This window comes from Lepisma saccharinum, chromosome 11 (assembly GCF_977018435.1).
Source record: "Lepisma saccharinum chromosome 11, izLepSacc3.1, whole genome shotgun sequence".
Lineage (NCBI taxonomy): Eukaryota > Metazoa > Arthropoda > Insecta > Zygentoma > Lepismatidae > Lepisma > Lepisma saccharinum.
In genome coordinates this window covers 17,104,132-18,204,949 of record NC_139239.1, presented here as the reverse complement: position 1 = coordinate 18,204,949, position 1,100,818 = coordinate 17,104,132, and the positions used below count along the sequence as shown (strand labels likewise).

At 38.3% G+C, this 1,100,818-nt stretch overlaps 14 protein-coding genes across 28 annotated transcripts; 6 read left to right on the top strand and 8 right to left on the bottom strand.

The window, feature by feature from the left end:
- Positions 1-30,499: 30,499 nt before the first annotated feature.
- Positions 30,500-52,037, top strand: LOC145994661 (uncharacterized). Its single transcript, XM_083130784.1, has 3 exons — positions 30,500-30,690; positions 45,497-48,846; positions 51,777-52,037. The coding sequence occupies exons 1-3, from the start codon at positions 30,564-30,566 to the stop codon at positions 51,792-51,794; spliced, it is 3,495 nt and encodes a 1,164-aa protein (XP_082986910.1). The 5' UTR covers positions 30,500-30,563; the 3' UTR covers positions 51,795-52,037.
- Positions 52,038-108,828: 56,791 nt separating this feature from the next.
- Positions 108,829-114,313, top strand: LOC145995155 (arginine-hydroxylase NDUFAF5, mitochondrial-like). Its single transcript, XM_083131706.1, has 2 exons — positions 108,829-110,212; positions 114,192-114,313. The coding sequence occupies exon 1, from the start codon at positions 109,046-109,048 to the stop codon at positions 110,198-110,200; it is 1,155 nt and encodes a 384-aa protein (XP_082987832.1). The 5' UTR covers positions 108,829-109,045; the 3' UTR covers positions 110,201-110,212; positions 114,192-114,313.
- A 10,506-nt stretch (positions 114,314-124,819) lies between these two features.
- Positions 124,820-173,514, bottom strand: PIG-O (phosphatidylinositol glycan anchor biosynthesis class O). The gene is made up of 5 exons (XM_083130783.1): positions 172,575-173,514; positions 167,849-167,919; positions 160,315-162,048; positions 128,217-128,608; positions 124,820-127,523 (listed from the first exon to the last, which is right to left on the bottom strand). The coding sequence occupies exons 1-5, from the start codon at positions 173,429-173,431 to the stop codon at positions 127,326-127,328; spliced, it is 3,252 nt and encodes a 1,083-aa protein (XP_082986909.1). The 5' UTR covers positions 173,432-173,514; the 3' UTR covers positions 124,820-127,325.
- A 19,873-nt stretch (positions 173,515-193,387) lies between these two features.
- LOC145995154 (uncharacterized) lies at positions 193,388-203,128 on the top strand. Its single transcript, XM_083131705.1, has 6 exons — positions 193,388-193,471; positions 194,030-194,259; positions 195,773-195,971; positions 198,997-199,358; positions 200,749-200,857; positions 202,128-203,128. The coding sequence occupies exons 2-6, from the start codon at positions 194,104-194,106 to the stop codon at positions 202,343-202,345; spliced, it is 1,044 nt and encodes a 347-aa protein (XP_082987831.1). The 5' UTR covers positions 193,388-193,471; positions 194,030-194,103; the 3' UTR covers positions 202,346-203,128.
- A 23,612-nt stretch (positions 203,129-226,740) lies between these two features.
- mEFTu2 (mitochondrial translation elongation factor Tu 2) lies at positions 226,741-228,319 on the bottom strand. Its single transcript, XM_083131704.1, has one exon. It carries the CDS (start codon positions 228,189-228,191, stop codon positions 226,806-226,808), a length of 1,386 nt encoding a protein of 461 aa, XP_082987830.1. The 5' UTR covers positions 228,192-228,319; the 3' UTR covers positions 226,741-226,805.
- Positions 228,320-261,513: 33,194 nt separating this feature from the next.
- On the bottom strand, positions 261,514-327,785 carry LOC145994659 (uncharacterized). 4 transcript variants are annotated; one of them, XM_083130778.1, is made up of 21 exons: positions 327,680-327,785; positions 314,212-314,366; positions 308,553-311,590; positions 307,044-307,185; positions 303,548-303,834; positions 301,568-301,643; positions 299,842-299,930; positions 298,490-298,632; positions 296,532-296,680; positions 295,547-295,832; positions 294,428-294,606; positions 290,716-290,828; positions 285,327-287,281; positions 283,619-283,746; positions 281,796-281,908; positions 281,001-281,222; positions 279,096-279,345; positions 273,783-273,947; positions 269,890-270,021; positions 267,770-267,882; positions 261,514-261,992 (listed from the first exon to the last, which is right to left on the bottom strand). In XM_083130778.1, exons 2-21 carry the CDS (start codon positions 314,317-314,319, stop codon positions 261,764-261,766), a joined length of 7,917 nt encoding a protein of 2,638 aa, XP_082986904.1. In that variant the 5' UTR covers positions 314,320-314,366; positions 327,680-327,785; the 3' UTR covers positions 261,514-261,763. The 4 variants fall into 4 exon arrangements, with proteins under 4 accessions (XP_082986904.1, XP_082986905.1, XP_082986906.1 ...); XM_083130779.1 differs by having other exon boundaries at positions 327,676-327,747; XM_083130780.1 differs by lacking the exon at positions 269,890-270,021.
- A 147-nt stretch (positions 327,786-327,932) lies between these two features.
- Positions 327,933-329,805, top strand: LOC145994658 (ubiquitin-conjugating enzyme E2 N). The gene has a single exon (XM_083130777.1). It carries the CDS (start codon positions 328,042-328,044, stop codon positions 328,495-328,497), a length of 456 nt encoding a protein of 151 aa, XP_082986903.1. The 5' UTR covers positions 327,933-328,041; the 3' UTR covers positions 328,498-329,805.
- Positions 329,806-358,043: 28,238 nt separating this feature from the next.
- Positions 358,044-672,276, bottom strand: LOC145994656 (uncharacterized). 7 transcript variants are annotated; one of them, XM_083130764.1, is made up of 16 exons: positions 672,127-672,276; positions 610,446-610,512; positions 546,085-548,953; positions 521,769-521,952; positions 512,502-512,566; positions 482,360-482,439; positions 425,002-425,163; positions 422,520-422,559; positions 412,518-412,660; positions 389,223-389,309; positions 383,604-383,768; positions 383,138-383,320; positions 378,874-379,086; positions 378,088-378,207; positions 376,211-376,351; positions 358,044-364,816 (listed from the first exon to the last, which is right to left on the bottom strand). In XM_083130764.1, exons 3-16 carry the CDS (start codon positions 548,873-548,875, stop codon positions 364,745-364,747), a joined length of 4,446 nt encoding a protein of 1,481 aa, XP_082986890.1. In that variant the 5' UTR covers positions 548,876-548,953; positions 610,446-610,512; positions 672,127-672,276; the 3' UTR covers positions 358,044-364,744. The 7 variants fall into 7 exon arrangements, with proteins under 7 accessions (XP_082986890.1, XP_082986893.1, XP_082986892.1 ...); XM_083130767.1 differs by having other exon boundaries at positions 412,518-412,639; XM_083130766.1 differs by having other exon boundaries at positions 482,360-482,436.
- A 55-nt stretch (positions 672,277-672,331) lies between these two features.
- Positions 672,332-691,766, top strand: Xpac (DNA repair protein complementing XP-A cells homolog Xpac). Of its 5 annotated transcripts, none has more exons than XM_083130776.1 (7): positions 672,332-672,470; positions 672,988-673,165; positions 678,782-678,896; positions 680,227-680,354; positions 686,872-687,037; positions 688,418-688,535; positions 691,475-691,766. In XM_083130776.1, the coding sequence occupies exons 2-7, from the start codon at positions 672,996-672,998 to the stop codon at positions 691,624-691,626; spliced, it is 849 nt and encodes a 282-aa protein (XP_082986902.1). In that variant the 5' UTR covers positions 672,332-672,470; positions 672,988-672,995; the 3' UTR covers positions 691,627-691,766. The 5 variants fall into 5 exon arrangements, with proteins under 5 accessions (XP_082986902.1, XP_082986901.1, XP_082986900.1 ...); XM_083130775.1 differs by having other exon boundaries at positions 672,332-672,475; XM_083130774.1 differs by having other exon boundaries at positions 672,332-672,502.
- A 4,782-nt stretch (positions 691,767-696,548) lies between these two features.
- Positions 696,549-928,424, bottom strand: Hmgcr (HMG coenzyme A reductase). Of its 2 annotated transcripts, XM_083130762.1 has the most exons (19): positions 928,290-928,424; positions 884,846-884,903; positions 771,651-771,826; positions 752,559-752,670; positions 725,931-726,018; positions 722,030-722,220; positions 720,930-721,036; positions 717,541-717,686; positions 716,181-716,306; positions 714,686-714,858; positions 712,122-712,360; positions 710,910-711,104; positions 708,206-708,447; positions 704,468-704,645; positions 703,631-703,737; positions 702,758-702,962; positions 701,035-701,209; positions 698,805-698,943; positions 696,549-697,581 (listed from the first exon to the last, which is right to left on the bottom strand). In XM_083130762.1, exons 3-19 carry the CDS (start codon positions 771,819-771,821, stop codon positions 697,488-697,490), a joined length of 2,688 nt encoding a protein of 895 aa, XP_082986888.1. In that variant the 5' UTR covers positions 771,822-771,826; positions 884,846-884,903; positions 928,290-928,424; the 3' UTR covers positions 696,549-697,487. The 2 variants fall into 2 exon arrangements, with proteins under 2 accessions (XP_082986888.1, XP_082986889.1); XM_083130763.1 differs by lacking the exons at positions 884,846-884,903; positions 928,290-928,424 and adding an exon at positions 818,517-818,878.
- An 8,973-nt stretch (positions 928,425-937,397) lies between these two features.
- Positions 937,398-948,744, top strand: LOC145994654 (protein lethal(2)essential for life-like). The gene is made up of 3 exons (XM_083130760.1): positions 937,398-937,551; positions 945,617-946,051; positions 948,303-948,744. The coding sequence occupies exons 2-3, from the start codon at positions 945,617-945,619 to the stop codon at positions 948,405-948,407; spliced, it is 540 nt and encodes a 179-aa protein (XP_082986886.1). The 5' UTR covers positions 937,398-937,551; the 3' UTR covers positions 948,408-948,744.
- Positions 948,745-956,276: 7,532 nt separating this feature from the next.
- LOC145994653 (protein lethal(2)essential for life-like) lies at positions 956,277-966,631 on the bottom strand. Its single transcript, XM_083130759.1, has 3 exons — positions 966,449-966,631; positions 960,170-960,604; positions 956,277-956,915 (listed from the first exon to the last, which is right to left on the bottom strand). The coding sequence occupies exons 2-3, from the start codon at positions 960,602-960,604 to the stop codon at positions 956,670-956,672; spliced, it is 681 nt and encodes a 226-aa protein (XP_082986885.1). The 5' UTR covers positions 966,449-966,631; the 3' UTR covers positions 956,277-956,669.
- Positions 966,632-975,599: 8,968 nt separating this feature from the next.
- On the bottom strand, positions 975,600-986,879 carry LOC145994652 (protein lethal(2)essential for life-like). The gene is made up of 3 exons (XM_083130758.1): positions 986,667-986,879; positions 981,604-982,011; positions 975,600-976,101 (listed from the first exon to the last, which is right to left on the bottom strand). The coding sequence occupies exons 2-3, from the start codon at positions 982,009-982,011 to the stop codon at positions 976,030-976,032; spliced, it is 480 nt and encodes a 159-aa protein (XP_082986884.1). The 5' UTR covers positions 986,667-986,879; the 3' UTR covers positions 975,600-976,029.
- Positions 986,880-1,000,231: 13,352 nt separating this feature from the next.
- LOC145995152 (protein lethal(2)essential for life-like) lies at positions 1,000,232-1,010,229 on the bottom strand. The gene is made up of 3 exons (XM_083131703.1): positions 1,010,045-1,010,229; positions 1,004,437-1,004,868; positions 1,000,232-1,000,499 (listed from the first exon to the last, which is right to left on the bottom strand). The coding sequence occupies exons 2-3, from the start codon at positions 1,004,866-1,004,868 to the stop codon at positions 1,000,410-1,000,412; spliced, it is 522 nt and encodes a 173-aa protein (XP_082987829.1). The 5' UTR covers positions 1,010,045-1,010,229; the 3' UTR covers positions 1,000,232-1,000,409.
- Positions 1,010,230-1,100,818: the final 90,589 nt, after the last annotated feature.

Below are 1,100,818 nucleotides of genomic sequence, written 5' to 3'. Positions count from 1 at the left end.
AATCGTCGAGTGGTTTTATTTCCGAGGCGAACGTTGCAATATCCAGACAAGTTACCTTTTGAGATGCATTTACCTGGCTACCAGTACTGCGGACCGGGTACCAAACTCGAGAAAAATTGGAGAGAGGGGACAAGGGTGTGAATCCATTGGACGCCGCATGCAAAAATCACGACATCGCTTACAACACCACGCAGACGAATCTGGATGCACGTCACGAAGCAGACAGAAAATTAAAGCACGCAGCTTTCGAAAGGTTCGTGAGCAGAGACGCATCGCTGGGTGAACGGGTCGCCGCACTGGGTAGAGTCCAGCACAGATAATTCTACCGTGCGATACGCGAAACAACTAAAAAAGCAGTGTTGCTAATAGAGCAGATAGAAAAATCGCTGCAGTGTACCGATGCACAGCTGTTACGTACAACAATAAAATTAGAGAATTCAGGTCTATCTAACGTTGAGTTTTAAACGTCATGCATTATACCAGGACTAGGATTAATATGTACTAACAAGTGACTTTGTATGTAGCTACATACATATGGACTAAAAATTCGCAAAATATGAACTAACACATAAGTAAAATTACCAAAAATGCTGCAAAGAAGACTTCTTCATACAATTCCTTATTTGAGTAATTTCAAACAAAATAAAAAAATACATATATTATTTTTCATTGCATTAATGCACTGGTGGCGTTCTAACTTTTCACTTCCAAAACCCGTATACACTGGTATGGAACTGCAACGGCAGATAATAACATGCCAACGTGTTAAACCGCTACAATTGCACCATAACACTCCTCCTGAAGCAGTATTATTATTTCCTCTCTGAGATCGGCGACAGTCGGTTGCCTTTGTTGTACATTTACAAAGAATGCCGGCTTCCACAACAATAACAAGTACATATACTGCCACTAGACGATAAGCTGCGCGGCTTTTTCTTTTGTTATGAACCAAGGCCGGCGCTAGTCATTTTGCCTCCCTGGGAGGTGGCGGCAGATGCCGCTCTATTTCGACCCCCCCGGTCATTACGCAGCAACAGAAAATTGAAAATCAATATATTCCTAACTAAAACATCAAAATATAAAATAAATAATAAGACTTCTTATGTTATTTCAATACTATTCAGCGCAAAAAAATATCTCGCTCGATCACAGTTTTCAATAGGCTTATCACCCATCAAAGCATGGCAATTTTAACACAGAAAACAATATGTATCGCATTAAGCAGCAAAAATAACAGCCTCCTCTATGCAATTTCTACAAGAACACGTGCCGGAGCCAGAGTTGAAATGATGTTGGAGCTACATAATTTATTTATTTTGAATAATTCCAAAATTATGAAATATGAACAATTTGTTGCTGCTGTTCGCTGCTCTCTTGCCAAAATGCTTTATTGGGATGCTAACACCATGACTGGCTTCCTCCTTCATGAACTCGTGCACGTTGCTTAGAATTTCCCGAGCTTGGCTATGCAAGGTTTTTGATTTCAACTTCGACAGAACTGGAGGCATTATGGAATTTAACGTTCATTAGCAAACACACACTTTTACATACACACACGCAATACACGCACACAACGTCAAACCGGTCAAATACTTAGTATAAAATAAAAATATGGTGCTTCCAATCCAACAAAACTCACCGCCACTTTACCTGCCTTTTCCCCTTCCATGACAGAAATAGTGCTTCATTATTACAGTTGGCAACACTAGTTACTAGCTAGCCAATAAACATGCACTGCATAAAAGAAGCAAGCACTACGCCGTGCTATATTGCCACATTAGCGTCCCTACCGAACGGTGGGAACCGCGAGCTGGAGCGCTATTCAATTGTTTTCAATGATGTTTGCGCGAGTGTGTCCAGGAATAGAATGACAATGTGGCAACAATAGCGAAGGTTATCGAGCAGGGTAGAACACATGATGCTAAGAGAGAGGGAGACGAAACGAAAATTCGTTTCTACGCAACGGCAAATTTACGTGTGTGGCACTCTACCACCATCGCCATGAACACGAAACAAAAATTAGGGTGGGGTATATAAATAACATAGAGTGAAAAATAATAATAATAACAACATGTCTCGTATAACTGATTTGCCGCCCGAGCTACTATGTAAAATATTTAAACACGCAGTAAACGGAGATTGTGAGGATGTAGGGAAACTTGTAATCATAGCAAGAACAACGCCGGAATTTCGCATCCCTTGTGAAATGGTTCTCAAGGACCATCTTCGGGAGATCGGCGGCCTGAGGTGTGGTGATCTCAACATTCTGCTTTCGGCTGCAGGGGAAAAATTGAACAAGAGGTTGGACGAACTGGACGAGGCGAGGCAGGGAAGAAGACGGTACACAGTAGATTGGTACAAGTCTAAGCAGGAGACGGAAGATATTATTACGCACATCATCGCGTTTTCCGAAGCACGGACTTTCTTCCTCTGTTAAAAAAATAATAATATATATACGTATCAAAAAAACAACTTGAAGTTGGCAATAGAAATATTTTTTCCACACTTAGAGCACAGTTTGGTCGCACATATTTGCTTTCCCGGCACACAAGTACGACAGTGCTTTTGAAAATGTTTACTTGACACAGCAGTTTGGCACGTAGGGCAATTTTTTTACAGAACGCATAATGCAGAGATTTTTTGGGGGTATGTTATTTAATATCCAATGCTGTGCAATGCAAAATATAATTGTTCACTTTTTTTTTTTTTAACTATTCTCTATGATCTTACTTGGTTTTTTTTTTCGCCAAATTATATGCTTCTAGTCTCCTATACAATACAATATACGAACAATATTGTCAACAGTATCATATTTGAGCAGGTCGCTTGTCACCTAAACACTACAGCTCACAGGTTGGTAAAATCTGACATGAAAGCAGATAATACGCTTAAGTCTTATTTATATATGTAATTTTCACGGGCGTACAATATTGTCAACAGTATCATATTTGAGCAGGTCGTTTGTCACCTAAACACTACAGTTTACAGGTCGGCAAAATCTGACATGAAAGCAGATAATACGCTTAAGTCTTATTTATATATAATTTTCACGGCGGCGTACAATATTGTCAACAGTATCATATTTGAGCAGGTCGCTTGTCACCTAAACACTACAGCTCACAGGTTGGTAAAATCTGACATGAAAGCAGATAATACGCTTAAGTCTTATTTATATATAATTTTCACGGGCGTACAATATTGTCAACAGTATCATATTTGAGCAGGTCGCTTGTCACCTAAACACTACAGCTCACAGGTTGGGAAAATCTGACATGAAAGCAGATAATACGCTTAAGTCTTATTTATATGTAATTTTCACGGCAGCGTACAATATTGTCAACAGTATCATATTTGAGCAGGTCGCTTGTCACCTAAACACTACAGCTCACAGGTCGGTAAAATCTGACATGAAAGCAGATAATACGCTTATGTCTTATTTATATATAATTTTCACGGACGTACAATATTGTCAACAGTATCATATTTGAGCAGGTCGCTTGTCACGTAAACACAGGTTGGTAAAATCTGACATGAAAGCAGATAATACGCTTAAGTCTTATTTATATGTAATTTTCACGGACGTACAATATTGTCAACAGTATCATATTTGAGCAGGTCGCTTGTCACCTAAACACAGGTCGGTAAAATCTGACATGAAAGCGGATAATACGCTTAAGTCTTATTTATATGTAATTTTCACGGCAGCGTACAATATTGTCAACAGTATCATATTTGAGCAGGTCGCTTGTCACCTAAACACAGGTCGGTAAAATCTGACATGAAAGCGGATAATACGCTTATGTCTTATTTATATGTAATTTTCACGGGCGTACAATATTATCAACAGTATCATATTTGAGCAGGTCGCTTGTCACCTAAACACTACAGCTCACAGGTTGGTAAAATCTGACATGAAAGCAGATAATACGCTTAAGTCTTATTTATATATAATTTTCACGGGGCGTACAATATTGTCAACAGTATCATATTTGTGCAGGTCGCTTGTCACCTAAACACAGGTCGGTAAAATCTGACATGAAAGCAGATAATACGCTTAAGTCTTATTTATATGTAATTTTCACAGCGGCGTACAATATTGTTAAAAGCGTCAGTTTCCGTAGAGCTCTTTTTTCCATCTTCCCTCTATACAGTAAAGCTGTAGAAGACACAATTAGCTAACCTAGCATACAACATACTTTCCTAATTAATATGGATATTGTCACACATTCCTCTTATTGTAAATAGAAAAATTATGTACGGTAAATGTTTTGTACATTATAGGGAAAAAATGCAAAATATCCCCCAACTTTAATTCGATCCACCTCTGAATCGAATTTTTACACATTCTCACGCCGCCATATGTTGTTCTATTTTGCTTCTTTTACTTGCCTGGCTTAATTAACTCTCGCTAATTAGCATTTTTTTGGAAGAAGTCAACTAGAACAACATATGGCGGTATGAGAAATATGCAAATCAAGAAACATTTTAGCAATATATGGGCCCTAGCAATTAGCTTTCTCGACTAAGAGTACTCTTTCAAACATCTTCTGCTGATCGTATTACTAAACGAGGACGTTTAAAATGTTTGGGTATTAAAAAAGTTTGACCCTACTTTTTTATTTCTATTGTTTGCTAATAGATGGCGCTGATAGTACCTCCACTCTCTCTCTCCCCTCTTCTCCTCTCCTCCTGTGGGTAGGCAACACCGACGAGCATCAAATAATAATTTCGAGCCTCAAATAATAATTCGAGCCTCGTCAGTGTTGCCAATTCCTATTTGTAAACCTTTACTTTTTTTGGTTGGGCACCACGCACTCCTGGCGGGGTTATAGAGGACAGAAATCCTAAAAAAAACAATTATTATTATTTTGTTTGTTTGTTTGTGTTATAATATAAGTGTGTGTGCGCGCGCGCGCGCGCGTGTGCGTGGCACATCGTTCCCCCGAGAGAGGTTACAAAAATCACGATATACCGGAGTTGGAAAATTACGATATGGCGCATTCGCTTATTACTGTTGCCGGCCATAAATCTCTCTCTCTCTCTCTCTTTCATCTTACAGCAACGTGGCCATCTCTATTTTTTTAGTTGGAAGTAAATTGCCAACACACACTCTAGTTAATAATGCTACATATTATACGCACACACGCACGCGCGCGCGCTTGTGTTGCCATCCACCCACCCACCTCTCTCTTTTACGGCAGTACCAACTCTCCTTGTTTAGTATATATGTAGGTTGGCAAAAATTGCTTTATGCACTGTAAACCAACCCTCAAGCAAGTTGCCAGCTCCTTGCTTTAGGCTAGGTTAGGTTAGGTTGGGTTAGGTTAGGTTAGGTTAGGTTAGGTTAGGTTAGAGTAGGTTAGGTTAGAGTAGGTTAGGTTAGGTTAGGTTAGAGTAGGTTAGGTTAGGTTAGGTTAGGTTAGGTTGGGTTAGGTTAGGTTAGGTTAGGTTAGGTTAGAGTAGGTTAGGTTAGGTTAGGTTAGGTTAGGTTAGGTGCTTTATGCACTGTAAACCAAGCCTCAAGCAAAATTGCCAGCTCCTTGTTTTAGGCTACGTTAGACCGAAAAAAAACCTTGGTGATTTTTTTCGAGTAAAATATTAGCAACACTGCAAAAATAAGGCTTATGCCTTACGAGTGAAATCCATTAAAACGAGCCTCAAGCAAGATTGCCAGCTCCTTGCTTTAGGCTAGATTAGACCCCAAAAAAAACCTTGGTGATTTTTTCGAGTAAGCAGCTGGCAACACTGCCAGAAAATGAGGCTCATTGCCTTACGAGACAAGTCCATTAAGGCGAGCCTCACCGAGCCTCATTTTCGGGCGCAGAACCGGCACACTTGCACTACTTAAGTACTAATATGTTTTGTAATAAATATTGGGTTAACGAATATTAAGTTCCAATTGTAAACTTTAAGTACCTAATATATGATCATCCACTGCGCCGATAAGACAATCCTCGTCTCACTTCTTTGGTATTAAAGGGGAAACAAGAGACGTAGAGGATTATAAGAGCAGAGCATGGTTTCATGCTGGTTCTATCTCTGGTACTTATGTACATTTGGCTATCAATATATCAATATTTCTAGTATGGTTAGACTGTAAAATGGTGCGGTAATATGGCTACCTCCCGGAATTATTATACTGTAGATATTACAGGAACAGTGGATGGGAGGAATTTTGGTCCGCCTTTTCCCCCACTTTCTTCAACTCGTAGAGAACATTCGGCTTCGCAGTTGTTAAATGAATTTGTAGGACCCTTACCACACACCCCAGAAAATGCTATCAGAAATATGCAAAGGGAATGGGAAAAGAGAAAACAATTGTATAAGAAGCGATATGCACCCATAACGTTTCAAGTCAATGACAAAGTATTAGTTAGGACTAAGATTAAATCTTCCTTAGAGGACAAGATAACTAAAAGTCTTTCTAATATGTACGAGGGTCCATATTTTATAAGTAAATTTCTAACAGAGAATTCAGTTCTGGTTAAGAAAGTTGATGATGACAAGGTATGTTCCAAAGTACATGTACATAAATTGAAAAGATATTTGGAGCCCAGGAGGGGCAATAATAGGTAATTTTATACATGGATCGACAAGATCTCTGACTATGTAAGGTTAATTAAGGATTCTCCCATTATATAAATGTAAATTATTGTAGATTTGGTTTAGGTTGCCTGAATTTACTTGATTGAATGAATGGTTTATGTTTGTAAACCTGTACTGGTACCAGTTTGTTTTCTTTTTCTTTTTGAATATTTACAGGCGATGGAGTTGGAGGGATGACATGCGCAAACGCCTATAACTATTACGAAACCTCGCTCTAAAGCTTGAAACTTGGTTATGTAAGAAGAGTATGTTTGAAATGTGAATTCTAAAAAGATATGTGTAACTCGTAGTACACTATGTGCTAGAAACTTGTAATTTTTGGGGGAGAGGTTGTTTTGTAAGCCCATAGTGTAATATTGCTCATGAATGACGGATGGAGACTCCAACAGACAGGTGACTCTGGAAGGTTCTACCATTGGCTGGGCTTCTGCGCTGGTCGAGCGAGAAGTTTAGCGGGGGAGATCCTTGCCGACTACGAGAGACTTCTGACGTACTGGACACTGGCTGGACAGGCTGAGTATATTGCATTACAGTCTATCGCCCTTTATAGGCCCTCATGGCCGGGTGTAATTTACCTAAAGTAAATAAATATTGGGTTAACGAATATTAAGTTCCAATTGTAAACTTTAAGTACCTAATATATGATCATCCACTGCGCCGATAAGACAATCCTCGTCTCACTTCTTTGGTATTAAAGGGGAAACAAGAGACGTAGAGGATTATACCAGGCATCACGTCGACGGCAGTGGGAACATTGAAATTATCCAAAACGGACGCAGCATACTATCAGGCGGCAGGATTCGAAGCGGGGACCAAAATATCGACGAGAAGTCACACGGTGCTCTTTCCCATGCGTCTGCTTCCGGGATTCTTCTCGGACTACAAGGAGATCATGTGGAAGGGAGGACTGAGGATCACATTTCGAAGAGCGGCCAACGACAACGACGCACTGATGCGATACGCTACTTTGGGTCCGGACGGCACCACGCCGCTGCCCAACACATTACCCGAAGCAGCCAAGTGCGTCATCCGGAGCATGGAATTGAGAATGCCGGTGGTGGAATACGAAACGAACTACGCCCTCAAGTACAAAGCGGAGATCTTGAAAAGTCCGCAGGTGCCCATTCACTTTCACGGTTACCAGTGCGTGCAAAAATTAGCGTCCGGAAGTCACATGGAATTCGACGTGACGACGCAGTTCAACAACATACAGTTCGACATGCCAGATTTCGTCGTAGTGCTCCTTCAGACCGGGAGGGACAAGAATCAGGAAAAAGATTCCAGCAAATTCGACGACTGCAACATCAAGAACGTTTATCTCAAGAATGGCAGGAACGAAGTCTTCCCGCGCGAGAATTACAACCTCGACATGACCAAAGATGATTATCTCAAACTTTACGAAGCTTACACGGCTTACAAACGCGTGACCGAGGGAAGCGTGGACATGTACTACACGCCCAGCGAATTCAAAGCCCACAGACCCATGACCGTCATCAACACGACGAAGCGGAAGCAGGTGGTGGTCAATGATCGCACCAACATCAAGGTCGTCTGCGAGTTCAACAGTCCATTGCCCGAGGACACCGTGTGCAGCGTCATCCTGATTGCAGAGAAGAAGTCTTTCGCGTACGACGTGAAGAACGAGAGGGTGACAGAGCAGTTTTAAATATCGCCTTCGTCGAGCAAGATTGGTTTTTCTACAACTCATTACAAAATTTTTAATCTAAAAAACGCCCAAGGCACTCCAATAGGATGCAGAGATTTTTAGGATCAAATCGAATTTCTTGAAAAAAATTGAGGGGACGCTTGTTTGTAGTCGAGTAGTTATCATCAAAACCTATCCAACAAACCCACAATCATCATCCTAACTCAATTAGGAGCCGACAAAATCAACGTCGTAAGAAAATTTTCTTGACAGACCGGAAGTCGACTTTCTTAAAGATTAAGATAATTGTCTTAAGGCATTAAGTATCTCGACTCCTATGGGACCTACAAACAATATAACCTTTTTGGTCTATTGCCTTCACGGATCTCTCCCCTAACTCTCTCGCCTTATGGATTTCAGAACAACTCGCATATGTGATGTGGTCAGCACCACGCAACCGGTCATTAGCCAAGAGACACAGCAGACAGCCCCTCCATAGCCTTTGAGCTGAAAATTCACATTCATAAAAAAATCTATAGTCGGCACAGTCGACCATTTCGTAGTACCTCTAAAGCCATAAGCTCAGCAGGAATTGGGGCCTACAGTTTTTTTTCTGAGCACCTACAGTTTTTTTTATCTGAGCAGAAATGGGCCTACAGTTTTTCTCTGAACATAAAAAATGGGTCTACAGTTTTTTTTTCTTCTGAACATAAATGGGCCTACAGTTTTTTTCTCTGAACATAAAATTTGGGTCTACACTTTTTTTCTTCTGAACATAAATGGGTCTACAGTTTTTTTTCTGAGCATAAAAGTTAAAACAGTTAAGATCCGAACCACACTTTCCACTTGATATCAAACGCAATAAAAAAGTGCCTAATAATGTGTCCCACACACACATTTTTTTTCCTATCAACAACAGTACACAAACAAAACAATTCATGCTAAAATGTATATGTAGTTCTGCGAGTGTGTTTTCTTCCACAATACGTTAAGGGGCTGTTAGGCTTGTTTCATGGGAGTCCCATCCACAATTCCCTTCACGTCTGTTTGGCTCGTTTCAAGAATCAACTCGCAAAAACAAAACACCATCATGCAAGCTACAAACTTTTTATCTGGCAACAAGAAAAAAAAACTTTTATATTTTGTGTTCTGCGAGTGTATTTTCTTCCACAATACGTTAAGGGCTGTTAGGCTTGTTTCATGGGAGTCCCATCCACAATCCCTTCACATCTGTTTGGCTCGTTTCAAGAATCAACTCGCAAAACAAAACACCATAAGAAAACATATCATGCAAGGTACTTACTTTTCTCTGGAACACACACTCAACAGGAAAAATAAACTTTTATACTTTGTGTTCTGCGAGTGTATTTTCTTCCACAATACGTTAAGGGCTGTTAGGCTTGTTTCATGGGAGTCCCATCCACAATCCCTTAACGTCTGTTTGGCTCGTTTCAAAAATCAACTCGCAGAACAGTCGCTCTAGATGATATGGAAGTTTCCATGGCAGAGCTTCGGATTATAAGGGGATGCGAGGAGTGATATGTTGAGCAAAATGGCGTAATCCGCATCCGAAAATAGTCCCCATTCCATTGTCTGAACTGATCATCACCCCATGTTTTCGATGAAAAGCCAGGAAGTACTCTTCCGCTCTCCTATTGTTCAGTGAACATGAAGAGATTTTTTCCCCTTCACGCAGCACAGTCGATTTCAAATACCGCTACAATACCAATTTTTGCATCATGAGGAGAAAAACATTGTAGCAGGGGCCCAAAACATCGTAGGAGAGGTCCCCGTTAGGTCGTAGCAGGGGGCCACATTGTAGAAGATCACACATGAGTTTTAAGAGAAAAAAAAACATCGTGGCAGATTACGCTGAGAGCAGGTCGTAGTAAATTACACTGAGGGACCTTACAGTAAGAGGAGACAGCAGCCTTATAGGAAAATGTCGTAAGTCATTTCAAAAGTAGGTCAAAGGGCGATGTTAGCATAAGAGCAGGAGGTAAAAAAATAGCTTAAAAAGTGATGTCAGAGCTTTTTCTCTCCATTTTTCTCTCATTGTAGGTTAGTTTAGTGCGTAAAAAAAAGGATTACGCTGAGAGCAGAAGCCTATTAGCAGGTCGTAGTAGATTACACTGAGGGACCTTACAGTAAGAGGAGACAGACTTATAGGAAAATGTCGTAAGTCATTTCAAAAGTAGGTCAAAGGACGAGGTAGCATAAGAGCAAAATTTGCAGGAGGTAAAAAATAGCTTAAAAAGTGATGCCAGAGCTTCTTCTGTCCATTTTTCTCTCATTGTAGGTTAGTTTAGTGCGTAAAACGTCGTAAAATAAAAAGTAGGTCAAAGGACGTATCCAGAACGAAGCATTCCACCTACTCCTTACTGTGCATAAAATGGACTCAAAACACCAAATCAATCAATCAATCAAAAATCCCATGGGTTGTATCATGAAATATCACTACGTTCATCATAATTCATTGAAAATAATTTGCGATTATTTCTGTCTTTTCACAAACTTGAAAGGATAATACATTTTAGGACTTTTCTGAGTTTTTTGTCTTAATCCACTTAATATACAGATAGGCTAATCGGGACAGGACCTTCAGTTTAAAGTGGGATCCGAACCAATATGTGCCTCCACCGGATATCGAACCCACGACCCCCTGATTACAAGGCGACGAAGTTACCTCTACGTCATCGGGGTAGCCCAAAAGCGAGTATATGCCAAGGACTCTCAACAATAAATATCAGAAATGAAAGAACCAAACCAAGAAGTTGATGTGCCTTTGTTGTTGAGTCTGAAAGTTACACCTACGCTTTACATCCTGCATGTTCCATCTACACAGCAGAACTGTATAAAGGTACTGGACTTTCCAAAATGTCACACTTTCCAAAGAGTCCTCATTTACTGTGATTCGATTAGTGTGCTCCAGAGTCTGGAATCGCTGTCTTCCAGGCATCCTTTAGTGCAGAACATTCTTCTCAACGGCTCGTGTCCTTATCTGCTAGTGCCGAAGTTCGCTTCTGCTGGGTCACTAGTCACGTGGGCATCAAGGGGAATTAAACATGACAACTAATGCTGTTGCCAAGTCTGCCGACACATGTCCTTGTTCACCTTCTGCCAGCCAGGGGCCTGCATAAACTAATCGTTCTTCCCTTTCCGAAGGAAGCGTAGCAACAAGGGTGGGATGAGGTAACGGGGAACAAGCTTCGCCCTATCAAGCCCACCATTAGTGTATAGCCTTCCTCGTACCGTCTCTCCCGTCGAAGTAATTTTAACTCGGCTTCTCATTGGACACAGTTTCCTCACACATCGACGCTTGCTCCAAGAGCTGAACCCTCTGCTGCGCCGTATTAACATTGTCTTAAATGTTCGGTACATCCTTATTGTACCCATACATGCTTTTCATATTCCCGACATCTTGTCATCCACGTTGGGAAATGAAGAAAGTGCTTTATGTAATGTTTCTAGCTTCTTTCTTCTGCCATTTGCACTGTCTTTGAGGAAACTTTTAATGTTTCCTTACCATTTCAATACGTTGTGTATGTCATCCCGTGCAGGTTCCTTTAAGAGCTTCCACTTTTAACCTTTCTTAAGGGTTTTTTACACCACCTTTCTAAATTCCAGGTAAGGATTTTAGATAAGGGAAATTTTCCTCGTACAATTTGAAGAGTGCAAAATGGTCATATTTGCCGAACCACCCAAAACGTTAATTTATTCATACACTTGAATGGTATATAATCCGTCGAGTTGAAATGTCAATTGGATTTACCATGCATAATGGTTTGATGGTGCATACATCGACGGGTTAATTTCATGCTGTTTCAATAAGGTCATTACAACAAGGCAATAGTGTAAGCAGGAATTTCCTTTGTGGAGAGCTGAACCTGGTGCTAATATATCGTATGGGAAAATTTGGTCAAATATTCTCTGTCTGTGTGTGTGTTTCTTGCCTATTTCGGGTTATAAAGGGGTCATCCACGCCCTGTTCAGTCTGGCAATGCCACTGGTTCATACTGGTATGCTCAGAATGAATTATGCCCTTTGATGTCCGTCTGTTACCTAATGTCCATATTTACTCCAGCAGCGTTGGGCTAAAGGAAAGCAGAGGAGGTGCCTAAACGTTCACTTATTGCAGACCCTACGAGAACTTGTACACTAATTAGTAAAAAAAAATGCAGACCGTGAATGGTTTAATCTGAATCTATGGTATTATCTTACTGTTTTATATAACGTGCCTCTTCCAAAAAAAAAAAAAATTCCAAAAATTTTATAGGTTTCACTGGTGGATTTCGGGGGGAAAACGCCCCATCAGCCTTCTTCGGTACAGCGTTGCAACGAGAAGCTGCCCGATACTTTACATGTAAGGAATATATTGAATATGTTTCTTGTTCCTTTCTTTGCATCGCATTTCATTTTTGATTCCCGACGCTCGCCAATTCTCAGGCAAACTTCCTCTTTTCATTTATTTTCCTTTTCTTCCGCACTCGTAAAACGTTCAGGATTTTTCCCCCCTGGCTGTTAACATTTTCAACAGAAATTGAAACGTTTCTTTGTTGTTTTACTGAGTTTTTTAAAGCAACCGCCCATTTTTAAAAGTTCACTTCTTTTTTTTCGAACAAAAGAGGGTTTTTTTTGTTTTCATAATTTTCCTCCCCATTTCCCCTGATACCTATACCTGCCTTCGCTGTCTGAAAGGTGGGAGGAATACTCAATATTTGCATTGCGTTACCCGTCCCTTCTACGCAAAAAAATGAAAAATACCAGAGAGTAGAAATAACTTCCCGCACAGGATATTCTCAAAGGCAAAAATAGAACATTAATTACGACCAAGACTTCCTTTTTTTCATTCTGCGTAAAGAGAAGCAGAAATATTTGGTTCCCTAAAGAACAAATACCGGTAATTGGAAATTGAGTGCACATGAACTCGAAAGGAATTCAACAATTTCTTACCCGGTTGCGCAACTTTAATCGTGAACATAATGATAAAGTATCAAATGATGTGCAGGTTCTCTGTGTCTTTGTAGAGGTTTACGAGTTACGTACAATTGGTGTCTGCTTTATTTATTGTAGCATCGCTCAATTTCGTATCCCAATGCATGACAAGTGAAGCCAATGGAACTTCCCAATGACATAGCAGTAACGATGTTGCTCTGTAATCATGGAGACCTGAGTTCGATATCCGGTGGGGCACATTAAACTGTGTGTCCAGTCCAGAGTAGCCTATATGGGCATGAAGTGGACTTAAAACAGACTTTTGCATCAAGCCAAGGTCCCTTAAAAGGAACTTGAGGTATCCTCATTAATTATATTAATGTAAGTTATGCATAGACGGGATTTCAGTACCTTTATTGGGAATGGTAAAACGTGATTAAGTTTTCTCTCACACGAACTACTTGCTTTAAAAGTGATTTAAAGTTACTCAGATATTTACGATTTCAATTAATTTAAATTTTAGAATTTATTTACTTTAATTCCTTTGATTGAGGCGCTATTATAATATTGACAAACATAAATAATTAATTAAAAGAACTAGGAACCTATTTATGATTTGATATGACTCAATTATCATTTTTAGAATTAGAATTTTGTAGTTTAGATGAACATTTCTCCCATTTTATCGTAATATCCTCGGTTATGGCAATTACTCAATTTTTCCATTATGCAATCCCTGAATCTCTCTCACACACACACGCATACACACACATACGGAATATGGGATAAGCTTGAGTGATTTTAAATTTCTCTTCTTCACTTCCAACTGGTTGTATATATTAACAAATATTATATTTTCTCTGTTAAATTAGCTGCAATAAAGCACATTAATCAGCCTTACGCTGCTACTTTGCTATATCTAAAAAATTTTAAGATAACATTCCTATTGTATTCGATAGAATGAAAAAGGCTGCTGAAAGCAACTGAAGAAAAGGTCATCTTTATTTCAACACCCGGCAAGCTGTGAAAAATTCGCCTCAATCAGTCATTCAGTCATTTTTTGTCGCCATTCGCAGCGATTATTGTTTTCGATATCTTGCATTGTGAATCACAGTAAAGCAATACATCAACATGATTCCAACACTCCTTACGCGCTGCTAGTGAGATTTCAACAAAAAAAGGGGAGATGGGCGAGAGAAGGGAGGAGCATGGAGGATAAGTCGACCGAAAGCGTCTCCAGAGACCGGTACTTCATCTTCTCCGAGTTCTGACTCTTTCCAGATGATATATTGCTCCTATTTTCCTACTCTCCATCTTTCTCCCCTCTACCCTCTCTCACGCACCGGGGAGAAGGTGGATTCCTCTCCCGCATGCAGGGTCCCTTGGAGGGCATCAGGCAGGCACGTTGAGGCCAAACCGCAGGAAATTCCGGATGCTGGAACCGAAGTCGGAGTCGAGATTTCAGATTTCGGAATGATGAGAGGAGGGAGCGGAAAACAAATGTGGTACGGACGTACTGAAAAATTTCTCCACTGTCTGATAACGTCGTGTTACTAATATGTAAGCGATAGTGTTGAAACGATGTGGAAGAGAAGTAGGAAACTACATGCTTACTACGGATCATTCGATAGGAGACCGGTTTACAATCTCTATGTCTTCTCTCTATATATAAAAATGTATGTATGTTTGTTCAGCAATAACTCTCGAACGCCTGGAGCGATTTCAACCAAACTTGGTACACGTATCACTTGCAACCTGGAAATAAATACTGTAGGGGTAAGACACCCCTGGCACCCCTAGGGGTGGGGTGAGAAGGGATGACATGTAAAAATAATCGAGAACCACCGATATTAAATTCCGCACGGACAAGCATCCGTGACTCTATGCAATCCGCACAACGATAGTGTTTCTCGGGTTGTCTAACATTCAGGCTGTGTTGCGAATGGAATCCATAGTTCAACTCCAAGTTCATCACCTATCTATGAGGGGGGTGAGAAGGGGTGATAAATAGAATGCCACCAATGACCTAGATTAGTGTCGAATCCATAGTTTTCGGAGTCGCTAAGCTAATTCGTGACATTCACGATCACATTTAAAATTAGTAACATTTTACACTATAGTTAGAATTCATTATTTTCCTGTCTAAGACAACATTGGGATAAATAAATACCCGGGCAACACCGGGTAATCAGCTAGTGTAGAAATAAATTGTGTTGCCCTAGAGAAGGGGGTGCCACCTAGGACTAGAGAATTATTCTTATATAAAGGTAAATTCATGAACCATATATGGTTCTGATGGTGCAGGACATCAATTAGTACTTACTACCTTCATCAATGTTGGAATTGTTTTTCTAATCAATAACGTTTTAATCACACTTATAGTATCAACAGAGCGTAGGACTATTGCTATTATTTACTGAGGTGAATCTTATTCTCGTTTCTACAGTCTGCACTGCAAATATTTAGCAACGTTTTAAGCACCTTTTTCAATATATTTGTTTGAATTTGAAGTTCACTTTGTGCACAGATAAGCTAATCGGGACTGAACCTACAGTTTAAAGTCGGATCCAAACTACTGTGCAATATGCCTCCACTGAGTATCGAACCCAAGCCCCATTGTTTACAAGGCGACTTCGTTCCCACTATGCCATAAATGATAGGCCTACAGTCATGGATATGTCCAGGGGGGAACAAGGGGCACTTGCCTCACCCTGGAAAACAAGTGGTGAAAATGTTACTTCTATTCATCGTGCTTTTCTGCATGGAAAGTGAAATAAATGTTATACCCTTTTCAAATGTATTACCCTCCACGGAAAAGTGTTATTTGTTCCCATAGATAAGAAGGGTTGTTTGCCACTCTGGATATAAAGTCTGAGTACGGCCATGCCACCGTGATGAGAAGTGTACTCTCATTCTAGAGCGTCCAAATCAACAACATTTTAACCACAAATGTTCAAACAACATAGTGTACGACTGTCACTGGATTTGCACTGACGTGAAATATGTTTTCTTTCTAGAGCGTGCAGTTTAACTAACTGGCAACATTTAACCATACATAGCCTTCCCAGAAACGGTTGGCCTCAAAATTTTCTCAACACGTGCAAGCAGAGCATAGCAAGATAGTCTGCGGAGCCTAAACATTTCAGCCCACTCCAGTCCCATTTTCTCAGCTTAATAGATAGAAACGCATGCAGACGAAGGGTGTGATTGCTTCCACGAGAAGGGAAAGACCATTAATTGTGTGGTTTATCCATTTTCCTGCCCCTCTTTGTTAGAATTTACGTTGTTTGAAGTCTGAGCACGTATTCCTAGCTTCTATACGGCCTCTCCCAAGAACTGCAACAGAATTTCAAATCGAAAGTAATTTCCATGCACGAGTACAGACTAAGTTTGTTATGCTTCATGTACTTAGCTTCCGCTTTTATGACATATCTTATAAATATATGGCCATTGTATATTAAAAAGCGATCTAATTACACTAAATATAATTTACGTTTATCGCTACAAAGTGGTATAATTTTGTTCACGCAATAAAACAACAGAAACTACCTAATAGCTAAACTAGAAACAACCTACTTCCCCTGGGTAATAGTTCGGCTTGTCATTGCGTAACTGTATGTGGTAGGGTGGCCCTTTTGTGAAGACACCTAAATGTTAACCTCACTTACACGTAGCACACAATAGACTGTATTCTTGCAGACTAATGAGGCTCTGGCGCCTGGACTCACAGACGCTCTGTGGGCCTTGTGTTGTATTCTCTCGGTGTTTGGTTGTGATTCTATCTTCATCCATCTCACCTTACCTATCATTTCATCTTTGGTTGTGATTCTATCTTCATCCAATTCACCTTACCTATTATCTCATCTTTGGTTGTGCCCCACCCTGTGGCCGAGTGGTTAGCACATCGCGTTGCGACACCAAGGGTTCCGGGTGGTTTGAATCCCGGCCTGTGCGTGGATGTTTGTGAGTGTCCATTCATCAATTTCATCACATCATCATTCATCCCCATCTTTGCAAATTAGCCAAAAGTGGCACAAAAAGCGAAGTAAAATAAAACAAACCAATCAAAGAGAGGAAGGGCCAATATTATTCACGGGCTCTACCGACTGTACATATTTAGAACTCACATAAGTCCCCCCCCACCCAAATTTCAGTTTTGTGGCAAGATGAAAGTATTTTTCCAGGAAATAAAAGATTATTAAAGTAAATTAAATAAAAATATATATACCATGGAAGCACGTAGAAGGTGTGTAAATAAATATTCTCGATCTCATCCATGGTGGGAGTAAGTGTAACTTCGCGATGCTCCTGTTGCCTTCACTGACTTCGTCCATACACCCTAATGAGGGGCTGAATGATCTCTTTTAACTCGAGTGAAATACCCTGATGACTGATTTAAAGCAACCAATTAATACACTTAGAGACGTTTTTATATGTATAATTCTTGCAGCATCCGTACAAGATGTAAGAGCAGGCCCATCTATATTTGGAAAGCTAAATGAGGGTCATCCATCCTAACCCTTTCGGAGGTGGTTTACTTGGCGTAATTAAAGGGCACCGATATCTTTTATCTCTTCTATCAGATACTATATTTGCTAGATCGCCTCCATATAAACCAAAATCTGCTTAATTGTCTACAGAGATAGCATCTGTGCAGGAGTTTACATGGAAGCTAATTCCTCCACTTGAAAACCGTACTTCGTTCTTCTTGGGACATCGAGTTTGAAATGTGGAATATTTTAATGAAATTATCACGAAGAAAAGGATAACACCGCACGTATAAAGAGCAACTTACACAGTGCGTAAAGGACCTTAAACCGAACAACTTTTCTTAATGAACTATTTCTTTCGGTCGTCCAATTTCTTATAAATGTGGCTTTACTTTACAAACATTCATATTCAAATGAAGATAGAATAAGCTGCCTGTACCTACTTGTATTTACAGTCTGTAGTACAGTCCTGAAGAGCACAGACATTCTCTAATAATCATATTAAAGTGTTAGCTGTTCTATTTTCAAGCATTCATGAACAACGTCAAACCAACATACGTTCATTCTACACTTAGAGGGTTATCTCTATTTGTGGGTAACAAGATCAGATCCTGAAAACCACATTTCAAACCTTCATGGTGCTGTATTCAGATTGTAGTATTGCTTGTAAGGTTTATTTTCTTCAATAATATCACTGACCACCTAGAATGTGCAAAATTGGCAGTCTTCATTTGTATCGTTTAGTTCCATACGGAAACTATAAAATTAATATTCTGCGTACTTGTGTCACACTACGTTACAAATTTTCAACTTTTCACTCTTTCCTGAGAAACTTGGTCTGACTGCTGATTAGGGTGGAGAATATTTAACACCCCCCCCCCTTCCCAGCTATCCCTTTTCGAGGAATCTAGGCCTCCCGATGGCGCAGTGGTAGCGTCGTCGCCTTGAAATCAGTGGGTTCCGGGTTCGATACCCGGTGGAGGTACAAAGTGGTTCGGATCCCACTTTAAACTGCAGTTCCAGTCCCGATTAGCCTTACAGTGCATAAAGTGGACTTAAAACACCAAATCAATCAATCAATCAAAATCGAGGAATCAAATACTTTCGAAATACCAACTTTCGATTTATCGAATGTGTTTTAGTAGTGACGTTCATAGGTTCGGCAATTTATAGCCCATTCCGAAATCATTAACCTATTACAAATTTATAGACTTACTTGTATAGGAGGGAAGTACTTACATATGTGTGTTTAGAAACCTGTTGATCTATAGCTCAGCTGGTAGTAAATGAAAACTAATCATTTGCTTAAGTTGTCCACATGTAGTTTTGAGTTGTATAGTTTAGCAAAGTATGGTTAAGTCCATTTTGTGTTCACATAGGTTAATTTGGATTCAACCTACAGTTTGAAGTAAGAACAGTACCGCTGTACAATGTACTTCCACCGAATATCGAACTAGAGACCTCTTGATTACAAGGCAAAAGTATTTTTACCACTGCACCATCCTGGGAAGTACGGTGCGTTAGATAATGAACTTGGTTACAACAGTGGTTCGCAACCTTTGTAAGACCGCGTCACGGCGAAAAGAAAAGAAAAAGTGGTTAATGACCTCTCCTCCCATGAAACGTAATTGCAAATGCATTTTGAAGCGAAGAATTTGGTGAATATTGTTCTTGGAAGCACGGATATTTCTCTGCTGATGTTCCACAATGACTGCAGATTTTTTTCCAGTTTCGAAATGACGGAAGGTTGCTGTAGAAACTGGGTTTTAATTTAATAACCATTCGAGTTCTAAAACTATCTAATTGCCTGTTTTTGTAGGAGATGGGGGGGGGGGAATTGCTCGCTTGAACCTCGAAGCAAGCATTTATTAATTTAACTCATGAACAGAAGAATACCTGCCGTGGCTTGTAGAGCGCTTTTCAGACGTGTCTTGCATTGAGAGAACAATTCCCCGCTCGTGTGGTTGGCTTTTTAATTGTTATAGACAGGTTTCCAGTATCGCGTACACGGAATTAAAGTTTTTATTTACTTTTTCAACTCTGGAAGCTATGTAACCTGACAGCTAAGAGTAAAAAATCAGGTTTACTTTGTTTGTTGATGTTTTTTGCAGGGATGAGAAAATTATACCCACCCCAGGCGGTTGTTTACAATTTCGTTCCGCATAATATGGGGAGGGGGTTATTGTTCCATGTCTCACTGTTCTATTTTTCTTGTTTTACCTTACTCTCGTTCCTCCTTTGGTCAATCGTGATGATGAGAGGAATCGGTACAGGGACACTCGTAAAGAACACCCATGGACAGACCGGGATTCGAGTCCCGAACCTTTGGTGGCTAGAATAGCCGTACCAGGATCCGGAGGGCTGAAAATATCACTATTAACTAACTAACTCTCTAGCCTTCTTAAAACCGAAGGTTCATGGCTGCAGCAACACAGGCCTTCCATCCTATCTTGAGCAAGATCTATATACTGTTTCCATCTCTACCGATTTCCTTTAGGTCCATCTCAACGTTGTCCCTCCATCTTCGTCTTGGCCTTCCTATAGGTCACTTACCATCAGGTTTCCCAACAAGAATCCTGTGAACTCTTCTTTCCTCTCCCATTCTTGCCACATGGCCTGCCCACCTAAGTCTTCTTGATTTAATTATTCTAATAATATCTGGACATGAATACAAATTATGTACTTCTAAATTGTGTAACCTTCTCCACTCACCTGTCTCCTCATCCCTTTTAGGTCCAAATATTTTCCTAAGGATCTTATTTTCAAATACTCTCAATTTATGTTCCTTTTTCAATGTAAGGGACCAACTTTCACACCCATATAATACTACAGGCAATATTACTGTTTTGTATATTTTAACTTTTAGTTTCTTAGATATTAAACGAGAAGACAAAAGTTTATGAAGAGAGAAGTAACATGCATTTCCTGAATTAAGCCTACTTTTTATTTCCTCTTTAATATAATTTTCATTTGTTAATATTACTTCTAAGTATTTGAATTCGGAAACTGGTTCAAACGAGTTGTTATCAATAATTAGATTTTGATTATTACCTAACACTTGTTTTCGGCCTGTAAGCATATATTTAGTTTTCTCCTTGTTAACTTCCAAACCTATCTCTTTAGCAGTTTTGAAAAATATTTTAGCATTATTCATAATTGAATTTATATCATCCCCTAATAAGTCTACATCATCTACATGATCTGCATCTCACTATTAGTGGTGCGATGTGTGTTTAACCGAAAAGCACATTGATCTATACATTTAGTTATCTCTATACATAGTGTTATGCCTATGTTGTTTCTTTAAATGAAAGCGAGAAATGGTTTTAGTCTTCATACAAAATTAGAACTATTGGGTTGATGTTAAAGTGACCTAAAATTGTTGTTCGCGCCTATTTTTGCCTTTTTCGGGCTAAAATTCATTACTTTTACCCCAAAAAAGCGCTAACGACCGTATTGTTACTTTAACATTTTTTCTCTACGTAGCTAGGGTTGCCAGAACAATCTAGAGCGGTGTCTCTCTTCCTCACCCATACGCAATGCAGCAGTCATAAATTCATCCGCTATCTACGCGTACGATCTGCATGAAAGGAACATGAACCTTAGCTTTTGTTTACTTTACATAACATTAAATTTACACCTTCAATATTTGTCTGCCAAGAGCCCATTTTCTGCCTTTGAAATGACCAACAATCAAAAGATTGTTGATGGAAAATTTGGACAAAAGTTAGTAATTTACCGTGGCTGAAATTCTGTAGATAATTATATTAAAAATATATTTTTCAATACATGAACGCCAATGAAAGAATAACACTGCATTTATTCTGTGGATAACTTTAATAGCATCGTGTAAAACGTAGTTGAAGAGTACACTTAGGCCTATTTCATACTTTTTAAAGCCTATTTCATACTTTTTAAAGCCTATTTCATACTTTTCAAAGCCTATTTCATACTTTTTAAAGCCTATTTCATACTTTTTAAAGCCTATTTAATACTTTTAGAGCCTATTTCATACTTTTTAAAGCCTATTTCATACTTTTTAAAACCTATTTCATACTTTTTAAAGCCTATTTCAGGCGCCTAAAACTTCATTTTCTCGAACCTAAAAGGTTGAGGTCTCCGTGAATACTTCCGGGCTATACCGCAAACCCAGAGTTATTTTCCGGGCATATTTCAAGGTTGTTTTTGTCAACCTCTGAGGTCCATGTTTTGGTCGCCGTTGTGAAATTAACTGCAGGAGCTGGAAATCGGATTACGGAGTGGCTAGCGTGCACCAGCCGGAGGTCAACGAGAAAGTTTCCCCTTGGAGTCACCTGCTCGATCCGGTTCGGAAACGAAAGTTGAGCCAAGCCAGCGGAGAAGGTACATGTAAGTGCAAACCATACGGAATGTTCGGGGAGTAAGATTAAATTTTGCAGAACAGTCACTGAACTTTATTAGATTTTCTACGAGCGAAAACTTTTCCAGTCCTTTGGTTCTGAGAAGTGATTTTTATTTAAACGAAAATCACTAATGTTGAGTATCCAGTACCAGATTAGGTTCTTGAGTAGAGGATTTTGGGCAATTTTTATTTGCTAGAGAAAACATAAAAGTATGAGATATGCTTCCTGTAGCTACTGTCCATACTTTGTTGACACCTGAGTACATTTATACTCAAATTACCCTTGCTACTTGCTGTGATAATGCTTATCCAATTGAATTTGCTAAGTAGTTCCCATCTTTTGCTGCTAGATTGATTGAGTTGGTGTTTTAAGTCCACTCTATGCACAGTAATGCTAATCGGGACTGGGCCTACAGTTTAAAGTGTGATCCGAACCACCCTTTGCCTTCACCGGATATCGAATAATTACAAGGCGACGACGTTATCATTACGCCATCGGGGAGGTCCAATCAAACCTCGAAATACACGACAGATGAGAACAAAGAGCTGCATGGCTTGTATACGGTAACACGTGTTACTAATAGTATAGGGTGGACCAAAAGTCACCATGAATTATTGATATATGAAAGAAAGAACATGCGGAAATCAATGCAGGAACTTTATTGAATCGAACAAGGCGGGAACCAATCCCATGAGTAACGCACAGCGCCAGAAGTTTACATTTAACTTCAGCATTTGGAGCGGCCTCTGTCGGAAAACATGATTTATTCATTCATTCATTCATTTGCTTTATTTTACTTCCCTTCATGTGCCACTTTTGGCTAATTTACGAAGATGGAGATGAGTGATGATATGATTAAGTTGATGAATGGACACTCGCAAACATCCATGCCCAGGCCAGGATTCGAACCCGGGACCCCTTGCGTCGTAGCGCGATGTGCTAACCACTCCGCCAGGGAGGTCGGCAGTCGGAAAACATGACTCCTAACCACAGAATATAGATTGATGGACCTCTATCAGAAAACAGGCGAAATATTTCCACACAATGTAAATGAGAGGGATAAACAATCCTCTCAATATACGACAATTTCTAAGTCAATTTCGATTGCGAATAATATGTTCATTCTTGCATCTGATCGTGTTTGGCCCGCGGTGTACAGGTTGTACAAGTAAATATTTGACAATACATTTCGGAATAGAAAGTATGGTCTTCCCGTTGGCGTACTGGTAATGTAGTCACCTTGTATGTGCCTCCACCGGGTATCGAACTCGAGATTTTTGATTACAGAGAGACGACGTTACCACTACATCGGAAAGGTCCAAAACAAAATTTGGATAGAAAGTAACCACTTCGTATTCAGATTTGAAATGGAGGTCCTATCCGAATTCCGATCCTGTCAAATATGGTGGCTATTTTTCAAAATGGCGAACAAATATCTGTCATTGATGAGTAAATTTTACGAAAAACTAAATGACGAATCCAAATATGCCCATTTCAAATCTAACAAGTTCATCCTCTTTGCGAGCAAGTACCTACGTAGAGGAGGGTTTAAATGACAAAGAGTAAAAAACAGAAATTTTTGAAACTGTGTATTCTTCGTACATAATGGAAAGATAACTGTTGTATAATTCCGCTATTTCCTCTTCGAACCCACAACAGTGACCAAATCAAAACATAAAGAAATGTGAGTAATTTCCTGTTTCCAGAAGTTCTCAGTTCTTGTAACTAGCAGCACGAATCTTAACACTTAAAGTAGCCTAAGAGCTTCTGCAATGGTTTGTGGCACTGAAAAAGAAACGGTGATTCAGTGAGTCCATTATATTTCATTGTGTCTATTTATTCGTTTCTTAGTTAGGTTAACATTAAGAACATTAATATTGTGTTTAAATAAATGGGGCGTTTATTTTATTTTTAATTCTATTACATGATTTTTGCATATTATTGGTAGCTCTCCCCCTATAACGTAAAATAGTAGGCACTAAATTTGAATTAGCAGTTCTCAATTTCTTATATTTAAATACAAGAATGTAAAATACAAATAAACTTTACTGTAAAAATATTATCTCGGGCTAGGTGAGTTGTGGAAACGATTCCAAGCTTTTGAGAGCTAACGTCACTCTCCTCTTCTGGGTAGAAGTACCTGTTTCGTCTTCTACCCTGAATATGGGAGTGGCGTTAGCTCTTGAAATCATGGAATCCTTTCCACAACTCACGTGGTCGATAGCCCGAGAGAATCTATTCATCATTCATCGCCAGGAAAGTTTCAAGAGTTACTTCAAACTTTATTATGTTGTAAATAAATAATATCGTGGTAAAAAGAAGTTAGAAACCCAACACATATGTATTGTACACACACACACACACACACGCACACACAATGTTATATTGGTGTAAATCATGGACAGACAAGAAGACAACAAATACAAACAGCGGAAATGAGATAAAGGAGAGTGGCGAGAAAGACAAGAGAAGATAGAATCAAAAACCAGTCAATCAGGTTAACACTAAACTCCAATCCAGTGAAACAAAATGTTGAAACAGGCACAACTTTGATACTTCGCACATTTAACTAGAATGAAGTATGAGAGAAGACCTAAATAAATATAGGGAGGCAAAACCAAGAAAACAGACGTAAGGGAAAACGACGAAGGACATGGAAAAACCGTATGGAATACGTACTGAGAGAAAGAGATGTCAATTTGGATGGAAAAAATCGAAGCAACTGGAGAGTTCTCTGCAACACCTCGACACCTAAGGGTAGAAGAAAATTGTACTAAGTAAGTAAGTAAGTTCTCAAGTTACTTGCAAAAATATTGGACAAATATGTTACCCTCAGGTGGATCAAGGTGAAGACGGAAGGGCAATGTTGAAATGAACCTCAAAAACATTGACAAGAATATTAACATTACCCAGGATACAAATAATTGGAAAACGTGCATTGTCGAAGCAATAAACTTTCGGGTTTATGAATACCAGAGAGTGACAGAATAAGCTAAACTCGTGCAATTCCTTGATATTTATATTAAAACTGACAATATGTGCGTGTAACGACCATGTCCATATACTACAATGTACTGTACATGAGCATGCATGCTACAATGTTCTAATTGTCCAGAAACTAAACTGTATGTTGGTTTCCATCCAATAGTAGAGCTTGTAAGCGGCATACACCAGCATGTCCCTATAGATGCAACCATCTAATTTAGACAGACAGGTATCACTTTACACATAGGAATCACACAGCGTGTTCTGCCTCCCATCGGCACTCCCAAACTGTTATTGTTAGGGATATTATAATAACAACAGACACAACACGAGTCAGCTGGCCACTATAGCCTTGTTTTTAATTACTAATGAACCAAAAATAGACTACTGGAATTCTCGTTTTTGAAGGAAGCTATTTTGTGAGAAATGGACACAAAGGACATAATTCAAATTACGATCATAATGATAAATAGGATATTCTCCCGAAAGGATTTCTGCTTAATGTCACTTCAAAAAATATTGCCTGTTATTTTCAGAATTTGAGCCGTATGGCACTTAAAACGACAGACCAAAAGCCTTGCAATAAAAATGTCTTGAACGTTTCATTCAATGATCATTATTACTATCATTATTGATAATACAATACTATCTCGCTACCGACGTTCTCGGGTTCAAATCCCACCGTAGGCATGAGTATTCGTTGTGAGAGCCCCTTCCTCAATTTCATATAATCACTTATCCTTATCGTCGCGATTATTCAAAAGGCGCAGAAAAGCTACGCCAAATAACAAAAATGCAAATAATAAAAAAAAGAAAGTATGTGGGGAAATAATTAAAACACGACAAATTCGTATTTTGGCGCCATTAGTCGTTATATATGAATAGCATAACGAGGAAATAGAAAACATTACATTCATATAACTAAAGCTCTCAAGAAGAATGGTGTAATGAACTCGTTAAATACTTCTACTCTTTATCTTTGTAATATGCTTCTTGAAATGGGTGTTTGGATTAGTTGGCCCTTGGTATGGGCGTGTGAGTGTTCTCTCATTCATTTCATCTCATCTCTTTTCATTCATACTCATCGTCGCGATTAGCGAAATAGTTGAAGAAAAGGTACGTAATGTAAGAAAAGCTGCAAGATCATAACTTATTCTACAATGTTCCTACAACCGGTGCCGTAGTGCTAACGACGTCACCTTGTAATCAAGAAGTCCGGATTCGATACTCGGTGAAGGCACATAGTGGTTCGGATCCCACTTTAAACTGTGGGTCCAGTTCCGATTAGCCTATCTGTGCATAAAGTGGACTTAAAACTAATGTCAAGAAAGTACAAGCTTCCTACATTTCCTTTCATCGACAACAGATCCTAACTAGAGATGGCCAACGATTTTCGGATCACGATTACCCGGTTGCAAAACTACCTGGATCCGGTGAGAACCATGTACCCGGATCCAGATGTGTGGACCGGGTACATGGTTACTCCAGACCCGCGTATTACAGGATCCGGATCTAGCCATCCTAAAATCCAAACCCGTGTATTGTGCTTCCAAGCGCGCCACGAGAACCCTTGCGACAATCAAGTTGCCACGTTTCGACAACATATTTTACTATTATGTAATACTTCGTCACCATGCTTCATGATACGGCATGAGAAACTTTCACTTATATTTCTTGGCAAGATCTATTCATGAACCAACATCAATGATCTACCTCAGGACGGGTCAGCTATAAAAAGTACGACACGCATATGGTGTAACACCTGCAGCTACTGTATACTCTGACCTTCGCATTGTCATTGTCTCCGGACTAAGCCAGGAGACATCTGTTCAGCAATAATGAAGCGCCATAACCAACATGGATTAATTACAATCCTCTTATCTCGCTGGTACACACCACTTTCACGTTTACGATTTTCTGCCGTGGAAGATATCACGGAGACGGGGTGAAACAACCTCATTATCCAATGAAAATCAAGAGACGAGTTTCATCAAACGAAAAAGAAACGACGGTAGTAAATGCCTAGTGTCGACATTCCTTTTTCATTTTTTCATTTTTTTCGTTTCTAGTCACGAACATTCTACCCAAATGTACAATGAAAGAGGTTAGACATGTAGATTTTGTGCTTTTTATAGGAGGTAAAAATTCCTGCGGGCGTACCTCGCTAACACTCTTTTTAATTATGCCATGTTCAATATTTTTGCTGTGAAGCTTAATTGAGGTGCTTCATATTCCTTACTGCAACACTTTTAAGCTCTACTAATATTGCGCACTTAAAATTCAGATCATAATATTAGCTAGGTCATTGTATGAATTTGTAAATGGAAATAAAAAGCGACCGTCTCTGTTTATGGTAATGCCTTTAAACTTAATCTTCAGCATTATAGAACGACACAAACAAAATAACCTTCGGCCAAAATCCTCCGCGCATCTTCCCCCAGGCCCGTAGCTAGAATTGATCTCCAGGGGGGCTCACGGGTTATCAGGGGGGGTTGTGAACCAAGTCCAGTTTTCAAAAGTTTAACAGTATTAAATGAAGGTAAATTGGGGAGGGGGTATTATGTTATTATAAAACATAAAATTTAAAAATATCATGCAAATACTACAGTTTTTTTCTATATCTTCTAAAACATCTATTGAAGTGTTAATTGACTTCTACTGACATCATCCCTTACTACATACTCTATACTATTTTTGATGATACAGGTATTTATATCATACAAGTAGAAATGTACAATATTCACTTCAATCATAGTGCCTACCGTACCCCATTCGAAGCAGTAAAATTCCTCTTCGTTCCCAAAACTATGGATCTGTTGGCATTTGACGCAGCTGTGGAAGGAATGTGGATGAGAACGTTAAAGTCCAAGATATTTGTCAAACGGGAGGCTGCAGCATGGGCAGGGAAGTTACAGATAAAGAATTTTCCCTATGAAAGAACTTTCTAAAGTCTAGAGAATCTTCTAAACACTTGCCGGTACTTAGAATTCTGCTCACAAACAAGATGAATCAATCTAATAGCTGCTGTTCATGTTCTGTGAATTTATCCCTCGCGAACTTATGAACAAAATAATATATGCTGTCTACATTTTCACTCTTCACCTCAAGAAATTAGAATACAAAATATTGATTGATTGATTGATTGAATTGCTTTATTTTACTTCGCTTCTTGTGCCACTTTTGGCTAATTTGCGAAGATGAGAATGAGTGATGATATGATGAAATTGATGAATGGACACTCACAAACATCCATGCCCAGGCCAGGATTCGAACCCGGGACCCCTGGCGTCGTAGAGCGATGTGCAGAATACAAAATAGTTTTACATAATGTCCTGGTCCCTGCCTGGCTACGGGTCTGCTTCCCCTTCATCCGTTTAACTCGGACCATAAGGATGCATGCTCCACTCCGCCCCTCCCCTCCACGCGGGACTACGATGCACAGGAGCCTCAGGTCTGCGCAAATTATTTTCCGAGTGGTTCCACTACAGTAAAGTATTCGTTACTCAGTGTCATCAATTCGTTTAGTTCGCTTACTTATGTCTTCAAATTAACCCCGAAAGTGATGCATGAGAATGTTCATCCACATGGAAACCTTCATGCCTTTGAAGAAATGTGAAAAAAATATTTATTTTTCTGATATTATAGAGAACTTTCCACCTCTCTCTCTCCCCCTTTCCTCAGCCTGTTTATCTTGTTTATTTCTTTACGTCTTGCTTTTCATTTTCGTCTCCTCTTCTATTTATCTCTTTATTTCCTTACTCAATTCTTTCCCGCTCTTTTTTTCTCGTTTTTTACTCCCTCTTCGTATCATCCCTCTCTATACTTTCCTTACCTCACGTGTAACTTTTCCTCGCCGTCTCATTTTCTGTTCATCTCTATCTCTCTTCCTCACTTTTCCGCCGTTCTTCTTGTTCTTTATCTATCCCTCATTCCCTCTTGCTTTACCTCTCGTCTGATTCTCTCTTCATCTCACTTTTCCGCCGTTCTTTTTCTGTCTTTTTATGTCTCTCTCTCTCTCTCTCTCTCTCTCTTATCTCTTCCGTTTCTCCTTCTCTCTATTTTCCTTATCTCACGTCTCATTTTCTCTTCACTATCTCTCTTTCCCTCACTTTCCCAGCTCTTCTCTCTTTATCAAGTACAGCACACTTCAATTGTTCATATCGCTCTTTAAAACTATATGTCGAGTTTTGATTAACTGTGTAGGAAATAAATTCAGAAACCTACGTTACAAATGTTCTTTAGTTAATTTTGATACATAGTCTCGGTTTCGTTAATTCCTGGATGCTTAGAGGTTAAGATCCCATTCCAGTATCGATTAGCACTATTACTATTATTATTCCGTAGTTTGATACCGCTTTGAAAACTAAGCGGGTGCGGGTTGGTGAGTGGCACACGTTGTTCTTATCATGTTTCGTAGACCGGAGCTCCATAATTATTTTCAAGAAGTTATTTAATCGTGGTCCCAATGTTCGTCCAACATCGATATCTTGGGATTTTATTATTAGCGTTCGTCGATGTTGCACTGTTCGAAATTACCGTAAAATTTGGAATATTCTACCGTTAAAATGTAACAGTCTGCCTGTTAATTTACAAAAACGGTTGCATTGCTTTTCATTTAGATTTGAATATTTTATAGGACAGGAAGATAGATAATGATTATAAATTACATTTGCAAGCACCATAAAAATATGTCTAAAGCTGAATCATTAAAATTGCATTAATTATGGTTACTATATCTTAGCGAGACCGGTATTTCTTCAACCAACTTTTTAGAGTATGGAGCAGGATACGAAGGTATTCTCGGCAAATTATCCATGACTGTTTCCATTAATTTTCTCTTGCATTCTACCTGCTTTTACGGAATAGATTTTTACACATGCTGCTACGGAGGTTGTAAATAACCTGTTTGGCGGTTTTTTCCAATTCTTGAAAGTCTTGGTTTTTTAGCGTCGCTTTTCTGTCACTTTTGGCTAATTGCGACGATGAAGATGAGTGATGTTATGATGAAATTGATGAAGGGACACCAATAAAAAAAATGCCCAGGCCAAGATTAGAACTCGGGACGCCTGGCGTCGTAGCGGGCTGTGCTAACCACTCCGTCACGGGGGTCAGCGAACAAAGAGAATAATCACAGTTTTGTTCATGATGGACAATATGCTTGGTAATACTTGTGCATTCCACTGTACATCATAAAATCTCTCTTTCCGGACAACAGTCGCTCTAGAATCCGCATTATATCGTGACTCCATCCGCATGATGCTTCTGGTCCATTGTCAATGTTAATCACCGTTCCGTCGTTTGCATAAGACACAGGTGGCTTACAAATATCTATGTCGCAATTCGACCTTTCAAGCCCTGACTCCGGATTAACATACAGTGTCCTCCCTCCCCCTCTTGATATGAACCTTCTGTCACTTCACCCCTCTTTTTTGACCGCAGCATATAAACTTACGGGCACCTTGAAGGAGATCGCCAAGAGAGCACAGAATCCTGTTCTGTGCAGACCGAAACCTCTTCGCGATGAGAGGTCTTTGGGTGTGTTGGGTGGCGGTGCTCTGCCTTTTGGCGGCGAAGTTGCCTCAGGCGTCTTCCCATCATCCCAGAGCAACGGAACCACCAGCTGATGATCTGGAGTATTACGACGAAGGTACGTTGCAACTTTTCACTTGCGTTAGTTCTCATCATGACCATATTTGTTCAACACGTCCAAACCTCTCCTATTAGTTTAGTAGGGTCTCCCCGATGGCGTAGTGGTAGCGTCGTTGCCTTGTAATCAATCAATCACATTAGTTTAGTAAACGTTTGGGATTAATTTTATATAAAAACATTATTACATGGTTTAGCAAGTGACCTACAGATACACACTCGGACATGTTTAATAAATGTGATGCCAAATTCACATTTACACTCCATGAAATCAATTTTTTTATAAGATGGTTCTTCAATTTTCACCTATTTTGATAGATAATACTTATAGTTTAAAAATTAAAGGTTAATAAATAAATATGAAATAAAATAAAACTGCAGTGGACGTTAGATTTAATAAATTATAAATATTCTGTATTTAGATTCACGGTGTTTAGAAAACATTATCATTTAACTATAACTTCGTTCGAATAATATAACAACACAACGACAACAATAGGTAATGCATTTTAATGGTTTTGGATGACTGAAAATCAGGGTTGTTAAAAATCCAGGAACTCATAAATTCTATTGGGTTCTATTGGGTTCCGCAATAGAACCGGAAACTTTTTTCTCGCAGAATTTAAATTCGGACCAAGTTGCGTATTGTTTCGTTTCAAAACGGAACTTGGACCAGATTTAAATTGATCCGAAAAAAAGGTTCCTGGGCCGTATTTAAATTAATCAGGAAAAAAGGTTGCTGGTCCGAATTTATATACCTGCAGATAAAAAGGATCTTTACGGTACAAAACCCGAGTACGCTTGCTGATTATCTCTCCTTGGCACGGAATTGAATTTATTTAAAATTCCTGAACGCTTAACAACCCTGTTGAAAGCTGAATCCTCCTATTCTTTGCGTAGGCTCCCATATTCCTCGAGTGTTCACTTGTTAAACTTTACCCTCTCCCCTCATTTGTCCAAACTCTACATATTAGCGGAGGTACAAATATTTTCTGATATCTTATATTTTATTGGCTACCACATTTATGGCATCACAACTAAAAGCGTTAAGCCTGACCTACCTAACCTACTCAAGTAGACATTGTTACAACCGGAAGTTTTGTTGTCTTAGCGATGTTGCATGTGCTAGAAGTGAGTTGACTTGAGCTGAACGATGTAGAATTTGTAACAAGGAACGTCCCAGACGTTCAGTATCAACTTGAAAACCTTAATCGTTTTATGCTTCGTGAACAAGCTTACATTTACAATCTAATATATTGTAGTACAGTCATAGACACTTATGGCTTGTAGCAGTGGCGTAGCAGCCGCCCCCGCAACCCCCGAGCTGTAGGGGCCCCGCTATGCTCTCTCTCTGTGATCCTGAAATCTTATATAATCCCAGAAATTCATCAGTTATAGTCGCTTATTTAAAAAATGGATTTGCGAATCGAAGTTGGTTCCCAGTAACATATCATATGACGACGACTGCGATAATAAGAAGTGGTGTGTTTTCTCAGCCAGAGGGGCCCGGGCAACTTGACATTATGGGTCTCCTCCGAAATTCAGAATTATATTACTGGCTCATAGATGGCAATCGATAGGAAAATTCTCTCAACTCCTCATACCTTTATAGCTACGTGGTTTTCGTCATAGTAGTGTAGTGTAGTACAGTAGTGAATCGAGTAGAAAGATTCAGTTGCTCAACCGGTCGGTGCCTTATTGTTACTCAATACCTAAACAAACAAACTTGATAATTTATGAAGTTTTATTATTACCAGTGATATTACGTGATATTTAAAATATAACTTCCCACCAAATATTCTCAAGGGGGCCCCCAAGCCTCAGTACGAGATTGAATTAAGATCTGAGATAAATTTCCCACAACGTTCACACCACACACAGGATGTTGAGCCCAAGGTCAGTAGCCCAAATTCCGCCACGCAGGGTATAGAACGTATAGCTACTGTGATCCAATCCCTCGAATCGGCATTTCATTGAGTGACAAATTTTCAGTGAATAAAGTCCACTCGCTGGTTAATTTTCTATTTCTCAAGACTTGAGTCCGCTGTTATTTCTTCGTAGCAGATTGCAATTGACCTTTAAATGTTAGGTCCCATCGACAATCTAGATGTCCAGTTCAACCCCCGTAACTGAAATTATAAGTTTGCTTGAATATATAACTCACTATAAGTATTACAAGCGTAATGTGAACGGCTTTTACGTTGAATCTTTGTCTGGCATAGCCAGAAGATGGCCTTTTTGGCTCAAGGTGCATCCACCTCTAAGTCCAAAAAAGGGTTGTTACTATCCTTTAAACAATTTCCCCAAACAGTATTTTTTTAAAATATATGTGTATTATATGTAGGGCTAACCTACATTTAAGAAAAACGTTTCGAACAAAACATACAGAGGATCACGAACAAAATAGTGCCTGGGTGAAGCCTCCAACCTCCTTAAAAAACGAATCCAGGCTGTGCCACCACGTTGAAGTAAGAGAAAATAATTATAATTTCTTCATCCTGTTGTTTATCAGAGATTCAGATCACCCTGATTTAGTTTCGACAAACTACTAAACTGATATATAGTCTAAGTCGATGACAAAAAATTAAAAGGAAGGGTTAAAGTTAATCTATTGGGTCTTTCATCATCTCGATGTTTCTTTTTTTACACTGAGGGGGGCCCCAATATTTTACTTGCAGGGGGCCCCCACAGAACTACGCTAAGCCACTGACTTATAGCTAATGCATTGATTTTGAATGCTATCGTTACAGCATATAAATGTCCGTGGCTGTACAAATCTAACTGTTAAAATTATTATGAAGGAAATAATGTAACCCCTAGAAAGGTGAAAATATGTCCATTGTCAGGGATGTTTGGGTCTAGTTCATGGAATCGCTCCTGTTAATTCGCTCTCTGACCCTTCACCTTAGACTTGATAAATAACCACACACAAAAGTAAAATGGGCTAAGTCTGGTGAACGGGGAGGCCAAAGTTGTGGCGAGGCACGACCAATCCATCTACCGAGTGAAGTTCGTCCGCGTCTGTTTATTCGTCATTCCACGAAAACGGTCACAAACAGCGGCCGTTCTTTCGCCTATTGTTAGCATTGTTTCACATCATATACAAGAAAAAAGTATTGCATCCAGTTATCTCTAAAATGTTAGTGACTTTTTAATCACGCTGTAAAAATTACTGATAGATTTATTTTTCTTGTAATGTAAATTGTTGACTCTCGTACCACATGCAAGCGAGCAAATTGGCCTACCCAATTAAATTCTTTCTTTGTTTCTATTTCGCCTATTTTACGTCGCTTGGGTTGATCGCGACGATGAGGAAGAAGGATGAAGTGATGAAATGGGTGATGGGACAAACACAGAGATGTATCCATGCTTTGCTTTGTATCGGATTTGAAGCGAAGACCTCTCGTATTTTAGCACGTTATGCTTCCCACTCCGCCACGGAGGAATCAACACGAATTGTGTCATTGTAGTACCGCAATAAACGTAATTAGAAAGAAAAGCGAGACTAGGTATAGCCAATCCAAGTGGAACCTCTCCTCCCCCAGTTTTGGAACCCAATCGCCGCCACTGGCCAATCCACATCTACAACCTAGAACATTAGGGGCTATAGAGCTTCCCAACCTTAAAAGTCAGTATGGAAGTAATGGAGTACTTCCCTCTCTCTCTAATACATGAGTTTTGCCAATAGCTCTGTCCTCTACCACCACTGCGTTGCCAGATGTTATAAAATTTACAAAATGTAAAATCATAAATTTCAAACAGTGAAATCATTGTCTTGTAGAGATTTTTATGCTCTATTTAATGACGGCATTATATAACCTGTCATAAATTAATGTGATCTGAAATTTCTATAATTATGCAATTTAGCAAAACGCTTAATTTTCTTGTAGTAAATACTTCAAAAGCCATAAATAGGAAACCGCTTGAACAACTTCCCCAGTTTTTTTTCTATGGGATCTATGGTGTTTGTAGATATGATATTATTCGCCTGAGTGAAATAATTTGCTTACGAGGAGACTTATATATATATATATATATATATATATATATATATATATATATATATATATATACATTGTATATTTTGTATAAATCATGAGACCGTAACACGAGAAAGTTGGTTAGCGAGAAACTTTTCGGTTTATCGCGATACACGTGCAGACCAAGTGAGAAAAGTGTTGACCATTGTTTGAAGTTATTTTTAGAATACATTGTTACTCCACAGTACCTTTATTTATTGCACAATCGTAGTTTGTTTACGCGGGCTGTTTCGCGTATCAAATTCATTGCGCGCCACCGAGGTTACAATTCAGTTGCAGGCAGGTGGCCGGTTCGTAGGAAGTGCAGTGTGCTGTGTGATAATTGTGGATTGCATGTAAGTTACATGTTTCGTTTAATGATGGATAGAGAAGCAAGCTGGAAAAAGACGCAGTATTGGTAAACTTTGAGGTAAAGAACGCATAATAGTTATGCGCGTGCTAAATCATTTTTTAAGTCAATGAATATCAGCAAGGCGGTTAAGACAACGGCTGATGTTACGGAGTGTTCTGAACGTCTTATATACAGAATACGAAAGGAAGAAACCGAAGGTCCTCTCAGAACACCGGCAAAAATGAAGTAGAAAAGAATGGGGAAACAGAATAATGCCAGAACGAGAAAATACGATGGAACCGGGTCCATCAAGAGAAACAGAAGATGTTTTGGAGGATGTAACGTCATTACCAGACTAGGACAGTAGTTACGCTTAAAGGTACGCGAGCACACCTTATTACTTTATTTTCTTTAAAAATATCTCTTAATGTTTGTTTTTGCATTTATTTAATTCTGTTTATGTAAAGGATATAGCATTCAACGAAATAAATAACAATAGTTGCGAGTATTACACATATAATTCAAATGTAAAATAATAAGTAGTTACGTCGAAATATAAACATTTACATGCAAATCTTGAGGTAACTTTCGTTTTTCCCAAAATACATCAAATACATAGATTTAAAAGATTTCCTATACGATATTAAGGAAATAAATTTGTCGGAATCATTAGTGATTAACAGCGACTCCATACGCCTCCGTTTGTTGATCTGGCAACGCCGCGCTCCATTTAACCCATATTGACTTTAAGGTTGAGACGCTCTATAGACTTACAGCATAAGTTTGAACCAGAACTGTCTCTTAAAAAGTCTACGCCTACACAGCTTGTTTGTATTCTTTGTATATCAACAATCCGTAACCGTGTGTGTCTGTGCTCTGATGGAATGATGACGCCAGAGCGTAAACAAGGATAGCAATTATTCCTCGCAAAGAAAACTTTGAAATTAAACAAACTTGTTAATTTTCCCAAATACACATTTTGCGTGCGTTAGTTAGAGATAAAATTATTGTGGATATTCTCGTCATTAAAAAAAAAACAAAAAAACACAATCGCCTATATATTAAAAAAGTATATATTTTATTACATTCTCTCTCTCTCTCCCTCTCCTGTTCGAAATGGAGTCACTCAAGACTTGATAGTAATAATGGAAGAATTAATAACAAATTCTATCCTACAGCCGCCGCTGGGAAATTAAATTTTAGACAAAAAAGAACCTATTCCATTTAGTAGTAATGGATATTACGTGGGTGAGTTATCCCAGAAAAAAAAATTGTGTAAAATTATCACATGCTATACTTTTATTAACTAATACATTACATTTCACCAGATTATTATGCCCCTCCCCTCTTCTGATTCTATACGATCAAGAGGGGTAACGACATTAGTTGCATTTGGTAAGAACATTTTTTCCCCTGAAAAAAAATTGAAACAGAATAATCGAGTTCATTTCGAAGACAAAAGCCATACTAGACCTAGTTAATCCCAATGTTCGTAGCTAATTCTCTTGCCTTATCCGTAATCGTGCGCTAATGTGATCGTACGCACCTGTTCCCCATATCCACCACCCCGCTACGCTCCAGATTCCTAATTAGCTAGGGGGAAACTCCCCCCTCACCCCTTTTCGCAGAGAATATCTCCAGCCTTCGAGATTGTGTCGAAAACTTCTAACATGCTCCTGGTCAGGGTCTAATAAGCTTGATAACCTTCGAAGCAGGTCTTCCCGGTTGCCTCTACTCATATCTGAATGTTGAGCAGGTCCTGTGCAGTGTTTCCAGCTGCAAATACATGAAAGTTCCTACATTTGGTTATAAATTACAAATGTTGTATTTATGTGCATGCACTCGCTTGCTTCTTTTCCATTTCGGTTTGGTCGATTTATTGTCGATTAGGTTAACCACGACAAGGGAAAGGGGGAAAATGCTGTTCTAACGTCGTTAATGTCAATATGATCAAGGCGAAGGTGGAATTACCAATGGTGCTTTCAATTGACCTCCTTGTTTTGACGGTAACGCAGCATCAGAACTGTTGATTTCCATTGGGGCATTCACAAGGTGTGACTGAAGACGCTCGTGAATGGCCAGGGAAGGATGTGAACCTGCGATCTGCCAAATTCGAATCCATCGCCATAAACACTCATATAAATTGTTCCCATATTTCCCATTTTAACCCAATTGTGCCTTAATTTTTTTCTACAATAATTTTGAGTTGATTTTATGATATTAGTTTGGGAAGAGGTGAAGCATGTACATTCTTTTGTCAAAATATATTTTACATTGCTCTTTGTGCAATAAATAACATTCCTAGGAAGTTAGGAATGTTATTTAGGACATTAGGAACATGAATACTGTGCTAAAATGTATTCTAATATGATTTGAAGTCTATTTTTTATATTGTCCGGTGCATTTGAACAACATACATATTATTATGTCAAAATTCAATTTTTATTTCCTTTGATAAGTATATCAGACATTACGAAAATTCATAGTACGTCTGACTTTCAATAAAAAATCGTTGCAATCTGTAACGTGTTATGTGGATATCGTAAAATGAGTGGAAAGCGCGAAATGTCGTGGCAAAACTATCCACGTAACAAGCACAATAAATTTAGTTTTTAGAAGTATTTTGCTCTCTGCTGAGAACTACTTCTACGCCTTCGTCATGACAATCTAAGCAATTCTTAGAATCAAACATTATGGAAATAGTATATTTCAACTAAATTGCACATCGTATTTTAATGTTAGAGACAGTTTACTATTACATACTAGTAAAATTGTAATTAAAGATCAAGAAACACTTTACCTCTACTACTAACTACAGCTAATCTAAACGCTTCCAATTTGATTTGGTGAAATTATATCAACTTGTGAAAGTTCAACAATTTTATTTGGACTAGTAGTCTCAAGCATAACAATAACAGTTATCACCCAGCTAAATAACACATTCAACGATCTCCATCTTATCGTCGGACAACAAATTGTACAAATCTAAATTCAACTGTACGTGCAACAATAGCATTACTCTTCCATAGATAATATTGAATTTATATTTACATTATTATTATTATTATTGTTATTAGTGGTGGTTTTGTAATATTACGAACAAGATGCTCCTTAAGTTAAAGGATTGAGAGAAGTTAATAACAGGAAGGCTCTTTTGGGGGGGGGTATTTTTACTTTGCTTTATTTACGCCGTCGTTATTTGGTCGAAATATGGTTAACCGCGACAAAAGTTTAATATTATCAGTTCATGACTTCTTAGTTCGTTACACGTCATACAAAGGTTCGTATCTCGCTATCGATGCATTAATTATGTTCAACACAATTCATTATGAACTTGTTTTACGCACGCACGGTATCACTTAATTCATGAAAATAGCAACTGGGCTAATAGGGAAACACAAATTTACACAGTATATGTGGGCACTTACGATACTTATTACGGTATCGTCTAAATATACAATTAATCACTTCATGCAAGTACTGTCGTCCTACTGCCTTTAGATTAACAACTTGTTATTATCAGTTCACGACACACTTTATTGAAAGACGTACGTATTTTCAACTACACAGTCTCGGAAGAGAATAAGGTCAAATTCACTTGCGTCAAAAATACGCGTGGAATTCGATAGCTTCTAACGTGTTAGATCCAGCAGACAATCCTTTCTTGGTACCAATGCACAATATAGACATAACCACGAAAATGACGAGTACTATACAAACTTGGGAACGACTTAAGATGACCGGACTGCTCTCCGATTTTCTTCATATTTGCTACACTCACTAATGGAGGCCTCCTAATCAAAATGTGAAGTTAAAAGTTGTCGGAAACGTCTAGAAATTGCAAAATAAACGAAAATAGGGCGTTAGTTTTCAGAATGGAAACCGTCGATTTTCGCGAATTTTTTTGTTTCACAAGGAAATATATATATATTCCTGATACTACCATGACACCAAATTTTAACTATGTTTGCCTAACCTAACCGAAACTAACCTAACCCACACGTGAATGGTTCGTGGGGCTAGCGCGAATGGTTCGTGGGGCTAGCGTCAATGATTCGCAATTATTTTGCACAATTTCTAGATCCTGATACTACTACGACACCAAATTTTAACTATGTTTGCCTAACCTAACCACACGTCAGTGGTTCGTGGGGCTAGCGCCAATGGTTCGTGAGACTAACGTCAATGGTTCGCAATAATTTTGCAATTTCTAGTTTCTAGACGTTTCCGACAAATTTTAACTTCAGATTCGTCATTAGCATACGTGTTAGATCCAGACATTCTCAATTAGTAAGTATGTCAAATATGAAGAAAATCGGAGAGGGGTCTGTTCATCTTAAGTCATACCCAAACTTGTGCATTACCGCACTATGCGTAAATGTCGATGTGTTCTTTCCATTTTGCCCAACATTGCCCAATCGTATCGGAGTTCGTACAGGAAGACGTGCGAGGCGCATGACGTATTACTCAAGTCATGTCTGGCCGGGTTGTGCCAAGAAGCACTTCCGTATCTGGTTGCAAGCGAGTGTTGAAAGACGACTGCTGATTCCGGCTTTTGCGGAAGCAGAGCAGCAAGACTGAGAGAGCCACCTGGTAGGGTGTGCGCGGAATTAATTAAATAAAATAATAATAAAGGCGCAAACGTTCAGTGGCGGAGAGAAAGACGTAGTTGTGACGATTTCTTGCGAATAACTTTTTACCAAATTACTTACATATGTTATTTTTTCTCGCAAGAATCCGTCACAAATCCTCTATGTTGAACATGCTCAATAAAGATAATATTTTTGTCACAATTTTTCTGAGGATCATTCAAGCCATGGTGGTCCAGTCAGCAGGGTGTCTTGGCTGTAACGAGGAAGACCTGGGTACGATTTCCAGGGTGGGTGTTTTCCGATGCTGTCATTGGTTACGCAGTTTGACGGTAGCATATTAAATTTGTTATCGTTTTTTAACAGAAAATCTATTATTCTCTGCACGATGAGAGAATCGAGCCAGGCATTTTGCCTCCAGACGTGAGAGTTCCCAAGTGCAAATACTCCTGATTTTTCCCAGTCCTAAATGTCACCACATCCTGCTGTCAGCATACACCCTTCGCTCGCAGACCAGGGAGAGGCAGAGAATGGCATTCATTTACTAACTGGGTTACGGGTTCGAATCCCACTCGGGCTTGGTTGTTTGTGAATGTCCATTCATCATTTTCATCATTTCATCACTCATCCCCATCTTCGTAAATTAGCCAAGAGACACAAAACGCGAAGTAAAATAAACTAAATCAATCAATCATTTACTAACTGTTAGCTTTGCACCCAGAACTGTTGCAATGTACACAAGTTTGGCAATGTAGCACACCACAAGAATTTCCCGTCACCACTCCAGCTGGACCAACCTGACTGGTCAAGGATTCGGGTGTCCCACCCAGCTCTCCTGTGCCGAAGTGGAGAATAATGGCTACCGTGACAGCATATAAACATGATACCAAATGCCATTTTTCAGGGTTCGTAGCGTCGAAACAAGGACTCGACGAGCAACACATTACCGAGAAACGTTGTTCGTCTTGATATCATGGAACACCCTGTACTCTTTTATAGTTAGTAGAAAGTATCTATCGGTTACTTGGAGAATGTGCTACCATCTATAATACATAGCATAGCCAGAATCTTTACTTGTAAATAGAATTGAATCCGGGAAACCTTGGTATCAAGGTAACGTGATTAACATTTGATATCTGTTAGCATCGACGGCTTGTTTGCACACACCTTTCACGGTGTTTTGAGTACAACTACATAATTTCAGTTACTTTATCCTCTGCGCCCAACCTTTCAGTATAATTAGAAAATTTTCAAGCGTAGGTTTTACGCTCTGTTTATGCCGGTCCCGCTGTTTGTTTGATGTAATTCTTGAAGTACCGTGTGTGGTACATCGTATGCACTGAGTGGACACTGATACCAACAAAACGTACGCTCCGTTGGGAAGCGATGTCGCTGAGTTTCCACCGGGGGGAAGGAGGGAATACAGCTGACATTAATCGTAAATTCTCTGCATTGCCATTAAATTAATCGACAACTGCGAGTAAATATGATCCACTGCAACTATCACATCCTATTCAATTATCCATTCGCGAGGCTTTCGACAACAAAACGCAACATAAGCTGGCGAAATATCCATTCAGCTCCAACAGGCTTCCATCCGCTCTGCTCTTTTTTTCCCCCTTGGTACATTTTCCACTTCCGGAAAGCAACTGGGAGCTGTATAAATGACAATCTACCGCCACCAATCAGCGTTGATGAAATGGATACCCAAGTGCTACATGAAGCGAAAACGGATGTGTATGTTTTGTAGAGTAAGTTTGATTTGCTTTGCGTTGCATATTTGCGCAGCTATGTTAGCCGGGAATGATTCATAGGCACAAAAACCTTTTGCTAAAAGCGTGCACTAGAATTTGCGTTATTGATACACGGTAGTATTTAATTTGCAAAAATTGTATTGAACTAATAAGGTGTAAGGGAAAAGAAACAGTAATACGAAAACAGGCACATGTTGATGTGTTGACGTAATTGTGTGTGTGTGTTTTTTTTGTTGTTTTTTTATTTGAAATAGTAATACATATACGTATTGCCATACCCCACCATCAGGTGGACTAAAGTATTTGTGTTGGATATATATATGTGTGTGTTTCCACCTGAATTAATCACTTTAAAAGGGTTTGAGTGAGCAAGGCACGTTCTATCTTCCACAATACCTCAAGGGAGCGCATTATACAGGGTAATTATAAATTATTCATCGGATTTGAAAGGACTGCATTAAAAAATATATAACATATGAATGATACATGAAAATAAACAGAAACTGTCCAAGTTTCGGACATACTTTCACAAATGTTCAATGTGGCTTCCTTTCGTCACACGACACACATCTATGCCATAGTCCAGTTCGACCCACCCACACACGTGCTCTAGCATATCCCTACTAATTGTCGTAAGTGCAGCTGTAATGCGCTCCTGCACCTCCACCAAAGTTGTTGGTAGTGGTGGCACGTACACTGTGTCTTTCACACGGCCCCAAAGGAAAAAAGTCACAAACCGTTAGGTGGGGAGATCTAGGAGGCCATGGGAAAAGCGATAAGTCATCTTGAGCACATTGCCCAATCCAACGGCGTGGGAGTTCTTCGTTCAGGTAGCGACGCACTTCAGTTTGCCAATGGGGCGGTGCCCCATCAAGTTGGAATACGAAGTTATCGTAATCCTCTTTCACTTGTGGAACCAACCACAACTGCAGCATATCGAGGAATAACATACCTGTCACAGTGTTCACTGCGAAGAAAAAGGGACCGTACACCTTTGATTTAGACACTGAAACAAACACATTCACTTTTGGGGAATCTCGTTCATGTTGCACTGTAGCATGTGGTTGTTCAGTACCCCAGATACGAACATTATGGCGATTAACCTTTCCACTCAGATGGAATGTCGCCTCGTCACTATACATCAGAATCTCAAGCAAACCATCGTCCTCCATAGCGTCCTGCATGGAATTACAAAATTCATATCGTTTGACGAGGTCGTCCAGTTGTAAAATTTGCAATAACTGTATGCGGTATGGTTTCAGTCGCAATCGATTTCGCAAAATCTTCCAGGCAGTTGGCTCAAGTTCCCGATAATATATATGTACAGGAAATTTCATTGAGATTGCTTAAATATTACAAAAACTACAGCAAATTCTCAATGCTTATTTACTTCACACCCACCCTGTATAGTGGGGCTAAGTGAGGAAAGAAATTTGGGGAAGTTTAAAGATATACCGTCAACCGTGACTACTTTGACACACAAAGGGAGGGGGGAGGTGCCAAGGTTACCCTTGGTTTGGAGCTACTTTGACACCCAAGGAAGGTTCCATTAAACAAGCATTGTGAAACGTTGGAGTCAATGTAGCCAGGGCGAAATCAGAATCGAAGCCAATTTCTGTCACTCGGCTCGCCAAAATGGTTTGGGGGCTCAAAGACCCCAAAGTGATAAATTAGTTACATAGATGGGAGTGTTTTCAAGTGTTCAAGTGTTAAAGAATCTATAACCAAGAAAATAGGAATTTGGTAGATTAATTGGGGTTATTTTAGTTCGCTCTTCTGCCACTTTTGGCTAATCGCAAGGATGAAGATGAGTGATGATATTATGAAACTGGTGAAGAGGCATTCTCAGAAAACACAAAGAACCTGAGACCCCTGGCGGCGAACTTGGAACTTCGTAAAGTTCTGATTTGCAGCCATGGAGCATATCGAGGACACACGGCAAATTCAGTCCCAACTTGTTTTTCGTTTGATTTCCTCAGTGTACCTAGCCAAAGTTTGCAACCCTGTGTTTGAAGCTGGTGGGGGCCATTCCAGGGCGAGGGCCGGAGTGCTTTCGCTAATACAACCGCTAACGAGCGGTCGCAGCAAAAGTTTGCAGAGGGAGTTTTCTGCTGCAAAGTTCCCTGGGACAGAAATTATTTCAATGCGTGGCATTCACGAAACCAGAGAAATGAAAATGTGTCTGCTGTGAATTTAGTGAACCAAGTTGCTACTGAGAAAGATTGCCGAGACGGAAAGTAGCACAAAAAAGAAAGCTGTTTAGAAAACCGTAATGCGTAATGAAGGTCGTTTCATCTGCCTGGTTCACATGCATCAGCCATTCAAGACCAGTGAGTCGACGTTTGGTTGCATACTTTATATTTATGATTTATTTGTTTGTTTACTTGTATTTTTCTCTATTCTCATTTGTATTTCTTGTATTTTTACTGGGTTTTTGAAACTCTGTATAGGAATGGTACACAGACCAAGACAAGAACGAGACTTGTCGAGACGAGACCAAGAAAAAGACCTGTAAAATGTATACAAGACGAGACTTAGTGCCCATGACTCTAGGTCTCGCTCGAGTCGAGACTGTACAGTCACGAATACTTCTGAGTTGTTACAACCCTATTGACATCCAATGGGGGCATTACTATCCAGAAGTCTGAAGCAGATCAATTATAATTTATTATTTATAAATAAATTAGATAAATTTTTAAATGTAATTCTAAAGTATGTAGTTTATTCATTGATGAAGTTAATGAGCTCCTCAAAATACTCTCAACATTAATTTCTTCCCTCTTGAACTGTGTGGGAAACAGTGAAACGTCATCATATTAGGTTACGTATAAAATTCTCATTTTCGAGGTGTCAAATACGAAAATGTTAACCTTATCTACCACGGGAAAGTAAACTGTCCTTGCCCCCCTCCCCAGTTTTGGAACCCAATCGCCGCCACTTGTTCGTAAGGATTTGTTTCGGCTTTAATATCACTCATATATTCTTATCCAGTGTGCAACCTATGAGAGTACTTTTGCTAATTGAGATCGGACTTATTTTACCAATTTGAATCAAAACTAGAATAAAGGAAGAATACTGGATACAAATGTTATATATATGAGAGGGAGCTGAAATATTCTCGTCCTGACCCTCTTTTCAAAATATATTTGTAATTTGACTTAGTCGCTGTAAAGAGTGTCATGCCATACGGAAATATCCTAATTTGAAGTATCATTTGTTTTAAGTCACTGAAGGAACCATGGGGGAAAATAATGTGGAAAGTTTTTTTTTTCCTAGACAATGTTCCCTCACATAGGCCGGAAATACACTGTCTGTTTTGAAGGATTTGGGGTTTCAGTGCACAGATCATCCAACCTACTCACCAGATCTTGATCAATCTGACTATTACCTTTTCCTAACCTCATAAGACACTGAAAGGACAGACATTTGGCAAGACTTCAGAGGTAATAGCACGAGCAGAGCAGCTTTTTCAGACCATATAAAAAAATATATATATTTTTCGAGGGGTTAAAGAAACTTGAGACACGAAATGCCAAGTGTATTCTACTTGGGGTGACAACAGCAGAAAAGTTTCTTTATGGTTCTAGGTCATTTCTTTCTTGTACAGGCCGAGAAATTTTCAGCTGCCCCTCGTGTGTGTGTGGGGGGGGGTCCCCAGAAGAATCAGGCCAACATTTAGGTCTGCCATATTAATCTTGTGCCCAAGGACGACAAAATTGCCCTAAGTTTAAGCTAAACAACCTGATCTTAGATTGCAATATATTTGAGAAATATTTTAATAACTAGACTTAATTTTTTACCAAAATGCAAATGGCACAAGAAAGATTTAGGGTGAGTCGAAAGTATCCACTGAAAATATAAATGTTGCTAGCTTAATGTGTATTAAGACAACATGCACCTTTAAGAAAGAAGTACTCAACAAAAGTTAGTGTAATAAAATACTGTTGTAAAGTTAATAAGCATTTTATTTTTAACGACCGTTTAACGTATAATAAATATATACATATGCATATAAATTCTTTGTCTAGTGGTTCAATTAACAAATTACAAGAAACTGTTTGATATTTCTTATTCTTTCATATTGTACTTTCAGAATATGACGCAGATTCTGAGAAGACTTTGAGGGACACTAGTTCTACGCTCGACAAAGCCAAGGATTTCCCGATATCATCGCTAGCTGGCGTAAATAACAAGATGGTTGCTTCCAAGTCTAAGACAAAAACAAAAAAGAAACCTCTCACCCCTTTCAACCCGCTCTACCCAATTTTGTCTGAAATGCAGCCTAGCTTCGTTAACCCTCTTCTTCCGTATGTGTTATCAGGTCCTCTCGTTGATCCTCAATTATACGTCGACAAGAAGTCTGAGTTATTGACTAATTTGTTTACCGGTCTTCAAACTCGTGCCATTTTGCCAGAAACCAAAACTAGCAGCATTAGCACCAAACCCACTAAAACACCATATGTTCCCCCAGCTGGATTCTGGATACCTGATTCCGTGCCAAGCCCTACATATTTTACTGATAAAAAGACAGATTTTCTGAAAGGTCTTTTCAGTCACCTAGCCACCGCTCCTCCGCCCACAGAAGGTGAGGATGAAATTAATAAGCGCTCAATGGGTGGTCCTCCCTTTGGCGGTCCTATGGGAAAGCCATTTGGTGGTCCTATGGGAAAGCCATTTGGCGGTCCTATGGGAAAGCCATTTGGCGATCCTTTTGCCAAACCTTTCGGTGGTCCGTTTGCGACACCTTTCGGAGGGCCTTTCTCCAGTTCCTTTGGAACTCCTTTCGGTACTTACCCCCAGAAAAGAGCTCTTGGTCCATTTGGAATGGGAGGTCCATTTGGCATAGGTGGACCTTTTGGTATAGGCGGGCCATTTGCTTTTGGCGGTCCATTTGGTATGGGTCCACCTGGTAAGCCATTAATTGGACCTTTAGGTAAACCAATTTATGGTCCCTTCACTCCATTTATGTTCAATTCTGTCACCAATCCATCTACAACCGACGCCGAGGAAACCGGGAAACGGTCCATGATGAAGGGAGGACCATTTGGAGGACCTTTTGCCAAACCATTTGGACCACCTTTCGCTCAACCGTTCGGAGGACCCTTTGGAGCCCCTTCTGCAAACCCTTACGGCGCTTCTTTTGGATCGTATCCTCAAAAAAAGTCTCTTGGCCCATTTGGATTTGGTGGCCCGTTTGCTTTCGGTGGACCATTCGGTATGGGAGCCCAGATTGGTAAACCTTTCGTTGGTCCTTTAGGTAAACCAATATTTGGTCCTCTCACTCCTTACTTCTTCGGTGCTGCTACCGATACCCTGCAGGCATCCACAACCAACGAAGAAGAAACAGAAAAACGAGCACTTGGTGGTCCACCATTCGGAGGGCCTTTTGCCAAACCTTTCGGAGGACCTTTTGCCAAACCATTCGGGGGACCTTTCGCTAAACCTTTCGGTGGACCTTTTGGTGGATCTTTCGGTGGACCTGTCGGTAATCCATTCGGTTCTCCCTTTAGTACGTATCCTCAAAAAAGAGCTCTTGGTCCATTCGGCATTGGTGGTCCATTTGGTGTCGGTGGTCCTTTTGGGATGGGTGGACCATTTGCAGCTGGTATTCCTCCCATGGGTGGTCCATTTGCTAAGCCTGTCGTCGGCCCCTTTGGTCCCATGACTAAACCAATTTTTGGTCCTTTTACTCCTTTTGCTTTTGGCGGCGTTCCAACCACGAAAACTACACCTACTGAAGCGCCAAAGGTTCTACCCACAATAGACCCAAAAGTGTTCATCGATAAGAAAACCGAATTCCTAAATCAGCTATTCAATGCCATAGCTTCAAGTAAGAAAGTTCCAGATGAGGAGGATGCTGGAGACAGCATCGACAACAAACGATCGCTAGGACCATTAGCTGGTTTAGTTTTGCCGCCTGATTACTGGATACCGCCTATTGCACAGCAAGCGATTGCATCGAAAGCTGCAATTTCTCCTCAATCAAAGCCCACTCCAGATTCTTCCGATTCATCTGTTGATACGTACATTGTACCACCTGATTCTTTAGTGGTGGGTGCTCCTGTGGATCCTTCAGTTTTCATCGGGAAAAAGATGAAATTGTTAAATGATCTTTTCAGCGCATTGGGTGCTCCATCTTCAAATGTTGCCACTAGATCAGTGACTGCAGAAAGCAACAAAGAATCCCCCACGAAAACATCTATTGTTCCCCCAGATTTCTGGGCTCCTGCAGGTGTTGCCGATTCAGGTGCTTACATTCAGAAAGTTAATGAGTATCTCGACAAGTTATTTTCGACGTTAAACATTACGCCAACGCCTGCAGGTGCTAGTCCTTCTAAGAAGTTAGAAAGGCGCAGCACTCAGGAAAACGAAACGACAGAGGAAAACGAAACGACAAAAGAAAACGAAACGACAACGGAAAACAATGACTACTTGTCTAAACTCTTCAAATCTTTGTCCAGTAGAGAAATTTATTCTAGGGCAGTTTCCGAAAACGACGGTACCGCTCAGGCTTCGCAGTCGCTATCAGACGTCGTGTCCTCTGCAGTTACTGCTAAGGATAAAGTTGTTGGAACTATCCTATCAGAATTGTCCAGCTTGAAAAATACGATGGTTGACACTCTTCAGGAGGCGCTAACTAAGCAGGCATCAGCAGCTGCTGAAGCAGCTAAGCAGACATCAATGTTTCCCTTCACAAAACCTGTGATCGGTCCCATGGGACCAGCGAGTCCTTTTGCTAAGCCCATCTTCGGTCCTTTTGGGCCTGGTGGACCCTTTGGTCCTCCTCTACCTCCAACACCGAAACCCACGCCAGACCCTTTGGAGCCATACCAAGCTAGGCTCAATGTCCTGAACCAAGTTTTCGACATGCTTACCGACCTTGAGAAGGACGTTACCGAAGCAGTGAACAAAGCATCATCCTCTGCTCAAGAATCTGGCACCGAGTCCACCACGACTCAACCCACACTCACCACCACGGAGGAATCACTCATCGACACCATCAAAACTACTATTCACAAGATATCTAACGCCACAAGGAAAAACTCCTCGTCGGATGAAAGCGAGAACGCTGATCCTCAAATTGCTGACATATTTGGACAAAAGTTGATCAGAGCTCTGCTGAGCACCAAGCCAACCACCACACCTAAGACTACAAAACTGGGCTCGCCGTTTCTGTACGATCCTTCTTTCTGGATTCCATCTGCACCATATGGATTTCCTGTAGGGCCAGGATTCTACATTGGACAGACGAAGGCATACCTAAAGAGCTTAGCTAATGCGATGTCAACTACTGAAGGTCCTGACACCCCCCAGAACCTGCGCAGTGTCAAACTGGCTGTCCATCAAGGGTACCAGAGCTTGCCACCAGGTTCGGAAGAAACTCTGGAGGCAGGTGGAGGAAGAACTCCAGAGGAACATGAAGGAGGAGGCCTGAAGTTAAACGTAAGTATTCATGTGTGTGTCTGAATATCAATAAATGCAAGATAAGACTTTTCTTTAAGTTATCTTTTTCTATTCTTTAAACACCGTGCCTTGGAAATGTGAATTATTATTTGACGTATCTTAGGTTGTCTAGATAAAAGTAAATATTCATTACTGCATTTGATACTTTATGAGATTTGCTTAGGATGTTCATTACATTAGTCATTTTTTATCTACTTGTCCGAGGAGCAACATTATTCTCTAAATCCATTTTCAAAATATCTTTAATAATTGTTTTATTATTTCTCTCTCCACACTCCGTGATTATACTACTTGACAGACTTGACAAAATATCCTAGTATAACTTTCAAAATAAGATTTTTAAAAACGTGTGTCTATTCATTTCATTTCTTTGTGGATCTTGTCTACTTTCTCTTTTCGTTCTTATTAATTATTTTGGAGGCTTTAATCATTATTAACCATAGTTGTTGCCATTGTTATGTTAATTGCGACGACAAAAATAAATGATAAATTAATAAGAGAATAAATATATTCCTCTCACTGTAATCAAACTAAATACTAACTCGTTAGGCAAGGATAATATGTATAGGTCGGATTGTTCTCACGGAATATGCAATATAACAAGTGTGAAATATAAAAATAATTAGTAGAGGAAAGTGAAGTATATGATTAATCAATAAAAAAATTTAATTGGTTTCTGTGAATGGCAGGACACTAAAAACGTGCATTAAAGGTGTGATGTACATCCCTACATACCACCTCTACCGAAGGACACAAAGTATCTCAGTTATCTTCACTGCTCAGGAGAATATTTCTTTTGCAATACCATTAACCTTATTACTTTCTAATTTGCGTCGTCATTCGTCTTTGTAAGTGGTGAGGTTAGAGATACGCAACATGTAGATGCAAACACCAGGAAGGCACTGGTACACTTGCCTGTTTTGTACGCTCCCTTTGTTGGCCCGTACCCAGGGGGGGCAAGGGGGACATGCCCCTCCCCCCTCGAGCCATGAAATATTTTGATGCAAACATAAAACATAACATGGATTTTTAATATTTTGCAAGAATTTAGATTTTCTTCTTGTATAAATGAATGGGTTGTTTGTCTCCAGAAGTCTGCAGTCTACTATATTTAGTAATTTTGGTTTTATAGCCATTTAGGCAAAGCTACTAAATGTTCCAATTTGGTCGAGACAGTTCACCATATTTACTCCCTGTTTTGACTTTTTTTCGAACTGCAGTCTTGATGAGAAAATATCCTCTTTTTGTGGTTAATTCACATTTAGACATCTTCTTAATTATAAGGATAATTCCATAGCGTTAGTGGCCACATTCAGGGTACAAATTCCCATGGTGGAATTCTCTTCCACCTTGCCACCAACAATCTTGTTCTATTCAAATTTTCCCCCAATAAAATTTTCCGAGGGTAAGAGTTTGTGTTACAACAACAAAGATAAGCAATTAGTTTGGACTTCAAAGATACTTTACTAATAATAACATCATAAATACATACAAAGAAGGAATAACAAAGAATGATGTCAGCCTGTGTGTGAATGTTGCATACATCTCTTGTTCTCTCTCTCTCTCTCTCTCTCTCTCTCTCTCTCATTCGGGCTAGTAACAACATGGGGTATAAACGTACTTCTACAGTCATAGATAAGATTCTAAAATTATAATAAATTGGACTACTAAGAAATGGAACCCTAGCTGCGAAGGTGGTTGTCATTGTCACCCTAGGCCCCTGGAACGTAGAAATTAGACCGACCTGTACCTGTCATTTCTCCTCCACTTCTCACCTCCTTTCATCGGGGAATAAAACATAGCATTTACATGTTAATTTAATAGGAAACTAATGTCTTCTTAATGTTTCTCATAATTTAAAATTATATATATATATATATATATATATATATATATATATATATATATATATATATATATATATATATATAAACACTTACGTGAGTGAGTATCGTTAAAAAGTCCTATATACGACGTTTCGCAGAGTTGCGCTCCGCTTCTTCAGTTAACTGTTATCAGCATGTAAAATACTTCGTCATGTTAAAAAGCAATCTAGGATTGGATAAAAAGGATTGGATTAAAAGCGTAAAATTACATGACAGTTAAAAACTATAGATGACTTGGTAATGCCAAAGGTGGAGTTGAATTCCCATACTACCCAAACGGCTGAGTGAACGCAAGTTTTATAGCCATCTATAGTTTTTTAACTGTCATGTAATTTTATATGTCGTATATAGGACTTTTTAACGATACTCACTCACGTAAGTGTTTATATATACATATATACATATATATATATATATATATATATATATATATAGTGAGTAAACGCACAATCCCAATATGTGTGCTAGTTTATAAATGTAGCAAATTAATTTGTTTATAAATATAAATAAATTAATTATATTAATTATTTAATAATTGACATATATATGAAAACTCAATATGCTGATTCAGAAGGAACTAGATATTCTCGTTCTCAGCCACAGTGGAGATGAACATGATAGCCCTCCATCTGCCTTTAAATCTCCAGGAACCGATTGGTGATAAGCTGGATGAACTTTAGAACTGCTTATACATACGGGGACAGAAAAATTACTACGCACCCTGGAAATAAAATGAAATAAAAGTTCTCCATTAAACGTTGCACGAAGAAATATTGAGAACTATAAGTAAATTTTGAAGCATAAAGTTCGACTTAAATTTCACACCGATGCATGTTTTCAACATCAGAAGCCTCATCACATAAGATTGTATCATTGACTTCATAACCCTAAGTTAAACTTAGGAGATATTTCAAAGTACCACGGTTCAGTTTGTGAATCAAGTATGAATCATTTTCTTCACATGTGCTGACCAAAATATAGTGTAGTCAGTTCATACTTACATAAATGTAATTATCTTTTCAGATCCGAGTGCCTCAGTAAACGAATCCATCCATACGAATTCGTGGAGCCACATCTATTTGCTAATTTATCTGTGTCCAGTACAGCAAGCTTGACAATAATGAAATTTATGGCCAGCATGACTTCCATAATGGAGCCACAGATGGTGACATGCGAAAACAGCTGAGACTGATTACATTGTATCTCAATATGTATTTTACATTTCGGAAGTTTCATCTTTTAAATGATGATTTCTGTAATAAATTTCCTTTTCTTTTTGTACAACCTGAATTTACTTTTGTAAAATTTGTATTTCACAGAAAGAACTAAGCCTCTTGAACACGCGTTTTGTAATAAGACCTTTTTTCAAAGACTATATACAAACTGTCTGGGATTTAGTGTACCAGCCTTTTTTTTTCTTGAATGATTTTGTTGTTGTTGTTGTTGTTGTTGTTGTTGTTGTTGTTGTTGTTGTTGTTGTTGTTGTTGTTGTTGTTGTTGTCGTCGTCAGGCGCATCTCACGGTAGACGAAGAGAAACGTGAACAACGTCACAATTTAATCCTTTAACCTATCACAAGAGGCATCTTAAATTACGTAATAATGGCTATTCACCAGAACATAAAATTTACAAAGTCAAAATTTGTCAAATGAAGCCAGTGTTGTTTTAAAGTTGCTTTATTTTGTTATTTCGTGCATCTTTTCCCACTTTGGACTAATTGCTACGAAGTGGGTGAATGGTGATGAATGATGAAATTGATGAAGAGACACAAAGGAACGTCCACGTCGGGCGTCGAACCCATAACCTTCGATGGCTAGATCGCGAGTCAAGAACTCAACTCGCTCGGCCACAGTTTAGTTTTGTTCTCGAGTTCGCCTACATGACGCTTTCATAATACCAGAAATAGTCAAGCAACATATTGTGTACGTACAAGACACAGGCTATTGTTAGTGAAATTTGCATGGAAACCTCTCTATTGCTTCTATTGCGGGAGAACTTTATGGGCAGTTCTCGAATTCGTAATAGTTCTCAATATCGTCGTCAGATGGCAGCAGTTCCCCTGCGGGCTGTCCTGCCATCTAGCAAGCATTGCTTTAACTATTTAGTCCGAGTAAAATGTATTTTCACCATGCATACAGGCTTACTGGGATACAATTATGATAAATGTTTTATTTAGGAATTCTCTCATCTAGAGTTGTTTCTGTCACTTTTGGCTAATTGTGAGAATGAGGAAGAAGGATGAATAATGATGAGAAGTGTAGGGAATGGAGGAGCAGGAGGATCCCAACCTCAAGGCGTCTGTCCTAGTTTTTATTCTGAGTCCCCTTCATGCACAGATAAGCTAATCGAGGCCGGTTCCGAACCACAATGTGACTCAACTCAATATTTATTCTGAAGGAAAATATGTTGATATATAAATGTAAATAATACCACCAAATTTTATTTGTGTACAGCTGTAATCATTAATTTGGGTATCATCCTAATTGCAGTATTCGTACATCAAATTTGAATCGATTTAATTTAATTTGAATTTAAAATTTTGGGTGCGTCAGCACCAAGGTTATTTTGCACCCGTCACACTATACGAGGTCCAGCCCCTTACCATAACTAAAATAGCATTACTATAATGCCGTGTTGTAACTAAAATCTTAAAATTTTCTGACCGGTTAAAAACTGAGGCTGCAAAGAGGCACTCAGCACATAAGACGAAAAAACACAGGACAACACACAGAATTATACTGACCATAGGGCCAGTCGCCAGAGCCTCGTTAGTCTGCAAAAAGGAGTCCAGGGTGTACTGCGTGGAAGTGAGGTTGACAATTGGGTGTCTACGCGGAAGGTCACCCCTTACACCCCAAATTTGAATTGATGTGCCGCTTACATAGGTACGTTATTCTCAAACAACACTATAGTAAAAATAAGTAACTGAAGTAACATTGCTATCAAAATTACCGAATGATGGGAATCGTGATAATAAATAAGAGAATCTATTTTCCAGTAAGTACAACTGAGGCTCTGTCCGAACAAAGTACAGACTTGAAGTATAGTCTTGACGGAAGTGACGTCACCTAGAACAGTTCGAAAGCGCCAAGAAGACAAGTACGCAAGTGCACAGCGCGCAGTACAGATGGTTGGTGACTAGGTCACGTGATTTTCGAACTCGTTGTTCATTTGTTTAAAATCACGGAGGTAGAAAGCCAGCAAGTTGTTGGTTAAAGTTCTTCTAATGTGTGGAAATGTATGTGTACGATCATTTGAAAATGGTATGTGATTTTTATGGTGAAAAACAAGTGTTTAAAACGCGGGGAAAACAACGAGCACTCAGTTTTATCTACTGATCGTATTTGGCGCTGCAATCGAAGTGCAGTTCGAAAGACTCTCACTTCCAGTCCACGACTTGAAGTCCGCACTCCAAGACCATACTCGGAGGATGCTCGCTTCAAGTACGGTCTTGCACCTTTCGGATAGGGCCTATCACTATCATACTAGGGGCTTCTTTGGAATATCAATGTGGTTGTTTTAAGTTTTCTTATGCAAAAGTATCGAGCAGCGAACAGGAGTAGCGTAGCGAGCTACTTTTTGGAAAATGTAGTTGTAGCTGCAGCGAAGCTAGTTTTAAAATATATAGTTCTCTTGATTGAAAGCATACCCTTATAATTGCTTATATTAGTATGTGAGTGGGTGGTTTAGGAGTGGTATTTCTAGGACCCTTATATCGATACACTTAGACTTTCATGTAATATAAAATGTGTTTCAAAAAGTGCGGAAATCACAAATAACTTCGTATAATAAGCAACATTAAAATATGCTGCAATGTAACCAAATTATGACTACAGACGCAAGAGAATTAAAAGCATGAAACGAGCATCGCCGATGGCGTATTAGTAATGTTTTCCTATTGTCCCATCTGAGCATACAGCAACAAACAATATTTATCCAATCATATTCACAAACTGTCACGTGATAGATTTTTGGACTATTCATATGCAAAGAAATGAATGTGGATGGCAAAGGGAACTACTGTTGAAATTAAAAATCATAGATACTAGAGTTTGGACTCCAATTAAAAGTTGACCAGTAGACCTACATAAAAATGATTACATCAAAATTTAGCTTATTCAACTCTGCGTTAATCTATCTTAACCATTTTTTTCCAGTATGCCTTCTATTTTTTATCGGTATGAGAAAAAAGTGACCTTTCTTTTTACTTTTGCAATTTATCCCTCTGAAATTATATAAGTAAAAAACGGGTGGTCTAATTAATCGTGATTAAATTTGATTACGATGCAGGCAGAAAGGTTTTAAACACCTTAACACACAATTCTTAATTCAAAAATTTGTCAAAAAACTGTTCTTCCCAATTTGTGAAACAAATGTTTCTTAGGATTGGTCTTACGACTTTGGTCTTCTTGTTAAACCTTTTGCATGTGTTTTTAAAATGCAGTATCATTGTCAATTCACATTGCAAAATCGATTAGTTACAGATTCCTATTCAACGGAACGTGGAACTTGGCAACATTGCTTGCACTGACTCACAGTGACAGCCCGCAGTTTCCATGTTTCAAAAGACATCACTGTGCACGGTGTTGCCATGTTGAACGTACAACTCTAGTCTGTGGAATAAAGATCTGTATAAAATCGGTTTCGTAATGTGAATTGAGAATGATACTGTATTTTAAAAACAGATGCCAAGAGCTTAAAAACAAGGCCAATATTGTATTTGTAGGTCTTCCCAATAGTAAGAAAAAGTTGTTTCACAAAAGTGGTAAGAGGGTCATTCCATGTCAAATGAAAACAAAAATAATAATAATTGGTTGCATGATTATTTTAGAAAAATTTCGTTTTTAGTACATACGTTTGTACATGTTTCTAGATATCAAAACAAATTTTCAAAAAAATGTATTGTCTTTAGTTCTCCTGGGGCAGCCATTTTTCCAACATGGCGAATGGTTTTTTTGTGCTCATGTAGCAGTTTACAGAAACCTTATATCTCAAAAACCATTAGAGCTAGAGACGTGAAACAAAATTCATTTTGCAGCTAATGAAGTATACTTTCTATGATATTCAGGTATGTTTTGCTACAAATTGCATCCTATAGTTCAGGTATGTTTTGCTACAAATTGCATCCTATAGTGCAGGAGGCCTTAGAAAGAGCGTTTCGCGGGCTAACAGCAGACGTCGCTCGCACACTATTGCCGATACTCTCGTGTCGTCTGCTCCTCAGCCGAACAAACAGGCCGAGGTAGCAAGAGGCAGAGGTCACTCACCCTTCCAGAAGGGTGCAGCGAACTAGCTGTGGCAACCGGGCTCGCTCATTCGCGGACCTGATTGGTTCTCGCAGACACACCCCCAAATTGTCGTCTGCTGTAAGCCCGCGAAGCGATCTTTCTAAGGCCTCCTGCACTATAAGTATGAAAATTATGGTGGAAATTTCGATAACAATAGTTAAAAATTTGGATTTTTAAGCCCGATTTTTTAATGAAGGGGTTTAGTCTAAGGCTTGAATTTTCTTCGTGCGTAGACCTACCTGGAGGGTGTCTGCAAATAAAGTATCAGTGCTTAGAAATGCAAACCTTTGTTACAGCATGAGCTCAAGCATGGCCGTTCATTGAATTTTGTCAGTTTTCAGGGTTAAATATCTCAGATGAGTCTTCTTCAAAAAATCTGAAATTTGGCACATAGGGCGTCCTGTACGAACTTAACTCATAGTAAAAATCTTAACTTTTAGATTCAACTCGTTTTGGTCAATATGAGGTAACGTATGTGACCAAATTTTTGACGTTGCAAAGTAAGGTTAAGCTACATCCCATACTTAGAATAATGATGTATTTTCTTTTTCTATTTTAAAGTTGGGTTAAAAAGCCTCAGAAAATATAGTATCATAAGGTTTTAATACTTCACTTACCAGAAATTGAAATTACAAGGCATGACAATTGAAAATCTGCAAAATCTCATTGCAAAATGTTTGATTTATTAGTTACCCATTACCAGTTGGTATTGTCAGCTCCACTTTCCTATTCATTTTCTTTGTCAAATCAGGCAAAATTATTTTAAATTAAATTAAATTATATTATCAGAAACCTTCAGTTCATCACATATATTTTTTCTTGACCATATGGTAGCAATCAAACTGATGATTCTGACCTTTCAACATTAGTGTTCACTAATTTACATTTTTTCTTCTTATAATTTCAATTATATGATTGTATTGGCCATGCAAAGGATTGTTACACTTGCCTTCCTTCTCTTCAGTTCTAATACTTTGTGAAAAGCAACTTTCCAGTTTCTACTGCACTCCCAGTATGATGTCAATAGTTTTTCGAGCAAACTTTATTGTTTCTCTGCAATCAGCATCCTTACTTTTCAAACAGAAGATACATCGGAAACAGAACAGACTTCATCCATTTCCTTTAGTTTTTCTTAGGTTGGCACAAAGACATCATTTCCATTATGGCATTTAAGTGAGTCACTTTCTCCAGATATGAAAATTTTACTACAACATGTCAGGCATATTGATTTAACTACTATAAGGCTAACTTGACACTTTTTTGGCCTTACCATATGATGCAAATTTATTTTAAAAAATCCCTTACTAAACTTTTTCTTTACATCGTACTTCTGAAGATCAAAACATTGTTTACCATATATATTTTTCTTCAATGTAATTTGCATACTGTCTCTAAGCCATCCACCTGTAGTCTTGACCTAAGTAATGTTATATCATTTTCACTGAGTTCGTTAAGATTAATTAAATCTTTGGGAACCTTACCAAAAATGTATTTATGACAATCCTCTCCAGTTAAAAATCTTACAGAACACCCCATTTCCAGTCACAGATAACAAACATTCACAAGTGGAGTGGCCAATGAGGGGTTGGTTTTGAGTTGGTGTTTTAAGCCCACTTTATGCACAGTAAGGCTAATCGGGACTGGACCTACAGTTTAAAATGGGATCCGAACCACGTGTGCCTCCACCGGGTATCGAACCCGGGACCCCTTGAGTACAAGGCAATAACGCTACCACTGCGTCATGGGGGAGGCCCCCAAGGAGGGGTTGGTGGGGGGTCATAGCCCCCTACCTTTGACCCTGTATTCCATAAACAGTTACGTCAAAGGCAGGATAATGTGGCCAAAACAGGGTTGTATACTAAAAACAAAAGTTTACATAACCCCCCTTCCCTTCCCTTTCGAAATTTCTGGGCATGAAACTGCCTATCTTAAGCTGCATGCACTGCTACATTTTATAAATTATGGGGGAAACTCAGTTTTGGAGCTGACAATATCAACTGGATGTGGATACCGAATAAATCAAACCATTTGCAATAAGATTTCGCAGATTTTCAATTTCTGATAAGCCAAGTATCAAAACCTTATGTTACTATATTTTCTGAGGCTTTTTTAACAAAACTTTAAAATAGAAAAAGAAAAGACTTCATTATTCTAAGTATGGGATGTAGCTTAACCTTACTTTGCAACGTCAAAAATTTGGTCACATACGTTACCTCATATTGACCAAAACGAGTTGAATCTAAAAGTTAAGATTTTTACTATGAGTTAAGTTCGTACAGGACGCCCTATGTGCCAAATTTCAGATTTTTTGAAGAAGACTCATCTGAGATATTTAACCCTGAAAACTGACAAAATTCAATGAACGGCCATGCTTGAGCTCATGCTGTAACAAAGGTTTGCATTTCTAAGCACTGATACTTTATTTGCAGACACCCTCCAGGTAGGTCTACGCACGAAGAAAATTCAAGCCTTAGACTAAACCCCTTCATTAAAAAATCGGGCTTAAAAATCCAAATTTTTAACTATTGTTATCGAAATTTCCACCATAATTTTCGTACTTAGGATGCAATTTGTAGTAAAACATAGCCTACCTGAATATCATAGAAAGTATACTTCATTATCTACAAAATGAATTTTGTTTCAAGTCTGTAGCTCTAATTTTTTTTTAGATATCAAGGTTTCTGTAAACAACTACATAAGCAAAAAAAAAAGCCATGCGCCATGTTGGAAAAAAGGCTGCCCCAGGAGGACTAAAGACAACAAATCTTTTTGAAAATTTGTTTTGATATCTAGAAACATGTACAAACGTATGTACTAAAAATGATTTTTTTCTAAAATGGTCATGCAACCACCATTGGATGGTTGGGTACGGAATGACCCAATAACGATTTTTTGACCAACTTTTAAAAATTGAAAATTAAGAATAGTTTTTAAAACCTTTCTGCCTGCACCGTATTAAAATTTCATCATGATCGGATTTAATTATAGAATTTCAAAGGGAGGGATAATTTGCAAAACTGTAAAAACAGCACTTTTTTCTCATTCTGATAAAAAATAGAAGTTATACTGGAAGAAAACTTGGTTAAAATAGATTAACTCAGAATTTAATAAGCTAAATTTTGATGGAATTTGTTTTTATCTAGGTCCACTGGCTAATTTTTAATGGGAGTCCAAACTCGAGTATCCATGATTTTTAATCCGAAAGTAAGTATTGTTGGCATCCATCACCAAAGCGATCAAATCTACCACTTATAATACAAAGCACATTCCTCACTAATTTCACTCAATGTGTTAAAAAGTTAGAATATCGACTACTTTTTAAAGTTTTAAAATGTACATTTTTCCTAATAAATGTAAATAAATTAATATAAGAAATATAAGGGTATGCTTACAATCAAATAATCATTAAGAACAAAACATTCATACAGTATTTGTTTTGTTGGGGGGGGGAAACGGGGCATATTCCCCAGTGGCGTCTCGTAGCCTCAAATTTGGCCGGGGCTTATTTTTTAAAGAATTTAAAATATAATGACAATTCACATGAATTACAAAAAGTAGGTATTTTTTTCTTCTAGACTACAAAACTGGACTTACTTTTTTGAAAGAATTTAAAATGTAATGACAAATTACATGCATTACAAAAAAAACGGGTATTTATCTTCTTCTAAACTACAAAACAGGACTTATTTTTTTAAAGAATTTAAAATATACTGCTGGACAAAAAAAACGGACAACTTAATATTTGACATCTGAATTGCAATTACTTATGAATTACGCTCTCAGTTAAGTATTGAACAATTGAACATTCATTATTGAACATTTTGCATAGTTTTCCATTTACTATTTATTTATTTATTTACTCGTATTTACTTATTTGGGACACCTAGTAGGCTCAAAATTAATTTCATGAAATTTTGTTTTAATTTATTGATTTTCAATTCCTGTTGATGTTATTTTGTTTAATGTCTAGAGAGGCATGAATTTTGGTTCATAGTAACCATAGTAACAGATATTATTGATATTGTCATTTCTGGTGTTTATCTTGCAAGTGTATTGTAAGTTTGCTAGCTTGAAAATGAGACGTGAAGAGGTAGTAAAAGCAGTAGCTCTTTGTGATGATGGTCGTATATTGCTAGGGTGCTAAATATAGCACAAAGTACTATCAATGAAGCTCTCAGACGGTATGATGCAACTTGTTCCTATGGTAGAAGACCGGGTTCTGGTCGGAAACGATGCACAACAGCACGGGAAGATCGTTTCATGTGTATCATAGTCTTAACGGAACCATCGTACGACTTCAAATATTGTGGCACGGCGTTTGAGAAATGTTCATAGAGCTGTGGTTTCTTCACGAACAGTTCGTAGAAGACTAAATGAAAGTGGTTTATCATCTCGGAGGCCGGCTACACGTCCCAGGTTGTTAGCACGTCACCGGAAGCGAAGACTGGAATTTGCTACACAACACTTACATTGGAATGTGGAGCAGTGAGAAAAGGTTTTATTCTCCGATGAGTCAAAATTCAACCTACGTTCATCAGACGGGTGTGAACAAGTGTACAGAAGACCTAGTGAGCGTTATGCACAATGTTGTTTCGTTGAAATAACACCCTTTGGAGGCGGTGGTGTAATGGTCTGGGGAGGTATTTTTTTACAAGGACGTACAGAGTTGGTTCTTGTAGAGAATGGGGCAATGACAGCTCGCAGGTATATTACAGAATGTTTTGCAGATCATGTAGTACCATATGCACCATTCATAGGCCCAGATTTTGTTTTTATGCATGACAATGCGCGTCCTCACATTGCAAATATTGTCACGGAGTACCTGGACAAAGTTGGGATTACGCGATGAGAATGGCCACCACAAAGTCTGGACCTAAATCTGATAGAGCATGTCTGGGATCAACTGAAACGACATATCAGAAACCGTGCAATAGTTCCAGGAACAATTGAAGAGCTAAGACTTGCTATTCAAGAAGAATGGGAGCAATTGGACCAATAAGTGATTGCCAACCTTATTCGAAGTATGCCACGGAGGTTACAAGTTGTAATTGATGGCAGGGGAGGTAACACCCGCTACTAGACAGCTTATATACCCCACCAGTAGCACTTAACAATATTAAAACAAAATATTGCTAAGATTTTTTTTTCTAATTTTTTTTTGTAGTTTTCTGTAACTTTCGTTTATGTTCTAATTTAACTTATTAACAATAAATTTTAATTTGCTTTCTGTTGAATATATTCAGGTTTTTTTATTTCCAATAATTTCTGCAACATTTAGTTAGCCTTCGAATCAGAATTTATGCGTTATCACAAAAAATGCAAGTGTCCGGTTTTTTTTGTCCAGCAGTATATAATGATATTCACATGATTACAAAAGAAACAGGTATTGTTGTGAAACATACCTTTCAACGAACGTTGACTCCTGTTCTTCTGCTCAGCAAATTTTGTTATTACTTTTTCGATGAAGCCCTCTATGTTTGAAATGTATTCTTTCTCTATTGTAAGCAAGTGCCAAGGCATTTGGTCTGTCTTGTCATATTGCATTTCTTAAGCAGGTTTTAATACGCTTCAATGTGCTGAAACATCGTTCAGATTCAGCTGTTGCCACTGGAGTTATTAAAACTATGTTTGTCATTTTTACTGTTTCTGAAAAGGTACCCTCTAAATAATTTTAAATTAAAAATGAATGCAATCTACTGATAGAGTTTATGTTTTTCAACTCTTCGCTACAATAAAGAACACGAAGTTACCTCTTCTATGAAGGGATAATAAATCTGGGAAGATGCCTCTGTTTAAAGATTGTTCTCTTTCATTATGTCCTCGTAGAGCAAGTTCATGTCAACCACAGAATTTTAAGCAATCGATAATTCTATTTAATATATGCTATTTTTCCGGACAAATACATTGTGTCTTGTAATTCACAGCCTATGTCCTTCATCAATTTGTGTTCGAACATCAACCCTGCCAAACTCACTCAAACATAACGAATGAAAGCCACCAAAACACTACAGAACAACACGCGGGATCGAACGCGACGCGAAGGAAGTAGCCCCGGATCAGCACTCAAATCCATTGCAATCTCCCCTCCTCTCTCTCTGCTAGCACGTGACCTTCACTGTGGCGTAGGTGGGTGTAGGGCACGCCTTCCTTTGCGACGTGCCCCGGAAAACGATAATTGACATCAATGCCGCTAGGAGCGCTGTCGTATCCATTGCAACAGACGATGAATTTACGTGGGTAAAAATCGCCTTTTAAAAGACTGTGTGATAGTTATGCGTTATGGTGATTGATAAATTACGTCAATACGTTCGTTTTTCTTTAGGGGCTAAGCCCCGGAAGCCCCAAGGGACGAGACGCCACTGATATTCCCCCCATAATTGCATCTCCCCCTTAAAGAAACACTCCGTCGATATGAAGTTATCATGTTTCTGCTATATTCTATTAATAATAAACACAAACAACTGTGGCCAAATTAAAATTATATGTGTTAAGTATATAATTTTAGGTTGACATTCATTTTCCAGGGAAGGGGACACGGCCCCCCTTGTCCCACCATCCGCGCATCTATGCAACATTATTTAAAAATTTGTGCTCTAAAAATTTGCTTCAACGATATTTTGAAGCTAGATTCTTAAATTCTGAGTTAATTTGAAAAATACAAAATCCAGTAGCCATTTTAAAAACATTCAGAAATAAGTGTCATATTTTCAAAAGAAATAAAAAAGCCATCAATTTTATTTCTGGGTAAGTTAAATCATATATCTAAGTTAATTTTTTAAAAAGTATTTGTGTTGGCGTTGCACCTTTCCCCTTCAATGATAATTCAAATGTTAGTAAACCTTGTTTTCTGTCCAAAAAAATCACATCACATAACAACATTTTATTAATTTATCAAAAAGATTGAATAATTTTTAAGGGAGATAGAATCGACATTTCCACTTTGACATGAAAAACGTTTTACGGATTATGACACAAAAATGAAATGTGCAAAATATCTCGGCGATATTTGTCTTGGTTCCTGAGAAACACGCCTTCAAACACCGCTAAAATTACCTACTACGTCACTGATTTGAATACGTCCTCTGCACAGACTAGAGGTCCTCTGACGTCATCACTTAGATATGCGTGCAGGCAGGGCTTCTGCTCGTCCCGTAAACCTAGCATTGGCCGAGAAAGCGACAGCAACAAGTCATTTGTTATTGTGTAAAACAAGTATCTTATAACTTGCAGTGCAAAAATGTGTGCTCCATTTCTTGGAGATGAATTATGCCCTAACTAACAGTATATTAGTATTTACTATAATTCAGCCACTCGGTAGAGGGTTCTCCCATTAGGCTGACAAGGCAAACTGGTAACAGTCAATGGATGAAGACATGAACAGTTTTGTTTATTGCAAATACATAGGTTGGTTCTGACTGGCAAGAACTTATTGTTACAAGAATGCCTTTTCTGGAATTACAATTATTTTCGTCATAATGTTTTCTTCGCAAATTTTAAAATAACAATATGTTTAGAACAGTCTGGTTTATAAGCCAATTTCTGCAATATAAGAGGTGATACGGTATAAAAAGGTAAGCGGATACATGATAAAGCTGCTAGTAATTTGGACACCAGTTTAACTTTTCAATCGTCAAATAATTGGAACTTACTAAAGACATTTACCTCACCCTACAAATACTGTAGCTGTAGTTTTCGTGAATGTTTCCTTGCAAATATGTCAATAACCTCCTCTGGTTTCACTTGGTATTTGTCTTTATGGAGGTATAGGAGAGCAAAACCATGCAATCGTTCATTACCCATTGTAGATCTAAGGTAGGTCTTGATTTTTCGCAGATTGGAGAATGTACGCTCAGCTGCAGCCGTTGTGACTGGAATCACACACAACAGGTGAAGAAAACTTCTAATGTTGGGATACAAGGAAGAAAATTTGTACGCCTCTGCAGGATTATCTGGGGTAGATTTTTCCAATAACCAGAATTGTCTCCATAACTTGAGTTCCCTTTCTAATGCTAAAATAGACTGCACATCATCTTCATAAAATTTAGCTGCCTCAATTATATCTTTAGCTGGGTCATCTTCTTCAACAATGAATTTTGGAATTACTTTCTGTAGAGTGCTTAAGACATCAATCTGGTTTCTTTGAAATCTATAATCAAATTCAGATATTAAATAATCCAGAAGAGGGATGAACACAACACATCTGAAATAATCGATGACATTCTTTGAGAGAATATTTGACCTATGTCTTTGATTCTGTGCAATTCTTGAGATTTTTACATCAACATTCAGCTCTTCAGCAAGTGCTTTACTTTCCTGAACGACTTTATCAAACTCTTGAGCACTGTTCTTTCTTATCCAATAGAGATGAGTAAACAAGCTGAACCAAGTTTGATGATTGCGATAAATCCATTTTTTTGTTCTGTAGTTGGATTGACAAAGGAAGAGTAATGGACAGGAATTTTGCTAATACTTTCAAACTGATCAGAGGCACCAACTTTCAACGGCATACGGGGGCACCAACTTTCAACAATGCACAGGGGGCACCAACTTCAAATGATGTTCGGCACTCAGATTTTTTTTAACGATGTACGAGGTGCACCACTTTTCAAAAGTGTACACATAATTAATAAGAATGTTTTTATTAATTTAGTAAATTACATATTAGGAGTATAATTTGCTCGAGTATTTGGAGGGCACGTGCCCCTGTTTCCCCCCTCTGGATCCGCCACTGCCATCAACAACGAGCACAATCTAAGTATCACCCAACCTGCCCACGATACGAGACGAAACATTTGGTCTGTCCCGTCTCATTTCGAAAACATTCGCTTGTTCCGTCTCCATTTATGAGATGAAACGGAAATTGTCTCTCTCGTGAGCAACACTAACGTTAACAATAGAAGCATCCCCTAGCTGTCCTTAAAGTATCTAGAAAACATCCCCCAACGTAACAAATTCCACTTCAATGAAAGGACATTCACAAAGGAACAGTCATACCCAGGTCGAGAGTCTAACCTGGAACATGAATTTTGTGTATAATAATTACAACGCCAGTTTATTCGTGGTAATTCTGAATCGGCGGTTTGGTTTGCATATATAAGCAGGATAATATCCAGTTTTCGAGGGCTCGTAGCGTCGAAACAAGGAGTCAAACAAACAAACCAAAAAAAAATCATTAAGAAAAGGTGTTTTTTTGTCTTTATAATTACTATATACTGTGAAAGTCTGTACAATAACCCTTTGCATACGTTGTAAATTCTATAGTTTTTCGAGACTTGAGACGAGAACGAGGATTGCCCTACGAAACTGAGACGAGAACGAGACGGATGTTTATAAATCGAGACGAGACATTTACAAATAAACACGAGACAGACATTTATAACTCTCAACTTTCAACTCTAGTCTCGATAGGATCCCTAGTGGTGATGTGAACCAGCCAATTAATGCGTTCCGGGTAGAGAGATGAGGAGGTTTTTTTTCGCACTACAAAATTCAAAATGTATCGTACCATTTCAGTATGGGATATAATGTTATACACATTAGGCCTATATCCTTATAATAATTATACATAAACCGAGTATCGATGTGTACTGTGCAACTGGTGTAATCTTCTCAGGGTATTTATTTTCTCTTATCTTTACAAAAATATTTGATCAAAATTTGCGCAACAGAAATGAAACACAAACTTAAATTGCTTTATGGAAAAGAAAGTGAAATAGGCTTTATAAATAAAGTGAAGAATGTGAAAATTCTTATTTTACACTACATAGTTAACGACAAATTTCGATAAATAAGTTTAAAATATATTTTTTGAAAATTTGGTCAGTAACCAATTTTACAAGCAATATTTTTCGCATGACCTGAGAACACGCACGCAGCTGAACCTTTTCATTTATCTTGCACGTGAGCAACGGGAATATTTAATAGATGTATGATCATGACAAAGCATAGCTTTCCGTTCCACTATCGCTTCTTCTTCCATTATTTAAATCAGTACAGGTTTGTAAAACTGCTGCACGCGTTCGCTCTCCGTGGCTACCCCCAGTAAACTGGACGCTCGCAGCAGACGACAAACGAGCTCTCTCTGACGTGAGTAGTGACGTATTAACATGGCTGGCGAGGCGTGTTTTCAGCGCAACGCTAGCCTCGCAACTTTGAAAGTCTCGTTTTTGCCTTAAACTGAACGCAGAGAAACGAGAGAACTTACAGGGATCATTTTTCCAGGGTGTATTTTTTAAAATTGCTGTAAAAAAATTGAGTGGAAATGTCCATTATTTTTCTAGGACAGTGCAGCTCACACTCGAAGGCTCTGGGAAGAAAAGATGAATCACTGAAAGTTTGAGGGAATGAAACCAGACAAGTTAGAGGCAAAAAAAATGTATGTGGTTTCTCACCACCATGGAAGGATTAAATGTGCCATGTTTCATCAAAATCTGAGAGCATGGGTTCCAAAACCACCCCTTTTTGTTTAATTGACATGGAATGGCCCGATGGTGTAGCGGTAACGTCGTCGCCTTGTAATCATGTGTTCCTTGGTTCGATATCCGGTGAAGCCACATAGTGGTGCGGATCCCACTATAAATGGTAGGTCCAGTCGTGATTAGTCTATTTCTGCATAAAGTGGACTTAAAAAAAAAACCTCAGAACTCAAATATAAAATACGTAGGGGGTCGGTGTTATTTGTCAACCACTTTTAGCAGCACCTCTCGTGGCCCAGTATAATTGATAGTAGGCCCCGGTACCGGGCGGCGGCCCGTCGGTTGAGAAACACTGCACTAAAGTACCCTACCACGTTGACTGATCTACTTTAGACAGATTTGCCTCCCAAGACCTGGCTGTTTTCAACGAAAGCAGTCACGTTCAACATGTCCAAAACATAGCCTCTTTACATGAAGCTGAGGGCAAATAACACCAACACCAACAAACTTGGCAAAGTCCAAAGAACGTTGTGTTTAAATGTTAAAACATTGAACATATTGATATTATATTATATCAACAAATAAAATGTTCACAAATGTTGTAAGGCCACCGGTTTGGCTTTCTTCTAGAATCTAAAAATAACTCCTTGGGGCAGGCACGTATCCAATAATTTCTTTCGGGGGGGGACTGAACACAATTTTTTAAGGGGTATAGATACTCTAAGTGATCGGAAGTGTCCGGACACCCACCTGAAAATAAAGTACAAGTTTGGGCAACCCTCCATCGGGAACACTGGCAGTCAATACGGTGTTGGCCCACCCTTGGCCTTGATGACAGTGTTCACTCTCACAGGCATACTTTAAATCAGGTGCCGGAAGGTTTCCTGAGGAATGGCAGCCCATTCCTCGCAGAGCGCCAAAATGAGAAGAGGTATTGATATGGCTCGATGTGGTCCAGCCCGAAGTCGGCATTCCAAAACATCCCAGAGATGTTCTATGGGATTCAAATCAGGACTCTGTGCAGGCCAGTCCATTAGTGAGACATTGTTGTCGTCAAACCACTCCCCCACAAGCCCTGCAGTATGGACGGGTGCTCGGTCGTGTTGAAAGACACAATGTCATCCCCGAACTGGTCTTCGACGGTAGGCAGCATGATAGCTGTTACAATGTCAACGTAAGCTTGTGCCGTGACATTGCCATGTAAAGCAACAAGGGGGTCAAGCCCCCTCCAGGAGAAACATGACCACACTGTAACCCCGCCACCTCCGAATTTCACTGTCGGCAATATACGGGCTGGTAGATGTCGTTCACCAGGCATTCACCACACACACACCCTACAATCGGATCGACACACTGTGTACTGTGATTCATCACTCCACACAACGGTTTTCCACTGTTCTATGGTCAAGTTTCGACGCTCCTTGCACCACACGAGGCGGCGTTTGGCATTTGTCTGTGTGATGTTTGACTTATGGACAGCTGCTAGGCCATGGAAACCAAGTTTTCGCACCTTGCGCCAAACAGTAATAGTGCTTGGAGTAGATCCTGATGCAGTTCGGAATTCCTATGGGATGATGGCGATGGATAATTGACGATAATGTTGTACGACCCTCTTCAACACTCGATGGTCTCTGGAGGTCAACATGGGAGGTTGGCCTGCACGCTTTTGGGTTGTACACATCCCTTCACTATAACATTGGAAACAGTAGACAGAGGGATGTTTAGGAGGGTGGAAATCTCACACACAGACTTCCTACACAAGTGGCACCCAACCAACTGACCACGTTGAAAGTCTGTGAGTTCCTCAGACCATCCCATACTGCTGTCTCACACTGTCTGCAGACTACTGAGTTCGCTGACTATGTGCTCCACGCGGTAGGTGGCAGTACTGTGTCGCCCTCTACGATAAACACACTTTTCGCGGTGTGTCCGGATACTTTTGATCACATAGAGTAGAACCTCACAATTTATATTTGGGTTCCAAAACGGGGGGCTACAAGGAAAGTACACTTTATCATAGACAAGGCTTAGCATTAAGAGACCATAGTGTGATAGAGTGGAGGCAAAAAAATGGGAAGCAACTATCCCCTAAATCATCGCCACTGTTTGAGGCTATCATTTTTTTTTCTGTGTAAACCAATCTGCCGTCTGTAATTGGAGGTTTACCTCTGTTGAGAGCAGTAAATAAATAAATAAATTTTAATTAGAACGTGAGATCGGAACATTTTTTACCACTCGACTCCTGTTTCCATGCATTAACATTATGTGCCGGAACCATCTCAGTATGTGTGTTTGTCAATTTCTTCTCATCACGTATCAAAACATCTATGGTGTCTTTGAGTGCTTTTATGAAGCTGTTACACATGCATGGGATGGACAATATACTCGACAAAGCGAGATTCAAACAGTGGGCTGCGAACTGGACGCATACAGTTCTCCAACATTTCTCTCAGATTCAAGTCTGAACACCACTATTCAGGCCTAAGCACTCGCAAGTGTTCAAAATTGTCTGTCACAGCTTCCGCAGTCTTGTCATATATCGGCACAAAACAAAGGAAGCCTTCTTCTTCTTCTTGAGGCGCTACAACTTCATGTACCCTATTGAAAGTTTTGGCCTTCTCAACAACATCTCTCCACTTTTTCCTATCCTGGATGTACTTCGTCCAATTCTTAACTTTCATGTCTTTCAGATGTTAAATTATTTCATCTTCCCATCGTTCTTTGACCTACCTAAGGCTCGTGTCCCAAGTGGTTTCCATTTATATATTTCTCTTACTAATCTTTCATCATTCTATTCACGTGCCCAAACCATCTTAGTCTTTGTGATTTTATGAAATTTACGATATTTTCATTCCTGACTAACTTGTTGAGTTCTTCGTTAGTTTGTATTCTCCAATTTCAATCAGGTTCTTTAAGAGGTCCATAAATTCTTCTTAAGATTTTTCCTTTCAAATATTGAGACTTTCTGTTTACAGGAGTGTTTCACGGTCCACGTTTCGCATGCATATGTGATTACGGGTCTTATTATGCTATGATAAAGTCTCAGTTTCGCAGTTTTAGATATTATTTTGCTCTTAAATACAAGAGCTAAGTTGGCGAAATATGCTTTATTACCCAAAATAATTCTCTTTACTTTCTTCTTCAATTGTGCTGTCGCCATTTACAACTGATCCAAGATATTTAAAAGATCTCAATTCTTCTATTCTCTCTTCGTTTATAATTAAGGTGCGTTGCAAAATGATAAGAACGGTATGGAATTTGAACAAATCGTGGGAACGAAAAGGAAACAGGAAACGAAAGTGATACAAACTGACAGAGAGAGGAAAGCATGTAATGAGAAACGTGGTACTGTTCAGGGAGACGTGTACGTGTAAAAGCAGACAAGGTCGAAGTCAAAAGAGCGTTGCAAAATTATAAGAACGGAGTGCGGTTACCCCAGTAGATGTCGTTGCCAGTTGCTACAGAAGGCGCTGTTGCAGCTAGCGTGCAGATGGCGATGCATTCATGCCCTGTTGAGGAGTACGACAGCATTGATGAAGGTGCAGAATGGGCCGTCGAGCAAGATTGTCGGAACGTGAAAAGGGGCAGATATTGGCATATAAGAAAGAGGGAGTGTCTTCGAATGAGATTGCACGCCGAATTTGTCGCAGCGCCTGTGTGGTGAACAATTTCCTAAAACTTGGAGACAGGTATGGAATGAAGAAAGCACGGGGAAGGCCGCGGAAATTGACGTCCCGACAGGAACGTGACGTCCTGAGGAAGCTGGCTGCTGGTGAAACATCCCTCAAACAGTTGGCTCGTGATCCTCATATTCATGTGCATCAATCAACGCTATCACGGGCTGTGAAACGCAGCAATCGTGTCCGATATCGCAAGGTCAAACGACAGCCACGACTTGCAGCACAACCCAAGGAGCGTCGCGTGTCCTGGGCCAACATGCACATGGCGTGAAAGGAGGAACGGCGGCGGGTAATTTTCAGTGATGAAAAGAAATTCAATTTGGATGGTCCCGATGACTGGAGATACTATTGGCATGATCTCCGCAAAGAGGAAAAGATCTTCTCCAAGAGACAAGAAGGAGGACAGTCTGTAATGGTGTGGGGTAGATTTGGGTATCATGAGAAAACGAATATCGCCTTTCCCACAGGCCGTATGAATGCGCTAGGATACGAAAACGTCCTAACGGACAATCAATTGCCATTTGCAAATGGCATTGGTGGCGATCAGTGGCGTTTTCAGCAAGACAACGCCACTATGCACACTGCTGAGTCCACTATATTCTGGTTTCTTGACAGGAATGTCCATGTCATTGGTTGATTGGCCTGTGATTTCCCGTGACATTAACCCCATGGAAAACCTGTAAGGTCTTCTGTGCCGTTCAGTTTACGCCAATGGAATCCATTACAACGTTCATGACCTGAGAAATGCTATCGTTGCTGCATGGAATGCCCTTGATGCTAATCTATTGAAAACGCTGGTGGACAGCATGTGTGATCGGGTGATCAAAATGGTGTACTGCCATGGTTCGTGTATTGGCTATTAAAGCAGGTCTGGGATGCCGTTCTTATCATTCCGCAACAGTAAAAATGGTCACTTTTAAGGTTCGTTGCTTTGTACCTTCCCTTTGCCTGCACATGACTTCTGGTCAACACGTTTTCTCTTTCTGTCCATTACGTGAGCATTGTAATGCGCTGTGTGCCTGTACCTGTAACTTAGTAAACTTGTCACACTTACTTTTTGATTCGTTCTTATCATTTTGCAACGCACCTTACGTCTTTTAATCTGCTTTTACCTTTTACACATCTCAGATATTTCGTTTTCTGCATATTAAATACGAAACCCATTTTCAAAACTTCTTTTTAGTTGTTCAAATGTTTCTATTAATGTCTTTTTTGTCCTTGCTGTTAAAAGGATGTCATCGGCATATGCAATACATTGTTTTAATCTTGCTGATATGTTTCCTCTCAATTCCATCTGTTTCAATGCAGGGTCTATCACTATACTAAACAGAGTTGTAGATAAGGGATCACCCTGCTTGACTCTACATTCTACTTCGAAGTCTTCACTTAGTTCCCTGTTTATTTTGACCCTTCCTTTATTGTTGTTTAAGGTTAACATAATTAATGTAATTAGCTTAGATGGTACTTCATATGATTCAGCTATTACCTTGTTCCTGTGCACTGAGTCAAATGCATGAGTAAAATCTATAAACAAGTTGGAGAGTTCAATATTATATTCATAGCTTTTTTCAAAAATATGTCTTACTATGAATATATTATCTATTGTTGATCTGTTGGCTCGAAATCCCATTTGATATTCGTCAAATTTGTATTCAGTGCTTTCCATTAGCCTTTTATTTAGTATTATAGCCAGTATTTGATATGTAATGTTTAAGAGTGTAATTGGCCTGTAATTATCACAATTTATATCTCCCTTTTTTAAAATTGGGTACACAATACCTTCATTCCCTTGAGTTGGTAACTTTTCGTCATTCCATACACTTAATATCAGCTTGTGCAACTTCTGTTTCAATGTTCTCTCTCCATTTTTAATTAATTCTGGAGGGATGTTGTCTGATCCTGCAGCTTTGTTTTTAGATTTTTGTATTATGTGGCTTATTTCATTCCATGATGGAGGATGTAGTTCTTGTTGATTATTGTCATTCTGTTCTATTGGTGCCTGCATACCTGTTGTTACATTATTATTAAGAATCTTTCTAAAGTATTCCTTCCATCTATTTAGGACTAGTACTTTTTCTGAGATTATGTTACGTTCTGCATCTTTACCAGAGGCGTCTCCTGAACTCACGCGGTGCATGCTGCGCATGCGTCAATTGTGGGGAAAAGGACAGCTTGCTCTGCGACGACATTAATGAGCATTTCTACATTCTAATTTCTTCATATAGGAGAAGTATTTATCAACTAAGATTATATTATATTGATGTATGCGTCAACTGTGGGAAAATAATTATTACTTTCTTTCATTTCAGATCCAAGAAATGTAATATAAGCTTAGTTGAGCACTCCCATGTACAACCTTGGTGACAATGAAGTTCGACCAGAAAGGAATACGTGATTAAATGCACAAAGGCATAGGCGGTGGAATGGGTGACCCGCAGAAGTGACGCATGTGTGTAAGAGGAGGCGCGTGAGCAGGCAAGAATCGTGATACCAGCATGTTGCACCCAAGGTCACGTAAAGATCGAAAACGGAGAACAATACGCGTGACATTGAACTTCGACCAGGCACCAGACCCATAAGAAAATTCCACATAGTGGCGCATTCGACGGAAACATGACGTCACGGACACGATAAGGGAGTCCGCCGTATATAAGCGCGTGCTGTGCACCGAGGAACCGCAGTGCATCATCACCATGGCCAGGGGCAAACCTATTGACAACACCGTGAGGAGAATATTGGTGATGTTGCAACGGGATGGACTCAGTGAACGGGAAATAGGGCGCCAACTGAACTTACCCAAGTCAACCGTCCACTGCATCATTGACACCACCAAAATACGGGTACTACAGAGCCAGGTAAGGCCCCCGGTCGAAAACGCCTGCTGAGCGTGCGTGACCTACGGATATTTAGGCGCTATATCCAGACCAACAATCATGTCTCTCTGGCCGAATTACGACTGTGGACTCGAGAACGCTTTCACATTGAAGTGTCAACCAGAACCATTCGCCGTTTCCTACAGCGATGCGGTTACCGAGTGTACAAGGCGAAACGTAAACCCTTCCTTTCCATGTTGAACAAAGGCAATCGACTACGGTGGGCACGAATGTACCGGGGATGGACATTTCGGCAGTGGAACAGGGTTTTTTGGACGGACGAATCCATTTTCAATGTTGTGTACGGGAAAATACGGAAAACAGTCATTTGTCGGAAGGAGGAACAGAATGAAGCAAAATGTTATGCACGTCGGGTACAGAAACTTGAATCAGTGATGGTATGGGGATGCATGACGACATCTGGGGTTGGCCCACTACACGTCTGTGAGGGCATTGTGAATGCACACGCATAGACAAGCATACTGGAGCGGCATCTTCCCAGAGTGCGAAGGCACCTGTTCCACAGGCGGCGTCTCATCTTTCAACACGACAATGCCAGGCCTCATACAGCGCGGCTGACAAGAGAATGGTTGACTCGCCATCCCGTGCGATCTCTGCCATGGCCACCATCGAGTCCCGACCTCTCGCCCATTGAGAATGTGTGGCGTGTTCTTAAGCGACGTGTGCAACAGAGGGGACCCACGACAGTGGCTGCTCTTATCGCCTGCCTGCAGGAGGAATGGCACCGCATCGATGTGGAATACCTTGAACGACTCGTCCGCAGCATGCCCCGACGCATTGCCACAGTTATTCGCCGACGGGGCGGCGTCACACCATGGTAAACAGGATCCCCTCTAACAGTGGTCGAACTTCAATGTCACGTGTAGATGGACGAAAATGTTTTATTTTGTGTGGACACCATACATTGCTGCGTTGCAGCGGAAATTTATGTTTTCCTTTGTTCCATGTAGCCTGCTGAATAAAATATGTTCAGCATATGCATGTGTTCTCCTTCTTTCACAACGCACTCCTATATTTGTGACTGGTCGAACTTCATTGTCATTAAGGTTGTAATATAAATACTTTTCCTATATGAAGAAATTAGAATGTAGAAATGCCATTGGCGATACTGTTTTCTGTTGTTTAAAGGATTGTATCTCTGAAAAATTTTCTTCTTTCATATTTCTTATAATTCATTTCAATTTGTTTTATTTTATCATTCAACCATTTCTTTTTCTTATTTCTACACATTTTATTAGCTTCTTTTCTTTCTATATTATATATTTCTTGGCTAGCCCTGGTCTTTATTTGCATTTTGCTCTTTCTTGCTTTGTTTTCTTCTTGATTAAACCTTCTGCAATCTTCATCCCATCATTCATTTATGGGAATTTTTTGTATTTTTTTGTATAACTTCTTTAGTTGCTTCGTTTATCGCAGTTTGTATGTTACCCCATTCTTCATTAGCATGTTTACTTTCCTGGAGATTTTTCACTTTTTCATGTAATACTGCTCAATATTTCTTCATTTTTTTCGGGTTATGCAGATTTGATTTATCCCATTTGCTATTTTATTTATACATTGCAGGGATAGTCTGTGTTAGGATTACTCGCACCAATACAAACCTCGTTAATCCGGACTCCGATAAGCCAGACTTCGCTCAATCCGGACAGGCAAGTGGCAAAAAGAAAAAAAAGAAAAATGCAAGGTTTTAAATGTGGCTAGAAGTCAACAAGAGAACTTCCCAAAGAAAAGGCAGTCAACCACTGAAATTCTGTTACCCGCAGACTTTGTACTGTACTGTAAAGTGTATTTAGGCATATGCCCTTTAAATACACCATAATAAACGTGTTTTGTTGCTATAAACGGAGTTTTAATGTACTTTCTAATGTTCTTTTAGGTTATTTCAGTTAATCCGGACTTTCGTTAAACCGGTCAACTTATCCCCCTATTAGTCCGGATTAACGAGGTTTTACTGTATATGGTCAGAGTCAATATTTTGGCCTCTTAAAGATCTTACATCATTTATCAGATCCTTTTTGCTGCTGTTAATCAACACATGGTCTATCTGATTAATAGTGGTCTGGTCAGGTGATATCCACGTTCCTTTATGTATTGGTTTATGCTGGAATTGGGTGCTCATAAATATCAGGTTATTTGCAGCCGCAAATTCACATAACATTTCTCCATTCGGTAAATATCTGTTATATCGGATGGTTCGTACTTACCAATTGTGTATTGCGGAACATAGTTGAAGGTGCCATTATGCTTTTTACACGAAAATAACTTCGATTTTTCACATTAGCCTACGAGTAATTCTTTTGGTTCCTTTCTTCCGTTGCGGAACATACAATATGGCGTGCACAGCTGTGGATCATCGTGCCTCGTGCTTGTGTTTTGTCGATTTGGAGTGGGTATGCAGTGTTTCAACCTTCTTAACCGAAAAATATCTACTTTCGTGTTCATTATGCCATCACAAACAATTGACGGATAGCCCCAAAAACCATTCACGAAAGACCCACAAACCATTGACGGATAGCCCTAAAAATCATTCACAATAGCTCCACGAACCATTGACGGATAGCCCCAAAAAACCATTCACGATAGCCCAAAAACCATTCACGATAACCCCATGAACCATTGACGGATAGCCCTAAAAACCATTCATGATAGCCCCAAAGACCATTGACAGATAGCCCCAAAAAACATTCAGATAGCCCCACGGACCATTTCCGGTAAGGTTAGGTTGGGTTAGGTTAGTAAGCATAGTTTAAAAAATCTCTTAAAAAAAAGGCACGTTTGGAAACACTGGCAAGACCGCGTGACTATCGACGCTCGGGCCATCTGCAGGTACATAATGGAAACAACGGCATAATGTTGTCGCTTTGCACAAAATGCAAGTTTATTATATCAAAAGTGTTTATTTCTTGTTGTGCAGCATTCTACGGTGAGACAATACCTCCACGAACTTTCAAAATGCTACAGAAACTCATTTCCGTAAGTAGTTTCTTCTGTAAACATTAAGAAATGAGTCTCCGATATAACAGACATTTACCCCTACTTGATATTTTACTATATATTTGTTCATTTCCGAGCTTTTCATCTTATTTTCTTTATTATTTACTTTTGGGGGGGGGATTACCGCTTAGCAGTTTTTTTCCCATATCCATCTATGTATTGTACATAAACTTACATTTTTAGTACATTATTATTATTAAAAAAACACTATCAAAAAAATTCTACTAAATTGTTAAGCCACATTTTCTTAATAAAAAAAAAAGATAATATATATCCAACTGTAAGGTTAGGTTCACAAATCAAAGATTCCAAACACTGAGGAAGAGGAATTGCACAGATTATAAGTGTCTTGTAGAAGTTTTATTTTATTTCTTTCTTCTTCAGTTGTGTGTTGATTAGGGTTATATTGTTATACTTGCCCTTAATTCTCAGTTTGCATAATCTTTCATTGTAATGTACAAATCCAATTGTGGTTTTGGATTCTTTCTTGTACAATAAAACCTGTACCAGCCTGTCCTCTTTTATCTTTTGCACCACTATAGACTACTGTGTAGTCCCTTTTATTTATTATACCATTTCCACTCAATCTTGTTTCTTGCAAAGCAACTATGTCAATTTGTATTTTCTTTATTTGCTCATACAATTCTTGAATCTTTCCTGGCTTGAGGAGTGTCATTAATTCCAAGTTTCTAACAGTTGGGCTGAAAAGTTCGTAGGCTGACTCATAGATGGCGTTACTAGAATTAAATCCATGTGATTTTTACTTAGTATAGACGGTGTTAAAGGCGGAGCTACTGCGGAGCATGCGCACTCGTCTGGTCCCCCTCGAACATCCGGTTACGCTTACGGTGCTATGGACGTTAATATGAAAGGGCAAAGTGGAGATTCTTTTACAAGGAAATAGGGTGTCAGCTGTGTAGCATATGGTTGTACAGTTCGATCGGGAACAAATTTATTGAGTCAAGTATCACTTCGTAGGTTTCCGAAGGACGTAGAGAGACGATACCTGTTAATACAAGCAGAACAAAGAAAGGATTGGTACCCGGAAAGGATTTGTACGACTTGCATTTTGTTACAAACATGTTGATCGTTTATCTGCGTATTGTGTTGTGGTGAAAAGCACGCCTCTTAGTGAGGTTTCAAACCGAAGCGACAAGCGACAGCAGTGGTTCGTACCGAAGTGACAAGCGACAGAGGCCCATTTAGTCTATAAATAAGCATTTACCGCTCATGGGAAATCAAGTCTCAGGCGGCACAATACACGCCATTGAAAATCTGAGCGACACGTGCAGCTTGTCGTGTCGCTTCGGTTCGAAAAATTTCATTGATCACTGAGGATTAACTTTTAAGTGGCACGGAGATTACACACCGAAGCGACAAGCAACAGCCCCTTAACTCCAAAGGAAACAATTCATCTTGCACACGAGTACAACAGACTGAGGCGACACGATGCATGATACTGAGAAAACAATAGTCCAGTCCAAGCGACACGTGCATTTTCTCGTGGTGAATTGGTTCCAAATAAAGCTTTCAGACTGCAGCGATACGTGTCTCTTGGAAACCAACATTCAAAAATAAAAAACACCTTCCAAATTAAGCGACACGACAAATTGCAGGTGTCGCTTGTCGCTCGGAATGGGCCGTTTTATCAATACCGTGCATTGTGTTGCCCCGGCCTGTTATTTGCGCAAGCGTGACTGGTGAATGGTTTGCTTTAGATCGAATGCTTCTGTGCGAAATCCCGATTTCGCTTGTCGCTTCAGTCTGAAAACTCCCTTGTTGTTTGAAGTAAATTCGTGCACGTAAAAGTGGCATGCCATATCATAGCTTTTTTTCTAAATCCCTCAGACGGAAAGGCGACGTTGAAAGCACATATATTTACTAGCATTTGTTATGTGTCATTTCATCATTCTGCAGATTTGTTGGCAAAGATTAACTTAAGCATACTTTATAATATAATAATATCACTAGTTTTATAGAATTATCTTTCCCTCATTTTTCCATTTACAAAATAATTGAATATATCTAAACTTTCGTACGTTTTGAGTTCGTCGTGCGTGTACATGAGATACACAACTGGCGGCCACAAAGACACGTCATATTTTAATAATCTGCTCTGCAGTTGATCATCCGACGGATTCTAGGCGTCCACTCCTTCATAATAGAACTGTAAGAAATACCTTTCTTGACTATCGTCGCACAACTGATGAAAACAAGCGCTCATTTCTTACTTTGTATGCCGGTGAATCTGCACTGGCAACAACGGGGACTGGCCTAAACCGGAAGTTCCGGGGGGACCGGGCAAGACCTCACCAATGTTTATGTTTACATTTTTAACACGGTCTATACTAACCTTCAAAAGATACGTGTATAAATTTCACAGCTGCCGGATAATTAGTTCGTGAGATATAGCATTGTGAGTGAAGCAGCTTTTGTTATTGTGAAAAAATGGATAAAAAAGAATTTCGTGTGTTAATAAAGCATTGCTTTTTGGCGAAAAAAAATACTGTTGAAGCCAAGGCTTGGCTTGATAAACATTATTCGGACTCTGCACCAGGAAAATCAACCGTTGAGAAGTGGTTTGCTAAATTTAAACGAGGCGAAATGAGCATCGAAGACGATGCACGCAGTGGTCCCAAAGAGGCTGTTACCGACGAAAACATCAAAAAAGTCCACAAAATAATTTTAAATGATCGTAAAGTGAAGTTGATCAAGATAGCTGAGACTTTAAAAATATCAAAGGAACGTGTTGGACATATTGTGCATGAATATTTGAACATGCGAAAGCTGTGTACAAAATGGGTGCCGCGCGTGCTCACAATCGATCAAAAGCAACAACGTTTTGATGATTCGGAGCAATGTTTAGCGATATTCAACCGTAATAAACACGAATTTTTCCGTCGATATATTACAATGGATGAAACATGGCTCCATAACTACACTCCAGAGTCCAATCGACAGTCAGTCGAGTGGACTGCACGTGATGAATCGAATCCAAAGCGTGGAAAGACGCAACAGTCGGCTGGCAAGGTTATGGCATCAGTATTCTGGGATGCGCATGGTATTATATTCATCGATTACCTCAAAAAGGGCCAGACCATCAACAGCGATTATTACATAGCGTTGTTGGAGCGTTTAAAGGATGAAATCACGAAAAAACGGCCCCATTTGACGAAGAAAAAAGTGCTGTTTCATCAAGACAATGCACCGTGTCACAAATCAATGAAAACGATGGCAAAATTACATGAATTAGACTACGAATTGCTTCCCCATCCACCATATTCTCCAGATCTGGCCCCCAGTGACTTTTTCCTGTTTGCAGACCTTAAAAGAATGCTCGCTGGAAAGAAATTTAGCACTGATGAAGAGGTAATCGCCGAAACTGAGGCCTATTTTGAGGCTAAAGAGAAATCGTACTATAAAAATGGCATCGAAAAATTGTATGACCGCTATAATCGTTGTATCGCCCTTGAAGGCAACTATATTGAATAATAAAATCGAATTTTGTCAAAAAAATATTTTTTTACTATGTTAGCCTACGAACTTTTCAGCCCAACTGTTACAGTGGTGGCCAAAAGTCTGGTATACTTTTTAATTCTGTCACACTTAATACAATTGATGAAATTTTACATTTTATTTTTAAAATGTATACTATAAGATTACTTGAACAAATATAGATACAAATTATCATAATTTCCATACTCTAGTATTTTGTAGCATGTCCTTTGCTTTCTAACACTTCCAATATCCGTTTGGGCATAGAGTGCACCAAGCGTTGACAGTAATCTGGCGTAATTTCAGTGACCCATACTTCCTTGAATTTTTTGTACCAGGTCATTGTATGACGTTGGGGACTTCTCCGAGACCTTCTTCATGATGGACCATGCATTTCCTATGATGTTTAGATCTGGTTAACTGCCTGGCCATGGATGGAGCAACTGGTAGTCGCGCGAGGTTAGCCAGGATTTCACTTTCTTAGTACCGTCGTAAGTTGCTCCATCTTGTTGAAAGTAAGTACACTGATGAATGTCCATAACAGCTGGAAGCTTCTGTTGAAGGATCTGTAGATACACCTCTCCATTTATGGCAGTGTTCCTTGGCATTATCCATAGTGATCCACGTCCTTTTGCGGAAATACAATCCCAGACCATCACTTTTCTGCTTGCTTCACAGTAGGGACGACATAACGTTGGTCATAGCTTTTGTTTTTGGGGCGTCTTACATATTTATTATAATGGAAAACTGAGTAAATGTTGATTCATCAGAAAACATCACTGATTCCCAGTCCTCTGCTGTCCAAGCCATGTAACTACGATAATTTTTTTTTCGATCACTGATATTTTTTTGTAATAGTTTCGGCTCCTTTGCTGGAGTGTAGGATTTCAGACCAGCATCAAACAGTTTACGTCTAATGGTTCGGCAACTCTGTTTGTTGAGGTCTTCTGGAAGGTTTGATCTTATTTTAGCAGAAGTAGTTTTGGCAGATTGTTTGCATAATCTAACGATTGCTGTGTCTGTTCGATCAGACGTAACACGTGGCCTGCCATTTGAATGAACCGATTTCTTGAATTCTATTTAGTGTTTTTGTGACACTACTTAGAGCTATCTTGAATTGGGCTGGAATTTCGGATTTTGACTTATGCTCTTGATGCTATATGCTGATCTGGGCCCTGGTCTCTGGGCTCAGTTCAGATCCCTTTTTTCTTCTTGCCAGCATTATTCCCGGAAAAACAGGTGCAGGTGATGAAAATACACACTAGCTAACACACTAGCACTAGTTTATATTATATATAATAAACGAGAAGAGTTCAAAAAACAGACACACAAAAAACTAAAAGGAAGTCTCTCCTTCCACTTTCAATTTTCAAATCCCACTAACAAGTGTTCAGAATACAGCTGTACTGTACCTTCTCAATTCACAGATATCCACTGTTTCACAACAACAATCACTAGTATTTATCAAGCAACAATGTGCTCACAGTAACAACAAATCAAGCCAAAAATGTTGCAACAGAAACTACCACAATGCACTCAATAATACCCTTATAATATTGTTCGCTACATCAGAATAAGCTTTGAAGTCATTGATAAAATTACATATAGTTCAAATGAGAAACCAACCTTTGCAGAAGAAGTAGAAAAATATAATATTATTTACAGAAACCATTGTTATAATATCCTGCCACTTGTACGAATGTGTAGGCTAATAGAAAACAAAAGAATAGAAGGACATATAAAATGTATTTATATGTGAAAGCCAAAAAATAGATTTCTTACAGCATTTTCCAGACTTTTGGCCACCACTGTATGTGTAACATATTCTTAGTCCTTTTCACATGCTTTTTTCGGAATCCATGAATCTGTACGGCGTTTCCTTGTTGAGAATTTTTAGCGGATGATATTTTTATGGTGCTGGCCTCGTGACCAGCTCCCATAGCTTGGAGGGCCAGGATTTTTTTTTAGGGTATTCCCCTTAGGAAGATTGGCTTCTCCATTCCTATTGATCTCCTCCTGCCCTTTGGTTTTCTGTTACGGTTCTCCTTCCTTTAGCCTTTGGGGATCCCTCCCATTACTGCAAAGCAGCAGTAGCTGAGCTTATTTAGTGGTGGCTCTCCTCGTCACATCGCAGGATTTTCTTCAGAGCCTTGCAGTATCTACCAAGATGCAGTTGCCACTCCACATCTCACTGCCTCCTCCAATCCTGCTGCTGCTTGTCCGTGACCGTTTCCAGTTAGCCAACATATCTGCTGGCTGATTTCCTATCCACAACCTGGAGATGCACCTGATGGCATGCACCTCTGCCTCTGGGAAGGTAACCCAGCCCAGGAAGGAAGTCTTCTAGAATACAATTAATGCACAGTGAAAACACTTCCGTTCCCAACACATCTAATGGTTCGTCTCCCAATATGATCAAATTTTTACTCATTTATCTCCAGTAATGTGCCCAAGAAAGGGTTGGTGGGGTCATAACCCCATTTGACCCAGTGTTCATTTAAAAAAAAAAAATGTTAAAGACAGGAAAAGATGGCAAAATGAAGAGTGACCACCAAAAATAGTATGCTTAACCCCTCTCCTTCTGAAAATCCTTGGCAAGCCACTCTCTATCTCGGGACACATTTTTAAAAATAAACTCCAGGAGTTTTTATCATTTACGAATTGGAGACTGAAGTAAGATGCATTCTTCCTGCAGGTTTGGATATTATCCTTTACGGTGCTGTTGCCTGCCTTTACACCTACCTGAACAAAGCGCTAATTTTCCATCCATGTGACTTGGATCTTCAAGACTTAGGAAGATATCAGACCGAAGGGACATGCAATACATGTCCTTTGGAATGAGCCAATCAGCAGCAACGTTTCACACCATAGCGATACAAAAGGACACACAAACCTTATTTAGACTTGTGAAATCCTCAGGCGACACAGTGTGAAATTTCCCTTAGTGGGCCTCTGTCATCGTCACCTCTAAGTGGTAGCTCTTGTTGACCACAAAGAAAAATTTCTCCTCAACAGATGGGAATGCTCCCAGTTTTCTTTTCTCCTTTATTGTCTGTGCTTGTTCACTATACAGGCAACATCTTACGATTTGACATACACAGAGACACCAACCATTTTGGCCAATTTGGTCCCAACATAGTCCCTTTACAAAGGAATGGAATTTACATTGCAATATTCCCATGTCATATGATCTTACCTAGTGTATAGTATTTCTTTATACATGTCAAAAACTATGATCCCATTGCAATCCCATAACAAAACTTCTAAGACTTGATGTTGAAATATGTATTTTCAAAATATAGGTTTTTGAAAAATTCGATTTTCAAAAAAGTTTGAATGACTTTGCATTGAAATAAACTGAAAAAGTCATGATATATATCTAATTAAAGCTCATAGCAAAAGCAACAATTTGGTTCTTATCCCAACCTTCTACATCAATTCTAGCTTAATTTATGATTTTTTTTGTAATTGCATGTGTGCCGAAAATTGTGCTTTTTTCCATATTTCAGAGGGTTCTAACTGTAGAACTACAACAGATACAAATCTGCAATTTGGCAGTTTTTCCTACCTTAGGTGCTACTTCATAACAACTAAGTATGAATAAAATCAGAGATGGTCACATTCAACATTGACCAAAATTTGGTTCACTTCGACATGGAATGAATGACCCGTGAATTTTATACAGGAAACAATTATCTTCTTAATGTCTCTTAATTTTTGCCCCTTAGTCATGCAAAGCATTGTTCATTGCATTGGTAGTATATTATAAATTAAAATTTGCAATCCAATTTCAAATGGACAGTCTATATAATATATTGTATGTTTTATAAAATAATTTGATTATTTAATAATTGTGTGTGTGTTTGTGTTATATATATACACACCGTGCGTCCATTTCGATCTGCAGCCGAGAGATCGGGAGAAGCGTGGCGGGCGGCGCTGGCGGAGATGCCGACATTTGCGGCCTGAAATGCCCGCTTATTTTTATGGACATATGCAGACATTTATATAAATATTGCAAAACGAGCACTAACCTGTGTTATAAGAGTATGGTTTTAATTTTAGTAGCTTAGTGGCTGTATGTGCTGATGATTTTGACACTCCCATCTCCTGTGAAACACGGCGTAGAGGTTTGTTTGGATAACTTTCTAACGCTGCCCCAATTTCATCGAGGAAGCTCACGAAAACCATTGACTTTTAATGGTTTCGTCGGCAGCGTAATCTTGATACAGTGTTGCACATTCGAAACTTCCAAACGATCCCCATCGACACAAAACTCTTTCAAGGATATAAACTTAAGCAGGACGTTGCTGGTCAAAACTATGATTAAAATGTTTTATTATATCTGTGACTCTTATCGTCACTTCTAAAGCATATTTTTTTGTGTATATAATTGCAGAACTTGGATGAATTACAGATGATGAATTATAACCCAGGTTAGTGCTCGTTTTGCAATATTTATATAAATGTCTGGATATGTCCGTAAAAATAAGCGAGCATTACAGGCCGCAAATGTCGGCATCTCCGCCAGCGCCGCCCGCCACGCTTCTCCCGATCTCTCGGCTGCAGATCGAAATGGACGCACGGTTTATATATATATATATATATATATATATATATAATACACATATTTAATGATGTTATATACATATACTCCCTCTGTCCCATAATTATAGTCCAGTATGCCAAAATGGTAGTACAGGAATTACAGACAAAGAGGCAGATGGAAAGCACGCACATAAGGAGAGGCACAGTAGATCAGTCTTCAAGATTGTGAAGAGGAACACCGTGAACTTATCGCAACGAGCAACAAATACCACCCAGACTATTACCAAAAGGGGGTGTTGGGTTGCAACACACTGGTGTGGCACTGTATGCAAACTGGTCTAGCAAGGCACGCTGCAAATCATTAGTAGAGCACTCCTTCAGTGAGTACGTGTGACAAGAACAGCCATGAACACACAACCCATGATAGGAAGCGACAGGGGTAGCAAGAACCTCACGGGCAGTGAACAACAGGCAGTGTACGAGTTTCTGTTGGAAAACAGTACGGCTGGCATAGTGAAGAAAGGTGCCATGACAAGTGCGGGCGAGAAATTTCATGCAAGTACGAGAACAGCACGTTGCATTTGGCAACAGGGGCGGCAATCGTTGAAAAATGGGGCCATTTTTGCTGCAGTTGCATCTCGGATGAATGCACTGACGAATGCGCTGAAGCCATTATTGACTCATAGCAACAAGATGGAACGTCTAAAATTTGCCTTGTCAATACTGGATCCTACCACAGTCACTTGTCCTGAAAGTGGAAATCCGAAGTTCAACATGATGAAGGAGACAGTTCATGTGGATGAAAAATGGTTCTACCTGACGAAGGACGGTCAGAAATTGTACTTACTGCCCAAAGAACCAGACCCGCAGCAAACATGTAAAAGCAAATAGTTTATTCCGAAGATCATGTTTCTGGCTGCCATTGCCCGGCCTCGTTGGGATCCTGGTCGCAAGCAGTGGTTTAATGGTTAGGCATTTGGCCATTCGTCAGCAAGGAACCTGCCAAGAGGAACAGCAGGAATCGTCCTGCTGGTAGAATGGTCACCAAACCATTAACTGTTACCAAAGATGTTTACTGTGACATGCTCATCAACAAGTTAATCCCAGCAATAGCCGCAAAATGGCCTCGTGGACTGCAGGTGTCCGTTCAGCAGGACAATGCGCATCCACATATCGTTCCCAATGACCGTGCCTGGATGGATGCTGCAGCGGCCAGAGGAATCACTTTGGATCTCGTATGCCAACCGCCAAACAGTCCGGACATGAATGTTTTAGATCTGGGGTACTTCCGGGCAATTCAGTCTCTCCAGCATCAGGCAGCTCCACAAACTGTTGATGAGTTGATCTTTCTCTGATCTGACACGCGACAAGCTCAACGTCTTTCTCACTTTGCAGTCCTGTCTCATTGAAATTAGCACGTCCAAGGTGGGAACAACTACAGGATTCCCCATATGCAAAAAGCACACTTGAACCACAGCAACGTCATGCCATCTTGCTTGGAGTGTCCTCGGAACATTTACGAGGCTACAGCAGCACTAGATCTAGCTCGTTGATGGGATGACAACCTTCCTGGATCAACAATCTCTTTCATCTTGATGTTTTATTTTGTCGAACTTCTTGGTCACTTTGTATTGATTACTTTTTATTTATGTTCTTTTGGATACTTGATCGGCCAATTTGTACTGATCCTTGAGTAATAAAGTTGTATGACTCATTCCCGTGTATGACTCATTCTTCTTCTGTATACACCAATGTCACAGTTTGAATTTCGGACAATTATTATGGGACAGAAGGAGTATATATATATATATATATATATATATAGGCATGAATGTAAGAAGTCTGTGTGGTAAACAGATTTGGTGAAGGAAATGAAGAGTGATTGGAGTCGGGAGAGTTGGTGAGAGTTGTACACAACAGAGTTCATATCCAGATAGAAAAAATATATACAGGGAGTCATTTTAATGGCACCCCCAGACCACAGATTCATATAGAGGACATCAAAACAAACAACTTTTCCCAGTAACATTTTTCTCGCTGGTGCGTCGATTCGACCCTACAGTCGTTCAAAAAAGACCGTTTTTCCACCTGGATGCTGGCAACCCAACCCAACATTTGATCGTACCTGTGACGTCATATCCTGCGGCGAACAGCGCACGGCAGGGTTGCAAGGAACACACAAATCTTGTGAAAAATGACAAACTACCAACCACATTATTAGCTGTAAAACGAAGCGAGAAACGCGTCCAGCAAACCGAACGTCATAGCCTACCAGCCAGAAGATCAGCAGTCGTCTCAGGGGAAGAGGGAAGTGAACCAACGATATGAGAAATGGTAAAAAACTTATTCAAAATGAAATGTCAATGTCGGACTTTGTCTCAGCCTACATCTAAAATATCAACAACAATAAATTTTATTGGACTTACAGCTTACACGTGGCTGTTTACGCCCAACTACATGTCAAATATTTGCAAATCTTGTTGCAAGGTTGATATCTACAGGTTTGTGTCCAGATGCCATGCGGTACTTTTGTGCTGATAACGGAAGTATCCGAGATTCATGTTGTTACATTACGGCTAAAACATGTACAACCACTGTATAGATAAACACATAGTTGTCTTGGAGCTTGTATTACTACTACTTTTATCCCTATATTTTCAATCATTTTTGCTACTTGGCTCATAATGCTCTGAATATACATTATATTATCTGTTGATTACGTTTGGAATTTTGAGTTCTTTCATTTCTATTTTGTCACCTGTTCAGTGTGTCACAGACAACTAGTATCAGAAGGACGAAGTGGATAGACTAAATTGTAGATGCCAACTTGGTAACTAGATTTGAAAATATTTGACATGTAAGCTGAGACAAAATTCGATATGACCACTTCCACTTGAATTCTATTTTCTTTCTACCATTTTTCGTATCGTTTGTTTACTTCCTGTTAGGTTACAGAACGTGTTTTCTCGTTTTGTGTTACAGTACATAATGTAGCTGATTGTAGCTATGTCATTTTTCACAGAGTATGTGTGTTCCTGGCAACCCTGGAACGAATTGCTTCACGACGGGATATGACGTCACAAATGCAATCAAATGTTGTGTGTGGTTGCCAGCATTCAGGCAGCAAAACGTTTTTTTTTAACGACTGTAGCGCCGAAACGACGCACCAACGAGAAAAATGTTACTGAGAAAACTTGTTTGTTTTGATGTCCTCTATAAGTTTCAGTGGTCTGTGGGTGCCATTAAAATGACACCCTGTATATATAAGGGATACAATGAGAAAAAGTGCCAGAAGGGCGGATATACAAAAATGGCATAGGAGACAGTAAACACTTAATGAGGTCATGACCTCGAAATATCAAAACTTTCCTTCAATCGTGGTAAGTGTTTACTGTCTCCTATGCCATTTTGGTTTATATATATATATTGTAGAGATATGGAGACCATTAGACCGAGAAAACCTCGTCATGTTAATATTCACGCTTGTTCATTTCCTGCACTTGTCCGACCAGCGAGCGATCTCAAGAATGCGCTAACTTGTAACTTTCGTAAACCAAGGAACTGGAAGGCAAACGCGTGGATCTAAACAAGATCTATCGTGTTCGAAAGGTTTAACAACCTTTCGACGCCTGAGATTATAAAAGCAAGCTCCGTCCCGGAGCTAGCTCGCTTTTGATTCTGACACTCATCGACGCTACATGGATAACTAGTCCGATACAACACGTTACACTGCTAGCTACAACGATGGAACACGGAGTTACCGCTGCCTAGCATGCTACAAGGCGCAAGGGATCGCTTGGCTTGGTGAACTGAGGATCGCTGGTTAGAACCTTGGAACTGTCACGATTCGGTCTGCGAGAAGCATTAGGACAAGACATCACACACATCTACCAGGTATGAACAAGCGTGAATAACCTTTTACTCCAACTTTCCATATCTCTACCCTCCTACGGAGCAGGTTCAGCCATCAAACATTATTAAGCTCTACCTAAATGTTTAAATGAAACTTCCCTGTGACCTCTCTAACCCCAGGAAACGGGGTTACAACATGGTGGAGTTGCTTCAGGCCCTTTTTGCAATTGCGTACCCTCCTGTACGAATTGCTTTACATTAAATTATTCTCTCCCCCCCCCCCTCCCTCCCACTTTGGGAGCATTTTTAAAGTAAATTTTTAGTAATTCCAACGCATACTCCCATAAAACGCTTAAGATGCGTCAGACCCAGTAACAATTTTGTGTATTAACCTATGGAAAACAACCCCTCTTTTTCTTTTATGCCGAGCCCCCCCCCCTTTTTCAACAAAAATCTAGTTCTTCTGCATAACATGTATTCAAGCATCATTCACACAGGAATGAGAACATTTGCTTATACTTATTTGACCAGCGATATATTAATGACATAAATAACTGTATACCCATACTTTCATTTGTTCTTTGGTCAGCACGACGAACCTTCGTTTATGAATACGTCACAGATAGCGTTGCACGAACACCTAGATTCCTCCCTCGACCAAATCATAGAGTTAGCAACTGCAATCACGGCAAATCCAATAAATTCACGACCTTTATCCCCAAATCCCTCCCCTCCACTAACACGGTTAAGGTCTGCTAATAGAAATTACCCTCAATTTGTCCTTGGACTGCAAACACCCGACAGAAACCGACCCCAACCCTTAGCGAGTACCCCGGCTCCCGTTTCAACTTCCTCTAACACTGTTAATAACTCTGATCACTTAACTGTAGAAATTCCCACGACTAACATGGCCACCCAAATTCCAACTGCATTATACCCGGCACCATTTAGCGGAAATGACCCTAAGCACATTGACTCATTTTTCCTCAAGTTTCAAAATGTAGCACACGCCGCAGGATGGTCGGAAGCTAAGCGTAAAGAGATGTTACCTTTATTTTTGACTGACACCGCTTTAACTTATTTTCATGACATACAGAAACGACCCAATTTTGTAGACTTGACATACACCCATATCAAAGACGAGCTAAGTACGCTATTTAAGGGATCATACTTGTCAGCAGATCCTGTACAGATAATTCTCCAGAGAAAACAGGTGGTAAGCGAACCCATTCACACCTACGTTATTGCTAAAAAAGCATTAGTCCAGCAATACTTCCCGAACGCCACTGAAGAACAAACTCTCTCTTACATCATCACGGGACTGCGAGCCAAATACATTGGCTGTTTAACCAACAAGCATTTTGCTAGAACAGAAGAATTAATTGCCCACCTACAGAATTTCGAACGCCAGCAGTCATTAATTAATTCCCGTATGTTGGAAGAGAAATTGGAAATTGATCAGGTCATCGCTCAGGCAAGCTTACCCCAGACATTCACCCCGTCACCACTTCACAGCTGTTCGCATGCACAGGTCTATTCCCCCCTCCCCACTAGTGCACACAACCCAGCTCAGCACTTTGTACCATACAACCAGTGTCCATCTTTTTCTCTCCCACCATTGACACCACAAGTCCAAAGTCTACAGTCCAACCCGGCTCTCGTAAATAGTTCCCACACAGTGTATCAAGGAATGTATCATATACCGAGTTCTGATAGTGCCCGCTCCGCGGCACCACCAGCCATACCCAGAGTAGAACACGCTCCAAGTGCTGCCTCTGGTGACGAAATAAACAAACTTTCGTCACAACTCTCGACCTTAAATCTGCACTCGAACGAGGAGATGAACGCCAGTTCTCTCTTCAACCTTTGCTCAAATGTGCTGGAATTTGCGAAGACGGCTAATCAAAACGCACATAACAGAGGTTTCAACAAGGGGAATAATAAGTCCTCTTCCTACAGAAATAATAATAATTCTAGAGCTAATCACAGAGGTAACTTTCGATCGAACTCAAGAGGCCAGTTCAGAAATAATGGTAACAAGAGGTTTCAACGTCGAGATCAGGCTAATCGCGACGATGCAAATACCTCAGCCTGCAAGTTTTGTGGTCGTTATAATCACGAGAGCGACAACTGCTTTTACAAGCCACAACGAGACAGTGTTTTAAACTAAAATCGTCTTCGACTTGCAGGGACGAAATCGAAGATAATACCAGATTAGATAAAGTTCCTATAATTGAGAGAAATGGCCTATACTTTATTAATAGTAGTATACAAGGAAAACAGGTAGATTTACTTATTGACGTGGGTTCCCAAATCTCAATTTATCCTTCCCATCTTCTCCCTACTGAAAGAAAGACATACAAAGTACAATCCACAATCCAAGGTGTGTCCGGATCGAAACTGAGTGTGTCTGAAATTGTAGTTCTTCCTATCATAATTGGAAAACGTAAATATTCGCACCCATTTAGAATAGTAGATTCAGTTAACGTCCCTCCCCTTTTAGGAAATGACTTTTTACGAACGCAAAGGTGCGAAATGTCATTAAAAGACAATACAATAACTCTTTGTCATTTAGGACGTACTCCTAATTATAGTATTTTAAGATCAAAGTACAAGACTCACCAGCTGTCGCATAACATATTTACCCAAATTGAAAATGCAAATGTGTATGAGGGAAAAGCTACCCTTTCAAACACAGTTCAGTTAAGTCCACGATCCAAGACTTATATCAATTTGAACATTACCACTACGACACCTAATACCCATAAGCCTGTACTTTTTACACCATCTGCTTCCTTTATGAGCCAACATCCAGTAGTCCTTCCCAATGCTGCAGTAAACCCGCAGTCACCTGTCATTCACATACACAACCCTACGGAAACCACAATCACTTTGGAAAGTGACACAATAGTAGGCGAAATATCGACATGTGAAATTTTAACTGACGTTACTTCCGTTTGGGAACATAAAAGTGAAGATGTTGCATTTTCATACTCTTGTAATGAAAATACTACAGTAAAACAACAACTTAGTGAAAGTCAAAACAAATTTGACCCCTCCCTCCTCACAGTTAACCCTGATATTCCCCGAGAAGAAAGAGAAAAAATCCTAAAGCTCGCATACACGTATGCAGATATTTTTCTCTGGCCAGGGGATAAATTGACGAAAACTAATGTTTTGGAATACGATATCAAACTGACAGATGACAACCCAGTGTATGCCAAAACCTACCCTATTCCTTTTCATTACCGAGAACCCATGAAACAGGAAGTTCAGAAGTTACTAGACCAAGGTGTTATAGAACGCTGTGAAGGGAGTCCCTATCGACACCCAGTCCTATTAGTTAAGAAACCCAATGGGACTTACCGTTTTATTTCTGATATGAGAGCGCTTAATGACATAATAGCTCCGATTTCCTTACAATCCCCAGACATAAAAACCATCATGACAGAGATGGCTGGAAAGAAATATTACTCAATTTTGGATATGTCCAGTGCATTTTTTCAGGTTGGATTAACAGAACGTTCTAAGGACATTACCGCCTTTTCTATTAACAATCTTGGCAGTTTTAGGTATGCTAGGTTATGCCAGGGATTGAAAACATCCCCCGGTGTAATGAATCGCGTAAGCGAACTTGCCCTTAGCGGAATAGACAGTTCAGAACTTTCTGTTTACACTGATGATATTATTATTTACAGTTCAAATCTCCCACACATGCTTAACATACTGGACAGAGTGTTTCAAAAGTTACGAACAGCATCCCTTAAATTATCACCCTCTAAGTGTAGACTAGCTTTTACCGAAGTAAAAGTCCTTGGTAATTTGGTATCTCAAAAGGGAGTTAAAATTTCAGAACACATTCTTAAAGCTATTTTGGAATATCCCACCCCTACCACCAAACGCAAGCTTCGTAGTTTTCTAGGACTTGTAAATTTCATTCGACGATTTGTGCAAGGTTTTGCAGGACCAACAGAATGTTTATTTAAGCTTCTTAAAAAGAATGTTAAGTTTCAATGGACTGATGAACACCAGAAAAGCTTCGAAACACTGAAAGAAATGATCACGTCCGCCCCTATCCTCCGCCCTTATGACCCTAAACGGCCCTCATATGTATACATTGACGCGAGCGGAGAAGGAGTTGGAGGATCGCTGTTACAGCCTGATGGCGAAGGAAATTTACATCCATGTGCCTATTGTTCACGAGCCTTAACAGAAACAGAGAAAAGAGCTGACACATTTTCACTCGAAATTGCAGGTGCATATTACGTACTGAAATCTTTCAAATTTTTTCTTATGAATCAACATTTTGTGGTTCTCACAGACAATAAAGCCTTATCTTATCTTCGTTCAACTAAACACCATAGTTCTATTTTAGGAAGAAGAGCCCTTTATTTTCAGAATTTTGATTTCGAAATAAGGCATGTCAGCGCTAGTAAAAATGAACTTGCGGATGCACTCTCCCGTGCAAGTTTACCGCTTGACAAGACTAATCATGACAAGAAAGATGATGATGATGATGATGACTTATTCTTTCATCAAGTATTTCATGCACAAGCAGCAGATTTTGATATTAGTTCAGAACAACGTAAAGACCCCTATTTCAGAGACATTATTAATGTTTTAGAAAACAAAGATAAAGCTAGTGACCCTAAACTAGAAAAGCTTTCGTATTCTTATGTACTCAAAAATGGAGTCTTATACAGGACTAATAAAATCAAAACTGGTAATAGGGATAGACTTTGTATTCCTCATGCATTAAGAAATCAAGTTTTCGATCTTATTCATGCACACAAAATGAATGGAAGTCACCAAGGTGCACAAAAGACATATAATTTAATGCTTATGCGCTACTTTTTCCCCAATATGAAGAAATTTGTGTACGATAAGGTTAGACATTGCATCCCTTGTCAGATTTCAAAGAAACCACAAGGTTCTAAACCGCATACGCTGCAAACATTTCAACCAGCCCAAATTCCTTTTCAACGAATCCATATTGACGTATGTGGTCCTTTAGTCTCTTCAAAAACGCACAAATACAAATATTTCCTATCAGTAGTCGATAGTTGTACAAGGTATGTAATTACAGCTCCTTTGGCTAATCACGATGCACAAAACATAGCAACAGCCCTAGTTGAGAAAGTCTTTTTAGTCCATGGCATCCCAGAGACGATCTATTTAGATCGTTCAACGCCCAATTCAAGTTTACTCTTACGAGAGTTAGCCAATATTACAGGTGTACAACTAAAATATGTCGATACTTGTGCCCATTTCACGAATGGATTAGTTGAGAGTTCATTTAGTTACTTAAAGAAAGCTATGAGAGTCTTTGTGTTGGAAAAGAAAGCTTCGTGGTGTGATTATTTGGCTAGCGCAGCGTTCAGCCACAACGTTACAATCCATTCTGGATCCCTCCAGAGCCCGTATTTTACTTTATTTGGCTACAACCCAAGGATCTTAGCTGACGCTGTCCTTCCTTCGAACCCCGACAATGTTTCCCAGACGAACGCACAGAGACTTGAACTCCTGACCTCCATACGTAAGACCGCACATGACAACTTGAACAAGCGTTACGAACAGCAGAAAAGGTACGTAGACAGCAATTCTAGGAAAATACAGTACTCACCAGGACAACATGTATGGATTCTAGATGCCACTCCAACTCCAGGCGTGTCAAAAGCCTTTGCGTCCTCTTATAAGTACAAAGGAACTATTCTTCGTAAAGTTAACGAGAATTCCTACGAGGTAACTTACATCGACGGGAGAAGTAAACAAAAGACTGACGCTATTACTATTTCTAGACTCAAAGCCCGCTACGACTAGTGCCATGAAAATCCCACTAACATTCATTAACACGCCACTCCATTGTCACTCGCTTTAGCCTCCTCGCTCGTCGTTGCCTACATTGCACGTGCTAGCATGATCCAGCATTTTCTCACGCTCATCGACTCCCCTCCCCCCCTCTTTCCACTCCCAGTGCACGAAATGCATTTCTGCGTTAGAACGAACTCATTTTTATTTTTAATACAACATGGTTATTTTTATTTTTAACAAGATCAGGATTACAGAATGCTATCTCAATCGTCGGAACATTTATAATACATTTCTTGCCTAATAATTATTTTTTTTACAGATATTTTAATGTTATTTTATAATTTGCGTTTAAACGCATGGTAATAGTCAGAACATATCACTTAGCTGATTTGACTAATAAGTACTTAGTGTGTTTATGAACCGAACTAGCAAATATTTTTTTTCCCCATTTGCTGGTACATATACGCTCAAATGAAGAAAAACAAAGTACAAAGAAAGAAATAAAGAACGAATGAACTAAGATAGAACAAGATGAACGATTTAAAGAACAAATGAACTGCGTAGAACTTGCTGAACTTTTGGCTTTTTGGCCATAGCAATTTTTTTTTTATTTACGCTCAGGTGTACCGCGAACTGCTTCTTTGAAAGCTGCAATGCACTAAATATGTTAAGAAAGCATATAATAAATTTAGGCAAATGTTCCCACTCTCTTCTTTAATTTTATAGTTCAAATATTGATAGCATACAACATGGTATAGCTCATATCCCATGAAATTACAAACTTACTTTATTTTGCAATGAACTATTACACAAATCTATTACTTACTCTTTCTCACTTCTTTTTCAATTTTTTTTTAGCAGCGAATCGAAGGCGCTTAAACCTTTGTCCACAAGACACGTAAAATTCTTGCAATTGTTTTTATAAACGACATTTACACATATTACAGAAGGAAATGTCTCGTAATCACTTAGTTCGTTCTATTATCGCTGAATTCCCCTTTCTTTTCTCATTTCAGACCCCTACAACAAGATGTCTCCGGTTCATTATGCTATTATCGCATCCATCGTAATAGCTCTTCTTGGCATACTTATTTTATTGGCATTATTAATTATATCTTGCTGTCGTTCCCCCAAATCACCTGTCACCACACCACAACTACGATTAAAGAAACTTTCCATCAGTGCCCCGATTGCTTTACAATCACTTTCACATGCCCCGGAGACACCAGTCATTCCCACACCACCCCCTCTTCCCCCGGCCCCTTTCACTAATGGTACGAAACAGATAATTACTCCCACTCAATGTACCACCATTCTTTCGAAAGGACGCCGACTTTCGGCACCTCAAGTCAAGCCACCGCCGCCCCCGGCCCCTATCCCGGCTAAGCCGACTATTCCACCTATTCCCCCCCCATTCCCCCCCGGCGAACTTCCCACAGGTAAACCTGTTAATCATAAACAGGCCCCCTTAAAAACTCTACATCATATAAGTACTAACGCCCCTAACGCCCCTTCGCCGTCATTCAAATTAGATATTACCTCCCCTCCCCCCCGAAATAATTCACCAGTTTTAACTGAAAGTCCCTTTTCAATCGATTTTATAACCCGTCATCACTTATTGTAAATCTGCTCCACTACCTTTTGCTTTTTCTTAATTTTTCCCTTTTACGCTTGTTTCATTCTCATCGCCCCGGATGTTCCTGGACCCATGACGACAACCGGCTTGTACCATCGAGCGACAGACCTAGGCTCATCGCAGAGACCAACAACGATTTTGTGGAGTTCCAGCACCAACAAGGACCCGTTCCCGTCTGGACCCCATGGCTGACTTTTCCATCTTCCACGCCGCGACTCAGATGTGGAGCGCTTACCCAGGACGTTTCTTGCCCCGAAGCGCCATCGCAAATTTGACTTCCAGACTCAACTTCGCTGACGTCACGGCGATCTACATCGACAGGCCCCGCCCACTCCGTGCGTAATGCCCGTGTTTACTGACGACACATGATCCTTATTGTTATTTGTCATCGGCTACAAGTGTTCCGGTGCTCAGCTACTTCAAGTACCGTAAGGCACACGCTATTAGTACAAACATATGTCATTTACAGTGCCAAAGTTTGTGCCCATGAATGCTACCCATATTGGATTAGAGATACGTCTCTTTCTTTTGTGTTTTTTTTTTTTATCGTCAGCTGCACAGCACGTCCCGCCTATGGCGGCATGCAGTTTACAGAGTTGCCATAGGTAACATCCTCAAGGCTCCGCCCAGCATTGTGTATCTTCCGCCGAGTGTACTTTGAGCCCAGCACACAGTAAATACAACCGCTTGCGGTTCCCGGCGTTTTCTCACACTGTGCTGACATGTGTTGTTTTTTTTTTATTATTATTGTGCTGTCATCACTCAACCAAAACTAGTTCAGTGTCACACTTATGTAATTATTTTTATCCATGCCTCAAGACTTAGTTATTGTGCTCGTACTTTTTGAGTTTATAAGAGGCTATGACCTACAATTTTATTACTTTTTTTTCTCTACGTGGTTTTATATATTTTTCTCAACGGTGTTTGGTGCCACGATATGATATGACTCTTCTGGTGATTTCAATTTTTTTTACGGTGATGTGATTCTTCTAGTGATTGGTTTACTGTATAGGTCTTCTACACGTTTGATTTGTTAATAAATCCTAATTTTTTTTAAATATAATCTACTCCGGACGAAATAGTCGACCATCACAGAGTGGCTCGATTATTTCAACAAGGGGAATGTAGAGATATGGAGACCATTAGACCGAGAAAACCTCGTCATGTTAATATTCACGCTTGTTCATTTCCTGCACTTGTCCGACCAGCGAGCGATCTCAAGAATGCGCTAACTTGTAACTTTCGTAAACCAAGGAACTGGAAGGCAAACGCGTGGATCTAAACAAGATCTATCGTGTTCGAAAGGTTTAACAACCTTTCGACGCCTGAGATTATAAAAGCAAGCTCCGTCCCGGAGCTAGCTCGCTTTTGATTCTGACACTCATCGACGCTACATGGATAACTAGTCCGATACAACACGTTACACTGCTAGCTACAACGATGGAACACGGAGTTACCGCTGCCTAGCATGCTACAAGGCGCAAGGGATCGCTTGGCTTGGTGAACTGAGGATCGCTGGTTAGAACCTTGGAACTGTCACGATTCGGTCTGCGAGAAGCATTAGGACAAGACATCACACACATCTACCAGGTATGAACAAGCGTGAATAACCTTTTACTCCAACTTTCCATATCTCTACCCTCCTACGGAGCAGGTTCAGCCATCAAACATTATTAAGCTCTACCTAAATGTTTAAATGAAACTTCCCTGTGACCTCTCTAACCCCAGGAAACGGGGTTACAACAATATATATATTGTAAAAAGTATTGACAGCAACATATTACTAGCAGAAAAATATATTGGAGCAATCCTGTTCCAGATAGTAAAAAAATGAAATGAAGTTTAGCACAAATCCATTAATTGGAATGTACTAGACACAATCTGGGGCTTATTGGTTAACAGGCAATAATGTTGCCTGATAAACTGAATTCTCAAGCTTATTTCTTTTTTAAATCATCGTTACTACGAGTAACACACTACTACTTCTATTTCACAAAAACCTACTAATATTATAACCTTGTAATCAAAAGGTCCTTGGGTTCATTTTATTTCATTTCCAATTAGTTTATCTTGAAACAAATTGGACCTAAAACTTAGAAATGTCACACATGTGCGTAATATAGTTATCTCTGTGTGTGTGTGTGTGTTTGTGTGTGTGTGTGTGTGTGTAAATACATACAGACAGACAGACAGAGAGGCAAAGAGGCTGGGATTTAAACCCGGATCCCTGGCATCATAGCACGATGTGCTAACCACTCCGCCACGAATATCTCTGCTGTCTGTGTGTTTCTAACATGTCCGAAAATCTACACATTATATTTCCAGCATTCCATCTTATCATATGCTTCCAGCATATTCTGTGCCCTTCCCAGAAAAAAATTCAAAATCTGCCCATGAACCAGATATGCTTACACTGTTAATGTTGACACATTTTTAGTACGTTGGGATCATTAGATTTGATTTTCCCCAATTTGTTTATTTTCTTTTGCGCATGTATATAATTATAATGCTAAGATTACCATTTCTTCTCTGTAGCTAATCAGTGGGGATTTATTCATTCTCGGTTTTGGACTTTTAACCACTGTGTTAAAAGTACACAATTCAGACACTATCTCTACACACATATAAGATCTCACGCACAGTCTCTATAGATGATTCATATACATTGCGCACCAACCCCCCCCCCCTTACATATACAGATACATCTCCAACCCTGCTTTGGCCAGTCAGCGTACAAACGATGATCAGTGTAGCACACACACTGGGAGAACTGTATGTCCACAACCATTCAGGGTCTGACAGTAGCACATAAGCGGCACTGAAGGAGTTTTTTTTGGGGGGGGGGTTGATATCCTACTGCATCAATCCTTTGACAATGTGGAGCCTGGGCCACCGCAAAATAATCCTCCCTTACAACCTACATAAAAAAAATAGGTCTTGATATGGCCACCTGACGAAGTGAAGCCTGGGCCACTGATAATCCTCCCTGGCAACTTAATGTATATAGAGGTCCTTGTGACTGACAGACGAGGTGGAGCCTAGGCCACCGAGAATAATCCTCCAAGGCAACCAATTACAGACACCATATGATTTAACAGACTACACACACTACACACTATCCTGAAGACGGAGGCAGATTCAACCTCCGAAACATTGGTATTTTTTAAAAAAAATAACACAGTGGTTAAAAGTCCGAAACCAAGAATAAGATTACCAAACCTGGCATACACAACCTACTCACATAAGCAGATGGAAGCTGGATTGAAAAAACATAACGTTCACTAAATAAAAAAGGTTCCTGTAGAAAACTTGTGAAGATATAACCGAATTACACAGCATGTCAAATCAACCAATGTGTAATTTGTACTGGCTGGTGGGTTGAAGGTGAGGAAGTAAGAAGGTAGAAATATAAATTTCAGTTTTCCTTCAGTGGCAGTCTCTGCCTGAAACTCCTCAGGTTGTCGAAAAGGCTGCTCCAGTAGCTTCTTCCAATCTGCCAGCTTGTCGCTTATGACCTGTGCCTTCGACAACACAATAAATAAATACTGCAATTAGAGATGTGAGAGCAATTGATCTATCACTGCTAGACTCGGTATATCTCATTGAAGATCACCATTGTTTTTGTTTACTGCAATCTTCAATCAATTGTCTCTTGTGAAATGCTCAGTGAAGTAGCTGTGTTTAATACTCTCAAAGTGATGCTTCTAAAGTGAATTAATTAAAATTAATTTGTCAGAATAGCGACTTACTCACACATCAAATACCCAATATACAGAGGCAATTACACTAAGGCACGGGTGAAAATGCACAACCGATTCGGTCGCACGGCAGCTGAGGAATGGACGTGACAATGTCTCTACACTACTGTGAACTCTCAGGTACAGGCACTGAATAAACTATTGAGAACTTAAGGGAGATGTTGGTGAAGCATGAAATAAATCAATGATTCTTTTTCGTTGAACAATTTGCAACTGCATCATCTGGGAGGTTACTTTGACCTTTCTTTTCATTCATTTTTGTCCAGAAGATGGTTTATTTCCATACATACGAAAGCTTATATTACATTCAGTTACAATTTACAATCCACAAATGTCCTTAATTTAAAATACAGAATCCCCTGTTTGTGAATATAAGATTCGATGAACCCAGAATCCTAATTTCATGCATGTCTTCATGGAAAAATCCAAATATATGTGCAGGAAGTAGCTACATGTGTGTGTGTGTTGCCAGGAGGAAGCCGTACCAGGAAAGAGAACCCTGTCGCTTTTGGCCCGGATGACGAAGCTTACAGTCTACCATTCAGTAGCAAACAAAAACTTACATGCCCCTTCCTACAGTATTGCGACAAAATGTGTCATGAATAGATTTCCTTATGGGCAAAATATATGCAGAATGAAAGTTACGAACTCTACTGGTTACTCAGGATTTAAAAATGTTAACAGGCTGAGCTTTGCATGAAGATACAGGCCAATGACGACATTGTCTATTAAAACAAAAGACATTGCACTACATGTCTAAGTTTGCTTCCTTGCCCAATTAAATCGATGTTGAATAAATTTTGAAGAAGGCTAAAATAAAATTTGAAGAACTGAAATTCTAACACTTATCCATAAGAATGAAAACATATGGGTCAACAGTGACAAATGCATGTCCAATAAGCAGGCGTCATTAACCTCAAAGGATTTCGGCTGATCCTAACCTGTTGTCCCATATCATTATAAACTTCGAAGTATAAATTTACATGGCGAATGTAAATGTTATTACATATTTTTATCGTAGAGCTGACGCTGATGGAATGCATGCAAACTAAGCTTTGCATCTCCTTTTACACCTTCTTGTCGATGCTCACTTGTCATGGTATGACGTAATTCGCACAGCTCAACTTGTGACATTTTCAAAAACTAAAAAACAATAAATGTCTATTTGCACAACCCCAATATCAGATCTTCACTAATTTCAATGTTGCAGCAAAACCAAATAAAATTGTATAACGGCAAAGATTCATCTCTGTTAATAAAGACGAAACTCGAATCATTGCCTGTTGTAACTTCAACCGTATTGAACACAACGAGATATGTCAATACAAATCATAAACATTTTCCACCGCGAAAGAACACAGATTAATATTACTAATTTGACATTCGGTCAGAAAATTAACACATGGATTATTAATTAGGTCACGTTTACAGTTACTGTTAACAATATAGAAAATATTAGAAGATTATAAGCCCAGTAATAATCTTCCTATCATTCAATTTGTTTATGCTATATTATGGAATATAGAAGATTCACTAGTACAAAATAATATTAATCAAATAATATAAAGCAATTGCGAAGAATTAACGGCACATGCATATGAGCTGTGAGGTTCATACCAAACTGTTATTAAACTAATGTGAGGTCCGTGGTTGATAAAAATAGTTAGCTTATAGTTATGGTTTTTATGTGGAAGTCAACAAATGTAGCAAATTTCACACATGTTACAATACAAAAACAATAATTCGCATAGGAACCCATTGCCGTTCCATTATGAAATTTTGCACAAAAATTGTCAATTAACGTCTGCAAAACATATATTTTTTTCAAAAAAAATTAAGAGGATGTTCTTGAGATTTAAAAAAAAGTAGGTTTTTAGTTTCTGAAAAATTACAAAATTCAAATAGAACAGTCATGTTGTATTTCAAATTAAAGCTCACTGAAAGCAGAATAGAATGACATCAATTTGAACTCACTAGGTCAAATAGGTTAAACAGCTGTTTAAAGATTTCAAAATTTCATCAAATTTTGGATCTTTTCTTTCATGAAAGTCAATAACTCAAAAACTAAGAGACCAAAAAATCTGAAATTTGGCAGATTTTGTCCTCTTGATAGGTACAATGAATGAACAAAAAAAAAATGTAAAATCTGAATCCTAAAGGTTCAAAATATTTTTTTTATTGGTTGATTCAAAATGGAATGACCCATATGATCTCTACAGGCTACAAACCACTTACAACTCATTAAAAGACGCTCCGGGCTTCCATTTATCAAAGCAGACTTACAGAACGGCGTGCATAAAGAAGCTGAAGTATAAATATTATTATTTTTGCCTAATTGTTATTATTCTTGTTATATATATATATGTGTGTATGTGTCCATCTTATTATTTTGTTTATTTCTTTTCCGGTTGATATCCTGATGTAAAATGGATTTTTCTGTATTCAGGACTTTTCAAATAAATAAAATAAATAAATAAATAACATGGGCTTTGCCGAATACAGACACCTAACAGTTTTCTAAAAGATTCCTGGTTCCTTCATTTTAAAAAAAAAAATATGTGCAATTTATTATATATGATTGCCATCAGCATGGTTCTTTTTTTAAAAAAAGTTTACTAGCTATTACAAATTTATTGGTTTTAATACACACTCTTAAATCTAATATTAGGAAGCAATCCCAGACTGCTATTTTATTTATTGACTTGGTCAAAGCCTTTGATAGTGTCAGCCATCAGCTATTAACTTATAAACTCCAACAAATGGGATCACCACAACGATTTCTAAAATGGTTTTCCAACTTCCTAGTAAATAGAACTTTTGGAGCGAATGCAGAATATAGAGAATGTCTCCAATTTCGTTAATATTTGGTATACTAACTAAATTTGGCCTTATAATCATGAATCTGTTGTTAAAATGCGGGGGTCACGTGTGGAAATTGGGGAAAAAGGCGATAAAAGTGGATTTTTTTTAGAGCTGTATCACATTGTAATACGAACAAAATTTTAACTCAGCTTGCCTAACCTAACTGGAAATGGTTTGTGGGGTTATCCGTGAATGGTTTGTGGGGCTATCCGTATATGGTTCGTGGGGCTACCCGTGCATAATGTTAAAACGTAACCCCCGCATATTAACAACAGATTCGTGATTAGAAGGACAAATGTAGTTAATATACCAAATATTAACAAAATTAGAGACGACATTCTCTATATTGTGCAATCATACAGAACTTTCTTCTGTAAGATTGGTGAAACAATTTCCTCTAAGAAAGAAACATTTTGTAGAGTACCTCAAGAGTTGCCATTTGGCCCAATTCTATTTGCTGTTTTTATTGATGATGTTACATTATGTTTTAAATCTAGCACATGTTTACTAACTTTTAAGAGTATTTTAACAAATAATGGTGTTGCTCAACTTCAGGCTGATCTTGATAGAATGACATATTGGTGCAAGATTAATGAAATGGAAATTTTTAAGATGTACCTACTAAGAAAGTTCATTACATAGTCTCCAACTATTATATTTATCAAAATAAAATCAAAGTGTGGGACAGTCATAAAGACTTAGGAATATTAATAGACTCCTTTCTCATATTTGATGGGCACATTTCAGAAACTTGCAAAAGAGCAATGAAGATGCTTAGTTATATATTTTTCAAAAAGAAGATACCTTAATATACCTGTATAAAATGATAGTTTGTCCTATTCTCGAATATGATAAAGAATTATGGTTTCTGACAGCCACCAGTCAAACTCAAAAAGTTGAAATCAGTTCAAAAACTTTTTATCAGGTTATTATGCACAAAGTTTAAAAAGAATTACAATGACCAACATTACTCTGAATGGTTAACACAGTTGAATAGAATTCAAAAGAAAAGTACAAAAAATATTAACCGATAACTGTATATATAGGGTAGAAGAATTCTTTGAAATTAATTGTATTAGGTACAATAGTTATGATTGTAAAACAATAATGTTAACAACTATATTTATGTAAGTGGTGTTACGTTTCTAAAATGCTTTTTGGAAGTTTTTTGTTTGGGTAAGATCTATAGATACTTTATATGTATATTTCTGACGATTGTAATACATGTGATGTTCTCACATGTTTCTACAATAAAAATTATTATTATTATGTTTACCTTAGAAGAAAGGAGAAAAATGAAAAGGATAAATTTTTTAGAGAAGATCTTAACCTTAACTTTCCAAGTTGACAGTGAATATTTTTTTAATAATATAGCTTATAAAATTCCCCGATATTCCCATAGGTAGCCACATCTCAATTCTTATATGTACAAATAAGGCCAGGCCAGAGGCTTAGTAGCTGATCTTGTTGAAACCTACAATTTGAATTTATGATGATGTATAAGATAGTAGGATCCACTGTATTATTTTTTAATTATGTATTCAATTCTGTAATTTTGTATAACTAACTTTGGCATAGTAATGTACCTAGTTGTAAAATCGTGCTCATCACATAAATAAATATTAAAATTTCAATCACCAAACGTCATCAATTCCTTTATTTTCTTATTTTTCACATTCGTACTTACCTATTCTGCATTGCTAAGGATTCTTGAAGGTGGGATTTCGCTTTTTTCACGAAAATAAATTCAATTTACTATATATCGAGTAATTATTGTTCGATGGTTTTCCGCCTGCATTACAGACAATATGGCGGGCAAATCTTCACTAGCGTTGTCGGGGCCTCCCCCATGGGGCAGTGGTAGCGTCATTGCCTTGTAATCAAGGGGTCCCGGGTTCGATACCCGGTGGAGGAACAAGTGGTTTGGATTCCACTTTAAACTGTAGGTCGTCCCGATTAGCCTTACTGCGCAAAAAGTGGACTTAAAACACCAAATCAAACCAAACTAGCGTTGTCGATGATCAGTGGGTTTGCAGTGTTTCCAACCTTCTTCACTGAAAAATACCTACTTCCGTGTTACTCATTTCGTATTTTTTTGCAGGGTTCGAAAACCCCAAGAACCATCCACAAATAGCGCCACGAAACATGCACAAATAGCCCCACGAACCATTCATAAATAGCCCCAAGAACCATGCACAAATAGCCCCCAAACCATACATGACAAGGTTAGGTAAGGCAAACATACATAAAATTGTTACTTAACATTAGAAAAATTCAAGATAATTCATTTGAGTAGAACATATATTCTGTTTTTGGTACCCTTTTTTTTTGTTGTTGTTGTTGCACATTTACATGTAATGCATAGAGCCTGCTTGCATAAAAAATTCGTGCACTCTACTTTCCAGTGGAAAGTTGCTCTTGAACATGTACTCTGATAAATAGCCTGTGAAGTGATATTTCCTGCATCCAAAAATTGGAATCGAATGCCGGACATTACGCCAAACTCTCTGTATGTTTTGAGAGTGGATTGGAATTTTGTCGCCCTGCATTCTTCGCAAGTTTTCTTCATGAACACATCCACTTGCTTGTGTGTCAACAAATTCTATGCTATGGTTAACTCTCAGGTGTCTGTAGCCTGCTCCCTGTAAGTTTATATATGCTTTCCAGCAATCTGATATTATAGTTGTCCCTGGAAGTATGAATTGGCGTATGACTTGCAGCAAAGTTTCTTCGTTTCGGTTTTCTACAGGAACCATGAAGAAACGTTTTTGGTTTCCCCTTTCGATTCCTCCAAACACCCACTGTGCCTCAACTGGATGTGCCCTTCTATTTACACATTTTTTTGTCTTGCCGAACTTAGCTTCATCTATTTCGACAATAACTCCATTACCTCCTATTGGTCTTGAATTTCGAATTACCCATTCCTCACACACTTGCCTACAGTGCTTTGACCAGGCCACAACTGTTGCACTACTCATGTTCAGTTCGAATTTTATGATACGTACTCTTGGGTTAGGCAAAATAAGCCACATTATACAAAATTTTATGATTACCTGTACAGTGAGAGTACTTTGTCCTATAAAGGTGCCCAGTCTTGCAGAACGTTGGAATCCACACGGAACTTTTTTGCACTTCATTTTTCCACGTCCCTGGGTTCTTTTCGTACACAAATAAATCCACCTACCATTACGCGCAATGTGCAGCTTACATGCACTCTCACATTTTGGACATTCCACTTGCTTCACAATTCCATGCTGAATTACAAATTCTACTGCATCTTGAACTCCGTGCAACTTCACGACGCATCCTGTGCACGTCATCTTCTCGCAAGTTCGTACTCAAAACTGATGCAAAGTTACATGCACGTTTACGTACGTTCTACACCGGCAAAATAAATGAAGACAGGGGGGGGGGGGGGAAACCCTTCCGAGATTTTCCTAAAGTCTACAGAAAGTCATTTCTAGTATGTTAGAAACAATCCATACCATATTTCGTATTGGCAATATTATCACTTATCTACATTCGGCAGACTTACCGAAGTTTCAAAATCAGAATTAGGCGGAAATTTACTAAAAGCGAAGATTCAGAATACGAATACCATTTGAATTCAGCTGATTTGCATCAAGGTTAGTTTGCATTGAGGTGGAAATCGAAATTCACCGTAGAAACACAGACTACTAACCATCCTTCTTGCTACCATAGACTACCACCAGCGTTGCCAACCCCTCAGCTACGCAAAGTGCTTTCTTTGACTCACCCAACCGAACACAAGCTGAAGACAAAGATGGTCAAAATTTGTCGACAAAGCAGGGCGCCACATGAGCTTTATTTGTCAATTCAACTTTCTGCTAAGCATTCCTCGCGAAAATACAGGCACCGCAAATGGCTGACCCCGTCCCGATCCCGTCTTCGGGAAATGACTTCCCGACTTTTCGGGATCCCAAGCAGTCGGGAAATGCCGAATGGTCATTTTAAAAAGTCGTCAATTCTCCATGTTCTCTGCATTGTAAATGTCTGGAACTTATCGGAAATTGTTAGTGTTTGTACCAGAAGTGCAAAAACAAGCATTTAAGATGGAGATTACGTGTAGAATTCGAGATTTCAAGAGCTTTGGGAAATTTCGAACATATCCCCAGAGCTAGGAATTTTAGGTGCAAAAATTTGCCAATAAAGGTGCAAAAAAGGTGCCAATTTTTGTACAAAAAAGGTGCTAAAATAGGTGCTAATTTTCAGATGTAAAATTTATTGTGAGCAATGCATACATATATGATTCAACTTGTCTGGATAAACACAGAGTATTCTCTGGTTTAAAATCGTTTAATATAACTAAGCAAAGAAAATTCTCTGATACATTAGAAAGCGACATAAAGGAAAACATGCTTCTTACTTGCTTAGAATTAGTCATCTGGAAAACTGTTAAAATAGATTACATTCAAAATTTCTATGTTCTTCTGAGTGAGGCTACATCTGCGGTCACTAAGCAGATACTCGTAAGTTGAAAAAGATCGTTCAACGTCAACAGACACAAGTGGTGCGTATTTTGTTTTCAACCGGTAATCCACATCCTTATTGGTTGCGACTTCTTGAACATCAGGGTTTTTGGCTAAACTTTGTTCCAACTTCTCTTTCCTGACCCCTTGCAGCTCTCGTTGCACATCCATCAATACAGCCCACTGTGCTTCCTTTTCAGGATACTGCTCCTCCAGTTTTGTGATTGCAGTAGTAAGGAAAGAGAAGCCATGTTCATCTTGCAATTCCTGTTTAAGTGCAAGTTTTTTGGTTTTTTCTACAGCTGAGGAATCACTAGGCAAAGCATCTAAAAATTTCGATATTGTATGGAAATGATTGCAAATAAACACTGCAGCTTTTAACCATGTACCCCATCTAGTGAGGATAGGAGAAGGTGGTAGTGGAAGTTTCGTAATTTCTACGTACTTCTGTATTCTAGAAGGGGCCTTTTTCAGTTTTTTTCTTAATGCTAGAACCAAATTCGTTCACATATGTTTTAAGAGCTTCACAAACTCGATGCAAAGCATGAACAATACAGGTCACATGTTTTAAGTTAGGATACATATTCTTCAGATTAGAAAATGCAGCTAACATGTAAGATGCTTGGTCTGTAAGAACTAACCACACTCTATCATATTTTACGCCCTCCCGCCACAATACAAAACATGCATCATTGAAACTTTGCATTACACTTGCATTATCTGTTTTGCCGAGAAAATAACTTTTTAAAAGCATGGGTTCCACTTGATGTATATTGAGAGGTGCTACTAAAATGTTCAAAACGTACCTGTTTTGCCTATCTGGGGTTTCATCTAGTATGAAATAGACTGGATGGTCAGCTACTACTTGCCTAATCTGCGAGATTTTAGTTTCATAAAGAGGTTGAAGGTAAGATTTCCTTAAGGTGCTCTCATCTGGAACTGACTTCCCAGTATATTTTTGCAAATATGATTTCATGGCAAGATTGTTAAGTTTGGAAAGAGGTATTCCACACGCTATAAATGTCCTTGCTGTCTCACTGAAAATTTCATTTGAATTTCTGGAAGTCTAAGTTGCAAACGCCTCACCAATGAATTGCTGTCGCTTCCCACCTTCACCATCTCTTAGTTCTTTATTCCTGACGTGCTTACCACTTTGTAGATGCTGCACAACCCGAGTGTGTTGGTGTTTGTCATCAACAGCAATTAGAAATATCACAAAGATCACACCTCAGAACAGATCTATCTCTTTGAATGCCGTCACCGCTAAACTGTTTAACAATGTCTTGCAGTTTCCCAACATTTACTTTGTTTTGGCATGGTGAACAAGCAAATCCGATGCATCGATCAGTCGATCACAGACTGCAGTTACCTTGCTCGCTGAGACGGGAGAAGGAAACTAAAGCAAAACAGCTTTCCTACAACAATTCGTAAACAATACAGCATAGGACAAGAAGAGCACAACTTCTAGCAAATGTAACACGTCATTGTTGGCACTGTTTAAAGTCCGTGCACTTACTACATTAACGTCCAAGAACTGAAGAAAGCCGATTCATTGTTGTGCGGTAAACAAGAATCGCGTGCCAAGAAGCCGTGCCTCGAATGTGGGTGGGGTTAAACAACGTGCGAGTTGTATTAAGAAATATGATAAAGATGCAAAAAGGGCGAAAAGGTGCAAAAGGTTCTGAGATTGTGAAAAAGGTGGAAAAGTTCTGAGATTGTGAAAAAGATGCAAAAAGGTGCAACCGAAACACCATGAGTAGAGTTTAATAAGTGCTTATTTTGGGGATGGGTCACTTTTTTACCCATTTTCACACAAAAAAATTTAAGGTGCAGCACCTAAAATTCCTAGCTCTGCATATCCCGTCCCGAAAATTTCCCGACTTTGTCGTGAAATTGAGAATTTTCCCCGTCACGAATGTCGGTATTTAAAGAATTTCTCGTCCAGACGCAAAAAATTCTGTCCCACATACCCCTACCCTGCAGTATGGTAAACTTTATTTCCAAAGGGAAATAAAAAACAGTTTGTTTTGTTCTTTTTTTAAAAAAAAACACAAATTTTGTCAACCCTGATCCAAAGGATCCGGGAAATTGCCAATCTTTTGTAGGTACCTTTGTTTCTCTATATCACTCAAAAATTTCAAGTGAACCGTTTTGTTTCCGATCTTTTATAAGAAAATATGATCGGTGACGATCTGTTTTCGACTTGTTTACACTGAAAAATTCGCCAAACCGGAAGTTTTTTCCCCACCATGAATAATCGAAATATCTGATCGATCATTTTTTGTTTACTCAGGAATAACCCCCGTACCCTGTAACTGCTTATAGAATATATGGCCACATTGATTCGTATTGTTAACAGATGAAAAGCGGAAGCGCCTTAGTTTTGGTTGTTTACATACGTTTGTTCACAGCTGTGTTTACATATATTAATTGAATTCTGCATCGAAGAACTTTGTCGCACAGATTGGGAACTGTCTTCATGTCTGCAAGCGGAAAATACTAAGATATGTAACGGAATTTTGTTCTATCCAGTAAACGGGAGTAAAATTTCCGGTAACCAAGTTTCGAAAATGAAGTTATTTCTACCATTGCAGGCATCATGTCTGTATGATCGTCTATTGAAAGTGATATTTTCTCCCAAGCAGGTGTTTCAATTAAATCACGCAAGATCACTTAGCGTGATACTCGAGAAGAAAGGACATCACCTTAATGAAATGAATGGAAACTTTTCAAAGAGAGGACTTATGTTTTCGGTAGCGAGCTCCAAGAAGATTTTGGATCCAATATTGAATATATTCGATCGTAGTACTAAAACGCTTCAAAAAGAAAGAGCAGCCCTTTCACAAGATGTCCAACTGTATGATTATTTGAAAGAGGAGGTTGGTTACAGGCTAGCGGACCGTATATTTGATATAAAAAGAAAATTTACAAATGCTGTAGACTTAGGGTGCGGACGTGGCTATGTTGCTAAACATATTTCTTCAGAATCGGTTGACAATTTAGTAATTTGTGACATTTCCCCAACTTGGCTTGAACAAGCAGAAAGTCCAGCAGATTTACAAGTTCAGAAAAAGGTTGTAGATGAAGAAGATTTGCCCTTCGAACCAAGTTCTTTGGACCTTGTGATAAGTAGTCTTAGCTTGCACTGGGTTAATGACCTACCTGGCACGTTTTCACAGATATTAAATAGCTTAAAAAGCGATGGTGTTTTTGTTGCAGCAGTGTTTGGAGGAGACACATTATTTGAATTGCGGTCATCATTACAGTTAGCAGAATTAGAACGCGAAGGGGGGATTGCAGCTCATATTTCTCCATTCACAGAAGTCCGTGATATAGGTAGCTTATTAACCAGAGCTGGATTCACCATGCTCACTGTGGATACAGATGAAATACGTGTTGGCTACCCAACTGCATTGGAGCTCATGTGGGATCTTAAGGGAATGGGGGAAAACAATGCTGCATGGAACAGAAAATTGCATTTGCAGAGAGATACATTGGTGGCAGCAGCGGCAATTTATCAGAGTCTATATGCAAATGAAGATGGTTCTGTACCTGCAACATTTCAAATAATTTACATGATTGGATGGAAGCCAGATCCATCCCAACCAAAACCACTTGCTCGTGGTACTGGTTCTGTATCGTTAAAAGACTTGCATCGCCTTGATGAAATTATAACTGAAACACAGAAGATACGCTTGGATGATAGTGATGGAAAGACCAAATAAATGTTTAAAAGTGTTAGTATGAAATAATCATTATAATTTCATATGTATTTATATTTTTACCATCAGTCAATAATAAAGTGGTACCTAAATCAAAGTTATAATTAACTCTTTACCAGCCACCTTATGTAGGTTTGTTATACTTTCCAGTGTATTTGCCCGTCAATTTCAAATCAATCAAAATTGGAAAATAGTCATTGTCTGCATAAATAGGTCACATACATTTAAAAGGGTAAAAAAAATTCATAAATATTTTTTTTCTCCGACACATGTGTACTAAAGTTAACAAATACTCTTGTCAGCATATGGCTAGGGTTTATGTCTGTTACCGACAAGTTCTAGAAGTGCCTATCATGTACTCTTACTTTACACATAGAAGTAGGAATTTATAAAACTTTGGGCCCTGCTGATATTATTATTATTATTGATAGTTTTGTTATCCTGGTGCTTGACGTCCACTAATAGAATGTTCTGTATTATAATTAGTTCCTTTTGTTTTATTGCAATTTCATCATGCATTGTATGCAATTTTTACATGGTTTGCTTTTGATTTATGTCTGTTAACACACACTGCAGTTTTAGAGATTACTTACTGCAGGTTTCTTAGAGACTGGTTCACTTCTCAATACCTGCTTTCGTAGTTAGGTTAGGTGGGTCAGGTTTAGTTCCCTTAGCATTTTAATAATAACTCTAAATGCTTTCGTGGTTGTTAGGCAGGTCAGGTTTAGCTCTCTTAGCATTAAAATAAGATCCCTAAATGCTTTCTATTGCTGATCGCAGCCAAAAGGTTTGAATTCTACCTTCTATCAACACAAAATGCCTTGGCCATGTGGAGCATGCTTGCATAAGGTAATTTTTAATTAAACTTTTTTTTTAAATCCAGAGCTAATTACTTTAAGAAAGGTTCAAATTTTGTGTGACAACGATTGCTAAAATTCTACGATAATTTGTCTTTCTGCTAGGAAAATGTAACAAAATCATAAAACAATCAGAACCATTTGCTTATAATTATAACAACACTTGTAAACTTTAAAACATGCACACATCTGATTAAAAATTATTCATTAAACTTCAATAAAACAGTACACTTAGGTTTAACAAGAGAATATTCACCCAAAACTGTTTCCTTTTGGCTTTCATGGCAGCAAGTTGATGAAGGAGATAAGTCAATTTCTTGCAGGACATTTGCATTCATTGTGGAGGATGCCAAAGTAGATAGTCTGCTATCTGATGCAGAATTTCTGAGTGCAGTTTTAAGTCTTTAGAATTTCCAAAAGATGCTTTTCTTTTACTTTTTTTACAAGCTCGACTTGCACTATGCATTCTGCCACACACGCACCAAAGAAAAAAATGCTACATTATGGTAGCCACACTGGTTGGAAACTGGAAAACAAGGATATTTGTTTATTTTTTTAGCACTGTTGTGTGTCTTTGCATGGCTTCCTTTGCAGTCTGCCATAGACTTGCGCTCCGGTTAAAATACAGTACAGAAAATAGGGCTATCGTAAGAAATTATTTTAACGCTAGAAACTCCTACCTTCTTCCATGAAATAAGCAAGTAAAAAGGTCAACTTGACATGTTTCATTTTGCTATTATCAGAATATTATGGAATTTTAATAGTTGATGATCTATATCACTTCTGCTCCTTCAGCGTCTCATTTTTGTGAGCCCCCCCCCTCTGAATAACCTAGTGGTAAATCCCCCCTGCATGTAACATATCCCAAATTGAATGTGATAAGTAATTGCATTTTCTCAAGTTCTTATCGATATGCCTTCTTGCATGCAATGACTTCTAATTGATCACCATGAAGTTCCTTCACTGTGTTCTTTGAAATGTGCATGAAAAATTGAAAATATCAACAATGCAGAGATACAAGCATAAAGCATGTGTGTGAAACTGACTGAAAATCGTAGTGGATAGTTTTTACACAGATATATTTGCTAGTGTTGGATTGATTGATCTAGTTTATTTTACTTTTCATTTCTGTCACTTTTGGCTAATAACGAAGATGAAGATGAGTGGTGATAGGATGAAATTGATGAAGGGACACACAAAGTGGTAACCACACCATCGCAGAGGTGGAATTTTGTGGGTGTTTTGGTTATTGTAACTACAATTATAGCAAGTGAATGTTTTTTATCTTCAGAGTTGCACTGTTCTTGTGCTTTTTAAAGTGTTACGTGGTAGAGCAGTATGCAGCTGTTCCTCGTGTTACTCAGTAGAGAGATTATCATTTGAATTGGTATCAAAGTATGGATTCAAAGTTAATAATTTATACTTTTCTAGAATCTGAGTACCACACCACTTTTGCAGTTCTTAATTCCGTGAAATGTTTGCATTGTCAGTATCCTGGGAATACGGAAAATTTAGATTACATGAAATAATGATTTATATTCTAATGCTGTCATGTCATGTGACCCTATAAATATTTTTTAAGCAAAATTGGGGTCGATTAATATAACACGGTTGCAATGGAATGCTTATTCATAACATTAAATTGTTACATTGTTCAAGTATCAACACACAGCCTTCATTATGTTATTTTGTCATATTTTACATTAATGGTTGCCATGCTACACAATTTTTGTTCCACTGTATCACTTTTGCAACACCCTAGTTCAAATATATATTTATTATATGTTTTCAATATCTTTGTTTGCTTGCTAACAAAATTCTGTTCCCATTGATAAATGTCCACCCTTAGGTATAGGTAGTAATAGGTAGATATACAACACACAAATTTTCACACTAGAGTTTATACAGCTTGAGTCTTTGCTCATCATGCCAAGACACACACATTTACAGGGTTGTGTGCACAAAAAGAAATGAGATCAGAATAAAATAAATTTAGAAATAACTTTTTGAATATACAAATGGTCAGTACGATACGTAGCCAAAAATGTCTACCACTGTATTAGTTCATTTTGTTTTATGCAGTGCATGCATTGAGAATATATTAAAAAAAGTCAAGTAATTAATAACCTCTAATATTAAGTATTTAGAAACACCAAAATATAGTTTACTTATGGTTTGTGAGTATGTACAGTATGCCAAACTACGTTTCGGGAGTCAACTGCTCCCTTCCTGAGGTTATCTCCTTGGCTAGCGAAATTGCTTCATAGCAGTTCAGGAGACTCATGCTTTCAAGTATGAAATGACGTAATGCGGGGAGAGGAGGGGAGACTGGTGGGCGGAGTTTGGAACCGGGAAACTTCCTGCATTCTGCAAGAAGGCAAACTAGATACCTTGCAGGCGAGCGTGGAGTCGCGTTTTTTTTTTTTTTTTTTTTTTTGTTATTGTTTCAGGTTTTAAAGTTTTTTATCTTTGACTTTTTACGCTTTTGGAGCTTTATAAATGAAAGGAATGTGGGCATGGGAGTTTTATCAGGAATGGGCAAATTGTTAGAAAACCCTCTTTTACCATAGTAACACCTATCACCTTACTCTTTTACTTCTATTTCACGCGGCTATGAAGCAATATTGCTAGCCAAGGAGATAACCTGTGGAAGAGAGCAGTTGACTCCCGAAACATAGTTTGGCATACTGTACATACTCACAAACCATAAGTAAACTATATTTTGGTATTTTTAAATATTTTTTTAAATACTTGATATTCTACTAAGTGAGTAATTCGCACACGCCCAAGATATGAATTAATAACCTCTGCAACAGCATCAGTACAATTCATTCCTTAAGAACATGTAGGATGCAAGTGAGGGAAAATAGTGATAGACAATTTGCCAATCCTATTCTAGTATTTAATTGTAATAAGTTTAATATATTAACCAAGGAACACACTAAATTAATAGTACAAAAAAATAAAAAAAACCTTTACAAAACTCGAAACTATTGTAAAATCCTATTATGCACATTAATAGTAAATATTCAAAAGTTATAAGTACATGTTTCTTTACCATGCCATGTATGCTTAAAAGACATTACATTTTAATGTCAATTATTGGTTTTTGTACAACTAATTTTTTGTTCTTTCAGATGTGGCCACATTTAGTAAAAGTGCCTTCGTTATTTGGCCGTGTGAATTTGGAGGCATGGAAAAAGAAGAAAGCATCTTGTCCTGTAAAAAATTCTTACAGAGATAGTAAATATATAGTTCCTTAAGCTAATTTTCTGAATTTCAATTAAAAAACCCATAAAACTGTTCAGTTTAAAGAAGTACCCAGTGCCATTTTAAGATTATTTGGTTTTAATAACTTGAAAACCATGGTTCATTCACGATTTGAACTTCACAACAGATCAGATAAATAATTAATTTCATCCGTTCCACACCGTGGCCGTGTGGTCTAAGGCATCAACTTTTGGCTCAGGCTACGGGACACATGCTGGTTCAAGTCTCCTGAGGGAAGCACAACAACTTTTTTCATAAGATTTCAGCCTCTGTTTGGAACCGGTGACCATCCACCATCATGGTGAAGTTGAGGAGCTACAAAAGAGTAGCGTAACCCAGTCATGTAAATACTGCTATAATGACTGGGATTTGTTATGCTGTCCACCCGTCATCCTCTGCTGTGGGAGTGAGGCTGGCATTTGGTTGGTAGGTCCTGTTGTCCTCAAGGGCTGTTGCACTATAGGTTATAATATTTTTCTATGTGTACCGACAATGAAGGAGGAAAAAAAAGTACCTCTCCTCTCCCATGTCCAGGGTGGGACTGAAGTCATCCGTCACTCAGGCAGCTAGAATCCAATTCATTCTCAAGTTTTGGAGATGAACATATTATCTCACAGAGGTGTATTCTCCCGTGTTACTGCCAGTAAATCAACTATTTTCATACATATAGAAATTGCTGGAATATTTGAAGTTGCATTGGTGTTTTATTTCTCCAGTGAGTCTCACAGTTAACTTGTCCGTGGAGCGGCGGCAGCATGTCTGCCAGTAAATTGGATGCAACATCTGCAACTGGAACCACTAGCCACGTAATGGAATAAGCTTGTACAATTACATGGACAGTTACAATTAAAATGAGCATTTACCTTGTTACAAGAGATGTTGGAAATGTTGTCCTCCTGCTTCCACACATTTACGGCATTTTGTTAGGAAAATTTCACTAACATGCATCAGTTCTGCTGATGTTTTCTTCCAATTCTTCTAATGTATAGCTTATGTTTTAGAAGCTTGGTAGATCACCAATCAGACAACTCGGAAATGTCTGTTTATTGTGCAAAGTGCGGGAGGGATTTTTAAGGAGTATGTTCCAATGTGTCCTCAGTAAGCAAGCACACACCGTTTTACCCTTCACTTCTTATTAAGAACACACCCTGTTTCCCTAAATTTGTTCACAAGTAACCGAACACTTTCTCTGTATGGAACCGGAACATCTGGGAATTCTGCTGCCATGTATAACATGGCATTATTAGACTGCAGAAAAGCACCAGTAATACGTAAACAAAAACAAAATAATCGAAAATGCTTGTTAACACCTTAACACTTCACAAACACATGCAAACTGGACACCAGCTATCTAGATAATGAAGCACTAACATGTCTAGTGGCAAGTCAGCATGCAGCTTTGGGTATAAATGCCAGCAGATGCACTCTCACTGCCCGGAACGTGGGCCACCACTCCACAGACAAGTTGACCATGAGGCTCACTCTATTATATCTAACTAATAAATATATGTGATAAATAAGAATTGTTGCAGTAAAACAAGTCAAATTTTTAGAATATGCCTCTGCTATCTCATCTAGTTCTGTATGCTATGTCATCATAAGATTGGAAGGATTAGAAATTGGAAGACAAGCCTCTCTCCTGCAGATTTCTGAAACAAAATACATACATTAAGGTTATGTAACCAGAACACAAATATGGCACATAACACAGTATGAAAGTAAAAGGCACTAAAAATTAGCAGGAACTGGATTCCATTTGTGTGTACACACAGAATAATAAATTGAAATCAATCAGGAAGTTGACAGTTATCACTTTCAATCATTTCACAGGGAAATTCTAAATATTTACAAAGATAATATGGGCATTGTTATATGGCAACCTTACAGTTCTGCACAATGAAATGTTGTCCCAAAAAGAGACACTTAGGTGATTTGAATACAAAAACAACACATATTCCAATACATTTTATTTGGGTTATTAACTGGTAATTAAATAATTTAAGACATCTACTTAAGAGAAACAAAAAGTTACATTTTAGTGGTATTTTTTTAAAAAATACTATAAACCACATTATCAGTTATAAAAGACACTAAAAATACCAAAAGGGTTTAACAATTAACATAGATAATAAATAAATTTTGTAAAAAATTAAATTGTAGTCTAAAATTAATGCATGGATATCCTTAATTATTACAAAGCTGAATATGATGTACACAACTGAAATCATAAATTACTTTGACATGCATATAAAAACCAACAAATGTTCTTTCCCAAAGTAAATTTGAAAAGTAAAATCTTGAAATATTTCACACCATGCTTGAAAAACCACATTGTCTTTTCATTGATTCATTGCATTCTCAAGGAGCAGGGTATAATAAATATCAAGCCTCTTCGAAGAAATATAATATTTTTAATAAAACATTAAAATGCTGACCAAGGCAAACTTTTATAGTATAAAAAATATATGTACATTTTTATATTTTTTATACTATAAAAGTTTGCCTTGGTCAGCATTTTAATGTTTTATTAACATGAAAACAAGGCTTAACAGTGTTACCATATAACATTTTTAAGGATGTGAAAACCTTTTCCTTCTTTTTTAAAGGAAATTACAGGATTCTTGGAATAAACCAGAAATGAACATGAAGTACTATGATTCTGGATCCATAACTAGAATTACATATTATATTTCCATACTTTTATGCTATTCCCTCAAATCACAAACTTTTTCGTATCTTATTGTCATTGGTAAATAATATTAACTGCAATGTACAGGTCCATTACTGATTACCCAAAACTTGCATACTGATAAAAAGGTATGGTTCGGAAAAAGTTAAAAATAGCATGTGTAGATGTATTGGATTCTTATTACATGGTTGAGTTACCTCTAAAAAAAAAAATGAACCTGTCCAAAAAGTGACTTAGTCATATGTACATTACAGATTAGTCCAGCAAGGATGTATTTTGCCACCACTGTCAATCATTTTCAAAGTTTATTGATGAATAAAACTTTCTAAATGTCTTGTTCCAGTTGTGTCTTAGCGTATTTTTTTTTCCATGTGCTTTGTTTCATGTTTATCTGGATGATCTCAATACATGGGTTATAATATTAGAAGTGGTAGTTTGACAAATTGAACACTACAGTGTTGAAAGGATTTTGAGAATTTTACATTTAGAGCAAGGCGAAGGGTTCTTGCACAAACAACATTCAAGAATCTAGTGAAAGACTTTATCAACATTTTACATTTTGTGAATTCAGTAACAGCAGACTTCAAACATGTGAATAAGATTTCAAAATTGAATGCAATAAACATACTGAAGTAGCAGATCGGTTATCAATATTGTATTTAATAGATGCGCTAGAAGATGGTGTTCAAAACAACTCCACTTGAGCCATAATTTTTACAAAGAATTAATGAAAAGAAACTAATACAGATCTATTATTACAGCGGATAAAATTGTATGTTATGAAAAAAATACAAACAAAACTACATTTGGATAAACATGATTCATCCTTTGCACCTCATCAAGAAATGAAATAATGATAGAAAAAGCATGTTTGAACTAGGAAATAAGTTAATTATTCCATGTCTGTTGAAAGATACAGTGTTGAATATTTTGCATACTAATTTTGTAGGCTTGTGGAACAGTGAGAAGATATCAATGAGGAACAATTCACAATGCTCAACCGGAATAAGGAAATGATTAATTAGGCTGGAAGGTTATAGATGATGGATAATTGAACATCCTGGATAACTAAATATCATGGACATTGTAATGTCTTTGTATCACCATGTTCAATTGATTTGTTGACTGACTCTAAAGTATGGGGACTGTACAAAGTTATACGTACAAGTTTGAAAAATGGATTAAACATATCTTTCATATAAAAATGAACCTGTATACAATGTTATTACAATGTTATTACTCTGGTTAATACGACAGGAAATCTTACGATTTCTTACGCAGGGCCATCAGCGGAAAAACTTCCCGAGATCACCTGTTCCAAGAATTGAATTTGGGTCTTCTGCATGGCAGTCACATGGCCTATCACAATAACAAGGAAATTACCAGCATTATTTACCTTACAAAGTTGAAAGTTGTATACATCAGGAAAAAAAGTTTCTGTAAAACCAAAACTAACAAACACCTTACAATACAGTTTCACTTTTTCATTGGTAATCTTACAATTTTGCATATAACATAAGAATAAAATATTTCATAACTTTTAAATGTTGGTATGTATAAAAATCATAAAAGTGCATAAATTTCTTCTACAAAATCAATGCACTACTATTTCCTCACAGAGTAATCTAAGTCATACAGAGTTTGACAATTAGGTAATGAGATTTCTGTTATTCAAACTATGAAGTAACATATTCATAGCACAGAGTGGCCCAAATCTACAGTTTGGCTACATATTCATAAGAGATATCACCAATAATCCCAAAAATTATAACTATGGATTCATTCATTTTTTTAATGTATTTTATTTAGTACAGTAGAGCGTCGATTATCCGAACGTCGGTCAACCGAACGACCGCTTAACCGAACTGTGTACTCGCTCACTTTCAGATATCTGTAATGAAAAAAGTACGTGACTTAGCTGCTCGTAAGCGTGTAGGCTTGCTTAGACAGACCAAAATAAAGGATTTTTTTAAACGTTAATTTTGTGTACTGTGTGTATTGTTCATGCAAAATGCGTATGTAATATGTACATATTTTTGTTTAATAAACTGTACCACATACTATATATTCCTACTAAAGTTGCCTTTGTACGTTACTTTGTAATACATACTTAAAGAGATGCCTGTTTTTATGAATAAATTTACTGTACAGTACTTCTTTTTGGCAAATAAACATGTACAGTTCGATTATCCGAACAAACCAGTTTTCCGAACACCCATGTCCCTCAATTACTTCGGATAATCGACGCTCTACTGTACTTGGAAAACACCAGTTAGGGCCGGTTGTATAAACATCACCAACTGGAGATCAGATTTGATCTACAATCCGGGAATGAACTAAGTTCAAGCTTCTATCATGTTGTATAAAGCTAAGTAGGTTTGTCGATCTTAGAACATAACCTGATCTTAGGTCAGAGAAATACATTTGGCAACATGGCAAATCCAGACATGTTGCTAGTGTGCCTGTGATGTTGCCAATTGTCCAACACTGAACAGCAAACACTTTAAAGTTGGTTTCGGAAAATGCATGTATTTAATATTTGAATAAAAAATAAATCTGAAGTGCTGGACGTAGTAAATATTCGAACATGTTGCAAATTTAGTAAAATCACGTAAATTAGATACTATATGGCCATTTATTGCTTGTGCGAGTTCCACGTGGATGATTTGTCATTGTCAACGAAAGCAACTATCGATTCTTGGTTGAAAAGGGGAGAAAATATGCTTGCATAGATAAGATTTTTTAAAAAAATCTGTATTTCTCTTTAATGCTAAAAAGATATATAACAACTTCCTTATACTTGCATTTGGAGCTATTGTTCACGTGAGGAGGTGTTTATTATATTATATATGATTACATGATAACATGTTACAGGTGGACAATTAGTTCCTGTAAGTAGCATATGGAACTTTCCTTGCACTTAATTGAATAATGTACATTTTGAAATGTAAAATGGGTTTGAGTTTCCCTGAATGGAAAGAAATATTGAAACAACAATGGTGCTTGTCCTCTCAGATGTACATTATGCCCAAAACAAATAATATTCAAAATAAAGAAGATATGTGTTGTTTATATATCAGGAGGAGAGAAAGCTTTACCAACTAAAATGCAACGTGCTCAGTTCATAAAGCAGTAGATATATATGCACTACAGCCAAAGTTACATGCCCTGTTCCATTCTGTGGACAATATTAAATTGCAATGACATTTGGCTGGATGCAGTAAAGCGAAATGGTAATATTTTTATAGTCCCTCTTCATCCCAATGAAAGTTTTACAATGATATCAACAAGAAAACGTAAGCGGGTCATATCTTCTGTTTGTATCAACACTTGATTGCACTCAAGTTACATTTCTCTGATCGTGAAATTAAACAATATGCTCTTGCAGTCATTTAAGGCAAATTTCAAGAAAAAAACCCACAGTATTTCAAACTAAATAACAATGACACGATATATGGAAAGAAAGAAAAATGGAAGAAATATTTATCATTGTTCACCTCGTTGTGCATGCTTTTTCTTTCTTATTATGGAAACAGTATTAATGAATTGATTCTCCCATCTTGCCACATATGTTCACTTGCAACACATTTTATAACAGATTATTTTGAGGACTGATTATTTCTTCCGAGAAGAAAGAGGTTAGAGAGATTAAAACCCCTCGGGGAAAATGAACTGTCCTTACTATGCATTGTGTAAAGGGACAAAGAAAAACGCGGTGAAGTTTTTCGAGCAGTGTTTGTAGAGCCTTTGAGTGAAAGGCCGCGTTGCTTCACGCGTTGGCTGCAGAAGTTTACATGCAGCAGTTGGCGTCGAGATCTCTGGGTATGGAGAATTCGCGAATTTGATAGTGCTATCGGCAGCAAGTTAGATATTCGTGGACTGTTTTGGTAGATGCCGTTTGCCTAGTGAACAGTTAACAGTGACATGTGTTCCGGACATTTGAACGTTCGCGTGATTGGGAAAAGAGCGCGCGGAATTTTATTCAAATACAAACTGTTTTCTCGTGGCAACTTTTATAGCGCGAGAAGTGAAAAGAACACTGTAAGTGTGTAGTTGTGAATTCAGAATTGCTAATCGAGGTGACGACGTTGATACCAAGTTCGACCTTTGAACTATGAATGCGGTGGTGAATTACTTCGAGGGATAGACGTCAAAGATCTTTGAGGGAAAGAAGAAGCGGCGGAAAGAAGACATCAAGGAGCTTCTGCCAATGGTGCCCCCCCCCCCCCCCCCTAGTGTCGAGAGCTCTCGAGATGTGTACTTTTATATCCGAAGTGTTGATTACAGTCAAAGTGAAAACGCAGCGCTGAGTAAATTTCGTAAGTAGGTCGACCATATTCTTTTAATTGAGGTTAAAGTGTTTATTTTCTGTTTATTAATCTATGTTACTAACCTAAGATTAATCTAAGGCAACTGGTGGTAATTTTTGTATTAGTTTTAACTATGTAAAACAAAGCCCTCCAGCTTTCCAGGGCAAATTAAAAATTTATTAACCGCTAGTTTCTTTTAAAATTTTGTAATAAAAAAACAGTAAAGAATCCTTGGGTTTTCTTAAGCAGTTTTACAATGTAAATTAGAAATGTAAAACCAAAAATATGTTCTAGCGTAAACGAAACTGCGACATCAAAAGTCCAAAAACAACTTTTATCGTTATATGGTGCCCGAAACTCCCGGGAGTTGCCTTAGATTGTCTTGGTGAAAAAAAAAATGACAGGGGTAACAGGCATTGTGTTGCGTCGTTGTCGGCGATGTTTATGTAAACATTGAGTGTTGCAACCTGCGTTTGTGTTTGTCGGCAGCATGGCTCGTACAATACGGAAAGCTCCTTGTTGCGGAAGATTGTTGATTTCAGACGCTGCTGTACAATGTTCAGACTGTAAACAATGGGTGCATAAAGACTGCGTTGAGAAAGATTTTTCGTGCAAGCAGTGCAAGAACGGAGCTGGAAATGAAGTTCATGATAATGAAAAAATAGACGAAAAAGAACAGGGTGTTTCGAAAGAAAGAGACGAATTTGGTTGTCAAGTTCACGTTGGTCGGGGAAAAGAAAATGTCTTGAATTCAATTTTGTCATTTATGGAACAGAGTACGCTAGCGCAGGAGAACTTATGCCTAAAATGGGAAGAAAATAAGGAACAAGATAAGCTAAAATGGGAGAGATTATACGAAACAATGGAACAAGATAGGTTAGAACGGAGACAGATAGAAGAAAAAGATAGGCTAGTGCAGGAAGACTTATACAGAAAATTGGAGCAGAAAGAGGAACAGAATAAATTGGAACTCAAGGAAATAATAAATGCTTCCATGCAAAAAATAAATGACAAGATGGATGGAAGATTAGGCGTTTTGGAAGTGGAAGTCACTAGGATAGAAAAAATGGAGGGCGTTATTCAGGATAATAATGCATCATGTCACTCCGTGATAGATGAAGTAGATGAAGTGAAATATGATTGTAATGAGGTCCGTGAGAAAAGCGAAATGATAGAGGATAATTCTGATCAAGTACAAGTGGATATAGAAGATGAACAAAAAGAGACAGATTGGAAAGTACAGGCTCTAGAGGAACGAGTGTGCGTCTTGGGAATGAAAAGGCAACAAGTTGAAGATGAGTCACTCGGAATACAGCAATCTCAGGAAGTGATAAGTAAAGATGAAAGTTTTCACGAAAAACCTGACAAAAATTATGTTTTCTAAACTGCAAGAATGTGTAACTTTAGACGTGACGATACCCGAAATGACTCTGATCAGTAAACGGAAGAAAATTAGAATGAGACCTAGATATAGTTCAGTAAAGAAAGTGAAGAAAATGAAGAGAAAGAAATTGAAAGCTGCAAAGAAAGTGAAGAAGAAAGTTCGTGAAAAATCTAAGAATGTTAGCACAGATAGATCAAAGGCAAGTATGAAAAGGATGAAACAGGAAAATAGAGAAATACGTTCATCTGATGAGGGCGGAGAGCATAAGAGAAAGCCACAAAAGATACGAGACAAGAAGAATCAGAAGAAAGTAAGGAAGAAAGTTGCTAGTGGTGATTCTCATAGTGAGAAAATTGAACCTATGGAAAATCGGAAACAAAATGAAAAGACTTTAAAGATAAGAGAAAGTTCAAATAGTGTTGACAGATTGTTAGTTTCCCTACTTGAAGAAAGTTGGAAGAGGAGGAAGAAGAAATTTGAAAAGGAGAGAAAAGAGAAGAAAAAATAAGAGGGAAAAGAAGAAGAGGAATACGGAAAAGATACATGATAGTAACGACAAACAGAAATATTCAGAAACTGAAGAAACAACAAGGACTGATAAATCTAAAGATGAGAGACATTCTAATTTGTTGGGTAATATAATAAAATGTAATTATTAAGTTAGTAAATTTTAGAGGAAGATCTAATTTTCCATTTCTCTTGATGAACATTTTAATAATTACTAATTTATGTAGGTTTTTGATAAAATGATGGAAATTATTCAAATGTAAACAATCTGTGTATGTTGTTATGAGCCAAGTATATTGAAAATGGAGAAAATTAAAAGAAAAAGTTATTTAATGTCAGTTGTTTTGTATAGGTTATGTGAAAACTAGTTGTGGTTCAATGTAAAAAGTTTAATGATGGTTTTGATAAAAACTCTGGTAATTATTATTGTCAATGAGCAGCTAGATAATGAAAATTTGAATTTGAAGATAACTTTGTAATAAGAGAAAAATGCCAAAGAGTAAGAGAAAAAATGGAAGTAAGCCTCAAAATCGTTAAGAATAATGAAGAACAAATGAGAAAGAAGATAGAACAGTCATGCTCAGAAGAAAGTTATTTGAGGAAATTCTTTGGAAAGCAAGGTTAAAAAGCATTAATAGAATGATGAAGTGATGAGAGTTCTTGGACATAGCTATATGAGGTAAAAGTCAGTGTGTATTAAGATATAGTGCGAGAGAGGCACATAAATATAAGGTCGAAGGCAGACCAGAAATGTTGAAAAATATAAGGTCGAAGGCGGACCAGAAATGAAAAATAGTAGGTCGAAGGCGAACCGAAAATTATTGTAGTTACGTAATAAAGAACATGCTGATATTTAAGTGAAAGATTATGTCCAGAATTCTGTTACAAGTTAAGAAATAGTTTGTTAAAGAGATAAGCGACGTATTGTACGATGTAATTTCCTGAAATTAGTATTTTGAACATGCTGATACCTTAAAGAAGAAAGAAGAAATGAAAGGTAAAGATCTTGACAAGAGAAAGGAGGTTTACTGTTAGGTTACTTTCATGAGTATGATGATATTTTGTAAAGATAGAAATCAAAAATATTTTTATAATATTCTACACTTACCCGCCTGTAACCGCTCTAGTAAATAATTGAATCACAACATGTGGAAAATTTAAAATTATGGAATTGCAGAAACAGTAAAAGGAGAATTTATGCAAATCAGTCAAAACAATTAGAAAACTTGCAAGACAATTTGTGATTCATTGAAGTTACTTGTAGTAGATTGATAAATTATGTAGTAATGGTTCAAAGTTGATTTTATGTAAGGTATAAAGATAGGTGAACTATGATGATATATATATATATTGGAAAGTTTGTGTAGTATGTTAATAGTGCTTAGATGAATGAATACACATGGTGCTTATGTGTGAATTCAAGAGTAAATATTTGATTTTTTATTGTCGTGAATTCACGTGAAATCATTGTAATTAAAATATTATATACACATTTGGTAACTGAAAATCATACCTTATAAATATTTTTGTGCTACATACAAAGGAATATAGATATAGTTATGTCTATTTAAAGAAAAAAATGATAACTGTAATGTGAGTGTGAAAAATGTATATACGAGGTCTGGTCAAAAAATTCAAGGAGATGAATAGATTCTAAAAGACATTAGCTCTTCTTGATCAGTCCATCTAATGTCTCTTCAGGGGAGAGGGCATTTATAACAGATTATTTTGAGGACTGATTATTTCTTCCGAGAAGAAAGAGGTTAGAGAGATTAACACCCCTTGGGGAAAATGAACTGTCCTTACTATGCATTGTGTAAAGGGACAAAGAAAAACGCGGTGAAGTTTTTCGAGCAGTGTTTGTAGAGCCTTTGAGTGAAAGGCCACGTTGCTTCGCGCGTTGGCTGCAGAAGTTTACATGCAGCAGTTGGCGTCGAGATCTCTGGGTATGGAGAATTCGCGAATTTGATAGTGCTATCGGCAGCAAGTTGCAGTTAGATATTCGTGGACTGTTTTGGTAAATGCCGTTTGCCTAGTGAACAGTTAACAGTGACCTGTGTTCCAGACATTTGAACGTTCGCGTGATTGGGAAAAGAGCGCGCGGAATTTTATTCAAATACAAACTGTTTTCTCGTGGCAACTTTTATAGCGCGAGAAGTGAAAAGAACACTGTAAGTGTGTAGTTGTGAATTCAGAATTGCTAATCGAGGTGACGACGTTGATACCAAGTTCGACCTTTGAACTATGAATGCGGTGGTGAATTACTTCGAGGGATAGACGTCAAAGATCTTTGAGGGAAAGAAGAAGCGGCGGAAAGAAGACATCAAGGAGCTTCTGCCAATGGTGTCCCCCCCCCCCCCCCTAGTGTCGAGAGCTCTCGAGATGTGTACTTTTATATCCGAAGTGTTGATTACAGTCAAAGTGAAAACGCAGCGCTGAGTAAATTTCGTAAGTAGGTCGACCATATTCTTTTAATTGAGGTTAAAGTGTTTATTTTCTGTTTATTAATCTATGTTACTAACCTAAGATTAATCTAAGGCAACTGGTGGTAATTTTTGTATTAGTTTTAACTATGTAAAACAAAGCCCTCCAGCTTTCCAGGGCAAATTAAAAATTTATTAACCGCTAGTTTCTTTTAAAATTTTGTAATAAAAAAACAGTAAAGAATCCTTGGGTTTTCTTAAGCAGTTTTACAGTGTAAATTAGAAATGTAAAACCAAAAATATGTTCTAGCGTAAACGAAACTGCGACATCAAAAGTCCAAAAACAACTTTTATAGTTATAATTTTACAAGCAAATATTTGTTATTGTTAGTACAGCCATGTTACAACAGCTGAACTACTGTCAATGTCTGCTGATCAGAGAAAATTTGCATGTTAACTTTGACTGTAGAACGCAGGGACTTAAATCACAGTTCAACTTTTATACAACACAAAATCAGAGTTCAGCATGACTACAGATCAATTTTATTGATTAATCGAGGATCAACTGCTTTATACAAACGGCCCACAGTCTTTCAATCAGAACCATGAGCTTTATGTCAACATGGATAGATTGCATATATGTACTGAATAGCAGGGTGATGATAAATACACACAAATCTATAAACCTAATGCCCTGAGTAATCGAAAAGTCACTTCATTTTTTTTTTGGATATAGACTTGATTTTCAGTTCTGATTGAACACTGATAGTCATTAGTTGATTGGGTTTATTTTACTTTGCATTTCTGCCACTTTGGGTTAATCACGAAGATGAGGATGAGTGATATGATGAAGGGACACACAAAGAACACGCATGCTTAGGCTAGGATTGAAACCCGAGATTTCTAGCATCGTAGCATGCTGTGCTAACAACTTCCCACAGAGATCGGCAAAAGGTCATTAGTCTTGCTTCTTGCAAAAGATCTGACCAAAAATTTCCAAATTTTGATGATACGGTTGCAGTTCTTCATTTAATAGTATGTGGATCTGAAGATATAAGAGCAAATTCTAATGAAGTTAATTGATGGATTAACACTGTCCTAGATTTCAGGCAGCAGTCTTTTTGCTTTCTTTGCTCTATTTTAAGATCAAATCTACAGGCAAGCAACATGAGATGAACAATCAATTTGAAAGAATTACTACAGATCCTTATCAATAAGGAAACAGGAATTGTTGAAATAGTTCTAAATAATACCAAGAACAGAAAATACAATTATTCCTGTATTTTTCAAACGAAAAATACCTTCCAAGCATAATCCGTGACCAGTGATTTCTTTTCGAACTTTGTTAAGGTAGGTTTAAAATCTGCCATCTTAAAATGTGGTAACAGATTTCACTCAAATGCAATATCAGACCAGCTCTCCGAGGTATCTACTGGTTATAACAAAAGCTCTAAAATTCTTATTTTCTAATAACAGAAATTAGTGACCTTGGGGGCCCCTGATTATGCAGTGTCAAATTACTGGTTACATTTTTATATTTTAAAATATCTAATTTTTACCATTTTGTGGCCCTTTTCACACAACTGGAGGCCCAGGGCTGGAGAGCCCCCTAAATCCAGGTTTGTAATAGGGACATTCACAGACACATGTACACTCACTCACTCACTCTCACTCTCTCTCTTCAAATATTACTCTTCTTTCGCTTCAATACTTTTCATAAGTTTTGAAAGGCTGCAAGTCACACGAGCCATTAGCAGTAAACTCAATATTATGGCAGGTATGGTTGCAAATAATCCAAGTCCTTCAAATATAAATTTTGGTGCAAATATTTTCCATACCATCAGATGACGACAGTGAACAGCCGCAGCTAACATGCAGGCAAATACCTGAAAAATGAAATACAGCTAAATCAAAACAACTGTAACTTTTATTGCGCATTTAATATCAGAAACAACTGCCAGAACTAGATAACTGAAAAAACTAAGCAGACCTTTATATCTTACATCATGCTCTTGTGTTATTCACTAATACGTATTTTCATTCACTAATACATATTGTTATTCATTAATACGCAGTACCAATCTTTCATCTACTCTATAACTAACAGCTTATACAATGAACAGTGAAGTGAGTTGGAATGATATATATTCATATTTACTTCTGACTTTAATATTATTAATATTAATAAATAGTCTTTCTGCAAGGTGAAATACACAGTAAAATTAGGCTTGGATTCCAAATTATTATGTAGTTATGTCTAATTTTCACAAGAGTTAATATAAGAAAATTTCTAAATATTCTTGCCAAAGTAAAATTTTACTTAGGTAATCAGAATAATTTGCATTTTAGTCCTGACATCATTTATAGATGAATGAAGGTTTAGGTGAGGCAGCATCCAAGTTGAGATACCAATTAACAAAAATTATGGGCGAATGATACTTGTGATGATCAATATCTGAATATTCAGATTTATACATTAATTTGAAAAATCAATACAATTTGAAATATGGATTTCCATCATCTTATTGTTGTTAACAATCGACAATCACAAAAAAAATACTCCTCTAACATATACATACCCTTATTGCATGGAACATAATGAACTTCATTGATGCATCAAACAAACTATGACTGAACAAGTCTTCTCTTTCAAATAACATTATTTCGCCTCTCTTTAAATCATCCTTAACATTTTCCCTTGTGACCAACTTGGGGAACATCACAAGTAAAGTGAAAGGCAAAACAACAACCAGCGGTAGCATTAATCCACTGGCGATCTGAGATGTAAACGTGTTTGTTCCAATCAGGAAGGCAGGAATAAGGTGTGTTGAAAATTCTCCTCCTGTGCCAATGAATGCTGCATCCCACTGAATTGAGGGGAACGTTGGCTGGTGGCTTGTTCCATAGAAGTAATACAGTGAAAGAAATCCCCACGTTAAAGCTGTAGACCAAGGGATTTGGAGCATTTGTTCTGGAAAGAAAATTTTAACATTTTTATTACTTAGAGCATGACTAAATAACTTGTGCTAACATGTATTAAGAGCGTTCGGAAATGAATTGGACAAGCGTTATATAATCCACATTTGTTATATTTTACCTGCAATACAACAATGTACATTACCAGTAATCTCCCCCTGACTGAATGCACCGCTCCCATTTAATGGGAAGTTTCCTGATGGCTGCAGAGAACCACTCTCTTGGAGTAGAGTTGCACCACTCACGGACAACGGTCTGTAGTTCTTCATTAGATTGAAAGTGTCGGCCATGCAATACGTCCTTCATTTTGTCGAACAGTGCATAATCCGGTGAATACACAGGATGTGGGAGCACCGTAAATCCCATTGTTGCCAATGCCTCCTGTGTGTGGCGGCTCGTATGCGGCTTCGCATTGTCATGCTGAAAAATCACCCCGAGAGCTCATTTTCCTTGCTGCCTCTGCTGAATTCTGCATCGCAGCTTTCGTAGAGTTTCACAGTAGCTGTCGCTGTTTACAGTTTGGGTATTGGGAAGCCAGTCCACCAGCAAAATTCCATCTTCATCCCAGAAAACTGTACCCATTTGCTTCTTGGGAGTGAGAGTCGGTCGACGTTTTTTGGAGCGTGGACTTCCAGTGTGTTTCCATTCCATGGATTGCCTCTTTTTCTCTGGGGTTTCGAAGAGGAACCAAGATTTGAAGTTCAGTCACCAGTCTTTCGAAAAAAATGTTCTGTCTTGGTTGTAATGGTGCAATAATTCTCTGCATGTCTACTCGCTGTTGTTTCTGCTGATCCATCAGATCACGAGGCACCCACTGAGCACAAATTTTCCTCATTTGCAGATCCTCATGAATGATTGCATGCAGCGTTGATCGCCTAAAACCAGTTTCACGTTGCAGTTGTTCAATTGTTACACGTCGATCTCCCATAATCAAGTTGGAAACACTTTGGATTGCTGCTGGGATACGCGTTGACCTTGGGCAACCACTGCTGACACCTTTGTCCACACTTTCGTTTCCCCTTTTGAAATTTTGAACCCACTGAAACACTGTACTCCGTGAAGGTGCTGACCCACCACAAATGGCCACAAGTCGGCGATAAATTTCTGATGCCGAAACACCCTCTTTAAACAGAAACTACGTAGTCTACCTCTGAGTACAAGAATCACCTTCCATTTCGTAGCTTGTCCACATATTCACTCACACCCGTTCACGTTATGAGTCAGCAATTCTCTGGTAGTGGCGCTAGCAGGCCCATCCTGTGGTGGAATGTAGAACTACAGCACCTTGAATAACGTAGTATGGAAAACGACCCAAGAAACTGGTTCCCCGAGACGATGACAAGTAGATGGCAGTGCGATCGACCCAGGTGCTAATTTTGTTATGAAAGTAATGCGGCTTAGTTAGTTTTTGGAATATATTGTGTAGATTTGTTTCTCTAGAAAGGCGGTAAGTGAATTGATGGAAACAGTTATATTTGTGGAGTGATTTGCAGTCACGAAATGGCATTAATTTGGAAAGAAAAGTAAAATAAAATAAATAAATAAATAGCATGCGTAACACTAGAAGAAACATCGCAATGTGATTTCGGACGTTAGGTCTTGGACTGTGTAAAGAGTTTATTTTTCTATGTTATTAGAATATAAATAGTATCCTGAGAGATATTTCATACCGAGGCGACAAACCACAAATGTCGCTTGAAAGCGAGCAGGCGGAAATCAATGCAGCCTTTCGAACCGTAGGGACAAAAGCTCTGACTGCACCGTTTCCTCAAGGAGATTTTCCACCAAAGCGATACGCGACAAACGATACGAGGATTTCACACCAAAGCGACACGGGTCATTCGGTCCAAGGCAACTGTCATACCGAAGTGACCCATGTTGCTTGGAAAGGAGCCAATCAAGAGCAACATTTCACATCGTAGCGGCATGACAGGAAGCACAGGCTAGCGTTCGGTTGGTGAAATCCTCAAGCGATAAGTGTTGCGTGCCGCTTGTCGCCTTGGTGCGCAATCTCCCTAAAGCAAGACACTCATTGCATCGCGCATGTGTGAACAACAAACCACTGGAACATGTTGCAAGCTATTCAGGAAATATCCCAGTTTGAGTGACGCAGAAGCGACAAAGCGACACGTGTGGCTTATCGTGTCGCCTAGATCTGTTGTTGTAATATGTGGTTTATCGTGTCGCCTATCTGTTGTTCCCTAGCAACGTTTGCTAATAGACTGAAGGTACCATGTCGATTGTCACTTAGTTGGGAACTCCCACTGTAGCGCGTCGCTTCGGTCTCAGCACCCTTCCTTTAAGGAGCTTTCCGACCGAAGTAACAAGTAGCACGCGAATACGCCATATGAACGTGTCGTTTGCTGTTTGGACCCTCATGTGCAATGAATGCTATTTTACAGTCTGGAAGTGTGTGTCACTAGTGTGACAGTGTGAACATCCCGTGTCGCTTGTCCCATTGGTTTGAAAGTTGCCTTACACTCATGTCGATGGCACTAAGAAAGTTTTGTGGGGTTCCCCTTGTCGTTTCATGCAATCATCATTATCATCATCACCGCGATTAGTATAAAGGAAGAAAAGAGACAGTAAATATCAAAAATACAAATGCTTCAGTGTGTATATCTTTAAAAGAAACGATGATGATGATGATAATAATAATGAACCTAATTCATACACTAAAATTTAGTTGCCAAGAACATTCCACGCGTATTTTTTCTCCCGTATTATAAACGAAAGTATGACAGTAGACACAATAAGAGAGTTCTAAGCCATCATTTGCGGCTCGAATCATCATTTGTGGCTCGTCGTAGCCTTTTATGATGTATATTTTGAGGGCAGAGTTGGCAACACTGTGGGTTTTTACTGTAGCTTTTTATGAGGGGGGGTCTATTGTTTTTTGTTTACATCTGGTAACACTGCCGTAGTTTGACAGTGTTGTTAACCTACTGGGTTTTTTTTACTGAGGCTCGAATTATTATTTGTGGCTCGTCGTAGCCTTTTATGATGTATATTTTGAGGGTAGAGTTGGCAACACTGTGGGTTTTTACTGTAGCCTTTTATGAGGGGGGGGTCTATTGCTTTTTGTTTACATCTGGTAACACTGCCGTAGTTTGACAGTGTTGTTAACCTACTGGGTTTTTTTCACTGAGGCTCGAATTATTATTTGTGGCTCGTCGTAGCCTTTTATGATGTATATTTTGAGGGTAGAGTTGGCAACACTGTGGGTTTTTACTGTAGCTTTTTATGAGGGGGGTCTATTGCCCTCTGTTTATATTTGGCAACACTGCCGTAGATTTTTTGACAGTGTTGTTAACCTACTGGGTTTTTTTTTCACTGTAAATTTTCATCAAAGGGCCTGAGGGGCCCATGTATTTTTTATGTTTGGCAACACTGTTAGGGGCACAGAGTTGGCGACACTGTGGGTTTTTACTGTAGTTTTTTATGAGGGGGGTTTATTGTTTTTTTTTATATTTGGCAACACTATTGGATGTTTTTTTTTGAGGCTTGGGTTTTGCCAACCCATCCGAAGAAAATTCCACTATATGATCTTTCACTGGCTAAGCTAACCTACAAATAGGAGTTGGCAACACCGACGAGTCTTGAATTATTATTTGAGGCTCGAATCATCATTTGATGCTCGAAATTATTATTTGAGGCTCGAAATCATTATTTGATGCTCGTCGGTGTTGCCAACCCACTCTACAAAAATTCCACTATATGATATTTTGAAGCCTTTCACGGTGTATGTTAACCTCACAAGCAGTGTTGCCAACTCGGGGCGAGGCGTAGCCTTTTATGGTGTATGTTAACCCTACCAGCAGTGTTTCCAACTCGTCGTAGCTTTTCACGGTGTATAATTTTTACACGCGCGCGCGTGTATTGTGACGAATGCACTCTCTTATCCTTGAAGGATGAATGTATCTTATCGTAATTTTCCAACTGTGGGACCAAATATTTATATATCGTGACTTTTGTAAACCTCTTTCGGGAACAATGTGTCGCACACACACGCGCGCGCGTGCGCCTGTATTGTGACGCAAGCAAACAAAAAAAAACAACACTTTGCCTGTCATTACAAAAAAAAAACTTTGACCGTATTCTTAAATAACTAACAAGGACAATGAATCTTTTTGGCTTCCGCAAACAGATCAACATGGAGACTGCACCGCCAAATTTCAATAACCTTTTACCTTCCGTGTTATCTAAACTCAATGGTTTACTGATTGTTCATCTCAACAGCATTTGGACGAAACTGAATGACGATGTGGGCAAGATGTTTTATGTTTTTAATAACAATTTACATTTCTACGAAATTCCGATCGACGGGAAACTTCAAATCACCGTGAATCCGGAAAACGCAGGCGAAATCAAAATTTCTACCGGCAAGAATATTTTTCGAATCAAGCACGACAAGATGCTTTCTAACATTACGTACGATGTTTCTACAGGAGATTATCTTTACATGGAACTTCTCGGAGATTACGACAAACTCATTCCTCTTTTTGTAGAATTACGAATCGTTTATCCTATTATAAATAACCGTTAACCAAAAATGCCTAACGACATTTTCGGCAACACCAAGCGTGTAGACCACGCAGAAGAGATTCTCATGTTGGACATTCGAGTTAAGAAGTTGAGGACCGATTTGATTGCTTTGCAGGAGACCTTAAACAAAAGTTTAGAGTCGGAAATCGCTACGCTCCAAACGCAATGTCTCAACCCCATTCTGAAAATCGATTCCGAACTGAAGACGCTGATAAAAAATTATGTCGACGTACCTTCTTACGACAGCGTTCAAAATATACAGTTGAGCGTGGATTCGCTTCAAAATGATTTGGCCAAATTACAGCAATTTCAATCGAAAAATGAAGATTTGGGAAAATTGAAACTCGAAATCGAAGAACGAACTTCCGCAATAGAAAAGAATTTCTCTGAACTTCAAACCGTCGTGAACGATATAGACGCAGAACGCTTACATGTCGTCGTTTCCAAATTACAAGAAGAATTCACCAGCACGTTGGAAGAAATTAAATCCAAGTTGCAGACTTTGGAAGATACAATGACGAACCTACCATCGTCGGACGAACTGCAGGTCATCGGTAAAAGCGTCGCGAACATAAAAATTCAATTGGAGGCCTATCAAGATTTCGAACACATTCAAACCACCATCGCCACGCTTCAGGCGTCCTTGGAATTGATCAACGAAGAAATTAAAAATATTCACGCTGAAGCAAGAGCGTTGACGAGCATTCAAGACACGTTGGGCACGGTTCAGCAGAAGATCGAATATTTAGAAAATTTGAACGTCGAAACGAATCTCGCTCATTTTCATCACGTACTCGACAACATACAGGGTGACTTGGAATCGTTACGGACGAGCGTGCCTTCGAGCGAAGATTTGGAAAAATTGAAAACGGCGGTGACGGCACTATCCGATTCGAACGACATCAAAAGCTCATTGAGCGATCTCGAGAGTAGGGTGGCCAATCTCCCCACCTCCAAAGAATTGCACGCTTTGAAAAGAAACATATCTCGAATGCTGAAACGACTGGAAACGGAAACGGCGAACGTGGAACAGATTCGAGACGAAATTAGTTCGCTGGTGTCGACGCTGCCCACTTCGCAGAGCGTCGCCGACCTTCACACGCAGTTTACAGAGATGCGAAGCATCGTGAACGATCTTACCGAGAAGAGCTCGAAATTGAATCAAGTCGAGAACCTTCAGAACATTGTCGTCAACATCAGAGATCAAGTTGGAGTGCTGGAATCCACGCAGGAATCGACGCTGGCCTCTTTCGGTGCCAAGTTGCAAGAACTCAACGAAAACTACAAGCAGTTGAACGTGGAAGTGAAAATCAAACCGTCGTTTTCTACCGTAACGGATACCATAATCGAGCATTTGCTGCCCATCGAAAATAAACTCGGACAAGTTCACAGTAATCTGCTCGGCGTCGACACTAAATTCGCCAAATTGTTCACCTTGCAAGCCATCGAAATCAACAGCGTTCCCAATCAACAGAGAATCTCCACGTTCGTCGAAGGTAACAAACTGTACATGTTGCATCCTTATCATCCGTACTACAAGTTTCTCCTCGATGGCACAATTCAGATAAACGAATTTTCGTACTGGTCTCACGGCAGAAAAGCTAGCGTTCCCACCATGACCTTAATATCGAATCGTGGTGTCCAGAAAGCAGGAAACATTCCTCTGGCACGTTGGAACGAAACGCGCAACATATATGAAATACACGAAGACGAAGATCTCACCGTTTTCGACGTAAGTGCCGGCGATAAGGTGATCATTCAAAACACGAGCGAAGTGCCACCCTCTTTGAATCCCATCACGCTTGTGCTTCTCTTGAAACGTAATCTCTAAAAAAAAAAATGTCTAGGCAAGCCATCGTCGAAGAATTGCATAAACCTGCACGCCGTAACTACGAACGTTTGGCTGTGGTAACCAAGGGCATCGACGACCTCTGGCAAAGCGACCTCGTGGAGATGAGTAGCGGCAATTTGAAAAACGTACATAAATTGAACAAGGGCAACAAGTACCTCCTCACCGTCATAGACACGTTTTCGAAATTCGCATGGGCTCTACCTTTGAAGGCGAAAACGGGATCGTGCGTCGCGGAAGCATTCAAATTAATTTTTCGCGAAAGCGGCGGCAGACGACCTCGGTTTCTGCAAACGGACAACGGTAAAGAATTTTACAACGCCGTATTCCAAAAGTTTATTCAAAAACATGGCATTCGACATTATTCGACCTTCAGTCACATCAAAGCCAGCATCGTGGAAAGATTCAATCGAACCTTGAAAACACACATGTGGAAACGATTCACGCTTCGGGGAAATTACAAATGGGTCGACATCCTGCCGGAACTCGTCGACACCTATAATGATACGGTACACAGAACGATAGGCATGAAGCCAGCCGACGTTACCAAGTCCGACGAGCAGCGTTTAATTTCTACAGTTTACTGTCCAAAATACACACCCACGACAAAAAGAGCTAAATACAAAATTGGAGACCGGGTGAGGATCAGCAAATTCAAACGCACCTTCGAGAAGGGATTCACAAAAAATTGGAGCACGGAACTCTTTACGGTGGTTCGAGTTTTACCCGGAAACCGACACACGTATATAATAAAAGATAGTAGCGGCGAGATTTTGAAAGGAAGATTTTACGAAGAGGAACTCTCTAAAACGAAACACCCCGACACGTACCTCATCGAGAAAGTATTGCGTAGGAAAGGTGACAAACTGTTTGTCAAATGGCTGGGACTTCCGGAAAAGAGTTGGATCGACGCGAACGAAGTGATCTTGTGAGTACGTGGAACGTGGTGAAGCGTCTACCGGATCCGGAAAGTCAAACGAAGAAAAAGAACGGTGAGTTGCTTCCCGACAGCATCCGCTGTCTGATCGTAGGTCCTTCGGGGTGTGGGAAAACGACACTGCTCGTGGACAATTTTCTCCTCGCACCGAATTGGTTAGATTGGAAGAACAGGCACCTGTACGTGTTCTCGAAAAGTTTGGAGCAATCCAAATACCAGCAACTGATGAAACTGTACGATGGTCTGGACATTGCAACGTTCGCCTCGGAAATAAAACCACTCGACGATTGTCGTGAAAATTCAGTCGTTGTGTTCGACGACGCCATCCTGGAAAATCAAAATGAAATTCGCAACTTTTTCACGCAAGGTCGTCACAAAGGAATGGATTGCTTCTACCTAGCTCAAACGTTTTCCAAAATTCCAAAACAGTTAGTACGCGACAACGCTAATTTCATATGTTTGTTTCGTCAAGATCACACCAACCTCAAGCACGCGTACGATGACTACGTAGGCGGAGACATGAACTACAATCAATTTTCGGAACGCTGCTGCTCTACTTGCTGGAACGGTGACGATTACGGATTCGCGACGATCGACATGACGAGGAAACCCAACGACGGAAAATACAGAAACAAAATCAACGACTTTCTAAACGTTGCAACGTTGTGAGAAACGACGTATATAAATAACGTCATGACGAAACGAAAAATCGAGGACGAAAATCTCAAGCTTCGCGATTACCTCGCGAAACGCTTCAAAGGTTGGAAATCCGAGAATCGCGGATTCTACGAAGAAAAGAAACGTCAGGATCAACCCGTGATCGATGCCATCAGCAGTCTAGGTAAAGAAATTAAAAGTGTCACGGAACAAAATAAAAATTTGATCAACGAACTCGTACCGCTCGCAGCTAAAAGTTACGCCGTACCCACGCCTATTTCGAGCATTCCTTCGACGCCGTTCGAACTGAAGGATGCACCTGCACGACGTCGAGCCATAGGCAGCACGTCGTCTTCGGATAAAATCGAGTTGGGACCTTTGGCACGACACTACCTGAGCACGGGGAAATTCGACAAGGATGAAGTGTTCGGATTGTATCCCAGCATGGAAACCAACGAAGGCGGTGGTGTGGTGTGGAAGATTGGGAAATCGAAGGTGACCTTCGAAGGCAACGACATTAAAGTCAATTTAGGCGACAAGGATAGTTGGAACAGGTATCCGGGTACGGTGGGACTGTGGGAACTCGTTGCCAAAAAGCAGCCGAAAGATTACACCGACGAAGATTACCAGAGTTACAAGGAAATTCTGATCATGACGGATGCCTTGTACCAGAACAACGACGCCTCGCAGAATAGGGTGAAATCGAGCAGCGGCGAGAAGTACAGGAATCTCATCAAACCGATTTGGAACCAGGTCAAAACAGGCAGCGGCGTCAAACGCTACAACACGTTACCCAAAGAATTCGTTTGGGTGGACGACGTTAGGAAACTCGTGGACCGATTGTTGGTGATAGCCGGCGAAGAGAATGCAGGCAACCGTAATTTCTACAACGAGAAGGTTGGCATCGTGGACATGATCAGCACGAAACTTTCCAACTTCATCGTGAACGACGACAAGGGCATAGGTTACCTGATCAAAATCATCAACACGCTGCCTCCGAAATTTTGGAACGTGGCCGAAGGAAAGGGACTCGTGAACGACATCATCAACAAGTTACCTTTCGAGATGCATCTACCTGGCTACCAGTACTGCGGACCGGGTACCAAACTCGAGAAAAGATTGGAGAGAGGAGACAAGGGTGTGAATCCGTTGGACGCGGCATGCAAAGATCACGACATCGCCTACAACACCACGCAGACGGATCTGGACGCACGTCACGAAGCAGACAAAAAATTGGAACATGCAGCTTTCGAAAGGTTCGTGAGCAGAGACGCATCGCTGGGTGAACGGGTCGCCGCACTGGGTACCACCATCGCCATGAACACGAAACAAAAATTGGGGTGGGGTATATAAATAACATAGAGTAAAAACAACATGGCTTGCATAACTGATTTGCCCGCCAGAGCTACTATGTAAAATATTTAAACATGCAGTAAACGGCGATTGTGAGGATATAGGCGCAAGTCTAAGCAGGAGACGCAAGATATCATTACGTACATCATCACGGACTTTCTTCCTCTGTTAAAAAAATAATAGTATATATACGTGTCAAAAAAACTTGATATATAAATAACACACATCATAAAAAAATAATTTTTGGTATATATAAATAACACACATCGTGAAAAACAATTAAATTTCTCTCTAACACACTGAAATTTTTTTTGATATGACGACTGAAAAAATGAGCGATCTCCAAGCATTAAAACAAATGCTAAATTTGTCAGTCGAGTATGTAAAAATTCAGGAATTGGAAGTCGACAAACCTTACACGATAACTTCCGGTTCAATCGTTTCTACCCAGTATGGTCCCAAGGTACGCCTGTTGCTCAACGCACAATACAGTCTATTTTTACCAGATCGATACGCTAACATGTTATCCGACGAGAAGCTATCTATTTTAATCGAGAACAAAACTCGAATCGTGTACAAGGGGACAAAGGAACTTCTTGGCAAGAAAACGAAGCACGTAATAGAATTTGTGTAACGACTGCGAGGCCGTAAAAAAAAATCTCAGAACATTTATATATAAATAACATACCGTAAAAAAACTACACAAGAAAAAATCTCAGAATATATATATAAATAACATACCGTGAAAATAACACATAGAGCATCAACATGAAGCCCAAGGGTGTCGTGTACCAGATACCATACTCCAATCTAAAAAATCTAGATGCTCTCCATGGGTTACTCACCAAGAAACAACGCGAGAAGAAACGTTCTTGCTTGTCGAAAGGACACGGAATGAAATTACTGCTCAGCACACCTCAATTGAAAAGATTGCAGCGTTCGCGGAAACAGCAAAAGGTCGGAGGTTTCATATTCAGCATCCCCGCCATCCTGGCAGCATTGGGGGCCGTGGGAAGTTTGGCCGGCGGAAGTGCCGCCATCGCGAAAACCGTCATCGACTCGAAGAAGAACAAAGCGGAATTGGAAGAACAGAAACGTCACAACCTGGCCATGGAGAAGAAAGGGGGGAAGGGCGTGATGAAGAAGTTTAAAAAAAAGAAACAACAGCACTCACCAACCGAGACATTGAATCTCTGATCGGACCGTTACGAATCAAACACTTCAGAGGAGTTTTCATGTCCGACTCGTTACCTTCAAGCGTTAAAAGAAGAGAATGCGGAGTAGTCAACTTGGACGGTCAAGAAAATCCAGGCACGCATTGGATATGTTACCACAAAAATGATGATAAAGCATTCGTTTTCGATTCTTTCGGAGGTGTTCCACCTACAAATTTAATTCATTATCTGAAAACGAACAAAACCTCTATATACTACAACGACGAACGCATTCAAAATTTCGGAGACGTGAACTGCGGCCATCTCTGCCTCTCCGTGCTCGCGTTTCTCCCTAAAATAAATAACCCTACGATCGAGGATTTCCAGAAAGCATTGTGGAACCTCAAACAGCATCACTAGGATGGGCGTGTTCCATCTCACGAGCGAATCTTCAATCTTGAAACTCACGCTGCACGACGACATCGTCTATCCTAAATCCGTGGCTCTGCGTGCATTCTACAGCATGTACCTCATACCTAATGTTACGCAGCACAACAACAAAATTAGCGTCGGAAGCGAACACATCGTCGTCACGCCAGGACAATACAATCTTTCCACTTTGCAAGCTCAATTACCCAAAGGCACATACCTTTCTCAAAATTCGGTCACGCACAGAGTGGAAATCCTATCCGCGACGGAGACCGTGGACCTGGGCACCATGGGAGAACTTTTAGGTTTCGAGAACAACCACCCAAAACTCGAAGCTGGCATCAAGCACGTAGCAACCAACATTCCTAAATTCTTGGCCATAGAGAGACTGAACGTACACTGCAACGTGGCGGAAGGCATGATCACGAAATCTTCGGACGGATTATTAGGAAGTCACAAGCAGACGGGAATCATAGCCACTTTCAAACCAAGTTCCGAGTTCATGGAACCGATCATCTACACGCCCTCTTCGCCGATCTATTTTCCAGTATGTCGCAACCGCATAGACGACATAGAGTTGGTGGTGACGAACGAGAAAGGAGACGTGGTGGATTTCGCAGGTGCCACTACGACGGCCATCGTGGAGATCAACGTATAATAAATAACCATACATGTAAAATGGAGCAAATCGAAAGTTACGAATTGCAATCTTTCCCTCCCAACCGTCGCACGTTCGCCAATCTGAACGAAGCGAACAGGGAGATCGAATACGACGTGGACGTAGGCGACGGGTTTATTCATCCTCACAGAGCGGACCTCTACCTTCAATTCGACGTGGTGAAGAAGGAAAGCGGAGACGCGTTTCCTGCAGCAGCAAACTTGATACTCGTGGACAACTTCGTGCCTCACCTGTTCTCGCAGGTGGAGGTGAGGAAACACAACACCGTCATCGACAGAATAGATTATCCAGGCATCACGTCGACGGCAGTGGGAACGTTGAAATTATCCAAAACGGACGCAGCGTACTACCAGGCCGGGGGATTCGAAGCCGGGACCAAAATATCGACGAGAAGTCACACGGTGCTTTTTCCCATGCGTCTGCTGCCTGGTTTCTTCTCGGACTACAAGGAGATCATGTGGAAGGGAGGACTGAGGGTCACGTTTCGAAGAGCGGCCAACGACAACGACGCACTGATGCGATACGCTACTTTGGGTCCGGACGGCACCACGCCGATAGCCAACACTTTACCCGAAGCAGCGAAATGCGTCATCCGGAGCATGGAATTGAGAATGCCGATGGTGGAATACGAAACGAACTACGCCCTCAAGTACAAAGCGGAGATCTTGAAAAGTCCGCAGGTGCCGATTCACTTTCACGGTTACCAGTGCGTGCAGAAGATGGCGTCGGGAAGTCACATGGAATTCGACGTGACGACGCAGTTCAACAACATACAGTTCGACATGCCAGATTTCGTCGTAGTGCTTTTTCAGACCGGGAGGGACAAGAATCAGGAAAAAGATTCCAGCAAGTTCGACGACTGCAAGATCAAGAACGTTTATCTGAAGAACGGTAGGAACGAAGTGTTCCCGCGCGAGAATTACAACCTCGACATGACCAAAGACGATTACCTCAAACTTTACGAAGCTTACACGGCTTACAAACGCGTGACCGAAGGAAGCGTGGACGTGTACTACGCGCCCAGCGAATTCAAAGCACGGAGACCCATGACCGTCATCAACACCACGAAAAGAAAGCAGGTGGTGGTCAACGATCGAACCAACATCAAGATCGTCTGCGAGTTCCACGATGCCTTGCCCGAGGATACCCTATGCAGTGTCATTCTTATTGCAGAGAAAACATTTGTGTATGACGTCAAGAATGAAAGAGTGACTGAACAGTTTTAAATAAAAAAAAAATAGCACACAATAAGAAATGTGGAATTTTATATATATAAGTACAAATTGCAATTAGCAGTTTCCAGAAGTTTAATTTTGCTGTGCCATGCATGCATGTAATCGAGGAAGTGGAAGTAAATTAAAATTGTTTTTTTTTTTTTCGCATTGCCTATTACTTTTTGTTGCACTCTGGGCAGGCCTTACTAGTTTGGAGGCGATAGTGGCCCCACGGAAGTGTATGGACCCCACATTCAAGAATACACCTCTTGTCGTCGTGTGCATCCAGAGCAACTTTCCTAACAATATTAGTTGTAAGCACATGATCAACGCTTTGGATACGATGCTCTTTTTGTAGAATGGGCGATTTTGTTCTGAGGCACTCGAGGTAATCCTCAAACTTGAGGTGCTCCCGAACCACTTGCCTACTTACACCCTTTGCTTGTTTTGTTACAGAACCCTCAGCCCGGATCGCATAGGCTTTGGCACGAAGTCCAGCAAACTCCACAATCACATCCCCGTCTTTCTCGTCCTTGAGTTTGCCGGGTATTTTTTTCTTCCGGGGCAGAATTCCATACCGGTTTAGCTGGGGATAGCCCGATGTGTCGAAGAGCTTGACAAGAGCTGGAACTTTGGCTATATCACCATACGCATCGGCCGTGCGAACATGGTACACCAAGCTGTCTGTGTCTGTGTAGAGGAGCGAGATATTGTGGTTGTAGTGTGCACGTAGTATGCCGTAATATGTCTCGAACATGCACAACTTGCTCAGATCCAAAACTGCAGCTCCCACATAGATGGGCTTGTTGAGTAGCACCTTGCCCCGGTTCATGTGAATCAGATACATCTGTTCGTTGTAAACTGTTCGAGACCCGAACAGCGGGCTTGCAACAAGTCGACAACACTGTGTTTTCTTCGTCACCAACCTCACATCAACGCGATTTCGCACATTCTCCATGGTCTTCCCAAATACCGCATTGTTCATTAATTTGAAAAAATCGCGATCAAGTTCCGAAGTGGCAGCAGTGCGATGGTTGGTGTTCAGTTCGATGTACGGCTTCAACCATGGAGACTGCCTGAACAAGAGCACGTCGTAAACTGCTTTGACCGAGACCCCTTGCTGCATTAACCACTGGAGGTTCCGGTAGTGTAGCACATAACGCTTTTTGGGCTCCAAGTCCATGACGAGCTTCGGTTGATCCGAGCCAGGTGGACACTTGAATTCCGGAGCAGGCGAAAGGTCACAGAATGTATCCTGCAGCTTCTCGGGGAAGTCAAGGTCCACCTCGGCAAAAAACCCAAACTCGTCGCACTCTTTTTCGATGTCGTGGTATAAAGGATCAACCCACTCAAACTCTCCTGTTGGGAGTGGCTGCATCATGGAGTGCCCGTAAAGATTATTCACGTCAGTGTACATGATGTAGCTTGATGGTTGGGAGGGGTCGTAACCAGTGGCCATGTGGTGATTGTTGGCGTGTGCGAAGCGTTGCGACACTTGGACCATGCCGCCCCGGATAGCTCTCTCGATGAAAAGCATGATATCAACATCGGAGATAAGTGAAAGTTTAACTTTAGTCAGCAGGAGCATGGCCGACCATGCCAGTCCAGGAAGGCTGTAAAAATATACAGGGTCCAGGTTGTAAATGTCTATCGCAGTCGCCCGAAACGCCTGGAACACATCGGCAAGAAGCGTCACATCAAGCTTCAGGTATGCATCGTGGTAATCACCGAAAGTTCGGCAACCCAACTCGACCCACATAGACTGAGCATGCTTGTACTCCTCGTCGGTAATACCTGAACCTCTCAGCTGGCTGTAGAACTTATCCTGGGGAGGCAGCAACTCTTCTTCGAACTTGGAAGGGTCGGTGACGTATTCGTAGGGGTAGACCCCTTTACGTCTGATGAGTGTGACATCTAAGTTCGGGAAACTTGATGTGGTAATGGCTAGTTGGTCGTCTCTGAGCTTCCCAGCAGCAGCATCGAGGCTTGCCTGGAGGAACCTCAGAGAGTCGAGGAACCGAAGCTCGATGCTCCTGCTTTTTGAGTCGGGGATCGGCACCCACTTGCTGACGCTAATATAACGCTCCTCGTTCTGTGCCAGGACATTGATTCTCGCATTGTCGTACCCTAGATGTGTGACCAAGTGATGGAAATCATATCCCGAGCCATTGTGAAAAAAGACCGGTATGAAGCGCGGGTCCCTGGCTCTCAAGTTACATCTGTTGCACCACGGGCCAATGTAGCTTCCGGTCCCATAATGGTCATGGTGGTGGACCTTTTTGTTATCGTTAGTGAAGACCGAGTTGCAAACAGGACAATTTAGAGCCATTTCGTGCTGATGCTTGTCTTCCGGAGACAGAGGCAGCATGGGCTTGGGGGCCAACAGCACCTTCCCTATCTTGATGCCTTCCTGTTGCAGTCTTACCAGGAAGTGTTTGACCGGGTCGGGACCGCGATACACATAGGGCTCGGAGGCAATATGTTGGTCTCGCCACACCACAACATAGGAGTAACTCGAGGCCTCGTGGATTTGGAAAGGAATAGTAGAGGATGTTTCGGGGTTGGGATGGCAGTTAGACAGAGGTTGAAGAAAGGCCTCGAAGTCTGCTACAATATAGGCAGGATGCTTCACCATAGCACTGTGCATGCGAAAGCACTCTACTGCACCAGGTTCGGGCAGGATAGTTCGTGCAGGCTTGTTGGTACCACAGTAGAACATGTGGCGAGCTAGCTTCTCAGCAGCAATGTTGGGTCCTCGAGAGTGTTTGAATTTATAATGGTTTTGGTTGTCGAAAGTGGACAGGCACCTGCGACACACCACGATGTGACCATTATGTCTATTTTTCTGATTTGAAACAAGCCGAGAGAGGGAACGGATAAGGGTGTAATGGTGATGGGTTTCGTCCTTGATGAGCAGGAGGTTGATTTCTCGTACCTCGTTGTTGTTGCTCATGTTGCTCACCCGGATGGGGTGGACCTCATTTTTGTTCTCGGTGAGACCGTAAACATTGATGGCTAATTGCAGGCCCAACAAGTCACGAGCACGAACCTCAAACTTGCGAATATGCGAGACTTCTACAGGGTAGGCAATCCCGGCCATTGCATCCTCCAGGTCCGACTCATACTGCTTGTAGTGGTTAACACGGTACGAGTGGTTTTTCCAGTGAACAGGGTGCAATGCTGCCAGCACCGACCAGAGGAAGCATTTGGTGTCTTTGTTCTGAATATTGAGAACAGCTTTCCTTGCTTCAACCTCGGGTGGCAGGGCAATATAGCTAGACCCTGCCAGTGGCAGGAATTTGTTAAGTTTCAGACAAAGTTCGTGGGGGTCGCCACACAGCGAACCGCCCGAGCCTTTAGCCTGATGCTCCTCGTGCTTTGCCACAAACTCCTCGACAAACTTGTCGTAGATGCTGTCGAGGTCAGTGATATCTGCCTGATGCAGTGTTTTTGCTTTTGTGGCATGGAAGAATTTATATATTTCATCAGACGGTTTCTTATACTTGCAGCATAGCACAGCATAGAATTTAGTGGAGTATGTAGCCAATGCATCGTTGAGGATGGATATTATCTTAGCTCGCTCGCTCTCCAGAAAACTACGCACATCGCAGAAGCTGTTTGATGTTATGTTAAAGTCTTCTAATAAATGCTCAAACGCAAATCGGTCTGCTTTCTTCGCCAGCTTGACGCGTTTGGCAGGTGGCGATGCATCGAGGGAGGTTACTTCTACCTTTCGCTTGGAAGGTTGCGGTAGAGATGTTCCAGTGCTCTTGCAAGTAAGCTGGTGTCGCTTGAAGTTGGCAATAGAAAATTTTATTCCACACTTAGAGCACAGTTTGGTCGCACATATTCGCTTTCCCGGCACACAAGTACGACAGTGCCTTTGAAAAGTTTTACTTGACACAGCAATTTGGCACGTAGGGCAATTTTTTACAGAACGCATAATGCAGAGATTTTTTGGGGGTATGTTATTTAATACCTAATGCTGTGCAATGCAAAATATAATTGTTCACTTTTTTAACTATTTTCTATGACCTTATTTGGGTTTTTTTTTTTCGCCAAATTATATGCTTCTAGTCTCCTATACAATACAATATACGAACAATATTGTCAACAGTATCATATTTGAGCAGGTCGCTTGTCACCTAAACACTACAGCTCACAGGTCGGAAAAATCTGACATGAAAGCAGATAATACGCTTATGTCTTATTTATATGTAATTTTCACGGACGTACAATATTGTCAACAGTATTATATTTGAGCAGGTCGCTTGTCACCTAAACACTGCAGCTCACAGGTTGGCAAAATCTGACATGAAAGCAGATAATACGCTTAAGTCTTATTTATATATAATTTTCACGGGGCGTACAATATTGTCAACAGTATCATATTTGAGCAGGTCGCTTGTCACCTAAACACTACAGCTCACAGGTTGGGAAAATCTGACATGAAAGCAGATAATACGCTTAAGTCTTATTTATATATAATTTTCACGGGGCGTACAATATTGTCAACAGTATCATATTTGAGCAGGTCGCTTGTCACCTAAACACTACAGCTCACAGGTTGGGAAAATCTGACATGAAAGCAGATAATACGCTTAAGTCTTATTTATATATAATTTTCACGGGGCGTACAATATTGTTAAGAGCGTCAGTTTCCGTAGAGCTCTCTTTTTCCATCTTCCCTCTATACAGTGAAGCTGTAGAAGACACAATTAGCTAACCTAGCATACAACATACTTTCCTAATTAATATGGATATTGTCACACATTCCTCTTATTTTATACTGTTGTAAATGGAAAAGATTATGTACGGTAAATGTTTTGTACATTATAGGGAAAAAATGCAAAATATCCCCCAACTTTAATTCGATCCACCTCTGAATCGAATTTTTACATATTCTCACGCCGGCACATATGTTGTTCTATTTTGCTTCTTTTACTTGCCTTGCTTAATTAACTCTCGCTAATTAGCATTTTTTTGGAAGAAGTCAACTAGAACAACATATGGCGGTATGAGAAATATGAAAATTAAAGAATATTTTAGTAATATAAGGGCCCTAGCAATTAGCTTCGTCGACTAAGAGTACTCTTTTAAACATCTTCAGCTATCGTATTACTACGTGAAGACGTTTAAAATGTTTGGGTGTTGAAAAAGTTTGACCCTACTTTTTATTTCTATTGTTTGCTAATAGATGGCGCTGATAGTACCTCCTCTCTCTCCCCTCTTCTCCTCTCCCCCCTCTTTCTCCTCCTCCTCTGCTGTATGACAAATAGCACAAACATAAAAATCAAGATTTTGGAGAGCAAAACATAAAATTTGCATGCATCTGATGTCGAACTAGGAACTTTTATCTTTCGGGGAGTCAACATTATTTTTTTACTCAGTCGTCATATAACATGAACACACGCAAATATTCACATGTGCTTTTTATTATTTTGTGTTCGGTAAGTACAAGTATATTCTTACATAAATTATTGTTTAATTTAATAAATTGTAAACTCGGAGCCTGCTATATTAACATTCCTTCTGTCTATTGAAAGCGAATATTGCGTGCATACGGAAATAACACAGAAAAAAAGCGGATGGAAGCAATTTAAAATCAGTGGAGCAAGGTTAGTATTACGAGAGCGTAAAAACATGTGCTTTCATTCAACTTCGAAAAATAAGAATAAATGTGTGCATACAGAACACATATGCTTTCTTTTCACAGTTGTAAAATCATATAAATTGTACATGAAGTAAGTTGCGGGAAGGCTCTTTTTTTTATGTCTGTGTATATGTTGTACAATTAGGTACAAGTATTGTACAATTAGGTACAAAATTGTTGTACAATTATTTCCCCCAGTTGCCCAGTTGGAGTTGGGGGCACAACACTGGTACTATTTGTACCCACAGTGTTTACTCATGTATTTTGTTTAATATTTTATTTCAAATTCACTGTCAGAAACTAGTGTTGCCAGTTCCTGGATGTAGGTTTACCTACTCTGTTGGTTGTCACTGTCAAGCTTCCAGTATTCGTACAGCATAAAAAGCTATAACCCCCCCTCTCAAAATATATACATTGTATACGCCAAGATGCTCAATAGCCTAGCAACACATCATGAAAAAACATGCCAAGAGAATCCAGTGGGTTTATAAGTCAGTGCTGCCAACTCCTATTTGTAGGTTAGCTTAGCCTGTGAAAGATCATATAGTAGAATTTTTGTAGAGTGGGTAAGCAACACCAACGAGCCTCAAATGATAATTCAAGACTCGTCGGTGCTGGCAACTCCTATTTGTAGGTTAGCTTAGCCAGTGAAAGATCATATAGTGGAATTTTCTTCGGATGGGTTGGCAAAACCCAAGCCTCAAAAAAAAAACATCCAATAGTGTTGCCAAATATAAACAGAGGGCAATAAACCCCCCTCATAAAAACACTACAGTAAAAACCCACAGTGTCGCCAACACTAGGCCCCTAACAGTGTTGCCAAACATAAAAAATACATGGGCCCCTCAGGTCCTTTGATAAAAATTTACAGTGAAAAACCCAGTAGGTTTAACAACACTGTCAAAAAATCTACGGCAGTGTTGCCAAATATAAACAGAGGGCAATAGACCCCCCTCATAAAAAGCTACAGTAAAAACCCACAGTGTTGCCAACTCTGCCCTCAAAATATACATCATAAAAGGCTACGACGAGCCACAAATAATGATTCGAGCCTCAGTGAAAAAAACCCAGTAGGTTAACAACACTGTCAAACTACGGCAGTGTTACCAGATGTAAACAAAAAGCAATAGACCCCCCCCCTTCATAAAAGGCTACAGTAAAAACCCACAGTGTTGCCAACTCTACCCCTCAAAATATACATCATAAAAGGCTACGACGAGCCACAAATAATAATTCGAGCCTCAGTGAAAAAAACCCAGTAGGTTAACAACACTGTCAAACTACGGCAGTGTTACCAGATGTAAACAAAAAACCATAGACCCCCCCCCTCATAAAAGGCTACAGTGGGCCCACAGTGTTGCCAACTCTGCCCTCAAAATATACATCATAAAAGGCTACGACGAGCCACAAATGATGATTCGAGCCGCAAATGATGGCTTAGAACTCTCTTATTGTGTCTACTTATGACGATAACAGGACGTGGTCGACTGTCTAGAATGTTTGTTAATATCTTCGCGACCACTGTACCAAATATCATAGCAATGATCACTTACTTACTTACTTACTTAGTCGATCCTCTTCTACCTTGCGGTGTTGAGGTTTCCCAGAGGGTCTTCCATCGGATTCTGTCTCGGGCCAGCTCCTTTGCTCTCCTCCACTCTCCTCCTCTAGCGTCTACAGCTGCCTTCACATCTTCTTCCCATGTTCTTCTGGGTTTCCCGCGTGGTCTTGCTCCTTGCATCTTTGCATTCAAGGCTTGTTTAGCTATTCTGGAGTCTTCCATTCTTTGTATGTGCCCAAACCATCGTAACTGGTTCTGTTCGATTCTCTCAAGCACTGGTAATACGCCCAGGCTAGCTCTAATGGTCTGATTCCTAATTTTGTCTCTTCTTGTTTTCCCTTCTATTTTGCGGAGAAATCTCATTTCTGAAGCCTGTATTTTACTCCTATGTTTATTTGTCAATGTCCAGGTTTCACTACCATAAAGTAATGTAGGTAAATATATCACTTTATACACACGGATTTTCGTATTTTTGGTCACTAATGGATTATTTAGGAAATTTCTCTTTAGCGCATTAAAGAGTCTCCCTGAGGCTTGGGATCGAGCTATAATTTCACCATCTATTCTACCATCTTGCTGCACTATAACCCCGAGGTATTTAAAATCTGTAGTCTGTTCTAATGTCGTTCCATTATTCAAAGCAATCTGATGTATATTTGGCTGTCGTGCCACCATCATGGTCTGAGTCTTTTTATCATTTATCTTCATACCCCTCTTTTTTAACTCTTTTTCCCAGATTCTCACGTTCTTTTGTAAATTACTTTCGGAATCTCCCAATATTAATATGTCATCGGCGAAGGCACAATGGTTTATATATATTGGTTTTAAAAACCTATACCCCAGCTTGAATTTCTGTACCTTCCCATTGCTTGATTTAATAACATCATCCATTAAGGTGATAAAGAGGAGTGGGCTAAGGATACATCCTTGTTTAAGTCCTACTATAGTCTCAAATTCTTGAGACTCTGCATTGCAGGTGCGGACATAGTTTCTACATTTCTTATACAGACTCTGCGTTGCTGTAATTAATTGATTGCTAACCTTTCTTTGTTTTAGTATTTTCCATATTTCATCCCTTGGAATGGTTTCGAAGGCTTTCTCTAGATCTATGAAAGCCATATGTGCCTCTTTTCCATATCTCATCAGTTTTTCACTGATCTGTCTGATGGTAAGTATGAGGTCTTGTGTGCTTCTTCCTGGTCGGAATCCGCACTGTACCTCGTCTAGCTGTGGCTCTACCACATGCCTTATTCTATCTTCTAGTATCCTCGCATATACTTTCCCCGGCACACTCAATAGCGATATCCCACGATGGTTTTTGCAGTCTCTATTATCTCCTTTTTTAAATATTGGCACAATGACACTACACTCCCATTCAGCTGGTATCTTCTTTGCTTTCCAAATTAGATTAATAATCTTGAGTAGTATGTCTTGACCACTTTTGCCTATGAATTTAAGCATCTCAGGTGCTATCTGGTCATGTCCTGCCGCTTTGCCTAGTTTCATTTTCTTTAGTGCTCTTTTTAGCTCCTCCATAGTTATTTCTTCTTCAGTTTCTCCCTCCTCTTGGTGTTGCTGTTTTTCTTCCTCAGTCTGTTCTTTCTCCTTTTCTCCAATTTCCATATTTCCTCCAAGCAATTCTTGGAAATATTCTTTCCACCGCCCCATAATGTCATTTTCACTTCGGAGGAGGTTACCACTTTTGTCTTTTATGAACTTAAGAGGACATTGCTTCTCTGTTCGCATCGATTTTAATACTTTGTAGAACAGCTTTTGGTTATTTTGTAAGTTTTCTTCCATTGCTTCTCCAAATTTTTCCCATGACTGTTGTTTTGCATCTTTCACTATATTCTTCACTACTAATCTTTGATGTTTATAAGCTTCATAGTCACTTAAATGTTTTGTGAGTAGGTATTTTTTTTCCACCGTTGCTTCTTTTCCTTTACCATTTCTTTTATCTCTTCCGTCCACCATGCTGTTCTTCTCTGTTGTTGCTTTCCGCTGGACTTTCCGCAGATTTCGGCCGCTGCTCCTAAGATTGCCTCTTTATATAAACTCCATATTTCTTCCAGTTTATATTCTCTCATAGTGGGCCATTCCAATGTTTCCACCCTTTGTTTCACAGCCTCTTGATAGTCTTTTTGAGCAATGATCACATTAATGGAAATGCTTCATGTAAAAGAATCAGACGATACAGCGAAAACTCCATTTACTTCCATTATAAGCAGTCGAACACCAAGCACCGGGGTCAACACCAGCGCCTCTAGCGGATCATTTTCGAGTGGAACCAGCCAGAGTGTGCAGAACCATGCCGTTTCCACACTACGTTATTCTAGGCACTGTAGTAAAACTATGTCCGACCGTGAAGCAAAACAACGTTCACTTGACAGATGTTATTTGCAACAATGCAGTGTTGCCAGTCCAATTCATTTCCGAACGACCCATATATTTTGTAATAAAATAAGTTATATAAGGGGCTTTACAGCGTTATGTCCGTGACATTTCACACACAAAATGTAAGGTTCTAGACATGATATTGAATTAAAATATTCATAATGAACTTATTTCATAGAATTATGAAACACTTTGTGGTGTCTGCTAACAAAAGAGAAAAACTTGAGTATGATGACATAGCCTGATTAATGAAAATGTGTTACATGTGAGACACTTTAAAAAGGTAGCAATATTTGACTTCATTTGTCTGTTGTGAACACTGGCTGCAGATGCTAGTAATTTTTTTTTTTTTTTTTTTTTTTTTAAATATGAAAATTGTAAGCATTCACAAACATTTAAACCTTAATGCAAATAAAACAATTATAATTTTCAGATTGATTCACTTTGTTATTCATATTAGTGATGGGTTATGGCCGTTCCTTTTCGGGAGTCAGTTCACCGGAGCTCGCTCACCGCAAGGAGTCGTTCAAAGGAACGATGCAGCTCCTTTTTACAAGGCAGTTCACTGGAACGACCAACACCACTCGCAGTTTTTTTTTTTTTTGTGCAGTTGAGCGAAGGGGGTGGGGAGGGTTGTTGCTGGATTAGGGAGGGAGGGAACTTCGCCTACTACTCCACATGAAAAAAAGGAGAAGAGAACATACACAGCAGGAAGGAAACAATGTACTGGTCAGGGTGCAAAATCATTGAAGACTGTTGGGGAAGGGGAAGAAAATCTTAATGTATTTCAACTTATAATTATTTTGGTGTTAGATAAGTTTGTCAGATTCTGCATCTTCTTTGTTGGATTCAGGTACGTAGCCAGGTGAGGGGTTAGGGAGGCTGAAGCTTCCCCAAAATCCTACAAATGTGTAATTCAAATAGTGTATTATGGTAATTAATTTTACTCCCTTAGCAAGATTAAACACCTTGCATAATAAGTTGTAATATACTGAGAAATTCATCTTCAGAGCTTCTACACCCCCCTTTTTTCTCCTTTAGGTGGCGGCTGCTGGTAAGATATGAGCCCCTTCCCGAAATGAAATTTCTTGCTACGGGTCTGATTAGATTCATTGCTTACGTTGCGTCACATGCATTTTCGTACCGTTAGATTAATTGCGACAAACATGGACGTACGAAGTATTTTTTTCTGGAGAGAAGCAAACTAGTCATATTTTTCCATGTAATAGTGTGACAAGTCCTTCAGTTTGAAATTGTCATGTTCCTTTTACACCATTCTAATAATGAACAAGTTACTGCGATTGAAATAAAATAATATGTGTTGAATAAATAATTGTATTTTGTAAATCCTTTTTCAAGGTGTCGTCGCCACCTTGCCCCTCCACTTACGGATGTCCATGCAATTGGAAAGAGGACACAACGCTAATCTTTGGATTGCAAATAATAGCACTTTAATTCACAAGCTCTCCCCAGTCCTCCCACCACCACCATGTCTTTACGATAGTAGTTTGGGGTCGTTCAGAAAAGGAACCTTGTGTGTTTCATCGTAGCTTGTTTCCACCTGCGAAGTTCCTTTTACAATTATTCTCACGTTGCGAAAACATGTCACAGCAAGTGTTAAAAGTTAATAACCAGCCCATCCCTCACTCCCTTGTTGTTCCGCTACTGTATTGTTGTTATAAATGAGTTGCGTGCATTTCTCTGTGGATAACCGCCACAACAATACAGCAAGCAGAAACAAAACACGGTTGCTCTCTCTCTCGCAGGTAATTGGGAGTGAACAGCTGGGAGCGGGAACTGCTGGAGCGACTGGCAACACACGCAAAGCTCACAACTCCGAGGAATAACCACAGAGGAACTGCTCGTTCACCCCGAAGAAACTGGCAGTTCACAGCTCCCAAGAGGGAGTCGTTCAAAAGGAACGACTTGTTCACGAACGACCCATCACTAATTCATATGGAGTAGAACCTTTTTCATGGAATGCCCCATAAATATTTAAAAAAGAACCAAAGATATAATTGTTAAAAACAACACAAAACACACAGCGAAAGTGTTCTTTTATTGTGTTGTCAAAAGATATAATCTTACTAATCCATGAAAGCACTCAAAAAAGAAAGTGTAACATTTCTTAACATCAGAGGCAGCCTAAGGTCTGGGTGAACCTGGCAATTACCCAGAGTGCCAAATCAGGATGTCCCCCTTGATTAGCACCAAAACCTTATTTCTGATTGCATAAGTGTGTTTGAGTTTATTTTTAAGACCACTTTATACACAGAAAGGTTAATTGGGACAGGGCCTACAGTTTAAAGTGGGATCCAAACCACTATGCATCTCCACCGGGTGGAGGAAGGGGAAAGTAGGATCTGGGTAGAAAGATAGGACGAGGGAGGCAAGGGAGCACCAAAAATCCACCTCGCCCAGTTGAAAAATTTTATCTTCAGCCCAAGGAACAGCCAAAACAGTGGTTGCACACTCATTCTCCAAACAAGCCCAAAAGTTTCAAGCAAACACTGTTGAACCAAAAAATGATGGCAACTGTTTTTTTGGATCGTAAAGGAATGATGATGACGGAGTTCACGGAACCTGGGACCAGAATCACATCAAAAGGTCAAACCAAAACAAACATTGTGCAATTCTCAGTAAGGGCGTCATTCTCCTGCACGACTCTTTTGGAGAAGTTCCACTGGGAAATTTTTTATCCTCCCTACATCTCAGATTTGGTGGCAAGTGATTTCCTTCCCTTTCCCAAGATGAAGTCCTGGTTGGCTACTCAGCGTTTGGAAGACAATGAGGAGGTCATGGATTCGGTGAACAACTGGCTGAGGACCCAGGCAGTGTCATTCTATCATGGCAGACTCCAAAAGCTCGTACCACGGTATGACAAGTGTTAGAATCTGGATATGTGGAATATGTATGTAGAAAAATAATGCCATTGTTCATGTATCTCTTGCAGTCAATACATATATTGATCACAAATATAACATCCATTTTCCCCCATCATGTCAGGATTTTTCACAATTTCACAATCAAAATTCTCATATTCGCCATTACATTACACCTATTAGGCTACAGAACGAACAAAATAAATTTATGCAAGTGAAATTTTGGTTGTTTACAAACCAATAGGTGATTCTGGAAGTATTTTGAATTCTGATCACAGAATGACATCAAATTCTTCCCATCACATCAGAATTTTTCCCTAGGTCAGGATTTTTCACCATGTAACCAAGTTCAATCATAACATTGAGTATTGGACATGTGGAGAATATTTTTACGAGGGATTTCGAAAATAAAACTTACAAATCAAAGTCCACACAATCAATGTGTCTTGTGAAGGTAGAAGGTAGATTAAATGCTTACTATTCTATGTGCAAAATTGGAGGATTTCTATTGTAAAATAAAACAATATTTTACCACCATCTAAACAGAGCCATCTATTGGGGAAATGATAGAACTCCTCATTTTATTGTGAAATTAAGGCAGTTAATATATTGCTGTTTTCTGAAAAACTAGATGTGATGGGTAAAATAGATTTCATTTAGCATGCTGAAATTATTCAGACACAAGTCATCTGCAACCCATACAGATTGGTGTAATTTGTCTCTCATTTTGTTTTCTTTATAGCCATTTGGAAGTTGATTTCTGAATAGCCCTCGTATTTTAAGTGCAGGCAATCATTCTTAGGTATGATTTTATAATACCAGACACTTTCCCAATTTCTTTCATATTTCGCATACTCAATAATTTAGGGCTCATAATCACAAATCTGCAGTTAAAATTTGGCGCTCACGTGTGGAACTTGCAAAATAACATACAGAAGGTTGAGATTTTAGAATACCAAAAAAAGACATAACTTGGTTAATAATTCTAATACTCATTAATTATGGAGTACTGGTGATGTATCTGCAGTTAAGATTTGGTGGTGACGTGTAGAAGTTGTAAAATAACGTTGTGAATTACCACGATGATTCTCCATACATAAACAATGATTGGAAACCATGTTTTCTCATATGAACAAGTGACGTTTGCAATTCGTTATGTTGTCTACAGCGTTGTCACACTGTTGCGTGGTTGGAGTGCATTCTCCATGGAAGAATGGCAGAACAGAAACATGTTAATGTGATACAGTTGTTTAAGTGGAGTGTGGAGGAAGTTTGGCAACGGTGTAGGGAGCGTTCAGTTGTTTGTGAGGAAGATGGCATCTTTGAAGGGAGGAGATAATGTCCATTTTTCGTAAGTTTTGCTTTGAAAAAAGCCATTTTTTAGTCAGTTTCGGTTGGGTAAATATTAATAATATGGGGGAATTCGTTCATGTTTCGCATACTCACTAATTTAGGACACTTGATCACGATTCTGTGGTTAAGATTTGTTGCTCAAGTGCTACGAAACTAACATTTTTTTTACGGTGCCTGGTCGCAATTAGCCTTAAACCCTTGGAACGATGCACGGGTAGCCCCACAAACCATTCACGGATAGCCCCACGAATTATTCACAGATAGTCCCACAACCATGGACGGTACGGGAAGGTTAGATTAGGTTAGGCAAACAGTTAAAATTTGGTGTCGTAGTAATATCAGGAACAGTGGCGACTCGTGACATTTTCGGAGTGTAGGAAGAATTTATGGTAAACCGAGGAAGGTTTGAAAAATGCGTTCAATTACATTCACACGTATCGCTTGTACTATCCTTTGCATTTAGAATGGTAGGTGCAGGCCTATGCTCAAGATAGGGCAAGGGGCTCTTGCTCCTACTTTGAACTATGAAATATTTAAATGTGAACCTATAAAAAACGACGAAAATAACATTAACGATATTTCAGATTTTTCAAGAATTTCAAATTTCTTCTCCCTCCCTGTCGTCGAGTGGATTCACAATAACAAAAAGTGCTCCTTAAACTTCGAAATTATGCTAAATATTTCTAAATTGTGCTAGGATTTATTATTAATTACTTTTTTTCGGATAATTGTAATTCTGCATCTACTTTTCTACAGTTTTGAACTTGCGTTACTTATTCTTAACAGTTATGTAATAGTATAAATTTTCCCACAAAATTGTTTAAAATTGTGCAACAAACAACATGGGTTCAACGACTGAACATATATGCTGATCTGCATCATCTGTGCACGCCAGCCCTGGTTATTAAGTGTTGTTTGTCATCAGTCCATGTTATAGCTTCCGTCGCGTATGCCTCAAAGTCATAGCCATCCTTCGTGACGAGACTTCTTGCATTTATACCATTATGTAAGTTGTTGTACTAATTCTGTTGTTGTGTTCGTGAATTATACACTTTTGTTTGTGTCCGTACTCCAGTCGTATTCTTTACTCCATTTCCTCAATTACCGAAGAACAGAAAGAACCCAAACTTAACAATTCACGATAACAAAAAGTGCTCCTTAAACTTCGAAATTATGCTAAATGTTTCTAAATTGTGCTAGGATTTATTATTAATAACTTTTTTTCGGATAATTGTAATTCTGCATCTACTTCTCTACAGTTTTGAACTTGCATTACTTATTCTTAATGGTTATGTAATAGTATAAATTTTCCCCCAAAATTGTTTAAAATTGTGCAACGAACAACATGTGTTCAACATAGGACTTAGAAAGGTTTGAGAAAATTGTTTACCTACAAATTTCCACCGATTTCCTACCACAAAATCTCCTGACAAACTAAATCGGACAGGATGAAGAAAATATAGAAGATGGATCGTGGCATGTTTGTAAAAAAACTTGCCGCAGGATAAGTATACTCCCTTTCGTTTGAAACATGTCCGCTGGTGAAGTAGAAATAAGATTTGAACATTTCCTGAAAACATATTCCATTGAATACAATTTTTCCTCTCCCAGGGACTGGCGTTTGCAGATTTTACCATTATGTCAAAAGCAGGGTGCTAAGTGCCAACAAATATCAAACTGCGCTTGGTTTAGTACCATTTTGCTTGGATTGGCAACGCTGATTGAGGAACAACTTGCTGGTTCTTCAGATCTCGCCATTCTCGCCGATCTTCACAACCTTGATGCCCCTCCCTTCACTGCCCCTTCCACCCTTCAACCATCTGTTTGTAATATGAATGCAGTGGTTCCTCACTCCTCAGCGAGCGGCAGAAAGCCTGTGGCCATCGTCTCTCGGCTGCTGCTGGTGCGTGCGAAAGCAGTCAACTATTGACAATAGCTAATTTAGTCACTTGTACGTACATTGCGCTCATAATTTTATAACACATTAAACTCCTAAAAAGTAGTGAACTCAAAATAAGTACAAATGAACTGTAGGAAGTTCCTCACTTCCTCCATGGAGGAATCGCACCTGATCAGGAATATATATATTTCATTCTTTAAGTATTTGAAACACAAAATCTTGTGATAAATAATGAGCAATCGTGCATTGTCAGTTGCGATCACGGACCTCCCCCCCCCCCTTATTTTGCAAATTCCACACGTGAGCACCAAATTTTAACTGTAGATTCGTGATTAGGAGCCCTAAATTATTGAGTATGTGAAATATGAACGAAATTGGGGAAGTGTCCGGTATTGTAAAATCGTTCCCCATTCTTATATTGAACACAACATCTTTACGAGATGTATTCAGTCTTTAATATTAATTATTGTATTAGGGCCAGTTTTTCAATGTCCTCTTAATCTTTCTGTTAGCTAACTGTCAGTTGGAGATAACAGCCAGTCTTAACCAGCACTGGGTTTTTCAATGTGAAAGTAACTGCCAGTTAACTAAACCATGGTTCATTCTCCGAAACAGTGTGTTGGCAATTCTGAAGCACGGAAATTACAGGAAATCGATCTGCGCGCCATCTGTTAGTATAGTTTTAAACCACGTTGACTTGCACACAGCCTGGCATTTAAATATAGAACTACAAGTACGCCACGCTCGAAAGCACGTTATTGCATTGTGAAACGATAGGAACAATGGCTGCGTATCCATTTTGTATGCTTACAAAATAAATTAACGAAAGACAGCAAATTTGAATTTCTTCTAATAAATGCCAATTCCACGTGGGGGAAATGATGTTATGAGGCGCAAGCACAAGCAAGCAAGCGCTTCTTGTAGAAGAAGCGTGAAGAACTCGAAAGTTGAGACATTAATACCTGTTTGTTGATATAAACACTATTATTATTATTAATATGTAAATGTTGTACATTTGACTGCATGCTTTGTACCTCTCTATGCATGTTGTTGAGCGAAAAAACAACATGTTAATAGTAAACTTCTAAAAATATGAAGGTACGAGTAAAAATAATTTTAAAATTTACTGTAATATTTATCTGAGATCATTCAACAATAAAGCGTGAATTGAATGCAACACACGTAATAAATAATTGACAAGAAAACAAAATACCCGTGACCAGGACTCGAACTCGTATTACAAAACACAACTTGCTCCGAAAGGTGGTGCCGCTAACCACTACACCAAATTACTGTTTGGAGATTGTCCCGCCTGGTAGACCGGATATCCTGGCCACAAATTCTCTAACACAACCTTGCTAAGCGAATTCTAGCAACTACGCTGCTTAATTTCCATATTTGCATGGACGTTGGTAAGTTCTGCCAAACAAAATAAGTCTTTTTCTGTACGAATTTAAAAGTTTTATGAATCATATCTTGTTTAATCTGACAGTGAAGTTGCGAGTGTGGAACTTCGATAGCTGCACGAGGCATCCATGTTGCTTCACAACTTCCAGTTAGGCTAGTAACTGCAAGAAGAAGTACCAGTAAAGATAATCGCCATCAGAGTTCCAGTTAAGAGCTAACTGTACATTGAAAAACAAAAATTTTCACTAACTTCCAGTTACGTGCTAACATGAACCTTAACTGAACATTGAAAAACCGGCCCTTAGTGGATCATAATGTTCACATGAGTAAATACATCAATTGTAAGAGATTTTCATTTTCACCATTTCCATCAATCTCGGTAGTATAAAACAATGTCCATTGATGCCAATTTAAAAAAATACAAGTAGTAAAATTAATCTCCAGAAATGCCTGCTCCTTAAAAATATATTGAATAAAACATGGTCTATAATGAATTACTTTCTCGATGTAGCAATCTAAATATCAACAATTTTACTTTGATCCTCATTCCGATTGATTTGGTTTATTTCACTTAGTTTTTCTGTCACTTTTGGCTAATTGTGTAGATGAGGATCAGTGAAGATATGTTGAAATTTATGAAGGGACATTCACAAAGAACACACACGCCCAGGCTGGGATTCGAACCAAGGACCCCTGCCATCGTAGAATGCTGTTCTAACAACTCCACCACAGAATGATCGTCATTCTGAAATTCCTTATTACACAAAAGCATTTTAATTATCAGCAGAGAAATTATTTTGATTTGATTTGATTTGATTTAGTTTATTTTACTTCGCGTTTTGTGCCTCTTGGCTAATTTGCGAAGATGGGGATGAGTGATGAAAATGATGAAATTGATGAATGGACATTCACAAACAACCAAGCCCGACCGGGATTCGAACCCGGGACCCTTGGCGTCGCAGCGCGATGTGCTAACCACTCGGCCACAGGGTCGGGCTGCAGAGAAATTATAATCACCACATAAACACATTACAAACTTTCTCTCATAAATAGTACGGTACCAGTTCCGTATATCGGAGACACATTAAAATCGGATATTTTGTGTTTCGCATGGTTCGTATTTACCAATTGTGTATTGCGGAACATAGTTCAAGGTGCTATTGTGCTTTTTACATGAAAACAAACACAATTTTTCACATAGAGAGTAGTTTTTGTTATTCCTTTTCTCGCTTCCCTAACACACAATATGGCAGGCATAGCTTGACTATTGTTTGGGTATGCAGTGTTTCCAACCTTCTTCACCGAAAAATGCCTACTATTGTGTTCGTCATGTATGCAAATTGTACATTATGCACAAGTAGCTGACAGATAGCCCCATGAACCATTCATGGATAGCCCCACAAACCATTTCCAATAAGGTTTAGTTAGGTTAGGCAAGCATAGTTAAAAAAAAAGGGGGGGTTGGAAACACTGACAGCGGGTTATGTCATCACATCCGGTTCACGTAGGGGAAGCAAATGAAAGCAATGGCAACTGTGCGTCGGTGAGATATTTCTCTTGAAAAATACATGACTTCCCAGTCAAATATATTCCACGTTGAAAGAAAATACCTCGACGAATGTTGGAAACCTTAGAGAAACTCATTTCCGTAAGTAGTTTTTTCTGTAAAAATGAAGAAATGTGTCTCTGATATACGGAACTGTTACCAATAGAACATACAGAGAAAATACTTACCAATACTGCTACTATTTTCCAGACGTGCTATTGATAAAATTGCTGCAAGGATTACACTCGACATGAACATAAGAACAGCCGATGGGGCAAGCACATCACCAAGAAGCAGAGTTGTCAATAAAATAAACATCACATTGAGGACTACGAGTGCAGCACTGTAAACTGTGGCCAGCCCATACACAATTGGAGTATTAACTGTATGGCCATCAGCCACTTTATGTTGTCTCTGCATGCTTTCTTTCAGGTGATTGTACAAGTGCGGGATTATATTCTCCTGGCCATAGTACACTGTCATTTGATCTTTGTCTTTGGGAACCACAAATATGCATAATGGCTTGATGAAAACATTAGTGAGAGTAATACCAAGAAGTCCATATATAATCCAAGCTATGAGCTGCTGTTGCCACACCTCCAGATGAGATTTCATATACTTCGGAAGGCCATGCAGAGCCCAAAAAACACACATGCAAACAACCATCACGGTTGGTATATACCTCACAAGCATGACTGTTGATGAAAACCCAACCAGATTTCCACAACTTCGCAACCACATTCTACACACTGTTACAAATAATGCCAATGAGATCAAAGTTGCAAGGTATTTTACGTTTCCATATTTCCCATGCATGGAAAAAAAAGATGATTTCTGAACGACAGAAGAATCGCACCACTCCTGTTCTTCGCGACACTTCCAGTAATGATGCGACATTCGCAGAAAAACATTGAAAATTAGAACCAAGAACAATAATCTCAACTTTCGTGGAGCCGTTTGCATGTTCCACCACTTATGTTTGTTCTTCAACATATCCTTCTCAGGTTTGTAATTGAATACGAGCAGGACTGTTACAGTTGTAAGAAAGTATGATAAAATGGTTGACTCTTCAACAACATAACTATTAGAAAACACACCACAGGCCGAAAAGAACATAAGGCCCCTAACAACAATGTTATGCCAATCTTGTCCGCAACGGTCATGTATATGACTAATTATGGCTTTAAAATTACGCACAAGTACTAGAGTCAGTATGCACATTGAAACTGCAGTTGTAGAAAAATAAACTATCGTTTCACTACTTCCTATGGCATCTGTCTTTTGAAGAGCTACACTCCCCACAGCTGTTAATATTGTTGTAAAATATGCAAAACCCAGAAGCTTTCCAGAAATTATTTTGGCAAGTTTATTTCTGGAAACACCTTCGACGACTATGAAAGAAAGGAGTATTGCTAATGTCATGAACACTAAACCCCAGAACATAGTAGATGCATCGAACTGCACCCAGACTTCACTACACATGTCCTTAACCTGAGCCATGTACTCTCTAGCATCTTGAACAACATGCTTGAACTCTTCCACATTTGAAACTTCCTTCATTTCGTCCATTAGATGTTCGTATATATTTTTCAGCCTACTTAGTTTCTGTTGCGGCAGCTGGCTACTAGTCTCAGAATAGGTGAGTATGTACTTGTGGATCTGATGAACATTATTGCGGACTGCCTCCAATGCATACCTCCAGTCATCACCCTCACTGCCAGTGGTTGGAAGAACTTCCGGTATCAAAGTCCCAAGGTTTGAAAAGGGTATCGGTATACCGAGAACAGTGGCTAAAGTTGGTACCAAATCTACCTGGGACACGGAATTAGAGGCCCACCCCAACTCATCTGACAGAAGCCGTCCAGGAGAATACACAAACATGGCAGCAGTTACTTCTGCCTCACTGTCACCTCCATGGTCACCTGAAACAGAAAGTAAAAATAAGTAATGTTATTGAGAAAACATTGTTAAAACATTAGAAAACGTGAAACAAGTCTTCATTTAATCACAACTATGCAAATATCCACAATTCTTGCATATATTTTGTATTCCATATTTCAGAAATATTTGATATAATCTATTTTACCTACTTTAGGAACACACTAGGTGAAAGTGTTGATGCAACATCATAATGAAATGCACGAATCTGACAAAAGTAACTGGCTTTGTGAAGGATGTCTCCCATAAAATGCACAGGATGAAAGGCAGGTTTGTTTGATGGCTTCAAACTGCACTAGTTCGGAAAATACAATATAATTTGAAGAGAGAGTGATATGAAGCAACATGCACTTGTGCCCTTGACTCTAATTAAAATGTAATTAAAATGAGCAAGAACATCTGCAACAGAGTCCATTTCTGCCAGAAAGACTGGTGTTCTGCTGGATACCACGAGGAAATTTTCCATAAATGAAACCCTGCGATTGATGCTTTTGCCTAGTGAGTGCCTTTGACCCTCTGTACCCCCCCCCCCTACTTCCACCGAGAAAGTCAAATATTTTGCATGGCTTATGAAGATTACATTGTTTATGAATGTTTTCAGTTGTTTTTAGCTCGCAGAAATGTTTTATTACAAAGTAAACTACATCTGTTACCTTAGGGTGAAGCAGAACAGCCTGGAGGCTTCGTGCAAATGAATATAGAACCCAACGTGACATTCCGTAACAGCAGCAGATGGGACATTGCCTACAGTTTCACAAATGTATCATAAAGTAAATCAAACACGAATGACTGAACTTATGAAACCAAAATAGAAGTGAAATTATCATTAGGAGTGTTATATTTATTGGTGTTTATAATTTTACATCATTTATGTTAGGACCATTAGATTTGGTTCTGATAGCAATTTTCTACATTTTTGTTAAGTTAGGAGTGCTAAGCCAAGCGTCAAACTAAGTTTGCAGCAGGTTTTATGTATCAATCCTCGTGAGAACTGAGCTCAGAATCTTCTGTGCCAGTCTTGCCTCAACCGCCGAGCTGCTTACATCGTAGACACTGAGAAAATCCACAGTATTGCCAACCGCACAACACATCAAAACCCGCATGCATGTCAAGCAGAATGTACTTTTACTTCTTTTTGTCTCCTGGAACAAAATTTTAGAAGTACTCTCTGCACATAGATTATTTAATATAAATGCAAAATAACTTCTAAACATGAGAGCATATGTGTATATTTCGAGCACGCAAAAAGAAAAATAAACAAAGATAAAAGTAAACAATGATAGGCCCCTCTTGAATTAAATGACAAATTATTGTTTTTGGTTTAGAAAGAAATACATTTATGAAAAACTTGGTTGCTTCGTTCGCAATACATCCCTTACTGTAAGACTTCAAGTTATACCAGCAAAAAAAGCATGATTTTTTACGAGGGTCACTATTTATATTTTGAGCCTTGGCAACACTGATTGAAGTTAGGCGCGATTTGACGTTTGCACGGAATCGTCTGACATTATTGACCATAACGTACTTCAAATGTTTTGTCAATAGCTTCATTTGTGTTGTTTATGTTGCCTTGGAGATTGCGCGACAACAATAAAATGGAATTAACTCGTGAACATTTTCGTGTGATGATTTTTTACGATTTTCGACGTGGATTATCAAGACAAGAGTGCATCGATCAACTTACTTCCACATTTGGCGATGAAGCCCCATCCTTTGCCACTGTGAAACGCTGGTATAACGAATTTAATCGTGGCCGCCATTCGCTCACCGACGAGATTCGCGAAGGTCGTCCAAAATCAGTTGTTGTTCAAGAAAACATTGATGCTGTGCAAAACCTAATACTGCAAGATCGTCATGTGACATACTGTGAGATTGAGGCAACCATAGGCATTAGTTCCACCAGCATATATAAAATATTACATGATCATTTAGCTGTGAGAAAGGTATGTTCTCGTTGGATCCCACACAATTTGACAAAAACTCAAAAACACGCTTGCGTCAATTGGTGCAAATGCTCAATAAATACAATCGTGGTGCTTCAAAAGACGTATATAAGATTCTAACAGGTGACGAATCATGGATATATGCATATGAGCCGGAACGTAAACTGCAGTCGACTGTATGGGTGTTTCAAGATGAACCCAATCCAACAAAAGTTGTTCGCGCTCGAAGCACATCGAAACAAATGGTCGCCTGTTTTTCGGGAAAACTGGTCATGTGGCAACTGTGCCTTTAGAGGAACGTAGAACGGTCAACTCTGAATGGTACACAACAATTTGTTTGCCAGAGGTCTTCGGTCAAATACGGAAAACAAACAAACGCCGTCGGATCATTCTTCATCAAGACAATGCCAGCTGTCACAAATCTCGTCTAACAACCGACTTTATGAACAGTCAAAAAATCGAATTGATGGATCATCCGCTGTACAGTCCTGATTTGGCACCCAATGACTTCTTCTTGTTCCCGAATGTCAAGAATAAATTGCGTGGACAACGATTTTCGTCGGCGGAAGATGCCGTTGATGCGTTCAAAAACCATATTATGGAGGTGTCTCAAGATTAGAAAAACTGCTTTGACAAATGGTTCGAACGAATGCAAAAGTGTATTGACATTAAAGGAGAATACTTCGAAAAACAATAAAGCAGTTTTCAATGCGAAATTCCTGTTTTTTCATTGTTAGGCTCTAAATATAAATAGTGACCCTCGTATTGGTGACAATCAGGTGCATTGTCTGCTGATATTACTCTGGTTTCAATTTATGAATCACTTCACTAAACCAGGATTCAAATCTTGGTCTGTCCATTTCTTGCTGATAATCACCCTTCCCTTTCTTTGCACGGAACAGTAAATATGCGATTTCAACAAAGACGTCATTGCTGCCATTGGGGAAACAATAAGCCTCCCCTTCCCCTCTTCTTTTCTCGTAGGTTTCTTCAGCCCTGGTGGTGGTTTTGGATGGTGGTGTCCTTCAATGTTTGGTTCAATGTATGCCCCCGCCCCCTCCAGTTAAAGCACGTCTCGTCCAAATAAGAAACATGTTTCTTATCACGGCGATATCTTTTAATACTGCGGAGATTCTTTTGGCGTCAAACAACAAACAATCGTGTCCTCTTCCTAAACTTAAACTGCAAATCATTCAGCACTCGTGATACAGTTTGTGCGCAACCCTGTTTTACTTTGATCATATTATCTTAAGGAGGATAATGCATTTCAACAACTTGCTTGATTTGAAGAGCTTTTCCCTTCAAATGAAGCCCAAAATAACACTCAGGTAAAACCGTGCGCTGAACAGGAGACCTCGATTCAGTCATTCTCGCCACTGTATAGCACAATTATTAATCAATCACATAAACATAGGGTTAAAATAGTGGGATGTGCAACACTAGTATCGTGGATTCCACACGCTCTGCAATGTATTCAGTCTTGCTCGACTCACTCTTGATCTTCAGCGATTCTTCAGTGCAATATAAACCCCAGTTGGCGAATCTGCCGATCCTAGTATCTGCACAGTGATTGCAACCGATTAAGTACATACCTGCTAATGGATGTATTATTTTGTCTGTATTTTACAAATTATATAACTGTTTTCTTGCAAGTATGCAGTTGTGTCGGAATAGAACCCGTCTCAGTGGAACTATATTCTGCGCGCACGTTTGGATCTACATATGTGAAAACCTGCTGCAAAGTTGACTTGCCGCTTGGCTTAAGTTTGGTGGTGTGATCTTTTACACTTGTTCTCTAGCTATTTGAGTGTGCATACAACCAGTTTCTAAAGTTTTAAAATGTGGTGAAAATATACGGAGATGGCAGGTTTATATTTACGCAGGCCATACTTTTGGATTAAATACCTCCGTTGTTTGTGTTTTCCACATGCTGGAACCAATTTAATATTACATAAAATATTCAAATCTGTCAATTAAAAAAAAATCAACATAATTCTCGAGGGAAAAAGTAAGCCAAGGTCACCCTTCCTATCTGTTCAATAAACATTCTAGATTAATTACATAATAAATATTTTTTAAAATGCTATGGACGAGATAAATTGTGGATCTATACTCCATATGGAGTATCAATGCAATAAATAAACCTTGTTTTTTATTTCTTGGTGTGGGTAAGTGACTAATTTGATTTGTTTCATATAGACTATGCTATTGTTTCTCAAATACTCTTTTAAATGAGGTTCTTTTGTCACGAAAATAGACTGTTATGTGCAAGTATTGAGGTAGTAAATCTCCGATGAAAAGAGATAATCCTCCACATAGAACTTATATCAATATATTGTATACAGTAGAAAATTCTCACTTGTAAACTATATCTTAGTAATCAAAACCATCACTTTCCCTAATCAAATTATGTAAAATACAGCAGCACATTTTTGCATTGCTGTGACAATGAATACAAACAATAAGTATTGCTTCTTTTGAGATCCATGATGTATGCAACTCTCACTGACGCTTTTGTGGCAGATGCATATTGTGAATATTAGGACAGCTGCCAGCAAAGCTGCTTGCTGATACAGAGAGATGCCATGGTATATCAGTGTGATGACACTCTTAAGCTATAATAGTTGCTGTAGTTTCTACAAGTCAATGTAACATACAGATACAGATCGTAAAAAAAAATTAGCAATCGTCTGTTACAACAACTGAGTGAGATTCATTGTTTATTTGGAACTCAAACTGTAATATGGAAACATTGAACAAGAACTCACTAATGCTTGTCTCAATGTTAGTGACAATATTCTTTATTTGTATGCATTCACTTTATCTATACCAACATTAGACTACTTAAAAATGGTATATGACAATATTGCACATCAAGAACTTACTAATTAACAGGGAACACTTTTATATGTAAATACATATTTATGTGTGAAGCTGAAATCAGTTACATTTTTTATTATCTTTGCGCATCATGGCATCTAGACTTGTACATATATTAGGTTTTGGCTCATATTTTACATATTGTAGTTATTTTTACATATTATTTCCATTTACATATTATTTCCATATTTCAGAACTTTTCTCAAAATATACTGCATATTCGCTCAATAACTACATGTCCCCATGTGACTGGAAGAGTTGGGTGAATTTCTTGTGAATAACTGACAAAGTCTGAAGCGACGTTAAAAAACAAAAGTTTACGACCTTTTTTATACCCTTCAATTGCGTTAATTACAAGTTTCTGTAATTCGAACAATACATATATATATATTTTTACACCTCCCAACTGTTTGCTTTTGTTATTGTCAAAAACTTGAAATTCCTGTTTATTTACAATTGGTACAAGCCTCGGATTCTGGTTGTTACCCATGTGCCTGACAGCAGCACCACAAGCAACGATTTTGTAGCACACGAACGAGATCCGCTTCTGGTTTCTCTTCAAGATAGTCACGGTAATAGTTACAATGCTGAGACTGTATTCTACGTAGCTTGTATAGTGTCTCATATTAATACAAAGGTAATTTTTTTATGTACGTCCATATTTAACTCCAAATTGTGGGGAAAATAACTAAATATGTATTTACATAGTTAGCACAATTTTACTACATATCAATTTATTCCCTGCTAATTAAGTTCGTATCTCCAAAAAATAATTAATATTTGTCATTATTTCGGAGTCGTCTATGAAATTGCAAATTGCAAGTCTTATACTTTTCTGGAATTGATTGCTCATGGTAAATTTTCTTCAAATCTTCCGAAGACAGACAAAATATCTACATTTTAAATTTTCAAAAGGAGTGAAAATATTTTCATTCTACTTGTATATTTACAAAAACCTTACCTGTTTTAGTCATTCCATGATCACCTACAACAAAAAGTACTGTATTCTCATCAATGGTGTCAACAAGAGTTCTGAAACAGAAGAAAAAGTGTTAACAAATTTCATTCTTCATATCCAAACAAAATTTATAATTACAATTTTCATACTAGAACAAAGATATCCTTTTAAAAAAAATTCACACCAAAGCAGAAGATATGATTACAACTGTCATGAAATTAAATAGCATAGAACTTTGGAAAAAAATATCAAAACCCAAGAAATACTTAATATCTTCTCCCAGTTTGTACTTGTATGATACCTTTTAATTCCCACAATAACTTCTAAATTCCTTGTTAATATCGTGTGTGGTCATCAATTCAATGGTAATAGCATACCATAGGGTCATTCCACGTGAAATCACCCAATTGAAAGACAAGAAGGTGCTTCATAGTCACTGATTTGCTTCCAATTTTTTTTTTCCTGATAGATACTTGGTCCAATATGACATTGATGTATAAAACATATCTGTTACAAATACACTTTCTTCACAATTAAGTGTTACTTTTGTATAACTAATTTATAGAAACCCTGTATATTTGTCATATTGGACCGAGTATCTATCAGGAAAAAAAATGGAAGCAAATCCGTGACTATGAAGCAACTTCTTGTCTTTCAATTAGGTGATTTCACGTGGAATGACCCCATAGTCTTCCATCAACTTATTGTTTTTTCCAATTTTTAGCTATAAAGAATGGTTGTTTCAAAATTGTATTTACCCAGGATAGAGCAACAAATACTTTTCAGCATGATAATGAACCTCAAAGGTTTCTTTTTTATTTCAAAAATTCCACTAGAGTGGAAAATAAAAAAATTGCAATACCCACTTATGAGGTAAGGATAAAATTGATCCCTGTGCAATGTAGCATGGCATGAAAACACACATGGGGTGTAAAATAGGACTCCACTCACTCTCTGTAACAATCACAGTGGAGATAATGTGATCACTAGACATCGGATTTTAGATTTTTAACCTATTTTTTCTTTACAGGTATGTAAGAAAAAATAAGTTATGTCAGCGTTTTGTTAAAAAACGCAACAACTGATGAAGTTTTATAGTGCCTAAAAAAACTATTTTGTTCGAGAGAACCTATATTTATGCACCTAAATCAAGCCTTTTTTTAGTTGTTTTTTTTATATTTTTAAAGGTTGAACAGGATTTTTATGTCACACAGAGGCATTTGCTTTGTTTGGTCACGAAAACATTCAATGACAAACGTGTTTGAAAATTACTCTCTGTCGATTTCCCTTTCTCCAAGTCCATGGTGATTTTTCAAAACTCTAAACAATGCAAAATATCTGGTGCCACTGTTTGTGGTCTTAATAACTTTTGAGTCACTTCGGTGCTTTGTGGCATTCACACCTTGCAAACTAACATTTCAGCATTGAAGTTTGAACCACTGACTATGTTTTTGTTGAAATATTATTTTCAGCATATAGGATAATCCTCGCAGACAAAATTGTGGATTGTGGATTGACTGTGGATAACATGAAAAAAGATTGTTGCCTAACTGTACGGCGGAGTGGATTTTAATAGCAAATTTCCAATGGTAAGTTCTGCCAACACACATAGCATTATGCAAGATGGTGCGTATTTCAGGATATAGGTGTCCCACTTTCATTTGCCAGTGACTGTACCTATTCAGCATTTTCAGGAATTTTGAACTGTACCTATTCAGCATTTTCAGGAATTTTGAACTATATTAAGTTTTTTTGAACCTATTTCAGGATTTTTCGAGCCTAATTTAAGATTTTAAGGTCCTATTTTAGGATTTTTCGAACCTATTTTAGGGTTTTTTGAACCTATTTTAGGATTTTTAGAGCCTATTTCAGGAACCTAAAATCTGAGGTCTAGTGATCACTACCATGTTCCAACCATCCTTACTTTCCAGGACTGCACCCAATACGTCTCTAAAATCCACCCGGCTAAAGAATGGACTTGAGGAAACCCAGATCTTCCACCTCCAGTTCAAGGGGAGAAAAGCGGTGTTGCTACCGGAAGCTACACACCTGATTTTTGTCCAGTCGTACACGACACCTCTTCCTATCAACATGCCCCCTTCGCTCGCATTTCAGGGCGAGGCAGGGAATCTGAGACCCATTCGCTTGCTGCGCTGCGGCAACCATTAGGCACTGCTGTGCTTGGCCTTGTTGACGGTGCCACTTGTTTCGAAAATGACTCGAAACGAAAAATTTGGCAACGTCACCACGGCAAGTTGACAAAGCCGATTGGTTCAGCGGTTCATGTGACCCTCTTCGGCCTTCAACAGAAAAGATAAAAATAAAATTTCCAAGTGCATTTTCTAGCCGTAACAACTGTAGGTTAATGTACAGGTTGTGTTGACTCTGCATCCAGTTTATTATACATCTTAACATGAATATTTTTGTGTGTCTGTGTTAATTTTTATATAGCCCAACTCATATATGAATTCTTGTGATCTTATGCCTCCCTGATGGCGTAGTGGTAGCATCGTCGCCTTGTAATCAAGGAGTCCCGGGTTCGATACCCAGTGGAGGTACATAGTGGTTCAGATCCCACTTTAAACTGTAGATCCAGTCCCGACTAGCCTTATTGCACATAAAGTGGACTTAAAACACCAAATCAATCAATCAAATCTTGTAATCTTATGTTAAGCAATACTTCATATTAATTATTTTCATTAATTTCTTTCTGCCTGTATTTAAGATTGCATTATTGCATTATATTTTTAATGATTACTTTCAGACTGGGGCATTCCACGAAAAGTTGTCCTACTCCATGTAAATAAAGAAGGAATTCAGTGGCCCAGTTCCATGTAAATAAAAAAGGAAACAATCTTAAAATTATTGCTCTTAATTTCATTAAGTTTTAAATATTTACGAATGCATATTTCTGCAAGAAAGTGGGAAAAACTAAGGTAATGTAAGCCAATCTGCCCAACCTACTCTCAAAATTATTTTGGCATGGAGAACGGCCCAATTTTCAATACTTTAATTTCAGATTAATCAATCAATTTTTACATGTCTCAATTTCTTTTTAGGTCTTTGAAGACATACTTCAGAGGCATAGTGATTATTTACTGTGTATTATCTGGAGAACATTTTTTTCTCTTAGTGTATATGCCTACATACATGATTCTTTGTTTGCAAACAGCCATTTGTTTACTGTAGTCTTGGATACAGACTGCCGTTTGTCATCAACTTTGGGTCTGAGTGCTATGTTTTTATGTTAGGTAGGTCAGGTTTAGGGCTCTTAGCATTAACAAAACATCCCTAAATGCTTTCATTGTTGGGATAGGTAGGTCAGGTTTAGGGCTTTTAGCAATGAAAGAAAAGGAACTTGGTCCCTGTGAACCAAGAACAGCTGCTAAGTGTGTATGCTTGAATAAGTTACTTTTCAAATCATAATTACTTTGATGAATAATACTCAGTGAAGCTTTCAACTATGCTAAATAGTTTCCCCAAGCTTCAAACTTATTTCCATGATCCTTTCCAGTATTCTAGGAACTTCTTAATACTCCTATAAAACTTGCGGAAAAATCATTAATCATTTAGAACTATTACCTGGTATAGGAATCTTCACACAAAATACACAAATAACAAACCAAAGTGATTATTTTCTAAAACTGACAACATATCTGCTGTAGTCTGAATCCTATGTAACAGTCAACAAATGAGACCTGGTGTGAATCACATACATGAACATATATAAATGGAACAAATCATTCCATATGATGCAGTAAGTATTCATTATGATTCTAATATGTGCATTTAGCCATGTAGTCAATTCCTATCACATTAAAACTATGCATGTTTAATGAAGAGACCAACATCCAGCAGCTGGAAATTTGGCTAATGAAATTCATCGTTAGTGATTACAGTGCAAGTATGTTTAATTAATAACTGTTAATATACAGGTAAAACTTTAGTATCCGCCAAACGTCTGAAATTCCTTTATTTTCTTAATTTTCACATTGGTACTTACATATTCTGCATTGCTAAGGATTCTGGAAGGTGGGATTTCATTTTTTCCACGATAATAACTTCAATTTTCCACATATCGAGTAATTATTGTTCGTTCATTTTCCGGTTGCGTGACGCACAATATGGCGGGAAAATCTTGACTAGCGTTGTTCATGATCACTGGGTGTGCAGTGTTTCCAACCTTCTTCACCGAAAAATACCTACTTTCGTGTTACTGATTTTTTATTTTTTTCCAGGTCCCACGAACCATGCATGGATAGCCCCACGAACCATGCACGTAGCCCCACAAACCATTCACAAATAGTCCCACGAACCATGCACGTATAGCCCCTCGAACCATGCATGGCAAGGTTAGGTTAGGTTGTTAGGTTAGGCAAACAAAGTTAAAATTGTCATATTCAAAATTGTCATGTTCTTGCAAAAAAAAAAAAACTGCGTGGTTGGAAACACTGACCGGGGGTTACATCATCGAACACACGCAGAATTTGGTTCACGTAGTAGGACATAGAGGCGACAGCTTTCGTGCATCGGAGAGACATTAATCTTCAAAAATACATGATTTACCGGCGATATAAATTAAGCGATGGGAAAAACCACTTCCACGAACACTTCAAAAATGTACGGAAAGTCAGTTCGGCAAGTAATCTCTCCTGTAAAATTGAAGAAATACGTATTGCGGATACTAAAATTTTACCAATATAAGAGCTGGGCATAAATCTGTACTTACTTGAGGACTTTGTTCAATTCATTCAGTTTCCTAGCCATTTCTGGGTGATTTGGTCCATATCTATGACCGCAATGGTCAATACCTAGATAATGAGCAATGAGAAGCTGCCAATCATCCCGTTTCAACTCCGGAAAAAGATGTTCTGTGACGCCCTTGTCAACAGTATCTAAATCCCAAACATTAAAAGATGAAAATGGATATTCGCGTAGAAATCTTTTTGGATACAGTCCTGTCCAAGTATCATCACCCATAAATACTATGTTTCCATTCTTGCCTCGAACTTGGTCTAGGACATTATCTTCATTTATTTCATACGTTGCAAAATTTGAACCGATGTCAATAAAGGTCGGCAAACTGCCTGTTGTAATGCCCTTTAATCTCTGCATTGTGGTTGTTGGTGGGTCTGCAATGAATTTGTACAGTTTTGCATGCTTCGGTTTATGCTGTAGAAGAAAACGTATTGTAGTTAATTTGTTTTGATATGCCAACTCCTTATTCTTATTTATGCTACTATTATAGAAAGCAAAATCAAACTTGAAAGCATCGACTATAATCAGAACAACTTTAATACGAGAATGTGTACATGACAAAACGATGTCTTCATCCCTTTTGTGCTTGAATTTATTCCCTTCTACTTGAAAAGTCTGACTTACTTCATTGTATCGTACGTTTGTATTTTGAAATTCACAAGTCGAAATTTCAGGAATAACATCCCTCTTCAAGAGAAATCCATGAGTGAATAATAATATTGCTGAAATAAATAAATAGCACAGCCAGCTCAAGAGAAAAAGAAGCTTCCAAAAAGCAGCCATAGAAGTAATTAAACGTTTGCTCTTGTCACAAAAATCTCCATACATAAAAATAACTTTCCATGTGGTAATTGCTGTCGGCTATCCACAAACAGGCGTAGCAGAGGGGCAAGCAGAAAGCATTTCCAGCTATCAGTGTTGGCACTGCTTGTCGTTTTAATGGTCCCGTTAACTAAATAAACATTACTAGGTATGGACCCGAGCAATGTGTGTGTGGGGGGGGGGGCGAGTGGAGGGGCTCCAACATTGTTCATCTCATGCTGCTCAATTTTTTTGTATAATTCCTACAGGTGCTCCTGGCAGTCTGGAAGAAATAATGCAAGAAAGACTTGAAAACTAATTCCATCTTGAGTATCCTTTTGTCCTGCTACTCTTAAATTCTGATAGTCTTGCTTTCTTTTACTTCAATGATGGGATGCGATAATTTCAAATTCAAGTGGTGTGTTTTGAGGGGACAACACTATTATCGGGGTAATATGCTCCATGGAAAAATACCTTGCTTGTCCCTTCGTGGAAAAAATCTGTGAACGTCCGTGATTAGGGTAGGACAATTGCCCCCCTTGCCCGCCCCCACCGAGCGCCATCCGAAATGCCGAATTAACTTACCTTGCTCGCAGATGGTCATCAATAGGAGGAAAAAATCATTTCATAGGGCGTACTAAATAATACTCATTTTACGTGTGGTTTTTAAAATTTAACTTCCCACCAAATATCTTAAAAGGAGCCCAAGCCTTTTTCATATTCAAATAAGACCTATCTCAGATTGTACACACCATTTCCTGTTTGGTAGGGTGGGGGGGCAATTACCATCCATCAAGGCCAGTCAGTACACCTCGATAATAAGTCGGGAATTCTACATCCCTTTTCTGTTGCAAAGGGCATACCTTGTGAATTAAATGCCACTTATTTGGGCGATTTAAAGTTTTGTGGACAATTTGCCGAATCCCAGCGCGTTAATTGACATGAATGTTTTTTTTGTTTGTTTGTTTTTAATGCCCTGTTTGATGAAAAGTATAAAACATTTATGTACAGTGGTATATTGAAAAGAAATGTCATCATTAAAATTATGATAAAATATCGAGGTCCATTAACATTGTAAGTAAACTAACTACTTGTCTACTACAACAACAGCCTATTGAAAATCAATTCATTGACTGAAGAGGGTCCTATCGGCGCTCCATTTGTTTCTGGTAGATTCCAATTGCACTTGTGATGTTGGGTCATGGGCGTAACTTGGAACCTAATTTTGAAGGTGCAGAATCAATCAATTCATCTGTTTTTGTTATTGAACTTTGGGTACAGCGTCTTGAATAAAGTGTGGAAAACGGAAAACGGCACGGTTCTGGGCTCTCGGGCTGGTTCCACTCGAATATGATACCGCTAGAGGCGCTGGTACAGTGGTCGCGAACATTCTATACAGTCGACCACGTCCTGTTATCGTTATACTTTCATTAATAATACGGGAGAAAAGTACGCGTGGAATGCTCTTGGTAACTAATTTTTTGTGTATGAATTAGGTTCATAATTATTATCATCATCATCATTTCTTTTAAAGATATGCACATAATTATCATCATTACCATCACTGAAGCATTTATATATTTTATATTTACTGTCTCTTTTCTTCGGCTTTAAACTAATCGCGGCAATGATGATAATGATGATTGCAAACCCACAAAACGTCCTTAATGCCATCGACATGAGTGTAAGGAAACTTTCAGACCAATGGGACAAGCAACACGGGATGTTTACACTGATGTGACTAGTGACACAGACACTTCCAGACTGTAAAATAGCATTCATTGCGCATGAGGGTCGAAACAGCAAACGACACGTTCATATGTCGTATTCGCATGCTACTTGTTACTTCGGTCGGAAAGTTCCTTAAAGGAAGGGTGCTCAGACCGCCCAACTTAAGTGACAAGCGACAGCCTTGAAGCGGCACTTCAGTCTATTAGCAAGCGTTTGCTGCTAATTGTGCGAACAACAGATCTAGGCGACACGATAAGCCACACGTGTCGCTCTGTCGGTTGTGTGTCGCTCAAACTGGGCACTTTCCTCAATAGCTTGCAACGTGTTGCCGTGGTTTGTTGTTCGCGCATGCGTAGAGACATGCAAATTTGGTTTTTGACGAAAAAACGAAATGTGAAAAAACACATTCTAATGTTAATTTTTCATGTTTCTGAAAGGTGTGAGGTGCATTTTCCTACCCTGTTTTGTCACGAAACGATGCGAAATGAACTGCAAAATGCGAAATACACTCTTAAACACGAAATTTACCATTTATATACCGATGCGACACTTTCTGAAGTCTGAAGTATCCTGTGAGTTATGCAATTCACGGATAATTGATTAATTCTGCTATAAATATTTGAGAAGCAAAAATGGACTCCTTTATACAGGAATAAACTTAATATTCTGGTAATGATTTAATGTGCTATTAGAAGGGAGGATATGTTTATTTTGTGTAATAGTGCAGTTTTTAAATCAAATTTTGGATTATATTCACATTTTTTAAAAACAAAATGTCATTTCATATGGTGCTTTTTCACCGCTATAAGAGAAATTTCATTTTATTTACCGCTTTTGAACCCGAAATTGTCTCTGTTTTTGTACCGAAATTTTGCTTTTTATTTACCAACAATATGTGCCTCTAAGCATGCGCGATGCAATGAGTGTTTTGCTTTAGGGATATTGCCCACCAAAGCGGCACGCGACACTTATCGCTTGAGGATTTCACCAACCAAACGCTGGCCTGTGCTACCCGTCATGCCTTTACAATGTGAAATGTTGCTCTTGATTGGCTTTTGAAAAACTAAATATGCTGACCAAGGCAGTAATTTATTTTATTAAAAACATAAACTAAACGTAACGTTTCAACCTTCTAGCAAGGTCTTCTTCAGACTCTGTATCAAGTACAAAAGCATATTTAGTTTTTCATAATCATGGAAACAAGGCTTAATGGTGTTATAATTTGATTGGCTTGTTTCCAAGCGACATGTGTCGCGTCTCGCTTCGGTATGAAAGTTGCCTTGGACCGAAGGACCCGTGTCGCTTTGGTCTAAAATCTCCTTGAGGAAACGGTGCTGTCAGAGCTTGTGACCCTACGGTTCGAAATGCTGCATTGATTACAGACTGCTCGCTTTCAGGCGACACTTGTGGTTTGTCGCCTCGGTATGAAATATCTCTCAGGATACTATTTATATTCTCTAATACACAGTCCAAGACCTGACGTCCAGAATCATATTGCGATGTTTCTTCTTTGGTTATGCACGCATGCTATTTATTTATTCATTTTATTTTACTTTTCTTTCCAAATTAATGCCATTTCGTGACTGCAAATCACTCCACAAATATAACTGTTTCCATCAATTCACGTACCGCCTTTCAAGACAAACAAATTTACATAATATATTCCAAAAACTAACAAAGCCGCTTACTTTCATAAGAAAATTAGCACCGATACTGATCACACTGCCATCTATGTTCTCATGCGTCTCGGGAACCAGTTTCTTGGGTCGTTTTCCACACTACGTTATTCAAGGCGCTGTAGTTTGGGGGAAGAGACTCGAAAAGTTTTCCATCCAATAAAAACAGTATCCAGGATTATTTGGTAAATAACTGTGACGTTTGCGAAATCACAAATATTACTCTATTATTGGGTTGGTGCGAATGAAATGTCCGGCCCAGGTGCCTCATTGCCAAAGGCCAAAAAAATCAAAGCTACAATACCTGGTTAATCAAAATAGTCGCCGTCTGCAACCACATACTTTTGTCATCGCTCAGCCAACGATTGGATTCCTTGGCGAAAGAAGTCTGGAGTCTGCGACGCAAAGAACTTCTCAACGGAATGTTGCACCGCCCGATCATCAGCGAAGGTCAGGAAGTGATCGAGATGCCGGAAGGGGTGGTAGTCAGTGGGAGGGAGGTCGGAAGAATACGCTGGATGAGGAAGGGTTTCATATTGCAACTCATGGAGAGCTTGCACCGTCCTTTGCGCGACATGTGGGCGTGCATTGTCGTGCAACATGAGGACACCATGTCTGTGGACCATTGCTGGATGCTTGCGACGAAATTTGCGGTGCATTTCATGGAGTTGAGAACTGTAACGATCTGCATTGATGGTTTCACCTCGCCTGAGAAGGACATGATGGATCACACACACCATCGACCACCATACCAGCAACAACACCTTCCGTGGGTGGAGAGGTGGTTTCGGAAACCACCCTGAACGTTGATCACGATCCAACCATTGTCCTGATCGTTTACGATTGTCATAGCAGATCCATTTTTCATCTGAAGTGACAATCCGATGCAGGAACTCATCCCGGTTATTCCTTACACTCAGAGAACTGCCCACCTCCAGACGGCGAGTCTTGTTGACTGGTGTCAAATCATGTGGTACCCATGAGTCCAACTTTTTCACTTTACCGATCGCACGGAGCCGCCGAACGACAGTGGTATGGTGTATGCCTAACTCGTCTGCAATGGCACGAACACTTTTCCGAGGGTCCGCTTCCACGGCGTTCCTGAGGAGCTCATCCGAACATGATGTTGGTCGATGTCCACGGGGTTCAGTTTGCAATGCTGTGTCACCGGAACGAAATTTGACAAACCAGCGGCGAATGGTTCGTTCATTTACCATTCCTGGCCCAAATGCACTGTTAGTTTTTTTGGCGGCTTGCTGAGCAGAATGTCCGAGTTTGAATTCGTAAAGATAAATCACTCGCAATTGTGTGTTCTCCATGGTGCACTTTTAGACGACCCTGTTCAGCAACACATTGCCTCCTGACTGTCTAGGTGCTACAGCCTGTTTGCTGGACATATACAGAATTTATGACGTTCGACCCGTGACTTGAGTCAATCCCTGTGTTGTTTTGTTGAGGTGAGTTTCCCACCAGACATCAGAGCGGACATTTCATTCGCACCAACCAAATACTTCGCTCCTCGGGCCCCATAACTTATAAATTTTAATAAACCCGAAAATTTGGGGGGCAAGTGCCCCCCTTGCCCCCGCCAAGATACGCCTATGTGTTGGGTCAGAACTTGTGGCTTGCTGTGATATTTTCCCTTAGGAAAGTAGCCCCAGAAAAAAAAATAGGAAACTCAAGAATATTTAAGAGGCAGAAACGGGTCAATACATGGGTACATTTCACCACATACATTTTTGGATGGGATACAGTAACCCCCTTAAATCCGTAGATTCAAGTTGTAGCCCCCTAAAATAATTTGACAGACGCAAGATGCTGCTAGGCACAGACTAGGGTCTCCCCCCCCCCCCCATGGCCCAGTGGTAGCGTCGTCGCCTTGTAATCAAGGGGTCCCGGGTTTGATTCCCGGTGGAGGCACATACTGGTTCGGATCGCACTTTAAACTGTAGTGTAGGGCAATAGCGGCTTCTGCCTATTCGCACGTGCATACCCAAATAAATCTGTAATGCGATTAATTTTTATTATACTTATTCACTTAATACTATCTCCTTCAAGACATCAAACGTTCCCACGCCCAATCGGCGACCATATCTTCGTGTTATGAGCGACTCCAGACTGAGGTTCGTTCGTTTCTCAGAAGTGGCAGTGCGCTCAGATGCCGCTGTCGTGTGGCGGAGTGGAAGCAGCCCACATGTCATCGTAAATCGAGGGATTTTTTTTTTTTTTAAAAAAAAAAAGGGACCTTTCTATGGTATCTTCGCCCGCACTGTTGTTTCGAGCATGCCAGGCGAAAGATAGAAGGGGAGGAAAGAGGGGGGCAATGGTGCTGTTCATTGCCAAACTTTTCCCGTGGCGGCGCCACCCCCGTTGCGTCCCTAAATAATTTTGTTCGTCATTTGGTTGCCCTAAGCTTTACATTGGAGCTCGATGGGATGGCTATTCAAACGTTATTTTCAATGAAGGTAAGAATTTCTCGTGTAAGTCGATAATAAATATGGGTTTAGCAAAGCTTTAAGATAATGCAGCCAGTCATAAGTTTCCGAAAATTACATTCTCCTGAACCTAAGAATTAATATATTAAAGCGCAACGTAATGGTTGCGAAAACGAGCTAAATATAGTACGTTTATGCACAAAGAACACTAAACCTGACGTCATTTGGGTCATCTCTAGCTGCCATGGGTCGATAATACAAAAAATTAGATTTTTACGCTATGCTTTGCTTTTTTTCTGGTTGAGAGCATGTGTAATTCAACGGCGGGTAGGAATCGAAGAAACTCCCAACATTATAAAGAAAAAATGTATGTTTTCATTGTATTAAGCAGATATTCTCCCTTCGTATTTTCGTCCTTCTTTTTCTTGATAACAATAATTTTAAAATTATAATACCTGTAAATAAGATAGCCCTAGAGGTTGCGAGACATGAAACAGAAGAAAAAATATTTTATGTCATAACTATTATTTACGATAAATGTGTGTATATAAAACAAAGGAACATATTTACTAGCTACGTGGAAAAGTATTATATCACGTGAAAAAAGTCAGTTATTAAAAACAACTATAAAAATAAATGTACAGTCGCGCGGAATTATTATGCATTATTCTTGAGCGGATTCTCAACAATAGATCACTTAAATTGTGAAAATTGGAGTGACGTAAAAAAAGTGCTGTGCAAATTTTAAGGCTTCTTTGAGTTCCGATATCTTTTCTGTTGTTGACGATCGTCTTTTTCAAAAGTCTTACTCTTACAGCACTGATTATTCAACCATCATGTTCACACATCATTTCTGAGGTTAAGATGACATCAAACTTGCAATCTAATAGCAGCACGTTCGGCATCAAATTCCCCATGTATTTAAATGGGAGAACAATTGCCGATCAAAAGCGTGGGGACGCAACAGGGGTGCTGAAACCTACAATAGTTTGCTTTGACCAGGCCCATTGAGAGCGAAACGCGTGTTTTAAACAATCAGTACCTTCGGATTTTCAGCGCTGAAGCTTCAGTTGACGTCATCGCCTATTCCACCACTTACGTTCGAATTTTCATCACAAATTGTTTCACAGTTGCTATTTTCTCTGCAGTTTCGGCTGTTGCTTCGCTTTTATGGAAACACCGTTGCTAAATGAATTTAAAAGAAGAACTAAGGATAGTACGAAGGAAGAGGAAGATTTATTTCTACTTACAAGTGCAGTGGCAGAAAACACACATATATTCTGTAGATTTCCGGCCCGTAATTCACTTTCATATGTTCTCATTGACGCCATTGTAGCTCATCGTTAGCAGACTACAATTACCCACAATTCCTAAAATCCACCACTTGCACCAGCCCCTGTTTGTGGTGGAATCTCATGGATTGAGCGCTATCGGTGAATATCCGAATGAAAATGCTTAAGCGCTGAAAATCCGAATGTGCGGAATGTCTTGCATTGCCTTTGCTTAGTGCAGCAGATTGGTCATAATAAACTGTCCTTATGGCGTTGTAGTCGATCAACGCTGACTGATCGTTGATCAGTCAGCTGTTTTTATTGTGTGCCAGTTCATGCGTTGCAAGAATTGTTACACTGTCAAAAGCTTGTTCCTGTTTCAGTGCAAATTGTTTGATTTCATGATGAAAGGGAAAACTCTACACAGCGAAAGCATATACGTAATATTTAATGTTGTTGAATATTTGGGGGGAAGTTAGCTACAAAGCGCGCAGCGACTGCAGTAATAATACGGACACAGCGGAAGAGGAAAACATCTGAAATACGAAGCAGGGCAGTGTGAACTGAGTGAGTACTGTTATTTTCTTTCATACTTTATTATTCTCTTGATTTCGTGTGATTTTCTTATTTTGGTCACTCGGTCATTAGAAATAAACAACTGCTAGATAGATTACAACTGATTTTCTGCATGTTGTCTTTTGATCGGCTACCTTGTTTGCAGTAGCGGCTTCAGATAAAATGTTCATCCGGGCGAGGTGTTGCCCCCTCTTTTTTGCCCTGGTGCATCTACTTTCCACCTTGCTACAATGTAAATCATGGTCATGGTATATATTTTCGGTTTTGATGACGAGAAATAATAGCCTTATTTTAAAAATACTTTGAGTGTTACTGTTAAAGAACATGTTTATTGTATGTGTTATTTAATACATATATAATGACATCAAAGTAACAGTAATCACTTAGCTTAAATTCCTACATGATTTTGCAATATGCTTATTAAGTTATCATCAGTAACTGCAATTAATTCTTGATAACAATAAATCCAACTCTTTTTAAAAACATATAGCCACACACCCGGTGGAGGCACATAGTGGTTGGGATCACCCTTTAAACTGCTTTTCTATGGGTGGATCTAAAAAATAAACTCTAACAAAAAAAAAAAAATAGCCAAGGCTGATTGCATACCCATAGAACCGGACCACCAGCCGCCACTGGTGTAGCTCCAGTTCTTATTAGCCTTACTGTTAGGGGTGTGCGGGATCCTGAAAATGTTCTTAATTCTCGACGTTTTCTGCATTGCAAGTGTCTGGAGCTTATCGGAAATTGTTTGTTTTTATTCCAGAAATGCAAAAACAATCACTTAAGTTGAAAATGACGTGTAGAATTCGAGATTTTCAGAGCTTCGGGAAATTTCAAACATTTCCCGTCCCGAAAATTTCCCGACTTTTTTTGTCGGGAAATAGCGAATTTTTCCCGTCCCGAATGTCGGGATTAGTAAAAGTTTCCCGTCAGAAACCCGCCCCGACCAAAAAAATTCTGTCCCTCATACCCCTACTTAATGTGCATAAAGTGGACTTAATATACCGTGCGTCCATTTCGATCTTCAGCCGAGAGATCGGGAGAAGCGTGGCGGGCGGCGCTGACGGAGATGCCGACATTTGCGCCCTGTAATGCCCGCTTGTTTTTATGGACATATGCAGATATTTATATAAATATTGCAAAACGAGCATTAACCTGTGTTATAAGATTACGGTTTTAATTTTAGTAGCTTAGTGGTGTATGTGCCGATGATTTTGACACGCCCACCTCTTTTGAAACACGGCGTAGAGGTTTGTTTGGAGAACGTTCTAACGCTGCACCAATATCATCTAGTTTTGCTTCGGTTAGAATCCGTCGTCTTTGCTTAGGTGTTTTAAAATTTAACGATCCAGTTTCTCGTAATTTAAGGACAAGATGTCTAACCATATCTCTGTGCGGAGTTGAAACGCCTGGGAATTTCTGTACAAATTGCCTACACACGTCTCGACACGAGTCTGTTTTCATGAACGTGTCATACATAATAAATCTTTGTTCTAACGTGAACCATGCGTCTGGCATTCCAATCGTCTAACTGACAAAACACACATACACACTGCAATAACACAAACAAGTAACTGCAAGTAACCAAGAATAACACTCTTGCGCACAGTACGAAATTAACACGCTCTTGGTTTACATTGCTCGCCACTATATTCACAGCTCTGTCTTTATCTAGTCGCGAAGGAACAAAAAAACTCGAGCTCGGAGATTTCGGATTGCAAGGAAGCTCACGAAAACCATTGACATTTAACGGTTTCGTCTGCAGCGTAATCTTGATACAGTGTTGCACATTCGAAACCTCCAAACGATTCCCATCGCCACAAAACTCTTTCAAGGATATAAACTTAAGCAGGACATTACTGGTCAAAATTATGATTAAAATGTTCTATTATCTGTGGCTCTTAACATCGTTTCTAAAGCGTATTTTTTTGTGTATATAAGGGCAGAACTTGGATGAATTACAGATGATAAATTATAACACAGGTTAGTGTTCGTTTTGCAATATTTATATAAATGCCTGCATATGTCCATAAAAATAAGCGGGTATTACAGGCCGCAAATGTCGGCATCTCCGTCAGCGCCGCCCGCCACGCTTCTCCCGATCTCTCGGCTGAAGATCGAAATGGACGCACTACTAACTCAATCGAGCAAGGTGCTGCTGTTAAGTTAACCTATTTTCTCATAGCTCAAAACAAAAGAAATATATAATGTGTAAAAACAAAATCTTCCTTTTCAAAGGAATATAAAACCTATTCTCCTACATTGTGGTTGTGATACAGTGGGATGCATAAGTACTAAGAAGTAAATTGTTCATCACCGTGTACTTTTTGTATTTGTTTTACGCAATGGGAGCTTCAAGAATTGAAACAAAACTCCAACGAAACAGACTGCTGACAACTTTTTCACCAGCATACAAGAGACAAACAGAAGTTGAGGGAAAAATTTGTTAGTTTTCTTTATCCTTTTTTTATACAGCATCTCTTTTCTGCCACTTTTGGCTAATCGCGACGATGACGAGATATAATATAATGAAACTGATGAATTGACACTTTCAATGAGTATCCATGCCCAGAACAGGATTCGAATCCGCTACCCCTAGCGTCACAGCACCATGGAAGTCGGTTTACTTGTGTAGAGCTAGGTAGAATTGTATTGTACTTCTCATACAGAAGTTTTGAAAAATCATATACAGATGCAACCTTTTGTATCAAAGTCACATTTGAGAGCTGTTTAAGAAGAGAACGATTCAGCTGGGAATGTTGGACTAATGTCTGTTTCATAATACGAGGCGCATGTCAAAATAAGGGCCGATATTTTTTTAAAAAAACAAGAAAATGACACTGGTCTACATATGAAAAGAAGATTTCTGCTGACTTAGATATTTTAACTGATTCTATATAATTTGAGATCGCTGATTCCAAATATGTAGTCAGAGAAAGTGTATCACGTCACAATTTTTCACAAATCACATTTGAAAATTTTCACAATATTATAATACTGGGCTTAACTCCAACAATTTTTCATATAGATATCTGCACATAATGAAATTTCTTTTTCTGTTGACTTAGATATTTTAACTGATTCTATATAATTTGAGGTCGCTGATTCCAAAGATGTAGTCAGAAAATGTGTATCACGTCACAATTTTTCACAAATCACATTTCAAAATTTTCACAATATTATAATACTGGGCTAAACTCCAACAATTTTTCATATAGATATCTGCACATAATGAAATTTATTTTTCTGTTGACTGTTGAGGTCGCTGATTCCAAATATGTAGTCAGAGAAAGTGTATCACGTCACAATTTTTCACAAATCACATTTCAAAATTTTCACAATATTATAATACTGGTCTAAACTCCAACAATTTTCCATATAGATATCTGCACATAATGAAATTTCTTTTTCTGCTGACTTACATATTATAACTGATTCTATATAATTTGAGGTCGCTGATTCCAAATATGTAGTCAGAAAAAGTGTATCACGTCACAATTTTTCACAAATCACATTTGAAAATTTTCACAATATTATAATACTGGGCTAAACTCCAACAATTTTCCATATAGATATCTGCACATAATGAAATTATAGGACTATACATAAGGTGGCGGAGTTGATAACAGGTATTAAGTTGCATTGTTTGACAAGTCACATTTCAAAATTTTCAGAAAATTATATCCGGCTACATTCCAACAGCACTTGCAAAGAGAATGCGACGTAGTCAGATGTTCATGCAGAGTATCACGTCACGTTGTTGAACAAACATACGTTTCTATTTTCTCAATAGGGAGTTCTTAATGGACAAAAAGTTTAGGTAATTCCGGCAAATTGATCAATTTGTTTCACGAGCACATACAGTAAGCACCTGATGCCTGTACTTATGCTAAACTTAACATACACCACATAATAGCACAACATGCGTACCTACTTAGGCAAAATGTTTCGTTTCTTTGATTTTATGGAGTACGTGACCTCAGGAACGTCACGCTGCAAGCACCAGCAATAGTCGGCCATCATGTTTTCATTTCATCTCTCCTGATATCGGTGGTCCATGGTTTTTATGTCTTGGTGGAAGCGTTCGCCCTGTTCTTCACTTACGGCACCAAGATTGGACGGAAATACTTCTAAGTGGCTGTGCAGGAAGTGAAGCTTGACACTCGTATTTACTCCTAACTTTTGAAACGTCACCAACAAATTTTCAACTAGAACCTCGTAGTTGTGCACCCTGAAGTTTCCAAGAAAGTTTGTAATGACATCAGAAAAGGCACACCATGCATCTTTCTCTGTGCGGTTCATTGTTTGTAAGAATTCTTCATCTTTCATTAGCATCCTTATCTGACGACCATCAAAAATAACTGCTTTTACTTTCTCAGGCGTCAATGCAGGAAATTTTGAGCAAATGTATTTAAAGCAAGCCCCATTCTTATCCAGAGCTTTTACATACTGCTTCATTAATCCAAAATAATGTGCAGTGGAGGAAGTAACACTTTCTTAGGATCAACAAGCGGCTTGTTCTGGATGTTTTTCGCCCCGACTTCAAAGCTTTTCCTGGCAGGCCACAGTCTTCGTACCCAATGTTCGTTCCTTGCTCGACTGTCCCATAAATACAAAAAGCATGGATATTTCGTGAAACCTGCTTGTTGACCAAGTAATATTGAAATGACCTTGAGATCTCAGCACACAAGCCAACTGTCATTTGCATACTTTTTTCTTTCGAAGCAGTTCTTTCATTGTTTCGTAGCTTTCCTTCAAATGTACGGAGTGGCCAACAGGAATGGATGCTAACTTATTGCCATTATGCATCAACACACACTTCAAACTCCTCTTGCTATCAATAAAAAGCCTCCATTCTCCTGCATTATACGTACATCCCATAGCTTCAATTAGTCCCTTCACATCTGTACAATAGACATATTCTTCGTCCCTTTGAAAATATCTTAATAGATGCCTATCTCTGTCCAGATACATGAAGGTTGTTCCAGACGCTAACATATTTCTTTCCTTCTTTTCTACACAGTTCCTGCATACTTTATGAGGTGCCCAGGATTTATCTTGGTCACCCAATTTAATTCCGAAATATGCACTATATGCTTTCCTTACAAAGTTAGTAATATTTGTCCTTTGTTTTGAGGTTAACATTGTTCAAATAACTGATTTAGATAATAATCACTGTAATATTCCATGTGCTGCCATCTTGTGACCTCTTTACGGACTACGTTGTTTCATTACTCTAAATATACATCCCTAATATTAGATAATTTTCTATTTTCCTCCGAAACCTGACGTGATAGAAAAAAACGGATTTCGGTTTTGGATTTACCACCCTCGAATTACTAAAGAACAACCATCAGCCTCCAGTCAGCAAAATGGACGTAGACCAGTGTGATAGGACAAGAAATTTATTGTGATTGATAAACAAGTACATACCTTGGCTATTTTTCGACTTAGTCACCATTAACCTCCAGACATTTCTGATAGCGTGGTACAAATTTCCGTATACCCTCTGCGTAACAATCTGCCGCCTGAGAGTGCAGCCAGTCCAGAACTGATGTCTTGAGCACGTCACTGTCGTTGAAATGCTTCGATGCAAGCCACTTTTTCAGGTGATGAAAGAGAAGGAAATCGCTGGGGGCAAGGTCGGGTCTGTAAGGGGGATGATTGAATAGTTCCCATCGAAATCTTTGAATTGTCTCAACAGTACGAGCAGCTGTGTGTGGGCGGGCGTTGTCATGGATCAGAAAAATTCCAGAGCGTAGCATTCCTCTCTGCCGATTTTGGATGGCACATCCCAGATTATTCAGTGTTTCGCAATACACCTCTGCTGTAATTGTTCGTCCTGGTTCCAAGAATTCAACAAAAATCACACCCTTTTGGTCCCAAATCATAGTTAGCATGATTTTGTGAACAGATGGTGTTTGTTTGAATTTCTTCGCTTTAGGAGAACCAGAGTGCCTCCATTGCATTCACTGCTGCTTCGACTCCCCAGTGGCGTACGATATCCACGTTTCATGCTCTGTCACTTTGTGCGAAAAGAGGTCATCCCCATCCTCCCCCAGCGGACCAAAAAATCACGTGCAGCTGTCCTTCTTTGCTCTTTGTGAGCGTCTGTTAGCATTTTTGATACCCACCTCGCACACAGTTTGTGATACCCCAGGTTGTCAGTCACAATTCGATGCACTGCTTTCGCAGATACTTCTGGAGACTCTTTGGCGTGTTCAGATATCGTGAACTGGCGATTGGAACGCACTTTCTCGTTAACGCGTTCCACAAGATCGTCCGTCTGAAGACTGGGCCTTCCGCTACGCTCATCGTCATGGACATTTGAACGCCCTTCCCGAAACTCTATGCACCATTGCCTGACCTTCCCTTCACTCATTACTGTCGGTCCATAAATGGCACACAATTCCCGATGGATATCAGCTGCATTCTGTCCTTTGGCGTTCAGAAATCGTATGACAGATCTCACTCACTTCACATTTGGCGGGATTTTGTATTACGGCAGCCATTTCACCTTACTACTACTCGTACGTACGCAACCCCACTCTGACGATTCTATCTCTGTTGTACAGCGCCTTGAATAACGTAGTGTGGAAAACGACCCAAGAAACTGGTTCCCGCGACTGATGAGAACATAGATGGCAGTGCGAACAATGTTGGTGCTAATTTTCTTATGAAAGTAATGCGGCTTTGTTAGTTTTTGGAATATATTATGTAGATTTGTTTGTCTTGAAAGGCGGTACGTGAATTGATGGAAACAGTTATATTTGTGGAGTGATTTGCAGTCACGAAATGGCATTAATTTGTAAAGAAAAGTAAAATAAAATTAATAAATAAATAGCATGCGTGCGTAACACAAGAAGAAACATCGCAATGTGATTCCGGACGTCAGGTCTTGGACTGTGTATTAGAGTTTATTTTTCTATGTTATTAGAATATAAATAGTATCCTGAGAGATATTTCATACCGAGGCGACAAATCACAAGTGTCGCTTGAAAGCGAGCAGTCGGAAATCAATGTAGCCTTTCGAACCGTAGGGACACAAGCTCTGACTGCACCGTTTCCTCAAGGAGATTTTAGACCAAAGCGACACGTGACAAACTATACGAGGATTTCACACCAAAGTGACACGGGTCATTCGGTCCAAGGCAACTTTCATACCGAAGCGACACATGTTGCTCGGAAAGGAGCCATTCAAGAGCAACATTTCACATGATTTCACATCGTAGCGGCATGACGGGAAGCACAGACCAGCGTTCGGTTGGTGAAATCCTCAAACGATAAGTGTCGCGTGCCGCTTGTCGCTTTGGTGCCCAATCTCACTAAAGCAAGACACTCATTGCATCGCGTATGCGCGAACAACAAAACACGGCAACATGTTGCAAGCTATTGAGGAAATGGCCCAGTTTGAGAGACGCAGAAGCGACAAAGCGACACGTGTGGCTTATCGTGTCGCCTAGATCTGTTGTTGTAATGTGCGGTTTATCGTGTCGCCTATCTGTTGTTCACAAGCAACGCTTGCTAATAGACTGAAGGCACCATGTCGCTTGTCACTTAGTTGGGAACTCCCCCTGTAGTGCGTCGCTTCGGTCTCAACGCCCCTCCTTTAAGGAGCTTTCCGACCGAAGTAACAAGAAACACGCGAATACGCCATATGAATGTGTCATTGCTGTTTGGACCCTCATGTGCAATGGATGCTATTTTACAGTCTGGAAGTGTGTGTCACTAGTGTGACAGTGTGAACATCTCGTGTTGCTTGTCCCATTGGTTTGAAAGTTGCCTTACACTCATGTCGATGGCACTAAGAAAGTTTTGTCGGGTTACCCTTGTCGTTTCATGGAATCATCATTATCATCATCGCCGCGATTAGTTTAAAGCGGAAGAAAAGAGACAGTAAATATCAAAAATTCAAATGCTTCAGTGGGTATATCTTTAAAAGAAATGATGATGATGATAATAATAATGAACATAATTCATACACAAAAATTTAGTTGCCAAGAGCATTCCACGCGTACTTTTTCTCCCGTATTATTAACGAAAGTATGACGATAACAAGACGTGGTCGACTGTCTAGAATGTTCGTTAATATCTTCGCGACCACTGTACCAAATATCATATCAATTATCACATTCATAGAAATGCTTCATGTAAAAGAATCAGACGTTGCAGCGAAAACTCCATTTACTTCCATTATAAACAGACGAATACCAAGCACCGGGTCCAACACCAGCGCCTCTAGCGGTATCATTTTCGAGTGGAACCAGCCAGAGAGCGCAGAACCGTGCCGGTTTCCACACTACGTTATTCAAGGCGCTGTACTCTGTTGCAAGCACAAAATACTAGAAGTGCGCGTCAAATCTCCTGCACATGGCCTTGAACGACTGAACAGCACCAGCGAATCACGGACGTGCGGCGTTGCCTAGTTCAGAAGCTACTAAATCGTGTACCTGGCGCTCGGATATAAATAGATTATTTCAAGTGTCAGTAGTTCAACAGATGGAAAGATAATGAATTTGCGAGTATGTACGAAAAACAAGCGTGATTGTAGCTTATACCGTTCCCTCTGTAGAAGCAATGTTATTATAAACGTATTTGCATTGTATCCTTTTTGCTCTTCCTTCGTTCCTGATGCATTCTGAAACTTTCCGAATAGCTAAGGGAACAGGGCACGTTCGTTACCAGTGATGGTAGAAGAAGTTGACGAAGAGGATACCGTCATTGTTCGTTTTTTTTTTTTCATGTGTTTAGTGGGTGTGTGCAGCATGTCGTTGAGTAAACCAAGTGGTAGTGATGGCGAGAGAAGAGAGAAAAATACAGTGTTGTACGAAGCCAGGCACGACAGGTGATTTTTCTGGTGTACAATTTTTTTTAAAAAAAGTATTCGAGTGACGAACAAAGAAGTAAAATTGACTTTAAGAAGTGCCAGGATCTAACAGTTCAAGCGTGTGGTGTGAATCAAGCTACCGTTTCTCGGATATGTTCGGGGGCAAAACAATGTGGATCGGGGCCTGCTCCAATGTTTCAATAACCTAGACTAGAAAGCACATTAACATACCGAAAAGAACGACAAATTTAGATGATTTTGAAAAAAGACGTAGTTCGTAGAACAGTCTTTGAAATTTACGATCGTGGCGAATTTTCTACTGCCAAAAAGATAACGTACTCTTTACGGGACAAAATATCTTACAAAGGCTCTACAACTTCCACCTTGAGAATATTGAAATAATTATGCAGTCAATAATCAGGTATGTTCTTTTCTCCCATTAAGTTTATTATATGTTATATTATCTAATGTTCCGTGCTCTCCGTGACAAGGCGTTTCGCTCGACCACGCTGTCTCTTTTCCGTGTGAGATTTCGACATGGCACCGCTGCAGTGCGCTGCTATTGGCTATCGCCATATGCAGGAGATTTGATGCGCACTATAGGGCATGCTCCTGCAAATGCTCAACTTCATCAGTGTTGCCAACTCTGCGTAAAAAAATATCGACCTTTTTTTTTACATGCGCCTCGTATTTCTGTAATTGCTTTGCTAATTGCTTTTGCTATCAATTCATCATGCGTTGTGTTGGGTATTCAGTTAATAATAATAATAATAATAATTCCTTTATTTAGCGGGCGAGGTTCAGCCGTAGGTTGCTCTACCACCTAAACCTTGTCATGAGCTACATAAGAAAATATAAGTATATATAATATAATATGATAATATATGAGTACAGATGGAATACTTGATTAGACTAAAGAGAAATAAAAATAAAAAATAAAAAAAATTCAGATTACCTACAATTACGAATATTCTCATTTCAGTAATATTAGTCATAATATAATACGAAATGTGAAAAATGTGAAAGAACAAGAAAATATTTATAAAAAAAATACAAATGTGAAAAGAAAAAATATAAATGTGAATGTTAACATACGGTTGCATTTAAGTAAATAATAATAATAATAGTAATAATAATTTGAAGATATTAATAAAATTCCAATAATTACAGTTATAGAATATGAGTGTTTTGTCGTTTGTTGAGTGCCAGTTTACTTCTAGTATATGCTACTGTTCTGCTGTTGTTCCTGTAGAAGCATTTCTTTCAATTTAATTATGAAACTCTTATTGAGATTTATGGATTTAACATTTGTTGGTGGTGTTTTCCGTGCTTTCGGGGCAGATATAGAAAAAGATGAGTTATAAAGCGTAGTCGAATGGTGAGGAATGTCAAGTTCGTTGTGACGACTTGTCCCGTGTCTGTGTTTCGATTACATACATTTTCAAATAAGTGCGTGGGTTTACGTTAAGTTTGCAGATCATGAATGAAAGATAGATAGTGCAGTAGCCTCCTGTTGGCCATTGTTAAAATATTATATCTGTTGAAGATGGGAAGGATGTGATCGCGTTTATCCAGGCCAAAAGTATATCTGATGCATGCATTTTGTGCGATTTGAATTTTTCTGCTGAGTTTTCTCGCAAGTTTGGACCCATACACAGTGTCACAATAATCAAATAGTGGAAAAATTAAAGATTGAACTAGTCTAAGTTTACATTCTGCAAGTAGTTGATCTTGGAAACGGTAGAGGTTTCTCAGAATAAAATATGCTTTTATACATTGTGCATTGATGTGGTCCGTCCAGTCCAATGTATCGTTAACAATCAAGCCAAGATTTTTTGCTGAATTTTTACATGGGATGGTTTCATTATTAATTTTGAGTTCAATTGGCTAAACAATAGAATTCATTTGCGATTGTTTCGTTCCAATTAGCATATAAAGTGATATTTCAGGGTTTATATTTACTCCATTTGATGTACACCATGTGTAAATATTATTTAAATCGATGTTGAGTGAGGAAATACTACTTTCTAGCGCTGTACGTCTAGTCGAAAAATACAGTTCTGTATATCATCTGCATAGAAATGTGGTGTGAAAAATTTTATAACTTTATTTAAGTCTGCGGTGTAAAGAGTGAAAAGGAGAGGCCCTAAGATTGATAACTGTGGAACCGCTACTTTTAAAACTACAACTTCGGAGATCTGTGAGGGTGAATTTTGAAGGAATGTTCTCTGTTTTCTATTAAGTAAATAGGATTCAAACCACCTTACGGCTACAGAGTCAAATTTATAGTATTTGAGTTTAGATATTAAGTAATCATGTTGGACTGTGTTGAAAGCTTTACTAATATCCAGTGATACGAGAAGTGAAGAACAACGGTTGTGAATTTCGCAAAGAATATCATCTGTAACTTTTGTTAAAGCTGTTGCTGTGCTATGCCGTGCACGGAACCCAGACTGAACTGTAGGTAACAAGTTGTTCGCGTCAACATAACATATTAGTTGCAAAAATACATTTTTTCTAGTATTTTAGAGAGTACTGGCAATAGGCCTATGGGCCTCAAGTCATCGTAAGAACTGATCTCTTTTTTCTTTTGAAGAGGCAAGACTCGCGCTTCTTTTCATGTTAGAAACACGCCTTTGGACAAAAAATAATTGATTATATGAGTTAATGGAGTCAGTACATATGGTAGTGCAATATTTAACATCTTAGTGTTTATGCCGTCTACTCCAACACTGTACACTGTACGATCACAGTTGAGTTGATCCAGTTCTAAACTAGATGGTGTTCTTTCTGCCGTTCTCCGTTCGGGAGACGATCCTTCCGTCCTCGGTGTAGCAGTAATTTTGTACTACCCGCGAGCTTCAGAACGTACCCGCTTCAGTTCAGTACAGTAGGATGATGGGATCCATGAGTATTATCGTGCAAATTGTCCATAACCATGTTCGTGCACTTTATTTCACCCAATAAGAGCTTCAAGAATTAAAAGAAAACTCAAAACAAGATGTTGACAACTTCTGCACCAACATACATAAAAATCCATCGCTTAAAAACACACAGGATGTAAGAGAAAAATTAATGAAAATAGTCATGGACAATTTGCACGGTAATACTCATGGATCCCACTGTACGTACAGTACAATCAATTCCGAAAAAAAAACACAAATTTTACCAACCCTGTTCCCTGCAGGTGAAGTTTATTTTCCATCTGTGCCAGGATCCAAGCATGGGTAGAGCACATAGACAGGTAGAGCATTTTGTCGAGTTGGATGTACCCACAATGGTGTTTGTTTTAGTCCCTTGCCGCACGAACACCAACAAAAACATGACAATAATAATTTATCACACAATTTCCTTTAAGTATCGTCGATTTATATTTCTTCTAATATATATTAAGTTAAGCCGTGTCTATATTCATAAGTTACATCAACAAGTTCATTAGGATAGACATATTTATACATACTGCTAGCGCGGGACAAGTAATATAACGACAATAATGTTTGTTGTATGCGAAAAGACGCGCCAAAGACTACCGAATCTCAAAGAAATTGGTAAGTGTTGTGTGAATTATAAGCATGTCTTTTCCCGAGATAATACCATACAAAAAATATCATCAATGATGGTCCGTGTTTAGGAATTATTGTGATCGCAATAATAAATATAGTACCGTTCATAAATAGTATAATGCGAATGAAACTTAATTTTACTTTGAGCAGTATAAATTGTGCGTGCTCATACTTATATACATAATACTCGGTATTTATATACTTAATTATATTCTTTTTGTTGTAGAAAGGATTGTCTAAGACATTGAGCCGACTTCCGTGCCGGAGTGGTTATCATACCGCGCTACAGCGCCGGTGGTCCCGGGTTCGAGTTTCGGTCTGGGCATGGGTATTCTTGGCGAGTTTCCCATCACCAATTTAATCATGTCATCACATCCTCATCGTCGCGACTAGCCTAAAGTGGAAGAAAAGCGACACTAAATAACGAAAAATCTTACCATATTTAAAAGGTAGATTTGTTGTCGGTGCAATATGTTTTCTCCATATTCTGAACATTAACTGTTCTGAAGTTTATATATATATATATCTTGTCTTCCAATACAGGAAAGTAAATTAGAAAAATATCACTGCACAGAAGTTAAATTCAGGACGGAACGGACATTGGAGGTTCCAATTACATGATGTCTGAAAATCCTGCAAAAAGTCTGGTGGCTGCATTTGAACACAACTGCAATGCAGCTGAGATGCTTGCTTTAGAAACAATACGGCAGCAGCATATGCCTTTATTAAATGCTCTGCGATTATATACAAAAGCAGACTTGTGGAGAATTGTGGTAAGTACTTCTCTTTTTTTTTTTTTTTTTTTTTTTTTTTTTTTTCATGTTACATGCTTTAGGTGTGTAGGGGCATTTGTTGGCACTTTTTCTAAATTTGTATTGTATTAATAAGCATTATTAACTTCATTAAGTAAGATTCTTATACTATAGATACAGATATGAACTTTTCGTTATAATCTTGCCTTAGAATTTCCTTAACTGTTCCGATTGTTTTATGATTTCTCCTAGCACAAAGACTAATTATTGTAGAATTTTGGAAATCAATGTGACACGAAATTTGAACCTTCCATAAAGTAGTGAGCACTGTTTGGATTCGAGAAAAAGTTATTTATGTTGAAAAGGTACTAGTTTACTATCCTTCGGACACATTTATTTATTTTTACAGAAGAAACTACGTACCGTAATAAGTTCCTGTAGCATTGTCGAACATCGGGAAGGTGTTTTGTGTGATGTGGGAATGTTTCATAGCTGAAATTCATGTTGTTCCTTGAAAATTAATTCTCCGACGGAGAAAAGCGTTTGGCGCGTACACCCTCGTACACCATCACGCGTCGTGACTGTAACATGACGCGTCGTGATTGTGTTTTGTTCATGTTCATTGGGTATCCAGTGTTTCAAACTGTCTGCGTTTGCAACGAGAGTTAGAAGGAAGCTAGCCCCACGAACCATTGGCGCGTGGTTAGGTTAGTTCGGTTAGGTTAAGCAAACATAGTTAAAATTTGATGTGTTAGTATCAGGATCTAGAAATTGGAAATAATTGCGAACCATTGGCGCTAGCCCCACGAACCATTGGCGCTAGCCCCACGAACATTGGCACTAGCCCCATGAACCATTGGTGCTAACCCCAAGAACCATTGGCAGTAGCCCCACGAACCATTGGCACGTGGTTAGGTTAGGCAAACATAGTTAAAATTTGGTGTCGTGATAGTATCAAGAATATATATATTTGGTTGTGAAACAAAAAAAAACTGAGAAAATCGACAGTTTTCATTCCGAAAACTAACGCCTTATTTTTGCTTATTTTGCAATTTCTAGATGTTCTACACCTTCAGGAATGTTCCGCGAAGCAGATATCGAAGTACGAATGTCAAAAATTGACGAAACGAAAAAATTAGAGGTGTCCGAAGGATAGTAAATTTTTACCAATTTCGTTGAAGCGTGGGAATGAATGTAGAAGTAAATCGGAACCTTAGTAGAATGCATTTAGGGACTTTATTTTAATGCTAAGGGAACCAAACCTTACCTGTCTAACCTAACCACGAAAGCATATATTGAACAAAACCTTACGTAATCTCTAAAACTCCGCAATATGTGTTAACAGACATCGAAATCGAACCATGTAAAAATTGCATTTGTAGCATGATGAAATCTTAATAAAACGAAAGGAACTTCGGCCAGAATTTATTTTGTACTGTAGTTCAGTGTTATTTTATTCTGTACTGTAATAAGGATGTGAATTTTCAATTTCTTCCAGAGAATTTAAAACCGTGATTATGCCTTTTTTTTTCAGCAAAAACTTCCTGGTGACTGTTCAAATACTGATTATGGCATCCTCTTGGGCATAATTACTGACTATGTAAGTTGTGCAATCCTGAATGATGAGCTTTTTGACACGTTTCGTAAAAATAAGAAAAGTTCTAGCCTATCAGTATTGTGTAAACTTCTAAATACACGTTGGAGTAGCCTCTTCTATAGAATTTATACCGAAGGTAAGTCCTAGTGTATATGTAACAAGGTGTTGTAGTTTGCCTCTGTAGTAATTTTCAACAACAAAGTTTCATTGAACAGGAAATAGTTAGAGGCACTTTCTAGTTTGCATTATTTTTTACATATCTTTTCATTATAGGCTAAATTGTAATTTAAGGAATGTGCCAATATGCAAATTTCAAGCAATGAAAATTCTAACTTTCATGGCATATAACATGAAAACCTTACTGTTTTACTAAGCAGAGAAAGACCACGACAAACTAAAGTGGACAGTCATTTTTTTTTCTCCTATCACTTTCCCTTTGCTCTTGCCGGAGTAACCTGTATTGGTACATTCATTAAAATGTGTCAGGGAACATGGAATTATCCCATGTTTTGCATGTAAGTAATTATATTTCTGGAGGTGAGCAGGCCCAAGTTCCAGTTGTTTAATTTCAAATTAATCATGGTACATGGGTATTTTTCGCATGGTTCAATTTGTATTTATGCCTGTGGGGCCGTTGACCCACTGTACCCCCTCGACAGATTTCAATGTTTTACGTAATATAAAAGTGGTTCCAGCGTTAGGAAACCACAAATAACAGATATATTTGATCGCAAATATGACCCATATTAGCACAAGAACCTCCTATTCCGGACTACTATCGCTCATTTTTCCTGTAAAAATTCCCGAACAGCAGCAAAACTTACACTCCTGGCGTATCCTGACATTACTACGATCCCAAATTTTAACTGTTTGCCTAACCTAACCTAACCTAACCGTGCATGGTTTGTGGGGCTACCCGTGCATGACGTCAGCACAAAATTTTAACGGCGCCGCCTACCCACTGTACCCCCTTGAGAATCATGTCTATTTTTTTTATGCTCGCCGCCGTATTTTTAACTTCATCCACGATATCGTCCACTGCATTTAACACATTTCTTTTTTCCGGTCACTAAACCATCCTCCTGCAACTCACGGATATACACCTCTGGCTCCCTGTCGAAGAATGCCACGATACTGAAAATGTCAATGCACTCCCCAATATGCATTTTCAATGAATAGCACTTACCACAATAAAAAAGCACGCCCACCTTGCAAACAAAATCCCAGTACCATATAACATGAACCGAAACATCGTCTGCAGTAAATCTCGCACGGCCTGACGTAACACCAGAATTGCCAACCTTCAATGTAAGATATTTCCAACATGGCTCTAAGTTACAAAACACAAATAACGTAACAACATGTTCCTTCACATTACATGCAGATGGCAACGATGAAAATGGCGACATAAATAGTCCCATCAAAAAACTCTCATTACTCCACTATAAAACATTCCTAAAGCTAAAAAACAACACAAATCGTTCGTATAGAACATAATCGTCATAAATGACACAAAAATCATCACCTTATCGTGGGGTACGGACTTTCGACGGTACCATGCCTGTTAATATATACACTTTAGAGTCTTAGTAATTACTTACTGCTTCTGTCTGGAGAACAGTTTTTACCTTCCACACACTCCGATATAGTTCTTTAATTACTACCAGCCAGTGGTCGCGATTGGGTTCCAAAACCGGGGGGGCAAAGATAGTATATTTTCCTTCGTAGATAAGGTTTAGCATAGTGCTGGGGCAAAAGTGGCGAAAATGGAGGGCAACTGCCGAGACTGCTATAGATCGACCTCAAGGAAAAACCTTGGACGAAAAGTCCCTGTGCAGGTTTCCCTTCAGCTCGTGCCATAAGGAAGCATGGTCATTCTCCCCCTCCCCTCCTCGCATGAGTAAGTTGCACAGGAGTCATTGTTCTGTGCAGGTTGTTTTGCTTGTGGTTCCACTATAGCAGCCATTCATTTGTCTACTCTCATCTTGGTTGCGGACATGCATGGGGTTTGAAGGGATATTCTGTCACTAATACTTTCATTGTTAGGCAGGTCAGGTCAAGAAGGGCTCTTAGCATTAATAAACATCCCTCAATACTTTGTCTTTGTTAGGCTAGGTGGGTTGGGTTCAGGGCTCTTAGCATGAAAATAACATTCCTAAATGCTTCCAACACCTGATTGCATAAGATCTAGTTTCAACCATGAAACCACCTTCGAGCCTTGCATAAGAATCCGTGTCTGAGACGACCGGAAGACAAGAATGACTGTTCTCTGCAATGTATGAATGCTCTCGTACTCTATGTTTCAAATCATAATTTCTCCTGTAAATAATACTTGGTGCTAATTAGTTTCTCCAAGCTTCGAACTTACTTCCACAATTGTTTCCAGTATTCTAAAGCACTTCCTAATACTCCAACAGAACTTGCAAAAAATCATTAAACATTTGGAACCATTACTGGTGACCAGCCTAAATCTGACTCTCTCTTATACTCTTCTAATGATGCACGTACCAAAATTGCATTTGGCCAGTTATTGTTTGGGCAGACCTGCATTTACCTTCTCCTCTTTTCTAAGTTTCCTGATAAAACTTCCTGATTTTTGCACCCCAGCTGCTGCATGCTTTGTAGCTTGTTTTACACGATACATGATAATTTCTCAAGAAAAATTCATTAGATTTATTTGTGTATTACTTTGCTACTGCTTTTCACTGTGTCTGGTATTTTCTTTGTGACTAGGGATGACCATAAAATCTGGATAACTGATATCCTGATTTCAAATTATCCAATATCCATTTTGGATGCAATGGATATTCCAGATATCTGAATATCCAGGGAATTTGGATATCTGGATAGAACAGATTTGATAAAGTATTTGTGTAAAATCTGTGAAATGCAAAAATGACAAATAAAAGAACACGTGGATAGCCCGTAACATGGATAAATGATAAAACTGCCTGGATAATGCATACATTTCGATATCCAGATAAATCGGATAATCCAGACAATTTGGATATCTGGATAGAATTATAGATAATCTGGTTAGATAATAATCTGATATCGAGATAAAATTTTATCCACATATGGCCATTCCTATTTGTGACACTACGAAACTCAGATAAAGGTAAAGGTAATGAACCATCCAAATATTTACTTTTTCTTTTCAGGAATTAGTGAGGACCAGTTTAGGGCTTTCTTGGAAGTTTTCCAGGAATCAGTTGACAGACTTAAGGGAACAGAATATGCTAATGCATTTGAAGGGGGGATGGATATAAGCAAACGTTACTTCCAAGATTTCCTCGACTCAAGGTACATGAAATTATCAGGCTCTGTTTCTAAGAACCCTGCTGCTAATGTGGTTGCAAATACTCCATCAAAACATGAAGAGTCGATGACAACACTGACTGCAGGTAGTGGTACAGGAAAACCAAAGTTTAGTGAAAACGGTGCAGGTCTAATAAAAGCAAGTACGGCTGTGGCTGGAGCATCAGCGAGTCCAACATTGATACTCAGGCCTTCGTCATGTGAGGTATGTATTAGGTCAGAATGCTGTATTTGTTGAAATGTCACTAGGCATGCTTTAAATTACTAGTGTTCAAAAGCTACCACAAAACCAAATAGTTGGCCGGCACCCTTGTCTGCTGTGCACTGGTGGAAGCTCCAAAATTTTCAGAGTAACCGAACATCGTGAGAAAAGTTAGGAAATAATGTGCAAATTTTAATGTTTCTCAAAGATTTCATGTTATTTTGAATGAATGATTTATTTTACTTCGCGTTTCTGCCACTTTTGGCTAATTGCGAAAATAAGGATGAATGGTAATAAGATCAAAAGGATGCATGGACAATCACAAACACATATGGACAACACACAACACAAGTCCCATAGAGAGAAGGCCTACCCCATGGTGCAGTGGTAGTGTCATTGCCTTGTAATCAAGGTGTCCTGGGTTCGATACCCGGTGGAGGCACAAGTGGTTCGGATTCCACTTTAAACTGTAGGTCCAGTCCCGATTAGCCTTACTGTGCATAAAGTGGACATAAAACACCAACTCAAAACCAAGTCCCATAGAGGATTTTGAGTCAAGTGGGTTTCAAAGTTCTTGTGAAAGTTAACATTTGATTGGCAAAGCTTTTTTCTTATATGAAAGACTTGTTTCCTTTTTTTTTTTTTCCAAACCTTTAAGTTGGTGGTTTCCAATAAAAAGATTCATGGTAATCTGATTTTACATTTTTTCACAAAGTTATCCTTTTTCAAAGCCATTATTCTTGCAATGCAAAAACAAAATCTCGCAATATTTCTTTCTCTGTACATATTGCTTGCATTGTAGAACTATTTCTCTTGCAGTTTATTGTTCTTACAAGAACATAAACACAATTTTTGCTGTTACATTTCAGGAGAACACACGCTATGTCTAATGAAGGGAGCATGTGTTCTTCCGAAACATAACAGCAAAACTTGTGTTTATATACTTGCCAGAACCATAAACTGCAAGAGAAATAACAATATTTGTTGCTGAAAATTGTGCAACATAAATTAGGTTTTAAATGGATTTTTTCTTGTGTGTATGCTACTACATTCTGGTGAAAAATTCCATTATTTTCACTGACATGTCTAATTAAATTATTGAAATATAAATGTAACTTAACTATAGTCCATATTCTTATAGTTATAATTTATATTAAAACAAGACCTATATGTGCTACAGAAGAATATGCACAGTCAGTCATGTAATAAACAAAAAGGCTGAGTTTTTTTTTCTTGAGATTACATTTTTTTAGTTTCTGAAAATTGTGTAATTGTATTGTGTATACTACTAGAATGAGCTCATAATTTGATACCAAATAAATATTTTGCATATGTAATCTGTTTGTTTACTGTGTCTGAAATAGTTAATTTCATAGGTTCTTATCTATTCCAGAATATATCACATGGAAAAGATGTGTTATCTAGTAAACAATATACAGTTAAAGTGGGCAATTCCTTGAAGGAAAATGATCCAAAGACTACAGACTTGCTAACATCTTGTGGTAAGATTTGGTTTCTTTCATCTCGATTATTATGTGCATTCGTATAAGTAATTTCTGTGCTGTATATTCAGCAGTTGTGGTCCTGTCTGTCTGTCTTATCTTTAAAACTAAGAGGACTGCAAAGATGAAATGGCATACAATTTCTAAAGTTGGAGGCCTAGGAAATATTAGTTTCAGGTGACAAACTATTATTGTAGGTGTTCTTTGTGAATGTCCCTTCATGAATTCCATTATATCATATTAATCCTCATTATCACAATTACCCAAAAATGGCAGAAAAGTGATGCTAAGTAACAAAAATAAAATATTCATAACTCTGGCTCATAATATTTTGTTTCAGTACACAATATTTCAGTATTTTCACTTTACTGAACAGCCTTCATCAGGTAATTATGGACAATGATGCATTGTTTGACATAACCCAGTGTGTGAAATGAAAAAAATGGCACACTATGCAGAGACCCAACTTCAAGTCTGGTTGAGCCTGCATTTTTTGCCGACTACATAGTACATCTGTGGTCGTCAAATCAGGTAATTTACAACCTACAGTGTTTCAAAGGCAACAGATCCTGTTGAGATAGCACTGATAGAGACAATTCCGCATGGGTAAAACGGTGACAGCAAAAAATCACGACTGGCTTTGTAGCCAGTTGGTAGAACAAGAGCACCAGGGGTGGCTGAAGATAAAAATTTTACCCGGGCAAGGTGGATTTTTGGCACTCCCTACTTTCTACCTTCCTCCAATAAGAAATACGACCATGTTATGTATTGAATGTTTTAATGGCAAAAAGTAACAAACTTATTTTTAAGTACTTCAAGTGCTATTGTTAAAGAACACATTTATTGTAGCTGTGTGCTTATTTAATTCATTCGTACAAAATGAGTTCATTGCATCAAAGTAACAATTGTAATTAATTCTTAACCCACATAAAATAACCATATATTATATTATTTTGCATCTACAAAAAATGGTTATGCGAACCTTGCAGAAGAACCTACATATAATGATACATGGAAATTCAAAAGTTGGCACCCCTGTATGTATGTATGCATGTGTGTGTGTGTGTGAGAGAGATAGAGATAAAGATAAGTAACTTTCATAGACATTGATATATTTTACGATATATTTATGCATAAGATTGCAATGTGTTCCAAAACCTGAAAGTTAAAGAAAATATCATTTTGCAGTATCATCTCCTAAATCATTCCATACGGAATCAACTAGTAACTGTAATAATTAATTACATTTGCATTCTATTCTTTTTTACAGTTACACCTAAAAGGAAGTTGTCTACAATTGAGAAGTATTTAGTGACCCCACCTACTTCAACAATTACTAGTAGTTCAAAACTATCACCTAAGAAGAAAATTCACATAGAGAAGACACCTGTTGTTCAGCATGAAAAGCCAAATGCATTTGCAATAATGATGAAGCGCAGTAAAGAGTTGAGTGAGGAAAGGAAGTTGAAAAGGAAATCTTTATTCTAGTTTCTCGCCCACTAGTACCTTCAAATGATAATATTTGGCATCTGTGTTTTGTTTACAATGAATTTAGTTTCCTAAGTAAATATTCAAAATATACTACTATCCTTTGTAGTGTCCTAAGAAGTGTTGTGGATAATTTGAAACATTCCTTTACAATTAGTTGTACAGAAACATGTTTTATATAGTTGAAAATGGAAACTTGATTTTATCTTAATACTCTTAAGTTCGATGTAGATTTCATCCCAAAATAAGAAAGGGGATTTATTTATGTTGAATCTGCGAAATCATAGCTTTGATAAATAATCAAAAGTACTCTCTGCATTGTGTAGAGTAAGAGATTTTGGTATAATCGAACCATAATCAAAAATAGTGTGACTTTAAAAAGATGCGCTGTTGCATATTTTATGCCCAAAGTGCTGATTTTTTTATATACACATCTACAAAAACCTTCCTTATATATCTGAAATAACCAAACAATGAAAGAGTTGTACACACACACACACGTAAAGATTATTTTTGTATGGCCAATGTAACTATACAATCAGTTATAATTTTATCAAATATCAGTTTGTATGTAAATTAATTGGATATATTTGAACTGTATTATCTTTTCACGGATGTTTTTAATTGAAGAAATACAATCAACTGTGTTTGATATTTTCTGATCATTTGTATCTTGTAAAATATTTTGATAATTAAATGAAGTTAGTCAACAGCTGTGACCAACAGAAAGGCTGTGATGCTAATGTATATTATTTTTTGTAAAATGAAGCAACTACTACTAATAATAAACTGTGTACAGTTTAACCTGCTTGTATTTCTTAAGATGTTATAAAATCGAATGAATACATTTTCCATGCTGCATGCGGTTTCTTCCAGTGGTCAATCTCTGATTACACACACAAAAAAGTTTATGTAATATATGTATGTGTTTGAAAGTAAGTTACTTTTTTTCTCCTAAATGTAACTACATACTTTTAAAAGTAGCTGGAACAGTAATTTTTTTTTTTTAGAAATAATGGGATAAGTTTCATTATGACACTTAAATTGTTAAATGGGGAGTGACTCCTGTTGAGATTGCAATAGAAAAGAGACAGAGATGCAACTGGAAATGATGCCACCACCTGCCAAGTACCACGGTATTCAGTACGAATAAAAGTAAACACATATAGACTAATATCATGTACGAGAAGCATGTAACAAGAGACACACAAGTCTTCACCTATTTATTTTATTACAATTGTTCATCATCGTATGTAATTTGTTTGAAAGATCATTTTGAACAGAAAGTCATCAGATTGATGGAGCCCAAAATGAAGCACATCTAAAGGACAAGAATATACTCCTGCTCCCTGAAAATTATTACAGCTACCAGGTGTGCCGGTTAATAATTCTTAATGTCGTCGCTGGAAGCAAGGGTTTGTGCACAGTGTCAACTGTTACGTCTGTGTGTTGCCAGGACCGTACCTGTCAAAACGCAGTGGATGTGCAACCGAGTGCGAGTGATCCTGATATTGGGTTTGTGGGGAAACATGACCTTCAAACCAAATAAGGAGCATGTGCGGAACATCCTGCTTTTCTTGTTCAATCAAAAGAAAAACGTGAGTGAAAGCAATCGTATCCTTGTGAAAACGTACGGTGACAATGTCCTAACGCAAGACGCGTTGGTTTCGACGATTCAAAAGTGGTGATTTCGAATTGAAAGACAAGATCACCCGGGCCAGCTGAAAAAATTCCAAGACGCCGAATTGCAAGCACTGTTGGACGAAGACGATACGCAAACGCAACAACAACTGGCAGAGAAGCTCAATGTTGGTCGCCAAACCATATCTGATTGTCTTCATGCCATGAGAAAGATCCAGAGGCAGGAAAGTGGGTCCCACATCATCTGAATGACAGACAAATGGAAAAGCGAAAAACTGTGTGGACTTAAAACACCAAATCAATCAATTAATCAATACAACATGCGACAGAAATTGCATGCATGGCACTTGTATGGAATTGATTTTTGTTGGATGTCTTCGGACTGCAACATCCAACAAAAATCCCATTCATAAACAATAAGAGCTTTAGACTGCAAATATGCTGCTGGAATTTTATTACTCTTCTGGCTCACTTCACTTTATTTAATGTAGCAGTGCTTACGAAGGTTTTCTTTCATCATCCTGACGTATTACTGGTTTCAAACACGTTAACATACGTTTACAATGACATTGCACTATTCTTAGATATCGAGAAGAATCCAACAAAATGATATATATTGAATACTATCACGAAGAAGTGAAACATAAATCTGCATTGGTGAACGTTATAAAAATTGGCAAGTGCATCCTCCCAACATCAAATTTACTGCAACAAGAACAGTATTGCAATGAAATTATCGCCACTCTCTGTCCTGTCTGTTTAAACTCGTGAGATATGGTCATTAATCTCTCACTAATGAGAGAAGTTAATGTCCAGTAATAAGAAATAAAATACTAATAATAAATACATAAATATTTTAATATCATATTTATTCGAATCATTCAATCATAAAAGCAAATCACTTTCTTCAAGAATTGACTTTTCTCTGCCAGCCCTGCTAAATTTTCACTTTCCATCTATTGATTTATATGAGGGGTGACCAGAAAGTAATTTCCAATTATTAGGGACATTGATTTTTCACAAACACGAAAAACGTGAAAAATTGAAATTGCTGCGAAGTTATGTTTATGAATGTGCAGTGATGTTTGGACACATTTTTCGCCCGTTCGAAATATCGAAATAATGCGAATTGTTGACATTTTTAGCGATTTTTTTTAAAAAGTCCTAAAACAAACAACGAAAAATTCCATCAAATCCAACATTCTTGTCTTTTCTAGGCCATGTTTGTGTGCATAGAACATGCAAGTTTTCCAACATTTGTTTCAAGGGTAAACTATAATGCTTGTTATACATGGAATAATTCCGACAGCCACATTAAATCATGTATTTCCCAAGATTTTTCAACTTTTATCAAAACCATATGCATCACAGAGCAAAGTGGCAGGGTTCTAACAGGAAATCGAGTGCGTATCTACCGTCACACGGGAGCCACATCTTCGGTATTTATCGCGCGAGATGTGTTTTGAATTACCAAGCTAAGTGTGCACCATCGGAATTGGCCATAGAGAAATAATGGAGCTCAGTCATTAGGGCGTCTGACTACCATGCAAGAGACCTGCGGGGGAGAACCAGGACCTTTCCCACCTATTCAAACTGCTTCGGTGCCCGCCCAGCGTCATATCAAGCGGGTACCTGGAGGAAACTTTGAGGGATAAACGTAGCCAGGAGTGTGGTGCTGATCAAATTGTAACTGTCAAATCCTTGTCCTGCCAGAAACATCTTCAGTTAAACAAAGAGATTCAAGTCAGTAGAGCCCAACACATATATTTCTGCCGAGCGATGCGCGACACACCTCAAGAAGCAGTGTTGCTAATGGAACAGCTAGAAAAATCGCTGGAGTGCGCCAATGCACAGCTGTTACGTACAACAAGAAAATTAGAGAATTTAGGTCTATCTAACGTTGAGTTTTAAACGTCATGCATTTTACCAGGACTAGGATTATTAGTATGTACTAACAAGTGGCTTTGTATGTAGCTACATACATATGGACTAAAAATTTGCAAAATATGGACTAACACATACATAACATTACCAAAAATGCTGCAAAGAAGACTTCTTCATAGTGATTCCTTATTTGAGTGATTTCAAACAAAATAAACACTATTATTTTCCATTGCATTAATGCACTCACTGGTGGCATTCTAACTGTTCATTCCCAAAACCAGTCTACACTAGTACGGAACTGCAACGACAGATAATACACGACCGACACTACCACTGCTTTGAGAACTAAAAACATGCGAACATGTTAAACCTCGACAATTGGACCATACCACTCCTCCTCAAGCAGTATTATTGCCTCTGTGATCGGCGACAGTCTGTTGCCTTTGCTGTACATTTACAAACGATGCCGGCTTCCACAACAATAACAAGTACATATACTGCCACTAGCCGATAAGCTGCGAGGCTCTTCTTTTTTTTTTTTTGCTATGAATTTGTCACCCATCAAAGCATGCTAATTTTAACACAGAAAACAATATGCATCGCATTAAGCAAAAAAGGACAGCCTCCTCTATGCAATTTCTACAAGAACACGTGCAGGAGCCAAGAGTTGAAATGCTCATTGAGCCACATAATTTATTTATTTTGAACAATTCCAAAATTATGAAAAATGAACAATTTGTGAATTTTCCAAGCTTGGCTATGCAAGGTTTTTGATTTCAACTTTGACAGAACTGGAGGCATTATGGAATTTAACGTTCATTAACAAACACACACTTTCACATACACACACGCAATTAACGCACACAACGTCAAACCGGTCAAATACTTAGTATGAAATAAAAATATGGTTCGAATCCAACAAAACTCACCGTCACTTTAACTGCCTTTCTCCTTGCTGTACAGGGTTGTGCACATTCGATTGGCCTTCCGTGAATTGTCTGATCCATCGTCTGACCATACTATCACTCACCACGTCTGGTCTGCACACCTAACACGATTGCTGGTGGCTCTGTGCCAAATTCTGAGCGTGCAAAAATCTGATTACTACACGTACGCTACATCGCAGTCGGTGGGAGACTGTATGAGAGCTGCAATGTTTAACCTAGAACTGTCCTAAAATGGCTGCATTGCAACTGTACCAGATTACAGCTACATGCCACTTCTTCCTGCCTGCATGTGTGTGTGTCGCTCTCTGACCACTAGTGCTGCGTATAGCTACCATTGGAGCTTTTTTCCGGATGCCCCTCGTATATGAACTTTCAGAAGCTTTTGTTATTAGAGTGTTCCTGTTTTAATGTGTTGGTTAGCTAAATCAGGTACCTATACAATGCAATTCTATAAATTTGTTGCATTCAATTTCTAATACCTACATACCCTTTTCGTCAGCAATAATGGTATAACTGCATGTTGTCAGTTTCACAGTACTTCACTTGGATATACTGTACTGAAGCAGAAATCCCATTGATATTGTAAGGAAATATGACACTTTCTTTCGTACAATTCAATTCTTTCACTTATATGCAAGAGTTAAGTTGTTTGCTTTACAAAGAGAGAAGTAGCTTTATGCATCAAAAAATGAGTCTGCACTCATGGTTCTTGAAAGCAGAGGGTTCCAAGAAATATCAACATATAATACCGAGAATGTATAAGGAGACTGATAAATTACAAATTGTATTTTCTTAATCAATCACTCTTCACTCTTCTCATTTACTCATAACTTTAAAAATATAATCAAGTATTTTATTTTAAACTTACCGTGTATGATAAAATTCCGTAATCCTTCCCTAGCTTGTGAATTGTAATAATTTTCCAAATTCACCATTTTGCAGTTTGAATTCAAATCATAGAGAAATTAAGTCAATTTCATAAAATATAATATTGGTACTTAACAAATCCATACCTGGATCTGTATAAGTTTATTATTTCCATTTGCAAAAACATCGATTTAGTTTAGTTTGTAATTGTCAGGGAAAAATGTAAATTTTGTCCTGGAAAAGTCGGGGAATTTCATTTCTGCTTGTTTGTAGCCACCCTGATTAAAAACGGTAATTAACTTAAGTGTACGATGAAATGGTTAAATGGCATTAAACTTTGGTTTCTGATGGGACATATTTACATTGAAGAAAGATAATATACATTATTAAAACACGGCAATTACACAAAATACTGGATATATTATTTTCGTTTACAAATCATAGCAGTTTATCAGTATAGTGTTGTAAGTGATTTTGTCAAGTCGTTGAATTCTGAATTTTCTACAGGTCACGAAAGAGACCAAGCAACAAATCTTCTCTTGTGATAGATTAAAAAAATCACTAGGGTATTTCGATTTTGTAATAAACCTTATTTTTTAAATTTTCATGAAATATAACTTTGCTATCATCTCATTATCAGGGAAAGGTGTGTCATAACTTGGATTGCAAATGCAATTATCAGAAATGGGTAATTGATTGGGAATAACAACACTTCTTCTGGAGGCAAGTCCAAGGTTCACACCTGTAGACACAGACCACCAGCCACCACTGTCCCATGCCACAATGCTACCACCACCAAATTTTCTTGTGCGGGCACTATGCACTTTGGTAGGTGTTCCCCCAGGTGGCTGCCACACCCATCGGACCAAAATACTGTGAACCTCAATTTGTCACTCCACAGAACAGATTTGCAGTGTCCAGTTGCAATGGTCTGAACACTTGAGCCTTTGAGCTTTATTGGTCTTTGTGATATGGGGCTTATGTGCAGCTGCTCTGAATATCCTAAGTGGTTGGGCTATGTTCCAATGGTAATCAATACTTCTGTTGCTGCCTGAAACTTGTGTCTGATTGGGGAGGGGGATCAATGGCTGTGTAATACTTGCCACGTATTGACTAATGATAAACAGGATTTTTTTAATGCAAAACATCATAACAATCATAGCATAAATAATATGTAATTATAGTAAATTTAGTAATATATGTATTAATCCTAATATGTACCAAACACAACCAAAGAATTGCAACAAGAAAGTGGTAAATGCCAATAGCTACTCGCTGTAGTAAATTTCTAGTTGAAAATGGTTCAAAACATGGCCCCTTCTCCTAGAGTATTTAACATGCAATTTCTATTCTAACTGACAGTAATACCCAATACATGAAACTATAGTATAGTTTGTCCGCAACAAATTAAAAATTAGTTGCTTGTCCTTTTCTTCTTAGTTCAAGAACCTATTTTTAGCACTTCCACAAAAATATTGATTTTTTCCAGAAACACTGTAAATGTCCACAACTTTTATGGAAAAGGTAAATTCCCTGACCCTGACTTTTCCAGGAGTTTCTAACTGCAGAAAATGTGTCCCCAAATTGACATTCATCAGAGAATGGAGGCTTCTTATGGCAATGAATGTGTAGCGTCAGTACTGAATGGTGTTGGGCTGTTCATGCTCACAATGAAAACCCCTGCCGAGGAACTCTCAACGTTTGAGACAAAGAACTTCTTTGCATAATCAAGCAATGTCTCATCTTTATGTATTTGGCCTCCCCGATGGTACAGTGGTAGCGTTGCCACCTTGTATTCAGGGGTCCCAGGTTCGATTCCTGGTGGAGGTACATAGTGGTTCGGATTCCACTTTAAACTGTAGGTGCAGTCCCGATTAGCCTTACTGTGCATAAAGTGGACTTAAAATACCAACTCAATCAATCAATCATCTTTATGTATCAACTCATCATCAGAACAATCCATACAAGTGTTGAATATGAATTTGATCTGGCTCCCGTAGTAATGTTCAAGCATCACTACAATACTTTCACAGAGCAAACTATGCCAAATACGTACTGGAATATAACTGTAAGAGTCATTCCACGTGAAATCACCCAGAGCAGGTTGCTTCATAGTCATGGATTTGCAAATTTTTTTTTACTGATTAATACTTGGTCCATCCAATATGACAAATATATCGAAAGTTAAGAATTTTTGAAAATTTGAAGATTTTCAGAAATTGGGTGGACGAACGAACGCACCATGTGACACAAAACATATCATATCTCAGAAACTATGTGGAGTATTGTGATGATCTAGGTTTTGTTGGAGAGGAGCAGGACAGCTCTAACAGAAAATAACTATATTGCCAATCTTACCTACTCAGACGGTAGAAAAATCTTTAAATACAGTAATATTTTGTGATGAAAAAGACATTCCACTTCAGGTAATTGTTTGATAGGGAGTCCCAAGTTTTACCACAATGAAAATTGTTACACAGCATAATAATCAATACATGTAAAACATAATATTAAAAAATCAAAAACGTAATATTTTTCATAGTAAAAATATCACATGTTTCAGTACATGAACCAATTTTCCACTGCCATACAGCTATATTTTTTAAAAATGGCCCTAAAACACACAAAAATGAGTGACACACACTAATATGAGTACACATAAAATTATACGAAATGTTGAATAAGTGAGACTATGATGTTCATCCACTTTTTGTTCACAAAATTGTACTAAGACCAGAATTTTTGTCCAGAATGCATATGGGCCAGTCCCTACCGAATGTTTCAGCACTTTTTGCTTGATCACTTTTAAAATTTTCAATATTTTTGTTGTTCTAATACATATACAAGGATAGTTCAAAGCAGGCGTTATTTTTCTAAAACTTGACTTTGTTTTAAAATGATGACCATTTTTGTTGTTTCATGACTTTGGGTTTTTTGGCCTTTGCAGACAGTTGTGCTAATTATGATAGCTCAGATAAGAAAAATGATAGAAATCTGTGGTAAACAACATTGTTTTCAATACATTTCAAGCATTATTTTATGTTGTGTGCCTTTTTGCAACATCTCTTATGATATAAATATATTAATAACTTACGTTTTGCGAGTATCTAGGTAACTCCTGCGACGTTTCGGGACGCAACTGCTCCCTTCCTCAGGCTGCTCAGAATAGCAAAAGAATGAGGATTCAGAATAAGTTAAAGAAGCTTAAAGGGAAATTAGAAGGCTATAGGAAGGTAGGGATGAAAGAGCAAGAGGCAAGAGAAAACGTGGAGAAAACCGATGGTTGCATAATGAATCTAACGGAGAAGGAACTCCCCAAGGAAATGAGGATAATTATGGGAAAAGGACAAAAATATGCTATAGGGGAAAGAAAGATTGAAAAGGAAGAGTTTATTATAGCGGCAGAAGGGATAATATCAGTAATTGAGGACTGAGAAGATAAGAAAGAGATGAGACAGAAGATCCATGACGTCATAGAAAACCAGATTAGAAAAGAGAATAACAAGGGAGGAAAAAAGTGGGGGAGGGAACGTTAGCAAGGAGAGGAGGCATAAGGATGACATAAAAAAGTTGAATAAGGTTAAAAAATGGGCAAAAGACAGTAACGTGCATATTATACGATCTGACAAGGAAAATAAGATTGTCCTTAATAGATAAAGGTGAATATAGAAGGAAATTAGGGGAATGTTTTGACAACAACGATTTTAAGATTGTATATTCGAATCCAATAAAAAGAGTAAGACGAGAAATTAAGAAAGGCATAGAAACCAGTAAACAATAGCAAGAGTGGAAAAGAAAAAGTTAAAAGAGGGGTGTAAAAAGGGGGAAATCCCAACCGCTTTCGGAATTCCAAAAACTCATAAAGAAGGGATTCCCCTTCGGCCTATCATTTCAGTGTATAGCCACCCAGGTTACAGGCTTGTCAAAATCCTAATTAAAAGAATTAAAAGAGTGGGGGGGGAAACAGAATTTAATATTAAGAACTCCATGGACGTCAAAGAAAAGATCAAAAAACTTGAAGTTAATACAGAAGGTTGCTCGCTTTATATCCACCCATTTTTGACGGGTACTCACCTTAAGAGATACCGTGCCGCTGCCACCCATCATGTACTATTGGACCCCCAGCATTGTGGACTATCGCCTGGCATCGCAGTTTCCATTGCAGCAAGCTCCGGCGCAGGACAGGCATGGGAATTCTGTCCCACTCCTCCCTGCAAGCTTTCCATAGACCATCCAGGGTGCACGGGCAGCAATGTTGAAGACGTCCCATTGGACTGGCATCTGGGCTTTTCACAGGAATGTCTTCAAACAGAATGACACAAATTCCTAATTCCTCTGTCATTTCCTGATAAAAACGTAGTGATGTTCTGGCGGTATGACTCGAAACCTTGTCCATATGGATCAGCACCTGGTTCGCGTCCATTCCATACAATTGTGGGATGTCTCTCCAATAGATAGGTGTCAGAATGGAGTCTTGGAAGTATCTGGCATTCACCTTCACATTTTTGTCCACCTTGCGTATCATCAACTTACCTCATATCCGAATCCCGTCACAACCATAAAGCCACGAGGGAAACTTTCCCTGCACTGACGAACAAAGTTGCTGCGCCCCTTGCTGTCAATATCACGGTATGTGATCACCCGAATGTGACCACCAGCAGTGAGATGGACATATGATTCATCCATTGTGACACCTTTCTTCCATTTGGAACTCGCCAGGTACTTTTCATACAGTTTCCTGCAGTTCGTCTTACGTTCGGCAATGTGACGCGGTAGAAGGTGGTGTACACGGGCCTTCTGCACACACTTCAAACTGAGGCCCTTGCGAATTGTTTTGTTCACAGTTGACGGTGTGAGGTGAAATCTGTGGGCCATATCACGTTGAGTCAGGGGATTTTCTTGGCATGCCAATCGACGGATCTCTCTTCGCGCTATGGGTGACACTTTGCTTGCAGCCCTTCTCCTGGTGGTTTTCGTGGGTGAATGTTTCGCAAGGAGAGCCTGTTGTGTGTAACGGGCCACAATAGCTTTCGCAGTAGTTACCCCGATTGTTAACCCATTCTCCCGACACTGTTTCACAATGCGTATGTATGAAAACTTAGCATGGAAAAGGGCCGTAACCCCCCCCAATACCAGTTGATTTTTGGCGCCATTCGATAACATTCACTACCAACACTCAAGCACCTACAAAGTCAGACACAACACTGCTCCCGCCAGCAGACCCATAGTTCCAGCATGATACGCCAGGTGGCGGCACCGAATCGAAAACTATTTTGGGGGAAACGGGAGGATATACATTCAAAAAGAAGGACTAGCAATGGGGAACCCAGTCTCAGGAATTGTCTCCAGTATATTTATGCACTTTATTGAAAAGACAGCTCTTAGCCTCATAAACAGGGGAATTAAGTTCTACGACAGATATGTAGACGATATCCTTGATATTGGGGAGGGGGAGGAAGTAGAGAAACTATTCGAATCCCTAGAGGAACAAGAGGAAAGGATAAAATTTACTAAAGAAGAGATGAATGACCACAAGATTAGTTTCTTAGACCTGGCAATTCAACTAGAGGGAAAGAAAATTCATACAGGGGTTCATCATAAGGCATTATCGGGAGATCTATATATCAACAAAGAATCGGCCCATGCCAACAGGACAAAGAATAACGTATTTAAAAACTTCTTCCTGCGGGCTCACAGATTATGTAACAACCAAGCTGATTTGCATAAAGAAATCGAATGGATAATGAGAATAGGAAAGAGGAACAGATACAGAGAGGAGTTAAAGGGGAATTTAAGTAAAGCTAAGGTCACATATGGGAAAGAATTGGAAAGGAATAAACAGAAGACGTTAGAGATGAAGAGGGGTAATTTAAATATATAGGCATTCCGTACTTTCCCGGAATATTGTTGAAAATTGAAAGACTTGTAAGAGGATATGGCGTAAGGTGTGGGATGAGAGCTCCAAAAACTTTAGAAAAGCATTTCACGGGGTATAAGAAAGATAGAAAAGAGGAAGAAATAAACGAGGGAGGGATGAAGGGTGTGTATGGAGTAGTTTGCCAATGTGGCAAGGAATATGTGAGCCAAACAGGAAGAAGCATGAATGTTCGGTGGGGAGAGCACGACAGGGATATAAGGGAGGGAGTTCCAAAAAAACGGGACTCTCCGAACATATCCTTGACAAAGGGCATGTAATCGCCAAACAGAAAGTGCTTAGGGAAGAGGAAAAACCTATAAGAAGAAATGTATATGAAGGGTCGTATATATGTAAGGGAAGAGAGAATAAATTAAACAGGGATGATGGGAATATAGATGAGATGTGGGGGAAAATGTTCAAGAAGTGGGATGGGAAGGAATACGTAAAAATAGGATTTAGCGTAACCCCGGAAGTAGCACACCAAGTTCAAATGCAAGAGGAATTCTCGCTGGACTTGACATGAACTGGAATGGAGGAGGAGTGGGGGGAACAGAGGGGAAATAGAGGATAAAGAGAGGGGAGGCACCTGCCCTCGCACTCTACAAGGAAACTTTGGAGTATTGCAATTGCAGCACACGCGGATCGTGGCTATTCACAGCTTTTAAGTTTTAACATTCCAAGGAGCAGTTTCTAATCAGGGAAACAGCATGGTACGAGGGTCACTATTTATATTTTGAGGAATTTGGCATTGAAAACTGCTTTATTGTTTTTCGAAGTATTATCCTTTATGGTCAATACACTCTTGCATTCGTTCGAACCATTTGTCAAAGCAGTTTTTCCAATCTTCTTGAGACACCTCCATAATATGGTTTTTGAACGCATCAACGGCATCTTCCGCCAATGAAAATCGTTGTCCACACAATTTATTCTTGACATTCGGGAACAAGAAGAAGTCATTGGGTGCCAAATCAGGACTGTACGGCAGATGACCCATCAATTCGATTTTTTGACTGTTCATAAAGTCAGTTGTTAGACGAGATGTGTGACAGCTGGCATTGTCTTGATGAAGAATGATCCGACGGCGTTTGTTTGTTTGTTTTCCGTATTTGACCGAAGACCTCTGGCTAACAAATTGTTGTGTACCATTCAGAGTTGACCGTTCTACGTTCCTCTAAAGGCACAGTTGCCACATGACCAGTTTTCCCGAAAAACAGGCGACCATTTGTTTCGATGTGCTTCGAGCACGAACAACTTTTGTTGTCGACTGCTGTTTACGTTCCGGCTCATATGCATATATCCATGATTCGTCACCTGTTACAATCTTATATACGTCTTTTGAAGCACCACGATTGTATTTATTGAGCATTTGTTTGCACCAATAGACGCAAGCGTCTTTTTGAGTTTTTGTCAAATTGTGTGGGATCCAACGAGAACATACCTTTCTCACAGCTAAATGAACAAAAAAATTTTTTTGAACAAAAATCAAAGTTTAGGAACTATATATATATATATATATATTACATAAAACATACATCCAAAGTTTTTGGGAGAAATAATTTCAGCTCTGCAAATGGTTTGTTCTTTTAGTTCAAGCTCTTTGAAAGTGCTGGATTTTAATTTTATTAAAAATTCAGCCTTTATATCTCTGATGGGGGAACTTAAAAAAATGATATTTACAGCGTAAGTGTACTCTGAAAAGTACCTCTAAAAAAAATTTGATACTGATATTCGTTGATAAAATTACAAGGGGAAATTCAATCTTCATCCAAAAAACTTCTTCAAATGCATGTTATTAGTTACAAAGAAATATTTACTTTTTAATAAACTATCATGTAATTATAATTATTGTATTTATTCATTACCTAATGCGAATGGCATTTGCTGGCATCTGCTAGTAGCTATTATGAATGAAAATATGTGTAAGGCAGAGGTTTGTCTGAACAGGTTAACCCTAGACAGGATAGGTGGGGAAATAAAACTTACCAGTATAGGTGGGGTACAAAGAAACTTTAATCTTCAATGAGTTGAACAACACCCAAATTGAACTTTATTTATGAAAATATTTATTAAACATGTGAAAATGTGTCTTTCTTTTCACTTTTATATTTTCTCGTCACTGACCACTCACAGTCCACTTTTCAGTCATCGTGATGACATTGGAAGCAAATCATTGCTCTGTGGTCTGAGCACATTGGCTTGAGGCAACTGGCATAATGCAAGGCAGTTTTCTTTTCCTTTGCTCTCGGACAGAATGAGCATCCATCTCCTTTTGCTTCCCCCAGGTTGAGGTGGCTGTTGCGCTGGTGGCCGAGGAGCTGCTGCTTCTCCAACAATCTTAGCCATAGTCAGCTTGAGCTCTCTTGGAAGAACTTTTTTTCCTGCCTTTTCAAGATATGTGGCTTCACTAACCCCATACTCAACTCTTGCAGCTCCCATACTATAAGCTCTGTAAGCTTTTGCACATATTACACTGGAACAGATTGATCAGCAGGCTTTTCTACTCTTCCAGTGTACGGCATGGCATTTATCATGTAGTACATTTCGGCATCACAAAGATTTAGGCCATACTTGTCTGGCTTACTCTTCATATAAATTCAGAATCCCCACCGGTCTCTGAATCCCAATAGTTGCTCATCAACTGTGCAGTAAGGCGATGGTAAATAGTAAGCAGTGCAATTCCTAATGAACATTTCCCTGATTGGAGCCAGTTTATCATCCACTCTGCGAGCTTCATGGGTAGTGATGGGTCATGGCAATTCCTTTTTGGGAAGCAGTTCACCGGAGCTTGCTCACCGGAAGTCATTCAAAGAAACTACGAGGCCACGGAGCATGCTCTTGGACGAGGCAGTTCACTGGAGCTTGATCATTGAAGGAGTCGTTCACAGGAGGAGCTACCATACCAACACAGCTCGAAGTTGGTTTCGTTGAGCAGAGGAGTGGAGAGGGGAGGAATCTGCCTTCACGCACATAAACAGCTAATGGAAACAATGTATAAACTGACCGACCGAGGTTCGGGAGCTGCTTTCAGAGTGTGTGTGTGTGTGTGTGTGGAGGGGGGTTGAGGGTGAATGAAAATACATTTTAATGGTTAATTAAACCGTAGTGGACCAAAAATCCTCATCGGAAAGTCAAAGGGAAGCCTGAATAAAGCGGTGCCGTTAATAAAGGAAAAGTTGGACAAGTTATATTCTCCCCTCTTCCTTTCCAAAAATGAATTCCTACCCCTTGTTGTGGCAGTGCATTACAGCGCCTTGTGATAGATGAGGAAAAATAATTGTAAATATTTTAAACATGGACGTCTGCTGTATTTTTTCCAGGGAAGGGCAAATAAGGTATTTTTCCAAAATAGTTTAATCTCCTAAAAAAAACTTCAGTTTGAAGTTAGCATGCACCTGTATCGAACGCCCTTCTAAGAATTAACATAAATTTAGATTGCAATGAAATTATATGTGTAAAATGTACAAATTTTAGGTTGAAATTTATTTTCTAGGGTGGCCGTCGCCCCTCCCCACCTTTCCATACTTTCATGCAATTAAATGGATACCCGGTCAAACAAATACCCATAAGAGAATGAAAAAAAGGACGCTAAACCTTGGACTACCAAGAACAGCATTCGTATTTTTCGAGTGCTCTCCGCCTCCCAGCCCTACTTTACTTTACGATGGAAACGGAATGTTGTTGTAAGTTTGATATGATGATCTTCAATTTGTCAAGTTCCTTCTACAGTACCTTGCAATGCGAGTTGCGAAAACATACCATAAAAAAAGTTAAAGGTGAATTACTTGCCCATCCCTCCCTCATTGTTGAGCTTCTGCAGCATTGCTGTAAACAGAGTTGCACACATAGCTACGTGGAAAACTGCCACTATCAACAATCAGCAACAAAAGACGGGACCTCGCGCTCTCTCTCTCACATACAGGTTGGTAGGAGTGAGTTGGCGACTGGGAGCATTGGCAACATACAAGCAAAGCTCACGACTCCTTAGGAACTACCATGGGTCATGGCAGTTCCTTTTCAGGAGGCAGTTCACAGTAACTCACTCACTCAAGCAGGAAGCAGCCATTCAACGGTACGACCAACTCCTCCCGATGCTGGTTTCGTGCAGCTGAAGTGAAGGGGGGGTGGGGGAGGACTTGCTGGAGTTAGCTTGAGTGAAAAGGATTGGGGGAGAGGGAACTGCACTTACTACTAGACTTCCCGCAAGCAAACCAAAGAACATTCACAGCAGTACAGTACACGCAAAGCTCAAGACTCCTGAAACAAGGAACTACCACAGAGGAACTGCTCGTTCACTCCGAAGGAGTGAGGACTTCACAGTTCCCAAGAGGGAGTCGTTCAAAAGGAACGGTTCGTTCACGAACGACCCATCACTATTCACGGGTTGACTTGTCGTCGAATCGTATACATGGGGTCAAGAATTTGAACCGAGGAGGAGACATGGTACCACGAAACATGGGCAGATCATAACTTTCTGACCATAGTTCTTCTAAATTCACACGGCTGTCTTTCAATGAGCCTGCCAAGTACAGCAATCCAATATCACTTCTAAATTATTTGTTGCTGAAATGTATCCAGTTCCTACCTTATACTTGGCTGAGTGCAATGTGATGTGTTCATTTGCACACAGTGTAATTTCATCGATGATGTAGTCTGTAAATAAAAGATTCCAAGCGTCTAAGCCAGTTTTACAATTCTGAGCTGTGCCGTTAACTCCAAAACAGGAGGTAAGTTGATTTCAGGCAACAGATCGATCTGTTCTGGAAGGAGGTTTGGTTGATCAACAATATCCATAGCATCCTTTTACGCTTTGTCCTATGGATGATGATGCTGATGAACCCATGTCCACATCCTCGTCACTGTGGGAGGCATGATCTGACTACCTTTGCACGTAATCCTTATTACTCACGTTACTTTCGGCCATAGAAACATTGTCACTACCCTCATCTACTCTCTGCATATGTTCCCTTATCTCATCACCAGTCAGTTCCGTTCTATGATTGATTGAACCAGACATTGGGAGAAACTTGCACTAGATTAATTCAGTTCAATACCAGTATAACAGTTGGGCTGAAAAGTTCGTAGGCTGACTCATAGATGGCGTTACTAGAATTAAATCAATGTGATTTTTACTTAGTACTAACCTTCAAAAGATACGTGTATAAATTTCACAGCTGCCGGATAATTAGTTCGTGAGATATAGCATTGTGAGTGAAGCAGCTTTTGCTATTGTGAAAAAATGGATAAAAAAAGAATTTTGTGTGTTAATAAAGCATTGCTTTTTGGCAAAAAAAAATACTGTTGAAGCCAAGGCTTGGCTTGATAAACATTATTCGGACTCTGCACCAGGAAAATCAACCGTTGAGAAGTGGTTTGCTAAATTTAAACGAGGCGAAATGAGCATCGAAGACGATGCACTCAGTGGACGCCCCAAAGAGGGTGTTACCGACGAAAACATCAAAAAAGTCCACAAAATAATTTTAAATGATCGTAAAGTGAAGTTGATCGAGATAGCTGAGACTTTAAAAATATCAAAGGAACGTGTTGGACATATTGTGCATGAATATTTGAACATGCGAGCTGTGTGCAAAATGGGTGCCGCGCATGCTCACAATCGATCAAAAGCAACAATGTTTTGATGATTCGGAGCAATGTTTAGCGATATTCAACCGTAATAAAATTGCTTCGCCATCCACCATATTCTCCAGATCTGGCCCCCAGTGACTTTTTCCTGTTTGCAGACCTTAAAAGAATGCTCGCTGGAAAGAAATTTAGCACTGATGAAGAGGTAATCGCCGAAACTGAGGCCTATTTTGAGGCTAAAGAGAAATTGTACTATAAAAATGGCATCGAAAAATTGTATGACCGCTATAATCGTTGTATCGCCCTCGAAGGCAACTATATTGAATAACAAAATCGAATTTTGTCAAAAAAATATTTTTTATTATGTTAGCCTACGAACTTTTCAGCCCAACTGTTAGGTGGGGTACACGGAACTAGCAAAAAAAAAATGTTAAGGTTCAGGGAAAACGTGAAATCTGATATCTAACTTTTCACAAGATATCTTTGCGATTGTTTAAACCAAAACCTATCCTAAGAAAATACAAACTTCGTTTAATGTCAAGAGAATTAATAACTCGAACCCCAAATGGAATTCTTCAGCATGCCACTAGATTTACGTCATCATTTAAAATGTCAAAGATAGGCAGCTTGTACACCGCCACACCTACATCTGTGTAGAATTTCTTGTTGTAAAAGAAAGGGATTATCTCTTCAATTGTACAAATTGCTGGTTCTAATACTTAATTGAAACGTTCTATAAGAAAATCAATGCAAACAAACAAAATTAGTTTTTTTTTTTAAATGTGCCTCTTCTAATTTAAAAAATAAAATACATAAGAGAGACAGGATGGTATCACAAGAGGGAGGGAATGAAGCACTAATGAATGCTATTATGCTTGCATGCCTTAACCTGTTCAGACAAACCTTTGCCTTGCACATCTTTTCATTCATAATAGCAACTAACAGACTTACTATGGGGTCAATCCATATGAAATCATACCAGCTGGTTGCTTGACCATTTTTAAAAAAGTTTATTTTTTGAGTGGTGTGAGCCTCATATATTGACAGTTCAGAACCACTCTTATTTTATTTTTACTATCACCGATTTGAAGATGGCGGGCATTTTTTTATCATGGCGCGCGTCATTTTCTCCATTCGTAAGCATCAGCAGCAACTTTTTTTTCTCAGCTCTGGTAAGTCCTATGATGAGACAAAATCTGTGATGTTAAGCACATTATAGGCTACAATTATATTTCTGTGAATTTTCTAAATATTATTCCTTCATAATAAATTTTAAGGTTAAAATTGTGTATTTTAATCGCTCAAAATGACATTTTCGGGCATTTTTTTGAGGGGGAAGGCAGTTTTCTTGACACTTGAATTTTTTTGTGCAAGTACCTGTGTACCAATAGAGTACGTCAAAATTATTTGAAGCTTGAGACTTTAATATTTGTTTTTCTACAGGGTCATAAACATGTACTTTTTGTTAAAAAATTCCAAGTTCAGGGTTAAATATCTCTGGTGGGCAGTTGTTTAAAAATCTGAAATTTGTACACAATACAGTACTTCAGGATAAGTATCTTCAGTAAAAATTTTGAGTTTGAGATTTAATTGGTTTAGGAGATACAAAACTCGTGAAAAATTCAATATTTTGCATTAAATATGGCATGCCTAATTTAATTTCTTATTAACATTTTGTGTTGAAATTCTGCAAACTGTAATTTGGAATGTCAATGAACAACATTACAATCCTAAATGGATCTACAATAAAGTAGATATACGAGGGCATGCTGAAAAGTAACGCTTCCTATGTTTTTATTTTCTTTGTTACCTTGTAAACGCATTTTGGATTTTGAGCAACCATACATTGCACTTATAAGACTTTCCAGCTTCTCCATTGCAGGTTTCAAACTTCTATCGCCAGGGGGTGCTCAACTATTGCAAGGAAAATGGCAGCATGTAACTATGCAATGTTGGTGAAGCCCTTGAAGTAGCGTGCAGTGACCGAGTTACTAAACGCAGAAAATGTGCTACAAATTGACATTCATCTGAGACTGAGGGAATATTATGTGGATGAACGTGTTAGACATCAGTACTGCGCGATCTTGAGTTTATCATGCTCTTAAAGAAAACCTCAGCTGAAAAAATCTCAGCTATGTGAGAGAATGGAGTGAAAGGCCAGGAACTAGAACTGATGGAGGTCATCGGATTCGTGTTCAGCTGAGGTTTTCTTTAAGAGCATGATAAACTCAAGATCGCGCAGTACTGATGTCTAACACATTCATCCACATAATATTCCCTCAGTCTCAGATGAATGTCAATTTGTAGCACATTTTCTGCGATTATGAACTCGATCACTGCACGCTACTTCAGGCGCTTCACCAACATTGCATGGTTACATGCTGCCATTTTCCTCGCAAAAGTTCAGCACCCCCTGGCGATAGAAGTTTGAAACCTGCAATGGAGAAGCTGGAAAGTCTTATAAGTGCAATGTATGGTTGCTCAAAATCCAAAATGCGTTTACAAGGTAACAAAGAAAATAAAAACATAGGAAGCGTTACTTTTCAGCACGCCCTCGTATATATACTTTATTGTAGATCCATTTCAGGATTGTAATGTTGTTCATTGACATTCCAAATTACAGTTTGCAGAATTTCAACACAAAATGTTAATAAGAAATGAAATTAGGCATGCCATATTTAATGCAAAATGTTGAATTTTTCATGAGTTTTGTATCTCTTAAACCAATTAAATCTCAAACTCAAAATTTTTACTGAAGTTACCTATCATGAAGTACTGTATTGTGTACAAATTTCAGATTTTTAAACAACTGCCCACCAGAGATATTTAACCCTGAACTTGGAATTTTTTAACAAAAAGTACATGTTTATGACCCTGTAGAAAAACAAATATTAAAGTCTCAAGCTTCAAATAATTTTGACGTACTCTATTGGTACACAGGTACTTGCACAAAAAAATTCAAGTGTCAAGTAAACTGGCTTCCCCCTCAAAAAAATGTCATTTTGAGCGATTAAAATACACAATTTTAACCTTAAAATTTATTATGAAGGAATAATATTTAGAAAATTACACAGAAATATAATTGTAGCCTATAATGTGCTTAACATCACAGATTTTGTCTCATTGCCATAGGACTTACCAGAGCTGAGAAAAAAAAGTTGTCGCTGATGCTTACGAATTGAGAAAATGATGCGCGCCATGATAAAAAAATGCCCGCCATCTTCAAATCGGTGATAGTAAAAATAAAATAAGAGTAGTTCTGAACTGTCAATATATGAGGCTCACACCACTCAAAAAATAAACTTTTTTAAAAATGGTCAAGCAACCAGCTGGTATGATTTCATATGGATTGACCCTATGGCATTCGTATTATGCAATTAATATATACAACACTTTTCATTCCATGATAGTTCATTAAAGGCAAATATTTATTTGTAACCAATAACGTAAATTTACCTTTTTTGCTCAAATTCCTCATTATCCATATAATACCTATCTTGAATTCTTTTAAAGGTAATTCTCAGAGTACGCTTTATGCTGTAAATATCAATTTTTTAGTTCCTCCATCAGAGATATAGGGACTGAAATTTTTAATAAAATGAAAATCAAGCACTTTCAAAGAGCTTGAACTAAAAGAAGAAACCATTAGCAGAGCTGAAATGATGATTTCTCCCAAAAACTTTGGATGTATGTTTTATGTAAAAAAAAGTGTATATAGCTCTGATATTAAAAAATCCTAAACTTTGATTTCGTTCAAAATTGAATATCAATTTTGGCCTTAAATTTCAGCCATTTTCATAAGAGATGTTGCAAAAAGGCACACAACATAAAATAAAGCTTGAAATGTATTGAAAACAATGTTGTTTACCATAGATTTCTATCGTTTTTCTTAGGTGAGCTATGATAATTATCGCAACTGTCTGCAAAGGTCAAAAGTACCCAAAGTCATGAAACAACAAAAATGGCCACAATTTTTAAACTAAGTCAAGTTTTAAAAAAATAACGCCTGCTTTGAACTACCCTTGCATATGTGTTAGAATGACAAAAATATTGAAAATTTTAAAAGTGATCAAGCAACCAGTGCTAGATTCTGGTCTAAGAATATTATGTATCCGATTTTCTAATATTATGTACATGTACATTGATTATGCCATATAACAATTTTCATTGTGGTAAAACCTCGAACTCCCTAACAATTACCTGAAGTGAAGTGTATTTTTCATCCCAAACTATTACTTTATTTGAAGATTCTTCTACCTTCTGAATAGGTAAGATTGGCAATACAGTTATTTTCTGTTAGGATTGTCCTCCTCCTCTCAAACAAAACCTAGATCATCACAATAATCCACACAGTTTCTGAGATATGACATGTTTTGTCTCTCATGGTGTTTTCTTTAGTCTACGCAATTTCTGAAAATCTTCAAATGTTCAAAAATTCGTAACTTTCGACATACTGGTTGAACAATACTTTGGAGCAAGTATCTATCAGTAAAAAAAAGTTGAAGCAACTTTTTGTCCATCAATTCGATGATTTCATGTGGAATGACCCACAAGTATTCAAGCATGATGTGCAATTACTGTTACAGTAAATCTGAACTTTAGTGACAGTAATTACCAGAGTTCCAAAAACTGCAAATTCATTGGCGAAAAAGATGTAAAAACTACCTTATGCATGAAATATTAAAATCCGAATTTCAGTCCTGCAAACCATACAGGATGAAAGCATTTGTAAGATCAAGTGAAACATATACACACGTACACAAAAAAATCATTCAGCACCCAAAATGGCACAGTGTTCTACAGATATCCTATAAAAATTTGGGAATTGTTCAACACTAGTATACACAGTGTTACTGTTTTGCTAGAATGCAGCCCATGTAGCAGTCAAAAACACACTATTTGCCATGGAAATTGGAGGTGCATGAACCCCTGAACTCACATTAAGTATCATACATAAAAATCTGTTGTTTTGAAGTGCACTTTTGTTGCAGCATTATAACAACACTCGACACTTAACGGCTTACCACTTATCACCCTAGTAAAGTACACAGAAATGAATATTCTTCTTCAACACATTGACCTGTATGAAAGCAAATAGCCTACTGACAGTAAAATTTTAATCTCCGCAAAACATATTTCTTCAATTTTACAGGAGAAAGTACTTACCAAACTGAGTTTCTGTAAACTTTTGAAAGGTCATGGAAGTGTTTTTCTCCCATCGCTTACCTTATTTCACCGGTAAATCATGTATTTTTGAAGATTAATGTCTCTCCGATGCACGAAAGCTTTTGCCTCTATGTCCTTCCACTACATGAACCAAATGTTGCGTGCGTTCAATGATGTAACCCCTGGTCAGTGTTTCCAACCACAACGTTGTTTTGCAAGAACATGACAATTTTAACTATGTTTCAGGCACGGTTGGCTGTATTGCGCAAATGTGCAGTGAACCCCCAGTAATATACAAAATAAACAATAACTGAGATGTTCATAAGTGTAGAGTGCCAAATTCTCTTAGTGAGAAGGAGAAACCGAGGGCCAGAGCCACTCAGCTCCCCTCTAGTTCCGTTTCGTGCAAAGTCTCCGCTGAACCTCCCAAGGCAACCCCTACCATGCTAAAAGCATAGGACGGTTAGCAGAAGCTCGACGCGTACATATGGCAAAAATACATGCAGTCTGATACTTCAGGAAGGTCATCTCGTCAAACAGACATGCGCAGTTCGTAGGATCACCAGCGAGCTGGAGTGAACCACACTCTTCTCTCTTCGAGTGTTGCACTATGTGTTTCCATTTGAATTTATTTGGCATTCTCTTTGTATTATTTATATTTTACAAGACTTATTAGATTAATGAAGAGGGTGTAATATAAATGTAGAGGTGACCCCAAACGAAAGCTAGAAGTAAAGATGATGGGACAAATAAGATAAATATGATAGAAAACAATTTGCCTACACATTCAGAGCTTCCTTCCTTAAGATGGAAACACTTCAGGTGGAAGGAGCCGAAAAGTCAAAAATAGCGCGAGGGAGAGTGGTCGCTTATCGGACAAGACTTAAACAACCTTTTGGTCTTCTTACGTCAGACTAAATGCTTTCGTTGACATGTTAGGCTTTTTAGGTTTAGTTGTCTTAGTATACACTGCAATTTTCAGTTTCTTTACCGTGCTTGACCAAAAATGTAGTATTTACTATTTACTCAAGCCTAACCTAACAATGAAGGCATTTCGCACTTACGTCAGAAGATGACCAAAAAGTTGTTTGGGTTTCGTGCGATCATTATACTCTAGAACGAGAGTACAGCTGTAAGGAGAGGGTGTTCGAGGGGACGCGCGCGATTGACTTTGTTACGTGTCATTGCCTCCATACTTGTTAGTTTGTTTTGAAGTGCGTGGCTGGTGATTGAAATATATTTGGCGTGATGATACGTTGAGTGGAGGGAGGTGGATTGTGTATTGGAAGGAGTGTAGTTGTTGCTGTGTGAGAAGTTAACATATTGCATAGAATAGAATTGAATCGCTTTGATTTAGCGATATACTTTCCAATATTTATATAAGAATTATCTTGTAATCAAGGGGTCTTGGGTTCGATTACTGATACATACTCATTTTAGCAGGCAGAGATTTGTATTTTTAACTGTAGATTCAGGATCCAGTTCCAGTAATATAGTCTATTTGACAGTGGTGGGACCAGAAAAGAGTTGGCAAGAGTGGAAAAGGCAAAATTGAGGCCAGAATATTTTCTGAATTGAGATACCGCTAAATACAATACCATACGAAAATCTGAAATTAAAATGATCGCCCCTACACACACATTCCTTGGTGCTGTCACTGTTATCTGAACATAAAGCAAATTAACTTTGTCAGTAATCTACCAGCCAAAATTTGATAATTTTCCCAGTACTATCTCTACGAACCAAAGCGTGTAGTGTCTCAAAAGGTTTAGATAAGTCCACTTTGCATAATTTTGGTGAACCCCCAGGAAAATTATGCACGAGCCGCGCCTGCTATGTTTGCTTAACTTAACCGAACCTAACCTTGCCATGCATGGTTCATGGGGCTATTTATGAATGGTTCGTGGGGCTATCCATGCATGGTTTGTGGGGCTACGTGCATGGTTCGTGGGGTTTTCGAACTCAGAAAATAATAGAAAATCAGTAACACAAAAGTAGGTACTTTTCGGTGAAGAAGGTTGGAAACACTGATCATAGACAACACTAGTCAAGATTTCCCTGCCATATTCTGTGTAACGCAACCGAAAAACGAACGAACAATAATTACTCGATATGTGGAAAATTTAAATTATTTTCATGAAAAAAACGAAATCCCACCTTCAAGAATCCTTAGCAATGCAGAATACGTAAGTACTAATGTGAAAAAGAACAAAATAAAGGAATTTCAGACGTTTGGCAGAGATTGAAATTTTAATGCATATTCAATTTTGCCCAAAAATTGCCTGCTTCCAGCTACTACATGGGCCATGTTCTAGCAGCACAATAACCAAATGAATTCACAATAGGCACGTGGAAAATTATATGCAACAGGCAAATATTATGGAAGAGGAACATAACATGTTGAAAGATTCCAGCACACATTTATTAATTGCACAATTGATACAGCTTTATCTATTAATTAACCACTACATAACTTCACTTTACCCAAGTTAAGTTTAGGAACATCTACACTATTCAGCACTTTTGTTATGACACCTGTTGCTACAGTAACATTATTCTCACGTACAGTAAATGATTGGGTTGGATACATTACCATTTTTCTCAGCAATGTCAAATAGACAGCTGCATCTTCACCAGGCATTATCATTGCCATATCAGCAGGTAAATCTATCCTACAAGCAATATTCCAAGTTCTACTGTAAACCTGCTGGATATACTTGCTTGTTACTGGTTTACTTCTACCTCCTTCTGATCTTGATAAAAAATATATTTTTCCTTCAAAATGGTTACTAAAGTTTCCACTATTTTTTGCACATAACAACATTCCTCGCTGTACACTGTGGATCCTCACACCACGTAATAAAGTACCAATATTATCACCAGCTTTAGCTTGTCCAACAGAATTCTTGAACACCTGAATATCTGAAACAGTTGTATTTATATTCTGATCAAATCCCATCAAATGAGCTTCATCGTACTTTTTCAATGTACCACACTCCAAAGTACCAACAACTACAGTTCCCCTCCCAGGAACAGTAACTGCATTGTCAATTGGAAGTATAAAAGGTGATGTGTAATCCCTTGTAGGTGTTGGTATATGAGTATCTATAGCATTAATTAGTTTTTTGATAGCAGGAAGACCCATTTCTGACCTATCACCTTGTAGAGCTAGAAGTGCTGAACCACTAACGACTGGAGTTGCCATTCCGTCAAATCCAAAGTCATTAAGTAGATCACGGATTTCAAGTTCAACAAGCTCAACTACATCTTGTTCTACCTTATCTACTTTGTTTACAAAAACAACAATGTTTTTCAACCCAACTTGCTTTGCTAGTAATAAATGTTCACAAGTCTGTGGCATTTGCCCATCAGTGGCAGCTACAACTAATATTGCTCCATCCATTTGTGAAGCACCCGATATCATATTTTTAATATAGTCGGCATGGCCTGGACAATCTGTGTGAGCATAATGTCTTTCTCTTGTTGAATACCCAACGTGTGTTGCATTGATCGTGATACCTCGAGCTCGCTCTTCGGGAGCTCTGTCAATTTCATCATATGAAACGAATTTCGACAGCCCTTCTTCTTCCAGAACTTTGGTTATTGCTGCTGTGACAGTAGTTTTCCCATGATCAACATGGCCAATAGTTCCTACGTTGCAATGAATCTTTTGTTCTGGATTAGTAATTTTAGCAGAAGCGGCCGTTGAGAATTTTCTACCAGCACCATGAATGTTTGAAAGATGTACACATAACGGTGTTCGTGAAATAATTTGCACATTGGAGTATTTAATTCGAAAAACCAGCGGATAACTACTCAATTTTCTAAACCAACCAATTCCCATGTTGATTGTTTATCACGTGCACATAGGAGAAATGTTTAGCTTTTATAACTTCACATTTTAATTTTATCACACCGTGTTAAATACGAGCGGCCAAAAATATGTGCAGTGCAGGCACAGATTACAAATTGGTTGGATTTCAGGTTATTGGCCGGAATCACAGACAAACCACTCAGAAAAGGGTCTCACTAAAAGGCAGGGTTGGCAAAATTTGTGTTTTTTTAAAGGCAGTGTCTGCTGCCACGTTCTTTTTCTGCTGGAACCTCAAAAAAGAAGCGCGTGGCAGTAGACTCGGTCCTTGTTTTATCATGATTTCATCATGCTATGTATGCAATTACGTCTGTAACACATACTGTAAAGTTGTAGCTATTACTTTCACAAAAATGTTTTAAAATTAGGTCCCTCAGCATTCTTCTAATAATAAACCTAAATGCTCTCCTACTTAGGTTAAGTTCTATTAGCATTAATATAATATCGTTAAATGCTTTCTAAAGAAAAAGGTTCTAAATTACCTGTACATTCATTCCTACTAACCATAAACTTGCATTTCTCTCGTCTTATTCTGTTCTTAAGATTTATAACATCCTCTTAGCAGACGAATTACGTGGCAGCAGCAAATTTGATCAGCAGACTCGGCCTTTTTTAAAAATAAAGAACAAAACAAACTGTTTATTTTGTTTAAAACATGTTTTTTTGTTATAAACATGAGTTTAAAAAAACATGTTTTAAGCATGTTTTAAACAAAAGAAAGTCAACCTTTTCCCAGTAAATTATAGTTAAAGTCGTTAAAGAAAAAATAGGGGTGTGGGGATACCGAAAAGTCGGGACCGGGATCGGGAAAAAAAATTTCCCGTCCTGATCCCGATTTCGGGAAAGATTTCCCGACTTTTTGTGATCCCGAGCAGTTAGTTTTTGTACCAGAAGTGCAAATATAGGGGCTATCCACCGGAAGAAAGTGCCTTCGCGCGAACGTCATACTTGTAGCACAACAACTTCCGATTCCTAGGCTCACAACCCGTAAAGCACGGAGGAATAATTGACACAGATTCAATGAAAAGACAGGGTTGCCAAACAAAAATAATCATCACAGACTATAAAATATCAAGTACCAAAATGTGTTTTAAACACTTAAAAAAAACATGTTTATAACACATTGTTTTAAACGTTTAAAACATTTGTAAAAAAACAAAGCCGTGTGTTTTAAAAGTTTAAAACAAAGTGTTTATTTATGCTAAGAGTACTAAAGGCATTGCATTTACCTGCAAAATCGCAGTCAAGCTGTAGAGATCTTACATGTAGAAGGGACAAATACCCAGGGGCGTGCCGTAACCTTTCGTGAAAGGCAAGCGATGGGTTAATTTTTCGTTTCGGTTAATTATAACAATATCAAATATAATATAGGACTACACACATCCCTACTTACAATAATGTGTATAATGGTGAAGTATCGGGCTTGAGTGTGTGAAGTGCATACATACCGTAAAATCAAATCTTCGCTGCACGATTTTCAAAGAAGAAAAACAGCCTCTCGATATAAACTTGTAAATTTCACGAAGAAAATAATTATTTACTTGATATTTGAGTGCAACTGTAAATTAAATTACGTTCTTCTTTAACCCTGAAAGTTATAAACATCCTATTAGCATAAAGTTTCGATCTTAATTAAACGGACGGGTTTCGGTTTCTTACTTGGCTAGAATTATGAATCATGACTTGTCTTCAGTTGGATGCAAGCGCAGCATGGACGTCCGCAGGATTTTTTACAGGGAGGGGCAAGGAAGGTATTTTTTTCCAGGGGGGCAAACGAAGGCAAATTTTCCCCCAAAATAGTGTTGTTCCCTAAAAAACATTGCTTAAATTTGAATTTATGGTGTTCATGCAATAATTAACACATATTATTGTGGGTAAAATGAAATTATATGTGTGAAATACATATTTTTTGGTTGACTTTCATTTTCCAGGGGGGTGCTTCCGGACGCCCATGAAGCGCAGATGTGATTCTGGGAACGTTCATGTCTTTGCACTGCGTTATAAAAATTGCTCAAATCACTGTAGCTTGTATAGTTCCATGGTCCTAAATTTGTATTGAACAAAACACATGGCCAACAAAATAATTTATTAAGATCATTGCAGCCACATAACCACATAATATTGTTGTACCGAGATGTTCAAATGCCTCCCCGATTGCGCAGTGATGCGTTGTTGCCTTGTAATCGAGGGGTCCCGGGTTCGATACATGGGTGGAGGTACACAGTGGTCGGGATCTTACTTTAAACTGTAGGCCCAGTCCCGATTAGCCTTACTATGCATATAGTTGACTTAAAAACACCAACTCAACTCAACTCCTTAACAAACTTTTCGAAAAATCGAAAATTTAAACAAGAACAAGTAAATACATTTTTGTAATTTTGAAGTAAATTATTATTATTATTATTATTTTGGGTATTTTTGGTTCCTATGAATCTGCCTCACACAGTAAGCTTATTTTGTTCAGTCAAGTACAATAACAAACCCTTGCAATAAGTCACTAAAGTGTAAGTCACCAACCCTGAGACCTTCTGTAAACAAACAGCCTCACTGATTCGATGTATCACTCCGCGTCAGCTGATTCATGACCACAACATCTCCTGTTACAGTAGAAGAGGTGAGACAAGAAACTCTCCCACCGATGTGCTGGATCGGAAACGCGGCAAGCGCATGCGCGAACTTCCCCTATCGTGCACACAGGCAGGGTTGCCGAACGTCTTAATGTTGTGTGAGCACCGAGAAACAATGCGATCGACTTGCCTGTCTTCATTTAAAGTGTGTGTTTGTTTTGTGTGCAGTGCACTTGGTAGCATGTAAGCTTGCATTTCAGAGAAAGCAAGTAAACTCGGTGGACGGAAAGTAATCCACAGCCAAGGGCGAGAAATTGTATATAATGTCAATGCATTTATGAAAGACGAGGTGGGAGTTCGTATGTCCGAAAACCAGTTGCAAAGGAGGGTGGCTCGCGCATGTGGTGTTTCATTCAGCAGTGTGAGAAGAATTGTACTAATAGAAAGTAAAGCATGCACTACGTTGAAGAAACACTTTCATACGCCCCATAGAACACGATCTCGCCGAAAAATCAAAAGTCATATAGACGAGTTTGATAAGTGTGTTGTTAGGCGTGTTGTGCACGAATTTCACCTTACGGACGGGGAAGGTATCCGAACATGGCCGTAGGCAGGAAAAAGTTTCGGGGGGGGTTCATTCATAATTGTTCCCAGGCCGTCGCCAGAAATTTGAATAATAGAAATAATAATAATAATAATTGTATAATAATAATTAAAATTTCATAATAGTAAAACAATTTTATTCCGTAATAATAATACTAATAATAATTATTATTATATTATTGTTATATGTTTGAGGGGGCTTACTCAATCCAGCAGATGAGTGAATATCCAGCATAAGTTCCTTTTTGTTTTTTTTACGTTTCATACAGTGTGTACTGAAATGCACAATTATTTTACTTCGTCATTAAACTTTAGATACCTTCAAGAAAAAACTTTAAAAGTTAGATGGAAATTTTAGTCATAAAGTTTTTGTTGTTTGACTTTAAAATTAAATTTTTGGAATTTTGAAAAGTATAGAACCAGTTATTCTCTTTAAAAGCTTAGCCTGGTGCATGGATTGCAACCTCAATCGCGAACGTAATGCGCTACGAAACTGGAGGTACTAGGTTTGAACTCCTATCAAGGGGGATTTATTTTCGACTTTATCGGACGGGGAATTTAAAAGCTGGAAAGGGAATTTTGGGACAATCATAAGGGAATATTCAGTCTATATTCCTTGTGACGGAGGAACAACACTGGAAAGATGACAGCAGAAGTGATAATGGAGGGGTCGCGGGTGGGCTACGATTTTGAGAATAAATCCTGTTTCACTCAAGTTTCAGAATTCCAAATGTATAAAAATTCTAGCTCGATCGTTTCAAAATTGTCTCCTTGTATTCTTGTGATGCTTCGAAAAAAAAATTGAAAATTTGTTACAGATTTTGGTTTCTGAACATCCATTAATCCAACATGTCAGAAGTTTCGGGGGGGGGGGTTTGAACCCTAGAAACCCCCCTCTAAATACGGCCATGTATCCGAAGGGTTTTGAAACAAAGAATAGAGTTCCAAGGCAGTGTCTGGTGTGTGCGCAAGATAATACGTGACCTAGAGTTTAAGTGGGAAAAGCACAAAATAATAGACAATTGCTTATAGAAAAGGACGAAATAAGAAGTTTACGTTCATCGTACCTCAAAGCCATAAAAATCTTTCGTCGACAACACGACCCATTGTTTACGTTGACGGACTTATTTTCACAGCTCGACAACAAAGAAAGAAGCTTGGGTGGATGGAACCGCGGCTGCCGTCAAAGCACCGGTGTCTAAAGGGCAACGTGTAATTGTTGTACATGCTGGCGGTTAATGTTCAAATCTGGAAAATCTTTTGGCGATTAATACCATGATATGAATGCCAATTTTTTTATTATTATTATTTGATATATTTTATTTTACTTCGCGTTTTGTACCTCTTGGCTAATTTGCGAAGATGGGGATGAGTGATGAAATGATGAAATTGATGAATGGACATTTACAAACAACCATGACCGAGCGGAATTCGAACCCGGGACCCTTGGCGTCGCAGCACGATATGCTAACCACTCAGCCACAGGGTCCGGGAGAAGTTTATCACAAATTTGACACGAAACAGTGTTGTTGTTGTTGACAACGCCTCATGCCATAACGTACAAATAAATCCTGCGACTTCTTCCTCCTCCCGAAAAGACATTATGATTCATTCAGTGGCTCGTTCAAAACAACACCCCCTTTGACGCACACCAGAATTGTATTCCTTGGTGAAAATTAACAAACCCCGTTTGAAGATGTTCAAAATTGATTCCATCTTAGCAGAACGCGGTCATTCAGTTGTATGTTTACCACCACACCACTCAGATCGTCTTGCTTAGTTTTCTTGTGTTCTCGTTCTGCGTAGACATTTGACCCATATGCACTGCCAACCCTGCTTCTGTGCGTCCTTCCCCTACGTATGGCTTGGGCGTGAGGCCGCGAGGAGTTTCTTGTCTTACCTATTCTACTGTACTCTCATAGTTCGTCGCACCTATTCATTTTATGATATACAATATAAGAGCCTCTGAATGTGAGAACCCGCTCTCAAAACATCAGATGAATATGCAGCCGCATACATTGTTACTCTCCCGGTCATTCTCTCTTTCATAACCCTTAAAACTGCAGACACTGACTCACCACTGCACTGGGATACCAACTTAACCACTTCATTTACTGGTTTCTCAGGATACCACTGACAGAACGTTACATAAATATTGAGTAGAATCTGTTTCTCACCCCTTTTCAAAGGCTGTCCTTGCTGGTGTTTTGAAAACAAGCTCGGAGAACACGGAGACTTTCCCGCACGCATAGAACTCGGCATGTTATTTTTCTAAGGCTAAGTCAGGCAATATTACTAAGTTGCACTACTTTCTTGCTGTTCACATGATTATTTTTAGAAAATTACCAATGTTATAAAATATCATTATGTAGTCGGTAACGCGTCTGACTACCATGCTAAAGGTCCCGGGTTCGATCCCCGGCCGGTTCAAATCCGGGAACTTTTCTAACGATGGAAGCGGCCCCGGCGCCCACCCAGCGTCGAATAACATGGGTACCTGGGGGAAACCCTGGGGGGTAAAGGCGGTCAGGGGCGTGATGCTGATAACATCACCCCACTCACGACCGGATCAAGAAAGTGTGGGGCGTTACCCCCACACCCCCTATACGCCTTCATGGCGTGGTGCTAAGCACAGGGGAGCACTTTACCTTTTTTTTACTCAAATCTCTAAGCTCATTGAAAGTTACAATGCATATTACTACAAAATGTTCACACTTACCTTGCCTTGCCATGTCACCAAGTTATTTTTCGAAGTGCACTATATTTCACGGAACAAAAATCGTTATTAGGATGCTTGTCAAAGTTTCCAACCGCAATAAATTTACGAACTTTTTGTCTTGTTTTGATCATCAACATCAATATATTTATTCGACTTACAGCAATGCATATGGCTGTTTATGCCCATTATATATTTTATTTACATAAGATACAATTTACATAAATTCTACAAACAAATTTCAAATACACTCCTATCTATATCATCCTTAGAAATATATATTACCATGTTATATCATTTTGTCTAAAAAAATGCAAGTAAGATATATTCAATTCGCATGCAAGAAAGAAGATAAATTTATGGGAAATGATTACTGGTGCAGAGAGTTAACCATAAAGTTGAAGCAATAAGTAAAAAAAGAAAGAGCATTGGGTTTAAAGTGAGACGTCATTTGCGGCAGCGTATTCCATACTACAAATTGGCTGTTGTTTTACCTTACGTAATGAATCCTGTAACATAGCTGGATTTTCGTGTGGATTATTTTACTTCTATGAGTTTGCAATGCTTTCTGCATACAGATGGTTTTGTTTACAGAAGGTGTCAGGGTTTGTGATTTGATCTTTAGAAAGACATGTGAGGTTGCACATATATTTAAGCATCTATAAATAAATAATAACCCGTGGTTCGACAGCCCTGGAACGCCTTGGTCTATCTCCCGACTGCCAGTCCCTCCCACAATCCTACCTAGAAGTGAGGAGATCTTTAACCAGTAATGGGGTGACGTGGGGTCAGCACGTCGAACCCCCAACCGTTATAGGAGATATCCGTAAAGATAATTATATTCTTGTGGTAAGGAGTCGTTGTCATTTAACAAACTTTATTGATTTATTCCATCAGCATTATTTAAAATGTAGTGCCATACTGAACTTACTAACTTAACAAAGGCACATTGATTGCTAAATGAGGCATTTTCCTTGTGTTGCAGAGCAGGTTCAGTTTGTGGAGTATTGCCATGTTTTACACAGTCCGTTCGAAGAATTTTGAGAATATTGATGTTTTGTCAAAGGGACCACCCCCGAATAAATATCTGTGGATGTTTTACAGGTTTCATCGTATTTAAGAAGGTAATTTTTCCGGTGTAACTTTCCTCCGTACAACATGTCTTTTGTCACTCAAGCTGAAGAGCCGATTCATACGTGCAACCAAGGTTATTAGAAGTATAGGTTGGGCCAATCCGTTGTTTACTCGTGATGACGAAACGACGGTAAGAGGTAAATTTATCCATGAAATGAATTCCAAATTTATGCGCTAGTGTTGCACTATGCAGATAGGAAACCATGCCAGAAACTGAACACACGAAATCGAGTACACAAATGAGCATTTCCACCCATTTACATTTTGTGGCTTCAGACAAATTGAAAATAAATATAGATAGTTACTTATTGTTATGCGGGACAGAATATTATTGATCGGAACGGGAATTTCTTTAAAATCCCGACATTCCCCACTTGTTATTATTATTTATTTTAGTTCAGCACAAGATACATCTTCCAAGTACGTTGAACATAATATATACGTTATATACGTTTTTCAAAAGGATTCTTCGGTCACCGAGCTTTGGATTCGTGTGGGAACGCTAACGTGAATCATGCTAATGCTAGAATCTGCAGTGCGCATTTCTGCCCAGAAGATTATGTACGTAATCTGAAAAGTCAACTTTTAGGTTTACATCGAAGAAAGATCCTTAAGCAAGATGCCTTCGACTCCTTATTATGAGCAGGAATGTAGGGAGTATAATACTGGTAAATACTTCGCCTACCATTTCTTTGCCATTGGTGTACAATTCTCTCTCGGTTTTTCCCTACATATTCACATAGGCTAAGGCAATAAAAATACAAACTGCTAACTTTTCATTCCATTTTGGTTATTTTTTAAACGGTACGTGTTTGTATTTATATTTGATAAATTTCCTTGCTCTTCCGGCCATTTAAGTCAATTGAGATGATGAAGAAGTGATAAAATAGATGAATGACCAATCACAGTTCCCTTTACTTAGAAGAGCGACCACAAGAAAAAGAAAAGTCCCGCGCACCTTCCTCCTCTTCCGTTCAACTCGGGCTATAAGAGAGCATGCTCCACTCTCCCCCTCCCCTCCACACTGGAGTACGGTGCACAGGACTCGCGAGTCTGCGCAGGTTTCTTTGCTTGTGGTTCCTCTATAATAGTAATATAAAATTGTACACTCACCTCACTTAGTTCTCCGGCAGTTTGTTTCTTTCTACATCATAAGGTGCGTTGCAAAATGATAAGAACGGTATGGATTTGAACATATCGTGGGAACGAAAAGGAAACAGGAAACGAAAGTGATGCAAACTGACAGAGAGAGGAAAGCATGTTATGAGAAATGTGGTACTGTTCAGGGAGACGTGTATGTGTAACAGCAGGCAAGGTCGAAGTCAAAAGAGCGTTGCAAAATGATAAGAACGGAGTGCGGTTACCCCAGTAGATGTCGTTGTCAGTGTCTACAGAGGGCGCTGTTGCAGCTAGCGTGCAGATCGCGAGGTATTCATGCCCTGTTGAGGAGTACGACAGCATTGATGAAGGTGCAGAATGGGCCGTCGAGCAGGATTGTCGGAACGTGAAAAGAGGCAGATATTGACATATAAGGAAGAGGGAGTGTCTTCGAATGAGATTGCACGCCGAATTCGTCGCAGCGCCTGTGTGGTGAACAATTTCCTAAAACTTGGAGACAGGTATGGAATGAAGAAAGTACCGGGAAGGCCGCGGAAATTGACGCCCCGACAGTAACGTGACGTCCTGAGGAAGCTGGCTGCTGGTGAAACATCCCTCAGACAGTTGGCTCGTGATCCTCATATTCATGTGCATCAATCAACGCTATCACGGGCTGTGAAACACAGCAATCGTCTCCGATATCGCAAGGCTAAACGACAGCCACGACTCACAGCACAACAACGCGTGTCCTGGGCCACGATGCACATGGCGTGGAAGGAGGAATGGCGGCGGGTAATTTTCAGTGATGAAAAGAAATTCAATTTGGATGGTCCCAATGACTGGAGATACTATTGGCATGATCTCCGCAAAGATGAAAAGATCTTCTCCAAGAGATAACAAGGAGGACAGTCTGTAATGGTGTGGGGTGGGTTTGGTTATCATGGGAAAACGAATCTCGCCTTTCCCACAGGCCGTATGAATGCGCTCGGATACCAAAACGTCCTAACGGACAATCTATTACCATTTGCCAATAACATTGGTGGCGATCAGTGGCGTTTTCAGCAAGACAACGCCAGTATACACACTGCTGAGTCCACTATCTTCTGGTTTCTTGACAGGAATGTGCACGTCATTGATTGGCCTGCGATTTCCCCTGACATTAACCCCATGGAAAACCTGTGGGGTCTTCTGTGCCGTTCAATGTACGCCAATGGAACCCAGTACAACAACGTTCATGACCTGAGGAATGCTATCGTTGCTGCATGGGATGCCCTTGATGCTAATCTATTGAAAACGCTGGTGGACAGCATGTGTAATCGGGTCTTCAAAATGGTGTAATGCCATGGTTCGTGTATTGGTTATTAAAGCAGGTCTAGGATGCCGTTCTTATCATTTTGCAACAGTAAACATGGTCACTTTTAAGGTTCGTTGCTTTGTGCTTTCTCCTTGCCTGCTCATGACTTCTGGTCAACACGTTTTCTCTTTCTGTACATTAGGTGAGCTTTGTAATGTGCTGTGTGCCTGTACCTGTAACTTAGTAAACGTGTCACACTTACTTTTTGATTCGTTCTTATCATTTTGCAACGCACCTTATTTGGAGAAGATACAATCATATACAATTCAATCTATAGTTGTACAGTGGGATCCATAAGTATTACCAAGCACATTGTCCATCACCACGTTTACTCCCATTTGTTTTATGCAATGAGAGCTTTAACAACTGACACAAAACACCAAACTATATTATTACAACCTCTGAACCAGCAGACGTAAAAATACAGTCCTTAAGAACACGTAGGATGGAGATAAAAACCAACGAAAATAGTCATGGACAACTTGCAGAGCAATACTTATGGATCCCACTGTACGTACACTGTATATAACACACCTGGATGTATAGGGTTAAGGAAAACAAAGAAATGAGCATAATTTTCTCTTCGGTGAAGATGTTGAACCTAAACCAAAAGAAACTCAAATAATGAATTCGACAATGTAAATTGATGAGATTTAGTAAATCATTTGATGAAGTGAACTAATTCTGAGTGGACTAATCGCAAAGTACATAATCTGCTCAGACCCTATTACTTCTTCATGGTATGTGACGTAAAGTTCCCGTCCAACCGTTTGACGGCGTTAGTGGTTATCGCATCTCCTTTTCTACAGCCTGTAGTACACATTCTCATCTAGACATTGTTCATGTTCTGGTGTTTAATATCTGAATACTGCAACACTGTCGTTTTGTCATTTCACGTGACTTCACATTGAAGTGATGCATTCACTTGGCTGGTCACACGTCATCGCATGCAAAAACTTCAACCGTTACCATGGTTTTGGGCCAGGGCTGGGTACAACGACCTTGGCAGAAAGAAACTCTGATTTGCACAATGTTGACAAAAGACTCAAGAAGTTCCGCAACAGACAGAACTCGAAGCGCTCGGATCTTACGGTGACATACACTTTGGTTGAACACAAACGGATGCATTGGTAGGAAATGCAGTGATTTTATGGGCTGTCCCTTTCTGGGAAGTCGGGGACCTTTTGAAAACACACTTTGACTCTGGTTATCGGCCTAGCTATGTTATCTGCCGTGCCGAAACGCACTGCAGGTAGCTAGGACTTTCTGGGTTAAATACTTTATGGTTCAGCATGGACATAGGCTTTTCAAATTACAAGAGACAACATTCTACTGTTTTGTCCCTTTTCTGGCGGGAGATGAATGACAAAAATGTCGCGGTTCCTTCAGGTTCCCACACACTCAACCCTTGTGCTTATAACCTGCAATGAAGGGAAAGGCCATAATAAGCCTTTGTAATGTATCGACTTATATCCTTCCTTGGTAACTTTCCACTCATTTTCAAGAAACACCTGCTTCTTTTTGCCCTACTGTGTTGATTGGTCGACAATTGATGACTGTCAGCTAGTTTGAAGAACAGTTTGATCCAAGAAGTGGTTTCATAGTTAGCTTCTGTAAATGTGAGATTCCGGTAGGCTAACGGAGTGCTTGAGATCTCATTTTCATGTATTGCAAGTGATATTTCGATTGATTTGGTTCATTTTACTTTGCCTTCTGCCACATTTGGCTAATTGCGAAGATGGGGATGAGTGATGATATGATTAAATTGATCAATGGACACAACAAACACCCATGCTCAGTCTGGAATTCTAACCCGGCACACCTGGCATCGTAGCATGATGTGCTAACCACTCCGCCATGGGGGTAGGCGAAGTAAAATTTCGAGTGTGAAGCTGCCAGCTCGTTTTCATCTCAAAAAAATTGAAGTAGGATCGACTGATCGACCAAATGTCCAACACATTGACTTTCTAAATTGTTGTCCGACTACCACACAGGAGACCGGGTTTGACTCCCAGGGCGTGGATCTCAGATGTGATGAAGAATAAGTCACATTTCAATTAAAGAAGGAAACGAGGTATGTAGTCAACTTTATATAATAGTGTGCATGCTTTAGAAATAATACGTTTCAAAATTCTGCATATTTTGTGATTTCTCTTCATTTAGACTCCACCAGGGTTGTCAAAGGTCCATCTACCCATAAGTTCTATGGGTTTTATTGGATTCCGTTGCAGCACCGGAACCTTTCTTCTCTCACAATTTAAATTCGGTCCTAGTAGTGTATTGTTCCATTAAAAAAGGTTACTGGATCGTATTTAAATTGATCCAAGGGCCTCCCCCATGGCGCAGTGGTAGCGTCATTGCCTTGTAATCAAGGGGTCCCGGGTTCGATACCCGGTGGAGGCACAAGTGGTTCGGATCCCACTTTAAACTGTAGGTCCAGTCCCGATTAGCCTTACTGTGCATAAAGTGGACTTAAAACACCAACTCAAACCAAACCAAATTGATCCGGAAAATATTCCTGCACCGAATTTTAATTGATCTTGGAAAAAAGGTTCTTGGACAGTGTTTAAATTCAACCGCAAAACAAGGTTCCTGGACCGCATTTAAATTTTACCAAAAAAAGATTTCTTGCACCGTATTTAAATTCATACGGAAAAAAGGTTCCTGGACCGAATGGAGGCCTAGAACCCATTTACACTTGCTGATTTTCTCTCCCGGATGTGAAATGAATTAATTTACAATACCTGGACCATTAACAGCATTGGGATTGTTACCGATTAGGGAACGCATACATTCTAATTTGTTCTATAGGATTCCGTTATAGGACCGGAACCTTTTCTCTCGCACAATCTAAATACGTACCAAGTTGCAAACTGTTTCATTTCAATACGGAACTTTGACCCTATTTAAACTGATCCGGAAAAAAAATGTTCGTTGACCGTATTTAAATTCTTCAGGAAATAAGGTTCCTGGACCGAAATTAAATTCATCTGGAAAAAAATTCATGGACCGAATTGAAAACGTTACAGATGAAGAGGTTCCTTACGGTCCAGAACCCATCTACGCTTGCTGATTTTCTCTCCTGGATCGGAATTGAATTTGTTTAAAATTCCTGGACCTTTAACAACCCTGACCTCCACCCGCAAATACAGACGCTGTGGCTGCTGCTTAGGCGGGAAAGTTAACTAGACATACAAATAAAATTAATCCAAAGTTATATAGCGAATAACAGTTACTTACATAATAATGTCATGAAATATGGAGAGCCAAATTACTTATCAAGCATTTTCTGTTATTTGTCTATCCTAGTGGGAGCGAAAATCTTTTGACCTTGCTGGTGAACTCGGTTCCTGGAAATTCAAGATGGCATTTTCTAATTTTTAATTTCTATTTTTGCCGACAACTCCGTGGTGGAGTGGTTAGCATGTTACGCTACGAAGCAGAATGTCCCGTGTTCGAATCCCGGCCTGAGAATGTGTCTTCTTTGTGATGGTCCTTTCATCAAGTTAATCTTAACTCATTCTCATCTTCACAATTAGCCAAAAAGTGTCAGAAAAGTGAAGTAAAATGAACCAAGTCAATCAATAATTTCTATTTCGTTATTTTACGCCATTTTTCTATCTCTTGGGTTAAATGCGACGATGAGATTGAATGATGATCAGAAGGAATAGCGATGCGAGACAGGATGCAACCGCACCTGTCCAAGGTCCGAACCTTGATGATTACTTTTAAAAAACTAGATGTGTGCCTAAAATTTCATATATATCGTCATCATTCTCCAATATGTACAGTACGACAACACAAAAGACTCGTGCATGTCCCATAGAATAGTGGTTAGGGGTGTCGCCTTGCACTAAAGGCCCCCGGATTCGATTCTGGTATAAACAATATACATGGGATGCCTATCTTGAACTCATTACACAATCATTTCATTTTCACACCGTTGTCATACTTGTGCACCTGATTCCAGCACCTTTTTATGTCTAAACTGACGGAAGAGGGTTTTCTCTACTTCTCAATTTTCTTCGAGCAAATTTACAAATCTAAGGAGTAAGGACTAATGACATTGTTCTTGGTGTCTCAAAAATCTGACACAAGAGAAAATACATGGATTTTTAAAGACTGTCTAGACATTTGGGGGGGGGGGTACAGGAGAAAATAATGTTCTCTTCCAACTATATATATATATATATATATATATACAAACACACACACACACATACTGTACATATAGTTATATAGCCCTACATGGTACATTAATAGTTTGTTAGTTCTTAATGGTTTGATAGAAAAAAAATCTTAAGTTTTGCCCCCCCCCCCCGAACTGATCAACCTAGCTACGTCCCTGCACGGTTGGTACTGTCCCCCCCTTCTCCAGACAAAAATTCGTGGTTGGGCCTCTGCTCACAAAGAACACTCATGCCCAGGCTCAAAACTGGGACCCCTGGCTTCGTAGCGTGTTGTGTAACCATTCCACCATAGAGGTCGGCTGGTGAAAGATGTACGACAGCTTACTGGGTCAAATTATTACCAAACATGATGAAAATGTGATAGTGTTTCACATTTATTATTTTGGTTAAAAAGCTAAAAAAATTTGTAGTTTGATAGGCATCTTGCGGGGTGTAAATATCAATTTCAAATCTTATGAATCATTTCTAATATGCAAATGCATCAAATATGATAAGCAACATAGAGGTGTGTGTTATGATTTGCATTTTGTAAAGGAAAAGGTAAGTGATAACCCTGACTGTTGGTAGGGTGACCAGACGTCCTCTTTTATCCGGACATGTCCTCCTATTTAGGTGTCTGTCCGGGGTAGGGCGTATTTTTTTAGAAATCGGTAAATGTCCTCCTTTTTTTTAGAATGAGTATAGCATCGAGCGTAGCAAATGTTCTGCATAGAGAATGCTTCCACACATATTGTGGTGCATTAAGTATTCGAGCAATGCTCACCTAGCATCTGGGAGCTGAACATGATCACTTTCCCGACTGAGTCATTAGTAGGAGTGTGAGCGATCCAGAAAAGTCGGTACCGAGATCGGTAAAAAAAAATAATCCCTGTCCCGATCCTGACTTCGGAAAATGATTTCCAGACATTTCGGAATCCCGAGCAGTTCGGAACCTTCAAATGGTCGTTTTAAAAAGTGGCTAATTCTTGATGTTTTCTGCATTGTAAGTGTGTTGACGCTTCTCGGAAATTATTAGCTTTTATTTCAGAAAAGAAAAAAAAGAGAAATGACGTAAAATTCGCGATTTCCAGAGCGTCGGGAATTTTCTTTATCATTTCCCGTTACTGAAAATTTCCCGGCTTTGTCGGGAAATTGCGGATTTTACCCGTTCCGAACGTCAGAATTTAAAAAATTTCCCCGTCCAGACCAAAAAAAGTTCTGTCCCGCACACCCCTAGTCATTAGTACGTATTATTATTCTAACTCGTTGCTTCGCAATCTGAGACTTGTGAAATACATGTAATTTGAGCAGTTCCTTTTTGATTGACTAATACGTATCGTTTATTTTAATTCGCTTTCCTGTCACTTTTGGTTAATCGCGAAGATGAGGATGAGCGATGATATGATGATTTTGATGAAGGGACACTCACAAAGAACACCCATGCCCAGGCTGGGATTCGAACCTGACACCTCTGACGTTGTGGCACGGTGTGCTAACCACTCCGCCACAGAGGTTGGCCAGTTCATTTTCGAGTCATACATACGTGATACAGAAATGCGTAGTGAGAATTTTGATTATTAAGTTATATTTATTGAATTGGTGAATTGTTTATTGAATTGGTGTTTTAAGTCCACTTTATGCACAGAAATGCTAATCGGGACTGGACCTACAGTTTAAAGTGGGATCCGAACCACTATGTGCCTCCACCGGGTATCGAACCCGGGACCCCTTGATTACAAGGCGACGACACTACCACTGCGCCATCGGTGAGGCCCTTAAGTTATATTTACTTTTATGAAATAACGAAGCGAATATGCATCAATGATCTTGCAAGGAAATATCCAGCTTTTAAAGGATGGAAGAAACGAATATGAGGTAAAGTGTAAGGTGGCTGTCACTTTCCCCTGCTGGGCCTCCCTGATGGCGCAGTGGTAGCGTCGTCGCCTTGTAATCAAAGGGTCCCGGGTTCGATACTTGGTGGAGGCACATAGTGGTTTGGATCCCATTTTCAACTGTAGGTCCAGTCCCGATTAGCCTTTCTGTGCATAAAGTGGACTTAAAACAACAACTCAACTTTCCCCTGCTGTTGAAAGAGTGCTAGAATGTCCGTGGATTTTTTGACCCAATCTAAAGTACCTAAAATTTAAATTCGGTTTTTGGAAATAAGTTAAAGCGAAGCTTACTTGTTACATTTGCATTCACTTGTGGTGATATTGCATTCTAATATCCAAGATTGTAGAAAATTTAAAATTCTGGGCTTCAAACTATAGATATTCTTAGTTATGATTGTCATGTGTTAAATGATAATTAGGAGATTGCTTTCGTTGCTTAAAGGTAAGAGGAACGTTGCTTAAAGGTAAGAGGAAATTGTTTAAAAAATCACCAGAATTATATGTGAGCAAAGTCTGGTACGGTTTTCTTTTATATTGATTTAATTATGAGTAATGGCAAATGAGTTGCCATTTTTGCGGTGTCCTCTTTTTTATGACTTTGTCCTCCTTTTTCACAATGCTCTGTCCTCTTTTTTACATGTATGTGTGTGGTCACCCTAACTGTTGGAATGATATTGTTATAACATAACATAGAAAGTTATATATTGCTATTAGAATTTAAACAGCGGTAAAAATAAATGCCATTCCATTTGCAACTCAGAAGCTATCAACGGGATTGCATACATTAAGGACAAACGATGCCATATTTCAATTGCTTGTTACATCGAAAGAAAAATTGGACGATCAAATAGTTACTGAGAAAAGTTGTTTGCCTTGATGTCCTGTACACACTGTGAAAGTTGGCGGTGTTATCAGGCAGCACTCTATGAATATAAATTCAAGAAAATGACAAATTGAAAAAATCTGCAGTGAAATAAATACGGTTGAAAATCTCTCAAATTAGGATTCTATTTATTTTTATATACAGAGTGTCCGAAAAGTCAAGCAACCCGGTGTTTACGACCGTATAACGGAATAGCGAAACGGAATGAGAAGAAACGCTTTCTGCCAAGAGAATGACCTGTATATTGGGAAAATTTAGAGAGACAAAAATATGTAAGAACATGCATGTTTTAATAACAAATAAGCAAAGTGTTGCCAAAGGCGGAAAAAAAATATTTGCAAATCGTGTATATTGATGCACAGAACTCACTGAGGTAAATTATTGCAACATTTCACAATACCAACGAACAATTTGGATGGCCATCTAATGAATTTGACAGAAAAAGAACTTTGACGAAGTTTCAAAAACATTGCAGAAGGGAATAAATGGGCTGTTCCAAAAATCGATGTTTTCACAATATTATGAGGGACACTGGCAACACTGTTGGTGTCACGTGTCACTAACAGACGTGTTTCACCTCAGGCTATCACACTAAGACACTTTTAACGACAAAGGAGAAAGTTGGTTATTCTCGAACATATGCAATAAATTACATACACCTTGCAACCCTGAAATGTGGGTATCACTACAAATTAAAGCAAATGTTCGAAGTGTCCACCATTTTCTTGGATACATAAGTTGGTTCGCTTGATCATGTTCTCAGATACCTTCCTGAGGGTTGCAGCACCGATATTATTAATTTCCTGTGTAATGTTTCGTTTCAGCTCCTCCAATGTTCTGGGTCCCGTTTAGTATACTTTCCCCTTTAAGTAAACCCACAGAAAAAAATCTCCAGATGTTAAATCGGGCGGGCGACTGGGCCATAAATCCTTGGATATTAGACGATCACCAAAAATTTCTCTCAGCATACGAAGAGATTCATCAGATGTATGGCAAGTTGCTCCGCTCCATCCTGTTGTAGCCAAACATCACGTTCAGTGGCGTGCCCAGGGGGGGGGGTTGGTGGGGGTTAAAACCCCCCCATTGGTTTCGTCATTTAAAAAAATTCAAAACAGAAATACATTTTATTTCATAATTCGCCAATATTGTAAAATGTTTACATTTGGGAATGAGAAATGTATTTGCTTCTTCAATTACTTTTGATAATATTGGAGTTGAGTTACAGCAATGCACAAGCATTCATTCATTCCTTAGTCACTGAAAAGGAAGGAGAATTTCCTTCTCAGTATGGTCAAGAAAAGAGCCGTAACCCTTGGAATGCGAACTGAAGGAATTCCTCCTCCCCTTTCTTTCACCCACGATGACCCTCTTAGGAGAATGACCCTCCCTTTCCTGTTACGACAGTGCTGCTAACTTCCCTTTTCTTTCTTTCCCCCTCTTATACCATTTATACCAGCAGAGCAAAGTTCTGTGAGATTTGAATCACTACAATTAGTAGGCAAAGTAAGTCGAAATCTTATTTCGCACCTGGATGCATATTTATTTCAAAATATCAATAATTATAATAATAATAATAATAATTGTTGCAGGCAGTAGCGAAGCATGGTTTTACGAAGGAGGCAAGCGATGTTTTGTACAATAGCATGCCGGGAGGAAGGGAGGGGTGAAGGATGCGTTATATAGCCCAACTGGCCCAGTCAGTTCATAAACAAAATAAAAGCAATTAATATGCCAAAATATTATACGTTTTACTCTTGTGCTCTTTACAAATTAGATATTTTTTTCTCAACCAATTTCCAGCCTTCAGTTTATTGAATTTTCTTGTAACATGTGTGAAAGATCTCACTTGAATTTGTGCGTAAATAATTTAGCAGTTGCCAACACTACTGACACTGACACTACTGGTTGCTGTCAACACTGGTGACGTAATTTGAGCTGGACCAAGCTGGATGCATGGTTCAGACATTCGACCGCCAGGTATCTTTGTCCCAAGTCCTGGTGTTCACTGGGGTTGTAGGGAGTTGCAGTATGCAAGTTAGCAAGTCGAAGTGGTCGTGTTGTGTGTTACGTTTCTGTGTGTGTAATAGATTTTTGACGTGGAACTAAAGATGGATAGGGAAAAGAGGAGAAATACGTATTAGATTATTTCCAAAAGAAACAAAAAATGGAAGTTGAAGCTTCACCTTCCACAAATAGAACGTCAGAAATGGTCGATTTAAGTTCAGAGGAATTCCATCCGAATTGCGAGAGTGAAACGTGCGAACTTTCAGACTCTTGATATTCAACAAGAAGGCATAACAGAAGATATTGCAAACCTTGTTGCAAAATTATGTCAAGGAACTGTCGAGGTAAGTGACGTTCATTATTTGATAGCAGATATATCCATAGGCGGATTTAGAATTGTTTTTCTGGAAGGCCACAACATGGGCTGTAAGCATACAATCGTGTGTGTGCAGGGAAGGGGGGGGGGGTGCCCGCGTGTGTATGTCTGGAAGACGTGTGTAGGATGTCACCCTATTTCACCAATAAACTTTCGCAGGGCGAGAGAACATGAAGATGAACAAGTTCCCTCAATGATTTCAGGGGCCTCACCGATGGTGGTGTAATCAAAGAGGTCCTGGGTTTGATCCCCTGTGAAGGTGCATTGCACAGTGGTACGTATCCCGATTTAAAATTTAAGTCCAGTCCCGATTAACGTATCTGAATATAAAATGGACTTTACAATCATTTACTTTTTGTTTTGTTCATGAACACTCGAAAGACGATATTACCTATCTTATAGATCCACCAAGGCATTTGAAACCCTGGCGTCGGAGCAGTGGCACGTATTTTCCGAGGTCCCAGAAAGCTTGGTGCTACTATACAGTGTATATGTATGCAACCACATTATAAAATCACGGTTGCCATGGACAGTTTTATTATTTTGTAGGAAAGGGATAAAATTTGTATTACGACACGGGATAGACTAGATAGGCATCCTATTAACTGTAAATATTCCTTACAAATCTTCTGAATATTTCTCTTGTACAAACGCAACAAATACAATAAGTAATATACGTGTGCAGTAATAAATTCATTTTCTGAAAGCATCTTTTCTGGCATCAGTGGTCGAACTAGGGGATGCTGCCTCCAGTTAAGAAAGTTTCACAAATCATACCCCCAATTAGAATAATTTTCATATTGAGCATCCTCCACCTACTGTATTGTCTCCATGTTGATCCATACAAGGATGTACCCCCTCGTATCTCCAAAATCGATCAAATATCCCCTCCCTTTTCGGCTACGAATTTCTATTTCGAGCACTGTGTGGCAAGATTTTGTCGGGCTCAGTGACAGATCCTGTGGTGCGGTACTGGGCTTCGGAGGGGAAGGGGGGAGTGGCCCCTTGAACAGTTGGTTTCGCAGTTCCATAACGTTAACATTATACAAAATTCCTCTCCATAGACCTAATATGAAAATGAATATGACACATTAATGACACTGTAGTAGAAAATGTTAATTACTGAAGGGGTTCGTATTTGTTTGTCGACTGTCAAACAAATGTTTTCACCAATAATATAATAATACAATGCCAAAAATGTACACAATATTTAGCAAAATCATCTCCACAACAAGTACAATGTTGATTGAATTGATGTTTTAAATCCACAGTAAGGCCAATCGGGACTGGGCCTAAAGTTTAAAGTGAGATCCGAACCACTATTAGCCTCCACCGGTTATTGAACCCGGGACACCTTGATTACAAGGCGACGACGCTCACACTGAAATGAAACTGTGGTATCGTCATCTTGCAGCAATGCAATGACGTCCAGTAAATGCTCTTGAAGCAATTGATATATGCAGTGAAGTAATATTTCCCTGGGTAAACACACGTTTGCGCATATTATGTACAATCCCGGTAACAACAACATCAAATGATAAATCATTCTCAACTTTGAGGCTTTTGAAGACCTATCTTCGACATACCATTTGCGAAGAAAGATTAAATGGGTTAGCTGCTCTGAACATTCACCGGGATATAAAAGTTACTTGTGACGGCATATTGTCAGAACTCGCACAGAAACCTCGATTCCTAAATTTCAGAATTTAAATTGTTGAACTGTGGTACCTTATTTATTACTGTCTTTAAGACATCAAGTAGTCTTAATCTCTTTAATGTTGTTACAATGTTGAGTGTACATATTTTTTGTTTAAAAATTATATTTGAGCAATTAAATATAAAATATTAATAATTTGGAAATATTCAAGCGGGTGCTTTTATATGATGCAATAAAAACATGAAGCATCCATAGCAAATGCATTGATTGCGTTCATTGGGGTAAAATCCAAGTATATTAATTATCTAATTTATTACAAGAAATTTGACCTGTGAACTGGAAAATGTATTGGATTCATAACCCCCCCCTTACGAAAATCCTGGGCACGCGCCTGATCACGTTCGTCTTCTTCCAGGAGAGCAACGAATTGCATTATGAGATCCCCGTACACAGCAGTAAACACTGAAAAACTAAATATGCTGACCAAGGCAGTAATTTATTTTATTAAAAACATAAACTAACGTAACGTTTCAACCTTCTAGCAAGGTCTTCTTCAGACTCTGTATCAAGTACAAAAGACTTTTGTACTTGATACAGAGTCTGAAGAAGACCTTGCTAGAAGGTTGAAACGTTACGTTAGTTTATGTTTTTAATAAAATAAATTACTGCCTTGGTCAGCATATTTAGTTTTTCATAATCATGGAAACAAGGCTTAATGGTGTTACAGTAAACACTGTTGTCTCAAAGAATAACGGTCCCACAATACGACGTCGCGATATTCCACACCATACACCGATTTTCGGAGAGTACAAGGGTAGTTCATGCAACTGATGTGGGTTTTCTGTCGACCAATGCCTGGAATTTTGGCTGTTGACATACCTATCCAATTGAAACCACATTTCAGGGTTGCAAGGTGTATGTAATTTATTGCATATGTTCGAGAATAACCAACTTTCTCCTTTGTCGTTAAATGTGCCTTAGTGTGATAGCCTGAGGTGAAACACGTCTGTTAGTGACACGTGGCACCAACAGTGTTGCCAGTGTCCCTCGTAATATTGTGAAAACATCGATTTTTGGAACAGCCCATTTATTCCCTTCTGCAATGTTTTTGAAACTTCGTCAAAGTTCTTTTTCTGTCAAATTCATTAGATGGCCATCCAAATTGTTCGTTGGTATTGTGAAATGTTGCAATAATTTACCTCAGTGAGTTCTGTGCATCAATATACACGATTTGCAAATATTTTTTTTCCGCCTTTGGCAACACTTTGCTTATTTGTTATTAAAACATGCATGTTCTTACATATGTTTGTCTCTCTAAATTTTTCCAATATACAGGGCATTCTCTTGGCAGAAAGCGTTTCTTCTCATTCCGTTTCGCTATTCCGTTATACGGTCGTAAACACCGGGTTGCGTGACTTTTCGGACACTCTGTATTTATATTATTACACTGTGTCTGTAATAGCTGTTAAAATACCTCAGGCACAAGATATTTTTTTGACAAATAATTCTGTCAATTCTCCTGCTGTGATCTTAAGACTGGCAGATATCAGTATCAGCATAAAAAAGACTGATATTTGGGGTTTGTACGCTTCTGCTCAAAAAGTGGTGGCGATAAGCGGCCCAGAGACCTCGTGCCACGGGTATGGGGCAGTAGCGGCTCGTGCCTAAAATAACAGGTGAAGAAGTATATTTATAAGGAATGAAAAACAAATAGTAAGTGCCAGTGCCCCCCCCCCTCCCCAATTTAAAACGTCTTTTTTGTCTTCATCCGTCCATCTGGAAAATGGTGTCTGCAACAAATTACACCCTAAGTCATTTACTGGGTTCATTGTAGAAACCACAGCTCAACACATGAACCCAACACACAATAGGAAATGCGAAACACACACGCGGAACAAGATCTCGCGAGAACGCAAAGATTTTGCCACAAGCACTGGATGCAATGTTTTCTCCGACGAGAGAACTGCTTCATCTAGAAGGCGACACCCGTTCAAGGCCAACGCTAGGTGACGTCACCGTTGCCATGACAACCAACTAAGTTTTCCGCAACCTAGCGGTGTTTGCTCTTGGGTTGGGACGAACTCAATACGTGCGTAGCGCCGAGCGGCGTGTTATTTGAGTATTATCGTGTGCGTTCTGCTGGGAAATAGTTTAATTTAACAAGCAAATGAAAAATGTCAATATTAATTTGAAAATTAGGTGAAAACATCTGCACTTGTTGCACTTGGCCAGCCGCCACTGGTATGGGGTATGGCGAAGGAGGTCCCTTATATTGTTTGGTTTTGTATCATAGTCGTTAAGGAACATACTTTTCATAATGTAAAGAGGACACATAATTTATCTCTATGAAACTTAATATGAAATATTAATGATGACAATGTCATCCAAGAAGTCATTGATCAATTAAGGGATTCCTATTTGTTTGTCGGGTGTCAAACATGTATTTCAACAATAAAATAATACAATTCACACAATACTTTGCAAAATGGTAACCAGAAGGCAAACATTGTCTGTAGTGATGCCCGAGTCTCCTCTTTGAAGCAAATAGAATCTGTGGTGGACCCATGTTTTAATGTTTTAGCAAGTATGAAAAAATAAAAATACAAATTGTTACACAATTCATCAAACTGTAGATAATATGTAACCATTATTATTTAATTAATGCAATTTTCTTGCATAACACAACACAATGGTGTTGATTCTCATTAGATTCCTTTGTGTGTAAACATCTTGCATATTGGAAACTAGAGGGGAAACATTATGAAGCATGATTTATAAAGGGCTCCCTTAATCAGCTCTGCAGATAGGCTCAAAGCTGTTGGTACTAATCGCCTATTAACATTATTAACCTGTAAAAATACAGTAGATACAGTCCTGATTAGACTATTTATGTTAGTTATACATTACCTTTGTATTCTTTGGCAGTCGAAAAAAAAAACTTTTTTTGTTCATTGGAGTTTCAAGATATCATCCCTTTCCGGTTACTTATACCTTTTGGGGGAGGGGGCAAGTACCTCTGTGCACTCTGCTATATCTGCCAATGCGACACAGTATATTAAAAATTTGCCCCATCTAGGATTGACTTTGCCCCCCCCCCCCTTACTAAGAATTCCTGACTACAGGCCTGGACATGTGGGGTTCCTCAAGGCTCTATTTGCGATTAAAATTACCACCTGAGCGCTAGTGTCGCCTCCAATATGGCCACTCTATATAGGATAAATGTTTGTTTACATTCAGTAGTAGCATGGTATTAGTGTGCTCAATCTGTTTAGTTTTTTAGCAGACCTTCAAGGACATTATTTTTGATCGTTAAGTTTCTAACGATAAAACACCATGTTTGCGAGTGATCAGCCGAAGTGAGTAGGCAAAGACGGAAAATGTGAACAGAACTTGAGTTTCCTGATTTGTTATCGTAACAGCTATGGAAAACTGCTCAGCCAGTGTGATCCTAGTTTGACATTCTTAATTGTATCCGCGGAGGAAGAAACCGTCAGTCGCAGCGAAGCACACTGAAAAGGAACATTTTGAAGAAATGTATTCATACTTAGTGTTGTATTTGAAAGAGAGAAGCAATGAAATTATTTTGTGTACTGTTCCACCTATTCCGGCTGTGGCTCATACGATACACGTATTTCGGAATATGGACATTGGAAAAATTTGTTGTATTTTAATAGAGTAATCAAAAATCAAGAGTGTGATAAAGTGAAAGTTATGGATCTAGAAAAAATGTTTTATATGGAGAATGGAGAGATAGATTTAAGCAAATATGAATGGTACCTGCTAAAGAGAGAAGGCAGACGTGAAGATTTATTCACTGCAATAAAATGGCAATGAAGGGATTTTTGAGTCTTTTACAATTACAACCTGTATATATTTGTGAAGTAGATGTACGGAAGTATGAAAATCTAGAACTTGAAAAATTGAAATGTAATAATGAAATTTTGAACGGCATGGAAAAGAGAAAATTAATTAAACATTCTATTTGTATAGAAGTGAAAATGAATGGTAAAGCTTTAAACTGCTTACTGGATTCCGGCTCTCAGGTATCGATAATTTCTGCTAATACATGGAGAAATATTACTTCTGATGTGACTAGGCCTTCTCTAGAAAAGGCAGAGAATATTATGTTAATAATAATAATAACAGTAATACCAACTCTTCTGGGGAATGCATGTTTGCTTATGGAATTTATAGTTGTCAGAGATTTGAATGTACCGGCTATTCTGGGTAGTGATTTTTTGTTTACCGTTGAAGCTACTCTTAATTTTCAGGAGAAAGAATTGTTGTTTCAAACTGATAGTGGAAAAGTGGTTGTCAGATTTTTGCCGAGATGTGATTATGAAGAAAAGGAGAGAACTATGTCCAATTTGGTGACAGTAGCAGGTTTAGTAACTGGCGATGATAAAGACATGAGTATGGAAGACCTGAAAGCTCGCATGGAAATGTCTACTGCTCTGACGGTGGCGCAAAAAGAAGAAATGTTGAATAGAACTGCTCTTTTGTTAGATGTATTTTCGGATCGGCCTGGGACTTGCAATAAATTCACTTATAATATTAAACTGATTGATAATGAACCAGCTGTGGGAAAGTATTACCCTGTTCCGTTTGCTTTGAGAGACGAAGTTAGAAAACAAATAGGTCAGTGGCTACAAGACGAAATTGTTGAGTTGGGACATTCTGCTTATCTCAACCCCTTGTTAGTGGTACCAAAGCCGCATTCTGATGAGAAAAGGATATTTGTTAATTTTCGTACTACTAACGCTAAAATCAGACTGGAGAATAGAGCGAAAAGTATAGAAGAAATATTGGCGAGCTTTTATGGCAAGAGGTATTTTACATCGTTTGATCTATGTGCAGGGTATTTTCAAATACCGTTAGCAGAAGGAAGTAGAGACTGTACAGCCTTCATTTTTGATGGTAAAATGTATAAATTTAAGAAACTATTTTTTGGAATTTCTACTGGAGTATGAGCATTTACTACTGCAATGAATCATGTTTTAGGCAATGTATCTGATTTTTGTATTGTGTATGTTGATGATATTTTAATTTTTGATTCGGACTTTGATGATCATGTAAATCATGTATGTTTGATTCTAAAACGCATAAGAGACGTTGGAATGACAGTGAAATTGAAGAAAACAGAATTTGGGAAATCTGAAGTTATGTTTTTGGGACATATTATCTCTGCAGAAGGAATAAAAGTTAACCCTGATAATGTCAGGACTATAGTGGAGTTACCGATCCCTCGTAGCAGAAAGCAAGTTCAGAGGATATTAGCAAGCTTCGTGTGGGTCAAAAAGTTCGTACCTAATTATTCTGAAGTTATAGATCCACTTCAGAACTTCTACAGAAAAATAAAAAAAATGGACTTGGGGAGAAAAGGAGCAATCTAGCTTTGATGAAATGAAAAACTTATAGCGCAAGAAACGCTTTTGTACCATACAGATTTTTCCCAGATGTTTTATATCAGCTGTGATGCTTACAGAATTAGAGTGTCTAGCTATACTATTCTGCATTAAAAAGTTTGAAGTATAGGTCGCAGGCATGGAATTTGTTGTTTTGAGTGATCACAAAGCACTTCAGTGGCTGATTGCGGCCAAACATTGGAACCCTCGGTTATGTACATGGTTGCTGGAATTGAGTAAATTTAATTTTCGAATTGAATACATAAACGACTCGGAAAATCATCTAGCTGACCTGTTGTTCCATTTTCAGCCTGAAGTAGAAAAAGAGGAATTGTTTGTTAATGTAGTGGGAAATATTTCTTTATCCGATTTAAATCTGAAAACAGAAGATTTAGTAATAGAACAGAGAAAAGATGAAGAATTGAAGAAAATAATTCATGCTCTATAAACTGACGAAAATGTAGAAAATGTTAAGAGAAAAGGACCGCTGCTAAAATATTACCGACTTGAATCTGGAGTGTTGATGACTAGAGATTTTCACTTTGAACAAGTGTGGACAATATGTTTGCCTCGAAATTTGATTGGTAATGTGTTATTCATTTATCACGATCAATCAGGACATTTTGGATTGAAGAAAACGTTTGATCAAATTTTGAAGACGTTTAGTTGGAGGAGAATGAGGCAAGATATCAAAGACTGGATTAATGACTGTGAGATTTGTGCCAGGAGTAAAGATGACAAGCACCCCCCGAAATCTAATCTGAAGCAACACCGCATAGAAAGAATGAGGGAACAAGTGTTCGTGGATCTGCAAGGACCTTTACCCAGAGACTCTAGAAGGGAAAATTTTCTTGTAACGGTGTTGGATGGTTTTTCGAGATATTTAGTGGCATATGCTATGACAGCTGCGACTACTGATTAAGTGCTGGAAAAACCTGTGAATAATTATTTTGTGCAGTTAGGGATTCCTAAGAGAATAGTCTGTGATCATGGACCTTGTTTTATAAGTAAAAAATTTAAGGAAAGAATGAACAGTTTCAGAGTGGAGATTTATTATTGCAGTAGCTACCATCCGCAAACCAATCTTGTGGAGAGAGTACATCAAGAGATTAATATGGCTTCTATGCAATGAAGCTCATCAAGACTGGCCTAAACAGGTGGCTAAAGTTGTAAATTTACTAAATTATTCTATAAATGACACATATGGGGAAGTGCCGGTCGCGATTCATCTTAATGAGCAAATAGGTAACGTCATAAAAGTTGCTTTAAAATTAGAAGGAATTCCAGAAGAATGGGAAAAATGGCTGATAATGGTGGAAGCAAGGACTAGAAAGATAAGGGAAAAGGATATGAAGAAGAAGGCATATGAAGAAAAAGGGTAGAAGGGAAATTCAAGAGGGGGACTTTGTATTCCTGAAAGCTAGAAATCAGATTTCTTTAATTAATAAAGTAACAGCAAAATATTGTTTACTTTACAAGGGTCCTTATTTGTGTAAAAAGCAAATTAATGCTGGATTTTTGATTTACTCGATTGTTGCTCTGGAGAGGTAATTGAATCACAACATGTAGAAAGTTTAAAATTATGCAATTGCAGTGACAGTAAAAGAGAAATTTATGTGAATCAATTTAAAGCAATTTGGAAACCTGCAAAAGAGTATGTGAATGATTGAAGTTACTTGTAGTAGATTGATAGATTATGTAGTAATGATTCAAAGTTGATTTTATGTAATGTATGAAAGTATAGATGTAATGAAAAGAAATTGAATAATATGTTTATTATGCTTCAATGTCTACAAATTGTGATTGTGTATACTTTCTTGAGAATATTCTTACTATGTGGTTGCAAGAAACAATTGAACAGAGTTGGTGTTTTAAGACCACTTTATGCACAGTAAGGCTAATTGCGACTGGACCTACAGTTTAAAGTGGGATCCGAACCACTTGTGCCTCCACCGGGTATCGAACCTGGGATCCCTTGATTACAAGGCGGCGACGCTACCACTGCGCCATCGGGGAGGCCCTACAATTGAACAGAATTATTTTGTGAAAATGAAGAAAAATCTATATGTGTTTATTGTGTTAAAAGATATTTTGAAATTGTAACCTGAACTTTGAAAAGAAAATTGTATATACGAGGGTTGGACAAATATTCAAGGAGAGGAAAAGACTCTAAAAGACATTAGCTCTTCTTGATCAGTCAATCTAATGTCTCTTCGGGGAGAGGGCATCTGTAACCTATTGTTTACATAAAGAAGTAAAAGGAATCAAGACACCCCTTTTTGAAAGAATAGACTGTCCCAAAGACAAAGGGGAATAAGTGCTTGTGCATTTTTCGCACGGAGATTTTGACTGGAAGGTGGTTGTACTAGTGTGCTCGGTCTGTGTAGGTTTTTAGCAGACCTTCGAGGACATTACTTTTGATTGTTAAGTTTCTAACGATAAAATGCCAAGTTCGCGAGTGATCAGCCGAAGTGAGTTGGCAAAGACGGAAAGTGTAAACAGGAGTTGTGTTTCCTGATTTGTTATCATAACAACTATGGAAAACAGCTCAGCCAGTGCGATCCTAGTTTGACTTTCTTTATTTTATCTGCGGAGGAAGAAACCGTCAGTCGCAGCGAAGCACACCAGGCCTGATCGTGAAGCCGGGGTTGCAAAGAGAGAATTTCTTCAACTTCGAGGAACCACCAGGAAAAGAAGACGGAACATTCAGTGCAATGAAGATTATTAGAGAAGAGATCACTAGTGTCGAGAGCTCTCGTGTGTTAAACCCCCAAGCCTAGTCGTGATAGAAAATGCCCTATTAAGTTTGATGAATAATGCGCTAACCCAAAATCTAAAAGACTGCGAGTTGTCCGTAAGTAGGCCTACATGTTAATCTGTTTAATATTGTTTATAAACAAATGAAACTAGATTTATCCTTGTTTTCCTTTCGCCAAGAAAATTCAAAGTACTAGTGTTAACTTTTTGTATTGAGTTTTAATGTTAATCAAAAACCGCTAGTGTACCAGGGAAATCCTTTATTTTTTTAGTGAAATTGTTTCTTAGTTTTCTACCGTAATTAAAAGTAAGGAAAGATAACCTGTTATTGTTTTCTTTCATACATTAAAATTATAATAATACTAGATATTAATTTCTCTTGATCAAACTGTAATTAGAAGCAAAGCTAAGAATAATAAAGGAAAATCCACGTCTAATCATTATATATACACACAGATATTTTTTCGAAAATACTATTTTGGGAATTGGTTAACAGTTAATACTCCTATTTTGGATTTTGAGGCTTCAGCCTTGGCTTCGCCAGCTCAAGATTCAACGGAATAGTTGTTCAGTCGTAGGGTGACCATAATATTTTGACCCAAAAGCGGTACATCCCAAGGAGATCAGTTTACCCCTCCAGAAAAATCAGTTAGGCCTAATCATGAAAGTACAGTTGACAAGGGAAGGCAACCTGGTGGAATGTTCTAGAGAGAAAACAACTTTCTAATAATCTTGTGTCTGGAGGGGAGTGATTTCTGTGTATATATATCTTCCTGTTTTGTACCTTGTTTCATTTGTACTGGGTACAGAGTCTGAAGAAGACCTTGCTAGAAGGTTGAAACGTTACGTTTAGTTTATGTTTTAAAATAAATGGATTTTCTGCCTTGGTCAGCATATTGAGTTTTTCATATTTATATTACTTTCCCTCTTACATTCATTACCCTTTCTACTTCCTCACTTATTCAACTTCTGACTACAAATCCAACCCCACTTCGTCTGCCCTCTTCAGTCCCTGCTCAATACAGTTTATAGTCTTTCTTCTATTTCATTTCTCCTCTTCCTTTCCATTTCATTTTGCTCAATCCAAAGATGTCGATCCCTCTTCTCTTCATTAGATCCACAATTTCTTCAGTCCTTCCAATATTCAATGTCCCTATTCGTAGCCCACGTCGTCTCCAATTTCCAGTCCGGCTTGCTCCTTTCTTAACTCGATTTTTTTTATTTCGGCTGTTGGCAAATCGAGCCTATCACAGCCTACACCTGAGTGGTGGGGCTGCTACCTGCAGGTCCTCAGGTACACCCTTGTCTTCTCTCAGGGTTCCAACTCCCTTAGCCTTTCTGGATCCCTCCAGGCCCACAAGGCAGTGCGGGCAAACATTTTTAAAGTGGCGTTTATTCGCCATGACACAAGGCTGTCGATGGGTATCTGTGGCATTTGCTGAGTATGTCCATGCCACTGGACACCCTCCACACCCTGATAGCCTTGCAGCCCGGTCTGGTACTGCTTATTTGGGTTTCCCCTTATTCGCAGATGTTGAAAAATGGTACAGAACACAAAATGTAGGTTGAAATGTACTGAAAACAATGTTTTTTACCCCAGATTTCTAACATTTTCTATTGAGTTATCATAATTATCGCAACTGTCTGCAAAGGCCAAAAATTCTGCAAGTCATGAAACGAAGTCAAGTTTTAGGAAAATAATGAACTACCTTTGCATAGGGGTTACAACAACAAAAAAATCATAATTTTTAAAAATGGTCGAGCAACCAATATTGGGCCATTTGTTATGGATTGACCCTGAAATTTTCCACAATGTCCAAAAAACGTAAAATTTTCGTTAGGAAGAGTAAAAAACCATAAATTTTATTCTTTGTACAGAAAGAGCATGTCTTTGCAGTGATTTACAACATCAATAACTTTTGGTTCCGTCAAGCCCACATGCTGAAAATGCAGGTTTTCGCAACCTAGTTTTTCCATCACAAAAATTAAGCTACAAGCCCAATATTAGTCTTTTTGAGGTTTTTATATAACATTTTGAGTGTCTGATGTATTTTTTATAAAATCCTCACTATTTCATTGAGCTTTATGTAGAATTTTAAAAAGATTTGATCATTGGTTAATGGTGGTATTTGTAGGGGTTGGGGGGATTTCCCCCTCTGGGTACTTGTGTCCCCCCTCTGCTTGATAAATTTTATCCATGGAGGGAAATGTTGTATGGCATAAAGTCATTATCTCATGCTGTCCCTAGACAGTCAGTAGAATTTCCCCCACTGGAAATTTCTTAAATTCCACACTTGTTAAGGCTGATTGGGCTACAGCCCCTTCCAAAATTAGAGATAATTAACATTTTGAAATGAGAGCAGTAAAGAACTTGTGAAAAACCCAAATCTTCTTAGAGTGACCCCTGATTACATTTTTGTCTTTGAACAACTTTTAAAATGAGGTTAAAAATGGTAATTACAAAATATCTAATTCTGTATCCTGTCTCTCCCTAAAACATATCTATGTAATATGAACCTTGACAATTCCAGCCCCTTCTGAAAATAAATTCTGCATATGCTAGTGGTTTCCAATGCCTTATTTTGTCATTCGTTCCTTTGCAGAAGCAAACTCTGGTGCGGTTGCCACATAATAAGGATTTTTCATTCAATGCTTTTTTCTATTTGTTCTTGTATGTTTAAAGAAATGGACGAAGGTTCTAATAACATGCCACGGAGCTGAAGAAATTGTGGAGAACAGCTAAGAAATCTCCCATTTTGAAGGATAAAGGAGAAGTAAATTCGGCCAATGAAAATGAAATTTAATTTTAACACTCTTTACAACACTTCGAATGAAAGAATCTATAAGAAAATATTTTAGCAAAAAGAACAAAAGCTAAATTTAATAAATGAAATACACATGTTCCTTATATATATCATCCAAAATTTGCACACCTGCAGTGTCCTCTTTAATCCCATCTGAAAAATGTGATTCATTGTCGCTGTTAACCAGGGTATCACTTTCGGAGTCAGATTTCTATTTACATGATACAGAAATCACAAAATTTTCATTAACTTATCTTTCTCATCTTTTTCCCAATAAAAGTTCCCATCTTTGAATGTTCTCGTTTTCTTTCGTCACTCAGTCCACAGTCTCCACAATTTTTTTATTTATTTGAAATCCTGGAATCAATGGTGTTCTTTGCCACAAAACCTTTCACTTGTCTCCGAAATAGACAAAATACAAAATCTAGAAGTTACCTGTAGTTTATATGACAAATTCCTATTTAAAAAAATGTGTACGTTCACCATCACCTTACTTCACTATGAACATAAAATTCTTTCATGCAAATAAAATAAAATAAATAAATAAATGAAAAAACCTTGTAAACCACTACAAACACATATCACACATGGTCTCTACTTTCAGCATAAGAGTAGCAGCAGGGAAGAAGTCATAACATACAGAGATGTAAGACTGCATTATCAAGGCCATGGGTGAGGTAAACTTTCACAACAGTGGTGGCAGATTTTACAGCCTAGTTGGTTTTATGCACACAAAACTCCCAAAATGCCCTCTGCAACTTTGGCATGGGGCAACAATGTTATGCCTGCTACCCTATAATGGGTATATTGCTTCCCTCTTACTGGTTTAATGGCTGTTTTAGTACAGATACGGACACTCCCCATTGAAATTCAATGTTATTGTTGCAACCCAGAAGTGTCTGTACAATGGTATACAAGAGTAGAGTCAATTCAAATAATTGTAACCCAATTACCTTTTCTTCAATTTCATGTTATTTCATTTTTTGTTATTCAACGTATTGGTATTCTTTGACACTTAATATTCGGGCTGAGCCGATACCACTTTGAACCAATACCGATGCCGATACTCTCACCAATACCCACTGATACCGATGCCGATACCAATACTTGTATAATTCCAAATTTAAAATAACAAAGGTTATATATATATATATATATATATATATATATATATATATATATATATATATACATACACCACTTTCTTGGGCAATGACCTTTTTGACTGTGGGAAGCCTCTAAAGAGAGAGATGTTCGCAAACACCAAAGAAAGTTGAAGGATTAGCCACAGGTGTCTCGTTGGCTTTCGGGACCTCATTGGGGTTATTTTTACATGAGACCGCATCTGTACGAACAAAGCCTTGTAGACTTCGAAGAGAACTAAACAGAAGCAGCAAACTCCCATGGGGATAATTTCACATTGATACTTGACCGCGAGTCTTATCTGCGTATGGAACTTTGTGTTATGCACTGCTGTTCCCGGAAACTTGAGTACAGGTTCATTTAACAAATAAATGCACAACTATTTTTCATTTTTTTTCAAAACCAAAGGTAAGTTGGAAAAGGTGAACGAAACTTTGAAATGGAAAAAGACAATTGGTTTTGGCTGCTCCTCTAGCGACTCAAAAACAATGGTATCGGTGCAAGAATATCAACCGATACCGATACCCCCAGTACCGGCTGATACCGACCGTTATCAGTATCGGCTCAGCCCTAGTAAATATCTTTCTAACTCGTTAATTTTCATAAATTTACTTCATTTGTTAACAGTTTATACTCACAGCAACACAGAATGCACTTCAAACATCATGTGTAAGTAAACCTACCAGCTTTGAGGTATCACACTGCACATAAAGAAATAAAGAATGGCAACACATTTTAGTAAATTATTTATTCTTCCTGCTTGAATACAGGGTCATACTACTTCGTGAAGTTGTTAAAAATGTGATTTATTTTACAATGTAAATCAATAAAAATAAAATAAAAATATGAATCATTATTACAAAATTTGGGGTGCTTACACTACAGCAATAATATTTGCCTACTACTATTTTTCACCCCATCCACCCTGAAGCAAATTATGTCAGACAATCTGCTTGCAATCATCCCGTGATACAGATAAATAATTATTTTTCATCATTAAATGCTGGCAGAGAAAACTTACAATTTATACTGCAAGATGTGACGTCTTCTTGAAATATCTTTGTCAATTGATTTGTTGAGCTATCTGTCTTTACAGTTTTTAATTTCATCACTTCTAACAAATTATTATATGCATGCTCAAGGTGCTTGCGCATATGTTCTTCTGTTTGAAGATTTCCCAAGACCTCTTTCAAATGGAAATTTACATCACGTCTAAAAAATGCATAAATAATATCAATTAAGGATAAAGTTCATTCATCTAATTTTTTTAGTTTGTAATGATTCATTTTTGGATTGAGCTGAATTCTACAAATACCAAAGCAACAGAAAGGTAAACTGAAATATGGATGATGAGAAATAACGGGGTTCATGAAAATCAGAATTCTGAATGATTTTTCACCTGATATATGAATCTTCATGTGTGTGTCTACTGACTGATTGATTGATTTGTTTTATTTTACTTCATATTTCTGCCATATTTTGCTAACTGTGAAGATGAGGATGAAAGGTGGAAACATGAGATTGGTGAAAGGACAATCACAAACACATATGGACAAGACAAAATCAAAAGTCCCATGGAGGATTATACTTACTGTGACTTCAGACACTGCAACCTTGTATCTACAAATACATACTGTATTTATGTGTGTATAATGTGCATGCACATATGATGTGCACCCTGGTTTTTGTTGAGGAAAAGCAACAATTACATCTCATATATAATGCACAGGTTCAAGAAATGGCTTTCTTGTAGGTTGTAAAGCTGTTGCTATGCGGTTCAAGAGGAGAATATCATCTTGTGTACTCAATGAGTCACCTCGCCCCCTCTCCCTCCACTGTGTTTAGCATACCAAAAGGTTTCACTTCTGTAGCCACCTGGTTCATTCTGTAGTAGAAGCGAGATCAAAATTATGCTATGGATTTGCAGCACTCAGGAGGTTATTTTCCATTGTTTCTCACCCGACAAATACCCCTGATACACATCCCATGTGACAGGAGGTGCACACTCGAATTCTGCCAGAACGCCGCCGTTTTTCTTGATGTCACAAAGCATTCCATTTGTATTTGCACCTGTTGATATATACATGTTACATGCAGTGACATAGTGAAAATATGCATGGTAATATCATGGTGGCTGTCTGAATTATTCCGTGCATAATACGCACCACGGTTTTTGGGGGCAAAATATTGTAAAAAAAAGTGTGCATTATACATGAGTAAATACGAAAAAAAAATGAAAGGAGCCAGAAGCGCTCTTTGTCAACACCTGTTAATATCTTCCCCCATTGTCTGGTAACACTGCAGTATCACATATAGCAGTGTTAGAGTTCATTCTTCACCAAGATTCTGATAATTAATATAAACCAAGACTACTCTACTTAATACTATAAAGCAGTAGAAGCAATAAACGTGTAATCAAGTCTATCGAACATTTACCTTCTCATCTAATGAAAAATGTGATTAAAATAAATGTATGTTTTAAGTAAACCTGAAATTAAATTCCATAAGGGTTTTAGACTACACATTAATTAAAAAAATAACAATAAACTCTATTAATACACAAAAGAAAACAGCCCAAATGTTTCAAGACAAAATATATATGAACAAACTGATTATAGACACCATTATTTTTTACTGAGAAACCACTTTTACTTGTCTCTTCAAAGAGATAAGAATGAAACAAAAATAGTAATAAATTACATAGACGGAACAATGCAAGTAAGATGAAATAAAAGATGCCCATGTAAAAAAGGGGGGAAACTACAAAACCCCAAACAAAAATATATGAAATGGACATTACCAAATCCAGGCAAACATAAGAGAAAAAAGTGTGGAGTGTGTCGAAGAATCTGTGTCAAAAGAGAGTGAGCCTCAGAACAGCTCACTTTGTACCTGCAAATCCTGTGATGTCACTCCTACCGAAGAGTACTATGACCCCCCCCCCCCAGATTTTACTCACAAAAAACAAATGATTTTCAATTGTTCCTCTGAGAAATTGTCTGTTTTGTCCCACAAGTGGTCACAGACACTATATCTTTTCTGCAGTGTACATGCAGCCACACTGTGAGATACTGAAAATTTCATTTCGTGTGTTCACTGTTTCCTTCCATACACAGTAGAAGTTCTCTATAATGGACACTTGACAAGGAATGTAAAAATGTCTGCTCCTCAGAAAAGAAACATATGACATTGTAAAATTTCAATTTGTACATTTTACTTTTATTAATGAAATCTGTGCATAACACATGAAATGGCTAACCCCTAAATACAAACTTTCACCCATCCCTGAGGGAAAATTCTGGATAAATCCTTGATTAAAATACCCTTAGTTTGTTACCCCTGAATTTCAGAAACCGCCATTGTTCTTTTTACATGCTGTCTGTTATTCGGAAGTTCTATGTTGTCAATGGGGTGCAGTTTTTAATGTTCACATCATCTCCCAACATTGATAAGAAGGTGTTGGTAAGGTTAAAAGTTTGTCTGAAGAAGTTGTCATCGGCATGCTCGATAAGAATATACCAAACACTTTACCCTCCGTTGGTATATGTGTGAGCGGAGTGCTCACCCTGGGATATAACTGTAAGTTCTTCAGGCCTAGATAATGCGATCACTTTCTGGTCTTCTGTAGCTGTATTTTGGAATGTCTATGACCAGATGATGCCAGTTTTAGATTGTGGAATTATTCTCTGTCTGCGCAGACATGTCATTTTCATGACAGTGTGTGTTCTGTGAGCTCCGCACTCACACGTATACCAACGGCGTAACCATTTTTTTCACGCATACTTTTTATTTCTGTGTGGACCAAATTCGTGTTGTATCACTGTTTTCTGTTTTGATTCTTAGGTAATAATTTTATTCACTTATTACTGTCATTATTTCTGGCTAAATGAACTTTGAAACCTGATTCTCGTTACAAATGAACAATGGCAGTTCCGAGCATTGCTAGCTGAACCGAGTGATGACAAAAAGAGAAGACCTGGACAGGGTGTTTGATTCTCAGGGCACAAATTATAATGTTGTTGAGGAGTTATTGAAAAGCGAAAATGATAGCAACATGGATCAAACTCCTTGTGATGATGAGCCTATTTTTACGTGCCTCAATATATTGGGTGGTATGAAACGACGAAGTAGAATGTACATCTCTCTCATCAATACGTAATAAATTATCGAATTTATTACTAATGTTGTGCAAATTAGTTAACATCAAAAGTAAATTCCAAATAAAATTATAAAAAATTGTTGTGTTTTCCATGATAAACTGTCTCTCATATTAGGTAAGCACTAATATTGCAATAAAAGAAAAGCATGTTGTTATTATGTAATAAATAAGATACATTTAAACATGTAAATGATATGTTAGGCAATATACATTTATAAACTATTTATAATGTGATAAATGTAAAACAATATTCGAAAAAATCCCAAAAAACATGAAATTCATATATGAGCGCCGTGCTTACATGTATACCAACCATGTTACTCTGAAACACGTATATTACTGGAGGGTTAAAATAACATTACATACATGACAGATTGGAGGGTCTAGCTCTAGTAACAAATGACCATGAGTGAGATTACTGTGTGTAATCTGAAGTCACATTAAAATGACCTCTTCACGATGGAAGGGACGGTATGAGAAATACCGTGCATCAATGGATGGCTTGATGGAGCGAAGTTATTGAGAATGCCCATTGATGAGATGTAAATTCCCCACATACCTGCATGTATTTCTGCCAGGGAATTAAGAAATGTCCATTATTTAGAGGTGTCTGTTATTAAGAAGTGTCTTTTACGAGAAGTTATACTGTATGTATGACAGATCAATGCACTTTTCAAAAAAATATCATTGCTCCATTCGGTTAGTAGAGTCTGATTATTTTCAGAACATCTCCAGCTTACTGTGCAAGTCTAGAAAACAAGGTTACCAACAGTATTGTGGCGTGATTCGAACCTGGGACCCCCGGCGTCATAGCTCGATAGACTAATCACTTCGCCAAGGGGTCCGGCTGAAGTGCTGGAAGTAGCTTCTTACAAGCAAGCATATTATACCAGCGACCTTCAGTGGATCTGTAAACTCCGCTGTTATGGGAATCAACAGGAAATCGTAAGAAAATAAGTCAACTTAGCTTTATGCAAAAAGTACGTTTAACGACAGGATGGAACTGCCTCAACGGCTTTAACGATCGGAAATTTGAATCCCCCTTAAATAGTTCGAGAGAACAGATCTCAGCCCAGTTGTAGTCCGAAAGTTATAAAAAGTTGCGGTCTCCAAGTAATAGACTGAATATCAGTGCTACGCTAGAGTTACAAGCGGGGAGTTGTGATCCCTAAAGAAGTTTCATTTCAGGACCATGCCTTATCTAACAGATCAGACTATCAGACTATCATCTCTACAGGAATCTACAGATAAACAAACATCCTTTCTATCATTATCCTGATCCTGCCAATGTCCAGTCAATAGAAGTGTTAAATAGTGAATGTCGTTCGTGTACTCTTTATTTCACAGGGGTGAGTCCCCTTACATATAAAAGGTACCTCCAGTGACGTGCACTGAGGAGTAGCTAGTCTAGCAGAGATAGATCAATCAATCTCACATCTCGAATTATATTCAAATCACAATATTTATTGTCTTGTTAAAACCACCACAGCTCATATGCAACACTTTCTTTTCCACGCTCTTCTCGTCCATCGGTGTTCTCCGCGGGCAAAGCTGGCTGGATACCCTAGCTCGCTCTTCTTCCGCCAGACCAGTTTCCAGGTAGAAACTGCCCCCGAATGAAAAAGGAAGATTTCTACCTCTACCTCTCTTGTCCCCTCGCCCCCCGCTGCAATGGTTGAAAGCCCAGGCTTTCAGGTCCCCCAGTCTATCTCCTATAGGACAGATAGGGGATTGGTTTCTCATTTTTTTTTGTAAATCCTCTAAAGAACACCGGGGAAAATTTTCTGCAGTACTTATGTTCTCTGTATTTACACAACCTTTTACACGTTGTACAATATGTGTGTATGTATAATATGGGATGTAGTTTTTATTATTTATGAAATGGGAACGTGTTATGTGCAGACAATAATGTTATGCTTTCTTTCTTTTTCAAATATGGAATATATAATGATTAAATTACAAATATGTGCTCAAGCTCTCTCTGACTCTCGTTTTAGTAGTGTTTTATTTAAATATACTACTCTTGGCCTCTAACAGTCATAAATACGGATGTATTTATTTGGGCAAGAGAACGCGCGTTCATATTGTTGTTGGTTTGGTTTATTTTACTTCGCTTTTCTGCCACATTTGGTTATCGCGAAAATGAGGATTGAGTGATGATATGATGAAATTGGTGAAGGGACCTCATATGAACAATCCAGGCCAGGATTCGAACCCGTGATGAGTGCACATTCTTGTCCTATGTGTTGCAGTGAATAATGAAATAATTTGAAATGAAAAATGTATCTCAGAACTCAAAAAGTCAAATGAATATCATTGAAGAAACTACAAAAAAGTGTGTTGTGTTTTGTTACCTGTCACCAATTCAACCAAGCGTGGGGGAGTGGTTATCACAGCGCGCTACGACACCAGGAATTCCGGGTTCGAACCCCGACCCGGGCATGGGCGTTCCCTGTGCTCGTCCCTTCATCAGTTTCATCGTATCATCTTCACAATTAACCAAATGTGACAAAAAAGCGACGCTAAGTAACAAAAATGAAATCAAATCATTGATTGATTGCTCAATTTGAGCACGCCACTGACTGCTACCCCAAGTGTCGACGTCACTGCACGTCACTGGGTACCTCTCACATAAGCGAGTTGCTTTCATTAAGCATTATGCAATAATGCTTAATGAAAGGTTAGGTGCAATTAGTTGTTACAAGCTGTTTTACTATTGGCATAGATTTCCAAGGTTCCAGATTCAAACCCTGGTTCAAACAAACCTTCAATAAACTTTGGAATATTTTGTAGAGAGATAAAAAGAGCTTTATGAGGAAAGATCACTAACTTGTCAGCTTGAAGATTTACAAGGGCTTTATGCAGTTCTCCCTGTTCCTGTCGATGTTCTAGAAGCTTTTTCCTTGTTGTTCGTAGTTCACTGGTCAAGTGGGTTACTCGGTGCTAGAAAAATGAAATTAAAAGCTATGAAAACAACAACAGTAATTAAAACTATACTTTACCCTTGTAGTAACTAAACTTTTTAGTATTGAAATTTAAACTTATGATAATAACATACTAATTATATTAAGGTGTAATGTAATTCAATATTTTTAGGTTTGCCTGCATCTTGTGAATATGTCACATGTAATGCGAGGAGTAAAGTTACGTACAAAAATCTATCTAAATTGATGTACAGCTTGTGGCACACAGTTCACTCGAAACAGTGACCAGTGATTGTACAGTACAATATACAACATGAGATAAAAACAAAATCTGAAATCTTCAACATCATGCTTAATAATTGTGTAGCAAAGAGAATTCAAAATTTCTTATTTCACTGTCCAGAAAATCAGCACATCATCACATCTTTACAATGTGTATACACTTTTCTTTGAGTGTCAATCTATTATTCACGTGCAGAGAACATTTGGAGTACAATTTGAGGCTGCTTACATTATTGGTTAAAAAAGGGTAAAGATCCACACTATCAGGGAGAACTGCATTCTGAATGTCTCCACCCCCCCCCCCCACAAAGGGGATATTCTAAGTACCCACTGATTAGAGTCTTGATAATCCCCAGATCTATTCTATGCATGGTCATTTTTTGAAAAATTTCCACCTGAGATCATCCACCCTTCGAACCAAACCTAGATTTTACACATGAAAGTTATATGTCCTAACAACTGGACCATTGCAGAACTACCTTGGTGAGGTGCGAAAAAGTGAAAACTGATTTACTGGAGTGTATTACAAATGATTTTTGCACCATACATAATGATAATAGATGCCTAAACAATATTGTTTTCTAGAAATGTAATCTGTATAATAAATTGCAAATAAAACAGCTCATATTTATTGTAAAACATTCTTTTAATGCATCCTCGTATCTTACTAGACAGATTTGAAATGAATCCAATCATACAGGAGTATCCAGTGTAACACTGAAATTTTGTTTTAAATTCCCATTTATGCACAGAGACTAATAGACTGAAATGTGCATCCACAATGAATGGAAATCAGAATCACTATGATTTTATTAAGATATTAGCACTACATTTTTTTCTAAATTTCTTCCTTATCAAGAAATAAATAAAATAAATCAACATTATTCATTACCGGAGAACGGATTTTTATGAAATTTCATATTCTCTACTTTTTACCAGACAGCGAAAAAACTTGAGATCTATACGTTCCGATAAGCATAGACTCCATTCCGCATTAATTTTTTTTTCATATTTCATAATATTTTGACAAAAGCTTCATATTTTACCAAATTCTTCATATTTTGTTTATATTTAAATGTTTTATGCCAAAGTTGTCTTAATTATATTACAAAAATCTTCGTGGAAATGCCAATGATATGTTTACGATATATTTGTTCTTTTTCCTGTTCTTTGGGTTATTCCAAGCATTTCTGGAGCAAAATGCTGCGAAAGCATGTTGCCTTAGGCCATAAATCTATGTTTATCTTCAGCGATTTCTGAGGATGACTACTTCTCAAACTCTTGGGGGCATTTTGGAGGGAGGGGCTAGTGAATGGAATTTCTCTGTCCATCACTTGCTGTGCGTCATTGTGTGTCGTGACTTGTGGCTGTTGGGAGCAGGACGTGGAGAATTGTATGCTAGAAATAAGTGATACGAAGATGCCGAAAGCTGGAATTCTGAGATTGGTGTGGAGTGAAGCTTCTCATCATGCAAAACTATCTTGACAGACGAAGATTTAAACTGCTTCCGGACAACATGGAGGAACTTGTCGTTATTTACTGCAATAAATAGGAGTTCTGCTTATGATGTGCAGTATATACTGAGGAAATAATTTTGTAACCAAAGTTGTTATTCCATTTATATTGAAACATGTAGCAATACTGCAAAATAAATGCTCATATTTCTTCATATTTTGGCATTTTCAATTTCATATTTTCCTAAAATTTCCTTCATAAAAATCTATTCTTTATTCATTACACATACCTCAAAAGCTTCTACTTGTTGCTCATATTCAAAAAGTTCATTTTCTTTAGCATGCAAGGCCTTTTCCCAGTTACTTTTCTCTTGACTAAATTGTTCCTGGGCAGCAAACAGTAAATCATTCAACTCTTTGATCTGCAAGTTTCAAAATTAAAAATGTTTTTAAAAGAAAGTGTATCAAGGAGCAACGATCACAAAATCATTAGAGTACATTTTTTAGGACTATTTCTTATTCACTTGTGTATTTAATGTATGAGAGTTCATCAGATTGAATTTAATTTCTTTTAATGTACAGATCTAGTCAGGTCTTCCTGCTTTATTTTCAGGTTACATGGTAGTTGCACCCCACAGGTTTATAATCCACAATGGTGCCAGATAGTGGGGACATGTATGTGAAATTGATATCTGATCAGTGAATGAGGCACTAAGGGTGACTGAAATTCATAGAAAATCAAAGAGTGGCCTAAAAATTAAAAATGTCATCAAGGTGAGAGGAGACAGGGTTGATTTAATTCAAATTCTTATTTTTTAGCCATAAGTTTAACAAAGTAAAAATTAATAAAACAAAGCACATGTCCTTGCCAACAATAAATAATATAAGTTGTTAGTTTTCACTTATATTACCAGTTACCAAGAGCCTTCCCTCAATCTTGCATCAGATCCATTTCCCTTGTTATTTCATCTCACCTGAGGAAATTTTGAAAACGCGGAAATTTAGGGTTTCAAAATAAAATGTGCGAGAATCAATAATAGAAATAAGTGGAGATGAATTACTTATATTATACATTCTTCAACAATTTTTGTTTTAAATCCACTTTTATGAACAGATGAGTTCATTGAGACTAATCCTACCATTTAAAGTGGGATCTGAACCATTGAAATATGCCCTAATGGGAATCAAACCTGGAACCCATTGATTATAAGGTGATGGTTTTTAGTTTCAACTATTTTATGCACCTTTTCTACATCTTGGGTTAATTGCAATGATGAGGATGAATGGTGAACTGATGAAACGGATGAGGGAATGAACACAATCAAACCTAGTGTTTGAACCTTGGAACTTCTGGCTTTGTAGCATAATACTCTGACTACTCTGCCAGGTAGACTGGCCACAAGGCGATGGTATTTGACTGGGAAGTGAAAGAAAATGGACAAGGAAGCATCTATGGTCTTTGCTAGGGGTACTGCCCCAGCATTTGCATGGTGTGATTTTTAGAAGCCCAACAGAAGAACCCCGGTTGATGATGCTGTGCCCCACAGGCAACAAGGAGTGACAACACTTCTAAACCAGGGTAAATTTATATAAATCAGGTGATTTTCTGGGGGAAAAAATGACTGATTTAAATCTCTAAATAAAATATTTAATAGAATAATGTACAAAAGGATTTTGTAGACATCAGAACAGTGACGTGCACTGAGGAGTAGCTAGTCTAGCAGATAGATCAATCAATCTCACATCTCGAATTATATTCAAATCATAATATTTATTGTCTTGTTAAAGCCACCACAGCTCATACGCAACACCTTTTTTTCCACGCTCTTCTCATCCATCGGTGTTCTCCGCGGGTAAAGCTGGCTGGATACCATAGCTCGCTCTTCTTCCGCCTGACCAGTTTCGAGGTAGAAACGGCCGGCCGAAGGAAAAGGAAGATTTCTACCTCTGCCTCCCTTGCCCCCTCTCCCGCTACAATGGTTGAAAGCCTGTGCTTTCAGGTCCTCCAGTCTATCTCCTATAGGACAGATAGGCGATTGGTTTCTCATAGATTTTTTTGTAAATCCTCTAAAGAACTCAGGGTAAAATTTTCTGCAGTTCTCTGTATTTACACAACATTTTACACGTTGTACAATATTGTATAATATGGGATGTAGTTTTATTATTTATGAAATGGGAACGTGTTATGCTTTCTTTCTTTTTTTTCAAGTATGGAATATATAATGATTAAATTACAAATATGTGATCGGGCTCTCTCTCACTCTCGTTTTAGTAGTGTTTTATTTAAATATACTACTCTTGGCCTCTAACAGTCATAAATACGGATGTATTTATTTGGGCAAGAGAACGCGCGTTCATATTGTTGTTGGATTGGTTTATTTTACTTCGCTTTTCTGCCACATTTGGTTATTGCGAAAATGAGGATGAGTGATGATATGATGAAATTGATGAAGGGACCTCATATGAACAATCCAGGCCAGGTTTCGAACCCGTGATGAGTGCGCGTTCTTGTCCTATGTGTTGTACTCTGCAGTGAATAATGAAATAATTTGGAATGAAAAATGTATCTCAGAACTCAAAAAGCCAAATGAATATTATTGAAGAAACTACAAAAAAGTGTTTTTTTTTGTTTCTGTGCATAAAGTGGACTTAAAACACCACATCAACCAACTGTGCGGGAGTGGTTATCACAGTGCGCTACGATGCCAGGAGTTCCGGGTTCGAACCCCATCCTGGGCATGGGTGTTCTTTGTGTTTGTACCTTCATTAATTTTATCGTATCATCTTCGCAATTAACCAAATGTGACAAAAAAGTGACGCTAAGTAACAAAAATGAAATCAAATCATTGATTGATTGCTCGATTTGGTTTATTTTACTTCGTTTTTCCGCCACTTTTGGCTAATCGCGAAGATGATACGATAAAATTAATGAAGAGATACACAAAGAATACCCATGGCCAAGCTGAGATTCTAACCCAGGATCTCTGGCTCAGTAGTCAAATCAAATCGTTTTTTATTTTCGAATGTGGTGGGGTTTACGTGTACTTTTTTTTAGTACTCATTCATCATTTTGTAATATTTTCCTGTTATTGACATTCTTTTTTTTAGGAATACTGGGCCCTAAAGGGGGAGGGGTGTGACCCCCCCCCCCGTGAGCACGCCACTGACTGCTACCCCAAGTGTCGACGTCACTGCACGTCACTGCATCAGAAACACTTTTGGTGAAAGTACATTACTCTTGTGATCATTTAATGGTGATTATTAGGTTCTAAGATAGGAAAATAAAGGAAATAAAATATATGTACTGATGATGTGAAGCTCATACGAAAGGAAATGTAAACAGGATTTCTCTTGATTTGAAATTCAATAATTTTATGGGCAAAAATAGCAAACATTTTGTGTAGAAAAATTTACAAAATACTAATCATGTTTAACCATAAATAGTGTCAATTTAATTAAACTCTAAATAAACATGGCAGCTGATATTTTTGGAACTATCATTAAAAAAAATCTTCAAATTTGAGCTACAAAGACTATAAAAATATTTAAGTTAAAATTATAGAGTACATCCAGAATGTTTTAGTTTCACTGGAAGAAAAGTTACTGAAATTATTATTAGTTTCATTAACAAACTCAACAAACATTTCCATATAGTTACAGTATCAGAAACAGAAAAATGTATGTTTACGTATATTTTTTATTTGCTTTAATCAAACTGTTCAAATATTTTACAGGACCATTTATTATAAAAAGCCTTTCTATAAAAAACATATATCTACGTGCATGGTGCCAAAAACCATGCAAGAAATTTTAAGCATGTCTTTTTTTTAAAAAAAATAAATAAATAAAAAATCAACAAAATTGATTTTTTAAATAAAAATCATGATTTTTATCCACCCCGTTCTAAACTAAATGATTACATATTGATTTCTAACAGAATTCATTACTACTGTGTGATCATTTACACACATTTTACAGGAGGATTGGGAAGACGTTTAGAATACAATAATTGTGAAGTTTGTGGGGAGGAGACAGAGATGACAGAGAGAGTCAGACACAACTAGATTGCACAAGTGACAACCTTGTAATTTGTCACTATCAGAATTGTGGAAATACTAAAGTAATCAAATCTAACAACTCTAAGATACTCATGTTTTCACAAAGTATGAAGCATGGAACATACCTTTCTTTTCCAATATGTTGCATTGCTGTGAATGTCAGTGTCCTGTTTCAGAGCATGCTGGAGTCTTCTCTTTAAATTGTTTACTTTCTTGTTGAGTTGGTCAATAATCTGCTTCTTCTCGCTCACTTGCTGTTGTAGAAGTTTGCTTTTCTTTTCAAAGAACATCTGAAGTAAAAAAAAAATAGATATTTTTCAGATAAACACACATTGTATGACAGTCAAGATTTGAAAAACACATGAGCTCCATGACTTTATTTCATGCTATTTTAGGGTAATTAAACTTATTAAAATTTAAAGAAAGGAGATAGCTTAAATATTCTATGAAAATACTTTTTACTATTAATAAAACACATATCACACAGCAATTTGCCATATCTCCATGACAGTCCACAAACTGTCTGATGATGAGTTTGTGAAATGTCACCAGTAACTTAACAAGCTTTGTGTGTTTTTTGTTTTATTATTTCCAAATCAATTTCACAGTACTAAGTGTCACTATCCGGTGATGGAGTGAAGCTACCAATAAAATGTAAAAATGAATGTTGAAACATTAAGGGATATGAGGTATATATTGAGCAGTGGCGAAGCGTGCTGTCTCTGGAAGGGTACGCACAGGATGGAGCAGGGATTGGGGAGGGGGGGGAAGGATATGATTTTTTTTAACAGTAGTATGTTAAAATATAGCCCCTAGAAAATAAAAGATAACATATTGCCTGAATCTCATCTACTACTGTTCGAAAAAGTCGGGATAGTGATTGTAAAGGATAATGTAGTGATTAATGCTCTCGCTTTATAATCAAGAAGTAGAAGGTTCGATTCCCCCTGGAGGCATTGGTTCAGATTCTATTTTAATCTAGTCTCGATTGGATATCTGAGAATAAAGGCGCTTCTGTCTCGAAGGTAAAAAAAACAGTGACGATGGGACTCGATGTTCTGACCACGCGTCACCCAATGGAAGAGCCGTTCTGTCAGGCCCTAGCCATCTTACATTTGTTACATTAAAGCTCCTCGTAAAAAATATTTGCTACTTCAATAACAGTATTGTAAATGTTTCTCGCATTACAGAAATGGTTGGTTCACTTGATCGTCACTTAGCGTTTATTTCTTTTTAATGCTGACCTCCGTGGCGGATTGGTTATAACAGCGTGCTACGACAAGGGCCTCAGGTTCGAATCCCCTCCTGGGCATAGGTGTTCTTTGTGAGTGTCCCTTCGTCAATGTCATCATATTATCGCTCATTCTCATCTTCCCAATTAGCCAAAAATGGCAGAAAGCCAAGTAAGATAAACTAAATCTATCAATCAATTATTTCTTTTTAACTCTTTTATGCATATAATTCTTCTTTAACAGGCGACTTTTTTTAAAAAAATTATAATATGATTTAGAAAATGATGAAATGCTAAATGAGAACACGGACACCTTTCTGTGTAACACACCGACCCAAAAATTTCAGTAACATGGATTTTCTCTATACGTTTGCATTGTACATACTTTGCCCCATTTTAAAAGTAGCGCGTTTTCAGTCATGTCACTAATCATGAAAGGAAGTTTTACCTCAATATCCCTTTCCTCAAATAAATAAAATACTTTTCCTCTCTGAATCGAGATTGGTGTGGGGCACATCCAGCAGATAACACTTCGTGAAAAGCGGTTCCTCAAAAGAGCTGAAAGCACCAAACTTAACACTGGTAACCAACTTGCATGCATTATTTGCAGTTAGAATTCTAATAATGCCTACTTTGATAGGTTAGGAGGCCAGGCTTAGAGGTGTTAGCAACACATTTTCGCTACATGTTAGCAGCTGGGTGTGCACAGCTCTGAATCTTCCATGGATACGCTGCTTCTCAACAAGCTCTGTACGTCCACTGCCTGCTTCGTCACGTGCTCGTACACGATCGGTACTCTTCGGAAGTCAGGGAGAGAGGGTGAGAGAGAGAAAAGAGGCCGGACTCTCAGTTTGCATTACAGGCGAACACGCCCCTGAAATTATGCTTTCCAGCATGAATCACATAGGTTGTTATGGGACCAGCTGAGGCACACTCAGGTGGGCCTCGCTGAATGCGCAGATACGATTCCAGGCAGGGTTGCAAACTTGCGGTAATTATCGGAAGACCTAGAATTTCAGTTTTCTTTTATTAAGTGTCGTTTGATGAAATTTATAAGTAATAAAATAATCCATAATAAACAAATATATTAGGGTAGGCCCGGCCTCCGGGCCTCATAGGATGCTTCGCCACTGATATTGAGTAATTTCTTTTTTGTCTTATGAACTGAAGATAATGGAAAACACAGTCAGTGGGAAATCATGTTGAGGGCTAAACCGACAGCTGTGTCACTGAAAGCTCAGAGTTCAAGCTACATCTACTGCAAAGGTGTTCCTTTATCTTCATCAATTATTCATTCATCCTTATCATCGCAGTTAACATAATATAGTAAAAAACGTGAAGCAAAACAAGACACACACAATGAATGTTATGATAACGTTTTTCTTTTATGGCTATGATTATCTCACATGTATTTACTTACACTTTAAGCATACATTGTAGATTAGTATGGTAATGGTGTAGTGCAACACTTAAGATTGTAACATTTATAGTTGCTACAATATAATGCTGTAATTACATATTTCTGCACTTGTAGCAAGAATAGAATTTGGAACTTCCTTCACCAGATACTTCACTGTTGTACAATTACACACTTGTTATTTATCACCGACTGCGAGAGAGAAAGAAATGAACAGTGCCAATGTTGAAATCCATCTAAATAAATTGCGCGTTTAAATGTCTGGCACTATTCTCACCTCCTGTCACGTCAAACAACCACAACAACACTCGTGACACACTATAAAGCTTACATATCAATGCACACATAAACCTCTGGAATATTGTCTTGACGTACAATATGCTCCCAAAGTTTCTGTTAAAATTACATCACTAAATGATTGATGGTGCAGTGGTAGCGTCGTCGCCTTGTAATTAAGGGGTCCCGGATTTGATACCCGGTGGAGGCACATAGTGGTTTGGATCCCACTTTAAACTGTAGGTCCAGTCCCGATTATCACTTTATTGTAGTTGTGGATCAAGTACGGAAGAGGACATCCACCACTTTGACATCTGAAGTTGTTACCACACAAAGACATATAAAACATAACAATAAAACTGAATTAATTAAACAGTAAATTGCAATCACCTCCCTTTGATGTCAAAATTTAAGATAACACCCACCTCTTTCAAATACATTTAAAGCTGAAACAAATTGTCAATTAATATAAGATTAAATGGTGATAATTTCCTTGTCATCCAAAATTAAGCAATACTATTCTGAGTCATTGGAAACTAACAATGAACCAGTAGCGGCTTCTGCCTTTTCACACATTCACACGTGCACACCCAAATAAATCTGTAATGCAAAACATTATTATTCTACTTATTTATTGAACTCTATCTCCTTCGAAACATCAAGTGTTCCCACGCCGCTTCACCAAGAGAGATGGCGGAGAAGCGTGCGATCAGTGATATCAACCTGCATCGACCGAGCCGCGCATGGGGCTTGAACGCAATGTTAGTTTCGCTCCTTATGACGCTGTTGAAGCAGTCGCTAGAGGATGCTGATTGGGACTTTCGGCTTGAGCACCGTGTGAGGAGAGGTTGCATCATTTAGGAAGGCTGTGAACAAAGCGATCTGTGTGCGAGCAAATGTAGTGTTGCAAACCCATTCCATTAGAGATCGTGTGACAGAGTCGAGCCAACCTATACATCATTGCAAACTGAGGGATTTTTTTTTAGAAAAGGGAAATTTTGATAGTATATTGTCCCTCCGATTGTGTCCCGTGCATGATAGGGGAAGAAAAGGAGGAAGGTGAGGAGGGCAACTGAAAGCGAGACGGGTGTTTTAAACATGCCTCATATTGCCTTTGCTTAGTGCATCTTGGCCAAAATAAACGGTCTCTGTGGCGCAGTAGCCAAATTATTAGTACGAGGAGGGAGCATACATCAATCAGCCAGCTGTTTTGCATTGTGTGTTTCTGTTACTGAGTTGCAAAATTGTTTAGCGCTGTCAAAAGCTCGTACCTGTTTCAGTGCAAACTGTTTGATTTCGTGATGAATAGGGAAACTGTGCATATTGAAAGCAGAGACTTAAGATTTTGTTGTTGAATTTTTGGAGGGAAGTTAGCTACATAGCCTGTAGCAACTGCAACAATATATAGATACGGCGGAAGGGAAGGAAAAATTCTGAAGTACAAAGCAAGGCAGTGTGAACTGAGTGAGTACTGTAATTTTCTTCAAGATTTTTTATTCTCTTCAATTCCACTTGATTTGCTTGGTTCGACCAGTGTCATTAGAAATAAACAACAGCTAGATAGATTACAATTGATTTCCTCCATGTGGTAGTTGGATCGGCTTCTTTGGTGTACACCAATGTTATTATTCTCCTTGTTCATTAATATGAGCAGAGCAGAGGAGGAAGTTTTTATAAAATATTTTGCAAATCGACAATAGTATTGGTATTGTAGATCGGTACATACATATGTATTGAGTGATTTTGTCACATAATTGAATGCTGAATTACATATTGCACAACAACATTGTTCTTCTCGTGATTGGCTGGATAATTTCCGAAATATTTGAAATTTGTAAACGATCTGTTTTAAAAAAAATCATGAAATATAACTCTATCATATACTCATTTTCAGTGAAAGTTGATCAAAACTTGGGTTGCCAATACATTAAGCATCAATATGTGCTCAAAAACAGGTGCTAGTATTTGACAGGGGTGTTACAACACTTCTGGATGCGAGACTAAAGTGCACACCCATAGAGCCAGACCACGAGCCGCCACTGCAATAAACCATCATCGAACCTCGAAGAGAACAGATAAAACATGTGAAGCATTCCAATGAGAGAATTCTCTTAACCTGCGACAAGACTGTTGAACAATAATACATTCATGTACATAAAAACAAATATTATTCTTTACTTACAGCAATGCCAGGATATCAATAATATGAAAGGAGAGCAAACTCAATCCAGAATTTGATTGATTGGTCTATTTTACCTCACTTTTCTGCCACTTTTGGCTAACCATGAAGATGAAGATGAAGAAGAGTGATATGATGAAGGCATACTCACAAAGAGCCCATCCCCAGGCAGGGATTTGAACCCGAGACCCCTGTTGTTAAAGCGAACTGTGCTAACCACTCTACCATGGAGGTCGGCTCCCAGAATTTGAACATACACCATCAATTAAATATATTCATAGTTTGCAATTTTATAACATGTTATCAGTAATGAACATTTTTTTAAAGGTACAAACCTCATTTTCTTTCATTTTTGCCAAATTCAAGCTGAATTCCTGAATTTTCTTCTCACACATTACACGCATTAGCTTTTCCTCTTGAACTCGTTCGCAAGCTTCTTGAAACTGACGGCATGCTACTTCGTAGTCTTTCTCCTTAAGTTCCTTCGTTTTTACAACTTCACAAATGGTCTCTTCGACTTCAAGTTTGTTCAGTCCCATTTCTTTAATTTGTCTTATTAATTGCCTCTTCTGTAATGCATGTTCCCTTAAATGTTGAAGAAAAATAAAATGAGTACACCAGCAACTCCTTAACAATTCACACCAGAACTTTTTTAAAAAATATATGAATAAAAAAACAATTATTACTGAACCTATCTCTCTAAAATATGATAAACAGTATGTACTAAGTAGGCATTGTACCGATCTGATATAAAAGGAAAATGTTTGATGCAGAACATGATTAATATATTTAGTGATGAATCAAATGGGTTTTGAACTACAAAAACATAAACTATGTTATAGAATTAAACTTTACACACATAGAAACCATAAATTTAGTCTGTTATTGCTTTAATACTATTTTTAAAGGTTGAAATAAGATTGCATTTGCTTATTTAACAAATACACTCTCCATTTTTATGATATACCTCTGTTATGATCTATTATATATGTTGCTGTGGTATTTCCCATGTATGATCATGATTAGAAGTTGTCTTTGTGTTTTTAATTTGGACAAGAATGGCTTTTTGGGGCCAAACATGCCCAGTAAATAAAATACAGTAAAACCTCGTTAATCTGGACAGCTAATGTGGGGGGGATAAGTTGACCGGTTTAACGAAAGTCCGGATTACCTGAAATAACCTAAAAGAACAGTAGAAAGTGCATAAAACTCTGTTTATAGCAACAAAACACGTTTATTATGGTGTATTTGAAGGGCATAGGTCTAAATACACTATACAGTAAAGTACAGAGTCTGGAGGAAACAGAACATCGTCAGTGGTTGACTGTCTTTTCTTTGGGAAGTTCTCTTGTTGACATCTAGCCACATTTAAAACCTTGCATTCTGCTTTCTTTCTTTTTTTCCCTGTCAGGATTAAGCGAAGTCCGGCTTATCGGGTTCTGGATTAACGAGGTTTTACTGTATATTTCTTATATTATTTTTATATTTATTATTATAATATTTTTAGTATTATTTATATTCAACAAGGCTCAATCACAAAAAATAATGTATAAATGTCAGATACATAAAATCAATTCTAATTTTACCACTATTTAGTCATTAGTCAATAATGCATGTATTTTTCTTATTTCTTGTTACTTTCATGTCACATTTGGCTATTCATGATGAAGATGATGATGATGATTCATGACAATGATGAAGGGACACTCACAACTGGATACCCATGCCCATGCTAGAACTCACAGCTGGGACTGATGGGACGAAATTGTGAATGCAACACTCAATGCGAAGATTTCCCAAAAAAGGCACCTCCCTTGTCTTGCTAAATTCCTGGGCACACCACTTATTGGTTCCATGCATAGTAACTAGGTCACTGAACAAATGCAAGCAACATACATAGCAATATGAAAGCTCATTAAAAATATAGGCCTCCCCGATGGCAAAGTGGTAGTGTTGTTACCTTGTAATCAAGGGGTCCTGGTTCGATTCCTGATGGATGCACATTGTGGTTCGGATCCCACTTTAAACTATACGTCCAGTCACGATTAGCCTTACTGTCCATAAAGTGGACTTAAAACACCAACTCAATCAATCATTAAAAATATCAATCATTAATATACAATAGATAAGATTCACTAAAAGTACAAACATATTGCTGCCTCTTGCATGTTTTATGAAAGGCACATATCCTGATTTTAAAGAACCAGAAACATTTAAACACAAGAAATATTATGTTTTACCTCTTGAGGTCTTCTACAACACAATCATTTTCCTTTTTCTGCTTCTCTGTGCTTTCCAGTGTTTCACGGAGACATTGTTGTAAACTGTCCAGTTCCTTTTCAGCACAATCTAACTTGCACTGAGCTTGCTTAAGTTCACACATGGAATTGATGTGCGTATCTTGGAGTTTTCTCAGTTCAGAATGGATTACTTCCTTTTCTTTTTCGAGTTCACTTGATCTCCTGCAAAAAATAATGAACAATTTCATTCACTGGAGTAACTTTTCAGCCACCACCAACAAATTAACATAGCATAAATATAAATAAAAATAAATTTCAATTTTGTCAATTTCCTGGCACTGTCAAGGTAAAAGCATAAGGGAAAATAATGGTAAGTTTGCAGTCTGCATCCCTTAATTTTAAACTACTTCAATACTGCACATCTTAGGGAATTTGATATAAATCCTGGTAGAGCAAAAGCATAAATCCTGTAGAGCCTGCATTTTTCACTTAAATTTCTATGGAAGAAGGTTTAGTTCTATGCAAAATTTGCAGGTATGTACCTAGCTTATTGTTAATCCTTTAAAAAAAAAAAAGCTAAATGTCAGATGATGGCTTACTTTATAGACTTTGGAATTTTTACAAACAGATTTCAGGAGTTACTCCACTCTTATTACTGATGCAGCAAATTTTTCTATGGTTCAAAAGTTAACGACTACAATAAAAGAATCTGGTTTAAAATTACTACCACTGCTACAAATAATTTGTTCTTGTGAAACCTCAATATACTACATTATCCTTGCATAACATAATGACCTTTTAGATTCTTCTAACTCCTGAATTGCATTTCTGAAAGTGTCAATGCTCATCTCCATAACTCTATTACTACTTGTAAGGACAGGAAACACCTTGTGGACATCATGCACATCCTATGAAAATAACATGAAATAATGTATTTTTAAGACAAACAGTTTGAAAAAAGTGATTTATATTATTGTAATTATTTATGGATGGAACACACTGATCTGTTATCTATCATAATCAGCGTATTGGTTCATTGTTAAAATGGCTGAAAGTTTTTTGATATGGTTCTATAATTCTGCCATTTGTAATTCTTCCAATGTACATAACTTTACCTTGGTTGTGTACATTTTGAAATGCACGTTTTTCTTCTCTAAAGAAAACACACTACAGTTACCTGGTCACCACATATATAAATTAGGTCATTTCATGTCGCTTAGAGCAATTTCAGAAAAGTTCCCAGGTCACATCTTTGGATTTGGATGAAATTTGGCATGATCTATACAAACTGTATGGTTGCCCTGAGAAATAGTTCCAGAGTTATAGCCTGTGAAAGAAGGTGGTGCACAACAGAAAATGTGACCCAAATCTGAGCAATGAGCCTCAGTCAACTTCAGGAGTCAATAACATTGGAACTATTCATCGCAGCCCCATAATGTTTACGCACACAACAAAGCTCTACCCAAGGAACATACACACCGTGTCAACATATCCACAGCTTGTTTACATTAACAAATAAAAAAAGTCCAAAAAAGTCTTAAAAAATCTTACATATCAAAATATGCATATCTTGCATTCCTGAAGTTACTAACTAACTAACTCTCTAGCCTTCTTAAACCCGAAGGTTCATGGCTGCAGCAACACAGGCCTTCTATCTGTCCCTACCTTGAGTAAGATCTATATACTCTTTTCCATCCCTACCATTCCTGAAGTTACAAAATGTGATATTATTTTTTCTAATAACCCTGACGTGGGCTCAAGAGACACATTAGGTTACATTCATATCTATCACACAATTCATGTTCCATGTTGTTGAAGATACAAGAAATAGAAAAATCACCAGAAAATGGTACAGCACAAAAGGGACAGATGATATCCACATCAAGTTGCACACACTACATAATCAGACCTTCCCTAATGTCTGTCAAAATACCAACTTATTCCAAGGCACTAGAGCACAGTACAGGTTTAAAAACATGTACTGGAATAGGTGACCATTTGTTTGTAACAACCATAAAATTAGGGTTTTAACCTTGCAAAAAATTACTAAAAAGGAAGTACACATTTACCACTTCATATCAGATCTGTTGAAAATTAGATTATCAATATTGGTAAATTTCATATTTTTTTCTATACTGTTACAGTTTAAAATTTAATTTCAATCAATCCCTTATAATTGTTATTTCTTGTGGCCTCTCAATTTCTTAGCATGCACAGTGTAATTTCAGTTAACACAAGAAATTAAATAATTTTCATATTTTTTTCTATACTGTTACAGTTTAAAATTTAATTTCAATCAATCCCTTATAATTGTTATTTCTTGTGGCCTCTCAATTTCTTAGCATGCACAGTGTAATTTCAGTTAACACAAGAAATTAAATAATTGTCAGGTAACTGCAACGGCACTGTTGAATTACACTGTGTAGTGTGTTGGTTTAGGAATCATTTGCCTGTGTGGCAGGCATGCAGGGTTGCAGATTTGTGCAGGCGGCAATGAAGTCCATAGTGAACAGTTGGTATCTGAAGAGAGTTTTTGTCTCTGTTTGCCACAGTTCTAGTTACCAATGATATGACTGGGACAATAAGAACAAGAACAGTTATCATTATTACAGTATTACCTTTAATGGCATATTGCTGCTTTCTCTAACGTGTATGCCTGCTGAAAATAGATCTTCCTTCAGTTGGGAAAAGGTGTTTACATTGACTTTTACCTCATTGCTTCTAGGAAATGAAGCCTGTTGATTCACTGAAAGTATGGGGAAAATGTTAAATATTTGTCCAACTATGAAGCACCAGAATATGAAAATATTTAAAAAATATCTCTGCATATAAAATTCTTACTGTTGCATTATATTGGCAAATCTTCAACATAAAATGGACTACCGGTATATATGATGATACAGAAGAGCCTTGTTTTATGGCGAAATTAGGCTCTTAAATAATTCAGTTAACACCAAGGCTTTTGTAAAATGCAATTACATGGGATTTCTTGACTACAGCTTGACCAAGATAAGAATGCCCCTGTGGCACTGTAATGTCTGTGCACTTTAGTTCGTCAGGGAAATTATCATCTCGGTTAAGCTGTATATTCAAATTATAGCATTTTACAGGATTCTCACTTATTTTGAAAAACAAATTCTGTGAAAGTATTTTAAACAACTTTTCTGACCACCCTATAATGATTTATCATGCTAAAAAATAAGTCTTACGAGTCAAACAAATCAAATTTATTCCACATTGTTGAAAATAAATTACAAAAATGACGCAAAATAATATTTTTATATATGTTTCTAAATGGGTCTTTTTAAATTTCTTATTATCATAATACAGTTATAAACTGCAAATTAGGTGTAAATAAGATGTCATGAATGATAAATAACTGCAATAAACTAACGGGTTTCAAGTTTAGAATCTTCATCATGAGCACCATTTTGAAGATGCCATTACAGACAAACGAGTGCTTAAAAACATGGGGTCTTGGGCATTTTAGGTTCGAAAATTAATGTATGTACATTAATCCACCCCCAAAAGGGCACGTTCTCTGCCGGAAGTGAAATATTCTTCCATTATTTCTTGCTTTCCAACCACACTACAAAATAACACTTATGTTGCAAATTTGTAGATATTTCAGCGAAATATGCAGGCTTAACCAGAACTCAAATCTGGGTCTCTGACATACTGTGCCATTACTCTACCAACCGAGCTACCAAGCCAGCTCTGGCATTGTCTGAAATGTCTACATAGTACATCTCCTGTGGATGTCAAATCATATGGTAATTTATAACTCTACCAAAAAAAAAAGAAGTAAAGTGCTCCCCTGTGCTTAGCACCACACTATGAAGGTGTATAGGGGGTGTGGGGGTAATGCCCCACACTTTCTTGATCCAGTCATGAATGGGGGTGATGTGATCAGCATCATGCCCTGACTGCCTTTACCCCCCCCCCCCTCCCAGGTTTCCCCCAGGTACCCATGTCATTCGCTACACTGTCGATGTAATCAGTGTTTCCAATGTGGTTGCACTGGTAGAAACAATTCCACACAGGTAAAACAGCAATAGCAAAAAAAAAAAAAGATTTAGCCAGGGCTGGCTCAGTTGCTAGAGCAATGACACGGTATGCCAGAGACCCATGTTCGAGTCCTGGTCGAGCATTTCTCGCTGAACATTCCACATAGTATATCTCCTGCGTGCACCAAATGATAAAGTACTGTTGTTTATCTGAATGTTCCATTCTGAAATACATTCATGCAGTACTGTAAAATAAAGCGGTGCTAGAAAAACAATACTTATTTTTAAAACATTACTTTAATGATCAAAAAACACTTACTTGTATTTATACCAGAGTTCTGAAGTCTTAACTCATCTAATCTTTCTTGAAGACAAGCCAATTCTTGCAACTTGTTCCTGTACATCATAATTGCTGTATCTTTCTCTTCTTCTTTCTTCTTAACATTTGCTCTTTCTTTCATCAGCAAAGACTTTAAATTTTCTTCAACTTCTTTGCAAGACTTCATCTCTTCCATCAACGCTCCGCTATGGGCGGTTGAAGTCCTGATTGAGTCTTCCAAAGTTTTCACCTTTGAAGTCAGGTCTGTATTCAGTTCCTTTTGAATTCGAATTTGCTCCTCTAAATCTGTTATCTGTTTTTCGTATGACCGTGCTTCATTTTCTTTACTCTGATACTGAGTTTTATATTCTGATAAATAGATTTGACATTCTTGCAATCTTGCATTGTGTTGTTCATGTAAAAAATTTATTTTATTTTCAAGAACACTTAGTAGATGACATTTATCCTTATAGTTATTCGATAATTCCTTCACGTGCTCGTCCTTTTCTTTAATACTGTCCATCAACTCCTGAATTTTAATTGTTAACTTGGTACAAGACTCAATGAGATTGTCTCTCTCGGTTGAAACTTCTTCGTATGATGTTAGAAGACCACCCATTACAGTAAGACCTTCACTATATTTGGAGTTTTCTTCTTGCGACTTTTTCCAAGCTTCTTTCAAACGCTTGCATTCTTCTACCAACATGTCCTTTTCCTTAAGCTTATGGTGCGCAAGTTCCAATTCCTTTTGTGTAGAATTAAACTGCAAAACAACTCTGTTCAATTCCCCTGTTAGAGCGTTTGTCACATTATCTCCGTTTTGAGTTTCATTTTGAAGCATTCTCGATAAAGTTTCTTTGTCCTTTTCAACTTCCTGAAGTTTATTCTGCAGTTTAGCTATGTCAGTCTCATACCTTTCACACTGTTCAGCTAGCAATCTGACTTGCTCTGTAAGTTCACCCACTGTAATATCCTTTTCTGAGATAGATTCATTTAACATATGCACATGCTGGTTCTTACAGTTAATAATGTTGTGTAAATCCTTCTCTTCTTGCTCATGTTCCTGAATTCTGTTTTCTAATTCCTTCATCCTATGTTCACACTCTAATATTGTCTTGCGAGTCATTTCTACATCTTTCAACTGATTCAACATGTCCTCCTTTTCCTCTTGCAAAGACAGAACTAGCGTTTCTTGATCTTTCTCCTGTTTCTTCAGTGAAAGATTTTCTGTTTTTATGGTATCCAAATCCTTGTTAAGAGCTTTCATAGCACTAGTTGTATTTTTGTAGGTGTGCGCAAGCAATTTATGTGCGTGTTGAAGCTTTTCAAGATCTTGCACTGCTTGCAATTTTTCGGTCTGCAAACAGCAGAGATCTTTTTCCAAATTTGCACACTTCTTCTGCATCTCTCTCTTGAATTCCTCATTTGACTCTTTGTTGCTCTCATTTTGCACCTTCAGTTTTTCAGACAAGGAACTGTTGACACCTTCCAACTGAACTATTTTATTTTCATACGCTTCTTTCATTTGCTTCATTTTGTCCTGATCTCTATCTAACCTGAACTCTAATTCTTTCACGTGCAATTCCATTTTGTGCAAATTTTGTTGAAGAGAATGTTTTGCTTCAGACAATTCTTTTATAGAATTTTTCTCAGATCTAGTTATGTGGGCTGATAATATCTCCTTTATCACATCACCAATCTTTTGATTCTGTTGAACCACTGCCTGTTCGGTTGATAATTTTTCCAATTCCTCTTCAAGTGCCAGCTGGGTGTGTTCTGCCTCTGTAATATCATTCTTCAATGTGTTATATTCTTTAGACATGTTAATAAATTTTGACTTCAAGTCATCATTCTCCATAACAAGTTGATCTACCTTCTTATTCAAGATGCACTTGAATTTTTCAGCTTCTTGAAATTTTGACAGCAAGTTGTTATAATCTGATACATCCTTGGATCTGAGAAAAGAAAGGCAATGCATTATCAATTTTACACTATTCCAGTAGTACATATTAAGATCTTTTCATTGAGCCAAAAACTGATATCCATGAGTTGATCATTATTTCATTCAACCACACACACTTGTTTGTTTCGTGAATTGAATGTTCTGATGCGATTTCATATATTTTTAGACACCCATATTTCATTGAAGTATGATTTATTGATTTGGATTTATTTTACTTTGCTCTTCTGATATTTTTGGCAAATTGTGAAGATGAGGACGAGTAAATGATGAAGGGTGACTCACAAAGAATAACCATGGCCAGGCTGGGATTCGAACCTGGGACACCTAGTGCTGTAGCATGATCCTGATGGTAAGAGACCAGTGAGAAAGACAAAGATAGAATGACAACATTATGATAGACCTGAAGGAAATTGATCAAGAGTGGTTTGATCTTGCCCAGAACAGGGAGAGATGGAAAACCTATGCTGATGCTACAATGAAACTTCATGTTTAGGAATGCCAGAGAATTCATTTAAAGCATATGAAGAAAAAGGTGAGTGGAGAAGGTTACATAATGCTCATTTGCATAATCTATATCTATTCCCTCATATCATTAGAATAATTAACAAGACATTGATGGGCAGGTGGCACATATAGGAGAGGAAAGTGAAGTCTACAGAATCTGCGTTGCTAGCTCTTTCAGAAGATTAAAATGAAGGTGGAAGGACAATTATGAGATGGGCCTGAAGGTAAAAGTGAGGTAAAGATACATCAATCTTGACCAGGACAGGGACAAATGGTGTTGCTGTGGTTATGAATCACAGCATTATGAAGCACAGACGCTTTATTTTATGGAAGAAATCATCACTTAATTTGAACAGTCCAGTCTTTTTTTCACCAGACAAATCAGATCATAAGAATAAGTTATTTAAATAGACATCTTATTATAATCAAGGCATTTAAATGCTGTTGCCATTGTACAAATTTCTTGGCATTATTGCTGTAATTAAATATCATATAATTTTGGACACCAGAATAAACTTAGAAGGAATTTACTCCCCTACAATGATGAAGATGCAGTTTTTATTAATCTTAAATTAATGACCATTCTGAAAATATATTATTAGGAATGTACTAAAAAAACATGTACCAATACTCATAACAAATACTGTACTGACTGAATGTAAAATGACACATTTCATGAGGAATTTGAATGATTCATTCACCTAGCGTATATTTTTCAGGGTAATTATAAATTAATGAAACAATATTACATGTTTATTACAAATAAACTATTTATGATAAAAGAACAAATGGACAGAAAAATTATCATAATTTACATACATCACAAAGATTCATAAACATTCCATCTTTAAGTGCATTTACACCACAAACAGTGCCTAAGGAGGGTTGTTGGGGGTAATAGCCCCTCCCCTTGGGCATAGTATTTTCAAAAGAAATAACTTTAAATGCTGGAAAATATGGAAAATGTAGGACTGGCTACCAAAAAATAAGGCATACCTCCTCTCCCTTTTCTTTTTATCGGAAATTCTTGTCACAGCATTGATCATAAAGATTGATAAACATTCAGTGTGGGAACTATATGCCATATGCATAATCTTGTCACTTGATTTCAAGGCTTGAACCATCTGGAATTTGCATGGCTTGATAAGTAGCCATTTATAAACAACCTTCCATGCAGTTGACTGGGGCACCTGCAGCTCACAACTGGCTCCGTATATGGATTTTTGCAGGCTTCATTTGAAGAGTCAGGGACGGGGGGGGGGGGGGGGGGGGGGGGCAGATAAGTCAACATTCGTCAAGCTCCACAAAATTAAATTTTAATTGAAAAATGTTACTAGACATGTAAATGAAAATGTAGCAAAAAAAAAACAACATGATTTGACGAATGTAAGTTACAAATGCATGAAAAGAAAAGAAGAATGTTGTAAAGTCTAGCACAGCATAAGTATGGCAGGAAATCAGACCACTACCTCACTTATGATAGAATATTCACTTGTCTGTTTATCCCCCCTGACCCTTCATTTGAAGGCTTCCCTGATTTTGTAGACATAAGCATATGGTACACACGACCATCCTGTGATCTGCTTTATACACACAGAACCAGTCTCTTTGAATTGATGGTACCAAAGGTAGATGTTTTCCGAGATGGAGGTTCTTTACCAAAGTGTGTGCGGATATGCTATTGTACCATTGTGATGGAAGTCATCTTTACTAGTTCCACACAACGAATGTTTTCTCCTGCTTACTCATCTTGCATCAATAGTGATTAATGCACAAGAATGCATGTGCATGCACATCAAAAATATGTGCGTAAACTTTGTGAGAGCCTTTCTATCCACTGATGCCTAACACATACTTTCGTCATAAATAGTTTATTTATATTAAACATATAAAATTGTTTCATTCATTTATAATTATCCTGTAGATTAAAAAAAGAAGCTACGTACATGTATATATGAGTATTTTTTGTTAGAGTTTATGTTTTAAGTCCAATTTATGCACAGTAAGGCTAATCAGGACTGGACCTACAGTTTAAAGTGGAATCCGAACACCATGTGCCTCCATCGAGTATCAAACCCGGGATCCCTTGATCCAGTGGAGGCACAAGTGGTTCGGATCCCACTTTAAACTGTAGGTCCAATCCCGATAAGCCTTACTGTGCATAAAGTGGACTTAAAACACCAAATCAACCAACCAACAGGGATCCCTTGATTACAAAGCAATGTGTTACCACTACCTTATTGGGAAGGGACACATGTATGTACGAATGATATGCCTTAACATGAAAAGGGCAGAATTGTAACCTCAACCACAGGCTATCTATCAAGCTAGAGGGCTCATATCCCACATATGAAGGTTCAAAATTAATCCTTCCCTTTTTTAATGCTCACAACCCCCAAAAAGTAATAGTCCTATTGACCCTCACTATAGGAACCTTCCTTTCTATTTCTTCCACCTCATGATATGAAGCCTGAATAGGCTTAGAAATTAATTTAATATAATTTATTCCATTAATTTCCGCACCAAATAATCAACGAAATATGAGATTGATAAAAATACAGTAAACAAATATCCACTAATAATGTGAACTGAGGATCCATTAACTAGTCATATCCCCAGAGATTATAATTAGATAAAAAAATACATAAAAAACTGACAGCAATAACCTTAATTTCAATATCTGAAATGATGATAAAATGTTAAAACATGACCCTAAGTGTACACAGTGGTACCTTAATTTTACATTTGTTAGGGTACAAAAATGACAAAACTCACATTAAAAAAGAAATAATAATAAAAATACATATCGCTTTATTGAGACAATGAAGACTGAATGTAAATGCAGGAAATAGTAAAATCAGGATTCTGCTGCAAATGATCAACATCTTCCACAAGCGATCAACAGTTTAATAAGAAACTTACTGCTTTTTCTCTGTAGCATCTAGAAGTTTAACAGTGCTTATGTACTCGCGGCAGAGTTCATTAATAAGTGAACGGCACATATGCACTACATCTGTAATACTATTGCCCCTCGCCTAAAGAAAAAGAAAAGGCACTATCAGGTAGATTGCAAATCATTCTCTGTTTATAACACAAGTATAGAAATGCATTGAATAAATACCAGGTTGAGTAAAACGTTTGTTTGTTTTTTCACGTGGGAAACAGTGAAGCTGGAGAAAAACCCTGGAAACCCAAGCAAGCACCTTGCGGTGGGCACACTGCTTGGTACATACATTCACACAGACACAACGCATTTCGACAAGGCACAGTGCAATTAAGGCGATCCATCATGGGGGTTGACAAACTGGCCGTGCATATCGTGTTATGACATTCTTGAAAAAACGGGGTGAAAGCTGTGAGTACTGCGGGGGAAATTTGTGTGGTGGAAGGTGAGGGCACAGTGAAACTTTAGGACATGACAGAAATGGTTCAAGCAGTTCTCGTCTGGGGACATGAGTATGAAAGACAAGCCCTGATGCGGGAGACCGGGTGCCATGGATGCAATGTCCTGCTACAGCACGTGACAGCCGATGCAAGCATCAGTACACGGCAAGTGGCACGAAGGTAGGATTGGCCCAAAGCACCGTGGTTCGTTCTCTTCACCGAATGGGGTTTGTCTCTCGACGACCTCAACTTGTTCCCCACGAGTTGATACCACAACAGGCTTAACGACGAGTCTCCATCTGTCAACAATTGCTTCAAAATCTACAGAACGACAGGTTTTGAGGTAGAATTGTCACAGATGAAAAAAAGTGGATCTTTCTATGATATTCTGCTGGTGGTAAGCAGTAGTTCGGCCACGGGAAAAAGCAATCCCACTTGTTCAACGGGGACGGTTTGAAAAGAAGGTCATGTTGTGCATTTAGTGGAATATCTATGGTCCAGTGTTCTGGGAACTCACACCAGACAGTCGTGCTGTAGATGGGAACCTTTACACTGTACAACTGCAGCAGGTCCATGATGCTATGCTCCAAAAGTACCCAACATTGATGCGTTGGAAGAGAATCTTGTTGCAGGTCGATAATGTCGCATGTCACTGGTCACAAATTGTTACTCAGAAACGTCAGCACTTGGATGGAATTGAAGTGGTGCTTCATCCCCCATATGGTCCTGATCTTGCACTATCCCGATTACCATTTGTTTCGCTCTCTTGCACATTTCCTGCAAGGATGACAGTGGATGCTGTGAAAACAGGAGTGCGTGAGTTTTTGGCCTCGAAACCAGCCGAATGGTATAGTCGTGGGATCATGGCTCTCACGGAACATTGGCAGAAGATCATACAACAGAATGCCTATACTTTGCAGAATAAGTCCGATGTTATGCCCTGTCTCTCCAGTGTCAATGTCCATGTGCAAAAACGAACAAACTTTTGACTCACATGAAACAAAGGAAATATTACAAAAGCTACACAAGCTCAGAAGACAAGAATGTTGGTGAACATTTCAAGGAAATTTATGCATAGCTTGCTACAAGCATACAGATAATTTGATGACAGCAAAAGAAAATAACAGCCCCACACAAATTTATGATAAAAAAAAACAACAAAAATTATTGTCAAAACCACTGAGTTTCTACAAAGAAAGTGGAAACTATTGTAACTACCATATAGTTCAGCGAATTAACTATTTTCTTTTGTGAATATTCTTCAAACATGGAAAACACGATAAGTATGAGAACTTTCAATAAATATATGTGTGCCCTAAGTCAGTGGCAGATGGCAGCTAGTATGATGGGTAGTGCCAACGTGGTCAAGAAGTCGAAAAATTTTCGCTAGCATATGTCATAGAAATCTAATGAAAAAGGTAATTTTAATGGAACTTTGTTTACTCAAATTGCAGACAAAAATTCAGAGTTCCTAAGATTGGTTTATTTTACTTCACATTTGTACTACTTTGGCTAATCGCAAAGATAAGGATGAGTGAACACTCACAAAGAAGACCCATGCCCAGACTGGGATTCGAACCCATGATCCCTGGCATCGTAGCATGCTGTGCATGGATGTCGGTCAGAGTTTCTAGGAAATAAATGCGACTATTAAAATTTTGACGCCTGTCACCTTTACCACTTTTATTTTTTTTAAAATAGAATTGATGTTTAAATCTGGCGTGGACAGCCAAGTTGTATACCTTTTAATTTAATATTGTATTGTACCTTGGAAAACTCTGTATGTAATAATGCTCTAATCTGACTCCTCTTCACTGACTACCCTTCCTTTCACACACCATCAGACACTTTTACTTCACTAAACAGAAAAACACCAAACCATTAGAGACACCAAGTCGAACACGGGATTCTCACCTTGCTTTGTTTATAATTTGCAACCCCAGCACGGCAGACGGTACATCACCAATCAGTGTTACTAACAACTGAAATATGATTATCTGCTAAATGAACTGTGGATCTACAATTTTTAAAATTCAATGCAAGAAACTGAATTATATCTCCAAGTGAAATTCTTATACTGATAGATTTTCCGTGTGATTTTTTGCAAATATTAAAGTAAAAAATCTCCTGGTGATGCGAATTCGCTTTGATATTTAGACAATTCTTTTCTTACAGAAAATGTCTTCAATATTGTCAACATTAGTTGTAACACCTAAGTGTCTGTGTGCGTAAGAGCAAGGGATATAGCTTTTCTTAAGGAAGAAATCGATAACAAAAAAGTCTGGATGGCTCTTTAGATGCACAAAAAAGTCTGGATGCTCTTTAGATGCATCTATCTAAATGGTTATATAAATTTGGGAAAGATATTACATTCGTTCTTACCAAGTAGGTAGGAAAGTATCTTTCTTGCGAATTACTTCTCCGAGTATTACAAATCGGCCAGAATTAGTTACTTCTCTATGAAGTTTGCAACTATGTAAACACAATGCAAAAGCTCTCGCATTGTGTCAACTGAAAATGGGCATGGCTGGTTGTCTTATGGCATGCCTTCCTAAGTATTTCCATAAGTTTGTCTTCCCCCACATATTCTGTAAGCACATTGGAAGGCCAATCTTCTCTGAGAGCACAGTGAATGGAAAAAATTACGAAGACATTATTTAACATTTTACATGTAATTTATCCACAGTTACATTCTACACATCAATATGACAGGTTGTTATTTTACTTTATGTTATTTTACGTTACTGTGAAATATATATATGCAATTTCAATAGACAACAATGTATAAGAGAAGAAATACAATAGTATCTTAAGATACAAAGGTACAAAAAAGGATGTCTTATTAAAATATCTGGCAGTTCCCCATATTCTCTACAATTCACTTGCATGGTACACAGCAGTGGCAGCACCCAGCAAACAAGCAAAAAAAAAACAACTAAATGGTCCCAAATGAGTATATTTGTATGGTATGTATGTGTTTATTAAATGTGACTGTACTTCAGAAAATTGCCAACCATCCCAGTCCCTCTGCCATCACACAGTGAACAAATTTGTTGTGCAATTTTAATTCTCTCACTGTAAGGGGCTTGGCATATATTTGGTGCCTCCATATTCTTTATTTGTGTATATATATACATGTTGGACGAGGAATATATTATGGATCCTATTTACTAGTCCATGAGCCCACTTCTTGTGACTGTATCCTTTGAGAGCACTTTTCTAAGGAAGTTTTCTCCAAAGCAACTGTTACCTTAACTCGGTCCCAATTTAGATGTACCGCTCTCCCAACATTCCTCAGAGACTCCTTGATGGATTCCATGTCATCCACCAGCACTTCTCCTGCTTCCAGAGTTGCCGTAATTACTTGTGTTTGCCTATCCAGTTCTTTCTTGTATGTTGCAAGTTCAACAACCAATCTGTCCTTGGATTCTGGAACAGAAGAAACCATTACAAACTTAAAGAATTCACCATATTTTGCTGAAAAGTTAAGTGAAAATTGTGGCCAAACCACGGATCAAACAGTGAAGCCCAGGTTTATTCAAATATTGATTAATATTACTGAGCAAGTATTCCACTCCAAATATAAGCATCAATTTAGCAGTTTCACTTTGAAATATTACACCAGAATCTTAAAATAACTCTTACGTAATCACAAAATGCAGTTTTTCACACAGTATTGGTGCAAAATAAACGGAAACTTTGAATTCTGTATAATTTCCAGGACACCATGAAAGTGTTATGCAGCATTCTTGCAGACTCTGTGAAAGACCAAAACTGGAAAAGTACTGACTGGTATCAATAAATGAAATCCAACTGATACACTGATGCATCGGCATCAGTCCTAACATATATATATCTTTACTATATATAAACAGAGACATGGGCCATTCCATTTTAGAATTTTTAATTTAATTTAATAATTTTAGATTTAACAGATTTCAAAAGCATGTAGAATTCCATTGTTTTGCACTCATTTTAAACAGTTTAAATACCTTATATGTATAGTTTTTCTGAGAGCAGGGATCAAACAAATGCCACAATGTAGTATAATAGACTCATTGTAGTTTGAACTCTTTGGAATAGGGACATAAGTAGACAAAAGTAGTTTTTTTTATATATTTAGTTAACAAAAAACAAGATTTTTTGACCAGCAGCATCTTGCATCTGTCAATTTATTTAAGGGGTAGAATTCAGATCAAAGGATTTAGGAGAGGTTCTGTACCCCTTCCCAAAAATTTAGAGCAGAAACTTATACTCCTGTTCCTGACCACTGCTCTCATGCATATTAAGTAAATTAATTTCTGGAAATGACTTTACTCTATTGACTATGTCTTCTTTTTTTATGTATTAACAAAAAAATCACACTCACCTTTTTGTAATTTCAATTCATTATTCAGTTTACTATTTTCCTTTGTTATCTCATCGATTCTTATTTGAAGCTTTTCAACTTGAATTTCAAGCAAACAACTGTTATAGTTGTGCATACTGCAACCATCATTCGAGCTTAGTTTCAATTCTTTTCTTACTTCAGACTCTTTCCGAAAGCTTCCATGATAATTCTGTGATTCCAAGCTCAATCTTTGACCTCCTGTCTGATGCTCAAGTTTCTCTATCTTTTTCAACAAACTAGAATTTTCAATTTCTAGTGTTTTGTTCTGTAAATACAATGATATGATAAAAATTAACATTTACAATTGCCTTATTTTATTCATTCTGGACTAAAATATTTATTACAGATTACACAATCTAAGTAAATGAAAGCTTATAAAATATACAGTAAAATGATAAATATTGTGCTTGAAGTCTTCTGTGAATTTCACTCGGTTTTACATTTTCATTCACAAGAAATTTCATCACAACATACTGCTCCATGTTTGCATTCACAGGCTTGGTCGCCATCTTGTTTCACAAACCATTCATGACGCCAGTGATGTTAGCGCTCCAAGCAGTAATAGTAGACACTTTGCCACCTTAATGCTGTTTTGTCTTATCTCCATTTTTTGTCGGAGATGAGTTGATGACATTTTAATGAATGACATTCTGAAGCAATGTATTTGGTTGTCAGGTGGCGTGAATTATCAACAATAATAAAATTTTTATGCAAGTCTTATGGTATATTCCATATCTACATAAATCAAACTTTAATCAGCTCTCCTGAGAAGTTAGTGCAGATGACATACGACAAAATAGTATTCAGCCAGCAACTTGTCACTGATAAGTAAATGTGATTATATGCATCTGGGAGAATTCTGTTATTCTGAAAAATCTAAAGTCTCGCTTTGTCTTGAAGGACCCTCGCATACTGCTAATCATACAGCTTATTTCTTAGATTATTACACCGTAAATATCCAAACCTGATCTGCAGCTTTCTGGAATAGGTCATCTAACTTGTGGCACTTTTTTACAGCCTTAGCTAATTCTTCTTGCAGTTCCCTTTGGTAACTGGTGCTTGTATGTTGTTCAGCGTGTTCTTGATTCAGAAGGTAATTCTCACTTGGTTCTTCTGAGAAGGTAAGAAAAAATGTTATAGTATCACTAACAGTGTTTGTAAGTAATAAACGTTCCTGAGGTTTACTCTGTTTTTCATTGCTACTACTACTCCACAAAAATGTGAAACTAAACAATTCACAGTAGAGTACTGCATACTTTTGCTCCCTCCCCCACACCTGAGCGTGCTACGCTCGAATGTATAGAATCATATATCAATAAATAAACGTAGAAATATATAAGTAAAAAATCCATCCTAGTAGTTTCAGCCCATAATCATCTATTTCATTTTCATATATTACTATTTATTGGTAAAATAGACTAAAATTCATTTTAACGTGCAGATGATGACTATGTTCAATTTCACTGCATATTTCACTTCATGTCGATATGTCTACCACAGAAGAATTACGGTTATACGTGTACTACTGGGCTTTGAGTATATACCGCTCGTTTTGCTCATTCGAGGGTTATTCACACAAGTGAAGAAACTGCCAATTCCATACGCTATCTAGCATCGTCCGTGTGAACCATTTGCCATTCGAGTGAAAAACGCTCATTGCAGCAAGCTAATTCACACCTACCATCACACAGGAACGTATATGTAGAGTAACTTCTCAGGTAATACATAGGATACCACTCCATATAAAGCTTGGTAATAAAGAGCAAAGAGTGGTGAGATTATGAGTCCAGCTCTCAAATGAACTCAGCCACTGACACACTTTTCTTCCACATTTGACTAATCACGATCATATGAAAGAGTGATGATCAGTTGAAATTGGGGAATGCGTACACAAAGAAAGCCCATTCCCAGATCAGGACTCGAACCCAGGAACTTTGGTGGAAAGGTCAAAAGCTGACCTCTTAACATTCTCAGCTGCTGAGCTGGCTGATAATATTTTTATCAGTTTAGTGTGTACATAGTGCAGACTGCAGTAAAGATTAAATTAATAATTCTTGCTCAACCAAAAAGAATAATTAATTTGGAGGAGTGTCTGTTCCAGGTCAGTAAATTTTAAAGTGACTCCTATATGCCCGGGAGCTGCAGTGGTCTAGTCGGAAAGGCATTTTACTGCCATGTGGGAGACCTGGGTTCAATTCCCAGGGTGAATGATCTAAGGTCGAGTTTTCCTGGTCCCTGCATAAAGTGGCTCTGAAGCTAAACTAGCATCAAAAATGGGTATCTGAACCCAGGGGCAGGGGGAGGGGGTTAAAACAGCCAGAGCATGTTAGTTATCACATCACCTCCAAAATGACTTGAGGTTGAAGAACGTGTGAGGTCCTACTCTACAACCCCCTATATATGCCTCATGGCATGGTGCAAAGAGCACAGGGAACTTTATCTTACCTTACCTACAGGCCCATTATTAGTTGATATAAAAAATGCTTAATTAGCTAATTTAATGGCACTGGCCATTTTATTTAACTTTACTTACACAGAAGCACAGCATAGTATGTAATTGAGGTACATTAACACAACCAAGTTTAACCAAATAAAATTTTTGATAACCTTAAGATTTCCATTACTGGGCTAGTTACCCTATATGACATAAGAAGAAGTCTATTTTTCATTTATGTGATATGTACAAGGTGAAAATTGATATCTCAAAGCTACTGAGACAATAATAACTAGAAATTCTGTTTTCAAATAAATATGAGAATTGACTAAAATACTGGCATTTAAATTTAATGCAAAAATTTGTGAGTGAGTACCAAACTTTTCTGCTAACTGAACATGCACAGCTCAAAGCAAGTCTTTGTAGAGCAATAAAACTCCTTCAATTATGGAAATAGAAAATCAGATGGAAAATTTTTATGTACTTACTATGATGCCTCTGCCTTTCAACATGTTTTGGACTAGCTTCCATGAGCGCTCCTTCACTTCGACAAACATCATTCCTCAAATGTTTAATTTCATCCAGTACTTCTCTAAGTGAATTGTTCATTTCAGGATGCCCATTATCATCTCTGAAAAAATTATATATATATTTTTTAATTCATTGCGGAGACAATTTCAAGTACCAGCTAACTTTAATCCAGTCATGATTCTATATATAACATGTAAAAAATTATAAGAAATTCAATTAACAACTGACAAGTACTGAAATGTAAGAGCAGGTTTATGAATATCTATGCTGACTACAAGGTATCACCTTGCAAGATATATTCTAATGTGAAAATAAAGTAAAACATGTGCCAGATCATAAAATGTCAGTACCGAAATCGAAGGGGGAAAACTTCCTAACTTCGGAATATGGCCTCCTGATTTTCAGGATCTTCAACACTCAGGACACAATGAATGGTCATGTAGTTAAAATGTTTAATTCTTGAGGTTTTCTACACCATGAATGTTGTATATTTCTTGGAAAGGGCAGTTTTCAGTCCATAAATGCAAAAACAATAACTTCAGGGAAAATAATGTGTAAAATTCAAGATTTTCACAGTGTCAGAAAATCATCAACATATCCTGTCCTGAAAATTTCCAGACTTTGTTACAAAATAGACCTCATTTTCTGCCCCAAATTCATGATTCGTTTGATTTCCTGTCCTGATCAAAATATTCTGTGCATCGCACAGCCCTTAAGTAAACGAATATTTCAGTTTTGTATTAATGTTATCATGTGTGGTTCTAAGAGGAAATATATGGAGTTCCTGTATATATGGGCTTCTGCGTAGCGATATGGTTAGTGCTCTTTTTTTTTGTGAGTGGTCCCAGGTTCCATTCCAAGGGGGAACTCCCAAAAATTTTGGTGTTGACCAAGTATTGTAAGAACAACTGGGGAGCTACTGAAAAGAAGTACCAGACTCCAGTCTCAAAAGCAAGAAAACAGCATTGTCACCCAATGAAAAAGACATTCTGGCCCTTAGAGGGCTGTTGCACCACGGAGTTTAGATATTAGTTTAATTCTAGCTTTTTCATCACTTTTTGTTACAGTATATTACATTTTTTTTTTTTAACCCAGTTTGGCTGTTCTTTGTTATCTGTAGTTCAGTTTATAATTCCTTTTGGTTGTTTTGTATTTTTGATTGAGATTGGAATCACATTTTGGCAACTGAGTTAACAGTGCTTAAATGTTATGAATTAGTTTCCAAATAGTGTCTAAAATATAAAAAATTTAGAAACCTGATATTACTAATGAAAATTAGCAAAAAAAAATGAGGTGGTCATCAACGTACCTTGACAATAACTCCCTGATTTTTCTTAGTTCATTTCGTGTTGCTTCTTGTTCTTGGTCTAAAAACTGAGTGAGCGAAGAGGAATGAGCCTAAAATAATAATAATAAAAAAGACTATTAATGTATTGAAATGTGCAAATTTTTTCACCTTTTTAAAGTCACTAATTAACATGTATTAATAAAGCATAAATCAACCTACAGTGGAACCCATTCCCGGGTGTTAAATTCCCCCCAATTATACATATAACCTTCGTGGTCCCATCACAGCAAAATGTCATAAAATTTTCCCCAATTTTACATATTCTTGCATTTTAAGTTTTCATCTTGGTCCCCTGAAAATTATAAAATCAATATCCTCCACTGTATTTGTGCAATATGATATTTTCCTAATCAAATTTGAAATATTAAGACTCGTATGTACCAAATAAGAATATTTCAATTTTCTATTTCTACATTTGAGATGACGTCACATTGTATGGTGGTGATAAAATATTTATGAAGGGTTCCCAGGTTTGATACCCTGTGAAGGAATATTGCACAGTGGTTCGAATTCCACACTAAAATGTAGGTTGAGTCCCGATTAGCCTATCTGTGAATAAAGCAGTAAATTAGTAATAAGCAGTTTTGTTCATGTTAACTTAATTTAAAATAAATTCACACGTTTCATATTTCAAGATTTTATTTCATAAAGCATTGGTTATGAAAAAGTAAGTTAATTATGTTTAGCAGTTATAACACCATTAAGCCTTGTTTCCATCATATGAAAAACTCAATATGCTGACCAAGGCAGAAATTGATTTTATTTTAAAACATAAACTAAACGTAACGTTTCAACCTTCTAGCAAGGTCTTCTTCAGACTCTGTACCAAGTACAAAATTGAGTTTTTCATGTTTAGTAGTTAGCTCCTAGACATATAACTCCGTCACATTGGAGTCACTGAATCAGAAGCCAGAGGAAGTTTTGCCAGGTGACTTGTTTTTTAATCAAATGTCCAGCTTTTTAGTGGGAGTGCTGCAGATACTGAGTTTGAACAAATAAGGCACCCTGGTTTAACATATGCTGTCCATTTGTAATCAAGCAGTCATGAGTTCAACTCGTAGCACGAAAGATTCTACTGTAGTGGTTCTGATCACTCTGAATGGAATAATAATATTAAACAGTAGAGTAAATTTAGATAATCTATCTGGCAGAGGATGAAGAGTTAACAATGAGACTACTTTCTTCAGTACCATATTTCATCACATAATCATCGCAGATTTTATACAAAATATTTTTTTTTTTAAAATGTGGTGTACGACCATTATGTGAAGTTTTTTTTATTTTAATGGTGCTGGTATTACCGGTACTTCAAAAATCATTTATTACTTAACTGTTTTTGGTGCAAAATTTCAATAAAACTGAATAGATTAAATCGACACACATCATTTCTTCATGACAATTTAACGAATATTTTTTAGGTCTAAAAAAAAGGTAAGAAATTAGTTGTTTTTGATTTGTGCATTATAGTCAAAATATTACATTTACTACAGTGTTGCGAAGTACTGACTTAAAAATTTTAATCTTCTGTGTCCGAAAATTCTGCACCTCTATCATTGGTTTCGTTATTTAATGCACTGATACAACGATTATGGAATGAAATGTTATATAAACTAATTTTGAACTGAAACAATAGGGTGCGAAGATTATGTGGTGAAATACGGTAGTTTAACCAAAATAGAAAAATTACCTGTTCGTTAGTGTGACCATATGAAATAGCAGCCGTTGCTGATTCTAAAGAATCCAGTCTTCCATCTACTGCATACCTGAAGAAGAAAGTCACATATTAACAGTTATATCTGCTTTCTACATCAATGTCCACATTAGAGAGGATAAAACTATGAAAAAAAGGATGGTGTTTTGTGACAAAGTATGTTGAAAAATGTTTATTAAAAGTTTTAGTCCCTATGAGCACACAGTTTAAATTAAGATTAATAAGCTGGGGGTAGACAAATACAGGATGCCATAGAACCTGAATTTTTTAGAATCCAATTCTATTTTTTAATAATTCAAGTTGACTTATGGAATGTTCCGTTAACTTTCTTTTTTTTAAAAAAAAACAAGTAGAGCATATGTTTTTCATGTTTGGGTGTTTTTGTATTACGTGTATCATTAAATTACAATAATAAACATGCCATTACAAATTTTTGCACTGTTGGTAGCCGAATTTTAAATCTGCAGCAATATGGTAGAATGGGCACTCTGGTACAGCAAGGCCAGCAGTGCTGACCCACAGCATAACTTTAAAAATTACTTCTTTAACTTTTGGTTTTACATTATTTCTTCCGTGTTGCCTCAATAGAATCAACCTGAAAGCCTCTGAGATATGTCCTCTTCTGATATGGGGTCATCCACACCCTCTCGTGGCATATTGACAAAATATCTGTGACTCATCACCCTGGCCAGCTTGTAGCCAAAGGCACCAAGGGCTCAAAATAGAAACAGGCGACCTTGAATTACCCAATAGGAGACTAGCTTATGTGGAGGGAAACTTTGTTTTCCAATCGGTAAGGGATAATAGAAAGTTGGATGCCATCATTGAAGTCTGCTGATGTCTTCAGTGTCCAAGTGTACTGTATACTGTCAGCGATGTAGCATATCCACCAACCTAGTTAAAATTTATATTCATAAATAAACTATAAAGTTTTAAAACAGGAGAAACACATAAATATGATTGCTGACATACGGATAACATATTCTATGTGAAGATAAACGTTTCAGAGTGTTCGGTCTATTAAGACAGCTAACACGTCCATGGATACATCTGCCAAATAGAGTTGGTAAAACTCGCCGGCTGCTGTCACACTTTTTTCAAGCGCTTTGCGAGGTGAAAATTTACTGGTTTTTTTTTGGGAGGGCGAATTTCTACTTGTTTGCTTCAAAAACTCAAGTGTTGACATTGTTTACTATTTACTACCGAAAGAACTACGTGGTGCCAGAGTGGATTTGTGAATATTGCAATGTGTGAAAATCTTGTAAATTGTTATAATCATCCATGAATTAAATTGCATTAAATACGTTTGACAACAGACCAACTGAAATTCGAAAAAATGAACAACTGCACCACGACATTCATCTTTCCCCTTAGAGACGTTAGTATCAGGTAGAGTGCTCATTTTTCTCAGTACTAAGTACCAGGTAGAAGCAATGAATTTTTGGTTCACTTAATTCTTCGGGATCTGCTTCCCCAACGGAAAGTGTCACCCAATGCCAATGTATTGCATAGTTATTTACGCTGTTAGAAGTAGAACCTTCTTTAGGAAGGCCACTTCGATGCAAGAATTAACTACTTTAATCCAATTTTGTATTAATTAGTAAATTAAATGTTTTGAGGTCACATTTCAAAATGTGTAGCTATATCTTAGTTGGATTCCTGGCTTTCTTAGCCCATATTTGTTGGGGGGGGAAATAAATAAATTGCTGGCTCGTGAGAAAAAGGGACTGGTGCCTGAATTATTTTTAGTTTCGTCTACTTCTGTTAATAGCTCTAATGTGCTACATGGACCATTTGTAAATGCCTAATTACACAATTAAAGAATATGCTAAATTTAATCAATCCAATAGCAAAGCAAAAAACTAAAAACAAGAAAGAAAAAGAAAATAAAAAACTTCACAAAAAAAGAACAAAAGAAAGAAGGAAGAAAATTAAAAATGAGATGACAAATCTTACTTCCTTCTGTTCTCTTCAGCAGCATTACTCAATCCTCTGGAGTCAGCAAAGAGCCTAGAATCATCTGAGTTCAATGTTGTGAAAGATTGTTCAATATAATCATGGCAGTGTCCAATTTTCTTAGGTAGCTTCTTGAAAGATTGTCTCTGAATAAAAGTAGTATCTGATTTTCCATATTTTCTTTTCAAAATGTCTCTAAATACACTAAGTCTTCTTAAACTTGATTTTTTTCTTTGTATGGTTTCTTGTGAGGTAACGCCTGGCTTTGATGTTGATATTTGTGCATGCTACGGGACAAAAATAAAATCATAAGCATGTTGTTTCTTGTCCACCTTTCCCAGTTTTCAGATGAGAGGAATCCAATTAATGAAAAGTCAATGACATAATAAGCATAGATAACAAAAGACTTGTGTTCTACAAGAATGTTTAATATTTCCAATGTCAATAACTGAAGATTTATATATTAATATACACATGAAACAACTGGTTACAGTATACAAATTGCTTAATGGCAACACTCAGGGGGATGATGCCAAAGTACAGTTTGCGATACATTGAAAAATAATATCCAGCTTCACAGAATGCAGGAATAGTAGATAATTAGTTCTACAGAGTGGTTCAAAAGTATGGAGACACCTGAATAAAAGTTGAATGACTGCAAAACTAACACTGTAGGTTTGTAATAGGGAAGGGAGGAAATGTTAAAGGGCATTTGATGATGACAACCGCCATCTTGAATTCAACTTCGAAATCTTAAATGGAAACCATAGCTTTGACACCTCAATTGAACGGGAAATTTTCATAACATTCCCCTCCCCTATCCTTTTACAAATCTACAGTGTTAGTTTTAAAGAAAAGTATGTTATTCAACTTTGATTCGGGTGTCTCCATACTTTTGGACTACCCTGTAATGTTGATCATCATTTCATAAATAAAAGTTAAAATGCATGTAGTTTAATGGTATTAGCTGATATACTTGCATAGATGTATCAACTTATTGGCAGAATTGGAGGTAAATTTTAAAGATATGATATATCTGCAAATAACTTGCAACTGGGTGTACAATTCCAACATCTCTTTTTATTATTGTCTCTAGAGTGGAAAAGATACAATTCATTTTTCTTTCTTTCACTCATTTAAAACTACATTTTATGGTGTAGAACAGCCTTTTGCGTGTAAATCCTGCCAATTGTCTTTTCATTATGAGAAACATGATCAGTGAATTGAGTCCTGGGCACCTCAATCTGGCTTTCTAGATTTGTCTTTACTATCAAGTAGCTTCCCAATTGTCCTAAATATGCCAGGACAACACTGACATTTTACAGTTCCCAGCACAGAATGAACCCACGACTGGCCACACCAATACACATTGACATTGTGGCAAAGTTCTCAAAAATACGTTAGAGTATTGAAATTGGTCTACTTACGTAAGTGAGTATGTATTCGTATGTGAACTACGTTTCAGAAGCTTTACTGTTTCCTTCTTCAGGTTGTCGTATTTTCGGCTTGGAATATCAAGCCACGTCAGAGAAGTGTCATGCAAGGATACTGGGTGAAAGGTTTGGGTTAAAAACACTTCATGTTCAACTCAATGTTCAACGTAGTGGTTGTTTTAACATGTTTTATCGAGAGTTTTCAGGGTTTTTGACAAGGGTAGTTGTAATTCTGCATATGTCGAGCACTATGAACTGTTTTTAAACCAAACCTTTCACCCAGTATCCTTGCATGACACTTCTCTGACGTGGCTTGAAATTCCAAGCAAAAAATACGACAACCTGAAGAAGGAAGCAGTAAAGCTTCCGAAACGTAGTTCACATACGAATACATACTCACTTACGTAAGTAGACCAATTTCAATACTCTAACATATTTTTGTTTATAGATAGTGAGTAACACACACATAACCAATATGCTGCCGAAGTTCTCATTTGGTTATGTGGAAACCCTAGTCACATGGTTCCATACATTAATTAGGGAGCAGAAAGTCTGCAATTTAATATAGGAGCTGTAGAATATTGGTTATTATTATTTCTCTTGTAGTTTACGGTTGATGCAAGCATAAAAACACAGTTTTTTGTTATAACGTTTCAGGAGAAAACATGTTCCCTTTGTCAGACATTTGTGTAAAGATGAAATTATTGTAGTTCTTTGCACTTCTCTTTCTAACTCTAAGCACTAACTGAACCAGAAACCAATAGTAAATACCACAGGTAAAAAATTAGACGTAAGTGTGGCACTACAACAATTAATGTGTAGCTTCTTAAAAAAAATGGGAAAAAGGTGAGAGCAATTTTCATAAAAATGTATATTTTACTACAGAGGAAACATTTGGACAGCCATCTACAATAAGAGTGAACAAGTGCCACACCTACCTCATGGAATTAGTCAGTTTCATCAAAGTTAACAACATCGCTACTCGATATGAAGATTTCTGATGTCTATAAAAAGAAAATAACATCTATTACCTCCTATTGTTTACAAAGTCAGCTTTCAGGATTATGCATTGAACAAATTAATTTATTTACAAAAACAAACTAACAACAGTGGTTGAGTACATGTAATCAAGTAATTAATTCATCCCCAAAAGTTAGTATTTGCATGGACATCAATTTCATCTAATCATCATTCATCCTCATCATCGAATTAGTCTAAAGAGATATCAGCATAACACAAAATAAGGGAAAGCACAAAGAACTTTCTTAACTAACTGAATGTGATGCCTCAGAAAAAGCAATTGTACATTTCGGAATTTGTTGTACATGGTGCTCAAAATGTAGGGGAATGTAGCGAAATTTTAACCCATCCCCCCAGCTGTCTCATTGCCGCTATGTCAACCCATATGAGCATCCCCCAGCTAACAACAAGGTTCGACTAAACATCCCCACAGCTAATATTTTCATCTTCAGGTGTTGATTATACATGAAACTTTATGTTCATTACAAAGTAATAAGAAAAAATGGCATAAGTTTAAGGTACCCCTGAAAATTGCAACATGCCATAAAGGCATAGAGGGGATTGTAGACAAAGGTCCCCTCCTCCATACATTCACAATCTAAGTCATTTGTGGAGATGGTGTGAGCAGCACCACAATCTGACTGCTTTTACTAATGACCCACCTTGAAAACAATTTCTTGGAGCTAGGGTTAACTCCAGAGCTGCTTTATGCAGGGACAATGCTGGAAAAAAAGTACCATCTGAAATCACTCACCCTGGGGTTCAAACCTGTGACTCATGTATGGTACTGGACAACCAGAGCTCAAATAACAAAATAGCACACACATGCACTAAAGGATGCTTCCTACAAATCAGTAAAATTATTGTCAAGTTTCTTCATAAATGAATACAGTGACACGGTATTTCAATTGATACTGATTTCAGTCCTTCTCTACTATTATCACACGAGTTGAACAACAACAAAAGTTTCCAGATCCACACGTGACAAAATTAAGTTTAAGTTTTAAAGAGACACCAAGTTTCAGAAATCAAATGTTACTTACTTGAGGTGAGAGAGCTGTATCTTCATTCTGATCAGAGTTCGCTGTGATTAATGAAGATGGTTCATTATTAGACTGCACAGAAATCTCTTCTTCTACCAGATGAATTTCATTTGAAGGCACTAAAGCAGCGTCACTGGTCATCCTACACATTGCAAGAAATGGTGTTATTGCCCAGAGATAATTGTAACATACAAATGTAGAATACATGCTTTTAAAATAAACACATGAAAATTTGCATATACTACTCCACTAAAATGCATGCATGGATATCGGGAGAGGGGTTGATCAAGTTCATCAACCTCCCCCTAGAAATGGACATTGTTAATATCAAGTTACAAAAATGCAGAGAGGAGGTTACTTTTATTGTTAATAAGATAAAAAAGTTCAGCTATTTAGTACTGAACAGAATAACAAAGTAAAAAATGCATTATATCAAAAAAAATTAGTGTAAAATACACGAACCAGGTTGCATTTTCACATTCTACCATTTAATCCAAAGAATAAATGGTTCCACAGTTTTCAAATTTGCAGAAATTAGAGGTTTCTGTGATGGGTCACATAACAAAAAAAAATATAACTAAAATTTCCCCCTAACTTCTAAAGTTTTTCCTGAGTAATATGCGTAAAAGCTAATAACAAAATAGAATAATGGTGCATCTCAGTGCACTAACAGTATGAAATGTAAAAAGATAATGAAAAACAGTTCCACTGGATATTCATTTAAATGATGGATCGAGTGAAAGTCTTCCAGAGGATATAGTAATAATAAATATGGAATAAAACTGGTATATTTTTATTAGTTTATAACAGTAATTATTGTATAATAATAATAATAATAACCAGCATAATTGTAATTGTTATTATTTCTACTATTCAAGATTTATCACGGGCCTGACCAGTCATATTTCCGGGAACGGCCATGCATGCATGCAAATTACATGAATCACAGCCTTTTGTTTACTAGTGAATGCTAAGGTCACAACTTATATTAACATTTAGCATTACCATAGACTAGACTACTTTATTCTTGATGCTAGCTAATTTCTACATGTGCATAAATTCTTACACAAAACAAACTCACATTTCTACCTCCATACTAAAATAGTTTTTCTACAATAACTGACGTGCCACATTTATCAAAGCATGATATTTTACCTAACAGTCTAACATGTATTCAGAAACGAAGATTACCATGGCATGGGTGTTGCATTGTATCCATTTATTTCATCTAATACTCGTTGAGTTTTTGTTCCAGTCAGTCCACTTTATGCACATATTGGATAACCAGGACTAGACCTACAGTTTAAAGTGGAATCCGAACCACTATGTCCCTCCACCATGTATCGAACACAGGACCCCTTGATTACAAGGTGACGACGTTACCACTATGTCATCAGGGAGGCTACTAATACTTGTTTATTCTTGCAACATAAATGGGTGGAAGTGGCACTAGATATGGTAACTAAATACAAACAAAAAAGAAAACAAGATAAAAGTTGTACAACTTACTCATTGAAATCTCGACTGTTCCGCCAAAGATCCACTTGTTCATCACTAAGAGTTATAAATCTTACAGATGATGACAAGCCCATTGTACTTCCACTGTGAGATTCACGTGTGATATAGATAAGCATATTTCCCTTCTTCCTCTCAAGACTCAACTTCTTGCCGATTTTTTCTCCAACGCTCTCCTCTCGCAGCAGCTGCACTGATTCGTGGATGAGAGGTTCCCACTTGGCACTTTGTGTTGATCTCCCAACTGACAAAATACGATGGACATCAGATTCAGCCAGTATGTGATCGACACTTTGTCCATTCAGAAGAACATGTACATCGGCTGGAGTTATTTCCAAAGTGTTTCCCTCCCGGTCCAAAAGAACCCACTTGCGATCCTCTAAAGCCAACGTCAACGAGCGTCTCCTAGGAGAAGACTTCGAATTTTCAATTAAACCAGGCCTACGAGGAACATATTTCTTGCTGACCATTGGACTGCTATCCACTATGGGCATGCGAGGAAGACGAAGAACATGTCTTTGCTCAGGTACATCTCTGAACTCAGGAACCAAGATGTTCTCAGCAGCTTCCTCTGTCTGAAATTCGCTGGTGGCTGCTCTATGCTCGACTGCAGCTTCCTCCGTCTGAAATTCGCCGGTGGCTGCTCCATGCTCGAATGAAGAATGGTGTCCTTCTTGTTCTCCAGGTGGTTCTGATGTACTCGATGATGGAAGCTGAATTGACTCTGAGTTTGCTTGCAAGCCTGAACTTCTTGCAGCAGAGCCTTGCATTGTTGTTGTTGGTGATTCGAAAGTGTTATGCACTAAGTCAACATTTGCTACAGTTCCTTGCTGATCATTATTTTGATGGCTTGGGGAACTCCCATCTCTATCTGGATCTGCAGTCTCTTCTATCTTATAGAGAACCCAAACTTGAAACTTGCTGCACCTAAAATAGTGATCACCTCCACAGTGTGTTAGATTTGTATTGCCTTCACTGCAAAGTTGCAATGGTCCTTCAAGATTAATATACTTTTTCAAGATGTTGCCTACGTCGCTTTTAGTTTTCTGTGATGTTTCAAAATTGTGTGTAATTTTGAAAACCATAAATATTGAGGCATCACCCCTTCCACAAGGTGTAGGACAACGTTGATTTTCTCTGAGAAAGAATAGTTCTGAAATGGTAGGCAACACTTCTGTTTCAAGGAGAGGATGGTCTTCTGTTACTGTAACACTACATGACTCCATTGGTACTGCATCTTGATTACCATACATATTCCCGGTACTCAACGAAGAAGCAAATGGTTTGATGGAATCTTTTTTTGATGAGAGAATCTGAAGGCTTACTGAAGCAAAGTTACTTTGTACCTTCATCATTTCAAAATTAACTTCATCTACAGACGGGGAAGAAGCTGCTTGTAACTGTGTAGGGAGAAAAGATGAGGCACTGAAAAAAGTCATATCTTCATGAAGGCTTGCATTGGTGGCCGTAACTTTAGTGGTGAAGCAACTTTGAAATATTTTCTCACCGGACAATGTTGGTGCAAGATGAAAGTTCGATTCTGTGTTTCTGACACATAACATGTCACATGGTTGTGATACATTACTTGGAATTGCAGGCTCATGAGTTACTTCCTCAATTGAACAGATGTTCTGCAGAGAATTTTCTGCAACATTTTCAAAAGACATGGAAGTTATAGAATTTTGAGTAGTTTCTGCATCATCACAACTACTTACCTGTTTAAAATTGTCTTTTCCTCTTTGACTAACATCATCAAACATTTCATTTTCTCTCATCGATGATGCACATCTGGTTTCTTTTGAAGTACCACCGTCCTTCGGCTTTGCATTACTGCTAATTACATTACTTGAGGCATGAGGTGTGTCAATGCTTTCTTCATGATGGGTTGGACAGTGAAGGTTATTTAGAGTAGAGTCACATGCATTTGGAGAGCTGGCTCTGCGTGTCACATTATAACATTCATCTAGAGATTGATAAAGGCCTCTACTTAAACCATTTCCTTCTGGTGGCACTGTGATGTTATCCTGATCTGGAACGATTTTGAAACTTTCTACAGTCATCCCGCACATGTCGGGAGCAGTCAAAGAATGATCCAAGGGTGAGGTATAATTCTGCTTCTTCCTTTTATTAAAATGCTCCTTCTTCATGTCAGCCTTTCTCTGAGTTTGGCAAGCTTCCAAATGCTGTCTAAAAGACGAAGGCATCATAACGTGCCCTGGTAACGATATTACAAAATTGCTATCTACTTCATCTGAGCTTCCTTCTTCTGTATTTTTATTGGAAGCTTTTCTATAATGCTTAATAAATCTCAAAAATCGAGCTCGTGGCTCCTTAGAATAATCAGATAAACTTGAGCCAGAGTCTTGAGAGGCTAAATAACCTTGCTCAATATTATCATCTTTACCCTGAAAGTAACTAGTGTTACAGTACCATCTATTAAAATCGCCCACTGATGTCAGGGAATCGGTTGCTTCTGTGTTGCTGTTACTGTGTGAGAGCCTCACATTCCTAAAATGATTTATCAGAGACATTCTTGTACTGTCTGCATCTGAAGAAGTGCCTGCTTCTGTAAGGCTGTTTTGGCATGCAGCATTATGATGAACGGTGTCCTTTGTAGGAAAATTTGTATCGTTTCTCAGCTGGCTTGATGATTCTAGGCAATTTGTTGATTCGGAAGATCCTAAATAACCAGCCATGCCATAATCATCATTGCTAGTAAGTGCAGGATCTGACGACTGTGACAAGTCAAGGCATGTCTGTTTGCTTATTGCAGAAGACGAGTTGTCCTTCATACGAATATCAGCATCAGATTCAAAAGAAGTCGAGGAATTTTCATTTGTGACATGTGACTGAATCACAAGTTCATTATCTGAACTTGGTGATGACATTCTGTGTAACGTCTTATTATCATTTGACATCTCTTCTGACATCCTGTGAGCTTCAGTGTTAGCAGATGAAGTACTCAAGGAAATAATGGAGAAATCATTCCATGGCTTAGTTGGTGATGTTGAGTCTTGACATAATTGAGTTACCTACAAACAAAAGGTATCCTAGAAGATATGATACACTCCTTTCGTTCATGAAAACTATATTTTAATTTGAAATAATATTCTTGAAAATAACCACACAGGTTTACTGATTTGTTATTCATGCTATGAATATGAAAAAGGAAAAGTACAGAACTTGCAAAGAGTAAAAAAAAGAGAGGATGATTACAGTAATCTAATGCATTAAATGACATTTAATGATTCTTAAAGAAAATCAACTTTTTCCAAACTTTTATGTTACCAGTTTTCTTGCGACTTGTTTTATGATTTGGTTTATTCTGTTAGTGTGAAAGTAATTTTCTTTTACTATATTAAAAAGGCTTTCTTCTTCATTTTTGATATCCTTATTATTAGAACATAGTCTTTGCGCTCTCAGGAAAAAAAAAATATTATCCATTGTTGTACATGAATGTTCTGAATTGGCATGGATGTATTTTTCCCCTGCTAATTTTTTCCTATGGACTGATGTTTGAATTGTTAAGTCAGTTGTTTTAATTTGCAGATCAAGAAAGAAATTACATCGTTATTCATGGCTTTCACACTAACAAAATAAACCAAATCAAAAAACAAGTCGCAAGAAAACTAAAGGAAAAGAGAAATACAGACAAAGATGAAAAATCTGTTGAAAACAAATGTGTGTGCACTCCATTCCACAAGGGATACTCACATGAAATTGCCAAAATTTTTAGTAGATTTAATTTCAAAATTTGTTTTTAGATCACCAAGAAGTTTGGAATGTACATTTAATGAATTCAAAATGAGAAACTCTCTACCAGATGTGGAAACCACAGGAATATATAATATAAGTTGTTCATGTTCAAAGGATTATGTAGGACAAACAGGTGTGTCAGATCACATCATCGAAGAGAAGCATTTGATTAAAAAGAGAAGGGTTTTAAAAAGATTGATGGGAAACATAGAGTTGAATGTCTGGGAAGCTTCGTTCATTGCAGAACAACACTGGAATAAATTAAATAATGAAAATGGTAAAATAGATCCAGTATGGAGTTTTCTTTTTCACAAATGAAGTAAGCCACCATCTGTAAAATTTAATGTAACAGAAAACATCAAGAGATTTTGTGAAAACAATGATGACTTTGAATTGCCTGATGATATTTGGGATTCATAATTTTAAATAAAAAAATAATGTGATCAAATTTTTTTATCAGAAATAAAAATAACAGACTGCTTCTTTTCACAGTTAAGTTGCTATATTACAACAATGTAACATTGACAACATCCATTATATAATGGATTATTTTTGTTTAAAAATTTGCTAACCATTGTTATAACTGAATGGCTTATTGCAGAAAGGGACCCGAGTCACATTTTTGAGGTATCGGAGTTAATTTTTTCATCTCCACTGTGTCTAGCAGCATACTGCAGGGGGGTGCATTGGTGGTTGCAAAATTAACTATTCATCATGTTGAATATTTGAGCCAACAACGGCACATTTCTTTCTTACACTATTAATATTATACGATTTTTCATTCTCTTTCTCAGAATTGTGCAAAAGTGACTCAGGTCCCTTTCTGCAATAAGCCATTCAACCGTATCTTTAGTCAAAATGAAAATAAATGTCTGATGAAGGGAGTGTGTGTTCTCCTGAAACGTCAAAACGAAAAACTGTTTTCTTATGCTTGTAATAACTGTAAACTACAGGAAAATATTTTTTTAATCTTGTCATGAAGTCTATGTTTCATCAGAATCCAAAATAAAATCCACTGCATTTAAAACTTTTTTTTTTGTATTTTGTCACTTGGCATCTTATCTTTGACTTTTTTAATTTAACGAGGCCCTCTTTGTCTACGCTGCATTTCCTGTGTAAATTTGCCAGGTGACTTTTTCAACTTTAGTAAGGTAATTTTTAAATCCAAATCTTGAAAATGGTTCCCATTTTTTGGCCATGAACCAATGATTATTATAATTTGAGAAGTAATAATTAATTGCCACTGTTGTTGTTACAGGTGTGCGGTTCGTCCTTGACAATTTTATTGTAAGGACAAACCTTAATAATACAGTGTTGCTATTTAGATATGGCTACAAGCTTTAGGGCTAGTCTTGTACAATGAAATAATTCTGATAATATGTGTACATAGTTCCATACCATATATTAGTAAGGTGTCATCGTTTTGTGTAGGTAATTTGCAAAGTGATATTGTAAGGCAGCTTGCAAAATCACATCATTCAAGATGACCTTAACTTTCCTCCTTACCTTGGTGCAATTACTTTGTAACCTTCAGCAACATGATGATATGCAAAGCCAAGTTTGTTTCAAGTACACTTTATCCTCACACAGGCTAATCAGGACTGGACCTACAGTATTACAATGAGATCAGAACCACTGTGCAATGTGCCTCCAGCAGGAATCGAACTCACAACCTCATGATTCAAGGAAACAGTGTTTGTCACTATGCTATCAGGGAGACCCAAAGTTTAATAACTTAAACCACTAATGTATATGCTCTGCTCTATGACATGTAAACACTATATAATTCTAGAAATGAAAGTTCATTGTCCATTTCCATACCAAAGTAAATCAGGTTCTTATAAACCTGCATAAGTTATACTGAGACTTTAAAACTAATTGAGAATAGAAAACTTACCTCAGTGGAAACCTCTTCATCTATTTCGCTATTTTTTGTAGTTATCACCTCATGGTCACCTCTCACTTTCTTTCCTTTCCAATTTTGAACTTTAACGGGAACATTCATAAGTGATATTGTGACAGAGTTCCTGTTGGCACTGCCATCCTGTTTTCCTGGAATATATCATGCATACAAGAAAATATAATTTAACAATTTGGTAACTTTATTTTCACAAGAAAGTAAGGCATTAATTTTGGGAACCAAAGTAACGGAAACAAGAACACATGGCTTTTTTCAGTTACTCACTCAACACTCCCAATGAATCACATTTAGGCACTGAAGTTGAAAAATAATTAGTTGGCATAGATGCATCAAATTACGGTGTAGGGATGTGACGACCTCATCACGCAGTGGCTTGTTCATTGCAGTTAGTCAACCAACAGAGTGAAATGGTCAACATTTTGCTCTGTTGGGATTTACAGAGCTGTCCTGTCATGGCTCTATGAGCGTCCCACATTTGGCAGAAGTGGGGTATGGTTGGTGGACTACTAAGTGATCCTCCCAGCTAGATCCGAGGGATCCACTGACCAACGACAGGTGCGGTCCTCCATTCATATTGGGGATAAGGCGTAGAGCTGACAACTCTGCACTGTAAAAAGACATGTCAAGAAACAGCAATATGAAGCCATGGATGTTCCCAAGGTAAAATATTCCAGAGGTAAAATAGTCTCCCATTCCGATCTCCGGGAGGGGACTACTTTGGGAGGTCCCTGGACTAAGGATAAGATCTACATTAGGAATAAGGATATTAAATTAGGCACCTGGAATGTTCTGTGCCTTTACCAGCCTGGAGCATTTCAGTGTACAGTTAATGAGATAGTTAAGTATAAATTAGATGTAGTAGCTGTCCAGGAAGTTAGGTGGCCAGGAGAAGGGAATTGTAAAACTAAAAATTATACTTTTTTCTATGGTGGTACTGAAAATCATAATTTTGGAACAGGCTTTTTCATAAATAATAGAATTATCTCTGCTCTTAAAACAGTAGAATTTATTAATGATAGGATATCATATGCAGTTTTACAGGGTAGGTGGTGTAAAATTACTAGTATTTTAATAAACATACATGCACCAACGGAAGATAAAGATGATAATACTAAAGATGATTTTTATGCAGAGTTAGAACAGGTTTTGATAAATTTTCCCAGTATGTTATGAAAATTCTGTTAGGTGGCTGTAATGCACAGATTGGTAAAGAAGAGACATTTAAACCCACGGTTGGTAAAGAAAGTCTTCATGAATTAAGTCATGAAAATGGTATAAGATTAATTACTTTTGTAACCTCAAAGAATTTAATTGTGAAATATATCTGGTCTTCTCCAGATGGTAAAACTCATAATCAGATAGATCATATTCTCATTGATAAGAGAAGGCATACTAGTATAATTGACGTTCGTTCACGTAGAGGTGCTGACTGTGCCAGTGACCATTATTTAGTAATTGCTAAATTAAGAGAAAGACTCTCAGTGATAAATCATAAGCAACAAAATCTAAAAGTTCTAAAATTTAATACAGGAAAATTTGCTGATGAAAGAATTAAGAAAGATTACCAAATTAAACTGTCAAATAGATTCAATGTTTTGCAGGATTTAAATGATGATGAAAATATAAACGAAACAGATGTAAATAAGAATTGGGAGCATATATGTAATGCAATAGAATCAGCAGCTAAAGAAAGTATAGGATACCATAAACAAGACTTAGATGGTTAAATAACTCTGATGATACAAATTTAAGCAATTATAATAGAATAAAGCGAGAAGTTAACCACACGTTTAGAAGTAAAAAGAGATTACTTGAAAAGTATAATTAATGAAATTGAAATAAACAGCAAAAATGAAAATATCAGAGATTTATATAAAGGCGTAAATGAATTTAGAAAGGGGTGGCAACCTAAAGTAAACTTGATAAAAGATAAAAACAGCAATTTTTTAGCTGACCCAAGCGATATTTTAAACAGATGGTAGAACTACTTTAATGACCTTTTAAAAGTTCATGTAGGAGATAAATCAGAAGTAAATGAAGTACACACAACAGAACCTTTAGTTCCAGAGCCTAACTTGACTGAAGTTAAAGATGTTTTTAAAAGGCTAAAGAATAACAAAGCACCTGGCATTGATTTAATACCAGCTGAGTTAATTAAATATGGTGGAAATTCGTTAATATGTCAAATTCATAAATTAATTTGTTGAAGATGGAATAAAGAAGAAATCCCTCAACAGTGGAAAGAATCCATAATTGTTCCTGTGTTTAAAAAAGGTGATAAAATGAACTGCAATAATTACCGTGAAATTTCTCTACTCTCAACAACATATAAAATATTATCTAACATTCCCTTAACAAGACTAACCCCATATGCTAATGAAATTATAGGTGATTATCAATGTGGATTTAAACGTAACAGATCAACTACAGATCAAATTTTTCTCACTCACACTTGAGAAAAAGTGGGAATATAATCAAAGTGTCCATCAGCTATTCATTGATTTCAAAAAAGCATATGATTCTGTCAAAAGAGATAAATTATATAATATATTAGTCGAGTTTGGAATAGCTAAGAAGCTTGTTAATATGATAAAAGTATGCACCAGTGAAACAGAAAGTAAAATTTGTGTGGGTATTAATGTGTCTGACAAATTTACAATTCATGATGGGTTAAAACAAGGAGATGCATTATCTCCATTGCTCTTTAATTTTGCCTTAGAATATGCTGTTAGGAAGGTAAAAGAAACTAACGAAGGACTAAAATTAAACAGTGTGACTCAGTTGTTAGCATATGCAGATGATGTAGACTTATTAGGGGATGATATAAATACAATTAAGAATAATGCTAAAATATTTTTCAAAGCAGCTAAAGAGATAGGTTTGGAAGTTAGCAAAGAGAAAACTAAATATATGCTTACAGGCCGAAACCAAGTGTTAGGTAATAATCAAAATCTATTATTGATAACAACTCGTTTGAACCAGTTTCCAAATTCAAGTACTTAGGAGTAATACTAACAAATGAAAATGATATTAAAGAGAAAATAAAAAGCAGGCTTAATTCAGGAAATGCATGTTATTTTTATCTTCATAAACTTTTGTCTTCTCGTTTAATACCTAAGAAACTAAAAGTTAAAATATACAAAACAGTAATTTTACCTGTATTATTATATGGATGTGAAACTTGCTCCCTTACATTGAAAGAGGAACTTAAATTGAGAGTATTTGAAAATAAGATCCTTAGGAAAATATTTGGACCTAAAAGGGATGAGGGGACAGGTGTGTGGAGAAGGCTACATAATTTAGAACTACATAATTTGTATTCATGTCCAGATATTATTAGAATAATTAAATCAAGAAGACTTAGGTGGGCAGGCCATGTGGCATGAATGGGAGAGGAAAGAGGAGTTTACAGGATTCTTTTTTCGGAAACTTGATGGTAAGAGACCTGTAGGAAGGCCAAGACGAAGATGGAGGGATAACGTTGAGATGGACCTAAAGGAAATCGGTAGGGATGGAAAAGAGTATATAGATCTTGCTCAGGATAGGGACAGATGGAAGGCCTGTGTTGCTGCAGCCATGAACCTTCGGGTTTAAGAAGGCTAGAGAGTTAGTTAGATGCATCAAATTATGAACTATGCTGGAAATATGGATAATTTAATATTTTTTCTTCTTCAGGACACACGTAAAAACACATTATCTACTGACAGCAATGCGGTCTGACCACTGTATGTTATTTGAAGGGGAAAGAAATCATAAAATATAAAAAATGAAATGGTCCATCCTCCTCCATGCAAAGACACAGACAAGGTAATCGGAACACAATAAACTAAATGTGGTTTATACATTTTATGCACAGTAAGGCTAATTGGGACTGGACCTACAGTTTAAAGTAGGCTCCAAACCACTATGTGCCTCCACTGGGTTTTGAAACCAGGACCCCTTGATTATTTATTTATTTATTTATTTATTTATTTATTTCGTCTTCTTTTACATGGCGAAGTTAAGGCTGTGGAGCCTTTTCTTCCACTTGACCATGTTTACAAAAAAATGAATATGAAATAATTAAAATATTGAAAAAAAGAAAAAAAAAATTACAGAGAAATAAAAAATACAAAGAAAAATTACATATAAGAAAGGTAATCTAACCTATAGATACGGGCACACACACTCACACACACACATACATATCTTTGCCCTTACACACGTACAAGCAAATACATAACACTACACTTACTTAAGCACAGTCCAATATTACACATACTTAAAACACAGTCCAAAACGATATACTTTGACGATAATTTATCTTAACTATTATGCTAAATCATTTTTGTGCCTTACGTCCTTCTATCATTCTCTGCACCCGCCATATTACTTGTATTAGGGAAATCAAACATTTAATTTTCATTGTATAATATGTGTAACTTAAACAATTTTTTGAACGTCACAATTGAGGAAGAGACATGAATTTCAGGTGGCAACTTGTTCCAAAGGCCTGCTGAGGTAACAGTAAAAGAATTTGCATAAAAGTTGGATTTGTGGAGTGGAATGGACAGCAAAGACCTTTCGCGCGATCTGGTGTTGCGGCTGTGAAAGTCGGAAAGATGTTGAAATCGGTTATAGAGATATTGCGGGTCTTTTGTTTGGAGGATTTTGTACAGTAAAATTAACTTATGAAAATTACGTTTATCGCTTAATTTAAGCCACTCGACCTTCGCAAAGTACGATGTCAAATGCTCTGAATATTTTAGATCGAAAACGAAACGAATGCAGACATTTTGAATTCGCTGCAGTCATTTAGCTTGCTCGTGATTGACATCCAAGAAAGCAATGTCGCAATAGTCAACAATGGGAAATACAAGAGATTGGACCAGTTTAATTTTTATGCGTTCAGGGAGGAAGTTTTTGAGCCGATAGAGTGAATGCAATGCACCGAAAGCTCTTCTAGATACAGAGTTAACTTGCTCTGCCCAGGTGAGATGGTGGTTGAGTATCACACCCAGATTCTTAACAGTAGTGGAGAAGGGCAGATGAATATCATTTACGTTGAGTCTAGGGAGGCTAGATTTATCTATTTTGCTCAAAATTCTAGGGGAACCTACAAGAATACACTGGGTTTTAGTCGGGTTTAGATGTAAGCCATGGTGTGCAGACCAAGTACTTATTTGTTTAAGGTCATTGTTCACAATTTCTATTGCATGCAGTATTTCTTGCGGGGGGAAAGATAAATATAACTGAAAATCGTCGGCATAGATATGGTATTTACAGCAGTTAAGCACCGTCGGGAGGTCGTTTATATACAGAGCAAATAAGAGGGGGCCGAGTACAGTGCCTTGAGGGACACCAAGGTGATGATGCAATCGGGGAGGCCCTAAACTAAATGTGGCTTTGATACTGGTACAGATAATACAAACACTACTTCCTACTTTGAATGCAAGTTACCACATGCCAATTTGCCTTTGGTGCCATTGGTATGTTTTGGTCATGATTGTATTTCTGATTATTTGATGCTTTAGATGTTATTATCATATCTTCATTACCAATATTACTATGGAAATTTAAGTTGATAGTCATAAAAATACAGATGTATGTTATTTCATCAACACAGGTATGAACACACAAATTAAATTCCTTTTCGGTGTATGCTATTTATCAAAATTACAACCATTAGATTAGATTAGATTTATTTCATCCATGAATCACGTTTACATTTACATGCTGTAATACTGGACATGTCAATTTGTATACACACTATATTTATGTTCACATTACAATGCACTAACAAAATGAAATACAATAATATAATATCGGGAGTTGATGCAATTGAAATGATACCTCAGTCCTTCACAGTCTCATGCTGGAAGGTGTGTACAAGTACACCAGTGAGACATGTTAAGGCTACAATATAAAGACAATATACATGTTTTCCATAATGGATAAAAATATTAAATGAAATATTGTGAGACATTACAAAGGTAAGACCTACATCATCACAAAATGATACTAAAAGTTGCACTCAACTGACACAAACAGATATGACATGCCAGATGGCATCCAGCCTATTGTGGATCTATGTTGGAACAATTGATTAAATTTTTGATTGGAATCTTGAATTCATGAACCTCCAATCATCATCCCATGCCCACGAGTGAGTTGATGGACATGGGGTTCAAAAATTCACTCACTGAGTAAAAGCAATGGCACAAAAGATGATTTGTTAGTTCCTTTTTGAATTTGGCTACTGGTTCAAAACAGTTTATATGATCGGGCAACTTATTGGTTTAGGTGGATACCTGCGGATTTTGGACCTTTTTACAAATACAGATGCATTGGAACTGCAAGGTTGAAGTTATTACTTATGTTGTAATGATGTACTTCCTTGTTCCATTTCGAGAGAACTTTGTCAGATCCAATTTTACATGCCATAATAAATTAAGTATATTTAGGCAGGCTAGTGGTAGAATGCCAAGTTCTCTAAAGTCCCTACATGTTTCATTCCATTTTTCCCATCATAATTCTCATAATTATTTTTATCAGTTAATTATTTATCAATTAATTATCAGTTATACTCTGACCAAGTTAACTGTAGAGCAGGGCCACGCATATCGGCAGAGGAGGAGGAGGAAAATCGAGTGGTGAAAGTGCAACGGTGCCAACCATATATATGTACGGACGTACAGTCCAGACCTTAATCTGTACGTTAAATGCATGGCTTGTCAACATTTGCTCTTGTAGTTTTATCCCTAATATATCCCTAAGAAATTCTTAAACCAATCGTATAGACCTGGAGACAAAAATACAGTCCGTTTTCCACGTGCGTTCGGCGTTATCCATTTCAAAAGTTTGCAATGCTTACAGAGAAAAGGAGGAAATCGGGTAACTCTACACAATCCCGTTTCTCTCACTGTTCATTGATGGAGCCATCTACAGTTAGCTAGCTCGGAGTTTATATTGTGTGAATATGAAGTTACTGAATAATATAACAGATGATGACAATTTAGATGAATGATGATTAGATAAGTTAGATGTGAAAAAAGCATAAGGAAACATCTACATCCTTGAAACCAGAATCCTTAAATATGAGATCACGAGTCAAGATCTCAATGCACTTCAGGTTATAAATAAACTGTTATTCTCTTTCTGAGATAGTTTCTTCTAGTCTTTCGAGGTTAGAAAAATTGGAAGTTTGAATTTTTTTCCATAAAGTGAATGTGTACTCTCTCTCTCTCTCTCTCTCTCTCCGTGTGCAACACATGCATGTGCCTATTAACATGTCTCTCAAACTCCTGAACTTTGACAAATGTAAATATGATTTTATTAAATTATTAGGACCAAGTTCCTTTTGTTTTATTGCGATTTCATCATGCTACGAATGTAATTTTAACATGGTTCATTTTGATTTACTTCTGTTAACACATACTGCGCAGTTTTATTGATTACTTAAGTTTTTGCTCAATATATGCTTTCGTAGTTAGGTTAGGCAGGCCAGGTTTGGTTCTCTTTGCATTAAAATAAAGTTCCTAAATTCATTCTACTAAGGTTCTGATTTACTTCTACATTAATTCCCACTAGTCTGCGATACTTACTCTCGCTTGTCAATGGAAAATATTGTCCATCGGAAGCATGCATACTTGCATGTAAGGTAAGTTTTAAGTTGTTTTCTCAACATAAATAACTTTTTTCGAAATTCAAACAGTGCTCATTACTTTAAGGTTCAAATATTGTGTGACAATGATTGCCAAAATTTTACGATAATTAGTCTTCCTGCTAGTAGAATTTGAAAAAAAATTCTCATGAAACAATCAGAATTGTTACCAATTATTATTATATGTCAACTAAAAAACATATTTGTGCTAAGAGGAACAGTTCCTAATGTTTAATGATTTTTCCAAAGTTTCATAGGAGAAAGATGAAGTATGGCAGAATTGTAGAATAATTGATACAGTAAATTTGAAGGATGGTGAAAGTAGTTACCCCTGTTTGGAGTTCCGAAAAGTGCAGCTTTTGGAGGAAAAAGTACCTTATGCAAGCATCCACGCTTCCCATCGCCAAGGCATTTTTCCTTCATGGAAGAAAGAGAAAGCATCGCAGAATAGTGGAAATGATTACAGTAAATTTGAACCTTGGTGAAAGTAATTACCACTGTTTGGAGTTCTGAAAAGTGCAACTTATCAGCAGAGAAAAAAGATGTAAAAAGTACCTTACGCAAATATCCCTGCTTCCCATAGACAAGGCATTTCACAGACTATTGCTGACATGAGACTCGAAGGGATTTTGTGCTTGAGATCAGCATAAACATGATGAAATGCTGAAAGCATTTAGGGACATTACTGTAATAATAAGAGCCATAAACCTGGCCCACCTAACCTAACAACTTTACTTTTCAGTTTTTCTTGTATGTACGCATTGCTTGCATTGTAGAATTATTTTCCTGTAGTTTACGGTTATTACAAGCATAAGAAAACAGAAATACAGTTTTTCGTTGTGACGTTTCAGGAGAACACATGCTCCCTTCATCAGACATTGATTTTCATTTTGACTAAAGATACAGTTATAACAATGGTTAGCAAATTTTTAATCAAAAATAATCCCTTATAAAATGGATGTTGTCAATGTTACATTGTTGTAATATAGCAACTGTAGATGGCTGGGGATGCAGGTGCAGAACGTTTGCTTCCTGGTGTACTTCTCGTCTGGTTTCCTCCATCTCCTGGAATGCTCCGACTTGCAGAGGAGAATTCCACAGGAAACGGAGGTTGCAAAGTACAGCGGAACTGGCTACTATTTAAGCGAAGGGCCTTATTTCAGTTGTAATCAGTTGGTGGATCATTTATAGTAGCAGCCATTGCCGCCGTCAGGAAGCAGACGTTTTTAATTTTGAAATTAAATATTCTAAAATTTTTGGCAATTTTATGTGAGAATCCCTTGTGGAATGGAAAAACAAGCCGCAAGAAAACTAAAGGAAAAGAGAAATACAGACAAAGATGAAAAATCTGTTGAAAACAAATTTCTGTGCATTCCATTCCACAAGGGATTCTCACATGAAATTGCCAAAATTTTTAGAAGATTTAATTTCAAAATTTGTTTTTAGATCACCAAGAAGTTTGGAATGTACATTTAATGAATTCAAAATGAGAAACTCTCTACCAGATGTGGAAACCACAGGAATATATAATATAAGTTGTTCATGTTCAAAGGATTGTGTAGGACAAACAGCAAGGAAAAGGGCGGTAAGAATTTACAATATAGAGAAAGTCTCCAATTTCGTTAATTTTCGGTATACTAACTAATTTTGGCCTCCTAATCACGAATCTGTTGTAAAAAACCGGGGGTCACGTCTGGAAATTGTACATTTTGATGAAAAATTGTTTGTTAGCGCCAAAAACCATCCACGGGTAGCCCCACAAACCATTGATGTTAGCCCCAAAAACCATCCACGGGTAGCCCCACGAACCATTCACACGAGGTTAGGTTCCATTAGTACTCATTTCACCCCTAAATTCATCGAAAAAATAGGGATCGTACTAGAATTGAACATCATAAATCATTTTCTTGTAAAACAACGGCATGGTTGGACACAATGGCAGCAGATTACATTTTTGTTCGTAAAACTACGCATATACACCTATATATATAAAAAAAATTCAATCGGCTTTTTTTCAAATTTTCAGACGTGACCCCCGGTTTTTTTCAACAGATTCGTGATTAGGAGGTCAAAATTAGTTAGTATACCGAAAATTAACAAAATTGGAGACTTTTTCTATATTGTAAATTCGTTCCAAAGGGCAATAAGATGGCATGAACACGATTTGGACATTATAAGTCTAAACCCAAGAACAGGTTTGTCAGCTCACATCATCGAAGAGAAGCATTTGATTAAAAAGAGAAGGGTTTTAAAAAGATTGAAGGGAAACATAGAGTTGAATGTCTGGGAAGCTTCGTTCATTGCAGAAGAACACTGGAATAAATTAAATAATGAAAATGGTAAAATAGATCCAGTATGGAGTTTTCTTTTTCACAAATGAAGTAAGCCACCATCTGTAAAATTTAATGTAACAGAAAACATCAAGAGACTTTGTGAAAACAATGATGACTTTGAATTACCTGATGATATTTGGGATTCATAATTTTAAATAAAATAAAATGTGATCAATTTTTTTTATCTGACATAAAAATAAAACAGACTGCTTCTTTTCACAGTTAAGTTGCTATTACAACAATGTAACATTGACAACATCCATTATATATAGGAAAATAATTACTTTTCAGGTTGGAATAATCAGGACTTGCAGAACACAGCATCACAGAGGGATACAGGGTTTTATTTTCCGACATCAAAATAATAGCCAAATGTGCCGGTTACTGGGAAAAGACGAGTAAAAGAAGCCATAGACATATCACGGGAAAGCACCAATCTCAACAGGGACGTGGGACTCCAGCTCAGTCACGCATCTAACATGATGCACTGTACATGTAGTAATGTGATGTGAAAAGGCAAGGGAAGCACCTGAAAGTGTTAACCTGCAACCTTGGACGTGAGGTAGATTCTACCCCAGCCTTTTCATATTCTACATTAATTACACTTTCCATCACTCATCAAAGGAACACTATTGAGTACCTTCCTTTCCATTCATTATTAACTGGTTAGAATATACCCCATGTCCAAGGTTACATTATTGTTTCTGTATTTCGCTTTCTATGCACTACTGAGCATTTCACTTGTTAATTCACAAGTAATTTCATTGGCAAATAATACATGTCAGGGAAAAAACACGATAATTTGATTAAGTCACTGGCAAAACAGTTAACAGAACCACATGCTAAACAACAGAGTTGTGCTGCATGCACCCTCCCTGTATGTGGAGACTGCAGAAATTACATTTACCACAACTGCTAAAATAAAATGTAAACATATGAAATATTTATATTAATAATGGTGTTTGTCTTTATGTTAATAGATACATTATTGTTTCCCTTTCAATGTTCCGGTGTTAATTTCTGTCCATTATTATCTTATGTGCTTCTATTTTGTGATTATTAACATAGTGTAAAGCCGTGTTCAAGAATTTCCTGAAGTACAAATTTGTTGGTAGCAAAGCTTTCCTTTCCACAAAAATAATTATCTTTTACGTTTTTAATGCTGAAATATTATCACATGTGCTTACAAAATTAATTTGACTCTCATATTCCACATAGCTTAAAAATTAAGCCTGGTTTTTAGAATGGGGTAGAAAATACCCCAACTCCAAGGTAGCGTGCCAAAAAAGATATTTCCCAAGTTACAGGCTAAATTGCACAGTGAAAAATGGGAGGCGGGCAAAAAAAAAAAAAAGTACCGTCGACGCTCTGTACCCCCACGATAAGGTGATGATTTTTGTGTCATTTATGAAGATTATGTTCTATACGAACGATTTGTGTTGTTTTTAGCTTTAGGAGATGTATTATAGTGGAGTAATGAGAGTTTCTTGATGGGACTATTTATGACGTCATTTTCATCGTTGCCATCTGCATGTGATATGAAGGAACATGTTACGTTATTTGTGTTTTGTAACTTGGAGCAGTGTTGGAAATATCTGAGATTGACGGTTGGCAATCCTGGTGTTACGTCAGGTCGTGCGAGATTTACTGCAGACAATGTTTCGGTTCATGTCACATGGTACTGTGATTTTGTTTGAAAGGTGGGTGTGTGTTTTTAGTGTGGTAAGTGCTATTCATTGAAAATGTATATTAGGGAGTGTATCGACATTTTCAGTATCGTGGCGTTCTTCGGCCGGGCAACCACGTAGGAGAAAGTGCATTGTTTTAAGGTTAGTACTTCTTTAAATTATATATTCTCGTTCGTATCGGAAATGGTTTTGGCATGATTTTACAATACCGGATGGTTCCTCAATTTTTCATTTTTCGCATAGTCAATAATTTAGGCCTCGTAATCACGAATCTGCAGTTAAAATTTGGCGCTGACGTCATGCACGGGTAGCCCCACAAACCATTCACGGATAGCTCCATGAACCATGCATGGATAGCCCCACAAACCATGCACGTAAAGGTTAGGTTAGGCAAACATAGTTAAAATTTGGGGTCGTAGTAATGTCAGGATATGCCAGGAGTGTTAGTTTTGCTGCTGTTTGGGAATTTTTTGCAGGAAAAATGAGCGATAGTAGTCCGGAATAGGAGTTTCTTGTGCTTACGTGGGTCATATTTTGCGATCAAATATCTCCGTTATTTGTGGTTTCCTAACGCTGGAACCACTTTTATAATACGTAAAACGTCGATTAAAAAAAAATCGATGTAATTCTCGAGGGGGTACAGTGGGGCTAGACTCGAGTTTATGTCCTTCTTGCCCACCCCTTCTTACCCGTTTATGTCTTTCTTGCGCACTCCTTGTTGCCCGTTTACAAAACCATGCTAGCAGACAGCCCGCGCTCCGGCTTCCGTAGGGTAAGTAAGTTTTTGTTTTTACACTTTCTGTCACTAACCATTCACGGGAACGAGGTATGCCTACGAGGTTAGGTTCCATTAGCACTCATTTCACCCCTAAATATGTGCTTCATCATCGAAAAATGTCATCGGTTTTTCTCGATTTTCTCCATCATCGAAAAATGTCATCAGTACGTTTAATCACGCATATCCGGACATCGGTTTTTCTCGATTTTCTCCTCCAGGAAATTTTTCCTCGCCTTGGGATTTACTTTGTTGAATTCCTTATAAAATAACCTTTCCAACGATATATGACACGTATTCCTTAGGAAAAGGACGTAAACTAGGGTCTTACCTACAGTGGGTCGACGGCCCCCAAAAAAGGGCCCAAGTTCCTTTTGTTTTATTGCGATTTCATCATGCTACAAATGCAATTTTTACATGGTTCGATTTCGATTTATGTCTGTTAACACATACTGCGGAGTTTTAGCGATCACTTAATATTTAGTTCAATATATGCTATCGTGGTTAGGTTAGGCAGGTTAGGTTTGGTTCCCTTAGCATTAAAATAAAGTCCGTAAATGCATTCTTCTAAGGTTCCGATTTACTTCTACATTCATTCCCACGCTTCTACGATATTTACTGTCGCTTGTCGACTGAGAATATCTTGTCCATGAGAAGTGCGTAATTTTCAAGTTGTTTTTTTTCAACATAAATAACTTTTTTTCGAGTCCAAACAGCGCTCATTACTTTAAGGAAGGTTCACATTTCGTGTGACAATGACTTCCAAAATTCTACGATATTTAGTCTTTGTGCTAGGAGAAATCATAAAACAAACGGAACCGTTACCGAAACAACATTCTACTAGAGTAACAGTAAAGTGAAACAATTTTGTATCTTATTCACCGGTAGAGAAACAAGTTATTGGAAGCAGTCAAAAACGCTCATGTGTCAAGTCAGACAATGTTTTCACTCACATAAATTATAGTATGTTTCACACGTAAATTATACTTTGTAAAAATTTACCTACAATGTTTTCAAAATTATAGATTTATGATCATGCACAAACTTTACAAATCATCGTGTAGGTGTACTGTGTTGCCATAGCAACAAACTGCAAAACATTTGATTGACACGTCTTTTACACGTTTGAAAATATTTGTTGAAATATGATTGGTTAATGTTTTACTCGAAGTTACCTTCTGTCTTGAAAGATTGCCGACCTTCCTTCAAAAATAGGCAGTATCGTAGATATCGATATGTAAATGCTGATATCGATATCGCCAAGGCTGTAGGAGATCGGTGGTGGCCATCATTGGGGTGAATGTAGGAGGTTGCTGCCTCTGTTCCAAGTATTGTCAGTGTAGTAGAGCTGTGATAATATTCTGTGATATGGCAGCTTTACCGCGGAGAATAATTAAGGAAACGCAACGCTTAATGCAAGAACCAGTTCCTGGAATAAGTGCCGTTCCTGATGAAAATAATGCACGGTACTTCCATGTGATCGTGACCGGACCGGAAGATTCACCATTTGAAGGAGGATTGTTCAAATTAGAATTGTTTTTGCCAGAGGACTATCCAATGTCAGCACCAAAAGTTCGTTTTATTACTAAAATATATCATCCAAATATTGATAGGCTTGGGAGAATATGTTTGGACATCTTAAAGGACAAATGGAGTCCAGCTCTTCAGATCAGAACTGTCTTGCTGTCTATTCAAGCCCTCCTTAGTGCACCAAATCCAGATGATCCTTTAGCGAATGATGTAGCTGAATTATGGAAAGTAAACGAAGCAGAAGCAATACGAAATGCGAGAGAATGGACCAGGAGGTATGCCATGGACAATTAAATGCCAACTGCTGCTCTGCTCAAGATCTTCGTGGTAATAGCTAAGCAAAGTTTCAGTAGAGAGAAGCAATAATCTCTCATGACTGGAAAAAAAAGGATCAGGTGTTATTGTGATTATAATCCAAGGTTTTAGTGAATGGAAGAATTATGTGAATAAGTCCTGTATATCATATTTTTTTCTTTTTTCCCAACTGCACCAGATCTCTTTTTTTCAAAGTACTGTCTGTACCTTGCTATCTGAAGCATTGCCAGTAGCGTGTGGGAATTACAAGTAAATTGGCATTACATCCGGTAGAACAACTGAAAATTGTATTTTTGCACACGAACATAACAGTTTTGGGAGTGATTGTGGCCTGTATTCTAAATATCGCATTAAGTTAGTTGTTACAGTGAAATCATATTTATGATATGAACTCAGTTTTTTTAAAATACAGTGCAGGTAAAAAAATATATATATGTATCTATATATATTTAGAGAGAGAGAAAACAAAGCTTCAGTAATTGCTAAGCAAGTTAATGTATTTATTGATTTGAAATAAAATGGCCACATATTTAAAAAGTTAATCAATGTACATTATTGCATAAGCTTCCATTGTTTTCATGGCCTTTCCCCACATAAGGAATTGCTGCTTTCTTCACTTCCTGTAATTAATCTGCTTCATTGTAAGATATACAATATATTGCTCACAAGGAAAATTGCAAAAGTGTATCAAAGGAAAAGGGCTGAAGTTGTAGCCTATACTTGAAATTGAATGTGGTCATTAGTACTATCAGCATGGTTTTAATTTGAATTGAAAGTTTAACATAGAAGCTTGTGTATGTAATTATCAAGTTTGCAAGATAATCTATTTTCTTGATATTTTACATAAATTACTTGCAATTTGCTTCACACTAAGAACAGATTGAAACGTGCAACAAAAATACTATTTTTTTCACTCATTCAATCAGTTGTTTTATTAAATACAGTCATATGAAATACCTAAACAAGTAATATCCCAAGCTAAATTTGTTCTTTGACTATATAGTATTTACTTTCAAGTATACAATGACAGAATTTGCTGAAACAATATGTTTGTATCTATATATTATTAATATAAAAGGAGTGAAACCAAACCATTTTTTTTCTGAGCTTTTTTTTATATATAATTACTGCTTCTTGAGTTTTATATGTTATATACATTTATAATTAGTTTCATATCTCTGGCAGATCATGTACATTACTTGCTGTTTAAAGGTATCCCAGAGAAAAATAATACCTTTTCAAAAGTTGACATGCTGTTCACAACACATTAAAAATTGATAAAGATCACTTGTCATTTTTTTTAGTCACCTACTACAGTCTGTCATTTTATCATCAGGTTTGATGGTGAGTAGAGATAGTTTCCTAAAATGCATGAGGAAACTTGGAAAGTGTCAAGTTCTGTTTTTATACAACAGTCTGTGAGGAACTTCTCACTAAAAGTTTTTTGGAATTTTGGCATCAATGAGCTAATGTTTTTTTCACAAAATATGTACAATACTTTCAGAACACACTGTACACTCCAAGGTGCAGAATAGGAAAGTAAAGTTGTCCTAAAATTATGCACTATGATTATTTTCCTGTAGTTTACGGTTATTACAAACATAAGAAAACAGTTTTTCGTTGTGACGTTTCAGGAGAACACACGCTCCCTTCATCAGACATTTATTTTCATTTTGACTAAAAATACAGTTATAACAATGGTTAGCAATTTTTTAAACAAAAAGAATCCGTTATATATATATATATATGTGCTTGTAATAACCGTAAACTACAGGAAAATAATTCTACAATGCAAGCAATGCGTACATACAAGAAAAACTATTATGCACTATGCTTTCATCGAACTTGAAATTTTGTTTACGCCTTGCGTGCAAAAAATTTAATTAACTTTTTTAGAATCTCATTTTGCTCAGGCCTTAACACCAGTACACCTGTATCCATTTCAAGTAATATTGTACTGTTTCGTGAGTAGTTGTGGTCCATGCCTAACTGAATATTTTGGAATTAAATGAAATGTAAACGGAAACTTTTACTTAAAGAGCTGTTTTTAGCATTTAAAATTAGTGTTTTCAAAATTTTGCTGAGATTTTCCAATCATGAATTCCATAAAAATATATATTCATAAAATTCCTCGGAATGCAAATATATTGTAATGGAACATGTGTACTGCAAATGTAGGCCTACTTGGAATGAATGCCTTCAATTATTGAGTTTGCGTATACAAGTGTAGCAGTTAATTTGATATTTGTACCCTTCACATTATTCTTAATATAAGAAACTAATAGAGGGTGTAAAATATTATTTATGTCCATACAAAGAATATAGAAATATATAGGCATTTGTCACATCACTTCAATTAGTTTGGAGATGTGTTGCTTCAGACACAATTTGATACTTGGAAGACTGGAATGCAAGTTTACTTCAATTTATTCCAACATCTATTGTATGCTTGACTTGGTGTCATATTTTTCATGAAGGATAATAGTGCTGAAAATACAAAGAAAAAATTATCACATTCAAGATGTCTTAACAGGCATATTTTATGCATAAAATAGGTATAACTGAAACTAGTGATCACACTGTGATGCCAGAAAAGATATTCTAAATTAACACATATGTAGTCAAAGTGAATTACAAAGAAATTTTTAATTCCGGTTATACTTTTTATGCCCTGTGTATTTCTAATTGAAAAAGTGTATTGATACTGTAACAGGCGCTGCTCTCTTTGATTGGAACATTTCTTTCAGTAATGTGTAAAACAGTTTGAATAACCTTGGTGCTGAAAAATTTGTGCACTACTACATTTGCTGCTGCCTGTGTAACTCTGTATAATTGTTTATTACATGAACACCAATGAAAGTAACAGGCTTATGGAACACTTATTTTCTTTCCATGATGTTCCAAATGTACCAAACAATATTTATCAGGTGACCAAATAAGGATCACCTGCTGACTATTTTATGGTGAAAAAAAAAAGTGTTAGGTGTTCATATATTAAGTAAATAAGGCATGTTTAGGATGGTAACAGCATCAACCACAATCATCGTGAAGTTTGTAGTAAGTATAACATTTTTTTTGAAATTTTAATACTATTATTTTGTCACTTATTGCATGGTTGTTCTGCTGTGTGTTGCTACTTACGTATTGCCAAATCCGATAGTATAATGGAAATGCTCTCAGCTTGTAATCAAGGGTCCCCAGGTTTGAATTCCAGGGAAAGCATTAATTAAACTCTAAGCCCAGTCTGAAGTACTCTTATCCGAGTGTGAAGTTATGGAACTGATAGTTTATTTTCTCTATATATGATTACCCGATGTGAATCCTTCAGTTCCTAATGAAACAAGAAGGTTACTAGTTGAATTGATGACTGCGCACATGGAGTGCCTGACTCATGACTTCACCATCCAACGTTCAGGGTTGAACGAAACGTTAGCAATTTCTATGTCTACAAGCTGGTGTATAAAGATTATAAATATGTTGAAATGTATTTTTTTGTTTGCAATACATTTCATATTCAAAAGAAAATAAGAAATGTTTGATGTATTGAGCTTGTAACATAACAATGTTGCAATAACCAGATTTGAATGCGTGGATACATGAGAAACATTTATGTTGAAGAAACCCAAAAACTCTAACAACATTAAGTATCAAAATAATACTGTACATGAATTCATTGTGTACAACGGAGGAAACCGATAGCATTAGAAAATATTTCTTTTGTGATTTTTGGTACTTGCATAGTGGAACACTATTGCTGTACTTTGTGTATCTGGTTTCTGTGGATAACTTCACCTGACAATTGATCTCTACTGCAGCCAGGTGGCAGGCCATTGCAGCATTCATTGGCTTTCTGTTATTTCAGTCAGAAGCATACAGTGCACGCAGAAGTAGTGTAAGAAGAGAATGGTTGAGGACCTATTTCCTCCACCTCCTCCCCAACACACACACCCACTACTTACTTTATGTGCATTTTAAGATTCTCCGGATGGAACCCTGATTTTACGTTTCTCATGGTCCCATCATGATTGAATATATAATGCGGGAAAATGTAAAATCCAGGTTCAACTGCATTACTCTTCCTATTGGTATTAATGTAATGATTGTGTTGTAATTCAAGGAGTCACTAGTTCAGTCGACAATAGTTCACATCCCAGTAAACTGAAAAACCAATCCCAATTATCATATCTTAGCATGAAGCAGACTTAGCCATACAACTTTTAAAATTTGGTAAAACTTTTTCTTTCTCTCTTTTTGTCTTGTTAAGGTCCCACCATGAATTTAATATTAAAAATTTTCACATCTGACATTAATATTGGTCAAAATCTTCACAAGTAAAAAAAATTGTTTGTTCACATTCAGTAGTTTTAGGTTTCACAATTTCATTAACATTTGCTCATAGCACTATATCGTAAATAGTTTGATTTGATTTGGTTTATTTTACTTCGCTTTTCTGCCACTTTTTGCTAATCGTGAATATGAGTGATGGATGAAGTAATGAAATTAATGAATGGACACTCACAAACATCCATGCCCAAGCTGGGATTCCAACCCCAGACGTCTGGAGTTATACCGTGTTGAGCTAACCACTCTTCCATGGAGGTTTGCTATTGCAGATAGTGAACCTCAGAATCAAGGAAAATTGTCAGTCTTAACAGTTGCTATTAAATACAGTGAGTGTAAAATGTATACATACACCTTAAAATTTATATTCAGTGTTTTACTAGTAACTTCAACCCCACTGGCAATACCATATAATGTAAGAGAAGACAATGGTGCTCAATGCAAGTCACAATAAAGTTTAGATTACTGACAAAAGCAGCAATCTTACAGCCTTGTAGATGGGCACACAACTACAGGGTGTCCAAAAAAGATTTTCAACATACATAACTTTTGTACACCCAACGGCGAAAGAAACAGTAGACGAATTGTCCACCACCATTTTCTTCCCGTCTGAATTACGCAATGTGATGACAATGAATTGAAATAAAGACGTCAATAACTAGAGAACAATGCCTGCTTCAAACCAACATAGTTTCATTCCTTAAAACAACACATCATGTAGAATAAAAAAGTAATGAAAATAGCAGTGGACAATTTGCCTATCATCTTTGCCGTTGACTACAAAATGCAATAGAGATGAGAACCTTGCACTGGGTATTAACGTGGTCTATATGGATCTTTTTTTAAATATTAAACAAGAAAATTATTCTCTACATAAAAATTTAGAATGGGGAAAAATATGTAAAAAAGGTTTTGTGCAAAATAAAAACGGGCATGAATAAAAGGCAGCTATGGAGTAGCTTGCAATAATTTTTCATGTGTATTTATGGTCTCCATGAGGATTTATCGAATTCACGAAAGGACTATTTATTTACTGAGTTTCAGATACAGTCTTATTTGGCCATTTTACACTGAAACATAAAGTAGAAATAAAGATAACAAAAGGTAAAAACAATAACAAGATGGGATAGATTTACATGTTCTTGGTCAGTAATATATAAAAATTACATTCTGGAAAGAAAATATCTACATCCAGGGAAAGTTTGTTGTAGATTTCTGGCAGCCTGTAAAACAAGGAGCGTTATAGAAGCGATAGCCTAGTGGTTGGGTTGTGGAAGAGTTGCAGGTTGCACGTTTGCTTTTGGGGTACCCTAATTGCAGTGGCGTGCGGTGCTAAATCAGACAGGGGAACAGGTGACCTCCACTTGCCCCCTCCCCTCCCATACCTGTCGTAATATAATACAGTAGACCAAGTAAAATTCAACCCTTATTGAAATGAACTAAATACCCAAGGCCAATGGCGCATCCCCTCCAAATCATATAATTTGTGCACTTAAACCATATCGTAATCCCCACAATGCATTAAATTACGACACATTCTTAAGATCCAGAGATATTTAGTCTTTTCCAGCTTCTCCTTTGGCACGTTCGGGGTCGAAAACGTGTGGATATCATATCGCTAAGTAACCATAACCATAATGTAATTTTCGAACTCTCTCTCCACTACAGAAATCTCTTGACAATCTGAGATTTCACCAAAGTTTCCATGCCAATTTTAGATTTACTGTTGATATTGAGGAGTGGATTATGCCTGATCCAAAAAATTAATTCTCAGTCTTCACACCAGAATTTCCGCAATAGTCTGTCTAAGACAATAGTAACACACAATAATTGTATAATTGCCCCCAATTTAAGGCTCAATCCCCCTCTAACTAAAATACCCGCAATAATCTAAGACATAAGAGTTGGATATTTCTCCCCCCCCCCTTTCAATAATACCCTTAAACACTTACTTTTCTTCATTTAATGGATTAAATATGGTGCATTTAAGGTGTAAAAGTTTTATATATATTTTGGAAAAAGATATAAATGTTGAATTTTATATTATTTGAAGGGAACCCCTCAAAAAAATGTTGATAGTGCAACCTGCGCCATAATCATCCCTGTTGGCACCCCTCCTGACCAAATAAACACCATACATATGTTACAAATTGTCAGAAGTAACATACATGAAGCACGTTAAAATTTGGACAATAACAATGTTAAAGCAAATATGATACTATAATGCAAAAATAACATTAATAACAAAATTGTTGATGCGCAACAAAGAAAATAATAATGAAAGCAATTTATGAGTGATCAGAGAGAAAAAATGTTTTGTGGAAACCTGCTTCATCTCTCTATTTGTAGATTATGTTGACTTTTTTGTCGAGTTGAGCATTCTTGTAATGATGGCATTCAGATAGCAGAGTTTTTTCATGACGTCCACTAGATTTGTAGAAATTGTGACAAAACCCGAACTGTTCCCAACTCCCTTCCCAGGAATAAACAAGGACAACAATAATTTGCCACTGGAAGAGTATCCAGTTAATCATTTTACAGAGTTGTAGTAACTTTTTATAAAATGCTTTGTGTACGATTTCGTTTTTGTTTTTCATTCAGTTAGGGTAGGTCTTGGTTTGCTGTCTTTTCTGTAAAGTTCAATGAACTAAAGGCTTTCGTCTTCAGCCTGTCGATCATACAACATTCTCAACCGTACGCTCGCAACATTCGCTTTCTTGTCCTGCCTCTGCGTGCGCCTGGTCTTGGGGCTGTTGGAACAGGTGGATTCGAGCTGTTCCCTCGGAAGCTATTTCGCAGCATTTAGCCAAGGCATTTAGCAGACGATTAACTGTAGAAGATTTTTCCAGTTCATTATGAATGTCAGACGCAATTTTGCAATGAGATTAGGAAACTATAGACTTACTACACTCAAAACTATCACTACGACGCAATTAAACTTTAGAACATAGCAAAAACTCGAAGGAAAACGAATTTGCTGTCTCTCGTAGGGAACAGCTAGAGAGTTCAGCTTCCCTGGTGGGAAGTGGGACCATCAGGATCGTTTACCTTCGCGTGTGGTCGGAAATACTCGGCGTCAGGCAGCAGAGGGTGGAACGACGAGGGTGGGTGAAGTAAAGAAACGTCCAGTCACCGTGAAAGTTTTCTTCGGCGTGTTGATATCGGGAGAAAGAAGTGTTCTTATTATGTTAATATAGATAATTAAAATGGCTTCAATGGGCGATAAGTAGGAGGGAACAGCCTGTTCCCTCTGTTCCATGGAGGGACCGCCACTGCCTAAGTGTAAATTCACTGATTAGGAGATCAGTTCTGATTTTGCAATTTATCATCTTTTATAAAAATTTCATGTCAGCTAGATCACGACGAAGGAATGAAGAGTGAATATTCAGAGCAGCCATGGTGTCTGATTTGGATACATGTCGGAAAGAAGGTATTCTATGACGAACAATGGCAAGAAAGAAACTGAGAATAGAATCTATTCTGGTAAGATTGGTTTTTGAGGCCATTGCCCAAATAGGGGAACAGTATTAGATGGGCGAGATGAAAGATTTAAAGAATAAGGCAAGAGATGATGGGTTTTGAATTTCACTAAATCTGTATAGAAGACCAAGAAGGCGCATGGCTTTTTTAGTGGTAGCTATAATATGATAATTAAAAGTGAGTTTTTCATCCATGATAATACCTAGGTCCTTTTGAGTGGAAACTTTTTGGATTGGATTGTTTTCAATAGCATAAGCAGACACCACTTTGTTCTTTTTTATGGAAAGAGCATTTCTGATGGTTTAATTCTACTGTAGATTCCACTGACGACACCACTTAACAAGTTCTGTGAGAGCATTTTGAAGAATCGTCACGTCATGATGCGATGGGATCTCCTTGAAGAGTTTACAATCATCCGCTAACAAAAGTATATTGATAGGGAGGGAGGACAGTTTTTCAGGGAGGTCATCCATGTACAGAAGGAATAGGAGTGGGCCTAAGACACTCCCCTGAGGAACTCCAGACAAAATGGGAAGAAAGTTAGAAGAGGTACCTGAAAGAACAACACGGTCACGCTTGTGGACGTAGTCCTGCAGTAAAGAGAGAAATTTTCCATGGATGTTAAATCTGGATGATAATTTATGTAGAAGAAATTTATGATTAATTTTGTCAAAGGCTTTCGAAATATCCAAATATATAGTGTCAAGTTGGGAGTTATCATCAATAGCTCTGGCAGCATGTGAAAGCAAGATGGAAAGATTCGTTAGGCAAGAGCTTCCTGGAAGAAAACCATGTTGTGCTGTATTGATATATGGTGACTAATCTGAAGTAACCTGTTTTTGCTGATTTTTTCACAAATAATTGATAGTGGTGATAGAAGTGAGATTGGTCTATAGGATTTTACACATTTTTTATCTCCAGTTTTGTGAATGGGCACAATGTTGGCCCGTTTGAAGTTTTTCGGAAACACACCCTCACAGAAACATTTGTTGAGTAAGGCAGACAGTGGAAGAGCCGAGGAGTTGGCAGTTTTACGCAGGAATATTGTGGGGATTTCATCTGGACCTAGGGCCCGGTAGAGGGGCAATGAAACAAGAAGGTATTTTACTTCCATGGGGGACGTTTTGATTGAAGATAGTGTGTGAGGACAGACAGCATTTAAGTGGGGGGAGAGGGGAAAATGAAAATGAAAAAATCATTGAAAAGTTCAGCTCTTTCTTCTCCACTAGCAATATCAGTATTATGAACAATTTCTTTAGGTATACGTGGGCTTTGTTTTCTTGAATTTAGTAATGTGAAGAATCTCTTTGGGTTTGTAGTACATTCAGTTGTTATGTTATTTATATGTTATTTTTATGCATTTTGTGCATGACAGTATGATTTATCGGGTTAATCATGACATATTCATAAAAATGTGTATTTTTCGAAATAACGAGATGTACCGGCAACATTGGTCATGTCAGATGACAGTACCAGGTGTGCCAGACATCTGGCTGTATTATTCAATCAATGCCCAGATGAAATAAAAGATTTGAAATTTATCATACATAAGACTAACCTACCTAACTTTTGCTCAGGAAAAAATTCCTTCGGTTAGGGCTGATTGCATAAATGTTGGTGCATCAGGTTCCAAAACCTTAACCTTTGCCAGTAGGAATTATTATTTCTAGAAATCATGGTGGCAGTGGTTCTCACACTTTTGAATAAATGCTAATCTCTCCTTGAGATTCATTAGACTGACCCAGGCTTCTTGTAGCTATGATAGGCATTATTCTTTGTACTGCAATTTTTGTCCACTTTGACCAAAAATGGAGAATAATGCTATACAAAGACGAATTGATATTACTTACTGAAGGAGCCCGTGTGATGATTTACATGCACTATGGAGCCTAATCTTATTCTTTTGATGCAACCTGATTTAATTATGTTAAATGTTCCATTCAATGCTTTATTCACTGGGGAAATCAATTCTCTATCAGTCCCTATAGGTGATAGACCAGAGTACCTGATACAAAGGCTTTCAACCTTTTCAGCAAGCAGCAGATTGGAGGAGAGGGGGTGGAAAAGAAATCTTTCATTTTCCAGCAGTCTCTCAGTAACTGGTTGAGCACTCAATACAGCAATTGGAGATCTCTTTCCAGACTGCCTGGTCACAGCCAGAGATGAGAAGCATGTTGAAAAGAGTGTCACATGTAAACTGTAGCTTCAACAATATAACAAATATTGCAAGTTGAAAATGTGAGATTGATTGATCTGTCACTGCTAGACTTACTACTCTTCAGTGGATGTTACTGTACGACTGTCTCACTTTTCACCATCCGACAGGTTGAAAATGATCAGGTTCAAGCAGCATAGAATTGCAAAATTATTTTTTACATAACAATTATAGCACAAATAATGCATAGAGTAAAAATTAGTAATAAAATCTGTAAAGTTAAGTACTCCCCTGTGTTTTGCACCACGCCATGAAGGTGTATAGGGGGGTGTGGGGTTAGGGCCCCACACTTTCTTGATCTCGGCGGATCTGGGGGTTATGTGATCAGCGCTACGCCCCTGGCTGCCTTTACCCCCCAGAGTTTCCTCCAGGTACCCACTTTATACGATGCTGGGTGGGTGCCGGAGCCACTTGAACAGGCTGAAAAAGTACCGGTTCTCCCCTGCTGAGGATTGAACCTGGGTCTCTCACATGGTAGTCAGATGCTCTAACGACTGAACTACCGTGGCTTCTCTAATAAAATCTGTATTAACCCATAATGGGCATGGCATGGTCCCTGGGACCTTCGGCCTAGAAAAACGTTCTAGTTCTTGGAAGCAATAACACACACTTCCCTTTCATTTTCGATAGCTTCATATTTTATTCGCTGTGCTTTAGTTTCAGAGCAACACACATTTGTGGGTCCCAGGGACCACGCGAAGCGCTTTGTGTAAGTCTTCCGGCATGGAAACTGGTGTGAGAATCCAAGATGATGATCCATCTTTTTGTGCAAATGTCCTTGTCACACTTGCAGAAATTGGAAGTGAAAGTGAATTATCAGATCTGGGGTCTGATAAAAGTGATTATGAAACACTTACGAGGTTTGGCTAGAAAAAAACTGGATTGATGTTGCTATTGGCAAACAACGAATGCGCGAAGGTTGAGCAATGCATGATTCTATACTACCATACCCTGCCTACAGAATGACTAATTGCCCTGGGTGCAGGCCTCTCAGTTTCGCTGTGGCACTTGGACAAAGCGGAACGTGCGTCTGTGCTCCGTCGGAAAAATGCTGAGTATTAAAATGGAACAGCATGTCAATATGAAGTTCCTTTACAAACTGGGGAAATCCGCAACAGAAGCGTACGACATGTTAAAATCTGTGTACAGGGATGAGTGTTTATCATGCACACAAGTGTTTGAGTGGTTTAAACGGTTTAAAGGACAGGAAATGATCCAAGACAACCCACGTTCAGGACGACCATGCATGTGAAAACGGAAACAAACATTCAAAAAGTGAGTGATGTGATTCGAAAAGATCGTCGATTGACCATTAGAGCAGTTGCTGAAATCACAGGAATGGACAAAGAAAGTGTTCGACAAATTTTACATGAGAATTTGAACATGAGTAAAGTGTGTTCAAAACTCGTGCCAAGGAACCTGACATTGAAACAGAAGGAAGCTCGAGTGAACATTTGTACGGACACTTTGAAGAACATTGAAACAGACCGTACATTCTTAGAGAGAGTGATAACCTGTGATGAATCGTGGTTTTTCACGTACGACCCTGCCACAAAGTGCCAATCAATGCATTGGAAGACCCCGAGTTCGCCACGTCACAAGAAAGCTCGCATGAGCAAGTCCAGATTCAAAGCCATGATGATTGTCTTTTTCGACATTCGAGGCATTGTGTACGTTCATTGGGTACCCGAGGGTCAAACTGTAAACCAACATCATTACATTAATATCCTGAAAACCCTTCGTGAGCGAGTAAGAAGACAACAACCTGATTTGTGGCAACGGAAGTCATGGATTCTGCACCAAGACAATGCTCCTGTCCATACGGCCCTATCAGTGAAGACATTTTTGGCTAAATATGGCATCCCAGTGTTAGAACATCCACCGTAGTTGCCGGACCTTGCTCCCTGTGACTTCTTTTTATTCCCCAGAGTGAAGTCCGCCCTAAAAGGAACCAGATTTGAGACAGTAGAAGCTGTGGCAAGAAAAGCGACGGATGTAATGAACATGATCTCCGAAAATGACTGGCAACACTGCTTCCAGCAATGGAAAATTCGTATGGAGCGGTGTACAGATCGTGCAGGGGAGTACTTTGAAGGAGATAAAGTTCCTGTTGTACAAAATGCCGAATAAAAGATTTCATAGCATCAGTCCGGTTTTTTTCTAGCCAAACCTTGTATGTCCATTGACTATCGCTCCAATCATTGAGCTTTTCCTTTCATTTTAACATTGTGCAGAAATTTTTCATGTGTGATTTTATCAAGTGACTTTTGTTCTCCTTAGGCATGTATGTTAATTGGCCAACAAAATATATATATTTTTTTGTATCTTACATTCACATGACAATGTATTTATAGAGCTGTTTACAAATGTGGCAGATTTTTGTAGGGTTAAATAAATTGAGTAACAAAAACGGTAATAATGGAATTAGTGGATACAATTTTATCATAATTCCATAAAGAAGATCCAAAATACATGATAATTTGTGAAAAAGTTTGCTAATGTTTTGATAACACTTAAGGGCATGCAATACAATTTCCACGGGAGTCTTCCCAAACCCTTCCGTCCATGGCAGTGTGCCAACTTAGCTCTCTTGGAGCCAGATCTGGCTCTTTCGTGCACTCTAGCCGGACCCTGTGGCCGAGTGGTTAGCACATCGAGCTGCGACGCCAAGGGTCCCGGGTTCGAATCCCGCTCGGGCTTGGTTGTTTGCAAATGTCCATTCATCTATTTCATCACTCATCCCCATCTTCACAAATTAGCCAAGATGCACAAAAAACGCGAAGTAAAATAAATTAAATCAATCAATCTTTCGTGCACTCGTTCGGCTGTGAACTGGGATGCTCACCCCCCGTGCCCCACTATGATGCCATCTCTGGTTCCGACCCACATAGACCACCTTTCGTCATAATTATACATTTTGCACGCGACGTGATATTGTTATATTGGCTGCTTTGCCCCACTCCCTCTTATCTCTCCAGCTACTTCTTTATAGCACAATGCTAGACGTGAAATTGACATAATATTGTCGTCAGGGAATTCTTTACTTTCGATTTCATACCACCATCGGTGGATTATTGAGATGGGCGATGCCGCCGGATCTAGATGTTGAAAACTAAGAATAAATTGTCATCAATTTAGAGTTAACGATAATAGCAGTGCCCAACCCCTTTGACAACTAACATTACCCTAGAAGGCACTTTATCCATCCATCATAAATCTACCTCCATGAGAGTCAGTTTTAACTCCATTTAAGGTGAAATTTAGTTCTTTTATACCCATCAGGTTTGGCAACACTGCCAGGAGGCAAGGGAAAAAGCATTGATCATATGGGAGTATGATTTTATTCATTCTCTTGTGAATATAAAACTTCCGATGGAATAGAAAGAGATGTCAACGGGAAGAGGGCACTTTCAAGATGAATTTCACCAGCGGAAAAGTCAAAACTTCCATTTGATTAGCCGTAACTTGATGTTGAAGTTGATTCCCCATAAGGAATACATGGGATTCCGAAAATTATTATTCATCATATTTTTCAAACATCGTGTCCAGCTTAATAATCAACATAACAAAATGTTTGCACTTGCAACATGGAGAGAAATTCATACTCTTGGATACGCTCAGGTTTTTTTTTTAGTAGCAGTGCCCATTCAGGCGATACTGAAATAAATGCACAATTGGTGCATAATTGTACCTCCTCACCTTACAAATAGCAGTGTGTGTTACAATCTGGCACCATGCCCGTTACAGGTTAACTCTAATATCTACCAAACAACCCAAAAATTGCAAAAGGAAGTCAAACATTCCAATAGCCACTTACCATTTCTACCTGAAAATAGTTCAAAACATGACCCCTTTTTCCTAGAGTATTTTTTACACATTTTCTACTGTAACTACCGCTAATAGTCAGTATATCAAATTGAAGTATAGTCCATCCACAATAAAGCTTCAATTTATTGCTTTGTTTGTTCAAAAAGCTACTTTTAGTGCACTACCCCAAAAATGTTGATTTTTTCAGAAAAAAAAAAACCAGTAAATTTCCTTGACATTTCCAGGTTTTTCGGACTGGTAGACACCATGCCTCATACATGACTCAAATCCTGCCAATCCTAGTCGTCTTGTACATAATCATCTTTACTTACCTGCATCCTCTTCTTCTTTCATCTTCAAACAATTTCTAAGAATTTTCTTTTCAAAACTCTTCTTTTAGTGTAAGGATTCATGTTTTACATCCATACAATATACAAAAAAGTTACCATTTTGTACATTTACATCTACAGATTTTCTTATATTAGATGAAAATATATAAGTTTATGAATGGAAAAGTAACATGCATTTGCTGAAGTATATGCATCTAATTTCATTTATTAATATTACTACCAGGTACTTGAATTTGAATTTGGAAAGTTAAAGTGAATTGGTTGAAAGATAATTAACTTCTAAGACTATGTCCTTTTTCTATTGGTAGTATTAATTTCATTCATTTAACCTCCTGTTACGTCATCATCTGCATGTGCTAATAAACAAGTTACACCCAAGAATTTTAGTCCATTAATCCCACATGCTGCAAGAACAGGTATTTTCACCAAATATGGTATGGCACAGCATGTACACACATACCAGTTTTTGATTTTGGCTTACATAATATTCAAGAGTTAATTACACAATATTATTGCTACACGAGTCTTGAAGTGCACGAGTCAATATCGTTTTTCCATTCAATAGTCCAAACACGAGTCTTACAGACAACAGACGATCTTTTGGTCTATTAATATATGCAGCGTGTTTCTTCTCAAAGCAGGCAAGCGATAATGGAATGGGAGCAGGAGTACGTAATGAGAATCCCATGTTGGCTGTTACCGAAATAGCCATCAACAATCCCTCTTATTTTCACAGCCAGCTGTGTTCCTGTGATCTGCCTTACATTCAAAGTACTTTTTATCTTTAGTTGCTTTTGGAAGAGGTGCATTTTATCTTCTCTATACGAGGGTCACTATTTATATTTTGAGCCTTTTCAACACTGATTGAAGTTAGGTGCGATTTGACGTTTGCACGGAATCGTCTGGCATTATTGACCATAACGTACTTCAAATGTTTTGTCAATAGCTTCATTTGTGTTGTTTATGTTGCCTTGGAGATTGCACGACAACAATAAAATGGAATTAACTCGTGAACATTTTCGTGCGATGATTTTTTACGATTTTCGACGTGGATTATCAAGACAAGAGTGCATCGATCAACTTACTTCCACATTTGGTGATGAAGCCCCATCCTTTGCCACTGTGAAACGCTGGTATAACAAATTTAATCGTGGCCGCCATTCGCTAACCGACGAGATTCGCGAAGGTCGTCGAAAATCAGTTGTTGTTCAAGAAAACATTGATGCTGTGCAAAACCTAATACTGCAAGATCGTGATGTGACATACTGTGAGATTGAGGCAACCATAGGCATTAGTTCCACCAGCATATATAAAATATTACATGATCATTTAGCTGTGAGAAAGGTATGTTCTCGTTGGATCTCACACAATTTTACAAAAACTCAAAAAGATGCTCGCGTCAATTGGTGCAAACAAATGCTCAATAAATACAATCGTGGTGCTTCAAAAGATGTATATAAAATTGTAACAGGTGACGAATCATGGATATATGCATGATTGGTACACAACAATTTGTTTGCCAGAGGTCTACGGTCAAATATGGAAAACAAACAAACGCCATCGGATCATTCTTCATCAAGACAATGCCAGCTGTCACACATCTCGTCTAACAGCCGACTTTATGAACAGTCAAAAAATCGAATTGATGGGTCATCCACCATACAGTCCTGATTTGGCACCCAATGACTTCTTCTTGTTCCCGAATGTCAAGAATAAATTGCGTGGACAACAATTTTCATCGGCGGAAGATGCCGTTGGTGCGTTCAAAAACCATATTATGGAGGTGTCTCAAGAAGATTGGAAGAACTGCTTTGACAAATGGATCGAACGAATGCAAAAGTGTATTGACCATAAAGGAGAATACTTCGAAAAACAATAAAGCAGTTTTCAATGCCAAATTCCTGTTTTTTCATTGTTAGGCTCAAAATATAAATCGTAACAGGTTCCCCTGATTAGAGAAAAGCAGCAAGCCAAAAGCAATAACCTCCTTCGTCGGCCGTTACTCTCTGAAGCATTCAAAGAATGCTAAGTCAGCATCAAATCTATCTTCCTGGTTGATTGAAAGTAAGTTGCTGATCAACGGGTATTGGGGAGCAATAACCAGGTGGTGGAAGAAGGGATAAGTTAGAGTGTAACGGGTGACTTGGGGTGTTTTGCTTTGGAACGAGGAACGAGAAAGATCGGGGAGCTTGAGCGAGTATGCATAGAGCACTTCTAGGAGTTTTCTCCGATGATTTCTTCATCATCGAATAGACAGGTAATATCCTTCTCTAACCATGTTGATCTGAACTAGAAGATATAATATATATGTGCCATTTCAAGTGTGAAAGTAACCTCTCGCCTATTACCATCAAGTTATCAGCCAAAGGGCGAGTGCTCACCAGTGAGGGGTGGGAAGGGGTGACATGTGAAAATAATAGAAAACAACCGATATTAGTGTGGAATCCATAGTTTTTGGGGTCGCTAAGATGAATAGTGACACTCCCAATGCCGTTCAACTCCAAGTTCATCACCTATCGGGATGGAGGGTGAGAGGGGGTGAAAAATAAAATGTCAAAAATGACCTAGATTAATGTTGAATCCATAGTTTTCAGAGTCTCTAAGCTAATTGGTGACATTAACGATGACCAAACTTGGTACACATATGACTTACAATCTGGAGAGAAATACTGTGGGGGTAAACACCCCTGGCACCCATAGCGGTGTGGGTAGGAACGGGGTGACGTGAAAATAATAGAAAACGACCGATATTAGTGTGGAATTCATAGTTTTCGGGGTCGCTAAGATGAATAGTGACCCTCCCAATGCCGATCAACTCCAAGTTCACACCCATCGAGATGGGAGGGTGAGGGGTGAAAAATAAAATGTCAAAAATGAACTAGATTAGTTTCGAATCCATAGTTTTCGGAGTCTCTAAGCTAATTGTGACATTCATGATGACCAAACTTGGTACACATATGACTTACAATCTGGAAAGAAATACTGTGGGGGTAAGTCACCCCAAGGGTGTGGGGGTGGGAAGGGGGGTGACATGTAAAAATAATCGAAAGCAACCGATATTAGTGTGGAATCCATAGTTGTCGGGGTTGCTAAGATGAATATTGACACTCCCAATGCCGTTCAACTCCAAGACACCCCTGGCACCCCTAGCGGTGGGGGTGGGAAGGGGGTGACATGTAAAACGACCAATATTAGTGTGGAATTCATAGTTTTCGGGGTTGCTAAGATGAATAGTGACACTCCCAATGCCATTCAACTCCAAGCCATCCCAGGCATCCTAGGGGTGTGGGTGGGAAGGGAGTGACGTAAAAATAATCAAAAACAACTGATATTACCAGGTGTGCCGGTTAATAATTCTTAATTTCGTCGCTGGATGGCGCTGGAAGCATGGGTTGGTGCACAGTCTCAACTGTTACATCAGTGTGTTGCCAGGACAGTACCTGTCAAAATGCCATGGATGTGCAACTGAGTGTGAGTGATCGTGATATTGGGTTTGTGTGGTAAACATGTTGACCTTCAAGGAGCATGTGCAGCACTTCCTGCTTTTCTTGTTCAATCAAAAGTAAAATGCCCGTGAAAGTCATCGTATCCTTGTGGAAACGTACGCTGACAATGTCCTAATGCAAGATGTGTGTGCGTGTTTGTTTCAACGATTCAAAAGTGGTGATTTCGACCTGAAAGACAAAGATCGCCCAGGCCAGCCGAAAAAATTCCAAGACGCCGAATTGCAAGCACTGTTGGACGAAGAAGATACGCAAACGCAACAACAACTGGCAGAGATGTTAAATGTTGGTCGCCAAACCATATCTGATTGTCTTCATGCCATGGGATAGATCCAGATTGGGCAACAAGACACAGAAAAGTTATTTTGCAGCATGACAACACCTCATCACACACAGCGAAAGGTGTGACACACACCATTTCTGCACTTGGCTGGGAATTCTTGAACCACCCGCCATACTCACCAGACTTAGCCCCTTCAGACTACCACTTGTTTTCATCGATGTCTCACTCACTTTCCCAGCAACACTTCAACAATTACGAAGATGTCGAACAATGGCTTGCTGACTGGATCAACTCAAAACGTGAACGATTTTTCTGGTAGGGCATTCACAATTTGACGGACAGATGGGCACAATGTATAGCTAGCAATGGCGCATACTTTGAATAAAGCATTTGTTACCTTTCTCCCTAGATACACTTGTTTTCTTTCGGATCAATTAAGAATTACTAACCGGCACACCTGGTAGTTGTCGGGGTTGCTAAGATGAATAGTGACACTCCCAATGTCATTCAACTCCAAGACACCCCTGACACCCCTGGCACCCCTAGGGGTGGGGGGGACATGTAAAACGACCGATATTAGTGTGGAATCCATAGTTTTCGGGGCCACTGAGATGAATAGTGACACTTCCAATGCTGTTCAACTCAAAGTTAGAATTCACTATATTCCTGTCTAATAGAAAATTGGGATAAATAAATACCCGAGCAATGAGCTAGTATATATACGAGGGGCGTATCATAAAGAATTACACTTTATTGTATTCGATACATACAGACATAGATACATTTAATCGGCTATATGCACTTTCTCAACATAGTCCCCCTGGAGCTGTAGACACTAACGCCAGCGGTGTGGAAGTCATTCGAGACCATTTTGAAACCAGTTCTTTGGAGTTGTGTGCACCCATCGCTGGACAGCCTCATGAAGTTCCTCACAATTGTTGAAATGGTGACCACACAGGGGCTTCTTCATGGCGCCAAACAAGTGAAAATCGGACGGTGCCAAATCGGGAGAGTATGCTGGATGTGGTAACACCTTGAAACCCAGTCGGTCAATAGCAGCTGTTGTTTCATGACTGGTGTGCGGCCGGGCATTGTCATGTTGGAGAAGCACACCTTTGCCCCATTTGCCTTGCCTCTTCTTTTGAATTGCACGACGCAACCGCGTCAGTGTTGCCACGTAGACTGCACTGTTAACGGTGGTTACTCTCGGTAGCCAATCAATGAGGATGATGCCATCACTATCCCAAAACACAGTGGCCATTTGTTTCCCAGCCGTGGGCGCTGTTTTGAATTTCTTGGGTGGGGGGCTACCCTTATGTTTCCACTGCATGGATTGGAATTTGGTTTCCGGTTCGTGGTAATGCAGCCACACTTCATCACCTGTCACAAGCTTCCCCATGAAATCAGCTGGATTCTGGTCGTAAAGTTCCAAAAGCTCCCTGGAAATGTCTACGCGTTGTTGTTTGTGGCACGCGTTAAGACATTTCGGTACCCACCAAGCTGACACTTTACCCATTTTCAAGTCACTGTGCACAATGCATTGCAGGGTTCATCTGCTTAATCCCGTAATCCTCTCCAGTTTCGTAAACATCACATGCCTGTTCTCCAGTATGACATTTTCCACACGCGCGATGTTTGCATCTGTTTTCACACTCACATGTCGCCCTGGACTCTTTCCCTTCTCCGTCGATGTTTGACCGTTTTTCCAGCCAGTTACCCAATTATACACCATTTTCCGTGACACTGCATACTCGCCACACACAGCCACTAACCGTCTATGGATACGTGCCATTGTTTCCCCTTCCTTCCACAAAAACCAACTCGTCCATCGTTGACCACGTTCATCTTGTTCCATGTTGTCCGCAACAGCACTTGTGACGTTGTGCTTCGACGGCTGCACAGGCCACAGACTATGCACTGTCACACGGTGCTGCCACCTGCCGGTAGACAAGGTACCTATGCACCCATCCTGCGCAGTGCGTGGAATTACGCCATTTCATTTTGCATTAAAACAATAAAGTGTAATTCTTTATGATACGCCCCTCGTATAAACGTTCTCTACATGAACATTCAGTATGGGAGAATAGTCAATAACATGTGAAAAAGGTTTTGTACGAAGTAAAACAAATATGAATAAAAGACATCTATGCAGTAGCTTGCAATAAATTAACCCCATAAATCATCCTGTAATGCACGAAATGCATAAAAAATTTATTGTTCTTTCATCAATTCAATAAATACCCATGGAGACCATCGATACACATCGAAAATTATTATTATTTTACTTCGTACAAAAACTTTTTCACACCTTAGTAACTTTTCCCCCATACTGAACATTCATGTAGAGAATAAGTTGCTTGTTTAATATTTAAAAAAAACATCCACATAGACAAAGTTAGTACCCACTGCCAAGTTCATGTCTCTGTCACTTTTTGTACAGAACTTATGTATGTTCAAAGTGTCTGTTACGTGACTTTTTGGACACCATGTACAAAGCATGTTACTTCACATTCATGCAATGCAAGCATGCAATTAATTGTACAATTTTGAATCATACCCATGACTGTATAGTGAAACCATTTTCAACCCCCCCCCCCCCCCATCCCAGCATGGCCTCTGTAAGAGACAAAAAAAAAGTTTAAAAAAAATGTCTTGCCCTTCTTCCAATTGATAACAAAATTGTTCTTTAGTAGCATGTGCTTGTAGCCAGGTCTGTAATGAACATAAAAGAGGTATGACTCATAACCAGGAAATGGATTTATATGTAGTAAAAATGTGCTAAATATATAAATATGTATTTAGTTATTTTCACAAAAATATGGAAAACTCAATATGCTGACCAAGGCAGACATTTATTTTATTATAAAACATAAACTAAACGTAACGTTTCAACCTTCTGGCAAGGTCTTCTTCAGACTCTGCACCAAGTACAAATGTAACAAGGTACAAAAAAGGAGGATATATATACACAACCATTACTCCCCTCCAGACTATTAGAAAGTTGTTCTGGAACATTCTAGCAGGTGGCTTTCCCTTGTCAACTGTACTTTCACCTAAAAGGCTGAACATATTTTCTTCCATCTAGAATGTGGCTGGACTCTTTATCTCACGCTCATTTTCCTCCATTCTTCTTCCTTCTCCTCTCCTCTTTCTCTCTTCAGAATTTTACACAGAATAAGTAGATTTTCCCCTCCATGGACTGTCCGCATTCAAAAATTTAAGGATGTGGATTATTTTAATGTTCTATCCTCTAGACAAATTAAGTTTTATCACATTGTCATTAATTAAGTAATGACCTTTGAACCCCCTAATAACATCAAAGAACAATTTTATAAAGATCTTAGTTGAGTAAAATATCAAAGTATCATGTCCCAGGGGGACCTTTCCACTCCGTGGACACCGCTAAAAAGTCCCTGTAAAATCCACAAAGTGCAGCACTGTTCACTCCACATCATGAAATTTGAGGGAATGCGAAACACTGTGATTTCAAGGGACAGTTAGAGGTGCGCGTGTGTATTTCATTTTGTGAAATATTATGCAATTAAGTTCTAATGTTTCAACATTGTTGAGATCACGTTTCCACTCCGTGAACAAGCTTCTTAGATGAGGAATTTTGCAAATCATTCATTATTATGATTTGAGTGAAACACATTATGAACAGAACTTCGTCTGCCATGGTCGTCTAGTCGGTAAGGCACCCGACTGCCAAACGGAAGACCAGGGTTCAATTCCTGGGGTGATCTAAGGTCAGAATTTTTCAAGCCTTGTCCCTGCATATACTGTAGCACCTCTGGGGCTCACCCAGTCAAATCAATGGGTACCTGGGGGCAACCCTGGGGGGTAAAGGTGGCCGGAGCATGGTGCTGATCACATTACCTCCAAAATGGCATAGATGGAGAATGTGTGGGGCCATACCCCCACACCCTTACACCCTTTAAATGTGCCTTCATGGCATGGTGCTATCTATATGCATGGGGAACTTAACCTTTACCTAACTTGAATTTATATGGAGTAATTAAAAAAGAAAATATTTTGCCAATCCGTGAACCGAGATGTTCATGTGGAGGGGACAATTCCATGTTTTTAACATTTGTTGAATTCGAATCAATAAGACTATTTGTAATTTTAGACTCAGTTATACATTTAAAGTGAGTTCTTGCAGATTAAAAAAAAAACTGTATATTTATATCTTTTCTTACATTTCTTGTTCATCAAATGAATAGTTTAACTTATTGATAAGTAAACTTGTTCTCGTTCTTTGGAATTTTAAAAAGATATGTAACTGCTAAATTTGTGGTAGTTTAAAATGATTCACTAACATATCTTAAACTGACTATTCTCTGGAATTTTCTGAATTTTGAATAATTGATTGATTTGGTGTTTTAAGTCCACTTTATGCACAGAAAGGCTAATTGGGACTGGAGCTACAGTTCAAAGTAGGATCCGAACCACTGTGCGCCTCCACTGGGTATCAAATCTGGAACCCCTTGATTACAAGGTGAGGACGCTACCACTGCACCATCGGGGAGGCCCTGAATTGAATTTTGAATAAGAAACTGAAATAAATTAACAAACAAGTCATTGAATTATTTGTGTTTCTAGTTTTAAAGTAATTTTGTATTTAGAATTCCCAGTAGGTCCCTAATAACTATTAGGTAACCAAAAGAGTTCTGTCGGTTTCTGATGAGGTCGAACATCACACACTCTGCATGCTGCAAGTTCCAAGGCTAGGACAAGATGATAGTCAGTTGTTGGTGGGCATGTAATACTTTAGAAAAGCTTACCTTGTTATTTTATTTCTTGTATATCAGTTTTATTCTCCTATTTTTGGCTGTAGCAAATTCCTCAATCACACACTTGTTGAAGTCAAGGAATGGTGTGCACCATCTTCTCTACTGATAGCATCACCAGTGCATTCAGCCTCTCATTCCCCATGGAATTCCATAAGAATGTCTTTATTCTGTTCAGGGTGGAGAATGATCTTTCGGTCTCCACAGTCGTCATTGGAATGGTCACGATTATTTTCAACATCATCACACACACTGAGATTGTTTGCAACATGTTATTGTAATAGAAAAATGTAGAACGGATATTGCACCGGAGGAACAACAAAAATCTTCACGACTGTACAATACTTCTAACTCTGTTCACAATTTTGGACCATTTATTTTGGGATACGATTTAAGAGTTATCTGAAAGCTGCTGTCTAGGAATTCATTGCAGTATGGAGGGAACTTGTCTATGGGAAATAGCTTCGATGCACACAAATTACTCAAAATCCCAAACCTATCAATGATACTGCACATAATTGTATCACAAACTTCCAGAGCTGCCAACCTATTACTGTCATGTGCAAAGCACTGTGGTTTCTTCAGTGGTTCATTTGAAGAGGGTTCTTCATTTTCGTACAGTTTCCGAACATTGCTTATCACACTAACAAAAAGTTTGACAAACTCGCTCATTATAACAGCATCGGTTTCTTTCTTTTGAATACAACCAAAAAAGATTACAACATGTGGCATGATTTTGTGGTAGAACGAAAGCCAGTAAATGAACCGAGGATCTTTCAATGTTTGCACAAACCCTGTAGCTTCGACAGAGGATTTCTTGTTACTTACTTCAGTGTGTCTTATATGCTCAAAACATTTCAGCAAATTATATTTTTGTTCATAAACAATTACCTGTGCAATACTGCAAATACCACTTTGTAGGTAGGACACCTACATGAGAGAATTTTTGGATGAAAAATGCACAGGATAAGCGTGATTTTTTTACTTTCAGCACAGAGTTAATCAAGGCCTAAAAAGTCACAGAAACCAAAACAAGTCACAATAAAGCATGGAGACCCTGAACCCAGTGTTCCAGCAGTGCATGAGACCATAAATATGCAATCATTGGCAAAATGCAGTCTTGCAGAGACTGATATATCGGGCACAGACAAGGAACAAGACCCCTTATCTGATGGATTTAAGGTCCAAAAACATACCCACAAGAAAAATCCTGACAAGAAATGCACATTGAACATCCGAAAACCAATTTCAGCCACTACAGACAGAAAATCGAGGGTTCCAACACAAATTATAGAAAATCAGACAGCTGCCATATCTCTACAATTCGAGGAACAAATACAACAACGTAGCTAACATTGTTAGCCACCTCAATGAGAAGCTGATGGTGAAGCACACTCAGCAAATGAACAATTCAATGTAGGAGCACAGAAGACTTCAAGACATTGAAACACTACTGCACCAACAACCACATACAGATGATGCACGGCCTTCTGAAGCAAGACTGGTCACACAAGGTGGTACTATGTAGGCTTCCAATTGATACACCGGTCGATGCCATACAGAACGAGATATCAAAACTAGGATACCACGTAAAAAGGATCATCCAGATGTGGAATCGAAGTGATGGTCAAGAGATAACGATCCCAATCTTCCTTGTGACCATAGCTCACAGAGGAGAATGGAAATTGCTAGAGCACCTCACAAACTTGAACTACTACAAGATTAATATAGAAACTTACCAATCAGACACAATATTACAATGTTACCGCTGCTAGAGAATAGGACTGCAAGGCCAATCCTCATTGTGTGAAATGCTCAGAGGAACATTTCTCGGTCCAATGTTCAAAGAATACTCTACGAAATGAACCAACTGTAAAGAAAAACATCCAGCCAACTACAGATGGTGCAGAATCACTGAGACAAAGCAGCAAGACAAATCAGGCAACTGCTATGCAATGCCAACCAAAAGAGATCGGATGGAATTTCAACTGCTATCCCAGGCCAAGATACAAGAAGAGATCCAAGGAATCAGGCATGAGGAAATAGACTCATTCTCAACAAATCTCCATACAGAGACCGTTGCCGCAACTGAGAGCAAAAACCTTCCACATTGCCAGATCGACCAAGTACAAGGAAATCAACTCCTGCTCTACTCACCTCCAGTAAAATGCCAAACAGAAGTTATGAGGGGAAACTTAACCATTCTCAGCAAGGAAACACTCAACAAGCAGAGAACAACCACCAGATAGATCTTTATACTGTCAGTCATGATTTACAGTCGTTCATCAGCTTTTTCAAAGCAGACATCTTTCATAAATACCTGTCCCTGCTGAAGCATGGGGCCAGGAAAATAGCTGAAGACTCGCCAGCCACAAAGTGGGCGACCATATGCGAAATCATCATGAAAATCCTCATTTATGGCAGCCAATAACAATGCCTAAATAAGACAATATATCCATTGTGACATGGAATGCAGCTGGGTTGTTCCTCAGCGAGAAACATATCAACGTGGTTCTAGTAACAGAAACCCACCTCAACTGCAAGCAACAACTTCGCTTCTCAAACTACACCACGTACAGACAAGACAGAGCAGCTGCCAGAATGAGCAGACTATAGCTCTCGTACAGAATGGTATACAATAACAACTTATACAGATCGGACTGTTGCAACATCTGCAAGTGCTTGCAGTGAAGATACATGCACGGAGATCCTCATTCACAATTGTCAAGATATGAAAAGCCACCCACATGCATTGTGAAAGCAGACATCCTTGCCCTGGATGACAGATACTTCTGGTGGGGGACCTTAACACAAAACACCAAAGATGGAACTGTATGTATCAGAACCCAGTGGGAAAGAGACTTCTGCAAGTGTCCAATACGTTGGTACATGCTCCAGCCTAACCAACACACTACCCAAGGGGTTGACGAGCACCAGATGTACTGAATATTGCCCTGACGAAAAGGATACAACTGGCATATGGACAGCATGTGACAAATGCATTGAATTCAGACCACGACCTCATGTACCTGGAGATTTCACATGCATTACTAACATGCTCTCTGCCACCAAGGTATGACACACCATCAACTGAAAGTACATACGTACATGCGTCAGCTGAATGCAGTCATCAACCTCCACGAGTCGCATTCCAAGTTTGGAAAATACAGTCAGCCATCCACAAAATCACTGCACTGCAGATTTCCAATACAAGAACAATGGTCCAGCCCAGAACAACCACACCAGATCCAAACTTGGCTCTCTTATTGAAGATGAAGTGATGGGCAAAAAGATGATTCCATTCCAAGTCACTCACCTTAATCACTACTACAGACTCTGGCAAAAGCTACAACCTAGATTGAAATCATATATCCTCCAAGCTACAATTGCAAAGTGTGAAGCCACATTCCAAGAGGAAAAAGCCAACATATCTGAATTCTAGAAGATCACAAGAAGTCTTCTAGGAAGAAGATGCAAAGACACCAGAGTGCTTCACACCTCAAGAGTGCTAACATTTGATCCTATTGCACAAGCAGAAGACTTTGTATGCCAATAAGACGACCAATTGGTGCTGAATTCTGATCCTACCATGATGACACGCTAGGAGAGGTTGAAGACTGGCTCAACAATTTCGTACAGGAAGAAGCACCAGATGAGATGCCTGACCTAATTACACCAAGAGAGGTGGCCAGATGTACGAGGGCAGGCTGAAAAGTAATGCCTGCTATTTTTTTGTGACTGTGTAAAGACATTTTGGATTTTGAGCAACCATGCATTGTACTCTACAGACTTTCCCCCTTCTCCATTCCAAGTTTCAAACTTCTATCACCATGGGTTGCTGAACTAGAGCGAGGAAAATTGCAGCATGTAACCATCTATGTCGGTGCACCTGAAACTGCGTGTGGTGACCGTGTTTCTAACTGCAGAAAATGTGTTCCCAATTGACATTCATCAGAGAATGAAGGCTTTTGATGGCAATGAATGTGAAACGTCAGTACTGTATGATGTTGGGCTGTTCATGCTCAGAATGAAAACCCCTGCTGAGGAACTCTCAACGTGTGTGACAAAGGAGTTTGAAAAGAGCTTGAAAAATATGAATGCTAGTCTTCTTAGTCAAAGGTTTAGGGTCCTCTCTTCCATTCTCTTACGGGTGTTTGTTTGATCGTGTATCCATTTAATTGCATGAAAGTCTGAAAAAGTGGGGAGGGGTGATGGCCACCCTAGAAAATAAATTTCAACCTAAAATTTGTACATTTTACACATACGTATAATTTCATTTCAATCTCAATTTGTTAATTATTAGAAGGGCGTTACAGGTGCATGCCAACTTGAAACTGAAGTTTTTTTTTAGGAGATTATACTATTGTCGAAAAAATATGCCTCGTTTGACACCTTGGAAAAATAGCTTGTTTGCCTTTCTCTGGAAAAAATACAGCGGACGTCCATGTTTAAAATATTTACAATTATTTTTCCTCATCTATCACCAGGCACTGTAATGCACTGCGACAACAAGGAGTAGGAATTCATTTTTAGAAAGGAAGAGGGGAGAATATAACTTGTCCAACTTTTCCTTTCCGATGAGGACTTTTTGTCCGCTAAAGTTCAATTATCCATTAAAATGTATTTTCATTCACCCCCACCCTAAAAGCAGCTCCCGAACCTCGGTTGGTCAGTCGATACATTGTTTCCTATAGCTGTTTAATATCTGCGCGAAAGCGGATTCCTCCCCTCTAATTCTTTTCACCCACTCCACAAGCAGTCTCTCACATCCCCTCCTCCATCCAACATCGAGCTGTGTTGGTATGGTAGCTCCTCCTGTCAATGACTCCTTCAACGAGCAAGTTCCAGTGAACTTCCTTCCTAAAAGGAACTGCCTCGTCCGAGAGCATGCTCCGTGGCTTCGTAGTTCCTTTGAATGACTTCCGGTGAACGCTTCCTTTCGGTGAGCGAGCTCCGGTGAACTGCTTCCCGAAAAGGAACTGCCATGACCCATCACTACATCCTACATTACTGTGAGACATTGATGGAGAGGTACCTCAGATTATATGATGAGTGGTCGACAAAATGGCAAATTACAATCAATGCAGACAAGAGTTCAACAGTTCTGTTAAGCAGATGCCGACTAGGTTCCAACCACGGTTGAGATTACACAGACATATCATTCCAAATGCCTCAGTGGACTATTCGACAGAAGGACCACATCCACAATCTAGGAGACTATGGCAATAGAACACTGGAACAAATTTACCCCGAATTTAAGATGTAGGTGCTAACACTACAAAGCAAACTCAACATCTTCAATGTCTTGGTCCGGAATCTGATGACCTACACTTTGTAGTTTGAATGCATGGTGCTCCTATCTGCATCAAAAAACAAGGTGCTAAGAATAATCGCAGCTGCAAATATGTTCACATTGAATGCAGAGATCTATGGTGTGACAAATCAGGAGAGCCTCCATGATAGTATGCAAAGGATGAAGATGAAGTTCTGGGCAGCCCATTTACATTGCAGGCTGGCTCATATGAAAAGACTAAAGCAAAAGTTTAGTAAAATAACTTCATAAACAATGGCCAATAATTCAGTCTGAGTTGTAGTTTTGGTCTCATTTTGGCAGGTTTTGTGGAGATTGAGTATCAGTCCTCCTTTGCATTCTATAAGGAAGTAACAGCTGGTGGCCACACGGCCATGTGAGGGATTGGAATTTTATAGTTTTATAGTTTAACGTTAATTCGTTTGTGTGGGGGTTCTTTATAGTAAGACGGTAAGGGATATGATCAATTTACATTTGACGAGGACAAGTTTTATCCAATTATGTTTTACCACTTCAACCCACACCATTTTCCTTGTTTGATATAACTTGACGTGGCAATGTGGTGATATCTGGCTAAGGAAAGCCTGAAGAAGGGAGCAGTAAGACCCCCCGAAATGTCGCATTTATCGACGGATGGTACTCACTTGTCGTAAGTAATTTAGGTTTTTATACATTTTTATATTTTTATTAATATATAAAAATATTTTAATAAATGTGACAAATTGGCACTTCTTTAAACAAGTGTATTAATAAGATCTTTCTATATTGCCACATTATTGTTGCAAGTTCTATATTAGTGAATATGACTTGGTTATAAGATTTATTGTTGAATTAACACATTCAAAATTACCATCTAGCTTGGTGTATTCAATATTTTAAATTAATCAATCACACAATTGACTAAACAAAACAAAAATACACCACAAAGATGATGTGCTGTTTTAGCGTTTTCTCATATTGTTTCATCTTTCATCCACTGCCTCACTATGACAAAATTCAAGTATAAGAACAAACTTTTAAAATTTGGAAGATAAGTTGTGTCTAGCATTCATATTTCTTCTCTTTTTTGTAGAAATTTCCACAGTAATGCCAAGACATGCTAACAAACCAGCATAAACGCTACACTACGTTTATTGATGTTTAATTTTCCTGCTGTCTTGGATGATCACAACTCCACAAAAGGTTTTTCTTATCCAAGCAGAATTAAATTTAATCCCCATAATTTCCAGTTGGCAGATACACTGCAACAATCAGTACTTCAATGGCTTTGCCATACATCATTGAAATTACTTTTAAATTTGCATTTAACATGCAGTATCATTAGCAAATTATGTAGCGATATCCTTAAATAGTTGATGACAGTTCCTGAAAATGTACATGCAACACACAAAAAATCACAATGGAAGACAAGAAATTTCAACACATATTAATTTATATTATTTTCCCTTTATTTTGTAATAATTTTCTTTTGTATATATTGACAGGCTTAGTTCACAGAGTATAACAATGGCACAACTTAAGGTACATTACGAGAGAGGGTTCACATAATCAGTGTCCAGCAAGAAGCACCATGCTATCACAGTACTGTTGCAGAAAAGGATACAGGAGAGGTGAAAGCTAGTGGCTGGAATTGGAAATAAAGCAAAATTCTAGTGGGATTGGAGTCACCCAATCTTGAGACACTAATGTTCCACTTGACAATTTTAACCTGACATAGATAAATAAATTACATCCTTATGTTAGTGAAGCAACAGAAGATTTCTAAAACTTAGATTAATTTGTACACTTGCCAAATACTTTCATGAAACTCTATAAGACTTAACTGAACAAAATATTTAATATATTATACGTATTATCATGTATTACAGTTCAAGCTGCCCTCATTTCCAGGTACTTCTGTTTGAAGGTATTTCTAACTTTTTTCTTCAAAGCAGATATGAAGCATGTTATTATTGAAGTCAATATCTGTACATACAAACACACGAACAAAATCATGCACATAATCATGGGATTTACACAGCAAGTCTGCTGGTATTTTGTCCCCATGCGGTGCAAATAAATCCTTATTTGAGCAAATAAGTTGTGCATATGTGTGTGTGTGAACATAAAGGCATTTTTAAGACCACAGACTGACCACAATTAACACTGAACTAACATGGCAAAGTGAGATTTGAATCACTTAACAACATCCTTCCACACGTACAGATGCCCACCCACTCACTTCTAAGAGATACTGACCTAGCAGACATTTTTCGGTCAGAAAATAAAAAATGGACCTGATTCTCCATCCCCCTAACTGGGGATCATGTCATGGGTGGGCATCTGCACATGTGGGAGGATGTTGTTCAGTGATTTATATCTCACTTTGCCATATTAGTTGTCTTCATTGAACTTTCTGTGGTCTTAAAAACACCTTTATATTCACACACACACATATATGTACATACTTATTTGCACCACTCAGGAACAAAATATCAGCAGACTTGCTGTGTAAATCCCAGGATTATGTGCATGATTTTGTTCATGTGTTTGTGCGAGGGAAAGTCTGAAAATAAGTTTCCCCCACAGTTTTGCCAGGGAAATCGTACAGCAATGGAGGAAACCAGGCCGTGTTGGAACACAACAGACACCCATACACCAGTGGGTGAAGTACGACCGCGATCCAACAGATGGCGTGAGCGTAGTGCTTGCAAACGAGGGGAGGTGTCAGCATGATGGTGCCCCGTCAACTCACCCAAGAACATCTGGACCAGCGCATGAGAGTCAGTTTGGGGCATCTCATGCGTTATCACCGGGAAGGAAATGAGTTTCTTTTTCGGATTGTGACGGGGGATGAAACGTGGGTCCACCATAGCACACCCAAATCGAAGGCCGCATCAATGGAGTGGAAACATCCGTCTCCTGTCCGGAAGAAGTTCAAGACAACTCCCTCGGCAGGTAAGGTGCTTCTCACAGTTTTTTGGGATGCCCATGGTGTTTTGTTGCTGGACTTTTTGGAACAAGGAACCATCAACGCTACACGTTACTGTCACAGCCTGTCCAAATTGAAGCAGGCTATTCGGCGTAGGAAGCCTGACCTTCTCGCATCTGTTGTTGGATGACAATGCAAAACCGCACTCGGTGAGGGCTACGCAACACCATTTTGCAACCCTTGATTGGGAGCACCTTACCCATCTGCCGTATAGTCCCGATCTTGCACCGAGTGACCTCCATCTGTTTCCGGCTTTGAAGAAGGTGCTTTTGAAGCAATGCTGAGGTGACACTCATTTTTTCCAAGAGGGTTATTTGAAGCTTATCAAGCGGTATGACAAATGTCTGAATGTTCGAGGTTCCTATGTGGAAAAATGAAGTAAGTATGCTATTCCTTTTCTCATTTACGTTTTTTGCTTTTCCTTCCCATCTCTGTCCACAGTCGCCAGGGGAAAGTTATTTTCGGACTCTCCCTCGTATGTACAGATATTGACTTCAATAACATGCTTCATATCTGCTTAGAAGAAAAAAGATAGAAATATCTTCAAAGAGAAGTACATGGAAAAGAGGGCAGCTTGAACTGTAATATATGATAATATAATATATTAAATATGCTGTTCAGCTAAAATCGCTTATAAAGTTTTTTCATGCAACATACGTAAGATCTTTCTGGATTACCTGGTTTCCAAAGCAAAGCAGTTGACCCTCTACTTTTTATTTATTAATACATTAGAAAATGTTGGTTAGCCAGAATGAGAAAATGATCTTGGGTACTTTCTGAACTGTTTCTGGTGGTTCAAAAGAGGGTGACACTACATGGCAGTGGACTGCTTCTTTTCTTATAAGAACAATGGAGCGTAGTTTGTTTCATGGACATATTTACTTCAAATTTTCTGTATTGAAACATGGTAAGCAAACTTCTGAATTGCCTGTCTGTATTTTTAAGTCCACTTTATGCACAGATAGGCTAGTTGGGACTATTCATGATGGATGTGGTAAACGACGTTTAAAATTACTTATGTGAAATTTAGAAATTTCGTATTTTCGCGTTGCCATACCCTTAGTGAATGAAGACAGAGGATCTTCGAAATTAATAGGATTTGACTATTAAATTGCGCAACGCGGAAATACGAAATTTCTAAATTTCACGTAAGTAATTGGGACTAGACTTAAATTTTAAAGTAGGACTTGAACCACTATGTGCCTCTACATCGAAAAGGCCTGTGTGAACTGCTAGAAAATATTGTATGTGTGGATTGATTTTCAGTTGCAAAATAACATCAATTTGAAAATAAAAGTAAACTTTGATCTGAATAACAAGTGTAAACAACACAATCAGCAATACTCTCCAAATACGATGCTAGACAAAGTGTTGGATTATGAATTGAATTTAATTTTTAATAAAATGAAAGAGTATCCTGAAGGATAAATTACAAGGATGAAACCAACTCTAATAACAGGTCACTTACCTTTCCAATTGAGCAGAAAATGAAATGATCATATTTCAAACCTACAGATTGGCATGAAGCAAGTAAGACAGCTTGTACGTAAGTCTAATGCTTAAGAAAATGTTTAACACCATCTCAACATATGACAGTAAAAACTTCTTACATCATGTGCTGGCAACATAATTGTTAAAAACACTAAAAAGCACACAAACAGCATGATAAAAACACTATAGGAGTTCTTCCAAGCTTTCGATTCCATCTCGGAATCATCATCAGAGCTGGTCAAGGGCGACGGAAGGGACGCAGTTGAAGGTCCGCTGTTGCTACCTTGCTGTTTCTGCCGGAAGATGTCGTTGCGGTCTTGCAGTGTTGGTAAGTTCTTGTGTTTGGATTATTGGCTGGGGGAGATGGATTTTTAAGTTTTACTGTGTTGTACCATGATAAATAAAGATTTCCACATAAATTGTCAGGGCCTCCCCAATGGCGCAGTAGTAGCATCATCGCCTTGTAATCAAGGGGTCCCGGTTTCGATACCCGGTTGAGGCACATAGTGGTTCGGATCCCACTTTAAACTGTAGGTCCAGTCCCGATTAGCCTTACTGTGCATAAAGTGAACTTAAAACACCAAATCAAATGAAACATAAATTGTCATTAAGACAACTCCTAAAGTGTTTTTTATCATGCTGTTTGTGTGCTTTTTAGTGTTTTTAACAAATATCATCTCAACAATTGAAGTGTTCAAAATGTTCTTTACTATCTTAGTGACTAACACACCAAATATTGCACTAATTTTCACATTCACAAAAATGTAACCACAAAAACCTTCAGATGTTGCAATGGAAATCCGGTTCATTACCATGACAAGTAGATGAAATCTTTGCACTACTGCTGACATCAGTGTCTCTAGAGGATTTTATTTTGAAGTGGAACCAATAAGCTGCATAGGTTGAGTGTCAGAGCACCTAAATTCAAGGTGATATACTAAAAATACCATAAAATTTTGTGATTTTTGCAATGCAAAATGAGACTTGCGAATGAAGCAACCGCTGAGTTTTGATATTAGAGGTAAACTTGTTTTGGGTGGTATCTACAGTAGAAAATTATATTAATCACATCTTCATCTATGGCCAAGAACAACAATATGTGGAGCCATGCTTCCACATTCCTCCTTCATTGCATGATGCTAAGCACCATGAATAATAATAAATAAAACTGCAAAAGAAATCTGAGTGGGGGAAAGTCTACACTTGCAACAAATTAGGTGCAACTGTATGTTCCTTGCATATTGCAATCCCCACCAGATGCATGAAAATTATAATGTTGACACTTAGAGGAGTTTACAAAGAACACAACTGATTCATCACAAGAGAAATGTCTATTCAATGTATTCACAAGAGATGTTTAGATGCATTACTACAAAAAAAAAAAAAAAAAAAAAAAAAATAGAATGACTTAACATGGTGCGATACACTTCGGTTATATCTATGTAAATAGATGAAACAATTTTAGAAAATAATCACGTGTACACCTCTAAGTCTGACACACTCTCATCGTTAAATTTTTATGGTCTTAATATGCAATCTTCACTTCCATTGGTATGCCTAGCAAAGACCTGCTACTACATACAGCTATGTAGTAATAGTTTTGTAAATTTGCTATTACATCTTTACCAAATTATGTATCAAAAAGGCAGTGAAAACTTTCAAATATTATGCCCTCCTTATTTTTAACATCATCAATTTGATGTTGTTGGAGACAAATTCAATTCTCGAAGCCACGTATTCACAGCATGAATTATGACTAAAGAGTACATCTAAAATAGTGCACACATTACACAACTGTATGCAGTAAGATGATCAACTGCTAGAGTAAAATACACTACAATCTGCGTACTTAATTACATTTCACCTTCATTCATTATAAGCAAAATTTAGATTTCAGATACTTTTATGAAACAAGTGCACAAGAATGCTGTTTTTTTGTCATTGTTACCTCATACAAAATAAATAAGACAATAAATGTTTCATTGTCAAGTGGAATATATATGTCCATTTTCAAACACTTACCACTGATAGGTAGTTTTCCTTTTCTTTGATCCAATCGCATGTACATTTTTATTCTTTTAATCTTGCATTCGAGTTATAAAAGTTGCGAGTTGTTTTCACTGCTGTATGTAATTTTAACATAGATCACACATAGACCGACTGGATGGTTTAGAATAGTATGGAGTCTAGCTGCTACACTAAAAAATATGTGGAGAAATTGGCAAGGTGCTTTGAGATCCCTATAAGAGAATAAGGGTCACTGTGAAGCATGGTACAAATAGTTCATAGTTCAATCCATGATTTCTCAAAGAAACGGTGTAAAGAAAAATCAAGGAAAGCAAACATATTAAATATCAACCTGTACAAATGACAGAAATATACACTTCCTTAATCTTCACACATCAAATCGAGTAAGTACACAATGTTTGCTTTGTGGAAGATTGAAACAAAACTAAATTCATAACATCATTCCATCGATAGACATATCCATTCCCTGAAATACTTTCTTCAATTGAAGTCTTAAGTACAATGAAATTTCACTTACATTTTAAATTAACACATGCAATTTGCTTGTTCTTATTTTCATATGTTGGTGTAACTCATACATTCTGCTTAATAAGGCAATTCATTCTGCTTTATGTGATGTGTGATATACATATATAGGCTGTAATGAAATGTTTGAATGTCACAATTCACTGCGTTAAGTGAAGCATACACCAAAACAAACTGGAAATGCTACACATGTTGTTACCAGCAACAACATTGTCTTTTATAATAATTAGATCTCTTGTTAGCAAGGGAATTACTTCCTTGGAATGCCTTGTTGTGCACAATTTCCTCATTTTTTTACAGTGCAGTAGTAAAAGTTACAAAATACAATGTTCTTCCCACACACTCCATATTATGTATTTGGTCACATTACTTTCTCATAATAATCCGAACCACATGCAGGAGATATATTCATTCTACATTGAATTTGCTCTATTCACATTGAAGGAGTTTCTGCTTCACATAAATTCACAGCTCCCATCTCAAATGCCCCTTCTCTCCATGCCCCCCCAAACGGAAGCAAACTGATTATATGAGTTTTTTTTTTTTTTTACAGGAAGATAAACATCTGTTACATACCTGATAGTTCTCTCCCCCTCCCCTCCTCCAAAACATTAAAATCAGTTTCCTCTCCGAACGTTCACCAAGTGAAACATTTCCCTTTCTGTACCGTGACTAGAAAATACACTGCTCTAACATTAAGAGGCACTCTTGCCAATGTTAGGTATACCTGTTAATCAACATCTTTGGTCTTGTCAGGAACACATAAATACTCAGAACTCCACATTTCACCACAGACGCAGTGTCCACACACACTCATACACACACACACACACACACACTCACATGTACTTCCTTTTAATACACATAATCGAAAGGAAAATCTATGAATGAAAAAAAAATCATTCATTGCACTTGCTGTGGGGGGTAACTTCAAAAGCTATGATACTTTTTTTCTCTTCGTATAAATTCACACGAGGCACTTCCTTGTTCTGGCTCTACTCGTACCTGCCATAGCAGCACAATTCTTGCAACTACAAGATCACAGATCCACATTGATAAATACGCTTCTCCACGAAGGGGAGAGCAAATGCCAAAGAAATCAAAGGATTATATCCTTTGTGACAGCCACTTCTAAATGTAAACTGGTGTTTCCTGTCCAGTTAGCAAACGGAACATGGAGGTTGGCATTGTCTTCATGTGAATCTGAAAGTAGGAAGAAAGATTGTGGATAATGCTCTTACAAACCATACAGGGCTACTATAAAGGATTCATCAGATTTCAAAACACTGTATTTTCAAAAACATTACACATACAATAGTGATTGATACATGAAAAGAACCAGAAACTCGCCACGTTTTTCTGACACTCTACAAATGTTCTGTGTGTGCCCCATTGGCCACACAACACTCTCCACTGTTTCATCAGACACATGCTTGTTTACACAGACAACCAGTGTCCTTAAATTGCCAGTGCCACCTGGTGGCTCATTTCAGTATTCTCTTCTGAATGCATGTTGCACTGCATAACAGATGAACACTTCACATATTCCAACACACAAAAACTCTTTTCCTGCATTTTGTAACGGCACTGCAATTGTGCTGCCATCTGGTGTGTATCACATGAAAACTTGGTGAGTTTCCGGTTCTTTTCATATATCATTCATTATTGTATGTGTACTACTTCAGAAAATTCAGTGTTTTAAAATCTGATGAATCATTTATAGTAGTCCTGTACAATACCAAACTACAACTATTTACCTATAAAAATTACAAATTTAGTTCTACCAAATGATACTACATGTTATCACAATAGCCAATAATGTTACATATTATCGCATGACTTGCTGGAAATTTTTAGGAAGGGAAGGGGCACTTTAAATGGATTACCAATACAAAGGAGTCTTTCTCATGGAATCCAAACAAACTACGAAAACATTCAAGATAGCAGGTAGAACAGCAGAGGAGAAAAATCAGGTGAAACCATGATAGACTCAGTAACGCTGTTGGTACAGCAATAATAATACTACTAATAATTATTATTATTTGCAGTAGGCTTTCAATGTACTTTCTGGGTCATTCCATGCCAAATCACCAAAGTTCACAACCCGACCATCTCAGAATTTTCTGAAACTCTACTATTTGGTAGTCTTCATGAAGGTATGAAATCCTGAGAAATTGTAGCTTCCTGTGTGGCGTAGTTATGGAGTTTTGTGGGCTCAAAAATACAAAAAATTGTCGATTTTTAGTCTGCGCTCGAGACTTTCATGGATAATTGCTCTTACCCTAATTGACGTAGAAAGCTGGTTGTAGTCTTGTTTGAAAGGACATGAGATAAGCTTTCCAACGGTGTATCACATCACTATATTTAGAATAAAATCTTTTCAAGGTCATCACTCTGACCTTTGGACCTTGAACTTTTGAAGATGCATATCTGCGATTACCTTGGAACTGAAATATATTGTTAACACAAGGTTACACTATAACATAACCAAATTTGAAGTGGGACGATCATGGGATAATTAAAGAAAACAATTTAATTAGTATAAGTGTATTTTTTTCAGCTGGTCATTTCTAGTGGGAGTTTGTAACACTGTTGATATTTACTTTCAAGAATAATATGATTATCTACAGTAGTGAAAAATGGACAAGAATGTTTGTTTCCTGAGAAATAACTTACATGCACCATAGTTCACAGGTTGTTCTTCAGTATTCATTCATTCATTCAGTCTTTGCATGGCAAGCTGGCTTTCGTCCGTTGTTAAGTGTACATTCTTCTTGTAGCAGTGGAAGGATCCACTTTTGTTAGAACATTGCACGTTGGGACCCAACAAATGTTCAGTTGAATCAAATGGGGGCATAAAAATGATCCTGATGGTCTCTGAGGTTGAAGAAACTTACTTTGTAAATCACTGGTGTCTTCAGACACTTTATGAACACACACTAGCCACCAGTTGTTATTATATACACAAGTAAAATATCCAGTAATATCTGTGAATTCTAAGGCATTTTAATATATTATGAAATGATGTTCTATAAATTCATCACATGCAGAATAACATTTCATATGTATGACATCTTTTGTAAAAGGAAGTACTGCATGAATCTTTTTGATTCCTGGAATACAATTAACTTTAGCGAATCGGTCACACAACATAGAAAAATCATCCTCATGGTAGGCAACATTAATGAAGTTTTTGCAATTTTTGAAGTGTGCTGCTGCTCCATCAGAAAAGTAAAATATCTTGACCAGGTTATCAGAACAAAATTTATCCTTCAAAAATGTAATAAGTACTTTCTGGAGTAAGTGAACTAATGCTTTATCATGCTATCTGATATGGCAACCAAATTTTCAGTTATGATTGTCGAAGTATTGGGATTTCCATAATAAATAGTGAATGGATGTATTGTTGTTGCTTGACCATCGTTCCAGTGAAAACCTTGCGAGGCATCTTGCAACACACAGGAGTAATTTTCTGCAAAATCACAAAGTACAATGTAGTGCCTATCAAGAACTGTTTCTTTTAAATGCTTGAGAAATTAAACTTGTTGGCATGAAAGAATTTCCGATCAGGTGCACATTTTTTTGACTAGAATTTCTATGAATTCTGCAGACTTGATTGATGTTTCAAGTGTTGGTCTGTCTGTGGATATCCACTGTTTGTTCCTGCTTTGGTGTTAATTTCCAGGTGATACTTATTCATTTCAAAATGTCGACTATCAAGGTTTCCACGGATCTCAAAATCTTCAAGGCTTTCTAATCTGGATGATGCCATGATGCTGGTGATCGAGGTATCTTAAAAAAAGTCGGCTCAAATTAGAAGTGTCACACTAAACACACTATATATTCAACATTCTACCACACTTGTTTCAAACAACACTGCTGCACACATTCTTCACTTTCTAGTTGCAGAAGTATTGGAATGCAAGAGTGCAATGTTGCAAACTCCCACTAGAAATGACCAGCTGAAAAAATACACTTATACTAATTAAATTGTTTTTCTTTAATTATCCCATAATCGTCCCAACTTCAAATTTGGTTATGTTATAGTGTAACCTTGTGTTAACAATATATTTCAGTTCCAAGGTAATCGCAGATATGCATCTTCAAAAGTTCAAGGTCCAAAGGTCAGAGTGATGACCTTGAAAAGATTTTATTCTAAATATAGTGATGTGATACACCGTTGGAAAGCTTATCTCATGTCCTTTCAAACAAGACTACAACCAGCTTTCTACGTCAATTAGGGTAAGAGCAATTATCCATGAAAGTCTCGAGCGCAGACTAAAAATCAACAATTTTTCGTATTTTCGAGCCCCCAAAACTTCATAACTACGCCACACAGGAAGCTACAATTTCTCAGGATTTCATATCTTCATGAAGACTACCAAATAGTAGAGTTTCAGAAAAATCCGAGATGGTTGGGTCAGAAATGACACTTTTTTTTTGTTGATTTGGCATGGAATGACCCTTCTATTTAGTCTCTAACTACATAAAACAGCTTTTCGTCCTACATACATTAATGTGTTAAGCTATACTATACAAAATGGCGGGTGGTCGGAGTGGTGCAACGGAATCGCTCCATAAAAAAGTTAAATTTGTAAATGATTTCAAATGTTATAAATGTCTGAAAGTGGTTAAGAATGGCATATTATGTGATGTTTGTGATTCATGGTATCACTTTGACAAGTGTTGTGATATTAAGGAAGACAACGTTCCAATGAATGATTGGATTTGTGAAAAATGTACCGCCATCTTGGTGACTGAATCAGACCCATATATTTCGGATCCAACAGGAGGCCTTAATGTAAATCAAATTCCTCCAGGTAAGATTAAAGATGAAATTGTTAATCTCAAGAAAATAGTGGAACTTTTAACAGAAGATTTGGAAAATATGAAGGCTGAAAATAGTGAACTGAAAATCAAGCTATTAAACCATGAGGACACTGGACATGCAAACGAAAGTAATAACGCAAATGAGTTTACTTGGAGCAAAGTTGTTCAAGGGAGGGCAAATAGACTCAAAAACCTAGAAACAAAAAAGGACTTTACTTCAAATAACCTCTTTGATTCCTTGGAAGTGGAAGAAAATAAATTAGATATTTCAAAAACTGACCATGTGCCTTTGATAAATAGGATATCTAAAAATCCTTCATCACGGTCTAGATGTGCAGTGAATCGCAAAAAATCTAGTGGTAAAGTGAACCTAATTAGTGATAGTCATGGAAAAAAGTTAGCAGGTATAATGAAGGACAATCTAAAGGACATGTATGTGACTGGAATGGTAAAATCAGGGGCAAAACTGAATCAGGTTATGGAAAGCATTGACCAATCAAGTAGAGGAATGAACCTAAATGACTTTACAGTGATAATAGGGGGGAGCAATGATGTCGCAAAGAATTTAGGAGATGATGCTACAAAAACTCTCCAAAAAAATCTGGCAAAGCTAACCCACACAAATGTAGTAGTGGTCAACTTACCATACAGATTAGATTTACCTGAATGGTCTGTAGTTAACTATGAAATAAGTCGAGTAAATGAGAAATACAAGACCATCTGTAAGCATTTCAAAAATGTATCAGTCGTAGATGTAAGTAAATTTAATAGGCTAGAGCATACAAGACATGGTCAACATTTAAATTGGGCTGGAAAAAATAGGTTAAGTAAAGAAATTAGTGAGGTAATACTGAGTATAATGAATAGAAATATGTATAATAGGAAGGAAAGCATAGCATTACCTGATATTTTATCACAACAGGGAAACGACTAGATTTAGCTAGGTCATGTAATAAAACCTGGCCTAGCTTGATGAAACAATCGTATAAATCTAATGCTAACAATATCACGTCCTTAGATATTAATGGACAATATACAGTTGATGATGGAAATAGTGAAATGAATATCAATAAGCAATTCAAACAAGCAAGCAATGACATAAATTCCAAAAATAATGTCCTAAGCTTGCTACACCAAAATATTACTAGTGAAACTTTGCCTATAACTATATCTACAAACCAATCTAACTTAAGTGTGACTAACAATATCATTAGTAAACCTGAATGTGCCACTTCTTTATACCCTGAACGATCAGGTGTTAATTTTAGTTTTGAGAATTCTCATGGGGAAGTTAGAGCATGTTGTTCTAACTCCCACACTCCATTGGATTTAAAGATAGGTTATCTCAATATACAGGGATTCGGCAAAAAACATGAAATTATTAATGATTTTGCTAATGAAAATAGTTTTGATGCGGTTTGTTTAAGTGAACATTGGTGCCATAAAAGTGAAATTTCCTTCAAAATACTAGATGACTTCTATCTGGTTAACAGTTATAGTAGGGAACAAATTCAACATGGTGGAGTGTCCATATATGTAAAAAATGCATTTGTACATGCTAGTCATAAGTTAGATCTTGAATTCCTCTGTAGTGAATTAAACTTTGAAGCCACAGGTTTACTTATTAGAGACCTCAAAATTGTAATAGTTGTGCTTTATAGATCACCAAATGGGGATCCTACTGTTTTTCTTGAAAAACTTGAGGAAATGTTAGATTTTTTCAGTAAGTCTCAATGGAAACACTCTAGTATCGTAATTGGTGGTGATCTAAACTCTCATTTTGATGTAACAGAAGATAAACAAAGCGTAACTGGATTTAAAAATCTGCTTAGGCAGTTTGACTTTAACTATATGAATAATAAACCCACTAGGGACTCGGCATGCCTGGACAATATATTCACAAACATAAAAACATCTCGTATAACATGTGATGTAACTGTATTTGCATACTCAGATCATGATTCTCCTTGGCTAAAAATACATAACTTAAAACCCTGTGATTGTAACTGTAAGGAATCTAAAATAGTGATCTCAAGACCAATAACGGATGATAAAATATTAAACTTCAGGAATTTGCTCTGTAATATAAACTGGCTAGATCTGTTAAGTAAACCTCAGTCCTTGGATACAGAACACACATTGGCTGATGTAACATTTGAAAAGTTTCTAACGGTATTTTTAGATATTTATGATAGGAGTATTCCCCAGAAAAGGTGTAAAGTTAGTCTCAAAGTTAATAAGAAGAAAATACAAAAAAAGAATGCTGATTGGTACACTCCTAAGTTAGCCGGTATGAAATGTAGGGTTTTACTATACTTAGATTTATTTAAGAGGGATAAGACAGATCTGGCTAAATCAATCTACCTGAGGGCAAGAAAGGAATACAAATTGGCTATAAATGAATCAAAGAAATTGTATAATCTAACTAATATTGAGGCATCCAGGAATAAATGCAAGACTGCCTGGAAATTAATTAATTCGATTGCCAAATACAGCAAGAGAGATGTTATAGAAATCTCCCCTAACGACTTTAATAAGTTTTGTATTAATTCTGTTGAGGAAATTCGTAACAACATTGTACGACCCTCTGAAACAGTTTCTGACTTACTTGAACAGTATAGCGTAAGACATTCTGAAATAAAATTTGTTTTTTCTGAAATAACTCCAGAGATAATTATAGATGTTGTGAAAAAGCTGAAACCATCAGATAGTGTAGATATCTATGATTTATCCAGTAATCTCTTTGAAAAAAATCATAGATTCTATAATTCTTCCACTGACCTTTTGTATAAATATATGTCTTAGGGAAGGAACATTTCCAAATGTATTGAAATTATCAAGGGTTGTACCAATTTATAAAAAAGGTGAGAAAAATTGTTTAGCCAGCTACCGTCCCATCTCACTGATTCCAGTGTTTTCAAAAGTTTTAGAATCAATTATGCATTCTCAATTATGCAATTACTTGGACCACAATAACTTAATTTGCAAATCACAGTTTGGTTTCAGGAAGGGTAAGTCAACAACTGATGCCATGGACTCACTAGTCAAAAATGTACTCAAGGCTTTTGAAACTAAGGACTTTGCTCAGGCCTCTTTCTGTGACCTGAGCAGGGCTTTTGATTGTGTAGAACACACTTCACTTTTAATAAAGATTAAATACTATGGCATTGGTGGTACAGATCTTAAACTATTTCATTCATACCTTCAGAACCGTAAACAAATTGTCTGCATAGGAATGGAGAGGTCAAATGTAGCCGAGGTCAAATGCGGTGTACCTCAAGGTTCGGTTCTTGGGCCTTTATTGTTTGCTCTCATGATGAATGATTTACCATTTTGCGTCACTGCTCACACAATACTATATGCAGATGATACTACCTTCTTTAATGCCAGCTCTGACCTTAACACTCTTAAAGGCATAACTGATAATACCCTGTATCAATCTTCTTTATGGTTCAGAGCTAATGGTTTTTTGCTGAATGAAAGTAAAACTCAGCATATGTTTTTCAGTCTTAGAGGCATCCCGATCGACAATAGCTCAGACAATGTGAAATTTCTAGGTATTGTCATTGATAATAAATTATCATGGGAACCACATATTAAATACGTAACTGCCAAGCTATCCAGGGTTATATATTTGTTAAGGAATCTAAACAGTCATGTACCTGAAGATTACGTAAGATCAGCTTACTTCGCTTTCTTTCAAAGCATTATTTCATATGGAATTTTACTTTGGGGAAACTGCAGTTATGTACAAGAAATTTTAATACTGCAGAAAAAAGCCGTGAGAATAATTACCAACTCACACAAATTAGTTCATTGTAAGCCACTGTTCATTAAGTTAAAATTTATGACTGTGATAAATCTATATATCTACACTGTGCTGTTGTATGTAAAGAAAAATTTGCCACAGCTACAAAGTAGACAAGATGTACATTCCTACACTACAAGAAACAGCAGGCGTATAAATATACCCTATCACAGACTCTCAAAATCCCTGAATAGTTATGAAGCTCTAGGATTAAGACTATTTAATAAGCTACCTCTTGATGTGACAAATATGCCTATGAATGTATTTAAACATAAACTGTATGCCTGGTTAGTTGCTACACCATTGTACTCAACTCAAGAATTTCTTGAAATTAAAAATATTGTATTTTAGTGCAACTTAACATAAAATGGGTTATAATTTTATATTATTTTATAATATATTTCACATGTATTATGTTCTTGACGTTGTCTATTGCTGTACAAGCTTAATGACAATAAAATATTATTATTATTATTATTATTATTATACATTTATGCTAATAGTTTATAAATCTACAGAATATGAAAAACCATCCAATAAAAAAAATACAAATATATATATACAGTCAACTCTCGATTCTACGACCCCGGGTATAACGACCCTCTCGAAGTAACGACCCTTTTCCCGGGAACCGTGAAAAATTTAGAAAAAATTAGAAAATTTTGGAAAAAAAAAAGTTGAAAAATTTAAGGAAATCGGACGAAAAATGCGTTGTTTTTTCCTCCACTCATTCCCTTTACGAGCGCTCTACCGCTCACAGTTAGGTCTGAACTAAAAATAGACACCACCACACCATGCTTGAGTGATATCCAATAGCACTTGACTTCTGCCCTCCCCTCCCTCAAGTGCACCAATGTTACCCCGCACCCGACTGCCGCTACCCAACGCGCCAGGCTTGTTTTGCCACGCTTGCTCTTGGATACGCGAGAAGAGAAGATCGAATGTGCTTGGATGTTATTTTAAATCGACTTGACTTGTCCTAAGAGCTGCTGAAAACTCGCGGGGGAGGGTGGGAGCAGCCCGAAATGACTGCTGGACTTGCAGTCTTTGCCAATGTGTATGGCAGGTCAAGCTCTTTCATCGATAAATACACCACCTTGAGAGATAAGATCGCAGGAATGTACGAAAATACAGATGCGTGGCGCCTGGAAGTCTGGCCCATCTGTCCAGCTCTGACCTAGAGTTCAGCAGGTTCCCGTGAGTGAGCAACTTTCGGCCTAGTAGCCGACAACTTCCGGTAACCACTTTCATTCAAAACGTGTTCTTTGTTCCCTGCAACACTTCATAAAAAAGCGAAACTGTTAGAGATAATCAAAACCACATAGGTGAACTAAAGATCGTCAACCCGCTTAATGCGTTGTCATCCAGGTTTGCACAAACGTTTACTTCGATCTTATGTGCATCATAACTCCCGTTTCCCACTTCATACGTTTTCCTAATTGTGTCGATGTCGTAATATCTGCCAAAAAAGTGTTCCGTTAAACGACTGACTTCTCCCTCTTTTCCTGTCAGCAAACGTAGGGGGGGGGGGGGGTGCAGATTGTTTCAGCCAGGATTTTGTTGCTGATGCGGGCTGATTACAGGCGAGGGTGGAAAAGGAACCACCCCTCTTCCTTTCCTTTGACGTCTAAAATGGGGCAACCAGTTCTGGTTATATTCTTGAAAACGAACAAAAACCATAGAACAAGTAAAAAAAAAGTAGGTAGTGTCTGCTGCCACGTTCTTTTTCTGCTGGAACCTCAAAAGAGATGCGCGTGGCAGCAAACTCGGTCTTTGTTTTATCGTGATTTCATCATGCTATGTATGCAATTATGTCTGTAACACATACTGTGAAATTGTAGCGATTACTTTCACATAAATGTTTTAAGATTAGGTCCCTTAGCATTCTTCTAATAATAAACCTAAATGCTCTCGTAGTTAGGTTAGGTTCCGTTAGCATTTAAATAATATCGCTAAATGCCTTGTAAAGAAAAAGGTTTTAAATTACCTGTACATTCATTCCCACTAATCATAAAATTGCATTTTTCTCGTCTTCATCTGTTTTTAAGATTTGTAACATACTCTTAGCAGACGAATTACGTGGCAGGAGCAAATTTGACGCTTATTCTTACTGCTGACACGTGCGTGGCAGCAGACTCTGCCAAAAAAGTAACCCTCTACCCTTTTCCCAGCTCATTCTCCGCCACTGGTGTGCACGGCAATGTTGATAATTGCAGATTTCAGTTTTTTTTATTTATGTATTTATTTATTATTATTATTTTTTAATGCTGTTGTCTGCATAGGAAATATTGCCCGTATCATTGTCTGTTGCATGGTAAAATGTAAAGCAAGGGTCATTTCTTTCTTCTTTACACTGCTGTTAAAAGTTCCGTTTTTGACAGTTGCGTTATCTTTAAAATGCTGGGACTTTTCTCTTCCGCCACCTGTTGCTCGAACTTCCAGCCCGTCTCCTTGTTTTTACGCTGCACCTGGCGCCAGTGTTTTGTCTAGCGTCTTCAAAGCTCTTGCTTGCCGATAACAGCGATGACTCATCCAGCGTGAAGGAAAAAGTTATTGTTTTGAATCTCGCAAAGCTGTTTTGATTTGAGGATAACGAAATTCGATCTCCAGAAAGAAAAACAAGAGTTAAAATAACTTCATGTTCTGCGCCTTCTGATAAGCAAATCTGTAAATTTAATTTGCATCAGCTTTTCTTCAGAACCATTCATGTGGAGGAAAAAAAAGTGTGTTCAATGTAGGAATGGTCGCTGAGACTGATTAAAAAAAAGGACATTATTCAAGGGGAAAACGTTTGGAAGGGTGGGTGTTTGACATCGAGAATACTCCTAAATCCAACATTAAATCGACGTGTGAGTAAATAACGATCTACCATTTTGATATGTGAAAATACGCAGTTTCATAAAGCTTGTTTTCAGTTCATTTTATGCTGATGGGCTAATCGGGACTAAATATACAGTGTAAAGTGAAATTTAATTCCAAACCCGAATGATTATCGACTGCCACGCTGTTTAATGACGTGTCATAGAATACGCATTGGGTGAAAACAGATCGCAAGTTGCGCGTTTCCTTTTTCACGCTGGATTACAATGCAAGTCAAGGAAGGAGTTTGGACTGCTCCCTTGAATGGGGAAGGAGGGTGAATGAAGTTGGTTGAAGCAAAGAAAAGTGACTTTTTTTACGATGTATTTTACACAGCCGAACCAGAACGAAAATTACAGCCCTGTATTTTTTTTTTTTTTTTTTTTTTTGTCTGGTACCTAGAGAGGTTGTGTTGTTTCTCTGGAGAGATCTAATCTTACCAGTTAATCTTGTAACAGACAATGCTCCAGTAAACAACCCGTATAAAATCCAACATTCATTCTGCCCGATTATCTCAAGACTTTTGCTGGCACCAGTCTGACTGGTGTCAAAATTCTTCGAGTTTCGCTTGCAATAAGCGAGAGATTGTTTTCCTTTCCATTGCCTGGAAAAGCAATGACCGTGCACAATTGAAATAAAGTAACATTATTTTAAATTCTCTTCTGTGAAAACTTTTTCATGTTGTATTTTCCTTCTCACATCACGCATCCTGTGCATAACAGGTTGTATAACTACCAGGATAAATGGTGTTACCATCTCCTAGGCATCTTTGTGTCCGTTTGAGCTCCCTTTAAGCTGCAAATTGGTGCAAATTCCAATAACGACCCCTTCGAAATAACGACCCTTTTCCCGGGAACTGTGAAAGGTCGTTGAATCGAGAGTTGACTGTAATGGAAAAAAAAACATTCGAAAATAATATAGACCATTTGGCAACTAGCACGTGGGAGTGAGGCAAAGAGGTAAGTAGGCATGGTATGCCAGAGATCAAAGTTGCTATTAATGTCATTGTCAATGTCATTCCCAACTGCTATTTAAATTTTAATGCATCACATTATGCTTCAAATAAATAACTAAACTCTATTATGTAACTGATTACTTACTTCTCCCACAGATGTTGCTAAAAGATTGACAATCTTTTCATGAGGCACAGCCACTACACTTTGATTGTTAATCTCTATGATTCTGTGACCAACCCTGACACCACCTCTCTCGGCAATACCACCTCGAAGAAGACTACATATCTGTAAATAGAATACATTGGATATAACTTTACATCAAAGAGGGGAAAAAATAACCCAACAGAAACTGTTAACAAATAATACAGTTTTTAATCTCACTTTTCAATTCAATGTTTCAACCAGAAATCAAATGTACATAGCCCTACAGTTGAGACCATTCAAATGCTACAGTTTATGAAGGGTGTCATTTCATGACCTGGATCTATAGTATTTTAGTGTCCAATCTACCATGGAAGGTTGATTGCACTTGGAATGCCCTCAGAATGTACATACATATGTAAGAGTGCCACCACAGTTGGGACATGATAACTTGTTTAGGATGACCAGAATTGCTGTTGACTGATGAAAAAAGAGTGGAAGTTAAGTTCAACAAAATGGACAATGAGGCACAGTTCAGGGTAGTTGTGGCATTGAGCAAGGTGGTGGTTGCAAGAGAACTGTGGCTTGGACAGGTAATAACTTCATCCCCAATTTCCTTATGGGATACCTCAAGAACATGCTCCTATGTACGAATGTTTAGCATGTTTTATCTGTTCTGTACAAAATTATGTAGAATCAGAATTCAAAGGATGGGGAAGGGGATGGAGATTTGTCAAACTTACTACAAAGAAAGCAATTAGAGGAACATGCCCATTTTAACATGTTTGTACATTGTATATTTATGACCTCTTTTGGCTTTTAACTATATTCATCACATAATAAATATAAATTGTGTATGTCTGTTAATATTTCATGTGGGCGTTATTTTGATACATTCATCTGAAAAAACCATGGTCTTTTAGAAACCTTTACAAATTATTGTAAAATTTATACAGGACTGAAATACTGTTTGGGTTGCTCATATCGAAGCAGCCATATCATAATTTCCTTGTGTAAAAATTAGGTGTAAATTTTTTCTTGTACGTATGTATTGCATGCATTGTAGAAGTATTCCTCATGTAGCTTAAGGCTGTTGCAAGCATTTACATTTATTATATGTGGGGCATCCTGAATGTCAATTTTGAAAATTAAGTTTTATATTGTGTTCCAGCCGTGACATCAAAAAACAATTAATTTCTCCTTTAACTGCTACATTTTCCCCTCAACTCCACTAGAATATTCAAAGGTCAATTACCTTCTCTCTTTACATTAAATAATTTATTTTTCATCACTTGACAATTTACAGAAATTAAAATAAGTTTCTTAAGTAAAGAGGCAGTGTTTCGTCTGTTCCATCCGTGACACAAAATTGTTCGCTTATAGCTATAAATCTTGGAGATTATTTTAATGGTAGTCATGTTTAATCAACAGTGTTAAATTTCATATTCCATTGTACAGAAACTGTAAGGAAAATGTTGCTTAACTATCAGTAGAATAGTTACTTGCACATAAAAATATGTAGTCTGCATGTCCCACCCATGATAATGGAATGCCCCAAGTGAATGTTAAAAATATTATTTTTCTAGCAATTATAGAACTAAAGCACAATTTTAAATTTATTAAAATACAATAAAATAGCTCCTGAATTATTAGTATTCTTGCCTTTGGTGCAAGTAGTCCTGAGCTTGATCACAGCTATGAACAATAAAATTTCGAGCTACTTGAAGAAAAGCAGTTTTGGGATCAGTGATGGAAGTCAACACACTTATACTGTATAGTATTAGGTCTACAGAACTTAGGCTACTTAACTTAAATAAACACTCTTTTATTGTTACAAGGAAACTATTAAATTCTCATGGCTTGTTACTTGGGATACATACCACACCATTTTGAACACTAAATCCAAGCTGATATTTTGTATCAGGCCTTTTAATCTTCACTTCTACTACTGGCGCACATGGAACTACTGTCAACTTCACCACAGTCTGATTTTTCGTGTTCTGTAACAGAAAAACAATTGAGGCACTACTTTCACTTTGTAGAATTTAGCACTAAATATTAGAAAATTCATCATTTTCAGGAAACATTGAGTCGGTTATTAATTTGTAACTCGATCCACCCATTCATAATTTTATTACTCTCATGGCTGATAAATCTGTCACGTGAAAAACACTTGTTTGTTTATTCATCACTACGTACTAATCTGACTTTTCATGATTGCCTGAAGGCTTCAACAGGCATAGCAATTCTTCCACTCTATGAAATAACATATATAGTAGATTTATATCAACAGGAGGTTCAGAGCATATCTTATGCCAGGTACCAATAAATAGCGAAGTATTCTTTTTGCCACAAATAGGCATCGTTACCCCAACTCTCTTCTTGCTGAAACCACAGTGTGTGTCATGACAGTCAAAAGTGGTCGGTCGGTACATACTACACCCGAAGATTTATGGTTTGGTTTTTCCTCCGAAGGGTGAAATGGAGGATGTTTAAAGGAGTTGAGAAGAGTACTGATAACTCACCTTTGGTGGATCTGTTGTAATAGCAATCAGATAACACATTAATATGTAATACAACAGATGTACCAATGGCACTAATGGTTATGTTTTTACAACTGTAGCTTTTGCAAAAAGTATATTCTATAGTATTAACCTAAGCCTCACCTTGATATAATTTTGACATGTCGACAGAGGTAAGCCTACTAGACTGACTCCATTGATGGCTATTATTTGGTCTCCAATGTTCAGCTGGCCGCAACGAGCAGCAGCTCCTGCTGGAGCGAGGTTGGCGATAACCACTGTCGGAAGCATGCTTCCCCAGCCAGATTCAACAATCACCACCCCCAAAATTTCTCCCTTGGCTTTTGGCACTACAACCTGGAGAGATAAATGCACAAACTTGTCAGAGAATGATTCTTAACATTGCTTCATATCTGTTTTTACCCTTGTGCTATATCTTACATGTTACAGTGGAACCCTGGTTTTACATTTGCAGATTTTAGATTTTCCAGCTGTATACATTCAATCTTGATGGTTCCAACATTAAAAAATTTAAGAAAATTTTCCTCGATTTTGCATTTTCCTGCATTTTAAGTTTTTGGTTGGTTCCCTAAAAAACATAACATCGAGGTTCCACTGCAACATATACACTTACATCGATTAAGTTTTTAAGATGGTTTTCATATCCCTTCAGGGCAACTGTGGTGAAAAGAATGAATGACACATTCAGGAAATGGATGGAAAAATAAACACTGGCATTCAAACCAGGAAGCTCTATCTACCACTACACCATGAAGACAGGCACGCACAGTGCACACACAAACAAACAAAAGATTCACCCTGTATGTTTTGTGATCTAGTGTTACACACTCGAAAATCTGAAGTCCTGTATATTATGTATTTATATTAATAAAGAGTACTTTCATGTTGCTATCTTCCATTCCCAATATCATAGTTAATCAGCTGCAAAAAATATGCAGCAATCAAATTTAAACAAGATTATGCAAATTTGCATTACATCCAAAATATATTGCTGAACATTCATGCAAAATTTGATTCAATACATCTTACGAAGCTTTTGAATTAATTTTATTGATTGAGGCTTATTGGGACATGCCTTTTCATTTTAATAGTAATACAAAACCGCTGAAATTAATACAGGAAAATATCACTAACTACTAAAACCATACAGACTCTTTTTCCTGTGAAATCAATCTACACATGCAAGAAACAGGCAAGTACAGGGAGGTTATTTCAGTCGTTCACCGCCAGAGTGACGGCCGTTCGGCGGGCTCTTCATGCAACAGGTCCCGGCAAATTGCGTTCAGGAAGTCCGTAACAGAAACCGCTTGTTTTGTAATGTTTCCACTTTTCACAATTACAGTTACAATTACAATTGAAATAAGCACGTAACTTGTCGCAAGGATTGCAGGAAAAGGTGCCCTCGCAATTACAAATATTTCTGGCACCTTATTTCTGACATCTAATCTTAGATTAGTCATCGCTACTTTATTCTCAGTTGTCGCGACAGCGCCTGCAGCTTATCGGGGGTTGGGTGAGTTGTCAGCCGCGAGAGGGCGCTTCATACTGCACGTGTCGGCAGTGATGCCAACCGTAGGGACATGTCCCTACGCATAGGGACTTTTCACTAAATTTCGCCCGCGTAGGAACGTAGGGACAGATTTTGCCAAATGAGGGAAAACGTAGGTCCTTTTTTGAATCTTGGTAAATTACATTTTATGAATTAGTTTATCTGGATACTTTAGCGAGGAGGAGAAAAAAGAACTAACTAACAAATCTCCATCAGAATTTTGGAACATGTTATCGGTTACCAAAAACTTTCAAGGCAAGTTCCTTTTTGAAAACATTTCCACTCTCGCGAAAATAGTGCTAACATTGCCGCATTCTAACGCGGAAACGGAAAGAATATTTTCAATGTTAAGTGATACAAAAACAAAAAAGGGAAATAAAATGGGACCAAAATTGTTAAAGAATGCAGGAAATACAGCATCACCAACCAACATCCATCTCTTCACAGCAGCAGCATGTATGACTTCAAATAACATAATCAACAGTAAACGACTCAACGTTATTCATTAGGGGTGTGCTGGATTCTTTACTTTAAAAAGTCGTTAATTCTCGACGTTTTCTGCCTTGTAAGTTTCTGGAACTTATCGAAAGTTGTAAGTTTTTATTCTAGAAATGCAAAAACAATCACTTAAAGTGAAAATGACTTGTAAAATTCGAGATTTCCAGTGCTTCGGGAAATTTCGAACATTTCCCGTCCAGAAAATTTTCCGACTTGGTCGGGAAATTGCAAATTTTTCAGTCCCGAATGTCGGGATTTAAAAAAATTACCGTCCCGATCCCGTCCCGACCCAAAAAATTCTGTCCAGCACACCCCTATTATTCATTAAGGCAAGAATTTACAATACCGGACCCTTCTGTAATTTCTATGCTACGTCTTATACTCACGAAATAATTATTCGTGATTATTTATCTCAAGTTAACATGTTGGGGTGAGGGGGAAAAAATGTTCATTAACGTGCAGAAGTTGTAAAATAAGCTTTTCAATTCTCGCAATGATTCTCCGTATACAAGTATGGTAGCCATATTTGTTGATATGAACAAATTAAAATTAGTTACGCTGTCTACAGCGTTGCCACACTGTTGATTTCATACTTGGAGAGCATGGATCGTGTAAGAATGGCGGAAGAGAACAGTAAAAAAGTTGTTAATGTTGTACAGATTGTTAGGTGGAGTGTGCAGGAGGATGGCTGTGGGCTAATTAATAAACTTATGGATTTCAGTATATTGCCCAAAGAACGTGCTTACATGTGACAGCGACAATCACGATGTAGAAGAACTGATTTGATTACAGGTAAATTTGGCAACAGTACATCAATCATAAAATTGCAGGATACGAAAATAGCGTCTTCGATGATGAACGTTTCCTGTTAAAGTGCTACGAAAATAATATTTTTTATCGGTTCGTAATCACAATTACCGCAAAACCATTCAGGAATAGCCCCACTGACCATTCTCGGTAAGTTTAGGTTAAGTTAGGTTAGGCAAACATAGTTAAAATTTGGGCTCGAAAAAAACATGCACGGGTAGCCCAACAAACCATTGACGGATAGCCCCACGAACCATTCAGGTACGGTTAGGTTAGGTTAGGATAGGCAAACATAGTTAAAATTTGGGGTCGTAGTAATATCAGGAATGTATATTTCGTTTTTTAAGTATTGGAAACACAAAATCTTCCGGTAAATAATAAGCAATCGTGCCGATCGCGGACCACTCAATTTCACTTATTTTGCAATTTCTACACGTGACCCCCCAAATCTTAACTTGAAATTCGTGATTAGGAGGCCTCAATTAGTGAGTATGCAAAATATTACAAAAATTGGGGAGGGGTCATGTATTGTAAATTCGCTCCTTCATTAATTGTGGAAGCACCGAGCAGAAAGATTTGGTAAGTAAATGTGTATATTTTCTCTTCTGTTTTGCATGCTAATGAGGTGTTGTTTTTTTAGTTACTTTACTTGGCGTAGGGACATTTGGTCAGTTGTAGGGACATTTTGACTACGTCTGTAGGGACATTGCTGAAAAATGGTTAGCAACACTGTCGGCTACCAGACGTCAGTGTTCGTTCATGTTCAATTCTGTTTGCGTTCAACAGTACGCGTGTTGCTTATACTGTGTTATTGTAATGTGCTACTCATGGCCAGTGCTTTATTGTGTGTTAATTGTTATTCATTCATTACTTATGTCGTTAAACAAATATAGTCTTGAACAGAGAGTTTTTATGTACGATAATTACGTGAAAACGAATTCTTGCAGAAAAGTGGTCAGGCAATTACGAGAGATAGGATCTCTTGAACCTAAGAAACGTGTTGTATTGCTGTTAAAGGAGGTCATTTTCAACATCTCTTATAACACAGGAGGTTAGTGATCATCATTATTATTACTTTTAAATATCATTTTACGCTTTCGGTTTGCTTTATGCGCCGGGATGCTGTCTTCCATTTCTGTCAACTGAGGATAACGTAGCGATGTCTAATCTAAGATTAGATGTCAGAAATAAGGTGCCAAAATATTTGTATTTGGGAGGACACCTTTTCCAGCATCCTTGCGACAAGGTACGTGCTTATTTCAATTGTAATTGTAACTGTAATTGTGAAAAGTGGAAACATTACAAAACAAGCGGTTTCTGTTACGGACTTCCTGAACGCAATTTGCCGGGACCTGTTGCATGAAGAGCCCGCCGAACGGCCGTCACTCTGGCGGTGAACGACTGAAATAACCTCCCTGTAGATCTTGCTAACAAATAAAGTGTGCTATGAGAGATGTTACAGGTTATTTACAATACAAAAGAAGTTATTGAAAATGAAAATACACTACTTCAACAGACCATTAATGTACAAACCTCCTTTTGCATCTCTTTCTTTGCAAACATTTGCAGTTCGTCACCAAAAATTTCCTGAGAGTTTAGAACTTCTTGGTAATCCATTTCTTTAACAAAACTATGATCTTCTATTCCATTAGCTTTCAAAAATTCCATGTATGCTACCTGGAATGCCTGTCCTATAGACTGTGCTATGAACTGAGCCTGTAATGAATAAATAAAATTAAAATTTTCATATTTTGAAAGACCTGTTGGCAACAAAATAATATATTTAAAAAACGTTCTGGCATAACAGCAAGTTTCAAAAAAAAAAAAAAAAAAAAAGACAGGAATGGTGTCAATAATTCAGCAGAAATTGATATAAGAGAGGCATGCAATGCATTTTTTTCTTCTTCTTATGAGATGTACTATAACACATATCTTTAAAGCCAAAATTTAGTTAAGGTAATACTTTCCACTGTAAACTCACATGATGCAAGAAACCTACCTCTTCACTCTCAAACACGTGGCATATCATCTTGGGTGTTCTATTTATTTTAGGTGCTTCCTCAACATCTTGTGGAACGTATCTCCGCCTTGCCATCAGCACCACCAAATCTCCGATGTCGGCAATGTATGATATGGTACGTAATGCATGGTCCATCATTATTTCCTACAGAGTTTAAGAGACAAATACATTTAGAAGCTAACATTTGATTGGCGACTGTATGGAATTCAGCATACCAAATTGCACATATTTCAATACATTTTTCTTTAGGTGTACATTTAATTCTAAAATATATTTTTAAAAAATTCTTTCTGTTACATCTTTTCTAGCTTGTTTATTGTATTATAACACAAGTATGTTGCCTTGACTACTTTCATTTTCCCTTACAACTGTAACACTGAACAAAGTTTTGCATACAATCCTATTTTCTTTCATATTTTTTTCATTGCTTTTCTACCACTTTTGGTTAATCACCATGGTACAGATGAATGATAACTAGATGAAATTAATTAAGGAACACACAACAAGGAGTGTTCATGTCCAGGCTGGGACTGAAACCTGGAGAATTACATTGATAATAATAATAATAATAATAATAATAATATCGTCTTTATTGAGAGGGCGTGTTTCGGCCTCGCGGGCCGTTCTTACAACAAACCCTTTAAAGAAAACATATTACAATTGACACTTTCAACTTCCTGAAAATCTTTGTTGCAGTAGAAAGAATAAAAGGAATAAAAATACAAAAAAAAAAAATACAAAAAAAAAAGAAATTAAAAAACAACATTCCTACTTATAATGTAAACAATTAATGTACTGAAGGTACAGAGTTAAATACCACAATTAAAATACAATTATTACAGCTAAAACTACAACCAATACCTCATTCCCATTCATTACAGAAAAGACAAAGCCAGGCGCTATTGTTTGGACAGCAGATGTTTCTTTAGATTTATTTTGTATGTTGCAGGGTGGAGCTCCCCTGAGGTCAGTGGTGGGGGGAGGTCATTCCATTCTTTTATTGCGGTGACTATGAAAGAATTCCCATAGAATGTTGTTCTGTGTACAGGAATCGTGAAGTGTGTTTTTTGACGAAGGTTAATTTGTTTTCCTTTCTTCCTGTACGGAGCAATTTGATCATATAAATATCTTGGTTCCTTATTGTTCAGGATCCTGTATAATAAAGACAATGCCAAAAATGTTCTCCTATTCTTAACGTTTAACCAATTAAGTTCCTGTAAGTACGGGGATATGTGTTCTCTTCTTTTGACATTCAGTATAAATCTTATGCAACTGTTTTGGAGTTTTTGTATCTTGTAATTTAGAGCACTGTGGATGTTTATAAAAACTGGGGAAGCATAATCAATTTTTGGCATTACAAGTGTGTTGACTAGGTGCGTTTTCGTTTCTTTGCTTAGCATATGTTTTAATGGAAAAAGTGATTTCAGTTTGGCTATTGAGTTTTTAATTATATGTGTGACATGAGAACCCCATTGTAGATTCTCATCCAATATTATGCCAAGGTTGCGTGCTGTTTCTACTTTCTTTATTTTGGAATTATTCAGTGTAGGGAGGGGGAGTTGTAATTGTTTTAACTTTTTGAGGTTACTCGTTGTGCCTAAAGTTAAAATGTAAGACTTCGATGAATTCAATTTGAGTGCATTACATTCAGACCATTTAGATATTGAATTTAGGTCCTGTTGCAATGCTTCTAGGGCCATTGCACTGTTTCTTAATGGTGTTTGTATATATATTTGTGTGTCATCCGCATACTGGTGGTATTTGCAGTGTTTTAGTGAATCATTAAAATCTTTGATGTATAGCGAAAATAGGATAGGTCCTAGAATACTTCCTTGTGGTACTCCTTGTTTGATATCAAGCCATTTAGACATGCACGATTTATTCTCATGTACTAATTTTACACATTGTTGCCTGTTCGTTAGATAAGACCGAAACCATAACAATTCCTTATTTCTTATGCCGATAGATTTCAATTTCTCTGCCAAAAGGTTGTGGTTTATGGAGTCAAATGCCTTGGTGTAATCAAGGAGTACCAGAAACGAAATTTTACCATTATCCATCCCCTTGGCTATGTCATCAACAACGCTAACTAAAGTAGTTACCGTGCTGTGCTGTTTCCTGAAGCCTGATTGATATGGAGAATAGTGGTCATGCAACATCAGATGGTCTACTAATTGATATTTTACTATGCGTTCTATAACTTTAGACATAATTGGCAGTACGCTTATTGGTCTTAGATCTTTAACATCAAGGGAAACAGTGGTTTTCGGTACGGGCGTCACTACAGCCTTTTTCCAATCTTCGGGAAATACCCCTTGAGAAAGAGAGCAGTTTAAGATGTGAGTTAGGCTCTTTAGGCAATGCGGGATGCAGAGTCTCAACATTTTTAGACTGATGCCATCATGACCCTTGGCATTGGAATGCAGTTTTTTGACCTCTTTCAACACGGTAGCCTCATTAACCTTCTTCAGTTTGAAGGTTCCGGTTGTCTGCCGTGTTTTATATGACTCGATTAATTTCTCAACCTCGGTCGTGTTTGTTTGCTGACAAGCAGAATTTACAAAAAAGTCATTTATTGCATCCGCATTGAGTACACTTGAGGGTAATTTTTGGTTAAACTTATTAGTAACAACTCCCTCTCGTTTTAATGTCTGCCAAAATGCTCTAGCGTTTTTAACTTTTTCATTGAGAACCCGGTCATAATGGTGGAATTTTGCGTTTCTCACGGCTTTTTTCGCACGATTTTTAAAATATTTATAAGAGAGAAGCGCGTCTTGATCTCCGGTGTTAACATACTTCAGGTGAAAGTAATCGCGTATTTTCCAAAATTCTTTTACTTTTGCGGATATCCAAGGGGCGGGTGGTCTAGTTACTCGAAACGTTTTTACTGGAAAATGTTTGTCAGCCAACGCAATAATGTTGCTGTTCAAGAGAAAAACGGATTCGTTTACGTCGTGTTTGCTGCATATTAAGTCCCAATTAATATTTCCCGCGTCTTTGTTAAACTCGCTTTCGTTAAAGTTCTTAAAGCTTCTGACTTGAACCAATTTGTTATATTTTTTGGTGCAGTTGATTCCGAACACGGCGTATGTTAGGTGATGGTCTGATATACCGGACATTATATTCTGATCGACGTGGGTCACCTTCAGGTTATCAGAGCAGATGATAACGTCGATTAAAGTCCTTGACGTTGGCGTTACCCTCGTGGGCTTTGTGATGATTTGCTTACCGTGAGCCTCGGCAATGATGTAGTTTAAGAATCGCGTGTTGGGTTCATTTTGTTTCAACATATTTACGTTAAGATCGCCAATCGCAACGTAATGAGCATAATTCAAATGAAAATATTGCACGATATCCCCAATATCGCTTAGATGTGTATACTTAACTTTAGGAGGTTTGTATGCGACTAATATCCCGACCTTCACCTTCTGTACGGTTACCTCGACAGCTAAGGCTTCGATGTCATTATATTTTTGAATGGGCAATTCGAGTGCTTTCCATTGTAATGATTTGTGTATATACAAACAAACGCCTCCTCGAGTCCTATCACATCTGTCATTACGGATAATATCATAATTATCTAATGCTACCGTGTTATTCGAAATATGTGGTTTAAGCCACGTTTCGGTAATTCCTATGATCTGAAAATTTAATTTGTTTATTATGTATTTAAATTCGTCAAAAGAATTTAGCAGACCTTCCGTGTTGAAGTGGCATACTTCACACCATTTGTTGTCAACAACGATCAACAAGAAAAATAAATAAAACCACAACAGGTTTGGGGGTTGGTTAAGTTAAATTATCCTGCAGAAGTGAATTTGAATTTAACATTTTGGGTGCATCAGCACTTAGGCCACTTTGCACCCGTCGCACTATACGGGGTCCAGCCCCTTATTATAACAAAAACAAAACACGTCTCTGAGGATTAAAATATTCTTACCTTGGTTAAAAGCTGAGGCTGTAAAGGGGGCACTCAGCACACATAAGGACAAAACACAGGACAACACAAACAGTCCTATGAAGATTATACTGGCCGTAGGTCCAGATGCCAGAGCTTCTTTTAGTCTGCAAAATGCAGTCCAGGGTGTACTACGTTTGGGAGAAGTGAATTTTGTGACTAAGTTACAGTTATTCTATTATTCTGTATCATGAGTGCACCTAAGAATCATTATAAGCAGAGTACTGATAACACAGCATGACAGATAAATGTCAATTTACAGCTTACATGAGAGTCCTCATGGATAACTTGACATAATCCAAAGTGTAACATTACGACACTGTTACATTACGTCCTTAAAATATGAAAACTGACTCATGGTAACTCAGTCGCTAGGGTGTCCGACTACCATGTGAGAGATCCAGGTTTGATCCCCTGGTGGGGGAGAACCAGGATTTTTTTCACCTGTTCACCCACCCAGCATCGTATAAAGTGGGTACCTGGAGGAAACTCTGGGGGATAAAGGCGGTCAGGGACATGGTGCTCATCACATCGTCACCACCTTTAGCTGTGATCAAGAAAGTGTTGGTCCCTAACTTCACACCCCCTATACACCTTCATGGCCTAGTGCAAAGCACAGGGGAGCACTTTACTGTTTTTTATTTTTACAATATGAAAACTAGTAACAATATTCAATAGGTCACAATATAAAGTTACATTTTCTCTCTAGCCTGTCATTATTTCTACCACCAGAAATCAGAACAACCACACAGTAATCGCTGAAAGTGACAAATTGCTTTGTGTTGTAACAATGGGGAAACAACATAACTCCTGTTGTACCAAACATAGAGGCTACATTGGGGGGGGGGGGGGGGGGGGGCTCGACATAGACACACTTGTGAAATTCGAAAAGTTTAGCTATGCCTTCTCATGTTATACATGTTGGCTATGGCTAGCTAAAACTGATTACCTTCTTACAGTTCCAATGTTTGTAACTACAGTACTCAAAAATATTGTTGCATAATTTGAAAACATGATACATATCGTATGTATTTCCGATGACTATTCTGTGCTCCTGTCCTGCAGAATCCATTGAATGCCATGTCCAGCTTATTCAACCGACCTCAACTGCATCGAAAATGCATGGGCACTCCCAAAGACAGCTATCTCCTACCGTCAGACACACAACAGACCCACCACCAGTTCATCGAGGCTGCCATTCAGAATTGGGCAGGTATTCCTCAGGATGCAATGGACAACCAGGTGTGAAGTATGCCACATCATGTAGAAAGGTGCATATGTGCTCAGGGAGGGCTCATGGCTCCTGAAGCGATGGCCATTGAGATTGATGAGAGTTACTATTTATCTCTGTTGTTTTTGGTTCACTTTGAAAGAGTGCTACTGTATACTTTTATCTCTTGTTTCATGCAAAACTCTTTGCCTTTTTTTTTTCTTTTTCCTGGCATATCCCATTTCTATTGAGATCTATATTGCATTCCACTCTGTAAATATCAAATTATGCAACCAGTTTTTCGAGCACTGTATCTTGAACAATTTTAAAATGTTAAAGAGTGTTCACATATCAGAATTTGCTCTAGTTTTAACTCCAGCAAGCTTGACAGATTCTACACTTAAGCATAGAAACTTCAGGAAATGCATACCTTAAGGTCAGTGTTAAGAACCATTATTTTTTCTGTGGATATAAACAGGTCAACTTCTGTACTTGGCTGGGTCTCACCTTCAGGTGCCTAGAAAGAAGAAATGCCAAAATTAAGCAAGTATACACTGATGAAAAAAAAATGAACAAGTTATGTAAACAATACTATTAATTACCCTAATTAATTCTAAAGAAGACTATAAAGTTGTGGTCCTCAACCATATATTTCAGTCTTGTTTCCAGAACCTTCAAGAGTATATTACAGAATGTTCAACGGGGGTTAAAAGAACAAGATGTCTTGTCAGGGATCTGCACCACATAACCTCCTGAAAAAAAGTAGTGAAGAAGTTTCTGGGAATGGGAGTAAAATGTCAAAGTTTAGAACCAAACCACATGTATGCATATAGGACTTCATAGTATTGTTGTAGAATGATGGTTACGTGAACAAAAAAAAAAAAAAGTTTATTCCAAACTAGAATACACACAGTAAATCAAAAAGAAAGAGTATAATTCATATTCTAATGCAATTCATGCACACACTGATGTTTTCTACATGAATTGCTTTAAAAATGATCAAAAACATAAATCATTTCTTTACATACGAGGGTCACTATTTATATTTTGAGCCTAACAATGAAAAAACAGGAATTTGGCATTGAAAACTGCTTTATTGTTTTTCGAAGTATTCTCCTTTATGGTCAATATACTTTTGCATTCGTTCGAACCATTTGTCAAAGCAGTTTTTCCAATCTTCTTGAGACACCTCCATAATATGGTTTTTGAACGCATCAACGGCGTCTTCCGCCGACGAAAATCGTTGTCCACGCAATTTATTCTTGACATTCGGGAACAAGAAGAAGTCATTGGGTGTCAAATCAGGACTGTACGGCGGATGACCCATCAATTCGATTTTTTGACTCTTCATAAAGTCGGTTGTTAGACGAGATGTGTGACAGCTGGCATTGTCTTGATGGAGAATGACCCGACGGCGTTAGTTTGTTTTCCGTATTCGACCGAAGACCTCTGGCAAACAAATTGTTGTGTACCATTCAGAGTTGACCGTTCTACGTTCCTCTAAAGGCACAGTTGCCACATGACCAGTTTTCCCGAAAAAACAGGCGACCATTTGTTTCGATGTGCTTCGAGAGCGAACAACTTTTGTTGGATTGGGTTCATCTTGAAACACCCATACAGTCGACTGCTGTTTATGTTCCGGCTCATATATCCATGATTCGTCACCTGTTACAATCTTATATACGTCTTTTGAAGCACCACGATTGTATTTATTGAGCATTTGTTTGCACCAATTGACGCGAGTGTCTTTTTGAGTTTTTGTCAAATTGTGTGGGATCCAACGAGAACATACCTTTCTCACAGCTAAATGATCATGTAATATTTTATATATGCTGGTGGAACTAATGCCTATGGTTGCCTCAATCTCACAGTATGTATGACGATCTTGCAGTATTAGGTTTTGCACAGCATCAATGTTTTCTTGAACAACAACTGATTTTGGACGACCTTCGCGAATCTCGTCAGTGAGCGAATGGCGGCCACGATTAAATTCGTTATACCAGCGTTTCACAGTGGCAAAGGATGGGGCTTCATCGCCAAATGTGGAAGTAAGTTGATTGATGCACTCTTGTCTTGATAATCCACGTCGAAAATCGTAAAAAATCATCGCACGAAAATGTTCACGAGTTAATTCCATTTTATTGTTGTCGCGCAATCTCCAAGGCAACATAAACAACACAAATGAAGCTATTGACAAAACATTTGAAGTACGTTATGGTCAATAATGCCAGACGATTCTGTGCAAACGTCAAATCGCGCCTAACTTCAATCAGTGTTGCCAAGGCTCAAAATATAAATAGTGACCCTCGTATCTCCTTTTTGTGTATGAAAGATACAGCAATGACGACAAAACAATGGGCCTCCATGATGGTATAGTGGTAACAATATCGCCTTGTAATCAAGGGATGAAAGGTTTGATATCCAGTGGAGGCACATAGTGGTTCAGATCCCACTTTAAACTGTAGGTCCAATCCCGATTAGCCTATGTGTATAAAGTAGGCTTAAATATAAATACTCAAAAGAATGGAATTACCTATGCGTATTGCTAATTATGTTAAAGATACCATGTACTTCCTATGCATGTTGAATGTTGTCTGAAGTAGTCAAGGCATGCCACAGCAAATGGGAATGGATATCTTGGATACTTCATGATCAAACAATCTTTTCAATATTTTCCTCTTATTCTAAACTCAATATTTATCTTTTTGCATTTGTTAGACTATACTCAGAAACTTTTGTAGATACTTTCTTTCTTCTATTTGTCTAGCAATAACCTTTTACTTTTATCTTGTTTTCAACATTTTAAATAAAATTTCAGGGTCTTCATAGTGTGTGGCAGTATTGTCTATTCTGCATTTATTAACATTTTATGATAATAGTTCACAGTGGAGACATGCATAAAAATGAACATATAATGATTTTCAAATTATGCAAAGTAAAGAAAAAGTTTCAAAATTTGGTTGTTAATGTTATAAGGAATGTATGGGTTTACTTAGAAGACTGGACTCTTCAGATTAACTTTCATTAGCAATGAACACACTTCTTAGTTTATCTCATGCATACTTAGTGGCAGCAATAAGGCTCCTAAGAAACTGTGGTGCAACGAGAGGGGCAGGCTCTCCAAGAAAAAGACCCCCCCCCCCCCAAGGACTACCAATGCACATTATATCTTTGTAGAAATAAAATATTTATGACTACAGCTAGGATTTTCATGACTTAGCATATTATTTTGGGTAAGGGTGTTGTGTTCCCTAAACATATAGAAATTCATATTATGAAGAAACTAATTAAATTAAGGTGCTTTCTAAGGGCATATTTTGGCATATTTGGCCATTTCTGCATGATAGAGCATATTTTGATGGATTTTCGGTCATATTCAGCATATTTTTTGCATTTTGAAGAAATATAGTCATTTTCGAAGTGGATTCGTTCTTACTCCCATGTTTACTCGAGAGTTCTTATTTTCCTTTGGAAGGTAGCAAAATCTTTTTCTTTTTTATTTGAAAATTTAGAGAAAGTATTCATTGTGCATTGCAACTCAGGGTCCATAACGTGAACTACGTAAAAATAGTATGTATGTAAAAATATCTCGGCATTTAGATATTGATGTTTGAAACAGTCCAATTATAAGGGCATATTTTTTCAAATTATAGTGCATATTTTGTAAAATTTTAGGTCATAAGAGCATATTCTATTTTGCATATTTTGGTGATTTTTAGGTTATAAAAACCTAGCCCTATTTATGAAACTTCACAGTCATTTCTTGAATTTCCGCATAACCACTGAAGGCAAAAGGTTTTTGTACTTACAAGGAGTTTTCTTAACTTTGCAACCCTTTCCTTTTCCTTCCTAAAGAAATTCCAGAAATTAAATATTAAAAGAGGTTTAAAATGGGTTGAAAGGAGGGTAAAATATGAAGGCCGGATTGTGCTGAACATTTATAAGCATGGAATGAGGTTCTGTTGGTGATATCCTCCTTTGAACAGCGCGGACAAGACTACGTATGAAGTTTAGATAGAAGAAAGATAGCACTGACAGGATCTCATCTCATGGTTACCTAACTTTTATGTTCAGCATGATCCTGCCTTTGCATTTTACCCTCGTCCTTTTAATTTAATGTTTTAATTGTTGGTATTCCCTGACAAAGAATCTGGAAACATTTGACAACACATAGTGTAGAAAACCATTAATAAGGGCAAAAATATTTTCATGTTTTTAATATCACTACAAGATTTGTGTGTTTAATGAGTATTATGGTATTCTTCGAGAAACATTTTTGGAATCTATAATTTATTTGCAGAGATCCAGTGGTGTTGCAATCATTTATTAAAATGGTAACAGCAAGTGAGCATGTTTGCCGGACCCAGTGGTGAAGTGGTTAGCACGTGCTATGATGCCAGGGATCCCGGGTTCGAATCCTGGCTTGGGTATGGATGTTTGTGAGTGGCCATTCATCGATTTCATCATATCATCACTCATCCCCATCTTCGCAAATTAGTCAAAAGTGGCACAAAAAGCGAAGTAAAATAGAGCAAATCAATCAAAAGCACGTGAGCATGTAAAGGTTACGTACTGTTAGGACAACATCAGTCAGTCAGTTGAAATGAATGAATGATTTGAAATCGTGCACAACCAACTGATAGGGCTGTTATAGCAAGGAGTTTAGTTTAGTAGAATATACGAGGGAGGATCAAATGAAAACCTTAAAAGTTTATTATAAATTTCAAATGTTGTGGTATTGCTATGAAAGTTGGCAATATTGTTTCTAACAGTATTCTCTTTCTTCAGTAGGTGGCAGAAGAGTCTAGTCAAACAAGCGCCAGCACAGGAGCAGTTTCAAGATGGCCGCCCGACTGTCCACATGCACCGCATTAGAACAGCGTTCGGTGATCCGGTTTTGAGTAGTGAAGGTGTGAAACCAATTGAAACTATGGTGATTCTGGTTGATGATAGTGAACCCAGGTCTTATCGTTTGTAACAATCCTGTCCAGAAATGCATCACCTCGGCGTTGAAACGACACAAAAGTTCTTCAGAGGCGTCGACGCGACGATCTTTCAATTCAGCGGTCAACTGACGTGGGACCCATCTTGCCGATACCTTATTGAAATTCAGAACATTATGCACAATATGTTGAGCTGAACCAAAGCTCATATTCAATATTGTTGCGATTTCTTTCAGGGTAATGCACCTGTTGTCCTTTACAAGCTGTTCCACTAGCGCAATGTTGTCGTCGGTCACTACGCGGTGAGCCTGTCCCGGTCGAGGAGCATCCTCCACAGATGTTACGCCACTTTTAAACTTCCTACACCACTCGTATACTTGCTGCAGGGACAAACACGAATCACCATACTTTGCTGCCATACTGCGGTGAATTTCAATTGGTTTCACACCTTCACTACTCAAAAACCGGATCACCGAACGCTGTTCTAATGCGGTGCATGTGGACAGTCGGGCGGCCATCTTGAAACTGCTCCTGTGCTGGCGCTTGTTTGACTAGACTCTTCTGCCACCTACTGAAGAAAGAGAATACTGTTAGAAACAATACTGCCAACTTTCATAGCAATACCACAACATTTGAAATTTATAATAAACTTTTAAGGTTTTCATTTGATCCTCCCTCGTAACATTCATTGCGACGAGGATAATGATAAAATGGATGATGGGTACAAGACTCAAAAGATATACCCTGCTTTATCTAGGCTTCAAACGTGAGATATTTCGGATATGGAGAATGTTACACTGACCATTCTGGAATGGAGGCTAGAACAGTCAGATATGGTCAATGTGTGATGGATGACATGATCTTTCTCTGTGCTTGTTTGGTTTTCTATAGTGGTAGCCTTTGCAAAAAGATAACATTCAATAAATTTGATTAGTTAGGTATAACTGGCAATGCAAAATTTAGTCTGAGTCATAATCTGATATCACTCCACAAAATTCTTTATTTGCAGTAGTATTTATATCCATATCTTGTTGCAGAACTTCATCACTCAAAGATACCTTAATGCTACATGTAACAAGGGGTCCCGGGTTCGATACCCGGTGGAGGCACATAGTGGTTCGGATCCCACTTTAAACTGTAGGTCCAGTCTCGATTAGCCTTACTGTGCACAAAGTGGACTTAAAACAACAAATCAAACAAACAAATCCATGTAACAAGTATCCATTCCCTATTTGAACAATAATAAATGAAATACCATAAGGTGGAAAGAAGTTCTGTCAATGGTCTTTTTTTTTCTTTGTTTAACTTTTTTCTTTTTATTATTAAGCTGAGTTTTAACCACCAATGTATTTAACTTTCTCTGCATATATCAATATCTACATTAACAACTTTAAGAGCAAATTTAAAGTAAAATTGATGACAATGATAGTGATGATGAATATTCTTAATTTTTTGACAAATTATTCCATATAACAACTACATAATTCTGAACTGTTCTTCGGAACAGTAATAAAAAATTGTGGCGATGATTTATGCATACACATATTTACTACCACTAATTTCAATTACAATTAACAAGAAAATAAATATGAGGGAGGCCTCCCCAATGATATATCCTGGCAGAATTTTCAAAATAATTCATATTCGTTGCTGTCCTTTTGCTACCTCATGCGTCTATGCACTATGACATTGTGGAACTAAAAAAAAGTACAGAAGACAGTTTGAACATAGCTGTGGGTTGGTATCGAATAATAATTAATAACTACTTAATAATTATTAAAAATGATTTCCATGATAATGTACAATATGAATGATTACAGTAAAATACATTACTCTACGTAATATCTTAGTTTCCAACATACTATCATTTCACATTTCCTTAATTTTTCTTCCATGTCTAATTTCAGCCCCATCAGTTCCCCTTCCTTTGGGTACACTCTTGACTGGAAATATTTTAAAGTGTGATCTGAACCACCGTGCAATGCACATCCAACATGAAACTTGGGTTACTAGGATGATGGCATTAGGCACTACACCAGGCTTGAGCAACTCTCACTTGTGGAGGCCAGTGAACACTTCATGCAAGATTCCTGCCTAACACTGTTCGAATGTGACCTACTAAATCTTCAGCATTTTCTACAATGTTACAGCACCACAGCTCAGTCTACAGTCCAAATGTGCATACCATACGTGTTCCACAATTGCAACAGGTTGACCAGGCCTGCACTACACAATTTGAAAGGACTAACAATTGAATGAAACTGATGAAGGGACCCTCACAAATGGACCTGCCACAAAATGACTTTGGACCTCATAACAAAAGCACAAAAAATTAAATCTTTTATCACAGGTTGGAGGCTAAGTCCAAAATCATTGACTTGTTGATAAAAGCAAGAGACTTTGTAGGATTAATTGTTCTATCATTAAATATATTTTCAGTCGAGTAGCCAATCGATATCTGCGCTCCAATGGCCGCCATCTTGAAAATAATCAGCCATATTTGATATTTTTTGATTTGATATATCTCGGGAACGGTGTCTCCTATCAATGTCCAGTTTTCTCAGAAATGCTTTGATTTGGTGATGAACATTTAAGTTTTTCAGTGCATTGCTGGACTTAAGGGAGAATTCACACCGAAGCAACATGCAACACATGACACGAGTGTTTCACACCAAAGAGACAAGATGCACGCGGCAAGCGACACTTGGTTTCTTTGCTCAGTTTGCATGATGGTACCGATATAATTGCATTAATCAGTTTATTAGTCACCCGAAAATAACGTAACGAGACATTGTTACATGTAAACTGCATTGTAAAATTTGTGCAAGTTATTGAAACTTGGGAGAGGCATGTTGTGCACGAGAAAACTGAGAAATAATATGCACTGAAATCAAACTGTATACACTAGACTTTTCAGCCTGAATAAGGCGAATACCTAAACACTAGAGAAATGGTTCTCAACCTTTGTGAAACCATGTCACGGTATTCTTTTTAAGTCAATGCCCTTAGCTGAAGAATTATCCTCATAAATCTTTACAGTATTGAAGATTTTATGCATGAATTAACATGTACCTATGAAATTAAATATTGATAAATAAATTCTAGCATAATCATAAGAGTAATAATAGTTTGATTATGTTTTGAATTTGAATATATGAATTTGAATTTAAAATTTTGGGTGCGTCAGCACTTAGGCTAATTTGCACCCGTCACTTTATACAGGGTCCAGCCTCTTACCATAACTAAACAAAGATAACTGTCATGTCGTGTTGTAACTAAAATATTAAAATAATAAAATTTTCTGACTGGTTAAAAGCTGAGGCTGTTAAGAGGCATTCAGCACACATAAGGACAAAACACAGGACGACACAGAATTATACTGGTCATGGGACCAGTCGCCAGAGCCTCGTTAGTTTGAAGTCCAGGGTGTACTATGTGGAAGTCAAGTTGACTATTGGGTGTATTATGTGGAAGGAGCACCCCTTACACCCCTAGTTTGATTACGTGTGTAGGATTGTTGACAAATATAAAAATATGGAAGACAAAGTGATAACGTCATCTCCTTGTAATTAAGTGATCCCGGGTTCGATACCGAAGAGGCACCGGGCAGATTCAGTTCTGATTAGTCTATTTGTGCATAAAATGGACTTAAAAAACGAAAACTCACAACTCAAATATGATACTGGGATTATGATAGTTGTCAACCAGTTTCACCAGAACATTTCGGTGTTCAGTATAGTTGATACGAAGGCACGGTATCGGGTCACGGCCCAGCGGTTGAGAAACAATGCACTAGAGTACTTTACCATGTTGACTAATATATTTTGGACTAAAGTGCCTCCATAAGCTGACTTTTTCAAATAGAAGCAGTCCGATAAATCGCCAAAAAATGGCCTCTTTTCACGATGTTGAAGGCAAATTACAGCCGATAGATAACTGCATCAAAAACTTGATAAAGCGAAATGAACGTTGTGTTTAAATCTTAAAACATTGTACATATCGATACTTTATTATATCAACAAATTAGAGGATCAAACATAATGCCGGTTGGGCTCTCTTCTAGAGTCTAAATACAGCTCGTTAGAATGAAGCATTCGTTGCGCATGCGCGAACAACAAACTGAAGCAACACGATGCACGGTATTGAGAAAACGGCACAGTCCGAAAGACACGTAAGCAACACGAGACATGTGCATCTTGCCGTGTCTCTTCGGTTCGATAGCTTGCATTGATTACTGAGTGTTGGCTTCCAAGCGAGATGTGTTTCGTGTTGCATGTCGCGTGTTTCTTCGGTGTGAATTCTTTCTAAAAGTTGCAAATGAAAAGTAGCAATAGTGGTATCCAAGTTTGCATAATGACTACAATTCTGACTAATTGATTCAATTGCAAAGTTGCTTTTTCAGTGTGAAGAATTCAGTTATGATGAAGATGAGAAAGATTATATATATTAATCTTCAAGAACAGCATTTACAAAAACAAGATTAATTGAAAAAGAATACCATGATTTGATTTGATTTATTTACTTCACTTTTTGTGCCACTTTGGCTAATTTGTGAAGATGGGGATGAGTGATGATATGATGAAATTGATCAATAGACACTCACAAACATACATGAACAGGCCAGGATTCGAACCCGGGACCCCTGGTGTCGTAACGCGATGTGCTAACCACTGCCATGAGGGCCGGCAAGAATACCATGAGAATAATAGCTTGTGTTATAAATGATAACTATCAGAAAATATAAAGATCCAAGTCCAAGGTAACTATCAGAACAGGAGCATTAAAAGTGAGGTGGAAATGAAGAAAACTAATAATCAGGGTTGCTACGATTTTTTGATTATGAATTTGCCTGACATTTCTAGGTTTTCCAGTTCAAAAATGAAATTTTTCCAGACATGTTTATCATCATAATTTCTTGCTTTTGAATCTTGTGTTTTTCTATTAATTAATATGAATATTCACTTCCACAACTTTTTTTTTAGCAAATTTCATTCTACACACACAAGAACATGTGAAAATTTTAAGAGTAAAATGTAAAATTACGATCGGCATCAAATGTATTGGGTGCTACAATCATGTGCATCTAGCCTTCAGGCTAAGGTAACAGAGGTACATTATTTCACCATAACAGATCTCCACAATATAAAAAACAGAAAAATTTCACAAACCATACAAATTTTTTTATTTTCTGGCGAATTTATAGCATCATAGAAAATGCTGCTTTATTGCTTACATTTATAAGTACACAGCATCTGGATAAATTCTTGTTGCATATAGGAATTCTATAGAAAATACTAACAAGACTAAGATCTATAAAATAATAGACAATTGCCTCATCTTCAACAACTTTTCCATGTCAATGTACTTTAGTTATCAGTGAGATATCTGGACTTCAAGTTTTACTATGATATTCTTTCTAATATCTAGTATTATAAAAGGGAAAATTTATTACAGAAATTCGAAGGAAGCATAATTTTGCACAAGACTGAGAATCATAACAACGAAAGAAACAAGTTTCTAAACTGAATCTTTTTTGAGAGCAGAATCACAAGAACCGAATCCAGAAGTGGAAGTCAATTGCTTGCTCATTTTGTAACATTTTCTCTTGCAGACTCCAAAATGCACGTAAATTCAAGACTATCGGCAAAATTCCTTGTTTTCCAGGTTTTCCATATGCATAGCAACCATGATAATAAGCTCCCAATTGCTCAAGCAAGGATCAAGTTTGCAAATTGTCAGAGAAATCAGTAAAAAGATAGAATTTGAAGTTGCATGTACTGTTTTCAGGATAACCCTTAAACAATGTGACACTTAGAAATGTGGCAGTAATGTTGAGCCAAAAAGAAGAGGTAAGTTAAGGAATTTCGCTTCTAGCGTCAGTCTTATGGATGCTCGATTGACAAAATTTTGAGGGAAGCACAACAAAAGACCACTCTATGAGGATATGTAATATTCGTGCTGAAACTTTGGAAAAAAAATGGAAATTACGGGTTTCAGAAATTTTGCGTAATTGCGGAAAAATTCGAACTTTGGGATTTTGCCCCCACTTCACCCGTGAACCCATAATCGTCTGATGTTTCTTAAAATGTTGCTTTTTGTTCAATCTTACATTGTGGTTGAGTAGTTATGGCCTTTTATCTTCAATTTATCCCATAGTAACAAAAAGGAAACAGTGTCTTTTTTAAATGGTGTTTGCAGAAAGAAATTGCGCAAAATCGCTGCTTTCTTCACAACCATTCACATGGTAAAAATAAATCACAGTGTTCAATAATACGTTTATCTGCGATTTCGTTTTGCACAAAAAAAAGTTGTGCAACTTCTGTCTTCAACAACTGTATTATCTATAAATATGAGAAGGACTTATAGCAGAGTTCCAGACTTTTAAATATTAAACATGACAGAACCTATTGGAGCAAATCTCTCACTTAGCCCCAGGCCCGAGGAAACAAAGGACACCCTGTTCCAGTGATTGATTGATTGATTTGTTGTTTTAAGTCCACTTTATGCACAGTAAGGCTAATCGGGACTGGACCTCTAGTTTAAAGTGGGATCCAAACCACTTGTGCCTCCACTGGGTATCGAACCCGGGACCCCTTGATTACAAGGCGATGATGGTACCATCGGGGAGGCCCTGTTCCAGTGAGACAAGCCAGCTGCTTCGATGTAAACAAACCTGCACCTAGGCATTTAAAGACCCAGAAACCATGGCCAGTGTTTTGGTTACAAAGGCAAGAGCTTTACTTGACAAAAGCCCCGAAGCTCCATAGTGTTTACAGAACTTCGATGTAGGTGGAGCTCAGCAAAGTGACCAATAAGAGAGGAGGACAGTCTACCCTTGTTCAAAAGATACCTACTGATTTGGTGGTAGAATACACAGTGCTTGTGGGGATTTCAGAAGTAAGACACACAGTGGTCGGAGAGATTTAAAAAGGATGACACAGAGTGCTCATGGTACACACAGTGTTGACAGTACACAGTGCTCGGACAGAATTCAGAAAGAAAAGACACAGTGCTCGGGCGGAATTCAGAAAGAAGACACACAGTGCTCACGGTAAACATAGTGCTGACAGTACAGTGCTCGGGCAGATTTCATAAAGTTCACAACCAGATTTTGATTTAATTGATTGATTGATTTGGTGTTTTAAGCCTACTTTATGCACAGTATGGCTAATCGAGACTGGACCTACAGCTTAAAATGGGAACTGAACCACTATGAGCCTCCACCGGAATCAGATTTTGAGAAGAGTACACAACAGTCTTTTTCAGCACCGATAAACAGTTCCTGACATTCTGTATGGCAGTAAATATAGTTGTTCCAGATTTTTTTTACAGTTAACGGTTCATCAATTTTCTCCTGTGGCTACAAAATTAGTCATTACCAATCAATACCGATAGTGATATTTATAGCGGAGCAGTTTATCTATAACTGTGATCTTACAATTGCATGTGCACTTATAGTTGAGGACGGAAGTTAAACTTTTGACATGGAGGGTAAGAGAAATCATAACCGTTGGCAGGGACCGTCAGAAAAATCGTGCTAATTGTGATTTAACAGTATTGAGAAAGTATGATTACAAGTCGATGAACTCCAAGTACTTTTGTGGCAGCTTTTGAGCACAAGCAACACACGTCACTTTGAAATGAACCTTCATAAATAAATGCAGCCTTTCATACTGGAGAGATATGACAGGGTGAGGATGTTGTTTATTGCTTCCATGCCCCTCAGCTGAGCCACTTCCTCAATAGTATGTATCGTACCATCACTATCTGTTGGTCCCGAATACTGAGGGAATGCTTTTCCCATACACTGGAGGTGCTCATGTTGCTTGACGTTTGTCATTTTGGTGTGAAACCCCTTTATCGCTTGTCACTTGTCTCTCTGGTATGAAAGTTTTCTAAAATCCAACCACTTGTAACGGTGTTCGAAACTCAACCTGGTCACTGAGTTATCATTCTGCTACTAATGCACGAAACCTAGTCACCAAACTGAAAACATAGCCACCAAATTATCCTCAATTAATAAAGACTAAATGTCCATGTTTGAAAGACCCTTGGTTACAAGGCAACACCGTCACCCTTCACTTGGTTCAGATTTGGTTTGAGTTGGTGTTTTAAGTCCACTTTATGCACAGTAAGGCTAATCGGGACTGGACCTACAGTTTTTAAAGTGGGATCCGAACCACTTGTGCCTCCACCGGGGATCGAACCCGGGACCCCTTGATTACAAGGCAATGACGCTACCACTGCGCCATGGGGGAGGCCCACTTGGTTCAGATAAAACAGAAGAACAGATGAGTAGTAAATTACCGAGCCACTCTGTCCAAACACACTGACCCTGTATCTACACTCTTCTCTTTAGATACGTTTGTCTTCTGACATTAAATTCACTTCTGCGCTGTATAGGGTTCCATTGACTGTCAACATGTGAGCAGCAAATGGCAGGAGGGATTCTTTTTTAATAAGTTGTAACAGAGGGGTTTTAATTGTTTTTAATAGTAGGAAAATTTTACATAGTGATTTTTTAAAAAAGAACAGGTCAGTTGTGATGGAATCCAAATATTTTATCCTATCAATGTAAACCTAATCCTTGCCATCGACGAAGCTTTGTGGGCAACCGTGAAGCCGATAACCCAACCTGAAGAAGGGGACAGTGGTCCTTGAAACGTTGTCAATCACTAAACGCATACTCACTCCACTCAACGCATACTCACTCAATGTTAAGTAAAAATAAGTTATATTTTATTTTATTTATAGTACATAAAGTGAGTAAGTCGCACGTAACCTGAAAAATGTTTTTAGCTTGTTAGTGGGATGCCTTCTATGCTTTCATGTGCTCAACTTTGTTTCCTTAAAAAATATGAGCTACTGAGAGGGTTTGATTCATTGATTGATTTGGTTTATTTTACTTTACTTCTCTGCCACTTTTTTAAATAATCACACAAATGAGGATGGGTAATGATATGATGAAGGGACACTCACAAAGCACACCCATGCCCAGACCGGGATTCAAAACTGGGATGCCTGGCATCGTAGCATGCTATGCTAACCAATCTGCCACTTGTGAGAGGGAAATTTAACTTGATTTCTAGGCATGCCATTGCTTGCATGGGGGTGGGGGGATAAGCACTCTATAATCACAAATTTAATATTTGCAATATATCTTACACATTTACAGATTCTTTTGTTAAGTCTTGCAAATACTATTTTATTATAAAATTTCTTAACATTGAATAATTTACTATGAAACAGCTTTAGTTTCACATGAAAATCTTTGGGAAGAAATATTATCAGCTACACTTTTCTCAGTAGGTGCAAATGTTGTTCAAAATATCTAATTACAAAGTTATTTTCGAGAAGTAGTATGGTCAACAAAATATTTCCATTATCTCTATCACAGTTTCTATTCTTCTCAAAACCCCTCTATTATAATTTTCTTTCTACCTGACAATAATATCCATGTAAAATTCTTGAATTGTTTTATTTTATTTTCAAATCGAAATTTCTTGTATATAAGAGTATTTTTTAAAAAAGCTAGAGATTTCCCTTTCGTCATTATTTAGTAGTAACATTTTTTCTTGTGCACAATAATAGCTTGTTTATAATTTAAGCTTAATAAGAGAAAGCCAAAACATGTTTAAAGTTTGTTGTGTGTATCTGTTTATCCAGTGTGAAAGTTTAACACAATATGTGGAAAAGGGCCAAGGTTCTATACGAAGTGGAATCAAGTGATGAAAATCTATTAGATGGTTCTATAAAACTGACGGGTGCATTAGCACAAAAAGCAGTTATAAACTAATCAGCTATGTAACCTACTTCACACTACCTATATACCATTAGTGTGACATCCGATTGTACTTCTATTTCTGTGTAAAAGTTCTTAAGTGTGATTCCTTGATTACTATGCTATCTTGGAGGCCCACTTTATATCTGCGTTATGCGAATATTATACAAGTAATCAACTAAAGTGGCCGCGGTGGCTCAGTCGGTAACGCGTCTGACTACCATGCTCAAGGTCCCGGGTTCGATCGCCGGCCGGTTCAAATCCGGGAACTTTTCTAACGGTGGAAGCGGCCCCGGCTCCTACCCAGCGTCGAATAACATGGGTACCTGGGGGAAACCCTGGGGGGTAAAGGCGGTCAGGGGCGTGATGCTGATCACATCACCCCCACTCACGACCGGATCAAGAAAGTGTGGGGCGTTACCCCCACACCCCCTATACGCCTTCAAGGCGTGGTGCTATGCACAGGGGAACACTTTGCCTTTTTTTTATATACACATACAAGGTGTATCTGAAAAGTAAACATACATTGAATGTCAGCCAAAGGGAAGTTTTGTTGTGTGTATGCAGCTAAACTGGCTTAAACCTTGATCTTTATGCTAACACCTCATGTTCGTTTGGCAGTGCTACATCGAGTGTTGTTTGAGTAACAAGTGCTTGAAATGGTAGTGCCGATTCATAATTCCACCAAATGAAATGTGTGTTCCATCATTCGGTTTCTCAATGTAACAAGTGAGTGTCCAGCAGAAATTCGTAGACAAATTGTTGACATTTATGTGAACAACATAAATTGGCAAAATGTCATGAAGTGGTGTCGTGAATTCTTGGATGGCAAGACTAATGTTCAAGAGAAAGAAATTTGTGCAAATTGGTATTTGATAAGAGAAATGCATGACCTCACTACCAAAGTGTCTAAGACCATGATTCAGGTAGTGTCTAAGACCATGATTCATTCACGAAATGGATGGGCTTCATACTCCTTCCAATGTGTATAGGTAATTCATTTGCAGTGGACGTTTTGTAAAATATAAATTAGGTGAATGCATATTAGCCTTTGATTTTTTACTTTCTGGATACATGGTATTATTTTCAATACTCTGCACTAAGGAAATGCACAAGAATAGTTACAAATCTAAAGCATTGCACTCTCACTTAGTGAACTAACCTTCAGACTATAGAATGTATATAACCTCTTTAACCAGAAAAAAAAAAAAATAAACAATGTTTCACAAAAATGTACCACATGTAGTTGGACTTACTTGCTTCTTCTTACCATACTATCAGATCCAATCTTACAAATGCCATCAGTTATGGTGTGTTTTACGAGTGTCTATTACAATAAATAAAACCTGTATTTTACAGTTCATAGTTGATGATCAAGTCACCATAAAAAAACTCACAGTTGATGATCAAATCACCATAAAAAAACTCATAACTATCAGTTCCTTTGCCCTGTGTCGAAGTAAACATGCCACATGTAAACGAGAGTATTTTGGATCAATTTCAATTTGTTTCTTTCAAAGCTCAAACCATTATACATGTGAATTTTTGCAAAGGTCACTTCATTCTGCATAAAATGATGGCATGCAAAAATTATAATAAAACAATGGGAACATTAATCATTCCAACTTACCAAAGCCTAGAAGAACCAATGTCAGCATAAGAAAAAAGAGAATAATTGAAGTTTAAAAATCATCCATAATATTAAAATATTTATGCTATTGGTACTAAGAACACAGTCAAAAATCAATGCTACAAGGGAAAAAAAAAGTAATGTGAAAATAAATGTCATCTGGAAAGACACACATACGTACATACATACATACATACATACAGGCATGACAAATATACACCAATGAAATCAAAATTACATTTCCAGAAATTCACTTCACAACTTGGTTTTTGCTAAGGGCTTTTAACAATTATAATCATTGACACACATGAAAAAGAAGCCCTCTTTCTTTGTGTCTAATGTAATGAACATAAAGTCAACATAAATGAAACTAGTAACAGTACCCCCTCCTAATTATTATCAAGACAATGCTGACCGTTTCTTCAATAAAAGTTAATGATGCTCTATCTGAATTTCATTACGTGATAACAATAATTAAAATAACTTTCATAGTACTTGTTATGTACTTGTCTGTACTTCTTGCTCTTTTTTTTACATAACTAATGGCAGTATGAATTAATGTAATGTATTGTATATTTTTAGAGATGGGAGAAATTAATTGGTGTATTGGTTTATCAGTATATAGTGCAAAAATTCAGCCTTTTTTTTTTTAATGAATATAATGGTCGAATTCTTATATCCTGGATTTGTAAAGAAATGTTTACATACACAGTTTTTTTTCATTGAACCATCCTGGTTCTTTATGGAACATTTGGAATTTTATATTGGATTGGTAGAATATCGATGTTGGTAAAGTTTAGAAGTCCATCCATAGTATTTTTATTTAGAAATTAATTGTTTGATCTCAGAGATGGAAATAGCATGCAAAAGGATTTCCAACCACTGGTGGTATCTGAAGTATCAGACAGGGGTAGCAAAAATAGTTTTGGTTCTCTCATGAATTCTTTTCTTGTCACAAACTATATGTGCAACTGATTACGAATAGAAACTGATCTGAAGCTACCAATTAGACCGGTACCAAAAGATTGGTTTCAATTATACTTTAAAAATAAAATAATCATAACTTACTAAGTCATTAAGCGCAAGTAAATTGTTTTCTGTAATACAATTTTTTAAAATTTTTGACGTAGTAAGACAAAAATTTTTGGTGTTATTTAACATAATTAGAATAGAAGAAATGGGATGTGAGAGGGAAGGTTTGAAATCACTGCTCTACAAGGTAGCATGCAAAAATATACATGACAATGGCAAGTTGACATGTAACTAGCTTGGGGAAGTCCTGACTTTTAGTTTTCAATGTGGCTCCTGCAGTCAAAGCAATTTCTGGTTGCTGGTTATTGCTTGGTGCATGCAGTCATCTGCCCAAAGAATGTTGGGGCAGTTTACATTGTTGATTAAGCATTGTAGAGCAAATGATTCACATATGTAACCAAATGGTTAACTTCAGATGATTCATTGACAAGTTTGAAACAACCAAATGATTGAAGGTACATTTAAACCTCAAGCAAGCAATATGTGAATCTGGTAGTCAAAAACGTAAAATTCAAAAGCAGTGAAGAAGAAGGAAACAAACCTTTTATGTATTAACTTCGGAAGACACCATATCTGTGATTTACAAGTGAGAGAGAGAGTGAGTGAGGGAGGGAGGGATGCAGAGAGAGATAGTGAGTAGTGAGAGTATGTGTTTGTGCATGCATGTGCCTGTACCACATTCCTTGTGAGTATACACACAATGGAGAATTTACAAACTATGCACTATATTAAAAATAATATTAAATAAATAAATGCTACGGTGCAATAATCGAAGTTTCTTCCACGCAGCTCTTCACTGGGTGATTCGTGGTCAGTACAATGAGTCTCACTGTGCCATTCTTTGGCTTCTTAGAACCAAGTACATAACTATTTCTTTCAAGTGGTTTCCACAAACCCAAACCCAGTTGCACTAAAGTATTTAGAATATGCTATATATGAGAAAGACAAAAGAAAATGAATGAGGCACAGGAGAAAGATAACACCATTAACCCTTTGGTGCCCGATCGTCTCGATCGAGACGCTCTTAGGAAACCCTCAAGTGCCCGATCGTCTCGATCGAGATGCTTTGTTAAGGTCGTAGTTTTTATGTTATAACTTCGCTATTTTTGGATAGAATTCAGATTTTCTTTTTTTCATATTGTTGTTAACACATGTATTTAACATAAATTATTATTGTACGTTTTTTTTGTTTCTTTCATGAAATTGGCAGGGAAAAAGGCAACTTTTTTGCATCTCTTTTCAAGGGAAAAAAATTGCCGAATACCTGCTTTGTTGTTCTAAAGCAATGAGTTTCCCTCACCCCTGTAACTGCATTCGAAGGAAGTTTGTTTATCGGTACCCGAGGTCAAAAGGAATGTTTTCCGTGCGGGCACAAGTGGGGGGTGGGGGTTGGGGAGGGGGAAGAGGGGTTGTTGAAACTGCATCCTAAGAATCTAAGTTTGAGGCACGCTGAAGAAAAGCCTTTGTTCTTGAGAACAAGTGTTTCACAAGTGTCTACAAAGGTTACCCTGCATTGTCTACAAATAGAATTTGGAAGTAGCTGCAAGAATATATAGTCATTTCAATGTAACCCTGCATTTCGCTGAAATCCGAAGCTTGAGACAGTGGCGCGCAGGCCTTTCGTTTCGGGGGTACACTTGCGTTACATTGGTCATATGATAATGATGCAAATATTTCTCTGTTTCTTACATGACAGCGATAATTTCCATGTGCATGTCAACACTGTCATGTACTTTTTTCTTGGGGGGAGGGTGGAAATCCCCATTTTTTCCGAAATATTGGAATTTTGGAGGTTCTCCCCTCCCCCCTGCCACATATATGCCGAATTTGCATAAATTTTATATAGTCTGAATCTCTGGTTCATTCCGTGTACAATGGTATGTCATTCATCTCTCTAGGGCAATTAGCCTCCGATCTACACTCATTTAATTGAAACACTGCATTTTGCTCAAAATCGGCTCGGGCACCAAGGGGACCTGTGAAAATGGCCTTGGGCTCCAAAAGGTTAAGCCTTGCTTCCATGATAACCAAAAACTCAATATGCTGACCAAGGCAGAATTTATTTTATTTTCAAACATAAAACGTTACGTTTCAACCTTCCAGCAAAGTCTTCTTCAGACTCTGTACCAAATACAAATGAAATAAGGTACAAAATGGGAAGATATATATCTATATCTATATATTGAAACGTAACATTTAGTTTTATGTTTTAAAATAAAATAAATTCTTCCTTGGTCAGCATATTGAGTTTTTAGGAGAAAGATGTATTGCATTCAACATATAAAACTACACACAATAGTTATAATGCCTGCATTTGTCCACTTTATTCCTGTGTTAAGAATTGTAGGTCATTTAACTTATAGCACACTCATTTTTGGTGCAACTGGTCCTAGGTTCGTCCCCCAAAATTTTCTGGTGAAGCCAGCATCGTGAAGACAATTTGAGAGCTACTTGAAAGCAAGCAAGACTTGAAAGCCAGCAAACAGTGGAACTCGATGTGGAGACTATACTTCACTCAGAGAAGAACCACTGGCAGGCACTGGACCTCAAAGGGCTGTTGCACCACAGTTTAGTGTAATTTTTCTGGGCTGAGTTGTTGAGTTGAATTGAGTTGTTGTTTTAAGTCCACTTTATGCACAGATAGGCTAATCAGGACCTACAGTTTAAATGGGATCCAAACTACTGTGGGCCTCCACTGGGTATCGAACCCGAGAATCCTTGAATACAAGGCAACAACGTTACCACTAGGAAGACCCTCAATTTTTCTGGATTTGTAGCATTCCAGAAAAGGGTTTGGAGAAGTGGTAAGATAGTCATGTCCATGTAGCAACAACTATATTCCTAACAGAAGGGAAAAGTTTTCTCCCCGACTGACCTCAGAGGAAACCTGCCCAATACCGATTTACTTCTTTCATTTAATATCCAGGATTCTGCCCATGTATTTTGTTGCAGAATAGGAGCCATAGTCACGACAGCAAACCAGATGGAGATAGCATTTTACATGCTTTATGTCTCAGGTCACTCAACTTGAAGCCTGCAATTTTTCTTGTGGGGCTACGTCAAAGATCACATTCATGTACCACCCGTATCACAGGACCTTGATGATCTGTAACATCAAATGACCACTGCCATTAACACAGTCACTCCTGATATACAGGGATGGTTGTGGGCAGAAATGACCACAGACTAAATATGTGGCATATTACAAAGGGTGGGCATATTGAGCACTTTTGAGGACTGTAAAATATTTCAGAGAGTTTGTCTTTCATTTGGTGTATGATTCATTACATTTAACTGAACCTCTAAATTTCACAGATTTTATACACTGAGTGCTTACTGAATTGCAACCACCTATCTAATACTTTGTTGGTCCACCTTTGGCTCGGCTGGCGGCCTGGACATGGTGTGGCATGGATTCTACGAGGTGCTGATGTGTCTCCACATGGATCTGACACCATATATTCCTGATGGCATCCCATAATGAGCCGATTGATGTCGGAGCAGGATGCATGGTTCCAAGAGCTCATTTCACAACATCCCACAGATGGTCTATGGGATTAAGATCAAGGAGGTAGGGGGCCAATTCATATGCTGCATCTCTGTGGAATGTTCCTCCAGCCAAGCAAGTACAGTCCTGCCTCTGTGGTACTGTGCATTGTTGTCCTGGAAAATGCCATCCCCATGTGAGTAGAAGTGTTGCATTGTAGGGTGTAAGTGGTCTCCTAACACCTCCCGATATACAATGGATGTCACACGGTGGTCCATACACACCAATGGTCCCAGTCCATGCCAACAGAAGCAACCATACACCATGCAGGAAGGGTCTATAGCCTCGTGCTGTTGGCACCACACATGCACACGCCTATCACAGTGGTGTAGCAAAAACTGCAATTCATCAGACCAACACATCCTTTTCCAATAGTCCACGGTCCAATCAGCATGCCCGTGGGCCCAAGTGAGATGAAGTCTGAGGTGACGCTTCGTGAGGAGTGGGTGACGAGTGGATCATTTGCTGTGGAACTTCATGCATGCCAGTGTTTACCACGCAGTTGAGTTGGATATGGGTGTTGTGCATCCACTGTTGTATTGGTCCATAATTACCGGATGCTGATGGTGCATTCAGCTGTCACGAGCCGCTTGAGTCGACGCTCTCCCCATAATGTCATCTTCCGTATACCTCTTGGTTGTCGTTGTTCCGTTTTCTTGCCACTATGTACACCTTTACTACACTGGAATGGACGCATCTCACTAGTGTCGCTGTCTGGGTTATTGACGCACCTGATGCTCAGGCACCCACAATCATGCCCTTTTGGAACGATGTTAAATCCTGACCACCTCCCATATTAATGTGTGCTGTTTGATTTAACATGTAGCACTGTGTCCATACAATCACCACAATACTTCCAGTAGGGGTGGTCACAATTCAGTGAGCACTCAGTGTAATTACCCTGTACACAGTTCTATTATTGAGTCTGTGAACTACTGCATCAGTTGAGACCAGTGTTGAGAAAGCAAATGGCAAAGGAAACATCATTCATGAACGTGCTGTTAAAAAAATTGATATCAGATGCTGCTAATTTTCAAACACGCTACATTAATACCTTGTTTTTAAAAAAGGCAAAAACCATTGCAGTCACCTTGTTGCATACATTAATTAAGGAGGTTAATTAACTATTCATGTTCTTTAAGGAACATTATAATTTTATGTCACACTGGTAGGATCTCTATTATCGTTATTGGTAAATTTAATATCACTATCAGTATTGGCACAAAAAATCATTTTGGTACATACGTACTGTTACTATTTTTACAATTATAAAAGTATAATTCATATACCATGGTTTTGTAAGTAGATGTCCAAATACAGTCTCTTTTTTTTTTTAGGGGCAAAAGCTACTACTCATTTAGTTACATATGTTAATTAAGAATGTGAATGAACATTCAGGCTATTCACAGAACATTTGCAATTTTATATTTATAAGTAAAAATATCATTAATCAACAGTTGTAAGCTTTCGATAAAAATTTTATGTTGGTTCATCTATAAAATCCCTCCTCCCTGACTTTATCACATACTGAATTCTGGATACTTGAAAAATAATGAGGGAAGCCATTTACAAAAGTATATAAAATTTACACTATATAGAAATTTCAGCAAAAAATGAATGATTGACCAGGACTTGAACCCGGGTCTTTAGCACACAATGACATTCCTCTACTAACTGCGGTACCAAGTCAGCCTTGATTTCAGTTTGTTGAACAACAGCATGGTATGGCAGACACCCAGGTTCTAGCCCTGACAGAGCATTTTTTGCTGAAATTTTTATGTATCTTCTGTGTGTGAACATCATGAAGCAATATACAGCTCAAATACATACACATACATCTACACAGAAAAATAATGATGAGGGGTCAGGTGCAAACCAACACACACCTTGATCTTTGTTACAGCTTCTTCCACCATATTCTTCTTTAATCTCTTCCTTCTCTTCTTTCCAATGGATTCCTCATCAACGTCTACAGAACCTAGGAACTGCAGCCTGAACACCGTGCCTGTAGCTCCTGTACCTAATGGCAGTACAGTGTGTTTGGGGAGTTGGACTGATTGATTTTTCTCGGAGTGGCAACCTTCATCTACTATTTTGTCATCCTCAACATTACATTCCCCATCCTCAACCTCACCTTCATCAAAATGTTCATTCTCATCACCACAATCATCATCATCATCAATTCTACCATCATCATAACCCTGGGAGCTCTGGCTGCAGTTTTGGTTGGCCTGCAAATTTTGTTGCCACATTTTTATTCTGGTATGAAACAATAAAACCTCCTTACATAAGAAAAATAAATTTTGAAACAACTTCGACTCAAAAGTTTTAATTGCAAACGTAATTGAATTAATTGACCTGCAAGAGCTAACATCAGCAATTATATGAGCACTTTTTAACAATACTTTAGCAAGTAGAAATACTTTTTTTTTATTGATTTCATTTTTTTTAAAGTGAAGTAACAAGAATATGCAACATAACCTCAAATAGCAATCAAGAATATTTACAATCTGAAAAAAAAAGTTCCCTCACATTCAAGGAATAAACTGATTATAATAGGGAATTTAAAGAATACATCAAAATGTTTTTAATTTCACAAATAGGATTGGACACCGGTAAAAGCAGCAGCAAATAACAAAACTTAAAAACAGAAAAAAGATCACGACTCAGAGAAAGAGAGAAAAAAGGGCAACACTAGACAGAGGAGAGGAAAGTAAAAAATGATGCCAACCAAAACAGCAATGACACTCCCAGGGGAAAAAAAAGTGTGTAAAGTGAATGTCCGTCCCTACCTTAATTCTTGAAACGGCTTCTTCAGCTTGCATCATTCGAGTGGTTTTCGTAGGCTGTCCCTCGCAGACGAGCTGGGTTGATCCCAGGTAGCGTGCTCGGAAAAGCACACCCTCAATGAGCACTGCAGGTTCATGTATCATTACTGAAGAAGAACATTACTGTTAGTTCTATACATTGTTCTTTCATACAAAAACATGTTAACATTATGCACAAGCATTTACATAAAAGTTGTTATTAAAAAAATTCACACATGCATGCATGTCAAACTGATTACAAGAGAAGTACATTGTTACTCTACAAAATCTTGCATTTTATCTACTCTTTTTACTAAGCAATGGAAAGAAAACTTTTCCAAATGTCATCACAAACATATTGACTATTCAAAGGCTGCAATAGCTTCCAAGAAAACAAAATTGCTAATGTGTCTCCCAATCATTCACTTGATTCTGCAATTCACATTTCCCCATGCAAGTGTCTAATACAGGTTATCTTGGTACCTTTGAACAAGGTAATGTTGGGTTTCCATAATATTCTGATGAAAATTTGATTTGTCAAAACAACAAACTGCAAGCAAATATCCCATATAATTGTTTCGTTTTTTTTGGGGTGCATTATTACAAACTAAAAATGCAGTTTCATTGCTCATAAATGATGTTCAATCTCTTCATGTTCATGGCAATAAATTGTGGTTTCACTTCCACTACTGGAAAAAGAAGGGAGAGCCATAATGTACATTAACTTCTTTCGGTGTCTGTTAATAAAAAAAATATATTTTTCTTGTAATGACCAAACATTTTTTAATACTCAATATTTCAACAAATTTCACATATTCAAGTGCCTTGAGACAGAAGGAACTGGCACCACTATTAATGAAAACATAGCCGACAGTGAAGGGTCCTCGTAACCAAAATCGTTGCTTGTAACTTCTTGAGTTCTCGTTCTACTTCGTGTTGTACAATAAAGTATGTTGTTAAGTTAATGTTAGTCTTTATCATAATAGTAAGACGACGAGACACACGGTTACAAAAATAATTAAATATATCTCATAATGTGTTTAATTAAGAGATATGATAGCAGTGTGTTTTCTTCTAGGACAAAATTTTTAACCTTGTTTTGCAGATTGACTTTTATTGCAATTGTGTGGGTGTATAGGCACTCTGGCTAACTGCAATACATAATGCATGCCCTTTAATGTAAAACGGCTTACGTTAATGCAAAAAATCCAATCTATGAGGCAACTCTCTCACAAAAAAAAAAGCATGATTGAAAGTTGTTTATCACGCATGCGATAAAAATTAATGCCATAAAGGGGCATGGTGGGATTAAAATTCATAGACAATAATCATAACTGTACTATCCTCCAAAGACTTAACAATGGAGATCACTCTTCATGTTATGCAAGTCTGATATTGCTAAGGAAAAAGTCTTGGTGGTAACTACACTTACACTGCTTACTGAAGTAAAACCAGAACATACTTAGGACAGGTAAAATATTTTTAAAAAAATGTCTTTACTGTGATAGTGAAAAGAAGGAGAAGTGCAAGTCTCTCCTCCCCTCTTTTTACACTTCTTTGAAGCTATCTTAGCTTTGAAATTTACAAGATTAATAACTCTATTTTCTGATAGCTGATTTCCTCAAAAACAGATTGGAAACATGCACAAACACTATAAATTACAAGCATATAATGCAAGACCAATAACTTTGTACAATAAATGTATAAAGCCGGTATAAATTTATTAGAGTTGGCCAAGTTTCTATTTATTATACATATTTGTATCTCATATTTTTGCTACACATCAAGCTATCTGTCGTTACATTATAAAAATATTAAAACTGACTCAATCATAGTAAATCATTTTTTATTCAATTCACATTTATTTCCAGATAAAATGTATATATTTTTAGACAATCATACTCTTGGCCAAGTCTAATTATAGCATTCTCTGTGCAAGGTAGTTAGATCATCAGACATCTTTGAAACAATAGAATATGGGGAAGAATTTCAAATCTTAACTCATCATGCTCATTGCTTATTATCACAACCAGTTGATAGAAAACGACTAAGCAGAAACAGGGATGGAACAGATTCATCAGTATTGGCCTGCATATGGATGTATTGGTTCATTGATTCAATTGCCTACAATTTTACCAATACAATGTGTCTAAAAATGGCCTGTAATTTAGTGCAAAATTTTGACATTTTGCTTATTTTTTACATGTAAACAGGTACAATACAGGTACTTTTGTTTTGTGAACAGTAAATATCTAAATACATAATTCCTCTGCACCTGCAGCTTTTCTAAGACAAAACATATAAGAGTTGATTGGTTACATGTGTTAATTAGGGAGGTTAATTAACCAGTCAATGTATTCGTGTATATTGGATTGGGACAATATTAGGTATTGGCAAATTTCATACCGCACCGGCTGAATGATGTTTTGTATCTCCACTTTTCATCGAAGATGAGTTGATGATGTTATCATGTCCCTTACGGGAATGCATCATGTTCCGAAGCAATGTACCTGGCTGTCAAGTCGTGTGAATTATCAACATTAATAAAACGTTTGCGCAAATCTTGTACCTCAAACTTTAGGCTCTCCTGCAAAGTCAGTGCAGATGGACATACGACAATATAATATTCAGACGGAGAAGGGTATAGAAATAACAACACTACCTTGTAGGTTGATTTTTACATGCCATATCATAATTCTTCTTTTCATATATTAATACCTGGTAACAAGTTTCCACATTTGCCTGATGCAAAGTTTTACCCCCTTAGCATCATAGTTTAAATATGCTTTCACTAGTGGGCATATTAGTGTCAGATCCTTACAACGAAAACTTTTGCTACACTCACGATCAAGATTTCAAACGAAGGAGGAGGCAATTGGGGCACTCGTCTCGGGTCCAAACTTTAGGGGACCCCATGCCGAACAGTTGCAAACAAAGCAGAGAAAATGTTTATGGTGGAATTGCAGCACTTTATACAATAGGATAGAAAATTACGTAAAAATCTAAACTAATAAACTGCTTTGTTACAACTAAATATATTGATGATTACTGAAATCATTCTTGCTAGCTCAGTGAACAAGCACATTAAGTTCTCAACTTTCAGTCTCACTACCAAAATCTCCAGGTTCAAATCCTGGCCAAGTCACAGGTGTTCTTTGTACTGAGGCAAACATCACATCAGTGATACTTTACGAATGCAAAGAAATGACACAAATTTCAAATTGCATAGCCTTTGCATTTTTATTTAAATCAGGGACGCACTGGAGATGTACTCGTAGAATTTTTCAACGATAGCGAAAAATCAGGTGAGGCCAGGCCGGCTCGGTAGCTCAGTGGTATGCCAGAGACACGGGTTTGAGTGCTGGTCCAGCCTGCATTTTTCGCTGAAAAATTCTACATTTTCATTTTTAGTTTCAAAATACTTCATAGTAATCTCAATACTTTCAGAATATTATATTATAACATGTAATGTAAATTACTGTATATTGACACTATATAAGGCACGTACTTCGGACTGAGAAATCAAGATTTTCAATTTTTCAGGGCACTTGAATTTATTTTTTAAAAATTTATTCATAGACACTGCACATATTACATGCTCCAGACCCCACCTTGCCCATGTCCATTCCCTGTGATCCGAATCTGTAGAAGTCTGTTATTTAATGTAATTGAACACATGCCACCAACTACAAATATGGCAGATCTAAAGATATGAGTGGCTGCATTTAACACGCTCTTTCAATTTGGAGGAGGAGAAAAAAAAACAACTTATCTGAGCATAAAGTGTACTTAAAACAAGCTTTTTGATTAGAAAGAAAACTAAAATTGATTCTCATGAAAAATAACTTTCACTTCAGATGCAAACTATATATATATAGCAAAGATCAAGGGGAAAAAACAACCAGATGCCAATAAGATTAGTAGACTCTTATTTATCTGAATCTCTTCAAAATTTAGCAATAAAATTAACACACCTGTATTAAATTTCACTATTTAATTTAAGAATATAAACATGGAGAAAGAGTGCAAGACAGTATTACAGAAGCTCATTTTCCTGTAGGCACATAACTGTAATTTAACAACCCCATCACAAATTTATTAATCAATGGTATCACTACTTTACCAATTATTTACATTTTAAAGTGATGCAGATATTTAAGCAAAATCATAAATCAGTTTTGTCACAATGGCTTATATTAATAAACTTAAGAATGGGATTTCAACATAAAAATTCAAGAAATAGCAATCTAGTTTTTTCACTTCTTTCTTATGAGCAGAATGATTCTACACCCCATAACAAATTAATAACTAAATGAAAATAATATGTCAAAATTTGCTATTAGTTATAAAACTGCACACAACTAAATACATATGTGGTTTCGCAAAATAAAAAAACTATAATATTTCAATAAATAAATCTTTACGATAAGCCTTTGAATGTTAATATCATTACTTAACAAAATAAGAACAATAAGAATTTCAAGGTATTAAGAACTGGGGGTACACAAACACACACAAAAATATGGTTCTCTAAAAACACTAATATTTTTAACAGATAGGAATTTAGTTAACTATACATAATTTGTAAAACTTTACTCACCATGTTTTGTATTAGGTTAAAATTCATTGAATTACTGATGCCACGGTCTAGCTAGTAGCATTATATACATATTCCAATATTGTGCAGATGAAATCTAATGAGCATTAGCTATATTCCCAAATATATCAATGCAGCTACCATTACAACCAATAAAAGTCATTAACAGAATCATGTCTTGGTGCAAGAGTTCATGTTTTGTGTTGTAATGATTATTACATGCATGTGACATGTGTAAAAACCGTGTGCGGGTTCGGTAGGAAATTTTTTCACAGATTCTGCACATAAATTAGTGATTGTTCTTCATATATATATTAGTCTTTCTTTTGCTGCCTCTTTTAGTTGGATTTTTGGAATAACTTTTGCATTTGAAATAAAAATAGATCTGCGAGAAATTTTCTACTTTCCTTCCCACCTCAAGATAAGATTTTGGCTTTTCGTAAGGATTGTCAGCACACTTCGTTTGTTGGCAAAATGCTGATATTTTATTATTCATTACAATGAATCAAATATTCTATAATTGCCGTACTGAAGTTTCAAAATTTTATCAAATTGTGACCCTTCCTACAATTACTTTCATGAAATAATAATAAAAATCTGTAAATTAAAGAATCACATCATTGTAGAGGCTAAGAATGTATTCCAGAACATTACTGACGAATGAATGAATTTGGTGTAGTATTGGTAGTAGTATGGTGAACTAACTATTAGTCTATGCTCAGCATAAACATTGCGAAACTTGATTCAAAAATCATTTTTCTTCACATGGACAAGATATGAAAATTTCATTTTTCAAGTCTTAAGGACTACAATCTAAAAAATGTGTTTTCTTTTCCAAGGTAAAATGCACAACAAAAATCAATATCATTCGGGAAGTTCAAATTCCGATGCTGTTTATGTTCATTTTGACTAATTGGAAGTCACTGGTATCAGCACCTTGCTCAACAAGTGCCATTACTAGATCCATAAGTCTGCCAGCAAAGAGACATATAAACACTACCACTGAAGGTGCATATTTATGGATTTAAACCATATAATTGCATGCTAACTTATCTCAAAAGTGATATAATAGCTTTAAATACAGTAAAAAAAATTTGTTCGGTCATTCTATTTTCCAAAGTGTAAATTTTATATGTTATAGAAACAATATGGAATAACAAAGAAATGTAGACACTAACTCTGCAAGCTCATTACTTTCCTAAAACTGAAAAAGAATGTTCAGCACATATTGTTCCAATGTCAAAACCACGAATGTGCATTTTTTAACTTATTCACCTAGTGCAGTTTCTGACTACTTTTTGTTGGTACCGCATGCTAATAGGCCTAAATACAAGACATAAGTAGGCACATACAAGGCACGTATTGAAAGTTGTGAGCCTTGTTCAATTACTCTGAATTACCATTACAGTGGTGCAAATGTGTTGAACAATCTGGAAGTTACATGGAATAGTAACAACAAGGTCCAAATTATGTATTACCATAGCTAGAATAAAAATAGTGGTTTCTGACTTTGAGTAATAACACTTGGCTCATTACTTTCAGCACATACTTTGTATTTTATCAATGACAACATTTATCAAAATGTAAAACTTGTTTTTCCTGAGATATTGAATATTAAAATGCTTTCATCTCAAAAGTAAGATTTAGCACATTCGTGGTTTTGGCATTGGAACGACAATATGTTACACAGTGCTAGTAATTATTGCAGGTTATTCAGAAAGCATATTTCGTAAGAAAATTGCATCATCACACAGATAGTCTTGTGTTACCAATACAGTTTGGTGTGTGTTGATTATGCATGTACTATTACCAACCTCCAAATCATTTTCTTTCTAAAATATGATGTTTTGTCCCTATCTTCAAGGGATTAACCTCTGTCACTTTGTATTGGTTCAGCACATTGTTGGTGGTAATAAATTTCATATAAGTAGTTTATTTGGTATATCCATACTGTTTTTTTTATTTATCAGAGGTATAATTATACCTATTTAAAGTTGCTCCCTTATAGAAATTCAAGCATGTATAGTCTGAATAAAATCTACATGATTATAGCTAAGTGTAATAACAGAATGCAACACCTGTCCAAAAATTATCTTCATCCCCACTGCACATTAGAAAGCTTCAGTGCTGTAGTTACTCCCTTTCTTAATTTAAAAAGTAACTGAAAAATAAGGTATTGGATATGGAATACAACAGCAATGTGTCAATTGTAGCTTTCTAGCTTGCGAGGAAAGGTGAAGATGAATTCTGGAGACAAGTAGATGTTAAATTAGATGTTTTCTAGTTTAGGATTTGAGTTTCAAACATTCATATTTACAAAGTACTAAATTTTATATGATCTAATGAATCAAACTGGGGAAAAGAACAGTTTGTTTCTGAGTTTCCATTCCAAAAAGATCATGCAGCATAACAAGAAAGAGGACATGCAACCATAGGAGAAATTACTGTTGAAGAAATACTGAGTTAAAACGGTCTTCAAGCAAGCGGAAACTGTACAAGCAACATTAGCAAACTTCTTATAAAAAAACTCAGCATGCCAATAAGAAGGTAGAGAATTTGAAAGGAGTGCCGACTCACCAAATGCACATTTCGGAAGATAATGTAGAATGTGTAGAATTTGAGCAAGTGATGAAGGGCGAGAAAAGATAAAAAAATCCATATATGTACACAATTCTTTAAAACAACAAATGCTGTGAATTACATAGTTATATGTTTCAAAGCTCTTTCAACAACAATCGTAAAAATTTCACTGGTGAGATAAATATTAAAATTGAATTAAATATAGTGCAGTAAAAAAGCAGCACATTTTTAGCATCTCATTACAATACATATCATTTTCTAAGTATATATATAAATAATTAGATATAATATATATAAGTAGGAAATGACAATTATTTGTATAGAAAAATGAGCTTGCATAAAATTATTAAAATCATTCTATTATTGTTATTATTATACTGTATATCTCTAAATATATTATAAACAATTGCATTATACATCTACACAATCTAGCTAAGTTACTTTTTATTCAATATGTATCATAACTTTGATGAATAGGTTGTGAATATATACAAGGAAAATCATGCTGAAACCCTGATTAATTGCCCAAGTATTCATACTTCTATACAACAAGAAAGAAATGTTAGTAATTATTAATTTACAATACACAAATATACTAAATTCTAAACCAAGCTTGTATTGTAATAACATATCTAAAAGGTTTTTCTTGTATTGATATTGAACTTATTCTGTTTGGACTCATAAGAAATATTGTAAACAATTGTATTTTTTCCATGAACATATTTTATTTCATGCCTTCTTTTATAACATTCAACTTTAATTATCTGAACTCTCAAATTTAAGTTTATAATTTATTTTAAATAAAAAAAATAACTCTGTGGTACATAATCATTTTGAGGGTCACTGCTTGCCAAGTGGCCTTTTTTGTTTGATGCACGATCAGTACATCAAATCCCATTGCCCTCGTTTTCTGGTTATTCCACTATTGCTTTCAAGTAGCCCCTCCCTTCCCCAATTGTATTTATGAAACTGGGCCAACAACACCAAGATATTTTGGAGCTTCCACTGGGGATTGAACCTGGTACAGCTCACACCAAAGCTTTAACCATTTAGCTACACGGGAACTCTGTAGCATTTATCAATAGTTTATGTATAGTGGGATCCACTAGTATTGCTTGGCAAATTGTCCAAGACTATTTTCATTAATTTTTCTCTTACATTCTATGTTTTCTTACGCTATGAATTTTATGTATGCTGGTGTAGAATTTGTCAACAGCTTGTTTTGAGTTTTCTTTTAATTCTTGAAGCTCTTATTGGGTCAAATAAAGTGCACGAACATGGTGATGGACAATTTGCATGGTAATACTCATGGATATCACTGTACAAACAGATCTTGCATATATAAATAAGTAATCATATTGCAACTAAAATTATTGACTGTCACCTTTATAATGTATTATTTTCTATTTACATATTACGGTAATATATAAATACTTTTATGATTTTTAAAAAACATGTTAACAAACGTCAATGGAATTATTTTTTAAAGAGTTTAATTATTTATTAGTGGCAAACTATGTATTCACTACATATTTGCAAATAAATTAAATTAATTAATATGTACATGGATTACATTTGTACTATTCTGTAATGTCCAGTTCTAGTCATATCAAATTACATTACTTACATATTGAATAGCAATCCTTTCAGATTCTCCATATGCAAGGAATTTGCTTTTTATTTTTAATTTTTATTTGCTACTATGATATTACAGAATATTTTTCTATATTACTACCACTAAGATTTATTTGATTGCTTATTCTCTCAAATAACATTATTATAACTGCAAAGTTAACCCCATTCAATGAAGGGTATAAATGAATGAAAGATGAATGTTAAGTGTATGGCAAAAGTAAAACAAACCTGGGATTCAAACATAAAATATCAGTTTCTTGCAGTCTGTTATGCTAACTCTTTGTGGGTTTTGCAATTCATATCACAATGAAAATATGTTATTACTATTACGGATGTATTAAGTTTTAAATTGAAAAGCAGAAACAGGTTTAAACTTAAAAAAAAATGCATAAATTTGCAGTTAGTTTCTTCATATTAATAGTTTTACTGAAGATATATAATTTAAGAACTTTTGAAATATATAATTTATGGGTCGACTTTCACATTGGAGGAAATGATATTAGAAGCATTGTTTCATATAAGTAGTGCAAATAATGGTAAAGAAACTCCAATTTGAAAACATGATTATCCTGCTTGAACTGATAAAAGTTAGAATTTCATCTCTATTCAAAACCTCATCTTTTCTCACCTTTTACTTAATATAAACAAGGTATTGACTTCATTAATTGAGACTTGAATGAGCACAGGATGTAGGCAAAAAAGGTAAGATCATGACATTAGGATACTCATATGTACTGCCATAGTAGTAACAAATATAAAGTTACATGTTTTATGCAGTACTAATGTCCACCAATTATGAATGATACTGGTTTAGGTCATGAAAATAAAAAAAAAATACCTGAACATTTCTAATACAATTTTAGCACTAGCACCAGTGTCCTCTTCTTGTGACATCAAGACAACTCTATATCTAGTGCACAGCTAAAATATGTGCTAACTAGAGATTCTCTCGAAACACTTCTCCTTAGTAAATTACACTTGTACTTTCTAAACAGATGCTCTTTCCCTAGTAATCTAATTCATCTCAAACCCCTATATTCATGATTACGCTGATGATCAAAAATGATCTGCTATAACTAGTTGATCTATGAATGCAATATATGACATGCTCCAGTAATGCACATTTTACTCACGAATTAGCTAAAAATATAAATGAAGAAGTAAATTATGCTTACCTTCTTTGTTTCGCCCTTTCTTTTTTCCTGTTTCTTTTTCCTAAAACAAAATGAAAAAGACATTTTAGGTCATGTATATATTTCACTGCTTTAACACAATCAATACAAAAACAGAAAATCACTTATGATTTAACATTTTTATACTTAAGCAAAAAGATATAATGAATAAACTAAATTAATGTTTTTCTAGATTTCTTTGAGAAGAACAGGCCTTTACATTGTCTCTGAACATGCATTTTAGAATCTCCTTGCATGTTTTAATGGATTGTATTTATGCTGTCCGGGCTCCTTTTTTCTAATTCCACAGAAGGGGTTATAGCGCCGAATAATGCAAAACAGCCAGTAAATACTGAGACATACAAAACTCTATAATTCATTTATTCATTTAAATATATTTCCCACTTATCATAAAATCATAAATAAAAACAACAGTGAAAGAAAAAATTTGACGCCTGCTCACATCACAGATCAAGAAGAGAAACATGTGTTTCAGGTAATATGTATGGTTAACATAGCTATATTTTCCAGCAACATTGAAGTCCTGGGAACAGAATACAAGAAATGTGTATGGAAAGAACATAAAAAATGTGTTACATAAAGTTCAAAATATTCTATTTCTTAGGCTTTCACACATGCTTGTCGAACAGATGCTGGAAGTGTACATTTCATCTAGCATAAAAACATGTGCTACTTCTCAGCACAACTTGTATTTTGTACTCTTACATCTTACCAAAAAATTGCACGTTCTCCCTCTGAATGCTTTATGTTTACTTGATTATTCGCTAGGTAAAAGTCCAATATATGAATTTTTAGAGCATATCAAAAAGGTGGCATGTGTTATGCAATGCAGTACACTTCCTTTAAAAAGGGTTGGAAAAAACAAAAAAGACTTGTATTTGCTGAAATGTTGATTTCTTGATCTTTAGCTTTGCTTTTCTGCCTCTTTTGTCTAATCATGATGATGAGAATGAGTGATTGAACGAAACTGATAAAGGAACACTCACCGAACAATTAGGAATTTCAGTGGAGAGATCAAAAGTCGACCAATTAATGTGTTCAACGATAGAGCCAGATGTTAAAATGTGGATTGAATACAAATTTCTACCCACAAGAAGCATATTTTTTTATATTTGTGCTAATATAAAATACTTGTGGTATCTGCATAGACTTCGAACTGTTGAAGTTATTGTTGAAAGGAAATTTGTAGTTATTATCAACTTCATTAAATTCTTACTTCTAACATATTGATTCTTCATATCTTAAATCTACTTTGGAAATGTAACTTCCATATTCTGCAGATGTTTAATTTTGCAGTTCAATAACTGTTTGGTTAGTAACATTCATACAGTAACAGCATTGTGTTTCTATCTATAGAACTTTCACATGCATGATGTGAGAGCATTTCTAGCAAGCTAAATAATAAACATTAACAATACACAGTCAATTTTTCTTTTAAAAAAAGGAAAAGGCAAAAGAAATACAGCGTTCAGTAAATAGTGTTTTTTTCTAATTTCTAACAGATAATTTTAAAAATATACCCTGAAATGTTCCTCATGTTGGATGAACCACTTTGTGAATCACATCGTTATAGTAAGTACAGTATGCCTTTGAAATGATATACATAACAGTTTAAAATGGCCATTACACAAATCTAGATTCAAATTCCAAGTACACAATTATTACATGCAAAAACTACTTTTCTTAAGATAAAAACGTATGTGCTGTGAATGTTACAGATGCTAAACTCAAAGAAAAAACACATTTAAACAAGGAACAACAATGTTTTGTGCTACTACAAACAAATTAACCCAACAATAAAGGTTACAAGGTACAAGGTAAGGAAAAACAATAGTCCAAGGTTCAATATACTGATCCCCTCTTTAAAGGCAACTGACTAGCATGGTTAACAACTAGGTTTGGTTATTGAAGTCAATTATCATGAAATTATTCCATTGGGTGTCCCTGCATAAGCAGCTCTGGGACTCACTCAACTTATCTGGAGGTTGTATTACTATAACCACAATGAAGAATGTATACCTGTATGCCTTCATAGCACTGGTTATTTAGCATGTCAACAACAGTAATGCTGTTTCAATTCAGTTTGATCAAATCAAGACATAATGCAGGAGCAGCAAATTATAATTACTTGCTTCTTTTACAATTGAAATAATTATAATTAAACTCGGGAGTAAATAATTCACTGAAGATACAACAATTTGGAAAAAAACAGTGTTTGCTGACACATGAAGATATTAAAAATTACATGTATGCTACATACACATAAACACAAGTAATTTTGAAAATCTGCTATTTCTTAACAAAACTTATGAACCTTGGGCAATACAAAAAAATCACTTGCATAACTAATAAGTATACACATGACATTAAAGCTCTACATTACTTTACAAATCATGCAATGGAATACATATTATTGGCAAGGCTACCGACACAACAGCCAAGCTAAATAAAAAAAAAATGGCACCTTCTTGTTTTTGGAACTCTGGGGTAGTTCTGTTTGGGGGGAGGGTGTTTTATCATTATTTGCCCCACCACTATCACCACTGCTGGGAGGAGGGGGTGGAGGAGTTAGCTTCACACTACTCTTGCTTGGCATCACTGTTCGTGTCTTTGGTTTTCGCCAGCCCTGTGAAAAAAATTGGTAAACAGGGATGTTTGCATATTTAAATCTGAAACTAAATCTTTGAGAAATACTTACCCAACACTATACTAATAACATTTACAATAAGAATTGTAATTACAAATTGACTTTTGGTTACTGTTTAAAATACCAGGACTCCAGCAATAAAGACTCCAGCATCGACTCAAAAACAACTCTTTCAAAAAACTCTCCCACTGACAATTTACATGAATTGTGCAATTATCGTAAAAAAATTTGACATATCTATCTGATGATGTAATTTTGACTAAGCTCAGTATAAAAGTTAAGCATTGCACTATGGTAACACTATTCAGCCTTGTTTCCATTCTAATAAAACACTTAGAATAATGACCAAAGCAGTCTTTATTATAAAATAACAACTTTAAATATAATGTTTCCACCCTCTAACAGGGTCTTTAGACAAAAATTCAAATTAAAATGCTGTGAAAGTATTCTATTTTGATCTTTGTCTGAAGAAGACCCTGTAGAAGGTGGAAATGCTGCATTTATAGTTGTTATTATGTAATAAAGACTGCCTTGGTCAGCAATTTTAGTTTATTAAGCAATGCACTTTGTGACATTATTATTTACATATTCATGGCCCTATCCCTCCCTCCTAACCCTCTTTCTTTCCACATATTGACTTTATATGTACGGAAAAACTGAAAGTCCAGATATGTAAACTGAATTTTAGTTTACCTCCTTTTGGTTCTTCTGAACTATATCATATATATGTGCTAACGTGTACACACAAACAGGATACGTGACCAAATACAGTGCACTTTTATCACAATTTCTTTAAACACACAAAAGCATATGTAGTGAACAAAATAAACACACACAAACATTTAAGCATTCCTAATGCGATTATAAATAAATATGTACTTTTGTATTTCGAAAAAATAATTTTAATTGGAAGCAATGCACTTTTCAGTCAAATTACTGAAAAAGGCGCCAACACATTAAGCAGCTTTGCAGTGGCATGACCAGGGTTTGAAGGATGTACTCCTACATTGCCTCACATGTTAATAAGAAAAAGCAACACTAAATACATAGGAATATGTTGAAATGTAACACAGGTAAGTTAAAAGTGGAGTCACGCTCACCATTGTTTAGAACTCCTGGGCACGCACCTTTATTTCAAAATGAACAGCTTAACCAAGTTGAGTAAACTCCGGTGGCACTTTTGTCGAATTTTTAACTGCAAGCAAGCAGAGGGAGTGTGGGCAATGCAACCTGCTGTTTACCTTGAAATCCTGCTCTTGCATTGCCAAAATGTGTGACATTCTTCTACACATCATCAGTGCCAAGTGTAGTATCATCATGAAGCAAGGGAGGAAAGTTGTGGCAACATGGGGCGTCACTTGGCCACAAGCGAAGGGGATAGAAGAAGAGAAAACAAATGACTATCAACTTTAGTTCACAAGTTTGTCGCAGTTCTTCTCATCTTGGTTGAGCCGTATCACTTGTGCAGATATTTGGTTTCATGTCCACACAGATAAACCTCGAAGTAGGATAGCGACAGGATACACATTTTCAAACATCAATCTACAATAGTGTTCACACAAGCAAAGGTTAATGTATGAATATTTCTGTACCAATTCACAACACTTGTCTAGCACCATGTGCTAAATGGTGCATGTTCTTACCATGGACTAATGGCATAGTGTTTGGATACATATTTAAAAATCCTATACTTAGCCACTATACAACTTTTGATTGAAATTTCGAACACACCCTAGAACATTGATTATTTTTAAAAAAATCAGTCTTTATAAGCCTCCTGATAATTAGTAAATTTATTGTTAATGCATGTTAATTAACAACATACAGCTTGGATGAATATCTTCTCCATTTTACCCAATGAATTACGTGTAAAGTTATTTGTATTTTTCTTATTTTAATAACTGTTACTATGTGTAATTGCAAACTCACAAAGAAACATTCTACTTTGGTTATTTCATATTGCTTTTTTTACTTCTTGGGTTGATTGCAAGTATGAGCAGTGCTCAAAGTGGAAAATTTTCTACATTGAGCCTTGGGGTTAGCTAGGGGATGTCCCCTATGTTTTAACGAGAAAGGTGCAATTCTTCTAGCTGGGAGATATCATCCCAAATTGCAGCACCCCCACCCCCCGCTTCAAGCATTGATGGATGGTGACAATGAATGATGATGGAACAAACACAATGAAATTCTCCATGCCATGGGCAGGATTCGAGCCTGGAACCTCTTGCATTGTTGCACATTATGCTGACCTCTGCCCCAGAGGCTCCTCTGTATTATAATTATTAGTAATAATAATAACTTTACACTTTCACTATACAGCTTAACACATACGATGTTGGATGGCTGTACAGGTAGAGACAGAAACACTGTCGGAGACAGGTCAAGTAAGTTGCAAGAATTCCTGGTGGTCTCTCCTTCACTAGAAGTGCAGAGCGAATTGGCTATCACATTCACGTGACTCTCCACTGCCTACCACAAACATGGGTACATCTGCCAGCGTATCTGGCAAGCTGTGTAAAACAAATCTTGGTCTAACTAGTAACTATCCTTTGACATTGATGATCGTGTATAAGAAAAAATAACAAAACTTCTGCAGTGTGAACGAGCCCACATGAAAAAAGTAATAAATCTAAAACAAGCTCTTAAAATGATACACCTGCTTAGATCCTTTCATGTGCAAAAGTTGGCTACACTGTACACCCACAAAACAGCTGGAGAATCTCAAATGATATGATGTCATAATTCTAGACCGCATATATTATGTAACTCTTTAATTGAACCTAAAATGTACATTAAAGATAACGTTAAAACAACTAAGAATATGCGACGGAGAAATTCACACTTGGAATTTTGATTCCCTACGTTTTTAAAGATGTTCTTCAGACACTAAGACATAACTGATTTTCCTTTACAGAAATGCAAACTATGAATCTTTAAATATAACTTATATCACTTTTTAATTACTTGTCTTTGTTTCTTTATTTCCTCACTTATAAATTTGTAGGATGTAAAATCACAAACCAAGGCATACGAAGAAAAAAGAAAATATCGTACGAGTCACATAAAGTGTCCCTGCTTGGTAGTGCGAAGGGCGCTAAGCCACAATCCTGCCTACGGCGCCAAAATATGTAGCTACGGTGCTGATGTTAACAATGAAAAACACTGAGAAAATAAAATGTTCCACACAGAGTTAGTTGCAAAAGTCTATATTCTGTCTTACCTGCGTATCATATAAGCTGTGTGTCTTCCAATGCTGACGAATCAATGTGATGTAGTTGCTAGCTACAAAACTCCGGGGGCAATACGTACTACCAAGGCATTAATGCCGCCGTTTCCGTTAAGCCGACTAACAATAATAAAAATCGTTTAACAACACGGCCTTGCATTGAAGTGTAGGGGTACTATTTCCTGTTCAAATCCGCCTACTTAAAACGAGCTAGGTACATTTGTAGGAAGCACATTCCTTACTATTATCGGTGTGAAAAAAAACAAGAGGAGGGTATATGTATACGATTTTGCAGTGCTTGCCGATTCCTTCTACACTAGTTTCATCAAAGCACACAATTATCTTATTTATTAAAGCATTAATACCCCGCGCCTCCATTGCCGTACGCAGGAGAGGAACTATTGGGGCTCCGAAATTGTGTACAAATCAAATGAAAGCTGTAAAGAACTCTGAAAAACCAAAGTGATAAATGCAACCTCCCTTAAAATGAGTCCCGATAACAATTTTTGTCTTTGAACAACTTTAAAAGAAAGATTAAAAATGGTAATTGCGAAACATTTCATTGTGTATCCTGCTCCTCTAGAACGCAGCTATGTAATCCACCTTTACAGGTCCAACCCCGTCCAAAAAACGGTCCTGCGTATGCTAGCATTAGCGAGATTCCGATCCTGATGTATCCAGACCTTGGGTAATAATGGATCTGGGTATTCGATTTTTAGTTCCGAATCCGAAATTTATTGATAATTCTAACTGAACATCCTCCCACATAACACCCGAACACGTCACTGTATTGCGTTATTCTTACATCCTTAAAATGAGTAAAACAGTTGTGACTGAAGAAATCATAATTATTCGAGTTTAATCACTTAGGGGTATTTCTCCACAGCTCTGGAAGTTCGGCGATATACAGGGTGGCTAACGAAAAACTGAACCAGCTCCCGCGTACTTTCACGCTACATTAGGTTCTGAAGGTAATTTCCACCAGTCTATGCAACGTTGAGCCCACAGAATCAAGTTGTGAAACACTTTCTGCTCGATTTCGGCCACATTCCATGTATTAGTTTCATAAACCATGCACCTGAAGCAACCCCACAGGAAAAAGTCACACGTCGTTAATTCTGTTGACCGCGGAGGCCTTAACACCTTGCTCACTCTACGTTCTTCTGTGAATACCTCATGAGCTGAATGAAGAAACAACTCTCGTGACGTGTGGAAAGTTATCACGTCCTGCTGAAAGAAACAAAGTTCTCGCTCGTCATCAGTGCTTAAGGAATTGCTCCCAGATGTTCATGTACACGTCAGTGTTCACGTTGCAACTCGCGGTGAGTGAAATGAATCACATATTATATCGTACGAGGCGTTTGTTTTGGTTCATTTTTTTGTGGGCCACCCAGTATGTTCTAGAGCAAGACAATCAACCAAAGCAAGTTTATCGCCGACAACAAAATCTGAAATACTAATATGAGGTTTTCCAGAATTTCCAAGTCGGTGGAAAACCAGAACTAGTTCTTGGTTGTAAAACGTCACATCGCCCTTGCTACACTGAAATTACATAATGAACCACCAGATATGGCGAAGCAAAAGAAATGGAAGTCAATACCATCCACTGTGGATATCGTCTTTAAAACTCATAATTCCATGCTTGCCAACAGGTTCATGAGTACCCCGCAAAAGCCTTCATCTTGGCCAGCTTTCATCTGTTTTTTGTCGTCGCTTCATCTCTACCTTGTCCACCCTGAGGCGAAATGTCAAGAGTGTTCTGTTGCCATGGTTACAAGCTGTTTTCTCATTCCTTTCCTCCCCTTGTCCTTACGAAAAGACGTCTCTAAAGTGTTTCTCTCTCCTTCCTCTCCTCTGTTTCTTTCTCCCCTATCAACGAGCATCTGCACGGGGAATCAAATTATTTAGCACGTTGCACTCGAAAGTAAAACGAAGTGAAGCGACAAATTCTGGCAGGAGTTTCGTTCACTCAATGTTAATGCAGAGCTTGTCCATTTTGAAGATTCCATCGAAGAGAGGCAGAAAAACGTATTACATGTACACACACACACACACATATTTTCCAGCCTTTTCCGGTAGTATAAGGAAAAGCAGAAGAGTTAAGTTTGTTTTTAAAGTAGACTTTATGCACAGACACGCTAATCGGGACTGAACCTACAGTTTAAAGAGGAATCTGGACCACTTTGTGCTTCCACCAGGTATCGAACCCTGGACCTCTTGATTACAAGGCGAAGACAAGAAAGTAGAAAAAGGTGACCATCTATAATAATATATAAATTCATATTTCAAGCCACGTGTAGGCGGTGAATATTCCGGAAAGTTTTGTATCCTAAGAGCGCAAGTGCACGAGTCAAGCCCAGGAATAATTAGGATATACCTCTCTCACAATCTTGACGGGGTGTGATGAAACGTATGCCCACCACATGTTCCTTCGATGTTACCAATCAATCCGGTCTGAACCTACAGTTTAAATTGGGATCCGAACCAACATGTGCCTCCATCGGATATCGAACCCGGGACTGCTTGACTGCAAGGTGATGGCGCTGCCACTATGCCAACCGGGAAACCATAGGAATATATATTAAAAACTACTACTATATACTGGGTGGGCCAGACTCAATTAGGCAGTTTTCGAACATTAGTAACCAATCAATCCAACAGCACACGGAAAAATGGGAAAGTACACTTTGTTGTCGATAGATGGCAGCAAGATGGTGCCCCTGCACATTACGCCAAAATTGTTCGGGGATTCTTGCATCTAGTTTTTCCTCAACGCTGGATTGGCCGTCGAGGGCCTGTGGAGTGGCCAGCCCGATCACCCGATATCACCCCACCAGACTTTTTCCTTTGGGGTCACCTCAAACACAAGGTGTACGCTAATCCCATTGACAGTGAGCAACACCTGCGTGAGGTGATTGTTCAGGAGTTCAAGAATGTTCCGGTAAACATGTGTAGGAAGGCGTGTAAAAATGTTGCTTTACGTCTACAAGCCTGTGTTGGCTTAGATGGTGCCCAGGTCGACAACTATCTTGAAAATCAATGACTTATGTGTGTGTGATTCCATTTTTGTAACCATTTTGTAACATTTGTCACAATAAAAAAAAATAACATTAATCCAAAACTGCCTAATTGAGTCTGACCCAGCCAGTATTTAATAAAACTTATGGCACATATGTTACGTGTGTTTAATATACTATATGATTAATATTATTAATATAGTGAAAACGAGAGAGGGTGTTTCCGTGACCTTCAATCAAACTGGGAGGGTGGATGTAGACTGCCCAAATACCAATATGAGATAACTGGTTGGGGCTGTCTATGACGGTTGAATAAGATAACTGAAAGATGTGGCTTGTAGATGTAATATGGACATTACTAGTGTATCGCAGGGTTCTACGACGAAAACGTTAAAGTTGGTGTTCAAAATGGTAGTCCCAGCGTCGATGCAGGCATGGCAGCGTCGCAACAAGCTCTGTCGCATCCGTTCTAGCATCCATGTAATCGTTCTGACGATATCACAGGGAGCAAGGATTCTTGCCTATATCACAGGTTACAAGGATTCTTGCCAGGAGGGGATGTATAGGTCCCTCGGCTCGGCACCCAATAGGCAGCCGTTACTGCCAGGCAGTGCACCCTGAATGTCCGTACATCTACAAGCCGCATCTTTCCGTTTGCCTCATTCCATAGGCAGCCCTGACTAGTTTTGGCTTGTAACTTGTTAATTAAAGAGTTTCCTGACCAGGGTTCCTCATCTCATATTGGTAGTTGGGTAAGTCTCCATCCACCCTGCCAGTTTTATTCAAGATCACGGAAACACCCTGTATATAATTCATAAGCCATATTAGGACACACACACACACACACACACACACACACACACACACACACACAATAACTGGGTCCACCTAAACACATCAATTTATACTCTGTCCCAGGAATCTCTGGAGCGAACGAACGAAAACGAGTCTCTGCGTAAGTAGGACTCGAGAGGTCTCAACCAATGGACGCGTGAGAGGGAAAGGTGAAAGGGGAAACGAGACTGTAGCTACCAGTCGTTAGCATCAGCGCACGGCTTCGCTCCGCCCACTCACACTCTCTCCCCTTCTCTATCGTTATGCGCAGCCTTGCTCCACAGATTATAGCTACGTCACTGAAGGCCAGATACGGACTCGAACACGAGTCCCTCTCAGTCAGTGCGAACAAGGCATTCCGAAAAAAAAGCACACATTCCGTAATATCATAATTTTGTGCATATTTCGCTTGAAACAGCTAGAGAAATTCCACAATGTTTTGATTACTTGATTTGCTTTATTTTAATTCGCTTTTTCTACTTTTGGCTAATTTGCGAAGATGGGAATCAGTGATGATATGATGAAATTGATGAATGGACACACACAAACATCCAAGCCCAGGCCGAGATTCGAACCCGGGACCCCTGGCGTCGTAGCGCGATGTGCTAACCACTCCCCCACGGGGGCCGGCTACATTCCACAATGTGTTTGCGTGTGAAGAATAGAGTAAAAGCATAGGGGCAAGACAAAACACACTTCCCATTGCGAGCACGCCGTGAAATGAATTGAGCGTTTACTATTTAGAGATATGGATGGGAAATGACCGATACTAAAGAGCCTTCAAATTTCCAACCCTCGCGGCAACTATCTTGTAATATGTATTGCCTGGCTCCAATTCTCTCAACACGTGTAAATTCCCTTTGTGGATTGGAACCCGAGTAATCCACCCTATTTGCCCAGAGACCAGTCCTCCGGGCTACCGCAGGGCAAATACAGCTGCGCCTATTGCGAAGCAACCGAGAGTGCCCCCTCCTCACCAATCCCCACACACCTTCCAACTTCAGACCAATCCTGAAATTCCCTTCTGAGAGAGAGAAAAGCCACATTTCCAACCATCGTTCCGACTTCCATAAAGTAATCGGGTTGTATCGATTGCAAAGAGGATGAAGCTATTTTTAAATAACGACCGCTGAAAAGAGGGAAAAAAATATGATAGGTATTTTATTTCGTTCGGGAAGCAGCTTACATTTATATTTAAAGCCGATATGAACAATGTAACAAGGAGAAGATCGATCTTGTTAAGTCGCTACAACAAGAAGGCTTTCATTACTGTACAGAAATATGAAGCTGACCGCACAGAAACTTCAGCAAATACAAAATTGGTCCTGAGTGGGAAGGGAAGGATTGACATCTTATATGATAACAGAGAAAAAGTAGGGTGTGCGAGTTTGGAGTTTTTGTTTTTAAGTCCACTTCATTCACTCATAGGCTCACCTACAGTTTAAACTGGGATCCAAACCACTGTGCTGCAACAGCGTATCGAACCCGCGATTCCTTAATTAAAAGGTGACGACATTACCAGTACGCCATCGGGGAAGCTTACGTTAGGGTGTCCGACTGCCACGCGGGAGACCCGGATTCAATTCCCGGGGTGGATGACTTCAGATGGAATTTTTTCCACAGTCCCTGGGGAGTAAAGGTGGCCGGAGCTTGGTGGCGATCACATGACCGTCACAATTTCAATACCTGGTGGAGAGACAGTGATTTGGATCCCACTTTACTGTAGGCCCAGTCCTGATTAGCCTATCTGTGCATAAGGTGGACGTACAACAAAAACATCTAACCTCAATTGAGACTGGACCGATAGTTCTAAGTGAGATCCGAACCAGTATATGTCGCACAGGGAATCGAAGTCGGGGCCCTCGGATTACAAGGCGACGACGTTACCACAAAGCCATCGCGAAGACAATTATAATGCAATGAAAAAGCGCTTCAGGTGAAAACTAGCTTATCTAAATCTGAGCATTCAATGTCCCCAGGCATCTTCGCTGATTCGTAAGGATGGGGGAGATCTATTCCCTAAGCGCCCCGAAAGGTGCCCATTGGAAAGTTAGCCCGAGGGGCTCGAAATAAACGATTAAGCTCCCGCCCGTGTAACGATCATTTTAATCCCCAAATTATGCCCCAAAGAAGAAAGGCACGAGTTCCTACACGAAGATATTGGCTTCCAGCCAGTGTTTGCTCCGGACCCAGATTGCAGGAGAAGATGAGAGCCGCCCATTCACTGTTCCTTCCCTCCCCCTTTTATTGGTCCCTTTTCCCTATCCCGGAATATTGCCGACAGGTACTTGATCACAGGACGTACGGATTTGGTTTCCCTCACATCGATCCGGTCGGTAAATTCACGTGTAGCTAAGAGTTACGCCACGGGCAAAAGTTTGTTTTCGAGACTCAAGATGCTGCTTCATAAAACTGACACGCATAAATATAGCTCCATTCGCATACATCGATCATAACATCAAACGTCGCCGACACGGTCGACAGGGAGTCGTGGTTACGCTGTAAACGATCCAGATTAACGGGTCCCGGCTACAATCTTAAGACAAATATGTAAATGTAAGCACACGAGAGATTTCAACTCATTTACTGGGGCAAAGTTATTAAACTAGTTTTATGTACACTCCTGTTCGCACAAGGTAGCACATTTTATGAAGTTGGATAATTGAAATATGTGACAATTTTCATGAACAGGAGTGTACAAAGAGTAATCGTGACTGGATCTGCAGTTTCAAAGTGAGATCTGGACCACATAAATACTAAAAATAGTTCAGTAATTTCAATGTATACTACGTCCAATTTACTTTTGTATTGTTAAAAATTAGCTCGTAGACTGTAGTTTCTCAATCTTTGAGGTACAGAAAAAAAGGGGGGATTTCATTGCATAACTGTTTCGAAAATTATGCTTTCACTTTCAAAATTAGTTAATACATGGCAATGCAACCCCTGCCTCGTTTACTCGTCGGTTTTCAGTATTCAGTAATTGCTTATTCATTAAATCTAGAAAGGATACTGTATTTTGTTACCGTCTTTCATATATTTGCTTAAGTGACAGTGTGGGATGTAGAATGCTGTCAAATTTGGATCTATAATTTGAGTTGTGTGATGTAAAAGTGCAGTGAATTTATGTAATACATAAATTTTATGTGTATGTAGCTTTTGATTCTTTTTACTGTTTTGTTTACTTACACATTAAGTACAGAAATACGACCCCACCGGGAATCAAACTTTTACTGGAAGGGGGCAAAAATTACTTACGTTTTTTTTCTTTTTATCTTTTTAGACATTTCACTTTATCACTCGCTAGAAATATGGCACTTTGGGAATATTATCATCCTGGGGGTAGTTGACCCATTTCCGTCTGTGATTCTTTAGAAATTCCCCGAGGAAACTGTTCTCTCCCCAGGTTCATTAGCAAATAACTTCTTGGGACTCGACTAACGAGGTGACGCACTTTTCTATCATTGTTCCACAGTAATGGACAGGGGCAGAGAATCGCCGAATGTAATATTCAGTACAAGGAAGAAATAAAAAATTAAAAAGTAGATGTTTACGTCACACTGCTTACGGGTCAAATCCTGGCAAGAACGACATGATTCCTACAGGGATGATTAAATCCCCAAAAAACACAGTTCCTACGAGGCCATTTAATACTTCAGCTTTGTATCCAAACACACGCAGATTAAACTTAAAATGTCGAGTTAGCTCCAAAGGACATGCACCACAGTCGTGCATTATTTATTCCTCAACATGACGTGCCACTAAACATTTATAACAAACTTCTTATTAAACTATTTATTACTATAGACAGCTTTCCATTTTGCCAGACATTATATACCGTATAGCCCATTTACATGCTTGACCGACAGCAGCGCCACATTACACTAAACGCGCTCGGTCACCGAGGCGGCATGTTTTATTAATCAGAAATATGACGTTAAAACTTGATACCACTAAAAAAATAGCAGGCATCTTTAATTCCTTGCGCAAATAATACTGACCCCCAAATCTAAAAACATAATCTGGACCGTTGTTTTTCTTACAAATATCCATGAAATATCATACTTTCGCTGCTATTTGTTATCAAAATCAAACAACTTTAATTTACATGTGAAATACTTTAGGTAAAGCATAACACTCGATTAAGATAAGTCCCGATAATTCGAGGTGGACTGGGCCGAGATTCGAATTTTAAAAAAGCTCTGATTATACTAAATAACCAACTGAAAATCGGAAGAGGTGAAAGAAAAACAACAAAAAATTATAGTATGTAACAAATAGGAAATACAGTATTGTTATAAATATTGTACTTATATTATTCAGTACAGTAGTAATAATGATGTTAAAAAAACAATATTGAATATACTTTAAAAAAATGGTCAAGTGTTTTCTGTTTCAGGACATTGCATCGTTTCCGAGAAGCAATGTCTTACAACGGAAAAAAAAATGGTGTTAAAGTGACACAGACAGTAGTTCCAGGAGGTCCACACGACACTCATGTCAACGTTTAACCTCAGTGGTGTTAAAATAAAACAAATAATAACCAAAATGTTGTGTGGACCTGTTCGGACCACTCTCCGCGTCGCCTTAACGCAAGTGGTTTTTTCAGTGCACGCCATAGTCTGATTAACAGATTGTCGATAGGTGTTGCCACTGGTTGCTTTTCTACGGAGTGCATTGTCGCCTCCAACACAGCGAAGGTTTATCTTTTCATTTTAGTTGAGTTATTTTTGCATCGGATTACACGCAATAACGAATTGTCGATTACTACATGTGATTTTTTTTTAAAAAAAATAATTCTCCAATTTGAAAATCTGGTAACGAGGGTAAATAATAATCCTCCAGGCTAGAAAAACCTACCCTACTTAAACTGTCAGAATATTTTAACGAGAAAAAGAGAATTACAGCTTCGGAGAACTTTTTGTCCGTGCCCCTTCCTCGGAACGGCAACTTTAAACGTTAAGAACGTCTATTACAAGAGCAAACAAAACCGACCAGTGATAACAGGGAGAAGCGTTCGCTGGTAATATAAACCTCTTCGCAGCAGTGGAGTGAAGAAAGGGGTCGGGGATGTGTTCTCAGCAAACAGGGGAGGACTGCAGTTATCAGTCTTCGGCAGACTTGACGTAAAATCGAGCTAGACCAGCGCCTAGAATGCGTAAACTCTAGGCTTCCAATACTCTCGAACCCTTTAAGGACATTCGATACTACTTCTCGCCTTACCAACATTCAAGAATCGATGGGGCAAGAACGAAGAGAGAGTCTTGACGTGCCACTAGAAAACAGAACCTTCCATTGTTAAAAGTGTCTTGGTACACGATATCGAAATATATATATATATGGCGCAAAATGTATGCTGCTATGAACAATATGCATTATGAACTGTGACTATATGTACAGTGACAAGAAAGGAAATATGCATACATAGTGACCAGGCCATTGGCTGAATGTTTTAGACAGACACGCAAATGGCTTCACCGACCTTTATGGCGAAGTGGTTAGCACAGCATGCTACAACGCCAGGATCCCGCTTTCGAATCACGGCCTGCCCAGATTTTCTTTGTAAGTGTCCATCAAAGTGGTATCCGAACCACTATGTGCCTCCACCGGGAATCGAACCCGGGACCGCTTGATTACAAGGCGGCGACGCTACCACTGCGCCATCGGTGAGGATATTAATCACAAAGAATATGAGTCTGTATCAGAATGTAGCAAGGTGTATCCACAGTGCGCCTCTAAAAGTGTTGCTTTGCAAAAATAATTATTCCTACTTGAAAACACTTTTTTAAAGTAGAGCTCTTAGCTTACTTGTATCATGAAATTAAGGGTTAACGTTCCACCCCTATTCAACTGGCTGGACTACGCGACATTTCAGTGGAAGAGTGGCTGAAATTTAGACACTCGCACACAGCGTGCAATATACAGCCGGCATAGCAAGTGGGTGATAAAGAGAGGGCCCGTTAAAAAGCAGGCTCGCATGTAACGAAATTTTGGATCCCCGTGCTACCGGTTTCCGATGCCGTCCTAAATTGTACTATCCAATTTGCAGTCGTTTGGGAACCGCGATATAAATTTCGACTCCTAACGAAATACCCAATGGTGCAGACACATTTCATTTCAGTAGCATACACCTGGGAACCGTTCATAGCGTGGAACATTTCGATAACAAGCGAGTGTTAAAAAAATAAGACTGTAGTTTCTCCGTGATATCTATTGACAGGGCGAATGATGGAGGGTAAGAACGGGCTTGAAAACTGATGAAAAGTAAACAATGCACCCTGTTTCCCTTTTTTGCTTAGCATTTTTTTGCATTAACCTTTTGGGTTATTGTTCATTCAGTATTTCTGCTTTCCATTCTATACTGAGTTTTAATTTTCTAAACCTTGCCTCTTCACGATCGTTTTATGCACTTCAGCCATTGTGTACTTCCCCCCAAAATTTTACAATAAGTCAACCTCTCGCTCCGGTTCCAGTTCAAACACCTTCTTGGCGTCTTGTTACAGATGACAGGGATGAAATAATCGAAAATTAAGGTTAAAGAAAAATCGGCAATAACGTAAAACTGCAACTGCAACCGATATTTTTATCGTTAACTTCAGTACTTTAAACATCCGCTGGTGTCACAAGTACTGTTACCTGCAATAAAAATGGGACACCTAGATCCTGAAATACCCGCTTCCCTGCAATGAGCAATGCGTGTTGCCTAACTCTGCCGTGATAGCAGAAGTTCCTATTGAAAAGTTGCTATTACTGTTTACTCATCGCCGTGGAGTAAGGCAACAACACACACAACGCACAAGTATCTCAGGTTGTAGTTGTCTCATCTTGTCATTTATGAAGAGTTCTGATTCACACGGTAATATCTTAAGTAATTTCATGTCTCATGTTACATCTTGATATATATATATATATATATATATATATATATATATATATATATATATATAGAGAGAGAGAGAGAGAGAGAGAGAGATAGAGATAGAGAAAGGGAGTAGAGGAAAAATGACCTTAGAACATCTTAAATAATAGAAGACCATGAAATTCCGAGTCCTAATCATATTAAGGGAGAGTTTTCTACATCGCACCAGTGGCCTAGACACCAATGCATTAGCCTCCCCAATGGCGCAGTGTGAACGTCTTCACTTTGTAATCAAGCGGTCCCGTGTTCGATACAATCAACTAGATGAAGGGTCAATCATAAACACATATGGACAACACGAGTCACGCAGAGGATTATACTGGCTGTGATTTCAGGCGCCAGAGCCTCGTTGGCCTGCAACATTGCAGTTATCGAGTTACCGAGGAAGCGAAGGTCACACTTATATGCAAGTGAAGCTGACTTCTCAGATGGTCGACCCTTACACCTCTGTGCGAGATTAAATTGTTTATGTATGACTTTCAACTCGAAATAATTAATTTTATTCATAACTATGCAAACATGGTGCATGGTCCTAGAACTGGGAATATTGTTTTAACAAATTGTTTACATTCAATAATCTCGATGCCAATACTTTTAAACATAAACTGGAAGTACAAAAATTCTTACAATAACTACTAGGAAGTTCACTGAGAAAACCAATACCCTGGAGCGGAACATTCTGATCCGGAATGCTAATGGGCTAGCCAATTTCAGAATGAAACTACCATTCCCGAACAAATTCTCAACATCCAAATCCTAGAATGCTCCAGCTTCGAAAGCGATTTGGATGCTGCTAAAGCGCAAGAGAACCCTTCGTTCGCTTGGGAAAACCAGGCACAATAATCCTTCGTTGAAACATGGTCCCAGATCGAGGATTATCGCAGGCGTGCCTACCGTAGCTCCAATCCCGCTAGAATTGTGGCACGTAGGCGCGAATCGTTACGTTCAGAAATTATACTTTGATGGCCACCGCACGAACCACGGGGAAGGGGATGACAGGGGAAACTAGTTTTCTCCTAACATTTCCTTTTTTTGTGCCCTTTGAGTACTATCTGACATCTATAGCCACCACCCTAAGGGGAGGTTGACTATAATTTTTATTCTCCCATCATCCAATGATTTTAAACAAACGCTGAACCGTTACTCATTAACAGCATGGCCATTCTGTAACCCATACAAAATTCAAAGATATTTCCACGTTCTGAAGTCAAAAAAATTTCCAAAATTTATAGGCAAGGAATAATAATTTGTATTAACATTTGCTAAACATTTGTGAATAATTCCTTCCACAAAGGATATATGGGGTGTGCAGGAACGGTCCCGACACATTCTCGATAAAGGCCTGTTGTGGAGGTGTGATCAGCATCGCGCCCCAGCCGCCTTTGCCCGCTAAGGTTGCCCCCCCTCCCTTCGGGAACACAATTATTAGAGGCTGGATAAACCTCAGAGCAGCTCCATGCAGGCACATCGCTTGAGAAATTCCCATCTGAAATCACCAATCCCGGGAATCGAACACAGGTCTCTCGCGTGGCAGTCAGACGCCCTCCAGATTATACCACTGCTGCTCTTATGTATCTTAATAAGTATGTGAATAATTTATGGACTCCTGTCACATCGAAAAATTACAATAAACAAAAGACTAAATGTAATAATTTGTGTTCAATCTTGCTTCAAATTTGAGTGACTTATTTTTTATCACACGAACAAAGTATTGCTCGAATCGTCCAGAAGGGTGTAAGAAAGCAGACAACATTACTCCCACGCAGTACACCCCGGAAACTGCATCGAGGCTCTGGCGTCTGGACGACAGCTACTATAATCCACTGTGGGGCCGTGTTGTCGTGTTCTTAGAAGTACCTCTACAGCCTCAGCTTTTAACCAGGTGTGGAGATTTTATCCTCAGAGACAGTACAGTTTGAATTGTTAGTAAGGAGTCTGTAACAGCATTGGTTTTTAGAAATTGAGTGAGGAAGTTTAAAATATACATATCTTATTTTCTTGTTAGGGTCCTGCCATGAATTTCGTTTTAGTTAAGGGACTCACCCCATATTGTGTGACGGGCACAATAGCCAATGTTCTGACGTGATCATAATTTAAAAATCAATCAATTATCCACAGTAGCCACATAAATGAAAAGAAAAAAAATAGAAAGTCACATAGTAGTCCTCATAGTTGTGCCACTGAGTCCAGTATACATAAAAATATGTTTCAAAACACACGTCCAGTAAGTAATAAATAGGCTATTGAGGTTTTAATGTACCAACTGCAGCTTTCTAAATCATTAATAACTGCTAGCGTGACATTTACGACGCGAACGAACGAGATAGCACGGATATGCATGCCAAAGATAATTTTGAGAGCTTATTTTGCTGCTGAACTACAAAAGACTATTTACACGGACGGTATAGGAACGATAGCAGAACTGGCTGCTGTAAGAACACACAAGGCATGCAAAGCGCAATCTCGCCGTTTTCCTTCCTTCGCAAATAAATGTTTCAACGGTGTGGCAGAAAGGTTCCAAAGTAAGTAGGGGGAGGAACCAGGCCAGAATTTAGAAAAGCCACACCACGAAGTTCAGGAGAGTTGTATGTATTGATATGCCAGGGCAGGGGATGAGGAGATAACGAATTCTGGTGATTCGTATAACTAATGAAAATTTCGGAAACTAACCCTGCATTTGGGGGGGGGGGCGAAATCTTGTATTGAAACCGGAGAGCCACAGATTTATAACGATAAAATGTGTCCACAGACTGAGAAAGTACCATCAGTACTGATACAATTGAGAGGAAATAATGTCAGAGATCGCTCTCATTTTGACACAAAACATTCTGTGGATTTTCCCAGTTCTCCAGCTGTTTTCAAATAAATTTCCAGTAAATATATAATATTTAAAAGTTTTTAAACTGTGTTTATATGTAGTGTGGTTTGGGAGTGAAAATATTTAAATCAATTACAGACCCGCGGTATCTCAGTCGTTACTACGTCTCGACTGACTAGCAATGGAGACCCGGGTTCGATTCCCGGCGGAGGAGAACCATGATTTTCCCCACCTGTTCATGCGGCTCCGGCGTCCACCCAGCGTCGTATAAAGTGGGTACCTGGAGGAAACTCTGCGGGTGGAGGGGGTAAGGGGACAAGGGGCGTGGTGCTGATCACATCACCCCCACCTTCGGTCGTGATCAAGAAAGTGTGGGGCCGTAACTCCACATCCCCTATACGCCTTCATGGCGTGGTGCAAAACACAGGGGAGCACTTAACTTTTCTTTTTACTCGCCAAAAGACGAAAACAACATTTTTTCACACACGAACACCTGTTCTAGCAAATTCGATAAGCAATTCATATTCACGACATGTGTATACCAGTCTCTCACTTCAAAGTTTTTAATATTTTTATGGAATTTTCGGACTTCCCACGACTTTCATTGTTATAGGCAGCTATCTCCTTAACTTTCACAGAATCTCCAGATCAGTGTGCGAATGCATACGACAAACGGGAACTAAGAAGAATGCAGTGTGATAGGCAGCAACAATAGAAAAAAACCCAACAACATAACCCCGATTACATAAAGCGTGTCAATGCAGGTGTCACGATAAACTACATAATCGCTAATATTCTTTTTCGGATCTGAAATGATAGACGATCGAAATAGTGATGCGGTCCATCAACTGTCGGCTGTCAAGTTTCTGTAAGCTGTAAGCATTCCCCATAAAATGCTTCTACTGTACGAAGACGCTAAACCTCGCAATCGTCCAGGAAATTGTTAGCCACATTTTGGGATATTCACAACATCATTTCTATTGTCTTTTTGGAAATACTTAGCGTAAAGCTACATTCCTCATCCTGGTGTTTACTTTCTTCAATAATACGCACTTTATCTTACTCTCTTCTCTCAACAAAACTCTGTTATTGCTACTACTTTATCACCGTTTAGTCTCATAAGATCAGAATAAAATCATCTCATTGGCTATCTTTTTTTCGCCGTTGTCACCAGAAAAAAAAGTAATGTGATTATGTTCATCTGTCAATTATAATTTACTAGAGTTAACGAGCTGTATCTCTGCGGGTGACCTTGACTAATTCGCGCAGATACATGCCCGTAGATGCTACCTAGTCGCCGTTGAGTGGTCGACAGCTCTTACAAAGTTAGAGGAGAATGACACCCATTGGCTAAGGCAGCCGGTAGCTTCTCCCTTTGCTACTGCGCAGCCAGTCGACCAGTCGTGGTCAAGGTTCACCCGCAAAGATACAACTCTTCTAACATAGAATTGTGTAATTCTAATAAAAAAGGGAAACTGGCATAATTATGTTATTGCAATACGAATATTCTTGCATATTGAGGTAGTGTGAAGACTGTTATCAATCCTTTGGATAACTTGCTTCATTTACTTTCTTTCTTTATATTATGTTCTGTTAAGCATTGCCGCTTTCGGCACATTAACTCCATTTTGGTTTGATTTTATTTTTGTTATCTAACGTCACTTTTATGCCACTTTCAGCTAATCGCGGCGATGGGGATGAATTATATGGTGAAACTGATGAAGGGACACACACAAAAGAACGCGCAGGCCAGGATTTGAACCACTCCGTCAAGGAGATCGGCAACTCCATTTTGAAGCCCCGCGAAATGACTGAGATGGAAGAAAGAGAGAGGAGGGGATAAATTATTTGTCGGCATCAAAGATCGGAATCCCGATCCCGGGATTAGAGTCCCTAGTCCCGAAATCCAAAGATTATTCAATCCCTAACTGTACCCAAAGCTACTTTAGTTTAATTCAATTTCGTTCATTACTGTGGAAGACCCTGAAGTTCCTTTCTGTCCGTATGTGTTTTCCGTCTACTATTAATGTCTTTAAAACAAACTGCGATTATTTTAATTCTCTAATTGGAAACCATATCTTGGAGAAAGCAAACTTACACCGGACAGATCTCTTCCATGCAAAAGGATACCAAATCAGTAAGCCCGGTGCGCGAAAATGCTTTTTTCCCCTCTCCATTGTATCAATATTTGCTTTCCTCTTTCGCTAACGAATGCCCCGCAAAGCCGCTGGAATAATGTGTATTCCTGGTTCCCAGATGATATTTATTGTTACTGTGGAACCGAGGAAAAGAACATACAGGGTCGAACAAAACGCTGATGAGAAAGAACACAGGTGAACGTGTAAATCACCTCCCTTCCACGGCTAAAGCGAGCTTAGAAAATATGTAGTTGGCTGGAAACCCCTCAGCTAAGATCGCCGAGGCGGTAATTAAGGTGAAAAATGATGCCGTGCTCCATGCAACCTGAATTAATTAGCTTCGCTCCGTTCTGGGAAGGTACGCCACTGGTTCCAGGTAGGCGTCTCTTGCGAAACCCGCCTCAAACAAGACTTCTCTGTGACGTTGTCATTTATTGTTCCGGGTTTTAAGGGGACTCTCTTAAAACACCGGATAAAGCCGGCAATAAATTTTAAAAAATACCTCGTTTTATTCTCATTTCGCCCAGAAGCAAAAGAGGAACCGTTGATAAAGTGCATGCGGAGAGTTTCGTCGTAGATTTTCTGTTCAAAATATTACTTAGATTTACTTATTCATTTTTCAACATATTACGCAAGCATAAAGATATGAACAAAGTACACAGATTCAATAATATGTTACATATGATTATATATATATATATATATATATATATATATATTACACACGAGGGCGATTCAATAATTATTGTTCCCGGCATACTTAAAGTATATGAATTGCAATGAATGATTGGGATATTGTAGCCTAATGTCTTAGATGCCTATACGCAAAATTTCAGAACCGTAGGTGCTATAGTAAATTTGTTTTTCTCGTTTTCGGTGTGAGAGGTGGCACTTAGTTTGAAAAATGGAGAAAACCGAGCAATGAGCTGTCATCAAGTACCTCCAGAAAAAGGGGCTAAGCCCAAAGGAGATTCATGAGGACATGGTCAGTGTGTTGGGTGATGGGGGTCCTACCTACCAGGTGGTAAAAAAACTGGTGCCGCGATTTCCGTTGCGGCAGGGAAAGCTGTCAACAGGCCTTTGGTGCTGGTCCTCCAACAACAGCATCCACCCCAGAAAACATTGATGCTGTGCATGACATGATTATGGCTGACAGAAGAATCATGGTGCAACAGTTAGCAGACATCATGCACATCTCTGTAGGCTCAGTGGAAACCATTGTGCATGAACACTTGGGATTCAGAAAGGTGTCAGCGCGATGGGTCCCCAAAATGTTATCCCGTGAACAACAGAAAGACAGAGTTCAATGTTCAAGGGCTGGTTTGGAGCTGATGGGGGCAGACCTGAAGCAGTTCTGTGATAGATTTGTGACAGTGGATGAGACATGGCTCCACCACTATGATTCCGAGTCCAAACGACAGAGTATGGAGTGGCGGCACAGCAATTCACCTCCCCCCCGCAAATTCAGGGTGCAAGCATCAGCAAGGTTATGGCCACAATTTTTTGGGATGCGAAGGGTGTGCTCCTTATTGACTACCTGGTGGGACACACTGTTACTGGGGACTATTATGCAGCCCTAATCCCTAAGTTACGCGAAGCAATCAAGGAGAAACGGCGTGGGATGTTGCGGCGAAAAGTGCTGTTTCACCACGATAATGCTCCAGCACACAGAAGCCACGTTACTGGTGCCGCAATCCATGCTGCTGGTTTCCATGTGTTAGAACACCCTCCCTACTCACCCGACCTCGCCCCTAGTGACTTTAATTTGTTCCCGAAGTTGAAGGAGCACCTCAAGGGGACGTATTTTCCCTCAAATGCTGCTGTTATGGACGCTGCGGAAGAATGGCTCACGGCTCAGCCACAGACATTCTTTGAAGCTGGCATAGTGGCTTTACAGCATAGGTGGAAGAAGTGCATTACTGTGAAGGGGGACTTCATGGAAAAATAATACTGCTTATATGTCAGGGACAATAATTATTGAATAATTGTTTATATATATACAGTATACACACAACACAGGTGCATTACTCATATCCGGATGCATACATAAGGGTTTTATACTTTGAGTTTTATGTCCACTTTATGCACAGATAGGTTAATCGGGAATGGACCTACAGTATAAAGTGGGGTCCGAGCCACTATGTGCCTCCATCAAACCCGGGGGGCCCTCTGATTATAAGGCAACGACATTACCACTAATCCATCGAAGGAGCCCATGATTATATATACATATATGTTAACAAAGAAGAAAGTTTATGTTGAAAAGTATATGAAGCAAAGTAACTATATGGACATACTTTAATGTAAATTTCCCGACCTCCTTAGTGGAGTGGTTACCACAGCGTGCTACGACGTCAGGGGCCCCGGGATCGAATCCCGGCATGGGCATTGTGTTCTTTGCGAGTGTCCCGTCATTAATATAATCATCCTCATCGTCTCGATTAGCCAAAAGTAGCACAAAAGCGACGTAAATTAACCTACCTCATCAATTTAATATGGATTCATTCTGTAATTGTAAGTTGACATATTTTACGTCGCCTCTCTGCCTCATTAGGCTAATCGGGACGATGGTGAGGACTTTGGATTAGATGAGATCGGTAACGAAGACCAAGCATGACCAGGACGGTACTCGAACCCGAAATCTTCCGTAGATAGATCGTGAGTAGAAAAATAATTAGTTGTCGCAACCTGTTCTGTTTTCAGAGGTATTGCGGAAAACATCCGAGAATATTAAAGCTGGACTGGTGAGATAGATATAGGAAATTTCACCCTGGTTGTCTGTCTGATTAAATAAAGGTGATGGGAGAGTATAAGAAGAAAAAGGGGGCAGGGAAGTGGAGGACACGGCACCATCTCAGCACCCGTCTGGAATGAAGGAACTCGCAACCTTCCGAAAACGTGCATGTCAGCTTACCCATCCAGGGTACGCGTTCGATATACGGAAGGATGTCTCGATGTACTTAGGCAATTACTCAATACGTTTATGCTCCAGGTGAAGCGCATTGTAGTATCGCCGGGGAAGGATCAAACGAGCCGTTCTCCTTATTAACATCCAGGAACAGCAAACTTTAATCTAGGCATTGTGAAGGACTATCTCTGCAGTTACCATGGTTACAGGTGAGATTCTCGTCCATCATCTCGTCTGTCTCCTTGTCCTTTATATACCACGAGACCGTTCTGTTTGCACAAAAGAGTCGATCAACACCGAACGCTCCTAAACTCAATAACAAGCGACAGTTAGCGGAAAAACACAAAACTCCGTCTCCGCAGACGAGCCCTGCCTTCCCGTCTTATCGGCTTCATTTAAACTTTCCTTTGTGCTCGCTTAGGTATTGCGGTGCGACTGGAAGTACTAGTTTGTCGAAGCTACACAAAACACGTTTGATGGTAAGATGAATTCATTGTCAAGAGCCCTGGATGGAGAAGTCATGCCGGAACTTGCAAGTTCGTCAATTCTGCTCTGATGTGTGTTATGCTGACTGTATCATAAACAAGCGCTTTCCATTACATTTGCAAGGTATATTAATAGGCGGGTTGGAAAAACTACATTTATGCTAGGGATATGCAGATCAGAATATTAGAAAAATCATGTAAGCAAATGCTGGAACTGAGAATCGGGGAAATGACCACTGCAACCGAGAATCGGGAAAGCAATTACTGTAACCGAGAATCGGGCAAGCAATTACCGTAACCGAGAACAGGGTGAAGCGATTACTGCAACCAAGAATCGGATAAATGACTACTGCAACAAAGAATTGGGTAAAATGACATGAATCCGAGAATTAAGTAAATGATACTGGAACAGAGAATCGGGTAAACGACTATTGCAAAAGAGAAGCGGGGAAACGACTATTGCAACAGAGAATCGGGTAAACGAGTATTGTAACAGAGAAGCGGGTAAACGACTATTGTAACACAGAAAGGGGTAAACGACTATTGCAACGAAGAAGCGGGTAAACGACTATTGCAACGGGGAAGCGGGCTAAACGAGTATTGCAAAAGAGAAGCGGATAAACGACTATTGTAACACAGAAAGGGGTAAACGACTATTGTAAAAGAGAAACGGGTAAACGACTATTGTAACAGAGAATCGTGTAAATGACTATAATAACTGATAATTGGGTAGAGAAATACCCGAACCAAGAATGAGGTAAATGACTACTGACAATGAAAAGAGGGTACATGAGTACGGAAACTGAGAATCGAAAATTGGGTAAAGAAATACTGGAACCGAGAATCAGATAAATGACTACTGACTGCTGGATCGAGTAGGAAAAAAACTACTGCAACAGAAAATCTGATGAAGGGCTATGGGAACTGAAAATCAAGAAAAGGAATACTGGGACCGAGAATCGAACAAGCTAATTCTGCGCTCGGCACGCCATCCCTAGTTTACGCGTCGTTATCATATCTGAGGACGATACCGAGACGAATTGAGATTTGTCACTGGCTCGTCTCTTTTAATGAGAAAGCTTGTCCCATGCTGTCTGGTCTCAAAATACTATTCCTATTTTCGTTATTTTATGTCATTTTGTTTGCCTCTTTGGCTAATCGCCAAGATGAGCATTGGCGATGACATTCTTCATACCTTGACGAGGATTAGAACCTCGAATCTCTGGCGTCGAAACGTGTTACATTGACCACTTCGCCACCGAGGAAGACTATGTACAAATACCTGTCCTGCTCTCGATCTTGTCTCTAAATCTAAACTCGTTAGACTCGTTCACATATCGTTCTTGTATCGACTTTGACCAAGTCTGGTTCTCGGCCACGTGTCAGTTACAACTCGTGAACTAATGCAGCTACGGAGAAAACCTAGTGTGCAGATAGATAAAGAAATAACTCGGTTTGATCTGAGAGCAAACAGCATCACGTGACCGAATGATTCCTTATAAATCAAGAAAGCTGTATACTTGAAAAGCGACCAATTTATTTCAATCTAGTAGTTTCTCTTCAATTTTGACTAAATATTACTCGAAAAACAACTTAGTTCACTTCAAGCTTGAGAAGCTGTTACTCTTTACTTTTGATTTAATGTTACTCGAAAAACGACTAAATTGATTTCAAACTTGAAAATGCTTTTTCTTCAATTCTGAGTTAAGGTTACTACAAAAAATAACCAAAGTTACTTCAAACTTGAAAAGTAGTTGTTCTTCAGTTTACCAAATTACTCTAAAAACGACTAGTAAATTGATTTCTCACATATGAATATGTAACACCCTGAAATAAACTGACTAAATGCTGTTTCTCACTTTTGACGAAATTCGGGTCGAAGCAATTTTGAGTACAGATTTAGAAAAAAGGAATTACTCTTTTTTCAATTTTTGAATAACCTGTCGATATCGCAAACTACTCAAGCTCTGAACCTACAAAGTTGAAACTCAATAAACTCAGCTCCAACTTGTTTTCGCCGCAACGAATGATGAAAAACAGATCGATTAAAACCCAAATTTATCTTAGAAGCCTAGTTTAGCAATTACTTACTGTACCCTTGTTTTCAAAGCTCATTTTTGCTTCTGAACATAACAAACGATGTCCATCTATTACTGGCCGCAAAATGAACGTAACCGTGCTGGGGTGGTATTTCGTACCGTGACAGGGTTCGGATGGGGGGTTGAGAGTTTGGATAAATGAAGTCATGAATCCGATCATTACTTTACAAACCGCATCTATTTTTCAGTTCTGTAATCCTGACCGTTCGGATTCAAAATTGCACCAGTGAAAGGGAATAAAATAAAGAATCGTAGGGTGTCGAAAAAGGAAGCAATAATTAAGGATTAGCTAGATCCTGGGCCTGCTTCAGGAGCATCTTTCCTGGGAAATATATAACAAATTCGAAGACCAACACTGATATTATAAATACTTAATATTCGATAAAAGTTATAATTCATGTTCCCTGGTTTTGAAAATCTACTTATACACAGTTTATTTGTCTGAGGCATGCCAAATTGCAGTCACTTGATTGTATATATTAACAAAGGAGGTGAAAAAACCAATCGGGTTCGTTTTTGGAATGTTTGCTATTTAAGAATATGGGTCGACAGAATGTCAGTAAGACAAGCACGTGCCCATTAAAAAAAAAAAAAGGAGAACTGAGAACGGTTACTGAAGTAGTTGAGCGAATATGGGAAATAAAACTTGCCTGGCAACCGTGTTAGTCCGAATGCTGTGGGGCTGGATTTAACAAAGTGTAGCCCGTTTTTTGGTACCTTCACTTCAACGAACATAAAACAAGTAGCTAATTAATCCAGGAGCTTCCAGTCGTGGAGATCGATTAGACGAGCCTTTGTCGAGGACCTCTTCTTGCTTCGCGATTACGAGCGGCGGCGGTGCTTGTCATGTGCAAAAAACGCATAAATTGCACCCCAAAAAGTGTATTTTACTCTTGCAAATGGTATAAGCACACGATATGATGTTCGCAAGTGTAATCCGAGTTAATCTCGATTGGTACTTTATTCAGTGGAGGCACCCATGCCCCAGGAAATGAGGCTCACTATTATCCTCAAATGGCGGGAGCTGTATTGTCCCTTTTCAACGGAAAGTGAAAAATTGCCCATGAAACTCTTTTTTCTCTCTTTCTCCTGAAACTCAATGGTTACGAGAATGAAAAGTGGAAAGAAGATAAAAAGGACTTTACTTTGATATTATATATATATATATATATATATATATAATATATATATAATCAACTAATGAGCCTACTATTAAAAAAATCTCGACATCCCATGAAATCAATGGAGAAGGACTGATGAAAGGGACACAGCGAAGGATAATTCGTTACCTAATACTGAGCGAAAGTGCTCAATGAAGCAATGTCTTATTGTTATTTTAATTACTACTACAGTTACTTGAAACTTTAACCACGAATGACCAACAGATCATGACCGAAACACAGCATATATAAAAAATATTTTTTTTAATGAATAACCAGTAAATGGATGCGTAATTGGGTAATTGTTATTTTTTTCTGGATGTAGAAGGTGCATTCTGCTGTGAAAAGTAAATTTGTACAGAGAGCGTCGTTTTCTAAGATAAGCCCATTTCAGTCACCTGGTTATATATGGGATGTTTTAAAAGTCGTGCAACCCTAATTTTTATTGCTTGTAACATGAAAAATTAAGGAAATTTTCAACCCGTTTTTTTAAACATTTTTTTTTAGCATTATGTGGCTTCGTCCATTACGATAATCTTACATATCTCTGGTTGCCAAATCAATTAAAGGCTAACACAATGATTTTCTTTCCCAGAAAGTCAAATTAGAGATTATTCTGTAGTTTGTGACCAATAGGGATCATATGCTGCACTTAATGGAGGCGCAAGGAAGATTGTGGCCACTACATGTTCAAATGGGTGTCATTACAAAAATTGGCAATACTGAAGGAATATGTGGTGGCCCCACCTCTCTTCACGCCCCGTCAAGATTGTGACAAAGATAAGGTTGAGTATCTTTAAGTCTGTCTGGAATATGTCTTGCAGTTTACAAGCGATCAAAGTTAGGGTTGCACGACTTTTCAAATACACTGTATATTTATTCTGTACAGATATGCTAATTGGGACAGTTTAAAGTGGGACCCGAACCACTATGTGCCTGCACCGGGTATCGAATTCTGGAGCCCTTAGTTACAAGGCAACGACGCCATCGGGGAGGCCTACACTGTATGATTTAATGAGATGGAGTAATGCATCCTCTTATTAATGAAAAACTCAATATGCTGACCAAGGCAGTAATTTATTTTATTATAAAACAAACTAAACGTAACGTTTCAACCTTCTAACAAGGTCTTCTTCAGACTCTACACCAAGTACAAATGTAACAAGATACAAAAACAGGACGATATATATACACAAACATTATTATTAATAGCTAATCTGAGACCCCTGTATGCCCCTGTTATTCTTCACTGATGATATTACTTTGGGAAGCTTTCAGTCACGCGACACGAGGGTTTCACACAGAAGTTACAAGCGACAGGAGGCACGATACTGATAAAACAGCCCAGTCCGAGCAACACGCAAACTTCCCGTGGCATGTGAAGTTTGTCGCGTCACTTCGGTATGAAAGGTTGCATTCATTTCTGAAGGTTCGTTTCCAACTGACAAGTCTCTCTTCAGTTTGAAAGCTCCCTTACAATTTGTGTTTACGAAATGGAGACAATAAACCTCTTATTGTGTGAAACATTGATTGATTGATTGATTTGGTTTATTTTACTTCGCTCGTCTGCTTCTTTTGGATAATCGCGAGGATCAGGATGAATGTTGATATGCTGAAAGTGATGAAGAGAGACCCACAAAGAGCACCCATGTCCAGGCCGGAATTCGATCCAAGAACTGGCGTCGTCGCATGTTGTGCTCATGTTCTCACCACTCCGCCACGGAAGTCGGCTGTTGCGTGAAACAATTTGTAAAAACTTTGTCACCTCAGTCTTGCAGTGTAAATGCTTCATGTAAAAGCTTGACAGGTGGACAAAGTAATAAAGGCAATAAACCCGTCTGGCATTGCAAGCACCGTTAAAATTGTTTCGTACAAAAATGACGAGAATGCAATAAAAGACAAACACGTCTCCACAAAGGGTAAAACGCGTTTAATGCATAGGTTGCCAGAGGCAAGAAGACTATTTCACAACTTTGCGGCTGCAATTCCGTTGCTTTCTTCTCAGTCCGCGCTTGCTTTATCGTTCACTGTTACCCCTGAATACGTCTTCCCTCCCACAACAATGCCTCCAGGGTGGAAACAATGCCCGGTCCTCCGGTCTCCCGCAAGAGACGCTCCTCGTCTTCTAAATGGATCTAGTAATGGATAACGTCGATAAATCTAGCTTGAAGCAACAATTACCCGTTGAAGTAAACTGCGGCATGCTATGCCCGAAATGATCATAACCCAGATTCAAAGGAATCCCTCTTTTGGCGACAATAGGTAAGACATTGGAGGAGGCGAGTGCCGGAAGGCCTCTGCTGGAACTATTAATAGGTCTTCCTAACACGGAGAGAGGTGCCCCAAGGTAAGAAAAGTATTCTGATGGAACGAGTCTAATTTTCACTGAAACATAATCTAAGGGAGGAAACCTCTTTAGACAAGCAGAGCGGGGGGGGAGGGGGGATAGTCACATTTTATTCAACTAACAATGAGAGGCTACGGCTTGGTATATTGAGTTTGGGACGGGTTTTCGTGTAGTGGTAGAATAGCGCACAGGTATTGATATGCCAAGGTATTAGTTGGATGCATTATCAAGCCAGCTGAACAAAATCATTGCCCCATGAGACACGCTTGGAAAGGTTTTCTCGGAAAAGGCTGGCTAGTGCGCGCTAGTACAAGGTCAACGCATTTAGTAATAAAGCGTATTTTATACAGAGTATATTGATACACTTGTAGGTTGAATTGTATTTTCTGCAAATACATTGTATAAAGAAACACACTGCCGGAGTTCTAAGTGAGGTGGGTGTACCTTGGCATATCAATACCTATAGTGTACCCTACCATTGCACGAAGTTCCGTTCCAAACTAAAATTTCCCAACCCGTAGCCTTGTCAGAAAACAAGGAAGTAAACTTTTAAAAGACGAAATAAGGGTTACAGCACGAAAGAACTACATTTACTATACCGGGCCAGACTGGTACACAGGATAAACTCCCGGTGCGCCCTTTCAGCGCTTATCTCAAAAACACACATTCGGTGACTTTTATTTCACTATTCACAATCGGTCACATTATATCACTGCCCCACGCAGAGCCGGGGAGGTCCCTCTCAGCGCTGAGCCAAAGCTGCTGGTAAAACAGCCAAACACGATATTTGAAAATACAATGTCCAAGAGATCCGTGGAAAACTGGTGTCCTATTAAATCTAATATGAGTCGCCCCCAAAAGAAAGAAATAGATTTAATCAAAATATTCCTGCTCGTATCACTCCCAATGCAAGTCACCTAAGTTTATGTAATTATAGTGTATTATATACGATATGTTAATTAAAATCTGAAAAATGTTAACCCTGGAAATGCATGTTCGGTGCTTCGATAAAATAAGTAGATCAATTAATAGTCTCAAGTACAAAAAAACAAAAAAAAACATCATGGTTGCGTTCTATATAACACATTTAAAGCACGTACTTTACTATTTTAATATGGTTCCATTAAAATACGTATTTTATTGGTGTCTTTCTATATGTTGCAAGCTTAATGAACTCTATACCAATTAATCGTAAATTATCCCCAACACAACACAGAATTGAATAAAGCCAAATAAGCACTGTGAACTTCCTTTCGCAGAATAGTTTTGTAGTAATGCGTACACTAGATTTAAAATTGTAATAATTATGCATGAATTTCTATTTCATCTTCTCCACCTGCATTGTTCAAGGGAGCCCCTTGTTAAGGAAAATTGCCACCTCCCCTTTGGCACTCCCAGCCCGGTCCTGATACCATGTCCAAGTACTCGTACTCAAAAGAACAATTTTCTCCCTGTCGCGGATTGGTTAGCGAAACGCGCTAAAAGCCAGAGGTTCCAAGTTCGAAAACTGAGCAAGATACATGTGCATCACTGTGTTTTCCTAATTATCCACCTCAACAGTTCATCGTTGATCTTTGTGTTGCTATTAACTCAAAAGGTAGAAAGGCGACGTACTATAACCAAAATAGAAGAAAGAATCTCATCTGTAAGCTAGTCATGTATTTTGGAGTTGTTTCCCTTTCCTTTACACAACTTTTCTGTCATTTTTGACTAAACGCGACGATGAGGACGAGAGAGTCCAATGTTCATCCATATCCAGGCAGGTACCAGAGCCAGGGAATTTCCACACCATGTGCACCATATTTATGCGACATATGAAGATCAAAATTATCAGAAAAAAATACAATCGAGGGCGCAAATCAAGTTTGCGAACTCTAGTTACAGAAGAAACATATTACACATCTCATTTTCGCCATTATATTGGTGTAACATGAACGTTAGGTTCAGGTAACACCAAAGTGAAGACTTCTAAACAGTTTGTATTCAAAACCGGCGTTACCACTAAATAGTAAATTGGCCGAAACAAATTCCATATGACGTTCTCAGGTATTTTTTTCAAATACATATTCACACCATTCTGTGATACTTTAACTTACTTTAGCGCTGCTTGTAATGTATTATTCGATTAGAAAAAAAGGCTCCATATTTTTAAGTATATCTTTCTATTTGTATCTACAGAACATACCCTGACATTCGCTACGAGACTCGGCGGCAAGCGGTCCGGCGTCAGCGCTTGCCTTTCCCGGTGAACGGGGTCCGCTACAGTCGCACGCTACAGTGTGTTTTATCGCTCTCCCTGCTTTCGCTCTCTTTCCCTTTCTGTTGACGTTGCAGACTGACGCCAGTATAATACTCCCTAGGAAGTTGTGTTGTGTTGTGTCGTGTCCGTGTGTTGAAGATTGTGGCTTAATATGGCACCACAAAAGTTTACATTACAACAAAGGATTTAACTTGTCGAGTGTTACTTCGGAAAGAGGAATTGTGGAGAAGTGCGACGACGTTTTGCAACGAAATTTCCTGGTGTTCCCGTTCCACATAGGACCACTATATTAAACCTCGTAAAAAAAGTTTCGAGTAACAGGGTCAGTTCTGAATAAAAGTGGAAACAAAAATGGGGAAATCTAAAAAATAAAGTATACAAAGACAATCCGCACACCATCCGTGAGTTAAAAGAGAGTATTGTACGATAAATCGGGAGAATCACAGTAAACGAATTTGCACGTGTAAATGCCAATTTCCTTCGGAGATGCCAGGAATGTGTTGCAGCAGAGGGACATCATTTTCAACACCTTCTGTAGTCAAGGTTAGTACACAATATGAAAACTGTAATTTTAATAGCCGCCTCTAGCGACTGTCGCGGGCTCGTTCACCGGGAAAGACAAGCTCTGATGACGGGCCGCTTGCCGCCGAGTCTCGTAGCGAATGTCAGGGAATGCTCTGTATATCACAATATTACAAATATACGAAAAATCCACATTTACTGTAAGCATAACAGCCATATTAAACATTTCCTTACCTTTCCAGGTTTTTTATATAGGGTGTTTTTTTTAGAGTGATAGAACTTTGAATTGAAATAAAACACATAAAAAAATAAGTTTGAAGCCAATTGTGTTTTTATTTGAAAGATAACTTTCTGACATTTCCTTTTTGAAAATAATTTCACCACGACTAGCTGTGATGACCCGGATTCGATCAGTCCAATTTTGAACCACTTTTTCAAGTAATTGGGGACGTACGTCGTTAATAACATGAGTTATGTTTAAATATATTTCCACAATTTGTAAACGTTGTTGCGGCGTCAGTTTTTCCATGATCATTTGCCAATGCTCACTGATATGAAATGACAAAACAACATGTCATCAAAACAAAACAAATGACAGCTATCCCTATCGAAAGTTCTATCACTCTTAAAAAAACACCCTTTAGTTTGGGAAATTTTCTGAACTTTTCTAACTTCTTAGCAATAGATAAATTTTTCTAGCTTTTCCAGGTCAGTGAAAACTCTCATACACAGGCACACACACACACACACACAAATACAGACTGGCTGTGTGTGTGCGAGAGAGAGAGAGAGAGAGAGAGAGAGAAACTAACATAAAACGAGAGATTTGCACATCAGAAACCGAAATAAACGAAACATATTTTGCATGTCCCGTCTCCGAAACGCGTAATGGATTTCATGTATAAACTGCTGAACATAAAAATAACAAGATGTCCATCAAACAGTAACATCCAACAGAGAAAACAGACTAGCTTTCCGCGAAAGCTTTCCAGTGATGAGGAGACCCTTTATGGCCGCTATATAAACCAGACTACGTTTCAGACCTCCCGCGAACTATTAATTTCCACCCCTTTAATCTAAATCCTTCAACTCTAAGTATCCCTGGATATGACAGGCATTTGGCTTTGGCTGCCACAAAGCCTCTAGAGGCTCTCCTGCCTAGTCAATAAATTCAAACGAAGCACTTGGTTATTGTACCGTTCCCCTTGAAACAGCTCGCACGTCAGCGGTTCTGCGAGATGTGTAATTTACGATCCACCAACAACTGAAATCTGGGAAGCAAACATCAAAATCCCTCGGGGCAAAACAAAGAAAACGGTGACAGAACAGCTTGGAATTAAACCTTACACGTAATTACATTCCATAGGAAATTAATCTTGCCTATGAACTTAAAACGGAGTCTGTGGAGAACGTTCATTATTTATACACTCGCTCTGCACACGAAAATGCAAACTTTCAAACCTGTTAAAAACACCCTGAACCATAATACAATACATGTTCAATTTTTAAGGTTGTTTTAAAAGTAATTTTTGCACATTCGCCTCACTTAGCAGTGTTGCAATTCGCTTCTTTACACAGCATTCTTGTCCAAGGTGAGGTTCGACCGCAATTGCACAAAAATGTTGCATGTAGAAACTAATTGTGTAACAATTGAGCTGTATAAATAAAGATGTTAACTATATACTCTCCTCAATATCGCCGCAGTTCGCTTATTTATACAACAATGCGACCGACATTGGACAAAACTCCTGTAAAAAATAAGCGAATCTCATCAAAATTACGCTGTATAAATGGCACAGCAGTACTAGACACTGTACACTCGATTCACTAATGCCACAATTCGCTTCTCTATATGACATTTTTGTCCAAGATGAAATTCGACCACCGATATTGGACAAAAATACTGTGCAAAGTGCAGCACCACGGAGGCAAGGGACACATGTATCCTGAAATATTAGCTTCTTTGCATGGAGTTATGTGTGTTGCCTAACTGTACGGCGACGAGTGGATTTTTAGTAGCAAATTTCTAATGGAAAGTTCTGTCACCACCGTAGAGTTCGGCAACACATTTAACGGCACGGAGAGAAGAAATTACTTCAGGATATAGGTATTCAATTTTTATTGCCGCCGACTGTATATGAAGGCATTTTTAATTATTTTTTTAAAATTATTATTATTGAACCATGCCAAGAAGGCAAAGCATGCCACCGCACAACCTCGATATCGGCCATAAGGGATTATGATGTTATTAGCAACATGCCCAGACCGCTCGCATCTTCACTCTTTCCAAGTACCCACAGCCGCATGTGCCAGGACAACGTCAGAGAAATACCCAACTGATATCAGTCACTCTTGGACTTGAACCCGGGCTCTCCTGCATGGCGAGACAGAATTGCCAATTGGATTAATGCGACTCGCTCATTTATGTACAGTCAGGTCAAGATTGTATTTTTTATGGGATCATTAAAACTTGCGCTAACATATTTATAATCCATATGCCTCTTGGAGAAAAATCAAGGCACTGGTAAAAACAAAAATCAAATGTTTACACACGATGAAAGTTTGTTTTCAGGAGGTGGTGTAAGTTGTAAGCTCATGTTTTTCAATAAGTCCATAACTACTGCAAAATATTCCTGACTGCCCACAGACTAACCTACATTATTAAAATGTGTGTGTCGAAAATCGAAGGAATCTCTCTTATAAGATTCACGAATATACAGGATTATTATAAATGATGGACCCATTTTCAAAACGTCATAGGTAGGGAAGTACAGATCCAAATTGAACAAGCTATATACCAATGGAAAGAGGAAGGTTCAAAGTTTCTGGCGGGCAGCGGCCGGCGGGCTGTGGTGGTTGCGGAAGCGGCCGGTAGAGTTCGCGAGAGGACCGTCTCTGTCAGCAGATATGCTTACGCGTGTGTGGAACGAGTTTGGCTACCGCGTCGATGTTTGCCGTGCAGCCAATGGTGGCCACATTGAACATTTATAACAGTTACAAACATTGTGGTAACAAACTTTGAACCTTCCTCTTTCCATTGGTATATAGCTTGTTCACTTTGGATTTGTACCTCAATAAATATGATGTTTTGAAAATGGGTCCATCATTTATAATAACCCTGTATATATATATATATATATATATAAATACAACCACAAAACATCATTGATCTGACTGATTTTTGTTACTTGTGTAGTTTTTCTGCCAATTTGTCTAATCGCGAAGATGAGGAGGAGTGATGAAATTGATTCGAACCCAGGACCCCTGGTATTGTAGCGCGCTGTGCTACCCACTCCGCCATGGAGGACGGCAACAAAACATTCATTTACACATACACACCATTTTTTTAAACTTGCAACGGATTTATCTGTGAAATTACTTCGTAATCTCCGCCAAAAAGTACATATCGTTAATTTAATGAAAATATACCAACACGAACTGTTCCAAAGCGAATTTTAATGTTGAGATTGCCCCACGAAATCCCCACCCCGTACAAAATATTACCATGAATTTCTATCAAACCATTCTCATTACTGAAGAAGCAAATCTTTAAAACACGTTGTAAGAAATATATTTTATAATCGGAAGTCATTACATGAAACCGATTCCTCAACGGGTCCCGGGTTCGATTCATGGTGGAGCCACATAGTGGTTAGGATCTCACTTTAACCTGTAGGTCCAGTCCCGACTAGCCTTACTCTGCATAAGGTGGACTTAAAACACCAACTCAACCAATCAATGAAACAGATTCCAAAAACAACCGTTGAAAACCCATATAAAGAAAACCACTACATTACATGGGAAATGGAAGAAGTCGCATAAAAACGAGTGGCGTTGGTTCATTACATACAAATAGTCCACATCAACCTTGATTACTGTAACAAATGTGTCGCATACGATAAGTTATCTGTAAAATATAGTATGACATTCTTCATTTACAAGAAATTTGTCGCCCTAAACGTTTTACAGCAACACTGATGTCATCTGAAGAAAATTATTCGACCGAATACATGTTACTAAGATAAACATTTCCTCAGAAGAAAGAAATATTAAAATTCGTATAAATAGTCATGAAATCTGAAGTCGAATCATTTTGATTCATATGGTCAAGCCGACAGTCGTGGACGTTTCCGTGCGTGTTTCGTAAAACATCCGCATTTGCTGTCCTCAACGTATTTGCATCGTCATGGTAAAACATGCATTTTCTATAGTAATTTATTCGTTGCAATTAAATTATTCCATGCTCTTTCTTTCATTGAGCAAACTTCTTTCCCTCTTCCCAAAAAAGAGGAACAACATATGTTGGCTTAATAGTAGAGCTTCTGCTATAATAAGAATCCTTATCAAATTACATTGTAGCAGTTGCACGACAAAACTACTGCTGCTTTTATTACGAGTGTAGCGGTTCAATACGAAATAACGCACATAAAATCTAGTGGGACACAGGCTGGAATTTCCGCATTAATTGTAAGAGATAACTTTGGGCTATAATCGTAGGATCATGAAGTGGTTACTAGGCTCCAACCAAGCCCCTGGGCATCCGCTATAAGTTAATTGTAGCTAGGACAATGAAACAACAATCTTGCTTCGCGCCAGTCTTGATGTATCGCGTTTTGCATATGTACAGTCACGGACAGTTCTGGGTTGTAACGATTTCATGACTTTCAATGAGATAGTTACAACCCAGAAATGTTTAAAGTGGAAACCGTACCACTGTTCAACGTTCCTCCACCGGGGATAGCTTGATTACTAGGCGACAGCGCTACCACTACGTAATCGGGGCGGTCCACCTGTGGTCTTGCTAAACATTTAACTACGACATGACAAAGTTCCCCGTCTATCCCTGTAATGGTTTTCGCAGGAAATGAATTTCAGTAAGACAACACGTAAACAAGATCCGACCTTCGTGGTGGAGTGGATAGTACAGCGCGCTACTACGCCAGGGGTCCTGAGTTCGAATCCCGACCTGGGCATGGGTGCTCCTTGCGAGTGTTCATCAATTTCATCATGTCATCAGTCATCCTCATCGCTGCGGTTATCCAAAAGTGGTAGAAAAGCAACGCTAAATAACAACAATCAATTCCTTCCTTTCTAAAATTTTGGTTGCGTCAGCACTTATGCTATTTGACCCGTCGCATTATACGGGGCCCAGCCCCTTACCATAACTAAAATCAATACATATCCCGGAGGACTAAATTCTCTTTACCCAGGTTAAAAGCTGATGCTGCAAGGAGGCACTCAGCACATGCAAGGACAAAAAGCAGCCGAAAGGAGGATTACACTGGCCGTGGATCCGGGCGCCAGAGACAGGGGTGTACTACGTGGAAGTGAGATTGGCTTGTTGTCACTATTGAGTTGGGGTTTCAACTCCACTTTATGCACAGTAAGGCTAATTGGGACTGAACCTACAGTTTAAAGTGGGATCCGAACGAATATGTGCCTCCACCGGGTATCGATCCCGGGACCACTTGATTACAAGGCGACGACGCTACCACTGCGCCATCAGGGAGGACCTGGGGTTCACTTGTGAGTGTCCACTCAGGACATCCCTTACACACCCAACAAAGATCAAAATCAAACATACACAAAAACACCATTGGAACTTACGCTTATTGGCCAGAGAAGCCACAGATATTGAACAACAGCGCTCACAAAAGTAGACTTACCGCAGCTTTTCTTCGCTTACGATCTTCAAGCAACATCTCGAGCACAATTGAAACTATTCGTATGTTACTCAAGAGCACTAGTGATCAAGGAGCTTAAATCACGTCGCCTCCTGCAGCATACAACTTTCAACGTTTGCGATGTGAGGAAGAGTGAAAAAAAACAACCTCCTGAATACATAACTCCACTTCCTCCTTTAATTCGCAAACACCACTTCATTATTCACCACGAACTGCAGGCGACACATCAACTCTTCCAGGTGCCAGAAATCTAAAATGCAGATATCACTCTTTGTCCGGTCCTGCTGTGCCTTCCCTGAACGAGTCGAGGGTGACATTATCATCAAGTGCACGCGTATACAATGTGTGGCACAACCTTTTCCGAACAGACTCTCGGGAAGGTATTACAACACGGTAATGGCGATTTCCTTTACCGTGCGTGCGTGTTTGAATCTTTTTTAAAGGTCATTGAATGATTTATGGCGAAAGCGAGAACGGAATTGGCTTGTATACTTTTGCACTGTACCACACTGTAACAACGAGTGATTTCCTGAATCGCTTGGTCAATCATCTAACCATAAACGCATCTGGAGGATCGCCATTAAGACTTCCGTCGATAGTTTCTTGCAAAATATATCTTCGTTACATGCGGAAGAGAAGGTTAAAGCGAAAGTTTCATACACATTTTTAAACCAATAAAACAGAAGCACCGGTTTGAGATCTGTACTCTGCAAACTCTTGCTACCTTGCAAGTGACGATAAAATCGCAAAATCGTAATCCGTGCGTATTATCAGTTGATTGTTTTCATAAGCGTGACAGCTGCCCATACAAGAGTTGGCTGTAAGAGTTTCTAGCATTTTTATTACTCTCCTTTTAATGCAGTGACACTACTAACAAAATTGAGATATGAATTGTTGGTTCAATGCCAGAGTATTGAACACTAATCGTTTGCATAAAAGAGTAATATCCAGGTTGTTGTGTAATCTCAGTCTTTTACAAGAATGAACCGAATTATGTTGAATCGTATGGACTATTAACCGCCGCAGTTGGCTTATTGTATACACTTGAGTGATTGATTGATTGGTGTTTCGAGTCCACTTTATGCACAGTAAGGCTAATCGGGACTGGACCTACAGTTTAAAGTGGAATCCGAACCACTATGTGTCTCCACCTGGTATCGAACCCAGGACCCCTTGATTACAAGGCAACGCCGATATATACACTAGAGTGAGGATTTTGCTCGAGCGCCGAATAGTTCGCGTGGAAGACGGTATATAGCGTAGGGAATCGGGAGCTTCTTCGTTCGAGCGAATAACGCTCGAACGGGCAAAACGAGCGGTATAAGCTCGAAGGTCAATAGTACACGTTTAACCATAATTTGTCTGAGGTACTGGGCCCTCAAATATGGATCGTGAGGTGAAAGACGCAGTGAAGTTGCAACTTATGTAAACATAGTCATTATCTCCAGGTTAAAATGTACATTAGTCTATCTTACCAATACAGTGATATGTGAAAATGAAACATGATTGTAAGATAAAACTGCCAGGACCGATATTTTTCTAACGTACTTGAACCGCAAGGCATTGTTTAGTTTACTGACAGGTAATATGATACAAATTTGCATACCAAAAAAACCTACTTCCCAAAATTAAATCACAAATACGACAATGACTGGGTAACGGCGCCCGAAGGAGTGCGGGCACTTGCCTCCACCTAGAAAAAGTTCATGTAATTCGAATGGTGAAATTGTAGTGATATTTTATTACAAGGAATATTATATTCTGCAATTTATAGGCTGTCAGTTACAGCAATTAACTGCCATGTACAACAAAATAACGAGAGAACGTTTTCACAAGAGATCTTACAATCATGCTGACTGCCGTAACTATGGGTATGCAACCACAATTGAAGGGGTGGTCGGAATGGGACTGGGAAGGAAAGGTTAATAAGTCTGATGTTCGGGACTAACAAAAATCTAAATTTTCCTGCCAGGTCGAAAAAATTTCGGAATGGGAAATTTTCTACATTTCCAGATGCGATGGAATTCTCTAATAATACGCAGTATCTTTTATTCAAGTGTTTGTTATTGCCTTCTGGGATAAAAACTTTTAATTTCTGCACTTATAGACTAGTGCAGAAAGTATAAAAAATTAAACAAGTTTAAATAAGATTCTTTGGAATTTCTCGACTGTTCGGGATTACGAAATAATTATTACTTTTTTTTCTTTTTTTTTTACAGAATCCTTCGGCGTGTAAAAACATGGGTCAGAGGTACCATGAAGGACGTGTGCTCTCTGATATCTGCGCATTATGAAAAAGTACAAAAAGACATAGAACTGTTCATCACCAAAGTGATAGATGTTTATGGAAAGGAAGCAAGTCGAATCCACTTTCTATCTAAATAACAGCCGGCCCCCGTGGCAGAGTCGTTCGCACATCACGCTACGACGTCAGGAGTCCCGGGTTCGAATCCTGGCCTGGGTATGGATGTTTGTGAGTGTCCATTCATCAATTTCATCATATCATCACTCATCGTCATCTTCGCAAATTAGCCAAAAGTGGCACAAGAAGCGAAGTAAAATAAAACCATTCATTCATTCTATCTAAATAACAGACTCGAATTTGAACTTGTATACAATGCGAAAGTATTTTCAATTCAATTTGAATTTTATAAATTAGTACGTAATAATAATAATAATAATAATAATAATAATATAGCAATAATATTAATAAAAGTTTTTATGACTGAAGTGTAAGATATTAAATCTTAGTATCTCCCTCGGAGATAAAATCCTGCGGGCGGCCTGGAAGTGGGCATCCCACCCAAAGCAAAAAGTTTAATTCGCACAGTGTGTGTACGATTATAGTCACATTAAAATTGTAAAAGCTCGAGCGTCTCGAACGAGTACAGTGAGCGAAAGTGGCAGTACTCCTAGCACACACACACCAAGGTTTCAGACACAGGTTCTGTGTCTCCGTCCTCAGGGTAGTGAGTGTATTTTTGCCATGTGGTCAAGAACATAGGATGTGTGTGGGAAGGCGTCAATGTGAACAATCAGTGTAAAGCGGAATAGAAAACAGAATGCCTGGGAGGATTGCGTAGCGGTGACCGAGGCTCCACCTCGCCTAGTAGTCTGTGCATATACAGCTTCTTTGGTGACATGAAGGCATTTTGTAACAGAAAATTACTGGAGAAAAAGTCTGTTTGCCAAGACTACTAGACAAAGCCTCGGTCACTGTTAATTAATAATCCTCCCAGGCATTGCTATCTATTCCGCTCTTCGCTCTGACTCCTCATATTGGTGCCTTCCTCATACACATCCTGTGTTCTGTGACTACCGACATACGACAACATAGCAAAAATACACTACTCTGAAGTCAGACACAGAAACAGTATTTTAAACGTTGGTGTGTGTGTGTGTGTGTGTGTGTGTGCAGGATAAGTACAGAGGTTAACAGTCCAAACAATTCAACACAAATAAATCAACCACCAATGACCAGTTACAAAGAAGAATGAACCGAATTAATGTTAAAAAATGCTTTCATATATATATTCAAAAGTGAAATTTAAAACAGGATCTTTTTTCTAAAATGCACAATTTCGAATACACCTGTTTTAAAGTCCACTCTATACATTCCTGTATTACGAACACTATTATTTCAATGCAATAAAAACAAGCATAAAATGTTAATTCTATTGAAATAAAAGTGTTGGTGATAGTAACAAGCAATGTGCACCGTGAAGAAGAATTACTGTAGGTAGAAACATTTTTGTACGTTGTATTTTTCCAAATTTACGTTGATTTGCCGCTACTATCGGGAACTTGCAACGACAAACAGCCCGTATCCTGAATTTTATTTTGGGGAGAGAGGAGCTCATCCCCTATCAGCAGCAGCGCTCCAGCTACGTAACAATTATGGAAAGCGGAGGTTTATAAACCAACGAAACATTTGTAGGATTTCGGCGGGGCGTCAGCCGCTCGAGCCCCCTCCCCATCCGCGGCTGTGTGTGTAACGACGATCATGAATGATGAAGCAACAATTCTGTCCAGGTCAGGGTCCAACTCTGGCGGAACCATGAGTAGACACAGCAGGGTCGGTTATGGAGGCAGTTATACATGAAGGCTAAGGAACAGCAATAATAATCCGAGCCACTAAAATGGGTAACTTGACAATAGCTTTAGCCATAATCACTAGGTTACTGAAGCGGTTCTTCATCGAACATGCTAACGATTTATTGTTTCAAAAATACAGTTTGCTTCACTTTGGAGCTATCCTTGGAGTGAACATTTCAACATATCCGAAACAAGAAAAAAAAAATCGCAAAACCTCAAAGACTACTGAATAACACATTTCCTTTTGGCCGATGGAAATACAAAAAGTGCGCTTTATACCGAAATATGCATGAACACGAAGAAGATTTCTTTTGCGACGAGAGAGAGATTGGTGGAGAGGTTGTCTCCAGAGATCCGACTCTTGCCATTCGGAGGACAAATGGAAAGGGAATTGTGGCCTGGTATGCAGCGTGGGACCTGAAACAGCTGGGGGCAAGATTACTACGGATCCACTCCGCAGCCCATCACACAAAACTAATCTCCCCAGGACAAGAGAGAGCACTGGGCTTCATTAGCGAGTTTGGGGTCCACACATCAGCATCCTTGTCACAGAAATATGTTTCACCTACTGCTTAGCGGGAAGTAATTGAAACGAAGTATTCTCGATACACAGGAGCACACCGAACTTTCCAATTCCTCACATTGTTTTCCACAATAATGAATATTCGTCGGAAAAGGCGAAGGTGTACTGAGGTTAATGAAAACTTCAGCATTTGACATGTAACTGATTAATTGGGATAAGTATGTAATGAATGAATGAATGAGTTAAAATTTATGGGTGCGTCGGTACCCTTCACGCTTTAAAAGATCATATCTCAAATCCTTACCTGAAATAAATTTTTAGGGTACAAATGGACCCTTGAAAAAGGTTAGAAGTGCAAGGTTGCAAAAAGGACCTGCCCTTGACACACACACGTTAAAATGGTAAGGAGACACTACAAATCTTCCTCACAGACAGTGAAAAAAGCACGTGCTTATCAAACAGCTAAACGCATTTGTTAAAACACTGTCATCATATCTCAACATGGATGACGAGCAGTCGAGAAGATGGAAAGCTTTTCTGAGGTGATTACAATCCGCACATTCGATAAGGATGTGTCGAACATTTACAATAGCGTTACCCTGTATATGGCACAGCGGAGAGTCCAGCCATTGCAGCAATATGACGACTGTGTCCGATGTGAAACCGAGGTAAGATTATATCTTATCTGCGGAGAAACTGAGACCTGTACAATGATATAGACGCACAATTGCATTGGGAATAAATACAGCAAAGGTCTATCGCTACAAAGCTAACGAATTTGGATAAATGAAATTAATGTCAAATAGATGAATAATTGAATATTTATCGAATAACAAAAATGATGTTACATCTAGTTGCAGAAAAGTAAGTTTCTGATTAAAATTTTATGCATATTATTTTGAGTAGTAGTGTACATAAATCTTCTTTGTAATGTCATTCAAAGCCGTATGATCACAATATAATCCTTGCCTTGTAAAAATTTCACAGGAAATTAATAACCATCGATTAAGCAACAAATGCCAATATTTTCATTACTTAATTTTAGTACTTGGTGAGTCTTTCGGGGGTCCGGACCCCCCCTTAAATAGGTCTTTCCTGCCCTTCAAAGCCGTATGCTCCCAATATAATCCTTGCCTTACAATAAGTTCAGAGGAAATTACAACAAATGCTAAAATAGTATATTTTCATTATTTACTTTTCGTACTTAATAAGTCTTTCGGGTAGGGGTCCGGAGGTCCGGGCCCCTAAATACGTCCCTCGTGTCCTTCAAAGCTCTATGATTCCAATATAATCCTTGTCTTTCAATAAGTTCAGAGGAAATTATACAACGACGGCTACACGATTATATTTTTCATTATTTAATTTTAGTACTTGATAAATCTTTCGGGGGGGTCCGGACCACCTAGACCCCCTAAATACGTCCTTGGTGCACACACATATACATATGATTGATATGTAGAAGATACAAGTTACACTGCATGTTCAATATGCGCACGATCTACTTCAATTGGACGCTCTCAGCTGTGTAAGACGTCTGCTAATGTGGCTGGGGTGATTTGAGACATGGCGCCATGTCCTCACAAGTAAAACTGCAGGGGCGTTAGATCTGGCGACCGTGGTGGCCATTCACCTATGTAACCTGACGTTTGCCTCGCCCTGTATGCAGAAATCTTAGTGAAAACTAAGAGAGAGTCGATGAGGACTTGAACCCGAGTCTCTCTGGTATATCGTACAATTTCTCTACTCTCTGAACCACCGAACCGAATTTTTGCTTCCGCCATTTTGCTTATATGAAACGGTCAGTGGCGCAGGAACGTTTTTCATGTTGTATGTTACGCCCTCCCTTGCCCGGGAAAACAAATGCTACCACTACCTAGATAGAGGCGGCAAAATCTCCCTCGGGCAAGCGAAATAGCGTTACGGTCCAGGTTAAGTTCGTGTGTAGGAACCGGTGACCAACAGTGCATAGTAATAAGCCATATCGAATAAAAACAAAGACATATGTACTTTCAAATTACCACCTCTTTACCTGTAGCCGGGAAGCGGCTAGCTGTATACCTGAAAATCACGGGTAGCGACATGTATACGAAAATGATATAGCCCAAAATTAACATGAAAATAAAAAGTATATTCTATTCATAACCAACAAAAATGGAATTATTACAGGTCCCCACACTTGCACTCTCACATTCTCTCTCAGATTCAATCCTCATGGGGTCATGGACACAAGAAATTATACATGACATGTACAGGTTTTATGACGACAAGCCCTAATTATTGCATTCTCAATTAATTTTATCTTACTTTTTGTCTAATCAGGTCATTTGTGATTTTGCTCCAGTGCTACTTAAATCCTAGCCAGCCCTTACTTAAGTTCACCTTTTGTTTTTTAAAAAAGAAACTAGTCGGCGCGGTGACCATACATTACTTGACCAGTATCATAATCCTCATGGGGTCATCGACACAAGAAATTATACATGACATGTACAGGTTTTATGACGACAAGCCCTAATTATTGCATTCTCAATTAATTTTATCTTACTTTTTGTCTAATCAGGTCATTTGTGATTTTGCTCCAGTGCTACTTAAATCCTAGCCAGCCCTTACTTAAGTTCACCTTTTGTTTTTTAAAAAAGAAACTAGTCGGCGCGGTGACCATACATTACTTGACCAGTATAAACAAAGGCGTCTCAACGGCAATTACATTCACGTGGGCGGGCGTTTTCCTTTTACAAGACCTCACGTGGTTCCAAACATAACAAATAACCTCCGTTGAGTGGCGCAAACATATACTCTCTAGCAGGCGGGACTTAAACACTTCGCCGCGACGAGCAATTCACATTACCAGGCAAATACTTTAACAAATAATCACATATGCGACCGGACATAGCTAGCAGCGACACAGCGCTGACACATAAAAATGAACAAACCTCAAGTAGAATATGCAATTAAGCGGGCGGCGCTTTACTCTAATAGTACGCACTTTAAACAAATACAAAGGAGCACAAACAACAATGAATTTAAGATCATAAAAAAAATATCACAAGGAATAAGAAAAATTGACCTGAGACGAATAGATTACAAATGACAAGCGCGACGGGAGTTTGGTATGAAGTTCGAGTTGAGTGGGCGTTTTCAAAATGTCGACGAATTTCAAGGGCGTTCTCTAAATCAATCGGGCCGTCACGTGTTAAGGTTCACACAGATGAATACTTTACCATCTCTCAGCTTCCGGGGTGCATCCTGGCGTCTTTATGGGCGATTGAAAACACATAGTATCCACGCGAAAGGTTTCCTTGGTCGTGACGATGAAGATGCAAAAAGGGTTCAAACACCTAGTTCCCGGCTCCTCTTCCTCTCGGGATCGGTGGATCTCCGTGGTATGGCGCGGTTCGGACGTCGCATCTGAGCGGTCGTTGTAGGCGTCGTCGGCGCGTCAACATCTCTCTCTACGTCTCTCTGTCGCGGCTGGTAGGCGTCGTCGGGGCGTCAACATCTCTCTCTACGTCTCTCTGTCGCGGCTGGTAGGCGTCGTCGGGGCGTCAACGTGGCGGATGGTAGGCATCGTCGGCGTATCAATAGGGCGGCGTTCAACGTTCTCTCTCTCTCCATGGCGGCGGGTAGGCATCATCGGCGTAGTTTCTTCTGACATCGGGCGAATCGACGTAACGCCCGCATCTCTCTTCTTCCTCTAGACCGCCATAGTTTCCGGTGTTCCTCGTTTCTCAAAAATTATCAATGGCGTAAGGTAATCACGGAAACACGGTTTCGCTTCAACTTCCCCCAGCGGTTGAGGTAGGCGCACTCGTGTAGACTTACTGCCTATCACACACACTGGTGTTCGCACAACACAACAAAGTCCACTGTACACGAAAGGTAGCACGAAGGTGCTCTCGTTCCAAGAATCGCGGCAAAACTGTATATGGAGAGGTAGCACGGAGATGCTCTCGCTACAAGGATCGCGGTAAGACTGTGTAACGAAAAACCATGTCCTTCGTTTTATTTGGATTTTGAAAAAGGACGCTAGGCGCACGTTGGAGTGACGCTTCCGGAGAGGTTATTCCAACACGCTCTATTGTCTCCAAACTAGGACGGACCGTGTCCGAAGTTTACTTGTGCGGATTAAGCTTCCGCCTGGCTGTCGCCCATAGCTCAATTGCAATCGCTGTCCACAAACTGATCAATTAGAACCGATTTGATCTGGCGTCCGTAATTGTCGCTTGATCGTGGCGAAACTCCACACATCCGTCCTTGCACACATGCCGCTGCGCTGGTATAAGTTTCACATGGATCTGACCGTTGGAAACCGAGATATTTAAATGTTTGTCATTACGGTCGAATTTCCTAAGCTTTAGACGCATAGCGTGACCCTTCAGGTGCTCACCCTTAACACACGCGAACGTCTCGCTCCTCCCGTCGGCTTGGCAAAAATCAAATATGTAATCTTACAAATTAAAACACTCAACACTTTGAATCAACACGTCTTTTTACCGCTACATACATGAATAATAATGATAATAATAATAATGACGGTAAATCTGACTGTCACAATGTGGGGGGCTCAAAGTTCAGCACAAAGTTCAGTATCCCACATGAATATATATATATATATATATATATATATATATATATACACACACACACACACACACACATATATACACAAATACATACATACACACATACACACACACACACACACCTACTACTACTACTATACCTAGCAGGCACGTATGTAGAAATACATTTCGGGGGTCCAACAAAGTGTCGCAATAATAATAATAATCCATAATAATAATTAGAATAATTATATTTAAATAAATTAAAATAGTAATTAAATATGTAAATTAATTAATGTTGCATTGTTATTATTACATGAATAGGTAAAATATAGTAAAAGAATAAATATACAGAAAAGCACGTACTCATTATCAAGTTTCCGTGTAGTTAAATCGCCAAGATTTGCATAAAAAGAACTGTCCTGGCAAGGATTTAATGTCAAATAGAAAAATAATTGAATATTTATTGAATAACCAAAAAGGAGTTAGATCCAATTAACGAAAAGTAAAGTTGCTGATCAGTATTTTATGGATATTATCATTAGTACTGTGCATAAATATTTGGAACCCTTCAAAGCCGTATGAGCCAATTTCCTTGCCTTCCAATAAGATCAGCGGAAATAATCATTGATTATATATCTAATGCTAAACAATTATATTTTGATTACTTACTTTTACTACTTGGTAAGTCTTTCGGGGGGTGGGTCCGTACCACTTGGACACCCCCCAAATACATCCTTGATACCTAGATACAGGCCCGTAGTCAGGCAGGAACCAGGGGGGCTCTGCTCCCCCTGGAACTGCCGTCAGCCCCCCTTTACATTAGGTAGTAAACTATTTTACATAATTTGTTTGCAGTGAAGAGTGAAAATGTAGAAAACTCACAACTTTAAGGATAAATCCACAGAATATGAACAGTATCTATTACATTAGCTCATTTTGTTTATGAGCAGAAGTAGATGCAAGTATTTTGAATATTCTCTAGACTTCAGAAAGTTCTTTCATAGGGGAGCTTCTTTATCTGTACCTTCACTGTCCCTGTTGCAACCTCCCATTTAGACAGAAATCTGTGACTTTGATGTCATCATGCAAGTTCCCTCCGCATCTGCGTCAAAGGTCAACAACAGCTCTACAAGTTTTGGGAAGGAAGGGGAGATTAATTGCTTCGGCCGGGGGTGGAATATACTGTAGGCACTGTGATTAAATATTGTGCGTTTTTTGTGTGTGATATACATATCTGTATCATCTAAAATAGTATGGGGTGTGTAAGGGATAATTTCAGTATCAGTCAATTAACACTTCAAGAGATGTTTTAAAAGATGTAGAAAATGTAGTATTTGTGTAGTATATGATATTTATAAATGAATTAGCGCCCCCCCGACACACACACATAATTTACCTTCATTTAATATTTTTTTTAAAAAATGGACTTGGTTTACAAAGCCTCCCTGATAACCCGTGAGCTCCCCCCCCCTGAGATCAATTCTAGCTACGGGCCTGCCTAGGTATAATGTGAAGCCATGGGAAACATTCTATTTTAAACAACACACACGAATGTCCTGTTATTTAATGCAAAATTTGCATAAATATATTATTTCTTTGTTTTTCTTAGAATTTATGTTGTTGTTTTTTTAATAGATTTTAAAACCTGATAACAATTCTGAAATATATACAGCTATGGACCTCGTTCTGGCTTATTTGGATTTAACGGAACGGAAAATCAGGAGTTTGAAATGTGAAAATTGCGAACAAAGATACATACCTATGTTCATTTTAATGCAGGTTGACATTAAAGGGGGTGAGGAGAATCTTTAGCCACTCCAACCAGGAATAATCATCTCCCACCCACTGGATATAGAAACCACATTATTGAATATATCATACTTATAGAGTTCCACTTCAGTTCAGTTCATTCTAATATTAAAGTCCCATAACTACGCATAAAAATATCTTTAAACAATTTATGGCAGATGTGTACCACATCCAGTGCCCTTTAGAAGGCATGTATTTGGTATTTTCTCAAACATCTATAGGGCGTTGTATTAAAAAAGAAAAAAAAACTGAGTTCAGATGGTTCCCGATCAACTCGTAAGAAGTCTAACTTTGAAATATTTGTGAAAAATTTGCCAAAGCATTTATTTGTTATATATTTAGCTGTACCTAATGACACTCTTCAAGCACTGAAAGTACTATCACTATATATACAAAACCTAAATCCTTCAGATCTCTGAGAAAGCAAGGAAAGACATACGCTCAAAAGTTGTTTTTTTTTTCAATCAATCAATCAATCTTTGGTGGACAATATGAAGAGCCGGCCAAGGCTTCTTTTCGTATGGAGTGGTATTAAATGCAGATACATGCGTGTGTTTTAGGGTGATATGTCAATTTCTAGTTTATGTGAAAAGGTAAACTTTAATGTAAACAAAATCATGCACGTCACAGTTAAAGATTTTTGAATCTACAATGAAAATCCAAAACACATTCCCGCCTCGCCGGCCTCCGTGGCGGAAGGGTTAGCATAGCGCGCTATGACGCCAGGGGTACCGGGTTCGAATCCCAGCCTGGGCATGGATGTTATTTGTGAGTGTCTCTCAATTCCATCATATCATCACTCATCCTCATCTTCGCGAATAGCTAAAAGTGGCAGAAATGCGAAGTAAAATAAACCAAATATATCAATCAAACATTCCCATCTCACTCAATGATCTTGTGAATCCAATCCAAAATCTACCAATAGAACCTGCAGTGTCTCATTTATCTCGTGCATTCATCTGACTAATGAAATTTTCTTAGTTTAACTTTAGGGTTTAACTTAAAATGGCGTTGTGTTTGTGTTGCATTCGATGCCAAAATCAGATTTTAAGCAATTAATGTCCAATTAGATTATTAGTATACCTAATAAATAGGTAAAAACAAGTCCCCCATAAAATCGCAGATTGCACCCTGTTTAAATGTCTAGGAAAACATTCATTTCACCTAGGAATGATATCCCGATGCGATGAGTCTAGAATTGTCAAAGCCTCATAGTCTCATGTGTGGTGAGGTCCTTCTCGTTCTTGTTTGTGTTTTTTTTTGTTTAGGTTTTCACTGAAGTTATTAAAACACATTCTAGATCCATTTCATGCTCAGATAGCCTAAAGACTCTATTTTATAAAAAAAATATCTTAATACAGTATATAGGTTTAAGTATAGCTAGTTTTCCGAACACCCTCTTACAAAGTTATGAAAAATATGGGTGAGGTACAGTAGTAGTACATTGTACCCCCCCCCCCCCCCCCCAAGTTGGTCTGTCGTGTCTCGTCTCGTTCGGGTAAGTATTTCGTTTCGGAAAATTCCATTTTAAGTATTCAAAAGAAAATGGGGTCAGTCATACTCTCTTCAAATGAAGATTTGTATCTTATCTTCGAATCGACGCGACCACCTCTTTAGAAAAGTGTACCCCCTTACACAAAGAAGCATTCGTCTGCAGCGTGATTTTCTGAGAGCAAATCTGATTCCATGGTTCCACACACATTTTAAACAATTTTCATCTCCTTAAATATGTTTTCAAGAACATAGGTCAATGATCTAACTAGTAGCAAGCACAATGTAGTAGAATAAGTTTAGAATGGTTTGAATTTCTGTGGTAAGGAAGATAATGCTTATAAGTTATAAAAAATATTCACTTTTTTATTGGGTGAATTTAAGATAGGTTCCTTTAACAGTAGCACCTTGCGTCTGCTGTCAAATTACCAAAAGGGGGGGGGGGTTACAGGGGGTACAACTCGATTTACGGATTTAGGGGGTACAGTACCCCCTTCAAAAATTTGAGGGGGTACAATGTACCCCTGTACCTCCCCCCGTTCCTGCGCCACTGGAAACGATAATGCATAAAATAGTATAAACAAGATAAATTAAATCATGCAATCTTAACAAAAATATACAAGAACAAAGGGTGGGAAACAGCAGAATTGAAATGTAAATGCGCTAAAGTTGATAGAAGAAAAAGTTTCTCTTACATGTGCCGGAGTGTATTCGTGGTAGCAATAGAATGGTCCATCAAGAAATTGGAATAGTAGAAGCAGATTGTGTTTTGAAAACTGAAGAAAAGTTAGTCTCTCTCTGAAGCATTCAGGACAGTATCATAAAGGAATTTGAAGCACCAACCTGCATTCAACAAAATGGATTATGTTACAAAGCAGAGTCGGAAAAACCTCAGCTTCCAATCAAATACCAGCTAAAGTCCTCGAAAGTATGCTAGGAACAGCAATCGCGGCAAGGAGAGAGAATCGAAGAGTGTTCCAAAAGCAAAGGACAAAAAATATTCCACACAAAGGTTGGACTGAAAAGGCCGATATCAAAAAATCTAACAATGCACATTGAAGTTTTAGAAAACGAGATCGAATTCCTAAAGGAGATATTTCAACGTAAACCATTACAAAAAAAATTACAAGAAAGAATTCAACTCTGACATATCCCTTTCAATGTTATTGTTAAATATAGACATAATTTAAATATATATCTCATCTGATTAAAATTCAGCCTATATGCATTTTTGGACAAATACTCGTGTTGAAATTGCACTCCAAAGTATCTCTTTTAGTAGAAAACCATGTCTACGGCTTTTTCCCTGAACAAATGCTTATCTCGTAAAACCATGAATTAAAATATTCTGGTGAATTCTTTAATCTCTTCAACAAAACCTTCAGAAAATATACCAAAACTGAAGGCTTAATCCCAAAGAACCATCTAAGAACACAACTCACCATAGTTGTAGACTTATTTCACACTCACGAAAATAACACACTAATACACCCAAACTCTATAGGTAGGCAACGATGGAAGAAAATATAAAAATCCTACAGCATATAGAAAATTAGCCACTTTAGAAGTGCATAAGCAGAGATTATATTTTCAACTAATTTCCATTTCAAAGATTATCAAGCGAATTCGTACTGTATATCAACTTTAATCAGATATAAACTGACTAGCAATTAAATTAAAGAGAGCATTGAATGCATGAATTCTTCTCTCACTCTGAACATGCACAAATTAATCGAAATAATAAAATAATTCGCAGAAAATCAATTATTAGACACAAATAGTGTAACTGATCCCACACGAAAAGATATTCACAGAAGATGCATTAACATAAACAACAAAATATAACTGATACCACACGAAAACATAGGTTCTAAAGGTGTGTTATTTGTTTTATTACCTTCAGTACACATAAATCTGCTTCATTAGTAACCTAAATCCTCGTTGATATAAAATAAATGCAAATAATAACAAAAAATAATAATAATGGCATCAAATCAAATGAATCAATAGCGTGGATATATAAGCACCCGCCGCAATTATAACACCGGCCCGAAACCCAATTCTACATCATAATACATCAATTAAAACCAGATTAAGGCAACATGGACTGAATAATTGCACGTCACCTTTGAACAAAATTTACGACCGATTCCAAACCTGTAAACTCAATCTCATCACCCGAACCGAGCTGGAAGCGGAATACACAGCGATGGATACTCATCAACCCAAAACCATCCACCAACCTCCCAACCCATACATGTTAACCATGCAAATCGAAAGGTGCAATTAGCCGATGAACTACGAAGCTGAGAGGGAAACACAGCATCCAATTAACGAGTAAATATTTATATGTTAACACCAAACACCACGCGACAGATGTGGAAATGGTGGGAGTAGAAAAACCTTGCATGTTACAAAATAGCTACAAGCGCTTTGAAAAGTTCTTTCATAAATTAACAGAAAATTATGCACTCTTTTGCAAATTGTATGTACGTAGAAACTAGCAAATGCAAATAAAGAGAAGCAAGTGAAATATTTAATTTTAAAAATGAAAAGTTGGGACAGTGGTTATAAATAACTATAGCATGGACATCTATGCTACCACATTAATCGCTCATAAAAATCATCGCCTTGCAATCAATGGGTCCCGGGTTAAATACCTGTTGAGGCACATAGTGGTTCGGATCCCACTTTAAACTTAGGTTCAGTTCCGATTATCCTATCTGTTCATAAAGTAAATCTGAAACAAAAACTCAAAATTTAAGACATTTGGATTGGATCTTTCTCGTGCATTGCATCTCTTACATTTTCGACGCTTCAATGTAATACACGCGAATCCTTTTTCGAAAAGTATTTCATATATTGTTTATAAAAGTAGACAATTTTATCAAATAATTTTAATGATGATGTATGATGACAACGTAAGCATAAAACTGAACGTAATGGACTGTTCATTGTAATATGAAACAGGGAAATTATATTATATATATATATAATTATGTCCAACTCATCTAAAATAAAATAAAAAACCTTCTGAGATTATAATTTGAAGATTTATGTCATGTTTCATGCTTCACTAGTTCGACAGTAATGATCTTATTAGATTTACCATGTATCTATTTGGACAATCTATTGACTGCACAAATGTTCTGAACGGGCAATACATGCACGTTAGCGTCCATACAAATCACAAATACACATCTGTACACAAATACGCGCACGTATACTCAATTCTCAATTTCTTAACGAAGAAAAATAAGCAACTATCAACGTATGTATTTCATATCATACAAAGCAGTCTACACACTTGTAACAACAAACTTCTGTTGTGACGTTACCTTGCATTTATCTAAATGTGCAAGGTAAGCGAGTGTTACAGAGTATGCGTCCTATCTTGAAGCGAATACTATCTACCTTGGGAATGATGTTAAGGCTGTATATATTTTGTCAAGACGAAAACACAAATTTATACGCCTTAATCGCCTAATTAGCGATTACTAGTTAGGAACATCAAACGATTATGCAATCGGCCCAGCCATAGTAGAAGCCCAGATAAAAAGTAAATTAAATCCTAATATTTCTCCCGCAGTTGTTTCATGTAACAAATATCCGCATGCGTTTAGGGGACTTCAAGTGAATAAACATTTTAGACAAAAACTGAACTAGACATACTTCAGCAAAGAATCGACATCGGAGTGTAAGAAGTGCCAAGTGCTTGAAATACAAACGTCTAAAATACATTTTTGATAACATTAACATAATGAGCAGTACCCTTTCTGAAAATCAAACAATATTTGATATTCAAATTTCTTTTATTTTCCTAGTTGCACATAGAAACATGTTTCACTTGTCGAATTTCGAAGTCAACATCTACAGAGAGCAAAGAACAAAATGAACGAACTCCCCCAACCCCCTCCAAATAAGACACGTGTGTACTTTTAAGCGTACTAATTTTCAAGTGTTAAAACATACTTCCAAGACATAAAAAAGCAGACGTAACTTCAAAGGCGTAGAACAAGATGAATCAAGCTCACGAATACGACCGAAAAAAATTAATAGGATAAAAATTACTTCTCTTCAGATTCTAGCTGATGGCTTTTGGCTTCAAATTAAAAAGGATGCGAAGTTAGAAAGGAATTCTTTGAAGATGGGTTAGAAGTCCGGTATCCAGGTTTAAAGAGGCCGTAAACCCGAGATACTATGACGGAAGTAGATCACTTGCTGCTCATTTCAGGCAGGCATCGCCGTGCCGTCTTGTTAGGTCGTTGACGCTCCGGTGTAAATTATTCGACGAGACTTGGGAAAGCTATCAAAGTGGGGGAGCAGAAAGATGAAGGCGGCCTCAAATGTTGCCAACTTCGACAACGTTAAAGGCGCTTACAAGATAGTCCGAACATTTCAAGATGGGATTTTTTTCCTCAGGGTAAACCGCATGGAGATGAATGATAATGCAATCAAATTGATGAGGGGACAGTCATAGAGGCACGCACCATGCTCCAGCCGGGATTCGTACCGAAAGCATTAAGTGAGGTCGTCAATCCACCAACCAGGTCACTCGGCCACCGAGATGGCTACATCGAGGTAAGAACAACTTGAATGCCCAAATTTGTCTCAATCGAATGGTGTACTATTCCCAGAAAGCAAAGATCAACAACAAAATAACCTAAAATAATCTAATATATATTTTTTTTAAATATAAAAATACGAAGACTAACCCTGAACTAATCCAGCACTAGTCATAACTCTATTAGTCGAATAGGCTTTCTGCAAGCCAATCATAATTTATGTTCAGATAGGGTAGTCAGGTCTCGAACTACAGTTCAAAGTTCCATCATTGGAAATCGGAACATGGAAACCGTTGTGTGCATGCAAGCTGTTTTTCTTGTAGTCACGGACACTTCTGGGTTGTAACGATTCTAAATTAAAGTACATTCGTATATTTGTTTATTAATTTGTAATATTTTGGCTATTAGTACATGTTTTAGTGTAAAGTATGTTTCCATTAGAATCATCAGAGTAGGCTATTCATTTCTTTGTATTGAGAACTGTATAATCGTCTGTCTCTTCTAACAAACAGTGCCGATTTGTAGGTTCTTCATTCATACCCTTCTACGCTTATATAATAACCTGCGTCCAAGTATTGATATTTTCTTGCCAGAACACAAGTGTCCGACAATCGTCAAAAAAATATTTTTCTGTGTCATTTTGTATTGTTTTGTTGTTGTTTTCCCGTTACAGTTTCAGTATAAAATAGTCATGTACAGTAGTACTGTATCCGAAACTTTAAAGTAAATAAAATATGAGCGACTCGCTCACTTTTCTCGCACATTTTCTGAAGAACGCCATAGAAGCAACCGAAGGCCACCGCGTTCAACAACCCTCCTGTAGCACCAATCAATTCCCAACAGACAGGCAGCTAAAAGAAACGCTAAACAACATTGTTGAACTTAAATTAGAACTAGAATGCAAAGAAACTTCAAGTGTGCGCCGCGCCCACCTCTCGATCAACGAAGAGTCGAAGCAAGAAAAAGGAAATAAATACCCAACTTGGCAACACTTGCTATTGCTCTCCCGAATCCAATTCCTGAAGCCGATATGTACTGTCGACCTTCCCATCGGCATTTCCCCAACACCTTAACTTCCATGATCTTATTAACGCCGATGCCTTGGAGCTAAGATGAATGGGATTGGTTAAAACAAAGCAGGACGACACCAATAGCTGCTCTTTTTAGGTATACAAATCTAAAACAGGAATCAACGACTGCCTACTTCCGGCATTTTGAACTCGGGTACGACATACAGTGAACCTAATCACCTTGGGAAGAGTAAATGTGGTTGTCTAAAACATAATATATCAAGTTACCCAGTCTTATTATCTACAACGGAGTCCTAACCGTATACCTACAGAAGACAAATTTAAGTCAAAAACATTTTAACATCCCGATAAGCTAATATTAAATTTACCAAATCCTGAACGAATGACAATAATCTTATTTTATGCCAGGATAATGAAAAAGAAATGTATTTGTATTTTGGTTACTTACCATTGCTTTCCTATATATTGCGGTAAACTGAAGCAATAATGATGAATGATAATTAGGCAAAGAACGTGCAATAAGTTAGGGTCTTCCGTAGAAACACTGCGATTCGATTGAAGAACACAAGCAATGACGGATGATATAAAAAAGCTATAAGCTCCACTATTTTTCGAGAGGAAGATTACGACGAAGATTGCATATGTGGATAGGTTTGGGGATTACGAATGATGTTGGTCACTTAAGGGTTTTAAGTCCAAGTTTGCTCAAAATTAATTTTGTCCATTTTCAGGCTCATTGCAATGGACCGAACAACTGATAACCATGTTAAATATCATATCTAACCTAACCTCATGCTTTCCCCTTCTCTAAAATATAATCCCCATTTCCTCTTCTCTCTCTCCTCTAAAATCAACCTCTTTCGTCTTGTACCCTTATCCCTACCAATTACGGATTTAAGATCAACTGAAATTCATGGCAAGGTCTGAAATTGATTTGCTCTCTTAGGTCACCGCCATTTTTATATATATATATATATATATATATGTATGTATGTATGTTCGTGTGTGTGTGTGTGCTTTAGTTTAGTTTATTTGTACTAACCACGCATGTTGCAGTTAGTGAATCTTTAAGCTGATTATTAACCTTGATAAACTCGATAAATATATTAACAAATGTGTTTCAACTTCAATGTATTTCTCATGCTTGCTCTTCAACTTAAGTTTCCTCTAATCAGAGCCATACTTTGGAATTTTTCTTTCGCAAATATTAACTCATCCTCAACATTCCCTTTCCACATCTAATATTATACTAAAAGGAAGCGTCGTACTGAATTCTTTGAGCCATTTCTGCAAAACAGATCCTGAAGAAACTTCACCCAAAACACAATTAAACTGGGATCGCGATCGTGCTGTACCACAATTTTCCAAAATTAAAGTACGTATGAAAAGCAGAACTCCTTACCATAAGAAAAAGTGAATCACGTCTCCATGTATTCCTCTGCCATAGCGTACATATCCCATGTCGCTTTCACTTTCTTCCACACACTGCCAGCAAGAACATCACAGCGTGACAGCAGCACACTAACGTAGCACGTTCGTTTCCGTTCTGGCATATTCCCTTATCAATCCAAGGTCTCACCTACAACAACTCGAAAAAGGGGGAGCGCACACGCTTCCCTGCACAGTTGGCACGCGGTTTTCTCCACAGCACGTATTTACGGGAACGTTATGGCAGGAGAGAAAACTTGTAAACGTGACAAGTGACGTAACAGTTTCAAGGTCACTGTATACAACTATGAGCTAATCGTAACGGAGAGACCATTGCTCCCTCTATCTTCATGTCATTTATCGGTAAAGTAATAAAAATAAACCGTAATGGAGAAAGTGCAGAGCTCTGAACGTGAAGTATTGTGTAGGAACTGATACGACTTCTATGCGAGAACAAAACAATGACAACAAATAATGAAATAACGGTCTGAGGATATAATTATATAATTACTGTCCATTCAACTTTCCATCTATTTCCACTTTAGTTTCTTGGCGTAATAACAAATAAAGGTTCAAGAAAAGATAGCAACAATAGTACCGCAATAAGGGAGCCTTCAGACCGAAGTGACACGTATTACTTGGAAACGAACATTCAGAAATAAATGCAGCACTTCGTACCAAACTGACATGAGAAGCTACACGTGTCGCTCGGACTGGATCGCCTTTTCAATATCATGCATCGTGGCGCCTCGGTCTGGTTGTCGCGCAAGCGCAGTGAAACTCTTTTTACAGACTGATGATGCACTTGTCGCTTGGGTCTGAAAGCTCTCAAAGGAACAAACGACACGAGTTTCACACCAAAGTGACAAGCGACAAAGGTTCCATCCAATATGCATAAAAGCATTCACGGCGCATGCGCTACCAATAGTCCGAGGCGACATGATGCACGATATTGAGAGAACACTCCAGTCCGAGCAACATGTCGAGCTTGTAGTGTCACTTGTGTCGCTGGTCTAAAAGCTCCTTAAGAAAGATTTCACACCGAAGCGACCCGTGGCGCTTGTGAACGAACCGATTAATTGAATGGAATCTTTCACACAGTAGAGGCGTGCAACCCTGCCTGATTCCTAAGGTCGATATGAAGTGCTCGTAGTAATGTCTAAATGAAGTACAAAAAAAAATGTTAGATTATGTATCCTGCAGACATAATTAAGAAATAACCTTAATAATCAATTTCTATGCAATGAAATGACCTACCTTTTCATCGAAAAAACCCTGATCATCAGTCCGCTGTTGACCTAAGAGCCGATCTGTTTCCAAATCCGTGTCGGGTTCTTCTGAAACAAAGGGAACCAGTATCAGGTTTTGTTACAATTAATTAATTTCAGATACACACACACAATGGAGTTCCTGAGAAATATGTTTAAGGGAAGCCAAACAATTAAAAAGGGTGTCCAGAAATGATTGGGTGTATTTAAAATGGGTCAACGTAAAATGAAAATGGTTTCTGAAGTGCTGAGATGGAGAGAATAATTCAGAAATCAAGGCAGTAGAAATACAGTAAAAGAAATAAATCTAGTTGAAAATTTAGAGAAACAAAGAACTACTACTAATTATAGCAGATTTCTGCATAGTTTATAACACGGCCTCTTTCACAGCATTTAATACAACATGTCTACGCTTAACTACCGGCACTGGCGTACGCAGAAGGGAAGAAGTTGATGGGGCTACAGCCTCCTCAGAAATGTTGAGAATTTACTCCCTCTGTCCCATAATTATTGTCCGGTACACTTTTGTTTGTTGTCCCATAATTGTACGATATTCAAACTGTGACATTTGTGTATACAGAAGAAGTAAATGAAACAAGGGAATGTGTCATACAACGTTATTACTCAAGGATCAGTACAAATTGGCCGATCAAGTATCCAAAAGAACCTAAATAAAAAGTTACCATTTTGGCATAACGGACAAAAATTATGGGACAGAGGGAGTAACATTTTCAAACAAAAGCAGTAAAGAACTCGAGGGAAAAGCCTGAGTGGTAAGTGTAACCCGCCTTTAAAATAACCCCCAATTGACATTTATGAGAATGGAAAGTTCTAATTATACGAAATATTTTATTGTGTATGCAGCCTCCCTAGAAATCAGTTATTTACGATTCACCTTTACAATTCCAGCCTTTCCAGAAAAAAAATCCTGCGTACGCCAGTGAGTACCAAAAATACTTAATATATCAAATAAAGTATTGTTTGTTTATTTAATTTAAAGTTTCTTTGTCCCTTTTTCTTGTTTGTTCATAAACCTACTTTACTTTACTACCAATAAAACACAGATTTCTATTTCCAGACTAGTAGACACCCTGCTCTATTATTAATTTATTTGACACAATTAATACTTTAAACACGCTGTGGCAAAATAATTTTACTAATAGACAGATAGTTATTAGTACCATTAAACCTTTTCAATTTTAAAAGATGAGCTCGGATTAAATTTCAATCAAGCGAAGTATTCCATTTGAAAAAAAAAAAACTCTTTTTAGCACATGATAGCGTTATTAGTTTAGTATTACATTACATCAATCCTTGGCAATTTGCACTAACGAGATAAATAGCCCAGAGAAAGAAAAGGATTTAAAATAAACCAAAAAACTCTCATCTGTTAAGTAATCTGCTTCCGGTTGTCCTCCGGCAATCACAATCAAGAGGGGCGCAACAGCCCGTTAGCGTGTCGGAAATACGTTTAGGTCGATAGCCGGACGTGCCATAAAATGGCAGCGAACGCAAAATTGCATTATGTCTGCGCATATGTCACTTACACAATTAGCGTGAAAACAAGGCATCATTTCCAGTAACTAATAGACGTTCGACATAGTAAATTTGCTACGGTGTCTCCTGGTTCAGATTTCTTGAAACCCGGGCGCTGTTTTGCTTTATGTGCAGTCAGATGCAGAACGGGCACCAATACTATCGCAGAAGGCTGAAAAATAGCGGCCTGGGGAATGCATTACAATGGAGGATAGCTTCAGGTTGCTATAGGACTGTTGGCCTGTATCAGAAGATGCTATTTCAAAAAGTTATTTCCTACCACACGAATAATAATATTAATAAGCACTTCTATTTAGAATTTTTTTCCAGAGCAGCGAAACTTAACCCTTCATTTACAACCGACCCTTTTTAATTATCTATTATTATTTGGGAACACCCCCCTCCCCCCACACACAAGATAACTGCACCATATATGAAATCAAGGGTGCAAAAAACTCGTATTTAAAGTTGCAGATTAAGGGTCTCTTGTTACACTCATATGATATATTTACTACAATAATCATGTTCTTGTTGTAATAATAATATTGAATATTGGCTGATGGACCACAGTTAATTTAAAAAGAACCCAGAAATTAGGAAGGGACTTTTCTTTGCAAAGTAGGATGTCTAGACACACCCAAATGTCAACATCTCTTCCATGTTGCACACTCTGGACTCTGGCGTCTGGGCTGACATCTTCTGTGGGATTTATTGTGTTTGTTGTCCATTTGTTTTTGTGATTGACCTTCCATCAATTTTATCTTATCACTATTCATCCTCATCTTAGCCACAGTATTAGCCAAAAGTGGGAAATATCGAAGTAAAATAAATCAAATCACTTTTCTTTGCGAACTATGATGATCTGGAAATGTACATTTTATATTGGTGAATTTTAAATTAATAAGTTTTATATAAACGACTTCATTCTCTAGCAAGTCGTGGAACATTTAATTTCTTTAAATGTCACAAATTTCTTACGCTTTCTATTCAGTGTGTTTTCTTTTCTATATAAAAAAAACATTCCAGTAACTTCTATGAAGGATAGGGGTTCCGCACGTAAATCTTAAATAAATTGCGGAAGGGAATTTCTCTCAACCCCCTACAAAAACAATATTGTTTCCATTTTATTACTTAATGAAATCTAAAGAAAAACATGTTTACGAATTTAATATTCTTCGTGTTCTAAGATATTTACTTGGTCATGAAAATAATCATCATGAGTCCCGAGTTCGTCCCACTTTTTCGTCGTTGCGAAAAAGAATACGAAAAGAAACAGACATGAATGAAAACTTTTTCATGTATCGGTCCCTGCTCCGCTAGCATCTTACGATTGAAAATACTTGACATAAGCACACATAAGAGCAACAAAAGCGTCTTAACTCATTAGTATGACCGAACCTGAGTCGCGTCATGATATTCAAGCAATAACGAAGGCAACGTCCCTCGGCGTATATGACAGTGCGGCTGAATAAAAGAGCACCTTCGCAGCGAGAAGCAGGCATTGAAGTTCCACGCACGTACGCACACCCCCGAACCTCCATCCCAAAATCTACCTCGGGGCTCAAAAGCCTACACGTAATAAGCTTTTCCTTTGCATCCTATGGCTTAATACCGCGGCGAGATTGCAGGAGCCACGGCCCCAGCGGACTACAATTTAGTCCACAGAATTCCTACAATCCCGCCGCGGACCCAGTTCTCAATTATGAACGCCCCAGCCAATAGTGTATGCCTCCGAAACGGAGTAATTCTTTCAAGTGTCAATTTCTAATCCGACCTTCGCTTTCTGTTTGGAACGTTCCACCCCTTCCAAGATGGTTCAATGGAGAAGGGAAAATCGCTCGCCTCGGAACTACTAAGTCCGTTTCCCTTCGCGCCCTATATTGTTAGAGGTAGACCGAGCGGGCAAAAACCAGACGGCAAACTGGGAAAGTAATTTGATTTAACTCCCTAAATTTGATTCGCGTATCCAGTTTGCTTGGGCACCAACAAGTATGTGAACAAAAGTTCACGGTGAATTAAAGGGAGGCAAGTGTGATAAACAACATATTTTAACTTTGAGTTTTTAAGTCCACTTTATGCAGAGATGGGCTAATCGGAACTAGACTCACAGTTTAAAGTGGGATCCGAACCACTATCGAACCCGAGATCCCTTGATTACAAGGCGACGTCGTTACCACTACGCTATGGAGGAGGTCCAACATACTTTAACTTAAGCGGGAAATACTACGACAGGAATGCAAGGTAACTTTTCTGCACAAATTTGTAAATAAGCAGTGACTTTTAATTAGCATAATTCATTGCCCAGTGATTTTAACTTTACTTATTCTAACATTACGTTTCGAGAAAACGTAGTGTTGGAATAAGTATAGTTAAAAGCACTAGACAATGGATAATGTCCAATGAACGTTGCATTACAGTGTAGAACCACTGTCACTAATATTCGGAGAATTATAACAAAATCCCAAGAAAATATGAATCAAACATGGCTACTTACGATAGCAAATTCCGAGCACTTATTAACTTCATAGTAGGAATGGGCGGGACACAATTTTTTTGATCGGGACAAGAATTTTTTAAAATCCAGAGTTCGGGACGGGAAAAGTTAAATTTTCGGTGTATTTGCATTACTAATTGCTATTTATTCTAGATAATCTAAATAACCAAGGTCAATAAATCAAAATCACCCATATCACTTGGTAGATCAAAGCCCATGACCAGCAACAGCAGCTACTATCTACTTCAGTCTGTCCTTTTTCCGTTGATATATTTCTCTATGCCATCGGAAGTTTGATATTCCCAAGAGAACAAATAAAATAATACTTCCATAAGAACAATGTATATCTCCTTGCCTCCTACGGCCATATTGGCAGTGTTGGCAAACCTGATGCACATAAAAGAGCTAAATTTCACTGTAAATGGAGTAAAAACTTTCAAGGATCTAGATTTACGAATCTGGATAAAGTGCCTCCTGGGGTAATTTTAGGTGTCAAATGAGTGGGGGTGTGGGTGAGGGGGCGCTGTTATTGCCGTTAGCTTTAAAGTGATGGCAATTTATTCTTAGTTTTCACCGTCTCGATCCGGCGGCATCACCCATATCAATAATCCACCGATGGTCGTATGAAATCGAAAATAAAGTATTCCCGGATAACAATAGTACGTCCTCTTCACGTCAGCCATTGCGCTATAAAGAAAAGTAGCTGGGGATGTAAGAGGGGGTGGGGCGACGCAGCCAAAATAACAATATCACGTCACGTGCAAAATGTATACTTATGACAGAAGTTGTCTATGTAAGCCGGAGCCAGTGATGGCATCATACTGGGGCAGGAGGCGGGTGCCATAGTTCACAGTGAAACGAGTGCAGGAAAGAGTCAGTTCTGGCTCCAAAAGAGCGAAGCTGGCAACGGTGATCGGCAGTTGCCAAAGAGAGAAGGACCTAGAGGAAATTGTCCCTCTCCCCCATTGATTGTGTTTAGCATTTATGGAATAAAAACTAAAAAAACTTCCGAACTCACAATAAACGAGAATTATCCACTTTTAAACATGACCTTTTGGAATTTCCAGACTGTTCGGGATCCAGCAGACCCAATCCCTGCACAATACTAATTTTTAAGAGTATACTGATAACAAGAAGTAATGATTAATAGAAGATCAAATTAACTGAAAATACATATTTTTATTTTAAAAAATCTTAGTTGTTGTATCGGAATACCGTGGATGGACGACAGAGTTGCGTTCGTTCTTTTGAATAATTCCGCATTGGCGGAAGACCGAGGCTGGAGATAGTGGAAATAAAAAGTCGTACAAACACAACGTATCCACAATTTGAGGCTAATTCAGTCCTACAAAGTGCCGTATGTTTCGAACACAAATTTATTCCTCTGGAGATTTTGAAATTCAAAGCAACCTGTAGACCCAATTATCTCGGCACATCTCCGCTCCAAATCTGAAACACAGCGTTTAGAACCCGACTCATCAAGGATGCCGAAATTTGAAATTTTGGAGAGACCACCTGGGCATACAAGCGTGGTCTAACGGAAGGTTCCTCGGCAAGAATGGATGAACGAGGTTGTGGGGTATCGATTTTGCCGCAACCTACTCCCGTGACGTCATATAACCTCACTGTTTTCCTGTTAGGAGACGTTTCTGACTGAAGGTCAACTATTCTTCGGGTCTAAGATTTTTTTTTTGACATGCCAATCGTTTTCCGTTCACAGAGGAAATCCGTTGAATATTTTGTGGATCGAAAGAGAAAGTGCTCGAACAATGTCTCCCAAGACAGCGGGAGAACTAATAATAATTTTTAATTCTATTGTTACAAGTAGTTATTTGTGTGTGTTTTTGTCAATATCAGCTGCGTGTACGTTTAAATAGCAATATGTACATTCATTTTTGGCATGCAATTTATATTGACATATTAGGTACAGTGGAATCAATGAGTATTACCGTGCAAATTGTCCATCACCATGTTCGTGCACTTTATTTGACCCAATAAGAGCTCAAGAATTAAAAGAGACTCAAAACAAGCTGTTGACAACTTCTGCACTAGCATACATAAAAATTCATCGCTTGAAACACATAGGATGTAAGAGAAAAATTAATGAAAATAGTCATGGGCAATCTGCATGGTAATACTCATGGATCCCACTGTACATGTGGTATCATAAAAGAGTGACTGATTGATTTGGTTTATTTTACTTCGCATTTCGCAACTTTTGGCTAATGAATGAATGAATGGTGGTAAGATGAAAATATGAAGGGACAAACACATATGGACGACACGACACAAATCCCACAGAGGATTATACTGGCTAAGTCCAGATGGCAGAGCCTCGTTAGTCTGCAAGAATGCAGTCGAGGGTGTACTACGTGGATGTGAGAGTGAGGTTGACTTCAGTGACTTCTGAAAAGACCATTCTTTCTACCCCAGTATCATAAAGGATTGGACACCTGGTTATTTTTTTATTACATGGAAAGATACAGCTCTTGCGCAGAATCATTACTAACGCCCAGATTTTGCCCAAACTATCTATTTTATTGATAAGAACAGTTTCATATGCTTTCTGCACAGAACAAGGGAGGTGGCAGGGGGTTGGATGAGCCACGGTCAATCCAAAATCAGGTTGGTTGAACCTCTCAATATGCAATGGGCAAATTTTGTGATAATTGAAAGTGAGTAAATATTGATGAACATGATGGGAGAACCATAGGGAATTCGAAACCAGACTCTCCGGTATCAGAGCGCGCTCAACTAACTATTGGACCACGGAGATCTGGAGTATGATAATACTTTTCCATATCCCCATTGTATTGTTAATTGGTTAGTAGTCTTTAAATATTACTATCATGTGATGACATGTTATCGAACCTAAGCTTTTAACACATTTTCAATGCAACATCCGAATTTGTTTAATTTGTTTTTACTCCAATAATTAAATATCCTATCATTGAAAAAAACAATGAAAATAATTTATCTTCGAAGATGTGGCCCATCCAAATCTTTGATAAACATCCAGTGACCCGTCGAAACCAGAAAGGCTGGGGTCACCACTGGTACAGAAGTATGTTTCTGGCTACTTCAATCATAACTAACTAACTCTCTAGCCTTCTTGAACCCGAAGGTTCACGGCTGCAGCAACACAGGCCTTCCATCTGTCACTATCCTGAGCAAGATCTATATATTCTTTTCCATCCCTACCAATTTCCTTTAGGTCAATCTCAACATTATACCTCCATCTTCATCTTCCTATTGGTCTCTTAGCATCCTACTTCAATCATTATACGTAAAATTCCCAATTTCTATTATTCGTGTCTATAATGGTTTAGAAATAGGTGGAAGATAATATTTAGGTCTTGTGCTGTCCTGTTGAGGTTCTCCCAAAGGTAGATTAAAGGAGTAGAGAATACTGATCACCTCCACCTACCCCAACCAGATGGCTACAACTTACAATAAATCTACAATTAAAATAAGAGTATGATTGTCTCCTTGACGTCATCCTTAGCGTTCACAACAGGTGACAAGAAACTTCATCCTCCCGCGCCACGACGGAAAATTCCACTTGATATTGTTTGTTACCCTTACGTTTCACTCGGTTAGAGCTTTCAGATTGCAAGATAAGAATAGTTTGCTAATTGCAGTGGTGTGATAATTATCTTCTTTCTAGGGGGACCCATTCACTTCCTATGTTCTACTGTTATTGCCAGAGAGGTACGAAACAGGGAAGATCACTCAATTTTAGACATCACGTTAATTGACGGTTTATTGTTAAACGTGTCAATATCACAGAAATATTAAATTTCGAATGAAAGATTATGATTTTTCATTAACAACAACACTGGAAGTTAGTGTCTATTTTAATATTAGTGACTATTATTGTGTAGTTTTTCTAAAAATGTTAATGCCGTTTTTCCCGTATATTCGGGAAGTTACACAGAGGGAATTGATTTATTTGGAACAGCAAAACACGTTTGGCTAAGATTTACGCTAAGTATACAAAAAATTTAGAAACATTTAGTATTTTAACCTAATTCTCTGGTAACTCTAAAACAAATGTGCGCGATTACTAACAGAATTTGTTTTTGGTTTGTCGCCTATTTAAACAAATTTAGTTCCTTAGAAATCCAAGTCATTACAAAGTTTAATAAGTCAGTGCTTGTAAATTTAACAACAGTAAGATAAACCCGCTTGAAAATTTTACGAAAACTGATCAAAACAATCGAATTGTATGAAAGGTTAACTTGCATGCAAAATGTAATTTGTGAAGTTATTTTGTACAAAAAGCAAGTTAACCACTGCTTGCTTCATGATTATTTACAGGTTTGTTCGTTGCATGCACTGATGAACTAACTGGCACCCAACCAGTATGTGCCCTCACCGGGAAACCCGGGACTTATTGATTACAAAGGACAGCGAACACCTCTAGCCTATTGCGAATGTCCTATATGCAAGCCTGTTTAATGCACGTAGGCCTCCTGGTAGATAGGTTAGCGTGACGCGCTACAAGCCAGGGACCCTAGGTTCGAATCATGGGAGAGGCATGAACGTTCCATTGAGTTTCTCCAAATTCACCCATTCAACATTCATCCTTCTCGATCGTCCTTATTAATTAAAAAGTATAATGTGTGCGCCTTTTTTTGTACAAAGTATACTATTCCATTATTATTAAAGGTGATAAATATTAGAATTTTCTTATATTATTTACAGTCCCAAAATTATAAAATACATTAATATGAAGACTTCAAGATCAACCACTCAGCTTATAGATACGGTTTCAATATGGAAGTCTTCAAATTTAGCGCACAATTAGTTAACTGATATCCTTGAAACATATTTTTTTTAAAAAAATTATAAAAAGATGTGTTTTTTGAAATTTTCAATTTTCTTTTCGATTTTTCTAAAAATTATAAAATTCAAATCCCACAGTCATGTTGTATTTCAAACTAAAGTTCATTAAAAACACGAGACAATGACACCAATCTGAGCTCTCTAAGCCAAACAGTTTTAGATCTACAGTTGCTTAAATATTTCAAAATGTCAAATTTGTGCAATTTTTGCTAGTTTTGACAGCTCAAAAACTACGTACCTAAAGAATCTGAAATGTATTTTTTTAAAAAACCTGAATCTTAAAGGTTCAAACATATTTTTCTATTGGCTTATTTGACCCACTTACCATTACTCGGAAAAGTAAGTAACTTCTTAGTTCCAAACTTTATGTACAATGTACATATGTATAGAGAGTATGTGCACCTTCTCTTATACACACACACACACAGTGTACGCATTGGTCTTCGTAACTGGCTAATAGTTTCTGAACGGATAATAAAATGCACAAGCTGCCTACAGCAATTTCCAGCGAGGAATCTAGAAAATTTCATGGGGAACGGAGGTCGAATAACGCCTTTTTGTATAATTTCCTAATGTCGAGAAAATTCTGCACTAAGCAGTAACATTTCTTTGCACGTTTCAATTCCTGCAAATTTGTTTTTAGCCGGCAGTTTTGAAACAAGCTATCTACGGTGTTGGATTAACATGGAGTGTCCTGTTACCGTATTGACAGCTGCAGTTGATAGATTCTTTCATAAATCAACGTCAACTAACATTTCGTGTTGTCTGTTAACGATCATTAGTCACTGTGATGCAAAACCAAATGACGAAACATCTGCAGCTCCACCCACACCCTCGTGCCGTTGCAGACAGATTGTCTGTCCCGAGCAGAAATTTCAACAAACGGACGTGAAAATCCTGCAAACATATTACGTTACAAAACTGGGTACATTTTCAAGTGTACCTCATACACAACATTAATGCTCATGTTGAAGCACCTGAGGGTTTAGTGTCGCTTTTCTGCCACTTTTGAATAATTGCGACGATGAGGATGAATGATGATATGATGAAATTGATGAAGGGACACTCGCAAAGAACACCCATGCCCACACCGAGATTCGAACCCGGGAACTACTGTGGTGAGATGGAAAAGTCCACCACTTAACAGTGCTCTGTCACCGAGCCAGCGTTCATTGTACGAGTACTTGCACAGATTTTCGAAAGTTGTTCAGCTGGAATATTGATATGTATTAGTGACTACAGCATGGCCACAATCCTTTGCGCTTGACTATTCCGATGATTTGGTGTAGTATTCATTACCATCTCTTTTTAGATCATTGATTTAAATCACTTTAAATAAATAATTTATAGAATAATGTACATAAGGATTTTGTACATACCAGAATCATTTTTCGTGAAAGTACATTAATCGTGTAATCATATAATGGTGTTTATTAGGCTCTAAAAAAGAAAACAAAAAGGAAATAAAATATATATATGTACCGATGGTGTGAAGCTCATATGAAAGGAAATGTAATATGTAAACTGTAAATACACTTACATTTTTCTTGGTTTAAAATTCAATAATATTTATGGGCAAAAATAGCAAACATTTTGTGTACTAATTATGTTAAACCGTAAATATTGCCATTATAATTGAACTGTAAATAAACAAGCAGGTGATATTTTGCAGACTATCATTAAAAACATTGCCAAAATTCAGCTACAAAGACTATAAAAAATATTTGAAGTTGCAATTATAGAGTACATCCACAAGTTTTATTTTCAGTGGCAAAAAAGGTACTGAAATGGTTATTTTATTTATTAACACACTCAGCAAAAAATTCCCATAGTAGGTTCATATATACACAGTATCTTAAACAGAAAAATGTTTATTTACATATATATTTTTTTATGTGCTTCAATCAAACTCTTTAAATATTTTATAGGGCCATTTACTAGAAAAAAGCCTTTCTACAATAACCATATCTGTATGTATGGTGCCAAAAACCAAACAAGCAATTTTAAGCTTGGTTTAAAAAAATGATTTAAATTTTTAAAAAATAATTTTTTTAAAAAAATAAAAAATCTTGATTGACAAAATACAATGTGGTGAATAGATTCACATTGTCTAAAAAGCGATAGACTACATGACCTGCTTGCACAAGTTCCACGAAGAGAACGAGAGCATTATTCAATTACCTATAAATAAGTGTATAGAATTTTAATTGACTAGTATTTGTGCCCTGTTACATATACACAGATCAAGATTTATAATGGCGGGTTAAGATATTTTGAAGTTTCGATATTTTTTTACCCTGCCTTCTACTTCTAGTTTGTGTTGTGGCCTTATCTTCATGTCTTGGTTGCAATTCTTGTTTTTGTCTCTTGTACTACTTTTCACACGGCTGTCTTGTTACTTGGGTATGGGAATTTTGAAACACTATATATTTATATTTTTATTGTCACGTATTGACTTAGGACCAGATAATAGTACCAATAGGCTACTCCAAACATGACGAGTTGTATGTAGTTAACTTTTAATTAACAGTAATTGAAAGTTCTTTCCAGACACTGGCCAAGCGATCCTTGACTTTTCTTTTCATTGGATTACCGGGATTTATTTTTTAAGTCTAGGCATTTTGTGAATGCGTCTTCTTCGATCTTATTCGTTTATGGTATTTATGGTTGGATTAGGGTGGTGAGCTAGTTCTGCCCAGAATTTCAACCTTTCTCGTTGCGTGTATTCAAATAGTTGAGAGGCACAATTTCTATTTAGGATTCCAAATTAGATTACCTATGCAGAAAATGGACTTTTAACGAAATTCACAATATCATTTACACGTTTCTTGAGCATAATCAGGGTGGCTACAAAGAAGCAGAAATGAAATTCCCTGACTTTTCCAGGTTTTCCAGGACAAAATTTACATTTTTCCCTGACAATTACAAACTAAACTAAATCGATGTTTTTGCAAATGGAAATAATAAACTCATACAGATCCACGTATGGTTTTGTTAAGTACCAATATTATCTTCTATGAAATTGACTTAATTTCTCTATGATTTGAATTCAAACTGCAAAATAGTGAATTTGGAAAATTATTACAATTCACAAGCTAGGGAAGGATTACGGAATTTTGTCATACGCAGTAAGTTTAAAATAAAATACTTGATTATTTTCAAAGTTACGACTAAATGAGATAAGAGTGAAGAGTGATTGATTAAGAAATACAATTTGTAATTTATCAGTCTCATTATACATTCTCGGTATTATATGTTGATATTTCCACTGAGGTTTGGAACCCTCTGCTTGCAAGAACCATGAGTAAAGACTCATTTTTCAATGCATAAAGCTACTTTTCTCTTCTCTGAAAAGCAAACAACTTAACTCTTGCATATAAGTGAAACAATTGAATCGAACAAAATAAAGTGTTATATTTCCTTACATTATCAATGAGATTTCTGCTTCAGTACAGTATATTCAAGTGAAGTACTGTGAAACTGACAACATGTAGTTATTCTATTAATGCTGACGAAAAGGGTACGTAGGTATTAGAAATTTAACGCAAGGAATTTATAGAATTGCATTGTATAGGTACCTGATTTAGCTAACCACACATTAAAACAGGAACACTCTAATAATAAAAGCTTCTGAAAAGTTCATATACGTGGGGCATCCTGAAAAAAGCTCCAATGGTGCCTATACGTAGCACTAGTGGTCAGAGATAGACACACACACATGCAGGCAGGAAGAAGTGGCATGTAGCTGTAATCTGGTAGTTGCAATGCAGCCGTTTTAGGACAGTTCTAGGTTAAAGATTGCAGCTCTCATACAGTCTCCCACCGACTGCGATGTAGCCTACAATGCACGCTCAGAATTTGACACAGAGCCACCAGCAATCGTGTGAGGTGTGCAGACCGGACGTCGTGAGTGATAATATGGTCAGACGATGGTGGAGACAATTCACGGAAGGCCAATCGAATGTGCACAACCCCATACAGCTGAGTACACACGGGCCCTTTGCATCACTTCAGGTGAGAGATCTTGGACCACTCCCTGTACAGCCCTGGCCTTGAATGTACAGACTTTCATCTCTTTGTTTAACTGAAGAGGTTTCTGGCAGGGCAAGGATTTGACAGCTACACTGCGGTAGAGATAGTTCCAATCTTTGCTGTCAGACACATATACCATGGGCATACAAAATTTAGTGACATGCTACGACAAATGCCAAAACAACGGTGGTGATTATGCCGAAAATGAGGTTAGGACTCACTGTTACTAATGCAATAAATTACAACTGATATTCTTGTTTCATTTATGCCTAATGGGTAGGGACCTTGATATTTTGTTATTTTTTTCAAATTTGTGTATTTTCTTATTTTTTATTTTTTACTATACAGTGTTCTTTTTCCCAAAATGCACATTTTCATTTTAGCGCATTTTCTGGCAAATATCTGAAATTATACCTTCATGGTGTTTTTAAACTACTGTTTCAAATTGTAAGTCACATGGCTTACCCCTCTTCGTGAGAGTTTGATATCTTGAAAGTTATTTTCCATACCCCTTTTTAATTTTAATGTAAGGATTTTAGATAATGGAATTTTCCCTGTATGTACTGAAGGGTGCATAATGACCATAAGTGGCGACGCACCCAAAAAATTAAAATCAATCAATCTCACGTGACAGATACCGATATATTATGGCACCAAAAATTGGCATTATCTTTTTTTGACTTGTTAGTGTTACATTTCCCAAAATTCGCGTTTTTGTTTTAGAACATTTATCTGCCAAATATACCGAAACTTAATGCTCCATTGTGCTTTTAAACTATTATTTTAAATTGTAAGTCACATGGTCTACGTATTTTCGTGACAGTTTGATATGTTGGAACAGATTTTTGAGGAAGTAAAAGTAAAGTACTCCCTGCACTTTTCCATGAAGGTGTATAGGGGTGTGGAGTTAGGGCCCCACACTTTCTTGATCACGACTGAAGGTGGGGGTGATGTGATCAGCACCACGCTCCTGGCTACCTTTATCCCTCAAAGTTTCCTCAAGGTACCAGCTTCATATGATGCTGGGTGGGTGCCGGAGCAGTTTGAATAGGTGGAAGACAGCCCGGTTCTCCCCCGCAGCGGATCGACCCCTGGTCTCTTGCATACAGGGTTTGTCCGGAAAGTAATAGGACTGATTTTTTTTCGCCGCGACTGTACTTCGGAGCGCGCGCGCACTGACTGTATTCGGTAGAGGGGGTTCCTACCTAACCTACAAGCGGCTAGTCAGTTGTCTCCGAGCACCCGGAGAGTCAGTACAGGCTTTTTCGCGCGACGTGTTTCTGTGAGTGGTGCAAGCCGAAAATGCAGCGTTCGTTAGAGCAGAGGTACGCGATTAAATTCTGTGTGAAACTCGGTAAATCTGCGACAGAGACGTTTGATATGATCAAGCAGGCTTACCCAGATGATACTTTAGCAAGAAGTGGTGTGTTTCGGTGGCACAAGGCCTTTTCGGAGGGCCCGGAAGAGGTCGCCGATGAAGACCGTGCTGGAAGACCTTCGACTTCGACAAACACCGACTTTGACATCTTTTTTGACATCAAAGGCATCGTCCACCATGAATTTGTTCCTCCTGGACAAACCGTCAACGCCAAGTGTTATGTGGAAGTGCTCAAGAGACTCAAACGAAGGGTCAATCGGGTCCGACAAGACATCGCAGCCGACTGGAAGTTGCACCACGACAACGCCTCGGCTCACACCGCCTTTCTTGTGACCAGCTACCTGACCAAGGCAGGCATCCCAACGCTTCCGCAGCCGACCTACAGCCCAACTGTGGCCCCCCCGGACTTCTTTTTGTTTCCTCGCCTGAAAAGGCCGATGAAAGGCAAGCATTTTGAGAGGACAGAGGGGATCCAAGCATCTTGCACCGCGGCTCTAAAGGCTATTCCGGAGAATGCCTTCCGTGACGCCCTAACGAATGAGTTCCATTATTACTCGCTCGACAAATGCCGATGGTGCGCACTTATCTTGGTAATTCAATACATATCTCGTGCGACAAATACGAAGATGTGGCTCCCATGTGACGGTAGATACGCACTCGATCTCCTGTTAGAACCCTGCCACTTTGCTCTGTGATGCAAATGGTTTTGATAGAAGTTGAAAAAATCGTGGGAAATACACGATTTAACGTGGCTGTCGGAATTATTCCATGTACGTATAACTCTATAGTTTACTCTTAAGTAAAATGTTGGAAAACTTGCATGTTCTATGTACACAAACATGGCCTAGAAAATACAAGAATGTTGGATTTCATTGAATTTTTGGTTGTTTTAGGACATTTCTTTAAAAACAATCGCTAAAAACGCCAACAATTCGCATTTTATGCCAAACTCGCATTATTTCAATATTTCGAACGGGCGAAAAATGTGTCCAGACATCACTGCACATTCCTAAACATAACTTCGCAGCAATTACAATTTTTCACGGTTTTGGCGTTTGCAAAAAGTCAATGTCCCTACTAATAGGAAATTACTTTCTGGCCACCCCTCGTATAAATTAGTAGATGGAAAGTGAAAATTTAGCAGGGCTGGCAGAGAAAAGTCAATTCTTGAAGAAAGTGATTTGATTTTATAATTGAATGATTCGAGTAAATATGATATTAAAATATTTATGTATTTATTATTAGTACTTTATTTCATAATATTGGACATTAACCTTACTCAGTGAGAGATTAATGACCATCTCTCACGAGTTTAAACAGACAGGACAGAGAGTGGCGTTAATTTCATTGCAATACTAGTGTTGCAGTAAATTTGAGTTTGGGAGAATGCACTTGCCAATTTCTATAACGTTCACCAATGTAGATTTATGTTTCACATTTTCGTGATAGTATTCAATATATATCCCGTTTGGTTGGATTCTTCTTGATATCTAAGAATAGTGCAATGTCATTGTAAACGTATGTTAACGTCAGGATGATGAAAGAAAACCTTCGTAAGCACGGTTACATTAAATAAGGTGAAGTGAGCCAGAAGAGTAATAAAATTCCAGCAGCATATTTGCAGTCTAAAGCTCTTCTTGTTTATGCATGCGATTTTTGTTGGATGTTGCAGTCCATGCAATTTCTGTCGCATGTTGTAGTGAGATACTTTGTCGGGTGGCAACATTCGACAAAAATCGTATGTATCAATGGAACCTATTTGTTTCAATGTTCCTTCAGTTTGCCCAACAAAATGCCTTACTACGATGTCCGACAACTATAGAACGGCGCCACCCGCCCTCATCCCCTACATCTGTTGACAAGTCCCCTTACTACTCTCATACGGACAAGAAAAAAATGATAATTCAATGCATTTTCCACGTAATATTTAGAGGCTTAACCTTTACTCCCCCGATGATCAGAGTAAGGTCGTACTGGCCCGATGATACCATATGGTATCATCAGAGTAAGGTCGTACTGGCCCGATGATACCATATGGTATCATGGTGCTGATTACGAAATGAATGTGCTTTTTGGACCTTCATACTGTTATGTTTGGGTGGAAACTCTGACACAGGTCTGGAGCAAGCCTGGGAAATTCATATTTATGACCAACCTCCCCCCCCCCCCCTCTGCGCAACATATCCATGCCATATTTCCGAACAGAATTTCACATTTTGGCTCATTATTCAACTTTTGTGGCACCCAGGAATATGAAACAATGTTTCAATCTCTTTGGAAACGTCCATTCTTTGAAGAGAATACTAAGGTTTGCGCCTTCTCCCCAAAATAGCGGGAAAAGAGGGGGCAAACTCCAGATTTTTAAGTTTTTCTTCATTGAAATTCGGTGTTCGCGCCCCCAAACCCCCTTTCCTCGGTTCGGCGTTCTGAATTGTACACGGTTGCATGCTCGAATGTTTTAGCTGAAAAACAAAAGTTATCCGAAGTAGATTGCTCCCATAGTGGCCGAGTTATAACAATTTTCCTCCAAAAATGCAAATTACCTATTTTTCGTAAAAATAAAAATCACATTTTGGCTTATTATTCAACTTGTATGGCACCCAAGAACATGAAACATGTTTCTCTCTCTGGAGAAATGTCAATTCTTTGAAAATAATACTAAATTTTGCGCCTTCTTCCCAAATAGCGGGAGAAGAGGGGGCAAATTCCAGATTTTTATGGGTTTTTTCATTGAAATTCGGGGTTCGCGCCCCCCAAACCCCCCTTCCTCGATTCGGCGTTCTGAATTGTACACGGTTGCATCCTCTGATGTTTTAGGTGAAAAACAAAAGTTATCCGAAGTAGATTGCTCCCATAGTGCCCGAGTTATAACAATTTTCCTCCAAAAATGCAAATTACCTATTTTTCGTAAAAAAAAAACAATTTAAAAAATCACATTTTGGCTTTTATTCAACTTGTATGGCACCCAAGAATATGATACATGTTTCGTTCTCTTGATAAATGTCCATTCTTTGAAAAGAATTCTAAATTTCGCGCCTTATCACCAAAATAGTGAGAGAAGAGGGGGCAAACTCCAGATTTTTATGTTTTTTCCATTGAAATTCGGGGGACGTGCCCCCAAGCCCCCCTTCCTCGGTCCGGTGTTCTGAATTGTACACGGTTGCATGCGCTGATGTTTTAGCTGCAAAACAAAAGTTATCCGAAGTAGATTGTTCCCATAGTGCCCAAGTTATAACAATTTTCCTTCAAAGAGTGTTCGAATTTAAAATTCCCGCAGAGAGAAATTTCTCTCTCTCTCTCTCTCTCTCTCTCTCTCTCTCTCTATCTCTCTCTTCCTGCCATCACTGGTTTCTGGCGCCGTGGTTGTGTTGCCTAAAAGTTGAGGCCGAAACTTATGAACGAGATTTCCTGTTCCCGTGCAGAGTTCCATAACGATATCTTTAAATAAATAAATATTAAAAAAAAAGGTCAATGAAGACGAAATTCCCTGACATTTCCCTGACTTTTTTGGATACCTCAAATTCCCTGACTTTTCCCGGTTTTCCAGGTTTTCCAGGTCTGTCGCCACCCTGATAATTAATACTAGTAATACAATTTTCAATTTTTCATGAATTAATTTGCAAAGTACTTACTCAATTACTACATGAAGCACTGATTATTGTCATCATTATCTTCACTGGTACGGAACAAATATTCCTTTGCTGATTCATAATTTTGTTTCAGCAAAGGAATACTTGCTGCGTGTAATGTGAACGAAATGCAATATTTCGTGCTGAGAAAAATCTTCGAATGTATATTAATACCTGTTTCCATGGGAAAGAGTAACAGAGAAGGGAAAAGGGAGCGTTGTTTCAAAAATATCCATGGATACCTATACTGGCCAAAGCAAATACGTAAGTGGCTACTAAATAATAATAATAATAAAACACCACGACAGAACAATCGTACAACGGAACGGATTTTAAACTACACAATGTTACTGTGCATTCATGCAAATTGATGCAAAAATCACAAACGCTCTCCAGTCTTAGATCCGATTTCGTATTGGGTGCTAATTATCTTTATGTACGTATATGGAAGATAAAGAGATTCATTGATATGATTCATTTTACTTCGAGTTTCTTTCACTTTTGGCTAATTGCGATGATGAGGATGAATGGTGATAACATGAAATAGGTGAAGGGACAAACACATACGGATAGGTCAGCACACAAGTCTCATAGAGGATTATACTGGCAGTGGCACCAGGCGCCAGGGCCCCGTTAGCTTGCAGGATTAGAGTTACCGGGGTGTACCAAGTGGAGGATAAAGAGACACGTGGCAGCTTGAGATTCCTACTTAAAAACACCAAGAATATTTTACCGGATTCATGAATGTAAGTATTAACGTCGCCAAGGAGGGAACACAGCGTGTCCGTGAGACTCAAACATTTTGAAATTTTAGGCTATTTATTTTTCATTTCACGTCATATTGTTGTGATTCCAACAGAAGCAGAATCAGAAACTCAAAAAGTTTACGTGGTAGTGTTGTAGTTCGCGCTAGACCTAGAAGCACTGTGCAGCCATAACAATAAATTGTTCCTAAAATGGCGATTCCAAACGAGCGTGCACAGATTGTGTGGTAGTATGTAGAAACAAAATCCATTACTCCAGTGCGACGAAACTTTCGTGTGTAAAATAAGGACCCTCCGACATTCAAGACTATAAAGAAGTGGTGTGATCAGTTTTTGAAATTGTAGCGTGAAAACATGGACGAGGGCTGCTGTTAAAGACAGCAGGTTAGGCATTCCTCGTGCCACCAAAGGCGTGCAAGTGCACTTAACTGAATTTTGTGAGTTACACTGAAAACTTTGTGAGTTACATTATCATTTTCATGTATAGTGGTACACAAATTTTCCTTTCCACTATATTTGTTTAAAATTTTGGAGTCTCATGGTGGACACCCTGTATTTTTCTGAAATTGATTTGTAAGAAAGGGAGAGTTGAAGACGTGAACGTAACTTGATGCAACAGTCTACGAAACTGACTTGGGATGATGAAACACCTGAAAATGAAAACCTGTCTTCAACAAACTCTATGGGGGAGCCACAAGGTTGCAGTGGCTTACAAGTGGGGATCATTAACCCGCAAACTGTACACACAGATGGCGCAGGAGAAAGGAGGGGAGGGGCAAAATTGTGGATGGAGGTGGGGATGTGTTACTAGAGAAACGATAGAACATTAATTACAAGCACCATTTATAAAGGGGAAAGAGAAGTTACATAAAATGCAAGTGGTTGTAACAAGTAATGGGTAAAACCAATGTTATGATGTCATGGCGAGATACAACTAATACAACCAGGTTCCCAAAACAAACTAAGGAACAATTTTATAGTATCAAAACATACAAGAAGGAGGTCCCATTAATCCGATCTTCGTGGCGGAGTAGTTAGCACATCTCGCTTCAAAGCCAGGGGTCTAAGTTCGAATCTCGGCTTGGAGGGCACGGATGTTCTTTGAGTAAGTGTCCCTTCATCAATTTCATTATATCATCACTCTTCCTCCAAAAAAGTGGTAGAAAAGCGAAGTGAAATAAACCAAATCAAGCAATCCTCTTATTGATCAGAGAACGAGTGCATTAATGCAGCAATCGCGCTAAGTTTCGACAGGGAATGGCGAAACTAATGCTCAAATTGCAAAACATTCATCAATCTTACAAAAAAATACGACCAGATTTGTTAGTTGCACTACCCATACAGCAAGAAACCGAAAAAGAAATGGAGAAAATGTGCTAAATCTACCAAAATGAAATTTAAAAATGTACTTATTCGAAGTATAGTGCAAATTCGGAAGCATGAAATCTGATCCTAGTGATCTGTACAATCTGAGACAAGGATAATGCTGTGTAAATTGTCCATAGCCGTTTTCGATCTGTTCTGCACACTATAGGTAACAAGTTGAACCCGGTACAAATCCCGCCAAGCCGTGCTCAGCGTGATGTTGTCCCAAACTGTGCTTTGTGCAAGCATGATGACCAACTGAGGGCAAGCAAATAATATCGGTAAGCTATTATTAGCTTACCGATAGCACGTGCTACTACAGCACCCCCTGTCAGTGGATGGAAGAACTCACGTGATCGCTGGGAGTTGATGAGTGAATACAAGAGACCATCTAGTGGCGGGAACTGTATCAAAATAAATCTTCTGAGGCATAAAGCAGAGATTGCACTATGCTCACAGGTGTTTTGGTGAACGAACGTGATGGCTATTTTGTCCACTTTTATCCTTGGCGTCGGCTGTACAAGGTCAGGGTTACGAAAGTGGCAGCCAGATACATAACGTAAATTAATAACGAAAAATGAACACTACAAAGTACATGCACTTACTCGTGTAATTACAAAATATACAATAAAAGTGATGTTGCTTTGTCTCTTACACTTGTTGCATGGAGAATTCAAAAAATAATGAAGTACAATTTCGTAAAATTACTTCTAGAGTTAAAGGATGTACAGGAAGGATATTGCGACGGGGAACATGGAATAGTATCAATGAATAATTAAAGAAAATACGTGCAAATATCAAAATACGATCAAAGTAGAGAATTATCAGCATGGAGTCTTAACTGGACAGTATTTCTATTTTAGCTTGTACATATTCTGACACTAGAATAGGTTAAAGGTAAACTAAATGATGTCGAATAAATACTAAATGCAAATTAAAAGCTCTACACTAGTCTTTCTAATCAGACGTCAACCCTTCGGTGGAAGGTGTGTAAAGAAAACAATAAGAGTAAGTGTCCTTTCCAAACCAGCCCCTGTATATATATTACTCTTGAAACATTTCAGCAGTTCAAGAAATGATGGTAATATATTCAAGTTATTCTCGGGAAGATACAGTCCTCAAGACAAACACAGCTTGGAAGTTTAATTATTTAATGTGGCAACAAATTAAAAACAACTTCCCTTGGCGAAGTAATTACGAATTTGGAATTCCAGACGCTTCCATTAAGTACAGATTTGAAAATCATCTTGAATTGTTGCACAGTTACGACAGCGCCCTCAAGCGAGAAGGCAGGAAAGATAGAAGAGGATCCCGCTGAAATATTAATGCACCTCGCTTAACTACAGCTCAAGCCGTATTCATAAACGGTTATATGAGCTCTTAAACACCACTTCTACACTGAAAATTTTAACAACCACCAGCCTAAATTTTCTGTGAAGTTTCAGCATCACTCTATGCCAGCACACGCTGCCAACAAATCTGAAGCACGCTTCACCTATCTATGATCAAGAGGACAAAAATATGTACTAAAAAAAAAATTAAAACTTCACATTCAATAGGAACTATTATTTCCTTTCCGTCTACAAATTTCTCTCAAAAATTGAAGTCATGTTTGACTCTCAATTCGTTGTATGAGAACCAATGCAGTTTTAAGTTTTGTTTAAATAATCTCCTCTGAAGATTTCAATTTGGAGGCAGATCGATATATCTCCACTTTTAATCCCTAGCAGTAACGTGAAGTCACGTAACTCCAATATACCCATTGTTTTTAAGCCAACATATTTTCCTAAGAATACATAATTTCCTCTCCCCTGTAAATTCGATAAATTAAAGTTACATCTCTCGGGTTCTCTCTCACTGTTATTGGTAATAGTAATACAATTTCTACATCAAAAATTAGAAAGATTTGATGAAGGGACACTCATGAAGGATTCGAACCCGAGGAACCCTGATGTCGTAGCGCGCTGTGCTCTCGAGCTCTTTAACTCCTTTAACAGTAAAGTTTTCGAAAATCTTATTATTTTTTTCCATTCTTGGACTTGCTTTAGAAATTCGGCGGGAAAATACATTAAATTAATTTTAAAAATTCCGAATGTAATGTCTAAAGTTAAGAGAGACAGATAGATATGTCCGGACACGAAAACACACCGCCTCACAGTAATTCTATAATTCCCACGAATACTCCCCTAGAAATATTTTTCAAACATTCAAATTAACATAAGAAATATGATCATATTATACTTAAATGTATGTTCTTTGCAAAGCATGGTCATGGGTGCGCAAGTAACAGGATTTAAGGGTCCGAAAGCAAAAGGTGTAGCGAGACAAAGTGTTCAGAATGCTAAGCAAGCAGAAATTCCTGGCACGACCCACTACCAACCAACAATGGGAGCTATGCGTCACCACTGACGAGGCGACATTCTTCCGCCATGGCAGTTCTCGACTTCAGAAGCTGCGAAATGATGAAAGGTTACCGAGAGATCAATGGACTGGAAGGGAGCAACCCCCGAGGGAAGGAGACCGTCCACGTGGTAGAAGATATTTCTCCCACAGGTTTGCTGCACAATTACACATCGGCAGAGGCGCCCAAGAGAGGAGGAAGATTTTTTTTACTGTGCGGCGAGCATTACTTCCAGTGAGTAAAGAGGTTCGTCTCATTCTAGTCTCGATTTAAAGACACGTCTTGGTCTCGAAAGCTGAGTCCCAGTCTCGGGGGTTGCAAGGGGCGACCTTGTGGTAAGGCACCCAAAAGGCAACCTCACTTCGACGTAGTACACCCCGGTAGCTGCTTCTTGCAGGAAAACGAGGCATTGGCGTCTGGACCCACGGCCAGGAGGATAATCGTTTGTAGGGTTGTGTTGACCTGTGCTTGTCCTTGCGTGTGCCCAGTGGCCCTTTATAGACTCTGCTTTCAAACTGGGAAAGATTTTAGTCCTCAGAGACAGTATAGTTTTAATTCTTATTTAGTAATGATTGAATGAATTAGTTTTAAAAATTAAGAAAGAAAGTTTTTAAAAGAGATATTTTATTTTTTTGTTAGAGGTCTGTCCTGAATTTTGTTTTAGTTTATTTATTTATTGAGAAAATTCCAGATACAACACAGGTTGTTATTTAAACTGAAATTGTCAACAATGAAAAAGCAAAAAAAGAAAATAATAATAATAACAACAACACTGGTCTACAAATTTTCATGAACTTTCTGCTTACGTATATTTTTCAGTTTTATTTTCATAATTTCGACCCGCTGAACACGAATATGACATTAGTTTTGCTGTAATGTCAGTTTTTCGGATAATATGGGTCGTTTATTATTTCTTATTGAAAGTGCAACGTGTAGCCTATATGTCATATGTATTATGTAGAAAAACATAAAATTACAAACACAGTACAGTCAGTACCCAGTAAATTAATATAATGAACAGTATAACAATGAAAAATAGCTAAAGCAATACAATGAAATGAACAGAATACAATAATATTACTCATCAGTCCCTTCCTTTAGTTCATCTTATGTGACAACATGCTCAAGAGTGAATATTTGTTGTTCGTTGTCTTTTTTGGGAAACACTCTCTTCCCCTTCGTCACGAACTAATCCCCAAATGTAATCATCCATCATGGCACAGTCCCATCTTCCCTGGTATCTGCCTTCCATGAATTGAATGTCCTTTTGAAAGTGTTCGTCGTGTTCTTCGCTTATCTCTCCCAAATTCTGCCAAAGAAATCAAGATGCGAATGAAACATGTGTAATTTTACAGATATTCTACAGCCCAGTGCTCTATATTTATCAATTAGTGTCTTAACCTGATCGAAAAGAGCTTCACTTCTGTTATGGACAAGAAATCCCTTCACCAAGTTGTAGAAGGCCTTCGAAGCATTTCTTTCAAGCTCGGTCATATTTTGTTTAAGTTCGTTACTATTTAGCATGAAACAAATCTGTGGTCCTGTAAAAATGCCACTCACAATTTTTGCCTCTGGCAGATTAGGATTTTTTTATGTACTGTAGAGCAGCTGACTCACTATCCAATGCTGTCACAAATTGTTTTGCCAACCTCCGTTTAATGTGTAGCGTTGGTAGGAGAATTTCCTCTGTGGGCACTTGAGCTGCGCTTATCACATTGTGTTTTCCTGGAATTAGCTCTGTTCTTTCAGGCCACACAGTTTGCTCGTACTGTCCCAGAGACAGAGAAAACAAGAATACTTACTATATCCACTTTGTAACCCAAGAAGAAAACCAATTATTTTGAAATCACCACATAGGCTATGTTCCACTGGTGTTATAATCACATTGGATTTTCTCCAACATCAACTTCACACTTCAGTAACTTTCCTTCAAGTGGATGGAGTACGCGACTGGAATTGGTTCGTACTGAAAGCCAATTGCACTAAACACGAAAACACCTGGTGTGTCTTTCTGAATTTTGTTATTCTACAGGAAGGAAGTAGCAAGTTCCATTCCTTCAGCCGTGAAGCTAAAAGATCAGACTTGTTTTTTGGTAAATTCAGGTCTCGAATAAGGTCATCTAGCACTTTCTGGTTCAGTAAATGAGGTTTCTTGGTATCCTCATCATCAGTAACATGGTCACCAGAACTTTTCAAATCACTACCTTCTTCCGCAAACGTGGTTTGGATTGGAGGCGATGGTATAGGAAGATCTTCACTGTTAGGATGAGGTGTTCGGGAGGCTGGTATGTCAAGGTACTGTAGCTGACGCCTGTTCTTCCCTCTCTTGAAATGTGGCAGGTCGATCATGCAAAAGTAACAATCATCATGATGATTTGTAGGTTCCCTCCACACTCGCAGAATCGCAAATGGCATGCCTTTCCTGCTACCACGTAACCAATGTTCCATCGTCGACCTGCAGTTACCACCCGTAACATGTGGAGCTCATGGTTTGTCCAGATCACCAACAGCCATTCCAAAGTACTCTTTATAGGCTTCACAAAATTTTGTCCCTGGTACAATGACATGTTTAACTTCCTTGGGCCCAATATAGTATCCACATACATAACAGAACGAGACTGCATGTAATTTGCACTTCCGACCCGCTGACATGCTGTTCCATAACAAAGCAAATGAACTTAACGCAGATTAACACACACCCAGACTGAAGTAGTAGACATGGTGGCGAAGAAACAACCTTGAAACAGACAACGACAAGGCCAAAGTAGGAATTCAGGTGAGCGCTTGTACTCTTCAAAATTACTACGCACGATAAAAACACACACAAAAAATAGATAAACCACACAGACGGGGTAGACATGAAGGGGGAGTTTCGAACATTTACAGGTTAAAATCAACAGAAACTGTGCTTCCATCTAGCGACTGTAAGAGTAAATACACCCATATTGCTGTGGCATAGCCAGCAGTGCGAGAGAACAAAACATGCTAATATCTTTCAAAATGTTGATATTTCGACAAAATCGTTGCCGGATTCGTGTTTAGTGGGTCGAAATCTATAAGAATTCATCACAAAACAATAAGCAAAATCTTGTTGACCAGTGTAATAGTAATTAAAAAATAACAAAATAACACAAAAATTAATAGTAAAATTAACAAAAAATAAGTAAAAGATGGAACTATATGATATTATAGGTACAAACTTGGAGGAAAATACATGGAAACTTAATGGAAGGTCATGATATTGTCTGGAAGTCTGTAAAAGAGATTCTTTTAAAAAATAAATTCTAGTCTAGGATTTTTTTAAACATAAGGTTGTGTTTCGTTTTTGTACTCGAAAGTGAAATTCCTTAAGGAGTGTGTTGCAACGAATTTTGCCATTGACAATTTTGTATAAATAATTGAAATCATTCTGTTAAGGGGCCTATCCCCTAGGAATTTCCACTTAGAGCACTGCGTACGTATAAAGCAACATGTAGGCCTACAGTATGTATATGTTGTACACAAACTTTCGCAGCGTATAGAGCTTATTACGGATCACGTGAGACTCGAAAATGTAACCTCTCGTACCAGAGGAGCTTCAGGTGCCACTTCGCGTTGCTCGGACTGGGCTGTTTTCTCAAGAGCGTGCATCGTGTCGCCTCGGTCTGCTGGTAGCACACGCCCAGTGAATGATCTTCAGGCTGGATGGAGTCCGTGTTACTTGGAGCTTCGTTATGAAACCGCAGTGCCGTTTCAGAGTGAAAGCTCCCTTAGGAAAAAAAACCACTTGAGAAAGTTTTCCTGTTTGGTGCTTCGATGCGTCGCTACGAATCCTCGAAAAATCGCTATCTTATCCTGAATATATGCAACCACGTTTCACAGTTGTCTCCAACGGATCAACTTTGGAATTACCATGAAGAAAATAGGTGATATACTTATAAATACTCCGCATGGTATGTGAAAATAGGTGATATACTTCTACGTAAATACTCCGGATGGTATGTCCTAAGTCGTGTAGAGATTTTCATATCATACATTAAGCCTATATTTTACTCTCATACGAAACCATCATGTGTCTCGTTCTCGGTCCTACCTCGATAAGTATCGAAGGCTGGGTCTCAGTGTTATCTCGATTTTTGGTTTGATGTTTTAAGTCCACTTAATGCACAGTAAGGCTAATCGGGACTGGACCTACAGTTTAAAGTGGGATCCGAACCACTTGTGCCTCCACCGGGTATCGAACCCGGGACCCCTTGATTACAAGGCAATGACGCTACCACTGCGCCATGGGGAGGCCCTTATCTCGATTTTTAAAAGGACATTTCAGTCGCGGCACTATCCCCAGTCATGATTTTCACCAAGACTACATATTGTGTGTGCGCATAATGTAAGAGCCAGCCTGTAAGTTACCTTGGATACAAGAGATATATCGATCTCTTACCTCGTGAAACTTTCAATACGCAAATGAGAGCTGCATTTCGATAACAATGGACTTCCTAAAATTATTTTCAGTAAATTAATTGCCACTTAATTAGAGACAGTGAATTTGAGAAGTATCTGTAATTAGTTCTCCGTAGTGGAATTATGAGACTCTTTTCTCCTAGGTCAAAATACAATGATAATGTAAAAGGCACTGCAATAAGCTAAAGGTGTTTATCGGCACTTAAAAAAAACGCGTTGTGATGGTGGAACACACTTAATCGAATTTATACAATCAAATCATGTTTACTGAGAAACTCGAGGTATCTCTACGATTGTACAGTAAAAAATAAATTGCCGTTATTAGGGGGTTATTGAAGATTACGTTGAAATTCCTGCAAGTTGCACCATAACCTGAAAAAGCAAGGTGTTTGCTAGTCGACCACTGATGAGTTAAAGAACAACATCCATATGGAAATTACAATGGGGCCTCCCCCATGGTGCAGTGGTAGCGTCGCCGCCTTGTAATCAAGTGGTCCTGGGTTCTATTCCCGGTGGAGGCACACAGTGGTTCGGATTCCACTTTAAACTGTAGGTCCAGTCCCGATTAGCCTTACTGTGCATAAAGTGGACTTAAAACACCAAATCAATCATATGGAAATCACCAACATCCCTTCCAACATGTTGGAACATTCGTGGCTGATCTCCGACATAGGATGTTTGGATGTGAACGTCGTCAAGGTGTTCTACAGGACATGAAACTGAATGCCCTGTTTCGCAAATGGCGAAGTGTCAGGTTGAAATGCTTTCGTTTATAATGTTTATCTAATTAAAACGGTAATCTTATTTCTTGCATTTCAAAACGGTAGTTTTATTGAAACACCCTTAACTCTTTCTCTTTAAGATATCTGGTTCTGATTGAAGTGTTAACATAAAAACAGTTACGGTAAAAGAACTAAAATATAAATAATAAAATATCTGCAGATGTTTATTCAATTTCGGCCTTTGAACACCATCTTATATCATTTACGTGTTTTTCATTTTGCTTTTTAGTAGATTTTACGACCAATAAATAACCCGTACAGAGATGATTAACGAGAGGGTTTCCAAAATGAGCGAAAGTCGAAGTCAAAGTTTGCTTAAATCCACGGATCGGCTAATCGAGACTGAATCTAGAGTAAAAAGTGGGATCCGAATCACTATGTACAGTCACCGGCAATAAAAGTGAGACACCTTGATCCTGAAATACTCACTTTCCTAAAAGATGTTACTCTACGGCGGTTACATAACTTGCCATTCAAAATTTGGTATAAACATTCGCCGCAGAGATGGGCAACACACATAACGCAGGGAAGTAGACATTGCAGCATCTAGGTGTCCGCTTTTTCTTTTTTTGCTGCGACTGTACTTCAGCGAACCGAACCTTTGATTACGAGACGACAGCGTTACCACTAGGCCATCGGGAATGCAGGCTAATAGCTTTAAAATAAAGAAATGGATAAGGATGAAGTATCAAGACGAAATCAATACAGTAACATTGATTGAGTTGGTGTTTTAAGTCCACTTTATGCACAGTAAGGCTAACTGGGACTGGACCTACGCTTTAATGTGGGATCCGAACCACTATGTGCCTCCACCGGGTATTGAACCCGGGACCCCTTGATTACAAAGCGACGACGTCAATACAGTAACATTAATGAAACGAAGCGTAGGAAGAAACACCTACGGAAGTTTATTTCATACAGTAAAACGGTCATATTTTATAATACAAAATTAAGTTTAAATTGAAATGAATAAGAGGTAAAGAGAAAAAAAAAACAATTCTTGAAATCCAGGTGCCATTCTTATACGCCCGTACCACCCTATCTGTACTGTACGTTGCTATTTACATAGCGTCCCCTCGCTTCTACCTCTATCAAAGTTAAAATCATTCGCGTGTTGAATATTTCCAGATGTCAGACATTCCCCTTTCTCTTGCATTTAATTACTATTACATTTCTTTCAGAAATATATCCAACCGCACATTTCCTTCAACTGAACATTATACAATCTAATGAAACATAACGAACGACTTCCTTTAACGAGATCTAAGCAAACTTGAAAGAATATTGGAGTTCTGAGAATTGTTTACTCAAAACGTTTTCCAAAGATGTTGAATCAACAATTCTTGACGTGTCTTTCAAGCACGTGTATTGTAATAGCATTCTACGTATACGACGAGAGAAAATTGTAACGCGTTGGCACGAATTCTGACAAGATTTTTTAAAAAAGTAGAAAAAAAACGAAAATTTGGCATACCGCTTTTCAATTAGTTCTCGCTCTACCTGGTCTGTATATTATCAAATTGAGAAAACGACTCTACAGAGTTCGATATGTCACTTCTTACGGAAATTCAATAATACATTCGATCTGCGGTTCTAAAACTTTTAGACTAGTCTACTATTGATTGATTGATTGATTGAATTAAAAGTTTTGGGTGCGTCGGCTTTTAAGGCCAATTTGCACCCTTCTATAATACTAAAACAAAATTGATACTTTCGTCGTAACACCAAGTAATATTACGGAATTCTGAATGGTAAAATTTAAAATAGCATGATTATATTGCCCAAAACTGTACTTAGATTACATTCTCTTATTGAAATTAAAATAAGAAATAAATATAATTACGTATTGAACCCCAATTTTTGTCTGCAAAAAAATGTATGAAGTAGATTTACAATCAAAACGTTTCTAAACACACATATATCCAGCACACAATGCTTACAAAAGAAACCATTTTCTTCCTTATACTGCATGCATTTGATCCGCTCAATTGAAGCAACTTTCCACACTAATAGATTTAAGTCTGGGAAGAAAATGTTCGGAATCCATATATGACGACGCGAATGTACACTCCTGTTCAGATAAAATGTCATACCTCAACTACGCAACCGTATAAAGAGTGTCACTCTATGTGAACAGGAGTGTACAATGCTGTAAAATCAACTTCAATCAGGACGCAACATTAACCGTGCCTTTACAATCATAATTTTCGCATCAACAAGCCATCCAACTTCCTACCCGAACACAGGTAAAACAAAAACGTTATGCAAAATACAAACCTTGTTCCTAGAGTAACTGGCATCGCGTTGCTTCCACTTGAATGTGTATAAATCTTTACTAAGGCAAATTCCCTGGAAGTGCGAATAACTGTGACGTATTGCGAGAAATGTCGCCATTTTTCACTTTAAGCGTGACAGACAAAGAAAGAAAAAGACATAAAGACTAATAATATCTCCTTTCTTACCTTCCTCGCCTCCTTCTTCTCCGGGTTTTCTTTCAGAATCCGTGCCTCTCCGACTACCAGGTTGTCTAAAAAGAAAAACAACTGCATTAGAAAAAAGCTTCATGGATAAGCAACACTTTCTCGAGGGGACTAGCTGCACAAATACAACATATACTGAAAAAAACATCTGAATACCAAAAAAGAGAAACAAATGCTTTCTTTTGGTAGTAAACCCGCTGAAACGTGCCAACATGACCAACAAGACATTGTTTTCTCCTGCGGATTCATGGCAGATGGCGGCAAATGGTACTCCGAGAGATCTCCAAAGCTGAAGCCACTCTCACTTGTTGTAATGTCAGATCGTTACAATACCGTTCCACCTGGATGCTGAGAAGCGGAAAGAGGAAGGAAGACACGTCCTAACAACGATTTTCACAACATCTGACACATAAATTAACTCAATCGAAAACTAAGTTTGACAAGCAATAAGTAACGTAACGATCTACGTTTGGCATGGTGTATTTTTTAACATTGGAATTGTTAAGTACGCTTTCACACCTAATTTTAATTGTAGAGTGTTATTTATTAAATACTTTACATAATTATTTCTTGAAGCATGAAAATATTTCCCAACGTATCGTTTTATGTAAATAATATTTAACATTTTATACAATTTTTGTGTTAGCCCATATTTACATAAAAAACAACTGTTCTTGGATTGATAGGAAAGTTTGTTTCTGTATTAAATTGGCATGTTTATGGTATTTTTAACACTAGTTTCAGTTAAGCATTTTGCTATTTTGCTCCACATTTATTAAGGTATTTCTGCCAGAAAATAATTGCAAATGGATATTTTCCTCTAAAAGCAGAGTGTTGTATGTAACGTTAATATTCACCATATAAAAATATGTATTCAAGGTTCCTGCAAGAATATTTTAATCGATAACACTGAAATAAATATAATACAAAAACAGTTTAATGTTTTAAAACGAGGAAGCTGAAGAATGCAACAAAAGTGAAATGCAATGTTTTGTATATAAGTGTATTATTCTCGACTAAGGAAGAATAGAAATAATTATATTTGATGATAAAATTAAATAACACACATAAATATAAATATACGTATGTAAATCATAAACATTTGAAGCTGGCTCGGTGGATCAGGCGTTAAGTTGTCAACTTTCGGTTTCGTCCCCAAAGTTCCCGGGTTCGAGTCCCGGCATGGACATGGGTGTTCTTTGTGGCCAATATCAGCGATGCTAAATAACAAAAAAAATTAATTAAAAAATACAACAAACAATTCATTACGTCATTATTTCCTGCAGTGACGATAATGATGAAACAAGAGGAGAAAGTTATGATGCGTGAGCATTCACGCTTCAGCAACATGCAATTAAATGTGCGCTGAATTCAACACCCGCCGAGCCATTGCCAGATGTTGCGCGTGCTTGTTTGCGCGCAAATGCGAACTCGTACACCACCAACACAGCCAGTGCATGTGTGCTTTGGCGTAACTAAATTGCACCTTATATAGCGCGAGAGATTTTGAGAGCAGTAGCTGCATTGGGACTGGGCATTGGGGAAATGTAATATATTGATCACCGTTGGACTGCCATGGGATGTTCAACCAGTTTTCCCGAGATTTAACTGCTCCCGAACACGCTTCGACAACCTTTCGAGTGATATTTGTGTGTTGGCGTAATGTACCACTGCGTGTAGTAAACCCCGTGGACAGACATTCGATATCTTAAAATGGGGATTAAACAGAATTGTCCATTAGATCTTGTGTTAACTCTACAGCACGTTCTTCCTGCGGATCACGCACAAATCACACACTAACAAAAAGTTGAGCAGACTTCAAATATTATTTTTATTTGGGGAAATGATGGCGCGATTTGTTATAAGCAATATACGCTTTGTTTATATTCGGATTACAACGTTGGGTAATTTGTTGCTGTTGTTTATGTTAATATTGAATCCATCATTACTGGAGTTACGCCGAGAGGTATACATTACATGAAACAGAAACTTTAAATTTACGCGTTTCAGCAAAAAATTTTTGTTTGTGAGACAAGGCCATTTAGAGTTTTTCAATGGATTTTTCATTACATTTTATAAATTACTTTAGCAACAATACTTTTCCACTAAAAATAGATAAAATATCGATACTCAACAATAACTGCAGCTCAAATCTGAATCAAAGATTCATCGTCAACTTGGTGTGGCGCCCTCTAACTTCTGGGGTGTAAGGGGTGACCTTCTGGTAAGGAACCAAAAGTCAACCTCACTTCCAGGTACTACAGCCCGGTAACTGCTTCTTGCACGCCAAAGGGGCTCTGGCGTCTGGACCTATGGGCAGTTAAATCCTCTGTATGGCTGTGTGTTGTCCTGTTTGTCCTTGCGTGTGCTGAGTGCCCCTTCACAGGCTCAGCTTTTAACCTAGGTAAGGAGATTTTAGTCCACACAGATACTATGGTTTTATTTCTTGTTTATTAGTGAATTAATGAATTACTTCTAAAGATTAAAAAAGATTTCAAGAGACATTTTATTTTCTTGTTAGGGATTTGTCCTCAATTTTGTTGCGGGTTTTAACCTCGTATTACTTTAGCAAAATATGTGCTAAAGTGCTCATAATATAAAAATCAATCAAGCAAGCCTTCTAACTTCTGGACGAAGTAGGTCCAAGAATGTTGTTTGTAGCACTAGAGGTTAAGATCCAAAAGTGTCCAGAGTATGGCAAAAATGGCCTCAAAGATGGGTTATGCCTGTGCGTGCCACTGGCCATTTCGCTGTGCGCGAGAGGCGTCTGGAAGAGAAGCAGCATAATCATGGAAGATAGGCAACCCGCAACTCGAAACGCCATTTTCCTTCTCTTTCGGCGGTTTTTGGCCTCCTGCTTCGTTCCTTTTGATGAACGGTACCAGATGACTTTCCTTATTCATTGGGAGGGTAAGGGGGTGTCACAAAATACTCGATATGGCGAAACTAGGGCCCCGAAGGCCACGTCTACGTGACTCAAAACCCTCCAAATCGTCAATTTTGTTTTGCTATTTTTGGTTTGCGTCAACAGAAGATATTATCTGAGCGCTTTTTTTTTATCTGCCTTGATGGAAAGGAAAAAAATTAAGACCCCTTTCGTTTCGAAATTGTTATCCTTTGTTCATATTTCTATGCTCTCTGTGTATGATAATAGTGAAATTGTATTGCATGTGTGTGTTAGTAAATCAACTTGTAATTCAGCTACGGTATTCAGGTGGGAATTATTGCAAGTGTATGTTAAGTATGTAACAATATATGCAACATATAACCTTAAACACATTAGTTGATGTTATATTTACAAATATGTTTGTATACTCTACCACTTATAGGTTCTTTCCGCATCACACCCACGTCAAAAATAAATACCGTACCGGTAATTTATCCATTACCGAAAACAGGAGCGGGGGATGAGGGGTACATCCCTCCCCCGGAAAACGAATACTAAAAACATACATTATGTTCATTGTTCCTTATTACGTGCAAAGTAAAATAAATGTTATTTTCTTTTCGAATAGATCAAAATAAAGCATTGCCGTCCATGAGAAAGTGTTGCTTGCCCCACCATGGAAAGTGTTCTTTGTAGCTCTAGGGAAAAAGATTTGATTACTCCCCGTCGAAAAAAGTCTGTGTCAGAAGGTGTGGTGCGACGGCAGAAGAGCTATGTATTTAATAATAAAGATCATCTCAACTGACTCAAAGCAATGTTAAGTAGCGACTCACGTTACGCATCGGGTGTAAAAAAGAAAAACATTAAACGTTCTTTATTTACATAAAGAGCATCGCACATCTGTGTTATTCGAAATTTTGCGATTTGCACTTACAGTATGACTTTCCATCACAATAGAAAATAGCTCGGGATTAATGTTGCATTCTCAAAATTATCATATTATACATACAGTCTTCGCGGATATATTCTGATCCTAACTGTACTTAGGAACATAAAATTACTATAAACTGAAATGATGTGCAGGAACAACATGCAATGCAAGGTCAGATGTCCGCGAGTTTTGGATGAGAGGAAAGGGTAACAGAATCAACAAAGTTTTGTACAAGTTGCACAACATCCGAAAGTTATTGTAATATTAAATTTTGAAAATGTGAAAGTAACTTGTCAGCCAAGGTTTTTAATATCTGTTTAACGGACAAAGCTTTCTTTCTCTTTTTTTTTTACATATATAATGTACTAAACGTTTATTCAAAGTTTTGCAAACAAGATTGTCTTTCAGATATGTCATGCATGGTTTCCTAAATGCTGCAAAGGAGAAGTTGTTATGTGATATTCTTACCTACGAAAGGGGGAGAAAACCCTCAGACACACAGTGTGGAAGAAATGAAAGGGAGCAAGGTCTTTTGAGATCAGAAGTTACACAGGGGGAGGAGATCAGAAGTTACAGAGGGGGAGGGAGGGAGGAGGATATATATATATATATAACGATCCCAAGTCTCAAAAGATCAAAGGCTTGATGGGAAGCAAAATAAAACACAAAACCAATTGCAATCTTCAGAAATGTTTAACTTGCAGGTAAGTTACCAAAGTAGAAGAAAAAATACGAAAGTAAAAGAAGTTCTCATCATCGGTTATCCAATGCGTACAATATATGGGTTCTAGTTGTGACCACAACTTTATTTGTTTCCCTTCTGTTCAACTAGAATTAAATACGATTCGTCTTAAAGAGATGTTAATACTGGACTCACCCGCCAGCCTGCAATTTCCACGGTCCAACGGACATCTTTACTCCGTTGAATAAAAATCATTATAAAATCGGTTTCATAATGTGAATTAACAATGATAATGGATTTTAAAAACAGATGCAAAGAGCTTTAAAACAATACCAATATTGTGTTTGTAGGACCACCCAATATTAAGAAAAAGTTTGTTTCGCTAAATTGATAATAACGGTTCTTTGGGAAATTTTAAAAAACTGAAAATTAAGAATTGGGTTTAAAACCTTTCTGGCTGCACTGTGTTTGAATTTCATCACGATCGGACCAGCAGATTTCTATTTATAGAATTTCAAAGAGAGAGAGATCGTTTGAAAAAAAAAAAGACACGATTTTTTCTTCTGAAGACGATAAAAATAGAAGGCGTACTCGAAAAAAAATTATTAGCATAGATTACCGCAGAATTGAATTAGCTAAATTTTCATGCAACTCGTTTTTATGTAAGCTCTACTGGTTAATTTTTAATTGGAGTCCAAACTCGAGTATCTATAATTTTTACTCCGACAGTAAACCTGTACGAGAGATAATAACGGCGAGAAAAAGGTGAAACTAACTATTTCCTTTCGTTTCCCACTGTCGCTGTTTCATAAGGTTTCAGATAATCTGCGACAGACAAGGCATATTCTATCCAGTGGTGTTAGATATTAAAATTTATCTATGTTATGCTTGCTCAGTTATAAGAATCGATACATGTTCATGTCCTGACAAAAAGAGAAGACATTGTTTTTACCTATTCCTGACAAAAAGAGAGACAATCTTTTACCTATCTTCAAATTCACAAATGTTCTATCAATTATTGAGAAACGTTAGAACTACGCAAAGTTATGCAAGAATGGCACTAGGCTATAAGGAAAAATCACCTCTATCAAAGGTTATGGCAAAATTCGAAAAAGATTTCAAACTGAGAATAAGTTGGTTCAGATTCTCAATGCACACCTTCCCAAGTTAGATAAATTCATTTTCTTTTAGCACAGTGTCATCAATATTTAATTTATACTTTCTGAAGTAATGAATTCAAATCCAAATTAAGTGCGCGTGTAAACCATACGTGCATTAAAAGACAAAAAGCTTTTAAAAGTAATGAACAAAAGTGATTGCCATTTTACAAACTGCCAATATCATATGACAGCATTTGAGAACTTTTCACGCGGATTCCACGTGTATAAATGTATAAAAGGGATCTGAAATCCGTACTCTGGTACAAAGAAACAGAAACCAGCACACTTCAGTTTAAAAAGAGTTTCACTCCCCAGGACTTAATCCGGCCGGAATACAATCGGATTAACAGCGATTAGCAGTAAGGGTGAACTTGTCCACAATCCTGAATGTTCTAATGAGAAAGCAGGAGGACTTGCCTCAACAAAAAATGCAATTTAGAACTTCAGCGGCTGGGAAGACTTGGCTTTATGGTATCAATTATTCCACACGGAGGTGAAGGATATAAGTTACAAATATGATATTCAACACAAATGTCCCATTTTCGATAGCTCGTTCCATTCATTACTGTAATTTCGATAGCATGTTCCATTCATTAATGTATTACATTTATTACAATAATGTAGTCCTACAGAACTTAAAGTGTCTGTAACCAGCACATTTCTTTCACTATCGAGTTCGATTTAATGCAGATTGAAAAGACACATAGAATGCCCCACTGCAGTAGAACTAAGATGTTCCCAAGAGAGAAAATTCGATGGTATGGCCACCTCTGTGGTCGAGCACGTTCAGAAGTCGCCTCACGTTCCGCTATCGAGCACAGTTCTGGGCATATAAACATGTCCTCTCATCAATTTCGTCTAATTATAATTAGATCAACATTCATCCTGTTCGTCACGATAAACAAAAAGTGAAAGAAAACGGCGCAAAGAAAGAAAATGCTATAAATCGGTGGTTCGGATCCTAGTCGTTAGTTGTTATTCAAGTTTGTTGTAAGTCCACACTTCGACGAATCAGTTTTAAAGCAGGAGCCGAAGCACTACGTGCCTCTCCAAGGTATTGAACCGGGACACCCTGATTACCAGGCAAGGACATTACCACTACACCATCACGTAAGCTAGCAAATCGCAGTCGTGATTTGCCTGGACTCGAAACAAACTGGGGTATAAGAGGTGACCTTCGCTGAAATCACTCAGTCAATCTCACTTCCACGTAGTACACTCTGGACTCCATTTTTGCACGCAAACGAGGTTCTTCTTCTGAGCATACAGCCAGTTTGATCCTCTGTATGGTTGTGTGTAGTGCTGTTTTGTCCTTATGAGCTGAATGCCACTTTACAGCCTCAGCTATTAACCTGGGTAAGGAGATCTTAGTCCTCAGAGACACGTGTTGAATTTAGTTACAGTGAGGGACCTGATCCTGTGTAATGTAGAAAGAGCAAATAGCTTAAGTGCTGACGAAACCACAATTGTCATTCCAATCAATCAAAACGAACTGTTATGTACAATTATGAAGTCGAGGCGTGGCTGTATATGAGAAACAAACAGTACGTCACATAAAGGAGCAGAATGGAAAGAAAACTTATGAATTAGGTGAAATCCTCAAAGACAATTAACAAAGATAGGGCAGAAGAAATTTTATGAAAGAGTACAGTTCAATTCATTAAATGTTTCATACTTTTCAGAAAAATCGTCCAGCTTTAATTAATGATGAACCCGAAAATTCACAATGAGCCCGAATCTTTTGCACCAAACTAATGACTGAATCAGAAGAATAGGTTTGAAAGAAATTCAAGAATTCTAAGCATGAAGTTCCCGTCACGCCGACAAAAATGGAAATGGATGTGATGAAAAAAAAACGAGTACGACTAATCACAGATTTCGGCCCCGCATTGAAGTTTAATGGGTCATGATCTGTAAAGAAGAAGGGGAAAACTTTCTGCTCATTAAAGAATTTCCTGTGCATGCTTTCGAGAAAGGAAACTAATTGAACCTAAATTTAAAAGACTGAAGATTGATTATCGAAAACTACCCAGATGGTAATACAGTTAATCTTTGCTCAACGAAGCAGCTAAAATTCAGTGGCAGGTTAGCTTAGTTTCTAAAAATTACACGAATTTACAGCTAGTCAGGTACAAGATTGTCTCGCTACCTGTGTTCCATATAAAATTACGAATTTTCACTTTTACAAAGAGCACGCAAATTCAATTCTAACACGAGTAGGTATGCAAGCCTAATGCTAACGAAAGTGTTTTGACACCATCTATTGTGATTCGAGCTTCTACAGTGCTGCTGTGAATAACTCATTTAGTCTCACTGTTGCCATTTAGGGGCATTTGGAAAACAACTTTCTAAAAAAAATATTATGCAAGTAGGAAACTTTGCACTTTGCCACACTGCTAGGAACAAGCTTTTTTCCAAAGCGGAGGCTTCAAATTGTGGCACAAATTGGATAATAGCGTTGTTTACAATTATATCACGCCAAATACCTTTAAAAAACTAGAATATACGACAAAAAGAAGTCGACAATAACTCTTCAAACCACATTTTAATTTGTGTGTGTGCGGGGGATATTAAAATGTAACTCTACATGGGGATGAAACTGGGATTTCTCTTTGGGCAGCATTTTGTTCTGTGAAAATACATCAGACTAAGTAAGAATATTAATCGCATTTCTGTCGTTTTAGTTTACGCACGAGAAGTTAGAACACAATGAAGCAAATGTTCTGACTGGAACTCACACTCAGTCTGCTGCGAGACCGCTATTAAAGTGGGAAGTCATCGAAGGTTCGGATGTTGGTGTTTTAGGAGCAGAAAGTGAAAATATTACTTCACACTGGGCTGGCTCATCGTCATTGGTGCACAAAATTTTTGTGTTAGCTTATCAACGAAGAGTAAAACAACAATGCTATATCCTGAATATAGTAGAAACCGAGGCTACATAGAAAAGTATACGTAATTCACAACACAAAAAAAGCAAATATTTCCTGAAATGATCGTTTCTGTACACGATGCTGTGTGTTGAATTGGGAATTATTTGGTAAGTGCATACCTTTCTATTCTGGTATGCGTGCATAACTACACCTCGTGCTTGCTCGATTGATTTGCATTATTTTACTTCAATTCTTTCTGCCACTTTTGAGTATTGGGAAGATGACGATGAAAGGTGATAACATGAAATGGATGCAGGGACAGACAATATGGAGAGGACACAAAATATGTCCCACAGAGGATTATGCTGCTGAGAGTCCAGACGCCAGAGCCTCGTTAATCTGCTAAATGCAGACCAGAGTGTACTACGTACAAGAGAGGTACACATTTGGACGTCTTCGTGAAAGAGTCAACTCTTACACTCTAACTACACCACCTTATGCATCAGTTACGACATCGAACTACTACAAACCAATTTACCCTAACCCCCTTCCTCTCCGATGGAGGAACCAGAGTGAACTGTGTTTCATGAAGTCTCTAGACACAAGTTGAACTCTGTAATGCCTACTCTTCGGCCACCGTTACACGTGAGGGTAATCTATCCCAATTAAGGGAAGTGGGGAATTTACCGAACCGCCATTAGCAGGAGAGTGGTACTCACCTCGGGACCCAAACGGGACTGTGATTCTCTTCCGGTACCTCTTCCGCAGGGGGCGACTTTATAGGCAGCGTCTTGGTCCTCTGGAGTGTCAGGCGAATGTCCTTGATGGCAGCTTCTACGGACTCCGGTGGCTCGCTGCGATGAGGTTGTGGAGCAGGGGGCGGAGGGGTTTCTTGTGGTCCCACTGCAAATGGACAAAATAAAGCATTGTATTTACATTGCATCTACAAACAAGAAGAACTAGTGCTCTCGTTACAAACAAAGTGACCTCAGTGTTCATCCATTTCGCAATATATTAAACGATAAAAATGCATCCCTGTTTGTGACGTGATGTCGAATTTTACACATTGGCATTAACTGTATAAAGCAATGGTTCTCAACCTTCGCTATGCCGCGGCCCGGTAAATTCTTTTCTTTTCCTTTATGCCAATGCCAAGACCCCAACAATTTTACTCGTAAATACCTGTCTAATGTTTTAAACTTCATACATTAATTAATATGTGCCCTTCAAATTAAATATTAATAAATATTCAAAATCATAAAGAGTGATAGTTCGACTATATTTAGGCTTGTTGACAAAAATACATGAAAATTGCTACGCAAACTAAAGTGACAAAATTCAGGAGAACCTCTCGCGGCCCAATGGTTGATAAGCACTGGTATAAAGGGAATAACACCCCCCGTCGAGATTAGGTTAAAGAAGCAGAAAATTGACGAAAGTTCTTTTAAAAATACAAATACGATTTTATAGTCGCTTAATATTTGGAAAAAACAAACAAACAAGGTCACTGACAGAATAGAAGTGTCACTCGTAGCGCATATGAAAATAATATTACGAGAAATAAGTACATAGCAATTGGAAAAGGCGATAATTGAATTCCGTTTGTGTTGCGAGAACTGTGGTAATAAATTTAAGGCACACAATATAGCTTTTATGTGTAAAGCATATTATGTGGAACGTCACAATGTGTGCTTTAGTTATTTAGCATCACTTGGCTAGTTCACTCTATGAATCGCGACGATGAGGAATGAGGATGCATAATTTAACGAAACAAGCAATATTTCTTAATATGCACTTTTTAAAAACTTATTTCGAGAATAAATAAAGATAAAAATAAAGATCAGCATGCTGAAAACTGGAAATAAACTAACTCCGTGGAGCAACATTTCTCTGAGAGCCAGGGACTGCCAAGCGGGATTTTCATTAGGTGAAGAGTGGTCAGTACGTCGAGTACCATCGCCGCTGTTTTCTGGCATTCCTGACTGGAACCCGCTACAGACCAAGAAGGGTCTCAATTGTTCTCACGATGCTGAGTGAACACCGACATTTTGGAGGCTTCTACCGGGAATCGAGCCAAAGACCGCTCGCACCCAAGGAGAGAGCTCTAACCAGTTGGCCACGTGGGAGCGTGAGAATTGAAAATACTGACACGAAAACAGTTTCACGCAACTGTATGTGCAAACTTACGTTGTCTCCTATTCGCAGTATTTCTTTTGTGACGCTCGTGCTCATATTATCTTTATTCATGTCGAAGATATATTTTGGGCATCAAAAGCAAAATTCTGGACAAAAAAAAATGACGTTTATAATAGGGCTGAGTCGATACCACTTTGAATTGATACCCATGCCGATAGTGGTTGAGTTTTCCACTCCAACGATACGCATCAATTTGTTTTAAAAATTTCATCACAATACAAAAATACCTGTTAATCACAAAATATAGTTTTTCACTTAATATTGACACAAAATCATTGGAAACTGAGAATTTCGCATAACTTCCACGATAACTAATCTCGCAAAAGTGTCGTGCGCAATTTTGTGGACCACGTGAACGATCAACATGCCGCAAAAGTATAGGCCGATTTGGGTCTCTTAGGTTTACTGTATAGTTTCACTGAAATTAGTTACATCTCAGCCCTCACACTTCAAATCATTCATTTCCCCAATAATAGAATACTGCTCTCCCGTCTGGTCCATGATGTGTTCCACTCAGCTCTCTAGAATCGATTCTGTCCTTCCCTTTTTCCTGGCTATAGTTCGTTACAGGGTTCCCCCATTACGCAATTTTTCAGCACCGCATCTCCTGTCCTACCTACACTTACAGACTCCCTATCAGCGCCCTCTTCAGGCATCTTTACAAAATTGTCAATGACAAAATCCGTTGCAACACGCTCCGCCTGGAATTCCACTTTCGAGTGGCTACGCGCACAACACGTAATGCAAATCTATTTTACACACAAAAGTATAGATTGGAAATTCAAAAAAAGATCGCTCTCCCACAGACTTCCCACTCAATATAACCACCTGCCATCAAGTGCTGATGTATTTTCCACAGAGTACGGCTTTCGGTCAACCATCAGAACATATGTTGCTAAATAACATTTAATTGTGCTATCTTGACTTATCCTTCGTGTTATTTTGTTATTTTTGTTCTTTTCATTGTTGGTGATTTCAGTGTAAAATGGCTTTCCGATCCCGATACCACTGGTATCCAACCGATACATCGATATCGTCTAAGCCCTAGTTTATAATGGTTAGGATATGAAGGATGGATATCGGAGGATTGGATGCCTGAAAGAATATTAACACAAAAACGTTAACGAAAGAAAAAAAGAAGGAAGGAAGACTAAGGATGGATAACGTGTTTAAGAATTTCAAGCTGGAGGCTGGAGAAACAAATAAAAATCAGAAGAATCTGTGGATGGAGCAAGGCTCAATGAAAAGTGTTTAGAAAGTCCACAGTTATGATCGAATTAGTGCGTCCTCGATTTTTAATTCTATGCGTTTGTACTGATCGAGTTATTCCATTTACAAAGAATGTTGGAAAAGGTTAGTGAAAGAGCAATGCTGGAAGTGATGAGGATAAGAAACATAAATTGGCCGACACACTGACTAAGAAGGAATGCCTTCTTGAAGACACACTGGAAGAAATGATGAACGGGGAAAGGATCTGGGAGGAGACGAAGATATCAGATGATACAAGATCGATCGTAAAGTCTGGAGTTTGCAGTGTAAAATCTGCACATTAGGTACAGAATGATGGATGAATGAAAATGAGGCGACCTCCGTGTCGGAGCGGTTAGTACCGCGCGGAACGACGTCAGGGGTCCCGGATTCGAATCCCGGTCTGAACCTAAGTATTCTTTGTGAGTATCCCTTGATCAATTTCATAGTACCCGATTAGCCAAAAGTTTCAGAAAAGCGACGCTAAATAACAAAAAAAAAACAAAGAATGAAAATTAATATTCAGTTGCGGTGAATAAGTAGGTATACAGTTACACGCTATATCCAAGCGTGACCCCACCCCCTCCTGTATGTAGAGTATACATACACAAAGAGAGAGAAATCATAAGGGGGCATCAATACGGATTTCCCTGGAAAAACTCAGATTCCTTCTGGCAGAAAACAGTTACACAATAATAAAATAGTTACTAACGATGGTAATAGCCATTTTATTATTATACCATTGAAAATTACAAATACCTTTTAAAAGCGTTGACATTTGAGAGAAACGAAATTCATTCAAGAAAAGCATCCAAAAAAGAAAGATATTTTTCGCCGAATAGTGTAATCCACCCGCCTTCATCCCAGTATGCCTCGTGAAAAAAAGTGAAGGTTGCATAACATAAGTAACATCAGCTACGGTGATCCTGTATCGGTTAAATTCCAGCAGTTGTTTGCAAACTACAATATACTCAAAATAACTTCCAAGACATCAGCAGCCGCAATGAGATGTCAACCGGGGATGGAAAACCGTCTGGACAGTTTGGAAGAACGCTGGCAAAACCCTTATTCGATGGTAAAGCACCACTGGAAAGGGTCATTTGACGAGCCCCGATGTCATAAGAGATATTCACTTTTATGGGAATAGGCACAAATGGAGCGACCGTGTTCAAAGGAGGCAAGTTAATGACGTCTCTCAGCTCACGCTTGGCAGAATGGGCAGCCATTAAGCGATAACGAAAGCGACGCACGAGGTCTACAAGACGAATGCAAATTCATGTTTTTATTTTTTTAAAGGTCCGTATTTCTGAAATTGTCGTCGCTGCGAGCTTTGCATAGGACGTAACATTTCTTATCTCGAAACATCGAGGTGTCTTGTCTGCTTTTCACATAGATGGCCCCGCCGGTCTCCGTTGCGGAGTGGTTAGCACACCACGCTACGACGCCAAAGATACCGGGTTCGTTTACCGGCCTGGGCATGGGAGCGTCCCTTCATCAATTTCATCATATCATCACTCATTCTCATCTTCGCGATTAGTCAAAAGTGGCAGAAAAGTGAAGTAAAATAAACTAAACCAATCAATCAACAAAGGCGACCAGAGTTCGATCTCTTAAGTAGACAAAACTACTGACAGTAGGCACGTCCTCCCCGATGGCGTGCTAATGAAGTCGTCGCCCTGTAATCAATGGGTTTCGGGTTCGATACCCGGTGTAGGCACATTGTTGGCCAAAAGAGTTGGCAAGTCTGTGCTGGACTGCGTGGCTGCTAGACGTTGTTACTTTACGTGTAACAATATCCCTTTCACATCTCTGTGATAGGAAATGTTCGTGTTATCTATTGTGCTTGTGTGAAAATTAAACATCTGCATCTCATAAGGTGAGTGTCATTGTGCAATCATACCTGCAACCACCAACAGTATCATATTACAAAGGGAACGGAGATACCGCTTCCCGACACACACAGTGATTCGGACCGGACCCCACTTTAAACTGTACATCCAATCCAGATTAGCCTTTTTGTGCATGTAGCGAACTTAAAATCAAAACTCAAGATGGCATGTGCAGAAAATTGAAACGCGTCGTTCCGAGCAACAGTTGATGGTGCATATGGGGCGTAAGTACTGCTAGAACTAACCGAAAGATTAAAAAATGACAATTATGGTAAGTTGCTAAAAAAATCTCTTGCACTGAACTAAAACCCTACTTGGCTCGTCCCTAGCCACGCAGCATAGGAGTATGAATGTATCTCACAGCATTAAAACAACAAAAACTGTCTAACAAAACTATTGCGCTTCCTTCACAGACTGTCTTAACAATACTAATTCGCTTCCTTCAAAGTTTAATATGGAAGGAAAAGTCAAAAATTAAAGTTAGGCCACTTTATTTTCGCATAAGTTAAACAGAACTGGACTTACATTTTATTTTAAAGTAGGATAAGAACCAATGCTCCACCGGGAATCGAACACTTGGCCCTTTGAGCATAAGGTAACGTAATTAATACTGCGCCATCGGCGAGGTCCGTTTGTCTCAAAAGCAACTGATGTTACCAAGAATCGGTTTCTCTCTTGGGCATATCACTGGACCACCTCACAGAAAGGATCAGAGGCGTCATCTCACAAATCGTGCCCACTGCACTAGCAACTGGGAGCGTCGATTTCAACCCTGCATTCAAGTAGATGGTGCACATATTGAGCATATACAGGGTGATGCACAAGTATTGTTCGGAAATTTGTCCATGTCTATTTTAATTAGTTTTTCTCTTGCATCCTAGTGCATTTAAGAAACGAATAATTACGTGTGCTGGGGCAGAGATTGTGAGCAGCTTGGTTGGCATTCTGCTTCAATCCTAGAAGCTCTCGTCGCGTAAAACAAAGAGAATAAACAGTAATGGACAATTTGCTTGGTAATACTTATGCATCCCAATGTACTGCAACTGTAATCATTACATATCAATCATGTATATGTTTTGCTATGAAACCTGTCTTTTATACTTCCTTTATCGGGTGCAGATTCGTCCCCTCGGGTCGGACTATACGTTTTAGTGTCGGGCTTTCGGAGAAGAGGAATTGTGAAAAGTGGATGTGCTATCTCTTACTGCCATGCCACTGTTACTATGACACCACGATGGTCCTGTCAGCGACTATGTAATTTGTCATCACGCTGTACAATTCTTTTGCATTTTGTCTGTCTTTGCTGATAGGATTCGTAGATTAGCACGAAACTCCAACATTTTACCCCTCAGTAGCGTCACGCTGGTTGCCTACATATCAGGCATCACACGCTCCGATGCACCAATCTTTCAGATTCCATCATCTGCACTAGTGCGGTTCCGGAATCTGCCAATGCGCAGTTTTTCTCCCTTCGTCGTTCAGATGCATATGTCCAAAGGCAACCCCGATGATAGATTTGCAACCTTTCGGCTTACTTGAGAGTATGTGCTACAGAAACTGATATGCAAACACAATTGCAATTTCTACAGAAACTGATATGCAAACACAATTGCAATTTCTGACTCAAAAAGCTATATTTATCGTGTGTATCATTTGGTCGCGTGCCTCAAACACTGGATACAGAATAAACGTGACCGCACTTCTAATTAGCTACCTGAAGTTACAAGAGCGGAGTCGCTCATACAGAAGGATGGACACCACGCAGAGGGGGAAAGAATCATTGTCTGATATTGTTATGCGTCAGCGTTTAGCCTATTTGCCAATTAACAACAGAAGTTAGTTCAGTCAGCCAATAATGCCTGAATCACACGAGACTAGATTTCCTCCTTGATTTTCCAGTTGGGATAGATCTGTAGTGCTTCCTCATATGCTAGTTCTCGCCTCACACGATACCCGTTGCCATTCTTGTCGGTATACTTTTGTCTCTACAAGCCACTGTGCAGAGCAGACAAGCTAACACGATGGATGAGCCAATTGAGGAAGGACGTCGTAGGAGAATAGCTACTGCTGTTATTATTTAATTGATCGAAAGATAATATGGAATCAAGGTATATTCAACAAGCTTTAACCCTTAGTACGCCGCGCGGTCTGACGAAAGTAAGCCCAGTGTCGCCGAGGCTTTGAGCGGGAAATTTGAATTCGTATACATAATGGAGAAAAATCGTAATAACTCTGGCACTATGGGACCAATCTACTTCGGATAACTTTTGTTTTGCAGGTAATATCGGTGCATGCAACCATGTAAAATTTGGATGCCCCAACCGCGGGGGGGTTACGGGCGGGGGCTGCATCCCCCGAATTTCAATGAAAAAAGCATGAAAATGTGGAGTTTGCCCCCTCTTCTCCAGCTACTTTGGGGAGAAAACCGGAACTTTTGCTTTTTTTTTTAAGAATGGACCTTCCGCAACAGAATGAAACTTGATTCAAGTTCGTAGGTGCAATACAATTTGAATAATAAGGCAAAACGTAAAACTCTAGCGAATTTTAGCCAATTTGCATATTATTCATAAAATTGTTATAACTGACACTATGGGACCAATCTACTTCGGATAACTTTTGTTTTGCAGGTAATATATTGGTGCATGCAACCATGTAAAATTTGGATGCCCCAACCGCGGGGGGTTACGGGCGGGGGCTGCATCCCTCGAATTTCAATGAAAAAAGCATGAAAATGTGGAGTTTGCCCCCTCTTCTCCAGCTACTTTGGAGAGAAAACCGGAACTTTTGCTTTTTTTTAAAGAATGGACCTTCCGCAACAGAATGAAACTTGATTCATGTTCGTGGATGCAATACAATTTGAATAATAAGGCTAAACGTAAAACTCTAGCGAATTTTAGCCAATTTGCATATTATTCATAAAATTGTTATAACTGACACTATGGGACCAATCTACTTCGGATAACTTTTGTTATTGGAATTTTCGTAAACACGATTGTAAAACATGTTCCCGAACGAACTGTCAGTGTTTCAACCTCAATATACAAATATAAGTGTGGCAAACCCTCGATAATTGTACCTAAAGCTGTTTGTAACATATGTGTTACAGAGGCTACAAGGGACATACTTTTTTGGTAACATATGTGTTACGGGGGCGGACTAAGGGTTAATGAACTCGAATATGTATATTTCCATTCATAAAAAATATTTTGTTCAACTAAATATGTCTAACATTTAATACATTGGTAAAAATAAAGATTTTCATTATCGGCTAATTACATCTGTCGTGTACAAATCTCACTGCTTTGGATAAATTCCTAAATAGTAATGAACACGAATGCACCTCATCTCTGTCTTTTTTTCATCGAGCAGCGGACGAAAATAATCACAAAAAAAGTCAGAGATTATTGGCGGTTCCACAGAATCTGGTAGAGAAACGCAATTCCAATTAGAACACGGTCTAGTCGTAGAAAAACAGCCTAGCAGCCATAATTTCCAGCCAGGTAGCCAGTTCAGCGCAAACTAGAGCATTCCTACTGGAAATCCGGTTCATATGATTCGTCTTTAACAGTGTTTGCCTTGATCAATGCCAATGAGAATAGACGTTAAGACTAAAATATTCACATCTATGATAAAAGCTTGACAGTCACTCAGCGAACACAACAGATCAAAACGTACGACACAACCACAGAGATTCATCCCGGCAGTGGATCCAGGAACCAAAAACCACAACAGAAAGCTACAATGCAGCCTTCAAAAAGGAGGACGGATTCACATGGATCAAAAATGGCAAGATATGCACGATTAGAGAAAAAAAGTCTCGACTACAGGAAGTATCCCCTAACAATGTTACAACATTCGAATTATTTACTGGAAATTCTCACAAACACATGAATTATCAATCTCCTTTATTAGTTCAAGAGATCACAAAAAGTAGAGAAAAACTATGGAATATACCGGGTGTTCCGTTTGAAATGTCAGAAAAATAAACCGTTATCTACAAGAGGTTAATATATCTGTGAGCAGTTTGTTGTAATATAAGCACAAAGGAAGCAAGTTTCGAGTGACTGGAGGATTACTTACTGACTTCGGCTGCGTGGCGGCAGTAGCATGTAATACTCATAATACTCAAAAATTTCGCATACCATACGACATACTGTGTGCGCTGTTGTGACCATGCACATTAGCGCCGCCATGTGGCTGAAGTCTGTAAACCTCCACTCAGTCGAAACTTACATCCTTTCTGCTTATATTACAACAAGCTGCTCGGAGATACGCACATTAACCTCTTGTATATAAAGGTTTACTTTACTGACATCTCGAACGGATCATCCGGTACAGTTACAGCGAAATAGCTGCGAACTTATTTAGAAGAATAAACACAATTTCGACTTTCAGAGATGTAGAATCATTCCTGCTAGACAAGGGTGATTTCCAGAGCTGAAGGCACTGTATGGGGTCATTCCATAAATCAAAACATGAAAAAAAGAGCAATACACCAAAAATAAAGTGAAAAGAGCACACGAAAATAAAAGTGTAAACTATAAATTTAATGCGGCATAGTGTTACAAAATGTGCAGATTCCAGATGTCTCCATATTCATTCACTGACTTCAACCTGCTGCAATTTACTTTAAAACCCGTTCGGCCGTGGTATTCAAACCACTAATGCGACTCTGGGGTGCGCCCGTGACCATTCTGCAATTCTGCCGTTATTGGAAACGCGGCGGAAAGAGGGCGGGGGGGGGGGTTGGACTAGAGAAAAGCCAGGTCTCCTGATGTGTTCGCTTTTGTTTCCTTTCCCATGGACTAAAAGGTGTTGCTCTGGGGCTCATATTGAAGACTGCGAGCTTTTAAATGTAGCGAAGCGATAAAGAAAATCGTACGGCGCTACACAAATGAAAAAGAAGAAAACACTGATTCAGATACGAAGGCGACAAACATTCAAAAGGTAGAGTATGGGACAATTTTCGCCCAAAATCACGAGCGAAGTATTTTCACGAAATATTAATGCAATTATCAAATTTAATTTTAAAATACCAAACCCCTTATCTGTGTTAATGTGTTACGTAAGTTTTGTGTAGTCCTGTACATCCTCCACGTTTAAATCAGTTTCCAGTCTTTTACACACTATTTTTTAACCTTTGGTGTTGTTTTATGCATAAGGATTTTCCATGATTCCAAGGGTGACAGTGACACTCATAAATTTTAAATTAACCAATCGGAAAAAATCCGTCTCTTTGACCCTTTCCCTCACAAATGTTATAATGTGCAATAACGACTTGTACACTTTTGTCATGTACATAGATTGAGCTTGAGACATTCATTCGAAAAGACAATATGTAAAATATTATAAAGTTTTTTTCTTATCAAATGTAAAATGATAACTATAGCCTGTGTAAGATTTTGGTTTCTCTCTCTCTCTGAATGAAAAAAGGTAAAAGCCAATAGATGGCACTGATCGCAGGTTACGTCATTCAGTTTGCCGGTTGGATGTAAGAATCCTAAACCGACACACTCCTCTTCCAGCTGACACACGTTCAACATCACAATCCAACAGGGCACTCGACGTGACGGGAGAGGTCAACAGGGGACTTAGACGAACGTAGTGGTGATGGTTTAATTTCATTTCTTTAGTAGAGAAATAGTTTAATAGTATTTTATTTAATTTGGTAGAGTAGTTCGTAGTATTACATTAATTTGCTTGTTGATCTTTACCGAGTGATCGTCATTACAGACAAGTAGAAAAAGGGGGAAATTTAACAAAGAAATATCCTCTTAGGTAATCAGGTGAACATGGATGAATAATGATACCAATTAAATAGTCAGCGAAAGGAGAGAAAGTCATTATTAGTTAAGGATAACTATTGAAAACTATCTTGATTTATATATTAATGTTATCTTTGAGGTCATAATCGCTAATGACAGTTTATGTATATATAATATTATTGTTCTAATACTAAATTGAAGTTTTGTAAAATAAACTGTCATCCAATCCTATCCAGTGAACTTTATATTCTAGTAATTAAATTACTTGATGTATGGTGTACCACGTACCTATGGGGGTCCAGTATGAAGGTTCATAGCCATCTTTCATCGGTCAATCGGAAGGGTATGTTTAATCCCAATTAAAACAAATAATCTTAAATCCGAACCAGAGCAAGAAAGAAAGGGCTATATAACTCAGTCTTACTTATATTGTCTACCATATAGTTCTTCTATAGATTTATGATATTTTGTTTTCTCAGGGACTCGAACCTTGCGCCTTTGTATTACAGATCAACAATCAACTAAAAACCCTTGTGTCTACTGTTTATTATTTAAGTAGACTCTTGACTGTTTTGTACTACCATGAACAAGACGCCGGTGGGTAATTTCATAACCTTTTTCTCGTCTGGTAAAAAGATCCTAAAAAGGGGGAAATGGGGGAGGGGTGGATAAACAGGAATTTTCTTCGGCACACGCGAAATTTGAACCAGTCAGGGAAAGAAAATTGGGAAAATATTGCAAAATGCACGGAAAATCGTTAGGCGCACGAATACACCAGAAGCAATGTCATTTTTACCCTCTATGAATCATGTAGAGACGAGAGTTGGCAGTCTCAGTTTCGGGTTGTAAATACATGTCTCGTTCTCTCCTCTGATTCTAAATGCTTCGTGATCTTGCTTTCATCTCGATTTATATGGGATGGAAGGGGTCTCTTGCGGAAAACACCAAAATGCCAGCCTCTCTTCCACGCATGGTACACCCTGGACTGCATTTGCAGACTTACGAGGCTCTGGAGTCTGGACTTAGTATAAGCTAATCAATCATCTGTGGGATTTGTGTTGCGTCATGTCCATATGTCTTTGTGATTGTTCATTCACTTATTTCATCTTATCACCACCCTTCATTCTCATCCCCGCGATTAGCCAAAAGTGGACAAAAATTGAGGTAAAATAAATCAAATCATCTCGATTTATGAACATACATCTCGTTTTCGTCTAGATAGGTACGACTTTAATTCTCGAAATATTCAAAATAAGAACAATAGACAGTGTATCATCGCACCGACTTTCGCAACGTACAGAGATAATTAAGGCAAAAGCGTTTTCTGAACAACATTTAAGTTTCGTCCGTTTGACTCCTTGTTTCGACATTAAGAGCCCTTAGAAAATGCCGATCTCCGCGGCGGAATGGTTAACATAGCGCGTTACGACGCCAGGGGTGTCGAGCTCGAATCTCGGCATGGGTGTTCTTTGTGAATGTCCCGATTTCGTATCATCATCACTCACCCTCATCTACGCGATTAACCAAAATTGGTAGAAAAGCAACGTTAAATAACAAAAATCGAATCAAGAAAGAGCGCTATCAAAACGTAATTTCATCCTGCATATACGAAATCACGCGACACAGGCTCACAATTATCACAAATAATTCACTTTGAAAATACTATAAACAAAACATGATATTTCTGAGGACGTTGGACAGTAAATAAAGTATAGTTTGGTTAGGTATTTTTTTAAAATAACCTATACGAAAGTCTCGGACACTAAGCCTAAGTCTGGATCTCCTCTGTTCTGTTCTCGGTCTTATCTCGATTCTTACAAGACTGTCTTCGGACCATCTCTAGTGTCTTTATCGTTCTCTCCAAGTGGATAAGATGATGGAGAATATAGAATTGGTTTCCATTTTCTTATTCTGCCTTCTAAAAAAATATTAAAAAGTTTTGGAGAATACGTAACCTAATGGTACTTTCAAAACATCGAGATCCATCCCAAATATGCCTATTTAAATCTTGTATTTTCTGTGTTCGTGTAGTTTTAATTCTACAAAGCATGGAAACTTACCAATTAATCTTTGTCTTAATCAGTGCTCAGATTTTCAGTGATTGATTGATTTCCTTATATCTGGTGCCGTCGCCTTATAATCAAGGAGTCCCGTGTTCGATACCCGGTGGAGATACATAGTGATTCGGATCTCATTTCAAACTGTAAATCCAGTCGCGATTATTTCTTTTGTGCAGAGAGTGGACTTACAAGAAAAACTCAAGCTCCTTGTACCTTTTATTATTGATTAAGTTGGTGTTTTAAGTCCACTTTATGCTCAGTAAGGCTAATTGTGACTGCACCTACAGTTTAAAGTGGGATCCGAACCACTATGTGCCTCCACCGAGTATCGAACCCGGGACCCCCTTGACGACGATACCACTGCGCCATCGGGAAGCCGCTCCTTGTACCTGGAAGAACTTACTGCGCCATGTTACCTGAATTTTAGTCAATCGCCTAAATTACTTATCAAAATCAGGATAATTCAATGATCTTTAAGGATGACCAATTAAAACACAAGAGTCAAAACAATCGTGCTAATTGGTGGAATGATGTACTAGTTTAAGGACGCAAAATAGTTTCAAGAAATACTACCGGTATTGATGGTGCATTCTCTAGTGTCTACTTTCAAATGGTCGCACAGAATGGAAAGACATCCGTGGCGGAATGATTAGCACAGAGCACTAAGGCGCGAGGGGTTCCGGGTTCGAATCTCGGTATGGGTATGGGTGTTCTTTGAGAGTGTTCGTCATGAATTTCACCAGATCATCACATCCTCGTTTTAGCGATTAGTCAAAAGTGATAGAAAAAAAGGACGCCAAATCAATCAATCGAAAAGAATGGATTCAAGAAATCATTTCATTGATTCCATTTTGTGAAATTTCTTTAAAGAATTCGAAATTCATACCTTAATTGATAAGTTTGTCTTTTCATCATGAACATTTATCTCCTTACATCTTAGCTTTTCCTTATAACCCCACCCCTCCTCCCCCGGAAACGATTGCTTCAGTCTCTCGCTCACTTCCCCCAACGACGAACTCTTCGAGAAGGGGAAATTGCTTAATTTCTGCCACGTCACGAAATGGAAATTCTTGTTTCCTGTTTCTTCGAAATACTAAGTATTCTTTCGAACTCCTACACAACATCTCAAGGAGACCATTAAATGCTATTTTGAGAGGTTACTGGTAACTTTTGATCCACTTTCATCTCCATTCTGAACCGTCAGTGAAAATTCGATACGAGGACTGCTTCATACATCACGTATTCTCACATTTCGTTCACAAATACAGAAATACGAATGAGAACGTTTCTGTCATTTACTTGTAGTGAAGGTAAAATTCGTATTGCCGCCTCGGTGGTCGAGCCAGTTAAATCTACAAAGGTTCTGTGATCGAGATCAATTAAGCGGATGAATGCTCCATTTTATTTATTTCGAACACAACAGGCAAAGGGCTAATTATAGTGTTCTACATTTTCTGCTTCCGCTTTCAAGTTTACATAATATGATGACAAGAGATATTCTGGAAATTGCAGAAATAAAAGTAGACATACATTTTTGATATAACCAAGGAGAAAGTAAAACATGTCAAAGCTATTGTACACAATAGAAAATATAAATACTGAATGATTGGTTTGACTTATTTTAACCCGCATTTCTACCACTTTTGGTTAATCGCGAAGATGTGCATGATGAAATTGACGAAGAACACCCATGCCCAGATCGACATTCGAACCCAGGACCCCTGGCGTCGTAATGCGCTGTGCTAACCACTTCGCCACGGAAGTCGGTTATAGATACTGATACAATGAGTTACACACCTGCCAAAATAAATTTCCTCGCTTTTCCAAGTTTTCTAGGTACTTCTACATGGTTTTTCCCGACCATTCTGTAGCGTTTTAACTATGCTTGCAACATATGTACATATTTTAGTGAAGGCATATGAAAGATTGATTGATTGATTAATATGCTTCATTTTACTTCGCTTCTTGTGCCACTTTTGGCTAATTGGCGAAGATGGGGATGAGTAATGATATGATGAAATTGATGAATGGACCCTCACAAACATCCATGTCGAGGCCAGGATTCGAACCCAGGACCAAGGAATATGAAAGAACTCGCTCTAGTTGCAAGTAGTGCAATATTGTTCTTTTCTGCATATGAACATTTCTTGTTGTTTGAGTTTACAAATACATGAAAAGTTCATTCATCACTGATATTTCATATTCTCCGACTTCTCGAGGTTCCCCTGACATATTGAGGACCGTTTTTGAAATTAGGGTTTATAAATAAATTTAGCATTTTCAGTGCAAATTCAAAACCATTGACATTTCCAATTTTTTTGTAAATTTTTATGGAATTCCCTGACACTTCGATAACCTTTTTAGCGATTGGAACTTAAAGACTTTATAAAAAAATGAAAAATCAATTTTCAGTGTAAATTCAGCACTCATTATGACTTTATAAAGGCTTTTTAATGATTTTATGGAATTCTACAACTTTTTAAGATATATTTTTCCTGCATTTCAGGAAACCTGTGTTGGTTCTGTGTTCCTTCTGTGTTCCATTTAATTTAATCATTGTTCATCCTTGTTTTTTTTCAATCTCAAGAGTTTGCAGTACCACACCTTTACGAAAGCCCTCAGTTGATAAGTACCGCCTGAATAGTTAGTGTAGGGGTAGCACTAGCGCACATTGGGAGTCAGTGTACAAAATTTCACGCGGATGAGTGAACTCGCCGACTGTTTACGTTATTTTATTTGGAGCCGTGCACGTGGTGTGTGGTGATTTCGCGAGGAACCCGAGAAAGGAACAGTTGAGTGTGCATCAAATTTTGTGCAAATCTCTGGAAAAGTGGGATGGAGAGCCTGAGAATGATTACACAGGCGATCGGGGAAGAGAGGTTTCGTACACGGATGTTTGAATGGCATGCTTGGTTCAGGGTCGGGCATCCGTAGAAGAAGAGAAACACACAGGGCGGGCCCTCAGCTGTGCAACGCCCGACATTCGTTCAAAGGCTCGTTTGTGAATATCGACGTCGAAACATTCATCACAGCTGATGTGAGAATTGGTTATGGGTGATACCAACGGATTCTGACTAATGAATTGGGCATGCATCGTGTCAGCGCCAAATTTGTGCCGATGATCCTGACAGCTGATCAGAACCAGCAGCGTGATGAAGTTTGCAAGGACCTTCGTCAGGTTGCCTACGACCATGGAGCCTTCTTGTTTAGGGTTGTTACTGGCGACGAGAGCTGGATTTACAGAAGCAACAATCGCCCAATGAAAGAAGTCTAAATTATGCTGTAGCGAGCGTTCAATAGTTCGCACGGAATACGCTAGATAGCGTGCAGAATTGAGAGCCCTTTGCTCGCCACGACGTCACGAGCAAATAACGCTTGACCGGGAACAACAAGCGTCACACCCCCCGAAGCCCAGTAGTACACGTATAACCGTTATTTGTCTGTGGTATTGACCGTAAAGTGAAAGACACAGTGAAATTAAAACTTAAGTGAACAAAGTCATCATCTCCATGCTACAATGTAGTTTACTCTATCTTACCACTACACAATGATATATGAAAATGAGATTGATGATTGTGGGTTGAAACTAACAGGGTAGGATATTTTACATGTATGTGTCTCCGATTATTGTCATATTAAAATGATATTCGGCTGTGCACGCTCGAGCGTAAAACTAAGAGCATGATTATTGCTTTTTGTGACATCAAGGGAGAATGTGCACAAAGAATTTGTCCTAGGAAACCCAACAGTCAATTCCACCTACTACTGACATTTTGCGGCAGTTGGGTGAAAATGTGCGAAGGCACTGCACGGAACATAAGCGACAAAAGAAATGTGTATTTTTTGCATCGACAACGCACAGTCTCACATTTCCTTGTTCAGCACCCACTCTATTCGCTTGACTTGGCCCCCTTGTGACTTTTTCTGTTCCCCCACAAGTTCAAGTTGAAAGGCAGCTGGTTTGACCCGTTTGTGATGGTCCAAGCAGAAAAGCAAGTAGTGATGTACACCCTATTAGATCACAACTTCCAGAATGACAATTAAAAATTGACCCGGGACTGTTAAGAAGGGGACTATTCGAGGGTGCTGACGGCAGGATCAAGGTGAATTTTTGACCAGATGATAGCACCAGTCCCGAAAATTTGGATACCACCACTTGTGTGTGAATTTAGGGTGGAAAAATATCAAAACAATGAAGATAACGCATGTTTCAAAATAATGAGTGAATAAGAAATTAAAAGTGGCTTAACGAAGTTTCCTAAATAAGAAAATCACTTTCCATTACCTTCAAAACGAATTTTGAAAAGCCACTTCCAACTGAAAACGTGCAGCGCACGGTCAAAAAGAAAGTGCTACGATTGTAGGTAGATTTAAAGTGAGAAAATCGTACAGCTGGGACGAAGCTGACCTACATATCTTCAATTTCGTCTCGCACAATTTCCAGGCTAAAATTAATTTCTGGGCGCACAGTAAATTTCAATTGAACAAAACACCTGAGAGAGTGGAAAGAGGGAAGGGGAGACATTTCCGCCTGCAGTAAACTACGGTTCCCACTAATTAAAATACTGATATTAACCATTCTTGTTGGAGTGAAATTTGTAGGAGTGAAAAGGAGAAAAAATGAAAATCTTGCTGTGGCTAAATTTACCTCTACAAGAGGCCGCAAATGGAATCTGGAGTAATACGTATTCTTACAAAATTTCCCTGTTACTTTAATTTAATTTTCCTTCACTAAAATAATGGTTTAGAAGGTGAAAATTGCGACTCAGCTTGAATTCTCCAGAAAGAAGTGTAATTATTTCTCTTAAAAATTTAACTATTTTAATCTGTTGATTGAGCATGTGTGAATATGAATAAACTTCATATTAAGTGTATCGTTAATATCTTATAATATCTTTTCTAACTGCGACGATGAGAATAAATGATACTGAGGGGAAATTGATAAAGGGACACTCAAACCTGGAGCTTCAGTAACATCATCCTGAGTCGAACACTCAACGCGCTTGGGATCATTAAACATGAAAGAAGATGAAGCCGAACGTGACCAACTATATAACAACTAAACGCGAACCGTAAATCAGTGTTTTTCAGCAGCATGCGAGCCTTCAAGACAGAGAAATGGTTAACGCTATTGCCTTGTAATAACAGGCTCCAGGTTCGATTCCCGGCTGAGGCATATTGCAGACTTCACAATGGTTTGGATCCCACTGTAAACTGTAGATACAGTTCCGATTTCCCTATCTGAGGATACAGTGAACTTAAACCACTCTTTGCCAAACCTTGAGGTGCATATGGCTTTTTGCTGAAGAACTAACTTTCTATCCTGTTAAAAATAAACGATTAAACTATACTTATGTTATTCACGACTTCACCCCTTCTCTGTTTCTTCCATGATTAATTGATCTCTTTCCAATTGCTAAAAGAGGAGAAATATAAGAATGTGAGATTTTTGCATTCTTACTCTCGAGGTATGCCATAAAGCTGAATTTTGGAGCTGTACGCAATCATTCTCTGTACATGAAAGCTTTCTCCGAAATTAACTATGCCAGCCTCTCCGCAGCCAAAGGGCTTAGAGGTTCGAATATTTGCTCAGGCATGGATGTTGAACTGAGTTTGTTTACTCAGTTTCATTTGTCAATTCACCATTCGCCTCATCATCGTACATAACCTAGAGGTAGAAAGGCAATGTAAACTTAAAAAATACGACGGCTACCACCATCAGTACTACTACTACTAATAATAATAATAATAATAGGCTCCATGTCACTCACTCAGAAGAAAACTTTCTCTGAACTGACATTGACAGGTTGGACAAAAGAAAGCACAATCAAATGTCAGAATAAAGTCTAAAATAGTCCGACTTTATACATATATTTTTCAGATACTTGTGCAATTAAATTTTGAAGATTGTGTCACAATCCAGTTAACCAAAAGTAGGCCAACGTTCATCTTCAACTTTGTGTTCTCAATCCTCCTTAATTAGATTCCATATGTTGTCGCTTTCACACTTTGCCATGTCTCAAAGCTGTGCGTCTTTAAAATTTCTCGTGTGTTTTATGTTTAGACAAGAGAGAATTAAGGTTAATAATTCGTACCCTTAGAGATGCAATGCCTACGATAAAAATTACATTACGTAATGCATTTTAATTCACCAAGGAAGAGATTATTTTTTCTGCCACATTTCCATGTAACGTCACTGAAATGAAGGAAGGTCAGTCAATTCTCCACAAAAATATGCTTTTGGGTTTTACGTCCGAACTGTCTAGACCACATCGTTAAAACGTTTCCCGTTACAATCCGAACTCTTTAAGATAAACGTGAAAGCCAGCTGGGCAGTCAGGCTTCGTCGCTACTGTCCGCTTTTTGATGAAGTTCTGTTCTGTTGTTTGGATATGACACCTCGCAGTATCATGAACAGGAATACGGAATAATCAAACATATTTAATTTGAATGACATATTTGATTTGGTTCACATCTATCGAATGGAATCCAAAAACTAATCATGGTTTAAATGAGCCTGTAATTTCGTTACAGGCTATTTTGAAAAGTATACGCTATCAAGCAAAAATGCATATGCGATTAGAATTGTGTTATTCTGAACATTCATCGTATCTCCCAGAGGAGGAAAATTTAAAATTCGAAATTTCTTGTGTTTTTAAGACCACTTTATACACAGATAGGATGATTAGAACTGGACCTACAGTTTAAAGTTGGGTCAGAACCACTATGTGCCTATAGCGGGTATCGAACCCGAGATCCCTTAATTACAAGGCGATAACGCTACCACTACGCCTTTGAAGAAAACCAATTTTAAAATGGGAACTTGGTTGATTGACGCGTAGGTATGATAAATTCCAGCACAAGCTGTAAGATACTCTTTTCTTGTTGACTACTGTATTGGAATGGGTGACCAGACACTGGAGTTGGAAGTGGTCGCAAAAAAATTGGCTTTTTTGGGCTTTTTTCACAAAACTGTCTCAATCAACGAAAATACTGCCACTGTTCCATGGTTTTCGTTTATCTCCCTACTGTAAAATAGACACTCATTTCAAAATATAAAATACAATTTACAATATGAAAGTCGTAGCTTGACATAAACAGTGTTTTCAAAAAAGCTGTTGTTTTTTTGATTGGGTGGTTCTTTCCGAGAGTTATCTTCTTATTTCGGTAGGCTTATTGAATATATCTATGTCGTATAAAGATATTCACATAAATAGAGTAGTTTTGTATGTGTCTATAATAGAACCTAATAGTATGATTAGTATGATACGATTTTCGATATCTGAATTTGTTATATGAACATATATGTGTACATGAAGCAAAAAAGAAAATACTGCTCTACCTTTTGAAAATCTAGTATCAAATCTCTTTACATTAAATTTTGTGTTCAGTAAAATATGTATATTTGTGTTCTGGCTATCCAATAATGTACAATTTGGTTAAATGGCTGCTAAACCTTGTCACACTGCAATTGTGATGTATTTTGTCTGCTTGTTTCAAAATTCTCAACCTTTGTGAGACCACAGTCCAGTCATTTTATTTCTAACAAGTCGATGTCCTGATCCCAACATTTCCCTCATAAATAAATTTCTGATCTTTAAAGTTTATATGGAAATTAATGTTCACCCTTAATTAATATTAATATGCACCCAGGAGTTGACGACTAATTTAAATCTAATTTTATGGGCCTCCCCAATGGCGCAGTGGCATCGTCGTCGCCTTGTAACCAAGGGGTTCCAGGTTTGATACCCGGTGGAGGCATAAGTGGTTCGGATCCAACTTTAAACTGTAGGTCCAGTCCCGATTAGCCTTACTGTGCATAAAGTGGACTTAAAACACAAAATCAAATCAAATCAAATCTAATTTTATATTTGACAGCAAGTATAATTTAAATTAGTCGTCAACCCCTGGATGCAATGGACCATTTCCGGCCCGGAGGTTGAACAACACTTTCACTAAAACTGAAGCAGAAGCAAAAGCAAATAAAACTAGCTGCAAATGGGGGGGGGGATTCTATTTAAGAAATCTGGTCTGGGCCTACAGATTGAAATAAGATCCGAAGCACTTGACCGCTGGGGATTGAACCTCAGACCCCTTCTTATAACAAGGCAACAGCATTACTTTATTCCACTCCATAGGCCCATTCTTTCTATAAAAAAAACTGCCTTTTTCCAACAACAGTATACTTGCGATATATTCTTTGTGATTTATAGGCTAAATTAAATCTTAATCTCTGATGAAGTAGCTAACAACCTTGTTAAGTATAGAGAACATTCAGATCGAAGAAACACATGGCAGTGGGGGGTGACACATTGAAGTGACACGGGCTCCTTCAGTCTGCAAGGACATGCACAAACAAGAACGAAGTGACATGATGCGCACCCTTGAAGGAGCTTTCAGACTGAAGTCACAAATGACAAGCGACACAGTCTCCTTCAGTATAAAGCAAAACATTCACGCAAGATCAACAGACCGAAGCGGCACGATGCACGCCATTGAGAAAACAGTGTAGTTCGAGCAACATGCAAGTGACATGTTTAGCTCATTATCGCACTTCGGTTCAAGGAGTGAATGGATTATTGAGGGTCCGCTTCCAAGTGACACATGTCAATTGTTGCTTCGGTCTGAAAGTTCCCTGAGAAACCGGTACATGCCAATTGACAAGCGACACTTGCAGCTTATGTTGCTTCGGATGGAAAGGTCGGATTTACTTCTAAGGGTTGGTTTCCAAGAACCACGTGTCGCTTCCGTCTCCAAGCTCCATTAAACAGGATATATTGAAGATTGATGCCGAGCAGAATCTAGAAAAGCTCTACTCGGCATCACTCTTCAATATACACACGTTCACGTAATTCGTATACTTCTGCATATGTGTTGTGAACAGTAAAGATTTTTAATTGTTCGGAAACATCGAATATTTTGATATTAGCATTTGTTTCATATTTTATGACATCAACATTTAAATTGAGAAACAAACATGTAAAAGGTTGTTTTAAGTACATTTCATGGTCAGATGTGCTCATCAGGGATACACACTTAGTTTTAATCCTAGCTTACCCGTGCCGTACAAGAAACTTACATATCAGGGGGCGACTCACAGGCCCACACTTTTTTATCACTAGAATTCAAGAAACTATTTCATTATTGAATCACTGCTTCATCTGCTCATTATATATGTGCAATTATTTATTAATTATAATAATTATAAAAATTACTATCATTAATAAAAAATAATAACCAATTATTTCCTGAGTGTCTCCCATATATTTTATCATTCACTAAAACTCACAAAATCCATAATATTTTTATTAATGTTTTTATGTTTGTAGAGGTGCAATTTGCAATAATAATTACAATACTTATCATCATTACCAACTAATTGTAAACTGTCACTCGCATGAGTGTCTCGAATGAGACGCATTTAAAGATGGCGCCTGACAAGCCCACCAAGTGCATTTTGCCTCCTATTTACATTACATTTATGTTTTTTTAATGAACAAAAGTAATAGAGGAATATTGGTAACAATGTAGTTTATTTTCAAACAGTTGAAAAATCTAAAAAGTAGATGTGGTTGGTCTGCAAGTTCCCTCCCGCTCCCCCCCCCCCCCCCTCGGTAAGCTAGGGTTAAAATTTTATCTGAACCACTATACAATATGTGTCCACTAGGATTGGCCAATATCTGTCTCTTGGCTGCTACACCATGTAATTTTTTTTAGCTAGTTGTAAAATATGTCACTACAAACCTGTAAACTCATAACAGTAACTTCAAGTGAAATAGCTTAGCTGTAATTGGTAAAAAGCCAACAAAGCCAAAATTGCTGTTTTTTTTCCAAAAAAGATTTTAAAACGCCGGCTTTCTTGCAACTCTACCAGACACTGATTTCAGATTTCTTGCAATACTTATATTCGTAAGAAAGTATTTTTCTGGACCTGAAAAAGGGAATGTTTAAAAAGTGTGTCTTGATAGTCAATTCCTTGTTATTGTCTGCCCATGTTTGAGATACAGTTTAAAATATGTACCTCCACCGGGAATCGAACCCGGAACCCCTTGATTACAAGGCAACGACGCTACCACTGTGCCATCGCAGAGCTCGGAACGTTGAGTGGTTTGGTAACTATATCGATACCGAAAGTTTCGAATCCAGTCCTGTAGTGAAGATGGATGTTCCTTTGGTCCTCTTCATCACTCTCATAAAAAAAAAAGTTCGCCTTCATCGTCACGATTAGCCTAATAGGCAAAGAGCGACACAAAATAAATACAAGCACAAGTGAATGAGAAAAACTAGTTTTGCGGTGCACGTTTGAATAGGGCACAAATTTCCATACAAAAAATCGTACATATAACCTGGTTTGAAATTTAAGAGACCCATGAAACGAGGTGTTACGAGAGATCCCTTACATTCAAAATTGTCGGAGTTTACCACCTGTACCTTTCCAGCACAGAATGAACATTTAATAAACCACTGCTCGACTCGTTCCATGTGTTTTGGTGATGTACTTTCGAAACCATTAGCCTGTTGCAAGGTAACCTACTCATCTTGTATACACGATGGTGCATTTATAATGAAAATCTTGAAATGTACATCGTACGGAAAAATTTGTCGTGAATGTCGGTGAAACTGATGTTAACTATTTTTTTTTCTTTTTTTGTAAATGGGACACCCCCCACTCCCGCTCTTCAGTATTAACAAATCACATTTTACGAAAAAAAACTCTTAGTCGGAACATTTTTTAAGTGGACGTATCATTAGTTTTATAAGCAATTGAAGACAGCCACCAAAACGAATAGAGATGCATACAACATTCAGATCAATTCATACTTTCGGTTCTAGGTGGAACTAAAGCGATTTTGAAGTGACGCTTACCAAACATTAAATAGGTTTCACAGTGTTAGTATTTCATAACGATTTTAAGACTAGAAGCACTAATATTTACCTTGCCATCCGGCCACAAATGCTTTTTAAAAAAGTATAAGACATGCACACTTATCATTCTTGGTTTTGGACTTTTAACCCCTGTGTTATTTTTAAAATCATTAACGTTTCGGAGGCTGATTCTGCCTCCGTCTTCAGGGTAGTGTGCACACTTATCTATGTAAACATTCACGAGAACGTATACAGAAGACCTTACCAGACCAACTAACCTATCATTCAAACATAAATAGTGTGAGAAATGATATGATATGCTATCAGAGGAACTGTAATCGTTAAACTGTCAATAACGCCAAATGATAACAAGTTTGTAAAATTGAAAGCCTCATTAAACACGATTCTAAATAATAATGAAATATGTTTCTCCTACTGTGGAGAAAATTCAAATATTGCTAACAACGACCTGGTATGTGCTGATAATACACATTTTAAAGCAATATCTGAAGAAGAAAAATGACATTTATATTCATAGAATTACAGCTAAATTATTCACTTCCATAGGCATGTGCAAACTAGCCATTACTCTTCAGACATCCAAAAATATACAATATTAAAATGTAGCTTTGAAAGCGTTAATTTTAAAATTTAAAAGACTGAACACTAATAATAATAATAATAATAATGATGATGTTAACCTTTTTTGTGAAGAAGGGGTTACTGCAGCACATTACGAAGGCAATGGTAGGTTTCGAATCCACGTACAACGCAATGTCATTGTTTTTCTTTCATCTATTCACAACTGCACCTTTCATCTTCAAAGTCAAGATAAGCATTGAGTTGTAGAAAAGCAAAGTTAAATGATCCCAAATGGAAATCAAGAACCTTACACTGCAGTTTCTTTTTAACTAGTTCGAAAACATTTCGTGTGTACTAGACTGATATGAAACAATGTGCACGTGCATGACCAGAAATGAAGAGAGAGGAATACTAACTGCAGGTACTTACCTAATGGATCTAAGGCTTCCAGTTCCGGGTCATTCGTGTCGTAGGAGGTGTCTTGGCTCCGAAGAAAATCCTCGACATCACGGTAATCCACTTTTTTCACAGGTTCGTGTTTTTGGGCACGGCTCCTAATTTCTTTCTCGATTTCGGAAATTTGTTTTTTCATAAGGATTACAGTCGGATTGGTATCTAAAGCACTTCCACGTTGTCTATTCCTGTGCGCTTCACTGTCTTCTGCACTTACGACAACACCAACGCTTCCACGAGCACTAGCACTAACGACACTGGAACCGTTATTTCCTACTCCGAGTATCGCACCACCGTTTTCCTCACCGTATTCTTCGCCGTCACTTGCGTGCCCCGACGATAAGCCGTCTTCCAACACCGGCATGCTGCTGTATAATCTCCCACTCGAGTGAATAGAACCTTCGTTTTCGAGCGATAACTCGCTCTCGATATCATTCGAGTCGCAATCGGTCGTCTCCGGAGATAAGGTGAAGTTTCTACTGTGACCGACCTGAAGGCCAACTTCGGTTTCCCCCAGATCCTCCGTTTCTGGGTTCGTCGAAGTTGTCTCTTGATCGAAGTTGTCCACGCAAAGGTCCAGGAAGTTACCTTCGCTGATTTCTATATCTCGCTCCCGCAACCTATCCGGTTCTTGTTCGTTATCCTGAAGGGTTATGAGATCCGGAGTTCCCCCTTCTTTCTCGTCAAATTTTCCTCCAGAAGACACCACTAATATTGGAGGCACTTTCTTTGGCGACTCTTCCGTGTCCTGCTCGAACCCCTTCGCCAAGCGCTGTCCGACGTAGGAATTACCTGTATGGCGGTGAAGATTGTATTCCAACTCCCTAAAATCTTCCTTTCCCCTCTCGTGCACCGGTGTTATCTGGTCCTGCGGATGCTGCGTTTGCTCAACCTCTTCCGACGGCGTTTTCTGGTCCTGGTGCGTGGGTGAGGCAATGGATGCTGTTAGTTCCTGAGGTTTAAAGAATTCCTCCAGGACCTTACGGGTCTCTGAGAATTCGTAGAGGTAATCGTACGTGTCGGATGTTTTGCTGTAGTCAGATTTTGGCGAACTCTCCTTAAGAAACTCCGTTCCCGTTGAATCCTGTTCGTTGGATGTTGATTTCATAACTTGACCCAGAACACCTACAATTTTAGAAGAGCTCTCATTGTCACCATCGACGTTTTCTTGTTCGCTTTTGACTTTGTTGCTTTGTTCGGTGAGTACTCTTTGAGGGAAACCCGGCCTCGGTGGATACACTGACGGGGAAGAGAGAAGGGACTGTGCACTGGGCAAAACAGGGTGCATACTGGAATGCGTTTGAACTTCTAAATGTCGTGGGCCATATCGTCTCGGGGAACCCTCGTATTCGGCGATTGGTAGATTACCTATAACCCGCATCACTTTCGATCTCTCCGGCGATAGAGAATCCACATCTATATCTGAGCCTGACGTGACAACTTTAAAGAAATCTTCAGGCCGGCTGTGACGATGGTACGCCGGACTGTCTTGACCAAGAGGCGATGAATCCGAAGAAAGGATGTCGTCTGAATTACCAATATCTGTATTTAAGTTCAATTTTAAACTATCCCTGATACTATTTCCCAAATGAGCTGATAGTAAATCTCGCGTATTGAAACGCGATTTTACACCGTGTTCCGATCCAACGTACAATTTCTGTTGCTGTTGAGTCGATAACCAATCCCCTATGTCATCGAACACAACCACTTCACTAGAACCGCTAACGGGTGCTTCGTACACGACCGGTCTCTGCTTAACAGCGGGTCCCCGACCGTCCGATAGCCGCCGAATAGAATGAACTTCCGTTGAAAATACAGTTTCCGTAACGACATCCCCTGACGTAAGAGATGTGCCATTATTGTCAACACTAGCACTAACACCCCCAACATTGGCCTGTCCTCCTGTTTTTTCCTTAATTCGGAATCCGGAGCCTATGTCGTCATAGACAACAACGTTCCTGGGTTTCTTAGAATCGCCGCTACCAGATCTACTACTACGAAGTTCCCAAACTCCCGAATCAGTCTTGAAACCACCGAACCCGGATTTGTCTTCCATCAAAACCTCCGCACTGTGCCTCTTCAACTCGCCGTTCCCGCTGTTCTTCCGCCGTTCCGTCAGCCCATCTTCGCTGTACCTCTTCCGCGCGGCCTTGCTTTTACTCTGCGAGAACACTTCCCTCCCTCCGGCAATCTCGATTCGAGAATCCCTAAGCTTATATTCCGTCTGCTGCTGTTGGCGCGGCTTCTTGAAGCTACTCCCGTCCGGAAGAGCTTCGTTCTGGGGCGACTCCTCCTCTTCGGGATCCTCGAGAGCTTCGCCTCTCAAACCGACCATCGGCTCGAGATCACCACTGTTGCTTCCCTGCTCGTAACCGCTCACCACTGAATTGTCTATGTCCACGTTCTCCTCGATGGGGCTGTCTTTCCCGGCGAATTTCAAGTTTTCGCCGTCTGCTTTCGGCGTCATCCTGCTGTTTTCCTTGTTCCCCACCATTTCGGAAGTACCACTTCCATTTACAGTCAAGTCTGCCTCATTCATAGTACTAACTATAACTTCATTTGCCGTGCCAGAGCACTTCACTGATGAAACGTAATTGTCATTCATCACGCAGTTCAAGTTCTCATTGTCGTCGGATTGATGATGGTCGGCGACAGTGTTCAGATTCACATCACTTAGTTTTAGCTCTAAACGGGGCCTACACTTTGGAAACAATTTGTTTATTTCTTCATTATCGCTGCCGTCTAAATTCTCCAACAAACTGGTCATGGCGGACTCTCCGCAGACTGGATTTGCCTCGGCTCTTCAGGAAGCAGTTCCGTTCCTCAAGACGGAGAATCTCGGAACCTGAAAGGGGAAAAAAAAATTACAAATTGTACTATTTCAATAATACTACGAAAAAATAAGCAGTTGTGTAGAAATGTATACATTTTTCGTTTAAAACCGAAACGGATAATTAATATATGCACTGAAAGAAAAGCAGAGTTATTTGTGTGCGAGATTGAGTGAGAGCCGAGTGCGGAGGGGGAAGACACGGAAAAGAATTAAGATAATACTGCAAACATCTAGTAAACTTAAGTCTGCAAAAGCTGCGTTCATATTCAATTTGAATTCTACAATTTATATTAGCAATTCCAGAAAAAATGTCAACGTGTATGGTGAAATTTAAATATTGCTTTAAACAAGAATATCTTTAGGTTACGAATATAACTCCAAGATTTGTCTGTAAAAATTACCTCATCAAATACCATTCTACTAACTATTCAGAAAATCCAGATTGATAGGTTGACAATTGTGTCAGTTTGTTACCTTCAAATGTATTTTTATATAGTGCTGGTAGAATAGATTTGAAGAAATTTTGCTATGCAAGAAGAAAGACTTAAGATTTCCTGGGTTTATTTTTCACTGTATGTTTCACGAATCATATGCAGAGATAAAATATAAATAAAACTGCTTCTAAAGTGTCAGTCTGTTACCTCTAGAATTGCTCGCATTCAACTTGGGACAAGAACTTAACTCACGTGTATACCTCGCACATAATACTCATCAATTTCGATCAAGTAAGTAACAAACCGGTACCAAGAGGTGTGTATGCTAATCATAATTATGTTAATATTTTACAAAAGCATACGTTTGCACTATTGTACGGATTTTTCAAACACGCGAGCAAAGTTAACCCGAATAGCAATAATATTCTTGAAACGCCATTTCCATTATACAGTTCATCTGCTGCCATGCCCCGAAATGAAATGACCGATGCAAAAGCAACCATATTATAATAACTAACGCACTTTACCTATCTATGTATTTCCACCAAATAATCCAATTTGTACGGCAAACGACTTCCTCAACTCAGAATATTTTCAGCTTGCCTCGATCCTCATTATGCAAAACCGTGACAAGAGAAAGGGTCGACAATAATAGGATTTATGAGAACTTGGAGTTAACTCAGTAACTTCGGAACGAAAACGACGGAATTAAATTTTAGGCAATTTCCTTTTAATGAATAGGAAATGAGAAACATTCACCGCCCTTACAGTGTCGGGTTACAACGTGGTGGTGAATATCAGTAATACTGTTAAGGTTAGAAGGATGTTCAATGTAAAATTACAGACAACACAAATCCAAAAGAATACTACCACATCTCCATGCACCATACATCCATTCTTTGGAATCGATACAATAACCATAGTGATCGGCATTGTACAAATTAAAATCAATCTTGAGTGTGGTGACCCTTCTGCTCATGAGGCTGGTGGAATCTTAGGCCTAAAACTAGTTTCTCCAATGCTTACTTTCTTTGTTCCTGATTTATCCTTCCTGTGTCGCGTTTGATTTTTGCTATTCAATGCATTTACACCTCCAAAGATTAGCTACACAGAAATAGTAACAAACGGAAGATACAATTCATTCTGGTTCTTGCAAACTTAACATTTGGCAACTTCCGTTCTACGTAATGCATTTCTTCTCAGGAATGGACTCCTCCCCATGCCTGGAAAGCACTATGCGATTGATGTTCCAAGTTCAAGTGTCTGAGAGAGGGATGTATGTTAGTACATTTGGTGAGATTTGCTGTTCTTTTAAGTTCACGGTGCACAGAAAGGCTAATGTGGACTGAACCCACAGTTCTAAGTGGGATCTGATCCACTATGTACCTCCATCGGGTATCGAACCCGCGTCCCCTCGATTACAAGGCGACGACAAAACCATTACGCCATCGCGGAGGCCCTATATTTGATGAAAGGAAATTAATATTGAAATTCAACTGTAGTTACGTGTCTGAAGTATCATACACACTCTGTGAAAATCAGCACAATAGATACCGAGAAATCATTACTCTTGAATAAAATAGGTAGCATAGTGCGCTTCCAACAGCAATGTCGTCTCGATAGCATAGTAGTTAATGATATCACATTGTAATCAAAGAATCACTGAAGTACATTTCTGCGCTTCCAACTTCACTTAAAACTATGGATCTCGTCCGGGAACATCCTCCCAGTGAAAAGAAGGGTCTTAATTGATTGAATTGTGGGTTTAAGTCTACTTTATGCACAGAAAGGCTAATCGGGACTGGACCTTTAAAGTGGGATCCGAAGCACTGTGGCATGTACCTCCCCCGGGTACCGAACTCAGGACCCCATGATCACAAGGCGACGATGAAGAAGGGTCTTAAAACAGACACAATTGTACATTATATCAGCAACAACTTTTCATGTACTAAGCAAACAAAAACTGGAAATAGTTGTCAACTTCGAACAAGACACACCAAGACGAGTCTATCATGAGTAAATTCATCTTGAACAGATGTTTTGCTTGTGGGAGTGAACGTGGCTGAAACTACCTTGCAAAACTTACTTACTCTCTTCTGACAAACCTCGAAGTTCCTCTGGGGAGTTCAATGTTGTTTGAAATGTTGATGAGCGAAGATGGAACACTTCAAACGAGGAGTGAACCTCTAGAAAAGTGATGAAACGTATCAGGAACACTGAGACGGAAAAAGGAAGCCTACAAAGACCCGTAAGAAGGGGTCCCCGCTAGGAAAACTCTTCCCTCGTGCACAGCAAGCGCGTGGTTAATGCATGAGAGGGAGACCGGGACTTCATCAAATGCAAACGCTAATCGATGAAAGGAAAGCACACTACTCCAAAATTAACCCTTGTTGCGAAGAGAATTTGCAACCGTGGAACGTGGTTGCATCACAAATCCTATATAACTAATAACCATAGTTTCCTCCCTTAAGGGAGTTACATCCGAACTTTGAGAAGGGTTGATTCCGACGAATACATAAATATAGTTTTGATAGAGGTGCAAGCAACAGGTCGAGAAGAGAGTGTAATATCCACAGTTTCAATTTGCCTTTACAGAATCAATGAAAGAGATTTTCTTCAATTAGATCCTAAGAATTTTACTGATTGATTTGATTTATCTGACTTCACTTTGCTGTCAGTTTTGACCAATCGCAGAGAAGAGGTGATGAATGGTGGTGAGATGAAATTGATGGAAGGACAATTACAAACAGTAATTAGTAAATTGGATTTCTGTCTGGAAAAATTAATAATCATTGTGCGGTAAACATATTTAAATGCTGCATATCATAAAGTCACAATGACGATAGGGTTATGCGGTAAACATATTTAAATGCGGCAAATCATAAAGTCACAATAAGGATAGATTCTATTTCTAAAGAGATTCCTGGTCAGTCAATAAGTGTCTGCAGCAAGATAACAATAACGAGGGCTTACTTTCAAAAAATTAAAGTGGAACAATGGAACAACTGAAAATGTTTCAAGATAGAAAAATAGTCTTGAGTTTTTAACACAAATCTCAACAGACTATTATTCTGGCTGAGAGTCCAGACGCCACAGCATCGTTAAGTCTGCAAAATATAGTCCAGGGCAGAAGTGAGGTTGTTGACATTTGGATGCCTTCAGAAAGGGACACCCCTTTCACCTTAGACCCTAGGAATGATCGTGATTGTCGTCGTAATGTTATCGTTCCCGTTCTCTGAAAAACGCTCAAAGTATACATATCATATGAACCTGTTCAAAGTACTCTGCAATTCTAGAAAATATATTGTAAATGAGTAAATTGTTATTGTAATATTACACGCCGTTTAGCTGTTTTAGGACTGCAAAATCACGATTTACTCAAAAAATCTGAGACCAGACAATTACATATGAATAAAAATGGATAATATGAGAAAAATCGTAAGTAATTTATGTGCGTTTCTGATTAAAACTGTGGTGCGACATCACATAGGCTATTGGCAACCATGACACTACATGGGGCAAAGCTCCATACCATATCTAAAATCATTACACCTGTCCGAGAACTAAAATTAACATACAGGAGTTAAGAGCGGAGGCTGTAACAGGGCACTCAGCGCATGGAACAAGACACAGAACAATACACCACGCCACAGAGGATTTTACTAGCTGTGGGTTCAGACGCGCAGCCTCATTGGCCTGCACAAATGCAGTTGACCGAGGTGTAGTACGTGGAAGAGAGGTTGACATTTGGGCACCTTCCGAGATCATCCGCTACACCCCTTGAGTGGTTATTAATAAGAAAATTTTTATTGGTCAGAGGTTTCCGGGTAAAGAACTACATCAGCCTCGTAGATAGATATTTTGCCGCCCTAGGCAGGATTTTCGTTTGGCGCCTTTCCCCCCACCCATCACAACAACAGAAACAGACACACATTACAAAATTTTATGCGTCTCTCGATATTTTCTATTTATGTTATTGTTTGTGATATCAACATCTTACAAATTTTGAAATGAGGAAACAATGAAAAACTCGTTAAAAATAAATTACGTTAAAGTTAAAGATTTGTAGTTCACATTACTGATTTTAAAAAAAAGTTTAGCAGATTTAAGAATATTTGGTGTTTGAACAACATCTTTAAAAGCGTACTATTATTGCTACTTTGGGAAACAGAAAACTTCAGCTCTATGTTACCGGAATATAAGCCTACAAGTAAAGGAAGAAGAAAAAATTCGAGTAACACCATGTATTTTTCCCCTTATCCCTGGCATTTGTTATCTTTATTTTTTAAAAAAAAAATTGATGTCGCCCCCTGTGCACGACCTACTTTATTACTATTACTATTACTACTACTTTATTACTATTTATTTAGAAGAATTATAGGGGTAGCACTAGTTTCGAAGAGCCTAACGCCAACAACTCCACCGTGGGGGACGCACTCAACATTCGCTTAATTGCACATGTTGTTTGATAGCCCTACGCTATCTAAAAGTTCAGAAACTGAACTGTATGAAAATTTTGGCCAGCCTACCGGCTTTGGTACTCAACAAGTGTCCCGCGACATAAAGCACACCAACTGACGCCACCGATCGTGATCTGCGTCTGCACAGGGAGTATTAAGGCCAGAATGGCGATTAAAATGCAGAGCCTGTTTAATGTCGTATATTACGAAAACCAGTTAAGGGAACCCTTGAAAATGGCGATTGAAGCTCTGCGCTGTAACTAATATACTGACAAGAGGAGCAGGGGGAGTAATTTGTTGGATCTAATTACGTAACAAGTTTAAGGTCAATACACTTGGCTGTGGAAAGGCAAATACTTCTGGTGCGATTACAAAACAGGGGGGAGGGGAGCATATCTGTATAAGCTAGACATCAATATTAATGTAGTTACGCTAGCGATAAAATTAAATATAAAGTTTTTATAGTGTAAATTGATTTTTAGATTTTTATTCAATATTTTGGTAAAGTATTTTTAAAATGCAGAATCTGTTAAATTCGACCTATTGTCATTGTAACAGATGTCAACGAACGTCGCTCAGATAGATTACCAACTTAATGAAGAAATTTCTGTCAATGGGTAGCCCTGCTCAGATAGATTACCAACTTAATGAAGAAATTTCGGTCAATGGGTACCAGGGCTGAGTCGATACCGATACTCGGCTGGAATTGATTTACCGATACCTGCCGATAATTTTGCTGCATCTTGTCTTCACTAGCTCAACAAAAATGCCGCGCGACACTTTGGCGGAGTGAATTCTCCTGGCAATTATGGAAAATTCGAAGTTTATTTTTATTCCACACACGTTTTTGTGTGATAAGCGTAATAACATAACATGTAGTTTAATATTCTGACGTAATTCTCGAATATTTTATAGCAAAATTATTGGTAAATTGATGCTTATAATTCGAATGGAATAGTTACAAAAAGTATTAACAGGGTGTCTACCAAAATAACAAATGCAAAATTCTTGACTTTTCCTTCATCTCCCCCTCTTTTTCTTAACATTTGTCTAATCGCCCCCTACCTAGGTATAGTTGGAAATTAAGAAGAAGAAAAAGATATTTCTATTCAATGAAAAACCCTTACCACAAGGATGAAAACTGAAGCTGTATTTTATAACAAGAGATTTAGATTGCTTTAACTATTAATGCATGTAAAAAATAATGTTTCAGACTTCATCCTGAATGGCCACATTATTTAATATTTTTCACAAAACTTCACACAAACAAGAAAGTAATTCTTAAGAAACAAAGTGAACCAATCTTAACCATAACAATACAATTTTAGATTTCCAAATATTTAATTTTATTAAATCACAGTACAAGTATACACTGTGTGTAACAATGTAAATTCACTATATCCTTGACCACAAGCATAATTTCTTGACTTTTTCTTGACCTACTTGTTGATTTATTGACATTCTTGACTGGTAGACACCATGATTAATCAATATTTTGAACAACTATTATTACAATTTTCAAGTATAGGTATCAGTGGGTATCGGCTCAACAAATACACTGACAACCTGTAAAACGTAACCAAGACGAGCTAACGACAGAAATTAGGTTGAGTGATGTTTGACTGAATCAAGTTCCATGGCTTTCCGTACACAGTGCGCATCGCCTTCAGGTGGAGTGCGAATTTTAAAGAACTTATTTGCGTGGCGTCAGAACTTTAAAACATCGACTCGATTCGAGTTCGCCGCAAGTGCACACATTGTTGACGTAATCATCTGCCCCCTTGGCGTCTTTTTACTTGACACCTAGGCGTGAGACAAGAGACAAATAAACGACTCCGCTTCCATGAACCCACGCCGCCATCCAGGCGGAGACGACTGATTACTTTCAATTAAACCAGTCTCGGAAAGGCACTAAAGAATGTAAACGCAGCAAAGCTTCTGCTTCGAGTCCCATTATTTGCAGTCAGGCAGGGGTGTGGAGTGTTGCCATCTCAGAGAAAAATACGCTAGGTTCAATTCACGATTAAAACTTCCACGGTGTTTGCTGCACTTCGGTCAAAGGCCAGGGCGGTACGTGACCACTGCGACAAATGATGCGATTCGGTGGCATATTAAACGTGGAAAAGCACTTCTGGTGAAGGAAAAGTCTACTTTCCTGACATACCCATCTGCAGCCCACGCAAAGGTGGGCTGGCTCCACATCTCGGAGACGGTTCATAAGGTCTTACGATGCAAAATTAACTGGACATTTCTCATATTTAACACTACAAAAAGCACGCATTGCATAGCGAAATATATTGAAACTTTCAAATTTGTAATTAACCATATATCTTTATTTACAAAAAGAATAGCGACATATCGCGCGATATCGACTGCATTCCAGCATTGCCAAGAATAACTCATGTATATATCCACTAGAAGGAATTTCGTTTCAAATGAACGTCCGATTATGACATTATGACATATTAATAAATACGACTAATTAATACTACAAAGTTAGGGAGAATTCACACCGAAGAGATACGCGACACATGCCGCTTGTGAACCAGCCAATTCGCAGCAACGTTTCACACAGTAGCGGCAGACCGCACAAGCCTTAAACAAAATTCGTTCTTGACATGGGAAATGCTTAAATTGAAGATATACCGATCTTGTGGCAACTAAATAAAACACTCACTCTCTATACTTTCCAATAAACAGCTTTGTATACTGGATTGCGTAAGTTGAAAAGTAACACGCAGTGTTGGGGTGAGGAGGTATAAAAGAAATAATAGCATATATGGAGGAAAGAAAGAGGCTGTGCATAAAATATAATGTAAAACTTATTTTAATCGTCGAAGCGAATTCCAGCAAAACCGGAGACAAAAAAAAAAACAATTTGAATAACACACGTTCTGCTTGCTCGTCAGTGCGATTCGCCCTTTCCTCGTTATTCTCAAATCTTCAATAGTCACGTACGGCCCATAAAGAGAACGTTTTGTCTTCCAATAATCTCCGAATGTTTTCCATTCCGCGTCACGGTTTTGAAAATGCTTAAAACTCATCCCTTATTGAACAACTTCGCACAGCAATATTTCACAAACGAGAAGACCCGTTTTCGAGAAATGACAGCTTTCTGTCTAGAAGACTGCACTGAATATTTATCTTCGGTTGTGTGCGACAGGGAGATATATATTATGAACAATATACGTAAAGACTTCTGAAGTCTGGAAGATTCATTCACTCTGAGGCGGTAGAACAACCTCAATTTTTGATGTGCTACTCAATACTCGGAGCAGGGATACGCAAATAAATTATTTGACGAAGAAAAGAACTGAAATTTAGTATTATTACGTGGATCTTTACCTCTTAGGTGAATAATGATCGTGAATTTTTATGATGAAAAGGAGCAATAGATGATGGGGCAAACAGTGCATTGACCGGGGTTCGAACATGGGATCTATGGCTACGTTACGCTTTTCACTTCACCACGAAGGCTATCATCATCATTACAGATATATGATTGAATGTATGTACGTTACGTATATATGCATGCGTGTGTGTGTTGTTGTTGTTGTGCAGATGCAACACCTTCAAGCATGTCACTGTGAAGTACGGGTAAGAATGAGAAAGAAACTTCGGAATAAAGAGATTTCAATACTGAGAAAAAGAGGAGAAGGAGAGGGATAAACAGATATAGGTTTCAGATTTTAAATTTTCGGGATTGGTTGTGCAACGGTGGAAAAGCTTTGATCTGCCGTAGCATGTTAGGTAATATTATGGATAAATAGCATATATTGATAGATAGACTGCAGGATGTAGATGTACTTTTCACAATAAATAACTGATACGTGATACTATGTTTACTTTTACACGTAACAATTTCCGCTGCTTGTATCGTGTGAATATTTCCGTTGAAATAACTTGCAAATGATCGAATCGTGTATTGTAGCGGGTATCTCCTGAAGTGGAAAATGTTGGCTGGGGGGATGTTTGTTTGAGCCTGATTAGCTGGGGAGATGATCTTTTGATTTAACATAGTGACATTGAGACAGCTGGGAGGAACGACTTGCGAAAATTTTCCAAGCTTGGGGGATACCATCTCCCATCACTTCGATCACCAGTGGCGGCGATTGGGTTCCAAATGCCCCCCCCCCCTACTAATCGCCACTATTGACTGGGTATTATGATGTAACTTGATACGACAGTATTGGTCAGCATTGCAATTGCTCAAAAACACCAACATTATCTGTTATAAAGAAACGAATAAGTCCGGTATGCGTTTAATATCAAAATATTTGAAAACTTCTAACGCTTCATCTCACAACAGTGTAGAAAATACAGAATGCATATTTTTCTCCAATCATGATTACTGGTATAACTAATTAAAATTGGAATGTGTTTGTGATAAGGCCAACATATAGAACAGAAACGGTGACTTTCAGATGGCACACCATACCGATCGATACGAACAAATGTATGTGCGTCATTTTTCAAAGGTGCACACACTGTTGATATAAAAGCAGTGGCAATAAATTTCATGTAATGTTCTTGCTAATATGACGCTGCCTGACGAAAAAGTTTATGATACCAAAATCAATTCCATCGCGCGGCAGAACACGTAAACAAGAGCTTGTTTAAGGCAAGGTGTATTTCAACATTTTTATAATATTTAACTTGAATTTTTTTAGTTCTATTTCTATTTAGAACTAAAAAAATCAAGTATTAATCTGAATAAATCAAACATAATTGACCTTAACTGTATAAGGGGAAAACTGAGAAATTTGATAACACATACATACGGATGATCAATTTGTACCTTTAGAAGTATACGACGAAAATGTTACCTGAAACTCAACCTTAATGATAAAAATGAGGTGTATAGAGCCCCTTGAAAAGGTTAAAAATACAAGGTTGTAAAAGGACCTCCACAGGAGACACATAACACATTACAAAGGTACGGCTAGTCTAAAAACATCCTCAGAAACAGTATAACCCAAGATGATTAATAAACAGTTTACTATTCGAAATTAATACAATGTAATAAGTTACGACAGGATAAATTGGCGTAGTCTTACGTCTCGTAACGACACAAGTTTAACTATATTTATCAATTATTGTTTTCTAGGTTTATGTTACTTGTACGCAATTGATGTTTATGAAATGAAGGGCTGTGTCTTCCGTATTATAATTCGCCTGGAATCGAAGAGGGAAAACTTTAAGTTTTAAGATTAAGTGGGCATTATCCATTGCAGTTTGGCAATTCCAACCTCGGGAGAGTACGTCTAAATTCGTCTTCAATGAACTTTTTTTGTTTTTAAAGGTCGTTGTAGATTCGATTCCCACCGTCGGCAAAAGAGGACAAAAACTTCACCGGAAGATGAAAGTACTTCTTCTCTCTCGAAATATCTGCTAAGATTCTGATATGTACGAGGGACGTTCCGAAAGTAAGTTTCGTCATTTTTGTTTCACGGGGAAGCTTTATTACAAACAGAAGAATACAATGTCATATCGAAATACAATCTCTTGGCTATTTTTCCACATAGTCGCCACCGACATTGATACATTTGTCGTACCGTAAAATCTATTTCAAGAAACCCTCCTGGTAAAAATCGGTGCCCAGCGAGTTAAGGAAGTTCTTCACAGCCTGTTGTACGAGGGTTGCTGAAAAAAGTTTCTGCAAACTACCACCATCAGTGGCGCTAGTGTTCCGCCATTATAAAAATCGGAAGAATAGATTTTGTTTAAATTATCTTTGATTGTTTGTTTAAGCCAATTCGTTTATTTTTCACAGTAGTTTCAAGAAGCAGTTTCGTGTGAGAAATGGACATTTCTCGTGAACACTTTCGGGCAATAATTTCTTATGATTTCAAATGTAGTTTAACACCGAAACAATGCATCGGGCGACTTCATTTGGCTTTTGGGGATGAAACACCATCGAATAAGACTGTGTACATTTGGTTTTCCGAATTCCAGCATGGTCGCACATTTCTCAGTGATGAATGTCGTGAAGGTCGTCCATCCACGTCTGTTGTTGCCAGTAATATTGATGCTGTGCGTGAAATGATTGAAAGAGATCGGCATGTGACATACCGTGAGATTCAGGCATCCTTGAACATTGACATGAAAGCAATATTCGATTTTGCATGGTCATCTGAACGCACGGAAACTTTCAAGCCGTAGGATCACACAGAACTTGACCGAAGCTCTAAAACAGAAACGTGTAATGGTGTAAAGAAATGCTCAAAAAATTCAACCGAGGCAAGTCAAATGTGGTGTAGTACATCGTTACAGGGGACGAAACTTGGATCTATTCATACGAACTCGAAACTAAACAGCAATCCACTGTTTGGGGTTATTCAAAGTGAGCCGAAACCAACAAAAGTTGTTCGTTCGAGGAGTGCTGCCAAGCAAATGATTGCTTGTTTCTTCGGTTATACCGGACAGTGGTAACAATAGCTTTAGAAGATCGAAGGACTGTACATGCTGAGTGGTATACAACAATTTGTGTGCCAGAGGTCATCAATGAATTGCGTAAAACAAACTCAAATCGTCGCATTATTCTTCACCACGACAACGCCAGTTCCAGTAAAAGTGTCGAATTAATGACTCATTGTCCGTACTCGTCTGATTTATCACCTAATGTAATGACTTCTTTTTGTTCCCACACATGAAAAATAAGATGCGTGGTGAGCGATTTCTGTCGCCTGAAGAAGCTGTTGACGCATTCCGAACAGCGGTTTCTGAGGTATCAGCTTCAGAGTGGAGAAAATGCTTTCAAAATTGGTTTGAGCATATGCAAAAGTGTATCGATCTTAAGAGTGGATACTTTGAAAAACAATAAAGCCATTCCCAGAATTTCACATGTCTTTATTCACATTAATTGCAGAAACTTTTCCAGCAGCCCTCGTACCTCTTCGTTGCTTCCGAAGTGACGTCCGATAGTGCTGAAGTGAAAAAGGTGGAAGTCTGATGGGGCAAGATCAGGGCTGTAGACCGGGTGATTCAATCTCTCCCATCCCAGGCGACGAATGTGTTCTGCAGTGACCCTTGCTGTGTGGGGTCTTGCATTGTCATCCAAGAACAAAATCCCTCGACTCAAGAGCCCTGGTCTAAATATCTTGTTTCTTGCAATTTCTTCATTTGAAGGTTCCTCAACTGCTCTGCTTGGTGTGTGCCACTTCCATTTGTGACCACGTTTCCAGCACAGGCCTTTCTGTCGTGCTGGTTTGCACTCGAATGAGCTCGGGCCCGTCGGTCAGCTGCTTATCTCTATTCTTCGGCACTCTGCGTATGCGCCATCGCTCCTCTGCTCTCGCTCCCCGTCGTGAATCACAGGGAAGCTGTATTACAAAGTGAGAAAACACATTGCCATAACAAAAGACGAAACTTATTTTCGGAATGTCCCTCCTATATACTGATCTTAATAGAAATTATGTTGAAAATTAAAAATTAGGGTTTGCTAATAATGGGGACTTTGCCTAGATTCCGCTGTTGGGGTAATATGCCCTGTTCATTGATAGTAGAAGGATGGCTGGATTTCTACCTAAATGAATAGTGATTGTTCAGATAACAACCAATTATAAGTCCCTTCTTTCATTGTTGGACCGAGAATTTTCAGATAACTCTCGCACGTCAAGATTAATCACGGCTGAGGATGAACGATGAAATAAAACGTTAAAGAAACACACATCCATGCTTTGTTAAAATTTCGAAAAAGAACCCCAGACGTCGTAACTCCCTCTACGGGATACATTATCATCAACACACAACTACGTATGTATGGTAGCTGAAGGAGATAAGTCGGTGTAGCAACCTTTCATCGTTGCCGCTACACGAACACCAGCAACATGTGGCTTTCATGAGTACAAGCCCACAAAATAAATAAAGATCACTGCGAACATTCAACCTACCATTCAAGTCGCAAGTCTACTAAAAAAATAATCGGAAACTGACAATGTTTTATTTCGTATGCATGGAAAATTTCTAATTTTTGTAATTAGTTTTATTAAGTTTATTGTATTACCTCGGGCATGAAACCGCTATATACATTTACAAAGTTCAAAAATAAATATTGTACGGATCAATTGATAATAAAAGATAATAAAATAAAAGATAATAAATAAATAAAACAAAAAGTCAGTAGCAATAGCGACCGAACCATGTAATAAATACAGTGTTTCGGGCCATGAACAACATAATTAGGAAAAAGTGGAGGGGGGTCAGCAAAACGCTCATGTAAAACAAGGCTACCCTGGGCATGTCCCTACTCCGTGACAACGATGCACTATCGATTTTCGTTAGACATTATAAGCTTTACAGTCAAAGGCTACATGTAAATACGACGTTAAACACGTAACGATCCCCATGACACGGACGAAGTACAGGTTGATGCACTCCCAAATGACACCAACGTTCAATTTTCCTCCTATCAGGGCAAACACATTTATTTAAAACTAAAGGAGCTTGGGAGAGCATATTAATTCCTAGTATTCTTCTTCTTACATAATTACTATTAGATAAAGCGGATAATTTTGAGGTCAAAATATAATTATTCTCTGTCCGCTATAAGAACGTCGTCAATTAAAACAAAATCACATGGGTTCTGCGAAATCCTATTGGTCATTCCAACGGCAGCCGCGCAGGACTCTTGCTCGTAGGAATATAAAGCATGTGATAAAGACATGCCACTCAACGTGGCTGCTACATTGAAGCTGTGGGATCTTATTTCACAAGCTGTACAGTTACGACCAAGATATTACACGCAAGATGTTATGTTGAATCCTCGTTTAGACGCTACGAACACTCTAAAAACATAATTTTACACGAAACACTGTGAGTAATGTGAGAGACGTGGGTGATGTGAACTCTCAGCTTTGCAAAACAAGCACTGTTTGCGTTCCTCGATTGTTCTGGACTGGTTTCACTGGTTCACTAGTTTACTTGCAATAAATTCTTGTAATCCCTCAATTATTTATGGAACACCCGATATCTTGTCAAAGCCTCAAACGAGACCGAAAGACTCCGACAGTAAGTCTGGGTCTCCTTCGATTTTGCAGAGGTCTTTCTCGTTCTCGGTCTCGTCTCGGTTTTTACAAAGGTATCTCTCTCATCGTATCATCCCTACAACGCAACTACGTGTATCTATATCGTATGTCTGAAACTGGCAGAGGGAAGCTGAATCCAATTCATAGATATTTCAGAGCAATTCGAACTAACTAGTAATTCAATATAAATCAGTCATAGCATGTGGAATGAATATTAGCACAGAGCCAGCATGAATTCCAATTGAGGTTGTCGGAAATTGAGCCTTTGTTCTGCATTCAATAAACGCAATCTATGGAATCCTACGATTATTAGCGACACATAATAGAGCGAGTTCTGCTCCATTGTTTATTTTGGCAAATAAAATCCCAATACATATGAATGTCGAATACAGCTGCACAGACTATGAATACCGTTATGCGTTTTTACTATGACAATGACAATATATATATGTTTCAATCGTTACAAGGGCGTGGATAATTTATCAAAATTAATAAAATATAAAATAATATACATTTGAGGAACATAGTGTTCTTTAACAATTAAGCTGCGCATGGTATGACAAACTGACCTTACTGACTAAAAATTCGTACGCTTTAGATTAATGAAAAACAATTGTTATATATGACGTCAATATCTTGCATGCTGCATCACTGATATTCTCGTCAATGGTAAAAGAGATGTTAGAATTGATTTTATTTATTAGTTGGACTGTGTGTGTTTGAAGAATACGTAGAATGGTACAGACACCACGATTTAAAATTCGAGATTTGCTACAGTGGGTGTTCGATCGTAAGTTGAAAATAAACACTTAAAATTACGCTGTTCTACAAAACTGGAGCCTATTTTCTCTCAAAACGTGTACTGTTAAAGTAAGGTACAATGTCACGGAATGTTGCGGACATTTATTTAAAGCAACTGGAAAAGTGAGGGAATTTGTTCCCACTCGGTTTCCCAAACAAATTTAGAGATGGGTTCCATGGGGTCCTGAGCCCCCCCCCCCTCTCCCACTCAAAGACTTGGCAAATCCAAAATAAAATCAGCAAAATAATTGTTTACTGTTGTACAATATGAAGTTGATTTATTTCGACAGACTATACATTAAAGTAATGATTGTGAGTATACAGATTTGCGTTGAGTGGTTTTGAAAATTTATGTACACCACTACTAATAAAAATAGGCACAAATAGAATGATTAGGTACTTTTCATCAGCTGATCCTAGCCCGCCCCGTGGCGGGTGAGGTTAGCACATCGCGCTACGACACCAGGGGTCCTGGGCTCGAATCCCAACCTGGACATGGACGTTTGTGAGTGTCCATTCATCAATTTCTACATATCATCATTCATCCCCATCTTCGCAAATTAGCCAAAAGTGGCACAAAAGCGAAGTAAAATAAAGCTAATCAATAAAGAATAAGCTGAGCATAACAATCATTTTGGTATTCAATAAATAATCTATTAATTTTTTTGACATTAATATCTCTAGTAGGACAGCTACTCGTATACAGATTTTAGTGATCATAAGTAGACATAAGCTGGATAATGAATACATGCTGCTATATTTCTATTTTTGTATCATCATCTTATCTGTTTATATAATAATAACAATAATAATTATGAATTAATCTATTTAATAATAATAATAATAATGTGAATAGACATTTTGATCTTATGAACTTATCAATTATGAACTTTAGTGTGTAAGGAAGATCTTCTGGGTAAGGCACCCAAAAATCAACCTCACTTCGACGTACTGCGCCTTGGTAACTGCTTCTTGCAGACCAACGACGCTCTGGCGAGGATAATCCTTTGAGGGTTTGTGCTGTACAGTTTGTCCTTGTGTGTGATGAGTGGCCCTTTAGAGACTTAGCTTTTAACCTAGGTAAGGAAATTTTAGTCCTAAGAAATGGTATAGTTTGTTAAGTTAAGAATGAATTAATTAGTTTTAAAAATTGAGCGAGGAAGTGTTTGAGAGACAACTTTTATTTTCTTGCCAGGGTCCTGTCCACAATTTTGTTTTAGTTAAATGGGCTTATCTCCGTATTGCGTGACAGGAAAAATAGCCTACGCGCTGATGTGCCACACTATAAAAATCAACCAATCAATAAATTATAGTCTTATTATGATTAGTATTATTAATACGTGCGAGACCACTTCCGAAAAATAGTTCTAGATACCAGCATGTTGTCTTTGATTTTATATCTTTTGGAATTTTGGTTTTAAGTCCACTTTATGCATCGGCAGGCTGATCGGGACTGAGCCTACAGTTTAAAATGGGATCCGAATCACTGTACAATGTGCCTCCACCGGCTATCGAACCCGGGACCAGTTGATTACAAGGCGACGACGTTACTACGTACCTGAGGCCATCAACAAACTGAAAAACGAAGACGCACGATGAATTAAGAACATGCTACGGAAACATCCGCTTCACTTCGGAACTATTAGTGGGGAGGAGAAAAATCTATGAAACAACTTTCTCAAAGATGAATGTGCTACAGAGCTACGACCCACCCACATTCTTAGGAGAGGCGTCCATAATTCATCAGTGACAAATGGTCTGGGCATGACGGAGGAACGGTCCTCATGGGTAAAAACCAGCCATCCTATCACTCGGGTCTAGATGTGATCAATGCTCGCGGGAACAGAGCTCTACTTGCAGGTGGGGAGACTTCAACAAAAATAACCGTAACCTTTTATTGAATAGCCGCCTAACTCTCACGGAAATATCACATCAGAATGGAGTGCCTTAATATTTCATAATAAATGTGGAAAAAATCCCTAGTTTCCCGACCTTCTTATGCTCTCAAAGCTTCTATTTCCTGATGATGAGGTCCCACTTGTTCTCCGAAAATGAAATTTGCCAGAAGATCAAGAAGCAATTGGCTATCTTACCGCAAGAGTAAGTTACCCCAAAACAAAAATCGCTCATATTTTCCGAGCAAACAAATTACGACACGACATTACGCACTGAAGAACCGTAGTGAAAGTAATTAATGTTTTCACATTGCCACCACAAAGAAATTATAATTCAACAAAAATAACATTAAATTGAATATTATACTTTCTGCAAAGCACCACCTTCTTTACTTTTTATAATATTGCACGGAAAAAAAGTTTCTTTGGAATAAAAAACAATAGGTTCAGACAACTAAACATTTGTTTAAATGGGCACCAAACGAATGATTATTCAACAGAACCGAATTGTTTTAGTAATAGTGCATATTTATTTAGTTATCCAAGAGTTTGGTCAAAATTACCAAATATAGTAAATGCTACCACTTCTTTTTTTGTTTGTTTGTTTACAGTTATCAAAAAACTTGACCACACGTGTTTTGTTAATTCAAACAAATCAGTTTTTTTTGTTTTTGTTTTTTCCTGTGGGAAGCAGTCTCTACGATATTAGGTAGCCTACATAATCACATGATCCACGTTCGGCAGTCACACATATAAAAATCGCGTTACGAAGACTATTTTCTCAAAACCCATCTACATACACATACAAATCAAATATTATCTACTATACTTAGAAGACAGTTTTTGAGAAATCCGATTCTGCACAATTCGGCTGCAATCGAGATTGAACATACAATTTTAAAAAAGATCGTAACTATTGTAGTGTTTTCTCGTTCGGAATGGAACCCGGAACTTGTTGACTATAATGTGAAGGTCCTAGTCGCTGTTATCGAAGAATACCCTACGGTTACTGCGGTTAGTAGGGGACAAAAGAGGCCACAAGATCATGGCCGGAAAAATAATTTTAATACATCAGCCCTTACGAGCAAGGAAATAATAGATCGCAAATATTTAACTATAAATAAAGAAAAAGACGAAGAAGCGACTATTTTCACTCATATCTGAAAAGATATGGAAGGTAATAATCTAAAAGTTTTGCAACTTTCTTCCCGCTGATAGGTCTTGTGCCACTTTTGGCTAATTTGCGAAGATGGGGATGAGTGATGATGTGATGGAATGGATGAATTGACACTCACAAACACCCATGCCCAGGCCGGGATTCGAACCCATGACCCCTGCCGTCGTAGCGCGAGTACTAACCACTCCGCCACGGGGGCCGGCGAAATTTAGATAGGAAAACGAACACATAGGAACATAGTCAACCTTACGCGTTATTAAAAACTATGAGTCCTATTTCTACGACGCTTTCGTACAGTCAACGAATTTAGTAGTACCGTGTAATTTTTTGCTTAAAAACAATCGAATGATGTCGGTCGAACTACACCTTAGACAAAAACGCTGTACAAAGAAGCGAATTTAAGCACAACTAGGTGAAGCAAGTGTCAATTAGTGAGAAAGCCAAGTAGTTACAAACATAACCATAAGCGGTAGGGATAGGAAGAGTTTTGTGCTTTGATACAGGATCCGTTTAATCTAAAACTGATTTCTTCACTGTATAGGGTCTGTAAAGACGAAACCCTCACATCTCATTGACGCGTTTCGCAAAGAACAATGGACGAACTGAATATCGCGACCAAAGTTTATGAATAACCTTTACGTGTTAATCGGTAATTGCTTGCGCTTCCGCCAAAGGTTCTCCAAACTCATTTCATTAGTCCACTCTAACCTAGGCTTAGCAGAACCGCCCCAAAATGCTGGAAATGAATGCACCATCGGCAACGGGCTTCAACGACACTAAATTTCTTCTTTCGAAGACATCTTACACAAACGAGCGTTTCTAACAACAATTATAACTAGAGATCACGGAAATAATACATGCGGTCCTAACGAAGCCTTTTATAGATGATAGATCCTATCATCATGAATGGTTTGTACGAACGAACGGGGTGTAGCCACCCACCACAAATAAGCTATGCCGAGTACAAGAATTTTATATCTATCAGCATCTGAGATTTGACAATAGGATAAATAGGAAGACGCTTACTACAGATATTACCAATAATTCCGCATGCCAAATAAGATACAAACAGGGTAGAATCATATTGCTGTTTAGAGATTCTCTTGGAAAACATAGGTACAAGTCATATTTACTTATACTATACGTATATTCGGACAGATATACAGGCAAAGAATAAAAAGTTTTCCAAACGTATCCAGCACGTACTCTTCTATCTCGCAAGACAAATCAATTTGCCTGTCGTTACTGGATGATAAGATAAATATTGGCTTCGATACAAGTCTCCCACGTAGCATCTGTTCTTTGTTTTCCACCCCCCCAAAAATACAACAGCTGGTAATTTCTATTCCTCCTAATACTCACCAGCAGCATGCATAAGCTCTAAATAACGCAGACCAGACCGTCCATACCCGCTGCAGTCCAACTACCGTAAAAAAGGACAACGACAGTTCTTAAGATATTACATAGTTAACCTAATTAATGTAATTTATAATCATTATCAATCATTATGCATGATAAAATATTCACATCTAAATAAAAAACGGTTGCGTTCCGTTTTTGTAAATTGAAAGGCAGATTGTTAAATTTTAGCCGTAGAATGCAAATCTTACGGTACCTTCTTACAGTATACTTTAATTACATCTGCAAATGAAGATCTGAATTAACGTAACGATGAGGACATTGATTGACTGATTGATTGATTTTGTTTGATTTATTTACTTCGCTTTTCTGCCTCCTTTGTCTAATCGCGAAGATGTGGGTGATGGTGGGTGATGATGTGATGAAATTCATGGACACTCACAAAGAATATCGATGCCTAGGCCGGGATTCTAACCCCTGGCTGAGAACATATATAATGTTAAAGTAAATACGATCCAATATCGGAAGACTGCGGTCCCCGTACAGAAATGCAAATAACATCCAACATGTCAACTCAATCGACGTTAAGAATCATTAGAATATTACATTAGCAAATATATTACATCCTGGTTCGCATCGGGAAATGACGGAACACGGTGTATACAGTTTCGCTTTTCACAACTCGACATCCGCCTTCCGTCGTAACGAGCATCCTGCAACCGGTGCAAGAAACACTTCTCAGTTCCCCAATTTGCAGGTTCTATACAAAATCGCTTCCATTACTTTCTCTCTCCCCTGCTTTTATTCTTCGAGAAGTGATGTACGCATACTAATGAGTTCATTTCCTCTGCTCGTTAATAACCTGCACGGCATTTATATTCAAATGGTAAATGTGCACAGAAGCCAAGCCACCCCTCCATTCTTACACCGTTACCATTAATCACCAGCTTTGAGCCACCGGTCGATACGAATGATACAAAACAACCAGATCAGTGATATAGCGGATTAGGGACATCTCGATGCAAGCAATTCTTACATCAACTAAATATCAAGAAGTCAACAGACTTCAACAAAAACAACTCTTCTACTATATTCTTGAATTCTTGATAAAGGGAAACAAATGTGGCATTCTCGCCTCGCCTAACTCACAGATACGATAAGAAAAGGAAGTGTAATGAGTAGGGAAAGGGATCTGATGATTCGGCTTTTCTTTTATTTTAAATGTTGAATGATTGTTCCAATATAAAAAATGTGTATTATCAAATAATTGTTAAAATAATTTGTTGGCATTTTTCGTCATTTTCGAGGGATATGTCATTCTTTGGCAACTTTTAGATAATTTTTAGAACTTTTAAGGTTTCCGGAAGCAGTAACATTTTCGTTAAATTTTGAGATATAATTAATTTAATTACTATTCCTGCTTGTTAACGCTTGTCCACACATACACAAACAACATTTCCAGCAAACAAAGTAGACCTATAGCAATTAGCTCCTACCCTCAAATTTTCAACTCTTGTCAGGTGAAGAATTTTCTCTTGCTGACTGCAATATAAATCCAGGATACACTATTTGCTTTCAATATGCTCCATTTGTTACTACCAGACAATAGAAAATGTTTTTCATTTGAAAATCTTCGCCAAGTATTTGTTAATTGTAGTTCAGATTCATTGTGAAATATCACTGCAATTTGTGTTTTGAAAAGCAATAAATCGATTGTAAATTGCTTGTATTTGCCAGTTCTGCAATATCAGTGTTTCTTACAGGAGGTGTCCAGGGGACTCAGTAAATTTGAACTTTTGGCACTGTCATCCAATCCATTGTCCTGTAATATTAACTCATTACCTGTTAAGAAACTAATACATAATAGAAAACGTTTAAACAAATTATTTATCTTTTCTTTTAAAAAGGTTTTTTTTTTTACTATTTTTAGGTCATATCTGCATCTGTATTTCGCAATTTTGTAGAATTTTTAGGTCATTAAATGGCTTGCAAAAGCCCTCATTAGCATTTACTCCAAAGTACTATTCTATTTCGGTCATTTTCTATCTCTCTATTTTTCAATGCAGGATTTTTTAAAAAAAAATCCGAGCCAGGAGAGTAATGTGAACACATTGGGACATATTTTCGAGTGTTGGTCATGGAAAATGAATAAATTGTATTAGAAAGTGTTGTTTTATTTCATGAAGCATACATAATTGGATAGTAATAATAATGGAACTCGTGTAATGTTAATTATATATTTTTAAAATAAATGTAGTAATTATATATTTTTAAAATAAATGTAGTAATATGCTTATGAATGAATTTCGGACAGACGAGGAGAGTAACTTGTTGCGATATATGTGCATGGAACAGCTAGTAGTCAACTCGTCTTATAAATTTATCAACATCAACTTTCTAAGTAAAACATTTTAAGTCTTTTTTTTAGAATCAGTCAGGTAAAACTGTAAATATGCTTTGTTATCAACGCGTTCCGGTTTCGGTAGCTCTGTAAATCCGCTCAGGACCAACTATAGTTTATGAAATTGACCTAAAAACACCAGTACACAATATAAACAATTTTGCAACTTTCTGTAAAGTAGCTACAATTTCGCCACCGTTCCTCATCGAATAATTTTAATTCATGACAAAATCACAGATTCCTTTTTTTCGGAAGTAATCTAATCTCAATCAGCACCGACTAGATCAGTATTGATCACCATACATCCTAACTTTCGACAGCAGCCCCCTCTTAACACAAGGGCGCGGAAATGCTTCGCAACATTGCAAACCATTGCGATGCTGTCTGCACGAACAATGAAGTATTCAACGTTCCCAGGGTCCAAATTTCCATCATTTCTCCCTCCTCGCTTGCTTGGCTCAAAACTGAAGAGCCGTAAGCCAACAGGGATGAAGAGAGAGAGAGAGAGAGAATAATTTAATACTCGTTTGCCTTCAACGGGGGGCAAATTCCGTTCGATCAATTTGAATGCGGAAACATGAGTAAGGATAGGGCAAATATTCACTTAACGCGACCATCCAGCGCTTAATAAATAAAAAGTGCAGTGGAGAATGTCGGCGCAAGTAAACAAATAAAATAGGCTAAGAACCTCGCTACGGGCGAGCATTGAAAAAAAAAGGTATTAAAAAAAATAACCGAGACGATATCGTCGTCACATGAAAAAAAAATCATGCCTCATGAATATTGTAAAGTGATTACTCTGCTGTCCATTACTTTCTCGTTAAATCCTATGGACGGCAAAGCTCGTGTCATCATGCATAATTATCCCATCAGAGACGAATCGGTGGACTGGAAAATCACATTGAGATGGGGCATCCTCGGCTGGTCTACGCACGCAAACCAATACGCTAATGAAATCATGCCAGTCCATTGGCGCCGCTGCTCCTCATTGGTTCTACATCGGAACCAATCAAGAGAGAGCGTGTGGATGACATGCAAGAACATGTATATTTTAAGATCACTTATTTATTTACAAATGTGATTGTCCTGGTAGAAACTGCTGCGATGCACAACTACTGCAACTGACATGCGTCAGATTCTTCCCAAGAGATAAAGACAAGTTACACCTTGGCCAACTGGATGTGATGTTATCAACAACACTCTCTGGCCGCCTTTACATCTACATCTGTAACAGGTGTCCCATACTTACAACTATATATATGTATGATTAGGAAAAGGGTCACAAATGTAGTAGCCTGTGCCAAAACTCGCTAGGTGATGACAGACATACAACAGCCGGTAACACATTGATCGAACTGATGCTAAGGGACGTAGCTAGGTTGATTGGTTTAGGAAATTTATATATATGTAGTTAATATGGCTTATCAATGTTTTCGACATAATAACAATATTCATTAAATAATATATTAACACGAACACAAACTATTTGTCATGTTAAGTTTTCATTATTAGTTCTTTTAAATAAAGGTCCATGTACCAACAAGTAAATTCACTAAAAAAATTAAATAGATTGTGATCTACATGCTAAGTTTTCTGAATAATGACGTCTTCTTACAATTTTAAAGAAAATGTTCCTCTAAGGGACGGAAATTATAGAGAAATCATATTAATGACAGAATAAAAATGCATGGCTTGGAAAAAATACGAAAAATTGAGGGTTTTCAATGGAATTGAGACAGCTTGCCTTTATCGATCCATCTGTTAAGCACAATCGCACACGGAGAGACGAAATTTCGAGACAACTCCAAACACACCGAGACCAATACTATCCCGCAAATCTCCGAGGAATGGCCGAATTCAGGACGTTAGAACGAATACATGTCCACGCAGTCATCCTTACGTGGTCTTAAAACATCCGTATCTGTTCTCCGGCTGCTCACAAGGCAAGACCGCAAACGCATGGTCAGCCACACCATCAAAGGGCTGTTCGGGATTTCCGACAATTACATTTCGATTTTCCGAACTCCGAAAACACATGCACCGCAAGTTCCGTAGTGTGTTCTGCAAAAGCCTCCAACCCAAAAATAGTTTACCCTTCAAAGGGACTCAAGCAGCAATGCAACAAATTATTTCCGCAATAGAATTTCCTTCAATAAAAATAATTAGGAAAACTATAACATAGTGGTGTTACCCCCACACCCCCTATACGCCTTCATGGCGTGGTGCTATGCACAGGGGAACACTTTACCTTTTTTTTTTTATATAGTGGAGCTGACTGCCTTCTTCCTTATATCACAAATAGAATAGTTCAAATTGTTAATTAAAATAGCCCCCAAGCCACATAAAATTAATAAACTTGTTCTGATGGTCAGAGTTAACTGCCGACAAACTAAAAAAAACGTGGGAATTTCTGATACCTTGTTTAACTTCTCGTTTTCTTGTGCATGAAACAGACAAAAAATAAATAAAAAATAAAGAATTTATATCTCGCAGAGAAACTGCTTACGGCTCCGATGTACTCAGGTTATTTATTATACTCTGTTGTTTATTATTATTATAAATGAAATTTGTGAAGGAATAAAGTATTCGTACTTCATAAATATTCTGCAAAAATTACCACAAAGATAATTATTTTACACGATAAAATGGATTAGAAAATAATTCCGCAATTCTGAATAATAAGGATAATCAATGTTAAGAAATTAGTAGACCTATATGAATTTCTTAACAAATCTCTAGAAATAATATAATGGGTGTCCCAAAAGGTATTTTACAACTTCCATGTCATATAACAAGACTTGTAATTCACTTACAGAAACAAAGTAAGTTTTATGTGATGCACCAACTCAAAAAGTTTTGTTCTGTTAGGTAATGAATAACTTCCTTGTCTTTCCAGGTAGTACCTAGAAGACACATAATGTGAGAAACGGAGTCTGCACAGGAAAAGGCACAGTATGTGGCTTGGTTTATTGAAACCAAGTCAGACACCCAAGTCCAGAGAAATTTCAGAACGCGATACGGGAAACCACCACACTCTCGGCCATCCATAAGAAAATCGTACAGAAACTTCATGCAGATAGGCAGTGTGGATTTGAAGTACACCCTGTATTAAATTGAACTACGACATATACGTATTTATGAATATTCTTCAGGTGACACTAAACGTCGAAATCAATAATCTAAAACCAAATCGTCAGATTCAAGCCACGTTGTCAAAATAGAATTAATGAGTAACATTTTTGGTGTTGAAGTCAGTACCAAATCTTGAATTCAGTGTAGCGGCTTGTAATTTAGAAATAGTTCTAAATTACAATCTGCACGAATGAATTAATGTGTGAGATTGCGCATTATCGTGGTGTAATTCGATGTCGTGGGAATCCTTTTGAAGCCTATTCTTCCTGATACGGCATATCCTTTCGCTGTAGTTCGTAGATTTTGCTGTTGGTGGCTGTGCCTTTTAGGAGATAACCTGTAACAATGAAAAATTGCCCATCCATCCCAGAATGCACTCACCCACAAGGAGCGTGGAAGATGTCATGTATAAATAATAGTGACATTTGTAACATATTTCTCCATTAGATTTTAAAACTTGAGCTCCTTCATTTAGCTAGTATAGTTTCGAATTTTCAAACGTCATCTAACTATTGTGGAAGTAATACTATATTCCCAGATTTTTATCAAGACACACTCAACAATATTTTAAATTTATTAATATTGGTTGAAAGTTAGTACAACATTTCAAAGCTTCTCAATTCGTATGCAAAAAAATCCAAAAATCAGGAAAAATTGTGAATGCGTGGAAATAAATTATAATGTTTTATTATAATTACTGTGTTACCGCTATTTAAAAAAAAACTGCTACCACAACTTGTGTTGCTAGTAACAACCCAACCACTAGGCTATCCCTTCTACAACGCTCCTTGTTTTACAGGCTCCTAGAAATCTACAACAAACTTCCCCTGAATGTAGATATTTTCATTCCAGAACGAAATTTTTGTATATTACTGACCAAGAACATGTAAATCTATCCCATCTTGTTATTGTTTTTATCTTTTGTTATTTATTGTTTCTACTTTATGTTGTTTCAGTGTAAAATGGGCAAATAAGACTGTGTCAAACTCTGAGTAAATAAATAAATAAATAAATAAATAAATAAACATGCAATTTCTACGCTCAAAAAGGGGGGTAGTTATATTGCAAATATGCATATCCTGTTTATATCCGATTCCAAAATAAATAGCATCACCCTGCCTCTTCACAGTAAGAAATTTACTTCACAGAATTGCTGCTTCAATTCTTCTTGTAGCCTCGATTTGACACTCTCTCTTTAGGACAAGTAATGAATATATTCTTGGGTGAAGGTCTAATCTGCTTCGAAAGTGTAGAATCTTTATGGAGAAATGTTGCTCCTGCGTAGATACGTAAGGCAATTATAGACCGAAAAGTATTACTTTCTGATAGCATCTCGTAATCATACCTTTTGCCAGCAAATACAAAAAAGTTTCGGATATGGAAACACTACTGCCAGGGAGCTGTAAATTCCAAGATCACTGAAACGGAAGTACAAGAAATGAACTATTCTTTCTTTCCGCTTGAAGACACGATTCAACGTCTTTCCCCCACCTCCCCCCCCTCCAGAAAGCAAAAATTGAACCTCTGGAAAAAAAATAATCCCCCTCGTGTACAGTCCATTTCACTGTCGCATTACTTTTATTAAATAAGGTGGGAGATTTCCGATGTGGTGTTGGGGAACGCCACTGCAAAAGAGTAAGAATTTTCGAGGAAGTTTCTCTCTAACATTCGCTCTTACAGAACAATGGAAGGTTGGACAATTGTCCAGTCAACCATTTCTGGAATCGTGGAAATTCTAGATGTAAGAGGGGAGGAGAAGGAGAGAATATTCAATCTTTTCTTCCACCCTGGACACAGTTGCAACATATGCTCAAACTAGGACCGTCTTTATCAGTTTTCATATCCAGTTGCAGCAGGGTCGAAGTTTTTTTTTGTTTTTTTTTTACAAGCCTAATAGTGCGAAATGGGTTGGTTGATTTTACAGATTTTCAATAGCAGCACTTAATGTAGCCAGGATTTTTTTTTTTTTGGAAAGGTGGGGGGAGGAAGCCCAACTTTTGATAGAAGAAAAAGCATGTGTTGGAAAATTGTTAAGTGAAAAATAATATTGAAATATCAACTTTCAAAGTACCTGTGTCACTAAGTATGTTAACTCTGACTACTGTATTCATAAAATAATATTTCTTGCAAAACATTTATCGACATTTTACGATCTTATGGTAATCTTTACAGAATATGTGCCAAATGAGATGAAACATGCAAGAAACACTATAAATACCACTTAAAATAATGCCCATAATTACTTCACTCTGTATGCATCAAAACGGGTTTACAGCTTGACCAAGATAAGAATACACCTGTGGCGCTATAGTAGCAGAGCTGTCATGTACGAGAGAAGGGGAAACTAGAGAAGAAAACATATGACTGTGCAATTTAGTTCGCTAGTTTGCCGGGGCCATTGTTATCTTGGTTCTACAACTTCTAATGATAAATGTTTTTCAGTGTTAGCGCGATTGTGAAAATTACCGGCACAGATGCAACATTTCCATGTGTCTTCAGTTAACCTTTCCTGCATAACATGAAAACCTGAGCCTATCACTGTCAAAAAACATAAATATAGTCTGGAAAGTTTTCGGGGCGAGGTCGGGCCCGGCGAGTTCATACCTAGCTACGACGACAAATAAAGCACAGCCTAGAACGGAACTTACGAAAAGAGATTCAGAATATCAAAATGATGGGAGAAAATGCTATTGGCACAAAAAAAGCACCAAAATCAAAGGAGGGAAGAGTGGGGGAGAAGAATATGAGAAGTGTAGAGCACATACGACGTTCTGTCCTAATCAGAGACACTGATCACATCACGAACTGTATTGTATTGTAATTTGGCTATTTGACGCCACCTTTCGCCTTTTTAGGTCAATCGCAAACTTTGAGGACGAACGATTAGATGACAGAACGGAACAATCATGTAAAGACCAAATGCATTCGCTCTTATACAGTTCTCAGCGCAGTGACATTATCTACATGTAAAGGTTATTATCTACTTCCAAAATACGAGGAGGCATCAAAAAGTTTTGCCTGTTGAGGTATAATTTGTTTAATAATGGAAAAATTGAAACAATGAACATACATATAGTTTGCCTGTAGTGTCCTCTACTCAGAGTTAACCCTTCCACACAGTTACCATCACGTTCGATGCATTTGTGCCAGCGTTTTATCCAGCCCACAAAACCAGTTTGGAAAAATTTCACAGAGCACTCCCTGCCCCACTGTTCAGAGCTGCTTTAACCTCCTGTAGGTCATCGAATCTCATGCCACGAAGCACAGACTTAGCTCAGACTTTATGGTATCCCAAACTCTCAATTATTGCATGTGCTGACCCATAGGACATGTGCACTGCATCAGAAATTTCCTGGATGGTGATGCTTCTATCTTCTCGAATGAGCTCATCATCCCTGTGGCGGTTGTCGTCGGTCAACGACGTTGATGGCCTGCCACTCCTTGTCATGTCCACACTTTCGGTTTCTCCCACTTTGAACTTAATTACTTAGGTCTGAGCCAAGTCTGTGCTTCGTGGCACCAGATTTGATGACCTACAGGAGGTTAAAACAGCCCTGAACAGTGAGGCAGGGAGTGTTCTGTGGATTTTTTCCAAACAGGTTTTGAGGGCTGGATAAAACGCTGGCACAAATGCATCGAACGTGATGGCAACTGTGTGAAAGGGTAACTCTGAGTAGAGTACACTACAGACACACTATATGTATGTTCATTGTTTCAATCTTTCCATTATTAAACAAATTATACCTCAACAGGCAAAACTTTTTGATTCCCCCTCATATAAATATATTTATCATTAGTAAAAAGAAATCCGAGGAGTGACTTCCACGTGAAAACACCCAAATGTCAAACTCACTGGACTGTATTTTACAGAATAACGAGATTCTGGAGTCTGGATCCTAGCCAGTCTTGGGTTGTGTCCTGTTCATGTGTGTTTGTGATTGTCCCTTCATAAATTTCATCCTATCGCCATTCATTCTCATGACCAAAAGTGTCAGAGAGGCGAAGGAAAATAAAGAAAATCAATCAAAGAACGAAGAAAAATATGTATTGCTTGGAATTTGAACCGAAGCCCCATGCTTTGGTTCCCTTGTCAATAAATATCATAAACCAACTACGGCAATTCACCTTCCGGGGTGCCACATTAATTTAGACCATTGACACCAAAGTTGAAAGGATTGGGTAACATAATAAACTTTATTGTAACAATATTCTCGAGCAATAGCCACGACGTATATCCTTGCGTAGATTTTCAACATGCTCACTGCACAATAATATTCTTTGGAAATTATTTTTAAATCGCAAAGCAGACATGTAAAATTCATTTTAAAAACCCTGTTTGATGTTAGAAGGTCTAGAAAAAGATGGCTATGGAACATGTTGTGGATAGGACGGGGGTAGGATGAAAATGTGTTCGTTGAGTTAAGAAACAATTATGGGCAATATTCATATTATCCACCAATAGAAAGCCACAACTCATCAACACTCCCGTCTCAATCTTGACATGCAAATGTTTGCCTTTCTTCAGAAATACCCGTTTTCTGAGCAATCAACCAGCCTGTAATTATACCAACCATCTTTTCCCGCCTTTTGGTTCCGCCTCCTTAGGCATTCAAGACTCATCACCACAATTAGCTGCAAGATCCGTTGCTTCGCAGTCACAAGCACTCGCTCACTGGTTTTCAATTAAAGAATGGGAAGGAAATGCTCTACCCAAGTCTTCGGAAGAGACGATTCTAATGGAAATAAAGCATCGCGAACATGCAAAGCTGTAATGAGAGCGAGGCAATTCAATAAATGCAAAGAGCTCCTGAAAAAAAAAAGTCACGGCTTCTTCCTCGAATCATTAGCATATCTCAGATTACCAGGCAAGTCGCTCCGTGGTACTTTTACCCTTGGCTGCATTAAGCAGCCATTGCAGTCCTCCCGAAGATTACCTTCATCCGAAAGCAAGAAGAAAGCACACCGCAGTTCAAGACATTCCGCGCGATTGTCTTTCCCCAGGCATCCTTTCGCTATGAGCATGTTACTGAGCAGACATCCGTCAACCCAACTCGGTTACACACACGACATTATTTCAGTAGTTTCAACCTAAGACTGAGCTGATATCGCTTTCAACCGATACCCAATACCGATGCTCTTACTGATCTCCGCCGATAACGATACCGATGCTTAACGTTGTTCAAAATATTGTAAGAATTCCACGCCAATTATATGCATCAATTTACCAAGAGTTTTACTTCAAAATAGTCGATAATTACATCAGGAAATTAGAATACATGTTTTGTAATCACAAAATTTAGTTTTCAAGCAAAACTGATGAACAATATGAAGGAACTTTGATTCTTCCTTAATTTTCAGTATAATCAGAAAGTGTCGAGCGGCATTCTTGCGTACTCTACGAAAGACCACAACGCTGGAGAAGTATCGGGAAGCAAAATCCAACAGGTAATTTACGGTGCCGATACATATGCATAGGCTCAGATCAAATTAATTCAAAACTTATGCAAGTCTCCTTCCGTTACGTAAATTTCTTTTATGGACAGGATTTATTCACTCGTCCCAGCGAGGAGGGGAACGTCAACGTTCTTGTTCTTTCCCAGGAAATTAAAATCTTTCACCATGATGGTATTTTCATTCTGGATATCTTTAATAAAACAGAGAGGCCAATTCCATCTGAATATGTGTAAACTGATATTTTCTCACGAGTTGAAAATGAATCCACAATACTTCATTTAGTTTATGTTACTTCTCTATTCTACCACTTTTGGTTAATTACGTGGATGAGGATGAGTGATGATATGATGAAACTGATGAAGGGACACTCACAAAGAACACCCAAGCCCAGGATTCGAACCCGGGACCACTGGGTTGTAGCGCGCAATGAAAACCGCTCTGCCACGGAGGTTGGCGCACACTATTTGCAAAGCACAGTTTGGTGGCATATTCTGTTTCTATTCATGCTTATTTTCTGCATAATAGCCACACAATTTCTTCCGGTTCTAAGTTCTCCCATCCAAAGATGATGAAGGAAAGGAGAAACAATCGGTTTCTATGGTGAAATCCGACCTTGGGTCACTTCTGCCAGTCGACCGTGAAATTCCAACAAATCAAGTGACAGGGAGACAACACTATGGCAACCTAGATTCAATCCACACAGATACACTCCTCCCATCTGGGTTGGCTATGGTTGTTAGGACATTATTTATTTATTCTCTTGTTTTGGATGGCGAAACTAAGACACAGGCCTTTCCATCCACTTAACCATCTCCACTTTACATTTTATGAAATTATTAAAATACATAGCAGTTCAAGACATCAAAATTAAATATATTATATTAAAAAGAAGAGAAAGCATACGAAAAACATACATACATTAAGAAAATTAAAAAAAATACAAACCACGTAAAACACAAACACACGCATAACAAAAACACTCAGAGTCAACGATTGTTGGTTCTTCAAGTTTTTAGCAAGAAGGGTTTAATTTCATTGTATTTTCCTGTTCTCAGTACTGGTAAGTTAACTCCAGAAGATGATTTCTTAATTTGGCCGAGAGAGGAAGAGTTTCTTCATGTTTTTTGGTAGGTTATTCCATGCTCTAGTAGCAGTGACCGTGAAGGGATTTTCGTAAAAAGTTGTCTTGTGGGAGGGGATTGTCAGCAGAGAGTTGTCATGCGATCGGTTGACAAAGCGGTGTGCTGCACTTACGGGCTCAAACGTTAAAGTAGGTAGGGGGAATCTCGTGAATTTACAATTTTGTAGAGCATTGTAAACCTTAACGCGCACTGAGACGCGAAGAAACGCGAGTAGTGTAATTGGGGCGTTTCAAAATAATACTTAGTAGGTATTGTTTTTTTTATCAATTGAATATTATTTTTTGACATATTTTGACAATTTTTTGTCCATGTTTTAGCGTTTAGCGATGTTTTTAGTACAATTTTCAATGCATTATTTTTTTCCCACTCGTACTTGGTAGGTATGCATTTGTAGCCTTTTTTTTTATCAATTGAATATCAGTTTTTGACATATTTTGACAATTTTTTGTCGACGTTTTAGCGTTTAGCGATGTTTTAGTAAAATTTCTTTTTTTTCCCACTCACATTTGGTAGGTATACCACGATCTTACGTGATATAACTTAACCTATTTTTTTTTTTATTACGTGCTAAACTAAACGAGAGCCTCTACATGCTTTGACCTACTTTAGAGTAGTGCAGATTAGAGAGTTCAACGCCATCAAGTGGGGATCAAAAAAACCTTAAAAACTTATTTTATCTCTATGTTACGCGCCTTATTTATTGCGCTGACGATGTTTTGCAGCGAAGAAAAGAGCACCAAAACATCAAAAACTCACTTTACTCATTTGGGGATCACCAAAATCTCAAAAACTCATTTTTATTAATTGAGGTTCACCAAAACCTCAAAACCTTATTTTCTCTCCACGTTCCGCGCATTTATTCGTTGCGCTGACACAGCGTGATGAGTAAATAATGTACTCTCTCCCATCCTTGAAGGATGAATGCACCTTATCGTAATTTTCCAACTCCGGGACCAATGTTTATATATTGTGACCTTTGTAAACCTTTTTCGGAAACGATGTGCCACACACGCGCGCGCGCGCGCCTATATTGTGACGCAAGCAAACAAACAAATAATATTTTTTTAAGATTCCTGGCCCCTAACCCCACTTCCGGTCGCCATTTTGGATTTCCGAACATAGGTTCTATTCATATTTTACTCACATATAGGCGTACGTGATGAATCCTCAAACAGATTTTTCCTAAGTCTTACCGTTTCCAAGATAACCCCACTTCCGGTCGCCATTTTGGATTTCCGAGCATAGGTTCTATTCATACTTTTTCTCACGTATAGGTGTACATGAAGAATCCGCAAACAGAATTTTCCTAAGTTTTACCGTTTCCAAGATAATCCCACTTCCGGTCGCCATTTTGGATTTCCGAGCATAGGTTCTATTGATATTTTACTTACATATAGGAGTACGTGATGAATCAGCAAACAGATTTTTCGCAAGTCTTACCGTTTTCAAGATAACCCCACTTCCGGCCGCCATTTTGGATTTCCGAACATAGGTTCTATTCATGCTTTCTCTCACGTATAGGCGTACGTGATGAATCTGCAAACAGATTTTTCCTAAGTCTAACCGTTTCCAAGATAACCCCACTTCCGGTCGCTATTTTGGATTTCCGAGCATAGGTTCTATTCATATTTTTTCTCACATATAGGCGTACGTAATGAATCCGCAAACAGATTCTTGCTAAGTCTTACTGTTTCCAAGATAATCCCACTTCCGGTCGCCATTCTGGATTTCCGAGCATAGGTTCTATTCATACTTTTTCTCACGTGTAGGTGTACGTGATGAATCCGCAAACAGATTTTTCCTAAGTCTTACTGTTTCCAAGATAACCCCACTTCCGGTCGCTATTTTGAATTTCCGAACATAGGTTCTATTCATATTTTTTCTCACGTATAGGTGTACGTGATGAATCCCCAAACAGATTTTTTGCTAAGTCTTACCGTTTCCAAGATAATCCTACTTCCGGTCGCCATTTTGGATTTCCGAACATAGGTTCTATTCACATTTTACTCACGTATAGGCGTACGTGATGAATCCGCAAACAGATTTTTCCTAAGTCATGAATTGGAGGGTTCTATGGCAACCTATATTAATTCTCGTAAGAGAACAGAAAACACAAAAAAAAACAAAAAAAAAACAATACTGTGGTCACTACAACAAATAGTCTTCTTCAACCCCTATCCAACAAAACCAAAAAAAATCATCATCCTAACTAGAACCATGTAACTAACATTGTGATGACTCATATTAAGCACTCCTTAATTGTATTACTTATAAGGGTATACTATTGCACAACGTTTTTGCAACAAGTTATTACGTAACATTGTGATGACTCATATCTAATGCCCTTCGTTGTATTAACTATAAGGGAGTAAACTATTACACAACATATTGCAACAAGTTATGACGTATTGTGATGAGTCATATCTAACGTGGCGTCTTCTGATTGGTTAATTATTCCAGGTGTTTTCAATACGGTCCGCATTTTTATTATATAAGACGGCATACACTGCAGATCAGTCAGTCTCGTGAGAGCAGCCGAAGAGTACGGACGTCCTGTCGCAGCGCTCCTCGTTTTTTGTAAAAAAATAGGTATTTAACTTTCTTTGAAGCTACATACCATCTATTATTTCAAGTTCAAAGGTGTTTCACGTGGTTTTTCATAGTAATTTCGACCAGATTGAATTTTGACGTGATCGTGCATTTTCTATTTCACCTCAAGAAATTATATATAAATAACATACCTGAAAATTGTATCGCTATATACTAGACTTTTTGATTTCTGTGATTTTCGAAAAAGCAATGGCATCCACCACCAGTTTCAATTGTAAAAATGATAAAACTGAATGTGTTACTTGTGGGAAGCTAATCTCAAGGAACAATTTATCGGTACACAGGGCAAGATGTAGCGAAACAGGTTCGAGAATTAATTGTTCGTTACCTTCTAAGCCTTTTGCTCGATGCGGAAAAATGATCAGCATTGCAAATTTAAGTAAACACCTCAAAATTTGCAAACCATCGACCGGACAAGCATCGAAAAGGAAAATCGATAATGCAGATACGGAAGCTTCCACTTCCAAGCAAATTAAATTATCCAATGAACGCAAACCAATTAGATCTGCATTCAACGACCAACTCCAGGATTTTTCAATTAAGTCAGAACCAGGCCGTGACATTCTAAGTTTCTTGGATGAAACGAAAACACCTGTACTAAATATTTTGAAAGATAAACTTGAAAACAACTCTATAAAAGTATACGTTGTTCTGTTTTCTGAATACGAGAAAGTTGATGGCACAACGAGTATTTTTTATCATCGTACAAAAAACCAGACACTTTATTTTGCTGACGTCGAAAATTTAGACAACTTCTATTATAAAGTTACCAATGAGCTGGTTAAGAAACACGACGATTTCGAGGCTAAAGGGTCGGGGTGGTCTCTATGTGGAAGTCCTCACACGTTAACTGTTTACGTGAACCAATTCTCGCCTCTTCGCGCTTCCAGCTACGTTCCTCTTCCACCGAACATTTAACACAGCCCTCTTGTGTTGAATGTTCGGTGGAAGAGGAACGTAGCTGGAAGCGCGAAGAGGCGAGAATTGGTTCACGTAAACAGTTAATGTGTGAGGACTTCCACATAGAGACCACCCCGACCCTTTAGCCTCGAAATCGTCGTGTTTCTTAACCAGCTCATTGGTAACTTTATAATAGAAGTTGTCTAAATTTTCGACGTCAGCAAAATAAAGTGTCTGGTTTTTTGTACGATGATAAAAAATACTCGTTGTGCCATCAATTTTCTCGTATTCAGAAAACAGAACAACGTATACTTTTATAGAGTTGTTTTCAAGTTTATCTTTCAAAATATTTAGTACAGGTGTTTTCGTTTCATCCAAGAAACTTAGAATGTCACGGCCTGGTTCTGACTTAATTGAAAAATCCTGGAGTTGGTCGTTGAATGCAGATCTAATTGGTTTGCGTTCATTGGATAATTTAATTTGCTTGGAAGTGGAAGCTTCCGTATCTGCATTATCGATTTTCCTTTTCGATGCTTGTCCGGTCGATGGTTTGCAAATTTTGAGGTGTTTACTTAAATTTGCAATGCTGATCATTTTTCCGCATCGAGCACAAGGCTTAGAAGGTAATGAACGATTAATTCTCGAACCTGTTTCGCTACATCTTGCCCTGTGTACCGATAAATTGTTCCTTGAGATTAGCTTCCCACAAGTAACACATTCAGTTTTATCATTTTTACAATTGAAACTGGTGGTGGATGCCATTGCTTTTTCGAAAATCACAGAAATCAAAAAGTCTAGTATATAGCGATACAATTTTCAGGTATGTTATTTATATATAATTTCTTGAGGTGAAATAGAAAATGCACGATCACGTCAAAATTCAATCTGGTCGAAATTACTATGAAAAACCACGTGAAACACCTTTGAACTTGAAATAATAGATGGTATGTAGCTTCAAAGAAAGTTAAATACCTATTTTTTTACAAAAAACGAGGAGCGCTGCGACAGGACGTCCGTACTCTTCGGCTGCTCTCACGAGACTGACTGATCTGCAGTGTATGCCGTCTTATATAATAAAAATGCGGACCGTATTGAAAACACCTGGAATAATTAACCAATCAGAAGACGCCACGTTAGATATGACTCATCACATTACGTCATAACTTGTTGCAATATGTTGTGTAATAGTTTACTCCCTTATAGTTAATACAACGAAGGGCATTAGATATGAGTCATCACAATGTTACGTAATAACTTGTTGCAAAAACGTTGTGCAATAGTATACCCTTATAAGTAATACAATTAAGGAGTGCTTAATATGAGTCATCACAATGTTAGTTACATGGTTCTAGTTAGGATGATTTTTTTTGGTTTTGTTGGATAGGGGTTGAAGAAGACTATTTGTTGTAGTGACCACAGTATTGTTTTTTTTTTTTTGTTTTTTTTGTGTTTTCTGTTCTCTTACGAGAATTAATATAGGTTGCCATAGAACCCTCCAATTCATGACTTAGGAAAAATCTGTTTGCGGATTCATCACGTACGCCTATACGTGAGTAAAATGTGAATAGAACCTATGTTCGGAAATCCAAAATGGCGACCGGAAGTAGGATTATCTTGGAAACGGTAAGACTTAGCAAAAAATCTGTTTGGGGATTCATCACGTACACCTATACGTGAGAAAAAATATGAATAGAACCTATGTTCGGAAATTCAAAATAGCGACCGGAAGTGAGGTTATCTTGGAAACAGTAAGACTTAGGAAAAATCTGTTTGCGGATTCATCACGTACACCTACACGTGAGAAAAAGTATGAATAGAACCTATGCTCGGAAATCCAAAATGGCGACCGGAAGTGGGATTATCTTGGAAACAGTAAGACTTAGCAAGAATCTGTTTGCGGATTCATTACGTACGCCTATATGTGAGAAAAAATATGAATAGAACCTATGCTCGGAAATCCAAAATAGCGACCGGAAGTGGGGTTATCTTGGAAACGGTTAGACTTAGGAAAAATCTGTTTGCAGATTCATCACGTACGCCTATACGTGAGAGAAAGCATGAATAGAACCTATGTTCGGAAATCCAAAATGGCGGCCGGAAGTGGGGTTATCTTGAAAACGGTAAGACTTGCGAAAAATCTGTTTGCTGATTCATCACGTACTCCTATATGTAAGTAAAATATCAATAGAACCTATGCTCGGAAATCCAAAATGGCGACCGGAAGTGGGATTATCTTGGAAACGGTAAAACTTAGGAAAATTCTGTTTGCGGATTCTTCATGTACACCTATACGTGAGAAAAAGTATGAATAGAACCTATGCTCGGAAATCCAAAATGGCGACCGGAAGTGGGGTTATCTTGGAAACGGTAAGACTTAGGAAAAATCTGTTTGAGGATTCATCACGTACGCCTATATGTGAGTAAAATATGAATAGAACCTATGTTCGGAAATCCAAAATGGCGACCGGAAGTGGGGTTAGGGGCCAGGAATCTTAAAAAAATATTATTTGTTTGTTTGCTTGCGTCACAATATAGGCGCGCGCGCGCGTGTGTGTGGCACATCGTTTCCGAAAAAGGTTTACAAAGGTCACAATATATAAACATTGGTCCCGGAGTTGGAAAATTACGATAAGGTGCATTCATCCTTCAAGGATGGGAGAGAGTACATTATTTACTCATCACGCTGTGTCAGCGCAACGAATAAATGCGCGGAACGTGGAGAGAAAGTGAGGTTTTGAGGTTTTGGTGAACCTCAATTAATAAAAATGAGTTTTTGAGATTTTGGTGATCCCCAAATGAGTAAAGTGAGTTTTTGATGTTTTGGTGCTCTTTTCTTCGCTGCAAAACATCGTCAGCGCAATAAATAAGGCGCGTAACGTGGAGAGAAAATGAGTTTTTAAGGTTTTTTTGATCCCCACTTGATGGCGTTGAACTCTCTAATCTGCACTACTCTAAAGTAGGTCAAAGCATGTAGAGGCTCTCGTTTAGTTTAGCACGTAATAAAAAAAAAATAGGTTAAGTTATATCACGTAAGATCGTGGTATACCTACCAAATGTGAGTGGGAAAAAAGAGAAATTTTACTAAAACATCACTAAACGCTAAAACGTCGACAAAAAATTGTCAAAATATGTCAAAAACTGATAGTCAATTGATAAAAAAAGAGGTTACAAATGCATACCTACCAAGTACGAGTGGGAAAAAAAAATAATGCATTGAAAATTGTACTAAAAACATCGCTAAACGCTAAAACATGGACAAAAAATTGTCAAAATATGTCAAAAAATAATATTCAATTGATAAAAAAAACAATACCTACTAAGTATTATTTTGAAACGCCCCAATTACACTACTAACGCGGCAACAGAAGTCTTCTGTTCTCTGCTTCAATTTCAATCAAATGGTGTAACGCCCACTACAGGGAAACGTGAGGAACCGAAGCGCGGAAATTCCGTGCCAGAAGACTGCAGGTTATCTTAAAGGTTATCGCCCACTGAGACGCCGGAGACACTTATGTTGCAGCGATTCTCCGTATCTCTGTTGGCGTTAAGTTAAGACTATTGGGGATAGAATCAGAATTGCATCTGAAAAAATCACGATTTTTGACTGTGCACTGTTCATGTAAACCTGAATGAACGATTGAGTTAAATGCGAACCGACAGAGGTGAAGATTTTCCTCAAACCCCCTATGCACAATAAATATTTCCCAGCTAGAATAACTTTACGAGTTTAAACACAAGAGTGCCCCGATCTACAATGCATCGATTACCAAACATTCAAGTTTTTACTCGAATATAATCAATTGTGATTTACGGCTAACAACTACAATCAGCATCATCATCCAACACTTTCTCCCAGTTGAGCGAATTGCTCTTGTTGCGACGACCAAAACATCTAACTAAATAGTGGAGTCTCTATAGTTTCTTTACAAATTCTGCTGCGTTCATTAATGACGTACATAAATCAAGCTTGCTATTTCCGCGAGAAATCTCGGGTCATTTAATGTCCAGGCGATGTGCCCGAACAACGTCCGGGCAGAGGGGCCCCTGCAAAACATTAAGTCAAGTAATAAATTTTGTGGAACTGACCATCGAGCGCCATTTTTTAAGCCGAACCGACAGCTTTTGTTCTTCTACTGAACACAACGTCAAAATGTCGACAAGTCCCATAAATCGAACTACTATCTGGCGAGGAAAGTAAACACTGCAAGCTCCTGAACTCAGGATTACCTTAGCTCCGCCTTCCGCTAAGTTGGTTGTCAATGGGAGTTGTAAGAAGAGAACCATTTGAAAATGGACACGAGCGTCGGGACAAGTTCGAAAATTAGAACAACTTTCTATCTCCTAGGTTTATTGCCACGACGAGGATAAATAATAAACTGCTGAAATGGATGATAGAATAAGAATAAACATAATAATATGCATATGCTTTGTACACGATTGGAACCTCGGACCTCTGGATTCGTAGTGTGTTAAAATGAACACTCCGCCTGAGGGGCTGGTGAGAACAAGAACGACTTGCTGTCTCATTAGAGATTTCAGTAAATTAGAATATAAGTTTACTGAAAATTTCGCATAAATGAACATTACTCTGATAAGGTACTTATTCAGACATTAAACGTGAATGAGTCATTCATTATAATAAGTTATATGTGTTGTTAGTGGCCGCGGTGGCTCAGTCGGTAACACGTCTGACTACCATGCTAAAGGTCCCGGGTTCGATCCCCGGCGGTTCAAATCCGGGAACTTTTTTAACGTTGGAAGCGACCCCGGCGCCCACCTAGCATCGAATGACATGGGCACCTGGGGGGTAAAGGCGGTCAGGGGCGTGATGCTGATCACCCCCACTCACGACCTATACGCCTTCATGGCACAGGGGAGCACTTTACCTTTTTATATGGGTTGTTAACATATAGCTTATGTGGAGTTAGCATATCGCTACGACGCAAGAGGTCCCAGGTTCGAATCCCGACCTGGGCATGGATGTTTGTGAGTGTTCATTCATCAATTTCATCATATCATCACTCATCCCCATCTTCACAAATTAGTCAAAAGTGGCATAAAAAGCGAGGTAAAATAAAGCAAATCAATCAATCAATTTGTGTTGTTAAATGTGTTAAAAACTATTTTGAATTGCATTAATAAAGAAAGCCTTTTATTTTCTTATCCATTTTCATCTATTATTTCCCGACTTGAGGCGAGACCAAGAAGAGATCGATACTTTCCTTAGAAACCTAGACACGAGAAAAAAAGTTCCAGCCATTTACAATTCGAGACGAGGCGAGAACGAGACAACTCCATTAATCACGAGACGAGACTGTCAAACCTCGCCTCTCTCAGAAGAACTCCTAGTTGTGTTGTCAATTCATGGATTTTTCAGACGAAAGCAAATGGAAGGAAGACACAAAACTGAAAAAAAACAATTTTTCTCGGACGTGTACTTTTTGCAAAGAAACTTCTTAGTTTTACTTACTTGGGACTACTGCTTGCGCAAAGTGATCGGTCGCTCCAGCAGAAAGATGGGCGGGCGGAAATTAAATGGGTCAATTCTATACTCTGCTGTCTCTTGCCTGCTTGTATTTTTTGGTGCGCAACTGCAGGAAAAGGAAAAGTTATTTCCTCCTTCAAAAAAATCAAAGCATAGCTGCACTGAAACCGTAATAGGACATGGATGCCACAATTGTTATGAACCTGTAATACGAGACGTATACGGAAAGTAAGTACCATTACGATATTTAAAAAGCTAATGATTATCAAGGAATTTTATTGTTATCACAGTCAGAATTCCTTACACTACTTTTCTACACAGTTTCTATATTCATTGAGGCACTTACTATAATAGGACAAGGGTTTCTGTATTCCCTTCTCGTAGAACGAAGTCACCTATGAGGACAGACGGTTCTGAATTGCGTCCTTGAAGTTATCAGCGTTGAAGAAACTCTGATTAGTATGGAAAATCTTCAGATAGGGGAACAGACAACAACATATAAAATTTGCGGCTAATGCAAGCAGTCGACGACTACTATTACTGTTCTTACGAACTTTTGATTTGACCGTATGCAGAAAATCATCATGGACCTTCGTATTAACTGTCCTACCAACCTCCCTCACCGTGAACCTCACAAATCTGACGATGAATTTCACACTAAAAGTCTGATCTATAGTATGAAATAATACCTAATGTTAAATTTCAGTGCAAACCATGCCTCACTCTTGAGAACAATATGCTAAGAGTATGGATGAGCCTTGATACGTTGACCACGCGTCATCCAACGAAAAGCAGCTTGGCTGGCAATGGCCCTCAAAGGGATCTTCCGCCAACGTGTTCAATATTTTAAAACTACATACGGTAGTTACACTTTCATCCGTGGTGCTCACCGAACTACCGTAGGTTCCTGGGTTAAGTCCTACCCTGCACATTATTGTTTCCTCTTAAACGCCTCATGATCATTCCAACATCAGTCCTTGACTAAATTTTATCCTTATTATTACATATTGTAATTTTAATTTGTATTACCTTCTATTACTTAAATGACACTATTCACAAGAATATCCTTGTGTAGTTTGTTGTGTAAGCGAATATTCCTTATCACTTTCTTTGTCTATATAGTGCTTTTTTCTTTATATATATGATTAGTATCTAGTGTATTATTTAATGGGGTTAAGTGACAGAACCTGCTACTTGATAGAATAGTTATTAAGAAATTACACTTAATGTAGCTTTCTATTCGTATTATTTATAATATAGAAAGATTAATTAGTTTGGACATAGATATTTAATAAAGATGAATTGAATTCATCCTCATAGCTCGTGATAAACTGCTGGAAAAAGACGCAAAGAAAAATACTAGTAACTTGGGGATCTAGTGAAGGTGCAACAATAGGTGGAAAATTAAGTAAAGCTACCATCACCCCGAAATCGAAAAACAAAAATGGTAACAAAGCTCACGTATCTAGCTTCCAAAAGCAAGGCATCTTAGGACTCCATTAGGATGGATTGCAATTCATTCGAACAAACAAACGTTCTATAACTCTCCCAAGTTCATCAATATGCAGCTCGGAATACGGGTATCAGTTCCGAAGAACATGGTCTCGGCCCACGATAAGCTATTTCGAATAAGAGCGGTTCTAGATTTATGTTACGCGTGACTTGCAGGTCTTCAATCCTCTCGAGAGAAGGGCGGAACAGACGCTTCGCGCGTAACATGATCCTAGCTCCAAAGGCTGCTACGCAGACTGTCTCAATCTCGAAACGACCCACTCTGAAATTCAATTTTTTTTTTTTTCAAGTCTTTACACAGGCAGAACTTAATATCCTGGGAGGTATAAGATTTTTGGCGACTTCCTTCAAGAAAACGGCTCGAAAGATTCACCAACTGTGTAAGGATGGTACAGAGAGAAGAAGAGACGAGACTTGGACAAGTCTGGCCTCAACTAGTCTCGCTCTTGGTCTCCGTCTCGTCTGACCTGGATTTTCGATTTTATTCAAGCGCATAAAAACATAATATATCGAGAAATTGCACTAATAGGACACCCGCTACTGTTTTATTTATTTAACTATTTCAAATCATTCCAATCATTTCCAATGGTTTTACATTAAAAATACATATTTGTGTAGAATATTTCTGCCACAAATTGTCACAAAAGAGCACTGTGGAATAAGTAGTGTAGAAAAAAATGTTGTGCCAATTTGGAATAAAAAATATAAAATGCATAAACGGGGGTGGGGGGTGCAAACAAAATAAAACGTTCAAGCATTATCCGTGAAGCTAGGACCCTCGCAGCTATCCAACCATTTCGTCAGAAAGACTGCACAATATTCCACTGTTCTAGTCTCTAAAAGCGACCATTGAAATGTCATTTCATTACTTATAGTTCGTAACATAACCGCTACCTTCTTGCCCACACCCAAAGAATAGGCTTTCATGACAGACATTAGGAGCAAATGTACAAATTCTAGTTGTTGACAAGTTTGTTTGGAGAAAAATCCACATATGGAAAAGTCTTATTGGTTAATATACAATCGTACAGTTTGTGTAGAGATAGCACATAACGATAAGGAAATATTAATATGTTCATAGTAGTGATATAAAAATATTATCCCTAGTAATGACAAATGAAATTGTTATTCGTTAAGTAGCCTCCCCGATGGCGCAGTGGTAGCGTCGCCGCCTTGTAATCAAGGGGTCACGGGTTCGATACCCGGTGGAGGCACAAGTGGTTCGGATCCCACTTTAAACTGTAGGTCCAGTCCCGATTAGCCTTACTGTGCGTAAAGTGGACTTAAAACACCAAATCAATCCAATCCAATGTTATTCGTTAAATGAAAAAAAAAGTTCACTTGGAACTCCTGAGTTTCTAATTAAATTATAATGTAAGAAAAATACTACACTATTTTATTTAACAATTTTGGAAATTATATTACCCCTTCAGTCGGTTCGGTGGCCGAGCACGTCGTCGGCTGACTTTCGATCTCGTCACGGAAGTTCTCGAGTTCGAATCCCGATCTGGGCATTCTTTGTAAGTGTCCTCTCATCAATTTTATCTATCGTCACTCATCTCCAGCGTCACGATTACCCAAAAGCGGAAGAAAAGTTAAGTACAATAACAAAAACCACAAAAGAATACAGTTCTAACCTCATTATTCCTTGGTACTATTATCACATGTACTGTTAATAACGTCGAACGTACTTCGCAAGCAGATACAATGCTTACTATTTTTACAATAAAAATGTATTTATCGTCCGAAATGGGTAATTTAAAAAAATCAAAAACAAAACCAGTTTGTATTGAACAAAATATTAGGAAAATGCACTTATTGGTCTTAAGTTTTGTGGCATGTACGATACACATTCAATTTTCCATTAACAACTGCCTTCGCTAGTTTAAAAAAATACAAAAAGATAAAGACGTCACAATTCGTCTGAAGTCCATGAAGGCTGCAATATTCCCAGCAAAGATAGCACAAATATCCTTTAAGTTTTCGTGGCCTGGATTTCTGCGAAGAGTTTTGGCCATTTTCACTTGTCTCCCCCGTTATTGTAACGTGACTGCAGATTCGACAGAAATTATACACGTATGTATACGACGATGGATCTCTTTTCTCGAGAAGAGGTGTGGCACATATGAGCGAAGAGAAGAAATACTTGTAGGCAATTTTCATGATGAGGGCCCTAGGACAAAACGCGAAGACGGAAGCGTAATACGCGTAATCAATGAAAAACTTAATTTTATAGTAATATCTACATGACTATTATTTCCAAATGCTTTCTTCCGTCCCCATTTTTTTTTTTTAAAAATGGCATTTTCCTCCTAATGAAATCCATTCGCATTCAAATCCAGTGCTGATGTTTCGTATCTATTTCTAACCCTTAAGTAAGGCTACAATCATATATGGAAGTTTAATCAGTACGTGACAACCTAGTGTAATCATTTCAACATTAGCATGTAAAGAACTTTAACGCGCCGATCTAAACAGCAAAACCTCAACATCGGATTAAACAAGCGAAACGGATAATCGCGTAATAGTCTCTAATGGCATACTGTCACAAATATCTGTTTCGCCAATTTCCAAACATTTCAACTAATGAACGTCGCTACGATACGTGTGATCTCAACCGCGGTGGCAATTTTGACAGGTTCACTTGGTCCAGAATTTTCCCAATGGAAGAACCCAATCCTAATTTACGTATTCGTGAAGGATCAAATGCTCCGATAAACCAATCGCACAGCAGATTTCCAGGCAGATAGAAGATAACCAGAGCACCATTCTCCCTTTCTTGACAAAATTTTATTATTTACACCCTCCTTAAGAATCCTTATTTAATATTTTGCGCACAAAGAACTTCCCGGCCCCGTAAGGAATTCATAAGAAAAATCTTTCAGATAGTTTTCAAGGTTCTCACATTATTTTCCAGAGTACTCAATACACAGTACATTAATATTTTAAATTTATTTTACAATGGCCTCCATTTACCTTTATTCATACCACCCTCAACAGCTTTGTTATTAGAGATGAGGTAAATTAATCGGTACTCTACATGTATTGGCTGATATAGCCATATCGATGTATCGGTCTTATCAGTAATGTTACCAATCTGATATAGGTTAGTTTATATTTCGGACTGGTTCAGGGGTGAAACCTAACAATACTCAAGCTTCTGAAAGGAGAAAGTCAAAGGCCAAGTGTCAAGATTTAGACAGGAATCTCGGCCGGACGCGTATCGCACTCTATGTAGAGACTTGGTGTTCGAATTGACTGGATATTCTCATCAGCGGAAACTCTGAGGTTAAGCTCAAAAACAGGGTGTCTACAATTTTGTAAAAACAGAATTCCCGGACTTTTCCAGGTTTTCCAAACCAAGAATAAAAATTTTCCACACCAGGTCATGTGTTTAAACATGTGTGTAAAAGGGTCACTACAATTAGGTAAACATCACACTTAGAATCCAACTTAAAAGAAGTTTTTTTTATAATATTCACTTCACATGTTGAAAGTATTCTTTACTTTACAACAGAAATTGACTGCTGGATGACGCAATCGGGGCAAGCTTTTACGTACTACATGGCATGTATTGACTAATGGTAAACAAAGAGTTCTTCTTGACATAAAAAAATAACAATTGTAGCATAAATAATACAAAATTATAGTAAAATTTAGTAATATATGCTTTAGTCTTATATCAACTAAACACAACCCCAAAATTGCAACAAGAAAATGGTTAAGTGGCAATACCAACTTACTTTAGAAGACTTTTGCATGACAATGTTCAAAATAAGACACCTTACCCAATTAAATATTCAATTTGTACTGTAACTACTGGTATAGAATAGAATAGAATAGAATGGTCTTTATTTAAGCAGGCGTGTTTCGGCCTCATGGGCCGTTCTTACAACCAACCCTTGTCAAAGATACAATAAATGAATAAAAACAAAAAGAAAGAAAAAAAACACATAATGATCATGATAATACAATAAAGATAATATAAAGATTATACAATGATAAAATAATACATTGAATAGATTAGTATATATACTGTTGAGTAAAGATAAGTAATAAGTCTTCGGTAGTTCAATGTGTATGCGGGGGGGGGGGGGGTAGGTTAGGTATGCATTATATGATGTATAAGTGCAGGTGCAATTGTTAACATATGAAGGTTAATTAAGTTGTTGGGACAATAGTAAGTTCTTCAGATTTTTCTTAAAACTTTGATGGCAAATAATGTTAGTCAATGGTGCAGGCAGTTTGTTCCATTCCCTGATCCCTGTAACAATGATGGACTTGTTATATGTGGCGGTTTTATGTTTGGGGATTTTTAGATTGTGCTTGTTGCGGATATTATGTTCGGCTGATGTTCTACGAGAACAGATCTTATCGGATAAGTATTTTGGGGAGCCACTCTTAAGTATTTTGTGCATCAAGGTGAGTGTTAAGTATTTTCTTCTATTGTTAATGTTTAGCCAAGAAAGTTTCTTTAAATAGGGGGATACATGTTCCTTTCTGTTTAGGTTAAATATGAAACGTATACAACAATTCTGAATTTTTTGAAGTTTATAGTTTAAGCCCTGGGATATATTACTGTACACTGGAGCGCAATAGTCTAATGTGGATAGGACGAGTGATTGCATAAGACGATCTTTAACATTAGCGTCCAGAGCATGTTTTAAATGGTAACACTAGATAAATCAAACTGAAGAATAGTTCGTCCCCAACAACTTTAAAAATTTCTTGCTGTCCTTTCCTTTCTTTGTTCAAAACAACTTCTTCTAGTGCACTACAATAAAAACGTTCATTTTTCAAGAAACACAGTAAATTTTCATGACATTTCCATGACTTTACCAGAAAAAGTACATTCCCTGACTTTTCCACGATTATCAGACTGGTAGACACCCTGAAAAATATATCTAAACGGGAATTTAGCCCGTTCTATTAAAATTTTGTTTATAATTTGTTTATGGTGGCTCAGTCGGTAACGCGTCTGACTAACATGCTAAAGGTCCCGGGTTCGATCCCCGGCCGGTTCAAATCCGGGAATTTTTCTAACGATGGAAGCGGCTCCAGCGCGGATCCAGCGTCGAACAACATGGATACCTGGGGGAAACCCTGGGGGGTAAAGGCGGTCAGGGGCGTGATGCTGATCACATCACCCCCACTCACGACCGGATCAAGAAAGTGTGGGGCGTTACCCCCACACCCCCTATACGACTTCATGGCGTGGTGCAATGCACAGGGGAACACTTTACCTTTCTTTTTTACATTTCATGACAGTGACAACACAATTAAAACTGGATGTAAATTACAATTAGTACTTACTTACACAGAAAATTTTATTACACGATTTTCCATTTCGACCATAAATTATTCAGGGTTGGACCGGGTGGGCCCAACCCAGTTTTCACCACGTGGTTCTTTCAGAAAAAACCCACCTTGAAAAAACCCACTCAAAATGTTTTCTTTTTGTTGTTGTTGTTGTTGTTTTTTCAGAAAATGTAAATTATTGCTTTAAATAATTGAGAGGTTCTAGAATTGTCAACAGTTTGAGAAAACGTAAAATAAAGGCTTAGCCAAGCTTATAATATCAAAATAATTAATGTGATATAAGTCACAGTGGGTTTTTTTCAGGATATTTTTCTCAAATCATGTTAGAAATGGACTTTCAACAGAAATAATGCGAACTTATATCCAAGAAACAAAAATCAAAACACTCTGGAATATTTGGATAAAATATTGAGCGAACAAAGTTTATAATTTTTGAAATGTGGTAGCATTTTAGATATCAGTCACTTCTGCATGAGGGCAAGCCACATAGTTTCACCTGTGACGATCAACTTTTACAATACATTTTTCCATGTATAAAACATTACAAAGCAGAATTGAGTACTTATATTGAAATGTGAAAGTAGAATAAAGTAAACTGTGCTATAATTAAACCCAACACTTTTCGAATGATTCATTTCATTTCCCAAAATTTAATAGCCTATGTGTGCAAATGTTCTGTTTCCTTTCCAATGCCTTGCACTGAGAAAGAGATTCCTCCCTCCCTCCAGTTCAGTGCATTGATTGAACGTAATGGGTTTCTTGCCCATGTAGGGTAAATGTCATTTGTGGTTAGGAGCTCTATACTCAAGAAGTCGAGCACTCTAATAATCTACCACAATTACTTCTTTCCTTAAAAATAGGGGGTGTGGGGTACACAAGTAAATACAATGCATACGTATACTTTCATATTTTGACCATTTTTTACATTACAAACGTTTTTAGAGACTACAATTCCGAGCTTTGTGCATAAAACTTTCAGGAGCATTGTGGCATCACTTGCACTGTAAATTCACAATAAAATTATCAAAACATAATGCACGATTTAGGAGGAGCATCGGTGGGGTGGATGGGCAAAGAAAGACAAGTCATCTACTTAGTGACCATGATAATATGTTTCTGCAACTAGAAAACTTGACAGACTGCAATGGTATTACATGTGACAAATTGAACAATATGTTTCAAGATGGTGAAGGAAAAACTGATTTTCCTCATGTTGCACGCACACTCTATACCATGCTCTTTTCCCCCAAAACTGTCTACAATGAATTTTCGGAGAATGAGGAACAAAACTCAGTCATTGTAGATAATTAGTCGGTCCGCAATTTTGCAGTAAAACTTTAAAATTATATTTCATAGTTTAGGAGAGGAGTGGTGGTAAAATCGCAAACATAAATGTAAAACTTTTGAGTTGCAATTGTTAGTTACAAAATAACTTAAAGGTTTGGTGTCATATTGTATTTGAGAAAAAATTGTCACCATGTTTAAAGATGGTAGACGACAGACTGATTTAACATGTCTTGCGAGAGCTTTAAGTTATGCAAATATTTGAAGTTTGATTTTCGTAGATTAAGAAAACCAAGTCTCAGCTACGTTACGACATTATTTGAGCATTACTCTGTAATATAGTGTGTGGTTTAGGAAGGGTGGGGGAAAGTCACCAATCTTGAGACCACAATATCTGTAGCAAATTTAGAGTTTTCAAGCTGAAATTCATGTCGCAAATAGATACACCCAGGGAATGATTTTATTTTGCATTTGCATTGTTAAAAGCATTTCTAGATGGTGGATGAAAAAATTATTTTTCATATTCTGAGGTAGCTCCAAATTCTGATGCCACTTTCAAATATCTGCCTTAAATACATTTTTGGACATAAAGAATGGAGACAAACATTTTAGGGCATTCCTAAAGCTATGGCTTGACAAATTAATTCTTTGAACAATATAGTGCATATGTATGTTGGGATAAAAATGGGGGGTGGGGGCACTAATGTTTTGTCCAAGGGAACTGTTAGTTTCATAGCAACCAGATAGTTTGGAGGATGGATATGGTATTTCATTTGGATGAAATCAGTGAAGACAATCAAATATATCTAATTTTGGCACAGTTAATACACGGAGGAGATATTTAAACTTGAAACATCCACAAAAATAATGAGAAAACACAACTGTGAACAAACTGTATTGAAGCAGATTTAAAAGTGTGTGTGCAGCTACCATGTGTTGTATAGTAGGTAAAGGTAAAGTTCCCCGTGCATATAGCACTGCGCCGTGAAGGCACATTCAGAGGATATGGTGGTAGGGCCCGACATATTCTTGATTTCGGCTACTGTGAAGGTGATGTGATGTGATCACAACCAAACTCTAGCTGCCTTTACCCCCCAGGACCCATTGATTTGAGGCTGGGTGAGTTTCAGAGCTGCTTTATGCAGGGACAATACCGGAAAAATCCAACCTTAGATCACCCACCCCAAGATTCGAACCCGGGTGTTCTGCATGACAGTCACCCAGCCTGTATACTTTTTTTTTACGCTTGTAATAAAAGTAATACCCCTAAGCAGGAGTATCCCCCTTCTCTCTATTGATTGATTTGCTTTATTTTACTTCGCTTCTTGTGCCACTTTTGGCTAATTTGGGAAGATGGGGATGAGTGATGACATGATGAAATTAATGAATGAACACTCACAAACATTAAGGCCAGGATTCGAACCCGGGACACCTGCCGTCGTAGCGCGATGTGCTTATCATCCCGCCACAGGGGCCAGCTCTCTGTATTATCATTGGGACAAACACAAACATCCACGTCCGAACCAGGATTCGAACCCGGGACCCCTGGCATTGCAGCATGCTGTGCTAACCACTCCACTAAACCACCACAGCCATCAAGTATTAGTATAGTATTGCAATGCGCAACCCTGGGAACTGATCATAGATATATTAACTGTTACGCCACCCACCAAGAGTAGAATCAAACTGTTGGCCAATTTTTTCAGAACATAGTATTTTAGATAATTTAATCATTTGTCCCGCACTGTGGCTGTGAGGTCATGCCTTGTGTTCCGGCTATGGGACGTGTGCAGGTTTGAGTCTCCTTGGAGAAATGTAACAGCTTTTCTCATGAGATTTCGGCCTGCGCATGAGACTGGTGAATACTCACCATCATGATTAAATTGGGGATCTACGAATGAAAAGCATAACCCGGTTATGAAAACCTACAACGACGACTGGGGGTTCGTCGTGCTGACCACACGTCACCCCATAAGAGTAGGATCAGGTGGGAGTGCGGCCGTCAGTCGGTAGGTAGGCCTGGGCCCTAAATGGTATGTTGCGGCATGGGTTATGTATGTCCTTAGTTCAATCATTTCAAGGTGTGAGACCTTCATTGTCAATTCTTAACAATGTTAACAGAAAATATTAAATAGTTTTTGAAACTAAAACAATACAAATTGAATGTTCCAATATATTACTATCAGGAAAAGTGTGTAACTAACTAACTAACTCTCTAGCCTTCTTAAACCCGAAGGTTCATGTCTGCAGCAACACAGGCCATCCATCTTTCCCTATCTTGAGCAAGTTCTATATACTCTTTTCCATCCCTACCGATTTCCCTTAGGTCCATCTCAACGTTGTCCCTCCATCTTCGTCTTGGCCTTTCCTACAGGTCTCTTACCATCAGGTTTCCCAACAAGAATCCTGTAAACTCCTCTTTCCTCTCCCATTCGTGTCACATGACCTGCGCAACTAAGTCTTCTTGATTTAATTATTCTAATAATATCTGGACATGAATACAAATTATGTAGTTCTAAATTATGTAACCTTCTCCACTCACCTGTCTCCTCATCCCTTTTAGGTCCAAAGATTTTCCTAAGGATCCTATTTTCAAGTACTCTCAATTTATGTTCCTCTTTCAATGTAAGGGACCAAGTTTCACATCCATATAATACTACAGGCAAAATTACTGTTTTGTATATTTTAACTTTTAGTTTCTTAGATATTAAACGAGAAGACAAAAGTTTATGAAGAGAGAAGTAACATGCATTTCCTGAATTAAGCCTACTTTTTATTTCCTCTTTAATATCATTTTCATTTGTTAATATTACTCCTAAGTATTTGAATTTGGAAACTGGTTCAAACGAGTTGATATCAATAATTAGATTTTGATTATTACCTAACACTTGGTTTCGGCCTGTAAGCATATATTTAGTTTTCTCTTTGATAACTTCCAAACCTATCTCTTTAGCAGTTTTGAAAAACATTTTAGCGTTATTCTTAATCGTATTCACATCATCTTGGAGTGAATAATCTTCTTGCTCAAGTCTACATCATCTGCATATCGTAACAACTGAGTCACACCATTTAACTTTAGTCCTTCTTTAGTTTCTTTTACCTTCCTAACAGCATATTCTAAGGCAAAATTAAAGAGCAATGGAGATAATGCATCTCCTTGTTTTAACCCATCATGAATTGTAAATTTGTCAGACATATTAATACCCACACGAATTTTACTTTCTGTTTCATTGGTGCATATTTTTATCATACTAACAAGCTTCTTAGGTATTCCGAACTCTACTAATATATTATATAATTTATTTCTTTTGACCGAATCATATGCTTTTTTGAAATCAATGAATAGCTGATGCACATTTTGATTATATTCCCACTTTTCTTCAAGTGTCTGTCTAATGTGAAAAATTTGATCTGTAGTTGATCTGTTACGTTTAAATCCACATTGATAATCACCTATAATTTCATTAGCATATGGGGTTAGTCTTGTTAAAAGAATGTTAGACAATATTTTGTATGTTGTTGAGAGTAGAGAAATTCCACGGTAATTATTGCAGTTCATTTTATCACCTTTCTTAAACACAGGAACAATTATGGATTCTTTCCACTGTTGAGGGATTTCTTCTTTATTCCATATTAAACAAATTAATTTATGAATTTGACATATTAATGAATTTCCACCATATTTAATTAACTCAGCTGGTATTAAATCAATGTCATGTGCTTTGTTATTCTTTAGCCTTTTAATAGCATCTTTAACTTCAGTCAAGTTAGGTTCTGGAACTAAAGGTTCTGCTGTGTGTACTTCATTTACTTCTGATTTATCTCCTACATGGACATTTAAAAGGGTTATTAAAGTAGTTCTTCCATCTATTTAGAATATCGGTTGGGTCAGCTAGAAAATCACCGTCTTTATCTTTTATCAAGTTTACTTTAGGTTGCCACCCCTTTGTAAACTCATTTACACCTTTATATAAATCTCGGATATTTTTATTTTCGCTGTTTGTTTCAATTTCGTTAATTTTGCTTTTCAAGTAATCTCTTTTTTTACTTCTTAACGTGCTGTTAACTTCTCGCTTTACTCTATTATAATTATTATAATTGTATCATCAGAGTTATTTAACCACCTAAGTCTAGCCTGATTTCTTATTTCTATTAGATTATGACATTCATTATCAAACCATGGCTTACTTTTTCTCGGTTTATGGTATCCTATACTTTCTTTAGCTGCTGATTCTATTGCATTACGTATGTGTTCCTAATTCTTATTTACGTCTGTTTCATTAATATTATCATCATCACTTAAATCCTGCAAAACATCAAATCTATTTGACAGTTTACTTTGGTAATCTTTCTTAATTCTTTCATCAGTAAACTTTCCTGTATCAAATTTTAGAACTTTTAGATTTTGTTGCTTATGATTTATCACTGAGAGTCTTTCTCTTAATTTAGCAATTACTAAATAATGGTCACTGGCACAGTCAGCACCTCTATGTGTACGAACGTCAATTATACTAGTATGCCTTCTCTTATCAATGAGAATATGATCTATCTGATTATGAGTTTTACCATCTGGAGAAGACCAGGTATATTTATGGATATCTTTATGTTTAAAAGTGGTACTTTTCACAATTAAATTCTTTGAGGTTGCAAAAGTAATCAATCTTATACCATTATCATTACTTAATTCATGAAGACTTTCTTTACCAATCGTGGGTTTAAATGTCTCTTCTTTGCCAATCTGTGCATTACAGTCACCTAACAGAATTTTCATATCATACTGAGAAAATTTATCAAAGACCTGTTCGAACTCTGTATAAAAATCATCTTTAGTATTATCATCTTTATCTTCCGTTGGTGCATGTATGTTTATTAAAATAATTTTACACCACCTACCCTGTAAAACTGCATATGGTATCCTAAATAAATTCTACTGTTTTAAGAGCCGAGATAATTCTATTATTTATGAAAAAGCCTGTTCCAAAATTATGATTTTCAGTACCACCACAGAAAAAAGTATAAAAGTGTGTGTATCATTTTTTTAAATATATGTATTTATTACCATTACCTGAAAAAATCAATAAACCCCAGTTTTACCTGGGTTTTATCTGAAAAAAACAAACGAAAACCCGGGCAAAATGCCAACCCTGTATCTACTAGTCTTTGAAACTAATTTAAGAGAGAAATCAACAAGAATTAGAACTTGCTTAGAAATTATTGTTCACGTGTTATAAAGATGCATTTGCTAGAAAAAAAATTCTCGGGAGAAAACATGAGGGGGCATGACAATAATAACTGTATTTATACAGGAATTTAGTAATGCAGTTCAATACTGCCATACAGATCTTAATTCCTATTAATATATGTAAAATTTTCTTCAGAAAGTTCGTGTGGAGCATGAAATTACAGTTCAAGTGTGTGGTTGATAATTCAGTCTCTGAAGTATGATTATCTATGAGTATTCTCTCAACATCTCTATTTCACAATCATGCAGATTTTCAAGAGTTTTAAAGGCAAGAACCATTTAACAAAAAACAAAATCGTTAAGACAAATTCTTCTTAAGTTTGCTAGAGTGCAATGCTTGAACACTAATATCAATCAATACTTAGAACAACTTTTTATTATAGTATTACAATTTTCAAGCGTTGGTATTAGTGGGAATCGGTTCAAAATGGTATCGACTCAGCACTAATTATAATATACATATATATAATATATAACAATATTATTAATTGTATATTACATGCAATATATAACAACATTATTAATATGTATGAAACAAACATTATAACAAATTGTAGCTCTGTGATAAAAATACCGAAAGTGTATTGAAACATTGCCAATTCAAGAAATAAATGTTTGTTTACTTAAAATATGTGAATTTATTACACTGATGTATAAGTACAGTAAGTAATTAGCATCATTAAGAACAAAACAGTATTTTATTTATCTCCAAACATGATAAAATATGGAAATTTTAGGGCAAACTCCTCAATGCGTTGTGGGGAAACAGGCCAAAATGCCTGCCCGACAATGATTCACAGTCTGATGCGTAATAAAAAGATCAAGAGAGAGTTCTTTCTCCGCGACCCGAAGCAACTCTCACCCAAGCGGCAACTTAAAAAGAGCCGCGGCGACCGCATAGTGCATGTCGTATCGGCATTGCCAGAGCGATCAAGTGCGGAGTTTCAATTTGGCAACGCCGCTGCAGGCACGACGGGAAGTCTGTTCTCTGGAGACTACGCGACTGTCGCGTGATATCCTCTCCTCCCTCGGCATTCCCCCGTTCGCGATTCTCTCTCTCTCTCTCTCTCTCTCTCTCTCTCTCTCTCTCTCTTCCACTCTCAACTTCTCCAGCGGATCTGGGACGCTGCCGGATCACGAAGAACAGCCTGTGGAGTTGGCCATATGATCATATCGAACGGCATTACAACTTATCAGCGCCTGACATGCGGTGAATGACATATAATGACGCCCTTCTTCTAAGATAGAGCATCATTAGCCACCCTTAATGCTTAGATCATTTTGAAGGACTCCTTCTGCATTCTTCCTTTCAATCGATACCAAATATGGATCCTTTAACTTGAAATTCTCGTTGCAAGTGCTATTTTTAATATCGTATTTTCCCTGAAATGATCGAACCTGACGTTAATATTGCTCGTGATTAAAATTCGCAAGAGATTCAACATCTCATATTCAAATAGAAAACAATAACAGTAATAATAATAAAGCGCTGACCTACGTAGCGGAGTGGTTAGCGCAGCGCGCTACGACACCAGGGTTCCTAGATTAGAATTCTGGCCTGGGCATGGGTATTCTTCGTCAGTGTCCCTTCATCAAATCATCACTCATCATCATCTTTGTAATTAGCCAAAAGTGGCAGAAAAGCGAAGTAAAATAAACCAAATAAATAAAAAATCAATTAACACGTAGCAAATAAATTCTATTTTTCTCATTTTAGGTGATGAAGATGGATGATGCAATAGCAGATCCAGAAAAGTTTAAATATTTAACTTAATTTTATTATTAACTTAATAATTAAACTTAAACTTTATAATTAACTTAATTTTATTTATTATTTATTATTTAATTTTAATATTTAACTTTCACGCCCAATGATCAAAAAAATATTTCAATTGTGTTCTTAAATTTTCTTCGCATCGCTCCTAATCAATCACCACCTACCGAGACAATACCTTTTACCTTTCCAGTGTTCACCTCTTTTTTCATGAAGTCACACTACAACGTTTATTCATGCGAGAGAAGTTTAACAAGACATACAATGCAAATTACACACCTTGTGTTTAATCAATTTTACGCGTATAGTGCAGAATATCATTACTAGATATTTTCTATACGATTATGGTTAAGAGTCTGTCTTTTATGGGCCTGTAAGTTCTTCTCTTGCTCTTCTAAGATACGCAAATGATTCTCAACTTCCCTTGTGTAGTTATTTGGCCAGTTCGGAACTACAACTTGAAACAGGTCTGTCTGATGTCATGAAAAAAATTCTGTATGTTGACTGACAAGAGTTTTTGTTAATGGCATACTCAAGGCCCATCCCCTAAATCTACACTTGGGAATATATGGAAGTAAAGGAACACCCAGGCAAGGAGTCGAACCTGGAACCTTCAATTGCGAGTTCATGAAGCAGCCACAGAGGTGTTGGATGGTTTCGAAACTTGAAGCTACAACTCTATACTCAACGTTTGGGACAACGATATAGGACTTCTGTAGAAAAAATTTCAATATATTAAAAAAAAAAAAAAAAAAAAAAAAAAAAAAAAAAAAAAACACGAATCCAAAATTCACAGAAATTAGAATTGTCACACATGAATGTGCGTATTTCAGATGGAATTTTACAAAATAAATTATAAACATAGCCATGAATTAGAGTGTAAATTGCAACTCTAAGAATTTTAGAAAAATAAAATTTTGTTAATATATTATAAAATCCTATTTTAGCAGTCAACCTTCTCACTCAATAAATTGGATTATGAAAATAAATGTAAAAAATACGCAACTTCAATTATTTTCACCTTTGGAAGAACTGGCAATGTAAAGACTTTCCACTGAGCACGAAATAATTTTGCACAGTTTTTCTCTTGTACACAATTCTTAGGAACTCATAGAGGATATTGTTGAGTAGGATTTCTGGAAATCAATTTATAGACAAAATACAGACAAGTCAGGAACCAACTTGGAAAATGTGCCGTACTGAGAAACTTGAAGCAGATATATCAGCATCGATACTCTTCCAGCTATCATGTATCCCACAGACATAAAGCAAGGGCGAATCTGAATCCACTGTGGTTTGTTTTCCCACGAGTAATTTAGAAACGGTGTACCGCGTACCGTGGCAGGCTCATTCAACAGTGATTGTCGACATAACTCCAAGATCTTTGGCCTGTTTGGGCTCACTTCTACTTCAAGCGACATGAACTAAATTGACTACCTCGTGTTCAAACTCTCTCTTGAGAGAGAGAGAGATCATCACGAGGGATAGCTGTGAGTAAATAAATGTCATTAAATACAGATACTTCCATGCTGCCTCCCTATAGCATCTCAGCCTGAGATTTCACTCTGTAACTACTGTTTTTATTTTCTATGATGGCAACATGCAACGCTACCCACAATATATTCCCGTTTCTATTATTATTATTATTATATAGCTGAACTTGTTGAAACCTACAATTTGAATTTATGATGATGTATAAGATTGTAGAATCCACTGTATTTTTTTGTAATTATGTATTCAATTCTGTAATTTTGTGTGACCAATTCTGACATAGTGATGTGCCTGGTTGTCAAATCGTGGTTATCACTTAAATAAATATTATTATTATTATTATTATTATTGTCAGAAATTGTAGTTCTTCAACAATGCACACTTCTTTCTAACGCTCTGTAATGCTTCAACACCGTACACTTCTTTTAATGCTCATTTGTGACAATATTCTGATGGATATATATTTCTACACAGTTTACATTTAATGCCTGTCACTTGAAAGGTACGCTTAATATGACGCTATCCCCAATGCCATAAAGACACATAGAACATGTGGAGGCACATATTAACGAATTATTAAAAAATGCCGCCATATGAATTCTCCACGTCATATTGAGCTATTGTTCATTTTTCCACGCCTGCTACACAAAAGTGAACGATATGACTGAACGCGAGGGAAGATTGATCGGGTCCATTCCAAATTGAAATTCGTAAGCGAGAAATTTCACACGGATTGATTCAACTAGACTAACAAAATTAAAAAAGAAAAGCTCTCTTGAAGAATGCACTGGTAATGAACACTAGTTGATTTAGTACTAGTTATTCTTATTACGAATTTGATATTCAACTAGCATGTTTTATTTTTAGCTGCGAAGAGGCGTTTCTTTACTACATAACAACGCTTATATTGTAATGACTATCTGACTCTTGTTGTGGGTAAATTTTGAACAGCTTCTTGCATATTTATGTCATGTGTGGATGGATGTGATATATATATTATGTATCTGAATTAAATCTTTTATTACTTGAAACTGTTAAACACACATTTCAATCAAGTTGTTATGAGTGTCGACTTACATGAGAAAATTCTCTCCTTTACTGCATAAAAATAATTTTGATAGTGTGTCTGACTCCCTCTGAACTTTTAGTAAGTTGCCTGGTTCTCGTTACAAATACACAACATATTATTTTTAGAGTAGTTATTAGAGTTGATGAATGAAGCACGCAGTGTACACAGAGGAGAGTCACTGGTTACGATGTGAAAATATTTTCGTGTAATTAAATCACGGCAATTTTTTTAAAATTTACTAGCATGGATGTACTAGTACATGAATGTTGACAATATTACTGTGCAACACCGCGTTAGAAAATGAAGTCTTTCCTATTTTGAAATATAAATTATATCAGTTTGAAGAACGCAGGATAGATAATTTTATTTCTTGCTGTTTGTCTCTTTATATATGGTTTCATAATTATTATTATATTATTAACTTGAATTCAAAAGTCTAGTATATATTTCTTAATTTACAAGTGTCTAAAATTGTAGACAATAAGTTGGGAAAGTAACGAGTAATACGGCCAACGTAAGTTTTGCAAAAAAGTTTATAATAAATTTCTGTGGAGAATATATTTATTGAAAATCTTTGGTGGCAACAACTAAAACTGATAATCGAATCAATTTAATGTAGCTCCGTTAGTTACATAGAGAACGAACTTCCGCAAAGATGCAAACTTAAACTATACTCTGTCCCAGGAATCTTATTAGCAAGCGAACGAAAACAATTCATATGAGCAAGTACGGACTCGAGAGGGCTTGACCAATGAACGCTTGAGAGGGAAAGCTTTTGCGTGAGGGGAGAAACGCGACTGCAACTACCAGTACATCAAATTGAAGTATAGTTTGTCCACAACAAATTCAAAAAATTTGTTGCTTGTGCTATTTTTGGTTCAAAAACCTACTTTTACTGCACTACTACTACGAAAATTACGATTTTTCAACAACAAGAGTAAACCTTCTCTGATGTTTCCATGATTTCCAGACTGATAGACACACCCTGATAGTGCATGATTTATGAGGCACGGTTTAGGGGGCAAACAAGGACCAAGTCACCAATGTCTCGACCTAGCAGACTGACTTAAAATTTAGATCTTTTGATCTAAAATTTCCATAGTAGTTAAATGCTCTGGAGATCTGCTCTGGTAATGCATTTGAACTTTGGAAATTCCACTTGGCGCTGTTCATGGCGGAAGCAATTTCAAAATGTATTTCGTTCCATCCCCGAATTTGGTTAAAACTGTAAAAATACAGCAAGCGATGTTGGAGAAATGTTAACTGTATTTCTGTACGGAGACCTTTACCTCCGAAGAAGAGCGTTGATCATTTTCACGCTCTCTGTGGAAAGAAAAAACAAACATTCCATTCCATTCCAACGATGTGATGCGAGACGCACCTTACAATTACCCATCCTCTCGGCATGCATGCGTGAACATTTCTTTTGTGTTCCCCGCACTGGAACTGTTTAGCCACCATTGTAAGGGAACGTAACGTCCTTTTGTGCCTTCTCTCCGCAGAGCCGGACGCTCGCTGCAAGTGTACAAAACCCGCACGAACTTGTCAGACAGAAAGGTTGAGTTTGCTCCGATGGGGACCATGGAGAAAAAGATGCGAGGATGAATTCAAGGAAATACCACAACAGAAGCGGCCCACGGTGGACCTGCATCGGAATTATTAAGCGCTGAAGGGAATTCGTGAAACCACGTACGGGGAGGATCAAAGAGAAGGAATCAAAAAATGTGTACTTTTCGACGGTAAAGAGGGTTTTTTTTATTTAATATTTTTGTCTTCCCTTTGTTGTCGAAGTGTTCCAAATTAATTAAAAGGGGGATTTGTAAACGATATAACAAGCCAAAAAAGATCACACAAGGGAAAAACATTCACGTATGATAGGTATTAACAAAAGGCCCACACATATGTTATATTTGATATTCGACAATAGAAGTAAACCGTGAAGTCCAGTTTCTAAAATATCCAAAATATTTTTTTTAAAAGCGTACAATACGTAAATATTGTCTGATCGAACATAACAGCATTCAATAGAAAAATTACTTTTGTGGAAAACCAATAAGTCAATGGCTTACTACAGATGTATGTATGTATGTATGTATGTATGTATGTATGTATGTATGTATGTATGTATGTATGTATGTGTATATGTGTGTGTGTGGGGTGTGAACCTAATATAAGCGGCATCGAAAACCATACCTACGAAAGACCACCAATGTTGCATTAAAATCGACATGCTGAAAATGATGGTAATCGCATTTGTAGAATACCTCTTCTCTTTTAAAAAAAATCGATTTACCTTGTGCATATTATTTATTTACTAGTAATTATTGCAATACGTTTTCTATTAAAATGGGCCGAAAATAAAACCACAATCCGAGGCGGACTAATCAGCGGAACGCGTTACGATTCCAGAGGTACCAGGTGTAATATAATTAAGCCTTGTTTCCATATTAAAAACACTAAGTTGCTGACCAAGGCAGTTAATTAAGATAAAAAACCACTTAACAGGTAACGTTTCAACCCTGTATCAGGGTCTTCCTCAGACGAAGAACTAAACTACCAGGTGTGAACCCCGATAAAGATACGGGTGCTTGTCCCATCATCCATTTGATCAGTTCATCGTTGTGATTAAACCAAGAGGTAGAAAAACGAAGTAAAATAACCGAAATAGAATAAGAACAACAGCCGTAATTAAAATACAGGTAGCAAATATTAAACACTTCTAAATTCACATCATTTTACTGGAACATCACAAATGCATCTGCAGGAACTTCTCCGAAACATGTTCTTCTTAAGACGACACTGACGAAAAATTTATTGGAAATCAATCGTCAATTCTATTACAGATTGTCTCGTTAGAAAAAGCAATAAAGGAGAAAAATGGAAAGAAATATCCTATGCCAAATTGCTCACGTTTCATTTTATATTTTATGTTTGCATTTTGTAAACTTTCAAGAAACATTCTTCTTTTTCATGTTTTTCACATCAAAGCGATTCAAAATGAAAGGAAAGAAAAGGTCATCGTTAACCGAACATTTGTTTACATAGGCCACACCAAAATGACATTTTACCAGCGCCAATTTTTAAAGTAATATAGACGAAATACGGTCAATTTGTTTGGAATTACCAAACTGCCTAGCCAATAGTGCAAAACTTTGCAAAGGATACCACGCAAGTCATGAACTAAAAGATCAGCCAATTGCCTTTTTTGTTAATTAAAATAAATCAGTTTTCTTCTACTACTGAAGACTCATTCGCACACACAATTTTACACACTTGCTCAGAATTCACGAGAAAGTTAATGTATTTTGAAGCCTAAGACTACAGCTTTAACCTTATGATTAAAGCGCACATCACCTGCGTCTTGAAGAGAAATAGCGTGCTATAGTAGCTGCGTCACGACATGCAACCGTTACCGATAGCACAGAGAAACGTCACGAGTCGTGAATAGGAAAACTACTAACAGCGCGCTATTTCTGATCATTGCGGCTGTCCAATACATTCTTACAGATATTTATTTTAATTGACATGATAACTCACGTCACATGCTGATGGAGAAGATCGGAAGAGTCCGCCACGCCCGGTCGAAAAGAGCGAAAGCTGGCACCTGAAAGAGAAATAAATATCGGTTAAGAATATTTATTTAGATTTAATATACGCTACAATGTAAGAAACATAAGTACTACAATATAAAATTGTAATTCAGAAAATAAGTGGAACAAAACTGATATTCATTATATTATTACAGATCACACTATGTTCCTTCTCTTGTACAGTTATCATAAGCAATACATATGTAGCTCAAAGATGCACGTGTGTTGTATATAAATAAACAGAAAACGCATATACTACATAAGAAATACACTCTTGTCTACATAACATGGCTACTGTTTTAACTTTTAACAATCCAGATTACCACGCGATTCAATTATGTAAAGACCAAGAACACTACACGAAATTACAAGATTCAGGTAAAATTGTTAATGTTATATCACACAATAAGAGTAGTTAGACTAGTAGTAATTGGCAACCGAATAGAACATAAACGTCAAGGAGGAATTTTGCGAACTTGGTTTCAGTTGATCTGGAGGGAAAGGGAAGAAGGAGTGCTAGAGAAGCAGGGGAGGCCAAAAGTGAAAACCGTGAAGAACAAAAACTTTGTGCCTCTGCATTCACAATTGACTTCGGCTCGTATTATTCTCCTACCGTCAATGCAGGTAACGATCGATGTGACTTCTCACTCATTCTCCCGTTAGTTTCCGGAAGTTAGAAAATTCCAATACCCACGGTACAATGCACAAGATGAAGTTAAATTCTACTTTTTGATCACCTTTAATCTGGCATAACCGTACTGTTTCTAATTTTGTGTCAACAACCAAATAAAAATCATAATGCGAGAAATGATTTTTTCTACAGTAGGAATCTTGAAACTTTTGACCGATTTCGCTCAAATGCAATACCAAACCTCAGAGATCTAATGTTACTGCAGTTACCGTGATCACAAAATTGGGACCTGGTTCCTCCCAAGGCACATTCCCAAGGGTCCAAAAAAATGGTCTACACAGCATCTTGAATATGTCAAAACGGGGAAAAGGGTGACTATATATACATGGACATTTCGAACATCACATGTGGGTCTCCGAAGTAGTTGGTTTTTCATACATTTTTTCCCCTAAACTTCCTAACATCAAAACATATATGGCATACACTCGAATACTTTTTTATGGAAGTAAGCAGTTCACCTTTGTCATCTTGCATACAAAATTATTCAAGTTTATATTCCTGATGAAGTCAATGTACTGAAATGATATCGCAGTGTATCAGAAACAAATATGATAATGGAAATTGAAATAGTATGTGTTTTATGTGTGTGTACGTGTATTCAGATTACTCTAATGTGTTGTATTTACAAATTTAAAAGAGTTTACTTTTGTACAATATGAAAAAATAATACACTGTTTGGTTGTACTGTGAACCCAAGATATTTAGAAGCTCTTCACGACAATCCAAGATCTGGGTGCACGAAGCACTCTTGCTTCATTTCGAACAGAATGATCAATTGAATAGATTCGTGTTCAAAATAAACAAAATACGAAAAAGGGGAAACTATAGAATTTTCTTCCCACTATAAAAGGAATATTTATTACAAAAGCTGTCCATTTTTATTGAAAAAATAAACTTTTCTATTACTACAAGAATTCTATATAAGGATGCATGTTGTTTTCGCAAAGATCTAATATGACAGTAGTACCATTATAATTTTCCCAACTTACAATCAAGTTCTAATGTTGAAAATTACTGAATTATAAATATTAACTTTGATATTACACGTTCTCAGAGAGGAGAAAGTTCTCTACTCTTCGTCTTCAATTCTAACAACATAGATCTACACTCTACGCAATCGATATCACGAAGACGACACCAAAGGAATGGTTATTATGCAACTGCTTCGACGTAAACATAAAATGTGTACTCTCGATTCTCCAGAACTTTCATTCGTACATGCAGTATTGCAATCATAAATATTTTAGTTTGATTCAAACAGAAATAGAGCAGAGGAAACTTGACCGGGGAGGGTGGGATAAAATGAAGATCTACGACAAACGAAAACTTAAGATAGTTTGCTCAATTAGTAATTAAGTTAGAATATGCATAAAAAGGAACCAAGCCAAATGCAAGATAAACGGGTGTTGAGAACTAGAATGTTTACGATTTATATGGGAATAAAAATGAGACGTGAATCAGAAAGGAGATTACCTTTAAATGTTCGTACAGTCAAGGACACTGCCGGCTTGTAATGAATACATTGACTTTCAATTGAATCGTTACAAGCCGACAGTTTCCGTGACTGTACAAGAAAAATACTTGCAGAGGAAGTTTTAATCATCAATATTGGGTATTTTAACCATATTGTCGAGACAAATTCGAATCTAAAATCAAAGGAAACAAGATTTAATGCATGCTGAAAGAAAAGTACGGTAACCCTACCAAATGGGAATTTTTTAATACTTTGATTCGTAGAGATCGGTGATAACCATTTATGTATATGAATACATTATGTACATGTACATGTCTGTATGTATGTATATGTGTGTGTGTGTGTGTGTGCGTGTGTATGTGTGGGCGCGCGAACGCACATGTATGTCATATGAAACACGCCTTGCATATTGGTTTCCTCAATGCAATGAGGAAACACACCCTCCCACTAAAGCACAATTCTCAAAAACTGAGAGGCGAAAAATATATCAACTTACTACAACAAATGGATCAGAAGGATAAAACATTTTCACAACGTATCTGTTCTCTGAGAAGGGTATTTCTGCTTTCCATTATCTTGTTATCATGCCACTCACCTCATTAATTCATTTTGCCTGACACGCATATACACTGAATAGAACTTCCAGCTGACAACGAAGGCGAGACAAGGGCAGCCAAAAAACAGGCTTACCAAAATTAGATACTCGTGATAGAAGAGAAGGATGACGCAAACACCTCTCTAGTAATTCTCTAACAAACTCCCGACGAGAGATATAAAGCAATATTTTTATCACTGGCAACCATGGACGAAGCTAGAATGTGTTTAGAAAAGCACCCCACATAGTATATTATATTACGAGTTCCGTGGACCAAATGAGACTTCCTATAGTTACAGTTTCATTAGAATGTTAGACGAACTTATGTGGGCCAGGCGACTGAAATCATACCAGGGAGCAGAATTCGATTTCCGGAAAAATCAGAAATTTTGCTATGGCTTTCCAATTAAGCGACCGAGATAAAAAAAAGTGTGCAGATTTAATTAATACCCTCACATGCCCTTATCACTGGCTGCAAGTACAGCCAGTTGGGTAACTACACACTTAATTGTGTTTCACAATAAACTCTGATTTATAATTATGATTGATGTTGAAATTAACAAAGTGCGGTGTCAATTAACACTATTCCATAGATTCAATATTACGGTGATAAGTTCCTTAGCTAAACGGAAAATGTAAGGGTTTCTGCAAATTAGCAATACTATATTTCAGATACCTATGATAGAAGCTGAATCCAAAAAAATAATAAATCGAAATCTGAGCAAGGTATACAATAATTTATTATTACAGTGGATGGAGCCCCGCCAGCTTGTAATATACAGTTTCCACACTGAAAGGAGAGAATGGCTCGTGAATATAATGAACACCGGTTAAACACTACATTTCATGCTACGTATACTTGTGCTAAAAAAAATAAGGCAAATAGCTGCATATATTATTACAGAAATGCTTGCTACACTTCAGTTGTTTTTATTAGGGGGTTCACTTAAATTCTTAATACGCTACTTGATTTGGACGAATATTATAAATGAGACGAAGAGATGATGGAAATAACAACAAAACTAAATGCAAGCGTTAGGTTCCACATACGAAATGCAAAGTTTGTGAACATCAAAAATGTTATTTATTGTTACCACTTTTCTTTGCAATCAAACGTTTCTTTGCAGGAAATGATGTTATAAAAATATCCCACCGATTTTAATATTAGGAGAAAGCTGGAGGTTTTATCTTGAGAATGCGTATAGGAAATTCCTACCGTATGTTCTTAATTCGTACCCCATGACACGGAATCCCTAAGTGAGTATCCCCCACTTCTCTCTCTCCTTCCCTTCTACCAACTCATGGGTCAATGAGATTGATGAACGGGATCATATGGGATCGTGACTAACTGTTCATCGAAAGCAACTGGTGCAGATTCAGAAAAGATATGACTCACAATTGGATCGAAACTGTGACGTCATTAGCGCATATCAGTTCATCACAAGGGCCTTCTTTTCCCCCTAGGGTTACCAGCTTTGTATTGCAGATCGACGATCATTGGAGAACAATAATTCGCTACTTATGCTTTAAACCTCATCCGAAATAAGTGCACAACGTTTAGTCACTTCCTATTTATCAAACGTCCCACAACTCCCAGTATACAATATGTATTAGCTTGATAAGTGTATGCAATGAGAAAATGGCAATGTTGAATATATGAGGAAGACGGAACGTAGTTTTGGCCCAACCACCTCCACTACAGCCAAGACCAAGAATGTGAGAACCCCTACTATACCAATCTTCCTATTTACATTAAAGACAAGAGTACAGGTCCAGGGAATACATTTATTTTTAGTTCTAGAACAGACACGCAGTTGAGAAGGACAAAATTCACGTAAAATTGCCAAAATTTCAAGGCTAAAAACAAAAATTCTTATTAACATTTTACACCAAGCATTTTTGTAAAGATTCTTCTACATCTCATAAAGTGTATGAATAATTTGTTTAGTATGAATTTTCTAGAAAACAGAATTCTCCGAGGAAAGACAGGAAAAAAATCATAGAAATCAACTCGATTTTAGCAAGACGTATGATTGCATTACTTTTCATTACATACTATGAACCTTCTTTTTTTTTTTGACGATCTGGAATTTTTCCTAGGTAAAAATAAAAGTCCAACAACTGTGATAAATATACCACAGAACTTTTATGAAAGGATAATATTCATGGGGATTTTTTACTGACGCAATTTCTTATAGTTTGTGAAGAACATTCACGCAAAAATCACGTATAATTCCTGGCTGATACATTGGTGTGTGTGTATATATAGTCACGTTGATTAAATAATTTCTTTTGTATAATTCCCCGAAGAAATTTTGTTCACTGCGATAAAAGGGGGGTGGGCTGGCTGGCGAATCGCAATAGACGTGCTTCCATCCGAAGAAGACATTTTCAACCTGCTCTCTCTTTTAAAAGAGAGAGAGATAATTTTCTAACCCCGCAATCTGCAGCCAACGCTCCGAAAAATCGAAACGTTGTACAACAAAGAGGGAACGTTTCTTTGCTCCATCCGTTTTTCACACGAGGAACAGAAGTTCACTGCAACCAACCGGGGATACACCGACAGTAATCCAATCTTCTTGTCATTCACTAGAACAAACGACAGCTGCCGAACTCCTGACAACCAACTAGGATCAGCTACGTCCACAGCAGACTAACGAGAACATCGCAAGAGAACAAACAAGAAACTAATGTACCACAACGTGAAACTTTCATTACTATCAACTGTTGTTGCTTCTTAAGCCATGGTGTAATATGGTTTGAGAATTTTTGGAATTAGAATAAGTAAGTCGTGTCTGGCATCTGGTATAATGAATGAATGATTTGGTTTATTTTACTTCGCTTTTCTGCCACTTTTGTCTAGTTGCGAAGATGAGGGTAAATGGTGATAGGACAAAATGGGTGAAAAGACAAGCACAAGTGGACAGCACACAACACGGACCCCACAAAGAATTATACTCTGTGAGTACACGCCAGAGCCTCGTTAGTTTGCACACTCCAGGGTGTACTACGTGGAAGTGAGGTTGACATTTGGGTGTCTTCAGAAAGGGTCACCCCCTTTACACCCCTTGGCATCCATAGTTCATTGGTTCCAGATTACTTGCCACTCAGCATAAGTAGAGTAACCGTCTCGTACGTCCTTAGTTATTTTCTCGGTAAAAATGACGTTGGGTACAGGACTCATTCTAAGTCATATGTTCTTTCTAGACCATGTTATAGTCTTGCACATATGTTCTGTAGCGAAATTCAAGACACGCTCGTGTTCCCCACGAAGTTGAAATTTTAAGTTCCGGTGCTTTCCTAAATACGAGGGACGTTCATTAAAGATTTCCCCTGACCCAGTTCTAGTTAATGTAGAATACTGAAATTTTACGTGTGTAATGATACATATGTGCATAGGTCATGAGGTAATTTGCAATTCTGAACTCCTCTTAGTTTTTGTCTTACAAGTACTAAATTGAGACAAGGTGTAGTGATGGATCCAGTAGAATACCAAGCAGTCATCAAGTTTCATTACTTGAGAGGCCGCACACCAAAGAAAACTTTTGGTGAGATGAAAGTGACCCATGGAGAGGATGCCCCATCGTATGACGTAGTGAAGCACTGGCATCGTCAGTTCAAGTGTGGTCGGACTTCAGTAGAAACAGCCCCCATCCTCGGGCGATCCCAGTCAGCCATTGACGAAGACACCATTGGGCAAGTGAAAGCCGCCATCTTGGAGGATCGCCGCATAACCGTTCGCCAACTAGCTGAATATGTCAAGATCAGTGTGGGGTCTATGGAAAAAAATCATCCATAACCATGTGCACATGCGGAAGGTGTCTGACCGATGGGTTCCTTGGCTGCTCACACCTTTCCAACTGCAGGAACGAGTAACGTGCTCCCACGCTAATTTGACCATGTGCCAGGAAAACCAGGAGGAATTTTTTGACAGACTAATCACCCAGGGTTAAACGTGGGTCCATCACTATGACCCAGAGACCAAGGCCCAGTCAAAGCAATGAAAGCATCCTGACTCACCACCACCAAAGAAGGCCTGCGTCCAACCCTCAGCGGGCAAAGTGATGCTCATGGTTTTTTGGGACCACCATGGAGTAGTTATGATGGATTTCCTAGCGATGGGTACCACAATTACAAGGACATACTACACTTCACTGCTGCAGAAATTACGGAAGGCCATCAAAACCAAGAGGCGTGGCATGTTGACCAAAGGCGTCCGCATCCTGCAAGACAACGCTCCAGTTCACAACTCGCATGTTGTCCAGACAGAAGCACGGTCCTGTGGAAATGAAATCCTTCCTTATCCCCCGTACTCTTCAGACCTCGCACCATCAGACTTTCACCCTTCCCAACCATGAAGTCATTTCTGAAGGGAACGCACTTCCACGACGATGAGACGTTGATTTCTGAGGTCAAGCCATGGCTTCTGGAGCAACCTGCAGACTTCTACAAACAAGGTCTCCACGGGTACATAAAGCGATGGGAAAAGTGTGTGGCCATTGGTGGTTCCTATGTAGAGAAGGACTAATGTCTGTACCAATTTTCGTTTATCTCCGTCCATGGGAACTGGTTCAGGAAAAATCTTTAATGAACGTCCCTCGTACATTGACACGGTGGTACGCCTCATCTAATTTCTAACATACTATTAATAACATACACTTTCGCCAGCTCCTACCCATCGCATCAACTCCCTGCTTGCTGCCTGGGATGCGACGCGTCAAACTGAAAAAATCCTAAAAGGACCCTAAAGAAACCTCACGAACCAAACAGTGAGGGGGGAGGGATGGTACGAAGTTGGTGGACACTCAGAATAGAATTCTATATTGGTGTAAGAGTTTCGTGGGACGGATCGACAAGCAAGTTGTGCGATATAAGCGTGAGCGGACAGTGCATTGCGACAAGCGGGACGGACAGTTGTGACTAGTGCTGATGACGCCAACGTTGCTTCCTACTGAAGGAGGAAATAAGGTAAGATATAGGAAAGTAAGCAAGACTATAGCAAAATCCCCAAATCTAAGCATTTAATTTGCGCAGAATTTTCCTCTTTCCAGCTTGAACAGTCACAACGCCAATCGAGATATCCAGTGCTCCATCTAATTGATATCTTATTGGTCTATCAGTTCACGAATTTTCATATTTGACACTGTAATGTTTGACTGTTATTGGCAGAGAGAGAGAGGGGGGGGGGGATATCTTGATGTTTCTTTTAGTCAATAAAATTTTATCTTCCTAAATGTATTAATTTAGGTAATAAATAAATAAATATCGATTTGTTCGACTGTAGCTCCAACAGACAGGTCACTCGAAAATATTTACAACAATGCACGCATAAGTTCTTCAGTCTGTCTATTTTGAAGATTCGAATGCATGGCTTTCAATTGTTTGACTATCAGACAGACTGACAATACGATGATTTATGCCACGTTAGTAGATCTCGATGTGTACAGCAAAGATCTAGTACGAATATCAATTCCAGAATTTTTTTTTCAACTTTATTAGGCTCCGAAATATCAGCATGTCGTTTACAGACGGACAGGAAGATAGTTGCATTGAATTTTAAAGTTCCACGGATCATAAATGACATTGTGCACATACATGGAGATCAAGCCTACATATTTTTTTTCCTACTTGAGAAGTAACATGGAGAGGCAGTGGTCCAATCTATACAAAATAAAAACGACGAGGAAGAGCGTAAGAGGGGTAAAAGTGGCTGGAGCGTGGTGTTCGTCACACTTATCTGCTGGTCAAGCTCGACAATGTGTACAGACTTGAAGTATTGCCCTTTACAGCCTGTATATTTCCCCTGTGCAATGTTCATTCGCAAATCACACTCGAAAAATGCCCTAAAATATAACAGCTATTTCGCACTCGTGTAAACAAATAAACGCAACCTTTTAGATTGTCGCACTTGCCGATTAAGTAATAATGCCTTCGAAATGCATACTTTGATACATTTGCTTGAACAAGGACTCTCATTCTATCCACATTATACATACAAAATCCTCCCCCTTCACATGATACATAGGGCACCGCTGCAAAAGTGGTAATCCCCTAACTGCATCCCATCTCACAACCATTTAGAAGTTTGAAAAACCTGGCAGAAGAATATCTGTTCTCTAAATTTAAATTTATGGGCACGTTAGCATATAAGGGCTTTTGCGCTCGTTCCAGTACGCGTTGTAACCCCTTATCGATCACGGTGTTAAAAATGTGTGAAATTAAAAGCGTTCACGACAGCATCGAGTGTAATAGGGAGGGGATACAGAACAAATGGTATAGGAGTAAAGGCAGTGACAAAGAGAAAAATGATATCCTAAATTTGAGTATTTCTACTTATGAGCCGATCGTGCGTACGTACATGAATGAATGAATGTTAACCAACTTTTGAAAGATGCAACAAGAATATTCATGTTCGACAGAACAAAAAAAAGTGTGTTGGAAACAACCACAAAAAGAAAAAAAAAATTCTGATAACCAAATATTTGTTGAAATGGGCGGGGGAAAAATGAACCTTCCAACAGCAAAGAAACCGTTTAGTTACTCAAAAAATGTAGTCAAAATCACATTTTATGTTCATGATTATCAAAAAGCTTAACCAAACTGATTTTGTTAATTGAAACAAATCAGTTTTCTTCGTGTGTACGTGATCCACCAAAGATGCCCTACTAAATTCGTGGGTGTGGTGGGGGATGCACGTTTTAGTGGATCGGTTCCAACTTTAAATCTGTACGTCCAGCCGGGATCAATTTGTCTGTGCATATGAGGGGCAATTTACGTAAAACTATATGGAAAAGCCCCCCCCCCCCCCCGTTACTCTGTAAATAAACTTTCTCGCATTTTATTTCCACAGCAAGAAAAGCATTACATCTGCTCCAATATTCGGCAAGATCAATTCAAACAACATGCTTTCCAATTTCCTTCCGCGATATAAACCACATATCCTGGATCTTATGCAACCGTGCGAAACTTCACAGTATCGCTGGTTGCAAGTCACTCAGGCTCTAGCTGTTACGAGAGCATTTTCAAGTTATCTTGGTAAAACTGCGATGCCACATTTTGATAAAATAGAATGCAGCACCACGAGCAATATAAGAAAATATTTGAATTCAAGTAAATATAATTTCGTCGTAGATGCGCAACAAAATGAACGGAATCCTGTCTTCAACAGTCCTTCTCGACGTCAAAAGGCCAAATTTTAGAATTAAAAACAGGAAAACACTTTACAAATCTCCCCACCCCCTATTTGTGCAAGATGGGTTTGAAAGGTTCGCAAGCCTACTTATTTCTGGGTTGTGATTAAAGGCTTTTTCACGGCAGAAGGCTAATCGAAAGTACGTAGTTACTCGATCTATATTGGCATTCGAAGAATTCGATGAATGCCTGCCTCTTCAACAATCGAAAAAATCGATACCAAAAATACAATTTCCTGGGGCGATAAAAGTGACTATTCTGTTACTTGCCTGCCCCCCCCCCACACACACAGTTTGCCTCCGCACTCGAGGTTCGGTGCACTCCGTACTCGGCTCTGATTTGTCTAGGGGTATCTTTCTTTGTACGGTAATGCACGTGAGTTGCAACAAGTCAACATAATTATATTATTAACTACAAGAGACAACGGATAACCTTTGCGAAACCCTTTTGGTCAGGGGGATAAATTACCTTGTCCAGCAACTGTGAAATTAAAAACAGATTTTTTAAAATATTATCTATAGTTTAATTAACGTCAAGTTAAATACATACAAGCCCATTTTCACCGATAAAATTATAATTTAAGAGCTCTGAAAGTTTTCCCGTTTCCGAACGTTCATTTCTCTAATTGTCGGGCCAAAACTCTAATTTTGATGATGGAAATCTCAATGGTTTGTACCTGGACGCTTTACATTTCATGAATTACATCGGGAGTGCGCTTGTCACAAGGTAGACTCACGTTACTCCAAGAAACGTCTTAACAGGCGCGAGGTCGCCCGACGTGTATTTTTCTCAACACTCAAGGTGACAAAGTACTAGGCTGCCCGGCGGACCGTAATTACTTCAAAATAACATCCAGAACAAACTACCTCTTTACCTGTAAATTTGACACCAAGGCACTAGCTTGCCCAGCAATCCAATCTCTTACAGCATACGTTACGGGAGATCTGTCATCCGATCCGAACTGACCGAAACGAAACAGCCTCTCCCTTCCAAGTCACAGTTCCAACAGCCGACCTCCCCCACTCTCATCTGGGAGTTTTCATATGTTTTTTTGGCGTCTGTTGCCAACGGCCCTTCTTTCAAAATTTTTAATCTTTATCAGCTAAACTGCCCGCCGTTTTCCTTGAACGTTCGAAACACGAAGAAAGAACAGAGAGCTACATGGAATATATACGTACCTAAAAATGCACAATAAATTGAGTGACACTAAAAAAACATACATATTTTTTGTACACGTAATTACATAATTAATTAACATATTAATAAATATTTCAATAAGGAAAAAATCACTGTTGCCCTGACACGGGGCCAGGGTAACAATTCTTAACCTTTACACCTCAATCAAATAACTTCTCCAACAGTGTCAAATCGAACTTACTATAAGTAGGAGGGTTGGGGGTCCCTAAATGATTTCATATTATCATCACCTGTCCTCATCGCCGCGAGTAACTAAATGAACTGAAAGCGATGTTAAATGTTCAAAATAACAATCGAGAGATTACATACAGCATGAAAGTGCTGAAGATTACAACATGCTACTAAGAGATTACAGGCACGGCATGCTAAGAGCTCCTATTGCTAACACACTTCCCATAAATACAAATTAATTCTACTGGTCACGTGATAAAACGACCTGAAGAGTTATGAGAGGCCCCCTTGGGGACAATTTCTGCTTAACCAGACCTTGTAACTGTGCGTTTAACACATCATTCCTCGAAAGTGTTCCTCTTTCAGAGAGCAATTATTTTCATGTGCGGACGAAGGAGAGCGCACGATTTTTTAAAGAAAAATCAGCAAATTTCGTTTAATATAAATAGTGAAAATAAATTTCTCATGGCAACCTATGGTCAGTTTATCGCTTGCGCATCACATCTATGAGAATTAATTAAGGGTGTAAAGTTACATCCTGAGGAAAGACTAACTTGTTAATTTACGTACATACACAAATACGATATATGTATATGTATATGTATATATATGTATGTATGTATGTATGTATGTATATGTATGTGTGTGTGTGTGTGTGTGTGTGTGTGTGTGTGTGTGTGTGTGTGTGTGTGTGTGTGTGTGTGTGTGTGTGTGTGTGTGTGTGTGTGTGTAATCCATTCACATCTTAAGCATCACGGAACTAGTATGTTTTATAGAGTTCTCATAATTATAATTAGCTCAAGCACAAAATGTTCAAACTTCCAATGGTAAAACGTAATTATCTTATCTTTACTCAGCTATTTATTTCCATCTCACAACATACTTTACACCGGCACAGATAATTTTATTTTAATTTTTGTTATATCGATGTTCTGCCACTTCGTGAAATCATGTAGAATCTACAAAATCATAAATAACGAAAAAAGTCCAATATCGATTGAAAATCTGCAATTATAAACGCAAAAAATGAATGAAATAACGTTCTCTCCAATATTCAGCATAAATAGAGAAAAACTTTCGTAATGCAACCCATAAAGCACGGTCTTGATACAACCAACGAGTTATAACATAACAAGGAATACATTCTGTTTGAAAAAATAAAAACATCTGCGAAGAGAAAAAAATTCGAAACTATTTGAAAAACAAATGAGCACCCACTGCTACTCCTACCAAATTTATAACTTATTTCCTTTACAATCTAGTTCGTGCATTTTCTTTACTCGGATAACTGTACTAATGATAATCGGTTCACGGTAATTATCTCTTGCAAGTGAACAAAATATCTAAACAATAGTCTAGTCTGCACATTAATGAAATTACCTTACTTACTCCCGATCTTGTCAATGGAAATTACATTAACGAATATACAGGTTCATCAATATCTTTTCATGTCTCATGTAACACACAAACAAATCGGTGTCACTTTTATATGGTTTTTCACAAAAAGGTGAATAAAGTAATTCAATTACTGCCTTTCACTTTTTTGTTTTACAAGAAACAACAGCTTATTCAGTTCATCATGCAAGAGCCAACAGGTTTTCTTCATGGGCCTAATTTCAAAGTACATTCTGGAAATAACTTTATTTATATATATTTTTTTCGTACGACAGTGAAGAAAATGAGCACGTGTATCGATTGAACAGTTAGGAAACGGGTTTCCAACACAAACTTGACTGAAGGACACGCTACTGCCAAATATAACAACGACTACCAAATAGCCCATTCTGTTCCTGTATTATGAAACACGCGGACGTGACCGCAATGTATTATTTCGTGTGAGCAGGAAGAGTTGGAAGATAAGGAGAAATGCCTGGCAGCCTGGATACTGGCGTTGCAAGTTCGATCCGGATTAATATTTTTTTTTCACGAATCAAGAATTATGATTATCCACCTCCGGTAGTTGCTGGCAATTCTCCATTTCTTCCTAATAGCCTCATATTAATTCAGTGTAATAACGGATACGTTAAAAAATATATACGAAAGATAAATGAAGAGGAATAAAAAAAAAACATTCGTTGGCCCCATTTGGTTACAGAGTTTGAAGCAGTAATTGGAACTAACGCGCTACTTGTAGCGGCATTACTGTAGCTAGATACAAAATTTCCAGCTGCAGTTATGCTACAAAGTTCGCTACAGCTACATACTCGGCGTTTTCAAGTAAATTTTGTACGCAAAAGCAGTGTTTAGTGATATTTTTGCATCAGTAGAAAATAAGAAATATCTTCATGTAAGTGTGTAGAAGAATATGCTTAGTTTGTTCCTAGTAACAAGTCTAAATACCTTCGTCTTTTGCTCGTTCTGGTTTCGTTGTTGGCCACGATTGCCTCTGACGTTTTTCATTCAAAATACTACCTTCATAATCTTTTATTTTTAAATGAAATAATTGTTCCTCATAGAAATATGTTGATATACGAGGAGAAATAATCCTACCAAATTATTTTTATGTATATCTGTAAACATTATTTTGGATATAATCCTAATTGCAATTCTCAGATATCAAGTTTGAATTGATCCGACACATACCATTCTCAAAAACTAGTAAAAACAGGTCACAGATGGTAACACTGCTACCAAATATATCGAATGACGGGCAGCTTGATGATAAATAACGGAGACTATTATCTAGAAAGTATAACTGTTAAGGGCATCTTTTGATTATCCATACAGTTGTTAATTTTTATGCAAAAGTAACGAATAGCGCACAGAAGTAGCTGTAGCGAAGCTACTTTTAAAATGTAGCTTTCTGATCACTGGTCTTAAGGCAGCTTCGAAAGAGATCATGGAAACGCAAGAGCAACACAGCATCGCCCATCTTCTCGATTCCTTCCCTTAGGCAGTGACTTGTTGCATCTTCCCGCGAGTGTAACAATCCATAAAAATGCGCCGGTAAGCATGATATCTTACTAATTGCTAGTCGGCGTTCTACGGTCAAAATCGTGTGTGTGTTGTTTTGTCGTTGCTCACTGAACGACGTTAATCACGTGTTATTAATTGCACTCTCGGGAGCAATAAATATGTAACGTTCTCGCAATACCCGGTGCATGTAATGAGACTTTCAAATGTTCATCAAGCACACAAGAGGCTAAATGACTACACTAATCACTGTGTAAGTCAGAAATCAAAACACATTGCACTATTATATTTTTTCTTTGCCTTTTTCAACTGCGTTTTGAACACCGTGGGAAAATTCTGAACACATTTTGAAATAATGCATGCACATATGGTGCATCTCGAAGGTGTAAGTAAAACTAACGTAACGTATGTTCTGAATTCGGAGTTATAAATTTTCAAATCAAGAAAACATGAAGCTTAATTATTCTGCAATGTATTCGTTTCTTGTCTTGTTTTATTTGTTTTTAGAGACTGAACCTACAGTTTGAAGAGGGATCCGAACCACTATGCCCGCAGCGTTCACAAACCCGGGGCCCACGATTACGAGAAGATAGCGTTACCACTACGCCATCAGGGAGATCCATTATTGTAACATCTACACTTACACACTGAACTGCACAATGGTATTTTTGCCATGATTACAATATTACTTACCTGAAAGATATATATCCTTCATCTTGACCATGTTCTCACTGCTTGCACTAATGAATTAATTACACTATTAACTCTTGCCTACATTGTTTTAACTCACGATACAGTAAAAAAGATTGACTCACTAGCACTAAGAATACAGTTGCCTGTCAGTCACCATTATGTGCACGGAGTGCGCCACTGTTACAAGGAAGCACATGGGAGACGGGGGAGTCTGTGTCACCCTATGGAAGCCGAATGACGAATACGTCCAGCCCTTCCAATATTCCACGCCTGCTCTCTGGCTACGCTGGAGGGGAAGCAATGACGTCACCCGCTGGCCAGACGAGATGTCTTTCCCTTGCCCAGTGCTGCTCCCTACAAAACCGCATGAATGTTCTGAAAACATTATCAACACGCAAGCTGGGCAGCATTCGATTATACGGTAGGACAGTGACCCAAGACCCTACATTTCACTGAACTAGATTACGCAAAGTGCGCCGACCGCGGGAGCTCTTGGTGAGCACGCAGAATCTCATGACGGCGAACTTCAAAATTTTGACAAATTGCTCCTGTCGTTTGTCCCTGCCTACACTTGAAGGTGTTGTCTCTGTCTTTTCTTTTGTTTGTATTTTTCTCATTTTCACGCAACTTTTATCTATCTTCAGGTTAATCGCGACGAAGAGCATGAACGATGATTAGATTAAACTAAGGGACAAACTAAGGAGTACTAGGGAACACCCTGGAACTCGAACCAAGAACCTTCCACACCGAGGCCTTGACTTGAACGCTCAGTTATCGAGGAGGGAGGCAAGATGCAGTAAACTCGACAGGAATCAGTATCATTTGATGGAACTCCTCCTTTACAAGAAAAGTATACAAATCTTAAAGTGCACTTTATTATCAGGTAAGACAAACTCATTGATTCATTTAGTTTATTTTACTTCGCTTTTCTGCCACGTTTGGTTAATCACGAAGATCAAGATGAGTCATGATGCGATGAAATTGATGAAAGGACACTCACAAAGAATACGCAGGCCGGGATTCGAACCGGGATCCCTGGCGCAGTAGCGCGCTGTGCTAACCACAGACACACAGTTTAAAGTAATATCCAAATCACTGTGCAATGTGTCCCAGCGGGAATCAAACCTGGGACAGCTTGACTAGAATTAAAAGAATTATACTTTTGCACTGCGGTTATTAATTCTGGGTTCAGATCCAAGCATTTAGACTTTTCTCTTTATTATTTTCGCCTTATTTCGTCACGATTAATCGAAAAGGTAGAAAAGCGACGTAAAATAACAAATTTCTCTGCACGCAAGAGTGCCCAAGAACATAAAATTAAATGCACTTGTTTGTTTGTTTCGCAATTCTTATAAAATTGCTAGATGGAGATCAACATACACTGTGCAAATTCAAAAGCAAACTACCTATGATATTCCTCCAAAAATCAATACACTGGATGCAGAGAAACGACTTATGAAGACTATGGAGATCTACTAATAATAGCAGAACTAAATTTTCTGGGAAACTAAATACAAGGAAACGCAATATTTACGTGATTTTTTAAAAAATAATTAAATGTATTAGTACAATCAATTCTTTCGCTTGTTTCCTTTCTTATGTATTAGATAGGGATGATAATGTCTTGCGCTTCCTTTAATGTTCCATTACGAGATTATCAAGAATTATCGCCAAACATCTGTCATTCGTAGAACCAGTTATCTCTTTAGACGCGTGTACATGCTTCATGCTCTGAACTGTGACCACGGTAACGCAGATCCAGCTACAAAAGGCAAACATCGATTTCATGTTCGTAGACATCCCCTACGGCAGTCGAAAACCAGAACAAAGCGGTACCCAGATATGGGGATAGCTTATATCGGCCCGGATGCATTTCTACTGGACACACAATTGGCCGTTGACGTGGATGCTTGGAAGCAAACAGGGGAATCAACGCTCATCATATCCAATTTGATCAATCCTCGCCTGATATACGCTTTTCAACGAAGCGCAATGACATGTGAACAAGATCAGAAGGAATATTTGAAGCACGTCATGTGGATTTTCATTTTAATTAGAGATAGGTTCATAAGCGCGCCTAAGGGCGTACATATATTTTTATACATAGTTGCAATAAATGTGAAATATAATTAGTTACCACAGTTGATTTCCTTCTACTTAAATGTAATAGAGATAATAAACAAATAGAAATATTTTATTTTATACGTGTATAGTTAAATATCGAACGTTGTTGCAGAAAAAAAAATCTGGATAATTTGCATATTTTTGTAGTGATTTAACCTGGACATTTAACATAATAATAATAATGTACTGTTAGTCAATAAAATAAAAAAAATAAAAAAATATTCCTAAATGGTAACGATATCCCCTGCACATTTCAAGATGTCGCGAAGGCATATGGAGGTAGGATTCCACATATGAAGGATCTCGTCAATATGCGGAAATGGTGTGACCAACACCACGGTCCAATCAAATTTTTGAACAATTGTATAAGCCGACTTAAGAGTCGTAGCAGAATGCTATTAAGAGCAGAAAAAAGAAGTAGTAAGGAAAACGAATGCATAAACGATTATATACTTATTAAAGCAAACCAAAACGTAGATCTATACCTATCTCTGTAAAAAATCAGAAAAAAAATCTTCGGACATTTTTGCACAAAATCTAGAATAAGACGATTCTTTCTGGCAATAAGTATCGGTCACGAAAATGTATCAAATGATATGGTTTCAGTCTCGCCTGCAGGAAGCATATTTTTGAAACGCCAAGCCTTTTGAAATTGCAATTTAATCAACTTCGTGTATTTTAAAAAAATATTACTATTGATTCTCAACAACGACAATCACATAAATTCTGCTACATCTTCCCGCTAGTTCACCTAATTCTTTGGAACTCCCGGGGATCCAACTCGGGACCGCTCACACCAAAGTGAGATCGCTGACCTCTTGTCTTAGAAGGATCTAGTTTTCACTAACTTCAGTCTGCCGCATAGTTGGTCGAGAGCGTTGAGTGGTTGTATCACGACTTCGTCATCGAAGTTTCTATGTTCGTGTTTTGATTATGTTATGTGCCTTTGTGAATGTCTCATCATCAATTTCATATCATTCATCCTCAACGTCGCATTTAGCCAAAAGTTGCAAAAATACAACTTAAAATAAGGAAAATAGATGCTCTAACTTCAACCTAACTTCAAATTCCCTGACTTGTGGCATCGTGGGAAAAAACATCTGACAGTTTCAATTTTCCTCATCTTAAGTTCTGTCAAAACCTTCTATTGTGCAAAATAGGATTGGTTTTGACTGATTTGTTTCATTTTACTTCGCATTTCTGTCACTTTTGGCTAACCGCGAAGATAATGATGGAACTGTGAATAGATAAAATTGATGAATAAAAACTTACAAAGACATGCATTACAAAAACAGCACACAGTCCAAATCTCATAGTATGTACTGACTGTGAGTCCAGGAGCCAGTCTCTCTTTAGTCTGCAAAATGCAGTCGTAGGTGTACTACGTGAAAGAGAGGTTGACATTCGAATGTGTTCCCAGAGGTTCACCCCTATAATGCACAATATAACAGTAGATATGACGTCATTATCCTGTGTTCTCATTATAGTATGGGTGGTACCAAGACGTATCTTGTCACTTCTACAATATCAACAGTAACTACGAATCTGTGTTTCATTGTTGCGTACATATCTTGTCAAGACAACAGCTCATTCGCACTGATGTCTTCTACGTCCTGTTATAGTCATGAATTTCAAAGAAATTAGTGTGCAGCCCGCGGCAGATCTATTAGTTTACCAATTCCAAATCCTGTTGTGTTCATATTATTATTGGCAACTTTCTGCTGAGTGGCTTCTTAAATTATTCAAATCTGCATTATTCTTAAGAGCTACAGGGGATGAACCATGAACGCGATTAAGATTATATTTTTCCTCATGAATGGCTATTGCTTGCTTGATAATGCGGTCCCAGTAGTTTGAAGTTTTGGCTGTGATTTCTGTGTTGCATAAATCTGGTCCATGTCCCTCGTTGAATGAATGTTCTGGTAGCCCCGACTTATCAGGGTGGAAGTACTTGATGTTGCTTTGGTGTTCTTTACAGCGCTGTTCTATTGTCCTACCCGTCTGCCCAATGTATGCTTTCCCGCATTTACAGGTAATCCGGTAGACTCCCGGTGTTTTGAGTCCTAACTCGTCCTTGGGGTTACCTAGTAGGCTTCTGATCTTCCGTCATCTTCACCGGGATCCCCCCTCCACGAATCTATATACACCGGGTTGACGCTCAGAACTGCACTTCTACCCTGAAGATGAAGTGACGTTAGCTCTCGAAAGTTGGGAATCTTTTCCGCAACTCACCTTGATACGCACCCACTTATTGTATCATTTTAAGTGTTTAATATGTTAAATGTCTATGATGACGTAATTTGTTTTGTTCAATTGGGTAGTCTGTTATGGTTATGGACTAACCTTAAAACATTTGATTGTGAGTTGTTAGGAGAGAGATATTATGAATGTTGCTGGATGATGGAAGTGATTTTTGAAATGTGAATGTGTTAATTTGTGTAGTCAAGAACTATTATGATCTTAATACAATTTTGTTTGGAATAAGGAGTGTAATTGCGAGTGCAAGTGTAATATATTAACATTAACTGACATATAAATATATTTTCTGTGTGCGAGAGTTAGTAAGGTTTACGTAAACATACCCTTATCTGTTTTCCCACAACCTGAGGGCTTCATAGTAGGCTGATAAGTCTCATGCTCGCCGTCGAGGAATAAAAGTAAGTAGATCCATTGAGAATAAACCGTGGAACGTAACAACCTGGTCGATAGCTCGAGAGAACCTTTTAGTCATTCGTCGCCAGGAAAGCTTCAAGACTTACTTCAGTTTGAAGGATGCTTTTCTTCTGGTTCAAAATATGTTGACTGGTAGACAAATGCACTAAGTTGCAGATTCACACTCCATATAAACGTTACGATGGTTCCTCTTCTTTCTTCTTCTTTATACGGCGCTACAACTCTCTGAGAGTTTTGACCAGCTCAACAATATTATGGCACTGCTTCCTCTTTTGCTTGTTGTCTCCAGTTTCTAACTTTCATTCTCCTCAAATCTTCTTCTACGTCAGTTTCCCATTTCTTTTTTGTCTTCTTCTTAATCTAGATGCAAATGGTTTCCATTTTGTTATTCTTTTAACTGTTCGAGCTTCCTCCATCCTTTCAATATGGCCTAACCAAGCTATCCTTCGAGATTTTACTTCTCTTACTATTATATATTCCTTTGTTTTATCAATATATCCAGTTCACTATTTGTTTTTCGAATATACATTTCCTCATTCACCTTATTTGGTCCAAATTCTTCCTCAAAACTTTTCTTTCAAAGATTACGATGCATCCATCCCCTTACGGACCAAAAGCATCACGTTGACTGTGAAGTCAATGGCAAGTAGTATGTTAGTACAGCGAAGGCTTAACGACCTTCATCCGAGGGTGCGGGTGGCCTTTTAGCTGTCGACCTTCTCTCACTGATATATTTTTAGAACTCTTGGGAAGGGCGTAGGCTAAAATTTGAACGTCATAATTTACTCTCGTGTTAATCGACGGTTGCTGTCACTTCCTGATATATCGTGGGACTACAATCGCTCCATAGGCCTCAGTGATGAATTATAAAAAAATAATTATATTGTTTTGCTTTGAAGCATTATATGTTGAGAGAGTTTTGTTCAAGTAAGTTCTTAAATATTTTGAGGCAGGAGACGAGACCGAAACTTGTCCTTCGACACTGAGACGAGAATCAGAAATACATATCTAACTTAACAGGAGACCAAGAATGATACTTCACGAAACGAGGTTGTGCCTCGATACAACTACGTTACACACACACGATTTCCAGACTAAAAAAATGGCGTGACAATGTTTTCAACTTCCGTTGACAAAATTGTTGCACAATTCAATAACATCTGGTCAGAATGAATTAGTACAATTCAGTCTAATTAAAAATTAAACAAGCAAAGGGGGGAAAAAGGGCAATTTTAGCTTGTTTCATTTTTAAATTGATTGAATTAATAGTGCGGTTTCGAACCATCGGGAAGAAAATTAATATTTAATTCACGATGATAATAATTCTGGAATAATTTCACGATTTCGATTAATTCCACGTCGGTAGACACCCTTAATTGAGAAAACATCAAAGAAACAGCATCGGCGGAGACTGAAAACACATTGTGTTTAGCGAAAAAACGTTTCAGCACACATTTCCCTAATTCCGCTTCACATCGTGGCATGAAAAATTTCCAGCCTTTCCGAGAAAAGGAATTGCAAAAATTCCTGCAATCTTCCACTCAATCTCGTACTCTGCTAGCATCAGCCTACGTTCCCATGACCTGGCGTCGGTTCGGAAAGGCCCCATCGTATCCCTCAGCCGGGAGGCGGTGCGGGAAGAAACGAATATATCCTCTGACATCTTACAGGACGGGAGGGCTGTAGCGCAGCTACTGACATCAACCCAGCTGCTTTGCTTGCCAACATTGATTGGCGCTTGGAGAGTCCTCTGGTGCCGGTACTGGAAAACTTGGGATCGATCGACTTCCAAACGGGCCGGAGAACTCGAAATCAAGATCATTCCCCCCTTTTCCTTGTCGAACAAAAGCTGCTCGCTGATCGCGTAGAAATCAGATTTTCAAGGGAACTGCTCATAACGACAAGGTCTGCGAAACAAGTACGCGCTGCGACAAAACCGTTGATAGTTTCCCCGCATGTTCGTTCCAAACTTGATACTTCGCAATACGAATTTCCATCCAGGCAACGTGGTTGTCCTCAAACTCTGGTTCACTTGCTTGTACGAGTGTCAGCCAGCGCCACAAAAAGCTATGGACGACGGTCTCGACTCGAAATTATTTATTCATTCATTCATTACGCTGCGCACAACAGGCGTCTGCACTTCTACTGTGCACGTAAATTTGCTAATTTGGAAATTTATAAAAATATATACACAATTCTAAACTAAAGTATGCATATAAAGTTATATATAGTAACTTCATAGTGTAGTACTATACAGTGCCGTGTAATACATAAACTGATAATGAATAAAATAAAAATAAGACATATATCTACGGCTTATTGTAAGTACGAATATTGTAGGAGTTACATTTAATTTGACCTGAGGATATTGGGAAAATACATGCAGGTGTATGCCCTTCTCTCACAAGTCATTATGTAAGCTATACAGTCTTCACAGGGAAGCAATTTCTGCTGATTTTGTACGGGTGCAGAGAATCGCAAAGAGTTGCTTTCTTGATCGTAATCTTGAATGAGAGACTTAAAAAGCTATTCTTCAAACAAGAGGAAGAATCCAATTAGTTGTTAAGAAGTTTGAAAAGAAAACGGAGCTGGTATATATCTTCTGTTTGCAACAATAGACTTGTCTTGTTAGATTGATTGATTGATCGATTGATTTGGCGTTTTAAGTCCACTTCATGCACAGTAAGGCTAATCGGGACTGGACCTACAGTTTAAAAGTGGGATCCGAACCACTATGTGCCTTCACCGCGTATCGAACCCGGGACCTCTTGAATACAAGGCGACACGCTACCCCTGCGCCATCGGGGAGGCCCTTTGTGTTGTTCGACTTGTCTAGTCTAACAAGTAATTTTTTGTGAGTGATAGCTATGGATAAGCAAAATATATCCTCAAAACTACCTGACGAGTGTATTTATTCGGATCTCTATTGTTTGTATACTCCATACTACAGATGTGTATTCTAATTTTGGCTTAACATATGTGGTAGATTTTGAGAAGTGTTTTCCTTTATTAAATTCCTAGATATCGGCCTAGTAGATCTGAGTAAGTGCATTGTTATTATTACATGCTACCTATTAATTCATATAGTACATTCTCCTTACCGTAAAATAGTGCCACTATTAGTATCATATGAAACTTTATTTGTGTTTGTATTAGTTACGATTTTATTCATTCTGCATTTCTTATGCATTGGCATTCTTCATATATTTCTTTCTCTTGTCTTCGTCACTTTCTTGCAGAAAAAGGTTGGTTTTGAGAGGAGACCAAGGAGCTGAAACACGCCTCCTTTAATAAAGACTATTATTACTATTACAGTAAAATCTTTCTTATTTTAAAAGCTCATACATAAGGGTTTACGAGAGTCTGGGGTAAGAAGTCCGTGCTCGTCTCGAACTTTAAAGGGCCGTCTCGTCACCATGCCAATGTTCCACTATTCCTAGACAAGTCCGTATTAAAAATCATCTTCCCATAATATGTCCAGACTTCCCAGGTAACTCATATACTCAGCTTTACCACTCTTCCCTCGCAATATGTTAAGATGTGTAATACATGAAAGTTCATTAAAACATTATCACGAGAAAGGGACATGTAGTCATGGAAAAATTAGCAACTTGGGTAAACTTGCGTTGAATGCATACAAACATAGGACTTCCACTTGGTGCTTTCCTCGTTAGGGGCGAACAACAGAGTTTTCCTCCACACTTGTACCAGCTCCAGCATGCTGTTCCAAATGAGCTACGACAGGTGGCGAGAGAGGGAAAAAATGAATGCTCGCATCCGGTAAAACTGCATGACATCACGTTGCATTTAATTAAAAGAACATGACGTATCTTACAGGCACTGTGTGCTATGAAAACACACTGACGGAGCTATTTACACCGCGTACACTTCCGCCACTTCCAGCTTCTGCATGAAGAGTGTGTACGTCCATAGGTGCCGAAATGCCGGAAGCTCACAACGACATTGCATATGTGGGGGGGAATGAACATGGCAAAACATCCTAAAAACGAGATATTTCATTATATATTAACGCATTAAAGGAGACCTGTAGTTAAGTTGCGCAAAGGCTCTCACTCACATATGTATCAGGGACCTCCCCTAAGGTATGGTGGTATCTTCGTCGCCTTGTAATCAAAGGGCCCACGGTTCGTTACTCGGTGGAAGACCTTATCAGATACCACTTCAAACTGTAGGTCCAGACCCGATTAGCCTATTTGTGCCTAAAGTGGGCATAAAACAAAACTCAAGCATTTGTATCTGCGAGTACAAAACATTAGACGTGCATTTGTACCTATGTCTGTATTTTTATTATTTTACGTCGCTTATCTGTCAGTTTTTGGCTAATCGTAACAATGTGAATGAACGATGAGATGAAGGGACATTCATAACGAAATATGCACGCCAGGGTGCAAGTGCTCGAAATAGGTTCTTCAAAGCACTGGACTTTGAATATTAAATCCCTCATCCAGAGGTGCACGCAGTGCGGAGCTGATGGGAGCTTCAGCCCCTTCACAAATGTTGAAAAAATAAAAATATCCAAAATGAAAGCAGTGCAGAACTTGGGGCAGAAACCAAAGCCGTAAATGCAAAAAAAACTTAAAATGATCCCCGGTTACATTTTTGTTATTTCTTTCAAACACTACTCTTGCTATTACAAAGACAAGATGGAGCTATTTTATGCTGCGTTATGTTATTAAATTGTTCACCAACAAAAGTTCACTGAAATATTGAAAGTTGTTAATTAAGGGCTTCTCTACTGTGTGCACATCTCTCTTCAGTATGCATTTACTTGTAAGCCTTATTTTTGTGCTTTTTTATATTCATGCGCAATTATCAAAATTCTTATTATTTTACATACGATTCTCTCATGTTGTGTATGCGAATTTCGAATTTCAATATACAATTACATATAGCCATCAATATCTTCTTCCAGTTTAATGGGAGGTAAAGATGCACATTTAAATCTGTTCAGTGACCAAGGAACCCGAAGTGCCCAAGTACAATACAATTGACACAACATCCTTGACAATGACTCGAGCCAGCGCTAAAACTCAAGACCAGAAGGGAGACTCTATTACGAAAAAAAAATCAAAAGTCGATGTAAAAAGCTGCTAGCAATGTAAACAAAGGCTGAAACAACAGTGCCCCCTGAACAAACGAAAGCAAGAGAGTGAGAGCTGGAAAAAAATAGTAAAGGTTGCAGTTTCACAGACAAGAGATGTGAATATTCTTCAAGAAGCTCAACCCATACGCCTTAAATATTGCATATTTTCTTACTTTTCTATGCAATTCAATGCACTATACTAGCTGATTACCCGGTGTTGCTCGGGTGTTTAATGAATTCTAACTATAGCGTAAAATGTAACTAATTTTATTTACAGGTATTTTAAAGTATAAGTACAATATACAAATTATAAAGTAATATCTTTTACAAATTCACTATAATATAAATTTAACAACAATTTATAAACAACATTTTTAGTTCCACATAAAGGGCAATAATAAATAAATTAAACGGCATTGGGAGTGCCACTATTCATCTTAGCGACCCCGAAAACTATGGATTCCACACTGATATCGGTCGTTTTACATGTCACCCCCACCCCTAGGGGTGTCGGAGGTGTCTTGGAGTTAAACGGCATTGGGAGTGTCACTATTCATCTAAGCGACCCAGAAAACTATTGATTCCACACTAATATCGATTGTCTCTACATGTCACCCACTTCCCACCCCCACACCTAGGGGTGACAGGGGGTGTCTTGGAGTAAAATGGCATTGGGAGTGTCACTATTCATCTTAGCGACCCAGAAAACTATTGATTCCACACTAATATCGATTGTCTCTACATGTCACCCACTTCCCACCCCCACACCTAGGGGTGACAGGGGGTGTCTTGGAGTAAAATGGCATTGGGAGTGTCACTATTCATCTTAGCGACCCCGAAAACTATGGATTCCACACTAATATCGGTCGTTTTACATGTCACCCCCACCCCTAGGGGTGCCAGAGGTGTCTTGGAGTTGAACGGCATTGAGAGTGTCACTATTCATCTAAGCGACCCCGAAGTAGACCTAGTGGCCCGGTACTGAATAATCATTTGAGGCTCGAATCATCATTTGAGGCTCGTCGTAGCCTTTTATGATGTATATTTTGAGGGCAGAGTTGGCAACACTGTGGGCCCACTGTAGCCTTTTATGAGGGGGGTCTATTGCCCTCTGTTTACATCTGGTAACACTGCCGTAGTTTGACAGTGTTGTTAACCTACTGGGTTTTTTTCACTGAGGCTCGAATCATCATTTGAGGCTCGTCGTAGCCTTTTATGATGTATATTTTGAGGGCACAGAGTTGGCAACACTGTGGGTTTTTACTGTAGCCTTTTATGAGGGGGGGTCTATTGCCCTCTGTTTACATCTGGCAACACTACCGTAGATTTTTTGACAGTGTTGTTAAACCTACTGGGTTTTTCACTGTAAATTTTCATCAAAGGACCTGAGGGGTCCATGTATTTTTTATGTCTGGCAACACTGTTGGGGGCCTAGTGTTGGCGACACTGTGGGTTTTTACTGTAGCCTTTTATGAGGGGGGTCTATTGTCCTCTTTTTATATTTGGCAACTCTATTGGATGTTTTTTGTTTGAGGCTTGGGTTTTACCAACCCATCCGAAGAAAATTCCACTATATAATTTTTTACTGGCTAAGCTAACCTACAAATAGAAATTGCCAACACCGACGAGCATCAAATGATGATTTCGAGCCTCAAATAATGATTTCGAGCATCAAATGATGATTCGAGCCTCAAATAATAATTCAAGACTCGTCGGTGTTGCCAACCCACTCTACAAAAATTCCACTATATGATATTTTGAACCTTTCAGGGTGTATGTTAACCTCACAAGCAGTGTTGCCAACTCGGGGGCGAGGCGTAGCCTTTTATGGTGTATGTTAACCCTACCAGCAGTGTTTCCAACTCGTCGTAGCTTTTCACGGTGTATAATTTTTACACGCACGCGCGTGTATTGTGACGAATGCACTCTCTCATCCTTGAAGGATGAATGCACCTTATCGTAATTTTCCAACTGTGGGACCAAATGTTTATATATCGTGACCTTTGTAAACCTCTTTCGGGAACAATGTGTCGCACACACACACGCGCGCGCGCGTGCCTGTATTGTGACGCAAGCAAACAAAAAAAACTTTGCCTGTCATTACAAAAAAAAAACTTTGACCGTATTCTTAAATAACTAACAAGGACAATGAATCTTTTTGGCTTCCGCAAACAGATCAACATGGAGACTGCACCGCCAAATTTCAATAACCTCTTACCTTCCGTATTATCTAAACTCAATGGTTTACTGATTGTTCATCTCAACAGCATTTGGACGAAACTGAATGACGATGTGGGCAAGATGTTTTATGTTTTTAATAACAATTTACATTTCTACGAAATTCCGATCGACGGGAAACTTCAAATCACCGTGAATCCGGAAAACGCAGGCGAAATCAAAATTTCTACCGGCAAGAATATTTTTCGAATCAAGCACGACAAGATGCTTTCTAACATTACGTACGATGTTTCTGCAGGAGATTATTTTTATATGGAACTTCTCGGAGATTACGACAAACTCATTCCTCTCTTTGTAGAATTACGAATCGTTTATCCTATTATAAATAACCGTTAACCAAAAATGCCTAACGACATTTTCGGCAACACCAAGCGTGTAGACCACGCAGAAGAGATTCTCATGTTGGACATTCGAGTTAAGAAGTTGAGGACCGATTTGATTGCTTTGCAGGAGACCTTAAACAAAAGTTTAGAGTCGGAAATCGCTACGCTCCAAACGCAATGTCTCGACCCCATTCTGAAAATCGATTCCGAACTGAAGACGCTGATAAAAAATTATGTCGACGTACCTTCTTACGACAACGTTCAAAATATACAGTTGAGCGTGGATTCGCTTCAAAATGATTTGGCCAAATTACAGCAATTTCAATCGAAAAATGAAGATTTGGAAAAATTGAAACTCGAAATCGAAGAACGAACTTCCGCAATAGAAAAGAATTTCTCTGAACTTCAAACCGTCGTGAACGATATAGACGCAGAACGCTTACATGTCGTTGTTTCCAAATTACAAGAAGAATTCACCAGCACGTTGGAAGAAATTAAATCCAAGTTGCAGACTTTGGAAGATACAATGACGAACCTACCATCGTCGGACGAACTGCAGGTCATCGGTAAAAGCGTCGCGAACATAAAAATTCAATTGGAGGCCTATCAAGATTTCGAACACATTCAAACCACCATCGCTACGCTTCAGGCGTCCTTGGAATTGATCAACGAAGAAATTAAAAATATTCACGCTGAAGCAAGAGCGTTGACGAGCATTCAAGACACGTTGAGCACGGTTCAGCAGAAGATCGAATATTTAGAAAATTTGAACGTCGAAACGAATCTCGCTCATTTTCATCACGTACTCGACAACATACAGGGTGACTTGGAATCGTTACGGACGAGCGTGCCTTCGAGCGAAGATTTGGAAAAATTGAAAACGGCGGTGACGGCACTATCCGATTCGAACGACATCAAAAGTTCATTGAGCGATCTCGAGAGTAGGGTGGCCAATCTCCCCACCTCCAAAGAATTGCACGCTTTGAAAAGAAACATATCTCGAATGCTGAAACGACTAGAAACGGAAACGGCAAACGTGGAACAGATTCGAGACGAAATTAGTTCGCTGGTGTCGACGCTGCACACTTCGCAGAGCGTCGCCGACCTTCACACGCAGTTTACAGAGATGCGAAGGATCGTGAACGATCTTACCGAGAAGAGCTCGAAATTAAATCAAGTCGAGAACCTTCAGAACATTGTCGTCAACATCAGAGATCAAGTTGGAGTGCTGGAATCCACGCAGGAATTGACGCTGGCCTCTTTCGGTGCCAAGTTGCAAGAACTCAACGAAAACTACAAGCAGTTGAACGTGGAAGTGAAAATCAAACCGTCGTTTTCTGCCGTAACGGATACCATAATCGAGCATTTGCTGCCCATCGAAAATAAACTCGGACAAGTTCACAGTAATCTGCTCGGCGTCGACACTAAATTCGCTAAACTGCATTCTCTGCAAGCCATCGAAATCAACAGCGTACCCAATCAACAGAGAATCTCCACGTTCGTCGAAGGTAACAAACTGTACATGTTGCATCCTTATCATCCGTACTACAAGTTTCTCCTCGATGGCACGATTCAGATAAACGAATTTTCGTACTGGTCTCACGGTAGAAAAGCTAGCGTTCCCACCATGACTTTGATATCGAATCGTGGTGTCCAGAAAGCAGGAAACATTCCTCTGGCACGTTGGAACGAAACGCGCAACATATATGAAATACACGAAGACGAAGATCTTACCGTTTTCGACGTGAGTGCCGGCGATAAGCTGATCATTCAAAACACGAGCGAAGTGCCACCCTCTTTGAATCCCATCACGCTTGTGCTTCTCTTGAAACGTAATCTCTAAAAAAAATGTCTAGGCAAGCCATCGTCGAAGAATTGCATAAACCTGCACGCCGTAACTACGAACGTTTGGCTGTGGTAACCAAGGGCATCGACGACCTCTGGCAAAGCGACCTCGTGGAGATGAGTAGCGGCAATTTGAAAAACGTACATAAATTGAACAAGGGCAACAAGTACCTCCTCACCGTCATAGACACATTTTCGAAATTCGCATGGGCTCTACCTTTGAAGGCGAAAACGGGAACATGCGTCACGGAAGCATTCAAATTAATTTTTCGCGAAAGCGGCGGCAGACAACCACGGTTTCTGCAAACGGACAACGGTAAAGAATTTTACAACGCCGTATTCCAAAAGTTTATTAAAAAACACAAGATTCAACATTATTCGACCTTCAGTCACATCAAAGCCAGCATCGTGGAAAGATTCAATCGAACCTTGAAAACACACATGTGGAAACGATTCACGCTTCGGGGAAATTACAAATGGGTCGACATCCTGCCGGAACTCGTCGACACCTATAATGATACGGTACACAGAACAATAGGCATGAAGCCAGCCGACGTTACCAAGTCCGACGAGCAGCGTTTAATTTCTACAGTTTACTGTCCAAAGTACACACCCACGACAAAAAAAGCTAAATACAAAATTGGAGACCAGGTGAGGATCAGCAAATTCAAACGCACCTTCGAGAAGGGATTCACAAAAAATTGGAGCACGGAACTCTTTACGGTGGTTCGAGTTCTACCCGGAAACCGACACACGTATATAATAAAAGATAGTAGCGGCGAGATTTTGAAAGGAAGATTTTACGAAGAGGAACTCTCTAAAACAAAACACCCCGACACGTACCTCATCGAGAAAGTATTGCGTAGGAAAGGTGACAAACTGTTTGTCAAATGGCTGGGACTTCCGGAAAAGAGTTGGATCAACGCGAACGAAGTGATCTTGTGAGTACGTGGAACGTGGTGAAGCGTCTACCGGATCCGGAAAGTCAAACGAGAAAAAAAAAAGAACGGCGAGTTGCTTCCCGACAGCATCCGCTGTCTGATCGTAGGTCCTTCGGGGTGTGGGAAAACGACACTGCTCGTGGACAATTTTCTCCTCGCACCGAATTGGTTAGATTGGAAGAACAGGCACCTGTACGTGTTCTCGAAAAGTTTGGAGCAATCCAAATACCAGCAACTGATGAAACTGTACGATGGTCTGGACATTGCAACGTTCGCCTCGGAAATAAAACCACTCGACGATTGTCGTGAAAATTCAGTCGTTGTGTTCGACGACGCCATCCTGGAAAATCAAAATGAAATTCGCAACTTTTTCACGCAAGGTCGTCACAAAGGAATGGATTGCTTCTACCTAGCTCAAACGTTTTCCAAAATTCCAAAACAGTTAGTACGCGACAACGCTAATTTCATATGTTTGTTTCGTCAAGATCACACCAACCTCAAGCACGCGTACGATGACTACGTAGGCGGAGACATGAACTACAATCAATTTTCGGAACGCTGCTGCTCTACTTGCTGGAACGGTGACGATTTCGGATTCGCGACGATCGACATGACGAGGAAACCCAACGACGGAAAATACAGAAACAAAATCAACGACTTTCTAAACGTTGCAACGTTGTGAGAAACGACGTGTATAAATAACGTCATGACGAAACGAAAAATCGAAGACGAAAATCTCAAGCTTCGCGATTACCTCGCGAAACGCTTCAAAGGTTGGAAATCCGAGAATCGCGGATTCTACGAAGAGAAGAAACGTCAGGATCAACCCGTGATCGATGCCATCAGCAGTCTAGGTAAAGAAATTAAAAGTGTCACGGAACAAAATAAAAATTTGATCAACGAACTCGTACCGCTCGCAGCTAAAAGTTACGCCGTACCCACGCCTATTTCGAGCATTCCTTCGACGCCGTTCGAACTGAAGGATGCACCGGCACGACGTCGAGCCATAGGCAGCACGTCTTCGGATAAAATCGAGTTGGGACCTTTGGCACGAGACTACCTGAGCACGGGGAAATTCGACAAGGATGAAGTGTTCGGACTGTATTCCAGCATGGAAACCAGCGAAGGCGGCGGTGTGGTGTGGAAGATTGGGAAATCGAAGGTGACCTTCGAAGGCAACGACATTAAAGTCAATTTAGGCGACAAGGATAGTTGGAACAGGTATCCGGGTACGGTGGGACTGTGGGAACTCGTTGCCAAAAAGCAGCCGAAAGATTACACCGAAGAAGATTACCAAAGTTACAAGGAAATTCTGATCATGACGGATGCCTTGTACCAGAACAACGACGCCTCGCAGAATAGGGTGAAATCGAGCAGCGGCGAGAAGTACAGGAATCTCATCAAACCGATTTGGAACCAGGTCAAAACAGGCAGCGGCGTCAAACGCTACAACACGTTACCCAAAGAATTCGTTTGGGTGGACGACGTTAGGAAACTCGTGGACCGATTGTTGGTGATAGCCGGCGAAGAGAATGCAGGTAATCGTAATTTCTACAACGAGAAGGTTGGCATCGTGGACATGATCAGCACGAAACTTTCCAACTTCATCGTTAACGACGACAAGGGAATAGGTTACCTGATCAAAATCATCAACACGCTGCCTCCGAAATTTTGGAACGTGGCCGAAGGAAAGGGACTCGTGAACGACATCATCAACAAGTTACCTTTCGAGATGCATCTACCTGGCTACCAGTACTGCGGACCGGGTACCAAACTCGAGAAAAGATTGGAGAGAGGAGACAAGGGTGTGAATCCGTTGGACGCGGCATGCAAAGATCACGACATCGCCTACAACACCACGCAGACGGATCTGGACGCACGTCACGAAGCAGACAAAAAATTGGAACATGCAGCTTTCGAAAGGTTCGTGAGCAGAGACGCATCGCTGGGTGAACGGGTCGCCGCACTGGGTACCACCATCGCCATGAACACGAAACAAAAATTGGGGTGGGGTATATAAATAACATACCGTAAAAAAACTACACAAGAAAAAATCTCAGAATATATATATAAATAACATACCGTGAAAATAACACATAGAGCATCAACATGAAGCCCAAGGGTGTCGTGTACCAGATACCATACTCCAATATAAAAAATCTAGGTGCCCTCGATGGGTTACTCACCAAGAAACAACGCGAGAAGAAACGTTCTTGCTTGTCGAAAGGACACGGAATGAAATTACTGCTCAGCACACCTCAATTGAAAAGATTGCAGCGTTCGCGGAAACAGCAAAAGATCGGAGGTTTCATATTCAGCATCCCCGCCATCCTGGCAGCATTGGGGGCCGTGGGAAGTTTGGCCGGCGGAAGTGCCGCCATCGCGAAAACCGTCATCGACTCGAAGAAGAACAAAGCGGAATTGGAAGAACAGAAACGTCACAACCTGGCCATGGAGAAGAAAGGGGGGAAGGGCGTGATGAAGAAGTTTAAAAAAAAGAAACAACAGCACTCACCAACCGAGACATTGAATCTCTGATCAAACCGTTACAAATCAAACACTTCAGAGGAGTTTTCATGTCAGACTCGTTACCTTCAAGCGTTAAAAGAAGAGAATGCGGAGTAGTCAACTTGGACGGTCAAGAAAATCCAGGCACGCATTGGATATGTTACCACAAAAATGATGATAAAGCATTCGTTTTCGATTCTTTCGGAGGTGTTCCACCTACAAATTTAATTCATTATCTGAAAACGAACAAAACCTCTATATACTACAACGACGAACGCATTCAAAATTTCGGAGACGTGAACTGCGGCCATCTCTGCCTCTCCGTGCTCGCGTTTCTCTCTAAAATAAATAACCCTACGATCGAGGATTTCCAGAAAGCATTGTGGAACCTCAAACAGCATCACTAGGATGGGCGTGTTCCATCTCACGAGCGAATCTTCAATCTTGAAACTCACGCTGCACGACGACATCGTCTATCCTAAATCCGTGGCTCTGCGTGCATTCTACAGCATGTACCTCATACCTAACGTCACGCAGCACAACAACAAAATTAGCGTCGGAAGCGAACACATCGTCGTCACGCCAGGACAATACAATCTTTCCACTTTGCAAGCTCAATTACCCAAAGGCACATACCTTTCTCAAAATTCGGTCACGCACAGAGTGGAAATCCTATCCGCGACGGAGACCGTGGACCTGGGCACCATGGGAGAACTTTTAGGTTTCGAGAACAACCACCCAAAACTCGAAGCTGGCATCAAGCACGTAGCAACCAACATTCCTAAATTCTTGGCCATAGAGACTCTGAACGTACACTGCAACGTGGCGGAAGGTATGATCACGAAATCTTCGGACGGATTATTAGGAAGTCACAAGCAGACGGGAATAATAGCGACTTTCAAACCAAGTTCCGAGTTCATGGAACCGATCATCTACACGCCCTCTTCGCCGATCTATTTTCCAGTATGTCGCAACCGCATAGACGACATAGAGTTGGTGGTGACGAACGAGAAAGGAGACGTGGTGGATTTCGCAGGTGCCACTACGACGGCCATCGTGGAGATCAACGTATAATAAATAACCATACATGTAAAATGGAGCAAATCGAAAGTTACGAATTGCAATCTTTCCCTCCCAACCGTCGCACGTTCGCCAATCTGAACGAAGCGAACAGGGAGATCGAATACGACGTGGACGTAGGCGACGGGTTCATTCATCCTCACAGAGCGGACCTCTACCTTCAATTCGACGTGGTGAAGAAGGAAAGCGGAGACGCGTTTCCTGCAGCAGCAAACTTGATACTCGTGGACAACTTCGTGCCTCACCTGTTCTCGCAGGTGGAGGTGAGGAAACACAACACCGTCATCGACAGAATAGATTATCCAGGCATCACGTCGACGGCAGTGGGAACGTTGAAATTATCCAAAACGGACGCAGCGTACTACCAGGCCGGGGGATTCGAAGCCGGGACCAAAATATCGACGAGAAGTCACACGGTGCTCTTTCCCATGCGTCTGCTGCCTGGTTTCTTCTCGGACTACAAGGAGATCATGTGGAAGGGAGGACTGAGGGTCACGTTTCGAAGAGCGGCCAACGACAACGACGCACTAATGCGATACGCTACTTTGGGTCCGGACGGCACCACGCCGATAGCCAACACTTTACCCGAAGCAGCGAAATGCGTCATCCGGAGCATGGAATTGAGAATGCCGGTGGTGGAATACGAAACGAACTACGCCCTCAAGTACAAAGCGGAGATCTTGAAAAGTCCGCAGGTGCCGATTCACTTTCACGGTTACCAGTGCGTGCAGAAGATGGCGTCGGGAAGTCACATGGAATTCGACGTGACGACACAGTTCAACAACATACAGTTCGACATGCCAGATTTCGTCGTAGTGCTTTTTCAGACCGGACGCGATAACGATCAGGAAAAAGATTCCAGCAAGTTCGACGACTGCAAGATCAAGAACGTTTATCTGAAGAACGGTAGGAACGAAGTGTTCCCGCGCGAGAATTACAACCTCGACATGACCAAAGACGATTACCTCAAACTTTACGAAGCTTACACGGCTTACAAACGCGTGACCGAAGGAAGCGTGGACGTGTACTACGCGCCCAGCGAATTCAAAGCACGGAGACCCATGACCGTCATCAACACCACGAAAAGAAAGCAAGTGGTGGTCAACGATCGTACCAACATCAAGATTGTATGAGAGTTCCACGGTGCCTTGCCTGCAGATACTCTGTGCAGTGTCATTCTTATTGCAGAGAAAACATTTGTGTATGACGTCAAGAATGAAAGAGTGACTGAACAGTTTTAAATAAATAAAAAAAAAATAGCACACAATAAGAAATGTGGAATTTTATATATATAAGTACAAATTGCAATTAGCAGTTTCCAGAAGTTTAATTTTGCTGTGCCATGCATGCATGTAATCGAGGAAGTGGAAGTAAATTAAAATTGTTTTTTTTTCGCATTGCCTATTACTTTTTGTTGCACTCTGGGCAGGTCTTACTAGTTTGGAGGCGATAGTGGCCCCACGGAAGTGTATGGACCCCACATTCAAGAATACACCTCTTGTCGTCGTGTGCATCCAGAGCAACTTTCCTGACAATATTAGTTGTAAGCACATGATCGACGCTTTGGATACGATGCTCTTTTTGTAGAATGGGCGATTTTGTTCTGAGGCACTCGAGGTAATCCTCAAACTTGAGGTGCTCCCGAACCACTTGCCTGCTTACACCCTTTGCCTTTTTTGTTACAGAACCCTCAGCCCGGATCGCATAGGCTTTGGCACGAAGTCCAGCAAACTCCACAATCACATCCCCGTCTTTCTCGTCCTTGAGTTTGCCGGGTATTTTTTTGTTCCGGGGCAGAATTCCATACCGGTTTAGCTGGGGATAGCCCGATGTGTCGAAGAGCTTGACAAGAGCTGGAACTTTGACTATATCACCATACGCATCGGCCGTGCGAACATGGTACACCAAGCTGTCTGTGTCTGTATAGAGGAGCGAGATGTTGTGGTTGTAGTGTGCACGTAGTATGCCGTAATATGTCTCGAACATGCACAACTTGCTCAGATCCAAAACTGCAGCTCCCACATAGATGGGCTTGTTGAGTAGCACCTTGCCCCGGTTCATGTGAATCAGAGACATCTGTTCGTTGTAAATTGTTCGAGACCTGAACAGCGGGCTTGCAACAAGTCGACGATTGATTGATTGATTTGGTGTTTTAAGTCCACTTTATGCACAGTAAGGCTAATCGGGACTGGACCTACAGTTTAAAGTGGGATCCGAACCACTGTGCCATGTGCCTCCACCGGGTATCGAACCCGGGACCCCTTAACAAGTCGACGACACTGTGTTTTCTTCGTCACCAACCTCACATCAACGCGATTTCGCACATTCTCCATGGTCTTCCCAAATACCGCATTGTTCATTAATTTGAAAAAATCGCGATCAAGTTCCGAAGTGGCATCAGTGCGATGTTTGGTGTTCAGTTCGATGTACGGCTTCAACCATGGAGACTGCCTGAACAAGAGCACGTGGTAAACTGCTTTGACCGAGACCCCTTGCTGCATTAACCACTGGAGGTTCCGGTAGTGTAGCACATAACGCTTTTTGGGCTCCAAGTCCATGACGAGCTTCGGTTGATCCGAGCCAGGTGGACACTTGAATTCCGGAGCAGGCGAAAGGTCACAGAATGTATCCTGCAGCTTCTCGGGGAAGTCAAGGTCCACCTCGGCAAAAAACCCAAACTCGTCGCACTCTTTTTCGATGTCGTGGTATAAAGGATCAACCAACTTAAACTGTCCTGTTGGGAGTGGCTGCATCATGGAGTGCCCGTAAAGATTATTCACATCAGTGTACATGATGTAGCTTGATGGTTGGGAGGGGTCGTAACCAGTGGCCATGTGGTGATTGTTGGCGTGTGCGAAGCGTTGCGACACTTGGACCATGCCGCCCCGGATAGCTCTCTCGATGAAAAGCATGATATCATTATCGGAGATAAGTGAAAGTTTAACTTTAGTCAGCAGGAGCATGGCCGACCATGCCAGTCCAGGAAGGCTGTAAAAATATACAGGGTCCAGGTTGTAAATGTTTATCGCAGTTGCCCGAAACGCCTGGAACACATCGGCAAGAAGCGTCACATCAAGCTTCAGGTATGCATCGTGGTAATCACCGAAAGTTCGGCAACCCAACTTGACCCACATAGACTGAGCATGCTTGTACTCCTCGTCGGTAATACCTGAACCTCTCAGTTGGCTGTAGAACTTATACTGGGGAGGCAGCAACTCTTCTTCGAACTTGGAAGGGTCGGTGACGTATTCGTAGGGGTAGACCCCTTTACGTCTGATGAGTGCGACATCTAAGTTCGGAAAACTTGATGTGGTAATGGCTAGTTGGTCGTCTCTGAGCTTCCCAGCAAGAGCATCGAGGCTTGCCTGGAGGAACCTCAGAGAGTCGAGGAACCGAAGCTCGATGCTGCTGCTTGAGTCGGGGATCGGCACCCACTTGCTGATGCTAATATAACGTTCCTCGTTCTGTGCCAGGACATTGATTCTCGCATTGTCGTACCCTAGATGTGTAACCAAGTGATGGAAATCATATCCCGAGCCATTGTGAAAAAAGACCGGTATGAAGCGCGGGTCCCTGGCTCTCAAGTTACATCTGTTGCACCACGGGCCAATGTAGCTTCCGCTCCCATAATGGTCATGGTGGTGGACCTTTTTGTTATCGTCAGTGAAGACCGAGTTGCAAACAGGACAATTTAGAGCCATTTCGTGCTGATGCTTGTCTTCCGGAGACAGAGGCAGCATGGGCTTGGGGGCCAACAGCACCTTCCCTATCTTGATGCCTTCCTGTTGCATTCTCTCCAGGAAGTGTTTGACCGGGTCGGGACCGCGATACACATAGGGCTCGGAGGCAATATGTTGGTCTCGCCACACCACAACATAGGAGTAACTCGAGGCCTCGTGGATTTGGAAAGGAATGGTAGAGGGCTCGCAGTTAGACAGAGGTTGAAGAAAGGCCTCGAAGTCTGCTACAATATAGGCAGGATGCTTCACCATAGCACTGTGCATGCGAAAACACTCTACTGCACCAGGTTCGGGCAGGATAGTTCGTGCAGGCTTGTTGGTACCACAGTAGAACATGTGGCGAGCTAGCTTCTCAGCAGCAATGTTGGGACCTCTGATGCGCCGGTAATCCCGCTGTTCTCGATTATGAAATGTAGCCAAGCACCTGCGACACACCTCGACGTGGCGACTATCACTGCTCCGTTGGGTCGAAACAAGCCGAGAGAGGGAACGGATAAGGGTGTAATGGTGATGGGTTTCGTCCTTGATGAGCAGGAGGTTGATTTCTCGTACCTCGTTGTTGTTGCTCACGTTGCTCACCCGGATGGGGTGGACCTCATTTTTGTTCTCGGTGAGACCGTAAACATTGATGGCTAATTGTAGGCCCAACAAGTCACGAGCACGAACCTCAAACTTGCGAATATGCGAGACTTCTACAGGGTAGGCAATCCCGGCCATTGCATCCTCCAGGTCCGACTCATACTGCTTGTAGTGTGCAACATAGCGTGGACTGTTTTCCCTAGGTATAGGGTGTAATGCTGCCAGCACCGACCAGAGGAAGCATTTGGTGTCTTTGTTCTGAATATTGAGAACAGCTTTCCTTGCTTCAACCTCGGGTGGCAGGGCAATATAGCTAGACCCTGCCAGTGGCAGGAATTTGTTAAGTTTCAGACGAAGTTCGTGGGGGTCGCCACACAGCGAACCGCCCGAGCCTTTAGCCTGATGCTCCTCGTGCTTTGCCACAAACTCCTCGACAAACTTGTCGTAGATGCTGTCGAGGTCAGTGATATCTGCCTGATGCAGTGTTTTTGCTTTTGTGGCATGGAAGAATTTATATATTTCATCAGACGGTTTCTTATACTTGCAGCATAGCACAGCATAGAATTTAGTGGAGTATGTAGCCAATGCATCGTTGAGGATGGATATTATCTTAACTCGCTCGCTCTCCAGAAAACTACGCACATCGCAGAAGCTGTCTGATGTTATGTTAAAGTCTTCTAATAAATGCTCAAACGCAAATCGGTCTGCTTTCTTCGCCAACTTGACGCGTTTGGCAGGTGGCGATGCATCGAGGGAGGTTACTTCTACCTTTCGCTTGGAAGGTTGCGGTAGAGATGTTCCAGTGCTCTTGCAAGTAAGCTGGTGTCGCTTGAAGTTGGCAATAGAAAAATTTTTTCCACACTTAGAGCACAGTTTGGTTGCACATATTCGCTTTCCCGGCACACAAGTACGACAGTGTCTTTGAAAATTTTTACTTGACACAGCAATTTGGCACGTAGGGCAATTTTTTTCAGAACGCATAATGCAGAGATTTTTTGGGGGTATGTTATTTAATACCTAATGCTGTGCAATGCAAAATATAATTGTTAATTTTTTTTTTAACTATTTTCTATGACCTTATTTGGGTTTTTTTTCGCCAAATTATATGCTTCTAGTCTCCTATACAATACAATATACGAACAATATTGTCAACAGTATCATATTTGAGCAGGTCGCTTGTCACCTAAACACTACAGCTCACAGGTTGGTAAAATCTGACATGAAAGCAGATAATACGCTTAAGTCTTATTTATATGTAATTTTCACGGACGTACAATATTTGTCAACAGTATCATATTTGAGCAGGTCGCTTGTCACCTAAACACTACAGCTTACAGGTCGGCAAAATCTGACATGAAAGCAGATAATACGCTTAAGTCTTATTTATATGTAATTTTCACGGGCGTACAATATTGTCAACAGTATCATATTTGAGCAGGTCGCTTGTCACCTAAACACTACAGCTCACAGGTTGGCAAAATCTGACATGAAAGCATATAATACGCTTAAGTCTTATTTATATGTAATTTTCACGGACGTACAATATTTGTCAACAGTATCATATTTGAGCAGGTCGCTTGTCACCTAAACACTACAGCTTACAGGTCGGCAAAATCTGACATGAAAGCAGATAATACGCTTATGTCTTATTTATATGTAATTTTCACGGGCGTACAATATTGTCAACAGTATCATATTTGAGCAGGTCGCTTGTCACCTAAACACTACAGCTCACAGGTCGGCAAAATCTGACATGAAAGCAGATAATACGCTTAAGTCTTATTTATATGTAATTTTCACGGGCGTACAATATTTGTCAACATTATCATATTTGAGCAGGTCGCTTGTCACCTAAACACTACAGCTCACAGGTTGGCAAAATCTGACATGAAAGCATATAATACGCTTAAGTCTTATTTATATGTAATTTTCACGGACGTACAATATTTGTCAACAGTATCATATTTGAGCAGGTCGCTTGTCACCTAAACACTACAGCTCACAGGTCGGCAAAATCTGACATGAAAGCAGATAATACGCTTATGTCTTATTTATATGTAATTTTCACGGGCGTACAATATTGTCAACAGTATCATATTTGAGCAGGTCGCTTGTCACCTAAACACTACAGCTCACAGGTCGGCAAAATCTGACATGAAAGCAGATAATACGCTTAAGTCTTATTTATATGTAATTTTCACGGGCGTACAATATTTGTCAACAGTATCATATTTGAGCAGGTCGCTTGTCACCTAAACACTACAGCTCACAGGTTGGTAAAATCTGACATGAAAGCAGATAATACGCTTATGTCTTATTTATATTTAATTTTCACGGGCGTACAATATTTGTCAACAGTATCATATTTGAGCAGGTCGCTTGTCACCTAAACACTACAGCTCACAGGTCGGCAAAATCTGACATGAAAGCAGATAATACGCTTAAGTCTTATTTATATGTAATTTTCACGGGCGTACAATATTATCAACAGTATCATATTTGAGCAGGTCGCTTGTCACCTAAACACTACAGCTCACAGGTTGGCAAAATCTGACATGAAAGCAGATAATACGCTTAAGTCTTATTTATATGTAATTTTCACGAACGTACAATATTGTCAACAGTATCATATTTGAGCAGGTCGCTTGTCACCTAAACACTACAGCTTACAGGTTGGTAAAATCTGACATGAAAGCAGATAATACGCTTATGTCTTATTTATATGTAATTTTCACGGACGTACAATATTTGTCAACAGTATCATATTTGAGCAGGTCGCTTGTCACCTAAACACTACAGCTTACAGGTTGGCAAAATCTGACATGAAAGCAGATAATACGCTTATGTCTTATTTATATGTAATTTTCACGGACGTACAATATTTGTCAACAGTATCATATTTGAGCAGGTCGCTTGTCACCTAAACACTACAGCTCACAGGTTGGTAAAATCTGACATGAAAGCAGATAATACGCTTATGTCTTATTTATATGTAATTTTCACGGACGTACAATATTGTTAAGAGCACCAGTTTTTGTAGAGCTCTCTTTTTCCATCTTTCCTCTATACAGTGAAGCTGTAGAAGACACAATTAGCTAACCTAGCATACAACATACCTTCCTAATTAATATGGATATTGTCACACATTCCTCTTATTTTATACTGTTGTAAATGGAAAAGATTATGTATGGTAAATGTTTTGTACATTATAGGGAAAAAATGCAAAATATCCCCTAACTTTAATTCGATCCACCTCTGAATCGAATTTTTTACATATTTTCACGCCGCCATATGTTGTCCTATTTGCTTCTTTTACTTGCCTTGCTTAATTAACTCTCGCTAATTAGCATTTTTTTGGAAGAAGTCAAATAGAACAACATATGGCGGTATGAGAAATATGCAAATTAAAGAATATTTTAGTAATATAAGGGCCCTAGCAATTAGCTTCGTCGACTAAGAGTACTCTTTTAAACATCTTCAGCTAGATCGTATTACTACGCGAGGACGTTTAAAATGTTTGGGTGTTGAAAAAGTTTGACCCTACTTTTTATTTCTATTGTTTGCTAATAGATGGCGCTAATAGTACCCCCTCCCCTCCCTCTCCCCTCTTCTCCTCTGCTGTATGACAAATAGCACAAACATAAAAATCAAGATTTTGGAGAGCAAAACATAAAATTTGCATGCATCTGATGTCGAACTAGGAACTTTTATCTTTCGGGGAGTCAACATTATTTTTTTACTCAGTCGTCATATAACATGAACACACGCAAACATTCACATGTGCTTTTTATTATTTTGTGTTCGGTAAGTACAAGTATATTCTTACATAAATTATTGTTTAATTTAATAAATTGTAAACTCGGAGCCTGCTATACTAACACTCCTTCTGTCTATTGAAAGCGAATGTTGCGTGCATACGGAAATAACACAGAAAAAAAAAGCGGATGGAAGCAATTTAAAATCAGTGGAGCAAGGTTAGTATTACGAGAGCGTAAAAACATGTGCTTTCATTCAACTTAAAAAAATAAGAATAAATGTGTGCATACAGAACACATATGCTTTCTTTTCACAGTTGTAAAATCATATAAATTGTACATGAAGTAAGTTACAGGAAGGCTCTCTCTTTTATGTCTGTGTATATGTTGTACAATTAGGTACAAGTATTGTACAATTAGGTACAAATTGTTGTACAATTATTTCCCCCAGTTGTCCAGTTGGAGTTGGGGGCATAACACTGGTACTATTTGTAATCACAGTGCTTACTCATGTATTTTGTTTAATATTTTATTTCAAATTTACTGTCAGAAACTAGTGTTGCCAGTTCCTGGATGTAGGTTTACCTACTCTGTTGGTTGTCACTGTCAAGCTTCCAGTATTCGTACAGCATAAAAAGCTATAACCCCCCTCTCAAAATATATACATTGTATACGCCAAGATGCTCAATAGCCTAGCAACACATCATGAAAAAAACATGCCAAGAGGACCCAGTGGGTTTATAAGTCAGTGCTGCCAACTCCTATTTGTAGGTTAGCTTAACCTGTGAAAAATCATATAGTAGAATTTTTGTAGAGTGGGTTGGCAACACCGACGAGTCTTGAATTATTATTTGAGGCTCGAATCATCATTTGATGCTCGAAATCATTATTTGAGGCTCGAAATCATCATTTGATGCTCGTCGGTGTTGGCAATTTCTATTTGTAGGTTAGCTTAGCCAGTAAAAGATCATATAGTGGAATTTTCTTCGGATGGGTTGGTAAAACCCAAGCCTCAAACAAAAAACATCCAATAGAGTTGCCAAATATAAAAAGAGGACAATAGACCCCCCTCATAAAAGGCTACAGTAAAAACCCACAGTGTCGCCAACACTAGGCCCCCAACAATGTTGCCAGACATAAAAAATACATGGACCCCTCAGACCCTTTAATAAAAATTTACAGTGAAAAACCCAGTAGGTTTAACAACACTGTCAAAAAATCTACGGTAGTGTTGCCAGATGTAAACAGAGGGCAATAGACCCCCCCTCATAAAAAGCTACAGTAAAAACCCACAGTGTTGCCAACTCTGTGCCCTCAAAATATACATCATAAAAGGCTACGACGAGCCTCAAATGATGATTCGAGCCTCAGTGAAAAAAAAACCAGTAGGTTAACAACACTGTCAAACTACGGCAGTGTTACCAGATGTAAACAGAGGGCAATAGACCCCCCTCATAAAAGGCTACAGTGGGCCCACAGTGTTGCCAACTCTGCCCTCAAAATATACATCATAAAAGGCTACGACGAGCCTCAAATGATGATTCGAGCCTCAAATGATTATTCAGTACCGGGCCACTAGGTCTACTCCCCGAAAACTATTAATTCCACACTAATATCGGTCGTTTTACATGTCACCACTTACCACACCCACCCCTAGGGGTGCCAGGGGTGTCTCGGGAGTTGAACGGCATTGGGAGTGTTACTATTCACCTTAGCGACCCAGAAAACTATGGATTCCACACTAATATCTGTCGTTATCGATTGTCTCTACATGTCACCCCCTTCCCACCCCATCCCTAGGGGTGCCAGGGGTGTCTTGCAGTTGAACGGCATTGGGAGTGTCGCTATTCACCTTATCGACCCCGAAAACTATGGATTTCACACTAATATCGGTCGTTTTCGATTATTATTTTTACATGTCACCCTTTCCAACCCCTCCCCTAGAGGTGCCAGGGGTGTCTTACCTCCACAGTATTTCTTTGCAGATTGTAAGGCATATGTGTACCAAGTTTGGTCATCGTGAATGTCACCAATTAGCTTAGCGACTCCAAAAACTATGGATTAGTCGACATTAATCTTGGTCATTTTTGACATTTTAATTTTCACCCCCTCTCAACCCCCATCCCGATAGATGATGAACTTGAAGTGTAACGGCATTAAGATTGTCAATATTCATCTTAGAGACCCCGAAAACTATGGATTCCACACTAACATCGGTCGTTTTCGATTATTTTTACGTCACCGCTCCCACCCCCAACCCCTAGGGGTGCCAGGGGTGTCTTATTACCACAGTATTTCTTTCCAGATTGCAAGTGATACGTGTTCCAAGATTGGTTGAAATCGTTCCAGGCGTTCGAGAGTTATGCTGGAACAAACATACATACATACATACATACATACATACATACATACATACATACACACATACACACACACACACACACACACACATCCATCCATCTATAGGCTATATTCATCTAAACGTCAAAAGCATCATCAAAAGTCTTCTCAAGATGAAATTATCCATTGTCTATATATTCACCTACTACATATTGTGATATATTGGATAAAAAGACAGACAATGAATAATGTACTGCATGGTAATAATAAAGAACCAACGGAACTAACAAGCAGACGAATATTATTTTTTTCCACATCGAAAATCCAACGTTTAATTACATGCAGTTTAAAGTGTCCGTAAACATGCAAAAAAAAAAATAATAATAATAAATAAAAAAATCGCAACATATATCCGGTTTCGCCATAGTTATTGCAACATTTAACAAAAAAAATAATATACTCCCGTGGAAGGAATAAATGATTTGTAAATACGTACTTTAGAGGAGTTGCAGTAACTTTTGAAGGCACTACTACACAGTTAGAAGCTACCTGCTAATTTTCAAAAAAAGGGTACTGTAATTTACAAAACAGCTTTTTTATTATTTAAATATGGATATATTATGTACAAAGATGGATAAATGATTATAAATTACTGTTGCGTGTACCATAGTTTTGAAAACTAAATCACTAAAATTAATTACGGTATAACTATATAATGGTCATTAATACCTTCAAAATGGCTATGGTGAATTTTACGGTAGTTGGATGGCAGCGAAAACCGACAGTCAACTTTTTACAGCGTATGCTGGCATCTGCCTGGCAGATCCCGGAAAATTTCACAAAATAAATCACTAAGTTTGAGCTTATGTTTGTCAGTTAACTTTATGCACAGTAAGGCTAATCGGGACTGACCTACAATTTAGAATGAGATCCGAACCACTATGTGCCTCCACCGGGAATCGAACTAAGAGTGGAAAGTACAGTCACGGACTCTTCTGGGTAGTAACGATTCCATTGAGAGTCAATGGTATTGATACAACCTAGAAGTGTGCGTGACTGTACGACAATGACTTACATCCTCGGTATTATAAGCTAAATTCGCAACGAATCTTCTCTTTCATTGCGTGTTCCCATGAGCGCTTATTATATTAACCCCATTATTTACAGCTCCACAGGACCTCTGACAACAATCACGCAGACGGTGGGAACCCCGCCCGCTACGGAGAGAAAAAGTTTCATACCGTACATTTGCTGCCATGTGTCTAAAAAAAATCGCACCATTTTCCTACGAATAGCATTTCTGAAAATAAATGTGTACTACTAGGGTAGACTTCCCCTTGTATTTTCAGTGCAGCAACAGTAAGAGGTTCTCCATATGACAAGATTCGGCACAATCAACGTGTAAACAGAACTTTACTCGTGTGTACGCGCACAACATGCTATGCTATGCACGACGTTCGGACTTCCACGAAGACGTAATGGTAACGTCCTCACCTTGCAATCAAGGGGTCACCGTTTGGATACCCGCTCAAGGCACGTGGTCCCGATCCCAATTTAAACTGTAGGTCTAGTCCTCATTAGCCCATCTGTGCATAAAAACGAACTCAATATTCACAACGCTCATTCCGTTTACGAACTAACAGAATGCATACTCGATTCCGTTCATGAGATCAGATTTCAGACCAAATGGACAAGAAGCATTTTCTACTTTGTGACAGCCTAAACTGTTGAATTTGCAGTTTCATTTTACGACGCTTATCTTCCTCCTTTTGCTAATCGCAACGGTGAGGATGAACGGAGATTAATTGAAAACTGGTGAACACTTATGCCCAGGACGAGACTGGAACCCCGAACTTTCTAGGGTAAGAGCACGGTGAGGCACAAGGACCCTTGCTCATCGCACAGAGGCCGGTCAAGCCATAAAAATGTCAGGATATAATGAATGAATTGGCTGTCGGACAGGCACCTTGACCATCATCGCACAAGCTTGCAAACGACAACTCTTGTCAAAAAAAAGTGGGAAAACAGGAGGGTGTCTTCCACGAAAGGGAGAAGTGACCTTGAGTGCACCAATCATAGAGCCTTCCACTTGAAACAAGGGACCCAAGATCAAACCGTGTTTGTTCTTGGGAACCTCTGGCGATGAGCGGGGCTCCACTATGTTTTTCCCCATTTAACTCCATGGTTTTGAATTACCGGCCCTCGCGAGTTTGTGACGATGTGCTTCACTGTGTTTTTACCCTAAGGCGAGGCCGTGACTGTAACTATTACATGCCTCTCATATTGGAAAACCACACCATCTCTGATTGCATCTCTCCTGGTAACTGTTGTGTCTGCCAATCGGCACTCCAGGGAGACCCAACTTTATCATCGATCTCGAACAAACAATACTCGTTGCTCGTTTACGCCGTCGTAGCAAAAAAAAATGGAAACTTTGTTGTTGCATTTTACATAATTAAATGAAAAAGATAGTGCACGCTCTTGCTCTCTCGCTAAGAAACATATGAACCGCAATATGCTTCCATGTCAATTACAATTATTGTTATTAAAATGTAAAACTGTGAACAACCTTAATGGACAAGTTACACTTTTAAAACTAAAAAAAGAAAAAAAACGACGAACATAATATTTGCACTTCAAAAATTCACATTTCGACTGAAGCTGTTAATAATATCATAACAGTCTTCCCCAAATATCAAACTCCGTGTACGAACTACCGAGATAAATGTCAGGCAAAATGTCAACGCATGGCGGTGGTGGAAAAGCAGGTTTGGCTTAATACCAGTGTGAAAAATAATATGTCCTGCTTATGTAAAAGAGATAAAGTGCTTTAAAAACTGCTACATCGGTGTCGATATGTGCCATTAAGTCAAATATCAGGATTTCCGAGGACAGTATTGCTCCAACAATTTACCGGAATATTTTAGGTGTTCTAACCCAGTGGTTGTCAAAGTGCGTGCCATGGCTCGCTGACAGGGGCGCCGCGAAATGTTCCAATAGTTTCACTGAAATGATACTTATTGCAAATATGTGCTTATTTAGTACTTTTTACACATAAAATGTTTCTGAATTTGAAATGTGTGTTTCTTTTTTTAACTTAAGCAAACTAACCACACTAACTGAGCATTGCAAGTGTTAGATAGGCCTACATTCTGACTTCGGCGACGCGGAAAAATCTTGAAATACTAAGGGCGCCGTGAAACGAAAGAGTTTGGGAACCCCTGGTCTAACCTTTAACCACCGGCAGCCTTTCCCACTGCTAACCCCTTACTGAATTTCAAGAAGACACTTGGCGTAAGAAGGGTAATTTTTCCATTCCATTTTATTATTATTATTATTATTATTATTACTGCTGGCAGGATATTATTCAAGGTAAGTACGCTAGTTAAATGCTGTTGAAGAGTGGTATTTTATCGTCCTTCTCTGCAATTTTCAATCGATTAACGTCCATAGGACAGTTCGTAGGTCAGGGTTTCAATAATATTGCATACTTTTTCCTTAGACATAACCAACCTTTTTTATAAAGCGTCTTAAAAAGTACTAACAATAACGTTACTGCTTTGTCATTTGAGTGTCAAATTCATATGTATATAAACGAACAAAACAAAGTGAAATGACGTGAATAATGACGTGTCAAACTCCGCTTCTTGCGTTGGTCCAACGTTTGGACCGATCACGTCTAGCGTTTTATCGGTCGTGTTTGAATCCACAAATATTAAAATAAATTTCAAGACTAATGTTTTTGACTTATTAATAAAGAGCATTGCTCAATATTAAAACTGTATCAATGAACGCCTGTTTTTTTCAAACTACGAACTTAAGACCAAACGTATGTAATACAAATATTAACATCACCACGTGCCTCCATATGTTCAGTGATGGACAAAACTAATCATACAGTGGAACTGAAAGGAAGAAAGGACGAATTGCAGCAGCTAGGAATACAATAAGGAAGTCAAAACCGTTAATGCTTTACCATGTATGCACCAAACGATATATTGACAACAGATTCTGCTTGTAGAAAAATAAAATAAAACACATTCTCAATACTCGCTTCTTTGGCTGGACAAAAGTATTCATACACCAACATAAAAGTTCACTTTGAAGAAAAGAAAGAAACAAATAACATGTCGTCAGAATTTAGTATGCATTCCTCTGTTATGAAGAAAAGTTGTCAAGTCTCTTTTGCATAGAATGAACAAGAGGCGTGGTTAATTTAAGATGTAATATTGTGCCACTCATGCAAAATGACCTCTTTCAGTCTATCCTTGCTTGTTATGTCATGTTTTCCTAATCTGGTTTCCAAATGGCTCCAAAGATGTTCAATGGGGTTAAGGTTGGGGGACTGAGGTGGAGTTTTGAATGTGTGGGGAGTATTATATAACAACCGAAGGCGGACAATCTCAGCTGTATGTTTAGGGTCGTTGTCCTGCTGGAAGTAAAAATCATTCCCAAGACCCAAATGATCGATACTCTGCTGCAAATTGTTCTTCAGAATATCCAAATAGACAAATCTATCCATGGTTCCCTCAATAAAGACGAGTTCTCCAACACCTGAGGCTGACATACAGCCCCAGACTATAACGCCACCACCTCCATGTTTAACTGTGGCCAAGAGATTTCAAGACTCAAGCTCAGTATTGGGCTTTCTCCACACCAAAATTCTACCATCACTATGGATAATATTAAATATACTCTCGTCCGTAAACAACACTTTATCCCAGAAGTCCAAACTTTTACTCACATACTCCTTTGCAAATGTTAATCTGGCCTTCTTGTTCTTCTTACTGATGTATGGCTTCCTTCTAGGTACCCTAGCTCTGTACCCTGCTCGGTTGAAAAGCCTTCTAATACTTCTTGAGGACACTTGTTTTCCCAGGTGTTCGTGAACATGTGCGGACACTGCTGACGATGTTAATTTTGGTTTTTCTTGATCATTCTCAACAGTCCTTGTTTCTCTCTCGAAGTAAGTTTCTGAGGACGCCCAACCCTTTCCCTATTTACCAGCACTTTTGTGTCTTTATATCGTTTGATGACACTTTGCACAGTCGCACGACTTCTCCCAACTATGTCTGCGATTTCAGAATATGATTTCTTATTGTGGTATAATGATATCATAATTCTCCTCTCTTCGATCGTGGTTTCCTTCCCTTTGCGGCCCATTTGACTTCCTGCACCAGCCAACACCAAACCAACCACTTCCTTACACAGGTGCAAGTGCAGTAAACACATATCTGGCACTGAATGATGGAAACGGTTGTTTCACGAACTTTTTTGGGGATTTATAACCTGGCGTATGAATACTTATGACCATCCAGAAAGCAGTTTATCTAAGGATTATCCACATTTCTCACGACAATTTCAATTGTATGCACACAATTGCTTTGCGTTTCTATTCTTGCCATTCCAATGGAGCATATGTGCTACAGACTTGACTTGCCTTTACGGTCTTCTTTGTATAATAACATGTTTCATTCAGACAATGTCTTTGTATGAATACTTATGTCCATGACTGTATATCCAAGGAAACTGTACAAAAATATATGCAGCATATGACTCTAGTATGAGATTTTATGAGCTCTGTATTTCATATTTTTATCCATAAAGAAACAAAACATGTTGCTGTTCAATTTTGTATGTATAAATCACAGCATTACTACTCCCTCCACTAGTGTTTTGAATTTCAAGTTATGTCTTTCTGTTATTGCATAGCTTTCTTCCACTTTGGCTAATCGCGACGATGAGATGATTAGATGGAATTGATGTAGGCGCACTCACAAAGAACACCCATACCCAGGTCGGGAGTTGAACGTGGTGATATCGAAACCGACCAATTCCTCTACTAGTTACCAAAGACCAAAGTTGCAAAATGCGCAGAAGTACCACGGCGAAATTTCGGCATTTCCTTTCCAGAATTACAGACAAAAATAAAAGATTTTCTATTATTACGTTGTTGTTTTTTTCTCTTCGAGGATCGACTGAAGAGAAACTTGACACGATTATGCGTGATAACGTCAGCTTAAGTTTTCTCCCAACTTAAAAATCTGTTTGTCACTTCTGAGCACTAGACTAGATAAAAGGAAAGGGGGAAAATAAAGGTCATGGAGTAATATCGACCCACGAACTCCCCCTCTTTCAGACCCTTTAACTTTAGAAGTTCGTCTACGACGGATTGTACGGTAAAACGTCAAACCGATGGCCACTTAAAGGTCAACTACCAGCATGGAGGCCAATATACGTTGAGCCAAGAAGGCTTAAATCTCTTGCGCGAAAATGCTTACCTTCCACATCTATTTCTCACCTCAAGAATAAATTTGCACTGTATTTTCGAAAACTTTGTTATTGCTAAGCAGCAGTGGTCGGGCTGGTAACGCAGGAGATTCGAGCCCGATTCCTGGGGTAAGTGATCTCGGTTAAGAGATTTCCCGTCAATATCCTTGCATAAGCGGCTCTGGGGTTTGCCTAGCTTCTCGCCAGCATGTCCCGTAAAGGCAGCCGGATCGTGGTGCTGATAACATCACATTCGTAATGGTCGTGATCGAGAATGTGTGGAACCCAGCCTACAGTCTTCATAATATGTGCCTTCATAGAAGAGGGGAGCATTTTGCCTTTTTTTATTTTTCATTTATTTTACGTGGTTTTTATACTTCCCTCTGTCAATCGCGACGATGAGGATCCATAAAAAGGTAAAACATCCTCTGTACATTGCCAACGACATGAAGGCACATAGGACATGATGTAATAAACGCCATAGTCGGGTCACCATTAAGAATGACTTATACATATACAGGGGCATTTCAGTGTCATGGGTGGGATACGCGGACTACATTTTTTATATTAAAGTAACTACTCTACTGATAGTTAAGCAACATTCTTCTTACAGTTTCTGTGCAATGAAAACTGAAAACTTAACTCTGTTGAATAAACATAACTACCCTTAAAATTCTTTCCCAGATTTCTAGCTATAAGTGAACAATTTTGTGTCACGGGTGGGACAGACGAAACATTGCCTCTTACTTAATAAGAAATTTATTTTAATTTCTGTGAATTGTCAAATGATGAAAAATTAATTATTTAAGACAAAGTGAGAATGTATTGATCTTTTAATATTCTAGTGGAGTTGAGGGGGAAATGTAACAGTTAAAGGAGAAATTGGTTTTTTGGTGTCACGGATGGGACACACTGCAAAACACAAGTAAATCAGAAAGTTAAAATAAACGAACAATATACAAAATACCTTCTGCCTTACCATAAATATGTATAATACTTGAATTCTTATGCTAATGACAATTTTAGATTGTTCACTCACAAGATAGGATAAAGTTACAGCATTGCATTTAATTTTAAAAATTAAGGTTCAGGGGCACTTTCATATGGAATGCCCCTACACTATCTTATGTAAGTCGGTCACCTGGGATAACCGTATTTCTTAAAGTGTGTTACGATTCCGCTATATTGGGATCTGATCTGCTACTTGGTCAGTACAGTACGGCGGAAAAACACTTTTGTCAAATTTCAGAAACAAGTAGTCCTTAAAATATGCCTTACAACACAAAAAAATTTCGGTTTGCTTACTTCACTCCAGGCTTAATTTTTTATTGCAAATTTTCATGAACAATCACTTATGCAACCACAACAATTTTCTGTTATTAATTTGATTAAATATGGATTAAATTCTGATTCTCACTACTACTAACTATTTCATCTCACGAAAATGGGTTCTTGTCCCTGAACCAAAAAAATCTGTGGACGCTCTTCCTGATCCCTGGTCGACAAATATTATCTCCTTTGGGGAAAAAAGATTAAAGGGATGTACTGAACGTAATGTTTACAAACTGTGCATAAGTATAACTGTACACATTACACCCAGCTTTTACACTTGTCAAGGACCCTGGCTGAGGGCCACACACAGGTGAAAATGAGTACACTGGATATGATGAGCTGCGCTCCCTGTGCATCATGTGTTTGTCCTCCATTCAGTTCAACAGGATCCATGTCAACATTCAATTGTTTGTCCAGCAGACATGCATCAAAACCCGACATAACAAACAGCCTGCTGCCAAACCCTTTGTTTCATAGGGGTTGGAGGGTGGAGAGAGATCTGGAAGCATAAAATCGATTTCTTTCTCCCCCTCCTTACACAATAGTTTCCGTGGTCACAGGCCAGTCCATGAAGCTTGTTTATTTGGCAAACCCACATCCACGGCTTCAGCTCTGATGAAATACAATCAGAACCAAAAACTTTGTGCAGTTCCTGCCACTAATCGTGAAAGTTGGTCACAAAGAGAAATATATTTGCATCCTTGACGCAGTTACATCCGCTGGTAATTTATGTAAAGTAGTAATTCCATTCAAAGTCATATTTGCATTGTTCATATTCCTCAGCCATAACGCAGTTATTCCAAAACTTTTTGTCAACCTGCCACCCTTCACATTTTTAATGCCAAACATTCTAAAAAGGTGGTATTTGTAAAAATAGAAAATAATCCTTTCCATTGCTAGTTACAACTGTTGCTAGTTACAACTGTTTTAAATTGTAAAATACAAGATCAGAATAAAATTACAAAATTGTATAAGATAATCATTGATGGCAGATGTGATTGTACATAAGCAACAATGAATTCATAAATGTATTTCACAATTATCACTTTTCATGTGTATCTCCCCCTAAGAGAGAGCGCAACAGTGAACAACATACCATATGATGATTCTGATTAGGTAGTGAAATGCCATACATTTGCTGCTGCGACATTTACGTATCTGCTTACTGCATGGCCATCAGGAAAAATATCAAACAAGTCTGACATTGAGGTTTCTTTCATGAAATGGTGATACATATAATACAGATAGATGAGGATAATACAGTATACTTTAAGATCATCAGCATCAGTGAATAAGTGATAGGGAGAGAGAGATAGCGAGAGAAAGAAAACTGCTTCCAGTTATGTTTTAGTTGATATATTACCTTTTAGCCCTAAGTTTCTCATTGTAGACAACATATTCCTCCAGGAGATTTGGGTTTTTACCATGTAAGCTCTGGTAAACCACAGATATTAATATTTTGTTTAATTTAGTAGAAGTTGTTCATTAAAGCATAATAGATAGTGAAAATATTTTTCACCAAATACATTTCACTTTATTTTGTTCATATTGTCAAAGTATTTCGGATATTAAAATGGCAAGTAGCACTTTGGAACATCAAATAACTTGTAAAATTCAATATGACCTTTACTGCCATGTTGAAAATAATGATACTAGAATGGGAAAAGGTGCCATACTGAAATTTTGACATACTTTAATGAAATCTTACCAATTTTTTTAGTTCTAGCAAATGCCCTTTTTGTTCAAATGCAAACAATAATAAAAATTACAAGAATATAATGCCAATAATAATCTTTGAAAATGTAACTTGAATAAAGGTGGTCAAGCAATCTCCTACACATTGCTTGCTTGTTTGAGTGTTCTTAAGTCCAATTTATGCACCGAATGGCTAATCCGATCAGGACCTACAATTTAAAGTGGGATCCGAACCACTATGTGCCTCCACCGGGTATTAAACGCAGGGCTTTTGATTACAATGTAGCAACATTACTACTATGACATGAAGAAGGTTACCCTGCACATTGCAACGATCAGCTTTACTCCCTAGGGTACTAAATATGGACGACTCCCAGGTATCGATTTATTAGAGAATGAGTGAGTTCCAGAACTTCATGCAGATACATTATTGGTAAAATTTCCAACTGAAATCAGCCACTCCAGAAATCGAACCCATGTCTCCTACATGACAGTGAGACAACCTACCGATGGGACCACTGTGCTAACTTGAGCAAGAATTAAAGTAAACTACTATCAATTCCACACATGATGTGAATAGAAATGTATAAATAGAACAACTCGAAACAATTTAATGCATTTATGTAAATGTCAAATTTGAAATACTGGCTAGCTTATACATTGACAAGATACATCGATTGAGTGCAATGTTAAAGCTATGCTAATACTAAAGCACATCTTCCTCCCAGGTTAGACGCTAAAATAAACAACGATAGTCTTCTCTAGCAGTATAGCTTATATGAGATAGAAGCAAAAAAATTACTGTATTTGCAGCATACGAAATTCATGGCATTTAAAAAAAATCCCCGAACTATAGCACATTCTTCTTTCAGAGGCTAGGTAACTCCAGTTACACACCTACAAAGTAAAGAAAATTAATTCCGTTAGAAATCGAGATCAGGGTGGCTGACTATTTTTTCTATCATCTTCATCTCCAATGCTATTTAATTTCTGTTTTCTATCATATAGTTTACTGGATATTCAAGAACACTATTTTTTAAAATTCTAAATATAGATCGTTCTCAATATACGTTGTCTTCTTGTTGGGTAATTACAAAAACCAATGGTTCATATATAATATATGCACATGAAAAATAACATAATGCAGCTATTTTTAGTGACTTTTATTATCCTGCTACATCTTGTCCTGGTTTCCCAGAACTTTTTCAAGCTTACACCAATATAAAGACACAATCTTACATGGCTAGTCACACTCTGTAAGGTTGGGTGTGTGTGTGTTTATCTTGGCGTAAGCTTGAAAAAGTTCTGGGAAACCAGGACGAAACATCGTACAAAAAATAAAAACCACTAGAAATAACTATAGTATATTACTTTGAATCTACAAAAAGTGGTTATGCGAACCATTAAGAAGAACATAGAAAATATATGCACATTTAGGCTTGTACGAGTTTGCTTTTAATTACACTTTATGCACAGAAAGGATAATCAGGATTGGGCCTACAGTTTGAAGTGGGATTCAAAGCATGTACCCTCACCAGGCATCAAACCTGGGACTCCTAGATTACAAGATGATGATGTTACCACTACATTTACAGGGAGCTGCACACTGCGACAATTTCAACAGTAGCATTTTGTTGAAAACCACATCTCTCTCATTTCACTCAGTGACCTCCACCCCCATCCCCACCTTCCTCTAGATATTCATGCTTTATTGCCAGTTACTTATTTCTAAACCAATATGTGAAGAACTAATTGAGTTTTGATCCACACCACCTGTAAATGTTCAATGAGCTTGAAGAAGGGGAAATATGACACATTCCAAAAACAAAAAACGAATCTGAAAAAAATATGGCGTATTCTTTGAAGTATTTTGACTACTTTCATGCACGCAAAAAAAAATAGAAGAGCTTAGTACCTATGTTAACCTTGAAATAACCATCTTTCCATTTTAACCCTGCATTGGCCACACATGGTCTCTAGTTCCGGGTGTGTGATTTTAACATCGTCATTTATCAATGATTGTCTTGTCAACATCCTCCCTCTGTCTAGCCTAGATTCTAACCTTCCTCCTTTACACCACGATTTTGTTTTCAGAGTTAGTCAGATCTTCGAGCTGCTAGGAGGAGGGTAGGTCGTTGAAGGCCCTTGCTGCCTGAGTCTATAGGCATACCTACTTCTCACTGAAAGTACTTTCTGCCATTCCGTGCCCGAACGAACAAAGAGTGCATTTTTATAGTTTTACAGAATTTCAATTTTTATAATTTTATTGAATTTCAATTGTTGCAAGAAAAGATCTAATCATAACAATTGAGGGTTTGGAGTTTTAGGCCATTAATTTAACATATTTTAAGAACCCAGTCTCTGGCACCGTGTGCGACGTAACTTTCCTCATGCGACCTACGAAGGGTTAAAAATGAATATGAATCCAAGATTGCAAAGTTAGTAACACAACCTAACAAGTTTTCCCCTTTTCCACTTTAGATGAGTGGTTCCATAGTTACAGACCAAAATGTATACTTAAATATAATTGTATGTATGTACGCACAGATTAATTCATAATTCCCTGTGGGATTCCTGGATTCAATAAAAAGGCAACCAAGGTAGACAAAGCAGAAAGAAACACAGCTTTAAATGAAAAAAAAAAAAAAAAAAAAAAAAAGCAGTCAGTTCACAAGAAAATCCCAAACGAGAGGAGATGGGATGTGGGGGTAAAGGGAAGGACCAATCCATTTGCAGATTTTAGGGGTCGCAGAAAGTCTTCCCCTGCGGTCTAGTATTTTTTAGAAGTGCGTAGTTCATTTGCATCAATCACACAGAGCATGTGTCTGCAGCAACAGGTTGATTTTCTTTTTCAGTGTCCAGAATACTTTTGTATTGCTTACCTGTGCATTAGACTGTATTTCAAAGAATTTTTAAAAAATAATATACTGCAATGCTTTAGGGTTACCAGATAACACACTTTAAAAAAGAGGACATTTTTTAGATTGCAAAAAGGTAACTTTCGATGAAGATCAATCACTTCGAGCAAACTTTTTGGGCTTACTAATGTTTTCGCTTATAGATCACACACGCCTGTAAAATAATTTTACACCGTTTCTCTATAACTAATAATAGGCCTCATTATAGGCAAATGTCTGAATATTCTAGTATTTATTCACCATGCCCGTAATATTATACGGTTGTGAAACTTGGTATCTTAATTTAAAAGAATCAACATAAATTGACATCATGCCTTGAAGTTGTTTCTTCAAGGCGTAAAGTCAGGAAACTACTTTTGTAAGTCGGTCACTAAAACATATTTGCATTTCGGAATCGTTCATATCGCTGATCGACAGAACTTCACTTCTGCACTACCATGTAACAACTAAGAGTACAGCGGTTAAAAATTACTGTTTATTTCTGAATTCTGTCATGAAACTCAAATCAAAGTAAGCCTCAGCGTATCCCATATTCTTACCTATTGTTAGAAACTTGCTAGATGTCGCAAATGCTTTGAAATCAACACCTCACACTGCAAGCGGTGACAACAGAAGATGCAAAAGTTCAACAATTTTTCTTTTATGTAAGAAAAATTCTTGTTCCTGCATTTGCAACAGAGAGTTCTTTGCTTTGAAATTGAAAACGGAAACATTATTAATAATTATGTACAAATAACATTTTGTTACCAATCTTCAAGTTAAGCAGATATCTTTATCCCAAAAAAAGAGGATATTTCCAAATTTTTCAAAAAACCTGCCTGGACTATTTTTAGGGCCCAAAAAAGAAGTATTGTCTGGGTAAAAGGCGATGTCTGGTAACACTAAATGACTTGCGTTGCTGCATTGGTTACAGTGAGCCCACTTGTGTTTCTCACTCAGGGTGCACTCCCCAACCCTAATAGTGAAGTCGCCTGTCACTTCACTTCTGTTGGGGATCATCTCCTGAGCGCCGAGCTGTACCCTGTTAAAAAAAAATGCAGCACAGAATGGCCAAGTTGCATCTTTCCTCCACTAGGAGTAGCGTTGTCACAGTTATGGTGTCTACACATGAACAGAAAGCATTTGGAGTGTTATAATTTGCTAAAAACAAGCTAATGTCTCTAAATGCTTTTGTTTTGTTAGGTTAAGCTACCTACAAAACTTTGAAAAAATCATTAAACAGGAAATTCTCAGATACCAGTTGCCGATGCTCTGCTAAATAACCATACTGGCATAGTGCCCATCAAGATACTGGATACTCTTCTGAAAAACACTCTGCTTTTCATTTCCTGGCCATTAAACTCACATGACCTCACGCCATGTGATTTCTTCCTGTGGTGTCACATAAAGGGTTCCTATGCCATGTGGCATACCAGAAGTTTTACAAAGGTTCGTAACTGCAGTTGCTATCAGAAATCAACAGATGTTACATAATGTATGGCAGGAACTAAATTGCAGGATTGACAATTTCAATGGACATATTGAGCATCTGTAATGGTTGACAAAAACTTGGCAAGTTTCCACATATAATAATATGCTTGTTGCTATTGGTTACTTTCTATCGAGTCTGAAAACACATGGGGAAATTATGAACTACTCGCACAGAAACAATGTCAATGACCAATTTTTTAAGATAAGTAAAGCAAAAAGATGAAAGACCCCTTGATTGCAAAGGAACATTGCTATCACTATGCCATCATTAGGCTATTACTCATTCAACATTCCTTATTTCATAGGCTACTGAATCAATTCAACAAGATCTCAAACCAAGTAGATACCTTCAGTCATATTTGTATTTTACCACCAACATACTGCACACAAGTAATGCTTTTGTCAAATAGTTCTGTTTATCATGACAGTGTATTGTCTATTTTTGTCTTGTATTTAACACTAGTCTACTGTTTTACTATTGTCTCCTTCCGGTTTAAAATTGCTTCTGCTGTACTGGAAACTTCAGTAAATAGCTAAATATAAAAATAACTCCATGTGACATGTTCTCTTATGTGGTGAATGGCCTTTCATGCTTTTGTAATCTGTTTCATTGCTTATAAAATGTCATTGCTCTTGTAGTTCATGACTTCCGGACTGCTTTGCTGTCAGTGAGATTCTTGTGGCGTGATTTCTCTTGGTGGTGCTGTTATCATTTGTGTGAGCATGACTGCACTGCTGATAGTAATTTTACTTTTTGGGGGAGAGAGAGGAAGAGGTGTTTGGTTTAATGCAGTTAGAATTATGTATGTATATATATCTATCTGTGTGTGTGTGTGTGTGTGTGTGTGTGTGTGTGTGTGTGTGTGTGTGTGTGTGTGTGTGTGTGCGTGTGCGTGTGTGTGTGTGCGTGTGTGTGCGCGTGCGTGCGTGCGTGCATACAATGTTGTTCCATTTAAAAACTTGTGACATTGATCGATTGGTCTGCGAATGACTAACTGTGTTTGCACTGCTTCCTTTGTGTCCCTACGCAAACTCCAACCCTTAATCACATAGCGGAAAATGCATATTTTTAGGGAATGTATATATATTTCTGACAATGGTTTTCTTCTAAATTAAGGTAAAGGTTCCCGTGCATGTAGCACTGTGCCATGAAGGCACATTTAGAGGATTCTCGATCACAGTAATTTTGTAAGTAATGTGATCAGCACCATTCTCCATCTGTCTTTTACCCCCCTCCCCGCCTGGTACCCATTGATTTGAGGATGAATGAGGCCATCACTTTATGTGGAGTGAAAGCCAGAAAAATTCCGACCTTAGATCACCCACCCCTGGTCTCCTGCATGGCAGTCTCACACACTACTAACCAGGGTAAAAGTTTGTTATTTCGGAGACACATTTCTTCATTTTTACAGAAGAAACTACTTACGGAAATGAGTTTCTCCAAGCTTTCCAACGTTCGTTGAGGTATTTTCTTTCATCATGGAATATATTTGACAGGGAAATCATGTATTTTTCAAGAGAAATATCTCACCGATGCACAATTGCCATTGCTTTCGCTACGTGAACTGCATGCTGCGTACGTTTGATGACGTAAGCCTCCGTCAGTGTTTCCAACCCCTTGTTTTCCCTATGCTTGCCTAACCTAACCTTATCGGAAAAAGGTTCGTGGGGCTATCCGTGAATGGTTCATGGCACTAACCATCAGCTACCGTGCATAATGGTTCATGGGACTATCCGTGAATGTTTCGTGGAACTATCCATGAATGGTTCATGGGGCTATCTGTGAATGGTTCGTGGGGCTATCCGTCAGCTAACCGTGCATAATGTAAAATTTTCACACGTGACGAACACGATAGTATGTATTTTTCGGTGAAGAAGGTTGAAACACTGCATAATTACAACGTGAGTAAAAATGTGCCTGCCATATTGTGTGTTACAGAAGTGAAGAAAGGAATCAAAAAAATCACTCTGTATGTGAAAAATTGTTTTTGTTTTTGTGTAAAAAGCATAATGGCACCTTGAACTATGTTCCACAATACACAATTGGTAAGTACGGATCATGCGAAACACAAAATATCCGATTTTAATGTGTCTCCAACATAACGAACTCTTACCCTAAACAGACCACCCCAGCTTTTGTTTTATTTGGCTAGCTGTGGTTGGTTTGATGCTGCTAGTATCTAGCATTTTTGTTAGGTTTGGTGCCCATAACATTTGTATAGTGCATACGCACATGTCTCCCGCTTCTTTTTTTTTCAGTGTGCATATAGGCCTAACCAGTTTTTGAGCAAAGAAACACAGGAAAGTATTTCAGAATACAAGATTTCTCTTTTTCAGGACTTTTTTTGGAGCCAAATTTGTGGCTCTTGATTACCTATTTGTGGTTTCTGTACCTTGAAACAGATTTTACTTCATACCAAAACATTGAAATTTATCAATTTAAAGAGAACTTAAATTTTGAGGAGGTGCACTCAGTTACCAGTTCCATAAGTTTGAGTTTGTTTTTAAACTCATTTTATGCACAAATAGGCTCCGAACCACTATGCCTCCACCGGGTATCAAACCGGATCCCTTAATTACAAGGGGGACAACGTTACCACTATGCCATCGAGCAGACCCACCAGCCTCAATGAAAAGAAAAAAAAGCTGTGGTGGCTCAGTTGGTAACGCGTCTGACTACCATGCTAAAGGTCCCAGTTCAATCCCCGCTGGTTCAAATCCGGGAACTTTTCTAACGTTGGAAACGGGCCCGGCGCCCACCCAGCGTCGAATAACATGGGTACCTGGGGGAAACCCTGGGGAGGTAAAGGCGGTCAGGGGTGTGGTGCTGATCACATCACCCCCACTCACGACCGGATCAAGAAAGTGTGGGGCGTTACCCCCACACCCCCTATATGACTTCATGGTGTGGTGCTAAGCACAGGGGAACACTTTACCTCCATGAAACACCAACTTAATACCACAGACTCTCGTCTGTCATAATACTATGTATGTACCATAACACATGCTGTGTCTCTAGATTACCGAAGGGAGCTTCAATCCGTGTTCGACAGCCGTATTGTGATAAAATTATGTTTTCACGTTTTCGTCAATCGTGAGTTGTGTGTGAGCTGGTGTTTTAAGTCCACTTTATGCACAGTAAGGCTAATCGGGACCTACAGTTTTAAGTGGGATCCGAACCACTATATACCTCTACCGGTATCGAACCCAGGACCCCTCGATTACAAGGCGACGACGCTACCACTGCGCCAATGGGGAGGCCGTTTCCTTTATTCTAAACTACACATCGAATGCAACCTTGCACTAAAATATAAACAATCACATAAGTACATTCTGCTATGTAAACATTTCCAATTTCACCGCATCCATACGCAACGAGTACATACCTATAACTCAAACATACAGTTTGCTTGCATATCGAACCAAGCGCAGCTTGTAATTATAAACTGTTTTCAATTATATTTAACGTTTAAGGGTGAAAAAGCTGTTAACGCAAAAGTGTTACAGAATGGATGTTTCGCATAGCCTACTTTATTCACATTATATTGTGATTTCGTTGAGTGAATTTTACAAGGGTAAAGACAAAAAGAATGCTTCAGGATTATCACCTGATTGAGCTAGTAGTGAAATTCATTATTCACCTGAGTGCCTGGCACGACCCATGTACAATCGATCCAGATACAGCATGAAAAATCTGTCAGTATGATTATCTTGTCTATTATTCTTCTTTCGATATCCGTAATGATGACAAATAATATTATTGCTTACCTTTCCCAGCTGCTTTCTCCCATAAACTAGAAAAGTGTCAAAACGAAACACCAAGTCACAACATAGTCTTATAATTTTCACAATTACCGAAACACACTAAAGCAAACATACGAAATAACGTTCCCTTTTCTTTCTGGTATAAGATACGGGAGACGGGGCTGGGGGAACTAAGTCTAAACATCAACACAAGATGGCAGGATAATACATGGTAGACAAAGAGATGAGGATCGGTTTGCGAATACTCAAGTTGATTTTGATACCTTGACTTTGACCAAACACCCGTTTACTCTACCATCTGTAATTTTCTGCTTTTAAAGAAGAAAACTGATACCACAGCTTATTAAGTGAGGTGCACGTTTTTTCTTAGTTATCAGAAGTACGTGACTGATATGCTCAGTGTAGTGTATTTTATTTGATAATTCTCTTGACAGGTTTGTTCATGTCATTAATCAATTATCTTAAAATGCATTATAAAGATGGTCTTGTTAGTCAAGCAGATTTTTCAACAGGAAGTGTAATGTCTTGTTTCAGCCGTGGTGCAACTTCTGTATGCTGTATGATTTTTGAGAGGTAAGACAGAAGATGGGTAAAGTGTGAGATAAAAACAAGCTTAGTTGCTTTTTTCATATCCTTCACAACCTGATACGAGAATGCTTGTCAAATTAGATTTTAAAAAATCAGTATGAAATCCCCATTGTGCTTACAATACTATACATATTAACTAATGATATTCGAGATGTCATATAATTTTGAGGAAGAGCAAAATATAATCTAGGCTATGCGTGTCTTAAATTTGAAGTAAAATCAATGCCATTAATAAATAATATATCATGCTAAAAATTCTAAATTATCTTTTTCCAGTTCTGATTATGAGTGAGGTTGCAATAAATAAGTGCTCCAAAGAAGATGAGGAGCAACAGCAAGATGATGTCCAAGAGAAGTCATTATCAAATTCACAAAGAGCACAAATTGAGAGAAACAGGCAAAAGGCGCTTATGCTAAAACAGGCTCGCCTTATCCCTCACCCTTATGCTAAAATGTAAGTAAAGTATCATTCGGTAAGAGATCCAATTGTTTTATAATTTTCTTTTTTCAAATTCTAGCAGGAAGACTAATTATCATAGAATTTTGGGTAAGAGTTTGTTATATCAGAGACACATTTCTTCATTTTTACAGAAGAAACTACTTACGTAAAGGAGTTTCTCTAAGGTTTCCAACGTTCATCGACATATTTTCTTTCAACATGGAATCTATTTCACCTAGAAATCATGTATTTTTCAAGAGAAATATCTCACCGATGCACAAATGCCATTGCTTTCACTACGTGAACCGGAAGCTTCATACGTTTGATGACGTAACCCCCTGTCAGTGTTTCCAACTCCTTTTTTTAACTATGATTGCCTAACCTAACCTAACCTTATCGGAAATGGTTCATGGGGTTATCCGTGAATGGTTCGTGGGACTATCCGTCATCTACCTGTGCATAATGTACAATTTGAATTTGCACACGTGACAAACACGATAATAGGTATTCGGTGAAGAAGGTTGGAAACACTGCATATCTAAAATGCTAGTCAACCTCTACCCGCCATATTGTGTGTTACGGAAGCGAAAAAAAGGAATAACAAAAACTACTCTCTATGTGAAAAATTGTGTAAAAAGCATAATGGCACCTTGGACTATGTTCCGCAATACGCGATTGGTAAATACGAACCATGCAAAACACAAAATATCCGATTTTAATGTGTCTCCGATATAACGAACTGTTACCGAATTTTGGCAATCGTTGTCACACGAAATTTGAACCTTCCATAAAGTAATTAGCACTTTTTTTCTTGTATGTATGCATTGCTTGCATTATAGAATTATTTTCCTGTAGTTTACGGTTATTACAAGTATAAGAAAACAGTTTTTCTTTGTGACGTTTCAGGAGAACACACACTCCTTTCATCAGACATTTATTTTCATTAGACTAAAGATACAATTATAACAATGGTTAGTAATTTTTTAAACAAAAAGAATCCATTATATAATGGATGTTGTCAATGTTACATTGTTGTAATATTGCAACTTAACTGTGAAAAATAGCAGTCTGTTTTATTTTTATTTCAGATTTTTTTAAAATTATGAATCCCAAATACCATCAGGTAATTCAAATTCATCATTGTTTTCACAAAGTCTCTTGATGTTTTCTGTTACATTAAATTTTAAAGATGGTGGCTTACTCCATTTGTGAAAAAGAAAACTCCATACTGGATCTATGTTACCATTTTCATTATTTAATTTATTCCAGTGTTCTTCTGCAATGAACGAAGCTTCCCAGACATTCAACTCTGTGTTTCCCGTGAATCTTTTTAAAACCTTCTATTTTTAAACAAATGCTTCTCTTCGATGATATGAGTTGACAAACCTGTTCTTGGGTTTAGATTTATAATGTCCAAATCGTGTTCGTGCCATCTTATTGCCATTTTCCTTGCTGTTTGTCCCACATAATTCAAAGGATGTATTGTACACCAGTGGAAATTAATGTAGAAGTAAATTGGAACCTTAGTAGAATGCATTTTGGAACTTTATTTTAATGCTAAGAGAACCTAACCTAACTACGAAAGCATATATTGAACAAAATCTTAAATAATTGCTAGAACTCCTCAGTATGTGTTACCAGAAGTAATTCAAAATTGAACCATGTTAAATTGCATTCGTAGCATGATGAAATCACAATTAAAGAAAATGAGCCTGGGCCTATGATTCAAATAGATTTTGCTGTTATCAAATCAAGTGTGACAACTTTGATGCTGATCACATCACCCCCACTCATGACCGGATCAAGAAAGTGTGGGGCGTTACCCCCACACCCCCTATACGCCTTCATGGCATGGTGCTATGCACAGGGGAACATTTTTACACTTCACTTTGACAACTTACCTAATATATACATGCTGTATTTTGTCTTTTTGAATGATAAATGCACTATGTGTACATATGGGTACTTTGAATATGGGCGGTTCTCCAATGGCTTGGTGCATATAGTCTGTCATTATTTGATTATGAATACTCCATAATATAGGGTGTACAAGGTGAATCAGGTGATATTTTTCTAAAGGTATTTCTCTTTTATGAACAACACAAGGGTTGTAAGGGGTGACCTTCCACATAGTACACCCAACTGTCAACCTCACTTCCACCTAGTACACCATGGACTGCATTTTGCAGACAAATGAGGCTCTGGCGACTGGTATGGCCAATATAATTCTCTGTGTTGTCCTGAGACTCGTGACTGAGTCAAAATGTGCAATGCTATGAAATAAAATACTAATAATAAATATGTAAATATTTTAATATTGCCAGCCCTGCTAAATTTTCACATTTCATCTAGTGATTTATACGAGGGGCATCCATAAAGTAAGTTCCAATTATCAGGGACCTTGATTTTTTTGCGAACTTGATAACAGTGTAAAATGTTAATTTCTGCAAAGAGATGTCTGGACACATTTTTCACCCATTCAAAATAGTGAAATAACACGAATATAGTATAAAATGTGAATTGTTGGTATTCTTTGCCAATTTTAAAAACTACTTAAACCACAGAAAAATACCTTGTAATCTACCATTCTTGTATTTTTTAGGCTTATAGAAACAAAATGTGCCATATTTGTGTGTATAGAAGTGCAAGTTTTCCAACATTTTTTATCCAATAGAAAACTATAATGCATGTTATGCGTGGAAAAATTCTGATACACACATTAAATTACATATTTCCCATGATTTTTTAAGTTCTATCAGAACAATTTGAACCACAGAGCAAAGTGGCGATGTTCTGACAGGAGATCGAGTGCGTATCTACCGTCACACCGGAGCCGCATCATCAGTATTTGCAACGCGAGAAGTATTTTGTATTACCAAGCTAAGTGGTGTGATTTTGGCAGGGATTGAGTGCTCACCTACCGTCACAGGGGAGTCGTAACATCGGCATTTGTAGAGCGAGAAATAATGGAAAATAACTTCCTTAAAAATCGGTTCGAACATATCAAACTGTCACGAAAATACGTAGAGAATGTGACCTTTAATTAAAAATTATAGTTTAAAAGCACAATTGAAGTGTATGTTTTGGTATAATGGCTGGAAAATGTTCAAAAATAAGAACATGAATTTTGAAAAATATATCACTAAAAAGTAAGAGAAAGATAATGCGAATTTTTGGTGCTGTAATATGTTGGTATCTGTCATGTGAGATTGATTGATTGATTGATTGATTTAGAATTGGTGTGTGCGCCTCCAAGTATGGCCATTATGCACCCTTCAGTATATATTGGGGAAAATCCCCTTATCTAATACCCTTACCTTAAAATTAAAAAGGGTTTTGGAAAATAACTTTCCCCAAATAACTTCCAAGGTATCAAACTCTCACAAAAAGACATAGCCCATGAGACCTAAAATTTGAAACAGTACTTTAAAAACACCATGAAAGTATAAATTTACGTAGGTATATTCTCCATAAATGCACTAAAATGAAAATGTGATTTGGTGGGGGGGAATGACACCAATTTAGAAAAATCAAGATCCTACCGATTAGGCATAAATAAAACAAGAATATCAGTAGTAATTTATTTTACTTAGTTTATTTAGTTTATAATTGTCAGGGAAAATGTAAATTTTGTCCTAGAAAACCTGGAAAAGTCAGGAATTTCATTTCTGCTTGTTTGTAGCAACCCTGAAGAAAGGGAAAGAAACAAAATATATGTACTGATGGAGTGAAGCTCGTACAAAAGGAAATGTAATATGTAAACTAAACACACCTAAATTTTTCTTGATATAAAATTCAATAATTTTTATAGGCAAAAATAGCAAATATTTTGTGTAGAAAAATATACAAAATACTAATCATGGTGAACCGTAAATAGTGTCATTATCATTAAACTGTAAATAAACATGGCAGCTGATATTTTGCAAACTACCATTAAAAAAATTGCCCAAATACAACTACAAAGACCATAAGAAATATTTTAAGTTAAAATTGTAGATTACATCCAGAATGTTTTCTTTTCACTGTAAAATAAAAAAGTTAATGAAATTATTAGTTTCATTAACTCACTCAACAAACATTACCATAGTAGGTTCATATGTACAGTATCAGAAACAGAAAAATATACATATCCACTCTGGGGTGTATCCTGGATTTTCATAAAGGACATGCTGTTTCACGCCAATGTTTTAAAAATCTATATTAATCCATTAACATCCAAATTATAGGAGAGACAGAAAGAAGCTCCTTTTGGTGTATTTGAGGACAATTAAATTTACTCTTATACAAAAATTAAAAAATAGGGTAATATCAGATAGAAAACGCAAGTAATGTTTTGTACTGTTCTTTGTAAATCCAGTTTGTTTTCATGCTTAATACGTTTAAAACTTTGCATTTAAAATTTATTTAATAATATGTTGTAAATTGCCATCACGCCACATTCAGTTCAAATTATTAACAATACTGCAGAAGATACGAAAAACACAAATATATTTTTTAAAGATCTAGGTGTTATCATAGATGAAAAACTAAACTTTAAGGAACACATCACAACTACAACTAAAAGTGCAATGCGCCTCTTAGGCCTCCTCTACAGATTCACTGAAATTGATACTCCAACTTCTCTTAGCCTATTTTTCAAATCATTCATTTTTCCGATCCTTGAATACTGCTCTCCAGTCTGAGGCATGGCTTCCAATACAAATCTTTCTAGTATGGATTCCGTCCTCAGCTTCTTTACCGCCATTCCTTCTCTGCGTCATATTCAGAACCCTGACGTCCTGACTACTTTGAGCATTCAGTTATTGCAGACCTGACACGATATGAAATTTTTCTATAAAATCGTCAATGGAAAACGAAGATCTGAATTTCTACTTACAGAATTCAATTTCAGAGTTCCCTCTTGATCGACCCGAAACACTCAATTGTTCCACAACTCTACCGCTGGCTTTCCCTTATACAGTGCTCTCTGTTCCACAGGCTGTCCCAATTCTATAATAAACTACCCACAAGCATCGACATTTTTGCCCCTTGAAAGTATTTTCCGATCTCCTCTAAGAATGAATATGTAAATCTTTTATTTGTTTCACTGTTTATGTCTTATCATGTTTGTATTTAACTTTTTTTAGTTTTTACCTAAAACCATCTTGACTTGTTTTTGTTGATTTATTAGTTTTCAGTGTAAAATGGCCCTACAAGTGCTGTATCTGAAACTTGGAATAAATAAATAAATAAATAAAAGAACACTCCTATTAACATAACAGCAAAAATGGTGGCAAAAATGAAGAAGGTAATGTGTCAAAAAAATATGATACCATAGGTCCTCATATGACGATGCTGGGTGTTAATGGGTTGAGAAGTAGGAGATAGCATTATAGAGGGTGATTCTTTATGTAGTTTACAACTTTAATAATTTATAATTATTTATTGGAACCACATACAGACTTGGTTTATATGTTATTATGCAACAAAACAGTTCAAGTTTTTTATTAGAAATCTGTCATGGTTCAATGTTCAATGTGTGCATACTTGCTCATACAGTGCTTCACCAGAACTATCTGCACTTATCTCAGAAAAACCTATGAATATGTGTTAAGACTCCTATACTGATTTTTTCATTGATTCTATTTGCAGTGCTACAGAATCTGTAGAGAAGAGTGTCATTCGAGTCCAAGGAAATAAATTTATAGACACTGGTGGAGGATTTCTTTTAGAAGAAAAGTATCTGGAAGAACAACAAAATGAACAGGTAGCTAATAAATGTGAACGTAAACCTTAAACTGTAGGCCCCCGTATAAGTAAAAACCTGCTTTTTATTAGTATAAAACCGGTTGTATGCACTCTGAAATAGCTAAAGAACAAGTTCAGAAGATCATACCATCAAACTGTTATAAAACACCAATAAATCTTGCACACCTAATGATAATTTCACTTCCATTTTGGTTACATAAGATTTTCAGTCCTTGGTGTTTGATTTACTATATTTTATAATACATTTATGGAATGGTAGGGAGTGTCCCGTCTGCTGCTATTGTGGAATATTGTGTTGGATGCTATATTAATTTGCACGAAGCCTTGTGGTTGTTCTGCATGAGACTAAGGTAACAGACGTACTTTACTTCACAATAACATTTCCATGAGCTAAAAACAACTGAAAACGTTCATAAACAACATAATCTTAATAAAGCATGCAAAATATTTCACTTTCGCATGGGGGTACAGAGAGTCAAGGGTACCAATTTTTTATTGAAGATGCTACAGGACCAAAATGGTAAGATATTTTCTGAAGAATATTAATTCATTCGCCTCAGTAATTAATTTCAATTTTGTTTGTTCATGCAAAAAAAAAGATATATTCAGGAAATTATTTCACAAAGTATATCAGAAGCTACTACACAGCTTTTGGTGTGAGTGAGGTCAGGTTCAGTCTCAGTGAGAACACAAGTGTATCGTGAAACAATTGAGGGACCTACTTGAAAATACAGTATTTGAGTTCAACAATGCCAGGTAAGGGTTCTGTCACAGTTCAATGTGCTGACCACACACAGCCCAATTAACAAGAAACACTTGCAGTGCCCCAGGGAGCTTTGAGACTGAATTGTCACGTGCCACGTGGGTATGAACCTTCAAAAATAAATGCAAGCCTTCATACCGAAGTGGCACAAGTTGCATTTGTTGCTTGTCAATTGTGTGTCATTCAGAGTGGACCATTTTCTCAATATCATGAATCATGTCACCTCAGTCTGTTGGTAGTGCATGCACGCTGATTGATTTTGTATAGACTGTATGGGGCCATTTCACTTGTCACTTCAGTGAAAGCTCCCTGAAGCAATGTTATCCCAATGTTGGTTCTAGATGTATTGGATTAGTTAGCAATTTTACCAATATGCTACTGTTGTCCAATATCAATAAACTAATTGGTTCCTTCCGTGATATTTATCCTTGGGTACTAAGGTTTATATTCCATATTTGATTTTTGTGTTACTAGTTCTCAAATTGAATTGATTTATGCAAAGTAAAGAAGTTTATGTGCAAGTAAGCTACACACACAACTAATGCATTTCTTACACTCACCGTAGGTTAAACTCAAGGAAGTACCCGCACCAATTATTCAACCAGACAGACCAACATGCGAAGAGTGTCAGGAAGAATTTCCAGATTCGTTTCTCTTCCAGAATTATAACTACCCAGTGTGTGACAATTGTAGGTATGTACCAAGCTCTTCCTTATTTTAAGTGGCAATGGCTATGATTGTATTGGAGACAGTATACAGAAAAAATAACTGCAGGCTTCACTGCGTAATTTCAAGTGCTGAAAATGATCTTACTTCTATATAATCTAAACCCTGTGTTAAGCACGTCATTTTCTGTAACATACTTAAGCACATGGGTGACCCAACCCTTTAACTATCTTTAAGGTATGAAGTACACTGTGCTGAATGTTCTTTCGTTGTCTTCCTTCTAAGACCAACTGTAATTTTCTGCTGCATTTTCGTACAGACGTAATAAAATCAGCATCAGTCGCATGCTTAGGGGACAGTTGTCCTTCACCTGCCTCAATACGTAACAATGAAGCAGTGCCGTGATCACTTTCGTCACTAACACATACCTATGTGCCCTCCCCTTCCTCACAAACAGACTTCTGCAATAAATCTTAATCTGCTGTATGCTGTCTTTTTTATGCTTTGATATTTTCTTGTTACGTATTTAGGCACTTGGGGGACAACAATACTCCAATCATGCGACCGACGTTAACTTTATAATATTGCGTGGCTTAGAAGTGCAACAGAACAACACAGCTGAACCTAGAACAAAGACAAAGAAAGAATGTTCAGCTACACAAAAGAACCCATGTGCAGTGTAGTTCATAGTGTTGCAATCTCTAAATGAGTATCGATGGAGGAGACTGCTATTTCACATCCCTAACGGAGGGTTAGTAGGCACAACACAAGAATTTCCAACTACATTTTTAATGACTTATTTAAGAAAACTGATTCCCATGGAATGGATTTCGTTCCCTTCTGATGTGATCTTGCAATTGCAGATGATGTGAACAAGAAGGATATGAAATATTGAACCTGGTGGTTAAATTTCTGTGCATACATGATTTTATTTTCCCTTGGGCAGAGGGGGAAGGGATATTAGGAATTCACAGAAGGAAAAAAATGATGTTTTCTTTCTCTCCTGATCAAACATATCAAGTTGCTGGATTCGTAAAGTTGTTTTGTAATCAATGTAAGATAAGTTACTTTGTACTATTTTCTGTAGTACCATTAAAATAATCAAACTTCCAAATTTGTCCCATTATTGGTATATGCAATAGGAAAAGTAAAATCTGAGTAGGAGGAACATTATTATTAATTTTAGAAGTTATTTTTGGAAACATTATAATAGAAATATACTGATATGAAATTACCAATACCTTACCTTACCAATTGGCTCTACAGCTCTGGGTGAGCTTTGGCCTCCTGCACTATCAGCCTCCAAGCATTTCGGTCCAATATCTTCTCCCTCCATCCATGGACTCCGATTCTTTGTAGATCTTGTACGACACTATCCCGCCATCTTAGTTTGGGTCTGCCTCTTCTTCTTGTGGAGTACATTCTCTCATACATGATTCTTCGCGGCATTCTATCCTTATTCATACGTTCTATATGACCCATCCAACTAATTCTTCTGGCTTTAATAAATCTTACTATATCCTTTTGGTTTATGATGGAATTTATCTCTTCATTGTTTCGACTTCTCCAGAAATCTCCATCCTTGATTGGTCCATATATTTTTCTGATTATTCTTCTTTCAGTTTTCCTTAATTGCTGTTCGTCTTCTACACTCATTGTCCATACCTCAGCACTGTAAGTTATTACCGGTCTAATAAGTGTTTTGTAAATCAATAGTTTGGTATATCTGCTAATTAACTTGCTTTTTAGTAATTGTATGTTGGCATAATATGCTTTGTTCCCTGCATTTATTCTTTCTCTAATTGCATCGTGCATGTTATTTTGGTCATTTATCGTCATTCCAAGATACTTGAAGTTTGTAACCACTTCAAATTTCTTGTCATCTATTGTAAATTGGTGGTAACGTTTTCCATCTTGCTTTGGAGTCAGCAGTAGGAATTTGGTTTTATTCATGTTTGTCTGTAGCCCAATTTTATTTGCTTCTTCTTCTAATATCCTGTATGTTCTCTTTAATTCTTCTTCTGTTCTGGATATTATAACTACGTCGTCGGCATATGCGTTAATTTGGCTGAGTTTCGTAAATATTGTTCCTCTTTTGTCTATTTTGCTTATTATTGCATGTAGTGCTATGTTAAATAAGCATGCAGATAGTCCATCTCCTTGTTTTACACCTGTGTTATATTCTGTTAGTTCACCCATATCGCTCCATATTTTGACTTTAAAATATGTGCGTTGCAGTGTCATGTTTGTTAATCTAATCAATTTATTAGGTATTTGTAATTCTGCCATAATTTGTATTAATTTATGTCTTTTAATACTATCAAAAGCACTATGAAAGTCTATGAATAACATGTAGAGATTTATATTATGTTCATAATGTTTTTCCATTATTTGTCTTATTGTGAATAATTAATCTATTGTGCTTCTTCCTTGTCTAAAGCCTGCTTGGTATTTTCCTATTATGTTTTCTGTTATTGCTGTTAATCTTGTATGTATGATGCTGGTCAATATTTTGTAAGTTGTATTAAGTAACATGATTCCTCTATAATTACTACATTCTGTTTTGTCACCTTTCTTGTGTATTGGGCACAATATTCCATTATTCCATGCTTCTGGTATGTGTTCTTCTTGCCAGATTTGTTTTATCATTTTGTATATTTCTTTATTTCTTGTATCATATTTGGTCCAGAATATTTTAATATTTCTGCTGTTATTTCATCTTCTCAAAAAAGTAAAAAAGTAAAGTGTTCCCCTGTGCTTAGCACCATGCCATGAAGGCATATAGGGGTGTGGGGGTAATGCCCCACACTTTCTTGATCCGGTCGTGAGTGGGGGTGATGTGATCAGCACCATGCCCCTGACCACCTTTACCCCCCAGGTTTCTCCAGGTACCCATGTTATTCGATGCTGGGTGGGTGCCGGGGCCGCTTCCATCGTTAGAAAAGTTCCCGGATTTGAACCGGCCGGGGATCGAACCTGGGACCTTTAGCATGGAAGTCAGATGCGTTACCGACTGAGCCACATTTGCTACACGTGCCTTGAACTCAGGCGCTCTTCCAAAGTTTTTAGACTGACTAGCCTGACACAATTTGTAAAGAAACTCACTCTCTTCATGATTGATAACAAACACCAGCTTCAGATCATGAACTTCCATTAATCTCGTAACTTCTATCCCCGATTCATATCTATCAGGCGGGATGGTGTACTTCAACAGTCTGTTCATACGTCCGGGAAGGACATGTCAATCGCCCCGAGAAAGTCGACTCGCTGCCTGAAGAACTGGAAACGATCTGTCTGTGGCATCTTTTCTTTACATGTGTACGGTTTCGTTGCCCCGAAGAGACCTCAGAACGACCAGGAGACAGTAACCTTCGAAAAGATGCACCTAGCTGGTCCACCCGCGGTAAGTCTGGTTCACCGGAGAGTGGCAACTTGCTTAAAGTGGTTCGTCACAATGATGATTCCGTTGATAAGCAGATGAGCGTCCGGAGGATTGAAGCTAGCTACCATAAATGGGCTACATCGCTAGAGAAAATCTCGAACCAATGCTACGCGTGGTGGGATGACTCCGCGGATGGCTGAAATAGATTCTGAATTCATAAGTTAAAACGTAAGTTCTGTGTTTTTCTGTCTATTTACTGCAAATCTCAGGACTTACGGGAGCGTGGGCCATACACAATTGCTTCACTCTATAAGGCAATTGGCCGATTATGAGGTTTACCACCTCCTGCTCTGTGTAGTTGTCTCATGTTGCTCATTCTCAATTTGTATTGAGATAAATATATTCTTATGACTATTAATAAAATCCAGGAAAAGATTACTGAAAATGCTAATAACCTAGAATCTAGAATGCGGGAACATTCTGATAGCTTGGAGGCTAAGTTACATGAGAACTCTAGGAGGTTAGAGGATAAACTCCAGGAAAATATGAATATCTGGGAGAATGGAGCAAATCTCGACCAGGTGCGGGATTTTACCCCACGCCTGGCATAGAAACGTCCCCTTCTGATGTCGGGCGGTCTCGGATAGAACTGGGGCCTGCAGAAAATATTTCCCAGTCTGTAAATAATGATCTGAAGCTGGTGTTTGTTATCAATCATGAAGAGAGTGAGTTTCTTTACAAATTGTTCAGGCTAGTCAGTCTAAAAACTTTGGCAGAGCGCCTGAGTTCAAGGCACGTGTAGCAAATGTTGATATAACTTGTATAGTGGACACTGCATCTGAAATATCTGTTCTGAGTCTAGAGATTTGGAAGAAAATAAAGCAAAATTTGCCAGGGGCCATGTTACAAGCTACTCCAGAGGTGCGACTTATTGATTTCGCTGGAAAAAGTCGAACTCGAGTTGTGGGAAAGCGCAGAATCGTGCTGGAAATTGCTGAGAACACCATACCTTTAGAAATTTTTGTTGTGAAGGATTTGCCTTCAGACTTATTATTGGGTTATTCGTTCCTGCAGAAATATGAAGCAGAGATCAATCTCAAGCATAAAAAGTTATATTTAATGGTGGATGGAGAGCCATTATCTCCCCGTCTCTCCTTTTACATCCTATCTCTTTGGGTTGATATCCTTTATTTATTCTCTTTATTGCTGCATAGTACTTTCTAATCTCTGACTGTTGACTAAGTTGTTCTATTTCTTGGATATTCTTTCTTATCCATTCTTTTTTCTTTTTCTTACATAAATTATTTGCCTGTTGCCTTAATTCTTTGTATTTGTTACAACTGCTTCTTGTTTCTCTTTGCAGCATCTTCATTCTTGCAACATTTTTTTGGTTAATTATTTGCTGACATTCTTCATCAAACCACTCTTTCTTCCTTGATGTTTTCTCTTTGCCTATTACTTCTTCTTCAGCTTCTGTTAACACTTTTTTAATTCTTTTCCACTTCCCTTCTATTGTTTCTTCTTGAGTATTTTGTTGTAACTTATTTTTAATTGCTGTTTGGTAAGTCACCTTGTTTTCTTGGTTGTCAAGTTTTGTATAATTCCATTTTGTTCTTCGTATGTTCTGTTTGATTGGGTTATTGCTTAATCTTGCTCTTAGTTTAATTTTTACCAGAAAATGGTCTGAATCACAGTTTGGTCCTCTTTGGCTTATTACATCTATAATTGTTGAGGAGTGTCTCTTATCTATTAAAACATGATCTATTTGATTTACTGTTTCATCCTCTGGTGATTTCCATGTGCCCAAATGTATCTTCTTATGTGGAAAGAAGGTGCTTTTAATTACCAACCTATTTCTTATTGCGAATTGTGTTAGAAGTAGGCCATTTTCATTACTGTTTTTGTGTAGGGAATGGTTACCAATTATGTCTGTGTCACTATTTCTCACTCCTATTTTTGCGTTGTAATCACCTGCAATTATTATGATGTCATATCTTGCTATTTTTTCTATTGTTCTTTCTATTTGATCATAGAATTGTTCTTTTTCTAGATCTTCTTTTTCATTGGTTGGAGCATATACCGACAGTATACTAATATTTTGGAATCTACCCATGATTCTTATTTTGCATATCCTCTCATTGATTGGTTCGAATGATAGAACTCTTTCTCTTAGGTTTTTTGTTATTATAAACCCTGTTCCATATTGTCCTGTTTTCTCGTTTGTTCCGCTATAGTATACGCTGTAATCTTTTTTGTCTATTTTACCATGTCCTTGCCATCTGATCTCTTGTAGTGCTACAATATCAATTTTGCGTTGTGTGATTACATTGGCTATTTCTTGCATTTTACCTGGTATTAACATTGTTCAGACGTTCCATGTTGCTATGGACCAATCATGTACCTTGTTCTTGCCTGGTTCGTCATCTGTGTTTCCCATCCTTATCCGAGGCTGATGTGCAGGTTTCTTAACAAGTTGCTTTTTTACGAGGTTAGGTTGTCAGCTTAACGCTCAACCATTTTAACCCTTGGAGGGGTTTTTCTGTTGGGGTTTACTCCCCTAGATGGTCGCCTACCAGGGCTATGGGGCCATCTCCCCATGTCATTTGATTCGGGTTTCCGTCCCTTAGACCAGTTGCTTTCACTACAGCTCTTGAGCCTGATGTTTTCTTTCTCTCCTGATCAAACATATCAAGTTGCTGGATTCGTAAAGTTGTTTTGTAATCAATGTAAGATAAGTTACTTTGTACTATTTTCTGTAGTACCATTAAAATGATCAAACTTCCAAATTTGTCCCATTATTGGTATATGCAATAGGAAAAGTAAAATCTGAGTAGGAGGAACATTATTATTAATTTTAGAAGTTATTTTTGGAAACATTATAATAGAAATATACTGATATGAAATTACCAATACTGATATATTATCTGTATAAAATTTAATTACATGCCAATAACTGATCTTACACAGCTGAATGATTGATTCACTTCATGTCTAGGACCATAACCACAATGATTTTTGTTCCTTTACAAAAGCGAAAATGTGTTTAGCAAGAGCAAAGAATGACCGGTTTAACTCCTCCTTTACACTCCATACAGGGCATTCACTGCATTTTCCCATTTTTAACATCCTTATAACAATTAACCATGTATGTTTTCATTCCAGGGATAATGATGATAAGCATCAACTAATAACGAAAACAGAAGCTAAAAATGAATATCTTTTAAAGGATTGTGATCTGGAAATGAGGGAACCACCACTAAAGTTTATTATCAGAAAAAATCCTCATAATTCCCACTGGGGAGACATGAAACTTTATCTATTACTTCAGGTTGGTGCTCTTGACATTACAGATGTAATTTTATTATTATCGTGAAAGTAAAATTGAATGCTACTGATAACATACATATTTTTTTTATTCTTATTGAAAGAATACATGCACCCTATTACATATTATTGCACGATTTTATGCATGTGACTATTTTTTAAGCCCATGTTGTTCTGTGGTGCTAAAAATAATGTTAATTTCTTCGGTACATATAATTTCTGTCACCCATCACAAGATGAGGAGAGAAGGAGAGCAAGGAACAGATTGCTTAGGTTTAAGTGGGCAGCTTATTTCCTTATGACTCTTGAATTTCTGCAATTTTGCTTTTATCCTTAAATCTTTGATCAGTATACCAGAGCAATTGTTCCTTGTTTTTACAATTTTCCTTTTTTTTATGGGATTTAACATGTTACAATCATATGGTTTGTACATGCATTTGTTGTGTTGTTTTTTGTTCATTATGTAACATGCACTATTGTTGATTTCTCATTCTTTTATTTGAAAAATCATTAATATTTCTCTTAATGCGATCATGAAAATTATATAATACTTTATTTCAAGTTCAGGTGGGAATTGTTTACAGTATTAGCATTGTAGGTTGTTGCAACGCTGTTTCTCCATAGACTGTAGTTTATTTTTATGTACATATTTAAAGCTCAGCTGGACCTTTAGCCAACACAACAGCTTTGTTGAATTTTCTTCTCCTTTCAAAAAACTGCTATGATATTCCAAAATCCGAAAAAATTACATCTGCTTACAGTTCTTTCTAGAGCATTCACATAAATCTTCATGTGGTTTAGTTTCGCTATTGTTTAGATCAGTGGTTCCCAAACGTTTTTGTTTCATCGCACCCTTACTGTTTTAAGATTTTTCCACGGCACCCAAGTCAGAATGTAGATCTAGCTAACATGTGCATGATAAGGTTGCTTGCCTTAGGTTAAAAAATAAACATATTATAAATTCAGAAATATTTTATATGTAAAAAGACTAAAACCATGTGAAGACTAACAAGTAAGTGTCCTTTCAGTGAAAATATTGGAACATTTCACAGTGCCCCTGAAAGTCAGCCATGGAGTTCCAGGGTGCTGCGGCACGCAGTTTGGGAACAATTGGTTTAGATATTGTCAATCAATTTTTATCATTATCAATTGATAATATCTAGAGAATAGTGAAAGCAAACCACATGAAGATTTTTGTGAATGCTTTAGAAGGAATTCTAAGCAGATAAAACTTTTCGGATTTTGGAATATCATAGTGGGTTTTTGAAATGAGAGAGAAATTAAATAAAAAGCTGCCCTCGCATTGGCCAAATGTCAAGCTAAGCCTTAACTGTGTTACAATAGGAAAATACTTGATGGTATTTTTTTATTTTTTTTCATACAGATAGAAAAGCGAGCATTAGAAGTTTGGGGTTCAGAAGAGAAACTTTTAGAGGAGAGAGAACAAAGAGAAGAAAAGAGAGAGAAATCCAAAATTAAGAAATATAATAAACAGGTCAAAGGTAATAAAATATGTCAATTAGTACAATTTATTTTCCAAAAGCAGTATAGAGTAACAAATAGAATGAAGTTAAATGTTCCTCATGTAGACTGACACCTGCTGTGATGTAGTGTTCTTACACATGTTGCAGAATGTTAATATTTCCACACACTTACCTATCTCTGGTGGCATGATGTACATGTGGGCGCGTGCAATGCCGAACTGTTGGATCCAGATGATAGGTTCAAATAACCTTGAGCTTTATAGCCATCTACAGGGAAATAGCTCATCAATGTGATGACCTTGTGTGACAACGGTGCATATTAAAATACATTTTTTGAGGACAAAATATTCCTTTCCACAATAGTCAGGGGTTTACACAAGACTTTGGCTGTTTTATTGTTCCTTGGGAGCTGCTGTAATCCCGTTAGTAGGTTCTGGCTGCCATGCCGGGGACATGGGTTTGATTTCCCAGGTGGATAATCTAAGATCGGAATATTTCTGGCCTTGTCCATGTGTAAACTGGCTCTGGGGTTCACCCATCCTCAAATCACATCACCTTCAAAAATGGCTGAAATGGAGAATGTGAACTTCACCTTATTGGTCTTTTATCTCAAGAAGCAATGGAAATGATGGAGAGGAAGACCTACTAATATGCAGAACATTACTTACATTCAGGCTGCACTCCTAAACTGCAGTCTCATGATTGGAATTGGAAACTAGTAATGATATAATTTAACTACAGAAACCACCATCTTTCCACACCGAAAGAAACTAGGTATGAAATGACACTTGGCAATTGGAAGGCTTGTAATACAATCATTTATCATTTGAGGGCCAAACATTACAAATGAAACCCTCATCTCTCTTCCTCGAAGCCCATGTTAAGCATCAAACTGTTTATGTAGATTATATTTAGGTGTCAGTATCACAAGGTAAGAGTTGACATTTTATGACCAATACTGGCATGTACTTTTTCAGAGTCCAGCTATCTCATGGGGTCTATTCTTGTGTGAAATTGTGAATAGTTTAAATTATTTCAATTATCCAATTCTTGGCAAATGTTATCACTCTCACTCATATTGTTAATACAGAATAAAAGATGTAGTGGAAGCAATCAACAATCGCTTCAGTTCACCAAACAAGGATCTTCATCAGGAAAATTATAGGTAAGTAGGAATGGAGACAATGTAGATTATGTGAGAAAATTACACCCGCCACAAAATGACTTCGGACCTCATAACAAAAGCACAAAAAATACAGAAAATTCATGTGAAAAGCTATTATTAAGCTATTAGATACAGCAAAAAAATGCATACATTAGTACGAAGTCATGTTGCCTTTACTTTTGAGAACCATTTGGATGCGCTTTGCTATGGAATCACTAAGACTTCGGTCTGTAGGTTCTGAATCTTCTTCTTTCCCAGGAATTGCTTCATACGATGCCAACAATTTTCAATTGGGTTGAGATCGGGGCTATTCCCAGGCCACTCTAACATCTTTATCTGTTGTTCCTCAAGCAATTTCCTTACCTTCTTAGCCATGTGACAAGGAGCATTATCATGCATGAAAAGATCACTCGTGGATCTGAAGCGTATCCACTAAATGATCCTTAAGAACGTTGATATATCGGTGTGCGTTCATCATCATGTTTTGTGGTAAGAAATATAAACCTGCCCTACCCTTTTCACCTGAAAAACACCCCCACACCATTACAGATTGGGAGTGCCTAATGGTCGGAACAATATACTTTGGGTCATGTCGATCTGAAGATGATGGACGTCGAACCTTAGCAGCTCCCATTCCGAACACTTGGAATGAGCTTTCATCGGAAAACATGACTTTCCTCCACTGTGCTAGTGTCCAGTGTGCATATTTCTTTGCAAAAGCAAGACGGTCTTTCTTCATGCGAACGGTGAGTAGTGGCTTCTTAGCAGCAGTACGACATGGCAAATCCAAGTCTTTCTGTAAATGGTGCTGGATCGTGTGAACACTAACGTTTTCCAGCAGACTCGGGTGCATTTCTTTAAGTTCTGACGCTGTCAGTCGAGGGTTTTCTTTATTTCTGCCACTAGAAGAGTGTCTGTAGATTTGGTTGTTTTTCTTTGCCTCCCACCACTGAATTTGTGCTTTGGAATGACAGTCGGAGGCAGTCCTCCGGCAACTTCCAGTACCTTCATTATGGTTGATTTTGCGCAACCTGTTTGTTTACATATCGTCTTTATCGGAACGTTTTCACTTCGCCATGCAATAATGCTGGCTTTTTCCACACTACTACAGTACTTTCCCGGCATATCACATATACACCTGTACAGTAGTCAAATATCCAACACAAAGTGCCCCTCAAGAAAACACAGCAATTTATCACACACACTACAGCAGAAAGTCACCCTTGCTGTGTCAACTAACAATACAACATGAAATGAACTCACTTATCAACAGTAATACACTGTTACCAGATACGTTCATGCAGAAACAATTCAGTGTTCGAAACAAAACAACACTAAATACAAGGCTACAAAGTGATAGACTGCTTACTATGGCAGATTTCACATGAGGTCCGAAGTCATTTTGCAGCGGGTGTATGAGAAAAAACAGATCCATTCTTCCTACCTTTTAACAGCTGATTTTAATCTTCCTGGTGAAGGTCCTAGTTTGCAGGATTGAAATGTTGATTGCTTTTGTTCTGTTTTATTAAATTTTCAAGTATTGGTAACAGAGGGATCAATGAGAGTGGTTGCATTGGTAATTGCTGAATCCAAATTGTACTGTTTTGTAGAATTAATCCATGAACCGCATTTCTTCGAATACAGTGACCACCAGTAATAAATAACTTACAAGCAGTTAGGAATGACCAGTTTTGAGTTCCAGCTTTTGCATATTGAAATAAATTCATAGCTCTTTGTTCATAGCGTTTACGGTATTTATATTTCCCTTCATAGTTTGCTTTTTATTTTGCAGCACTTCGAATGTCAGTAAGGAGTAGTTTGTATGATAGAACTACTTCCTCCCACCAACATGAATTTGGTGCTGAAGAATATAATGAAGATGATGATAATTACAGACGTAAGTGCAAAACATGTGGTTTTATTGAATCATATGAAAAGATGTGATTATATTTTTTTACTGTACAATAAGTGTATTATTTCCATGTAGTATAGGTCTGTAAATTTTGTACAAATATAATAATGTGTAATTGTATAAGTGGAAGTGATTTGTAATGAATTCTTTTTTTGTTTTTCAATAAAATGGTTTTGTAAATAATATCAGTATTACCTTCTTTATAAGTGCATCCCAATACTACTGCACGTTGCTTTGTTTGCAATACGGAATGATCATTCAACAGTATAGGGGAGGAAATAACAATCTACATTGATGAAACAATACCACAATAACTCAACTCTGCAACAGTACACTACACATAATATTTTTAATATTAAAAGTGCCCTTTTTATTTCACATGAATGTTGAAGTTTACCTTCACACACATAATTAACCTTTAGACATTGGCAGCATCTTCACCTGTAAAGCGCCTCGAGCCTGGAGGTTTCCAAGTATGCCCCACAAAAACATTTGTAGAAGAAAAAATATTTCCTGTAGATATATACTGCTGGACAAAGAAAACTGGACACCTTAATATTTGACATCTGAATTGCAATGACAGCTCGCAGGTATATTACAGAATGTTTGGCAGATCATGTGGTACCATATGCACCATTCATAGGCTTGGACTTTGTTTATGCATTCGTACTTAATTCAGTTTCTGCAACATTTAGTTAGCTATTATCGACCCATTGCATTATCACAAAAAAATGCAAGTGTCCGGTTTATTTTGTCCAGCAGTCTTATATTTCTCTCTCTCTCTCTCTCTCTCTCTCTCTCTCTCTCTCTCTCTCTCTATCTCTCTATCTCTATCTATCTATCTCTATCTATTTTTGGAAGGGAAATTTTGATTGTTCATTTCAGAAGAGAATTAAAATATGAAACAAATTTAAAAATCCTATCTGGAGGGCCCCAGTGAACCTGAAATAAACCAGATATGAAAAAAAAATCTACAATGTACTGTTAGGGTCCTACCACTATGCATAGTTCAATAGTTTCTTCCAAAAAACAATTGAATGTTACCCAATACAATTACATAATAATAAAAAACATATCTGCCAATAAGTACCACAGTCTAGCAGTATGTACGTTAAAAATAGTGATGTGCCGAAGCCGATTACAGATGTATGAAAATCGGCCGAAATTGACACATCGGTATCGGAATCGGCAAAAATCCGATATTTAAACCGGTACAGATTATACTAGAGTTTTACCTTCTAATAAGTTTTATATTCTAGTTTTGTAAGATTTGTTGAAAATTTGGTTATGATTCATCATTATTGTAGAGTTTTTGTAATAAAATTATTGCAAACTCATTCAGAGGATCAACCTAACTATAAATCGGAAATAAAACAGTACATTGCTGAACCAGGATCTACTGTTGTATTGGAAATTCAAAAATGAATCTTCAAAGCTGAAGCAAGTGCTGAGAAAATACTTGGGCATACCTGCTGCATCAGTATTCAGTGATTGAGTGTTCAGTGTTGCTGAACAGATTTGCGATAAGAGAAGAAGTAGGTTACTTCCTGAAGTGCTTCCAAAACTCATGTTTCTGAAGTTGAATCTGGCAGAACATGAATTCATTTTGCACTTCAAAGAACTGCTTGTGTACTAATGTTTAATCTCTTGAAGAATCCATGTTCTTCTTAAAGGTTCACATAACATTTTGTAGATGCAAATGTACATTCGCATCTCTTGAGAATATATATGTATATACGTATGATATGCAATAGAAATGTACATAGCAAATTTATTTTTGTCATGCTGAAAATAACATCCCATTTCTGTTTAATAATCTTATGTATCGGAATCGGTTAAATATCGGCATCGGTATCGGTTCCAAAAATTATCGATGAGTACATCGGCATCGGTAAATTTTCAGCTTCGTCACATCCCTAGTTAAAAACATTATGTTACTGTACGTACTGTGTACAGATATGTACAGTATATTCTATTGTTGTAAACTGTTTATGGAACTATGTACCAAATAGGGGTTAACGGGGGTGGACAAATGTTTAAATCATATTTTGGGCAGAAATTTGAGATTTTTAAAATACTTCTGTTGATCTCAAAGAAATTCATAATAGTTTTTCAAAGAGCAGTGCAAGTAACTAGGTTACATAGCCATTGTTTGAACCAATAACACACTCAAGTATAGTTCGTAAAACACTTCTTTTTTTTTTGTATTGAGCAATGCATTTTAATTTTTTTTTTTATGATAAACTATGGAATGATTTTCAACTATACATAGCACAATTAATGGGTCAGGGGTAAAATCAGGTAAGTCCATTTTCTGTCATAAGGGAGGTAGTTGTATTATTTCCTACCATGTTGATGCTGTGCTGGGCTTTACAACATGCTTTCTTTCATTTCATACACTTGACACTATCATTCATCAAAGCACATGCTCTTGTACATTTTCATTTGCATGTTCAGCAACATTTGAAAAAAAATGCACATAGTAGAGATACATTTTGGAATTTTTCTTTTACTTTAGAGAAATGTAGGGCCTACAGGGGCTCCCAAAAAGGTTTTTTTTTAACACTTAAAGTGCTGACCTCTAAGTCGCCTTCTGTCCCAAGAATGCTGACCATTTTCACTACTTTTTGAAAAATCATATCTCAAAAACTAAAAATGTAAAATATATGTATCATACACTGTTGAAAAGTTTGATTCTTCCTCTTTATTTTGATATCTGATATGTTACATTATAACCACATGGCTACCTTGGACGTTTCATCATAAATGGTATGAAATGTACTAAAAATAAAAAGTTGACAAGATATATGACATGCAGTGGCGGCTATTGGGTCCCAAAACTGAGGGGGGGGGGGGGGGGCAAGGTGTGGAAACTAGGGGGGCAAAGACAGTAATTTCCCTTTGTAGATAAGATTCAGCATAGTGCGGGGGCAAAAGTGGCAAAAATTGGTGGGGCCATTGCCCCTCCCCCTAATCGCCGGCACTAGAAAAGGGAAGCAAGCATATCGCTATCAGACAACGACACGAACAGAACCCTTATGAGCATTTGTCCACCATCTAGTGGCAGTACGAGGAAGTATGATATCCAAACATTACTCAGGATTGATAATTCCGTAAATGTAAATCAAATGACCGTTGAAATAAATTTTGAATTCAACTCCGTACATATACGTGATCCGCACACTAGAGAAGTTCGGGAACTCCGTATATATATACGTGGTTAGCACTCTTAAGTGTTAAGTAAATAACCCTTTTATTCTATTTTGCACCTGTATCTAGATGGAATGTCAACATTGTACTTCCTCTGAAAGCCCTAGCCATTCCATTGAAAATAAAACAAATTTCAACTCTACGACAAGTAGTTTACACTATGAATTTTTAAAAACGTTTCTGTGCATTTGAAAAGCCGGGGCTTTAAAACCTGCTTTTGACAAACTTAAAAAAAAAAAAACTGAAATGTTTCTGGTATGAGTTTCGACCAACAGGTGTCTAAATGTTATGACTACAGCTACAGCTTTCTATATCACACCAATGTAGCATATCCTTCCATTCAATACTTCTGGATAAGGTGAACTTCTGCATTGAATGATCGATATTTCCTGTATGTACAGGTTGGCACAGATGGTCCAGATGAAAATGTGTTGTTTTTCACTTTTCTTAATTTTGCAAGGCCATGTTTTAGCACAACAGTTTTGGTTGTTTATGTTGGGATTTATTTCACTCCTCTTAAATAAATAGTTTTCACACATTACACAAGGGTCATACAAGGTTGACCAAGACTTTCGTGCAAAAAATAATAATGAATCAATGTAGCGCTGCATTAGTTCGGCAGAACAGACCATGATTCCTTGCGAGTAACTATGATCCTTTGCGACGCATTTGGCGCATGCCCAGTAGTGTAAACAAAGATGGCGGCAAGTAGTGTATCTGTTACTATGGAACAGCGGTGTATAATGAAATTTCTTGTGAAGGAGAAGGTGAAACCTGCTGAAATTTTGCATAGACTGCAAGCACAGTATGGTGAACAAACACTGTCACAGGCAAGAGTCAACAGTTCAGTGAAGGGTGGGAGTTGGTAGGAAATGAACCACACAGACACGTTCGCCCAACTGCAGCACTCCGGTGAATATCTCAAGTGTTGGGCAAGTTATCATTTAAGACTGGTGAGTAACAGTGCGTGACATAGTGCATACAGTCAATATCAGTGTTGTACGTGGGGTCGTTCGGAAGAAAAGACCTGGAATGTTGTTGGAATATGTCATTCTTCTCCATGACAATGCCAGCCACACACAGCCCTTTTGACTCAAACAACACTGGCCAGCTTGCACTAGGAGGTTTTACCACACAGTCTTTACAGTCCAGATTTAACTCCCAGTGATTTCCACTTGTTTGGGGCTCTTAAAGAGCATTTGCGCGAGATGCACTTCCAGACAGATTAGGAACTCAAGTACGCTGTCCTGCAGTGATTACAACACAAACCTACTTCTTTCTACGCCAAAGGCATCACAGAATTTCCACAACGATGGCAATGGGGTCTGATGTTCTGGTTCAGAGGGAATACTTTGAAAAACTGACAGTTTGGTGCTTCTACATATGTATATTTCCTGTCTAGAAATAAAAGTCTTGGTCAACCTTGAACGACCCTTCTATATTCAATGTTCATGGTCTCAATAGAGCAAAATGCTATAAAATTTTCCCGGATTTTACATTTCCCACATTTTAAGTTTTTTCATCGTAGTTCCCCAAAAAACGTAAAATCGAGGTTCCACTGCATTTGTAAACCTTAATGTGGTACAACAAGAGTTCATAAGTAAAAAAGAAGCAAATTGACTTTGAAATGAACAATCTCCAAATGAATACGTTTCAGGAAATGTGTGAAGTCACCATTTTTCATCTAGTTTTTAATGTCTGCAACTGAGTACTTTGTTCCAAGCAAGGACATGAATACACCACATAAATTTTGCAATTTTTATTATGTTTAGACTTAATGCATCATCCTGCTGATTATAAGACATCAATAGACGTTGAATCTTGCACTAATATTTTATAGCAAAACAGCCGTGTGTTCAAAAGACATAGTTTTGTAAAAATGCAGTCATACGAATAAAGTAGTCAAAATAAATACAAATAAATAGCGGCACTGATGATTGTTCTACGTAAATGTTTCTAAAGACAACAACACTTTTGGATTTTGCATACATTAAACAATGAAAAAAATTGTGTAAAATTGGTAATGTACTGCTATGCAATTTCTTTATTGCATAAACAAGCAGGTAAATTTATTGTAAATAACACTATCAAGTACTCTTCAAAATCATAATCATACTTTCACAACGTAGACGTTGGTGGGGTTTTGCAATTCCACCATTACTATAACTCATAGATTTCAGTGTTACTATCACTTCCACCTACTTTGCTTAATCCACTCATTTCAACTCTTGGCAAAAGCTCCAAAAACTCAGTCTTTTTCTTTCTACAATAAAAAGAGGATTACCTTTTATATTAATTATACATACCACATAGAATATCTTCCCATAGAACGTTATTCGTTGAAACACAACACCATCACTTGGTGAAATTATTGATATTCATAGTACACGCACAAGATAACTCAACTGTTGATGTCACTTGGTAACATAAGGTCATAAACTGGCACTGAACTTGGTACATATGATGATAATATAATGCTTCAAAAACTGAAGTCTCAAACTCGTTTCTACACACAATTTGTTTCTTTACTGCACTTCTGGAAAAAGGTATAATAAATACCACAGTTCATTTCAGTCTTCTCAGTCACAAACCAGTAAACATCCTTGCTTGTTTAATTCTGTAAAGTAATATTTTCCTCCATTACTTCCAAACCGTTCAGTTCATCTTCGGACAGTGGAATGGGTCAAGATTTTCCACATGTTGGAGTAAGTAAATGACTTGAATCCTGAGAATCTGAATCTCTGCAAGGGGCTGATGCATTAACAGCTACTGAAGACCTAGAGTGCACAAAAGAAATGTGTTAATAAATTTTAAATGGTGTTCAAATTTCAGTTATGCTTGTGTTTTGAGGAAAAACTGACGGCAGATTACTCTATTTCTATTTACGAGGGGGTAATTTCATTTGCATTTGTGTCAAAGATTTAAATATTTTAATCAAATTGCAGCATATAAGGAAATGTGTGTAATGATGGTGGTAATGCTGCTGAATATGGGTGGGAAAGAGGGCATAGAGAAAACCAAGATGTCATTGCAAATTGTGAGAATGGGACAGAACGAATGAAGAGACTTGATTTCCATGTCAACCCAGTAGAAGCCATGAAGAATGATGATGGAGGAGCTGGATCTTCAAATCCAAAGGCTACATCAGAAGCATGAAGCTAAATTCTCATTATCATTATTATTATTATTACATTGGAATCCTGATTTTAGTTTCCAGATATTACATCTTCCCACATTATAGTTTTACCTTCATGATCCTTATAAAAAAAAATATGCCTTGGTTTGAGCAGGATCTGAAGGACATACATAATGGCTCCCTTAATGTATCTGATTGGAAATGAAATTTCATACTATAACATACAGTAACAAATTTGAAGTTGAACGGAAATGTTAGATTGGCAATTACCTGCAAGTTGTTTTTTTTTATTTATGTGCAATTATTGGCTGATACTCTCTACCAAGTAATCTGTTCCATCTTAATTACTAATTAAAGGACTAGGGAATAAAACAATGTAAGTGACTTTTTGTCATTATTGAGTTTCTTAAGCATGTAGATAATTTTTTTTTTCATGCTGCATCTTAAGAATTTCAGATGCATTCAACGAGTTCAATGCAAATTGCATGGCATGGCAATTACACAAGAAAATTGAAGAATGCCTCTTTTAACTTTGTAACTCAATAATGACCAAACCGTCACTTGTCATGTTTTACCCTCAAGCCCTTCAATTAATATTATTTGCTCTATATCTATTAAAATTTCATCTTTCGTTTAATGTCCTGCTTTTAAAATATTCACTTATTCATTTCCAGTACTGGAAGTCTTAGAAATATGCACATCAGTTTAAAAATGGTCTTACTAGTCTACTCATTAACATTACTTGGTAAAGAAAAGAGATCATCCAAGACAGAGACAGCAGCAAAATACATAATTATTTATTCCTGCTGTTGGTTCCTGGTAATGTTACTTGCTACATGGTACTATTTAAAATGCTGAAATTACCTGTTGTGGCGAAGATGGCTTTTTACTAAATGACCTGCTGCAAGTGCTGCCATGAGAGACAGCTCTCCTGCTAACACTGTCCCACAAACTATCCTTGCCAGGGTGTTCGCATTTTCTCCAGGATTCTCAGCATTCGGACCTGAAAAGAGTTTTTTCAATTGTCACTGACGAGGGGAAAAACCACACACACAAAAGAATTGCATACAAGTGCAGAGTTACAATTTGTAACTCGAGATCCTACACAAGATCTTGCTCCATTGAACTTGAACGTAAGGGTAAGAACACGGTGAGGCACAAGGACCCTTGCTCATCGCACGGAGCCCGGTCAAGCCATAAAAATGTCAGGATATAATGAATGAACCGGCTGTCGGACAGGCACCTTGACCACCATCTCACAAGCTTGCAAACAACAACTCTGTCAAAAAAATGTGGGAAAACAGGAGGGTGTCTTCCAGGAAAGGGAGAAGGGACCTTGAGTGGACCCCATCACAGAGCCTTCCACTTGAAACAAGGAAGTGATGAGCGGGACCCCACTATGTTTTTCCCCATTTAACTCCATGGTTTTGAATTACCGGAAACTTGTCCTCGCGAGTTTCTGGCGATGTGTGATGTGCTTCACTGTGTTTTTACCCTAAGGAGCAAACAACTGAATGGTACACATAAATATAATTAGGGGCTATGCCTATACAGATGCTGATGTGTATTTATACAGAAAATGCTCTCATCGACAATTGATACTGACTATTTCTGACAACTATTGCTTACGAGATTCCTAAATATAGGGCTACACAAAATTCCCTGCTACCATTGGTGGTGAACTGATCAAATATAATAGATAATTTAAATGTGTAGTCATGCTCTATCTGGTAAATACTATACTCAGCACGAATTAACAATGCACTATTATTATAAATAGAACAAGACTCCCAATAACCTATTTAACTCTATTTTCTTTTTGTGTCGGGACACACAAATAGCTGTTTTTGTTAGCTTGTGTTAATTAGATGCTTCAATCAGAATTACAATTTCCATATGTCTACAATTAATTGATTATATTAAGAAATTATGAGCACTTCCTGCACTAGCAACTGATTCTTTTTTAAAAAATTCTAAATATACGAGGTGTGGCTAAAAAGATACCGGATTGATGTTGCTGTCGACAAACGGTAATCACGTCAAGGTCAAGCGGTGCATGATTGTATAACGTGATATCCTGCCTATCGATTGTGTGATTGCCCAGGGTGCCCAGCGCTTAGTTCCGCTGTAGCTTGTGGACGAAGTGAACCGTACATCTGTGCCCCGTCGGAAAAAAAAGTTAAGTGTGAAAGTGGAACAGCGTATCAATGTGAAGTTTCGTATGAAACTCGGAAAATCCACCACAGAAACTTATGTTTTGTTGAAGGAAGTGTACGGAGATGAGTGTTTATCACGCACTCAATTGTTTGAGTGGTTTCAAATGTTTAAAGGGGGATGAGAAGTGATCTCAGACGACTCGCATCCTGGACGGCCTTGCACATCAAAAACGGAATTAAACATTGCAAATGTTGGTGAATTGATTCGAATTGGGTACCCAAAGGTCAAACTGTCAAAAAGGTAAAAGGTAAAGTGTTCCCCTGTGCATAGCACCACGCCATGAAGGCGTATAGGGGGTGTGGGGGTAACGCCCCACACTTTCTTGATCCGGTCGTGAGTGGGGGTGATGTGATCAGCATCACGCCCCTGACCGCCTTTACCAACATTATTTCATTACGGTGCTGACGAGCCTTCATGAGCGAGTTAGAAGATGACGACCTGATTTGTGGAAAAGCAAGTCATGGATTCTTCATCAGGACAATGCTCCTGTCCACACGGCATTGTCAGTCAAGGCTTTTTTGGCCATGTGTGGAATCCCAGTGTAAGAATATCCATCCTATTCGCCGGATCTTGCTCCGTGCGACTTTTTTTTTTTTTTTAGTTCCAAAGGTCAAATCACCACTGAAAGGAACCAGATTTACGACCGTAGAATCTGTGAAAACAAAAGCGACGGAGGTCATGAACATGGTTTCAGAAAATAATTTCCAGCACTGCTTCCAGCAATGGAAGATTCGTATGGAGCGGTGTATCGATAGTGCAGGGGAGTACTTTGAAGGGGATAATGTTCGTATTGTACAAAATAACGAAAAAAATATTTTGTAGCAACAGTCCGGTTTTTTTCTAGCCACACCTCGTAAAATAAAGAACAAAGCTTTACCTCGTACACCCAACATCTCCAGGCAAGAGGCTTGTGGTGGAAGAACGGTACCACCTCCAACAGTTCCAATTTCTATTGATGGCATAGTGCAGGACACATACAGGTCCCTTCCATCCTCCCCCCAAGGTTCCATCAATGTCATGCAGTTACTGCTTCCCACATTCTGGGCAGGGTCCTAGAAAAATACACGAAAAGATACTCAGCACATACTTCTGAGACAGACATACATAGCAGAAATGAGACTTTTGTATATTATTTGATGCATGTTTTTCTTCTTTTCAAAATTTCTGCAAGTACTTTGAATGAACTTTTGGTTCCATCTTGTCCTGTAGAAAATCTAAAAAACAATTTTCATCACACAGATTTTTCAAAATGAATGCATTAACAAGTTTAACAATTGAAGCATATTGGGCAGGATTCTTTTTTTAAAAAATGCTTAGTATCCCTTTGCTGTGTTAATTCAGTCATGGTTTGTGTATTCTTATCTGTGTTGCAACAGACATGTAAGAATGTTTTCAAAATGTACAAATTATAATCAAAAACCCACCCAAAACTTGCTGTAGCACTACAAATCAAAGTTGATGAGTTTGTTTCTAGTCCACTTGATGCACAGATAGGCTAATCAGGACTCAACCTATGGTTTTAAATGGGATCCAAACAAATATGTATCTCCACTGGGTTCCTGGTTCCCTGTGGAGGCTCATAGTGCTCAGGATTCCACTTTAAACTGTAAGCCCAGTCCCAATTAGCTTATTTCTGCATAAACAACCTCTACCGGGTATTGAACCCAGGACCCCTTCATTACAAGGGATCGAAATTACCACTATAGCATCAGGGAAGCAGATGATGTAACTAACACTACATACAAATTTCAAATATAGGCTAAGAAAAATAAACAATTAAAAAAGACAGCCACTAAACTGAAGTAAACATTCATATATAGTTTTTTGATTCCTGTGAGCATAATGTACTGCCCATACTAATCAACTTGGTTCATGCCCGATATTCTGCATTTGAGTTCCAAATCCAAATAGAAGAGATATTTGCTTAGATGTGCTGTATCATCAGAAGTAATAACAACTATTTATTCTTCATATTATTAGAAGTCTCTTGTAAAAAGACCATGTGAGCAATGTAATAGTATTGTTAAGTGAAACTGCATTTTGCTGATTGTGAAATTTTTAAATTACTGTGAAGATGTAGGAAAGCAATAGCAATAAAATATTACTGATATTTAGAAAGTGACAATATAAATTTCTAAAAAAAAAATATTGCTATATGTAACATCGTCACCTTGTAATCAAGGGATCCCAGGTTTGATATCTGGTGGGGTTCAGATCCCACTTTAAACTGGAGGTCCAGTCCCGATTAGCCTTTTTGTGCATAAAGTGGACTTTTAACAAAAACTCAAACTCATTGCTATATGTTCACTTCTTTAATAAATTGACAAAATCAGCTGACTGGCCAGTTCCCAATGAACAGATATGATCACCTTGTGATATGAATCATTCAGTCACTGATGATGCAAACAGAGAAGATTATTGTACTTACAGCACTTCTAAATTTGAAAAGGTTTAGCAATGTTTACTTCCATATATATTTTCATTGAAGCAACACACTACCGTAGATTATTTCATTTATTTTCTAACTGCTAAGAAATTAACAATTTTAATAGTAGTAATTGACATTAGTGTCTAATCATGGTCTGAAATTAACAGCTTACCTGTCCTGTAGCAATGTAAATGGCTGTTACTAGATTTGCAGCATGGGCATTGAAGCCACCTATACTGCCTGCAATAGCCGACCCCATGAGGTTTTTAGTTATGTTAACATCCACCAGTGCATGTACTGAGGTTTTCAGCACTCCAGTTACAATCTTCTCTGGAATAACAGCCTCACATACAACCGACTTCCCTCTGCCTTCAATCCTGAAATCAAAATAATATCACCGTGTCAGAGGAAGGAAATAAAAAAAGGAAAATTTATATAGCTAAGCCTATAATATGATGTTCTTATTACTATCAATAAGGTACCAAAACTGATAACTTGCACCTTAGTGCACTCACGGCCAATTGCATTAAGTGGCAACTTTCAATCTTCCAAGGTTCGAGTCCTGGCCTGGCTTTTCGAGTGTCCCTTCATCAGTTTCATCTAATCATCACTCATCCTTATCATCGTGATTAGCCAAAAGTGGAAGGAAAGTGATGCAAAATATCAAAAATACCAAAGGTGGTACCATGTTGATGTAAAATGAAAAATGTATCATAGAATACATCAATTATCTTCTTGATCAATGCTTGTGAAATGAGATACAAGCTTTGTCTATAAAAACTGTATTAGAAATTTACAAATTCAGGACACATGTATTAATACCGAGAGAAGGGGTCAGGGATAATTCAGTGTATTTTTATAGCATACTAACTGTTGCTTGTTTTTATTAAAGTTCTGACAGTACTATTCTTTTTTTATTGCCTATATTGACCACTACCAATGGAGTAGCCATAATAATGTAATCCATTTTCACTACATAGATTTTTGTTACATTTTCACAGCCTAACAGTGTTTTCTTCTTCAGCGAAAAATGTTACAAACTCACCAATTCACTGCAGCTGGTTTCTTGTCTGTACAGAAATTTCCACTCAGACTCAGAATTTCCATGTCTTGGAAAGTCTCCTGCACATACTGCAATGATATTTCAGTTCCCTGAAAAAAATTACGACAATGCTCTAGAAATGCATCATTACAAAACATACTAAATTCATGTATTCATTAAACATACTTTAAAAATCTTTCACAGTTTATAATGTGGAGAGAATCAAACACAAAAAAACAAGGTCAAAACCCCACTTGACATTCAGAGGATGACTTACGTCTCCTTTGAGAATGTGGCCGACCACATTCATTTATTACAAATACTTTTAGTATTACAGTTTTATTTTTTGTGTCTATCATCCAGATGGCTGGTTTGACCTTCAAAGTCCAATCATATTGTTTTTATTATTTTTTTAAAACAATCCATAATAATTCCATGTCTTGAATATATAACAAACATATTTAGCAAAGGATACAAATGTCTTTCTTGACCATAAAGCCAGAGGGCAACGGAGTAAAGTAACAAGTAATAACCATAATTCATGTAAAACTTTTCTTTTTTTTCCAGTAATTTACAGCAATAAATTCCTGAAAAGTGATCATCATTTGTTGTCAAGTATTAACAGAGTAATTATTTGTGGTCAAATTTTAACACAGACACTCGATGTTCAACATATACAATCAAGTAAATACATAAAATTATATTGAGCACATATCTACTAGAAAGCACGTTAAATATAGAGAGATTTGAAATGGTTACAGACCAGAAGAATTTCACACAGAACTTTCCAAACTGGTATTGCAATTGTATATTGAGATTTCATAAAAAAATCTATATTACCTTTGACAACATATTCATTCCCATTGCATCTCCAGTTTTTGCAACAAATCTGATGAAGAGGTGACGCCCAGCTATGCGAACATGCAGTTTCTGCAAGCGTGCATATCTGCTTGTGGAGTCAAAACTTTCTTTCATCTTCTCAAAATTGGCTGCATCCTGCATCCATATCATTGCTTCACTGTAACAGAATATGAATCCACATTATTACATGCTACATACTTTACTTTATTTATTTTATCTCATAATTTTAGATATAAAAGAGCTCATGTGATCACTGATCCATCCAACTGTTTTTTGTTATTATTCTATTAAAATTTGTGGTCACTGCCAGCATCCTCATTTGAAGTTGCCACACTGTTACTTGGCATGCTTCTATTGTTTTTGGTTTGCCGAATGTTACTAGGCATGCTCTTGTTGTCTGCCAGCCTGCACTCTTTGTATCTCTTTATTACAGTGTCTATCATTTCCCAAAACATGTAGGGGAACCAGGGGTGGAATGGAACCAAGGTGCAGAATGGAACCCCCTCCCATCTCTGTAAGGGGGTACAAATTAGTGAGATTCTCTTGAACTAATCAACTATCCATAGTGAGGTGTTGAGAGGTAGTTCATGCCTTGTGGCCAGAGTCGTCATCTTATTAAATAAATGTAGATCCTGCATAACAGAAAAGTTATTGGTACAATCTTATTACACCTTTTTTCATGGCCATTTAACATATGGGGTTTTATTATGGGGTAACTCGTCAACTGCTGGCAATGTATTCATTTGGCAGAAAAAAGCAGTACGAAATATGGCTGGAATATTCAACCAATCTGTTTCATGCAAACCTCTTTTCAAGAAAAAAAAAATAATGACTGTCTCATGCCTATACATATTTATTTAGCTGTCTAATGTTTATCAAAGAAAATATTCATAAATTCAACATAAGACACTCTGTACACAGACACAACGCAAGATTCAGTTATAAGTTGGACACATCATCAACCAGACTAAGCAAAGTACAAAATAATTACAAACACATGGGAATAAACTCTTCAACCAGCTGCCAGGGACAGCTCACTACGCACCTCTTGAAAAATTTAGAAAGGTTCTGCAAGACCGGCTAAGAGAAAATGTTTTCTACTCAATAGATGATTTTATTCTGCACTCAAAAGATGATTTAAATTTCTAGAACTCTTAATATGTGTAATACTGTCCTCTCCATACTCATCCTACGTATTTATTATTTATGTAGGCTTGTTTATGCTATGCTTGTATTATGTTTTATATTTGTACCAATAACAACATCTATTGCATTATTGTAATGCTTAAGGATGAATAAACATATTGATACTGATGTTGATATTGAGTGACCAGTGTCGTGTCAACAATGTTTTGGGGAGATTTTTATTTTGTTTTGTAACTTATTTTGCACATCTCGACTTTGAAGGAAGACAAATTACTTCATGTCTTCCCTGGTGTGGATGTGAAAGATATACTTTAAACTACAATGTTGCATATTTACTATTGCATAATTTCCCGGCATTTCCTGTCATAATCTCATGTAGTGTAACAATGTAGGATGGGGCGGAATGGGCTAGGGATCCATTCTGCCCCATGTTGTTATGTTATTGCATTGGTCGACAATTAAATTCAGACTATCGGCAAGGAAAACAACAGAGTCATCAAGTGAAGATGAAACAATGACTTTTTACTCGAAGTCCATCAAAGGATGAGTTTCCTGAGCAAGCTGCCATAAGTAGGCCATGTGCAGGAATTGATAGTGATAATGAAACAATCTTAGTTTGTGTAATTTGCACACAATAAAAATTACTTTGAATGTGAGGAGGTTACATAATTATCATACAATATCATATATAGATAAATGTTCAACAATTATATTACATTTCAAGTACTGAGAAAAGGGGGTCCATTGTGCCCCAGAGGCAGGGCAGAATGGACTGATTTAAATTTGATCATTTTTTCCAGTTTTTCTTTGTGTGTGTAACATCTCCTTCTTTCTAAGTTATATTTTTATGACTGTCAATGTTCAAAGTATATGTACCGTAATTTGTAGCCATTTTGTGTAATATATACTTTTCTACAGCCTTTTCAATAATTAGTGTTCTGTTCTGCCCTGGGTTCCCCTACTCAGTATTTTAATACTACCATAATTTATAGCAACTTGCTTTGAAAAAAAAACACTACTTCACTTGTTTATGAATTTTGCTGATTACATCTAAGGTATGGTAACTGTCAATGTAACAATATTTTGTTCTTTATACTTTTACAACCAATTGAATATTTTCAATCAGTCATAGAAACCAGGTTAACAACGTAAAGTGTGAGATTTATCATCAATGGAAAAATAGATTGCGTAAAGGTTGTCTCGGCATTTATAAATGGAAATGGTATATCCGAGATTTCACTGATACCATGATTACAAGTGAGGGAAAACTTGTACGCTGATTCGACTGGGGTTTGCCTTGTAGCTCAGTGGCAGAGCATTAGCACAGAATGCCCAAGACCTACAATCAAGCCTGGGGTGACCCTTTCTATAGGCACCCAAATGTCAACTTCTCTTCCACAAAGTACACCCTGGACCTGCAGCCAGGATGATGCTCTGTGGGGCATGTGTTGTCCCTATATGTTTGTGATTGTCCCTTCAGACATCTCATGCTATCACTAATCATCCTCATCTTCGCAAATAAAAACTAAACTGAACCAATCAATCAAACAACCAATCAATCATCGCTGGATGTGCCTGGATTTTATATTTTCTAGAAGAATGCACTTAAGTGAAGTGGAATTATTCCCAGGTTTTGCATTTTTGGTAAATTTCACGTAAGGGACAGACAGATTTCATCAAATTTACAGGAGAAATTACTTAACAAATGCAGTTTCTTTATACTTCTGGAAGTTCGGGGAAGTGTTTTCTCGCATCGTTCATTGAATTTTGCCGGTAAATCATATATTTTTCGATATAAATGTGTGACCGATGTATGAAAGCTCTTGCATCCATTTACTTCCAGGTGGATGTAGCCTGTGTGTGATGACGTAATCCAGGTCAGTGTTTCCAAACATGTGTTTTTGTAACTGAAGAAGGTACGTTTCCGCAAATGGTTTGGGGGAGCTATGTGTCAATGGTTCATGGGGCTATGTGTCAATGGTTCATGGGGCTATTGGTGTGTGTGGCTACGCATATTTTTTTGGAAACAAATTTTTAACTATTGTAACCTATACATGACCCTACCTAACCTAACCTTACCGGAAATGGTTCGTGGGGCTATGCGTCAATGGTTTGTGGGGCTATGTAGGTATTTTTGGGTGCAGTGGGGTGGAAACACTGCATGCCGAGTACGGTAGTGAAACTGTGACCGCCATTTTGTGTGTTACCGAAGGCAAAAAGAAACGAAGAAAACTTACTCGATATGTCGCAAATAGAGCTTATTTCCGTGAAATAAGCGAAATGCCACCTTCAACAATGTTTCTCAATGCAGAATACGTAAGTACGAATATTAAAATTAAATGAACTATCATATTTCAGCTGTCTGTCCCTTACGAGAAATTTACCACATTTTTTTTTTTTCACATTTGAAAATTTTTAATGTCAGGACACTGAAATGTGTAATACAAGTTTGCATCTTACAATATAGGAAAAATATTACTCATCCAGTAACATAAAATCAAAGTTATCATTTTAGTGGCGAAGCAGTTACATGTATGTACGTAAATAAGAAAACAAAAAGAAGCTGCATACCTGGCCCTTGTGGCAGTTGGGAACCGGACAACTGGTCCTCGAGTCATACCATCAGCCACTATGCGACTCTTCACACCTGAAGTCATAACAGCACGGCAACCTCTGTTTGTACTTGCAACTAAGCAGCCTTCAGTGGTTGCCATGGGAACATAGTACTGCTTTCCATCCAATGAAAGTGGACCTGCCACACCAACAGGAACAGGCATATAGCCAATTACATTCTCACAGCAAGCACCCATTACCTAAAATTAAAATAATAACAATATTTAATTAATTATTTATTACAATATGTACAATAGTTGTTTATACTTAGACATGTGGCTATTCAATTTATTAACATGGTCTATTTTCAGTCTTGTAAATCGTTAACAAATAATAAAAATGTATCAGAGCACTCCGTGTGTGTTGTTGGCGTTTCTAGCAAATTATATTTGTTTACACATTTTGACAGTTTCAAACAGTCTTCACCAGATGAAAAGAAGAAGGATGCACAATCGGGTATTAAGCTGGCCACAGGCTACTTTTGATATTTCTTCCTCATCTTGTCTTACTTTATTGCATATGCTTTTTTTCCTTATATTTTAATATCTTGAGTGTAATAATTAATTTTTTATTTTGTTAGCAATAAAAATGCAATAAAAACTTACTTTTCAGTTTAATTACTAGAACTGCATTTATCTTCTGTGATTCTCTAATAATAATTCACCACTGATGTGATGGTCCTGCATGTTTGTTAAGGATATATTTGTTAATAAAATATTGAATGAATTTTTTGTTATATACAAGGGTCGTTCAAGGTTGACCGGGACTTTTATTTCTGCAGAGGAAATAGGTAGCAGTAGAAACACCAAACTATGTCAGTTTTTCAAAGTATTCTCCGTGCGCGCCGAGGCACCGTTGCCATCGTTCTGGCAGCTCCCGAATTCCTTTGGCGTAGAAAGAACTTGGTTGTTGTCGTAGCGACTGGAGGACATCGCTCCGCAGTGCTTCGTCTGTCGTGAATTTGTTTCCTCCCAGATGGTCTTTAAGGGGTGCAAACAAATGATAATCACTGGAGGCTAAATCCGGACTGCAGGGGGGATGGGGCAGAACTTCCCAGCGCATGTCGGCCAGAGTTGTTGTTGGCACATTGGCCGTGTGAGGGCGGGCATTGTCATGGAGAAGAATAATATTTCCAGACAACATCCCAGGTCTTTTCTTGCGAATGGACTTTCGTACAGCACCACTCAACAATGTGGAGTAATACTGGGCATTAATCGTGCTCCCTTTGTCCAGAAAATCCACATGGATAACGCCCTTCATGTCCCAGAATACACTTGCCATGATCATTCCAGCGGACGGCTGCGTTTTGCTTTTCTTGGGGGGCGGGGAACTTTTAAGCCGACACTCCATGCTGCGTCTTTTGGTCTCTGGGGTTGAATTGTGCAAGCATGTTTCATCACACGTGATGATGGATTGCAACAATTCATCACCTTCTGCTTGAACCCGATTCAGAAGCTGTTCACAGACCATCCTGCGTGTCCACTTCTGATCGAATGTCAGCTGGCGGAGAACCCACCTTGCACAGATTTTGCGGAAGCGTAAGTGGTCGTGAATGATTGTCTCAACACTCCTGACACTGATATTCACCTCGGCAGCAATATCTCGCACTGTTACTCGCCGGTTCTCAAGAATCATTTGCTCAACACGTGCTCACTGGTGTGACTGCAGTCGGGTGAATGTATCCATGCACTTCATTTGTCACCATCTCCCGTCCTTCGCGAAACTGCTCACATCATTCGTACACTCTTGTCCGCGACATCATTTGTTCACCATACTGTGCTTGCAATCGTCTGAAAATCTCAGCTGGTTTCACTTTCTCCTTCACGAGAAATTTGATTAAACACCTCTGCTCCACAGCCACAAACACACTGCTTGCCGCCATGTTCGCTGCAACTGCTGCGCATGCGCGAAATACGTCATGCCGGGCGCTAGTTACTCGCGAAGGAATACATTATGTCACCTGCACGTTTCATCATGATCCGGCTATTCATAGATTTTTTACGTACGAAAATCCCGGTCAACCTTGAACGACCCTTGTACATATAAAATATAACTTATTCAAACATGCAAGATGGCAATTATTAGTAGAGAAATAGCAGGAGGCAACTGCAGCATATCAGTACTTGACACAAACTGAATACAGAATGTGCTAAGAGCTCAGCACAGTATGAAATCTAATAAAGCACTAAGTCAAGCAAAAAAGGAGCCAATTACACAGATAAAATATGTTAGATGTAGAATAATATAGTGAGAGCAACATATTTACATTTCAATATATAGTTTCCAACAAGAGCCTATATTATACCTCTAATAGTAATATTTTTTTTTATTGTTACTTCACGCTGAGCACACCACGTCCAATTTCTAATTTCTACAATTAATTCACATTATCCTTTAATAATAATAATAATAATAATAATAATAATAATAATAATAATACAGAAAAATGGCAAGCAATACATTTGTAAATAACTGAAATGGATATGTTTACAAAAAACTATAATTAGTTTTCTATTATGTTTTACTGCTTTGCCTAAATGTTATCGAGATATAACTGGAAGACATCTGCATTAATTTATTGTTTCTGCTGTTCAACTGGATTGTACTGAATGTTTATATATGCTTTTCATAACTGTGTACTATGACCTCAGGAAATAATTACCTTGCTGTAATCGTAATTTTGGTATGGTAGATTAACAAGGCAATCAGTAAATTTTCCTGCAAATCCAATGATTTTTCTTCGAATCCCTACTCCTCGTACTGGATTGTCAACTGCCTTTTCAAGCTGATATGCATGAATATGCTTCCTGTTAACCAGTTGAATTACTTCTTCATCTGATAGCATACTGGCGCCCACCTAAAATAAGATGAATAATAAATATTGTTAGCAGTATACCGTTATTGTTTATAGTAAGTTACATACATGCAATGTAGTTGACAAGTATTAAATTATTTATTCAGGATCTTTATTATTATGTAGGCAACATTAAACCCAGTGTGTTTAGTTCTAAATGTGATTAGTAACAGACTAGCAACCCATAGATAATAAATAATACACCACACACATGGGACAGATTAATCAGTAATCTATCAGTATCAGCTGATATAGTCATATAGGTGCATCAGTTTATTGGTAAAATTACCAATAATTTTATAGATCTGATATATCTATAAATAGCCTGTAATTTACTGCAAATATTCTCTTCTTTTTGTTAACTTTATGAATATAAAGTATAATTTATATATCCTGATTTTCTAAACTACAATTGCAAATGCAAATTCTTTGCAGTCACCTCTTACATACACTAAATTGTTGTGCAAGAACCAGAGGAATGTAACCCCCAAAATACAGTATTTCATTTTTGTTTAATGTATCTCCTCTGAAGAGCTCTATTTGGGTCAGACTGATATAACTCCTTGTCTTCTCTTTAAGGGTAAAATTCAGTCATGTTTAGAGTCAGACACATTCCTAAGAATACATTATTTCCTCTCTCTTGTAAAATTTATAAATTGGAGTTACATCCATCTGGTTCTCACATGATGTAATAAAGAGTTTAATGAACTGTCCATGCTCTTTAAATAACATTTGTAATTTTATATCAGATTGGTAGAACATCGGTTATCAACATCAGTAAATTAATGGCCACCTCTATTATAAACTGAAACTTAAAATTTTATATCATCTACAATATTAACAGCCCGATTGTAATATTCAACTGAAGGCTCTTACAGAATGGATTGAAAATGAAATAGCCATATGTAGGGACACACATTGTATGCAACATTTCCTATTGAACTCTTAAACTCTGAAACATATAAGTTGAGGAAATAAGTCAGAATTAATAAATGCAAATATAATAAATGTTACACGTACATCTGAATTCAGTATTTCTATGCACTTTTCAAGGGATCTAGCAACTTTTGGTGTGGCAGTCTCCACGTCAGTGGCAGCTGTTTCAACATCACTGACTTCCTCAGTCTGAACAGCTTTATCCTCCCTCTCCAATCCAACCTCCACCCATCCTTGATCCACCCCGACAGACCTTTCGAGGGAGAATGATGGTGAGGCAGCAAATCGTTGGCGAATAACCATATCTAGATTTGGTGTGTGGACTGAAAATAAAGTTGCAATTCAGTAAACAAAACCACATCAAGTTCCATCTTTCAAAAAAGAACAAAATATAAATTAATTTATCTATTGAGAGTTTAGGCTTGACATGACAATTTGTATTTAAAATACAGTATTTTGACATTGAGAAATTTAATTACAAAAATTCTGTGAATATTTACAGGGGAATTCCAACCTTTACAATTCCTCTCATAATAACTTCCTGATTTCAGAAAAGATGTTAGCATATTTCCCATTTTATTAAAAAGTTTACCCAAAGGCCACTGAAATGTGCATCATTACATTTCCATTGTATTAACAGAATTGAACATGAGAGAGGAACAGTATGGATTTAGAAAAGGCAGATCAACAGTAGATCTGATATTCACCATAAGGCAATTACAGGAAAGGCATTAAGAGTATGGAAATGATTTGATTATGCCATTCCTAGATATAGAAAAGGCATACGATAGCATGGACAGAACAAAGATTTGGAAGGCTCTAAGAGAGAAAGAAGTCGGGGAAGAGATAGTGTGTAGAGTGCAGAGCACATACAAGGCCAACCAGAGCTGTAAATACACCAGTGGAAAGAACGGAGTGGTTCAGCATTAGTAATGGAAAGGGAAGTGCTCTTTCCCCACTGCTCTTCATACTTACAATGGATGTAATCAACAAAGAGGTGGGGAAGAAGATAGGAGAGGAAGAGATAAAGGCCCTGTTGTTGTCTGATGACTTAGTAATGTCAGGAAACAGTGAAGAAGTAGTACAGAAAAAAGCTTGATAGTTGGAATGAGGAATTTAGAAGAGCAAGAATGAAATTCAGTGCAGAAAAGAGTGAGGTGCTAATAACAACAAGAAACAGAGCCAGAAATGTACCAAGGATAAAGATGGACACAGAAGAGTTGAGGGTAGGGGAGAGTTTCAAATATCTAGGAAGTATAATTGAGAGAAGTGGGAGAATAGATGAGGAGGTAAAGAGAAGAGAACAAATGGGTAATGGACTCTATTGAAGCGTTTGAAGAATAATATGGAACAGGGATGTCCCTATGAAATGCAAGAAGGTAATATATAACACATACTATGTACCACTAATTATGTAGGGAGCAGACACTTGAACAATGACAGAAAGAGACAAAAGAAAGACGCAGGCAGTGGAGGTGAAATTCTTAAATATTGGGGAAGACTAGAAGGAACAGAATAAGGAATGAGGAGATCCAACAGGCAGTGGGAGTGGTGAAGCTTCAGGACAGAATAGATCAGGCACAGATGAGATGGTTTGGACACATGAAGAGGATCGGCGCAGAAAGACTGCCAGTAAGAGCGTATAATGCACAAGGAGTGGGAATTAAGGCCCAAGGCGACCAACCAGCCAGAGGCAGGAAATGGCGAAGAATGATGATGATGATTTAAATAGTCTACCAAATTTTTTCATGTAATACTTTTCTTTACTTTGGCTATTCTGTATAATTTCTAGTTAACTTTACTTTATTTCTGTTCATAACCACATAAATGTATCTAATTTGTAATGAAGGATCCCATTCTCGGACCTGTTTTCACCTTTAGGTCCCAGTTCTCCAAGAGACATCTTCAGGATGCTTCATTGTGCCAGTTTTTAACCCAGAAGTTAAAGATGTAATATTTTGTGAGTAATTTGATTTTATCATTGTTATTATCTGAAAAATGTAACAAATCATACAGTCAAGATGTTTTTTGGTTAATATGAGGACCATATCACACTTCCGTTGTTTTTAACATTGTGCAAGAATGCACCCAAAACATCTAGGTTAAAATTTTTCTCTCACAATATACATGAAAAATTGTTGATAACATTTCTAAACTCCTTATTTGGTGGTGGTACATAGTGGTTTGGATCTCACTTTAAACTGTAGGTCCAGTCCTGATTAGCCTTTCTGTGCATAAAGCAGACTTAAAAAATACTAAAAAAAATTTAAATAAAAATACTTTTTATTGCTTTTTTTAAAATCTTTTTGCAAATGTAAATTTCCCTCCTTTAAATATTAGGAACCTAAACTTACTGATATCTGTGTGCTCTGTGTGGTTTTGCAGGGACTGAATTGAAACCACTGAAAGGTTGGTAAGTGCAGCAAAGTATAAGCTGAGCTGTCTTGTCTTTTCTCTGTAAAATCTGGTCAGCTCACATCAATAATGTTTGTTTCACATTTATAAATATTATGATTTTGTGTTTAAAAGTTACTGAGCAGCGTAACTGTAATCAAAGGAAAGAACAGTATTGTTACAATGCGTATTACGTCAGTAAAGAATGCAACGACTTTTCCGTTACTTGCATATTCACTGGTTGCAGAACTCACCTTGTTTACCATCAAAGAAGAAAATATCTGCTCCGTCACTTGACTCTGTCATCTCAGTCAATTTCAGTTGCTCTGTAAGTTCTTCCTTATCTTCAAAAAATATGTACTTTACAGCCAATGCTAGTAAAAGTATTAAAATTACAGCATGATCAGGGCTCACTGCAGGTAACCATCTGCAAATCAAAAAAGAAGAAAATGTGTTCAGTACATGTAAGATACAGGAAACTACCAGACGAAGTTACCAGACAGGGTGAAACTGATCACAAACAAAAACTGCACAAAAAGATCTATATTTTGAACAACTTTTAATTATTATAATTTTCAAGCACCCGTATCAATATTGGTGGAGATTGGTAAAGTATAGACATCATTATGAGTATCGGTTCAAAGTGGTATGGACTCAACCCAAATGTCCTAATTTTAATTTCTACATTACAGACTACTAAATGCAGACTAATGCCTCAATCACACAAGGCTAGGATATCCTGCTGGATTTTCCAGTTGGACTTGGACTAGTTGTGTGGTACTGGCTCAGCTGATAGTTTTCACCTCACACAATACATGTTACCGTAATTGTCGGTTATAGTTTGTTCTCATAAGGCATTTTGCACTTAGCAGACAAGGTAAAAAAGATGGACGAGCGACTTGAAGAATGTTGTAGGAGAACAGCTACTGCTGTTATTAAAAACTAAAATAATTAAAAGAAAAGTATGGACCATAAATTTGCTCAAAAGAAAATACAGTAATCAATGCATACTGAACAAGCTTTTTAATGAACTCTGGTATGCATATTCACATGAGATTCAGAGGATTTGAAACATTTAATACACTTGTAATAATAAGGATTTTCATTACCTACAAATCTCATCACTTTGGATAAATTCCTAAGTATTAATAAACTGAACATAAATGCACGATCATCTTTCTTTTATCGAGAAGCAAACAAAAACAACCAACACTCGGAAAGCACAGACAAAATAAATCATTGTCAAACTCACAGATTATCCTCACATAACCAAACTTTCTCTCTGATTGCTGGCTGTTCCACAGAATCTAAGAGAGCAAGCCAGTTGCAATTAGAATATGGCCTAGTCGTCAAAGCCAGTCAAGCAGCCAGCATGGCGACCATGATCCAGTCCAGTGCCAACTAGGATATTCCTACTGGAAATCCAGTTCCGTGTGATTTGGCCTTATATAATCCCTTTTGTGGGACAGCTATTTGATGATCAAGGTTTTTCTGAGGAAATTTTCAATTGGCGATGGATTTAACTCTGCTGCTTTTTCTACTGTATGCTTTTCCTTGTTCCTTGAGATTTTCTAATTACTGTATAAATATCAATAGCACGACAAAAAGTTAACTACATACTGCATATAAGAGTGACAATTACTCAATGTATTAAAAGTAGCAAATTTCATTATGCACACTAATTTACTTCTTAATTTACACATATTTAACTTGTTTTGTAAAACAAAAACTTAATAATTCTGTACATACTTCATAATATACATATGAACATCAGTCTCTTCTGTACGATTGGTGACAACTGTGTGTTCTGAAACAAGAGATCCTTTTGTTTCTGTGTCCAGGATATCATCGTGATCCGTTCGAAATGGCCATCGGCTGAAAATTAATACAAGAAACGAAGTGAGCAAAATGCTATTACTTGCACATCTGCACACGCAATACAAAAATGCAGTTTCACCACAGCATGAAAGACACACACTGCCTTAAAAACTGTATCTCCTATCTAGCAAGCTGATAGTGCCACTGACGTAGGATGTATTTTCGTTTCAACCTAATATCCATGACAGGGAATCAGACAGAATACAAATGCAAATAGGTTCACAACCTTTACTCTAAAAACAACCCTTCTTTCTTTACGATGTCATGGCTGAAGTTTATCATTTCACCCAAACTTTTTTTACTTGCCACGTAGGTGTGGTTGCTAAGCAAATTCAGGAAATGCTTTTCTCTATTTACGGTTACAAAGTTTCTTTCTGAGAAAATTCTCAATATTACAATGCAGTTATAATTTTTTACAGTTTTTCTCCCATACCTCCATAACTATTGTCCAAGAAATATTACAGGTTCATCTTCCTTGGTACCGTTGTTACTTTCACTGTAAAAAGTTTGCAAGATTTGCAGCCCCATGACATTTTTTCAAATTATTAGTCTAAAGTGAAGAAATATTATGTTCTCAAATAAACAGCTATTTTAAAAGATGATGTAAGCATAAAAGATAATTATTTTTTATAACAAAACACGAAAACCTCAATTAAATAAAATAATAGTAGTTTATTTTAACAAGAACACATACTAATATTATGCTGTGCTTAGATCAATATGAAATAGTAAAACTGATTTTTCTACCAACGAGAATTCTAGAATCCTGATCAAATGTTGTTCATTTTACTGTATTTTATTTTTGTTCTGTTGACTACAGATGTGTCTATCCATGGTAGTATAGAATATGTTATCAGATATGTTAACATTCTACTACGTGATATGCAAATTACACACACACTACATTCGCATATGGACACAATTGTACAAAAGTAAACTTCCCAATACACTGTGTTCTTACATACAAAGAATTTCAATGGAGGGGGGATGGGATAAAAATGAAGAAGAAATTATCCATTACATCAATGTTATTATATCTGAAAAGATCAGATGAGGACACTTCTAGAAGATGACTGTAAATATTATTTTTAAACAACAGCTTGATGTTCCCTTCATCTAGATTTCCATGATATCAAGTAAGTGGTATTAGCAGTTAGTGTTCCTCCAAAAGGATAAAAAAACATTAATAGAATGAATGTTAAGTAGCAATAAAATGGCAAACTGTACTGACCTGTGAGCATGAACAAGCATCAATCCAGCAGACATAATCACCTTAACTCTTTGGACCACTGGGTTAGGTTTCTGTTCTTCCTCGTGAAGAGAACTAACCAAAGCCTTTTCATGCCATGAATGGCGTCCATCACCACTTCGAGAATACTGGGGGAAAGATACATATGCTCAAATCTTGCATAAAAGTGCACACAATCCAGTAAAAAAAAAATATACATTAACAGAGATCTTACGTTCATTCATTCATCATTCTCTGTCATATTACGCAGATTTTCCGCTGCATCCTCAGATAAACTGTTACCTCAGCATTTGTTCAAACTACTGCGAAATTTGTTGTTCCATTAGGTATCAAAACGTACAATATTTTTAAACATTGCTGAAGGTTCAATTAAAGTGACTATTGCAAAACTCATAATATGTTCCCATATTATTGTCAAGAAATACTCAACAAAATGTACGTATTGTTATTGTCAGCTAAAATAAGAGTAATATATAAATTAATTTAATGCAATCTAAAAAGTTTCTCAATTCGCCAATATAACATTAATACATTGTTTTGCACAAGATGATTTTTTCGAATTGTTCATGGGTAATTCGGACATAAAGATGCAGCAAGTCAACATGGATTTGTTTAAAAATTTAATAAAAACTAGGGTTGAGCCAATCCCAATGCTGACATATCAGAATTGGCCACTACCAGCGGTATCGGTATAGGAAAGTATTGGTTGGAATTGATTTACTGATACTGGATGATACTTTTCCGGCATTCTGTTCTTTCCCAAAGTCAGCAAAAATGCCATGCAAATCTTTCAAACAGGGGCGGCGCGTGCCTTTTCAGTCAGGCAGGGCACATTTTTCTTTTGGGTGGGGAGGGGGGCAGTTAGCCTCTATATTCCTCTTTAAGGTTTTTGAGGGGAGTTCCTTGATATGGAGTAAGTAAATTGTTCGAACAATTTGGAATAAAATTAACATTCTGATCAAGATATCTCTCCAAAGAGCATTAAATACTCACTACGTAGGAATACGAAAAATCAGCAACATATGGAACAAAAATACATGAATAAAAAAAAACCTCGAATACTGACGTCGCTTGCAGTAACTAAACTTTGGGTAGATACTGGAATGATTAGGAAAATGTTACACTGCAGTTTCTCTTCCATTGTCAATGAATTGAAAGGCGTAGATATTAAAGTTTCTACATGATTCAATGTCATATTCACCAAGTATCCACTAATATCAATGACTTAGTAGGAAGATGATGCAGCGTTAAGTTCAGTTACAACACTTTACATTGGCCATGTACCCCCAAAAAGTTCGTTTATACTTACGAAGATATTCTGCATGTCAAGTTGCTGGAACACAGACACAATTACACAAATAAATAAACACGTACAGTAACTATAAAATCTCGAAAAACTAATTATTTCATAAGCGACCAATACGCACAGACGGAACGCAACGCAAACTCACACACTAACTCAAATCCAAATCCGTATTACAATGGGAAGAAAAGAGGAAAGGAGGATCTTTTTGAAAATACGAGGGACTAGTTTGTGCAATAAAAAGTGTTGTCAACTTTTCAGGTCGCCGGAACAAGCGCAAAGAAAAGCATTCGAGGGATTTTTTTCTACCTTATTGCTGCAGGCTGGAAGAACGAATGAACTGCCTACCAAGCGTTGGAAACACTGAACGGTGAATGAGGCAAACATGAATGGGCAGGGCACCTCGTTTACTGCCCAGAGACGGCTACGAATTTTGCGCTTTTCCATTGTGAGGGGACCGTCCCTTGCCTATGCTGTAAATGTTTGGATCAGTCAGTGACGTCACGTCTCCAGGGCAGAGCCGAAATTGGACTCTCTCCAACAGGACGGAGAAATATATTAACCTCGCACAGGGTGCATGCCCTGTAAGTCTGGTTGCAGCAACGTAGGGGTTGAGGGAAAAAAACAAAAAAAATATTTACGCGTATATACCGATTGTCTCTTCAGATGAACTTTTTATGTTCAAATTGTTGTGGGGCAGTGCCCTAGTTGCCCTTTATGTAGCATCGCCACTGCTTTCAAAGAGTCGAATTATCCTGGAAGTTACACAAAATTCAAAGTTTCCATTGATTTTGCATCAATATTATGTAAAAAGCTGTATTTTGTGATTCCATAACAAGCATTTTAATACTTTGATGTAATTTAATATTTTAAAACAAAACTCTGATAAATTGATGCTAACGATCAGAGTGGAATCACACACAAATATTAATTGTTACAATTTCCAAGCATTGGTATCAGTATTGGTGGAAATTGGTAAGAGAATCATTGAGTCAGTATGGGTATCAGTTAAATTTTTCTAACGTAAGAAAAATGGCTAATACTGTAACAAGTTGATTGATGAAGGATGCGTCCAATTATCTGCCCCTTCCCTCAGCCATGCACACAAAAGTTTCAATTCATTCCTAACAAAAATAACAAATATCATGGGTAAGATAGAGCATGTTCCCGTTTAGAGGGATCGAGAAATAATTGATAATTTGAAGTGTGAATAGTGGTTTATTAACACACCTTTTTACATACCTTGATGTAGAAACTATCCGAGTTTAGGGAAATGATTAATTCGTATTCTCAATAAATTAATCAAAAATACAAAACTTTTGTACTTACATGTAGCGAGTATCTATTATTTCAAACGATGTTTCGGGAACAACTGTTCCCTTCTGCAGGTTATTTTTCTCGGCTACCAGAAATATTTCATAGCCACGTCAAATCATCTCAAACGTCAGGAAAAAAGGAAATGGTACAATTTAGGTGAAGGCAGAATTTGGAAATTTTTTCTAAAACCTTTACTACTCCCATATTACCTTGTTTGTTTAAAACCATCACTGTAAAAACTTCTCAATCTAAAAACTTATATACAATTAAAACGTTAAAAAGACGCCTGCCTATTCACTTCCCCATGCTGACCGTTGGTTTCTTCCTCGCCGTATGCGAATTAATCTATATAAAAGTGAGTAAGTTGCACACATCACAAATTATGAATTTAGGAAATGGTCAATGCAACTATATGTGTGCTCCTTGAGTTGCCCTGCAGACATCAAGTGTCTGTTGCTCTACTGAATAGTGCCAGGCTTTTTCCTGCATTACACATTGGTGCGCATGCACGTGTATTCACTATTGGTGTATAAACTCTGAGAGTTTGTATCTTGTAAAATGAAGATCATAACAATATATTCCTCTGTTTTTAAATGGTGAGCATTTATTTCTCAATCCCTCTAAGCAGAACATGCTGTGTGTTGTCCAAGGCGTAATATGTGCCTTTTTAGCTTCATATCAATAAACATTACCACAATGACCACTAACATCATGTGTTAAAATGAGAATTTAGGTTAAAGGTTAAACTTACCTCAAGAATAAGTGACAAACAGGCTGGATAAAATGTCATGAAGACAATATAATTGACTAACACTGACATACACGCAAAACAGCAGAGAACTTCAAGTCGGCGAACACCTATCAAAAGACGACAAAAATGTATGAAGTGAATGAAATATTAACAGAGAAGATACTTAAATAATGCTTCCACATAAGTATGTTTGAAAATCCCCACAACACAACAACTCAGAAGAGTTGTGATGGCATGTAACTGAATATGTAAATGACTGTTAATATGTTATTTCATTAAAAGTTACATTTTAAGAAGTACTGACTCAAAATACATAAGTAATAACACAACATTAGCATATGACTCAGTGTCAGAAGGGTTAAGTGGTTCTAGGGTTCAAATCCTAGTCTGGGCATGGGTATTCTTGGCGAGTGTCCCTTCATCAATTTCATCTAATCATCCCCATCTTCGTGATTAGCCAAAAGTTGTAGAAAAGTGACACTAAATAATAAAAACTCAAATACAAATATAACATCGTTGTGTCATCAAGTTACAATATCACTACAAATTATAATAAAATATTTAAAAAGTTGATAATAAAAGAAAAGAAAAAAATATGCTGATTCATGGTGCAGTGGAGAATAAGTTATTTGGTGAACTCTCATTTATTAATTAATGAGTTATCATGATGTGGAAAATTAATTTTACGAAATACATGTTTGACACTACAAAATTATATATATAGAAATAGCAAATTTAGTCAAATATGGATATACTACATTCAAATCTAAAAATGAATTCATAGTGTGTAAATGAGGTAACATAAATCGAAAATAAGACATCATTAGATTCTTTGATGCAAAATAATCTAACACAGTTATTTTTAGTGGTTCTTATTTTATTTTATCTGCGACATTTCATTCTGGTTTCCCAGGTTGTGTAGTGTTATTGTGTGTATATCTTGGTGTAGCTTGAAAAAGTTCTGGGAAACCAGAACGAAACATTGCAAATAAAATAAAATAAGAACCACTAAAAATAACTGTGTTAGATTATTTTGTATCTATAAAAAAATGGTTATGCGAACCTTTAAGAACTTAGAACCTTTAGGTCCGAGTACTTACCAGACAAAGTACCTACTCCTATGACTAGAGTTTCCACAATGGTATCTAATGTGATAGTAGGTCCCAGCACAGCCATACCACGAGCAATATTTTGTTGCACCTCTGCTTGACTTGAAGAGCTTAATGCAAACTGTGCCAGCATGGATGCCTTCGTAAGATCAATCAGCAGCAGGAAGAAGAACAGAGCATCTCTAAAATAAAATGATATTTCAATTAATAAGAGGCAATGCATATATTTTATATTACGATCTTGCACACACAGATGTACTATGTAAAAATTTTAGCAAAAAAAAAACAGGCTCGACCAGGACTTAAACCTGTGTCTCTGGCATACTATGCCATTTCTTTACCAACAGAGCTACCGAACCAGCCCTAGCGTTGCCAATTCCACATAGGTAAAATGGCAGTAGTGTAAAATCAGGTGAAGCAAGGGCTGGCTCGGTAGCTCAGTTGGTAGAGCAATGGCACGGTATACCAAAGACCAGGTTCGAGTCCTGGTCGCGCCTGTATGTTTCGCTAAAATTTCTACATGTATTTTATAATTCATACACATTGATCTTTGAGTCCCGGGTTCGATACCTGGTGGAGGCACATAGTGGTTCGGATCCCACTCTAAACTGTAGGTCCAGTCCCGATTAGTCTTACTGTGCACAAAGTGGACTTAAAACACAAAATCAAACCAAAACATTGATCTTTGAAAAAGAAACTTTCGGAAATTAGGTACCTCATTAGAGAAATGATTGTGAATGTACAAAAATAATCCAAATTCAGAACTAGTACTACTACTACTAAAAAAATAAGAAAGAAAGAAAGAAAGAAAGAAATCATAAGTTAACCAGAGAATGTAACTTACTGATTCCAAAAGTAGTGATTAGCATAACTTCCAGTGCTTGAAGAAATGAGGGGGACGTGGAGGGATGATATCATTCCAGCTAGGAAAGTTAACACAAAGAATCTCCAGAGAGTTGTCTCATTGTCACCATGTTAAACACAGGGGCATAACCTCAGTTAGCCCTCTAAGGCTCTAGCAAACACCTCCACCTAGCACGTTCCACTTCGAGCTCTGTCATGTTTCTCTTAAATATTCGGCAATACTCAACAGTTGATCTTGAAACCTATATACTTGTCAATTATTCAATGGTTTCTGCTGTGCCCAAGGTGGTGGGAGTCACAACCAGTGATCGAAGTGGGGAAGTATGCACACAAAGTATTTCTCAGCTGTTGCACTGTCAGGTAATCTCAAGGTTTGAGTGAACATTCCCCCACCTAACAATTTGCATTTCAAGAACTGGTCACACACACCCTGCAGGATTCATAAAAAATACTTGAAATGAATGAAAAGAGGTCAAATAGAGAACTTACTATTAAAATAAAAAGATATAACCCCCCCCCCCAAAAAAAAAAAAAATATGAGCATGCCACTATCAATGCTATATGTAATTTAACACATGGCACTCTGACAGGTTTCATAAGGAACCCAGCTCGTTATGGAAAGCCCCTTCAAACTCTAGTCAGGAATGGATGTTTTTTTGTTTATTATTATTGTTTTTTGTATTTGGTTAGTTTATTTTCTGCCACTTTTGGCTATTGGCAAAGATGAGGTTGAGTGATGATATGATGAAATTGATGAAGGGACACTCGCAAAGAACACCCATGCCCAGGATGGCATCCGACCCCGGTGGGAGCCTGGCATTGTACAGGCTGTAGTGTGTTGTGCTAACCACTTCACCATGGAGATCGGCTCAGGCATGGATATCAAGTTTTCGCCAACTCAACATTTCAACAATTCATCATTTATCCTCACCATTATGATTAACCAAGAGTTAGAAAAGTGATGCAAAATTATGAAAAACAAAAACAGAAATTAACATTAAAAATGTATATTTTTGCAATTCTTTTTCTTTTTAGTTCATGTACCGTGTTCGTTTATTTGTGATCATACCTTCTGAAATTTTGAATGACCAACAATAATATGCACTTGTGAAGATAACTTCTACATGGATAAAATAACACAAATTTCATGAACTATGCATGTTCAGGATTCACCCTTTTAAAAAATGTCTTCATGTGGATGTGCAGGAAAACCTGGAGGATTTTTTCAACCAAGAAGATGGCACATATAAGTAATCAACCTTACAAATTTTTATTCAGTGTCATGGACAGCAGTGCAGATAGTAGAAAGAACATTAAATGTCATAATGTTCATTAGAATTCTAGTACTTGTCTGGTTGCTCTTTCCTTATGACTATTGGCATGAATGACATCACTGCCCTGTGCAGCTGTCAACTACTTATGCTTAAGAAGATTCATGTAGCTTCTTCCTTCTACCACTTGATTTAAGTTCCCTCTTATAACAAGGTAATAAGTTTAACTCAATAGGAAAAGTGGCTATAACAAGGAAGTCAGGATGCATTTCTCTGAAAAGTGAAAAAAGGTGTTGGTGACATAATTTCAAAGATCAGTGAGCTGGGTAAGTGAGTTAACCGGTGATCCCTGACTGCTGATTGCGAATGTATTTTAGTCCTGAAAATCCTTCACAATCCCCCTGCATGAATGGTAAGTATTTAATAGTAACTCAGGATCTTAAATTAATAACAAGGGTCTTGGAAGTGATTGAGCATGTCTCCCTTGTTGAGAAACTTGACTTTTGAGGGACTGTGTAGGCATTTCCTTTTCAGATGCTGCCCTTTCATTATGTCATGGAAATGTTAATATTTGATGTATACATTTTCAACCCTATAGGGTTGAAAAACTATTATTTGTCAGTTATAACTTCCGATGATTACACTTGGCGTTTGTGCAAATCAGTGTAAACTGTAATATCATCCTTAATTTCCTCTAAAAATTTTTGGTCTTGTCAAAAAGATATTGTGAACGCCTAAATGTGTAATTACAATCTAATTCAATAACAATGCTACAGCAACTTATACTCACTTTCTGTAGTGCACCCAGAAAGAAGGACAACTTTTTTAATTTTCAACCTATTTTTTAAACAATTTGCTCTTCAATTACCTGTAGTTCATAAATGAATGTTTTGTTTTACAAGTTCTGAGCACTGTTTGGTTACTTACATTGACAAATAATTTATTGGGATTAGATCGGCACTATAGTTAGGAGTAAAGCCAGTTAAAATATGGTGCTAACCACATCATCTGCATTATGGTACACCGAAAATAATTATATTTGTTTAAGTTCTCTTACTTAGCTTTGCTTTTCTGCATTTTTCGTTAATCGCCATGATAAGGATGTCTGACGATTACTTGAAAGTGATGAGGGATACTACGATAGACCGGTAAATGGCCCAACTTACATATGTGGAGGCCCATGGCTAGCAATATTGTGAACCCCCACCCATTCTATATACAATTTCAGATATTTATTTTAGATAAAGTAATATCAGGAGTTCGAGTTCCCATGCATCAGTGTGGTTAGCGCTCTGCCTTGAGTTCGATTCCTGGTGTTGACGAAGCATTGGGTGGACAATTGGGAAACCAATTGGAAGCAATAATATTGGACTCGGGTCTCAACAACCCAGAAAACACCCATTTAAAATCTGCTTAAACATGCCCTGGCCCTCGAACAGCTGTTGCGCCACACAGAAAATATTAGATATTCTGTTTCATTTTAAAATATATTTTCACCACTTTCCAAATATCAGTAGGAGGCCCTGAGCCTTAGCTCCCCACTTCCCCTAAATCCAAGAATGCTCAGGACTCGATCCCAGAACCTTCGTTGCACACAACCCCAATGGCTTCTGCAAACAAATCATGCAATGATTCAAAGCTAAGGTCGAAATCATGAACTTTGCGACTTACTGTCAACAAAACGTCTAACTTTCAGTAATGTATCAGTGTGAGTCGACACCTCTTATTTGCAGCCATTTCTTTTGATATTAACTTACTTTAAATCTGAGATATCGCTTCGAAGAAAATTGATCACAGTGGAGCTGAAGACAAAACTTGAGAAGACTGTGAAGAGACCAGCTATACCTAAAAAGAAAAAGTAAAAGGATTGAGTGCCACAGCAAAAGATAATGCTACATATCACATATATTTATTGATTTTGTATATTTTACTTCGCTTTTCTGCCATTTTTGCATAATCGCGAAGATGAGGATGAGTGATGCCATGATAAAATTGGATTAACACACACGCTCGCGCTCTCTCTCTCTCTCTCTCTCTCTCTCTCTCTCTCTCTCTCTCCCTCCCTCCCTCCCTCCCTCCCTCCCTCCCCCAGAGGGCTGAAGGTCAGTTTCACTGTTTCAGTAAACAATTCTCATTCTAATTGTTGGAAAACAGAGAGAGGAAAAAAACATGTTTGGAACTACAATAAATTTCCAAGGTTCTTCACATTCACCAAAAACACACGTATTTTTTCCTTTTCAGCAACTTTCGAGCGAAATATTTCCCCTGCAGTTAAAATGGTCCCTCACAGCTTGTACCAACATTGGAAATATTTTGCAAAAAAATTACGAAAATAGTAAATACGGAATTTCAAACAAACCTATGTGAGAAGGAGGTGCACAAATTCAATTGGTTTTGTCGTTAAAGTGTAAAGTTAATTAATACGGAATTTCAAACAAACCTATGTGAGAAGGAGGTGCACAAATTCAATTGGTTTTGTCGTTAAAGTGTAAAGTTAATTGCTTGCTTAGTTGAATTAGCTTACTTTACGTTGCTTTCTTTCCCTTTTGGATAATCGCGACAATGAGGGTGAGCGATTATATGATGCAGAGGCGAAGATATAGTACAAGCAATGCAAGCACTGCTTACAGAATTCGAATATCATTTAATGTACTTAATGTTCTAACCGTATTTAGTTTCCATCGCACTCGATTTCCCGAAAAAATGCGGCCGCAAACTCCCCCAGCAGCTCTGTAGCAAGCACCAGCCTCAATGCTTGCAGCCGTTCTGCGGGAAAATAAGGCCTCCGAAGGAGTCACATGGCGAAGCGTGAAATTGTGGTGGAACCCGTCCACAAAGCTTCTACAAAAAGCTGTGCTTTCTGCTTTCCGAGCTTGCGTGATTCCCGAAAATAGCCGAGTTCAACCAAAAGCAGAAGGATTCATCTATGGGTACGTTGCCAGCAAACACTAGTAACGAATATTTGTCTTCATGAACACGTAAACAAGATCGCAAATATAATAATAATTGTTAGTCATAAAATAACTAAAAGAAGTTATTATCACTGTTCTAAATTCCATATATATCATATTATATTACAAATTATTTTAGATTTCGCGAAATGTAAAACGCGTAAAAAAAGTTGACATTGGGAGTTGGGGCAGTGGAATTTCTGCACCCCCGTGAAGAGTTTTCTCAGGGAGGGAGGGAAGATTGGACGGACCTTGGTCCTGCACCCTGCTTCCTGGTCGGTCCAGCTCAAATTACGCCAGAAGTGTTCACCGCTACCAGTGTTTGCAACTGCCAAATTATTTACGCAGTAATTCAAGTGAGCTCTTTTACAAATTTTACAATCAATAAATTGACTGCTTTTGAATAAAACTTGGGGTGAAAATAAAGCTATCTGAGAAAGAACTATATACTGGTATTTGTACATGGCATAGAAGTAAATCGTATACATTCTGCATATTATGAGCACAAGAATATGTTTTAATGATTGATTGATTGATTTGTTGTTTTAAGTCCACTTTATGCACAGTAAGGCTAATCGGGACTGGACCTACAGTTTAAAATGGGATCTGAAACACTTGTGCCTCCACCGGGTATCGAACCCGGAACCCCTTGATTACAAGGCGACGACACTACCACTGCGCCATCGGGGAGGCCCGAATATGTTTTAAATTCTATTATTATGACGCAAGTGGTGTTCCCAGGGTCTTTTTACGGTCCCCATTTTGTCATCTTTTCCTTCCTTTGACGTTTTTTCTTAGATATACTGGGCCAAAAGGGGGTTATGTCTACCATCCATCCCCCCCCCCCTTCGCGCCGGGCACGCCATTGAATGACACTTTATTACTTAAATATTAATGTACATACTCGTTCTGCTGAAATGATTCTGATTCCTCCGTGTAATTTTTATCTCCAAACTGATATATCTTTCCTTTGTGACGGATAAAATTAAGGAAATAGGTTGGTATCACTTTCTGTTGTTTCAGAGAATTTCAAAGTGTTTTGTGTGGATGCTTGCATTTGCAGTTGTGGAAAGCGCGTGGGATAGTGTGAGTGTTTGTTGCTTCGTGTTTTGTGCTGTGAATTTATCGGAATGAACGCGTATTTAGGAACGGTTGATGTGAAGTGCGGGTGTATTATTGAGCAATTGAAAATTGCTTCGTTTAGCTCGAGAGAGATAAGTGTTAAAATGAAAATCGTGGAAGGGGGTCGACCAACACCAAAAGTTTGAAATTTATTGTGGTGAGTACATCGTCTATGCATGTGTTTCTTTGCTTTGAAATGATTTTTTTATTGTTTGTGTTTAACTTTTTATTTAGTGTTTAAGTTACTCCAATGCGGTTTTAACGGTGCCCAAAAATACTAAATTACATCATGCAGCGTAAAATAAAGAAATGATTCCCATTTTTTTTTTATCTAAATCGGTTTGGTCACCGTTTGACCATATTAAATAATAATGAACAAATAAAGGTACTAATAACTAAGTAAGAAATTCCGTCTCCCTTTAGTCGTATGCGGAAAGTTCGCATATGCAAAACGTTTAATATCATATGAATAACGTTACCTGGATTTTTTTTAAAAAGTAAATGTGACGTTTGCGGATCATATGGTTTATTTTTAGTACAGTCACTTTATTACGATATTTTGACAAATCCAGCGACTGGGTAAATGAGGCTATAAACCTTGAATCTTTCCCCTCGGCATGTCGTTGTACTACATGTTTTGTTGTACTGAAACATTGCTTGCCTCCTTCGTAAGACTACGCTTCGCTACTGATATGATGAACGGAAACTCACAAAGAACACCAAGGCCGGAATTAGAACCCGGGACCCCTGGCATCGTAGCGCGCTGTGCTTACCACTCCATCCATCATGGGGGCCGACTTTAGTGCTCTTAACTAAATACAATCTCTATAATGAAAACGAACTGTTATATCTCTATTCTTATATCGTATTTTTTTAGGGCTGAGCAGATACCGATGTCGATATATCGGTAGCGGCCGATACCAATGGTACCGGTATCGGAAAGTATCGGTTGGAATTCATCTACAGATACCTGCCGATACTTTTCTGCCACATTGGTCTTTCACGCGAAAAATCTTTCTATTTTGCACAAATTATGAAAGAAAAACTGATTTTTTTATTTATAACATGAGATCTATTTTTAACATTCTGATGTAATTCTTGAATGCTCTAAAGGAAATTTATTGGTAAATTCATGCATATATGTAATTGGAGAAGATTATTTATACACTAATATTAATCAATATCTTGAACTAATTTTGATTATTGTAATTTTCAAGTATCGGTATTAGTGCGGGAATCGGTAAAAGTATCGGTTCAAAGTGGTATCGGCTAAGCCCAAATATTTTTGTCTGTTCATGAAATAACAGGGGTGTAAGGGGTGACCGTGTCTCAAGACACCCCAATATCAACCTCCCTTCCACGTAGTACACCACTGGACAACATTTTGCAGACAAGCGAGGCTCTGGAGCGATTGTCTCTTAGTGTTTCTCATCTTATTACCATTGATCCTCATCATTTCGATTAGCCAAAAGTGACAGAAAAGCGAACTAAAATCAATCAATGTAATAATAACAATTATTATTATTGATTCACAATAATCTTACAAACCTATTAATTATAAAATTTATTATCATTATTACAAATGACAGTTGGTTTGGACCCCTTCCGAAATATTGTTCTAGATACGTGCCTGATTGATATCGATATATTGAGGTTGAAGTTTTAAAAATATTGACTCGATATTAATATATCGAGCAGCCCTAGAATTAACTAATCAACGTGCTCGACCACCGCACCGAGGATCCTGTCTCAGATTTATTTCATTCAGTCTTTCTATTTCGATTATTTCCGTCGTCTTTCTATCACTTGGACGAGGACTCTTCCAGGGCTTCGGGCTTGGTAGCGCGTTACGCTGAGCAGTCTGTCACGGAAGCTGGCGTGAGGGAAAGGAATTGTATCTGCTGGGTTCAACGTCGATGTCATGGTTTCTAGGTACGCTGCAATTTTACTAAGCACTTAATCAGTTTGTTAACATTTTGATTTGGTTTAGAGATGATATCCAGACGAGACTAGACTTCGGAGCCTCCCCGATGGCATAGTGGTAACATCGTCGCTTTGTAATAGAGGGGTCGATACCCGATTGAGCCACATAGTGGTTCAGATCCCACTCTAAACTGTAGGTCCAGTCCCCATTAGTCTATCTCAAAAACAGACCTGACTTGGCACAGAGACTCGGTTTCATCTCAAATTCCAAATTCCTGTCTCGTCTTGATTTATAAACAGTGGCCTCGTTGTCGTCTCGAAATATTCACTACGAACAGCATACACAGCGAAAACTTGCACAGCGCAGGTCTTAAATGCATGACTTAACCAGGATTCGAACTTCAGGCCTCTGCTACTGAAGCCGGCAAGTGTAGATACAAAATTAACATGAGTGTAAATTGTGGCTTTCGGCCCTTTGACGTCTAAAAAAAACACCTTAGAAGTCTAAAGGTTGCAAGAGATGAATTATTCTATCGAGTAAATATCGCCTCACCTTGGCGTCAAGAATTATGCGATCATCCTCGGGGACGACGCTTAGGCCTTCAATGAGCCTACCAGGCGGAAGCTAATAAAGTTATCCGCCTTCCCCCCCGACAATGGTAGATAATCCGTCACTGATTTCTAATACCATTCAGGGCCGTAGCTAAGCTGATGTGTTTGGGGGATGTCAAATTTTTATGTTAGCGCGTGCGTGTGTATAGGGCCTCCTGATGGCGTAGTGGTAGAAGAAGTCAAGGGTTCCATATCGGGTGGAGGCGAATACCGGTACGGATCCCACTTTAAGCTGTAGGTTCAGTTCCGATTAGCTTTTCGGTGTATAAAGTTATATAGTAGTAATTTATGCACACACACATACACATATATTACTATAGCTAAAAAGATTATACTGATTGTGATGTACATGAGAAGTTTTATTTAATACATAATTTGGAGGGTTTTTTATTCCTCTAAGCCACGTAAAATTTGGGGGTATAAGTGGAAGATTGAAGGGGCCAGATCTCCCCTTCACCCCCGGTTATGCCTCCCTAATGCCATTACATCTTCTTTAAAGACATCTAAACATTTCAGAGGGACCTTAGGGTGAGAAGCGCGTCATCTCTGCACGTGATACGGTGAATTGGCAAGTCCCATGTGGGTCAGAGGGAAGAAACATTTTGCGCCAAAAATAGCGGCACACGGAAGCCAACTCGCACGTAAGAATACTGACTGCTACTGCATTACGAGGAGTGAAACACAGAGGCACAGAAACATTACAGTCACTGACGTGAATAAAGGCTTACACTGTAAAAACAAATGTATCAAACCAAGCAAGCTGCTAAGAGCTCTCATGAAAAACTTCCTTTGCCTTCTGAACTATAGAAAAAGTAATCGCATGCACTGTTGGAGCGACATCTACCCCAGTACTTTATGACGCAAAAAAGACTTTCACTTTCTTTCCAGATAGACGCGTTTATAATAATCGTTTCAAGGAAATAAGAACAGAGGTTACTTTCTCCAGCACTGCGGGAGTCCCCGCCCCTCCCCCTCCGTTCCAATCTGTCTTCCTGTATCTCCCTCCCCTCAACATGCAAGAGCGTTCACCTCCCGAGATTTACCGTTGAAATTGGCCGAATCTGTTGCGAGGCAGGGCCATTTTCAGACGTCTATTTTCATCTGGAAACAGACCTCGATCAACATCCTCGAAGATACAAGGGGTCAGTCAAGTGAAGCGAGGGCAAAACGTGTGTGTGTGTGTGTGTGTGTGAGTAGAGAAAAGGGGGGGTACACTTTCCTATCCTGCGATTTCTCCTTCGTTACATAACTAATATATTATTGTCACGCGTCGCAGAGGATTTTCTAGTCGGATTACTAAAACGCAGCTTCATTCTCTACACATTAATCGAAACCATGAGGACGAAAGGTTGATAGCAACGAGATGATCATGCATGAAGCAGGCATGTTTCCCTCTTCGCTCTCTCTTATCTCCCCTATGTATCTATCACTCCCTCCATCTCTCTGCATATCTATCAAACTCTCTCTCTCTCCTCTCTTGCCTCACTCTCTCTCTTTTCCACCTATATGTCACTCTACCTCCCCATCTCTCTTTCCACCTCTCTCTGTATCTCTCCTTCTCTATCTATCTAACTCCTTCCCATCTCTCCCCCTCCCTCCGCGCCGCTTTTAAAACCAACTTGTAGCACATAAGGTAACGATAACATTTTTGCGAAAATTGGGACGGATAATGCCCTCACCAGTCATTCGGCTTGGCTAAGCACATTCTATGAAGGCTTGTTCTACAAGGGATTGAAAAAACAGACAAGCAGTCTTCAAACCTGCTGTTGGACAAGTTGGAAGTAATTCGTTTGCTCCTCCCCGCCTTCTTGATTCAACAAGAAAGGGCGATAACAACAAGGAAGCAAGTTACAATACCGATACCTACGTTTGGATCTTCTCTTATTATCAGCCGGAAATACCATGTAAAGGGTATAGTGGGTGTAAGAAATTCATGGCTGCCAGAGCTAGAATATTATTCAGAGAAGGATACATAGATTTGTACGTCTCACGATATAAGTAAATTCCACTGCGTCAAAAATGCCTATTTCAAACATTAATGCCACTTCCTCTTTCAGTACCGAGAATATGTGCGTATAGAGCGGGGAACAAGTGGACACTTACACCCTTGGGAAAAGACTGGGGAAAATTTTTATTTGGGCCATTATGCTTTTTGCGTAGCAACTAAAATAAATATGATTCCCTTTTCAACTGACAGATTGATTGATTTGATATATTTTACTTCGCATTCCTGCCACTATTTATTCCCTTTTCAAATCACTTATTGATTACAGGCGTTCTTCTTTCACCAAGTAGCAAAAATGGTATTTAACACTGTTTTGCTTTGATAACTAATAAACGATGTATAAAAATATATTTATGGCTGCTTCTACGTATTAATGGAAAGTTCCACGGACTGCAGCCTATATGATGAAATTAATGATCACTCTGTTGTGTAAGTTTTAAATTTTTAATGGGTGATTTGTAATTCAAAATTTTCAGGATTCCATGTTGTATCTTGTGGTGCCTCTGTTGTTGCTGTTGTTGTTAGAGCTTATTGCCGTTCTTTTTAGTCGGCCTCCGTTGCGGCGTGGTCATCATAACGCTCAGGGAAGGAAGAGGTCTCAGGTTCGAACACTGGGTAAGACACTTGTCCCATATCATCTGATGAATCATCCTCCTCGTCTCGATTAACCACTGGGTAGAAAGGCGACGGAAAATAACCGAAGCAGATTGAGTATTTTTAAAAGAAAAAAAGGAGGCTAGAAATCAATGAAGAATAATTTTAATTTGCGTTTTTAGTTGCTTTACGTCTCTTTTCTAATCACAACATAAGAATCGAACCTGCGACGCATTGCTTAGCGCGCTAACCGATCCGAATGAAAAATAAATAAGCCTTTCTGTACACTAGGTCAGCAGCGGTACGGCTCGGAAACCACTTCTAACGCTGGCCGCCACAACCTTGAATTCCCGTCAAGTGCACAAGCCCGTAACGTGAGAGAGTTGAATAAAACCCCAACCTTTACGCCTTGGGCATTTCACCTCTCGCTGGCACGCACTTTCACCACCGGCACGTCTTTCCCTTCCAGGTGTGTGCGCCACGAAAGGGAGAGTAAACCAAGCACTACGTCACGCGGAGAGAAAGAAGAAGAATAAAAACATTCACATGGTTGCGGGCAGCTACACGAAACAGGAACCGAGTGTACGAAGTTGTGTCTTCGTCCAACTTAATATATGGATCAGGCATCTCGCAAGCCGGTTCCAACCTTTCACTTTCTTCGACGGAATTGACCAGGGCCATTTCTGAGAGATCCGAAACGGCTCAGACAGGACATGATTCGAACCAGACATTACACAACTCATGGAACTGGCGGTGCCTGGAGTAAAATCGCTCCTGTGAGGTTATATAATAGGCGACGAAACCCGGAATAGCCCCCACCCCCAATTTAATGGTCCACATGCTGTTGCCTCACCTTTCCTAACTTCTTGTAAACGTCTAAGAAGAGGAAATTCCTTCAGTTTCCCTTATATTCAAATGTTTTGTTCCCTCCGCGTCGCTTTTCCCGCCAGGATGATGCGCGACCTCATTTATTCCACGTGGCCACCCATCGAAATTTCCGGTTTTCTAATCGAACGCTGCTCCAACTCATGTTCATTTGGTTCCACGCGATACAACGGAAATTGTGTACCAATAACTATTCGCATTTTAATGGTCCGTTTCAAAAGTAAGACTAATTCAGGACAAGTTGCGCAGAATCCGGAAAAATCTCATCCAGCGATCAAAGTTTAATCTTGTAAATACAGTTGGGGGACAAAATAATACGAACACCTGTGAAAAAGTATGCCACATTTCACACCGGCAGTACAGCAGCACCACCTTGCACTGAAGTCTGCCACTAGTGGCTGTGAAGGGGAAGGTATTAGTTTGCCAACAGCAGTCATTGGTGGTGCATTCGTCTATCATACGCTCTCAAGAGACACTGCAATGTCAGACCTGACAGAGTTCCAAAGAGGCATGATTGGTGGAGCACGTTCAGCTGGAGCCACGGTGACTGAAACCTCAAAGCTTGTTGGGTGTGCAAGGAGCACAGTATCAGCCGTTATGACAGCGTACACAACACAAGGTAAGATGGCGTCTTCAGAGCACAACAGTGGACGAAAGACAAAGCTTGCTGCTCGGGATAGGAGGGTGTTGAAGCGCATAGTGGCCCCAAAGCACAAGCAATCGTTATCCGAGATAACATCTGAAATGAACAGGCATCTCCAGGACCCCATTTCAACCAAAACTGTCAAAAGGGAATTCCATGCTGCAAACATTCATGGCCGAGTGGCAATTCGTAAGCCATTGGTGACATCACGTAATGCTGTCAAGCGACGCCAATGGTGCAGAGCTCACAGAAGTTAGTCCCCACAGCAGTGGCAACAAGTCATCTGGTCTGATGAATCAACATTCACGTTATTTCAGACCACGGGGCGCGTTTATGTGTGGAGAACGCCTCGAGATGCATTTCATCCTGACTGCCTCTTGCCGACTGTGAAGCATGGAGGTGGGTCCACTATGGTATGGGGCGCGATATCTTGGCATGGTGTGGGACCACTTGTTTTTCTGCATGGGAAGATCAATGCCAGTCACTATCGCAGCATTCTGGGGGATCATCTCCATCCTTTTGTCCAGACTTTATTTCCTGGGGACCGACCGCTTTTTCAAGACGACAACGCTCCTATCCACACTGCTGGGTCTGTCCAAACATGGTTTGAAGAACATGACGATGAAGTAGGACATCTTGAATGGCCCCCACAGTCTCCTGAACTGAACATTATAGAACATTTGTGGGGATATTTGGAGTCTAAACTTCGTGCTCGAAGTCCGCCTCCAGCCACACTTTCGGAATTGGAGACTGCTCTGGAGGAAGAATGGCTCCATATTCCCTTAAACATTGTGCATGACCTCTATGCGTCCATCCCACGTCGCATACAAAGTGTCCTTCAGTCACAGGGTGGTCCAACCCCCTATTAATAAAGATTTTCTCTACATTCACAGGTGTTCGTATTATTTTGTCCCCCATCTGTATGTTCATAAGTGTGTTCTTTGATACATTGAGCATATTTAGTGAGGCACATTTCAATTATTTCACTGTATGCTCTCAATGGGCTATTGCGAGAAGGGGTTTAGACTCGCCTCCCTCTATGGTGTAGTGTTAATTCCGTCTTCTTGTAATCAAGGGGGTTTTGGGTTCGATACCCAGTGGAAGCACAGCGTGGTTCGGATCCCACTTTAAACTATAAGTCCTGTCCCAATTAGCCTATCTGTGCATAAAGTGGGCTTAATATAAAAACTCAACGCAGTTTAAAGTCATAAAATACTGCACTCTTTCAAACAGTGCATTTGCCCTTGTTTGCATAACCAGTGTCAAAAAAATTCCCTGACTTTACCAGACATTTATCAAAAGGCCTAAATCTGCACACCATTCGGATTTACCTATTATAACTCACTCTACATCTTCAGTGGAATTATGAAACAACTGGCTCTAGTTGCAATATACATTAACTTTACGTGACACATTATCGTCTGCAGATATGTACAAAATCCATATTCACAGCATATGAAAGAACTATTATTTCGTGGCTTCTCAAGTTTCCTGAACCTTTTTACAAAACTCCCTAGCTTTCCAGGATTTCTAGGTCAGGGGCAACCGTGCTACGAAAATTTCCACGATGAGCCAGATGTGAAGAAACAACTTAATCTGTAATCTTGTAGAAGGGAAACAGTCATTCTCATGAAAATATTTGAAAACTCACTCCTGGAAATTCAAACAGAATTCTACAAAACAAACCGAAAAAAGCAGGTTCAGGCAGGCAGCACGTGCTTTCCTCACTGTCCCTCAGGGCGCAATTTATCCCAGTTCTATCTTACGTGGACGTGTCTCATACCCTGAGGATTCTGCAGCAGTAAAAACCCACACACAGGAAAGGGTGGGTGAACACACTGGAGAGAGTCGTGCACTACTGCTGGTCACTGCAAACGGAAATTCCATGAAATTCTTTACCTTTCCATCGCTGCTTCGTCAATATGATTTCGTCATTTTACTTAGGAATAGCTTATGACATCCCGTATTTGTATTCTCACTTCACGTCTTCTGACGTCACAAATACTTCCACGTTCTCTCCTGTACTTTAAAATTAAGTTTCTTTATTAAAGTGGAAAATGCTATATTTTCCCATTTCTTGTATCAGAGATTGTTTTTGTATTGAAAAAAATAAAGATCAGCGGGGGAGCCGAGATGTTTAACCTGTTTCCGAATTGAAGAGGAGAAAGATAATTCTTCTTCTTTCCATCTGCCTTTCTAAATTTGTTATCAAGCAGGGTAAGAAAATATCCCACCCCCTCTGAATTCTTTAAAGTTTTTGTATTAAGTCAACTTCATGCGCAGAACGGCTAATCGGGACCTATAGTTTCAAGTGGGATCCGAGCCACTCTGTGCATCCCCCCCCCCATCTCTCTCTCTCTCTCTCTCTCTCTCTCTGAGAATATATATACATCACAGTGGTTTTCTTTATTATTATTCTTCAACAATTTGAAGTATTTAGAACTTCATTATGAGGTGCGGTGGTCTAGTCGATAGTGCGTTTGAGGGTTCCTGCACACGCTGGGGCTTCATCCATTTGTGAAAATTTTAGTTGTAATTCACACAATCAAAAAACCCTAAATTTCCAGGGTCACGTGGTTCAACTTCACTTTAACAGTGCCCGTTTCCTGGTGTTGTATCAAGCGCATCTGTAAAACAAACAAATGGTCTGGTCTGTCATGCAGCTCTCCACAACTTCCAAGGAGATTACAGACTGTGTTCTATTGCCGTTGTTGTCTACCTTTGTGCCCAGGGCTATTACAAAATGCTGCCTTCTTTTATAATACTCCAATTCTCCACACCGAAATGGAGATGAAAACTAAGTAGGAAATCTGACCCTGAGGTGTGATTTTAATGTTATGAAAATGAAAAGATAAGAGTTCGGCAAAGCTAACTTTATGCAAAGATGACTGGAACCACAATTTAAAATGGAGCCCTTACTTAGAACTACTTGAATTTACATTGGCATGTTTCTTATTTAGAGGTTGCTTTCTTCTTGGCTTTAGCTAATCAGAGCGGTCAAAATGATGAAAATTCAAGTTCGGAACGAAAATGCACCGGCCAGGATTGGAATCCGGAACCTACGTTGACTAGAATCGGTTACCGAGACCGCCCGACGAACTACTCGTATGAATAGCCACTCGGTACACACTCGAGGAGGTCCCGTAACGCTAATAATTGTGGCGCACAGATCTTGCAGCTACCATCAAGTCCAATACTCTTTGCCCACAACCACTTGGTTCGTACGCTGTAAAGTCAGAATGTATACGGTGTTCATCCGACTGTATATGTGACATGATTACTGAGCTTAACTAAGCAAAACAAGACTTTGAGTGTGATAACTAAGAGGAAAGAGTAAAAGCAAACTTACCTTATCGTGAATAGCAAACAATACATAGCATGCCCGAGGCAATCCGATATTTACCCACTGCACTAACTTGAATCGCAGTGCAACTTCAAAACTTAATACCTTAACTGTCACCAACGTTCAAATTCTCTCAATTCCTTTAAACCTCTGTAAAATGTACACAAATATGGCAACAAAAAAGGGTGTATGTATTACTTATCACAATAATTTACAACATTAAGATTTAGAACAAACGAACTTGCAAACTGAAGAGGACTTTTTCTTTTTTATTTAATCAGTTGTATAAAAATAATATTTTCCAATATTCCGTTTTTGTATGTTAGCGACGATATTCCAAGTACTGACTTCTTTTAGATAAAACGATCCTTAAAGAATGAAACATTACTGTGAGAGTTCTCTTAATAAAAAGTGTGGAAATTTCATTGTCTTGTTTTCGTGCAGCGCCCGAGTAGACCCAATACTGACTCAGCACAATGTAGACAACTGAGGACTTACTCGAAAAGAATAGCGAACTTCGGTCACGAACATCAGATAGCAGTTGCAATGGAGTCGATGCTATAACCACTCGACAGTTTATTCCCAACTGAATCATTGTTTCCATCTGATTTATCGCTACCGTAAATTCTTCATGATCATTTGTGCCCTAAAGTACGCATAAAGTGTCCAGAAAAGTTCTAAGCACACAAAACTGCTCTACAGATTCCAGAGACAGAGTATAATTACCCAAATTAGAGTAACGCAATTGCCGACCTCCGTGGCGGAGTGATTAGCACAGCTCGCTTCGACGCCATGGGTGACAGATTCGAATCCCGACCTGGGCATGGGTGTTCATCCATTTCATCATCACTCATCCTCGAGAATAGCCAAAAGTGGCAGAAATGATTAAAAATAATTGGTGTACTGATTCGTTTTTTAAAAATATATTTATGGTGCACTCAACTGCAATTTCTTATAATATTCCATCTTTATGCACTTACAGAAAAAAACCGGTTGCATCCCGTTTTAGCAAATTGACGGGCGGACTTATTAAATTTTAACGCTAAAATATTGTATCAGAATTTGCACATTTTCCTTAAAAGTGTCCAAAAATAGTTTCTGAAAAGCGTTTCGGAGAGAGTGGTTTTCTTTCGCTATCATTCATAGTTCTATCTCAGTGGTAGCAATTTTTTCACAGTTCCTAGACACCCATCGCATAACAAATTGTCGAGTATCTTACGGACCTGGTTTCAACTTTCACACTCCACATCAACGCGTTCCATTTCATACGGAAGAATGTAACCTACAATAACACGATTTCTACATAAACTGAATAATATCTCATCCAGCTGCCAGCACTTACTTGCTGGTTCCTATTCCGCCTTCAAACGAGCGTATCACGTTCTCACATTTTATGAATTGCAACACTCATCGCCGTCCAATTTCCACGGAGAAATCAGCCGGTGCAGGACTTTGACCGTTATTACATAAGGCGAGATTTTCGCTTCGACTGGGAAGTCTTCCTTGACTGAAGGTTATGGTTAGATAATATGGTCGCCCAAGTTAACCAATTAGCATTTCTTGTCACACTGATGCTAAGGAAAGTGGCGGCAACTTTTCCCGCGTTTTCTCTATTTCGAATACAAGTTCCGAAGAATGAATCCTACAGAGTAAGGAAGTACAGCGCGTAGTCTGGATTTCGTAAAGCCTACTTTATGGTACGGAGCTAATTGGACCTTGACCGCCTTAGAGCTGACTTCCGTGATTAGGTGGTTAGCGTGAAGCGTTGCAAAAGCATGAATGGATCAATTTCTAAACACAGGGGTTTCGCAGAAATTTCCTTCTGGGGGTTGTAGGTTTGCATTTGGGGGGGAGGGGTAAGGGTGATTTAGAGCCAATATTACCATAAATTGGGCCTTTGTAAAAACAATTAGGACGTATGTGGATAAATCACTGCCTAAAAGTATTTGAGTTCCGGCCTGGGAATGGATGTCCTTTGTGAACGTTTCTTCATCAATCTAATCACTCTCATCGTCGCGATTAGCCAAAAGTGTCATAAAATCAACCGAAATAATACAAATACAAATCCAGAACAAGAACAAATCATAACTGCGATTTTGTTTGCTCGTACAGTCACGAGCGAAAGTGGGTTGGAGTACCTAAGTAAATATAGAAAAGTGAATTTTAATCCTTACAGCAAGGCAACCCCGAACACACATCGAAAATGCTAATATTTTGCATAAATGGCGATGGTCGTTTTATGTTTTGCATTTCAGTTTAGAACCAAATTTGTTATAAAATTATTTGAGACTGTAGTTGAGCACCCAATACACGTGGACAAGTCACAAGTCCTCCTCGCTGTTGTTCGGTCCAGGCACAAGGGCTTCGTTGGTCACGTGGGAGAATGATTAACATTTGAATGCAGTCCATGGAAATCATAACTTACACTCCTGGGATCCTAACAATGATCAAACTAATATAACCAAAAAGAAGAGCTACAATGTTGCATAATATCAAAAGACAGGATATGGTCAAAAAAAATTCCAATGCAATCTGAAGCTCCCAATAAGATAATATATTGAAAGTTTCGTTCTCCTACACTCAAGAAGAGTATCAAAACGTACAGTACATATAACTCCATTTAAAATGTTTCAGAATTTTTCACAACAACATTGGATTCCTACAGTCCTCAATAATGTCGCTAATACCTCAACATCCTAAAACAAGTGAAACGTACAGAAAAACCTTACGTGCTATGTATCTACTTGAAATGCATTTTTGTGGTGCTCTGGAAATATATATTTTTTTAAATCTAAGAATTACACAAATGTTTTTGCACTGGAAACTTCCATGGGTTTTCTTATGTCCACATCACAGATAACTGTACTTTACAGCCTGCTTTATTGCACTATGTCCTATCTTCTAGAGAAAAAGTATATTTACGATGTATTGTTTCTACACTGTACAGGGACACATACTTGTTTCTAGTATTTCTTCACCAAATGCACTTACAATAATAGTATTCCTGGTTTATTGCTACATTCAAAACTCCATAAACGAGAACTCGTAATACTGACATGTTTTACATCTTAAAACAAAAACATCATACAGTGACTCATGCCAACCAGAACCAACATGGAGACAAAGACACGTACATCTAACTGTTGGCTATGTAACCATCAGATAGAAGTGTATTGGGTTTTCAGATATGATCAACAAAGGATAGCTTAAAAATTGTGAGTGTGGCATAAAATAATTAGTTAGGGAACCCAAATCAATCGAGGTTTGTCTTGAGTCAGATAAGCTACTCAGGACTGGACATACAGTTTACAGCGGGATTAGTACAACTGAGCAATTTTGCCTCTACCGGCATCAAACCTGGGACCCCTTCATTACAAGGAGACAGATTTATCACTATATCATTGGGGATGCCCAGACCAGCCCCAATAAATTAGTCATACGTGACGGACGCTAAGAGAATCTTCTTTCTACTACATAAAACGTGATCATAATACATATACTAAGTAGGTCGTCTGTATTTATTTTTTAATAGAAATAAGCATATCCAAACTGGGGACATTAAAGACACGAGGATAAGACTAGACGCAGACTCGTCTCGTGAAAGAGATTACTTGTGTCATTCTCATCTTAAATTAGTATTTGCGCATTGTTAGCAATATTGGAAATTAGTTGACCGTAATAAAGGTGACCTACGCAAAGCTAAATATATGAATGGAAGCTTTTTCTTATGGTATATGTAGAATCCTGATCCTAGGACAGACTATGAACTACAATTTCCTTCAAACAAAGGAAACTGGAGAATTCGAAAATGATAATTCCACAAATCGTGTTTCCCATTCCAATTTTCTAGAGTTGTGCTGCAAGCAGTGCTCGAAGTGTCCATTGCCCCTCTACGAACGTCCATCTGGCAAAGTAACGGGTAACTTTTTAGTAACTTAACCAAACTCGGAAAACACATCGTTAACCCAGAGATGTGTAAAAAAAAAATAGGATTAAAATCTGTCCACTTGGGTTATGTGAAAAAACGTTGAAGGTGAAATTTCTCCCAGCACCGGTTCTTCCTGAGGTAATGACACGCCTATGCGAGTTATTTAACTTCGGCATCATCACACCGCATGGGTATTTTGTGGAGAAAGTTTCTGCTTACTCAGCAAAGCAAGAACCATCTTAGGAAAAAAAAGAGAGTCATCGCGAAGGGAGAAATGTGTGGTTCCCCGTTCGTGCATATGGATCGATGGATCTCGAGGGTTTCTGTACAACTCGGAAGTGAAAGTTCCGTTTTTCTTCTTGAACACTATGCTTAAGGTTTGGCTTTATCCTCGTTTGTTCAACATCACTCCTTGAAGATCCGCCTCCTTTGACAAGAAAGTTCTAGTGGTGCTTCAATGGGACTTTCACAACCAAGTTCATGGGCATGTTAGGGCGCGTGTCCTCCAACGCATATACAGGGTGGCGCATATTGTATCTACCAATGTCGGTTGACAACCCTGTCGGAACGCAAGTGTGCGTGCGCAGAAGCTTCCCATACTTTGGCAGCTGCAAGTCTGGCAATCAGTCTCCCATGGAATGTTCACCTGTTCAGACACGAATCATGGCAGTAGATACGTTCATCCGAACGTGTTTCATTCAGGAGACGCAGCAAGCACTGCGAAGAGAGTCCAATGATGGCCGCAGTCAACCCGTGCCAGAGAGCACAAGATGATACGATGAGTCAGACAATAGAGAGCCAATGGTAGAGTGTAGAAACCGAAGGATGCGTATTCTCTGGTGTACTGATGCCTCTCAGTGCTGTGCCAGTTGGGTTTGCTGAATACAACCCGTTTGGATGAACGCCTCCACTGCCACGATTCGTGTCTGAACAGGTGAACATTCCATGGCAGGCTGATTGCCAGACTTGCAGCTGCCTAAGCATGGGAAGCTTCTGCTCATGCGCATCTGCGTTCCGACAGGGTTGCCAACTGACATTGGTAGATACAATATGCGCCACCCTGTATATTTACAGCGAGAGCGTTTACGTGTAACAATAGACTGATCAGTTCCCAGCACTAAAGCCCAGAGCTGTTTGTCGTCTGCAGGCAGCTGTTGCCAAATGTGTTTCGTGCAAACATGGCGACTGACCGTGCTGCTGTACTAGTCTTTCGAAAAGGCAAACTATTCAAGCCCTTAGAGGGCGAATTATTTCCCTCTCGCAATATGAAGTGCCTGTTTCCGATGTGCAGGCTGCCTTCCTCGAACCCTTCGCTGCAAACGTAGCAACCAACGTGTCCAGAATTCCCTCGCTAAGGGAACGGCGAGCTCTGGCTGGCGGAGAACTAATCGTGTGATGTCCCCAGCGTCTCTGTTATTGGTGAGCCCAACTTAAGAGTTCAGTATGGGGCTTATGGCAACAGCGTTGCCGCATGGTGCGCAGTACAAGAAAGCTCCAGCGCGCATCGAGCGTCTGCTGTAGTACACGCCGCAACAAAAGTTAGTGGTCAACGGGGCTGTTCACTGTCAAAATTTTCCACTAGAGGCGCTAGCCCTGTTGTGTCCCTAAATAATTTCGTTCGTCATCTGGTTGCCCTAAGCTTTACATTGGAGCGCGATAGGATGGCTATTAAAACGTTATTTTCAACTAAGGTAAGAATTTCTCGTGTAAATCGATAACAAAAATTGTCTAGCAAACCTTTAGGATTATGTAGCAAGTCATAAGTTTCTGAAAATTACGTTCTCCTGAAGCTAAGAATTAATATATTAAAGCGCAACGACAGGGTAGCTCAGACAGGCTAAATATAGTATATTTATGCACAAAGAGCACCAAACTTGTCGTTATTTTGGTCGTCCCTAGCTGCCATGGGTCTATAATAAAAAAATAGATTTTTGCACTACGCTTTTATGTTTCCTCTTGTAGCGACATGCGAGTATGTGCAATTCAACGGCGGGAGTAGGAATCGGAGAAACTACCCAAATTACAAAGAGAAAATGTATTAAGTGGATAAGAGCATAATATTTATTATTATACACTATGCCCTATCCGATAACTTAATATTAACATATGTTTTCTTTGTATGAAGCAGACATTTCCCCCTCGAATTTTCGTCATTTTAAAATTATAATTCCTGTAAATAAGAAAGTCCTAGAGGTTGCGAGATATGAAACAGAATGTAACATATTTTTTGTAATAACTATTCTTCTCGATAAATGTATATATATAAAATAGAGAACCATATTTACTAGCCATGAGGAAAAGTATGATATCACGTAAAAAAAATGAGTCGGGTATTAATAACAACTAGCTATAAAAAAAAGTGCAGTCGCGTGGAATTATTATGTATTATTCTTTACGAGATTCACAAGAATAAAGCACTTAAATTGTGAACATTCAAAGTGACGTAAACAAGTGCTGTGCAAATTTTAAGGCTTTTTTTAGTTCCGAAATCTTTTCTGTTATTGACCATCTTAGTTTCACAACACTGATGTTCCGACATAATTTCCGATGTTAAGATGAAATTAAACTTACAATTTAATGTAATAGCAGCACGTTCAGCATCAAATTCCCCATATATTTAAATATGGGAGAACAATTGCCCATCAAAAGCGTGGGGTCACAACATGGGTGCTGGCACCTACAATAGTTTGCTTTGACCAGGAACATACAAGAATGCATGACTTGGTGGGAAGCTGTTCATTCTTGCAGCTGTTGGTCCAGAATAATGACGGTCCGTGGAGGAAGATTTGAAAATAACTGCTTCCGAATATACTTTTCATACGTCTTGCTCTCTATTTTATCACAGTGCTTTTCTTTCCTTTATGCACAGAAAGGCAAATTGGGACTGGACCTACAGTTTAAAGTGGGATCCGAACCACTGTGTGTCTCCAACGGGTATCAAACCCGGGACCACTTGATTACGAGGCGACGACGTTACCACTGCGCCATCGGGGAGGTCTCTTTCACATTTTTCGGTGCACTGTCTCATTTGAAACAGAACAGTGTTCATTATAATACCGGCATACACCAAAGCACCCCGGTCGTGGCATTGGGATTAGGGTTCCATACCCGGTGGAGGCATATAAAGGTTCGTATCTCACATAAAACCATAAGTCCGTCCAGTCCCAATTAACATATCTGTGCAGAAAAGTGAATTTAAAACTCAATTAATCAATTACTAGAGGTGTGAAATAGATGAAGTTCTGTTGTATTTGTGTGAGCAATGATAACAGAAAGAAAGAGAGAGACATTGGAAATATTCAATCTAAAATGCTCTCGCTTTGTGTCCATCAGTTAACGTTATTGCCTTGCAAGCAACAAGTCCCGGATTAAATTTACTTAGGTATCTCATAAATCTATTCCCTATTTATGCATTTGCGTCAAACTTTACTATCTGGAAAAGAACTGCTCGATAATTTTATGTTCTTTTAATATAATGCTATCTAACTTTTTATAATAGTTAGTCATCCTTTGGGAAGAGCAAATGAACCGGGAGTATTCCCGCTAGATCCGCCTATGCATACAATATGCCTGTTTTCAGAGAAAAATTCCCCAAAACAAGAAAGTGCACACACAAATAATAAATTTCTTGACCTGGCCCCAAGACGGAAGTACGGAAGCCTATTCACGAACTTTTGCCTGGCCATTTCCCACCCCCTTCCCTCTTCCCAACACGTGTTTGCAGCGAGTGGCAACAGGCGGACGGCTGTTATTTTTGACTCCCCAAATCGCGCTTAACATAAGAAAGGAAAGCGCATTTTTTGAATGTTCTGAATTGTAATAGAAGGTATAGACCATCAAAACCTTACATTTCCTCTCCTTTTTGCATATTTATTATTTTCTCTTCGCATGTTAACGACTTTTGTTTCTGACAGAATGGGGGTGGGGATCTCAAAAGTAAAAGCCCATAACAACCCATACTGAACTCTTAACTTGGGCTCCTCTATAGTAGGTGGAAGCACTCACGTGATCGCTGCCAAGATCATCCAGCACACGACAGACCACCGAGTGGTGGGAGCGGTACCACGATAAACCTTCTGATCTATAAGTGCCTGTCTTCTGCTGGCCGTTGTTATCAAACGTAAACAATATCAAAACGCTTAGATAGCAATTTCTTCTCCTCTCGCCATGTGAAATACCTACTCTCCGTGTATTGGTTGCCTCTCCGCTGTGTACGTGGCAACCAAGTGTTAAAAATGACCTCACAGAGGGACCGGCGAGCTCTGGTTGGCAGAGAACAAGGTACGTTCTGTTCCCTTAGTGAGTGGAAGGGGTTAACAACGTGTGTTGTGGAGGTGAAATCCTCGAAGTGAAAATTTCTAATTGGGGGATACCTGGTCGAGTTTGGGAATTGGTAGGGGAATTATTGTATGGATCAACATGGACACAATGAAGCAAATGGGGGGGGGGGTAAGTCTATGCAAATTATCATAGCTTGTAGGGTCCTTTGCGCAGATTTTTTCAACTGGAGGGATAGCATCACCGAGTTCCCTCACTTCGATCACTGGGTGAGAGAGATTATTCCTTAGTTTCAGTTGATGAAGTATGAAAAGTACCTTACAGTCTTCTTTACGTTGTGAACATTTAAGTACGAGAAACTACTCTCGTCAGTGATGAAGAAATATAGTATACATTTTACGTTCTCCCAAGAGTCGATGATTGAAAGAGATTCAAAGATTTTTTGAAAATAGGATTGTTTTCAGCTTGAAATCGATCACCATTAACGAAAAATGTCACTTCAAAAGGGCCAAATTAATTTTTAGAATAGCTTACATTGTATTCAAAAATTGCCATCTGTCCTCAGAGTTGTTCTTAGGCTATAGAGGTAGAAAAAATATGTTAAATATACAATATGTAACACAGAAGGTAGTTCCATGAAATATATATATGTATATATATATTGTGGTTGGTGAATAATTATGAACCTACACGTATTTTAACTAGACGCTATAAAAGTGAAGTTATAAGTTGCGCACTAGTGCTACATATATTACATGAGTCAAATGAAAACCTTAAAAGTCTAATAAAACTTGTAGGGCAGACTGTACACAGTTCAAATTCACATGAGGTATCAACTGTTATTTATAAAACGACCTCAAGACCGCAACACTAATCAAGTAAGCTTCAAAACGCCATTTTTTGTTATTTTAAAAGATTGCGTCTCCTCTACACACTTGCACCAGTGAAGAGGAGTGGTTTCTTGCCCTCTATCAGCCTAAAAATTACAGAAATGTCTCCGCAAATGAAAATTCAATATCTCTGTGCATGCTTACCACACCAGCAAGTTTACTAATGGAGGAGAAAGTTCGACAATGGTTTCAGTTCGCATGCAGATAGGTGGAAAGGCCTTGGCAGTGGCTCATAAGAGACTACTAACTCAATGTTCAAAATATGTGTCTGTGCTAAAATGCAGCAAACTTGTGCAACTCTCCAGTTAATAAAATTTTCATAGAGCGTCCCCCCAGCTAGGATAATTTGCATAGGCATCCTCCCACCTACTGTATTGTCTTCAAGTTTATCCATACAAGCATTCCCCCACCTATCCTCAAATTCGACAAAGCATCCCCCAGCTAGGAATTTCCACTTGGAGCACCGACTACAAGAATAAACAAATATATTATTAAATTATAACAGGGAGGGAATAAACCAAACGCACGCTACTCGTCATTTCCTTATGAAACTTGAGAGGGTAAAAGAAAACAAGAGGGGAAATAGTTACAAAGATTAAGGCAATCTGTAAAACCTCGTAACCCATTTTTTACTTCAGTTCTAGGTGGTCCAAAACTGGGAGTGTATCAAAGAATAGGAAGCGACAATTACATATAAAAAGGAAAGAAAAAAAACTTTGGAATGAAGCCTCCACTCCTTGACAATGCGTGACGCACACGCATAAGCTCCCTTATCCGCCGCTCTGCGGCTGCTTGAGTGCGTCTGGGAAAATCCAGGATGGAAAGGTTCTTGCTTTAGGCGAAGGAAGAAGTGGCAAAAAATATATTATAGAGGGGTCAAGTTCAGACTCATCCCTTTCCCCTTGTCTAGACAGTGGTGGTATTAAATTACCCAACGACATACTTTCCTACAATTTAGGAAGTTACAACTGTTATGGTACTTGTGTTGCGGGGTATAGTTATGTAGTTGACAAACACCCAAAACAATATACACTCTCTAACATAAGCATTATGATTCTTACGCACCTGTTTCTTCTTTGTAGTAATCGTAAAACATAATTGTAAGCGTATTCAGTAATGTATAACAAGGCAAATGGCGAGAGGGAAAGAGGTGAATAATTTCCGCACGTAAACGTGCATACGTGTGTTACGTGGGAACATTGACATTTCTTTAGGGAACGCAATGATGATACCACACACACACGCCAAAAGAATATGAACAACAAATAAAAATACAAAGGAATGAACCTGCCCTGTCTCTTTGGAATTCTAAAAACACCCAATAATTCGGATGATATGGTCAGTTGGAAAACTATGACAAATTATGGATATGGTTAACTTTACTTACGCGGTGAAAACCGAACTGACTGCACAACGGTTCAAAACACAAAATATAAATAATAGGCTTGTTCCTTAATCGCAGCAAGACAAGACGCAAATCCTCGAGATGAAAGTACTGACTGATTTATGTGACTGAAATGTTTCAACATACTTTGCATCATGTTTTCCACACCCATACGTTTGAATAGCACTTCGTATTTTTATATCTGATAATATAAAATATTGACGGTAGTAGCTATGCTTGTGTGTTGTGAAAAGGCCATTACATTGTCCTATTGTCCCTCACTTTACTTTGCCCTTGAGAACATTTTGTGTCAATTCTTGGAGAAAAAGTCAAGCAATGGCTTACAAGAAATCGAATCGAGATCAAGGATGGAGGCATGAAAAACTCAAGTACGAAGGTGAAAGCAAAAAATAATTGTGTTGACAGATAAAATAATCATTTTACACCGAAATTTGATACCCAGAAACTTTACAAGCATGTGCAGTTTCAAAACGAAAAGAAAGCCTACACATATATGCTAATAGTTCTAATGTTACAAACCATTCTGAAAACAATATTCATTAAATTTTGAAATTACAGCACTGTATAGGACGCGTGTCAACTATTAATTTGACACTTGAAAGTTGTGTTACAAACTGAGCCGCAACGTTCAAGCGCCAGGGTTTCTCCAGTACTATAATCCCATCTCAGACCTTTATATTCACAAAACCAGAATGGTAGTAAATATGATGTGCAGCTTACACTGTAACCACAACTGCTAGATTATAATTGAGAAAGTTCATGCCGCAAGCACATGAAGGCTGATGAGCAACCACAGTGGAAGTGAAAGGGCGTGAAAGCATGAAGAATTATGTTTATAAATACGAAAAGGAGGCATTAGAGCAAAGCACACCGAAGACAGAGGTTCCAGGTTCGAACGAACTCTCGTCAAAGGAGGAATTACAACACCTCATCCAACAATACAAAGAACTGAACGGTAATTTTGAGGAAGACATAGGAGAATTTTCGATCTGAACCAGGGGAAAAAACTTATAAAGGATAGCCAAAAGTAGGGTAGGCTGTGATTGAATGAATAAAACCTGTTTCGCACACGTTTCAGGAATTCCAAATGAAAATGATTGGAAAATCTGGCTCGATTTTCTCAAGTAAGGGTTCTCTCAGCATTCTTTCCCCATTGTGTTTTTGTAAAGCTTGGAATAAATATATGAAAATAACAGCCGATATTTGTTTCTGAACTTGCATTAATTCAACATTAAACAAGGAGTTTCGAGGGGATCGAACCCTAAAACATCCCCTTTAAATACGACCATACCCCACAAAGTGGCGATGGGACAGCATCAAAAAAGCAACAATGGTCGTTGGGGAGGGTGTGTTGTTTGTATATCCACCGGCTAACAAAAACACATGTTTTATTTTTCTTATGATTTTTTCGGCCACCTTTTTGGCTGGTCATGACAAAGTACGTTTGGCTTCTGGATAATCTCAGGGTCGAATTACATTTTCTCACAGCAAGGGCGAGTTTCAGTATATTGTCATTTTGAAACATGTCCGTTGTATGTGTATAGCTTAGATTGAGAATGGTTTAATGAAAATGCTTGAATGAACAAATTCAATAAAGAACTTGCACATTTTCGATTAAGAATCATTGTGTTCCGTTTCGACCAGGTATTAACGAATAACTTAGCCAGCTACCAATCTCTCGCTCTTTTTGATAAATGTCTTGAAACAAGTTGCCCGCAGCAAGATTTAGATTAATGAATTAACTAGATTTATAAATAAACGTTGCATCTTTCATCCATTGCCGTTTGTAACAGAAATCCATAACTGTTCTGGTGCCTTGCCTTCACCATCATCATTCTTCTTGCGATTTTCACTACACTATTCTGTTTTCTAGCAGAATTCTTAATCTCTTACTTCAGAGTTCCATCATGCAACCTAAACAGAATAAAGAATGAAAGACAAAATATATAGCATGTCACCTTTAACAGGGTAGGTGAAACATAAAAAACAAATCCTAAGATCAACTTCTGACCCGGAACCTCAACAAACCTTTTTTTTTTCTAAAGCGATCTGAGGCAACACGAAGCAGACAACTTGCAAAATGTCTTAAGACCATGTGTGCCTGCTTACGTTTCCCGCACCAACTGCCAGGATAAATAAATCTTCCTATTTGGACTCGCGCCAAATCCTTAAAAAGCAACTCAAACTTTATAAACTTTGGATGCATTTTGAAGTACGAAGAGAACGAGAAAAATAAATTGCGCAAGCTCAATTCAGTGGACACATGTGACACTCGTGACACACAAAAAGTGACACACGCACATACATTAATATGATTTCTTTCTTAATGTGACATTCATGAAGATATTCATGTTAAATATATTTAATTAATCGTAGCATTCTTATATTCACCTTAATCTTTTACATAAGTTTTTTCCTGGTTGTATTTTTCTACACACAGGGAAATATTGATATATTAATTCTCGCATAGCATTTGCAACGCTGACGTTGTTCCCATTGAAGATTTTCAAGTGATGAAGTAGCCCCTAGATACTTCGTTTTGTGGGACACCACATGAAAATAGACGTCACCATTCGACTAGGTACATGATGTTCTCCGTTCGACTACGTCACGAAGAGATCTCTAACATTTTCGCTTTATGACGCTTATACGAAGTTAGACTTAGACATGTTACATTCTTGAATATAACTTTTTTTTTTTTTTAATCATAAATGCAAACTAAGAATCTATTATTATGTTTTTAATTTTTTCTTTGTTCCCGATTTCAAACCATGGCATAGGAGGAAAATATCGAAGGACGCACATAAAATGTCGGTGCTTGGTACTGCGGGTGGTGGGAATCACTATCCTGCCTACAGTGCCAAAAATATCTAGCTACGGGGCTGCTAACAATATCGTTGTAATATCAGAAACGGAGATTCTCTACGTCACTAGTGATCAAAATCAAAACCGCAATGGAAACGATGCGTTAACGTCATGGTTATAATTGCTCGAAAGAAAGAAAAAAAAAGGTGCTGACATATGTTCAACGGCAAATTTTTTTTTCCGCATGAATGCCTCCACATGTAAACATAGTGTAAAGAAAAAAGCAGGACACGCCATGGTAACCCTAACGCACATACATCACGAAGCAGGAGTTGAAATACTGGTGCGTATAGCATTCTGGACATAATCATGAAAAAAATTGAAGTACCAGAGGCCTCATGGGGGGACATCAGTGGCGGATCCAGAAAAGTTTCAAGGGAAGGGCCCAAGATAGTAAAATACTTTACTGTAGTCGCTTGTTAAAAGCTATCAATGGTGAAAAAATATATTTCATTGTGCTTTTTACATTTTGTTCGCAGCACCCCTAACAAATCACTGAAGCTAGGGAAGGTGACGAGACCTTTAATCCTTGAAGACTTCACTTTATTATTATTATTATTATTATTAAACCATGCTACTACAAGTTTAATGATGCGACAGCAGTGCCTCCACAAGACCGACGATGCAAATGATACACCTTGTATTTACTCGAGTTAATATATTGTATTTCTTTCATTAATATTGAACATGTGATCACGAATGACATCACTTCTGGTGAAAGAAAAGTGCATAAATTGTGACAAAACTGTTGCTATTTCAAAATATTCCATTTCTTTGAGGATAAGGGTTCAAAGCAAGGATATAAAAATTGAATGTCTAATGATCGGAGGGCAATTTGTTTGGCAAGTACTATTCCATTTATCAAATTTAATAGAATCGTATATTTTATAAACGTGTGACATACATGCCCCCCATGCTATAAAATCGACACTTGAACTTACCAAGGATGTATTTCGATCCCATCTTATGAAGACTGCGGAACTGGTGGTAACTGTACAGCAAGGCTACGCATCGTATAAGAGTCATAACAATGACATCGGCAGCATTGTACTCCTACAAAAAAAAAGGGTTCAAAATTAAAATCAACTTCATCGTATATAATAACAAACTATACATATCAGAAAAAATAGCAGAGAGTAAAAGTAAAAAAAGTTCTCCCCTGTACATAGCACCACGCCATGAAGGCGTATAGGGGGTGTGGGGGTAACGCCCAACACTTTCTTGATCCGGTCGTGAGTGGGGGTGATGTGATCAGCATCACGCCCCTGACCGCCTTTACCCCCCAGGGTTTCCCCCAGGTACCCATGTTATTCGACGCTGGGTGGGCGCCGGGGCCGCTACCATCGTTAGAAAAGTTCCCGGATTTGAACCGGCCGGGGATCGAACCCGGGACCTTTAGCATGGTAGTCAAATATTTAAAAATACACATGATTTTAGTGTCATTTAAGGTGTGTGCATTAGAGTACAAGTCTAGAAAAATATTATACTGTATTTGCGAAAAACGATAAATGTGAGAGAACAACTAAGAACTTAAATATTTACCAGCATTTTGGTTGGCAAGAAACCACATTAAAGATTCATTCGTGTTGCATAATTTGGACTTGTTTCGTGTATACTAATCACTGTGAATGTGTGCGTCTGTATGTGTAAAAAGTTATGCAATTTTGATTGTTGACATGCACGAGCTGAAGAATAAATCAATTATGACGATAGAAGTGACACGGGTACCTCCAATCAGTAAAAAGCATTCACTGCACATGCACTACAAACAAATCGAGGCGACAAAATTCACGCTATTCCGAACACGACACAGTCCGAGCGACACGTGCAGTACAGGAAATCATGCCTGTATTATATTATCCAAATGTGAAGGATTTGAATTTAAAACCTGATCAAAAAGGGAACGGATGTAATGAGTAATTTAATTATTTTCTTTTTTTGTAAAACAAATGTCCGTATTTTCGTATCATCAATTACAATGAATGCTTTCTTTCTTTCAAATAATAAAACAATTTAATAGAATTTCAATTACTTCTACTTTCAGAAATTAAATTGGATTGTACATAAATTGAATTTCTCTTAAAAATGTTATTTATGGTAAATTTATAAATACAAAAAAGGGTTCAGTTCATCTAAAGTCTTCTAACAAACATTTCGCAACGTTAGCAAATATACAATACTATTGTATGGTTCGAGTATTATTCACATAAAGTATTATAGTGAGTTTTTCTACAAGACCACTATAGTGGAACCACGAGCAAAACAACCTGCGCAGACCCGCGACTCCCGTGCACCGTACCCCCGCGAGTAGGGGAGGGGGAGAGTTGACCATGCTTCCTTATGGCCCGAGGTGGAGGGAGGAAGGGAAAGCTGCGCGGGGACTTTTCGTCCCAAGGTTTTTTTCCTTGTGGTTGATCTATATCTTTATTTTTCAAAAATAGATTTATTGATATATTATGAAAGTTTACACTATTTGGAGCATAAGTTGACAGGTGCCACCGTTCCCGAGATATATCAAATCAAAAATATCCAATATGGCGGACTCTTTTCAAGATGGCGGTCATCAGCACGCAGATGGCGATTGGCTACTCAACTGAACATGTCTTAAGTGGTATATAACAATTGATTCTACCAAGTCTCATGCTTTTATCGAAAAGTCAATGATTCCGGACTTAACCGCCTGACTGTGATAAAGAGACACTTTTTTTGGTGCTGTCCTCCATTTGGAGACACATTTTATGGCGCATCTTTCATTAATATAAAATTAAACTGGTATTGTTTCAAAGCTCATACATTAGGCTACAACTTTTATTCGAAACAATTTTTTGTCATTTAATTTGTTCAAAAGTTACAAGGCAAAAAATTCAGAAAGTACTGGGAAAAAATTACATTTTGAAGATTATTTTTTAAAATTACGGCAAAACCATCAACATTATTGAAAATTTAAACAAAATCCTCTTTGTAGCTCATCTAATGAGGATTAAGACTAAAAAAATATTACCTGCCTACGATGATTGGTTACGGAGATATATGTCAAAAACTGAGAGTCTGCGAAATTGATGTTCGGAGGGGTGCGGGGGGGGGAGCGCCGCGAGGAGGGGCGGGGACTTTTTGGATTTTGCACTACTAGTAGTGTTCTAACAACTGACCAAAATTCAGCTTTTACTCAATTATTCCCGACATGAAACCTTTATTGACTGGGCTGATATCCTCTATACTTTATGTAAAGGGATTGCACTGTATCATGAGGGGGGGGGGGGAGAAATCAATAAATCGTCATTAAATATGAAAAAAACAGCGAGTACCACCACCTAATGTCTAACTTTAGGCAATGGCCCCCCCATCAACATCTGTTCTGCCTTTTGTACATGAGAAGGCAAGGGGGTGGTTGAACGATCTTAGAAAAGCCGCTGTTGTTAATTTATGTTACGAGGAGGTGAGAGGAAGAAGACAGAAAAATGTTGGGGTGAGCACAGGTTGCTTTTGTTAAAGATGCTACACCAGCATTCATAAACTTCATAGAAATGAAAGCTAGAGAACAGCTAGCCTCAATTCAGATGTAAATTCAGATTTCTGAGATAATAAAATTCCAGCACGAGATTGAAATTCCTAATTAGGCCTGTTTCAATGCCAAGTTCCTGAAGTAAATTACACTGCCGGTCTCCTTATCATGAAACCCGGACAGAATGGTTACTACCAAAGAACTTGACCTTTGTTTTCGTTCGGTAACATTTACCCTCTGGAAACCTGACGTAACGCTTGCATGTTTATGTAAGTGGTTTATTTGTAACGTTTAACAAACTTTCTCATTATCATTTGCATTTTATGGCACGCGTTGGTGGCTTTGATCTTTTCAAAACGGACGTTATTCATATTTTGGTTGTGGGAACATAGATTCAATCAGAACTTGCATTAATCTCTTCCTCGCACCCCATTCACAGGCCAAACTTCAAAATGCCAAGGTCGATAGGATTCGCTTCTCTATTAAGGACCACAAGAAGTAAATATAAGTGTGTGAAAATGTAAGCTAGGAGTCTTGGGAGTTTGCATCTGGGGCATTCCACTGTGACTATTCTACTGATAGTTAAGCAACATTCTTCTTACAGTTTCTGTGTAATGAAATATGAAACTTAAAACTGTTCATGAAACATAATAACCCTTAAAACAGTTTCCCAGATCTATAGCTACAAGTGAACAATTTTGTGTCACGGGTGGGACAGACGAAACACTGCTTTTTCACTTAATAAGAAATTCATTTTAATTTCTGTGAATTGTCAAATAATGAAAAATAAATTATTTAACACACAGAGAGAGAGAGAAGGTACTCGACCTATTAATATTCTAGTGGAGTTGAGGGGAAAATATAACAGTTAAAGGAGAAATTAATTGTTTCATGTTGTCACGGGTAACACAATGCAAAACACAAGTAAATTAAAAAGCTAAAATAAACTAACAATATGTAACTTAATTTTGTATAATACTTGAATTCTTATGCAATTGACAATTGTGTATTGTTCACTTACAAGTCACAAGGAAGGATAAAGTTATAGCATTGCATATAATTTTAAAAATTGAGGCTGAGGGTCACATTCACATGGAGTGCTCAAGCTATAATTATTGCCTGGTCACAGGGGTTCACCATGGAAATTTATATAAATTGTAACGTCTGCGGTCATACACTTGCCTTAATTCTTCACAATATTTGATTTCATCACCTCTCTTTTTTATTGTGTGCCAATTTCTCTTAATTGCGAAGAGAATTCTAGAATTCCTTATCGAAATACTTGTGTACCTCTTAGGAGAAAACTTAAAAGCAAACTTTTCTTTTTCCAAAATTGCCATTTTCTATTGTCGAAAACGCCACATACGTTTATAAAAAAGGTTTGATAAGAAATGTCCAAATTAACCAAGAACGAAGAGAGATTTAACTGTTGATCTCTCTCAATTAATTTTCTTTGAAAGTCGACAACACTTTCATCCGCGTCAGACTGAATGTAGCTTAACGAATGTTAGAATATTCTTCACGCAGACTGTTACCAAATCATATGATGAATGAAAGTCGACAACACTTTCATCCGCATCAGACTGAATGTAGCTTAACGATTGTTACAATATTCTTCACGCACTGTTATTTTTCAAATCATACAAGTATGATGAATGGGGAGTTTCTGTTGGTGATGGATTGTATTTTGATCTGGTTAACTTTCATATTCAGCCTAGAAGGCGTTCGATTCAAAACCAGCATAGGGGTAAGATGCTTCAATTTTGGAGAGTGGGGCGAAGGAAAATGAGTTCAACGCGGTATGAATTCAATTCTCCAGCTTCTTCAGACTTACCATGTAGGCGTGCATTTAACTTATACTCAAATTTATTGCAATCAATACAAAATACTTTAAACACCGGCATTCACGATAGTTATGTTTCCACGGCACACAAGGAACAAGTCATCATATTTGTAGGTACACCTTTATTAAATGCATTTCAACTACCTTGTCGGAATCATCCTGATCGCGCAATACTATTGGAATCATATTATATGAAATAAACGTGCCATTTTTAAGTATATTATGTATAAAATATTCATAGATGCTTGGGTATACTCACGTGTCAACATCAAACTATGGTTCATTTAGTACAATGTTTATAAGGTGCAGTCCCGATTCCGTCATGACAACTTGTCGCTCGTGCGTATTTTAGTATTACTATTGATATTCACTGAATATCCTCTACATCGAAATTTTAAATGTTATACCATTAAGTATAACATACAATACAATAAAACAAAATCCAGTATAATGCAGAAATAATGCTGTACGTTTGTGTTCGTGCAGCACCGTGAGGACAATTAGGGAGCTACTAAGGATATTTGATTGATTGATTGATTGGGATCATTTTACTTCCTTTTCAGCCACTTTTGGCTAATCGTGAAGATGAGATTGAATGATGAAATTGATGAAGGAACACACAAAAAATACCCATGCCCAGATCGGGATTCGAACCCGGGACCCCTTAAACACAATTTTGCTCTTAAAGGGCTGTTGCGTCATTGGATTCGATTCGGCTTATGTAACCTCAATGTTACATATTGCACAGTGAACTTTATGGGCATAACTTGTATGATGCCATGAAAAAAATCATACATTTTCCCCGTTCCCGGTATCAGGTTGCAGACTGTTACTAAAATCACAATAAGAATGAATGAATAATGACCACTGTAGGGTTTACAGCAAACACATAGGAAAGGCAATTGCGCAATAGCTGTGCCTTCATCTGACATAACTATGGGGAAGAGCAGCACATCATCTTCCTTTCTTGGGATCTAATTCCCATGCAGCAAACTGCTTGTCGATTGTGGAGGCATACGTTGTTCCTTCTTCTCCAGCGACCTGTGTTTTGTTTCCATATCCATTCGACAGGCAGATGCATGGCTTGACCTCCCGCTGCAGTGAAAGCTAATGCAAATTCCACATATGACCTTCCTTCTTCTGTGCCATCTGCCTACCAATGTGTCCCCCTCCCCTCCCAACCACACCTTTCCTGCAACAATACCAAAGAACCTTGTATTACTTAGTGCTCGAACAATATTCCGCATTCCAATGGTTTTCACTTTCCCTGGTCGAATCTTTGTTTTAAAACACGTATGTCTGCATGACGCTTCCCATCACTTTCCCGTGGCATCACTTCGCCCTGAAATGGACGTTGAACCTGAATATTGTTCAACATTTTGTTTATGCACAGAGTGTCGCAAAAAAATGTATCCTCCTAACTTTACCGGCTGATAACTCTCATAAATTGCTGAAGGTTTCAGGTTTAACCAATTTGAAATAACTCGTGAATCCAGAATAAGATATGAAACAATGAAATTTATCTTTATAGTGTTACTGGAAGTTTGAAAATGCAGTTGAAGTTCAAGGTAGTTAAGGAGAGAGTTTCAAACAGATCCACGTACGAGACTTACCTTCACTCAAGTGAATTGAAGTAGACGGGCAAGTTCAGAATGTCAACAAGAAACGTTCCGAAAGACGGCGGACATCGAAGAGACCACAAAACAAGAAAAGTTGATGGTAAAGTATCGTCAGGAGTTAAAAAAAAAACTCGGCATGAGGGTCGTAAGATCGAAATTTCATAACACAGTCTCCATCATATTTTGAAGCGCTGGCATTGGAAGAGTCACATTACAAGAAGAGTCCATGTTATCAATGAAAATAATCCGAACTGGAGTGTGCAGGTTTCTTAGTACTTGACAAGATGTGCCAAACCGATGGATTAGACGAAGAGGTTCAAAAGAATACTACTCTCCCTGCTTACCAGACCTCACGCCAATGTACGTCTTGTTATGGGGATACATAAAAGCTAAAGTTTACGGCACAAAACCGACAAGTATCGACGAACTGAAGGCAGCTATTGAACGAGAGTGCAAACAAATTTCTAACGAAATGATTCTTGATATTTGCGATTTCATTGCTTCGCATTTCCAGCCATGGCTGGACCATAACGGTCAACAGTTTGAAAACATGCGTTGACAAAATAATAATACATTTTTATTATTATCGATTTCTGTAGATTCTTTTAAAGTTTGAAAAAGAACTGTATGTTAATAAACACTAACTTTGAATACATTTTGTTGAGACACTTCAAGTTTTGAGCGCATTAGGGTGCAAGTGCTGCAGTAAGTGTATTTTTGTAATAAATCCAACGATTAAATTTATGAAGAATTCAAAAAAAGGATTTGTATAAAACTATAAGTTGTAAAAGTAGTATGCGATTAACGGATAGATCTGCCCAGAGTTCACCGTCCAAGGATACAAATATTGGTTTAGGCATACCTGTAAAATGACACACTGTCCCTTAGTCATTGAACCGTGCCATGAAGGTATATAGAGGGTGCGATTAGTTATCCACACATTCTCGGTCGTAACATCTATATCATTAAAACGGAAAACGATTTATGGGAAATTCCCTAATAAATTAGCATAAGCACTGTCTGCATTCATGTACTAGTTTTCTCAATGAAAATTTTGATAATTACACATTCACTGATCGAAAGACATAATTAGCTCGCTAATAATAAAATCCCGTGGCGTGACTAGTAACTGAGGAGCAAACATGCCATGTTGCATTTCCTTGCGCGGCCCCCAGCTGGCTAGACAACTATTTTTGATTTCCAGTTGTTCGTAATTGCACTCAGAGTGTCGAATTAATACTAACTCAGTACTAACATGATTATTTGTTATGTACTCGACACAACTTAAAGGAATTGTTTAAGCTTGTTAAAAAGTAAGCGTTTCTCAAACTAGAAACAGGTATGATACACATGTTGCCCAAGAATATGACGTGGAAACCCAGACATTTGCTATCATTATGTATGTATACTACTGGTGAGGTATTGTAATCACATCACCGAAAATGGGAAGTATTAAAGCTGAAACATTCAAATTATGGATTAATATCATGTGTGTACAGTCCCTGACGTACGCGAAAGGAGCTGATGAGGCTACAACCCCTCCCGAAATTTTGAGAAAATTAAAATTTTCAAGTGAAAGTAGTAAAGCATTGTGGAAAAACAAACTAGGTAAATGCAAACCCCTTAAATGACCCCCCATGTTTGTCTTTGAAAAAGTCTTGAAACGAAGATTTAAAAAGGTAATTATGAAAAATTTTATTGTGTATTATGCCCCCTCCAAAACGCAATTTTACAATTCCATCCTCCTCCGAAATAAAATACTGCGTACGCCAGTGTACGCAGTACAGGAAATTATTATGTAGAATTTTGACACAATCGACAATTTGGATTTAAAATATTGCACTGACTTGTGGAACCTGTAGGAAATGTGTTGGGTTCGGAAAAATCCTTTGGGAACACTTGCTTTGACATGGATAAGTTTAGACGGGCGAACATTTCTAAATGAGGTTAGAAGTCCAAGAAGTTTCAATTAGACACAAGTCTATAAATTCAGAACACAAGCAGTGAATTAATGTGACTAAATATCATGTTGTAAATTGCAGGGTGGCTACAAACAAGCAGAAATGAAATTCCCTGACTTTTCCAGGTTTTCCAGGACAAAATTTACATTTTTCCCTGACAATTACAAACTAAAATAAATCGATGTTTTTGCAAATGGAAATAATAAAATCATACAGATCCAGGTATGGATTTTTAAGTACCAATATTATTTTCTATGAAATTGACTCAATTTTTCTATTCTCTATGATTTGAATTCAAACTGCAAAATAGTGAATTTGGAAAATTATTACAATTCACAAGCTAGGGAAGGATTGCGGAATTTTGTCATACGCAGTAAGTCTAAAATAAAATATTTGATTATTTTTAAAGTTACGACTTAAAAAGATAAGAGTGAAGAGTGATTGATTAATAAATACAATTTGTAATTTATCAGTCTCCTTATACATTCTCGGTATTATATATTGATATTTCCACTGAGGTTTGGAACCCTGTGCTTGAAAGAACCGTGAGTGCGGACTCATTTTTCAATACATCAAGCTCTCTTCTCTGTAAAGCAAACAACTTAACTCTTGCATATAAGTGATACAATTGAATCGAACAAAATAAAGTGTCATATTTCCTTACAATATCAATGGGATTTCTGCTTCAGTACAGTATATCCAAGTGAAGTACTGTGAAACTGACAACATGCAGTTATACCATTAATGCTGTCGAAAAAGGTATGTAGGTATTAGAAATTTAATGCAAGGAATTTATAGAATTGCATTGCATAGGTACCTGATTTAGCTAACCATACATTAAAACAGGAACACTCTAATAATAAAAGCTTCTGAAAGTTCATATACGAGGGGCATCCTGAAAAAAGCTCCAATGGTGCCTATACACAGCACTGGTGGTCAGAGATAGACACACACCCATGCAGACAGGAAGAAGTGGCATGTAGCAGTAATCTGGTACAGTTGCAATGCAGCCGTATTAGGACAGTTCTAGGTTAAAGATTGCAGCTGTCATACAGTCTCCCACCGAGCCTAGCCTACAATGTACACTCAAAATTTGGCCCAGAGCCACCAGCAATTGTGTGAGGTGTGCAGACCGGACGTCGTGTATGGTCAGACGATGGTGCAGACAATTCACGGAAGGTCAATCCACTGTGCACAACCCCATACAGCTGAGTACACACAGGCCCTTTGCATCACTTCAGGTGAGAGATCTTGGACCACTCCCTGTACAGCCCTGGCCTTCAATGTACCGACTTTCATCTCTTTGTTTAACTGAAGAGGTTTCTGGCAGGGCAACACTGCGGTAGAGATAGTTCCAGTCTTTGCTGTCCGACACATATACCATGGGCATACAAAATTTAGTGCCATGCTAGACAAATGCCAGAACAACGGTGGTGATTATGCCGAAAATTAGGTTAAAACTCACTGTTACTAATGCAATAAATTACAAATGATATTCATGTTTTATTTATGCCTAATTGGTAGGGACCTTGATATTTTGTTATTTGTTTTCAAATTGGTGTATTTTCTTATTTTTTATTTTTTACTATACGGTGTTATTTTTCTCAAAATTCACATTTTCATTTTAGCGCATTTTCTGGCAAATATCTGAAATTATTCCTTCCTGGTGTTTTTAAACTACTGTTTCAAATTGTAAGTCACATGGCTTACGCCTCTTTGTGAGAGTTCTTTTGGGAAAGTTATTTTCCATACCCCTTTTTTTAATTTTAAGGTAAGGATTTTAGATAATGGAATTTCCCCCGTAAATACTGAAGGGTGCATAATGACCATAAGTGGCGACGCACCCAAAAAATTAAAATCAATCAATCTCACGTGACAGATACAGATATATAATGGCACCAAAAAATTGGCATTATCTTTTTTTGACTTGTCAGTATTAAGTTTCCCAAAATTCGCTTCTTTGTTTTAGAACATTTATCTGCCAAATATACCGAAACTTAATACTCCGTTATGCTTTTAAACTATTATTTTAAATTGTAGATCACATGGTCTACGTATTTTCGTGACAGTTTGATATGTTGGAACAGATTTTTGAGGAAGTAAAAGTAAAGTGCTCCCCTGCACTTTTCCATGAAGGTGTGTAAGGGTGTGGAGTTAGGGCCGCACACTTTCTTGATCACGGCTAAAGGTGAGGGTGATGTGATAAGCACCACGCTCCTGGCTACCTTTATCCCACAAAGTTTTCTCAAGGTACCAGCTTCATATGATGCTGGGTGGGTGTCGGAGCAGTTTGAATAGGCGGAAAACATCCTGGTTCTCCCCCGCAGGGGATCGACCCCGGGTCTTTTGCATAGTAGTCAGACGTCCTAACGACTGAGCTCCATTATTACTCGCTTGACAAATGCCGATGGAGCGCACTTAGCTTGGTAATTCAAAACATATCTCGTGCAACAAATACGAAGATGTGGATCCCGTGTGACGGTAGATTCGCACTCGATCTCCTCTTAGAACCCTGCCACTTTTCTCTGTGAAGCAAATGGTTTTGATAGAAGTTGAAAAAATCCTAGGAAATACATGATTTAACGTGGCTATCGGAATTATTCCATGTACGTATAACTCTATAGTTTACTCTTGAGTAAAATGTTGGAAAACTTGCATGTTCTATGTACACAAACAGGCCTAGAAAAGGCAAGAATGTTGGATTTCATGGAAATTTTCGTTGTTTTAGGTCTTTTAAAAAAATCGCTAAAAATGCCAACAATTCACATTTTATGACAAATTCGCATTATTTTGATATTTTGAAAGGACGAAAAATGTGTCCAGACATCACTGCACATTCCTAAACATAACTTCGCAGCAATTACCATTTTTCACGGTTTTGGCGTTTGCAAAAAAATCAATCGGAAATTACTTTCTGACCACCCCTCGTATAAATCAGTAGATGGAAAGTGAAAATTTAGCAGGGCTGGCAGAAAAAAGTCAATTCTTGAAGAAAGTGATTTGCTTTTATGATTGAATGATTCGAGTAAATATGATATTAAAATATTTACGTATTTATTATTAGTATTTTATTTCATAATATTGGACATTAACCTTACTCAGTGAGAGATTAATGACCATCTCTCACGAGTTTAAACAGACAGGACAGAGAATGGTGTTAATTTTATTGCAATACTAGTGTTGCAGCAAATTTGAGGTTGGGAGCATGCACTTGCCAATTTTTATAACGTTCACCAATGCAGATTTATGTTTCACTTTTTCGTGATAGTATTCAATATATATCCCGTTTGGTTGGATTCTTCTTGATATCTAAGAATAGTGCAATGTGATTTTAAACGTATGTTAACTTGTGCGAAACCAGTAATACGTCAGGATGATGAAAGAAAACCTTTGTATGCACTGCTACATTAAATGAGGTGAAGTGAGCCAGAAGAGTAATAAAATTCCAGCAGCATATTTGCAGTCTAAAGCTCTTCTTGTTTATGCATGCGATTTTTGTTGGATGTTGCAGTCGGAAGACATCGAACAAAAATCATAAGAGTCCCATGCATGCAATTTCTGTCACATGTTGTAGTGAGATACTTTGTCGGGTGGCGATATTTGACAAAAATCATATGTATCAATGGAACCAATATGTTTCCATGTTCCTCCAGTTTGCCCAACAAAATGCTTACTACGACATCCGACAACTATCGGACGGCGCCACCCGCTCCCATCCCCTCCATCTGTTGACAGTTCTGTCTCCTTACTACTCCCATACGGACAAGAAAAAAATGATAATTCAATGCATTTTCCATGCAATATTTAGAGGCTTAACCTTTACTCCCCCGATGATATTATATGGTATCATCAGAGTAAGGTCGTTCTGGCCCGATGAAACCATATGGTATCATGGTGAAGATTACGACATGAATGTGCTTTTTGGACCCTCATACTCTTCTGTTTGGGTTGAAACTCTGACACAGGTCTGAAGCAATCCTGGGTAAATTCATATTGATGATCAACCTCCCTCCCCCCCCCCCGCAACATATCCATGACACATTTCCGAATAGTTTCACATTTTGGCTCATTATTCAACTTGTATGGCACCCAGGAACATGAAACAAGTTTCAATCTCTTTGGAATCGTCCATTCTTTGAAGAGAATACTAAGCTTTGCGCCTTCTCCCGAAAATAGCGAGAGAAGAGGGGGGCAAACTCCAGTTTTTTGTATTTTTCATTGAAATTCGGTGGTCACGCCCTCAAACCCCCCTTCCTCGGTTTGGCGATCTTAATTGTACACGGTTGCATGCTATGATGTTTTAGCTGAAAAACAAAACTTATCCGAAGTAGATTGCTCCTATAGTGCCCGAGTTATAACAATTTTCCTCCAAAAATGCTAATTACCTATCTTTCGTATAAAAAAAAAAAAAAAATCGCATTTTGGCTTATTATTCAACTTGTATGACACCCAAGAACATGAAACATGTTTCATTCTCTTGAGAAAAGTCCATTCTTTAAAAAGGATACTCAAGTTCGCGCCTTCTTCCCAAATAGCGGGAGAAGAGGGGGCAAACTCCAGAATTTTTGTTTTTTTTCATTGAAATTCGGGGGTCGCGCCCCCAGACCCCCTTCCTTGGTTTGGCGTTCTGAATTGTACACGGTTGTTTTAGCTGAAAAACAAAACTTATCCGAAGTAGATTGCTCCCATAGTGCCCGAGTTATAACAATTTTCCTCCAAAAATGCAAATTACCTATTTTTCGTAAAAAAAAAACAAGAAATCACATTTTAGCTTATTATTCAACTTGTATGACACCCTAGAACATGAAACATGTTTCATTCTCTTGAGAAATGTCCATCCATTCTTTAAAAGGAATACTAAATTTCGCGCCTTCTTCCCAAATAGCGGGAGAAGAGGGGGCAAACTCCAGATTTTTTCATTGAAATTCGGGGGTCGCGCCCCCCAAACCCCCTTCCTCGGTTCGGCGTTCTGAATTCTACACGGTGCTGCCATAGTGCCCGAGTTATAAAAATTTTCCTCCAAAAATGCAAATTACCTATTTTTCGTTTCAAAAAATCGCATTTTGGCTTATTATTCAACTTGTATGGCACCCAAGAACAAGAAACATGTTTCATTCTCTTTAGAAATATCCATTCTTTGAAAAGAATACTAAAGTTTGCGTCTTCTCCCCAAAATAGCGGGAGAAGAGGGGGCAAACTCAAGATTTTTACGTTTTTTCCATTGAAATTCGGGGGACGTACCCCCCCAGCCCCCTTCCTCGGTCCGGTGTACTAAATTGTACACGGTTGCATGCGCTGATGTTTTAGCTGCAAAACAAAAGTTATCCGAAGTAGATTGCTCTCATAGTGCCGGAGTTATAATAATTTTCGTCAAAAGAGTGTTCGAAGTAAATGAAGACAATATTCCCTGACATTTCCCTGACTTTTTTTGACACCTCAAATTCCCTGACTTTTCCCGGTTTTCCAGGTTTGTCGCCACCCTGAAATTGTTCATCCACATCGACAATAGCAAGGTAAATTTAAGGACATCGTTACATTTGCTCAATAAACCACTTCAAGAAAATGTCCAGGAACGTAGCTAGCCTGATGTACCAGTATTTGAGAGGTAAATATGAATCAGTGAGTGAGTGTGCGTAAGGCTTACAATTTATATATTGTTTTCTACATATTATTAATATTCATTACATATTAACCACACACACAATTTCTGTGCCATATAAGATTTAGTTAAGTAAGTAGTTTTAATGAATATATAGATGAATTATTATTATTATATTTATATTTAACTTAGCCTATATCCCAACAAGTCCAACAACTAAATAGATGAAACCACTTTTCTTTTCATCTACATGCATGAACATTTATTTCAAATAAATTTTGAAGTAAAATGTCTAAGTCACCTAAATTTGGGAGGAGTCACGCTGAAGTTTCAGGGGACCAGTGCCCCCGTCACTTCCCTGAAACTCTTACATTTATGGAACATTGAGGAAATAAAACAAGAACGTTCCCTTTACTTGTCGTATGCTCTTTCTTTATATACAATAAAATGCTGTATCAACATATCTAGCAGATAGGACTGCAAATGAGAAGAAAGAGATCTAATATCATTTCTGTCGAACAAAACTTAAAAATCTGTAACATAATGAAGAATAAGTGAATTAAAGACATTATTAGCATCTAACATGTACATTCTGTTCTAAGAGAAGGAAAATTCTTGAAAGTTATACTGAGTTTATATTGTATTCTCGTGATTCATGTAAAAAGAAAATACGTAAAAGGCACAAATCACGAGAATACAATCATATGCAACAGCACCTGTTCCAATTATTACACAACGGCGTGCTTTAAGCACAAATTACGTACATTGAAATGTGCATCATGATTCCAATACACAAAAACTCCTTTCAGTTTGAAAGCATATTCTCCGTGCTCTATTCTCAAGACATCACGTATTTCTGTCAATAATTACATACGCTGAAATTCTCGCCTGTTACGAGATTTCACATTTGTTAAGCACACACTGAGTTTGCGTTTAACGAGGAAAAAAAGTCGGGATGAATAAGTGAAAGGGGGAGAATCCTTATTTATTTTCGATTATCTAAAGAATAAAAAAAACACATTACGCGAGGAGAAAGTATAAGCAGCATTCACGAAAAGCAACCACAAAAACACCAAGCACACACAAGTAAAAGTGGAGGCGTGCCTTTATTTTTTTCTACATCGTGGCTAACTATATGTATGATGGCCTACTTCCGGGTTACACTGTATAAATATATGTCCCGTTAAAACGAACGTACTGAAATACGAGTTTGAGTTTGACCTTGAGTCAAAGTCACTTTATGCGCAGAAATGCTAATCGGGACTGGACCTACAGTTGAAAAGTGGGAACCGAGCCACTGTGCGACTCCACCGGCTATCGAATCCAGGACCGCTTGATTACAAGGCGACGACTTTACCACTACGCCATCGCGGAGGCATACTGTAATACATCACGCACTAGGTACCGTAAAATATTCTGAAGAATTGTGTTTACATACGAGTCGTATTCGTAAAGTAAGTACCGTTTGCAAATATTGCCGCTGAAGCGATGCAGTCGCGACCGTGTGAGTTCTCACTGACGTCCTTCATCCGTTAGTTAGCCACAGGCACGCGTGGGAACAGGTTATGCTTTTTCTTCGTAGTTTTCTGAAGGTTTGAAATGTTCAAGAAAATCAATCGACCCGCCGACTGTGAAGTCCGGTCTGTGATTTGTTTTCTCAATGCAAGAATGGTTGAATTCTTGCCTAGAGGACAGACCACCAACAAAGATGCCTGCTGTGACACTTTAATCCGGCTGCGTCGTGCAGTTCAAAACAAAAGACGCGGAATGCTTAGCGAAGGCATTGTGTTGCTTCACGACAATGCTTGTCCGCATACGGCCCAACAAACTCAAAATGTCATTACGTCATTCGGCTGGGAACAATTTGTTCGTCCGCCAACAGCCCTGACTTGGCACTAAGTGACTCCCATCTCTTTCTTCATCTGAAGAAGAAGTTTCTTGCTGGTCAGCGTTTCGACGAGGATGACGACTTCGAAGCAGCAGTGCATGGATGGCTTTCGTCACAGGCGGGAACATTCTATGATGATGGGATACGAAAACTAGTGCCACGCTACGACAAATGCTTGAACAATGGTGGAAACTACGTAGAAAAGTAGTTTAAGGTCTGTAGAATGCAATGCAAATAAAAAAAGATACGAAACCATTTTACTTTATTTTTTACACCCTTTCGGTACTTACTTTCCGAATACGCCTCGTATATACAAATGAAGTAGTATTATATGGATGTGAAACTTGGTCCCTTACATTAAAAGGGGTACATAAATTAAGAGAATCTGAAAATAAAACTCTTAGGAAAATATTTGGACGTAAAAGGGATGATGAAACAAGTGAGTGGAGAAGGTTACATAATGCAGAACTACACAATTTGTATTCATCTCCAGATATTATTAGAATAATTAAGTAAGAAGACTTAGGTGAGCAGGCCATGTAGCACGAATGAGAGAGAACAGAAGAATTTACAGGATTCTTGTTGGGAAACCTGATTGTAAGAGACCTGTATGAAGACCAAGATGAAGATGGAAGGATAACGTTTAGATGGATCTAAAGGAAATCGGTTAGGTTGGAAAAGATTGGATTGAACTTGCTTAGGATAGGGACAGATGGAAGACTTGTGTTGTTCGAGTTTAAGAAGGCTGAGTTAGTTAGTTATATAAGAGTAAATAATCTTGGGGGGGGGGGGCGGAGAAGCACAGAAGTTACTTAAGGGCTGAAGGGTCATCACATCACCTATCAATTTGTACATTGTTTTCAATTTCTCAGGTTTCGAAAATCTGTACTTTGGTTAATTATTATAGTAGTAGTGCCATTAAGGGTGATATCGGCACGGGCCGAGCATTAGCAGACCCTGGGTATAGTCTCGAGTTTTAAAATGCCTGTCTAGTTCTCATCTCGGTCTCGTTTCGAGCCTCGAAATATATAGTATAACCAATGTATACAGCGTGTCGCCGCACAAATTTCACATCCTATAGAGGTCATTAAGGAAGCAAATTTTCTTGATAAAAGATTTCTAACACCTTGATTCGATACTACAAAAATGGGAATTTTGTCCATAAAACATGCAACCACGGAGCACAGGCGTCGATTGACTTTGCAATTGAGATACTCAAATTATATGTATTATTTGTAAATGGTCAGGTACAGTCACCGGCAATAAAAGGGGACACCTAGATCATTAAATACTCGCTTCCCTGCAATGTGTGTTGCCTAACTCTACGGCGGTGGTAAAAGGTGCCATTGAAAATTTGCTATTAAAATCTACTTATCGCCTTGCAAGGAAACGAATATTTCAGGATCTAGGTGTCCCACTGTTATTGCCGGTGAGTGCACATGTTCGCTTGGTATGTTTGAAAAAGTCGAACAGTATTAGAAATTTTATCAACTATCATAAATTATAGTTTACCAAAATCTCGGACACTCATTCTATGAATACAAAGGAGATTGATGCGAATTTAATGCTTCATTTTACAAAGCAATTTAATTCATCGTTGTTAACTTATCAACGGTGGTTGATCCATACTGATTTTTCTATTTTTACTTTTAACCACTGTTACTTGCTTTTTTACATGTACACGCCAACGTCAGAAACTCCTGTCTCCGTGTTCAGGGCAGTGTGGTGTGTTACGTGGTCATATGTAAATAGTGCATGAACATAGGATGTGTATGGAGAAAGCCGTGGCATAAACGATAATGCCTGGGAGGGTTAATTAGCGGATGTTAAGGCTCCACCCTGTCTAGTAGTCTGGACAAGCAGACATGCTTAATGGTATGAATCGGTGTCCAAGATGGAAGGCAAATTAAAATTAAATGAGTATAGGCAACATAATGCCTGTGGGAGGATTATTTAGCGCCTTCACTAAATTTGCTTTCCGTATTGCACTCTGATTCATGATATCAAGCACGTGTGCCTGTCCAGACTACTAGACAGGTTGGAGCCTCAGTTAAATAATTCTGCTCACAGGCATTACCGTTCGTGTAATTGCAAACTCCAAACATATCCCGTGTTCGGGGACTATCTACACATGACCACGTAGTACAATACCGTACCCTGAAGGAGGAAACACACCCAATCTCAGAACCGTTCGTGGACAAGTACAGTGGTTAAAAGTCCAAACAGTTCACCATGGACTAAATTTCACTAAGCGAAGTTACATTTAGAAATACAATTGAATTTATTCACAAAACATTTTAATTTATCTGTGTAACAAAAAAGGGGGAAAAAACACTACGTTTTTGCAACACTGGCAGATGCATATGATACTGCATTAAAACGGATAACTGAGATTACCCAAACCTTCATACGTGAGCTTCTCAATGTGTATTCATATGGTTTGGAGAAAGCAGTGGCATGAACGATAGACAAAGATAAATAGCAGGAAGAAGATTAAAGAAAGAGAAGAAGGAAAAACAAGAGAAAAGAAAGAAAGAGAAACAGGAGGAAGAAGCCAAAAGAAAGAGATACAAGAAAAAGCGAAGTCATATTTTACACTGAACATACAAGGTCCGCCCATAAAGAAACCGAACTGTCAGAAAAAAATAACCAAACAAAAAAAAAAGTACCGTATTCTTGCAACATTGCAAAGAGCTATATCTAAACTTCCCGTCAGTGAATGTTTCAACCTGTTACAGGCAGTCGGTATCGGGGCAAGTGTGCGTCAGATGCAGGTCGTGTGCACGCGGCGTACAAAATACGCGCACCAAGATTGAACAACGTTACAGCATAAAGTTTTGTTACAAATTGGGTAAATCGTTTACCGAAACGTTACAGATGATACGGGCAGTGTATGGTGATGCAGAATTATCAAGAACCCAGGTGTATGACTGGTACAATCGTTTCAAAGGTGGACGTGAGAGTGTCGAGGATGAACCAAGATCAGGACGCCCTTCAAACGTCAAGTAATGACGACAATGTGGAGAAAGTTTTTTGATTCCCAAGGACTGATTCACCTTGAATTTGTCCCTGAAAACCAAACAATCGATCAGTGGTATTACATAGAAGTGCTTGGTCGACTCAAACATGATGAAGCGGGTTAGGAAGGATCTCTGTGATTCTGGCCAATGCTTTCTGTTACACGATAATGCTCGGCCTCATACCACATTGTCTGTACAACAATACCTTGCTAATCATTCAGTGACAGTGAACAATCATCCTCCATATTCTCCAGACTTATCGCCTGCTAATTTTTTCCTTTTTCCCAAGCTTAAGATGGCTATGAAAGGGCGAAGATTTGACGACGTCGCGGACATTAAATTAAATGTTACGTGTATTTTGCGAACACTTACTGTCAATGACTATCAACAGTGTTTCCAAGACCTGTACAAACGTTCGTCAAAGTGTATTGCCTCCTCTGGTGATTATTTTGAACGTGATAGTAATTTGAAGGTAATTACTTGTTTTCTTTCTTTAAAAAAAGTTCGGTTTCTTTATGGGCGAACCTTGTACATACATAGACAAGAAGACCTTCGTCATTTTAATTTTAATAAATACAAGTATAATCTGCAATCAGCTTACCTCCAGCCCTATGCAGTTTCGCCTCCAGTCGCAAGGTTTCTCCGTGGATGGTGCTTGGCGATTCTCCACACTCAGCATGCATGCCGTGAGTGTGAGGGTGGCCACAATCACTTCCCACGGATGAGAGGCACAAAAGCTGCCATGCGCCCGGAATACCCGGCTCAGCATCATGGAACCTGCAACAAATTTCACAATTTAATATATGTAAGTCTCGGTAAAAAGTAATTTAACTAAAAACATCTCTTCTCTGAACAAAAGTTCAGTTCACATATTATCATTACTGTTTCCTTTATATTTTTCTTTAATCTTAATAATATTATCGTCTAACTTTGCATTGCAATTTATTAGTTTTCCTACAAAGCTTTGTGCATACGTGCTACATAGGCTGATTCAACCATTGGGGTCGCCGTTGCCTTGTAAGCAAGGGGTCCCAGGCTCGATACCCGGTGGAGCCATATTGCACAGTGGTTCGGATTTCAGTTTGAAATGTAGGCCCAGTCCCGATTAACCTACCCGGGCATAAAATGAACATAAAACAAATTCGAACAAAATCCAAATCAACCATTTTGGTTTAATTAATCTGATAAGAATTTGTAACGAACTCAAATCTCTCGTTCTGCCTCTCACACTCAACTTTCTCGTTCACTTTTTAAAATATATGGATACTTACTTACAAATTAATTGCGAGTAGAATAATTAAGAAAAATAATAATTTTTTATACGATGCTTAAAAATGTTTACGGTATTCAACATGTCTTGACACTTGGTTGCAAATTTGTTCAAGTATCTGCTTCCTGCTTGATTAAAATGTGCATTCCTCAAATTCTTGCATGTTTCCACGTTTTACTGTAATGCATCAAGCATTATTTAATAGTACAGTCTGTTAAAAATGATAATTCTGTTGTAACATGATAAAAAATGGATGCGTGATAAGAAATGTAGATGAAGGTCCTCTGATCAAGGTGCAGTACATTTACTAATAACTTAAAAGATAAATATCACCAGGATATAACCTAATCTGTATCTAATCATAGGCACAGCTTGACTTGAAACAAAGTGTTCCTGAATCAACACATGTTGCGCCTTAGTTACGGGACGGTGGAAAGTGATGTTGCAAAGTAATGTTAGCAGAGGTACAAATTATACTGAAAGAAATCCAAAGCAATGTTTTAATGTGTAAACTGCAATTCTTCTTAATAAGAGTATTTACAGTCACAGCCTGCTTCTACTGTTATTCTACATAAAAAGCCCTGCTACTACAACACGTAATCTAATCAGGGTTGAGTCGATACCACTTTGAAATGAGCCATACCGATATTCTGACAGATTCCAACAGAGAAAATTGTAACAATTAAAACTTGTTTAAAGTACTGATTAATATTAGTGGGTGAGTATTTTACTCCAATTATAAGCATCAATTTACCAGAGTTTTGCTTTATAACATTAAAAAAAAATACATCAGAATATAAAAATACCGGTTATGTAATCACAAAATGCATAATAATGGTACAAAATCAAGGCAAACTTCGAATTTTTAATAACTTCCAGGATAATTATACTCCACGAAAGTGTCGTACGGTACCGATAACATAAAATCCAACCGATACTTTTCGATATCGATACCACTGGCATCGGCCGATACTGATACATCGGTATCGGCTGTCCTAAATCTAATGCTTCCGTCTCCTCGATGACTGAGCATCTTGAGTGCTGGACTCACGATCTCTCCGCTAACGTTCCCAGGTTCGAATCCTGGCGCGGGAACAGACATTCCTTTGTGAGTGTCCCTTCATCTAATCATCTAATCTCTATGATCGTGATTAAGTCTAAAGAGACAGAAAAGCGAGGCAGATTAAGAGAACCATAACACCAATACAATAATGTTGTTTCTAAAGAAAAACTGGACATGAATGAAAAGTGTTTCACTAAGACTTCACTATTGATAAGAAGTAAGTAACACGTTCTTCATTACCAAGCAGAAATGCAGCAATTACTATGCATCTAGTGTCACACCTTTCAGGACAATAAGAGCAATTTGATGTTACGAAACATTTCCTGTGCAAATTATTTTAACCTACTCTAGCTGTAGAATTCAGGAATCGGATCAGGTGAAGTTAAACGGGTATCGGAGTAGAGAAAAAGGATTCGATACCAGTTTCCAGAAACATTCTCAATTTACTTGCGTAATGTATTTTATATGTATTTGTGTTGCTTAATGTCACAGTTAACTCACTGATTAACCGTGACCATGAATATTACATGCTGACGGTAGAAACGAATCTACATCTCTCGTGGTGTTCTTGAAATTGGAAATAATTGACACGAAATACCTCCAACATGGTACTACAGTTCACTTCAATTGCATTGTTACTTCAGCCAGAAGTCAAGGATCGCCGTGAAAACTCAAATTTTGATGTGCATATTGAACATACATAGTATTTGGCTCCCGCATTTGGTGCAAGAGGTTCTGGGTTCAATTCCCGGTGGAAGTCCCCAAAATCTGTGTTGGCCCAACTTCATGAGGACACTTAGGGAGCTACTTGAAAACAAGAAGCAGCGGGTCCAGTCTCGAAAGCCAGAAAACAGCGACAATGGGAGTCTATGCGCTGACCACGTGTCACCCGACGAAACGGTCGCTCGGCAGGCCCTGGCACTCAAAGGGCTGTTGTATCATGGAGTTTACTATATTAGAATTTCGAACACTTAATATCTCTTCCTCTCTCTGTCACGCGCTCATATGATTTCAATAAACTACCCCTGCAATAATACGAGTTTAAATAAAAACAACGTTTGCAAACTTTGAAAATTCTGGCTTTTATTAGCCAGCCAGGTTTACTTTTGTGACATTGACATATGTGGATGGTTAACCTACAGGGATGAAACAAACCAGATTTCCGCGGAGTCAAAAAATATTTATCGATTGAAATTTTACAATAAGTTTGATGGAAGACAGCAAATTGTTCGCTACGGATCTTAAAGTAAAATAAATTTCAGAATGTAGCCTATTTGTGGGATTCTTCGAAACAACACTGAAATAAGCCCCAAGTCCAGTGAAACCTTAAGTATCGGCAGTACAAACCTTCACGGAAAAGATGTGCAGGAACACCACATGCAATACTCCAACTCTCTTGAGCGCCGGCGATATATTTACACACCTAATCTCACAATCTCTTGAACCAACACTCAATGAGAGAAACTTAGTGACTAACAACACTGAAAGAGTTTAAGAAAACCTCGTCGCAGATCTAAGCAGGTGTAAAAAATATCTTCGCGGAGTTCCAAGTAGTTTCTCGGTACTTCTGAACGGGATTCCCTTCATTTCGGAGGCAATCGATGGCACATGACTGCAAAGAAGCGAGGCATGACGCAAGCCTCTGTAAAGCTGAGAAACGCTAGGTATGATGATTCACAGTCAAGCGCACGCCACGCTTCCGAATATTAATTATCTTAACGCTTGTTGCCAACAGATGCCGCACCTAACAATGTAAGGTCAGTTACATAACAAAAGAGTTTAAATAAACTGCAAATGGATCCAGACAACTTGGAATATTCTGAAATTTATTGTTGTAACTTCGAATCGCATTTCATTTCCTTACACCGACATTAAGGAACAACTTTGAAAAATATAGTGGCAAATCTGTCGTCTTGTAATCAAGGGATCCCGGGTTCGATCCCTGGTGGAGGCAAATTGCACAGTGGTTCAGAGTACACTTTAAACTGAAGGTGCAGTGCCGATTAGCCTATCTGAGAATAAAATAAACCTAAAACAAAGAACCTAAAACAAACTTTGTAGCAATGAAAAGTAATAGAAAGTGTCTCTGAGCATATTAAGAAAACCAATATTTATGTACTTACAGATGTGAGAGAATGTAATTGACATGAAACGTATTTGGCGATGGTAAGAAAATAAACGGATAAATAATGAAATAAATGGATCGATAAAGGCAGGGGATTTCCCACTGAGCAAAAAATGAACTTTGTTGTGAACAATTTGCCATGCTACACGAGCAATTCCAATGCTGTGATATTAGTTTAAACCCTTACGTTTAACCGAACGCTAAAAATAAACTTCTGGATACAGCAACCTTCTAAAGATCAAAGTTTGCCAAACGGATTGCCAATGTGTAAGGCGTGGTCAACGTATCAAGTCCAATTGACATTATTATCTCGCTTTCTGGAGATTATTTCTCCTTCTTCTTCCTCTCTTGTAAACTACATCTATGTTTGCAATGGATAAGCATCGAAAAATGAGGTCGCATCTGGAGATCGAACCCAGAAATGAAAACAAACGGATTACCTTCCCTCTTAAGAAATGGCACCATAACTAATTTGACTGCAGATATGAATAGACATTACGTGACCTGAAAAATTTATGACCTCGCTGACATGAATTAAAATAAACACTATCGTGATATTAAACTGTAGCATGACGCGAATTGAAACAGTTCGACATGAAGTCCTTGAATAAGTTTAACGACTCGAGAGAAGCAAGGTTAGGAACTACGTAATGAACAGGACTTCATTAAACAATTTCTCCTCAGTGTCGTATCTCCGTCATCAAAGTCTTCTGCTTGCTTTCCACTAGGGGCGTGTTTGTGGTTGCCGGGACGGACTCGCGATTAGCAGTCTTCTCGAATAAACGCACACATAATTGAGATAGAGTGAGCATAAGGAAGAGAATCCACAGAACATTAAAATCCAACGCAATCAACCGCAACGTGTGGCATGAGTCAAGCAACAGCTGGCATATATGCAACACCAGGAACCTACTTGCGGAAATGGTACATACGAGAATTGTAATGAGTATTTTAAGGATCCATAACTTCGGATCGTGACAGGAGAGATATCACAGAATAAATATACTCAAATATGCATGCATATTAAAACTGAAAAAGAATCTGCCTGAATTAACAGGAAAGTGTCTATCAGGGGTTCATCGAGTATTTTCCATCTGGGGTGGGGGGATGTGTAAGTTAGTATTTAGGGAGTGTAAGGGTAGAGCCAAAATAGGCATAAATTGGGTCTTTGTGAAACGTTTAAGGGGGTGGCAAAATCACAGGTGTCTATACATGTATTGGCCAAAAGAATGTTAAGAATAGAACCAAGTCTGCACAGTTTAGTTTGAGAAAAGTAGCGTTCAAATAACGGTCCAATTACATAGGTTCTAAACCCGATGACTGTACAAACATCCGTACAGTGCTGGATAGTGTAGGTTATATGTTTGTAAATCAAGAAATTCAAAGCAATAAGAAATGAAATCCTATTTCCAGAATGTATAAATTACTAACTATTTTCAGCCGGTTCGGCGATCGACGTTCGATCTCGCCACCGAAGTCCCAGAAAAAAACGTCGGTATACGGTGCGGTATATGCTAGAAAAAACCTCTCAATTGCTACAACATAGTTGTGTGTCACGGTTGAATTTCTGAAATGGGAGTATTAATTTCTATTACTACAAAATTAATTAGTAATTTAATATTATTATGGTACAAATTTCATTCAATTATGTCAAAAAAGTACACAGAGATATGATATCGTAAACGTTGAACTGGGCCTACAAAATCTTCCCCTGTAATTTCTCAGATATCCATAATGCAACTCTGGCCTCCTTCTGGTGGAAGAGCTTTTAATCTTGCACACTTACAGCGAAGCCTGATTCTAATATAATTCAAGCCGCTGTACCATTCGCCGGCCTGAGGTAATACATTATACTGCTGTTGACAATTAGCTGTAGCAGTCACAACACGAGCAATAGTATACCGGAACAGGCCATGCGTAATCCGACATCACAGTTGCAACTTCGCCTGAATTATGTGGTCATGTCGTTCATAAGAATTCAGCCATCTTCCTATGAAGCAACTTCTCAAGGGAAAATGGGAGCCGCTTGTGGTACATTGCAGCAATGTAGCACGTGCCTCACAACGAACATGACATCAGTGTTATATAAAAAAAAATTTAAAAAAATAAAAATAAAAAAAAACACAGCAGCAAGGAAGTGAAGAAATTGGATAGATCTTGGAGGTATGTTCAATTACATCCGTTTTACTTTGAAGCCTTCAGAATTAAAAGACATGCGGTAAAATCACAGATGAAAGGTCGCACCTTAATCCTTCTCTTCCAAACGTGGATACTGATGAGCCACAGAATATGTCAAATGGAAGGTCACCAGGTGCTTGTTCGGAGATATTCAAAATCCCTACAACACACTAAGGCGCATAAATCTAAGAGAAAGGACAGACAATCATGTAATGGAACAAGAAACCATACCTGCAAGGCACGAATTAATATTGTTATCCAGACGAAAAATATGAGGATTTCTTAAAGCCTGACAAGAACATGGGTTTCAATATAAGTATTTTTAAAATATGAAATAATTTCCTTGAAGTTGGTAAGCATATTCATTATTTACATGCAGGCGATGTGCTGACATAATCTTCAAATGAGTAATCTATTCTTCGTGTATTCCTATTATTAAAACTATGCCCATACAACTTCGTCGTAATACAGAGAGGCTTTTGACTTTTGCCTAATACTTCTTGACTTCCCTACAGGATAGGGTGCTTAAAATTCACTCTAGAGCTTGAAATCTATTCGTTATTTTACGTCGCTTTTCTTCTAATATTGTATAATCGCGACGATGAAGATGGGTGATGATTGGATAAAACTGATGAAGCGACACTCGCAAAGACGACATACATGTACGTCCAGGTTGGGATTCGAACCCGAAAATTTCGGTGACGACATTGCAATTCGCTCGACCACCTAACCAGCTTGAAACATAACTCTCCCAAATTTGAAACTGTGATAGATATGTGATATTGAAGTTCAATGTGCCGCTTAACATTGAAGCCAAATGATGTAATGTTAAATCTATTGTGATGTTATTTTCGGAAATGAATAATCTTCATATAGTCTCTGATATACTGCTTTGTGTTATTTCATTCCACCACAGATATACATTAAAGTACTTAACAAATAAAATTATTATGTCCCTATCAGACAGCTTACGAAGATATCTCAGTGATTGCACACAAATAAGATGTATACCTAATGTTTAATTCTGCTACCAAGCATAGTATGATGTAACTCTGTACTGAAAACTGCGATGATGCCAACGGGACCTTTTTAGCATTTTGTTGACTTTCTCTTTTCTTTCTTCGAGTTGTACTTTTTACTTCCGTCAAAGCTGGGAGAGTCGTTCCAACCGAAGCCAGGTAGAAAGTGCAATGTCGACTTCTTTAAGGATAAAGCAAAACCAAACACGCGATAAACAGACAAAACACAGGCTGGGAGAATAACTTTCACGTCTACCTGTAAAAACCATGTAAAACAGAGGGGTCAAGTTTATATGAATGACCCTCAAAACCGGATATTAAATGTGCTTATGTTCACTTACATAAACATACACCAGTGGCGTATTCTGGGTTCAAAAGCTAGACTATCTGTTTTCAAGGAAAGGCGAAGACTATCCCTGGTATAACCGCATGTTAAGCGGCCAGAATCGGAGTTGAAAGATTTGTGATATATTGCGGAGCTTCTTGATGAAGCCCTGAGATGTAGCCAACTCCTAAGATATCAAGTTGCCAACTCCTGAGAAGCACCATCATTTTATTTAAATGTATATTTTATGCACATTTTATATTAGATTTTTCTTCTATATTGTAGTGTCTGGGCTTCGCAGATAGCCAAGCTAGTCTAGAATTTACGTTACTAACATCCACGTGTTAACGCTTTCGCCACAGTATATTCGACTGAAATATAGGCCGCTATTGTATTATTCGAATTAATAGAGCTGGAAACAGAACCTAATATTCGTAAGTAATTGTAGAACTGACAGACCTCAGTGGCAATGCCGAGTGTTCGGTTTCTACAACAACAAAAAGCACCAGCATATTATAAATGAGTTACTTGTTCTTTGGCTAAACGTAGAGAAAATGTGCACTGGAACATAATGTCCTCGTTTTCTTCTCTTTTCCATTAATCAACTTCTTGAGCAAAGGTTAATGGTGCTTACTTTTAACTGAGGTACAGTCTGCATAACAATCTGAAGCTGTCCAATCACAGAAAATGTGAGTTACTTAACAATCACCATTTGTTCTGGAGGAAGTTACATAAGATATTATAGGGGTGCAGTCTAGGGGTGCGTGTTTTTTTAATTGCCGGGCTACAAAACTTTATTTACGCCGACTGTACAATTCTACTATAGTAGAGTCCCGATAATTCGAGGTGGGCAGGACTGAAACTACGCAAGCCGGGATTCGAATCCGGAACCCCTGGCGTCATAGCGCGCATGATAACCACTCCGTCATAGAGACCGGCTCATAAGCTTTAAGGTTAGCCTTTGTGGATGCTCCTACTTTTATACATGGGAACGATGGGATAGCTGAGGGGATGCTTTGTGTAATTCGGGGGAGGATCCCCCACCACTTCTTGCACTGCTGCTCCTTAGAAAATCACAATGAAACTATGGGGAAAGGAATGAAGAGGGATGTCGCTGAACGTTTGTATACGTGTAAGGAAGGGTTGTTGACCTTGTTTTTATCACGTGTCTTCCCTGAAAACAGGAGTTTCCACTAACTGAACAAGGCTGAATATAGGTGACGCAGGAGAAAGCTCACCAAGGTCAGCTACAGGTGCGTCAGCGAATCAACAAAGAACATTATTACTACAGACTTAAAAAAAGAAAACAAGGAGGAAAAGAAAACACGTAAGGTGGAGACGCAAGAATAGGAAGGAGGGGAAGCTGAGCAACAAATCATTCTCCCAAAGCTTGACTTGTACCATCATTCCTCCAAGTGGCTGCTAGGAAAATATTTTGACAGTTCCTAGTTTACTTCATAGTCACACACTGTCGAGTGTAAATGCTGCAGGAGAAAAGGTTAATTGTACGTTACTTCATAAGTCACTATTTACTTGGCTTCGATTTCAATTAGCACTTTACAAATATGCATGCATGTGTACCCTAAAAATGGCCAAAATAAGACTTACAAGCTGAAAATGTAAGAGTAATTCTAAGAAAAGCAAAATTCAGAGACATATATCTAGACAAATCATGTTACATATGACTGATGTAATGACTTAGGATTGGCTATAATGTTTGTATGAAACTATATAATGTCATTCTCTTACAGCTGTAATGTTTTCAGAAAAAAAATAACGCCCGTGACATAAGAACAACTGCTGCTTTAAATTGTTCTTTGTAAACACTTGATCTTTCAATGAATGTCAGAAGTTTTCGTGTTTGCCTGTTCATCTCACAGAAATATGAGCGCTAATAAATGAAGCTGTCTTCTATGTTTTCTGAAATGTGTCCGTAATTTATATGATAATAGATAATAATTACAGCCTACGTCTCCACAATGTAACAGTAAAATACATGTCAATAGTGATTGTGTAAAGTAAAGCTTCCATATGATTAGTTTAAAGAACACACAAGTTTCAAAGTTTCAAAATGTTTCGTCCGTATCTATGAAGTTACCTGTAACTTTGAAATATTACTAAAAACTACAAAGTGTAACGTTTGTTCAGTATTTATATAAAACCACTATTTGTTTTTGCAGTGAAGTGTCCCTTAAAACGCATCGTTGACTCTACGCTGTAAAACGTTTATCCCTCTTCGTGGAAATACAGTAACATACTATTTTACAGTACATAAAGAGAGACAAGCTAATTTAATATTAATTGTGCTTTGTATCGCAGTACATTTCTGGAAAAAATCGCTCTCTCCTTTCACTTAATTAACATATTTTTAACAAAATTAAGAGAATACACAGTACAAGCATGATTTTATGAACAAAACTCCTGGGATGTTAAAATAACACTAACAATGACAAGAAGATGGCAAAAATGTGAACTAAAGCTAGAATATGGTGCAAAATAATGCATTTATATGACCAGAGCCATAGCGTTCACAGATTGATTTGGCTTACTTTACTTCGCTTCTCAGCCACTTTTGGCTAATCGCGAAGATGAGGATGAGTGGTGATGATCAAGGGGCACTCTCAAGGAACACTCATGCCCAGGCTAACCACTCCGCCACAGAGGTCGGCATAATGTTAACTGAAACCAAACAAATGTTTAACTTAGGAGCGCTAAACGGGTCGAGATAAAAATATGACAAAATTCGAGACCTGATAATTAACATTACTTCTTTTTATATTTGGAAGCTTCTTTGATGTGGTAATACGATGTCATCTTTCAAGCCTTGCAGTGTCGAGCGAAAGTGCGACTTCTTCGACGATACGTGATAGCGTGGAGAAAGCTCCATGTTACCCAACTGCAAATGGAAAATCTTTCCCAGATATAACGATCATTACTCAACCTATTGCACCGGAGAAAGCTTCTGGAGATACACCACTATTCTGCATTTCACGACCAGGAAGTGTAAAAAGATTTAAAAGAAATCGGCCGACCTTGTCCGTGTTTAACTGAAAGGCATTCCTAACAGCTTTTTCCGATCGACCTAATTGCACACTGGTTTCAAATTTTTAACCACTGGAGTTACTGAAATTTCATAGCAGAAATGAAAGTGCGAGATTCGAATCAGTTTGAATGCTGCTAGGAACTACTGTACCTGACATCTATAATCAAGAACAGAGGCAGGTATTTACGGAATCCTGATAATCACATACTAGATAAACACTTGATTTTACTTAATGTGAACGAACTAGGAGGTTTTGACTAGTAATCGGTGTATTAAACAATCTTAACATGGGATCCTAAATGCGAAATATAAGCACAATCGCGATTTATCGTGAACATTTCATTTTAATGCAAATTTCATGAACTAAAAGTTGCAGATAGACGCCTTGGAATGTCAGGAAAACGAAGATTGAAAGATGTCCAATCATGCAGTTTGAGATAAAATGTAGGACATACATTGAATTAGTAAAGTAATAAATGTAAATTAATTACTCTGTCATATTGAATAAATAACTTCATAATGAACGATATATGAATTTATATTCTCCAAAGTAATTAATGTTTGGAAAAAAAAAACAAATGAACACATAATGGAGTTTGTGTTTTAAGATCACTTAATGCACAGTCAGACTAATTGGGGCTGGATCTACAGTTTAAAGTGGAATCCGAACCACAATATGCCTTCACCGGGTATCGAACCCGGGATCCCTTGATTACAAGGCGACCACGTTACCACTACGTTATGGGGAAGGCCCGAACGTAAAAACAAACAACATTGGCAGAAAGAAAAGAATTTTTAGTTCTGATTCTCACACTGTCACTTTAAAATAACATATATTCTTAATACAGAGGGGAGCCACTGAACGGAACACACATTTACCAGATGTATTCAATCTATAATATCAATTATTGTATTTGCGGATCGTAATGTTCATATGAATAAGTACATCAACTGTAAGAAAATTCTACTTTTGATCTACAACAATATCCATTAGCAGAAATACTAAAATACACAAGTAGTAAAATTAATAGTAGAACCACCGTATGAGGCACAAGAAAATATGCGGTTCGCCAAGTTCAAAACTTAGGTGCCCAACCTCCCACTCATCTACCAATCCACAAACATCAATTCCTGCATTCCATCGTGCATCCGTTCCCTCTCACATTCCCGGCCCAGGTTACGTGCGGTTTTTCTCGTTTTGCTGTTTAAACACTCTTTAGGAGTCCGCGTATACGTGTTTGCTGTCGAGTTATTGAACAAACCGTAGGAAAATGTCACCACCGTGCGAAAAATGATTTTGCCCGACGAGGAGAAAAGAGGCCTCGTTTGATTCAAAAACTACTCGGCACGTTCTTTCTTGCCTTCTCGGACACACCTACGTAAATGTCATTGGCCTCAAGTATAGGCTCATTTCGTGATCTGAATAAGCTGGTCGAAAGATTTAGTTTTTTACTTGCACATGATTATATTATTAGGCTGGGGATATCATAACATGTATTTTTTTCCTTGGCCAGAAACAGTTTCAGGATATTTCTGAGAGGTATACACGAGTTTTATAGTGCCTGCTTTTGCTTGTTATAGCCACAAGTTTGGAAGTAATCTCCTTATTTGGAAGATTACTGCCGTTTGAGTGCCTAAAATTTCTTAAAAACCTATGGAAAAATGCTTTTACCATCTACGAGGAGGAGTAAAATGAAAACCTTAAAAGTGTCATAAAATGTTGAATATTTATGGGTCATTCCATGTCAAATCAGGCAGGAGTTGACCCTCATAGTCACCAATTTTGATGATATTTGGTACACAGCTTTGCTTTGCTCCAGAACCGACACCTGTGAAAGGATTTTGCTGAAATATGATTATTACATATTATATGAGGGTTGTTCAAAATGTCATTTTTGAGCAACATGCTCTTGTCAATTATGTATATCTCGAGAACGAATGAAGATACAGAAGCGTTCTTGAGCTCGTTGTAAAGAGGAAAGACTGTTTCATATTATGTTGAAACTTAGTAAAATTTAAACACTCTGTTCAAATGTTCAAATTTCAAGTTTGAACAGCTCAAAACACCCCCCAATCGATTTTTCTTATTTTTTTATATTTTTAATTATCATTCTTCCTCTTCATACTGAGAAAGTGTTATCGAGATGTTTTTTGAGAGACGTGCGGCAGATGTTGGTGAAATTAAGGAACGAACGAATGTTAACATAATGTTCTCGCCGCCTCCTTTTTATCACACAGACTGTACGAATTTATTTGGAAATTATACCTTGGCATGTTGTGTAATTTCTAATCGAGTCCATCACATAATACAGGAGCAAACCCCTTACTGAAGACAAAAATAATGTTAAGGACTCTTGCAATAAAATAAAAAGTATTGAAAATAAATTAATTCGGAATAAAATAAAATAAAAATAAAAACAGTCGAAACACTATGGAGAATACGTTTGTTTTGGGAATATTTTTAAGACTGATAACTAATAGAGGCGATTGGGTGCCGAACCTTGGGGGTTGGGGAGAAAGGGAAGTTAATTTTCTTATTAGACAAGACTTTGCATTAAGAGGCCGTCCATAGTGCGAAGAAAAAAGTGGCAAAAAGTTGGGGGGTAATTGCCCCTAATCACCGCCATTGCTTCTAACTCACAGTTATTCTCATAAAATATTATAAGGTACTAATTTTTTTCTCAAACATTCCCGACATTCGTTGTTTTCCCCCCCTTTGTTTCTTTTCGCTAAAACAGAAGTTTTCACAACACGCCCACATCTCGTCCCCACAAATGCGGCTGAAAATATGGAAACAGTAACGTATAAATTAGCAATAACAGCACAAAATGAAGCCAATTATCAAGTGGAATATCATCTGTCCCTGAACAGTAAGTATATAATCCTTTAGCGCGACAAAAATGAAAAGTCTCATCATAGGGACGCTGCAGCTCAGTTCATTGCTGATGCAGGACAAATTTCAATCTCATTTTTCTCCCATACACAGGGTGTTTCTAAAGGTCGTTTACAACGCTTGGGAGGTGATTCCTCACACGAAAACAAGCAAAAAGTCTAAGTTCCATTTTTAAGACTGAGGCTTCGTTTCCGAGATAGGAGCCTCGCAAAAGGTGACAAAGTGAACGTCACACCTGACTGGGACGAATACTATAACAGATAGAGAGGCGGTTCCAAGGGAATCATAAAGGAATCGTATGTGCTCAGTCCGGAAGTCACTATGAAAAGTTCACTGCACGCATGCGCAATGGAGTCCTCAAAGGAATTGGGGATTTCCAGCAAGAACAATACATGGAAAGGGTATGTAACGCAGCAAGAAGGACCGTGACAATGAGAAATGCGTTCAAGACAACACATCCCGACCTCAAACATCAAAACATGAGCACCGAACACAAAATCCGAAAAGTTGAGCATGGTTGCATACCCCAGTTACACGCGAGGAATGAACGAATCATGTCATGTGGCATACGAGAGACACATTACTCCACCAGGAGGAGGAAAAGAAAAACACAATATCAGATGATTGCGAGAACGTGTATTTTTACACGCGACAACTACGTAATATCCCCCCCCCACACACACACACAACAAACAACAAATGCTACAATGTCTTATGCACAGACAGTGCGTGTCACTGTACACCAACTGAAGACGTCACTTTCACCACACAAAGGGGGTGGGGAGCAATACCAAAAGTGTTCGCACGCGATCATTGTGACGTAAAAGAGACCAGTTTTGGAAGCGCTGCACAGGCAAGTCTGGCTCTCGTAGTCTACGTTTGACCTTCATGACTGCTGTTCCCGCGAGAGGAGCTCGAAGGGTTGGTTCTCTCCGGCAGTCGTTCCAGTCGTGTTGCAGGTGCTGGGATATGATCAGCAGTTCACTCTAGGTTGTCATACGTATTGAAGAGTACTAGTATGTTGTATTGAAAGAAGTTGACGTGGTGGAGTGGGCAAGTCAAGTATCGCAACAATTGGTCTGTGGTGTTCGTACGGTGATACGGCCAATTTGTGCAGTGTGCCAGTGTTAAACAAAAACAATACTTTGCAGTTCCAGCTCCCTATTACACAGATGGCTGCGTATACGACCCAGCAGCAAGCAGACATGCATCTCATGTATGGGGAGGCACGTGGTAATAGCCGTGAGGCAAGGCGTCTTTATGGAGAACGCTTTCCACATAGACGTTTACCGTCTCACACCTTCTTTCAGGTAGTGGACAGTCGACTGCGTGAAACAGGGTCAGTGTTACAACCGCGGCAAGAAGTTGGAAGACCCCGAAGTGTACGCACACATCAGTTTGCAGAAGATGTGTTAACATAACATCCTGGCACCAGTACGCGAGTGCTCGCTCGGGCACGAAACACGTTTCATGTGAATGTTTGGCGAGTGTTGTCAGAGGAAGGAATGCACCCTTTTAAACTGCAGAAAGTACAAGAACTGTTACCTCGTGACTTTCGCCCTCGTATGGAGTTTTGCCAATGGTTGTTGCATCAGCTGGACACAAACCCTCACTTCGGGGCAAACGTATTGTGGACAGATGAAGCCATTTTCACCAGGATGGATGTCTTCTATAGTAGAAACAGTCATGTATGGGACTTTGACAACCCACATGCACTTTTTGTGGCCCATCACCAGCACAGGTTTTCAGTGAATGTGTGGTGCGGGATAGTACATGATCATTTAATTGGACCACACATTCTCCCTGTTCGCCTGAATGGTCGCACGTATCATGCATTTCTTAGTGAGGTTCTGTCTGAACTGTTGGAGACCGTACCTTTGGCACTGCGGCAAGAAATGTAGTACCAACACGATGGTGCACCAGCTCATTTCGATTGTAATGTACGACATTTCCTGCATGACGTGTTTCGCAATAGGTTCATTGGTAGGGATGAGCCTGTGCCTTGGTCACCGAGGTCGCCAGATCTCAACCCTCTCGATTTTTTCTTCTGGGGAGAAATGAAAACCCTCGTATACGACACACCTGTCACATCAGCTGAGGACCTCGTTGCTCGCATCAACGTCACCGCCGCGACGGTAGCAGATACACCTGGCTTGTTTGCTCGTACTCGACAATCCTTGATTCGTCGCTGTCATCTCTGCGTAGAAGTAAACGGCAGACATCTTGAAAACCATCTGTGATTATTGCCCTTGGCAAATCTCAGTGAGAACACTCTTGGTATTGCTCCCCACCCCCTTTGTGTGGTGAAAGTGACATCTTCAGTTGGTGTACAGTGACACGCACTGTCTGTGCATAAGACATTGTAGCATTTGCTGTTTGTGGTGTGTGTGTGGGGGGGGGGATATTACGTAGTTGTCGCGTGTAAAAATACACGTTCTCGCAATCATCTGATATTGTGTTTTTCTTTTCCTCCTCCTGGTGGAGTAATGTGTCTCTCGTATGCCACATGACATGATTCGTTCATTCCTCGCGTGTAACTGGGGTATGCAACCATGCTCAACTTTTCGGATTTTGTGTTCGGTGCTCATGTTTTGATGTTTGAGGTCGGGATGTGTTGTCTTGAACGCATTTCTCATTGTCACGGTCCTTCTTGCTGCGTTACATACCCTTTCCATGTATTGTTCTTGCTGGAAATCCCCACTTCCTTTGAGGACTCCATTGCGCATGCGTGCAGTGAACTTTTCATAGTGACTTCCGGACTGAGCACATACGATTCCTTTATGATTCCCTTGGAACCGCCTCTCTATCTGTGATAGTATTCGTCCCAGTTAGGTGTGACGTTCACTTTGTCACCTTTTGCGAGGCTCCTATCTCGGAAACGAAGCCTCAGTCTTAAAAATGGAACTTAGACTTTTTGCTTGTTTTCGTGTGAGGAATCACCTCCCAAGCGTTGTAAACGACCTTTAGAAACACCCTGTATAAAAAAGCTAGATAAAACTTTCTTAGTATGAAGAGGAGGGATCATAGTTAAAAATATCCAAAAATGAAAAAAATCGATCGGGGGTGTTTTGAGCTGTTCAAACTTGAAATTTGAACATTTGAACAGAGAGTTCAAATTTTACTAAGTTTCAACATTTGATCATCTCATAATATGCAACAGTCTTTCCTCTTTACAACGAGCTCAAGAACGCTTCTGTATCTTCATTCGTTCTCGAGATATACTTACTGAAAAGAGCATGTTGCTCAAAAATGACATTTTGAACAACCCTCATATAATTTGTGATAATCATATTTCAGCAAAATCCTTTCACAGGTGTCGGTTCTGGAGCAAAGCAAAGGTGTGTACCAAATATCATCAAAATCGGTGACTATGAGGGTCAACTCCTGCCTGATTTGACATGAAATGACCCTTATGCTATTGTGATGAGATTTGGTGGTACTTTACTTTCTCTCCAATAGGTGGTAGAATAGTGTTGGAGACCAGTCGTCGTTGTGGGATCAATTTCAAGATGGCCGCCCCACTAACAACATGCACCAAGGAAGAACAGCGTTCTGTGATCAGATTTTTGACGAGTGAGGTTATTAAACCTATGGATATTCATCGTAGAATGAAGACGCAGTATAGTGAAGCTTGTGTGTCACAGCAACAGGTATATGAGTGGAGTAGGAAATTCAGAAGTAGTGTGACATCTGTTACAGATGCTCTTCGTCCAGGCCAAGCACATCGAGTTGTGACGCCGGAGAATATAGCTGCTGTTGAGGCAGTTCTATGTGATAATCGTCAAGTGACTGTGGATGAAATAGCTACCATTATAGGTATTAGTTATGATGCAGCACATAACATCATTCATGACGTACTCCTGTTTCGTAAAGTGTCGGCCAGGTGGGTACCATGTCATCTGACAGACGAGCTGAAAATGCAACGTGTTCATGCCTGTGTGGAACTTTTGCGGCGCTCCAAACAAGAGGGCAATGACTCTTTTAAGAGACTTGTAACTGGAGATGAAACATGGGTCCATTATTACATTCCAGAAACAAAGAAAACAAGCATGGAATGGCGCCATTCATCTTCCCCTAAACCCAAAAAGTTTCGTCCACAAGCATGCTGGTCATGCTGACCCTTTTCTGGGACCAAAACGGCGTTATTCTTGAGCACTACACGCCTAGGGGACACACAGTAACTAGTGCTTCATATTTTGATTTCATGAAGAACCAGCTGAAACCCGCTAAGGTCAAGGCGACGCGGACTGCTGTCGTCAGGTGTCATTTTGCAGCATGACAATGCTAAGCCACATACTGCCCGAATGACTGTTGCGACAATTAACGATTTGCATTTTGAGTGCCTACCCCATCCTCCTTACTCCCCAGATTTGGCCCCAAGTGATTACCACTTGTTTGGACCACTTAAGGAGGCACTAGGAGGACAGAAGTTCCGTTCTGATGACGCAACCAACCAAAATACTTTTTCTCCGGGGCATACAAGCACTTCGTAAACGATGGGAAACTTGCATTCAACACCGAGGAGATTATGTAGAAAAATAATAACCATTTGTTTCACTTCCACTGAATACATATATTTTTACAGCACTTTTAAGGTTTTCATTTGACTCATCCTCGTATATATTCTGGTTGGATTTAGATTGATTGATTTGTTTTATTTTACTTCGCAGTTTGTGCTTTTTGGCTAAATTGCGAAGATGGGGATGAGTGATGAAATTGATGAATGAACATTTACAAACAAACATGCCCAGCGGGATTCGAACCCAGGGCCCCTGGCGTCGCAGAGCGCTGTGCTAACCACTCAACCACGGGATCCGGCAAGTTGGATTTCGAGTTTCATCTTTCATTTTTTCTTTTGACCACGTCCCTCAATTTTATCACTTTGTGCAATCGAATAGTGCCAAAATCAGTTTTAGAATTGCTGAAAACAACTGCAATTCAAGAGGAAACCACTGCTCTTATTACAGAAAAGGAAGAAATAACTAGTTGTTCTGTCCTGTGGATCGGAGGCACGAGTTAGAAAGGATCCACGCGCAAGTGCCAGTCATTGTTATGAGTTATCCTGTTTGTTATGCGGCCACGCCTATCTTCATTGCCATTTCAGTTGCATAGAGCCAAGGATATTTTGTTAATTCCTCTGCTCCAAATATGATGAGATTCTGACTAGATATCATGAAGCGAGAGTATAAATATTTTCTTTAAACCGCAACAAAAATGAAACACTTTTAATGAAATAAGTCGAATAATCAGAGTGCTCGTAAAACTTCTGTGTACTCGTGAAATTGTTGAGGGCCTCCCGGATGGCGTAGTGGTAGCGTCGTTGCCTGTAATCAAGGGGTCCCGGGTTCGATACCCGGTGGAGGCACATAGTGGTTCGGGTCCCACTTTAACCCGTAGGTCCAGTCCCAATTAGCCTCACTGTGCATTAAGTGGACTTAAAACACCAACTCAATCAATCAATCGTGAAATTTTTGATCATGTTCAAGCTCACAGCTGAAATCTCCTAGCATGTATCTTAATACTGAACGTATCCGAAACTGATAGGTTATTGACAAACTATAAAGATCAAGTATCTGGTGTGTCACGAAGGCAGCCGGGGTGTGGCAGTAGGGCCGCGCACATTCTCGATCTTGCCTTGTCTCAAGGAACCCATTGATTAGAGGCTGAGTAAACTCCGATATTATGCAACAACATTGCAGGAAAAATTCCCACTCAAGTAGTTGGAAGAACGAATTAACGTATTCGATGACGCACTAGGTTGCGGCATAACAAACCACACATGCACAAATTGGAATCAAAGATCACGATGCAAGATTGTACTTCCCACAGTAGTTTGTGTTCAGAAAAATGGAAGAAATGAGCTAAGAATAAAAAAAAATTATCCACCTGAAACAGGGTAACTAACGTGTGAATCCAAGTTTTTAGCAGGAAAATTGGATGTAGTACAAACAATGTATATATGCAATTTAGTTGCGCAATTATGACAATTACACTCATTATACATTATTACACACAGTCGATTGCAACAAGCCGCGTTCGCCAAACAATTCTTTCAACATGACTTCAGAATCTTCAATTTGGTCCAAAAGATTGCTTGCATTCGTCAGTTACATGTTCAAATCGAACTATGCTGTTTATGCCAAGAACAGGAATAGCCAACAAATTATGATTTCTACTATCCTGATTAACTTCCTGAAAGACACGTTTAGAACCTCCGAATATCGGGATAGCATCCAGCTCCAGTTTATGAATACATTTTTCATTGAGGCACAGTGGCATTGTGCACAATGTGTTTATTCCTAGATTCATATTCAGGCCTGTCTCCTAATCCTAAAACATGTAGTTTTTGTTCATCGTGAAAAATTCTTAATGTCGCCGTATTATGAGCAGTTCAGTTTAATGTAATAGTTCCAAATTTCAACTTACCAATTAAAAAGTATGCAGTGAGTAGAAATAAACAATATTAGAACATCCGTTTCATCAGGTAGGCCTGAATTTATTCTCGCCTAGTTTCAGCTCAAAATGCAGGTTTTAAAAATATACGAAATGTTTCAAAACGCGCTAAAATTTGAACTTCTGTGCCTCGTTTCCAACGTTTTGTTACTCAACCCGTGGAATTTTCTCAATACCAAATGCTGAAAAAATACGTGGGAATTTCAGACCTACTTATTACTCAGATTTTTCAACAAAAGTAGTGTAATTTTGTGACTCCCACCCCAACTCTGATTTCTTGACCAAACGACCACAAAAAGTTGAAAAACTCACTTTCTCTCCCCGTTCCGCGCCTCATTTATTGTGCTGACGATGTTTCACGGGGGCAAAAAGGCAGTGATGAGTGAAAGATGAGCTCTCATCCTCTCATCCTCTCATCTTCTCATTCTCTCATTCTCTCATTCTCTCATCTTCTCATCTTCTCATCTTCTCATCCTCTAAAATGTTTGTAGATCGTGACCTTTGTAAACCTCTCTCTCGAGAACGATGTGCCACACACACACACACACACATACACTCACTTTCTCTCCCCGTTCCGCGCCTTCTCTCATCTTCTCATCTTCTCATCTTCTCATCCTCCAAAATGTTTGTAGATCGTGACCTTTGTAAACCTCTCTCTCGAGAACGATGTGCCACACACACACACACACACACTACACACACACACATACACTCATTTTCTCTCCACGTTCCGTGCCTTATTTATTACGCTGGCGATGTTTCAGGGCGCAGAAAAGCAGTGATGAGTGAAAGATGAGCTCTCATCTTCTCATCTTCTTATTCTCTTATTTTTGAAGGACCAAATGTTTGTAGATCGTGACCTTTGTAAACCTCTCTCTCGGGAACGATGTGGCACACACATACACACGCGCGCGCGTGTATTATTTTCTCTCCCTGTTCCGCGCCTCATTATTGCGCTGACGATGTTTCACGGGTGCAGAAAAGCAGTGATGAGTGAAAGATGAGCTCTCATCCTCTCATCCTCTCATCTTCTCATCCTCTCATCCTCTCATCCTCTTATCCTCTCATCCTCTCATCTTCTCATCCTCTCATCCTCTCATCCTCTCATCTTCTTATTCTCTCCACCTTCAGAATATTGTCGTCAACATTAGAGATGAAGTTGGAGTGCTGGAATCAACGGGAACAAATATTTATATATCGTGACCTTCGTAAACCTCTCTCTTGGGGGAAGGATGTGGCATATACACACGTGTGCGCGTGCGCGTATGCCTTTTATTATTTCCGTATTGTAACACAAACAAACAAACAAACAAAATAATAATTGTTGTTTTTTAGGATACCTGGCCCCTATAACCTCGCCAGGGTGCGTGGTGCCCAACCAAAAAGTAAAAAAAGGTTCTCTAACGGCTGCGGTTATAGATTACCGCACCTCTGTAGAGTTTCACGTGTTTTTACTGCGTAGCGTTGTTGTTTTGGTACAAGGCATCCGTCATGATCAAAATTTCCTTGTAATTTTGGTAATCTTCGTCTGTGTAATCTCTTGGCTGCTTTTTTGGTGATGAGTTCCCACAGTCCAACCGTGCCGGGATGCCTGTTCCAGCTGTTTTTCTCACCCAAATTGACTTTCACGTTGTCACCCTCGAACGTGACTTTCGATTTTCCGATTTTCCAAACCACGCCCTCGTTGAGTTCCATGGTTGGGTACAATCCGAAAACCTCGTTTTTCTCGAACTAAACTCAACGGCCTGTTGGTAAATCAATTTTCGGAACGCTGCTCTTCTTGCTGGAACAGTGACGATTTCGGATTCGCGACGATCGACATGACGAGGAAACCCAACGACGGAAAATACAAAAACAAAATTAACGACTTTCTAAACGTTGCAACGTTGTGAGATGTGAAGATCAGCTTCCGTACAACCGGCTGGATTTGTAACGCCGCGATAAACATTAACTTCCGTACCGGGCAGAATGCCTGTTCCGGCGGCGTGGAATTCGCGCCACTCCCCAAGTTCACGTTGAAAGGGGAGAGGCCGGCTGCGACCATGATGCTCGGGTAGAGTGACGTAAAGTCCAATGTCAAAATAATCTCATCCTCCGTTCTGTTTTTTGAGTGCCACGTTCATGTGAGGGTTACGGCGTACGAGGAGAGGTCCCCGAAAAGGTAACGCACCACTTCGATGCCGTCCAATTCGAGTTTCGGACGACCAGAAAATCAGAGGCAATATTGATACGACCTAGTAAGTTGGCAACATTAGTAGACCCAAATGGAGAGTTCTGCGACCGAAAGTGAGGCTCGGTGAGGCTCGCCTTAATGGTTTGCTCTTGTAAGGCATAAGCCTTATTTTCTTGCAGTGTTGCCAACATCTTACTCGAAAAAAATCACTAAGCTTTCTCTCCACGTTCTACTGCATAGGGTATCCTCGGGCAAACGCATGGGAAAGAGCACCGTGTGACTTCTCGTCGATATTTTGGTTCCCGCTTTGAATCCTCCCGCCTGATAGTATGCTACGTCTGTTTTGGATAATTTCAAAGTTCCCACTGCCGTCGACGTGATGCCTGGATAATCTATTCTGTCGATGACGGTGTTGTGTTTCCTCCCCTCCACCTGCGAGAACAGGTGAGGCACGAAGTTGTCCACGAGTATCAAATTTGCTGCTGCGGGGAACGCGTATCCGCTTTTCTTCTTTACCACGTCGAATTCAAGGTAGAGGTCTGCTCTGTGAGGATGAACGAACCCGTCCCCTACGTCCACGTCGTATTCGATCTTTCTGTTCGCTTCGTTCAAATTTCCGAGCATAGGTTCTATTCATATTTTACTCACGTATAGGCGTACGTGATGAATCCGAAAACAGATTTCTCCTAAGTCTTACCGTTTCCAAGATAACCCCACTTCCGGTCGCTATTTTCGATTTCCGAACATAGATTCTATTCATACTTTTTCTCACATATAGGCGTACGTGATGAATCAGCAAACATATTTTTTCTAAGTCTTGCTGTTTCCAAGATAACCCTATTTCCGGTCGCTATTTTGGATTTCCGAGCATAGGTTCTATTCATATTTTACTCACATATAGGCGTACGTGACGAATCCGCAAACAGATTTCTCCTAAGTCTTACCGTTTCCAAGATAACGCCACTTCCGGTCGCCATTTTGGATTTCCGAGCATAGGTTCTATTCATACTTTTTCTCACATATAGGCGTACGTGATGAATCCGCAAACAGATTTCTCCTAAGTCTTACCGTTTCCAAGATAACGCCACTTCCGGTCGCCATTTTGGATTTCCGAACATAGGTTCTATTCATACTTTTTCTCACGTATAGGTGTACATGATGAATCACCAAACAGATTTTTCCTAAGTCTTACCGTTTCCAAGATAACCCCACTTCCGGTCGCCATTTTGAATTTTCGAGCATAGGTCCTATTCATACTTTTTTCTCACATATAGGTGTACATGACGAATCCGCAAACAGATTCTTGCTAAGTCTTACTGTTTCCAAGATAACCCCATTTCCGGTCGCCATTTTCGATTTCCGAACATAGGTTCTATTCATACTTTTCCCACGTATAGGTGTACGTGATGAATCACCAAACAGATTTTTCATAAGTCATGAATTGGAGAGTTCTATGACAACCTATATTAATTCTCGTAAGAGAACAGAACGTGTCCTACGGGGCAAGTTAAGGGGCATGTGCATGGCCAAAGGGGAAGTTCCTTTGCGCGCTCAAGCATGCTTTAATTTTATTATATTTTCAGATTGACCACAAAACAAGGTGTTGACAGGCAGTGTGTATATATATTGTAAGAAGATGTTTCATTATCAACCTCTACTTCTTGCAGTACATCCTGGACACAGCGTTGCAGGTTAACAAAGGACCTTTGGTCAGTATATATTTTTTTTTCTTAAAACTGTTCGGTTACTCGCTCGTTCCTGACATCATACACAAAAGTTTTCTCCGCGATGAGGATGACGCTACACAGAGTGTCGGCAGGCAGGGCATCGTGGAACTCGCACACAATCTTGATGTTGGTGCGATCGTTAACAACCACCTGCTTTCTTTTAGATGTGTTGATGACGAACATGGGTCTGCGAGCTATGAACTCGTTTGGATTGTAGTACACGTCCACGTTACCGGAAGTCACTCGTTTGTAAGCTGTGTACGCCTCGTACAGTTTCAGGTAGTCCTCTTCTGCGATGTTTACGTTGTAGTTCTCACGTGGGAAAACTTCGTTCCTGCCATTTTTGAGGTAAATGTTCTTAATCTTGCAGTTGTCGAACTGGCTTGAATTTTTCTCCCGATTGTTACCCCTTCCTGTCTGGAAGAGTACGGCTGCAAACTCGGGCATGTCGTACCGAATGTTGTTGAATTGCGTGGTTACGTCAAATTCGAAATGATTGCCGGAAGCAGGTTTTTGCACACACTGGTAGCCATAAAACTGAATGGACACTTGAGGATTCTTCAGGATGTCGGCTTTGTACTTGAGAGCATAGTTTGATTCGTATTCTACCACTGGCACGCGCAGCTCCATGGACCTTACAATACACTTGGCAGCGTCGGGTAGTGTGTTGGGAAGCAAGGTAGTCCCGTCCGGGCCCAAAGTGCTGTATCGCATCAGTGCGTCGTTGTCGTTGGCAGCTCTGCGAAAAGTAACACGCAAACCACCCTTCCACATGATCTCCTTGTAGTCCGAGAAGAAACCGGGCAGCAGACGCATGGGAAACAGTACTGTGTGACTTTGAGTTTTGATTTTTGTACCTGCTTCGAATCCCCCTGCCTGGTAGTATGCTGCATCGGTCTTGGAGAGTTTCAGTGTTCCCACGGCAGTCGAGGTAATCCCGGGGTAGTCAACCCTATCGATGACGGTGCCGTGCTTTCTAACTTCCACCTGCGAGAATAGGTACGGCACAAAATTATCTACGAGTCTTAGGTTTGCGTTGGCAAGAAATGCTTCGCCGTTGTCTCTCTTCACTACATCAAACTTGACGTACAAATCAGCTCTGTGAGGGTGAATGAATCCATCCCCGACGTCCACATCGTATTCTATCTCTCGATTCGCTTCGTTAAGGTTGGCAAACGTGCGAGGGTTGGGAGGGAAGGACTGCAACTCGTAACTTTCGATTTGTTCCATGATGGCTATTTATTATATGTTAATCTCCACGACGGTAGTGGTCGCGGCTCCTGCAAAATCAACCACCTCCCTCTTCTTGTTTGTTACTGCTAATTCTATGTTGTCTATGCGATTACGAGATACAGGAAAGTATATCGGTGGGGGGGGGGTGTGTAGATAATTGGCTCCATGAATTTAGAGTTTGGTTTGAACGTAGCGATAATACCTGTCTGCTTGTGACTCCCTGGGATGCCGTCAGAGGATTTGGTGATCATATCTTGATCATTTTTTTACAGAGCAGTTCGGGTAGGTTGTTATTTATAGACCCCACACCAATTTTTTTTTTTTGTTTTGTGTTCATGGCGATGGTCGTACCTAATGCGGCGACCCGTTCGCCCAGCGAGACGTCTCTGCTGACGAGTCTCCCGAAAGCTGCGTGCTTTAACTTTCTGTCAGCACCATGACGTACATCGAGATCGGTATTGGTATTGTAGGCAATATCGTGATTCTTGCATGCAGCATCCAGGGGATTCACACCCTTGTCGCCTCTTTTTAGTCGCTGTTCGAGTTTGGTACCGGGACCGCGGTACTGGTAACCTGGCAAGTGCATCTTGAAGGGTAGCTTGTTGATGATGTCGTTCACGAGACCTCGACCTTCGGCCACGTTCCAAAATTTCGGAGGTAGGGTGTTGATGATTTTGATGAGGTACCCTATGCCTTTGTCGTCATTCACAATGAAGTTGGCAAGCTTGGAGCTAACCATGTCCACAATTCCTACCTTCTCGTTGCGAAAGTTGCTGTTGCCTGCATTCTCCTCTCCTGCAATAACCAACAACCTGTCTATGAGCTTGCGCACGTCGTCAACCCACACAAACTCTTTGGGCAGGTTGTTGTAGAGTTTGACGCCGCTGCCTGTTTTGACCTGGTTCCATATCCGCTTGATGAGGTTCTTGTATTTTTTCGCCGCTGCTAGATTTGACGCGATTCTGCGTAGCGTCGTTGTTTTGGTACAAGGCATCCGTCATGATCAAAATTTCCTTGTAACTTTGGTAATCTTCGTCTGTGTAATCTCTTGGCTGCTTTTTTTGGTGATGAGTTCCCACAGTCCAACCGTACCGGGATACCTGTTCCAGCTGTTTTTCTCACCCAAATTGACTTTCACGTTGTCACCCTCGAACGTGACTTTCGATTTTCCGATTTTCCAAACCACGCCCTCGTTGAGTTCCATGGTTGGGTACAATCCGAAAACCTCGTTTTTTCTCGAACTAAACTCAACGGCCTGTTGATCAATCAATTTTCGGAACGTTGCTCTTCTTGCTGGAACAGTGACGATTTCGGATTCGCGACGATCGACATGACGAGGAAACCCAACGACGGAAAATACAGAAACAAAATTAACGACTTTCTAAACGTTGCAACGTTGTGAGAAACGTCTCTCACAACGTTGCGATACAGCACTTTGGGCCCGGACGGGACTACCTTGCTTCCCAACACACTACCCGACGCTGCCAAGTGTATTGTAAGGTCCATGGAGCTGCGCGTGCCAGTGGTAGAATACGAATCAAACTATGCTCTCAAGTACAAAGCCGACATCCTGAAGAATCCTCAAGTGTCCATTCAGTTTTATGGCTACCAGTGTGTGCAAAAACCTGCTTCCGGCAATCATTTCGAATTTGACGTAACCACGCAATTCAACAACATTCGGTACGACATGCCCGAGTTTGCAGCCGTACTCTTCCAGACAGGAAGGGGTAACAATCGGGAGAAAAATTCAAGCCAGTTCGACAACTGCAAGATTAAGAACATTTACCTCAAAAATGGCAGGAACGAAGTTTTCCCACGTGAGAACTACAACCTAAACATCGCAGAAGAGGACTACCTGAAACTGTACGAGGCGTACACAGCTTACAAACGAGTGACTTCCGGTAACGTGGACGTGTACTACAATCCAAACGAGTTCATAGCTCGCAGACCCATGTTCGTCATCAACACATCTAAAAGAAAGCAGGTGGTTGTTAACGATCGCACCAACATCAAGATTGTGTGCGAGTTCCACGATGCCTTGCCTGCCGACACTCTGTGTAGCGTCATCCTCATCGCGGAGAAAACTTTTGTGTATGATGTCAGGAACGAGCGAGTAACCGAACAGTTTTAAGAAAAAAATATATACTGACCAAAGGTCCTTTGTTAACCTGCAACGCTGTGTCCACGATGTACTGCAAGAAGTAGAGGTTGATAATGAAACATCTTCTTACAATATATATACACACTGCCTGTCAACACCTTGTTTTGTGGTCAATCTGAAAATATAATAAAATTAAATCATGCTTGAGCGCGCAAAGGAACTTCCCCTTTGGCCATGCACATGCCCCTTAACTTGCCCCGTAGGACACGTTCTGTTCTCTTACGAGAATTAATATAGGTTGTCATAGAACTCTCCAATTCATGACTTATGAAAAATCTGTTTGGTGATTCATCACGTACACCTATACGTGGGAAAAAGTATGAATAGAACCTATGTTCGGAAATCGAAAATGGCGACCGGAAATGGGGTTATCTTGGAAACAGTAAGACTTAGCAAGAATCTGTTTGCGGATTCGTCATGTACACCTATATGTGAGAAAAAGTATGAATAGAACCTATGCTCGAAAATTCAAAATGGCGACCGGAAGTGGGGTTATCTTGGAAACGGTAAGACTTAGGAAAAATCTGTTTGGTGATTCATCATGTACACCTATACGTGAGAAAAAGTATGAATAGAACCTATGTTCGGAAATCCAAAATGGCGACCGGAAGTGGCGTTATCTTGGAAACGGTAAGACTTAGGAGAAATCTGTTTGCGGATTCATCACGTACGCCTATATGTGAGAAAAAGTATGAATAGAACCTATGCTCGGAAATCCAAAATGGCGACCGGAAGTGGCGTTATCTTGGAAACGGTAAGACTTAGGAGAAATCTGTGTGCGGATTTGTCACGTACGCCTATATGTGAGTAAAATATGAATAGAACCTATGCTCGGAAATCCAAAATAGCGACCGGAAATAGGGTTATCTTGGAAACGGCAAGACTTAGAAAAAAATATGTTTGCTGATTCATCACGTACGCCTATATGTGAGAAAAAGTATGAATAGAATCTATGTTCGGAAATCGAAAATAGCGACCGGAAGTGGGGTTATCTTGGAAACGGTAAGACTTAGGAGAAATCTGTTTTCGGATTCATCACGTACGCCTATACGTGAGTAAAATATGAATAGAACCTATGCTCGGAAATTTGAACGAAGCGAACAGAAAGATCGAATACGACGTGGACGTAGGGGACGGGTTCGTTCATCCTCACAGAGCAGACCTCTACCTTGAATTCGACGTGGTAAAGAAGAAAAGCAGATACGCGTTCCCCGCAGCAGCAAATTTGATACTCGTGGACAACTTCGTGCCTCACCTGTTCTCGCAGGTGGAGGGGAGGAAACACAACACCGTCATCGACAGAATAGATTATCCAGGCATCACGTCGACGGCAGTAGGAACTTTGAAATTATCCAAAACAGACGTAGCATACTATCAGGCGGGAGGATTCAAAGCAGGAACCAAAATATCGACGAGAAGTCACACGGTGCTCTTTCCCATGCGTTTGCCCGAGGATACCCTATGCAGTAGAACGTGGAGAGAAAGCTTAGTGATTTTTTTCGAGTAAGATGTTGGCAACACTGCAAGAAAATAAGGCTTATGCCTTACAAGAGCAAACCATTAAGGCGAGCCTCACCGAGCCTCACTTTCGGTCGCAGAACTCTCCATTTGGGTCTACTAATGTTGCCAACTTACTAGGTCGTATCAATATTGCCTCTGATTTTCTGGTCGTCCGAAACTCGAATTGGACGGCATCGAAGTGGTGCATTACCTTTTCGGGGACCTCTCCTCGTACGCCGTAACCCTCACATGAACGTGGCACTCAAAAAACAGAACGGAGGATGAGATTATTTTGACATTGGACTTTACGTCACTCTACCCGAGCATCATGGTCGCAGCCGGCCTCTCCCCTTTCAACGTGAACTTGGGGAGTGGCGCGAATTCCACGCCGCCGGAACAGGCATTCTGCCCGGTACGGAAGTTAATGTTTATCGCGGCGTTACAAATCCAGCCGGTTGTACGGAAGCTGATCTTCACATCTCACAACGTTGCAACGTTTAGAAAGTCGTTAATTTTGTTTTTGTATTTTCCGTCGTTGGGTTTCCTCGTCATGTCGATCGTCGCGAATCCGAAATCGTCACTGTTCCAGCAAGAAGAGCAGCGTTCCGAAAATTGATTGACCAACAGGCCGTTGAGTTTAGTTCGAGAAAAACGAGGTTTTCGGATTGTACCCAACCATGGAACTCAACGAGGGCGTGGTTTGGAAAATCGGAAAATCGAAAGTCACGTTCGAGGGTGACAACGTGAAAGTCAATTTGGGTGAGAAAAACAGCTGGAACAGGCATCCCGGCACGGTTGGACTGTGGGAACTCATCACCAAAAAAGCAGCCAAGAGATTACACAGACGAAGATTACCAAAATTACAAGGAAATTTTGATCATGACGGATGCCTTGTACCAAAACAACAACGCTACGCAGTAAAAACACGTGAAACTCTACAGAGGTGCGGTAATCTATAACCGCAGCCGTTAGAGAACCTTTTTTTACTTTTTGGTTGGGCACCACGCACCCTGGCGAGGTTATAGGGGCCAGGTATCCTAAAAAACAACAATTATTATTTTGTTTGTTTGTTTGTTTGTGTTACAATACGGAAATAATAAAAGGCATACGCGCACGCGCACACGTGTGTATATGCCACATCCTTCCCCCAAGAGAGAGGTTTACGAAGGTCACGATATATAAATATTTGTTCCCGTTGATTCCAGCACTCCAACTTCATCTCTAATGTTGACGACAATATTCTGAAGGTGGAGAGAATAAGAAGATGAGAGGATGAGAGGATGAGAAGATGAGAGAATAAGAGGATGAGAGGATAAGAGGATGAGAGGATGAGAGGATGAGAGGATGAGAGGATGAGAGGATGAGAGCTCATCTTTCACTCATCACTGCTTTTCTGCGCCCGTGAAACATCGTCAGCGCAATAATGAGGCGCGGAACAGGGAGAGAAAATAATACACGCGCGCGCGTGTGTATGTGTGTGCCACATCGTTCCCGAGAGAGAGGTTTACAAAGGTCACGATCTACAAACATTTGGTCCTTCAAAAATAAGAGAATAAGAAGATGAGAAGATGAGAGCTCATCTTTCACTCATCACTGCTTTTCTGCGCCCTGAAACATCGCCAGCGTAATAAATAAGGCACGGAACGTGGAGAGAAAATGAGTGTATGTGTGTGTGTGTGTGTGTGTGTGTGTGTGTGTGTGTGGCACATCGTTCTCGAGAGAGCGGTTTACAAAGGTCACGATCTACAAACATTTTGGAGGATGAGAAGATGAGAAGATGAGAAGATGAGAGAATGAGAGAATGAGAGAATGAGAAGATGAGAGGATGAGAGCTCATCTTTCACTCATCACTGCCTTTTTGCCCCCGTGAAACATCGTCAGCACAATAAATGAGGCGCGGAACGGGGAGAGAAAGTGAGTTTTTCAACTTTTTGTGGTCGTTTGGTCAAGAAATCAGAGTTGGGGTGGGAGTCACAAAATTACACTACTAACAAAGAAATAGTAAAACAAGAGTAATAATTTGGGTTAATGTACTAATTAAAAATAACACAAGGCCATTGTACTAATTAAAAAAATAACACAAGGACATTGAATGCGCGTGTGTGAATAGGGGGTTGAACTTTCGTCATAAGTTAATTAACTAGCAGGGGGAAAAAAACAAGAACTAAAACTTTACGCAAATTATATGCTGTGTCAAATTACTGTTTTCTCTAGGTTCTCACCTACAGCTGCACGAAACTTTGTGGTTCCGTCACAACCTAAAACAAAGGGGGAGACAGCGCATATGATAAAGGGGTAGAAAACGAATGGGCGGAGCGAAGCAGTACGAGCTGCTGCGTATGGCTGGTTGCTGCGATCGCGTTGCCCCTTCTCACGCGTTCATTGGTCGAGCCCTCTGTAGTCACTACTTGCGCAGATGTCTTGTAATCGTTGGCTTGCTCAACAGACTCCTGGGACAGAGTATTAAAAAAAAAAAAAAAAAAAAAAAAAAAAAAAAAAAAAAAAAACTTAACCTTCCAGATTTACTGGGAAATACCACATAGCCGTCCAATGCATTATATACCACAGCCTCAAGAAAAAAAAAAGTATGGAGAGAAATCGGTACGTTTTTCTTATCTTCCCAAAATGCACGTTGGTACAGAAAATAAATTTCATTGTAAATGGAGACTTTGTATGTCAATGAAATTCTGGAATCTGTATCAAAATAATACGGTGAAAAATCAGGTTCGTATTTCTTGCAGCCCTTGGGAGAGGGAGGGGGGGGGTTATGGCCTCCTCCATGTGCAAAGAGGCCTCTGGTGGGAACGGGAAATACTTGAAAAGGACATGAATTTTTTAAAAAAGATGAGATTTGAAATGTAAAAATATTAGGAATAACTGACTATCTGACGTAACTTCGTCCAACTACAAATACTTAAACTTATCTAAAACAAAATAATTATGTGTCAGTTGTCAATGAAGGGCATCAAGATTGTGTGTCCCAGTGTGCATACATATATAGATCCAGGCCTATGGAAAATTTTCACGAAGGTGGTAACAGTTACAGTATTCCGAAGATATAATGGTCACAGCAAACTGGGACATGGTGCAAAATTTTAAATTTGGAAGTGTTATGTGAAAACTAACGAAAGGTAACACTGAAGTAACTATGCACTTTATGAAAAATCCGTGTACGAGAATAATGCTTTTGGGTCATCGTGTATATTGCTTGTGCTGTATTTAGAGCAATTTATAAAAAACATAAGTTATGCTGATATTAAAAGAATCAACTAATGAATGGCACTGTATATGCCGATTAGAAGTACAAATACGAACTAAAATGCCTAACATGGTCACAATGTTCCACGAGCTTTCAGGGCGAATTGAACCTAAAGCAACACAAAAACACGGTTCGGCTCTTGTTCAATGTTTCTTTTTCTGTTTCTCCTCTTTCATTTTTCTCTACTACTCAGTGCCGTTCATTCGTTCAAGGACCAGGAAATAAAGTAAACTTCAAAAACAGGCCACTACTGCTAGCTTTTCAACATTACCCAAGGTTAAGACACATAAGTATATAAAGCGTTTACCACATTAGCAGAATGTATCTTCATATTAGTCCCACATCTCGCACGAATGTGCGAAATTCAAGCACGGTACGTTTGTTGTTCATATGCAAAATTCTGCTTAGTGGACATTTAGTATGTGGACTCCCGCGTAGCAATTTCGCCGTAGGTGTCAGAGCTCCAGGTTAGAGCCTTCACAATTGGGAAGCTATTTGAAAGCAATAGTAATGGTTTCACTTTCTATGATACTAAACACGACACGACATACCACCATATTAGTAAGATCAATTGTGACTAATCTATAAGATTGTAGGCCTGAAATACACTTACCAGAATATAAGGGAGATGGCTACTTGTGCCTTCAATGAGATCCTGTGCTCCTAGCTGGAGAAGTCACTGACTACGCACGAACGTCAACGGACAGTACTCTTCTAATCGAAAGGGGGGTAGAAGCAACACTTTCGATTTTGTTTTCGTTAGAAATGCCGTTACACGTACGCAAGTTCCATTTAGACCAGGAAGCGTTGAGGCAGAAGCAAATTCCAAATATGCAAACAACAAAAACATGGAAAACGTAATCATATAAAATGCATAACAGTCATTCAAATGAAGAAGAAAGTGAACTACCGACTCTGTAATGCAAATCACTATCAATGCGAAATGATAATGCCATCGTAAAAATCTTGGCTTAATGGGTATAATATTTTTATCTCTGTTGTGTATATTCAATAAGCGTAACTATATCGTGTCCCTTGCTCAGGGAATATAGAAGTGTCGAATCCGCTCTGTATCTCTCACAGCTTCTCTTACAATGATTGCTTTGAGCGGTTTTCTTCGAGAAAAGGGTAACCTGAATGCGAGGAATAATCATAGTGATATCTCTGTAATTCTGAATGAGTACTGTAAGAAACATAGTTGATTACTCAATATGTTTCAGAGCAATGATATTCTCTGTGACAGGATTTTACGACCTTCGGTTCCTCTATTCCAGCACAAACTACAGCCTTATAGCTTGGGGTTTCGGATCCAGCGACAAAGAAGGGTTGCTTCTGAGTTGCTACACTTCGAATGTATATCTTGCACTTGTGCCCATACGCGTGGACAGGGCCATGAGAAATAAAAGTCCAAAATTGGTCACGATGTGACATCAGTGATTTATTCTGGATAAAGCCCTGTATGGGATCGGTCTCAGATGTCACCCGTGACACCCTTTGTAGTTTCTGCAGGAGACGGAATGGAATATGGACGCCTAAGCATGTAGTTACTTTTCCCTATTGGTCTTTTATCCCAGAACACAAGTGGTCAGTCACTTGATATTATCGATTCCCATTTGCTTTATTTTTACAGGCCGCTCTAGGATCGACATAAAATTCAAGTATAATTCCCGGTATTCAAGGCGAACTTTGCAAAAAGTTAAGGGCATACAAGCATATTTTTCTCTATTTCAACCTTACGTATTGCCACCTCTCACCACACACACACGCGCACACAAATCTATTAACAAAATAAAGGTTCTGTGCGATTCCAATATATCAAAAAAAAAATTTAATTCAATTCAATTGAACGGTATACATACATATCTAATTTAAAGAACGGAGTTTACATTTGCCATTTCGCATACTCAGACTGGAAATACATCTACAAACATAACTCGCAAATGTTACCAAACGGATTGAGAGAAATCTGTTTTATTTTGCACGCAACTTTTCCTTCCTCGATAAAAATAAAAGCTAAAATGTAAAAAAAACTTGCCTCAGGGCATTAATAAATATGTATAAATTCAATGCAATTTGTATTAACAAAAGTTGCAATTTTTTACGTCTACGGAGAAAAATTCAATCAGAATTCATTCATAATTCCCGGAATTCCTTGTGAGTAGCCACCCTGTTGTAGCATCACTCTTCCACCTCTCTAGGTTAATCGTTACGAGGAGGATGAATGATGATTAGGTGAAACTGATGAAGAAGCAAACACAAGCATACTAACAGTCGTAGGTAAGAAACGCATTCTCGGATCTCGTCTAAAACTAGATGCTACATAATAAACCAAAACCGAATACTAAACCAATAGATCATAGTGCTCTGTGCTCGTATTTTGCCTAATTTAAGTCGCTTTTCTGCCTATTTAGGTTACTCGCGACGATGTGATTGAATGATTACATGAAATTGAAGAAGGGACACTCACACTAATGTCCAAGACCGGGACTCGAACCCGGAACCTTCGGCGATGAAATCGTGAGTCGATCACAGTACGTTTTTGGCCATCGAATTGATCTGTGAGCACCACTGAACAATGTAATTCAATGGTGAGCACTACAGGCAATAAGTTTACAAGAATATAATTCTAACACAAAGAGCAGCTACTACTTCTTGGAATTGTTTTTCTGCATGAATCGCATAAATTGCAATAAGCACGGTATAGCAATGGAAACTACTATAAATTCCATGCCGAAAGAAAATTACAACTTTAAAAAATCACTCAAAAAATAATGATAACAGTTAATTAATCGGGCGAGGTTCAGCCTGGGGCCATTTCTGCCACGTAAATCTGTCAATGGAATATTACATACCTGTATATAAGCTAAACATAGAGCAGTAAACAACATATAATAAAAACCCAGATTCAACCACGACCGCAAATGTTAATTTAAAAATAACACCCTTTTCAAAATGTATTTTTAAACCAGACGTTCCTACAGATAGTTGCGAAGGAGGAGAAAGTTCACCACACCGTGACATTAACCTCTTCACGATGGTCTTCTTAAATGAATCCATGCGACAAAAATCATTCTATTTTTGCCAATGCCAGGTGCCCTAAAACGAGACAGGTTCACCTTGTGTCTTGTTTATAAATAACCACGAAGAGCAACTGCGAGGGGGAATGAAGTCAGTCAACGGAAGTCAAACAATAGGGAAATCCGAAAGCACAAATTAACTCATTCAAGGGCAATATTTGTGCTGTTTGAGGAGACTACCGTTTTGTTAACAATAATGCATTTATAAGCTCGACCTAAGCATTTACATACCAACACAGGTTGATTTTAAGGCATTTAATTTGAAATTGTACATGAAAAATATCGGTATATAATGTTATCTTTTGGTCAGTATAAATTTTCCCCAACGAGTTTAAAGTATAGCAAAGAGAAGCGTTAAAGTATAGTTGAGTGAGTGACCCATTCACTGCCACAACTTCTATCTGTTCATTATATTTCTCTATTTCGAAAATAGCACGCAATACACCTCTGTATAAAGCGTATAAAATATAATTCTGAACGTTATTACTATATGCAATAAAAAAATAACAAGACGTTTCTATGGACTGAGAAATCAAATTCGGACACGCCACTCCGGCAAGTAATTTCCTCTATGTTCCTTAGTTCTAGTTTCAAAGATAAAACATAAAACTCACTTCTAAACAGTTCCGTTCATTGAATCTGATAAACGAGACAAGAGGGTTAAGATGCGTAAGACATCCAAATTTTAATAAAGAAGACCGTGAATGTAATTTCACATGAGATATAATTTTAAAGAGATAAGTCCGTATCTGATAATATAGCTCTACCTAGCTCACTCGATTTGCCACCTCAACCTCTACAATTCTCAATCCAGTGTCGAGTTATTCTAAGCAACAGGTTATAATGTACGTATAATCCTTACGTTATTGTTTTCCATTTGTCATTTAAAAGCATCAAAAACACTAGCTTTATTCTATTCGTAGGCTTCATGGAGTGCATACGTGTACATTCATGTTCATTCACTATGGCCCAATTTTTAAAACAGCAAAGCCTCTGCCTCAGAGCAATATAAATTTCATTAGTTTTTTTGTTATTGCTGTTGTTTAGCATCGCTTTTATACCACTTTGGGCCATTCACTACAACGAGAATGAGTGATGAATGGACATTCACATAGAACAGCCATACCCAGGCCGGGATTCGAACACAGACACCTCGGTGGCGAAATCGAAATCCAACTACGTAATGTGTTTGGCCACCGAACCGTCGCTTGATAGTAAAGAGAATACAAGATAATTAAAAAGCGAACAAAAGTACAGATGGACAATTTCCCTGTTGTTATCATCATTGCAGGGATCACGAGATTACCCAGCACCGTTGCAGTTTTTCTTTTCTGTGAGATAAACTGATAAGAGATATTCAGCTCACGGAAAATCTCTTATGAGAGCAATTACTTCCTTGGTATTTTACATAAAGAACCTAAACGTAATTCAATTCAACCAGAATTTGAATAACTCAAAGAAATCCTACATATTGAGACTACCCTAGCGATTCTCATCTCGTCACTATTTACGTATTTTTGCTGTTCCTGAATTTTTCTGGTACGGAAATAACGCCCACAGATAATATTCTTCGGGTGACTATAACACGAATCCAATTCAAGTCTCGCACGTTGTATATAAAGAACAAATAAAAAAACGACAATAATAGTGTATAAGCCCTAACTATCTAATTGAGAAACCTTCCGACGTTTGTGAATATCAGCATAATCAGTAAAAAACCAACCTACCAGCTTGCAAAACTCGAACTCATTGCAAGTACTAAAGAATACGTAATCCACGTGAACTTTTGCCCCCAAGCATCGAAATGGTCCCCGAAATAATCAGTACATACGAAAACTTTCAATAAATTGAGATAAGTAGGACCCAATTTGACCATGACATAATTCTCTTGATCTTCATGCGCTTAAAAATGTAGGCTACTACGATTCATGTCACCTGGTCCCAGGTAACAGGTTCTTGCACAATCTCACCAACTTCACCGCGCACGCTATGATTTGTGTGGCGGTTTGGTGAATATTCTAATCGGGAGATGTGCATCCAAATCTAGCAGCCTCTCTGAGCTTGACCTCCTTACATTACATTCGAACAACTTACTGATTAAGGGTCAAACTGACACACCCAATCACGTTTCTACAGAAGAGTGTATTTATATTAATAATAAGCATAATTTGCAATAGTAGTGACCTTCGAATGTTTGGTTCTTTCGTCGCAAATGAGCTGTACTTGGCAGCAGAACAGCAAAGAGGCTTCTTGTTGAGTGACGCGTGCTTCGACTCCCACTGCGCACATTTCCATGACTACATGGGCATTAACTCTTCATCACGTTAACGTGTCCCGAGTTACCCTCAAAATCTTAACCCAACCGAGAATCAAATCCAGAAAAGTTTGTAACAAACACGGGAGCACCACACCATTAAGCTACTCTAAGGCTTTTGTTTTAACAAGTTCCTCATAGGTTTATCATGGCTACTGAATAATTTTATCTGAGTCGTTGCACCTGAAGGCAGACATGGAAGAGGTTAACCATGATGAGATGGCGCAGAGAGAGCCATACGAACATTGGATAAGATGAAGACAAAAGTCGCAAGATAGAAAGGAATGGACCAGCATTCGTACTTGTGAGGTCGTAGATAATCTTGGTTTTCCTCTGGAGAACGGTTCAAATGGTTTGTACCATTACTAACCTAATGGTACAAATATGCGACGCTACTTCAATCAAACTACATTATGAAAGGATTTAAAAGACAGTATAATAATATGCTTTGACCAACCGGGTGGCCGCGGTGGCTCAGTCGGTAACGCGTCTGACTACCATGTTCGATCCCCGGCCGGTTCAAATCCGGGAACTTTTCTAACGGTGGAAGCGGCCCCGGCGCCTACCCAGCGTCGAATAACATGGGTACCTGGGGGAAACCCTGGGGGGTAAAGGCGGTCAGGGGCGTGATGCTGATCACATCACCCCCACTCACGACCGGATCAAGAAAGTGTGGGGCGTTACCCCCACACCCCCTATACGCCTTCATGGCGTGGTGCTATGCACAGGGGAACACTTTACCTTTTTACCTTTACCAACCATACGGCATGGAAGTGAAGCCTGGACATATTATGGGGACGAATGCTTTAAAATCATGAACCGAAAGGTGTATATACATCCTTGTAAAGACATTGAGCTGGATAGAACACTTCATTAGAATGAACGATGAATTATCCGTAAAACCTGAAGATAGACGAAGAAGAGATCGACCCACGAGATAGACAGATGGCGGAGAGAGAGACGTAACAACATTGGAGATAAGAAGATGGAGTCAAAATCTGCAAGATTGAAAGGAATGGACCGGCACTGTCGAAAAGGCTAAGGCTACACTACAAGGCCGTAAGGACAACGGAAGAAGAAAAAGAAATCAAACAGTTACAGTTAGTATAGTGATGAAATCAGTCAGAAGAGCTCTCCCCTACACACACATCTACAGTTCAAGAGATCTCCCTCGCCAGTTCGAGAATGTTTGTAAACAGAAGCACACATTATTCTCTATATTATATGTCATGAAGATAAGGTACACCAAAATGTCAAGAATTCACCTAGAGTAACTGACGTACAGACAAAACCGATATTTGTATCTCACATGTATGCAAACACGTGGTACATTGCTTTTTCTGTTCGGAAACGACAAAACCTTAGGTACGCCATGGACAATCTCTGGAAAGGATTCAGGCAAAGGAGTGCGAATATCTTTAGATTTAACTAACATCGTCTTCATTTAACGCACCACCAAATTCGACAGGCACCGTAAGGCAACTCCATCAGCTATTTCACCTTAGCAGTGCATCTGTTAGCATTATACTGTTTCCATGGTGTGCTATCGCTTTTAGTATATTATCTGATAGAAACAATACATGGAAGTGGCAATCCCGATTCTGTGTCGCGTTGTTGCATACGTACAGGATTTAATACTATTTTTCGAAGTCCGTAGTAGCATCGAAACATGCCACACAAGCAAACCGTTATAAATAAAAATTGTTTACCTTCATATCCTCTACCCTCTGGTTTCTTACTCTGTGGAAGCCTAAAGCATACAAAATTCTTCGACAAGCGAAAATGCAATATGCTTATACATGCCTACCACACCAGGAAATTTATGAATGGAGGAGTAACTTTGATAATGACGTCACTACCCAAGCAAATTGGAAGAAAGACTTTCGTAGTGGCCCTTTAAGTGACTGACTGCAACCCCATTCCGAAGATACTTTTTCTCTTAGGTTCTTCTCAAGGAAATACGTGTTGATCATTAATGCGTCCACAACGAAATAAGAAAAAGTTAGCACTTTGCATGGAAAATATCTACTAGTTAAAAACAAAAATACTAAGATTTTCACTTGACTAGTCTTCGTACATACAAGTTTGCTAGACAGTCAGTAACCGCTTCCAGCTAGCGTGATTTCCTAGAAAAGCATTTCAATAGCATAAAAATTACCTCCCTGCCCTGTGCATTGAACACTCATAAAATTTCAAGGTAGACAACTTTAACCCGTGTCGGAAAGTAGCACGTGGCACGAGTGCATTCCACCCAGCGTCAATCGCCTTCAAAAAACAGACGAGAAAAAACTTGTGTAAAGTTTGTTTCCGAGTCCACTTTATGCACAGACAGGCTAATTTCGATGTCATATAGGATATGACAGAAAATGACTTTGGCATTCCCAGTAGAGTTCCAGCTTTCATTACTTTCACTTTCTTCAGAACTATTCGTCTTCTTCCCACGCGTAACAAGAAACTTCCGATCTTTTCAAAAACAAGGCGAAAATCTAAAACTATTGCAAATCATGCCTAAACTGCGCCTAAACTCGGAAGTTAAGTCGTATTACGAGCTCGGCAAGCGGAGTGGTGACACTGAAGGGGTCAGTGTGGGCCACTGTCTCCCCATAAAAGATACTACAAATATATAAAGACAATATTATTGCCCTTTCGATCTCGTCACCGAGGTTCCCGGGTACAAATCCCGGAGGGGACATGGGTGCTAAGTGTGACTGTCTCTTTGATAAATATCATCACTCATCCTCATCGCCGCAATTAGCCAAAAGTGGCAGAAAAGCTACACTAATTAACAAAAATACATTACGATATACAGTGCGTTCGTTTTGGCTCTGAGCCGAGATAGCGCGTGACATGGCGCACATGCCGGCATTTTCGTCACGTAACATCTCGCCCATTTACGTGCATATCTTTAGCACGTAGACAATTATATTTATACTGCATAACGAGTACTAACTGTGTTACAAGAGTTGTTCAAAATTATTCACGCGCTACCTCGGCTCACAGCCAAAACGAACGCACTGTACAATGCTCTGAACAAACTTGCGAACACTCGAGGATTTGTGTCCAGTCGGTAAGGAGTCTGACTGCCACGCGGTAGACCCGGGTTTGACTCCCAGGGTGGGTGATCTCAGGTGAGAATATTTCCGACGGAGGACGCAGCGTGCCTTCACGAGACGGTGCAAATCACAAGATATACCTAATACTTTTCACCATACTCTCATCTACCCCTTCTTTGGTAACGCATATTATTTTCTGGGAAGCAGTATAGTTACAGTAAACGCGCACAGATATGCAACCGTAGGAACATATACATGACATCATGAACTGACGTCACCACATGTCACATGATTAATTCTGATTAGGCCTAGGGGGAGAGTCATCTCTACGTCGAGGTATTTTACTTTCTTTTTTACCTCTCCCCTCCCCCTCCCCTACAAGTCCTCTCCCACCTCCACGAAAGACTCGAGGTCATCAGAGTATTTATCTTTCATCCTCTTCTAAACGAGGCTAATGGAACTTTACTTGAAATTTTAACTGGTATAATCTTCCTTGGGCTTTGGGGGGAGGGGGAGGGGCGTGTTGGAGAGAAGGGCGATTAAAGGAGAACCGGTGAATTATGTTTAAAACTTTCACAAGTAAAGCAGCTATCAGTAGTTTCGCCTGTAAATTCGGAAATATACACTCCTCACAAAATGTTTGGAATATTGTTATACAGTATTAGGTACAAAGTTTGGAATATTGTTATATTAGGCACAAAAAGTTTGGAGTATTGTTATATTAGGCAATACGTGATAGCAGGCCCGTACCCAGGGGAGGGGCCATGCCCCCCCCTTCGAGCCATGAAATTTTTAAATGTAAACCTATAAAAAGTTACGAAAATAACAGATCATTTTTCAAACTTGTAAAAAATTTCAATTTTGTGCTTGCATAAATGAATGTGTTTGTTGTGTAAAGAGGCAGTCTCCAGAAGTCTGCACTATGCAGTTTGTGATATTGAGTACATTTAGTTTTATTACCATTGATGCAAGGCTACCAGCAATGGCGGTGATTGGAGGGTAGTTGACCCCCCCCCCACTATTTCTACTTTTGCTCCTGCACTATGGCCTCTTAAAATGCTAAGCCTTGTTTACCCAGACCCGGTGGAGGCACATAGTGGTTCGGATCCCACTTTAAACTGTAGGTCCAGTCCCAATTAGTCTATCTGTGCATAAAGGTGGACATAAAACAAAAACTCAAATTCAAACTTGTCTACTAAGAAAAAGTAAATCGTCCTTCCCCCTCCCAGTTTTGGCACCCAATCGCTGCTACTGGCTATCAGGTGAAAATGTATTTCTCTCTATTTTGGGGGAGGGTTGTCGTAGCGGACAATGGGATAACTCATAGAATTCTTTATTGTAATAATAATTGCTAATGTGTATAATTTAATTTATAAATATATTATTTTCTAAACATAGAATTATTGTGGCTGTTCAATGGTTGTGGTATAAGAAAATGAAGGAAATTTAAAAACATTTTTAATTTGCGAAACTCAGAACTATCTGAATTCTTCTGACCAGGATCGGCGATTGAGTGCCAAAACTGGGGAAGGGGAGGGGGGCAAGGGCAGTTATTTTCTGTTGGTAGACAAGCATTAAGAGGCCTTTGTACGGGGCAAAAGTGGCAAAAAAGTTGCGGGCAACTGCCCCCAGGTCCCCCCAAATATCCGCCGCTGTATACAGATACATAGCCTACATACAGATAAACACGAATCTGGCCCCTCCCTGGGCACGGTGGCATATGTCGGCGAAAGACGAGAACGTACAGCAGACAGACAGATATCATGTGTTCTTGAATTCCAAGGCTTTGCCTATCACCTATTGCCTAATATAACAATATTCCAAACTTTTTGTGAGGTGTGTATTTTCTCGCTGCTTCTATAATACGATTTCAAATATTTTCTCGCGATATATAAAATACTTGACAAAGTGGTTTCTGTAAGTGGCGGATCTGGGGTCAACCACATGCGTTCACGGTATGTTACAATGTACAGGGAGTAGGCAAAAAAAAAAAAAAACATTTTGCGCATTTGACGGATTTTCGCATTATTTTGCGCCAGTAATACCACATTCAATCAGGAGATTACAATTAGCTTGATGGAAAACTCACACTTATAACCCTGAAGCATTAAACTGAAAATGCGCTCGAGTTTGATCTGGTTTCCAAGAAGTGCCAGCGACCAGACCAAACAAAAATGATCTCGTCCTTACAGCTTAAAAGCCTATGAAGAGTTGCTTCACTCATACATGATGTCAAAATCCTTTCAGACATAGCCTATCGGAAAACGAAGAGATTTCATCACGAAAACTCGACCGAGTCTGGCAAACAAGGATCAGAAGCTTTGTTATGCTTAATATTTGGAACTTGGTGCGACCCAAGGGTCACTTACTCCGAAGCAAAGCCCTACTTCGAAACATGGGAACATATGTGTATCTGACTGACTATACATTCTCCATGAAGATTTGGACCACAAACCTTACTTGCTTGTAAAGTTGGAAGTACTAATTCGATCGCCACTTTACTTTAAAGAAAGTTCCGAAAGATCAGTTTCCCTCTGACAACCATACTTCAAGTCCACGTGGAGCCCAGCAAATCCTACCTTCAAAACTTTCCGTTCAAGGAATTGACAGCACTTGTCAAGTTCAAGTGGAGTAAATGAGATGTTGCAAATTCAGTTTATTTTGAGATTTCATAACGCGATTGAATTGTTTCTTTCAAGTCCACTTTATACACAGAAAGGCTGATCGGGACTGGACCTACAGTCTAAAGTGGAATCTCAACCACTGTGCCATGTGCCTCCACCGGGTATCGAATCCCTTGATTACAAGGCGACGACGTTACCACTCGCCATCGGGGAGGCGCTCATAACATGAGGTTGCGGTTATTTTTGCTAGGTTGTGTTATTGTGTTGTGCTATCTTTTTTACATGCATACAAAGTGGAGGCATTGGGAGTGTAACGTCGTCGCAGTTCGTGTAGGATGTCTAAACACTGCAGGTAAAAGTGGCAACAGAGCTTCTAAGAAAAACAGGCGCTGGCTCGAAACCAGATACGCGGCCGGTCGGCTTCCTCTCGAGCTATGTCAAAGTTATCGAACTCAGGTTCGAATCAGGACTTCAACTATACCCCAGAACACAATCTGAATGTTGAAACAATAATCAGAAGATAAAACGTGGGTCCAGGGCTTCACGTACAACGTGGAAGTGAGGTTGATTTTTGAGTGCCCTCTCAAAGGCCATTTCTTACACTCCACACAGTTATTGAGAAAATTTCGAACAGCATATAGTATATTCATATTCTCTACAATGAGATAAGACACACGTTACATGGTCCGGGGCGTACGGAGAAAACGCAAAATAGCTTTTATTCGATAAAAATGACGCGTACCTCCTTGCAACCTCCTACGTCGTCGAGCATCCATACTCGAAACTCGACCCTTCCATCGGTGGTGAAATCTGGGTCTCCACGTATCCAATACTTTAATAGATTTGGTCCTTTCAAGAGTACTCCGCCATGATGCACGCAGCTCAGCAAGTTCCACAAAGCACAAACTACGACCCAGCATCACACTTGCCAGCATCACACTTGTTCTGCCACATACCTACAAGGGCCGATCGTTATCACATTTTTCTTGGCTATCTCAAGGACAGCGTGTCCTTGGTTGCAACTATTTTAGCAAGGAACAGGTCATGAACCCCAGGCTGACAGATAAAGAAACTTTTCCTGCAAAGGATCAGGTCAGGTACTTAACCAACTGTAAATTACACTCTGCTGACCTCTTCCAAGAAGGAAAAGGGCGAACTTTGCTTGGCGGTGTATAAATTTTCAGTGTTCCCACATGTAGAAATTTCAGTGCACAATTCAGACTCAACCAGAACTCGAACCCGTGTCTCTAGTATACCAAGCCGCTGGAATATCGATTACCGAACAAGCCCTGATTTCTCCTGTTTTTTCGCTGTCTTACTAGTGTGGAGGAGTCGGTATGGCGTCTGACTTCCACGCGGGAGACCCGGGTTCGATTTTCGGTTGATCTAAGGTCGCATAAAGCGACTCTGGGGCTCAACGAGCCTCAAATCAATGAGTACCTGGGGGGCAACCCTGGGGGGTAATGGCGGACGGAGCGTCGTGCTGAAAACATCATCTCCAAAATGGCCGATATGGAGAATGTGTGGGGCCCTACCCCCACATCCCCTAAATATTTCTTCTTGGCCCGGTGTTATATGCACGGGGAACTTTACCTTCACCAGTGTGGAATTGTCTCTTCTCAGTGTTAACTCAAAGGGGTCTGACGTCCTTCAAACACCGATGACATCGACGGTGCCTATTTTCTTCCAGAGTAAAAATTTGGCATTTCTACTGTGCCAAATCGTAAAGTGTTCACATATGTTTCTGACCGACTTCAACATAAAAGCAGTCGGAAAATTTTGTGCAGAATGAAATGAAAAATCGCTGCGAGAATCAGCAACTTCGATGGCTACATGTCAGCGCTCTTTTAGAGCAACAATGAAGGAGGAAATGGGCACCATGCTGCTTTTGGTCCAACCTGTTAGCTTTCCCGCAATAGCGATCGCTCGGCACTTCCTGTGCCAATCAGAAACGAGTGAAATGTAGTCTGCTGGACCGGGAGGAGCCAATGGGAAGCATAGAAACAGCGCTTACGCACGTGGCGTTGCCGGTACAGTATTCCATTTTTATGTATTATTAAAGAAGTTCGCTTTTCCCCGTTTCGGGCATATATACAGATGTGCATTCTGTTCATCTTATCCGTAACGTGGCAAGGTGGGGTTGGCGGTAAAAGGGTCAACGTTCGGAGCGCGGGAACAACAGCTTAAGCTAAGCGCGTTTATTTAACAACCGAAATAGGTAATTTTAGGCAAATAAAACTTACCACATGGTTTGTTATACAGAAATACTGCGAATCAGTCCATGGGAAAAAAATAGGCATTTTAGGACAATATCCGAGATTTATTTATATATCATCTAATTAGACCTAGTCAAAGCGTGGCTTATCAAATCATACAGGTACCAACAGTAAACGTATCAGCACCGTGCTTCATTCTATACACCCCCAACTAATGAGGAAACAACGACGCATCCAAGAAAACTCCAATGTTGCAGAGAACTATTTTAGATCGGTTGTTTTACTTGCATCATCTATAACTTTTCGCTTGCCTTGAATTGGCGTAAAATGAGCAGGGAATGGTTATATACAAATGCATATCTTCATAAGATGCGGTCCTGGGTTTGAATCCCGGCCTGAACATGGGTGCTCTTTGCGAACATATACATGCGTTCTCTGATAATAATCAGTCATTTCTTCATTCTGCGAGGGTTGAAAAAGGAAATGCAGTCAAGGGACATCACAGCCTTCGCAACGTAATGAAAGGGGCTCAACAAACAAGTTTCTTCTTGCCACCGTGGGCCTAATTGGTTTGCACGTCTGGTCTTCGTTTCACCTTCGGTGCCAAAAAGAAAGAGGATGTAGAAAGTTAATGCTGAAGGAATTTCTTCCGAGTTTTCCTACGTCGTCGAGCATCCATACTCGAAACTCGACAACTCCTCCTGGCACTTCCTAGTTTCGTCTTGCACGAATGTTATCTCGGATGCAACGGAGCGATGGATGGGATTGTGCGCTCTCGTCTTGAACGAATCACTTTCACATAGTGTAAACCTCAATGCCAGCGACGCTTATCTCACGGCCAAACAAGATTTCTTGAGCCCATGTGTCACTTTCAATAATCAACAATATTTTTTCTTGTATTGCTGACACGAAACCTTAATACGAATTATTGTTGTCTGCAGCAATCATTCTCCACTGCAGGCATTCCTCCCCAAATATCAAATTCTTGTGATCACTACACAATGCCGATACAGCTTTCTTGATTCATTCATGCTTAAGGATTGAATGGTCGAGTCTAGGGTAGCTATTTTAGCATTTTCCTCTCCTTTCAAAATACCGCTATGATATTTCAAAATCTGAAACTTTCGCTGTTGACTAGATATTATCAATTATTTAATAGCCTTACGTAGCCACGAAACTATTGAAAATATCTAGGTAACAGCGAAAGCAAAGCACACGAAGATTAACGTGCATGCTTAAGAACAAGCAATTTTTCGAAAGGAGATTAATGTATGATTTAAGTCTTAAGTCCACTTTACGCACAGAGGGGCCAATCGGAACTGGACCTAAAGTTTAAAGTGGAATTCGAACCACCGGGTATCGAACCCGGGACCTCTAGATTACAAGGAGTTGACATTACCACTATACCATCGGTGAGGCCTTATTCATGCCTCGGCACGCACAGTTTGTCTAAGCATGATCAGAGTCGTTAGAAACGTGTCACGACCTGCAGCTGAAAAACGATTTATTCATGTGAATTTTTCTATCACCGTTTTGATGTGCGGAACCATTTCTCAAAAACTGACCATTTATGTTAAACAATATGTATGAGTGTCACATTCACTTTCTCACAAAATACTGTTATTTATATAATACCCGTCGGCAAGCGGAAGAAGTTCTACCACTTTCTCAATCATTCGAGCACCTCACACGCTCGACATCAATTTCTTTTCTCTAAAGACACATCAATTTAACGAACAAGAAAACAATTAATAAACTTACCTTCTTGTTAATGAACGATGTCCGAATTGTGGTACAGGCAGGGGAATCGGGCTAGATGATAGCTCTACTGGACACACGAGTGTATAACAATTTCAGCATCGATAAGTTCATGTATTCTTCCCAGAGTCTGTGATGTTTTCTCACTCTCTAATTACTGAAACATTCAAATACATCAGATACCAATCGTGACTCCCCTCTGAGAGGGGGTGGATGTGGAACACTTTGATAACCGAAGGGCCAATCAGGGTCACGTGTCAAGTGCGAGCAACACCCAACGCCTATGACCACAAGAGTACTACTGTAAAACTGAGCCGCGCACGACCAGGCGGACCTACTTTATCTCGCACTCACTCTCACTGGTTTCACCCCTTACACGAAAATGCCTCCCCGCGAAATCTTTTCGTTCCGTGGAGACTTGGTACGCTTCGGCAGAGTTCGGAACCTCTCGTCGCACTTCGGTACACGCAGAGCCAGACGAGAGAACAGCTGGCAGCGTAAAATACTGTGTAGTCCCCTCCCGGCAGCAGGGTCTGACGCAACGGCAGACTCGCCGGGATTTCTCTCGAATCGCTATGACCAGAATCCTAATTGATGACGCCGTCTGACCAAGGCCGTGTCAATGGCTGTCCACGATTTTCCCATGCGGAGAACCTTGCCGCATGGGCAAAAGCAACACATTTCCTTCGCCACGAAAATTAATGTCCTAGCGAGGCTCTGGCGTCTGGACTCTCAGTCTCTGCCAGGGCTTATGGTGTCGTCTCTATACGTTTGTCCCGTAATCGTCTGAACTTAGCACCGTTCATCTTCATCTTCGCGAATTGCCAAAACTGGCATGGAAGCGAAGTAAAATAAACTAAATCAATCTTCTTTTGTGTGCGGGAAAGTTTACGTCGAAGTGATTTATCTACAGCCACCCTCCCTGAAGTTTCATTAACAAATGTCCAATTTATGGTCATATTGGCTCTAAATTTACCCTCAGATACCTAAATATGAGCTTAAAACAAGGGTGCTATTTCAAGGGGGATATGGTGGGGAAATTTCCCCTCTGGTTTCTGCAACACCCACTATTTTTTTGCTCTTCAGGCTATGTATAATTTATTCAATATCCTGATGCTTCAAGAGTCGTTACTAGATTTCCCTCCCGTACTAGAAATGTTTTCAAATATCACACCGAACTTAGAAACCCCAACCGACATAGAAAAATTCTCGATCAACTCATGACGTTACTTACGAAAATATGCCTTCTTTGTTTAAATTATTGGATCAATCCTGAAAATTAGTTTTACCATTGTTTTAATTCACCTAAGATTAGAAAAAAAATACCGTCAATGTGTAACGGCATCGTTTCATACATAACAGAAGACAATACTTCATTAATCTTTGAGCTTCTCTGAAAATTTTGATATAAAAAAACGAAATGAAACAACGAAGCGCTCCCGTGCGGTGCGGGCTTACCGCCTGCTCACCTAATAAATGCGATCGACGCGCTCTTCCTCCTCTCCACGCCACTTATAGCAACGCCCCAGTACAGCTACTCGCTCTGCAGTACACACGCGCATGCGAGAGTGCTCTCACACAGATCTGCCCTGGCTTGACCTAGTACAATCCACTAAGGACTTCAGAGAACTGTGCGATCATCAAGAGTTATCAGAGAATTCACAAGAAATAAGCATGTGCAGCTGTGCACTCGCCATTCTCCGTAGGGAAAGAATGAAACCTAAATTAGATCCATGAAGAAATGTAGGACAATCGTTGTGAAAGAACTACAGATAATTGCAAGGTATGCAAACCGCATCAGACATTGTCCTTCAATTACTTTTTTAGTCCACTTTATGCACAGATAGGCTAATCGGGACTGAAGCAATTTAAAGTGGAACCTGGACCACTATGTGCCTCCATCGGGTATCGAACCCGGGATCCCTTGATCACTACGTCATCGGGGGGACGTTCCCGGGAATCGTTCTCTATGGTGTACATCGTACAGTGGGATCCATGAGTATTACCGTGCAAATTGTCCATGACTATTTTCATTAATTTTTCTCTTACATCCTATGTGTTTTTAAGCTATGGATTCTTATGTATGCTGGTGCAGAAGTTGTGAACAGCTTGTTTTGAGTTTTCTTCTAATTCTTGAAGCTCTTATTGGATCAAATGAAGTGCACGAACTTGCTGATGGACAATTTGCAAGGTAATACTCATGGATCCCACTGTACATCAGCATGGATATAATTTAATGAGGATTACAATAAAATGGAAACAAAAATATGGGAATTATGGGCTGTAGAAGTGGTACCAGAGAGAGAATCGTTCTCTACCCCCAGGCTCATGAGAAATCGCTAAGGATTAGGATGAAAATGAAATGTAATTAATCAGTCATGGCCAATAAGACTCTCTGGCGACTTCGCCCCTTGATGTTCCAAAACTCACAATACATCTTTACTTGACAGAAAAGTTAATGGCATCCCCCTTTCGTTTAACTATCTGACACCCCCATTATTATGATTCACTGCTGCCGTTACCAACATCCACACCAACAGCACCCTCAACATTCCCTCAAAGCTAACCTAAGGTCCCGCGCACCCTCCCCCCCCCCTAGATAGAGAGAAGAGGTGGAGAGAGAGAGAGAGAGAAAGAACACACGGAAATATCGTCGTGTGAGAACCAGAGGGGCGTAACCCTAATTCATAAAACTTACAGGAGATAGGAAATAATGTATTCTTAGGAATATGTCTGAGTCTAAGAAAAGAGTGAGCAAATTTAAGATACTAAGGATTAGAGACGGAGATATGTCGACCTGACTCCAAACAGAGCTCTACAGAGGATTTATTTAAACAAAGCTGAAATCCGCATTTTTGGAGTTACGTTCCTCTGGTTCTCATATGACGATATTATTCGTCGATGACCTTGTAGATCATCTCGCAGCTCCCTTTCTAATTACCTTCTTTTCGTAGATGACTATAAAATGTTAAGAGAAATCTTAACTTTCCTCCAGAATGACATAACAACATTTACTTCCTGGTGTCTGACATGGAACCTTACAGTAATCCTTTAAAAATGAACTACTGTCACTATTTCTCTGAAAAATAACTTGTTAAAGTCATCTTATTCCATCTCTGGTAATAATAACAAGGTATCCTCTAACAAAGACTTAGGCATTATTTTCGACCAAAAGCTCACATTTGAGGAACATATTGTGGGCACCACATTAAGGACCATGCGTCTCTTAGATTTACTGTATCGTTTTACTGAAACTAGTGATACCACGCACATAGATCAAGTCATTCATTTCTCCAATAACAGAATACTGTTCTCCAGTCTGGTCCCTGTCGCATCCCACTCGGCTCTCTTGAATCGAATGCGCTTTACACTTTTTCAATAGCTATAGTTCGTTACAGGGTTCTTCTTCAAGCAATTTCCCAACAAAACATCTCTTGTCCTTTCTAAACTTACAAACTCTCGACCAGCACCGTTTGCTGAATGATTCCAAATATCTACACAAAATTGTAATGGCAAAAGCCGTAGACACACTCCTTCGGGAATTCCAATTTCGAGGACGCGCACAACACGTAACAAAAACCTATTTTACACAGGAAAGCCTAGACTGGAAATTCAAATAATGTGGTAAGAACTCGCCAATCAACCAGTAATAAACCTCGCTTTAATTGTAGTAACAATAAAATTCCAATGAACATGTTTAATTTAATATAAACTGCCTTCCCCAAGATTGTCGCTAATTCCTCACTGTCATCCCACGTGCTTTCATAATTCAATACCATGCCATTTACTTTATTCACAAATATTTTGCATTATTTTATTTTTTCAATGACATGAACTCTTTCATCTCACAAACTTTATAGTGCCAATCACGTTTCATTCAATTTAATCGAGGAAAACACGTCTAAAATTAATCCATTTGTGAAACCCATGCACATGAAGAAAAGTTCATAGAAACACTATCTGTGACGTAAATGTCACCTCGACACGAGGTCACACTTCTGACCTTGCATTGTCAGTACCATCCGACTCTGGACCACGTCTATTTCATTCAGGGAAGTCCCGTTCGAAATCCTCCCGAAGGAATGAACTTGGATTTGTCTCAATGCAAGGTCATGCACCTGGCTTACAGCGATCTCGAGTCGTGGTCAGCGTTAAGAATTTACGGGGAAGTACCGCAACGAAATACTACGGACAAGCGACAAAATCCGGGATGAAACCTCCCCCCCCCCCCTTCTTTCATGAGAACTTTATCGGAGTATCAATATTTCAATTCTTCAAATGTACAACTATTTCTACACATGTCTACTCTTGAAGGAATATAAATTTGTTATATACAAGAATGTGAAATAAGAAGCGTATTCTGCGTTAACTTGTATGCTATTTGGAAAATTTAAACCATAGGTCGAAGATGAGTTTTTGAAAGGCAAATGGCAGAATTTTCATCTATTAACGGTCAGAATGTTATCTGCACAAAAACATGGCCTCAAAAAACTCCCTTAGTTCCATTAAGAATAATGGTTTCTATTTTATTGTATATCTATCATGTTACTTTGCGCAGGTTAGACGTAGTAAGTGTCATCTCTCTGAACTTATTTGAACTTCTTAGCTTTTACAACGCTTCGTTACTCGTATACGGCTATTGAGAATGGACAGTTTTGTACGCAAGTAGTGTGTTTGGTACCACAACCAGGACAACAAATGATGAGCCCCCCTCAGGCAGAATTGGCCACACTTAAAACAAGCTCAACATGCCCATATGAGCTTTTTGCTTAAGTGTAGCACCCCGTCTAACCCAAGACTTTTGTAAAAATGCCCTCGGGAATTTCCCGAAGCTACAGTGTACAAATGATGAGCCCCCTCAGATTGATTTGCCTACACTTATAAAAGGCACTTCTGTGAGATTGTTATCCATAAATTTGTTAAAAATATGCCCCTTTTGATATTGTTTTGGATACACTTGAAATTAAGCACATACACACACCCTCACCTACACCCACACCCACATACACCCCTCACACACACACACACACACACACACATATACACACACACACCCACCCACACACACATGCATCATGTTGTGCAACAAATTATTATCCAATATTATGCAACAGACAAGAGCTCTTGCATCATGCTGTGCAACAAATTATTATCCAATATTATGCATGTGTTGTTTTCTGATTGGTTAATTATGACATAATGTGATGATGTGTTATATTCTGATTGCTTTGTTGTTTCAGATGTTTTAATCCATGCTTAGGGTATATAAAGAGATTTTGCATTACTCCTCACCCAGTATTGTGAGAGTGGCTGAGGAGAACAGATGTGTTGTTACAGTGCTGCTCATACTTACAGGCCTGTTTGGTTTAATATATAATTCATATTAAATATATTTCTGGTATATTGAACAAAAAGGGCTTATATTTTGTATAAAAAATCTGATATTTGTTGCATCCAGCTTGTTTGTTGTAATCCACTCATATTTAGAGTCAGGCTTATATCTGTCCCAGCCTGTTATACAAAAATCAATACATAACACTCAGCGCTAGGTCATTGCCTTTCTAGACATGCATGTCTGTGCAGGCATTTGCGGAAGGTCAGTGTAGATCAATATTTATTCTCTTTTTCCACTTGTGGGCTATTAGCTTTACAACCTGTCATAATAAGCATAGAGTTTTGGTTAAAAACCCAAAAAATTTTATATAATAAACTGAGAATAAAAATTAACAATATTAACATATTAAATATACACAAGAAATATACAAAGCACACAGCTGAACAATATATATATATATATTAAGTACAAAATTTTGAATTGAACCCCAGGAAATCTTATATAATAAACCAACAACAAAAATGCCAAATCAAAAATATTGCAATCAGTGTAATAAGAATATATCCAGCCCCAATTGGGCCAGACACCAAAAGAATTGTGACCCAGGCAAATGTAGAACTCCCACTAAAATATGTCCTAAATGCCATAAAATATTTAGCAAGGCATATTTCAATAGACATGTGGGCTCTTGTTCTGCACAGTTATCAACATTGCCCCCTCAACCATCTACATCTGGTCTGAAAAGGAAGCATGAAACACCTGTTAATGCTGGACCGGCAAAGCAGCCACGCTATGCACCACCTATCCATAGCAGTTTTAACGGCCAATTAAGGGATCACTGTTTTGTATCAGAGCCAAGATGTGACATTAAGAATTTTTTGAACAGTATAAATCCAGATGTGCAGGCAATTCTAAATGCACAAAATGGCTCTTATAAGCTGTCTCTCAAATTGTTTAAACAATATAAGAAGCCAAATGGCACAAAATTTACACAGCCCCACATAACAGAAACTGTACCGGTATATTCAAATGCAAATTCAGACAAAATAATAAGCAGTTTGATAGATCAATTGAATATTAAACACTCTGAATTTGCTGCAAAAGAGTCTGGATGGAGCCTATGCGGATCTTCACACAAGTTATATGTTAATATTTCTGAATTCAGCCCATTACAAGGATCTACATATCTGCCATTACCTGCCAATATCAAAAACAAAACAGCCGTGGTTAATATAGAAAATACCGACCAGAAATGCTTTTTGTGGTGTATTTTAGCTGCTTTGTATCCAGTTTTAAGGCATCCTGAGAGAATAACTTATTATAAACAACATGAAAATGATTTTGATGAAGCAATGGAGGGTTTAGAATATCCAATGTCTGTTCAGAATATTGATAAATTTGAAAAAAAGGCCAGGCACATCAATGGCAAACAATTATCTATTAATGTATTTACTTGTTCTACTGGCCGTGACAATTGCTTGATAGATCCTCTCAGAATCAGTACACTTGATGATGAATCTGCTATTCCGATTGATCTGCTCTTAATTGAAAAGGATGGCTCATATCATTACACTCTGATACATAATCTTGAAGCTTTAGTCAGAACACAACTAGACAAAACTCATAGAATATTCAAGTTGTGCAGAAGATGTTTGTCTGTATTTGATGGTAGAAAAATGGTGAATGGGGTTCGTGAAAAAAATGCAGAAATTGCTAAAAACAAGTTAATTGAGCATCTGAAATACTGTGGCAACCATAAACCTGTTCATATGGTGATGCCAAAGCCAAGTGAAAATGCAAAATTCAAAACATTTGAAGCCCTGTTGGAACACCCAGCATATATAGTCTGTGATTTTGAATCAAATCTCAAACCCCTTGCATTCTGCAGCCCAGACCCTGAGGAATCTTCAATTACACCATACCAGTTACATGAACCTTCCAGTTTTTATTATGTGGTTGTACAGGATGGTGTTGTTTGTAAAGAATATTTATACATGAGACCAGATGCCATCAAAGAATTAGCACATAGAATAGAAAATGAGTGCCATGACATAGCATCTAATATTTTATTAAAATCAAAACCTATGTTGCCTTTAACAGAGGAACAGATTGAAGATTTCAACAAAGCAGAAAAATGCCCGGTATGTGATTCTGAAATTTCAGATACAAATATCAAGGTACATCACCATTCCCATACAGATGGTAAATTCTTAATGGCCCTGTGTAATAGCTGTAATATTAAGATCCAGAGACCAAAATTTGTCCCTATATTTTGCCACGGTGCATCCAATTATGATTTTCATCATTTGATCAGGTACGAGGGGTTTGACAAGCAGAATTTAAATATTTTAGCTGAAAATAATGAGAAATATATTGCCATTAACAAAATAATTAAAGTTAATGGTGTTTCTATTCACTTAAGATTTCTTGATTCATACAGAATTTTATCGGCTAGCCTGGCTACACTGGCCACTCAATTATCTGATGATCAATTCAAAATCACATGTGCTTTGTTTCCAAATCAGGACCTGAAATTAATTAGGCGGAAGGGTGTATATCCATATGATTATGTTACAGATTTTTCTAAATTTGATGAGTGTTCTCTGCCACCACAACAAGAGTTTTACAGCAAAATCAGAGCATCTGGAATCACTGATGATGATTATCACCATGCCCAATTGATGTGGAACAATTTAAAATGCAAGACATTTGGTGATTATCACAAGGCATATTTAAAACTTGATGTGACCCTCTTAGCTGATATACTGCAGGCATTCAGAAAATCTTCCATGCAAAATTATAAGCTGGATCCAATGTATTTTTACAGTGCTCCGGGCCTAGCATGGTCTGCAATGTTTTTAAACACTAAAATGCAATTGGATCTGATCCAGGATCAAGATATGTATCTGTTTATGGAACAATGTATAAGAGGAGGCATGGTGCAATGTTCTCAGAGATATGCCAGAGCAAATAACAAATATATTCCCGATTATGATCCAGCACTGCCGTCAAATTATATACTGTATGTAGATGCAAACAGCCTCTATGGTTATGCCATGATGGATAAACTGCCATATGCAGGGCTTGAGTGGGTTGAAGATTTTAACATTGAGGATCTTAAGAATTTTGATGACAGTGACTATGGCCTGTTCTTAGAGGTTGATCTGACAATTCCTGATGATTTACACAACACATTTTCTGATCTGCCCCCAATTCCCGAGGTTAAGTGTTCACCTGGCTCTAAACAGAAGAAATTGATGATGACTCTAGAGCCGAAACAGAATTATGTCATATATTACAAAAACCTCCAGTTCCTGATGAAACATGGTGTTCAAGTGAGCAAAGTTGGAAAAGTTTTGAGGTTCAGGCACTCAAGATGGTTGAAGCCATATATTGTTACAAACACAGAGCTTCGAACATCTGCAATGAGCCAATTTGATAAGACCCTGTTTAAATTGATGGTCAATTCAGTGTATGGCAAAACAATTGAAAATGTCAGAAAACATATTGATGTTAAAATAATTACTGACCCCAGCCGGAGCAAAAAATTGATTGCAAAGCCTAATTTCAATTATAGAAGAATTTATGATGAAAATATGGCACTCTTCAACATGAAAAAAACAAATATTAAATTTGATAAGCCTATTTATGTAGGGGCTGTGATATTGGAATTGGCCAAATTACACATGTTAAAATTGTATTATGATGTGTTGAAACCTTTTTATGGTGATTGTGTAAAATTGATGTACATGGACACAGTTTTGTTCTTGATATTCAAACAGAAGATGTTTATCAAGATATGGCACAGCCTGAATTGTTTAAATACTTTGATACCAGTGAACATACAAAAATTAAACCCCACAACAAAAAAGTGCCTGGCAAGTTAAAAGATGAGACACTTGGTGATGTTATTGTGGCATTTGCTGGGTTAAGGGCCAAGATGTACAGTTTTGAAACATGTAGTGGTGTTGTTGCCAAAAAGGCCAAGGGCATTGGCAGAGTGATTGTGGAAAAAGAGCTCCAATTTGAAGATTACAAAAATTGCCTCAAATCATGTAGCACAATCAGAACATCAGAATCCAGAATTCAGTGTGGATCACTTATTGACTAGCAATATTGTAAGAAAAGTGGCTCTGGACCCACATGATGATAAGAGATGTATTTTATCATGTGGCATACATACTCTACCATGGGGGCATTGTGATTTGAAAAGTGCCAAACAATGCCCAATTACAGAGCATGATTTGAAATAAATAAACATGCCTATGAACTTATTTGGGTTCAAAAAACAGGCTATTATGGAGCTGCCAACACCACAACCCTCTTCTGATATAATATCTAAACTAAGTGGCTTGTTAATTATTCATCTGAACAGCATACTTACAGATGTTGATGATGAAACAGGTAAAACATTGTACATATTTAACAATAATTTAAATCATTACCAATTACCTGTAGGTGGGCAATTACAATTTATTACAACCCCTGAGGGTGATGTCAAGATTTCAGTAGGGAGAAATATTTATAGAATTAAGCACTCAAACATGATTTCTGGCACTGTATATACTGTTTCTGCTGGTGACTGCTTATATATTGAGGTCCCGGGATCATATGACAAGCTTATACCTTTTTTTATAGAATTAAGAATCAGATATTCAATAATAAATAACCACTAAAACAAAAATGCCTAATGATATATTTGGCCATACAAGACATGAAGATCACAGTGATGAGATTCTTATGCTTGATGTCAGAGTCAAGAAATTAAGAAGTGATTTACAAGCTTTACAAACCACACTCAATGCCAGTCTTCAATTAGAAATTACAAATTTGCAATCACAATGCATGGACCCTCTTCTTAAAATTGACTTAGAACTCAAATTATTGCTTCAGAAATATACTGACCTGGCCACATTGGATAATTTTCAAAGTTTAGAAGAAGCTGTAGCAGCTCTTCAAGCCAAATTTAAGACCCAGGCCACCAACTCTGAGCAATTGAAACAGCAATTAGAAGAGCAGATAAATAATGTCCAGGCACAGCTCCAAACAATTGTCAAAAGCATAAAATCACAAGAAGATTTTGATCTAGTGATTTCCACTCTAAAAGAACAGATTCAATCACTCCAAATACCTAATCTGGACCCCTTGAACAATGCCATAGCCGAGGTTAAAGAAAAAATTGAGACACTTGAAAATTTTATGAACAACTTGCCATCTTCTGATGCTTTGAGTGCAATAACTCGGAGTGTTGCCAACATTAAGCTGCAACTTGAAACATATGAAGATTTTGGAAAAATTCAAAGTACCATAACCCATCTTGAGGGTACAATAGCAGCAGTGCAAAGTGATTTGACAAATGTACAAGAATCTCTAGAATCCCGCCTGCCCGGTATTGTAGATACCCTTGTTAGTGTCCAGGAACAGATCACAAAGCTTGAAAACCTCAACACTGAATCTGAGCTATCTCATTTTCATCACTTGATCGATGATATCCAAACAAAACTTGAAATTTTACAGCAATCAACACCCACTCAGGCAGATATAGCCCTGCTCCAAAATGCTATGCAAAATGTGGCTGATGCATCTGAATTAAATAATGTAAAATTGGCACTTGAATCTTTGCAAAATACTGTAACAAATCTCCCGACATCACAGGAACTTAAAAATATTAAGAGAGCAGTGAATCGCATATTGAAATCAGAAGATATCAAGAATATCCAGACAAAGATCAAACAACTTACTCAGACAGTGGCCACTCTACCAACTAATCAACATATTAATGAACTGCATGCCCTGTTTGAGGATATCAGAAGACAGGTCCATGATCTTACTGCTCAAAATTCAAAATTGGCAGTTATTGAAAATTTACAGCAAATTGTAGCTAATATCAAGCAACAGCTAGGGACCATGGAATCCAATCAAGCAAATGCTCTGTCTGTTTTTGCCACCCAGCTTCAAGAGATTGTGCAACAATACAAGAAACTTATTGTGGACATAAAGATCAAGCCAGGCCATGATGATGTTGTTAGGACCATCAATGAGCACCTTGAATCTGTAACAAGCAGATTGCTTACAGCAGAAAAAGAAATAACAGGCATAATCGAGAATCCAAAACATACAGTAATTCTTGAATTGTACAGCATCCCCAACAAAGAATATGATTCACCATTTACACCAGGTGGCAAAATATATATGCTGTCCCTGTACAATTTTATTACCAGTTTTTTGTTGGGGGCACACTGAGACCAATCAAGATCAAATATTGGCTTCAACCACAGGCACATCACTACCCCACCTTATCAATAACAAATGCTGACAACAAACCAAAAATCACCAGTGTAGAGTTAGAGGATTTTACAGATCACAATACATTAGAAACAGCCTATGCTGAAGATGATGGCTCTCTGGAATTTAAAATACAAATAGGGGACAAATTATATTTAGAAAATCCTGTAGTATCAGCTGCTGAACACCCCATAGTTGCAATATTCTTGTTTTCATATTATGTCTAGACAAATTATTGTTGATGAATTACACAGACAAGCCAGACATAATTATAAGAGACTGCCAGTAGTCACAAAAGGCATAGATGATTTATGGCAAGGGGACCTGATTGAGATGGCAAGTGGACAGCTGAAAAACTTAGACAAAATCAACAAGGGCTACAAGTATCTACTTACTGTAATAGACACATTTTCAAAATTTGCCTGGGCTGTGCCACTCAAATCCAAAACTGGAAAATGTGTTACAGAAGCCATCAGGACAATCATCAATCAGAGTGGAAGATCACCGCGCTATTTGCAAACAGATAATGGCAAAGACTTTTATAATTCTGTGTTCCAACAATTTATTAAAAGCCAGTCAATAAAACATTACTCGAGTTACAGTGATCTCAAAGCCTCAATTGTAGAGAGATACAACAAAACCCTAAAAAATCTTATGTATAAACAATTTACACTTCAAGGTAATTATAAATGGCTTAATATTCTTCCAGAACTTCTACATAAATATAACAACTCGGTCCATTCCACAATCAACATGAAACCCTCTGAAGTAACTTCATCTGATGAGCAAAAATTGATCAGGACTGTTTATTATCCTAGATACCAGCCAACAACAAGAAAGGCCAAATACAGGGTGGGTGATCAAGTAAGAATCAGCAAATATAAGCACTTATTCAAAAGAGGCTTTACAAGAAACTGGAGCACAGAATTATTTACAGTGGTTCAAGTTAAACCTGGGACCCTTAACACATATATAATAAAAGATAACCGAGGAGAAATTCTCAAAGGCAGATTCTATGAAGAAGAACTCAGCAAAACTAAACAGCCTGACACATATCTCATAGAAAAAATCATCCGCAGAAAAGGCAACAAGTTATTTGTCAAATGGCTAGGACTTCCAGAACACAGCTGGATCGATGCAGACAAGGTGATAATATGAGCACCTGGGATGTTATAAAGAGGCTGCCAGAACCTGAACAGCAGATTAAGAGAAATGGCAAGTTGCTGCCTGAAAATATTAGATGTCTTATTGTTGGGCCATCAGCTTGTGGTAAAACTACACTAATGATTGATAATTTTTTATTGGCACCCAACTGGTTAGACTGGAAAAACAGGCACTTGTATGTTTTCTCTAAGAGCTTGGAACAATTAAAATATCAGCAGTTGATGAAGCTATACGATGGATTGGATATTGCCACTTTTGAATCAGATGTTAAGCCACTCCATGAATGTCTCGATAATTCTGTTGTTGTGTTTGATGACATTATATTGGATAATCAAAACAAGGTTAGAAATTTCTTTACACAGGGCCGACACAAAAACATTGATTGCTTCTACCTGGCACAGACTTTTTCTAAAATACCGAAGCAGCTGATCCGAGACAACAGCAATTTTATATGTGTGTTTTATCAAGATCATACCAACCTCAAACACATACATGATGAATATGTAGGTGGGGACTTGAGCTACAATGATTTTTCCAAGTTTTGCAGTAGGTGCTGGAACCAGGACAGTTATGGGTTTGTCACAATTGATATGACAAGAAAACCCAATAGTGGCAAATACAGAAATAAAATCAACAATTTTCTAGACATTGAAACATATATAAATAACCATGAAAAGGCCAATCATTGATGATCTTAAATTAAGAGATTATCTTGTAAAAAGATTTAAGGGATGGAAATCACAGAACCGAGGAATTTATGAACAACACAAACAAACAGAACAGCCTATTATTGATGCTATTAGTGAATTAGGTAAAAATATCAAAACTGTTACAGAGCAAAATCAAAATTTGATCACAGAGCTTGTACCTGTAGCTGCAAGGAACATATTAGATTATCCAATCACCCCACTTTCCAGTATTCATACACCTAGTCCTGTTGCTCCTCGAAGAATTGAAGCTACTCTGGATCCTATTGAAGTGGGTCTTCTTGCTCAAAAATATTTAAGCACACCTAAAGACAACAAAGATGAGGTCTTTGGCTTATATGCTGACACAGAGCGTGATGGTAGCATCATACATAGAATTGGCAATTTCAGAGTAACATTTATGGGAGATGATATAATTGTATATTCAGAATCTCATCTTGGACAAAGAGGTGGTTTTGTTAAATATCCCGGCACACCTGGATTGTGGGAACTGATGACTAGGAAAAGGCCTGGCAGCTATACAGATCAAGATTATGAACACTACAAAGAAATATTAATAAAATCAGATGCTCTATACCAGAACAATGATCCCACACAAAAAAGAGTCAAGTCTAGCAGTGGAGCAAAATACAACAATTTAATCAAGCCCATATGGTCACAAATTAAGACTGGCAGCGGAATCAAACAATACAACACCCTGCCTAAAGAATTTGTGTGGGTTGATGATGTCAGGAAACTTGTAGATAGGTTATTGGTGATAGCTGGGGAGGAAAATGCTGGCAACCACAATTTTTACAATGAAAAGGTTGGAATTATGGACATGATAAGCACAAAATTGTTTAATTTTATAGTGAATGACACTAAGGGGATTGGATATCTTATAAAAATTATTAATACTCTACCACCTAAATTTTGGAATATTTCTGAGGGTCGGGGGTTGGTTAATGACATTATAAACAAGCTGCCATTTGAACTACACATTCCAGGCTATCAGTATTGTGGTCCAGGCACAAAATTGGACCATAGATTAAACAGAAGGGACCCTGGTGTTAATCCCCTAGATGCTGCTTGTAGAGACCATGACATAGCATACAACACACATTCTGATCTTGACAAGAGACATGTTGCAGACAAGAAATTAGAAGAGGCTGCATTTGGTAGATTTGTAAGCAAAGATGCTTCTTTGAGTGAGAGAATAGCAGCATTGGGGACCACCATAGCTATGAACACCAAACAAAAACTGGGGTGGGGGCTGTGAATATGTATATAATAAACCTAGAATGAAGGCCAAGGGTGTTATGTATCAAATACCTTATGCAGGTCTTAAATCTCTTAAAACTATTGATAGTCTTTTAACCAAAAAGCAGCGCAAGAAAAAAGCTCTTGTCTTGCAAAGGGCCATGGTATGAAATTATTACTTAGTACCCCCCAATTAAAAAAAATACAACAATCTAGAAAAAATCACATGTAGGGGGTTTCATATTTACTATCCCGGCCATCTTAGCAGCACTTGGGGCTGTTGGGAGCTTGGCTGGGGGATCAGCTGCCATAGCAAAAACAGTAATAGATGCCAAGAAAAATAGGGCAGAATTAGATGAATTGAAGCGCCATAACCTGGCCATGGAGAAACAAGGCAAAGGTGTTAAGAGAGCCATGAATAAGTTTAAAAAAAACAAGAGCCGCTTACAAACCAAGATATTGAAGCTTTAATCAAGCCACTGGGCATAAAAAATTTTAGAGGTGTGTACATGTCTGATTCTTTACCAGAACAACCACTCAACAAAGAGTGTGGCATTGTTAATTTGGATAAGTACAAAAATCAGGGCACTCACTGGATCTGTTATCTTAAATATTTAAAAAATGAGGCATTTGTGTTTGATTCATTTGGAGGTGTTCCACCTGAAAATTTAGTAAAATATTTAAAATCAGCTAATCTTTATTACAATAATGCCCGTGTTCAAAATTTCAAAGATGTTAATTGTGGACATTTGTGTTTATCTGTTCTCAGATATATGTCTCAAATAAATAAACCATCAACTGAAAATTTTCAAAAAGCCTTGTGGTATTTAAAACATCATGGGGGTATTCCATCTCACCAGCCAAAATTCAATATTGAAACTCAAATTGCATGATGACATAGTGTATCCCAAAACAATAGCTCTCAGAGCATTTTATGGCATGTACTTGATCCCTAATATTACACATCACAACAACAAAATTGCAGTAGGGGATCAAAAAATTGTCATCACTCCAGGGCAGTATAATCTGTCCACTCTAAATGCTCAATTACCCAGAGGTATAGTATTAACTCAAAATTCTGTCACTCACAGAGTAGAGATTGTATCTGCTACAGAAACAGTGGATCTGGGTACTATAGGAGAGCTGTTAGGCTTTGAGAACAACACAAAACTTGAACCAGCCATCAAACACACTGCTATTAATATACCTAAATTCTTAGCCATAGAGACTCTAAATATTCACTGTAATGTGGCCGAGGGTATGATCACCAAATCAAATGGCATAGGCACTCACAAACAAACTGGCATCATTGCAACATTCAAACCTAATTCTGAATTTATGGAGCTCATCATCTACACTCCATCCCCAACATTATATTTTCCTGTGTGTCATAACAGAGTAGATAATATTGAATTGATGGTCACTAATGAAAAAGAAGAATTAGTTGATTTTGCTGGAGCCACAACAACTGCAATCATAGAGATTAATATTTAAATAAAAATACATACAAAAAAAATAATGGAAAATATTGAGTTATGAGCTACAATCATTCCCCCCAAACAGGAGGACATTTGCAAATTTAAATCAACCCAACACAGAAATTGAGGTTGATCTTGATGTAGGGGATGGCTTTATACACCCCCACAGAGCAGATCTATACATCAAATTTGATGTTGTAAAGCTCGATGGAACAGATTATCCGGTAAATTCAAATATAAGATTGGTAGACAATTTTGTGCCGCATCTGTTCTCTGAAATTGAGATCAGAAAGCATGGTGTTGTTATAAACAGAGTGGATTATCCCGGCATTACCTCCACAGCTTTGGCCACACTAAAATTACCCAACACCGAGGATTTGAGGCTGGTGATAAAATATTATCCAAGAGCCACACAGTGCTGTTCCCTATGCGCCTGTTGCCAGGATTCTTCTCAGATTACAAAGACATTATGTGGAAGGGTGGTTTAAGAATCACATTTAGAAGAGCTGCCAATGATAATAATGCTTTGATGAGGTACAGCACATTAAACTCTACAGGGGAAGCTCTGCCCAATACCCTACCTGATGAAGGCAAATGCATTATTCAGACTATGGAGCTAAGAATCCCAGTTGTTGAATATGAAGCCAGTTATGCTCTTAAATACAAAGCAGATATAATAAAAAATCCACAGATTCCTTTACAATTTTATACATATCAATGTGTACAGAAGCCTGCATCTGGTACTTATTATGAGTTTGATGCTACAAATTCATTCTCCAGTATACAATATGACATGCCGGATTTTGTGGTGGTACTGTTTCAGACTGGAAGACACAATAATCAGGAAAAAAATTCAAGTAGATTTGATAGCTGCAACATCAAGAACATATATCTTAAAAATGGCAGAAATGAGGTATTCCCTAGAGAAAATTATAATTTAGACATTTCCAAGGATGATTTCCTTAAATTATATGAAGCATTTACAGCATACAAAAGGGTCACTACTGGCAATACTGACATGTATTACACATCAGATGAATTCAAAGCACAGAGACCCATGTTTGTCATCAACACTTCAAAAAGGAAACAAGTTGTGGTTAATGACAGGACAAACATTAAAATTATCTGTGAATTCCATGAGGCATTACCTGATGACACTATATGTAGTGTTATTCTCATAGGTGAAAAATCATATGTTTATGATGTAAGAAATGAGAGAGTCACAGAGCAATTCTAGAGGGGCTCTGCATATTACATTGTTTTAATATTAGATAAACAAATTGAACCTGGTGTCCAATTGAACTTAAACCAGAAGTAAATATGTGTGTGTGTGTGTGTGTGTGTGTGGGTGTGTGTGTGTGTGTGGGTGTGTGGGTGTGGCTTAGTTTTAGGTGTGGGCAAAAAAAAATATCAAGAGGGGCATATTTTTAACAAATTTATGGATAACAATCTCACAGAAGTGCCTTTTATAAGTGTAGGCAAATCAATCTGAGGGGGCTCATCATTTGTACACTGTAGCTTCGGGAAATTCCCGAGGGCATTTTTACAAAAGTCTTGGGTTAGACGGGGTGCTACACTTAAGCAAAAAGCTCATATGGGCATGTTGAGCTTGTTTTAAGTGTGGCCAATTCTGCCTGAGGGGGGCTCATCATTTGTTGTCCTGGTTGTGGTACCAAACACACTACTTACGCAATGTCTGAAAACTTGATGTCATGCTCTATGGGGGGCCTCACTCCTGCCAAACCTGCTCAAGCGTTTATTTTCCGTGTGAAAAATTACTAATTCCCGCTATTATATTAGCTGGTGGCTAAGTAGGCCACGTTCGGTAGTCATAGAATCATGTGGTGTAGTATTGAAGGCAAAGATGAGGTCCATACTTGAGTCTCAGAGGCCCCTAACAATGCGTAAAATCATGTTTTCAGACATCTCTTCGTTACTACAAACCCAACACAATTGAAGGGTTAGCTGGACTCAGAAAACATAGTTTGATAGTAATGAACGAACATTGTCTTCTCTCTTCATCCCTTGCTTGAATATGACAATACAAATGTTTGTTTGCCTAAAATATGCTTTCTGAGATACTCCCTTCTTCCGGCTGACCCTTCATTACAGATCCATTTGCCGAATGAGCCCCCTTAGTACAGGCAGAAGTAAGTAAAATGTATTTGAAGAGAGCTGGAATCCCCCATTTGCATAATGTCATCAGTGGCACGATTACAAACACCGTAAAGCTTGATAATACCATGCTTTACATTACGTAATGAAAGTCGTGAGGCACAATAAATGTTTACTCAGGTGCGTCGAGTTTCTTGCAAAATTATTTTCGCAGAAATTATTCCACAAGTGTTTGCCTTCGTACAGCAACGAAATCGGGAACAAAAGTTTGATTTCCCGCTATTTCTGCAATGGTCGTTAAACAGCACAGTACACATGCCACCTTCAATTCTGCAATGTCGTCCATTTGCTGTTTAAATAACAGAATAACGGGGAAAACGTGCACAATTTCCAGATGATTACGTGGGAAAACTCAGCTATGGAACTGTATGTGTGTTCATTTACGTTACTTTTCTGGCCAATCGCGACGATGAGGATGAGTAATGATTAGATGAAACTGATGAAGGGACCGTCACAAGAACACCCATGACTAGGGCGGGACTCTACATCGGGAACTTCGGTGGTGAGATCAAAAGTCTACCACTTCACAAACTCTGGCTACAGAGTCTAACCATGGATCGGAGAAAAGACCTGGACATTAGGAATTATATCAATTTTCATTTTTTTAAAAAAATCCTAATTGTTACAGTATACATGGAACACTAGGCACTCCATAAGGCAGCAACAAGTAATACAAATTCAATAATGACGTCATGGAAAACCCCAATTCGAATTCAACTTCTTCAATATTACTGCTGCCTATTGTTTGGTTCACACCTCGCTGTGCATGAAATAGGAATATGCTTTTAGCCCTGACAAAGATATTGAAAGAAATTTCTGATCTGGAACAATAAACAGTAGCAACATCCGCATGCGATTTTGCAAATTAATCGAATAAAAAGCGATTTAAAAGAAATAAACCCACATGCTTCCTTAACTTGTACAAGCTGTGTCAATACTTTCTGCAAACATTGACGTCAGGCATCTCAAGACGGAACCAACACAAATGCAGTTCGAAGTTGGCAAATTTTCCACAATGGGATTCCCTCGCGTTGGTCGAATCCTTCTTCTATTAACATTAGATTTTTTTTATCACTCGTTAGGTACATAGGCAATGATGGAAAATTAAACTGTGATGATACGGATGGACGGAAACGTCCATCCTGATGACGACATTCAAATCCTCGACTTGGTGGGTGTTAAGTACCGCACCTGACTCCACAGGGTCAAGCCAAGATTTCTAGAGAGGACGAATAACTGTGCGGGAACCTTGCTAATATTGACACTTGCAAGATACCAGTCGTGCAATGGGAGCAAAACCACGTTGAATAGATTGATTTAGTTCAATTTACTTCGCTTTTCTGCCACTTTTTGGCTAATCGCGAAGATTAGGATGAGTGGTGCCTGATGAGTAGAGCCCGGATTTTTATGTGATATCAAAGTAGAAAATATGTACATAAATATGTAACAATAATTGATAAAATATGTACGTAAATATGTATTATCAAAAGGATATGTAGCTAAATACGTAGTATCAAAGAATATGTAATATTAATAAAAATCTAGTATCCAAGCAATTTCAAGAATTCTGCTAGATATATATCAGAGTATTGTTTACGTTTGAGCTATTCCACCTACTACAAGGAGCGAGGATTGTTGAACACTTTCAGATTCAAATTCGGCGCAGTTGTCAAATTTCCGACTGCGTTGAGACAAAGAGAGCCAGCCTTTCGAAACAAATTGGAAACAAAAACTACTACCTGCAGAAAGAACAATCGAATGAAAATACATACACTACCGACAAAAAGTTTAAGACCACCAGGAGAAAGTGCCAAAAATCAGTAGAAATGAATGTATTTTGTAATTAATGTACAAGAAACAGATGTAAGATTCTGTTTGGCAATGTACAAACATAGGTACAGCCACTATACATACTAATGTCACCTCATATTTTGCTTTCATCAATATGTCCGCCATGGGCCTTAATGACAGCAGCCCAAACACGTGGCATGCGCTCCAATACTTTGTCCAGATAGGATGGTTGAATGTTACGCCAGGCATCGTTGATGAATTCCCATAGTAGTTGTTGAGTGTTGCTGGGTAACTTCTTCCTGATGTCCCTATTGATTTGGTCCCATAGCAGTTCAATTGCTGAAAGATCAGCAGACTGTGGTGGCCACGTTATGAGAACTAATGTCCCCTCTGTTGCCTTGCGTTCCAAATACCGCGTGCACAATTTGGATGTATGTTTGGGATCATTATCTTGTTGAAAAATATTCCCATTACCAACAAGACGACGACCAGAGGGGATGGCATGGTACACCAATATCTGATGATACCCTTCTTTTACCAATGTTCCCTGAACTTTATGAAGGTCCCGCATCTGGTTTCCGGCAAAACATCCCCACACAATTACACGTCCACCCCCATGTTTCACTGTGGGAACAAGATACTCTTCTTTCATTCTCTCGCCGACCTTTCGACGCACAAAGGTTCGCCTATTGCTGCCAAATCATTCATATTTGGATTCGTCGGTCCAGAGTACCCGTTTCCAGTTATCCGCAGTCCAACCTTGGTGCATTTTAGCCCAGGCCAATCGTTTCGTCTTGTTCACACGTCGTAACAATGGCTTTCTAGCAGCTACTCTGCCATGCAGCCCTTCTTCACGCAACCTATTCTTCACCGTTGACACAGTCGCAGGCGTCACTCTGCTGTTATTCAGGGAAGCAGCGATGACTGGGGCTGTTAGGTGCCTGTTCCGTTTGCTACTTACTGCAATATATCTATCGTCAGCTGCAGACGTTACACGAGCTCTTCCACTACGTGCACGGTCAGCATGACTGTTGGTTTTACGGTATCTGTCCAATGCACAATGAACACCAGTCTTGGAAATATTCAGTTTTCTTGCTATTTCGCGTTCCGAATAACCTTCATTTTTCAGTGCACATATCACAGCACGCTAGTCAACTGAACTCGCCTGTTCCCCATGATGACGGGCCATTTCACACAACCCCACTTACCTTGCACACCTCACACACAATAATGGGCCGCAATGTCGCCTGCATGAACAGCAACTGACCCTGAGCCACTGATAAGGATGCGCATGAGGCTGGCTACCTTACTGACCGGTCTCACGCACACAGCTGCAATTTTGCCAGCTTCGGCAACATTTTTGTCACTTTCCATCTTGCCAACCACATGCTACACATTCGGAAAAAAATTGGTTTCGCGTCTTGCGAGGTTCAAACTAGACTACATTGCATTTTCCATGTGTATCATCGTCACGTCTTTCTTGGACAGGAACCGTTGGTTCCATACATCATTCCATACTGATTTTTTGGCCGTTTTTCATGGTGGTCTTAAACTTTTTGTCGGTAGTGTAGCTACCTTTGTACTATTTGTACAAGGAAACACACTGTGTAACTCTCTACGTACAGGAAAGTAGCTTTCTTGTCCACTGATGCCTCGTTTCTAGGTGCATTGGCTAAAACTTAAAATTGAAACGAAAATATGTAACCAGAAAGGGGGGGGACTCCTGCATCATTCGATAAATAACAGTTCGTTTTTATTTATTTACTTATTATTATTATTATTATTATTATTATTATTGTCGTCTTCAGCCTGTCTTTCGACTTGGCAGTCAATTTTAGGTAACCGTAAGCACTAAGCATCTAATTGGTAAGAAAATATGACATCACGATAGCTACAAATTTTATTCATCATGTTTTAGTGTTCTAAAATATAGGGAAAAGGATCAAAATAGGAAAAAAAATACCGGAATATGTTGTTTTATGTAAAGTAAATTAGCAATGTAAAATAAGTAATATCCTGGCTAATATGTAAAAATATGTAACATAAAACTTATGCAAAATCATGCAGTTGTATAATTCGTTGACATTTGAGGTGTCAAGGTATGTATCTAGAAAGGAATAGAATATGAAAAATTATATACAAATCCGAGCTCTAGTGATGAGATGGATGAAGGGAGAATCACAAACATACCGGGACAACACAGCACGAGCTCCACAGAAGATTGTACTGGCTAAGTCAAGACGCCAGAGTACTGTAGTCTAGCTAGTCCTGCAGAAAGAAGGCCAGAGTGTACTACGTGGAAGGGATGTTGGCATTTGAGTGTCTTACACTCCCACGTAGATCTGACTGCCGTTAAGTCATGTGAATATTTGTGAAGATGCAAGCTGATGAAATGGAGGTAAATCACAAAAAAAACTCACGAAATTCTACCTTCCTTGCGGTCCGGTCCAATCCAGGTTTCCACAATTGTTCTTTTCCTTGAAAAACCCACCCCGAAAAAGGAAATCAAGTGTTTTTAAAGGAAGTTTTGCACATTTTCTGGTTAAAAATGAGAAGACGCAGTAAATAGTCAACAGAAGTATTCCGAGAACTTTCCTATCAAGGGTAAAAAGGTGTATTCCTAAGCGAAAACACGGCAATGCATAATATCGAAAGTGAACAAACGACAGTTCACCTAATCACCTATAGTTCTAACATGCAAGGTTTTATCCAGAAGTTTGCATCTGGGATGGTGTAACTTCGTATTTAGGTTGATGTAATTTTAGAGCGAAAATTGCCCCAAATTGGGCCCTTGTGCCAATATCCCTTATTACATCGCCACAGAGAGCTTACTACAAAGATATAATCGTGTATAGTTCAATCAAGGAAGTACCGTTTCTAAGTCGTGCAGGGATATTAGGAAAGAAGAAAACTATTTCCACACCCTTCTTGGTACAGATCCAAATACATACGAATAAGATGGGCTTCTCGTGCTGCAAGAGAAAGGCCAACTCCTTGTATTAACCCTTTCACCAGAAGAGACTTGCAAGAGAGCTAACACCCATAAGGTTCTCCCCGTTTGTTCCAACTGCATTGTATTCAAATTAAATCACATCATCCCACACGACCAGGATGTAACGGCATGGGGACCTTACGCTAATTGTGAACAATAATCTGAGAGATCGAATTGAAATGAGAACGTTCAAGTGGTGTAAGGTGAATGGTGGCACACACTGAACTCAAAATATATTTTTGCCCTACTCCTAAACACTAATCAAATGCACTACTTTCATTCTACTATTACTAATATACAACTTACTTTCTGATACAAGTCCTTTAAAAACAAGTCGTCGATTTGGCTCCTTCCCTTTTTTTACACATATCTTTTACAACCAGTTCCACGCGTACGATAATACTATATTTTAGGGGTAAATTATTACCTTCTGTTTTTAATTCACCTGGCTTTCATTTTCTTTAGATCCAATATACGTATGTATATATACTATATGTATCTCGTTCTATTGGGTGCCCTTGTAGCCAAATGATTAGCGCTCTCGCCTTAGATGGGAGCGATCTCGGGTTAGATTCCGGTTGGAAGCTGCCAAAATTTCGATGTTGACCCAACAATTAAGGAGCTACTTGGAGAGAAGTAGCGGGTTCTAGTCTCGAAAGCCAGAAAACAGCGGCGATTGAACTCACACGATGACCACGCATCCCCCAATGAAAAAGCCGCTTGGATGACTGGTGATTCGGAAGGTTGTTGAGTATACGCTCTATATTGGAGTTCAGTTGAGTATGTATTATTCTATTCTTGAAGTTAAGTTGAATACATCTTCAAACTATTCTTATTCTATGAAGAAAGGGACCACATTTCAAAACTAAATTCAACATAAGAGAAAATAATACATGTTAAACTTAATAATTCTTGACATAAACGAGAATACAACAGTTTGAAACATATGAAATTTCTCAGACTTCATTCTTCGACAATCTTTTCATTTGTAGAAATTACTTCTACGCAATTTCCAAAAATGATCATTAGTAATAATTACGTTTTCATTGCTCAATAACAATTTGTGTTACACTACATCACTGTTGTGCAGAACTAAACATGAACAAAATCATATCATATACACAGGGTGTCCATAAAGTCTCACCCCACCCTGGGTATTGTGAGAAAGGCTGTAAATAGGAAGAAATGCCGAAACACGTATTCCATGATGTTCAGAGGGAACGTTTAGATGCCAACCATTCCCCTACAAGGGGGTAGGCTGGGGTCGACTCAATTTTTTCAAATAGCAAGGGGGGGTCGAAGAATATGTCCTTTGAAAGATCTTATCATAACAACAATAATACAGCAAATCCGGGGTCTCTACGTAGCTACAATTGACAATGGCGTGAAATCAAATGCGGAACTTCACCAGTATTGGACAGGACTCCAACTCCTACAGTAGTAATCCTAGAGAACAGTGGGAGATGGAAAAATGTTCCTACACTGTAACATGATTCGGAGATATCCTAGCAGTGTCTACAAATACGTACCCCCCCCCCCCCAAGAGATGACAAGCGGCCGTACACAAAACCGCATATCATCGCGCCCCCTGAGATTGCTACCAGGAGGACACGGACCGACATGCACAATCGCAACTCAAGGCAAATGGTGAAGGAGGCACGTAGATACATGTACAGTCACGGACACTGCCGGATTGTAATGAATACATTGAATGGTTGGCCTCACAAAGTCCCCCTGAACATCATGGGAATACGTGTTTCGCCAATTCTTCCTATTTACAGCCGATCTCACAATACCCAGGATGGGGTGAGACTTTATGGACACTCTGTATATTTATATATACAAGTATATAATAACGAACCCGTGGCAATTTATAGTAAATTTTTATTCTAGCAGATGAGATAGACGAAAAAGTTATACTTTGCGAGTAATAAGTGGAATACGTAGACATTCTCCTAAAAGTAAGTGTTCTTGGCTTTAACTTTACAGTGAAATTATTATACGTTCTCTCTCTACGGACGAAGAAACAGATGGAAGAATCATTAACTTTTTCTGCTTTTCGCGACAATGAGGATGAAGTAACTATTAAATGAAACTGATCAAGGGACAGTCACGAAAGCATACCCATGCCCAGACAAGGACTCGAACATTTAACCTTCAGAAGCAATATGGTGAATCTGCTCTGCCATAAACACAACAGGTTCAGGTCCAGGTTACTTACCCAGCGATTCGAACACACAACCTGTGGTTTCACAACTGGTTCCTCTAGAACCGAAAATATACCCAGTATTTCCAGGATTGTAGTTGCCTGCAAGAATAGTATAGAAACTGGAAAAAAGTACAAATAGACATTGAGAAATGCAGCAAAGCTCATTGCTTTCCACATCAGGTTGACCGGAATGAAATACGTCGAAACGAACAAAAAAAAGGGTAAGTCAACCTACTTCCTCTGCGCTTCCAATAAATGTTAGTAGGTTTAGTCGAACACGTACTCGTTGAGAAATGGCAAGGTCACTCACTCACTGCTCCTGTCCGAAATTACCAGGTTTTGCACAATATTCGGCGCCCCATTTAATCAGATACCATTACAGTAGTAAGCAAGACCCAAAGGAAGTATACAGGAATATAAACCGATCACGTATGCGTGAAAAGCATTTAAGATTTTAAAAGGAAACATTCTTTTAGCAAGCCGGAAAGTCTTAAGCAACACACTATTGCGCCAATCAACAATTAAAGACCTACTGTGAAAAATGCAAACAAATGAAATTAGATTGCACACATTTTTGTTTTTTTTGTTTTTGTTTCAAGTCTATTCTATACTCATATAGAATCAGAAATGTGCGTACAGTTTAAAATAGGATCAGAACTACTATGCAATGTATACTCTAAAATCTAAACCGATCATCTTTTAAAATTATCTGGAATGACATTTTCTTCAGTCACATGAGCCAAGTTTGATCTGTCATTGTAAGTTATGGGTTCGAGTCTCGATCTGGACAGCGGTGTTCTTTGTGATTGTCCTTTTATCGATTAATATTTTCATTAAACCTCATGGTCACCATAATCTAATGAGAAAATATTTATTTTTCAGAAATAAATTATCTTTAAACTAAAACTAACAACGGCACTGCAATAAATTTACGAACTGAATCATTGAAAAAGACATCAAATACAGTTTTTAATTACTATCAGAAATAGTTTTTATCTTAAGACGGATCTGAGAGAGAGTGATAAAAATACCGCACCTAGAGGATTAGAAACTTTCTTACTCCTGACCCGGTGTTCTCAGAGTAAGTCTTCCATAGTTATTTATTTCTCTCTCTCTCTCTCTCTCTCTCTATCTCAACTTTCACTTACTATTCCTATATATCTAGCACCTTTCCTATATCGCACATGCAAACTGATTAACTGAGTCAAGATTTCCAAAGCTATGAATTGCAAACATTCATAAGTTCAACTCACAGTGATAAGTGATCAGTAGAAACAGTTAAGAATGGCCCTTGAAATTAAAACCATTGACGTGTGATAAATATGCTCAGCACGCACAAAAGAAACACTAGGCTTCATTAATTAGGTTTTTATAATTTTACGACAAAGCTTAAATCATTGAAAATTAATGAAGAAATCATTCATTATGCACTGAAATTCTTGAAACAGATAAAACGTTACTTCGTCATAAATACATATAGGGGATGGACAAAAATATGGAAACACCTGCAGAAATGCACATTACCTTTATTAATATCGAGTAGGACCACTTTTGGCACGCAGAACGGCCTGCAGTCGACGTGGAATGGACAAATACAGGTCGCGTATGGTTGTCAAAGGGATGTTGTACCATTCTTCCTCCAAAACAGCTGCAAGTTGTTGTAGAGACGATGGTGGTGGGTAGCGGGCTCGTACCTTGGTCTCCAAAATCGACCACAGGGGCTCAATAATATTGAGGTCTGGCGATTGTAGAGGCCATGGCAGATGTGACACTTCAACTTCGTGCTCATCAAACCAGTCGATGTGAGCTGTATGAACAGGGGCTCTGTCATCTTGAAACACGGCATCACCATTTGGGAACAAAGTTTGCACCATGGGATGCAGCTGGTCACTCAAAATGGTTACTTAGTCCCTGGCAGTGACATGTCCATGCAGGGTGATGATGGGTCCGGCAGAATAGCAGGAGATGGCTACCCAAATCTTCACTGAACCACCGCCATGCTTCACTCTCGGTAACAGACAGTCTGTATCGTACGCTTGTGCTGGCGTTCTCCACACGTACACTCGGCCAGCAGTTGGACACAATGTAAAGGATGACATGGCCGTAGGCAGGAAAAAATTTCGGGGGGGGTTCATTCATAATTGTTCCCATGGGTGTCGCCAGAAATTTGAATAATAGAAATAATAACAATAATTGTACAATAATAATTAAAATTTCATAATAATAAAACAATTTTATTCCATAATAATAATAATACTAATAATTATTATTATTATATTATTGTTATATCCTTGAGGGGGCTTACTCAATCCAGCACAAGTTTATTATTATTATTTTTTTTATGTTTCATACAGTGTGTACTGAAATGCACAATTATTATACTTCGTCATTAAACTTTAGATACCTTCAAGAGAAAAGCTTTATTCAAGTTTATTATTATTTTTTTTTTTTATGTTTCATACAGTGTGTACTGAAATGCACAATTATTATACTTCGTCATTAAACTTTAGATACCTTCAAGAGAAAAGCTTTAAAAGTTAGATGGAAATTTTAGTCATAGAGCTTTTGTTTGACTTTAAAATTAAATTTTTGGAATTTTGAAAAGTGTGGAACCAGTTATTATTTTTAAAAACTTAGCCTGGTGCATGGATTGTAACCTCAATCGCGAACGTAATGCGCTACAAAACTGGATATCCTAGGTCTGAACTCCTATCAAGGGGGATTTTCGACTTTATAGGACAGGGAATTTAAAAGCTGGAAAGGGAATTTTGGGACAATCATAAGGGAATCTTCAGTCTATATTCCTTGTGATGCGGGAGCAACACTGGAAAGATGACAACAGAAGTGATAATGGAGGGGTCGCGGGAGGGCTACGATTCTGAGAATAAATCCTGTTTCACTCAAGTTTCTGAATTCCAAATGTATGAAAATTCTACCTCGATCGTTTCAACATTGTCTGCATGTATTTTTGTGATGCTTCGAAAAAAAAATTGAAAATTTGTTACAGATTTTGGTTTCTGAACTTCCATTAATCCAACATGTCAGAAGTTTCGGGGGGGGTTTGAACCCTAGAAACCCCCCCTCTAAATACGGCCATGAAGGATGACTCATCCGACCAGATTACAGTCTTCCACTGCTCCATTGTCCAGTTTTTATGGTCGTTGCACCACTGTCTCAGTCTAGCAGCATGGTCAACAGTCACGAGTTGTTTGAGAATTGCTAATCTGCCATGAATACCCTGCTTGTGGAGTTCTCTTCCGACTGTTTTGACGCTAACAGGGTTTGTAAGCACTGTATTCAGCTCAGCAGTGACTTTTGGAGCCGTGGTGATCTTCTGCTTGGTCACAATCCTACCCAATGTGCGTCTGTCTCTGTCACGCAATACACACTTGCGTCCACGGTGGTGCTTCGCTGATGCGGTTTTTCCGGAAGTCTCGTAGGCAGTCATGATCTTCGAGACTGTGCCTCTTGATACACCAAACATTTCCGCTACTTTCGTCACGGAAGCTCCCACCATACGCGCACCCACAATTGGCCCTCTTTGAAACTCTGTCAGCTCAGACATGATTCACGATAACTTGCACGGACCGGTCGCTGAACTGTAACTGGTCCATCTGTCAGGTTGGCCAGGGTGTATACCTCGCAGGAAGTGCCAGTGACCACAGCGCCACCTACCATTCAGACGCAAATCGTGTTTGAAATGGCTACCTGTTTTATACCAGGTGTTTCCATATTTTTGTCCAACCCCTGTATCGCCAAAATAACAATTCTAAACATCAAAATCTATAAATTATTCCTTGGCTCTTAAGTAATTCTTCAATCAATAAACACAAAATTTAGGGTAGAAATCTAGACGCCGAATTGTGTACAAGCAAAATTAAAGACAAACAATCTGCACCTTTACAGAAGGTTAACCCATATTACATTGCAAATGCGTAAATATTTAATTTGATATGAAGAAAACACTGATGGAAAATAAAACTAAGTTGATAAAAACCAAAGACTTTTTATGTCTACTGTACACGAATGCTGGTGTACAATACGCATGTCGCGCAGTTAATGCTCGATATCTGAATGATATAGCAAAAGGTGTTGAATTAAAGAATGATGTTGCTGTCATCTGGATTCCAAACGTGTATAGTGTAAATTACACGTTTGAACAGCGTGCCTTCATCAAGTACCTCTTCCTGAAGGGGCTCTCGCCGAAGAAGATCCACAACCACCTGACCATGACATTGGGGGACAAGGCTTCATCATATACCACTGTGAAGAAATGTGCAGGGGATTTCAAACGTGGGCAATTTGGGCTGGAGGATGACCAAAGGTCAGGCCGACCAATTTCTGTGACAACACCCGAGATGATTGACACCATCCACAGGATGATTCTTGACGATCGCCGAATCCCACTCCGAGGGAGAGAGAAGGAACTGCACATCAGCCATGAACGGTTGTGGAAGGTTATTCATGAGAAGTTGGGCATGAGGAAAGTTGCGGCAAAATGGATTCCCAAAATATTGAATGGAGATCAGAAGCAGTTCCGGATCTACAGCCCGCAAAAACCCGCAGTGCGGGGGGACCCGGAGACAAGTAAGCCTTTTGGGGGCCCTCAGCCATTGACATAGCAGAGGGTTCGTATATGCGTATGTAAAAAATAAACGTAGTTACTCAGGTCTAGAGAAACGAATACGTTATATACAAGGTAAAGTCAAAGTTCCCTGTGCATGGCACCTTGCCATGGAGGCACATTTAGGGTAGGGCCCCACATACTTTCTATGTCGACCATCTTGGAGGTGATGTGATCAGCACCACCACGCCGCGGCCTTCTTTATCCCCCGCTCCGGATACCATTTGATTTGAGGCTGGGTGGGCCCTAGAGCCGCTTTATGCGAGGAAAAGCCGGAAAAATTCCGAACATTGATCACCCACCTCGGATTTCCCGCGTGGCAGTCAGACTAGAATCAAGTCAGGCTAGAATTTTGCGAGAAATGCAGGAAAAAGTCTGCATGATTGTAACAAATGTAACATTTTCCAGGTGTGAAAAAACAGTGTCATATATACATCATATCATACATTTTCTTGTGTGTGTAGAGGTAGGTAGGTAGGTAGGTAGAGGGGGGCCTTTGGTAATATTTTCCGGGGGGGCCAAGATTTGTAGATCCGGCACTGATCAGAAGCGTGGATGGGTGGAGAAGTGCAAAGAAGTTTTGGCCCGATTACAAGTAGATAGCTCTAGTTTTGTGCAACGACTGGTAACGGTGGACGAAACGTGGTTCTATTGCTACGATCTCATCACAAAACAGCAATCAGCAGAATGGCGCCACAGTGGTTCTCCACGTCCAAAGAAGGCCAAGGTACAGCGGTCCACCAAAAGTTCTTAGCACGATCTTCTGGGATTTTGAGGGCGCCCTGCTGGACGATTTACTCCAATGAGAAGCAACTACCAATGTAACGTATTATATATCTAGGCCGCACTCAAAGAAAAGCGACCCGAAAAGCTGGCGAAAGGGGTCATCTTTCTGCACGACAATGTGCCCGTCCATAACACACGTCAAGCAATGGGCAAAATAGAGCAGCTGCGGTCCCAAATACAGGAGCATCCCCCATATTTGCCAGACCTGGCACCACCGGACTATTATCTCTTTCCCAAAATTAAAAATGGTTCTGAAGGGTTTCCCCTTTTTAAGGCACAGATGCCAACATTAATCGCACAGGAGCGTGGACACTTCTATTTGCAAGTCTGCAAGCATTGTAGTAGCGATGTGTAAGGTGCATTGAAAAATATGTTTAATAAAACTGTTGGGCAAATTCATGCCTTGTAGTGGAGGCCGCGAATTTATCAATAATCACGACGATGAGGATGAGTGATGAATATGATGAAAGGAGGCTCACAAAGACAGACCATTCTCAGGCCGGGATTCGAACCCGGGAACTTTGAAGGTCGATTACTTTATGCGTTCGGCAAATCAGCCGGATGATTGATTGATTTGTTGTTTTAAGTCCACTTTATGCACAGAAAGGCTAATCGGGACTGGACCTACAGTTTAAAGTGGGATCCGAACCACTTGTGCCTCCACAGGGTATCGAACCCGAAATCAGCCGGTTGGCATTGTAATTTAGGAACTACTCAAAGATGTTAAGTATGTGGCACAGTCACATTCCTTAATCAAACACGACATTATGCCATCCATAGTGGACTTCTGAAGGTTGTAGCCAGTGTCGTGCACAGGATATTCGAAAGGAGGTCATTACATATATTTTTTTAGTAGTCAGCCCTCATTTTGGCATCTTTGCTGCCTTTGTCGTTCTTCTATAAAGAAACACTGGGTCAAAGAGAGGGGTTATGACCCCACCAAGCACCCCTTGAGCACGTCACTGGTAGTGGCGAAGGAAGAATGAACGCAATTATCCTTACTTTTACAAGGGACATGGACTTGAATTTGAATTTAAAATTTTGGGTGCGTCAGCACGTAGGCTATTTTGAACCCGTCACTTTATACGGGCTCCAGCCCCTTACCAGAACTAAAATAGCATACCTGTAATGTCGTGTCGTAACTAAAATATTAACATATTTTGACCGGTTATAAGCTGAGGCTGTTAAGAGACACTCAGCACACATTAGGACAAAACACAGGACAACACACAGAATTATAATGCCTATAGGGCCAGTCGCCAGAGCCTCGTTCGTCTGTAAAATTCAATCCTGGGTGTATGTACTACGTGGAAGTGAGGTATACTTCAGAATTCGAGACTACTGAAGATCGATTCTTTACACTTTTACAAATTATTTACATATTTCGCGTCAGTCTCTCGCATACAGCACCTCGCCAACTATTCCTCAACAATTCTATAATGCTCATCTATCCTACTCAAGAACTATTCACATCGCTACATTTCTGGCGGATTTAAAGAGTAATTACAATTATAGTGATCATGTTCGTCCGATTTACGTAGTTTCAAGGTGCGCGGCTGATTCCAAGAGAATGACAATACATTAGAAAGCTGTTCTTTGCTTCATGGTTAAGTGCGGACGTGGTCATGACCACATACACTTGATGAATAAAAATTGCCTCTCTTTCTCCTGCTTCCAAGTCTCTCTAGAGTGACGTATTTCCTCTTCCTATAACAACGCAGACCATGACGTGTATGACATAACATTATAAAAATCCCATTGTTTGGTATATTCACGCTTTCCTTCGCTACTTGAAACGGACTTGAAACTTTCGGAGAATGGTGCTAACAGCGAGAGCATCAAAATACAACATTCTAAGAGCAACGCTGACGATGTTCTTGATTTTATCGATGGGTGACAAAATGTAATGGTAGTGTTTTTTTTTTTAATTCATGAAAATTATTTGAAACTGGAGCACTGATTAGACAAATTTCTAATTTTTGAGAGGACCTCCCCAAAGGCGCAGTGGTAGCGTCGTCGCCTTGTAATCAAGGGGTCCCGGGTTCGATACCCGACACATAGTGGTTCGTATCCCATTTTAAACTGTAGGTCCAGTCCCGATTAGCATAAAGTGTGCTTGAAACATGAAATCAACCAATCAATCAATTCTCATGTTTGAGGGGGTTTACATGATTTTGTGAACTGGCCTCAACTTTCGGTGAACACACACACTCGTTCATCTCACATTTGATCTCAGTTCTAAAATCTATCACATGATGAATACACATTAAAGTTATGCATTTAGATACTCCTAGCGAGTTTCGGAGGGTTCTCAACTAGATTTGATTTCATTTTTGTTATTTACCGTCGTTTTCTGCCACTTTTGGCTAATCGCGAAGATGAGGATCAATGTTGATGAGCCGAAATGGATGAAAGGACAATCACAAACATAACATAATGCAGTCCAGAGTGTACTACTTGAAGGAGTAGTGGTTCCTTCCGAAAGACTCACCCCTTACATCATAACGGTAAGTATGGTTGGCAAAGTTTGTTTTGGCTCAGACAACCCAATTGGGACTGGGCCTACAGTTTAAAGTGGGATGCGGAAAATTGTGCAATGTGCCTCCACCACGCATCGAATCCAGGACACCTTGATAACAAGACAACACTACACCACAGGGAGGGCTAAATAATGTTGTCGTAGAAGCGAAAAATCACACTTTCAAACAGCAGCATTACAGATAGCTTAAATTACAATGCAAACATACTGGACTGTACTTCCTCTACGGGCTATACTTCCTGCAGAGCAATGGTGCGAAGGATAATTTTCAACGACTTTTTAGGGGTGTAAGGGGTGCTCCTTCCACGTAGTGCACCCAATAGTCAACCTCACTTCCACGTAGTACACCCTGGACTGCAGACTAACGAGGCTCTGGCGACTGGCCCCATGGCCAGTATAATTTTGTTTGTGTTGTCCTGTGTTTTGTCCTTATTTGTGCTGAGTGCGCCTATACAGCCTCAGCTTTTAACGCAAGTCAGAAGATTTTAATATTTTATGATTTTAGTTATGCAATTTTAGGGTTGTTATGTGTAACGATAAGGGGTTGGACCCCGTATAATGTGACAGGTGCAAAATAGCCTTAGTGCTGACGCACCCAAAGGTTTAAAATTCAAATTCAAATTCAACGACGCAGTTTTGCAGTTTTATCTATTTCATACAACCACGAGAGTAGGTAACCATTTCCTTTTAAGCAAACACCCATGGGTCGTCTATAACCAGCTACAGTTACATAATTTGTAATGTGGGCATTTACTGTGGTCGTTTTGTACTATTCTTCTTCTTGTTGTCATGGTTTCCATCTACATTCAAGCAGAGAAGATGGGCGGACTGTTTGTCCCTTCTGTTTGCAAAACACCAAGATATGATATAACATTGCCGCCTGCAAGTATACCACGGCATTTGCCTCACAATTACCTAGTGATGAGTCGGACAATTCCAGTCAACGTGAGCGACTTGAACTCTTCATGTTACGACTCAGGATCTCGTGAAAGAAACAATCACATGCAAATATTACGACAATCAAAAACGCACTCGGCTTCAATATTTGCTAGTCATTTCTCGCCCCTTTAACAAAAGGATCTCGAAGCATAAATATGACAGACATAATGCCGAAGGAACATTTCTAACTGCATACATAGGCTACCTGGAGAAAACAGGAAGACTGTGTTATAGCTAGCATTACATAACCTGATGTAATCTTTGTAGCACAGGTTAAGATATAACATGAATCAGCTGAAGTTTAGTAGGAGAAGAAAATGTTGAATTAAAAAGAATATATATCTAGGTCAGCTCTTGCTGTAATAATTCTACTTCCTTGTTATAATGTTCAATATAAATATATTATTTTTCATTATTTGTGCTGATGGTCAACTAGAAACTCAACTTTCATTACGTAGGGCTTGGAAACAGTTTCTTTTCTACATGAGGATGAATGGAAAAATGTGAAATTGATTAACACACACAATGCAATGCAAAGACCCCTGTCATAACGAGGACCTTTCCATGCAGGCGGCAATTTCTTATTCTCAAGGTGGTTACGACCCGGTTCGAGTCAACGGTCTGGAAATGGGTGTCCTTAGTTAGAGTTCCTTCATCAATTTCATCATTTCATCACTCATTCTCGTCTTCGCTAAAAGTGAAAAGTGGCAGAAAAGCGAAGTGAAATATACCAAATCAAACAATCTTCATGAGGTACGTACTACGTCCCGCACACACATTACTACATGTATCTGATCTTGATTCTGTAATGAAATTAAAATGGATGCGCACGCACTTTGGTATATTTCACCCGTCACTCAATTCGAAGGTACCTTTACAAAAGGTATGTGAGAAATTGCGAACTAAAAGTAAAACCTGCATGTAATGATTATAATTTTCCGTGCCTGTAATGGAAAGATGAGGCTCTAAACAGAGCCTCGTTAACCTACAACACTGCAGTTTACAAGCAAGATGTGAGTACCATCTAAAACAAAAAGCTTCCGTCACACCCCGATTATCTGATGATTTTCTCAACATACGTAGGTACCCACACAACATATAACAATTGTCAATGCATCGACAAAGGCATCTATAAAAGAGCATGGGCCAGCTCCCGTGGCGGAGTGGTTATCACATCGCGCCTTGACGCCAGGGGTCCCGGCCTCGAATCTTGGCCTGGGCATGAATGTTTGTGTGTGTCCATTCATCAATTTCATCATATCATATCGTCGCAAATTAGCCAAAAGTGGCACAAAAAGCGAAGTAAAATAAAGCAAATTAAATAAAATAAAATTAGAAAAGAGCATGGATAAAACAACTAGATAGACAATTATACAGGGTGATTTTTTTAAAACTCATGGTTTTCTTTGTTGTGTAAAATTTGTAAATGAAGTATTATTTCCATGTGGTTTGTGGCAAATGAATAAGGAAGGATGGGAGATTTATTGGAGTATGTTTACCGGTTTATATGCATCCCGGGTAATATCGCCCACGCCTCAACAAAAACAGCAAATATTCACCAGTGTACCTATCGCGTCTATACGGTCTGGGGGTTTGGATGCAGTGCGGAGGTTTAAGTTTCCTCCTGTAGATAGCACTGTTGTCATTGTCAACAATAACCAGGAAACTGAGCTGTTATATTGTTCTGCTGGAAAGTTGTGTGCTATTGCGTAATTGTTGTGCTGAAAAGTTGCGTTATTGTGATCAGGACACACAGTAAGAATGGTGCACTCCTTGCAGGAACGTGTGTTTATCGTGAAAAGTTTTTGGAAAACTGATTGATTCTGTTGTTGCTACGCAAAGGGCATTTAGGAACAAATTTGCCTCACATTCTGCCCCAGACAGGAACACAATATTGTCGCTAGTGAAGAAATGGGAAGAAACAGGATCGCTTCTGAGTGAGACAGGGAAGCATCGGACCCCGCGGGCAGGTGTTGTGGAAGAAGTCAGTGCTCGACTCTTGAGGTCGCCCAAGAAATCTCTCCATCGTTTGTCGCAAGAAACCGGCTATAGCTATTCAACATGTCAAAAGGCAGCGAAAACTGCGAAACTAAGGGAGTACAAAATTACAGCTGTTCAAGAATTAAAGGATCCAGATAAAATTAAACGTGTAGTTTACTGTAATTGGTTTATAATGTTTATTGTGCGTAATCCTAATATTCTGAAAATAACGTGGTTTACTGATGAAGCCTGGTTTCATCTCTCTGGGTATGTTAATTCTCAGAATACACGGATATGGGCAGCTGAAAATCCACATAGTGTAATCAAAATTCCGTTGCACTCACAGAAAGTTGGGTTATGGTGCGCTGTCTCAGCATCACATATAGTGGGTCCAATCTTCTTCAATGAAACAGTGAACACAGAGCGGTACAGGGCAATATTCATGGAATTTGTTGAAAGTTTGGACGACATTGAACTCGCACAGTGTTATTTTCAACAGGATGGTGCTACATGCCATGCATCGCATGACAGTATGGCACTGATTAAACGTTTCTTTGCGAATAGGGTTATTTCAAAGGGATTGTGGCCTCCAAGGTCTCCAGACTTAACTTCACTTGACTTCTTTCTGTGGGGTTTCCTAAAGGAACGTGTGTACAGAAACAACTCTACATCCCTGGAAATGTTCAAGCAGAACATTATCACTGAAATTACGAACATTAGCGCAGAAACACTATGTCAGACAGCCCTTAACATGGAACGGCGTGTTCGACTTTGTTTACAGGAAGGAGGTCGACACTTTGAGCACCTTCTTTAAAGCTGAGATGTTATGTCATGTCTGTACCATAATGTTTATGTTTTTTTTTTTATGTTTGAGTGAATACAAAAAAAAGAACTCATTTTCATTAATTCAGTTTAGCAAAAATCCAATACTTCAATGTTATTGTAGGGTACACTGGTGAATATTTGCTGTTTTTGTTGAGGCGTGGGCGATATTACCCTAGATGCATATAAACCGGTAAACATACTACAATAAATATCCCATCCTTCCTTATTCATTTGCCACTAACCACATGGAAATAATACTTCATTTACAAATTTTACACAACAAAGAAAACCATGAGTTTTAAAAAAATCACCCTGTACTTTACACAGCTTCGACGCGGTCCGATTACGTACTTCGGATGCAAGTTGTACATTGTTGCCTCGTGATAATTATTGCAGCCGAAGCTTTCTTCTACAATGAGTGAAGTACCTGAAGAAGAATAGAGCTTTTCATTCAGGTTGCATTCTATTGTCTCCTCTATAGCAACACAATAGGATTCAACAGTGCGCCATTCACTTTGCATGCTGTTTTATTTGTGTGTATGAGCATGCAGTTGCCCCTCAATTCCTCGTGCATTCACACTTTTTCTTGACCGTTTACGGAAGAGAACAATCGCTATCGCTCTCTTCTCTACCTCACTTGGAGGCACAAAGTGGTTTGATTTTATTTTTGTTATTTAACGTCGGTTTTCTGCCACTTTTGGCTAATCACGACAATGAGAATGAGTGATAATTTAAATATATTGATGGACACTCGCAAAGAACACCCACGCTCAAATTCAAACTTTGTACTTATCTTGCACGAAAAACTATATTTTGTGATTACACAGTATCTAATTTATTATTCTGATGTAATTCTTGAATATTCCAAAGCAAATTTATTTGTAAATTGATGCATATAATTGGAAATAATATTTACACACCAATATCGGTCAGTATTTTGAATAAATTTTAATTGTTGCAATTTTCAAGTATCAGTATCGGTGGGAATTGGCAAGAGTATCGATATCGGTATCGGCTCAGCCCTAATTATAACCAGTGCTTTTTTCCTGCAGTCTAGAACGGTACTCCATACTGGCACCTTTAAGGTGAGGACTAATATATATTTTTTTTATTTTAACAAGTGAAATGCTTATGATGCCAGAGGACCCGGGTTCAAATTCCGGCCTGAGCATGGGTATTCTTTGTGTGTCCCTTCATCAATTTCATCATATCATCACTCATTCTCATATTCGCGATTAGTCAAATGTGGCACAAAACATAAGTAAAACAAATCAAACAAGACAAATGCATTTGTGTGTGTGTGTGTGTGTCTGTGTCTATACTTGGATGCATCATCGTTTATGAAGAAACACAATTTTGAGTAGTTGTTATGACGAACAACCAACTTGAATAGTGCCGTAACCATTTTCCCCAGAAAAATAGCAAGAACTATAACTTTTTTAAAGTGAGACTTTTAATTTTATTAATCAGGTTTGTTACATTCTTCCCCCTGCAACGATATTGAAATTTAAGCATGTTAAAGTGTATGTTTTTCAAGATGCAGCACATTTTAAATAAATACCATTAGTGAATATTCCATTCGGAACTTCAGTTATGAAACAAATTATTTTGTAAATGCAGTGTTGTGCCTGTGTTGGAATGACTAATGGTACAGCTACAAACACATTTTTTATCTCATTTATTTCATGTGCCATAGACCATTAAATAATCCAAAAACACAGTGCCTTTCTCTGTCGAGTCTTCCGTGAAACGGCGACTAACATGCCGGGTGGTGGGAGAGCGTCTGCCGGCATTTAGACCCACAGCTGTACGCTGACCTTGGCACGAGACATGTCAGTGCTTCAGTATCCAGATGGCTGGTGTCCAGTTTGCAGGTGTTTGTGAAGTGTTAAGATGTTACCAAGTGTTTTAGATTGTATTGTTTTATTGTAGATTAGGCATACACAAGAGATGTACTACGTTTTAATTTACGTATTACTGGTGCTTTTCTGCTGTCTAATAATGCCACGTACAATTTAAAACTACGCATTTTTATGTACGACTCTTACGTCATTACGAATTATTGTAGAGAAGTTAGAAGGCGTTTGGCAGCAGAATCCCAGATGTTCCTGTTCCACACAGAGACAATGTTCGAGAACTTAAAAGCAAATTTATGGAAACGGGGTCTGTTCTTGATAAGAAGCGGTGAAGGGTGAAACAGTGTGTGCTTACTGGGGAGAAACTAGACGACGTTGGGGTACGATCGGTACACACTTTTCAAAAATCCCTCCGGTGCCTTGCACAAGAAACAGACATTTGCATAACGTCTGCATGGCGACCTACCAAGCCTTTAAACCTGAAACCATATTAGAAGAATTGAAAGAAAATATCAGAAGATTAATTGAAGCAATTTCGGAAGAGGGACTGATACATGGTAGTGAATTTTTTCTTAAAAAATGCCGTAATTTTTTGGAAGCTGGAGGACATAATTTTCAACACCTCTTGTAACAAGTTATATGCTTATTTTAATTTTAACTGTCCGTGTACTTGTACAAGTGTATGAGCTTATTTCATTACATAGCTACTAGCGGTTCCAGTTACGCGGATGTTGCATCCAGTTTGCCGGCAGACATGCTCTCGCTGCCCGATGTAACGGCCACCACTCTGTCTGTGGAAGACTCGACTATTACTCACTGTACTATGCAACACAATGTTTTCAATTTACTTCAAAACAGTTATTTCTCAGTTGTGTTTCCCCATTATAGTTGGAAGATAACTTGAAGGATTAGGGGTAAAATTAGTATGTCATAAATTACCACAAATATAAATAGTTATTTCATTAATATTTTGTGACAGTCAGGTTTACCGTCGTCATTATTATTATTATTATTCAAATCCATAGCGGTGAAATAATGTGCTTAATCAAGGTGTTGAGTGTCTTTATTTGTATCTATATATTTGATCTACCACGCCAACGGGAGGAAGGAGAAATTCGCGTGTCTTAAGGGCGAGCGCCAGAAAGGTCACGTTATGCGTCTAAAGCTTAGGAAATTCGACCGTATGACAACCATTTAAATATCTCGGTTTCCAGCGGTCACATTTATGTGAAACGTTTACCAGCGCAGCAGCATGTGTGTAAGGACGGATGTGTGGAGTTTCGTCGCGATGAAGCAAGAATTACGGATGCCAGATCAAATTGGTTGTAATTGATCAGTTTATGGGCACTGATTGCAGTTGAGCTCTGGGCGCCGGCGAGGCGGAAGCTTAATCCGATTGAACCAAATTTCGAGCACGACCCTGTCCAGGTTGGGAAACAATGGAGTGAAGTGGAATGACCTCTCCGGAAGCGTCCCTTCAACGAGCGCCGAGCGTCCTTTTTCGAAATCGGGATAAAACGAAGGACATGCCTTTTCGACACACAGTTTTACTGCGATTCTTGTAGCGAGAGCACCTCCGTGCCACCTCTCCGTATACCGTGGACTTTGTTGTGTTTCGCGAACACCACAGTGTGATAGGCAGTAAGTCTATACGAGTGCGCTTACCTCAACCGCTGGAGGAAGTTGAAGCGAGACTGTGTTTCCGTGATAATCATACGCCGTTTATAGTTTTTGTGAAACGAGGAACATCAAAAATTATGGCGGGCTAGAGGAAGAAGAGAGGAGAGGGCGTCACCCTCGATTCGCCCGATGCCAGACAAGACCAAGACCCATGCCTACAACATGCCAAGAAACGACGAGCTAAGCCGCCTGATGCTTACCAGCCGCCACGGACAGAGAGAGAGATGTCGAACGCTGCCCTGTTGACGTCCCGACGCGCCGACGATGCCTACCAGCCGCCACAGAGAGAGAGATGTCGAACGCTGCCATGTTGACGTCCCGACGCTTGAGATCGTCCGACGGTGATGGAGAAGACGCCGACGAGCCAAGAACGACCGCCCACCGCCCAGATGCGACGTCCGAATCGCGCCTGACCGCGGAGATGTTCACCGATCCCGAGAGGGAGAGAAGCCGAGGAACCAGATGTATGAACGCTCTTCGCATCTTCGTCGCCACGTTCAAGGAAGAATAGGAAAACCTTTCGTGTGAATACTATGTGATTTCAATCGCCCATAAAGACGCCAGGATGCACCTTGGAAGCTGAGAGATGGTAATGTATTCATCTGTATTAATGTCAACACGTGACGGCTCGATTGATTTAGAGAACGCCCTTGAAATTCGTCAACATTTTGAAAACGCCCACACCACTCGGAACTTCATACCAAACTCCCGTCGCGCTTATCATTTGTAATTTATTTGTCTCAGGTCAATTTTACTTATTTCTTGTGATTTATTTTTAATGATCTTAAATTCGCTGTTGTTTGTGCTCCTTTTGTATTTGTTTAAAGTGCGTACTAATAGAGTAAAGCCCCGCCCGCTTAATTGTTTAATCTATTTGAGGTTTGTTCATTTTTATGTGTCAGCGCTGTGTCGCTGCTAGCTACGTCAGGTCGCGTATGTGATTATTTGTTAAAGTATTTGCCTGGTAATGTGAATTGCTCGTCGCGGCGAAGTGTTTAAGTCCCGCCTGCTAGAGAGTATATGTTTGCGTCACTCAACGGAGGTTACTGTTATGTTTGGAACCACGTGAGGTCATGTAAAAGGAAAACGTCCGCCCACGTGAGAGTAATTGCTGTTGAGACGCCTTTGTTTACGCTGGACAAATAATGTATTGTCACCGCACCGACCTAGTTTTTTTTTTAAAAAACAAAAAGGTGAACTTAAGTAAGGGCTGGCTAGGATTTGAGTAGCACTGGAGCAAAATCACAAATGACCTGATTAGACAAAAATTCAAGGTAAATTTAAATATGAATGCAATAATTAGGGCTTGTCGTCATAAAAACCTGTACATGTCATGTAACAACATTTTTTATATATTCAGTCACTCTAATATTGTAAATGTCGTTGGATATTAATGTAGTTGAACTTTTACTTTAATTTTGAATTGCTTTTCTTGTATTAGCAGCTATCTTAGAGAAAAATCTACATTGCAGGACGCATTAAGTACGTTATATGAACAGTAAGGCTAATCGGCTCTCGACATACAGTTTAATGTGGCCACATTGTGCCTCCACCAGGTATCGAATCCGGGACTCCTTGATCACAAGGCGGCGACGTTACAACTACGCCATCGGGGAGGCTTCGAAGTATTTGAATGTTTATAAATAATGTAAGCTTTATTTCAACCTACAAATCCTCAAACTACCTGCACAGCATGTGTAGAAGTGACTGCTTTTCTCGTTTTCGTGAAATTAAAAATCAACTGGCATATGTATGTTTATGATTAATTGGAATGATAATTATAAAAATGATAAATGGCCAAACATAAATTAGAACCTACTTAACATACAGGTTTATGGAAAAATTGTTCTGTGGTTTTATTAATGAGAAATGAAATGAGCACTTTATAACTATTATGTAGAATATCTTTGTATTGCGTTTCCTTACGCAATAGCAAATACATTTCATAATACTGTTGTGAACACTAGACTTTCGACAGTACGCAAGGCATTTCGTCTGTTGCAAAGAAATCGTCCTGCAATGTAGAAACCTCTAGATATTTTCCATTAATAATGTCTAATCACAATAATAAGTTAGAAGCAATAACTCGCATTTTCACAACTACCAATATTCTAGTTTTTCATCATTACTTCGATTTTTTTTTCTCTAAGATAGCTGCTAATACAAGAAAAGCAATTCAAAATTAAAGTAAAAGTTCAACTACATGAATATCCAACGACATTTACAATATTGGAGTGACTGAATATTTTTTTAAAAAAAATTGTTCGAGAGGAAGGTAAAGGAGTGGTGTAGTGCTTAGAGTTCTCGACTGGGCATCTAGTGGTCCCAGATTCGAGTCTCCTTACGACGTATTGTTTTTGTTTTATTCTCAATTTGTTAGACAAGAGCATTGTAACATTATTTGTAATAGCAGTGTAGAGTGGCTACATTGTTCTGCATCTGGAATTTACTAAAAAAAAGTTAAACAAAAATTAATGAATGGACACATGTTCAAAGGGATGTTTTTACCTATAAACGTGAATTATGATACTCTAACGATAATTGTGTATTGCTTCAACGACACTGACAAATATTAATGAAATAACTATTTATATTTGTGGTAATTTATGACATAATAATTTTACCCCTTTACCCACTCCAGTTCAATGAAAAGATGCCTTCGCAAATATCGAATGAAAAGTTTTCATCAAGTGCAATTCTCCATTAAATGTTTGCTCCGATTCGTACTACCTTCGTTTTTTTTGTTACAAACAAATATTATTTGCACATTACATGTAGGAGGAGAGCTGCATCTACATTTCACACTGGTCAGCTACTCCTAGATATTCTCAAGAACGAGAGTTTGTAGGGTAGTGGTTACCGTTGTAGATTGTCAACCTGATGGTCGTAGGTTCAAACCAATCCGGTGGCAGAAAATTTTCTTAAGTTTTACATCATCCCATTGTGTTCATTGTCCAAGCAGTGTGAAACGGAATGATTCTGTTTGGAATTAACGATGGGAGGGAGGAGAGGAGAAATGTTAAATAACAAAACCTCCATTTCAACGAACTGAGAAGTGGAGAAAAATTGGATAATTCTTTCAAATATGAAAATTACATTCATGTTTTTAGTGGTATAAACGCAAGTAGAATCAAAGATCTTACGTGGCAGATATTATCTCGCTCTGAACTCAGCCAAAAGGCATTTCGCACCGATCTAATACATTCTCCAATTAACTTTAAAATATTATTGAATGTTTCATGTCGACATTATGATCAATGCATCAATTCTTGTCGCTGAGACGATATTTTCTACAAATACCTCATCTCGCCTCTCGTCACCTTTCTCTTCTCTCCTTCTCCTCTCCCCTTCTTCTGCACTGCATATATGTCATATCGCCTTCGCTCCTGTTCTCGCCTCTTGTCTTCATCCAATTCTTCTCCACTCCTCTTATCTGCTCTCCTGTCTTAGATTTCCGACTCCACTGCACTCTTCTCCTCTTTTTTCGATCTTCTCATGTTCTCTCTTTTACTCTACTCTCAACTCACCTCTCTCGTCTCCTTCTCTCCTCTCACATCTCCTCTTCTCCTCTCCTCTCATCTCTTTCCGTCCTCTCTTCTCCTCTTTGCTCCATGTTCCTCATCTCTCCTCTCATATTTTACCTTTCTCCTCTTTACTTCTCTTATCCACATCTGTCCTATCTTTTCTCCCCTCCTATACTTTTCCTCTTCCCATTTCGCTCTCTCTTTTCTCCTCATTTGTTGTCCCTTTTCTTTTCTTCTCTCCTCTTTTCCTTTGTGTAGACTCATCAGCGATGAATTACTAGAAAATCGATTTTCTTCCTTTCAGAAAATTGCGACAAATTTAATACTGATTTTTTTTTAGAGTTTTATACAATAATACTTGGTTTGATTCCTTTCGCGTATTTTATAAATATCTATTGTGCATATAGCAACCCTGAAATTGAGCCTAACTCTACATGCAACCCACCAGCGCCTTACGTAATTTGGGTTGCCTAGTTTAAAATGTCGTTGTCCTAAAACTTTTGATATACCAGATATAGCGTATTGAACAAAAATCTGAGGTATTTTAACACTAAGCTTTCCAATTTTTAAATAAACATCAGTAATACGCCCCAGATCTTACTTACTTCGTTTCATGTTCAGTTCTTCCCACCACATAGATAGGCATGTTTTCCTTAGGAACATCCTCGCAAAACAGAGAATTACCTCCCTCTCCATTATATGCGACTGCAGCGACAGGAAGGTATATATTATAGGGAAATTCTCAGAATGATCATGCAAAATATTTTCTTCAAAAATTCTAGCATGAACATAGATAACAGGGGCGACCTAGATGTGAGTGTCACGACCCGAATTGGTAAAATGCTTTCTCCATATCTTTCCTGACAAATTATCTTTAACTGTCTGCATTACGTGTCCCATTATTTCTATTCGATTAGTTTTTAACTGTATCGTTGGTTTGAAGTTGGTGTCTCGGGAAATTCCGGAATTACTTTTACCTTGGGTATAACAGATTTCGTTTATAAAAGGGGCTGAATGAGTTTATTCAACATGAATACACGAGTAAATCACTCGGAATTTCCAGTTTTCCTGGAGATTTTTTGAAAATTTTATGACTGAAAATTCAACAGATTTCAGATTTGCCTTATTATTATTATTATTTAATTCCTGGAGTGTATTTGAAAATGAGAGTAGCTATATAGTGAGTTATGGTCAAGAGTCATCTTGATAAAGTTGATTATGTACAGAAACTCTTCTCAAGTTGCTTTGCATAAAATCCAAAATAATTTTTATCAATATTACTATTTCGATTGGTTAACAACACAGATAACTACATTATAGGAAAGAATAAAATCTAAAATGAATGATATTGTACATCAGGTATTGTCTTTGCAAATAGAAGGAATATTTCTTAAGTAACATAGCTTTTAAAGTACCCAAATGAAACACGAGAAATAAACAAGTTCTAACATCTTTGTTCAGGCTTAGGGGCCTAGTAGAAGATCTTGTTGAAAACTATCACCCATTTTGAAAACGCCCAGTGTCAACCTTTATTCAAAGCATTACATACTTAACTGCATTTTGCAGACTAACGGGGCTCTGACGCCTGGACTCACCGCCATTATAAGTCCCCTGTGAGACTTGTGTTGTTCTGTCAAAGTGGGTGTGTCAGTGTCCCTTCATGCATCTCGTCGTATCACCATTCATTCCCATTGCCGCTATTAGCCAAAAGTGGCACAAAAGCGACGTAAAAGGACTTACTTCATTTATTATTTGACTTAGTGCTGTATTAGGTTTTATACTTTACTCAGCACTTAAAATACACTATCACTATTTTTACAAATTCAGGAACATTAACTGTAGGTCTTATCAAATTCAAATTTAATAATGTCAAGTAAATGTTGTGCTTTCCTTAGACCTAATCATTTGCTTTATGTTGCAGAGTCAAACTATGTAAAGTCCAAGTGATCTCATATGAGATCACCACACAAAACCGTGATTCTACTAAATATTTTGCAATAATTATTAATACACACTCTTTCATGTCCTTTTTCAAGATCCATGATTTACGTACATATACGTAAATATAAAGTAAATAGAATTTAGTGGTCTATACTATTTGTACTAAAAACAATGATTTTTAGTAGTTGAAAATTCCGTACTTTTAACTTCCTCTGTTACCGAAAATTATTATTAATTTTTAATGTATGTAGAATACTGAGGTAAATTGTACTTTGATTTTATTGTCAGTAGTTTCAAGTCAGCATAAAATAACTTTGGTCAAGGTAAATAAATAACATTACACCTGGAATCACTGGGACTTAAACATTTCGGAACTAGCAACACTGATAGTTTGTAAATCGCACTTCGTTGTTTACGTTAAACGATTAGCAACAAGTACTGCATTGTTGCTTACTACTATTTCTTGCATTTACTTTTTGTGATTGTTAGTAGAGGTTAGGTGGTCTAGTCGGTAGAGTGTCTGACTGCCATGTGAGAGATCCGGGTTCAATCCCCGGGATGGATGATGTAAGGTTGGAATTTTTCTGTCCTTGTCTCCGCATAAATATGCTCTCTGACTCACCCAGCATCAAATCGGTGGGTACCTGGGGGCAACCCTGGGGGGTAAAGGCAGCCGGAGTGTGCTGCTGATCACATCACTGCCAAAAATGGCTGAGATCGAGAATGCGTGGGGCCCTACCCCCCTATCCCATAAAGACGCCTTCATGGCATGCTGCTATATGCATGGGGAACTTTATCTTAACTTACTCTTTGTGATTGTTAAAAGAACAACGTCATGTTTATAGCAAATTCAAGCGTGTCCAATTGAAGAAATACAGGCTATCCGAAATGATCTTAGTGAAAATGAATGAGCGATACCGAAGTTGTTGTTCTACCGCCAGACAAAGTAGATTGCCTTAGTGTTGAAGATGAAGGTGCAGATGATGAGATTGGTGTAACTAACGTAAGTGAGGCGCCAGGCCCAATGGAAGTGTGTTGGAATCATGCTGGTTCGTTCAATAATGAAGATGAAGTGAATGAAGATGCAATTGCAGGAGATCCAGTTCAATCAAAAACCTAAGTGATTCTAGTCTTGAATATAATGTTCTGCAAGGGGGAAGAGAAAACGGGATGGCACCACAATTTGTGCAAAATATAAGATATATAAATATTAATAACAATAGTAATTATTATACAAGAAACAAAAAATAATGACATATTGATAAATCTCAAAAACTGTTAACAAATCCTTTAAAATGTTGTCCCCTCCTAGAAATATTGAACAATAATTTGTGTCTTTCAGGCTGAAAAGTCAATACACGAAACGATTGCCAAATATTTTGGACAAAACACGCTGAAACAGTTTATATAAGGAAAGCCTGTGCCTCTTGGTCACACTGTGGTTCAAATGGGGATATTTTCTGTTTTGCATTATTTTTTGACTTCCAAATGAAATCGAGAGTTCGGTAAATGAGTCATGCAAAATCACATCTTATTTTTTGCTTTTATTACTATTGCGAGTACAGAACTTGAATAGAAAAAAATATGTTATTATCAATCTCATTTGTCATCTTGATTGATCGATTTGCTTTATTTTACTTCGCTTTTTGTGCCACTTCTGGCCAATTCGCAAAAATGGGGATGAGTGATGATATGATGAAATTGATGAATGGACACTCACAAACATTTATGCCCAGACCAGGATTCGAAACCGGGATCCCTGGCGTCGTAGCGCGATGTGATAACCACTCCGCCACAGGTGCCGGAAATATGTTATTTGTAACAGCATATTCATATATAATGTGCATTCAGCCTGAAATAAAATGGTGATGTAGTATGTTAGAGGAGAAGGTCTAAATATGGGCGAAGGTTTCAATATGGGTTTTGGAGTTATCAGCGCTCCCGAGTGCTGCAGCCTGGCACACGCTGTTGGAACTGGTTATCTGTCAACGTCAAAGGTTGCGGCGCCAATTCGCAAGAGAAAGTGGTGGTTAGTTTCGGCCTTGGACACTGTTATAGAATTGCGACCTCCAAAAACTTTTTGCAGGTATGTTTTAACTCAGCGTTTTCTGAATTCTCATCTGCTTTGTATAGGTTATGACATTAGCGGTACATAAAACAAATGTGGGCATTTATAATGCCATGATTTGTTTGTGAAATATGTACCAAAGAGAGCGAAAATAAATTGAAGAAGAAAAATAGCGTGATGATCTAAATATGGGCTATGACATGAGGTCTCATGTTGAGATCACATTTTCAACAAATATTTGGATGTTTTTCTTAATTTCGATTTTTCCCATTCCGCGTGATTTTCAAAACAACAGATTATTCATAAATGTGAATTTTATGTTTTAGCGATAAATGACTGTTTTTTTTTTAAATTTTAATTGCTTTTTGTGATATTGCCACTAGTAGCCCATATTTAGACCACAATTTTGAAATACATCATTTTATCATTTTTTTGGAAATTGCTTTTTTTTTTAAAAAAAAAAATGAGACCACCTATACTTTGGAATGCTATTACATTTAAGTATATATTTTATATATAAGAATTTTAAAGGCAGGTGCTTGATATATTATTGGTTTCCCCTGAAAATGACAACATAAAAAGGGGGGGCCACATTTAGACCTTTTCCTTTATACGTTCTATTATTCATTCCTAATCTTTACACTCGAGGTCCCAGTGATCTCATATGAGATCAGCTACTTCCTGACGAATAGTGCATCGCAAACAGAAAATATCGATTTAGTCACTCATATTTCATCATCAGAAGTATATATACGAAAATAAATTTTAAAAATCAAGGAAAAAAAAGTAATCTGGGACTTCGTGGGTTACATAATAATTCGAAGTTATAATACAATAGATTGCGTGCAAGATCGATACATTTTTCTAGTTACTTATCGCCACGCCGTCTACTAGGACGACCTCTTGTCAAGGCTTAGCTGGACTTTTGGCGGACGCCAGTGCAGCTGTTTTCGAATTTTCCTCTCCTTCCGAAAAACCACTATGATATTCCAAAGCTGAAAAATTACGAGGGTCATCCAGAAAAAAAAAGAACGTTTTGATGTAAAACACAAAAGACAAATGATGTGTGCAAAAAAATTATGGCACAGAAACTACATACCTTACTCTACTTTTTCACAGTTTCGCCTTACCCATTCAAGCACTTACCATAGCGTGATACCAGTTTGTTGATACCGTCATTGTACTAGGTTTCTGCCAACGTATTCAACCATGTGTGACGGTGTCTTTGACTTCATCAGCCCTGGCAAAGTGCTTTTCCGGAAAGACGAAACATTCCACCTACGCACCCCCCCCCCCCCCCCAGTTTGAGACAAGCAGCAAAAGCAAGTCAATGGAGTGGCACCTACCGGATCGCATTCCAAACCAAAAAAAGGCCAAACCAACATTTCGTACGCGGAAGGTTCTGGCAACTGTCTTTTGGGACAGAAAAGGCATCATACTCATTGATTTTCTGCCACACGGAACAATAGTCAATGTTGAGGCCTACTGTCAAACGTTTCAAGAACTCCGTTGTCATTATATGATTGAATACAAAACTTTCCTTATTTTTCTGGATTACCCTCGTACATATGCCTAGAATTCCTTCCAGAACATTCACGTTAATCTTCGCGTGGTTTGCTTTCGCTGTTGTGTCGATACTATCAATAGTATAATAGACTTACGTACCTACGAAACTAACGAAATAAGCAAATAAATGTTGATTCATTACAAGTTCACGACAATTTACAATACAATTTTAATGCCAAATGTGTGCATCCGACGACAAAGATAATGAGCAATATGTCCAGGATCATGTTTATTCACGATTTTCCACAATGAAGTACAAGAATTAGCATGAAAAACGTCAATAGGCTGTACTCAAGAATTAACATAATTCCATTCATCAAAAAACATTGGATGTAAAGGGAAAAACGTAAATAGCTGTGGACAATTTGCCTACCATTATTTTAGTCGGTAATTGTACAAAAAATTGGTTTACATCCACTTTATGTTCAGTAGACTAACCGGGACTGGACTTGCGTTGTAAAGTGGGATCCAAGCCAATGTTAATGCATATCCACGGAAGATCGAACTCGAGACTTCTTGATTGCAAGTCGACAGTGCTATCAGAAAGGCCTCCGACTTTACAGAACCGACATCAAACAGTGTGGGTAATCGCAATAGCTGACATAAAAAGTATTAGAAATGGGAAAACAATGGTAAATGGGAAGTAAGAAGTGAACTTCTGAGAAGGCACGCAAAAGTCAACTTGACTTTCACGTAGTACACCCCGGACTACATTTTGCAGGCTGGCGAGGTTTTGACGCATGGACTTGCAGCCAGGATAATTCTCTGTAGGACTTGCGTTGTGTGCTGCCCATGTGTGCTTGTAACTGTCACTTCATCCATCTCATCGTATCACCATTCATCCTCATCTTCGCGATTAGCCAGAATTGGCAGGAATGAGGAGTAAATCAATCAATCAACAATGGATAAATATGTGTTTGTATTCATGTAAGAATTTAGAGGCAAATATGTTATTGCAGCGCCACAGAACACGTGCACACAACAAGACGTCTACGTTAGGTGGAACAGGTGCAAAGAATTCACTAAAACCTGGCATGTGTGTAAATGAATCACCACAGACGAAGAGGGTGGAGAAGTATGTTGAAACACGTTAACCATGCCATTTCATTTCTAGACAACAGTTTGCGCAGTCTCTCATTACACTTCTTATCCCAAAATAACTGTGTCAAAAGAGATGTACACAAAGCTCACAGCACAGATTCTTGAAGGCCAACCACTTTTTTGTTGCCATCCCAGTAGCCGGAGAGGAAATTACGTCACAACGCATCAGCTACCGGAAAGAACGCTACAGTTCCTTTAGACAGAAACGGGAACATTAGATTTAATAACTACGATAAAGAATCGATATTAATTAATATAATCTGGAGTGAGAGGTTGATGCATGTTGGAACATATCATCTTGGTGGGATTAAGCAATGCGTAAGGCAGCTTCCGATTTGGATTTCCGTTCTGCTCCCCTGTAGCTATTCCGAAGTGGCAGAACCGGTATAATGTGGCAACGTCTCAACCAAGAGATTCAAAACAAATGTGGAGGAAGGGGGCTCTGTAAATGGGGAATTAGGACAAACAATCCAACTGATGTATTATTTCGCCCCAAGTGGTGGTGGCATTCTCCCGATGGCTACCGAACCTTCAGAAATGAACGCACTTCTCCATTCATTTGGGACAACGCAATTTAGTGGACGTTGTGCAACTGGCATGTTACAACTCTTGCTTTCAACTGAAATTGCTTTACATTTTCCTTAATTTCGCCGGGCTTCAATCTCGAGGTCCGTAGAAAGGGCTATGACCGCCCAATAAGAAAGTCAAGGACAATATTACTGCTGCTGGATGACCCACTTGACTATATTATTCTCATTATCATCTGACCAGCTGCTGCTGCCAAATGAAATCTTTGCACGTCCTACCTTCACACGATCTTTAATCTGATCACGCAACTGCGAATATTTGTATGTGCAATTTTGGATATATTTACGTCAATTATGCTCCGATACCCATTTATTTGAGGCTGGGTGACCCTCGGGGCCATTGCTGGGAAAATACCCATCCGGGAATCGAACCCAGGTCTCCCGCGTGGCAGTCAGGCGACTACCGACTGTACCACTGCGACTCTAATTAATCGAGTAAAGACCACCATATACTTAAGAAGAACCAGGGAGAAGAATATGAGGTTGGAAGAAGGCGTCATACGCATACTTCATTTTTATATCTTGTAAGAAAATAAACAAGGTAATATGGTAAAGATGTTCCTAACTCACTCGGACGTGCAATCTCCAAAAACAAAATTTCTCTCCTTTCACTTTCATGCGTTTCTCAATATATACCGTATTATTGAAAGTTTCACCACTTTCCCTTTGAACTTTTGAACATTTCGAATTTTCTCTTTTACCGGCATGTGCGATTTCGTGCATATTAAATTTCCACAACTATGAACACATCTATCTTCAGATCACCTCTTGGTTGACATCCTGTGTCAATTTTGTCGTCCCACTAATGAGATGTGCCTTTGTAATCAACAACGTGTAAATTAAATTCACGTTTACTCAAAAGGAACACGATACAATGACAACTCTAAAAAGGATGGCAAGGAAATGAATACGCGGCAGTCAATCCGCTTGCAACAGGAAAAGAACAAATTGGAAATTTAACATTGAATTATATATATTTGCCAAATGACGACGTTTTCTTTCATAGGGAAGCGGGCCAATCTTGCAATTGTCATTCACAGTTGTCGGTAACCAAGTTTTGAAGGGTTTCTCTCATCTATGAGGAACTTGCTACATTAGAATTTTTGTTACAACTGGATACAGCATTGAGATGTATACGCTTACTAAAGTTATTACTCTCGGTAAAAAGTGACGGTCGCTGTTTAAATGTATTCTTTTATTGAATTTGGAAATGAAAACTGTGGGTGCGTTAGCATTTAGGCTATTTGCCCCGTCACATTATACGGGACGAGGACCCTTACAGCTACCACGTCCCTCTGAGGACGTTAAAAGCTGAGGCTAAGGGACACTCAACACATATGAGGACAAAGGCAGGGCAACACAACCACACTGGGGATTATACTGGCTCTGGGATCAAGCGCCAGTGCCTCGTTGCCCTGCAGAATTGCAGTCCAGAGTGTATTATGTGGACGTGAAATTGACATTTGAGTGCCTTCAGCGAAGGTCACCCATTACACCCCCTGAATACTGTTACTTGAAAATTTAGCCTACGTATTACCGACCACCGCCAAATATATGTGTACAAATGACAACATATTGATACCAACGTTACTGCATGTGTGTTGGTAATTACTTGTAGAAAAATACTGATATATCTAAAACTTACGCCATAGCCTGAAAAACATCACTACATCGTATACTGCCTTTGTATATCTTTCTTTACTTATCTTGTCTACATAAAGGAATGTAAATTACAGGATTTTAAATGTATTTTAATGATTTCATTCATTTTTCCAGGCTGAACCACAAAGTTATCCGATATCAAACTAAACCATCTTTTTTTGCATAAGTACCGTTTGAATTATTAAAAACCATTTCTAGACAAACAACCAGTGCTCAAATTAGGGGAGAACGCGGAGGGATGCATATTAGCCCCACCCATGGCCGTAAATATATATAGAAATAATGGATGGGATTCAACTTATTGTAGCCAAAGGACGATGCAACTATAATGGTTATAGTTTAACTGTTACTATTTATTTTATTATTAATAAAAAGAGGCATGCAAATTTCGTTTTTGACGAAAACACGAAATATGAAATAACATGCTGGAATGTTCATTTTTCATGTTTCTGAAAGGTCTGAGGTGCATTTTTCTACCCTGTTTTGTCACGAAATAATGCGAAATGAACTGGAAAATACGAAATTGACTCTTAAACACGAAATTTACCGTTTATATACCGACGCGACTCTTTCTGAAGTCTGAAGTATCCTGTGAGTTATGCAATTCACGGAAAATTGATTAATTCTGCTGTAAATATTTGAGAAGCAAAAATGGACCCCTTTACACAGGAATAAACTTAATATTCTGGTAACTACATAGATGTGTTATTAGAAGGGATAAGTTTATTTTGTGTAATAAGTGCAGTTTTTAAATCAAATTTAGGATTATATTCACAATTTTAAAACCAAAATGTTAATGTTATCTTATATAGCACTTTTGATGTGATTATTCACCGCTATAACACCGACATTTTATTTTATTTACAGCTTTTGAACCCGAAATCCGCTCTATTTTTGTACCGAAATTTTGCTTTTTTATTTACCAAAAATATGTGCCTCTATTAATAAACACTTGGAACACTGCATACAACCATTATTATTGCAAGGGTGCTAGCCACGCTCTTATGAGACAAACAACACGTGTCCCACTGAGCTATTTTTCTCTAAGTACAGTGACAATATGTCGCAAGTTTATAGTGATTCAATGACGCAAACTTTCAACGAAAAACTATGTACTAGAGTGTCATGCTGACATAGAATCGCAAGAATCCAATATAAAACCGAGCCGCAACAAGAAAAAAAAAGGGGCCGCTCGTTCCAAATTTTACGAAGAGTTAAGATCTAGAATGCTAAAACAAATTTGGGAAAGTTGAACTGCACAAAAATTAAACAGGATATTGTTAATTGCATTACTGGCACGAAACAAGGGCACGACCTAAGAAAAGTAAGGTTCTCCACAACTTTTTTTTTTTTTTTTACTCTTTTGTGGCTCTTGAAATCACACACTAGGTCTGCGAGTTCTGTGGAAATGCCAAGCAGCATTTGCATGCGAAGAATTTTAAACTGCTTCCAATCAGGATGGTAAATATCTACTTTCTTCCCCTCCACCATCTCTCCTTTCCTGGTTAAGATCATTTCAAGGCCGTTCCGATGACCAACTCCTCTCTTGTTGACTTTCACTTTCATTTTCAGTTTCGCCCTGTCGGTATTGTAGACAGACGTCCACACGGCAAACCATGATGATCATTAAGGCAGAGACTCGGGCACTTCATAACACACTTTGTCTATTCTCCAACTAGGCCAGGGTCGGGACACAGTTAAAAAAGAGATTGGCCTGCGACGATGAGTGGATTGTCGTCTCCCGTATGGACCACGCTGAGGAAGATGATGTACTTAGTGTCACGTGGCATGCTTTAACTACTCCAAAGGTATGCCAGCATTACCTCCCGCGGCACAATGTATGCCAGAAAGCATGGTGTTTTCTGACATTCGGAAGGTTCTGTGATGAGACAGGCAGATGGAACGTAAGCCTTCCTATACATTGATTGATTGATTGGTTTGATATATTTTACTTCGCATTCTGCCACATTTGGCTAATCGCGAAGATGAGGATGGGTGATCATATGAGGAAATTGGTGAAGGGACACTTACAAAGAACACCCATGCCCAGATCAGGATTCGAACACGGGACCGCTGGCATGTTAGTGTTCTGATAAACGCTCCGACACGGAGGTCCACTATTGCTATACATGAGAGCCTCTTACGTCGCATTACTGCTCTAGACTAATGCCTTCCGAAAGGATGACTGATGAAGGAACAGCCACAAAGAAACGTCCATGCTCAACCGGGGCTCGAACGCGAGACCTTCGGTGATAAGTCGTGAGTCGACCACTCAGCCCGCTCATCCACAGAAGAGGCTTCCTATGCAAGTAAATTCTCGTTCACCTTGTTTAGTGTATTGAAGTATTTATGAGCGGAGGCAAAAAGCATACGGGATGTCAAATGTCAAAATTTGTCATGAAAATCATTTTCTGCACACATAGACTAATCGAGAGTTTTAGCATGGTTTCCGACCCACTGTGCAGCCACCGGGCATCAAACTTGGAACCCCTGATTACAAAGCGTTACCACTACGCCATCGAGGAGGCCTAAACACCTGCTTCACACAGTATAACGCGCTACGACACCGGGGGTTCCGGGTTCGAATTCCGGCCTGGGCATGGATGAGGTAAGACTGCAGAATATGGGCTGCTTAGGAGGAACGCGATTCCTAATTTTGTGGTAATGGTTTGAAGTTATTAATCGGGAAAAGTAACTTTCAAGGTGCGGAAACAAGAGAATTCAGTGTCGAATTCGTAGCTCTAGGCCAACATATGCGATGGGAACATAAAATGAATAACAATGAATTCAGAGACCTTAGCACCGGTTGCCAAAGGAAGTCTCATGGTTTCCATGGGAACGATTCCGGAATGTTTTAGTTCTCATGGCAACAGTTCCTTATGGATTCGATTTGTTTTTTAGCGTCGCTTTTTTGCCTCTTTTGGCTAATCGCGACGATGAGAATGAGTGACGATATGATGAAATTTAGTGAAGATATCTCGCAAAGATAATCCATGGTCTCATTGCAGGACATGGGCTGCTTTATTCCTCTACATAGACGACGTACGTACATTCTGCTTCCATTTTCCAGTGTTATTTTTCCGATTACTATTATATTTTTGTGCGAGAAAATGTTTTTCCTGCTACTAAAAGCAATGCATTTCACGGCTCATTTATGCATTCGTTAACATTTCAGAAAATATAGTGTCTCAGGTGGAATGTTTCAAGTAAACTTGACAGATTGTACTAAGTATCGGAGTTCCTACATGCATTCTCTGTAATTTGTATGAATCTCAATCTTACAACTCCGTCATTCTAGTATTTCAGCAGAGCTGTCAGTTGCAAACACAAATAGCAATTCAACTTATCTAAAATGATATCGATGGCACCCCAGCACCTAGACAAACGTTATTTGTGGCTTTTTTGCCAAAATGTGGTTCTCCATGCGAATTATTTGAAGGAACGTCGTCTATGTAGAGGAATAAAGCTGCCCATGTCCTGAAGTGAGACCATGGATTATCTTTGCGAGATATCTTCACTAATTTCATCATATCGTCACTCATTCTCATCGTCGCGATTAGCCAAAAGAGGCAAAAAAGCGACGCTAAAAACAAATCGAATCCATAAGGAACTGTTGCCATGAGAACTAAAACATTCCGGAATCGTTCCCATGGAAACCATGAGACTTCCTTTGGCAACCGGTGCTAAGGTCTCTGAATTCATTGTTATTCATTTTATGTTCCCATCGCATATGTTGGCCTAGAGCTACGAATTCGACACTGAATTCTCTTGTTTGTTAACGGTTGGAATGGCAAAATATATACTATTTCCTTGTAAACAAACCCACAGCCATGCCATCGTTGCAAGGGCAACACAGTCCAGACAAGAACAGTCCGTTCAAATTTCCTTCGACAACACCAACCATTGAAGCAGAAATCCTTTGTATTGCTCATCACTGCGAGTTCCTCCTTTCATTCCCAATGGATTTTAATATATCTCCCAGTTCTTCTTTTCATGTATGTCCACCTCGAGAAAACTGGCTTTTCTAAAAAGATAAGCCGTTGCTTCCTGTACGGTTTATTGGTGCAACAAAAACGGCTGGAGTCAACTACTTCCAAAATTAAACGAGAACAAAAGACATTCTTGTAAGACGTTCCAGAAAAATCCAAGACATATTACATTGGAAATCCGCCAGAGAACGGGAGAGCGAAACGACAATAGAAAAACAGATCTGCCTAAAGCAGGAGCTTTTGCAGAAAAGAGAAAATGATTGTAGGGCAGATCGAGAATGATAGCAATATATTTTCCAGTGACATACTAAGAGTGCTTGACTGAGCAGAATGGGCGCAGTAAGAGAGAACAAACCATTTGTTATTGCCCCTCGGGAAACGAGCTCGAGCCGAATTTCACTTGCGCTATCAGGTACATAGCAAAAACATTTGGAAGAAGGATTATTATTGGCTCATTACATGAGAAAATTACACAAAAAAGTATTATTGCTCTGTGGTCGCGTAAATTGTTTTATAAAGTGTTCTTATATAATTCAGTTTTTGGGTTATACTCGGTGTTGTTTTCATAAACTTCGGCGAGGATACAATACACTCATATATACGGCGCTATTGGACAGAATCTGAGACACTACCAACAGAATTGCGACACGATCCAATCACCATGTTCATTGTAACAAAATATAGAAAAACCAAGGCTACTTGTACAAAGTACAAACGGTGGTTTTTCATTTCGAACATAACTTCTTCTTGCTCATATTAAACCTTTTAAATCCCTTTATACCTTCTTACGAATGCGCTTTTACAACTATGCTTAACGATTATTACCATGAACATGATTGATCAAGGTACTTCACAAACTTTTATCGCATTATGTATTTCCAATTTTATTATTTTATGTTATAATTGCACCTGAAGATATCCGTCATCGGTGTATTATGCAAGCTTCTTCTATTCAGTTTCAGCAGATTCATGGTGTAATTCAGTGCCTTACTTGTGTTGACTATTGTGTACATTTCTCACTTTGTTCTTGTCCAGTGTTAACACTGTGTTGAAGAAAATTATGTTTTAAGTCCATTTTATGCTCAGATAAGCTAATTCAATACTTTCAAGTCGGGATCTACACCGGAAATCGAACATTGAAGTTCTCCCTACAGAAAGTAACGTCGTCGCCTTGAAATCAAGGGGTCCGGGTTCGATACCAGTGGATGTAGAGCTGTTCGGACCACACTTTAAACTATAGATCCAATATCGATTAGCTTTTGTGTGCATACACAGGACTTAAAAACTCAACAACATACTTCTCCCTAAGAAGTCACTAAAGAAACAATTATTACTAATAGTACTTGTACATTAATCTAAGCAACCTCCCTAAGCTATATCTATTCATTAATAATAACTTTCCGTCATTGTAGATATGAAATATGTAGATTTTATCTATTTAATATCTTTTTATGTATGCCCCAGAGAAGTAAACGCGCAACATTTAACACTTTTTAAATATTAAATCGTATTGAAATGTGTAAAGTGAGCAAAAATACCGAACTTATGGAAAACAAAATAACACGAAACAAATTTCTGTTGCTTCTAATGGTAAAGTAAACCGAAACTTAAATATTACACGTCAATAAAGAAGTCGCTACATTATTCGCGAACAACATATTTCAAGCTTTGGTTTACTTTTTCAAATTTCGAGGAAGAAAATTACACATCAATAAATATGTAGTATGTAGCGGTAGACCTATCTGGGCCGAACGTGGGCTTTAAAACAAACTTTACGAAATGTTTGCCATTGACACCATTCATGCTTATCGACCTAGAACACGATACATAAAGCAGTATCATAGGATACTCCGCTGCCGAGTGGTAAAACAGCCAAGTGTCCTGGATGGACCAAGATTTATAATGTAGAGGCGCAAAGCTAACATTGTTCGCTCCTCCCCTCTCCCAATATACAAGTTCAGTTATAAATTTTAAGGCAAAGAGTGTCAGATGGTTAGTAAATTTTGTAAAAATATTCTTACTATACATTCCAAATATCTCGCTTTTTTCCCCCATTTCGCTGCGATTTTCAAAAAAATTGTCCCTTCCCGTTCAAATCTTGGCCCATTCCTTGATGCGAATTCTGAATAAGTGGTGCATGTTTCATTGTGTTTGATCATTCTTCAATTTCATCATCATTCATCCAATAGCCGATTAATCTACGTGGGGATAAAGCGGATTTTCAATTAACATTTACCAAATGTTTGCCACAATTCATCCTTATCGGCGTGATTTATCTTCAAAGTTAGTAAGAAAAGCAAAAATACAATACCAGTGCCAAAGCTGACATTTACTGATCTTTGGAAGCATTCAAGACTGACCATGGAATTGCAACATACAAAACGGGGAGATGAGAAAATAACATTCTGAATTCCAGCGTCCCGAACTCACGGAAGTACACAGGCAAGGAACTGACGCAACACTTGGTATGTGTTAAACAGTAGGAAGTGCAACAGCTGGAAGATCGTGCCTGAAAATGAACCGGCAAAAGAACAAGGCATTCGTTGTACAGTACAGAAGAGAGGTCCACGTAAGAAGCCAATATTGGCAAATGCAACCAGACACGATTAGTTTGGTTTGGCTAATCGCGACGAAGGGGATGAAACATTAAAGCACACACACATATATCAGCATTCAGCCGTGCCCAGACCGGGATTCGAAACCGAGACCACCTGGAGACGTAGTACGCTATGCTAACTACTCCGCCATGGAGGCCGGGTCGACGTTACTGGCAAGAGCGCCAGCAGGAAGTTTTCTCATGGGGCAGCCATAGAAACTTTTATTAGTAGTAGTATTACTGCTATTATTATTATTACTACTACTACTTACTATATTTTTTTTATAAAAAGTACATAAATTTATAATTTTCATATTCTGTATATCTATATATATTTTCATTCCTGTATACTTACAGGTTGTCTTCATACGAAGGTTTGTCATAATCAGACAAGTTTTTTTTAACATGTGCACATGTGTATGTCACAGGGTTGCTTGGGTTTTCTTTCATGATTCCTACCAACAAAATATCCATAATGGATACTCATTCAGTTGTGTCTAACAAATTTTTAATACAACTTCAATTGTCGAATTATTACTGGATTGCCATGACTTACTCCTCAACCCTCGTATTAATTCATGTAGAAAAAGAAGCTGTTTTTTATAGTTATAGGGTGAGGCAAAAATATGTTAACAATAAATGGGTGTTTAATCACTTTCAATTACAAGCAGGGATTTGGATACAGGGTTTCAATTTGGCACCCATCCCTATCAATGCACTCATTGAGTCTGTTCATTGTTGTTTGTAAGGCCCTCTGGGCCATTTGGGCAGGAATTCCAGTGATGACGTGAGTGATGCGGTGTTTCAGGTCGTCTAGGTTGCGAGGTTTGCTGGCGTAGACCCGATCCTTGACCATGCCCCACAGCCAAAAATCGCAGGGCGTCAGGTCGGCTCAACGTGCTGGCCATGGGAGAGGACCACCTCTACCAATCCAGCGTTTACCGAACGTGTCGTTCAGGTAATCCCGAACCAGCAGACTGTAATGGGCAGGGGCGCCGTCTTGCTGAAAGTACCCTCGCTGGAGAATGGCAAGTGGTACCTCCATGAACGTGCTGAGCATGGCAAGGTAATTCTGTCCCCTGACGGTCTGTTCTTCAAAAAAGAACGGTCCAATCACTCCAAATTTGCTCACGGCACACCAAACGTTCACCTTAGGGAAATCCCGCATGTGCTCTCGAACTTCCTTCGGGTGCTCAGTCGCCTATATGATACAGTTGTGCTTGTTCACACGACCGCTGATGTGGAATGTTGCTTCGTCAGAAAACATGAACAGAATGTCAGGCTCAATGTTCACCATTTCGAATATTTAGTCTCCCATACAGTGTTAACATCTTTTTGCCTGAAAGCTTAAAACGTAACCCTACTTCAATAATAATAATAATAAACCCTAATAATAATTGTTGCTGAATTTTTGTTGTAAAATATATTAACTCCTTCCAGAAAACTTAGGAGGGGCAAGCGCCCCCCTGCCCGCCCATCCTGCGGGCGCCCTTAGTTACTGGGCATGTTCTCTTTGTTTATTGTGCAGTGTTGAGTAAGCGATAACTGTATCAAGTTGTTATACTGTAACATTTATTTTTATCAGTTTGCTTTATTTAATTTCAATATTATCTTGCCTTAAAAATCTCATAATAGTTTTCAGTGGAAAATATGCGATCTTATACTGCAAAAGAACATTTCTGGGTCGTAAATTTCTAATGTAGATTTATTTCCTGTAATTCCATACCACGGCCGACCACAAGTCGAAACTTGTGACTTAACAAGGTAAAAAATAGTTACAATCTATCAGACACTGTGAACCAACTGCTTCAAAAATAATCATGGCAATAAATACGAGTCTTCGAACTGTACAGGATGACCTATCGGGAAGACTCAGAGGAGACAACCTCTCTTTTTCCGAAATGCAAGAAAATGCATTCTTCCAGGCTCTAGTGTCTGAAACCGGAATCAGAATAATCATCTGTTGGGTTTGTGTGTATGTTCTTTTGTACGTGGGTGTTTTTGATTGTCTATGCATTTACTCTGACTAAACACCATCGTCACGATTATCCAAAAGTGGGAAAAAACAACGTAAAATAAAAGAAGAAAAGAAAAGCTGCTCGGAAATAAACACAAAAATTTTCTCACATTGAACTCAAAAAGATGCTAAATATTTCCTTGGGTAAACCGAAAAATGGAAACACAATATTAGTTCCACTGTGCTGCATAAGTAACCATTAAATATATTAGATTCAACAATCTAACCAAAAAATATTAGTATCCTGTCATTATATAACGTTGCTTACATCATATTTACGAAAAAATATTTCCTTGCAATTCTACAATGGGGAACTTCAATCATAGCCGTACTTGTTAGTTATGAAATAATCTGCAAATGATGTAATACGTTCAAGAAAGTCAGACTTACTATTCATTGATTAATTGAAGACAACAATATGACATGAGAATTACAGCATGCAAAATGTGTGTGGAACAAAACAACTTTCAGGAAGCCAACGAACATTGGTTTACGGAAAAGCATTAGCAACTCTCAAAATCTATACACTATTACGAAATACACAGGAGAAATTTAATAGAGAAAAAAAAATACAGTATTCTCTACAAGTAAAACTAATGTAATAAAACCTGTATGTAAGCTATTAGATTGTGAATGTATATAATTGCAAAATTTTATAAAAGATATACATTTATCTTCTACTGTTGACAGTCCACAATCGAAATATCTTTAGATCTTTATTGTTAGATGCGGTATGATTACGTGTCATCAATTATTTTTACGTCCAGCAACCGATATTTCAGGTTGTTTCTTTTTACCAAACAACTTCATTTTCTTTGCATCAGACTGGTGACTCTCAGTGGATTTGCCTCCCACGAATTTGAATCTAACACCCTTCGGTTTTTTGGAAGCTCCCTCTGCTCTTGATGAAGACGATTGGTTGAAAGATGTTTTGTACCCTATTGGAGGATCTGCTTTGTTTAATGCATATCTCGAGAATATATCACGAGTGTCACTGGTGCCTGGATTAACATGATGTTTCGCTGTTGAACCATCAGTTCCCACTTGCAAACTTGGCATGGGAAGTTGGGGTCTTACGTATCCAACTATCGGTCTAGGTGACGAAGATGGAAAAGGTCTGAAGTCACGTTTGCTCGACGAAGATATAGGCCAAGAAGCGTCAGTTGGAAACGTTACATTTTCTTCAGGAAGTTTACTTCTTCCTGTCGCAGGTTGTGCATGAAATATGGCCAAAGGTTCGACACCTTCGTTTCCTGTAACCTGCGAAATCATTCTCGAAGTCCTAATGAAAGAAACATCAGTGGTGATAAACGAGGATGAGTCTTTAGCAGTCTTGTCGTCTTCTGACGGTGGCGTTGTTCCAAGAACCGGAACCAGTTTGAACCATTTGCCATTTCCGAAAAGATTGTCGTTTGGAATTGTATCTTCAGGATTACTTTCTCGTCGACCATCTTCCAAGCCAGATGACTTTGAAACAGCGCCTTCAAACATCTCTTCCGTTGACTTTGATTGTCCACTTTCATCAGCTTCCTGCTTCTCCAAATTAAGGTGTTCCTCTACGCTCTGCGGCCACTTCTCGGATGGTATACTCTGTTTATGTGTTGTCTCGGAGGAGGTTTCTGTTTTACTTGACGGCGTGTATGCTGCATTTGGTCTAGGTAGCATGATTTCGGTGACCCTTGCCAAAAAGGCATTTACTTCTTCTTGCAATTTCTCCTGCCTGCTGGAAGTTTCCCCAAGTGATGAGAAAGAGTGGGTAACTCCTGAAGACGTACTCGGCTCAGTCTTTACATGAGCAAGCTCATCGAAGAAAGAAATGCCGTTGCGAAGAGACGCTTCAAGTGGCTTCGGAGTTTCAAACTTCGGCTCTTTCCAACCAGGATCAGTCGAAGGGAAGTCGCTTAGGATGCGCTCACTCAGGCACATATTTTCCTCAGGAAGCGAACCGGCTCCAGAACATGGGCAGTTTTGAAGAAACCTGTAGGTACGTGCTTTATCCTTTAGTAATAATGAAAAAAAATTGCAAGGACACTTCCGTTGCAGAATGCATCTCCCGTCTGAATCTCTCAAAGGGGATGAAATCTGACATAAACATTTAGTTGAATATTTTGAGTCACTTGCAACTCCCTTGGATGAAAGTAATCTTGATAACACTGTTGAGGTGCTATTTCCATGATTGTCTTCTAGTGCACGTTCTCTTGATTCCAAAAGGAAAGCCTCAGATGCAGTAACTTGAGTGCACTGAGACCTTTGGTTCGAATAACCATTAATCTGACAGACAGGCATGGAACCTTCCGGCTTCGTCGGTAACTGCTCGCAACGACCTTGGCATGTTCGAAGGAGATTGTAGGCTGGATTCACATTGTGAGGACACCCACTCCAGATATAACACGGAATGTACACATAGGTGTATGGGTATAAGGATTCGTCAGATGGTAAACGAGAAGTGTAGGTTGTCGCACAACATTTGCATGATTCGGAGGTCGCGGTGTCTACATCCGAGTCCTCACTCTCGTCCTCGTCACACCAATATTCATTCCTTGCGTTGTTCTCACGGTGTTTGCAAAATACGATTCCACTTATTCCAAGGGCCGATATTTGTTCTTTGTCAAGACAGATTCGCTTTTCCACCTCCTGTGTTTCATTTTCATCGTCGTCATCATCATCATCATCCATGTCTTCCCTCGTTGTCCAACTGAAAATTAAGCACACATTGAGAAGTGATAAAAAATTGAACAACTAAGGCGCAACAAATATCCCAAGGGTTCCGTGAGCCACATCCCTAAGAAATATACATCAATATTAAAGTTAAGCATACAACATACCAACTGGAATCATACTAACTTTATATCTTTATAATACATACATATAATATTATAGGCATCCAAGAAGGAATGATGAAGTCACAGATTTGCAATCGGTTTCCGAAAGGAAGTCTAGGCCATTCAGTATTTGACTACAATCGGATGACTGTGTGATTGTTCCAGCGTTAAGTATCAATATTAATAACTATGGTCAGCGAAATCACGACAAACAGCACGGCATTTCTTCCCTCAAAGATCATAAATGCTACTTATCAATAAGTAAATGACCTGCTGATTTCTATAAGTGATAAAAGGTCTGTCAGGGATATGTGGATTCACATTCTCTTCGTATACGTTACACATTTTAGGAAATGTTTGATAACTGAGCTCTATAAAGTGACAACAGAAAGAAGTGGACAACATTAATGGGATTAGCTACAATTACTGTTTATCGAGGACCCTCCCATGCTGTGTAATAAGGAAGACGTTGCAAAGTTTCAAGGTTTGTAACTTTACAAATGCAACAATTAAATTTAAAAGGATACACAGAAAAAAGTGCCGCAACAATTGATTTTTTTAAAAAATCTGATCTTCCGCATGTGATCCAAAGTTCCACCATACACGCCGACAAAATTTCGCTTTTTCCTGTGCCACGGCACGGAAACAGCAGGCATGAGTGCTATAAGTGTTCTCACACCACACTCATAACTTCACTTAGAAGAAATTACTCATACTAATTATATAATCAGCTTCCTAATAAACACCCGCAGAAACCTATTGCATGATAACGGACGGTCTTCATGCAACAGATTCCCACCTAGTAGATATAATTGCTGATGACCTCGGCTGTTTTAAGCTGGGAATACGTCAGCAACAAGATTATAAACTACAGATGTGACCTAAAAGCAAAACAATAATTTCTCAGCACCAAAAATTGGTTATGACACATGTCACTCAATTTATGTGACTTTCCCTTTCTGTGTGCAATAACATGCTATTTCTTCTTGAAAATGCATTAAAAAAAATCATAAAATAAATATCTGACAGGTACACTCTACACATTAGAACACTAGGGACACTGCCTCAGTTTCTTTTGAACCTATCTTATGTTCAGATACATTGATCAGGCTGGGCCTGTGGTTTAAACAAGGATACAAACCACTGAAATGTGCCTGCACCAGGAATCTAACCCAGGGCCTCTTGATTAAAAGGTGACATTCAACAGGTGAGGTAAATCTTTTCAATATAGAACTTCTAATTAAATGTAAGATTCTACTGATCCAGATAGAAGAATTTTGATGTCTTATGGATAAGCCTCAGTGAGCCAAAATTTGCAAGTATGTAAACTTTCAGTGACAGATACCGACTATAATATCGGAATGTATGTCTAAAACTATTCGTAAGTAAAATGTTTCAGAGGGTGACGTTGACAACCATGGCCACAAATAGAGTATTCTTTCTACGTGTAATTATGGGGAATTTCGCGTTTCAATTTTCAGATTTATCATATTTATTACCTGGAAAACTATCAGAAAATTTTTGGTATTCATTATTTGTCATTATTGATTGTCTCATCGGTGGGTACAAATGATATTGATTTACAATGTCCATTTTGTCTTTCGTCATTACGACAGGAAAGAAGTTTTGTATGTAATGAGGACAAAAGCAATTGAAAAAAATGTATGCACTAATGGGCTAATCGGGACTGGCCGTACAGTTTAAAGTGAGAAATCGACTGTAAAGTGCTACCGTCCTACCATGATTTATGTATCCTGAACTATGTGCAGAACAAACTAATGCACCCACTGTCACTCTCACTCACTCACCACCCGTCTCTATATGTTAAAAACTATAAAAATATCGCTCAACTTACCAGGAAGAACGTGTTCAAATGGAAGTTATAGATTCTATTATGCTGAAGTACATTTTGACTGAAAAAAGAGAAAGAGAAAAATTATTACAAATTAAAATAACACTCTCCAAAATACAAGCTTCACAAATAAGAGAAAGCCATAGGTCACAAGACACTTTACTACATAATCCATGTAAATGTCTTAAGGCTAACCGGGACTGAAACTACAGTTTAAAGCGAGATCCGAACCACTGTACAATGTGCCTTCACCGGATAACGAACCCGGGACCGCCACAACACCATCAGAGAGGCTATATATAAAGGTTGTCCGGACTAGAGGAATACAAAAATTCACACATTATTTAGCATCTGTAAAATTTATTAACTCTCTTGTCTCGGTTTTGTACAAAGTAACTCAGAAAGTTGTTAACCTCGATGTGGGCACCATTTGGAGCTCGACAGATTTCCAAACGATACTTAAGCTTGTGCCCAGTGTTGACCAGCATGTGAGGTGTTATTAGCGCAATCGCTTCAACGATACGCTGTCTCAAATCATCCAAATCGTGAACTTTCCTCTTGTACTCAACATATTTAATGAAGGTCCAGAAAATAATAATAATAATAATAAACATCCATTTGGTTACAAATCTGGGGATCTCGGTGGCCAGGCAGTCGGGCTCCCTCTTCCGATCTAGCGTTCCGAAAAAGTTTAATTTAAAAACGTGTGCATGCGTCATTCAACAGCAATATTGATCGTACAAGTGAACTACTGAAATCTTGGATCGATCGTCTATCGACTGAGTTTCACAATAACGTTATAAGTAGTAGTTTTCGAAGTAGTTATTTCTTTATACCTCTAGCCCGGACACCCGGTATATTACAGCATTTCTATTTGAATATTTTATCTTGCATAAAGATAGATAATGATTATAAATTGCAGTTACGAGCACCATAACTTGATTTCTTAAAAATTGAATGATTAAAAATACATTAATTACGGTTGACTATCGAACAGCCGTTCGTTTAATACATTAAGGGGTCTCCCCGCAGTGGTAGCGTCGTCGCCTTGTAATCAAGGGGTCCCGGGTTCGATAACCGTTGGAGACACATAGTGGTTCGGATTCCACTTTAAACTGTAGGTCCAGTACCGATTAGCCATACTGTGCATAAAGTGGACTTAAAAACACCAAATCAAGTTTAATACATTAAAAACGCATTGATTTTTTTTTTACTACATGGATGGCAGTGCTCTTAAAACCATCACTTCTACAATAAACATTTTGCAGTGCGCAAAAGCAATATATTAAAAATAATAACTATAAGATGGAAAGTTTTATTAGCAACGGGGAGGCCAAAAAAATCTCCAACCATAAACAAGAGATAATTTTCTTTTCTTGGTAAAAAAAAGAAGGAACCAACACGACAAAGTTTCTTTGCAGCTTAAGACTCAAACTTATGTCGTAAATAATATCATGAACGCAAGACAGAAATTATATGTTGCATAAATCTCAAGTTCTAAAGAAGTTCATTCGGAATATCGGATAACCCATCAGCTTCACGAGAACTTTCGACATATACTTAAGCGTGTATTTTTTTGGGGTAGGAAACTTCGACCTCTAACAAGGGAAACCAATTTCTAAGACACGGCGGTAAGTCCTTCGATAATGATCACCACAGATGAACGACGAAGGTGTATTGTTAAACGCCACCTGATATTTGAATACTTTGACGTCAGATAGGAAAAACGAACTTATTTACGGCAACAACCTGTAACTTCGTGGGCAGTTGTTGCTGTATATCAAAGAGTACTCGACATTTTCACTGACCTGACATCTTTGCTCGTGACCAGTTAAAAGTATTATGAAAATCTAAATTTGATTCTAATCGCGCTATTAATAGTTACTACCTTCTAACTAACTTCACAACAAAATTTAAGCATAATCCCAACTGTAATGGGAGAATTTTTCTCCGAATTTTCCAGGCCAAAAATCCTATTGTGATGTAAACTTCGGCGGGCTTTAGACATTTTGTTATAAAAATATTAACATATTAGCCCTATTTCCTGCATATTTTTCAACTAATTAGGGTGCAGGATGGAAACTGCAATTGTAAAAATGCTTTTCTTTTCGATTTTCAGAAATTTACAGAATATCAATATATGTGTTGACTATTACTCGACTAAGAGTGGTAGATTTAATCTATATTTATTTCTTACAAATGGATGACGAACTTGATTATTCCAGTTACTGTGCTTTTTTTCTGAGAAATTTCAGGTGGAATCTACATTGGATTCATAGCGTCAAAAGATCCTGAATAATTTCAGAAAATTCAAGGAAATACTAACGAGTTGACACCCTGCACTCCATATTATCTTAGTGGCGGCGATTGGGTTCCAAAACCGAGGGAGGCGAGGTTCCAAAACGGAGGGGGAGGGAGGCTGACAGTATATTTCCCTTTGTAGAAAAAATTTAACATAATGTGGGGGCAAAAGTGGCAAAAAGTAGGGGGGGGGGGCAACTGCCCCTAATCGCCGCCACTGTCTTAAACTATAATCATGAGGTTAGATTTTTTGCCAAAATATGTATTATACACTTTTCCCAACACATTCTTCAAGCTGTCAGGAAACGCAAGGAGCAACTACGTAGAGAGTGTAAAAGAAAAAAAAAAGAAAAAAAAAAGTTACCAATTGTTACCAAGTGGCGATTTATGGTCCTACGACCGAGAGAAACCTCGCTTACGCTTCACGAGAAGGATGGCAACTGCAGGAAGTGAAATTTTTCGCTCGGTTCCTTTGTCTCCAAATAACAACAAAAATATTATTAAATGCCCTCGGTGAAATTCAGCAATAGGAAAGCACAGTTACGTAAGATGAGCGCGAAAGGATCTGAAAATTACATAATAGTTCACGGTTTAATGTGGTCTACCATCACTTGAGGCCTTTACTTATTCAAGGCTACGTTTTCACACAAAGTCTCTTAACAAGACCATTACGTCGGAGGATTACTGGATTCACAGTAAGTTTCTTACCTGTAAAATTGCAATGATCCACGTTATACTTCATCCAATTTGGAAGTTTATTAAGACACAGTACAATATCGAAGCAACAAGACACAGGGCCATTAGAAACTTATAAAAACATTAAGGAAAGAGGGGTGAGGTAAATTCCTGCTGCCCCAGAAAAATTATTGTTCTTTTCTTCCCCTTCGTTATGTTATGTGTCGCGGTCCATCAGCCACCTCCTCTGACGCATTGTTTCCATTCTATTCTCGGTCTTCATCTTGACCAAGAAAAGAAAATCCCTGAGCGTGTCGTCGAATTTTCAACCCTACGCGAGCGAACGGAGCGTGAGTGATGAAATCAGCTGCCATGTAATCACGCCCCTGCGTTGCCAAAATGCACCGTGCTCTTCAACATATCGTCGTCGCCTTTATTCGGTGCCAAGTGTTTGCATCATCATGAAGGGGAGAACCGTACACAGCGAAAGCAGACACGCAATTTTTAACGTCGTTGAAGTTTTGGACAACCAAGCAAAGGAGGTAAGTTATTCATATGGCAACAAGGGGGCACCAGTGAAGGGGAATGAAGAGGAGAAAACAAATGACTGTCCACTTTGGTTCACGAGTTTCACGTGGTGATTCTCATCTTGGTTGAGCTGTTCCTTGTGGTTTTCCTACAAACGGTTGACGTAGTTTTCTTCCTTCTCCCATTCTGCTTCCATGTCTAAACCAACTTTATTTTTTCTCTCTATTATCTCCTCAACTGATTTCGGTTGAAGTGGAATTTGGGTAAGGTTATACCAGACGATTAGTTACATTTCACATTTTAGAGCACATCCCGTATCCCATTTTTCGGCACTTTGCAGAACCTTTCTTTCTCCCAGAGAAGAGCTTCCATTATTGACAGAGGAAAGGGGCTGCAGCCTCCCCAAGCCCGCTAAATTCGAGCCTCATTTTGGCCCATAAAAGTGTATTCCTAGTTTCATGGAAATAGATCGGACATGACATGCGTGAGGAAAAGAGGAGAGATGAGAAAAGGAGAGGGGAGAGCAAGGAAATGAATAATGGTTATGCAGCTTTAACCACCCCTCTCCCTGCGTCATTCGGCCAAGGAAAACCAGGCTGGCACATGTAGAATTGCATAATGCCTCGGAAACTGAAACCTGTGTGCAACATTCAGTGGTATCTACTTAACATTTCCGCGCATAACATTATTCCATGCTACATGTATTGTTCTCAAAATCTTCAAGCTGGTTGATAAATTACTGTTATTGGTAATACTTTACCAATAATAATAATAATAAAAGAATGGGACAATATTGTCCATCCACTAGAACCAATGGCCTTCTATTTGCGTTCCGCTACTAATTTTGCAATTAGCAAAGTTTCATGCACAGACAGGCTAATTGGAATTGTACCTACAGTATAACGTGGGATCAGAACACGGTGTGCGCCACCTGGTGTCGAACCCGGGACACCTTGTTAACAAGGTGACGACGTTACCACTACGCCAATGGGGAGACGAATGCACTTTTTCTTTTAATGCAAGGTTTTTATTAGGATTTTCGACAAGTTGTGTGGCCAGCGCGCGAAATAAAACTTTGATTTTTGGAGGATGCTGTCACGCATTCATTCCTGCATCTAAGTGTTCGTAATTAATTTATGATTACTATTTTAACAGTAACTAAAGAAAACTGTACAATAAAATAGAAACTACACATTAATTTCCTCACAAATATACTTTTGGAATATTTCCAGCCCCTGGTCGTCTTTACCCCCCCTTCCCCCCAATAGCTTCCTCCAGGTACCCACTGGGTACGACGTTGGGTGAGCACCGCGGAGCTTCTTGAAGAGGTGGAAAAAATCCCGGTTTTACCCCGCCGGGGATCGAACGCAGATCTGTCAGACGACCTAAAGACTGAGCTACCGCGGCTCTATAGTTGACTTGTTAAAATTAAAACTTCCAGAACCAGTTCACGAGCTACGTCTTATTTCTTTTTTTGCAAGGATTTAATGTGAGGATGGCGAAACGAAAGTCCTAAATTTATTATACATTAGATGAACGATTCATGAGGTGTTGGATATCGAGGCGGGTATCTTCAGAAACTCGTCATACTATAAATGCTAGATTCTCATGCCATCTATTGATGAATTTTAAACTTTCTTTCAAATCTCTACACAACATGAGTCAAATCAATCATTACCGAAATTTTAAAATGTAAATATTCATATATACCTATATACATATGTAAATCAGTAAGTATGTCACAAGCGTTTATTTAAAAGAATACTAAGTGAGATACTGCCTTGAAAAGTTTTTTTTTTGTTTGTTTTCAAAACAAGTCCACCAACAATGTACACATCTCATCGCTCTATCAGTCCCCCAAAAACCTGCTGTATAAAAGTCTTTGGGCTGCTGTCCCAGCCACAGTCGCACCTCACGTTCATCTTCATCATTCGCTGGGCTTAAACATGAGAACACCCTATTGCGGTTGCTATGGTGTCTATAGTCACTCGACTGTCAGCTAGAATCATCTCCTCCACCCGTGCCATCTCCACGTACACTCCTCGAGCACAGTCGCCATTTTTAAACTGAGCTGCCCATACGTGCGTCTGCTATCTAGCGACAGCTTGTTACCATCGAATGACATCTTCAGACACTACTCACTACTATTTTCAGCTATCCGATAACAGTCTGTGGCCTATTTATTGATATTCTACCGCAGCGCGAGGTAGAGTCAAATGAAAGCCTCAAAAAAATTAAGACAAAAATTATATGACGTACTGTATACAGCTCAAATATACAGGAGGTATCAACTGTATCAAAACAACCTCAAGGCTCCAACACTGATCAAGCTAGTTTCAGAACGACTCTTTTCATTCATTCAAAAGATGTCACCTCCTCAACACACGACCAGTGAATAATAATAATAAAAAAAAGTTCTGATGGCTTAGAGGATGGTGTTGTTGCTCTTGAATCTAGCGGTTCAGAGCATAATTTAAGATGTAGGTCGAATACCAATTAGACCATCGCAGAAAAAGCGAACTTAAATGAAGAAGGGAGTGTTACACAAAAGTCCACTGGGAAGGGGTTCATTTATATGCTACATTTTGTTTTCAATCTAATACACAATGATCTTGTTAATAATTGGCGAATATAGGCTCATCATACAACACGTCAGGAAACTTCTTCAAATACTGCAACGAACACTTCCACTTCCATAGTGGAAGTAACGAAAATTTCACATTATCGATAATTCTCGAATTATACATGAAATGGGAAATGATATGACATGAGAATGAATTAGGAATAAAAATAAACTCATTTAACAACTTATACTGACTTTTTTTTCCCGTTACGAAAATTCCCTCTGCACGTTATTTTTGTTTAACGAGGTACTAATTGTCGTAATGGTGGCAGAAGAAAGTTTCAACATTCTGCTATTTTAGCCACGTAGATAACGCAACACTTCTATGTGAATTTTTATGGGGGGGTTAGGTTCACACGATCCCAATTTACGTCACAGGATCCCATTTTACGTCATCATATGTATATTGTGGGTAAACACACAGAAGTCTCAACCTTACGAAATTCCAATAACCTAGGTTTGGATGTAATGGCTACCAAGAAAAAAATATCTCATTATTCAACTATTGCTTAATTAACATTATCTTAGGTGCTTTAGTATAAATGTTTGGAGTTCTTAAAAAAGGGAAGGTTCGGTTATGAATTATAACATCTGTGTATTAGTTTGTTCACTATGTACAGGGAGGTTATTTCAGTCGTTCACCGCCAGCGTGTCGGCCGTTCGGCGGACTCTTCATGCAACAGGTCCCGGCAAATTGCATTACAGGAAGTCCGTAACAGAAACCGCTTGTGTTGTAATGTTTCCACTTTTCACAATTACAGTTACAATTACAATTGAAATAAGCACTTAACTTGTCGCAAGGATTGCAGAAAAAGGTGCCCTCGCAATTACAAATATTTCTGGCACCTTATTTCTGACATCTAATCTTAGATTAGTCATCGCTGCTTTATCCTCAGTTGTCGCGACAGCGCCTGCAGCTTATCGGGGGTTGGGTGAGTTGTCAGCCGCGAGAGGGCGCTTCATACTGCACGTGTCGGCAGTGATGCCAACCGTAGGGACATGTCCCTCCGCATAGGGACTTTTCACTAAATTTCGCCCGCGTAGGAACGTAGGGACAGATTTTGCCAAATGAGGGAAAACGTAGGTACTTTTTTCAATCTTGGTAAATTACATTTTATGAATTAGTTTATCTGGATACTTTAGCGAGGAGGAGAAAAAAGAACTAACTAACAAATCTCCATCAGAATTTTGGAACATGTTATCGGTTACCAAAAACTTTCAAGGCAAGTTCCTTTTTGAAAACATTTCCACTCTCGCGAAAATAGTGCTAACATTGCCGCATTCTAACGCGGAAACGGAAAGAATATTTTCAATGTTAAGTGATACAAAAACAAAAAAAGGGAAATAAAATGGGACCAAAATTGTTAAAGACTGCAGGAAATACAGCATCACCAACCAACATCTATCTCTTCACAGCAGCAGCATGTATGACTTCAAATAACATAATCAACAGTAAACGACTCAACGTTATTCATTAGGGGTGTGCTGGATTCTTTACTTTAAAAAGTCGTTAATTCTCGACGTTTTCTGCCTTGTAAGTTTCTGGAACTTATCGAAAGTTGTAAGTTTTTATTCTAGAAATGCAAAAACAATCACTTAAAGTGAAAATGACTTGTAAAATTCGAGATTTCCAGTGCTTCGGGAAATTTCGAACATTTCTCGTCCAGAAAATTTTCCGACTTGGTCGGAAAATTGCAAATTTTTCAGTCCCGAATGTCGGGATTTAAAAAAATTACCGTCCCGATCCCGTCCCGACCCAAAACATTCTGTCCCGCACACCCCTATTATTCATTAAGGCAAGAATTTACAATACCGGACCAGTCTGTAATTTCTATGCTACGTCTTATACTCACGAAATAATTATTCGTGATGACTTATCTCAAGTTAACATGTTGTGGTGAGGGGGAAAAAATGTTCATTAACGTGTAGAAGTTGTAAAATAAGCTTTTCAATTCTCGCAATGATTCTCTGTATACAAGTATGGTAGCCATATTTGTTGATATGAACAAATTACAATTAGTTACGCTGTCTACAGCGTTGCCACACTGTTGATTTCATACTTGGAGAGCATGGATCGTGTAAGAATGGCGGAAGAGAACAGTAAAAGAGTTGTTAATGTTGTACAGATTTTTAGGTGGAGTGTGCAGGCGGATGGCTGTGGGCTAATTAATAAATTTATGGATTTCAGTATATTGCCCAAAGAACGTGCTTACATGTGACAGCGACAATCACGATGTAGAAGAACTGATTTGATTATAGGTAAATTTGGCAACAGTACATCAATCATAAAATTGCAGGATACGAAAATGGAGTCTTCGATGATGAACGTTTGCTGTTAAAGTGCTACGAAAATAATATTTTTTATCGGTTCGTAATCACAATTACCGCAAAACCATTCAGGAATAGCCCCACTGACCATTCTCGGTAAGGTTAGGTTAAGTTAGGTTAGGCAAGGCAAACATACCGGTAGTTAAAATTTGGGCTCGAAAAAAACATGCACGGGTAGCCCAACAAACCAATGACGGATAGCCCCACGAACCATTCAGGTACGGTTAGGTTAGGCAAACATAGTTAAAATTTGGGGTCGTAGTAATATCAGGAATGTATATTTCGTTTTTTAAGTATTGGAAACACAAAATCTTCCGGCAAATAATGAGCAATCGTGCCGATCGCGGACCACTCAATTTCACTTATTTTGCAATTTCTACACGTGACCCCCCAAATCTTAACTTGAAATTCGTGATTAGGAGGCCTCAATTAGTGAGTATGCAAAATATTACAAAAATCGGGGAGGGGTCATGTATTGTAAATTCGCTCCTTCATTAATTGTGGAAGCACCGAGCAGAAAGATTTGGTAAGTAAATGTGTATATTTTATCTTCTGTTTTGCATGCTAATGAGGTGTTGTTTTTTTAGTCACTTTACTTGGCGTAGGGACATTTGGTCAGTTGTAGGGACATTTTGACTACGTCTGTAGGGACATTGCTGAAAAATGGTTAGCAACACTGTCGGCTACCAGACGTCAGTGTTCGTTCATGTTCAATTCTGTTTGCGTTCAACAGTACGCGTGTTGCTTATACTGTCTTATTGTAATGTGCTACTCATGGCCAGTGCTTTATTGTGTGTTAATTGTTATTCATTCATTACTTATGTCGTTAAACAAATATAGTCTTGAACAGAGAGTTTTTATGTACGATAATTACGTGAACACGAATTCTTGCAGAAAAGTGGTCAGGCAATTACGAGAGACAGGATCTCTTGAACCTAAGAAACGTGTTGTATTGCTGTTGAAGGAGGTCATTTTCAACATCTCTTATAACACAGGAGGTTAGTGATCATCATTATTATTACTTTTAAATATCATTTTACGCTTTCGGTTTGCTTTATGCGCCGGGATGCTGTCTTCCCTTTCTGACAACTGACGATAAAGTAGCGATGTCTAATCTAAGATTTTCTGTCAGAAATAAGGTGCCAGAAATATTTGTATTTGGGAGGACACCTTTTCCAGCATCCTTGCGACAAGGTACGTGCTTATTTCAATTCTAATTGTAACTGTAATTGTGAAAAGTGGAAACATTACAACACAAGCGGTTTCTGTTACGGACTTCCTGAACGCAATTTGCCGGGACCTGTTGCATTAAGAGTCCGCCGAACGGCCGACACGCTGGCGGTGAACGACTGAAATAACCTCCCTGTATATGTGAGGTTAGGATAATAGCTAAATAAGGAAGTTCCAAAAGAAAACCGTAATCTAAAATTAGTGAATCTCACTAAAGCAGATAAAGTATTATTAAAAATCCAAGCTTATAACTGACTTAAATTTTGCTGTACGCATAATTCCGCATGTAAAGGAAGGTACTGAAGTTAATCGCCTATAAAGATCTGATAAAACACATTAAGGGGGTATATAAAGTACTGAACACAGAATAATTTATGAATATAGTTAGCTGCGAGTTACGACAGGGTGCAAAATCACTGAAAACTGGAAGGGGGAGAGAGATCTTAATTTACCACACACACGAACACACACACACACACACACACACACACGCGCGCGCGCGCGCGCGCGGTATATGAGTCAATTACGAAACATTTAAAAAAATAGATTAATAAAAATATATAATTAACTTGTTAATTTTATCAGATGCTTATGAAGGTCCAAATTAATTCCTTTAAAAACTGATTAAAAATGCCAATAAATTACAGAATAGTTGAAATGGATTTATCATGTATAAGTTTGTGTTATCTATTAATAAAAACCAATAATATTTCATACTTATATGTCTAGCATTCTTGTCTAACATTTATTAACAGAGAGAGAGAGTTGGTTCATTTGGTTGACTGATTGAGTTGGTGTTTTAAGTCCACTTTATGCACATTAAGGCTAAACGGGACTGGACCTACAGTTTAAAGTTGGATCCGAACCACTATGTGTCTCCACCGGGTATCGAACCCGGGATCCCTTGATTACAAGGCGACGACGACACCATTGCGCCATCGGGGAGGCTCCTGGTTCATTTGGTGTTTTGAGTCCACTTTATGCATAGTAAGGCTAATCTTGATTGGGCCTACAGTTTAAAGTGGTATCCGAACCACTATGTGCCTCCATCCACCGGGTATCGAACCCGAGACCCCTTGATTACAAGGCAACGACGCTACCACTGCGCCATCGGGGAGGACACACACACACACACACACACACACACACACACACACACACACACACACACGCACGCACGCACGCTCGCAGAGAGAGAGAGAGAGAGAGAGAGAGAGAGAGAGAGAGAGAGATATGTTATTCTTCTTTCTTTGTGTGTTTTCGATATTATCCTCACTAAAGTTTATTTGAAATCAAAAATATTTGCTTATCTTTGTAGCTGTAACAAAAGCTCTAGCCAAGGAAATTTTTCGTGGGGGAGAGGTTGAAGACAAGGCTGATGGTGGAGCAAACTCCCCATTCACTCTCTCCCTCCAAGTATTTCGCAACCTGGGTCACGGGCAACTAAAGTAAACTGTCGCTTCTACGTGCATAATTAACGTGTCATCACCTAACAGGCTATGTTCGTTTGATTTATTTTTATATTTTAAGTCCACTTTGATGCACAGATAGGGTAATTGAGACCTACAGTTTAAAATTAGATCGGAACCACTATGTACCTCCACCTGGTATCGAACTAGGGAACCCTTAATTAGAACGACGTTACCACTACGTCATCGGTTAAATCCATCAATTAATATATTTGAGTTCAACAACTGAATATTGAATTAATCGAACCAAGTACGATGCTACTTTTTTTTGTCTTTGTTAAAAGTGAGTATCTCGACTGAGAAGAGTGACTCAAATTTCACCCTCAAATCTGAAGAGAGAAACAGCCTCCTGCTCTCACGAATTTCATTTCAACACACAAGCTTAAACACGAAATTGTCACCAAATTTACACCAGCGTTCGCACTATAGCTCCACGTTTTTGCCACAGGAACATGTCTTTCAGGCAAGTAATCGAAATCTTAGTAATCGGTGGCAACTTTCAACCGTTAAACAAGTTGAGCAATTCTCACTTTACTACAGACTTAAAATGTTTTTAGGCCAACCGCAAGAAATCTTCAAGGTAATGCTTTCGTTTACAACCTGTTACATTCAGTGCTGGTAATTATCTCCACAACTGGGTTTTCGTGAAACCATACCTAATTATGGTTGGTCAATGCAGGTTGTACCAAAAGTCATGGTGTCATTTGTGACATTATGGCTAAAATATGAAGACTAACGGCATGCATAGACGTACATGTTTAAAGACACTATAAAAAATGATTCCAAAATTTCTTTGAGAGGAAAAATGTCTTTAGAAGTTCCGTTGTTTTGGGGGTATAGCTAATTGAAGGGTTGAATTCTCGGTGGGGACCTATTACGGTGGTTCGGATTCCACTTCAAACTGTGGATCAAACATTTTCAGTTACGTTACGACGCCTGGGGTCCCGGGTTCGAATCCCGGCCTGGCATGGATGTTCTTTGTGAGTGTTTCATCAGTTTCATCATATCATCACTCATCCACATCGTCGTGATAAGCTAAAAGTGGCAACGTAAAATAACCTAATTCAATTAATCAACAAACATCTTCAGCGTTACTGCTAAATCTAATTTATAATAGATTTTAAACTGTACTACACATGAAATTAGCAGGGAGCGGATGTTTAGGTAAAAACTTTTTGTTGCTTTTGTTGTTCTTGTTGTTGCTTCTGCTGCTTCGGAAGTTGGCCAATGGTAGGAGTGCTGTTCACACGGCTGCAATGTAATCTGCGAAGTCTTATTTTCCATAAAAATGCATAATTTTCTCATTTTAATTTGCAAAAATGCATAATTAAATTGTTCGTAAGTCATCCAGCATGCGTCAAGAAACAAATATTGCGATGAAGCTTTACTTATGCGTTCACAAGTGCTAATAGGAGCACCAATATGTTCAAATGAAAGACGTTCTAAGTGTTCGCAATATTATTTAGATTTAAGTAGATCATTTGTTGCAGTGGACATTCCACTGAAGAAAATAAACAATCCGGTTCTGAAAAACTTCCTGTGGCAATACATACAATTTGCGCCACCAGATGAATCCACGTTACATAAACATTACCTCCCATAGTGTTACGAAGAAACTGTGCAAAAAGTTAGATCTGTGTGTGAACATGAAATAGTGTGCTCAGTCGGTCATTTTGTATTATATGATTAGAGGGGGAGAGAGATCAGCTTTAGCCACGTATTTCCGATGGTTTTAGAACATAAAAAATAAATATTTTCCATTTTAGCACCTAAAAATACGCTCCCTAGAAATTAGTAGAGAAATGCAGTAACTGTCGAGTATTGACCTTCAGGAGGCTACGGCTCTGTCGCCTCTTCATTTGGTATATAGGACAAGGTTAGGTCGTTTGATGACAGCTGAATATAAGCGAATCGATGTCGCCTGACCTTGACACTGCCCTGTTTCAAGAACAATTCGGCCTCCACATGCAGGAAAAAGACACTCCTTCCTTCATTTAGCGGATATACACGTTATGCATAACATTACAATAAAAACAGTGTGTCTCGTGTCAAAGAACCACAAAGATATTCGTATACATAGGACATCCAGGAGTTTGGTAATGATTGGATGGCTTGTTGTCTGGATTTTGTTGCAAGGTTTATTCTTACTTCCATTTTGTGCTCAGATAGGCTAATCGGGGCTGGACCTACAGTTTAGAATGGATTCAGAACCACTGTTTAAAGTACTTCCGGGAATTTTCACGGTCCTCCCTAATTTTAACCAAGAAATATGCCTCATGTCGGAATACTTCAATAACCAATGCAAATAGTGAAACATAAAATAGAAAACGTCGCGTTTCTGTCACTTTTGGCTAATCGCAACAATCAGGATGAAAGGTGATAAGATGAAAATGTAGAAAAATCGAATTGCGAAGAACCATCACAAACGCACATGGACATAATAAAAGTCTCACAGAGGCGATTTCAGGCGTCTGAGCCTCGTTAGTCTCCAAGGGTGCATTCCAGGGGGTGCACTACGCGAAAGTGAGGTTGACACTTCAGTGCCTTCTTTAAAAAATTAAAAAATATATAAAAACACTAGTTATACCCCGACATAGAAAAAAGTCGATACAAAAGTACTCGGCCAAGATTCAAATTGAGGATTAGCAATATATTTGTCACCAAATGGAGAAAATTTTGACAAAGTAGCAATAAACAAGGAAATGAGTGTTAATTCTTCATCCTCATCTTTCATAATTGGGTCTATGCAACATTCACTCTCGTTTTTGGCCCCTCTTAGTCTATGTTCTGTGGTTCATCCCTTTTCGTATTGTACTTATGTAAATATTCCTATCGTATAAGGAGTAAGGACAGGACTTACATTTTCTTCTGTCATCCGAAGAAATCCGTTGTCTGCACCGGAGTTCGAACCCAGACTCTTGCACTGGATTCTACCTACTATTAAGTTTCAGCCATTGATGTGATCACAATCACTAAAGTAAAATTTACAATCAACTTGCCGATTGTAATAAAAACGCATGAACATACATGCAAACTAGAATCAGACACGAAAAATGCAAAGAAGAAATAGCATAATCCAGAACCTCATTACGTACACCCAACAATACGGGAATAAAACAGAACCACTTTCACAATATTCTTCTAGTATTTTGAAATAGGAGGATTTATGCGTATAAAACGTTCAGACCGAAAGTGAACCTTTCGTTTTTCGCTGTTGCATCTGACCCATTTAACAGCTCACTTCTTGAACGCGACAAATAAAATGACCTTCAGTGGTCACGTAAAAGTAATTGCCGTTTTACATTCAAGTGTCTCTCAAATGACAGCAAACAGAGCCCGCTGTGTATATTGCAGCACATAGCCTCTTACCCTTACCGGTTTCGAAACTATTACAACATACCATCTGTACTAATTGGATATTCACAGAGTAAAACTTGCAGGAAGAACCCAGATTTCCTCAAATAGACACACTGAACACTATGTCAAGGGTGTTCAGGAAATATGTCCATTATTACGAAATTTTACCGGGGGAAGGGGTCCAGTCACCTGCCAAAAGCCAATAAAGGTACGAACTTTTACTCCAAAATATGTTGTTTTTTTTAAATGCATTATTTGGGGTTATAAATATATGTCACCCTCCGCCCGTGCCCAAAAGTTAATAAGCCTTATCCAGTTGTTCACAGGAGTGGAAACTAGTTAAAGGGTAAATTACTGATTGAACTGACCAAATTGCCAAAACCAATGACGTCTCCAGGTGTAGGTTGGTGGGGGGGGGGGTCATAAACTCCCTCCCTTTGACCCAGTATTCCAAAAAAGAACATCAAAGTCAGGTAAATATGACAAAATAAGGACTAGCTACTACTGGGCACACTAATGGCCAAAACAGTTGATAAATTACTAATGACTGACCAATTTAGAAATTACAGCCTAACGATAAATTGGCTTCTTAAAAATGGAACAGGGATTCCATTAACAAACAAATATCTGGCATCCAACATCACCATGTGCAGTCAATCTTGGCACACCAAGATATATTTATCATGAATGTTTTCATTATTGTTCTGTATATTTTCATTTTTTCCTTCAAAAAGTTGATTGATTGGGTTTATTTTACTTCGCTTTTCTGCCATTTGTGGCTAATCGCAAAGAGGAAGGCGAGTTATGGTGATGATAGTGATGAAGGTTCATTCACGAAGAATGTCCAGGCCGGGATTCGAAACCGAGAACTTCGGTGGCGAGTAGTGATAACTCAGTTGCCTTGTACAATCATGAGGTCCCGCGTTCGATAACCGGTGGATGCACACCAGTAGCGAAGCGTAGTCTTACGAAGGAGGCAAGCAATGTTTCAGTACAACAAAACATGTAGTACAACGACATGCCGAGGGGAAAGATTCAAGGTTTATAGCCTCATTTACCCAGTCGCTGGATTTGTCAAAATATCGTAATAAAGTGACTGTACTAAAAATAAACCATATGATCCGCAAACGTCACATTTACTTTTTTTAAAAAATCCAGGTAACGTTATTCATATGATATTAAACGTTTTGCATATGCGAACTTTCCGCATACGACTAAAGGGAGACGGAATTTCTTACTTACTTATTAGTACCTTTATTTGTTCATTATTATTTAATATGGTCAAACGGTGACCAAACCTATTTAGATAAAAAAAAATGGGAATCATTTGTTTATTTTACGCTGCATGATGTAATTTAGTATTTTTGGGCACCCTGAAAACCGCATTGGAGTAACTTAAACACTAAATAAAAAGTTAAACACAAACAATAAAAAATTCATTTCAAAGCAAAGAAACACATGCATAGACGATGTACTCACCACAATAAATTTCAAACTCTTGGTCCATTGGAAGCCACCCTTTGGAAATGTCGCACAAAGCCCCTTGGGCTAACTTGTTTTTAAGTCCGGTAAATGCGGTGTTGGTATCTCTCTCGAGCTAAACGAAGCAATTTTCAATTGCTCAATAATACACCCGCATTTCACATCAACCGTTCCTAAATACGCGTTCATTCCGATAAATTCACAGCACAAAACACGAAGCAACAAACACTCACACTATCCCACGCGCTTTCCACAACTGCAAGCATCCACACAAGATCACTTTGAAAATCTCTGAAACAACAGAAAGTGATACCAACCTATTTCCTTAATATTTTTTATCCGTCACAAAAGATATATCAGTTTGGAGATAAAAATTAAGCGGAGGAATCAGAATCATTTCAGCAGAACGAGTATGTACATTAATATTTAAGTAATAAAGTGTAATTCAATGGCGTGCCCGGGGCGAAGGGGAGGGGGGTGGATGGTAGACATAACCCCCTTTTGGCCCAGTATATCTAAGAAAAAACGTCAAAGGAAGGAAAAGATGACAAAATGGGGACCGTAAAAAGACCCTGGGAACACCACTTGCGTCATAATAATAGAACTTAAAACATATTCGGGCCTCCCCGATGGCGCAGTGGTAGTGTCGTCGCCTTGTAATCAAGGGGTTCCGGGTTCGATACCCGATGGAGGCACAAGTGTTTCAGATCCCATTTTAAACTGTAGGTCCAGTCCCGATTAGCCTTACTGTGCATAAAGTGGACTTAAAACAACAAATCAATCAATCAATCATTAAAACATATTCTTGTGCTCATAATATGCAGAATGTATACGATTTACTTCTATACCATGTACAAATATCAGTAGATAGTTCTTTCTCAGATAGCTTTATTTTCACCCCAAGTTTTATTCAAAAGCAGTCAATTTATTGATTGTAAAATTTGTGAAAGAGCTCACTTGAATTACTGCGTAAATAATTTGGCAGTTGCAAACACTGGTAGCGGTCAACACTTCTGGCGTAATTTGAGCTGGACCGACCAGGAAGCAGGGTGCAGGACCAAGGTCCGTCCAATCTTCCCTCCCTCCCTGAGAAAACTCTTCACGGGGGTGCAGAAATTCCACTGCCCCAACTCCCAATGTCAACTTTTTTTACGCGTTTTACATTTCGCGAAATCTAAAATAATTTGTAATATAATATGATATATATGGAATTTAGAACAGTGATAATAACTTCTTTTAGTTATTTTATGACTAACAATTATTATTATATTTGCGATCTTGTTTACGTGTTCATGAAGACAAATATTCTTTACTAGTTTTTGCTGGCAACGTACCCATACATGAATCCTTCTGCTTTCGGTTGAACTCGGCTATTTTCGGGAATCACGCAAGCTCGGAAAGCACAGCTTTTTGTAGAAGCTTTGTGGACGGGTTCCACCAGAATTTCACGCTTCGCCATGTGACTCCTTCGGAGGCCTTATTTTCCCGCAGAACGGCTGCAAGCATTGAGGCTGGTGCTTGCTACAGAGCTGCTGGGGGAGTTTGCGGCCGCATTTTTTCGCGAAATCGAGTGCGATGGAAACTAAATACGGTTAGAACATTAAGTACATTAAATGATATTCGAATTATGCAAGCAGTGCTTGCATTGCTTGTACTATATCTTCGCCTCTGATGCACACAGTGGTTCGAGTCCCACTTTGAACTGTAGGCCCACTCCCAATTAGCCTATCTGTGCATAAAGTGGACTGATAAAACCATCTAGCTTTTGTTATTTGTTAAACTGGGGCAATTTTATTTTGCTTTCAAATTGTATTTCTTACTGGCTTTCTTCTAATCGTATCAAGTTCACATTGGGATTCGGCGATTCTGTGCCCACATGCCCACACCTGCACAGGTATCGGGTGACACCAACACAAGAACACACTGGTATCTACTTTGTCCTATACGTACATAGCTGGACTGAATAAACATAATCGAACGTTAGTAGTGGGGTTTGTGGTATTATAAACTCAAGAAAGTATGAACCCCCCTCAAGCAGAATTGGCTACACTTAAACCTAGCTCAACATGCCCATATGAGCTTTTTGCTCAAGTGTAGTACCCCTTCTAATCCAAGATTTTTGTAAAAAAGCCCTCATGGATTCCATGAGAAAGTATGACCCCCCTCAGATTGATGTGCCTATACTTACAAAAGGCACTTCTGTGAGATTGTTGTCCATAAATTTGTCAAAAATATGCCCCTCTTGATATTTTTTTTGACCACACTTAAAACTAGGCCAAAACATACATACACACACACACACGCACATATTTACTTCCAATTTAAGTTTAATTAGACCCCAGCCTCAACTTGCATATCCAATATTAAAACAATGCAATATGCAGAGCTCCTCTAGAATTGCTCCGTGACTCTCTCATTTCTTACATCATAAACATATGATTTTTCTCCTATGAGAATAACACTACATATGGTGTCATCAGGTAATGCTTCATGGAATTCACAGATAATTTTAATGTTTGTCCTGTCATTCACCGCAACTTGTTTCCTTTTTGAAGCATTGATTACAAACATGGGTCTCTGTGCTTTGAATTCATCTGGTGTGTAATACATGTCAGTATTGCCTGTAGTGACTCTTTTGAAGGATGTAAATGCCTCATATAATTTGAGGAAATCATCCTTGGACATGTCTAAATTGTAATTTTCTCTAGGAAAAACCTCATTTCTGCCATTTTTAAGATATATGTTCTTGATGTTGCAGTTATCAAATTTACTTGAATTTTTTTCCTGATTATTGTGTCTTCCAGTCTGAAACAATACCACTACAAAATCAGGCATGTCATATTGTATGCTGGAGAATGAATTTGTAGCATCAAATTCATAATAAGAACCAGATGCGGACTTCTGTACACATTGATATGTATAAAATTGCAGAGGAATCTGTGGATTTTTTATTATATTAGCCTTGTATTTAAGAGCATAACTGGCCTCATATTCAACAACAGGGATTCTTAACTCCATAGTCTGAATAATGCATTTGCCTGCATCTGGTAGGGTATTGGGCAGAGCTTCCCCTGCAGGGTTTATTGCACTGTACCTCATCAAAGCATTGTTATCATTTGCAGCTCTTCTAAATGTAATTCTTAACCCACCCTTCCACATAATATCTTTGTAATCTGAGAAGAATCCTGGCAACAGGCGCATAGGGAACAGCACTGTGTGGTTTTTAGATAATATCTTATCACCAGCCTCAAATCCACCTATTTTATAGTATGAAGCCTCGGTTTTGGACAATTTTAATGTGGCCAAAGCTGTGGAGGTAATGCCGGGATAATCTATTCTGTTTATAACAACACCATGTTTTCTGATCTCAATTTCAGAGAACAGATGGGGCACAAAATTGTCTACAAGTCGTATATTTGAATTTGCCGGATAATCGGTACCATCGAGCTTTACAACATCAAATTTGATGTATAGATCTGCTCTGTGGGGGTGTATAAATCCATCCCCTACATCAAGATCAACCTCAATCTCTGTGTTGGGTTGATTTAAATTTGCAAATGTCCTCCTGTTTGGAGGGAATGATTGTAGCTCATAACTCTCAATATTTTCCATTTTCTTCTTGTATGTATTTTTATTTAAATGTTAATCTCTATGATAGCAGTTGTTGTGGCTCCAGCAAAATCAACTAATTCTTCTTTTTCATTAGTGACCATCAATTCAATATAATCTATTCTATTATGGCACACAGGAAAATATAATGTTGGGGATGGATTGTAGATGATGGGCTCCATGAATTCAGAATTAGGTTTGAATGTTGCAATGATGCCTGTTTGTTTGTGAGTGCCTATGCCATTTGATTTGGTGATCATACCCTCTGCTACATTACAGTGAATATTCAGAGTCTCTATGGCTAAGAATTTAGGTATATTCATAGCAGTGTGTTTGATGCCTGGTTCAAGTTTTGTGTTGTTCTCAAATCCTAACAGCTCTCCTATAGTACCCAGATTCACTGTTTCTGTGGCAGATACAATTTCTACTCTGTGAGTGACAGAATTTTGAGTTAATACTACACCTCTGGGTAATTGAGCATTTAGAGTGGATAGATTATATTGCCCTGGAGTGATGACAATTTTTTCATCCCCTACTGCAATTGTATTGTTGTGGTGTGTAATATTGGGGATTAGGTACATGCCATAAAATGCCCTGAGAGCTATTGTTTTGGGATACACTATGTCATCATGCAATTTGAGTTTCAATATTGAATTTTGGCTGGTGAGATGAAATACCCCCATGATGTTTCAGATACCACAAGGCTTTTTGAAAATCTTCAATTGATGGTTTATTTATTTGAGACATATATCTAAGAACAGATAAACACAAATGTCCGCAATTAACATCTTTGAAGTTTTGAACACGGGCATTATTGTAATAAAGATTAGCTGAATTTAGATATTTTATTAAATTTTCAGGTGGAACACCTCCAAATGAATCAAACACAAATGCCTCATTTTTTAAATATTTAAGATAGCAGATCCAGTGAGTGCCCTGATTTTTGTACTTATCCAAATTAACAATGCCACACTCTTTGTTGAGTGGTTGTTCTGGTAAAGAATCAGACATGTACACACCTCTAAAATGTTTGATGCCCAGTGGCTTGATTAAAGCTTCAATATCTTGGTTTGTAAGCGGCTCTTGTTTTTTTTAAACTTATTCATGGCTCTTTTAACACCTTTGCCCTGTTTCTCCATGGCCAGGTTATGGCGCTTCTGCTCATCTAATTCTGCCCTATTCTTCTTGGCATCTATTACTGTTTTTGCTATGGCAGCTGATCCCCCTGCCAAGCTCCCAACAGCCCCGAGAGCAGCTAAGATGGCAGGGATGGTAAATATAAATCCCCCCACATGTGATTTTTTTCTTGATTGCTGTAATTTTTTTAATTGGGGGGTACTAAGCAACAATTTCATACCATGCCCCTTTGCAATACAAGAATTTTTTTTCTTGCGCTGCTTTTTGGTCAAAAGGCTATCAATAGTTTTAAGAGATTTGAGACCTGCATAAGGTATTTGATACATAACACCCTTGGCCATCATTGTAGGTTTATTATATACATATTCACAACCCCCACCCCAATTTTTGTTTGGTGCTCATAGCTATGGTGGTTCCCAATGCTGCTATTTTTTCACTTAAAGAAGCATCTTTGCTTACAAATCTGCCAAATGCAGCCTCTTCTAATTTCTTGTCTGCAACATGTCTCTTGTCAAGATCAGAATGTGTGTTGTATGCAATATCATGGTCTCTACAAGCAGCATCTAAAGGATTAACACCAGGATCACCTCTGTTTAATCTATGATCCAGTTTTGTGCCTGGACCACAATACTGATAGCCTGGAATATGTAGTTCAAATGGCAGCTTGTTTATAATGTCATTAACAAGACCCCGACCCTCAGAAATATTCCAAAATTTAGGTGGTAGAGTATTAATAATTTTTATGAGATATCCAATCCCCTTAGTGTCATTCACTATAAAATTAGACAATTTGGTGCTTATCATGTCCATAATTCCAACCTTTTCATTGTAAAAATTGTGGTTGCCAGCATTTTCCTCCCAAGCTATCACCAATAACCTATCTACAAGTTTCCTGACATCATCAACCCACACAAATTCTTTAGGCAGGGTGTTGTATTGTTTGATTCCACTGCCAGTCTTGATCTGTGACCATATGGGCTTGATTAAATTATTGTATTTTGCCCCACTGCTCGACTTAACCCTTTTTTGTGTGGGATCATTGTTCTGGTATAGAGCATCTGATTTTATTAATATTTCTTTGTAATCCTCATAATCTTGATCTGTATAGCTGCCAGGCCTCTTCCTAGTCATGAGTTCCCACAATCCAGGTGTTCCGAGATACTTAACAAAAGCACCTTTTTCTCCAAGACGAGATTCTGAATAAACAATTATATCATCTCCCATAAATGTTACTCTGAAATTGCCAATTCTATGTATGATGCTGCCATCAAGCTCTGTGTCAGCATATAAGCCAAACACCTCATCTTTATTGTCTTTAGGTGTTGTTAAATATTTTTGAGCAAGAAGCCCCAATTCAATAGGATCCTGACTAGCCTCAATTCTTCTAGGAGCAATAGGACTAGGTGTATGAATACTTGAAAGTGGGGTGAATGGATAATCTAATATGTTCCTTGCAGCTACAGGTACAAGCTCTGTGAGGAAATTTTGATTTTGCTCTGTAACAGTTTTGATATTCTTACCTAAATTATTAATAGCATCAATTACAGGCTGTTCTGTTTGTTTGTGTTTTTCATAAATTCCACGGTTCTCTGATTTCCATCCCTTAAATCTTTTTACAAGATAATCTCTTAATTTAAGATCATCAATGATTGGCCTTTTCATGGTTATTTATTTATGTTTCAATGTCTAGAAAATTGTTGATTTTATTTCTGTATTTGCCACTATTGGGTGTTCTTGTCATATCAATTGTGACAAACCCATAACTGTCCTGGTTCCAGCACTTGCTGCAAAATTTAGAAAAATCATTGTAGCTCAAGTCCCCACCTACATATTCATCATGTATGTGTTTGAGGTTGGTATGATCCTGATGAAACACACATATAAAATTGCTGTTGTCCCGGATCAGCTGCTTGGGTATTTTTGAAAAAGTCTGTGCCAGGTAGAAGCAATCAATGTTTTTGTGCCGGCCCTGTGTAAAGAAATTCCTAACCTTGTTTTGATTATCCAATATAATGTCATCAAACACAACAACAGAATTATCGAGACATTCATGAAGTGGCTTAACATCTGGTTCAAAAGTGGCAATATCCAATCCATCATATAGCTTCATCAGCTGCTGATATTTTAATTGTTCCAAGCTCTTAGAAAAAATATACAAGTGCCTGTTTTTCCAGTCTAACCAGTTGGGTGCTAATAAAAAATTATCAACCATTAGTGTAGTTTTACCACAAGCAGATGGCCGAACAATAAGACACCTAATATTATCAGGTAGCAATTTGCCATTTCTCTTATTCTGTTGTTCAGGTTCTGGGAGCCTTTTTATAACATCCCAGGTGTTCATATTATCACTTTGTTTGCATCGATCCAGCTGTGTTCTGGGAGTCCTAGCCATTTGACAAATAACTTGTTGCCTTTTCTGCGGATGATTTTTTCTATGAGATATGTGTCAGGCTGTTTAGTTTTGCTGAGCTCTTGTTCATAGAACCTGCCTTTGAGAATTTCTCCTCGGTGATCCTTTATTATATATGTGTTAAGGGTCCCGGGTTTAACCTGAACCACTGTAAATAATTCAGTGCTCCAGTTTCTTGTAAAGCCTCTCTTGAATAAGTGCTTATATTTGCTGATTCTTACTTGATCACCCACCCTGTATTTGGCCTTTCTTGCTGTTGGCTGATATTTAGGATAATAAACAGTGCTGATCAATTTTTGCTCATCAGATGAAGTTACTTCAGAGGGTTTCATGTTGATTGTGGAATGGACAGAATTGTTATATTTATGTAGAAGTTCTGGAAGAATATTAATCCATTTATAATTACCCTGCAGTGTAAATTGTTTATACATAAGATTTTTTAAGGTTCTGTTGAATCTCTCTACAATTGAGGCTTTGAGATCACTGTAACTTGAATAATGTTTTATTGCCTGGCTTTTAATAAATTGTTGAAACACTGAATTATAAAATTCTTTGCCATTATCTGTTTGCAAATAGCGCGGGGATCTTCCACTCTGATTGATGATTATCCTGATGGCTTCTGTAACACATTTTCCAGTCTTGGATTTGAGTGGCACAGCCCAGGCAAATTTTGAAAATGTGTCTATTACGGTGAGTAGATACTTGTAGCCCTTGTTGATTTTGTCTAAGTTTTTCAACTGTCCACTTGCCATTTCAATCAAGTCGCTCTGCCATAAATCATCTATGCTTTTTGTGACTACTGGGAGTCTCTTAAAATTATGTCTGGCTTGTCTGTGTAATTCATCAACAATAATTTTTCTAGACATAATATGTAAACAAGAATATTGCAACTATGGGGTGTTCAGCAGCTGATACTGCAGGATTTTCTAAATATAATTTGTCTCCAATATGTATTTTAAATTCCAGAGAGCCATCATCTTCAACATAGGCTGTTTCCAATGTATTGGGATCTGTAAAATCCTCCAATTCTACACTGGTGATTTTCACTTTGTTATCAGCATTTGTTATTGATAAGGTAGGGTAGTGGTGTGCCTGTGGCTGTAGCCAATATTTGATCTTGATTGGTCTCAATGTGCCCCCAACAAAAAATTGATAATAAAATTGTGCAGGGGACAGCATATATATTTTGCCACCTGGTGTAAATGGAGAATCATATTCTTTGTTGGGGATGCTGTACAATTCAAGAATTACTGAATGTTTTGGATTCTCGATTATGCCTGTTATTTCCTTTTCTGCTGTGAGCAATCTGCTTGTTACAGATTCAAGGTGCTCATTGATGGTCCTAACAACATCATCATGGCCTGGCTTTATTTTTATGTCCACAACAAGTTTTTTGTATTGCTGCACAATTTATTGTAGCTGGGTGGCAAAAACAGACAGAGCATTTGCTTGATTGGATTCCATGGTCCCTAGCTGTTGCTTGATATTAGCTACAATTTGTTGCAAATTTTCAACAACTGCCAATTTTGAATTTTGAGCTGTAAGATCCTGGACCTGTCTTCTGATATCCTCAAACAGGGCATGCAGTTCATTAATATGTTGATTGGTTGGAAGAATGGCCACTGTCTGAGTGAGATGTTTGATCTCTGCCTGGATATTCTTGATATCTTCTGATTTTAATATCCTATTCACTGCTCTCTTAATATTTTTAAGTTCCTGTGATGTAGGAAGATTTGATACTGTATTTTGCAAAAATTCAAGTGCCAATTTCACATTGTTTAATTCAGAAGCATCAGCCACATTTTGCATAGCATTTTGGAGCAGGGCTATATCTGCCTGAGTGGGTGTGGATTGTTGTAAAATTTCAAGTTTTGTTTAGATATCATCTATCAAGTGATGAAAATGAGACAGTTCAGATTCAGTGTTGAGGTTTTCAAGCTTTGTGATTTGTTGCTGGACACTGACAAGGGTATCTACAATCCCGGGCAATCGGGATTCTAGTACATTTGCCAAATCACTTTGCACTGTTGCTATTGTACCTTCAAGATGGGTTATGGAACTTTCAATTTTTCCAAAATCTTCATATGTTTCAAGTTGCAGCTTAATATTTGCTACACTCCGAGTTATTGCATTCAAAGCATCAGAAGATGGCAAATTGTTCATAAAATTTTCAAGTGTCTCAATTTTTTCTTTAACCTCGGCTATGGCATTGTTCAGAGGGTCCAGATTAGGTATTTGGAGTGACTGAATCTGTTCTTTTAGAGTGGAAATCACTAGATCAAAATCTTCTTGTGATTTTATGCTTTTGACAATTGTTTGGAGCTGTGCCTGGACATTATTTATCTGCTCTTCTAATTGTTGTTTCAATTGCTCAGAGTTGTTAGCCTGGGTCTTAAATTTGGCTTGAAGAGCTGCTACAGCTTCTTCCAAACTTTGAAAATTATCCAATGTAGCCAGGTCAGTATATTTCTGAAGCAACAATTTGAGTTCAGAATCAATTTTAAGAAGAGGGTCCATGCATTGTGATTGCAAATTTGTAATTTCTAATTGAAGACTGGCATTGAGTGTTGTTTGTAAAGCTTGTAAATCACTTCTTAATTTCTTGACTCTGACATCAAGCATCAGAATCTCATCACTGTGATCTTCATGTCTTGTATGGCCAAAAATATCATTAGGCATTTTGTTTAGTAGTTATTTATTATAGAGTATCTGATTCTTAATTCTATAAAAAGGGTATAAGCTTATCATAAGATCCAGGGACCTCAATATATAAGCAGTCACCAGCAGAAACAGTATAAACAGTGCCAGAAACCATGTTTGAGTGCTTAATTCTATAAATATTTCTCCCTACTGAAATTTTGACATCACCCTCAGGGGTTGTAATAAATTGCAATTGCCCACCTACAGGTAATTGGTAATGATTTAAATTATTGTTAAATATATACAATATTTTGCCTGTTTCATCATCAACATCTGTAAATATGCTGTTCAGATGAATAATTAACAAGCCACTCAGTTTAGACAGCATATCAGAAGAGGGTTGTGGTGTTGGCAGGTCCATAATACCTTGTTTTTTAAACCCAAATAAGTTCATAGGCATGTTTATTTATTTCAAATCATGCTCTGTAATTGGGCATTGATTCCCACTTTTCAAATCACAATGACCCCATGGTAGAGTATGTATGCCACATGACAAAATGCATCTCTTATCATCATGTGGGTCCAGAGCCACTTTTCTTACAATATTGCTTGTCAATAAGTGATCCACACTCTGAATTCTGGATTCTGATGTTTTGATTAAACTCTGGGATTTGAGACAATTTTTATAATCTTCAAATTTAAGCTCTTTGTCAACAGTCACTCTGCCAATGCCCTTGGCTTTCTTGACAACAGCACTACATGTTTTAAAACTATACATCTTGGCACTTAACCCAGCAAATTCCACAATAACATCACCAAGTGTCTCATCTTTTAACTTGCCGGGCACCTTTTTGTTGTGGGGTTGAATATTCAAATGGCCTGGCAATTCACTGGTATCAAAATATTTAAACAATTCAGGCTGGGAAATATCTTGATAAACATCTTCTGTTTTAATATCAAGAATAAAACTATCCGTGTCCATGTACATCAATTTTATATTATCACCATAAAAAGGTTTCAACACATCATAATACAATGTTAAAATATGTGATTTGGCCAATTCCAATATTGCAGCCCCTACATAAATAGGTTTATCAAACTTAATTTTTGTTTTTTTCATGTTGAAAAGTGCCATATTTTCATCATAAATTCTTCTATAATTGAAATTAGGCTTTGCAACCAATTTTTTGCTCAGGCTGGGGTCAGTAATTATTTTAACATCGGTATGTTTTCTGACATTTTCAATTGTTTTGCCATATACAGAATTGACCATCAATTTAAACAAAGATTTATCAAATTGGCTCTTTGCAGATGTTCGAAGCTCCGTGTTTGTATCAATATATGATTTCAACCATCTTGAGTGCCTGAACCTCAAAACTTTGCCAAGTTTGGTCACTTGAACACCATGTTTCATCAGGAACTGGAGGTTCTTGTAATATATGACATAGCCTTGTTTTGGATCCAGTGTCATCATCAATTTCCTCTGTTTAGAGCCAGGTGAGCACTGAACCTCAGGAATTGGGGGCAGATCAGAAAATTTGTTGTGTAAATCATCAGGAATTGTCAGATCAACCTCTAAGAATAGGCCATACTCACTGTCATCAAAGTTCTGAAGATCTTCAATATTGAAATTTTCAACCCACTCAAGCCCTGCATATGGCAGTTTTTGCATCATTGCGTGACCATAGAGGCTGTTGGCATCTACATACACTATATAATTTGATGGCCGTGCTGGATCATGATCATGCATATATTTGTTATTTGCTCTGGCATATCTCTGAGAACATTGCACCATGCCTCCTTTTATACTTTCCTCCATAAACAAGTACATATCTTGATCCTGGATCAGATCCAATGGCTTTTTGGTGTTTAAAAACATTGCAGCCCATGCTAGGCCCGGGGCACTGTAAAAATACACTGGGTCCAGTCCATAATTTTGCATAGAAGATTTTCTGAATGTCTGCATTATATCTGCTAAGATGGTCACATCAAGTTTCAAATATGCCATGTGATAATCACCAAATGTCCGGCATTTTAAATTGTTCCACACCAATTGGGCATGGTGATAATCTTCATCTGTGATTCCAGAACCTCTGATTTTGCTGTAAAACTCTTCTTGTGGAGGCAAAGAACACTCATCAAATTTAGAAAAATCTGTAACATAATCATATGGATATACACCCTTCCGCCTAATTAATTTCAGGTCCTGATTTGGAAACAATGCACGTGTGATTTTGAATTGATTATCAGATAATTGAGTGGCCAGTGTATCCAGGCTAGCAGATAAAAATCTGTAAGAATCAAGAAATCTTATGTGAATAGGAACACCATTAACTTTAATTGTTTTGCTAATAGATATATATTTTTCATCATTTTCAGCTAAAATATTTAAATTCTGCTTCTCAAACCCCTCGTACCTGATCAAATGATGGAAATCATAATTGGATGCTCCATGGCAAAATATGGGGATAAATTTTGGTCTCTTGATCTTAATATTACAGCTATTACACAGGGCCTGTTTATATCGACCATCTGTATGAGAATGGTGTTTCACCTTGATATTTGTATCTGAAAATTCACAATCACATACCGGGCATTTTTCTGCATTGTTGAAATCTTCAATCTGTTTCTCTGTTAAAGGCAACATGGGTTTTGATTTTAATAAAATATTAGATGCTATGTCACGGCACTCATTTTCTATTTTATGTGCAAATATTTTGATGGCATCTGGCCCCATGTATGAATATTCTTTACTAACAACACCATCCTGTACAACCACATAACAAAAACTGGAAGGTTCATGTAGCTGGTATGGTGTAATTGAAGATTCTTCAGGATCTGGATTGCAGGATGCAAGAGATTTGAGGATTGATTCAAAATCACAGACAATATATGCTGGGTGTTCCAACAAGGCTTCAAACTTTTTGAATTTGCAATTTTCACTTGGCATTGGCATCACCATATGAACAGGTTTATGGTTGCCACAATATTTCAGATGCTCAATTAACTTGTTTCTAGCAATTTCTGCATTCTCTTCAGGAACCCTCTTCACCATTTTTTGACCATCAAATACACATAAACATCTTCTGCACAACTTAAATATTCTATTGGATTTGTCTAGTTGTGTTCTCACTAAAGCTTCAAGATTATGTATCAGAGTGTAATGATATTTGCCATCCTCTTCAATTAAGAGCAGATCAATCGGAACAGCAGAATCATCATCAAATGTACTGATTCTGAGAGGTTCTATCGGGCAATGGCCAGTGGAACAAGTAAATACATTAATAGATAATTGTTTGCCATTCATATCCCTGGCCCTTTTTTCAAATTTATCAATATTCTGAACTAACATTGGATATTCCAAATCCTCCATTGCATCGTCAAAAAGATGTTCATGTTGTTTGTAATAATTTATTCTCTGAGGATTCCTTGAAACTGGATACAAAGCAGCTAATATACACCACAAAAAGCATTTCTGGTCGGTATTTTCTATATTAACCACGGCTCTTCTGTTTTTAATATTATCAGGTAATGGCAGATATGTAGATCCTTGTAATGGAGTGAATTCAGAAAAATTAACATATAACCTGTGTGGAGAGCCGCATAGGCTCCATCCAGACTCTTTTGCTGCAAATTCAGAGTGTTTAATATTCAATTGATCCATCAAACTGCTTATTATTCTGTCTAAATTTGTATTTGAATATACAGGTACAGTTGCTGTTATGTGGGGCTGTGTAAATTTTGTGCCGTTTGGTTTCTTATATTGTGTAAACAATTTGAGGGACAGCTTATAAGAGCCATTTTGTGCATTAAGAATTGCCTGCAGATCAGGATTTACACTCTTCAAAAAATTCTGAATACCACATCTTGGCTCTGATACAAACCGATAATCCCTAAGTTGGGCATTAAAACTGCTATGGATAGGTGCAAAACATAGCTGTTTTGCCGGTCCAGCATTAACAGGTGCTTCATGCTTCCTTTTCAGACCAGATGTAGATGGTTGTGAGGGCAATGTTGATGACTGTGCAGAGCAAGTATCTTTATGTGTATATGTGAAGTATTGCATGTTATATTTTCTATGGCATTTGGGGCATATTTTTGTGGGAGTTCTGTATTTGTCTGGATTACAAATCTTTTGGTGCTTAGCCCAATTGGGGCTGGATATATTTTTTTTGCATTGATTACAATATTTTTGATTCGGCATTTTTGTTGTTGTTTATTATATACAATTTCTTGGGATTCAAATCAAAACTCTATACTGGATAAAAATATCAATTGGGTTCAGCACTGTGCTTTGTATACCTAGTGTGTATACCTAGTGCATGTGTATGTATGTTTGGCTATGGAATTTTTGTTGTTGTTTATTATATACAATTTCTTGGGATTCAAATCAAAACTCTATGCTGGATCAATTGGGTTCAGCACTGTGCTTTGTATACCTAGTGTGTATACCTAGTGCATGTGTATGTATGTTTGGCTATGGAATTTTTGTTGTTGTTTATTATATACAATTTCTTGGGATTCAAATCAAAACTCTATGCTGGATCAATTGGGTTCAGCACTGTGCTTTGTGTGTGTGTGTGTGTGTGTGTGTGTGTGTGTGTGTGTGTGTGTGTGTGTGTGTATGTGTGTGTGTGTGTGTGTGTGTATGTGTGTTAATATTTTTGGCTTTGGTATTTATATAAAATTTCTTGGGGGTCAAATCAAAACTCCATACTGGATAATAATTTGTTGCACAGCATGATGCAATATAAATAAACCAGAAATAGGCCACAACTTGGCCACAAGTGGACCGGAAGTAGGGAAACCGGAAGTGGGCCGGAAATGAACCGGAAGTGGACCGGAAGTGGACCGGAAGTGAATATGTGTGGGTGTGGGTGGGTGTGGGTGGGTGTAGGTGTGTATGTATGTTTTGGCCTAGTTTTAAGTGTGGTCAAAAAAAATATCAAGAGGGGCATATTTTTGACAAATTTATGGACAACAATCTCACAGAAGTGCCTTTTGTAAGTATAGGCACATCAATCTGAGGGGGGTCATACTTTCTCATGGAATCCATGAGGGCTTTTTTACAAAAATCTTGGATTAGAAGGGGTACTACACTTGAGCAAAAAGCTCATATGGGCATGTTGAGCTAGGTTTAAGTGTAGCCAATTCTGCTTGAGGGGGGTTCATACTTTCTTGAGTTTATAATACCACAAACCCCACTACTAACGTTACGCGTAGTAGTCTATCAAGGGCAAGTGTAACCCTACCACTAGGAGACGTCCAACACGTCGTGGCCCATATTCCACACGACCTCTCAGCTATGCATGGGAAATGCAATTAGGAAATGACAACGACCCTCTCTTGTCGATCACAGTCATTTCCTTCCATAGTAGGCCTAGGTCATGGTTGCAGTCCCGTAAAATCCCAATCGTAGCCAACGTTGGCTACGACTTCCAATAAGATGCAGTCCGCTAGTATCACGAGAGAATAACACTGATAAACAATGAAATACTCCTTTAAATAAAACTAAGTGATCTTTATGTATTCAGATGTGCTGATAACGAATATCGCATCCGTTTTCCTGTATCACCTAAAGTTTTTGCAGAACACCCACATTTTATAGTTTTATGGTTTCAGGTCTCCGCATACTGCTTAACGTTTGGTTCCTAGCAAATGGATAAGAACCTTTTAGCGACCTTGTGTGTTTATGACTGGCACTTGATATTTCGTGGAGAAAACATCTGGCAGTAGAGTAATTTCCTGTTTCTCTGTTAAAATTTGTTCTTTTGTGGATTAGTCAAGTCTTAACTTCCTTTCCGATAACTTCGCGAGTAGCCTTCGCGATAGTGTTGCCCACGAGACGAGACTTTGGCCTGTCTCGTCTCGTGGAAATGCTGTGAAATGCTGTCTCGTCTCGAAAATATTCGTTTGTCTCGGGACACATGATCAATCTCGTCTCGTCTCGAATTTTTAAAAGCCTGTCCCATCTCGTCCCGTGGGCAACACTACTTCGCGAGTAGCCGTATTTTATGTTAGTGTATGTTCGTGAAACTGTGAATGTAATATTGTGTATAGTAAAGTGAAGTGTAAGTTGTATTTTAACAAAACGATCAGAGCATTCATAATTGTTTTTTTTGAAATGTGAAATATGACAACTACAAGGAACTTGTTAAGAACTTGTTGAAGTGTTATCAGCGCATGGGGTGCAATATGTCCTTGAAAATTCACTTTTTACATTCGCATTTGCACTCCCCCCCCCCCTAACTTGGGCGCGGTTAGTGACGAATGCGGCGAGATTTCACCAGGATATTTCTGTCATGGAGAAACGATATGCAGGAAAATCGGTACCGAACATGTTAGCAGACTACTGTTGGAACCTCAAGGAAGAGGTTTCTGGTGGCAGTTACAAACGGCAGAGTTCAAGAAAGAAATTTTGAAAATGTGAGTAAAATTGTGTTTTTTTTCTTTTTTGCATGAAATTTCTTAATTGAACAGTCAAAATCGGTCCTATATATATTTTTTAACTTTTTTATATTTCACAGTTCTTCACTTCAATATTTAAATCTTATTTCATGAGCAAACAAACAAAAATAATTTCAAATTTCGATGTATTATTAAAAACAAAATATGAAAATCCAGGGAAAACGATAGGTGATACAGCATTTTTACTTTCAGATTTGGATTCAGCGGAGTCGAATTATAAATAATCACCAATTTTCGTTCAAAGGAGCAAAAAAAAGTTTGAATTTGTTCATCAGTGTAATATTTCAAACGTTTAGTATCGAGGAGAGACTTGGCGACAGTCTCTTAACTACACTGAATTGTTGTTTTAAGTCCACCTTATGCACAGATAGGCTAATAGGGACTGAACCTACAGTTTAAAGTGAGTTCCAAACCACTGAGCAATGTGCCTCCAGCGGGTATCGAACCCGGGACACCTTGATTACATTGGCGACAGTCTCGTTTCGTGTGTGAGAAGACATGTATCCTTCCTACACCTTGTCTCGACTTGTAAAGGCCAGTCTCGTTCTCGGTCTCGAAATACGAGGGAGAGTCAAATTAAAAACCTTAATTTGTTTTTGGTCCTTACCTAGTAGATTTCTGCTTGTAAGGTTGCAGAAATTTCTTGCTGATTACATGTATTTTCAAGTCCAAGTTAATGCCTGTATACCTCAAGAAGAAATATCTTTCAGTGCAGTCACTTAAGAGCCACTGAGAACGCTTTTCCACTTATGTGACTGCGAGCTGAGGTCATTGTCGAATTTCCCCTCTGTATTCGTAAACTTGCTGGTGAAGTAAGCATGCATAGAGATACTGATACATTTGCCGGAGAATGTCTAAGTTTAAGGCTTCCAGAGGGCAAGAAACAAACCACTGCTCTTCACTGGTGCAAGTGTGCAAAGGCAGCGCCATCTTTAAAATGGCAAAAATAGAGTTCTGAAGCTCACTTTATCAGTGCCGCAACCTTGAGGTCGTTTTGTAAATGACAGTTGATTTTTCAAGTAAATCTGAGCTGTAATCAATCTGTTATATAATTTTTGTCGGGCATTTTTCATTTGACTTTCCCTCGTATATAGTATAAGCAATAGTGTTTTACGGCACAAACTTTCACAGCGTATAGAATTCATTGATGGAAAAACTTTTCCTAATAACGTTCTCTGTTTAACATTACGAACCCTCAAAAAAAAAAAAAATGTATCCTAAATGCAAGCAACCAAGCTGCACATGTTGATAGACCCCATTAATGGATTAACTTCCCAATTACAATAAATATAATTAATGGCATATCTATAAATAATCTGGTACATATCTGCCTGGTATGCAAGGTCGCTCACAGGATTCTACTCAGGGGGAGGAGGGCAGCAGTGCTTAAAGTGAGGGGCAGTTGGGAGTGATGCTTTCCCTCAGCTGAGAATTCCCATAAGCAATCCCAGCACTAGGCTAATTTGCATGCGCGTTTAATCTGCTGTGTTTTATGGTACCCCTCGTCCATGTTTTCATGCTACAATTCAGGCCGGTAGCCAGGAATTCTTAGTAAGGGGGGGGGGAGAAGTCAATCCTAGAGGGGGCAAATTGTTTTAATATATTGTGTTGCATTGACAAGATATACAAGGTACAGAGGGGCACTTGCCCCCCTCCTCCAAAACTGATAAGTAACAGGAAAGGGATGATATCTTGAAACTCCAACGAACAAAAAAAGTTCGAGCAAAATCAAATAATAATATTTCGATAATAACCTTTCGGACTACCAATGAATACAAAGAAAAATTATAATATAAATAGGTTAATCGGGACTGTATCTACTTTATATTTACAGGTCAATAATGTTCATAGACGATTAATATGTACCAACAGCTTCGGGCTTCTCTGCAGAACTGATTAAGGAAGTCATTTATAAATCGTGCTTCATAATGTTTCCCTCTAAGCCCCGCGACAGGTTAACCTTGCAGTAACTTTTCGCATATATAGATCCAAACGTGCGCGCAGAAAATAGTTCCGCTGCAATACTGCGGATTTTCTCACTGTCTGTGATATGAACAGCTCAGCGGTTAAGGTGAAACTGGCATGGGGATGCTGAGCGCCGCTCTTGAGTGGATTGATACATAAAACCTGGTGCAAACTTAACCTGTCGCGGGGCTTAGTTTCCAGTATGCAAGAGTTTTACGCACAAAGGAATCTAACGAGAATCCAACAACACCATTGTGTTGTGTTATGCACGAAAAATCGAATTAATTAAATAATAATGGTTACGTATTATCTACACTTTGATGAATTGTGTAAAAGTTTGTAATAGCTACATTTTTTGTAGGTCTACTTGCTAAAACATTAAAACATGGGTCTCTTACTCCACCACGGATTCTACAATTTGCTTCAAATGAAAGACTCTTGCATCACTACAGACAATGTTTGCCTACTGGTTACGTTAACCATTTTGCAAAATATTGTGTTGTTGAAATACATATGTTTGACACCCGACAAACAAATAGGAATCCCTTGATTAATCAAACCCCAAATATCAGTTTTTTAATGCTGATACTGATTTCTGCCAGTCACAGAATGCCTTAAGATATATGAATAAAATTAGGAGAATTTACTCCATAGCAGAGGAGTTGACATAATTATTTGCCAAAAAATTAGGTTGTGCCTGAGGTACTTTAACAGACAACGTCTGCTACAGACACAATGTAATATTATAAATATACGAAAATAAATAGAATATAATTTGAGAGATATTCAGTCATATTTATTTCACTGCAGCTTTTTTCTACTTAGTCATTTTCTTGAACCTATATTCATAGGGTGCCGCCTGATAACACAGACAACTTTCACAGTGTGTACAGGACATCAAGGCAAGCAACTCTTCTCAGTCACTATTTGCTTGTCTAATTCTCCTTTCGATTTTACAAGCAATCGAAATATGGCATCTTCTGTCCTTAATGTATGCAATCCCATTGATAGCTTCACAGTTGCAAATGGAATTTATTTTTACTGCAGTTTAAAATTCTGAGAGCAATATATAACATGCTATGGAAACGATATCATGCAAACAGTCACGGTTAAAACTTAACTTTTTCTTTATAAAATGGATATCATAATACACACGTATGTTGCTTACCATATTTGATGCATTTGCATAGAGAAATGATTCATAAGATTTGAAATTTATACTTACACTCCATAAGATGCTTAGTGTAACCTGTATCAAACTACAAATTTTATCTCTTTCAAACATTTTCATTGTGTTTGAAAATAATTTGAGCCAGTAAGCTGTCCTACATCTTTCACTAGCCGACTTCCATGGTGGGATGGTTACATAACACACTACGAAGCTAGGGGTTCCAGGTTCGAGCCTGGACATGAGTGTTCTTTGTGAGCAGAGGTGAAGTACCAGGACAAACGTGCCAGTAATAATAATAGTAATATAGTGGTGGTAGTGGTAGTAATAAGAGTAGCATTAAAATACGTTATTATCGTCGTAAATCATGCAAAAGGGGGTAGAAGTTGGTGCTAAAGCATTTGTGTTTAAACAAATGATTTGAAATATTTTTCCAACACGTTCAATTTCATATTAGCTAGTAATGGAAAACAAGCACACAAACTGTATTTTTGAAAGACAGAATATGCATGACGAACATTATTCTTTTTGTACATATGACACGTATAACTTTCATGTACAACATAAATTTTATTACACATATGCAGCATGGAGCAACGTAAAATAAGAAAATACATATGCAACATGTTAATACTAAATTGTGTACGTATTCAAAGTGTCTTTAATATATATATATATATTATTTAAATACATTACATGATCAATTCCCCCGCCAAATTATCTCTTAAATGTGCGCACTCCTTTTTCTCAAAAGAATTGTTCATGCATTTAAGCAGCAACAATCTAAAGTATCTGGCCTTACTTCTCTCTCGGGTAATTTAAAATGCATTACAGAAAAGAATCATATTGGGGTCGAAGCGAGCAGAAAAATCTTTAGATCCAAATATTTGCAAACTGAAAACAATATTTATTTAATAGGGCGCAAATAATTTCACGGGGCGCCATGGCATTCTCTTTAACTTTTTTTTTTCATTTTTCATTTAGATCGTTTTGGCTCCCAGGGCTGACTTCCGCCGCCCCCTAGCTATAGCTCTGAACTTGGACTATAAGAATAGCAGACATTGCGAAATTTTACGAAATGTACTTTTATTTGTATAAAATTTGAAATCGAGGGTGCAATTGCCTGCCCCCTGCACGTGCCCTTAGCCGTCTGGAAGAAAAGTGCAAGAAACACTTGAAAATTAAAAACACTAAGATTGCTGACCGAGGCAGTTTATTAAGATATAAAAACACTTAACATGTAACGTTTCAACCCTGTATCAGGGTCTAAAAATATTAGTTTAGTTCTTCGTCTCAGGAAGACCCTGATACAGGGTTGAAACGTTACATGTTAAGTGTTTTTATATCTTAATAAACTGCCTTGGTCAGCAATCTTAGTGTTTATAAATGGAAACAAGGCTTAATTATATTACAATTGAAAATTAATTCCACATTGAGTATCCATTTGTCCTGCTATTCTTAGATTCTGCTAGTCATGTTTCTTTACTTCAATCTTTGCCCCCCTAGATTGGACTTCCGTCCAAGATTGGGGGGACAATGCACCTGCCCCCCCCCCCCTGTGGTTGCAGCACTGTTTGTGAGTGTGTCTTCACCAATTTCACGTCATTACTAATTGTCATGATTAGCTAGATGTGGCACAAAATAAACGCTAAATAACAAAAATCAAATATCCACTCCCTCTCTCTATCACATGAATCGCTATTACCAAAAGGTAGACTTTGGAAACAAAAAAAAATATGCAGTTCAAACGTCATAGCAACACATCCAAGAAAAACATTCAAATACATTAGGTACCTTTAATACAAGACTACTCAAAATGTCACAACTGTTCTAGATATTGAAAATTACGAAATCATTTCCCGAAGTCTGAATCTGGAAGGGATTTTTTTTTCCCCCAATCCTGATACAACATTATACAGAATCCCACACACCTTCATAAATCACAAAATCAATAAATGTCTTTGTTATCTTGCTAGAGTAATACAGAATATAATTGTAAAGATTAGTGAGAATTCCAGGTAGGAATGTGTTCTGTATTTCTCACAGGGGGGGGGGGGCAAGGCAGGCTCTCAGGGGGTGGCAGTTGCCCCCCCTCTAGCTACGGGCCTGCTACAATTTCACTGTATGGAGTCTTTCCAGATATATAATGGTGGGGGAAGTGCCCTCTAGCCCTCCTCTGTTGGCGACCTTGCTGATAGGACTGAATAAGTTACATTGTAAAGTAATTTTGGTTTATAAATTTCATACATTACAGTTTACCAGTCTCAAACGAGACCAAGCATTTTGGACATTTAGTTTCATCTCTTCTCAATTTTGAATAGCTACGTCTCCTTCTCAACTCAAAAAATTTGCCTTGCCTAGGTAGAGATTGTTTCCCTCACATCCCTGGCTCATTTGCATTTGCAGCTTGAGAGGGAGTCCTAACTCCTGAAAGCACCAATCAACAAGCAAGCTGCTGATGTCAGTCATCTCAACCCAGCACCTATCGCTAAGCCTTTACTCACTCTGTACACTGTTGATAAGCTCGATAACTCACTCAACCCACGTGGTCATCTGGAGATAATCTAACTCTTCTATTGCTTCAAAATATGTATTTTCATTGTCAGAAATTCTACGGGCTATTGATGTGGGTATCTTTATAATGCACTAGTCAAGAAACCATGAAGACCAAAGTTTGGCTTCCTCCCCGAAAGATGTGGGGAAGGGGTTTATTTCTTGGACATTTACATACTCCAGTATCTTCTTGTTGCATAACCACTGAAGATAATTTTTTTAAAAAGGTTTTATAGTTACGAATGTTTGTCCATTAAGTTCCTCTTCAGTCTAATGTTTCGGACTAGTTTTGGATTCTTCCGAAGAGTATCAGGTATTAAAAAATGAAAAAAGGTTTAAAAAGTTTCAAAAACTATAGATAAAAAATAAAGGAATGATCATGATAAAACGTAAAAGATTGGCTGCCCATGTTATGAGGTGGTCTTGTCAATTAAGTGTTGCTGTAAAATATATAAATCCATATGTCCATCCCTGGCACACATGAAGAATTATCCTAAAATGGACAGTGGTTAGCTACTGTATGCTAACTTGTAGCTCGATACATAATCTGTAGATGTAGTTTCACTTTACAATTCTTTAGCTTGTAGTGAAAATTTTGCTACAGTTGCATTTCTTCCTAGCGAATGTTGTATGCAGTAAGTGTCACAATACTGTCAGCAATAACAATTACTTGTGCAGGAGGTTCGTAAAGAGAAAATCTATTAGAAGATAATGACAATCTGGGTAATCCAAATGATAGATATTCTGATAACCCAAACTATAGATATCCTGGAAATGTGCATCCTTCATATCAAGTTAGAAAAAGGTAGAAAGTTTGTTCTTTTTATTGTTAATAACAAACAAATAAGTTAGCTATTATTTCAACAAAATAACAAAGTAAAAATGTGTTAGTTGGAAAACACTGACGTGAGTGTTAAAATACAAGAACCAGGTTACGTTTTCATATTCTACCATTTAATCAAAAGAATAAATGGTTTCACAGTTTCAAAAATTACAAAAATTAGGGATTCATGTGAGAGGTCACACAAAATAACCTTTATGACGAATTTCTTCCTAACTTTTAAAACTCTTTCACGAATGATATGTGTAAAAGTTAATAAAATAGCTATGCATTTCAGTGCAATACCTCTATGCAATGTAAAAAGATAAGGGAAAACAGTTGTGCTCAGTAGTGACGATTGGGTTCCAAAAGTGGGGGGGCAAGGTATCAAAACTGGGGGGCAAAGACAGTATATTTCCCTTTTTAGATAAGAGTTAACATAGTGCAGGGACAAAAGTGGCGAAAAGTGGGGGGCTGCCCCCCCCCCCCCCCTTAGTCACTGCCACTGGTGGATTGAGTTGAGAAGTCTCCATGAGCATATAATAATTATAATAATAATAAAATAAATTTGCAAAAGAATTGGATTATTTTTATTTGTTTATAATACCTATTATTGTTGTTAAAATTTCTAATAATCAAGTTTTACCAGTGACCTACAAAACTTTCTGGCGACATAGATGCAAAAAAATTAGTTCATTAGATTCTGAATAATGCTGATATGCAAGTAATCAACTGAAATAATTATGTAGATATGTCAACTGTTATCTGGATACATTGTTTGACATAACTAAACACACAGAGAATGGATATCCAAATGTATCCGGATGGGATAATACAGTTCACAGATATCCAGATTACTTGATTGCTGAATGTCTATATATCCATAATGGCAGTATGAATAATCCAAATGTGTCAGATTAAAAATACAGAAAGATATCTAGATATTCAAATTGAGGTTATCCAGCATATATAGTACATTTCAAGCATTATCTTAATGATGGATATTTAGACAATTTGGATATCAGTTATCATAATTATCTGGATATTCAGAAAATCTGGACATCCATCACGACCACAACATTTTCATCAAACTAGAACAAGTCAGTGAGAAAAAAATTGACATTGATATTTCCCATTCAAAATATTGCCTTCATGTTCATGTACTAAAAATGCAATAATTATACATATCGTGAATATATTGATTCCAGTAAATGATATTTATGTAAAGTTGTAAACAAGAATTTGAGTAGAATCCTAATTACAGCACTCAGATAACAATTGAATTGCTAGACATTTTATATACAGTTTGGTCCAAAAACTATCCCCACCCAAAGGTTTTATTGAAATCACATGAGAATGAAAACTAACCTAATTATATTTAAAACAAGGAGACAGTATTTTATTATTGGATTGAAATATCTTATTATATACTAGTTTTATAACATATCAGATAGGGGGTGCTTAAGAAAATTAAGGGGTGCGCAAGCAACCCTTCACGCCCCCCTGGTGGCATTACTCTGTGCCATAGGAGATGTTATGACTATAATAGCACCACTGTTGAGCAACTTTTACCCTTAGCGGTCTCCCCCATTTATGAAAGGCTGAGTGTGTGTCCCAGATCGACTTATGTAGGGATATAGACTGGAAAAATCCCACTTAAGATTAACGACCCTGAAAGTCGAACCCGGGCTCCTGTCTTGTGGTCACAGGCTTTTATAGAACACAAAATGTTGTGACAAATTTCACAAAAATTGAAAAATATAATGGATAGTAGAAGAAGAAAATTGATGATAAATAGTGTAGAAAAATACTACCTTGTTTTCAATAGAATTAGGTTAGTTTTCATTCTCATGTGCTTTCAATAAAACCTTTGGGTGGGGATATTTTTTTGGACCAAACTGTATAGGAAGCATTATTCTCACAAATTTGTAAAAACAAACTACTAACACTGCTATCCAAATATGTCGAATGATGGACATCATGATACTAATAAAATAACCTATTATGTAGTAAATGCAATTGCTAAAGGCTTTTCTGATATCCACATGTTTGTACAGAAGTTAAAGGACAACCACTTGTAAGTAAAAAACGTTTTTAATATTCCTTTCAAGTTAACTGCCACAAGTTGGAGTAGTACTTATGGAAGTGTTGATACTATAGAAATACGATATACTATAGTATAGATATCAATATGATGACCTTTTAAAGAATCCAGTAATACTCAAGTCAGCTACTCCCTTATAGGAGGCAGGGAGTGCACTGGCGATACCATGGGTCAAATCAAGGTGGGTCCTACTGTAAGATGTCATTATGACTTATTTGGTGGCACTTAGTCTTATACTTTAATAACTCTTCATCCATCAAGCGTTCAATTTTGAAAGGAAGATTGTCAAGAAGGTGAGACTGCAAACCCCATCACCAATGGTCAGAGTATTGATCTCGCAAGAAAATCATTTTACACAGTCCAAACCCAATACATCAAGTGTGGGAAATATTACATAATAATACATTTCTGTCACCATTTCAATATTGTCACAAATGACCAAGTGTATGAAATCTGGATCTGGTATACATTCAACTCCAGCATTCTCCACACAGTATAATGATACTATAACCCACACACCACCACCACAATGGGGAGGCCAATTTGCATCTCAGTTGTTTCTAAATTAGAGAATTGCATGGGTAAGTCCATGCAAAATTTAGTTTTCGTATCTTGCCAAATTTTAAATAAATATCTCAATTCCAGCTCATGTTGAAGTAAGAAACCAATTAACCCCTCTGCATCTCCCTTTGAGGCAGAGGGATTTGTTAGGTAGTGCAATCTTTCACATGCAAATATTGGCCCAATATATGTACTTTTATTTTATACTATTTGAAATACATTTCTTTCATAAATGTACATTATATGTAATGAACAGTAACTATGTACAACTATGAAAATTTATCATAAAATTTCTATTTGGCAGTTGCAAAACGTACACGAGTTTAGAGTATGAAATGTTGATTAAATGGCACATATCTTCTTAGACTATAATGTAAAGACAAAAAGATTGACACTAATATTCTCATGATTTTCTGCAGTATATTGTAGGATAACTAGTGAAATTTTACTATTTCATGGAAATAACATGCAATGGTAATGAATCATGATCATGTTGAGCCACTTGGTACAGCAAGATGAATTAGTAATAACAACTAGGTTTCTGAATCAGCAATCACATTTGTAGAAAACTATATGTTATTTACACTATATAGTGTAAAAATTAAAGTACTGGTAGTTGATAAGTATGATTAGTCTGTGTCTAAATACATTGCTTATATCCACGGAAATAATTAGGCCTATGATGATCTTAATTTGTCAGAAGGCTGGAGAAGAATGTCATAAATGATTGATTGGCTTATGTATAAGGGTGCACAATCAGAAACATCAACTGTTTCTCCACTAGAATTTTGTGGGAACAATAACAATTGCCAACCAATCGCATGAAGCAATTCAACTGGAGAGACAGAAATGTGACATGCAGACATACACAAAGATAATAAAGTTTCGGTACCAGTTTCATAGATTGGAGACACATTAAAATCGGATATTTTGTGTTTCGCATGGTTCGAACTTACCAATTGTGTATTGCGGAACATAGTTCAAGGTGCCATTATGCTTTTTTACATGAAAAAAACTACAATTTTTCACATAGAGAGTAATTTATCTGACTCCTTTTTTCGCTTCTTTAACACAGAATACGGCGGGAAATATCTACTACCTTAGTGGGCATGCAGTGTTTCCAACATCCTTGACCGAAAAATACCTATTATCATGTTCGTCACTTGTGCAAATTGTACATTATGCACGGGTAGCTGATGGATAGCCCCCGAACCATACATGGATAGCCCCCGAACCATACATGGATAGCCCCCGAACCATACATGGATAGCCCCACAAACCATTCACAGATACCCCCATGAACCATTATGCACGGTAGCTGACCGATAGCCCCACGAACCATTTCCGATAAGGTTAGGTTAGGTTTGGTTACGTTAGGCAAGCATAGTAAAAAAGGGGGGGTTGAAACACTGACAGGAGCTTACGTCATCAAACGTACGCAGCAACCGGTTGTCGTAGGGCAAGCAAATGAAAGCAATGGCAATTGTGCGTCGGTGAGATATTTCTCTTGAAAAATACATGATTTCCCGGTCAAATATATTCCACGATGAAAGAAAATACCTCGACAAACGTTGTAAACCTTGGAGAAACTCATTTCCGTATGTAGTTTTTGCAAAATTGAAGAAATGTGTTTCCGATGTATGAAACTGTTACCAAAGTTTCTCCCCCCCTGCAAATGTTTCGTTATACCCCGTAAAATTTATGACAAAGTCCTAGTTTATGGTCATTTTAGGACTAAATTTACCTTACACCCTCCCCAACAACAAAACCTCTTCACACCCTTTATATAGAAAATTCTGGATAAACTCCTCATTTAAAATACATTTTACTCTGTATATTGATTATTTTAGAGGAGCTTAATAGTTTTGTAAGAAGCAAAAATACAACAAAAAAAACCTTAAAATTCATACCCCTTACTGATCACCTTGCAGACGACAAGCAGACACACGCACCCAAATTATTTAATTCTTACATAAAGCTGATTAAATATATTCTATTACGTCTGTAGATGGCACTTACCAAACTGTAGAGCTTTAATTTACAATACTGGAACCAAAACATCGCAGAATTACAAGATGTTACTAATATTCGGCACTATCGAAACCACGATTCTCAGATGTCGGCGGTTGTGCCATCTGTACATCTTTGACAAAACTAAAAACAAATTAAATACAAGAAGCGCAAAGCTGAAGCGAAATTTAGATTTGTTTGAATATATTGGGTAGAAAAGTAATTTTTCGTGTAAGTTTAGGATATGCAAAGTCAAAGCTACATTTTCTTTTGTGATTGTCGCTGCCTATTGCACGTGAAGGTTTATTATTCATTTTAAAACCGGACCAAACATGCCTGTTGTATTGACTAAGTTACGATGGATGTTTATAGATGGCAGCAGTTGTCAGAATCTTTGCAACCTTGGTAGTACCAGCTTCCTTCGACAGATGGTGTAGGTGATGATACAACACATATGTGCTGTGTGTGTGAATAATTTAGGTTTGATGCAATGTTTATATTTAGATGTTAGAAGATTTGTTCTGCCTCTGCCTGCGCACCAGCGTTCTTCCAATATTCGTGTGTGCAATACACGTCCACACTGACGTTATTCTGAAATATGTAAAATAATTGCCCATTTTTCTCGATCTTGGCCATCTTGGAGATGATGTGATCAGCATCACGTTCCGGCCGCCTTTACCCCTCAGGGTTGTCACAAGGTGTCCATTGATTTGAGGCTGGGTGAGCCTCGGAGCAGTTTTATGCGGGGACAAGAAAAATTCTTACCTTAGATCAGGCACCCCAGGAATCGAACCCGGGTCTCCAGCGTGGCAGTCAGACGCCATATCCATTTTTTTTGTTTTAAAGAACTATCCCTAAGCCGGAGTATCCTCCGTGTTTAACTTTTTCCTCAATTTTCTCATTATAAATTATCTCTAAATTCTCTGTAATCTCACTGGTACAAACAGAAATATCCATGTCCGAACTGGGATTCGAACCTAGGACCCGTAGAACCTAGACCACCGCGGTTAGCGCACCGGATTTACTGTAATTCACAGATCTGTCGTTGGCCCACCAGGTGGAACTTATGTCAATCCTACCCAGAGGCGTCGCCACGGGGTGGGCGAGGGTGGGCTCCAGCCCAGCCTAAAATAGTCTTACCCAAATAGAATGAATATATTATATGTATTATTTGGATAACGCCATGTAATAAGCTAGTAAAGAATTATAATATAAAGAACACAAACCGGCCATAACAATTTACTGACATGACTCACTTTCACTTCAAAAATGAAGAATGTTTTTATCAGTTGTTTTTCTTTCAATAACTTGCGAAATATAAACATATAAACAGAACGTCATTGTTCCGCTGTTAGGAAATGGCGCAGTGCTTTTCGGCAATTGGTTTCCATTCTTGACGACGATTGTTGCATTGTTCACTTGTGTTTCTTGGAGCACCGGTATCTTTGATATTTTTTTCCCTTTGCTGGACTTCATTTACAATTAAACAAATCGATTTTAACAGCCCTGGTTCGTTAGCAATTTTTTATTCTTAGTGTGCGCGAGCAGTGGGCGGAGTTCGTAGCATGGTGGTGTGCGTTTACATATTATACCCGCATACATTTCTGTTGCTTTTATTTGGAGAGCAATCGTGTGTAAACCGAAGCTCTTTTCTGACTGCGTCTGTGTGAAGATGAAAGTTTAATTAGGCTGGTATAGTCACAGACGCCGACTTCGGAGAGGCAGGAGACTTTCTACCCCTTCCCTAAAATTCAAGTACAGTGACAGATATTATATATATATATATGCCAATCTTGCCTCCACCCCAAAAAAATATATTTTAAGTAGTCGCCTCTGGTAGTGCAAAAAAGTCATTCTTATGCCAGTGTAGAGGAATTTGAAAGCATTTCGCCAGTTGAAGTTGAAAGTGATTCAGAAGACACGATCGAAGAAGATGTATCGGTAATTCTGCTGTTTCAAAACCAGTAATATTACCGAAACTCCAATTCGCATTCCCATCGTCCTGAAAACACTGTCTACTTTGATCGAAATTTTAACTCTTCCCTTGGGTGGATCAAGCGGAGCGATTGCGCTGGGAGCTATACTGCAGGAGGCCTTAGAAAGAGTGCTTCGCGGGCTAACAGCAGACGTCGCTCGCACACTGTTGCCGATACTCTCGTGTCGTCTGCTCCTCAGCCGAACAAACAGGCCGAGGTTGCAAGAGACAGAGTTCACTCACCCTTCCAGGAGGGTGCAGCGAGCTAGCTGTGGCAAGCAGGCTCGCCCATTCGCGGACCTGATTGGTTCTCGCAGACACACACCCATATTGTCGTCTGCTGCAAGCCCGCGAAGCGATTTTTTTTAGGCCTCATGGAGTATAGCTGTCTTCTCCGAGCGGCAAAATGATCAAATTGTCCTCCTCCGTGAACCTGCGGTCTAGGGCGCTGTGCTTTGGACCCCTGACTGCGGGACGACATGGGTTCGAGTTCGCCTGGGTTCAGTGTCTGGGTTCTCGGCCTGTGTGGACGGCAACACACCATCGTGAGGAAATTGGGGAGCTACGAGTGAGGAGCGTAACCCGGTCTCGGGACACTCCTATAACGACTGGGGGTTCGAAGTGCTGACCCAACGTCACGTCATTACTGGTTGAAGATCTCCACATCTCTAGGTAGGGCCGGACCGTGTGACCGAGTGGTTAGCATATCGCGCTGCGACGCCAAGGATCCCGGGTTCGAATCCCGCTCGGGCTTGGTTGTTTGTGAATGTCCATTCATCCATTTCATCACTCATCCCCATCTTCGCAAATTAGCCAAGAGGCTAGGTAGGATTGTGGGAGGGAGACTGGCAGTCGGGAGATAGACCAAGGTCCTTCAAGGGTTGTCGAGCCACGAGTTATTATGATTATTATAAAATGATAAATTAAGCTTTTAACACTGGGGGTACCAAAATGTTCAAATTAAACCTTTAACACATATAAAAACAAAGAAAACTTACAAAATAAGACAAATTATTGAATAAATTTGATTAAAATGGTTATTCCAAAATTTTAATTACTATTCCAGTAACTACAACTAAATGAGATTTGGTAAATTAAATCTTTTTGGAATGTTATGAATAGAAAATGATTTTTCCCATCACTGCTTTGCTCGTTTACAAGATTCATTTATCTTGTAAAACCATAGAGAAGCTCTTCTTTAACTGCTGAAAGCGTATTTCGCTTTATTTTTACAATATTCCTTTTTCTCCCTCCAAAATGCAGGACATTTATATGCCGAACTTTTAACACTAATAAAAATTGCACACAAAATATTTTAATAATTACATTATAGGTGTGAATTTAAGCCACAAACAAGACTGCTCCAGCACAGCACAACGGTGATTGGGGGGGGGGGCGCCCTCATTAAACGGCGCTCCACCTTGAAAAATTCCTAGGGCCACGGCCATGACCACCGAACCAGAGCCCACCTAAAAATATTTTATCCGCCCTTGAGCCCACCCTGAGAAAAAATTCTGGCGGCGCCACTGATCCTACCAGTCTCAGAATATCTTCGGATTAATGAATGCAGCAGAAGCATTATACAATTTTTGGTCCAAAATTAGGAGATTGAACCCGAAGAACTTTTAAGACACAATTTTTTGAATTCAAAATAACAGTGCAATATAAACATTAAAAAATTAGTAGAATTTAAGATATTTCGTCGATTTGGATTTATTTTACTGCAACTTTTTGCTGCTTGTAATCGTCGTGAACAAGTCCGCCCGCAGATTTTTTTTTCTATGGGGGAGGAGCAGTGCTCCAAGTGGGGGGGGGAGCATGGAGGTGCTAGCCTCCAGTTAAGAAAATTCTTATAAAGCATCCCCCACTATGATAACTTGCGTCGCCATTCCCCACCCACTGAATTTTCTCCATATTGAACTATGCAAGCATCCACACACCTTTTCCCAAAATGGGCAAAGCACCCTCCCACCCCCAAGCTAAGAATTTCCACTTTGTTCACTGGGGGGGCAGAGCAAGATTTCATTTGCTCTCTAAAATATCTATTACTTTGTTGATTTAACACTTTCTTGTCTTTTTTGTACTTTATCACGATCCACAGAGACTACTTATCAGGGGAGCCTAAGGACGGGTTTGTGGACGCAGGTTGCGTCCACCCAAATTTTTGGGGGGTTTCTTATTTCATTTGTTTCTTTTGTGATGAAAATTTGACTGATAAAAATTTCTGCAGTGGAGAGAAGTTGAACTTCATTAACTTGTAATAATAATTTCGTATACTGCTAATACATTGCTAAGGGACGGGTAATTAGTATTCTTTTGGGGTTGTGGAGAACAGTGCCCAGTTCTTATTAAGTTTTAAATTGTCAGGTGAATTCTTGTGGAGAGATTAAGCATTAATGGGGGGGGGGGGCACTAAAAAACTGTTGACTATCAAAATTAAGTCTTAGATTATCACAGTAATTCTGCTAGGTGGGGGGGGGGATTGAGCATTAAATTGCGGGGTGACTCTTGAGGGAGGATATTGGATATCAATGTTAGGTCTTAGATGGCGGAGAATTTCCATAAGGTGGGATCGAACTTAGAAGTTTGGGGGGGGGGGGGTATTTATCGCTTTATTTGGTATAAAATTCACATGACGATCATTACTTAGCTGTATTTTTTCTGTATCATTTGGACGTCTTATTGTATCAAGTGGATTTTACTCTGGAGTATTCTGTCAGCGGGGCGGCGGTGGGTGTCATAACCATCCTTTGTTCCTTCACCCCTACTCTATATGAAATACTCTAGATGCTTGTAAGAACAGGATAATTTGTTGCAGGGGGCACCAAATTCTATTTTCACTGTCTAATGAATAATTGAATCAGTCATACGAACAAACTAGTTTTAGTTAAGACAACTGCAGCACCAATATTTGATGTACCCCACTGGCGTACGCAGGGTGGGGTGGGGGGCTGATGATGCAGCTCCTTCTGAAATTTTGATAAAATCAAACATTTTGAACATCTTTTAAAACGAAGGTAAAAAATGATGTTTACGAAATATTTTATGCTGTAACCTGTATCCTCCCAGAACGCAGCTATGTAATATCTACTTTTCGAATTCCAGAAAGAAAGAAAAAAAGTTGTATATTATATCTATCAAAATAACTTAGGGGGGGGGGTCTTGCGTCCAGGGTCTTGGGGGGGGGGGGATGGGCACCAATGCTACTTATTCTGCTGCCTTTCATGTCTCATCCAGGGTGCGAAATCCTAGGGGGAAGGGGGTTTCCCCCCACCAACAAACTTAGCCTCAAAAATCCCCCCCACCAAAAATTTCCGGGGTAGAGTTTTTGTTTCAACAAACAAAAGATGAGCAATTACTTTTAATTTCAAATATACTGTACTAAGAATAATATCGAATGCATACACAAATTAGTGTAGTTGTGACTGTTCAATGCTTTTCCTCTCTCAAGAGATCATTAACAAATCTACATCAATACGCACAATAAAAGTAAAACAAGAATGCAAAACAATAATTACTATGAAATCTAATTGATTTTTATTAACATAAAGCAAAAACTTAATAAAAACTCACACATAATAAAACCACTTCAACTATTTCATAATTTATTAACATCTTTAACCAGTTAGTAAAGGAAGTAGTTTGCTACATTATGATATCTGATATACATAAAAGTAACAAACTTATTATTTTGTGTGTAATTATAAAATAATAATATTGTTAATTACTCCCTCTGTCCCATAATTATTGTCCGGTATGCAAAATGGTAACTTTTTATTTAGGTTCTTTTGGATACTTGATCGGCCAATTTGTACTGATCCTTGAGTAATAACGTTGTATGACACATTCCCGTGTTTCATTTACTTCTTCTGTATACACCAATGTCACAGTTTGAATATCGTACAATTATTATGGGACAACAAACAAAAGTGTACCGGACAATAATTATGGGACAGAGGGAGTACTATTTTAGTAATTTAATTTAGTAATTTATTTTTACTTTTAATAACATTATAACTATGTATATCGTATAATTTATATGTATGTTTGTGGGGGAGGTGGTTTGTAGATTAAGATCTTTCTCCCCTCCCCCCGCCAGTCTTAAATGATTTCGCACCCTGGTCTCATCCATGCTTTCACCATTCGAATTATCAGAAGTTCTCTTGATAAATCAGGGGGCAAGTGCCCCCTCTGCGGGCGCCCTTGGTCTTGAACAAAAAGCATGAATACACATGTCACAGAGTGCTGTCGTACAACAACGATAACTTTCCCGACAGATGGAGGACACACACACTCATATTTTTTTCTGTCGGATAAGATACTGGATACACCATGCCAGCAGAGATACAGCCAGAGTGAAGCCCAGTTGACAGTATCCGCGATTGGGGGGCCGTGGGGGGCAGTCCCCCCCCCCCCACACACACACTTTTGGCCTCAGCGACCGTTGTCTACCAGAAAAGTAAACTGTCCTTGCACTCACAGTTTTGGGATCCAATCGCCGCTACTGCCAGTGGCGTATTATGAAAATTTAACCTGGTTTATCGCAATAATTCTTATTTATTGCATATATTTAATAGAGTTGGCCACGAAAAAGTAGCTTCAGACTGAAACAACGAGCAAGTGGATAATGTATAACTACTACTTTATTATTACCATTATTACAGTTATTACAATAATAATTTCCTTCTAAAGATTTGGCAACATACTCACTTGCCACAAGAGATGCTGGAAATGGTGCCTGTTTAAATTAATGATAAATGTTGGCATGAGGTACTGTGGAGCTGGGCTATTTATTCGTGGCCCACCCTGTATATACAGGTATTGGACAAAATAATGGAAACACCTGTGGAAGTCGGAACATCATGTATTAATACGGTGTTAGGCCACCTTTAGCATGCAATACAACTTGGATTCGGGACGGAATATACCGATACAAGTCCTGAATGGTGGTGAGTGGAATTTGAAGCCATTCTTCATGCAGCACAGCCTCCAGCTCAGGTAGAGACGAAGGAGGTGGAAATCGACGCCGAACTCTGGTTTCCAAAACAGCCCACAGAGGATCGATGATATTCAGATCTGGGGACTGGGTGGGCCAGGGAAGATGTTGAACCTCATCAGCATGGTCTCGAAACCACTGTTGAATAGTGCCAGCAGTATGAATGGGGGCATTATCATCCTGGAAGATGGCATTCCGGTTTGGAAATAAGGTTTGCACCATTAGGTGGATCTGGTTACCCAAGAGTTCTCTATACACTGTTTATGAGACCCGACTGTGTAATGTGACAAGGGGCTGCCGAATACCATGATATAATGCCCCAGACCATAATAGAGCCGCCACCATGTTTGACAGTCGGGCGGTGACAGTCCACATCGTATGCTGCCGAGGGTGTTCGCCATACAAACACGCGTCCAGTAGTGGGGAAGAGGGTAAAGCTTGACTAGTCTGACCAAATGACATGTTTCCAGTCCTCCAATGTACAAGTTTTGTGGTCATTGCACCATGCACATTGCCTTCGAGTACTCGTCTCAGTTATTAGGAGCTTGGCAATAGCAACACGCCCATGGATACACATTTGATGCAGTTCCCGCCTCACTGTTTTGCATGACACTGGGGTGTTTAGGTGCTGATTAAGTTCTGTAGTCACTTTGGAGGCCATTATTTTCTTCTGCAACGTCACAATACGCTTCAAGGCCCGGCGGTCCCTTTCCTGCAGCTTCGTCTTTCAATCACTATTGTGCTTAGCAGACCCTGTTTCACCGTGCACTGTGTAGTGTATGCGGTCATGCCATTCGAGACCGTGCCTCGTGTTACACCACATAACTTCGCTGTTTTGCTCACAGATGCTCCAGTGAAACGGGCACCATCAATTCGACCTCTTTCAAACTCCGTCAGGTCGGCTATACTGGTCACTCACTACACCTGAACAACGTGCACTAGCACACTGCCTCACTCTACTGTCAGTGCACAGTCCATACTACCTGCAACAAACAAGAGAAGGTTGATTTCCGCCGAGCTCAGTATTACCATGCATATTGAAAATGTGTCCCATTTCTGACTCGTGTTTCCATTATTTTGTCCAATACCTGTATTAATTAGAAATAAAATATCAATGCAGACACGCAAGTGAAACAAAAAAAGGTCCGACTACTTCAAATCTTCTGGCAATTTTACCAGAGGTAAACCAGATAACATGGAGGGAAAATGCTCTGATCTTACCCTTTGCTCTGATCTTAAGTTTTTTTATATTCACGCTTCAGATAATTGGCTATCCATTGCCAATGCATATCATACTACAATTTTGTCTCGTTCTGAGAGAAATGAATAATAAATGTCAATGACAACAGTGTTGCATACATACAACGTACAAAATGCAGTTTTCGGGGTATCCAAGCCGACCGCCGTGCCCAAGTGGTTAGCACAACACGCTACGACGCCAGGGGTGACGGGTTCGAATACCGACCTGTCCTTTGTTAAGTGTCCCTTCATCAATTTCATCATATCATCATTCATGCTCATCTTTGCGATTGGGCAAAAGTGGCAGAAAAGCAAAGTAATATAGACTAAAATTAATCAATCTGTCAATCGAGGTTTCTAAACATCGAGAAGGACAAAAACGTCATCATGAAAAGTTGATCACATCACGTCCGCCACACGCTACGAGTATTTAATTCATGTTGACAAATTATAATTGGAGCCACGGGGATCTGATTGGTTGAAATGTGTCTTCACCGGGAATCGAACTCAGGATCCTTGTAACGATGAAGAAGAAATGAGTCAACTGCTTTTGCTATTCTAAAGTAACGAACGTAAAGCAGCCAAGATGAGCAAATCGTTACCACGGGCGACATTCATGTATGGGCGAGCTTTTTGGAGCATCTTCGCAACATCAATGAATCAGCCTGGGCCTGTACCACCTTCAGCACGTTAATTGGAAAGTTTCCAAAAAAAGAGAAAAGAAAACCATTTCTCTTGCAGACTATTTTTAGATTCAGACTGTTTGGAGTGAATCGACGTAGCGGCTTACCCTTGACCTTGCCTTATTGGGGAACCGAAGGGACACACCCTACCAATGGAGAAGCGCCGAGATTTTTCGACTCCCCCATCCCCCACGTACTCACAACAATGTGACGTCACCTGGTAAAGAATTATCCAGAACAAAATGACGTGCGAGCCAACGTTTACTGACAGTTCTTTTTATAAATAAGAGTTGGAAGAAGGCCTCCAGTTGAAGCTCAACAGTTCCACGAGAGAGAGTGTGTTTCCGTGTACCGTTTCAGCAGATTGAAAATCGAACGGTGAGTTTGTAGCAGAGTTTCTTGTTGATACTTCAAGAGGAGGTGCTTTTTTAAAACAGAAAATATTCTTGTGGGAATTGTGGTGGTTCTTGTATAAAAATTTCAAAGACTTTCTCTCGCATGCAATAGTCCTCCCCGATGGCGCAGTGGTAGCGTCATTGCCTTGCAATCAAGGGGTTCCGTGTTCGATACCCGGTGGAGGCACTTTAGTGGTTCGGATCCCACTTTAAATTGTAGGTCCAGTTCCGATTAGCCTTGTGGACTTAAAACATCAACTCAATCAATCATATCGAGTCGAGAGCAAGATTGACTACATAGCAGTGGCGTGAGGTGATATTTTGGGGTTAGTCAAGAGACTGAATATAGTTTCATTTTGCTAGCCGATTGATTGATTTGGTTTATTTTACTTCGCTTTTCTGCCACTTTTGGTTAATCGCGAAGACGAGGATGACTGATGATATTGATAAAGAGACACTCACAAAGAACCGCTATGCCCAGGCCGGGATTCGAACTCAAACCCTTGGGGTCGTACCACGCTGTGCTAACCAGTTATCCGCGGAGTTTGGCTAGAAATATGAAATAATAATAATAATAATTATAAAACTATAATCGTGATTTTTACTATACATGTGCAAGTTCGAACCTGTAACATCAAGTATTTAAAAGCACTTTAAAACTTTTACGGTAATGTAGTGCTTATTCCATATGCATGCACACGCCGCCCGCAGGATTTTTTCTCGGGGGGAGGGGGGGGGCAGCAGCGTTCAAAATAGGAGGAACAGAAATTCTCAGAAAACGTCTCCCACTAGGATAATTTGCATAGGCAACCACACACTGCGTTTTCTCCATGTTGATCCATGCAATCGTCCCCCAACTTACCCCAAACTGTTTTTTCCAGATATCCCCAGGGGAACAAGTGCCCTCTTGGACACACTCTGTCGGCGCCCTAGCTACAGGGATGTTGTTGCCGTTAATAAGCAATAGTATTTGAAGAAATAAAGCATTTTCATGCCGATGAAAGTTCCAAGCAAGACGGGTGCATTCATTGTTGTGTAATTGGATATGTCGGTGACAGTGTGGAGGTGATTAGAATATTTGTACGAACTGAACGAAGATTAACATTGATTGAATTGTTGTTTCAAGATAACTTTATGAACAGAAAGGCTAATCGGGACTGGACCTACAGTGGGATCCGAACTACTGTGTCATGTGCCTCCACCGGGTGAAGAAGATGAACATTGTTGTTGATTTTGTTTATTTTACTTCGCTTTTCTGCCATTTTTGGCTAATTGTGAAGATGGGGATGAGTGATGATATGATGAAATGGATTAATGGACACTCACAAACACCCATGCCCAGGCCGAGATTCGAACCCCGGACCCCTGAACATTAACATTGTAGGATACGATATTTTCATAAGACTGCAGTAGTTCATTCTAATGTTCGACCAACAGTATTTCACATGCAATCCAATATTTGTAAATATATGTGCACTCTACTTGCTATCGTCTGTACAGTGAAAGTTTTAGTTTGACAAGGGCCGTGGATTTTAATAGAATCGGCGTTTCTTTATTTGGAGTAAATGTGAGTTCCATTTCTGCATCAAAGATATGAAATGCATATAATTACGCCCAGAATTGCACACTTGTACACAGGAAGGGGTTTTGGGACCCCAGATACACCCTCTTTGCTACAGTGTTTGTGAAACAGTGAGATGAGCTCTGTAGTTTCTCTCTCCGACTGAACTTACATCAAGGCTTTTGCCCCCCACCCCCCCCACGCCGCTCTTACCTCCTAACCATGCGTATGCCTATGGGTTATTTCTGTTGTGCTTTATAATTATAGGTCTATTTACGGTTATAGCATACATATTTTCCTTTTTAACTGTAGGCACAGGCCGATTAAGGTATCCGCGTTGAATACAGTGTTTGAAGTGAGGAAGCTGTCATCTGGCCCTTAGCCAAAATTTTATTTCGCGAGAGGGGGCATCCCTAATGAGCATCCGCCATCGAAAGGCCAAAAAATAGGAGGTAGAAACTCTGAAGATGAATTTCTCAGTGTATTACAACTTATTATACAATATGTTTAATCCTACTAAGGAAGTAACATTAAATTACCACTATACACTATTTAAATATATTTGTATGATTTCGGGGTGGCTTCAGCCCCAGAGCCCTTTGCTGGCTACGTGCTTGGCTGTAATCTTGGCATCATGAAGTGTTTTTCAAGGAAGGGCTAAATTTCATAACGCCATACAAAAATATTGGCCATGTCCATGGGAAAAAATATAACGAAAAACAATGAGTTTGTCAAATTATTTCGTAAACGTCGAAGCCGGAAGTGCAGCTTGTCGGTGCCATGTTTGTGTAAGATTTATCTTAGAAGGTGTGGACTAGGTGTGTCCATAATCTTGAGGCAAGATATGATCGACACGCCTTACCGGCGTGGAATCTTGGAATAACACTCAACCTTGAATCAGAAAAATAGCAACAGGATTATTGCTCTTAAAATGAATGGTAATAGGAAGTGCATAGCAAAGAATTGGTTAAGTGTGGAGTTGTGTATTGCAAATCCACGTCAAATTAATTGTACTAAATTATTACCTACATGTAGAATAGCAGATCCTCAAAATGATCGAATGTGCTCCGTTAGCTTAGTCCGCTGTTGAGTAAGAGGATTTTAGGTTCGAATCTTAGGATGCTTCACTGTTCTTCACACTACACCGTGCATCCTAATCGTCATTTAAAGAGGCAGAAATGCAAAAAATGCGAAAATACACTTGGATTTTCGTTTTTTTCTTACTTTTCGTCGCTCTCCTGCCTCGTGCTAATGGCGGCGATGAAGATGAATGATGATAAAATTAAATTTATGAAGAGGCACTCACGGAGAAACATTCAGACCCTGCCCATTACTCGCGCTTGGAATCTTCGGTGTATAGTTCGTGAATCGATCAAGGCGACTCCTGAAATAGGTAGGAAATAAAAAGAGACGTAAAAATGCTAAAAATGCCGATATACATTTTCTTTCCTTCATTCTCATCCTTGGTATTAGTGTAACAATATTTGCCAGAAAATCCTGGAATTCAGTGTTGTTTACACAATGTTACAGACTGTAGGTCGTCTTTGTCTGTGTAAAATATAATGTCCTAGTTATGTACACATCTGACACATCATGAATCGTAATTTCTCAACTACCGTTGTTTTTTCGTTAACACGTTGGATAGGAAACAGGAGAAGTATGACGTCGAATTTCCAGAAATATCTCGAGAACCACGCCAGCAAAAATAAACGTGTGTAATGGAAGCGACTAACACCCGCAGCTGCCCACATCGTTCAAGACGCACTTGGCGATCTCCGTTGCTACGCCTGGCTTCTCTTGAACTATTTGCAGAATATCTATCCTTGAGGAATATGAATTTCCCCTCCCTAATCTTTGCAACATATTTTTACACACGATAAATCGGGAACTGCATGTATGACAAATAGCACGGAATTGTATCATGTGCAGATTTCAGGCAGTCTGATATTAACAGAAATGGTTTAGTATGATATGATATGATATGATTTATTTGCATCCAAGGACTACAATTTTGTACAAATAGGTACATCTGTAGTATAGGACATGTCAAGTAGAAGTACATGATAATAATATTTGGTAATTTTAACATAAGATACATGCATATATGTTGGTGTATAATAACCCTTGCATATCAAGATATTATACTATACAATTTCAGTTCGTTGTGCAGCATCAAGCCTGCATGTATGGTAACTAACCATACCTTTTAACATTTATTCTGGTTACACATAGTATTATAGGACATGTCAAATAGAAATACATGATAATAAAGTTTAGTAATTTTAACATAAGATACATTGCATATAAAATATTATACTTGAAAAATTTCAGTTTGATGTGCAACAACAAGCTCTGCACGTATGGTAACTAACCTAACCATACCTTTTAAAATTTATTCTGGTTACAGATACACAAGACCTTCAAAAGATGAGTGTTGCCTCTGTATATTCTTGTATGCTGTAAAATGAATGTTTAATTAGCATGGTTTTGATTTTGTTTTTAAACTTTTCCACTTTGGGTTCGTGTCTTAACTCTCTGGGCAACTTGTTATACAGGGCAACTGCTGAGTTTTTAGGTCCCTTCTTGTAGAGAGAATTTTATCTTTATTTCTCGTGTTCAGGCTATGGATATCTTCATTGGTTTTGAAAGTACTAATATTTTGTTTGATGTATACCAGACATTCATAGATATACAAACAGGGTAATGTCAGTAAGCGGAAGTTACGGAAGAGATTTCTGCATGAGTATTTCCCATTGACCCCTGCCACAATCAATTCGAATTGCTCTTTTTTGTAATTTAAACAGTATGGAGCTACTATGTGCCTTGTTTCCCCAGCTCATGATTCCATACCTTAGTACTGATTCAAAGTTTGCTACATATAGACTTCTGACAGACCAAAAGCTGATAATATTTACCATTACACGCAGTGCAAAACAGACTTTACTTATTTTTTGTTGGAGCATGTCGATGTGGTTTGAAAATTTCAAGTGTTCATCTAAAACAATACCCAAAAATGTAGATTCTTTTGCATGCATTAAGTCTGTATTTTGGGACTTAACATTAATATTTAAGTGTTTCTTTGTTTGAGAGGCAGTAAAATTTATGTAATTTGTTTTGCTTGTATTTAGAATTAAATTATTTCCTTGAAACCAGCTATCAAGCTTTAGCAATGTGTTGTTTACTTTATTTTTTAAGGCATGCTCACAGTGATCTGTTAATATAATGTTTGTGTCATCTGCATACAATATAGCCTGTGCCTCATCCAAAAGTTTTGGCATTTCGTTTACGTACAGCAGGAATAGAAAAGGTCCAAGTATGCTGCCTTGGGGAACTCCACAATTTATTTTTTGAACTGGAGATTGATTATATATTGTATTTCCATCAGCATTTAAGTAACATATTTCTACAAATTGTTTTCTATCATGAAGATATGATCTAAACCATTTATGTGCTAGTCCTCGAATGCCATAATTTTCTAGTTTGTTTAGGAGAATTTCGTGATTGACTGAGTCAAAGGCTTTTGTCAGGTCACAGAAAATCCCAAGTGTGTGTTTGCAGTTATCAAGTGATTCACCCACTTGTTCAATGAGATCAATCAGGGCTGAATTTGTGCTTTTTTTGCTTTGTAAAACCGTGCTGCGTCTTGCTTAGTACTGAATACTTTTCACAGAATTTTTCAACTTTTATTAGCATTGCACGTTCAAAAATTTTTGAGAACACAGAAAGTTGTGATATAGGTCTATAATTGGCTACATCTTTTGGATCATTTTTCTTGTATATTGGTTTTACAATTGCTATTTTTAGTCTGTCAGGAAAGATACCTGTTTCAAAGGAATGATTTATGATGTGTAAGAGAGGTTTACAAAGCTGTTTGCAGCAACCTTTAATCAGAAAATCTGGTATTTCATCAAATCCAAATGAATGCTTGTTTTTTAATGATCTGAATATTTCCCTTAATTAATTAATACGAGGGCACAAATTGTAAATAATAGTAAATATTTAATGACTACAGAGTAAATTGTTGTTTTTGAACGCTTCATTAAATTTAATTCCAATTGATGAACACGTATAGATATTTTAAGTGTGTGAAAATCCAGGCAGGTTGTTTCCTTTGGAGCGTGACGTCATTACTGATATTTGTAAATTTTGGAACTGAAGCTTGGATATGTTCGTTTCATTATTTTTAGTCATTTTTTATGCTCAGCAAATAGTTTAAATATTCCATATATCAATCCCAAGTTTGATTTCCTTATTTTCAGGTACATTCAGTCGAATTAGGTATTTTCTCTGAATTTTAAACACGAATATCAAGTAGCTTTTTCTTCAGTATCTGCAGAGAAATCAAGAATCTTTACGACATGTCGTCAATAACAAATCCAGGGATGTCATTCTGCAATAAATAAATAAAACTGGGGACAAATTTAGGTTGCTATAAGCGACAGATTTCCAAATGTAATTATACCGCATGGATAGATAGATGTCTTGATGTGCAAAATATTTTTGTTTTCGACTAACGAGAAGAACTTATAATCGTCCAGAGTGCACTTCTTCACAAACGCGAAAATGAAGAAGACGTTCATATTTTTCTATATTCACCAGGGGGGATATATTCATTTATTCTCTCTCTCTCTCGTTTCAAGTACCTTACAGTCAAGTTATTTCCCTCGCTCTCTTTCGATTTCCTTATACTCCATTCCTTCTTTTTCCGTTGATTGCTTTCTTTATCGCTTCTTTCCCTTTCTGAATCATGATTTCTTGTATTCTTTCTCTCTTTTCCTCTCTGGTGCTTCATTTCCCTCTCTTCTTCTATTTTTCCGTTCATACGTTCTTGCGTTTTGTTTCTCTATTTCTCTTTCTCCCACTTCCTTCCTCTTCATCTCTCCTCTCTCTATCTCTCTCTCATTCTTCCATTTCTGTATTTCTCTACTTCCATTTACTTATCCGTTTATGTCTCTCTCTTACATTTTTCCCCCTTGTTACTGTTTCTTCCGTTGATCTCTCTCTGTCTCTCTCGTTTCTTTTTCTTTCCGTTTCTTTATTTCTCTCCCTCTATCTGCTTTTCTGTTTCTCTTCCTCTCTGTTTCCTTCGTTTGTGTCTATTTTCGTTCTTGTATTTGTATGTTTCTCTTCCAGCGGCAGCGCCAGGATTAATCACCAAGATGTGCCGAGGGAGTGCTGAATGAAATTTAGGATGTGCGTTGTTAAAAATAAAGAACATGCATGCACATTTTAGCCACTAAATCAAATACTATCAACGTTTAGTAGGCATCTAGGATAATATGCCAATGCAACTGAAAAATACTAGTAGGTTGCTTCATTTTTGCTTGACTTTAGCACAACAACGACATGTTTAGAAATTTGAAAGGAACGCCTTGTTGAAGGGAGGCCAATGACATACATGAACAGCCAGAGAGATAATTTTTCACAGGGAGAGGCAATAGCCGTCTCATTTCAATACCTAACATTCGGTGCTCAAAGTGACATCATGACTGTAAGAGATACTATTTCGGTTGAACATAGGTTTCGAAAAAGGGTTGCTGAAGGGGTTGCGGAAGAAAATCAAGGGGTGCGTAAGCACCCTTTCGCCCCCCTCACCCTGCCCTCTTCATTTCTGTTCATCTCCCTCGCGCGTTTCTGTTTTTTCCATTTTTCTATTTCTCTCCTTCCCACTTCTTTTCCATCATATCTCTCTTTTTCCTTCGTTTCTGTTCCTTTTTCTCTGTTCTTTTTCCCCCCTCTCTCTCCCTCTCTCATTTCAAACATAATGATTAGTAGACAGTTCTTCTCATTAACACGCAGCTGCATATAGTGTATTTCCGTTCACCCGGGGGTAGTCAAGTTATCAAACTAGCATGTGACGTAACCAGAATACCTTTTACGTTTCAACGTGATTCTACAGATGTCTTGCCAATATTAAAATTCCAACCTTCGTATATATGAAAATTATGACATTAAAAATCTCCAGATTTTTCCCCTGGGCGGCCTGAATATACGTCCGTGATATACGTCGAGTTCTAATTTGCGAATCTCTATTTCAAAGTGGTTTCAGACAAGGACGTATTTAGGGGCAGGGTCCAGGGGGTCCCGACCCTCTCCCTCCCCGAAAAACTTACCAAGTACTAAAATAAAATAATGAAAATTGTTGCCAGAACAATTGATCTTATACAAATTTTTGTGATTTTAACTACAGGTACGCTAGATATTAAACACATGTTATATCTCTATTCTTATTCTGTCTTTTTACCTGTTTATGTAATAATGACAACATATTAATTAGTTTAATATTTTAATTATTATTTTAATTTAATTATTTATATTATTGTTGTTGTTGCTGTTTCTGAGATACTTGGTTTGGACCTCCACTGAAATACATTTCTGGGTACATGCCTGGTTGCAGAGTAAATACAGTTTACAGTTGTTAAGTATATATTCCTCGTTTCAAATTCTCATGGTATACATTACATATAATACCTATTTTCCTCCACAGATGTCACTAGTGCCTCTTATGTTCAAGGACTGGTGGGAAGATTTCGACCGTCCCCTTCGCCTCTTCGACCAGAACTTCGGCCTCGGTCTCACCCACGATGACCTGTTCCATCCTCGCCTCCACCGCTCGTCAGGTTACATGAGGCCGTGGAGACTCCTTCCTCGCCAGGACAGCGGGACTTCCAGCGTCCAGGCGGACAAGGACAAGTTCCAGGTGATCCTGGACGTTCAGCAGTTCACACCCGGGGAGATCACGGTCAAGGTCGTCGACAATTTCGTGACCGTCGAGGGCAAACACGAGGAGAAGCAGGACGAGCATGGGTTCATTTCCAGGCACTTCCTCAGGAAGTATCTCCTGCCCAGGGACACGGAGCCCTCTGCGGTCGCTTCCAGTCTGTCCTCGGATGGAGTGCTTACCATCACTGCGCCCAAGAAGGTAAGAAAGACAGTAATGCAGCCCGTAATTTATGGAACGCTGGATGCTGTGTAACTTCAAATTGAAAATTAAATCAGTGTTGCCACAATCGATGAGCACAACTTTCCCTTTGCAAGGGGGAAAATTTACCATTCTCGTACAATTTCCCTTTTCGCACAATTTCTCTTCAGCGGGGAAATTTCCATTCACAAGTGGAAAATATCCCTTTCTCGCAGAATTTTTCCATTCATCTACAGATACCATAAAATAATTTAGTAATAAAATAATAGTAGTAGCAGCAGCAGTAGTACAATTTCCTGGCTCATATGTATGAAAAATAAACAAATTAATGACATACATGCTCGATACCGGACCAGATGTTTCAGGTTCAAACCCTGGTCAGGTATGAATGTTCTTTTGTGTTTGATCCATCACATCACATCATAAGGGACTAACAGCAAAAAATAAGAACTAACAGAAAAAAAAATATGGATACGAAACTGGAGTCCAACATAATATCTTAATTTCCCTGAATTGTTTTGTATTTTTCATCGAAAATCCTTCTTGCGTCCGAATTTCCCTGCAAATAGGAAAATTCTCCTTCATTTGGCAACACTGAACTAAATACACATGGTTTAGGGTGGATTCTACGCATGAATGACTGCACAAACACACACACAAGTGCGTGAGGGTTGACTTCTTCGCTGACTACTAGTGCCCCTTAGGAAACAAGGAAAACCTAGTTATAAATTCTCTTTTATCTCAAGCCGGCCCCCATTGCCTCCCCGATGACGTAGTGATAGCGCCGTCATCTTGTAATCAAGGGGGCCCGATTCAATACCCGGTGGAGGCACATAGTGGTTCGGATCCCACTTTAAACTGTAGGTCGAGTCCTGATTAGCCTTTCTGTGCATAAAGTAGACTTAAAATATCAGTTCAACCAATCAATCAAGCCGGCCCCGTGGCGGAGTGGTTAGCACATCGCGCTACAACGTTTAGGTGTATACTAATTATGACTGCCCTCCAGAAAATATTTCCGCCTCCCTATAGCTTACGCATTCATTTTCTTAGCACTGTAACTGACATCCACACCCACCCACCCACCCACACACACACTGCTTTTTTTTCTCGTAATAAACTCCCGCTAAGAAGGCAAATGATATTGGTTCAAAGTTAATCATTTAAGATGATGAAAAACACAAAGGTATATTCATTAACCGTTGTGTAATGCGAAAAAAGCAGCATATAAAATGCATAAGCGTTCATGGGGAACGGGGAAGTTTTCTTTAAAAATCCATTTAAAGTGACGTACGAGTTTTTTTAAATACAGATATTTCTTAGTTACTCCGTAAATACAGCAGTTTTAGCGCATTATTTACTTGTCTCATTTTCCCACAACTTTGAGAGAGCAGTTGACTCCTTGTTGATATAAATTGATTATGTATTGAAAGCGACAAAAGTTGTTAGGTCCAACCGGTGAGAAGTCAAGTCCCCGATTATTATTTTTATGCATATTATTATTGCTAGTAAGTTTTACGCAATAATTTTGGCACGCATTGCCAATGAAAAGCTGTATAACCACAATCTACTCCGGGCCTTTATGCAAGTGCTGTGTAAATAAATCAACTTCATATTATACACCAGAAAGCAAGTATTTGCTTATTTTTTACTTTGGTAAGTCTTCCGGGGGTCCTGACGCCCAGAACGCCCCCTGTAAATACATCCTTGGTTCAAGGTGGTATGATTTACATTATTTAGGAGCAACCGGTCATCCATGTTTTGTAAAGTAAATCATCGAATACAAGGTTTCTATTTTCTAAGACAAAACCTATTAGTCAGCTGGTTATGCAGTACATTAATTGAGAAGGTATATGAACCGTGGAGAATTTGTAACCTCATAATCGAACGGCAGAATAGCGTTTATCAGTTCATTCCAATGTTATTGTACAGTGGGATCCATGAGTATTACCGTGCAAATTGTCCATCACCATGTTCGTGCACTTTATTTGACCCAACAAGAGCTTCAAGAATTAAAAGAAAACTCAAAACAAGCTGTTGACAACTTCTGCACCATGATACATAAAAATCCATCACTTAAAAACACATAGGATGTAAGAGAAAAATTAATGAAAATAGTCATGGACAATTTGCAGGGTAATACTCATGGATCCCACTGTACATACAGCATTAAAAAAAAAAAAAAAGAAGAAGAAGAAGAAGAAGTTGATTGTTGTTGCTTTCCTAAATAATGTATTATTTCCTGCTTTTTCAGACACTCCCACCTCCAACTTCAAGCGAACGAGTTGTTCCAATAACCCAGACTGGTACACCTGCCAAAGCTATAGCAGACCAACAGCCAATCGTTCAAACGCCGTGAATTCTATGAACTTCATCAGATCGAACTGTGTTTACAAACTCAGCGAAGAGAAACAACACTTGATTGACGCAGGAAGAGAGACTGATAGTTTGATGCTGAGAAAACAAATGTACATGCTCGAATGTGTGTGATTACAACGCATCATTATTATACTTTGTAATTTTGGTCATAGCTTTAATAACAGTGCTATCAAAATACTTATACTGCAAAAATTCTGTGCAAATCTGATATGGCTTAGTTGTTGAAGCATTTGTCTGTACGATGGCACATTGTATACTTTAGTTTCCTTCTATATTTGGAGACACTATTACAAAAATAATAAAATTTGTATTGTTTATGTGCTTGGCCTTTTCTTGGCTGTTTTACTTGTAATGTTTAGGAATAAATGTAGTTGCAGTCTCCAAATTTTACGGAAAAGTATCGAAATCATAACAGAATTCCTCAGGGGCAAATATTTTTTATATCACCAATGCATGGTCTACGATGATTCGATCATCAGTAATTTCAAAAGTTTCTTTCACAATCTTATTCTGAATGTAGATTTCATTACATGAAGTAAGGTTATTCTGAGTTATATTGTTAAAATTCTTTGTGACTCAGAATAACCTTACTTCTCAATCTCAAGCTATGGAATGCATATTCAAAATATGTACTTGAACTGAAGTGGAAGCATCTAGTTCAGAATCTTCCTTTGCGCCTACTTCCATTACTTTGGAATGCTAACGTTGCAGGAGAGAGGAATTCAGAATGCTCCTGTGCTTTTTTATTTTCATGTTGCGTAGGGAACAATGTAGTTGAATATACATTACAAGCTCAAGAAGTCTACACTATTCTGTAGCACAAAATGCTAACAAAAAAAGGAAAAAAGCTGACAACCTCAGCTAATTCCGAACTCAATTTCGTTATTTTATGTAGCTTTTCTACCTTTCAGGGCAATCGCAACGGAACAAAGATGGCCGTGGACAAACATAATGACGCGTCTATGCATTACCTAGTAGGAAAGATGCCTTAACTTCTTAATATCTGCATTTGTGTTTAAGTTATAAGTTAAAGAGAAATGTTTTAGTCGCAGGGAAATGCTCCCTATTTTTTTCTGAATTATCTTTCCCAATCTCTACTTTTTAAAATCAGTCCCCAACTGATGAAATAAAGTTTCCTCTCTCTGAGTATATACGATTTATCATCAGTATATTATTATTATTAATTAAGAATTCCCGGTAATAAAACTTAATTTCAAGAAGATAAAGCAATTTGTACACTCGTCTTACTCAACACTATCGCGGTTCGTATCTTTACAGCATATTTGAAAATAATATATAATTCAACCTACCAGTGGCGTATGCTGAGACCAAGATCAGGGCTATCTCCAAATAAAGTAGTGTTTGAATTTTAAATGAAAATGTGTCCGGCAAAAAAGAGGGGGGGGCTCTTCCTCATTCATTTTGGATTTTTTTGTTTACATCGATATCTTGCCATTAAAAACAACAATAGTAGGCAATGGACATAAACTATTTCATGCTTATTTATAAAGAGGAGCGGTCTATAACATGCAATATGTAGGACCTTCATGCGAGTATGAAATAATAATTAACTTCTTACCTTACTCGAAGGTAAACTCCATTCTTCTCTCCTTTTCCGTGAATTTTTTTGTCACTTTATCGAAGAATGTGTCCTCACATGAATTTCTGATGTTGATTAGAACCCCTTTCTCAATAGACATTATAGCTAAATTGCTAAGCCGCGCTTGTCCCTGTGTTGCTCATTGTGGCCCCTAAATGCACATTTTTACTTCCCCAGAAATGCTATTGCATCAATTAATCTTCTTATAATAATTCTGTTTTCCTTCACTTTTTCATTATGCAAATTGTCAGCAATCTTCTCTTGCAAATTCAAGGAATGATCAATTCTTTGAGAACCGAATGTCTGTAAGTTACTGAACGCACGTATATGACTAAGTGATTTTTGGTGTTTATCGCAAGCAGTTACCAAATAGTTTAAATTTCTAAATCCTGTTGTATTCTAAGGACTTTTGTCGGTAGAAAAAAGCAAACATGCCCAGCAATACAACTTATTAAGTGCACTCGATCCAGTCAACCAAAGATATTTTTGGTAGCTGGTCTCGTGAAAACGCCTAATATATATCTTATTTTTGTCTTTCTGCACGACTGTAAGGTCCGGAAGAGGTGGAAGAGGCCTACCTGTCTCTATTATTTGCATCCTATCCTCGTAAGGAAGTCGTGAGAATGGCGTCTTGGAGACAAGTTCGGTGATTAAATCCATTTTCACACGCTCACGGAACAAAAACACAGCACAACAAAAGGAATCCCATCCATGAACACGATACGTGGGCGACACAAAGAACTCGGATCTCGGACACAACAAGTTTGACCATATATCCCTTCCTTTTGCGGAAACCACCACCGACCCGCGTGGTTGAAAACACGTGCGTGAATGGTTGCTATGACAACATGGATTGTTTATGTTGCCAAACGTATTTCATTGGGATGACTCGGGCCAAAACCCCCACCGCGAGGGCGAAGGTTTTGACATTTTGACAGCGGGGGAGGTGGGAGGGGGTTTGCTTGAAACAGAAGGAAACAGGATGGCAACATGGCTGACGTCATCAGAATGTCCCATATAGCTGCGACCACAGTCGAATTTCATGGAGAAGCAGAGTGCCACCTTCAGGTGAAAATCACTAACTTTGGCGGATTTATAATGCTTGTATGTGACAAAATTCATGGAACTGGAAGAGAGACGGGCAATGCTCGAAGGGATGGAGGGGGGGGAGGTGATGTAATTTTCATGAGGCATCTCCCTAGCTTGAATAATTTGCATTGGCACCCCCGTCTATATTTTTTTTTTCAGCGATCTAGCGAATTTCGTATTTCCATTGTTGGCAACACTACAAACATCGCCAGGATGCAGAGAAGTCTTCACTCTCTAGCGCTTGGGGTTGGAAGCCAGCACCAGGGACCACCAAGGTCGTCCCTGCCAGAACAAATACGTCATGGGTTGAAAGGACCGCCTGCTGGTTCAAAGACTTTATCCTCAGACGAAGAAGCCTGGCGATAAATAAAGACGACCTTACACTAGCGCCTTCCCCGTGGTCGTTACGTGAGATTGAAACATCGGTTAAATTTGCTAGTCGATTATTTCCTGTATTTTAATATGGGCTTCGGCGATAGCCTAGGTAGCCTAGAATATACGCGCCTGCAACCTACCATATTGTTTCCTATTCTTACGTGCAATTATTCTTAATAAAGATGAAAATGTTTATAATCACATACTTACAAAGCACGAAAAACTAGTGTATCCATATCCCTGACTCTGTGCACTGGATTAGCACGCCTTTGTCCAAAAAACGAGAATCCTGAAACTGTAAAGGATATTTGAGAGGTCTATAATTGTAATACCGAAGGCAGCCAAGTCCACCACGGGCGTTTTGTTAACGTCGGATTACGATACAGATTAATGTTTATAGAAGTTGTTTAAGAGCTCCATTTCAAAAAAACAGTCTCGGCCTATTCAATGACGGCAAGAAAGTTGGATTAGAAAGAGTCAGAAAGACAACCAAGTTTACAACGGACCTAGTCAAATTTTAATATTAGACTGCTCTCCTCACTTCACACCGTGACAGACGACAAGTAGGTTTCATACCAATGTAATGAACTGCAGCTTTTGTTAATAATATAAATAAAATATTCCAACGTATTGTCCTGGTTAACGAAATGGTTATATCACTCTCGGCTTTGGTGCGAGCTATCCAGGGTTCGATCCCGGTGGAAGCTACTTGAGAGCAATAGTCGCGGACCCCAGTCTCGTAAGCGAGAAAGCAGTGACGATGGGCCTCAATGAAGTGACTACGCGTCATCCAATGAAAAACCGATTGGCAGGCGCTGGCCCTTAGAGGACTTTTGCACCATGGAGTTCGAGAGTTGTTATTGTTTTTGTAATGAAACAATTTGAATGGCTCTAAATTAATGGTCATAACCATGTACAGTCACGGACACTTCTGGGTTGTAATGGCCTAATTTACTTTCAGTGGAATCGCTGCAACGCAGAAGTGTCCGTGACTGTACACAGTTACCTTTGAGTTCTACACCAATATCTTACACATATGCAATACATCTTTTCTGGAATATTGGGAGTACGCGTCCTTCATTCCCCCACTGTTAACGACGTCCATGGCCAATTTCAAAATGTATGTATGCCCGACCCTGTGGCCGAGTGGTTAGCACATCGCGCTGCGACGCCAAGGGTCCCGGGTTCGAATCCCGGTCGGGCTTGGTTGTTTGTGAATGTCCATTCATCAATTTCATAATTTCCTCACTCATCCCCATCTTCGCAAATTAGCCAAGAGGCACAAAACGCGAAGTAAAATAAACTAAATCAATCAATCAATCAATCAAAATGTATGATTGTGAAAAGAAAAATTAATCTCCCCTCTATGCTTTCTTCAATCATTGTTTAAGTATTGAAAATCGAGCAGAAAGAAGGTAACTATAACATTCGACGTCGAACTACGAATACGTGACAATATCAATGTTGCCAACCTCGGTAGGGGAACCCGGGACAGAACGGAATCCCCCCCTTAATTTCTCCGTAAGGTGGCGGAAGCTAACGGAAGTCTATGGAACGAATCAACTATCCATAGCGAGGTGTTGGTAGGTAGTTCACGCCATGTTGAATGATCAATGTCATGTTGACGACATTTTGATGGATTTTTGAGGCTGTCTTGTAACTTTTGGACGTCTCGACTCTGAAAGTAAGATACATTTCCACATGTGACACATGGTTTCCATGTTAAAGACGTGGTGGGTACTACAGTGTTGTATATTAACAGTTGCATTTCTCTGGCATTTTCCGCCAGAACCTCATGTAGTAGGGTTCCATTCTGCCCCTTGTTGGTATGTTATTGCATTATTCCGTTTATAGCTACTGTTGTCTTTTGTGTGCATTACTTACGTGTGCATGTGTAATAGGATGTGTGTGTAAATAATACTCAAAGGTTTCGAAGCAACTGGAATTTGGCCTGTTAACATGGATATTTTCTCAGATGTTGATTTCTTGCCTTCAAGCCCCAATGACATCCCGGTTAGTCCTGGTACGCCGGAACAAAGAACACAAATCGTAGGTCCTTCTACACCCACAAGTTATATAATTACCACATAATATCATTTGTAGTCTAATGTTCAGCAATTATATTACATTTCACATTCTGAGACCAGGGGGTCCATTGTGCCCCAGTGCCGGGGCAGAATGGACCACTTTACATGTTTACATTTTTTCCAGTTTTTCTTTATGTGTGTTATGTTTCTTTCTGTGTAATTTCTATTTTAATGTCTGTCAATGTTCAAAGGATATGTACCTAAATTTGTAGCCTTTTTTGTCTCATATATACTATTTTACTGTCGTTTGAATATTAAGTGTTCCGTTCTGCCCCGGGTTCCCCTAAACGAGTACGTTTGAGCGTCAAATCATGCCAGAAATGATCCTGCAAATAAACCTTACAAAATCAAAATGCAAGTAGGAACAAGTTATTTTCATATGATCTTGCATGGATTCCACCAACTTCGACGCAATTCCAGGGAGACATCTGCAGGCTAAAAACAGAAACTTGGAATTCTTGGCAATTAAAGTTTAACACCTCGCTCTCTGTCGCAAGCAAGTATGTTTTCGGGCTTTCAGCACATGTGCATTGGCAATGGTTCCACTTGCGTTGCAATGTTGAATTTGGAACTTCGCAACTACCCACACACCGGGAAAACTCTTTGTATTCCTCTCAACTTTATTACGTCTCCTCGGGAGTACACTCACCAACAAAAAAAATGGGAGACCTATATCCTGAAATACTCTGCAAGGCGTTTTGTGTGTTGCCTAACTCCACGGCGATAAGTGGATTTTAATAGAAAATTTTCAATGGCAACTTCTACCACCGCCGTAGATTTAGGCAGCACACAACGCCTTACAGGGAAACGAGTATTTTAGGATCTAGGTGACCCATTTTTATTGCTGGTGACTGCACATTAAATGCGAATGGATGATATTGGCAGAACAACTCCCCCTCCCAATATTTCTGATCCTACGTTGAAAACATGCCGGGTAAGCATTGTCTGTATGGTCTTTGCCGAAGTGATTCAGAGAATGAGGAATGTGTGCGTTTTACCTTTCCCGAAGCCCTACAGAAACCGTGAAAAGTGTGTAAAGCGGTAAAATGCAAATTTTCTCGCTGTACGCTTTCCTTAACACACGCGAATATGCCCGATTTCTTCCCAGAGTACACTGCGTGATGACGTCAAATTGAATATAATCCATTCGCCATTTGCGTTTTAAAACGATTTCGTATTCTATCATCTAATAACTATTACTGTTTTAACAGTAGTAGTAAAAACAGAAAATACAAACATTGCAAATGAAGAAGAAACTGTGGTCACGCAAAGTCTTAACAACAGTAAAAATATTCACAATATACTTACTAGCCTCACAAAAGTCACAGAGAAATATAGATCGAAATTCAGAGAAATCACTTATGTACAGTCAGTATTTTTCATTAGTTATCAACATGGACTAAATTGTACATGAAGATTGGATTCATAATATTAGTGTAAAAAAAGAGGATTAGTAGACAAAGAAAATGTTATTATTTGAAACTGTCTCAAGATGGTACGATTAGTAAATTCTTTTACGTTATTCATCTTCTGATTATTTCATCTTGATGTTTCAGATTTTGAATAAGAATTACATTATATATATAATATATGGCAAAAATAGAGGTCTGTAACACATAAAAACACTTACTTGATAAAATACTTCTATGTATATAGGTTTTATTTTAAGAAGAGCTTTGAAAGAAACATCTTAAACACAGAGAAGAAACTTTATAGGTGGCGCCACAATGCAGAAACATTCTCACAAACAAATGACAAGTGCAATGCGAGATCTCTGACAAGGTTGGTGTCCACCATTGAACTACATATATAGTGTTTATACACAGCAGTTATATACAGTTCAATGGTGTCCACCAAACGTGTACTCGGCTGTAAGCACTAACCAAGCAAGGAATAACCAAACGTGTACTGACCTACTTAATAGGGGCCGTTGCTTCAATGTACAGTGGGATCCATGAGTATTATCGTGCAAATTGTCCATCACCATGTTCGAGCACTTTATTTGACCCAATAAGAGCTTCAAGAATTAAAAGAAAACTCAAAACAAGCTGTTGACAACTTGCACCAGCATACATGAAAATCCATCGCTTATAAACAGGATGTAAGAGAAAAATTAATGAAAATAGTCATGGACCATTTGCACGGTACTACTCATGGATCCCACTGTACGGGGAGAAGATTAGATGGAGGTCGTAGTTCAGCAATGTAAGGAACGAACGATATCCCCTTTTCTTGAGATTTCCTGGACACGTTGATTCTATCATTTACAGGAACATTTTCATGTACAATCTCTACAAAATTTCATCATGGCAGGGTTGTTACAGTGCACTACAACGCCAGAGGTCCCGGGTTTCAATCTCGACCTGGGCGTGGGTCTTCTTTGTGAGTGTTCCTTCATCAATTTCATCACATCATTACTCATCCTCATCTTGGCAATTAGCCAAAAGTGGCAGAAAAGAAAAGTAAAATAAATCAAATCAAATCTACAAAATCTGTACGCTCCTGCAGTTTCTCTCCATCAACAAAATGTTATTTCTTTAAATCTACACCATAGTGAACTATAAATAAACATGTCATATATTTCGTGTTTCAACTTTGTTAGCTGTGTCTATAATTTGTAACGATCGTACAACAATTCATAATTTTACTTAATATATCGTGTTTATTACGCAGTCTATATTTAAGGAATAAACCACACTCAGAGTGTAAAATTAAAATATAATCAGTCTTACAACACATGAAATCAAGCACACATCTTCGGTATATGTACACTCGCCTGACTTAGTAGTGCTAAAATTCGCTTCTTTATACATTTTTGTGCAATGTCGATTGAACTGCACCTTGGACAAAATGCTGTGTAAACAAGCAGCATTACTAAATAAGGCGAGCGTACAAATGACAAATCCGTTTTCTATAGATATACAGCAACGTAAATCTTTAAATGAAAGGACAGATTGTCTATCTCTTGGTTGTGTTTTCAAACTGAAAGCAAGTCGTAAACATTTTGAAGTTGGCACACGCGGAAATCATGGATACAAAGAATGTTGGATGTCTGGGTTGTTTTTTTTAAACCCTCTTCACAGGTGAAGGATTAAGGTTGTGGTTGTTCAGCTGCTGCTGCTGCCTCTGTTGGCTGTGGTGGTTCTGCTGCTGCGGCTGCTGCTTCTGCTTCCTGAGCAGGTGGAGGTGGTGGAGGGATATCTCTAACTTCTGGAGGTTTCTGGCTTTCCTGTTCAGGGGATGCTGGCTGCTGGTCGGCAACTTGTGGAGGGGCGGCTGGTTGACCAGTCTGCTGAACTGTTACAACTCTCTCACTCGGTTGAGGAGGAGGCAGAGCCTAAAAGACAGAAAGAAATCGTACATATTAGAGCTAGGGAATGAAAATATTTTAAAAACTGAAATAATCCCGATATTTTCCAATAATACATCAAATTCCCATCAGGGTTTCCAATTCTCATACTTTCATTTTCGACAGTCTATTTTGTTCAAGTGCCAATCAGGGGGTTTGCCAGCTGGTGGGCGAGGTCGGCTTCAGCCTATTGTGCAATTTTGGCCCGCCCTCTTCCCACTAAAATAATCTAATTGTATGATAAATTTTTCAGAAACGTTTACGGTAAAGCATGCATACAGGGAAGGATACAGAAAGAAAGAGAGGAAGATAAAGAAAGAATGGGGGAAAGAGAGAAAGAATGAGAAACAGGAATAAAGAGAAAAAGAATGAGAAACAGCAATAAAGAGAGAAAGAATGAGAAACAGCAATAAAGAGAGAGAAAGTAATTGAGAATCAAAGGAAGGAAGGGAGAAAGAAACAAAAGGATAGAGAAAGAGATGAAGAAAGTGAGATAGAAAAAATGGGATAGAGAAACAATTGCAGAGAGAGGATGGCATGAGAAAGAGAAAAATAAAGTAGTAGGGAAAGAAAGAGAGAAAAGGAAGAAGGATGTAAAAGACGGAGATCACAGAAGCAGAGATACAACTAAAGAGAAAGAGAAAGTGGTATAGACAAAAGATGGAAGAAAGAAAAGGATAGAGAAAGACGAAGAAAGAAAAGAAAGAAAGAAAGTAACAAAGAACAATGTAGAGAAGTACCAGGAAAGGGAGAATGAAAGATAATAAAATGAACGGGCATGAGAAAGATAAAGAAAAAACGGAGTAACAGATCCCGTTGCAGTAGCACTGAAAGAGACAATTTCACGCAGGTAAAACAGCTAGAGCAAAAAATCAAGGGAAACCAGAGCTGACTCGGTAGCTCGCTTGTCGATCTCATTGGCGGGGTAGTTAGCGCAGCGCGCTACGACGCCAGAGGTCCCAGGTTCGAATCCCGGTTAAGACATGAATGCTTGTGTTTATCTGTCTTGAATGAAAAAGTAGTGTATTGAATTTAATTGATATGATGTTCATGTGGGGAAAACTGTCAAGATATATATATATACTGTATGTTGGTATAGCAATCGCATGGTATGCCAGAGACTGACTCTCTATCTCTAGCCTCCTTAAAGGTTCGCTGCAGAAACACAGGCCTTCCATCTGTCCCTATCCTGAGCAAGATCTATATACTCTTTTCCATCCCTACCGATTTCCTTTACGTCCATCTCAACGTTATACCTCCATCTTCGTTTTGGCCTTCCTACAGGTCTCTTACCATCAGGTTTCTCAACAAGAATCCTGTAAACTCTTCTTTCCTCTCCCATTCGTGCCACATGGCCTGCCCACCTAAGTCTTCTTGATTTAATCATTCTAATAATATCTGGACATGAATACAAATGCCAAAGACCCAGGTTGGAATCCTGGTCGAGCCTGCATTTTCGTTGAAATTTCTACGCAGTGCTTTTCCTGTGTGTGCCAAACAATGTAAAGGGCACTGATTTATTTTGATATCAAAAGGTAACTGCATTTTAGAAACTTACAGCATTGATCTTTTATGTCTAAGGGGGTTGAAACAGCACCTCCTCTGCATTTCATGATTAGAAACTATTCTAATTTGGGTTGCCCCATGACCAGTGCCTGTAACTAGGGAAAACAGCTGTAAAAATGCCACGGCATTGGAAAGGCAGAGAGATAAATCTATCAGGTTGCCGATCAACACCTTCCAGAATCATGTGACTTTGCACAGAACGAAAATACACCTGAAAGTGTTCCAAAAGAAAACAGTTTATAGTTAAGAGTAAAAGATATCCTTTGCTTACCAGATCTAACTGGTGATTTGTGAGTTGGATCCACAACCAAACACAAGCATAACACAATTGGAGCTGCCAACTTAAGAAGGGAAGAATGAAATTCACAATGACAGATCAAAGAGGCTTGTTTCCCTATCGTTGGAGAGTATTGTGTGTTCCTTCTAATAATAATCCTCAGGGTTTTCACGCGCAAAAGGGCAGAAGATAATTTTCAAATGGGATAACTCATAATCAGCTCGTGATAATACAATGAAAAGTCTCGCTTTATGTGTCTCAGGAACTCCCCTCCCTCCCTCTCCTCAGTACGACGACAAGAACGTATATTGGGCTTGATACTTTATACTACTTTATACTTTGCGGAACACATTTAACCTTCACAACTACGTCAAGAGCCTTGGCAAATAGTCACTACCTTAAGATTTTCCACAAGCTCTCATTTATGGTAATTTGAGCACCAAATAAATACTCACACTGTAAAGAGCAGTGGTGGCCCAATCGAATGGCGTCCGACAGCCACGCGGGAGGCCTGGATTCGATTCCGAGGGCTGATGATCCCTGCATATAGCGTTTTTGTTTCATTCAGCCTCAAATAAATGAGTGCCTAAGGTAAAGGCGGCCGGAGAGTGGTGTTGATCACATCATCTCCAAAAATGTTCGAGATCGAGTCTGTGTGGAGGGCGACCTCCCGCCCTGTTTATTAAAATTTTGTTAATCTCTCGGGATAAAGAGCAAAATTCATGATTTCGCAAATATAACACATGCTATTTCTATGAGATGGAAAACGTCTCACTCTGTCCCCCTAAAGTTAAGCTCATAGTTCGATTCTGCTCCCCCCATCCCCAACAACCTGGATCCAAAGTGACGCCATTGTCAGTAATAACTCACCAATAGTAATTTTATTCATCAAATCAAATTAAATTAAGAATCATGAAAATTTCAACTGACAAGCTATATATAACTTGTCGCATTTCCAGCTGGCGGTTGACCTTCATGGCTATTTCTGTCCCCCAATCGCATCGGCGGTGTGTGACTCGATGGGTGGCAAACTCGGCTGTGAAGTAGAATCTGTAGGAGTAACATCTCTCTCCCGAAGCAACGTTGCCAAGCGTACAACTGTTTTTGCCAGTTGCATACCGATCTGTGGGTGGTCGTTCCGGAAACTTTATTGTCCAGGACCACGTGTGCAGTTGTACCGTTAACCCCAGTTGATTTCTGGTGTTCGGTGAACTTTCTCGCTTTAACGTACGATTGGCAACATGTGGCGTATCAGACGCTCATTTGTTTAGTTCGGATAAGAGCGTTTGGTGACTTGTGACTCGAAAATGCTCTATCTCAGTCGAACTGATCGCTGATTCGCTGTTGCTCAGTCGCCAGCTGCAAATGCGACTAGTATAGCATCAACGTGAGTTCTTACCTGTCTTGGTGCAGAAATAGTCAGCACCCCATCCGAGGACAGAGCGGAGATGACACTATCGGGTTTGACATCCTGCGGAAGAACATACTTCCGTACGAAGTGTCTGGATATGAACCCATGCTCGTCCTGTCTCTCCTCGTGCTTCCCTTCGACGACGATGACGTTCTCCACCGTCTTCACCGTCAGCTCATTGGGAGAGAACTGCTGGACGTCCAACACCACCTGGAAGCTGTCCTTCTCTGGCTGGACGCTGGAGACTCCAGTCTCCTCTTGGCTCACAGGTTTCCATGGACGATAATAGCTGGAGGACCTTACCAGAGATGGGCGGATCAAATCGCTGGAACGCAAGCCAACGCCGAAGTGCTGGTCTATGAGCCTTAGAGGGCGTTCCAGATCGCTCCACCAATCGCGAAGAATCAATGGAATTTGCGACATCTGTAACCAATAGAAATACTGTGTATGTACAATTCGCAAAGAAACACTAGAAATTGGAAGTTATGTTCATTTTTGAAGTTAAATTTAGAACCCCCCACAAAAATAATAATGATCATTATTGTTGAAAATATTTCCATGTCTCCTTTTTCCTCAAATTCAGTTAATCACCTTCGCAGGTTGATATTTGTAAGAGAAGGATAAGGAGAAAATTCCTCTCTTTTGATATTTGTACCCCTCTCCTGGTTGCCAGCTCGGTGGGTGCGCGAGTTAAGTAATCGAGTTTGTTTGAGATGAGGTTTAACTCCACTTCATGCACATATAGGCTAATCAGGACCAGGCACGTCGCCTGATAATGTTCGCATGAGCACGTGAACACTCATGTACCTTAAATTACATACGGATCAAGAAAGTGTAGGGCGTTACCCCCCCCCCCACACCCCCTATACGTCTTCATGGCGTGGTGCTATGCACAGGGGAGCACTTTACCTTTTTTACCTTTTTACATATTAAATGCACACACATACACACATATATTTTTATTCGAAAAAATACTGTTTCATGTTCGAGTATATACACAAAATTTACTCTGACACGACTTCTTTCACGTCTGATAACTTTTTTTTAGATAGTTGGTAACACTGACTCCACGGTGTTCCACGGAGGGCGTTGAACACAGTTGTTGTGCGTGGTGAATAGAGCTGACAGCTAAGAGGCTGTTGGCCACTATACCCCGAAGATGTTCACTTCGCTGTGCGAACACTTATGCAAGCGACAATACTTCTTACATTCGGCACCAGAGTGCAGCAAATACAAGGCATGTCTAGGGGGGACATGCTACATAGTTGCAAACTTTAGCGACAATTCGCTAAACCTGGCGGATTTTAAGGGGGAGAGGGACAATTTCCCCTAGGTCCTTCTTGTATTACTTCAAATATAGCATGATTTTGGTGGAAAATTGTTGAAAAGAAATTGAACTGTTATTCTCACTTTTTCAATTGAATTTGAAGTTACAAGGGAGAGGAGTAAATCTGCATTCAGTACAAACACATTGTGAACACTCGTATGCGAACCGTACGCGACGCCACTGATCAGGACTGAACCTACAGTGCAATGTGGTGCTTCCATCGGGTATCAAACCCGAGACCCTTTAATTAAAAAACGACTAAGTTACCACTATACCATCGGGGAAGACCGAAGATCAACTTTCATTCTTGCAATGGAACTTCCCGGGTTTGAGTACCGAACTGGAGAGTGGGAGTCTTTGTGAGTATTCCCCTTTATCAATTTAATCTATCCCCCATCCATCCTCATCGTTGTGATTGGCCAAAAAGTGGAAGAAAAGCGATGATAAATAATAAAAAATACAAATACCTCTTCTAGGTGCAATTCTTACCCTGAGGAGGGGGGGATTTTGGAGGGAACACAAATTACTTATTACGTAAGTATTTGAAGTAAGACTTGAAGCTTTCCTGGCGACGAATGATAAATAGATTCCCTCGAGCTATCGACCAGCTACGTCACGTTTGCTCTCGAAAGCTTGGAATGTTTTCCACAACTCACCTGGTCGATAGTCCTAGAGAATCTATTCATACATAAGTGTTGATTAATCTTATTTTTTCCTCATTATAAAACTCTTTGATTATGCCTTGAAAAACAACGGTGCTTCAACCAGAAAGACAAGTATATTTTTTTGCAGGCATCATTTCGGACCTTCGTGGCGAAGCCCGCCTCGATCCCAGGGGTCCCGGGTTCGAATCCCGGCCTGGACATGTGTTCTTGTGAGTGTCCATTCATCAATTTCATCCTATCATCACTCATCTTCATAGTCGCTATTAGCCAAAAGTGGCAGAAAACGACACTAAATAACAAAAATCAATTCAAGATATCGTGAATTTACCCGAAACTAACATTTCTGAGCGTCTTTTTTTACAGCATCCACTACGTGAATACCCTGATGGAGGCCTAGAACAGATCTTTGAAATCTGGCTGTTTTTCTGAGCGTTAGAACAGATTCTCTTGAAGAAGATAATTCATTCTGCCACCACAGCTGGTAGTAATATTGTTTTCCACTTCACATTCCATTCCCGTTTTAGGCTGTGGCTTGCACGGCGTTACTCTTCCCTCTTGAGCTCCACGTCAATATCCAAAAGGGATGTTCTCAAGTTCGGCTTTCTAAAAATACACCACCAACCAGCCCTAACTTACTCGTCACCAATGAGAAAAGCGAGAGAGTAGCTTTTTCTCTTTAAACCCTGAAGGATATTATTTGTTAAAAATGTTCGTTATTTCATTCGAATTGAAGCTTTTCCACTTCTTATAACGTCAAGTAATTACTGAATATTCTGTATTTTTACCAGAACGCGTAAATCATAACGTATCTATACGAGCTACGCCGTATCGAGTACGCACTAAAGGGTCGTTATTGACAACATCTACAGATTATAAATATAATGAGCTTTAAACTCCATAGTCAGTAATTATAATGAGTTCCAACGAGCCTAAAGATCAATTGTATTTTAATCATTCATCAGGCGTATTTTAATGACTTATCATGTTTACTTTAATGTATATATCATTTATATTTTATTGTACCTCTTATTGTATTTAGTATTTTTTTGTACAGTCACATCTATATTATTCAATCTTGTATTATAAATTTACGACTTTTTTGTATTTACATGTATACGTTACTGCTGTACTAAGGCCAGCCAGCTGTTTTTCAGCAGGATAATACTAGCATAAATAAAAATAAAAAAAAACACGACGCATTATTGAACCTTCTGACATTATAGTAGAGCGACAATTATAACTGGAAGCACTGGCGTACGCAGAGGGGGATGATGGGGCTACAGTCCCCTACGAAATGTTGAGATAAATCAAAATATTCAAATAAAAGCAGTGAAGAACTCTGGAAAAACTGCAATGGTAAATGTAAACTAACTCTAAAATCACCTCCGTATGACATTTTTGAGAGTGGAAAGTTTTAAAAAACGAAATACGTTATTGAATATGCAGCCCCTAGAAAGCAACTAAATGCTACTAACCTTTACAATTCCAGCCCCTCCTGAAAAGAGATCGTGCGTACGCCAGTGACTGGAACCAGGGTGCGAAATCATTTAAAACTAGTGGGGGGGAAATATCTTATTCTACAAACCCCCCTCCCCCACAAACATACATATAAATTATACGATATACATATTTATAATGTTATTAAAAGTAAAAATAAATTACTCAATTAAAACAATTATTATGATTATTAATTAGAAATTAATTTGTTACTTTCATACATATCAGATAGTGTAAAGCAGCTAACTAATTCCTTTACTAACCGGTTAAAGATATTAATAAATTATGAAATAGTTGAAGTGGTTTTATTATGTGTAAGTTTTTGTTTAGTTTGTGCTTTATGTTAACGTAAATCAATTAGATTTCATAGTTATTATTGTCTTGCATTCTTGTTTTTACTTTTACTGTGCGTTTTGATGTAGATTTGTTAATGATCTCTTGAGAGAGAAAGCATTCAACACTCACAACCACACTAATTTGTGTGTGTTTTCGATATTATTCTTAGTAAATAAAGTATATTTGAAATTAAAAGTAATTGCTTATCTTTTCATTGTTATAACAAAAACTCTTTCCCCCGGTAAATTTTTGAGGCCAAGATTGTTGGTGGGGGAAATCCCCCTGTCCCCCCAGGATTTCGAACCCTGACTGGAACTATCATTCTATAGCTTTCACCGTAACTTTTATTTTCGAACTGTTGACGATTCCTTAAAAAATTAGCTGCAATTGACAAACCAAGAGGGAAAAAAATAGTTTTTCATTATTTGCCGTAAGCTTTATCAGAAAATGTTATTGCTTTTGTATAGTAGTACATAACTGGTTTTGTTTTTGTGAATAATATAATTCATTCTCATGTTATTCTTTGATATTGGATTCTACATTGAGTGATGTCCTATAGTTATACAAATAGAAATTTCTCACTAAATGGAATGCTCTCGGACTTTATTCTATTGAGACTGGTTTTTACCGAACTTTTTCCCAGGCCGGAACTCAAACCCGAAACTTTCGGCGGAGTGATCGTGAGGCGAGCATTCGAAGAGATCAGTCACTAAGTCGAGCTGTAGAATACAATAAAATGTATTGAGGCTAGCAACGATGTATTAAAATACCTACCTCTTTATGGTTCATCATGGATTCGAACTCGCAATCTCCAGAATGCGAATGTCATATAAGCGTTGATTGCTGAATTGCCCATGTTCTCACATGACAAGCGATGATTCTTTGAAAATATGGCGAACCAGGCCATAATTTACGCTATATATGTGCAGGCCCGAGTATAAAATCATGAGTGCCCTCTATATGGCAATTCAGTGATACCCCGTGCACTACGAGTCTGCGTGTATTGCTTGTGGTTTACATAGTCCACGTACAGTCACCTGCAATAAAAATGAAACACATGGATCCTTAAATACTATATTCCTGCAAGACGTTGTGTGTGTTGCCTAATTTTACGGCGATGGCAGAAGCGACCATTAAAAACATGCTATTAAAATACACTTTTCGCCGGAGAGTTATGCAACACACGTAACGCATTGCACGGAAGCAAGTATTTCAGGATCTAGGGGTCCCATTTTAATTGCCGGTGGCTGTACATGAGTATATCCAGCGGGGAGCAAGGGACGCACTTGCTCCTCTGGAAAACAAATGGTGAAATTTTTCGTTCGGATCCGTGTTGTTGTTATGTGAAAAGTAAAATAAATGTTCTTCCTTTTTCAAATAATTCAAAATAGTGCAATGCCCCCCCCCCCCCGCCAGGTAAAAGTCTACCTACGTCCGTGTCTGCGTAGATAATGTTGTTCGTACCAAAAATGAAAAAAAAATCTCATTCTTTTTCAGACAGGAAGATGTAAAATGCAAGGGGCGGGAAACCAAAAAAAGTAGAAGTCATGAGTCAAAAGTAGTATTTTCTTTTCACCAATTAAGAGAATATTTCCCATTGTGTCTGGTACTTAACAGACATTTTTTTCCGCACCTACATACAAAATTACAAGATACTTCTCACATATCTCAAACTTTATTTTTCGGATGGGACTGGAATACTGATTGATTTTACTTCGCTTTTCTGCCACTTTTGGATAATCGCGAAGATGAGGATGAGTGATGATACAATGAAACTGATGAAGTGTCCTCACAAACATCTATGCCCAGTCCGGGATTCGAACCCGGAACCCCTGGCGTTGTAGCGCGCTCTGCTAACCACGCTGTCACAGAGGCCGGTAGGGACTGGAATACTAAAGGTTGATATTAGATAGTTACGTTCTAGGAGAGGAGGAAAAGGATACACAAAATATTTCGTTTGTTTAGGTCCACTTTATGCACAGGAAGGCTAATCGGGACTGGACCTACAGTTTAAAGAGGGATCCAAACAACTATGTGCTTTCACCGGGTATCAAGCACAAAATATTTCGTAATTCAAAAATGTTCAAAGCCAAAATTGTAATCAGGGGGCATTTAAAAGGGGTTTACATTTATCACTATGTTTTCCCACGGGACTTTTCCTGCTTTCATTTTCATTTTCTCAAAATTACGGAGGGGTCTGTAGCCTTGTGCACGCCAGTGTCTACGTCTATTATGATCTACGTTGTCTCCGCATGGCATGTAGACAATCGCTATTTACGCATCACGCACATCACACAAGTTATGTCAGATGAATAGTTATACGTTTATTTTCAGTATTTTTATCCCATTTCAAATACATCAAATTTTCATTTTGTTGACCACCCCTCCCCTAATTCAGGGCATGTTGTCAACTGATTTAAGACCAGAACATACGCAACTTACCTTAACTTCCCTAGAAGCGACGATAGCTACCAGACACCGCCTGTTGGGAGTAGTGCGTGCAGACTGCCTCTGCGTCAGGCTTCGATGCAGTTTTTAGACCTAATATACGTTGGCAACCTCACTTCACAGGAACACGCACAAACGCCCTCCCGCCAACGTTAAAATAAGAGAAACTGCAAAGGTTTCTTATTTCCACCTCCACGCTGACGTAGCAGCAGCATTCCGGGTCGACAAATCTCACGCCAATGAGCCCATGTGGAATTCGTCCAAAATTTGCAGAAGGCTTTTCTTTTTCTTTCTTTTTAAACCTCGTATGAGTGTTCAACACGGTACGTTAAGTTTGAACGCTAATTTAAACAGCCTTGGTTCTTATTTCTTTCACGCACTTGCTCACGTATGTCAGGTTCTACGTGGCGTGGATGTTTTGAAAATCAGCAAAACATATTTTTGGCAAGTCAGACAACACAATGGAATTATTATATTCTTGATAAAAATATGAATAGTGACTTCGTTGCAATCTAACTTGGGATGTCGTGACAGACACGCAGGAGCGTTCTGCGTGGGGTCTAACGGTCACGATAAAAAAGGTTGTAACTGCGTTTTCTGTGTAACCAAGACATGCCTCACGAGTATATCACACCCTGGCATAGCCATACAGGCGATGTAACCAAGGCGAGGAGGAGGGGTGGGGGGCGAAGGTGAAGCAGGTCATTCACACCCTCGAACTATCAAATATATATTTTGCAAGAATTTCGATCTTATCCTTGCATAAAAGAATGGGTTGTTTGTCGAAATATTCAGGCTCCAGTGATGCGAAGCTACCAGAAGTCTCGATTTAGTCGGGACACTGCATTCTTTTCAATGACTGCCCTGCGCTGAACCATTACCAATATGTGCCATTTAATTTATAAATAAGGTAGATGAGCCTACTAGAAAATTAAACTAAGTTTTATTATTGAAGATTGACTAATAATGTTAAATTTGCACAGACTTGCATGAATTGCTATATATTATTAATATGGTGGGTTTATATGTTAAATACTTCATTGATAATTTTTATTTCGAAGACAATAGATACAAGGTACTTATGAAATTATTCTTGTTCTGATGTACACTATGTTGCCATTCGTCACCGGACACCCCATACCAGAACGTTAATCCGGTCGCAGCACCACATCAGTATCATGTAGGGCCACCTTTAGCCGCAATGATGTCCGCAACCCTTCGAAGAAGACTTCCCACCAATTTGTGATACGTGTCGACGGGAATCTTGCCCCATTCCTCCTGCAAAGCGGCAAACAGCTCAGTGGTGTTTTTTGGGCGGCATGGCCTGGCTCTCAAGCGGCACTCCAACTTGTCCCAAAGGTGTTCAATGGGGTTGATATCTGGACTTTGGGCTGGCCAATCAAGTTTTTGCACACCTATGTCCTCGAACCACGTGTTGATAATGCCTGCCGTATGACATGGAGCATTGTCGTGCTGAAACAGGTATGGGCCAATAACGAATTGTTCCAACAATGTCGGTAGCCCAGAATTGTCCAGAACCTTTTGGTACGCATCGGCATTCATATTTTCCCGAACTAAAACAAGAGGGCAAAGACCATACCACGAGAAGCAGGACCACACCATAATGCCACCTCCACCGAATATCACTGTGGGTACGATACAGTCCTGTAAACAGGGTTCACCGGGCATGTTCCACACCCACACATGTCCATCAGACCGCACATCTGGTAGCGCGACTCATCACTCCATAGGAGGGATTTCCATTGTTCGAGAGTCCAATGGCGGCGTTCCTTGCACCACTGTAACCGACGGGCCACATTGCGGGCTGTGATATGTGGCTTGTGAACTGCTGCGCGACCATGAAAACCAAGTGCGACGATCTCCCGGCAGACAGTACGATCTCTTGCAGCACTACTGGAAGCCGATCGAAACTCCTCTGCAACCATCTGTAACGACGCCTTCCGGTTTGACTTCACCACATGTTTCAAGCATCTACGGTCATGATCCGTTAATATTTTCAGTTTATTGGGTCTGTTTCGGCATGTCATGACCTCCTCTCGCTTCCACTTCACGATAACACCACTCACTGTCGACCGGGATATCTGAAATTTGTTGGAAATCTCACGGGTCGAATGCCCAAACCTGTGGGCTCCAATGATCATCCCTCGTTCTGCCTCACTCAGTTCGCATCGTCTGTCCATATTGACTGCTGTAGCTGGTATGAGTGTATTCTCAACCGGCAATGCCTTTTATAGGTTGTATGATGTGTACAGACGATCCCAAGCACTTTTTGAGGGGTGTCCGGTGACGAATGGCAACATAGTGTATGACAAGAATAATAGAGCCGCTCATACAAAGTCTAATAAGGGCAAGAAGCTGGGATTGACATGGGCCAAAGATAAGATCATTACAACATTGGGCGCTGCTCTTAATAATGAAAATCAGACCTAAGAGCAGTTGAAGAATTTCACTTTTGGCTTTTCGGAAAGATGAAGATGAGTGATGTGATGAAATGGATGAAGACACTCACAAAGAACACCCATGCAGGATTCAAACCCGGGACCCCTGGCATCATAGGGGCTGTGCTAACCACTCCGCCAAAGAGGCAGGCCCGTAGCTAGAATTGATCTCCAGAGGGGGCTCACAGGTTATCAGGGGGGCTTTGTAAACAAATTCCATTTTCAAAAATTTAACAGTATTAAATTAAGGTAAATTATGTGTGTGGGGGAAGGGGTCATTACATAAAATTTATAAATATCACACAAATACTACATATTTCTACATCTTTTAAAATATCTCTTGAAGTGTTAATTGAGTGGTACTGAAATCATCCCTTACACACTCCATACTGCTTTAGATGATACAGATATTTATATCACACAAAAAATGCACAATATCAATCGCAGTGCCTACAGTCCTTCGTTCCCAAAACTTGAGAGCTGTTGACCTTTGATGCAGATGCGAAGGAAATTTGCATGATGACAGTCACAGATCTCTGTATAAATGGAGGCCGTAACAGGGGCAGTGAAAGTACAAATAAAGAAGCTCCCCTATGAAAGAACTTTCAAAGTCTAGATAATCTTCTAAATACTTGCAGCTATTTAGACTTCAGCTCATAAACAAGATGAGCAAATGTAATAGCTGCTGTTCATGTTCTGTGGATTTATCCTTAAAGTTGTGAACTGTCTACATTTTCACTCTTCATTGGAAACAAATTACACAAAATAGTTTTACCTACTGTCAAGGGGCTCAGCCCCCTGGCCCCTACCTGGCTACGGGCCTGCACAGAGGTCAGATATGCATTGTTACTGTATACAATGCATGTCAACAATCAAAAGTTTGAGACTAACAATTTTATCTAATGAATTGTAAAAATGAATAAACATGAATGAATATGTTTCCTTGAGAACAAGTAACATTTTCTAAGCAACTACTAAGTATAAGCAGTGGGCCTCCTCCTCTGGGCCTCATGTTCCCATATGCAACAGTTTATTAGTAATTCTTTATTTATTAAACAAAAGTTACAAGGAATTTTACAAAATATATATTTCGTACATGTTATTTATTTATTTATTTATTAATGCCTTGTTTAATTAGTTGTGTAATTTTGTTTTAAAATTTCCTAAATTTCTCTCTCATTAGAGGTTTGTAAATTGCCTTAGAAGTTAAATATGGCCTTTGGTTCACCTACCTTATATTATTTTCTAAACCATTATCATGGCTGTTCAATATTATAAGAAAACCAAGAAAATGTGAAAACAAGTGTTAGTTTGCAGAATACAGTACTGTATGAATACTTCTGAGAATTGAATGTAAACAAACACTGTATGCTGAGTGACAGCCTATGTCTGTAAGTGACTGTGTTGCTGATTGTTTGTCAGGTTAGGGGTGGTGTATTAGTTGATATTTTTACGTTACTTTGGACCATAATATTGCAACTTTACAATTGTATGTTTATCTGCAATAAGCACTGCTGGCCACATCTAACACTCCAACAGCATTTCGCTGACACCAGTGAACCCATCGAATCTTGGCTTGGGCATGGATGTTCTTTGCGAGTGTTCCTTCATCAATTTCATCACAACAGCACTCATCCTCCTCTTCGTAATTAGCCAACAGTAGCAGAGAAGAAAAATAAAATAAACCAAATCAATCAATCCAACAGCATTTCGGATCTTCTCTTTGTTCTCTGAAAAACAATAGGCTGTTAAATTCCAGTATGTTTTCTAACTTTTCTTTCTATAGAAAGTCTCAGGTTACAAATAAAATGAAGAACCACCAAAAGTATGTCTTCTTCACGTGGGTCAAAAACCGACAATTGATAGGCTTGCTTATCTTGTTACAAACAGTATTTGTTTTTTTGTTTTTCTTTTTTGTGATTGTGTATGATTTTGTATGCTTGGGTTTCTTCCATGGTTCTGTGTAGCTTATAAGAGCCAATAAGGTTTGAACTTTCAGCCCTCCCCCATGCGACGCGGGAGGAAGTATAAATATGGCCTGTGTCAGAGGACAGGGAGAGTGTGTTTTTGAACTGGATAGCAGAAGGGAGAGCGATCTTCGGGCTCCAGTGGCCTCCTTGAGAAAAAGCATCCCGAGGCAGTTCTGCCGATGCTCAGCTTTCCACTTGGCAGTTCTGCCGTGGGGCTCACGTTAGAGGAATGTAAATAATGTAACTTAGAGAATTATTGGAATAATCCGAGCCTTGTTTTGTTGAATTGTAAATAAATGTATAAAGCCCATTTTAGCGAGTTTCAGCAATCACCCTGCAACATTAATTTCAGTAAGTTCTTGCCTGTGATTGATTCTTTGGTTCCGAGCGCTCTGGTGAGGAACGGGATGGGAACCCAGGACTAACGAGCCTATTTAGTTGTTTATTTGGGCTTTTCCTGCCAGCAGCGGCCCGGTAAGGGTGGAGTGTTGCGGAACAATCTAGAAATTTCACACACCAATTAAAGATAAATTTTATAACAGACATGCATTCATGGACATTCCCTTTAATTTACTTTATTAATTTTATCTGAATGCTGTAAATACGAGACATTGTGCCTTGTATTTTGTAACTCTTGCAATTCTGAAGGTACTTTAGCATTATTATTATTAATTGTTCCTAATTCTGCATTGAGGCATTCATGCTGTTCTGAACATCTCAAATCAATAAATAGTGATAATAGTATTATTTGTATATATTTTCCTGGCTTAACAGAAACATGACTCTATACAAAAACATGCTGTTCCTTTGTTTCCCATAAAATTGTTAGCTTCATAATATATAACACACACAAGCACAATAAATGAGTGTACATATTTCATATGCCTACTTTATAACGATTAATCACATACCATTGCATACACATTTACATAAAAAGAATACTAGAAAATAAACAAAACATTTTCTAACAAGGTAGAAAGATAAACCTTAGAATGAAAAAGGCATGACAAGCCCATTATAGGACAAACAGATGATGTTCATAATTGAATTCAGTCAATTGTTTGTCATAACAAGCAAGCAAGGTGTCCAATGTCACATTAGCTACAGGAGTGAAACCTTATACATTTGCCTCCAAAACTAAGTAGGACAATTGAATATATCATATTTATAGGTCCTCTTTCCACTGTCCATGAGTGTTATGTGGATACCTTGGCCATTTACGGAATTGCAGGAATGTCTGCAGCCATAGACAACCTGCTACATTTCGCTGGTTTTTGTTGTGTCCCTGCTTTTTGTTAGAAATGAAATGAGTTGTTGAGTTGTTCACGCATCATGTTTCGAAGCAACATATCTGGATGTCAAATGGTGTGAATTATCAACAAAAATAAAATGTTTGCAGATATATTTTAGCATATTCGAAATCCATATACGCATAACTTTTATCAGCTCTCCTGAAAAGTTGGCGCAGAAGGACAAACGGCAGCGTTTCCCAAAGTGTGCACCGTGGATGGCTTACAGCGTAAAAAAAAAAATTAGTGCTCCCCTGTGCTTAGCACCACGCCATGAAGGTGTATAGAGGGTGTGGGGGTAAAGCCCCACACTTTCTTCATCCGGTCGTGACTGGGGGTGATGTAATCAGCATCACGCCCCTGACCGCCTTTACCCCCCCAGGTTTTCCCCCAGGTACCTAAAGTTATTCGACGTTGGGTGGGTGCCGAGGCCGCTTTGAGATATATTTTAGCACATTCGAAAAATTCAAAACTTTAATCAGCTCTCCTGAAAAGTTAGCGCAGAAGGACAAACGGCAGCGTTTCTCAAAGGGTGCACCGTGGATGGCTTACAGGGTAAAAAAAAAAGTAAAGTGCTCCCCTGTGCTTAGCACCATGCCATGAAGGCGTATAGGGGGTGTGGGGGTAAAGCCCCACACTTTCTTGATCCGGTCGTGACTGGGGGTGATGTTATAAGCAGTGGGCCTCATGTTCCCATATGCAACAGTTTAGTAATTCTTTATTTAAACAAAAGCTACGGGCCTGCACAGAGGTCAGCTATTCATTGTTACTGTATACAATGCATGTCAACAATCAAAAGTTTGAGACTAACAATTTTATCTAATGAATTGTAAAAATGAATAAACATGAATGAATATGTTTCCTTGAGAACAAGTAACATTTTCTAAGCAACTACTAAGTATAAGCAGTGGGCCTCCTCCTCTGGGCCTCATGTTCCCATATGCAACAGTTTAGTAATTCTTTATTTAAACAAAAGTTACAAGGAATTTTACAAAATATATATTTCGTACATGTTATTTATTTATTTATTAACACCTTGTTTAATTAGTTGTGTAATTTTTGTTTTAAAAATGCTGCCGTTTGTCCTTCTGCACTATCTTTTCAGGAGAGCTGATTAAAGTTTTGCATATATGGATTTCGAATATGCTAAAATATATCTGCAAAGCAGCCCCGGCACCCACCCAGCGTCGAATAACTTTGGGTACCTGGGGGAAACCATGGTTGGGTAAAGGCAGTCAGGGGCGTGATGCTGATCACTAGGGAACGGAACTTTAGGTAAATAAATGTTTTTTCTGCGATAAGATAGAGACCCTTGTTTTCGCCAACATTCTGATCATAGCCTTATATGTCAACACAGCAAATTTTATTTTACATAAAAACACATATTTTCCAGTTTTCCGTATGTAAATACATATTTTTCGATTTTTTACTTTAAATACATAAAATCGCTCATTGACATCAGCTACCTCGAAATCCTCGAAGGAAAAATGTTTATTCTCCGCACCTCTTTCATATCCAGAGTGCTAGGTTTGTTTTGTCTTTGAACACGCTCGCTGGCAGACTTCTGGCGCCTCGCCTACGATCCTATTGGGGGAAAATATTACCCCCACTGGATTTAACCCTCAAGTGCTAATGTCTAAATGTACAGCAATTTTTCGGAAAAATCAAGGTTTTCAAACTTTGTGCCAAATTGCACGTGTTTTGGAAGGTGAAGTAGAGGAAGAGGAAGGTTTGGAAAACGTCAGCGTTAGTGACATTGCATGCTTCAAATATGCAAGAATTGTTTATTGTGACGTGGAGCGATCTTTCTCACAATATAAGATGCTTTTTAGAGATAATCGTCACAGATTTACAATGGAGAATTTGGAAAAAAAACTATTGTGATCCACTGCAACTCTTCCAAAAAATAGCTCACTAAGAGGTAAGCATTTAGAAACTGATTTCAGGTGTTTAAAATGCATGTAATATTTTGTTTTTGTTACCAAATGTGCTTGTTATTTTTGTTACATATTTTCCTGTTCTTATCACATATTTTCAACATTTATGACACATAGAAAAATAAATATTTCTGAGGTTTTTAGCACATAAAGTTCCGTTCCCTACTGATCACATCACCCCCAGTCACGACCGGATCAAGAAAGTGTGGGGCGTTACCCCCACACCCCCTATACGCCTTCATGGTGTGGTGCTAAGCACAGGGGAGCACTTTACTTTTTTTTTACCCTGTAAGCCATCTACGGTGCACACTTTGGGAAACACTGCACAGCTCTATTGCAAACTCGCTATTCTAATTTGTTATGAAATCACATAAAATATTTTCTATATCCTTAGTAATAATTTCATGCCATAGTAAAATTCAAGTATATTTCCCAGTTTTCAAGGGGAACTTTCCAAAAATTCAAGGGTACAAGTAGATGTTTTCTCTATTTCAATCTTACGTATTTAATTTAAGATGTGGAGTTTACACTTGCCATTTCGCAAACTCAGACTAGAAATGCATCTACAAATAAGTAACAAATGTTACGGGATATACTAACTTACGAAAAATTGTTAATTGTAAAACAATTTACAATTTAGCTAACCAACTTCAAGATATCTTATTTTCCAATAATCTTCTGTGTCAGATAGATTTTTCTCTTCAAAGGACACTAACAAAGCAAACGGATTGAGAGTATTCTGTTTTATTTTCCACGCAGCTTCCTTTACTTTTCCTGCCTCAATAAAAATAAAAGCTAAACTGTGAAAAATTTGCCTCAGGGCATAATCCATATGTATAAATTTCATTGGATTTGGATTAATAAAATTTGCAATTTTTCGAGAAAAATTCAAGCAGAATTCCTGCTGAGTAGCCACCCTGTTCAGTGTTCCACAACTAAATACATGATATTCGTGGTTTGTGAAAATGCTTGAAAGCTGTAACGGAGACACTCAATTATACATATACTGTCATATCTTTAAGAATGAGAGGATCCAAACAAAGTAGGAAGAACAAGTTGGCCAATCTCCCTTGGAAATTCACATTAATTTAAGATTAAGAAAAAAAAACAAGAAACCTATTACATTCATGGTCGATAACAAGAATAATGTTCAGTTTATTAGTATTATAGCAGAATATATAATATATATATTATATATATATTAGCTCCAAGAAATGTGTGCAAATAAATGTCCAATCATATTCTACCAATTTAAATAGTACTCACACTCTTACCATGGCAAACATTAGCAGAAAACAAACCCCAGTATTTGTTCAAAATACTGCAATCTTGTAAAGATGTCCATGAATACATTACACATACATGGAAAAATTTAGATTTACTCCAATATTCAACCATTGCCTTTTCAGAACAAAAGTACAGAATTTACTCTGAATGGAACAAAGCGAAAGTCAAGGTACATAAAAAAAGTATGAACATGTCCTTATGACAGATTTTTATTATTTCCTTTATTTAAACAGTTTGTGTGTTTATTTAATTTTTATGTATTTTTACAAATATATATGCATTGTATTATTTTATATGTAGTTTACATGTGTTATATTACATTAACAAAGATTAGGTGGCAGAGCAGCCCCAGGCTGAACCTTACCCGTTTAACAAATAAATGTATCATCATATAAAATGATACTGGTAACTTTGTGCACAGCCCATGTTAGGAACAGTAAGCATTAAACACTTATGTAGCAATGTAGGTACTTTCAACAAGAATCAACAATCATGGAATCAACATGAACACAACAGTTAAAAAAATATGCTAATAAAAAAAATAAAACTTTTGCATAGAAATATATCTTACACACGTTAAAGAACAAAAAGATTAAAGTGTTAGTGCTTTACTGAAGAAGTTTTCTCATTTGTTTACTGAACAGTTGCACTTCCTGCACGTGTGATAGGAATGATTCTTTCTTTACCACTTGAAGTTGCCAGAACCTAAAACATAAAGAGAAGAGAAAATAAGAAACAAAGACAAACATGATAATTTCTATTCTAAATTTCAAAATTAATTTAGAATACCTGTATTCTAGGTTAGTTTGAGCATAGTTCAATCGGCATTTTCATGAAAGAAAAACGTATCAGCTGTTTTTATATTTCCTGGTTAGTTCGCTAAGGCTGACTCAATTACATTACATTCAAGGCTTATTCATTTCCATTAAGACATATGTCATCACAGATTAATAGTAATGAAATTAGAAAGATAAAAACTAGGGTCATTCAATGTCAAATCATCCAAAATTTTGTGAAAATGTCACACACCATCCCCAATTTTGATGACATTTGGTATACGCTGATTTCAGAAAGGTCAATTTTATTGGGATTGGTCAAAGGGATCAGAAGTTACGCTCCACTTTGAATGACATGCATTAGATTAAAAATGATTGTATCTACCCTCGTGTTTGCCTTAGAACATTGTTTCTCAACCTATGGGGTGCAGCCCACTGATGGGTCCCGAGGGGGCATGTTATTTCCCCCGACTAAATTGGTAGATTTTCGGGATGGAAATATTCACAATTATCCGACTGACAAATTTTAATTACACACAATTTCACCCTTAGGTGATGATTGATTTTGCATTTCTGGGATAGAAATGGCTAATTTTAATAAATTTCGGACACTTATAGTAGAAAAAGAATGTAGGAATAAACCACTTTTAAAAACTATTTCGGTTTTTCCAAAGTCTGGATGAAATTTTTCCCGGTCCCAACTTTTCTGCACATCCGTTGTGACTACTGTGGAGTCTACTGCTGTAATGGGTTTTCAATTTTCACACCTGACAGCTTAAATGCAATAATTTTTGCTCCATAGAGGAAATGGATGAAGAGTTTATTTAGCCCTGATGGTAGTTTACATCCTTCTGCTACACACCCATTTGTTCCTTTCTTACATGACACAATCTTAACTCCCTTTAGCGGCATGTTGTGAGCCTACGAACCGGAAGTTGTTGTGCTACAACTATGGCATCCGCATAAAGACACTTCCTTCCGGTGGATAACCCCTATACACAAAATTCGGAGGAAATTTGGGGTGGGGGAAATACATGAAATTAGCTGTTGAAGTTAGTAATTTGTTTTCCTACAAAAAAAAAAAAAAAAAAAAACTATCCATAAAAATACATGGTTATTGATACACTCATCTGAAAACCTTACCAGCGGTTCAAACTTTTTTCTCATTGCACCCTTTAGTCGTAACTATACCTCTAATGTACCCCCAACATATATTAGGGTAGATCAAATGAAAATGGAACGGGGGCCACAGAATGAAATCAACAAGGTTTATTTCAAACGTAATCTCCAAAGTTACAAAAGCACTTGTCCCACTGTTTCACCAAGCGATGAATACCCTGCTTGGAGAACTCCTTTGGCTTTGGCTGAGATCGGAACCTGTTGCGAGCATTATCCATGACTTCATTGTCAGAGTGGAAGTGCCGACCCTTCAATGTATTTTTGAACGGACTAAAGATATGGACGTCGCATGGCGATAGAAGTTACAGAATTCCTCTTGAGAGAAAACAAAATTCTGGCTAATAGCACTCCTTAGCACACTGCTTGTTGAGATTGAGTGGACTAGCACTGTTAACAGGTGCGGCTCGTGCATTATTTTCCTGGGGGTTCACCGAAGTCATATGACATGATAAATAAATTGTGCCTCTATGAAAGAAATTTCGGGTTTTATGGACGTCATGGATGTCCTCAGGATTTGTTCCAGGGATGGGAAGCAAGATCATTTTGTTTCCAGGGGGACAAACGAGGCACATTTTTTCTTGTAATAGTGCTGTTCTCTCAAAAAACACTCCTTCAGTCCCTGCAACGTCTTTATAATAATCATCATAAATTACTGTGACTGAAATGAAATTATATGTGTGTAATAAATAGTTTTAGGTTGACATTAATTTTCCAGGCGGGTGTGGCCCCTTTTCCCCTTCTGGACATCCATGCCTGCAATTATAAAACGATCACAATGGTCCTACAATTATTAAAGAGAAATGGCAACCAATGGCATGTATGTCCTAGAAACCTGAGACCTTTTCATTGGAACGCTACAGCTTTTTTTTTTCTTTCTTCAAATTTGGAGTTGGTAGACCAGCTCACGCTTTATCTCTAATTTTCTTTCAACAGACGAGAAGGTATGTTTCCGTTGATTGTATGCATTTTAGTGGTCATTTCTTACCTGCGCAGACAGCAACACCTACAGTGCATCAAATTATGTAACATACTCCATCCTTTGGAGCATCAATACTTTGCAACAACGATCCAAGCACTTCGAAAAATTACAACCTTGAAACATTGACACCGACAGGGTTTGTCACGTCTTCCTTTCTTGTCTCAGATCGCACCATTCTTTTACTTTCACATATCCGAAGTGTTCCCATCTTTAAGTTAAAAGTCTGAATGTATGCACGAGTTATTTTAGTAATGTATTTCTTTTATTTTAATTCATCATGTCTAATTCCAGCATTCATTCATTTCTACTCATCCTTCTCTGCCACAATTTTGCATTTATGCCAAGAAGTTCGGCACAAAAATTATTCAACAGAGAGGATAGAATATGTAACGAATGTGTTTCAAACTTGAACCTCACAGGGCAACACTGAAAGGGAGGAGCCAGCTGGGCCTCACTCGCAGCGAGGACGGTGCCTTCTGGCTTCTGATGCAGCTTCTGAGAGAGCACGAACTGCGCATGACCGTTGGTTGGAGATCGAGGTTCCTCAGCATCCTCTGCCATGTATTTTGCACATATAGCTACCCCGAGCTTCTGCCTGAACCTTCACTATGGCAGGAGATCTCCTGTGGAGGTCAGCTGAGGGTGACCGACTCGAGGTTTCTCTTTCTCAGCAAAACAATTTGCCGAGTTACGGACAGAAATACATGACTTCTTGTGTAGAAATGTTAGCGAAAAATTGTCAAAAGGTAAAGACATTGTTTATTGTCCATTCTCGAGGTAAATGCCATATGTTACTGGGGGTTCACTGATCCTGAGCACTATAGGGCCAACCGCGCCTGACTGTTAAGCACCGAAAGTGAAAGGGTTAGAAAACTTAACTTGACGAAACTAGCAAAATAAATTTCTTCCATCAAAAAATGCAGAGGACTGGTAATGGACATTTAACAATCATAATTTTGTTAGAAATAGTGTATTTTCATATCTAATTATAATATAATTTTTTTTTACAGTTTGTCTATTGTCTTAACCTTTCGTACCAGTTTTTACATTGATTCAAATTACATGTATGTATTTTCATATTTGTATGTATCTAATATATAGGTAGGCGTGAATTAATATTTTAGAAAAGAAAACTTTTTCCTTTAAACGAGTGGGGGCGCACAACTAAAAGCTACAGGGGGCACAGAGTGTGTTAGTTATGCTACTGGGTACAACCTTATAATACATACATGCTATGTTGTTGCTCAATGTGGTCAAAATTTGGCCATATGACAAAAGCAATAATGCTAGAATACAGAGTAAGTATTTTATCACTTTTAAAGCTGGTCAAAATTCTTCAAAACATTTGAGTTTTAGAAATATTTTTCATATGGCTATAACCGACCGACCGACCGTGATCATTACAGCCCGGAAGTTCAGGCATTTATTTTTGTTAAAATAGGCGGGCAAAAAGGCATTTATAATGTGGAAAATAGGCACTAAAAATTAAAAAAAGGCACATTTGGAAGTCGCTTACTCTTATCCATAATTTCTGGCAAAATGTTAAAATCTAAATTGGGAAGAGCATTTCAATTTTTTCCGTCTTGATTGCACATAACTACAAGGTGCTTTTTAAGTTCTCAACATTCATTGCTAGTCGTCTGTCAGAGAGAATGTTTTTCATAATAGAAAATGATCTTTCACGAATTGAAGCCGCTTCACTTTCTGGAAGAGCATCGATCACCTCACTGATTTTTTGAAGGGTGTTAGCATAATATATAGATGCCCATCTCGTCAAGACTGGTTGTGGAGGTAAACTAAGCTCAATCACAACTTCCTGAAATTTTCGGGTTTGAGAGGGAGATTTCAGAAATATCTTCTTTGTGTTCGAAATCAACCTGTCCACTTCAGCAGTCAATCATGCACAAGAAATGTTAACCGAAAGGCAATATCCTAACTCAGCATGAAATACTTTTTTCTCACACTTTTCTCCTTCAGCAATGTTGAAACATGCGTGAGTTCAATATTACTTAAATAAGGCGAAAATTACTCACATAATAAACGGAAGAAAAATAAATGCCAACAACGTTTTTTGGGAGAAAAATAATTTATATACACATTTTTTTAAAAAAATTGTCATATTTCATTGAAAAAGGCAAAAAAAAGGCATTATAATTAAAAATAGGCAGTGGGGTCCCAAATAGGCAAAATGAAAAGGCTTCCAAAACATTCGAAACAACATAAGAAACGAATATCCAGAAAAATTTTATCAATATATGCAGTAGATAAAAAGAGGCATTTTGCCAAAGTTCCGGGCTCTAGTGATCATGTATTCACTGAGAATTTAACAGGTACAATCACTTCACATGATTCATGTGTTTGCAAACGAACACAGTAAGGTATGAAGAACTGTTACATCAATAAAAGTTAGATCGAGCTACTTAGATCCTTGGTGCCCAAAAGAAAGGTAAGTACACATCAATATACAATATACAATTTTAGTATATGGATCCCTCTAAAATGTGACTATTTTTTGCCAAACACAAACGTACTGAACTTGAGTCGAGGAGACTTTAGAACATTAAATACAATTTTCAAATTTAGAAATAGTTCAAGCAAGAACAGTATCAAAGTTGAAAATTATACCATATTGTTAGATTCTATTTAGAAAAACAAAAAAAAATATTATGTATGTGGATATACTTAATAAAGCTTCTGAAATAAAACAATAAAAAAGTCCATTGCAACTCTACTGAAGTTTAGTTGTTAACTACATGTCAAAGTTTTATTTAAAATTTCAAAATGACTGTCTTTGTACGTTAGAAATATAAAATGAAAGCTGCAGAACAAGAAGGGTTACAAGAAGATATAATCTCAGCATGCAGATACGTATTAAACAACAGCAATGTGGAAATACAAAACTTTACTTCCACAATACCTTAACAGCATTTGCTGAATCCAAGAAAAAGTACTGCCAACTAATGTATCCTCATCAATTAGTCTTTAACACATTGCACAAAGTGTCATTGTAAATCATGCAGACTACATTACAAACTAATAATGATGCTTTTCTTCAGAACAAGAATTTAGAAAATTATAGAACTCAGAATAATAATGAATTACGATATTTCTTTCTGATTTTAAAAAAATATACTGTAGATAACCAAGAATCAAAAGAATAGATGTATTTCATACCTTATGTGCCAAACATGAACAAAGAAAATGCCAAAGTCACAAAAACAATCCTTAATTTTGAGTTTGTTATGCAAGAAAGAAATAAACAGATTAACTTACCCTTGGAGCCTGAACTGACAGTACACCATCTGATGACAACCTAGATGTCACAGTTGCTGTTTCAACATCTTCAGGGAGTCTGTAACGACGAACAAAGTGTCTGGAAACAAATCCATGCTCATCCTTCTTTTCTTCATGTTTCCCTTCAACTTCAACAAAATTATCAACAATTTTGACTGAAATTTCACTTGGTTTGAATTCCTGGACATCTATGTCGACCTGGAATGCGCTTTTATCAACATGTGCAGGGCTTCCACCTGCATGCTTAGGTTCTGACCAAGGATGCAATGAAGTCAGAGGATATGAATGGTGCAAACCCTCTGAGATTTCAGATCGAAAATTTTGGCTGGGTAGACCAAGAGGACTTTCTAGGAAAGGCCGATGAACTAAATATGGTCCAAGGGGCATCTGCAATAAAGAAAAAAAAATCCAAATGATTTAATTAATTGCTTGTTTGATTTTTTTAAAAAAAAATGTTCCCACAGTTGCTGCAATCTAATTCAGATCAATGCAACTTCTGAAATAACTTCATTCATGTAATCTACAACATAACTGCTGACTATCCAAAAGCACAGTGCAGTCCTACCATAGATACTACAGAGCATTCCCTGACATTCGCTACAACACTCGGCGACAAGCGGCACGGCATCAGCGCTTGTCTATCCCGGTGAACGGGTCAGCGACAGTCGCTAGAGTCGGCTATTAAAATTACAGTTTTCATATGGTGTACTAACCTTGACTACAGAAGGTGTTGAAAATGATGTCCCTCTGCTGCAACACATTCCTGGCATCTCCCAAGGAAATTGGCATTTATACGTGCAAGTTCCTCTACTGTAATTCTCCCGATTTCTCGTACAATACTCTCTTTTAACTCTGAAAAAATATAAATATGCTGACCAAGGCAGTAATTTATTTTATTAAAAACATAAACTAAACGTAACGTTTCAACCTTCTAGCAAGGTCTTCATCAGACTCTGTATCAAGTACAAAAGTAACAAGATACACAAAAAGGGCATTATATATACACAAACTTTACTCCCTCCAGACTATTAGAAAGTTGCCTGCTTTTCTAAGCACTTTGCATATCTTTTCCGGGCATTAAAACTTACAGGAAGGGAGGAAGAAGCATCTTAGGAATAGCGAAGAATGCAAACAAGAAAACGGAAAACAGAGAAGAGGAAGAGATTATCTACGAAGTAAAATGTAAAGAATGTCAGTGTGTGTACATAGGAGAAACAAAAAAGAGACTAAAAGATAGGTTGAAACAACATAGGAATGATGTACGACTTAAGAGAGAGAGAAATGCGATATTTAAACACACGAGAGAAACAGGACATGACATAGAGTGGGATGAGGCTAAGCAGATAGGAAGGGAGAAGAGAATGCTAGTGAGAAAATGGAAGGAAGCCAAGGAAATAGAGAAGAAAGGTGAAGAAGACACAATGAACTGGAATGGGGGACTGAAGTTAAACAAAGAATGGAAGAAAGTGTTAGAAAGAGTGGAAAGGACAAGAGAGAAAGAGGAGAGGAGAAGGGAGAAAAATGAAGGAAAAAGAGCGTGAGATATTCAATATGAATATCTCTTCACATTCTATATGAAAGTAATTATGTTTAGCCTTTTAGGTGAAAGTACAGTTGGAAAGTGAAAGCCACCGCTAGAAAGTTCCTAACAACTTTCTAATAGTCTGGAGGGAGTAAAGTTTGTGTATATATAATGCCCTTTTTGTGTATCTTGTTACTTTTGTACTTCATACAGAGTCTGAGGAAGACCTTGCTAGAAGGTTGAAACGTTACGTTTAGTTTATGTTTTTAATAAAATAAATTACTGCCTTGGTCAGCATATTTATATTTTTTCATAATCATGGAAACAAGGCTTAATGGTGTTATCTTTTAACTCACGGATGGAGTGCAGATTGTCTTTGTATACTTTATTTTTTAGATTTCCCCATTCTTCTTTCCACTTTTATTCAGAACTGACCGAGTTACTCTAAACTTTTTTGCAAGGTTTAATATAGTGGTCCTATGTGGAACGGGAACACCAGGAAATTTAGTTGCAAAACGTCGTCACACTTTTCCATAATTCCGCTTTCCGAAGTAACACTCAACAAGATAAATCCGTTGTTGTAATGTAAACTTTTGTGGTGCCATATCAAGCCATAATCTTCACACAGACATGACACAACACAACTTCCGAGGGAGGACTATACTGGCGTCAGTTTGCAACATCAACAGAAAGGGAAAAAAAAAAACTGTAGAGTGCGACTGTCGTGGACCCTGTTCATCGGGAAAGACAAGTGCTGACCCCGGGCAGCTTGCCACCGAGTCTCGTAACGAATGCTCTACTAAATCTTGGGGATGTGAGGGGCTCTGAACGACCACATGACCCTTGTCCCACAGACCATTTATTTACAATTTTCTTTCTTTTACTATTGGTGTGAACCATTAGAAAGTGGTAACCTGAGACAAAAGTCAAACTTACCCCTTTTAAACTCCTCTCTGATAGATGATTTATACAAATATTCCCCCTCCCATCTGAAAGCTCGACCAAGCTAGCAATTTTTACTCCATGCACTGATTGTCAATTAATATATTCACAAACTACCAATTGATAATAAATGGCCAAAACCTGTTATACAGTTCAGCACCTTCAAAATCTTGTGAAATGGATTAAAGACACTAATTCTCTTAGAAAAATTTAAAATGTCCATAATTGAGGGACAATGACATCTATCATGGCTTCCAACATAGTATGTTGTCTCTTGGACAGTATTCAAGAATATCCTACACGTCCAAAGTTGTGACATTTTATAGAATCATTTGCAGATTCTCTATCAGTGTCTGGGGTGCGGAAGAAGGAATTAAGCACAGCATCTATCCTTATATAGACATTGCTAGTGGGTGGTGATGTTCAGGATAGGCCTCACGATAAACAAATTGTTCTGGGTACTACTTTACTATACCGGAGACACTTATCAATGATTTATTTCGAAATTTTTTACATTGATAACGTACTATTCTGCATTGCAGAACATTTCTTTAGGTGAAATAATGGATTTCTAACAAAAATAATGTCTATTTCTTACATACGATAGCCCCACAAACCATCATGGGAATGAAGTATGCCTACTAGGTTAGGTTAGGCCTGTTAGGTTAGGTTCCATTAGCACTCCTTTCGTTCAATTTAGCATATACAGACAACATCGGAATTACAAATTCCACATCATCTTCCACACTTGGCAACAACTTCACGACGCATCCTCGACACATCATGTTGTAGCAGCAGCAATAGCGCATATTGTGCTCTTGTGCAGAAAGCAAATGGCGGCAGCAGTAATAGCACGTCGGAAATAGATTTTTGTAGAAAACCACATGCATTCGCATTAAAATGGATCAAAACTACATTCCCGAACATCAACAATGCTACAGAAAATGATTTGCGTAAGTACTTTCTCCTGTAAATTTGAAGACATAGAAAAAAAAAAACGAATTCGTGCTAAAAAAGATTACAGGATGAAAGAAAATACTGACGAACGTCGATAATGCTATAGAAACTGATTTCCGTAAGTAGTTTCTTCTGTAAAAATGAAGAAATCAGTTTTCACTAGATTGAACTGTTACCTTTCACTGGTTATTAGGTTAGGCAGTTAAGTTCAGTGACCCTCCAAAATTAATCAGCAGAAAATTAATGTGTAGAGTAGGTAATGTGTTATGAATCCCTCATTATTAATAATAATAATATCTCCTCCAAATTCGGCCTTTTTTCCAATGACCCATTACAGTTCTGTACAAGTAATTTAACTTCCAAATAGGTGAAAATATGTGAAAAACTAGAAAGCTCAAATTTAGTGAGAATAATGCCATGTTTCGAAAACATTCGAATACACGACGATAACTCTGTAAATACACGTTTCTACTTTTGTCTTGGTAAGCTCTAATGTTCCCAGGAAAATTATTTTCAAAAAATTCGGGAAAGAGGGAAATACTCTCTGCTCCACAAAGTCGAAAAAATATAAGAAACTGACATTGTCTTAAACGAAGAAGGGTAAAACTTCGACACGGTCCCATCACTTCTGACTCTTTCATTTTGTCAGTTTTAACATTCGTATTTACGTATTCTGCATTCTGAAAGATTCTTCAAGGTGGTATTTTGCTTTTTTCACGAAAATAATTTCAATTTGTGACAAGAGTTATTATTGTTGTTCCTTATTTCGCTTCCGTAAGACACAATATGGTGAGACAGCTTGACTAGCGTGGTACATCATCATTGGGTATGCAGTGTTTGCAACCTTGTCAACCAAAAAATTCGCACGAACCATGCGCGGATAGCCCCAATTCATGAATAGCCACACGAACCATGCACGGATAACCCCAATTCATGAATAGCCACACGAACCATGCACGGCAAGGTTAGGTTCGGTTACGTTAGGCAAACATAGTTAAAATTGTCACCTTCTTGCAAAAAACGGCGTGGTTGGAAACACTGACAGGAAGTTACGTCATCAAACATTCGCAACATTTGGTTCACATAGTGCAAGGAATTGTAAAGGAACGACAATTGTGTGTCGGAGATATATTTCTGTTGAAAAATACATGGGCCCAAGTTCCTTTTGTCTTATTGCGATTTCATCATGCTACGAATGCAATTTTTACATGGTTCGATTTCGATGTATGTCTGTTAACACATACTGCGGAGTTTTAGCGATTAGGTACAAAGATTTTGTTCAATATATGCTTTGTGGTTAGGTTAGGCAGGTTAGGTTTGGTTACCTTAGCATTAACATAAAGTCCCTAAATTCGTTATACTAAGGTTCCGATTTACTTCTACATTCATTCCCATGCTTCTATGATATTTACTGTCGCTTGTCGACGAGGAATATTTTGTCCATGAGAAGTGAGTAAGGTAATTTTCAAGTTGTTTTTTTCAACATAAATAACTTTTTTCGAATCCAAACAGTGCTCATTACTTTAAGGAAGGTTCAAATTTCGTGTGACAATGATTTCCAAAATTCTACAATAATTAGTCTTTGTGCTAGGAGAAATCATGAAACAATCGGAACAGTTACCAATACATGATTTCCCGGTGAAATAGATTCCCACGATGAAAGTAAATACCTCCACGAACTTCTAAATGCTACAGAAACTAATTTCCGTAAGTAGTTTCTTGTATAAAAATGAAGAAATCCGTTGGGACTGTATCGAAGTTTTACCTGAAGAAGTACAAACACAACCCAACACAGATTAGAAAGCAACCCAGTGTTCGACTTATCCCACGTAAACCAACAGCTCATCGCCAGCGTCACAATTCATATGCTAATTTTTTTATGTACTTACGAGGTGTTGCGCAGTAAGAATGTCTCCATAAAAGAGAAGCGTCCTTGGCAATTAATGTATTTTCTACCACTTCTCTTTCACCTCTTGTTTGCATTAAGAATCTGAATATGCTTTTCCGCATGTAGTGAAGTCTAACGAAAAACACTAAAAACGCATTGCATTGGCATTTCATATTTTCTCACGCACGTTGTCATGCTCTAATATTTATACATTGGCTAGTACATTCACCAAGGAACAGTTAATGCAGACTAATGATATAGAAGGTACTAATGTAAATATAATTTCCATTCTGTAGAAGGAACGAAAATAATAAATACCGCTGTTACCTTTCAATGATGACAACCCACAAACTTGCGTTAATAAATCACACCTCGATGAAATAACTGCTCCGTAGTTCACTTCCAACTAAGAACTTGAACAATAACTTAACAATCAGGTACTGTCAGACTTAAAAAACACAAACATATGTATGCTTTGCCCTTCTGATGTATTGTGTACAGATACAGAACATTCCCGACAATTCTATTGACTTCAAGCACGCACCCGGTGCTTCCGGCCAATCAGCGATCTTCGAAAGAACCAGAAATAGAACTGCACGTCAACATTCATAAAAAGAACAGTGTTACCAACTAACTGTTTAGGGAAATATCTAACTATGGCTTCACGAAAAAGAACGCGTTTTCTTATTTATTTGTAGGAAAACAAAGTTACAGCGTGCTCAATGCACATGCAGTTGACATGCATTCACTAACGCTGCCATTCTTTTTTTCAGATTAAGTTATCTGCACCACGCTCCTTTTCTCCAAGGTAAATATTTATTAGGGCTGGGTGAATTCTATAGATCACATAAACCGGAAATCAAATTACGTAATACGAGGGGGGCTTAATAAAAAAAAATCAGGGGTCTGCAAAATCTAGATTTTTGTCCCTTAGTCTGAAGTAGAGATATCCCACATAGTTACAATATAAATATTATTGCAATTACTAAACAACTAATTTATATTTTTCGTTATTACCTAAGCAGAACATATTGAACGGTAAAATAAAAATTATGAGGCTAATAAAAGTTCTCATTTACTTGATTTTCATTGAATTTTGACGTTGTAGTGTATAGGCTATACGGTTTCATATAAAATAACATTTTCACTTGATTTCAAATTAAACGAACAGTGCACATTAATTAAATTTGATTGAAATATTTGAACACGATTGTTATGTAATACTCTGTTCAGAATATGATTTCAGTAATTACGGATTTTCTAAAGTACGTCAAAGTAATACATGAAGTCAAGAAAAATGAACTGCTTAATTGGAAACTGTCTGTCTGCACCCTAAGCGGATTCCTCCTGAAGCGTGGAGCTTCTGCCGTGGAGCTCGACCGGTTCTGCTGCCCGGTCTTATGGGGTCGTCAGACGCCCTTTCTCAGTTTCCCCGGGTTTGAAACCCAGTGGAGGCGCATAGTGGTTCGGATCCCACTTTAAACTGGAGGTCCAGTCCCGATTACCCTTGTCCCGCGAAATAAAAATCAATGGCAAGAGCCGGCAAGTTTTTAACCTCTTAACTGGGTAATTTCCTCGTCGAAAGCCCAATCTGCCCTGGGAATTTTTGTTGATAAATTGATGAATTTCGTAAACCAATATTTTAGTTAATATTTCTGTGCTCCATGGCATACCATTTAGGTATTGTTTAATCTTTTATTGGTCCTTTTTGTTCTTTTTACAATATGCGAGATTTACAACTACAGTATATCTCGGATTTCCTCAGCAGGAAAAACACGCCGTCGCTTCCGATTTGCCCGAGCCATTATTGCATACGCGATAGAACTGAACGTCGGGCTGTGTTCGTTGCTTCCCGCTAACTCTAACGGTTACAACAGTCTGGAAGTCAGAGCCATCTGGTGAAACAAAGAAGAAAGTAATTTTACGAAGTATCTCGTCATACACAACAGATATCAGCAGTAAGAACATGAGAACGTAGTATCCCGTCATGCCCATTATAAATCAGTAGAGCCAGAACAGAGTATTACGTCATACGTCAGTTAAGAGGTTTTAAAAAAAGTCTATCGAGTAGTACAACGTCAAGGACCCCGACTTCGTTATGGGTGTTCTTTCTTTGTGTGTCCCCAATTTCATCCCTCATCCTCATCGTTGCGATTAGCCAAAAGTGTCAGAATGCGATGCTAAATAAAAAAATCAAATCCTGCATATTAGCCAAATGTAGCTACAATGCAGGATTTGAAAGTTTATGAAATCAATCACAATGGAATGCTGAACTACATTTGAACCTGTATACAAAATCAATAAGAAACAATACAAAGTTATGGTAACCTTCAATAGCTCCGAAACGAATAAAATAATAATATATCTTTATTAAGCGGGCGAGATTCAGCCTACACTGTTCTCCCACATAACGTCACTCAGTTGTCAGTTTACATAAGAGTGACAGCTTTCCACAACAATTGGAATTGTAAACAGCTGAGCGAGCGGGAGAGATAGAAACACGCAGCTGAATTGTTCAGGAAGTAGCGCATGCTATGATGTAATACCAATGCCAAGGACATGCTGGTTTCCATCTCCTACAAAAGATTACCAAATTACAATAAATTTTCACTTTCATAACATGCAAACCAGTTTAATAACCTGTGCATTTGCAATCACGTCTATCGATTATTTTCAAACAAAATTAAAAATTCATCTTACAATACAGGTGCATCGAGCATTAAAATGATACACCCGTCCTTTTAACGTTATAATGTTTCTTACATTTTACGGAAAATGTTACGTAAATAACATTTCCCACAGTGTTTATTTCATATTTATTTATTGCAAATTAATTATTTTCTCCTTTGAACCAATGACTACGGGGGGTGGGGGTAAGGCACTTTCTTTTTCCCTCCCCAAATTCACGAAAGGGACAGATATACAGGGAGGTTATTTCAGTCGTTCACCGCCAGCGTGACGGCCGTTCCGCGGACTCTTCATGCAACAGGTCCCGGCAAATTGCGTTCAGGAAGTCCGTAACAGAAACCGCTTGTTTTGTAATGTTTCCACTTTTCACAATTACAGTTACAATTACAATTGAAATAAGCACGTACCTTGTCGCACGGATGCAGGAAAAGGTGTCCTCCCAAATACAAATATTTCTGGCACCTTATTTCTGACATCTAATCTTAGATTAGTCATCGCTACTTTATTCTCAGTTGTCGCGACAGCGCCTGCAGCTTATCGGGGGTTGGGTGAGTTGTCAGCCGCGAGAGGGCGCTTCATACTGCACGTGTCGGCAGTGATGCCAACCGTAGGGACATGTCCCTACGCATAGGGACTTTTCACTAAATTTCGCCCGCGTAGGAACGTAGGGACAGATTTTGCCAAATGAGGGAAAACGTAGGTACTTTTTTCAATCTTGGTAAATTACATTTTATGAATTAGTTTATCTGGATACTTTAGCGAGGAGGAGAAAAAAGAACTAACTAACAGATCTCCATCAGAATTTTGGAACACGTTATCGGTTACCAAAAACTTTCAAGGCAAGTTCCTTTTTGAAAACATTTCCACTCTCGCGAAAATAGTGCTAACATTGCCGCATTCTAACGCGGAAACGGAAAGAATATTTTCAATGTTAAGTGATACAAAAACAAAAAAGGGAAATAAAATGGGACCAAAATTGTTAAAGAATGCAGGAAATACAGCATCACCAACCAACATCTATCTCTTCACAGCAGCAGCATGTATGACTTCAAATAACATAATCAACAGTAAACGACTCAACGTTATTCATTAGGGGTGTGCTGGATTCTTTACTTTAAAAAGTCGTTAATTCTCGACGTTTTCTGCCTTGTAAGTTTCTGGAACTTATCGAAAGTTGTAAGTTTTTATTCTAGAAATGCAAAAACAATCACTTAAAGTGAAAATGACTTGTAAAATTCGAGATTTCCAGTGCTTCGGGAAATTTCGAACATTTCCCGTCCAGAAAATTTTCCGACTTGGTCGGGAAATTGCAAATTTTTCAGTCCCGAATGTCGGGATTTAAAAAAATTACCGTCCCGATCCCGTCCCGACCCAAAAAATTCTGTCCAGCACACCCCTATTATTCATTAAGGCAAGAATTTACAATACCGGACCCTTCTGTAATTTCTATGCTACGTCTTATACTCACGAAATAATTATTCGTGATTATTTATCTCAAGTTAACATGTTGTGGTGAGGGGGAAAAAATGTTCATTAACGTGTAGAAGTTGTAAAATAAGCTTTTCAATTCTCGCAATGATTCTCCGTATACAAGTATGGTAGCCATATTTGTTGATATGAACAAATTAAAATTAGTTACGCTGTCTACAGCGTTGCCACACTGTTGATTTCATACTTGGAGAGCATGGATCGTGTAAGAATGGCGGAAGAGAACAGTAAAAAAGTTGTTAATGTTGTACAGATTGTTAGGTGGAGTGTGCAGGAGGATGGCTGTGGGCTAATTAATAAACTTATGGATTTCAGTATATTGCCCAAAGAACGTGCTTACATGTGACAGCGACAATCACGATGTAGAAGAACTGATTTGATTACAGGTAAATTTGGCAACAGTACATCAATCATAAAATTGCAGGATACGAAAATGGCGTCTTCGATGATGAACGTTTGCCGTTAAAGTGCTACGAAAATAATATTTTTTATCGGTTCGTAATCACAATTACCGCAAAACCATTCAGGAATAGCCCCACTGACCATTCTCGGTAAGTTTAGGTTAAGTTAGGTTAGGCAAACATAGTTAAAATTTGGGCTCGAAAAAAACATGCACGGGTAGCCCAACAAACCATTGACGGATAGCCCCACGAACCATTCAGGTACGGTTAGGTTAGGTTAGGATAGGTAAACATAGTTAAAATTTGGGGTCGTAGTAATATCAGGAATGTATATTTCGTTTTTTAAGTATTGGAAACACAAAATCTTCCGGTAAATAATAAGCAATCGTGCCGATCGCGGACCACTCAATGTCACTTATTTTGCAATTTCTACACGTGACCCCCCAAATTTTAACTTCAAATTCGTGATTAGGAGGCCTCAATTAGTGAGTATGCGAAATATTACAAAAAATCGGGGAGAGGTCCTGTATTGTAAATTCGCTCCTTCATTAATTGTGGAAGCACCGAGCAGAAAGATTTGGTAAGTAAATGTGTATATTTTATCTTCTGTTTGCATGCTCATGAGGTGTTTTTTTTTAGTCACTTTACTTGGCGTAGGGACATTTGGTCAGTTGTAGGGACATTTTGACTACGTCTGTAGGGACATTGCCGAAAAATGGTTAGCAACACTGTCGGCTACCAGACGTCAGTGTTCGTTCATGTTCAATTCTGTTTGCGTTCAACAGTACGCGTGTTGCTTATACTGTGTTATTGTAATGTGCTTACTCGTGGCCAGTGCTTTATTGTGTGTTAATTGTTATTCATTCATTACTTATGTCGTTAAACAAATATAGTCTTGAACAGAGAGTTTTTATGTACGATAATTACGTGAAAACGAATTCTTGCAGAAAAGTGGTCAGGGATTACGATAGACAGGATCTCTTGAACCCAGTGGCGCAGGAACGTTTTTCATTTGGGGGGGTACAAAATTCAGCCTCCCATATATATATATATATATATATACATACACACACAATCAAGTGTTGCAATAATAATAATTAGGATAATTATATTTAATTAAATTAATATATTAATTAATTAAATATGTACATTAATTAATATTGTATTGTTATTATTACATGAATAGGTAAAATATAGTAAAAGAATATAAATATAACAGCAAGTATTCATTATCTAGCGTACGTGTAGTTAAGATCACCAAGATTTGCACAAAAACAACTGCCCTGGCAAGGAATTTAATGTCAGATAGAAAAAGAATTGAATATTTATTGAATAACAAAAAAAGGAGTTAGATCCAATTAACGAAAAGTAAAGTTCCTGATTAATATTTTATGGATATTATCATTAGTAGTGCGCATAAATCTTTGGAATCCTTCAAAGCCGTATGAGCCAAATTCCTTGCCTTCCAATAAGTTCAGCGGAGAAAACCATCGAGTATACAGGGTGCAGCAGAAATAACTCCCGGATTTCATTCATGAATAACAAAGCAACGATAGATGTTATGAAAAATTTTATTTCACAGTTGGAAAGAACAAGGATTACCATTTTGTTTCCCATATGTACCGAGACAACTCCATGAACGCCCCTACTTTTTTGAGGAAGACGGCACGCCGTTAATGTAACGTTTGACCGTTATGTATGGATGTTACGCAACTTCCTGCAGCCGCAATCGAACGAACGTGGCAAATTGGCTGTGTGGTTCCAACTTGATGGTGGGACAGCACACACAGCATGCGTATCGAAGAACGTGCTACGTGAAATGTTTCCAGAACGTCTGATCTCACTTCGAGGTGACATTCCATGGCCAACTCGTTCCCCCCGAGCTCGCACCCTGCGACTTCTTTCTGTGGGAGTACCTGGAGGCTAAAGTTTGCGAAGGAAGGCCAAGGACAGCCAATGATCTGAAAGATGATATCTGACCGGAAAGAGCGGCAATACCGACCAGACATGACTAGGAGGGTAATTCAGAACTTCAGGGCGAGACTTCAGAAATGCGTACACTGTGCAGATCGGCATTTGGACGATATCATTTTAAAGCAAAGTCAACTATGTCACACAAAATGGTGACTTGTGGCAATTTTGACAAAAAATAATTGGAACATTTTGTTCTTTGCAAATGTGCAATAAAATGGTAAACTTTATTCTTTCCAACGGTGCAATAAAGTTTTGCATAACATCTATCGTTGCTTTGTTATTCACAAATGAAATCCGGGAGATATTTCTGCCGCACCCTAACTTTTAATTGTTACGCTGTTCAAGCATGGTATTGGCATTGATGGAAATTGAGTATAACAAATGCTAAACAATTATATTTTGATAAATTACTTTTACTACTTGGTAAGTCTTTCGGGGGGAAGGGTTCCGGACCCCCTGGACCCCCACAAAAACGTCCTTGATACCTAGGTATAATGTGAAGCCACGAGAAATATTCTCTTTTAGAACAGCACACACGAATGTTCTGTTATTTAATGCAAAATATATTTTTCATTGTTTTTGTTAGAATTTAAGTTTTCAAAAAAAAAAAAAAAAAAAAAAACAGATTTTAAAATCAGATAACAATTCTGAAAGATATAAGGCTAAGCTCTGGACCTCATTCTGGGCTTATTTGGATTTCACGGAACGGAAAATCAGGAGTGAGGGGGATCTTGAACCACCCCAACCAGGAATCAAGGGGTCCCAAAAGAGCCTTTTCTTCCTTCTTTTTTTTATGGGGAAGTGGGTAAAGGCGGTCAGGGGCACACGAAGAGAGAGAGGCTACGACCCCGATATGGAGGAAGAAATAGAAAGTAAACGTCACACCTTTCCCCTTCTTTTCCATAGCAGAGAGAGAGAGGGAGAGAGGGAGGAGGAAGAGGATTTTTGTTGATTCTTTCTTTCCTTCTCTTCCTGTGAAAAGGAAAGAAGGAAGAGGTAAGCCCCCCCCCCCAAGCCCCCCTTCTCTCTCTTTAGCGACTGGAGAGGGAGCTCAAGGGGAGAGGAAAGAGGGGAGGGGGAGTGGGGAAAGAGCGAGAGGGAACGAAAACGAGAGAGAGAGAGAGAGAGAGAGAGAGAACCCCCCCCCCCCACACCCTCTCTCAAGAAAAAGGAAGACAGAGAAGAGGAAGAGGATTTCTTTTCACCTTCTCTCTCTCTCTCTCTCCCGGGGGGGGGGGGTGCACCTTCTCTCACTAAAGAGAGAGAGCGAGAAGAAAGAAATAACTACCTCTCCTTTCTCGTTTCCTCTCTCCTCTTTTTCCTTTCCTCCGATGGCCCTCCCGCCTCACTACGACCCCGATGCCTTCCCTCTCTCTCTCTTTTTCTCTTCCGCCCTCACCATCGGGGAGGCCCTAACTCCACACCCCCCTTGCCCCGAAGTGAGGGTAATTCTTCTTTTTCATTGGAAAGAGAGAGGGGGAAGGGAAGGAAAGAGAGGGCAACGGGGTCGTAGAAACTCTTCTTTCCTCCGGTGGGAAGGGAAGGAAAGGAAAGGGAGAAGGAAAATCATCTCCCACCCACTGGATATAGAAACTACATTATATAGAGTTCCACTTCAGTTCCATTCATTCTAATTTTAAAAGTCCCATAGCTACGCATAAAAATATTTTTAAACAATTTATGGCAGATGTGTACCACATCTCAGACATCTATAGGGTGTTGTATTAAAAAAGAAAAGATGAGTTCAGATGGTTCCCAATCAACTCGTAAGAAGTCTAACTTTGAAATATTTGTGAAAAATTTGACAAATCATTTATTTGTAATATAATTAGCTGTACCTAATGACGCTCTTCAAGTACTGAAAGTAATATCATTCGGTACATTTACAAAACCGAAATCCTTCAGCTCTCGGAAGTAGCAAGGAAAGCCATACGCTCAAAAGTTTATTCTTTCTTTTCAATTTTTGGTGGACAATGTGAAGAGCCGGCCAAGGTTTATTTTCGTATGTAGTGGTATTAAATGCAGATACATGCGTGTGTTTGAGGATGACATGTCAATTTCTCGTTTATGTGAAAAGGTAAATTTTAATGTAAGCAGAAGCATGTGCGCGTCACAGTTAAAGATTTTCGCATTTACAAAGAAAATCCAAAACACATTCCCACCTCGCCGGACTCCGTGGCGGAGGAGTTAGCATAGCGCGCTATGACGCCTGAGGTCCCAGGTTCGAATCCTGGCCTGCCCATGGGTGTTTTTTTTTTGAGTGTCCATCAATTTCATCATATCATCATCACTCATCCTCATCTTCGCGATTAGCCAAAAGTGGCAGAAATGCGAAGTAAAATAAACCAAATCAATCAATCAAATATTCCCATCTTACTCCCAGAGACCTTGTCAATCCAATCCAAAATCTACCAATAGAACCTGCAGTGAGTCTCATTTATCTCGTGCATTCATCTGACTAATGTAATTTTTTTACAATTTGACTTTAGAGTTTAACATAAAATGGCGTTGTGTTTGTATTGCATTCGATATCACAATTAGATTTTAAGCAATTAATGTCCAATTATAAGTATACCTAATACATAGGTAAAAAATAGTCTCCCCTCTGATAAAATCGCAAATTGCACCCTGTTTAAATGTCTAGGAAAGATTTCTTTTCACCTAGGAATGATGTCGCGAATCGATGAGTCGAGAATTGTCACAGCCTCATCTCGTCTCCTGTGTGGTGAGGTCCTTCTCCTTCTTGTTTGTGCTTATTTTTCTTTCGGTTTCCACTCTGAAGTTATGAAAACTTATTCCAACTTCACCTCATTCTCAGATAGGCTAATCGGCACTCTATTTTTTTAAAAAAAATATTATATATATATATATATATATATATATATATATAGGTTTAAGTATAGTTTTCCAACACCCTCTTACAAATTTATGAAAAATATGGGTGAGGTGCAGGAGTGCATTGTAACCCCCTTCCCCCCCAAGTTGGTCTGTCGTGTCTCGTCTCGTTCGTGTAAGTGTTCCGTCTTGGAAAATTCTATTTTAAATATTCAAAAGAAAATGGGGTCAGTCATATACTCTTCTGATGAAGATTTGTATCTTATCTTCGAATCGACGCGACCACTGCTTTAGAAATGTGTACCCCCCCCCCCCCCAACGCAAAGCAGCAATCGTCTGCAGCGTAATTCTCTGAGAGTCAATCTGATTCGATCGTTCCACACACATTTTAAACAATTTTCATCTCCTTAAAGAGGTTTCCAAGAACTTAGGTCAATGAACTAACTACTAGTAGCAAGCACAATGTACAAAGTATAATAAGTTTACAATTAAATGTTTTGAATTTCTGTGGTAAGGACTATAATGCTTAATATTTATAAACAATAATACATTTTTTTATTGGGCGAATTGATAATAGGTAATTTTAACAGTAGCACCTTCCGTCTGCTGTCAAATTACCAAAGGGGGGTACAGGGGGTACAACTCGATTTACGGATTTAGGGGGGTACAGTACCCCCCTTCAAAAATTTGCGGGGGTACAATGTACCCCTGTACCCCCCCGTTCCTGCGCCACTGCTTGAACCTAAGAAACGTGTTGTATTGCTGTTGAAGGAAGTCATTTTCAACATCTCTTATAACACAGGAGGTTAGTGATCATCATTATTATTACTTTTAAATATCATTTTACGCTTTCGGTTTGCTTTATGCGCCGGGATGCTGTCTTCCCTTTCTGTCAACTGAGGATAAAGTAGCGATGTCTAATCTAAGATTAGATGTCAGAAATAAGGTGCCGGAAATATTTGTATTTGGGAGGACACCTTTTCCTGCATCCGTGCGACAAGGTACGTGCTTATTTCAATTGTAATTGTAACTGTAATTGTGAAAAGTGGAAACATTACAAAACAAGCGGTTTCTGTTACGGACTTCCTGAACGCAATTTGCCGGGACCTGTTGCATGAAGAGTCCGCGGAACGGCCGTCACGCTGGCGGTGAACGACTGAAATAACCTCCCTGTATTACACATTAACATATACCTATAAAATATTGTTTATGCCAACTTCGCCCCCCGCCCTTTCCGCAAAATTTATTTTAAGTTGGCGCTTACCTATTCTTCATCTCAAGGGGTGTCCTGAGCAGTGGCTTGCCAAAGAGGGGTTGGTGGGGGCCATAACCTCCTTTATCCCAGAATTGCTTAAAAAAGGTACGTCAAAGGCAGAAAAATATGGCAAAATGAGGGCAAACTAAAAAAAACGTGTTTTCCTACCCCCCTTTCGAAATTCCTGGTCGGAAGAGGAGAGGGGGTTAGCAGGTGGTCTGTTAACTCACCTGGAAATTGAATGTCAGGCATACAATTTAATTTGTCATTAATAATTATAAAGGATAGATTACATGCAAGACTGGTACAGTTCATTACAGGAATGCAATAGCTCATAATTGAACCACTGTTTTGGTGATTTTACCCTGTAATTCAATTGAATAATTCTCTTGAGGAATCAGTCATTGATAAAACGTAATCAGTATAAATAAGAACAATAATTATTACCAAGGTGATAATTATTTTACAAGAATGAATATTGTTAATAAAATTAAACCAATGTTATTCAAAATTTATTATTATTATTTTATAAGTGGGGAGACTTTGCTACTGGATCCACAAAATGAGTGAATACCTGGCAGTGGTTTTCCATATGGAATAATTGTAGTCAAATTCACAGTTATATTTTGTTATTAACATTTGCACACCTTGTTCAAGGAATGGTGGGATCTAAGGGGTTACCCATTTTTTGAACACCCAAATGTCAACCTCCTTCCACATAGTAAGCGCTGGGCTGCATTTTGCAGACTAACAAAGCTCTGGCATCTGGACTCTCAGCCAGTGTAATTAATGCTCTGTGGTACTTGTGTCATCCATATATGTCTACGATTTTCTCTTCGAATTCTCATCACCATTAATCTCCATCTTCGCGATTTGCTAAAAGTGGCAGAAGATCAAAGTATAATAAATCAAATGAATCTGGCTTTCGTGACCAGAGCCTGCTACTTCTTGAAGTAGCTCACGATGCTGGGTTAACGCCGAAATTTTGGGGGCATCCACCGGGAATTTAACCTGGGACCGCTCGCACCAAAGGCAAGAGTGCTAACCACTTGGCTATGCGGAGCCCAATATGTAAGCCTACTTTCAACAAATAACTTACCTAATCTATTTAGGAAAGAACACATTTTAATCATCTTCTTCACACACTGAAAGGAAGCAACTGTAACGAACCTGAGCATTTATGGTTTTATATTTGTAAGAAGTTAAGATTTTTAAAATATAATAATGTGCAAGCTGTCACAGACAACTATAGTTAGATTGATACAGTTGTGGTTGGAACTTGTGTATATGTTTAAAAATAAGTCAATCTGTTCGTGTTGACGTCACTTTCTCATCCCATCAGAGGAAGTGAAACCACCTGAATGATTTTCACCTGACGACAGACTCAGTTAGAAAACAGGGGAAGGAAACATGGTATCGGTTAATGCAATGCCCGAATAGTGTAATTGGTAATTATTTTCGTTTCATTCTAGCTATATTCGGAAATAATAATTAAGTACAGACACTTTTGTGTATTTACGTTTGTCTTGTCCAACGTTAAATCTATATGCATTTGTGTTTAGTGATTGTGATTTGATATGTTATAGAATTGTTCTTTAAGTTGCTTCAGAAAAGCAAAGAAACGTAAGTAAATCAGTACATTGCTTGTAGGTCCACATACGATAGGAAATTATGTGATTATGAAATATAAGTGATCATAAAACTGCTGTTAACTTTGAAAACCATGTCGTGTTTTCTTTCTACTCAGCAAGCCCTGATGAGTGATAAGAGAGTCTCATGTTCCCAACAAAAGTAGCAGCGGACTAACTTTGTGATGACTGGTGTCCAACTGGAGGGCGTTACATAAGAAAGAAATCGTGTAACTCAGAACAGAGAACATTTCCAGAAATGAAGGTAATCAAAAACTGTATCTGTGTTATAAGACACAGTTTTTCAGACCTATTTTTAAAGGGAAAAAAGTGTGTCTTATACACTGGAAAATATGGTAAATGTAATTTGATCTAATGAAGTTTTCACTTTGTGATGTTCAAGTACTAACTTAATTAACTTTATTTTGGTTATCAACAATAAAAATAATAAGCATTATCATTTTCTTGGAGCTTGAAATGAATGGTGCCAATTATGAAAAGGGGTCGATGGGCCTCTTGACTACTCCTTCCCCCTCCCCAATAATGCCCATGCTCAGTCATTGCAGTACACCTTGCTATTTTACAAGTACACAGAGTATACCACCACAAAATTATACAGGAAAAGATATGAAACATTAGTCAACCAAATCTAATACATAAAGCACTGGTAAATTCTTAAAATTAGACTTGGTTTACCGTAAAAATTCTTATTGTATATATCTATTAGTTAGATATAAGAGAAATAAAACAATGCAAGTAAAACAAAAACAGAAGTCTACAACTTCAAATTTTCCTGTAATTTCTAAACACATGAAGAACGTTGGTTTACCAGTGGTAACATGGGAGACGCTACCGATATAAAGTGCACTGTAAACCATGTGGTTTTTTTGGATGAGATCAAATTCAGGAGTAGAGTTAGTCTCATTTTGATTTTTCTGCCAAGAGCATTCAGGTGAAAACCTGAGGCAACTTCAACATATACTAATATGTTAATTTCAATATAGGTAAGTTAATTTTATAAACACACAGTGATTCTTGCACTATTTATTAGACAAATTCACAAAATACAAAACATCTCTGATGCACTACTGCTGAACAGAGTTACAAGTAACAAATACACACAAAAAAAATGAACAGTAGTGGTAGTATAATCAGTCTTATTCATAAAGTGAATGCTGAAATGGTTTTCATCATTACATGGAAAAACTTATTTCTTAGCATCGTTACCCTTGAGTGCTGGCTGCCCAGTGTGAGTGATTGACACAATTCTTTCTGTGGCTTCTGGGGGTGGAAGGGCCTGAAGAGAAAAAAATAATAATCATGTTTTATGGAAAACATATAGAACAAGACATTTTCATCATAATTAACAACAGAGGTGCATTATGTGCGATTACCAGAAGCAGTGCTACAGTAATGCCGGGATGGGGACGACAACAATGACAATGTTGTACAAGCAGTAGCGTACGCAGGATTTCCTCAAGGGGGGTGTTATTTCAAAAACTTTCTACAAATTCACAGTACCATTGTTTTGTTATACTTTAATTATTAATAATAACAATAAATTAATTAATAATTCTTATAATTAATTAGTTTAATTACTACTAATAATTACTACTAATGCAGCTGCTATTTATGAAAGAAATAGAACAAAATTACATTTCTTTTGTTTCTGCCTAGTCAACGGTTATTTGTATATGATAAGTGAGACATTTTAAGTGTGAAGAAAATCCATAAAAACAAGCAAATATATTAAATTTATTGAAATAATTGAAATATGAAACTCATTCAAGGAGCCGCGCTGGTCTAGTCTGACAACTTCGTGGGAGATCCGGTTTCGATTCCCGGAATTGGTTGGAATTTATCCAGCCTTGTCTCCGCACCCAGCCTCATAGCAATGGGTACCTGAGAGCAACCCTGGGGGATGAAGGCTGCCGGAACATGGTGCTGATCACATCAACTGCAAAATAGTTCGAGATCGAGAATCTTTGGGGCCCATCACACCACTACGTGTGCCTTCATGGTACGGTGCTCTATGCACGGGGGAATTTACATTACCTTTACCTATGGAACTCGCCCAGGATAATGATGACGCGCGAGAATACATGTTGCTAAATTCCACTAAGTCTATGTTTTCGTTGAAAAGTAAGTTTATAGACATTCCAACACATTTATCACTTCTAGGTGATTCACAAAGCACTTCTTCAACATTATTTAATGATGTGGATGTAGACTCAGCATCACTTGAGAGTTCACAACGGGATGTGAAATCAATACCGGGAAGAACGTTTGCAATATTGTCGGCACGCTGCGACGAAGCAAGGAATTTTCACAATTCTCGCGAGAGTCACTGCGCGACTTTTTGCAAAAAAAAAAATTTAAAAAATGCAAAATTGAACTTTGCTGCCGCTTAGATTGTGTTTGGAATGTTGTGTTTTTCTTCATGCTGCATGGGAATAATGATTCAAATTATTATTATTATTATTATTACTGTCGCAGATCTTTGACTGTGATAAATTAGCGATTTTTAATTTTTTTCTACAGCATTTTCCATAATGTTTCAAAAGCTCAAGGGGGGGGGTTTAAACCCGGTAACCCCCCCCCCCTTGCGTACGCCACTGTGTACAAGTCTTGAAATGTATTCTCAGAAATTTCACACATGTCGTTCATATGTAAAAAATAAATGTAAGAAATGGATGCTGTTGTGTGTCATTGTGAATGTATCTCCGTTAGAAAAAAGTTTTCAATCCATTGTTTGAACCAAGCAATCATAGGCTTTACTTGCCACTGTGAAGTGGGAACATTTGCTGGCTTCGTAAATCTGATTTATAATCTTTTAAAGCATGTATACAATAATACCATCAATGATAAATGTAATTTTATTAAGTTTGAACATTTTGAATTATGCAATTGATAAAGATGAGGAACAAAAGATGGCCAGATCAGCGCTCGCTGCCTTAATGTAAGGACACGCTGGGTAAATTTTGACCACAAGCAAATTTACTTAAGCCAAAATTATATATTTTCTAATTCATTAATTTTGAACATTTTTTATTGTATTACACAATTGATAAAAATGAGAAGAGAACATTTTGATGTACCAAACTGAAATGGATGAGTTTGCATTGGCTGAAATTGACCCAGGCAGTGTTTCCAAGATCCTTGTGAATGGAAGTAAAGAAGTCTCATAGCTGATTTAAGGTTCCAACAGTCAGAATGGTTCAAGGGAAAGGTACTGAGAGGGATGGCCTCAGGCACTTATTGCAAATGATCAAAAATATATAATTAACAATCACCTGGTTACCCATATGCACACCTTAAAGGTTAAATTAAACTCAAAGTTCGATACTGCCTCCAAATTATGTCCCAGATTACATCCATGTAAGCAATGAATAAAGATTTCCTGTTCATCAACATTGTAGATCCTTCACAAATCTGGGTCTGTTCTGGTGCTTGAAATCCATGTCTACAGACAACAGGTGATACAAGTGAGCCCAACACTGACATTTATGTAAGAAGTTGTTTTTTTAATATATTTTATTTTATTTGCAGTGTGTAGACTAATACCAGAAGAATTGAAACTGAACTCTGTGTCACAACACACATTTATGGAAATTTATTTTATTGAGTGGTTCATGATTCTCATCGCACCTCTATACCCCTCTGTTGAAGATTGGAGGAGTTTAGAGCTCCCACCTGGCATACAACTCAGGACCATTGCCTTAAAGATGAAACGTCTTCAACTCTGTCTCCCAGTTAATTAAGGAGACACTTACTATATCAGTCTGGTTAATTTTGAGAAGATACCTTCAGTAAAAATGTTAACTAGAGAGGCAGGGTGAAGCACATCTGAGTCATAAGTTAATTTCTTGTTCCTTGTGGTGGTGGTGGTGGGGGATGGGGGTCAGCTAGCAATTGTATGCCCATCCACCACACTAGCACCCTCATTGCTTATATGCATAATAGTATACTTGATAAGTTTTCAAAAGAGGCCCTGCATATTTTCCTTGCAAGCCACAAACCACCACACTATGACACTACAGAAGGTACCAAAGTCAAAGTTTATTTTAAGTTCACACTATACCGAGAAAGGCTAATGAGGACTGGGCCAACATTTTAAAGTGTGATCTGAACCCTTGATTACAAGGTGACTGCATTACCACTATGCCAGCGAGAAGGCTCTGAAAAATCATAATTTTACTTATTTATGTCCATGGGGAAAAAATGTTCAACTGTTCCAAATCTGTGTGTGTAGGTCATTCAAAATGTAAAGTGGCACTGTATAAAATGACTTTCATTGAAACATTACAGTATGAAATCAAAATTTACCAAGACAAAGAAATAAAACTGTGCTGGAAAGAGTTGGGGAAAGAAGAGCAAAGCTGGAAGTGATCAAGGAAAAACAAATTGGCAGGGACACTGGTTAAAAAGAAACTGCCTGCTAAAAGATAAACTAGAAAAAATGGTTAACAGAGAAAGAGGCCAGGGAAGAAAAAGATGTCAGCTGATAAGATAAATTAAGTGAATCCTACCCTGACAAAGCGTAAGGTCAAGATTGGAAAACCTGGAGGTTGCAGAAAAACAAAAACAAAAAAACAAAAAAAAACTGCATGTTAAGGCAGCTAGAACAATGAAAGAGCATATGAATCTTCATGTTACTTCATCTGTGAATTCTTATGTATCACAATACTCAATGTGTCCTCTTGGTGACTGAGTGGTTAACTTGCTATTTGCTTTCCAAGTTCGGGGTTCGAGCCTTTACCGCTGTCTCAAATTCTATCAAGTTATTCTTAAAACAAAAAAACAACAAAAATGACAGGAGATCATAAAAGCAACATGTGTATCAATTAAAGTTTTAAATTCATTTAGAAAATAAATTGTAGGAATTTTATTACACAGTGCTATGGCAAAAGAAGTGATTCAATTCACATATTGTGTGCATGGCACGAGACTCTCAATAATACAACATAGCATTGAAAAGTATCACCATATTCATACTTGCACAGAGTTCAAAGGAGAAAATCAAAGTTGTGAAGCTACAAGCACGTTTGCACAGTCAACTTCATGCAAATTTATGAGTTACTTTTTAGAATACTTGATGTTTTATTATGTGTCTCATGCCATGCATGCAGCATGAAAATCAAATCAGAACTTGTTTTGAAATATCCCTATTATTAGTGGAAATACCTCCAACAGATATTAGTGGAACACAACCAAAAATAAATTTAAAAACCTACCTTCTTTGGAGCAGAAACTGTTAATACCCCATCAGAAGAGAGACTCGATACAACAGTGTCTGGTTCAACATCGTTGGGCAGCATGTAGCGACGAACAAAATGTCTGGATATGAACCCATGCTCATCTTCCTTCTCCTCATGGTTCCCTTCAACAATAATGAAGTTGTCAACAGTCTTCACTGTTAATTCATTCGGAGAAAACTGTTGGACATCAAGAATAATCTGGAACTTCTCCTTGTCATTTGTAACATTGGACACACCGCTGTCCCTTTGACGTTGATGACGCCATGGACGCACATAGCCAGCTCTCAGTAAAGTTGGTTGGTACAATTCATCTCTAAGCATACCAAGCCCAAAGTTCTGGTCAAAGAGATTCATTGGGCGATCAAAATCTGACCAGAAGTCACGGAAGAGCATTGGGACAATGGACATCTGGAAGGAAAAAAAAATCCATAAAAACCCTTAAATAAAAGAAAGTCATGACAAATCACGCACGCACATATGTTACAGTTGATTTTGAGTAATATTGATCACATGGTTTCTATTGTTACAAAATTATTGCCACCTTGAATACAGTGCATGCTGTATGTTTGATTTAAAATAACTAAAGTTCTAGGTTTGATTTCTGCTCTGGCCATGTTGTTGCCTTGCTTTTGTCTGTTCATCAATTTATCTATCATTTATTCTCAGTCTCATTGTCAGCCTAAGAGGCATAAAAGAAATTTAAAATATAAATTGGAATCAGATTAATCCAAAGCAGGAGTTAGTCCAGAATTTCCCAAGCAAAATGGGGGGGGGGGTGTGTGAAAAATTTAGACCCAAAATTTGGGCTATGACTAATAGTGTTTTCATAAATAATGAAACTGAAACAAGGGGTAAGAGCTACAGACCAATTTTTAGCCCCAAAGTTGTAAAATTTGCAAATTTAAATGACAGATTTTTCAAAGGGGAGGGAGGGGGAGGTTAAAAAATTTGGCCATGGATATTCCTACTTATGCTTAGTTAAAACTAGAGTTTCGTTTTGTCGCTCACACTGATATACATTTTACAGACTAACAGTGCTAGATTTTTTTTTCTTCTTCAAAGCTAGGTGCCAGCTCTGAAAATCAGGCGCCAGGAAACTACCTACTAGCAATTGTGCATACTACAGAGTTTTTCAAAAGTCACATGACCCAAACTTTGAAAATGTATATCATGAAAACCGTAAGAGGTATTTACACCAGATTTTCTGCACTAAACTAATCATGTAAGCTATCACTGGGTAAATAAATTTATGTTAGCATGTATCCAAATAAAAGCAATTACATTATTTTTTAAAATATTAATTTGCTGAAAACGTCTGAGAATTCATTTTCAACATATATACCAACGTAGAAATTTTCAGTGTAAAATGCAGGTTCGACCACGACTCGAACACGGGTCTCTAGTCTGATTTTTTGCTGTCGCTGTTTTACCTGTGTGGAATCTTCTCTGCCAGTGCTACCACAACGGGATCTGTTGCCTTTGAAATACAGTAGATTTAGACGTTGCATGGTTCCTCCCAGCATAGAGATGTTAATTATTGAAGATCAGGCACAGACAGGAAATTTACTACGTAGAAATTTTCAGCGAAAAATACATTAACATCTCTACGCTGGAAGGAACCAGGTAATGTCGAAGTCTACTGTATTTCAAAGGCAACAGATCCCGTTGCGGTAGCACTGGCAGAGACAATTCAACACAGGTAAAACAACGACAAATCAGGTGAGGCCAGGCTGGTTCAGTAGCTCAGTGGTTAGAGAAATTGTACGATATGCCAGAGACCCAGGTTCAAGTCCTGGTCGAGCTTGCATTTTCCGCTGAAAATTTCTACGTAGTACATCTTCTGTGTGTGCCTAATCTTCAATAATAATACCAACTCAACAATTTGTGGGATCATTCGTTCGTGTTTGACTAGTCGTAAAACAGTTGCTCTGTGAGGTACAGCAGAAGCAGGGTATTTTTCTTGGAAAACCTCTTGCACATGAGTGTAAGAATGAGTAATAAAATAATCTTCAGCAATGCACATGCGCTGTTCCAAAGAATGTGCCATGCTGAATCAATTAAAAGAACAGGCATAGTAGCGTCGGAAGTGAGTGAAGAGAATTAAGTGTAATCAGAGGCAGACCAGGATTCTCTCAAGAGTCTAATTTTGGCATAAAATCTTGGTTTATGATTTTTCACGTAAATGTATAGCCAATACTTAAACACATGTGGCGTGCATCTGTCGACAATATTTCGACCTGCTAGCATTGCAATATATGTCCCAAAAATGGCACCTTTTCACTCAACCCATAAAATCGCCAATAAAAAATCCATCAAATGTTGCACATGACCAATATTGGTCGCAAATGACAGATTGACATGGCATCAGTCATCTAAGTATGACCCTTCGATAATTTCTTACGTATTTTTCTCATTCAATAGTGTATTTCTGGAAAAATTTTAACACTACCTTCCGCCAGTTATTAATTAATTGAATATGTGAAAAAAAAACAATGCAAAAACAAATACGATGGAATGTTTCAACCCATAATTCTATATGACCAGAAAGATCTTACATAACTTATCATATCCTCACATGAGAGTTATATGGGTGGTTATAAGAATTCTCTGACAGACACAACAAACATGCTGACAGAGGTTTTATTATTTCTCAGATGGATCTCAAACACAATATAAGAACTTTCGTAACAATAAACAAGAGTTTGTTGGTGTGAATGTAGAATGGCATCTATTTGCCATGATACATGACAATCCCTGTGATGGCATTATGAAGAGACTTGTTGCAATGGCCAGCCTTCAGAGATCAACTGAGAGCCATCCCTAAGGACCCTTATGAGAATATAAGCTATGTCATGGTGACAGAAGATGAGATGAGATAACTAAAGAACAAGAGGACATCAATGAGCACTTCAACGAATGCTGGATATTTAATGGTACAAGAGATCACCACAACTGCATCATTAAGCACCAATCTACTCTTCTTATAACTAGAACATTATTATTATCATCTTATGTTAACCATTTGCAGTTCAGAGTTGATGAATCACTAGTACTGATTGATATTAGAGAAATAACTAAACATTACTATGTGGTTTGTATTTATGATAAAAGATCGTGCATAAAGCAGGGTGGAATTTGAAGGGGAGTGGAGGATTTTCCCCCTTGAATAATGAAAACTATAGCAGTGGCGACATGTAGTCTTAAGAGGGCAAGCACTGCAGTAATCCGAAAAAGGGGGTGAATAAATTATACAGCCCATTGCCCCAGTTTTCCTACGAATGATGATGATATATTTCAAAATTGTTGGTCACGTTATTGATATAATAAAACACTTGCTATTACTTACAGTATCCCGTATAAAATTTGAAATATCCATGTTTGTTTTGGTTCATTCGCCACACCAAACACTCACTTCAACCATGCATTCTTCCCACAAAAATGCAAGATATTCCAAAACGCTTCAAAACTAACAAAAGTGATACAACCTCGTAAAAATTATTGTTCACGGAAAAGTAAAAGAACTGACTTTAAGCTTAAAATTAAATTAAGCTTTGGAATCATATGGCAATACAACAGGAAGAGAATGCACCGGTTCATTTTCTTAATAATGTATCATATTATTAAAAATAGTATTTAGAGTTTGATAGCATTTAGGACTTAATGTAAATGGTGAAACTTAAAGTAATGCTTCAAAGTTTGTCTACTGTCTAGAGAATTTGGGACAGTCATAATTATTTCAGCCTACAGCTCCGAAAAGCGGAGTTTTTCTTTGTAGGTTGGGGATCATACCTTCACCAACATTTCACCCTTCGACACAATCCTCTTTGGGATCATTGCTTTCCCGTGTAGCGTGGCTGTAAATAGAGGGTGTGGTACTTGCCAACAGGCTGCTGAGGGAGCTTTCAGCCGCAAAATTTTGCAAAATCGAGTGCAATAGAAACTAAGTAAGGTAATCAACATTAGGTACATTAAATATTATTTTAATAGCACAAGCAGTGCTTGCATTAATTGTACCATATCTTCACCACTGAACTATAGTATTAAATATGCCATACTTGTAGAGTTCCAGTTCAGTTGTCTGGAGGGGTCAAGTACCAGGATAAACGTGATGATAATAATAATAATATTATGATTATCATCATTATTAGTAGTAGTAGTAGTATTAAAGATGTTATTATCCATTATTACTATCGCAAAGAGCGCATCATAGAAGCTAAAGCATGTGTGTTACAACAAACAATTTGAAATATCTTGCTACACATTCAATTTCACATTACTAATAATGGAAAACAAGCACACAAACTGTATTCTTGAAAGACAGAAAATGCATGACAGAATTATAATATATGCAACATGGAGGGGGCAATTGCCCCTCTGTGCACCCACACCTGCAGGTGCCCTTGGCAGTCTGGAAGAAAAATGCAAGAAATACGAGTATCTTTTTGTCCTGCTAGTCTTTTTTCCCCCTTTACTTCAATGTTTGCCCCCTAGAATTATCTTTCATCTAATGGTGGGGGGATGCCCCCTGTGGTTGCGCCACTGCATGTGTGTCATATCCAGTTCCTTTTAGATGCAATGTTCAAAATTACTCCAATCTAAAAAAAATGGTCTTCTAGAGAGCATTTCACAAAATCTTTTCCACGGAACATAAAAACTGGTCCATTTTTTTATGCAAGTTGGGCCACTGTCCTTAAACGTTATTAGGGAGCTTATTGAGAGCTATGGTGTTTCAGTGCATCTTTACAAACCCAAAAAAATAATAATAATGACGGTTCCCAATCAACTCAAAAGAGGTCCAAGTATGGAGGACTGCTAAAATGTCTGACAAAATACTAATTTACAATGGAATTAGCTGTACTTGACGAGGCTCTAGAAGTACTGAAAGAAACTGACGTGATTAGAAAACTCTTGTTGTAACATTGAAAATGAATAAACGACTGGTAAAAATTTCAAAGCCGGGAAACACTTTACTGGGTAACACTTTACTATACCAGAGACGGATTTCTTCAAATTTACAGGAGAAAGTACTTACGCAAATCATTTTCTGTAGCGTTGTTGATGTTCGGTAATGTAGTTTGGATTCCAAATCGACAAAACACTGAAACACTGGCACAACGCGCGATGAACGGGTAAGCTATCGCCATATTGTGTGGAAATACGGAAGAACAGTAAGTACTCGTTAATGTAAGAAATAGACATTATTTTCGTTAGAAATTCATTATTTCACCTAAATAAATGTTCCGCAATGCAGAATAGAAAAGAGTGCGAAATAAATCATTGACAGGTGTCTCTGGTATAGTAAAGCAGTAGCTAGCTTTCTTTAACGAAAATAATTTCCATTTTCGAGATATCGAGTAATTTATCTTCCTTGTTTTCACAAAAATAGCTCACTACGTTAAGTTTTTGTTTAGGAAATTCACAAACAAAACGTAACCAAAATCTCAATTTGTTGTTATATAAATTGAAAATAAAAGCAACTAGTCACAAGAAGGAAACCGAAACATAACAAATCAGAATATGTTCATTTATGGCATTGTGAAAGCCAAAGACTCAACAAATCGAATCACTGTGTTTGATTCCTTACCTTGTTGGAAAAAGTCGACTGCTGCAAATGCTCGGAATTGTTCACTTTCTTCAACTGCCTTTACTGCTCTCTCTCGTTCTATGGTGTATAACGACAACAGCGAAGTACTCGGCATTTATAATCTCTCGTCTTTCCAGCATTTTCTGCTCTCGAAAGTTCGTGAAAACTCGCGCTTGCCCCCAAACCAACCAGCTGGCGCAGAGCTGATTGGTTGATTTAGTTCCAGATGCGGAAAGGAAGGAGAAGCGAAGGTGCAATGTTTCAATATCACTAAATTTAACTCTAAGATGCTCGAGATTGTTCGAGAAGTTTTGTGTCCCGATAAACACACATGGTATTTGTAATCAAACAAATGCAGCTATATTTTCCATGTTAATAATCCACTTATTCGGAAAGCAAATGCGATAAATTACATTTTAAGTGCACGTTTTAAGCTCAATGAAGGTATAAAAAACAATAAAACTATTTTTTATTATTTTCTTAATAAATCCTTGTCTCATACTCCATGCAACTGGTGCTATCGGGCATGAAGGTGAACCTCCAAATATTCCCGTACTGAAAAAATAAGCATAGTTATTGATTGTTAAAGATAATCTACACAAGAGGCAGTGGCGTGCCCAAGAGGGTTTGGTGGGTGTCAAAACATAACAACCGTTTGGCCCAACATTCCTAAAATAAGAACGTCAAAGGCAGGGAAAGATGGCAAAATAAGGGCTGGTTACAAAAAAAAAAAAAAAAAAAAAGTACATGTAAAATAAACCTCCTTCCCGTCGAAAATCCTGCCGGTCCCCGTGAATCCTGGTTTTGGGCATGAATATTTGTGAGAGTGTCCATTCCAGTGGCGTACGCAAGGGGGGTTTACGGGGTTTAAACCCCCCCTTGAACTTGTGAAATATTATGAAAAATGCTGTGGAAAAAAAATTAAATGGCCAATTTTTTAGTCAAAGATCTGGGACAATAATATTACTATTACTACTTCAGTAGTGGGATTTACAATAGGATGAGCGCACTTGTAACGTAGAAAAGAAGAGGCTATTTGATTGAACAACCCGATTTGCTTACACTTAAAACAATGGCAAGAGGGGCCAATACCCCAATTCTTCAGGTGTGATATGCTCTGAATTTTTAAGAATTTGAATTCCAGTGTAGAAAAGATGAGCCCCTCAGACAGATTTGCATATACTTAAAACTAAGCCAAGTTCCCATATCATCTTATTGTTTATAGTGTGTTTTTCTGTCAAAATCCCAGGAATCTTGAATTGATATAAAACTCATAGCTCCTGGGTTCTGAGATCTGAAACCTGGTAAAAAATGTTATACAACAACATAAAAAGAGCAAAATTATTTTATATTGTACAAAAACTGAATTTCTCAGTTTCCTTATTTTCTCATGTTTTATAACCCCTCGCAATAAGAGAAGAGCTGGCAGGCATAATTAATTGCCTGCGTGTCTTGCCGGCACGCAAGAGATATAATCTACACGGCTAGAGGGGGGCATTAATGATTTTTCCGTGTGTTTCACTGAAGGGGCTATTAATTTTTCTGTACAACAGGGGAAAGTGTAACAAAGATTATTGAGATAAAAATACACATTTTCTGTGCAACAGGGGCGATTAATTTTTCTGTGCGACAGAGGAAAGTGTAACAAAGATCATTGAGATAAAGATACATATTTTCTGTGCGACAGGGGCCATTAATTTTTCTGTGTGACAGGGGAAAATGTAACAAAGATTATTGAGATAAAATATGAATTTTCGCATGGTGAAACTATTGCATTTCTGATAATATGAGCATAGGGCAAGACTTAGAAAATATTATGACAGTTCAAAATCCAATTTTGTCTGTATGGGGGTCTCAGAATCTAGTAAAATGTAGATATATTAGTAGTAGTACAGAAGTAGTTAAGGGTAATGTAAGCAAAAAACCACTAATGCGTACCAGCACAAACGGACAAAACTACAAGGTATCAAACCAATTTATACATCGAAATCCATATGAGGTACTATACAATGCAGAAGCTAACCCTTCAACAACAAAATCTGTCAACTTAACGGGGCCAAGCAAAAAAGAAAATGGTAACGAAACTGGTAAACTCAAAAAGCAAAACAAATTTAACCCAAATAAAGAATTCAAATGCAAGGTCTTAATTTTAGGCGATAGCCATAGTCGTGATATTGCATCAAAAATGTCAGAAAAATGCAATAAGTACGAAATAACTGGATACACTAAACCAGGAGCTCCACTGAATGAAGTAGTGAAATCAGCGGCTTCCATGTGCAAAAACTACGGAAGCGAAGACTGTGTAATCATAATGGGTGGATCAAACGATGTCGCCAAAAACGAGGCAAAAAATGTGATACCAGTACTAAAAAAGTGCCTCGAAAGTGTACAAAACACAAACGTCATTGTTACAGGAATCCCACATAGGTATGATCTCATTCCAACCTCTTGTGTAAACATGGAAATTGAAAGGGTTAACTCGAAAATCTCGAAAGTGTGCAAATTCTTCCCCACAGTAAAAATGTTGAGTGTAAACGACATTGGTAGAGATGGGCATACTACGCATGGTCAGCATCTGAACAGAAGAGGCAAAGACGTTCTGTGTAATAAACTCTGCTTACTGCTGAACAATTCATCTCCACAAAACAGCAATGTTACCATAGTCCTCCCTGCACCTCAATCTATTGGAAAGGAGAAGGAAACAATCCTAGTGCAAGTGCTGAATAGTGAAAATCATCTCGAGAAGATAACTGAAAAAGATGCAGTTGAAAGGGAAAAGGTAACAAACAACACTACCAAAAAGGTGAGTAAAGAATCTTTGTGTAATGTGCTCCACCGTGAAGATGAAGTGAGTGACAAACTACCGGAAAAAAATGAAACATCTGAAGTTGCGAATACAAGTGACGGAGCTCTAAGACTGTCAAGAAGGGAAAAACGTGTACCACAAAAATTTCATGAAGATTTTTTATTGTAGAACCTAGTGACAAGAGTGATGATAAAAAAACAAAAGAAGGGAAAGGTACTCATGATAAAATAGTAAATGCAAAAAAAAACACATTAAATATATTTCATCAAAACATACAAGGCCTTACCACAGCAAAAAAGCTTAATTTAGAAATATTTATGCAAAATGAATTATGTAACATTGATGTAATTTGTCTGACAGAACACTGGCTGCGAAAAGATGATCTTAACTACATAAACTTTCCAAATTTTACCCTAGCAACAAGTTTCTCCAGAGAAAATAAAATCAGGGGTGGGTCATGCATATTCATAAAAAATAACATTAAGGCAAAAGGGAGCAAACAATTCAACTACCTGAATGAGGAAAAAGAATTTGAAAGTTCCATAGTTGAATTTCCACCACTTAGGCTAGTATTAATTTGTGTATACAGAACACCCGACAGTAATATCAACAACTTTACTAGGAAACTAGATGTAATATTAGATGCTTATTCCAAAAGAAAAATCAAATCCATACTAATAGGAGATTTTAACATTGATTTCCTGAGTCAAAAAATAGAACATGAGGTAGAAATATTCATGAAAGCTCACAATCTGACAGCAGTTGTGAGAGTACCCACACGAATCACATCAACTTCAAAAACAGCAATTGATCAGGTTTTCTTAAACACCAACTTATTTGTATACAGTGTCAATACAATTAGTACTGGCTTTTCAGACCATGAGGCACAATGCATAAAACTTACTGCAGCACAAAACACAAACCAAACACACACACCTTATAGACACATAAATACCACAAAAAGAGAATTTAATGAAGCTAATTTTAGTTACTTTAACTACTTAATAAGTAGAGAATCGTGGGATGGCCTATACTACCAAACTGATGTGAATGAAGCATACGAGACATTGCAGTCTGCCATTTCATACTCATTTAATTTAGCATTTCCCAAAATAACAAAAAAAATATACATTAAAACAAAATCAAATTGGATAACACCCGACATCAAAGAAAACTGGAAAGATTTCATCATAATGAATAAATGCAGACACAAATTCAAAAGTGAAACATTCAATTCATATCTAAAGGAAAAAAGAAAGGAGTTTGAAAACTCAGTCAAGGAAGCAAAAAAAGACTATAATAGCAATATGATCCTAGACTCAAAAAACAAACAAAAAACCTTGTGGCATATTGCAAAAACCGAATTAGGTATGGTAGGGAAAGAAAAATACAAAGACAACATATCACTAAAACATGAAGGCAAAAGCGTGGTCAATCCCCAAGATGTAGCATCAACTTTCAATAAATACTTTACTGGGATAGTAGAAAAAATAACAAAAAACATCCAAAAACAAAATCATAAAACTAGTAATATAACTAAAGTAGATTCTAGTATATACTTACTCCCAGCAGACGAGAAGGAAATATTTAGCTTAATAAGTCGCTTGAAAAACAATTATTCTGCCGGCATAGATGAGATACCTGACATTGTAATAAAAAAATGTGCCGCACACCTATGTGGCCCAATACGTCATGTAGTTAATCTAAGTCTCCTTACCGGTAAATATCCAGAACAACTAAAAACTGCCATAATAAAACCTCTGCACAAGAAAGGGTCAAAAAATGAAATGAGTAATTACAGACCAATCTCTCTTCTCCCAGTCATCTCAAAAATACTTGAAAGGGTTATGTACAATAGATTAATAACATTTTTTAACAAATTTTCCATCATTTCTGAACAACAACACGGTTTTTGCAAAGGAAAATCTACACAATCTGCTATACACACATTCACAGAAGCAATTAGAGAAATTTTGGATAAAAAAGAACACTGTGTAGGGCTCTTTCTTGATCTAACAAAAGCATTTGACACTGTCAACCACAAACTCTTGGTAAAAAAAATGGACCAGTATGGGATCAGGGGAGTAGCAAAAGAATGGTTTAAATCATATTTAACAGACAGGAATCAGATAGTAGAAATAACTCACATCGATGAGGATAATAACAAGGAAAATTATCGATCAAAGAAACAACGTATTACATATGGTGTACCCCAAGGATCCATTTTAGGACCCTTACTTTTTTTAATTTACATCAATGACCTTCCACAAAACTGTAAAGATGCAAACACAACTCTCTTTGCTGATGATACAACTGTTCTTATAGCAGGAACAAACACAGAACGGTTAAAACACAACGTAAAGAATACAATCACTCACATCTCAGAGTGGATAGAAAAAAATGGTCTTGTGGTAAACACTAAAAAAACAAATGCAATTAGATTTCAAATCAACAGCTGTAGCAGTGAAACTCCAGAAATTAACTTTCAAGATCAGGACATAGAATATGTATCTAACATAAAATTTCTTGGCGTACAACTGTCTGAAAATTTAAAGTGGGATCTACACATTGAAGCTACAGCAAACAAGGTTAGTGGGTTTTGTTATGCGATAAGAACAGTAAGAAATGTAGTAAATCTAGAAGCAGCAAAAACACTATACTATGGCATCATTCACTCTGTATTACGGTACGGCATCATTTTCTGGGGGAACATGAACAAAAGCATTACATTATTCAGACTACAAAAGAGAGCTGGCAAATGCTCCAACAGATGCACCATGCAAACCATTATTTCAAGAATTACAGATATTGCCAGTTCCATGCATATACCTATATGAAATCCTAACAAGCATGAAAATTTGTCAAAATACACACACAGCAAATAAGGACTACCACACCTACAACACCAGGGGAAAGAATGACTTACATATGGAATTACACAATACCACATTCTACCAAAAAGGGGTAACATATAATGGTATACGCTTATTTAACATGCTACCAAATGCATTCAAAAATATAAAGTCATTGCCAGTATACAAGTTACATCTAAAAAGATTCCTAAAGGAACATTGTTTTTACACAGTGCAAGAGTACATTGATACCGTAAGTGACAGGAATAGCAACAATAATATAACAAAGTAGGACAGCCCTATCATCATTATTTTTTTATTTTTCCTTTGCTGTTCGATTTAATTTATCTAGATGTAAGTATAGGTGACTATTTAATGCTCAATTTATGTTTGTGTGTATGTATATATATATATATATACACATGTGTGTACATAATGTCATAGCAAATTAAGCAAGCATTGAATATAGAAAACATATTTTTAGGCAATACGTCTCAAGAAAATAACATTGAGCATGCATTTATTCTCTTTATACGATATCTTGTATCTCATGCTATCTATTGTATTTTATATTATATTATGCCTATAATTTTATAAATGTATTCCAAATGTACATGTACAATGTGACAATTCCAAACTTTTGTAAAGTTGAATGGATGCTAATAAATCAATCAATCAATTAATCAATATTATAAACCCAGGAAAGGAAGAGCCCCCCTCAGGCAGATTTACCTACACTTAAAACTAGCTCAACATGCCCATATGAGCTTTTTGCTCAAGTGTGGAACCCTGTCTAATCCAAGATTTTTGTAAAAAAGCCCTCATGGATTCCATGAGAAAGGAAGAGCCCCCTCAGATTGATGTGCCTACACTTATAAAAGGCACTTCTGTGAGATTGTTGTCCATAATCCTGTCAAAAATATGCCCCTCTTGATATTTTTTTTGGCCACACTTAAAACTAGGCCAAGATGCTTATAAGAGCCACACACCCATACCCACCCATATTTACTTCCGGTCTATTTTTGGCCATTTCTACCTATTTCTGCCCACTTCCGGTCCATTTCCGGTCTATTTTTGGCTATTTCTACCCATTTCTGCCCACTTCCGGTCCACTTCCGGTTTACTTCCGGTCTACTTCCGGTCCACTTCCGGTCCACTTCCGGTTTGCCTACTTCCGGTCCACTTGTGGCCAAGTTGTGGCCTATTCCTGGTTTATTTATATTGCATCATGCTGTGCAACAAATTATTATCCAATAAATTATTAGATACGTGTTGTTTTCTGATTGGGTGCTTATGACATAATGTGATTATGTGTTATATTCTGATTGGCTTATTGTTTCAGATGTGTTGTTTTCTGATTGGTTGCTTATGACATAATGTGATGATGTGTTTTATTCTGATTGGCCTATTGTTTCAGATATTTTCAATGCGGTCCGTGCTTAGGGTATATAAAGAGATTTTGCATTGCATATCAGCCAGTATTGTAAGAGCTGTTGAAGAGTAAGGTTGTATTGTTCCAGTGCTGCTTATATTTTTTAAACACAAAAATATTGCAGATTTGTATAAATTGAATTACTAATCACACTGCTGAACCCAACTGATATTTTTATCCAGCATAGAGATTTGATTTGAACCCCAAGAAATTGTATATAAATACCAAAGCCAAAAATATTAGCACACATATATACATACACATACACACACACACACAAATCACACTGCTGAACCCAACTTATATTTTTTATTCAGTATAAAGTTTTGAATTGAAGCCCAGGAAATCTTATATAATAAACAACAAGAAAAATGCCAAAACAAAAATATTGTGACCAATGCAATAAAAATATATTTAGCTCTAATTGGGCCAGACACCAAAAGATTTGTAATCCAGACAAATGCAAAACCCCCACAAAAATATGCCCCAAATGCAATAGAAAATACAGCATGCAATACTTCACATATACACATAAAAATACTTGTTCTGCACAGTCATCAACATTGCCCCCACAAGCATCTACATCGGGTCTGAAAAGGAAGCATGAAGCACCTCTTAATGCCAGAGCAGCCAAGCAGCCACGCTATGAACCCATCCATAGCAGTTTTAATGCCCAACTTAGGGATTATCGGTTTGTATCAGAGCCAAGATGTGGCATTAAGAATTTTTTGAGCAGTGTAAATCCTGATCTGCAGGCAATTCTAAATGCACAAAATGGCTCTTATAAGCTGTCCCTCAAATTGTATACTCAATATAAGAAACCAAATGGCACAAAATTTACACAGCACCACAGAACAGAAACTGTACCTGTATATTCAAATGCAAATTCAGACACAATAATAAGCAGTTTAATAGATCAATTGAATATTAAACACTCTGAATTTGCAGCAAAAGAGTCTGGATGGAGCCTATGCGGCTCTCCACACAAGTTATATGTTAATATTTCTGAATTCAGCCCATTACAAGGATCTACATATCTGCCATTACCTGACAATATTAAAAACAAAAGAGCCGTGGTTAATATTGAAAATACCGACCAGAAATGCTTTTTGTGGTGTATATTAGCTGCTTTGTTTCTAGTTTCAAGGCATCCTGAGAGAATAACTTATTACAAACAACATGAACATTTTTTTGATGATGCAATGGAGGGTTTAGAATATCCAATGTCTGTTCAGAATATTGATAAATTTGAAAAAAGGGCCAGGCATATCAATGGCAAACAATTATCTATTAATGTATTTATTTGTTCCACTGGCCATTGCCCGATAGAACCTCTCAGAATCAGTACAATTGATGATGATTCTGCTGTTCCGATTGATCTGCTCTTAATTGAAGAGGATGGCACATATCATTACACTCTGATACATAATCTTCAAGCTTTAGTGAGAACACAACTAGACAAATCCAATATAATATTCAAGTTGTGCAGAAGATGTTTATGTGTATTTGATGGTCAAAAAATAGTGAAGGGGGTTCGGGAAGTAAATGCAGAAATTGCAAAAAACATGTTAATTGAGCATCTGAAATATTGTGGCAATCATAAACCTGTTCATATGGTGATGCCTAATCCAAGTGAAAATTGAAAATTCAAAAAATTTGAAGCCTTGTTGGAACACCCAGCATATATTGTTTGTGATTTTGAATCAATTCTCAAATCTCTTGCATCCTGCAATCCAGATCCTGAAGAATCTTCAATTACACCATACCAGCTACATGAATCTTCCAGCTTTTGTTATGTGGTTGTACAGGATGGTGTTGTTACTAAAAAAGATTCATACTTGGGGCCAGATGCCATCAAAATATTTGCACATAGAATAGAAAATGAGTGCCGTGACATAGCATCTAATATCTTATTAAAATCAAAACCCATGTTGCCTTTAACAGAGAAACAGATTGAAGATTTCAACAATGCAGAAAAATGCCCGGTATGTGATTCTGAATTTTCAGATACAAATATCAAGGTGAAACACCATTCTCATACAGATGGTAAATTCAAAATGGCCCTGTGTAATAGCTGTAATATTAAGATCAAGAGACCAAAATTTGTCCCCATATTTTGCCATGGAGCATCCAATTATGATTTCCATCATCTGATCAGATATGAGGGGTTTGAGAAGCAGAATTTAAATATTTTAGCTGAAAATGATGAGAAATATATTGCTATTAGCAAAATAATTAAAGTTAATGGTGTTCCTATTCACATAAGATTTCTTGATTCTTACAGAATTTTATCTGCTAGCCTGGCCACACTGGCCACTCAATTATCTGATGATCAATTCAAAATTACATGTGCCTTGTTTCCAAATCAGGACCTGAAATTAATTAGGCGGAAGGGGGTATATCCATATGATTATGTTACAGATTTTTCTAAATTTGATGAGTGTTCTCTGCCACCACAAGAAGAGTTTTACAGCAAAATCAGAGGATCTGGAATCACTGATGATGATTATCACCATGCCCAATTGATGTGGAACAATTTAAAATGCCGGACATTTGGTGATTATCACATGGCATATTTGAAACTTGATGTAACCCTCTTAGCTGATATAATGCAGGAATTCAGAAAATCTTCTATGCAAAATTATAGGCTGGACCCAGTGTATTTTTACAGTGCCCCGGGCCTAGCATGGGCTGCAATGTTTTTAAACACCAAAATGCCATTGGATCTGATCCAAGATCAAGACATGTATCTGTTCATGGAGCAATGTATAAGAGGAGGCATGGTGCAATGTTCTCAGAGATATGCCAGAGCAAATAACAAGCATATTCCCAATTATAATCCAGAATTGCCATCAAATTATATACTGTATGTAGATGCAAACAGCCTCTATGGTTATGCCATGATGCAAAAATTGCCATATGCAGGGCTTGAATGGGTCGAAGATTTCAATATTGAAGATCTTAAGAATTTTGATGATAGTAACTATGGCCTCTTCTTAGAGGTTGATCTGACAATTCCATATAATTTACATAACAAATTTTCTGATCTGCCCCCAATTCCCGAGGTTCAGTGCTCACCTGGCTCTAAACAGAAGAAGCTCATGATGACACTGGATCCAAAACAAGGCTATGTCATATATTACAAAAACCTCCAGTTCCTGATGAAACATGGCGTTCAAGTGACCAAACTTGGCAAAGTCTTAAGGTTCAGGCACTCAGAATGGTTGAAACCATACATTAATACAAATACAGAGCTTCGAACATCTGCAAAAAGCCAATTTGATAAGGCCTTGTTTAAATTGATGGTCAATTCTGTATATGGCAAAACTATTGAAAATGTCAGAAAACATACCGATGTTAAAATAATTACTGACCCCAGCCTGAGCAAAAAATTGGTTGCAAAGCCTAATTTCAATTATAGAAGAATTTATGATGAAAATATGGCACTTTTCAACATGAAAAAAACAAAAATTAAGTTTGATAAACCTATTTATGTAGGGGCTGCAATATTGGAATTGGCCAAATTACATATGTCAATATTGTATTATGATGAGTTGAAACCTTTTTATGGTGATAGTGTAAAATTGATGTACATGGACACGGATAGTTTTGTTCTTGATATTCAAACAGAAAATGTTTATCAAGATATGTCCCAGCCTGAATTGTTTCAATATTTTGACACCAGTGAATTGCCAGGCCATTTGAATATTCAACCCCACAACAAAAAGGTGCCCGGCAAGTTAAAAGATGAGACACTTGGTGATGTTATTGTGGAATTTGCTGGGTTAAGTGCCAAGATATACAGTTTTAAAACATGTAGTGCTGTTGTCAAAAAGGCCAAGGGTATTGGCAAAGTAACTGTTGAAAAAGAGCTCCAATTTGAAGATTATAAAAATTGCCTCAAATCCCAGAGTTTAATCAGAACATCAGAATCCAGAATTCAGAGTGTGGATCACTTATTGACTTCAAATGTTGTAAGAAAAGTGGCTCTGGACCCACATGATGATAAGAGATGTATTTTATCATGTGGCATTCATACTTTACCATGGGGTCATTGTGATTTGAAAAATGGGAAACAATGCACAAACACAGAGCATGATTTGAAATAAATAAACATGCCTATGAACTTATTTGGGTTCAAAAAACAGGCTATTATGGAGCTGCCAACACCACAACCCTCTTCTGATATAATATCTAAACTAAGTGGCTTGTTAATTATTCATCTGAACAGCATACTTACAGATTTTGATGATGAAACAGGCAAAACATTGTACATATTTAACAATAATTTAAATCATTACCAATTACCTGTAGGTGGGCAATTGCAATTTATTACAACCCCTGAGGGCAATGTTAAAATTTCAATAGGGAGAAATATTTACAGAATTAAGCACTCAAACATGATTTCTGGCACTGTTTATACTGTTTCTGCTGGTGACTGCTTATATATTGAGGTCCCTGGATCTTATGACAAGCTTATACCCTTTTTTATAGAATTAAGAATCAGATACTCTATAATAAATAACTACTAAACAAAATGCCTAATGATATTTTTGGCCATACAAGACATGAAGATCACAGTGATGAGATTCTGATGCTTGATGTCAGAGTCAAGAAATTAAGAAGTGATTTACAAGCTTTACAAACAACACTCAATGCCAGTCTTCAATTAGAAATTACAAATTTGCAATCACAATGCATGGACCCTCTTCTTAAAATTGATTCTGAACTCAAATTGTTGCTTCAGAAATATACTGACCTGGCCACATTAGATAATTTTCAAAGTTTAGAAGAGGCTGTTGCAGCTCTTCAAGCCAAATTTAAGACCCAGGCTAACAACTCTGAGCAATTGAAACAACAATTGGAAGAGCAAATAAATAATGTCCAGGCACAGCTCCAAACAATTGTCAAAAGCATAAAATCACAAGAAGATTTTGATCTAGTGATTTCCACTCTAAAGGAACAGATTCAATCACTCCAAATACCTAATCTGGACCCTCTGAACAATGCCATAGCCGAGGTTAAAGAAAAAATTGAGACACTTGAAAATTTTATGAACAATTTGCCATCTTCTGATGCTTTGAATGCAATAACTCGGAGTGTAGCAAATATTAAGCTGCAACTTGAAACATATGAAGATTTTGGAAAAAATTCAAAGTTCCATAACCCATCTTGAAGGTACAATAGCAGCAGTGCAAAATGATTTGGCAAATGTACTTGAATCCCAATTGCCCGGTATTGTAGATACCCTTGTCAGTGTCCAGCAACAAATCACAAAGCTTGAAAACCTCAACACTGAATCTGAACTATCTCATTTTCATCACTTGATAGATGATATCCAAACAAAACTTGAAATTTTACAACAATCCACACCCTCTCAGGCAGATATAGCCCTGCTCCAAAATGCTATGCAAAATGTGGCTGATGCTTCTGAATTAAACAATGTGAAATTGGCACTTGAATTTTTACAAAATACAGTATCAAATTTGCCTACATCACAGGAACTTAAAAATATTAAGAGAGCAGTGAATAGGATATTGAAATCAGAAGATATCAAGAATATCCAAGCAGAGATCAAACATCTCACTCAGGCAGTGGCCACTCTTCCAACTAATCAACATATTAATGAATTGCATGCCCTATTTGAGGATATCAGAAGACAGGTCCATGATCTTACTGCTCAAAATTCAAAATTGGCAATTGTTGAAAATTTGCAACAAATTGTAGCTAATATCAAGCAACAGCTAGGGACCATGGAATCCAATCAAGCAAATGCTCTGTCTGTTTTTGCCACCCAGCTCCAAGAAATTGTGCAACAATACAAGAAACTTGTTGTGGACATAAAAATCAAGCCAGGCCATGATGATGTAGTTAGGACCATCAATGAGCATCTTGAATCTGTAACAAGCAGATTGCTCACAGCAGAAAAGGAAATAACAGGCATAATTGAAAATCCTAAACATACAGTAATTCTTGAATTGTACAGCATCCCCAACAAAGAATATGATTCTCCATTTACACCGGGTGGCAAAATATATATGCTGTCCCCTGCACAATTTTATTACCAATTTTTTGTTGGGGGCACATTGAGACCAATCAAGATCAAATATTGGCTTCAGCCACAGGCACACCACTACCCCACCTTATCAATAACAAATGCTGATAACAAAGTGAAAATCACCAGTGTAGAATTGGAGGATTTTACAGATCCCAATACATTAGAAACAGCCTATACTAAAGATGATGGCTCTCTGGAATTTAAAATACATATTGGAGACAAATTATATTTAGAAAATCCTGCAGTCTCAGCTGCTGAACACCCCATAGTTGCAATATTCTTGTTTACATATTATGTCTAGACAAATTATTGTTGATGAATTACACAGACAGGCCCGACATAATTATAAGAGACTCCCAGTAGTCACAAAGGGCATAGATGATTTATGGCAAAGCGACTTGATTGAAATGGCAAGTGGACAGTTGAAAAACTTAGACAAAATCAACAAGGGCTACAAGTATCTACTCACTATCATAGACACATTTTCAAAATTTGCCTGGGCTGTGCCACTCAAATCCAAGACTGGAAAATGTGTTACAGAAGCCATCAGGATAATCATCAATCAGAGTGGAAGATCCCCGCGCTATTTGCAAACAGATAATGGCAAAGAATTTTATAATTCAGTGTTTCAACAATTTATTAAAAGCCAGGCAATAAAACATTATTCGAGTTACAGTGATCTCAAGGCCTCAATTGTAGAGAGATTCAACAAGACCCTAAAAAATCTTATGTATAAACAATTTACACTTCAAGGTAATTATAAATGGGTTAATATTCTTCCAGAACTTCTACATAAATATAACAATTCTGTCCATTCCACAATCAACATGAAACCCTCTGAAGTAACTTCATCTGATGAGCAAAAATTGATCAGCACTGTTTATTATCCTAAATATCAGCCAACAACAAGAAAGGCCAAATACAAGGTGGGGGATCAAGTAAGAATCAGTAAATATAAGCACTTATTCAAGAGAGGCTTTACAAGAAACTGGAGCACTGAATTCTTTACAGTGGTTCAAGTTAAACCCGGGACCCTTAACACATATATAATAAAGGATCACCGAGGAGAAATTCTCAAAGGCAGGTTCTATGAACAAGAGCTCAGCAAAACTAAACAGCCTGACACATATCTCATAGAAAAAATTATCCGCAGAAAATGCAACAAGTTATTTGTCAAATGGCTAGGACTTCCAGAACACAGCTGGATCGATGCAAACAAAATAATAATATGAGCACCTGGGATGTTATAAAAAGGCTGCCAGAACCTGAACAGCAGAATAAGAGAAATGGAAAATTGATACCTGATAATATTAGGTGTCTTATTGTTGGGCCATTTGCTTGTGGTAAAACTACACTAATGGTTGATATTTTTTTATTGGCACCCAACTGGTTAGACTGGAAAAACAGGCACTTGTATATCTTCTCTAAGAGCTTGGAACAATTAAAATATCAGCAGCTGATGAAGCTATATGATGGATTGGATATTGCCACTTTTGAACCAGATGTTAAGCCACTTCATGAATGTCTCGATAATTCTGTTGTTGTGTTTGATGACATTATATTGGATAATCAAAACAAGGTTTGAAATTTTTTTACACAGGGCTGGCACAAAAACATAGATTGTTTCTACCTGGCACAGACTTTTTCAAAAATACCCAAGCAACTAATCCGAGACAACAGCAATTTTATTTGTGTGTTTCATCAGGATCATACCAACCTCAAACACATACATGATGAATATGTAGGTGGGGACCTGAGCTACAATGATTTTTCCAAGATTTGCAGCAAGTGCTGGAACCAGGACAGTTATGGCTTTGTCACAATTGATATGACAAGAACACCTAATACTGGTAAATACAGAAATAAAATCAACAATTTTTTAGACATTGAAACATATATAAATAAACATGAAAAGGCCAATCATTGATGATCTTAAGTTAAGAGATTATCTTGTAAAAAGATTTAAGGGATGGAAATCAGAGAACCGTGGAATTTATGAAAAACACAAACAAACAGAACAGCCCGTAATTGATGCTATTAATAATTTAGGTAAGAATATCAAAACTGTTACAGAGCAAAATCAAAATTTGCTCACAGAGCTTGTACCTGTAGCTGCTAGGAACATATTAGATTATCCATTCACCCCACTTTCCAGTATTCACACACCTAGTCCTATTGCTCCTAGAAGAATTGAGGCTAGTCAGGATCCTATTGAATTGGGTCTTCTTGCTCAAAAATATTTAACCACACCTAAAGACAACAAAGATGAGGTTTTTGGCTTATATGCTGACACAGAGCTTGATGGCAGCATCATACATAGAATTGGCAATTTCAGAGTAACATTTATGGGAGATGATATAATTGTATATTCAGAATCTCGACTTGGAGAAAAAGGTGCTTTTGTTAAATATGCCGGAACACCTGGATTATGGGAACTGATGACTAGGAAAAGGCCTGGCAGCTATACAGATCAGGATTATGAGGATTACAAAGAAATATTAATAAAATCAGATGCTCTATACCAGAACAATGATCCCACACAAAAAAGAGTCAAGTCGAGCAGTGGGGCAAAATTCAACAATTTAATCAAGCCCATATGGTCACAAATCAAGACTGGCAGTGGAATCAAACAATACAACACCCTGCCTAAAGAATTTGTGTGGGTTGATGATGTCAGGAAACTTGTAGATAGGCTATTGGTGATAGCTGGGGAGGAAAATGCTGGCAACAACAATTTTTACAATGAAAAGGTTGGAATTATGGACATGATAAGCACAAAATTGTCTAATTTTATAGTGAATGACACTAAGGGGATTGGATATCTTATAAAAATTATTAATACTCTACCCCCTAAATTTTGGAATATTTCTGAGGGTCGGGGCCTTGTTAATGACATTATAAACAAGCTGCCATTTGAACTACATATTCCAGGCTATCAGTATTGTGGTCCAGGCACAAAACTGGATCATAGATTAAACAGAGGGGATCCTGGTGTTAATCCTTTAGATGCTGCTTGTAGAGACCATGATATTGCATACAACACACATTCTGATCTTGACAAGAGACATGTTGCAGACAAGAAATTAGAAGAGGCTGCATTTGGTAGATTTGAAAGCAAAGATGCTTCTTTAAGTGAAAAAATAGCACCAAACAAAAACTGGGGTGGGGGTTGTGAATATATATATAATAAACCTACAATGAAGGCCAAGGGTGTTATGTATCAAATACCTTATGCAGGTCTCAAATCTCTTAAAACTATTGACAGTCTTTTAACCAAAAAGCAGCGCAAGAAAAAAAATTCTTGTATTGCAAAGGGGCATGGTATGAAATTGTTGCTTAGCACCCCCCAATTAAAAAAATTACAGCAATCAAGAAAAAAATCACATGTGGGGGGATTTATATTTACTATCCCTGCCATCTTAGCTGCTCTCGGGGCTGTGGGGAGCTTGGCGGGGGGATCAGCTGCCATAGCAAAAACAGTAATAGATGCCAAGAAGAATAGGGCAGAATTAGATGAGCAGAGGCGCCATAACCTGGCAATGGAGAAACAAGGCAAAGGTGTTAAAAAAGCCATGAATAAGTTTAAAAAAAACAAGAGCCGCTTACAAACCAAGATATTGAAGCTTTAATCAAGCCACTGGGCATCAAACATTTTAGAGGTGTGTACATGTCTGATTCTTTGCCAGAACAACCACTCAACAAAGAGTGTGGCATTGTTAATTTGGATGAGTACAAAAATCAGGGCACTCACTGGATTTGCTATCTTAAATATTTAAAAAATGAGGCATTTGTGTTTGATTCATTTGGAGGTGTTCCACCTGAAAATTTAATAAAATATCTAAATTCATCTAATTTTTATTACAATAATGCCCGTGTTCAAAATTTCAAAGATGTTAATTGTGGACATTTGTGTTTATCAGTTCTTAGATATATGTCTCAAATAAATAAACCATCAATTGAAGATTTTCAAAAAGCCTTGTGGTATCTGAAACATCATGGGGGTATTTCATCTCACCAGCCAAAATTCAATATTGAAACTCAAATTACATGATGACATAGTGTATCCCAAAACAATAGCTCTCAGAGCATTTTATGGCATGTACCTAATCCCCAATATTACACACCACAACAACAAAATTGCAGTTGGGGATGAAAAAATTGTCATCACTCCAGGGCAGTATAATCTGTCCACTCTAAATGTTCAATTACCCAGAGGTGTAGTGTTAAGTCAAAATTCTGTCACTCACAGAGTAGAAATTGTATCTGCCACAGAAACAGTGAATCTGGGTACTATAGGAGAGCTGTTAGGCTTTGAGAACAACACAAAACTTGAACCAGGCATCAAACACACTGCTATGAATATACCTAAATTCTTGGCCATAGATACTCTGAATATTCACTGTAATGTGGCTGAGGGTATGATCACCAAATCAAATGGCATAGGCACTCACAAACAAACTGGCATCATTGCAACATTCAAACCTAATTCTGAATTCATGGAGCCAATAATCTACAATCCATCCCCAACATTATATTTTCCTGTGTGTCATAATAGAATAGATAATATTGAATTGATGGTCACTAATGAAAAAGAAGAATTAGTTGATTTTGCTGGAGCCACAACAACTGCAATCATAGAGATTAATATTTAAATAAAAATACATACAAGAAAAAAATGGAAAATATTGAGAGTTATGAGCTACAATCATTCCCCCCAAACAGGAGGACATTTGCAAATTTAAATCAACCCAACACAGAGATTGAGGTTGATCTTGATGTAGGGGATGGATTTATACACCCCCACAGAGCAGATCTATACATCAAATTTGATGTTGTAAAGCTCGATGGTACCGATTATCCGGCAAATTCTAATATAAGACTTGTAGATAATTTTGTGCCACATCTATTCTCTGAAATTGAGATCAGAAAGCATGGCGTTGTTATAAACAGAGTGGATTATCCCGGAATTACCTCCACAGCTTTGGCCACACTAAAATTATCCAAAACCGAGGCTTCTTACTACAAAATAGGTGGATTTGAGGCTGGTGATAAAATATTATCTAAAAGCCACACTGTGCTGTTCCCCATGCGCCTGTTGCCAGGATTCTTCTCAGATTACAAAGACATTATGTGGAAGGGTGGTTTAAGAATTACATTTAGAAGAGCTGCAAATGATAACAATGCTTTGATGAGGTACAGTGCAATAAACTCTAAAGGGGAAGCTCTGCCTAATACCCTACCAGATGCAGGCAAATGCATTATTCAGACTATGGAGTTAAGAATCCCTGTTGTTGAATACGAGGCCAGTTATGCTCTTAAATACAAAGCAGATATAGTAAAAAATCCACAGGTTCCTCTGCAATTTTATACATATCAATGTGTACAGAAGCCCGCATCTGGTTCATATTATGAGTTTGATGCTACAAATTCATTCTCCAGCATACAATTTGACATGCCTGATTTTGTAGTGGTACTGTTTCAGACTGGAAGAAACAACAATCAGGAAAAAATTCAAGTAAATTTGATAACTGCAACATCAAGAACATATATCTTAAAAATGGCAGAAATGAGGTCTTTCCTAGAGAAAATTACAATTTAGACATGTCCAAGAATGATTTCCTGAAATTATATGAAGCATTTTCATCCTTCAAAAGGGTCACTACAGGCAATACTGACATGTATTACACACCAGATGAATTCAAAGCACAGAGACCCATGTTTGTAATCAACACTTCAAAAAGGAAACAAGTTGTGGTGAATGACAGGACAAACATTAAAATTATCTGTGAATTCCATGAGGCATTACCTGATGACACCATATGTAGTGTTATTCTCATAGGAGAAAAATCATATGTTTATGATGTAAGAAATGAGAGAGTCACGGAGCAATTCTAGATGGTCTCTGCATATTACATTGTTTTAATATTGGATATGCAAGTTGAGGCTGGGGTCCAATTAAACTTAAATTGGAAGTAAATATGTGTGTATATGGGTGGGTGTATGTGTGTATGTGTGTGTGTATATGTATGTATGTGGGTGTGTCTTGGCCTAGTTTTAAGTGTGGCCAAAAAAAATATCAAGAGGGGCATATTTTTGACAGGATTATGGACAACAATCTCACAGAAGTGCCTTTTATAAGTATAGCCTCATCAATCTGAGGGGGCTCTTCCTTTCTCATGGAATCCATGAGGGCTTTTTTACAAAAATCTTGGATTAGGCAGGGTTCCACACTTGAGCAAAAAGCTCATATGGGCATGTTGAGCTAGTTTTAAGTGTAGGTAAATCTGCCTGAGGGGGGCTCTTCCTTTCCTGGGTTTATAATATTGTATTTACTACTACTTATATTCCACATATATATGGAGATGTGTTAATATTGCGGCCTTGTAATCAGAGGCTCTGGGTTCGAGTCCTGATAAAATGTGTAATACATACAACAAAATAATATGCCCACATATGAGATATTCACTGCTAGCTGATATACAGTTGAGATTTGAAACCTGGCAAGCATAATAGAACAAATATCTTCTAGAATTGCTCCGTGACTCTCTCATTTCTTACATCATAAACATATGATTTTTCTCCTATGAGAATAACACTACATATGGTGTCATCAGGTAATGCCTCATGGAATTCACAGATAATTTTAATATTTGTTCTGTTATTCACCACAACTTGTTTTTTTTTGAAGTGTTGATTACAAACATGGGTCTCTGTGCTTTGAATTCATCTGGTGTGTAATACATGTCAGTATTGCCTGTAGTGACCCGTTTGAATGCCGAAAATGCCTCATATAATTTGAGGAAATCATCCTTGGACATGTCTAAATTGTAATTTTCTCTAGGAAAGACCTCATTTCTGCCATTTTTAAGATATATGTTCTTGATGTTGCAGTTATCAAATTTACTTGAATTTTTTTCCTGATTGTTGTGTCTCCCAGTCTGAAACAGCACCACTACAAAATCCGGCATGTCGTATTGTATGCTGGAGAATGAATTTGTAGCATCAAACTCATAATATGTACCAGTTGCGGGCTTCTGTACACATTGATATGTATAAAATTGCAAAGGAACCTGTGGATTTTTTATTATATCTGCTTTGTATTTAAGAGCATAACTGGCCTCATATTCAACAACAGGGATTCTTAACTCCATAGTCTGAATAATACACTTCCCCTCATCAGGTAGGGTATCGGGCAGAGCTTCTCCTGTAGAGTTTAATGCACTGTACCTCATCAAAGCATTGTTATCATTGGCAGCTCTTCTAAATGTGATTCTTAAACCACCCTTCCACATAATTTTTTTATAATCTGAGAAGAATCCTGGCAACAGGCGCATAGGGAACAGCACTGTGTGGTTCTTAGATAATATCTTATCACCAGCCTCAAATCCACCTATTTTGTAGTATGAAGCCTCGGTTTTGGATAATTTTAATGTGGCCAAAGCTGTGGAGGTAATGCCGGGATAATCCACTCTGTTTATAACAACGTCATGCTTTCTGATCTCAATTTCAGAGAATAGATGTGGCACAAAATTATCTACCAATCTTATATTTGAATTTGCCGGATAATCTGTACCATCGAGCTTTACAACATCAAATTTGATGTATAGATCTGCTCTGTGGGGGTGTATAAATCCATCCCCTACATCAAGATCAACCTCAATCTCTGTGTTGGGTTGATTTAAATTTGCAAATGTCCTCCTGTTTGGGGGGAATGATTGTAGCTCATAACTCTCAATATTTTCCATTTTTTTCTTGTATGTATTTTTATTTAAATATTAATCTCTATGATTGCAGTTGTTGTGGCTCCAGCAAAATCAACTAATTCTTCTTTTTCATTAGTGACCATCAATTCAATATAATCTATTCTATTATGACACACAGGAAAATATAATGTTGGGGATGGATTATAGATGATGGGCTCCATAAATTCAGAATTAGGTTTGAATGTTGCAATGATGCCAGTTTGTTTGTGAGTGCCTATGCCATTTGATTTGGTGATCATACCCTCTGCTACATTACAGTGAATATTTAGAGTCTCTATGGCCAAGAATTTAGGTATATTCATAGCAGTGTGTTTGATGCCTGGTTCAAGTTTTGTGTTGTTCTCAAAGCCTAACAGCTCTCCTATAGTACCCAGATCCACTGTTTCTGTAGCAGATACAATTTCTACTCTGTGAGTGACAGAATTTTGAGTTAATACTATACCTCTGGGTAATTGAGCATTTAGAGTGGACAGATTATACTGCCCTGGAGTGATGACAATTTTTTCATCCCCAACTGCAATTTTGTTGTTGTGGTGTGTAATATTAGGGATCAGGTACATGCCGTAAAATGCCCTGAGAGCTATTGTTTTGGGATATACAATGTCATCATGTAATTTGAGTTTCAATATTGAATTTTGGCTGGTGAGATGGAATACCCCCATGATGTTTCAGATACCACAAGGCTTTTTGAAAATCTTCAATTGATGGTTTATTTATTTGAGACATATATCTAAGAACAAATAAACACAAATGTCCACAATTAACATCTTTGAAGTTTTGAACACGGGCATTATTGTAATAAAGATTAGCTGAATTTAAATATTTTATTAAATTTTCAGGTGGAACACCTCCAAATGAATCAAACACAAATGCCTCATTTTTTAAATATTTAAGATAACAGATCCAGTGAGTGCCCTGATTTTTGAACTTATCCAAATTAACAATGCCACACTCTTTGTTGAGTGGTTGCTCTGGCAAAGAATCAGACATGTACACACCTCTAAAATGTTTGATGCCCAGTGGCTTGATTAAAGCTTCAATATCTTGGTTTGTAAGCGGCTCTTGTTTTTTTAAACTTATTCATGGCTCTCTTAACACCTTTGCCTTGTTTCTCAATGGCCAGGTTATGGCGCTTCAATTCATCTAATTCTGCCCTATTTTTCTTGGCATCTATTACTGTTTTTGCTATGGCAGCTGATCCCCCCGCCAAGCTCCCCACAGCCCCGAGAGCAGCTAAGATGGCAGGGATGGTAAATATAAATCCCCCCACATGTGATTTTTTTCTTGATTGCTGTAATTTTTTTAATTGGGGGGTACTAAGTAACAATTTCATACCATGGCCCTTGGCAATACAAGAGCTTTTTTTCTTGCGCTGCTTTTTGGTTAAAAGACTGTCAATAGGCCCAAGAGATTTGAGACCTGCATAAGGTATTTGATACATAACACCCTTGGCCTTCATTGTAGGTTTATTATATATATATTCACAACCCCCACCCCAATTTTTGTTTGGTGCTCATAGCTATGGTGGTTCCCAATGCTGCTATTTTTTCACTTAAAGAAGCATCTTTGCTTACAAATCTGCCAAATGCAGCCTCTTCTAATTTCTTATCTGCAACATGTCTCTTGTCAAGATCAGAATGTGTGTTGTATGCAATATCATGGTCTCTACAAGCAGCATCTAGGGGATTAACACCAGGATCACCTCTGTTTAATCTATGATCCAATTTTGTGCCTGGACCACAATACTGATAGCCTGGAATATGTAGTTCAAATGGCAGTTTGTTTATAATGTCATTAACCAAGCCCCGACCCTCAGAAATATTCCAAAATTTAGGTGGTAGAGTATTAATAATTTTTATAAGATATCCAATCCCCTTAGTGTCATTCACTATAAAATTAGACAATTTGGTGCTTATCATGTCCATAATTCCAACCTTTTCATTGTAAAAATTGTGGTTGCCAGCATTTTCCTCCCCAGCTATTACCAATAACCTATCTACATGTTTCCTGACATCATCAACCCACACAAATTCTTTAGGCAGGGTGTTGTATTGTTTGATTCCACTGCCAGTCTTGATCTGTGACCATATGGGCTTGATTAAATTGTTGTATTTTGCCCCACTGCTCGACTTGACTCTTTTTTGTGTGGGATCATTGTTCTGGTATAGAGCATCTGATTTTATTAATATTTCTTTGTAATATTCATAATCTTGATCTGTATAGCTGCCAGGCCTTTTCCGAGTCATCAGTTCCCACAATCCAGGTGTGCCGGGGTACTTAACAAAAGCACCTTTTTCTCCAAGATGAGATTCTGAATATACAATCAGATCATCCCCCATAAATGTTACTCTGAAATTGCCAATTCTATGTATGATGCTACCATCAAGCTCTGTGTCGGCATATAAGCCAAACACCTCATCTTTATTGTCTTTAGGTGTGGTTAAATATTTTTGAGCAAGAAGACCCAATTCAATAGGATCCTGAGTAGCTTCAATTGTTTTAGGACCAATAGGACTAGGGGTATGAATACTGGAAAGTGGGGTGAATGGATAATCTAATATGTTTCTTGCAGCTACAGGTACAAGCTCTGTGATTAAATTTTGATTCTGCTCTGTAACAGTTTTGATATTTTTACCTAAATCACTAATAGCATCAATTATGGGCTGTTCTGTTTGTTTGTTTTTTTCATAAATTCCTCGGTTCTCTGATTTCCATCCCTTAAATCTTTTTACAAGATAATCTCTTAATTTAAGATCATCAATAATTGGCCTTTTCATGTTTATTTATATATGTTTCAATGTCTAGAAAATTGTTGATTTTATTTCTGTATTTGCCACTATTGGGTGTTCTTGTCATATCAATTGTGACAAACCCATAACTGTCCTGGTTCCAGCCCCTGCTGCAAAACTTAGAAAAATCATTGTAGCTCAGGTCCCCACCTACATATTCATCATGTATGTGTTTGAGGTTGGTATGGTCTTGATGAAACACACATATAAAATTGCTGTTGTCTCGGATCAGTTGCTTCGGAATTTTTGAAAAAGTCTGTGCCAGGTAGAAACAATCTATGTTTTTGTGCCGGCCCTGTATAAAGAAATTTCTAACCTTGTTTTGATTATCCAATATAATGTCATCAAACACAACAACAGAATTATCGAGACATTCACGAAGTGGCTTAACATCTGGTTCAAAAGTGGCTATATCCAATCCATCATATAGCTTCATCAACTGCTGATATTTTAATTGTTCCAAGCTCTTAGAAAAAACATACAAGTGCCTGTTTTTCCAGTCTAACCAGTTGGGTGCCAATGAAAAATTATCAACCATTAGTGTAGTTTTACCACATGCAGATGGCCCAACAATAAGACACCTAATATTATCAGGTAGCAACTTCCCATTTCTCTTATTCTGTTGTTCAGGTTCTGGCAGCCTTTTTATAACATCCCAGGTGCTCATATTATTATTTTGTTTGCATCGATCCAGCTGTTTTCCGGATGACCCAGCCATTTCACAAATAACTTGTTGCCTTTTCTGCGGATAATTTTTTCTATGAGATATGTGTCAGGCTGTTTAGTTTTGCTGAGCTCTTGTTCATAAAACCTGCCTTTGAGAATTTCTCCTCGGTGATCTTTTATTATATATGTGTAAAGGGTCCCAGGTTTAACTTGAACCACTGTAAATAATTCAGTGCTCCAGTTTCTTGTAAAGCCCCTTTTGAATAAGTGCTTATATTTACTGATTCTTACTTGATCACCCACCCTGTATTTGGCCTTTCTTGTTGTTGGCTGATATTTAGGATAATAAACAGTGCTGATCAATTTGTGCTCATCAGATGAAGTTACTTCAGAGGGTTTCATGTTGATTGTGGAATGGACCGAGTTGTTATATTTATGTAGAAGTTCTGGAAGAATATTAATCCATTTATAATTACCTTGAAGTGTAAATTGTTTATACATAAGATTTTTTAAGGTTCTGTTGAATCTCTCTACAATTGAGGCTGTGAGATCACTGTAACTCGAATAATGTTGTATTGCCTGGCTTTTAATAAATTGTTGAAACACTGAATTATAAAATTCTTTGCCATTATCTGTTTGCAAATAGCGCGGGGATCTTCCACTCTGATTGATGATTGTTCTAAAAACTTCTGTAACACATTTTCCAGTCTTGGATTTGAGTGGCACAGCCCAGGCAAATTTTGAAAATGTGTCTATTACAGTGAGTAGATACTTGTAGCCCTTGTTGATTTTGTCTAAGTTTCTCAACTGTCCACTTGACATTTCAATCAAGTCGCTCTGCCATAAATCATCTATGCTTTTTGTAACTACTGGGAGTCTCTTAAAATTATGTCTGGCCTGTCTGTGTAATTCATCAACAATAATTTGTCTAGACATAATATGTAAACAAGAATATTGCAACTATAGGGTGTTCAGCAGCTGAAACTGCAGGATTTTCTAAATATAATTTGTCCCCTATATGTATTTTAAATTCCAAAGAGCCATCATCTTCAACATAGGCTGTTTCCAATGTATTGGGGTCTGTAAAATCCTGTAACTCTACACTGGTGATTTTTACTTTGTTATCAGCATTTGTTATTGATAAGGTGGCGTAGTGGTGTGCCTGTGGTTGTAGCCAATATTTGATCTTGATTGGTCTCAATGTGCCCCCAACAAAAAACTGGTAATAAAATTGTGCAGGGGACAGCATATATATTTTGCCACCTGGTGTAAATGGTGAATCATATTCTTTGTTGGGGATGCTGTACAATTCAAGAATTACTGTATGTTTTGGATTCTCGATTATGCCTGTTATTTCTTTTTCTGCTGTAAGCAATCTGCTTGTTACAGATTCAAGATGCTCATTGATAGTTCTAACAACATCATCATGGCCTGGCTTGATTTTTATGTCCACAATAAGTTTTTTGTATTGTTGAACAATCTCTTGTAGCTGGGTGGCAAAAACAGACAGAGCATTTGCTTGATTGGATTCCATGGTCCCTAGCTGTTGCTTGATATTAGCTACAATTTGTTGCAAATTTTCAACAACTGCCAATTTTGAATTTTGAGCTGTAAGATCATGGACCTGTCTTCTGATATCCTCAAACAGAGCATGCAGTTCATTAATATGTTGATTGGTTGGTAGAGTGGCCACTGTCTGAGTGAGATGTTTGATCTCTGCTTGGATATTTTTGATATCTTCTGATTTCAATATGCGATTCACTGCCCTCTTTATATTTTTAAGTTCCTGTGATGTAGGCAAATTTGATACTGTATTTTGCAAAGATTCAAGTGCCAATTTCACATTGTTTAATTCAGAAGCATCAGCCACATTTTGCATAGCATTTTGGAGCAGGGCTATATCTGCCTGAGTGGGTGTGGATTGTTGTAAAATTTCAAGTTTTGTTTGGATATCATCTATCAAGTGATGAAAATGAGATAGTTCAGATTCAGTGTTGAGGTTTTCAAGCTTTGTGATTTGTTGCTGGACACTAACAAGGGTATCTACAATACCGGGCAATTGGGATTCAAGTACATTTGCCAAATCACTTTGCACTGCTGCTATTGTACCTTCAAGATGGGTTATGGAACTTTGAATTTTTCCAAAATCTTCATATGTTTCAAGTTGCAGCTTAATATTTGCAACACTCCGAGTTATTGCATTCAAAGCATCAGAAGATGGCAAATTGTTCATAAAATTTTCAAGTGTCTCAATTTTTTCTTTAACCTCGGCTATGGCATTGTTCAGAGGGTCCAGATTAGGTATTTGGAGTGACTGAATCTGTTCCTTTAGAGTGGAAATCACTAGATCAAAATCTTCTTGTGATTTTATGCTTTTGACAATTGTTTGGAGCTGTGTCTGGACATTATTTATCTGCTCTTCCAATTGTTGTTTCAATTGCTCAGAGTTGTTAGCCTGGGTCTTAAATTTGGCTTGAAGAGCTGCTACAGCCTCTTCTAAACTTTGAAAATTATCCAATGTGGCCAAATCAGTATATTTTTGAAGCAGCAATTTGAGTTCAGAATCAATTTTAAGAAGAGGGTCCATGCATTGTGATTGCAAATTTGTAATTTCTAATTGAAGACTGGCATTGAGTGTGGTTTGTAAAGCTTGTAAATCACTTCTTAATTTCTTGACTCTGACATCAAGCATCAGAATCTCATCACTGTGATCTTCATGTCTTGTATGGCCAAAAATATCATTAGGCATTTTTGATTTAGTAGTTATTTATTATTGAATATCTGATTCTTAATTCTATAAGAAAAAGGTATAAGCTTATCATAGGATCCAGGGACCTCAATATATAAGCAGTCACCAGCAGAAACAGTATAAACAGTGCCAGAAACCATGTTTGAGTGCTTAATTCTATAAATATTTCTCCCTATTGAAATCTTGACATCACCCTCAGGGGTTGTAATAAATTGTAATTGCCCACCTACAGGTAATTGGTAATGATTTAAATTATTGTTAAATATGTACAATATTTTGCCTGTTTCATCATCAATATCTGTAAGTATGCTGTTCAGATGAATAATTAAGAAGCCATTTAGTTTAGACAGTATAGACTGTATATCAGAAGAAGGTTGTGGTGTTGGCAGGTCCATAATACCTTGTTTTTTGAACCCAAATAAGTTCATAGGCATGTTTATTTATTTCAAATCATGCTCTGTGTTTGGGCATTGATTCTCACTTTTCAAATCACAATGTCCCCATGGTAAAGTATGTATGGCACATGACAAAATAAATCTCTTATCATCATGTGGGTCCAGAGCCACTTTTCTTACATTATTTGTAGTCAATAAGTGATCCACACTCTGAATTCTGGATTCTGGTGTTCTGATTAAACTCTGGGATTTGAGACAATTTTTATAATCTTCAAATTCAAGCTCTTTTTCCACAGTAATTCTGCCAATGCCCTTGGCTTTTTTGGCAACAGCACCACTATATGTCTCAAAACTGTACATCTTGGCACTTAACCCAGCAAATGCCACAATAACATCACCAAGTGTCTCATCTTTTAACTTGCCAGGCACTTTTTTGTTGTGGGGTTGAATCCTTGTATGTTCACTGGTATCAAAATATTCAAGCAATGCAGGCTGGGACATATCTTTATAAACATCTTCTGTTTGAATATCAAGAAGAAAACTATCAGTGTCCATGTACATCAATTTTACACGATCCTTATAAAAAGGCTTCAACACATCATAATACAATTTTAACATATGTAATTTGGCCAATTCCAATATCACAGCCCCTACATAAATAGGTTTATCAAACTTAATCTTTGTTTTTTTCATGTTGAAAAGTGCCATATTTTCATCATAAATTCTTCTATAATTGAAATTAGGCTTTGCAACCAATTTTTTGCTCAGGCTGGGGTCAGTAATTATTTTAACATCGGTATGTTTTCTGACATTTTCAATAGTTTTGCCATATACAGAATTTACCATCAATTTAAACAAGGCCTTATCAAATTGGCTTTTTGCAGATGTTCGAAGCTCTGTGTTTGTATTAATATATGATTTCAACCATTCTGAGTGCCTGAACCTCAAAACTTTGCCAAGTTTGGTCACTTGGACACCATGATGCATCAGGAACTGGAGGTTTTTATAATATATGACATAACCCTGTTTTGGCTCCAGTGTCATCATGAGCTTCTTCTGTTTAGAGCCAGGTGAGTACTGAACCTCAGGAATTGGGGGCAGATCAGAAAATTTGTTGTGTAAATCATCAGGAATTGTCAGATCAACCTCTAAGAATAGGCCATAATTACTGTCATCAAAGTCCTGAAGATCCTCAATATTAAAATCTTCAACCCATTCAAGCCCTGCATGTGGCAGTTTATCCATCATAGCGTAACCATAGAGGCTGTTTGCATCCACATACAATATATAATTTGATGGCCGTGCTGGATCATAATCAGGCATATATTTGTTATTTGCTCTGGCATATCTCTGAGAACATTGCACCATCCCTCCTCTTATACATTGCTCCATAAACAGATACATATCTTGATCTTGGATCAGATCCAAATGCTTTTTAGTGTTTAAAAACATTGCAGCCCATGCTAGGCCCGGGGCACTGTAAAAATACACTGGGTCCAGCTCATAATTTTGCATTGATGATTTTCTGAATGCCTGCAATATATCAGCTAAGAGGGTCACATCAAGTTTTAAATATGCCATGTGATAATCACCAAATGTCTGGCATTTTAAATTGTTCCACATCAATTGGGCATGGTGATAATCATCATCAGTGATTCCAGATCCTCTGATTTTGCTGTAAAACTCTTCTTGTGGTGGCAGAGAACACTCATCAAATTTAGAAAAATCTGTAACATAATCATATGGATATACACCCTTCCGCCTAATTAATTTCAGATCCTGATTTGGAAACAAGGCACATGTGATTTTGAATTGATCATCAGATAATTGAGTGGCCAGTGTAGCCAGGCTAGCAGATAAAATTCTGTAAGAATCAAGAAATCTTATGTGAATAGGAACACCATTAACTTTAATTATTTTGCTAATAGATATATATTTTTCATCATTTTCAGCTAAAATATTTAAATTCTGCTTGTCAAACCCCTCATATCTGATCAGATGATGGAAATCATAATTGGATGCTCCATGGCAAAATATTGGGACAAATTTAGGTCTCTTGATCTTAATATTACAGCTATTACACAGGGCCTGTTTATATCGACCATCTGTATGAGAATGGTGTTTCACCTTGATATTTGTATCTGAAAATTCAGAATCACATACCGGGCATTTTTCTGCATTGTTGAAATCTTCAATCTGTTTCTCTGTTAAAGGCAACATGGGTTTTGATTTTAATAAAATATTAGATGCTATGTCGCGGCACTCATTTTCTATTCTATCTGCAAATTTTTTGATGGCATCTGGTCCCAAGTATGAATCTTTTTTACTAACAACACCATCCTGTACAACAACATAACAAAAACTAGAAGGTTCATGTAACTGGTATGGTGTAATTGAAGATTCTTCAGGATCTGGATTGCAGAATGCAAGAGGTTTGAGATTTGATTCAAAATCACAGACAATATATGCTGGGTGTTCCAACAAGGCTTCAAACTTTTTGAATTTTGCATTTTCACTTGGATTGGGCATCACCATATGAACAGGTTTATGATTGCCACAATATTTCAGATGCTCAATTAACTTGTTTTTGGCAATTTCTGCATTCACTTCCCGAACCCTATTCACCATTTTTTGACCATCAAATACACTTAAACATCTTCTACACAACTTGAATATTGTATTGGATTTGTCTATTTGCTTTCTCACTAAAGCTTCAAGATTATGTATCAGAGTGTAATAATATTTGCCATCCCCTTCAATTAAGAGCAGATCAATCGGAACAGCAGAATCATCATCAAATGTACTGATTCTGAGAGGTGCTATCAAGCAATTGCCACGGCCAGTGGAACAAATAAATACATTAATAGATAATTGTTTGCCATTGATATTCCTGGCCTTTTTTTCAAATTTATCAATATTCTGAACAGACATTGGATATTCTAAGCCCTTCATTGCATCATCAAAATTGTGTTCATATTGTTTATAATAACTTATTCTTTCTGGATCCCTTATAACTGGAAACAAAGCAGCTAAAATACACCACAAAAAGCATTTCTCATCATTATTTTTTATATTAACCACGGCTCGTTTGTTTTTAATATTGGCAGGTAATAGCAGATATGTAGATCCTTGTAATAGGCTGAATTCAGAAATATTAACATATAACTTGTGTGGAGATCCGCATAGGCTCCATCCAGACTCTTTTGCAGCAAATTCAGAGTGTTTAATGTTCAATTGATCTATTAAACTGCTTATTATTGTGTCTGAATTTGCATTTGAATATACAGGTACAGTTTCTGTTATGTGGGGCTGTGTAAATTTTGTGCCATTTGGTTTCTTATATTGTGTAAACAATTTGAGGGATAGCTTATAAGAGCCTTTTTGTGCATTTAGAATTGCCTGCACATCAGGTTTTTTACTGTTCAAAAAATTCTTAATGCCACATCTTGGCTCTGATACAAACCGATAATCCCTTAATTGGCCATTAAAACTGCTATGGATAGGTGGTTCATAGCGTGGCTGCTTTGCAGGTCCAGCATTAACAGGTGCTTCATGCTTTCTTTTCAGACCAGATGTAGATGGTTGTGGGGGCAATGTTGATGACTGTACATAAGAATTACACTTATGCCATTTGTAATATGCCTTGCTTAATATTTTATGGCATCTTGGACACAATTTAGTAGCTTTTCTGCATTTCTTACGGTCACAAATACGGCAATGCCTAGCCCAATTAGAACTAGATATATTTTTATTACACTGATTGCAATATTTTTGTTTTGGCATTTTTGTTGTTTATTTATATAAAATTTCTTGGTCCAAAAAAACAGAACTATGGACAATAAGCCAAAACAATTATAACAGCAATAACTAGGCTCTGGTGATCACCAATATAAAATAATTTTGTTTTTTTATGCTGTTTATAACACTTTTTACCAGGTTTCAGATCTGGGAGCTATCAACTAGCAGTAATTATTCTCAAAATCTCACGTGTGGAGATATTATTTTGCCACACATATTTCAATCTTACATATTTTATCAGGATTCAAATTCGAGCCTTTTGTTTGCAAGACAACAATATTAACATTTTGCCATCAGGGGAGGCTTCACATTTTACCAGGATTCAAACCCGAGCCTCCCGATTACAAGACAATAAAAACCATGCACCACACTCTACTGGCTCTCAGAACCCAGGAGCTATGAGTTTTATATCAATTCAAGATTCCTGGGATTTTGACAGAAAAACACACTATAAACAATAAGATGATATGAGAACTTGGCATTGTTTTAAGTATAGGCAAATCTGTCTGAGGGGCTCATCTTTTCTACACTTTAATTCAAATTCTTAAAAATTCAGAGCATATCACACCTGAAGAATTGGGGTATTGGCCCCTCTTGCCATTGTTTTAAGTGTAAGCAAATCGGTTGTTCAATCAAATAGCCTCTTCTTTTCTACGCTACAAGTGCGCTCATCCTATTGTAAATCCCACTACTTACTTCTACTACTACTACTACTACTACTAATAATAATAATAATTTGAATTATTATTTCCATGCAGCATGGAGAAAAGCACAGCATTCCAAACACACGCGTCTTTCAGAGTGATGCCTTGAAAATAAACACGAGTTTATTAGGTTAGGTTAGGGTAACTATGATTTAAAAGAGAAAAAAAGTTGTTTTGTATCTCAGTTGCAACAATGTTCAATACACTGCCGTAGGATGCATAATAAAATATTTCGTATTTTTGGAGCTTTTCAGTCTATTAAAATTGTATTCAAAGACAAAAATGGCAGTGGCGATGCTACATAAAGGGCAACTAGGGCACTGCCCCACAACAATTTTAACATAAAAAGTTCATCGGTATATGTGCGTAAATATTTTTTTTGTTTTTTCCCTCAACCCCTACGTTGCTGCAACCAGACTTACAGGGTATGCACCCTGTGCGAGGTTAATATATTTCTACGTCCTGTTGGAGAGAGTAAAATCTCGGCTCTGCCCCGGAGACGTGACGTCACTGACTGATCCAAACATTTACAGCATAGGCAAGGGACGGTCCCCTCACAATGGAAAAGCGCAAAATTCGTAGCCGTCTCTGGGCAGTGAACGAAGTGCCCTGCCCATTCATGTTTGCCTGTTCAGTGTTTCCAACGCTTGGCAGGCAGTTCATTCGTTCTTCCAGCCTGCAGCAATAAGATAGAAAAAGATCCCTCGAATGCTTTTCTTCGCGCTTGTTCCGGCGACCTGAAAAGTTGACAACACTTTTTATTGCACAAACTAGTCCCTCGTATTTTTAAAAAGATCCTCCTTTCTTCCCATTGTAATACGGATTTGGATTTGAGTTAGTGCGTGAGTTTGCGTTGCGTTCCGTCTGTGCGTATTGGTCGCTTATGAAATAATTAGTTTTTCGCGATTTTATAGTTACTGTACGTGTTTATTTATTTGTGTAATTGTGTCTGTGTTCCAGCAACTTGACATGCGGAATATCTTCGTAAGTATAAACGAACTTTTGGGGGGTACATGGCCAATGTAAAGTGTTGTAACTGAACTTAACGATGCATCATCTTCCTAGTTAGTCATTGATATTAGTGGATACTTGGTGAATATGACATTGAATCATGTAGAAACTTTAATATCTACGCCTTTCAATTCATTGACAATGGAAGAGAAACTGCAGTGTAACATTTTTCTAATCATTACAGTATCTACCCAAAGTTTAGTTACTGCAATTTGTTCCATATGTTGCTGATTTTTCGTATTCCTACGTAGTGAGCATTTAATGCTCTTTGGAGAGATATCTTGATCAGAATGTTAATTTTATTCCAAATTGTTCGAACAATTTACTTACTCCATATCAAGAAACTCCCCTCAAAAACCTTAAAGAGGAATATAGAGGTAAACTGCCCCCCTCCCCACCCAAAAGAAAAATGTGCCCTGCCTGACTGAAAAGGCACGCGCCGCCCCTGAAAAATGGTAATCGGGATTCACTTTAAAAGAGGTTTCGCATTTACACATTTTGATTTTTTAAAGTTCTTAACGGATTTTTATTTGAAAATTCTGATTTTTTCAAAATTTCGGTAGGGCTGGAACACCATCGACCGCCCCTCTACGTACGCCAGTGTTCAACGAACATGTATTTTTTGTGTGTGTGAACAATGAGAATTAACTAAATAAAGTTCTTGGTACGTTGTAAGAGGCTAATATATAGTGAAAGGCTAGGCGGACAAAAATACAGTCACCAATTCGCCTTCCCATTGTATTGTTTACCGCAGCACTTTTGAATGTCTCTCTTTAAAATGTGTCACCTTGTTGACTAGACAATTATTGAAACGACAATAAGCTTAACTATTGTAAAATGTTTTGTTGGTAAGAACAGGGAGACAATCCAGATGTGAATTATCGGGGACATTTATGCGGGGAAGCCTGAAAAATTCCAACCAATTCCGGGAATCGTATCCGGATCTCCCGCGTGATTGTCACTTGTCAGACGCTCTACCGATCAGATCACCGCAGCTTCTTGGATGAGTTCCATACTTTGATTATTTCAATTTATTTTAATATATTTTCTTGTATTTATGGATCTTCTTCACCCTTGAAATGTCTCACCTCGTTGACCAGACAATTATTTTGTAACAAAGAAACAAAAAAATGCTACCAGGATTTGATAAAAATCGAATGACTAGAAAGTAATTTCGTTCTATTGTTTTCATAAATACTATATTTATGTAGATCTCTACTACTTAATAGTAGTACCTAGTAGTGGTATTAAGTAGTGGGATTGGCTATATAACCAGCACGAGAAATGATGAACCCCCCTCAAGCAGATTTGGCTACACTTAAAACAAGCTCAACATGCCCATATGAGCTTTTTGCTCAAGTGTGGAACCCCGTCTAATCCAAGATTTTTGTAAAAATGCCCTCGGGAATTTCCTGTGAAATGATGAGCCCCCTCAGATTGATTTGCCCATACTTATAAAAGGTACTTCTGTGAGATTGTTGTCCATAAATTTGTTAAAAATATGCCCCTCTTGATATTTCTTTTGGCTACACTTAAAACTAGGCCAAACGTATTAATACACGCACACACATACACACATATTTACTTCTGGTTTAAGTTCAATTGGGCACCAGGCTCAACTTGTATATCTAGTATTAAAATAATGTAATTTTTCTAGAATTGCTCTGTGACTCTCTCATTTCTTACATCATAAACATATGATTTTTCCCCTATGAGAATAACACTACATATGGTGTCATCGGGGAGTGTATCGTGGAATTCACAGATAATTTTAATGTTTGTCCTGTCATTAACCACAACTTGTTTCCTTTTTGAAGTGTTGATTACAAACATGGGTCTCTGTGCCTTGAATTCATCTGGTGTGTAATACATGTCAGTATTGCCAGTAGTGACCCTTTTGTATGCTGTAAATGCTTCATATAATTTGAGGAAATCATCCTTGGACATGTCTAAATTATAATTTTCTCTAGGAAATACCTCATTTCTGCCATTTTTAAGATATATGTTCTTGATGTTGCAGTTATCAAATTTACTTGAATTTTTTTCTTGATTATTGTGTCTTCCAGTCTGAAACAGTACCACCACAAAATCCGGCATGTCATATTGTATACTGGAGAATGAATTTGTAGCATCAAACTCATAATAGGTACCAGTTTCGGGCTACTGTACACATTGATATGTATAAAATTGTAGAGGAATCTGTGGATTTTTTATTATATCAGCTTTGTATTTAAGAGCATAACTGGCCTCATATTCAACAACAGGGATTCTTAGCTCCATAGTCTGAATAAGGCACTTGCCTTCATCAGGTAGGGTATTAGGCATAGCTTCCCCTGTAGAGTTTATTGCACTGTACCTCATCAAAGCATTATTATCATTTGCAGCTCTTCTAAATGTGATTCTTAAACCACCCTTCCACATAATATCTTTGTAATCTGAGAAGAATCCTGGCAACAGGCGCATAGGGAACAGCACTGTGTGGTTTTTAGATAATATCTTATCACCAGCCTCAAATCCACCTATTTTGTAGTAAGAAGCCTCGGTTTTGGATAATTTTAGTGTGGCCAAAGCTGTGGAGGTAATGCCGGGATAATCCACTCTGTTTATAACAACGCCATGCTTTCTGATCTCAATTTCAGAGAACAGATGTGGCACAAAATTGTCCACCAATCTTATATTTGAATTTGCCGGATAATCTGTACCATCGAGCTTTACAACATAAAATTTGATGTATAGATCTGCTCTGTGGGGGTGTATAAAGCCATCCCCTACATCAAGATCAACCTCAATCTCTGTGTTGGGTTGATTTAAATTTGCAAATGTCCTCCTGTTTGGGGGGAATGATTGTAGCTCATAACTCTCAATATTTTCCATTTTTTTCTTGTATGTATTTTTATTTAAATATTAATCTCTATGATAGCAGTTGTTGTGGCTCCAGCAAAATCAACTAATTCTTCTTTTTCATTAGTGACCATCAATTCAATATAATCTATTCTATTATGGCACACAGGAAAATATAATGTTGGGGATGGATTGTAGATGATGGGCTCCATAAATTCAGAATTAGGTTTGAATGTTGCAATGATGCCAGTTTGTTTGTGAGTGCCTATGCCATTTGATTTGGTGATCATACCCTCTGCCACATTACAGTGAATATTTAGAGTCTCTATGGCCAAGAATTTAGGTATATTCATAGCAGTGTGTTTGATGCCTGGTTCAAGTTTTGTGTTGTTCTCAAAGCCTAACAGCTCTCCTATAGTACCCAGATCCACTGTTTCTGTAGCAGATACAATTTCTACTCTGTGAGTGACAGAATTTTGACTTAACACTACACCTCTGGGTAATTGAGCATTTAAAGTGGACAGATTATACTGCCCTGGAGTGATGACAATGTTTTGATCCCCTACTGCAATTGTGTTGTTGTGGTGTGTAATATTAGGGATCAAGTACATGCCGTAAAATGCCCTGAGAGCTATTGTTTTGGGATACACTATGTCATCATGTAATTTGAGTTTCAATATTGAATTTTGGCTGGTGAGATGGAATACCCCCATGATGTTTTAAATACCACAGGGCTTTTTGAAAATATTCAATTGATGGTTTATTTATTTGAGATATATATCTAAGAACAAATAAACACAAATGTCCACAATTAACATCTTTGAAGTTTTGAACACGGGCATTATTGTAATAAAGATTAGCTGATTTTAGATATTTTATTAAATTTTCAGGTGGAACACCTCCAAATGAATCAAACACAAATGCCTCATTTTTTAAATATTTAAGATAACAGATCCAGTGAGTGCCCTGATTTTTGTACTTATCCAAATTAACAATGCCACACTCTTTGTTGAGTGGTTGTTCTGGCAAAGAATCAGACATGTACACACCTCTAAAATGTTTGATGCCCAGTGGCTTGATTAAAGCTTCAATATCCTGGTTTGTAAGCGGCTCTTGTTTTTTTTAAACTTATTCATGGCTCTCTTAACACCTTTGCCTTGTTTCTCAATGGCCAGGTTATGGCGCTTCAATTCATCTAATTCTGCCCTATTCTTCTTGGCATCTATTACTGTTTTTGCTATGGCAGCTGATCCCCCGGCCAAGCTCCCAACAGCCCCGAGAGCAGCTAAGATGGCAGGGATAGTAAATATGAATCCCCCCACATGTGATTTTTTTCTTGATTGCTGTAATTTTTTTAATTGGGGGGGTGCTAAGCAACAATTTCATACCATGACCCTTGGCAATACAAGAATTTTTTTTCTTGCGCTGCTTTTTGGTTAAAAGACTGTCAATAGTTTTAAGAGATTTGAGACCTGCATAAGGTATTTGATACATAACACCCTTGGCCTTCATTGTAGGTTTATTATATACATATTCACAACCCCCACCCCAATTTTTGTTTGGTGTTCATAGCTATGGTGGTCCCCAATGCTGCTATTTTTTCACTTAAAGAAGCATCTTTGCTTACAAATCTACCAAATGCAGCCTCTTCTAATTTCTTGTCTGCAACATGTCTCTTGTCAAGATCAGAATGTGTGTTGTATGCTATGTCATGGTCTCTACAAGCAGCATCTAGGGGATTAACACCAGGATCACCTCTGTTTAATCTATGGTCCAATTTTGTACCTGGACCACAATACTGATAGCCTGGAATGTGTAGTTCAAATGGCAGTTTGTTTATAATGTCATTAACCAAGCCCCGACCCTCAGAAATATTCCAAAATTTGGGTGGTAGAGTATTAATAATTTTTATAAGATATCCAATCCCCTTAGTGTCATTCACTATAAAATTAGACAATTTGGTGCTTATCATGTCCATAATTCCAACTTTTTCATTGTAAAAATTGTGGTTGCCAGCATTTTCCTCCCAAGCTATTACCAATAACCTATCTACAAGTTTCCTGACATCATCAACCCACACAAATTCTTTGGGCAGGGTGTTGTATTGTTTGATTCCACTGCCAGTCTTGATCTGAGACCATATGGGTTTGATTAAATTGTTGTATTTTGCTCCACTGCTCGACTTGACTCTTTTTTGTGTGGGATCATTGTTCTGGTATAGAGCATCTGCTTTTATTAATATTTCTTTGTAATATTCATAATCTTGATCTGTATAGCTGCCAGGCCTTTTCCTAGTCATCAGTTCCCACAATCCAGGTGTGCCGGGGTACTTAACAAAAGCACCTTTTTCTCCAAGACGAGATTCTGAATATACAATCAGATCATCCCCCATAAATGTTACTCTGAAATTGCCAATTCTATGTATGATGTTACCATCACGCTCTGTGTCAGCATATAAGCCAAAGACCTCATCTTTGTTGTCTTTAGGTGTGGTTAAATATTTTTGAGCAAGAAGACCCAATTCAATAGGATCCTGAGTAGCTTCAATTCTTCTAGGACCAATAGGACTAGGTGTATGAATACTGGAAAGTGGGGTGAATGGATAATCTAATATGTTCCTTGCAGCTACAGGTACAAGCTCTGTGATTAAATTTTGATTCTGCTCTGTAACAGTTTTGATATTTTTACCTAATTCACTAATAGCATCAATTATGGGCTGTTCTGTTTGTTTGTGTTTTTCATAAATTCCTCGGTTCTCTGATTTCCATCCCTTAAATCTTCTTACAAGATAATCTCTTAATTTAAGATCATCAATTATTGGCCTTTTCATGGTTATTTATTTATGTTTCAATGTCTAGAAAATTGTTGATTTTATTTCTATATTTGCCACTATTGGGTGTTCTTGTCATATCAATTGTGACAAACCCATAACTGTCCTGGTTCCAGCACCTGCTGCAAAACTTAGAAAAATCATTGTAGCTCAAGTCCCCACCTACATATTCATCATGTATGTGTTTGAGGTTGGTATGGTCTTGATGAAACACACATATAAAATTGCTGTTGTCTCGGATCAGTTGCTTCGGTATTTTTGAAAAAGTCTGTGCCAGGTAGAAGCAATCAATGTTTTTGTGCCGGCCCTGTGTAAAGAAGTTTCTAACCTTGTTTTGATTATCCAATATAATGTCATCAAACACAACAACAGAATTATCGAGACATTCATGAAGTGGCTTAACATCTGGTTCAAAAGTGGCTATATCCAATCCATCATATAGCTTCATCAGCTGTTGATATTTTAATTGTTCCAAGCTCTTAGAGAAGACATACAAGTGACTGTTTTTCCAGTCTAACCAGTTGGGTGCCAATAAAAAGTTATCAACCATTAGTGTAGTTTTACCACAAGCCGATGGCCCAACAATAAGACATCTAATATTATCAGGCAGCAAGTTTCCATTTCTCTTATTCTGCTGTTCAGGTTCTGGCAGCCTCTTTATAACATCCCAGGTGTTCATATTATTATTTTGTTTGCATCGATCCAGCTGTGTTCTGGGAGTCCTAGTCATTTGACAAGTAACTTGTTGCCTTTTCTGCGGATGATTTTTTCTATGAGATATGTGTCAGGCTGTTTAGTTTTGCTGAGCTCTTCTTCATAGAATCGGCCTTTGAGAATTTCTCCTCGGTGATCTTTTATTATATATGTGTAAAGGGTCCCAGGTTTAACTTGAACCACTGTAAATAATTCAGTGCTCCAGTTTCTTGTAAAGCCCCTTTTGAATAAGTGCTTATATTTACTGATTCTTACTTGATCACCCACCCTGTATTTGGCTTTTCTTGTTGTTGGCTGATATTTAGGATAATAAACAGTGCTGATCAATTTTTGCTCATCAGATGATGTTACTTCAGAGGGTTTCATGTTGATTGTGGAATGGACCGAGTTGTTATATTTTTGTAGAAGTTCTGGAAGAATATTAATCCATTTATAATTACCTTGGAGGGTAAATTGTTTATACATAAGATTTTTTAGGGTTCTGTTGAATCTCTCTACAATTAAGTCCTTGAGATCACTGTAACTCGAATAATGTTGTATTGACTGGCTTTTAATAAATTGTTGAAACACTGAATTATAAAATTCTTTGCCATTATCTGTTTGCAAATAGCGCGGTGATCTTCCACTCTGATTGATAATTGTCCTGATGGCTTCTGTAACACATTTTCCAGTCTTGGATTTGAGTGGCACAGCCCAGGCAAATTTTGAAAATGTATCTATGATAGTGAGTAGATATTTGTAGCCCTTGTTGATTTTGTCTAAGTTTTTCAGCTGTCCACTTGCCATCTCAATCAAGTCGCTCTGCTATAAATCATCTATGCTTTTTGTGACTACTGGCAGTCTCTTAAAATTATGTCTGGCTTGTCTGTGTAATTCATCAACAATAATTTGTCTAGACATAATATGTAAACAAGAATATTGCAACTATAGGGTGTTCAGCAGCTGATACTACAGGATTTTCTAAATATAGTTTGTCTCCTATATCTATTTTAAATTCCAGAGAGCCATCATCTTCAACATAAGATGTTTCTTATGTATTGGGATATGTAAAATCCTCTAATTCTGCACTGGTGATTTTTACTTTGTTATCAGCATTTGTTATTGATAATGTAGGGTAGTGGTGTGCCTGTGGTTGAAGCCAATATTTGATCTTGATTGGTCTCAATGTGCCCCCAACAAAAAATTGGTAATAAAATTGTGCAGGGGACAGCATATATACTTTGCCACCTGGTGTAAATGGTGAATCATATTCTTTGTTGGGGATGCTGTACAATTCAAGAATTACTGTATGTTTTGGATTCTCAATTATGCCTGTTATTTCTTTTTCTGCTGTGAGCAATCTACTTGTTACAGATTCAAGATGCTCATTGATAGTTCTAACAACATCATCATGGCCTGGCTTGATTTTTATGTCCACAACGAGTTTCTTGTATTGTTGCACAATTTCTTGTAGCTGGGTGGCAAAAACAGACAGAGCATTTGCTTGATTGGATTCCATGGTCCCTAGCTGTTGCTTGATATTAGCAACAATTTGCTGTAAATTTTCAACAACTGCCAATTTTGAATTTTGAGCTGTAAGATCATGGACCTGTCTTCTGATATCCTCAAACTGGGCATGCAGTTCATTAATATGTTGATTGGTTGGTAGAGTGGCCACTGTCTGTGTGAGTTGTTTGATCTCTGTTTGGATATTTTTGATATCTTCTGATTTCAATATGCGATTCACTGCTCTCTTAATATTTTTAAGTTCCTGTGATGTAGGCAGATTTGATACTGTATTTTGCAAAAATTCAAGTGCCAATTTTACATTGTTTAATTCAGAAGCATCAGCCACATTTTGCATAGCATTTTGGAGCAGGGCTGAGAGGGTGTGGATTGTTGTAAAATTTCAAGCTTTGTTTGGATATCATCTATCAAATGATGAAAATGAGATAGCTCAGATTCAGTGTTGAGGTTTTCAAGCTTTGTGATTTGTTGCTGGACACTGACAAGGGTATCTACAATCCCAGGCAATCTGGATTCTAGAGTTTCTTGTACATTTGTCAAATCACTTTGCACTGCTGCTATTGTACCTTCAAGATGGGTTATGGTACTTTGAATTTTTCCAAAATCTTCATATGTTTCAAGTTGCAGCTTAATGTTTGCAACACTCCGAGTTATTGCATTCAAAGCATCAGAAGATGGCAAGTTGTTCATAAAATTTTCAAGTGTCTCAATTTTTTCTTTAACCTCGGCTATGGCATTGTTCAGAGGGTCCAGATTAGGTATTTGGAGTGATTGAATCTGTTCTTTTAGAGTGGAAATCACTAGATCAAAATCTTCTTGTGATTTTATGCTTTTGACAATTGTTTGGAGCTGTGTCTGGACATTATTAATCTGCTCCTCTAATTGCTGTTTCAATTGCTCTGAGTTGTTAGCCTGCGTCTTAAATTTGGCTTGAAGAGCTGCTACAGCCTCTTCTAAACTTTGAAAATTATCTAATGTGGCCAAATCAGTATATTTCTGAAGCAACAATTTGAGTTCAGAATCAATTTTAAGAAGAGGGTCCATGCATTGTGATTGCAAATTTGTAATTTCTAATTGAAGACTGGCATTGAGTGTAGTTTGTAAAGCTTGTAAATCACTTCTTAATTTCTTGACTCTGACATCAAGCATCAAAATCTCATCACTGTGATCTTCATGTCTTGTATGGCCAAATATATCATTAGGCATTTTTGATTTAGTGGTTATTTATTATAGAGTATCTGATTCTTAATTCTATAAAAAAGAGTATAAGCTTGTCATATGATCCCGGGACCTCAATATATAAGCAGTCATCAGCAGAAACAGTATAAACAGTGCCAGAAATCATGTTTGAGTGCTTAATTCTGTAAATATTTCTCCCTATTGAAATCTTTACATTGCCCTCAGGAGTTGTAATAAATTGTAATTGCCCACCTACAGGTAATTGGTAATAATTTAAATTATTGTTAAATATGTACAATATTTTGCCTGTTTCATCATCAACATCTGTAAGTATGCTGTTCAGATGAATAATTAAGAAACCACTTAGTTTAGACAGCATAGACTGTATATCAGAAGAGGGTTGTGGTGTTGGCAGCTCCATAATAGCCTGTTTTTTGAACCCAAATAAGTTCATAGGCATGTTTATTTATTTCAAATCATGCTCTGTAATTGGGCATTGATTGCCATTTTTCAAATAACAATGACCCCATGGTAGAGTATGTATGCCACATGATAAAATGCATCTCTTATCATCATGTGGGTCCAGAGCCACTTTTCTTACAATATTGCTAGTCAGCAAGTGATCCACACTCTGAATTCTGCATTCTGATGTTTTGATTGTGCTACATGATTTGAGGCAATTTTTGTAATCCTCAAATTCAAGCTCTTTGTCAACAGTCACTCTGCCAATGCCCTTGGCCTTTTTGGCAACAGCACCACTACATGTCTCAAAACTGTACATCTTGGCCCTTAACCCAGCAAATGCCACAATAACATCACAAGTGTCTCATCTTTTAACTTGCCAGGCACTTTTTTGTTGTGGGGTTGAATTTTTGTATGTTCACTGGTATCAAAATATTCAAGCAATTCAGGCTGAGACATATCTTGATAAACATCTTCTGTCTGAATATCAAGAATAAAACTATCCGTGTCCATGTACATTAATCTTATATTATCACCATAAAAAGGCTTCAACACATCATAATAGAGCTTTAACATATGTAATTTGGCCAATTCCAATATTACAGCCCCTACATAAATAGGTTTATAAAACTTAATTTTTGTTTTTTTCATGTTGAAAGGTGCCATATTTTCATCATAAATTCTTCTATAATTAAAATTAGGCTTTGCAACCAATTTTTTGCTCAGGCTGGGGTCAGTAATTATTTTAACATCGGTATGTTTTCTGACATTTTCAATAGTTTTGCCATATACAGAATTGACCATCAATTTAAACAAGGCCTTATCAAATTGGCTCATTGCAGATGTTCGAAGCTCTGTGTTTGTATCAATATATGGCTTCAACCATTTTGAGTGCCTGAACCTCAAAACTTTGCCAATTTTGGTCACTTGACCACCATGATGTATCAGGAACTGGAGGTTTTTGTAATATATGACATAACCCTGTTTTGGCTCCAGTGTCATCATGAGCTTCTTCTGTTTAGAGCCAGGTGAGCACTGAACCTCAGGAATTGGGGGCAGATCAGAAAATTTGTTGTGTAAATCATCAGGAATTGTCAGATCAACCTCTAAGAAGAGGCCATAGTCACTGTCATCAAAATCCTTAAGATCTTCAATATTGAAATCTTCAACCCATTCAAGCCCTGAATATGGCAATTTATCCATCATAGCGTAACCATAGAGGCTATTGGCATCTACATACAGTATATAATTTGATGGCTGTGCTGGATCATAATCGGGAATATATTTGTTATTTGCTCTGGCATATCTCTGAGAGCATTGCACCATGCCTCCTCTTATACATTGCTCCATAAACAGATACATGTCTTGATCTTGGATCAGATCCAATTGCTTTTTAGTGTTCAAAAACATTGCAGACCATGCTAGGCACTGTAAAAATACACAGGATCCAATCTATAATTTTGCATAGAAGATTTTCTGAATGCCTGCAATATATCAGCTAAGAGGGTCACATCAAGTTTTAAATATGCCATGTGATAATCACCAAATGTCTGGCATTTTAAATTGTTCCACATCAATTGGGCATGGTGATAATCTTCATCAGTGATTCCAGATCCTCTGATTTTGCTGTAAAACTCTTGTTGTGGTGGCAGAGAACACTCATCAAATTTAGAAAAATCTGTAACATAGTCATATGGATATACACCCTTCCGCCTAATTAATTTCAGATCCTGATTTGGAAACAAAGCACATGTGATTTTGAATTGATCATCAGATAATTGAGTGGCCAGTGTAGCCAGGCTAGCTGATAAAATTCTGTAAGAATCAAGAAATCTTATGTGAATAGGAACACCAATAACTTTAATTATTTTGCTAATAGCAATATATTTCTCATCATTTTCTGCTAAAATATTTAAATTCTGCTTGTCAAACCCCTCGTACCTGATCAAATGATGAAAATCATAATTGGATGCTCCATGGCAAAATATTGGGACAAATTTTGGTCTCTTGATCTTAATATTACAGCTATTACACAGGGCCTGTTTATATCGACCATCTGTATGAGAATGGTGTTTCACCTTGATTTTTGTATCTGAAAATTCAGAATCACATACCGGACATTTTTCTGCATTATTGAAATCTTCAATCTGATCCTCTGTTAAAGGCAACATGGGTTTTGATTTTAATAAGATATTAGATGCTATGTCACGGCACTCATTTTCTATTCTATATGCAAATTATTTGATGGGATCTGGTCCCATGTGTGAATATTCTTTACTAACAACACCATCCTGTACAACAACATAATAAAAACTGGAAGGTTCATGTAGCTGGTATGGTGTAATTGAAGATTCTTCAGGATCTGGATTGCAGAATGCAAGAGGTTTGAGGTTTGATTCAAAATCACACACTATATATGCTGGGTGTTCCAACCAGGCTTCAAATTTTTTGAATTTGCAATTTTCACTTGGCATTGGCATCACCATATGAACAGGTTTATAGTTGCCACAGTATTTCAGATGCTCAATTAACTTGTTTTTGGCAATTTCTGCATTCACTTCCCGAACCCCATTCACCATTTTTCTACTATCAAATACACTTAAACATCTTCTGCACAACTTGAATATTGTATTGGATTTGTCTAGTTGTGTTCTCACTAAAGCTTCAAGATTATGTATCAGAGTGTAATGATAAGTACCATCCCCTTCAATTAAGAGCAGATCAATCGGAACAGCAGATTCATCATTAAATATACTGATTCTGAGAGGTTCTATCAAGCAATTGCCACGGCCAGTGGAACAAATAAATACATTAATAGATAATTGTTTGCCATTGATATTCCTGGCCTTTTTTTAAAATTTATCAATATTCTGAACAGACATTGGATATTCTAAACCCTCCATTGCTTCATCGAAATTGTGTTCATATTGTTTATAATAACTTATTCTCTGAGGATTCCTTGAAACTGGGTACAAAGCAGCTAAAATACACCACAAAAAGCATTTCTCATCATTATTTTTTATATTAACCACGGCTTGTTTGTTTTTAATATTGACAGGTAATGGCAAATATGTAGAACCTTGTAATGGGCTGAATTCAGAAATATTAACATAGAGCTTGTGTGGAGAACCGCAAAGGCTCCATCCTGATTCTTTTGCAGCAAATTCAGAATGTTTAATGTTTAATTGTTCTATCAAACTGCTTATTATTGTGTCTGAATTTGCATTTGAATATACAGGTACAGTTTCTGTTATGTGGGGCTGTGTAAATTTTGTGCCATTTGGTTTCTTATATTGTGTAAACAATTTGAGGGATAGCTTATAAGAGCCATTTTGTGCATTTAGAATTGCCTGCACATCAGGATTTACACTGTTCAAAAAATTCTTAATGCCACATCTTGGCTCTGATACAAACCGATAATCCCTTAATTGGCCATTAAAACTGCTATGGATGGGCTCATAGCGTGGCTGCTTTGCAGGTCCAGCATTAACAGGTGCTTCATGCTTCCTTTTCAGACCAGATGTAGATGGTTGTGGGGGCAATGTTGATGACTGTGCAGAGCAAGTACCTTTATGTTTATATGTGAAATATTCCATGCTATATTTTCTATGGCATTTAGGGCATAGTTTTGTGGGAGTTCTGCATTTGTCTAGAAGACAATTCCTTTGGTGCCTGGCCCAATTGGGGCTGGATATATTTTTTTTGCATTGATTACAATATTTTTGATTTGGCATTTTTATTATTAGTTTATTATATAAAATTTCTTGGGTTTCAAATCAAAATTCTATGCTTAATAGAAAATATCAGTTGGGTTCAGCACTGTGCTTTGTATATTTTGTATGTGTGTATGTGTGTATGTGTGTTAATATTTTTGGCTTTGGTATTTATATAAAATTTCTTGGGGTTCAAATCAAAACTCTATACTTAATAAAAAATATCAGTTGGGTTCAGCAGTGTGATTTGTGTGTGTATGTGTGTATGTATGTGTGTATGTGTGTGTATGTGTGTGTGTGTGTGTGTGTGTATGTGTGTATGTGTGTGTATGGGTGTGTGTGTGTGTGTGCTTTTGCAGATACTACCTTATGGGGACACTCGTCAGTTGTGAATCCACCTTATGGGGACCACACCGACTTGTGGGGACCAAAATCCGGTCCCCACAAGGAAATCGTTATGAAAATACATTTAGAAGCCTCGGATCACTGCCCTTGAATTTTTGAGGAATGATAATGGAATTACCTAATAGGAAATACATGCAAGAACCTGATGGATAGCATCCTTACTTGGGAAAATTTGTTTTTCACGTGTCCCCATAGGGTGGCAAATTTCAATGCAACGTGTGGGATGAGCTTACTATTTTCCACACCAGGTGGCAGAAAAATCGCGTCCGCGTTACACACCCACACGGTCTGGTTTTATCGCCCTTGTCGGTACCCGGGGGGAAGTGGAGTAAGGGGGGAAGTTTCGGGTGGTGGTGCGGTGAGAGGGGGAGCGCATACACACGATTTCTTTCCGAGTAGACCTTGTGGGTACCGGAGAATTACCTCCCGGTCAAAGGCCAAGATATTCAAGGTGTATCGGCGCTCGTCAGGAGAGGTTGAGACAGTGTCTGGCTGAAGGTCACTTTTTACCCCACAGCTTTCTGGAATTCGATTTCTGAAATACTTTTAATTCTTATTATTTGGCGCCATTGGCCTCTATCTAAATCTATGTTTCACAACCGGTGTTCCTCCACAAGGTCACGGGTGTGCTGCGAACTTTTGTTGTAGTAACAAATTGAATGTAAATTATTTAATCTGACTACCATGCGAGAGACCCGGGTTCGATCCCCAGCGGGGGAGAACCAGTATATTTTCCACCTGTTCAAGCGGTTCTGGCGCCCACCCAGCGTCGTATAAAGTGGGTACCTGGAGAAAACTTTTGGCGAAAGAAGGTGGCCATGGACGTGGTGCTGATCACTTCACAACCACCTTCGACCGTGATCAAGAAAGTGTAGGGTCCAAACTTCACACCCACTTTACTCCTTCATGGCATGGTGCAATGCACAGGGAAGCACTTTACTTTTTACCTTACTAATTTGTTTTCTTATGTTTGTATTTTTCGCTCTGTCATTGTCATGACTTAAATAAGACGCCCCTTGATGGCAAGGGTCAGTTTGTTATTACACATACATAATCTCTACAGGCATTTCGGATCCATATAATCAGCTGCATGAATCGTTTCAATAATAATAATAATAATAATACCAAAAGTACCTATGAGTGCAGTGAATTGTATTATTATTATTATTATTATTATTAGTAGTAGTAGTAGTAGTAGTAGTATTTTTAACTGATTATATTGTAACTCATTCCTAAACTTTTAATTTATATCAACAGTGCCGTAATGTATTTTTTTTAGATAAATAAATTTTATGATGTGCCGTGTTCAGTACTGGATAATTTATGGTATTCTGCGAGGACAAGAAGGTTGCGGAACATTGCTCAACCTTTACTTTTACAGATGATCGAGTATTTTGAGGGGTTTAGAATTATCAGAAGGAAAAAGAGGGGAACACCATACTTTCGGAGGTATTTTCTTATGCCCTGGTACTTTAAAATTAACTCAGGGCGTGAGTTCCGCGATTTTTCTTTTACGGATTCCCTTTTTGATTCATCCTTTATTATCCTTATTTTTTTGTTTACAGTAACTCACTGCGACATTGGCATGAAGAACTAAATTTGTTCGGTTTTCCTGAACAATGTTGGTTTTACAGCATTCTACGAGGAGATAAGTAAGATTAAAATAAACGTTAATAATAGTAGAAGATAAATGTGTGTTAGTGTTCAACATTAATAATATTTATGAATACAGATACAAAGTCACATAAGTGTGTAATTGGTTTGGAAATGTTTTGTTAGGATAGGTTAGATTATGTGTCGTGCGCCTTAATGTTAGTGTTAGTGTCAGAAGGAAGTCATGAGCTAAAAAGACGTCCGTTAAAAGTGTAAAGTTAGAGAGGCCCTATTACGGGTAAATACATGTTGTAAAGAAACTTCTTTTGGTACTTAATTACTGCGATGTGTAGGGAGTAAAACCACAGACTAAAAAACGAGGGAAGAACAACGTCAATACCTATTTTGTTCTTTTTTTCTTGACTGTGAACTTACTGTTCTCTAGGACACAGCCTATATATTATGCAAGTTCTGTTCCAAAAGTAATTAGAACAATTCTAGAAAAATCGTTTTGTTGAAGGCACTGGTGTGTTTAAGGGGGCTATTGAATTTGAACCTTCTCAGAACATTCTCTGCACATAAATACTATCAATTAAATTCAATACCAATTTATGTGATGTAAAAATATGAATAGGATTTATATTTTTTCACATATGCCTTTTTGAATGTAACAATGCCATGGTACGTTTAATATTGTTGCCAAGTTGCTCGATGACTTAGATACAGTCAAAGACGACAGTTGCTACCACTATACTGCGTTTGTTACAACCTGTCCCGGTTCCCGCGCTAGTTGCTCCCTGGCTTTTCTCGGTGCTGGGGAAAGTCAAAGCCAAGCAGCCAATTAAAATACGCAACGTCGCAACAGCGTCTACGTAAGCGCCTCTCTTCTGGCTTTCATTCGCTCCTCGCTGCCCAGCAGACGATTTTTTCCTCGTTTCTCATTGGCACCGAAACTCTCGAGCGCTCCCTAGCGCGGGAAAGGGGACAGGTTGTAACAAACGCGGTATAAGTTATCCAGATACCTGTACCCTGCAGGTATTCATCATTGTTCCAGCCTACTAGGAAGGAGTACTTGATTCTTCAAACTGTTAAGGGTTTTCAGCGACGCATTTATGCGCAGCAACCGTAGGCGTAACTTAGCAGGGGTAAAGGAGACACTTGCTCCCAATTTTTTTAGGTTTATGGAGATTCACGAGAAAATGGTACTTTTGTTAACCTCCTGAAACCCGAGGACTAAAGTAATCAGTAATTATATGATTTTGCAAATGTAACACCTATTTATCAAAATAGTCCTGGATGATATTTATATGAGCTGCAAAAAAGAAAATATTCTGCTCACCCCCCCCCCCCCATGAGTTAAGCTCCAAATTTTTATACTATAATCTGAGCATACGAAACAAACATTGAATATTTCATTCTGTAAAATAACGTAAAGTTTTATGGTTGACGTAAAAGTGTGGAAGAAATCGAAGGAAAATTAAATTTAGATAAATAACATCATAAAATCGGATCGTCTTAATGTGAACGAAATTAAATAACGTCTATTTCTGCCATGAATTCAATGGCGCTTCCAGAAAATTAGTAAGAAGCCTAATGCTGCTTTTTCACTCTTGCAGATGTATTTTCCCAGTATTTCATATTATTTTTGACCGAATCGAGCGGAAGTTTACGTCCACTTTATTCCCGATCTGATCGAACTGGAGCTACAAATTCAAAGCGCGACAAGGACAACTTGAAACGTGACCCCATAAGAAATCAAATCCTGGAACCTATAATTACAAGATGAACGTCCTATCGGCGAAGCCCCTACGTAAATCCTCAGTGTATGTGTAAATAAAATAGAGTAAGTTAGTTAGCATATATTTTTAACCGTGTTTGGAATAACAGTTCAATGTGGAATCTGTCCCGGGGACCCTTGATTGCAGCTTCAACCACTCGCTATCAGTTGTATTACGTTTTTCATTTTTCTCGGTAAAGGATATACGTATATTTATATTTGGGTGGTCACTGCTTCACATCTCACGACAGCCTAAAGAGTTCTCGTTGTCTTGTTGAGTCTATTCAGGCGACTGCTGAGATAGTGCCGCTGACGCTTTATTCCCTGCCCTTTATTTTCACTTTTTATACACCGTTATCCTCTCGTCGCTGGTCAGTTAATTGTGAGGCCTCCTCGATGGCGCAGTTGGCAGAGTCGTCGCCTTGTCATCAAGGGGTCCCGGGTTCGATTCCCTAGTGGTGGCGCATAGTGGTTCGGATCCCACTTTAATCTTTAGATCCAGTCCCGCTTATCCTAACTGTGCATAAAGTATACTTAAAACACCAAATCAATCAATCAATCAACCAATTCAGCTAATTGTGCATATAAGCAATGATGAGTAAATAAACAAGCACCCAATCACAAAAACGATCCTTCAATTTTCCGCTTCTCATTAACTTAATTCATAGTTTCCAAAAACCTTTCAGCAGACGTGAATAAAAAAGCGTAGGTCGTTCCCCGTGACGTAAGCATATCAGAATCCGCTGCCTTGTGACTTGAGAAGGAAAGGAGAAACGTGACAGGTTAGAAGGTCAGATTGCAATGCCTCGATTCGTGATACCCACACGCATGCTTGGAACCTAATGTCTTGTGTTTCGTTGTTGATAAAAACACAGCAGCCCCAGAGAACATTTGTGGAAGTTGCTCACAGCATGTCCACTGCTCCATTTCGACCTTGAGTTCCTTCGCTGGAATCACTTTGAACTGCATCGTGTGATGTAGGTATATTGGAAGTCAAACGTCCCATCTTGTGAACGTCGAAGTACCATACATCTTTTATTATAAAGTTGATATTACAAAATATATGCTACGAATGATGTGATAAAAAATTAATGGCAGTTATTTTCCTCAGGACGTCTAACTGCCAAGCGGGTGACCAGGGTTCGATTTCCGGGTGGGGCATGATATACTTTCGGAATTTTTTCCGGCCTTGTCCCCGCATAAAGCGGGTCTGGGCTCACACAGTTTCAAATCTATTGCTACCTGGGGCCAACCCTGAGGGGTAAAGGCGGCGGCAGCGTGCTGCTGATCACATCACCTCCAAATGCCCGAGATCGAGTTCGAGAATATGAGGGGTCCTATACCTAAATGTGCCTTTATGGCACGGTGCTATCTGCACGAGGAACTTTACCTTTTACCTCACATTTATCGCAATAAACAAGCTATGTTTAATATATATTAAAAAATATAGTTCTGACTGGGTAAAGGCTGTGTAATGTCCCACTTTATTTTTCATGATTTTCTGTAACGTTACTAAACACGATATTTATTGCCATATTATTTTTATATTATATTTTTTGATTGTTTTATATTCCTTTTAGGAAACTGATTAACGAATGTGTAAAATGTTTCTCTCCAAGTCCATCAGCCCGTATGAACGATCAGTGTCTCAAAGCTACAAATTAAGAAATCTGATAGACCTAACAGATAGTAGGTAAACACATCTCTATCGGACCGTCCGTCTGTTTGGCCGTGAGGCACAAGAGTCCATGCGAGGTGAGACATCCATATCACAGAATCTGTTGACGCTACATCCGCAAAAATAAACACAATTTAACGACAAAGAAAATTCTAAACAATCCCTGTATAAATTATCTCCAATCCAATCCAATAGTCGGAAACCACCCATATATTTTCCCCAGATATTATATATGTATTTATTTATTTAACAAATGATGCCACAGAACATTATTACATTGAGACATACATACATCTTGTGCATTATATATGTGCATTACATATATCTGTGCATAACATAAATTGTTTCACTAATTCCTATACAGACGAACCCCTCACCCCTTTCTCCAATGAGCCAGTAGGACTCTTTTGAATGATTGAAATGACAGACTGTTTATATCAACGCTCGGATCATTTGATACTACTTCATTATAAGTTTTACCCATTTTCCACATCGGAGATATATTTACATAATTTGTTCTAGATTTTGGTACATGAAACAAACCGGGTTTCGGTCTGCTTCTCATTTGAGGTACATGATATTGTAATGCAGATATTAACCCCATAGAGTCTATTTTGTTATTTGCAATTTTATATAACGTGCTCATCAAATTAAGATTAAACTTTTCTTCAATTTTTTCAATGTTAAACTACGATACAAGCTCAGAGTACGGATTGAATTTAGGATATACTTTGTCTTCTCTATACTTTATGAACCTCAAGAACTTGGACTGAATCATTTCTATTTCCCTCATATGTTTTTTTTTGTCCAAGGGCTGCCATATTACCGATGCATATTCTACGAGTGAGCGTACTAGGGAGACATACAAAAATTATTAATATTGATGTACTTTCTAGATCTTCCCCACATATTTTTATCAATCCTAATTTCTTATATGCTTGGTTAACGATATGATGCACATGCTCTTTAAAACATAGATTTGCGTCATACGTGATACCAAGATCCGTGAATTTAGTGACCTTAGCTATCTGTTTTCCTCCCATCTGACACTGGAAGTTTCTTTTTATTTCAGCGTTTGTTATAGACATTACCTGACATGTATCAAGATTAAATGAAAGTCTATTATTTTCGCTCCATTGTAGTAATCTATTTACGTCTGCCTGCAAGTCAAGGCTGTCTTCGTCAGAGCAAATTGTTCTAAATATTTTTACATCGTCAGCAAATATAAGTCAACGTGATTTCGTAATAATTTTCGGGAGGTCATTAATAAAGAGTAAGAAAATGAGTGGGCCCAAATTGGATCCCTGCGGCACCCCAGAAGGCGTAGGGTATTCCCGAGATATGTATCCTCTATAATTGACAAATTGCTTTCGGTCCATGAGGTAAGATTTTAGCAGCATAATTACGTTTTCAGAAATATATTAAAATACGATAGTTCCTGAAGTAAAATGTCATCATTTACCGAATCGACCGCCTTGGCCAGGTCAGCATAGATACCTGTTTCCTTTCGTCTAATTCATAAGCTACAAAATGTGCAAATTCGGCAAGGTTTGGGATTGTCGACCTCCGCGATATAAAACCATGTTACATGGGAGATATAGCCGGTCGTACGTTGGCCATTATTCTATGGTACAGTATTTGTTCAAAACTATGCAAAAAAAACTGAGAGAATTTACACTGGCCTAAAGCAATCAACGTTCTTTGCATTTGCCTTTTTTTGGGAAGGGATTAACTTTAGTGATTTTCCATTTTGATGGGAAGTTGTGATGTTCTAAAATGTTATTGAATATTATACTCAATGGTTTTATTTACTGTTCAGCGCACCCCTTGACCACATAGGGAGGAATGATGTCCATCCTCACTGCTTTTTTGGCTTTCAACATTTTAATTGCTTCCTCCATATCGTTCAATTCGATATGCGATATATCGAGTTGGGAAAGCACTCCGGTTTCGCACTTCTCTGACTCAACTATAGAGTACTGTGAAGCATCTTTGTACACCGATAGAAAGTAGGTAGTAAATGCATTTACAATATCGTGTCCATTGTGTAAGATTTCATTGTTGTATTCAAAAGTATCACTACCTGAATCCCTCTTTTTATTTCTAATATAAGTCCATACATTATTTACATCTATCCCTATGTTTTCCTCCGTCTCACGGATGTACGCTTTGTACGTTGCTGTTAACCCTTTCTTTATCTCTTTCCTAAGATTCTTGTATTTCTCTTCATGATACTCTGCGTTGCAATTACCTTTTTCCCAATTTTTGTATTGATATAATTTTGACATTATTTTCCTAATAATGTCACCATTGAACCACACAGGATGTTTAGGTACCTTGATGCGTTTCAGTGGTACGCAGTCATTCAAAATATTATACAAAATATCATAAAACGTATTAGTTAGTGTATTGACATCCACAATATCGCATAGATTTACCCAGTTAGAGTCTGTTAATTTTCGATATAAAGACTGGAAGTTCGCTTTTTTGAAGTTTTATTGAAAATTTACATTTTCTGCTTGAGTTGAAACATGGACCATTAATGAAGCCATATGCGGTATTAGGAGATAAAGTGCTTCATCTCTGAGGCATGTTAGATACCCCGTCCGCCATATTGGATTCGCCATATTTGATCTAACCTTTTTTTCAAATGAGAATAGGGGTAAGTAACACATCAAACATCTTTGACAGTTTTCGAGTTCAGGAGAACCATGATTAAGTACGTAATTTTATATTATGCAGACACTCAAAAACGAATAAAAATCCCTTAAAAAGGATTTCAAAATGTGATATTTCAGAAAATTTCACGTTATTTCGGTATGACACATGATCCCCTTTCCAATTAAAAAAAATAAGCGGATTTGAAGTTGGAGCGGGTATTCTTGTTGCACTCTTTAGTCCAAGACATAATGGTAATGATATTATTGGTTTAACGTTATGCGTTGTCATGAAATTGGGTGGTTCCATGTTTTTGCCTGTTTATACGTTGGTACTTTTTGACACCCCGTAACTTCGAAAGTAATACAGATATCTTAAAACCGCATTTCACCATTCAATTTTTCAGAAAATTTTACATGAATTGATATGTCATTTGCCTATTCCCATTTGAAAAAAAAGAAGAAAAACTTTCTATCCACTTTCATCAATTGATTCTCATTGTGTTGCGATTAACCTAGAGAGGTAGAAAAATATCGTAGAATAACAAAACAGGAGAAGAAAGTAAGGTATGGACACATAAACTCCTACATACTGCACGTGATTGCATTCACGGTTTATAATATCTGTAGAAATTATATGGGTGTTTCTGTTTCGACTTTCGAATCACCCTGAATTTTAAAGTGGTGACGTGACCGAAACGGTTCGAGCTATAAATTGAAATTTGTCAAACCAACCGGACGCGTTATTAAAAATCTCTATTGGGTCTTTCATTTAATTGTTGTAGTCATTCACGAAATAATTGGATAGATAGTCAAAAACCATAAAATAGAAGCGTAGATAGGTAGACCTATCAAATACTAGCATATAGCGGTATAAAGTATCTGGATGTGAGTATCCGTCTGTTTATGGGAGGCAATGAATCGAAAGTCAACAATGAAAATATTCTTATACTTAAATATCTTGAACTCAATTAAAGCTACGAACGTGTAATTTGATAGATATGTTAAATAGCAACTTCCATGGGCGTAACTTGGGACCTAACTTGGGGAGGGGGGCAGGATCGAAATTTTTTTTCATCCCATAACTACTGTATTTGTAAAATTAAAAAGTTATATTAATATAAAATCAATTTTAATTGAAGTTTTAAAACCATTAATTATTTATTGGAAAAATTAACAAGCTGAATAGAAATTTTAAACACACAGCAAACTTTTGTTGTTATACTTAATTTAAACTTAGGAGATAAAAGAGCATTCTTCTTTCTGGTTGCAAATATTAGTCCTTGGGGGCTTGTTTTAAGGTCGTCTTCCCCAACTGAAAATACTTGTTTCAAATGGTACATGTTAGAAATTTTAATATTGAAGGAGTTAAGGTCAAACTGTTTCAACAGTGAATAGATAATGATCATGCACATTCGCTGATGTCAGAATTATTTAATATATAGCAAACTATTCGCATTTAAGTATTCAATTTAATATTTTTGATATTTAAAGTAACATCTGGTTATTCACGTGGGAATTTACAAATACAATTGTTGTCAATATTCTTTAAACTCAAGGGGCCCAGGTTCGATACCTGGTGGAGGCCCATAGTGATTCGGATCCCACTTTAAACTGTAGGTCCAGTCCAGATTATCCTATTAGTGCATAAAGTGAGGTTAGAACAACAACTTAACAAGATAATTTATACGTCACACAGAATGCATGAAACTTTTCAGATTCGTTGACTTTCTGGGGCTTCCCGATGGCGCAGTGGTAGCGTCGTCGCCTTGTAATCAAGGGGTCCCGGGTTCGATACCCGGTGGAAGCACATAGTGGTTCGGATTCCACTTTAAACTGTAGGTCCAGTCCCGATTAGCCTTAATGTGCACAAAGTGGACTTAAAACACCAACTCAAACCAAACTCGTTGACTTTCTGCTATCCACTGTGTACGTCCCAGCACTTGAGCCGTAGAGAAATATCGACTTGTATGGAAATATTCACACGCATAAATCTTCCACGGTTTCATGTGATTTCCGGTGGCCGTGAATAGCAGGACTTCCTCCATGCCGTAAGGACCACACAGTATTTGCAAAGCCCTGAAAACCTGGACAATACCTACTTTATAATTTGGACATTTAACCAACGTAGTTCTCTTTCTAAATTTTGTAGTATTTTCTGTGAGAGGGCGCGATAGTTCGCTCTTCGTATTTCTGCCATTTTTTAAAGAACAAGAATCAGAGCTCAACCATGTATATACGATGAGGTCCAAAGTGTACCTGGAGAGGGGAAGGGGTGATTCTGAATTATTTATCATCAATTTTTTAGCCCTGTATCCTCATTAAATAATAATATTTTTCAAGAAAACTGGTCATGTGCTTTGGCCAGAATTTCAGGCCTTTGAAAAATCTGTGCCATGGTGTGCAAAGTATGCAGTACGGTGTGAGGTTGTTTGCATGAATTTAGTTTCATCTAGCACAGTATATTTAAACTATTTTTTAGCGTGTTTTGTTTGTTTGCAGCACGTTTTGTCACTCATGTTGAGCAGTTAATACTTCTAGTGCATAATGGTTCTATTATTGCAGAAGAAAACTATAAATGAGCCCAGCAACTCATCAATTCCTCCTCTGTAAACGATATCTATTCTTCAAATACAAGTGATAGAAATGCAGTAGTTTTGCGCTATCTATGTTGAAAAATGATGGTACCCAGCCACGCAAGAAATGTGGGCTCTAGAAGGGAATTCCTACAGTATTTGGAATCATGTGAGACGTGGCATCCCCAAGAGTATCTGTGAGGTCATAAACATACTATATAGACCATAATACAATTTCGAAGGTGTTTTTATGCATAGCATATTTCGATCTTTAGCATATAAATCCGATCCGCCACATACCACATATAGCACACAAGTATGAGTGAAGCTTCTAGTTCTAATGAAGCTTCAGGCCTCCCCGATGGCGCAGTGGTAGCGTCGTCGCCTTGTAATCAAGGGGACCTGGGTTCGATACCCGGTGGAAGTACAAAGTGGTTCGGATCCCACTTTAAACTTTAAGTCCAGTCCCGATTAACCTTACTGTGCATAAAGTGGACCTAAAACACCAAATCAATCGATCAATCAATCAAAAATCTAATGAAGCTTCAGTTTCCTTTCTTGACGAGTTGCGTCCGAGTAAAATTCATTTATAATTTTGGACCTATTAATATCATTCGTTTGTTAAATATACAAAACAGCAATAAGGCGAAGTATTTAATGCCCAGTAGCTTTGAGTATACAGTGTATTGGTTCTGAACCTTCGAGGGCAAGAAAGAATTCTCACAACATCCTGAACTCACGGAGGTTTTCAATAATGTTTTGAACAGTTCATTTCAAATTTGGAAAATGTTCTCGTAAATGTTGTTCCTCACACACAAGAAAGTTCTGGGTTGAAACTCATGATCAGTGTTCTTATATTCACACATTCCTGACAGCACATTGAGTTCTGAACTATTTTCTGTCTCTGACATTTTATGTGTGGAATATACCTCTCTTTCACTCAACACCTGATTATTTTGTGGGGGGCGGTTGCCCGCCCTTGCCTCCGCCAAGTTATGCCTATGGCAACTTCTCTCGGCAAAATTGTTCTCAAATGGTTTGTCTGTTTGTAAGTGAGGGTAAACAATTTGACAACATATACCTGTCGATTGCTCAGAAATAATTGCAAATTGGATTGATAATAGTCTTAAGTCTAGTATTATGGAATAATTGACATGTCGATAAAAATGTTTGTCTGTCAATGTGAGTTCAACTATGGATATACTACTTTCTGATTAGTACACATAGCATAGAGCATTCGCAGTTTCACTGTAAACACCGCTCTAACTTCTTTTTACATATCTACGACGTGACATAAGCATGAATCATGAACTCATGAAATAAGTGGAGGGATTTTCGCACATGCATGCTTTACGTAGAATTTCAACCTGAGGTCCATAACGCTGTGCTTGATCATTTTTACGTACACTGCTGTTATCCTCTAATCAACCAGCCCGAATAATGAAGCAAATTTGCATGTGAAAATTTAAAACTGTGGGTTAACTTTATTCATGTATTATAATTATGGACGGAAAATACATAAAATGGGATCTTTATAGTTCGCTTTTATTCATCGTACCTTCATCAACTATTTGTTTCGTTAACGGAAATGTCGAAGTTGCCAAATTCCGAACATAACTGTGGTACAACTTGCTGCACATGGAAGAAAAATATTATTTAAAGTTCTGTGTAAAATGAAATACACTAACCGTCGGAGTGCTCAGCGCCAGGGGCATGAGTATTCTTTCTGAGTATCACTTAATCAATTTCCTCTAATCATCACTCATCCTCATATTCGCGACTATCCAAAAGTGGCAGAAATTCGAAGTAAAATAAACCAAATCAATTAATCAATCAATGAAATATACTAACTTGAAGTTTACAAAATATATTTACATGTAACTCGTACATAATCAATTTACAATCCATTGATGGAAATATATTTGCTAATTTGCGGTGATTAGAAGACAGTCAAAAGTTCTACTAATTCTTGACTTTGGTCGTTGGGCTCATTAAAACTTTCGAAAGCAGATATTTTGATGCATTAAGGAAGATTCAGGCAAAAGCAGATTTCAGAAGAATAAGTAAACAAGAAACAAGTGTCGTTTGAAACGAACATTAAGAAGCAAGTGTGACCTTCCACCGGAGCTCAGTTGCCTGTAGATTGGGTGACTCTCGGAAAGGTTCGTTTTTTTCTATAGTCTAGTTCCACCGTTCACGTGCAGTGAATGCTGTTTCGAAGATTGCAAAGAAGATCCAGGTGTTGTATCCCTTGCATTTTGTTGCTTTGGTATGAAACCCTCTGTTGGTTCAAGCAACTTGCTTGTCTCCTGTACGTACTTGTTATTTGTATCTTTTGTATGAAATCTTCGTAACATAAATTTCATAGCCAAGAAAAACCTCGGAGCACTTGTAATGGTCGGATTGACCATTACTGGTTTTGGAAATATGTTAATTAATTGCTGGCCAGCTACAAGGTGTAGGGTAAAGTAATATGTTTTCCATGTGCGTACTTATATGTTATTCCTGGATGTAATTGTATGTGCTCATTGGATTGTGCTTCGCTGGATATTAGAATTTTTTATCACCCCAGTGTGGGAGATGTCTTTCCAAAGACCGTTACAGTGGAATTTTCCAACACTACGTAGTCCACGTCCACGGACGTTTACCCAGACTATAAAAAAGCCAATTGGGCTTTTATAGAAAAGAGTGTTTCCCCATCTTTCGACGACGAGGAATGTCTCCTCGAGTTTAGTCCACTTTTGGTGGCTAGACTATTATAAGAATGTAGCATTTGGTGTAAGCCAACCCCTGTTTGCTGTCCCAAGTACCCTTTAGAAAAGTTTTGAATATTTGGATATTTCCGTATTGAATAATTGATGCCCAAAAGAAAGAGTAAAGGCGTAAGGAAAAGCATTTGTAATGAACGGAATATCATTTCAGCTGAGGGTAGGCCCGCAGAGATAGTTTTGCAGACATATATATATATATATAACAACATATAATAAACAATATAATCCTACTATAAATGTTGTTGCTCCTTGATGTTGATTTGGTGTTTTAAGTCCACTTTATGCACAGTAAGGCTAATCGGGACTGGACCTACAGTTTAAAGTGGGATCCGAACCACTACGTACCTCCACCGGGTATCGAACCCGGGACCCCTTGATTGCAAGGCGACGACGCTACCACTGCGCGTTATGATTTGCTGATTTAACTCTAAGAACTACAGTACTGTCCATTTTAAACCAGTTGTTTATTCACTTGATGCACATGCGTAACGAACCAGGGACTAAAAATATAAATTGTTATGTGAAACCCCCCTTTCGTATTTCCGGCTCAAATATAATCTGCTCGCTTGGCACCCAGGGTGAGGTGAAAGGAGGGATTTGAAGGATTAAAGCAGGAAGTAATCCAGAGGACCGGATAGAAACCAGGGACTGGGGGCTAACCTTTCAAAGGGGGGGGGGGGGGTTGCACTTTCACACACTGATCCTAGGTTCTAGGTTCGAATCTTGGGTAATCGATATGTGTTTGTTCCGTCATCTATCTCATCAATTCATCCTTCATCCTCATTATATTGTGATTAACCTAGAGAGGTAAAAAAGGACGTAAAATAACAAAACAGAAGAAAGTAAGGTATGAACAACAACGTTCCTCCGTATAGAGGAAACATTTTATTTCGAAAATATCAAGGAGCTTCTGTCAACATTACAGTGTCGCCGAGAAAGATAGAAGAAAAAGGGGGGACCGAAATATTTTTTTAGGAATAGTCAAATTCTATTCCCATTAAATATCGCATACAAAATGCATACTTGAGGTAAAAGTTGGTTAAATGACAATTTTTCTTGTAGGCTAAGGTATGTTCATGTACGCATGTGTCAAGCATGTGTACGACCGTGAGGTGCCGCTCCTCCACCCTTGTATTCCTCAAATCCTCAATTATTTTTATCATTGTAGTGAACAAAGTTGTAAAATTGTAATCAACAGGGTCGTAACGAGTAGTTTCATTGTGAAGCAATTAATCTTCGTTTCTAAAATATGTTCTAGATTTGTGTTTGAACAAGTTGGAGCTAGGGTTGCAGCTTATCATGTTCTCCATGGGTATCGAGGCATTTAATAATGCCCTGAGTTGTCCTGAAGCACAGATTCGAACGACATTATGCTGGTATGTCTACGAAAACCAATCCAGTCAGCAAATCGACCATCAGCTTGTAGATCCACTGTTTAAAATAGTAGCTTTGACACCACTCGCTTATAGCAAGCAACTGAATGTGTAGATATTTGTGCGACATTAAAGCACTGTTTTTGTTGTTGTGGCAATGTTTGTACAATTCAAGATATCGCCAGAGGTTAGAGTAGTTGCGCCAGAGGTTAGAGTAAGTTTAACTTGTTGAAACAAGTTCGCCACTTCTACCCAGTAGAGGCACATAATGGTTTGGATCCCACTTTAAACTGTAGGTCCAGTCCCGATTAGCCTTAGTGGACTTAAAACACCAAATTAATCAATCAATCAAGTTCGTCACTTCGCCGAAAGAAAAACTAAACATCTCTCAACTTACAGCATTTTATAATCGCGCAAAATAGCGAAAATCCATTTTCCTCCCGCCTTATCGAAGGCCTTGACCCAATTTTACTCAAATGAATTATCACTCTAGTCCTCAAAGGTATACAGAGACTGTAAAAAATCTGCCTAAAAGCTCTAAATTTACAGTAATTACCATCTTAGCAGAGTTGTAAGTTTTCTATTTTGTTCCCGCTCCCCTCCCCCCCCCCCACCTATGCACTCAAAAGTAAATTTCTTACTGGCAAATTGTACATCTATTGTTTGTTGAGATTTGACGATTAAGCTCTGAATATTTAGTTTCTACAGAGCGTTGCAAATGTCAAAAATGGGTAAGTAGTGAATATGCATAAATATATTTACATACATACATACATACATATGTACATATAGGTAGGTATATGCATGGATGTAAGGTTCAAGTGACGGTTACATCCAATGGCTGGAAGCCCTCTGTTTAGCTAAATGAAATGTGGTATGTATCATCAGGAAAGCAGGTCAATATTTCTGCCTAACCTCTCTTTTTGTTGTTCGTGTTGTTGTTTCCTCACTATCATTTCAAGTTTATTTCTTAAAAAATAAAATAATGCGGGTTCAACCTTACTTTACCCAACTTTTCACACCACTAGGTTTCGTGCGAATTCTTCTCTTGTCTTTACAGTTACACATTATTTCACAAGCATTTGTTTATGAGAGTTGTGAATTCGTGACAGGGCAGAAGTCGCTAGCAATGCTATGAAGAAAGCACAAACTCCCTTGCTCCTCCAATGTTTGTTTTGATCTGGTGGGACCTACACAACACTAGGCCCCATCTCATAAACAAGGGTGTTCTAGGAATAACCAAAGAGACCCGGGAATTATGAAACATACATTGTCTTTCAAAATGAATGTAAAATTAAGTACATATCTGTAAGTAACTCTCAAAGTATCTTGATACAAAGTTTCGTTTATTATACAGATACAGAAGTTTATTATTATTATTGTTATTATTTGAGGCTCACCCTGACTCAAAAAAATTAGTACCTTGGGGTAATCCTCTGGAGTAAGGGCGGTCGGAGTGTGGTGATGAACACATCACCTCCAAAATGGCCGAGATCAAGAATATGTGCTCCCACGTCCCCTAAATTTGCCTCATGCACGGTATGCGCGGGAAACTTTACATTTTACCTACTACTACTATTATTATTATTATTATTAAATATGTGAGATATCTATATGTTCTTTGTGGTATTAGTTATTTCTTCGTTATTTTACGTCGCTTTTCGTTGGTTCGATGTGGCTTACAGACTGGGTATTGTTTGTCTCTTTCAGTACGGAATAAACATAACTTGATTCGGAAAGCATTGGGTCGCCCACGTCGTCTTCGTGACCGCGTACGTGACTTCATATGCTTTGAAAACAAATTCAGGTTGTTTCCACTTGACCTTGGAAGGGGCAGACTATAATTGTGTTTTGGTTCCATAAAGAATGCAGCGTGCTGTAGAAAATAATTCGAATGTATACTCTTTCAATAGGTCGCCGCAGCACGTGATGAACGTTCAGCTTCAAGCCCTGTGCTTTCCCTCAGTAATAAACAGATAAGGAAAGAAAAAGGGGAAAGCCCTGAAACCTCCTCCCGCATACGTTCAGGGGTAGGTGCTTATTGCCCTGGTGCCTTTAAAATAAACAAGGGCGTCAGATCAGTGGAATTTCGGTTCCCCCGTTTTTCTCTTCGTCCATGTATTGACGGTTTCAATTATATGTATGTACGAGGCACTAAAGCTAAATCTAGATAACGTTTCATGGATATAGTGGACCAAGATTGTTCCGGCGTTCTAGAAACGAACTTGGTTGTAAGATCTTACTTGCTAGTAATTGAATTAAATTAATGGCATCTGCATTGCTAGTAATGAACACCGCGGTAGCTCAGCTAGCGTCTGACTACCATGCGAGAGACCCGGGATCTTTTCCACCTGTTCAAGCGGCTCTGGCGCCCGCCCAACGTCGTATAAAGTGAGTACGTGGAGGATACTCTGGGAGATAAAGGCGGCCCCACCTTCGGCCGTGATCAAGAAAGTGTGGGGCCCTAACTCCACACCCCGTATACGCCTTCATAGCTTGGTGCAAAGCACAGGGGAACACTTTACTTTTTATGTCAGTAATGAAACGAAGGTTGGGGAGCGGGGAGAATGTGTTAAGACAGAGGGGAGAAAGAGTGGTATTTTAGGAAGGTTATTAATTAAATGAGTTAAGCAGTGTGCGAATTAAGCGAAGGGGGTGCCGGTGATTTCCCCTCCACAATAAATTTTATCCCCTGCAAAAGAAAATTATTTTTATCCCTGCCAGAAGTGTTTTTATCCCTTTAAAGAAAAATGGAATTGAAAGGATATATTATTCCATGTCTTAACTATGTAACAGACACCATTGAAAAATCATTTGTTATTTATGGTTCAGTCATAAGATTTCCCTGCCCCAAAGTATGCAGCTTTGTGGAGGAAGGACACCATTCCGAAACTGACAACCTCACCGTGCCGAGACAACAGAAACTCAAATTTTCGTGGCATAGTGCTGATATTTTACACTTATTAAATTGTTCACAAGAAACTTGTAGGTATGTAAGATTGGCATTAAGTATGAACTTGGCAATATACAGTTGGTAACTTTTTCGGTGTTAGTAGTTCGATAACTATTTTCGTGTATGAGTTTGGGTTTACTTAGAATCAGAGGGGCCGCCAGGAGGTGGGGAAGGGTGCTTCATCACCCCTTCATTTTCTTCCTCACGCCGTCCAGCATCCCTTGTTCAACTTGTTAAACCATGTCATATTCAGCGTAGAAAGGTTTTGAAGTGAGATCGGTATTACTGCATACAACAGGCAAGTTATCGATCTTAATCTGACATCAGGCACGTATCCAAGGGAGCTCGAGTCCCCCACCGAAAATTTTCTGTTTACACTAGATAAAATGAGGCTTTTAGTTTCTTGAATAATGTGATCATAATTTGAGAGTTATGATTATCGAGACAAGACAGAGAATGCTCTATAACCCTCTTATTGTTAATAGCACGTATCCAAGGTGAGGATCGGAAATTTTTCAATTATCTTTAGAAAAAAATAGGTTTTTGTCTTCTTGAATAATAGGACGATGACTTAAAGAGAGAAATAATTATCAAGGCAAGACGAAGAATGTTTTATAACCCTGTTGTTCATAACATTGCACGTAAACTTTTCTTGCGCTTTCGGTGTTGTCGCAGCGAACTTGAGCACTATGGAAAAACTTGTCAGCATTTGAAAGCTGCACAACAAAGGTAGCGCCACAAGTAGGACAATTCGTTGTAATTTTTAATCTCTGGAAAGCGCGAGAGAGAACGTTCTTGAATAAGAGAAGGAGTCGAACTACTACTGGCTATATTAACGAATCGTTTTCCTGCTGAACGTTCTAGAATATGAGAATATTCATTTCTCGGTTGATCTGTACAATAGAATCAGTTAATGAGACTTCAGAGGTAAGTGTGACAACTCATTCAGTCGATTAGTGATCAGTCAGTGTCCATTGGTGGCTTTATAAGATCTAGTGATTTGAAAATGAAAAGTAACGAAGTCTACATCTAGTTCCAGTTCGGGTCCAAAGATGAAGACAATGACGACAGCGGAACTTCCGGAGCCTCAGTGTAGTGCTATTTCGGGTCGAGGGCTGAAGAGATCGAAGGTCTCTTTCTCTAAAGTTAATATTTCAGCAATACCGGGTATTGGAGCAGTTTATTAAGAAAGAAAAAAACTGCACAAATCAACTGAAAAACAAAGTTCTGATTGATGATTTAGTTGTGCCAGGACCAAATTCCGTGTATGCGGTTTGTAACCTTATATAATAGAAAAATGCATATGCATGTGTGAACCTACAGCAGATACTGATATTTCAGATATTGGCTTTTTTATACTTGTTACCCAGCAAGCCTTGATGAGTTACTAAGAGTCTAATGTTCCCGACAAAAGGAGTAGCGGACTAACTTTGTGACGACTGGTGTCCAACTAGAGGATGTTGCAACATCGCGCTACGACGCCAGGGGTTCCGGTTTCGAATCCTGGCCTGGGCATGGATGTTTTTGAGTGCCCATTCATCAATTTCATCGTATCATCACTTATCCCCATATTCGCAAATTAGCCAAAAGTGGCACAAAAGGCGAAGTAAAATAAAGCAGATCAATGAATCAATCACAATTTTGAACACTTGCGAGTGCCTAAATATGGACAATTTGGTGGGTTTCGGCTTTCATAAGAGCTGCAAAGATGGGAGGACAAGACACATTAGTGGTGTTCTGGTTCGAATCAGATAGAAATGTTCGAGAACTGCCTGCGTTCAGTTCGCAGCCCACAGTTAGAATCTCGCGTTGTTCGAGTGGATTGACCATTACGTGCATTTGTAACAGCTTCGTAAAAACACTCACAGATACCACAGATGTTTTGATGCCTGATGAGAAGAAATGGGCAAACACGCATACTCAGATGGTTCCGGCACACGATATTAATGCTTGGAAACAGAGGAGTCGTGTGGTAAAAAATGTTCCGATTACACGTTCTAATTAAAATGGCAGCCTTAAACAGTGGCGACGATTTAAGGGATAGTTGCTCCCCATTTTTTTTTTTTTTGCCTTCTCACTATGGCCTCTTAATGGTAAGCCTTGTATACCAAGAGAAAGTAAATTTTCATTGCACCGCCCCACCCCCAGGTTTTGGAGCCCAGTCGCCACCACTGGCCTTGAACATGCAATTCTGAGGTTCTATCTATACTTCTTAAAAATATGTTGTTAGTGTAAGACTATTTGCTTGTATACTGGGTGATTTTTTTTAACCTGAATCATTTGAATATCTTGAAAAAAAATCATCCTACAAAAAAATGTTCCAAATAAAAAGTTGATAGTTTGGGGGGGGAAGATTAGTGGTGCAACAAAAGAACACCCCCTCCCCCTCTTGTAGGTGGGGCGGGGGGGAACTTTGAAATTTCAAATAGAAACCCCTATTTTTTATTACAGATTCGGATTTTACGGAAAAAAATACATAAGTTGTGTACATTCATTCGAAGCACGGATCAATAAATGTATTGAAGTTGAAGGTCACCATTTTGAAAACTTAATGTAATTGAGAAGGGAATGTAGTTTACTAGCCATCGAGATATCTAGAGCTAAGAATTGTCGAGTAATTTTGTATTTTCAAAATAAATTTATTTGTTTTACAACAATTTCAAGTCCTGGAACAAAAATGTTTTATTTTTTTAATTTAAATGAATTGCGAAATGAAATACATTGGTTTTAAAGTGTAAACATTCAAGAAATGAAAATTTGTCGATTATAGCGCCATCTATCACGAATCGAAAAAAATGTTTCAGACAAAACTGATGTATTTTTCCCATAAAATCCGAATCTGTAATAAAAAGTAGGGGTATCTATTTGAAATTTCAAAGTTGCCCCCCGCCCCACCTACAAGAGGGGGAGGGGTGTTCTTTTGTTGCACCACTAAACTTCCCCCTCCAAACTATCAACTTTTTATTTGGAACATTTCTTTGTAGGATGATTTTTTTTCAAGATATTCAAATGATTCAGGTTAAAAAAATCAAAATGAAAATTTGTCGATTATAGCGCCATCTATCACAAATCGAAAAAAATGTTTCAGACAAAACTTATGTATTTTTTTCCGTAAAATCCGAATCTGTAATAAAAAATAGGGGTTTCTATTTGAAATTTCAAAGTTGCCCCCTGCCCCACCTACAAGAGGGGGAGGGGGTGTTCTTTTGTTGCACCACTAAACTTCCCCCTCCAAACTATCAACTTTTTATTTGGAACATTTCTTTGTAGGATGATTTTTTTTCAAGATATTCAAATGATTCAGGTTAAAAAAATCACCCTGTATATTCAATTGTTTTATGGGGTATTGTTGCTTTTCATTGTTATGCGGCAATAAAGAGGGCCCAAAATACAAGTTTCCACTGTATTTTTACTTATTTCGGCCCTTAATATCTTGGTTAAACAACACTGCCATTTTTTTTTTACTCGGCATGAAAGCTCACTATTAGCACTCACTGAAATAGCACATTACTTGGATATTGACGCTGTTAGTAGATATAACCCTTTAAATATTAAATTATTGCGAAATCCGCAACTTTAGAATTAGGCTTTTCTCAAAACAGCAAAAGGGAAGAGTAAAACTTGGTATACCTTATTGTAGCTGAATATACAGCGTAAGTCAAAATGATGTTCCCGATTTCGTTCATGTCTTATACGAAAGGTAATGAGCTTTTCTTGCATATGTAATTTTTTGATGGAATAAAATCTCAAAAAGTTTTCTTCTTCTTTCTATTGAAGACTCGTAGTTGCGCTGTCGGCCACGAGAAGGCAGTTTAGTAGCAGTGAGGAAAATGGCTACCGCTGGACAGCAGAAAGCATTCTGTATTTTCGTTCAGCGGCATTTCCGAACAAGATTTGTGGTTGAACCGCCTTCTGGCAAGTCAATTAGAAAATGTTACAACATTGGTGGAATTGCGTGAGCGCATCACTGCAGCCATAGCCGCCGACGTGGACCCTGACATGCTAGGAAAAGTTGTGGCAGGAACTTGATTATAGACTAGATGTGTGTCGTGTAACATGTGGATCACACAGAGAACATTTATAATACTCCAGGTAAAACATTTTGAGTTTTTCAATCTGTGTGTGTAATATCAGTCATTTACGTATCATTACAATGAAATAAATAGACACTGAAATCGGAAAAATCATTTTGACTTACGCTGTATGCACTAACACATGGAAATAAAAAAATCATTGGGGCCTCGTCCTACTTTTGAGGGGAAAACATCAAAATGTTAAGAAATGTCAATGTAAATTATCTCACTTCCTTCGCTATGAGAAAGAGGAACAGACCTTTCTCCTACCCTTCTATGTTCCAAATGGAACAGTTCCTGTCTTGATAAGTTGTGGAAGAGTTTCAGTTTTTCTTTCTTTGATGAGTAGCGTAGTGGTAATGCGACCTCTTTGTAATCAAAGGGCTCCGGGTTTAATGCAAGGTGGAGGTACAAGTTGTTCGGATTCCACTTTAAACTACAAGACCACAGTCCCGAAAAGCATTTATGTGCATAAAGTGGGTTTAAAAATAAAACTCTACCGAACTTTACATACAGTGACGTACCAAGGACTTTCGTTAGCCATCTTTCTGCCACCATTTCCTGCTTTAGACATTCTTTTTACTGGGCCAAAGAGGGACTATGATTCCCTCCACCAGAAATGTCCATCTCCCTCAAGGTCCTGAACGCAGTCTCCCAAATAAAGAATTTCAAGGCACCAAGCATAAGGGTAATAGTCCAAAATTCATAACTAAATTTGATCATCATAACCCTCCAATATTATTTTAATAAATATAGTAACTGATTTTAATTTGGATGCAATAGCCTGTCAAGTGGTCAATAGTTATATCTTAAAATGTATATTTTCGACACGCAGAAAGCTAGTACATTGATTTCTTAAATAATTTGAAATGTCAGAAAATAAATTATGTGTATGCCGTGTTTTCGGTCGGGGAATAGATGTTAAAAAGCCCACAACTTAATCATAAGATAGAAAAATCTAACTGGGCACACCACTTGCATACGCATGATTTTTCGTTTCGGAGGCGGCCGGAATTGTAAGGGTGGATATTTGTACATAGCTGCTTCACTGTGTTCTGGGAGAAGACGGGATATAAAATATTTCATAAATATTATTTTTTGCCTTCCTTTTTAAAGTTGTTCAAAGACAAATATCGGGGGGTTGTTTTAAGGGGAGTTTGCTTTTAACATTTTGCCCTTTCCAGAGTTTTTAGTGCTTTCATTTGAAAAAAATAATTTTCTCAGAATTTCAGAATTTCAAATTTTCTCAAAAATTCATAGGTAATTGTGGAGTTGCACCACCATCATCTCCCCCAACCCATACCCTGCGTACACCAGTGGGGCAAACCAAATATTCATGCTGCAGTTGTCTTAACCAAAACTTGTTTGTTGGTATGACTGATTCAATTATCGTTTCATACACAGAGCCGTAGACAGTGAAAATAGAATTTGTTGCCTCCTGCAACACATTCTCCTCTTAGGCTTAGAGTATTTCAAAGTAAAAAAAATCTGGATTGTATCTCACGTGTAAAATTCACTTTCTGCGACAAGTTTGATATGCACATCTTACATTACATATTTTTCTGTTGTATCGGGTTCTTTACAATGCGTTAGTATGTAGTATATTTAGTACAATTATGACAGCACACGGAACAGACAATACAGTAGTATTTTTAATAGAACTACTTCGTTAAAATGGTGCACCTGCAGGAAGAAATCGCACGGGCCAAGTCCTGTGAATAGGCTGGATGGGGAATAAATTCGAAGCAAAATTAATGCAATTTTGCCTTTGGGACGCTCGATTTGTGGGATGGCGCGTTTTCCTGTTGCAAAAGCACTTTTTGAGCTTTTTGGAAAGTGATTCACCTAATGAACTGCGGCATCATCTCCTAAATTTAATAAAATATTCAATCAACACCAAGAATATTGGTCGTGTCTGGCAATGTAGTAGCCGACCTTCGTGGCGGTGTGATTAGCACAGTGCGCTACGACGCGAAAGACCAGGGGTTTGAATTTCGGGCTGGGCATGAGTGTTATTTGTGAGTGTTTCTTCATCAATTTTATCATATCATCATTTATTCTCATCGTCGCGATCAGCTCAAAGTGAAAGAAAAGCGACGCTAAATAACAAAAATGAAATCAAACCGTAATGTAGCTACAGTATAATCCTTCACAATCATCTTATCAAGACCCAAATAGGGCTAATTGCGAGCGAAGCGAGCGGGAAAATTTTTATATCTATTTATTTGCATACTTACAAGAATATTACATTAATTTAATTTTGCGTCAATACTTGCAAAGGATGCCGTGCTATTTACTCTTTCCCAAATTATTCTCCACTTGCTCATGGGCGCCAAAAGCGAAAAGGGTGCATCACTAAGAAATGGGGTGGAAAAGTGGTTCAATATCATGTAAATGGTAAGACAAGAACTACAATAATCTTTTCGTATATAATATCACATAATGTGAACCGTAAAAATTGTACCTTTTTTATTTTTTTATTTTTTTTCTATAGTGGTGACTTCCAGCGCTCTATGCCCCTTTTCTTCAATCCGCTGTTGTACACTGTGCAATGCACTGCATGCGAATCGAGCAAGAAAATAATTAGGGCATTAATTAAGAAACCGGCAATAATATTAATTTAATAAGGAGTAAATATTTTCACACGGTCCCGTGACCTTTACTCCTTCCAAATTGTTCTCTTCTTGCTTCTTCAGCACCCACTTTGTTGTCTCTGAGCTCGTGGCGCCCCCGTACCTGATGCTGTGTCAAACCATCTCTCTCACCTTCATTATCCTAAAGTGGCAGAAAAGTAACGTAAAATAACGAATAGTTACCCGTGGATTTCTTATTTAGTAGTCTGTGCTCTATTTTACTTCACTGCATTTTCATGCATCAGATGTTTTATTTAGGAGAGAAGGAAGAGAGGCGGATGGCTACGACACTCACCGCAATGCCGGTTAGCGAATAATCCAGAGTAAAATCCACTTTATACCATACGATCATCAAATGGTATGGTGTCTAAATAATGATCATCATACGAATTTTATGCCAAAGCGCTAAATATTGATTGCCCCCTCCCCGAACTTCAAAGTTCGTTCCCTCCTTACTATGGAAATTCTGTGCCAATCTAAAACTTAGCATTGCTATCCAATATATGCCCTCGAAACAACGTTGGAAGCCAACTCCAATTTAACCTGACTGGTAACCCGAGAACACTTGTTCGAATTGTGTACTTGTTTAAATATTTTAAAAATATGTAGGGTACGTACATGTATTCCATTCAGACTTTTGTTATATTAGGATATTCAAGTTAACGATTTCCTTGCTTATTTTGTTCAAGGAGTCTTGAAGAAAATTGTCAACGGGGGAGGAAGGGGGGCTGGAATTAATGGGAAACCAGAAAGCCGCAAGAGCGAAAGACACGAATCAGAAAACATAAACAGAAGCCTGTTAGAATAACGAAAGAATAGGAAACAGAAAATATAGCTGGGAAAGTCTATTGTAAACGCAGAGTATGTACACTGAAACAGAAAGAGCTTTCAACAAACGCCGAATATGAGGATAAAGTGGACTTAAAACATACAATGAACATCCATCTCAGAACTGAAAATCTGCGTTTTACACGTAGGTAATATATCAATTAGTTAATATTGTTGACTACAAAAGTTAAGTGTAAGGCTCAGTCTATAAAATACTATATATGTAATGTAAATATATGAAACACTATTCTGAAACATATAATGCCTAAAATTATTTTCTAAAAAATATGTTTGGATGCCGCAGGAGCGACTATCACTGTGAAATGCTGTGTGATTTGTTGTTCACACAAAACGTTATTGCACCATTGAAATTATTTGCTCATACTGTAGTAATGATATGCCAGTGATATGCTATGCTGCGTCAGTCTGGGCGCATCTCACAGCGCAAAAACAAACCAGAGATAGTCTCAGATCTGTACAACGGAATGTCCTGTTAAGGATCCTCGGAGCGTTTAGTACAACATCCAAGACTTTGATAATAGCTGTTGTTGAAGTTCGACAAAGTGCTGCTTGTTACTGGTGGAAAAAGGGACTAAAAGAAGGAAGACCAGATACTTGCAACTCCTGTTCCTTTGGGAGGCTTAAGGTCTAACGACTTATATTACTCAATAAATTTACTAGATAATATCATATATTCCAAGTTAGTATTTTATTATATTTTTCATTATAAATTTCCGTAAGATTTTCAAGCTGAAAATCAGCACCAACCAAATCCTTAACATATACAAGTCTATTTAGAAATTTTGGAAACACTGGTCAAACATATATATGATTTTGTTTGTTATATTTTATATTCATATTCTGTATATACTTTTCTTTTATTATAGTCATTCCTCAAGTACAATAATCTTAGAAAACACAAACATATATATACACACCTTGGTTTTATTAATAGGCACCAAGGTCAGAAACTTCTCCCTACAAATACTCGAATCCTCTTCCTTATTCCAATCCTAAAATGGGACACTACCGCTCTTGGCGAAGTAACAGCTATGATAAGCAATCTACGCAAAAGTATACCAAGAGAGAGGGTTGCGTAGTGTGAGTGGCGAGAGGAGGCTGGAGGACCTCGTCCCTCAGTGTCCCGATCTATTATTAATGAGTTGGATTAAGTCTTACAGAGGAACTGTGCCAGTGTCTCCGGTTGAAACAAATGAAAACGTTATTTGTCGTGCTTTTTGTCAAACAACTGTTCTCACCAAGGATTTTGAAATGTTCATGTGTTGCTCAGTTGACCTCCTCTTTTTCATTCAGGGTCTTGTGCGAGTCGTATGTCGGAAATAGGAAAAATTATGATGGGTAAATAATAATGAATTTGATAATCTATATTCATCACCAGATGTTATTAGAATTATTGAATAAAGACGATTTCGGTGGGCAGGTCATGAAACACGAATGGGAGAAGAAAGAAAACTTACAGAATCCTGGTTGGGAAACCTAATTGTAGGAAACTTATAGAAAGGCCAAGACGAAGATGGAATGGCAATAAATAAGACGCTTATAAGGAAACTGGTAACAATGGAGAAACCTGAATTAATCTTACCCATTGTAGGAACGGATAAAAAGTTTAGGTTGCTGTGACAATAAACTTTCCACTTTAGAGTTTAAGTTCGACTTTGTGTTTTAAGTCCACTCTATGCACAGTATGGCTAGTCGGGACTGGGCCTACAGTTTAAACTGTGATCCGAACCATTATGTGCCTCAATCAGGTTCGAACCCGGGATCCCTCGATTACAAGGGGACGCTCGCACTTTCCGCTTTAGGAATGCCAGAGAGTTAGTTAATATTTTCTAATTACTTTCACTTTCAAAACTTAAAGTTCAACAAATCTCGACTTCTGTGGAATAAAAGTCAGTGATATTTGTGTCAAGAAGTGTAACTCAATTAGACGCACACGAGAGAGCGTAGAAATACGTCTAAAGTGCAAGCACCTAGCATAGGGTACATTCAAGAGGATTGCCATGTCAGTTTGTATCACAAAATGGTCGACAAATTAAGTTTCACTCGGGTCTGTCGGATCGCTCGTTACCTTTCTACGTCTAAGATAACGGATTCGTTTTTGGAAGTAGCCGGTTGTAATTCACGCGTTAAACTTAACGCCCACTGAGACGTTGTTAAATGCGACAACAGAACGCAACAGACGCGTTTCCGGCGTCTCAGCGGGCGATAACCTTTAAGATAACATGCAGACTTCTGGCATGGAAATTCCGTGTGTTTCCCTGTAGTGGAAGCAGACAACAGGAGTTCTGTTGCTTTCTGTTGCCGCGTCTCAGTGGGTGTTTAACTTGAAGTTTCCACCGTTCCTTGAGACAAATGCTGCGGAAATATTTCATTTCCTCTTATTTGTTTATCACATTTTCCGTCACTCTCTTACTTTGTCGCCACGGTTAACCACCTAGTACAAATTGTCAATTTAAGTTGAATGAACTGAGCAAGGACGAAGCTAGCAAACTGCTACATGCGAAACTTGTTTGAATTGTGTTACACCTTAATTTAACATCGACATTCAATTATTCCCAGAGTTGTTTAATGTAAAATTGTAGTTGAGACATCTTGGAAATAGGGTCTGTAAGTTGGCTATGTTATGATTCCTCATGATAATATTTAATTCGGCTTCCCCGATGGCTCAGTGGTAGGGTTGTTTTCTTGTTATCAAGAAGTCCCTGGTTCGATACCCGGTGGATGCATACATTGGTGCAGATCATAGTTATAAACTGTAGGTTTAATCCCGATTAGCCTTACTGTGCATAAAGTGGACTTAAACCATCAAATCAACCAAATCGACCTCTACGTACACACACACAACAGGTGTGTTTGTGCTTGCCATTAACTTCATTCCTAGTTGATACTTCCTACCCTCACATCAGGTTAAGGTAAGGAAATCATTTCACCTGAAGTAATCAATCCCAAACAATCCTATCAAAATGAGTGCACTTACATCATAGGTGACAGGTTAGCAGTTCACACGTTTCCCTGCACCACCCACGCGACCTATAAATCTGTCGACCTTGAGTTTATATAGTCAAGTCACCCAGCAACGAGAGATTCAGCGCGAACGCAGCTCGCGTGTCGCCACTTTCATTCCAATGCAGTGGCGCAACCACAGGGGGGCAGGGGAGGCATTGTCCCCCCAACCTTGGACGGAAATGATTTCTTGGGGTACAAGGGAGGCAAACATTGACGGCCAAGTGTAACTGCAATTACCACCCACAACTTGAAATTTTATGCAAATAAAAATACTATTCGCAAAATTTTCTTGATCGCTTCGTTCGCATTACCTGTTTTTCTTTGTCTTATCTTTTCTTAGTCTTCAGTACCGTAGTTAGGGTGTGGCGGGAGTCTGCCCTCGGCGCCGAACGACTTGAAGGAAAATAAGTTGTAAAATTGATTGATCGGGTTATGGTTTTAAGTCCATTTTACCCACAGAAATGCTAATCGGGACTGAACCTGAAGTTTAAAGTGGGATCCGAATCACTGTGCTATGTGCCTCCAGCGGCTATCGAACCCGGGACCCCTTCATCACAAGATAAAGATGTTATCATTATACCATCGAGGTGCAGGGGCGGCACCAGAAATTTTCGACCGGGTGGGCAGAAGCTGTGTATTCATAAATAGTGTGGCCAGTATAAATCTAAGACTTTATATGAGTTTTACATGCACTCATGTTCGTCCCCCTCTCCCATCCAACATATACAGGGTGTCCTAAAACAACTTCAACAAAGGTTGGATGCTGGTAGATACATAAAAAGACAATAGTAGGGGCAATTAGAGAGTTCACAAACCTCATTTGGGGCTCGAATCATCATGTGGGGCTCAGTGTTGCCAACTCACCCCACGAAAATTTCACCAACTGATATTTTGAAGCTTTTTATGATGTATTTGAGGGCAGAGTTGGCAACACTGTGGGCCCTTACTGTAGCTTTTCATGTCTGGCAACACTGCCGTAGACAGTTGGTAACACTGTGGGCCCACTGTAGTCTTTTATGAGGGGTCCTGCCCTGTTTACATCTGGCAACACTGCCGTATGACAGTTGGCAACACTGTGGGCCCACTGTAGCCTTTTATGAGGGGTCTATTGCCCTGTTTATATCTGGCAACACTACCGTAGATTTTCTGACAGTGTTGCCAACCTACTGGGTTCACTGTAAACTTTCATAAAAGGACCTGAGGGGCCCATGTACTTTTTATGTCTGGCAACACTGTTGGGGGCACAGAGTTGGCGATACTGTGGGCCCTTACTGTAGCTTTTTATGAGGGGGGTCTATTGCCCTCTGTTTACATTTGCCTACCCACTCTACAAAAATTCCACTATATGATCTTTCACAGGCTAAGCTAACCTACAAATAGGAATTGGCAGCACTGACTTATAAACCCACTGGGTTCTCTTGGCATGTTTTTTCATGATGTGTTGCTAGGCTATTGAGCATCTTGGCGTATACAATGTATATATTTTGAGAGGGGGGTTATGGTTTTTTATGCTGTACGAATACTGGAAGCTTGACAGTGACAACCAACAGAGTAGGTAAACCTACATCCAGGAACTGGCAACACTAGTTTCTGACAGTGAATTTGAAATAAAATATTAAACAAAATACATGAATAAGTACTGTGAGTACAAATAGTACCAGTGTTATGCCCCCAACTCCAACTGGGCAACTGGGGGGAAATAATTGTACAACAATTTGTACCTAATTGTACAATACTTGTACCTAATTGTACAACTTAGGCCGTGTCCGGATTGGCAAGCGCTCCGTACTGTTCTCTCCTGTTGTTCTCGAGTGCCGTCGAAGTCACGTGCAAGTCGTCCCAATCTACATGCCCCCTTGTAGTATGGTTGTTATTTTTCCCGCCAGGTGTCAGCCCGAACTTCACCCACAGTGCTCTGGGGCGCAGGCGCACCGCACGGAAGCAGAAGGTAGACGCCAAACAAACGTCACAATGATTTTCACCTATTTACTAGTTATATTAAAAATGTAACGTGCTACTTCATCATTTACAATTTTTCTACATTCAGTATTATCGATAAACTGTTAAAGTATCATTGAGTTTTACATCGTCTAATCAGTAAATGTTGTCTGTACAAAGTGAAAGTAAGAATATGGCTGCCAAGCGCAGGGTCACGGCGAGTTCAAGCGTGCATCTGTCGCGCCTCTCTGCTCTCCGTAAAATTGGATGGGTACTTGGGGGTTCTTCAAAATGTCGGCTTTGTACTTGAGACCGTAATTAGATTCGTATTCCACCACAGGCATGCGCAGCTCCATGAACTGGATGACGCACTTGGCTGCGTCGGGTAGTGTGTTGGCAAGTGCTGCACCGTCTGCACCCAAGGTGCTGTAACGCATCAGCACATCGTTGTCGTTGGCGCTTCTGCGAAAAGTGACGCGCAAGCCACCCTTCCACATAATCTCCGTGTAGTCGGAGAAGAAGCCTGGAAGCAAGCGCATGGGTAACAGTACTGTGTGGCTTTGAGTTTTGATTTTTGTATCTGCTTCGAATCCCCCTGCCTGGTAGTATGCTGCATCGGTCTTGGAGAGTTTCAGTGTTCCCACAGCTGTAGAAGTAATCCCAGGGTAGTCAACCCTATCGATGACGGTGCCATGCTTTCTAACTTCCACTTGCGAGAACAGATGCGGCACAAAATTGTCCACAAGTCTTAAATTTGCATTGGCGTGGAATGCTTCGCCGTTGTCTCTCTTCACCACATCAAACTTGATATACAAATCAGCTCTGTGAGGGTGAATAAACCCATCCCCAACGTCCACATCGTATTCGATCTCCCTGTTCGGCTCGTTCAAATTGGCGAACGTGCGGCGATTGGGTGGGAAAGATTGCAACTCGTAACTTTCGATTCGCTCCATGATTGTTATTTATTATACGTTAATCTCCACGACGGCGGTGGTAGTAGCTCCGGCAAAATTCACCACCTCATTTTTTTCGTTTGTCACTGCCAATTCTATGTTGTCTATGCGATTACGAGATATGGGGAAGTATATCGGTGGTGAGGGTGTGTATATAATCGGTTCCATGAATTCAGAGTTTGGTTTGAACGTAGCGATGATACCTGTCTGCTTGTGGCTGCCTGGGATGCCATCCGAGGATTTGGTGATCATGCCTTCTGCCACGTTGCAATGTATGTTCAGAGTCTCGATGGCTAGAAATTTAGGAATGTTGGCACCGATGTGCTTGATGCCAGGTTCGAGCTTTGTGTTGTTCTCGAATCCCAGAAGCTCTCCAACAGTGCCTAGGTCTACTGTTTCCGTAGCAGACACAATTTCAACTCGGTGAGTTACAGAATTTTGAGATAGCAGTATATTTCTTGGCAATTGAGCTTGCAAGGTAGACAGATTGTACTGTCCTGGCGTGATAACTATTTTTTCATTTCCAACAGTAATTTTGTTATTGTGCTCCGTGACATTGGGTATTAGGTACATGCTGTAGAATGCACGAAGAGCAATAGATTTAGGATAGATGATGTCGTCATGCAACACGAGTTTCAAGACCGAAGTCTCGCTGGTGAGATGGAACACTCCCATGGTGTTTTAGGTACCACAATGCTTTCTGAAAATGTTCCACTGAGGGGTTATTTATTTTAGACATGTATGCGAGAACAGAAAGGCATAGGTGGCCGCAGTTAACATCGGTGAAACCCTGGATGCGTTTGTCATTGTAGTAGAGGTTGGCAACACTGAGATACTTCACCAACCTGGCAGGCGGTGTGCCACCGAACGAATCGAAAACAAATGCTTTGTCATCGTCAATTTTGAGGTAGCATATCCAATGTGTACCAGGATTTTTGTAACTGTCCAGGTTGACCACGCCATACTCCTTTTTCTTCACAGCAGAGGGTAGAGAATCGGACATGAAAACACCCCTGAAGTTGCTTATTCCCAACGGTTCGATCAGAGATTCAATATCGAAGTTGGACAGGGCTTCTTCTTTTTTTTATATTTCTTCAAAGCATCGAGGTTGTTTTTTCGTTTTTTGGTCACACCTTTCCCCTTCTTCTCCATAGCCAGGTTGTGACGTTTCTGTTCTTCCAGCTCGGCCTTGTTCTTCTTTGCATCGATGACGGTTTTGGCAATGGCAGCACTGCCTCCAGCCAAGCTGCCCACTGCACCCAAAGCTGCCAAGATGGCCGGAATGCTGAATATGAAACCTCCAATCTTCTGCTGCTTCCGCGAATGCTGCAACTTTTTCAATTGTGGAGTGCTGAGCAGCAATTTCATTCCGTGTCCTTTGGACAAGCATGAACGTTTCTTCTTGAGTTGTTTCTTGGTGAGTAACCCATCGAGGGCACCCAGCGTTTTCAGATTCGAATATGGTATCTGGTACACGACGCCCTTGGGCTTCATGATGTAATTTTTTTTTTACGGTATGTTATTTTATATATATTCCGAGATTTTTTTGTTTCCCTCTTGTATAATTTTTTTACGGTATGTTATTTATATATACTTTGCAGCTATTAAACAAATTCGATTATGTGCTTTGTTTTTTTACCAAGAAGTTCTTTTGTCCCCTTGTACACGATTCGAGTTGTGTTCTCGATTAAAATGGATAGCTTCTCGTCGGATAACATGCTAGCGTATCGATCTGGTAAAAATAGGCTGTATTGTCCGTTGAGCAACAGACGTACTTTAGGACCAAACTGGGTTGCAACAATTGAACCAGAAGTTATTGCATAAGGTTTGTCCACTTCCAATTCCTGAATTTTTATATATTCGACTGACAAATTTAGCATTTGTTTTAATGCCTGGACGTCACTAATTTTTTCACTCATATCGAAGAAATATTTTTTTTGGTCTCGTAGATTTTTTTACAGTGTGTTATTTATAGAAAAAAGTTTCGGCATTGCCTAATGCGATCAAGTGATCGATGATCCTGCTGGTTTCAGCATTTGAAGCATACCAGTCGTCTGTATATCGTCTCCTCCCCTGTCTCCACTCGTGAAGTTCGTCCATCTTATCAGCCAATTTTTCATCAGCAGCCCGAAAAAAAGCATAGGGAGAAGAAGAAGATTTTACATCGCTTATTTTTCTCAGATGATCCAGAAGTAGCATTTCACAGGGCAAGCGAAATTGTGGTGTTATTTTAACTAAATCAATAAGCTTTTTAACATCCTCGTGACTATTGTCGAAAGTAAATATAAATATTTTGTATAACACTTCTGTTGGTAAGTCTGTTATATGCGTAGACATTTTTTACTGTATGTTATTTAATTACAGCCCCCATCCCAATTTTTGTTTTGTATTCATGGCAATGGTTGTGCCCAATGCTGCAACCCGTTCACCCAGCGAGGCGTCTCTGCTGACGAGTCTCCCGAACGCGGCATGCTCCAATTTTCTGTCTGCATCGTGACGCGCATCTAAATTCATATATGTGTTGTAAGCAATGTCGTGATCCTTGCATGCAGCATCCAGCAGATTTACCCCCTTGTCTCCTCTCTCCAGTCGCCGTTCCAGTTTAGTACCCGGTCCGCAGTACTGGTAACCTGGTAGGTGCATCTCGAAGGGTAGCTTGTTGATGATGTCGTTCACGAGACCTCGACCCTCGGCCACATTCCAGAATTTGGGAGGCAGGGTGTTGATGATTTTGATAAGATAACCTATACCTTTGTTGTCGTTGACAATAAAGTTGCTAAGCTTGGTGCTAATCATGTCCATGATGCCCACCTTCTCGTTGTGGAAGTTGCGATTACCTGCATTCTCTTCACCTGCGATAACCAGCAAGCGATCTACAAGCTTTCTTACGTCGTCTACCCAAACAAACTCTTTAGGTAGGGTATTGTAGAGTTTGACACCGCTGCCAGTCTTGAGCTGGTTCCATATTGGCTTGATGAGGTTCCTGTATTTTTCTCCACTGCTTGATTTTACGCGATTCTGTGTTGCATCGTTGTTTTGGTACAGGGCATCCGTCATAATTAAAATTTCTGTGTAACTTTGGTAATCCTCGTCTGTGTAATCTTTAGGTTGCTTTTTGGTGATAAGTTCCCACAGGCCCACAGTGCCAGGATACCTAGTCCAGCTGTTCTTCTCGCCCAAATTAATTTTCACGTCGTCACCTTCGAACGTAACTTTTGACTTTCCAATTTTCCAAACCACACCCTCGTTAAGTTCCACAGAGGGGTACAATCCAAACACCTCGTCCTTTTCAAATTTCCCGGTGCTCAGGTAATCTCTCGCCAACGGACCTAATTCAACTACCTTGTCCGAAGAGGTACTGCCTAGAACCTGACGTCTCAGAGGTGCAGCTCCAAGTTCGAACGGGGTAGTGTGAATACTGGATATCGGTGTAGGCACAGCATAATTTCGAGCAGCAAGTGGCACGAGCTCGTTGATTAAATCTTTATTTTGCTCGGTAACATTTTTGATGTCTTTACCTAGTCCACTTATAGCATCAATAATAGGTTGGTCCTGTCGCTTTTTCTCTTCGTAAATTCCGCGATTCTCTGATTTCCAACCCCTGAAGCGTTTGGCCAGGTAGTCGCGCAGCTTCAAGTTGTCGTCTGCGAGTTTGCGTTTCATTATTTGTTATTTATAATACGTCAAGACGTTTCTTGTAACGTCGCAACGTTTAGAAAGTTGTTTATTTTGTTTCTGTATTTTCCGTCATTGGGTTTCCTCGTCATGTCTATCGTGGCGAATCCGAAATCATCTTGATTCCAGCATGAAGAGCAAAATTTGGAAAACTGATTGTAGTTCATGTCCCCGCCTACATAATCATCGTAAGCATGTTTTAAATTGGTGTGGTCTTGACGAAACAAGCAAATAAAATTAGCGTTGTCTCGGAGAAGCTGCTTGGGAATTTTAGAAAAAGTCTGAGCAAGGTAGAAGCAGTCCATGCCTCTGTGCCGCCCCTGTGTAAAAAAATTGCGAATTTCGTTATGGTTCTCCAGGATGACATCGTCGAAGACCACCACCGAATTTTCATGGCAGCAGTCTAGTGGCATTACTTCGGAGGCGAAAGTAGCTATGCTCAGCCCTTCGTACAGTTTTGTCAGCTGTTGATATTTTGCTTGCTCCAAACTTTTGGAAAAAACATACAAGTGCCTGTTCTTCCAATCTAACCAGTCGGGAGCAAGAAGAAAATTATCAATAAGTAAAGTTGTTTTCCCACACCCTGAAGGTCCGACAATAAGGCAGCGAATGTTGTCCGGCAACAGTTCGCCGTTTTTCCTAGCCTGATGCTCCGGGGGAAAATCTGGCAGTCGCCTCACCACATCCCAAGCACCCGTTACACAATCACCTCGTTTGCATCGATCCAACTTTTTTCCTCGAGTCCCAACCATTTCACCAACAGTTTGTCACCTTTTCTACGTAATACTTTTTCGATAAGATACGTATTGGGGTATTTTGTTTTAGAGAGTTCCTCCTCGTAGAATCGCCCTTTCAAAATTTCGTCGCGATTATCTTTTATTATATACGTGTGACGGTTACCGGGTAACAATCGAGCAACAGTGAAAAGTTCCGTACTCCAGTTTTTGGTAAAGCCTTTTTCAAACATGCGCTTAAATTTACTAATTCTTACTTGGTCTCCAATTTTGAATTTCGGTTTTTTGTTAGTGGGCCGGTACTTGGGGCAATAAACAGTAGAGATCAATTGTGCCTCACCAGACTTGCTGACATCGGCAGGCTTCATGCGTATCGTGCTATGCAAACTGTGATTATAGTCGTTTACGAGTTCCGGAAGCACATTGACCCACTTGTGGTTACCTTGAAGCGTGAATCGTTTCCACATGCGTGTTTTGAGAGTACGGTTAAAACGTTCCACTATGCTGGCTTTGATGTGACTGAAAGTCGAGTAATGTTGAATATTTTGCTTCTGAACAAACTGTTGAAATATCGAGTTGTAAAATTCCTTTCCGTTATCCGTTTGAAGAAATCGAGGTCGCCTGCCACTTTCATTGAAAATAGTTTTGAATGCTTCCATTACGCACACACCTGTTTTAGCCTTGAGGGGCAAAGCCCACGCAAATTTTGAAAATATATCTATAACAGTAAGAAGATACTTGTATCCTTTGTTGATTTTATGTAAATTTTTTAGGTTGCCGCTACTCATTTCCACAAGGTCAGCCTGCCAAAGGTCATCCACGCCTTTGGTCACCACCGCCAGTCGTTTGTAGTTTCGTCGTGCAGGTTTATGCAGCTCGTTCACGATACCCTGCCTAGACATGGCGCGAAAATAAGAATATAGCCTGGATGGGATTTCTGGCTGCAGACAATGCTGGGTTTTCTATATACAGCTTGTCACCTATTTCTATGTCGATAATTTGAGTGGCATCTTCGGCATAGGCAGTCTCGCGACTTTCGGGGTGTGTGAAATCGACCAGCTCAACTCCTCTTATTTTAGGCTCATCGCCAATGTTCGTCACGGTCATGATTGGGTAGTGGGTTGCGTGAGGCAAAGACCAGTAGGAAACCTTGACGAACTGAAGTGTGCCAGCGAGGAAAAATTGATGATAGGTTTTTGCAGGAGTCAACATGTAGAGTTTGTAACCTGGATTGAAAGGGGAGGAGAACTCTCTGTTTGGTATGCTGTACAGTTCGATGACAATCGTAGACTTGAGATTGTCGATGCTGGCATTTAGAGTGTTTACGTTGGTTCGAACCTCAGTCTCCACATCCTCCAATCTGCCATTCACCGATTCCAGGTGTTCCTCGATAGCATGAACAACAGTGTCGTAGTTTGGTTTGATCTTTACATCGACAATAAGGCTCTTGAATTTTTCATTTAAGTCATGTAGTTGGGTGCTGAAATTAGCTATAGTCGATTCCTGACTTGCCTCGATACTCCCAATTTGCTCTTTCACGCTGGCAATAATCTGCTGCAGGCTTTCTACAAGCGTCAACTTGGAGCTCTGTATTACAAGGTCGTGGACCTGGGTTCTAATTTCCGCAAACAATTCATGCAGCTCGGTGATGTTCTGGTTGGTAGGTAAAGTCGCGACAGACCCCCGTATCGATTCAATTTCGGATTGGATGTTTTTGATGTCGTCGGATTTGAGTATTCGGTTGAGAGTTCTCTTCACGCTTTTCAGTTCCTGAGAGGTAGGCAGGGTGGCCACCGTGTTTTGGAGCGATTCCAAAGCTTTTTTCACCGCGTCCAACTCGGAGGCATCGGCAGCAGCACGTATGCCTTCTTGCAGTTGTGTTATGTCATCCTGGGTGGGGGTAGATTGTTGCAGGGTTTCCAACTTAGTCTGTATGTCGTCGATCAAGTGATGGAAATGAGACAACTCGGATTCTGCATTCAGATTTTCCAGTTTGGCGATTTGCTGTTGGACGTTGGCCAGTGTATCCCTGATGCCCGGCAGTTTGGTTTCCAGCTCATCGTGAACGTTCGCCAGATCATTTCTAATGACAGCAAGAGCATCCTCAATATGGGTTATGGTGCCTTGCAGCTTCCCGAAATCCTCGTAGGTCTCAAGTTGGAGTTTGATGTTGGCCACGCTACGGGCAATCGCGTTCAGTTCGCTGGACGACGGTAGATTGTTGATAAAATCCTCCAGCGTTTGGAGTTTAGTTTTTACTTCGTTGATGGCCGCATGCAAAGCATCCGTTTGAAGTTCAGCCTTGATGCTTTCCAACGTAGGGATTTCGAAAGATTGAAACTGTTCGCGCAATTTAGCAATACTAGCGTTCACGCGATCGTAGTCGTCTTGTGTTTTAATGCTTTGGATGATAGTTTGCAGTTCGGTCTGGATGTTGCTTGTTTGATCCTGCAAGCGTTGTTTCAGCTGTTCAACGTCTGAGGTTTGCGTTTGTTGCAGCTTCAGAAGTTCGTTCTGCAGATTGCCCACACTCAGTGCCAGCTTGTCGAGATTGTCTATCGACGCGAGGTCGGTGTATTTTTGCAGCAGCGATTTTAGCTCTGCATCAATCTTGAGTACAGGGTCCAAGCACTGAGACTGCAAGCTGGCTATCTCGGACTGGAGGCTGGAGTTGAGCGTGGACTGGAGGGCCTGCAGATCGCTTCGCAGCTTCTTGACCCTGACGTCGAGCATGAGAAGCTCGTCGCCATGGTCGTCGCGTTTCGTATGGCCAAAAATATCGTTAGGCATTATTGTTATTTATTATAGGATAGCTAATTTTCATTTCTATGAAAAGAGGGATGAGTTTGTCGTAGTCGTCCAAGAGCTCTATGTACAGGCGATCGCCAGCAGATACATCGTACGTGGTGGTACTGTTCATCCTATCGTGTTTGATGCGATAGATGTTCTTGCCGGAGGAAATTTTGGCCTCTCCTTTATTCTCGGGATTCATGTCAAACTGCAGTTTGCCGGAGATGGGGAATTGGTAATAATTCAAGTTGTTGTTGAATATGTAGAAAGTCTTGCCCACATCCTCGTCGTACTGGGTCAGGATGCTATTCAAGTGTATAATCAACAAACCGTTGAGTTTAGATAATAGGGAGGGTAACAGGTCCCAGCTTGCAGGTGGCGATGGTGCGCTTTGGGCAGATGCCTCCATAGCCTGCTTCCTGAAGCCAAACAGGTTCATAGGCATTGTTATTTTATTTTATATTTAGCGATTCGATTTCGAGCCTCAAATAATAATTCGAGCGTCAAATAATAATTCGAGCCTGAAATAATAATTCGAGCCTCGTTAGTGTTGCCAATTCCTATTTGTAGGTTAGCTTAGCCTGTGAAAGATCATATAGTGGAATTTTTGTAGAGTGGGTAGGCAAATGTAAACAGAGGGCAATAGACCCCCCTCATAAAAAGCTACAGTAAGGGCCCACAGTATCGCCAACTCTGTGCCCCCAACAGTGTTGCCAGACATAAAAAGTACATGGGCCCCTCAGGTCCTTTTATGAAAGTTTACAGTGAACCCAGTAGGTTGGCAACACTGTCAGAAAATCTACGGTAGTGTTGCCAGATATAAACAGGGCAATAGACCCCTCATAAAAGGCTACAGTGGGCCCACAGTGTTGCCAACTGTCATACGGCAGTGTTGCCAGATGTAAACAGGGCAGGACCCCTCATAAAAGACTACAGTGGGCCCACAGTGTTACCAACTGTCTACGGCAGTGTTGCCAGACATGAAAAGCTACAGTAAGGGCCCACAGTGTTGCCAACTCTGCCCTCAAATACATCATAAAAAGCTTCAAAATATCAGTTGGTGAAATTTTCGTGGGGTGAGTTGGCAACACTGAGCCCCACATGATGATTCGAGCCCCAAATGAGGTTTGTGAACTCTCTAATTGCCCCTACTGACAATAAACTTTTCCTCATACTCATAACCTCGAAAGTGCTTAGTTTCTGATCTATGAGCGCTGAAAATCTAACCTGTATGCAGTCACGGACACTTGTGGGTTATAACAATACCATTAACTTTCAATGCAATCATTACAACCCAGAAGTGTCCATGACTGTACGTATACAACCCAACTCACCAAACGATCGCTCTGACGTAACTTCCAGGGACGCGTAACAAGATTGTCACTTGAATTGAAATGACAACCTGGGAGTCTTATCTGGCAAAATACAAAATAATACTTATACTTGCGATGCTGTAAGCATAGGTGCGCGCAGAATATTTTATTTGGGGTCCCTTAAGGGAAGTTTCAGTTACCTACCTGGACATGGCTAGCCTATAGTCGTAACTTCATGTTATTTTCGCAGAAACTATTAAGTATATGAATATGAAATTTTAACATTATAGAATGAGCATTTGTTATCACTTTAGCACAGGTTTTACTATCACCGTGTCGATATTTTAATAATGAAAGTAAACAATTGAATATGATAAATACAAGGCTATATCTCTACAGGTACTATCAGCTGAATCACTCTCACGAAGTACATCTGTAGGTTAAGTTTTACCATGTTTCTTAATGGACATTAGCCTATTTCATAAAATATATTGCTGTACCTGGTCACTCGATAGTTAATACCATGTGTTACATATCATTTTAAACCGTAGAATTCAGATGTAAGCAAAAATCTGAAAATTGATACACTTGTCATTGAATGAGCAGTCATGCAATGAGCATTGAATGAGAGCCATCATGAAAGTCTTTGAACATGAAAGTCTTATTGGAAATGTTAGAAGGTTGCATTAAGCCTCGGCTGGATGTTGAAAGAAAACCAAATTTCTAGGGTGTCGTTAGTTCCGTTCTAACAACAGTACCAAGGGAACACGAGGGAGGCGCTGACGTCGCTTTCAAGAAATTCTCCTTCTTCCCAGCCACAAACCTTCCCATATTCTTACCATCGTTACCTCGCTGCTTTTACGATCTTGCAGGGAGGGGGAGAATGGAATGGTCGTACCCACTGGCCATTGACAGATGTTCCGGAACCCTGAAGAATAACTGTTTTCCTTTCCTTAGTTGAAAAAAAAATTAAACATCGTCCTTTGAGATCACCAGCCTATGCACTGTGAAGCTGCATGTTTCTTTTTGTTTCCGTCGGTACATTCATTAAGTTACAGTAAAATGGCCAACTAACATAGATTATGTAGTAAAATACGAAGGAGCGAGGTGTAGGGGCCCCACAATGTGCTCTTGATTTTTTTATATAATCGCAGAAATTCCACAGATAGTGTCGCTTATAAAAAAAATAGATTTACGAAACAGAAATCTGGTTCCCAGTAACATCATATACGACGTCTGCGATAACAAGCAGTGACGTATTATCTCAGCCAGAGGGGCCCCGGTAACTTGTCATATGGGCCCCCCTCCGAAATGCAGAATTAACTTACTTGCTCGCAGATGTCAATCGATAGGAAAATATCCCTCATCTCATACCTTTGTATCTACGCAGTTTGTCGTAAACGTAGTGTAGCGTGTCAATTGTCTACAGTTAGGAATCCAGTAGAAATATTCAGTTGCTCAACCAGTCGATCCTTATTTTACAACAAACATCAAAATTGTTAATTCGTAACCTTTTAGTTTTACACGTGATATTTAAAATGTAACTTCCCACCAAATATTTTCAAGGAGGGGCCCAATTCTTTTCATATTGAAATAAGAGCTGAAATGAATTTCCCACATTGTCTACACTTGTTTTACTTCAAAGGGGCTGAAAACCTCAGTTAAAGGTGGGACCCATAGTAAATTATCCCTTTGCTGTAAAGACCATTATTCCATCCTCTGCCACGCAGGGTATACAACTTATGAGTTGAATGTGACCATTATTTTGTGTAATTTTGTAAGTTCATATTTCTTACAATTTGGCATTTTGTGGACATTTCTGTCGAACTAGTTCTTATTTTCTAATGTGTTACGATTTTGTTATCTGCAGTGTTCGAAAGGAAAATTCCTAGCTGCAAATTTCCTTGTTCGCGTTGGGGATAGAAGGAAGGATCCTTGTGTGGAGCAACTTGAAGATAATGAAGTAGATGAAGGAGAATGATTATGCAAATTCGAGCACTGATGGTCTATTAATAAAAAGGTTCTTGTTTCATGAAAAAGTCTTTAAGAAAGTATGATCACTGGTCTATCGAAAAAAGAATGGCAGCGTTAAAATTATGAATAATGATGTTGAGGTCTACTAACCTGTGGCAACCTTATTTTATTTTGGGATGGGCTCAGTCCTTCGAAGCTGCATTTCATTGAGTGATAAATTTTCAGTGAATAGAGTTCCTTCGCAGCTTTATTATCTATCACTCAAAGACTAGAGTCCGCAGTTATTTCTTCGTAGCAGATGGAAATTTACCTTGTGATAGGTTACTACCGACAATCTAGATGTCCGGTTCAACCCCCATTACTGAAGGATAAGTTTGTTGCTTGAGTATATTAGGGCTACTCACTCAGTATTAGAAGGCTAATATGAGCGACTCTTACGTTGAATCTTGGCCTGGAGGAACCAGGGGCTGAAGGCACATTCACCTCAAAGTCCGAAAGAGGAGTGTTTACTATTTTTTTACAATTCCACCAAAACAGTATTTTTTAATATCTGTGTAATATATGTAACTTCATAAAAAATATTTCAAGCAAAAATACAAAGCATCACGAACAAAATATTTGGCAGCTGGAAGCTTCCCCCTCCTCCAAAAGTGATTCCTGGCTGTGTCGCTGCGTTGAAGTAGAGAAAATATTTCCAGATTCTTCTTCCAGTTATTTTTCAGAGATTCAGGCCATCCTGATTTAGTTTCAAGAAAGTACTACAGTGATATAAGTCGATAACAAAAAAATGGGAAGGCATAATATTTGAGGTAAAAGTTAATTTCTTGTACAACGAAGGGGGGAGGGCAGCTAACTATTGTACTTCCGTCCCACTCTGGCATCATATTTTTTTTTGGCACTAATGGGGCCCCTCAATATTTTACTTGCAGGTGGGCCCAAATATCTGCGCTACGCCACTGAGTGGCTCGGATCCCACTTTAAACTATACGTCCAGTCCCGATTTGCCTTTCTGTGAATATAATTGGTCTTAAAAGAAGTTTAACAAGCAAACGTTTTGCTATCAGTTCACAATTATGATTAGCTGTGCTCTAATAGTTGGTGATATTGATAAGTGTCCAAAATGGATAGATGCACGTAAAGAGTGAGGTATTTGTAAAATTTCCTGCAACTACTCTTGAAGCATCGATATATTATAAATTGTGCATATATAGTCTCCCCACAATAACCAAATGTTAGCAAGTAGATGGAGCACTTCCCCTTCCCCTTAAAATACCATTCTGTACATAACCCCCGAACTCGGGATCTCTATTACTCAATATTAGTCTGTTCGATACCCGTTGTAGGCACATGGCACAGTGGTTCGGATCCCACTTTAAACTGTAGGTCCAGTCTCGATTAGCCTTCCTGTGCATAAAGTGGACTTAAAACAACAAATCAATCAATCAAGATTAGTCAAAAGCAGGTACGTATCAAGAAATATATTTCGGGGGGGGGGGGTGTCCGAACCAAGTCTCAGAAATAATATTAGTAATAATATAAATGATTAAATTAAAGTATTCACATTAGATTAATGACATTAATTAAATATGTAAATTAATGTATTATTATTATTATTACTTGAATAGGCAAAAAGACGGTGTAGAAACAGGGATATAACAAAACGTATTCTTTATTTAGGTGTAGTTAATATCGCAAAAAAATGAAATGGGGAAATAAATGTCAAATAGATCAAGGATCGAATATTTATTGAATAACAAAAAAGAAGGTTGGATCCAGTAGACGAAAAGTAAATTTCTTGGTTAGTTCCATAAATCTTCTTTGACACTGGCCTTAACAACCGTATGTTCCCAATATAATCGTTGCCTTCCAATAAGTTCGGCAGAAATAAATAACCTTCGATTATACAACAAGTACTAAAAACGTATATTTTTATTATTTAATTTCAGTACTTGTGTACGATGAATTAGAGATTATAATTATATTTTCCTATATATTTTGTTTTGGGGGGCTGAACTTGTGAACTTGGATCGTGCATAAACAGTGGCGCAGGAACATTTTTCATCTGTAAGGTACAAAATTCGTCCTCAATATTATATATATATATATATATATATATATATATATAAAACGGAAAATCAGAGTTTTGTCATTTGAAAGTAGCGAATTTCTAATAATTTTAATGCAGGGTGACATTTGAAGGGACAATAGGAAGGATTTTCTCCCGTCAGTGGCGTGGCGTGGGATTTTTAAAAGTGTTACCGGTTATCAGTAGGACATTTAAGGGAGACTTGGGCGCCTCCCCACCTCATGCCCCCCCCCCCAATGTCTTCCAAGTAGTTCATATAATATTAATCTGGTACGTCTGCAATTCATCAATTTCATCATATCATCACTCATCCCCATCTTCGCAAATTAGCCAAAAGTGGCACAAGGAAAGCAAAATCAATCAAATCAAATCAAAAAAGTTCTATGATGCTGTCATAAAGTGAAGTCTTTCATTTGAATTTGAATTTTTGGGTGCGTCATGGTCATGGTCCATGTTATCCACACCTGAATTCCACACGTTTTTTTTTTTCACCCGAAAATTGAGTACATGGCCAAAAAAAGAGTTTCGACAACTGCGCACATCCACATAACCATGGATAGTCGTTATACCACGGAACATTGAAATGTCGGTCATATCCAGCAGACGATTTGGTTTTTAAATCGTTCAAAATAGGCTTTGGCCTCCCTTTCACCACAATTTCGATTTTTTCTGCAAAAGAACGAACCGGAAGATTGCTTC

What these genes read in the sequence shown, in the direction of transcription:
- LOC145994659 (XM_083130778.1), bottom strand. Translation starts at nt 314,319, where the DNA reads ATGAATGTTCCCGTTAAAGTTCAAAATTGGAAAGGAAAGAAAGTGAGA. An exon ending in TGAAAGGCAGAGGCATCATA is followed by an intron (nt 296,681 to 298,489) that starts GTAAGTACATAA and finishes TTACCTTCTCAG; the next exon opens with AAGAACCAAGTGAGAATTAC. An exon ending in GTAAATCTTCAAGCTGACAA is followed by an intron (nt 261,993 to 267,769) that starts GTTAGTGATCTT and finishes TGCATTTTTTAG; the next exon opens with ACGTGATGTAAATTTCCATT.
- PIG-O (XM_083130783.1), bottom strand. Translation starts at nt 173,431, where the DNA reads ATGTATGGAGATTTTTGTGACAAGAGCAAACGTTTAATTACTTCTATG. An exon ending in GAATTGAACAAAGTCCTCAA is followed by an intron (nt 167,920 to 172,574) that starts GTAAGTACAGAT and finishes CTTCTGTTTCAG; the next exon opens with AACTCTTGTTGACACCATTG. An exon ending in GGAAAATAGTAGCAGTATTG is followed by an intron (nt 128,609 to 160,314) that starts GTAAGTATTTTC and finishes TTTTCTTTCCAG; the next exon opens with AACAAATGCTCCAAATCCCT.
- Hmgcr (XM_083130762.1), bottom strand. Translation starts at nt 771,821, where the DNA reads ATGATGCTGAGCCGGGTATTCCGGGCGCATGGCAGCTTTTGTGCCTCT. An exon ending in TAGAAATACTGAATTCAGAT is followed by an intron (nt 711,105 to 712,121) that starts GTACGTGTAACA and finishes ATCTTATTTTAG; the next exon opens with GTGGGCGCCAGTATGCTATC. An exon ending in GGAGATGTTGGGTGTACGAG is followed by an intron (nt 698,944 to 701,034) that starts GTAAAGCTTTGT and finishes AACTCTTTTCAG; the next exon opens with GTCCGAATGCTGAGAATCCT.
- LOC145995152 (XM_083131703.1), bottom strand. Translation starts at nt 1,004,868, where the DNA reads ATGTCCATTGTCCCAATGCTCTTCCGTGACTTCTGGTCAGATTTTGAT. An exon ending in CAGTTTCTGCTCCAAAGAAG is followed by an intron (nt 1,000,500 to 1,004,436) that starts GTAGGTTTTTAA and finishes TTTTCTCTTCAG; the next exon opens with GCCCTTCCACCCCCAGAAGC.
- LOC145994661 (XM_083130784.1), top strand. Translation starts at nt 30,564, where the DNA reads ATGAGAGGTCTTTGGGTGTGTTGGGTGGCGGTGCTCTGCCTTTTGGCG. An exon ending in TCTGGAGTATTACGACGAAG is followed by an intron (nt 30,691 to 45,496) that starts GTACGTTGCAAC and finishes TTGTACTTTCAG; the next exon opens with AATATGACGCAGATTCTGAG.
- Xpac (XM_083130776.1), top strand. Translation starts at nt 672,996, where the DNA reads ATGAGTGAGGTTGCAATAAATAAGTGCTCCAAAGAAGATGAGGAGCAA. An exon ending in AAGAACAACAAAATGAACAG is followed by an intron (nt 678,897 to 680,226) that starts GTAGCTAATAAA and finishes CACTCACCGTAG; the next exon opens with GTTAAACTCAAGGAAGTACC. An exon ending in AACTTTATCTATTACTTCAG is followed by an intron (nt 687,038 to 688,417) that starts GTTGGTGCTCTT and finishes TTTTTCATACAG; the next exon opens with ATAGAAAAGCGAGCATTAGA.
- LOC145994658 (XM_083130777.1), top strand. Translation starts at nt 328,042, where the DNA reads ATGGCAGCTTTACCGCGGAGAATAATTAAGGAAACGCAACGCTTAATG.
- LOC145994652 (XM_083130758.1), bottom strand. Translation starts at nt 982,011, where the DNA reads ATGCCCCTTGGACCATATTTAGTTCATCGGCCTTTCCTAGAAAGTCCT. An exon ending in TGTCAGTTCAGGCTCCAAGG is followed by an intron (nt 976,102 to 981,603) that starts GTAAGTTAATCT and finishes TTTATGTTTTAG; the next exon opens with GTTCTGGCAACTTCAAGTGG.
- mEFTu2 (XM_083131704.1), bottom strand. Translation starts at nt 228,191, where the DNA reads ATGGGAATTGGTTGGTTTAGAAAATTGAGTAGTTATCCGCTGGTTTTT.
- LOC145995154 (XM_083131705.1), top strand. Translation starts at nt 194,104, where the DNA reads ATGATGTCTGAAAATCCTGCAAAAAGTCTGGTGGCTGCATTTGAACAC. An exon ending in TCAGGCCTTCGTCATGTGAG is followed by an intron (nt 199,359 to 200,748) that starts GTATGTATTAGG and finishes TATCTATTCCAG; the next exon opens with AATATATCACATGGAAAAGA. An exon ending in AGACTTGCTAACATCTTGTG is followed by an intron (nt 200,858 to 202,127) that starts GTAAGATTTGGT and finishes TCTTTTTTACAG; the next exon opens with TTACACCTAAAAGGAAGTTG.
- LOC145995155 (XM_083131706.1), top strand. Translation starts at nt 109,046, where the DNA reads ATGAAGTTATTTCTACCATTGCAGGCATCATGTCTGTATGATCGTCTA.
- LOC145994653 (XM_083130759.1), bottom strand. Translation starts at nt 960,604, where the DNA reads ATGTCGCAAATTCCATTGATTCTTCGCGATTGGTGGAGCGATCTGGAA. An exon ending in CTATTTCTGCACCAAGACAG is followed by an intron (nt 956,916 to 960,169) that starts GTAAGAACTCAC and finishes TCTGTCTTTTAG; the next exon opens with GCTCTGCCTCCTCCTCAACC.
- LOC145994656 (XM_083130764.1), bottom strand. Translation starts at nt 548,875, where the DNA reads ATGACCAGTTTGTTGGAGAATTTAGACGGCAGCGATAATGAAGAAATA. An exon ending in GGAAGCCTTAGATCCATTAG is followed by an intron (nt 521,953 to 546,084) that starts GTAAGTACCTGC and finishes GTCCATTTGCAG; the next exon opens with TGGGACCACAAGAAACCCCT. An exon ending in TTAGTGTTCAAAATGGTGTG is followed by an intron (nt 376,352 to 378,087) that starts GTATGTATCCCA and finishes TTCTATTTACAG; the next exon opens with ATATGTAGTCTTCTTCGAGG.
- LOC145994654 (XM_083130760.1), top strand. Translation starts at nt 945,617, where the DNA reads ATGTCACTAGTGCCTCTTATGTTCAAGGACTGGTGGGAAGATTTCGAC. An exon ending in CCATCACTGCGCCCAAGAAG is followed by an intron (nt 946,052 to 948,302) that starts GTAAGAAAGACA and finishes CTGCTTTTTCAG; the next exon opens with ACACTCCCACCTCCAACTTC.